Source organism: Daphnia pulex, chromosome 3 (genome assembly GCF_021134715.1).
Source record: "Daphnia pulex isolate KAP4 chromosome 3, ASM2113471v1".
In the NCBI taxonomy this organism is placed as follows: Eukaryota; Metazoa; Arthropoda; class Branchiopoda; order Diplostraca; family Daphniidae; genus Daphnia; species Daphnia pulex.
In genome coordinates, this window is record NC_060019.1 from 12,426,304 (window position 1) to 13,279,582 (window position 853,279).

Sequence of the window (853,279 nt, forward strand, 5' to 3'; positions counted from 1 at the left end):
CTGTGTTAGTATAACTGTCACGAGTGCATTTCCCGAGGGATCGAGTTCGACTGTGAAATCAAAAGAGTCAAATTTGCGGAAGATTCTATTTTTTTCTTTTTATTATCCAGCAAAATATCTCTTTCTAATATACTTTGAACGCGAACGACAGCATCCCAGCAATATGGTATTAGACGTCATAATATATAGGCCTATAATAATAAGCCCTTTAGAATTTTTTGTTTAAATTACTAGCGAGAACGACGTACGACGACTAAATTGCGCTGAGTGGCCGGCAATAAATAATTTGTCACCTTTTCGACGTCGAAATATAACATGATTGGACGTCCTGTCTATAGGAGAGAGAAAAAAAAAATCGTGATTCAAGGGATTCAAGCCTCTTCCGGTCCTTATTTCAATTAAATCACATGCAGTAAGAGTGTCGACTTCTTTCGTCTTTATTGCATTTGTGTGTGCTTTGCTGCTGTCTATATCCCGTATACCCAAGGCGACCCAAGGGCTAGCAGTTATATACTTAATGTTATATATATATATAAACAATCTACTATTTATTTGGCTGAGAAAGAAGGAAAGAATAAACTTCCGTGAGGTGAATATATATATACAAGACCAACAGCATTGCGTTTTTTTTTAATTTCATTTTAAGAGAAAAGAAACTGCATCGGAAATGAGCGCGACAACCTGGCGCATTCACGTCAATATTCAAGTAGAGAGCTGACTCACAGAAGTGAAAATCTAATTAGAGTGCGTACATATGCACCTCTTCATAATGTCCCATCATCATTGAACATTTGGATTTCCCTCTTATATTGTTGAATAACTGTTGAATTTTAACAATTAGTGAATTTGCTGGCTAATGCAGCGAAATAATATCAAACAGATGTGATGATTTAATAATGATATTTATACCAGATGTATATTAGTTTAATTATATTGAACTGCTGATGTCACAAACCACTAAACCAGAGCAACTTCAACACACACAATTAAATAAGAATATCTTTTCTCTTAATCATTTATCTTTCATAAGTCGTTTCTATAGAACTCCAAACATACCTAGAAATAATTGAGTGCGTCACAGTATACAGCATATAGAACAATGACCCCCAGTGAGTTCGTTAACTAAGAATAACGATATGATTTATTGGGTCCTATAGCGCGGTTTTGGCGATAATTGTAAACATATCCGGGGAGTGGTCCCAATCTAATTGACCTTGTGACCATCGAGACTCGTTTAGGGGAAACGACACGTATTATCTGTTATATACATCAATGTTCTTTCCCTCAGTGGAATCCGCCTCGATTTTGTCCTCCTCTAAATTACCCTTCTTTCTCTGCAGCTTTCTCTCGGGCCACTGCGGCTTAAACAACTTTCTCTTTAAAATAAAAAAGTCTCCGTCACCGCTCTGTCCCTGCCTTTCAGGGGAAGTGGAAGATGTGGCTCATATTTTGTTTGTCTGTACCAGCCACGCCGTACACAGAGTCAGCCTTATTAATTCTGCGGTTGAGTTAAAGCTGTCGTGGCCAGTCCCATTAGACGCTTTCTCCCAATCCAAAATTCTTTGGTCTTCGCTTGTTAAATTCCTATGTTCTATCAAAAGACTTTAACCACCACCACCTTTTCCCAGTTCTTTATATTTTACTTCTTCTCTTAGTTGCGTCTTGGTACTCTGTACATTTTTGCATGGGTCCATCGTGCCCTAATTTCTGGCGCTTTAACCCTGCTTTCATCCTCAGGCTCTAGCGGGCGCCTTAACCGGACCGTGGCCGTAAGAGTCGTCCGGTGCTTCGCGGTGCTGGTGACATCCAAATCAGCATCTCGTCGCTCCGGACTATCTGGGGGGTCGGCAGCGGCGTCTTTTTATTCTGTTTAGTCTTCCTATTCTCTTTACTCGTGCTCTTAGTTGATGCATTTTGGCCGCTCTTTTGTTTCGCATGAGTCCCTCGTGCCCTAATTTCTGGCGCTTTTAACCCTGCTCTCATCCTCAGGCTCTAGCGGGCGCCTTAACCGGACCGTGGCCGTAAGAGTCGTCCGTTGCTTCGCGGTGCTGGTGACATCCAAATCAGCATCTCGTCGCACCGGTCTATCTGGGGGGTCGGCAGCGGCGTCTTTTTATTCGTTTTAGTCTTCTTATTCTTATTTACTCAGTTTTTCAATCGCGTGCCGCTCCGCTTCACTTTCCAGAATTCCAGTTCTACTTTCGATCTTCTGCCTAATCTTTCCTCTCGGTTCCCTCTCTCTTCTCCCATCCCCCTCTCTTATCCTTATTTTATCTCTACTTCATAATAATGTGACTCTTGTATTTTACCATGCCTATGACAATAAATTGGTAACATTCGCCTTCGGCGAATACACACCTCATTTAAAAAAAAAAATACATCAATGCGCGTGGTACATCTAAGCTGTCCCTATATAATATATGGTGCCATATGCAGATATATTATACGGCAAACCGCTGGCTGATGCTGTTTGTCAACGGGAAATTGCTATATTGCGGCTTTCTAAGTTGGCCTTTAGCGCTTAGTTTGCACTAATGTCAGCAGCTTGTTTCAAGTTTTGAAATTGCAACTTTGCAAAAGCATATTTACAAAAGGCAGCAGGCAAATAAGTCGTTCAGCCTTCCTTAAGTTTGTGAATGGTATATCCAAGTTTATGTATATGCTGCTAAAACATGTATTCTACGACCAGCATCAACTACTATACTAGTATGCAAAAACTAGCTGCCCCGTGTTGAATGAAATAGCAGCATATTAGCTAGCCTATCTTATAATATAGGCCTGTATATAGGCTATATGAGATCCATCATATTAGCCAAGCAATCAGCAAAAGTCTGGTAAATCTACGTGACGTGTATAAGGGTGCATATAGGATAGATGACATTGCATTCACAGCAGATGATGATGAGACGTCCCGTTATTAATCCAATAAGTCGCCCAGCCTTCGTTTTCATCCTTCATATTAATATGTGTAGCAAATGAATTCTTTTGTTGCCCACATTAACCGTAATTAATGAATGTTAAGAAATCTAAAGATTATTCGAATGTGTAAATATCGAATAAGAAGAGGAATGGCTCCTTTCAAAGTTTGTTGATTTGATGATTGAAATGAAACCAACGTCTAATGGACCTGGAAGTCTAAACTAATACATAATATAATATAGTAGCCAGGCCCTAATTTACCGCCCTATTATACACTTGTATACTCTTTCAGGGGCCTCGTCTATAAAAATGTCGTTGGTTCGACGGGCCTTTATTTCAATCCCGTTGGCTTTCCAATGTATATGCCATCATCTCGTTCTCTGATTTCCGGTTCATTCGACCGTGATGAAAACGCGATGATGCTGGTATACAGTATATAGCCCCCCTCCAACAACTAAGACAGTTTTCCGGCTATATATTACTACTCATTTTTTTTTCTCTATTCCTTATATTCATTGATGATTCGTATATATTTGTATTACACATAATTTGACATTCAAGTTTCAGATTTATATCGGAATGGATAAAAGGGAGGGTGTATGCTATGGGATAGAACATGAGCGAGACGAAAGGATTGGGACACTATAGGCAAAGTTCCAGTGGTCAGTTGGCCAATCGGTCCATCCTTATATGATTACAGAACACTGGCGCACAAACAAAAAAACAACAATCTATATAGACTGCCGGCCGGACAAGACGAGTGACACGCTGTATAAGACGGCATTCTCATTTTCTCCGATGGAAAAGCAAAAGGCACCCGGCGTGAGAGATATATAATAGATCCCCAACAGCGAGCAGAGTCTCTTATTTAGTGTTGGGAGTGCTGGGGTCGCCAATAAGGCGGGGCCAAGAGAATCACTGGTGGTATGGCATCATAAAATACAAAGACCAATACACAAGATATATCTAAACAAAAAAATAAATCTATCCATTACTGCATTGCCCAAGAAAACCTGGAGCTTATTCAGTCCAAATAATTTGTGTCCCCTGATGGAGAGACGGCGAGTAAAGAATCGAAAGAATATAGGGAGTCTATGACCAGCATTCCTTTGTTATATACAAACCCATTGGCTGAGAGAGAGTAGAACATGATCTCTCTCCAAATAGTCTCTAGCTATAATGGATGATATGCTGCTCTACAGCACTGTGCCCTTGGAACTTTACGTTCAACATTTGTCTTGCTTTTGTGCTACCCTTTCACTCTTACATCACAGTTTGATTTGATTTATTGAGAATAACGGATGATAGCCACGAGCCAAAGGTCGACACTATTCTCGACAACTCGTCTTTATTTGTCGATTTATTCGAGGATTTATTGATCCAATACGGATTTGTTCCAAAATCCGATTCAAAAAGGTGTCACGCTCGTAAGCTGCAAACAAATAAATAAAGCCTATCAGAAGATTGTATGGGGTATTATCGACATTAACCTTCAGTTGGTGATGCATGTTAACCGAATCGTCATCATTTCAGGCTTTCACTGGGATCGAACACCAGTCCTACTCTATACGGGTCTGTTTTAGACGAGCACTCGGATCGCTAACCACAGTGCCAGTGGGGTTGAAATGATAGTCGATAAAATCGAAAGAATATCTAAATACGTGGAAACTTTGTCGAAAATAAAGATGAAAGCTAATCAGGTATTGGTGAGACTACAGTTATCAACAGTGTCATTCATGAGTGGTGCATGGAGTACTCATCATATCAGCTTCTTTTAGGACTTGAACACTCAAGTGCCATCGTCACGATCACGCGCTATGGCCACTAGACCGATTGGATGTTTAAATTTGTCGCAAATTTTTAAGGTAATTTATTTACAAATGTTGGAAAATCCAGATTATTATTTTTTTCATCGCTCTGGATGTCTAATTAATGGAATTCTTTTTTATTTGTTTTAATTTTTAATTTCGCCTTTCTAAAAAATACAGTTTCAGCGGTACGGGCGCTACTAGCGACACTGTCGGCAGAAAAACGAAACTCAAATCCACGGTAAAATTATTAAATTTTTTTAAAAACGTAATTTAGATTTTAAAAGCTTAAAAATCGATTAACTGTATTCATAAAATTTACAAGTTTCACAACTTTTAAAGGAACATTATTTTCCTTCCTCGCCAAAAAAATAACACATTAAATGTAACATGTATAAAGAACAATTTGTGTATCACCGCTATTATACATTGCGATACATTGAAAATTCTTGTAATCGCCTTTTATTTTTCTTTCGTGGGGATTTGGGTTTTTTCGCTTGCGAGTTTACTCAGGTCGGATGCCCTTTCACTTCCGTTCTCCTTAGTATATTTTTCACTGTAACCCAACCGCGGGAGAAACTAATGTAAAGAAAGAAAGAAAAAAAAATTGAAATTAACGACCATAAAAGAAAACATATTGCTTTCAGCCATCAGACTTATAGAACAGCTAGAAAACGCAAAGGCTATTATATGCGGGATGACAGTTGAAGGGCGGGAACCATGTGTGTGCTGTGCTGTGGTCTGGCCTTATCGGGAGTCTGCCATCATTAATACCCATCACATGTATGGCTGATAGTATAGCCTTTGCACCCAAAAGAAAAAGGAGGCCAGAGAAAACTAAAGAAAATGGGGATTTACGTCACGAGGACAAAAAAACAAGCGATGCTCTTTATTCTATATCCTTTTTTTTCTTTTCGTTTGTTCTTGGAAGCTGCTGCTGGGTCCCTCCCACAGACGATAAGAATAAGCGGGTGTGTGTATACTGATGATGATACATATATATTTGATGAGGAGATGACAGTGATGAAGCATATTGTGACACCACATGACAAAGAGCAACCGATTTCCCATCTCGAACACGGGAGACTCATCAAATCTCAGCATCTAGATCCAATGTATAAACAGCTCTCCGTTGGTGGTTATATCCAACATGGACTTTGTTAATGATATTTTTTTCTTAACTGTTCTGAATTGATACTTATCTCTTTTAATTATGACGGAATCGCTGATGGGAAATGCGCCACTCTTTCTTCAACGTCAACAGCTATAAGCGTTTATACAGCCCTGAGTTATTGGTGTGGCAAAATGAAAAGGCCCATTAAGCCTATAAAGTATACCGTATTCTCTTGATAAGAAAATAAATAAACATGAACATTGTGATGCCTCTCTATACATGTATAAAATATGCATGCCCATTAACACCAGCCACAGAGAAACTCAACCCCGTGCACTCTGTGTCTTATCTTATATATTCGTAGAAGTCGTATTATCATAGCTCTGTATAAGAGACTCATAGAGTGGGATCACCCCATTTGTTCAATTCCAAGCAATGTCAACGACTTCAAATTCTGCTGCGTGGAAGCAGCAACTATATATATTTATAGCTCTCACGTTTTCATATTATAATATGTATTATTTTCTCTTTTCTTGTCTGCTGTCTCGCATAATGTCTCACAGCCACAGCAGCATATATACCAACTCTGGTGTCATTCCACCTCAAATGGAATGGCAAACCACTTTCGACAAGTGCTCCCTTCTTTCTCGCTCCTCTTATCTGCTGCATCAAGGGAAAATAAAAATGTCTCCTCAAAAATGTCTTTCTTGCTCTGCTTTTTTTCTTTGAGGTTTCGTCTCAGCAGCGTTATTATATACTTGTTTCCGAGTCAGATATATAGCCTAAACCCTCTCTCACAAGTTACAGATATGCAAAAATATTTTACAATTATAATGGTGCTGGGCTAACTGAGCCTTTTTATTTCGGCTAACACCGTCTTTTAATGGGGCATTTTCATCCATTTCCATTTGTAATAGACAACTCAACGACTCTTTTATTTTTTCAGCAAGCTCTTAAGTCTTAATATATCCTTTTTGAATAATTGACGATTGAAGGGTGCTGTGGAGAGAGAGGGAAGCCGGATATTATTATACAGAAAGACTTTGAGAGTTTACAGGTAGGTAGCGATTCAACGATTATACAAGAGACCCAGAAGCACACAACTTTATTTTCAATATATGGTTTCAACTTCCGCTTGGACGATGAATAAGGAAGCGGAGGACTATTATGCTTCGCTATACTAATATATCGCTCACCATTTGAAAGTGTTGTAATAATGCACTGTGACGGCCTGTTGGGCACACGGAAATGATTGTTAGTGAATCGCTGCTGCAAAGGATTATCAGGAAGATGTAAACCGTGCATCAGAGCGTGCAAAACAAAATATCGAGTTACAGTCTATAGCCCAAATATAATAATACCGGGTATAGTGCAAATTCACGTCCATCATCAAATTCTTTTAGCAGCACTAATGGAGCCTCTCAGTTACTGATATCCTTGATATTAGTTACTTGCCACCGGCATATGGGAGTTAGCAGGTTCCAGTTACAAAACGAGACGAAGATAAGGATAACTTGAAGTTAACAATAGGCTACACCGTATATTATTTCCGACCTTATTTTTTATCATATATATAAATACCTAGTTAACTCGGCCAATCTAAATCTATAATCTATTACATACAGTATCAAGGCGTAAAATTAGGCTGGTGAACAATTAATAATGATGGATGATTTTAACTTTCCATCACTTGTATACAATTTGTACAAATCGCTTTCTATTAGCTGATTAATTAGAAATCTAAAACGATCTAAAACTAGGGGAAAGAGCTCAATCCTGTGGGATTAATTTTTCTTTTCTTCTATCCGTAATAAGTGATAAGACGTACGGATAGTTCTAATAATCTTATAATAAACATGTGAGTAAAACCGGAAAAGGAAGAAGAACGTTCGCCAGCAACTTATAAGTGATTACTTTATGAGTTGCAAAGCTCGCGGAAATCGCACCTACGTCTTTTATTTTGCTTCCGCTTGAACGGATTACACGATAAAAACAAAAGTAAAGTCATTCAAGTCCAATGGAAAGGACATAACTTGACACGTGACGTGAATGAATTAGTCATTATATTAGTCGTACGTCCAGGATTATTATGGACTCATATTATTACGCATTTGATAACACAAAAGCGAGAACAAAAGCCCAAAAGGCTAATATATACCGGAATAGAACAAACACCCTGGGATACATTTAAAACCTTTCATCGTTATGGAAACAGATATAATTTACGATATCATGATGGAATATCATCGACGACTCACAGCACAGCAGTTTTTTATTTTATTTTAAACTACATTTCCTCCATGTGCTCTTACATGGAGCTACAGTATAGCCTACACTTTATAATAGGACGGAAAACATCAATGATAAATCAAACGACGTCCATCCATCCTCGTTTGGTTTTTTGAAGCGTTCTTCCGTTGGTTATATATACATTTCTTCTCAATAAGGCTTCAATATAAATAAGTGGGGATTTGTTGCCTTTTCAAAATAAATTTGACAAATTGATATCCCGATTTTATTATTCTCCGTTTCGATTTTTTTTCTTTTCGTTAATATCTTCTATATATTGTATATTATCTTTCTTTTCTGTCGCAACCAATTTTCTTGTTGTCGATGAAGACTTTTTGAGCTATCAGATTAATTATCTTCGATTTTGATATAGGCCTATATAGACCATAAGCATAGGGGGCTTATCAACATGTATTCCTTAATTACGTTTATACTCTTTGAACTATATTACTATAGAGAGGTTACATAATTCAGATAATACCACCTACATATGCTGTATCCGAATAAAAAAAAAGACTGTTGTTCTGCTGTTGTTAAAATAATACCGGCAGCATGGAGATGACATTTATTATTATAAGTTTTGATAAGGTACACTTCGCGGTTCAGGAGAAAGTCTCAACACGACCGTGTACTCTGTCTACCATATACGTGTTAAAGAAATCAATATTAATATAACCTATACGTAACGCAATAACACAGCACGCCAGCAGCAGCAAAACAGCACAGCTCGCAAGTAAACCCAAGTAAACAATCTTGAGGCTTGACTCTATATTTTTTTTTTTTTTTTTTTTTTTTTTTTTTTTTTTTAACTGAGCGTTACCTCCTGCAGGAGTGTCGCTCGAATGTATTGTACAGTTTCATGGCAATATAGATACAACACATATGTACATTTCTTGTACCCGTGGCGCCACTCACGGATGGTGTTGGAACCAGAGGCACATGGGAGGGATTAGAGGCCAGGATAAGGGCAATATACAGGGAACATTGTGCATGGCGAAAACTAATACACGAATAAAACAACACGAATAAGACAACACGAAAAGGGAAACTGGGCCTATTTACACCACGCTGGGCGGGCGATCATCCGCGAGCTCTGCTTGGCTTTTTGGAGTCTACCCGGTTTGGTTGCACCTTCAAGACCATCAGCCGACGGCCACCGGTACAGCCTCCACCAAGCAGAGAGCGGTGAACACAGTTACAGCGGGAAAATCTCTGGCTAGCTTGAGGTTAGAGATTGGGCATAAGATCAATATGTACAATTAAATGCAAGGGCTCACACTCTCCTGACCAGCAGGGGAGCAGAGCCGCAATTTACACAAGATAAGAACCGCGAGATGACCTCCTGGGCAACCTAAGTAAATCTTAGGGCCAAGAGTGAACATCGAGAGCGGTAAGGTACAAGAATGGAGGAGAATAGAGACCAGAGCCAATATTCAAGCAATTACGGGTGACACCCTACACCTCTTTCCACATCAGGCGATTAGTTGAGCGTACAAACTGCCGAAAGGCTTCCCATAAAATGGGGTTCGATGGAATGGAATGCAATGACCTAGGCCAAGAGCCATCAATAGAGATGCAAGTCGCAGCAAAAGGAAGACGTTGCTTGGAAAAGAGCGGACAGTGAAAAATAAAATGCTCCACTGACTCCGTAGGACTGCCACAGGTGCAGACCGGAGAGTTGGCAAATTTAAAGCGGAACTGATGTTCTTTAAGTAGAGAATGGCCGGTAAGGACTTGGGCGATCTGACGGCAGAGCTGGTGAGTTGGAATATGTCTGACGGACTCAATCGTTGGGAAAAATTCCCTAGTCATTTTTCCATTTGAGCAGCTCCGCCATTCCGAATCCCACAATTCCTCGGCTATCTTTTTAATCGTGAGTCGAGCTGAAGATTTAGAAGGAAGTAATCTGGGAAGGTTATAAAGACTGTCAAGACTGTCACCAGGAAGTTGACAGCCAGCGATGGCAAGCTGAAGGCCTACAGACTTTGAGAGTTGGCAAATAAACAATCGTATCTTATCTCGGTAGGGGACAAGCATGTCTAGACAAAGACGTTGAATTGCAGAAAGTTTAGAGAAATAGCGAGTGAACGTAAAGGCAGAAGGGTCGATTGCAATTATATCGACACTGAGACCCTCTTCTAATAGACGGGAAGCCATCGTGATCGCACTCAAAACCGTAAGCTGTAAAGCAAGAAAAGCGCAGGTAGAAGGAACAGGTCCATTTACTAAATCTGTGATTTCAGCATGGCTAGTCGCCACGTAACAACCACCATACGATCCGCGTGGCACTGCTGTAGCAGCGACAAAGATGCAAACAGATTTGTCATTAGGGGCTAGCAACTCGCAACCCTCAACAAGGAGTGAAGGTTGTAAAAAGGGCTCCCAGGGAGGCAGTAATGGGTGAGAGTGCAGCATGGGCAAATCATATTTGGCGGACGTTGTAAGGCCAGGCAAACGGCTTGTTAACCACTTCGAGGACGCAAGAGAGAAGTGGCCGGTGGAGTTAGAGTAATAACGCATGTAAGTGGTTTCAAGCACTCGCAAATCGATCGGAAGGATATTGGAGAGAGCAAGACAACTCTCTGTCGAGACAGATTTGAAGGCACTGGAAAGCGGAAGGGTAACAGAACGCTGAAACGAGCGGAGTAGCTTTATGTTTTTCTTAGAAGAGAGCATAGGAGCCCAAACGGAACAGCCATACAGCAGGAACGGTTCAACAACAGAATAGTATAAAAATTTCAGTCTATATTTGTCATAGCCCCACGTTGATTTCAATGCCGCTCTTAGAGAAAAATAAACACGTTTGGCCGCCGCAATTTTTCGATTAACGTGGACTAGCCACTTAAGGCGACAGTCAACTGTGAGGCCAAGAAAGACGGTCTCAGTGGAAGGGGATATGGACAACCCATTGATTGTCAAACTGAGGTGCGAGCAGTTTATTAATTTTTTGTTTACCAGCATGAAAACAGTTTTACTAGCATTAAGTGACATTTTTTTGCTCAAGCACCAATTGTTGACCTGATCACACATGATCTGCAAGTTGCGAGTAGCTATGGTGGGATCTTTGTGGGCCGTAGCCACAGTAAGGTCATCAGCAAACCCAACATTAAAAGAAAGGAAGGGAAAGCAGAGACGCAGCACATCATCAATTAAAACAGACCAAAGGAAGGGTGACAGAACGCCACCTTGAGGACAGCCGAGGCCAACATTTACCGTCAGAGAAGAGTCGTTTAGAGAGAAAAGCGCTGTGCGGTCTGAGAGAAAGCTCACGATTAATTGGGTCAGATAACGTGGACAATGACGACTATCAAGGGCTGAAATAATGGCAGGATGCCACGCCGCATCAAATGCACTTTTTATATCTAAAAAGGCACAGGCTGTAGTACACTTGGCTTTGTTGGAAGATTCACAAAAAGAGATCAGGGAGTGTGCTGCAGATTCAGTAGATTTACCCTGAATAAAGCCGTGTTGACTAGGACTTAGCCACTGACAGGTAGACGCCACCCACCTGACCCGGCTCAAGATCAATTTTTCCAGAACTTTCGCCAAGGTATTGACAACACTTATTGGGCGAAAACTGTTAAGAGAATCGTAGGCAGGCTTGTTGGGTTTGCCAATGACGACAACTTTAGCAGCTTTCCAACAAGTCGGAAAGTAGGAGAGGGAAAAACAAGCATTCATAATATTTAAAAGATGGTCGGTGATCAATGGAAAACAGGAGTTGATCAAGGCTGTGGAGAGACCATCAAGTCCAGGAGAAGACTTAACATTCATAGATGTGACTGCCGATGCCAGTTCTTCAGATGTTATTGGAGGGAAGATGAATGAGGGGGAATGAGATGAAAAGGAATACGACTCTGCAAGTTTCTCGGCAGGGAGATGAACGTCTTCAGACGGGGGAGGCTCAGGAAAGAAATGTTGGGCACATTTTTCTAAAATTGCCAGGGGTTCAGATATTTCAATGCCATCGATACAGATCACGGTAGGGAGACCAATACAAGATAACTTCCCAGAGGCAGCATTCAGGGCAGAGAACAGGTCACTACTCCCTGGATTGGAACTACAGAGGAGCTTCCAAGCACCTTGTTTAGCCTTACGAATCTCACGCTGGTAAGAAGCTTTCAGGACTTTGAAGGAATTTTTATTCACCTCTGTACGCTGGGCTGACCACAACTTAAAGGCCTGACGTGTTTTGTGACGAAGACCACACAGTTCTTTGGACCACCATGGCATATTACGAGCACCAGGCTCAAGCAATTTGCTTGTTCTGGAGGAACGAGCAGCAGAGGAAATGAGCACACATAACTCTTCAATCGATGAGTCGATGCTTTGAGTCGTTACACAGGATTGCATTAAAAGAAGCTTGATAGCAGCAGAGACCTTGCCACGAAATTGTTCAACATTGATACGGGATATATGAGGAGTACGGACCTTAGTACTTACTGAATTGAAAGGGTTAGAGGAAGTTGACCGTTGATCTATCTCAAAGTAAATGTAGGGATGATCAGACATGGAAGGAATAGATGGAAAAAACCAACGAGAGCTTTTGACAGAGCTCCCAGCAAGCGTAAGATCGAGAAATGAGGTGCCAGCAGGAACGAATGAAAGTTGGTCTAAAGGCTGATTTAAGATTTGCAGGCAGTTATCTGAAATTACAGATTCCAATTCAGTCCCTCTAGCGTTGGTACATTTGCTGTTCCAGATTTTGTTCAAGGCATTAGAATCGACTGCGACGATCGACAGCTTGTTAAGAATGCCACCGATGCCAGAGATAAACTGAGTCACTACGTCATTGATAGATGGACGAAGATAGGCTGAAATAAAGCGGAAGGTACCAAATGGAGTGTACAAATCAACGGCCGCAATGTGGTTGGACTGGCTGCGACAAACTGCCCGGAAGGTAGTGGCAAGAGAGAGCCTGACAAGAACAGCCGAACCATATGCATGATCTTTGGAGAGAGAGTGAAAAGATATATAGCCAGGAGGAATATTTGAAACTGTGGGAGAATTACTGTTCTTAGCATAAGGTTCTTGAATAAGGATTACATCAAATTTGTTTTCTAAAATCACCTCCGCCAAGGAGGCAGATGCAACCTTTGAATGACGAAGATTTACTTGCAAACATCTGAAAAGGCGATTAGGATTTACAGTATTGTCAGGCATTAAGCACGCTCCATCCTAATCCTGTATCTTGCCACGGCTTTCATTTGGGAGGGACAATGTCGATCACCAGCTTGATGATCACCTTTGCAATTCACACATTTCCATACCTTGCTAGAGCAGTCTCTAGTAAGATGTGGACCAGCGCATTTACCACAGCTGGGCTTAGGATCACGACATGTCGCCAAAACATGGCCATATCCTTGACATTTAAAGCATCGGCGGACCTCTCGGTCTAAAAGAATTTCAACAATACGGGCGGTGGTGTTGAAAAAATCAACCACACCGTTAAGGATGGCAAGATCACGAGTCTCTTTACAGTTGAAAAGAATTTTGACATGGCCCTTGGAAGAGTTAGGCTTAGCAAACAGTTGTGACACCGAATCGATTTTACCCTTCAACCCAAAGTTCCTCAACATTAACTCATCCTTCAAACTTGGCAGGTAGCTCAAATCAACAAACAAGGCAACAGCAGGGTACAGTTTGGTAGGACGAGATACAGAATTAAAAATATTTACACTGTCAGGTCCAGCCTTGGATTCCAGAATAGATTTGGCACGATCAAGGTCAGCTGGGTCGTTAAGCCGGACGAAAATGTTGTTGTCCTTTTGCCTGACTGACGCTGGAACCGGGCCACCAGCGCCGGAATCAAGGAGCTTCTCCAATCCAGCCAGTGAGATTCGGTCAGGAGGCATGGCGCTGGATGAATAACTTGCTACGAGGACGGGAGCTTGCTGGCCTCGGACGGCTTGTGAGTACAGAGGTTTGCCCGAGTGAACCGGAACGGCAGGTTGAGAAGTCAAGGAAGCACGCTGGTCGACGAATCGAAGAGTCATCGCATCCGCGAAGGCGAGCTTTACATCCACCAGGTCGGATTCCAGCTTGGAGATACGTTCATGCTGGGTCTTAATAAAGTCAATAGCCGCCATTAATTTCTTGCAAATATCTTCTCTGTTGAGGGCATCAAGGTGAGAAAGCTCGGAGTCGTTGGTGAGGCTGCTGTAGTCTTCGTAACGAATTTTCTTAGGATCTGACATGGATACATCTGGGCTGGAATCCGCAGACAACAGACGTTTAGGCTTGGAGACTGTATTTGGAGTTGAGTAAACATCCTGATCACTATTGGCTAGGGTGAGAAAACTTGCGACATTGGTTGACTGCTTGCTGCTGTTTGCTTTTTGGAAATCTTGAAAGCAGTTCGTGGAGCAGAACTTTCGACTTTTCTTCCCTTTGAACGATTTTTGGCAAAAGCCACAAGTTATGGCAGAAGTTGCCGAAGTTGCCGAGCCAGGCTCAGAGATGTCGCCACCGTCGACCTGACTCATGTTGGTGGCTGGGACAGCAAGATCAAGCACACAGAATTTTACAATCAGCAGAAAAATTATTGCCCTGTTACACCGAGATCACGGGTTTTCAGTCAACAAAAGGAGACCACAGGCGAGAATGTAGGGCAAAAAGAACACTAAGAAAAGGTGATTGATTGGAGACTAAAAACTCTGACGTTTGCTAGACTAGCAGACGACTTATAGATGCTAGAGGCTTGACTCTATATTTAAAAAAAGAGCTATATAGTATATATATATACACAGCGTATAGAGCAGTGCAGTTGGCTAGGAAACGCATATAATATGGACTTGAAAGAACGCAGCATGCTGTATAAAGTGTGGCCAAAATGATACACGTCGAGTGCTTTTGTCGGCGGGGCTTTTACGCTTATATGATGCAGCTCGTCTGATGCTTCCAGCTTCGATCCTTATAGCACGCCAGCCCATCAATTGAAAACCAATGCGGAAAACCAAAGACATATATATAATAACGAGTCGTCCAGTTGTTGAGCATCACCGTCTCTGCGTGAACGCGGCGAACGGCACCCCAGCAACATCCACAAGGAAACAAAAGAACGCAAAAGAAGAAAATATATATATAAAAAGGAAAGTCGGCGGCGGGGCTATATACACATCAGCACTATATGTTATCCCAAGTTCACCTTCACAGCCTTTATATTTTCGACTCTTTCATCTTTCTGATGTCTATTCATTGTTGCGTTTGGCTCCGTCGTTATCCAAACATGCGACATGCGCAACAACAGAAACATGCAACAACATCATCGATACGAAATAGGAAAATAGCTAACAAGAACAATAAGCGCTATAGGCTACGAAAAAAGCCACTCGTCATATCCGCGTTTGGAAAAAAAGTACAACTGCAATTCATGGCACGCGTGCGCAGAACATGAAAACAGAAATCTAGTTAAATATTTTAGCTTTCAAAAGTTACCTAATATTACGGCTATAAAATATTGAACACTAAAACTTCGGAAAGGGTTGGTATATTAATTTTTTTTTTATTATTCGAAATTAAATGATGAAATTTCAATTGAAAACTCAAAAACACTAAAATAATATGAAAATTTAAGAAGTATACTTTGATGGCATTTTCAGCTTTTAATAGCTATAGGGTAAGTCTGAATTGAATCTTAGTTTATACTAGACCGCCGTCAATCTGGTGTGAAATAGTGTTTTGTAGATATCCGTGAAAACATTATTTTTATAGTTTGCTAGACCTTCATCATGTTCACATTGTCAGATCCATCAGTTTCTGCATAATCACATGCATTGTCGGTTCACTTGTTTATTTGCATATACATGAAAATTTATAAAAGGTTCGCAAACTTGTTTTCAGACACTGCACCTCTCCTCTTTCCAAGCATATTTCATAGTAAATAACATATAAAGTATTATACACAGGCTATGCAATAAATCTCGTCTGATGAATTTCCCGTTGATGCTGCCGCACTGCGCTTTGAAAAAAAAACTAGCCTAAACGCTGCAAAAATATTCAGCAATATATAACCCAGATCGTTTTGTGCATTGCACACAAAGAGTTTGATTATTTGTCAAGCTAGGACGCTGTAGGCTATACCAAGCATTTTACAGAATTGAAAACAAAAAGCAACGAAATATTACTCAATATAGAAATACATATTTATAGCCTTATACTTTCACACGAAAGAAAATTCACAGTTTTGTTTTTTAGCGCATTGATCGACGCATATAATATGCACAAGCATTTCATTTCATCCGCACCCAGCATCCGTTTGTCCTCTTTAATACTGACGTTGACCGAAGATTATTCCGGTTTAAATATGATGGGCTTGCGGAGAACAATGGTGAAATGTTCGTCCCAGAAGTCTAGCTATTATAGCTATAGGCAAAAAAGAGAGAAATTTTGAACTCGAGGGAGTAGTTAATCATATAATAACTATAGCTGGATGCGGAAGCGAGTAGACATTCGTGAGTCAGAGTAGCGCTGCTTGACGACCCATGAGAGACTGATGTGCTGACGTGATTCCGTGAAAGTAGCTGGAATTCCCGATCGCGAAAGAGGAAATTCTTTTCTTTTATTTTATTTTCCCCATTAGATTATGCGGGCGCAGAGCGTGTGGGTCGTGACTGGTAAAAGACGCACACGGATATATAAGAAGCGGTGGTCGTACATGAAATGTTATCAGTTGCTTTCTTATCTTAACAGCTAACGTACCGATTGAAAAGGGGTTTCCAATTTGTCGACATGGATCTTCGATTGCTGACATTGCTCGCTTGCTGCGCATTTATGGCTGAACTGGGAGTCCAGGGAGTAGCAGGATCCGTCTACGTTAAAGGAGGCAGCCGTTATCCGTTCCCGCGTCCTCAATATTCAAACGCTGAGGCCACAAATGCCCAGACAAATCCCAGTAGCTCTAATAAGCATCAGCAGCAGCCATTATCACGCGCTTATTACATTGAAAGCAACAGGTAATTTCTATTATTTGATAATTGTTATTTGCATTTTTTTTAATGGACAATTTCGTCGATCAAATTAAGAAATTCAATTTTCTTTTATCATTCGTTATTCAGAAGAGTTCAACGACAAATTTTGAATTCCAAAACCACGTCCATTCCATCACTGACGACACATTCAGCTGCTAATGGAAACAGCCGCAAACAGCCAAACACTCAAGCAGTATTTGAAGACCAACGCCCGATTGATTTCGACTTGAACGTTCGGCCGATGGCACATTTTATCCCTGGGCTTAAGTCGGTAAAGAACTAGCCGTCAAATCTTTTACAGCCGGTCTGCTGCTGTGTCACAAGTATCTTACATCTGACGAATGAATTCTTTTCTGTAATGAGATGTCTTATTTACAGACAAATTCCTTTCATAATAAATGAACTCTTGTACCTGGACAATAAATGTGACATATTATAACAGGCTACAATAAAAACGTTTGGCTGAATATAATTTTTTGTTATTCCCGTGCAGTCTATTCTGTTAATATGTATATAGTTTTCACCCAACCCGGACCCATGTTCGACGTCTCCATCACCACCCTCCGCTATAGTATAGTCGGTAGTGCGTTGAAAATGGACCCGGAAGTGGGCTGGAAAAAAAAAGAACTTGTTCTTGTTGGCCAATTCTCCATATCTCTGGAGTTACTCCAAGCCAAATCGACCAGGGGTGGTCGCCACCATCTCACTGATTTCGCTTAAATTAACAGGAAATATCGTCTGTATAGAGTATATTAATGGTTCCAATATTAATAGAAATTCTCCCGGTATAAATTTTTAGCTCTAACCGTGACGGATTTGGTATACGACAGATAACTGTTTTGCTTATCTAGAATATAGGTTTTCACAACTCTGACTTACTCATTCATTTGTTTAACTTATATTCTATTATCTCGGAAAATGTTAGTATGTTATCTGTTCAGGATCTTAGAGACACACATAGAATACAATGTCTGATAATCAGTCGGAAAAAGGGGGGAGATGAGAGCACTGTAAAAACGAGGGGAGGAAAATATGCGAGTAGGGTGTGGCGTGAATCACCCCCTCCACACGCTATATACAGCTGATAAGGCCGCGCTTGTTTGAGGGAGACGCAATATAGAACGAAAGGAGACGCGGAATGGAGAACGTTGCGCATGAGCTTTTGGAGAACTTTGGACTCTTAGGAAAATGGATCGGTTCCCGTTCTTATACTGCTAATGCTCATCTCTACACAGTTGTCAAGTGCCAAGGATAAGGTTTTGCTGGGTATAGGCAATATGGGCGAGGACGTCATTCGATATGCGCATGCTCCAAAATCGAGTTGGTTCAGTGGTGACAGAACGTGCAAGAACCCAGTACCCAACGCTCGTACAATTATTATACAATATCATCAGAAAATCTTTGATTCTATTATAGCGACTTGGCATTTATTTGTATGCGCTTATTGTGTGTATATTAATTTAAACACGCGTCTTATCTTGTTTCAAAAAGAATGAGTGGGCTGGAAATTCTGGGATTCGTGACTGCGTTGGTGTTGACTTTGAAAATCGTTTACAACTTGAGCCATTTTGTGTACACAACTTTCGTGGGACGGCTTCTCGGCCATGGCCTCGTCATCAGCAAGTGTGGCCCCTGGGCAGGTATATAATTCAAAATTTTGAAGAACAGGCTTTTTATAGTTGATTTATTAATGATTGAACTCTTGAAATAATTCGTTTTCCCAACAGTGGTAACGGGGGCAACAGACGGAATCGGGAAATCCTATGCTCGTTTGGTGTGTATTATTTGATTCTTGGAATTCTTATTAAAAGTTATCGATTTATTCTGATACTATATTTTCATTTCCCCCGCAAAGTTGGCGGCTGAAGGTTTGAATGTGGTGCTCATCAGCAGGACGCCGGCAAAACTTGAGAAAGTTGCCAACGAAATCAGTTAGTTCAAATGAGCACTATATTTTATTTCAAAGTCTGATTGTCAATCAATTGCGTTTGTGTGCGGATGCAGAAAGCGATTTCTCGTCGGTCGACATCAAGACAATCGCAGTGGACTTCACAGATGGAAATTCGATCTACTCAAAAATTGAAGCCGAGCTGAGTCAGCTGGAGGTCGGAATTTTGGTCAACAACGTGGGCATGGCCGTTGGCTTCGCCGAACGATTCGTTGAAATCGCTGACGAAAAAAGCCTTAATGATATCGTCAATTGCAACATCTTGTCCATGGTTTGTTTAATTATATTCATTTCAAATATGCTATTTAGTTTCCGTCACTAAATATTTTGATTTGATTATAATACAGGTCCGAATGTCCCGATTAATTTTACCTCAGATGATTGGGCGTAATCGGGGTGTCATCGTAAATATTGGATCGATTTCAGGGGCCTTCTCAACGCCTCTAGCTACAATTTATGGTGCAACTAAGGTATATAACATCAACGGGAAGACAAATTTCAGCTGATTTTATTCTGTGCTCATTTGGATCCATCATTTTATTTTTTTTAAAGGCTTTTGTCGACAAGTTTTCTCGCGACTTGTCGGCTGAAGTGAAAGATTCAGGCGTAACTGTTCAAACTGTTCATCCCGGATTTGTCGTGACTAATATGTCTAAATTGCGGAGGTCTACTTGGACAGCTCCCACTCCGGACACTTTCGCCAAAGCTGCTTTGTCCAACTTGGGCCTGGACGATCGCACCGCTGGATTTTGGTTCCATAAAATTCAAGTACAAAACAGAATGACTGCTGACATTTTCCAGCAACCACTGAATTTTTATTTTATTATTCTATTTGTTTCCACAGCTTTACTGGGGTGAAATGGTACGATTCCTGATTCCGGGTATCATGGCAACTCATACGATTAAATTCATGGAGTCGTATCGCCAAAAAGTTCTCAACAGAGCGAATAAATCAAAGTAAAAGAGTGACTCAATTTTCTTCAGAGGATAATCAAGTTTCTCGTTCATAGCTGTCACAAACAAGCATTCTACTCGTGCAACTCTGATACATACAGTTCGAAATAAAAATCTATTCAGTAGAATTACAAGAAATTTGGACTTTTATTTTAAAATTTACTTTGTGTTTACTTGGTATGGCGTAAATCCTACTAGGCGCTTATTTATTTCTTTATTTATTCTTATTTTATTTTTATTTTGTTAAAAAAACTCTCTCACAAAATATCTTACCTCTCTTTTCTCTTAGTATCTCATCTTTCTTCAAATAATTTGTTATCGTAATAGAGTTAAGGGTAGCCGGTGGTTTTTTAATTTTCAAACCGTTGCGCCAGCTAGAAACTCAATCTTTTGAATAAACACTAAAAATATTTTTTTCTAACGCATCTTAGAGGGCGAAGGGTAAAATGAGTAATTTTCCCGTGGTGGTGTTTTCTTTTTTTGTTATTTTCACGAAAAAAAATTATTTCCGTCTTGGGGATTTTTGCGAGGTTTTAATACTCGCTCAATAAGTTTATTACGTATAAAGCTCACAAAAACAATCTAAGTTTACAATTTGTTTCAGGTTGGATATTTCAAAAAATCATCAAATTATTTCGGTTCCTGTTATAGTTCCACGATTCCACATTTCACGTGTACACGGAATACGCACTGACTGTGCTCTCCACTGGTTCGCTCGCTGTCAGTAGAAATCGCCACAGATCAAAACAATGGTGGAGTATGTTATTTGCACCGCTCAAAGCTTTTGGAGTGATCCAGAAGCCAAGCTCTTAATGGACAAATTTCGAGAATATAAACTCGAAGTTGGTCCAATGAAGACATTTAAAAACAAGAAATCCATGTGGGAAAAAATATCCGCTGACATTCTATCGGAGCTAGGTTCGCTTAAGACGGGGGCACAATGTGAAAACAGGTTAGTTTCAAACTGCTGTTTTCAATTCACATCACCATCTCATTATTTTAAAAGATTTTTTTTTTTCACTTTAAAGATTCAAAACAGTCAGGAAACGAAAAGGATGGGTTGATGACCAAGAAGACAAAGATGAGACCTTGAATGTGAACGAGTAAGGTTCTTTTTTTAAAATTTATTGGTTTGATTATATGAAGCTGATTGCTATTATCACAAGATGTACCAATCACATGATTGTAAATATGAAAATATTATCACAGAGAACCAAGATGTGTGCTTCATGCATAGCCTAGCCTATTTGTGCTTTGTCGATATAACTGTGGTAAGGCAATGGTTTTGTGGCATAGACGAGTAAAACAGAATTTGTAAACCTTATTGTTTATGTAAACAGTATTGTGGATCCTTAGATAGATCCTTAGCTAAATCATAAATTTAAGGTGATTTTGTCTTATATTTTGATCATTGCAGAGACAGTTCCTTGAAGAAGAAAAACCTTCTTGATGGTGACAGAAAGACATCTGGAATTTCAGCGGTGCAACAAGACAACTCTGATACACTTCCCAAATCTCAAGAAATTCCAGAAACTGTAGAAGTAGATGTGGACGTGAGAAGAGGAGTTGGTCAAGTTAGCTACAGTAATGCAGCATGTGAATCTGATCATCATGACGAAGATGACAAAAGGGATAAAAAGCGGTTCCGCCAAACTTTGTCAACAGTGTTATTGCAAATTCATCGAGAAAAGGAAGAGGCGAGAGAGAGACGGCACCAGGAAAAAATGGAATTAATTAAAATGTTGTTAAAGTAAGTTCAATTTATTATTCTTTTTACTATCATGCTACTGCCTAGAAGTTAATTGTAAATTCTAATTACACCAATTTTCCTAGTTGTCTCCAATGTCCACTCCAAAGAATTAAAAAACAGGAGCTCTTTTAAATAATATCATTATTCAATATCCAGTCCCTTTTTATATTAGAAATCATTAATTTATTTAATAAGGTAACTTCTCAGTGACATAAAATTTAATAAGTGTTCAATGCCTTACCAAATTAAAATAACTTTTGTATTTTGTTCACCGTGAAAATTTACCCTCGTTGCTGACCTTTAAATTTTCACCGCTTTCTTGTTTTCCTATGCATAAGCAAGATATAAGAACATTGTGTGCAAGTTTTCGATTATTTCTAAGATGGTCACGCACTCAAGTGTATATAAGAGTTAATTTTCTTACGACGTATCTAAAAGGGAAAACCTGAAATATGTAGCAATGGTAGAGCGTACATAACCCAAAACTATCTTGTTATCAATTAGTACATTTAGTATAAATTTTACCAGCCGGCTGTTTGTTACATGCAGCGTTGATAAAATTTACATGATATATAAGAATGTTTGTAAAAAAATTTAAAAGTCAAAGCTCATACATTTATCAACGTGTGTTTAAAAAATGAGCATTCTGTTTCATGGATAGATTTGTAATGCTGTGTTATGTAACTATGAATAAGTCATATCGCTCCGCAAGGAGATTAATTTGAATACAGTTTATTTTTCTAGCGATAGCCATACCGTAAAGACCGTAACTGGTGTGACTGAAAGTTGACCACAATCAACTAACAGGGGAAGCAGATGCCAAAGGATGCACTGTGGACTCGTCGAGTATATAACAGGATGTAACTCGATTGGCGACAATGAGATATATGAAATTTACTGCGCGAGTATTGCGCCTCATAATAATTTAAAAACACGCTACGACGGGTAGAAATGGAAAGCAACGATTCCGTTTATTAAGACTTCTCCTTCACTCGAATGGCCAAAAGGCTCAAGTCACAAAATATCAGCAGCATCCGTCGTTTAATAACGCCGAGAGGAAATCGCATATAGCCAGCGTGAATGAGATCGTGTAGTTCATTCCCCAATCTGGCCACGTGAGCAGCAGACCCAGCAGTGCACAGCAGCCAATGTGCTGGGTATAGCGGGAGCGACATAGGCGAATGCCGGGCACAGTTAGACCGTTAGACGAAGGCTGGCTATAAAGCAAAACGCTGAAACTAGAGAGGACTCCCTAGTTCTAGAGTTACTGGAGTAAACTATAGTTGAAGCCAGCCTCCATTGTGATTCTCTCCCGTCTCCAGTGTATTGGTGGACGATTGTCTCATGTGTGTGTGCCTCATCGTCGTCTTCCCAATCCAGAGTGCAGTGCCTATTTTTCGACGACCACTTTTGCAGAGAAAACTTATTCGTCTTAGGTAATAAAACTTGGTCGTTTTACACGTATCGACACTTTGACACTAGACAGACAGCATATTGCTTTTGGTCAGTTATTATTTCCCTCGAGTTGAGATGAGTATTTTGGGTGTCCCTGTCGTGCTGCCATCTAGGAGCAGGGAATTTATTTCATGCCTGATGCAACCAGTTGAACGTGCTTGTTGCTATATTGATTATTTGATTCGGTAGCTGTTGACCGGTTTCAAAATGCGCAAATGTTTTATTTTTCTAAAACACCAAACCAAAAACATCCTCACGCTTTATCCAATATCGCATTTAATGCAAAATTTAAAAATCATTCAGTAAAACTTTGCACTCCAAAATTATCTTGCGATAAAGAAAGATCTATCGCCTGTGCTAATAGATACATGTATAAAACGTAAAGCTTTAAATTACATGAATAAATGTCCTTGATTGAAACAAAATCTAAATAACTACGTACGCAGAACTGTCGTGATGAAAAACGCCAGACTTCTCAATCCTTAATCAGTGCACTAGCAATAAGCGTGCTGTCAAGAAATTGATAGCTTTCATCCTGTTTTAGCTAGAAGAAATAAAAAGGAAATTAGTTCTACATTTACATTTCCGTCATACTCGGTCCTACTCAAACTAATCAGTTGACATTCTCGCGCATTCTCGCACATATTTTTATAGACACCGGACGCCAGACTATATTAGCTCTCACGGAAAGATCGACTTCAAAAAATTGAAATTTTATAAGTAGGCCTTTCCTTTTTTAAAAAATTTATGTTAAAGCCAAAACAACTAACACACAAAAGGGGAAATTTTTATTTATTTATTTATTTCTGCACGGAACAAGTTGCTGTGCAATCCTATCTTTTCACCGTTTCGCTTCCATTGTACTAGGCGAGGTATTCCGTCTTCCGTGTCGAGATTTCAACCCGATCTTTTGAGATGTTGTTCGGTAACACTGGACTGCTCGTTCGAATATCATGCAACCTAAAATAGCCCGGACTTGCGGAGAAAGTTGCCAGATTTCGCTTATGTTCTTTTCAGCTGTGCGCTACTTTCCTTCCCAAAGTCCAAGGCTAACTTTTCTCGTTTACAAAAGATTTTGATGCGATAGCCGATAGGTAGCATGCCCCAAAATTTGAATACAACAATCACGTCGACACACGTTACTGATTATGCTGTGCATAATTCAATTCCCCAGTCAGGGAAATGGATATTTCGAAAACAAGGGGTTGATACCTAAGAAGATAAGCGACGGAACGATCTTGTTGCATTATCAATTCAAACTTTTTAAATTGTTTATTAGGGATTCTAAACATTATTCAACATGACGAGTTATCAAGTCGTCCCGACGGTTGAGTCTCTTTCCGCCGCACCTCAACGTACACCTAGCAAAACAGAGGTAGGTTAGGTTGTGGGTGTGCAATTATTACACTTCTTTTTTTTAAATTCACTTGACAGGCGAGTGATATTGCATTATCTTTCATGTTTCATTGCCGTATAAATGTTCCCACGTCCTTCTTTTAGAGATGCCAAGTGACGAGTGGACGACCTTGATTAACTGTTTCCTTCGCTATAACCCTTCACATTAATGCATTTAGCTAAAGGAAAAAAGAAAAGTGACGTAACCTATTACCGGTAAACAGAAATGAACCCTGCAAAGGAACTTTTCACACAAACCTTTTCCACGGAAAAAGATCTAATTTTGAAATTTTCGTGCGGTACATGCCCAACTCAATCGCTCCCCTTTTATGCTGCTTCTTTTTAACAAAATTTGAACCAAAATTCGAACCTGTAAATTTACAGGTAGGTGACGAGACCCAAAAGTTGAATGCGGCCGGAGCAAGAGAAGAACTATGTTTTTCACCGTTGCCAATCCAAACCAAAGTGTATCGACGACGATGGCTGATGCTTGTTATATTTCTCTTGGTTTCCATGTCAAGTGCCTTTCAGTGGATCCAGTTTGCCATCATCAACAATCTAATTATGAAGTATGGAGGGAAACAAATGTTGATGAAGGGCTTGTTGGGCATTTCAAAGATTATTACCTATAATTTTCTTTTTTCCAGATATTACAACGTTGACTCAACAACCGTTGATTGGACTTCTCTGGTTTATATGGTTACTTACGTGCGTTACATTTACATTTCCATTCAAATTTATAGAGCATGTCCATTCAGAGTTATTTTCACAATTTGGTTTAGATTCCGCTTATTTTTCCTGGGGCCTGGATTATGGACAAAGTGGTAAGAATCATTTTATTCTTTCCTTCCGCTGAATAAATATTTTAAAAAATAAATATTAAATCTCTGTTGTGTCAGGGATTACGAATAACGCTCCTAATGGGAGCCTTCGGAACAGCTTTAGGAGCGTGGATCAAAGTTCTGGGCGTTGCTCCAGATCTTTTCTATGTGGCTCTCATTGGTCAGACGATAACGGCCATGTCGCAGGTTTGATTCTTGGAATTATTTGTTTATTTCTTAATATAGTATTTGTAAGTTATTGCCTTTATTTTATAAGTTAAATTGACTTATTTTTTACTTAACATGCTGACAGGTTTTCATTCTCGGTGTTCCACCCAATGTCGCTGCCGTCTGGTTCGGAGCGGAACAAGTTTCTTCAGCGTGTTCAATAGGTGTTTTTGGCAACCAGGTCTGTTGTAATAGACACGAGTAAAACTCTGGATTGTTGCACGACAATCCACTTTGTCTGATCACATTCACGACAGACTGAATAGCGAGTTTTAAATATTTCCAAAAACTGAACTAACCAGACTTGTCTTACATCAGTTAGGCGTGGCCCTCGGCTTTTTTCTGCCCCCTATTTTGGTAAAGGACCACGAAAATATCGATGATATTGGAGCCGATTTGAAACTCATGTTCTACATTGTGGCGGGCGTCTGCACGGCCTTATTCATTGTAGTAGTGATCGGTAAAGTCCATTATTTTTCCAAAGATATTTTCAATATCTTAACTTCAAAAAGGTATTCGATACAGGATTTCAAGCTAAACCGCCTCTTCCTCCGAATGCGGCACGCATTGCACCTCAATCGTCACAGCCGGTGACCTACTACCAGTCAGTCAAAACGATTGTCACTAACAAGAATTACATTTTGCTTTTGATTACGTACGGAATCAATGCCGGTGTCTTTTACGCTATGTCTACCCTGCTCAACCAAACTGTGCTTCGACATTTTCCGGTATTTTAAATTTATATAGGCTATACCTCACTGAATTATGTCAAGTTTAAAATGACAACATTATTGAGTATTATTTTATGTCAAAGAAATGCACGAAAAAATAATCGTTTTTTTATTTCAGGGTGAAGAAGAAAATGCGGGTCGGATTGGCTTGACGATCGTCGTCTGCGGCATGTTCGGCTCGGTAGTGTGTGGTATTATTCTTGACAAAACGCACAAATTCAGGTAAAAAAAGAAAATGCGTGATACTCTATTTTTGCAAGATATGCAGCTGACTTTTGCGTTCTGTTTTATTTAGGGAAACAACTCTTGTGGTGTATGGATTAGCAGTGGCCGGAATGGTCGCCTACACCTTTACGTTCGAACTTCAATATATCGTCATTACGTTCGTCACGGCCGGAGCTGTAGGGTAATAAGCTTTTTTTTTTAAATATTACTTATGTGTTCTAAAAGATTTCGTAACATTTGTGATAATTTGGTTAAGGTTCTTTATGACTGGATATCTGCCTGTTGGATTCGAGTTTGCAGCTGAATTGACGTACCCTGAGCCAGAAGTGACGTCGTCTGGTTTACTGAATGCCTCCGCCCAAGTATTTGGTATCGTCTTCACAATCATCGGGGGTTGGCTCTTGAGCAACTACGGCGATTTGGTCTGTAACGGAAGTTTGTCGGCAGCACTATTTTTCGGCGCTGCTCTATCGCTGTTCATCCGTTCGGATCTCAGACGCCAAAGAGCCAACCAGATGGAAGCGTTTCGAGCAAACGAAGCTATCTAAGTGTCATCAATCGACTCTCTGAGCTTCACCAGTAAGAGCTTTGCCTGTCTCCAAGAGATGCCACATTTGCCTCACGCAATTTCGAACAAGTTGATTTGCTTATTGTTATAGATATGTAGTTAGGTAAACTTTGTGTCACTGTATTATCTGCCATTTCAAAATGTTGCTTCCTTCAATGTGATTGGCTGCTGCACAAAGTTTGCGGCTATACCGTGAATCCGTTACGACGATTTCAATGGGGGAAAAAAAAGTAAAGTGATTGATAGTTATAGACTGTATGTATACTTATATATATAGCTTATAGCCTCTCTCTTTCGGTTCCGGTCTAAAAGAGTTTACATTTCTGTGTTATTACTAATGTAGTAAAATTGCTGTCTTCCGTACAATGCAGGGAATGGAAAGCAAAGTTCAAACCCAAGTTAGCTTCATTACAGAGTATTATGCATTCGATTCTTTATGAGCCTTTGACGTTAAAGTTGTTTTCACTTTTCACCACGACCCATTTTAAACTGACCAAATCATTTGGTTTGGATGATGTGACAGTTAACAATTATTGCGCCAAATAAAATCTAATGCCACCACGTTCACGTTTTTTTTTTCACCAATAAAAAAGAAGGGTGTGAAACCCCTCCCCCGAAAAAAAAGGTGGGATCCCCATCAACTACTATCACTTTGCTATTGTGGGCTTGCCACAACATCAAATTTTATTATTTAAAAAAAAATACTTAGCTTATTTCCCAAAAGGGGTTTGGGGAGTGAATTTTATCACTGATATGAACAAAGAACAAAGTTCATGAAATAAATTACCTCTTACTATGAGTACGAGGTTATAAATTATAAATTATAAATCTTGACAACAATAAATAATTTGTTTATTTATCGGCAATTCGCAATTCGATTTGGCGCTTCGAACTTGGTCTACGTTACCACGACTTGGCAACGCTTTTTTCTAAACAGCTGACGAAAAAGCATGGGCGGAAGTATGTTGGAAAAAGGGGACGACATTAATCGAAGCAACATTTTTCAACGGGTAATTTGCGATTGTTAGAGGTAAAATTCCATCACTATGATTATTATCTAACATTCTCAAGTTACATGATGCTTGATTTCCCTTGCAGATATAAATGGTGGCATTTTAAACTCTGTATTATGGTACGAAGTTTTTGAATGAGAAGACATTGATCTTACGAAGTTATCAAAATGTTGATGTTCTGTCCCACGTGTGGAAATCTTTTGGGTGTTGAAGAAGGACCCAAGTGTTTCCGATTCTCTTGCCGTACTTGCCCTTACGTATTCAACATTAATCGAAAAGTTAGCAGCAAATCATTCCCCAAACTTAAGGAAGTGGATGATGTATTAGGAGGAGTTGCTGCCTGGGAGAATGTGGATTCCACTGAAGCAACTTGTCCCAAGTGTGACCATTCAAGAGCTTACTTTTTGCAGATGCAGACACGATCTGCAGATGAGCCTATGACCACCTTTTACAAGTGCTGCAACCACGAGTGCTCCAACCTGTGGCGTGATTAGACACAACCTGCCTTCAAACCCCCACTTTCTTTTTTTCATGTTAAACTCAACTCATTATCGCCTTTAAAATTGTCAAATGATCAACCCAGTCATCCTCCTTGGGCCCAAGAACTCCGCAGCCATCCTAAAAAATGCAGTGGAGCTTCTGAAATCGGGCAGTGTGATTGCTCTTCCAACAGACACTTTATATGGGATCGCTTGTCTGTCCCAAAGTTCAGAAGCTTTGAAAAAACTTTATCAAATCAAATCGCGAGACAAGAATAAACCGGTTGCTATTTGCGTGTCGCAAGTTAGCGAAATCGCCAAGTGGGGACACGTTACAGTAGATGAACGTCTACTGCACGACCTTTTACCTGGACCCGTCACCCTTGTGTTCGAAAGAAGTCCTGCCTTGAATCCTGAACTCAACCCCGGAACTAAACTTGTTGGCATTCGAATTCCGGACTCTTGGTTCATTCGTCAACTGGCAAATAGCTGTGCTGAACCTTTAGCGTTGACTAGCGCCAACATCAGCGGATCTCAGAGTACTCTATCGGTGGAAGAATTTCTAGGGATTTGGGAGCATCTCGGGGCTGTCTTCAACGGTGGCCCTATTCCAGACGGCTCTACCGCTCGACTAGGATCTACTGTTGTCGACTTGTCGTCACCTGGCACCTATCGCATCATTCGTCCTGGCTGTGCTCAAACAATTACAGTGGAAAAGCTGAAGAAATACGGATTGGTTGAAGCTAGTGAACCAGCGTCTGAAAACGTTTAGCCCCCTCTTCTTGTCTTTAGTGCTTATGTGAGTGTTGATTCTGTGTATTGAAAAATGTGGAAACGCCAGAAGACCAGAGATGACATGAATTACGACGCGCTGATCAAGACGGCACTGACGGGCCACTTGGGTGAAGCTGTGCGAGAGGTGCAACGTCAGCAGCAGCAGCAACAACAACAGTCAACAGCGGTCGTCGAAGGGAATAGTGAATCGGCTCATACGCTGTGCTGTGTCTTGGAAGCTCTGTTCGTTCACCGCCTACGTGATTCATTCATCGACAAGGTTTCCAGCGTCTTCTCTGGTGATGTGATTCGACAACCGTCGCCCAACTTTTGGCCTTTCTTGCTCGGGTTCTCTCATCGACATTCGGTTGACTACTTGTCAGATTCTTGCCCGTGGTTGAGGTCTGACATTGGCCGATGTCGCGGATGGATTAGGCTCGTCCTCAACGATGGAATGCTCACCAGCTACCTTGGTACGTTCACTTTAACAACAATCATTTTATTTTGAATAAGGAGATACTTACAATTTGTTTATTTCTATCAATCTTCTGTGGTTCCCAAATAGAGCTGCTAGCTGGGGAGCGTCGACTTCTCAATGACTTCTACGATCGTCAAGCGTACCTCCGTGATCCTGAGCATCTTGATATAGCTAGAAAGCTGTTGAGCGGCATAGAAATGCTTCAATTTCGTTTGGTAAATTACTCGTAAACATGTCCACATTCCATAATCTAGAGAAATAATTTCAACTCAGAAGTTTTGGTTCAGAAAATGAGAAGCAATACATTTTTTGGTTTTATTTCCTGATCATGACTGAGTATCTTTATTTCTATCATCAGGCCGTCAATAGTAGCATGTTAAACAACTGGAGCACGACCCCTCTGCTTCTGGCTGGGCTCTGGTCACCGCCTACCCCACTGGTCCAAGAGGCTGTCGTACAGGGGGTCGATGCGGCCTTGTGTTTCACCGATGAAGACGAGACGTTACAGCCCATCAAGCAAGCCAGCAAGTTAACAACGAGCTTGGCGTCAACCAATGTACCGAAGCTCGATGAAGATATGGCTTTTCGTTTGATAATTGAATCAGATAGAAATATACCTAGCGGTATGCTAGCCCCATTGGGATCTCCGTCTGTAGCAATACCACCCGCCTTAGTCCCTCCCGTAGAAGAAGTTCGTCTCTCACAATCCCATTCATCGTCCCGTGTCGATGATTTGCCGGAGGAAGTTGATTCGCAAATTGTTCTCGTCACCCGCCTACGGATGAAAAATAGTCGGTCTACAAGCCCAGCCGTGCTGGAAGAAGCTAAAGTGAACGTACCTGTCGCTCCAAGTCTCCCAAGCACTCCGCCACAATCGTTGTCGGAAGAACTTGCGGCTGCCGAGGCTTTGACTGATGCTGTGGGTGACGAACAAGAAGAGACCGAAGAAGAAGCTTCGACTTTTGAAGATTTGTTAGAAAATTACTCCAACTTTAACATTGGCAGCAACGCCTTGACCAAATCGCCGAATTATTCGCCAACTGAATCGACTACAAGAGATAGTTCTCCTGAAGAGAAATTCGAGATCGTTTCTGGTAAATTCATTCAAATCACCCAATATGAGAGTTGGAAATTTATTTGTGATTTTATTTGATTTCGATTCCAGACGAAAAAAATCCGCAATCGCCGTTTGCATCCATGCTGTTGACGTTGAATCAGGAATGCAGTCTTGTCAAACAAAATTATCGCTGCGCCGGATGTTCCAGCCCGATTGGCCTAATCTACGGCCCTGCTCGAGTTTGTAATTTCAGCGGCGGTTTGTATTGTTCGGACTGTCATACCGACGCTGACGAAGTTATCATTCCGGCTCGGGTTTTCCTCAACGGCGATTATTCAAAGCGCAAAGTCTGCCGTGCCGTTCGGCAGTTTTTCCAAGACATTGAAGTTGATCCGGCATTGGATGCGATCCAGTTTGATCGCAACATCTACTCTTACCAGCGGGAATTTGCCGCCTTACTCGACGTTCGAACGCAGCTACAACATCTGTCTGCCTTCCTTCTGACTTGCCGCACGCCGGAGAACGCTGGAGAAGAGTTCCGCAAACGTACTTATGGCAAAGAGTATTTGTATATCCAGCAGCACGTCTACAGTCTAGTGGATTTGCCTTTGATACAATCCGGACAGCTTCATCAGCAATTGACCAAATTATTTCAATACGGCAAACTACACGTCAGCGGATGCGGCCTCTGCTCGATGAAAGGTATTTACATTCATTTCCTTTTTGTTTATTTTCTCTTGTATGTTTACATTCTTTTATTTTATTTCAAGGTTTCTTGTGTGAGGCGTGTCGTTCGGATGCGGTCATATTCCCTTTTGACTTGGATTCGACGTTTAGGTGCCCGATTTGTGGTGCCGTGTTCCATTCGGAATGTATGGATCGCTTCAAACCGTGTCCGAGATGCGAGCGGTGGAAAAGTCGAGAGAAGAATCAAGTCGAGAACACAGAACAGTCAGACCAGGAAATTTAAAAATGGCAGATCTAAAATCTCGAAATTGGTGTGTGTTCATAGATGTCGTAACTCTTTGTGAATTCTTTGTTTTCTAACTGCCAAAAATTCATTACAGCTAGTATAGTAGAATTGGGAAATTTTTCACGTGTCGCCCTGAGCATTTCTTTTGCAGTGCAACTTGTTTTTCGAAATAGGTTTGAATCGTGACGAGTACACTGGTGATCCTCTATGTAGATATTGCAGAGTACAATACAATTCATTCGTTTGGAATTCTTTGTTCCCTCTCATCTTTATTGCTTTTCTTATTTTGTTAAAAGTACATATTTATCTGAAATTGAGATGTACACAGCAGACGGGAAATCTGATCTCGACCTCAAGAGATGGGCGTGGCAATTTTCGGACGAGCTAGAAAAGTTTGAAATATTTTTAACGACATTGAAATGAAATACGCGAGGGTGGCGTGGAAACTCACTTTGACATCCTCCCTGATAAATTGTTATATCGTCGATGGCAAATCCGCCGTTGGAAGCCCGGCCTTCGTAAACTAGTCTCACTTCCTGACCAGAGAGGTTTGTACCGTCGCTTTCCAGCTCCACTTGGCTATTATTAGAAGCAAATTATATACGCCTATGTATTTTTAAAAAATATTTTTTAGATGCTCTGCACTGACCCAAAGTTCCAATCGGGACGAATTGCTTCGAGTTGAACGACACGCAACATCCATATTTCTAAAAATACGTTTACAAATATTTCATCGAAAAATTCTTTCAACATGATGCTGAATGAATATAATATCTTTCATTGATAACATGGAAGCCCTACCCTTTTCGGAGCTGGTGACACTGTCCATCATCAGAACTCTCAACTGAGTCGTATCTCCGGCACCGAAAGCCGCGAACCAAAAAGTCAGGCAGAGGCGTGGCCTTCCAATTCCTCCGGAAGTCATGTTGGGCCCCACTAGACGGATCACCTCTTGCCGGTTCTGTTGACTGAACACGTCAAAGTAAACATATCCACCTGAAAATAGGACAACTATACAATTTGTTCATTTCTTCCACAGAAATTGACAATTTAAAAATAATGTCGTTACTTGGAGCGCCAAATGTATGGTCAGGCAGGTTAGCTGGGCGGCGGGCAGCCGTAGCTAAACGCCAATCAGTGTCTGGACGTACGCTGGTCCCGTTGCCGACACTTCGCCAGCTGCATGTGTCGCGATCAAAATTGCATTCAGTTGCCATGGGCATCGCTTGGTTCGGATAGGCTGAATAATATAAACGAAAGAATGAATAAAATATGAATTTAAAAAAAAAAACTTACATTCATGGAGAGAATAAAATAATTTGAAAATATTACTAGAACAACTTCCCTCGTAGAAACTAATGTCGTCAATGGAAATGGATCCAGTGCCTCGACTCGAACCCCAAAGTCCTTCGATGACCACCTTGGTCAACAACATTTTAATCAAATAGTTTTGTAAATGATATAGATTCGTACAGGAATAAACTCACTCGGTAATTGACGGACTGTTGGATTAGCGCTCGCCCCATTTTCCACGAACTACCTTGATGATTTTGAAGCCGCCAAATGACGACCATCTGGCCCATTACAGGAAGACCGGAAAACTTATCTTCTGTCCGGGTGTAAATGCGTAAGGAACCCAAACTCGGACCGGCAGGATCGATGATTGGCTCGTTCATGAAATACCTAACAACACAATTAAAATCCCTTTCAGTTAATTCGATAAAGAAAAAATAAAGTTACAATCAAAATTAAGTCACACACCAAAAAGTAAGGCATCGCATATCCAATTTTCCGGCAGTGACGTTGAACGGACGAGAATACAACCAAGCCCGATCACTGGGACGTTGAACTGGACTACGCGTCGGACTCATCACGTAACCTGCGATATTATTTCACGAAATGATTTCTTTCTTCAGTGAACACTGGCTGACTGTTGACTCGGGTTATAATAACGTATACCTTTTCCTGTGTATGTCGTGTGGTCTTTGACGAGCAGCTGCCGGCTATTTTCGGCCGGATGACGAATCCAATCGATATCATCTACGTTTTCCCGCGTTCCAGCATTCGTCCATCCGCACTCGTCAATTTCAAAGTTGCAATCGCTTTGTTGCGTGGGAGCAGCCGCCGCTTGCGGCGCACTTGGACACGGTCCAGGATTGAAAGAAACATCATCGATGGCGATATCACCCAAATGATTTCGGCCAGTCGTTGCTTCGAAAATAATCTTTTACAGGGATAAAACAAAATTATTATTATTTTTATTATTTGATAAAAGAAACCCTTTGGTGGAAAACGAGTCCATAATCTTAATTTGACTAGCTCTAATAATTTAATGTAATCCGTGGGCCTTTTCTCTAAGGAAATGTAAATACTAACGCGGAAAATTGAATTCGACGAAATGCTGATCTGACCCTGATGCCAATTGTTGCTCGATTCGCCAGTCAGCGACCACAGTTCACGGCTAGAAATCTCTGAGCCGGGTAATCCGAACGACTGAATCACTTTGAGCGTGCCAATACCGTTACCGAACAAATGTGTCCAAAACCGGAGGCAAAGTGGTTGATCCGGATCTGCGATGCATATAATGGCACATTTAATGGTGACGATCTATCATTTTGAATAAAATTTCAGATGAATCGGTTAGTCATGCAATTCACCTGTGGAGTCCATCTGTGGTGATAACAGTCTGGCTCGATCACCTGGTCGTCGAGGATAGCCGGAATCAATGTAGGCGTAGCCGCGGGAATAGTGCCCAGTAATAGGCCCCGTTACTCCGCTTAAACTTCCTCTTCCCTATACAGCACAAAACCCATTTTTAATTGAAATTTAGATAACATTTAAAAGGGTTCTTACGAGATTCCAGTCAAAGTCGTCTTCCTGATCGTTGCTCCATCCGCAGAATCCTCCGTCAAAGTTACAATGGCCTAGACAAGGGTCCACCATAAGCGTATCCGGATTCTCGTTGAGGGCTTTCTCATTTTCGCTTTCCTTCCAGGTTCCGAGATCGACATTGTCCAGCCCAAAATGGCCACGCAAGCGTCGCGTATTCTGAGCCGATTGGTCAACGACCGCTTCGAACGCCAACTGATGAATACAAACCGGACGTTGGCGATTTCATTTGGATGATGAGTCGAGTGCGTGATTGTATAATAAATACTTGTTTTGTTTTGCGATGTTATTTTACCTGGTGGGGTTGACCGTGACTGTAGAGGACGGAAGCCGTTAGCCATTTGTCGCCTGTGTCGCTCCTTCCCTCCCACAGCGTTTCCCGTCGCGGGACCAACAGGACCGTGTCATTCGCCATCTGATGGACCATTTGACTTTGTTGCAACACCAAGCGAAGTCTATCCGCACTCGGGCCGTCCATCGCATACCTGAGGGTGTACGTTTCAGATATTTCTTTAAATGACATTTCGGTGACGGTCGACGAATCTACTCTACTCGTCAGTGTGAAAACTCACTGGAACACAACACATCGCCCTTCCGGCAAAGTGGCGTTGATCATTATGCTGGGCAACTTCAAAGTTTCGGCCGTTCCTCTCGAAGTTTCCATCAACAAGTATCCGCCTATATACAGTATCATCCAGTCAAAATGTATTCATTTGTTAAAATTTGATTTAGATAGTTGAACTTGAATTGGATAACATTTGCAAATTACCGTCTTGGTCTCCCGAGGCATCGGTGGCTGGACCGCCTCGGAAATACGACAGACGGCCGGACGACAGCTGCCAAGTTGGGGCACGCGATTCAATTGATTCAACAGACTCGAGATCGGTCATGTTCCAGTGGCAGACAGTCAACTCGCGACCGCGACCGAACGAGCATTGGCCTAATATAACGCAACAAAAGTGAATTTCAACAGATTTGATCGCAATTATTTTTTGAATGATTTAGCTTACTCGGTGTCATGGAAGATGACGTTTGCCTAACGACTCGATCCTGAATCAAAATTTTCAAAAAAATAAATTTCAAACAATCAAACCAAAACCAAAACAATCGAAATTATCTCGTGATCAGCGACAATTTCTAAAAATTCCGGAAGTAATAACAAAAAGTCACGCTTGAACACAAACACAACCGGTAGTTAGTCAGCATTTTATATGGTTTTACGATAAACTAACGTAGCATATCTGAGACGACATAATCAAATTGTATACATTAAAAAAAAAGGGAGAGGAGGGGGAAGCGGGAGCCTGGATGCCGTGTCAATTGTATAACAATCACGAGAACTCTCAGGCCTTATTGTTGTCACAAAGAGCGCGACCAAATCAGTCTACTAGAGCCACACAGGATCTGGAGCGGAAACGATGAGAGTGGACTTTGTCCGTTTCCCGTATCTAGTTATACTATACTCCACAGCGTAAATATGTCGTTATTAATTAATCCGATGACAATCCTGGGCGTGAGTATATACTACAGTTTTCTAGCCTCCACTATATACTGCTTTGACAGCGTGAACAAGACCAGCAACTCCGCCCAGGTAGAGAAAAGCCATTTTTCTAAACCAAAAAGAAAGAAACAAATCCCGAGTTCGAGATAAGCAGCTACTGCATATAAACAAACTATCGAGTCATTGTGATATTACGTAAGCCCTAAGTTGTGTTGGGGTTACTTGCATCCTGACATGCAAAGCGGCGGCTACCATCATCGGAGCGTGCTTCCCTTGTTTTTGAATGGTTTTAATCCGATTACGAAAATAGCAAAAATGAAAAAAAAGGCCGTTGAATGGGCGTGAGTCGTTTCGGCCAACTTGAAAAGAAACGGGACCAACGATCCAAAAAGAACACGAACACAAAGTATAAACTTAAGATTTCAGAATCCCTTTCGCTCAACTGTTATCGTTTATTGCTATATTGGTGGTACTTACCGCAGAGGGAAAAGAAGGAAACGCATCTGCCGGACGGATGGCAGACGAAAAGACGCCATCACCGTCTCCGCCACATTTGTGCACGGTAACCAGAGCCAAGATGACCAGTACGACGACACATTTCTTCAGCATTGTCACTATAATTCTGTAATAAATCCGGATAAAAGAGATCACATTTCAAATACTTATTTCCTTATTAAAAAATAGCGTGATTGATCATTCGAAAGAAATTTTTAAAAAAGACACTATAGTGGACGAAAAAATAAGATCAATAAAATTGTCAAATTTTTACACTAGTGAGGAGTGGATGATGAAAAAGTAGTGAAAGCCAGGCACACGATTTCAGGTAGTTATAGCTAAAATAAAAAAAATTCTAATTTCTCTTGTCACATTGCTCCGCCTTTATTTCCTTTCATAAACTACGGGAGCGTATAGTATATAGTCACGACTCCACCTCCACATCGGCTTTTTCGTTATATGACATTTTAATTGAAGCAACATTTTTCGTTCAAGCAAAAAAAAAATAAATAAATAAATAAAATAGTGATTCCTTTGTGTTTCCATTTGTTTGTTTCACTTTGATGTTTTTCATTTTTCAACCGGGTTCTAACGCTCTTAAGGAAATCTATGCGTCGGGAGTGTAAGCTAGGACCGCTATGTGGACATCTGTGATCGATACTTGGCCGAGTGCAAGTCGTTTCGGCATCGATTCGACAGAAAGGTTGTATATGCGCACATGGAACGTCGGCTTGATACGCATCCAGCTGAAAGGAAGCTAGGGTGGTGCGGCGGTGGTCTATAACGTGCAGGCACGGGGCAGCGGCAGTCGCTGTCGGGACACGGCCCCGTTTAAGATGGCTTCCACACTATTAGGACACTGCTCGAATTTTCGATGCCCGTCTTCGTTGCTTTTCCCGTTCATTATTACCATCTGTTTTTCTTTGGGTTCTTTTCGATTCGTCTCTGGTCTCAATCCGATGTCGGACCTCTCTCTGCCATCTGAAGCGAAGTGAGTTTTTACTTCTTATCTCTTTCGCTTCTAATTCTTTCCCGCCACTTTGATTTGATTACAATCTCTTTGATCCGAGTCGACCTTTACCAATTGTTGACTCCCTCCTCGAACGTTCTCTTAAGTCGACACGAACGAAAAAAAAGGACATGAGAAATGCCGTCGGATTATGACGACGCCAAGAGAGAGAACTTGTTCCACTTCCATGACACGGAAAATTCTACTTATCCCTGACCAATTTCTGTTATTACAAGTTTCAGACGCGTATTGATTTTTAGGATACTCTGAAGGATCGCTCTGCTGGCTATCAAGCGGAATCTAGAGTCCGCGGTGGACTAACTCGTTTCAACGGGGCAGCACGGAACGACGAATTCCGCACCGTTTTCTGGCCTACTTTTAGTGTACCCGAGTGTATTTTGGATCTTTTCCACCGAAATACGACGCTTTCAAGAGGATCCCTTGTTCGTTCTATCGACGAGTAATTTGTTAGCCTCCCTTGTCCAACGAGCCATTAAAAATTTTCAAAATAAATCCTTCAGTGGACATTGTACAAGTACCGATGGAGAATTAGGACAAGGAGACAATTTACAACGTAAATAACCCTAGCCTAGCCGTGAAGCAATTTTAAGATGACTTAGGAGTACGGAATAGCTCTTTACCGCCAGTATGAACACGTACATTCAGATTTTCCCTTGAGGCTTTGCACGTTAAAATAAACATTGAATGGTTTATTCCGTGTAAAATATTGTACAATAATTCTGGGTTGCTCACACAACAAACAAGCCTATACTGACTTTAAAACAATTTCTTCTTTCATCATCTTTTCTTTTTCTTTTTTTTTTCAATTTTAAGATAGATACGAAGAGTCCGGATTATGAGGAAACAGAATGGAAAGAATAGGAATTAAGAACAGGTCACACACGACATCAGAGTTTCACACTTCAGTAAATGCCGCAACTTGCTTTCTCTGCACAACTTAGTTATGGCGGGGGCGTTTGTGAAAGGAACTCTTTTTCGACTTCGGATCAATGGCAGCGCTTTTTAGACCCAATCCTTGAGATATTGCCTGCGTTTAGAAAATGATATTATTTGAATGTAAACTGGAAGCATTTCACGTCATTAAAACCACGTACTTGCCACCTTCTCTGGTCAAGCGACAGTACCAATTGCTTTTTAGACACTGCCTCTTGGGCCTGAGACGAAGAAGTTTTCTTAGGTACAACCCTCAACGAAGGCAAGCCATTTTCGCCATCTGCAATCAATAAGAAATTAAATTGGTTGTCAAAAAACAAAAACATCAATAATGGAAAAGATTTACCTTCATTGATTGAGACGTGACCGTCCTTAATAAGGAAACTTATGTAGAATATGTTCTCTACTGAATTTGAAAACGAAGTCGGATCGATAACAAAGTGATAAAACGAAATGGGCTTCTCGTTATTTGCCTTGAATTCTTTTGCCAAGCACTTCATAATGTACTCGACATGTTTAGCAACTGCAGTGTTTTGATCCTCTTCTGCAATGTCGTCCAATTTTTTTGGCTGCAATAGTTGAGCGACGACCTGTAACAGAAATTTTGCGTAAAACTTAAGTGGTACAATTAGCGTGTCACGTCGACTTTACTTTTTCTTGAGGATTTCGGGGCTGCCGTTGACGTCTTTCTTTGGGAACAGCCTCATGTTTTTGGAGTACAACAGCACCAAGTAAAGGTTTTAAAGGCACACAACGATTAAAACGTGGCAGGACCATTTGGTCCAGCTTTTTCTTTATTTTGTCTTCACTCTGTGATTCTGATTGCCTGCTTTCATCACCATCCACCAATCTGACCTAAGATATATTATGTTTTACGTGATATTTTGTATCTGAATGTCAACAGTCTTACAATTCTGTTTGCAAAATCCGTTGCTCTGAAGTTCCAACTGCTTGCAGCAACTCGTCTGATTCTCTGATGGTTGATGGCAGCAAGTTTGCTGAAAGCAACAATGTCCAACCTCGCTTGGGAAGCATTTACATTTTTACCATCATCTAGAATTTTCAAGTTGTTAAACTATATCAGATTTATTTAGCAGAACAGTCAACTTGCATTCATCAAAGATCCGGTCCAGTTGGGTGATTTTTCTATCAAGCGATTTATTCCCAGGCTCAGTTAGATTCAACTCCTCAACTATAAAAACAAAACAAATGTGGTAATTAAAAAATAACAGGGAACACCAAAGCACAACTTAGGCCTACCATTGAGGGATTCAATAATATCTTGAATTTGCATTCGGGCATCTGTGTCAGCTTCGCCTATTTGTTCTTGTCCATCGGCTTCGGCTGCCATTCTAATTTTCTTTCACTATGGAACAAAATTCAAGAAACAAATATCTTAAAACACTTCCACTTTCAAACCGTCCAGCAGTTTGTCTCATTGAAAATCAACCATGCTAGAAAAGGCGCGAAAACACCAACTGACATCTATCTAGGCGTCTGCAGTAGTTTATTTGGAAACTTGTGGACCACTCACTGCTGCACCAAGTGGATGACTAAAATACACAATTTTATTTTTAGAATGAACCGACGGGTTATCATTTAAAAATCAAAATTTACTTTTTACTAAATTGTTTAGGGCTTAAGTGAACTTGTTAAAACATCATTTTTATTACATAAATCATGGATTTTGCGAAAATTAGTTTAGTGTCAAATTCCGCCACTAGAGCTACTTTTTTCTACAATTGCACAGTAATTGCACAATAAAAAACAAGAGAGAAAAGGCCTTTGCGATGGTATGACGAAAATCTCTCTTTCCCCCTAAAATCTAATAATCCCATTGACCTTCGTTTCTAAGGAGAAAACCAAAATTCTTTTCTTCTTTTCAAAATGGTCTTTTAAAAAAAAAACTTTGTCCATTTCAGTTCCCAGCCAGAAAAATTGGCATACACTTAATGTTGATGTTACCCCATACCCATTAATGATATAAAACTTAAATAATGGCCAGGAGACAAGCTCTAAACTGCGTTGTATGAGTCACCGACAATTAATTGATCTGGATTCGTTTCGGTACATTTAGCATTGAAAAATTGGGACTGCAAATAACTCAAGGATTGGCGAACCTCATCGATGAAGTCAGCGGTAAGATTGAGCTGGCCAAAAAGTACAACAACGAGAACGCATTCTTTCTGGAGCCTGTACATGGAGAGGATGTGCTGGAGGAAGCCATTGAAAAACTCGAACCCATGTTCCAGCGAAGAATTCGCGCTGTCGAGGTCTGTAGTACATTTTTCAGGCCTTGAGTCTATTAGTTGAATTTTCACACGATGTTTATTTTTCTGATTGATAGGACATTGCCGCTAGAGCCGAAGAATTGGCATTGGCACACGAATACGAGGAGCAGCCGCAATCGAATCAAGTGCATTTTATTAACGGCAAGGAATGGGACGATCCTGCTTTGAACGAATCTACTGCGACCAGTTCACAGTTTGGTCAATCTCTCTTTGTTAACACGAATTCATCAGCTGTTCATCTACCACTTCATACCTATGAAGGCTGTAAGTATAAACAGTTTTATAACATCTGAAACAAAATTGTCCGATAGTCTAGTGCCATATACAGGATAAATTAAGCTTTTAGCGTAGTTTCTTATAAGAATAAAACCAGATGCGACCAGATGGCAACTTTTTGGCGTCCGCAGTGCCGACTCTTTTTAGCCAGATGCGGTGTTTCCCATAACACACTTGCCCATGCAGGGATCCGTTCGCTAAAATATAACATCTAAAGGCTTTTTGTGTTTGTTAGTAAGGGGTATTCGGTATATCGTTTGTTACGTCATTGGAATTCTAGAGAAATGCTATGCAAGCTGTATGAGGTATTTATGGGCTGCCTATGAAGGAGGCGGAATGACGCGTATAATTACTTCAAATTCTTTGACGGCGTGCCATACTGTCGGGCTCTGTGTATTGATAGCTCGCAATGGGGAAAATGTCACCAACCAGATTAAGTGATGCGAGTAACGATAGGTCGCACGCATAACTTACATAGCTTGGCGTATCCTCTCTATTCACAGTACAATGTAAAATACTAACATATTTAGCAAATAGATTTTCAGCTACAAACTTATCGCTCAAGTTTTGAGTCAGTTTTCTTTGCTAAAGTTTAACTTCTATCCACTTATCGTTATTTATTAACTATTTTTGCGATGTTCACCAGGGATGTGGCATCGATTTAAACCCATCTGGTATGAGGGTAAGTTGCGATTTTCTAACTTGGTAAGAAGATGAGATTATATAAGAGTATATCAATCAACAGATGTGGAAACGATCAACGCAATGATGTGGAGCGATCGGTTGGATGACATTTTCGCTGAGAATCTGAAACGTGATCCTACCATCTATCAGTATTTCGCAAGTAAAGAAGGCGTGCTACGCTACTTTCCTGCTCATAGGTGAACCAGTTCACATGTTTAATATGGGAAAATTAATTTTTAAATGATAAAAACTTGTTTCTAGGTGGCGGACTAATGTAAATCAACACGACACTTTCGATGCTCGCCATCGCCCGTGGTTTACCCAAAGTATATCATCCCCAAAGGATCTCTTGATCTTAATAGACGTGTGAGTTTTAACATTTTTACAAATAATGGAGTATTTCTTGAATGTGAGTTTGATCATTTTGTTTCCGTTTGCTATTTATAGGAGTGGCAGTATTCACGGCCCTACATTTGAAATTCTCAAAATCACAGTGAAACGTTTACTCGGCACTCTTACTCAGCACGACTATTTTAATGTTCTCCAGGTATACTAAATAGATTAACATGTTTGTTGTTCTTCTTCAGACAACACATTAATTTGATCGCAGTTTAACGAAACAGTGTCTTGGCTTCTGCCGTGTTCCGATTCATTAATGTCGGCCACCACTCGAAATAAGCGACTGATCTACCAGGCGCTAGACCATATTGTACCGCTGGGCAAAGCAAGCTTTGCCAATGCTCTCAATTTCACATATCACTACATTCTCGAAGTAAGCTACTCTATATTTTTTTTTCCAGCCACGGCTTTCTGGAGCATTTCGGTGAACTAAAAATACAAAAATAAGACATTTATTTATCCAAGTTGGAAGAGGCTCGGAATAGCAAACTAACAACTGGCTCTGAAAGCAGTAATTGCCATCTGGCCGTTGTACTGATAAGCGATGGCGGCACAGAGTTTCCGGCGGACCAGGTTGAAATGATCACCAATAACTCAGTGACAAGACAAACACGATTATTTACGCTTGCCGTGGGACCGGTAAAAATTTAACTCCAATAATGTACAAAATGAGATACCAAATTTTACTAACTGATTATGTAACCTATTAGCATCCGATTCCGACACTTAACCTCCGAAACATTTCTTGTTCAACCAACGCCTTTCACGGAGCCATTTTAACTTACGGCGCCATCCAAAGTAAAGTTCAGGTAAATTGACGACAAATTCTGTGTATTGGGGTGAATAAATATTCATCATATTTAATGGTAATATACTTGTACAGGGCTATCTGCAAGTTCTTAGCCGCCCATTGGCTCTATCTCAAGACAGCTCACTCATCGACTGGAGTCTACCTTATCAGGACGCCGCAGTAATTATTGACATATGTTATGTCATACATAGTAATTTAAATTGGAAACTAATTACGTATTCAAATTTCCAGGGTTTTGGAACAGTCGTAACGGTCTCCAAACCAGTTTTCCAACGAGGTGAAAATGTAAGATTTCGACTCAAAAATATTCAAATACTTTATAGTTATACAGTACAACGAAATCCTTTTCCGCCATAGCTCAGCCAGTCACTCCTGGGTGTGGCTGGAGTAGACATACCAATATCTACCTTTGATCACGCATTACCCGACTCGCAACTGGGATTTGGAGGCCACAAAATGGTTGTCATGGGCGGTACGGGTAACGTCGTACTGCATTCAAAACTGGAAACGCAGAATTCTTACGTCGAGGTTTGTATTCGAGATAAGTTTTTAAAAAGGGTCCAGCTTGTAATCCAATTCCAATGTTTCTCTAGGATCCACCGATGGTAGATTACGAAGACTTGGAGCCTATGGGAAACTGGTCTGATTCACTCCGCGAGCAACTGATCGATAGAAAGACCGGATCGCAGAATTATGATTCAATCGTATTGACGCCTGACGACGCCTATCTTATTGAGCAGCGACGGACCTGGTACTTCCGGCCAATATCCAAGACTGCCTACACGTACAACATTTTTCTATTATTTCGACAATATTATTTCGGAATAAAAAATCTTTATCTATTGCTCACAGATTGGCAGTGTCGATCAATGATGGAGCTAACATAATCGTTCCCAATCTTGAACTCCAGGGAAAAGTGTCGTGGAACAATCAAACGATTACCAGAGCAGCTCCCTGGGAATTCTGTACCAACCTGCGCCCATACACCAATTATTCAAGTACCACTTTAGCTTACCCCCTATAATTGTCGACATTTTTTTTTACTAACCAATGAATTAATCATACACAGATCAGCGAGAAACAGCAGATTACTTTAGCCAGTTGAGTCAGCGTTTTGAGCGTGGCGGCGAAGGCTGTGACCAATCGGCGTTGAGTCATTTATTGTGGGATTTAGAGATGACAATGAACGTGTCTCAAATGTGGACAACTCCGTCAGATCGACGAGTTCATTCACGTTTTGTGTCTACAACTGGCGGTGTCACACGAATGGAATCTAGAACGTAATAAATTTCATTTTCTAACTCCAATTCCATTAGACTTAATTCACGAATTCATTCTGTTTTTGTTTCTTTCTTAGTCGAGCTTACCTCCAAGAAGATTTGACCGATCCACGTAACAGCTCCCTATTTCTTCGGTTAGCTCATTCACCACAGGCTTCCATCTTAATTCGTCCCCCTTTGAGTCGCAGTGAAGATTATCTGGTAGCCTCAAAAATATCGTCCAAGGAGCAATTCCTGGCGGTAGCGGGGGCTCTCGTCGGTAAAGAGACACTCCTGTCCATCTGGAGAAATGCGATTGAAGCTTTCAACGTCAGTGACCAGATGCACCTTTATTGGTTGGACGAAGGCGGATACGTCATAGCTTCTAATCAAATCAATATTTCTCCAGGGAGCTTCATCGGTTCCAAAAATGTTGATCCTCAGGTCAGTTGGCATATTTATGTGTTGAGTTATTTCAGATAATTCTACTTAGCATCTTTCTACAGTTGATGCAAAGCTTGACGCTGGGTTTGGATCCGCTGTACGAACGAACTACCATCGTGAAGAGGGCCGTGAATTGTCCCATATTCGTCAAATCTGTTCCGATTTCTTCCGCTTCGATTTTCGGTGCTAGGTGGTTGTCGAATTTGAGCACCACTCTGTTTGGAATTTCTCAAATCCTGTACGCCTTGGTAGCCAGTCTATTATGGACTGGGAAAGCGTCCGGTAAGTTAACACTTCAAAAATTAGATTTAATTTTAATTTACGTGATTCTATGGTATGCTTATAGCAACATTCCAAGCCGAAATGGAGTTGGACAAACTGAGACCAGCTCGTGTGGACTCCCATCTGTGCTCGAAGGAATATGTTCTTTATCAACTGAGAACGGCACAACAAAAGCTACAGAATATCCCATGTTCTACGTAAGATTTCATACAAAACAAAGTCTTGTAAGACTATTTTAAAAAATTTGATTGATAGGTTTTGCGCGGGACAAAATAGCACGACCCGAGATATCCTAATCCAACCGATGGTTGAAAGCAGTTCCGTAATTATTGCTGCTACAGCCCCGTGTCGCTGCAGTTCTCCAGTTATCCGGCATGGCCTGATTCACGGTAAACAGAAATAACAACAAAGCCGTATACATAGCACACAAAATAATAATGAAACGTAATTTGCATTTAGTGGAAAATGAGATGGAGCAGTGCCAGGTCCACCGAAAATATCGCAAGTCATCAGAGCACTGTTACGCCAGTGATCCACGGGTATACACGAATAAAACCAAGTAAATGCAACCCGTAAAATTTAATAACGTCTGTGTGCGTGTGTTGGTTTCTTGTTTACAGGAAAACTCGTTGGAATGTTCTGGCCGTTCTTTGTACAACACAGCACTGATGTTCCCCACGTTGATTTTCATCTTTTTAGTCGTCTGGATTATTCGCTGAGAAAATCGCGCTTATTATCTCTATCCTATATGAACCTAGTGTGCCGGAGTCCTTACTATTTAATCGATTTACACGCTATCCATGGATTATAATTACAATTTTTATAAGTCAAAGCTAAAGAGAGAGAGAAAGAAAGGTGCGCCTTATATTTATCTCGAAAATTCGGGGGTTGTCGGGACAGTATATATAGCATCCAGCTATTTTCGGAAGTGCAATATTTCCCCCCACCTTGTTTCCAATTGAATGAAATTGAGATATATTTAAAAACTTTTAATTTCTAGTCATTTGTTAGATTTCTAGACAAATAAATCTAATCAATATACTGAGTTACTGACTCTCACAACTTTGCTAATGGTCATTCAGTGTGCAGTTAAATAATTTTATTATTACATAAAAGCGCAGTATAGGAAAAATACCAACCAGCGAAAGTAAAAAATAAAATAAAATAATAGTTGAAAGTAAAAAGAAAAGTATTAAATTAAAATTAAAATTATGAATCTGCTGCTACCCTTTTTTTCAAATACCATATAGTCTAGACTTATTTCTTTGATAAAGAACTTTGTCAGTATGACGTTCACATGGAATTTGACATGGCTTTTCAAACTGTGGAGTCGCAGCTGGCTGGGTTGGAGCAAAAAGGATCAGTTTTTTTGCGTGGGTGGGGGATGGAGCGGAGGAGGACGGAAACCTTTTTCGCACGTACAAAAAGCTATTTTTCCCATCGGATATGCAAGAGTGACAATGATGATCTGACGACTACGCTTCGCGTGCGGGAAAAATCGCTTTTTGACATTCCTGTATGCGTAGCCATCGTTTTCTTTTCCTTATCTTTTAACTGAAGCTCGATCGCTACGTTAAAAATACAATTTCATTAACATTTTGACTATGGGGAAACGCTCTTAAAGTGAAATAATAGTTGTACCGGTACGTTATTTATTAGTAATAAAAGACGTGGGGGGTAACGAAGAAGGCTTGGATGTTTTATTTATAAAGTGATCCCGGTGTAGAATGTTATACTTGAGAAATGTCACAGCTCAGCCATATGTTTCGAATAACGAAGAACGGACGAAGCTTTTCAGCTGTTCCTTCTCACACAGTTTTCTCAACAATAAACAGCCAACGAAACATTCCCGTGTTGAACTTTAAACATGAAATAAACGAAAGATAAAGCTGGATAAGATCAAATTCGAACTTAAAACATTTCGCTGGACTTCTTTTTTACAGATCACTGTTGCTGTGCCAGAACAAAAAGCACAATAGTGTAAAATAAATGAAATGGACGGAGATAGAAATTCGAGTGTTTAAAAATTGTATTATTTATCGATAAATGATTTCAGTTTACCATTCTATCTAGTAATACACAGACAGAAAATAATTTAGATAACAAATAAAAATTTCTTAAACTCAGCATTCTTTCGTTTTTTTTTTCCTTTCTTTTGCTCCTGGAACTTTATATGCGCCTCCCATGTGATCCATATCTTAACGATATCAGCACACCTTTTTTTAAGATTTTCTTTTCAAAATACATGTGAAAAAAGAAAGAAAAGAGATTTAATAAATGCAAAACAAAGAAATCCCCCAAATCGTGACGCCAGAAAGACAAAGTCAAATAAAATATAGCATATCCGTCTTGACTTTGAGCTGATTTATTTGTTCAGGATGATCTTCCGGCCGGCACCCATGTTCTGGCCAGCTTGAGTAGCTCCTTTGTTGGTACCAGCTTGGAGACCAATAGCGGTTTTGCCTGCCGCAATAACGTCATCGGAGAATTCACGTTTATTTTCCTCGGAGGGTTTTGGGCCCAACCACGGTCCTTGCCACTCGGGGTGCTTGTATGTCTATTTATTAGTGACGGAAATAGAAAGGCAAACAAACGGTCGGTGGTCAAAAACATTCGGCAGTATCGTAAACTTGTGGGATATGAAATTGGTGGTTGGAATACTACTCACCGTTCTGCCTAGAGCGAAAATGGTAGTTGTGATTTGAGAAATATCTTTCTTTTCCCACAGGTCAACCGTTTGGAAAACATCTAGTTCGGCGACTCCGTATGCCATGATGGCCTTTTGAAACCTAATAAGGTAAAAATTGTATTCATCAGACATTGAAAATCTCTTCAGTTTGAACTGCGATTATTTTCTTACTTTTGGATATTCTCCATCAGCTTGAATTGGGCGCCGGATGTGTTGATCTTCGGGACAGAGCCAGGTGCCAATTTGTTGATGAGATGACAAAGGATTTGACCGTCACGAAGGGCATCCTCGTAGGGGGCCTGGAATTTTTCGCCCAAAATCTGTTCGATCCATTCCTGAGCTTCGCGCTCCTCCTCTGGGTTGCGCTTGGCGAAGATCTATAGATAAGATAATCCAATAAGACGTGAGAAATCTTCACCGGGCACAGCAAATAAAAAAAAATATATTATCCAATTGACTTTTGTGATATACCTTAGCTTGAACTTGTCGTTGCAACATTTTAAAAATTGGTAGAATAGAGAGTTATCGGAAGAGTGAGGATATGTAGAGCAATTGGAGTGTTCAAGACTTGAGAGTCGACCAACTGATGATTGCAAGACGCGGAGCTATCACTTAAATAGGTGGCCAAGCGCAGGCATTTTGCTGCAGTTTGGGTTAGAACAAACTAATTGCCTCACAGCATCAAAAATATCCTCCAATCAGCTGGCTGCTAGCTCCACGCTTCCAAGCACTAGAGGCAAAAGTCAACATAAAATTTCAACACAACCCCGAGACGGTAAAGCAAAAGGAAAAAAAAGGGCACAACGTGAGTGAGTGAGTGAGAAGAAGATAGAACGAGAACAAGAAAACATCAGAAATCTAAAAAAAAAAAAGCAAAGGCCCAAAGTAGAAAGAAAGTCAAGGTCTAACAGCTTCTAGTATAAGCTAGCGTCCTTAATCCTTCTAGAATCTTCACAAAACGTCGGAAAAAGAATAGACTAACGAGTTCTATTTCAGTTATCTGAATATTAGGTTTATTTTGCAGAACAATATCTCTGGTCTTTGAAATGTACTATATACGTCCGAGTGTTAATTTGATCGCAAAACTAATAGATCTGGAACATGTATTCATAAATTTATATAAACTGAGTTAAAAGTGATTAGACTGTTGCTGCTGGTTTCTTTGTGTTTAATAATACCATATTATTAGATATGAAAGATAAATAAATCGGGCTATATTGCAAAGATCGTGAATTCCCAGCAACTAAAACTGTTTACAATTGGAACGCTATTTAATCCTAATATGATGAATAACAGCCATGAGTCTGCGAGGGGGTCGCGGTCTGACAAAAAAGGGTGCAGCCGCGCATATCTGGCATAACTTCTCGCCTACGTGTCATACAACAGAATAGCGTGCACTGCTGTGCTGACTATACTGACGACCTCATTTGTCACAACTCCAAAATTAGATAAATGTTTAAAATATTGCGCGACATTCTTTTCTAATCTAAAAATATGTTACTACGACTATAGGGTAACGTAAAGGATATCGATTTGTAAAAATCTCTTGTTTCATTTTTTAAATGAATATTACGTGTGGACTGATCGTGATTGAAGATGATGCCACAAAATGAATAAAACTCAAGTGAATCAGTATAAATTGGTTATTAGCGCTATGTCAAAAGATTGACACGATGACGAGCGAAGTCATGAATACGAATAACCAGTAAGCCAGTCAAAAAATAAAATAAAATAAAATAAAATAAATAAACATTGAAAAAAATAGGTAGACTTGACTAGACTGAGAAGGTATATTGGTATCGCACGGAAAGGGTAAAGGAGCGGAAGGAAAAAAATGGAAGGAGTGTGACCACAGATCTAAATAAAGAACTTTACGTTCTCTATATTGGACTTCCCCTCACTAGGTCATCACAAGAAAATCTGTTCCATTTTTTGTACTCCAAGACCTCAGTGAAATGTCCACCCAAAGTTTTTTTTTGTAATTTTATTTTCAAATTAATGTGCGCGGAACGATTAAATCAAGCGTTGCTTTGCGTTAGCTATGTTCCCATTTCAAGTATAATTCTAATCTTGTTGCGTACGAAAATGGAAAGTTGTTGAATGCCTAGCTATTAACTTGTGATTATATGAATAAAATTATAGCCTAATTTTTATTAATCGATCTTATAGTATCATCGCTGTGAATGACTATCTTGTGTGACAACATATGGGAAATTTTTTAAGACTAAAAAAACTTGCGCAGAACTCACGCAAGCAAGTTCATCAATGACTGATTGTTGTTAGACTTTTCTCATTTTTTCTCAGCCTCTTCCAAAAACGGCCTATATTTTGTAGGATGAAATTTAAAAACAGAACTGTTGCTAGACTGAAAATAGAAAGTTGACACACCCGCGGCAAAAAACTCTAGCATGTTCGACCTTTGCTGAGTCACACTACATAAATACATTTACACTATTAAATTAGTCACAATAATCAGAGCGCGTTCAGAATTTGTTGCTGCCGAACTGTAATGAAAAAAATTATTATTGCAGGGGAATAAGGTTTCCGGAATCCCGTAAATATACGAAGGAATAAATACCCAAAAAGCAACATGCATACGAAAACAACAAACATCAAACTTCGTTTGTAAAAGTCTATTGGGTACATGCAAATAATCTGGAATGCTCAAATATACGCAAATATATGGAAGATGAGTTCAATCCCCGAGTCAAGCCCTATGAAATGCTAGAAAATTTTGAAAAGGCGCACGCCAGTAAGGAGAATAAATTAAGACTCTAAGCTTCTATTTAACGTATAATTTTGCTAAATCATAGATAGGCCAACAAAAAAATTTTATTTGTCATGAAAATCAAAAATTTCATTTTTCTTAAGTTAGCATCCCCCACCCCCCAAAAAAAATCGTCAGGCGCTAATGAAAAACATGCACAAAATTGAATGATTTTTTAAAATATAATTTTTGTTACATCTAATAACATACCTTAAGAAAATTAGAGATTGGTATGATACTGAACTATTTTTTACTCAATAACCATATTATTTTCTCTACAGCATACAGTCTACATTTAAACATCGCCATTTCGCAAACAACCCTATCATAGGCATTTCTTTCAGTTTCGATAATTTAAGTTTCCCGCCGGACGTCAAATTCGGATTGGGAAAATTCGTCGTCATAGTTGATGGCCTTGATCTAATATATTGGCGCTTCCATCACACCTGTCACAAAACGATTCATAGCTCCACTGCAGATATACCTCATTATAGTGGTACCTTGTTTTTCAGTTGTTTTTTAGTTTAAGATTTTTTCTTTGCAAGACAGTGCACATCTTGCACATCCCATCAACAGGACTTCTTAAAAAGGTAAACCAATCTTACACAACTACTCCGTATAAAAATTGGAAACATTGTGTGTACAATTCTTGGAACAACTATGTGTGACATGAATAAATGTAAGACTGAACACCATTGATGCTGCTTTTATCTAACCTTGAAATTAAAAGCACATGGTGAAGTCATTGATACGATCCTAACTTGTATAAGACATGACTTCATCAATCACTTCAAATTGAAAATTCTATGGTGTAAAAAAATTCTCAAAACAATTTTTTTTATGTATTAGCCTATAATAATTTCATCTCACGGCCACACGTTTTTTGTTGATTTTTCACGAGGTCTTTTTAAAATCAAAATTCTATTTTTTTCCTTCTTGTGTAGAAAATGGCGGAAGCACAACATTTGGAAATGCAACATCAATTAGTAGTAGACGAAGAACAGGTAATAGCCCGATCATGGACAGGGGCAATTTGTAGGGGAACTTGGGGTAGAAATCCAGTTCCCGTGAGAATTATTTTGATCACCGACTGCCGTCAAAATGTCTTGACTCACTACTGAAAAGTATGCATCGCCTACATTTGTTCATGAACATGTTTTAAGGGTTTATGGGCATGTCATTTGTCCACAGCAAATTCACAGGTACATATTATTCTTTATTATTTTCCATTAGAAAATAGTTTTACTTTGATTTGTTTTAAATAGGTACTTTGGAATTGAGCATTTTGATAGAACGCTGAGACAGCATTGCGAGCAGGCTTCAACCACTTCATTCACGGTGCAATCAATCCGGACAACTTTTTGATCTGTGTACCTAACGAAGCACAGATCATTCTAAAGATCTCCGAATTTGGGCTGCGTAAATAAATAATTTTTTAAATTATATTTATTAATCAACTTAATATGTTTAACTCTTATTATTAGACGGGAATCACTGAACTGCTGCCGAAAATCGAATTCGCTGTCTCAGATCCAATCAAAGTAAAACTATTTTTCAATGGAAAATGAGAAGAAAATAGTACCTGTGAATTTGCTATGGACAAATGACTTGCCCATAAACAACTATAACTTCGTTAGGTACACAGATCAAAATGTTGTCCGGATTGATTGCACCGTGATTGAAGCGGATGAAGCCTGCTCGCAATGCTGTCTCAGCGCCCATAAACCCTTAAAACATTTTCATGAACAAATGTAGGCGATGCATACTTTTCATAGTGAGTCAAGACATTTTGACGGCAGTCGGTGATCAAAATAATTCTTACAGGAACCGGATTTCTACCCCAAGTTCCCCTACAAATTGCCCCTGTCCATGATCGGGCTATTACCTGTTCTTCGTCTACTACTAATTGATGTTGCATTTCCAAATGTTGTGCTTCCGCCATTTTCTACACAAGAAGGAAAAAAATAGAATTTAGATTTTAAAAAGACCTCGTGAAAAATCAACAAAAAACGTGTGGCCGTGAGATGAAATTTATTATAATACATGTTACCATAGAATTTTCAATTTAAAGTGATTGATGAAGTCATGTCTTATAAAAGTTAGGATCGTATCAATGGCTTCACGCTTCACCATGCGCTTTTTTAAATTTCAAGGTTAGAAAAAGCAGCATCAATGGCGTTCAGTCTTACACTTATCTAATGTCAGTATGTCACACATAGTTGGTCCAAATTATACTATTTTTAAATATAGAGCCTATACACATCTATTTGATCGAATTGAAGATAGCTTACACAATTGTTCAAAAGGGTTCACTCTTTCTTTTCGTTCAATGGACCCATCAGCAGTGCCAGCATGATGATGAACCAAGTAATTTTTTTTCTAATTGGTTGCACGTACCAATATTTCATGTTAAATGTAATAAATTGTAAACACAATTCAAAAAGAGGCTTTACTTTCTTAACTTGTGGCATTGCAAAGGATTCTTAGATTAAGATATCTCAAGTCGAAAACTCAAGTCGAAAAATGCGAATGTTCAACGAATTTTACTACAATAAATATGGGGGCGTCACTAAATCTCGGGGTTCTTGCTTAGCGGAATGGACACGGGGTCACCATTTCCCCCGAGCATTATTGTAAAATGGTTTATTAATCAAAAAGAAATTGCCAACCCTGATCTGGTAAACAATAGAATTAAGAATTTGTATTGAAAGGGAAATTCCGGATAAGGCAAAAAAATTGACAAGCGAACCCTATGAGCGACGTAGGACAGTTAACTGGGCCCAATTTAAATCCTTCAACATTGGTAGAGGCTTGCGCTGGAAATGTTGGTTGAACGGAAACATCGGAGATCATTGGTAAGTCGATGGACGTTTTGCGTAAAAGAAGGAAGATCCTAATAATAAAAAAAGGGAGTAAAACCGTAGAAGATACAAACGAAGAAAAATAGAAATAATTATGTGTCATGTTTTTACCGTATCATTGGTGAAGCTACTTTTTAATGCAATTCTCTGATAGTCTTCAATCCCTTGGCAACTTAGAAGGTAATCTGGAAGGAGTTGCTGAAAGAAGGCTTCGAAATCAGGAGAAGCCATGGCATAAATAGCTAATCCTATTTCCTCTCTCAGAAGCTCGTGCGATCCATTGGTTAGTACATTCAAAAGGGTACTTATAAACTGACTGGCAATTCCATCACGGAAAACGGACTTTGCAAAAAAACACAAATACTCTATAAACAAGAGTAGCGAAAAGTCTTTGGCACAATATCGAACTTACTTTGTGGTACAATTTCCATTTTGATTGAAGATTATCGAGGGCCTCGAGATTTTGTTTAAAAATAGTAATATCCGGCATTAAGAACGACTGTCCGTAGGAAGTCATAATGGCGATAAACTGTGGTCGATTATCCATTTGTTCGGCACGATCCAAATCTCGAGACCCGTATGTCATCAACACCGATCCTACAAATAAAGAAAAAATAAAAATCTATCCATTGCATTAGAAATTGTTTACCCTTAAAAAACGAACGCCAATGATGACGTAAAATCAAAGTCAGCAAATGGTAGAACGTTTCTTTTATATCAGGCGAGTTCACCTAGAAATGACAAAAATGAGAAGAGTGATGGATAGTAAACAATACGTAAAGGCATATTTTTAGACCTGCAAGATACAAGGATGGATATGATCCAAACACAATGATAAGGTGTTAGGCAAAAAACGTTTGAACGTATTGCCTGGTTCTTGGATAACAATTTGTAAAATCCGCAAGAGCCTATATCCAAGCATAAATAACTAATTAACATGCGGTTCAATATCCCTTCTAGTTTTATAAAAACTTGCTGTTCTACTGCTCGGATTCCATGAACGTTGTCGTGTTGCAGAATTTCTTGAATATTTTGTTGTTTAAATATTTCCAGGAAGGTTTGAACCGCTTTCTCAGCGCGCCCTATTCCAAGCTGACTTAACAAGCTATCGAATATGGCCACATACAACTGAAAGATGGCTTCAGTCACCTCTGAAAAAGGAAAGCAAAATTCTTAATCAGGTTAACGTCACACTACGCGGATAATAAATTCATACCTGAATCATGAATGTAGTACGATAGCAGAATCAGAGTCGGTTCAATCCACGGACCAAGAACCGAGAACAAGGCCGCTTTTGAAGCAGTAGTTTCATCACGAACTAGGCCAGCCAAGTCGGCCAGCAAAGCCAGTGTGGATATCACAACAGATTTGCCTTGGACTAAAAAGGGCGTCAATGGTTCTCTTCCCAGTTCTTGCACTAATATTCGCGTGGCCTGGGTAGCGCGATCCAAGGTCAACTGAAGGCGTGATTGTCGCTCTTCCCAATGCTGTTCTTCGGTGGTGCAGTTACGCCAAGTCACAATGGCAGAACCCAAGACGCAACGCATCAATTCTCGATGAATCTAAGCATAACACACCGTCCAGTTGACAAATTATAACATATATAATAACGAAAGTTGAAACAAACAGCTGGTGGTAGATAACTGATTTCGTAAACCGAATGGAACACTTCCATCCACGAAGGGCAAGTCCATAAATCCGCTGTGCGTATGACGTTGACGACAGACGAGAGTAATTGCAATCCTGCCTGATACACCTTTTCTCGATTATTCTCTTTCACACTTCCAGCAGTGGCCCTCATGTTACACCAGGATGGACTAAAAACGTCGATTGCAGACGCAACAAGTGCGGAGACTAGTGAGTTCACTGGCTCTTTGGGACCATCACCGTGGGCCCACATGGATATCCAGTGACACCACGCCTGCAGAGATGACAAAACGTGTGCATGTCTATTTAAAAAAATAAACGGTTACACAACGAATTTTTAATATTAAAACCGGTGGTCTATGCTCACACTAAAGATAACGTGGACTTGAGCTCATCCGCAGGAATGCCGACAAAATTTAAATTAGACACCACTGATCCGTAGGAGGCCAAATCAACAAGTTTTTGAACAAGTGATTTCCCTACTTCGAAGCTAGAGATGAAGATGTATTAATATCTTTTAATGTAATTATGAAGATTTATAGTAATTACTGAGTGCAATAATCAGGCCCAGTGTGCAGTTCAGAAAGACGTCCAACAAGTTGAATCAGCATGGCAAGATCTTTGAAGAGAACCAACATTTCTTTAAGCTGATCCTTTGACTCTATCCGAACGATGTTGTTATTTGTGGTAGAAAGAGACGTTAATGATAGATAAGCTGAAGTGCATCGCTGGAAAGGTTCGTTTAATAATGAAAGCGTCTGATTTCTGACTAACTCTCCCGCAGTAACGAAAATTTCAATAGACTGATGTTGTATTTTTTGGCGTTCAGTTTCCATCTGCAATTCATGTAAAAATAAATCGTAAATAAAACTAGACACTCTATGATTTATAATCCTTGAGTATACATTGCCATCAATCGCTTCGTCATCTAGTTCTTCAAGTTGGGTGATGTTACTGGCAAAAAGCGTTTTGCGGAGTACGTGTTCACTAAGGGTTACCAATGAGTCTTGGTAACGTGAAGCTAAGGAATCTCCATTAAAAATGGGCTGGCTTCCGTTGATATTGCTTGATTGCTTCACATAGTTGAGAAATACTTGCCAAGTGTCAAGGCACGATGCATAACGACCCCAGTCAGCTTGTTCGAATGTAAAGCTGAAGAAGAGGGAAAGGAACTGCGGGACGCTGAACTGTGGTAGAAGACGGCCTTCTAACCGTCTTAAGTGGTTTGATACCAACAGATGAACAAGTTCAACAAGCTTTTCAAGGAATCTAAAGAACAAAAAAAATGTGATCAGTTATGAAGCATTGTTGTGACAGGGTTAGAACGAGCGTGACAAACTGAGCAAGTTCAGCTTAACTTACTGAGGACGTGGTTGCTGGGGTAAATGGACATTGTTCAAATTGTTGACAAAATGATGGAGAATAATGCAGCAATTATTGAAAAGAAGTACAACAAAGTTTTCGAATTCAGCCGGGACACAGTTCTTGTAAAGGATTTCATTTACTGTTCCCAAGGCAACAACTGGAACACTAAGTTCTGCTTTCAGTATTGGAAAATAAAATAGTAATAATAAAATAATATTCAAAGCAAAGAGTATGTATCCTTTTATACCGTTGGATGTGCTCATCATGGGTTGCAATTCTTCGGTCCCCATGCCGACAAAGCGAAAAATCAGCTCCATCAGTTGAGGAGTTACATGACTCGAGAGTGGAATCCACGTAAAAAAATGCGTCAGACATTGGAGGACAAGCCGGGCAACAGGTTCGGCTTCCGAGTTCAAAGATTGTGAACTACTATTATTTCCCGTAGACAAGTTCTGATGATGTGGAGAAGAGCTTTCAGGAGGAAGAGGATTAGTAGGTGATGGAGGTGGTGTGCTTGTTATGGAATGTGCCCGTTTTTCCCAGATAGATTGAAGCAGTCCTAACAAAAAATCGTGTTATGAATTCGTCAATCGTAGAGCTAACATGTTAATACCAGTTAGAATCGCCAATATCTGAGGTATAAGTTGTAAAAGTCTTTGCTTTAGCTCTGCTTTCCTGCTAGAAAGTAGACCATCCCTAGGTGTACCAAGCTCCTCTGATGTAGTCTGAAGGAATAGAAGTCCAAGTATGGTAGATGAACTACTAGAAGATGAAACTTGCATCAGGACATCACTAAAGAAATCTGGATACTTTTGGGGCCAATCAGATCTTGCAATATGGACAACTAATTGAACAGCCTACAAAGTAACTATAGAAATAAAGTGGACATTTAACTAAACTCTTGTGGAAGATTTACCTTGTTACGAATGAAATAAGGGGCAAACTGATGCTTTTCTAAGAGCCAGTGATATAGAGTTGTGCGCAATTCAACTTGTTCTCCATTGGATAATCCAGTCCATCCTTTAGTTATGACACCCTGTTTGATGGAAGAAGGGAAAAAAATATTTCATTCAATAATTAAGGTAGATATTGATTTTTTTATTTACTACCTCTAAAACAGTCAAGGAATACATGGCAGTCTGTGGATTCGTGGTTTGACTCAGAAAATAAAGTGCATCTTTCCAAGCTCCCTTCTGGCGACTAAAGTTATCCAGAGCCTGGTGAATTTTTTCTATTTGCTCTTTGTTCGCATTTCCAGAAAAGAGTTCATTGACATATAGTTCCAGAGTAGCAAGGGAAGATGAACTTCCATCCTAAATAAATGAATATTTATAAATTCAAATGTCAGTCTGTATTTCTTATGAGTATGTTAATCATTTAAACATACCATTGCAGCAAAGATGAGTTTTTATAACCAATTAATAACATGTGCACAGTAACCAAATGATCACTGCATATTGCTTATTAAGCTAATTAAATTTTAAAACTTATCACAAAACATTATTCAGAAGCAAATGGGTTTCAATCCTGTGGTCATATTTTACGATTAACGAGAGACTATTTAGTAAAACCGTCTCAACATTGCCATTTGTTTTTACTTTTGTTTTTGTATTTTATCTGACGTTCCGTCCGAGCCGAGTACCAAGGTTTATCAAGATTTAATTCAAGGTGTAATTAATTTACTCGACGGAAAAAATTTTCCAATTTAGTATTATAGGTAGTAAATATTTCTTTAATTTGTATGGGAAATCGAATTTTTTATTTAAAAAATTCACTTGTTTGAACGTTTCCCGCACAAGCTACCGCTACCTTAATTTAATTAATTAAAGGGGAAAAAGAAGCATATTTTCCAATTACTTAAATGTAACTTGAGTTGACACATTTATTTCTTTTAATTTTCTGTTTCATACCATTACCAACAGTAAGACAAGTGTGATTAATAAACAGCATGAAGAAACCACTATGCAGACTAAGAATTTATGAAGAAAAACATCAAGTGATTTTTGTGAAATCAGATAATCTTGTAAGAGTATGTTGCATTAAGTTGATTTGACTTTTTCAATAAAATTGGCAAGTTTCACATCTCTTTGGCTAAGCCCATTAACATCATGTGTTGAAAGAGTAATTTGGACTTTGTTATAAACATTAAACCACTCAGGATGATGGTCCATTTTTTCAGCTTGTAGTGCTACCTTTGACATAAACCCCCATGCCTATTTAGAGGAAGATTATTAAGAATCGATCAATATGAAGAACACAATGCAAGAACACAATTTTGTACATTTAAAACTTTACACACCTGATTGAAGTCTTGACAGACAAATTCTTTGTAAATAGCATCCCTGTTGCTAACCAAAGTCCAACCAGCATCATGTAATGGATTCAAAAATGTAGTTCTTTCTTCGTCAGTTAGTTTACTTGCTGCCTAAAACCAGGTTTTCCAATAAATGTTTTAAAATACAAGTTTGCAAAAAAAGCATACGAAGTTACCATTTTCTTTCCACGCTGAAACGTTAGCTGCCAGTTGATGAAAGGAAGAAACGGAACTGAAGTCTTCCTTACATTCAAGGCCAGAATACTCATTTATGGCCTAGCTCCGAGCAAAGATTTAGTTTGGAATTTAAATTTCAGACGTTTGTCTTTCGGGCCTGCAGGTAGCAATAACAAATAGCCATAGCTTACTGTATAGTTCAAGCCTGAAGCCTTCCTTTGACGCCCGCTTATTAATTTGACGAACCTGCCGACTTTTTCTCAAGGTCGAATGAAATGTCAGCGCAACCTATTGATGGAAAATACTAGTTCTTAAACAAGCGCGCTGTTACACTCAAGCGGAAGTAGAAACAACCGGCTTTGGCATTTTGCGAAATAATTTTGCAAAATTGCGTTAGAATTGGAGAACGATTCTTTAGTTAATTTGTGTCAGTACTAAAATTGATGTTTTATTCCTATAGAAAATCTATGCTACAGATCACACGCCGTTTCTTTGAATATTAAAAACATTAAGTAACCGTTACTACTTAATAATTTTTGTATATATATGTGTATATGCAAGAGCATGGCACTCGCCCAGCAGCAACATTAACAAGCACACAATTTTCAATTCGTCACTTAATAACGCAAAACGAAAAAGGGCATTTATCAAACTCTCGTACAATTGATGAGAATTGTTGAAATATTTTTGTGCACGCTCATATATAAGAACAAACCCCTCGGCTGCTGGTGAGAGACGAGGGACATGGGGTAGTCTATCGGGGGAAAAAAAAAGAACAATAAACAAGGAGATGAAAGGAAACCAGTACTGCGGTTACATGACGGTAAAGCACCTTGCGTAGGAGGGACTCGTCGTAACAACTGAAATGGCCAAAATAGCTCAGACATTTTTGTATATAACCTTGAGCGCTGGATCGCTAACGAAAAACGGGAAATGAAAAAAAAAAAAGTTCTTTTCTTTTTTCTTCAATAGTTTCAGCATGTGTTTTACAGGCATGGAGCGATGAGATAGAAGAGGCCGAGCGATTACGAATCAACATTTTTAGATGACGATCGCACATAAAGGACTATGTAAAGTAAGCCCGAAATTTAACGTTTAACAAAATTAAAGAAAAAAAAAAAACCTAAAGAGCAGCCACCAGAGTTGATAGAATATGCCATTTCGATATAACAAAAAAAAAAAAAAAATGAAATTATATGAAGATGAAAGCCATGTCATTTTTTTTTTAGTCCTTTGGTCATTGAATCGCAATGCTGGATTCAAAGATTGCGTGCAGTATCGACAAAATCACTGGCCACAGGCAACAAAACATACACAAAAGACACTGAATCATCAGAATCGAACGAGGAGATTTGAAGGATTCGCTTGTCGTCTGCTTCCAGAGATTCCTTCGACACACACACACATCTCCGTCATAATATAACGGCCCGCTTAAAACGCTGGCCCTCGTCACCATTCTACACGGAGAATGGAAATTGGTTTTCCTTTTTTTTTTTGGGTGGTGGGTGGGGGGGTATTCGGAGGCCGTGGTATAGTAATTATTATTCATTGTCTAGCGAAGCAGCATGTTGAGGAATCGTTTACAGTCATCACAGAGTGCTTTCATATTGGACGGCCAGTGGCGCGGAGGGAGCCAACTGCTCCATTTCGACGCAGGGCGGAGCCTCGTCCTCAGGAAAAGTGATCTTGTCGGCTTTGTACCAAACGACCAGATCGACAAAGAAAGCGCAGAGCATCAACGCTCCTGTCGTACCTTTTTGTAAAAATGGAACAATAATTTAATAAGTTTGATGAATGAAAAGAAGAAAACTATTATTTTCTTAGTTACCGTGAAATGAGACTCGGAACGTTTTGGCATCGTAGAGCCAACAAGCTCCTTGCTCGCCGCATGTCTTTTCCCATACAAAACAAGCCGAATCGACCACAGCGCCGTAAATAATCGGACACGGAACGTTGGCTTCAATCAAAATAGAATCAAAGATTTAAAACAAAAACAAAAAATAGTCACGAAAATAAAAATCCAATTTACCAAACAATCCAATGGCGAATTGAATTAACCCGAGGGCCATCGCTTTGTCTTTGGCGTGAACGCATCTCAGAGTCAACAGCATTGAGCCCACCTCGCTCGTCGAATGGATCAAAACAAACAGCGAAAAGATCCCAATGTACCAGATGTAGTTGTTGCATTCGAGGTGGCAGTATCCCGAGGTGGCCGTTACGCCCGCATCGAGGCATTCACAGTTGGAATACTGTATAGATTTCACAAAATGAAAATGAATTGGTGTCACACATTTTTTTTTTTTAAATCATCTACCGTAGTGTTTCCAATTTGGCTGCCGACTTGAGTGAGATTAGCGCAACCGGCGTGACAGGCTGAAAAGTAGGTCTCGCCTGTTGATGTGCAAATGGGTGCAAAGACGCTGGTATCACACTCGCATGTGCGGTTGCAAGGAAGTTTCACCGTCATCCCGCTGATCAAAGAAATTAATTAATTTCATTTTCATTTTTCAATTTGAACACGTCCTATTTTACCTGTCAGTCTGTTCCAGACCAGAAAAGTCGCTCATGGGGCAGCCCAGCAACATTAATAGGGCCATACCTATTAATGGGAAAGGCAACGTCAAAAAGCGAAGAATAAAATTGAATCTAAACTGGCGAAAGAATTACCGATGGCGTACAAAAGAGCCGTCAAAGCAATCCAAGCAGCCACAAATTTGGGGCTGGGTTTTTTTAGACGAATGAAAACCCCACTGAAGAAAATGCCAATGCCCATCACGCCTATACCACCAATACCTTAATGGAGAGGAAAAAACGGATTAAAAATCCAGTCAAACAAAGAAAAGGAAAAAACGAACCTGAGATCATATTGGCAGTGTGAGCGGCCATTCTGAATTGCGACTCGAGGTATTTGGGCAGAAAAGTGTAAAGGCCAGCCACGGGGAGAATGTGAAGAACGCTACTAGCAGTTCGGAAGAGGAGGATGTCGTTCTTCAAGAGCCGCCGGATGGCTTTGGGGAAATCTTTCAAACTGGGATTCTTGTTTCGCATGGCTGACGCCACTGTCTGTTCCGTTTTGGCTTGTGCCGGCAGCATTTTGCCATTGATCTGTTTGGGGCGATGGGCAGCCTGCCGGCCTTTCCTGGGCAATCGCCGTGGGAAAGCAAACATGGATAGTGAAGCCAGCAAAATAGTGGAAGCGACGAATATCATTCCTATATTTGACAGATAATTATTAGTACACACCTAAAAAGGTTGCACATCTTTTTCCGAAATTTCAAATGAACTTTACCAAGCCACCAGGCTCCGATCCAGCGAGGGTCTTTTGGTGTGACGTCAGGTTCGACTAGCGGGTCGACGTATATCGAAGTGCAGAGTGAGCCCAGGACAAAACCAAAGACGGGACCCAATATCTTGACGCCAATGTTGATAGCTAAATAAACCACCGGTTTATTATACTAGGTGTGGTTTAAAAAAAAAAAAAAACAAAGAATGGTGTTAGGGAGTGGTTGGTACCGAAATAAGTAGGAGATTCACGGCCGGCAACGTTGTCATCCATGTATGGGATACCGAGGGTTTCGACAGCCGTTCGACCCATGCCAATACCTAAAAGGCTCAAGAAAAAGAAGGCCAGCACTACAGTAGTCGTTCGTGAAATGGCTTGCTGTTCACTACTCTCTGTTAATGGCCGGAATAAAAAAAAAATGAAAAACCAATTTTAATTAAGACAAACAAATCTTCCCAGTTAATTGATGTTTTTTTTTTTTAAGATTTACTGGCACATTGCTCGTTGCGTTCGAGTTCAGAAATTTGCGGGCGCAAGCTGAGATTGGCGTTCTCCACCTGTCGGCAGATGAGATCCATTTCCAGTTGCTGCGGGCCCGGAACGACGGAAGAAGGATCCATCGTCGCCATAAGACCGAGACCACCGCCGTACAGATCCGGTGCCAGCATAGAAGACAGAGAAGAAGAGGATCCCGTGTTGGGTTTGGTCCTCCAAAAGAGAAAATGCGGCAGCGAGCACAGGGCGGCCGAAGCGCCAAACAGGACCATGCCCCAACCGATCCATTTAGGGCGATGTCCCTGGCCGCCGTAGTAAGTGAGAAGAAGGGCCCCACCAATCTGGCCCATTTCGGTGGCGCTCATGATGATGCCCGTCGTTTTCGACTGGATCTGAAAGAGCTTTTCGATCGTCGTCAGCACGCTGACGAAATACGTATAAAACATGCCCTGGAGAACGCAGGCCAGGCAAAAGACGGCCAAGAACATTTGCTTGGACGCCAAGGGCTGGAGCCAGGCGGGCGAGAAACACGGGCCGAGACCGCAGAGCAGGGCCTCGTCTTCATCTTCTTCTTCGTCGTTGATGTCGGTGCGATGAGTGGCGTCACCGCCGCCGTTCAGTCGCTTGATGACCGGCTGATTGACAACGTCGGCTAGTCTCTGAGATTCTTCGCCTTTGGGGCTGTAGGAGGTGTTGTTGCTGGCATCCAGACCGTTTTGCCCGTCGAGCCGATCCGACTGAGTGGGCGCTAGTGGCCAATTCGGTCCGCCTCCGCCGCTGCTGGTCCCTTCGATGGATCGGTGACTAAGTAGAGCAGGATCCGAGTCATCAGAGGTTGGAAGTGGATCGAAGCGGGAAGACCCTCGTTTCACCATCGTCACAACAGGTTGATCTGTGCACATCAAATTTAAAAAAAAAAAAACAAAAAAATGAAATTAGAAATTGAATCCAACTGGAAATGAATCGAACGGTGTCAAAGATAAATCGCGGCCAACCAAGCGGTTGCGTTCAATTCAATTTGTTTCGACGCAGTATAAATATCAACAAGTTTCATGACCTAATAAATCTCTCTACGAAAAATGCGGAAGGGAAAACGAGACGATAGTCAAGGCTAGCTGATCCACGTGATCCGGCATTTCTTAAGGTCGGAGGAGGAAGAAAAATTAAAAAAAAAAGAAGAAGTTTTTTTTTTTTAATATTCGTAACCGTCTCTATATGTACAGTGAAAGAAAGCGCAGCCAAGGGTGAAGTTCCGGTGTCAGCCAGAGAGTCAATTCACTTTGGGCTGTTGGTTATGCACTTAACAAAAGAAGAATCCTCAATGGGCCAGCCCACCAAGCCTGGCAAAATTGAATTACGTCCAAAAGATCCCCCCCAATACCAATCTGAGAGATGGCCGTCTCCATTTACATAGAATCTACGAGGGGCAAGAGCAAGGCCAATCATTCCCATCGAATGGGAAACCAACCATAGTTCTGCAAGCAGTTCCAGTAGAGCCCCGGTTATTAAGACGGGAATCAAATGGCACATTGGAAACTTTAATTTTGTTTCTTTTGTTTTTTATTAAAAAAAGAAATCAATATAAAATGAGGAAGCAAGAAGAGAAAGAGACAGAAGAATTTAGGTCAAGGGTCATTGGACTTTGGTTGGGGAACGTCGGGCCGGAAAAGGAATTAATCAGCAAGAAATCGTGATGCACTGTACTACTTTGGGAGAGGAGAAGAACATTTTTTTTTTCTAATCTCCCTTCGGAGCAACGGGTGAATTGAAATGTTTCTCGACTAAAAAAACATATCGAATGACGCTGCTGACTGTTTCCCTTCTACATCATTTGCGCTGTACATTACAAATGTCATACCGAATCAAAGAAATCCCTTTCATAGCGGTCGAAATTCAACATGTAGTTTTTGCATGGTCGACACAAAGAGAAAATAAGCCAGCTAGTAGGTTATTTCAGAGACGGCCTGAGTGGCAAACACACACACACGGCGGGTGCTAATTCGGCCCGGTCCACCACCACCACTTTTGCCCATGTAGGAGATATAGAAACCTTGGCGCTTTCTTTCACAATTTTGGTCAGCTGTTGTTGCGCGCGGGGTCGGACATCGTCGGGTATTTTATATTTTGATGTGGAAAGTCTTTTTCACGCACCAAATAGCCCCTCGTGTCTCGAGTGATAAGTCTTGGCCTCGATTCTCTGTTCCGACAGCCGACACCGAACGGACGAAGACGAGTGCACTATACAACAAGCGCTGGTGGCCAGTTAAAACCAGACAAACGGAAAAGACAAGGTTACCCGAGATACAATCGTGCGGCAAAACATACTACAAGAAAAGGAAAAAAACCCAAAGTATTGTACACACATGAATGTTTTGCCTACAACATCCCTGTATCATCATCAGCCTCTTAGTAATGGCCAGTTATCTCCGCTATTTTCTAGTTTTAACACAAAGGTAAGCGTGTGTGGTGGGCTGATGACATTTTTTCTTCCAGGCCAATGGGACGATTGTATCCCCCGTAAAACTCGTTAAACATCGGGGCCGAGCGGGCAATCAAGACGGCCACATGTTGGGCTGAAGTTTACAATAACAAAAAAAAATTAACAAGGAGCTGCTGTACGGGCATTGACAAGAGTTTTGACCTTACAAAGCTGCCAGGGTAGAGCTAGGAGAAAAAGAGACCGCCGTCAGACGGGATCAATTATGTATACATGTTCGATGGTAGGAGCCTCTATTTTTCCTTGCTTCGTGAAAGGGGGAGTGGGCAATCTGGACTTGATGATTAGCCAGCGGGCGCTCTTGTTTGAACGAGTGGAAAAGGCAGTAGCAACAAGAGCGACAGCAGCAGCCATCGACCTTGGTTCGGAATGGATGAAAGGAGCCCAAAATCGGAAGGATCCGAAAAGAAAAAAAGATCCAACGTTTCCAAAACGAAATAGCTGGGAGAGAAGAGAGCGAATACATACGTTGTTAAAGGTCATTTACTATTTGGTCGAGTGAAAGTCAAATAAGCCCATTCACATTGGGTGACGTGATCAAAAGCCCCCCATTGAATCAACTAAACCGAAATCAAGAGTGAAAATTATCCGACACTAACCAGCCATTTTAAATTTTCGCACGGACCCACAACCACTAGACAAATTTTCAAACCCCTCTGATCTAAAAGAGAGAAAGGGGATTCGCATTTATCCGCACCGGGAATCTTGATTCCGTTCGCCAGCCGGTATAACTCAACCGGCAGGTAGAATGAGGTCACATAAGTCACCTGACGCAGACCCCATTTCTTTTCCTCCTCCTTGTGTGAAGGGAGAGACGACATCAAGATAAATTCCAACACGAACTGCTGCTGCTACTCCTCAACAAGTCGTTTTTCTCAACCAAAACACAAAACAAACAAAACGAGAAAACAGTATAACCCTCCCTATTTTTCTTCGATTGTCTCTTTCTTTTCTTGCTAACACCCAAATAATAGCGTGACTGAACTTTCGTTTCTTCTCCCGGACACGGTGGTTTTCTTCTTTTCGCCTAACTTTTTAAAAAAAGAATCGCTAGCCAAAAGAGAAAGGATTTAAAGAAAACAAAAAAGAAGTTGTGTAGCATACCCTAAAGGGGGAAATCTGGTGAATAATAAAACCAAAACAAATCAACTCCTCCTTTGCACGACACGACACCCACGCACCCCCCTTAAAAAAACACACACACACACAAACGGAATCAGACAGGTGTGCGCGGAGGTGGTCCAATTTTCGGTCCAAGTGCCAGCCAAAGAGAAAAGCGGGACCGTAGAAACTACTAAGCTCCGGATATTTCTTCTTCTCAGATGGTCAAAACAACAACTTCATCTCACTAGTATAAGTTGCACATATGAAAAGAGTCTAACTGGGAAAGGAGTCTGCTGGGTCTCGACTCAACCTTCTGTACGCGACTCGAGAAGACTTTCGGTGGGCAGACGGATGGGACTTGTGTGAATCGAAAAGGTGGCCTTCAAAGTCCTGTTATATGCCTGGCGGCAGCAGAAAGCAGGCATCATGCCAGCCCTCTTCCCTCCCAGACTGTGCACGCAACTCCTCCCAAATGATGCCGCGTGAGCAACAGAAACACTGCGCCATGTCCCTCCCCAACACTCTCTCGGCGTTCGAAAAAATTCAAGCCGGGATAATAAAGAACGGCCGACTCCTCCTCTTCCCGCGCAGACAATTTACATCTGTGGTTGCCGAATGAAAAAGAAAAAAAAAGCACGTAAGAAAATTTTTAAAAACAAAACAAAACACACACCATGCGGATGAATCGATTGGCTAATCGGAAGCTTGGCTTCTCCGCCGGAGGAGGAATGACCCCTTTGCCTTTCTTCGGTGCGAGAATTGGCACGCGATGCTTAAATTGCCTTCGTCATATCCTTTAGGTTCTTACGTTCCCAACTGACCGATATATGCATCCGCATACTCCCCAGGACACTATCTATTTCATTGATACATGTTCGCGACCTGCTTCTTTCCTACTGCGACCGGCAATCACCACAGCCCCCTAAAAGAAGGTTATTGGTGTGGTGGCCATTGTCGTTCAAACCCAAAATTAGATACGTGAAGAAATTAAGCCATGGCTAAACAACAAGACTGAAAAAAAGCAAAGCTATATTGTGTCATACCCTTGTAATATTGCAAGTGGGATTTGAGAGTGCTGTCGTAAACAACACATTCGAGTTTCCTCTTACTCTCAGGGACAGACCGAGAGAAAGAAAAAAGGGGTGAATGGAGTCAAGTGAACAGGTTTTCCTGTTGTTCAGCTTTCTCGCTGCCCACATTAAAATAGGAATGGGTTCCTAGTTTTACGACTGACTCAAGTAATAAGAGCAACCAGCATCCAATTTGACCTAAACTTGATTGGTAACTGTCGTTTTTGTTTCAACTATTTACCTTGTTGCTGCTGAATCATTTTCTTTGAACTAACGGTTTCACTTTGGACAGTAGTGAGTGGGACCGGCAGAAGTACACAGAGGCAGCAGCAGCTGTGCTGGCGAAAAAGATTAGTACTGAAACAGGAAAAAGTTCTGGTGAGATTCCAGATGTTTGGATGGAAAGTGTAGAAGGCAACGAGAATTCCTTGAAAGATTGAACCATTTGCCAAAACGTATCACTGGTTGTCGCGGCGGCACAGCAGTTAAACAACTCAGCCATAGCTCAATAACTCTTGAATATGTCTAGTTAAGCCATGACCCATTGGTCTACGAGCTAAAATGACTCGTAATAAGAGTCTAATATGATCTGTGACGGATCAGTTTCTCAACTGCTTGCATACGTAAAGAAAAGGGTCAAAATAAAGAAACTATACTGATTATGCACGGTAGTTATAAACAGCAGATGAAAAGCGCAACAACACAAAATTTTCTTGTCGCTACTGTATCAACTACTAACGAAACGAAAGTGATCAACATGTCAAAAAATATTAATGCCCGGCGGCTACAGGTCATAGAGGCATGGAAATTGAAGCCTATTCTCACCCTGGAGAGAATTTGATTTTCAAAAAGGATATTTACATATTCTGATTGTGTGTCTTCTGTCTGATCGAGTTAAGTAACAAACAAATAAATCCTTTAGATAAATATAGTCAGTCAAGTGTGTAGATGGCGATGAAATGTATTGTGAAAGCAATCCAACCCACATAGAACCAATCGTAGTTGACCTTCGAAATTTTTACCATTTTAAAACAAATGGAATGCTTGTTGTTTCAGGCGATGATAAGAAAGGATAGATTTATAGTTTAGCCGATAAGATATTGAAGTTCACTCACCTCTGAATTAAAAAGCCAATGAACTCTTTTTTTTTTTAGTCCTTCATAGGCGACGGATGTGCGCCAATTCGCAGAATTAATTATTTAATGATGCATTCAAACGGGCCGTAATTTGCTTCTCTTCACAGTAAATTGCTGACTTGTGAAGTTAAACGTCCGGTAAGTAGCTAAATCCAATTCGCATGAATATCTTTTTTCTCCAGACGATGACATGTGTGGCCCTTAAATGGTAATAACTCGGATGACGTGGTGATGTCAAGCACCAAGCAAAAACCAAGCACTTTATATTCAAATTGTTCTAAGAACTTGTTGCGACGATTGTAAATAACCAGACAGCAGCAGCGCAGTTTTATTGCGAGCACTTCTCTAGCCACGACCTCTGATAATGATAACGGTAAAATTCAAAAGCTAGTTTGTGTGATTATCGTATGCACAGATTTGAGGACAAATTCGAGAAAATAACTCGGTGGAATATTAAGAACTCGCAAACAGTTTGGTCCTTATTTGCTGTGACGTGGGCGTGTGTTGAAAACCTTGAACTAGACCTCAGCAGCAGTCTTGTGGAGAATCACGCCTACAGTCGGGAAATAGCAAACACAGCCGAGGTTTGGAATATAACGCACTCGGGCTAATAACTGGCATCATCCCAACTTTTATGTCTTGTAAGATAGAAGTGCCTGAAGTGGAGAGGAAACCGCGTCATCACAGATTTGATTTGACACCACCAGACCACCCAACAATCCATTGCATTTCCTCTCTGAAAAAGTGGCTACTACTTGTATCGAATGCTAATAATTCAGGAAATACATCTAATTAATAGCGCTAAAGAAAAAAATACTCAAAATTTTCTTATTTAGACTTTGTAAATATGTGGCATTAGCTCTACTGTCTTTGCTCAAACATTTGTCTGTTTTGTTATTGTAGGGCTGTCCCTAAACTGCGAAAGCGAAACGCGAAACGCGAAACGCCTAAAATGCGGAAAAGCTGTGCGAAACGGACCCAAAAGTTGGGACCCTGTTTCGCATTTTAGGCCTTGGGTCCGTACTAAAATGCGAAATCGGTGGGTGCGAAACGTCAACAGAACGTCAACAGACGACGCCATTAACATACTTGCGTCACAAAAATCTACTCGTCAAGATAAAAACACCTTGCATTCGAGTTAGTTTATCCTAGTTTCTGTTTTGTATATAATTCGTTAAATTAAAAGGATATTACAGTTTTGTGTATTTACCTATTGTATTCATGATTTTGATTTGTGATTCACGTTATTTGCCATTCAATCACCGCAATACTTCTTAAACTTGGTATGTAATTTCGTGGGTTTTTGCAATCTTTGTTGATGATCTAATGGAGGGAATGGATTGAATTTGACATAGTCAATTTATTGATTCCAAACTTAACTCATCTGATGTTTAAGATACTTTGTTTTTTCTAATATTTTTCTTCGCCCAACTAATTGATGCATTTTTTTTAGATAATTAAAGTCATGGGAGATGTCCACTTCATGAAACTCGCTTTGTCGTTTTGCTGAAGTAAGCTGTCTTTCTGCAAAGAAATAAATGAGAGTAAAGAAAAAACTTCCCAATGTGAGGTGACATGATGTTTCACCTGATACATTGTAACCTACATTCTCTGAGGTATTTTTTAGTTAAAATTATCATGCTGTCTGTATGTTATTCTCATACTTGTCTGTTCTCATAGGTAATACATCTACTGTTTCTGAGGTGACGGAAGAATTATGCAAGTGTTTTCTTTTCTAATCGCTTTTCTTGTTCACAGCAATAATTTGTTATCCCTGTCATAGAAAACCTTGGTGGAATTCTGAGAGTGGTAATAGTTTCATAGCTCATGCTGCCCAAGTAATAGTGTGGAGCAGGTGTATCTGTGCTTTACTTTTGCTACAAGCGCTAGAAGATTGGCATCACAAATCAAATCTTTGTATTTTCAATCTACAATTCAGGTATCAAAGAATCATTTTTATGTTTAAGGAAAGTTTCGGTTCTTGATTTTTCTTCTTCTGTGATGGCTAGGTGGATACAATATGTGTGCATGTGCGCATGGAAAGAACGCTCGTGTCGATGACTTTGTCAACGGGGGGAAAATGTTAAGCTTAATTTGCTCGATAATAGAATTTGTTTTAATCTTTTCTTCTTTTATTATCATTAGGTGGTGTAGGCTGATTTATTTTATACCTCGGTTGAATCACTCATCAGCCCGTCCCAAGACGCATAGCTGACTTTTGACTTCAATTTTTCATAATTTAAACCGAAATAGTGTAGCGGCTGAAGAAATAAAATTTGATTGCTCCCCCCTTTCAATGTCTTAAATAAAATAATCCCACAGCGCCCAGCGGGGTACATTAACACATTGTTACGTCGTCGACGTTCTCTATGTCATTCGATCAATCTGTTTCTCTTAGCCGGAATTTCTCTCAACAGTTGTTCGCCGAGGAAAATCGGCTGACCAAGTCAAATGGAAAAAACTATCAGCCGATAGCAGCCCGGCGTCTAAATATATATAGCTATTCGATTGAAATTTATTGAAAATGCCACCCAGCTAAAACGTGCTGAAAGCTTCTTCCGCCTCTATTCCACAAAGACTTAATTGGAGATTTCTCATTCAAGAGCTCATCCGAGGGACCCCCGTGCTCTTGAAGAAACAAGAGTAATCGAGTCGACTAAATAAATTTAATTTGATAAGACTGTTTTCCCATGAAATACAAACATTTTATTTTCAAAACTCTAGCGAAAAGTAATATTCGTTAATATATAGTGTACACAGATTCATATCCATACATACATTCACATTACATATACTATGAGTCATGAAACATGGCGGCCTAAACGGGCCTCATCCGTCAATTTGCACTCTGGTGGGGAAAAGAAAACATTTTCGTTTCGCATTTTGAGGTTTCGCATTTTAGTATGCCCTCCGGCATTTGGTCCCGCGAAACGGTCCAAAAATTTTGGTCCGTTTCGCACAGCCTTTCCGCATTTTAGGCGTTTCGCGTTTCGCGTTTCGCTTTCGCAGTTTAGGGACGGACAGCCTTATTGTAGTCTGCTAGTACGACTGATTCGTTTCTTTTCTGTCGGTCTTCCTGCCTCGATTTGATTATTTACTACACGTGAGAGAAATGTTTAAGCGTGCAATAACCGGCGTCCAATTAAAGCCATGGTTGAAGTCAAAATATCTTGTGCAAAGTTTATCTTTCCCAGTGAGATCTTTTTGCAATAGTCAGAAAAAATATTCAAACAAAGGAGACGAGTCAGATAAACCTCTTTCTAATGTTGTTCCCGATTTTCAATCAGAACTTTTCGAAGAAACACGATGTCCACCATTAACTCAGCCCCTCAAACCTTTCCTACACCCTATTAAAAGGTCATTCGATTATTTGGGCATCACTGGAAGGAATGATCCCCAAACACACAATAACCTTTATTTTCCACGCCATTGTGATATTGTTATTATTGGTGGTGGAATAATGGGTTGTTCTATTGCCTATTGGCTGAAGCAAAGAGGTCACGATAATGGATTGAGGGTTATTGTAGTTGAAAGAGATCCAAATTACACGAGAGCCTCCACTGTTTTGTCAGTTGGTGGTTTACGTCAGCAGTTCTCACTGCCAGAAAACATCCAAATGTCTCTGTTTGGAGCAGAGTTTTTGAGAAATGCTAAGAGATTGCTATCGGGTGAAAACTTGGAAGGTCCTGATGTACAGTTTCACCCCTATGGATATCTATTTCTGGCGACACAGAAAGGTGCTGATCAGCTAATGGAAAATCACAAACTTCAAACGTAATTTCCTAGATCAAGAGTTTCTTCCTTATGTGATTTCTCATAATTGGTCTCCTTTAAACATATATTTTTCTAGATCTTTAGGAGCAAAAATAAAACTTTTTTCTCCTTACAAACTTAAAGAAAAATTTCCATGGATCAACACAGATGGTGTGGAATTAGCTTCCTTTGGACAAGAAAATGAAGGCTGGTACAGTAACAAATTTGATATTATTCCATGTATTCTTCACAATACTGTTAATATTCTTTAGGTTTGATCCATGGGCATTGCTAAATGGGTTCAGGAATAAGGCAATAGAATTGGGGGTCGAATTTGTTAAGGTCAGTAGAAGTTCATTTCCACTTTTCGCGGCACAAAGTTAAGGTCTGTGTTTATTAAGGCGGACACGGTGGGATTTGAAACAGAGGATACGCTTGTGCATTCCAAGCCTGGTGTCGGGGAGAGCTTTAATTACAACAAGCTTAAAAGAGTCCACGTATGTAGAATTTGATATGAAGCATGTGCATTTCGCATCATAATTCAGTGTCAACTCAGGTTCGATTGACTAACGGAGAGGTTAGAACGATTGATTTTTCGTTATGCGTAATGGCAGCTGGTGCTCAATCTGGTGAAGTGAGTAAATTGGCTGGAATTGGAATAGGAACCGGCTTATTGCGTAAAGCTCTACCTGTTGAACCCAGGTAAAATTAAAATCCGTCAATAAAACCCAAACCTCGAGTAATTTTCTTTATTAATCTACTTTGTTTTCATTTCTTTTTCATTTAGAAAGCGTTATGTTTATTGCTTTCATGCACCAGACGGTCCAGGACTCGATTGCCCTCTTACAGTTGATACCACTGGTTCCTACTTCAGGTGAGTTATTGAATGCATTCATTTGATGGGCAATTATTGATAAGAAATTTCGATAGTATAGGCGTGAAGGTCTTGGAGGACATTACATAGCTGGAAAATCTCCTACTGCAAACGAAGAACCTGGAATTGCCAATTTAGATGTTGATTACACCTTTTTCGATCAGCAGGTGTGGCCAGAAATAGCGCAACGTGTTCCTGGATTTGAAAACATAAAGGTATTGAACGACTGCGTCTCTTATTGATCTGTTTCTCCCAAAATATCAATTCCTTTTTTTAGCTCAAGAGTGCTTGGTCTGGTTATTATGATTACAATACCTTTGACCAAAACGCTGTAATCGGTTCTCATCCATATCATGGCAACCTTATGTTTGCAACTGGCTTCAGCGGTCACGGAATACAGCACGCCCCTGCTGTGGGAAAAGCTATTATGGAACTTGTTGTGGACGGAAGATTCATAGACATTGATTTAAAACGTTTTGGATTTGAAAGAATACTAACAAATCATCCTGTTTTTGAACAAAATATTGTATAATAGTGAAAATAATAAAGTTTCAAGATTTCCCTTGATCCCTTCTTTTTAAAATAGGATGGCTAAAATAATAATAGTGAACAACTGCGACAGACAATTTTGAAATGTGTATATTATCTTTTATAACTAACTTCACATTTGTTTGATACAGTGCACATTGAAAATTCAAAGTTCCGAGCTAAAGAAAAGAGATGGCCGGATATCGATATTTTTTTAATGAAATTGCTACATTTTCATACGATTTTCTTTTGCCCAGGTATTGATTACCCTCAATATGTGATCCATTTGGGGATCGGGGGATCCTCGCATCAAATTTACGACTTCACTTAACGCTTCTCTGCATGTAAGATTTTATTTTTTTGTTAATGATCCTTTTTTTTAACATAAATTTCTGAAATTTTAGTAGGGCACCTGTGTTCTCGACCCGCCAAAACCATTTGAAGTAAACCAACACATGCACCGCGTTTTGCTGCAGCGTGTTCCGGGTTTGGATCATATTTATCCAGTACATCGAAGGCTTTCGAAGCGATGTAAAATTGTCCGGTACGGTAGCAATCATTAGCCAATAAATGGAGAATTCCTGAAGTTCAATAAGTCATTTTGTCGATGGTTTTTTTTTTTCATATTGATTCGCAGATTTTTTACTAACCCAAAGATTCTGCGGATGTCTCCATTCGAGAATATATTTCCCAGGCCTGCACAGCTTTGCGATTCATCACCACTAACAAATGCAAGGTATTCTTTTTGTAACTTAATCTGATAGTCCTCCAACGGTGTGGTGTAGCTATACTTACAGCATCGTGTTAAACATTCAATATAATTGTATTCGCTGCGATATTTTGCGCTCTGAATAGTTACGAGTTCCTCTTCAGCTTCCTTGTAATGTCCTAATATTGTTTGCACCTGCAAAAAGAAAGCTAATGGATCTCTGAAAACGTATAGCGTCGAAAGTAAAAGAACTAAAAACGAACCTGAGCTAGATTGAATTTGAAAGTATCGTCGTTACTCAGGTATGACTTGATGGAATTGAAATAAAGCAGTACGTCCTATTATATGCACATATCTGCTTTTGAATTATCCGCCCATAAATTAGTTTATTTTGTTGTCCATACCTCATACTGACGCTGCAAGAAAAACGCCGAAGCGACACACTGGCGTCCTGTTCAAATTAATTATTTGTTCAATTCATTACTTGGAAACTTTGTAATTAGCCAAGAAATTAATACGTCGATTAATTGTTTTGCTTTTTTTTTTTACCTGGAATTGTGTCGCATTCGCTCGAGCTACCTCCGACGAGATGCAGATATTGAATGGCTGTATCCAAGTATTCTTTCTATGACAAGCAAAAAATGTAAAGCCAAGATCGCTTTTCCCCAAATTTCTGATTTTTACGTTATTAGTTTCTTGTCCAATTAGAGCATATACGATTCCCTTAAGAATGTATTCAGCTGGCAAACTGGGATTGACATCTTGCATTAAATCGAAGGCCTCTTTTGTTTCGTCCTTTCAGTGGGAAAAGTTTTTTAAAACATTTCACGATAAAAAAACAGACCCTTTAACAATTATGAGTGTTGCTTGTAAAATTTACTTGGCGCAGGTAGTAGATAATTAAGTTGAGTTTAGCTTCCGGAATCACACCGACCAACGGCGGCAACACTTGTAGCGCACCATCTCCATTTCGAAAGATGACGAGATTGTGATTTAATAAATCTTTTCCGAATGGGCAATTGACTTGAGATTCCTTTGGTAATAATATAGGAATTTAATCAAAGCAGAGTTCGAGTAATTGAATTTTTTTTAAATTAACAATTACCAGTAGCGATCGAATTTCAATTTCGGCGCTACGGCCGTTGTAAAGGCGGTAAATGTTGCACGCTTTTAAATTAAGCGCAATCAGTGAATCTGGGATCTTTTGCAGATACACCGACAGAACTTCTTGGGAAACGTCGTAGAAATCCAGTTTGTAGTAGCATAAAGCAATATCTGCGCACCAATTATACAATTAGTATTTTGAAACAACTAATTTTGCATTAAAACTGAAAGTCAACGAAAAGTTTAGCTTTCGTTCACAATTTAATTTGTTTCAACTAGTGACGGTTACTTTATCGATTTTTTGAATATTAAAACTGTTTGTATTACAGACGTGTAGCGCCATGAGTTCTTTGTTTTGTAAAACTAGTCGCTTGTAGATGTCAATTGCTTCTTGGTAGTGCGCGCGTAAATAATGAACAGCTGCCAAAGAAAGTTGGTCTTCAGCGACATCGCGCAATTGTCTGTGGAATTCCAACACGCTCACTTCGTCATCACTTTTGTGTGCTAAATGGAACGAAAGTCTAACCTAATTTGGTAGCGCACAACAAGTAAATATTAGCTAGACAATGCATCAATTTTGAATCAACTGTAAAGACTCGTTACTTGTAGAGGACATTTCGGTGCTTTCAGAACTAATTCGCGTGATTCTTGATACATTCCCAAGTAAAAATAGCAGCAAGCGGCGTAAAGCGAATTATTCATGGACTCGTACTGCAGAAGGGCTTGCTTATAGTTTCCCCGATGAAATTCGCAGTACACCAACCACAAGTCCGTATTCGGATCAGTACTTCCATTTAACTTTTCGTACTTACATTAGAAGATTTGCGAGCAAACAATTAATTAAGGACTAACAAACACAGCAAAGAATTGTCCAAGCTACCTCTAAAAGAGTAATAGCTCCCTGGAAATCGCTACAAATCAAAATGTGCAAGATGAAAATAAACTGAGATGATTAACACATTATATTGGGGTCATGGACGTTCAGGCCCCGGCGTTCAGGCCCCGGCTTTCAGGCCCACTTTTTACGTGGGCCTGAACGTCCAGCTGTTGGGCCTGAACGTCCAAAATTTTAAATATTTATTTATCAGGACAATGGCGCTAGTAAGCCTTGCTATAAGCAAGTATTAATTTTAATTAGTATACTATTTCATATTTGATATTGCTTATGATAACAATAAATTTTGCTGTAACTTAAGCTAAAAAGAGAGTGCGACGATTAACGAAGCGCGAAGGGATCTCCTGATTCACCATACCGAATCAGATTCATGTCATTCATTTGAATTTAATGTTTACTTTACTTTTGCTTTTTTAAAGTTTTAATTGATATTTCCTACGGGAACCTCGCAAACCGGAACGGGATGCCAGCATATATAAATTTTAAAAGTACGATTTGCCCCCATAAAACAAGTATGCTACCACCACCACTGTGTATAGTTGCTGTAAATACTGAAGCGGGAACTTTAAAAGTTTAAATCAACAAGCAGTTTTTTAATATATAAATCTATGGCTAATATTTAAATATTTGGCTGATAGCACCTTAGATAGAGAGAATAGATCCCCGATTAAATTTCACAGCGCCTCTAGCGGTACACCCAGCCGTAGAGAGGGCACCGGCACCCCCCCCATCATTCGCTGTATTACTATTATTATTCTGGACGTTCAGGCCCAATCTGGACGTTCAGGCCCAATCTGGACGTTCAGGCCCAGGGCCTGAAAGCCGGGGCCTGAACGCCGGGGCCTGAACGTCCTACATCCATTATATTGACAGGGAATTTTCTTTACCGGTTCTCGATGAATTTGATAACGGAAGGCACTTCTTGAGGCGCCGAAGCCATTTTTTGAATCTTGGTTATTTCGCTTAAATTCACCATTGCCTGACTATTGCTATTAATCACTGGTTTCGTTCGGGACAACAACTGGAAGAAAAATCACCAGCAGGAGTTTCATATTTTTGAAAGAAAAAAGTAAAGTACAATTGTCCGTAACATTTGATCTTTGTAATACTTACCATTTTTCTTTTAAATTTTTTTTTATAGACGGTCAAAGTCTAGTACTAACCGGACACGTTTTTGTTGTGAGTGCGTTTAAACCAATAAGTTGAATAGCGGACGGGTAACCATAGCAACGGCGTGTAGGACAGAAAAAAAAACAATTAACACGCGCCATCTTTTGGGTAGATTCTCGTGAATTAATCAAATTGTCTAGTAATAAAACATTGGGAATTTTATTTAACAAAATCATTCATTTAATGTGAACTGAAATAAAACCCTTTTTTATGTTCTATAATAAGTTAACTGAATCCAATATTCTGTAAATGATGACTAAAAGCATTTACCATTGTTACCTCCGATTTTACCATTGTAAAGCATTACCAGTGCTTGAAAATATACAATAATATTAAAATTTAGCGTTAAAATTTTGTTTTGACAAAAAATGACAAAATTATTCGTCCAAAGTAGTGAGACAAACAAATTTTTAAACCAGAAAATATTTTGGCCCGTAGAGGGCACGTAAGTAGCAAAATTCTGTCGATTCAACGAAGTGTCAACATCTGACAACGTCGCTGCCTTTACTAGTTCTCAGTCTTTTTCACGTTGAATTTCTTTGGAAAAGTAAGTCGTTCTCGAGTTTCTTTCCATTTATTTTATCTCTCTTCATCCTTTCTTTGGTATATTTGTTTTTCGGTCTAATGGTTTCGTATTGCTCAGTGAAATTTTAGGATAATTTTCAAGTATCTTATTAACAGTTTAAATATTCTTTTAATAGGACGCAGGACTTGTCATCAAGTCGTTTGATACCAACAACCTCCAAAATGGTATGTTACCGGGCTATTTGCCTAAGTTTTATTAGAATAGCAATGGATTTCAGTTAACAATCGTGAGTCAAAAGTATATTTTAATGTTTGTTTTTTTTTTTTCAATATTTAGCCCAAACAAATCATGGAGATCAAAGACTTCCTGCTGAAGGCTCGCAGAAAGGATGCCAAGTCTGTCAAGATAAAGAAGAACGCCGAAAACACCAAATTCAAGGTCCGCTGCTCTCGATTTTTGTACACCTTGGTCATTACTGACAAAGAAAAGGCAGAGAAATTGAAGCAGTCTCTCCCTCCTGGTAAGCTAACCCTCTTCTAAATACATTTCTGCAGAATTAATGACAATTTTTTATCCTGCTTACAGGTCTGCAGGTGAAGGAACTGAAGTAATTCTCATGTTTGTTGAAAGTTCAATAAATACGAGGTTGCTCACCACTATTTTGATGTGTTATTATTTTCTTTAACCCCGACTTAGTTGTCTCTTAAACTCTCAACTACAGTTAATGTGCAAGCAACAGCTTGTATGTAGATGTTCTAGGTTATGTTTTATCTGTTATAATAGGTATTATGAGGACACTAATTATTGTAAAACATTTTTTCCTGATAAGGTTTAGTTTAATGTTGCTTACACTTTTAACTAGAAGCACATTTTACACAATGTGATGATGTTTTCATCACGATTCATATAAACAAATTGACACCAAACTTTACTATGCTAGTATTTAAAAATTTAACTTAGTCAGGAATGATGGGGAGGTTCAAAAGAAGCATTTTAAGTGGAATTGCTGCAGGGAATTTACTTCATTCATAAAATGTTTCTGATCTTTAAATTTACTAAGTAAATGTTTTGTAGCTTGAAGTGCTGCATGGGGTTTTACTTATTACGGTTTTGCGCTACGTTTCTTTATATAAAATAATTTTCAATTTTAGATTGGAATTTTATTAGCAAGTGGACATTTTAAATTCTCAAGGTAAGTTGAACAAACTATAATTATGATGAATGAACATATCTATTGGGGCAAAACACAAACTCACGTGTATTGTTACTTTCGAGATAGGTCGATTCATTATAAATCTTTATCATATGAATCCCTCACTTGAGTGATGGAGGTTGCTGTCCAAACAAACCTCCACTTTGTTTATTTGCTGCTCTAGAAGGGGCAAAGCCTAGAAGCTTTTGAATGTTCTGTCTTATAGACATGGTGCATCTAAATTTAAAATGGACAAAATGAGAATGTATCGTGATTAAATATTTTAAATACATACAAGATGTAAAGGAAAATGAAACTACAATCAGTGTAGTCATCTCCAGATAGGTTTCTGTGTGAAAGTCCTTGCACCCATGAAATTGGAGTAAATGGTAACTTGGCAACAACTCTACCATCAAATCTGTACATAATTATATTTGTTAGAAAGAAGTAAAAAATAGAAACTAAGAAGTAAATTTTTAGATAGATTTGACTTACATTGAGTTGAACATGCCTAAAAGAGCTGTAAATGCAAAACCAATTGCTAGCATTGATTTCATCTTAACTAAAGATAAATCCCGATTGTTGTTTTTTAGTTTTTCCTCTTCTCTGTCTATTTTTTTCTTTAACCCCTTGTCCAAAGTATCAGAACATGTTTCTTTGATTTTTTCAACTGAAACAATTTACACATTAGTCTTACTGATTTACTGACTATTGACAAATTGAAAAGTTACGTTTTTTGCTTTGTCTATCAATTTCCGCCTTCAACCTTTGGTATTTTTCTGTTTTGTACACTAGAAGCCAAGTAACACCTATGATAATGGAAACAATATTTGTGTTAATATATAGCATGAAAAACGCATAACAAATAAATACCTTCGCCCAAGAGAGCTGTGAAAACTGATATTCCTACAATTAAAAGCGTATCGGCCCACATTTTGATAGAAGTTACGAAATGAAAATTTTGGTTCTCTAGTTCTCAAGAACGATACGTTTCCAGAACCTTATCCAGTCGTATTGTTAATTAGATTTCAGATTTGTCAGTTGTCAGATGCCGGCGTTAAGGTTCACAAAATGGATTAACTAGCAGTCGATGTTGTTCCACACGGAGTAAGCCATCTAGCGGATTTTGTACCGCACGAGGAGTAACAACCCCACTATACTGACAGCAGACAGTTAAAAATAAGGAATTCAATGGCATAAATTTGGGAGACCAATTATTTAGTCTAGAGAATTTGTTTGATATTATCTAGTAAGCTGTGATTATTGTTTTGCTGAAAATCTGTTTCAAAATCAACCCTCCAATCCATTTCCAGGTTCGTTTGTTTATTAGTTTATTATGTTTGCTTTTTTTGTTTCTTTTTATGGGTTTTCATAAAAAACCGACAAATGGGACGAAAATGGAATGAAGAATGAGATGGCGTTCAACTTAGTAGCACGAGATATTCTACGCACATAGCCGAGTTTGTTTTTTTCCGGGCATGGTTACCGCGTGTTGTGCTTTACCGATCGACACACACACACACAGAGAGCAACTCTGGCTTATCTTTATAGCTTGTCTCTATGTAAGTTGAGTTGTTGTTCATTATCAGGCAACCCCACACTTGGCCGGAGGACAATCTAGATAGGAAATGATCCCGTTGCTGCAGTGACTTGTGTGTCATGGCGTAGTCAAGGGAATTATTCTTAACCAGACAAGCTGCGTGTACAGCAATGACATGTGGAGAGAGTACATCACTCTGTGAAAAATGAGGGATCATTGTGTTCAGAATCCACAAAAGAATTCCCCTACATATTCATCCAGTTTGGCGAAGCCCTAGTATTGTTTGTCACAGCCTATCTGTTGGCTGTAAAACCAAATCCCCACCCATCCACCCCCTCAGCACAAGTAATAAGTCGAAGAGTTTTTCTTTTCTTTTTTGCTGTATCTAGAAAATAAGTTTTGTTTTCCAACCCAAAAGAGGATATAGACCAACACATTTTTTCATTTCCTAGCCGACTGCTGGCGGGTCCACTTGACAGTTGTATCACATTTGATGCTTTCCTCTCAACTGGGGAGTAGCATCTCGTTACATTCGTACACACACACACAAGTCTAATGTAGCGACTCGGTGAGTCGAGCTCACAGTTCTCTATTCGGAATTGGGCCCCCTTCCAGTCCAGTCCACTCAATTCGCCTGCTCGCGTTGCACTTCAATTTATATGTATCGACCCTTGTGTCGAATCGTGCCATCGATCTCTCCCCATCCGTGACTAGACTCTCCCTGGCGATTTAATCAACTTCGTCATTTGGTATTGGTAGAATTGCCACAATGGCCCACACACTTATATGGCCGTGGCGTTGGTGGGGTGGGTGGGCGATCTCTCTGGCCGCTGTTCAAATATTGATTACTTATATCCCATTTCCACTCCAGCGAAAACTAGTGTCCAGCAAATTGCATACGAGATGCGACCAATAAAATGGCCATGGAATTATTGACAGAAAGAAGGAAAAACTGCCACTGCGTACTAGTCTCCAGATATAAATGTCGCATTCCTTGTTGACTTAACTGGAACACGATTGTTGTACTGTCCAACATACTTGGCTTAAATGTGACTCTGCGCGCGCACACACACTCACATCCGGCTTGATGGGTTGCCACTCATATTGTTGCCTCCTCAACTTTTGTATTTGGTGTCCAGCACTGTGTCCATCCAACGTAGCGACGATACGTATTTAAGTAAATGTGGCTTGTCTCGGCTGAATCAATCAAGCCATCATTTATCATTCAAAACTTGTCCGTTTCTTTTCGTAAATGACGGGCGGGTTGGAAAAGAATACAAGAGAGGAAATGGGCAAACATGCTGGTAAAGACATTGTCGTATTCCTGCTGCGTCGTTGAGGCCAGGAGCAGAAAGAGAGATAGTGGGTCATCGGGATTGGGATCCCGACCGTTGCCAACGATCAATACCTTTCAGAGACCCCCCTCTTCTTCTTCTTCTTTCTCTACTAAAGGCTCACACACACACACCCACAGAGACACACACTGGAGCGTGTCGATCAACGCCCTGTTGACGTTCCAACGTGAAGAATCATCGTCTCAACATTGTCGAGTTTGGCTCCAGTCTCTTTCAGACCGGGGGAGAGGTTTAATTGGCAATGATGATGATGCGAGGAGGCTGTTTTTCCTTTGTAGTTTGTCGGAATAATGAGAACCTTCTGGGCCAGAGAGTCGGGATCCTTTTTATTTTTTTAAAAACAAAAAAGCTCATTATTTTATACAACATAGTATATCCCGCGGAGTTTTTCCTTTTTGTCTAGGTGGGGAAGGAATATCATTGATTACCATCGATGTCGCCGTTCGTTGTTTGTTGATCCGCGTTTGTTTGTTTGTTTGTTTGATGGTGTGTTTGTTGTGATGGTGCGTGACCTCCTCCCTTGACAGGTTCTGGGGAGGGGGGGGGAGATAGTCGAAAGGAGGAGTGTAAGCCGGAGCTGAGGATTCCCGCTCGCTGTCGTGCGTCTCCCGACATTGGCTGTCTATGGCCCCCCCACGTCTCTGTGTGTGTGTGTGCCGGGCAAACTGGTGCGGCGGATGAAGAAGAATCAAAGACGACCAAGACGGGAGCGGGAGAAGGAGGAGTAAGCTGCTGGAAGAGGGCGGGTGCAGGTGATGCGCAAGCGTTGTCCAGCAGCTCCCGCGGAAGTTGGCATTCTCGCACGCTAGACGAATAAAATCCCCAAGGCGGATGTCAACATCGTACCTGTACTCTCCTGGAAGCCAACGTCGTCGGGCTGCCATTTTTTTTTTTCATTTCGGGAGCGCCCGATATTATTCGGCTCGTCTCATTTTATTTAAGTTGTTTCCCAGTTGTTCCCCTGCGAAACTCTGTCCGGCGGCCCACACATCACCACCCAGTCGTTCGGGACGGATAAAAAAAACACAGTTCCGCTGGAGCTACATTTATTGTTTCCGGCCGTGCCGAAAGGTATGATTGGCGTTGTGCGCCGGAAGGAAAAAAATCTTGTTCCGTCCGTCGTTATTGTTTCGTTGATTCGGTTTTCTATTTTCTTTTCGGTTGTTGTTGTGCGTGAGGATTGGAAATCTGGCCGTTGTGATCCATCGACGGATTTTTGGACACGGAATTCAGCTCTTATTCAATCAGTTGTTGTTGTTGTTGTTGTTGCAGCCGTTTTTTTAATATGTTGGGGGTTAATTTGTTTTTCGTTTCCCATTTTTGTGCTTTGATGTAGAGAGCGTGACAGCCGGATCGAATGGGTATTCCAAGTCGGCTGGAGGCGAGCGGAAGAACCGAGGTGTAAGGAGCCAGGAGGAGGCGACGGAGGTGTCGGCAAACGAGAGCGGTCGTCTCTCCATTGGTGGGGTGCCCAGCGCACAGCTCACACACACACAAAAGAGATCGGCAGTCGTCAACATGACGTCATCCGATCATGGATTGACTGGACCTCAACGCCAACGATCCATCAAAGATAGACTCAAGGATGGCCTCTCTTCTTGGCAGTAAGTCGACTACAATTCCTCGTCTCTTTTTGCGCCATTATTCTCCCGTCCTCCTCCTCCTCCTCTCTTCCACCATCTTGTCTATTGAAATGAAGACAAGTGAAATCATCTGCATTTCATCAAAAACTTGGGCCATATTGACGGGGGGGAGAGATGTGTGTGCGGTGATGTGCTGCTGCTTCATCCAGGCAACCCCCCACCCCCCTCCTTGCCTCCTTGCCTCCTTCTCTCTGGAGGTATATACATAATATGCACGCCAGTGTGTTGCGCGCGTGCGGATTCGAATCGATACTCGTCGGATAGAAATTCGACACACGCACAGCTGCAAGAGGAGAAAGATGATGACTAATGAAGATTATTCAAGAACATGTTTGTCTCTCCCCTCTTGTTCTTATTCTTCTTCTTCTTTCGGTGTGTTTGTGTGTCGTCGTCGGAAAAGAATTCCGCCCGTAGTTGGACATTTCTTCTTCTTTTATTCCGACCATCACTCGCTGTCGTGAAAGGAAAAAAGTTTTGTTTAATGGATTGGTTCTTTCTTAGGAGGAGGGGTTGTGTCCTCGTGAAATGCGATGGATTATCAACCGATAGGACGGAAAAGTATTCCGCTTTTTATCGGATGGGTGCTGGGATGGAAGGAGGGGGATGGATGCTTCAATTGATTTCTTGTTTAAGGCAATTTTCAGAGCTCATACCTCCTTTCCGTTTTTTTTTTTTTTTTGGCTCGTATTTATTGAAGGCTAATCGGGTGTACACCAGTCGCACAGAGTATATAACTTCTTTATTTATTTTCGTAAAGAAGCTAACGCGCCGGAACTGGCACGTAGACGTCTGCTTGTTCGCTTCATCCATCAGCGCACGGCAAACCCAAGTTTTTCTCTCTTCCTTTCACATCCGCTTCTTCTTCTTCTTCCTCCGCCAACCGTTCCGTTTTTCTTCTTCTTCTCCTTGTAGACGAGAAAGAAGTTTTTTTTTTTATTTTGATTATTATTTTCACGTTCAGATGGGGAAGCGGAGTAAGGTTGTTTTTTTTTCCTATCCAGCGTATAAGAGTTTAGTCCTGCCGGATCTTGCTTCTATTATTATTATTATTACGATTATTATTATTATTATTATTTTTTTTTTCACAAATAGTTTTTGGCTTCCGTCGACATCTTTCTCGGATGTATCGATCGACTTGCATCCAATCTAGGCACAGCGTTTTTTTTTCTTGTTGTTGTTGTTGTTGTCGGAGGATCTTTCGCTCTCCTCTCAGCAGCTGATAGAGAGAGAGAGACTCAGCACACCTCGCCGGCCCCGTCAGATGCAGTCAAGTTTTCCACGCTGTCGGCTAAATGGATGAGGGAAACTTTCCATTTTCTCTCTCACCCACGTCGTCGTCATCTTCTTCTTCTTTTTTTTCCTGTCAAGATTTTTAAGGATTCAAAACTTCCAGCCAAGATTTTTTTCTATAGAACCCCGACCCCCTTCTTCTTCTCCTTAGTACCAGTACGCACCAACTGGGGTTGTTGTGAGTAGTATTGAACTTGCCTTGTCGCCGGCGGTGGTAAGGAGAGCCCCGAATTTTCGCTGATGGCTCTTTAACCTCCACAGGCACTTCGTGTGTGAAATAGAAAAGGGATCGATGCGCTTGTGTGTGTGTGTTTGGGGCGGCCGCCTGCGGTTTCCCTAGTGCCAACGCTCGCTCTTAGTGCTTCGCCTAGTAGTAGGTACTTGTACGACGACTAACATGGATTCCCGTTTTCAAGTGTACACCACCAGTCTCAGCAAACGGGTGGGAGGTAGTCGCAGGCAAAGAGCTTTTTTGAGTTGCACCGACCGATTGATTGCTCCTGATGAGACACACACACGGTGGTTTCTTTTCGATTACATTTGGCTTTAACTCTGATTCTCGCACCGATAGCCCAACACTCGATAATGAGGAATCGTGTCTTATCTTGTTCTTCTTCTTCTTCTTCTTTTTTGTTCTCAAATTGAATCACACACACGCAACCGCATTCTAAAAATAACCTTTCCCATCGCCAAAAGGGGGATTTGCATAATGTCGAAGTTGATAATTTGGTGTGGTAGAATAGGGCCGAGACCAGGTCCCTGGCGCCGTTATTTTTCCCTTTTTTTTTTTTAACGTGTACGCCACAGCAGACAACGTGAAAAACAGCAAAAAGAGAAAGTAGACTATGTTATATTATATAAATAAACTTGGCCTGACTGACTGAATCTGAAAGAAATAAATAAATAAAAAAGTGAACGCCGAGGATCGATCGATGCGCGTGGAAGTTGTGGCTAACGGGACCATATAAAAAAAAAGCCCAGCCAGAAAACGGGAGTGGGGGGGACCAATGTTAGTGAGCCATCAATAAATTCAGTATATACACGCTGGGATGCATTTGAATAGATCAAGTCTTAGTTTCCTATCCGCCGGAATGGGATCTTGCGGGTCATGAGAAGAGGAAAGGAAAAAGAAGAAAAAAAATGGCGTGCTCCGAGCTGCGTCTATATGCTAATCATTTCGGGAGTCGGAAGGTATAAGAAGAAGAAAAAAAAAAGAAATAACAATCGGCTGGATGCACGCAAGTGTCCCAGCAGGATCGGCTCGACACACCTGCGTGTACATCTCGTTCCAGTGGTGGGTCCGGGAGTAGTACTATATAGAGCATCGTTTTGGATGGGTTATTATCAACTGCGTGATTTACACACGCCAAATAAAAAAAAGTTGCGTCAATTTTGTGTTTTTTTTAGACATTGGACACTGGAGTGACGAAAAAAAATAATGTCCAATGTCGAAAGTTTCCATTTTGATCCGGGGCACACACAACGATGCAATGCCTAAAGCGATCTAGAAATATTGGATCTCGACAACTTGTTTCTTGTTTGAACGGTGGTGACGTGATGCGCCGTTGGCGCAATCGACCAAAAAACTCGACGTCACAAACAAAATAAAAATGAAAAATACAAAACCGGCCTTTTGGACCTTTCAGGCTCTCACAGTGTTGCCCTCAATTGCGTTATATTCCGCTCGCTCTCTCTTTCTCCCTTCGTTGGAAACACAAAACGAACGAAAAATGAGAGAGAGGGAGAGAGATAACGGTGGCCCCTGTGATGAAACAGCCGTTTTTACACGGCGATATCTCCGACTAGTCTTTCGACAATTGTTTCACTGAACGCTCCGTCTGTTTCTACGCTCTCTGCTGCTGGATATTTTGGTTTCGTTTTGATTTTGTTTCGGTATGGCTTCGAACGGCAGTTTCACCAAAACGCCCAAGAAGGACAAGTACCTGAAAATACCCAAAACGTTGAGGGAAGGATGGGCCGACGTGACCCGATCGACGCCGTCGTCGCCCGACAGTCGCAGGACGAGTCCATTTCGCACGGCCAACGAACTGAGTCGCTCCGTCAATTTCTTGCTCAACGTTCACGAGGTGGGCGTGGTGGACTCGCCGACCAGCGGCTCAGAGTCCGGATCGTCGCTGGATGGCCTGGACAAGGCTGGAGAGACTTGGGTCGCCGGCGGTGCCCGCAAATCCAGCTTACAGCCCGCACCCAAACCGATTACGCCGGAAGAAATGCCCCGCAGGTCTTCCACGAGTCGATTGTTTGAATCCGGAGGCTCCCGCCGCTCTCCGCACTCGAGCGTCGGCAACCTGCTGACGGCCGTTTTGGCCAAAACCCTGCGCAAAAAGTAAGCCAACAAAAACAACCCGATGTAATGATTAAGTTAAACTGAATCATTTTGGATTTGATCAATTGATTATTTTTGTCCTCGGCCCGGCGAATTAAATGGAAAAAAGAAAAAACAACAAATGGAAGGAAAGAGCCCAGCTGGACGTCTTGACGAATTCACATCCAGCTGGCCGCTCTCCCACGGAGTAAAAAGAGAAACTGGCGTGAGCGGGAGAGGGAAAGGAGAGGGGTTAAGAACGGGCTCCGCAAAAAAAAAAAAACTCGACTCTTATTTTATTTTATTTTATTTTTCCATCCGCATTTGTTTTAAATGCTGTGCGAGAGACTGGAGAGCAGCAGCAAAACGACGTTGATTTATTGACGGTTTATTTATGGCCACTCGCAACTCTCCGGTTCAAGTGACCCGACGACGGATATCTCTCCTTTAAAGAGAGATATCTACCAACTTAATGATGGATATTCTGAAATCGGGAGCCAAAAGAGATTAGGAGCGATGCGAATCGAGGAGCTGGGGTGAAAAAGCAACTCGAAAAAGTAGAAACGCGAAAAGCGGGAAAGGGGGGGGGGAATCAATAATAGCAGTCTCAACCAGACGCCAGCAGATGAAGAAGAAGATTCGGTTGGTCGGAGGAGCAAAAGCTTCCGCCTCTCTCTCTATCTCTGTGTGTGTGTGCAAGAGTTTCTTCTTGTGTATCTCGTCGTCGGTTATTTTTCTCTCGTCTCTTCTGATTTGTTTGCTTGATCAATCGACGGAGAATTCTCATCAAGATCCCAGAAAGTTAGACGAGAGACTATCCGATGTAGTATATATTGCGTCTAGTCCTGGATTCTTTTCTCCCAGGGCTAAGTTTTTTCCCTTTTTTTCGTCTTCATTTCCTCTCGAGATGGAAGCCGATCCGTCCAGGAAAGGAAGGAAAACACTTTTTTGTGTGTGTGTCTTGTGCACACGCATCAAGACTTTCTACCTGTTTTTGTCTTCTTGCCCGGCCGACCAGCCCGGCAGTAAATGAACGATGATGTCAAAAACAAGCGGCGACTAAACTGGATCGGAAGGATCTTTTTCTTTTTTTAATCCGCCCGCTTATTCTTCTATTTTTCTTCTTCCTCTTTTGAATGTTGGACAGGGGCCCAGGATAGAGAGTAGTAGAAGAAGAGTGAGATTTAATTAAGCCTCTTCTGCTGCAGCCCGTCGTAATGATCAGATTCTAATTGACAGCAGAGGGGCCTTTCTCTTTCTCTCGACAGTTGCCAAGGTAACGCGATGATGATTGTCGCCCCACCAAAACGGCGATTCAGATTTCAGTTTCGTGTGTCTCCACTTTCCCGCCGCTTTAATTGAAAGGGAAAATATATCCCGGCGGAATCGATCCCAGCGTCGTCAGGTGGGACGACAAATTGACGATAGGCGGCGCACAAAATCCCCAAAAAATGGGACGGGCCGATGGATTAAGGATTTTCCCGAAAATTCAAATGAAACAAAAATGAAATTTCAGTTTTCCCATCACCACAACAACAACAGCAGCAGCGAACGACGGGTTGGCGTAGTGACAAAATTTTTTTGCTCGTGACGTTCATGACGTATTCAAAAAGCGTCTTCGGCGAGGGGGGGGGGATCATCATCACGGGATCGAGGATTTTCCCCTTACGACTCTCTTTATCTTGATTGGATGATTATTATACGAAAAAATCTCCCCCCTTTTTTCTTTCTTTTTTTCCTTTTCTTCTTCATTAGTGCGTCTTGTGAACACATTGTCGACGTCGTCATATGATTCAAAAAGTTGTACCATTTTTGTCGTGGGGATTAGACGTTCAATGTCCGGCCGGCCCCTGCGTCAGTCGGCCGTTTCTCGTCGTTCAAAAATCAAATCCAATTTAACCAGTGATTCCATCCATTCCCCCCCCATAGCCAAAGTTTTCTTCCTGAATTTGTTAACAATGTCCGGATAGATTCAAGAAGAAAAAGTTAACTTTGGTGCGTGACATAACAAATACGAGCAACTGTATGCAGAGCAGCTCGGAAGACGAGCATTTATTGGTGGTCTCTGCCGGTGGCCGGAACGTTACCCCAAGTGAAGGAGGGTTGGGTAGGGGGAAATGGCGTCGACCGGAACCGGGACGATGAAACAACAACGGCGAAGGTTTTCGCTGCAAACGCCAGTCAATTTCATCAGCAAAATGGGCAGGAAGTTGAGCGTTGGCAACAACCAGCACCAACAACAGCCGAGTGCTGCTGCCTCCGCTCAGCTCTCTTTTCGCTCTTCATCCGTGCCCGGAAGTCTGAACCATTTGAGTGACCCCTACGCGGCGGTGGTGGTGGCGGCCGGCAAGAAAAAGGAGCGGGCCGGCTCCCGCAGCCGCTGGAGTAAATCCAATTCATTTTCCAGCGTCTGCGACAGCGAAGAGGAGCTCAATCGACAATTTGCCGATTTCGACACGTGTCTGAGCGGATTCGACGACGCTCCGGCCCGGCCCGTCCGCCAATCGCTGCCCGTTCCGACCATTCTCCTCCAGCCGGCCGACGATGACGACGACTCTGATTTGGGCGAGAAGAAGCCGGGCGGCCGGCAGCGATCGCGATCCGAGACGCGATCGCCGTCGCATTTCTCGCGATTTCTCAAATTCAATCGGCGACGGACCAGTCCGACCAATCATTCGCCGACCTCGCCCGTCTCCCAGTCGCTGGAATTCCCCGTGCAATACGAGCGACGGGGCTCTTTCCAGTCGACGCTGGGCATCACGACGCCCATCCTCAAATGTTCACTGGAGCAACTGCCGGAAGGCGTTCAAGTTCACCACGCCACGCGAACTTGCAGCCCGTCGCCGGAACATTTCAACGGCCCGTCGCTTTCGCCGTCGGCCCTGCTCAACTACGAGCCGGACCGATTCCGATTCGACAGCAAGTCGACGGCCATCGTCCGCGATCGCTCGGCTACTTTCTCCTCCACCGACGGGATGGATCGCCGGAATCCGTCGTTGGAACTTGTTCCGCGCGGCACGGTCCAGCGGGAGCGCAGCGTTTCCTTCTCGGCCACGCAGGCGGGCGGCGGGAGCAGTACATCCTCGTCGTCGAGTTCCCGCACTCCGCCGGATGATCGGATGACAAAGAAACGTCGTAGTTTGAGTCATCTTTTCTGGCCGCCGTCCGCCCTGTTTGGTCGCAGCAGGTAATCATCAGAAAAAAACGTCCGAGACGGGCAAAGAAGACCCAAACAATCAGAAATGCGCCGACACGTGCCTTTTGATTTTTTCCTGGCCAGCTAGAACCACCACCCCACCACCCCTTTTCTCTTTGACCTCATTGGCTGGGCCGCCGCCGCCACACACACAGCAAATCCGGGTCGCATTGGCTATGCCCGTCTCGTCCCGGCTGCTGGCCGCGAGACTGGACCTTTGGCCAGCGTTTGTGAATCACGTGATAACAGGTTCAAATTAGTGATTCGGGATGGGCTACGCCAAGACGCGACTCGTCTTCTTAATCTCTTTTCTTATTTAGTTTTTTGTCTTTCTCTTTTGATACGACGAGAACCCTCCCAAACCCAAAAATCTTTTTTGGGCCGTCTTTGTTTTTTTAATGATGGCCGGCACGTCGGGAAAAAAAAACACACAGGCCAAAATGGCCGACAATGTTGACTTTTGCGCCCATTATTCGGCATCGCACACAAGTTTGTGAGCTGTAACTATATGTAAGAGAGATGTATATTATCGTACCGCGATAGATATGATTGCGCGCAGGGAAATAATTATGAGCGCTCACATCAATAGACGCGCACGAAGATGCGCTCACCAAAGTTCCTCCTTTCTTTTTTCCCCGGCTAATGCCTTGTGGGGTCAAAGTGGCCCTGGCTGGAAGCTTCTTCTTCTTCTTCTTCTATATTTGATCCAGCTGCAGGCAGAGAGAGTGAACACACACACACATTCAGCCAGCCAGCCAGAGCTGCTGTTTCCGCCTTGAGGGCGTTATATAGCCTTGGCTAGCTAGCTCCGGCAAGCACTTTTGTCATTTTTCCCCTTTTTTATCTTCTTCTCTTTGTCAGCGCTTTTTATTTTTTCGTTCGTTCGTTCTCTTTGATGCAATCTCTACCAACATATCTGAACCGTCCATCACCTTGCCCCCCCTTTCTTCTTATACTCTACCACCCCCCAGTCGGGTCCAACACACACACAAGTGTGTCGCCCAGCCAATATCTTTTTTTATTTTATTTTTCAATTTTGTTTGGTGGGATTTTCAGCGCTCTCAAAGCGAAAGGGAGTGTGTGTGTGTTGCTATCAAATTGAATTTGATCGTTTCGTGTTATGAAACCAATGAGGAAAAAGTTGCGACGAGTGATGGATCGTCGTCGTCGTCGTCGTCCCTTCGGTGGTAAACGACTTGCACAAAAAAAAAAGAAGAGGAGAAAATAAAGCCGAAAAGATTGTCAGATAGAAAATGGTTGTGATGGGTGTTTTGTTATCGATCCGGAGTGATCCGCGTGTGTGTGTGTCCAGGTTGCGCGCGCGCGCGCTGGGCTGGGCTGGGCGTGTGTCTCCTTTGGAATTGGCCGAAATTGTTGCCAGCGGAATACAATCGACAATCAATGGAGAGAGAATCTCCGTTCAAAAAAAGGAAAATAAAAAGTTTTGTAAAAAAGTAGAGAGAAAGAGAGAAAGGGAAAAAGAAAAGTAGGCCAAGGATTTAGGAGCCGTGGATTTACCACACTTGCTGAGCTACAGCTACTCACACAGCCTCCCAAAAGACTAGTCCGGCAGCCGGAGAATAAAAAGGACGTCTCTCTCTCTCTCTACAATCCAACGGGAAAAGAAGTAGAAAGAAGAAGAAGAGTGTATCGTGACTGCGTGAGTGCTGGTAATTGCGCGACGACGGTCGTCGGGATGAGGACGGACGGGCGAAAAAAAAAAGAGCGGACAAGGCAATTCCATTTTCGTTTAAAGATGCTACCACACAGACACACACATGTGTGTGTGTGTGCAGTCGCTCGTTAGACCTGATCTCCTTTTGAAGACCCGACCAAACCCCCCCCCCCTCCCCCCTCCTGGCACAAAAGAACCGCATCACGCTCCCTCCTCCTCCATCGCTTTTTCTCGGTACCCTTAGCCCGGCCACCAACACCTGATCCGGATTAATAATCAAAATGTGCGCTGTGGCTGGCTGGCGTCTATTCATTTGTTGCTCTCGAGGAAAACGAAGAAGTAGGAGCCTCGATTCATTTCCAAGCAGCAGAAGCTTCCATTTCTTTATTTGTTTTATTGTTTGCCGGCCCGGAGGAAATAACGCGTTTAATCCGGGCCGCGTCTTTTGAATGATTGTGTCTGTGACGCAGAGAGAAAGAGAAAAGGGATGAGATTTTTTGGGTGTGATTTATATTTCCATCTGAGCTGCCAAGTTTCTACCCACTGGAAGTGATTGAATCGCCAATCCAGTAGCACCCCCCCCCCCCCCCCCAAATCGATACCCAATGACGAATGGGGTAACACTTTTGAAAAAAAAAAAAAAAGTTGATTTCGACACGAACCAAGGGAATCCTTATCAAAAGCTTTTTTGATACCGATATTATATCTAGAAATTGATTTGCTCTGATCCACCTGGACACGATCAACTTCCTTTTAATGGAAAAAAAAACTTCTTCCATTCGAGAGTAGTAGTAGTAATATCAAGTTATCAACCGTTTATTTGATGTCCACTACTGACTAGTTACTACCCCCTTGCAAAAGGTTTCTTTTTGATAAGAGAGAAATGATTGGCCGGGCATCAGAAGGTTCTCCTTGTGTGTGTGTGTTGGGCTGGATGCTCTCGGATGGGCAGGCCGTTTTGTCTCTGGCATCGATGTGAAAGCCATGCAGAAAAGGTCGGTCGATTCTGTCGCTCGGTTGCGGTCAGAGTGTCAGTGTGTTGCCAGCCGAAACCACCGCCACAAAAGACAAAAAAAAAAAAAGAAGAAGCTAGAGACTATCGATTGATCTTTGATGCGCCACACTGAGCTCAAATCAGGAGCCACAAAGATAACAGGAGCCAAAGACACTGTTCGTTGCAGAGGTCAAAGGTGGAACAACCCCCCCCGCCATTTCAGCTTCGCACAGTCTACACACACACACTCTCTTTACATTATTTTCTTTTTGATTCTTTGACGTCCCCTTTTTCCTTCCGGTTTTCTTCTTTCTCATCCGTGTTGTGATTTGTCGTCGGCACGAAAAATCAGAAAAAAGAAAAAAGAAGAATTCAGTCATGTCTCTCTTTTCAATCTCCTCTCAATAAAGACAAGTTTGCTCAGCCGGGCGTCACATGTTCTTCTTCCTATCGAGTTGGTCGACGACAAAATCTCTTCTCCCAAGAAAAGGGGGAGGGCGATGGAGGGGGGACAAAATTATTTCAAAGGAGACACGGAAGAAGAAGAAGAAGAAGAGAAAAGAAATCTCTTCGTAGTCTTTGGCCTACGATTTGCATGTGAAGACTTTCTTATTCAAAGGGAAATGACAAAATAAAAAAATAATAAAATTGATAAAGTCAAAAAGCCACCACACACATTTCCTCTCGCCTAGCTGACTTTTTCACTTTGTTTAGCCCAGCTACTACAGACTCTTTTGCATGTGTGTTTATACGTATACTGGGTCTGGTTGTCTCTCCAAATAAGAGGTTGCCGTTCATTCTCAAGTCTTCTTCATCTTTCCCAACGAACAAAGTCACAAAATTCACGCAAGTTTTCGGGCCCAGGCCACCAAGTCTTGCGTAATAATAACGAGGCACGTCGTTATCATTTTTATTATTTAATTCATCGGGGCCTGATGACGGCAAATGGTTTTCAGAGTCGACGTCAGATGGCGTCTGCGATGTTTGATTTGTTTTTGTGTGTTAGTCAGCCTATAGTCCTACTGCTGCTGCTGCATTTCGGTGGGTGGAGTTTTGTGTGTGTGTGCTCTCTTGTCTATTCGACTAGCTATTGGGAAAATCTTGGTGTGTGTGTGTGTGTGTGTGTGTGTGCGGATGCGTTGTGTTCCCGGAATAACAGGATTCCTCCAGCTCTTGCACTGCGAGTCGGGACGTCTTGGGCACAGACGTCAGTCAAACGAAGTTGCCATGGTCTGGCCCAGCCATCTCGTCTCGATTTGTTGAAAGAAGGAAAGAGAGAGAAAACCCAGGTCCGCCACTACACCTCTTCTATCTCGCACGATTGATTTCTACTGATTGCCCGTTGTTGTTGTCTGTTGTTGTTGTTGTTGTTGTTAGAGAGCGACGTCGATGATGGACGCGTTGGGACCTGGCTTCCAGGCCTTTCGCTTTCAATTCTGGTGAGACGGTCCCAATTAGTGAGTTTGAGGATTGGCGTGTGTGTCAGTGTGTGTGTGTGTGTTTGTGTCTCTGTGTGTGTGTAGATCTTGTTAGCTAAACAAAAGGACACACACAAGACTAAGAGAGATAGTATATAGCTCTTATTTAACCCCCTTTTAACCGACAATGTGTGTGCGTCGTGTGTTGCTCAAGTCCAACAACCTGGATTCGACTTGGTGAAGCTCACCAAATTGTTTTATGTCGAAAAATTCAAAACCAAAATTGAAATTTCTGATTCTCCAACAACGAAACCCCCATCGGTTGGAAAGGAATACAAAGTTTTGGCTCAAGAGTTGGTCGGCAGTGAATATAAGCGCGCGCGCGGTGCAGAGCCCGTCTTCCTTATCGATTTCTGGCCCGGCCAGAGAGAGAGAGAGAGGTCGTTACATGCCGTTCTTTCTTCTTCTACTAGGAGAAGGAGGGTTCTACCTTCTTCTTCTTCTTCTTTCTATATTTTTTTGGCTTTCATTTCTTCGTTCTTTATACCATAGATCTTTGACGTCTCAATAAGTTGGCCTCTCTGCTCGGAGCATCTTTTTTTTTGTGTTGCTCGCCCTCCCGGAAGTTTTTTGACAGAAGAAAATGAAGAAAAGAGGAAGGAACTAGTAGGAGTCGTACATCTCGAGCATTGTCTTCTTCTTCTTCTACTCCCACTTGAAGTAAAAGAGAAAGAGAGAGATCAAGACTTGATGAAGATGAACTGCGGGATGTCATGTTTGGACAGTCTGGCCAACAAAATCTTGACACTTTTGACATCTGGGAGCTCCCTCTTCTTTTAAGGATCCTCTGATGTTGTACCGACTCTCTCTCTCTCTCTCGCTCTTTGTGTGTAATTCGATCAACGTCCACCATCTACTACGCCCCTTGAATATTCTTTTTCCTTATTATTTTTGGATGGTCATGATTTGCTGTAATTATTAATTGTATAAATACTCAAAGTGGTTTTCTTTTTTTTTCTCTTTTTGTGCGGTTTGATTGATTATTCAGGACCAAGAGCCGGAGTGTGGATCAAAGTTTGGCGGCTGCTTTCGACGTGGATGTCATTGGCGGATTGAGTCGTTTAGCCGGATCGGCTTTGGGGAGTAGCACTGGTAAATATTAACCAAAACAAAAAATAATTCAAATCCAATTTTGATTGTTGATTCCGGCCGAACGAATTGCATAGTTCCGATGAAACAGGAATGGCGGTTATGAAAGACAAATGCCAATCATTTTTATCAATAGATTAGTCCCCATTGAAATCAAAGCTAGGAGCTTTTAGAGGAAAGTCACGTTCCATCCAGCACACACACACACACTCTTTTTGATTCAGGAGAGTTCATTGACCGACATGTGGCTGGCGCTCGTATAGAGTATAAATAGAATCAAAGTTGAAGGACCAATAGCAGTAAAAGGAGGAAGTCGTTTTGTGTTGACCAACATTTTGCTTTTTTTGGGGGGTGGATAACGACGACGACGACGGCCATCCGACAATGGATGTGTGTGTGTGTGTCCGCTCGAGGGAAATCTCGGTGATCCTATTGAAAGGATGAAAACACTCTTCTCGGAATCCGATCCATCCGCCGTCCGTTTCCCGATTTTCGGACCAGCTGGAGAGAGCGGGAGAGCGGGAGAGAGAGAGAAACTCGAGCGTGTTACCAATTGTTGGCGTCGACGACGTCGTTCATTGTCCTCTCCGGCCGGTCATTATCGTCTTGGTCCCGACTATATTCGACTATAAGTTAAGAGCCAAACAGTCGGGATTACTTTGACCTATTGTTCTTTAATGGCCTAATGGTTCAATAGAAGAGCTCGTCCGCTCCCCATCGCGCACACAAAAGACCAACGCGACTTGCGATTGCCATTTGGCATTTGCCAATGCACCGTTAAGCCACATGCTGGCTGCTGCTGGGTATCTTCTCCATTCGCTTCGCTTCGTTCTCTTTTTTCCTTTTTTCATGTGTACTGGGTTCACTTGTCAAATGTCCGTTTCCCCGTAAATCGATCATCGTGTGTTATGTAAGGCTCTGGTAGTAGTAGCCCCCAGGCATTGAGGGAAGCCAAAATAATTTTTTCCAGCTCAGACCAAAAAATCAATTCATTCCCCCCATTTGCTTGTTCCCTCTAGTCACTCGATAAGATGAAATCCCCAACGGCACCGTGCAGTTGTGTATTCACTGTTGTAGCGGGGGTCTTCCATCAACTGAGTCGCGTACGTGTACGTAAAGATGTACGTAATGCAATTCGTCGCCGTAGGGAATGACGCGATTGAGATGAATGGGTCATTTGTCTTGTTTCGCTTGGTTTTTTTATTTTATTTCCCGGCTAGAGAGAGAGTATGGATTGTTATTTATGTGTCATGTTTTGTTTTGTTGTTGGTTTTTTTCACAGACAGCGGCGGAGGAGGAGGCCGTCCCGGTAGTCCGATCGGTGAGCGACGATCAAGCGGAAGCGGTGGCAGCAATAGCCGCCTAGCGGAGGACACGCTGGCGTATACGGTGCAGAGCAACGACACGCTGACCAGTTTGGCCGCCCGTTTCGACACGACGCCGTCGGAGCTGGTCGCCATCAACAAACTCCATTCGCGGCTGATTTTCCCTGGACAGGTGATTGATTTCATTTCGCCCCCCATCGGGACTTGGCGGGCAGAAGCCGTTGGGCTTTTTTTTTTTTAAAAGCCCAGGTCCATCGAATGAAATATGGCCAGGCATCAGACTGGGAAAGGAAATTGATGAATCAATCCAACAGAACACATCAATTGAAAAAAAAAAAAGTGTTAAAGAAGGAGAAGAAGAAGCGTTTGGACCGAATAGAGTGGGGAGGATTCTTTTTTTTTATTTTTATTTTTACGGGGGTTAGCGCAGCTAGGGAGTTGAGCAATAAAAGTCAAGCGTGATCAATGAACTTGAGTTAACAACTTGGGAATCCTCGAGCTCCTTCTTTCGATTAATTGCCACTTTAATAGATAGCCCAGGAGAAAGGAGAGAAAGCAGAAAAAAGATGATGATAGGGACTAGATCAATCAAGTGGCGATTGGCTGTGTGTATCAGAGCAAAAAGAGATTCGTCCATTTCATTTCACGTGGCCTTGATTAACAACTCATTGTCATTTGTCATTTTCGGTTTTTTTATTTTGATGTAATCAATAGGTGCTGCTCGTTCCGCGCAAAGATGCCGACGCCAACCGAGGAGCTGGATTGGAGTCTGAAGGAGCCGGGACGTCGTCGTCGTCAGAGCCCGGTGAAGCCGGGACTGCTCTAGGGCCCCAAATGGCTTTGAATGTTTCCATCAGGTCGTCGTCAAGCAATAGCAATATCAACGAAGTCGGTCGCGACAGCAATGGCGGCTATTCGTCACCCACAGCCGAGCGCCCCATCGAGCACGGTACCAATACTACTCTCTCTTTCTCTCTCAAGTACCTTTTTACTACTACACCGCCACCTACCCCATTCTGTTGTCGGCTGGCCGTCACCACCACAGCCGCCTTTCATTGTCACTCGCTGTAAACGGCGTGAGACAACTGAAATTTGTTTCACAAACATTCCGGTTTTTCCCCGCTCTCACTCTGTGTGCGACAAAAGAGTTTAGTCCCTCCCATCTGCTCTGAATGTGATAAAATCGATAGAAAGGAGTGGATCGAGAAGATAGATGCAGCTTGTGCAGACAAAGGCAGCAGAGACCCGACTAGTGCAAACGCAGTAGATCAGGAAATGAATCGAATAAATGTTGACAAAAGCTTCAGGGCTTCTTTCAAGAGAAAAAAACACAACAACCTACGACGAAAGATGTTTTTCTTATTGTCTTTGTCGTCCGCCCAGTCGCTCGGCCGTTTGTGTTGCCCCCCCTTTTGGTTGTGTGTGTGTGTGTGTGTGTGTGAGTGAATCGATAATTTGAACAAAGTGTACTATTATGTATTTTTCAGCGTTTCTCGATAGTTTGCGACCTCCCGGATCGCCGAGGTTCAACAGGGCCGATTTGTCTTTCACCAACCAGGGGAGTGGTGCCGGGCAGAGCGGCTCGTCGGCCTCGGATTTCGCCAATATCGAACGAGAAATCAACAACGAAGAATTACTGACCAGCATGGACGTGGAGACGGAACGCATCAGGGATCGCAGCGCCTATGAGAAATTCCTGAAAATTCACGTCAGGCACATAACGGACGGCCAGGGAGTGGTGGCCGGCGTCCTGCTCGTCACGCCCAACACGGTCATGTTTGATCCCAACGTGTCGGACACGCTGGTCATCGAGCACGGCGCTGAAGCGTACGGCGTCATTGCGCCCATGGAATTCGTCGTCAACGCGGCTCTCTATCCCGACATTGCTCACATGCGGCTGGCCGACTCCAAGGGCCAGCCCGACCAGCCCATCACCGATCCTATTTACTTCCCGACCAATTGCCCGTTGCACCGGAAGTACTCGATTCTCAAGGAGAAAGCCCACCTCAAGGGCAAACAGACGTCACCAGAAGAGGCCGTTGTTGATCTCGATCCAGCTGCCGGAATACTCGCTATAGCCGGTCAGTTGAGCCTCTAGTCTCGTATCTTTTCTCCTACAACTAAAAATGCCACAATTTTTCTCAGGTGACATTCAACGCCGGTGGAGTGAAGGAGAAGACACAAGGGAATCATGTGAAAGCCAGGCGACAGCTCAAGAGGACGACGCTGCTGGTTCGTCAAAGACGTCCGATGCATCGCCATTGCCCGCCCCATCGCAAGAACCACCAACACCCAAAGACAAAGAAACTAGGGCCAACTCGTTGACGGCCGAGAGTGTCGACGGAGCGGTCGTTACAGTCGTCTCCGAGCCTCTTTGTCCAATTATTCCTCCGCCATCCGTTGTTGAGGCCGCTCACCAGAGTGGCCATGTCATCCGACTCCACGTTAAAAGTCATTTGAATTTTTTTTTTTTTCTTTCGTGTCTCAATCAAATTGTCATTTAACATTTTTTTTTCCCATTTTGACTTGTAGATGAACCTGTGGTTCCGTCGGCCGTTGCCGATGTGGCGGCTGGGCCGCCCGAAAACGATTTAGTGGACAAGTCATCGCTCTCCAGTGATAATACCAAATTGACCAGTGGCATCCGCGTTGTCTCGTCCATGGACAAGACACCCAGTGGCGAACGTGAAGACGAGCTTTGCATCTCGGAAGAGCTCAACGTCACTGATGATGACGACAAAGGTGAAATTGACTTTTTGATGGCAAAAAGATCAAAAGATAGAAAGGTTTTCTTCTTATTATTGATCGATTATGTTGTCAACACAGACGAGGCGTTCCACTCTTCCACGGGCTCTGGTTATGAGCAGGCCATTAGCGAGGCTATGATTGATGAGTCCGAGTACCGGGCACGTCATTTCAGCGTTGGGACAACATCGTCCATGGGGCCCCATCAGAGTGGCGCCGCTCGGAGTCGAGCAATGCACTCGAGTTTCCATCGCCAGCCGCGTCATGCTTCCGGAGGCTCTGAGCCCATCCCGGCAAGTCGCCCTCAATCCAGCTCTCCGGCTCCTATTGCATCCTCGCCTGAAAGTAGAGGACAGCGAGTATGGCTCCTTTTTCTTTTATTATTATTTTTTTTTAAATTTAGGATCCCAGTTAGGAGCCAATTAACAATTAGCGAATTTCACCCCCCCTGTAGATGCTGAAACGTTTGTCGTATCCGCTGGTGTGGATGGGTGAAAGTCTGACTGCCGATTCCAAAGAAAACAGTCCCGTCTTGCCCGCCGATAAAGATCCTAATGCCGAGTCTGTGTTTTCTAAAGTCTTTTCCAGGTAAGGAGTGGCTACTTAATTCTCCTTAACTTTATTCACCTCGCTCAAAAGTCGTACGTAAATTCCAACAAGTGACGTCGTGTCCGGTAATGTATTTTGAATTAGCCTCATTTGCATGATTGCACGGCTACATCGTATGGTTGGTTTATATTTTTTTGGCTTTTGGCTTATTTTTTCACCCATCTATTTATTGTGCATGATTGGATTTTTTAAAAATTATTTCGCGGGATTTCAATGGTTTTTATTTCATTTATTTTTTTATTCTGTTGCTTTTTTAAATCTTCTTCTGCTATCAAATCACACACACGCTTTTTTTTTGGCGATTGGCATGCTGCTGTATTATAGTAACCACCCAGATCATTCGGTGGAATTGAGCTGTGACAATTCGATGGTGAGCCAAACCACCCCCGAAGAGAGTTTGATGGTTCCCGACTTTTCCGAGTTTATCGTTCCGGATCGATCCGGTATTCTGTTGGCCACGGCGGCCGCCATTGCCATTGGCACAATCGACGGGGCGAGGTACCGTGTCCATAACAACACCACCAACAAAACATCCCCCCTATCACAATAACTCACAACCCCCAAAGGGAAATTGGTCCACTTAACTCAAATTGTCTTATTAATAACCGAGCGATGAGAGATTATGCCATTTCGTTTCTTGATTTCTTTTGTTTTTTCCCCACCGCCATCGTCGGTTATTTGCAGGAGATTATCAACCGAGAACAGTTTGAAGCTGGACAGCCGTTTGGTGCCCAATTTGTTCCGGGGCAAGGACCAAGGTCATCATCATCAACAGCAGCACCACCAACACCACCACCACAACAACCCAATTTCAAGCGGCCAACCACCGGCCGGTGCTCAACCCAAACTCGGTTACAGGAGCATGGTGTCGGTCGATGACGTGCCCGAATTATTTGCCTCGCTGGATAGTAAGTACTTTGACGATTTAGACTTTTTAATTCCCAAAGTAAGACAATTCAGCAAGGTTTATAATTATTGAACAGATATTAACGTGTCATGTATCACCGTGAATGTACATATCACGTCTTTTCGTTGAGCCATAAAGTGACTTTTTGACTGATTACGTCACCAACAAACAAGAGAAAGAAAGAAGCACTCTCGGTGTGCATGCCAAACCTGATCAAGATGTCAGTCTCTATAGTGATTTTATTTTGGTAGTCAAGTTCTTGGAAACAAGGAAAGAAAGAAACAAAACAAAACGACGATACTTCCGAGTAAAGAATTTCAATTCGGGCCTCTCTACCCGTTTTCTATTTATTTTATTTTTTTTTTCTTTTTCATTCATTGAATGTTGCCGAGTTGTTTTTGCCTTGCGCGAAGCAAAACTCATCCGTCTTTGAGGTGCACGGTTGATTAAATTGTCGTTGCCAGCCGTGATTCATCCGGAATCATCATAATAATAGTACAAGTACAAAACTGAATTCACGTGAAAGATATCGGAAGAATCGCTCGATTAGTTGCTCTGAGATGCCAAAACTGGAATGTGATGACGATTGAAAGTTATTTTTTTTTCGTTTACCCCCAATCACACACACGTTCATTTGTGTCATTGTCACACTAAACAAACACACACAATTCTCACTGCCAAGTGTTGTTAGACTGCACACGAAATCTATACGTTCATTGTTGCATTCGTTTATTAATACCCGCCCGTTCTCATCTTATACTCGAATTATCCAGACTGAAAAAAAAACAAAAACACATACTAGATTTCCAAAAACTTCCCCTTCGATGGACGATATACTCACTACCGGTTAATTTTATTCTGCATTATACAAATATTGTTTTATTTTCATTTGTATTTCACCCTTCTTGATATCTTTTGATTGTTCAACGCAGTCCTTCGTTCGCCGTACTTCGAACTTAACTTTATCGGTAAGACACGTGAACAACAAATCAACCAACCCAATCAAAAAGATATTTTAAAAAGAAAAAGAATAATCTACAATCACATTTCTTCGTCGTTCTACGCCTTTATCTTTATCTTGTTTTTTTTAAATTATTATTTAATTGTTGCTGCCTTTTATTATTCATAATCTTGCGACATGGTTGTTCCCACGTAAAAGGAGATTTACAACACAAAAAAAATGCCATAACCCAAAAGCCAACTCGCTCAACAGAAAAAAAGAAACATTTGTGTTGCAGTAACAAGAATTTGGGTGTTCTAAACAGGAAAAGCTTGTTTCGTTTTGTTTGCCGTCCCTTCTTCGGTTCTTTTCTATACAACTTTCTGCATCTTGTGACTGGCACGATCGAAAGAAATGTCTTGGCATGTGGACACGGCAATTGCTAAAAACCGGACAAGGACAATAAGAGTATAACGAGACTGGTATTTTAGATGCACGAAAAATTCGATTCCATTTTTTTTTGTGTGTGTGTTCCCTCTCACAACTTTCTCTCGCTTTATGAGAGTTGGCGATAAAAGTTAAATCAAATGAGTGTTTATTTTAATTTTTTCGTATTTGACAGATTTTTTTTAAATTTTTAGACATTTTAAAAATAATTTTCTTATTCTTTGGAACGATAGAATTGATTCCCAAGCCAGCGCAGCCGTGCGATGCCCCGCCACTCTACTTGCGACTGAGAATGGGAAAACCGCTGAACCGCAAGGGAGGCATGACCACGCCCATCATGTCGTACGGAAAGAAAAAGATGAAGCCCGAATACTGGTTCAGCATCCCCAGAGACAAGTATACAACACATATCAAAACCTAACGTCGCCACTATGCGTCACGTGTGCCATCCGTCGTAACCTTCAACTGCAATTGAGGCGATCCAGAAGGGATTTGACGTTAGGGACTTTTTGGGAATGGACAAACACATTCCTCTGCACCAGATGATAATAATGGGACATTTTTGACTCATTCCAGCCTAGGATTTTCCCTCCTTTAGATGATACAAATGGCTTGTACGTTGTAGGAAATTGCGGCCTTGATTTTTTTCGATTCGATTCACAGAGTTTTCCTCCATAGAATAAGATAGTGTGGGGGGGGGGGAACAATTCGACTCTAAGGAATTATGTTATTTTTGGTTGGTTTTTTTTAACCTCGGCACACGTGGATCAATTTGTTTTCAGTCAAAGGAGAAATTGTCAAATAATGATTTTGAAAAATAATTTTGTCTGAAAAAAAATTCCAGGGCGGACAGTTTGTGCCGATTCTTTTTGCTGTGGTCGCCGGATGTGTACGGAGAGCCGGGCGATGCCGACTCGGTGGCTAAACGAGGTTTCGAGCTCATCACGGAGGATCTCGAATGGGAGGAGCCGAGTCCCGTGCGAAGGACGAAACCCGTCAAGAAAGCCAAAGGCCAACTTGGCGGCAAGAGCAAGAGCGGCGATCACGATCAAGTCGGCGGCGAAGATGAGGACGATCCCCTCGGAGTCACGGCCGAGCTGGCCAAGGAATCTTGGGAGGTACAGTTTTTTTTTAACACAACACACTTTTCAAGTCTTTTTCTTCCCAAACTCTTAACCGGTTCAAACAATTCCTTTTCTTCACTGTGTCTATCTTTTTCTCTCATATTTCTTTTGTCTCTCTTCTTCAAACGATCAACGTCGATCGGACTGTCGCTGGGGCGCAACAACAAAAAAAAACAAAACACGAAAATCATTGCCAATCGTTTTTTAAAAAATCAAAAACAAAAATAATAGCGTGCCAAAGCTCCCTATGTCCGCTTGTTCACCATTCTAAAGACGCAGGCAACGCTATTCGAGAGTGACCAGGATGAGGTGGGCAAAACCAAAGTTGTTCCGCATTCCGTGTTGTGTAGTCTATATATTTCTGTATATAGAGGCTGGCTGGCTAGTTGATTCTCACACGCCATATCTTTATTGCTAGTTGGTAGACAACACACATTTATTTTTTTTTTTAAATGGAATTCATTTCCACCACTGACCCCGTGCACACGCACTCCTCACACACACATTCACTCACACGCGCCTACGCACACACACACGACGCACTTCAACGTGTTGTGTCTGGTTGACCTTGTTTCGGTTATTCACCTGTGCAGTCGTCAAGAGATTTTTGTTGATTTTGATGAATCATGACGTCGATTACTTTTTTGGCGTCGATATTTTTATTTATTATTTTCTTTTTTTCTAATCCCCAATTTACATGCGTAAATGTTTATTATTTTGACACATTTGTGTGTGTATCTGTTAGTGTTGGTGTGTACGTGTTGTTTACGTTTCAAATCGCAATCTGTTTTTGGTTTGACGATAAAGAAAAAGGTGGTTGAAAGTTATTTTCGATACTACCAGCCCCCCTTTATTACGTTTTTTCCTCCTCCTGATTTTCTCAACCCACTATCTATCTATAGCGCCCTCTCTTTTTATTTCTCTCTCCTAAGCTCCGCCCGTCAACCTCGATTCGATTTGGTCAGAAACAAAATTTTAAGGTGTGCCAGAGGAAGGGGCTACGAAAGAAAAAAAAACAAAAAAAAGACGTCAGATAATCCGCGGTCTGAAAGGGAATTGAAATTCGAAATTGTTTTCAAAAAAACAAAAAACCATTTTGATGCGGTTCAAAATGAGCGGGTCGGTTTCGCCCACTTTTTCTGGTTGGGTCGGCGAGTTCTTTTCGACTCCACCCCGCGACACGCGCCGCTTAGTATATATATACACAATACCTAGTAGCCGACGTCTACACTTTGTCCCACTACCAAGTTGGAAGGAGCGACTCTCCTCTACTCTCCCATTTTTCCCGTGGCTATTGGAAAGCTTTGCTGGCCTTCTTCTTCTTCTTTCTCAGTCGTCGGCCCCCAGTCTTGGTTCGCTCTTCCGCCGAGTGCCATCATCTGCTGTTGCGTTTCATTTGAATTGAAATCGATTAATTTTTCTCGTTAAACACTTGAGCAGCAGCAGCATTTCCAGATGCTTTTCGCCAGAAGAAGACTTAGCTCCACATCGCTTGTGGCCGCTTCTGTAGGCCCATTTTCATTTTAAAATTCCGTCAGTCCGTCGCGTCTCTCTACTTTTTGTTGTAAACGTTTTTCTCGTTTTCTTACGTGTGTGTGTGTGTGTGTCAGTGTGCAGTTCAAACTTTCTGTTGTGTCCGACCAGGTGAAACAAGTTCGAAAAGCGGGTCTTTTGGTTTTTATTTTTCTTCTCGGAATCGACACTCGTTCCCGTTTATGGACGAATTTTTGTGATAGTTTTATTCGTCGTACAGCTGCCCACGTGATGGACGAATGAAACAATTTCACGTCCTTCCCGTTGATTTGTGTGTCCTCATTTAAAAAGAAGACAAAAAAATATTCTTGCTCATCCAGCTCATCCTGCTTGGCGTCGTTCGTTCACACAGCATTCGAGCATTGAATTTTTGTTTGTCTCGTCGTCTCCCTCCCGTCATTTTGCCTGATTGAAAACGGAAGATCTTTTTTAAAAAGAATTAAACGAGAGAGAATGGCTGAAACTTCCTCAGCAACCAAATTGTCCTTCCGGACTAAATCGAGTGGCCATCATTCCAAGAAATTCGTCTCATTTGTCCAATTCTGCAATCGAATCAAAAAGGTTGTGTCTCCTGAAATCTCTATTTAGTTTCCTTCTTTGTCTCTCTTCCAACTTTTAATTTGAATTTGGTTACCTTTTTTCTTTAAATTCCCTTTTTCAACCAAAATTTACACAGAAATTTAGAGTGTGAGAGGGGGGGGGGGGAGAGAGAAAAAGAATTGAATGGCGTTTATCCGAAAGCGCGTGGACGACCTTGTCTTGATTTCTCTCGACAGAAATCCAAGGGAAGGGCTGTCATTTATTTCATTTGATGCATAACGTACCAAAATGCCCTACATATTACCTTTTAATGGTTTAATAAGGTTCTACAGTGTTGTCCTTGAGGCTCGAGCGCGGCGCATATCACTTTTGTTTTTATTTATTTCTTTAAGAAACAAATGTTTAACTTAACCGGTTATTTGCATACGCACACAAATTCCCAAAAGTCTTCTTCCGTCTAACCTTGTGGTATCACGTGAATCTTTGTGTTGCTGTCTCGTCTCGAATAGAACTTGACGACCACTTTGAGAGTCTCTCTCTCTCTATCGCAAATGGTTTCCTTATTTTTCATTTTCTACGACTAACCTTCTCCATTTCCTTATTTCGACTTTGGGATTAATCCCCGTCGTGTTATTTTTTCGTCCCGAAATTAAATTAACCCGGAATGTTTGTTGTTCGTATATATTATTGTTGTTAATTGTTATTGTCTGCTAATGTATTAGGTTGAGAGCTTTGTTCTTTCAGTTTCTATTTATGAATTCCTTTTCTTGCTTGTGACGTGTGCTGATCGAAATTTCTTTTTTATCTTTTTCTTCTTTTTGAATTTATGCCACGTCATAGATCGTTTCTCTGAACGAAGAAGTGCGCAGGGCGTTGTACGGCTCTGAACGTTTGAGCGCACTCGATCTGGACTCGTACCTGCCCGACTTGATTGGCCCCACCGAAGTGCTGACTGACGAATATCGCAAACAGCTGGCCAAACATTTGCCAGCTCGCGTCGAAGGTAACGTGTCCAACTCGTATGCAACGTAACAGCTTGCAATAATTCGAGAGAGTGAATATTTTTAATTGGAACTTGACGTGCTTTGTGTGTGCGTTTGGCAGGTTACCCTTGGTCGCTGGTGTTTAGCACGTCTCAGAATGGATTCAGTCTCAACTCGCTGTATCGTAAAATGATCGGCATCGATAGTCCCATTCTGCTGGTGATAGAGGACACGCAGGGAAATGTGAGTTGCGCGCTTTTTATTATACGTGCGTGCCATACTGGCGAATCGAAATTGTTTTAATAATTGGATGCTTTTTTGGGGGGGATGAACAGGTTTTCGGCGCCATCACGTCGTGCGAAATTCGCGTCAGCGAATCATTTTACGGCACGGGCGAATCGCTCCTCTTCGTCATCAACCCCAAAATGCAAATTTATCCGTGGTCGGGCGACAACTCTTATTTTATTCAAGGCAACAACGAAAGCTTGGCCATCGGAGCCGGAGAGTAAGCCAATCTCGCTATTTATTTCGTTAACTGCTCACGTACAGTCCAAAACCGACAAACAAAAGGTTTCATTTTGAAAACTCAGATATGTGTTAATTCCGCTTTAATAATGCTGGAAAAATGTTGAAACCTTGAGCCGGTCAATGTCTCAAGTGTCTTACGCCATCGTAGTCACGTAATGAGGAAACGTATGTAGTCGACTTAGTTTATATTTCAGCCTTCAAATCTTTTGGAGAACATTTGACCAAAAAGGTTGACTTGTTTACCGCCACCTATTTCTAATATCGGATTAGCATACCTGTTTACGCTGTGTCTTGAATTTATGGCGATAATCTCACACGCGTTTCCTTATCGTCTTTTTCTTTGGATTTGAACAGTGGCCGTTTTGGATTGTGGTTGGACGGCGACCTGAACCAAGGGCGGACGCAGACGTGTAAAACATTCGGCAACGATCCGCTCAGTCCGGATGAAGACTTTTGGGTCAAGACGCTCGAGTGCTGGGCGTTCATGTGAAAGGGGCATTCATTTGGTTGTTGATTGTAACTCTTATAAAATCTCTCTCTCTCTCTCTATATCTATATATCTATCTTTCTCTCACTCTTTCACACACACTCACACAGATATGCAGACACACACCACCATCCCCACGTATACACGTCAGTGTAACACACACATACTCTACTCTTCAAACAATTCCCTTCCTCTCCCCCCCTCTACCTCCTCCTCCCCGCCCCATTTCTACCACCTCCCTCGACCTGCATCAATTACCCTCTCGCGCCAAATTAAATATCGTAGCTATATATATTATATATTCTAACCAATAATGGAAATAAAAAGAATGAAACGAAAAAAAAACAAACCCAAAAAAAAGGAGAAAAAAAAAGCACATCAAGATATTGATCTTGTATTGTTGTTCGCTAGTGAGGGTGGGATCGTTGCGATTCACTCTGTACGTCAATTTTTCAAAAACTGTGTGTGTGTTATATAAATATACAGCTCTAGATCAGAGCCGCATCGGCGCCCAACCTGCCCTGCCTGGTGTTTTTTTGTTTTGTTTTTTTCTGTACAGATCACATTACTACGTACACATCTCCTTCCCTCTTTTCCCTCCATCTCTTTTTCTCTCTTCTCCTCTTCGGTTAAATTGTCGTCGACGGCCTGAAAAAAAACAAAAGTTTCCGTTTCAACGCAAATGAAAAACAAATCCCTACTCCCATCCTTCCAATGTTCGTTCAAACATGTCATTGTGTTGATTTACAAATCCCTTTGCCCATTAACATGATTTGAAGATAAAAGTTAAAAATAACAACTCAAAAGCAAACACGGGATCGACCCCAACCCGAAAAAAATAAAAATCCTGCAGCCGAAAAAAAACCACAAATATTTGCAACCCCATCGAAAATAGTGTTGAACATTTTTTTTTTAAATCCTTTCTGTAATTCAGAAGAGAGTTAAGAGACGAGGAATTGAACGGTTGTTGTTGGTATAATGTTGATGTCATTTAATTGTTTGGTTGCGTATATACTATTCTCTTCTGTATAAGCAATACACACACAACATGGCTTTCACAATCAAAACATTGAGATTTATTTTGAAAATGATGCAATGTGACACACGTGTTTATCATGAGAAATCTTTCTTTTGATTGGTGCCACAGGACTGACAAAAATATAGATACGTAGTGTTGGCACGTTATAACTTATTGGGTCGTAGGAGAGAAAAAAAACTTTGTTATCCTCATTCGTGAACAAATCAAATCATATCTTTTTATGTCGATTGCCGAACATGGTCTATTTAACCTGAGATGATTGACAGCCATGTCAGCATGTATTAAGATAAAGATTATTTCTCTATCAAACCTGACACGGTCATACGGTTCCATTTGATCCAAGTGACGCATATCCTTAATCCCAATAATCTTTTAAAAAAACTATCTTTATGGATTCATTGACGTACGTCCGATGTGTAGATTTTTATATCGTTCACGTGTTGAGTCCATGTGCCTGTTTAACATTTCAAATAACATTTTCAATATAAAATAGTTTCAACATAAAACAGACCCAGTAAACCGTAGCGCATGTTGGTCTCGTTCGTCATTCACAATCGAACACTATCAAATGACGCAACGTATGTTCGTTAGCTGCAACGACGACTCCATTGTTTAAATAGGCGCGCCTAACCTCACACCTCTTCAATCCGGTGCTTCTGCACTTAAATGAACCGGTCAAAGACCAATTGCTGGTTTATTAAAAAATATATAGATTTCTCAATGCCCACACAAAATGTGCATCAAAGTTTCTTGGCAATTCAATGAGCGACCTATTTTCATGACTGGGGAAGCGACGATAATGCCCGATGAAAGAGCGAATTCAACATTCAACACAAGATCACCGAATGTTTTGTGCTGCGCTTACTAATGATCTTTTTGAAAAGTTAATGCTAATACGGTAGCAGCTATCACTCCGAATCCGAGAAATTTTGAATGTCATGGGGCAATAAACGGAATTGAATATTGTAACAATCAGAGAAAAACGAAAATTTGTTACAATTATATTATTAATGAGGACGAACCTTCAACTTTTAAAAAACCTGCGAGATATCGCGTAAGTAGCAGTTTGAATTTCTTATATCGAACGTTTATAATTCATCGCGAGTCATCTAGCGATAGCTAGAAAAAGCAAGATTCGGGCGCCCTTTAACACTGCGTAGCTGCTATAATGTGTACAAAAATATAGATACACAATTTAGTTGGATGAATACTTAACTGGCTATTGGTTGAATCGGGTTCAACTTTCGTCCAACCGTATGAGAGAACTAGAACTCAACATTACGCAGTAACGTTTTCAACAGAGTTGAAATGCTTGAGAAACAATTTGCACCAAAACTTCCATTGTTATTGAAATTGTGGCTTTAATTCAGTTGGATCTGTAAAGGGCTGATGGTATGAAGAGATTCAAGGGGGACATTTCAGGAGGGGGAACGATGAATAGCGATGATGATCCGTTGAAGTTTCAAGAACTGAACAGTTAGAAACTTAAAAAAAAATATGATATAATACTCTTTGATAGTAATGCAATACAAAAATATTATTAAGGGTGGGGGATGTATGTACAAAGAAAGGCGGGAAAGATGAAATGAGGTAGGCCCACGTATTGGCCTTTAAAAAACCGCCTAGCTTTGTTGTTTAAAAAAGGATAATAATTACCACTATAAATTCGATAGTAACACTGTAAACGTGTCAAGTGGGTTTTGCTACGAGATTCTAAGCGAAATAAAGAAAAAAGCGCATGTGATGACGACCACAGGGCGCGTCCAGCAACTGGGAAATGTTAACAAGCAATTTGGCAACGCTTTTTAGTCCAGCATATATCGTTGTCTGTCTCGGCTTCACCATTCGTGTGAAACAAAATTCTCTTTGATGCTGATCCTCGTGTACAAATTTTTTTCTATATTTACGCTCTTTGTGAAATCGAAATGCCCGAATCATTTTAGTGCTAGATTTTTTCTATTTTAAATCCTTTATTTGATTAAGTTGTTTTTGCCCACCCGTGCTTGCGGAATATTTTCAAAATCGCATTTTAAAGGTCTGCCCTTGTTCCCAAAACACTACACACTATCAAGCCCTCGCCCATATCATTAAAAAGATTCTACTTTTATTTTGATTGCACTTTTTGACTCGTAACGCCATTATAATTTTCGCTGCACTTTTCACTGGATTTTTATCGACGGTAAGTGTGAATCATTCTTGCTTTGTTTCATTATTGTTATAAAAAGAAACCTTTATTAACAACATTGAATCTTCTTTCTTGGCAGATGAGATGACTAGTGTTTAATTGAGGATATGAGTTGTTGTCTAGGCAGCTGTGTTTTGGTTTCCTAGTAATAGCTCAGCTTCTCAATCTCTAGCTTACGTAGCAGTCAGAAACCCAGCAGAAATAATTTATGCCAGCGTCCAGAGGACGGAGTAGTGGGAGGGGCATGGGCGACACTGCTAATGAAAGTCTAGCTCAGAGAAACCTGGTAGACATCAATGTGGCTACTGTTGAAGAGCTTTCCACCTTGGTTGGAGTTGGACGCAGCAGAGCTGAAGCCATTGTGGAAACCAGAAATGTAAGTTTAGGATTAACCCAACACCAGTGTGTTTTATATGGTTTTGACATGTGTTTTTCCTTTGTAGTCCCTTGGAGGATTTACATCCATCGAAGATCTAAGTCTGGCTCCAGGTGTGGGGACAAATTTGATTGAAGCCAATCGTCAGATACTAACAATATCAGTACCAGCTCAGTCGTCTCAGGTGAATGCAAGAAAAGCCAACACTCGGAGCAGGTAAATAGTGTTATACAATACTAAATTTATACCCCCTTCTCATGGTTTTGCTATTAGTGTAGGTATATTTCTTTATTGTTACTCTTATCTAAGCCTTTGTTCTTTGGATTAGGCAAAAATGCGTCATTTGATTCTAAACATGTTTTGTTGTTGCCCTAGAAGCAGTGATAATACAAGCGCTCAACCGACTCCGAGCACCACACCAGTGATATCTAGTTCAAGTGATAACGCGACAGAAGACCAGCAAAACGACAGTGGAAGTAGCAGCAGCAACGAATGGGGTGCTTGCCGTTTGAGGCAGCGCCGGTCAACAAGCAGAATAAATCCACTGCCCGTTGGCAAATCGCCTTCGCTTCGACAGACTCGGAGCAACGATAGCATCATTCAATCGCCTCCTCCTCTCCCCACAACACCTACATCATCGACACCTACTGCTCCTGCCAACGACGCCAGCAATGTATCCGTTAAAGAGGAATCACCCACCTCGGAGAATGATGACGTCGCCAGACCAGGAGCTGTAAGTTTATCCAACACTTATTTGTTATTAAGAACATGAATTTAATTAAGGTGGTGTGTTGTAGACCAAGCGCAAGTCGGAGTCGACAGCTGAGATGGCAGCTGAAGTAGCCACGGAGAAAAAAACATGTCGAAGGGGTGAAGGTGTTGATTCATCTTCCTCGTCAATCTACTGCCATGTTCACCGTAATCCGATTCCCTCGAAAGACAATCCTCCGCCAGGATTTTGCCAGTGGCTTCACACGTTCCAAGTATTTTTCGTCATTCTCTCAACCACTAACTCATTGCTAAGAAAAACCATTTGTTATCATTGCAGTACTGGTCGAACGCTGAGCGTTTATGTGCCATTGACCAACTGATAGAGCTGTGTGAACCCACTCAGGTCCGTCACATGATGGCTGTTATTGAACCACAGTTCCAACGCGATTTCATATCGCTGCTGCCCAAAGAACTGGCTCTGTATGTTCTCAGTTTCCTCACGCCTCGCGACTTGACTCGCGCCGCACAAACCTGCCGTTGTTGGAGAGTCTTGGCTGAAGATAATCTCCTCTGGCGAGAAAAATGTCGTGAAGCGGGTATCGATGACGTTCGTGATACTCTAAATAAGCGACGTCTTCGCGGATCTTCCCACCACTCATCTCTCAGTTGTGGTCTTTCTTCCCCCACCGGATCTAGCCAAAACAATGCACCAATTATTACTCCGTCACCCTGGAAGGTGAATAGATCAATCTGGCTTAAACGTTAATAGGTTGCAAGATAATATTGATTCGTTGCATTTTCAGGCGACTTATATGCGTCACCGAAATATTGAGTTGAATTGGCGAGTGAGGCCGATCCCACAGCCAAGGGTATTGAAAGGTCATGACGATCACGTCATCACCTGCTTACAGTTTTGCGGAAACCGCATCGTTTCGGGATCGGATGACAACACGCTCAAAGTCTGGTCGGCTACTACGGGAAAGGTAATTCATTGGGCTTTCTGCCTAGACAGGACAAAGACTTTAAAAACGCGAAATGTCTTAAGAACAGACAACCATTTAATTGTCATTTCACTCAACAGTGCATGAGGACTCTGCAGGGACATACGGGAGGCGTTTGGTCCTCTCAAATGCAGGGAAATATTATAGTCAGCGGGAGTACAGACAGAACCTTAAAAGTCTGGAACGCTGAGTCTGGACAGTGTTTGCACACATTATACGGCCACACCTCCACTGTCCGTTGCATGCATTTACACGGAAATAAGTCAGTCTTTTTATCAGATATTTGTAGCAAGCACTCTTACTAATTCAACTGTTTTCCTTGATCAAAAATGAATGTAGGGTGGTGAGCGGGTCACGGGATGCAACGTTACGTGTATGGGATGTTGAGACGGGCGAATGTTTACATGTTCTTGTTGGTCACGTCGCTGCCGTACGATGTGTGCAATATGACGGGCGTCTGGTGGTTAGTGGAGCCTACGACTATACAGTGAAAGTGTGGGATCCTGAAAGAGAGGAATGTCTCCATACTCTTCAGGGACACACTAATCGGGTTTACTCACTACAGGTAATTGGAAAATGCCACCATTTTGATTCTGTCGTACTCGTTATCTAACTTTGCCCCTATTTTGAATTTAGTTTGACGGCATCCATGTAGTCAGCGGATCTTTAGATACTAGCATCAGGGTTTGGGATGCGGAAACAGGAGCATGCAAGCACACATTAATGGGTCATCAGTCGCTCACGTCCGGAATGGAACTGCGCAATAACATCCTCGTCTCAGGGAATGCCGATTCCACAGTTAAAGTTTGGGATATAATTAGCGGCAAATGCCTTCAAACTCTTTCAGGTAAGTTATTCGACTTGTGGAACGGACGAGTGCCTTGCCATCATTTCGGTTTTTAATAATTTTCTGATTTTGTAGGAGCCAACAAGCACCAATCGGCTGTCACGTGTCTTCAGTTTAACAATAAGTTTGTAATAACTTCCTCGGATGACGGAACGGTTAAGTTATGGGATGTGAAAACAGGTAAATTTTACTGGCAAATAATCTCCGTAGCTCATTATTACCTAAATAACCTCGGTGCTTTTCTAATGACCAAAACAGGTGAATTTATTCGCAACTTGGTATCTTTGGAAAGTGGAGGAAGTGGAGGCGTCGTATGGAGAATCCGGGCCGATGAAACACGTCTTGTCTGTGCTGTGGGAAGCCGTAATGGCACTGAAGAGACTAAGCTGCTCGTTCTCGATTTCGATATCGAAAGCAAGTGATAACTGTCACCACCACCAGTTCTCGCCCCTCCCTCTCTCACCCTACTTACGTCGTGTGCGGTCCCGTTTTCCCGTCTTAATAAGGTTTTTAAAAGTTCCCTCGCGCGAGGGATCAAGGAATCTAATATTTTTAATTAAAATGAAATACAAAAAATCCGAGGATACGAAAAGTTTGAGTTGATTGGAAACTCTACGTTTGAAATCTTCCTGGCAATGGGAGTCTACTCCTCAAACGATTTCTTTCCAGTTTGGCGTTATCAGATATCTCATTGCCCGGGAATAGTCAACTGCAGTTACGTGCCAAGCATGATGACAACAAATATACTGCCACGACACTCACTAGAGGAAGAAGGGAAAACAAGTCGGGCCTGATCCAAGGTGCTTCTGACATAGAACACCGGAAGAAACTTGGAAAAAGCCATGACACACAGGGCTTTATAAACTTGTGATTTCTTGTGTCTTGTTGATTTATCCCCTCCCTCTTCATCCTCACCCTCTCATTCGTATCATGATATAAAAAAAATCATTCATTAGTAAGCTCGTACACTAAAATCCGATTAAAGAATTTAATTTATGTTCAGCTGTGTCCCCTAAATTTAGTTTCATTTTCCCCTTAAAGACACTTCCAAATGGCTCGGCGATTCTTTCCATGCCAAATACACATTATCAGATTTCCATAATTTTGGTTTCAAGCTTCTTATTAAATAAATTCATTATACTAGGTCAGCATTCTAATTTCGTCGTCAGCTTATTGATTCTGTTCTAACTTGGCGAAGCATAAATATCAAATTTGTTTTCCTACACATTGGTATACTACTATTGACATTTGAACCGGTGACACATTTTCTACGTGTATTTTAACTTAGATTGACGATAAGAAAAATGCTTCACTAACTGCACTAAATTCATAGATAGACGCTTGTAGAATTAGGAGGGTAGGTAAATAACAATTTCCTGAAAATTTCCCATTATCAGGGGGGGGGGCAAGATGGTCGCCCTAGTTTGCGAACCCCCCTCGTATCAGTATCAGTGCTACCCCGTTTCCTTTTTGCAGTGCAGTACTTACCTTTCTTGTGTCAACATGTGTATCTTTCTCGTGGTTCTTTAATGTATTAGCCACTGTGCATTAAGACTGAAGCTAAGAATGATGGAAACATTTTAATTTTTTGTTTAACGCTCAAATTGAATTTTGTGTGCAAGTTGTATTCCTCTCGTCAGCATTGGTTGCATAGAACATCACTCTCACAGCATGCGTTGATTCGGTAAGTCGGCATTTGATTATCTTCGTTGTTTGCTTGATACCTTTTGAAAGGTTATACAATTTCTTACATGAATGTCAGTTCCATGCAGCCAGAATTGCCCAGTCGCTTCCTGTTTCAGTTAATCAGTTCGTAATACTTTCCATGTCCATTTTTGGGTGATTCCATATTGAAAACGATCAAAACGCGGCCATCTTGAAGATTTGATCGCCTCCAGGTTTTTTCGATTCGAATTGCTGTCATAAGGAAAAACCATAACAAAAAATCCAAGGCAAAACAATCCAAGATGGCGACAGCTGATGGCGCGCAATTTAAAAAGTAGAAAAAACGTTCAAATTTGATTCGATAAATAGTTAGGGTAATATTTATGCAGATTCATGAAAATTGGTAGATGTCAATGAGGATATTTGTCCTGTTAAAATTTCAGACTCGCAGCTTGATTTTAAAATATTATTTTTAAAAAGTACAAGAAATGCGTTTTATTGGTCAAAATTGGCGTTTTTCAAGTAAAAAACCAAGAACGACAGGCCACTTCCATCTAGTTTATTATAAATAAAAAATTCAAGTTACGTAATTTTTTTCTTGGGGAAATTTTTTCACATTCTGTACAAGCGTTTTTTTTTACACCATAACTAAAAAATTTACCCCAAGAGTAGTCAGAAATAATTTTTTTTTCTGGAACCGTTTTTACAATGGTAAATTTAAAATCAAACGAAAAATAGTTAGGCTATTTGATCCGATCGCTGCTACGTTAAATTTTTATAATATTATATCTAAAGATGTGTCAGGTTAAGACGGCGGTTTATTAAAAACAATCGTTTTGAACGGTAATGCAAGAGTAATGCTGTAAAGATTAGTCAACTGTTTTAGAAAGGGCTTCGTCATCGATAATTGGATGATTTCTTCTACGTTTTTTTCTTTCCTTATTGTTCCAATCGTTTAGTAAAAGAGATATTGCATCAATGCCGTTGGAGTTTACTTCGATATCGTGTTGGATTAAGAGTTTGATTGCGTCGATTAATTTCTCACTTGAATCATTTCGACACAAGTGATGAAGTGCATTCCACCCATCGTCATCCTTTCCATTGACATTGATCTCGTGCTGTATTAAGAGTTCCATTGTGTCGATAAATCTCTCAATTGAATTGTGTATACACAACAAATGAAGTGCATTTCGCCCGTTATTATCCTTTCCATTCACATCGATCCCGTGATGGATTAAGACTTGAATCGCGTCGAGTAATATCTCACTTGAATTATATTGACACAACAAATGAAGTGCATCACTGCATCCCAACCGTATTTATCCTTTTCATTCACGTCGATCCCGTATTGGATTAGAAGTTTCATTGCGTCGATTAATTTGTCGCTTGAATTATTTCGACACAAGTAATGAAGTGCATTTAAACCGTTTTTATCGTGTCCATTAACATCGATCCCGTGTTTGATTGAGAGTTGGATTGCGTCAATTAATTCCTCGCTTGAATTTAATCGGCACAACAAATGAAGTGCATTTTGCTCGTTGTTATCCTTTCCACTCACGTCGATTCCTAGTTCGATTAAGAGTTTGAATTTCTCTAGATCGAAACTTTTTCCTTTTCCCAGTAGTTGCAAATCACGCAATTCTTCTTCTTTCTTATGAAACAACAACAAAAGAAACGAATTTAATTGCGAGACAGTGAATACTAACAGAAAAGTTGTTGATAATCAATCCTTGTAACTGAATTCCCTCGCCTTCTTATTTTTATATCCTACTTTAAATTTGATGTATTCCAATTCATTAACGACTTGTGATGATGAAATCCTTTGGTCAGGTTCATCAGCCAACATTTTTGGTAGAAGATCATTAGCGTAATGCGAGCGATCAATTTCTGTTAAAAAATCTTTTTTTTTTATCTCTTAAATCAGTAATTTTATACTTTACCTACACTTCATAAAAAAGAGTGAAAGTTACTTTCCATATTGACTGGTGCTTGTACCGAGATGTTTAAAGGAATCTGAATCGTTGGCCCGTAAAGATGTTGCCCATCAAAGAGAAGATAACCGTAGACGAGGGCTAATGCAAAGACGTCGCTCTTGATTGTACCTCGCCCAAGTTCTTCTTTGTCACTTTCTATATTTTTCAGCAACTCGGGAGCAAACCAGTTTAGAGTTCCTTTTATTCCACTTAGTTAGGGTATTTTAGGTTATACTTAGGTTATACTTAGGTTATACTTAGGTTATACTTAGGTTATACTTAGGTTATACTTAGGTTATACTTAGGTTAACATAGGTACTTAGGTTATACTTAGTTAGGGTATTTTCTCTAGCCATTCTATTTTTACTGAAAGCAGTAGAAGTAATTAACTTTAGTTTATTGCATTAATGTTGAAATGTTTATTGAAATATTTCCTTTAGATTCAACATTACTAACTGTTTGATGCCAAAGTTAGTTGGAACTCTAACTCAAACACTGGTTCTTTTCCAGTTTCCTCACAAAATTGTAAGTTGTATTATTTGTCTTGACCCTCCATACTTGCTGTTAGTATTATAGATTATTAATGTTAAATTAGTTAAGGAGAACGATCCGAAATTGCTAACTAAAGAATTTGTGTATTGTCATAGGGAAGCTGCTGGAGTAATCTATCTAAGTGTCCATCCCCACTTGATTCATTTCGTGCCAGCTGGTGAAAGGCGTGACGAATTCAAATTTAGCTGCTGACTGCTGTCTGCAAGCAAGCAATCCAATTGGCTGTCGCTAGGTGGCGCGAGTGTGTTCAGGCGACCAAATTCGGCCATTTTGTTCCTTGACGCAGTCGAAGTGGGATGCCGGTCGTGACGTTTCGCATGATGAAAATGCAAAGGTATTTTTTGTTAATTTCTTAGGGTTATAAATATTTAATGTTCAATTTCGACGTGTAAATTTACAGATGATTTCAATGCCACTTTGTCAAATCATCTAACCCGGACTTAGTGCCTGTTCATTTTGCCGAAATGTCGTGCCTCGTGTATCTTGCTGCCTGTACCCAGTCGAGTCGTACGTCTCGTCCCATGCAAAAGCCAAAAGTAATTATTTTTATCCAATTTCCTACTAAAGTACTTTGTTAATATGACTAGAGATCAATTTGCAATTTGAATACCTTGCCAATTCTAACTTCCTTAGTGAAATTTGAGATATCGCAGAGATCTGTTGGACTGCTTAGTTTGGTCTTACTCCTTGTATTCTTTTGCCATGAAGAGTCCTGTGTAACTATGGACACACTGTTTTTCCCTGACGGTAATTTTTTTTATTTTCTTTGATAGGTCCACTGTTTGTTTGCTTGTTGCAGCCAGATGCTGAAAGGTGGGATGACGTCTAATTGAACCATCATATGCAGCGTGTTGTTGCAGTGTTATCCAGAAGTAGCTGTTCAGTGTGGCAGTATCCCGAAGTAGCCTGAAACAGCCTGAAGCCTGAAGTTGCCAGTGATATCTGGGTTGCTGACTTGGAAATTTTTCTCTGTTCTCATTTGTGTCTTTTGCTCTGCCAGTGGTATCATGTGTTGCAGACTTTAAATCTTTCTATCTGTTCTTATTAGTGCGTTTTTTTTTCTCTACCACTGATTTCCTGTGTTGCTGTTTTGAAATCGTTTCATCTGTCGTCTTTGGCGTTTTTACTTGTGCACATGTGCAGTATACGATTGAGGCAACCTGTCCTATGACAGGTTTGACTAAGTCGACAACTGCTAGATTAAATTCCGGCTTTCTGCACCAACAAAATAATAACGGCACATGTTATTATCGCGGTTGGGAAAGTCACAGGCCCCCCCCTCCCTGGGGGCCATAAAATATACACGTGGTTATGTTTATAATAAATATTTAATAAAATACATAATAGTAATTTTCATTTTCTAAACAAAAAAAAACAAGGGATAAATGAACATCGCCAATTTTTATCGAAAAAGACTTAGTAAATAAATAATATGGTGGTTGTTTTTATAAAGCGGAAAAAATTAATAAAAATTTTGACAGGAAGTTAGGTAATATTGATTATTTGTGAAATGCGTTTGTAAAAATTTATAAGCATTGTAAAGGAAAAAGGAACAAAATAGTTTGATTTCATATTTTATTATTTGCGAAGTAATAATATTGGACATACACATATGAAGAGCGAACAATTTGAAACGTTATATAAAGGATGAAGAGTTGATATCAAATTATAAGGGAGAATTATTTCGTGGTCAAACTAATCTTTCTCCAAAAATATACATCAGAATTTCTCATTGCTATTTCCCGTACGACCAGACGAATAACCAACGGCCGACATGCTGTTTACTCAGGGAAAAGGGACAACAGATATGCATTTGTAAATTGTCAAAGTCTGATTAATTTTTTCAGTCTTGAATTTCAGCAACTTTTTCTCGGCTTCACCAATGGATCAAGTCTGGAACGGCGGCGTACGATTGAACTGAAACGAGAACAGATTTAGTTGCAAGTACATAATTTAAAAAAAAAACTGTTCATCCAGCATTACCTTAATGTGGGTACAGGCAGCAAGAGAAAACACCAACAAAATGCCAGACAGCCTTCAGGAAACCCCAACTATTTTGCACAAGAGCTCAACACTGCATGGACAAGAGCATGGTAAAATGAAGTCTGATGTTGAACTTCCAAGTCTGCAGAAGAACCATTTCAGCACATCTCTTCATCGAAAAATGACTGCCACACCATTGCACACCAGAAATCACCACCATTAACAGCTCCAACACCAGACTCGAGAATTCCTACAAAACAAAAGAACGTTAATAAACCGAGATTATTTTCAAACAAATACTAAGGAGAAATTCAGTTGTGTAAAAAAAATATTGTTAAAAAACTACAATTTTTCACAAGCTGATTAAAATCGTTTTACAAAGGATCTTATTCTATAAGCAGCTGGTAATTTTAAAATGTCTTTATGTAGTTCTAAATCAAGAATTTTAAAGCCCAACTCAAGTAAATTCTAAGCAAACACATACATGGACTAAAATTTCAGCTAAATGCTCACCTACTCAAGTTGTCTTATTACAAGTAGATTTTACCATTTCAGATTGCCTTCCGTTTTCTTCACATTTCATCTCCTAACATGATAGAGACCTCAAAGGCATGATCAGAGGTATCTTGTTAACTTGACACTGCACGTTGAGAACAATTTCCACCAACCTGTCAAAAATAAATTTTATTAGTAAAATATACTTTTAAAATTATGATTAACTGTAGTGCATGTCTTCCCAAGCTCAATTCAAGTTCATCTCTCAATTGAAAAAATTTACAAAACAGATCACAGAAAATATTGGCAAATGATGTGTAACTTTGGATTACTTATGTATGACAATTCATAATAAAAAAATCTCAATTTCTATCAGAAATTAAATCACAGAATTTTGGTGTGGAAGCAAAGTCTTATAATTATTAAGTAACTCATGTTATTACTTGTCTGTTCTATTCAACATGCGACGAAACGTGCAACATGCATCAAGAGACGACATTTTGGACAAGTGTACTAAAGGCATGGCTACATGGAATTGGTAAGTATAAATTTAAGGCCATGTAACCCGTAAATTAAACATAACAAAATATATTAACATTAAGAATGTAATCAGGAATTACCTTTTTTATGAAGAACATATCAGGAAAGAAAGTCCCCGCAATGATCAACGTAACCATCCTCGACAGCGTCTCGATAGAAAAGAAATAATGGGGAATCGGTCGTCTCAAAACTTTGGTTTGATGCCCCCTCCCCTCCCCTAATACCAACACACTAGGGCTGAATAGTTCAATCCCTAAACACACTGAAATATTTAGCCACCTAGTGACAGCACTTGGCATCAACGGACGAAAAATAAACAAATATTCGTCATCTCCGTGAAATACATTTAGTAGATTTAAAAAAAAAGCAATTATCGAAAAATTAACAAGTGAGCTCTGTTGGTGGAATAGTTATCGTCAGTCATCACCAAAAGGTTACCACACAATAACTACCAGTACATTTTAACAGGGATGTGCAAAGTAACTGAAACTGACTAATTTGACAACTGAAAATGATTAAAGACTAAATAAAGCCACTTGAAAAAAAGGGGTCAGTGATGGTATATGGAAGGAAGTTATCACACATGAATGAAAATGATGATTATCGAACTTGTTAAGCAGTAAGATACCCAAAATCTAGAATTTCGAGTAGAAACGAAATATGAGTACAATAATAAACTGTGCAAGCACTAAAATCAGTAAAGTAACTTACACTTAAAATGGCGTGGAATTAATTCCATAAACACAAATAAAATGACGAAGAAACATGGAAGAAAACATTCAGAACTTACATTGTGCCAGAAACCAAAAACCAATGCGATGAGGCTAACCTAACTCAATCTAAATACAGCGAAGTAATTAATGCTGCTCACTTAGGACAGATTGAAAGATTTCAGAAGTATTTATAAGTTGTGATAGAATTGTATTCTTAATTATGTTGTGGTAGTGTTTAACATTATTTTTTTCAGGAAGTGTTTTCATTGAAAACACTCGTCCAAAAATTATATCAAGTATCCTTTAAGACGTTTGACTATCCGATATTTGGAGGACGACCTCCTTGCAACCGAAGTTATTGTAATTCGTAATTGAAATTACATTACATTGTAATTTCAATTAGTTAATAACCCCCAAGGCGCTCGACAATGTCTTTAAAGATAAATGATCGGATATGTCTAAATTATTTGTAACAGAAACCCTCTTTAAGTACGGATTTCTTTATAAATTTAGCTAACAGCTGAAGCGTCACTAAAATGCGATTTACAGCAAAATCCCTTCATTTTTTAAATATTAAGAAATAGTTTATAAAGCGCAATTTTTTCTTACCTAAAGTTCATTTTTTCGTTTTATGAACATGTGCTTAGTTTACTTGTGTTGTAGTTGTAATACGACGAAAAGGCTATATTGCGTAGGTTTCTTTGATTACGAGTAAAACCCCTTGCGGATATTGTCTTATGGAGATACAAATGGCGGAACAATTGGGGGGGGGGGTGAGGGATGATTCTTTCTTGTCTGTAATGATGTAATCTAATCTTTAAGCCAGAGGTTAGGTAGGTAGGTAGATATGGCAGGTGCGCGCTGTCCCTTTAAGCCAGAAATATGTTTGAAAAATACCCATATTTGACAAATTGTGTGGACTTGTTCTACCATCTGTTAAAACAAATGGCTAGTAAAAATCTTAGCATAACAAACACAAAATTCTTTTTTGTCCGATATACACACTGGTAGCGAGGAAATTTAATAACCTATAGCTGTGCCTGTGCGTTAAGAATAACTGAGTGATCACCTAGATAAAAAGAGGTGCGTAGAAATTTCGGGTTCTGAAAGGATAAACCCATTCTAATGAAACTTATAATCAAAAATTAATTCTTCTCGCATTTTTACCATTTAACGAGTTCGGTCTCTGTTTGATTGGTAGGCTAGTAAAACCTAGAGTACCGTGAACACTCGTCAAGCTTTCCAAATGGTTGACCTCAGGAATTAGAACATTTTTCTGGAATCTAATAGCGGAGAGGAATTAGAGGAAGTCAGCAAGGCGGATGAACCATAAAATTCGAAATTAATTCGTCGAATGCAGCCCAATGAAAAATAATTTTTTTCAAAAAGAGCTTAAATTGGTTTTACTTCCCTTCTTTTATTTCGTTTAAATGTATCATTCACCGTTAGATGGCAACTAGCGTGATTTTGAAAAAAAAAATTGCTTCGTATAGCACCGATCAGTCAACCACGTTTAAATTGAACACATCTTAATTAAAGTCACAAATTATTGTTTGTTTAGAAACGTCATGTAAACTGTTTGTTTTAAAATCTTTCAGTTTTAAGCTTTACGTTAATCAAAGAGTCGAACAGCTAAAAACAATGGATCGTAGTGAGCCTTAGTCTAGATATCAATTATCAACCTTTTTAAAACAATATTAATATTAATATTAACGCTTAGGAATTGTAAAATACCTTATAACAACGCAGAATAAGACCATCGAGGCACGAGCCAGCAAGATGTGTTGATAACCCAATGGCAAATCTAAAAAGAAAATATCTTGTGATAATAACTCCTTTCCGGGCAATTGACAATTCGCGTGTCGCCCAGGTTGATGAGTAATCGCCCAGTTCTCCTTTCTACGATCCTTCTCCGGCGGAACCACCCATCACCCGGAGACAAGCATAGCAACTCAATACGATGCGCCAGCTTGAGGCCATCCATTCATCGCAATCAGAAGAAAGGAATCATCTCTGCCCCATGACCATGTAATAAGAAACAAAGATTCGTTCGGCCTCCTCTCTCGTTCACATTATTATACGAATTATTGTCTGGGAATCGCAAAACAATGCTAAAGAGCGTAACTAAAAGGAAACGGTACAAAAGCCGGCCGACCGACCCGCGCCACCCCAGCATCAAGATTCAAGAGTCCTCCCACTTTGATTTATTTAGTTGCAAGGCTATGGTTAACGACAACGGCATTACACCAGAGGTTATAAACAACAACGAAAGAAGAGAAGAAAAAAAAAGATAATACTATTACAAAAAAAAAAAAAAGAGAGAGAAAGAAAAAACCTGTTTAGCAGCAGGTTTCCTTGATTGTCGTGAATCCACGGGGAAGACGAATAAGGCTTCCATCCTCCGAGTCAAATACATAAGAGTCTAGACGAAATTTTAGTTAAGAGGGTTAAACGCCCAGGTTGCTGAAACAAACAGGCGCGGGCTCGGCTCGACTCGATCTCGTGTCAGCAGAGCAGCGTGAAAATCCGTCGGGGCCAAGCGCCGCGGCGTTTCACGCTTTCCATCACAACGGGTTATTTCATCAGTTCAGAGCATTCAAATATGTATCTAACGTAAAAGCCCTTTTCTTCCCATTTCTTTTACGCTGTGATATTAATCCGAGTCGTAAATAGAGTCACAGCTAGCCGTTGGCGAACGTTTGTGTTTTCATTTTTATACAAGCCACTACTGGACGGCGACGTCCAGTCCAAGATTGATGACCATAAAGGCCTCTGCAGTTGAACCGTACGGCAAAATGAGCAGCTAATTAAACACACCCACCAAAAAGAAAACAACAAAAAAAAAAAACTAAATCCCCCGACGGCCAGCATAAGAGGCCTGACTAGTTGTGAAGTGTGTAATTGATCGAGTACTTTAATGTCGTGCTCCCTGTTGAGCTCCGTAAGATTCCGAGTTCGATTCCAAACAGACGCAATTTCTCTCGACTTGTGAAATAACACATTTTCTAATCTTCAATCTCACTTTAAGAATATTCGCTCTCGGACCTTGTGCTAATTGATTGATTTACACGCCATGACCTGGCCGAAAACAATAGAGAAAAGAAAGAAAAAAATGAATTGATAACATCAATTCAGATGGTCGTGTTGCAAGAAAGAGAGAGAGTTGGTGCTCGTTAGTGGCCAGATTTTTTTTCTCGGTTTGTGCTGGTGTACTATTCCCCCCCCCCCTTCTCCCGCGACTCGTCACGCTAGACCCTGACGTCAGATAAGCCAATTTACAACACACACACAGTTTGGGTCTGTGTGTGTGTGCACACAGCAGTGTGTCTCTCTGGCGTTATCGCCTGTATACAAGAATTCCTCATTAGTCTATGAGATCTTGCGAGAAGAAGAAGAAAAAAAATTCCACCTTGCGCGCACCGCCGACAGGGACGCCCGGACGCCACAAGGGTAAAAATGTCTTGACAGGCCTCGATAAAGTGGGCCAGGTGATTCGTTCATTCTTTCCTCCTTCTTCTTGGTTGCGTTCAGCCCCGTTCAAAGTCGTAACTTCTCCACCGCTTGATTTGCATAGGCCTCGTCGTCTAGATGGGCAGGATAGAGGCAGAGATTATGAGTGTCGACTAAAAGAAGCTCCTCTCTAGCGTAAATGAAAAAAGAAAAAGAGAGAGAAGAATCTTGAGAAGGAGGAAAAGGTCTAAAGAAGCGGAGGAATAATATAATCCCGGGAGAGGATAATAACTGACGATCATAGTCTTGCTATATCGTGTCGGGAATATAAGCCTTCAAGAGGTTGATGGGAGGCAGCAAAGAAGAAGAAAAATCCTTCCAAATATTTTCCACCATGCCAAACAAACCATAAGCTACCGTTATGATGGCCGTAAATATCACCGGCAGAGAAGAGTTGCCCTGTGAGTCAGCTGCTTTCCTGTTGCAAGACGTTTCTCCTTCCACCACCTAAACTATAACAGGTCAATAAATATCCAACGGGTTGAAAATGACTAAAAATAACACCCAAAGAAAGGAGAGCTGCAATCAGAGGGGACGACGTGGGTATATCCCACAAATTGTTTCGAGCCTTTTCAGATAATTCCGTGTCGCAACAAATCAACGTGAAGACTGACCGTGCATGCTGCTGCCCCCCATCGGGACACGGATTGATCCTGCAGAAAGGGAGTAAACGAAAAGACGTCAAGCGGCAGATAATTGATTCATCTGGTCATATCCGCACTGAGCAGCAGCAATAGCAGCCCGTTATTGCGCTCTCCTCCTACCCCTAGAAAATGATCAAACTATATTTCGCCCTGGACCGGAAACGTTCGTTACCAGCGTTTGAATTCGAAAACAGCCGCGCTCACTGGGCGTATAAATATTATGTGTCACCGTCGAATCTGTCCCCAGCGGTCGCTAAAACGGTCACGAACTGCCGGGCCCCAACCTCGTCTACCAAAGCCACGGCCATTTCTCAAATTATAATACCCGCCTTGGTCGCCCTAGTCGAGTGTGATGGTTTCTCTAATCACAAATTACCAGTCATTCCCTGAAAGAAAAAATAAAATTGTGACAGGCACGAGAGGAGTCGGGAGAGAGAAAAAGGAGCCAGCATTATCAGGAGCCAGAAGAAAGAAGATGCCTGCAAATGACCTGTTTACGGCAACAAAAGCTCAGCCTCAGACCTTCTAGGATCAGCAACAAGATATGGGGTGATATTTTAGCCTTTCGAGACTCTGCACGCCGAAATGAAAAGACGATTCTCTTATTCAAACTCCGTACAGTACTATAGGGGGCCCTTGATGTCAAAAACTCGCGACTGCCGTGAAGAAAGAGAAACGAAGAAAATGTTGAGAGATGATTTCGTAATTTGGTCGTGTTAAGCACTCCCTTTTTCCCCATTCAATCACAAGTAGAGAAAAAAAAAAAACTTGAGACTTGACAAGAGGAAAAGAATTTCTCAAAGTTGGCCCACGCATTTCGATGGATGAGAAAAAAACACCTGCCATTGATTGAATTCCTCTTGGTGTACACCCTCGAAAAGCTTATCGACAACGAGGGGGGAGTAATATTCAAAAGGCTTTGACGCATTCATTGAACTTGAACTTTAGGGCATCTGGGGGCTACAAGTCTGAAGTAGGAGGTGAATTTTTTTTTTCAATCGATACACCAACCAGGGATGAAATAAAAACAAAAGGAAACCTAACCAAACGATAGCTAGGGTGGTCTCTTATGCTATAGTCTCCACAAAAGAGAATTAGCGAAAGCCTATATAATATATGTTGAAGAGAGAGAGAGAGAATGAAGAGTGGTAGAAACTCACGCACGCCTGGTGATGACGTCCGTCGTACCGGAAGGAGCTAATAATACAAATATAAGCGACACATATACACACAAGCCAGCCATAGCGAACCGAGTGTGAGAGAGTGGGCGAGAGCGATGGAAATAAATCCATTTATACCTTTGTGGATTTCGCTTCGGTGCCCGATGTAGAGACCAAGAAGAAGAAGACTAGAAGAGAGAGAGAGTAAGGACTGTTCTTGGATGTGATCAAATGAATCCATCTATGGGACAATGTTGATTGAAGCGCAAATAATTCCATTCATCTAAAGAGTTGCTGGATAGAAGATGTAAATGGAAGAATTCTTCTTTTACCTTGTTATTGGATTCTTTTGATTGTGTTGGCATCAAACTAAAGACGGTGCAGGTATACTATCAGCTGTCATTGTACAAACATCGTTGACTGGACAAAAAAAAAAACAAAACAAAACAAAAAATCAAATTTGAAGTGAAAAACATGGAAAGAATAAAGTAAACACCCGTAACTTACATATGGAATCGTCAGAAAGGATCGATTCCCCCTTTGTAGCAGCGCGGTATGCTGTACTATGCATATACACCCTTGATGCTGTCTGCCACTTGCCACTCTCTGACTTGTTAATTGATCGATTCCACCCGGCCCGAGAAAAAGAAATAACAAACAAAACACAAAAGAGAAAATCAAACAATACCTTTTGAGCTTCTCCCCTTTTATTTTTTTTTTGTTCGTGTGTGTAATATTCCATGTTGATATTGGATAAACCTAAACAGAAAAAAACGGAAGAGAGAGTCGACGATCGACACCCTTTTGGGGTAGGAAAAAAAAATAGATATGTATGTAATGGATTGGAGAATATCCGAAATAGATAGGCCATCACCTGCAGGGATGATGATGTGGTAGTCGAGGGATTCAGAGGAGGAAATTTCATTCGTCATGGAACCCTGACTGGGACACACAAGTCCGTGCAGCAGCTCACATCTTCACGGGGTTCCCCCAGTGCGCGCGCGTTCCGGTGTCATCATCCGCCCAAAAGGAACCCCGAAAAAAAGAAAAAAGTTCGAAATGCTTGGGGGATTAGATGGATGGGCCTTCTGTCATCGCCCAGCCGTTCGGTACAGTCGTCGATCCTGGCTGAATCTTTGATGATCAAGTGCCTGCGAAAATACAAAGGATAAAAGAAGAAGAAGAAGAATACAAACAAACCAACCAAAGAACTTAATAAAAGTCAAGACGAAGGAGCTAAAGCAACACCCACAGGCTTTTGACTATACAACGAGGAGAGGGGAAAAAGAAAAAAAAAGTAACGAAAGGCAATCTAATAAATAAATGATTCGGAATAATCCAGGGGTGGATCAGACACACGCTCACACGGAGGCGATAGGGAAATGATCCCCTCCTTCTTCTCACATTTATTGCTCTCCTCCCACACGGTGCCGCCAATTTCAAATAAAGCGCATACGGCTCAATCCATAATTCATGATAGAAAAAATAAAAGTCCTATAGCGGTGGATGGGAATCAAAGGTCTTCTATTGTAAGTTAGCCATCCATCGGTACGTCGTACACGTGCCCGTCGTGCGTGGGAGCTACTAAATTCCGTTTCATCAAGAAATACCGCGCGCTGTAATTCTTTTTCGTTCGTGAGAGAATTGACCGCCCGTTTCTATTTGACTTTTGGAAAAAGAAAAAATAAAGAAAAGGGCCGCCGTCAATCTTTTCTTCATTGCACACAAATCCCAGGACCTGAAAATCCCATTTTCTTTCCTGCAGGATCTTCTCTCCTTTTCTACTGGATACAAACAGATTTAAAAAAAGAAAAGGTTTTATACATCACTCGTGGGTTTAAAAAAAAAAGAAAGAAAAGGTATATAAGGATTTATACATCACTTCGTGGGTTTTATATATCTATAGCATTTAATCCCGGTACTTTGGTCGCCCACTTCAATTTCGATTGCTTCTACTCGGATTTGAAAAAAATAAAAAGGAGAATTGTTTCGTCCTATTGTGTGTAAAAAATGTCGGCGAAATGGACAGTTCGTTTCGGCATTATCAGACAAATTGAATTTCCCGCTATTGTTGCCATTCCAGGACATCGTAAAAATGGAAACAACACACACAAAATGGAACCTCCAAGATGTACATCTCGCCCAACATTCTCCCTCCAAGAAAAAAAAAAAAGAATCGGGACACCAAGATCCTAGAAAAGGAGTTATGTTCACACGTTCAAACTGAAGAAGAATAGGCCTGGTGGTGGTGGTGGTGGGGGGTAGATGCAAGTTTTTAGATTATATGGTAGGCCTGCGACATTTTTGTGTTGTCCTGATTGTGGTGGAGAGATTCGTCGCCTGCGTTGGACGCCAGACATCCGCGGTGATGATCGGGCGCCTAGGTCTCGTATAGTTTTATGATAGAGGATTGGACGAGAGGCGCTCAATAGGACGCATTCCAAAAAGATAAGAGACGCTATTTTTTCCCCCCTATTTCCCTTTTTTTAGGTTATTCAGTTTCAAATGTAATAGCATTACATCTTGTTCCCCCCCCCCCTTCTTCTTCTGGTTTTGTCCTCGACCAGCAAACAGTTTCCGACATTATCGTGCAGTAGGGGAAAGAAGAAAAAAAAGAAATTATTATTAATGCATTATTCAAAATTCTTTCAAAAAGAAAAAAGACCTTTACGGGTCCGGAGAGAGACACGTAGATAAATTATGACGTTTTCTTCTCGTTGTTGTCGAGTGAGTAGTACGGCTGAGGGAACACTCTCGGTCGTCTTGTCCCTTGTCATACTCGGGACTATTCTTTTCTATTCCCCTTTGTGGCAGGATTATTCTTCTTCTTTCTTCCACAACTGCCCCGACAGCTTCCTCTGGCCGGGTGGTAGTAGTAGCACCAGCACAAGGGGCCCCGAATGATTTCCAATTCGTTTTCGTCAGCGCGATACCATCTTGTTTCTCTTTTTTTTTCCCCCGTTGCTGTTAGTGCCTCTTCGAGTGTGTGGCGTGTACAGAAATTGACAGGAGGAGAAGAAGAAGAAGAAGCAGCAGAGCAAGCAGCCGGCAGCAGCAGCAGTTCAGCTTCCAGGTGTCTGAAGCGTATTAATCGATGGGGGAAAATGAGCCAAGAGTGACTCGACTCGATTGCTGTTAAGACTACCAATAAAAAGAAATATAAGAGAAGCAGCTACAGTGGAATAATCGAGATAACAACAAGCAACAACAATCGTAACAAACCAGACAAGACACTCAAACTCTGAAGGAAAAAAAATTAGACAATGTCAAACATGCCAAAGAAAAGGGCCCTTTCGCTGTATACACGTCGGGAGTCGTAACAAAGATCGGAGAGTTGACTATAGGATGACGACGCTATACGACCATAGACGGTGACACACTCAATTCCGATTTAGGGGGGGCTGACGCCACAAAGGAGAGTCCCACGTCATAGAACAACAACACAAGCCATTGGAGCGAAAACGGTGGCCCTATACAATAGGGACCTACAACTTGTATATATTGGGTTATCACTTCTCGGATATCTTTTCTGTGTTTTCCTTTTTTCTTTTTCTTTTTCTTTTCTCCGGCTTCTGTATTGTGTTGTCGAGTGAACCACGCCCTTTCATGTCTCGTTGTTATTCCTGTCTGGCACCTTGTCCGAAATCTTGTTCTTTTCTCAACACGTAAAGGTGCAACGCATTAGGAGCAATTGCGATTACAAACAAGAAGGGGAAAAAAAGGGGGGCCTGGAAAATTGTTGTCGTTCACCATTCCGGATCACGTTCACACCCGCTTGAAGAGTAGCTGGCGCGTGACAATTAAGTGAGCTACACTTTGGAGGTGTAAAAATACGAGAGGGGGAGCGAGGGAGAGAAAAACAAAACAAAACAAAAAAACGACTATACTAACGCCGACAGATGTGTAGATTGATGGTCCGATTAGGAAGTCGCTAGAGAATAATAAGTTGTTTCTCACTTGGCGGCCTACATCCGGCACCCACCCCCGCCACCCCTTAAAAAGGAAGAAGAAGAATACAAGAAGAAAATCTTTTTAGGCCTACACACACAACTTTCAACAAGACGAAACGTGATAAATGAATAGAAACACATTGGGAAGAAAAAAAGAGCAAAAAGGAAAAGATCACCAGATGAGGTAAGTTCCACACACATACATTGCGTGTTGGTTTCACCCTAGAGAGAGAGAGAGAGGCCAGCTCGCCCGTCTCGATGGATATATTAGAGAGTCTTGCGCTTCAAAAGCTTTCAGTCGTTCACCAGACGCGGGACGGTGCGGACATACCAAAAAGCTTTCGTCTAACTTTAAGCCCTACCGTTAAAGTTTTGTTTCACATTTGTTAAACTGTGGTTTTTTCTCTTACCGGACGTCCTGCTGTGTCATCTCTCTCAGCCACACAAATTGTTTGCGTCATTGTTTTTCCCGCGTTTTGATTTGAGTGTTGAGTAGAAACTGTCATGAATGACATTGGCCGGCAAGAGTTGGTGCGGCGAAACGAATGATGGAACCTCCTCCTCCTTGGCCGTGTCTATTTGATTATGCATCATCGGCGATGATGGAATCGACTCAACTGGACAAACAGGTCGGTCTACATGGTGTCTCTCTCGCTCTCTCTCTCTCTCTTGGTTAAGAATTTTTCACACCCAACTTTACGTTCCCCTATGTGTCGTATGACGGGTAGCGTATCAATGTAAACTAATCTTGAAATTACGCCACTGGAATATCATTCGTCTTGGTCCAACAGCTTGAAAAACAACTTTTTTGTTTTTTTTACTACTACTATTTATTAAAATAATAATAAATAAAAAAGGTGTGCCCGATCGTATTCAAATTAGCCGCCAAAAGATTGTTTTAATACTTTGGAACTGGGACAAAATAAATAAATGGCCATTGGCCAAAGACTGGAGGAGGAGAGGTCAGATATAAACTTGGAAGATAACGAGCTAGAGTCGAAAGGGAAACGGAAACCCTTGGATGTTTGGATGATTTTCGGATGTACCAAGATTCGGAGGACTCCGAACTGCTGTGTCTCTACCCCCATCAGACCCGGTTGTTTTTGTTTTCCATTCGATACTGTGGAATTCATTTGGTAAAGGCGAGAGAGAGAGGGGAGAAATGCCGAAACGCCAAACACTTCTTTAGTTCTTTTCAGATTCTCCTCCGTTTCGGAATATTCAATCAACGTCCTCGAGGGTTTTCCTTTCTTTTTCTTCTATTATTCCATCCGTCTGTTGGATTCCCGACCCTTTAGTCTATTCCCGATGCCGTCCCGCTTTCTTTCTTTCTTCCTTTTTTTCCCCCTTGTACCCATCGCCTTGTTGTTGTTGTTGTTGTAGAAAAAGCCGCCGTTGGGGCCGTTTTTTTCTTCTTTTCACGGGGCCCAAAAGAAGAGGAGAACACCCACAGCAAATCTCAGGTGCTGGTTAAGTGCACAAGAGAGAGAGAGAGAGAACAAGGCATTAAACACGCATCAAACACAGACCGTTACCAGCAAAAAGACGAGTTATAAACCAACCGAAAATGGATGATCCGTTTTCACGCTTTGATAACAGGTTAGAAACGGATACATTAACCACCAAACTCCAGCCTCTCTCTCTCTCTCTCTGTCCATCGGGAATTATTACGGGCCCCAGAAAAATGGGCGTGAAATCCACCCGCCAAGCGGAGCACATCACACCACTCCGTCATCACCAAAAAATGAGGGGGAAAAAGAATAAGGGCCCTCCTCTTTTTCTCTTATTATTCCATTACACATTTTATCACCAGGATTGTTTTCTCCCCCGTTAGTGTGGTTGTCTGTGTGATGTTTCTGATTTTCTCGATAAAATTATGGACCGGGGGTGCGATGGATAGGCGGGGCAGCTAGCACGGGCTACGCGATGGAATCTACCGGTGAAAAACTGACACACACGGAATATGGCGATAGACAACCTAAGAGAATCTTCTTCTTCTTCTTCTTCTTTTTGTGGTAGAAATATTTATATTATGTCGAATGTCCAACGAGCCGTCAGCGCCGATGCATCACTCGACGACGGACGGACAGGCCAGTCATTCCTATTTTTTTCCCCCCAAAAAACTGCTGGATGCGACTATACGTCAGCTCTCTATAGCGTTTCGGATTTCTAGGAAAATATTTGGATTTCTACTGGCCAGATTGAAAACACAAATAAAGAAAATCAACGGCGATTCGAGTTTGTAGGTCTCACGAGACGGTCAATCAATAATTCGTTGCGCCGTGTCATCGATTCAGATTGACGATCAATAGCCAATCAAAAACCTTAGAGTTCCTTACATAATAGGCGTAGTTGCATTTCCCATCCTTTAGAAACTAGTCAACATTTTCAAACAAGCCGCTCTACACCCAAACTATCTCTCCCCGATGCTCGTTCATGTCCTGCGCGCCCAATGCCTCTACATGCATAGAGTATAGATCTCGGACTATCTAATTTCCCGTGCCTTACGGCTCTATTCAACCGGCACTTGATCAATCATCCGCACCGTTGAAAGGCCAATTTCCTATAGACGACGCTGTGCTGATGTGTACACCACAGCGGCGACGATGAGGGGCTATGCCCTTCTTCTTTTTTAATTTTTCCAGCCGTGATTCCCACCCAACAAAAAAGCCCTCCTTTTCCTTCATAAAATTAGACAAGACCCGTCTCTCCTCTATCTGCATGAGACGAGAAAAAAACTGCTAGATTGAAAAGCTTTTAAGACTTGTACAGCTACTACTAATCGCTCAACGTAAAATAAAAAAAAATGTAAACGATCCCAAATGGGGGAGAAAAAACATAAAAAAGGCGAGGAGAGACACGGCACCGTTGCTGGTGTGGCCGCGCCGAATCGGTTCCTTTTGATGAGTCGACGAAAAAACAACAACAACACAAAATAGTGAATCCCCTTCGCGCCGACAGATAAAAGGGAAATGATGTTCAAACGTTCCGTCAAAATCGTGGAATTTGACAGTTTCAAGTTGTCTGTCTGTGTGTGCTGTGGAAATTCCATTCAAAAAAGAGCGCGCGGACACCAAAGATATATAGAGAGATAGACGAGTTAGTCAATCGTTCTCACGGAGGAGCCAAAAAAGTCGGCTCATTATCATATGCCCAGCGCGTACAAATACTCAAGTACCGAATGTTCAACAAGGACTTTGACGTTCACTTTATCGAAACGACACCTCCCATTCAAACTGATGGGTTATTCTCTCTTTTTTCTTTTTGAATGGATGACGAAATGGGTGGATAGGGGGGGAGAGAATGATAATAATGTTCTTCTTCTTACCTTTCAAAGAATTCGAACGGGCAGAGAAGAAGTGGCGACCGCTCGACTGGGGCGGCTGCTCCCAGCAGGACCTCAACGTCCCACCAAGAATCCTCGGTGAAGAATTGTAGCCGACCACTTCATCTCACTCTCAAAAAATCTCCCCTCGTTGTCAGCTGCTTCCTCCTCGTTCAGCTCATCTCGTCGGTTCATCTCGCCACAGGTGAGCTCATCGTTTTTCCAGTCCTGTTAACTTACTGCATGTAACCTTTCAAAAAAAAGAAAGAAAAAGAAACATTTGAGAAGAAAAAACAGGGTCTTGTTACTTAACACGAATGGCGAAATTTATTTCTGCGGTGTGTTGAACGATGATGGATCGAAAACTAAGTAAAACTAATAAAAACATTGGCGTGAATTTTCAACCATGTCGTCCTACGCCTTTTGCCCCGTTTCGTTTTCAATGTTTTTAACGATCCATCACTAAACGTTTTCAACGCCCCTTCCGACCGGATGTTTTTTGATTCTCGGCAGTTCAAAATCGTATACGGGATAAATAAAATGTTTTATGAATACTTTCCATTTTTTTTTTTTGTCTCTGTCAACAGGAAAGTCTGCGACAGCCACGGGCTCGACGACGGAATGTCCCCGTCTACTCGGAATGAGCTCCGGATCTATCCAAGATTGGCAAATTGCATCCAGCTCCCAGTGGACAGGCGTGGGCGAACTCGTCGAGTTCGGAGGTGGCAGCAGCAGCAGCAGCACTGGCAGTGGCGGGAACGCCTTTAACAGCCAGGGCGGTTCGTGCCAACCGAAATACGCACGGCTTTATCAGAGCGGAAACAAAGCCTGGTGCGCAAAGCATCGATCCGTCGGCGAATGGATCCTAGTAGATTTGGGTGTTATATCGCAGGTTCGAATAATATAAATACATTCCCACTTTAGTCAAAGATCCGATTTCTCTTTGTCGTTCCATTCTTGACGTCTATTTGCCCTAATAACAAATTGTCAGTGAAACTGAGTAACTCAATTGTTATGCAATTCGATCCCACCGGATTCAAATTTCATCTCCCAAATAATGATCCCTGTGTGTGTACGTACCCGTAACTTGTTTCAATGGTTAGGTCACTGGAGTGATGACGCAAGGACGAGAGGAGGCAGACGAATGGGTAAGCGCCTACAGCATCTCCTACAGCGCCGACGCTTTCAAGTGGAGTTACGTCGTCGACGGCTACGGAAATCGACGCGTCTATCGCGGCAACGTAGACGCTTCCAGCGTCCGCTACAACTTGCTCGACCCGCCGCTGCAAACGCGCTTCGTCCGGCTGCACGTCATTGAATGGCGAGGGCGGCCCAGTCTCAGACTGGAAATCGTCGGCTGCCAAGGTCCGCTAGAAATAGAAGAAAAAGTTTCTTTTGAATGGAAAAGTTTGGCTTTAACTAATTCTCTAATTGGATGACCTTTAATAACGCAGAATGCAACCAAGTCATCACGGAATCGCCCAACGTCAAATTAACTTCCAGTTCCGTCCCGACGGCCGCCAAGAAGCACAGTTGCCAGCCAGACTCTGCTCACCTATTCAGCCACACGGGATGGTGCGCTAAGAAGCAAGACGGTAATAATTTCATTGTTAGAAGAAAGAGAAACTTTTGAAAGGAAGAATTATTATCAATCGCCTTCTTTTACGGCAAACTTTTCTACCTCCCGAGTCAAACTTACATCCCACAAAAAGAATAAAAGACTCTGGGGTGGTGGTGGTGGTGGCGCCCAACAGCCCGACAGTTTGTTACACATCCCTCCAGTCACCCAGTTGATGTTCCGTTGGCGTGCGTCTAATTACAACACGCGTTCAGGAACACTGAACAAAACAACAATCCCAATGCAGTTTCACGGGTCCGTTTTCTCCAGCTCACTATATTCCCTTGTATTATAGCTGGGTTCTTTTGTTTTCCTGAAAGCACAAAGACATTCATTTGCCCTTGCCCGTCGGGCCGGCAATATCTTTAAGGGAATAATCAAAGGAATGAGAAAAGAAAAGAATCATCGCCCGTCTTATAATTACCACTTTGGATCGACTATTAGTTGCCAATCCATCATCAAACCGTAGGGGCACACCAGACTCCATCATCCATCGCCAGTAATAAATAACGTCCGTGCCGTGCCACACGCGGGAATGAATCATCATCATCATCTTCTTCTTTCTCCTTAGTCCCGCCAATGTATCTCATGCGCCAATGTGATGATTGCGTCCAATATAGTCAGTCCTCCTCCTTCTCCCTCCAGAGAGATCCACCTTCATTTTTCATCTGATTGTTGTTGTTGTTGTGTCATAAATTAGCGGATCAATGGATCCAATACGACTTGGGTCCGCCCAGACAGATTACGGGCGTCGTGACAAGAGGCCACGGTGGATGGGAGAGCAAACAACGGCACCACGTCTCCTGGGTCAGCTCCTACACCCTGTCGTACAGCAACGACACTCTCCTGTGGTTCTCCTACCGCGATGGCAACCACCTGGATCCCAAGGTATTTCTTTCTTTCCTCTAAATCAAAAGTTAAAAAAAAAAAAAAAAAAAATCTTTTCTCCATGTACGTCCACAATTGCAATTCTAACCTTTACCCGACTTTGTTGAGACTGTGACACTGATGGACAGAGGCTGCATGCAGGAGACATTATTTATCTCTGGCGTCTCCTTGTGACGCCTTTCACGCTCCTCATGCGCAGGCAAAATAGTGACGGAAACGCTCATTGCTAAAAGAAGATTCAAATGAGCTCTGATGTCTCAGACTGGAAGAGAATAGACCGTTGGGTGGGAGAAGAAACACATCAAGAATAGAATCTCAAAAGATGTCACGAAAGAGATAATATACCACCACCGTGCACGGCAGGATCTGGCAAAAGAGAAAATAAAGATGAGGATTTAGCTAGACAGCAACCTCCCAAAATATTGAGCATGGTTACCGAGAGATTCACGGCAAACTCTCCTTTTTTTTCCTTCTTTTACTTCTTGTGTTGCGGGTTTCGTGCTCCAAGTGTCTGCCCGTGTGTCAAAGCCTCTCTTTTGGCATTCAAGTGGGTCGTAACTCCTGAAAGGGCTTTTCGGTGAGGATCTGGGCGGCCTTTTTTCCCTCCTCCTTTTACATTTCTTTTTCGCCTAAAGTCTTGGCCGTTAAATTGACGTCTTTAGATGAGGGAAAGGGATAGTGGGGGTAGAGATATTTCCATGGAAATATGTGTGTATCCTTACGTTTACTGCCATGGCTTCATCTCAGGAGTGGTGGGATCTATTGTGCCGCAGATTTTTATTTGCTTGTTTGCAGTCCGTCCCTTTTTTTCCCTCCAAGTGGACCTTTCTCTTCTGGCGATAAAGGCATTTCGTACAAGCGCAAGAGACGTCCCTCCAGACACTGTTGACCTTTCCATTCAGCAGGACCGTGGACGACCGTCCGCGCGGTACACTCAACTTGTTTCCCCGACTGCAACCGAACGCTGTTATTTGCTCAAACATTTTCCTCTTTCACGTGAGCGGGAGGGGGCTATTGCTGGAACAAACAGAGAGATCCGATTTTCTATCGGATTCTCAAGAGATCAATAAATAGAACATTAGATTAGAAAGAGAGAAAAGGAAAAGAGGAAACGGATCTAATATCTAATAGATGCTTTCAGCTGTAACTGTAGAGTCTGCTACCCACTTTTGTTACAATAGATCTTTGGCGGAAACATGGACGGAGAGACCGAGCGACGACACTACCTCAATCACCCGTTCAGTGCCCGTTACGTCCGTCTTCATCCGTTGACCTGGCGGCACGGCATCGGCTTACGCGCAGCCCTGCTGGGCTGCCCTCACAAAGCGGGAAGCGACTGCGGGCCGGGATTCTTCCACGTCAACGCCGTCTCCGGATGCAGTACGTAACTAAATATAAATACATTCTCCTCTTTTCTTTTTCTTTCTTTCTTCTTCTCCTTTCCATCGTCTGTCTTTTCTCGTGTTGACTCTCCAAACAGCCGCCACAAGAGCCTTTTTGAGTTTGATCGATGATGGGGAACCGAAATGTTTTTGTTCCTTATTCCCTGGCCCCAACAAACATTTCCACGGACGGCCGCTTGCGCTTGATCGCTTTCCCTGGCATTGATTTCTTGTTGTTGCGTCTAATGCCATCATCAACTGTTTGTCTCTCTCGTTCTCTCTCGTTTGCTAGTGGAAAATTTGGCCTATCACCACAATACGTGGCTGAATGACAAGCGCCATCTGTGGAAAGATTGGAAATACGGACGGGCGTCTTTGGCGGTGGACGGCGATTCGGACGCCAGCCTCCATCGCTGCGCCATCCTGGACAACTACTTTGTGGAAAACCCCGTCTGGATGGTCGATCTGGGCAAGAAAAGTAACATCAACGGCGTTGTTATTGCCACTTGGCAGGGCAAAGGTCAAGGTAAGCAACGGCTGGGAGCGAAGATGATATCAAATTAAAGGGACGGGGCACATTGAGCTGATGGAAAGAATTTCATTTATCGGCAGACAAAACGGCCACTTACCGCGACTACCAGACCAACTTGGAGAAACTCACCGTTTACGTCTCCAATAAACCTCGTCTCGAGACAGCTGATTTACTGGCGGAGGCATCTTGTGGCCAGGTCAGTCGCAGTAATGACAGTCTCTTCCAACCACGTATCCACATCCAGTGCCAAGAGGATCTTCGAGGTCGCTATCTCTACATCCGAGCTTCGGCCGTGGCCAACCGCAAGGCCCGCCTCTTCTTCTCCGTTCTGTGCGAAGTTATGGTCTACTAAATAATAATTATTATAACAATTACACAATCTCTCGACACGCTTTGTTTTCCCTTCTTCTTTTGCTGCTCCCTTTCTCTTCGTCTTTCGACTCTACTCCGGCATTCAAAATTATCAGCTATATCTCTGTTTTCACCTTTAAAAAAAAAGAACAACCAATTTTTAAGGCTTCCGGGTTTTCTTCGGCGTTCCATTGGCGTGTAAATATACCTCGCCCAAACAAACAAAAAAAAAAAAGAAGAAAAGATAAAAACATCAAAACATTCGTTACATCAAACCAAAAGGGTTATTCAAACAACGCGCGCTTCATGTTATTTAGTAGAAGTCTCTCTGAATTAATTCCCATTATCCATGTTCTACATATAGCAGAATGTGTGTAAATACATCGTTAACGACGTTGACATTTCTTTTTATTTTATTTTGTTAATTTTCGACCACACATGTCGTCGAAATTCTGTGAAATCAAAAGAATTATGAAAAGGGGAACAAATCTACGAGGAAAACAAACCCAAGTCGCGTTCACTGAAATCTCACGTGCCCATCTGATGTTGCAGGAGCATAACGGCCTCGCTTAGATTGGTCAATGTATTGTATCCGCTCTCGACCGCCAAGTTGAACGTTTTCTGGAGTAAAACATCGCCATTTTCTGTCACAGATAAATTCGTAAATAAAAATTAAACAAGTTCCGAGAAAACCTTTTGAACAAAAATCACCTTGGCATAGGAGGAGGAAATCTGGCAATCTTTCCAGAGCTGTTGTTACGACGGCAGCATTCCGATTATCCAGGCAGTCCAAATAATCCGGCAGTAGATCAGCGGATGCATAAGGATTGTCCTTTAGGTAGCGCAGGATGAGCATGTACGTCATGTTGCGGACCGTTTGGTTAGATGACGACATGAGAGGGCGAAGATCGGCAATGGCCCCTTCCAACGGAGCGCAAACAACTCGACCGCAAACGTTTTCCAAGTCTTGGAGAACCGTCACCACTTCTATAAGGCGCAACAACAAACCCCGGCAAAAAAAAAATACGCCAAGAGAACAAGGTCGTTAAAAGTGAAGTGCATCTCAAGGTGCCGTCATGTGATTTATGTACAGACCTTCGTAATTATCAGATTGGCGCAATCTTGCCAGAATAGGACCTATTCGGATGCTGGAGCGGGTTGGGACCGTTGAGGGCTGGCGGTCCTCCTCGTTATCAGTGGGTCGGGGTCGCGATAGCGCCGACAAGAGGTCCTTTATAGCCGTCATCTCTGGATGGGTCACCTACGCGCGCGACACAAAAGAGACGCCATCAGCACAATGATTTATCGCGAGGGATTTTCCAAAGCGATAAACGCAATAAACAAGCAGACAGTTAACAAACCTGGAGATCGTGCAATAAAGGCACATGCTGTTGGAGACAGTGTGACGCGGCGAACGGAGCTGTCGCCACAAAATCCAATAAAAACTGCAGGAATTTCTGAAGTAGTGGACCGATTGATTCTTTCACCGTTCGCTGGTTGCCAAAAAGACACCAAAATGATTTGAGCATGTCCTCGAGGGCCTCGCGATGATCAGGGGTAAAAAGGTTGGCGCTGAGTTGTTGGGCGATTCCAAGAATAGAGGAGAAAACATTCATATAGTTGCGTGAACGCAAGACAAACACGTCCAGGTGAGAGCGTCCTCGAAGGGCGGCAGCGAGGCAAGCAAATTGCCTTAAAAGCAGAAGTGGATGAGTGGCAGCCATTTTGCGGAGGGCAGTCTCGTAGTCTGCCATTTTTCTGGCGCCTTCTTTGCCCGGCTGAGGAGACGTAAGGGAAGAAATAAGCGTCAGGGCCATTGAATCGATGGAGCAAGGCACGGCCGTCAGTAGGGTTTTGCTGTCGTCAAACTGGGCAAACGACGTCTTGGGGAGTCTCGTTATGACATGTGGAGCTCGAACGTAAAGTCGTAGAAGTAATTGTTGGGCTGCTTTCTGTCTCTCGCTCTTTACCGCACTGCCCGCAAGGTCTGCCACATCTCGAGCCAATAACACTTCCATTTTGGTGGAACCTCCACAACATGAGAGTAGCAATTGACTCCGCTCTTGAAGGATGTGTAGTGCGCGATCCTTTTCCTGAGTCTGATGTACAAACTCGCTCATAATATATTCGGCCAGTCGAAACAACTACAAAATTAAGAAGAAATAAATACACGAAGGTCAACAAGCTTTTAATAATATTAGAACTGTGTGTAAAAGGATCCACACTAACCTGCTGATGATTTAGGTTAAGCAGCTCTTCCGGCTGCTGATGCTTTGGAACGTGCTTGTCTCTACCCTGCCAGAGCTTGGGAACTTTGATCAAAGCAGATAGAAAGTCCAGAACGACCTTAGCCTCAAAAGCGTCGATATCGCGAGCGCCCAGTAGTTTCTGAATACATTTGCGCAGCGTAGCCCAACTGGCTTGATGAACCAACATTGCGAGGGCATACGGACGACAAGATGGTGGGTTAGGCGTTTTACCAAACAACAACCGCATCTAAAAAAACAAACAAGACAAACATTCCCATAAACAACAGCACATAGTGTTTGTTGCCTTCCACAATAAAAATGAAACGTACCTCTAAATCAGGCTGGGCTGTAATAATTTCGGGATCCAGCAACTCCATCCAGTCGACCAAAAGGCCAACGAAGCTCGCCTTAAACCCACTTTGGCTCAAACTGCTCACAATACTTTTTACAAGTGAACGAGTATCGTTTGTTTCCAGTGCACGAGCGGCCAGTTGCTGCAAGTGACGCTCCAACCGCTTGGAGGACAAGTTCAATGTGTTGATATCGGCCGGGGTTGATTCAGATCTCAAGAGTCCGCGGGACTTGACAAATTGAAGAGCGATACTTTTCAGTGAACTATGTCCATCAGGAGTGACCGGAGCTATCTTCTGACAAATGTTCATCACAATCACCACAATATTTCCAGTACCAAGAGAATCCGCTGGTGAAGATGCTGCTGACGTCAAAAGTCGGAGCAAACCACACGAGAATGCAGGTTGGCGCTCTAAAGCCGCCAGCAAAAGTTCAAACTCATTCCTTGACACACTGGCAGACGCCAAGAGATTATCAAAAGCAATGGCACAAGCTTCAGTGGACGGCTGAGTGTTGGCACGAATTTCTCGAGTCAAAGCATTGCTCAAATTCCGGTAGGCCTTGTTCTTCTCCAGCTGACTGATCCGAATGACAGTTTTTATGTCAAAAAGTTGCCGCAGGACTGCAGAGGCATGATCGACAGTTACAATCGAGGGAGTGGATGCTGAACTGATCTTAGAAGGATGAGATGAAATGTCCAGGTGAGGACGCAGGGTCAGATTAAACGCCTTGCTGTCGGCGGTCGAACGAATTTCGGTATCTACCAACTGCATGATATCGGCAAAAAGCAATCCACCTCGAGCTCCTCTCGCCCATTGAATCTGCAATAATGTTTAGGTCAATAAAACATAAAAGACTTTGAATATGAAAAAAAAAAATAAAATTATACCTGGAGCAACTGCTGTATGTAAACTTTGTCTATGTCAACCTCGACGAAGGCAAAAGGATTCTCTTGCACCATTCGATCCAGAGTTTGCAGAAGCTTAGACATAGACAATACAGGAAAGCCGAAGGATTGAATAAAGAGGATCATCTGAGCCGGCTCCAAATCCTTTAAGGCAGTATCGACTATAGGATCAACAGAGCTTCGAATCATGCGAAGTTTGATCCAGTCAGGATAAAGATGGGCTTCCTCTGTCGTCTCGACTAAATAGGCCTGGGGTTGTACACCGCTGGCAGGAAACCAAATTTCTAGTAGTCGACCGAAACAGGTTGACTGCTGCTCAAGCTGAGGGGCTCCGTAAGTCAGCAGACTCACTATGGCGTGAACAACCATAATGTGAAGGGAAGCGGCTTCGCCAGATTGCCACTGTATCAAAACTTGGTCTTGATTCTCCGACCAAGTGTAGGATCCTTTGTTTGGCTCTCGTGCCTATTAAATACAAGTTTTATCATTTCAACTGGCCAAAAAATTAATTGGAAACAGCATTAATTACTTTGAGAAGGTAATGCCAAAAGAGTTGCAAGAAACATTCCAGCGTTTTTGCTGCTTGCAGCGTTTTGTTTGATGGTGAAGGTAAGAGAGCAGCAATTAAACTGCTACGCTCTACAATTACCTGGGCAAGATCCTGTAATTATAAAACCACAGTAATTACATATCATTTCGCTGATAAAAAAAGTTACAATATAATTATTTACCAAGCTAAGATCAGCTTGGTCTTGAATTGGCTCTTCCAAAGCGCAGGTGGATAAGAACTTCAAGTACGCCGCTACGGCTTGTGGTTGCGTTTCAATTAGAAAGGCGGCCCGTAGAGCGGCAATCACGGCAGGGCGTACGGCTTCGAAATGTGGGATGGTAGGTAACTGATGAACAAGCCAAGAGAACTGGGAATCGTCTCCTGTTCCTTCGGAGCATGCACCATCACTCATGGTAATATCATCGTCTTTTACTGCCAAGACCACACTCAATGCCTATTATGCAAACGTAATGTATAATCATTGAACCGTATAATTATTTAAGCAAACTCGTTGATTATGAAAATAAACTCTTACCGTGAGGGCTTGGTGACGGGCGAGAGCTTTCTGAGCACTCAATCGTCTCATCAAATAGTCTAGGACTTCACGGCATGCTTCGGGTAGTTGATTGGGATCAGTCAACAAAAGTCTTAGATGCTGGACCAACTGTTGGTGTTTGTGACGACGTTCCTTGCGTTTGCCGAGCTGTTGCTTACTATCGTCCATTAGATCATTAACAGGCAGATCATCAGCTGCTTCGTGCAGCAAAAACTCACAAAGACATTGAACAGGCAGAACGTTCCAAGCACCTTCATTGGACTCGACCAAATCAGCCAACCATGGCTTCGATTGCGCAGCTCCTTGCCTACATAAAAAATAATTTGCATTGAAGAAAATTAGATTAGAATTTCGCTATTTGAAGTCATACTATTTCACATACCTATGCAGAATTTCCAATAAAAAGTCCGGTTGGCGACTTCGACAAAGTAGGTGACCCAGTCGAAGTGTTGCGTTCAAAGTTCGAAGCTGCTCAATAACAGCTGGAGGAGGTCGTCGAGTAGATCCTCGTGGATCAAGCGATGTCAACTAAAGTAAAATATTACAATGATTTGCAAGAAAATCAAAAGTTAAGAGCGCTTTTAATACTTGACTAAGCAGCAAAGAATTGTTCTCGGTAATAACAGTTTTTGTAGAGGCGGCTGCTAGATGTGTTTCGAATTCCAAGATGGTTTGCTTTTCAATTGCAGCCACCTGCAACTCTGTCTGGTCTGTGGTACCAGAAGAAGTAGCGAAATCATTTGTGATACACATCTCCATCAATGCTCGTAGTGTAGGGAATGAATTCCATGCTTCAGACCCAAGACTGCCAGGATTATGAGCAATCAGCATCAATAGCATCAACCAAGCCTTCCAGTAAAGTGTGCTAATTGCCAGATTTGGAGGAGTATATCCTTAAGTAACAAAAAAATTAGCTTGTGACGAATTAAGATAAGATTACACGCTTGAATACCTTGTGGCAAGACGATATTTTCAGGATAATGATAAGCTGTGAGGCGGAAAACCATGTCAAAAATTTCTTGGTTATCAGCCTCTAGCATAAGGAATCCTAGATTATGAACTGCTGCACATCGTCTTAATAATTGATCAGCCAGATCTAATGCGTCAGGAGCCGTAATTGGATGATCTTTTGACAAACCAATGAGCAGGATTTGGATCAATGAATCCTGAAAAAATAAAATGTGGTTAACAAATCATCAGTCGCAAAAGTTGGTTTTCAATTGGAAAATACCTCCATAACGGGAATTTCAGAAGCCAATCTTATCATAATGGGTCGATCCGACTCGAGTGGCCAACCGTCTTTATTGTAATAATGCTCTCCACTTTCCATAAACAAAACCTAAAATAAAGTTGTAGGTTAAGATTTAATGAACTATTAATTGAACGTTACAACACTTACTTTACGGAGACAGTGCATATAATCGACCCGATTGGGCTCAAACACGGACGGGATGGACGTTCTTAACCAGCTGATCGATTCTCTTTGGACGGCCGATGCTTGGACGTGAAACTGTCGGAAAAGTTCCATCTCTCTCAAATCTCCACGGGCGACCAAAGATGCTGATTCACGCACACCTGGACTTATGGCAAGGAAAATGCATAAAGTCGTCAAGTCTGCCAATGAATTCAAAAGCCGATCCTGGTATCAAAAGTCATTATATTATTTCGTATTGCTACTAACATGGTTTTTTTTAAATACTACCGAACCTTGAATTCGAATTCTCTGATTGCAACTTTGCGTCTCTCTTGCATACAACCGTGTAAAAGAGCTGCACAAAATGTCGGTAAAGGTAAGTCGTGGCGGAGAGCGCGAACCACTTCACGTAATAGTGCTCTAAAAACATATAACATTAATTATACCCAGTCCACGTCTGTGAATTGCAAATGCAAAATACCTGAGTGCCCGAAGGTAATCGTCACGATTGAGTAGAAGTTCCATAAAAACGTCCGCTAAAATTGTGGCAGCACGATCAGGCCACGGTTGGACCAAAACAGCCAGTACTGCCATGTTATTCGGTCCTCGAGAAGGGGAGAGCTCATTGAATATTAACAACCGCACAATGAGTGGAAGCTGGTCCACCTGCTGCTCGACCAATTCTTTAAAACAAGTTAGATATGTCTGGAGCAGCGGTTTACTCTGAAAATCAAAAGAAGAAAGTATTACTATTTTTGTTCTGAAATTAAAACAAAAACATTGACGTTATTACTACCTTTAATCTCAAACGTAGAAGAGCATTTAGAACATCTGTGTCTGTAGGAGCTTCGGTACTGCAATTGACGCAGATCGAGAGGAGGAGGTCGGTGGCTGGTCTCACAAGTTTTTGATTGGAAAGCCACATTTCCAATCGCTGGGCAGCTTGAGTTCTTACAGCGGGCAAACCAGCTGTTGATGTCAAAAACTTTAAGAAGTTCCTTGTAGTGAGGTCAGATGCCGGTTGCTGCCGTCTGAGAAACCATTGATTATATTACCCTAACCTTAATGCAACTCAAATATTTTAATACCTGCTTAAATGTTGATTTACTATTTCCATGACAAGTGCTTCTGCCATGTCTTTGAGATGTTGAAATCGAGGAATAACTCGAACCTAAGAAAAAGGTAACAATGAAAATACAACTATGTGCATAATTTAAATCCCACTTGTTACCTGTTGCTGATCGAGATGAGTTGAACCTCGAAGCAGCCCACCCTGACTGTTATCTGAATCCACGCTGGCATCATCTTCAAGACCAGTGGTGCCAAGAGAAGTTATACTAGGAGAACTAGCAGCACCAGAAGATCCAAGTCCAGTGCCAGTAGCACTTTCTTGTTGAAGGATGTTCCTTGAAGGGACTTTGGTGTTGAATGCCGTTAGGATATTCTCGACAAACCCTTGACATTCTTCGCGATCTACCCAAACTCGTTCTCCAACGGAATCTTCGACAAAAACTTTCAAGAAAGATTCTGGCCATTCCGTTGAATCTTCTAGACCGGCTAACAACAAATTGCAAGCCAGTGAAGCTGCAGAAGCAGTTGTCCTTCCTTTAAAAGGACCAATACTGGCGGTAACGTCTCGTTTGAGTAATACCAATAAAGCTTCAACAATCAATTCGGTGTTGAAATATTGCGATCTCCATTTAGCTAAGTAGACAAGGGCTAGTGCAAGAATGGGTTCCACTTTATTCCGTTGACTCAGACTAAAGGCTTTCAGTTGCTTAACTGATCCACATAGGATTGCTTCAATTCTTTCTTCATCATCATTACTTTCAGCCTCTCCAATAGCATTCAACAACTCTGATGCTTCAATCTTGAATAAATTTTTATAAAGAAACATTATTTAAAGATAAATTGATAAAATCCAGAAGATTGAGTAACTCTACCTCTATAGCAGCTTCTTCCCATGGCTCTAGTCTGTTACCAGTCGAACCTGGACTGGGAGGATCAGCAGCCTTCAAAGCAGGTCTTCCCAATGCAGTAAAGGATGCAGTATTTGGGAGCCCAGGCTTTGCTTTCTTAGCTGGATTTTGAGATGAACCTGGCAGCTGGCTTGGTGCTTCCCGCTTTTTATCTGAAGGACCTACACAGTCATGAAACATATCATTCTTTAAGGCTAATGTACAGACTGAAAGAATAAATAATAATAGTAGCTGAACCGAGTTAAAAGAGATTGTTAAACAGGAATGTGGATAAGTTTAAAATTTTATAATCCATGTTCAAACTTAATTTATAAAAGGATATGATAAGCAAGTTATTGGTCAGGGTCAGGACCAGGGAAAGAAAGAATGGAAATAGAAATATTTTTGTTCTCATTTTACCCAAAGAAGGAAGTGGAGCAGGAGTGGGTTTTGATGGACCACCTGAAGAAGATCCTGATTTCTTTGCATCAACTGGTTCTGCTCGACTTTGCTTTGGTCCAAGAGCAATAAAATCACCAGAGAATCCAAGGGGTTTTGACTTGGAGTTTTTAGGCGGCAAATTCTTGCCCCGATCCATTATAACTACCGTCCAGCATTAACACCTCTTCGAAACTGATTTTGTTTTTGGTTGAGCCGAGTCTGCGAGTGTCTTCTGCAAGAAAGCGTGGTTGCATTTCTGTTTGTAAAGCGAATCGCATACGACATTTTCCTCCCCCCCCCCTCAACACGTCGTCTGCAGCAAATTGGCATATAATTAGTGATAGAGGCATCAAGCTTGTTGTGAAAACACATTCGTTAAGAAAAATGGAAGACGACGATGAAGTTGATGTTCTAGGGGATTTCTGTCTAAATCTTGAGTATGTACAAGCTTTTGTTTGCATGTTATTTGTACTAACTGACATTTGATCACAGGACGGATTTGAACCAATACGATGCCGGGGAGTTTCCTACACAGAATTCGGAATTATTGGGCGATTATATGCAACATCCTTGGCTTCTTGAAAGTTCACAAGTAAATTTTTATTCAAAGTGGTTTATATTTGGGTACAGCAAGATCTAACTTTCTCACAGGTTTGGAATATGCCAATGATGGATCATGCCAATGAAGATAAGAACAAAACACTTAATTGGGAGAATATGCTCCATGAAGAGAAAAAACACTTTTCAAACAGTTTACCCATGGCAAACCCTCCATCAACCACAACATCTGCTGTAGTTGCTTCAAAAGTGAGTCCTATGTGGACTAAAGATGATGTTGCATCTCTTCGTAAAGGAATTGTAAGTGTCGGAGTGGTTACTGATTATGGCAGGACTGTGTAACTTACTTGATACTTTTATTAAAGGGTCTACACAATCAAAATTGGAGCAAGGTTGCTAGAGCAGTTGGAACCAAGACTACTCTTCAAGTGAAAAGTTACATTAAATCACATCCAGAACTTATTACAAGTTCCTCAGTTCACATTTCCAATACCCCATCACCTCCTCAGTTCATCAATGAAGTGGAAGTTACAAACGAAGAACCAACCTTTCACTTTTCTATGGGTGACATTGTTTATGAAGCAGAAGTCCCTGCTGTATCCACAGAAGAAGTAATTGCTAGTGTGGCACCTACCAAGTGGGACTTGACTCCGACAAAAAATAGCAAAAAGACGAACCGTTCAAAACCAAAATCTCCTACAAAAGAAATAAGGTATGACAAATATTTAAACAATAACTGCCATTGATTCAATATAGATATTTTTAAAATTCTTTCTTTAGGCGGGTAAAAAATCCACTCTTAGTTAAGAAAGCGCCTGGAAGACCTAGGAAAATTTCAAAAGACTTATCCGTCCCCCAATTAACAAATTGTAATATAATAATTGATGATGCCACACTTACAAAGAAACCGGTTCCCATTCTTCAAGGAGAAATTATTCGATTACAAAGAACAAGTGAACTAGTAGATTCTAGCGATTCCGAAGTTGATATTGATTGCAGTGACGATGAAGAGGAACGTACAGCCAACAAACCTCCAACCATTTTAAAAGAAACCCTAAAATTACAGTCATCTTCTGATGATTCTTCTGTTCCAATTAAAAACGAAATTCAAGAAGCTGAAATCATAGAAACTCTGGCACCACCACTACCACAGCCGTCTGAGCCATCAACAAAATACGCACAAGAAGATAAAAGTGAATGTGAATCTTCTGAGACTGATTCCAAGAACCCAGATGTTGGATTAATGGACGCTGAACCCCCGCAGCCCGTCTTCACGTTTCCAGCTCCCCTAGAAGAGCGAACCGTTGCATTTACTATTATCACAGATGAGGAAAAGACGATTCATTGGGATTTCTTTGAGGGTCGTCCCAGTAAAACACCGGAAAGGTACATGAAGATTCGTAACAGCATTGTTCAAGAGTGGCGCAGAGTAAAACCACGTTACCTCACGAAAACATCCGTTCGTCCTTCCCTCAAAAACTGCGGAGATGTTAATTGTATCAGCCGAGTGCACGCTTACTTGGAATTGACAGGGGCCATAAACTTTGGATGTGGTATGCTTTTCTATCTTTGATATTTCTACACAGTTCATTTAACATTTTTATTCGTTCAAATCCTACAGATCAGGTACAATACAACCGTCCGTTGCCACCAGTGCCCTGCCATCGAGAGAGAATGGCGAACAGCAGTACTCATTTTGTGAACAACCTTCCTCTCATTTCCGGACTACCAGCAAGGGTCAGGAAGAAGAGACCCCATCATGAAAATGGAGACGAGAATGGCGGGTACACAATCAGCCACGACGGCTCTCAAGGGAGCTCATTCATTTCGAATTCAGGATCTACTAGTCCACAAAAACAAAAACCGAAAAAAAGAACAAAACCACAACTTGAGGAGAAATCTCCTTTTCAGTTAGTTCCATGTCTAAATTTCGGTGGCGAGAAAGAGGTATCTCTTTGTTATTTGAATGAAATTATTATGGTTTAATTGGAAAATGTTTCTCTTTGTTAAAGGCACCTTTCAGCGTACAACTTTCGGTGGAAGCGCTTGTAGTTATTGACCTCCATTCTCATACTTGCACAACAGAAATTATTGGCTTACTTGGAGGCCACATCTATCCGGGATCGGATAAGTCTCCGGCTACGTTATCCATCGAAGCCGCCCAACCGTGTCGAAGTCAGGCAACTAACCATCAATGTGAAATGTGTCCTAGTAAGATTGTTTTGTTTTTTCTGCTGATCAAATCACACTTCATAAAAACTGAACTGTGTAATTTCTGCTATTACAGTTTCACAAACAGAAGGCAGTGAGGAGTTACGATCTCGCGGTCTTGAAATTGTAGGCTGGTATCACTCTCATCCGACATTCCCTGCCCTCCCTTCTTTACGCGATTTAAATACTCAGGTGAGCATAGAGTGTATGTCGTCATGTCTTTGATTACACATTCTATATTTGTAATGTTTGCTTTTAGAACGAATTCCAGCAATGGTTTTCCCGGCAAGATGCGCCTTTCGTCGGCCTAATTGTTAACCCCTTTTCTTCTTCTGGGATCAAAACATCCATGTCTCTCAAATCGACAATTCGGTAAGTAGTTTCTAGTTGCGTTTAAAGTAGACTCAAAGCTAACAATCAATTGCAACACATTCGAGTATAGATGCATCACCGTTCATGACGATTTACCGTATAAACATGAGCTACCGGTATTCGATTGCGGGGCAAATGAATTGAACAAAGTTCGAATAACACTTGATGTTTTGGAGACCAACCTAGATCTGTGTCCAACTTTGGTCCCCCTCAACAGCAAGTATCCTTACCTTCCAACGCGTTCCGAAGACGGGATTTTGAATTACGCTAAAAAAGTGAGTTGCTAAACCGTAAATTTTTTAGTTTGTTATCAGTTGTAATACTTACTAATGGATATTTTTCTGCAGGCTCTGTCTAGTATAAGAGCACACTTGGAGAACGTAGTTACAGGGTCACTTATGAATGACATCGAGGAACTAGCTGAAGGATTCCTGAATCGATTAATAGCACGTCATGCCAGTCGTGTAATCGTCTCCCCTGTTTTTACGAGTACCCTACCTTGCAGCGACTCCAATTAATTTATCAGTACAGGTTTACTGATTATGATTGAATCAAATCATCCTCCTCTTATGAGAAAGACCACGCTCACATGTACATATAGCATGAATTTTAATCCGGGCGACTTCTTGTTGTGTTTTCTTTGTTCTGAACTTTAATAAATCAGACACACTTTCATTTGTTTTCTTGGCAAGTAATTCAGTTCGAAATTCTGGTCAATTAAAATATTGCGATTAGAAACCAAAGGTTGAGGTACTACATAATATTGCTGACGTGTCCTGTTTGACATTCCGCCACTAAGTAGGGGATAAAATGATCAGACGGACTTGGTGACACTATGATTATTATAAATATTGGGGTAGGATTAACGTTATCTCGACTTTTATGTGCTATTGTATGTACATGTTGTTATGTGCATGGATAATATGCTTCGAAATACTGATAGACGTTAACGAGAAGGAAAGCAATAATGGAGCCAATAGCTGATCCCACCTGTGTGAATACTCCAAACCAAAACAGGTTGCGATTTCCCTTTCCTTCTTCCATACGGAAAAGAGACGCAATGCTGACTTTGACGTACGTCAGGAGGCCGACGCACAGGATCCACGAAAGAATCTATCAATTGGAATGAAAAGCTTTTTATCAAATTTTACATGGGAAATGTGTTAACTTATTAATACCATAAGCGTTTCTCCTGAAGGATATCCGACCAGAGGAGGTGTCGGACTTAGTGCGGCTAGTGCTATTATGTAAGCAGAAACAGATGTTCCCAAGAAGGAGAAGACGACTATCAGACATACATTTGTGATCGGTAGAAAGTAGGCGATAAGACATGACAAAGGATTCGCCATAGCCGACAAAGTAACTGCAAAATGATATGCCGTATTCCCATAGGGTAAACATGAGTAACTTTGTATGCTTGGGAGAGCTCCATTACTCAGAGCACATACCCAAGCTTGCAACAGCAATAAATAGATAAAGACAGATTTGGGGATGTCTGTGTTGACCTGCTGTTGCTCTTCGCTTACCGAGTCCAATTCAACTTGGTAATTTATCTTTGCAGATTTGCCGTTGAACGTTGGATCAACTACTTCTGTTGACGCAACAAAAGTCTGATTATCTATAGCTACAGGTATCCGGGTAGCTACCGACTCGTAACGCTCTTGACGAGCTACTCCACAATGATTAAGCCCGATGAAAGAAGCGGCGCAACAAACCATCAAACCCATCAGGATGAAAAAGAAAACTGAAACTGAGAAATTGGGTTCAGGATAGAAAGCTTCTATCTGCCACGATTCGGATCCATTCACAATGTTCGAGATATTGCGGCAGGATGGATTGCCACCGACACCTTGAATCAGTGCGAAGATGCTTGGTAGAAAACCGCTGAGACCTTCGCCGATCAGGTAAGACGTCAGGTACGCTTGACGAAAACGGGCCATAAAAGGCATGAAGAGAACTGAACTGGAGCAGTCGACCAGGGATAGGAAGAAGAGTAATGTAAGGAGTCCTGTGCTGTGTTCTTCTCCGTTGATGTAGCTGGTAGCATCCCAGAAGAAGCCCATCAGAAGAGAGGAAAGGACTCCGATGACCATGAGGACATAAATGCTGGGTTTTTCGTGAACAATATGAGGTACGAGAAGATGCATAACGGAATAGAAAATGGGCCCTGTAGGTCAAAATTAAATTAGAAATCGACTATAAAGGTAAAATTTAATTCATTGATACCTATGTTAGCTATCTGGATGATGATAGACATAAAAGATGGAAGACTCCATCCTTCAGGTAGAGCTTGAACGAGGAGAGGTAACTCTACCCAGAGTCCGTTGATTGAAATCCAGGCACCTACTCCAAACATGACAGAGAGCATGTCGACAAGCGGCACACGTCTCCTTCTTGATGATGAATCCATGTTTGTTCGGCTAACTTGCCAGTTCCGACAAGAGATTTTTTCCAACGACCTAAACGCTCTAGAACACGGAACCCAACTGAAAGTAGAATGTCTCAAACTTTTAGAACTATGGCACTGGTCCAAAGGTTGAAAGATTACAATTCAAGGAGGGAGAAGGTTAAAGAAACGCCCTTAGTTGTTTGCTACTTATGAAAGGGGAGATCTTAACCCAATAACGGTCAATAAGAATATTCGTTGTTGGGTACTCATTACACCGCGTTACTCTATTACATTCGGCTACTGTTATAGTGATTGAGGCCGCAAAAGTTCTTGCTCCCCCCTAACGGAATAGATACTTGTCGAGTTACCATGTTACGACTAAAAAAGGTCCAAAGGAAACGGAAAGTATCAGATAACTTATAATACGAAGAGTCGATCGAAGGGTATTAAGAAAAAAAAATAATTAAGAATACAATCCCCAGTTTAAACATCCATCAATTACTCCTTTAAAAATAGTTAAAAAAATTTAACATTTGTTCAACCAATACCAATTATTCACTTTGTGCGACACGGGAGAAAATACACGTGAAATAAGTACAAGCAGTACACGTGACAGATCTTTAATCGGCTAAAATGAATAGTTGATATGCGAACCGCGTTGCCTCACACGGCATTGAGCTACGACTTGTGATAAGAGGAGAAAGTCCTTCCTTCGACAGGACATTGCCCATGATCTTAGTTGAAAAACATTATGAATAATCGTGATCTTACATGAGCAAAATAAATAAAATTGCCAAACAAGCATGATGAAACATTGTTTAAAGTCACTTACCCAAATCCAGGCCGATTTTCTTATCATGTTTTCGGAGGGTTTATCATGATTTGATGCAATTTATGCACTCCTAATATAAAAAGAAGCTGTAGTGTTGGGGTTTGCTTTAGTGAAAGGAAATCAAACCGCCGGTGATGTAATGGGTGATTAACCCAACACTCAGCAGACGACATGCCATTTGTAAATTACGAGCGCCCCCGACGGTTTCGTCGTCAAAACAAATAAAATACGTTGATAAGTTCTTACCTTCCCTGAATTAATCATAATAAAAACATAATAAAGGCACAAACAAATGACACATACTACCTCATGATCCTGGATCACATTGCTATTTTCTCAATGAAGAAAACGGTTAGTATAGAGTGAAACAACCGAGTTTATTTCGTAAAAAACATCCTATTTTCTCAGTTTCTTAGGCCCTTTCATTTTGTTGTTAAGAACCTTTTTCTGTTGTTTTCCCATTTTCTTCTTCACGATAGCGCTGCCCTTCTTGGCGACTCCATTGACCTTGTCATCTTTTGCATCAATTCCATTTTTAGCAATTTTCGGACCTGTCTTTTTATTTAAAGAACCGTTTGCCTTGCCCTTCTTCCTCTTCATCCTCTTGCTCTTAACAGTCTCCTCGTCAGAATCGTCGCTGTTCTTTTCTTCGGCCACTTCTTCTTCAACTTCTGGGGCAGCAGATGGTATATTGTTAGATATCTTCTTCAACTTGGCTACAAAGAAACCATCCATATTGTGTGTGTGGGGATAGAATCTCTTGCATAACTTTACAGATGGGTGGAATCTGAAAAGAAACGAAAATTAATGATTACTGGCATCCAAATGTGCTTGTTTATAAAAGAAACCTTACACTAATTTCTGGAATCGAGGGAAGCCATCTCGACCGAAATCGAGACCAGTCTCGACAACCTTGACGTGACGTTTCTTCAAAGCGTAATCTACTACCCATTCGTTTTCTTGAACAAGTACAGAACACGTTGAGTAGACGATGTAACCACCTTCATCGGCACAGTCGATGGCTGCCAGGATAAGCTCCTTTTGAAGATGAGAACAACGGGCAATGTCTTTGCTGTCTTTGGATGTTTTTGCCGAAGGATCTTTGGAAATAACACCTGAACCACTGCATGGCGCATCCAGTAAGACGCGATTATATCCCCTGCTCATCTGAACAAAATATTTGAAATTAGTAAATGAAACATGAATATTGCTATTCTTAGTAGTCAACCTTGGGTAAAATTTTTCCGTCGTAGGTCATCACAACAGCGTTGGTTACTCCAAGACGATGTAAATTACCAACAACAGCCTTTGCTCGATCAGGATTCGCATCGTTAGCGAATAGCATACCAGTATTCTTCATCAGCGCAGCAATGTGAGATGTTTTACCACCAGGAGCTGCACTCATATCGAGAACCTTGTCGCCTTCTTGAGGTGCCAGTGCCATGACAGGCAAAAAACTAGAAGCTCCCTAATATTTTAAGAAATAAATATAAGCTTATAGTATAACAATTTACTAAGCATTTTATTTACCTGTAAAATGTAGTGACCAGCCAAATACTCGGGGGTTGCACCGACAGGTACTTGCGAGTTATAGATTACAAGACCAACTTTCGACCACTTTCCAATAGGATCAAGATTCACTCCTCTGTTGATGAGTGCCTGAGCCAAGTCTCGCCTTCTCGTCTTTAAGGTATTTGTACGAATTGTCATGGGCCTAGGAGTTTCGTTTGCTTCGAGGAATTCGATCAATTCGCCAAGCGGAAAAGTTTCCATAAATGCCTCCATAAGAAAATCATTGTAGCTGTAGTAGGTGCAGAGATCTTTACGTAGTTGTTCAAGGTATTCAACTCTGTCACGACCCTCTTCGCGTTTGATGGTGAAGTCGCTCAAGACCCCTATAACTTCTTTAATTCTTGATTTCAGCACTGTCAAATCTGGAGGAAGCAGCACTTCTTTTTCAATTTCTTCTCCACTTGGAAGTGTGTACTTTTCTGACTGCTGAATGTTCATTTGTAGTTCTGCTTCAGCTTCCTCGTCTACTTTTTCTTTCTTCATTTTGAGTTGTTTTGACTTTTTCTCAATAGGTAATTCTTCCTCATCGTCATCATCAGAACTGCCTTCAGAGCTTCCCTTGAAGTTGTCAGCCAGAGGCTCGTCATCACTACCTTCTCCCATGCTATTTGAATCTCCATCATCAAAAAGGTTCTTTTTTTCTCCCTCTTCATCCGACAAGTCTTCACTGTCAAGAGACTCATTTGACGTAAGTTTATTTTTCTTGACTGGCTGCTTTTTACGAGTAGCTGTTCCAGCTTTGACAGCACTGCGTTTTGCCGCACGCTTCTGTGATCTTCTGCCCAAAGTTTCTTTCGGTTCTTTCACTAAATACCAAGAAACAATTATTTTAATCAGCAAGTTCTCAAAAAGCAGAACATGATCGTTTCACATACCTTCTTTTAGATGGTCTGGTAGCGTTGGGGGTTTCTGTTTTTTGGCTTTCCTACCCGGACCACTGGGAGTTTTCTCGACAAAATTACCTTTGCGTCCCATTTTAATTAAATTAGGATGTCAAGTATACAACAAAAACTACACTCAAAAGATTAAACAAATCACTTCAGACGGCACGGTCAACACGTGTTGTGTTACAATGGAAGTTGGAAGTTGCCAAGTTGGGAAATTATCGTATGCCTTTGATTTGCATATTTCTCCCACTCTCAACATGAATGCAGCAGCGCCAAACCAGTTTCAAGATATATTATATTGAAAATCAAATATTAATTTTGCAAATAACAAATGAAAATTTAGATTTTTATTATTTAAAGAAATTAATTATATTTTTATACCATTTTTGTATTTTGAATAATATTTTAAATGAATGGCAAAATCGTATGCTTCAAAGCTGTCAGATGCCTTGGTTGGTCGTCTGTTAAAAAACTTGTTTATCCTGCTCATTTCGCTGTTTTTTAAAACAGCAGTTTATTATCGCGATGGCTCGCCCGCTGATTCCCGGTCAGCAAAAGCTTGCTGAAAAATTGTTAATCTTAAATGACAGAGGTCTGGGAATGCTAACACGGATATATAACATCAAAAAGGTAATTGCCGATGAAGATGAATGGGGTGTTGCCCCTCCCCTTGCTACGTTCTGCACGTAAGTCATTTGCAAATATCTGTAACGAAATCTTATCAATTGCAGGCATGTGGGGATGCAAATTCAAAACCAGCATTTTTGTCAGACAAAACTTTAGAATCTTCCATCAAGCTTGTCATCAAGAAATTCCCAAACATTGATGTCAAAGGAGTATGTTCAAACGTGTATCTATGTTTACAAACAAGAAAATGTACTTATCTTTTTCACCATCTTAGCTTCAAGCTCTGCAGCCACATCGAAGTGAAGTGATGAAATCACTTTCTCTATACTACAATACATTTGTAGATCTTTTGGATTTCAAAGACAAAGTTGGAGAACTACTTACAACCATGGATGCATGCCAAGTTCACTTGGATATTGTAAGCTACCTAAAAATATAAAACTAATTTCAAGTATACTTAACCTCCTTCTTGTTAATTTATATCTCCTAGACTTTGAATTTTGATCTTACAAAAGCTTATTTGGACCTTGTCTCCACCTACACCTCTCTGATGATTCTCCTGTCACGTGTTGAAGATAGAAAAGCAGTTCTGGGACTGTACAATGCTGCACATGAACTAACACACAACCACAGGTGCATAACTTTAAAATGCATCCCACATTGAAAGGTCTCATTAACTTTAAAATTATTATAGTGATGTGAGTTTCCCAAGACTGGGCCAGATGATTATGGATTATGATCCCCCACTGAAGAAACTTAGTGAAGAATTCATACCCCATTCTAAGTTGTTGGTGTCAGCTCTTCTTTCTTTGCAAAATGTTTATCTTCGAAGAAATTTAACTGCAGATAAATGGAGGTATAAACCATCTCATCAATATTTAAATGTAGCATTGCCTCATTTTTTAAATTTATTACTTAGGTCTGCTCAAATGCTCAGTTTAACTTCGAACCAAAACCAAATGTTGAACCCGGCACAAACAGATACCATGCCTTGTGAATATCTTTCGCTGGATTCATTTGAACGATGGATTATTTGTAATTGCACATTTAAAATATCAAGTTAAACACATTTAACTTAATTCTTCTTCTACTTTAACAAGATGGATTCACTCTTTGTCACCAGTTCCTAGCTCAACCAGTAGCTGTCAGTTTATGGATCAATGCTCTGCAATCTGGTTGGGTGTTGCCTCTCTTTCGCGACGAAGTGATTTGTTTTCACTCTTACATTCAGACGTTTTTCGACGGCATCAAGGGCTACGGAAAACGAGTTACGGAAGTAAAGGAATGCTTCAATTTAGCCGTATTAAATTCGTAAGAATAACAGAGATATTTAAATTCGTTGTTTGTTTCTAAAGCTAAGGATTTTTTATACAGAGGAAAAGTCCACATGGATCGACGCATGTTTCTACGCACAGCTCTTCGGGAGTTGGAGCTTATCCTTACGGATCAGCCTGGTCTACTTGGCCCTAAAGTAAGTCCAAGGATATTATGAGTTACATCAGTTGAACAAGATTGTCACACTAATGAATTCTTTAGGCTTTGTTCGTGTTTATGGGACTTAGCTTTGCCCGAGACGAAGTAAATTGGTTACTTCGACATCATGACAATCCTCCACCAAGGAGTAACAAGGGTAAAACTGCTGAAGATTTGGTCGATCGTCATTTGCCCGAATTACTTTTTTACATGGAAGAGATTCGGGCTCTAGTTCGCAAATACAGGTGAGGCGATCTAATACATTTGTCCCTGTTTAGATTTTACTTTAATAGTTACAACTATATTATTTCAGTCAAGTGTTGCAACGTTATTACGTCCAGTATTTGTCGGGTTACGACGGCGTTTCTTTGAACCAACTCCTGCAACCTTTACAGACATTATCCGAAGAAGAAAGCATAATTTTGTCATCGCTCTGCAACTCCATTGGTGGACTAAGCATCAAGCAAGGTAGAATTCTAGAGTATTCACGTTAAAGATTGAGGTGTTAATGTATCTTATTTTTACAGTGGAGGAAAATGAATTGTTCGATTTCCGTGGACTTCGCCTCGATTGGTGTCGCCTGCAAGCATATACCTCAGTTGCTAAATCACAACTAGTCTTAAGCGACCATCGTGACCTGGCAACCCTACTTAACACAATTGCATTCCATACAAAGATGGTTGATGCGCTTGACGACATGCTGACAGATACCTCGGACCTTTCAATTTTTTGGTAAGCTAGTAAGCAATTAGATTCAATAACAAAATTTATAATGACATGCGATTTTCTGCGTATTCCCACCTTCAGTTTCTATAACAAACTGTTTGAAGATCACTTCCACATGTGTCTGGAATTCCCAGCGCAGAACCGGTACATTATTGTATTCCCCTTAATTTGCGGGCACTTTCAAAATTGTACTCACGAACTTTGTCCGGAAGAGGTAAGCGTTTTTCTCATGTTTTTTTAAAAAGCGAGGATCTCGTGGGTAAAACTTTCATTTTGCAGAGACATCATATTCGCGAGCGAAGTCTATCGGTAGTCAACGTCTATCTTGAGGAAATGGCTAAAGAAGCGAAGAACATAATCACTACCATTTGCGACGAACAGTGCAATCTAAGCGATAGGGTAAGAATAGTACTTTTGTCTATGTTTGATTGATATTAAGTTTTCTTCTTTGAAATAGCTGTTGCCGAAACACTGTGCTCCTCTGATCGCGCAAGTAGTCAACAAGAAGAAACGCGAAAAGTTTAGGAAACCGGAGGTGGACAAACCCGGAATGGAGAGTTATCGAAAAACAAGAGAGGACCTAACCACGTAAATATTTTAGAGTTGCAAAAGAAAAAGTATCTTGCTATTGTGCTAAACTGTATACTCCTACAGGATGGATAAACTACACATGGCCTTGACGGAACTGTGCTACGCCATTAATTACTGCCCAACAATTACTGTATGGGATTATGCGTTTGCTCCTAGGGAATACCTCTATCAACATCTCGAGTCTCGATTTGCTCGCGCGGTCGTAGGGATGGTTATGTACAATCCTGAAACGGGCGATATCGCTAAACCCACAGAACTCTTGGCTAGCGTGAAAGCGTACATGAATGTCCTCCAAACTGTGGAAAACTATGGTAAGGCTCGTCATTTTACCTGAAGATAAATATCGGTTGAGTAAAACGGTTATTTTTCCTAGTTCACATCGACGTTACCCGGGTTTTCAACAGTGTTTTGCTTCAACAGACTCAATCCGTGGACAGCAATGGAGAGAAAACCATCGCTGCTCTTTACGTTACCTGGTCAGTTTACTGTTATGATAATCTATATCATAGAACAACAATAATCACCTTTTACGATAGGTATTCGGAGGTATTGCTTCGTCGAGTGAGTGCAGGTCACATTTGCTTCTCGCCTCTTCAGCAGGCTTTTGTAAGTCTTACAGCTGAGGGCGCAGTGCCCTTCAACGCTGAAGAGTTTTCTGATGTAAACGAATTACGGGCTCTCGCTGAACTGATTGGTCCCTATGGAATGAAATTGTTGAATGAAACGCTGATGTGGCACACAGCCAGCCAAGTGCAAGAGCTTAAAGTGAGAATAACTTTCTGTTTTTGTTGTGAATTACAATTTCATCTAATAAACTTTATTACTTTTTTCAAAAACAGAAACTTGTGTTGATGAACAAGGACGTTCTCGTGGCTCTTCGAACAAATTTTGATAGACCAGAACACATGAAAGAATGGGCAAAACGCCTCCAACGTAAGTCAACTGAGCATTAATTTGGTGACTGGGTAATTGTTGATTTTTCATTTTTTTAATTCATCAGAGGTGGACAACTTACTCCAGAGGATGACAATTGTCGGTGTGATTCTTTGCTTCCGCCAGCTTGGTCAAGAAGCGCTGAATGACGTGTTGAATCAACGTGTTCCTTTCTTATTGTCGTCTATTATAGACTTTAAGGAACATTTCTCCGCAGACGAGTCGGATGCGACGGTAAAATTTCTTTTCAATGAAAGGCTTCGTGTTGTACATCATGCTTATTTCGTCGTACCAGGTGGTGAATGAAATGGCTTCCGCAGCTGGATTAAGTTGCGTCGTCGATCCAGTTTTGGTAACTGCCCTAAAAGTACAACGAACAGGTAACTTTAGTAACTGTTTAGTATCCAATTACGTCATTACGATTATATTCTATTTTTCATTTTAAACTAGAAACGAATGAAGACGAACATTTAGTAGCATGCTTATTGCTTGTATTTATTGCTGTGGCCTTGCCACGCCTAGCCAGATCAGAATCTTCAATGTACCGGTACGTTTGATTTTGTATTAAATTAGTAAGACTTCCTGTACTTAACCGGTGTTTCTCTTTTAGAGCTTACTTAGAAGGTCACGCAAACAACGCACATTGTCTAGCTGCCGCTGTCAACACTGTCCTGTGCGCTCTATTCGCCTTGTCGGGTAGAAGGGACACTGAGGAAAGATTGAAAGAGTTTCTAGCTGTAAGTTAATAACATTAATGTGCTTAAAAATATTTTAATGACATTTAATGTTTGCTACAGTTGGCTTCGTCAAGTCTGTTACGCTTGGGACAAGAAGTGGATAAAGAGGCTATCAAAAATCGAGAATCAATCTATCTCTTGTTAGATTTGGTAAGTAGTTATGTAATGTGTAATCGATTGGGCAGTTTAATCCTTTCCTTCTTGGTTTTTTAGATCGTTCAAGATTCTCCTTATTTGACCATGGATCTCTTGGAATCATGTTTCCCATATGCACTTCTGCGCAAGGCTAATCAGGCAGTCTTCCGCTCAGATAACGTCACTTCCTAAATTTCCCTTTTCTCTTACGGTAATCGATCATCTGACAAAACAGGAATTAGATGAGTAGAACTCGCATTTTATCTTCAAATATTTACATGAGCCACCTTACTGAATTCAGTATTCTTTCTTTACTTCGTTATCATCTCATTGTCAGAATGTACTGTATGCCTTGACGACCAATAAATTCCTAGAGCTGTATAACTTTTTACTTTGGATATTACGAAGTACAAAGGCGATACAGGAAAATGTCACTCTCACTTTCTCTTTGTCCTACAAGAAAACTGCAGGACTTCTCTGGTCAACACCCTTAGAAAATTGAATGAAAATGCGTTTGTCTAATTAGTCAATGTTTTTGTTTCATCTATAGTTATGTTGAGTACTTTCGCAAATTAGTGATGGGTCACATCATAAATACTGTGCCGACTTCTCTTCTAGTCGTCATAAAATCCATTAGTATCATTTATGTTATCAAAAAATGGAATAGCGCGCAACTCAGAGCTAGAATTTTTTTAGCCAGTACACCGAAATCTCATTGTCAGGTACTGTTATGCACTAAGTCAAGTGAAATAATGGCAGGAACACTAAAAGATCGGTTTCTCCTCTCGGCTTTGGCACCGTTAAGTATTCTGTTTAAAGTTACGGGTGTTTTCGTGAATCAAAACTCTGAGGCCCAATGGAGACAACGCCTTTACCGTTTTTGGACTTTTGTAGTACTAGTTTTGGCCATTCAGAGCAACTTCTACATATTCGTCAAGCGCACATTAATAATAGATTTTTTTTTCGGCAGCCAGGAAATAAACGTCGATAGATTTATTCAAGTACTCGTTAGTGAACTAATTCGACTTAGCTCACTAGTTTCCGATATAATTGTTCACCTTAGTTTGGTATTTAAAATCTGGCCATCGGTAACATTGTTTTTAGAGACCCTGGAGACTGTCGATCTAGATTTCGGACGGCCAAATTTGTCGCCAATAAAACGCTATTCCATGTTTGGTCTAATCTATGTTCTTTTTACGGTTAGATCCTTCTTTTCAACATTTTCAAAAAAATCAGTCACTAATTATATTTTTCAAAGGTTGTTTTAAACTGTACATTTTCCATCTATTGGGATTCAACCCATCCGAATAAACCCGCTTATTGGTTGGAAATGTTTCAGAATTTAATCAGACTTTTCTCCAACCAGGGGTTTTGTAATTATAATCACGTAGTTTCCATCAATTTACTTTGTAAAGAATCAAATGATATTGTACTACAGTTTCACCGTGTTACCTGTTTGGATATTCATCATTTGCGGTCAACTATGTATATTCTACACCAGGGAGTTGATTACCAACTTAAATTTGTTTTGTGCTATGGTAAGGAATGCTGGAGTTATCCCAAGTCGAATTGTAGCTCAGCGGACCTTTTCGAACCTGCGCTCTCTGAAACAACTTTATTTGGCCTCTGACCTACTTCATCGTCACTTTAGTACAATATTGGTGGTAAACTGCTTCCTGACGGTGGTCACAATGTTTACTTCTTTTTACTATTTAATCGAGCTTTTTGAACGTGGTTACGTGGTTGGGGCTTGCTGGGAGGTCAGTGACGTTCTTGACTCTTTTGTTCGTTTCTGGCTCATCTGTCATACGAGTGATCGGATTCGGGAAACTGTAATTATCATCTAATATCTAATATTTCACTAGGGTTTAATCGGTTTATTTTGAAATAGAGCACAGAATGTATTACTGTCCTTCGCAGCTTACGGGACACTAGAAACGCGACGACCCTCAGCGAGTGTAATAAGGTACCGGAAATAACGAATTCGAGATTAAGTCGTTAATAACTTTGAATTTTAATGATGGTTTAACAGATTACTTCTTATATCATCGAAATATCTCAGATGAGCAAAAATTTAGAAAGACAGAACCTTAAAGGAATTTTGTCTTCGTCCAAACGTCTTATTATCCCAGTAATAAATTGGCATTACGTATTTTTTCCAAATACTTATTATTAAAACAAAATTATTTCTTTAGACCTTGGAGACTATTTTCATGTATCTTCTTATCATCTACCAGTTTCAAAGTGCTGTCAACTGCCAACTCTCTGATCTGTACCAGTGTGTAACTTAAAATGGGCGGGACGAAAGGATCCCACGGGATCACAAACAATTGTTCGTTTGTCGTTGCATTTGACTGTAACACTATTATTTCTCATCAATACAAATTTATACGTTTGATTCGTTCACTTGTAACTAACGTTCCGGTATACTAAACTGTGATAATAAAATGGTCTTACCTTATTCGCTGCACTCGCAAAAGTGTCGATAAAAACTAACGCCGTAAGTAGGGCCTATGTGAAAGAGAAAATGAAGATTAGAAATTGCTTAGCAATGTTAAGCAACACAATGAGAATATAGTGATCAAGAAACTGAGATAAAGAACTTTAACACCAACAACAGTAATTCATTTGGGGCCTTGTGCCATAACTCATAATTTAATCACGGGCTATTTGGGAACAACATTGCTAGAGAACAGACTTGCCCCATCGCTGCTACACAGGCATGTTTAAAACTTCGATAAAAATAATAAATGCAATCATGAGTATGAATTTAATCATGCCACAATTTTTCGAAATTTAATACCATATGTTTAATACAAATTAATATATTTCTTTCTTGAATGATTGAGCGCAAATAATAAATTATTATAACGGAAAATTAGAACGTTCTATTTCCTACTCTCTGGAATCCTAGTGATAAGATTAGAACACAAAACTCCTGTGTGGCAGTTAGAATCTATAACCACTAAGCTATTGCTGTGATTAACTAAACTAAATTTTAAGCATTGCATAACACTTTCAGTTAAGCAATCAGACCGGATGTGTAGCCATGGCATACTGGTTATGGCACCACCAGATCGATTGCCATCGTAAGAAGTGGGACATTCTTGTACGCCGTTGTACTCGAAAGTTAACTATTAGTTGATAAATAGTTAAAGTTGACTAATTTAGCTGTAACAGACCAGTACTATGAGAGAAAGCGATCCCTGAATGGACAACATTTTTGTTTCCCAAAAAGGAAATATTTTGATTACGAGGACAAGAAAAGCAGAGGGGCAGGATTAATCCACATGATCGCCATGGCTAAGCTGTAGCTGATACAAATTTTGGCATGCGGTGCTGACGGATGGTTTAATCGGCCTAACCTGGCTCTTGAATAGAGTTCCACGAAATTTGAACCCTGGGGTTAGTTCAGATAGCAGGGCAATTGTAATGTAACATTTGAAGAAGTGTCCATGACCTGCTGTCGATGAAAACTAAACCTGTTGTGCTTCATTCGAGACATTTCTAGATAGGTGGTATGAGGAATGATAGGTTGCTTGCCACGGTCTACGCCTCAGACAAAAAGGGAAACATTGGCATAGCCACTAGGGGAAGATCCTGTTGGTACTCGTTCACCTAACTTACTTTAATTTCGCTTTCTTTAGAAAAATTTTCCTTTTCTTAGAAAAAAAAAAACAACTTGATAATGGTTATGAGGCAGAAGAAAAAATACTCATATAACACGAAAGAGATCCCCTTGATTAACAAATAACTAGAACTAAATCTGAACCAAAGTTACGTATTACTTAAAAGTCTTAAAAATTCCTAGCACGATATCTAGTGCGATCACCACATGACACAACAGTAAAGAGATTGAAAATGTGATGATGAATTTAAAAACTTACTTGGCTGTAGGAGAAACTTTCCATCCAGCAGAAGTATGAGATAACTTGGCGTTGATCGTGTGTCCGGCGACAGTGTGGCCATCGAGCTTGACTTTGAGTGTGTTATCTCAACGGTTGTTCCAACTTTCAGCATTTCAGTTAAGGGAGTTTGTGATGGAATGTTCATTTCATCAAGCACATGTTCTCCATCACTAGAATTTTCTGGATTTTTCAGAGATATCGTCACACTACTTGCATGCTATTGAAAGGCACTAGACTTGTTGGATTTGAGTTAAACGATGGTTTAATGTCTAACACTGGCCTGATGCACACACAACATTCTCTTAAGCACACACCCTTTAAGTAAGGAGTCATTAAAAATCCAATGCAGGCGAAACGATCGACGTGATCTGGAATGTGTTATTAGGCTACTTGTCTCGTTTGTATCAACCACGTGTAAGGGGAGGGGACACCTTTCGATATAACACATAGTTTTCTAATGGACAGTGGAGAAACAAAAGTATACTTGGCGTGAGAACAGACTTTTTGGGAAATGCTCACTATTATAAACAATTAAATTGCTGAAACGTTTTTGCAGCAATAATAATCTTAATTGGAATTTCCAGCGACGCTTCGAATCGAACCTACGAACTCAAGAGTGAACACAAATGAATGGCTGAATGCAGCCGAACTTAGAAAACTGATGTTGCCAATTTATGAAGTTTGACGCCGCCTTTTTGAATTTTTAATAGATATGTTTTTAAAATAAACAATTGTTGGTGAATTCATCCTATAATTCCTATTTCTTATTTATACTTCCATTAAAATTCTGCATATGGAAAAGCAAGAGCAAGATGATTCTAGCAGGTCGCATGACTCGCATCCCAAGGAGAATCAAACCGGACCTTTCGTTTTGATTTTTCATTGTAAATTGTAGCGATATTTTTCTAGTTCCAAAAACAGTGTTTACTAAATTGATGTAGCCTTATGACAAACTTATTCCGTATCAAATCCGTTTCGTCTAGTTATTCTTCTCAAATTAGTTGGCCCAGTGATGTGGAGTGACTATTAAATTTGATTAGGGGTCGGAGTCGGACTCACGTGTGTCGGTGCTTTTATTTTGTACAAGTATCCTAAAGGAATTCAAAAATGGCGGTTTTTTGCCGTGCAAGATGGCGCTGTCTGTCGCTGTCTTGTAAGGAACGGAACCATCTATGCACTAATTAGCAACCATCTAGTAACTATGCTGAATTCATTTCTATTTGAGTAACTATAAGAAAATTGAAAGTTGTGTTTGTACAGTTGCGATGCATGTGTTATTAGTCAACTTCTTTTCTTCTCATGTATAATTCGTCGCGACACGTACGCAATTTAATGACTGGCACGTGAAATATTCGATGCCTCATAGACGTCGTAGCCCTCCATCATTTTCTCTTTAGTATTCAAAAAGATTTTAAAAGGTACAGTGTGCGCAACTCGTAGGATTTTACATGGAAATTCCATACTGTTTAGCATACACTTAGTCAAGTGAAAGGATGGCAGGAACACTAAAAGATCGGTTTCTCCTCTCGGCTTTATCGCCTTTAAATACTCTACTTAAAATTACGGGTGTTTTCGTGAATCAGAAGTCTGAGGCCCAATGGAGACAGCGTCTTTACCGTTTTTGGACTTTTTTCTTGTTCATTTTGGCTGTTCAGAGCAACTTCTACATATTCGTCAGACGAAGCTTTATGATGGAACATATGTTCACTTATCAGCAAATAAATGTTGATAGATTGATCCACTTTCTCGTGAATGCATTGATTCGCCTTAGCTGGATAGTTTTCGATACAATGATTCATCTTATTTTGGTGTTTAAATTGTGGCCATCAGTAATTTTGTATTTGGAAACCTTGGAGACCGTCGATTTAGATTTCGGACGACCAAACTTGTCGCCAATTAAGCGCTATTCCATATATGGCCTCATCTACGTCCTCTTTACGGTTTCATTTTCATTTTTTTTTTAAATTCCTAAGCTATTGCATAACATGAAATTTTTCAAAGGTCGTTTTGAACTGGATATTTTCCATCTATTGGGATTTAAACCATCCGGTTCGATTGGTTTACTGGATGGATGTGCTCCAGAATTCCATCAGAGTCTTGTCAAACCATTGGTAGGTTCATGGTGTAAACCCCGTTAAATTCTGATATAATTCTTCAAATAATTAAATCGTCTTGCTGCTCTAAACCAGTTTCACTGCGATTCCTGTTTGGATATTCATCATTTGCAGTCAAATCTATATTTTCTACACCAGAAAGTTAATTGCCAACTCAAAGTTGCTTAATTTTGTGGTGGGAAATGCTACAGTCCCAAGTCGAATTGTAGCTCAACGGACCTTTTCGAACCTGCGCTCTTTAAAACAACTTTATTTGGCCTCTGACCTGCTTCATCGTCACTTTAGTACAATATTGATGGCAAACTGTTTCCAGACATTCATCACAATGCTTACTTCTTCTTACTACGTCATCGAGTTCTCTCAACGTGGTTACGTGGTCATTGTTTGCTGGGAGGCCAGTCACGTTCTTGACTCCTTCGTGCGTTTCTGGCTCATCTGTCATACGAGTGATCGGATTAGGGAAAGTGTAATTATAGATTGTTAAAATATTCGACAACGTATTTGCACATTTAATCGCCTTATTTTTAAATAGACTGCAGAATGTATTAGCGTTCTTCGCAGCTTACGGGACACTAGAAATAACACAGAGAAATTAAGCGAGTGTAATAAGGTAAGGAAATAATGAATTCGAGATTACGTCAGACTTAATAACTTTAAATTTTAATATTACTTTAATGGTTTAACAGATTACGTCCTATATAATCGAAATATCACAGATGAGCAAAAATCTAGAAAGGCATAGCCTTAAAGGAGTTTTGTCTTTGTCCAAACGTCTTATTATTCCAGTAAATCGGCAATGCGTTGTATTCGAAAAATAATTATTATTAACCAAATTAATTATTTAGACTTTGGAAATTATTTTCACGTATCTTCTTATCATCTACCAGTTCAAAAGTGCTGGCAAGTGAACTCCCTGAAACGTACCTGTGTGCAACTGAAAAGGCCGGACGGGCCGAAAGGGTCTCATAATCAATTTATTCGTTCGTCGCGCTTATTATTATTTTTTTAGCCTATTATTGTGGCCAGCATTTGATTAGAACATAGCAACAGGCGCTGCAAAAAGCCCCACTTTTCTCAACAAGTAACAATACAAAGAAGTTCGCATAAAGTACACAATGCCACTCCTGGCCAATCAACATCAATTAATAAATTACCAAACGCAACAAACAGGGGGAGGGGCAACTCATTGGTACAGTTATGTTTCGAACGATTATTACTTACTCATTCATAAATAAGTATCTATTTAATATACTGTTAAAGAAATGTTTGCTCTTGATTACCAATTCTTTAATGGAATAACGGGAATAACAACAAATTCTGCGGTTCTTATGCTGAGTAGCTATAAATAATCGCCTGAGATCATTGTCTTGTTTGAACTAATCATTTTCTGCGCACCATAAATATCACAGATGAGCAAAAATCTACAAGATCTATTATATAAGACATACTTTTAGGAAAAGGAGTTTCGTCTTCGTCCAAACAGACGAACACATGTATATAATTAGAAGAGAGTAGTATTGATTGGTTGAGAATTGTAATGCATGTGTTATTAGTTACCATTTTTCATCTAATCATTAGTTTATATAATTTGTCGGGGCACTTACCCAAATTATTTATCGGCACCCTGAAATATTCCAATGCGCTTCTATAGACGTCATATAGAACCAGAATTGTCTTTAGAGTATTCAACGAGGTCAAAGGTACGGTGCGCAACTCGTAGGATTAAAAACTTTTTGACATATAATGTTTAGCGTGCACTTATTATGGTCAAGTCAAGCGATGGCAGGGACACTAAGAGATCGGTTTCTCCTCTCGGCTTTGTCGCCTTTAAATATTCTACTTAAAATTACGGGTGTTTTTGTGATCCAGAATTCTGAGGCCCGATGGAGACAGCGTCTTTACCGTTTCTGGACTATTTTCTTGTTAGTTTTGGCTGTTCAGAGCAACATCTACATATTCTTCAGGCGCACACTAATAATTGAATTTCTACTCTCTGGTCAGCCAATAAACGTCAATAGACTGATCCAGGTTCTCTTGAATGAACTGATTCGACTTAGCGCGCTAGTTTCCGATACAATCATTCACCTTAGTTTGGTATTTAAAATCTGGCCATCGGTAACATTGTTTTTGGAGACCCTGGAGACCGTTGATTTAGATTTCGGACGACCAAACTTGTCGCCAATTAAACGCTATTCCATATATGGACTAATCTACGTCCTCGTTACGGTTAGATACCCTTAGAAATTTTAGAAAGCTGATGAGAACAAAGCTCTGACAAAGATGCTCATTGCATAACGACATAATTTTCGTAGGTTGTTTTAAACTGGATATTTTCCGTCTATTGGGATTTAAACCATCCGGATCGATTGGTTTATTGGCTGGATATGCTTCAGAATTTCATCAGAATCTTCGCAAATCAGGGGTGGGATCACGATCATAATCCATTTGTTTGACTTTATATGCTTCAAATTTAACTAAATTTTGCTGTAAAACAGTTTCACTGTGATTCCTGTTTGGATATTCATCATTTGCGGCCAACTATGCATATTCTATACCAGGAAGTTAATTGCCAACTTAAAATTGCTTAATTTTGTGGTGAGAAATGCTACAGGAGTCCCAAGTCGAACTGTAGCTCAGCAACGGACTTTTGCGCATCTGCGCTCTCTCAAACAACTTTATGAAGCAGCTGACCTACTTCATCGTCACTTTAGTACAATATTAGCGGTAAACTGTTTCCTGACAGTTGTCACAATGCTAACGTCTTCTTATTACGTCATCGAGTTTTTTAAAAGTGGTCGTCTGATTGTGCTTTGCTGGGACGCCAGCGACGTGCTCGACTCCTTTGTCCGTTTCTGGCTCATCTGTCATACGAGTGATCGGATAAGAGAAACTGTAATTATATTGTTATTTCGTATTATTAACAAAGATTTAATCGCCTTATTTTAAAATAGACTACAGAATGTATTAGTGTTCTTCGCAGCTTACGTGACGCTAGAAACGAAGAGAATTTGAGCGAGTGTCATAACAAGGTATTGGGAATATTGATCTCTAGATCATTTCGGGGATCATTTCTTTGGTAATAATTGAATTTTAATATTGTTGAATTGGTTTAACAGATTACGTCCTACATAATCGAAATATCACAGATAAGCAAAAATATAGAAAGACATAGCCTTAAAGGAGTTTTGTCTGTGTCCAAACGTCTTATCATCCCAGTAAATTGGCAATTCGTATTTATTCGAAAATAATAATTATTAACCAAATTAATTATTTAGACTTTGGAAATTATTTTCACGTATCTTCTTATCATCTACCAGTTTCAAAGTGCTGGCGAAGGAACTCCCTGAAACGTACCTGCGTGCAATTCAATATGGCCGGGCGTCATTATAGTAATGCATTACATCATTTGCATTCCGAACTGCTGAATTAATTTTTGTTTGAGTAAATAAGAAAATTGTGTTTGTGCAACTGCGATGCACGTGTTATCTGGTTCACATATTTTCTTTTCATGTACTATATGTCGCGCCACGTATGCAAATTAATGATTGGCACGTGAAATATACTCTGCCACCTCTACAGACGTCATTTTACCCCATCATTTTCTTATGAGTATAAAAAAAGGTATACCTATAGTAGATTGGGTGCGCAACTCGTAGAGTTAATAGGTTCAAGTCCATACTGTTTAGCGTGCACTTAGTCAAGTGAAAGGATGGCAGGAACACTAAAAGATCGGTTTCTCCTCTCAGCTTTGTCGCCTTTAACTATTCTACTTAAAATTACGGGCGTTTTCGTGAACCAGAATCCTGAGGCTCAATGGAGACAACATATTTACCGTTTTTGGACTTTTTTCTTGTTCATTTTGGCTGTTCAGAGCAACATTTACATATTCGTCAGGCGGACCCTAATTATCCAACTTCTATCCACTATTTGGGAAATAAACGTCGATAGACTGATCCAGGTTCTCTTGAACGCATTGATTCGACTTAATGGGCTAGTTTTCGATACAATCATTCACCTTAGTTTGGTATTTAAAATCTGGCCATCGGTAACATTGTTTTTGGAGACCCTGGAGACCGTCGATTTAGATTTCGGACGACCAAACTTGTCGCCAATTAAACGCTATTCCTTGTTTGGCCTAATCTACGTCTTGGTTACGGTTAGATTCCTGTAAAAATGATACAGAGCCAATGAGTAATAATGCATAACATTATTTTTCAAAGGTTGTTTTACAGTGGATAATTTCAACCTATTCGGAATTATACCATTTTAATCGACAGGCTTACTGGCTGGACGTGTTTCAGAAAGTAATCAGAGTCTTCTTCAACCAGTGGTAGGTTTCCGATCACCATTTGTCTGACTTTATCCTTATATAATTTTATTTCATTACACAGTTTTACTATGATACCTGTTTGGATATACATCATTTGCAGTCAACTGCATACATTTTATACCCGGAAGTTGATTGCTAAATTAAAGTTGTTGCGTGTTATGGTAAGGAATACTGCTGGGGTTATCCCAAGTCGAGCTGTAGCTCAACGGACCTTTTCGAACCTGCGCTCTTTAAAACAACTTTATGAAGCAGCTGATCTCCTTCATCGTCACTTTAGTACAATATTGATGGCAAACTGTTTCCAGACATTCATCACAATGCTTACTTCTTCTTACTACGTCATCGAGTCTTTTAGAAAAGGTTACTGGGTTTATTTTTGTTTGGACGGCAGCGACGTTCTTGACGCTTTTGTGCGTTTCTGGCTCATTTGCCATACGAGTGATCGGATTCGAGAAACTGTAATTATATAGCATTTAAATATGTAATTGGCTATATCATACCTTCATATCACTCAGTTGTTTTTATTTTTTAGATCACAGAATGCATTGATGTTCTACGCAACTTACGTGACACTAGAAAGGCGGTGGATTTCCGGGATTGTAATAAAGTATTACCGAAAATGTTGATCTCGACAGCAATAGCCTAATACTTCATTAATATCATTGAATTTTTGTGTTGTTTAATCGCTTTAACAGATTACTTCTTATATCATCGAAATATCTCAGATGAGCAACAATCTAGAGAGGCATAGCCTTAAAGGAGTTTTGTCTTTGTCCAAACGTCTTATTATTCCAGTAAATCGGCGTTATAGGCCCTACGTATCTATTAGAATTTCATTGTTTTTTTCATTTTTTGTACACAAATTATTTTTTAGACTTTGGAGATTATTTTCACGTATCTGCTTATCATCTACCAGTTTAAAACCAAGTGAACTCCTTGAAACGTACCTGCGCGCAACTTCAAATGTGCCAGGCGGACCGCGAAAGGATCGATTATGTAACAATTTTTGTCGCGAATATTTATTGTCATCAGCATTTGATTATTACCGATTATTGGCATAGCAACAGGCACGTGTAAGCAGTGGCTCTGCCACTCCAACATATTCAACAATTATTACAAAAGCACACAATAATGCCATTCTTGGCCATCACTTGAAAAATTGCCAAACGCAAACAAAAGAAGGACAAGATCAATATAAAGATGAAAAACATCTGAACTATTAACGCACCTTGAATGACCCTGAACGTCATCATCATCCTTGATTAATCCGGATTAATAAATAAAAATGGAATTAAATATACTGTTCCAAGAAATGTTTTCTCTTCTTATACGTAACCTATAATTGTTTTTACGTCCTATATAAATAATAATGAAATTATGAATGCAATTTCATTTCATTGTAAGTAGTAAGCATCGTAATACTTTCACCGACTTTTACAACTCCGGTACCAATGAATTTCTTATTATTCCTTTTATTCCAGTAAATTGGCAACACGCCTATTTATTAGAAAGTTGTTCTTATACACTCGATTATTTATTAAGACTTTGGAGATTTTTTTCAAATATCTTCTTATCATCTACCAGTTTGAAAGTGCGGACTATTGAGCTACTTAAACGTATACATGAGCGTACAACTGTAAATGTCCGGGCGGGCCGAGAGAATGAATGAGTAACAATTTGTTGATTGATTGATGCATTTGTGTTTAACGCAAGTTGATAACAATGATATGCGCGTGCTGAAACTTTCATAACATCTCATTTGTAGCGCCGAAAATTACATGCCATTAAATATTTCCTCTTGTTTCGAAAGCCATTTTTATACCTCACATCCATCAAAATAATTATAGTGGCTAACAGCATAATTATTTTTTACAGCAAATAATACGGGGTCGTAAAACTTCTTTATTCTTCATCGTAAACTGGCTTTCATTTCTCAACTCCGGAGTGACGAATCAACTACTTAAAAAATGTTACCAAAGTTTCCACTTTTGGTGTTTTAAGACCAATTTCAGAAATACAATTTCAGAATACTGGAATAACCACTGTCTGCCTCCTCTTGTATAATTTATTTCTCTGGAGCTGAAGCGTTTACCAGGATCTGGTTATACCAGTATTCTATTGCTCTGCCAATTTGGTGATTTTGAAAAATCGTTGGTGTCGCATCTGGTGTTGATGTTTTATTTTTCTGTATTTTAGTGTTTTGAAGGTTTTGCGCTGAAAAAAAATTCTGATTGGACATATTTTCCGAAGAAAAATTGTGTTGTTTTGAGTGTGTTATCCAGTTTTTTCTCACTGTGAGTTTTTGGTGTCTTTAAATTTTTGAGTGGTGTATTTTTTAAGCAATCTGGCAAACCATTGGGTGATGCCTATGTGAGTGGAAACGGGGAAACCCTGGCTGCGAAGTTGTGAAATCCTATAAGATGGTAGTGGACATTTCTCGACATCAGTAAGAAGTAAAACAGTGCCAGTGCCAGTGCAACGTCACTTTGCGCAAGGTAGCTAAGGCTAAAGTTAAACCATTTTCTAAAAAAAATCGTGACTCATTAAATCCAGGATAAATGTAAGAACTATTACTGGAGAGGAAGAAGGAGATTCTAAGAACATCAGACCATAACTTTAATGATAAATTATTATATAGCGGGGGATTCCTGCATTCATAATTGTGCTTCATTATTGTGCAGCTCTTAAATGGAGCTTGCGGGAACTGGCAGAATTACCGTTTTCTGAATGAGCTAATAGCTGCATGTGAGAATAGAAAAAAAATCTGATCCAGTACCAGATCAGCCTTCTCCAGAGTTATACCGTCCGGTTAAAACAGCTCTAAAAATTTAGAAGACATGTGGATTTTCGCAGTTCCGTTTTACCTTCGACGCATCAAGATAATAATAGGTTCAATGTTTTTGATTTCCTTATCGTTTACCTTGTGGATTCGGGTTGCAGTGATTGCCGAACCGACAACCAAATTTCCTTTTCATAGTTTGTGTTGCGATTCACATCAACTCTTGTCTGAAGATCAAAAATGTGTCGGCCTGGTGCTGGGTAGCGCCAACCCATTAGAAGAATTAAATACCTACACGTCTGAATTAGTGATGGACCCTTTATTTCAGTGTACTAATGTTGATGGTTCGAAACTGTTGTATTTCACTACCGGGGAAATATCACAGAACGGGACGATTGTCGAACCATTTTCCAATCGAACTCTTTTAAAAGGAGATTACTGCGTTCAGCCGTCGACGCGGATGGGATTGACCGCGGTCCTTTTCTGTCGCCGCCCAGTTCAAATAAGAAAGTGTTGTCCTTTGGGACAGTTGATCAATCGCACATCGATCGATCAATGCGTCGTTAGCAACCAAGACGGACCACCGTCACAACTGGCAGTGACGTACTTTCTCGAATCGACAGCAGCAGCCAATTATTATGGTGCGGATGACATCGTAGTTCAAGATAATGCTTCGCTCCAATGCGATTTCGATTACAACGTCTATTTGCCGGGCTACTTTATCGATCACGGATTTAAAGTCAGTCAGGAATTGGGTCTCTATGTCAAGAAGGCCGCTTACGGGCCCATTCGTCACTCGAAAAATTATTGCGTCGATAGCACTGTGTACGCAAATGGGACGGAAGGCGTAAGTTTAATTTTATTCTTCTAATCGATTTGTTATGAAATTTGTGTACAGTATTTTTATTCCTGCAGCCCATAGCAATGATTTGTCTGCCGAAAAGCTTCTACGTTATGCGTTGGCTTTTGAACAACGTCTACTCGATTTTCAACTTGATTTCAGCTGTTCTTTTGCTCATCACCTTCCTGGTCCACTTGCTGCTGGCCTCACTGAGAGAGAACATCCAGACCTACTCCATGCTCAGCTTCTTTGCTTGTCTGATTGTCATGCACTTCCAAAACGGCATCTTTTTACTCTCGAAGTACGAGCCGCATACCTGGTGCTTAAACAAAGGTGCGAAAAATGTGTCATATTACTGCCGTATTTTACTTAACAATGCTATTTGGACTCGGAAAATATAGCTTGCATAAGCGGTTATTTTCGGTACGCTTCATCCACATGGATCACAGGTACAAGAATAAATTTCACACGGAATTGGACAAATAATAAAACGGTTCATTTATTGCACAGTGATGGGATACAACATTTTCCGGCAATTAAGGTATGCAATAACAACTTACTACCAGCAGGTTTTACAGTAATACTACTGGAATTGTTTCAAGGACGAAGATATCAAGAAGATTAAACAGACGCGAGCTGATGAAAGCTTACTTCTGTCGCTGCCTGTATGCCTGGGGACTGCCATTGGCTTTGATTTTGATTTCTCATTACTACAAGGAATACAACGGATGCCCAACCAAATTGAAACGCTGCTGGTCTTGCGATTCTGTCTGTAATACCCTTAAAATTACAACATTTAACATTAGTGCTGTTAATGAGATTATACTTTTACAAATAGCTAGGAACCTTTCGCAAGCGCCCAATATTCTCCTCCTGACCGGAAATTTAATCTTCTTCATTCCAAGTGCTGCGAAAATTTACAAGAGTCTAAGTTTTCTTCAGGGATCGGTACCTAAACATGCGCTGAGTAAAGTGGAATCGAGCCGGTGATTATTTATGTCTCAAATTACTTACACCGATGTGTAATCTTAAATTCGACCCTACTTTATTATTTTAGTATCCACACGATATTTCGGCTGTTCGTTCTCATGCAATTCTACACAGCTCCGAGAATTATTCAGTGGTTCGTTGACTCCGATCGAGCCCATCCCGAACTGTTGATGCTCTGCGCCACCATTTTCTTAATGATCGGCCCGTCCATCTTTTATTTGTTCGTTTGTCGACGCGGAACTTTGAACATGATCAAAGCTCACGCGAGCAGTTTGATTTGTCGTCACCGACACAAGTTCCCGTGGCTTCATTCGCAGACCTACCAAGTGAACAACGACGGCACTGCAACAAGCACCAACAACTCCGCAAGATCAACAGTGAGCACTATTTCGTCAGGATTGGCTCAGCATTCAGCTAGCACTTATCGGCTCTACCCCATCGATAAATAATTTCGGCATTCGGCATGTATATTTACCCTACTTATTACACAATTTGAACTCGAAGAATTTGATTAACTATATACTTTCAACTAATAAAAGTGTAGCGTAGTACGAAATCGAATTTATTTTTAAAAAATTATGAAATTAAACTAGAGTCAAAATAGAGATTAATGTTCGTGGATAGCAAGCGGCTTATTCGTCCACGTAAAGACACAAAAGGTGTATTGTAGGGATCACTATTTAGAATCCTTCGCGGAGAGAATCAGCCGCAGCTCCAATCAAAAAAGAAATTGCGGAAAGGTGTTGCTTGATTTGGCGCCAAGTATTGGGCTGCTCCGTCCGGTTACCAACGGTCTTGAATAAATCTACCAAGCCCGCAAAGGTGTCACTTGAGTATTTATCCACCGAGCTAGGAGCGAATACGATGTGACTGCCAAAGGAAAAAAACATTACGAGACAATTACAACGCAATCCTCGAATTATATTTATTGTTATGTCCATACTTGAATTCCGGACGTCCGGGGAGACCGTGGGGATCGACAAACCCTCTTTCGAGTTGTATCAATTGATCGTTGATTTTACGAATGGCTAAAGGACTAGAAAATAAAGTTTAAATTAAAATTCAATTAAAAACCCCTAGCGCTTATTACTTGCTCCTGTCCAAACGTGGTAAAATGGTGTCAGTGAAATATTCGGTGGAATTCCTGAAATGTGCAACGGCTTTCCTGAAATATTCTGATAAGAATAATGGTAAATTAACTCAATTAAAACAATTTCAACGATTCTGTGTGTTACCGAAAGTGGCTCCGTTAGCGGCTGCCAAGCTTTTGTATCTCGACTCGATTTTGTCAAGATCTTTTTCCAGAAAACTGGCGTAACTCACAACGTCAAATGGAAGAACCACCGACTCACTGAGATTCAAGGTCAATTCGGTCATCTGAAATGTTAAGAATTTTCTTGACGGTTGCATCATCATAAGCTAAATGAAGTGCCCACATACCAGCCGAGCAACGGCAAGGTGAAAATGAAATCCCGGATCCATTAAATTAGCAACCGCGTGATAGGTCTCGTAGAGAGTGTGATAAAGGGGGTAAGATCCAGCTTTCTATCCAACAAAAAATTATCGTCGATTAGCGCAAAGTTAAAATTATTTGTCATACTGGCCACAAAATATTACCTCCTGATAGTCGTAGTATAAATCGACACAAGGAACGCCCAGAACATGGCTGAAAACGGTGTAATCACTTCCGCTTCCTAAATTACCTATGCTACACTCGTTGGCATATAAAATATTAGAATAAGATTCCAATAATAAATAAAAGAACTTACCGCGGTTGGGTAGGATTGTTGAGATCAGGATTGGCCCACAACCAAGTATCGAAAACCGTTTTGCGTCCGGCTTCCACTTCCGCTGGATTAGGATTGGGCACCACTTTGGCCGCCTCTCTGATTGCAGAGTATAGCGAAGGCACTGTTTGACTCTTTAAGGTGTAATTTCCTTTGGTTCCAACGAAAAGGTCAGCACTGATTGTGTGTTTTGTGATTCATCAATTACCTTCCATGGCGGAATCGACATTAATGTAGGCCACTGCACGTTGAATGAGCACCTTTGCGTGTTCTTCGGCCCATTCGTACGAGCCTATCATGCCGTATTCTTCAGCTCCCCATCCGCAAAACATTAATGTGCGCCTTGGACGCCAGCCTACATAATACATCGTTACGTGATTGCAACTACAGAGCAATTAACGCATATTAGATGTTATTACCTGATTGCATTTTGATATTGCCGAAAGTGCGGGCCATTTCTATTAAAACTGATGTCCCACTGGCCGGATCAATGCCTCCAAGAGTCCACGAATCCATGTGATTGCCAACTAACACGTACCTGTCTTTAATTCAATCCCAAAATGGTTTTGGATTATCAGCAAAATAATTGTGTGTCAAAAATGATTTTACCTGGTTCTTCTCTACCGTATAATATTCCAATCGTATTATAGGCTGTAGCTAGCTTGTGGGTCATTCTTACCTAATTGGGAACACGTTTGTGAAAAAATTAATTGGCAAATTACCAATTTATTTTCGAGCTACCTGTAATCGAACGGACCATTTCCTTTGGGTGAATTTCGACCCCAAAAAGTAAGTTGCATTCAAACCACCTTGCCAGTCTTCCGGTGCAGGATTTTCTGTAGACATGGATCTAATAAAAATAAGAATGGAAATGAAATTCATTGACTATATTTGTATCAAAGGTTGTTGACACAACAAAAATGTCAACGCTCACACACCTTAACAAAACTTCTGCCTCGTCGTATCCGATGGGCTGAACAGGAATTTTGGGTAGTGGAGCTTCAGCTTCCGGCAGTCTGTAAGCGCCCTCTTATAACGTAAATATAACTGTTTTGTTAGTCTTATTGTGTTATTATTACTCTTGTTACATCCGCTCACTATACAGCTTTATATACCTAAGGCTGGGTACAGAGGGGTCAAAGGGTCGCCGTAACCCAACAGAACTGAACCACTTTGAACAGCCATGCCCGGAAGTCGCGTTGTGTTGGGATAGACAGATGTGCGCCCTTCCGGGGCGAAATCTTTGGGATCAGAAAAGAGTATCACTCCAAGAGCTCCTCCATCTTCGGCGGATTTCACCTGTAGTACAAATATCAAATGTTAGTAATAATTCAATACATTTTTAAAAATAATTGATTACGATATTGCCACGAAAAATCGCCCCATATCGAGCAATCACAATTCGACCACGAATGTCTATGCCGAGAGATTTCAAGTACTCAAAATCTTGTTTCCGACCATAATTTGCGTAAATGAGTTCCCCCTATGAAATGGTGTAATTAAGTTAAGTGTCATCAATAAAACAACGATAGAAATTTAATTTCACCTCGACAGTTCCGTTAGCTGAATAAGCGTTAAAATTGGGTTGAACTAACGGAGAGAATTCTTCGCTGGAAAAGAGTGGCGTCTGACGTCCTGAGGTGGTGAAGTTCACCTTGCCGTTGGAGTCGAGTAGCGAGACCTGATTGGGGTTGCTCATGTCTGGGTAGGAAAGCAGCACCTTGTAAGGAACCAATTGGACTTCGTCTAATCCTCCCTCGACGAAACGATCGCGCACCCAACTAGCCACTTCCAAATCCTGTGGAGTTCCAGCTAAATTCGGTATACTGCTCAAATATCTGTGACAATCATTTTGGGAGTTAATTAGACAATGAATCAAATTTGTCTTTTGATTAGCGATGATGTTGGACTTACTTGAGATATTCGCCAATATTTGATGCACTGAGCTCCTCCATCAAAGTGGCAGACATTTTCGCCTTCTGAGGCGACACGTCGTCCCTATCATTTCCGATAGCGTAACGACCGATGAGAATTCCTTTGTCAGGTGGAAAGATGAAGTCAAACCAACACATACAGTAACATTTCAAATGATTACGATACCTATGATAAGACAAATTACAGAAGCCGTGCAAATTAAAATCCAGTTGGGTTTTTGCGCCATCGTTTCGCTGCGATCACTTCTCCACACCCTTCCGTTCTCGTTTACTGTACCTCAAATAATAACGACGGTTTGAAAAGAAACAGGTTATTAAATAGCTGAAAATATGACAATGAAAGCACGGGAAGTGCGGGTAGAAAGTCGGGTTCGAGATTGCGTGTTCCATATGCAGCGGCACGCAAATACCTGGACAGTAACTAAGGTGATTTGACAAGCCAACCAGACCATCGGTTGCTTGTGGTTTAACACAAGACAGGTCGCATGCTTAACTGACGGGTGACTCTTGTAAAAAATGTAAACGCCATAGGCAATGAATACATTTCTTTAAAATCGCTATTACATAAATCTATTTTTTTTAAACAATTTTTTTTATTTTGAAAACTTCCCGATAGATGGTGTATAGTTTCACGCGTTAACCATAGGTGGAGCTTGTATTCATATTTCGTGTGAAAGCGTTGACAAACGCGAGGGATTACGGTTTGTAAATATTCCCCTGAAATTATTGTAAAAATGAGTGCTCCTATGAGCAAATTAGAATATCTGAAAAAGTACATGTCCTCTTCGAAAAAAGAAGAAAATAAAGTCAAGAAAAAGAAACTCAGGCCCTTACTGAAAGCCAAAGGGTAAGTCAGGCTTTTTGTGAACTTTAGACAATACACATCATTTTTTAATTTTAACTTAAGCTTTTTCTTAATCTAGTCAATTTGTTTTCATTTACTTATTAGGGGCATCAAGATCGTTGATGAAGAAATAGATTTGAGGAAGATAGCTGCAGGATACGAGAAAGATGAAGACCAAATTGACAACCAAGAAGATGCTCCTCTGGTGGCTGGGGTTGTCGATAATCGTTCCATAGAAATGATAACCAAACAAGACTTTGTGGAAAGTTCAAAGTGGAAGAGACTTGGTGTGGATGAAAATGACAAACCAAAATCCATGTCTAAATCAAGTGATCGAGATATTGATTCAAGTGACAGTCACTTACCAAGGAAAGATTCCACTGCCTTGAAACGACCAATCACAGTGAAGAAAGAAAGACATGATTCAGATTCAGATCCCAGTCCTCCACGTAGAAGACACGATTCTGATTCAGATGCCAGCCCACCTAGAAGAAAGCGCCATGATTCAGACTCTGATCCATCTCCACTTAGAAGAACGAGAAAAGACTCTGATCAAAGCCCACCACGAAAACGTCACGATTCAGACTCAGATGCTAGTCCTCCTCGAAGAACAAGGAAAGACTCGGATCAAAGCCCACAACGAAAGCGACACGATTCAGACTCGGACCAAAGTCCATTAAGAAGGCGTAAAGGCTCCGATTCCGACCAGAGTCCACCAAGAAAGCATCAAAATGCTGACGGTGATCTCAGTCCTCCGCGGCGGAAGAAAAACGTTGATTCCGGTGCCCAAATGCGCATCAAACCAGATCCAGACGGAGACCTCAGCCCTGAGCGTCCTAATAAATCAACATCACGCAGCGGAGGAGCTTCGGAGAAACTGACCAAAACCCTAGATGGAAAGATGGCCGGCCTTCAGACTGGCAGAGCTTTGCGTGAGGAGACTGATGCATTACGCAAGAGAGAAGAGGAAGCCTTCCGCAAAATGGACAAATCACTCACTGGGCAGAACGCCACGACTGCCATCCGAGCTGGCAAGCTGCGCCAAATTGAAGCCAAGCAACAGGTTGATAAAGAAAAAGCCGAGAAGATTGCCAAGCTGCAAGAAGCTTACCAAAAATGGAACAAGGGTCTTAAACAAGGAGAAACGCATTCGACGCAAGTTGCCGAAGCCATTCACGAAATGTCCAAACCGCTGGCTCGTTTCGCCGATGACGAAGATTTGGAAAGGTTGTTACGCGAACAAGATCGTGAAGGTGATCCCATGGCTGCTTACATGGCCAAGAAAAAGGTCAAGAGCGGTGGTGACGGCAAGGGGAAAGCCGCTAGACCTGTCTACAGGGGCCCTGCTGCTGCTCCCAATCGTTTCGGTATACTACCCGGCTACAGATGGGACGGGGTTGACCGCTCGACTGGCTACGAGAAGATGTACTTTGAAAAACAAAACAACGCCGTGGCCCTTCAGGAGGAAGCCTACAAATGGAGTGTATCCGACATGTGATTCCGATGATGAATTTACCTTGACTGAATAAAGCCATGCAATTACTTTTAGTAGCCAATGACGCCTGTCCTTGTTCTTAACATTTCCCTTTTTATTACCTCGACGGAATGGGGCCCATCCATCAACATTCAAAATTGCAGGGTTTTTTTCAGATTCAACGAGAGGCGCGCGGAGGAAATTCCATGCGGATGGCGTCAACACTTTGCACATTTTCCGAGTCGCGACTCTACCAGCAGTTCGTGAAAGTTGCCCAACCCATGTTGTAGAGGAGGTGCGGCTATTCATGAATCGTCCGTCGTGGTTGAATCGGAAAATTCTATCCGGAAGATGACACCCTTTCCGGCCTTGGCTGCCTTCAAATCATTTTTCTTCTGTTGTTCAGCAGCAGAAAAAGAAAAGAAAGAAAAGGCGTTGGGGTCGTTTCTGTTGAGTGTGTCGAGTGCGCTATGGCCAGATGGCGCTTTGGCTGAGTGTGTCGAAAGAGAAGGGAGGAAGGTCACGGCACGAAGTGGGCCGGCCGTTTTCAGGTGTGCCCTGTTGTCCGTGTTGTCTATGTTTCGGGGCTTTCTCTCTTCTCTTTTTTCTTGTGTTTAGTCTCCTCCTTTTTGATTCCCAGTTTATCCAGACCTTCTCTCTTTGCCGTCTCATTCTCTCTCTCTCTCTCACCACTGCTAAAGCCATTGGCCATTGGCTCGCACGACGAGACGAGAAAACATCACATCTCTTTTCGTCTTTTGAAAGTACCTACGCAGCCGCTCTTCTCCGAGCTTCAGTCTTGGTCGTAGCCACCTGGTAACACGGCCGCTGCTGGTGCTCAGTCTGTACCTCTTTGCTGTTGACTCTCTGGGTTTTTTGCCATTGTTGTGAAACGAGAAGAAAATTCCAGATTTGCAATTATAGAACTGTCGGATTGTTGTGCAGAAGTGAAAAATGCTGCGGATACTCGGCCTCGTTTCCCTCTTTTGCATCCTCTTCCAAGCTGCTTTGGCATCCAATTCTGAGGTAAGCACAATCATTCGAAAGAGTATTTTATTTTTTTTTCCCCATTTCTTCTAAAAAAGGATAGGCTTATTTATCTCAAAACGGTCACCAGTAAATCCTGTTAGGAATTTGTGTTTTTTTTTCTTCCTACCAAGCAGTGGCATCTATGATACGGGTGAAAATTCTAATCTTCTTCACGGCCTGGTCGTCACGTTAATTCTTTTTAGTTTGACCCATCTGTACAGTCGAAATCTTTTTTTCGTATGGAAATGTGATGGTTTGTTTTGTGTATACTTGTGTGGGTTACTTATTCCCTTCTCTGTTTCTTTTTTTGTTGGTATAGGAAAATGCGCTGGATATGAGCTTGGGCGAAGGTACAGTAAACACAAAGCATTTTATCTCGACAGAACGTTTCGAGTTGTCTAGAAATTTATTGATGGGATCTTGACGATGAATAGATGAATGCAGTATGATGGTATGCCGGGCTGGAAGAGAGTGTAAGGTGGGTGCCGATGGCGAGGCTGCTTGCGCTTGCCTGGCCACTTGTCCGGATCATTTTGTCCCCGTCTGCGGCAGCAACAATCAATCCTACGATAACTTTTGCTTGATGCATCGCGATGCCTGTCTGACGGGCGTTCACATCAGTCTCAAGAAAAAGGGATACTGCTCCAACAAGTCGATCAAGAAAAAGTCCAGCAAAAAGGATAAACTTAAAGATGAAAATCACTTTGAGCCAGGTAAGTTTTATTCAATATTTATGCTTTTCGTGATGGACAAAATATTCAAATGCTGTGCTTTTTTATTGGGGGGAAATCCAGTGGTGTGTTTCCAATGGGAAAGGGATGCTCTACGTCGCCAAATCATCAACTACTTCCGGCATCATACCGCCGACCAGAGCTGGTACCGACCCGACTTGAAGAGTTACGAGAAGCAGTTTGCCCGTTTCTTCATGTGCGATACCACCAAAGACAACTTTGTCGATGCCAACGAATTAGCCGCTTGCGTGACTGAAGTCCCTTTCGCTCTGCGAACCACGGCCGCCACCAACGAGCTGGTCAAGTAAGTTTCGTCTTAATTTAAAAAAAGCCAGCTTTATTCCATTCATGGAAAACATTGTTTTATAATTTGTTCTACTTGTTAGAGTGTTGTGTGTCGACGCCATAATCGATTCAGCCGATACTAATTCCGACTGGCGGTTGGACTTTGAAGAGTACAAGACTTTGATGGATTCTAGTTTCCAGCCGAAAGAAAAGCGTGAGTTATTTGAGACGTGTTTTGTGTAAAAATCGGGTTTTTCTTTCATTGCTTTCCATTTCCATTTTATAGTGTGCTCTTTGGAGGGCAAAAAGTACGAGGACGGCTCCCAAACAAAAGTCGATTGTAATGACTGGTCAGTTTATTTTAACGTTACAGACTATTAACGCGTGTGGAATGGCGATTTCATTGAGTACCGTTAATAAATTAGTGTCTGCGCCTGCGGCAGCTGGGTGTGCTCTTCCAAGAAGTGTGACGAAGAGCTGAACGAAATCGACGACCTGGATGAAGACGAAGATTTGGACGACGAGTTGGACGAAGCTGAGGACCAGAGCGAAGACAGCACCAAGGACGAAGTCAAGATTCTCAAAATTGAGGAGGATATCGACCTGAAAATTGACGATCCGGATGAGGATCAGCCACCAAAGATCAACTCCGACGATGACGACGATATGGACGACGAAGAAGACGAGGAAGATGACGAAGAAGAAGATGAAGAAATCGACGTGGAGCCAATCAAGAAATCATCTAAAAACAAGAAGAAGAAATTGACGTAATATTTTGGGTCTATTAAGTCTTCTTCTGTTTAGCTTTTTTCCCCATAGTTAGCTTCTGCTTTTAACGACGTCGTCGCGTGCCATTTATGGGGAGCTACACTCTGCTGGCCTCATACTTTACGTACATTTGTTTTTTTAATTTCTACATTTTTTAAAAGCCCCAATTGTCAGTGCGTTTTCTCGCCTGGTGCTGACATTTACGAGTTAATTTTCTTTGTCTTTATTCCACCATCGAGCTAACATAATACCTGGGTTAAATTCCACTTGACGCTTTCGTCCCTACGGCGCTGTACAATACATTCCCCCGGCAATCGAAGTTCTACGCTCCTTGATGTCGAGTCAGCTGCATATTTTTTCTCGGATAATACTCTCCTAGTTAAAGGCGGACATTGATGCATCGATCGGGTGGCGAAACAACATTGCATCGCCGGTGAATGGGTGGGGATGTATCCGTGCCCTGAAAGGCGGCCCCTCGACCAGCTCACGCTCATTTCGTTTGTCACCTAGGTTTGGTGTTGCGACGAGTAATATATACTGTGTTATCTGATAGAGACAGTCTCACAGAGAAAGCAGAATATTTAACAAGTCTATTTCGGGTTTGGTTTAACCTTATTTATTTATTTCGGTGTGTAGTCAGAATTAGTTTTTGTGGCCAACACATGTTTTCACAGTGAATAATAGAATCTGTTTCGCTTTTTTTTTGTAAGTTTGTGTGGGCGGGTGAGATTTCCTTCAAAGGAGGTATACCTTTTTGGCGGCGTCGTGATCTCTTCTTTATTTAAGAGAAAATGGGCGATGTTTAAATTAAATAACCGCCATGGCAGTAGCCATGGGAAACGGGCGAAGAAGAAGAGTCCCGAGTTGCCAAAACACGCAAACCTCTTGGTCATTATTGCCCCTGGATACGCAAGCCTGTTTCATCGTGAATGCACGATGATTGCTTGATGAGAATACGGGAACGAGGATTGCAACGGAGGGTCTAGTATTATTAATGCAAGTAGAAATAGTTGTGTGTGTGTGCAAACCTTGCACGCAGATGTTGATCATGCATTTAGCTAGATTGCTTGAAATGGTCTAAACAACAATATATATCCTTGTGCTTTATTCGCATTTTCTTTCACTTTTCATTACTGGATTGGACGCCTTTTCAACTTAAAAAACATTTCATGGAACGGATTGACGTAAAAACTGGGACACTGTGAGACGAGACGGGTTTCAAATGTCATTTTGGACCTTTCCACACTTCTTTGTAAATGACTAATGCGAATAAACTTGAACTAGAAAAAAAAGGAACACGAGAAAGAAAAGAAAATCTCTTTGCAGAAGCAGAGAATAAACTTAGACCGGCTGATTAGGGGAAGGAGAGCACCACATGTCTCGGAGCTGACTGACGGTAAAAGGCGTGCCCATTTCTTCCGGATAGTCACTGTCCAGTTTGGCTCTCTTTTTTGGCGTTGGCAACTGGCGTGACCCACATTCCTCCAGACTTTCTGTCTCTAGATCCCAGGGTTGAGCGTGTTTGAGATGGCCAAAAGATGAGTTTGCCTCCATGTCCTCGACTGGCGGCTCCTGTTCTTCATTATTCATTTCGTGGCAGTAGCGAAGCATCTACAGATAACACGAGAGAGAAAATTGAAGATGAAAATTCGAGCGATAATAGCTTATACAGAAATTCTTACTTTGATGGTTTGGCGAAGAGTTGGAATCCGATTACAGAGCGTTTCCACGGGCAGCGTAACGAGTTCTTTTGCGTCAAAGTGCTGGGCGATTAACGGCGCAGTCACGGCATTCAATTGCGGAATATGAAGTAAACGTTTGGCTTCGGTACTGAGCGGCTGCAGATGGGATTCAATGTCTTGATTGATCTCGTCTAATGCAACGTCTTTGATGATGAACGCCACTTGATGATAATTTAGGGCTATGCGTGGTTTCAACAGAAACCGGGTCTCAGTCTTCTTGCGATCTTTCTTCTCGTAGAACCGGGCTAGTCCAGCGAGAGAATGCCATTGTACAGGCGGTTTGGACGAACTGATCACACCTGGGGCCAATATTATCACCCAGCATTTCGTGCATTTGAAACTGGCTGTCAAAATTCTCAAACGGGTTTCCTCAAACTTTTCTTGTTCGTGCACGATCAGCAGGGCTGTGTTTGCACTTAACAAAACATCGGGTTGATACTTGGAAATGTAGCCCAAAAATCTAAAGCGAAATAAAATGTAATGATTAGAATTGTCCATTACAATGATAGTCTAATTATTTACTCGTAATCGCATTCATGAATTATGAAGATTCCAGAATTATCATCTGCTTCAATAGCTTCCATAAGTTCTGCATTAGTCGCCAAATGTGAAGATAAAACCAATGGAAGAAGAGGCTCGATCGATCCAGAATTATCATCTTCGATATCTGCAACTGAAATTCGGTCGATTTCATTGGTAATAATTGGACTCTTACTAAAGTCTTCTTCTTCTTGGCTCTCTTCATCAGAAAGTTGTGAAACAAAACAGGACTCGCCGGGAGGTTCGATCGGAATTGCATCATGAATATGAAGGAGGAGCTCATCTTGAGAATTGATTAAAGGTTCCTTGTTGGCAGTCGATTCGACTTGTTGTTCGATAAAGATTTCAGAACCGTCTGAATCATCAGAGTCATCAACTTCGGGCTCCTTGAAAGGAGATGAATCTAAAGGGTGACCTGTGGATGACATTGACACGAGACAGGCTTCTACCATGGTTTGCTGGTCAGGAATGTTCTCCGCATCTCCCGGGCGAACTGGTCTGCTAATCTCTATTGCCTTTTGCGTAATTCGAGCAAATTGCCTGTCCATCTCTACCGACGGCCATTCGTAATGGATGATGAGAGAAAGCATACTAGCAGGAAAGCTTTTGGACACTTGTTCCGCGACGAAGACGGGATAATTACCACTCGGTAAAAATGACCCTTCAGATTCAGGACACTCAATTTGCGGATCCACCTGGCACTGGACGTCGACGCTAGCCAACAGACGTTCAATACGTTCAGCTATTATGTTTGAATGACGATATAGGCGAATCCAAATTTTGCTATTGTCATCTTCGCTGAGCTGACGTAACACAAGCTCCTTTAATTTCACCAGTTTAGGATGACACTCGTCGAATCTTTTTGGACGAAGCCGTAAGAGTTGCAATATTAAAGTCTTGTAGTCACCTGTTTCAATAACGGAATGGATTAGTGAATTTGTTTTTCAAATTAATAATTCAATTAATTACTTTTCAGAACCGCTTCGTGGGTTTTTTCAAAATTCGCAAGTGTTCCGTAAGCAATATCGTAGTCTATGTTCAAAAAAATATCGAGCGATTTGTTCACTCCATGCAAACTCAGCAAAGCGGGTAATATGTTTTTCAATATTCTTCCTGTAATTGTTTTATTTTGATTAAAATGTTCGATTTTGTTTAACGTTGATATTGTACCATGATTAGTTTTGCCACCGGGATCTGAATTGTTTTTTGCAATCGCTTCCTGTAATTTCAAGAGATAATGGCGGGTAGTTGTGGGCTCGATAACCGAATGAGATTCCTTCAACAGATCCTCAATGAGCGGAGAGTTTGAATCCTTTAAAATGTGCAAGCATGTCGATAGGTGTTCCTCCATTAAGTGTACGGAATTGACCGCAAAACCTGCCAAACTGATATTAATAAATGCTTCACAGCAAAACGAAAAACATAATAATAATAACCTGGCAATTCTAGAGTAATGCGCTCGATGTTGATCGACGTCTGGTCCGATTCTGCAGCATGTTCGTCGCTATTTATGACCTACAAATTGTGCCTCAGTTAAATTTACCGTTTATTATAATGCGATAATGAGTTTACCTCTAAATTAATTCCCCCACCGGGATTGTCAAGTACCGACCCCTTCGCTTCACCATCTGAAACGATGTTTAGATCTTGAACTTGACTAGCAAGCTCTAAAAGGTAATCACAGGATGGTGTTTCAGGATAAGAAATTTCTTTCAAATTCAGTTTCAGATTAGCTAGTGAAAGACAAACTTGAGGCGGGAAATTTTCATTCGATATGGCAGGTAGCAGACGAGGCGGATTCATTTTCAGAGGGTCCTAGTTGAAATATAATAGTTAAGATGGTAAATTTTGCAATAATAACAGAATAAGATTATACATCAAACTGCAGTGGTTGACATGCAACGTGTTTTGCTTCTTCATACAAAGTATTGACTGGAAAGTTCTCTTCACAAATAAGACCACTGAAAGGCTCACATTTCGCTATCTGGAGATCTTTTGTAGATAATATTTCAGGGTTGAAATCCCAATTATCTGTAAACTCTGTGTTTAAGTTTGGGTCCCTGTAATATTCAATCTTACACAACTTAAATTTCTGGTAAAAAAATGTGTAAGAAAACTTACAGCCGAGGAGGAGTAAGGGCAAAGTTTAAAGTAACTTCTGCATCATCACGATGACTATCATGCTGGAAATAATTCTCTTCTAGCCTGATAGAAATTGTTATAAGATACATAAGTTTTTAATTATAAAAAATATAGTACAGTGTGATTTCCAAATCAGATTGTTGCTTGAAGAACTGTTGATAATCAACTTGACTTATCACGTCAGTTTTGGTCCAAGTTGGTCGTAGCATACTGGTGCATTTTTCGTGCATAGACTTCAATGTTGATGAGTAAAGATCTTTAAACTGATAGTCACCACATCCAAATGTAGGATTGATAACAGTCTTTTTCATTTTTAACCAAAACAGTGTCTATGTTAACAAGAAAAATGAAAATACAAACAGACTTATTCAAGGTAACATAACTCCACGTGTGATTTGAATTTCAGACGTATTAAACGTTTACCGACAGATGGCGAAAGTATTCAGTGGGTATTGTTCTCATTCTTGGCGCCTATATCGCGAAGATCGGTGGTGCAGCAATTGGCGCCTTCTTTGATAACGTGTTCGTGACTTTGGTCACTTCGCTCCTCAGAAAATTAGCAAAAGACTGTTGAAAATGTAAATCAGTGGAGAATTGAAGTCAATATTTTCTTTCTCAGAGTATGAATTCTGGATGTGAAATGTTCCCAAATGAATTCAGTTGAGTTTGATGCCTTAAAATTTGTCTTATTCCTTCTCAATTTCTGAAACGTAGGACGTATAGCCTTAATTTCTTTCTTTGATAAGTGCACGTGTGTCGTATGGCCTTTTCATCCCTGTACTTTGATTTTGATTTAACTTAAAGTTCAGACATGTTCTACAATTTTCTTGTTTATTTCACACTAACCACCTGCTTCTTTTTTGTATCTGTAGGCAAGGTGTTCATTTTAGACGAAGAATGAAGAAGAAGTCCATGATCATTGATCAGTTACATACTACAATGCAAGATGTTCGCAACAGTAAGGTAAACAAGTAACAGCATCCTTTACAAGGTTTTGACAAAACATTGCATAAATGCAAGTCATTTCAAGGAAACCTTCGATTCTCCTGTTTATTAACTATTAGGGTATACCCCTGGTTTAAAAATTCTGTTGTCTTGTTTTCAATTTATTCTTACTTTTGATTGTTTCTGTAAACTCGTAACTAATTGTTGACATTTTTTTATACAGCATCCTCTTTAATTGGAGAAACTTCCAGTGTCGACCGAGCTAAGGATCTCTTCGATTCCCCCTTCTTCAATGTCCTCGTGTACGCCCATGCGAGTGTGGGTGTCTATTAACGAGGACTTCGTTTTACCTATCCCTCCTGGTGGATTCAACTTTGCTGTGGATGGATGGAGCACCTCGATGTGGATGCCTGGCTGTATTTCCCAGGCTTCAAGGTAGGACAAATTCATTTCTATCTTTCCTTTCTGACTATTGAGTGGCAGTGGCGTTTATTATAAATCGTTGCGGAGTACGGAGTACGATTATTCCTTAAGCCATGCAGTTGGTCGAAACTGTTTCATCTTGCTGTTTTAGTTTTTTTTTTTTTCAGTCAGGGTTCATTAAATATTTGAATGAACTTATCTCTTTTTCCGAATCATTTCGTGTCGCACGAAATCAAATCAAATGGATACCGTACAGCTTTGAGTTGGACGTGTGACAATCCGACGACCTTGTCCATGTTTACTTTTCATGCTGTTCCAAATTTCTTTTACAGCTTTATGTCATCTTGTTTTTTTTTATCCATTACCGTTTTTGCGTTTATTACGATTTTTTTCCCTTTAACGAGTGATTTTACAGCATGTAAAATTTTTAAAAGTGTTGCTTGTAACACAGTGGTCAAGTAATGCTTCGGCGATCCGAGGGTGTCGAGCTCGAATAGCATTTTTATGTTGACCAATAATTTGTTTCCAGCAGCCTTTTTTTTTCTTGATGTGGTTTTTAGAACTGTTAACCAGAGCGTTAACTATTTTTAAAATACAACTCAGAGCTGGTCAGATATTTTTCGATTTCAGGCTTGTATGTTTCCAAGCCGTGATCGTCTAGTGGTTAGGACCCTACGTTGTGGAGTCCAGCAAGACCGTAGTAACCCAGGTTCGAATCCTGGTCACGGCACATTGTTTGCATTCGTTTCAACGATTTATTTATTCCTGCTCCATCACTTTTTTGAGATTCGACCTTACTCGTGATTTAATGGAACACTGTTGATGTCGAGGGAAATAAATGAATCTTGATCAACGCTTGACGTCAACTAAATTGCAAAATTTTCAACGTCCTGTTCGTGAGAGGGTCTGGTGTGGGACGCGCAACTTCTTGTTTGAGATTTTGGTGATTCAGTTCATCCCATGGACTTTCATGTAGTTACTACCTTGGATGCCTTGCATCGTCGTGGGTATTGTAATATCCAAGTTGCTCTTGTTGTTTTCTTTTTATGGACCAATTTTCTGAAACAAATCTCTCGTAATATCCTGCGAGATTTGAATAATTTTGTTTTCAATTAAACTGTTGAGTGGTTCTTGGATTTGATGTATGCGTTCAAATTCCTATTATATTTTACAAACACTGAAACACACAAAGATCTTTCGTTCGCTGATGCGCGTTGTGCACTTCCATTGTTCTACAACGGCAGATTTTGTCGATTAAACATCTTGTCTGCCGAGTAGTAATGTTATCTAGTCAAATATTTGATTCAAATAACAACTACAGACTCGTGACATCTATTAGGGGCCTTTTAAAGCTTTTTTTTTTTTTTTTGTTATCGCATATTTTTTTTTATCAACAAACTTTTTGAAGTTGTTATATAGCGGGAAATCATTACTTAATCAGCTGGCAGTGTGGCGTGCTGCTGTAACCTTGCTTCTGGGGAGCTGAGTTTAGGAATGGTTTATGGCCGAGTTTGCGTGCGAAAGTGCGAGAGACCTAGTTGGTCTATCCGGGAAAGCCACCTGATACCCCTGATGTATTCTTCGAATCCATCTCGGGATGCGCTAGCGTATGCGGCCCAGAATTTAATTCTGTAGTGCCTAATAGGATCAAACCTGAATTTTTCGCCTTTCTTTTATGTTGCACATTTTTAGTCTTTCGATTATTTTTTTTCAGAATCTTATAAGATTTTTCATTTACTTCCGTTCGTGAAATTTTATTTCAGAAAATTAAGCAAAACTTAATTCCGAATCGGGTGTCTGCTAAACGCTACATTATCACACTTCTTTATCAGTTATCATTGCCTAGCTTTGTGGCGACACTTCAAGAAAAAATTTTAATTTGAAAAGTTTTTCTTTTGTTTCAGCCTTAAAATGTGCTATCGTAAAACAAATGCAACACGAAATTCGATTGTTTCAATTATTTTTAATTTTTTCGTGTGGCAAAATCGTTAACGAAAGTTGCAGTCGCAGTTATAGGGTGAGAAAAGTAAAACATAGGGACACACGCACATGTTCTCGTTGTTCAGGTACAAGCAAAAATCGCTTTAATGCAATTACATTATTCATGCTGAACGTATCGTCTTCTTTTTTCCTTCGAATGGTTTCGTGTAGCTGCAGCACGAAACATCAAATGGACTTGCAGTGTTTTTTAATGAAAATAAAACTTCGAGCGACACTAGTGAGAATCGGACACTTTTACCTTGTTTTGTTCCCCCCTCTACCGTTTTTGGAATTTTCAGGAAGAATTTGTTGCATCATTACAACTGATGATCTCCAGATTGGGCCTTTTTTTGTACTAACATTGGGCTTTTTTCCCTGTCTTTTAAAGTTCCCGCAAATAAATATTTTTCTGTTTGCCAATAATTTGTTCATAGCCCCCTTTTTTGCTTTTGCTGAATGTAATTAATGTCAGTTAGTCACAGCATTCGAGATTTTCAAAACAAGACTTTCGTACTACTTTTCTTTCGATTGGGATTTTCCAAGCCGTGATCGTCTAGTGGTTAGGACCCTACGTTGTGGAGTCCAGCAAGACCGTAGTAACCCAGGTTCGAATCCTGGTCACGGCACGCTGTTTTTAGGTGATATCAGACGCTTAAATTTTTAACGTTTTATTTTTCTTTTCGGTGCGGTAATAATCACTCTTTAAAATCACGCGAAATTTGAATCAATTTATACGTTCAAACTTTTATGACATGCCAAATATCTTTCATTCGCTGATGCGGGTCACGCACCTCCATTGTTCTGTTCGCACAGATTTTGTTTTAAAAATTTAACATTTTTTTCTGGCAAGTGGTAATGTATTATCCAGTCAAATATCTGGTTTCTATAACAACCACAGACTCGTATTATCTTTGTGTGGTCTTTTAAAGCTTTATTTATTTATTTTTTTTTTATCCGTCGTGAGCGGCCGTGAGTGTCTACAATGACTCTTCCTTCGTTTTTATCTGCGAGAAATAAACCCTTTTGCAAAATTGTTATATTGCTGGAAATCACTACTGAATCAGCTGGCAGAGTTGGCGTGCTGCTATAACCCTGCTTCTGGGGAGCTGAGTTTAGGAATGATTTATGGCATAGGTAGCGTGTGTAAGTGCGAAAGACGAGATGGTTTGTCCGGGCTGGATGGCCCGATGGCCCCGTCCCAAGTCCTCGATGGCCGACTAGCCGGAATGGAAATGATCTCGGGTCACGCGAACGTATGCTACCGGAAGAGCTTTGACTCGTTCTGAAATGCCTAATAGGATCAAACCTCAATTTTGGTTTTTCTTTTATGTTGCACATTTTTAAACTTACGATTAACTTTTCTCAGAATCTTATAAAATTTTTCATTTACTTCCGTTCACAAATTTTCTTTTAGAAAATTTAGCAAAAATAAAATTCGTAACAAAAAGAATCAGGTGCCCTACTACCTTCTGAGCTTACACTTGATCAGTTTCTACTGCTTATAGTGGAGACATTTCAAGATGAAATTCTAATTTTAAAAGTTTACTTTTGCTTTAGCGTTAAAATTTGCTTTCGTAAAACAAATACGACATGACATTTTCTTCGCCGTTTTTATTATTTTTCGCTGATAGGCTTCAATTGTTCGCTTAGGACAATTTTTTTTTTGACAAAACCTTAATCACCACAACATTTACTGCAACTCATCTAATAGTAAAGAAAAAATATATATTTCCAAAATCATGTATTTTTTTTTACACAAAGATATCAGGATAAATGACCTATTTCAGCAATTTCGTCATGTAAGGGCCTTCAAGTTCGTAACCCAATTTTCGGTAATAATTTCGAGTCCCAACTCCGGAGATAACGGCAATTTTGAAGGATTTGTGCTCTTCTTTGGATATGCGAGCCGCTTCCTCCATCAAAAGTGTTCCGAAACCCTGGTGTTGAAATTTTCTCGGGTCTCTGCCACTAACCGGTACAACACTGCCATAAACGTGTAGCTCTCGAACAATTGATACTCCTCCTTGTAACTCGGGGCGGAAAGCTTGTGGCGAACACTTGCGTAGTCGTAGCAACCCGATCAAAATATCTTTTTCTGGATCTTCATACGAAAGGAACGTCTCCCATCCACCATTAGCGACGTAGTCTCGACGAATCAATTCGACCTAATCAGATTTGGAAATGTTGTAAATTCAGTTCTTTTTTCTTTTGCGATGGCTGCAGAGTTAAAGATTTAATATACTTACTTCATAAGGACGGACTTTATGATGCACTTCTTGAATTCCTACTTCTCTAGTCCTGACATCTCTGCAATCGATTCCAAATTCGACCATCCTCGCTAATGCCAATTCGCGAAGGTTACCGTTTTCTACTCCAGAGCTATACGGGGGGGGGGGATTCCATTAAAGTTTAATTTCTACGTAAAACTAGCAATGAATTACAATTTGGGTAACCTACCTTACAAGTGGCATAGGAATATCTCTTTGTACTCGGTAAATTCGGGTCCACGGGGGTACCAATGCCAAAATTTTTGCTACGAGGTCGACTAAAACATTCGGATGATAGGATCGGTAACGGCCTGTTTTCCAGAGCTAAAATAAAATTTGTTTATGTACTTTTACGACCATTAACTGCATTTAATTGAAAGTTACCTCGTACAGACCAGTTCCTCGAATAACCAGTGTAGGATAAATTTTTAATCCATCAGCTCTAAACAGAGGATTCTCAAAAAATTCCTGAAAAGTAAACAACCGATTTTCAGAAATTTTTAAAAATCATGTAAAGTAAAAAAGGGAATCTTACAATGAATTGATCAATATCTCTTTCTAAACCGATGTTTGGCAAATCTGGCATCATGTGAGAAACAATTTTGAAACCAGAATCTTTTCCCAAATGAAAACTTTCACACACAGCCTTAACGGTGTGGCCTCGGTTTGTGTCTCGCGCTATGTCTTCGTAAACCTGATGTAAAGCTAGTTAATAATGACCATCTCTGAAATTCAATTTTGAGCTTGATTACCGACTGAACCCCAATTTCCAATCGCGTGCAGCCATATTTCAACATATCAGACTGGTGTCGTTTCAAACAGTAATCGGGTCGTGTTTCGATCGTGATTCCGATGCATTTGGTCAGGCTTCTTTCAGAATATTCCACAGCCTTGGAATAAAAAAAAAAAAAATCAACCAATGTTTAGGTTTTCTAAAGGAAAAGGGAAATTTTCCGCACCTGATTCACATCACTGCTAGTATGACCCGATAGAGCGTCATGCAAGTTTCTGATGAAATAATCCCTGTAATCTTCCGGAAGCGACATGAAAGTTCCTCCCATTACTATGAACTCTACCTTGTCCACACTATGGCCAAGCTGCTTCAGCTGTAACGCAAATTAAAACACATTGTTATCAGAAGCAATGATTGGTAAAAATCGACGAAATTCAATGCTTACCTGTTCAACTCTTTGTCGTGTTTGAAGATACGGGTTGTACCTGCAAATATATTTTTTTAAATGAATGCTTTCCAATAATAGTAAAATTTAGAAAAAAAAAATAACCTGGCTCTGATGGCACGCATAGAGGTTGGCTCGTAACCAGTGTAGGATTGAGTAGAATATTCAAAGTCTGAATCAGGTCCTCCAGGACAGTACACACATATGTTTCCAGTCATGTTAATGTGAGGACATCGGTGAGGCTTACACATGACAGCGACAACAGCAATCTAAAAAAGCAATTGTGTGGATCTCATAAAAATTGTAGAAATTGTGTTTTAAAAATGTCTCGTACCCCACTAGCTGTTCGAATTGGTTTGGCTTTCAATTTGGGAACCAAAATTTTCCTGTGTTCAAGGGGTACTGCAGCGATGATGTCAACCAACTGGAGAAGGGAGAAACGAGTAAAATTACCAAACATACTTGCAAAGTTTGTTGACATACCTTTGGTGTAGATGGCAAACCATACTTGGAAGAAATCTGTGTCTTGATCTTATTAAGATTGAGATCTTTTCCACTCTCATGAGCTTTTAATAGTTCTTGGATAATGTCACTGATTGCCAGAACAGACAATTCAATGAGCGAAAACTTGGAATATTCAGCTGGAGGCATATTGATTTAGTGATTATTAACACACTCAATTGTGACTTTTGTAATTTGTTTTTCGTTCTTGTCGATGATGAAACAAAACAGCATGAAAACAGTAAAGGGGCAATAGCCTAGCAGACAATGAAATCTGGACACATGTGGAGTCGGAACTATTCCGCTTGGCGCTGCCGTAGCTTTTGGAAGGATAGGGATCGGCCACATAGTAAAAAAAAAAGATTGCGCGAAGTTTAAAATTGATCGTAATTTTGCTTTTACAAATCTCTCACAATTTGTTTTTCTGATGAGCACCATTTTCTATATTGTACTAAATTGCTTCAAGAGCTCATTTAAACTTAGTACGATTTTATTGGCTTTGATTTTAACCTTTGGCAAAAAAAAATTTTCCAATTAAATTATACGGGGTATAATTTAAAGTTTTAACATATTTCATTTCAAAACGAAGGAATAAAAGCTTAAAAGTTTTCTGGAATTTTTTAGATGAACGTAAAATGATTTCGAAAATATTGATCGCTAGATGACGTTTGCTTGCGTCGCTTTTCCTCCTCCGATGAAAAGCTGTTTGACTGGATTTTTTTTTATATTATTCGGAACTGGGGTGAGGGATAAAAAGGGGGAGGGGAGAAACCGGGAGAGGAGGGTGGGGGGACGCTATGCGAAACGACGCTCAGCGTCTCTCGTGTTTTTACGATTGCGCGCACCGAAAAAGCTCCGGGAGCTTTATTCGCAAAGTCTCGTGTGTGACAGCGCATCGCAGCCTGTTCCCGGTTTGGATTGATGGCCGATAATAATTCAGATGAAAGGCGACTGGACCCCCGTATTTATTACGACCTGCCATTAAATTCTCTCAAACCCTCGGTCCCTTTTTTTTCTTCTTCTTCATTTTATTGGATTCAAGATTCAGCTCTCTCTCTCTCACCCTCCGCGATGGGGGTGATGCCGTGATGGAGAGGAGATATATCTCAGCTCTTCACATCAGGTCCATCATCAATTTATAGCAACAGATTGCGTGAGAATTCACGTTGCCATGGACGCTATTGCGCCAAAAGGGATGAAGTAATAGTAGTCATCTTGGCTACACAATGCGGTCTTGATGCTTCAACTTTATAGAGAGTGAAGGGTAAAAAATAAATCGACGAGGAAGACGGAGGAAGAACTCATTTCATTTCCGGCTTTCGACGAAGCACGCGCTGCCCGCGCTCGCACTTTTTACGACGTATTCAATCCCGTTGACTTTTACGAGCCCAGGAGAGTTTTGTTACGTTTTACACTGGATGCGAGGATGGCTACTATTTCGTTGCTGTTTTTTACTTTTTTTTCCGTCTTTTTTCTTTCCTTTCGCCCCTGTCTGTATGTTGTGGGGGGTTTGTTGTTTGTGTGTGTCTCCCGACAACACACACACAAACACACCACACACTCCCCTGGACAGAAAAAAAACACGTGTTTTTATGGATTTCAATCGAGTCTTATTCAAAGGTCCTTTTTTTCGTCCTTATGCTTTCCCCTAATCTCAGCCGATCAAAACCCATCGTAAAGACATTATGACCTCGTCAAACCCTCCAGAGCGGATATCCCTTTCACTAAAAATTTATGTGTTAAAGTATAGAAAAGGTTTTTTTTTTTGCGCGAAAAAACGATGAACGTGGGATCCGTTTGCGTCTCGTTTTGTTGCTCTGATTTGATAGTCTTTTACTCTTCTCTCGTCTCCTAGCGCTGTACTGTGTGTACGCTAGACTATTGTGCGTCTACTGATATGTCTGATATAACCCGGACAATGTATTCAAGGAATGGCGTCCCGAATGTTTTTGTGTCTGTGCTGTGTGTGTCTACAAACGATCGGCGCTCCTCTTTCATTGAGCGGGTCCGTTAGGGTTTAGTGTTGTGCTTTGACAAAAGATGCGTGTAACTATTACAGCAGGCGCGCAGCATCACGAGGAGAATAATAAGAATTCTTATCTCTGAGAAAGTGAACTGATGGCACCCAAACAAAACGACGCCGGGGCGATATATAACGAAGTTATAAAAAAAAATAAATAAAATGTTTGTGTGTGTGTGTACGTGTCTGTCGCAAGATGTCGACCGTCCGAGATCAAAACACAGCGATTAAGCGAGTTTTCACTGTGGCGGCATCAGAGATGTACACACACTAGAGACGCTCCCAATAACATTAGCATAAAATGCAAATCGACACAAGAAAAGTTTGGTATTGGTTCTTGTTTTTGCTCAATGCTCACGTACAAAGTTGGCCATCTGCGACGACTTTGTACGAAAAACAACCTCCTCCCCATTTGAGCGTATTGGAAGGTATACAGACATACGTATACGTACGAGTATAGCTAGAGAGAGAGATTGGGTTGATATCAATCGACCATGTCGACTGTAATATTTGATCAAAGTAACGAGCTAATGGAAAACACAGAGACTGACATAGTCTCTGTGACAGTCTTTGACAAACAAGAACCAGCGCGAGGGTATATAACAAGGTATAATCCCGACGAATGCAAACATGGGACAACAACGCTATATACGTATATCTAACCATAGGCAGGAAAGTGGAAAGGGAAGGGGGGGATGGGATGGGAAGGGGGGTTGGTAGAAAGAGAGGGAGTGCGGTAATCACCGGGATGGCGTTCAACATCTGACAGTTTGAGTCGCCAAGGCAGAGCTAGAGAGAGAGTCTGCAGGTTGGAATTCCCCAGACAGTAGCTTCATCGACGATATCTAGAGAGAGGGGAATGAAAGTGTACGCGAGACGAGAGACATAGTGCGCATAACAGTTTGACGGGATCGTTTGGGCAAATAACAGTCTGAAAGGAAGCGTCGCGACGTCTAAACATGGGCCAAGAAAAAGGGAAGCGACGCCATTTCAAAACTACGCCAACCATTTGTCTCTCCGTTTCTCTCCGTCTCTCGATCTCTCTCCCCCAAACTGTTTGTACACATTTCCCATGCAAATGTTCATTCGGGCGTGCACTCTCTACCCCCGGCGTCTCTTCACTTTGAAAACTGTCCCGTGAAGACGACGACGACGACGACTAGAGACTTTCCATTACTCTTTTGTCATATCTCATGTGACGTCCAACATCTTTTCCCTTATTTTTATTTCACTCCCAAAAGTTTTTATTGATCCGCTTTCGCCGAGTTCTTTGAAGTTGATAACGGATTGAATTTCAGCTTCATTAAACTTTTCTTTTCTTTTTCTTTTTTGATTCTTTTATCGGAAGATCAGGTTCCTTCTTTTTTTTATTAGTTTCGATTCTCGTTTGACTAAATCCTTTTTTATTTGAATCTTTTTTTACGACAATCAATTTGAGTGAATCAAAAGGAGAGAAATTTGGTTGCGTCATTCAAAATCCGTTCCGTTTTGGTGGCCTCTAATGTGGTATACACGCAAAGGGGTTGAGGCCAATATCAATGACAGGTGATAAATGATGCAATTCGATCAAGTGGCCGATATAGGCGCAGAGACGAGGGCCACTTTGGGTCCGCGCCGATCTTATTATTTAAATCGAGCGCGCCCGGCTCGCGGTCAGATTGGGATACCGGAAAAGGGATCATCATGGCACAAAAGGAGCTCTTGTGTCCACCCACCCAAACTCTTTTCTCCTATAGCTACACAAAAGGATGTTGGGGGGAGGCCAAAGGGAGGGTGTGGATAGAGAAAAAAAGTAAACATTCAACAGCCGACCAAATAACACACACAAAAAAAGAATGAGCGGTTTGACCATTACCGGACCGTGAACGAAAAGAATCGAGTGGTTGAGCCAATAATGATGGGGTGGTGGTCTTGTTTGTATTTGTCGCAGGATCTTTTTTGAGAGTTAGGAGGGTGTCGACTCTCCTATGTAACCCTTTTGTCATGTTAATCTCGATCTCATCTCTCTGACTGACGAGTGAGAGTCTGAGAGCTGGATTCTTATTATTTATTCCGGCCGGAAGTTTCGACGCAGCTTCCGTTTTTTCGTCGCGTGTGTCTGGTGTGTGTTTCACTTGCGTCTCTCTCCCTCGAGTGAATTAATTAAAAACGAACAGAGAGACTCAAATCGAGAAAGTTAATTATGTCTTTCCGGGATCGGCGCCAAGGATCGTTAAGAAACGATCGTAAAGGCAAAAGAAAAAGGTCGTCGTCTCTAGTCTTATATATTTATAATTTATACGCCAGCGTACACCAGGCAGTCGACTGTAATATTTATTAGAAGCGTTTCAGCTCGACTAGTTTTAATTATGGCGCTAAACAGTTTTGCCAATAATCAAGGGATCAGAAAAAGGCTCACAGAGAGTGATATAACGGGCGGGCGGGGTCGGTCGGTCGAGATAGTAAATACAGGCTATATCTATATGTCGGTTGATCCCCATCATCAACGTAGTAGGGCGGTAGGGGGGCAGGTCCAGCAACAGAGGCCAGGAGCTTTTCTTTTTTCGCTCACTGGATCAAATGCCACCGGTCCGGAGAAGCTCGTCATACGTTAAAAGAAAGATAGTGGGCGCCGTAGTCGTAAAAACTGGTGCAGAACTGAAAATATATCAGACATGTCTAAGAGACTTATAGATCCTTGCAATATAAAGCAGCAAGGGCTCCTGCTCCGGCTATGATATACTATTTTCTTGTACACTGCGAAGGTTGTTGATATATCAACTCTTGAAGGGGGTGGGAGGAGGAGTAGCTGAAAAGAAAGGGGGGCAGGGAAGGGATTTAATCGACTGGAATGAGACCAAAAAAAAGGATCGGAGCCAACCGAGTCAATAGAGAGAAGCCAGTCTACTGTAGTAGTGGGTGTGTACAGGCGACCGTTTATGCCTGTCTCAAATGGATCTGCCTCTATCGTTTTCTGTGATGTAATAACTAACTCGTCGTCGTCCCATTCCTATGCCCAACAGCTTTTTCTCTCGATTCAATTACAAATGATATGGCAGCTGGCGGTCGCCAATCAACTATTAGAAGCGTCGATTAGATGAATTTGACCTCGTCGTGTTCTTATGCATCGAATTGCGAGTTCTTTGAAGAAGTCCCTAATGGACTCCGATCTACACCCAATTCTTCTGTTTTTGATAGCGATATTATAGGCTGCGCAGCACTGGAATATCGCTTTAATCTTATCGTCGTAAAAAAGAAAAGGGAAAAAACTAACCCGGAGAGGAATTACGATCGAGGAATATAAGAACGGGGCACGTTTCTAACAAGTTATGGCAGTTGGTGGTGGTGGTCTAGCTGGGGAAAACTATAAAAATGCGATGCATCAGAAACAGATATAGGATTTAATGTCACATCGCATTGCGCTCGGGTTTGATGTCTTTGCGCATGAATACATCAAATGTTCCTGCACTCTCTCTCGGTCTCTCTATGAGCCAGGACGTATTGTGCGCGGGCACATCTACAGCGGGAGGAAAGGCGGATGTACAGGGCCATACATGTCCATCATATATAAAAATGGTTATTGATAAAGCATAATAATAAACCGCCGCAATGTCTAGATAAAACCCAGGAAGAAGGATAGAAAAAGGGAATAATAAAAATAGGAAAAGAAGAAATAGAAGAAGAAAAAAAAGAGACGAGCTTCCATATTGGGCCGGCGACCGTCGTCCGTCTAAGAAAAAGTTGATTGAATCATAGTCGGCACAAGTTCAGTCTCTCTCTATGCGATATAATAAATATATACACGAAGAGGAGGAGGAGGCCACCTCACCCCATCGTCTATGGAGAGAGGGAGGGAGGAGGGCCTAACTATAACGACGGTGACGACGTCGAGCGGCGGGCGGCAGCTTTCTGGCCGTCGCAGAGCCCTGCGACGAGGAGCAATCATCATCGTTTTCTATCCCTCTGTGTATGTTTACTACCCGGTCGTCAAAGTCGAGCGTTATGGCCGCTGCTGAGCGTATTTCTAGAGACGACAATAGGGGCGACCGAGTCCCCACATTGCGCCCAGGCCGCACATGTGGGAAACGGTAGTCCAGTCTATGGACACTATACTATACACTATGTAGAGTGTAGTGTTAGTAGGATCGATTTGGACGACCACCATCAAAGTCGCCATCAACTAAACAAAATAAAGAGGGGGAAGAAGAAGAAGGAGATGGTGCGACGCTATGCATGTTAAGGAGGATGACACTATGGGATAAATTCAAAGTAGGAAAAACTATTTGAACTTTGGCGGTCGTCAAAAATGTGTCCTTTTTTTGAATCGAGCGCCAAAAACTTTTTTCCACCTTCCGACTCGTAAAAAAAGGAGCAGATGAATAACGAATGGAAGAAAGACATTTTTCTTTTTTAAAGGGGGGCACTTTACACTGTAGGGACGTGGACAATGTTTGCTAACGTCCAAGTCAGTCAGTCGAATTTTATAGCCTGTCGATGGGACCTATTTATATGCAACTTAATGGAACGTTGCGAGGAGAGATAGTGTCGAAAAGAACGGCGCACCCATTCTTCTTCTGGTTGCAGCGTCTTGGTGCTGGTGGTGTCAGAATATTTTTACGACTCGATATTTAGTAGAGTATATACCGCCACTTCCCACGACATCTGTACCCTGTCCAAGTTTAACAGTCTGAAATCGATTTTTGTTCGAGTTCATTTTCTCCCGAGTTTTTTTATCACCTACGAATTTAATGATCCACAAATCAGATGTTTCCCAGGTGCTGGCCGAAATGTTTTTTTTTTCCCAGCTCGAGTTGATGATGCGCTCTTTATATTATAGTTGATATTACAACAAATGAATCAGATAGGTGTGAGAGATGTGTGTGTAATCCACTTAGGAGGGAACTTGATTGCTGTCGATCCTGCAGTTGTATATTGAAATCTAAACACTATGTCACACCTCCCAGTGGGAGTGAGGGGGGGGGGGTTGAGCATCTGTCTGTTGAAGAAGAACCATTTATAGCATTTACTAGATAGACAGCAGTGTCAGCGCACTCTTGTTTATTTCAATTCTGAGCTCAACTCCTCCTACTATATTCTCTCGTCGTCAATTGATGGCAGGTTATTTGGTTGCATAACAAGACCCCCGCCTTTTTTTCAAACAAAAAAAGACGCGCCGGTCGCATCATGTTGCTGCGGCGGAATACGTAATCCGGCTGGTCTTGAATAGAAACTGAAAGGGAGCGTTCACAATTCATTAATCATCTGTCAGATGAGAGGCAAAGTTGCGACAGTATTTTCCTCCATTTCTTTTTTCTTTTCTTATACACATCCCACAGACATTGTACACACAGAGAGAGAGAGGGGGAGAAATAAGATTCGCCCTCCTCTGCCTGTCATTCAAAGCCATCGTCTCTCCTTACTATTGCGCGACTTTTTTCCCTGTTTGTTTCCCAAATATATATAAAGACCAAGGGGAGGACTGCTAGGCTGGCTGCTCTTATCCACTTTGTCGTGTTGCGTCTCTCTCTCTGTGGTGACGCGTGGCACAGGATAGACTCATCGACACATGTGTGTGTGCACAGACCTCTTGTAATCTACGCTCTCTACTAGAGAAATCGAAAGTTGAATGAAAAAGAGAACTGGATGAAATAAACATCCGGAATAATACAAGTTTCTAGTGCACAGCCAAAGCGTCTAGATCATTTATTATGTAAAGATGTCAGAGGCTTGAGGAGAGAGAGAGATGGGAAAAAATAGTCTGCGCCGGATCTTATACTATTCCGTTGCTCCCCCCCCCCTTTTCCAATAATGTCAAATCCAATTCTTCCGCTGTTGTTGTGAAACGGAGTTTAGTGCTGAACTTCCGTTCAGGAATTCGATTCAAACTGCAGCCGAGCACATCAACGTTTTCCTTTTTTTTTATTTGACTAAAAACCGACGGTTGGAAATGTCCCAGCCAAAATGTTTACGGTAACTGAAACGAGTTTAAGCAACTTTCAACCTCTGAAAGCTTTTTATTCCCTTTTTCCTCTATTACTATTTAACTACAGTCAAAAATAATAAAACATAACAAAAAGGCTTTTTTTACTTGAGGGCTAATACTTTTGACGAAAAATCTTTTACCTTTCAAAGTATTACAAGTCTCGTCCGTGTATATGCTCATATTCTATTGATATTGAGATAGAAGGACCATTAGATTTATTTTGACTTCCATTAAAGGTCCAATATAAGTCCTCATCCAATTCGATAAAACATTTTTTCCTACTTGATTCTGTCCTCCTCCCCCCCCCCCCCCTCCACCAGAAATCCTAAATTGTCCATTCTCTTCGGTTATAAAGGCCCGTGTTCAACTCGGTATGACTCTCTGTGTGTGCTGCTGTGTCTTATATGTGTTCATAACCGACCGGACACACATTGCCTCACGAGCTTTTCTTCTGGAACAAATAATGCGACTACGTACAGCATAGACCGTCAGACTATATAGTCTCTTTAGCGTTTATTTTTATATTTATTTATTTTTTTGTCTTTTGTGTGTGTGTGTGTGAATGTTTCCGGAACTTTTGTTTGCTGGATATTATAGGCTGGTCATTCTCTCTCTGTCTATGAGCGACTATGTTCTATGTTAGACTATTACGCGTGTATTATTATTGGTGTGGACGCGTATAACTCCATAAAAATGGGACCGACGCCGATCTCAGCTACCAAAAATGGCCCTTTCCGCGTTTCTCTCCTTTTTTTTTCTGTTTGGGGGGTTGTGTTTTTGTACTCCCCCTCCTTTATAGGGCGTGTCTCGATGGATGGATATATATGTATACGGAATGAACTTCCGTCGTGACCGTCGTCGTCGCCCGATCGGAATAAGCCAATCTTGCCCAGAGTTGTCGCAGCAGCAGCTCTTAATATCTATTGATACACATTTTTTGTGTCGGCTGGCCGAGTGTAATATTCCGGTGCGGAAGGAGCTAAAATAGGGACGAAAAAAGCTGCTAAAAAGGGAAGTGAAAAAGTCTAATCCGGAAAGAAGCTCTTTCTCTTTCTTTCTCTCTTTCCCCTTATATAAGAGAAAAAAAGGTTCGCCCGTCGATGGACCATGTCCAGCATCATCATGGAGCCCAAGCTGTCGTCAGAGAGTTCCACCCTGTCACATGTCCTTGCTCACATCCTTTTCTGTTTTGCCTGACGGCCGACGCTCGGCGATTTAGACGGGCCGGCGACAAGCCATGCACTTGTCCGTGTAACAATCTAATGCGCTCAGAGGATAAAGGACAAACACATTGCCCAGTCCAGTCGTCCGGCTGTCGGATTAGCTTCTTCTTTTTCTTTCCTTCGTCGTCCCTCGACGGCGGTTCCCTTTTCTTTTTTCTCTTTCCCCTCCGCGCCCACCAGATCCGCATATTCTCCCGTGTCCAGTTGACTGGAACCGATACTACTCAGTTTGACTTGATAACAATTGAATCGAATGCCGTCAGCAAACACACTGAGGCTCTGCACACCATTTTATTGGATGTTTTTAATGAACTTTTAACGGACTGCGGGATGTTGGCCAACTTCCCAATTGCACGGCGGTTCAGTAGACTGGGCATTCTCTAGCTCGAGTATATATATATCATTTAGATATCCTCGCGCACACGTACACAAACTGTGTATCTTTTACATTGTCCGAAAAACGGAGCGGCGAGATCATAAATCACGGAGATGATCAAGTCCCCTGTTGCGTCACATGATACAGCGAGGCTTATCATAGAATCTGGACCCTATCGAGCTCTGCTCTCTTTATCTCGTTTTCTTTTCTCCATGTCATCAATCGAAAGGGCATCACGGTCCACTGCCACTACGGACAACAACAATCATCAACTTTTCCCTCTTTTGCAGCGGTCATCCCGCAAACATTTGTATCAACAGTTATATAATACCTTTAGACTACATTGCATCGTGTAGTAACAATGGAGATTGAAAACTATTTCCATTCGATTCAAAACCCAAGTGTTTTTCATGTGACTGGGGTGGGTGGGATGGATAATGGCGTCATGATGGATGATTGGCTCTCGATTTCCGCTTTCTGGGATCCTCCTTCTTCATACAGATTGTAGAAATGCTGCATTTGATTCTCCGTTTTGATACGTAATAATATATAGATTTTTTGGGGGTGATCCCTCCCGTCAATGATTTATGTCTTTATAAATCATCAATGCGTAGTCCGCCTACCTCGGCTCGGCGTAGCGCCGTCAGAGACACGCGACCTGTGCAGCACATTCACGGGCGATTTTTTGTGTTGATTCTGGCCATCAATCCGGTGACGCCGTCGATCGACGGAGGATTCCAACAATCGATGATGCCCAAACAAAAAAAGATGGAAATAAAACGGTCCAGTTTTTTATTTTCTTCTTATTTCCAGGGGATATTATATATAAAGACGGGCCAACTCATCGGACGACATGGGGATGTGCATACAGATGTGTGTACGGGCATATAAACGAGTGTTTGTTTGTATTTACCCTCGGCCCCACTTTCGCCCTTCAATCATGACCACTCAATCCTCCCTCTTCTTCGCACACGCGTCCAGCCTAAAAAGGAGAAAATCCCGTTTGGTTATAGACATGCTGGACTAGAGATGGCGCTTATTTCTCCTCCCCATTGATAGTTGTTCGTCCCTTTTTTTCCCCGTCCGTCCGTGTTTTCTGCTCAAGTGAACGCCATCGCTCAAACCGAGCGCACGCTGTCCGTCAGCGCGTTGGCCCCGCTTTGCTGTACAGTAGTTGGTCCCTTTCAAAATGCAATTAACGAATCAATCATCGACCCATTCGTACAGGATATTCCCTCCTTTTGTTGTGTAGGCTGGCCCACGCAACAGTATGTTTCATGCACAATCGAAGGAATCAATCCTCTGGTGATTCCGGCGGATGGCGACAAAAGCCGCGGTCATCCGGTCCGAATAAAAATGTTATGTACCCTATATTCCGGTTATTGTAATTCGTAATGTAATTTTATCTAAACTGGGCGCCAAAGACATGGTATCAACATCAATTGACTTTTCATTGATTAAGTGTCAAACTAATCACTTAAAAAATCACATTGAGATAAATTGAATCGGGGAAATTTGCTGATGTTTTCATTCAAAGAATTTTGTGGGTTCTGGTTCGATATGACTTGCAGTTATGTTTTTGTCGAGATGGATGGGCTGGACACCATAAATAAGTTGACTAATAATAATGTCATGTAGTCGGTTGACTTATTTTGCGGTTGCGTAGGAGAGCGAAAGGGTTAGCTAGCTACGTTACATATTGCCGGCTTTTAATGAAATTGGTCTCCGATCTAGTGTCTTGCGTTGCCCGGCAGCAAGGCAATAACAAATCGTCTTTTTATAGACGCTGTGGCACTAAGCCCTAATGAGTTAAGTGATGGATGTGGTCCCTGGGTATTGATGCGTCGTATTGTTGTGGGCTCGCCCTCGAAAACAGCACTCGATAAGTGGACCGGACAATACAATAACCGCCACCAGCCAACGGGTTAGATTTGCCCTTTGGATGGATTCCCAGTCTCGATCATGTTGAACAAGAGTGTAGTAGGGGTCCAACCGCGAATTGTTTGGACATTAGACGACATCAAAACCAAAGAACTGGAAGCCATGGAAAAGGAAGAGGAAGAAAATGACAAGTGGATGGAATTCGCTGGACGGTCCACTTGCGCCGCAGTGGTCCATTTGGGCGAGAAATCGCAGCCGCTGCCGGTGAAAACCGTTTGGCGGATCACCTTGATCGTCGGGGTCATCCTGACGATTGCCTCCACTTACTTTTCGGCTTCGTCCTTCCTGAACTTCTCCGGCAATAGCGAAATGATGCTGCAAACCGATTCCGACAGCTGGATCGAACATCCCAACTACCACATTTGCACGTCCAACACTTTCAATCTGACTATCCTCAAAGGTTTGATTGATTGTGTTGATTATAGAAATTTTATTTTTGAATTAATTTTAGTTTTATTTTGGGAGACAGAGTTGGGATTCGTCGATCCTGAAATGATTTCCTATTTGCTACTGACGACGTCCTTGTTTGTCGTCTCTCCTGCCCTCCTGCAGAACGTGGACAGACAGCGCCAGTTGGAGATGAAATTTAACAAAATTATGGAACAAAATGGAATCGAAGATGTCGCCGAAATCCTCCAACGAGCCGTGCTCCAGTAAATTTGATTGGTTTTTCGTTCAAAGGCCGATTGGCAATAATTGGAATTTTTTAGGTGTGAAGATATCATTGCCGGTTGCATTTCACCCAGCGTTTACATTGACGGTGCTGACTGTTGCAAGACATATTTCCCGATGGGAAGTTTCGCGTCATCGACAGGAGCTTGCGTCACCACCTTTTCTGCCCCACCCATTATTCAGGTCTATTTAAATTACGTCCTTAATTAATTACATTAACTAATTTTAAAATTTTTTAATTATTTTTTGAAGCGGATCCCGTCAATTGGATTCGGATTTGTTGTCCTCGTCAAGGATTCACGGGATTCCAGCGGTAAGAAATTCATTCTTTCCTTTTTAGCCAATGAGTAGTATTAATAACATTTTAATTCCGCAGCGCTGGATAATTCGATAATCAATCCGATCATGGCCAACCAGAAGGGAGTCATCTTTACAGCTGCCGACAAGTGGACTGATCCGATGGTGGCTTTGTTTCAAGACCGGCACTACACTCGCGTTGGACTGTGGACCTCCATCGCCATCTCCAGAACAACAGTAAGACCCCACCATCTTTTTTTTATGCTAAATTATTTCAATCGCCTGATGCTCTGTCGTGCGAGCGCAGGTTAACGACGAGGAAATTATGCAATCGTTGATATCTCGTAAAATTTGCGCCCAACGTGATGCGCAAAACACTTTCCTTCATTTGGTGCCGGGTTTCGTCAACTATACGGAAAACAACTGCGTTTATGCTAACCGTCAGCAAAGAATTGTCGACGCATCCAAATGTCACCTCTACTTTTTGCCATACAAAGGTTAAACGTTTGGTTAACTACAATTTTGAATTGTAGACACCCTATAGGGGAATTGGTATGTTTCAGGTGATTTACCATCGTGTCGTCCGCAGCAAATATTAGAATTCGTGCACAAGGTTATAATCGGCGGGGAAACGTACTTGAATCCGGTTTTTCGATACTTCCCTGGTAAAAAAAAAAAGTTAATTTTTAAAATTACTGAAAATCTTAGTTTTCTGAGACCGATTTGTAACATGAGTTTAATCATATTTGCGTTTAAGGATGCGTCAGTGAATGTTGGAGGGAAACTTACCAATTCTCGACTAGTTACGCTGATTTGCAACTGGCTTCCAATTTCCAATTCGGCAATTGGACCATCACGCCTAATCAAAGGTAGAATCCACCTTAACACTGCGTTCAAATGTTGATACAAATGGTGTTTGCCTTTTTATTCCAGCAAGCAATTGGCGGTGCTTAATTTTTTTTATCCGACATTCACTCAAAATTTGTTGGTTAATCATTATCCTACCATTAACCAAGGACTTGGTAGGACCTAGAACTTGAAAGTCAAATTTCAAAGAAACGTAAATTCATGCGATTTTCAATTTGTTTTTAAAGGAATTGTGGGCGGTAACTTGGGCCTATTTCTGGGTGCCAGCATGGTGACCGTTATCGAAGTGGTGGTCTTCGTCTTCACCTACTTCTGCCCATCCAAATGGACTCGCTATTAATTCAAATATTGGGCAATCCAATATTTTTCATTGTGGCACAGTCCTGTAGTCAGTTTCGTAATTTGAAACCGATCGGTTTTCTCTAAAAACCGATATCATTTAGATAGGATTAAAGTTTGTGTCTAAAAATGAAACTATTGATTTGCATTGATAAAAAATGCAAATATTCAGTTTTGAAAATGATATAGTGTCAAGGCAATCACTTAGTTCAGACGATGAATGCGTTGACTCGACACATTTGCTGATGTTTTTATTTGCTTGACGGGAATTTACTGTGCAATTGCAGAAGTAGACGAATATGTGGACTGGACATTAGCCTAGAAATTGTCTGAATAATAACGTCTCTTTATTCTGATGACTTTTGCTATTCGTGGGAAGTCCAAAAAAGGGTTTGGGTACCATTTTCAACATTGCCAGTCGTCTCTTAATGTTCGCGCATGATTCATGGACTTGAAATTTTCATAAAATACCGGGTAATTTTCAAAACACAGCACGCTATAGTTTCTAATGGATTAAGTTCTAGCGGATAACTCGTGCGTGATGTATCGAAACCGCTTAATCGTCGGCTGGGAATCGAATAAGCTTATCCGCAAAACGTCCAGTTCGTGTTTATTCTTGAGCGGCAGCCAGTCTCGAACATGATGAAGAGGAGAATAGTAGTAGCCCCTCGAAGAATTGTCTGGACATTAGACTGCCAACCATCCCAAGTGTTTGTCATGCCGAAAAGAAAAGAAAAGAAACGATGCGAAAAGTGGAGGAAATTCGCTGGTCGGTCCACTTGCGCCGCAGTGGCTCATCTGGGCGAGGAATCGCATCCGCTGCCGGTCAAAATCGTTTGGCGGATCACCTTGATCGTGGGAATATTCCTGACGACTGTTTCCACTTACTTCTCCGCTTCGTCTTTCGTGAACTTTGCCGGAAATAGCGAAATGGTGTTGCAGGCCAATTCCGACAGCTGGATCGAACATCCCAATTACCACATTTGCACGTCCAATACTTTCAATTCGACCATCCTCAAAGGTTTGATGGTCTGAATCGACTTTTTGTGTGTAAGAAAACCTTTTTGATTGGCATTGAATTTCAAGCGCAGAAATGGGATTCGTCGATGCCGAAATGGTTTCCTATTTGATACTGACGACATCGGTCTTTATCGTGTCGCCGGCTCTGGTTGACGACGTGGCACGACAACGCCAGCTGGAAATTAAATTTAACAAGATACTCGCCGATAAAGGCATCAAAGATGTCAAGGAAATCTTTCAACAGGCAGTACTCAAGTAAATTTCCGTCCACCATTTGTTTTCTTCAATAATTTCTTGTAATTTTTTAAAATTCAATGTGTTAGATGCGAAGACATCATCGCCGGTTGCATCTCACCCGGCGTTTACGTTGACGGTGTCGATTGTTGCGCCAAATATTTCCCGACGGGGAGTTTTGCGTCATCTACAGGAGCTTGCGTCACCACCTTCTCTACCCCACCCATTATTCAGGTAATTATTCTTTTTAGTTGTATTCTGGTTTATAATTCTATTATTTTTGTTGTTTCAAACTTGTGTCGAAGAGTATCCCGTCCATTGGATTCGGTTTCGTCGTTCTTGTCAGGGATTCACGGGATGCAAGCGGTTTGTATGATCCTTTAATCTTAAATGAGTAATCGATGATTATCTTTCACTCAATCAATTTGTAGCTCTGGATAATTCCATCATCAACCCGATTACGGCCAATCAGAAGGGAGTGGCATTTTCCGTGTCGGACAAATGGACCGATCCTACCGTGGCGATACATTTGGGCAAACATTACACCCGTATTGGCATCTGGACCTCCGTAGCACTTTCCAGAAAAACTGTAACACATTTACAACTAATCAACTTCTCGCTATTTATTTTAAATGCATTTCTCTTTAACAAATGGAGATCAATGATGAGGATATCATGACCTCCATTGTATACAGAAAAGTCTGCGCTCATCGGAATGATCACGAACGCTATCGTCATTTAGTTCCTGGATTTGGCAACTACACTGAAGAGAATTGTAATTTCGCTGTTCGTCAGAAGCGTGTGACCGAATATGCCAACTGTTACATGATGAACTTACCTTACAAAGGTCTTGATAAATATCGAGTAGCATATTTTTGAAAACTGCTTTATTGGCTCCTGTAAATGTTTCAGGTGATTTGCCGTCATGTCGTCCGCAACAAATGCTCATTCTTGATCAACTCGCCAAGACTAAAATGAATCTAAACAACGAAGAATTAGACTGTGTCAGTGAATGCTGGAAGGAAACTTACGAATTCTCGGCCAGTTACGCCGATTTAGAATTGACGACTAATTTCCGTTTTGGCAATTGGTCAATTTCACCCAATCAAAGGTAAAATATTTGATTTGATTATAGTCTTAATTTTTACACTACATGAAATTCTGTTTCTCAAGTAACACCTTGGCTGCTATTAATTTTTACTACCCGAGCTTCATGCAAACTCTGATGGTCAATCATTATCCAACCATTAACCAATGGTTTGGTAGGTTATTTTGCTTTTCTTGGAAAAATGTGATCGTTTAAACTAAATTGTTTTATTGCATTTTCAAGGAATTTTGGGTGGCAATTTAGGCCTATTCCTTGGCGCCAGTATGGTGACTGTGATCGAACTTTTGGTCTTTTGCTTCAGCTGTTGCTGTTCTACCAAATGAACACGAAATGTAAACTCGAAACAAAATAGTTTATTGGACAAAATCAAGTAATATGAAAAGAGTAAATTGTTTTTCACCGTAGTTATTATTAGATTACATTATTTAGCGGCCGTGATGATGGACATATAATTCATTAATACATTGAATATACAGGTTCATTATAGAAAGACTGGTGGGTAGCATATCCAGAAGTGATATTTCATCATATGGAGCATGAAATCATCTTTAATTCATTATTTGCATGGGGTTTCATAATTGGTCAAATGGAAAACAGTTACGAGAAAAAATAGAGAAGAAAACTGGACAGAGAAAATCGTAGATACTGGACAGAGAAAGTTGTAGCGAAGGAAAAACAAACATTGTGGATAGTACGAAAAGAGAGACTAGCGAAAAATATTTGGCAAATCAACATTGAGCCGCAATTATTTCACAATTCTTACAAAAGCATTTTCAATTTTATTTTTGTACAGAGTCTACAGTTATTTTAATTTTTAAAAAAAGATTGTTTTGAAAGACATTTTGAGTTGGGTAGGATGAGATGCAGGAAAAAAAAAATTTTTTCATCCGGAAATCCATCGCTGGATTCTCCATCCGGCGTAGGCGACCAAACCGTGTAGGATGCAAGTTTGTATCCAGGAGCTGGCGGAAGAAGATGACGTCGCGTGATTCCGGTGTTTGGAAGCTCCTGCTGGCCGCCGCAACGTTTCGAATTGATCGGCGATCCGGCGGAGATCTTTGCCGACCTGCCTCCAGTCGGCGGCTGCACTTTTGTCTTGTCGGTGATGCAAGTCCTTGATTAATGGCGAATCGGGTTCCTCCTCGTCACTTGGCAGCCTGGCCGTCAGACAATTAGGAACTTTGCCACTCGGACGAGGCACTACATCCGGCAGGCTGTCAACGACAGGATCGTCTTCTCGGGACGGAAGCGGCTCGTCGGAAGGATCCAGGAAAGCCAGCGAGTCCATCACGTGGCAGTGGCAGCACACGAGGACTCTGTTGTTGACACTTTGTCCAGCTGGATCGTAGGCCATGCTGACGGGATCGAACGGAACAGCTCCGCACACGTCCAAAAAAGGTAGGACCATTTCTCAACTTTTGTCTCTCGTTGTAGTTTTAGTCTCGAATGTCTTGAAATTATTGACGACTGGTGTGTGTCTGGATGAAACCGGAATAACACTGGCTGGCTGCTGGCTGGGGCACTCGGCTGTTGGCACGTGTTGACACATCTGCGTTGCGTGACCGACTGGGCTCGCTGGTGATCCGACGGCAGCATCAAGTAGTCTCTCTGCTGGACTGGCAGAGAGAGACGTCGGCAGCTCAGCGGGGGAAGGGAAAAGCCAAAAAGGGGGAGGGGGATGATGCAGCTGGCGTCGCTAGGAGGTGGAAAAAGGGGAGGGTGGGGGGGGGTTCTCTTTTTATATCCGAGAGAGGGCTGCCATGTCACTCCCCTTCTATCTGTCCGTCCACCACCTTCCTATATACCCGGTTGTGTCTGTATGTTGAGAATTTCGTATAGCTCTCCTCTTTTGTGTGTCGACCTCATCGCGTCCGACCAATAAGACACCAAGTCGCTCGTCTGCATCCGAGTCGTGATTTTTGTGCTTCGAGCTCCATGTCCGAGCCTCTTCTTCTATTGTTCGCCTAGCTGCAGACATTGTCACCTAGCTCTATGACATACCACATTCTCTGCTCATGAGCTGGGCGTCTCGGTGACATATTCTTCTTTTCATTTCCTTCCTTTTTTCTTCTTTTTTCCCCCAGACAATGTCGCGCCTGTACAGTTGACAACATTTCTGTAGAGGGGAACCAGTTGGATCAGATCTGATGATCCGCTGGATTATTTTATTGATATGTGTGTCTATTCTTTTGACGAGTGAGAGATGCTGACAATGTTTGTCATTGCCGGATAATTAGTTCCTGACGACTCGAGCCTTTCTAAATCAAACAATACTCGTCGTCGGTCATTTTGAATTATTCATTTCGCCGGAGATCCGACGTTCCCCAAATAAAAATAAGACAGTCGACATGAATAACTAAAAGCAATCGAATGAAGAGCATCGACGACGACATTGTCGATGATCCTTTTATACCTCTAGGCCTATCTGCTGTAGAGAACACAGCTTTAGTGCCAACAACCTCATTATATTCCCAAAGTTCCATCATGTTCCTGCTTGGGAATAATTCAATTCGGAACGATGGTTGTGTTTTCCTTTTTTTAGGCCTTGCAGGATCAACTTATTCCCTCGAGGATCGCTCGTTAATATGTTTTTTGTTACTCTTCTATTTTTTCTGCGCTTGTTGCCGGGGCCAATCTCAACAAGTTCCCCGAAAGAAAACCCCCAAACAACACGACCCCCCCTCTCTTACACACACCCGAGACTGTGGCGTTCTTCCTCCTTTTTATGTTTGACTATATTGTGGCACTTTCTTCCGTCTTCTTAGGGTCCGGTTTTTTCTTCTTCTCCCTTTTTTTTTACGATGGATAGTATATAGTAGTAGAGCTATATGGCTTCCATTTGTGTAGGATAGTACAACATCTGCTGCTGTGAGGGGAGAGAGAGAGTGTGGCCGGCGACGCTTCATCTCGTTAGGGAACGAGACTTAATGCTTCGCACCTAAGAATGATGGCCTCCTTATACTTCTTCTCTTTTTTTAAAAGCTTAGTCGTTTTCTTTTGTTGTATAGATTTTGCGCGTACATATATGTGTACAGCACATTGTAACACACCAACCCCCACTGGAACGTTGACTCTTTATGATTCTTTTTTCTCTCTCCCCCCTTTTTTTCTTTACAAGTGTAATATCATCTGGTGAATCATCAGAGCTAATAAAACGTAGGATATCTATACAGAGATAGACAGAGAAGAGGAAGAACAAGTCTAAAGGTATAAATCAAGACTTGTCTAGTTCCTTACTCCTTTTATCTCTGTATAAATATCCACACAAAAAGACATAGTGTGTGGATGAAGGAGAAGAAGGCCGCGCATTTTGGCGATCGTAGGGGGTTAGACTCGTTCCCCTACGCGACCATCTTTTGATGTCGAGAGGCAATTAAAAAAAGGGGAACAGTATACAGCAGACGCCACGCACAGCATCTGAGGAACTGTGCCAACAAGGGCGGGATCGTTCATCCTTCGGCGACTCTATTGTTCTTCTTCTTCTATTCCCGCAGTTTCTATATCAATATATCTCATCTCATCGAGCGTCTCTTTTTTTTCCTTTTTTTCTGATTTTTTGGGTTTTTTCTATTTCTTCTTTGCTCTCCGGTGATTCTCTTTTGTTTGTGGCGGCCAATATTCGCCCGTGTACAGCTAGAAGATGACACAATAAGGGAAAGGGGGGATCGTCCGTACATATTTGGGGATCAATCATTCATTTTTACCCCCGTTTCTGTGGATACCGATTGCCTTTGCAGCGCAGCGCAGCCCAGCCCAATCTTTTGTTGTCCCTTTTTGCTCTTGACGGATTGAAATTCTATGCGGGACGCAGTGCATACGACTCGACTTGGATGTCGCTCTGGGCTCGGATTGGATCTGTCTCACAAGTCACCCAATATCAACCCACACAGCAGCCGCTGCTGCTGCTGCTACTACGTCTTGCGCAAGCCAGCCCTTGATTTATTCAAATTTACGTCGATTGACTTTCTCTGTTTTTTCTCTCTTATCTTTGTGCGGATATGACGGCGGGGGGACTCGTTTTCTCCCTCCCGTACGGTAATCCAATCGCGTTTCTCGGCGCAATCAAATTGACTCGTTACGTCTCCGATCGATATGCCAAGACAACAAAAACGGACCGACTCGAGCAGAAAACCCAACCGACAACACACAAAACAAAAATCGGGGTCGGTTGTATCGTTTCAGACGTGACACCGTCGTTCACCGTCTCAATTGAATTTACATTTAGAGAAGAAAGATGAGAGATTTCGTCTCTCTTTGATTTCGTTTCACCCATTTTTTTTTCCTCCCCCCTGACTGTTCCGAACTTTTTTTCTGTGTGGAAATTAACGAGGCTGTCAGTCGCATCGTGCTCGGCATAATGTTCCCGCAATCATCCGCCTTTTTTCTTTCCTTGCCACTAAAAAAAAGAAGAAAAAAGAATTAAAATGAATAGCGTCTGTGAAAAGCGGAATGAAATATATCGACAGACATAAAAACACACGGCACGTTAAAAAGAAAAGCAGGAAAGATAGCGCGCACAGCGTAGGCAGTAGCAGCAGTAGCAGCAACAGTCGTGATTTTATGTCTGGAACGATTAGGTCTGTTTAGAACATCTCCCGCCGCTTGATGGAGGAAGAAGACGCGGCCCGACTTTTTTATTTAGAACTCAATGGTTATGCAAATTCTGCAACAGCAAAATATAAACTAGATATAAAGGGGGGAGTATAGTATAGCATAGCTAGCCAGCCTAGTCTGCTACCGATGTTTTTCTTCTTGTCACGGTATTATATCAAAAAGCTTCTGTATACTCGCGGCGGTAGTTAAAAAAGAAAAGGGGTATAACCTGATGCCGCTGCTGGCGTGTTCTATTTTTCTACTACCCCGCCAAAAAACCATTTTTTCAAAAAAGTCATATTCATCTTTTCTGTTTTTTTTACGACGGAGATGCTATACAACACTGCGGACGGTCTCGGCGTGTATTTTTTAATAGCGCACTTAAAATAGTCTGAATGATATGGTATCAAAAACCCCCATGAACAAATGAAGTTTGTGTCTATGTAGCGCTCCGTTCTTTTGACTCTTTTGTCATGAGCGCGTTAAAAAATCCCAACTGATGCCATCCACATGCAAATGATGACGACTGGAATCAAGGGGTGGTGGTGAGGGGGGGGGGTAGACGTTGTGTTGTGTCATTCGATATATGACTGACTTGTTTTTTCTTCTCTTGGCGTACACTAAATACCCTTTGGTGTTTGTTGTTGTCATTCGATCTTTAGCCCATCATCAAACACACTTTTCCGGGCGGAGACAAATCCAATGACAGTTTAAAGGAAAAATGTGTATAGTCACATTTCTCATTTTGTTTTGTTTGGGAGAGAAGAGAAAAGAGAAGAGAAAAATAGCGAAGGGTGAAGTGAATATCGGCGTCATTAGACTGTCGAGAGTTGTAATCAGTTTAGTTATTGAAACGACGTGAGAGCGTAGATCTTACACATTTCTGGGCTGCTGCCGTGAACAAAGGCGAATGGGTTGCGTGTGTGTGTGTGGGGTGGGGAGGGGAAGATTTCCGTGGTGCTCTGAATTGATAGGGTAGCGCTGGTTGATTAGCATAAGAGCGGCGTCGTTATTTCGGCGTCGCCGGGAAAGCTCATTTGCATCCCGCTGATGCGGTTAAATGCTGTTAGATTTTCCTTTTCTCTCTCTCTCTGGATGGATGGGCGCTTTTGTGTCGAGTGCAGTTGTAAATGATGATCGAACAAACATTGAGCGAAGGAAATGAAAGGGGGGTTGATATTCTGTCGCTATAGTGGACGAGAGCGGCGCTTTATTTGGCGGGCAATTTGAAACTAGTCCGATCACGCGTGAATTGCTTGTACCTCCATCCGCCCGAATATTCAATTATAGACGAGCAGGGAGAAACTCTCTCTGGCGAATGGCGTCGTCAAAACTCTGCAGAGAGATGGTGGCTGGACTGTGTGTGGAATGATTCCCGAATCGAATCATTCCACCCTCCACCAGCCATCAAACGCAGAACATCATCAAAGCGATTCCCGTTTCGAAACTGCCGTGCATATATACACAGACGGCCATCCAAATATTTTGGTAGATGCGTTTACTGTATAGCGCAGCTGCTCCGCTTGGCTCTTTTTAAAAAATGAAATTTATTTTCCCCCTTTTGCTTTTATGTCTTTTTGGGCCATCCGCGAAAATGAATAATTGTCATTGCTGCGCTCGTTAAAATTGCTGCAACATTTACCCGAGTAATGATGATGATGGCCCGTGATGAACGCCATCATAAACACTTGTACATGTTGTTGTACGGGCTCTGTGTGTCTGTGTGTGTATACATGCTCATTTGCATACGTGCGTGACATGTTTCAAAGCCGCCAAGTACTCCTCCTCTTCCACACCCACCCCCTCTCCGCATCGACCGCACTTTTACCCTCCGGCATTAGTAGCGCACTTTCGGTTTTGTAAAGCGTTTGAATAATCCGCGCCGAATAAATTAGAAACAACTTTCTATCAGGGCTTTTTAAAAATTAATAAAAATGAATTGATGAATCAGTTTTGGCGCGAAATTCAATTTCATTAAAAAAAAAAATAGTAGCAATTAACCCCACGGTCAGTTCGGAAAATGAGTTAGAGCACCGCATGTTGTGCGTCGGGAGCAATAAACAACAGCTCAAGTTCAAAGAAAAGGAAAGAAGACACACCATCACGATCAGTCGCCTTCTTCTAATAGGAGCTAGTAGTTAGTTAGTATGTACACATTTTTCTTCCAGCACCGGCAGATGTTTCGCAGTCTTCTCTCCTCCGCTATAGACGAGCGCTCTGTCCTTGTTTCGTGTCAAGTCTATTTTTACTAAATCTGGAGAGACACGAGAAGAGCAGCAAGCTGTGCCAACGACTCGAACAAAAAAAAAAGGAAAAAGAAGAAGAGGGGAATATAATAATAATAAAGACCGATAGACTATCGCTGGCGTTTTTGTCGAACAGAGATGGAAACTCTTTTCTTTTTTCAACTGGAATGACCAGAAGGGAAGAAGGAAAGGAAAAAACGAGTTTTTTTGGGGAACAAAGAGTCATCTTTCACCGCAAAAAAAGTGACTTGACAAGAGATGCTCTCTCCCCCTCTTCTTCTCTCTCCGGGTCCTTAAAACTTGCCGAGCGGGAAAAAGAAAGAGAAATTCCGGATGAACTCTTGGCCATCGTTGCATACCACTTGGCGCTGCTGGAGGCCACCTGATTCGTATCTCTTCTTCTTCTCCTTCTTGTGCGTCGTTAAGTAGACGGGACTAATAGACCAGACTGCAGTGTAGAATAAGAGCTTGAATATGTCTATTGCGGTGTCGTTCCGTTTGGAACGTGACAGGTCACGTGATTGACTCTGAACTTTTTACAAGTCACAGGACCATATCCGACCGCGACAGGAAAGGTTTTTATTTTTTCTTGTTTCCTTGTATTTCGAAAGCAAAAACGGATAGAGAGAGTGAAAGGAGAAGAAGAAGAAAAAAAGACCGCGGCCCCCTGCCGAGCTCTAGAATTTCCGCGCGATTCCTAAACTACGCAGCAGCACATATCTCACGACTGACCCAGTTTTATCGGGACTGACTCTCCTCCTCTTTTGACTGTAAACAAAAGAGTGAGCTGGATGAGGAGCTCAACTTGGAGGATCATGTTGAAAAGTCCAGACGAGAAGAGAATATAATCAGACGATGGGTTCACGGTTTGATGCACCCTGTGCGCAAATCGTCATTCGCTAGATCCCAACTCGAAAGATCGCCAGAGCGGCAAATTTGAAAATGTTCGCTGCAAAAAATAATCTCTGGTTTTTTGTTTTTTGGTTTATTTCTCCCCGATTGTCTTTTTCCAAAAGATTTATGGGCGGGACCGAATGATAAGACGATGTTACGTATGTAGGGGACACACAACATTAGTGATGAATAGGCGATAGGTCAATTGCCGGAGCAAAGTTCTGTTAGTAGGCCCAAAGGTCGTGTGTCCATATCTCAAAGAGTGGCTCAGGCTGGACGGTTTAATGGCCACTTGAAATTGGTCATCGGGGGGCGTTACGTACATGTATAAGGCGCAGGCCGGAGTGGGAGAAAGAGAGAACTGCTACTGCTGGTTTTCCTATAATGGGTCTATAGGCCTCTACACAGGCCTCTTATTTCCCTCTCTCTACGACGGTGTTAACAGCAGGAGCTAGGCCATTGAAGGCGCCACTTGGCTGCGGCGGCCTAGACGATTCGCTCCTCTCTCGCTAAATGCCTCGTTCGGCCATTAACCTCCGCCCCATTCTAGCGCCTCTCATTGCATCCATCTCACTTGATTCCAGCTGCCGTTCCAAAATGGCCATCGGCCTTATTATTGGTCATCCAATTAAAAGAAGCGCATCCAAAATTGCGGGGGGAAAACGAGAGATATTGGAATATCATCTTCACGAGCATTGATGTTATTCTAAATGCGCATCACTTTTCTTGATTTTCTTGGTCGTAAACTAATAGGCCCATTCACTTGTGTATGGGCAATACGTCTGACGAGCTTAGGCCATCAGCCGAGCGTGTAAAAATACCGGAGACCAGAGTGTTTCAAAAGAAACAAAACGGGACGGGAGTTTGCCGACGAGTTACACCGTCATTATTTGACCAACACGGCGCCGCGTTTGGTCCGTGTGTATTTTCCCTGCAAATCCTTGAACACACACACATCAGTCCTCACCGCGCTCGACATGCGGTAATACGGCTCCTATACAGCCCCTTGTTTTCTTATTTTTTTTTGTCTTCCTATTTTTTCCGCCATTGTGTAGATGTATACTATAAATATACCTAGCCGGAAAATCCCTTTCTATTATCCGATAACAATAAAGAGATCAGGAGTTGCACACATATAGAAATCCTCCGTATCCTACTACGTACATGTAGTACGAATCGGGCCTCTTAACGAGCCCCCCATCCGGCGGTTGTCTGTGTAAAATGACGATAAGAGCGTCGGATTTGGAAAATTGGCGTCGACGTGTACACGTGACTCTGGCCGGGGCTTTTGTCTAGTGGGTGGTATAGAAATACCACCCCTTTTCAATTCAACTCCTTTTTCTTTACTCTTTTTGTCTGTGTGTATCTTTGAAACGAAAATGTTGAAATCTCCTGCTAATGCGCAACAGCAGAGTCACGGCAATTAGAAACGGATCAGAATTTCTCTACTATTTGGGCAACTGTTGGGCGCGTAGGAGGAACGTGCGCTATGCGAATATGAATATTCAGTTATTCGACCCCTTTTTCCTTTGCTCGCAGGATTTATTATTTGATTCTTTTTTTTTTTTTAAATTTCAATCCATTGCATGTTGATTTCTATAAATAACGATGTCTCTGCCAAAGTTGGGATAGTTTGACGCACGTGACGTCTCATTAGCGTCGCCATCCGTTTGACGTGTCTCTATTCACACTCGCTGCTGCTGCGATTATATTTATTAGAGACGCACAGCAGAGAAGATTTCAGCCGGCGAGAGTGTATAAGCTCATTTGAATACATATCGCTTTTGTAACGTGAGCCCATCATTAGCGACTCCCGCTGTTTTCATCCCGTCTCGCATTTCAATCGAATTCATTTTTTTCTTTTTAAATTTATTTTTCCAAATGACGCAACCCATTTGAATCGACCCACCGACATTTAAGTTAATTTTTTTTTGTCTTTTCAGCCAATTGATTAGTCCTTGTTTGACGCGGTTGATATGCAAATTTAGTCGTGTTGTTGTTGACTCAAGTGTTCCGATGGCGGAGAGTGACGTCATCACAAACAAACCCCTACCCCCCGCGGCTTTTATCGACGCCTTTCGTGTGTAGTTTGTTGGTCGGACATGCAAACGATGGCCGTCACAGTCTCCCGGTACATAAAGCGCGTCTATATATTTTTTTGTTCCGGTCCGTGTGTTGACTCAGATGTTCGTCGCTGGGCGCTTCTTATTAAAACAACAAGGATCGACAGAAATCTAAAGTTGAATAAAAAATACAAATCTAATAGTGATGCCAGGTGGTCCCCCCAACATATGTCGAGTTCTTTTTATTTTTTTTTGTTTTATTCTAAGAAACAAGAATTGAATACGCTTTTAAGTAGACCACGCCTATCGTACACAATGTGTACTTGATAGTGTTATTACTGTTACAGGTGTCGGGTTGGAGTTGAACTACTAAAAAAATTTGAATAGCGCGCCGTTTGATGAACGTCTGCATCACACGCCAAAATGTCTAACAATTGAGACGGACTGGCGGAGTATAGTAGGGGGGGGGGTGGAATCGAGGGAGTTATGGTTTTCGGAGACGGATTGACCACGCCTACTTTTGCTGGACTGCTCTCGTACAATGTATTTCCAATGAGGGCGTGTTTAACAGGTGTTGTTTATTGTATTTGCAGGGCGAGAGTCGTAAAACTCTTTGTACATCGTAAAAACCTTTTTAACGGCGGAATACGATTCGCTTTTTTGTAATAATGAAGCGCCCGTATGCGTATGGTCAGTTTCATTCATTGCTCTTAATTTAAATATCTCTAGATGAGGAATAAACATGAGAACGAAAAAAGAATAATGTTTTACGGAGACGGACTGTCCACGCCCTCGTACATTGTACGGATGAGGCGTGTTTACAGGTGCTGTTCGTTATTCATCCATTTTTATCAAACAGAACTCGTAAAACTATTTCAAAGTCGTAAAACAATTGCACGTCATTTGGAAGGAACGCGCCAAACTTTTGAATTTGTTGTGTTGCTCTAACATTCGAGATCGTATTTCAACCAGCCTTTTTTTTTTGAAATGTTATTCTAGTTTATGTATGAAAGACATACAAATAACATGCTGACTCTGCTGCGCCATTGTCTGTAATCAGTTCCGATCGGGTTCAAATGAGCTTCTTCTTCTTCTTGTTCCGACTCGGCGTTTCTTTTTTCCGTTCCGTTTCGTTTGCCGCGCCTAATTTATGGCCCTCCAGTAGTACACACAACAATCGCCTACTACTACTACTAGGAAACGCTTGTTCCTTTTTTTGTCCTATTGACGTAACGCGAGTTAAACGCGTGAAATTTCCCACGTGGCTCATTCGGGAGCCGACCGGCCTGTATACACTAGCCTACTCCAAAAGAAAAGAACTTTTTGGGGGCATCTAAATAACAAACCAGTCATTTCCCTCTCTAATAACAGCCCCTTCGACCTGAACGCGCACGCTCAGAAAGAGAAAAAAAGAAAAGAGAGTCGTCTTCCCACATTACCATTTACCGAGTTCAATGAATCGGAAGAATGTCGCCTGGTTTTTTTTTTTTCCTTTTTTTGGGGGGGGGGATCTTTTTTTTTAGACGCTCCTTGTTATGTCGATCCGTGCAGACTGACACATGGCGATCATTCAGACCCGCTACTTTGTAAAAAAAAGATGCGATCCTGCCAAATTAGGTGGAAGAATGTAGCGCTCCCCTGGAAAAAATGAAGGAAATGAGATGGTTCATTAGATAAATAAAAACATTTGGCGTCATGTCAAATTGCCAGTCATTTACCAATACGTCAATCGGACATTACAAATCCCAGTCCCTTTGGAGACGTTTTCTATCTCTCTGTCTGAGGGTGAATAAAAAAAGCGTTTCCTATTGTTACGTCTGCGTATAATTTTATGATTACAGGACGAAAAAAAAATGAGACACTTGACAAATGAGTTTTAATATCTGTATCGGAGCTTTTGTTCTCTCTCGTCATTTCTGTAGTTGTGTCTATAGTATTTGTTGTTTTGTTTGTCGTCTCCCGGTCACGTGTGCCGGGCCGCCCAGCGTGTCACTTGTAAATCGTTCAACTATAAATCGCTCTGGCCCCATTTTCAACGCTTTTTTCCAGCATCTCTCTCCCCTCCGAAAATAATACTCAAACGAACTTATTCGACCAGAGACTACTAGTATCTATTTTTTTTTTTGGTTATCAGCCTTTTTCCCCCCCCCCTCTTTTGTGTGTTGCGCAACCGAATCTAATCCCCGGTAAGACTCTACCGTGCGTATTTGCTCGTGAGCTTATCGTTCTTGTCAATAGTCTGAAATTCTCCCGTTTGGCAAATTACTATTCATTCATTCTTCTATAACCAAAGGTTAGACTATGTCTGGGAGATAATTAACCTATTATCAAATGGGGAGTTAATTGAATGGGGCGCCGGCGAATTAAGTTTTTCGATGAATGATGATGAGCCGCTTAATTGCCGCTGTTGATAACAGCCTCTCCTTGCTAATGACGGGCTGGCCGGGGTCCGATTGATGGTTTAATGAAAGACTAAGATTGGCTACGGGCGAGTAAAGGGACAAAATAACCGTCGAGTCACTCTTGGATCGTTTCATTTGTTGCCACTCCTGATGGAAGAGAAATTTCAGACATATTTTTGGGCTGCTGACGAAAATTGAATGAAGAGCGGCAGCGGCAGCGGCGCGTGTCGTCCACAGGGACACGGCCGAGTCAACATAACGTGACGCGATGACGTGATAAATGAACCCACACTGACCACCTGTGACCCGTGCATTCAAACTTTATATCCACAACTGGGTTTTTCATCCGATTAGATGATGCGTGACATCATTGGCCCCGCGCGCCATCTACGTCCATATGGCGCCCAATTCAATTGGAAATCATCTCTGTCAAACAGACAGACACAGAACAGAGTCTGAAAAATAGTCCGATCCAAGTAATATAGTGTTGAAACTGTTGAAATAGTTGAATAGATCGTTTCTATTGTTGGGGGATGCCGCCATAACATATTTCAACACGAAATTGAATGGACGACGAGAGTCTTCCGTGTTGTTACATCATGGGGTGGAGATACTGTCTGTGTATAGATGAGGGTGTTGTGTTCAACACGGGTCATTTGATCATCGAGCGTTGGGAAAGAGTGCGACAACTGTTGTTGGTGTTTTTCAATCCCTTCCGACGACACTTTCTGATGGGCCGAGTTCAAGTCGCCGAGCGCGGGAGGACGAAACAATTTGAAATTGTGACAAGTTTGTAATTTACGAGAACCGCCATATGCGTGCGTTTCAAACAGTTTTTCAAACGACCACCCCTTTCTTTTCCACCTTCTTTGCCCGGCCTCCCTTATTCCACCTCTTTTTATATACACGTCCCCCTTTTTATGTTGGATCAAAAGCAATATGCCTAAAAGCTTTTTTCCTTCTCCATCCATCCATCCATCCGTTCTTATAGAAATAAAAAATTTTTTCCCCCGTTGTTGTAAATTGTGTTATTGATTCAATCGTGAATCACTAGAGCTGCTTAAAATATCAAATACCTTGAAAAAACAAGGATTTTTTTTTCTCTTTTAAAGAAAAAAAACTAACGTCCGGGATTATGATTGTTATAATACGAGAAAATTTACGACTTTTGGGGTGATCTTGTATATACACCGTATATTGTGTTACTACTACCCTTTTTTCGGCCGGCAGCTCTTTCGATACGGTGTAGCCCGCCCCCCAGGTTTTTTTTTTCTTTCCATTTTCTTTGAAAGGGGGTTAACGCGTTCCGCTTTTATTTTTTCATTTTTTCATTTTGTTATATTTATACAATTTTTTTTTTCTAAAATAAATTTCAAAAGGTTTTTAGAACTTACACAGAGAGTCTTACACAACAATGTTATAACCTATTGTGTGTGTGTGTTCTGTGTCCCAACCCTCCCCCCACTCTTCCGAGTTCAATAGCTTCCGCATCCGCCGCGTCCGCCCTCCTCATTTGACCCCTTCCATTGAATTTCTGTCGATTGGGTTTGAAAAGTAACCCCAAAAAATCAAGCCATCTGAATCCATTTCTTTTTTTTTTTACCATTTTTTTATTTTAGAACTTTGTTCAAATTCAACACTATCGATAGTATAACTACACAGTTAACTAGACTGTCAAACTGGACTGTTTATGTTTTTAACTCGCAACGTCAATTGACATGCATTAAACTATTAAATCATTTCATCGTGAATGGGGGATGGTATAGAACCACCCCCTCAAAAAAGATTCCCGTGGCGTTTTTCAAACTGGGTGGGAGTTGTCGCACATTTTCAATTGTATCAAAAAGACAAGCAGCAGCGGGGTAGTTGCATTGAACAAGTGAAATAGGACGGCACTCGATGATGGTCTACACAAAAAGCTCTCGACTTTTCTATCTGTTGTGTAACCTTTGCCACCCCCTCACTTTGATTATATTGACACCATAAATTCACTTCTTTTTTTTATTCTTTTCTTTTTTTAAAAATTTTTCCAAAGAAAAAGAGAAAAAAGTGTCAAGCTGTCGATTCACTTTTTTTTATTGGCTGATTGCTCGTGATTGTGTTTCACTTTTCAAGCTGCTCGTGAAATTGACAAGAATGATGACCCACTCTCTTTTTGTTATCGTCAATCGATGCATCTGACCGAAAAGCGCGCGCATTTTGAATTGGTGATTTCATTCACTGGGCCTGCAGTGCTATGCATCTGTAGTCTATGTATGACCATATAAAACGGGTTGTGTGCTGTCTCTCCCTGATTTTTCCATTAGCTATTTACAATAGGCTGTAACGCTGGTGTCGTTATTAGCCGTTATGCCGAGCGTGTGTGTGTCTATGACACCCGCGGGGAAACGGCAGAGCGGGGGGAGTGGATGGCGCGGACCTATAGGCCGATTCATTAATAAAGCTACGCCGTAAAAACAACTGTTATACAGCGGTATCACATTAAGTCTGTAAATGACTCATTCACGTTCAGTACAAACAGAGGCCTATGTACACATCGTCTTCTCCGGTTTCTCCTCCAATGGAACGACAATGTTATAATTCAATCAAAAACCGTGATCGATTAACATTCTTGCAACGTCGACAATAAGGCAAAGTATAGCCTCATCTACTAGGCCTGATGGGAACCTCGAGAACTTTGAAGATGAATTGGCTCGGCAGAGATCCCGCGGGAAAAAAAAGCCTCGCCCGTCTATAACGATCCATCACTGTGCGCAATCTTTTAACGTCTGATTCCGGTTGCTGCTGGGATTCAATCCTCTACTCTTAGTCGATGTACATAGCGCCTATTCAGCAGAAGTGACGCTGCTTCCAATTGAAAAGACAGAAAAACAAGAGGTCCTCGAAAAGGGACTTTCATCTGCATAAACAGATCAAAACCCTGCTGCCGGATATGCACACATTCACTCACTGTGGGTGTGTTATTGCCCGGTAAATGTAAGAAGGGCGACGGCGATGGTGGTGGTGGTGCTCGGCGAAAACAATCAGAGCCGACATGCAAATGAGATGGCAACGTGACTGCTTGATTCATTCGTTTCATTTGCCTAAGTGACGGCGACGCCGAGTCCCTATAAGCAATCAGAAAAGGGTGGCGCTGCTGCTGGATGCGCTCGGAATTATTGCGGCAGGCGAGTAGGTCCGCGGATTATTACGTGGTATCCATCACTTTTAAAGAGACCTCGTAAACTATAAGTAGAATATCGACCAAAGTTGTGCGTGTAATTGACGGAGCCGTCGACGAGACGAATCTCATTTGCATTTCCGAGTCATTTCAAATTGACGACAAAAGGATTCGCGGAATGTTGGAGTGCGGAGCCAGTCGACCGGGCGGCATAGTTTTGAATATAGACGAGGAAATCTAATGTTTACAGCGTTTTTAATAGTCTTTAAAGTCTTCCTTCTTTTTTTTTATAGTGTATTGTCTGTTTAATGTTGTAATCAACCACTTGAATGCAATTACATTAGTACATAATTTATCAAGGCATTTTCGCCACGTTTTCGGCGATGACTTTGAATGCCTCCCACGTCTCGATTCCGGACGGAATAATTTGACTAAAATTCAAAATGTGATTTAGAAGAATGAATTATTATTATAAGATTTATTTGGGTTTCATACCTAGGTGGCAGTAGGAAACCGTAGACGGGTCCTTGATCCCGCAATTCGATTGTGTAGGAATATGGAATTCCGGCAACGCCTTTGGCCCAGTCGTCGCTCGGCCCACTGTTTGGATCTGTCAGAAAAGAAGTTGAAGGGTTTAATTTGGTAAAATGTCATAGTTCTTTATAATGAGAGATGTTTTTACACAAAAGAACTGTTCCAGAACCAATTTGGTATTCGGTTCCGTAAACAGCTGTCAAAGCTGCCACTGCCTCGGCTGCCAAAGCGTACTGTATAACAAAGGTAACGTTCATTAGTAACATTTTCAAAATTCATGCAAGTTCTATCCTCTCACCATTTCATCGTAATCGTCAGGTAAATCGGCAGTGTAGCCCCAAGGAGTCAGCCAATACTAAATAGGAAATGTGTGTCAGGATTATTGGCTTCAACAATCAAGAAAAATATGTTGGCACATATACTTGGCCGTACGAATGAACAGTCAGGTAGGATTTAGTTCGGTTAGCCTCGGCCCAAATTGCGTCACGGACAACCCTGGATTCCACTTCTGAAAAAGCTTCCGGGCCGTGATACATTTCGTTGCACGGACTATCGCTCGATCCTCCCTCTATCGTCATTTGTCATTTGATTTACTTAAGATTTGTTTTTGGGAAATTTAGATTGGACTTGCCGTTCCAGTGGTAGCCGAAGTTGCGATTCAAATCCGTCCCGACACAAGTGGAGTTGACGTCGTCGTTCGGTCGACGATTCTTCCGCCATAATCGAACCTGATTAGTGAACAGAAATGAATTGTAATTTTAAATCATTTTCTTGATCAATTATTTTTAAATGTTTGAGAATTTTTATATTTAAGTGCGTTGGTGTGAGTGAATTCATAGCCATCAGGATTGATGAGAGGCATGAAGAACCAGTCGACGTCATCGATGTATTGCGGATGAGCTTCGTAGTTTTCCACCAATTCACGGATGATGTAAGTCACTCTGTTAAACAAAATGATTATCGAGTCTCTCTTTAACATGAAATCGAATTGACTTACGTTGCCGGAGCAATCCATTCACGGGCGTGGATACCTGTACCATCAAGCGCTTGTATTAGTAATGATCAGATTAACATATTCTTGGTTTTCAATAGTGTCACCTGCGTCGACGAAAATGGCGTTCTTCGTTCCGTCTCCTCCGCTGGATATTTTCATCAGAACCATCTGAATGTAAAGGTATACCCATTTTAAATTTGAACCGCAATGTGTATAATTAACTAAATTGGAATTTATAATAAAATAGGTTACGTACTTCACGACCTTCGTAACTTTGGCCAGCGCTGGAAACGCTAACTAAATTTGGGTAAGTGGCCGCCAACTCGTATGCAAATTCCACGATCTAATTTTGTAACAAGACTAGTAAAACTAATTTGTCATTGCAAATCAGAGTAAAAAATTACGTCTTCGTGGCGATAGTAGTTGTCCCACGTCATATTGTAACGGGGTGAATGTGGTCCCAACTTTGGCGTGTCCTCTTGACGGTCGATTAGTCTACAGAGTTGAAAATGCCAAATTCAAATTGACATTAAAAATCACTTAAGATTTCATTTTACTCTTGGACGTTGTTAATTTTCGTGCGGGATTCGATCTGGTATTTTGATAGGTATTCGAGTAACTGGTTGACTTGATCAGGTGCCGCCATTATGTCTGTTGGCGCATTCAAACTGATCCTAGTCCAAAAATCGAACGAGTCCAACTGCGCCAGATCCATCAAAGCCTTCATTTGCGGAATAGTTTTAGCCGTTGCTTCGTACACCTGGTATCTGTTAGTACGTTCCAATTAATTTGCTAACGCTACAATTATTTGTGTTAATCAAACAATTACCCATCGTAACGCTGAACGGTAGCCAAAATTGGGCAGACAACCGCTAGCCAAACCACTAGTCCACAAGTCTTCATCCTACTATCGTTTGCTTGTTGTGGCGATTTGTTACGTTATTTATTATAAACTTCACCGTTATCTGACACAGGCTATTGCTCTATCTTATGCAAATTGATGACCATATTGTTTACTCTCCCTGTGTTATCGTTGGGTTGTGAACAGCGCCATGTTGTTATCTTTCAAGACAGTGTGAAGTAAGTAATCAAAATACTGTTCAATATTTATTTGTAGTGAATAAATTTATGCACTAGAATTTTAAACATGCATTGAATTTCATATTTCTTCCTTTCAGGGTCACGAGGGGTTTAAACGGTTTAAACCATTTGAGCCACGGCTTCAGCGATCACTTTGAAAGCTTCCCAAGTCTCGATCCCCGACGGTATAATTTGACTGTAAGAAAATATTGAAATCATTTGAATATCCCAGTAGAGTTGTACACATGATTGAAATTGATTTGTCATTTAACTTACTCAGGTGGAAGGAGAAAACCGTAGACAGGCCCTTGATCACGCAACTCAATCGTGTAAGTGTAAGGGATTCCAGCTACTCCTTTAGCCCAGTCGTCGCTTGGTCCACTGTTGGCATCTGAAATCAAGTAAAACATAATCGAACTGTTAAGTGATTTATCAACTAGCCTATTTGACTCTTGACGTTACAAAGCAAATTGGCTGAACTGCCAATGTCGTAAACAGTTCCGTACACCACAGTCAGAGCTGCAACAGCATCGGTGGCCAGGGCGAACTGAATTTAATTTTAGAAAAAATACATTATTATAGTCCACCGGTTTCATCAAAGTAAAATCATAACTTGCCATCGCATCGTAGTCATCAGGATATTCTGTAGTCCACCCCCAAGGAGTTAACCAGTGCTGAGATATTATACAGAATTAGGGTCCTCTATTGAACCTTTGTTGGAGCGCAAGATACTGCCATTTAAATTGACTAACCTGTCCATAGGAATGCACTGTCAAATAGGATTTGGTTCGGTTAGCCTCGGCCAAAATCGCGTCACGTAGGGCCCTCGACTCCGGCTCGGTGAAAGGCTGGCCTCCATTATATGTTGGAGCGCAGGGATTATCGCTTGATCCGCCCTCTACATTAATGAGCCGACATATTGGTTAAGGTTGTTTGAACATTGAAGGTTAATGTTATTCCTCATCTCGTTATACCGTTAAAGTGGTAGTCAAAGTTACGGTTGATGTCCGTCCCGATACAAGTGGTGTTGGTTTCGTCGTGGATGCGTCGGTTCTTTCTCCACAATCGGCTCTGGTTGCCCGGTCGATGTCAAGACAAATATTAAAACAGTATTAATCGATCTAATAAAAATTGGAATTTGATTACCTCAGTATGGGCGAATTCGTATCCATCGGGATTGACTAATGGCATGAAAAACCAGTCGACGTCGTCAACGTACTGTGGATGTGCATCGTAATTTTCCACTAATTCACGGATTATGTAGGTCACCCTATTTGATGAACAAGTTTATTCGAATTTCAAGAGTTTTCTGACCCATGGATTGTTTTACTTACGTCGCTGGTGAAATCCATTCGCAGGCATGGATTCCTATGTCAAACGCGATACATTCCGTTTCCAAAAGATTTAGTTTTTCTTAGATATTTATCAATAGGAATAACTAATATACCTCCGTCCACGAAAATGGCATTTTTAGTTCCCGATCCTCCGCTGGATATTTTGATCAGAATCAACTATAAATTCAGAAGTCGACATTAATTATTTTCAAAAATTTAGATTTTTAAATTCTCTTACGTCTCGATCCTCGTAACTTTTTCCGGCAACAGAAACAGTTACCAATTGCGGGTAGGAGGCACTTAATGCATAAGCAAACTCTCGAATCTATTTAAGATATATAACATTCGAATGAAACAAAAATAAGTAGGTAAATTGAAAAATGAAAACTCACATCGTCATAGCGGTAATAATTGTCCCAGGTAAGGTTGTAACTTTTAGAAGAAAGTCCTTGAATCATTTCGCTAGGAATTTTGTTTCGTTGTTCGTCAATTACTCTAAAATAAACAATAATTGAATTAGGACTCTGAAATAGAAATTAAACAAATGACAAGCCTTACTGTTGAACATCTCCAATTTTTAGACGATATTGGATGGAATGGCTCTTTAAAAAATCAAGCAATTCTTCCACTTGTTCTGGAGGGGTCATAATGTCAGTCGGTGTGTTCAGGCGCGCCGTAGTCCAGAAATCAAATAATTCCGACAACTCTAAATTTGATAACGCTTCCACCTGAGCTGCATTGTTGGGCCTAGCCTCATAAACTCGGTAGCTATAATACAGATATACAGTTATGTTTTTTTAAACAATCAAATCTATTTGTGAATATGATTTAGTTTGATACCCATCGTATTGAATAGCCGTGCAAAATGAAATCAGAGAAATCCAACAAATCACCAGTCTCTTCATGATGAATGATTAGTCAACTGCTAATCATCAGAAGGTAATAAAATGACTAAACAAATGCTGTTGATTTATCTAAATCTTATCTGTTTTTCTCAAATCATCGATTACATTTTGAAATTGCCCGCTTCGCCAACACCATCTGCTGGTGGTTTTGATAATCTCACAGAAGTCGCAGAATAATGTCAACAATGTGGTCGCCAGGCAGTTTGAAAGTGGTAAACAGTGAGAGTTCTCAAATTTTGCAAGAACTTATTGCTGACTTGCGATATGTTTCATTCTTTTCTCTATCAAATGATCCCGACCTGTTAGTGGTCGGGTATAATGACTCCACTTTGCATCTTTTCTCAATTACCAACCCCAAAAAATCACAGGTAAAGTAAACAACATAACACTTCTAATCTGATTATTTTGATTTCTCTGTCACGATATTTTTCTGATTTCCCTAAGGCTTTATCTTTTGAGGCAAATATTGTGTCGACTTGGTTTTCATCTAAAGGAATTTTTGCAATACTGGGTTGTAATATGATTGCCTTCATCACTAAATCGTAACCTCTTTGACAATATTTTCCATGTCTGATGTAATACTTTAGCATGTTTGTTTCCTTTTAAACAGGAAAGAGATATGGAAAACAAAATCAATGTACAACTTTGAATTGAATGAAAAGAAAATAGTTGCATGCTTCTCATTACCTACTGGCATAATTATCTTCATTCAACAGGCTGATTGCCTTGTTGTTGGATTATCTAAAAATCCACCAGAATGGCACCAGATTGCCAGACTTGACTGCCTGGAGGCAGCTGAAAGTGTGTATGCCTGTCTCTCACCATTATCAGAACCTCAGTCTTCTGTAATTTTGATAGGGACTCAAGATGGTCATGTCTACCAACTGCAAATTAGCAAGAAAAATTTAACACTTTTGTGTGATATTCAACAACCTGTTACATCCATTTTGAATGTAGACAGCCAAACAACAGTCATTGTGGGAAAGTATGGGAAAATTGCTATGCTCAATGGATCAACCAAAGAGACATTGATTTCATTTTCACCAACAGCTGTTGAAGATTGCTTCTATTCTAAACAAAAGCTTTACCTGATGGGCTCTAACCAACTGCTATCTATGGAAATGAAAACCTCAGCTGAAACCGGCTTTCTAAGTGATGCGAATTATTGCAAAGTCAAATTTATTCGATCCGTCCACGTAAACGAAGAAACTGTTTTCATCTTAACCGAAAATGGAACCATCTACCAAAGCAGCCTCGTGTTTGGATCCAATGAAGACCAACCACGTCGTGAACGCAGCGGTGCCGAAGTCAAGCCAATTTTGCAGGAGATTCATCGCTGTGCCGATCAAACGAAAGCTTTGAGCGCTATTAGCGATCGTGTTCTCCTTGATGTCGCCCAGCTCTCTGTAGCACTACACATGGTCAATCAAAACGTCAGCAATAGCTTTCCGGTCACAATCCGAAGTTTCTCCGATCCTCACAGTCCTCGAAGCCAGAACTTGATTGTATCTATTACCAACAAGTCCGCATGGAATCTGTCATCATTGCACTGGTCTTTTCAAATCTGTGCCCAACGAATCAATCAAAGTTCTCTTTTGCTCAGAGAAGAATGGAAAACGGGTGATATGGTGGAGCTGGAACATCATTTGGTCCTTCCGGACGACACATTTGGGGCAGAAGTCAAGACATCTCTCATCTTCCGCGTGGTGGACCTGAAAAAGCATCCTGAGCCGCAATCCCTTTGCTTTTTCCCGTTATCTACCATTAAACTCTCCGTGCTGGATTTTTTAGAACCGGCTGCGGCCAATTTATTTGACGAGAAAAATAATGTTTCAGACGTGTTGGGATTCAGCCGCACCCAAATTAGAGGCTGCCCGTGGCCGATCCTGCTGCAACAGAGTTGGCATCGCGGCTTCGCCCAAAAATTTGGTTATACCTCTCCGTTGCAAATAGTTGTACGTTGTGGATCGCATTTAGTGCGGATGATTTTGAAGGAAGATGAGAATCATTCAGACAAGATATGGATACTCCGAATCGAAACCTCCAACTCAAATCTTTTGCGCTTATTGTGTACTGAAATTTTCCAGTTGGTTGAAGCTCGTCATCCGCTTACCAAGTCGGACGTTGTCAACATTCCAAGCTATGTCCTCGCTCAACTGCAGGTTATTTTTCTTATTTTCGCATACCCTATGACAGATTGTTTATGTTTACCCGTCAAATTGGAATTGATATTCGTAAAAATTGTTTGATCTAAAACTGCACGCTCGATTTCCGAGAAACAACTGGCCTTGGCCTGTTTGTTGGCATCCGCTAGCTAGCCTGTGACTAATTAAAAGTAGTGGTTATCTTAGTATGTTACTCAAAATCTTTCACCAATATTTTATGAATTATTATTTTTTTATTTCACCAATATTGTATTACTGATAAAACAAATATGCTGATTTTCTCACTTTTTTTTCACTCAACTTTCAGAATCTGAGAGGACGACTCAATTATCTCCAAAGCCTTAGTAATTGGGATGAGTCGGATATGGAGCCGCTGGTGGAAGAATTTCGTCTTCTTATGGCCAAGCAGTTTTCTGTTCGATGAGCACACAAATGTTGCAATAAATGCCAGTAATCAGTATCAACCCCAACCCTCTTTACTACTTTGTCTTAGGCCGTTCTATGTTGTGCAATATGTCTACGACTCTACGTGTTTAGCCAGTCCCAAAGTCTAAACTCCAAATTCCAGCGGACCACGATAAGTATGTCTAGATGATACTCTAGAACGAATTCTTGGAAAACAAAAAAAAGAAAGAAGTGTAAACACTTGTTTATGGCGTGAAAATGGTTTAGCAGGGTTAAGTCACGGTGCGTCGTGATCAAAGGTCTATAATAAAAAAAAAAAATACTTCGCACGAGCGCAATAAATTCGTGAACTGGAAAAATCCAAATAAAATCTAGTAAATTCGTTGTCTGATAGGAACTCTGTCATAGTAAAAATGTAGACTCTGGCCACTCTGCACTTGAAAATACTTTTCTAACATTTGAGTCACATGACATAGACATATGATAATGTTGACTTATTTTATTTGATCAGCTATGGATAGGCGTTTTTATTTTTAATTTTCAAGTAAATATTGCATTACAAAATTCAAGGACCCCCATCTCAGACGATTACTGTCTCTTGTGTCTGTCTAGCTCATTACGAACGCACCGCTTGTTTTCTCTTCCTTTAGCTCCTCCCTTCCCAAATGTTGTTGTTGGGTGGGTTGCCGCTGTATGTAGCAGTATTCAGTTAGTCAGTTTTATAATTTAATCGCCTCGTTACAAATCTTTCTCTCTAATTGTCACTTGAGCGTGACGACCACGCAACGCTCAAGATAAACATATTTTTTCTTTAATCTGTCATTTCTGTCGATTGTTCTGCATTAGTATATTTGTAGTACGAATACGTCAATACCCCAAGTCTCAAGAGGCCTGGGTCAGGCCAAAGATTGTCTAAACAAAGATAGTTGTTGCCATTAGACAGATTTCAGTCTGAAAGTAGAGTTCAAAATCTGCAGTCACTAATTCCAGTGCTCTGCTAAAATTCAAGTGCCATGGCTAACAGCTTAATGAGTGATGTGATTGATGGTTACCGAAAGCAAGTGCTTCTTGCTGCCTTTTCCTTCAAAGACTGGGTTTACAGAGTTTTTGCATTCCTACTTACAACATCCTTCATTTTGTGGCTTTCTGTATTCATTTATGTTACATTCTACTATTCATATGTTCCAGCTATTTCCCACATCAGACCTGTTCATCTAGAATTCAAGTATATCTTTTTGATGAAAGTAAACTAATTTCTGACTGACACATTGCACTCATTATATTGTAGGTCCTGCCAAGAATCATTAGGGGTGTGCTCAAATCCTACTGCAAATGTAACACTAACACATCAAAGGCAGTTGCTACAGAGCAATCAACCTTACAACATAATTGTAGATCTTGAATTGCCAGAGTCTGAGGCCAACAAGCAACTTGGCATGTTTATGGTGCAGGTAAATTAATATTATTTTGGAAAACAGTTATTCATACAGTATGTTACTGAAAAGTGGCTGTTTTGGTTAAGGTCACATTGACTGGCAGGAATGGCAAATTTATAGCAACATCAAAAAGAAGTGCTATGCTTCGTTACAAGTCATGGATTCTTCATTTCCTTGGCACTGTCATGTTTTCCCCAGCCATGTTACTTGGACCTATAATGGAAGAGAAACAAACACTGAAAGTGGAAATGTTCTCTGAATTTTTGGAAGCCCCAGTATGTAGTGGATCTTTTTTGTATGCATTTTTGTCATTATTTGTGTTGATCAATTCTAACAAAAGGTTTTTTTTTTTAATTTTTTAGGACAATCCAGTAACCAATGTCAATGTAGAAATAGAAAGTCGCTGGGTGCAGCTGTATTCTGCCAAACTACGAATTCAAGCTGAATTTGTAGGATTGCGTTATTTCATGTTCTATTGGCCTACTATTTCTGCCACCATCGGTGTATCTACTCATGTCGTGTTACTTTCGTTTTTGGTTGGGTACATTTGGTATCGTCTTTTGAATCCAAATCAGGTAGTGTAATTATTTTTATTGAAATAAAAATTATCTATTAATGATTTGTTATTTTAACCAGGTTGTTGTGCGTGTTGGCATGAATCGTGCAACTTCATCGGCCATGTTAGGAGCTGTTGCTAGTCAGCCTACCATTGCTACTGTCGAACCTCAGCAGCCTGAAGATGCCCAAAGCAAAACTTTGGAGCAGCGTAGGATGGAAGCCAGAGAAATATTGATGAAAGAAAAAAAACGGCAGCTGACATCGCCTGGCGTATTTACAGAACGTAATCTCATTTTTTCCCGTACTTTTTCTTTATACTTAACCTTTAACTTAACCAACCACAGGTGCTCGCAGCCGTTCTTTCAGCACCGTGCCAGCCATGACTAGAAGTCCATCGTACGGTGGCCCTCTTCGCATTGAGGAACTGACTCCCGCTCCAACGCCTCCTCCAGTGGAAGAGAAAGAAGGTATCGCCAAACGAGTCACCTTTGAATAACATGGTTTCATTACTCGTTCGATAGGATAACCTTCTTAATTCCAGGTCCGATATAAATATCCTTTTGTGTGTAGCCCCAAATCTATCTCATAGGAAACATTCATTTTGTTTGTTGTAGATTACCATCTATGTTAGTAGTATTTGCTTGTTTGTTTTAGTTTGCTTTTTCAATGATTTTATTTCTGTAGATTTTTCAAACGAAGGGCTAGTTATGAATGCGGATACATCGCCGGAATTACGTCGTAGAATAGTAACGGCCACGGCAGCCAAAGAGGCCAAGATAGACGATCCTTGCTTGTGAAAAGCACCACTCAAGTCTCCAACGGTATACACTTAAAATAAATTCAATTTTCGACTTGTTCAGAAAGTTAGAAAAAATATCGGGTTTTGCTATGTCACAGTTTATAGTTTAAAAAATGTCAAATCACTTCAAACTGTTTCTTTCCCCCACCAGATGAGTTTCTCATGTAACTACTCATCTGTCATCTCCACTATTGTCTCGACTAGTCGTGAACACACGTCGCATGGTGTACTAAAATTGACCAAGCTTGCATCGAGTCTCTGTAAGAGATTGAATCACTTTTTCGAAACTAGGTGAAATATATTTGTGTATTGCCTGTGACAAAACTGAACAGAAAAAGAAATATTCTAACTGATTACTGAAGAAAGAAAGCTATTACAAAACAAAAATATCTAGGTACGAAAAAATTTCTAGATACGGATGATGATCGTTGCAAAACTGTTCTTTCCGTGGAGACGTTACCACTGGAACACAAAAAGTGAGAGTGTAAACTGAAGAAAACCGAAATTATGTACAAGAAAAGAATGTCGGTTGGAGTCCGATTGGTTCGCAATTCTTTTTATTACGAAGTCGAACTATCCGATTGAATGTCTAGAATGTGCTGAACCATAACACCGGCGTTATGAACAAACGAGAGCAAATCAACTTCCCCAGTTGAAGAAGTGGCGAGTGGAGATACACTTCCAGTATTAACAGTTGGTACGGCTGCAGCGCGCTTAGTTGCTCTAGGCTTGGCGGCGGTGGAAGTACGTTGGCGACTGACGATCTTAACTTGTTGCGGCGGCGGCGGCGGAGGTTGCTCGATAACAACAGTGGTAGTTCCGTCTCCTGCTTCGGTTTCGGCTCCAACTTGGCTCTCATCGAGAAAAATTACGTTATTCTGGCCGTCAACCGTCAAATGGACAAAGGAGCCCCATGTCTCTTCCGCTACAACTTCACACTGTTCTTCAACCACCTGTAAGTTTGAAAAAGAAAAAATTCGATTAAGTGTGGGTTCATAGAAAAGATAATTATTCACAATACCTGATCCTCTGAGTTCGGAATACTTTCAACAACAACTGCAGCTGCTACTTCCGGGGATTCTACCACGACGTGATGCTCCACTTCCATCACCTGAATTTGTTCATCGTGAACTTCAGTTGTGACAACCAAGCCGTCATCCGGAACAGGGCTACCACTTCGACTTTCACCGCCACTGCTCTCGGCACTGCTGTGTTCATTGGGACTGGTTAGGCGCTGGTACAACAACCTAATCAAGTCTTCCTGGCGCTGCTGTTCAAAGTTTCCAGTTCCGTCAGGATCGGCCTTAACTTTTGATCCTTTTGTTTTGGGTTCAGGTTTGGATTTTACTGCGATTTCTCCGCTAGTTTCTTTAGAAGTTGAGGCAACCGAAGTGCTGGGATTTGCAGTTGGCGCGTCTCCTGCGCGACTCGATCGCACTGGACGAGGCTTGCAGCGCACTTTATTGAATTCCTCCTCGGGTAGTATAATGAGTCCTCCGGTGGAAGTCAGCAATTTACCATGACGCGTCATCAAATGACGTTTGTACGAATTGCGCGTACGGAATCTTTGCATGCAGTCAGAGCACTCGTAGGGAGCTTCACCAGTGTGCCGCCGACGATGTTCCTTGTAGTGCGATGGATGACGAAACTGGCGATGACAATCGGGACAAGTGAAGCGAGACAAGTTGGCATGAATCAACATGTGATAGTTGAGGCTATGTTGGCGAGTGAAGACGGCACCACACCTTCGGCATTCGTACGGCTTAATCCCTAAAAAATAAATAGTTTGCATTTTATTGACATAGTTCGAGGAGCGGATATTTGAAGCTTCAATAATCTTACCTGCGTGACTACGGTAATGCGATAGCAGAGTAGTGGGAGCGGTAAATGTGCGAACAGGTGAGCAAATTTTGCAGTGAAGTGAATCAGCTCCGCTTCCGCGCTGTTGCTTTAGTTCTCCAATGTATTGCAAGGCTAATTCGCGTTCGCCTGCAGATTGTGATACGAATTTGGGCTTAACTTTGGCCCGCTTGCGCGCAATGTCAACCATATCCTTTTCTGGCACTTCACGAACTTGTCCACGGACGCCTGAAGCTTGTGCGGCGACCTAAAATCAATTACACATGAGCATGTGTTAATTCAAAAATATCATTTGGAAATGTCTACCTGCTCCAGAAGTTGCTCTTCATCGTCCTCCAAGAAAATGCTGGGCTCTTCCACCGTTTCTTCAATCAATTCCCCATCCTCATTCATACAGACGAAGGTGAACTGAGGTTGCGCTCCAGCTGTAGAGGCTTCAGCCACTACAGTTTTCTGATGTCTCAAATCTTCAATGACGGGTAGCTCAGAAGACTTCATCAGATAGAATTCATTGGGGTTGTACCCTACTACTACTTCACTCCCTACACAAGGAAGTGGCTCTGTTGGCTTATTCTTAACCACAACTTTACTTTGCTTTGTGGTTTCTTCAAGCATAAAGCTATGCAAAGGGATACCACTAGATTGCTGCTACACAACACGAACGACCAATAATTAATAAAACAAACGGAGAAAGTTTAGTGAATTTATCTTACCGCTTGTCCACCGCGCTTCCTTTTCAGTTTCTCCTTCTCTTGAGCGGCGGCAGCCACTGACTGCGCAACAGCTTCCATCTGTTCATCTTGAAGGCCTGACGCTTCTTCACTGACATTAACTACAACCGCTTTAGTTTTCTTGTTGACACGGTAAATATTGTAGTCGTGATCGGGTAGTGATGTCGTGTTACTTGAAGAACCCGCTGTTGGCTCTTCTGAAGTCACGACCACCTCCTCTGCCACTTCACCATACTCTTGTTCCACATCGCTGTCCGGAGATAAATCAGCCTAAACCGTAAGAAAAAAATTTAAATATCGATGGAAATCGAAGTAAAAAGAAATGCAATTACCTGAATAGCACGAAAACGAGCTTCATCTACGGCTCGGTATTTGTCATGGTAAAGTTTTAGCCACTTCTCTTTGACGGTGACTTCTTCAGGAGCTACATCAATACCAGCCATAAGAGAAGCATTCATATTTTCTTCCTCGCCATCTGCAAAAGCACCTACTGAACGGCGCTTTCTTTTGTTACCTGGAACTTCTTTCTTGGTTGGGGATGGTTCTTCTTTATTCGCTTTGTTTTGGCGTGGTGATTTGGCTTGAGGTGATGGCTGGCTTGTTTTCTTCAGTGGCCCTCTAGTTGCTTTAGCCATGGCTGCAGTCTGCGGTGGTGGAGGGACCGTCTTCTTCGATGGCGCTTGAAGTTTGATTTTCATAGTTTTCTCTTTAGGTTTTCTGACAGGCGACAACCGTGTTGTTTCTTTGACCACTGCCGGGATTTTTTTAGTTTTTGACGCTACTGGGGTGGCAGTAAAGCGAAAGCCAGCCGACTCGCGAGCCTTCCTCATTAGATCCCGCACGTGCTCCGACAGATGCTTTTGCATTTCCTGTTGAAGAAAAACAAACAAATGTGTTAGCTTATTGATATTAGGGGAAAATGTTTTTCTTTTTACCTGTCTAGCTTTCATCTCACTCCCAAAACTGCTGGCTGTGTACTGGCATCTTTGAAGCAGGTGGCATGAGTAGGAAAATGTTCTACGTATTTCATCTGAATCCATCAGAGAAAAGAGATCCACCAGTTGTTTCTCAGTTAGGAGCTGAAGTTGAGCCAATGATAATTTATTGGCATCAGTAGTCTCTTGTTCGGGTTCAGGTCTTCCTTCAGTGACCTGTTTGCGAGGCCTTCCTCTTGGGTTGCGAGTCTTTCTAGCCAAAGAATCATTGTGGAGAGTAGCTGAAGCAACTTCTGCTAACATATTCAACAGTCCACTGTCAGCATGGCAGCTATCATCATCTCTTGATTCTTGGGCTCCTTTCCCTTCAATGTCATCATCACAACTTTCCATTTTAACTTTGCACTCCAGTTTTTGTGACATTACTCAAGCTACGATTCACCCTTCATTAGTTTTTGAGAATGGTCCTAAAACACAGAAAAAACAACATCAATAATCTAACAAAACAGACAACAACAAAAACCAGTAATCAATCAATAATACCAGGCTTGGCATAATATAGTTATTCCCAACTCAAATAATAAGAAAATAAAATTAACATCATAATAAATATTAAAATAAAAAAAAAATTAATTAAAATCGTTAAGCTTTTTGACTTTTGACTCGTAGTGTTGACTATGAAAACATTAGCAACTCTAGCAGAAAGGCGTCGACAGTACTATTATACGAAGTTTTCGCGCCGCTTGGCTAAAATGGCAGCCGACACGGCACAAACGCAGACGATGTACATCCTAACGGCGGCATTGTCCGTCATCTCGACTCGACTTTCAACAATTTTCGATAAAACGACAAAACAATCTTTAACGAAATGTACCTCAAACTACTCAGAATCGAACTTCTAATCTAAACAACACCAACAATTGTCATGAATATGTCAGATATGTTAGGAAATAACGTTAAAAAATGAAAAATGCTTTGAGATCAAAACTACCTTTAGTCTGCTGGCTTGAGTCGTCTGGAGAGTGAATGGTGGGGGGTAGCTAACGCTATGTTGCCGATTTCCTATTTTGATTATTTTTTGCTATCATAATTATGTGTTATTTATATTTATATCTACTGTTCAGCATTAATAAAAATTTATTTCACAATTCATAGGTTGTAGTTATAATCACTGGATTTATTCATTGCAAGTTAAAAAGCTGTTCCTAATTCATCATTAACAAGCTGTTTTTTAACACTATTTCAACGTAATTAGATTAAATTCACCATATTTATTCTCATTTATTTATCCCGTTGAGGAATTTCAGTCTAGCTGGAATATTTACAGGATTTTAAAAATAAATGGGTCGAGAAATCAGTGTGAAATACAGCGTTGTGTGAGATTCAAAAGAATTACAACCACTTTACATTCTTAGTGCACTAGTGAAATTACATTTGTCGACATCGATTGTATTTCCACGTGCTGCTGTGGAAAGAAAATTTGATGTAATGGCGGCTCGCACTTCAGAAACTGCGTTTTCCCCAAATGGACAATACTTTGCTAATGTAAGCACCGACAGCCGATTAAAAATATGGGAGTGTGAATCCGGAAGACCAAAGCAGGAATTTACCCCCGCGTCGCACTTATCAGCCGCTTGCACGTGTCTCGTTTGGGCACCCCCTACCAAACAGCCGGAACAGGTAAAATTTTTCGTTGTTATTAGTTATATGTAATATATGTAATCATTAGTCAACTTCTTGCAGTTTTAACTGCAGATCATCTGATAATGTTTTGAGGACATCAGTCACTGGACTTGCTTGTGTCATTGTCACTCGCAGAAATCTAACTCCAGAAATTGTGAAGCCATCTTTAGTAATTAAAGCTCATATAACATTTACAGATATTACTGATAAGACTAATTGAGTTCTGGTTTGATTATTCAAATTTTAAAGTGTTGTTAGTTCTCTTTATACTAATAGTACTAGGTAGATACAATTGCCTTGTCCCTGTGTATGTACCACGAACAGTTGTATGGCTTGAATAACAATTGTTTATTCTTTTACAGATTGTGAACCAGAAGAAAAAGAAACGTAAATCCAATGGAGAAGAGAGATCTGGGGTGGCTGGGAGTGATATTATTGCTCTTGGTACAGCCTCAGGAAATATTCTTCTATATAGTCTCAATAGAGCAGAATTGGTACAACAGTTGAAGGGAGGCCACACAGGGAAAATACGCTCTTTGTGTTTTAATAGTGACGGCTCGTCTCTTTTCAGCGCTGCATCGGACCAAAAAATCGTTGAATGGGATCCGGTGGAAGGTGTTATGAAAAGGTCTTGACAGTTCAGAATGTGATAAAAAAGTTCCCATTATTAATGTGGTATATTTTGTTTTAGTCATTGGAAGGTGGAAAAAATCCACGTTTCCCGAATTTGTATGCTGCAAGATGATTGCACTCTTGTAATAGCTGGCCGTTCAATTCAATGTTGGAATGTAGAAAGCCGCTCGATTGTAGCCACATTCACCGGCCACACAACAGAAATTACTCATCTGCTACCCGTGTATTTACCAGGCACAAAAGTTGGATACTTTCTAAGCGCTGCTGATGGAGACCGTTGTATCAGTGCATGGTTAGTGTTTGTAATAAAAACTGAATAATTCAGCATTTACAGTTGCAAGCATTACTAATATTGCAGGAGATTCGTCGGGGAAGAGAAAAACGGGCAGTCCCAGGCGTCGTTTACTTTGCAAGATGATCCGTATAATTTTACCGTTTCAAAACCTGTTTCTGACAAGGATCCAGTCGTTTTGGCGGCAGTGACGGTCACAGGGATCCTTCACATCTTTGAGCATCATTTAAATGGGTATAATTTTTTTGTTACATTTGTGTTGAATATGGATTCAATGATTTGTTTTGTAATTTACTAGACGGTCAAAGAAGCCTTTGCAACCAGTTGTAAAGATCCATATTGGAAGTGATGTAGTTGGTACCGCAAGTCCACTTCCCGTTTTATCTGCATATTCGTGTGGTGATGCAGATGGAAACTGTATCATTGTATACGGGTCGCTTGTTCGACCTGGATTTGAAAAGATGGTATGTTTTATTTATTTAAATTTGCTGGTGTACATAGTAATTATTATTCGATATGTGTAACAGTGTTACCGATCCCAAGAAGGAATGGCTTATATTGTTCGAAGAGATCCAGCTTCTCTGGATAATTCTAAATTTGATACTACGTCATCGGCTTTGAAATTGAAAACTCCCATATTGCCAGCTGATGTTAAAACCTTAGCTCCAGAGTACATGGTGCCAATGGCAGCGTCCGCTGAGGTCGGAGGTGTTGTTGCTGGAAGAAAGCGGAGAACGCAAAATTCGGAATCAAGTTCTGGTCCGGTTTCGGCAAAAGATTCTCTTCCGATGGAACAGAGGCTTTCAGCTTTGAATCTTACCAAGACCGTCGATGCCGTTGCCCCTCCACAGGCCGATAACATGGCCCAACTTCTTCTTCAGGTTTGTTGAAACACCAGTAAAATAAAACCTCTTGCATTGCTTCGCATCATCTTAACCTCTTCTTCGTCATTTTATAGGGGCTACACAGTAGGGATCCAAAAATTTTACAGAGTGTGTTGGATCGCGGTGATGTTCACATCATCGGCAACACGATTCGGCGAATTCCAGTACAGGCCGTTTTGCCACTTATCCTAGAACTGACGCGTATGATGCAATTCAGAGGGCATCCCAATTATTCTTATGCAAAGTACGTATATTTGTCGTGTGTTCCTAGATAAATGGCTGTTCTTACTATTCTTTATTGTTTCCCGTTGACAGGTGGTTGCGATCTTTGTTGGAACATCACGCTGGATATTTGACATCGTGTCCTGATTTGGCGTCGGTTATGACGCCACTCTTAGCTCTGATGACTGCCCGCACTTCGCTCTTCCCTAAGCTTTCGCAGTTACGTGGTAGACTGCATCTTATGTTGGGAGAATTGGAACATCGAAGCGATAAACAAGATTCTACAACAACTGAACTACCAGCTACAGCTCTTCTTGTGTACAGAGAAGGTATTAAAATCAGAAATATCGACTCAATGTCTATCAATACTGACGACTTAATACTTTCCCAGAATCGTCCGACGAAGCAAGTGAAGAAGGAGATTGGCCACTACAATCTGGGTCTGAATCAGAAGATCAATGGGATGAATTATCTGATTATGGCGAAAGTATGGACGTGAACGAAGTGAAAGGTGACAGTGATCAAGAATCTGACGATGAAGACAATAATGAGGAAATCGACGAAGAAGTGGAAGAAGCTTCTGATAACGACATTGAAAGCGTTGTAGAAAATGGGTTGTCAGATTGATTTAATTTCAGTTCCCCATGGATTCATGAAAATTACAAATGAAGTTAATTTTCGAAATGTATCTACGCAAAAATTTTTTTATTCATTCCAAAAAAACTTTTACTTAACAATTTGCGTCTTGTCGATTCCTTTGTCGACCACAAGACGGTCAATCATATGTACAGCACAACATTGAATCAACAATAGAGCTTATTTGGAAATCCAAGCTTGCACATCGTCAACATGGGAATCAGTGATTAGTAAAGTCGAGATGGACATGCAGCTCTTTTACGCCAATCGCCTGGAATATCTGTTGAGTACGGTGTGTAACATACCGCGCATCAGCTTCAGGTTTCAACTCAAGCTTTAGTGCTCCAACATACTTTTCGGAACAAAGTGTCCAGAAATGCGGCTCCTTTAGATAAAAAAAAAATTAATGTTGATGGGTGTGACTGGTAAGTAAAGCTGTAAATCTGAATATTACCTGGACGGAACGAACTCCTTCTAAACGGGCGACTTGTTGGTAACACTGGGGTAAACGTCGGTCGAGTTCTTTTGGCTGGCGCTGCATCAAGATAGCCAGCGATTCTTTAATGAGTCCCAGAACACTGAGTGCGATCATAATAGCGATGAACATGGAGCAAATAGGATCCGCAATCATCCAACCAAATGCGTGCATAAGGATGGCCGAAATGATTACTCCCACGCTTCCAAGCGCATCTGCAAGAATATGCAAGAAAACTCCGTCCATAATAATGGAGCGTTTGCTCGAATCGCCATGCGAATGTCCGTGGGCTTCGTGACTATGGCCATGTCCAGCAGCGTGAGAATGCCCGTGTCCACCGCTGTGCGAATGACCGTGATGATCTCCATTGAAATGACTGGCGTCGCCAAGATGATTGTACGAGTTACTAATTTTCACGCTCATGGGTTCTTCATCATGAGAATGGGAATGGTTGTGTCCTCCTCCGCCGCCATGGCTATGCCCGTGATGGAATGCAAAAATACCTGCAGACGTATACTATATTGTTCAACAAGTTTTTAAGTGCAACTGACTGTTTTTCTTTTACTTACCAATCAAGTTGACTAAGAAACCCAGGATAGAAACAACAAGAAGTCTCTCATGTTTGACTTCTGGGGGCTCAATTGCTCTTTCAACAGCTTCAGAGAAGATAAAGAATGAGATGAACAGCAAAAACAATCCATTCACAAATCCTGAAATATATAATAAATGTGTTAATATGATGTGTTAGAAATAAATTAATAATAAGTAATGCTTACCACCCAAAACTTCTGCTCTTTCATAACCATATGTGTAGTGTTCATTAGCCTTCCACTGAATAATGACGCTGGCTGCAAGGCCAGCAAGAAGGCCAGTGCAGTCGAAAAACATATGAAATGAATCGGAAATCAAGCCAAGACTATTGGTCCATATCCCATAAAACAATTCAACAAAAGCAAAGGAAAAGTTAAGCATCAGAAAAAGAAGCAAGTTTCGGGAAGTTTTGTCCTTTAAGATTTTTTTAATCCAGCCTAAAGCAGAACTAGTAAATCGAGAAATGCGACCCGAACCCTGGACAGACCCCATTTTACTAAAATCTTTTTGAGTTGTTGGTAACATTATGACAACTACAGCTTAATTCAATCGGAAGAATCAAAAGGTAACTTCAACTGACAGGTGAGAATAAAGTTTGACAGGTCCTCGTTAAACCTTGGTTAAAAGTATCGCACACAGTTCAAGATTCACAACCGATGAAACAAAGGGCCTAGTTTGTTTGTTTTCTCTTAGAAAAAAGGCATCGCGGAAAAGTTTAACAGTTTTGGGGGGTTTTAACTGTTAAGGAAAGATTGACTTCAAACGACGAAGTCTTTCGGCCTCAGATCCACGTCATTGGACGATTGCCCGGTGTGCTCTAAATTCTCAATGCGGCAACACTGATGAACAATTGTAATGATAAAAATTACAAAAAGAAACTATTAAAAGAAAATTTGCATTAAACTCACATATTCTTATTCAAAATTTAAAAAAATTTATGCATATAGCAAGAAGAATTTAAGGACAATGATAAAACATAAAAGAAAAAGTGTCAAAATGTTTATTTTGTTACAATTGGTTTTATTACGATGAACATAAATAAATTGAATGGTATTTAAATTATAAAACATTTTTATTGAGGAGTATAGTTCATATTTCAATGGTTTTTTTCTGTTTTTTTCATTATTATTATAAAATTAGTTTCATCACTTTGCCGCTAGTACGTCGACGTTGTTAAATTCGGCACCACAGCGGAAACCTTCTCTCTCATTGTAAAGAAGCATCTTCGCCATGGTAAGTGAATGTTCTTGATTTTGTTCGGGAATTTTTAATTCCAACTATGTAATCTTACGATAAGTTTTATAAGTTGAAGGTGTAAAACCATTCTTGCAAATTTTGTCACAGAAAATTTCAAATATCTTTATGAAGTAACTAAGTGTTGTGGGGTAGTTGTGTTGCCTTGGAAGTTCCGGCCGCATGGGCGAAGCCATTGACTGCATTGGAGGCAGTACAGCCATAGTAGACTCAATACTTAACTTCTTTAAATGTCTATTTAGGCTCCCAAAAAGGACGCGAAGTCGAAGTCGGCTCCCTCAAAGTCGGCGCCAGCCAAAAAGAAGGAGGGAGGAGGTGGTAAGGCCAAGAAGAAGAAGTGGTCCAAGGGAAAAACCCGTGACAAGTTGAACAACCTTATTCTCTTTGATCAGGCTACATATGAAAAACTGTACAAGGTAATGATCAGTAACTTGACATGTTAGTTCAAATTCTAATGTTTGTTATTCTTATTTTTAGGAAGTACCAGCCTACAAGCTGATCACACCTGCAGTTGTTTCTGAAAGACTGAAGATCCGAGGATCTCTGGCTCGCAAGGCTTTGAATGAATTGCAGCAGAAGGGATTGATCAAGCAGGTGGTGAAACACAGCGCCCAATTGATCTACACCCGAACCACCAAGACTGAAGATGCTGTGGTTGCATGAATTGTGTATTAGATTCCAATATACAGTTCACACACCCAATTTATTGCACTGTCATTTACTTCACACCCAAATATTCACAAAATTAGTGACAGGCATATCTATTTGTAAGGTTAATTAGTTAAATTTATGTTCTAGTTGATGAGCAGAAAGCTAGGCAGACAGGGGAGGGTGAGCGAAATGGGTACGAGCGTTGCAGCTGGAGCTGTCAGTTGGCAAGAGACAGGGAAGCTGAGAAGAAGTGTCTTGACTGGTTCTTATCTCTGTGGCGGAGTTGGTGTTTATTTTGACGCTGAAACCAGTTGTCGTGTTCTTCTAATTTATTGGAATACCATGTCTAACATTAAAGTTGCCCTAAGAATTCGCCCACTTACTCTAAGGTAAACAAAACTATTGATTTAAAAACATGATCCTAATAATTTCTTTCGTGATTCTATTAACGCCAAGTGCTCTGTCGGGTATTAACACAATTTACATTCCAGCTTGATCATTTTCGGTATGCTGCGTGTTCGGATTTGTGACGGTTTAAGCTTTTTTTTAATGACTGCTTAGGCATCTCGTTCTTCCAAAATTTTGATTAAAATTGTTAACTCATTGAAGTTGAGGTAATTGGTAGATTATTATGACAGGAAACGGTGATAAATATCGGCAGGACATCGAAAACGACATTACTTTTAATGTGTAAGTCCGGGCTTGCGCTGCTTATATTTTTATCGAAAGAACATTCGCCATGGAGAATTCCAATGGTAAAGTAAAATAACTCCAGGGAAAAGAGTAGGAAAATGGCTATTTTACAATGCAGTAGTAGCTATAAATAGACATCGGTATTCCAGTACAGTCGTTAGACTCTCCCCCAAACAGACAAGTTTAAAACGAAGGAATTCCTTCAAGCGACCGTGGGGATATAGTATATAGTATAAGATAAGAATAAACAATTTCTTCCTCTTGAAGGGTGCTCCTATTTTCCTAAAGTCGAGCTGGCCGAATAGACCGGATGAGGCTCTTTGTTTATTCGCTCTTGGTTGATTATTTACTTTGCTGTTTCCTTTCAGAGAGTCGACCTCTGAAGATCCGTTAGCTGTACAAGTGGACGCCAACAACGTTGTTCACTTGCACAATTCAGGGGTATACATGATGTCAAATGAAATAGCGTGAAAACTAACTTTATTGTTTATCAACTTCAGACATCGAAGACTAGTGCTGCCGAATATGGATACGATGACATTAGTAAAAAATCGCGCCAGTTTGCCTTTGACTATTGCTTTCCATCCACCGATGGCTCTTGTCCTTCTGCCAATATCGCCAATCAAGAAAAGGTATTTTAATCAATAAACCAATATTCCGGTGGCAATAGAGCTTGGCATTCTCTATGGATGTGGGTTAAATTGCGCTAACATGCTGGTAAGATAGAATGCGGGTAAAATTCGATCGACGTAATATGAGATTGCAACTTCTGATTCGAATGTTCGGGTTTACCCTAATTCCAAAAAATACTAGCATCGTTTAATGTGAATTTATTTGGATAGGTGTTTGAAGTGCTGGGAAAGCCGGTGCTAGACTCCTTGTTCGAAGGTTACAATGCGTGCGTGCTAGCTTACGGACAGAGCGGTACGGGTAAAACGTACACGATGTTGGGGACTCCATCAGAACCTGGGTTAGCGCCGAGACTATGCGCCGCTATCTTTGATCGAAAGACGGCTGAAGATAATTGCCTTAACTCTCACGAATCGTCTTTTCGTATTGATGTCAGGTGAGGGTTCAAGTTAAATAAGTAAATTATTAGATTTCTTGATTTGTGTTAATATTCTGTTATTACAGTTTCATGGAGATTTATAATGAAAAAGTCCGTGATCTTTTGGAAGAAAAATCCTCAACTCAAAATACTGTCCAATTAAAGGTTCGTGAACATCCCAAATCCGGACCTTATGTTCAAGGTAAATGACATCATTTATTTTTCTATCGATAGTAAACTATTACAAATAATGTTGTGTGCGTGATAGGTTTAAGTCGTCACGCAGTGAATGACGCTGCGACGGCCTTAAAGCTTCTGAATGAAGGAATTCAACGCCGGAGTTCAGCTGCCACATATAAAAACGGTCATTCTTCACGCTCACATGCCGTTTTCACTGTGCAGTGTACAGCAGCTTGTGTTGTTAATGATGGATTACCTCGTGAAACAGTCGCCAAACTTCATTTGGTCGATCTGGCTGGAAGGTGCGTTATGTGCTGTATTTATTGTCATCAAGAGTTATTTTATGGAGTTCTTCCTGATTTTTAGTGAACGAGCAAATCACGATCTTGTCAGCCGCCTCCGACTCAAAGAAGGTTCACTCATTAACAAATCTTTGGCCAGTTTAGGCAACGTCATCAATGCATTAGGTAGCATTCGTTCCTATCACTATTTTCCCCAAGATTCCTCCTATTGTTCGTTAATATTAATTTCTTTGTGTTTCAGCCGAGAAATCTTCTGTAAGCATGGGTAGTATTAGTTCTCTCAACATTAGCAGCTCGTCCACTTCCAGTAGCAATACCACATCCGCTCAAACGACACCTTTAACATCACCCCGTCGATCACGGACACCTTTTATCCCTTACCGCGATTCAGTATTAACATGGATTCTGAAGGATTCTTTAGGTGGAAATTCCAAAACTTTCGTAGTGGCAGGTATTTTGTGCGTATTCTTTTTTATCAATATTCACTTATGGCCACTTTAAATTCCTTTGCAGCTATCTCTCCATCAGCTCGCGCATTTAAGGAGACTTTAAATACGCTTCGATTCGCCCAAAGGGCTAAACATATCGTCAATCAACCAGTAATAACCTGCATGAAAACTATAAGTTTTCATTCATTAATTTATTCGTTATTTAGGTGGTGAACGAGGAAGCAAGTGTTAAATTGATTCGCCATTTAAAAGAAGAAGTATCACGCTTAAGAGCCTTGTTTTCTCAGTCGGTTTGTAACTTTTTTGTATAATTTAAGCGGTTTAGACTAGCGTATAACGGCATATCTTGTTAAACAGGTTGAATTCAGTCATCCGGATTACAATTCCGGATCGATTCGTTCTGAAAATATGGATTTGATGAGGGTTAACCATTCCAAGGCTTGTGCGTTAACCGAAGACTGGTTACAAAAGTGGCGCTGTCGTGAAACCGATGAATCCGCAGACGTTATTACTCACACTACACCACCAAGATCTATTGAAGTAGGTGTTCAAGCATCATTCCCCATCGTCATGGACGATCCCGCGGATTTGATTCCCGTTAAAGAAGCTAAACCGGTGAATCGGTTGCAAACGGAAGATGCAACAAGTTTGCTAGGAAATTCATTCACCGTTACCGACAGTGAATCCAATTGTTGGAGCGACGATAGCCTGGATGGTTCCTATCCCACTGAAGTTCAACAGAAGAAATTCATTGCAAATTCTTCAATTCCATTGCCCATATCACAAGAAACCACCGATCAGACGATAAAGCCTGATTTTAAAATTGGAGATAATTTTTTCCCTCCTTGGTCTGGATCCCATCACCAGCCAGGACGACCGCCATCAACGCCAACTAGTAAAAAAAGGATCAGTCCACGGAAAGTGTTTAAACCAAGACCAGATGTCAGAACTATTTTCAATGGGGAATTTCAACACGAAGAAATGTGTTCCTCTCTTCTATCTACACCTGCCATTATTTTCGATCCACCTTCTGGTGGTACTTGTGGAAAACAAACATATTTGGATAGTGGTTGCCATTCCCCTAGGAAATGTTCCATGGAATTGCCTTATAATCATTATTTGCAGTCCAGCTTGGATAACAAAGATTCGATGATTAAATTCCATCCCGAAATCGACAACATGATAAACGGTTCGTATCACTATGAATCATGTACAAAGCCACACTTTGCTAATAATCGAAATGTCCCGCCTAAACTTACACCCGAACGTAATTTAACTCCTAGCGTTTGCAAAGCCACTTGCTGCTGCCTTATACGACATCATTGCTCCCATTGCATTTTTCAAAAACCTGATTTTGTAGTTCAGGCATCTCATCAGCATAATAGCCATTGCCAACATAACAGAAGACGTAGCCATCATACTCATTCGACGATAACTTTAGAACCACACTCATTTGAAGCTATCATACGGGCGGAATTGCTAGCTATTCGCCGCAGAATGGTTGCTCGAACAGCCAGCCCGAAAGTCGCTATATCCCTACCTTATTTGAGTGAATGGAAATCTAATTCGTTTCCGAAAACATTTGATTTAAACAGTCAAGATAATTTGCCAGGCGAGGTTTGGGTTTAATATGCGAAATATGTGACCGTGTTAACACCTTAACACAGCAATAGGTTTTTTTATCAGCGTCTTTATTATGTGTTATATTTATTAAAATTATTTTTTATTTTATTAAATTTTGAAATGCAGTTGATTTATTCAACAATGCTTTAAATTGAAGCAATTGCAGCAGTACAAACATGGCTGCAAAACAATGTTCGATTTCGTTGTATTTATAAATCAGGATTTTAAGAAAAATCAAAATTAAACAAAATAAATAAAAACCTGATAAAAATAACTGTGAAACTGGCAATGCTTTTTGATTTCCTGTTTATGGATATTTTTTTAAAACCTGTTTTCTTATTATTATCAATTATAAAAGCTAAAGAAAGTATGTAATAAAGTAAAAAAAATCGTTAAATAAGGTAAGGATTATGGAAATTTACAAAATTGAGAATGACAATATTTTATTTCAATGTTCACTGTTCTGTTTGCGATCCGGCATTGTCGCGGTTCCAAGGCCAAATAATTATCTTCAGTTTTACTCAGCGAGATATCAAACTTTTTCAAACGTTGATTCAGTCGATATCAGTCTAACATTAGCATGCGGTGCTGAACCACGTGAGAATAAGGTAAGCCCGTGAGGATATTGTATGAAATCTATTTGCAAGTTTCTTAATGGCTGTGCTACTATTAGTCTTATAATCTAGAGAATGGAAAGTCAAGTTAATGAAGCAGGTGTAAACGATGATATGGAAATTGTCGTCAAATGTGAAAAGCACGTTATCGATGAGGTTACAGCAACGAGTGTTTGCAATGAAGTTCCTACACAAAAATCTCAACAAGATGTGATAGTAGATTGTAGCCCTAATTCTGAAGAAGAGGATGAAAACTCCATGCTTCTAGAAATAGAATCATCAAAATCTCAGGCTTCTGAAGGTAATTTTAATTTCGTAAATTGTTAGCTTGATACTTTATCTAAAAGAACTCTTGTTAACTTGTAGTAGCAGCTGGTGAAGGATGTGTTTTGCAATTGGAGTCAAATCACGAAAATGAAGATGTAATTGTCGAGCAAGAGAACAAGACGGATCATCATGAAACCATTGAAAACGCTGCCAAAAGCTGTACCCCACACTGTACCACATCTACACCAGGGGAAAATGTGACATCTGACCAATTACAGAATACTGTTGAATTTGTTCAACTATTGGAGGCAGACTTGATTCCCCCTAAAGAAAACCAGATTTCAAAGCAACTCACTCAAGAAATACAAGGTAATTATGAGTATACTAGTTCAAAAAAGAAAACCTAATAACTATTCTTCTTCTTTCATCTTAAGTTCCACCTTTACAGGTTGCAGAAGCTTGTGAGAAAAAAGCTCTGGCGCATGAAGGAACTGTTGATGCAGTGAAAGATAAAGAAAGTAGCTGTTTGGAAAAAATCTTAACTAAGAACTTAAGTGAGCTGTCAGTTAATGAAGAGTTTAATGGAGCAGAAACTACAAAAGAAAATCACCATGATGATAAAATCTCAGTTGAAGAATCTGATGCTGTTGTGTTAGAAACCACTGCAAGTATTCAAGAAGTTAATGTGGAAAACATAGCAAATTCAAATCTTGAACCTGTTGATGAGGATCCAATTTCGAGGAGGTTCACATTACTCAAGAAGCGAGTTGATAGAAGTCTTACCCTCTGCTCTAAAAGCCTGGTTGAAGACTTCCTCTCTGTTAAAAAATTCTTTGAAGAAATAGATCAACAAGAAACTCTACTTCAAGAAATGGCATCCCAAGCTGACCTCCTGAAGTCAATACTAGAATCTGCAGAACAGTTACCAGAAGAACTGAAAGTTACTGTTCTTGACCACTTGGAGGCATGCTTTAACGTAGGTCATTGGCTGGAGAAATCAGTAAAAACGAAGCAACTTGCTGAGTGCAGGCAATTGTTGAACAAAGACAAAGGCTATGTTTCGCTGAGATATAGTGGGATCTCTAAAGTAAAAACCATCATCGAGCAGCATTCGCAAGGTACGTCGAAATCACCAATGCTAGAACTTTCACGAGAAGATGTGCAAGAGGCTTCATGTGATCCGTTTCTTGTCACCGTCACACACATCGTTGATCCGGGAGAGTTTTATATTGTCCGATTTTGCGATAAAGCAAGACTGGACAGAATCCTTTCAGAGCTCAGAGACAACGCATCTTCTTATCCGACTCCATCAGAAATTACTCCCGGCATCGTGTATACCGTTTGCAACAGTGGTCTCAATTGGTTTCGTGGCTCTTGTGGAAAACAGTGTGGAAGCCAGGTAATTGGGGATCATCCTCCCGAAATCCTTTACGAATTTTTCATGATTGATCAAGGGCATCACGAAAAGATCCCTGCTTCGTCTATTCGCATTCTACCTCAAGAGCTTTCGAATCATCCTCCATTCGCCCATGAATGCACTCTAAATCAAAATTTTCAGGGTGCTCCTTGGAGTATTCAAGCAACCACTCTTTTCAAGCAGATGACAAGGCAATCCCTAATGAATATGAAGGTTTTCAGTCAACACGGAGGAGTTCTAGAAGTTGATCTTGCCCAGCTAATCAGCTTTGGGGAAGCAGCAAACATCGTTTCTGTTAGAGACGCTTTGTTTTTGTCACATCGGCCATCGTCTACTGAACCACCGAACAAGAAATTCAAGCAGAAATTTGCTGTTGAAGAACTCGATCATTCCAAACAATTTTCTGTTATCGTGACTGCAGCAGAATCCCCCAGTAACATCTATTTTCAAGTGGCGGACGAACAATGTACTGAATATCGACAAATGAAACAGGAATTACAGACTGAGATGGAAAATGCCAGCACGCCTTTGAGTTTTTCACAAATTCAAAAAGGTTAGAATATTTTCTCCAATCATTTGTTGTTAAAATTTTAATCTTTAATAAAATATTAGGTTGTAGTTGTGCTGCAAAATATCGTGGACTATGGTATCGATGTATGATCGAAGATATCTATCAACACAACAGGGTGCTTATTTTCTACGTGGATACAGGACACCGTCTAAGGGGAAACTTTTCCGATTGTTTCAACCTACCGGAAAGGTATAGTGATATAGTTTCTTTAACTAGTAAGATACCAAGTATTTGATTACCTGTTACAAAAGGTTTTTCCATCTGCCTGCTCAAGCAATACGTTGCAAGCTTGATGGCATCATTTGCAAGAATCCGCGGGCACCAATGGTTTACCAAAATCGGCGTAATCCAATGGTCAAATGGTCACAGGAATCGATAGAAATGGTACACAGTTACCGTGACTTGCGTGGAGTCGTCATTGTAGAGCATTGGATGTACGGAGACGTAGGGCGCGTGGACCGAGAACTGACTGCCTGTGTCGTTTTGTAAGTATCGCAACGGTTTTGATTATAAACATGACAATAATTTACATTTTAAATCTTAGATATAAAGACGGCGAGAATTCAAGCCTCAATTTCTGTCTGTCCCACAACGATTATGTCGCCACCAGCAAGAACCAATCCCATCCAGAACATGCCACAATCAGATCAAGTCTCGCTGCGCAAAGACGAATTTCTCAGTCTACGTCCATTAATTCGGTCGGTAGCGGGTCATGTGTTCCGTCAACAGACGTCTCTATTGCATCTCCGATCCCTTCTGAGATGAGCACTCTTTCGCAGCCTTTAATCTGCACATCTGATCCGATCTCTACCGACCCCATATCGATTGAAACTGATGTCCAAGTATCTCGAGGGGAAAAAAAAGGACAGCGTGATTTTTACCAACACGAAGACGGCGAATCAAACCAATTAGCCAGTGCCCCTTCATGTAGCTTCGATCATCTGTCATCTACTCACCAACAAAGTGTCGGAGACCCTTTATCTGCTGGCAACGTAACTGAGTTGCTACCTTCTCTTAATTCCGCGACTAATGCTCAAGAATCCATTGCATGTGACGTTTCTTCGTCAACGCAACTGCCAGTTTCAGACTCAGAGGCCAAGGCAATTTTAGTTAACGAAGCAGCTAACGGAAGCAATATTGAAGCGTGTATTACGAATTCGTGGAAACACTTCAAATTCCAGTTTGGAAAGGCATCGACATCTCAAACAAGGAAGAATGAATCGCTTAATACGCCAATGGACAAACCTCCTCTTGAAGATTTCCGTCGTGTTTCTAATCCAGGAGTCGGTCCACTACCACTTGCTCAAGACACGTTAACTGATCTCACTTCAAAAATGACCATGCAGTCCTCAGCGGTACATCCTACCATTTTGGCAACTACTTCCAATCAGCGGGATAAAAGAAATGCTAACACGACAGAAACAAATCCAGATGGTGCTTCGTCCGTTAAATGCATTAATGACGCTGATATTATGAGTACTCAAGGAACGCAGCCAGATTGTGAAACTTCAATCAAGGTCTCCTTTGTTTGGATCGACTCCCCTGACGCCATCTTTTTTCGCACGGCAGATATGCAGAGTCAATTCCAAGATCTGCGTTATAATTTGAAGAAACACTACGGAGGACGCAAGTTACGTTCCCAAGGGGACTTTGATATTGGTTATCGTTGCGCCGTCAAGGCAGATAAATTGTGGTGGCGCGCTGAGGTTGTGTGCGTGGAAAATTTTCCTTCATGTAAAGTCTCTTTAGTTGACACTGGATATCAACGCACAGTTAACGCGAGAGACATTTACCCTTTGACAAATGAATTCGACGAAATCCAACGCCTAATACTAATGTGTTCGTTGTGTGATGTCTATTCTGGGACTAGCGATGAAAAGTGGAAAGATGAAACCATCAACTAGTACGTTTGATTTTAGAAATATTTCATTGTAAATTATATAACATTTTCTTTTTCCAACAGTATTCGTGACCGACTTATGGGATCTGAAGGAATTCATATTTTAAAACGAGGTCCAGAGTCGAAACGTTCGCCCCTTCCAATAATGTGTTTGTACGAATACGATGTGGAAGCCGGGGCATTACAAAGTCCAGGCGTGACACGGATCAACCTTAACGAAGAGCTCGTTGAAATGAGATTAGCTTTTCACTCTTCCAAACCTTCGCCAGTTCAAAAACTTGTTGCTAAAATTCCGGCATGGAAATTGCCGGAATCACCAAAGCTTGGCTCAGCATTTTGGGGGGTGGTGACTTGGGTCAATTTGGAAGCAGAGATCTTCTTGCATGATGTGAAATTTACAGAAAAATTGAATGAGATTACCAAATGGCTAAGCGATGCTTACATGGATACAGAGCCTTCACTTGCCGATCTTAACTGCAGTCCAGGAGATCTCTGCATAGCAAGGTATGGGAGAAAGAAAACTATATATGATTACATTCCCCGCTTATCATTTTACGTATTTTGTTTATATCTAGATACGAAGTTGACAAACAATGGTACCGCGGTATCATAAAAAGGATTGTTCAACCCGGAATTGTGGAGGTGTTTTTTGTCGATTATGGCACATTGGATGCGGTAGACTGTCGTTACATTCGACTGAAAATCATGCTTGAAGAAGTGCCCGTTATTGCAATAAGCTGCAAACTTTTCAACGTTCGACCTTTAGCTAACACCGATGGAAAATTGGAGTGGCAAGAGGGAATGCTTAACGAAATCCATAAAGAAATTGTGGAAAGAGAATTTAAAATTCACGTCAAAGGCAGAGGCCGCCCACTGCCAATCGTGATGTTGACCGACAGACGGCAGTCGTATTCGGATCTACTAGTTCAACGAAATTGTGTGGAGAACATCGATCCAAGTTTAAAAAGTAGAAAAAAAAAGAAGCAAGGAAAGAAGAAGTAAATGAAAAATGTGATTCAATTCCTGTACTACTCAGGTTTTTTTTTTTTTTTTTTTATCATTTCTCATCCATCTGGATTATCTCTCACTTTCAGTTTAACAAATTTCTGTGATCAAGAAGACAGAAGGAAATTCTGGTCTGGTTTTATGTTTGTTTTGTTTAATGCAAGAGCACATTACTAATTATTGGCTCTTTTTGGAAATTTGTTTTTGGAGAAGTTAGGAAATTGAAGTCGAGCTTTTTTCCCGTTAATATGGTTAGACACCCTAGCTCTCCGTCAAACCAAGATCCTTCTCCAGTTTAAACTTTTTTGTGTTGACATTGATGTAATCAAATGTATTCAAATGTTTTGAACCAAGATAATACAACTTTTTTCATATAATTTTCTGTTGAAAAGGTGATTACTATTATCTTCATTTATAATAAGACTTATTAGCTGTCTACAATTCAAATTGTTGGTTTTTCGGTTTTTCCATGTCCTTGTTTTTCCAATGGAATTTCTTATTTGTTTACTTTGTATTACTTGGTTGCCAAACCCAAGAATGTTTTGTTTTAGTAGGAAAATGTCGTCTGCTGACAACATGGAAAGATTTGCTGCGAAAGCTGCACTACGTACACGAATAAAAATCACCTTGAAACAACTGCAATGTAGTGAAAGGACCAGACAATCGATAGAAGTTACGAAACAGGTGTTGGCACATCCAAAATATGCATCAAGTCGTGGGATTGCTGTCTTTTTGAGCATGAATGACGAGATCGATACAAGTAACATTGTACGAGACATATTCGACAGTGGGAAACACTGCTTCATTCCAAGGTTAGTAAATTTCGAAAACATCTTCCAAATTCCAAATTTATTATATTAATTGAATTGTGAATTTTTTTTGTAATAAAGATATCAGGAATCAGACGGACACATGACAATGATAAGAATGCACACATATGAAGAATTGGAAAGTTTACCGAGAACTAAATGGAATATTCCACAGCCTTCAGAAATAGACCAGAGAGAAGACTGTTTACAGACTGGAGGTTTGGACTTAATACTTACTCCTGGTTTGGCTTTCACAAAAGCAGGGCACAGGCTTGGACGTGGTAAAGGTTTTTATGATAAATTCCTTATTACATACAGTTCTGTGTACAAACCTCCATACTTAATTGGTTTGGCTCTGACTCCTTCAATTGTGGATTCTATTCCTTGTACATTGAATGATTTTAAGATGGATGAAATATTGTATGATAATTTGGTAAATCATTGAACTATAAGTTACATCTAAAAAAACTTGCAGCACTTAATCGAGTTTCTAATTATGCCTTCTTGTTCTAAGTTGATTTTCAATATGATTCATGTACCAAACTGAAATTGTAGTTACTGTTGGGACAACATTTTATTTGAAATACCCCAGGAAGTCTACAAGGTTTTTCTATCAACAGGTATCTTTTTTAACTTCTCTGAGAAAATTTGAATTAATCAGAAAACCTAAAACCACCTCCTCAAAAAAAGGTGGGATTTGTAAGTCATTTCTGTAGGACCATATAGGACCATATTGCGCTTTAAAAGCAAAGTTTGATGCAAAGATTTATTCAGAGTAGAATTTATTTTTAAGATATACCTAATCACGTTAAATTTTTTTTTTTGGAAAACAGCACCAGTGACAGTGAGTCAGTGACCCGTCTATCTCCTTCCTACATAAAAATAAAAGATTGTCCGTTATCCAATCTTTTTATAGTCTTGTGAGTTCAAGTAGACATCTTGTGCTGTCTCGTGTACCTTTAATCTAAATTTGCTAAATTTGTATAATCGTACGAGGTACAACCTGTTCTACATCGATTTTTAGGGACGTCTTTCTAATCTCATTTGTCGGTTTAAGGTTCTAATCTTATTTATTGATGGTTTATTGGGAAATATAATTCTTTAGTTTGGATTTAGCAATTAAATACATTAAATAGCAATTAAATACATCCGAGTGTATGATTCAAGTGGTTTTTTTATCAAGTGCTTATTTGATTTCTTTTGCTCGGAGTTATTTGAGAAGATATTTAAATTCAAAGGCTAGCGAAATAAATAAAAATATCTGCGTGCAGGTACACGACTACAGGATAGCTGTCGCTGAAAAAGATAATAATACAAATTGTAATCTACATGTCACTTTCCTGTTTTGTGTACGCTAAAGAACGCTAAGCACTCTCGATTACGAAGAAGAACCATGTTCTATACGGCAGTTGCAGTCCCATAGATTCAAAGAGCAATTGGCATTTACAAGGACCCGGTAAATTGTTATTTCTTGTCATTCTAAGATTTTTACTAGCCATTTGTTTTGACAGGCGGTAAAAAACAAGTCCACACAATTTGCCGAATATGGGTATTTAACAAACATATTTCTGGCTTAAAGGGACAGCGCGCACCTATCATATCTACATATCTACCTACCCACCTAGCCTCTGGCTTAAAAATCCCCCTCCCTCCCCCCCACCCCACAAACGTTCCGCCATTTGTGTCTCGGAAGACAATATCCGCAAGGGGTTTTACTCGTAATCAAAGAAACCTAAGCAATATAGCCTTTTCGTCGTATTACAACTACAACACAAGTAAACTAAGCACATGTTCATAAAACGAAAAAATGAACTTTAGGTAAGAAAAAATTGCGCTTTATAAACTATTTCTTAATATTTAAAAAATGAAGGGGTTTTGCTGTAAATCGCATTTTAGTGACGCTTCAGCTGTTAGCTAAATTTATAAAGAAATCCGTACTTAAAGAGGGTTTCTGTTACAATTAATTTAGACATATCCGATCATGTATCTTTAAAGACAATGTCGAGCGACTTGGGGGTTATTAACTAATTGAAATTACAATGTAATGTAATTTCAATTACGAATTACAATAACTTTGGTTGCAAGGAGGTCGTCCTCCAAATGTCGGATAGTCAAACGTCTTAAAGGATACTTGATATAATTTTTGGACGAGTGTTTTCAATGAAAACACTTCCTGAAAAAATAATGTAAAACACTATCACAACATAAAAAAGAATTCAATTCTATCATAACTTATAAATACTTCTGAAATCTTTCAATCTGTCCTAAGTGAGCAGCATTAATTACTCCACTGTAATTAGATTGTGTTTATAGCCGCATCGCATTGGTTTTTGGTTCCTGGCACAATGTAAGTTCTGGATGTTTTCTTCCATGTTTCTTCGTCATTTTATTTGTGTTTATGGAATTAATTCAACGCCATTTTAAGTGTAAGTTACTTTACTGATTTTAGTGCTTGCACAGTTTATTTTTGTACTCATATTTCGTTTCTACTCGAAATTCTAGATTTTGGGTATCTTACTGCTTAACAAGTTCGATAATCATCATTTTCATTCATGTGTGAAAACTTCCTTCCATATACCATCACTGACCCCTTTTTTTCAAGTGGCTTTATTATAGTCTTTAATCATTTTCAATTGTCAAATTAGTCAGTTTCAGTTACTTTGCACATCCCTTTTAAAATGTACTGGTAGTTATTGTGTGGTAACCTTTTGGTGATGACTGACGATAACTATTCCACCAACAGAGCTCAGTTGTTAATTTTTCGATAATTGCTTTTTTTTTTTTTAAATCTACTAAATGTATTTCACGGAGATGACGAATATTTGTTTATTTTTCGTCCGTGGATGCCAAGTGCTGTCACTAGGTGGCTAAATATTTCAGTGTGTTTAGGGATTGAACTATTCAGCTCTAGTGTGTTGGTATTAGGGGAGGGGAGGGGGCATCAAACCAAAGTTTTGAGACGACTGATTCCCCTCTATTTCTTTTCTATCGAGACGCTGTCGAGGATGGTTACGTTGATCATTGCGGTACTTTCTTTCCTGATATGTTCTTCGTAAAAAAGGTAATTCCTGCTTTCATTCTTAATGTAATTTTTTTTGGGTTAATTTACTGGTCACATGGCATAAAATTTATACTTCCAATTCCATGTGGGCTGTGGCAATGGCTGTGGTACGCTTGTTGCCCAAAATGTCGTCTCTTGCTGTGTTGCACGTTTCGTCGCATGTGGAAGTACTTTAGAACAGTACAAGTAATAATATTGAGTAATTTGATAATTATAAGATTTTGTTTCCACATTAAAATTCTGTGATTTAATGTCTGATTGAAATCAAGATTTTTTTATTATGAATTATCATACATAAGTAATCCTAACTTACAAATCATTTGCCAATATTTTCTTTGATAGTTTTGTGAATTTTTTCAATTGAGAGATGAACTTGAATTGAGCTTGGGAAGACATGCACTACAGTTAATTACAATTTAAAGTCCATTTTATTAATCCAATTTATTTTGTGACAGGTTGGTGAAAATTGTTCTGAACGTGCAGTGCCAAGTCAACAACATGCCTCTGTGATCATGCCTTTAGACGAGTTCTCTATCATGTTGCGAGATGAAAATGGAGGGAAATCTGAAATGGTAACATCTATCTACTTGTAATAAGACAACTTGCTTAAATTTTAGTCCATTTTTTTGTTCTTTGCTTAGAATTATTTGAGTTGGGCTTAAAATTCTTGAATTAGAACTATTAGAAGACTAACTATTTGAACCAACTGCTTAGAATAAGATCCTTTGTGAAATGATTTTCATCAGCTTGTGAAAAGTTTTAATTTTTTAACAATATCTTTTCTTACACAAGTAAATTTCTCCTAAGTATTTGTTAGGAAATAATCTTGGTTTATCAATGTTGTTTTGTTTTGTAGGAATTCTTGGTGAGTCTGTCTGGTGTTGGAGCTGTCAATGGTGGTGTCTGTTGTGCATTGGTGTGGCAGATTTTTTGATTAAGAAATGTGCTGAAATGGTTCTTCTGCAGACTTGGAAGTTCAACATCAGACTTCATTTTACCATGCTCTTGTCCATGCAGTGTTGAGCTGTTGTGCAAAATAGTTGGTGTTTCCTGAAGGCTGTCTGGCATTTTGTTGGTGTTTTCTGTTGCTACCTGTACTTGCATTAAGGTAATACTGGATGAACAGTTTTTTTTATTATTGACTTGCAACTAAATTTGTTCTCGTTTCAGTTCAATCGTACGCCGCCGTTCCAGAGTTGATCCATTGGTCAAGCCGAAAACAGGTTGCTGAAATTCAAGACTGAAAAAATTAATCAGACTCTGACAATTTACAAATGCATATCTGTTGTCCCTTTTCCCTGAGTAAACAGCATGTCGGCCGTTGGTTATTCGTCTGGTCGAACGGGAAATAGCAATGAGAAATTCTGATGTATTTTTGGGCAAAGAAAAGATTAGTTTGACCACGGAGTGATTCTCCCTTAAGATTTGATATCAACTCTTCATCCTTTATATAACGTTTCAAATTGTTCGCTCTTCACATATCCATTATTATTACTTCGCAAATAAAAAAATATGAAATCTAATCTATTTTGTTCGTTTTTCCTTTAACAATAATTATAAAATTTTTACAAACGCTTTTCACAAATAATCAAAATTAACCAACTTCCTGTCCAAATTTTTATTAATTTTTTCCGCTTTATAAAAACAACCACCATATTATTTATTTACTAAGTCTTTTTCGATAAAAATTGGCGATGTTCATTTATCCCGTGTTTTTTTTTTTGAAAATAAAATATTATTTCATATATATTTTATCTTTTTATTTTTTATAAATACAATCACATATATATTTTATGGCCCCCAGGGAGGGGGGGGGCCTGTGACTTTCCCAACCGCGATAATAACATGTGCCGTTATTATTTTGTTGGTGCAGAAAGCCGGAATTTAATCTAGCAGTTGTCGACCGAGTCAAACCTGTCATAGGACAGGTTGCCTCAATCGTATACTGCACATGTGCACAAGTAAAAACGCCAAAGACGACAGATGAAACTATTTCAAAACACCAACACAGGAAATCAGTGGTAGAGAAAAAAAAAAAACACACACAAATGAGAACAGATAGAAAGATTTAAAGTCTGCAACTCAGGATACCACTGGCAGAGCAAAAGACACAAATGAAAACAGAAAAATTTCCAAGTCAGCAACCCGGATATCACTGGCAACTTCAGGCTTCAGGCTGCTTCAGGATACTGCCACACTGAGCAGCTACTTCTGGATAACACTGCAACAACACGCTGCATACAATGGTTAAATTAGACGTCATCACACCTTTCACCATCTCGCTGCAACAAGTAAACCAACAGCAGACCTATCAAAGAAAATAAAAATATTACCATCGGGGAAAGACAGTGTGTCCACAGTTACACTGGACTCTTCATGGCAAAAGAATACAAGGAGTAAGACAAAATAAGCAGTCCAACAGATCTCTGCGATATCTCAAATTTCACCAAGGAAGTTAGAATTGGCAAGGTCTTCATATTGCAAATTGATCTCTAGTCATATTAACAAAGTACTTTAGTAGGAAATTAGATAAACATAATTACTTTTGCTTTGGCATGGGACGAGACGTACGACTGGCAGCAAGACACACGAGGCACGACATTTCGGCAAAATGTTCAGGCACCCAAGTCCGAGTTAGATGATTTGACAAAGTGGCATTGAAATCATCTGTAAATTTACACATCGAAATTGAACATTAAATATTTATAACCCTAAGAAATTAACAAAAAATACCTTTGCACATGCGAAACGTCACGACCGGCATCCCACTTCGGCTGCGTTAAGGGACAAAATGGCCGAATTTAGTCCATGAAGACACTAGCGCCACCTAGCGACAGGCAATTGGATTGCTTGCTTGCAGACAGCACGCAGCAGCTAAATTTGAATTCGTCACGCCTTTCAACCAGCTGGCACGAAATGAATCAAAATGAATCAAATGGGGATGGACACTAGATAGATTACTCCAGCAGCTTTCCCTATGACACAACACACAAATTCTTTTAGTTAGCAATTTCGGATCGTTCTCCTTAACTAATTTAACATTAACAATCTATAATACTAACATCAAGTATGGAGGGTCAAGACAAATAATACAACTTACAATTTTTTGAGAAAACTGGAAAAGAATCAGTGTTTGAGTTAGAGTTCCAACTTACTTTGGCATCAAACAGTTAGTAATGTTGAATCTAAGGAAATATTTCAATAAACATTCCAACATTAATGCAATAAACTAAAGTTAATTGCTTCTACTGCTTGAGTAAAACATTCAGAAAAATACAACACATGTTGGTATGTGCCCTGCATCTTTTCATGTGAATTCTTCGAGTTGCTGCAATAAACCTGATGATTATTACCCATAGCCTTGATTATATGTGGGTATCCTATTATGTTCCCATAGCATTCTCTATGAAAAAAAAACAAAATTTTTATGGTGTTAAATAAGAGTTCCAAAATTGAACAAAGGAAGAATAATACTTGTCTTTACTTGTGTAAACATGTTGGGAAAAACAATGTGTGTCCACGCTGGGGTTAGTGACCTACCAACATCAATAGAAACTCCAGATAATTACGATGAATATTAACAATAAATGTAAAGAGGTATTCACACAATTGTGACAAAGTTGTTATGAGTTTTTACCTGTACTAATAGGATGAAGCATTCAGTAGAACGACAATTTTTTATGAAAGAATTGATGGTAGGCTACTTGTAGTTGGCTAGTTGCCTTTCGCGTTCCTTCCTACACGCAGAGCCTACACGTTATAACAAGAAATATGAAAGGTAATCAAACACACATAGGGAATAAATCACATACAAACACGTTGCACAGAAATAAACTTGAATTTACTTATGAATTCATAGGAAATTTTCATGTAAAAATTGAAAAATATAGGAAAACTTTTGACAACCACACAACAATCCACCATCACATGATAAACAAGAACACCTATGTCATCTATTGGACACCTCTGACACTTCAAGTCCCAACAAGCAAAAAACGCAATTTAGTTTAGTGAGACACAACATTGATTTTTTGAATTCTAGTGATATTATAGATCGTAAAAAACATTCCTGCTTTGCAATAAAACTATAACATATATAGGGTACCGAAAATGTTTTCACCGCACTGGTTGAGGCTGCAGTTCTGTATCTGCCATGTAACTTAAAGCAATTCAGTTCTTTAGCTACTTGTATAACTTGAACGGTGCATTTTTATTTGCTTGAAATCTTGAAATTTCTACAGAGAACAAAGCTCACTTGCTAGTATTATGCAAATTTTCCGGAAGTATACCGGAAGTAAGTGATAGCTCCTTAACCATTGAGCTGTCGTCAAAATAAACAACATTTTCGTGATCTCCGTGAAATTTAGGGTCGATTAGGTGTAATTTAAACGAAAACCAAAATTTCGTCAAAATCGAGATTTTTCCTGATGCATAGAATTTATTTTCATGTGATCATGACAACGATCTATCGATAAAATGTGAACGATATGATAATACATTTAAGAGAATTAAAACATGGAGAGTGAAAAAAATGGAGAGATGGAGTAACTACAATACGCAATTACAGCACATGTCACATATCCACTTCGATTACACTTACACGACACGATTTCATTAAGTTCATACAGTTTGAGTACTGGAGCTATCCTTTTGCGGGCCCCAGTAGGCCTTCATCCCCGTAAAAAATAAAACATGAACTTTACCACAAATTCAACGAGGCTCACGAATATTTGGTTATTTTGTACGTCAGGTGAATATTTACTGAATTACTGACTGAAAAGAGAAAACCGGAAGTAGAAAAAAAAACACATTATAAAAAATCTAACAAGTGAGCTTTGTTGTCGAAACATAAACTGACAGTTATCACCAAAAATTTTTTGAAGTAGTATCAAGAAAATTCTTCAGAGATGTGAAAAGTAAACGTAATTAAACGAATTAAACTGAGTGGAAAATTGTGAAAGGCTATGCTGTCTAGCGCCAGAAAAAAGAAACCTTTACCAGTAACATGAAAAAAATGTTCGCTCTAGCTCGTTGACACCATGGTTGACACTCAATTGAAAGAACTAACAAAAAAAGTCCAGATTACCATCCTGTGGGCATAACCAATCAAGGCAGAGTTTTCCCTTGCCTTTTTGATGACATGCGCGAGTCATAATATATTAACAAACAGATAGCTAACCAATGAATTTAAAAAAAAGCGTTGGGCCTGGCATTGTAAGAGATTTTATTTACGTATTTTACAATTACACCATCAGAATGGTTTAACACTGAACATTTTGTTTAAACTGAATTACTTGCTAATATTATATGTAATTTTTTTATAATAATAAAAATGAATGGTTAATGAATAGTTTGTTTAAAATTTTATTCATACTTACCACTTCAGTATTCTTTAACAATGACCCTCAACCTCTTTAATAGATATGAAAGTAAAATATACCCACACCCCCGATTTCCTCGTCGTTGCTATCCCAATCGCGAAGAAATGTTTATTATTTGTTTGACAAAAAACTCACCATATTTCTGTTTTTTGTAACTTCTTAGCATGTAAACGGACAACCACATAGACACAATGACAATTAAACAAAATACTGAATGCAACTTCCGGAACACAACACCAGCACTATGGAACACAGTTTAACTTGTAAAAGATCTTACATAGAACATGGCCATGGCATGACCATGTTCTATTAAGGCCATGGTCGTCACTCACTGGTCACTGTGAAAAGGCACTCTGAGGACGCCACCTTGTGGACACAATTTTAGCTACGAAGTGACAGATAGCTAATGAATTTGAATTCTATAGATATAAACGAGAAATGAATCATCAGTCAATTTTACGAATATGAATCTAATTTTTTTAAGCTCCCAAATATTTTTTTTTTTCCTTTTTGTCGTCACACGAATATTTACACGTTTACTGTATCGTTCACCGTTAGATGGCAACTAGCGTAATTTTGAAAAAAGAAATTTCTTGCATAGAACCGATCAGTCGACCACGTTTAAATTAAAAGAATCTAAATTAAAAGTCACAAATTATTGTTTGTTTAGAAACGCCATATATTCTATACTGTATATTCTATAATCTTTCATTTTTAACCTTTAAGTTAATCAAAGAACCGAACAGCTAAAACAACGTCGTAGTGAGCCTTAGATATCAGACATTTTATAACAATATTAACGCTTGGGGATTGTAAAATACCTTATAACAACGCAGAATAAGACCATCGAGGCACGAGCCAGCAAGAAGTGTTGATCTGAATCTGGCAAATCTAAAAGGAAAACCTCGTGATAACTTCTTTCCGGGCAATTGACAATTCGCGTGTCGCCCAGGTTGAAGAGTAGTTCTCCTTTCTACGATCCTTCTCCGGCGGAACAATACGATGCGCCAGATTGAGGCCATCCATTCATCGCAATCAGAAGAAAGGAATCATCTCTGCCCCATGACCATGTAATAAGAAACAAAGATTCGTTCGGCCTCCTCCCTCGTTCGCATTATTATACGAATTATTGTCTGGGAATCGCAAAACAATGCTAAAGAGCGTAACTAAAAGGAAACGGTACAAAAGCCGAACGGACTAATGGACTAACTGACACTCCTAACCAAGGAGAGCCGACACAACACGAATTTGATTTTTTCATCATACTTTTGCTCTGCAGACGAACTTCCGTGAAAGCGGCGCTGCCAATTTATTGAAACTCTCATGATTTTGTCAGATTTTGTTATGACTTATGAGTAATGATAATGAAATCACTTACAAAGACCTGCTTGTAACCAATAACTGCATTTGAACCAAATTTCTAAGTTTTAAAAAACCATTTTTTATTATAGCTATTCCTTTAAAAATCATGGAAACGGTGTAACTCAACAAAAAATCGTACTGCAATATGTTAAACTACGCAACACTAAAAGTAAAACTGAATTTAAAAAAAAAAAAAAACTAATGCAATGAAAGGCCAGATGCCACACAACCCAAAACAATAATTATCGCGACCCGCTCACTGTCATGTTAAAAAAATTGGTTAACTACGGGTCGTCTATCACTTTTCTACTTTCTACACTTATTTTTACCTGAATCCCATAGCCTAAAATCTATTGTTTTAACGGAATAAGTATTACTAATCTTCGTCTTCGTTTTGCCTGGTGTTAATAATGCTCATAAAAAAAACCATATTACAATCCGTTTCGGCCCCCCCCCCTTTTTTAAAAAGCTAAAATGCCCACACTACTAGTTGCAATTGCTGCAATGTTGCGTCAGAATCTAGTTGCACTTGCTCCAATCTAGCATCCGAATCGAGTTGAAATTGCTTCAGTCTATCCTCTGAATCTAGCTTAAATTCCTTGATTTTGGCATCAGATTCAGATTCGAGAATCGTAATCCTGTCATCAATTTTGTCTTGTGCAAGGGAAGATGGATCGGAATTGCTCTCAACAGTTGGTACTTCCTTGGCATGGAACGAAGAAAGATAACCACGAATTTTGGTCACGGCCTCATTATTAGCTAACAAAACTATCGTGTTGACATTGCTCTCTAAAAAAGTAATTAAACTATCAATGGACTCGAGCAAGGGTTGAAAGAGCACCATCAATTGCTGCTGACTGTGGACAACGCTCAACTCGCCATTCAGAGAAAACAAAAACGTGGAAATGTTTCGCATTTCAGCACCAAGGCTACTCAAAACCAAGTAATCCTTCTGCAGTTTCTCCAGCGAGATTTGAGCGGACGAAAGGCTGGTCTGTGTGTTTCGAATGGACTGTTCGGTGTTTTTCTGCCGGCTTACAATGTCGCGATGATTATTTTGAGCTACTTGAAGTGTATGACGTCGTGCATTCGCCTGTGACCTCCAAGCATCGCGATCTCTTCTCAATTTCTTGATGTCTTTCTCGTTGATAACAAGTCCTGGCGTCGCTAGTCCTGTAAGTAAGGGGAAAATAACAGCGGAAATATTTCGGTACAAAAATAACATTTTAAATTTACCGGCAGTAAAGACTGTCGCCGTAATCCACTTCCATCTATTCTTCTTTTTCTTGTCAGCATTTCTTTGAGCACGGTAGGCTTTGTGTTCGGCATCACTCGCTTTGGCGTCAAGCTCTGCTATTAACTGTCGCAGTTTATACTCTTCTGATCGCCAATAATTGATCGCGTTCGCCAAGTGTTTCAGTTCTCTATTTTGAACTAGGAGTTGTTTTTCTTTGGCAGCGATATCAGCAGAAAAAGAAAAGAGGTTCTCTTCGTACATTTGCAAGTGTTCGGCTGAGATACTTTCCGTCGTATTGAGCGAATTTGATGCTGATTGAAGAGCCGTTCGAATGAGCAATGTGGCATTTTCATCGTCATGACTATTGCCGATGTTTTCGTCATAGTTCATAACACAATCAAATAGGTTGGATAAATGAATCAGTCCTTCACTCAAGGAAGGCTCTAAAGCTGTTGTCATTTGTTGTAGTCGGTCGGCGACTGGAGCAGCTTGGACAAGGTGACCCAAATTAGCTGGAACAACATAAACAGAGAAATGGAAAGTTAATTTTTTGATCAAATTCTAATAAGAATCTAGTAACTACGATAGATATTTCTAAACAAAATGCCCAGAAACTTGAAATATTGTCAAATTTACCCAATGAATAGAAGACGCACAGCGCCAGAAATGTTAAAGGATCCATTCAGTTGATGAAAAACGAATTCAGTGAAGATATGTTCGGTTCAGTGTAAAGGACGTTAAATTTCTGAATAAATTTCGGCGCAGTTTGTGACTTTTAACGACTAGATGGAGACTGACCTATTGATCTTCAGATTTCATGCGAAGTAGCTGGACTGTGTTTATTCACAGAATCGACTTTCATATTTTTGCAGTGCGCTATTACTTTTTTTCATTTTATGAATGTCAGCAAAAGGTCGAATAAACTCGTAGAAGTTTATCGTTTTTCTCAGTCGTCAACATGCATCTGACTGCATGATAAAGGATTCTCGGTAGACATACGAGCAAGTTGAGAGGCTAGCATGTTGGATTGGCCCCGTCAACAATGTCGATAATTTAGCGATTTTATTAGTCGCGATCAAATGCAAGAATAAAACAGACGATGCTTGTGGTAACCCGCAGACGTCTGGGTTTTGACTCGACATTTCAGCAAAGTTCACAACATTAGCGCGGGGTTATTTGTAATTTCATATTGAGCAGCAGAATGTTGGCGTCAAAACAGTTCGTGGCCTACGTGCCTACGTTGTCGAGGGCTACAGTCGAATATCTTTTTTCGATCAAAATCCCAATTAAGCAAATCTTTTAGTCGACCCAAATTATTCGAATGCAATTCACAAAGGCCGAAAAAAGCGTTATTTCTCTCGTGGATGTAGGACTAGTACTTTTTTTTCCGCTGCTAATGATTTCTACAAATATACGCGCAAGAACTGCATTACGAAACAGCTGCTGGAACGATCCTTGGCATAGGACCACGGAGAATTGCTTAAAACGAATTAGTGCGCAATGCGGAACACGTACATACAATAGTCTAGGAGAACAGTTAATTCCTATTGCATGGGAAACATTCTGTAATTTGACTTTCTACGCCAAATAAAGAACTTTTTGTAACATTTTAGACGCTTTGAAACCAAGTCGGTAGATGTCGGTAGATGTTGTTTCCCCCACAAGTTCAAATTCTTCTCTCTGCATTTTTGAGAATAAACTGCACGGCTTTTCGCTCGACAATGACATTTCGATATCGCGCAATAATTGGTCGTTATTAACACACAAATGGTATTAACCCGCCAGGATAGAAGAAATGATAAGAAATTGTCTTTGTTACCTTACGACAGCGCATTATCAAACTACTTATCAAAACGCAAACACATCCGTTGGTCCAGAAAGAACATTAGCAAATCAGTCACCCATCAGTCAGTGACGTAACAACATTATCGTTCGTTTAAAAAGGAAATGTCACAATTTCCCGGCGCGACCAACTTTAATTAGTAGGTAAAGGGAGAGCGAAAAAGCCACAAAGTATACCTTTATGCATATGCTTTTTGCTCGGCAATGTTCAATGGTCCGTTTCCAGTCGAGTTGCTGCATGTGTGTGACACACATGCAGCAACTATGGCAGCATCAATTCGATCCTTTGAAAATATCAAACTTTTGCGTCGAGATCCGGATAGCAGATAGATGGCAGTCGCCGTTGTAGATAGCACGTCCCTGGCACTTGAAAGACTCGGCTGAGACGCCCATTGACGACACATCGCGGTGACTCATGACGACGAAGCTCGTCCGCTTTTGGTCGCCTTTTCACTAGATAGAAAGAAAATAAAATAAAAAAAAACAACAAGAAAGACGTCACTTGTGCACGACATAACTCTTGGCTGACTGAGTATTTCGTTTGGATCAAGAGGCTCCCCTCCATTGAATCGTGATTGTGCAAACCTTTTATCCGCTTGGACCATGCACATCCAAACACTTGATCATATATACGGGCCCCCTTTTCTTTCACATTCGGCTCTGCACAGATAAAAAGCGACTCCTTCTGTCATTTTTTTCTTCCCTTGTGCGGCTGGATGCGTCATCACTGACATAATGGTATTTAAATAGAACCTGAAGGCGGGTGAATGTGTCCGTTAGTTGACAGCTCCTTTTCGGTCCTTCTTCAACGTCCTTTTTTTCTTCGCCGTAACGTGTTTTGACGACAGGGGGGGATGTAATCATCTCTCGACCGAGTTTCCCCGGTAAAAAACCGTATTGTTACACACTTGAATGACTCGAACCAGAAACTGTGGCTTTCATTCTCGGATGTTTCTTTATTTTCTTCTTCTTTAAAAAAGAAAACGCTTCAAAGTCTATCCAATCATCCCGGGTCCCAGCGTTGTAAAAACCTAAAGAAAACACGGAGAGAAATGAAAAATAACAAACGGCTTTCAAATATAGATATATAGTCTTCGACACACGGGGAAAAAAGGGTGTCGGTTTATTTGACGACGTGTACGTTGTTAGTGGCATTTTTTTTCTTTTTCTTAGACACGAATCTATTTCTTGCTTCATATCGATTTATCGACTTGTTCTTCTTTTTCGGGATGTGTTACTTTTTCTAGCATCTCATGCACTTTTCATGGCAAAACGTGAGAGGGCGGGAAGCCATGTGTCAATACTGGTAGGCATCATCCACTTGATACCTCTTGTCTAATGCTGAAGGCGGAAGACATGCCACGAAATAATGACAAGACAAATTGACACAAGCAGAAAGGAACCATTCGACAGGGAGGAATATTATGGATCGATGCGTCTAAACACACATACACACCAGAGAGGGGGGGGGGGCAGAGAACTCTCGGTGAAATCCATTTTCCAACCCCTTGTGTGTGGCGGAGGAGTAAAAATTCTATTTGCTTTTCAAAAGTATCAAATGCCAGCAGTAGCCGTGCTGCATGTGTTTGTGTAATCTAATCGCTGTATGTCACTCAACGAAAGTGGAGACGGCACGTGTGCAGCAAGAGAAGGGGGGGGGGCTAAAAGAGAGACACGTAGTGAAGTTAAAATTAAAAGAAGCTCTTTACACTTTGGGGCTTCCGGTCGGCCTTTGTAGGTGGAAATAAAATGCGGTAACCTTCTGATTTAATTGAACGACGATTGATGCTAGGTCTATAAGTAATAGTACTCCCTCTCCCACACTGCCTAGCAGTCAAAGAGTCTCGGCAAGTCATTCTCGGCTGCCATTGATCCCTTGATCGAATTTGTGGGGCGGGGAATTGATTACAAGTAAAGAGGAGGAAACGGGAGCCGCTTATGACGATCCTCTTTTTATTTTCATTTGACGAGGGGGAAGAAATAAGGAGAACTGATTGATTCGACCGCCATTTGATGATTCGCTTTCCGGCCCGTCGCTCGAAATGTGAGAATTCTCTCAAGATTTGTTCACTTCGGCAGAAACGCCACTTATGCACGGCTAGGCATTTATGCATGTCGTCCCCCCCCCCCCTTTTTTCTAGATGCGCAGTGCTACTACTACTCTATCTCGAATGTTTTCGGCTCGACGCATTTCCAATCTGGGGGATATCGCGAGCTGCACTTTCACGTTCTTGGCGTTACTACAACACCCAAAGTTTCTTCCACTGCATAATGGCAGAGCCGCCGACATCATCAACCCACACGTCGAAGCTTTTGCAGAGGCTGAGCTTTTGATGTACGTACCACACACCAAAAAGGATCCATCCCGTGATACACTTCTTCGTGATTTTCTTTTTTTTTCTTCTTTTGGAAAGCCTGTGATCTAGAATTCGGCGGGATATATAAATAAGATTGAGCGCTCTAATTAATTCTTTTCTCCTTTTGCCCTGTTTTTGTATGTGTGAGACCAAGTTTGATTTGGGGTCCTACAAAGAATATATAGAGAGTATCGTGTGCCGCAAGCGTCCCCAATGGAAAAACCAATTACCTCAGTTCCCTTATAGACATCCGCAGGAGCAGCAGAGTCCGCTCGACCGTCTGTCATTCATTCATCCATCCATTGCGCGTCCTCCTATGAACGCCCACCCTCTCTCGGCTGATACCGGAAAAGATATTCCAGAAACGTTCGTGAAGAAGAAGAAGAAGAATTTGTGTTTCTTCTTTTTGTCGTCACTCGGCTGACTCACGTAGAGTGAGAGAAAATAGAAGAAATGGAATCAAAAGGAGCCTGGGTTTATCGATTAACAGCTTTAGCGGATCTGTTGGCTCCCGCCGGATCGTGAACAAAAAGAGGCAACTGGCAAAAGAGGAAAGAGAAAAGGAATCAAAGAAAGCGTTATCACACGGACCGTGATTCAGTTATACGTACTTGTATCGAGCCTATAGGACGCGCCAAAGCTGAACGGTTGCTGCCTTCTTTCCTTTTCGTCCGCAGCAGCATAGACAATCCCGAAGGAGCCAATCACAGTGGCAAGACACAAAAGGGCCGGCGTCGTCGTCATTCGTATAAGAAAAATCGGCTTCTATTCTTGAGTGTGTCTACTGCTCGATTTGGTGATGTGAGGGGGGGCCATTCAACATCTTTCCTCGCGCACACAGACGGGCGGCGGGAGTCTGCGGTATCGCCGGATTCGAGTCGACGCTCCAGAAGTTGCAGGGGGGGATGCATTACCGAAGACGCGGATGCGGACGAGGGAGCCCCTGATTGATTGATTGAGTGCGCGACGGCATCATCAAAGGGAGTGGTTTCCACACTCCTTGGTAGGACTACAACAACAGCATGTGTGCAGCCACAGCATTCGCAGCTCCTGCAACGACGAGAGAATGTACATACACAGTTAGAGAGAGAGAGAGACCCATCGGTTTCCATCAGAAAATATACGACCCCCTGTTTACTTCTCTTGGTGGTGGTATATTTATTTCTCCCATGCACCGAGGGGCTTTTTGTGAGAAGGGGCTCCCGTGTTTGTGTATGAGCTTTACGGTGAGTGAAAGAGAAATGAAGACATTTCCAACAACGATTCTCACCTATTGGCATTTTACTGTCCATCGTCTTAAGGCTCTTTTCTCACAAAAAATTCCACCCAGGTTCCTCTATTCTCTTTGACGCTCAAGTGTGAAGGAAAATTACAAGTCTATAGGCCTACCCTTTTTTCCCTGGCGAAGCTATTTCAATATTCTACTGCTTAAAAATAAAAAAGAACTTTAAAGCTAATGACGACTGGGCTGTGGGTATAATCCTTCCGAAATAGGGTCTCTAGGGCTAAGGAAATGAGGCAGCACTCTAGTGGTCCTGACGGCCTCTTGAGTAAATACATCCAGGGTATCATATAGGGCCGTCTAGCAGCTGTACGTTATACTCTCATGCATTTTTTCAACGGCCTAGAAAAGAAGAAATAAAAGAATGTGGCGCAAATAGAGCAAAATTCATCGACTTGAAAAAGAAAAAAATTAATTTCAACTCTGTTCTCTGGATTATAAGTTACTGCGGTTTTAAATTTACATGTGGCAGATGGTGTAGGACATCTTTCACTTGAAGGCACTACTAGTTAATAAGGGAGTGGTGAATACAAGTCCTCACTAGTCACAAACAAAAAAATTAGGCCATAAACACAGATTGAGTCGAAAAAGAAAAGGCTGTGCATCATCTGGGTCTAGCGATATCATTTTTAGTGCTCGAAATATTCGCCTTGCAACACTCTGATTCTCGGAACATTACAGAAACTTTTTTGAAATGACGTTTGTTTGAAATTGCTTTTGGATAGCGATATGGAATTTATTCAGTAGAATGCCCTATTGCGTAATGCAGTAGATATGATGACGAAACATCTCATCCTGATCGCTAATCGCCTTCCTACTAGAAATGTTAAGTAAACACGAGAACTGTGTTTGTGACTTGAGTGAGATGAGGGGGAACCACTCTACGGAAAAAGCAAACACGAATGTCGACTTAGCTTGTCAACTCGCACGATAGTCGACAGCATCACAATTTGACGTTTTTCATCATGTGAAAGTTACAAAAGGAATGTTGCAGCAGAAAAATTCATCAGCATGCCAACCGACAATAAAAAAACAAACAAAACTCAGATATGGTTATTTGTTATCTTTCATAAGTGAAGAAGCCACTTCCAAAGTCTCTCTGTCCGGGTTCTTATTACCTCACATTCTTCCAACATTTTAAAATTAGCATGCATTGCAGAAAAACCACTTAAATTCCAATAAAGTTTTTCTCAAATCTTACCTACTAAACAGTAATGCATGCCACGGTGGAGACCAGGAATTTCATGATGTCTATATCCACATGTTTGGCACGTGCACGTCGCCGTGATGTCTTTGATGTCTTCATTACACAGACACAAATCAATAAACATCTTGTTCATCCTGAAATAAGTTTTAGATTGCATTAATCACACGAGACTTTACTTTTATAACGTTAACGAGCAGTTTGGCTTTGCACATTAAAGAAAATGAAACAAAGAAACTTAACTTGCCAAGTTACCAACGGGAAAATAGAGACAGCCATTTTGAAAAGCGTCTGCTATTATTTAACGTTTACAGCTTTAAACGAGAGTGCTCAATCCATAATTCAACAAAAGGAGAAGGCGTTTTTCTCATTTTATTTAGAGTATCTCGAATTCCAGATGAACAACAATTAAAATATAAGAACGCCGAGTTTTTAGCTTTACAATTTGAGATAGGATACGATTTATTGATACAGACAAATCCGAAGCTGGGCGAAGGAGTTTATGGCAACAGAAGGTCAGAAGCGACTTTCTTTACTTATTTATTCTGGCAAAAAAATGTGGCTCTACATTTATCATGGAGCCGCTTTTCATAACGCCTTCAACATTGAATTTATAGCAATCTTTTACTAAAAAATCGATAGCGTTTATATAAAAGAAACTCTTTTGCTTGATTGTGTTTGAATAGAACCTCGCGGTTTCATCCAAGAGATGGCTCTGCTCCTCAAAGAAAACAAAAATAAGAAATCATCTGTCAGAAGTCGGTTTACGGGTCACTGCACTGAAACTGAACGGGAATATCTCGAGTCTGGTTTAGTCTGTTTCATTTAACTAAGTATTAGCAATAAATCCGGTGAGTGAACTAGAAAATAAAATTACGTAATTAGCTTGCTATCTTGCGTTAACTGTGTTGCCAATATCTCTTTGCATTCAGGTGTCGTAATTTCTGTGCAATGATAAGAAGGCCGATCGCTTACCTCACAAGGAGGGAAACTTTTAGTGCAAGTCATAGACTACACAGGTGAGTCACTTGTCGAAACATGTTGGATTAGATATTATGTAATCTCAATCCTAGTCCGCTGTTGACAGATGAAGAAAATCGAGAAATATTTTCCAAATGCAACAATCCAAATGGTCATGGGCACAACTACACAGGTACATTTCCAGATATAAAAGGTCAAAAAAGTAAACCACCAACCTGTCTTTTTTTTTTCGATAGTTGAAGTCACCATCAGGGGCCCCATCGATCAGAAAACTGGAATGGTGATGAATCTTTCTGACTTGAAGATTTACATGGAAGAGAGTATCATGAAGGTGATGGATCACAAGAATCTGGACAAAGATGTCCCTCACTTCCACAATTTGGTCAGCACAACTGAGAACGTGGCCGTATTCATCTGGAATTCGCTGTCTGCTCAACTCCCGAATTCTAGTCTGCTCTATGAAGTGAAAGTATTTGAAACCGATAAAAACATAATGGTCTACAGAGGAGAGAGCGAATAAATCAACTAACAATGTACACTGAAAGCTTCTTGGACACGTTCCAGCAGTGACCGCACGATTCCGCGAACAGAGACCGGCTATCTTTGTGTTGTATTATACATCCCAAGTTCCTTTTGTTTTGTTTTCTCGATGGAAATTGTGTTGGCAAACGTTCTATCGACTTGCAACTACTGTAACTTATACACATATAAGATACTTTTTGAGAAATGTTGAGTTGTGTATTTATTCATGACGACGTTGCCATGATTATATCCTTTGTATTCGGACACCTCATTACAATAACATAAAGTTACGCTTTAGTGTATTGATGGGTTCCTTTTAGCCAAGAGTTTCAACTCCCTAAAGGAATTGATTAAAGTTGTTTGATAAAAAGTTTCAGGACGATGTCGACTGATATGTGAAATTCCAGTGAAAAACAAGGAAAATGTGAGAACATTAGATGACGTTTGTTTACCTTTTATTGCGTGGCATAGGCCCAACATCCTCGCAGATCGACTCGGGTCGTTTATCATAAGCAAACATCGCAGATTATTGGATCGAGCTCAGCTGGGATTCGTGTGGATTGTTCCTGATTTAAAGGAAATATAAAGATCCTGGGAGAGAAACACACACAATAGGAAATAAAAAGAAGAGCCATATTCCGATCATAAATGTTGATATAGGCGATCGTATATATACAGCACAGGGGGCATTGAGCAGCTAGACTAGAAGATTTGCACAGACGGGCAATAAAATTCCCCCTCATGAGTCTTCCTCTCTTGCACTCGGACGATATCCCTACAGCTGCTGAAAGCATCTAATAAATCACACACCCTTCCGGATTTGCCTGCCGGATCATGTCGACCAATGATTCGTGAAATTGATATTCAACCCCCCCACACACACATAAATCTTTTTTGGGTTTTTCATGAATCAGGTCTGTCATCAGCAAAGGCTTGATTGCGTTCCCCCACTCCTCCCCCTTTCTTAGTTTTGTTTCTAATATACTTTCCTGATCTCATTTTCTTCATGATGATGATGAGTATCGTCTGTCTTCTCTGTCGAATAAAAATAGAAACTTAGTTGGCCGCCAGGCGTCCCGATGGCGCCACTAGGCGTCTGCGCACGGAAAAACTCGCCGCTGCAGTTTTGGCTTGACGGCAGCAATTGGCCAAAAAGCCTTTCCCCCCCACTCGTTTGGTTCTCCTGAATTTAGTTTGGGCTGGGCAGGCTCTGGCTCTCCATCGTTGCAACGGTTCCTCCTCCCAACTCACGCCGAACAACTACACACACAGAGTGCGAAACATACCGCGTGAGGAGCCCGCAAGGAACATATACACACACACACATATCCGGCTCTTCTTCCAACCTGAGAATAAGAACACCAATGAATGACGGAAATTTGTGAACTGGAAGAATCTTCTCTACATCGCCTTGAGCAGCAGTCGGCCATTTTTATTCAGAGTTTTGTTCGTTTTTTCGAGTTGATTTTCCCTCGTGTGTCGAGTGAGTGTCGGGTGTCAATGGGTTAACCGATAGGCCTCCCATTTTGATAGTCTTTTTTTTTGGGCTAGCTCCACATTTTTGAGAGTTTATTTCGGAAAAAGAGAAGAAGAAGAAATATTCGTGTGGACATTGTTGTGCTTCTGAGTGAGGGGGAGTAGTGTGTTTTGTTTTAATAGAAGACGCGCTAAGGGTATTTGATTACTTCCAGCAGCAACAACACACACACACACAGGTAAACGACCTTTTTGCTTGTGTTTTCCTCTTGGTATCTCTCTTTCTTTTTTGTTGATGATGGTCTATACAACAACCCCAGCGAAAAATAAAAGGACGTTGCGTGTGTGTGTTAAAAAACGAGGGGAGGAAAAAGAGATAGAGAAGAAGATGAAAGGAAGTTGAAAAGAGAAGCCAAAAAGGTAAAAAAAAACCAAATGGTAGGAGAAATGCCAAGGTGAATAAGAAGAAGAGAACCTCCAAGGCTGTGCAGGTATCACAACACACAAAGGCCATTGGGAAAAAGAGGAGGGAATGCTCTACTAGCTCGTGAAATTTCCCGACTTGTTCCTTTTTCTACTTTCTGACGTGGCGTGACCAATTTCGTGACGGCATACGCGATGGACTAACGCCACCTGGCGTAATCGCACTTGAAGAGAATCGTATTTCTTCTTCAAGTTTTTCGCTGTCATTGAATTTTCGCCACACACAGGTAAAGAAGAAGAAAAAACAATCGAGACTTTGTGGCCTTGGATGAAACCTCGCCCCAATCACAAGGTTTCCTCAATAACCGCCGCTTCCTCCTTCGTGTTTTTTCTGGGTTGCCAACGTGTTGCAACGTGTGTGGGAGTTTGTGTGTGTGTGAACGTTTCGCCTCAATTCAACCGAAATCTCTTTTGCAGATGGATTGGAACGGTTGCAGGCAGCAGCAACAACAGAAGAGGATGTCGTCTGCATCCAGCCGGATTTTGACGATGCTGTCAGTGGTGTTGCTCGTGTTGGCCACCGGATTGGCAGCAACCGCAACTTCATCCGAAGAAGACGATGGATCGTCCACACCGCCCTTCACCGATCAGTGGGCAGTTCACATAAGCGGCGGCGACCAAGTAGCAGATGCCATCGCAGCCCGTCATGGATTCACTAATCTCGGAAAGGTAAAAAAAATTCAATTTTTTCATCCAGGTGAAAATGCGCCAGTGTTCCCGACGGACACGACATGTGTGTCAAGTGAAATGTTTATTTATTATCGCCGGTTTCTAGAAAATATTCAATTCAGTTGAAACACACAAAATAAAAAAAGGAGGATAAAGAGAGAGACCGACACAGTAGTACTATAGCCGGAGTAAAAAAAAACTAGTATACATGTCCGTCGGGTTGAAGTGGGTCCGCCATTTGGTGTTTTTTCAAAAACTTGTGGGCGGTCCTTTCCACTCTGAAACCCTCTCTCCACCCGTCCAAAAATAGTCGTCGTCCCTTGCGCGTGTTTGTTTTATTACTGGTGATTCCAGCTATGCGGCGAACGGGCGAGGCTGCTGTTTTATATATTTGGACCGTCTCGCCCAGACAAAAAACCTCCCTCTTCTTCTCTATTTATGAAGTGCACATGATCAGTCGGTCGCTTACAAAATTGTTTATTCACTTTTTTTTATTCAATTTCACAGCGTCGCATTGTCATGGCAACCAATAATTACTTTGTATGGGAGGTTGGTGGTGATTTTGACACAGAAAAAAGAAAATCTGGTACGATCAGTCATGCGACTGGCCCAATTTGGGTCGTATTGTTGACGACCGATGCGGTCATATTGATTTTCGTGTCATGAGCCAAATAACAAATACAAGAAGAAGAAGAAAAGGGGTTGGCTAGGGGGGTGTAGAAGGAAGGATATATCTCTCCCCCCATGTTGACACAGTCCGGAAGTCGGTCGGGATTGCTCGGGTCGGCCCCAAATATTAGAAAAGGCATGTCGTGGGGGCTGCTCTTCTTCTTCTTCTTGTTTGTAACTGGACTGGTGGGGGAGTATTCGCTCTGCACGCACGTTACCGTGAAAAATGATCATTTGACATCTCATCTGTCATTTTCTCTCTTTTGTAATACGACCGCCGCCGTCGTTAGATTGTGTTGCTATCCGTCGGTATGTCAGTTATTTGATGCCGGGCAGAGAAGAAGAACAAAGCCGGCCCCACAATATGCCCGTCACGCCTTGTGATTTTCTGTCCGTGTTTCTTTCATATCGACATTTCCATTTTTGATTATATATCTTTTCTCATTTTTCTAGATATTTGGAGATTATTATCATTTTCAGCACCGGAAAGTGGCCAAGAGGTCGATAGAGCCGGGCACAGTCCACAGCGAATTACTCAACAATGACCCAGAGGTATGTGTCATCATCCCACACATATTTTTATAAAAATGATTTTTCGCTCCGCCAGACCATTCAATCAATCCGCTCCTTTTTTATTTCGTGTTGTCCGCTCCATTAGGTCCGATGGGTAAAGCAGCAGGTGGTGAAGAAACGAGTCAAACGGGATTTCATCCAAGACACTTCTTCCGGCCGATCACCGCGATCGAGAAATGATCGTCGACCGTCGAGAAAGGCTGTTGCCATCCGATCAGAGGTTTACAACCTCAACGATCCTCGCTGGACCCAAATGTGGTACCTGGTATGTACCCCCTTTTATTCTCTTTCCATTTCTAATAATTAACATTTAAATGGATTCGCCGGAACTGAACGATGAAATCGGTAGATTGTGCTGATTCCCAATTCCAAAAAGGAAATGCATCCAAAGGTAAATCGATCCTGTTGTCGAGATTACACAGAGAATTCCCCGAAAATCAGTTCTTAATTTATGGAAATTATCACACGCCGGATCGATTCAGCGTAGGAGCTTCGAATTGCTTCGTTTGGAATCGTTGGCCCTGTCTGTGATACTGTCCACCATCCAAGACTTGAACGGGCTACTCCACACTCTATACACAACGTGATATCCGATTTTTACCGAGAAAGTTCACGGGTTCGTGGGGCTATCAAGTTTCGCGGACGCCAACAATATCATCAGTCGTAGTTTATTCAACTATTTATTTATTTTTCTTTTCTCTGTTTTGTTTACACCCTTTTACGAGGGGGTCTATCGATCCTTTCAGACCCGAGTGTCTGTCTGTAACTCGAGTCTGTCTCTCTGTACCATCACCTCTGTAACTGGTATAACTGCAATAATAGTCAATGTGCACGCTGCACAGTTCACACGGTCCTTCGCTCAATGACCCTTTTTTGGTACACGTTCGTGCTCCCAGCAAAAGAAAACTCAATAAAAAAGAATCGCACGCAACTTTTTTTTCTTCCGGCGGGGGATAGCGGCGGGAGCTTTTGATGACAATGATGCTGATGGAATTGGCTGATGGACGACGTCGGAACGTGACGATATCATTACCAAGACCTTACTAAGAACTATTGATTTTGGTCCTCTGCTGGAAAGGGAGAAAGAGAGTTAATCCGGATGGGATACTACTACGCTAGTGCGTGGTGGAGTTTGTACCAGCCGCCTCCGTTTCTTTTATTACTATTGTGTACGTATTTCATTGTTGGTTTTTTTTTTATTTTTGTTCGTTTGTTACAGAACCGAGGAATGGGACTTGACATGAACGTACGGGAAGCTTGGGCCGAAGGCGTGACCGGAAAGGGAACAGTGGTGACCATCCTGGATGACGGACTGGAAAAAGATCACCCAGACATCCGCCGGAATTATGTACGTCAACAAAAAAGAGAGAATTCAAGTGGCTAGACCCTTTTTCTGAATGATCAAAAAAGCCAACGACATACACAAATCCCCCCCTTTCTTCTTATTGTTGTTATCGTTGATTGCTTCTCTATTCAGGATCCTTTGGCCAGCTATGACGTCAACAATCACGACGAGGATCCCATGCCCCGTTATGACCTGATCGACTCGAATCGCCACGGCACGCGATGCGCCGGAGAAGTGGCAGCTGAGGGCAACAACTCGATCTGCGCTGTCGGTGTAGCTTTTGATGCCGGAATCGGAGGTACGTTACGTTATACTCTTGTATCGATTCAGTTTCCCCCCTCTCTCTTTAGCATATATCTGTATAATCCCCTTCCCTCTCTGGCTAAAAGAAATCCGAATATGCAAAATGGGCGCCGAGTGTGTGTTCCATTCAGATATATGTATATCTACTACACATATTCAATGCTCTGGGGGATGATGAATAAACAAGTAGTTGTTCCCCTCACCCCGTGGGGAGGTGTTGACTTTTATATCGACTGCAGCGTGTGTGTATACATGTAAAAAGCATTTGACATTTATCAGTTTTTCTTTTTCTTTATTGATTCTCTGGATGGTATATAGGAGTGCGGATGCTGGATGGCGATGTGACGGACGCCGTAGAGGCTCGTTCTCTCAGCCTCAACCCGCATCACATTGACATTTACAGCGCGTCGTGGGGTCCCGATGATGATGGAAAGACGGTAGACGGCCCAGGCGAGTTGGCCACGCGAGCCTTTATCGAAGGAGTCACCAAGGCAAGTTTCTTCTGTCTGTCTATTTCTCTCTATTTATTCTCTGCAATCCATTTTCACGGGAGGACGAGGACATTGAAGGATGGCGGGGTGAGAGAGAAGGGCGTTCTATTCTCTTTCGGCCGTATCACGTTCCTCGTCCTGTTTCTCTTCCGATGTATAAACAGTCGACGGGCGAGAAGAAGTTGGACGCCAGCCCGAAAAACCCTCGCCCGATCCTGTTGCCAATTCATTGGACGGGGGGAGGATGTTGATTATTTTTACGTACCCGCGAGGATTGTTAAAACTCGTCCGTTGGGGTTTAATTGGCAACGTTTCTCTCTCTCTCTCACGCCGACGGTGCAATTGGATTTTTATTTTTGAAATTGTTTCGATTGTTTTTTAGGGTCGCGGTGGTAAAGGATCGATCTTTGTCTGGGCGTCCGGCAACGGCGGACGGGATCACGACAACTGCAATTGCGACGGCTACACCAACTCGATTTGGACGCTGAGCATCAGCAGCGCCACGGAAAACGGTTACGTGCCCTGGTACTCTGAGGCCTGTTCCTCCACTTTGGCCACCACTTACAGCAGCGGATCATCCGGCGAGAAACAGGTAACAATGTTGCCCCCATTATCATTACGTGAGACGCGAAAAAACCCGCAAAAGTTCAAATGGCTTTTTTCTGGGGGTTGTTTATTTCGCTTCGGTGTCATCATTTTACCGCCGTCATTCAATACGGCAGTGGGGTGGGACGGGGGTTTCGTGTTTCACATCAGCGTGACCATATAACATATCGGTCATTTGGTATAGATAACCGCTGAAAGGTATCAAGGCGGGGGTGAATGGAACACGACGGAGGGCGATCACGTTTCTCTCTTTTTTCCAGGGAGAGAGATGCATTATTTCTTTTCGGGTTGTTTATTTTTATTGTTGTTGTGTGTGTGTGTAACATTTACGACGATAATTTTGTTGCCGACGGTTTAGATCGTGACGACCGATTTGCACCATTCGTGCACGGCCAGCCACACGGGGACGTCGGCATCGGCCCCGCTGGCGGCCGGCATTTGCGCTTTAGCCTTGGAGGCTAACCGCAATTTGACTTGGCGTGATATGCAGCACATAGTCGTCCGAACGGCCAGACCGGCCAACCTCAAGGCGGATGACTGGCAAGTCAATGGAGTCGGCCGCAATGGTATCAAATCATTTTCTCAAATAAACTAATAAAAAAAGTTCACATCAAACGGAAAAAGTTGAAAGAAATAACAAAAACGGTGGTTTTCTTTATTTTATTTTACAGTGAGTCATTCGTTCGGTTACGGACTGATGGATGCGGCCGCTATGGTCCGTCTGGCTCGCGGTTGGGTAACAGTTGCCCCCCAGCAATTCTGCGAAGTCCGTGCCCCTGACACAAACAGGTGACCATTATTACTTCCCTTTTGATGATTGTAGCCGGCAGGCCGCCGTGGCCCACGTTCGTTGTAAATGAACGTGAAATATTACTTCTCTAATCATTTACAATACCAGTTCATTTACAATGATGGCCTACCGGCCACAATCATCGTCTGACACAAACAAGTACCGACACTAGTAGTATCCCCCCTTTTGAAATGAATAACTCATCTCTAATTTTGAATTTTATTTTTAGATTAATTCCTGCTAAAAGTCAGATCAAAATCCAGCTGACTGTCAGAGAGTGCGCCGGAGTGAATTTCATGGAGCATTTGCAGGCAAGAAATGATGATACAAAATATGCTGTGTAATTGCCGGATTTTTAGCATGGCTAACTCAATTTCCTGTCTCGTCTCTTTTTAGGCTCGAATAAGTTTGGCTGCCGTTAGCCGAGGTGACATCCAGATCCACTTGTCGTCTCCATCGGGAACTCGCTCGACTCTGTTGGCTTTACGTCCGCACGATTCTTCGCGTAATGGATTCCATTCTTGGCCGTTCATGTCTGTCCACTATTGGGGCGAAAGTCCCTTTGGTGTGTGGACGCTGGAGATTCAGAACGAGGGCCGATATCTGGGTAAGATTATTTGAAGGAGAAAATATGTCAAAAAATAAGATCCAATAAGGATAAGAGGAAAGAGAGGCTCTTGTGGCCGAAATGTACAGAAACGATCGATGCTGCCCCAATCAAAACTGACTTTGAGTGTTCCCGTCACGTGCACTCGCCTACCTCTTCTACTACTAACGTCGGTGGTGTGGGGATCCGCTCGACAGCAAGGAGCCAAAAAAAGTTGCGCCTTTAATCGATGACGGGAGGATGATGTCTATTCCGGTCCGGTCGATCGACTTCAGACACCACACACACACACACCAACTCTTTTTTTCTTCTTCTTCTTCTGTCTAACCAAGTTAAAAAGAAGGAAAGGAGTACAAGAGGAAGGGGCTTAAGTTTGACGTGGAAAAAAAAGAAATATTTTCTTCGGTTCAATGTCTTGTATTTTCCGGTCGAGTTGCGGCTTTAGTGGGAGGAGAAGGACTTGTATTCTAAACTAGACTTTCCCTCCTTTCTCTACACTCCTTTGTCTGCATGCCCTCCCACACACACACACACTCAAACGACGACTGGGCGTTACCTCTGTCGGTCGCATTTAGGTCGGGCGACGCTACAGGACTGGGTGCTAAGAATATACGGCACGAAAACGGATCCTGTACGCACAGCGAGATCTTCTCCGTCATCTTCCAACTCGACCAACAACATCAACAACCTTGCACTGCCGACAACGACGCAGTCATCAATCCGGCCGTCGTCTGGTCCATTAAGCGCCTTGACTTCTTCTTCTTCTTCCTCTTTGATGACGACTGCCGCTGCAATGACCGCCAAGACCCCGTCACTCACTGAAACGCCAACTCTACTGGACGGTGGTCGTCATGTCGACAATGTCGGGCCTCGATCCGGCCACGATTCAGTCCCACGCTCCAAAACAGGCACGTCGCATGAAACACTAGGCGCTCCCAAAAAATTCAAAATGAGGATCGAATTCTTTTCCCAAGAAAAGAGGATCGATCGATCGGGTGTATTCTCATTAGGAGCGACGTTCTCCTAATGAGAAAGGACAAGGGAGTACTACCGAAAAGTAGACTCCTTTTTTCCCCTTCCTGTTTTCCTCCTGAGGATTGCCGTGTAGACATTGTAGAGGGAATGTATCGTCTGTCAACCCCTAGACGCACCCCGCATTGTGTGTGTCTTGCTCCATTTCCAGCAGACGTCGTTATCCTCATTTGCTCGTTAGCTCCGACAGCATGCATGCGGATGATGAAAGGGTATATTTGCATGTGCGCAGTACGCCGATCAGACCTCGTCTAATTAATATTTCGCTTTCACTCGTTTCATTATCTCAAAACTCATTTTCTCTTTTCTGAAATTGTTGTTTGTTTTATCCAGCATGACAAAAGGCATGTGCACGGATCTTGTGGACCCCAACTCGTTTGGAATTGTTTTTAACATTTTGGTGTTTTCTGTTGTTGTTTAGCTACGCTGGCCGAGTGGAATGTGGCCGTCTACGGGACCAAGGACTCGCCAGATTCTAGGGCCGCTATTTCAATTGCTCCGACTGCAGCTCCTCCTACCCTGCTGCCGACGGTTGCGGTGCAACCGCCAACGCCCAGAGTGTTGGAGAAGGAAGTGTCGACGAGACTCCAGCCACCGTCGACCTCGGCCGCCACCGTTTCCGCCGCTGGCGATTGGCTGGACAAATCGACAATTCATCAGAATAATTTGGAACAGAACAACGCCAGAGCTTCTTCCTTGCCGAATGGTGGCCATCTCCCGGAACCCGTTACCGTCTTGAGCAGCAGTAGCGGTGGCGCTCGAGTTGGCTGCCGGCCTGGTCATTGGGACTCTGCATCCGCCGTTTGTCTAAGTACTTGCCTCGCCCTAGTTACCCTCCTAGTTTCTGACGATCGTCTCATACCATGGACTCGTTTGTTTCGGTAGCTCACGCACTCACACACAAAAGACTTTTTTTTTTTTTACCACCACCTCTCTCTCTCTCTCATCCGCAACTACTTGGCAGCTACAAATGGCCCCTCCGCACTTTCATGTGTACTTAAAAGCGGTCCCAGTTTTGTTGTAATTTATTTATTAAATATTTCCCCCCTTTTTTTTAAAAAAACTAATCGATATAAGCGGACAGTGAGAGAGAGAGAGGGAGATATGTTTTTCCCCCCTTCCGGCCCATATCCCCACTTTTTTTTTTCATTATTATTATTGCCATTTGGTAGCTTTCCCAGACATTCGAAGAATAGAAAGCCCTATACCACCATTCCTGATCGAATGAAAGATCAAAGTAACACGATCGATGAGAAATATCGCCAGCCGGGACCACACGTTGCATCCCCGCCTCTATTTGATTCTGTTCCATTTCTTCTTCTTTTTTCCTTCTTCTTCTTCTGAGCCGATTTATTTTTATTTATTTATTATTATCATCTTTTTTTTCCTTGACAATAATCCTTTTTTCTCTCTCTCTCTTTCTATTCTTGTTATGTGTGTGTCATTTTTGCCGGTCCGCTCTCTCGCCCCTCTTATCACGACCCCACCAGCTACTACTCCAGTTGTTGGAACAGGACGATTTTCTTTTTTATTCTTTCTTTGCGTTGTGCGAGTTTTGGTCTGCAAGTATAAAAAGTATCTAATCCTCGCCCCCGCCCCACCAGTCCCTGATTATTATGGTGTGGCACCACATCACATACTCCCTACAAAAATACTTTACTCGTGACGTAATTCTATTCATCAAAAGGATATTTACACACACACACACAAAAATAGGATCAATTTTTTTTCAAACTAAAGAAAAAAAAGTAATTTTTTAACCCACCAAAATCCCTCTCCCACCCACAAAAAGAAAAATCACGTTGTTTGTTTCAAAGTACAAACTTACTATACCACAAAACACTCAGGCTGCTGATTTTAGTATTAAACAGGAGAGAGACAGGGGAATTGAGATGTTTGAAAAACAAAAATTTAAAAATGGAAACAGTTTTACTTTTTCTTCCTCGACCGAGACTCAGCTTCCGACCATCCACCTCCTAATCCTACCACAGACTTACTATTTGAAACAAAACATAATATTTTAACTCCGGTCGTAATTTTGAAATGATTCATTTTTTAGGTTTTCATTTTACTGTTTTTTTTCGTGTACATAAAATTTAAAACAAAAAAAAAGGAAAAAAGGCAGGAAAAGATTTATGAGCGGGCGCGTTTATGTGTGTTTGTGTGAATGTGTGTGTAATTGTTTGCGTGTCCCTCATTTTCTACGAAAAAAAAAAAAGGTTTTTTATTAATTCTTTTTTTTTTTTTGAAATCGAAAATTCTTTTTTTTTTTTGTCTGGTGCCGAATCGTGAAAAGAACCCCCATTTTTTGACACGAATGGGTTGTATTGATGAATTTTTATAAATAATATATATATATTATGGTGATGTTCTCGGGGAATGACTTTTTCAAAAGAGGAAACACAAATCGACATCTTGATGACATTTTTTTTTTTCATACTTTTCCCAGACATTTTGTTATAATTTTTTTTTCTTTTTTTAAAATTGAAAATGTTCACACAAAGTGCAGCCCAGGTTGTGAATAAAGAACATCGAAATTTTGCTGCAAATCTACCAAATCCTTACAAACAAAACAGAAAAGATCAACCCATCTTTTGTTTTACTTTTTTACTGTCTCAAACCTTTTGTATCCCTTTTTTAAATCCTTTCCAATTTAAAAAAAAAAAGAAATTTTTTAGAGCTTCTCTAATTGGCCTCTAGAGTCTAGACTCTTTTCTTCTTACTAAAAACAGATTTATTATTTATCAAGTACTGGGTGATGGCTTAACTGTATAGAATATTTAACCTCATTGTATTCTTATTTCCACGTGTGTACTAAGTACTTCCCACTTTCTTAACCGGAAAATTCCACCGCACCCGCCAGAAAAAAAAAACTAACTGTCAAAATTATCTATTCATTGACTTAAGTTCTTAATTCCGTATAGCTACGCTTTGTTGGACAAGTAGGATTTCTAGTCTAGACCCGGGGGTGTAAATATATACCAAACAAAGAACGTGGGCCGCATACTGTGTATGCGGTGGTCCCACTGCACAAACACACGATACACACTAGACACAGTAAAACCACACACTCATGCAAAAACACATTGACACTGTTGGTTTGGGGGTTCGTTTCTTTTATTACAATGCAAAAAAGGTGTTCACGTCCATCCTCCTTGGGTCAACCTTCCTCTCCTAGATCGCAATTTGGTGAGTGGCTTTCTCTTTTATTGTCGTTTTATTTAAACAAGAAAAAAAATTACTAATTCTTTCCGTTTCACCCTCAACTCCTTGATAGTTCTGTCCCTTTTTTGAAAAAATCATTTTGAACTGCACTTTGGAACATTTTTTTTTACCTTTTTATTGGAATTTCGTGATGAGTTCATTTCTTTTAATTTTATTTATTTTTGTTTTCTTCATTTGTTACCTGTGAATAATATAGTGTGCGAGGATGGCGGTTTCCTGTTGCAAGGCCAGTGTGTAGCGACCTGTCCCGAATCGACTCACGCAACCAACCGGACGGGATTAACTGGGATTTTGCCGTCCTGCGTACCTTGTCATTATTCTTGTCTCACGTGCGACGGACCGAGTGATTCTGAATGCGTTTCATGCCACGCCGATTCACAACTGAAATCCGTCATCTCGCCAGGTATTATTAATCAATCAAAAAATAACAACAACAACAACCTGAAGGGGGGTAACAACATGGTAATTTTAAAATATACAAATAAGAATAAGACGATGATCTCATAGTCTAGCTAGAACTTGAAATTCTAATGTTCTAACCTTGACACGTGTTGACTGATGGAACAGGATTCAAGGGCAGAACGGAAAAGTATTGCCACCCACGAGAATTGGCCACTTTGCTGGCCAGCTACGAACGTTGGTCTCTTGGCGTTGAATTAGCGCTGGCCTTTAACTTGGCCATCGTCGTCTCTTTGGTGGTCTTCCTGCTTTGCACAAGAAAGCCGGGCTGCGGATCTTCCTGCATCCTCAACTGCTGCACCAAAGGAGGTGCTAATCAATCTGACAAGAAGAAGAAGAAGAAGAAGCAAGAATATCACCACCTGGTCTCCACAACGAGTCTCAACAAGTCCAGCAATCTTGTGGTTGATGTTTACACTGACGAACCTGATGATGACGAACCCGAATCCCAACGGCGACCAATCATCAACGACAAATGATAGGGAACACATCTATGGAGATTAAATTGTTTTCTTTATTAGTTATGAATCTTAAATTTGTTTCTTGTCCTTGTGTGTGTGTGTGGCTGTGTGTTTCAAGAGGATATGTGGTTTTGTGTCAATAGAAAAATGGTAATTTTTTTCGTCATCATACACATCTTACTTTTTTTTTATTCTCACGCCAATATAACATTTAATTTTGTAACACAAAATCCCCTGAAATGACTCGCTTAATTAAATGTTGTTTTTTTTTTTAATAAAAAAGGAAAGAACAACACGCATAAGTTGATCCCGGATACGACATCACAAAAACACCATGGTAGGAATTCCTTGATATTTGTTTCTTTTTTGCCATCTAACACCCCCCCGGGAAAAATAATAATAAACATGTGGGTGCAATTTAACAAAAAGAAAAAAAAAGTTTCGCGTGATTAAAGAAAAGTTTGGTTAGTCATTTGCTCGCGTGATTAATTAAAGAATACTCTGAAAATAATGAAATCAAGTCTGTCACATGCAATAGGGCGACGTGACAAACTTGATGATTTAGTTGTTATGATCTTTGCGGCGGGGATTATTGGGGCGTTTCAATCGACTATTAATGAAACACCAGCCGTGGCGGCGATACCGGCCAGCACAAAGACCAATTGTAAAAAGGATTGTTTCGGATGCGATTCCTCGAGAAGTTCTGGAACCACTGCAAAGATGAAATTTAAAAAAAGAAAGAGAAAAGTTGGCGTTACACAATAACCAACCAGACAACAAAACAACATAAAAATGGCTGGTGAAATTGCCTGGAGATGTCAGAAGAGAAAGTTATTATTTTTCTTTTTTTTTCCTTACCAGTAACCAAAGCAATATGGAGGAAGCCGCCAGCTGTAAAGGGTAGAATCCAGGATGTAATACGACCATCGGCCAGGTCTGAACCGTTGGATATTAAGGCCGTCATAGCCCCAGCGATCCCGATAGTTGCTGTACCTAGCTGGGCCTTTGCCGCATCCCATCGACCGAAACCTACAAAAGAGGGCCGCTGTTTTATTAGTCTGACAGCAATAAAAACTGATGAAATAACAACAGAAAAAATGTGGATACCTGCTCGGAGCAATATAGCAAAATCTGCAACTTCATGTGGTATCTCATGAAGAAGGATGGCAGCCGTTGTTAAAAGTCCCACTCGAGTCGAGACGAGGAAAGAACCGGCCACGGCCAAACCGTGGGTGAAGTTATCAATGCCGTTAGCCAACAGGTTCAAGTAGCCCGTCACCTGTGGGGATCAAAAAATATATACCTCCGTGTTATCTCCTTTGTTATTCAAACATCTCGATCCCCTTTTGGCAATAACAGGAAACGTTAATGTTCTGTTTGTTTTGTACGTACTTGTTTTGAAGACATTCCGTGGAACGGATTGAGCAGAGATAATTGCGACGGTGGGGCGGAATTCTTCCGTTTGGTAAAATCTTTCTTTTCTTGACGTTTCTTGTCGCAGGGATCGTTATTGTTTTGTGTGTCAGAGTCCTCGTCTTCCTGCTGGGCCAATTCCCGGCTCGACTCGTTATCTTCGGCTGCCTCGGCCGTCGAGCTGAGAAGTCGTTCCAGTAAAGCGAAGGCGAACAATCCAGCAATGAGCCACATGCCCAATTGGACTTGCCCTCGGTTGGAATCATTTCCTGTCGTGGAAAAACCAGATTTATTTATAGTTATTTCTTCGAGTTTATTAATAATAAAGAGTCACAGTACCGAGACGAATCAAGTGCCAGGCTTCGGGCAACAGGTGCAAGAAAACGTCACCCAGGAGGCCACCGACCGCGAAACTCAGCAAGAGTCTGAAATTTGGACTTTGTTCTGTAAAAAAGGGAGAAATCATGAAATAATAATTCAAGGTTTACGGTACAATCTCAAAAGACAAAAAGTTTTCTTGTTCCGCTGGAGCGGTCAGAGTTCATCAAAAAGTTTCATAATGTGCGTGTGTGCAACCCATCAATGTTATCTCATTGTGCAGGCGCGGTCGATCAATCCCGTATGAACGAACAGAAGCGGGCTCTTTATTATCTCGGCGATAAAAGCTCACACACACTGTCATCCATTATTTTTGTTATGCCGCTGCTCCATCGGCAAAAGCCGAAAAACAAAAATTATTAATTCCGTTTAGCCTTTAGTTACCAAACTTTGACCCGCAACTCTTTGGCTGTTTATGGTAATATATTATAGGCTTAGGTATATAATAGGCCCAGATTTGATGTCTGTAAATGGTAATGAGAATGCAGGTTATTTAAATATTTACCTAAAGGGGTAGATGATGAGGGATTTTTCAATTTAGACGGATCAGGAAATACGAGGAGTGGGACGATGCCACTGAGACCGACGAGCATCGCACCAGCGACAGAACCGATCCACGGATGCCATTCAGAGTCCATTGTTTGTGAATGTGTAATTTGCGGGAACCAATTATCAGCAATAAATTACACCACCGTCATCTAAACAAGAGAAAAAAACGTGAAAATAGCGGAACAACCACATTGGCAATGAATAATAAATATATATCACTAGAGGCAAGAGAACCGAGTTGAGTATCAGAGCAAATCCAGTGGTACGGCCCTGTATTTCATTTGTCATTGCCGACCGTTCAGAAAGTTCTGATATCGTTCGTGAATGCAATCAATTGTTCTTTTTAAAGAAAAAGGGTATTACGAAATGCCTTTACTCGGGGCGTACTATAAAAATGTCAAAACGAACGACCCCCACGTGTCAACAAAGTTTGTTTACATATTATATAGGACCTTCATTATTGATTCTGTGCAATCTGGAAAGGGCGTATCTTCGTCTGGCAATTAGTAAAACTTACAAGACAATGGTGATCTTTAATATCATATACCCTGAAAAGTCCTACTCGTAATTAAAACGCAGCGATTGAAACTTTCGGCTGCAGCACTTTGAAGAAGGGGAGTTTTTGACAAGTTGGAAATCAGAGCAGAGGAAACTTCTTACTTGGAATTAAGTTCTTGAAGTTGATGAAAGCATTCAGTGAGAGTTTTGCTGTCCAAGTGCTAGAAAGAATCTGCTCAAGCGATTTCTCAGTATAAATGGTGGAATAAAAGACGATCTTCTATTTTGTTTTAAAAAAGGGGTTGGAAAACAAGCCGGCACGAAAAATGGCACACGTAAAATGTTGGAAGTCACGTAGGCCACTGGCAGCAGCACTCCCAAAAGGAATATCACATGGAGAAGACGGAAGAAGTCTTAACTCGTGGGTCACACACACTCGTTTGAAAATTTGACACACTTGTCACAATGGGATTTTTCAATGACGGCAGCAGCACTTTCAATAAAAGTTTGATCTGTTGTTGGTATAATTCACGAACGAAATTGTTCTAGAACAAATTAGTTCGAGTGGTGTACGCGTCAGCTAGCCGAGAAGAAAAAGAATAACAGACTGCAGTGGTAAATAAATGAGGGGAAAGCTAAGGAGGAGCTAGGGTAGCCGGGAGCTATATGTCCTCTTTTTCTTTCCGCGCGCTTACTTCTCAAGCGCCTCTGGTGTTCGAAATGTGAACCAACTTTTCCTAGAATACAGACGACATTGCAGACGACATTGACGACAATTTTCGAAAAACTAAAATGTCCTCTCTGATTAAATTGATGGCAAGTCAAATTAAGTTAATTTGAAGTAGAAAATGATTCAAGGTGAACTTAAAGTTCAATCGTGTAAGATCAATGTACTCGGTTGAAAGTAGTTGTTCACCTTGGAAGAAATCCAAAAAATTGTATAATCGAAAAACCTGTTTTTCTCTGGTGAAGGCATGGCCGGATGGTGCTGGGAAACAAAGGTCCTGTCCACTACTGCAGCATATTAATCGAAATGGAAAACAACCTGTGAATGTCAGCTTCTCGAGTCCATTCACACCAACAACATTTATGGACGTCGCTTGCGGTCATTTTGAGAGTCTTTTGTTCTGGTGGTCGGGAAAAAAGTGAAAGGCGATCAACATGGGTTTTTTTCGTTCGTTTAGAGCAATATTGGAACGAAGCCAAGGTAAGATCACTTTTTCTTTTTTAAAAAGTCCAATTCAAAATCCCCGTGAAGTTTTTTTTGTAAACGAACGACGAGTTCGTCTGTTATTTTTGACAAGAGTTGTTCAGACAGTTGGGAAGAATAGTTTATTAGATTATGATTTTCATTCGCTGGTGAAACAAAGACAATAGCTGTACATGTAAATTGTGTGAAGGGGTGGAGACTGTGAGTATGTGAAAAAGATCCATCTGTTGGGGTTTGTAACATGGAGATAAATTCTAAAAATAGTCGTTGGCAAATGGCGGCCAGAGCAGCTCGGCTAAAATAGACGGGAAGGAGAGAGCCTAGACCGCCGTTATAGGGAAAAAAAGGCGAACGTTACCGGCCATCTCAGTTGGGCAGAGCAAGTGGGCCCGTGATCTTCTTTTCAGGCGAGACGCGACCAGTAGAGTATTCACCGTATCGTTGTGAAAAATCTTTGGTATCGACACCGCCTTCATACAAAACCCCCAAACATCCACCTCCTCCACCTACTTCCTCCTCCCCACTCTCGTTATTCTTTTTCTTTAAATGATACAAAATACTATAGAATTGCATTACAGCCCCGTTGGCCTGACAAAGGCGTGTCCGCTCGAGTTTTGACGGATCGTTAAAACAATTTGGAATCCGCTCGTCCAACTCCCGTCACAAGGGCCAATTATTGTCGTGGTTTCAATCTCCCTCTTGAAATAGGTAAGAATTTCGTGTTTATAATGATCCTATTATTTCTTGCATCAAAAGGGCTCGAATCTTGTTTCGTCAAAGTATTTCTAAAAAATTGATATGCAAATTTTTCCAACCCCAACGTAATAAAGAACACAGCGAACAAAAAGAAGGGGGAAAATGGATAAAACAAATTGGGGGCAACTTACTCAACTCGGAGACGGGCTCCGGATGATGGAAGAACGGAGGGACAGTGCAATTCCACCCAGTTCCCTTATCTCCATGGTAGGTGATGAACCTCCACCGCAACACACTAAAGATTGAATTACAAATAGTATTGATCCTGCCGACAAATCCCCATCTACCCCACCTGACACCTCCTCATCTCTGTTATAGTCAGTCAATATTGGGTCCCCCCCCCCCCCCATAAGTTGTGGTATTTGGCTACCGTACCGAGAGCGATCCTTGGTTGTTGTGATGGAAGCATTGTCGTGATGCGGCTAAGTTTAGACGCCAGCTGCTGGGGCGATCCAGCCGTAGCGGTAGAGTACGGAAGTGTACAGTAGTGCCTGTTGAGTACAGTTTTCCACTTTCTTTCCTCCTCGGCAGAACCAAGTACGTGTGTTTCAGTGGTTACCAAGACGGACGCTTGTCGCTATTGTTATTATTTAAACGATGGATCTCTCGACCGACGTAAGTACTACACAAATCGCCTTAAAGACAGCAACAACTTTCTGAGACAACCAACAAAAATGTGGTTCAATACATCCATCAGGTCTGGGGTCAGTTGGCGACGTTCAGAGGCACGCTTGAAGAACAGCACAACGCCAGATCCAAAACGGTTTTTCCATTTTGACATTTTTTCGTTTTTATTAGCATGATCCTTATCCTGTAGCACGTGGATGAAGCCCCTATCCGTTCATCTTTTCCTCATTCCTCATTTACTTATTATCATTTATAAGTATTCTTGTGTAATGTACTATCTGTCGTAACTTATTCTTTAAGTTCTTAAACTTCAAACCTCAAAATTTGTCAGTTGGATACATTTTCTGACAAAAGTTAAATACCGAAATCGGGAGTGGATTAACCGACTAGAAATCGCTTTCTGGTTTGATTGTCTAATTCAATTTCTTTTTTGTGGTGCGTAGACAATTGACAAGTTGCCGGACAAGGTCGTGCTCCAGATTTTTTCGTATTTGAGCCACCGAGAGATTTGCCGTTTGGCTCGAACTTGTCGAAAATGGCGAATGATCGCGTACGATTCGAGATTGTGGAAATGTGTCTCTCTCCGACCTGAAATGTCTGGCCTTCATGTGAGCAGTCTTGAAGCTTTATTAGCTTTAATCAGGTTTGCATATGATGAATATCTCTTTTGAATTGTCTCTAAATTATTCTATTTTTGGCCAAAAAATTAGCATTCGTTTTGGTCCGTCCTTGCGCTACATCGAACTACCCATCGAATTGATAACACATACGGTTTTGTATGAACTTGGAAGCAAATGCCCCAATCTCACCCACATGTTGTTGGACTTCAGCACAGCCATGCAGTTGCATGACTTTAACGAGCTACAGGTACGAGCATTGTTGCCCTTGGCAACGCATTCAAATAGTCATACTTTACTATGTTGGTCGGGAAATCCCCCTGGTAGTTGGGAGATGGCAATTAAAAGTTGAACTATGTGTGTGCGTTCTGTCATTCATGAAATTGTCTCATAAATCAAGTTTCGTTGCTCATTGCCAAAGTGCTGGGTGGCTATTAAAGGGCGTTACCACATATCGACCAGAATTATAACTCACCTGTTTTTTTTTTCTAGTTTATCACAATTAAAATCAGATAGTTATTGCATCGCTCTAATCAAAATTTAGAAGAAAACATTACGTCAATTATCGATTAGTTTTTAAACTTATTTGGCTTTGTTCGTATTAGACAGGTTGAATTTGATCCTCCGTCAGAGTTATTATTACCACATTTTAAAAATATGCAATGGAATTATTATTTTAGGGTTTCCCGACTAAGCTGCGCTACATGTGTATCTGCTTGAGTGAAGTCATCTTCATGGAGGGCTTCATGCGAAAGATTTATTCGTTCATCAATGGACTAGAAGTTCTTCACCTAATCGGTAACTTAAACCTTATACTTCCCTGTCATTGCATAAGCCGGAATGTTTGGCAGCTTAAACACGGTTCACTGGGAATTCCGTTTCCCGGCATAAACTGAAAACTTTGTCATTTTTCCACGTCAAGGCACATACGAGAAGATAAGCGAAGAGGAAGAAGAAATTTATGAAGTTATCAATATCCATAAAATGAAATCTGCCACTCCCAATTTACGAATTGTCAATCTCTACGGCATCAACTTTGTAGACGACAGTCACGTGGAAGCTTTCAGCTCCAACTGCATTCAGGTTGGTTAATTGTTTTCATCACATCATGGCGGATAACAGGAATGTCATTTTGTAATCAAGCTCGAGTGCCTGGCCGTAAACTACTGCGCCAAAGTGACCGGATCTTCACTGCGAATCCTGTTTCAACGGTGCCGTAAGATGCGATGTCTTCTGGCCCAGCAAACAGGTTAGGGGAAAACCCACGAGTTTGCCCTGAATTGCTTTTAATGAATTCCACGTCTAATTACAGGATTGTTGAGCGAGCATGTGCAAGCCGTCGAATGGGAGAAGACCCAGCTGCAAGAGTTGGATATTACTGGCACCGATCTGACGTCAGATTGCTTGACTGACCTGTTGACTCGCGTGCCCGCCCTCCGTTGGCTTAGCGCCGGACAGCAGGACGGCTTCAACGATAGCGTAACCAAATCTTTTTGACGTGTAACAAGTAGAAAATTATGCTATTTAAGTCTAACATTGACAGGTGTTGCGCGCATTTGCCGATAAAGGAAATGCTCGCAGTTTGATGGCATTGGATCTGGATCGTTGCGAATCCCTGAGTGAGGATGGCCTCTACAAATTCCTTTTGAGATTCGGCCCGCAATTGCGAGGATTGGTGCTCTCTGGAATCCCTCACGTCACTGACCAACTGTGGACCGGTACCTTGCCATCCCTCCGTCAAGTCAAGATTCTCGTCATGGGCATGTCTGAAGGATGTTGCCCGAAAATCAGTCAAAAGGTTGTGCAATTGAATGACATTGAATTATATAATAGATGCTTGACGATTTTCTTTCTCGATTGTTTAGGTTTTAGTTGATCAACTGGTAGATTGCATAGCTCAAAACTGTTCTCAGCTGGAGCGACTTGAACTTCGGTGGGATCCTGAAACTCTCCGTTATTCGGATAAAAGTCAAAAGGCTATCGACACGTTGCGTGTTCGTTGCCTGCGTCTCAAGTGTCTCGTGCTAAGGTAAATTGCCCTTTATCACGTGAGAGTTGCCTCTATTTTAATTGCTTTCATTGTTGCTAGTGACGGAAAGTATTATGAAACAGTCAAGGCAAATTTCGAGCGAGCGGATCGTACTACTGTTGTCCGGACTACAACTAATTGCCGTGTCTCCAACTGCTACTTGTTGTCGTGCTATCAAGACTTACTCTTCAACTAAAACAAACCCCCAAATCAGCTGACACAAACACGCAGATTACGTTTTGGTTTTTGTGTATTATTATTAATCATTGTTGTGAGGGATGTCAGGACATCCTAAAAAAAGGAGAAAAGAAAAACTCAATCTGAAAGAATTAAAAAAAAATTACTTGCTTCGTCTTTTTCATCAAAATGTACCCTTAATTAAGGTCAAGGATGGAAAATATTGAAAACACAATCACTTGGCTAAATAGAAGCTACAGTTAAACACATAACCTGTTAGATGCACCAACTAAAATTCAAAAAAAAGATCAATTGCCACAAATTTTTAAACTGCCTGCACTCTCTTTCTCTCTCCTTTTTACTCATGTTTAATGGCTTACTTAACTAATGCTTATCCCTTCGAACTGGTTCCGTGGCGGTGGGTGGCGGAGGTGGTCCTTTACGTTCTAATTCTTCCAGATGGGCCATCAGCAGGTCTGTTCTCTCGTGCCGGACGCATTCTAGTTGAAGGTAACGCCTATCTTTTCGCAGGGTTGACTCGATATCCTTGAGGGCTTGGTCAGACTCACGGACACTCTTCATTGACTTGTACGAAATGAATTTGCTCTCCTACAATAATAAGAAAATCTGTGTTAGTTAAAAGGATCCACGGCTACAGCAATGTTCACATTTTACCTTCAAGAGCTCACGGAAATCAGCCTTGGCGGCTACCATTTTATCCTTCATGAATTCATTGAATTCTTTTTCACATTTCTAAGGGGAGAAAATCATCAATTATCAACTGAATAAAAAAGAATTGCAGTAATTTTGCTTATTACTCTGTCTGAAGATGAGAATTTGGCATATCGAGGATCGTCCTTGATGAGACCACGCACTTTTTTCCATGCGGTGGTCAGAGTCAATTCACCGATTTCTTCCAGCATCTCCCTAAAAGAAATTTTTAGTTTGTAAAATAATCCTTATTTTTCTCAATGAAAAACCAACCTAAATTTCCCCCTTTTCTTGAATGTGAGTTTTTCAATGTGCTCGGAGAACATTTTCTCTCTTTCCTCTTTTGACAAGATATCAGTCACTTCCGACCGGGAATCTTTCCGCAACGTTCGTTTCGCCTCTTTCCACGACATGTCAGGATTGCGAATCTAAACAGAAAAAAATATTTAGTGCTCAAAACTGTTTGACAAGACTTGAAAAGTATTTCTATATCCTACCAAGTCAGTCAGGAGCGCTGTGAATTGAGAAACAGCTTCGCCATGTTGATGAGCGATACGCTCCTTGTCACGATCCCTCAAATGGGGAGCCAAGGCTCGTTGCACTTCCTTCTCCCTTTCGCGTAGACTAGCCTCTTCGCGGGCTTTTTTCTCCCGATTACGCTTTTCACGCTCTTCTTCTTCCTCCTCCTCGGCAGCTGCTACTGCAGCCGCTTCAGGATCTTCACACTCTTCCTTTTGTTCTGCTTCGCCATCGGCCGGATCGCGTTCAACATCTTCGTCGTCATCTTCCACTGCGTGGACTTCGTCGGATGAAGCGATTTTATCGTGATCGCCGTTATCTTCCATTTCGACATCGTCACGGGTCTCTCCTTCTTCCTCTTCCGAATCGGTTTTAGCTTTGCGCTTTTTCTCCTTGTCCTTACTCTTTGACTTGTCTTTGGATTTTTCACCATCTTTACTCTTGTTCTTGTCTTTGCGTCGATCCTTTTCTTTTCTATCCTTGTCTTTAGATCGATCTTTTTCTTTGTCCTTGTCCTTTTCTTTGTCTTTACGGTCCCGGCTTCGATCGCTATCCTTCCTTTCTTTGATTCGCTCGTCACGATCCTTATCCCTCTTACTGCTCTTGGATTCTTTGTTCTTTTCTCTTTCCTTCTCCTTTTTCTCCATCTTTTCACGCACTGTGCGGATCCATTCTCTGTAGCGAAACATAGAAATCCAATTTAATTTAAGAGTCGTTCTGCCGGAAATAAAAAGTAACTAACGTACCTATAGTAGTCCTCCCTTAAACTGCTGTCGACATTCCGTAAACGACTATCTTTGGTGTCTTCCAGCTTTCGCTTCACTTCGGTCCAGCGCGAGTACCGCTCAGACGGTTGGTCGCCCAGTTGCTCCCGCAAGAAGGAGACGAACTCTTTTCTGGCCTAGAATGCACAGGAGGAGTGTCCAACAAAGAGAGAAATGGAAAAGAAAAACAAGGGTGTTAGCATGTAGCGTGAGCAACCCTAGACTCACTGAGCAATAATGACTTAACAACTATGAAAAGGATTAATTTCTTCTATCTTGTCCTGTCACAAAAAGTAGATGGGAAACCAAATGAAAATACGTCATTTTTTTGGAATCCGATATACGATCACCATTGACATTACGGCGGAGCAATGTCAATGATCATTTATCAGGAAACTTTTGAATCAGTCGTGAGGTTAGTCAAGACGATGATGGAATTGGATCAAGAGTGATTTTCAAAACAAAAAAATTTGGACAAGTAAAGAAAAAAAATAGAAATAGAATAAAATATTGAATGGAAAACAGGAAACATCACGAGACACACATAAATGTATCGATCTTGACCAAGGCTCTATGTATGAAAAAAAAGGCTAAAATGGTGTCAATACTGTCGTGGACCGGTAAACCAAGCCTCCATGGGGTTGCGTGCTGTAGGTCGCGCGGTGGATGCGCCACAAGGGAGGCAAGCCCTTCCGTTTTCCACCGAAAATTATCCGCGGCTCCGCACACTCGACTGACGCAATCGATGCAATTCCAAACAATTCAAGCAAAAATTTTGCAATAGATTTTTTTTTTGACAGGGTCGTAGGACTAATGATATATGGCAAAGCCCGGTTCTTAAGACTTTGTTAGACAATGGAGTTACTTGTTAGTTAGAAAAAAAAATAGCTGCATTTCAAACTCTAAAAATGTTAGCAACTTGAAAATATCGGAATAATGATCTCGGAAATGATTAATTTGACTACTCTTTGACATTTTGTGATGTATGAAAGAAAATAAAAATCTTTAAGTTACGGCAATCACAAAATTTCTTTGAATAAACCAGGTGCTTTGTTTGTTTCTTAACAATCAATATTACCCAATGGCTAACAGAGAGGTTGGTGCAAGTCGGAAGTGTTAAGGATTTTGTGTCTTGGGGTCTCTTTTAAGGGAAACGGAGTCCCCCGAGTAGGCTCACGCGCGGTCGCGGCTCCAGGCACCTGTAGCTTCACGACCTTGTTTGAACTTGTAGAGAAGCCATCAAATTGGAGGGGTAGAGATAGAGAGAATCATCAAAATAAGGGTTGGGAGCTCGCCCGATTAAAATCGGCGCAAGCTGCCCATTGTCAATTCTTATTAGACAGATGAGACCCTAAATTCTGTCAATATTTAATCCGCAACTTATAACTAGACAAATAAATCTTTTTTCGCAAAAAATGGCAGCAGAACACGATTCAAAAAATAAAATAAACATAACACACATAGAAAACTTACTGAGAAAGCCTGAAAAATAAAATATTTAGGACAACACTCGTAAAACTAATTAATGGCATCAGTTAAGGTCACACAAATTAAATGAAATAATAAAACGAAAGTAAGACAGGAAAATTTAAATCCTGTTACGTCGTTCATAGCTGATGCAGCACCATCATTAAAACTCAACATTGAACACCTACTGTCTCAATGATTTTAAAATATTGCTTTTTTTCTGACAAGTTGAAAGACACCCATTGAAGTGAAACAGAATGAAAATGTACCTTTTCACGGTGAGCGTCCCGTTCATCTTTCTCTTTGCGGCGGACCTCGACGATGAATTCATTGAAGAGTGACTCACGCTCCCTCGTCTTCTCCACGCCGCGGAATCGCTCGTCTTTGCTGTATCGATGATTGAAATCAGAGAAGGTCGACCTGTGGAAATGATCACATCCGTTAAAAAAAAACAAATCTAAATAAACTTCCTATCTCTCTTTGAATTGACTTACTTTCCGTTGAGTTTGGCATCTTCCATTAGCCTTCGGAAGTCGTCCTTTTTCTCCTTCATCCGATTTCGCTTCTCTCGGCGCTCCTCTTCAACCCTCTCGCGGACGAAGTCCTCGTATACGTCTTTCCCTTTATTTTCACAATAACCATAGTGTTACAATTTTATAGAGTTGGAAGAAAAAGTTAAGTCCTTACTTTCTTTGGATGTCAGCAATAAATATCGGGAATCGAAAACGATTTTGTGTAATTCTTTTTCCCAGGTTGAGAAAGCGGAAACCTAAAATAAAATTTCAATACTACGTGATGAATGAAAACAAACAAAGTTTTGCACTTGCGCTACCTCTTTCTCTGCCAACATGGCTTTAAACTGCTGAACACGATCCTCGAGGGGAATCACAGCTCTCTGCTGAGCAGCTTTCACCTCAGCCTCCATGGCAGTATCTTTGGTAGGTTCTTCGATTCTAACCTCTTCAATGACTGTAAATAGAGATTCTTTTCATTAAATTGTCTTTGGAAAATTTGAATGATGTTACCTTCGTCATTGATTTTGGATTTCTTTAGAGGAGGTTCATCGGTTCCGCTTTCGCTTTTCTTCTTTTTATCTGGCTTGATTTCTTTAATTTCATCTTTCTTATCAACTGCAAGGATAAAAACGTTACGAGTGCCACATTTCAAATTTAAAGAGTAGATATTGATACCTTGTTGAGGACTGTCATCGGGGACATTCGCTATCAACTTGTCGACGTCAGGTCGGTTTTTCAAATCTTCTGGTTTCTCCCAGACGGAAGAACGGGTACTTGGATTGAAAAAGAATACTCTTCCGTCACCAGTCCAAACAACGCACCTTCATGATAATAATAATAGTTGTATATATTGTAACTAAACTCCTTTAAAACCAATCGTACCATGGAGTTCCAGGCACCGGAGTGCTAGAAACGGGTCTGCTCTTGTCTTTCGGTACTTTAACTTCCTCTTTTTCCTTTGTTTCTTTCGCTGGTTCTGCCTTTTCAGATTCGGAGACTTTGGGTTCCTCTTTTTTCGCAACCTCGGGCATTGAAGCAGGCTGAACGGGTTGGGCAATTGGGACAGAAGGAGTGGCATGAACTCGGGCTGCTGCGGCAAGGCGAGCCACTACAACAAAGAGAAAACTTGAGAAAAACAGAACAAACAATAATAAGTTGGGAATTACCTTCATAATCTTTCAAAGCCTGTGGTTTTTCCCAAACACTCGATGATGATTTCACATTAAAGTAATAAGGCTTGCCATCAGGAGAACGGTATTCGCACCATTCCATTGCTTGTGACAATAGTATGGGATCAGTCTGAAAAACAAAACGCATTAAAAATTTGTACTGGATAAAAACTTGGTCAAAAGATGATTACCCCTGGATCAGATCCCAACATAACGGGATATGGAACAGGTCCAGCCGACAATGCAGGTGCAGGTGTTGGAGCCACTGCACCCCCCATGTTCCAACCTGGAAATTTAAAAAACCCTTAATATTATTTCTACTCTAGTTAAAATGAAACTAAAATGAATACAGACCTTGATGTGCTGGATAGAATGGCTGTTGAGCTCCAGGTCCATAGCTACCACCTTGAGTTGGTCCAGTTGGCATAGCCACTCCTGCCATTTAAATATAAAAATAAGTTTCGTTTTAAGGGCAATTATAAATGATCTTACCATTTTCTGGGGGCTTTGATGCTGCAGACTGTGCCATTGCTTCAACCTAGGAGTGAATAATAAAATAAGTTCAGGTTCTATTTAGGAAAGATGACTGATTTTACGAATTACCTGCTGCTGTGTCAAAACCTTTACGTTCGGCCCCTCGGGTCTAGTCCAAGTAGTCTCTCTTGATTTAGCATGATAATAATATGATTTACCATCTCCTGCTTTCGTTTCAACCCAGACTTCGTCAGTTGATGCGTCGATTTCACTAACTGGAGCTAGATGAGATTGCGGTTGAGACTGATGGGGTTGCTGGTATCCACCAGGTGCAGGAGCCATCCCAGATCCAGGATAACCAGGATGACCACCTATGTAATCCATTAGTGAAAGTTGAGTACCATGAAAAACTAAACACATTTCAAGACAACTTACCGTTACCGTATCCATGTGCTGTAGGCTGTTGAGGAGGCATATTTCCATAATGTTGATTATGGGGAGGTGGTACATTACCATAACTCGGAGGTGGTCCTTGTTGTGGTGGGCCACCCATGTAGCCCATGCCACCACCGTTTGGTTGATTAGGTGGACCTTGCTGTAAGTAAGATGTTTGTGAGTTATTGGACTACTGTCAACAGAGGCAACATTTCCTGACTTACCATATCCCATCCACCAGAGCCATCCATTGAATCGCCATTGCGACCACCATTCTGTTCCTGTGAAAAATGGGGTCTCATCTGTCGAGGATAATCACTATAGCCCTGCATCATATTTGGAGGTGGCCCTCGTGGCCCTCCCATCGGGCCCATACCTCTTGGTGGTGGGCCTTGGAAACGCTGAGGTGGACCTGGACGGGGGCCATGGAATCCACCATGTCCTCCTGGTGGTCCTCTCTGCATAAACGGTGGACGGGGGCCCATTGGACCACCTCCACCAAATGGTCTCATGCCAGGTCTCATGCCCATCGGTCCTCTAGGCCCCATTCCTGGTGGGCCTCTAGGTCCACCATAATGCTGTTGTTGATAAGACATGGGTGGGCCAAAGTCTCCATCATCGGCGAAATTCTCCTCATTTGCATTAGGGCCAGTGTTAGAGGGTCCCTCGATGAAAAATGAATCGTTGTTTTCGGACCCTGCAAGACAACGTTCAAATAAACTAGTAAGTAACGAATCTTGCTTTTTCTAGAGGAAGTGTCGTATAATAATCCATCAGATATATTTACCGCTATCCATTGTAGATAATTCAGATACCAGAAAGAATGATTATTGTCAACAACTTTTATTTAAACAAAATTTCTATTCCGGCGATGTGAGATTTGCTTGAGTCACAGCATTTTTGACGACCATTACTAAAGTGACGGTAGTTTACCAAACTGACGGTAGAGGGTGGTGAACAAGCAAAGCAAAATTAGCGCGAAATTCTTTCATGTTCAAATAGTTTAGCTTATGGATGATTTTACCAATTCTTTAGTTCATCGCGTTTTAAGTATTTGGAGTTTTGTATCGCTTTATTACACACATTACAAAGATTTTCTTGGCCAAAAAAAAAATAATTTAGGGAAGACATAGAGTTTGCCGACCGTGCTAAGCCATGGCTAGACGTTAAGATCCTTTTAATAGCTTTTGCTACCGCTTTCTTCGAATTCTTGAAAAGTTATTAAATTGTTTAGTGAGGTGTTCATGCAGAAAATGTCCAATTAGATGAAACGATTGCGCAACTGTTGTGTGGGGTCAGTTATGTATTGGCAATATTGCATTAATATTGAAATGTTAACAAAGAAAAAAGCCAATAAAGGATCTGACTTGGATCACTCATCTACCAGTTAAACTGTGATGGTGTTCGTTATGTTATACATGTTATATCACCTCTCAAGACATTGAGTATAAATCGTATAAAAAGTATAAATTCCACTCGCGCGGGAAGGAGAGTATCAATATAAGTTGCTCCAATTTTTGGATAGAAATAGAACATTTAAAAAGGGAGGTTTTAAGTAACATGTCGGGGTTTATATAGTACTATTTAATATTCTAATCTATGTAACATTGATATATAATTAAATGCTTGAAGGTAACATGTAGTATAGAATATGAAGAGATCAGTCACTCATATGTCTTGACCTGGTTGGTAGCGTGAGTTGAGCGCAATTGAATGATATTGCCATCAGACTCATACTTTGATCTAGACATTCATTTGGCAAAGGATGTGATAAAAATGTGGTTCAGGTATCATAACTCTAAACGCATGAAATACGTTAGAATAATGTTATAAATTGTCACGAGCTGAGCTTGTCTACTTGGATCATGAAATCCTAAATTTACAAGAATAAATGTCTGTTGTAAAAAGAGATAAATTTTTAAAAATATGAAAGCTGATGAACAAAGATGATAAGAAATAACAGTTCAGTAGGAAAAGGTGAGTGAATGATTGTCTTTATAAATTTTTGAAAATATGTGGAAAAATTGGCTTTTTCTTCTCCTGTGAATGCAAAGTAGAACCAACAACACAACTTGGTTGCAATATAGGTGTTCCAACAGGTCCTTTTACGGGTAGTGATTGATATGAAAGATAATAATTTAACGATTTATGAACACAAGTTCCTTCAGTCAAGGCTTGAAAATGATGGGTATAAATAACATTTTCCAATAAAAAAGAAAAAAAAAAAACTTAAGTTAGGTCATGGTTTGATGCCATGTCTAATAACTGTGAGAAATCCCACATTTCACCAGGAAATGTGTAGTGATGCAAAGGAAAGCCTCTACCTAATATTAATATCTAAAAGCAGCAGGTGACCAATTGAATTAGATGACTAGCTAACTAAAAAATAAAAAATAATGTCCATGTGATTATAGTAATGCAACACAGTCGTGGTTGTGTTTGCTCCACACGTGTCGATATTCGGCCGACGGCGGAATCAAAATGGTAAACTAGAGCTGAAAATGGCTTCCAGAAGCGGCGGGGCGGGGGCCAAATCTTCCACCTTCAAATAAAAAATCCTCTGCAGACCTTGAATGCTCAGCGATCGCAGTTCTGGCAGCTTGCTCAACAAGCGAGAGAAATAGTGGGGCTTCCGCTGGGCTTCCGGGTTGTAAGTCACGTGATCTCTCAGCGAAGAAATAATTTTCATTTGGAGCAGTTCCACCTTTTGCGGATCACGCAAACCGTGTCTCTCTGTACATGGCAATAATAGTATTAAATTAGCAACAGTCCCGAATCTATATTGGTATGTTTTGTTTTTTTTTTGTCCGCCTATAATATCTGTCTAGACGGGACTTACCGGTGATCAGAGTGAGGGCGACCAAGCAAGCGAATGCGGACAGATCGATATCCATTGAATGGAGTGAATGAGCAAACTCGATGATGGCTCCATGCCACGGTCCGAAGCTTGGCTTACACTGCGACGAATGCAACACCACCCCGTTGTCAAAAATAAATTTCTCGTCCTCGGGTCGGATCCTGCAATCAATGAATCGTTAATTACATGTTCTGATGAGAAATTGCGAAATTTCGTTTCCCACCTGTAAGCGAACCGGATGACAAAGATTTCCAGACAGGCTGATTGAATCAGGAGATCCTGATCTTCTTTGCAGAGCTCCGAGAATCCAGGAATCTTTTCCGCCCACACCTTGATGACGTCGATGCAAGATGTCAGCAGGGCGAAAAACTGGTGAACATGATCAGCTTGAACTTCCGTCGAATGAGCAGACGCGTGGTGGTTGCTTTCATTTCCGTTCTGTTCCACGTACTATTCAGAAAAAGGAAAATAATTAACAGCGGAACTTTTTTTGATTTGATTTAATTCGATTCAAGTCAGCACAATTACCATCGAGTAGTCATAGTTGGCTATTTCAGGCGACGTATCCAGATGAGCTCGAACAAGTGACGTAATCAGAGAAACGGGTGGCGAATTGGATGCCTCTTGCGAACATTTCGGTTTCGATGGCAATCTTCCTCGTCGTCCTTTCAAAGAATCTGTTCTCACGACCTGCCCCATAAAACAAAAGAGTATTTTGAGTTAGTATAAAACTTCCTATTGATCCGTTGGTTATTAATTATGCACCTCTTTGACCATGCCGACAGAGAGGCATTTCTGGAAGCGACAGAACTGGCAGCGATTGCGACGTCTCTTGTCGACCGGACAACTCCGATCGGCCAGGCAGACGTACTTGGAGCCTTTTTGTACTGTTCGCTTGAAGAATCCTTTGCAGCCTTCGCAAGTGCGGACGCCGTAGTGTTGACAGGCGGCATTGTCGCCGCAAACGGCGCACAACTGCGACGGAGATTTAGATCGAGACGCCGATGAATCAGATCGCCCAGCCGAAACGCCTTGACTGCTGCTGCACTTGTCTACCGCCGGAACGGATCGCTCGAAGCTCTGTGTCGGATTGGCTGGAATTAAAATCTGGGCTCAACTTTTAGGATCGCAACTAGTCAAAAGTTACCGTGGATGGAACGGCGAAGGAAGTCGAAGCTACTGGAGTGTTCGCCTGCAGGTTGTTGTTGTTGTGGACTACCGGAAGCCGAGATCCAGCAGACAAAACTGTCGGATACGGCGAGTATCCTCCGCTACGGAACGAAGGTTCCCCGTGACGTGAGCCGTGAGCCGCCGAGCCGAATCCTTGTCGCTTTCGGCCGGAATCTTCCGCCATGAGCGGACTGCTGCTACTAGATGGCCCTGGTTGTCTGTGGCGCAGGGCCTGGACCGAATGTACAGCCGCCTGGAAGGCTGTCATCCCCAACCCGACACTGTGCTGCTGCTGGTTATGTCCAGCAACATTGCTGCCGACAGTTTCTTTCTGCTGGAACGACGACGGTTGCGAGAAGCTGGCTGACGTGTAAGTGTCGTGGAAATGAGGCATGGAAATGGCCGCAGCAGCCAGGGCTTCGGCGGCGTCCGTCAGCAACTCGCTAGCGTCTTCGACATCCATGGGCAGGCCGCTTTCCGAATGATTGGTATTATTACTCGTGCCTTCCGTGTGGTTCATAATGAATAAATCGCTGGCCGCATCGAAGCATTCCTGCAGACTGGCGCTCTCCGAGTCGTCGAAGCTGCTCTGGTGGACTGAGGCCAGCGAGGGCGAAGACATGACTGTCGGCGCGTAAGATGACTGGATGCTGCTGGGCGGGTGTCCCATTCTGACGGGCTCCACGGTCCAATCGGATGGAGGAAACGCCGCCGCAGTCATAATACCGCCCTGATGAATTGGCTGCTGCTGCTGCTGCAGCTCCAAATTCCGTCCGACTAATCCGCAAAGATCCACTCGGCTCTGCAACAAGCCAAAACCAAAGGATTAGATCGTATGTTGAGTCGCTCAAAACAGACAACTACTTCTTTTGTTCACACGCAACTGTTGTAAGCGCATTGTGATGTTCTGGGTTCTGACTCTACCCCCCTCAAAATCTTGTTACGTTGCCTATAGCTGAATTCCATCAAGCCAAAGTTAACGGGTACTAATACTGTTACGAAAGAAACCCGTGAAAACACAGGTGTCTCCACCATAACCTGGACTGGACAACCTTCCATGTCCGATCACCAATAGCAAATGTGATTAATACCATATCCTGTTTCCCCTTCCGACTCAATACAACCCTTACGGTACGATTTGCCAGCCAAGTACTTGAAATGCAACTACACAGCGTGATTGAAATGGAATTCGCTTACCTGGGTCTGAATGAGCATCATTTCTTGAACAGGTGAAGGCTCGGACGTCACGTCTCGTAGCCCCTCTGGTGTTTGGGATGCCAACTCGTGAACTGCACAAACATCAAAGATTTTTTTTATAGAATGAAATTTCCATATTTGAATTTGTATAAAACAATTGATCGGCGGCTCTTCATCACGTAGGCTATACACATAAAGCGCATGAACACAAAGTTTCCCGTTTTATTGATTTGACGAAAGAAAAAAGACAAAATTCAATATACAATTGAATCACATGGGTATAGGGGAGTGTGTGTGTGCATGGAAAAGGAAGTTTGATCAAGATCCGTCCCTATAACTCGTGTAATAAGAAATCCGAAGCGGAAGAATCAATAAACGCGTGCGTCATTTCGGACGTCACCGACGGGCGTTTGACGTCAGCGTTGTGACGTCAACAAGCTTCTCGGGACCAAACGGTCGATAAGGTTGCAGTGTTCATACGTGACACTACACTTCGCCCCAACCAAGGCGTCATTACATGTAAAAATGTACAAAACAATTTGAATGGATGCTGCGGGAGATGCTACGGGAGGAAAACAGTTGACTTGTTTACAAATTTATTATTGGCGTTGATTCAAAAAGGCAAAGGATTTTAAAAAGAAAAAAACAAGAGAAATATTTACCAACTGTCTTTAGCTTTTGTAATTGAAACACGCAAGGAAAACCGACGAAGGTAACTAATTACCTAGTTATGTTTTCTACGCCTTCGTCTGTCAAGCCTCTTTTTCGTCTGCTAACTAAATTTTGTATGGTCTCTCTCTTGGCTGTTTTTACGTGTAAACAAGTAAACATTTACCAGAAATCCGCCCACTTATTATTTCTGAATTCATTCTATCGATAGTGTTTCTCCTTTGCCTCTCTACAGACTAACACGAATTTTAATCAAAAGAGAATTTGGCTCTGTGTACCTGTTAAGGTGAGATCCCAGTGATTTGAAAATGTGGGTGAAACGGAGAATTCGGATGAAGTTGGCGTCCACGAATCGACGAACGCCGGCGACCAGGTGTCTTGGAAGTCTCCAAACAGGTGACCGCCGGTTAGATCGATGGTCGGCAGACCACCATGCGTTCCAAAATGCAGATCGGACGGTCCAAATTTGTCGGCAGACAGTCCTGCACCTTCGGCCCAATGTTCTCGTCGATTGTAAAGCATGGAGAATTGGAGAAGCCGGTCCTCCAGTTTGTCCTGACGGGTTCGTCTAGTTTGGGTTCAATTCGGCTGTTTTGTGGTTCCTTCTCAGTGAATTTCTCAATAAATCTTTCGCTGCGAATGTAGTAACGGGCCGATGAAGAGCCTGTTGACAAGCGACTTGTTCTCGTGTGTTATTATTGTGATGATTTGACTTTGTCACGAGGAGAGTGTGGAAGTTTTGAAGAAAGAAATAACACAGCAACGAAGCCCTCAGATTGCAAAGCTGCACATCGACTGGCTACAGCTGAACGACGACTGCTTTAACCGCTTCAGATGCACGTGCATGTATATAGTTCGAAGGCGTGGCCGTAAGAGGGGAGATATGACGTCAATGATGACGCTCTTAATGTGCGCGACCAATGGCAGCACTGCAAAGTTGTCGACGACCAATCAGCTAACAGGGAATTTCCTCCTCCTACACTGATGATGTCACGACCCTCGCGCGAGTGGACTATGGGAATTGTACCTCATAGACCTCACTGAAGAGCCGGAAACGATGACGTCTTCTTTCAACTCTGACGTCTTAACTTCCGTGACGCAGTGCGCCGACGACACATCAAATGATTACCTTTGTATTTTATAGATAGGTAGTGCCATTTTGTACAGGTATATAATCCTCCGTCTCAACTCGCTATCAAATAAGTAACAAGTAGCTTATTTGGTTCAAATCTTGCTGATAGCATTGGGGGAAACCAACACAAACATTTTTTAAAAAATATTACAGTCAGATGAGAGATCAAGTGCCAAAGAGACGTATAAGAAACGGGAATTACCCGTGTGGCTGTCCAAACGATATATCAACATATAGAATTTGAACAAACAAGAGTTTATCAGTCCTAATTTAAACAATACCATTCACGAGGAAGAAAAACACACACACATGTCTAATATTTAAGAAGATGAAAAAAGCTGGAAAAAAGTAATTGGAAACTTAAAAGGGCAGACAGTGAAAACGGAATGATATAATAACCAAAGCCCAAGGAATAAATGAAAAGGTTATCATTTCTTGTTCTTACCCCGTCTGTTCACAAAATATTTATTCACGAATGAATAAGCGAACAAATTTTTAAAAAGCAGCGAAAAATCAAAAATATTGATATTTCTTGTTGTGCATTTACAAACATGTGCGACTGCTCTGTAGCTAATACTTAATCATTATTTCCCATCAAATGTTGCATTCAAAAATCAAACTGCGTGAAAAGTGCGGGGGGGGGGGGGTATTGTTAGCTTCGGGATCGGGAATTCGGTAGGGGGTTTGGGGTTTTAGCGTTGCTAGGTTAGTGTCCCCGATCAATATAAACATCCCATCCCTATTCGCCATCTATGGATGTACCATTCAAACAACAAAATGAAAGGGATTTTTCAAGGTGCGTGGTGTAGTAGTCTCGATGGGAGGTCCCGAAACGGAACGGGAACTAAAGGCGGAAATATCCATGATGACCACTTTTTGACACTTCTACAGATTCACACTTAACGTCCAGTAATTTAATTACTACAAATTATAGGATAAGATCCACTGGTGTTTTTTTTTTTTTTTTTTTTTTTTTAAAGTTTAACGGAGTTTTCGATTTTGTGTTGACCAATTCGTGGGGGCAAAAAATCTCATTAGTTCATTTATTTAGATCTTTTTGTTCAGATTCTTCTTACTGTGTATAATGGTCACAGTTTTCCATATTTTTTATTCGATGAGGAATCGATAAAATTTGGCATGTAATTAAACATTTCATGATAACAAGACTTCACCTTTTTTTTATAGATGCTAACGGCCGTGAGTGACTGTTAGCAAACCTCAGCGCCACCTAATGAGGAACTTCTAAAGAATAACTTCAAAATGAAGAACTTCGGGTTCGGGAAGCTCAAGGTTAATTATACACTTGGAAAATCAAAAATGTTTTCTGAAATTATTGTAAAAATAATATTCAACGTCTACAAAGGCCTAAACTCTAATAACTGGTTACAGCTTTGTAAATGACTTTCTCAATATGACTTTGATTTGTTCACGACTCACGAGCGACTTCGTTACGAAAGAAGGATCTAAAAATTTCTTCCGAAATGAGCTAAACGGTATCCACGTAATTCTAATTCGATGTGAATTTAAAAATATTACATTAGCTTTTCTGACAATAATGCAAAATGGCAATATGCAAATTCGGTGTCTAGCAGACGATTTCGTAAGGCACGTGCCAACAGTGAGCAACAGTCTCGGACTTCTTTTCCTCGAGACGACGACACTTGAATTCAGAGTCGGGTTTTTTTTGGCAGTTGGCCACTTCCACCCAAGCCACTGCTTGACAAGATTCCAACTTTGAAATTCAGTTTATTAATTTTAAAATGCAGGAAACTCCTACTGATCAAATTGTTGATGATGCGACACCAGTGTTGCATGAAAGTGGACGCACGTTTGATGTTATTGAAATAGGATCAGGTATAAACTAACTGTTCACTTAACTATATAGAAGGAATGTTGTAAAACTAAGAGATTTCTTCTTTCTATACATGTCATTCTAGATGGAACCTCGATTCTTGGCTCATCCAACATGTGCACCCGATACTGGGCAGGAATCCTTTCAGTGTTTCATTCCCCAGATGATTTGACTGATAAAACTAAGTGTCAATCAAGTATGGAATTTGAAGGTGGACTTTCCTGTGCAAAATTTGTTTCTGGATCAAAGGTAACTTAAATCGATATCTTAGTCTAAGACAAATATTAGGCTCGAAGGCAGAAACAAGTAATTGCTCAAACTATATTTCATTTTTTGCTATCAGTTATAAACATTGAGTATTTTGGATAAATTAATGTTGTCTGTATGGACTTGGGTTGGTGGGATACTTGGCTTCACCAACATATTTAACATCAGCAACATAACCAGATTTTCCATTTACGTAATAAGTCACTATCTGTAAAGAGAGGCCAAATTTAAGAAACTTGTAAGTAGACTATGAAGCTTTAATTGATACCTGTCGTCGACCGTCAGGAAGAAGAACTTGATATTGACCCTTGGTGTTGTCTCCTTTCCTGGTTTCTTCGTGGCCAAAGTCGCTATAGGTGTAGGGATCTTTCACGTGGTATCCGTAGTTGTAAGCCGGGTATGCTGGTACCTAGAGCGGTAGAAACCTTCTTTTATTATATATATTCCACATTCTTGCAATTTTTAGTAACTTACATAGTACTCCTCGTCGTAATTGTAACTCGGATAGCCGTTGTAAGGTTGGTACGGCGGAGTTCCCATTACGACAGCGATTAAAGCGATCAAAATTACAGCAACCTATTTTCAAATTAACATTAACTGTTGGTTAAAACACAGACGAAGAGATTCAAATTTTACCTTCATTTTTGGGAGCGATAGATAGGGTGGAGTAGACAGTTGGAAACACAACTGGACAATGATAATGACAAGGCAATCATCCGCTTATATAGAATCCAGTATTCATGAATGTTACGCCCAAAGCAATTTTTTGGTTGACAATGCGAGCCGTGTGTCAAAAATTGCCTTTCACCCTTTGCGTTGATTCAACGATAGCCCCATACCTTCATTCTTGAAAATAATTCTTGAAAATTTTGATGGGAAACGTTTTCTCGTAGTACAAACAAGGGAAAGTAATGTTAAGGATGATTGGAGTGGGCGGGCCATCTCATCTCTTAAATGTTTCATTTATAAAAGAAAGTATGTAGTCGGCAAGTGGTTGGGAACAGTTTGTTAACAGATAGAGCGGAACGGGTTGAAAATTCACGATTATAAAGCCACGATTATCTGAATTATAGCAAACGGGTGTTATCGTCTTATTATCAAACGTACAAACCTCTACAGGGAATCTTGACGCATTGTTGGGCAAGATCTGTAAACAGTCGCTTTCTTGTTTCACGCTTCAATTGAAAGGTGGTCATAACGAATTGCGACTGCTGATATTTAGAAGATGGATGGTAATGGGTATCAGAACGAAACTATCTTGATGCAGGACAGGAGTGAAAGGTGGCGAATAAAGAACTGATGTGACCGTAGATTAAGACAATGCCAACTTTCGAATTCATGACTTTTAATTTCGATTGATATGTGATTTCACTTTCCCAACTTTAATTGATGCTTTATTTGTTGTTTTCCACAGGTTATGGTGGGCCTAGATTCTGGTTGTGTGTCGATTTTAAACGTTCGGCCAGATTCCGGATCGGGGATTGGTATGCTTGCATCAGTCGTCGAGCACGACAATGTCGTGAGCTCACTAAGCATCAGTCGCGACGGCACAAGAGCCTTAACCGGAAGTCTGGATCGCAGGTTGGCACCCTTTAATTCTTTTGATGTGGCATGGACGTTGTGACGTCGACATTGACCTGAATCTCTATATTTCCATAGTTTGAAGGTGTGGCACACTGATTACCTTGTGTGCAGCCACACCTACCGGCCGGCCCACGCCGACATGGTTGTCAGCGTAGCAATCCATCCGGAACAGAACGATGTGATGGTCTCTTGCTCGGAGGATGGGCGTGTCGTAATGTGGGATTTGCGCATGCCAAAACCTGCCTTGGGTATTTTTTTGCTGATGCATTTATTCTATTTTCCTTTTAACTAATAATTATTTGCGCATGCCATAGGAATCTCTAAAGAGCAGTTTGCTAATCGGCCGTCATGTGTCTCATTCCTTAATCGTCGCAGCACTAACCTCATGATAGGCACCGTTTCAGGCCATCTTCTTCATCTCGATGCTTCATCTCCGAAATCCGCTCCGTCCTTCGAATTGGGTGCTCACTCGAGGGCTGTGAGGAAAATTTGCCCTTCCGGAGATGATGATGATGACCAGCTTTTAATAGCGACATGTGCCGACGATCGTACCACTATCGTCTCATCAGCGAACCCGGCGCATCCCAAAATTTTGTAAACTTTATATGATTATTTTATTGCGATCTGGCTTTTAATAATTTTTTCAAAATCATATAACAGATACTCTGATGAGCGCCACAGCGACATAGTCCGCGGCATAGCCTGGCCAGTGAGGGATGGCGATCGACGCCGTATCTTTTCTTGCGGTTGGGATCGTCAGGTCATCGCTCACAACATTATTACCTTTTCCTAAATACATATACACTTCTTTTTTTCGGGAATGAACGCTGTACCCACAACTTTCTTGGATTGTGTCAACTTCACTCCGACGTCGGAGTGGCGTAGGTGTACCAGTAGAACAAATTTATGGCTATGAAAAGAACAGGGAAGAAAATTCGTGAAATTTTATCGATTTTGGAGACGGAATTCATCGCCTTGCCGTCCCACTGCTGCGCCTTCCTTTGATTTGTCTTTTTTTCCCGCCTTTGCGATGGAGAAGAACCATCATCTGGCTGGATCTGCACAATGGCCGTTTCTTCTGCTTTCATATTGCGTAGGTGGTTCTCCACACTATACACCTCCTCTCTTGGGTGGATCTTCTTCTGTTATAAAAGCAAACAATTTAAGTCTTTATCCCAATTCTCATGATCGTGCCCATTCCGTCTCTATCGCCCACAGTTGGTTATTTCATTTCACCTTTCGAGCCACGGTGGGTGACGGAGTGTGCGTCGCTGAAGGAAAGCCTTCATCAGAACTGTCGAGCTGCTCATCATCTTCGTCGTCCACAGTCATGTCAGAAAAATAGAGTTCCCCGAAGCCGTTTTTAGTGAAATAGTGAACAAAGGCGAACTGCAGTCGAGGAAAAAGGTAAGTCACCCCAACAATCTTTTAAAAAGTATGTCGCGCTTTCTGAACCTGAACAATGGTCGCGAATATAAACCCGAATGATAAGAAAATGAAGTGATCCAGAGCGGTGGGATAGGTCACTTTGGGTAGATTTGCTCGGGCCTCCAAACCCAGGAAAGTCATAGTAAGGACCGTGGTGACACCTTGAGCCGGAAATCGATAAATTAAAGAAGTAGTAAAATTGAAGCCGATTTCTTTCCGCGCCTAATTGGATTGTTACCTAGGCTCACTCGATCCGCTGTTGCTTCTCTGTTGAGCCAGAACGAGACCCATGATAGCACAACAAGTAGAATACAAGGTCCGTAAACTTGAATAAGGAAACTCCCCATGTGTCGGTGAAGGTGGAATCGTACCGATATCATTGAATGATTACCTATTGATTGAAATCAAATGAGCAAAGGTTGAATGCCGTTATTTGTTTTTGATTCGGTACCGTGTTTGAAACTGATTGTATAATTCGAGACGGGCGCGGAAACGAGATCGAATTGGGACATTTTCATGCCCGACGCGATCACGATCTGGCGGTCCTTGTTCCAGCGATATATGGCTTCCGATTGGGTGTAGGCAACTGCATTGAAATCGACAATCAATTTTTTAGATATTTCCCAAAGAAAAGACAATGCTTTTGTTGTTTAGAAATTGCGATTCTACAACATTTGCAAAGACTTTTTTTATCAAAATCCATTTCTTTGTGAATCAAATTAAAAATAATTACAGCTTCCCATGTTGAGCGGACAGAGTTGAACATCCTGTTTAAAGAAAAAGAAATGATATTTTTTTTTTTTTTTCACCATTTGTTAATTGAAAGGTTTTTTTTTTACCATCGGGAATTTGCGTAGTTCCATGGGGCAACTCGCCTTGATGGTCAACCTAAATGAGACCCATCACATTTCAGCGGTTATTATCCGTTTATCTTGGCATTTTTTGTAATTATTTGTTCAGCTGTGTAGAGATCTTAATGTTCAAAGTCGAAACATAAATAGCGTCCGGCTGTTTATGTTACGAACGGTTGACGATGATTGCTGCTTACTGATGTGAAATAATGGCTGCCCCTTTGGTATTCAGCCAAGCGACTTCAACTACGCATTAACTCCCCCTTCCCATTAGTCTCTCGTTTATTTACCTAGAAGAGTAGAGTATTCGACCATCGGGAAATAGGCGCACCAACTTATTCGGCGTAGTGATAGTGTGCAGGTACGAGTTTTTGCCATTGTAGAAGTAGGTGTCTGGCTTCCAAATGCGATCTAACATGGACACACTTAGCGAGAGTTGGTCATCCGATTTTGAGACTTGTTGATGAGCCAATCGCGTGTCCCTCCACGTTTGCCGGAAGTAGCAGTCGAGCGAAAACGTCTAACCGTTGACAATTGTTTCAAAAAATCACATTATATAATATATACTGAAATTTTTTGTTTGGTTTTTACCATGTCTGCCTCCGAAACGGGCCCCATGCTTCGCACCATAATGTCAACGTCCACAAAGGTCGGCGGACCTGTCGATAAAAAAGTATCATTTTTTATTAGGCTTGTTTTCATTCGGGAATGTTCAAATTTCAAAAGATTGAAGTAGTTTGAAACCTCCTATATCAGGCCTCAGGTGATGATTGTAATTGTCGAGCAGCTTATCTAGCAACAGGGACACATTGTGTCGAGTTTTGGTCGGTCTAATGTCTGTCAAATGATTTGACGAGTTGAAACTTTGAGACGTCACGGTACAGCACCTGTCAAAACGATATGGAACGTATCAAATCAGTTATCGAGTCCTTTTCAACTTTTCATTTGTTTGGTTGTTTAATATGAGACTCTATTCCTGTCTAATCGAAAATTACTTAACCGTGGCGAAAGGATTTGGAAAAGCTCTCTTCTCCAAATCTTTCTTTAGTTTCTCTCCTTTCTATCGAATGCGCTGATTTTTGTCCGCAGCCAGGCGGACAATCGCATCGTCTTATTGAAGTAAAAAAAAACCAAGGCACACAATCTATTTTCGACTTTGTTTCTAATTTAATCCTCTCGTGTAGAGTACAGACATCTATTTGGCGTCTCACGAAAACGCGATTGCCTTTTAGCAATTGACGTCAGAAGTTATCGTGGTGACACACCAGACAATTAATGAATTGTCACATTGACTTATTAATTTCTGGTAGTCGGTGATGTATTGCTAGTAATAGATCGTGACGAGGGACGGAAGCAGTCTCTCACCTTATCGATAACAGCAGGAGTAGGAGATCGAAGATGAGTCGCAGCTTGTTTCGACTAGATGACATTTTGTGACGCGTTGACAAAGGCTGCCCGGGCTAGTGACTGCTGCTCTTCTATCGACTACTTTTCATTCTCGCCTGGAGCACGGCATGAGAGCAACCTAAGAGCCAATGGGACATGCAAATGGATTGAAATGGGGGGAGGCTGGAAACGCTTCGAGATTCAAGTTGGAAGAAAAGGAAGAGAGAAAGACTTCAATCTGGCTCTTGCCGTATATTGTTGAAACCGATCCGTGTCTATGTGAGATGAGTTGCCCAGCTCGTGACGTTCTCTTTCTCTTTTGTTCCTCCTCTCATGCCAAACAGCTATAAACTATTGTTGTTAAAAAAAAAAGAGAGAAAACTTGTGCAGGGTGACATTGTGACGTCGCCTTTGCGTGTCTCGATGTATCCGTGGATATGGTTTTTAAAGAACTCGGGATTCGTGAGTACCTTGCGTTGCCAGGTTGGTTTAGATCTCAATCGTAGTCTAATATTTTTATTTGAAATTTGTATTCCAAGTTTAAAATCAAGCCGATCGAGTAACTAAACAGCCCTTAATGAGACTTGCCAACCAAATTTTTCTTTCGATTTAACCTGTCGTTGCTAACTTTGACTAGCGTAAATTGAAAGAAATCAGCAATCAACTCGGAAGAATTAAATCGCCAATAAGTTCTACATTGATTCAGCAATAAAAGAAACTAATGTCAAATAAAGACCGTCGTTTTCATCCCGTGACATGCGCTGACATCCGGTCAGGCGTGGCGCCAGCCCAAACGGGATTAAACACTCGGTGACATAACAAATAGGGGGGAAAAAGAAGATGCTGTCATCATCGTCTTCTATGTATCATCAAGAGTTTATTTCCGTTGACAGTGACCGGAAGCGCAAGATTGTTTCGAGATTCATTATTATTTACTTTTTGACGTGACTTGTCTTAGCTAGAACGAGATTACCAGAATTGGTATAACTATTACTACCGAAATCAAATTGAGCACACTCCAATCAAATCTGAATGGGCGTTCAGATTTTGGTTGTTAATAATTTTACGGTTGGTAAACTTTGGAAACTTTTTTTTTTCAATCTGTTTATGTATACTAGCGAATCCGGAGCGAATCAACTCTTATCAAGGAGAAAACAAAAAGTTTTTGCTTGCAGTTCCATTTTCTTTTTTTTTATCGATCCTTTTTCAATATTTTCCCGGCCTTGTTAAACAATGAGCCCAATCTTTGGATGGGGCACATATTAGCAAAATTGGAAAATATCAGGAAGATGGCTACAGGGTGAAACTATATAATCACGCGCGTCTATAACAGCAGCACAAACTTACCCTCCGGTCTTTGTTGGTTGATGTTTAATGTAGTTTCTCAATTGGTTGCACAACTCAAATGGGGTAACCAGGTAACAAAACGAATGTCACTATTCGTCTAGAAGTCGGGTGTCGGGACGATCTCTGAAAGGAGTTGAACGTTTAAAGGGATACACGCTTCGACTGTCGGAAAACGATCCGTGATTCTTCTTGGTTATATTCCTCCTCCTCCTCCTGGCTCACGACCTCTTGACTCCAGAGTCCAGACTCCACTTTGACTCCTCTCGTTCCCTCCGTGAGCATGCGCCCGAATGCGCTCATCCATTTTCAAATCTATCTCTTAGACTCCTTACGTTCTCCTTTATTCTTCCCATCGACATAAGAAGTACATCATCTGGCAAATGACATTGTATAATACCGACCCCCCCCACAGAGTACAGGATCGGAAAAGAATCTGTTCGTTATGTTTGCATGAGGTGGAGCAATAAAATTGCGCTTTACCTGGATCAAGAAATATCCAGAGGAGATTGACTTATTGATTGGGGTATGGAGAGATTGCTGACTGATCTTTGATCTTGTATTTTTTTGGAGGGGTATATTTATTGGATTTAATTCAGCGAATGATGACATGCGATCCTTGTAAAGAAACTCTTTCAAGCCACCGCTGTATCGTATTGGTGGGCTCCTCCTTTCCGTACATGGGACATTGTGCATTCGTTAGATGCAAGCTCAAAGTATTATACTGTATGCCGGTACTTAATCAAAGTCACAGATCCCTGCTGCTGTACTGAACAACCCTCTTCTTCTTCTTCTTCTTCTTCACGTTTTACCATCTGACGACGGCAATGATGACGAGAGATGCGTGGGGTATCAACGGCAGTCATCAACGTGTCACGACGTGGCGGGAGAATATTTCTCATTTTATTTCATTTCATTTTACGAGCAGCTGATTGAATGACAGCGTCTTTTATGACCGACTGAGGGGGGTTAGAGATAGAGCTGAACGCAGGAGCTGCAGTTTCGGATTTTGAACAGCATCACTTTAAACACGCCGGCAGGGTTATATCACGAAATTTAAATCCGTTCAGGTTCGGGAGTAAAAACGCAAATAGCGTTCTCCCGACGTGCGTACTGTGCATATAACATAGTCCTGAATATGATTTGCGTGGTAAATCGTTTTTTGCTGGATATTCTGTGATTGAGTCAAATGGCATTGTAACAATTTCACGGAATCGGGTGTCTCCCCTCCGCAAAATTCGCTCAATAACTACTGTGGGAAAAAAGCCAACTTGATGTGTTGAAAAGAAATGTTTCCGGCGGCCTTTTTTAAATTTTGTATGAAGGTGCTATAGAAGCATTGTGTGTTGAATTTATTGAATTTTTAGCAGTCATTTAAAATCAACAGCAATTCAAATAAGGCCACCCCCTCAATAGATCCATTGCTGTTGGCATAAGGTATTTTACATTTTCCCTCTGCTGCTGTGTCGTCCCGTCTAGTGTCCCGCTGTCTGGCTTCAATTTTCTACTTTAAGAATCTCGTCGAGACTGCTATTTTCCTGGAGAGGGCTTAGTAGGACACGGGTGGAGGCACGGAGATTGCCGTCAGTCCACGTCAGCGTGTTTTCTTGAAAATTCAGCAATTGCATCGAGATAATAATGCATGGCGATGGTGGGGGGCATGAGAAATGGGCGGCATTTGTTGAGACTGGACGATCGATCCGTGCGATCAAGAGAGCCGCCGGCCGCCCCATGTGATTGCCCATTCTTGTCGCCTCTCATCGGCCATGTCAGCTATACAAGAACTCGTGGTGGTCCTTCTGATTTGATCATCCTCGGGCAGTTATTCATTCGGTGGCACCCAAAAAAAAAGAGGATTCTCCTCGCTCGGAATCTTGATGGCTCATTTCGGACTGTTTTGATTGACTTGCTAGTGGCTATTCGTCGATCGTGTGCTGTCCTTTGAAATTCAACGAGAGCGCTTATCATAATGGGAACAAAGAGGCCTGATTTCAATGTGCCCACGCCCAAGTCTAATCGGCGTAGAAAGAGCGAGACCAAGTCTCACTTTTCTTATATTTCGGAGGCATTTGTTCCAAGGAGAGTAATCCACCGATGTTGAGCCCCTACGACTTTTAATCTCCTTCCTCTCATTTCAAAGAGACTCCATCCATCAGCTGATGGAGTTGTCATGTTTTGCCAGCGATCGTTTCACGGCAGCGAATAAATTGGTCAGGCAGTTCGCCGACTTCCGCTTCCTCTTTCCGCAATTCCACGTGGGGGTCCGCCATTTCCGACAAATCTGCCGATGCCTATAGGCGGCGACCTACTGTGTATTCAATGGGTTTTTATATACGGCAGTGCTATTGAACCTTTCAATCCGTTCAATATGTGATTGACGGAATCTAATCTTGAAAATGTCTTGCCCTTTACGCCTGTTTTGTTTGTTTTTTTTAACTTCCGGCGTCTTGTATACTTTGTCTACCTTATTCAGTTTTATACCTTGTCGCCCTGATCAGAGAATCTGACGTCTTTCGTTCGTCTCTGATGAACCTGATGGGGCGACGGGATTACCCACTTTGAGCTTCTTCGCTGTCAAAAAACGACTCTTTGACCATCTTGTTCCGGTACGATGGGATAATGAGGTAGGGCGGCTTTGAATGTGTTTGGGGGCGGTCCCTTTACTTTTTACTCTTCACTTATGAAGGGACTACCGTATCTTTCAAATTGTTTTAGAAATATTTATCCCAGTAAACGCATTGCGTTAATTTTTGTATTATGCGAGATTTTCGTTTTTCCGGTCAAACTTAGCCGCGAGACAATAAAATTCAAATACCGTAATAAGCCGAATAGATGAGGTGACAATGTCACTCTCCAATCCAATAAAGTGGGTTCGGGGAGAACGTATTTCTTGGCCTCTTATGAATTTAATCTCCCACACGTGTGGTGGTTTACCAGTTGGCTTCGATCGGTGTCCGTCTGTCCATCGTCTCAACAAGAAAACGAATAAATTACAGTTTGTTTTTGCGTCCCCAAAGTCCGGCCCTGGAAATAAATTTAGATATTCTTTTATTCGAAGCTTCCTTAATAGTCTGCATGTATACATATCAGACTATTATGTGTTATTGAACGCCCTGAGAGAAATGGGATTTGAAAAGGAGAATGGCCGGAAGAGGAATAAGAAAGTTTCGGAGCCAACTTTTTTAGCCAACTGGATAGCCTTTGAATCTCTTTTTGACGGCTGTTTTGCGAGAAAAACTAAGTGTGTTTGGAAAAGCCAGTCAACCGAATTAATGCACCCTTTTGAAATGGTAAAGTGGATTCCTTAATCCTCTAGATTTATTGGTTATTTACGTTTGAATTTCTTTGAAATTGTGGGTATTATCAATCAAAAATCGATGACTTTTTATCAGAATCGAGCTGTCTGTTGATTTTTGTTTTCAAATAAAGGAAGCCGAGATCTTGGATCGCAGTTGAATAGTTCGTCGCTAGATGGCTTTCCAATTTCCCGCACGATCCCGCGTGATAAAAAAAAATCACTTTTGTGTAATTCCATTTCCTTTTACTTTTGTGCACGCTCGACGATGTGCCTGAAGTATATTTATTCGGTTGAGAGGGGCTCCTCAGCAGAAAACACATATTGATCGTTCAGACGCACCTGGTTATTGCATCAGAATTGGTCGTCTTCTCCGGTTTTCTCCTGAGAAACTGGGGACGTTGATCCGTGCTGTTTGAGTAAATGACCGACGGTAAATTTCCGTTGCCTAGGCGATAACAACCTCGTGATCTCCGGCCGTTCACGATGTTTTCTTTCAATATTCTTTTATACTGTATATTTGGGCCACAGCACAAGTACAGTACTCGGAATTGATGTCGGCTGTAGCAGGAGTTTTTGTCAGGGCAGAACGTGACCGACGTCATAGAGCCTTACATCTCTTTTTGCTAGACCTACTACGTCTAGACCCGGAATACTTTTTCTGTACGTCCTGTGCACGTACGTGACGCGCTCTTCCTATTTAGCATGCCAAAACAAAAAAGTCTATTAACAAACACGCAGAATGAAGACTTGCAACTCATACTCGTGTCAAGAGATTTCCCAAAGAAATAATGACTCGTCTTTCGGCTTCTTGAAAAATCCTCCTTTCTTTTTGTTTCAAGTATTAACTTCCGTTGATCTTATAGTTTGTAGTATTTTTGACAAAGTTTGGAAGCAAATGTTACTCGACGGCGCTGTCGTGTTTGGTTGTTCAACATTCATAAGCTTGTTCTTGGAACGACATTGAGCCAACGGCACGTCCACTCATTCCGAGCGCGACGTTATTTGCGGAAATTCCAATATGCCATTTACGAAGGTCGAGGGTTCCCTGTTGAAAAACAGGTCGAATGATTGGTTCACCTATCGCGAAAGTCTGTTTGGCGTGGCCAAGGATCTGTCGTGTTTGTATCTACTTTATCTTGCATGCGCTTGAACCCTCGTATGATAATGCATCTCGGAACGTTTGTTCAAGTGAAATCGATTTCACCTGCCTCGTTTCACAACCAGGTAAATCCCCTCTTGCAGGATCGGTATCCAGGGATACGTGTCGTCGCATTCAATTACAATCGCATACGCTCCACTAGAATAGGAGATGACATGGCGATAGAGGAAACCTCGGATTGCTTTTGCGAGCTAAAGAATCGAAGATCTTTTCTCATATCAAACCAGCATTTCTTGTCGTAAATGAGCTTCATTAAATTTACTCGCCCAAGCGGTAATTTAGACGTCTAGGTCAGGTTATAGGAATACAAAGCCGCAATGGTGTCGTGTGTATTTTTCTCGCACTTCTTAATTGAATCAAGCGACTGTCTACGTGGGAGGAGGAGGAGGAGCCTGTGGGGTTATGGTTGAAACACGTACAGCTTTCCAATTACTACTATCGCGCCACTTTTATACCTACGGATAGACTATGCAATGCGTGTTCGCTATACCATAACTGACCCTCTCACGTGTTGTTGTAGCTCGTGGATGAACACTCAATTTATGGACTAACTGTTGGGCTATTGTTTATAGATGGAAAAAGAAGGAAAAGAGACGACTCTATGTGTATAATTGATTTTTTTCTGTATAGGGTGCATTTACTTAATCGTTGATGGTGCCACCGCCGGCGCTTTTGTTGCCTTTCGAGTCCCAAAAAGTCTTTCATCGTCGTCGTCGAGTTCTATAATTCAATAACGAGCTGCCATGCTGGGCAAGTTAACATGATTGTCACACAACGAAAGGAAATTGAACAGTCCATCGTAGAGATCGCCCGTTTGAAACGAGTGGAACATTATACAACGACTGTCAGTTAACTTGAAAATGGCGTCGATTTTGAAACTGGGTTACTTTGTAACTGACTTTGCCGGTCGATCAATCTCCGCATTAATTAGGGATGATCGTGTTCCATCTGTCCTTTGATACGGCGAAATTAGTAGTGGTCATATTTCGATTTTCAGTGCTCTGTGTTGCCCAGCATGGGACTGGATGGATTTCGATGGGACCGTTGCTTGGGCGATTGCTTTTGACAGTTAGTTGCTGACATTGAAGGGCGGGCAATCCGAGTGACATTTGAATCAAACCATGAGTATCTAGGGTGGGAAGATCAATTCATATCGATGATTTATTGTTCTGTTATCCCTATGCTGTCCATGCCACATCGACTGTAGTATCGGAATCGGTGGCAAAGATCTTTCATTCGGTGGGTTTCTTGGTGCTCCAGTTGCGACAGGAGGTCCCCGGGATCGATACTATTGTTGATTTATGTAGACACAACGGGGATGAAGCATAGCGAGAGTGTAGCAATAAACTAGGGTGGCGAAAACCAGCGGATACAATGTCGATTTATTCCATGGGAAAAAGAAAAAGTTTCTCCATTTTTCTGTTTTGTTTGACCGTTCGGGAGTTGTATGCGTAGTTCCTGGAGCTCTGCGGCGCCACTATCGTTTGTGTCGCCGGTAAAAGGTCACACCGCCATCTCTTCCAGCCCGTAGGGGGGCGTCTGTAATTCCAGCGCTCTCTCTATACATATTCGCCGTTGGTTTTGGTGGCACCTAACGGCGCGTGATGCGATCGATTTGGCAGTCAATAAAATTGCAACTAGAGCCCTGGTTCTTTCAAGTGGAAATGCAATTCTTTTCGAGTGTGATGTCATTGACGAACCCTGTTTTTGTCGATGCAAACTCTGCCGATAAAGAATGCAATGCATTTTCCACGATTTAAAACCAACAAGAAAAGAAGGAAAATGAATCAACCAGCGAACTCGTGCGAGCGTGCGAGATTCTTTATGGAGACCGGAGATGAAAGGACGATAACAGGAAAACACTTTCACGTGGATCTAGAAGCTAACGAGAACGAAGATAAAGGTTGTTTTTCAAAAATATTGATTCGAGATAAGATTTAAGACTGTAGGAAAGAAATGGAAAAGAGTTGAACAACGCCGCCATCATTTTTTGTTGCGATGGGAACGGCGTCCCTGCTGTTGCTGTCGAGACGACGTACATGAACGACGGCCGGGCTGCTGCTAAATCGGGAAATGGGAATATATCTATTCCGACCAGCAGCAGCAGCAGCAGCGCTCACCTTCTTTCACTACGCCTACGCGTCGCATTTTTTAAAACTATTCCTTCTGTTTGCTGCTCCTGTTGGTTCTTAAATAAAATGAAAATCAATAGAGACCTAAACTTTCTCGCATCACAACAAACAGCGCCATAACAACTAACATTTAATTTCAAAAGAAATGGGAAAGAAGTGTCTAGTTAGCGATGGGCCTTGTGCGTGTAGCGCGAACGACACACGAAAAGGTCACACGGTGTTAGTACGACAAGCGAACGATCACTAATTGCTCTTGATTGTTCGCCGGCGAGTGCCGCAGGGTTATGGTGTGTGTTGGCCCATAAAAAAAAGGCAACTGATGTCGATGAGAGAGCCTAGTTATTGACATCAGACTGGTATTGGGTTCGTAAAAAGATAGAAAATGACACATTGCGCACGCAGAGCGCCTGTTTTCTATTTTGACTTTTTTCCTCCCATTTAATTTTATTTCTTTTTTCTTTTATTTAGGAAACCGGAGACGTTGGCGACGACGCCATGTGTTGACTGCCTGGCCACCCTGCTCTCTGGATGCGCTGGTGGTCGTGAGTATTATGATGAGCCTCCACGGAGCCGGTTGCCTGCTCGCAGTAGCGTCTCATCTCTGGCCACAGCAACATCATCGCATCCCATCATCCTGCGGTGTGCGGTCGTTTGATTTGTTATCGACACGGGACCTAATACGCACGCATTAGAAAAGGAAAGGAACAAAAAGAGGTAGGACAATTCCACTGTCTAGACTTTTTTGTTTTGACTTAAGAGGATCAATGAAGCCAAAATAGTAATAATGGCGTTTGTTTGTCTGATACAACTTGGACAAGGGTTTTTCAGTTGCGCAGCCTTGCAATCATACAACTTTCTGTAGTGGATATCTTGTTTGGCAGGTCCTACTTTTTTTTATTTTAATTAATTGATATGATACTCTAAGGCTTTATTGCGTTCTGCAGTTTTAATCTAAGGGCTGGCTACCTCCAGGAATAATAATTGATTTTCGTTGCTGGGTGAAACTGGATTTTATCCTGTTGGACCTCAATTTGTCCAAATCAATTGGTTTTTCGTCAACTTTTCATCGAGTTTGCGATCACATTAGTTGCCTAGCAGAATAAGTTGATGTTTACTCGACGTCAGGGTTCGTTCTCCCGTATTCAATAAAGTTGACTTTTCACTGCGAGGTTGGTAGTTTTCTCATCTTATTCTTGGCGGGCATCAAATCGGCTTTTGAGTTGTACCCCACTGCGCACCCGGCGACAATTCCCATTTGCTCGTGTCGTCACGACCGTGAACAGATGGCACACAGGTTATCTCAATCGGATTAAGTGCGTAGGTGGCGGTTTCGTTCATGGCTCAGTCCACAGAGATTGTCCGCTTTAATCGCCTTTAGATTCCTTTGTTGTCGTTCATCTCCAATTTAATCCGGGATGGATCCTGCTGCCAGACTGTGTCTGCCAGTCTGCAGATCAGGTTGTCGAAAGTAAAAGAAAATTCATGGACAAGTCTCTCCTTTCCGAGATATCACTTTCTTTTGTGAAATAGTATAACTACTTTTATTCTCATATCCTAGCAATAATATTAAAAGCGTGCAATATAGAGTGCTCCGCTGGATATATATATTCGACCTTAGATTATTTTCGGTTAGTAAAACCAAAAGAAAAACCTTGTTCGTTCAAGGAACTTTGTTGCTATCCCATCGTTTAAATTGTACTTAAAGGAGGGAACTATACGATTGCGTAGTTCACTGTGTTGCCTGTTTAGCTGGGCTCCAATCGTCCCTTGGTTACCGTAGACGCAATCAACTGTTGGTGCGAAAATGGTTCCTCGTAAACTTAGGGCGCACTGCTGTAGTTGAACGGAAAGTATTACGCCCCTGGCCTCGTTATTACATTGATTTATTCTTGTAATAATGCCAAGCCTTGATGAACTTTTAGTCTTTTACCCTCTTGCCGTCTCTTGTTTAACGAAGGCCTTTCATGGCGGACGTCAGCGGGAAGAAAAAGTCTGGCTTTTACGTAGAAAATCGATGATGAATGGAAGACGCACTTTGTAGGGATCACGTCCGTTTCTTTTCATTGTGTGACGGCCAGTCGCAAGGTCAAGTTTTTGCGTCAAATCGAACGGAACAGGTGGAACTGGTTGCGAGGGCGGCCACCAGATCTTATATCCCTTGTTGTGAATTCGTGAAAGAAAATGATTATGTCAGCGCACAACATGAGCCAAGACTTTCCTTTTGTATCGTGATGTCAACAATGTAATTGAATTAAGGACGACAAAGAACGGTGACATTCGGCATCTATTGATTTTCTGTTTGTTTGTTGTAGACACAAGATTGGAGGAAGACACTGGCGCTGATTGCAGAGATAGCGCCGCCATTATTATGCCGACGGCGGCTGTTTTGGGAGCGGCAGTGGGCGTAGGAGGCGCCCTGTTCCTCACGCTGACGTTGTTGATCTACCGTTACCATGCAGCCCAGAAAAAAGAAGCGGCCGATCAACACTATCCCTATCATCAGGGCGGAAAGGGCGCTGGATACAACAGTTTAAGCAACAGTTGGTCAACTCGCGACAGCTGGGCACCGCCACCTTCTCCGACGCCGCCCCCCTACAAGACAAGCAATTGCAGTCTGATTGATGAGGGTCACGGCGCCCACAACGGCAAGCGTCGTCCCCTGGCCAAACTCTATCTGCCCCTTACAACTCATCACCAGGTACGTGATCATTTCCACGATTCTATTCATTTAATCTCTGCGCCAGCGCAACACTGTTACCCTCTCCATTCGCATTTTTGAATTTTGCCGGGTTTTTTTTTCGTTGTCGTGTGGGACGTACTTGTATTCCCACCGCTAGATGTCTCCTGTTGGTTTGTCTGCGGTCGAATTGCGCAACCGTAAAAACCACCATCAGTAAACGCATAAATATAGCACCGGATCTTGATTGACGACCGAGTCGTTGCCAATAGTCTAGAAGAGGAAAAAAAAAACCGCTAGAATATTTACTGTGTCGTTGATCTTATTGGACTAGTTTTCCTATTTTATCTCTTTCTTCATGGGGTGATGATGCCGCCATTGCCACGGCTGTTGATGATTGCGTAGCCGCAGTCGATCTTCTTCTATGCCAATCGATTTTGTCGGAAACTTGCTGCCATCACTCTCGAGTCGTGACAAACAAGAGCGTGAAGAGACTCGTTTTTTGCCTTAATGGTCTCTGGTCGTTTTTACATTTTTCTGATCGCTATGCGATTTAAAAGGAGTTTGAAAAGAAAAAAATAAATCAATCAAGTTCCGCACTTGCTCAATCGCGGAACTTGATTGATCTATTTTAGTTCTGTTTCACGTGAAATTTGAATTTCCGTCATTTCAAGTAACGCGGTTGACACTCCCAAGGATGTCCAATAATCCGACAGCGAGGTTGATCGTAAATTTGAAATGGGGAGTGTCTAGTAATAGTATTGATTCCCAATGAAAGAAGGGATAGATGCAAATGATAAACTAAGGCTATAAATCTTAGTCACAGTCTCTTTTCATAATGCCTTGCTCATCATCATACCCGTCTGCTGGCATATCTTTTGTATGCGTTTCAATATCACTGCCAGCATCGTTAGTCTGAGCTAATAAACTAACGATACGGAGAAGCAGCAGCAGCAGCCTGGTGGCAAACTCTGCGACTGATTATACTGAAAGTAATCCTCTGACGAGATAGTAATGAGTACACTGTACAGTTGGTGGAACACTGACAATGTATTATTATGTATGTATTATTTGATATCGCGGCCAAAAAGGAGCGAGTTTGTGAGAACGTAATCAGTCTTATAGCTAAGGCTGTTTGGAGCGTGAACAATAAAGCCTCTGGTTCATTACTCGATAAGAAAAATTGCCAGTTTCGAGCTAATTGGATTTCAAATTGGAATTACCGAGTCTGTAATCAAACATGTAATGTGGCACTAGTCTTTATTCCTCATTCGCAATCATTTATTTTATATTTTCTCCCCTTTCGTTTATTGATCCTACTCGCCAAAAAAAAGAGTTCTCTTTTTTAATTCGCAAGAGATGGCGCAAAGTTTTTGTTTTTCATTTTTAATTCCAGATAAATTATTTGTCTTTGAGTAAAACTTTCCAAGCGACTCGGTCATCCAGTAGAATCTCGCAACTTTTTCTCCCCCTTTTCTTTTTGTCGATATGCGGAAGACATTTTGATCATTTTCAAGGTACCGGTTGCACCAAGACTTTACCCGGGACGCTCTACATAATTCAGTTCCATTTACGACGAATCTATTTCTGGAGAGAATATATGAGAAAAACTAGGAGGTGTTCATTTGACAGCGTCAGTACTACATAGCACTTTCCTTTTTATTTTAGCGAAAGATGTTGGCCGAGAAAAAAAAGGTGAAATCGAAAGAAATTTGATTTCACTTATTCATTTATCTCGTTGGAGTATCTTCATCGATGTGGATCACTTTACGCTCGGCTGGTGGCGCGGGGAAAAGCTTAAAGTGCTGCCTAGCGTTGCCTCAGTAAATAAATATGGATCAAGTCCAAGAATTTCCGACGCCTGTTCTCCATAGCGTTGCGAGCTGTTGGTTATTTGGCCTTCGAGCACTGACAAACTCAATTACCCGCGTCCGTTTTTTTATTAGTCGTGTCTTCACCACGACCGAATCTTTCCATGACGTTCACCGTGTCAAAAAAGGCAAGTTTCCATCTCTTCAAGGCAATGTCGATCACACAGATGTGTGGACTCTGTATAGGTACTGGCATCCACAAAATCCGATCGATCCTCCGCTGACATTTCTCGTGTGCCGAAAGTCAAAGAATATTACCTTACGATTCCAATTCGGCTGATGGAAAGTCCTCGGACCGTAGGATTATTACTATCTCATTGGGGTTTCGGCCTTACATAATTCATTGGCATTGATCCCCTCCAAACATCATCGACCCTCCCCATTGCTGAGCTGCTGTACATTTCCTGAAATACTTGGGCACCAGTTGCTTCCAACTGAATGACGAGCTCCTTCATACAGCCCCCCTCCAGTTATATAGGGGAAATGACATTCCGTCTAGTCGCTCACGTGATCCAATATCATCATTCGCTAGAATCGGTATTTTGATCCTGATAGTTTCACCTTTATTTTCCATGCAGTTTACTAAGAACAATTATTTTTATTTTGTCTGAGAAATGCTGGGTAACGACATGTAGAAAATCAAAATGGCTGTTTACAATGTTCGTACTTCACCACCGTGCAGTTAGAACACACACGCAGAAGAGAGAGAGGGAGAACCTGTTGAATAAATCCGTCCTCAACACGTCGGCGCGATCCTATCCTCGGTTGGGCTTTACCCAAGACTGTGTATTTGGTCCTGATGTCTAGTGGGTCGATCAGGTCAGTCTTGCCTGCCAGCCTCGCCTGTCTTCACCAACCTGTCTGCACGTCGTGCTCTCCTGCTCCTCCTTTTTTTTTTATTTTTTGCCATCCATCGCCTTCTTAATATTATTACGGCGTTGACGCTATTACTGGCCCTGATTGAATTTCGCTCCTTTTTGGGGACCCCCAGCAGACGCCCCCGATCACTTATAGACGACGACGACGACGGTAGGTGCTTGTTTGTTTAGTCTTGGGCGTAGTTTCGTGAACGAGATTGTTTGTTGATGAATTGATTGATAACATTGAAGAGGAGGGCCGAAAATGGCACAAGTTAAGTTGAATTTATGGATCAGCCGCCTTTTTTCTCCGTGTGCCCATTCAGCGTGGCTTTTTCGCATATTTGTACACACACACGAAGAAGCAACAGCTTCGTGTATAGAGAGAGAGAGAGACTTGTATACACATAGTGCACAAGATAAACTCCGTCGTAGACACGTAGCCGAGTTATTGATTCACGTCTGTGCTCCCTCTATATACTGGCGCGCTGTCGGCTATTATGCAGCTGCCGCACACACTAAGAAAGTAGTCGAGAGTAGATGATATTTTAAATTTTGTCTAGCTCTACGATCCCGGCTTATTGTATGAGATAGAAGATGATTCCGTGAGAGAGAGAGAGAAAGAGAGCAATCATCCTTCGTTTCATCATCCTGAATAAAAGAAATTCCTTTGAATTCCTTTTTAGACTACATTGAATTAAATTATTCCACAGCCTTCATTTCTCTCTTTTTTACACATAAAAGGCCTACTTACTTACTTACGGAAACTACCAATGAATAAAGTATTTTATAAATTTTTTTTTAGGGTTTTGAAACTGCGAATCATCCGGTTCAGCCGCCAGCTCCTTTATTACTTCCGTTCCAGCCACCGTCTCCTCCAAACGAGTCACCGTATTCGGTCCGAAATCCGTTGGCCATCATGTCGAGTTCCAGCGGCGGAGGGACCCGAAGCAGCAGCAACGCGTCAGCTGCTGCGGCCACCAGCGGCAGCAGCAAAAGATCATCGCCGTTGAATTATTTCAGCCTGGATATTCCGGCCAGTTTGCTGGGTTCGTCATCTGCATCTGCTTCATCCCCTGGAGCCACCAGCAGCAACTCATCACTTCCGCATCAATCCTGTTCGCTGCCGTTTGTCGCCCGGCTGGTTCGAACCCCATCGAGCTCGTCATCAACGTCCGGTCACGGTGCGGGAGATTCGCCTCATCAAGATCATCAACATCATTTCCAGCAGGTGAAAGATATAAAAGAGGGGCGATGGCTACCAATTTCTGTACAGAAAATGGGAAGCACTATTAGTCGATGGCGGGGCTTCTGTTATTCTGGTAGAGGGGTGGCCATTTGTTGCTACTTGGCCGGACGGGATCCGGAGTCGTCATGGTTATTCTTCCTTTTTATCGGTAAATGTTGCAGCAGCAGCAGCAGCAGTATTTTTCCAGGCGAGTGCTGCTGCTGCTGTCTTTGTACGTACACAGAACCCGTTTTTCTCATCCGCCAAGTTTCAAAGAAAAACAAATTATCGCTCCCTGGGCTGGTGGAAATCTTTAGATGCCATCAGCTTATGTGATTCCTGTTGAAAGGCTTTCATTCGCGGGGAAGGAAAATGAAAGGATGTAGAGAGGCAAAAAAAGGGGGGGGAAGTGGGACGGGATAACTGTTGCGAGGTGTACGCTGTACAGTGTGTGTATCGGGAGAAAGAGGCCGCGCGGAGATTGGTTCGTCACGTATATATAGCAAGATCTTGTTTGGTTGCCGTTGGTTACCTGATGGCATCACTCGTTGTCAGTTGCCAACGCCGGTCCTCATCAATGTCTGGCTGTTTAATACAATAAGACACGAGAGAGCGCGCAGAAGAAGAAGAAGAGACGGCCGGTTACTTATTTCATTTTCCAAAAGGAGAGATTGGGTGCGCATCAAAGTGCCAATAGACTGCTACTCGCCTGACGTCACTCTGCCGGTGCTGTAATGTAAGCGCTCACGACGCAAATCCAGCTTTGATGCCGCGACGGGCCTGTGTGTGAAGCATCGATCGCATCCTTAAAAAATAAGCAGGAGACGCGGCCTCTAACCGCTCGCAACTCAAAATCTATAACCTACAGGCCGCCGGCCGCCCTCCCAATCCAACAGCTGTTTTTATTATCAGTTGGTAAACAGGATAGCAGCTCTTGAGCCAGGACGCTCCTTGCGCAGGGGAGTAAGGAGGACATTTGTGTCTATTGTCTCGCGGTAGGTTGCTCAATTTTTCCCATGCGATCTCCACTCCCCGCTTTATTAGGCTGATGAGAAAAGAAAAGGAAAACCCCATTCAATTTGCCGGGGAGAAAATCAATAGAGTGCGCCTAGCCTAGCCTCTTGTATAGGCCTATTATACACATCCGGGTACACTCTGAATCGTTCCGTTGAATTTCCATGAGGGATTCATCATTCAGCTGTCGACAAAGACGAAGGTCGATGAGAATGGCAATGGTGAAACTTGTCTAGATTCAAAAGGAATGAATGTCGTGAAAATGTCGTCTCAAGTTCAAACTAATTTAAAAGGAAATTTCACTTTTTTCTCTCCATTTCGCTCTGTTTACTACCCGACATAAAAGGCATTTTGAGTTAAAGTTTGCACTTGCATTCATTCATTTGTTTTTGACATTTCCAACTTTTTGAGTGAACTCTGTGCAAAATCCTATGGCCCAAGTATCAAGAGATTTAAATAATCCGCTTTTTTCTTCTTTGAATTTCACTGCATAACTGATCCGTCGTCGTCGTCTCATGCCTGGAATTTTAAAACAGGGCCGTTCGGAGAGTTTGCAGAATCAGTACACACGTTCTCCATCGCCGTCGTGTCGACATCGTTTGGCTTCCAATCCGACGCCTTTATTCGGCGGCGGAACGACGTTGGCGTCATCGACCAGTGGCCATCACCACAGCATGAATGTCAGTAGTAACAATTTGAATTTGACGCCCTATCCGAGCCCAATGGTCAGTCCTACACCGTCGTTCTCGTCGCTACTCAACTCGCTGGCGTCCGTCACTTCGTCGACTTGCAATTCGCCCGTCCCAACGACCACGACGACGCCGGCCTCGCCGCTGGTCAGACGCAATCGATCGCCGATGCTCTGCTCTCTCAACAAAATGAATTCGGTCCAGTCGTCGTCGTCGACCACCTCCAATCAGAGCCAAGGTTCCACGACGTCTTTGTGCTGCCTGGCCATGACGGCCACATCGACGCCTTTCGGGGCCCTCCAGCCGGAGCTCTACAAACGCGAAACGGCCATTCACGTCGGATTGCCGGCCGACGATCAAGACCAATCGGATCATTCAACCAACGAATCCTCATCATCAGATCCTGCTGCCCAGCATCAACATCAGTCGAGTTACCACCAGCAGCAGCAGATGAACAGCAGCAGCAGTTCGAGGCCCGTTCCCATCTCGACGGCTCCACAAAAGAGCAGCTCGTCCAGCATCCGCAGCAACAGCAACATACCTCTCGGCCGGCTACACTTTCGCCTCTCGTACGATTTCGATAAATCCGATTTGCTCGTCCACCTCATTGAAGGTACGTACGCATACGCAACTTGTCAATCCTTGCAGGGCTTTTTCGATACGTAAGATTTGCAATCGTTGCCCAACACTTTCCCCGGGTTTTATTACTATTGGCCGGTCACGCGAGAAAAAGTGTCGACGGTCGTCGTAAAATCCGATTCTCAGTATGAAATATTCGAAAAGAGTCGAGGAAATCCAGAGGATAAGAAGCAGAAGTAAAAAAGAGTAACACACGAAAGAAAGAATGACTTTTCTATCCGATTTTGACGTGTACCTTTATCCAGCCTTGTGAATTATTATTATCCAATATATATAACCTTGCCCGGATAAGGTTCTTTTGATGGTACTCGCCTAAAAGCATGAGGCGGGCCTCGTTGTCAAGGTACTGGGCCGTTTCTTCTTTCCAAGCTCTTCTCGCAATCGATCGATATTCTTAGTCTTGAAGATGTAAACAAGACTTTTTTCTTTCCCCCAATGTTTTCCTTTTTCCGACATTTCTCTCTGAGAGATTGTTTTTTGTGACTGTTAAAGCAAACGAGTGTTTGAAGACGGAAGTAGCAGCCAGCCAGCACAAGGCCAACATGTTTGATTTTTTTGATTCTTCTTTGAAGAAATCGAGTTCTCTTATATTTCACAGCAGCTGCTCAGTTGTTCTATCGATCGCACCGTCTCTCCATAGGGTCTTGAGTTTCCGTCCTTTTTATTCCGGATCCTTTTCCCACTGTTTCGGCCACTAGGGAATATAGGAGAGAGAGAGACAAAATGGTGGGGACTTGTTTTTCCAACATGGCCAATCCCCTACTATTAAGACGGCGGCTTTTTTATTTATTTTTTGAAAATGAGATCTTTGCTGTTGTGGGGGCCAAACTAATCTGCTTAGTTTTTCATTGATTTGTTAATAGCTCGTGACTTGTCGCTGACGATGGCCACTTTTACGGACGGAAGCGGATCGACTTCTTCTTCGGGTGGCAGTTGCAGCAGCACCAGCGGCATGGCGGCCGGAATTAGCAACAATCCGAGAGAAGCGCACGTTCGTCTTTTGTTGCAGCCGGAAGTGGACCAGCGTCGACGACAGTCTGCCCGTTGTCTCCGACTCGGCACCGACACGCAGTGCTTTTTTGACGAGCGCTTCAAATTCCCCGTGTCACACGATCACCTGGCCGATAAGACGCTTCGATTCCAGGTAATAATAATAATCACGCTCCCCAGCAGTGCAGTGCCTGTTGGTGTGTTTGCCCGGTGTCGTATGTCTCTCGGACGGACGGATACAGTTGCTATTTTCGGACGCCTCGTCAAAAATGGAAGGCGTCGCCGAGAGACGCAACTATTCCATCTTGAAAGTACATCGGCCACTGATTGTATGTATCGTTCACATAGCGTCAAAGTGCCTGGAACTGCTGCGGTCTTTCCCCAACTAGTTGAAGAGTTTGGGTTGGCGCTGGCCTTCTCAGCGATTCTCAGCTCAACTCTCTCTCTACCCTCCCTAATAAATAAGAGTTGTTGGGTTAGGGAGATTGAAAGGCCGGCAGTGTGACGTCTGGCGATCGATCCAGCCGCATGTTGCATTCGCCGCGCCCCCAAAACAGGTGCGATCACACCTGTCAAACCTAATTAAAAGAAGGACAACAGCTCTCACGGTGGGTCCCTTAATTCCGATGTTGCCAGTCTCTGCCTCTCAGCTTTCATTCATGACGACGTCGACATTTGTATTATTACGTGGGTTGCGCTGTTTGGTGTGAGCCCTGTACACGGTCACTCGCTTTAATGACGTCGCCAGGCCAACGGGAGATTCGTTTTTTTAATCTACACTAGACAATGTCGTGCAGAAGAAGAGCACGGACCCTGGAGACTAATGAGTCGTCCTTGTTACTCGAGCGCCAATCTATAAAGAAAGTTCCCCATTTAGCCCTTTGGTGGGGTCGCAGTGTCCGCAATGTACCAAATGTATTTAGAGACACTACACAAGGAAAAAAGGAAAAAAGATCGACCGACATGTCAGATGATTGGCGAAACTTGTGAACGGCTTTTTGATTGAGTTGATTACACGTTATTTCTGATCGATCATTATAACAGTAGGGTTGCCTAGCTGAGCTCGGATCGGGATGTAATCAAGACGCAATCAAGGGTAACGATCATTTGATCGGAAACAGCTGCCTCGGAGGGAAACCCGCACGGCAGCAGCTAAGTTGCGGGATGGTGGTTGGACGATGATTAAAAATCGTTCGTCTTTTTGTTTTTCTTTCTGTACTACTAGATTTGCGAATACGATCGATTTTCACGACCTTGTGTGGTTGGCGACTTGCATTTCTCCCTGGCCGACCGTGAGAATGTCTTTGGCAGCAGCAACGCTGGGCCGGGAGTCGACATCTGGGCGGACGTGATGCGCAACACGGTAGAAAATTGAACAATATTTGAAATCATTCCACTTTTTTAAAATGAAAAATAAATCAAATGTTGTTGATAGTTACCGGACGAGAGTCGGCCGCAGTTGCTCATCTCGTTAAGTTACCTGCCATCGGCCGAACGACTCACCGTCGTCGTCCTCAAAGCCAAGAACCTGGTGGTGCCGACCAGCAAAGAAAACATCGGTAAAAATTCCAGCGCGATAGAATTTTCAAAGCCTTTTATTTTTTACCTTTTGAGCCATTTCGTGAATGACTGTTATTTTAGATCCTTTGGTCAAATTGTACCTCATGGTGAACGGCAAACGTTTGAAGAAGAAGAAAACAGAGTGCCGTAAAGGCACATGTCATCCTGTTTGGAACCAAGCGCTGACATTCACGCTACCGTCGACCAAATTACACAGCTGCACGCTCGAGGTAAATTTCCATTTTTAAATTCTAAATCCATTTTCATTTAAAACATTTTTATTTTATTTTTATTTAGATATCGGTGGTGGATCACGGCAGCGAACGCGGCGGTAAAAGTGCCCAATTGGGCTGTTTGGCTTTGGGGCCGGATCAGAACGCGGCGTCACCTGAGCGCCAACATTGGCAGGACATGGCTCACAACGTGAGGAAATCGATCGCCATGTGGCACTTTCTACACTGAAACACGAACTAATAGAAAGCCACGAAAAAAGAAAGACAAAACTTAACCCCACACACACACAAACAAAAAATTACACGCAACTATTTCATTTATTTAAAACCAAAAACTAGGGAAATCTTTTTTAAGCGTTTTCATTTTCACACACATATAGGACAATTTAATATTTACATACGATATTCGATTATTCTATTCGGTGTCTGTCGCGTTGGTGCATGTCGAAACACTTGATCAACCTGATGTCCGTTGACTCTCTTATATTTTTCGTGTTATCTTAATCTCGGAAGATTTTTCATTTGAAACAACAACGCTTTCATTCAGATTCATATTCAATTTATTATTCCAAACATTTATAACATAGACGTAACAGTCCTTTTTGCGTTTGATTGTTTCATTTCCTATTTGTTGCTCGGTTATTTTTTCAATGTCAATTCCGATGTTTCGGTCAATGTAATTTCACACAAAACTGGGAGGGGGGACAAACTGCACACACACAAGAAAATTGAACAAATTTGATCACGGATGAAAAAAAAAGCCACTCGCCACATTTTTATCTTTTTTTGTCATTGGAGAGAAAAAAAGGATGAAAATACATGTTGAAATCGTCGTCGTCGGGCTTTCCAAGTGACACAAAAATAGACGAGATTGAACGTTTGTTTGTTTGTTGGCGTTTAAATTTCAACCATTTTCTGCGGTTGTTGCGTGCTGGCATTACCGGCGGAAGCCACACATATCCTCAGAAAGATTACAGGCGAAAAACGGCCACACGTTTCGGGTGGCTCGTCTCGGGCCAACTTCAAAGTGTTTCACTTGAAGTCGACAAACCCCACCCAATCGATTGTAGAAGATCAGTGAGACTTGACGGGAGATGACATCGTCTAATATTTTCTGGTCCCTTGGCTTCCTTTATTGGATGGCAACGATTCCCGTTTTGTATGCAGAAAACTGTACGGTAATTATAGAAAAGTGCGACTGCACCATTTCCTACCAGGTATGTTAAATAATTGCAACAAATTAGATCGATAAATTGATGGCAATCTCATTTGATCAAATAACAGACGATTGTACTGTGGAACTGCAAAGATGCAACTGTGGATTTACCCGGTTTATACAATGCTTCAAACAGCAAGAGTTTGATCACAGTTCGCGACTCTACGAGCGTCACTTTACTCAACGATTGGAGGGATGTGCCAGGAAACAACACATCGAAAGAGATGCGAGAAGTTTTCTTAATGATGAATAATGTTGAGAAAGTAACAATCAAAACAAACACTTTCGACCAACTTGTCATCAACGCCGTTTTCCGCGACATCAAAGAGTTGGAATTGTCGGATAAAAGTTTCCTGAGCTGTTGGGGAAGTGTCTGGTTGTTCAAAGACGTTGGTCTAAAAAATTCGCCACATTCAAAAGCTTTCAGTAGCAGCGATTTGGTTGTCCACAATGGTACTTCGTTCGCGGTGTACGAAAGGCCGAAAGTGACTCCACGACTCAAATTCAGTCAAATCTACGAAGTCTCTGCCAAAGTTTACGATCTCGGTATCTCTCTTGAAACATTTATTTTCATTTAAACAAATTCCTTAATCTAATTCAATCGTTAATTCGTACAGAAATAACCATTTACGCCGTGCTGGCGCTGATAGGAGCCGTCATCCTGACGTTAATCTGCTTAACGATCGTGGTAGCCAGAAAATTCGCTTCGCCATCATCTCGGTCGGAAAATCTACCTGATGTCATCCAAATTTTAACGCCGGTGCAGAGCAGAAGAAATAAGAATCCCGTCACCAAAGTGTCGAGACTTTCCAAGGCGGTTTTCCCAAATCGTGGAGCCAACAAGGAGCCTCAACGTGCCAAAACCAACAATCACAAACAAAGAAGTCGACCTCCTCTTCCACCACCGGTAAATCTTTTGAGAAAATCCTAAAACCAAAAGAATAAAATATTACGAACATCAAAGATAACTATTTGACTCTTTTCTCGATGAAAACGCAAAATGTTGCCCTTCTCAAGAGAGACATCTAACGACCGGAATCTTTTTCTCTTGCCCCACACAGCACTACGATGTCTGAAATGAACTGGATCTCTCTCCTCCCGTGGATAATTCCGGAAGTATTTCGTCGCGCAAGACAAATTTGAGCGACATTTAAAATGTTTTAAAAGACATTCCATTTTGACAAATTTGGTATCTGTTGCAATTAGTTGTTGGTAGTAGTGCTTCAAACTGTGATGTAATTTGTATTTTAGGCTTGTCGACGGGCCAATTACAAACGATTTATGGTTCTTCCGGGTGTATTATTTCACCACTTTTCGGTTCTTTTGTGGCTTTTTTTCTTTTTTAAAACTTTTCAGGCTCAGCCCCCATTCAACCCTTCAAACTACAAGCCCATTTCACTCGTTTATTGTCGTTCAACCCGTCGTGTGTGTGAAGCATCCGGATGCCCTTGGAAGTTTCTCCCCCCTCTGCATTTCAATTTGAACAAGTTTGTGGGGTGCCCTGATTAACAACAAGGTCAGCATCATCTTATTAATGTCTTTTTGGGTTTCCACCTGCGACACAGCTGCTTGGCCATGTCTTAAGTGACTCTGTCCGCGTTTGCCATAAAACGCTGATTTATCGCCCAGATGGAGGAGTAAATACTAATACGTAATGGCATTTCCTCTTTGCCAGTCACATCTACTAACTTTCTCTCTCCTTCCTTGTGCTGCTGTGACCGTCTGATTTCAATACCAATATTAATATCCACAGTTAAGTTGTACATAATAGAAATTCGTAGAAGACGTGATTTAGTTCCAGTACACGGCTCATATATGGTCCACTAGCTCTAGCTACCCCACACTCTTTATAGAATAATATTATTCCTTTTTCTTCTTCTTCTTTTTGGCCAGAAGAAGAAGAAAAACAACTTCTGTGTAGAGACCCCTTTCTCCTATAAATATAGTATAGGCTATTCAATTCCCTCTTCTCATCCTTTCATCCAGCGCTGTGTATAATATTTATTTCGTGAGCCCATTTTTACACCCTGCACGGTTTGTTTCGTGAAGCCTAAGGCTGCCCCTTCTTCTTTTTCTTATTTCTTTTTCCGATAAACTTTTCATCCGTTGCTGCTGGGTCTATAAAACCCTTTTTCTTTTTATGTGCCAGTGTGTACGTACAGTGTATAATTTCTTCTTATTTCCGAGAAGAAGAAAAAAGGCCGGAGCTCCGCTCGTGTGGTCAAAAGCTCGTTTTTTATGGACTGATTAAATGGATATTGCATGTTTATCCATAAAGGAGCCAATAACAACAGCTCGACGGACAACAACTGGGAGGGAAAAGAAGCCGCGCATTCGCCGCGCTCGAGTCCAAAGGTTTTTATTTTTCAAATAAAAATAGGCATTTAAAAAAAAAATACATATTCTGTTTAATGGAATAAATAAAATATCTTTTCGGCGGCTATTCGTGAAGAGCAAAGTGAAATTTTATAGGCCCGTTATCACACAAATAATTATTACCATTTTTTTATTTCCAATAGAGAGAAAAAAAGGCCTGGGGGTTCGTCTTGGCGGGAGAATCGAAATTTCAAATAAGAAATGGCTAAACTATTCCCAGTGCTGCTGTCCAATTCAAAGTGAGGAGAAAAAAAGAGCCAACGAGAAATGAGCGATCGAATATAACAGATGGAATTCCATCAATGCGCATATCACGGAGAATGCGCCATCACGTCCACCGTTGTGTTCGCGTACATATTGCTGCCAAATGCTGAATGGCCGTCGTCGTGTCCCCCATGAATCTAGCACTTGCTTTTTTTTGTGTTGTCGCTTGCATGGAAAGTTGTTTGTCAATATCAACGGTGAGTCGCCTGCGTATATGTTAGACGTCCAAAAATCGAAGGTATAATCTATCTATCGACCCAGGTCCCGCCGTGTGGCAGTATAATACATATATACGACTACTACTACTACTACTACTACCCCACCGAAGAGGAGAACATGATGTAATTGAATTGCGCACGGCTGCCATATATATAAAGTTGGTGCGCTCCGTGACGTCGAGAGACCCAACTGCAACATAAATAGCCGTATAGACTCACTGGTTCTTCTCCTTCGTGATGGTTTGGCGTTGCTCAAGTTGGACAGGACAAGAGTATGAGACTAGACAGGGCAGACGACGACGACGAGGCTTTTATAGGTTTTTATGAAACTTGATGAACGCCGCTAAAGTCTAGGCGAAACCGCTGATGTGCTGATATCTCTCACATGGTGACCTCTCTCTGCTCTCATATATGCTTCGCCTATTTCAAAGCAAAGATCTCATCCGTCAACGGCATCAGAGAGCACAGACTTGCATCAGCAGTCACGAATTCATCACGTTCCCGAGCGCGGACTCTCCCGCCGGGATATCCCTAACACATACACATATTATACTATACACCCATGTTATTTTTTCTCTTTTCTTTCTCTGGAGATGATGATGCGCTCCTTATTTTTCTGTTTTCTTTAGTCTTATTCTCTCCTAGTATAGAGTTGGAAAAAAGATACTCGAGAGCTGGACAGCAGTCGACGCGGCCGAGTCAAATCTATACAAGTTGCGCCAAGAAACAGTCTACTACACAGCACCAGAAGGCACTCTACTTAAGAGAGTCGATGGAGATATATATACATATTATGTGTCTGTTCAGAGAGTGCTCTTTTTTGTCTCTGTCCAGTCTTTCTCTATATTGAACCACTGCTGGGATCCTGGGGGACTGCATTTGCGCGACAGATGCTGGACAGTATATTGCACAACGCGCCACTATATACCGCAGAGGACTTTAGTTTTATTGCAATCGACTACATTCCCACCCAATATGGCGTGTATGAAAAACATTCTTGTCCAGATTTTTCTAATTTAAAAAGGGGGGAAATCGACCAAAATATTTTTGGACAACATGGCATTGATTTCATGTCTTTTGCACGTGTTGAGGGATCGTTCATCTTGATTTCTTTGCCTCTTGACTATTTCATTACCGAGTATTCGTCGGTGTGTGTCATTATTTTTTCATCTTATTTGGATTCTTTTTTTTCTTATTTTCGCCTTCTTTCTCGCGTCTGCGGGCACTTGTGGATGATGGATGGTTTATGCTTCGTGTGCCACGTTTATATTGTTGCGACTCCTTTTCACTACGCTTGATGGTGATGGATGATCAATGGCACAACCCACACACATACTGGCGTATTTTTTTATTTTTTTTTAATCCCTTTCGGGTGACTCTAATTGTTTTGGTAACAATATAGCCTTTAGTAGTCTGAAAGCAAAACAACCAAAAACACATTCTGTTGTTGTTAATAACAAATGCCAAACGGCAATTGAAAAGTTAGTGCCACTGCAAATTGAAAATTGTATCGTCTGCTTTTAATTAGTCGCGGGCTCGCAGCAGCCTGTCGCAGCACGTGGTTTTTTTTTATTTTCTAAAGTGAAATGTGATCGTTTGACATTAGAGATTAGACTGCCATTTGTAGAAATAACCTTGAAGGATGTGAGTCACGCAGATTATGAGATCTAAAACGGTTAAGTCTCTTTTTTCCTCCCTGGCATGGCTCAGACGGTTCATCGCACATCTATGATGTAAGTATGATAAGCTAACTTTTTGTTATGTAGCATTTAACTCCTCCATCTCTTCAAAGCATGAAAGTTGCCTCTAGTTAACTGAGGTCCAGGCTTATGTATTGGAAGTTGGCTTTTGATTACAGCTTTTGTTGGGTAAAAAATCCATACAGCAGCGGTCTGCTGTGTGAGGTGGGGGGTAATCATTATACAGCTCGTAATCAGAGTTGCCAAAAAGGCATAGCAAGATGAGTATATATGGTCCATTCTCAAGGCTGGCGTGCAACTTCAGTGTGTGTGCACTGTTCTCTGCCTCTGTGTATGATGATGAAGTTTCATGATTTCCCAGCAGGATGACCCCCACTTCTTGGCCTGATTTGGCCCACTAGGGTGCCATGAGCATCCTTGGCTGCTGCAGAGAGTTAGAGACCTAAAGTCGTTATGCCCGCGAAATACTTCTACGACCGCCAAGAAAGAAAAGAAGAACCTGTACCGTAATAATTCAAGTCTCACTTCCGAGCTTGAAGCAGCACACACATTGCAGCAGTTAAGCCTCGAGGGCTTCGAAAGTGGAATGATGGTCGTAGGATTTTCAAACAGGAAAACCCGGCAGTTGCTGCTGCTGAAGTTTCCATCTCTTCATGGCCTGATAAAAAAACGCGATGAGAATGATCGTCTCTTGCACCATAAAACTTGACGACTGCTGTTTGTTATTAATGTCACCACGCTATATAATACTGTCTCTCTTTTCTTTCATTCAGGGATCGAGAGAGTTAATCTTTTGAAGGAGCCGGAGCAAAAGAAAAGGTGAGCTGCTGGAGATTAAGTTATGGACCTGCTTCTAGCTGATGTTTTGTCTGCTATGCCCTCGACAAGAAAAGGAGAGAAACGACTGGTAATTTTGTCAAATCAATTGACTGGCTCGATCCATTTCCCTTGGGGTCTGAAATTTCCATTTTTTCCTTTTTTTATCTGGCGGGATGTTCTGATTCGAGAAAATCAGTTCGCCTGGGTGTTGTGTAGAACCGACTGCATGTCTCACCTTACAGCGGCCTGCTCGACCGCGCAGTGCATAAATTACCCAGCTCAGAGTCCATCCATCATGGGACAAAAAGGCATGGGCATCTCTTTTGTGCCCAGTCACAGAGTCACCCAGGTCTCTTGTAACAGCATCCTCCCGCCCCAATAAGGCCAGCGCTGTGGTGTCTAACCGCAGTCTCTCTCCTTGCCCAACCATGGGCAAAGGAGAGAAGAGAGTGATATCTCATCTAAATCCTTTTCTGATGCCATAACAGGTCAAGAAATAAAATGGCTGTTTGTGTGTCTCTCCTCCTTTCTCTTTCTCATCCGTTACATCTCTGATGAACGACAAAAAGGAGCCAGCAGCAGCAGCAACTAGACGAATAAAGCTATAGCTCTCTCTCTCTCTCTTCGTAGTAGTAGTAGTCCCGAGATATTTCGCCCCTCCTTCCCCTCTGGGAAGGATGCTTGAGGTATACAAGTCAAAATGTGAACAACCCAACAAGTCTCCCACAGTTCCTTTTCCCCTTGGAAAATAATCATAATAACATTAACATAGCAACATTTCTGCCTTTTTTAGGTGACGAATCACTTCGGTTACTCGTCGTCGTATGTGCCCCTACAAAGGAGGAGGATCCCTGGCACTATGTTACCCTAGTCATCAGTCGGAGGATGATTGGATTCGATGGCAACGCGAGGATTTGGGACCTTTCAACCGTGCGGTAAAGAAAAGGACAATCCTATTTCCCCATTAATGAGAAGGATGACACTCAATTTTTTCCCCCCTCTTCTTCTTTCGATCCAGAAGCCCCCGAGTTTAATCCGACAGAAGAGTCGTGAGCTAAAGCTTCGACTGTCATCAGCTTTAAATCCATCCCCCCCAACTTTCATTCTACCAGCAGAAACGAAGGTACGAAAAAAATCTATCTTTTTTTTTCTTCTTCTTTCAACCATTCAAATGGTGTACACTACGCTATTCTTCATACTACTGGCCGCCTCCCGGATATTATGAAAAGCCAGGCCCAGATGTTGGCCGTTACACGTATATAATATGGCTCGCCGCTAGCATAGCCACTGTACGACAATAAATCGACTTATTGCGTAGTGAATGGCGCCTCTGATTGAGTTGCACGCCTTCTCCCCAACGTCCTTCTTGTCGTTACAAGCTCTTTTTCCCTTTTTATACACAGTCTATAGCTAGGCAATCATTCCATGCGCGCAGTCTAATAATATTAGATCGATCTCAATTCCGGGGTAATCAGAGCTGCTGGAACCCGACTGGATGTTTTTTTATTTCTCCTGTTTGTCCGTCTTATTTCTTTTTTTTTCGCGTGTGATGTGGTGCGTGCCACGAATGTCGACCGTTCGACACAACGACGTTTTCTATACACAGCTAATATCTTTTTCTTTTGGCCGGCTGTGTGTGTGTGTGTCCATTTCTCTTGGAAAAGCCATCGCATGAAAACTTTATCGTGTGTTGACTTGGTGATTTTCCGGCGCGTCCCTGGCCGGACGGGTGAAACATTCCTCGGCCGTCCTTTTGTTAAAAATTCGGGCCAGGACGACGACCACCCAGTCGCCAACTGTCAGTCAGATGCCCTTAGGTGATGAACTGCGGGAGTGTGACACGAAGACATCAAGAACTTTTTCCTCGAATCCTCGACGCCGTGTGTTTTGAAGCTCTTTTACATCGGGTCGGGATGGATGAGAATCACCGACGCCGGAAGGGGGGCGACGTACACACAATACCTGACATTTGGGGGAAAAAAGCCGAAGACTTTTTGGTACGTACGTCTTCATTTTCCTGTTCGCTTTCAATCTTCAAAAGAAAGTGTAGATGTTGTAATCACGTCCTTGAAAGGTGAATTCCCGGCGTCATCTTTTTCCCTTAAGGACACAGGTAGAAGATGTGTGTGTGTGTTGGTATATGACCATGTTGGATCAAATCTTGTCCTATCAAATTGTTCATCTTTCATCCGAGCCATCGGTCGTCGTACCATAAGCTTCCAAAAAGGGACCTCCTTTTGTTGTCTGTTGTATCCGCTGTACGGGGGGCAGGCGAAGGATCCTTACGGGTGTAGTAACTGGGTGTGTAGAGAGAGTACCCAACGGAGACATGTCACAAGAGGGGGGCGCTCCTAGGGCATATAATAGGAGAAGGTATAGGGGAGTCGATTGATACGAGACTTTTATGCGAGAAGAGGTTCCCCTCGATCGATCATTTGTGAGGACCGCAAAGTCGAGTGGAGACTCTCTCGGACACATCACGCAACGTGAACTGCCAAAATGGTCACGGCCCCGCTGCTCTGCCGCTAACACTGGAGGAGATGTTGAAGCAGCAGCAGAGAGAGAAAGTATGTGTCTGACAGGAGGGGCACCAGAGAAAGCCGTGCCAAAAGAAATATTATTCGTTCACTCGGATGACTCCCGCGGTCGACCCAGATGGTGAATCCATCATCCACCGTTTGCTGCCGTTTTGATTTTTATTTTTGTTGAAATTTTTTCGTTTCCTCTTTGTGGCTGGGCTGTTTTTAAAAGCCTCTGTCGTTGTTGGATCCATTTCGCCATTTATCTTTGGCAATTGATTTATTGCACATTGCTCTCAAAAGTCAAAACATGAACTGTCTCTATTTACACACCTGGAACGGTCCCCACTGCCATCGTGAACTTTTATCCTCTCCAGTGTAATAATAGCACGGTAGAGAAGTACGCGTCCGTCTTCACTTGGGGACGAACTTTTTGACTTGCGCTTCTTGCGCACTTTAACGTCGTGAGCGAGACTTTTCGTTTTTCTGTGTCGAGTTCATTACAGTATTCTGGTGTTGTCGCCCCTTTTTATCTTCTTGTCAGGTTCGTCATAATTTGCCCCCGTGACGCTGATGCATTTCCCCGTCGTATTTAGACCGGCGTTACCTACGACGAGGGCTATAAACAATTTCCCCCCCTGTCGTATGGAAGTCGTTTAAGAAAAAAAGGAAGGAAAAGGACTGTCATCAACAGTCCTTCGGGTTGTTCCCGCTACTGCGCTGCAGTGCTGCTGCTGTGTTTGGGTGTTGAGTGAGAAGCTTTTAACTAAGTTTGACGGCACTATGCGCCGCTTACCTCCGACGACGACGACGCCGCTAGGGGTACGTATGTATCTCCAATGAAATTGATGTCGGCTCGTTTTTAAAACATTTTCTTTCCGGCTGAGAAAACCCGAAAATGACATGACACAGGGTCAAAGAGGACCGTGTGTGTCGGCAAAGTGGACATTTGTCTTGTTTTACACAAGGAAATGTTGACGTCCGAAACGTTTATCATATCCGGCCATCTCAATGTCAAATGGCACTTGGTCATGTGTGCAATTACCGGCAAATCAGTGAGACTCTTATTTGTTGTTGTTGTTTTTGGGCTGGATGTTGTTGTTTGTTTGCTTGTTGATCCTGTTGCTCTTTGCCTACAGGTTCCTTTTTCTATTCTTTATTTCTTACCTATATTTTTGTTGTCGTCCATCCCTTGTAGGGTAGATAATACCCCGGCTGGGATTTCTTTTTCTTCTCCCTCTGTGTCTTCTTCTTATTTAAACCTTGATAACGGACGGATAAATGGTGCCAGCGATGACGTGAGTAACGGCCTTGTTGCTGGATTGCTGACATTGCTCACCTCCAACTCCATGGGAAGGAGCGCGTGCGCCTTTTACAACAACGACGACGACAAACCCACCCTACTCTATCCACCCCGGACTGAGAAATCCTTCCCATTCTTTCTTAATCGATCAAACAATGATGAAAAGAAGAATAAGAAGAAAAGAGAAAAATTAAGGTTAGAAAAGAAAAGCTTTCTTGTCGACTCTCTCGAAGCTTTTGAGAACTGCCCATCTTGAAGAATTCATTTTGAAAAAAGGAAAAAAAAGAAATGTGTGTGTGACGGGCGCGAATGGCTGGACGATTCGGTTTTTTTTTTTTCGGGCCGACACTACGACAAACCCGAGAGCAGCAGCAGCAGCAGCCGGCGGGATATTCGTGCGTGTCTCTTCTTCTTCTTCTTCTCCGCTCTCTGTCTTGTCTGTGCACACACGACCGAGTGCCCGTGAGTGTCAGTAGCTGGGCAGCTTCCGTCCTGTTCGGTTCACACTTTCACTCCCTCTCGCAACAAAACTGACATTATAGACACTTTGGTATCTTTTTTTTTCGATTCCCTCCATCGTCTCTTTTGTGTTGGGAGATTCTTCCAATTAAGAATCCCTGGCCGACAAAATCATCTTTTCATCCACATTTGAAAGAAACAATTTTTGTTTTTAATCGACGAATTTTTATCCCGCCAATCGAAAGATTTCCCCCCAAAAATTTAAAAATCCCAAATCTTTTTTCCTGATAAAATTGATTTGAATTAGTTGTTTTCTTTCATCTTCGGCGGGTTTTTGATCTTATCATCAGTGCAACAAACATCTTTCAACTGTTTGGACAACTTTGATTTGAAGAAGAAGAAAACCAGTTCTGGACCACTTTTTTTTTGTTTTTGGTTTTCGTTGCTCTAAAAATTTGTTTCTGTTGTTATTTCCAAGTTGGAGAAGCACAAAGAAAGAAACAAAAGAAGAAGACGAGAAAAAATCATCTGGTGGCTGGGTCGCACGATGATGGCCGGCCGCAGCGGCGTGGTCCGCTCCATCCTTCTCATTGTCTACCTGTTCCTGCTGTCCTCCGGTAAGTCCCTGATTTCTTTTTCATTTTATTTAAGAAAAAAAATCCCGTTCCGCCTCTTCCATCATCCCATTTCTCTTTATGGCCATCAGAGAGATGTGGAAAGACCAAGGGGGGTGATGTTTAAAGATTGAATAAGATCGTGAGTGGTTTTTATGACTTAACGCACTCGATTCGTCAGGCAGATTTTCAATTTCGAAAAGAAAAGAAAAATTTGAAAAAATCTTGTTTTTTCATTTTTCTTTTCAAAAAAGCGCCAAATTCGAATTGGTCAAGGAAACAAATTTTGTTTTTCTTTCTTTTTTGATAGCAAAATTTATTCCTTTTCTTTTGATATTAAAAAATAGTACAGCAACAACTACACGCGCACATTTTGATAATTTCCCATCCACGCCCCTCGTGTTGTTCTGCTCCGTGTGGCAAGAGTGTGTAGAACCCATAGTCTATTATGGGCGGGAATTTGACTATTTCAAAAGTGATATTTAACCCGAAAGAAAAACGTATAGTTTTAAAAGGAGGACTTGTGTGTGTGTGTGTGTGTGTGGGATAATAACAATAAAGCAAGTTAGGAGGAGGAAGATGCTTGAGGAGGAGTAGTAGGAGGAGGGGGAAAGGGCTGGAACGGAGTAGACGTCAGGGCGACTGTTTCATCTAATAACACACACGCACGCACACACACACACACACACACTCCCGCTCGCCTTCCGTCTTCTCTACTTCTCTCTCTCGTCTTATTTTATTTACTTTCTGGTTTTTCTTGGCCATTGGTATCCGTCGAGGCGTCACAACTAACAGCCGGCCTCTATACCATGTGCCAGGGAAATGCCCCGACGGACGGATGGACGGACGGCCCCAACTCACTGCCGAGAGACTCTTCTCCTTTATTCTTGTTTCTTTCCCGTATTATTTATAACGCTGCTGCCCCCATAACACAATTGGCACAAGGCGTGAAAATCATTTCGGTCCCATCGCCTCTTTTGTTTTCGACGAATATTAATTAGATTTCTTGTTTGACTGCGACAAATTCGAAGCAAACAAACAAAACGGGACGGAACCAAAATTTAATCGAAATCCAACTGGCGTCCAAAATTTCCCCCCTCGCGCCCCTTTTCAAATCGTACCCGAGTACAAACACAATTTTTTTCTATATTTTTCAATATTAAAAAAAAAGGGAAAAGGAGAGAAAGAGGAGGAATGTGCTGCCGCAGCAGCGCGTTCCTTATTAACAATCCCAGACATGGAAGGAAAAAAACCTCCTCGAGCCTCTTTTTCTCTCTCGTCTTGTGCCGAGTCGAAAGAAAAGAAAAAGATGAGAGACAGTGAAATGGTTTTCTTCTTCTTTTTCTCTCTCTCTCTGCTGACTGGCTCTGTTGAGAGATTGAGGATAGGCCTCTCTCTCTCTTATGTCTACTCTCGTCTGCTGTATATTTATACAAATATCAAGCGATATCGCACACAGACTGTTGACTTTCCAACTCCTTCATTTCCTTACTCATCTCAAACTGTTTGGGGGTTTGTCATCTTTCCCTCAGACTGTATCAATATCAATATTTTCTCTATTTATTTTATGGACGGAATTTTCTCTATCTTTTTTTTACTTTCTATTTTTTTTCTACTTCCTTTATTTTAATGGACAGCCAGCCATCAGTAGTCATCCCCCCCTTCCCATCCAGTGAATAAATCTCTGCTATAGACTTCGCTTTTCTTTTTAAACTAGCCAACCAACGAAACTAAACCTCCCCGAAGCTCTTTTCCGCTTGAAGCGTGCGGGAGGATCTCACCACGCCACGACGCGCCAAGTTATTTGATTTTTATTTCTTTTTTTCCCCTTTTTTGTTATCCGCGTTATCTAGAGGACTTGGTCGCATCCGGCGTCCGGCCTTGTCCAACAAGGAAGGGGGATGATAGCCTGTTGTTGTTTGTTGTATCCCTTTCTGCTTGTTTTGTCACGGTCAGCCAACAATAAGCTGGCCAAAACGGAGACTTGGAAAAATCCCTGGAATCGAAAAAGAAAAGGAAAAAAAAATCCCGTGCGGGACTTAACTCAACTGCCCCTTCGTCGGTTGTGGGTGTATTTTATTTCTGCTAAGCTGCTGCTCGTCTCCCCGCCGTTACAAAACCGCGTAACCCCGGACGGACATCACGGGCGTTATATAAGTACGACAATAACGACCAGCGGCTGCCGAGCTCTTCTAGTGCTAACTACTGCGAGATAGTAGTTGTATAGTTAGACGGGCCGTTAGGATATATTTCCAGCAACTGCGGAACTGTACAACACTACACACTAACGTCGTCGTCGGCGGCGGCAGCGGCTGAAGGGAAGTTTTTCTCTCTCCCGTTACGCAAATAGCCGCGCTGGAGTGTGTGTGTGTGGCAACCGCCAAACTGTCGGGGTTTTTTTTCTTCCTTTTTTTCTTCCTTTCCCCTCTTTTCAAACTCCGCCTATTTTCACTCTTGTACATTTCCATCCATCCTTCCGCCTCTTCCGCAGCGGAGGGAGGAAATCCACTTTTCAGACTTCCCACGGGCTGTCGATGGATCTCAATTGCAAACGGGTCGCTTAGGGCGGATAAGAATGGGGTGGAGATTGTATTATGCAAGACACACGCGCGCCGGCTCGGAAGCAGACGGAAGGGAAAAAGATGATGGTTCAATGGAGAAACAGCTCGTAAAGGGGATACATCAGCTATAGCATAGGTATATAGTTACGCACATTTACTACGTGGGAGGATGCCAATTACCCAACAGCGCATCTCTTTTCTGCCTCCTTCTTCCGAAAACTCCTCCTCCGTCTACTTCGTCTCCGGAATGCCACCGGATGGCTTTCCTTCCTTCCGTTCGCACGCTTCCATTCCACCCACTCACCCCACCCTTCTACTTATTCTGATGAATTGAACGCGGGCGTTTTACTTGAGTTTTATTTTCCACCAGCCCATTTTTACAATTCCGCGGGTGTTTTACGTGCGCACTTTGTGTCAAAAAATCCTACTTGCTACTTTGACGATCCTTTATGAGAGTTTTGGCCCAGGAGCAGTTTGCCTCTCTCTCGATTTCCCACCCACAAATCATAACGTCACTGGGCGGGATAAAATAGGGGAAAGGAAGACATTGATGTTTGTCTTGCACGACGAATTTGTGACTCGATTGGATTACATTTTCAGAGAAGAAAATGGCGTTTGTCAATTGAAGTGGCCGAGATTGAGTCAAATTCCGTACGCCCCCGCTTTTGCCCATCGGATTTGATTTCCTCCTCCTCCTCGGCTCCACTCGAATGTTGAAGGAGAAAAAAGAAAAACGAAGGGGGGGAGACCGGGACCGATCGGAGTCGACGTTGATGGAAAACTGGCGAGGCGGGCGACACTTTTTTGATGATCGGATTTGCCTCTTCTTTATATTCCGCTTCTCTCTACTCCTTCGCGTGTAGCTGTGTAGCTATAACCGGTGCCCATGTACATAGTGTATGTACATTTCCGCGTCCAGTGCTATACAGCGTCTTCAACTCCATTTCGCTCAACAACTTTACTCGACTCTCTCGTGACTGCACTCGCCCGTTTCTTCTTCTTTTTTCTCTTCTTTTGCCGTGAATGTTCAATGAAGCTCATGTACAGTGCGATCGATCCAGCAGCCGCTCTTCTTCTTCTTCTTCTTCTTGCTCCCATCTCATTTTCGAATCGATGGCACAGCAGGCGGGCGGCACTCACAGTTGGTAAAACCCGCCACTACATCTTGATCGGCCCTTTGCTGGGCAAAAGTCGACTAGGCGTCGCTGGAGCGCAATAGGAAAGAGCGAAAAAAGAAAGAAATAACGATCGAATTGAACTCTGGGAATTCCTTTCTTTACCTCCCACCTCTTATTTCTTCCCCCCCCCCCTTCCGGCGGAGTTCCTGCTGTTGTTGTTGCCAACCAATTTTCGTTCGGTTTTTTCTTCTGGCTGGGGGCTTGCGGCCGCACAAGAGCGCCACCAAATGATGTGTATATTTCTCTGTACAGCGTGTAACAGAACACATCTTTTGCGGTGGGGGGAATGCGTCTAGCCACTTGTGAATTGGCCTTGTTGCCCATTCTTGGCCAGCGCTGGCCATTTTCTTGATTATTGGCCCATCGCATCGTGGCTGATGGTTTTGTAGTGGCAATCATCAAAAGGCGATCGATTGCCTGGCCCAACTTAAAAGGATGATGATGATGACTTACTAACCAACGCGATCAGCAGGAGACTCGAGATTGGTTTCTATATATAAATGGATGTGAGAGAGAGAGACGAAATTGTGATGGTGGCTGTACACACTCGTGTACTACACCGGGAGTCTGTGGTCGGGCCCTGGGCTGTAATGAATCACGACCGCTTGGCCGTCTCTGCCCGTTGTTTGATGAAGATGTCTCGACGATAATAGGTCCTTTCTTCTTTTTCTCCTTCCTCCCAGGATTCTTCTTATTTCTTTTGCTTTTTCTATTATGTCGACCGCTGTGCTGGTGGACTGCTCCGATAATCAGAGAGGAGCTCCTCTACACAGCTAGGAGCTTTAAGGTTAGGGGAAAGGAGATATAGTTAGTACTTAATACTTCTACTAGGGGCTCCATGGCGATTAGAAAATAGTAACGTGCTCGCATATAATCATCACAGAGGCACACATAAGAGTTAGGTTAGGAGCAGCAACGTGAGTGAGTGAAACCCCCTGGAGAGACGAGTAGGAGCCAAAGCTATGGGATCGTCTCGTTTGACACGCCCACACTCTCTCTCTCTCTGTTGTAATTCCTCTTTACTCCCGCGTCTTGGTCGTCGTCCCTTTTATTTTCTTTTCATCTGATTCTCTTCTTCCATTCTTCTTCATTCCCTTCGCTTTCGTCCTTCGCCGCTGGGATCCCGTCTCTCCCCTCCTCCTCCTCCTTTCTCTGCTGTTGTTATCTTAAACTAAAGTCACGTTAGGAACGAAAACAGTGTGTACATATATCCTTGTTACGTATTTACATTGGCCGTTGGCCGGGGCTGTGAACCGACTGGCGTGGACTATTAAAAAATATTCCACGGGACGCCGAACGTTTTTCAATTAAAAATTCGACCGAGTTTCATCTGATCATGTGATTGCTCGACATTGCTGAAGAATGGACTGCCCATTCCAAATCTTGTGTGGATGAGATGAGGCAGACGATTGGTGTGTGTGGTGTGATGACTTGATTGACAATGAATTGAGGAAATGACTCATGACGTCGGAAGTTGTTGCCCGCGAGTGAGAGAGAGAGAGAGATCAACATTTGTTGCCTTTACGGGGGCCGGCCAAGGAGAAAGCGTGAGACGGAATCAGAAGAAAATGTGAGTCACGAAGATGAATCGACAGAGCCCGAAATGATCACAAGTGTCGGGGTCAGGCTGGCCTTCCCCCCCCTAAAGTGGCCCATTTCAGCTATGGTTGGTTGGGTCTGTTGTTTCACGTTGTTTGAGTTATAATGCTACTGCGTTTGACCGCTGGCTTATTACCACTACGGGGTTCTCGGTGGGATGGGCCGCTCCAATCGACTTGAATGTGATTTACGAGCTCCGATTTGTTCTTCTTTTTTTTTCACGGGAATTGATTCAGCCGGGGAGACGCCCTTTCTAGTCTGGTCCGGCGCGCGCGCGCTCGCGCTCTCCTTTTTCACCTGGCCATCAAATGAGTTTGATGAACGTTCCTCACCTTGTGGGAAAAAAAGGAGAGAGAGAGCGCCACAAGGTGAAACCAGCCCACCGTCGTAATCACATCACATCATAAAAAAACATTAAGGAGCAGTTGAGCGCCGAAGAAGAAGTAACCGAAAAAAAATGTTAACGGGAATAAAAAGAAAAAAAGGAGCACGCAAAAGAGGCGGACAGATTATACCAAGAAGAAGAAGAGACTTTGTGGTTTTGCATAGAAATGAGAGCGGCCTATAGAAGAAACTTATTTTTTTCTTTCCTTTCATTTGGTTATTTATCGAGTTTAGTCATCTCCTCAGCAGCTCTATACTCCCCCGGACGTTCTATAAAAGATGACGCATCGCATTTTTTCACTGGAAAGACTTTCGAGCAACGAATTGACTTGTTATGGCGACATTCTCCTGTCGAATGACGGGTGTTGGGTTCGTTTTTTCGTTTTGGAATAGTTTCCCGATGGCCTTTTGTTTTGTTTTTGTTATTTGTAGTTATGCAAATAATTTGTATGTGTAGTAGACGGACCGTTCCGTCTACTATCCGGGGTCGACCTTGCCCGTGCCGGAGTTATATTGGCAACAGCTCCGTCATCGGACGCGGTCGGTCGTGTCTTTTTCTATTTTGGCGCGACGGGGCGAACATGCACAGCCATTTCCGCACTCTCTCAACACCTCTCTCCTTCGGACGCCGGCCGGCCGGCCGTCCGTCTCCCCCCCCCCCCTACACACACACACTCGTCTTCTTGTTTTATATCTGCGGATAGATGGAAGGAGACGGGCCACGGGGCTATTTCAAATAATGAACGACTGCCCGCGCCCAACTGCCACGACCAGCATCCAATTTCGGCTTCATTTTGGCGGGATACTATCCATCAGGTCGTCGTTTGTTGTTAGTGTCTCTGTTTGCCGGGAGTGGGTTGTTTTATTTTACATGTTGCGTGAAAATTTAGATTTATTTTATTTCATTTTGTTTTTTTGGTTTTTAACTTTCTTGCTCCGGCCTTCCGCGCCATTCATTTCGATTGTCGTAAAAGGGCAGCGCGTTTGGGCTGTTCCTGCTGGCGACGGATAAATCTAGACGACCGGTTTGACTTCATTTTCACGCCCTTTGATGTATATTTTGGCTCGTGAATTTTGTGTGGGCCGGTGTGAAGGTGTCAGGCAATCTGGCGACGTGTCGCCCAGAACTTAGCGTACAATCTCTAAAAATAAGAAAATGATACAAGTTCCCTTTTTCGCTCTCTCCTTCTCCATCTGATAAATGGGACAATTCCGCGACTCCTTGTTATTAGTGTGCCATTACCTTAGATGGATTGCGCCATCTGTTCCGCCCTTTTATTTTTTCGTCTTGCTTCTTCTTTGGTGTTATTTTAATTTGATTTAATTTCCTTATCAGTTTCCTAGTCTCTCTCTCCCAAAGAAAAAGAAAAAACCAGTTTGTGAAATAACACAAAATCTCTTTTTTTCCTGCCCCAACTTTATTTTTTTTTATCAACAAATTTTCAAAAATTGGGCAGCAGTAGATAAATAAAGTTGTGTCTATGTTGTACACACTGTAGTATGCGATGTGATGACAAGACATGGTTATAAGGGTATATCTTGAAATAACAAAATAAAAAATGGACGGCCGGGGGTCCGCCTTAATGAGCCGAGCGATCCATCACACGAACGGTGGAAAGACAGAAAAACACACAACAAAAAAGAAAAAAAATTGAGAAGAAAATGAGTCGCTTCAAATGCGTGAAAACGTCGCGCCAGCCAGGCGCTCTATGATATAGAGCAGCAGCCTTATAGCTTTGCTTTTTCTGGTTGTTAAACGTTGACAACAGATTCCTCTCTCTGTCTCTCTTATCTTTTTCCTCTCCCTCTCTCTCATCCAATTTATGCTGATTGTGTTTATGAGGCAACAAGGTGAGAATTGAGACAGATCCCCCCTTCACCATTTTTTTTTGTTTTATTCTCGGAAGAGAAGCCAGCGGATGGAGGGACGTGAGCTGTAACCGAATTTTTCATCATCAACTTTGTTTTCTCGTCGGGTGTTGGGAGGGGAGACGAAAAAGTCAACAGACACAAACACCCAGCAGCTCTGCGAGAAACTTTTTTTTTCTGAGAGTATGCGGGGCTCCTTCCGGTGCCTACGGGTTTCGTCGCAAGAAAAAAAAACTAAAATATTATCAAAACTTCTTGCTTTCCCAAGTGGTGTTGTCTAGCTCCTAGTTTTAGATTGATATTCAAAACACACACACACACTGACACACACACACACACACATGACTTGGTCCGTATTACACACCTAAGCCACGCCCGAAACACACCGCGCCCTCCAAAAAGTTGGACTGTAGATGTCGTTATCCAAGTTCTTTTTTGGACACCATCATCACCGACGGAATTAAGATGCTAAAAGAAAATGCTATATCTCCCCCGGTTCTTCTTTCTTTATTTTTTTATGATTAAATCTGATGATGATGTGTGCGCGTGGATGTCATAATAGTCGTCGGACGTATACACCTCCGTATGTCTTTTGACAGGAGCCCTAATAGGCAAGTATGTGGGCCATGCAGTGGCATCTCGCAGCTCTCGACCACCATCTCTCCCCTTTTGTACGTGTCGAGATGGAGAGATAAAAAAGAATCCAGCGAGACTCTCGCTGCTGCTGGGCTGTTGTGTGCCAACGTTTTGTGGGCCGTTCGTACGACGACTACGTGTGTTATTCCGAGGTTGACACATTCCGACGGACTCACGATGGATTTTTCTAATAACGATGAAACGCAATGCGGATGGTCTTATTTTTATTTCTTTTCCTTATTTCTTCTTCTTCTTTCGGGAGTTTTGTTTTCGTGTTTCGCTTTCCACACGTCCGCGAACGGGCCAATACAAACATGGAAGTTGCGTCAGAGAGAGAGAGCGAGAGGGTCCAGCCAGCAATTCCCGGCGCTCGTTTTTATTATTATTGTTATTATTTCTCCAGTCGCTTTTTCATGGCCGTCGTTTTGTCTACAGATTTAAATCAGAAAAAAAAAAGTTTATGCCAACCATCCATTTTATTTTTTTATTTTTTTTAAAGAAGTAGAATTTATGAAAATGACTTTAGTCGTCGAGAGAAAGAAAAAAAGTTGAGCCGCCCATCTTCGATTAATATGAAATAAATTTCGTTTTTCATCTTTTTTTCTTTTTCTCTCTCTCTGCCCCTGGTAGGGCGATGCTTTAGGGTTTTGATTTGATAAATGGCTACACGCGTGTAAAAGATTTCAAATAAGGCAAAGCTCGGCTAAACACACGGCTCGTACGGGTGTCTTGGTATATGCATCAACCGTGCGAGTGTGTTTGGACGGGGGGCCTTGCGGTTTTGTGTCTTGTGCGGGTGGTGGTTCGGGGGTTCGGGCGGGAGAAAAAAGCCGAGGGTTTTCCGTGAACCGTTTGGGCGGCTGCCACGCCAGTCACGCTCTTTTTCAAAAATAGCGCGCGCGCGCACACTCCGCCGGTTTCTCTCTTTCGCTACGCTGAACAACTAACGGGACGGGACGGGCGAGAGATCAACAAGAGGAACACTCTGCGGGCCCACCACCACCGCCATCGTCAAGGAAGGAAAAAGGGGGAAAATCGTTTTTCACCTTCACTGATACCGAACGTAATTTGTGAACGAGTGGAAGAAGAAGGAAGGGAAAAAACGAGCCGAGCGGATGGAATTGCCTTATCGAAACCAAATAATTCTCCCGAAATGAAATTCTTCGCTCCGCATGATGATCGCACAGCATCGGGAATCAATTGCTTTCTTTCACACTCGCTCCTTTTCGGATTGTTGTTTGTTCTATTCAATTGGCTGCTGGAGGATTGCGACGTGCGACAGCCGTTGAACTCGAACGTGAAATCAAAAGACACACTCGACTCTTTTTTTGTGTGTCTGTCTGTCTGTGTGTTTTCCATTTGGTGTTGGATGTTTTTTTGTGGTCGGGGTTGCGGTCGTTCCCGTCAATCCCGTGACTGATCCTCAACACGCCTCTCTCTTCCTCCCCACTTTCAGCTGCTGGTCGGTCGGGTGGTGGTGGTGGTGGTTATACTTGCGTGAATGTTTGCGTTCTCTCACTGGTTTTTTTAGTATTATTATTATTATTTTGACGAAATAGATTTTTCACACGCAGACTGGGCACGTCCATCAAACCGCCCCTTTAATATATGCGTGTACACAATATGCATGTTTTTTATATTTTCCTTCTCGGAAATGAAATGAGGAGAGGGGGGAATCAAAATGGGCGAAATAAAGTGACAACTGGCGCGCCATCCTTGAACGTCATCAAGTCAAGCGGCAAAGTTTTCAAAACAACGTTTTCCTAACCCGCGATATTATGATGTGATCGTAATATTTCGGGACTGGTTTTTAAATTTTCTTGGCGCTCTTTTTTCTTCTTCTTCTCGCCTCTCTCCTTCTCCACTTTCGACTGGTTTTTTATGTCTGCAATTTGTTTCGCAACTCGTTCGCGTTCCAGCAACCAGACATGCGCCAACTCTATAAGTGCCAGAAGTCGTCTAGTTGGGTGATTTCCATCTAACGACTTGCCATGCACGACGCTTGTTTATCGAGCGCCCTCCTTTGATTTATTTTTATCATTTTGAAATAAAAAACGAATTTTTAAAATTTTTTCTATTTTCTTTTTTGTCGATTTTCACAGGAGATGCGGCGGAATCGAAGGACTCGACCAAAGAGTACTCGAGGATTCGTCAATTAAGTGGAAATCAATACCAAAGTCAATACGGTGTCGTGCAGGATGTGGCCGATTCTTCGGTCGGACGTCGACCTCAACCGTCGACTTCTTCTTCTTCGACGGCTGGCCGCCCTCTATTTGCGTAAGTTTCCAGCACCACACACTGAAAAGCTAATTCCATACCATTGTGTTCCTCTCTCTTCATTCGACTCATCAGAGTGTGTACACACACAGCAGCAGCAGCAGCAGCAGCTCCCATCTTTCTTTTGTTGATGATCCTACCTTCTTTTTCCCCTCCAGATGGATGGAAGTTTCGCTGGATTTTTTGTTGTTATTTTTTTTTTCGGTGGGACGACACACTGCACTTCATTAAGGAGTCTCATTTAGAAAATCCTCGGCCGGGACTCCTATTCTTCTCCCCCAGTCTGGGTTGGGTTCCTCCTCCAAACATAATCAAGTGTTTCTTTCTCGTCCGTCCGACCGACCCCGCCTCACCGTTTTGGTGGCATCCTACCAAGTCAAATGCAAAGGGGGAACAATGGGGGTCGAACTAGGGAACAAGGACGAAGCTGATGGAGTTATTCGGCGTGTGCTCAACGGCGAGAAAAAAGTGACAGCACAGCAAAAGTCTCTCTCTCTCTCGGAGTTGATTGTGCGGTGCTGGGCGTCATTTTTCAGCTGGAATCGATTGGACGTTGATTTTTCTTTCCCCTTTTGTCTGCTCGTTTGACACACAGACAACATTTCCATTCTCACCACCGGTATACTACACCACCGTGCGCCCCACCGACTTTGCAAAACAAAAACCGGAGGTCCCGCTCGCGATGGCCAAAAGGGTCGAGGTTCTAAAGAATGTTAGCGCTGATAGGAGGCTGGCAAAAGGAGGAGGAAGAAGAAGAAGAAGAAGAACCTTTTGCCTTTGATCCTTTTATCACCAGATTCTCCCGAGGAAGAGGGAAGAAAAGAAAAGATGATGATAAGACTCCGGGATTGGTTCCCGGAGCCGACACCAGCGCATACCCCCAAACGAATAAAGAAAAAAAGGAGGAAAATTCCCGAAAAGGGAAAAAATAGAAACCGTAAAAAGAAAAAAAGAAGTTCCTTTCGGGTTTTGCTCTTTTGTTTCTCTATCCTCCACCCCCCGAAAAAAGTTGGATGCGGACATTTGCCAGCAGGGCAACCAGATATGAAACAATCGGGCGGTTCCCATCTCTCTCCCTCCCGTTCCCGTTTCCCTTTTTGCATCGGGAACCATAGCGTGAGAGTTGAATAGGCAACGGAACCTAATCGATTTCCATGGCTTCTCTCTTTCATCCGCATCTTGTCTACACTTGCATGTCCCGAACGCGGTTGGTTATACATGGCGTCTATAGATCCGAACGACGGGCGCTACTCGTGGCGCCTCTCTCTCAATTCGTTTCCCGTCGACTTGAAATTCGTTGGCGACTGTGCCGGAGCGTGTGCCGTGATGAGAAGCGCACAAGACACACTCATCCGTGTAAAAAGACACATTCCACTCGGAGAGAGAAAGAAAGAAAAGACTTGATGTGTTTTTCTTTTCGAGTCTAGTTGGGGTGGGCGGGATCAAAGTCAAACAAATAAAAACAAACAGCCCGACTCAAAATTCCTCTAACCAATTTGCCTTTTCTGTTGGCTGGAATAACAATAACAATAACAGAAATGGGGCTCTTTATTAATGCGTTTACCGTCAAGGAAGACGTCGGCCACTCGAAAAGGAACTGGTCGAGTGGAAAGGAGAAAATCTGATTGAGGAAAAATGGTTCTCTTCAGAGCTCGATCTTTTTCTATTTATTTATTTTTTTTAAAAGAAAAACTAAAAAAGTTTCTGTTTGTGATAGGTGGAAAGAAATGGCCCTTGAGACATCCGACAAGTTGCCGCCTGCCGTTTTGCCGGTCGCATCTGAAGTGCCGGTCCGATCTGCCGCAAATCATCGGCGCAACGGCAAGTTGAGAGCGGCCAAACTGGAGCGGCAGCAGCTCCAACTGAGGCAGAAGAAACCGCAGCAAATTAAGAAGAATGGCAAGTTGAAGAAAAAGAAGAATCCTGCGGGCGGGCTATCGCGCTTGAAATCGGCGAGTTTGCTGAAAAAGAGTTTGGATAACGAAGATGAAGAGGACGAGGGGAGGGAGGAAGGAGACGAGGAGGAGGGTGAGGAGGAAGGCGAGGAGGAGGAAGATGAGGAAGGAGGTGGTGAAGAGGAGGAAGACGAAGAAGGTGGCGAGGAGGAAGGCGAGGAACTTGAGGAAGACAATGAAGATCCTGACGCAGAGGAAGATGAGGAAGTTAATCCACGAACCAGAAAACCAACAACCACAACAACAACAACAACTACCACCACAACTACGCCGACGCCATTGATCAATCTGGCATCCGCCGAAACTGAATTGGATGTTATCGACCGTCCGACTCCATCCAGCGCTGCCGGTAAAGATAGCCGAGAGGAAACGGAAGAAAAAGAAGAAGAGGAAGAAGAAGAAGAAAAGCCACCGACTACAACGGCTAGTCCCGTTGCAACTGCCACAATAGCATCGACGTCGTCTGGCTCTTCCGCTTCCCTCGATCCTGAAACAAATGAGAGCGAATCTGAAAAGGCTGATCCGGATGATGAGACGGAAGAAGAAGCAACGGAGGTTGTTGCTGAACGACGACCTGCTAATCAGATGGACGTCATGGAAAATAAGACAGAACAAGAAGAAGAGGAGGAATCGCCATCGACTGGGGCTAAGACAGCGGATGACGTCAAGACGGACTTAATATCCGGAACCTCAGTGGATGGTGACGTTCGGTCGTATTCACGCCCTAATCAGACCGATGCCGGCAATTCGGCGAAAGAAGATGAAAGAGCGGGCGCAGACGATCGATCTGATGTAGGTGACAAGATGCAGCCGACACAAGTCGACAATCAGCCGACACGATCGCAAGAGCCGGCCGAGTCGCTGTCGGCTGGCGGATCTGATTCTGACGAGGAGGAGACGACGAGCGGAGAAGTTGAAGAATCCAAAACTCGGAAGGATCCCATTGGCAGTCAGTCTAATGTCATCAGTGAGGAGATCCTGCTTCCGCCGCCAGTGTTAGTGGATCCATCATCAGCCGGATCACAAGTTGAATCCTCCGACGAAGAAGAAGAAGAAGACGAACGCGATGAGGCCAATGAAATCCGAGCTCAAGTCCAGCCAGAAATCAAATCAGCTGGCGGCAGTCGGAGCGGAACGGGCGCATCGGCATCTTCGCTGCCATCCGACGGCGACGTTGATGAGCAAATCAACGACATCAAACTGGATTCATTTGGTAATGCAGTCAAAGCAGCAGCGGGGCAGGGCGACAACGACTCCGGCCTCCGCTCGGATGAAGACGACGACGTCGAGGATGAAGATGAAGATGAAGACGAAACCAACTTTCTGCCCGCTATCGTCTCCGATAGAAAAGAGAAACCGGTGGTCGTCGAAGCGTCGCCGGGAGGACCGCAGATAACGGACACTGGGGTGGCCGGATCGGGTGACGTGGAAGACGAAACTAACGACATCCTGCCAGATGATCCGGTCAAAACATCCTTGATGCCGTCCTTGTTGGGCGGGCGAGAAGAAGAAGATGAAGAAGAAGATTTCGTCGACAATGAAATCGAAACCAAAATTGTCACATCCGGCGAGTCGTCGTTCGCTGGCCAACACGATCCCAATCGATTCCTGCACGGCCAGACGGACCTGAATCCCGCCGTCTTGGATACCTCGTGTGGGCCGTCGACCCTCTTGCCCGTCATCCCCAACGCGGTCGTGGCCAAATACGGCAGGTGTGTGATTGTGTTTTTAATCTAAATGTCGTTTGCGATTGGCTTTTTTTTAAAAAAAAGGTGTCGCCATGATTCATGTTCTCTGCCGTTGTCGTTGTTGTCTGGGCCGATTGTACAAGGAATATTTACACACAGGACTCGATGGCCTTCGCCGCCCTTCAATCTGCTGGCCGAGGTGATTTTCGAGTGCCAAGACACGGATGTCTACCAGCTGGATCCGATGCTACCCGATCGCCTTTTCTGTTCGAATCAGGAGTGGATCGGACAACACCCGAAATGTGTCACCATCAATCGCCAACAGCAGCCGCACTTTGCTTTGACAGGTAACGATCGCGTTTCACTAATGGCACCGTCTCTCTCCTCCTTTTTGATCCCTTTTTTTTCCCTTCCAGGTTTTCTTTCTTATTTTTTTATTTTGTTGGTTTTATTCTCTCACGTTTCGCCTTTTTCGTTTTCTTGGGGACCGGCGTCCGACACCGCCCCGGCTCCGTTTTTTTCTTCTTCTTCTCTTGTTGTTGTTGTTGTGTGTTCTGGCCAGCAGCGCCCCACCCGTTTGAAATCGGTTAAGTAAGGTCCTTGGGGGCATCATCATCATCCCACTCAACCAACCCAAAAGTAAATGAAGAGCTTTCTCTCTTAAATGGGAAATGTTTCTCAAAAAGACCATCAAATAGCTGGACAATTAAGATGTGTGACCCCTTTTTTTCCCATCCATTTATTTCTTTATATGGAAGTAGTTTATTTATTTATTTTTTACCTTTCATTTTGAGAGAGAAGGAAAAATAATGTTTAAATTCTTCTCCCCTTTCATTCCAATCTGGAGAGAAAGAAAAGAAAAGAAAAAAAAGTGGATACTGATAGGGATAGGCAATGACGTGTTGTTCGTGTGTCTCTGTCGCCCCGGATTGCCGTTTCAAATGGTTTTTCTACGCCGGACCCTCTTATCACCGTTTCGACATCTGAAACGATCTCGAAACTGACAGGCCTCGCCCTTCTTCTTCTTCCAAGTTTTTTTGTTTTGTTTGTATGTGAAGACAAAGAATCTCTTCGTAGAGTCCATTAAGTCTGAAACAAAACAAAAAAAGCCATGCTTGACACATAACATGCGTTTTTCTTTCCTTTTTTGAGATATTTCTTATTCGTTTATCTTTATATACCCCGTTGGCTTTTGTGTGTTTGTTTGTTTTGTTTTCCCTCTTTAACGTCATGTTTTATTTGGGGTCGTTTCTTTCTCTCGTGATTCCCTTTGCACCAGCGCTTCGTCATTGCGCCTGCGTTCCACCTCGTTCCACACACACACAAGCAAACACACACAGGCAGTGAATGGGCCAGAACAATTTCCCAGGGATATAGTCCATGTCCGCCGAGTCGTCTATAAACGCACGGGGTTTTGCACACGAGATTCCATAAAGATGAAGCAAACGATAATTCTTGAATTTATCTGTCGGGCAAACTGTCAAAGTCGATTTGGAGCTACTCGTCCGCGCCCTCCCCCCTTCCCCTGGCCGGCCGTTCGTTCACGTCCAATTAATTGCTGCCGCGACTGTATATATCTTCCTTGTCTTGACGCGGTCGCCTTATTTCTTTTTTTCTTGCTTTTTTTCTGCCTCCCTGGTTGATTCATTGCCATCCGCGTCGGAATGGCTTATTTTAGACGGAGACGGGAAGGAACTGGTGAATCGACCGACGTCATCGATATCGTCAAATGCAGTCAACGTCAGCGTCTCGAGCGCCGGCCAGCGCGGAGTTAATGAACAAAGTTGTTCCAACGAGGATCGCGGGGGCTGCGAGCACGTCTGCTCACAGTCTGCCGAGCCAGACTCCATTCGCTGCTTATGCTACAGAGGCTTCCGGCTCAATGCCGACGGAAAAAGCTGCGTCGGTACGTCCCCCCCCCCCCACCCATCTGCTCACTTGCAGGCGCAACTTTATTCCTTTTTTTATTATTTTCCCTATATTTGGGTTGGCATCCTGAATCGGCCAGTGAAACATTTACGCTATTTACAGATGTCGATGAGTGCGCGACGGCCAACGGTGGATGTGACGGACAGTGTTCCAACCGGCCTGGCAGCTTTATCTGCTCGTGCCCAGTCGGCTTCCGGTTGGCTTCCAACGGCAAGAAATGCATCGGTACGGACATTTTCTTCTTCTTCTTCTTTTTTAAGGAGCCTGGATCGAAACGCAGGGTTTGATGCTTAGCTCCTTCCGTTTTTCTTTTTCCTCGCCACTTTGTCCATATAGATGTCAACGAATGCTCGTTGCGCAACGGGCACGGACCCTGCCAAGGCGCCTGTCACAACACCCACGGCTCCTACTTTTGCAGCTGCGAGGATATGCCTGGAACTCAATTGGCAGCCGACGGACATTTGTGCGAAGATATCGACGAATGTCGCGTCGACAATGGCGGGTGCTCCCACTCGTGCCTCAACACCCTGGGCACGGCTTACTGTGCCTGTCCAGAAGGCTACATGCTCACCGATGACTGGAAAACGTGCGAAGGTTCGCTCTCCTCTCGATGCAAATCCTCTTTTTGTCTTGACGTGTGTATTTTTATCCAGCTTAAAAATGATACTTCCTCTTTTGTTTTCTATATTCAGACATTGACGAATGCGATTACAGCGCAGACGAAGATGATTCCGATCGATTGTGTCCCGGCATTTGCCGGAACACGATTGGATCTTTTGTTTGCGTCGATCCTGACGAGGAGCCCGTACCCTGTCAACCGGGCTACGACGATGAAGATCAAGACGGTCATTGTCATGGTAACTTTCCGTCGTCTCTCTCCGATGTTTGTCGATAAATACTCGGCTGGCATTGTATACAAGTTGCCCTTTTGTGTGTCTCATTAGATATTGACGAGTGTTCCTTGTCCAACGGTGGTTGCTCTCATATTTGCACGAATACGGAAGGGTCTCACAAGTGCGGATGTCCCTCAGGACTTTTCATCGAAGCGGATAACAAAACGTGCAAAGGTTAGCCAATTTCCTCCCACCGGCTAAATTGGGAAAGTTATTGACTTTGCCCACCTTATTTTTTGTTCCTGGATCCGTTTTCAGATATTGACGAGTGCGCATCCGATAATGGCGGATGCTCGCACACCTGTGTCAACGTTCCCAGCAGCTACAAGTGCACCTGTCCCGACGGCTACGCGTTGGACCAAGACTGGACGACGTGTCGGGATATTGACGAATGCGCCGAATCCCATTTGCAAACGTGCGGAGCGGTTGGGACCTGCATCAATCTACCCGGCTCCTATCGCTGTCTCTGTCCGGTCGGCTACGAAGAGACAACCACTGGCTGCGATGGTAATTGAATCCTGTCGACTAGGTGGGGGGGGGGGCTCCCATTTGATTAAATAACATTTCATTGGCGCTGCAGATATCGACGAATGTCTAATGGATCCCTGCGGATCGGGAGAATGCATCAACAAGATGGGATCCTACACATGCACCTGTCACGAAGGCTTCACGTTTGACAACCAGACCTGTCAAGATATCAACGAATGCAGCGAAGGTGTTCCCTGTTCCGACGGCCTTTGTGAGAACACGGTGGGATCCTTCATTTGCTCCTGCGAGCCAGGCTATTATCTGGAGAACAACACATGTTTCGGTGGGCTCCCATTCAAAATTGATCGATCTCATTCCCTTCATTTCCAACGGTTGATTTACTATTTCAGATGTCGACGAATGCACCAATTCGCCCTGCATCGACGGCACATGCGTCAACGAGCCGGGATCCTATCTGTGCCTATGCGAGCCGGGATTCACGTTGGAGAGAAACGTATGCATAGGTATAGTATTATAGATTATTATTATTTCCTTTGTGTCTCTGATTTGGGCTGGCGTTTGGAAATTAACCGTTTTGGGAATGAATTGAAAACGGTCACCAGATTTTGACGAGTGTCTCATTTCGCCCTGCATCAACGCCACCTGCGTCAACCAGATTGGAAGCTTCCGTTGCGAATGTCCGGAAGGCTACCTCGCCCGCAATAATTCCTGTTTCGGTATATAGCCCCCCCCCCTTCTCTCTATTAATGTTCATTTTCACAACATCATTCATCTTTGAATTGTTGCAGACGTGGATGAATGTCAGTCCAACCCGTGCGTTAACGGTCAATGCGTCAACACTGACGGAAGTTATTGGTGCCGCTGTCTGGAAGGTTTCAAAGCCCTTGGAAACATTTGCTTGGGTATATATAAACTACCGCCGGAACTGTTTTAATTTCCTACGCTGATTTTCGCTGATTGATTCCATTTTCTCTCCGGGGTAGATATCGACGAATGCGAGACAGCGCCGTGTGTCAATGGCGAATGCATCAACACGCAAGGATCCTACCAGTGCGAATGCCATCCCGGATTTTACCTCGAAGACGATTCTTGTTTTGGTGAGTGTCGTTGAGCTTTTTCAAAATTATTCAAAAGTTTACGATGTTTTTTCAAATTATTATTGGTAATCCTTTTCAGACGTTGACGAGTGTCAAGCGAATCCCTGCGCCAACGGGACTTGTGTCAATCTGCTGGGCTCTTACCAGTGTAATTGTCCACCCGGTCACATTTTGGTGGATTCCCGCATTTGCCTTGGTAAATTTCATTAATTGGATTAAACTCAAAAGTCAAAGCGAGTCTTATCTCAGTCAATTTCCCAACAGATGTCAACGAATGCGCTACAAATAATGGGCAATGCGATCAGAAATGTACCAACACACCCGGCTCCTACCATTGTTCCTGTGATCAGGGCTTCTTTCTCGATCCCGAGTATGTATTCCCATCCGGCTTATTTCTATTCGACAAATCTATCGAGTCTCTTGTAGTAGAAGCCCCTTTCATTTTGTACCATACTTCACCTTTTTTTGTCTTAGACTAACTATTTGTAATTATTAAACTGAATCGGGAAATGATAACTATTATTTTGTAATAGGGATAACCGACAGTGCCTGGACGTGGACGAGTGCGACATCAACAACGGCGGGTGCAGCCAAGTGTGTTTGAATCGTCCGGGCAACTACAGTTGCGAGTGCCGCACCGGCTACATTCTGTCGGTCGACAAATCCAGCTGCCTGGAAGTCGTTTCGGCTGTCACTCACTACTGCCCAGTCATTGAGCCTCCACCTGGCGGCTACTTGCATTGTTCAAGTCGGCCCGGCAGCGATGGATACAAGCCCGGAACCACTTGCACTCTCCGCTGTCGCAAGGGCTACGCGTTCCGCCGGCATAAGCCGCAGTTGACCTGGCAAGCCAACCAGGTGTTCAACAACCCGGCCACTTTGCTCGAAGAGAAAAGCATCATGCTTTCCAACCGGCAATCCAGCAGCGGATTGGCCATGCTCCAAGGCTGGAAAGCCACTCAAGTCCGTCCGCCGGCTCATCAAGATTGGCAAACTAGCGCTAAAAATAGTTCAGAGGAAGCCCACAAAAAGTTGAAAGGTAAAAGCCGCTTGTAATTCCCCGCTGCCGGAGAGATGTATACGTAAGAGTCTGACATGAAATGGATTAAATCAGGAAAACATAACGGTAAGAAAAACGAGAACGACAAGAGACAACTGGCCGTCGGCGGATCGACTGGATCAGCTGCTGAGCAGCGCGCAACTCGCAAAGGTCGCCAACGATCAACCGGCCAAGGTGAGAGAATCAAACGACAACAACAACATCATCAACAACAGCAAGGAGGAGGCCGTCGTGAATTCCCGGATCAGCCATTCCGTCGCTGCGGAGACGACGGCAAATGGAAAGGAAAGTTGGGATTCTGTCAAGGTACAAAAATTTGACCGGAATTACTTCTGGTATTTAATTGCTTTAAAACAAATTGGCCAAACATATTAAGTCGATCCTTCTTTAAAAACCCCCCCAAAAAACACGACCACGACCCGAAACCCGAATCCCTAAAGCTCTGACATGCCCGCCACTAACCAAGCCAGCCAACGGAAGCGTCAGCCCGCTTTCGTGCGCCACAGGCGACGCCGCCCCCAATCAGCTCTGCTACTTCACATGCGATGCGGGCTTCCGCGTCACGGGTAATCCCGTTCGCTCTTGCTTGCCCAGTCTGAAATGGAATCCTCTTAGACCGCCGCCTGCCTGCGAAAAAGGTAATTAACAATTTGGGTCTATGAACGTGTATCAACGCTATCCCAATCTATTCTCCCCTCACTTTCTATCTCTTCCCCTCGAGGCACATGCTGCAAACTCCTCCGAAAGAACGGGGACTGTTGAAGCCTTTTATTATTATTATTATTGCTGTTTTACTTTATATTTTTATTATGATTATTTTTGGAAAAAGCTTATCTTTTAACTCTTTACACGAGCGACCGATCAATGCGCACCCGCACAAATGTCGTGTCTTTGTTGTTGTTGCAAATCCCACCCTATTTTCCGAATATTTGTGAGCGCTTCAAGTGTTTCTCGTTCATTCAGCTGCTTGGGCTTCTTCTTCTTCTTCTTTTTTTTGGATTTTCAATTGACGTAAATTCATTTTCTACCAGCGCGGGGGAGACCTCTTTGAAGAAGAGAAAAAGAGATTTGTTTTTTCTTTCTTTACACATATTCCTCCTCTGTCTGTCTCTCTCTCTCTCTCAGAATTAGCTTCAAAAGTAACGGGTAACAAACAAGCCAATCATAGGCCGCGCAACAATACGATCCGAGTGACAGTCCACAACCGGACAACGACGGCAAGTGCTGCCACCTATGAGACGTCGACTGAACCCGCCCCCAATCCCAAACCTCCTACAACAACAACAACACATTCGAAAACAAAAAAACCGTCTGTCACTACTACTACAGCTACTACACCCAGTCGGCAGCAACAGGAACAATTTCAAGCTGAAATCGATTACGAGCAATCGGCTTCGTCGTCACTGTTTGATCTGTCCCTCGTTGAATATTCCCGGCCCAAAGTTGTCGATCGAATCAACTTTGGGCACTTTGCTCCAGGTAAGTCGTCGTCGTCGCCGTCGTCGTCCTCGTCCGGTCGCCAGGGCACGCCAGAAACCCGAATGTGTTTCCTAGTAGTTGACCAGTTGGTAGTTTTGTTGTTCATTTTGATTTTTTCCCCTCCTCTACTCTCTCTCTTATCCGCCGAGATCCGTTGGAGCGGAAATTGAGTTGAACGTGCAGCTGCTGGCATCCGCCGTCTATTAACAAAGCAAACAAACATCACGGGTCGCGTTAATGATCCTCCCTCCCTCCCTCTTTCTTCCTATTTGGCTCATCCTTGTGATCCAGCTGTGAGCGCGTTGAAATGTTTAACAGCCGCATGTCAACTTTTTACGGCTTGTCATCGTCCGTTTTTTTTCTTTATTTTTTCGAGTTGTTATTCCGTGAAACTAATTCGCACCGCTGACGCCGTCCGTCTTTTCTTCCGCCTGTGAATTTTTTTTGTTTTTTTGATCGTTCCGGGTATTCCCGTCGTCGAGCTCGGATGATTTACTCTACGCACTACTTGTTCTTGATTGAGTAACTTTTCCCCTCTCTCTCTCTCTCTCCTCTTTTTTCTCGGGGGCTCAATCAGTCATCAGTAGATGTTGATTTATTTATCGACTAACAACCGCAAGACGGGCCGAACGCCATAAAAGAAAAAAAAGAAAAAGTGCCGAGCGGAACTTATTGATTGTGTTCCGTTTTTTCTTTTTCCTTTTTTTTCTGGGCGCGTGATGTAACGCCCAGTGCATCCGTGGCCACGCATCGAGTGCCCGAAGGACATGACAATTGATCTTTCACCGGGAAAGCGGACCATTGAGGTCTTTATCCCGCAGCCGGCCACCAACGTCGATTACACGAGTCACGTCGAAGCCGAGCCCAGCTGGGCCAAGAAGTTGCGGGCCGAATTAGGACCCATTCGGATGGTCATATCGTTCAGAGCCAGAAATCCGGTGACGGAATACACGGCAATCTGCTCCTTCGTCCTGGAAGTTCGAGGTAAGACGGGCCAAACGTATAGTGGCCATTCTTCTTTTTCTTGAATGTCCAGTTTGAGATCGTTTTCTGACTTTGTTGGTTCGTTCTGGGCGGGTTTTGTTTGTTTTTTTAGACAGAGAAGCCCCGACGGTGAAGAACTGCCCTCACGATGTCCACGTCCGCCTCAGCTCGCTGGAACCGTACGCCAACGCGCCGTGGGCCGAGCCCGTCTTCAGCGACAATATTGCCGTGACGCACGTCATCAAATCCAAAGTATGGACTGTAGTACCACCAAGTTTTGATAACACCGCCACTCTTTTTCTTTCTCTCTCTCTCTCCGTCTGTGTTTAACTCGTCCGCCAAGCCAAAACTGCTGTCGATCAATAATTCACCAGAACTCTTTTGGGTGGCCAACTTTTTGATTTATTTATTTATTCTTTTTGTTTTTTGGCTGTATTTTTCTAGGAGCCCAATTCGCTATTTGCTTTGGGTGAGCACGTCGTCACCTACACGGCGTCGGACGCGGCCGGCAATAGCGCCAGATGCCAATTCACCGTCAACGTTTCACGTAGGTGTTTTTTGGTTCCCCATTTTCTTTGAACACGAGCGGGAGGCAGCGGAATGACGCTGTTTGGCCGGCCCGTTTTTTTCTTGATTTGATTTCCAGCAGAGTGCATAAACTATGGTTGATTGTGGTGGTCGCTGGCAGAGTGTACCCAAGTGCATTCGTGAACAACTTGGTGGGGAATCTTTCGCTTTGCGAGTCCAGCGCAATAACCAATTTACATCCAGTCGTCTGTGTGTGTCTGGCGGAACAAATAAAAAGTTAAGGCTCTCTCGTAGAGAATAGCAGGGCCGGCATAAAACAAAAGAAAAGAAAAGAAGAAGGAGGGGGGGATTTTTACGACTACTCCACGCGGTGATTGTTGTTGACTGAGGGCAGCAGCAATACAATCTGTACTGTTGTTGTTGGTCTTGGCAGCTGCATTAGCCGCGTTTTACAACCCCCAGCGTGAATGCTTGTGTGTGTGTGTACAGAGATCCGCTATAGACTCTATTGCGCATTATATAATATATTATACTAGTTGCAGTAGTAGTAGTAGTAGTACCACTATATTATGTTTGTCATCTAATCTAACTGATTGTTGTTGCTGTTGTTGTTGTTTGCTGGTCATATCCGCTTGGGCGATGGATGCAGCGGCATTGGTTCCATCCGAGTACAACCGAAGCGAATCCTGCGCCCGACTGGAATCGCCGCCCAACGGCGATCTCAACTGCCTGTCGTGGACCTGGGGTCAAATGTGCCGGCCATCCTGCTCGGTGGGCCACGTCTTTTTCCGACCGCTCCCGTCCGCCGTCTACCTGTGTGGTCGTGACCGAAGGTGGAAGCCCGGCACATCTGTGCCTGACTGCGCTCGTAAGTACTTTTTATTTTTACTCTTGCCCGTCGTCATCTGCGGTGATGATGAGGCTAATATAACCTCGACGTTCACCAGACCAACTTTATAATGCACTCCCCACCCCATACCATCCCGCTCCCGACGACGACGTGAGATCCTATTTCACAAGTCTTAAATATTACACCGAGTCCGTTGGTGTAGTTACAGTCGTCGTTGGTTCGTTCGGTTCGTTATATTATGTAGCAACCAGTTGTTAATGAAGCCAGCCAATTAGAAACACGATAGAGTGGGGTAGGTAGGGTTGTAAACGCCTTCCTCCCTCCCTCTCTCATCCAGCTGACTCGTCGTCCTTTTAACATCTTCAAACGAAAGTTTCTTTTTCCCCCCAGTTGCCATGGCAACATTGTCTATTGATCTTTTTCTTTTACCTTGGCACATTATTGAATTGGGCATCGAGTGGCTAATTATTGTGCGTGTCTCTTTCTGCAGCGACTTCAATCATACCGGAAGGCGGTTGCGTGGCCGGATGGGAGGAGCGACGAACCGGAGGGAAACAATGCGGTAAGTCAATCACCAACCACCCAACGACACTCGAATGAAAAATGCAACAAACATATTGATTTCTCGTCTTGAAATTGTTTCCTTTTTTTTTCTTTCGTTAGTGGGATGCGCTCCCGGTCTACACCGGCCGCTCAATTCGACGGTTTGCATTCCGTGCCCGATGGGCACGTACCAAGACAACTTCTCGGCGTAATAATAAGATCTTTGTCTTTCATCTTTTTTTTCCAGTCGACTTTCCGTTTCTAACGCCGTTTGTTCTCTCTCTCTCTCTTTGATTGCGTTACGTCATTCCAGGGGTAGCTGCAAATCGTGTCCGAAGAAATTGACGACTTGCTCGATGGCGGCCAGGCAGTGCACCGACTGCAAACCGCCAGAAGAGTGCTCGCCGGGCTCGTCTCTCTCGCGGAATTTCGTCGGAGGTGACGTCAATTTCAGTCCCTCCTCCTCCTCGTCGTCGTCGTCGAAATTGACGCCGGCACTGACGGGCCAGCGACGGCGGCAACAGCAACTCCATCAGCAGCGGCAGATGCGACTCCGCCAGCAGCAGCGCCACCGCCAAAATAACAGTTCCAGCACGACCACAACGACAACGAACTTTCGTCGAGTTTAAAAACAAAAAGGAAAACAAAAAAGAATCGAAAAACTCCACTCTTCTCTTCTTCTTCTTCATCTGATTTGAAAAAAAAAATTTCAATTTTCTTTTTGATTTCCCACTTTTCGATTGAATTCAAATTCTTTTTTTATTGGATCGTTGATATATCTCATCGAAAAACAAATGCATCGTATATAAATAGATTTTTCGAGGTTACGAAAAAATGGTTGGGGAACCTGTCCGTCTCTCTCTCTTTTTCTTTTTTGAAGTTAGAAAGCAAGTCGAAATATCCATTTGATTGAGAGCGGGATTGATGTAAGCGGCTTTCTCTTCTTCGCCAGTGTGTGTGTGAGTGAGTGTGTGTGTGTGTGTGTGCTATTTGGGACGATCGAGCGGAAAAAAAGCGCAAGACAAAAAAACAAACAACGAGCAGAGAATATTGCGTAACGTGTTGCTTCTTTTTTTTTCAGTCTTCTTTTCCTGACTCAACAACTCCGCGTGAGTTTGTAAGTTACATGTCGAGCCATTTGTGCCCTCCCTCCCATCTGCTATATCGTCGGAATATTTGACTTTTGGCTTTTTTCATTCTTGTTCTCTCTCGCCGCAATTGTCCCCCTTCTTTTTGTTCTTTTCATTTTTCCCTTTTTGTTTTCCCAAATCTTTCACGTCAACTCCCCAATTAAAAAAGACGTAGTAGAATCTCTCTCTTTCTTTTATATATAATGCTGAGCTGTGAGCCACACCGCAACCGCGCCAGAACAAAAGGGGTTTCCAGGCTTCGTGCCAAGAAACTGCAAGACGAAATTACCGGGCAGAATGCGCTCGATGCGTACACGAAGGAATTATTTTTTTTTTGCCTTTTTCATTTTTTGAATTCTTTTTTGGATGAATATTTCGCCCGTGTATTTCTCTTGTGTTCGTGTGTGTGTATTTCTCTTACCCCTTATTATTTTTGAACATTCTTCCTTTATTTTGATGCAAAGAAGAAGAAAAAAAAACGATTTTTTAACGAAGAGACGGCGAGAATGGGGACGCTGTTCCGCATACTGAAATATTTGACTGTTGCCACTGCGAAAGAAGAAAAAGAAAACGACGACGACTACATTGACAAGAATGAAAGAGAAGGAGAGAGAAATAATTACAAATAAAAAGACGAAGGAAATAACGAGATTATCTCTGGTGTTGTGTTGAGCTGATTATTTGTTTTTCTTTTTTCCAAGCGTGGCCTTTCACTTCGCCCCGTTTGTTTGTTTTTTTTTCTTTTCTTATTTAGCGGGAGCTGATGGCTGGCCAGTCGGTTGAATAATTTAGCGGTTAGTGTAGTCTACTCTACATACATTCTATTATACAGGTTTATATTTCATCACACTGGTTGTCTGGCCGACTCTGTTGGCAGCTCGCATCCTGTTTCTAGATACAAAGGAAGAAGAAGAAGAAGAAGTAGCTTAAAAGGAAACCGGTTTTGCTAGGAAAAAAACCTCACACTCCATGACGACCGAAATCGTGCTGATGCGCTGGACCATCAATTTTGCTTTGTTGGCTGAGAAGAAGAAAACGGGAATACTCGAGAAGAAAAAATTGAGAAAACTGTGCGGTTTCTGCTGGACAACTTCTTCCTCTTTTCCATTTTTGTGATTTTTCTATTTTTTGTTTTTCCGTGGAGAACTCGGTCAACTTACCCGTTCTTGTTCCCGGACCGTATCCCAGTCATTTCCAAGCATTTAGTGTCAGTTATTATTAGGCTAGTTGAAAGGTTCCTCTTGCGTGTACACACACACATTTGTTGTGTACCGCACAAAGAGAGACACAAAACTCGGTCAAATGTGACGTACACCAGTGACGGTCGTTTCAAGAGGGCGACGTTCAAAAACAAAAAGCTAATAATTCGAGTAACTTTTGGTCTCTAGCTATTTAGCTGCTTTTGTTTAAAAAAAAAAAGAAATAAAGAGTCCCCATCTCGTCTGTTGTACATCTCCCAAGTCGACAGCTCATTAGCCGTCGGGGGGGAAACTGGTGGGACCGCCAGGCATAATGGATCGGTAAAGTCTCTCAGTCGGTTCTCTTTTTTCTCTTTTCTATTCTATCTATATCTATTCCTACACCCACTACACTATTGGTAGTGGGGGGGAGGAGGTCCTGTAGGAGCCGACGACCATTGCCCCGCACAGCAGCTCGGCAAAGAAACATTCTTTGAATAATGCACAGTAACATGTGTCAGAGCGACGACTTCGTGACAGTCAACGATATATCCCGTCGGGGTAATCGATCGAACATCATCTGTCACGACGCCATGCCAGTCGGGAGCAAAAGAGAGAGAGAGACTCTCCAACAGCGCTCCTGCTGGTCTGCATGTTCGACTTTGTATGTGCATATACTATACAGACATTGAGGCGCGGAGAGTTGGAGAGACTATAAGGAGCAGCACTGCGGCAATATGACAGCATGCAGGGCGCTCTTTGTATGGCCCTCGACATTTATTACACGACAGCCAAAGTTTTCTTCGACCCGTTTTTTTTGCCAACTGTCGTGTTCACGCGGATCGATTGAACCCGAGTTCTCCTCCCCCCAGTATTTTTTTTTATTCCGCCTTCTCGCGCTTTGCATGTTACGTACGGTTCATTAGAATGCGTACGGCTAGAGAGCCTTTTAGAGCGAGCGGATAAAGTCAAAACAAATAGAGTCAGTCGCGGGCCTCCTCCTGACTGCTGGCTCCTGGCAAGCGAGACAATAGCCAGGCCAGGCCGGCCCCCCTGTGATATGCAGTTTGGTGACTCTGTGTCTTGTATATATGTGAGCCAGCCTACTATTTTCTATTTCAACAGTTCAGACACACACACACTCACATGCAGCCAGAAATCCAATTACGTTGGGATGGAGAAACCCCCGCGTTATATATTCTCCTAGCTCCTAGCTGCTGCTCGTCCCTTTATTTCTCTCCATCACTTTGTTTGTGTCGTTTCTTTTTTTATTTTAGATTTCTTTCCAACCTGAGACTTTGAGATTCTCTGGGTGAGCTTTTCTCATTCTTTTTTTCTTTACTTACGGAGCTCCTCCTCGTCAGAAAAGGGAAGGAACTGATGTACTGGAAAATAACAAACAATCGCTGTTGTATATACACAACACAGAGGCCCAGGTAAGAAGAGAGAGAGGAGGGAGAGACAAACAAATAAGAAGAGGAGAAAAACGAAATAGGTAACAGCATCTCCCCTCTCTCTCATAATATTGCTCGGAGAAGAGAAGAAGACAGAGTCTGAGGAACTTTGATCCTGCTCACGTATTTACCTTTCGAACCAAAAAGGCCGGAGATATTTATACAATCCTCCCCTTTTTCTTCGTTTCTTTTCTTCAATATTGTTAAAATGCGTTACATGTATATTTCCCTTTTGATTCGTCGTTCTAAATCTCCCTTGCCTGCCCAATGCTCTTGGTGGGTTGGAATCGGTGTGTAATGCAATCTCCTGCGATGTCGATCAAAATAAGTCGCCGAGGGACGAACCTTGGGCTTAAAATGAAGAAGAGAAGAGAACGCAATGCGTAATCAAAAACGCTGAATTTCCGTCCCATTCCGAAAATTCCTATTTTTCACTAGCTCTAATCTCCAGGGGGGGGGGGGGGGGTGGGAGGGAGGCAATGATTGAATGAAGGATTGTTATAAGAACTGGGAAGCGATGAATACTCATCGATCGTGACCTCCACAAGAATAACTAATCCCCCGTCGTTGTTCTTTTGTATATTATTTCTCTCTTCATTCTTTTCTTTCGCCAACGGTATTTTTCTCCCTTAGTAAAAAAGAAATAATAATAAACACACTGTTGCCAAATGCGATCGCTAGATGGCGCCACCGTCAGCTGTCAACGCTTCGGCGCCGACCCAGCCCCCCACAGACACACACAGTGTATTCTGAACTAGCGTCGTTCCCATCATTCGTTCAGTCTAGACCGTGCAGTCACTTGGGTCACATACACACACACACGACGACGACGGGAAATCAGTTTTTTTTTGTTCGTTCGTGTCTAGTGCTAGCTGAGAGTCACACACTCTGAACGTCTGTGTGTGTGTGTGTATAATATACGTGCTAGTGTGTAGCAGAGTGTGTTTGAGATATTTCGAATGGTTTCCAACACACACACACACACACACTGGAAACAAGTTTGAGGCCGTTCACAAACTTTGTTGGTTGAAAAGTTCCTTCATTTTCGACGCTAATCAAAAAATATTTCTGTCGGTGCTATTTCTCGTTGATTTTCTTCGACTTGTTCTCTGTGTCGTGTGTTCATCATATCCTTACTCGAGTTACTTTTTTTGATCGACAAAAGTTTCATTGGAGAAAGGAATTGCCTAACAATCACCGTTTGAAAATCGCCAGGATTATATTTTTGTGCTTGCGACTCTTCAACGTTTCAACAGGTGAGAGCGTCGATCACGTGGCGTTGAATATTCGTTTCTTCTTTTCTTTCTTTTTTGTGTTTGGTGGAAGCTTATTTTCTTTGTGTGTATGGCTGACTGGCTGCTGCTGTTGTCTGGGCTTTGCCTTGTTGTTCCGGTCTCTTGCACAAAGAGATTCGACGAAGGGCCAACACAACGAGTATCCAACATTTTCGACCGCTGTTGCATTTAGTTGCTCTCCCCCCCTCTCGATCGTTTCCTCTCTGGGGTTTTTTCCTCTACCAAAGAGGCCAGGTGTGTCGTTTTCCAGGTGGGAAGAAACCCCTCTTCTTTTCCCCCCCCGATTCCAAGTGTTACGTAAATCGAATAACATTCCCTTTAATAGGAAAATGAGATTTCAGTTCCCCGTGTGGGAGCAATTCCAACGGTTCCATCCATTTCCAAACTCAATGGCATCGATACGAACCGATTGTTACACATATATTTCCTTTTCTCGTCTCTTTTTCTTTTCTTTTTTTGAGTTCTAAATGTTTGTAATTTAAAGCTTTTTAAAAAAGGATTCAGATTGCAAACCCCCTTCTTTTTTGGGGGAGTAAAAGACCGGACACAACTGCAAAATGATATCCGATGCCTCGTTTCAACCCACTTTCAATTCTCTTTTTTTTTCTTATTCTCTTCTTACACTCGGTAAAACTGCCCCCCCTTTTTAACGAAATACTTTTAAAGCAAAGCAAATTCTGTAATAATTTTTAAGGGGGGAAAATGGCGGCTCTGGTTTGTTCGTCTGCGTTCCTGGTTAAAAAAAAAGAAGAGAAAAAATTGAACACACCTAGATTTTTTGGACGTTACACACAGCTAGAGAGAAAAAACAACTCTGCGGTGCCTATTTTTTTTCTCTTGTCGGGAAATGTTGTTGATGTTGTTGTTGTTGGGCAGGATAGGAAAAAAAAATCCAGGGCGTGCGGTGATCAGCTAACCATGTCTCCTTAAAACTGAAAATTTTTTTGGGTACAAAAAACAGAGAGAATAGGACTGTCAGTTACAGACACACACACACATGTGGAAGACCGGAAAAGAGAAAGGACCACGGGGGGGGGTTCCAAAATCAGAAGAACTGGTCATTAAAAAAAGGAATAATCTAGGCTATGAGAGGAAATGAGAGGGCCAACAAAGAGCGTTTATAGAATAAACAGACGATCTAAAGGGAGCCACTTGACAGCCAACTGGGATATCCCGAACGTATATCAGCTGTTAGAGACACGATCATTTTTTGTTGGGGGGGTTGTTGTTGTTGTTTGTGTCTGTCTTTTGTATATTTCTTCTCGATCGTTTGAAAAGTTGAGTGACCTGAAAGAAACTTTTGGGAGGCAGCAGCAGCAGAAGGGAATGGAGCCATTCGTTATATACGCACGGGGTTCTGTCACTGAACTTACGGTACATAACGAAAAAATAGACGAAGAAGAAGAAGAGGAGGAAAAGACCCCGAAGCGCCTACAACCTCTTGATCCCGACGTCGTTGTTGAATGTTGATGCCGCCTCTTTTTTCTTCTTCTTCTCCCTCCCAAGTCTTTTTTTTTTCTTTCGGGTAAAACTCCCCGAGGGCGTGTTTTGAACGCACACACACGTATATATCGTGTGTGTGCGTATGTACTGCCGCCGTGTGCCCGCCCGCAAAAGTCGATATGCATTATCGAACGCCAGCCTTTTTTGGGTTGTGCCTATCTCCTCTTTTGCTATTATTATTATCACCCCCTTAAGTCTTTCAACCCCCCCCCCCCTCTCTCTCTATTCGTATCTTTTATTTCATTTCAAAGGAATTAAACGAGGAGCCAAAGATCAAAATGTTGAGAGAAGAAACCAAAAAGATGATTGTGTCTTATAGCCCTCTGGGCTATAATGGAACCTCTCGGTGTCTTGGGGGTTGGTGGGAAAAGAAACAACAACAACAACACGGAGCAAAGAAGAAAGAAAAGAAACAAATTATGGATGCGCCGGAATCGTGATAGACTTTTCGAGACGCTAGAGTACTACTACACCGTATTATCATTATTATTATTATTATCATCATCATCATGATGGTCGTAGGCCCAAGTCGTTTCTTCTTCTGTTGGTGGAGACGAGAATTTTACAGGGTCACAGAACCGGATTTTCACAGTAGCCCTTTTTTTACTCTTAACAGCTATCCTTGTAGAGTGCAGATTACGCCGGATGCGATTCGATTTTCTTTTTCGGATGCAGCTAGAGCCCCGCAAGAAAAACGAAAGAGGAAGAAGAAGAAAAAAGAGCTGTAGGAGGGAATCTTTATAGGCGGCTTAACTGGATCCTTGTGCACACCAAGGGAGGATGAAGATGAAGAAGAAAATAAAAAGAAATTTTTTTTTTCGGGGGGGCTTTTTTCTTCCATCTCCGTTTGAAGAATAGGATGGAAAATTTTTACCATTGGCCTCGTCGTGATTTAGCCTTCTTCGTCCGGGGCGTGACTAATGAGCCGCAATTTGCTCTAGCCAGCCTTTTTTTTCTCTCTTGATTCCTTCTTTCTTCCTCCCTTCGTCTTCCGTCACACTCGGATAGAGCCCCTCAACTATACTACGACTACTACCAAGTTACTCTATTCCCCACTACACCGGTTTTATCTGCCCCTTTTTCTCTCTCTCTGTGAAAAAGTCAGTCTTCCTCTTCCACCGTGGCAGTCGGGAGAAAAACCAACCTTGATTCGGTTTACTTGTTCCCGGAGTCTCTCCCACGAGTCTCAGCAGCTTGGGCTCTCACTTGACTGTCAAGGCCCAGCTCACAATCCAATGCCAATCCAATTGGAGGCGAAAGATATCGGCAACTGTGAGAAAATGAGCTTCCCCCCCAAACATAAAAGGAGAACCAGCGGCAAATAAAGAGGGAAAACAAATAAAAAGAAAAATCAATGCCATCACCACAGCTACCACCACGTCCATCTGACGCAACCGTTGCGATAGTTATTATTCTTTTTATATACAACACTCAAGGTAAATAGAGAGAAAGAGAGAGAGAGACGAGACAATATAATGTATCGTTTCTCTTAACTAAAAGTCGATACAGTTGAACGGCCGCTCGCCAGAGAAGACGAGAGAGTCTTACGGTTTTTAAACACGTCCTTAATGAGTCATAACGGGGACGCGGTTGAACGAATCGCTCGCTCTTTTGGGTCCCTCTATTTTTATGATTTCTGTCGTTAGTTTGTCGACAGTCTTTTTTTTTCTTCTCTCTTCTTCTCTCCTCTTCTTCTTCGTCCATCGCATCCACATTGCGGCAATCTGTTTAGGGGCGGAGACCCAAAACATTGACGACCTCAATTGCTAAACTGGGCGGTTTATTTTCTATTCTTTTCCCTCCTGAATGGCTGAAATTCAAAAAAAAAAAAAAAGGCAACTTTTTGCGTGTGTTTAGATTTGATTTTAACAATCTGGCCACTGACCTGAAAAGAATTTAAAAATAAAAATTTCAGAAAAATTCTAAACTTTTACTTTTTGTTTTGTTGATGATTGGTTGTCCACAGGTTGACCGCGGCCGTCGGTTTGTTCAGGTCGACTTCCTCTTCTCTTTTGGAGTTGGCATCCGCTTCCCGCCATCCGGTCGCTCCGCAACCGGATATGAAGAGGAAAGAAGAGGGAGATAGTGAAAAAGCCATAAACAAACGTTGAAAGAAGGAAAGAAGAAAGAAAATAGGGGACTCTGGATCAAACAGACAACAACAACAACAACATCACGTGACGAGTGAAGAGATGATGGTTCAATCCATCTCTTGTTTCCAGCTCTAAAAAACTAAACAACACGAACAACTTTTCCCGAAAAACAAGAAACAAGAGAGGACGGATTAAACAACAACAACCCCCTAAAAGTTGCTGTTGTTGTCCTTTTTCCAAACGACTAATACAACAACTGGTCGGGAGACGTGAGAGAGTGAGAGGTTCAGTGGGGCCATCTCCCAGAATAGCGACCAACGCCCCTTAACGTGTTTGAAAGGAGGGAGGAGGGACCGGACGGACTGGTTTTTTCTTCTTCCTTTTTTTTGTTAAAAAATAAAAAGGGAGTTGGTGTGCCGGGATCCCTGGATCGTTGGTTCATCCGTCCGGATACCTAAAATAACCTTCTCTCCTCTTCTTCGGCTACCTCCTCGTTTGTGTGTGTGTGTGTCGTGTGGGTTTGTGTGTGTGTGTGAGCTGATTCGTTCGTGCGTGTACCATGAAGGAGCTCGTCTTTTCCAGCAACTATCCGGGTTAGAGTTGCCCGTCCCGTCAGTGGCCCACCATCCCATCACCATCCGCCATGGAATTGAAAGTTTGGGTGGAGGGTATCCAGCGGGTCGTCTGTGGCGTATGCGACCGGACAACTTGCCAAGTTTGTCGTCTCTTCTTTTGATTTTTATTTCTAAAATTCTTTTCGTCCTTGTTGTGTCTGAAAATGTTTTCAGGGTTCTAATTTTCGCTGGAATTTCTGTCGACTTTGGCTTTTTTCAGGATGTCGTCTATGCGCTGGCACATGCGACGGGCAAGACGGGCCGCTTCACGCTCATCGAGCGCTGGCGCAGCAACGAGAGGCTCCTGGCACCCCACGAACACCCCCTCAAGGTGATTCATCTGTCACTCTCTATATGAAAATCTCTTTATAACAGACACACACACACCCATCCGGTTGTGGCCGGGTCGTCGCAGTCGAATGAATGACAGGGCGGCCCTACCAGCAAAGCAGCAGCAGCAGCCGCAAGCGGACACAATTTCCATAGAGCGACAGCAGCAAGGAGCATCAGCTCTTGTCTCGTAGCCAACAGGGACTCGATCCTCCTCCTCATCGTTGTCGTCCCATTCCGCATTTGAGTTGGCCCCTTTTGTTGTGTGTGTGTCAGGAATTTGAGAGCCGAGCGATTCTATTGCGTCCGTCCCATCAGAATAGTTGCCGGGGTGATGAATACGACGTGTCCCCTCCTCGCCAAAATGGAAATAGAAAAAAAAAAAGTCGACCCGAAAAATCAAATGCGATCCATCATAGAGGGCCGGAATTTCGACTCCTCTTCACTCCTCCCTTTTCCTCTCTCTCTCACCCGAAAAAACCCCGGATCCAACCAAACGGAAGAGAGCGGTCCCGGAATGCCCAAGGAACCGACTCCATCCGCCCTTTCTCTCTACTCTTAGCTGCGACTCTACTACTGACTGTTGTATTCTCAAGTACACGAACAAACAGACAGACAGACGCTATCCGACATTTGGAGATAGATATAACACGCGCTGCGTTACAGCAGGAGCAGAGGCGAAACATAAAATAATAAAAAGAAGAAGAAGAAAAAGGAGCGGGATCGTCAGCTGTTTTTTTCCCGTTTTCTTTTGTATGAGGAGCACAAGTTGAAGGGTTTTATTGCATGCGCTGAAGCGTCGCAACTGTCTTCACCACTCCAAGTGGATCTTGTCCTCCCAATCTCGGCCCCGCCAATCGCGCCCCAACCATATCGCCCAGTCTCTCTCTAGTAGAATAGTAGAAAAATGTTCCGGGGCTCTACTGTTGCGACTAACAAACATGTTCTCGATTACGATCGCAATAGCAGCCGGATGAAATACGAAAAAGAAAAACATTTCTTCCGCCCGTTCTTTTTTTATTTTTACTTTTTTTCTTGACGCGTCGCCATGACAACTGAGAGGACCTCTCACTCCTTCTCGCACAATATCGATCATTTTCCCTCCTTTTTTTGTCGATTTTCATTTATTTTGACACTTTTTTTTTCTATTTTCTTGTGTGTCGCCTCCCTTTTGACAGGTGCTGATGAAATGGGGAGAGTATTCTTCGGATGTCCATTTCATACTCCAGCGGACGGCCCTCGACGCCACGACGGCCAATAGGAACGCCATGCAGCCGAATAACAAGAGCTCAAGGCCGACCAAGACGTCAGTCGATCCGCTCCACGGGTTCACTCCGCCACTGACTTCGCCGTCTTCTCACGGCCAGCACCAGCAGCCGCAGTCCCAGCCAGGAGCGTCTGCAACGGCGACGCCGTCACCGTCCAAGGATTTGAAGAAATCGCTGACGTTCAGCGGCGGCGTCGGCTCGCCGGTGGCGGCCGGCGATCGCTCACGGCTCCCGCTCAACGTTGGCGTCGTCCGCGGGGTGCCCAAACGTCCCGACAATAACGGCGAATTGAACGATCACATCGTCGGTCAAAACGGACGCTCGGAATGGACCGATAAATCCGCCTACGCCTCCCGGACGGCCAGTCCTCCTCCGCCGTCGCATCCGCATCCGCAAGTTCCTCATGTTCCAGCCTCTTGTTCGTCTCATTACCAGGATAAGAATCAATCGCCGTCATCCAATGACGGCGCACAGCTGGTCTATCCCAGATATGATCCTCCGCTATACGGACGAGTTCGGCTTCCGGCCGGATCCAACGGCTCATCCAATGACGCCCATTATTCAAGTCCGCCACCTCCTCCTCTTTCCTCGCACTATCAACAACAACAACAAGATTCTCCGCCGCAGAGCGATTCAGTCAGATTCCCGCCGCCTTACCGGAATCCACCGCCGCCTTTCGCCGGTGAGTGTTGTCTTACACAACACATTCCGCATTTATTTATTGATATAAAAATAAAAAACAAGAAATCACGCCAAAACTGGCGCTCATTCTTTGGTGGTGAGCGCAATACGAGGAAAAAACTCTGCTGGTTTGGCATAGTTAAATATTTCATGATTTCTTGTTTGTTTTGATTGAGAAAAAACTGGCGTCGTCGTCGGTTGCCTCATGGGGGATCGTTTTTGAGGTGAAGGCGAATCTGCGTCGTCGTCGTCGTCGTCGGGGCTCGTGAATTTTTCACGAGATGCGGTCGACGAGAGGAGAATTCGGTGGCGACGTTACTTGTGTGTCGAAAGCCACTATGGAATCAATAATTTAAGCCACTTATGAAGGCCCACGGCTGCTGACTCGTTGACGCATCCTTCCCCGCCCGTCGCGACGTGATGGGAATCGGAATTTGCGCCCCAAAAAGAAAAAGCGGACGAATCTTGAACGATTTCTTGAACCATTTTTTCACGTTGCCTATTTTTTTCTCTTCTCTTTTTTTTGATTAGGAGGTTCGAGACAGCCACCCCCGCCCCCGTATAGGGAACCGCCACGTCCGTCCCCCTTGGGAGGAGGAGGAGGCAGAGGTTCGTCGCCGTATCGGTCCAGTCCAGCACCGGCAGCCAACGCCATGACGCCGTCACCCGGTCGCAGTACGTCGACACCCCCTCGGCCGTCGCCCGTCCGCTATGACACCAATGTCCAGCCAAATGACGACTCGGTCCCAGCATTCGATGGCAGGGACGACCCATCACGACGGTCCAGGCGCAACCTCAGACTGGTAAATAAACCGAACAGCTTTTTGGGGGTTTATTTCTTCTTTTTTTCCTGTCTTGTAACAACAAATTAAGCGGAAGAAAAATTGGGAGTCGAGCCCGTTTTTTGGGGTGTAGTAAATCAATTATGGCTCGAGGATAGATTCATTTGTCAGCAAGGGAACGAGTTTGGCAGCTTGTTTCTTTCCTTATCGCCCGTTTTTGGGTGGTTCTGAACGAGTCGCCCATATTTCTTGTTGTTGCCTCGATCGAGTTTTTATTATAGCTGTAATCCGAGAGAGAAGGAGCGATAGGAGCGATAACGATTTGGAATGCTTTGATTTATTTGACGCTATATAACCCAAACAAAAACAGGATTTGAGTGGTGGGAACGCGCCGCGAACGCCGAGTCCGCCGTCGGATCCGCAGCAAGCGCAGCTCATCCAGCGGGTGAACCGGCAGCGAGGTGCGCTGGATGAGCAGCAGGAGAAATTGATCCAACTAGAGCAGGAGCTGCTCGGCTGGGAGGAGCAGCTGCATCGGCGACTGGACGACGAGCGCCAACAACTCAATCGGGAACTGACTCAACTCGAGGATCGATGCCGTCAGCAAGAAAATCAAGTATATATACTGCATGGGATGGATGTCATCATTCATATCGATTCAACAAGTCTTGACTGCAATTTTTCCTTTTTTCTCTGTTTCTTTCCTGGAAACTCCAAAGTTATCAGATCTTTACGACGTTGAAGTCGAATGGGAACAAGTTTGTCGGGAAGGACAGGACCTGACGGAAGAGTTGGCTCGATTGCAGACTGACGTGTCGTCGCTGGATTCGCAAGTCAACGCCTGCGAGCCTACACTTCGGTATGAATATAGAGTTACCAAAGCAGAAATCAGCATGAAATGCCATGATAAAAAAAAAAAAAACTTTTTTTTCCGGTTGAAACTTGATTCCTGCTATAACGATCAAACATTTATTCACGTTGCGTTTTTCTTTTCTGTTTTTTTTCTCTGTGCGTGACACGCACAGACTTTTGAGGGCGGACGTCAGCGAAGCCGAGGAAAGTCTGGTGAAGGAACTCGAGTCGGAATTGGCCCGCGTCCGAGCCGATCTCGATTCGGCCGGCCAGGAGGAGCACGATTTGAACCAAGAGGATCAAACCACTGCCGAAGAAGTGGCCCAATCGGAATCTCACGTTCGGTCACTTCGCTCGCAAATGGATCAGCTGACGCAGGAGATCAAACAGGCCAATCTCCAGTCGCTGAGCATCGCCCCGGCCGACGACTTGAAAATCCTCTTGGAAGGTAACATGACACGACGATCGTATTAAAAACTCTCTTTTGTCAAAACGGAGCGCAGCAGTCCAAACTAAACTATTGAATTCAATCACATTCGCTCCGCTTAATGAACTTGATGGACTTGACTGTATCATAAAGTTAGCCAAAGGCCTTGGTTAGTCGTACAGCGTATACAGTATATTGCGGAAAGGGGGAGAGACTTTGTAAGAGTTGGCTCTGTTGTCCCCCTTTTCTCTTATCTTATTGGGGCTAATAAGTTGCGTGTCTAAAGTCCCTTAGCTTCATTCAGTGATGGGGGCCGAGTGCAGCGCCGCACCTAAGCCCCTTCTCTCCCTCGCCGTCGTTCCCTTTGACGTCGTAATAACTCAGGGAGACTTGAAAGAGTCAAAGCAATAAGAGGCAAAGCCGACTTGACGATCGTTTAAAAGGTTTGATATAGAATCGAGATAAATGAATGATTACATCGCTCAACTTGTGTAGTAGTTGGTTGGGTGGTGTTCCCTCTCGCTGGTAATCCTCTCACTGTCATTATTGATCATTTTCTTTAGCTCTTCTTTTTGATTGCACACACGAGCGCGTGGCCATTTATTACCAAGATTATTACGGTTATTTGTGATGATGTCTTCATCTTTCTTTCTCTTTTTTTGGGGGGTGGAATTTGATTACAGGCCACAACAAGACGGGCCACAGTCGGCGTATGCTGGGATCGCCGCGGCAGCTGGAGAATCCCGTCCCTACCAATAAGAACCCGCACGGAGTCTGGGTTTGATGATTGAAAGACATCTCACGTAACTGTATCTCCCTTTTCTCCCCTCTCGTTATCGTTTCTTTTTCTTTTTTTCCGCATTCTTCTTTTTTGTCTTTTTGAACAGAAGACAAAAAACACACACACACAAATCTCAGATTTATTTGATTCTTTTCCCTTCTTCACTACCCAAACAGAACTGTGTACAGGACGATGAAATATTTTTTTTTTCTTTTGGGGGCTTTAGAGAGAGAGAGAAACACTATAGTTGAGGTCGTCGCTAGCCGCGCTTGAATTGATTACATAACGACCGAGGCTTTATAAATTCTCTTTTTCGTTTTTTCACAGTCAATTTTGTTGTTTTTCTCTTCTCGTGAATTTTCCTTTTTTTTGTTTTCTCTCCCCAGCACCATATCGTTGCTCTGTGCCTTTCATTTCTCTCTACTTTAATACCAGAAAAAAAGCAAAAAAACATTTAGTGTGTCGCCATTTTCATTGTGTAACGTTGTTGATGTTTTTTGTCGTGTGTCTCTCTCTCGAGTTTGTACTGTGTCTAGCCTATTTGTTTTTTCTCTCTTTCTTTCTCTCCGTGTGTGTATGTACGTGTGTGCGTGTGTACAGTGTTGAAGCCAAAGATTCCTGCGCTACGATTCTCCCACCTTCTGATGGCCCCGCGTTGCGCGTTTCCTCCTCTCGTCAGTAGCCGGAAATGGTATTATTATTATTTTGCTCTGCACAGTACAAACACAAGAAAAAGTTAAAGAGAAAAACAACAACCTCCCCCCCCCCCTCTCCTTTAATCAGAAAATTGTCCCGTCTTACTCTCTTACCGTCCCCATTTTTTCTTTTTTCTTCGGATGTCTCACCAGTGACTTGACTGATAACAAAAAAAGAGAAAAGAGCCAAAAAAAAAAAAAGACTTTAGTGTCTTTTTTTTTCCTGTCATTTTTCTTTTTGTGTTTTCCTTTTTGGACAAAAATTCCTGTTTCTTCTCTTCGGTGTGTACCACATTGTCTTTACTAACTGACGACGTCAAAAGAGACAAAAAAGACGACATTGTTGAATCAAATAGACAGCACAGTATTTCATTCGATTATAGTTGCTTTCGGTTTAGTAGTTTTGTAGTAGTTAGTGTATACGTACAACAAACATTAAGGTCTAGTTTAAGACACACACAAACAATAACGCACAGTCAGGAATGGGATTTCCGATTTTCTTCTTTTTCTTCTTCTTGTTGATTGACTCTCGGATGATTTTGGCATTTCTTTTTTCTTTTTAACTTAATAAATCGTCTATATCGGAACGGGCGAGTGGGCGGAATGCCGCCGGAGCAGTCGAGTTGCCGGGCTGAACAAAAGTCGATTGCGGCATCATCATCATCATCATCGAGTTTAGTTGTTGTTGTTGTTGGTTAAACTGCGGTTGCTGCTGTTGTTGGCTTTGTGGAATCAGCGGCGTGGCCATCATTCTCATTTGAGACTGTTGAATTGGCACAGCAGTGGGCAGAGCAGCAGCTGCCGGACTCTGGCCCCACGAAGGCGGAGCGAACGGTTGACTTGTCGGAGTAGCAGCAGGACTCCATTGATTAGCCGGTCGGATGGCTCCCATTCCTCCCATGGCACTCAAATTGGAGTGAATCATGGAACTAACTGGATCTTTGTTGACTCCTCCTCTGCCTGCTGCTGCTGCTGCTGTCGCGTTGGCTCGTTGCGTCCCGTTAATGTTGTTATTATTCCAGGTTGGCGGCGTGTTGTTTGGCGCTGGTCGTAATGACATCATGTTCGACGTCGCCGGTTTAGCAGCAGCAGCGGCCGCCGTAGCGGGACCGGAATCGATACGGCTGTTTGTAATAACATTACTAGTCATCGATGGAGTAGTGGCAGTCTGAGTAGACGACGCCACGGTCGTTTGTTTGCTCGTTGTTGTTGCCTCGCTCTGAGAGGTCGATAACTGGGCGAATAAAGCATCGATTTGTTGCGACACGACGCTGGAAGAAGAAGAGTTGTGGGTCCCGGATGAACTCTGTTGGGCTGAGCCTCCTCCGCCGCCCGTCGCCGAATTTCTCGATGACGAATCGCCCAGCGACAAATTCCCAAGAGCCGAGCGCTGTTCGTCTTGCAGGGCGGCCACGCTCTCCAATTTCGTCTTCTGCTCCTCTTCCACTTTGGCCAGCATCTCTTTGACCATGGCGACGAGTGCCCGGAATTGAGTCAACGACAGTCCCGGTTCGACTAGCAGCGGGAAGAGAAAGGGAACAATTTGCGTGGCAATGACTTCTTTCGGTATTCCCAGTCGCGGGTGTTCCAGGGCGATTTTATACACCCCCAGAATGGCCATGACGACGGCCGGGTCCCTGGACGGGATGGCGGGCAGCATGGGCAGAATGTCGTCCAACACCAGCCACTTGTCGACATTGTCCAGCAGTTTGCCGATACAAATGAGGCAGTTGACGCGGACAGAGAGCTGGCCAGAAGGCAGAAGGCAGAGTTTCTTGATGCGTGGCATCAGCGCGTTTTTCATGGCCGGGTAGTCGATGAGCGAGGCGAAACTGGGGATCACGCTTAAACACAGCTCCTGGATCTGTGGAGCCGCCTCGGCCTCCAGGGCCCGGTAAATCATGGGCAGCACGTCGGATTTGACATCGTCTGCTGGCGTTTTCTGCAGAAGCAACTCCATTCGCTGCATGAAGATGAGCAAGATCTGGACAGGCTCCTGAATTTTCATGACGGGTCTCAGGTGCGGCAAAATGTGGGCCACGTAGTTCTCCTTGCTGGCCTCTTGTGCGATGTGAAGTGCACACGGCAAAATGAAGGGGACCATTGAGGGGTTCACAAACTCTTTGGCCAGACAGGGCATCACACGGTGCAGGCACACACGCTCCGGAAGTCGTGGCAGAATCTGCGGCAAGCCTTTGAAAAACTGAACAAGAAATTAATTGTTGGTGGTTAAGGCAGTAACATTTTGAATTGTAATTGTACTTGGGATTTCTGGAGATTATCCCATTGGAAGAGTGAATCGAGATAGTTGAGTGTTTTCACTCCAACGTCATCAAACCAGCTGATTTTGACCAACTGGTGGGCGTCCAGCCTTTGTTCCGGCGTGGGATGCAGGAGGGAGCGAACGTGATCCACCAATTCTGGCGGTACGCCCTCCATTCTTTGCAATGTCTGCGTGTGCGAAGCGGCATGTCGGTAAAAGCTCTCCACGTCACCGTCCATCTGCCACGGACTTTTGCCGTTCTGGTAGATGCTGACAATGAGGCAACCGAGCGAATACATGTCGACAGATGCTCCGCAACCGATCGTATTGGCTCCATTGCCGTGCCTTCGATGATTACGACCCAGTTCGGGGGCCAAATAATCCAGATTCGACTGCGATACCGGAGATAGTTCAGGGTCCGGCTCCCTTACTGGCCACAGTTTGCTGGTTGTATCTTGACTCGATGTGCAAAAGTCAAAACCAAAAATTTTGAAGGCTCCTGAAATAGAAAAATAAGGGATATTTTTGTCTAGTCATTTGAATCTTTTTTAAGAAAAATAGTGATATCACCTTGTTGGTTAATAACGATGGATTCAGGACATATGTTACAGTGCAAGAGTTTGACATCATTGTGAAGAAATATAAGCCCCTCGATAAGTTGCTGGAGACCATATTTGATTTCCACTTCAAAAAGCTTGTAATCTCTCAACTGCTGAGGCAATGGGCTGACATTTTCATGACATCCAAGAACATTGGCCAGGGAAGCAAAGACCGGCTCTGTAGCAAACGCCAAGCTTTCTCTGCTCTCTTCCACGGGATGCTGCACTGTGAGAATCTGGGGATGTCTAAGGCGGGTCAGCTGTGCTACACCCCTGCGAAGCACTTCGACTAATTGATCCTTGTCCTTTTTGGAATATTTTTCCAATAATTTCTTTTCCAACACAAAAATGGATGCTTCTTGCTTGGTCGATTTCTTGTAACCGCTAAATATTTTCCACAAAAGATCGGGACCAGCAGATCCAATCAGTTTGCCTACTTCGTATTCCCTTGTCACGGGATTGCCGGGCAAAACACCAGAGAGCTGAGAGACAGTCGTGCTCACGGTCGATTTTAATTTGTTGAGCATATCCATGATGTAAAAATGTAGTAGTAATGTAAATAAACGACTATTTCTCAGCTGCAACTCTTGGTAAGTGATCTGTCACTTTTTTTTTCTTTTTATTATTGCCAAATATTCCGGTTCCCCACCTAGCGGTAAAATAAGAAAGCTGCTGTTGAAATTCTTAGAATTCTGCCGGATGGCGGCGCTAATTGGTAGACGTAAAACAAACAAGAAAAGAAAAGCAATTTCTGCACGTGCCGGCACAGACTCTTAAATAACGGCGAGAGGTGGGGAGATGAAAAAGTGTCCCATCCCTCGTGTTTCAAGCATAGATAAAAATCTATTTCTTCATTTGTTCATTCAAACCTCTTCACTTCGGCAGCACAGTTTAATCATCCCGTCCTCGTTTCGAAGGTAAATTGATATGCATAATCTTGTTCAAATTGCTGTGGGTTTCTATTTTTGAATTCGTCTTCTTTCACTCCTTCTTTCTGGTGATTAGTCTGTAATTTGTCGTTCCCTTTACCCCCCACTTTTTTCAAATATCGACAGTGTGTGTGAATCGCTCGGGACACGTGAAGTTGGCTCGTGCCACCATCTTTCTTTACAAATAGTCATTTGCAATCGGATTAACTAGTGTTTGGATTTCTATTGTTGCATTCTTTAATGTATGGTCCTTGCTTATTCTACTATCGTTTGTTAGATTTAGAAATTTTTGAAATCGGCCATAGCCACCAGCCCTACAACAAAGTTCGTTTTGCAAAACCACGCGTTGTGCCCTTGGGTCAAATTAGTGATCAGTTTTTGGATCCATAACTTGAAATTACTCGGGTATTTGTCGAGGTGTGGTAATGTCTAGACTTAAAGGGTAGGGTGATGTCTCGATTTTGTCAGTTGGATTTCATGTCTGGGTGCCAACTCACACGTGTTGGTGAATCACAAGTTTCAACCGTTGTTTTTCTTTTCCAGGACCCACATTACCAACATATCAATGATTGAGATGATGCAAATCTCGTCTATTACGGAGAATAGTTTGATACCGATCGGTTCTACCCGGACGGGTGGTGGCTGGTCTGGTGGCAGCAAGAATGGCCGAGGTTCACGACATCGTGGAAAGAGCAAGTTGATGGAACAAATTGATTTGTTCCTGGAAGGCATGGGTCTTTATCGCAAACAAACTGCCAGAGACGCCACATGCCTTTTCCGCGCCGTTTCGGAACAGGTTTTTTACAGCCAATGTTTTCATTACTCTGTCCGGCTTTCGTGCATTCACTTTATGGAGCGAAACCGTAACCTTTTTCCGGAGAAAATTGACGGAGAAAAGTTCGAAGACCACGCGAGGCGTATGAGGAGTCCGCGTGAGTGGGGAGGCCATTGGGAAATGCAAGCCATGGCTATCCTTTACAAGTAATAACACAGCATACAGTTATTTTTGTAGACAGTTTTGTTATTTTAATGTTTTTCTTCTAATGTTTCCAGGAAAGACTTCATTATCTTTAATGACATAAATACCGCCCCAGTACAAGTGACAGACAATAACTTTCCTGATAAAATATTGCTGTGCCGTATTGGACCGAACCATTTTGACTCGGTCTTCGCCAAGGCATTCATAGATAATACAGCCGTCTGTCAAGGTGCCACCACAAACTTTTAAATTATTATATTGTGCTCTGTTAACTCAAGTTCTCTTTTTTTGGTGTGCAGGTTTAATTTATGAGCTACTATACGGCCAAGTCTTCGGTATGGAAGACATTGACACAGCGGTACAGGTGATGCTCTACGAGGGCAAACAATCCAAGGAACATTTTGAGGCAAGTTATCAAAGCCACTCTTATTACTTGCACAAACTTTGTTTTATAATTAATGTAATGTAGGTTTCCACTTCGTTGCGAGAAAATCAAGCGCGACCTAATAGCGTCATCAATGTTTTGGTGAAGGGTGGTACACCGTTTCCCTACAAGGTGGCTAAAGCTTTAGATCCGCGAATGTATCGCAACGTAGAATATGACTTATGGAATGACGAACGCAAAGGTGAATTCCCACACTTGTATTCTATTTGGACTTGTGACTTATTTCTAACGTCATTTAACAGAGTTGAAAAAGAATAATATTTTCCACAACGAGATTTTACAAATTGGTTCCAAGTGTATGGTGACAATCAATGACAATCCCAATCACCAGTACCCGGCCTATATCCAGGACATGCAGCCTGACAAGGGGCCCGTCACGGTGTTCGTCGAAGTATTGGGAGAAATGTAAGTTTCACTAAATGTTTTTCTCTTCATATATCAATTTTTTAAAACTCCACTTTCTTCTAGGTGTACTGTTCCTTATGACAACATTGAACCTATTGTGCTGCCATTAGCAAAGACCCGTTGTTTGTTTATAAACGGGACGCAGCTACACACACAGACTACTCAGTCTGTTCGCTTCCGCAGATTTAAACCAGGACGTATTGGTGAAAAAAATAGTACTTTGCGTGAAATCACCGACAAGATTCAAAGCTCACTGCCGAAAATTCAATCTGCCATGGATTTCAACAACAATCAAGCGGTAATTACTTTGAAAACTAGAAATGTTGCACGATAATGAATTTTTATGTTTTTGTAATTTAAGATTAATCAAACTGTCGTGTTATGGAGTCACAATGGCAACAACAATTCTAACAGCAATAGCAATTCCGGAACCAATTCTCCAGAATCCTTTGGCAGCCGAGAGACACACTGCTCGATGGATTCTACTGAAACGTCACATTCAGTAAATGGTCCACCACAAGTTGAATCTCCGTACTATGTAGTGTCTCCGCCTTCGCAACCTCAACAATGGGGAATGTATCAGCCCATTCCTCCTTGTCCACCTCCGCAAATTTCGTATGCACAGCAAGCACAACAACAGCATCAGCAACAGGCGGTGCAGATGCCGACTCCTTTGTACGTGACATTCTCTGATGGAACCACAATGCTCGTACCTCATCGAATTCACGATGCTTCCCAGCAGCAACAACAACAACAAACTCCTCCAAGTAAAACGACGGTTAAATTCCTTTTTCTAATTATTTTGACTAATTTTTGTTTCTCACTAACAGTGATGTACCATTACGATCCTTCTGGTATTCCACCAACTGCGTCCTTTCCTCCACAGTTTGGAATGGTGGGCGAAAACATTGACCAACAACTGGAGAATGTTGGTATGAATTTAGAACAGCAGCTTGTTCTCCATCAAGAAGATGGCTATGGTTCGTCGTTACCTTCGCTTATGCAAATTCCGACTGGCTCCCTTGGGTACTGGCCAGCGGAGCAACAGCAAATCCCACACCATCTTTTACCAACTGGCTTCTGTCCTCCGCCACCACCACCACCTCACCATCACATGCAGCAACAACAGTGTGCTAACCCGCCGGTAATTAATGCCGGAGAAATGACTCCAATGACTGTCTTTTTCTCATCTCCTTTCCCTTATTAGCTGAGTAATTAATTTTCTATCCGATTTCGACGAATAGCAGTGTTTTCCATACGCGTGCGTACCATATCATTGCGAGTAATGAAATTTCTTCTAGGGACTATTGAACCCATCCACTATTATACAAAAGAAAAAATAAACCCTATCTTATGTTTAGGGTTATATCAAGTATCATTTAACCGTTTCTACGTTTTGTTAAGAAGAAAAAACAAAGTGAATATCTACTTTTCTGTTTTCGCCCATTCGTATTTAGATGCAATACAAACACCATACAATTTATAATTCAACTTGTTTTGTTTCCATTTGAGTAACAATATTCTTAATCACCATAATCCAGCTGGCACATTCAGATGTGTAATCTACGGCCAGAGCAACTCTGACATTTTCAGCTTTGGTGAATTCTCTTTTCTCCAAAGATGTACACATTGTTTCTAATCTTTGACGAATATCCAGATTCAATTTTCCGTCTTTCCAGTTAGAAAACAAATGCTGCAGGCGCTTGTTGAAATCTTCTTGCTTTTCTGATTCAACATAATTTGTCAGACTGTCAACTAGAATTCTGGAAACTGTTGCCAAACTTGATTCAAGCTGCTCCCTGGTCTCCATCATAGGTGTTCCACTTGGTTTTTCACTTGGTAATAAGACAGAAGTTGATTGTGGGGATGTTGTTAAGTTAACTGCCGGTGGAGGTAGACCAATGGGTGGAAGAGATGTTGCTGGATTTTGGGATGTTGTAGACCCACCACTCAGAGGAAATGCAACCCTTTTATTCAGTAAAGTTTTTCTGGCAGTATTCACATTCTCTTCAGACTTGGCATCACCTTGCTGGTAAGAAAAAACGGGAGGATCGTTCCAAGCACGATCATGATTTCCTTGTATAACAAATTTGAAAGTTCAATTTTCTCTCTAAAAGATGTACAGTAAAAAAATCAAAATACCTGGACGAAAGGCCATTATTTTTTATAAGGAGCTGAAAACTTTCAAGTCAGTTAAACTGGAATGGCTGATTGAATTCAGCTAGTTCCTAGCTGATTGTTTTTTTAGTTTTTTTTTAGAAACGTCACTTTTCTCTTTTCGCCACACGTCACGTCGCTTTGTTAAATTGTTTTTCGTCTGCTCCTGTGTTGATTATTCTTTTAGTTCGTCTGCTAGTAGTCTGAAGTGAAGTTTCAAAAGATTTCGTTACTGCTGAATGGACATTAAGTTATTTATTATATTTATTAATGCCTAAAAAGAATGGATAAAGTTATTAGAAGGATCCCACACGTTCTCTCATTAACAAACCAAAACTTTACCAGAAGAATAGAATGGCGCTCTTGGCTCTCTTCAAAAAGCATACCGGCGAATAAGTCGTTGTTATTCAAACCTGATGGCAAAGATAATTATTCAGATAAAGACGATCCATTTACGTTACTTTTGAATAATTTAACGCAGAAAAAAGTTCATGTTAATAATCGTGTCCCTACTGCTTCTTTGGATGAACCTTTAAAGTCATGCACAACACAATTGATGGGAAAACAATTTTCCCGGCACGATTTCTACAACCAATTTATTGAGTGTATTGAAAAGCAGGATACTGACTTTAAATCAGAAGAATGCAATAATCTTATTGAAAATTTGTCAACAACTTTACATCTCCTGAGTGATGAACAACTCATAAAAATCATTGATTGCCTTAGCATCATCCCAGGAAATTATAGTCTAACATTAAAATTGGATGAAGAATGCTGCAAGCGCTCAACAAAATGGGACAAAAATATCTACTTTAAAGCTGCTTGGACATTTCTTCAACTCAAAACTTCCAATCGTCCATTGCATCTACAGAAGAAAATTGTGTTAGAGTTTGCTCAAGAAGTTCAACAAATGACTCCTCAAGAATTGGTAAAGTATTTGGTAATTCTGAAACAATTTCGAAAATTTCCCAAAACAGTTAATAAGATACACATAGAAAATAGACTTTCCAAAGTGCTGGATAGCCTTTCCATCGAAGATTTAGGCCTGGTTTGTTCAGCTTTCTTTGAGTGCAACGAAGCAATAAAAAATCTTGAACTGGTTGGACGACTGGTTGAACGGTTGCTTATTGGTGCAAGCTCCACCGACGATAAAACAGTAGGCTCCATGCTGAAACTCTTTCGAAGGAGCAGCAGTGATCCCGGACATTATGCCAAACAAGTGCTGGATATTCAACCAATGCTGTGCAATCTAGTTCCTAATTGGAATCTTAAAGTTCTTATACAGTTAGCAGCGGTTTGTAGCAGTTTGCTTTTTTATCATCCAGTTACCATCGAGCTAGTTACACAAAAGTTTCTCATTTGTATGAAAGAAGCCCGACTTAAAGACTTGGAACGATTATCTATGGTTATTGCCATGTCTGCTTACCATTCTCCCAGCATTGACCTTTTCTGGGACGCGCTAGGAAAAGAGTTTGCCGGAAAGGAGAGACAAAATGAAATATACCAGTATCCACATTCATTTATTTCTCTAACTAATTACGCCGTTGTAGCGAATCACTATTCCGAGCAACTGTTGCGAATTGCTTTAAGCCCCGATTTTGTAATCCAATCAAAAAGTACGTAATCTTATTCTAGAATGATGATTTTTAAATTAATTAATTTTTACTTTGTTTAGGCTATGCAGAGAAGTTTTCATATCAGAGTACCAAACGTGAATTGTTGAACATAGACTGCTCCTTGGGGATCGAGAGACCAGAATATTGCGGACCAAGATTGTCTCCGATTGATGCAAAAGCATTTGAGAAGGTACAATAAAATAAATGTTAGGGCCAATTTTGGGATAATGATTTACTGTTATTTTTATAGCTGTACAGAAAACCCTTGCCGAATATGGACGACCCAAGCTTATTAAACAGTCATGATGCTTTTCTCGTGTCGCTATTGAATACGGTGAAGGATATTCTTGGAGAAAACAGTCCTGCTTCGTTGGTTTATCTGCAGCCACATTTTACTACGCCAGGTTAGGGTTTCGCGAAATAAATTCCTATTGCATTAACATGATTCACGTTTTTTGAATTTTTTTTAGATATTGTTTTTAGTCTGAATGGCTATAAGGTGAACAAATCTTTTACCTTATCGAAAGACAATTGTGGAGTTCAGCGCTGTGTTTTGGTGGGTGGATCTAGGAACATGTTTTCAAGGTTCAGTGATCAGCCGATGGGTCCGCTGCGGATGAAAGTTCGTCAACTTCAGTGCATGGGATGGAATGTTATTGTGATCCCGTGGAATGAATTTTTTAATGCAAGCAAACGAGATCGACTAGGTAAATTAGCACTAATAAACAACAAAATTCGAGAAACCATGAGAAAATTAAAAAATGATTGAGAATAAATGTAGTTAAAAAAACGTCAATTCAAACTAATAATTTTTACATGGAATTTTACATTATATTTTGAAGAAATGAAGTTGTAGGCCTATTTATCCGTTTACAAAGAACATGCAAAAACGCATTTCTTTTTCTTAATAATGGCTCACATAATTATTATTCGCTCTCATTTCTACCAGTTCGGTGGCGTTTGTTTGAGAGTTTGAGATCACAGGTATCACTGTGACTTAGGCTGCTACACAACTTACAGTTTTTTTTTACTTTCTGACGAGTTGGACCACTTTAGTCCGCTGTGATGCACCCATGCCCAGGTATCCGTACCCGTGGCTTTATTTGATAAGCCTTTGATCATTTTCACTTTCACCTGTCAAACTCAAATTAGTCAGTTTCAGTTACTTTGCACATCCACATCCTGTAAAAATGTATCCGCAGTTATTATGTGGTAATTTTTTGGGGATGACTGACGATAACTATTCCACCAACAAAGCTCACTTGTTATTTTTTCGATAATTGCTTTTTTTTATCTACTAAATGTATTTCACGGAGATGAAAAATATTTGGTTTATTTTCCGTCCGTGGATGCTAAGGGCTGTCACTAGGTGGCTAAATATTTCAGTGTGTTTAGGGATTGAACTATTCAGCTCTAGTGTGTTGGTTAGGATGTAGGGGGGTGGGTCATCAAAGATCAAACTGTCAATGTCAAAGTGCTGAGCATTGACGAAGTATACTTTCTTTTGCTGTCGAGACGCTGTCCGAGTAAGTTTAATTTACTCATTTCTGGGTACTTTCTTAACGTGACATTTTTGATCATAGACATGGTAATTCATCTTTTATTCTTTTTTGAAAAATGTAATTTTTTGTTTGGTTCATTATGTTTAACATTGCCTTTAATTCCTAATTGGCAACTGCTTGTGGCCTGCTATACATTTCCACAAGGTCGTCTCTTGCTGCATAGTGCACGTTTCGTTCCATGCAGAACAGTAAAAGTAATCGTGTTGCTGAACTTTTTAATTTGAGACTTCATTTCTGAATTAAATATGTTACTTTGTTTCAAATAGTAATTGAGTTTTAACATTCTATCAATCATTGAGTAGTAGTAAGCTCTGAGCTTTATTGTGTTTTGTTTTGCAAATTGTTTCAATATCCAGCTGAGTTATGCAAGAGCTTTTGCAGACATACACTTAATTTGTTAGATAGCTCGAGTGGGTTAGCATTTGTCTCAATTTTAGTCGACGTAAAAAGCGTGTGTGCTACCACAGACTAAGAGGGTAAAGACTACGATCGGGGATAGGGCTAAGAGGAATGCTTGAAGCGATGCTCGTCCTATGCCGTATGGTGGCGCGTCGAGCACACTCTACCAAAGCCATTATTTTTCCTTTTTCCCTACTGATATGAGTCTTCACACACCGTAAATTTGTAAGTGAACCATTAATATTTCAATAGTGAATTTTTGTGTAAATATAGCTTAGATACCCCCCATGTTGTGTGAATTTTTTCAAATTTCTATGTGATCTCTAGACACAATCTATAAATTCCATTATTAAACCCCCTTTTTGCCCATTTTCAGGGCCAGGAAACAGCGTTTCACGATTTTCAGGCCCATTTCAGAAAATCTTGAAACGCTGTTTCCTGGGTTTGAAAATGGGCAAAAGGGGGTTTAATAAATGAATTTTTAGATTGTGTCTAGAGATCCCATATAAATTTTAAAAAATTCACACAACATGGTGGATATCTAAGCTATATTTACACAAAAATTCACTATTGAAATATTAATGGTTCACTTACAAATTTACGGTGTGTGAAGACTCATATCAGTAGGGAAAAAGGAAAAATAATGGCTTTGGTAGAGTGTGCTCGACGCGCCACCATACGGCATAGGACGCGCATCGCTTCAAAGGGGTTTATAGCCGTTCGTAGTCTTTACCCTCTTAGTCTGTGGTGCTACTTATGTGTATTTGTTAGGATATGATTTAGACATTGAATTTTTGATTTAGATGACAGATTATAACATTCTACATCTGTACAAGAGCTTTGTAAAAAGATTTTAATCCCCACATGAAGGCTTGTAATTTTTTAAAATAAAACAGTAGTTGCCCTTTTTTCAAATTTGAAAATGTAATTGGTTTGTTTTCCTTTGATTTATAGGATTTTTGGTTTGTTTGATGTTGGAGCTGCTAATGGTGTTGATGCAGCGTTCATGGTGTGAGCAGTGGTTTTGCAGTAATTTTCCAGTCGAGATGTCTTGAAATGGAGCTTGTGCAGACATTCAGTTCAACATCATACTTCAATGTGTTATTTGCCCATGCTGGTGTTCTTGCAGTGTTGAACCGTTGTGCAAAATAGTCGATGTTGCCTGGTGGCTGTCGAGTATGTTTTATCGGCTGCCTTTTGTCGATGTGTCGTCTCGTCACTTGCCACCTGTACACACGTTAAGGTAATGCTTGATGGCTAGTTCCGTATAATTATCGACTTGTAAATGGCTCCAACTTACTATACCGCCAAAGTTGTATGTAAAGCAAAGTGTATGTAATGTTGTATGTTTATTTTTCTGTTTCAGTTACTACACCGAGGCTCAAACTTACTGCATCACCAACGCGGCCGAAAACTACGCCGAAGCGCCTGAGTTATACTCTGCCCCAAGCTAACAACCACAACTGAGGTGGCCGAGTACTTCGTAGCCCCGAATTACTACGTAGCTGCTTCTTCGTACTACGTTGAACTAAAATACTACACACTGAGACTTCAGTCTACAACACCACAACCAACGCTTCACTTAACTACTAAACCGAAGTCCCTTAGTACTACATCGAAAAGGTCGAATATCACATAGCCACGTACGGTGCTCCAGATTACTATCTCGAGGAACCTAAGTATTCAAAAGCTTCTACCAGTGCTCCTGAGTATAATATTCTTGAATATCAAAATTATTTGTGTCTAGTTGATTAAAGGAGAGAAAGGGGAAAGGAATCAGTCGATAGATAATATCCAACACGGTCACAGTAAATGCAGTGCACCATTCGTCATCAACTGCCATCTTTGTTGTATCACTAGTTCGCAATCAAGGGTAAATATTTTTGCTTTACATAGAATTTAAATGAGCTCTACTATATTTTGCTAATATGCCAGTTGTTATTACATATTTATGTTAATTATTGTTTAGGTTACTATGGCGCCATGATGTGTTAGGTGTTGTATCGTTGATGGCTGGGTCAACCGCGGTTTTACCGATGTTTCGTGTGTATGGTGGATATCAAGCGACAGCAGCGAAAGAACTACACCACGTCGCCGCCTTACTACACAAAGTCAACATACGCAACACTACTTACTACACCAAGGAGCTGTTAAATACTCGATACCAAGGCCTCAGAGTACAACAGAAAATTATGCTGCTCCAAGTTTCTACACCGATGTATTACTCTGCCCCGAGTCACATCATGAAGCGCCTGAGTACTACACCGAGTCTTCCAAGTTCTACACCATCAAAGCTCCAAGGTGCAACCTTAGACATAACACTACAATCTACGTTTTTCTAGCTCACCACTCTGATGCTCCAAATTACTTTTCTGCTCACAGCTACACCACCGAGGCTACAGCTTAATACACCACCAAGAGGTTGAATACTACACCGAAGCATCCAAGTACTTCACTACAACCTACTGCTGCCCATTATTCGTCTAACTGCCTCGTGTTAAATCGGTTTCTAATCATAGGTAAATATTCATTTTTATTCCCAGTTGTGGATCAATTCTATCTCATTTTTGGTTGTTGATAAGAACAGTAAATTTTATGTTCATTGTTTCATTGACTAGATATCGCTGATGTTGATGTGTGTTTTGTTGATGGCTGGGTTGATCAATGTTGTACTGATGTCTCCTGGAAATGGCTGATACCAAACCACCACACCGCTGCCAAACTACACAACAACGAGGTCTCCAAGTACTACACCACTGTAGGACGGAATATTACAAGATTATGTATGCTGCTCCTGCCTACTACACCAAGGCCCCTAAACTCTTACTGGTTGTCTACTATAATATTGTGTCGGTCTTGTGTTACATCCGTTTAGTGTATAATTCAGACTATTTGATGGTATTTCGTTTCGCTATGTGGAATATTGCAACTGAGGTTGGTGAAAGTTCTTTGACACGAAGTTAAAACTGCGGTTGTCTCAAGCGATGTTAAGAATATTTACGGAATACTTGAAACTGAAACCTGAAATAACATGTTGAATTTTGAAAAATTAAGTGCTATTTCATCTTGTCATGTATTAACTCATTAAAATATACAATATACAATCAAATTAAACAAATACAAAATCTAAACTTTGATAAATTAACATTTTAGAAAAAAATATTTAAAAATAATTTAATTAAATAAATTATTGTAAAAAAATTTTTAAATATATATTTTATTCAATTCAATTAAATTGAATTAGATTTAATTAAATTAAATAAAATTTTAATTTCATTAGATAAAATTTTGATTGAATTAAATTAAAGTTAATTGAATTAAATACATTTTATTCCCAAAATGATAAAAAATTCAATAAACAAAGCGTCCGGTACAAGACAATTGTTTTATAGGTACAAGTTTTAAAACAATTTATACCCAAATAAAACAAACCTAACTCTTTTGTCTCATTTGGGTGATTAACCAGAGCACTCTTTTCCTCCTGGTTGTCATATTGGTTTTCACCAATGGATGAAGTCCATGATAAGCAGCGAAGGACTTACCCTGTAGGTAGAACATTTATTAGGACAAAAGTTATTTTAAATACAATTTTAGCGACAGAAAGCAATACCTCAAATCAAGATGGCCTGTTTACAGTTTCATGAAGTAAAAGGGGATGTTCAAGGGTAGCAGCCAACTGGTTACCTTGACTGTGTAGTCAGTCCTATTTCTTCAATGGACATGTCTTCTCATAAAGTCTGTCATGCAATGTTAGAAACCTAGGAACCTGAAAATAAAAAATAAAGTCACCTTGTCTATAATTTGTGGTATCAATGTGCTTGTTGTCTATGATCTAAAAGAATAATTAAACTTAAACATTAGATAGACGTAAGTGCAGAAGAATACTTAAAATACAAATAAGAAAGCAACAAAATAAGTTAAGTGACATGACAAGTAAACTTACACACGAAACCACCAATCAGTTATCCAAGGTTCTCTAGAAGATGGAATGAGAGATTGGTCCATGTGTGGGGTTGGTGATCTGGCAAGTCCCATAGAATGATTCAGCCGATAATAGTGATGGATCCTTATAAAAGATGAGAAGAATACATGTTCCAGAAATACTGTACTATAAAGCTAGCATTGGTTGTTACCACTCTGTCATTTGGATGAAATATCACATATTTAGTAGGATACTGTCAGGTTTTTTAACACAATAGTTGACAGCACAGGTTTCATGCACCTTTCACATTTTCTCCTGGAAATGGATGATAAATGATGATGTTATTAAACACATGAACGGTAAAGAACACATGCCAAACAAATTGCACACGAAATCTAGTCAATTTACCAGCGAATTCATTGGGAATTTTCGAAGAAAATAGCTAGCTAAACTTTTGGCAACGAGCCACCATAAGCCCATATCTGACACAACAAACAACATTCTTTCACGCCATCTATTTGTCACACGTCCAAACTCACTATCTAAAGGACTGGCCTTAGATAGTCAAAATAGTCATAAAAGTAATCAAAAAGACCATTTATCTTTGCTTAAAATTAGCATGGAGTCTTTAGAATTCTACAGAGAACAAAGCTCACTTGCTAGTTTTAAGCAAATTTACCGGAAGTATACCGGAAGTAAGCGATAGCTCCTTAACAATTGAGCTGTCGTCAAAATAAACTAAATATTCGTGATCTACGTGAAATTTGGGGTCGAATAGGTGTGATTTAAACGAAATCTAAATTTTGGCCAAAATCGAGAATTTTCCTGAACTATAGTTCAGGAAAATTCTTACGCTTTCGTAAAAAATAAAACATGAACTTTACCACAAATTCAACGAGGATCACGAATATGTGGATCTTTTGTGCGTCAGATGAATAGTTACTGAACTACTGACTGAAATGAGAAAACCGGAAGTAGAAAAAAAAAACACATTATTAAAAATCTAACAAGTGAGCTTTGTTGCTGTAACAAAAATGACAGCCATCACCCAAAATTTCTTCAGAGATGTGCAAAGTTAGCGTATTTAAACTGAGTGGAAAATTATCAAAAGCTATGCTGTCTAGCGTCAGAAAAAAGAAACGTTCAACAGTAACACGAAAAAAAATGTCTGCTCTAACTCGTTGACGGTTGACACTCAATGTCTTAATTGAAAGAGCTAACAAACAAAGGCTTTGATACTCACGTAATATTCTTCCCTTCAAATTTGTATCTCGTCTATCACCAAAAAGCCACCACCGCAGCATCACAAATCACAACAGACGAAATCCCCAAGGTGATAATGCTTCTACAATGAGGGAAGGCAGCTTGACATTCGCTCATTGTCTCATCTGATAGTGACTCGAGATTGTTGACGAAATATCGTCTTCTGCTACCTCTAGGTATCACCCTTTTAGCTTTATTCTGTCATTTTGCACTGTGCCTTTATTTGTGACATCTTTCTTTTTTTCTGTAGGTTTCGATGGCCATTGATAATTGGAGAGCAGCAAAGGAATGTGACAGCTTTGTCTGGGCTAAATGCCCTACTAGATACATAGGCTATGACTAGATAGAATCCTCTTGGGTAACTTTGTCTGCTCCTAAGTTACACACGGTTACACAGTACACATCATAAGTTACTTAAAAAAATCAAAACTAATTTAGAATAGGATTTTGAGGTAAGTTGAACCGTTTTAAATTAATAGATGACACAACATTTTGCTAATGGTTCTTATTGGATTTTTGACTTAATGTTTTCGGAAATTGCAGCTGAAGTTTTCATGTGACCTCGAGGTGCTTGTGGCAATAGAGATTCAATGGTCCAATCAAATAATGCAAGCTATGTCTTTTAAAGCTGAATAGTTTCTACTGTCATTTAATGTTTATAATAATATTTCAGGTAACTTCTTGTGTCAAATCATAGTAAATCTTCAAGATATTGATGCCTTCCCCATATTCAATTCTCTGCTGCTATCTCTTTTGCAGACAAAACCAAAATAATGCCGCTACTCAAGAGGTTGTGGTGTCCACCATTAAGTTCTAATTTAGGACAATGTAACATTGATAGATGAGGTATTGCTTCCTGCTGCTATAGTACAGTTTAAAATAATTTAAATATTCTCTCCTTTCAGGCTAATCCCTCACCACTAATATTTGGGATCTAACAAGAGATTGCTGGAATTGAAGACTGATAATTTGTGTAGATAAATTGTAAGTGCATATCTAGGCTCCCTTCCTTTCTGTAGCCTCGTTTTCCTAACTTATCACTAACCAACGCCCGCCGGTTATCACGCACCCGCTGTGACAATCAGGAGGAAGGTTATGGTCGAACGGGGATTCGGAAGGCGAATGATAGAAGAAAATATTTGGAGGGTTATAATTTTTATCAGCAAGTTTCTATTACCGTTACGTTTATCATTAACATTTTCAGCAAATTTAGTCTAGCATTAGGCAACTTTCATTTACTTAAGTGGCAAACAAGAATAAAAAAGGTTTTGTTTTTATTTTGATGTATTGGTTATATTTATCATTGATATATTAAAAATTAATTAATTTTGTAAACAAACCATGAAACATTTTGACAGTTAAAATAAATGTATAAAATTGTAAAATCCTAGTTGATAACCTTTTATTTATTAACCATGTTACTCAATATTTATGAAAATAAACATATTCTCCCTAATTTTCTCATCATCTTCCCAATCGCGTTAATATAAATTTTTTTAAGAAAAATTCGTCGTATTTGCTGTTTTGTTCCTAGTTATCATATAAACGGTTAACGTAAGTTGCAGACACAAGTATAATCTAACATAATATTCAATACAATTTTCGAAACACCAAACCAGCACCAAGGAAGACGCAGTTTTACTTACTTAAGATCTTTCACCAGCATAGGATGGCTGCAACAACATGCTTTATTGGACAGTAACTATGGGAGCATAGACCTATAACAAAAATGAAATGAGTCTATGAACATCATTGGATTGCTGAATATATCTTTAAAAAAATACTTCCTCTTGTTTCAAATATAGTTAACCCAGATATTCTATCATTTCATAATCACATTCCTGTTGTTAACACATTAACGAAATGCAGCCGACAGGCACCAGGCAACATCGACTATTTAGCACAACAGTACACTGTATGAACACCAAAACGGACTAATAACACATTGAAATATGAACTGAAAGTCTGCAAAACCACTACTCACACCAGTAATGCTGCATCAGAAGTACTGGCCATTCGACAACATTACCAGCTCCAACTTCAAACTAACCAAGGAATCCTGGTTAGTGGATCAGGTCTTTGGAACAGCGGCGACCGAGAAAAGAGATTTAGTTAGAAAATATAATTAAATAAAACTATTCATCCTAAGCATTACCTCAACGTAGTCAACACGTAGCAAGAGACGACACATCGACAAAATGCATCCGATACAAAAATATCCGACATCCATCAGACTACATCAACTGTTTGGCACAGCAATGCAACACTACATAAATACCATCATATGCCAAGAAGGCAAGAACATACTGAAGCATCATGTTGAACTGCAAGTCTGCACAAGTTCCACTTTACTGCATCTGTCAACTAGAAAACCTTGTTCACAAAAAACACCATCACAGCTCAAACACCATACTGCCCAAGGAATTCTACAAAGTAAAAGAACATTAATAAACCAGGAACATTTTCAACATATTCAAATATGAAAAAAAACTGAATTTCAGTTTGATAGAAAAAAATTTACCTCTTTCACAGAAGCTGTCTTACTTATAAACATGAAGTAATTGTTGCCATATCTAAATTCTAAACGAAGAACATGTATTTGGATCACCCATAGATACTAAATACCCATAGATCACCCACATATACTAAAATTTGAGCAAAATGCTAACCCTCTGATTGCTTCAAACCAACAACTTTTCACAAAAGCTGTCATGGAAGCATGAATTACAAACATAAAAAAACAAAATGTTGCCTGATTTAGCTTAAGAGTAACTATTTACGTTATCACGAGATTTCTTCTTTTCATCTCATTTGTCTTTCAACAGACCCTCTTTAAGGCGCATCTTCATGACAAGTTGGCGATAACGTGCACGTTAACACATGAAGAAGCTCAGACTCCATAATCTGTTGATAGAAAAAAAAAACTCAATCACTACCAAAACTTAAGTTAAATGATTTAAATTCAGAAAAAGTCTTTGGATTAAAGAGCTAATCAACACTATTACCACAGATCTTTATCTATGCTATTTCTTGTACGGCTCTACAGTAATTGTGCATGTGAGACACGTGCAACATGCAGCAAGAGACAACATTTTAGGAAAATGTATAGCAAATCCTTGGCAACTTGACCAGGTTTAAATTAGAAGCCGTGAAACCCGTAAATCCCCCAAACAAAATTTGTACAATTGATAACCTTAAACTAAAGCAGGAATTACCTTTTTTGACGAACAATTTTGGAATAAAATACCCAGTAATGACTAGAGGAACCCTTTTCCATCTCGGCCAGCGTGCAGCGTCTGAACTCTGAAAAATTTTGCCGCAGCCGCAGACGAACTTCCGTCAGATTTGGAAAGCAGCGCTGCCAATTTCTATGGAACCAAAAACTTGCTTGTTAAATAAACAAATTAAAAAAACTGTGATGATTTAGTAAAATATATACATGATAAAATCCTTAGTAATTAATTTTGAAAAATTCGCGTATTTTAGTCAATCATCATCGAAAAGAGCTCAATGAGCCCATCCGACAACACGTGGTTTTCTCCACCTCCTTTCAAACCGGTCCGGTAAACTCAGTTCTCCATTTTCATTCTTAAATTCCCTGGCTACCTTATTTTGCGAGAAGAAGTAAGCAGCGTGCTCATCTCGTTTAAAAGAAATCTCTCTTTTCAATATTATTATAGGTATTCATATTCATTGTTCTTTGTATCCATACATTTAAATTATGAATGATTATTTTGATTAATATCAGACCTCACTATTGTTGTTTATGTGACTACAGATTCAAAATGAATCCTGATCATAAATCTCTTAGTGGTATTTTTAATGGAGTTCCCTCTTATCAAGTATTAAACAACCAGAACCAGGAATTTCAAAGTACTCAAAATACTGACTTGGCAAAACTGATTCAGCACGAGGAAAAAAAGTACTGGTCAGTCAAGCCTCTTTTTGTTTGTGCTGCCTTGCAAATAATGTTTGGAATGTTTCTCATCTTTGGCCAAGTATTTTTAATTATTACTACCGAAGAAAAGTACTATTTAATAATAACGACTTTCCAAGGTTATCTTGAACAGTGAAGATTGCACCTCTGCAATAAAAAGTCAGCATTGTTTAAACCAATATATTCATGGTCCATCAACAATCTATGCTTTTTGGTGTGGTGGCATCATCTTCTTCACCGGATTACTGAATGGTCTGGCAACCCAATTCAAAACAAATTTCTTGTAAGTTTTCATGATATGCCAAGCTTGTGTTGTGTCTATGTAATTTCTTTGATTTCATAGGTTGGTGGTTGCTTCCTTTTTATGTGTAGTTGGATATGGAGTTAGTCTATGCAGTTTAATTATGAGTGCTGTCTTTGCTCAAATATTTGAAGATGGTATATTACTGTTATTCTTTCACGCCTAATTTGTTGAAAATAACATTAGAATTGTTCTCTTCACAGATACGCAGAAAGTTGTTCTTGTTGGCATGGCAGTGGTCTCCGGATTGAATTTCTTCGTTTTCATCCTTACGTCGGCGTTATTCTGCCGCGCTAGCTGCTCATGTTGCCAACCTCGTGTAAGATCACCTGACTCCTTGTTTTTTTTTAGCAATTTACATAATTATTTTCGTGAACTTTAGACTCCAACCATAATGTACCTCTCGCCTGTTGATGACTCAACCCAGCAACAGAATGAAGCCTTCAATTTACCGGCTTAATCGATCAAGGTCAAAATCCGTCTAAAATGGAAAATCGCTGACCGATTGATCTTCGAATTCTTCTTTTGATTTCAGAATGACTCCAGTATTATTATCAGTATTTTGTTATAATTAATCCAGTTTTGTTGGAGAACTTCTGAATAAATCCAGAAATGAAATTTGTCAAGTTAAGAGCTGACTGTATTTTTAAGACTTATTTCAACACAGGTTAGCTCATAGTTCAGGGGAAATACGTCTTCTAAAAGGAAACATTTACAAAAACAACGCTCACAGTATGTATAAATTAATACAATTTTTTTCCTTCTCTTTCACATTGAGGATCAACAATGAGAATTGTACGGGGAAAGCCGGACGGCGTCTTCATAAGTCGGAGGTGGCTGTTCGTCCCATAGGTCGTAGTAAGAAGCAGGTATCGTTACATCCAAATCAATGATGAATACATCGACAGCTTGACTTGTTACATTTTGCCTCAGGTCTGGTGGTTCTATTGCAACTGGATGATTTTTATTCCTTCCATCTTCTTTCCTCTTGCGAAGATTCGAGCACAGACTCATCAGCAAACGGATCGCAGCTACAGCAAAGAATACGAAGGCCACCAGCAGGTACACTTCACTCATTTTTAGTCAAAATTAGCACACAAGTGTTTGATTTAAGCTGATGCACAATATTCCTCTAGTTTTTTCGATTTCCTTGCGAATATTGTATTTTATCTGGAGGTTTGGAGGACAGTTTTTCCAAGCACGTCCACCTACTTTCCCAACACTTTACAGATTTACGTAAAGATTTGAAAACGTATCAAAAATACTTTCACTCAAGTCCCGCACCAAGTTGGATAACTTGAGGCTGCAAGTGAAAGTAACGAAATATTTTTGATACGTGTAAGCCAATCCTGTTTCTGACCTCCCATTGGACGAATTGTTCCCTATTCATTCCAAGAACTTTCTGAAACCGCTTTCAAATTTAGAAACCGGTTTTATATATTGAGCATCGGCTGTGTCAGCCAAGTCACGAAGCAACTTTGTGGTAGTTTTTGATTGCCTTTATCGCATTAGATTTACTCCCTGTATCGTTTTTCAAGCGTCAATTCATCATGTAGCCGGAATTTTTTCTGTTTTAATGGGTTGAAGCCAGTGGAGGTAGTTTAACAGCGTCGTCATAATCAGGCGGAGGCATTTCTTGGTTCAGGCATTCGTATGATGGAGGTTGTGCTTCGATCCTCCGTCCATCATTAGAGCTGTCGACACTCAAGTCGATGACGAAGATGTCACTGTTTCCGCGTCGAGAGCTTTCCCTTTCGGAAGTGCTGGAGTAGGACGAATTTTTCTTCATACACCCACCATTTTCACGATAACTGGAGTAAAAACAAGTCACGAGAATGCGCAGTATCAATAGAAACACGAAGATTATAGTAGCAATGTTATACGATTCCATTATTGCCGTATAAAAGTATACGAGTCAAGATTCACTAAATTACAGGCAATTCAAGTGCAGATTAGTCCCAAGTTAAAAAATGTTTACTGCCCAGTTGCTTACACGACGTGCTACTTTAGAGTATCACATACGTATGCCTTGCAATCGCTGCTCGTTCAAACGAAATTAAAACTGCTCCGAGAGATAGCATATTGATCAAAGTTCAAAAAGTTCCGCACTACATACATGAATACATTCGAGCACACAAGCAGCTTGAAGTAAACAAGGGAGGGACGTGCGTATATTGGAAGCGAGAGATAAGGACAATTGCGGTGCATAGTAGAAAGTTGTTTTTTTATGTAACGTGTTATCTGATTTGGTTATCAACTTTTAGTGGCAAGTTCATTGCCTCTCCACTACTTTCCAACCACTTCACGACACCAAAAATTGAAGACCTTTCTCACATTACAATAACTAGAATTTGAGGGATTAAAGACGAGCTCGCCGTCTGCATCGAAATTCCGAACGTGATTCACATTTAATGAGTCGAGGTCTAATGGGAAAAAAGTAGCGTTCTAAAAATATCGGGCCAGAACGGACCGGTTTCGGATATGTTTTGTTTTTCCGTGTTGTATCCGCACCTTTGTTTACATTCCAATGTCCCCCTTTCAAAACAGTCGAGTCGTAGTTAATACAGCCGTACAACGAAGAATTAGTAACTAAAATCCCCCGCTAATTTTACTTGATAGGTCTCTCCCATTGGGATTTTGAAAATGAAACGTAATCCCTGACAATAGACTGGTGATGATGCTCACTTGAAACCCAATGTTCGCAAGAGTTCTCCAACCTTGTTAGCGTGAACTTTTGATCTTGATATTGTTCTGTCATGAGTCGTATGACGAAGAAAAAAGAAAAACGCTCGCCAAATAAGTTCCATCTTTTAACTTTTTTCTTACAGCTTTCAATTTAATTACTAGTGTCGATACTACAAGTCGACTGGGAATATCTCTCTTGCCCGAGTGCGAAAAGAAGATGGATGGATTATATCCCATGATAGCAGATTTTTCTACCATAATGTAATAAATTTCTTAGAAAAAAGCCGATTGATATAAGAAAGAGATTACTCGATATTACTCTGCTGCACCGGGCTGAACAGATGTCGAGTTTCACATAGAAGTGCACGTTGTATTGATTGGATTCCCGAGAGAGAGTGAGAGAGAGAATCTTTGAACAGGCGCGATCGATGGTGTGGACGCTGAAGGGGAAAAAAAAAGTAGAACAAAGAAAAAAACTGATTCGTGGATTATAATGCCAGCCATGCGTTTTTTATTGATGTAATTTGGACAACAGAATATTCTAATATCGCCCCAGTCCAGTCAACGCGTCACCGGAAGCCCAAAAACACGTAATGCTCAGTGGGCGTTGCATTTCCCTGTCGCACAACACGAACATCATCCCATATTTAGGGCACGCAGTAGTTTATATTACAATATTTTTCTATGATTATTTCCTAATCTGCTGCTGCTTCTGACTTGATTTCCCGCCTTGGTACATTCATCCACCCTATCCCGGCCAGAAAACTATTATTAATCCATCATGTCCTTTATGTCAGTTGTCCTCGTATTTCCCTCCGTTATGCGAGTAGGACGTCATCGTCTGAAACTCCGCCATGTTTCAGTATGTGTCATTCCCCTCATTTTCTTTTTAGTTTCTCTTCTGTGGCAATTTTCGTCTGCTGCTGCCAAATTAAAACGCATTGAAACCACCACCACCCAGTTCAAATAGAAGGAAACTTTCCCAAACTGTAAATGATGTTTGACGCAGCAGCAACTCAGAGCCAGTGGGAAACTGAAAGAAGATCCAGTCTGGGCAGATCGATAGAACCAAGAGAATAAAGAACGTACTGTTGTCAGGCAGGCCAAAGTTCGTTGGTGGTTTGTTGGACGGATGCCCGCGCCCTATTCTTAAAAGGAAGTCGAAATATAGAATCAAGTGTTATACAGCGACTGTGTAACTAGAGAATGGATCCCGGGAAGAATAAAAAGTCTATAGAACGGGTAGTTAACTTGACAGCTGACAAAGAAGGAAAAAGGAAATGAAAGAATGGACTAAAGAAGAAAATATTCCAAGAGGAATTCGATAAATATGGACGGGAAACTTGATTAGAATAGACGTTGTAGCCCGAAATCTGGCCAAGACCCTTTCATTAACAAACACTTGTACACAAGGAAACGAGAATTTGTATTGGATGAAAGTGAATAAGTGCTGCCATACACACACGGTTAATGAACAGTAAAGTTTTGGTTTGTTTTTGTTGTTTTTTTTTTCTGTAGATTCCAAATTGACGAGTTTTTTTTTTCTTCTTTCTTTTACCACACCAAACGCTACTGGGCCTCAGAATGGTAGTTAACATACACAAGTGGTACGATATTGAAATATCAAATAGGGGGGAGGGAGGGATCGCGATACGAAAGATTCATATGTTATGCGTGAAAAACAAAGATGGGGGGGAGGTGGCGAGAGACCAGACAACTCGATGGCTTCTTCCAACTTGTTTTTGTTCTGCTTTTGCTTTAGAAAAATTTTCCTTGTCTTGTAAAAAAGAACGTTTGGCCATTGAGTTTCTTTTTGGAGAGATAAATTGATAAGAGATTCGAAAACATTAAGAAAGCGACTGTGCAGCCCTTGCACTCGATCAAAAAGTCTGAAGGGCCGAAAAACCATTTCCTACAGAATCTACTTGAATCAAGTTGGTAGATCAGATGCAAGACAAAAAGATATCCAATTATTGAGCCAAACAAACAAGAATATTACTGCAGAAATAATAGATGACAACATTCATTTGGGCCGCTTTTCTCGTTCGAATGAAAGGGAGATTGTGAGATTCGACTGGAAGTTTTACAATTCTCTTATCTTGTCCTCAGAATTCTGTGCGTTTGCAGGAGAAAAGCAGAATGAAGGAGATGAAGCAGAGGAATTGTTTGCGAATTAAAAAAAAAAGATCTCAGGTTTGACACAGAACGACACCCACCCCATCCCACAAAAATACCGTACGAACAGCAAATTGACATCCATCAGGTTATAAAGAGATAGGTATAGATAAGAGATTAAAGACTTTAACGACGCAAGAGATGAAAAACAAATGTCAAAAAGCTTGTGTGGTAAAACTTCTGAATACTAACGAAAAAGAAGCCATGTTTCCTTTTGCCGACATGGTAGTTTTTCAAGATATGAATTGATGAGAGTTTGGAGGGGGGCAGAGAAAAAAACCAAAGCGATAAATGTCCAAAGAGCCAATTAATAAATATTTCAAAAAAAATGTTTCAGGCTAAGAGGAAATTATATAAGTTTTAGCGGGATTATCTGACAACGATCGTGTGTATAATGATGTGAGGGCAGTAACTAGAATGGATTTCCGAAACGAATGAAGTTTAGAAATTTGAACGCAAAAAAATAAACTGGTGACCACGATAACGAACTTTTTGGGGCGTTTCTGCGCCGTTAGATATTAAAGAAATTTTTCTTAGTCGCATCGCCTTACTTTGTGATTTTTCTTTTTTTCAAAAAAATGTTTTCTTCTCTTGTTTTTGTTGTGTGTGGCTGTTGGTTCAGTTTGTTTTTCCCCCCCTTAAGCCTTAAAGTCCTCAATCTTACGAATTGCACAACAGAGCAACATGGAGAAGATCATTCCGAGCAGCTCGATGATACCAATTCCGATGCCAGCGGCGAACACGTAGGTGAAGTACTGGTGGATCAGCGATTCCAACTTTGGTGCGCAGCCCTAAATAAAAAAGAAAACAGGAAGTTGGTTGTAAAGTCGCTGCTCATTAAGGAGAAAGTCTTGGTGTAGACAAGACTGGTGTGCTGGTACGTACGTCGGTATAAACAATGCCCAGGGCGGAAGCGGCGAAGCCGAGCGAGCCGAGCTTGCGAGTAACTTCACACGCATCCGAGTCTGGATCAGCGCAGCAAGACTTGGGTACGGAGTAAGTAGGCGCCAGGGCACTAATGCCGATCTCGAGCGGCGACTTCTCACCAACTCCATTGTAAGCCGAGTTTGCCCAGCTGGCGTAGCTCTCAGCACCGCAGCACTTGAGGGTTTTCTGGATCATGTCGAAGGTTTTGGTTGTCACATCGTCCTTGCCATAGTCACGACGGACCGTGTCCCGCACGCTCTCCTGCACAAGTTTGTTCAGGTCGGCGCGGTTCATGTAGGCCCAAACGCCGGCGGCAATCTCAGCCACCAGGATGATCATCAGGAAGACAAAGAACTGCACAAACGACCGGTATTATGATTAACTGAGCTAGTTTTACCCCTTTTTAAAAGGTTTCGTAAAGACATTCGACACTCACGGTTCCCAGCAAACATTGGCTTTCACGCAAGGCTCCGCAGCAGCCAAGAAATCCGATGACGGTCATCAAGGCTCCGGCTGCCAACAGGATGTAAGTTCCGGTGGCGTAATCTTGGGCACCTTTTGCCATGAAGACGACCGCTTGATCGAAGAGCAGCCAGATTGACAAGGCCAACACGCCAACACCAGCCAACTGTAATCCATCAAAACAAAATGCGTCACGCACACGAAATGAATCAACACACACAAAAACTGCACGAGCAAAAATACCGACACTACGTAACTAACGGGTGGTGTCGGCACAAAATTAATGGAGAAATAATTACGCGCAATCTAGCCGTACCCATCCTCTAGCTAGCACCCAACCACCACCAGCCGTTAGCCAATACCCAATTATGGAGGCATTCGTCACTGCCTGCATAGTGAAACATCATTTCCGCAATACCACTTCCTCTTAATCCCGCTGCCGGGCACGGCACAAGTCTCTTCTATACCTCTTCCTTACATGTGTAACGAAATCAACCGATCGATGAATCCACGAATCCATCACCCATCCCTCGCCACCATACTGTGAAACTCTATCGAAGAGTGTGTGTATGTATATATACTACTCCGGAAAGTGGTGCGATGAAGGATGAAAGAGGAACAGAAAAGGACGGACGGAAGAGAGAGAAAGAGCTCACGCGAAGCTCCCTATTTTCTTATGGTGGAAAAAAACAAAATCGATAACAGTCTGCTGGTGATACGGTTTCAACTGTTCAACAGGCCTCTTGATTTTCGACTCGCAACTTCCTATTAATAATGCGTTTGGCCCAGATGACGTAAATTTGGCCTTTCCCATGGAAATTTCGCTATTCAATTTTCGTCACATCTGATAGAAAAAAAAGGCCTTATTTCCTTTCACTATTCAGAGGATACAAGGCCAGAACACACAGAAGACCAAGCATGATACTCCTAAATCCTTGTACAACCACCACCATTTCAAAAAAAGCCAGCGTGCAAAGGCTGGCCTTGGGGCACTGTACTGTGGCCTTCACAAGAGAAAATACCTGTTTAAAACAATTCTGGATTTCCTTGAATTACTCAGTCAATTTAAATGATTGTTCAACCGTTGAAAAATTCAAGAATATTATCTTACTTGACCCATATAAACTGACTCACTGCCCTCGATAGAAGTTTAAATGATTGCATCTTTCCATGAATAGCACTAAATTCAGTTTGATAAAGTTAGCTTTGAATGTGATTATGACAAAATAATTCTTAAGTTAGTTAGATGGACATAACTCGAGGACATTGCGAAATAATTACCCAGAAGATGAGGTTGACAAAGAAGACGATCCACTTCAGAACTCCATAACAGCCACTCAACGCCATTCTTGATGAAGATTGATATTACTCGTTCGCACTTGTACAAACAGATAAACGGCAAACAAGCCAAGAAGTGTGCCTATCTAGGATCGAATCGAAAAACAATCTGAAATCTGTTGAGAGAAGAAACCAAAAAATGTTGAACGCTAGCTGATTTGGTCACGCTCGGGCAGGAAGTCTCTAGTCTCGACGACGCCCAGTTGCAAACATTGCTCGAGGGCTCTTTCTCTATACCCAGCCCCCAAAAAGAAGATGCTATGCTATGCCATCTAGTGTTTGTAAGCGCATATGCAAACTATTTTACGTTGCCTTGTGTTTAAATTTAAAATTTTATCGTGAAATACTCTCTTTAGATTATTAAGTTATTGAAATTAGTATTAATTACATTAAAAAATTCTCTACGATTTTGAAAATAAGGTTTCTATTTTCTCAATTGATGCATTCATCGAGCTTGCAACGCTGTATCATGGCTGTATTTCGAAGAGAAGACAGAACAGAAGACGAACGAAAAAAAGACCGCATAACCATAGCCTACTTTATTATAGGAAGCCCAAAGGAAGGATATCTCTCGCGTGTTGGAAAAGTGAAGCCTACTTTGCTCACCTTTCCTCCGATTTCGCATCTTCCAAGTGGACCCAGGGGGGCCATCTGGTGAGCGAAATAATGACACGCCCTCCGAAATTTCGAATGTTATGGTTTGGGGGGAACCCTGTAATTTATGAACGCACCATTAATATGTTGCCGTGAGGGATTTGAGGATTTCATGACAATGTTACATGGAACTGTGGACATTATTGTTTAGTGAATGGCCCTTCGTAGCCATTTAACAATCATATCGATAGAAACGTAAACGAATCCGTGTTTTCAAATATCGCCACTAGACGATAAATTGGCTCCCGTGGGTCCACTTAGGGCGGAGCCAAATAAGAGGAAGGGAACCCAAATTGGCTTCCAAAAAAAGCCCAAACCGTTGGGCTTCCTATAATAAAGTAGGCTATGGCATAACTGAGGAACCAAAAGTTGTTACGAGTCCCTCATTTCAATAAAAACAACATTTAAATTTCTGTGTGATTATCTAACATAATACGAGGTAAATGTTAACCAGCATTTCTGGCTTGCTTAACTAATCAGAAGGAAAGACTTGTTTAAAATATGGATTGGATTGGTGTTGGGATGTGGAAGAATTTTAATCAATTACATGTGTTTTTGATTGTTTCTTGGACTAATTTGATCTTAATTTATGAGCAATCTATTAATAGCTTGATCCACTTTGTTTGAAGGCACTGTTGTTTAATTTATTTTATTTATATCAGATGGCTGATGATGCTCCTGGTATGGATGTGGATGAGGAAGAAGTAGAACAGCCTTCATCATCCAATGTAAAGGGTGATAGAAAACGCTTTGAAGTGAAGAAGGTAACATATTTATCTGAAATTTTATTAATAATACAAATAATTAAATATTTGATGTCCCTTTTTTTTAGTGGAATGCAGTTGCCTTGTGGGCTTGGGGTAAATTAAACTATTGTCACTAACTTGTTATATGTGCTGATTTCTAATCACTGTTCTTAGATATTGTTGTCGACAACTGTGCTATTTGTCGTAATCACATTATGGACCTCTGCATTGAATGTCAAGCCAATCAGGCTTCAGCTACTAGTGAAGAATGCACAGTTGCCTGGGGTGTCTGCAATGTAAGTGAATATTGATTTATATTCCTTTTAGTTCCTCAGAGATGAAAAGCATATTCAAAAAATTCTTTTGATTTACAGCATGCCTTCCACTTCCATTGTATTTCTCGCTGGCTGAAGACTCGTCAGGTATGCCCATTGGATAATCGCGAATGGGAATTCCAAAAATATGGACATTAAGTGGCCTGACGCCTGTCCTTTGTTTTTTGTGGAATTCTTTTTTTTATTAGCGCGTTTCATGTTTGAATACCGTCACTTCTTTTTTTTTCTTTCTCGGAATCTTCTGAAACTGGCTGAATTTTCGTGGCTAAGAATTTCAAAAATAAATGTGCCCTTCAACTATTTTGAAAGTACGAATTACATGACGTAATATTGTAGGTAAAATCGTGGAATTAGGTTGAATATTGTTCAAAAAGAGTGGTGGAGAAGTGTTTTCGAAACTTGTGGTCCTAAATTTCGTATTAATGATTTTTTCTAGTTTTAGGAAAGGGCAAGTATGCAGAAAAGTTTGAGACGTATTTTTAGTTCATCAACAAACTATATCGTTTCGACATGGGACTTCTCCCGGGACTTCTGTTATTACTAAACGGATTAGTTGACCAAGGAAAATCCCTGGATTTATTGTTTTAACCTTAAATAACATGTATTTTTAGACGTGTTCTAGACGTCACCGATAAAGGGAGTGGCTTAGTTACGTCATTGAAAGTAATAACACTTCGAGCAAGGTAAATACAACTACCAAAAAGGATAACAAAAACATTCAAAACTGCCGTAGGCAGCGAGTTTACGTGGGTTGCTGAAATTTCGTGGCAACCTTTTAGATTCTTCAGTGATGAAATCGGCTGACGTGATAGGAGTGGAAGAACAAAAAACAATTGAAGGGAGTGGTATTAAATCAGTGTTTTAATATAAAAAAGTAATACTATCCAACACAAATTCGTGAGTGAGCGCTCTGGGGCTTTACTTTCTTCGGGTCATAGTGGTTAGAGTCATGGCTACGAAATAGAACTCGAAAGAATAATTTGACTTTTGCAGCAGATCATAGGCGCTCTGACGTATCACACTGGTATTACAGCTCCTCTTAAATTCCAATTGTTGATTGGCGAAAGCAATGAGACGACTGAGGCTTTTTTAATGAATACATATTTTACATTCTTAATGTAATGTACTTAAGCTTTGCGTTCATTTGTCCTTCCCACGACGAAAATTCCAATGCAACCTACGCTTAACCTCACCCTTCACCTACTCTACGCCTTTTGTACCGCACCTTGACTAGATATTGGCTACTTGTGCGATGGATTTTTTACTGGTTCGAAGAATTTTATCTGAGTCATGATTTTAAATGTCGTCAGTCCCAAACAGCTCATCTTTTTTCCCACTTCTTCTTGTGCTTCTTATTCTTCTTTTAGACAAGAGAGCTAGATGACTTCAAAGCGCAAATGGCAACACTTATCCGACATCACTCTTCCAGCGTATGAGTTATCATGATTTGCTATTTTTTCTTATACATATTACATTCTATTAGGTTTATTCGACACAAGATATGCATCACTTATGGGGTCATATTTTTTGCCATCAGGTGATCTCAGCTATCATTGTCCCTAAATCCGATGAGATGAGCTGAGCATTTCGAATCTTCGATGTCATGATTGAAAAACGAACTGTGTTTATTAGTATTATTGATCCCTGAGGCTAAGGCTTTAGCCTGCCGAGGGCCTTAACAGGGTTCCCGTAGAGCTCAAAAGTCTCCCTGGAAGGAAATGGGAAAAGGCGGAGCTTAGAGAGAAAAACTACCCCCACGTGACCGAAATCTGGCCTTGCTATTGGCTCCCGTCTCGATTTACCGATCGATATAAAATCGGAAATTCAGTGAAGCCTATACTCCCTGCCACGCGATTTTCAACTCACGGTCCCACATTTTTCAGTCACCGCCGAAACCTGAAAATGGAATTGCGTGGATACCCAGGGGTAGTTTTTGTGATAGAAATGTAAATGTAAACAAACAACAGATTTAGAATGCATTCGAAGATTCGTGTATTATATTATCAAAGGAAAAGTAATTCAAAATGTTTTCCATGCCTAACAAAAATTGGCGTTTACTTCCGAATTTTATTTAAGTTAATATTTAATGTTTCGGTATTCCCAAGTTTCACTGTATTCATTCAGCTTTTTGTTATGTCCTAGTCCTAGTCCACAGACACATACCAACAGTTGCTTCCATTGAAAAAAAAACGATTAAACATTCAGCAACTTGTGTCAACAGTTAAATAATTGGTCTCTTACTAAATTAAGTCATTTCAGGAACTCAGCATGTTCTTCAGTATATCGAAACAGTGCCAACCCACCTGTGCCAAACTACATGTTTACAACTGGTAATTCGTAATCGCCCAGATGCAGAAAAGTTTAATCTTTAAACTGAATTTGTTCTACAGGAGTAAATGTAGCATGGATCAACTTACAGTGACCAACTTACAGTGACCAACTTCCAGTGACCAACTTCCAGTGACCAACTTCCAGTTACCAACTTGTGGCTAGAGTCGATACTTACAAGGGTATTAGTTGCAATGCTTCCTGACATGGCAAATTATTCCATAGCAGAAATAGGTGAGACACACACATAATCATTGTAGAGTCTAATGTTCTATTTCTATACATAATTTTTTCATCATTAGATGCTATGTGTCGAAAAGCTAAAGTGTTTTTCCACTGTGATGGAGCCCAAGCTCTAGGTAAAATTCCAATTGATGTTGAATCGATGTCAATTGATTTATAAAGGTATTTTACAATTTAATATATGATTGTTATTTCGATGTAATTCACTCTTTTTTCGCATCATTATTTTCTTGAACTTGAACAAAAGGTGTTGGTGCTCTTTACGTGATAGGCCGACCACGGGTTAGGATTGAAGCTCTGCAAAGTGGAGGTGGTCAGGAATGAGGGATACGTGGTGGAACAGTTCCTACTCCACTGACAGAGTGACAGTTGGTTTTGGCGCAGCATGTGAAGTAGCTCAGCAAGAACTTAAGGTTTTAGTTCATGTCATAGTAGTATCCATACATAACTAATTGATCAAAACCATGTTTTAGTATAATCATGCCAGATTAGTTAACTATCGCAACGCTTGATCGATCAGATTGGTAATAGTTTAACACATGTCGTACGAAATTGAGATCCTGAACACTCCTACCCAGGTTGTGTAAACCTTTCTTTCGCCTACGTCGAGGGAGAAAGTCTTTTCATGGCCCTGAAAGGTAACTTTAAAGGCAACTTCCACTACCTTTCATTTTAACTAATTCTTTTTATTACGTAAGACGTGGCACTCTCAAGCGGAAGTACTTGCACCTCAGCATTGCTGGAACTTTCATATATTTTGCGGACCATTGGCGCTGAAGAAGATTTGGCGCATTCTTCTATTCGATTTGGAATTGGGCGATTCACCACCGAAGCTGAGGTTGATTACACGGCAGAAAAGTGTATTCATCAAGTATCACCAAACTTCGAGAAATGAGGTATATACCGACCAGGTTTGGAATTCCCAGACAAAAAGTTTATTTTACTTCCGCTAAAAATGTTAATTTGTCCTTCTTCCTTATTTGTTTATTTTTGTCGAAATGAAAATTTATAAATGCAACGTCGTTCTTTTTTTTTTTATGGTCAGTGTTTTAAAAAAGTAGAAGAGTATACAGAGTACAATAAAATAAAAAATTACAGAGTAAAATAAAAAATAACGACAAGAAAATGAAGCACAAGAACAAGACTGCCTAATTCCAAAATTCTTCCAAGATAGCTCTGTCACTTAGCCGAAGGCCAACGCTTGCAACGCGAGCCCTAGTTTAATGTAATTCATTATTTGTATATTACTTTTCTGTTTATTTCAACTAGTTTATTTACAAACGAGTAGTCTTTGGCATAATTAAGTTCATATATAAAAAAAGCGACATTAAGTGCAATTATTTTTGTTGATTTGGCAACTCGCCCCTTTAAACGACTTACACCGGTAATACGTTGCCAAGGTTTTCGACATTACATGGTTTATTTACATTGTGTTGCCTTTTGAAAATGGAGGATCCAGAAACAAATAACATACATTCAAACATAAAATGGATTCCATTAAGTATCACAGCAGAATATCCTGAAGGTTATTTTGTGTAATTTTAGTTTTTTAGTGGCTTCTCATTATTATTGAATTCTGATTCTATCATGTAGGTGATCTCATTGGAAAACTGCTAGCGTTTTCTTCTATGGTTCCTCATGCCCTTATTGTCAGTTTTATAACATTGATATTGTTTAGAAGAGATTTGCATACGGTAAATCAGTATTCACATGTGCGTGGAATTCTAAATTTGTGAATGTTTTAAACTTTGTTCTTTTTTGTAGATATCATACCTCTTAGGACTGGTGTTAAATGAAGGCATTAATTACGGTATTATTTCTTCCCAATTTCTGTTAAAACCCACATACATTTATGTTTTTAAATTTTAGTGCTCAAACATACTCTTCGTCAGGGAAGACCATTAGTTAGACCTAGCCTCTTACATGAGTATGGAATGCCATCATCTCACAGCCAGTTCATGTGGTTTTTTACTACCTACATGTTCCTTTTTATTTGGGTACGCTTGAGACACATTAGCTACACAAATACCATATGGATTTGCATCTGGAAAACTGCCATCTCAGTAGCATGCCTTGTTGCATCTATCATTGTTGCCATAGCAAGGTTTTATTCTAATTCTTTGTTTATTTTACTTAAGTGAAAAAAAATACTTAATTCTCTTGCTTCATTATTAGGATTTATCTTCAGTACCACACTGCTTCCCAAGTAATAGTAGGGGGATTACTTGGATCTGTTTTAGCAGTTTCGTGGTTCTTATTTACGCAATTCGCTCTAACGCCGTGGTTCCCAACTGTTGCATCATGGTTAGTTTTCCTCAAAAGTGTTTCCATGCCGATAACATGCAATATTCATTGTTATTTCTTAGGAGAGTGTGTGAATGGCTATTGGTGAGAGATCAAACATTAATCCCTAACATTATCTGGTTTGAATATACATCTCACCGGAGCGAATCAAAGCACAGAAGTCGAAAATTGGTCTCCATGAAGTCCCAGTAAAACTGGCTTGAAAATAATTTTGTGTTCAGTAGCTGCAGTGCAATTGTTTGTCTGTTTACTGTGCCTACAAATCTGTTATTCTTGAAAGCCGGATATTTCGTGAATATTCTTTTTAGAAAAAACATTTTTGAGTTGTAATAACTCGTGCAAATCATATTTGATATTCCATTACAATGGAATACCTCACAATTACACTGGTTGGAAAAGGGTCAATACTGGTTACAATTCACATAGTGAAAATGGTTTTTTTATTATACCAAATTGTACAATGAGAAATGAGGTCAATTTACATGTTATTCATCATTCAATCCAAATTTAGCCTTCATGCTTTCTATCTCTTCTTTCTTCTTGTCTGTGTCAACCTTTTTGAAGGCCTTTGTAGGTTGATAATAGAGTACTACAAGGTAACGATTGCAGACATTAAAACCAGAAAGATGATCACAAGCATTTTTTGCATCAAAAATGTCTTCATAGACCACAAAAGCTGTTCCTCTGGTTTCTGGAGTGTTCCCTCTATCAAATCAAATGAGTTACAATTGATGCTAACATATATTATCAATTTCTACTTACACTCTGATTTGCCGAATAGCTCCGTATTTTCCAAAGATATCATACATTTCTTCTGATGTAATTTTATAGGGAAGATTTCGGACATATAGGATTCTGTTTACTTCAGGAGGTAACCTCACCTGAAAAATAAAAATATTTAAGAAATGCTCACATGGAAATCTTGATGCACAACAATCTTGACTCAATATAATAAACTACTAATGATAAAAAAAAATTAACACATGATTGCATACGTTTAGCTTTTTCTGCATTGCCATCGCCATTGTTAGGAGTAAAATTCAGTTAAAACAACGAAATCACTGATCAATACAATTCAAAACTGTGCTCGTGAACTTGACAATAAGAACGCCGCTTGGTATTCAAAATGGCTGCATAGCAGACGACGATTCTGAGCTGACAGAATAAACAAAACATTATTTTCGTGTAATTCAATTAATTGGTTTTATGCACTAGAAAATTTGATTCAAATTAAATACTAAAAAAATGTATATATATCTCATAAAAATCTTTTCCTAGCTCAATTTACTCTTCACATTTTAATATTTTGGCAATGCTGATGTTTTAGCAGACGAATTTGTGTCAAATGAGGAATAGCATACTCAAATAAGAGAAAAGGAAAGGGGAAAAGTTTCCACATCGTACGACCCGAATTCCTTTTTCTATTGGTTCGAATATCAAGATATGATGCAGATGGCCACTATTCGAGTCGCGTAAACTGAACTGATTCGCTACTTCCGATATCAATTAAATAAAGGGATTTTTAAGCTTCATCCGGTGCTGTGCATACAATAAAGAATTGCTGGGATATAACTAAAGAAAGCACATTGAAATTCTGCACATTAACAGATGTCTTCTGATCACGAAACACAATATGGTCGCACAATGGATAGTGTAGAAAACAGGGTAACAAATGGCCATGATTCAAGTTCCACAGTTGTTCATTCTCGTAAGTATTGTTATTTTTAATCAATTAGTTGTGATAATAAACAATTATTTTTATTCTACAGCTAGCATGCCCTGGTTTGGAATGGATATAGGTGGAACTTTAGTTAAATTAGTGTATTTTGAACCAACTGACATTGCTCCTGAGGAAGAGAATGTAAGTTCGTCAGAAATTGAAACCTTACACAACATTCAAAAGTATCTCACTAGTAACAATGCTTATGGAGAGACAGGGCACCGAGACATTCATCTGCAGGTGTTTACATCTTCTAATCTTTCCTATTTTATCAGAAATTGATTTCAGTATAATTTTCAAATTTCAGATGAGTTCAATTCCAATGGGAAACAGAGTAGGAACATTACATTTCATCAGATTTCCTACCTCTGAAATGGAGCAATTTCTGCAGCTAGCAAAATCTAAAGGATTTGCCTCTCTGTCCACAACCATTTGTGCCACAGGTGGAGGTGCATACAAGTTTGAAAAAGACTTTTTAAGGGTTTGTACACTTTATGCAGCTTTGATTTCTTTTTCTTTTTTCTTATCTTGTTATACGGTTGTCTGTAGGCTGTTAATTTAAATCTACATAAATCGGACGAACTGGAATCCCTTATCGGTGGGCTCTTGTACATTGAAGAAATTCATCGTCCCGAGGTTTATTATTGGGAAAATCCAACTGACGAAACTAAGTGCGTAAAAAAAACATATGACTTCAAGAACCCATATCCGTTTTTGGTAATTCCATCATTTAAAAACTTTATTAACAAACAAATGACTTTAATTCTGTTGTTGTTACTTTCATCTGATTTTATTTTCTAGCTAGTAAATATTGGTTCAGGTGTGAGTATACTTGCTGTGTATGGCCCAAATAATTTCAAACGAGTCACCGGTACCAGGTAAAACAACGCATAGAAAACCAAAAAAAAAACTCTCAAGATTAATCTCACAGCTCTTTGAATGTTTTGCATAGCTTGGGTGGTGGAACTTTCTTGGGATTATGCTGCTTGCTTACCGGATGCCAGTCTTATGAAGAAGCTATCGCGCTCGCTGCCGCTGGTGACTCAACGAAGGTTGATAAGAAAGTCCGAGACATTTACGGTGGAGACTATGACCGATTCGGGTTGGATGGCAACATTGTTGCAAGCAGTTTCGGTCAAATGAACTTATCTGATCGAAGAGCCGAAGTAACCAAAGCAGATTTAGCCCGTGCGACGCTTGTAACCATTACAAACAACATCGGGTCCATTACGCGGATGTGTGCACTGAATGAAAAAATTGAAAGAGTATGTTGCTGGTCAAATAAGCTTAAACTTGTATTAATTCTGTTGTTTTTTGGGTTTACCAGGTAGTGTTTGTTGGCAACTTTCTGCGAGTCAATACTCTTTCGATGAAGCAGCTCGCCTATGCAATGGATTTTTGGTCCGATGGAGCTTTAAAAGCTCTATTTCTTGAGCACGAGGTAATGCAAAATGATTTCGTAATCGTTTACGTTATTAAAATGTAATTACATTTATTAGGGTTACTTTGGTGCCGTTGGTTGTTTATTGAGACTCGTGCATATACAACCGACATGCCTACCTCCAAAGGAGGGTGACTCTTAATTAGTCATTAGAAAATGACATGCAAGTTCAAAGATACTGCTAGATTTTGTTTTCTGCCAAGGAAATTCCAGCACACATTCTCAGCTCAGACAACAATGTTTAATTTCTCATATTTAGTGTAGTTGCTCATATTTATTGAGCATTTCCTTCTTCTACCATCTCTTTAAGTGCCGATGGCAGCCAACAAAACCAAAAAGAACAGTAGATTTATACGTATCTCTCTTCCAGTTGACATTGATTTTTCTGTACAAAATTTGGGTCTTTATTGTTGTTTCTTAACGAACCAGATTTTTGACCACAGTTTATTAAATATGTCGAAATTGTATAATCGTCATAACACTCGGGGCTATTACAGTTTGTATTGGGATAGTATTTTAGAATATTGTTTTATTTCCTGATTCTGACGAGACGATAAACCCAGTATGAGAATCTAACCTTAAAGAGTATAAATCACAGATAAGCATTAATGGTCTAGATACGTTTCCTCTTCCTGATTTGAAAACTACTAGTCAAAGGTTATAAGATTCGATGTGTACTTTGTCTTCCGCATTTTCTTATCTTGCGCTGAGGAAAGCAAAATCCACCCTTCAACGAGCTTTTTGTACGCATTCGTGGTAAGATTCGAAGCATTTAAAGTCGTAATAATAGTCGCTCTTATTGTCCGGCTTGTCGCCTTGTCTGTTGTCCAGCATTTAAAAAAAAAAATTTATATTACTGGAACGTTGACCAACTTGGCAACCTCTCCTATATTCATCAATAATTTCGATGGATCTGAGACTGACTAATTTAACAATAGGTGTGTGTTCTTTAAATTAGTGTAAATAATTCAGATTTGCCCAGTAATAATCTTAAACAGTTTTACCGCTTGTCAATAACAAGAATTAGTTTCATAAAGATGAGTGAAATTTAAGCTGTTGATCAACACAGCAATCAGTGTTAAGATTCCTCTGAACGGAGATCCTTTAATGCACGTTCTCATGGATGAATTGTCTTCCTAGTTTCATCTCTCGTTATTAAAAATAACAACCTACAAAACATGGAAGAGTACGTATCGCTAACCTCTCCCAATACACCAGTATCTCCTCTCAGCAATGCTTGTACCAGCCCAGGTGAACTCCATGCCTCGATGTCTGGGAAAGTTTGTGGAGTGTGTGGAGACAAGGTATGTACTATATTATGCTTCCTACTATTTTTCTGTTGAGGCACTAATTCAAGAATGTTTTATTGCATGGTTAAAGGCTTTAGGGTGTAACTTTGGTGCAACTACCTGTGAATCTTGCAAAGCCTTCTTTAGACGCAATGCCCTTAAAGGAAAGGTACATTGAAAATAAATATACATCTCATTATTTGTGTTGCTATGAACTTGCCATTCTTACTTTCTTCCAGGAATTCCGTTGCCCATTTGAAAACAATTGTAAAATAGATGCTGTGACACGAAGATTTTGCCAAAAGTGCAGGCTTAAAAAGTGCCTTGATATTGGAATGAAGAAGGAATTTATCATGTCTGAAGAAGAACGAACAGTAAAGAGAAGGAAGATTGAAGAAAATCGAATGAAGAAAACTAAACCTGGGAGGACAAATAATACAAAGATCAACTCCAAACAACTTATTCATCTCTTAAATGGTGGTGGAAGCAGAGCAAACCAGAGAAAAAGTGATATTAAATCTGAAGCAGAATCAAGTTTCTCTGATTCAGATGTCACTACAAGTCCCTTGGACAACTCTTCCGAGGGATTTCATGAAAGCCCTGCCTCTTCGAACAAAGCGACAATAACAGTGATAAGTAATCACCAACAATTGACACCAGAAAACAGAGGTATAAATAAGTATTTGCTCGGTTTTCCCCTTCACAGTGTCATCAACGTTTGACTTGTTTTCTCGCAATATAGGAAGAATGCTTGAAATGTCTCCTCCGGAGGATTGCCCAAGTGACAGCTCTCCGTCTACCGCCAATGGCGGGATGCGTAGTCAATCCATGAGCGTAGCCGATGCCTTTAATATAAACTTGCAGACCATGGATGCTTTATTAAATACTGCCATTTCAGCTGAATACAATGTCGTGGTCGATTTAGTTCGGGGCAATGATACTAGCCCACTGTCGCCAGTCCGTGATCGCCAACTGAATGAACTGGAAATGGCCAAGTTGCAGGAACTCGTGGTGGCAAACAAAGCCCTTTTGGCACCCTTGACGGAAGAACGGCCAGTCGATGTATGAGCAGTCACAATTATTTTAACAGTCATACTGATCTAAATCTTTTTATTTAATTCAACTTTGACAGCTTCATTACGATTCGGGGGACCCAACATTACTAAATGTTATCAATTTGACGGATATTGCCATCAGGCGAATCATCAAAATGGCGAAGAAATTGGCAGCTTTCAAGACTTTGTGTCAAGAGGACCAGATCGCCTTGCTGAAGGGTGGTTGTACCGAGCTGATGATTTTGCGCTCGGTCATGTCCTACGACGCCGACAAAGGATGCTGGAAGGTATGTGCAATTAATCGCGAATGAAAGGGTTTTGTGAGGTGGGACTGATGAGCTTTTCTCTCTCATCGTATTGGACAATAGATACCACACACGGACTCGCACATGAATCACATCAAAGTGGAGGTGTTGAAGGAAGCACAGGGAAACTTGTACGAGGAACACCAACGCTACATTCAATCTTTTGATCCGCTGTGGCGTTCAGACGAGCACATCATGCTGCTGCTGTCGGCCATCACTTTATTCGATCCCAACCGACCTCACGTCATCCATCGAGATGCCATCAAACTGGAACAAGAGTCGTACTACTATTTGCTTAGGCGCTATTTGGAGTCAGTGGTAGGTGGTTGCAAGGCCCGCTCAATGTTCCTCAAGTTGATTGCTAAAATCTCCGAGTTGCACATACTCAACGATAATCACGTTCGAGTTTACTTAGACCTTAATCCTAAAGAGGTAGAGCCTCTGCTTATTGAAATCTTCGACTTGAAGTCCAGATGATGCTGACGATCTCAGCCGTCTAGTCATTTCAAAATGAAACATCCAATTGGAAAAAATTTAACGTTCAGGGCTCGTCTTTCTTCCCCCATCAAATTTTTTTTTGTTTTGACGGTTTTTTTGCGTTTTTGCGTCGATCGTCCTTCGTTAAGTTTATTTGTATGAAAAGGTTTTTACATAATTTGATTTCGTGAACAATTGTGTCGTGCTGCCGCGCCATCCACTATTTTATATATTACCTTCCTCCACAATAGGAGGTACTATTGGTTTTTATTTTGTAAAAAAAAAAAAGAAAATGGAAACAACAATCAACGTACTGTGTGCCAAGATTCCAAATGTCTTAATAACTATCACGACATTTCGTCCCGACATTCTTCGCTCTCCCACGTCATGTAGTGTTCCGATCGTCGAGAAAATGAATAAAAGAAACTTGTGTCTGTATCGCGGTCGATCGTCGAGAATTCGTCATCCTGTCGCAGACGGACGGTTGCGTGAGTCAACATTGCCGAGATACCGATTAGATTACACACATCTGTCAAGCCTTGCTCCCAGCGTCGGATTCCATTATCTTACGTACAACAGAGATGGGTCGAAAACTAACCCAATGATCCTGAAAAAAACTTGGATTTTTCGAAACGAGAATTTTCAGCTCGCACATTTATTATTAGTTCCATGAACCATTCAGCGCGTTTGTCGTTTCGCAGTAAAACAGGAACTATAGTATAAGACGTATAGGCTGCACTCTCCTGTTTATTATTATCGAGCTACTTCTTTCTGCTTACTGGTTATAATGTCTTAAAAGCGGGTGGTAACGGAGCCCTATCCAGCAGCAGCAGTTTTTGACTGACGCACTAACGCGTGAGGGTTATTGGGTTCTCCAGCCACTTGTTTCCTCTTCTTAATTTTGTTCTTGCGTACTGGACCAACTATAAAGGAAGTTGATGACCAAAATAGCCCTGCGCTTTTGTTACGACTCAAGCAACGCTTGACTGCAACCAGACTTGGATGGATTTACATGTGACTTGATCATCTATCATTCAACGCGAATAGAAGACATTCCGATCCACAGAGCACCTTTGAAAAGTTGCTCCCAGGAAATGCGGCGCATATTACAGCATTGAGAGTAAGGAGTTTTATGTATTTTAATTGAAACAGAAATTATTCAGACATTGCTTATTTCGCCCCACAGTTCCAATTGGGATTGGTAATCGTTGGATTTAATATTCGCCCTTCCATTATTCAGCGATTTGATGGCAGCAGCAGAGACGGAAGGAAACAAGAAAGACAAGTCCGAGAGAACAGCAGTCTCGCCTTTATCTGAAATGTTCATCAACTGATGGGAAAGCGAAAGTGACGGCTGACATTTATCAGAGAGAGACGTGGGAAATGTCCACCAGCGGATCGATCGACGGAATCCTGTGCTGCCCAAGTGGTTTCTCCTCTTCCTCCTCGTCGTACGGGCTGTTGTGCATTGTGTGTTCACTGTCGTCGCGCTTCTGATTGAACTGCGTGGCTCCCCCAAACCAGTGCGGATGGCCAGACCGCCAGACGGATGGCTTCAGGAATGCCTGCCTTTTTTTCTTATTCCTTTCTTTTGTGTGTGGTGGCACTCGACTGCGTACTTGTCGTTGACTCTCTCTTATCCATCTAAACCAATCTAATCTGAAACTATAAATAGTAGGCAGCAGAGAAGAGCGTTACGCCACACCACTTTCTTGAGTGTTACCAGGAGGTAACTCCTTGCCATCAGCCGATATCTGCGGCGTTCTTCAATGCACCAAGACCTCGGGGACTACAAGGCGTTTCGTGATTGAATTCCCGACACATTCTACCGCCGATCCAGCCATTATGTTCAATGTTCAATGGTATATAGTCGACTGACAGATGGGAGCGTTATAGTGCCGTTATTCAAAGTCGGAAGAGATTCGCCCAACATTTTCTTTTTCCTGTACATTTTCGCTCGGGGTGGAAGGTTGCGTAGCGAATAAGTAGGCCGTCAGCACAACATTGTGAGAGTGGGAGTGATGAAATGACTCAGGCGGCCACAGCTGGCTATCCTGAAAAGACAGAACCAGCATTGGTGATCCCCGAATGTTTATTCGGTTTTTCCACATGAGCGAAGCTCGTCCAGCAGCTGTTTGTCCTAATATTAGAATGCTGTAGCTAGTACGTTTCGCTGAGTAAATGTTTCTCTTTCTTCACTGTGTTATTACGGGGTCATCTTCTCTCCAACGGTCAATCCCGACGAGACGGGGCAAAAATGATCAGCCGCGAGATGAAGTGCCGAGATGAATAGACCCAACCCAGACAAAACGCAGCCTGTCACCAAATAAAACGGTCCGTTTGTTTCTTCTCGCCAGAGTGGCTTCCTCTTCTTTTCTAGATTCTTTGCTTGGGGTAAAATACAAAGGAGCTGGCGGCATCGTTTATCAAGATCAAAAGAGCGACTCGATGGCATAAGTTTAAGACAAAAAAAAAAGGAGAACTTGGCTCTGGTGTTTTCTTGACAGGAACAAAAAAGAAGAAAAAGTTTTATTCTCCTCATGTGAAACGACCCTTTTAATGGTTCTATGGGCCATTAAAATCGTTCTGTTTGAATGAGCAAAAGATTTAACCAACTTGTGTCATCTTTTTCCTCTCATCTTTTTCTTTCTTGATTCATCTTCTTCCTGCCTTTTTTGATGGATCCCTTCATTCCCTTGTAATAATAATGAGTTATGCAGAAGTCAGTCTTCCAGATGCACTTTGATTTTTGATTTCATTACTTTCAGACTAGCCGGAAGTGGCTTCCATTCAATTCTGCTCCAGTTAATTTCCGCCCTTTGTTTCCTCCTCTTTTTACACCTGAGATAAACATTTGAACGATCGATAGTATCATCTTGATTAATTTAGGCTTAAGAGCCCCGTGTATGTTGTTGCACATTTTATTTTTTTACAGAAAATCCACGATGGATCTCGGCTATGTGTCATCCAGTCTCTGTGAAGATGGAGTCTACGTGATTTCCCCACGGAGATGATGAATCAAGATATTTCCTTCTGCCACCGCTGTATCCCGCCTGCCCGTGTGCTGCGGGATCTATCCTTGCATCGTTATGGGTCGTGCGCGGATGTACATACCCGATGAGATGGGCGTGGCGGAGGAGGAAGCCGATGACATGAATTGACGGGCAGTCTTATCGTCTTCATTCCTGCATGTTGAAACTGTACGGCAGCAATAGCCTTATAGACATTATACCGGAAGTATATAGAACCAGGGCCATAACAAGAGTCAACAGAGCCGCCAAAGACCATCAGTTTTGCAGGGGTAAGAAGATGACAGGAGCAGCGCAACAGCGAAAACGATACGACACGATTTGGTTCAACCCATCCAGCAGCAGCGAGTCCGATCAGATATGTTGTAATACTGTCCGCCTTGTGTATGCAGCAGCAGCAGACAGTCTGATGTTTTGTGTACACAGTCAGACGTTGTTTATATTACAAGTCATCCAATATATATCCACAGTGGATCAGAGCACAAGCAAAACGCTCGAATGTGAACACAATGGCAGAAAGCGTTTGACTGGCTCGGCCATCATAACTTGGACTGTGCTGAGCTGTCGTTCCAGCACAGCCATCAAAATAAGATCTATTCAATTTTGCTGTCTGCGGCTTTGTGATTTCCCTGCAACTTTATATCTTTAGCCCCTAGCTACTATCAAAATCATTTCCCAATGGGCGAATATAGCCTACTAGATTGCCTTAGGCAGAAGCACCGTAATAAACTTGCTTAATTTAGACTCGTTTTATTTCCTCAGTTGGGGGGGGAATCTCAAATATTCCAATCAGGATTCCATTCCAAACTTGGACCATTTGGTGTAAAACCATCACAAGTGGTGGGCGTTTCAAAAGTTACTACATTACGAAACAATTACACTTAAATGCAATAGTTTAAAGGGAAGAGGTGGGGTTATATAATCGTTAGACCTTGGCAATGTTGAAAAAAGATGCTACTTTTTCTTTTTCTTTAGACATTTTCTAACCTTTCCTCCATTGATTGCATCTTGGTAATATCCGCCCACTAATGAAAATTGAAAAATTGTCAGTAGTTTGTCTCCTGGTCAACTGGACAGGTGTTTTCCTCTCTGCTGTGACGTGTCGTTTGATTGCAAATTACGTGAACTGGTAGCAGCTTTTCGCGTGAATTCGTCGCGTGGTTCAACAACGAGTGGCGCGCGTGCTTGACGGTCGACGGAGGTGCGTGGCAGATTTTCACGGACCCCTGGATCGATTTCGTGCTCGGTAAGTCGAGATTAATTTCATTATCAAATGTGTGTCTTGGCCCACAAGTTAGCTAGCTATCCTATCCTTAAAGTACAGTTTAGAGTTTCTGTGTCCAATGGGGTCGTCGTGAAGTTTCTGTCGCATTCCGGTCGTGCAATTCCGCCGTTAGGTTAGGTTATGTCGTGTAATGTATTCACGTCTAGCCTACAAAGACGTCTAGTTCAATAAAGTTGATGTCTAAGAGTATATGTCCCTGATTACAACGTCATGGACATGAAAGCATTTGAATAACGCATTCAAAATCCGACATTTCTTTGCAGCTGCCTTCCATGTGCAACATTAATTATTGAATTTCAAGTCTGCCGCTTAAAGTACTTTTTGACCTTTTTTCGTATTCGTACCGTCAATATTATGGAGATTGTGCACTCAATGCCTCACGGGTGAGCCGAGTTATGCATATTGGAAGACGGGCAAGAAGAAGAAGTGCTGTGCAGGATATCTAATACCCAAAGGCTTATAAATTGTCTTTTTGCATCTGTTTCTATATGTATACACTCTCGTTAGATTATTTTTTTTCCTGTGAACGTCGCATACAATATGGACCACAGTCGGACCTTTGCTCTTGCTGATGCTCGGACGTTCTGTGAATTCCGGCGCCGACATTTGATACGCCCGTGTCTTTTTTGCCTTTAATTATTTCGGAAGCGAACCAGCAAGGGACCACGTAAACAGATTCCCCTCCCCCTTTCCTACGTCCCAATTGCCATCAACGTACATATCACCAATGGGAAAAGGGAAACCCAACTAGAAATCCGAGTTTCACTTCAGATTCGGTTTGCTTTTCCTTAGGTGCACTGCAAATTTATGGGTCGGAATAATAACAAGACCATCAGGAATCAAGTTGTCGTTTGAACTTTTTCTCTGTGTAATATGTGCGGGCGAGGAGCACGTACACATATTTATGGCCTGGTAGCGCAACAGTATATTTGCATTTGAGCTCGCGTGTTTTCACCATGAAAACACGGTGGGTCGGCGTAGAAAAGTTATTAGCGTCCTGTGCAACATCGTAGGTCATTTGTTAATTTCCCAGGGGGTAGCGAAAATTCCAGCACTTTTATCTCTTTTATTACGCGCAGTCTCACATATTGAATGCATAAATAATTGTCGTTGAATAGGAAATTTCGACGTTGAAATCTGAAACATTTAGATTTTCCAGTGGAAAATGAAACTAAACGAAATTCGATATTTACATCAGACAAGTTGTTGCATGATGAACGTTCCTATTTGTATTCATAACCATGGCTCGTGCGTGCAGCGGTAGCAATGGCAAATCTTTGTAGTAGCACTTTTCACTCGTGTTCCTTTTTTATTCCTTCTCCGCTTTCTCCACGGCAATTGGACTATATAAGGAGCAAAGGAAGAAGGAAGCAATCTTCCACTCGATAGGATCACCTCTTCAACTTCTTATTTCTGTCTCCTCTTCATTTTCTCTTTTCCTTTTTTCTTCTTTCTGGCTACGCCGCGGAAATCGATCGGCTCGAGAGTTTTCCCCGGACGTCATCCGTTGTTATTGACAGTGTGGAAATTGTAACTTTGTCTTTTTGGATTGTTGTACATTACAGCCAGAGGGGGGCTGGCCCTGGCTGTCATATCGGCCAATATGGCCACTGATTGGAAGAAAACGCGCAAACTATGCCTGCGGGCGAATCGATAAATACCCGAGACACGTCTGCTGCGTCTTTGGATGAAACTTGGTCATAGGTATGCAGTCGTAGAATGAGGCCTCTTTATTAATACCTATGTAATTTCATAATCGCTGCTCTGTATGTTTGGTTCGTCTATGGAAATACCTTGGCTCTTTTTGGATCTTATTAAATTATTCAACTCGTGTGAATAACTTCACCTGCCGCCGCTTCAATACTCTTTGATTTCTATCAGAGAATTTCGACTGCTGGGAAAAGGAATCGTTAAAGGGGGGGAAGGTCCATCATCTACGATTCAAAGGTCTTATTAAAGATTCTAATGCATCCTGGATGATTAAACGACGCTCCTGTATAATCTATACATGGGCGAACGTGTCTCGTCATTCTAATGGAGGCCCTAGATTTATGTAAAAGTTTAATGTTTTTGGCCTTTTTTAAGTGTAGGCAAAGTGTTAGAGTTGTTGTTGCATGTACATGTGTAATATCTTTTTCGTGGAATTTCATCTACGGGTATACACTGCACCCGATTGAAGTTGGCGGATGAGAGTATGCGATTGCGTGGGATGGTTCATTGGGGAATTAACGTCTATGGCCTCAGTTTACTACACATGTACGACCGTGTCGTGATGCGCCAGTCCCGAAATTTAAATGAACCCCCTGCATAAATCATCAGTGGGCGAGAGAGAAAGGGGGAAATAAAAAAAGGGGACTATACTAAATACGCCGAAACAATAAAAAAAGTGTACACCAATTCTCGTGAGAGCTTGGGGGAAAAATCTTCCATCTACTCCGCTTTTATCCATCCAGTAGTTTTTGTTTCTTTTCTTTTAGATTGGGCGCACGGCGGATCGACTCGAGAAGCAACGTGAGTGCTGGAGGGGGGGGGGGGAGATGATGGCCATCAAAGTGTCTTTGTCCAACTAAAATATATTATAGGAGCATGGAAACAGTGTGTAGGTTCTCTGTTGGAAGTGATCCAACAGATTTGCTTTGCTCCGTGAGGGCAATCAAAACAAACAGTTTTATTCCGGCGTTCACAATTTCGTTCCAAATGGATCTCTCAGTCTTTTTTCTTCGCTTCCGTCCGCAGTGGAATGAAAAAAAAATGTTTGTCCCAGTTTCTCCTTCTTCTCGGGTTCACTTGCCGGGTTTACCCACGTACCCTGAATGGTCAGGTTAAATGGCTACAGATAAATTAGCCGGGCACGACCGCGCCCATCGATTCTATTCACATGTTCTCATAGAGTGCTGGCCGGTCTTGTATCCTTTTGGACTGAGTGCTGTATATAGGTTTTTCCTCCGCCTGAGAATATTCCATCGTCGATCCAGCTGCTGCAGGATCGACAAGAAAACATCCACTTGATTTCGCCCCCCATTTCCTTCCTGTTTTTCCCCTTTCACTTTCGATCTTTTGCTCGACCACTTTTGCTGGACGTACTCTTGTTTCAAGTACAAACAACAAGTGTAATGCTCACTGTTTTGGGCGTAAGACTCTTATAGACGGTGAAAAGAGTTTTCTTTTCCAGCTCAACAAAGTGGAAATAAAGAAATCGGAAGAAATTAAATCGATTTGAATTTGTTCATGCAAATAACTGATATTCTTATTTCTCGCTCCAGCGAATGACAGATTTATAGTGGAAACTGTGTAAAAATCTAAGAAAACGTGCTAGCTGTTTTACAACGACTGAACACTGACAGTGGGCCATGGGGTGTATATCTTTTGTGAATGTCTCGTAATTCATTTTGTAGTTTTTGTGGGAAAACAAAATACGCGAGAGCTTTTCCACTGTGTGACGTTATCGATTATGTATTTCCTTGGCGTGACAATCAAAGCACAGGATTTTTTTATTTTTTTTTCAATTTAAACGACCAAAATAATAACGATCAAAAGAAGAAGGATCCATCGAACGAGAGAACAGCACACTTAATTTGTATGGTGATTGAACACGAAATCATTGACGAATTATATTTAATAGTAGGGCTCTATATTTATATGTACACACATTGAGATATGAAAAGAAACAAAATTTGGCCAATGTACAGCGTAGTAGCAGCCGCCCCTTTAAAAAACCGGAAGTGGAGAAAAATGGATGAAAAATAAAAACATTGATTGACATTTACAATTTGTTGCTGCTGCTGTTTGTGATGTGATGGTGGACTAGTTGTGTACAAGTTTTTGGCAGCTGTTAACAGTTGGTGACGGCTGCGGCGGATGGGTTGTTGGCTGCTGCTGCAGGGCTATTAGTGATAATGAGGGCGCTGGCGTCTGCCAACTCGTCAAATGTCATGAACGACGTCTTGGCCGCCGACGAGGAGCACTGCGGGCAGGTGTCGGATGTTACCGGCGAATACGTCATGGGGGTCAGTTCAATCACGACAGACGGTTGTTGCTGCTGCTGTTGCCATTGATTCCGCTCGACGTTGTTGGTGGTGGCTTTTCCATCAGCCGAAGTAACGGGCGATGTGGCGTTGGCGGCCGTTTCAAACGTCGGCTGATAGTCGTCGTCGTCGTGATTCATCAGTTCTCCGTCTTCCGTCTCGCCCGGAAGCAGGATCTGCACACATGATGTAGCACATTCAGCATCACCCTCAGAATCTGACTGGAGATTCGCAGAAAGAAGAAAAACAGCCCAAGGAAAAAATGGGGGAGGCAGAAAGTAAAGAAAAGCCCCCAAAAAAAAGGGGTGGTGAAAAAAATGTTTCCCACCCAAAGAGAAAATTGCGGAAGAAGGAAGAAAAGAAAAAAATAAGTCAAGATGCTCACTACAGATCACATCACATTCACAGACACACATATATTTATATAAGCTACACTTTTTTTCTATTTTTCGACAGGGACATAGATCAAATATTTAGTCTGATGGACTCTGCCACTGGCCCGCTGCTGCGGTAATGATCTTTTTTCGGTTCCGGGAATGTACGTGAGCTGCAACATCGTCCACCCAAATGGAGTTTTTGAGGTTCAGAGATGCCGCTATCTCGATAATAGGCTCTGTCTTTTTGGCCGTCCGATAATAAATCATTGCCGGAATTCGCTTTGAAACAGTGGCGCGCCGTGAGTTATATAGCATCTAAGCTTTATAGAGTGTTATGAATGATGATGTCGGATTTTTACGTTATTCCAAGGGGTAAAAAAAGGGGGGAAACCGCAGGAGAGAGAAATCATTCACGAGAGAGAGAGAGATGTAGTTTATATCTGGGCTGGTAATAGAGGGGGTTGAGTCGGACGTCGGTGTAGGTTTAGAAACCATCAGCTTTGGCATTCGTTTAGGTGGAGGCGGCCCTCATCCGATCCATCAACGTCCCGCCACTTCTCTTCTGCTGGCGCATCCTTGTCCTTTTCTCATAGCACTCTCTCTATCAAGTACCACTTTTCTTTCTCGATATCTATATATATACCCCGTTGGCCGCTGTACGAGTGTGCTGTGTGCCATCCTCTTATTTTCTTTTTATTTTGGCAGTGTCGCCGAATAGAAGCCAAAGTCGCGCTAAAGTCGCCCGTCTCTGCTCCCTAAGAGAAAATCCTGATCGATTGTGTCCGGACACATTTTCTTCTATCCCGCTCGCTCGTTCTATCCCATTTTTACTCTCTTTCCTTGGTAACGCGCTTTCTATTCTATATAAAAATAGCTACTTTTAATGCAACTTGAAAAAGATATTAGACTGTAATATTGTTTAAGTTGCTGTTGCGGGAGTGGTTAGACGATCGATGCGTAGGCGCCGTTGATCGATTTGTCCATCAACGACACACCACAGGAACGAATAGATAACAAGGGGAGGTCTACTACTACTACGCAAGATGCAGTATCGCTAATAACATTTGATCTATTTCAGCCATCGTTAATAATGCAGAAAAGTGAATTTTTGTTTTACCTGGGGCGATTGATTCATTGGATTGGAGCGAGTGGCATCGCGTTGCTGGTCGCCGTTGACTGAGCGTTTCTGATTAGCGGCCGAGACTGCAGCGTCGATGGGCATCGATCCTGGGACAGGATTCATGACGCTGGCGGCCCCGACGACGCCGCCGGTGCTGGATGAAGCGGCCGGCGCTGGGAAGCAAGGCAGAATGCGTTTGAGCTCCTTGCGGAAGTTGTCGTTGAGCCAGGCGTAGAGGAAAACGTTGTAGCAGGTGGACGACATGGCGATCGTGTGAGCCAAGAAGCTGCAGGCCCCACGTAAAAATAAAAAAAGTTCATTAGAACCCGGAAACGGTTGGTTGGAGGATTAATCAACTGACAAGCAAAGGTTGTAGTATTTCCACCAGGCCATTCCGTATTCGGCGTAGAGGTCGTTGAGCAAGTTGATGAGATTGAGGGGCATCCATGAGGCTCCGAAAATGGTCACCATGGCAATCAGCATGCGATTAGTGCGTCGCTTGCGCTCGCGATCCAGCTCCTCACCGCGGCAACTCCTCAGACGGATTTTGGCCTTTTCACGGCTGCGGTCGGCCAATTTGAGCGACACCTGATGTCAACAAACAAACCAAACCCGACATGTTAAGTGAGAGGAGCTATAAAACGATCGATATCATTTCGCTCTAGAATTGATTCCTAGAACATGGCCCCCTTCCAGCACAGTGCACTAATGAAGCTTCTGCATGAATATCACAGTGTTTTTTGTTTGTTTTTATTTTGCTTCTGGCAACCGGCGGAATTACAGTGCCTGCGGAATTGTGTAAGATATGAAGGGGCGTCGCCGTCGGTCCGTCAATGAATATGAAGCTAATTATCCGAGACTTGGTTATTCATTAAACAAAGTTTGTCAGATGAAAGTTGTCTAAACCTTTTTGCAGTCGGAATGAATTTGAGAGAGAAGGAAAAAAACAACCCGAGATGCTCTTTTGATTTTCCTGGAAAACACGGAGGACTAATGAGCCGTGAAGTGCAACTAGAAACTCGATTGGTCGTTTCGTAAAACGTTCGTGCAGCTTATTCCAACAAGTTTTCTTCTTTTTTCCCCCCGGCGGGAGCTTGTGACGGGACCAATAGTCATCACGGCCAATATCCTGTTGCCCTTTTGAGATGTTGAAAGCTTTCGCGTGTCACTCGCCCGTCTTCATTTGTCCAAGTGTCACATCAAGGACCCAATTTCTCTCTCGAAAAGTCTGAGTGGGTGGAAGTTGAATCATTATTATGATTACCTTGGTGTAGGCGAAGGCCATGATGACGAACGGGACGACAAACTGCATGACGGACGTGACGGCTCCGTAGATTTGCCGGTCGTAATCCGACGTCCTGTCGGCCAATTCGTGTATGATCAGTACAAATCATTATTTCAATTGTTATGATTTAATATTAATACCAGCTCTCCTCGCAGTACGTGACGTTTGAGATGATTCGAATGTCGACGAAAATGCCGTAGGGCAGTGTGGCGCAGAGTGCCACCAGCCAGATGATGCAGATGGTGATCCAGCAGGTGGTCATTTTCATCCGCGGGCGGAACGGATACAAGATGACGAAGAAACGGTCGATGGCGATCGAAGTCAACGTCAGCGTCGACACGTACACCGATGTCCCCTGTGTGTTCACAATTTTTACATTGAAATTTTCCTTTTTTAAAAAATCTACAAGTCAATGTCTTTTATCTTATTAGATTTGATTTATTTATTTATTCAGAGTGCGGGTGTCAAAGTTTTCTCTCGGTGCGTCACTATAGCAATGAAATCGGCTTGGCCGGAGTAGTAGCAACTCTTGGCGGAATTGTATCTCAAAAGCTTCTTTTGATCACGAAAGGTCGCGTACGGGATTTTTACCATCTGACGATGATGGTTGAAAAGAAGATGCAAATTGTATTTGGGGGAGGGAAATACTTTGATAGCACTCACCTGTGAGTAGGCCACCAAGTGGCACAGGATTTTGCCGAAAATCCACTCTTTGAGGAAAAAGTAGAGTGGCGTGAAGGGGACGGCCAGGACGCAGAGTAAAATGTCGGACAGGGCCAAATTGGCGATGTAACAATTGGTGACGGTTTGCATGGCTTTGTTTTGGGCCACGACGAAGACTACTAGGACGTTGCCCACCAATCCCACGGTGAAGATGACGGCGTACAAAATGTAAATGTGGACCTGGACGGCCGGGCTGCTCTTCAAGTAATCCTCCGACTCGCCAGTCCAATTGGTCCAATTACTGCCGTTGCTGCTCTCCAAATAGTTGGGGTTGTTATTCAGGCCAGCGGCACCAGCACCACCGGTCGTCAACAGCAAACTGGTGCTGCTCACGTTGGCTCCGTCATCTTCGTACATCATCATCGTGACTATTTTTTGATACAGCTGTCTGTCGTAGGAAATTCGGAAGTCAGGCCCCGCAATCAGCGGCACCTAAAAATAACCTGGGAAAGAAGAAATTGGTCCAACTGCTGTCAATGTTGTGTCACAGTTATTCTATAATTGTTCGTTACCCCCAAAAGAGTAACTCAAAATCTGTCATTTGCAGTTCTGTCGCAATCAACCGAATGTCACCGGAACTAGACGAAACATTATTCATTTAAAAAACAAAATATTTCGCGTCACCATGGCAACGGTTGGATTCCGATTTTTCGGTATCGTCAGATAATGAGTTGAAACCTATGGTGATGAGTGGGTGGTGGTGGTGGTGAAGAATAAAATCATCTCGAGATTGGTAGGTGGGAAGTCTCTGGAGAGTCAACACAATAAAAGCAACACACACACACCCACATCAAAGGTGGATTTCAACGTGATTTCTGCTCTGCCATTTTCCAAGATTTTTCTTTCATTTTCTTCATCGAAGGATAAATTATTTTTAAGCCAAAAGATTTTGAATTTTCTCATCCGCTTCATTCACACCCAACGAACCGCCCCCCCCCCTCCTGAGTTTGGTTACGTGGAAACTCATCATCCTCTTTGATTAAACCAACAGAGCAGCTCGTCTCTTTTGATGTGAACGCATAGCGACATGTGAATTGTAATGTCGAAGATGTATTTTATATTCGTCTTCTTCGAGGAATTTTGCCTTTTCTATTCTTCACGTTGAGGCGCTGATTATAAAAGCGATGGACTGGGAACCACACACGTGTCGAACGCAATCACTGCATCAACTCTGTACGACGCCCTACGCAATTCTTGCACGTACACGCTTTAGCCTTTAGCGGCAAAAATATTCTGGGAAAATGAGCGTCTTTTTATTTTTAATTTTTTAAAGGGAATGACAAATAACAAAGCCAGTTTTTTTTGTTTTGTTATTGATTAAATATCTTTTTTTTTTAAATAATAACGGGGAAAAAGAAAAATATTTACTGCGAAAAATCAATATCCTACGAGACAACAGCAGCAGCAGCCAGGGATCTTTTATTTTTATTTTGTAATTATTACGCCGAGATTCGCCATTGTATGGGACGAGGAGAAAGATCAATCAACAAGCCAGAGGAGCGTGTTATTGCTTTGGATATTGGCAGTGTACAACACACCGGCCCCGACTTTATTATAGACACGGCTATAGCAGATCATTCCAAGATGCGGTTTCCAGAAGGGAAAAAGATTCCAGCTTTACGGTTGACGGGCAATAATATAACCCTACCCAAGTATTTTATGTTGGGTAATGGACCCCCACCCTTTTAATATCAACTCAACAACAACTTAGACACGTATTCAATACGCGACGGTGTGGTGTATGTATGCTGTATAGAGTTGAGAGGAGCTTTGACCTGAAATGGAATCCATTTCCTCTTCCATCATCCGTCCGACTCTGCACAGCAGTTCCGGCCTTTTTCCCCCCGACGTTCGTTCCGTCAAAAACTGGTACGGTAACGGGTTGTATTCACGACCGTTGGCTTGTGTGATGGCGTGTTCCGGTCGTGTTTTCTATATGCGACGCTTATCAATAACACGAAACTACCAACTCGTCACTTATTGACGGCACGCAAGTAAAGTAGCGAGTCAACAAAACAGCTGTTAGTTTATGCGCTAGTTCTTTTAATAATGCCCCCCCCCCCACCCCATTATAGCGAATGTATGGGGGGGAAAAAAGGATCCCTTGCGGTGGATCACGCTACAGGGTGCGGAGGTGTGCAGACACAACACGGCCTTTAATCAAGGAAAGCGAGAACAAGTATTGCATAACAGTTGATTACACGGGTTGTTATCGCCTTTGCTCGTTAGTCGATTTGAATATGAAATCAAAGGAGGGAAAATAATGATTTCCTCCGCCCGGATGATTAAAAGGTCGAAACTCGTCTCTGTCGTAATTGGGGGGGAAATTAGACTTTCAACATTCGCTCGACTAGACATCGCACCCCCTGTCCTTTTTAGTTCAGTCAAATGGAAATCGAAACATGTGTAATATCCTACGTCGTAGAGTGCCCCCGTCTAACTGTCAAGTCACGAGAAATGATCCCGTTTTCCTGCTGGACGCTACCGGACAACAGCGAAAGCGAAACAAAGTTGCCCAGTTGTCGAGACAACTGACAACTTTGCGACCATCGACCGAGCAGCTGAGCGCAGATTTATTCGTCACGCTAACCATTCACGAAATTCTACTAATGTAAAACATCAGCCAAAGATTTTTTTAGGACTATTTCTTTCACTCACGCCACGACTCCCGTCGTCCGCAATGTCACTCTAATCAACATTAACACTGATTAGCGCCCCACCCAGTTAGATGTCGTGACAGATAGCCACTAGCCGGAATTTCTTTTTGGTCGGGAGTTGCATCAAATTACGTAGTAATGTATTATGTATATAGTTCTATCATGTTTTAATTAGGATGGTGAATTGCCTTTCCTTTGGCTTGGGGCCAGTTTTCTTGGCAAGATTTCTTCGTATTATTAGTCTACCACCAAATGATCTGTGGCTTTAATAGATCTACCCTGAGCTTCTACTCGATCCCTTGTACCCCAGCAATTTCTATGGGTTTGAATAATAATCTGACAGACAGACTACTACTACACCAAAGTACAACACGAAAATGGTTCACACAAATGAATGTCAAGTTTGAATTTCTCAAATATTCTACCTCACAATAGAGTAAGAAAGTTGAACAACCAAAGTAATATAGTTTGAGGCAAAGTCCCAGGGCTAGATTCCCAGTAATCATTTGTGTGCAACACCACAACTCTACAAGCTTTCATAATCAATTAAAACTACCACGAATGCCAAAGTTCAAATTGACTTATCTTCTAATACTCCTTTGTATTTGCAGGTTGGTGAATTGAAGAAGAAGAAAATCGACTAGTTCCACGTATATTCTTCACGTTTGAATGGTCTAACTGATTGAACACGTCATTTACAACTGTTGAAAGTGTCTAGTTTGATTGTTGCTACGAGAACTTCAGCAGACGACGCCATCATCGCTGCTGAGTGCTGTCTGCTCACCAACAGTGGCGTTTTCGAACTTTGCCTTTTGCCTAACGATAGGCAAAAGATTATGGCGGATTTTATCTCTCACATCCACGGACATCCGAGTGTTTGAATCCCCTACACAATAACAACTGGGTGTTGCCCGAGCTGCTAATTCCACGGAGAGCAAAGTAAGTGTCCATTTTCATTTGGAATCGACCCTATTTAGATTATTTCTTCGTTTGCTTGGTGTACGTGTATGTATATGGTTACCGGCACACGTGGGGCCTAGACCTGGAAGGAAACTAATATCTGCAGTCTTATTTCATGTTCGTTTGTTTTTGTTGCCAGTCAAACTGGTAAACAATTGTGCTGCCAGTTTGATGTAACTCGGGTTGTTTATCGACCTATCCTATAACGAATTTACGCACGAATATCTCGTCAGTGGGGTTTTCCCGTGTCTACAAAACAAAGTTGGGCAGAGATCTCAGGAAGTGACGTTGGAAATAACGAAGTGCGTTGTGTTTTGATTAGGACACGAACGAAAGAAAGTCGTGTGACGATATCCGATAACTTTTTTCGCGTAATCGTATAGATGTAACGTCGTCTGTGCACCAAACCGTTTCTGCTTTTGGTTGCACATTTCGTTCCTACTTTTGGTTTTGATGTGACCAAGTTTGATCTGACGAGTTGAGAGTTTTCGGGGGGGGGGGGGGCTTTGATTAAAAGGGGAATTTTTTTTCCAGCTGTGTGATGACGCACTAAACTTGATTTCCGGAGAAATGTCACGCAACTACCGAAATCCATTCGTTTCGACGCTCTTGATTGAATTTTTGATCAGAGATAACCATCAGCAGTTGCCGACAGTTTTACCTTTTGCTCTTTTTCAATTCATCACCGGACTGGGGAAAAGAGAAATTGTGATGGCCCTCCGGGAAACACTCGAGAAATTACTACTTTGAATCTGAAATCGTTATATTGATTCAACTGGTGATAATGCGATGACTAAGAAACATCAACACACAAGAAAAAAGACGAACGTGGCATATAAGTATGCGCATAATTATACCAGAAAAACGAATGGGTGTGATCCAATCCATCATCAATGTTGGTATCGTTGAGTGCGCTGTTGGAAAATTTATTTTGTTACTTATTGTTTCAGCTTGGCTTTCGGCAACTTTTCGTTTCGTTGATCCTCGTGAAATATTTTAGGATCGATTTTCTCTTTTCTGTCTTTACCGCAGTAAAATTTCTCGTTGCATGTTTTTGTAGAGTCTGACGTAATTATTGCGCTTTCTACGGACAGTTCCCTGGACGGACACCCGAATGTAGACGACGTTAAATAAGCGACTGGGTTCCTGGCTAGGATTTGCTGTATATAAATCGTCTTGGCTACATAAATATCGGTGGAGGGAACAAAAAAAGGAAGAAAAAAAGTTGGCAGCGTCACGGATCCCATGGCCGACTGATGTATAAAGGCGAGTTAATCAGCGGCAATGGGCGTCGGCACATATTATCAAGAGGTGTGTTGTTGACAAAGATGGTGTGTACTTAATTTATCCGTTTTTTTTCACGCGGTCGAAAATTGATAGCTTCCCTATTTTTAGTCTTTCAACCAAATGTGTCGTGTCACTCTGGCTGATTATTCAGACACTTTTTCTATCCATTTCTCAATTATTTGCCTTTTTTCTTGTTGATTTGTTTTTTAAAAAGAAGAAACTAAATGGCTCCCATCTTCTGCAGTCGACGTGAAGGATGCGGTCCATCTATCAACCCCTGTACATGTTTGCTTGGCTTTTTGTCAAAAGAAGTGGGCCGATTCTTGTTGACGTAACACTTGACGTTGCTTTTAACTAGGGCCGTTCAAAAGAGCTGCTCACCGCAGTTGAGTCCAAAGAGTTTTGAAAATCCAATTTACCCATCAGTGACGACCGTGTTCGTATTATAACAAGTGCAAGGCGCTTAAAAAACAAAATTTTGCGGTTCGAGTATAAAAATGAACGTACCTCTTTGACTTTTTAGTTGTTGCTGGATGGTTTTATAGAGAAAACGGGGCTGGCGGAAGAAAAAACAGAGACACTTTTGACAGGCAACAAGAAGCGAAGGGGGTATATTGAGTGTGTGTGTATGTTGAGCTGGAATAACGGACCCATGGACCTATCCGTTGGCACAGTCGATCGGCAACTGGATGCGAGTCGGGACCTGGTCTGATATTATTTCCGCGCTCCTTTCAAGATCAAGGAAGTGAGCGGAAAGGAGCCCAGGAGCGGACACGGCACAAGAGTCCTCCTCCTCCTTTTTTTCGCTCGTGCGGGACTGGCACAGCACAGGCGCGATGGCGATGAGTCTCTCGTCATAAGGAAAGAAAAAGTGATAGGGGGGCGTTCTTCCTTGTCTTTTTTTCCCTCTCTCTTTACTATATTATGAAATGGGGTGGGGGGAGCAACATATAATCATCTTGAGAGAGACACACAGAGACGACCCTTCAATCTTATCGGTCTTCCCCTCAATTCCTCCGGCGATATTGCCTCTCCTCTCGCAGTATCACTTTTATCTCTTATCTCTTTTCTTTTTATTATTTCCATTTTTTTGACAAATTTGATGATGGCTGCTGGACCTTCTCCTCCTTAGCCCCGGGTACTCGTTCAAATTGCAAATTCTTTATGCCATCTCGTCAAACAACTAACAAAAAAGAAGGTTTATCTTAGCCGGGGGGGAAACTTGCACTTGGATGAGGTATACACTGGACACACAATGCCCATCGTTATTCCTATATAATGAATAAGGAGCAGTACGTGTAGAAATTTGAAAAAGAAAAGAAAACATTTCAAGCCTGTTGCAGAGCGTCGCCTACGCGTTTCCATCATTTTGTGAACATGTTGAAAAAGTAACAAAGTTTTTTTTAAGTTGAATCAGACTATATTCAAATTTGTAAAGTTGTTGATGGGTCATTCATGCGACTTTCGATATTTTGTCCGCCATCAGCGATCCATTCACGTTTGAAATGGAAAAAGAATTGCCCGCGCTTTTTCCCAGAAGATGCCCGTCGAGCTTTCTATATCCTTTTGGATCGTGGAAACGGAAATAGACAGACGGGCGACTCCTGTTTAGGACTCGTTTTCTTTGGCCGTTTTCCTTGTACACAAGAGAGCGGAAAAGCGCTGCTCGGCAGTTGAATCGAGCAGTCGAGAAATGTTTATAAACACACACACAGCAAGACTTTGCCCGTAAATTCGTCGAATATCAACAGCTCATTTCAGAATGGGCCGTGGCTTTGAGATAAAAATGTCCGACTGGACGACGATTGAAACGCACCGGGGCACCGCCCTGGCCGCAAAGTTCCGCGTTTCTATTAAAATTAGAAAAAACCATAAAAATCTGTTGTCGATTTTCACTTTTCTCTCGCCCGCCAAAACTTTAATGTTTCCACCGACGGACTAATTACGGTGTACTAAACGAGATCTATTCATTTATTTACTTTGCCGTGTCATCGGTTCAAAAGGCGGAAGTTGAGGCAATTTAGCCGGCGCTATCCTGTTTTTGAAACGGTTTCATGTGGCTTGAGATTATTTGGGAAATATTTGGAAGATGCTTCTATTCTAATTCTTGATTCTGCAGAAGAAAAAGGAAATGGATCGATGCCAAGTTTGAGTTATATCTACCCACATCGGTGTGCTAAAAAATATTCCTGGATTGGATATGAAATCCATTTGGAGAGTGGTCTTGCATATGGAGAGAAATTTAAAGAAAAGAAGTTTTTGGGGTCGAAGCGTCTTACCGTGCTTAAAACCCAACTTTGGTTGGATTTCTTTTTATCGGAACTTGTGCCTACGTGTGTCGTGCACTTTTTCATTTCTCCTCGCCGGGCCGTATTTGTTCGCTTATTATATAGCCCAGCAAGACTATCTCCTTTTTCCTTCTGTCCTGACGACAAGACGTCTTACGAGGGGGGTCCTGCATGTTATCTCTGGGGTGGAGGCTTAATACCTATATATGCATCATCCGAAAAGCTGCTTGTTCCGTTCGCTGCTGTGCAAGTCCCCCCCACGCTGTTTTGTTTCCCTTTTTCTTCTGTATTTTCCCAGGGTCGGTCTGTCGTCGTTGTCAAGGATTTCTCGATCCCTCAAGAGTCTTGAAGCATGTGACGTTGTCTCTCTTTTCTCGCTCTCTCTCAGACCTCTATCGACATTACAAATAACAAAATCAATATAGGTTTTAGTTGTTTTTCCCCTTTTTTTGATTTGACTCGGTGGTGCGCGGCTTCATTGAAAATGGGCCGACGATCCGGCGACAAGTTGTTTCTGTCTTAGACAGGAGATTTGAAAACCATTTGGCGCCTGGATTTGAAAAAAAAAATAGGAGAAAACTATAGGCGAGGTGTTTGTCGCTTGTACAAACTTTGCTGCTCTCCCGTCAATGGGAACGCGCGCGCTGTGTCGCATATTTGATTTAGTTGGGTGATGAATGTCGACTCTTTCGTGGTTCACGGAACTCCCGTTGTCACTCCCGTCTCGACGTTTTTCAATTCGCACCTTGCCAACTCGAAACTAGTCAAACCAATAAGTTGTCAGGCAAAGTTGGACGCATTTACTATTATTATTATCATTTCTTCTCCAGGTTGAGCAGGAGAAGCTCTGAATGAAGAATCATTCAATTTCCAATTCACGACGTTTTTTCATTTCAGAGAAAGAAGAAAAATATTCCTAGGTGCTCGTATTTTCTTGTTTGTGCAACTGTATTTATTCCCTTAATACCTTCGTTCGTTGGGTTTATTTTATTTTTTTCCTTTTCCTCCCCTGTTCGACTGACGTGTTTTGTTTGTCTCCTATCTTTCCTACACAGAGAGAGGACAAAGATCAACGGGAGGGAAAAAACCGGATCGATGAAAATGCCATTTTCCTTCGCTCTTCTTTCACTTTTTCTTGTTGTTGTTGTTGCAGCATCTATCATACATATTGAATGCCCCGTTGGGGGCGTCCGGGCTTCGCCACCATTCTCACCGTCTCGGCTTATTTTTGACAATATTTTTTGAACGCATACTATTCTTGTTGTTATTATCAACTGGCAGACATGCTGGTTCGATATGTCGAATCCCCTCTGGGACGTCAAAGAGGCCGGTAAAATGGGAGTTTAGGCGGGCGACGCTATCGTCCATAGTGCATGAACCGCGGACGAGTTGGTTATGCACCTAGGCTGGCTGGGAAGTTGCGAGAGTTAGACTATACATATTTCCCAATATAGAAAAATGCAATAGCGCCTCGAGAGCTCATTACACGCAGCTAGTGGCAGCCGAACAAATAAGGAAAGTCGTATGCAATCTGTTGGTCCTGTGGAGATTTATTCCCGCGTGTGCTTTTCACCTAGCGATTCGGCGACACGTGTACACCTCTTTAGGTGGTCTTATTGCATCAATCCCCTTTTTTTCTCACAATAGAGTTAGGCTTCTCTCTCTCTTCAAACATCTGTCAAAAGAAATAGGAACCATTGCTGGATGACGCCTTACCTTTCTAGTTCTTATCTTTAATTGAAAAAACGGTTTGCACCGGCTCGTCAGATTGCATTAGCCTCACCCTACTGAATATAAGCTTCTTTGTATTAAAATGGTATATTTTCGCTGAATAATGTTGTTACGGAACCTTTCCAACGAAGTTTATCGTAACCAAATTTTTTATGCATAAATTTTTTTTTTCAAATCATGCACTATTTTTGAAATTCATGGAAAGAAAAAAAATTCGAATTAATCGCATCACACGGATATAATCTTTTTTTAGTGAGTGCAATGTTGTAGGTCTCATGGCTTAGATGGCAAAGCGCCTGCCTAGTAAGCAGGAGATCACGAGTTCGAGTCTCGTTGGGACCTAACTTTTTTTTTCCTTTTCTTTTTTTTTTATTTATTGACATAAATTTTCATATTTCCCCCGAAAAAATCATTCAAGTGGAAAAATGAAATTAGTTATATTTTTTTGCATGAATATTATTTGTCATCATTTTTGGGAAGTAACATAAGGGTTGTGCAGTACATGCCGCGTATAGTTTTTTTCTACATACTAGTTTAGTATTGAAATTGGTCAGATATCCAGACAACTTTGTGTAATAACAAGTTTCCAAAGCTAAAGTTCACTCGACAAGTTTAGTGTCTCACTTTTCTCAAATTTAATTCAATAAAGTACAATTTTTTGGGGAAAGATGCTCGTTGAAAAAGAAAACTTTTGAATTGCCTGCAAAGATCGAAAATTAAGTTCTTTGTATATGAGATTTCTAGTTGACTGCAACCTATTACCGTGTCGTTCGTGTTGCGAATTCATTTTTAATTTTGACTACTCGATTGAAAGGTTCATTCTTTTCGTTGAACATTTGAACAATTACGACCGTCTATCAATGGCATATCTAACCTGGCGAACCTTTCATTTTTCTAGCGAACCAATTTGCCGCTAACTGAATAGCTCTGATTGAATTGCGCGTTTATCGATACTAATTAATAGTTAGGAGAATGCAGCCTAGACAAAAAGCACTCTAGTCGCAATCGATCGAACGAATAAATTATTAACGCAATATATCTGTGTAAGTGATGAGAGCCTCTACATGCTAATGGAGGGTATTCATTCAAGAGCGATGAAAGCCAAAAATGTAGGCCCACACCCTCTGTTTAGTTTTGCCTTCTTTACGACGAATCGCCTATGTATAACCACGTACATATTTCACGACCCCAGCCTATGTGGCCGCATTACTCATTTGATCCAACCGGAAACCTTTATCCTCTTACACTCAGCTGCTTATGTTGTTGAACAGAAAACAAATGTCATAGCCTCCCCCCCAGACGCCAGTCTTAACAGAAAATCAATGTTGTCAATAGGTCAGGCCTTTGGTGTAAGTCTACATCTGTTTGTTTTTTGAGGTTATCACATGTCTCCACTCGGGAGGGCATCAAGATGCCATGAATCCGCGGGATCTATTTTCAATGGAGAAATTGTTACCTCGAGATTATCCCCCATTTTGTGAGCGCATTTTGAGCTCGTTCGTGCCAATATGCACGGCTATGAGGCTTACTTATTTTTCGGCAAATCCTTGTCGGTATTATCCTTAAAAAGGAGACGAGTCTTGAGCATCGACAGAATACTAAGAGGGTAAACATCTGACGTCCCAAGTTTTGTTTTAATTGGAAGCGTAAGAGCTCTCGTTCCCTGCTGATCTCTGTCTCCCCTGCGACACACGTATAGTGACTTTACGAGGACTCACTGCTTGATAAGATGCTGGCGCAGCTCGGGCTGCATTGCTAAATCAATGACCCTTGGTTTGGCTTTTGATTCGAAACTTTTGATCTCTGTCGCCATTGGAGCCGGCCGACCGGCAGCAGTCAGCTTTACATAACTATAGGTTTCTTCCCTTGGGTATACGCTAAACTCTTCTACGTAGAATCTCGAATCGAGTCTAAAAGAGAAAAACGTGTCGCTTCAACCTCCCCCGACGGCTGAAAAGTTGTGTGTACCGGAAATGCACAAGTTGTGAAATTGTCGGCTAGAAAAGGAAAAGCGGAAGTTTACGTACATCACAAACTTGTTTTTTTTTAACTTGGATTTTTACGTAGCGCGTCAAACGTAAAAAATGTTTGTTCTTGAAACCCTCCCGAATTCCGGATCAGACTGACGCAAAAATTCATCGCCAGACATTAAAGCCCTTTAAAAAGTTCACTGTAGGATCCCAAAATGAAACTAGAAGCCTCACATAATTTTCGTTTCAAACTGATAAATTCAATCGGGTGATTCGCATAATGAAATTCGCAAATTGGCAGTTGTATGACACATTGGGAAGAAGACCCGCCTCAACTAGAAAGGCAAATAGACTGAATTGCTCCCACTCGAAATCTTCCTCAACATTATGTATAGTACCTCGGGCGAGAAAATAAGCGCAAAATTTCTATTAGGCCCTCCAACGTCGCATCCAATTTAGGAGGATCTATAAAAATAACACCATCGACTTGATTAAAGGCGAAAAAACGTCAGTCCATCTATTCTGCCCGGTAATGCACATTGAACTGGGTAAACTCTTTTAAAAAAGATGCGAAAGCGATACAGCAGTCTGAGAGAGAAATTGGTCCAACTCTATTAGTTGGACGGCAGCGATGGCTGCTGCTGCTGCTGCATGGCGATGTCACTTGAGACTTGTGCATCATCCGATATAGCACTGCCATGTTTGCCTGCGAATCTGTTTTGACAGATGATTGGAGTTGACGTGAATCAATAAAGGGTCAAGAGAGAGAGAGAGAGAAATCAACCTTTCCCTCTTGACTCTCTCTTTCCCAGAGCGCGATGATGGATCTCCTGAGCTATGCTTTTGGCTACCCTTCAAGTTTGGCCAAGCCATTTTTACTCTCCCGATGGATTTATACATGTGTGTGTGTCTCTCTCTCACTCATATCGTGGGCGCCCGTCTGGGACGGAGTCCACAACTTGCTTTTTCGTTTTGTTTTTTCGCCATCCACGACGTTCAATTCAATTACAATTTCCCTTTGTTTTGTATCACCTTACATTAGATTGCGTGTTCCCAACCCAAGGCCAAAAGAATAATACCAACTCTTCCCAATAATAAATATTTTGATTAAATACAGACTTTTGGGCAATTACAAGTTGAGACGGACACAAAAGTTACCGAGAAAGATAAAGATTCATTCAAAATGATTGCCAATATGTCCGTTTCCTCACAGGCTATCTATTCTATTTTTAGTGGCAGCTGTTCAAAGTTTCCCTTGTTACTTCTCTACACGGCCCCGAATCGATACAAATAACTCAATATAGCGAAAATAATATTTAAGGGATTCGCACAGTCAGCAGGATCGGGATCGGTCAACCGGTTTCTTTTTTGGCCATTACCACCGTTGCACAGCAGCAGCATCATCTTGGCTGCGCTGATGGTCATCGCACGTAACACGATCGAATCATCACACGACCCAAGATTATTGTGACCGCAGCTTGATATTTCTACCTCGTTTCCGACATTAACTGATGGATCGATCCCGACATATTGGAAGCTGACGCCAAGGGCGACAACACCAGACAAATGTCGGGTGCCAAATATTCGATCCGGCAATCCATTATGAAAAACGATTTGCGCACAAGTTTAGCGAAATGGTTTCATCCAACCTTTTTTATAATAAAAAGAAAAATCCAACGGTATTAAAAGTTGATGCGCTTTGGATATCTAGTGCTCGTGCATGATGACGACATTACTATTGTATAAGTACGTTGTCCTTGCACCAAAGTTCATGGCTGATTAACATCTCCTCAGAATCAGATGCGTTGGAAAGGAACAGGACGACCATCAAGTTGAAGGGCGCTGGCCATGACGCACTTCTGGTTTCTTTTTCCTTGTCAAAATGTCGTCTATTTCGGCGATACCTTCTTGCTCCTGCATATTTGAAAAGAAACTTGAGCCCGAGCAAATCCGCCCATCCACTCGAGAAAGACTCTTCTGGGGAGAGCGATCAGCATATCTTCTTCTAAATTATGGACTAGGCGCACGGTGCAACGACGGTGATGCTGGATGTTTAGGGACTGGATTGAATTGTTTAGTGGGCCAATCATTTTCAATGACGCAAAGTCTAACTTTAACGACAGGATTTGCCGGAATTACATTATTCCTGCTAATGTACTACGTCATGGCGTTTAGCTGTTAGTTGCCGTTTACTAAAGAACTTTGAGCGGAAAGTCTAAAATCGATACACCTGTACACCTGTTTTTCTTTGTTGGACGTTGTGACAGCTCCTATACTGTATTACGGCATGTTCAACATGTTCAGCCTTGGCCAAGGTGATGGGTGTCCTTTCAAAGTTCTGTCGGGGGTTCTTTATTTTTTTCGAGAACTTTACAGTACATCTATACAAGGATCCAAGGCCAACTAGTGGTCTAACATGATATGCACCTGTTATAACCAAAGTTTCCTAGTTTCAGAGTGCGACATAACAACGTGAAATATGGCTGGTATTTCCAGAAACTCTCGATTTGCACACGATTTAATTTGCTGGCGTTCGTAGAATTCAAAAGGTCAGAGATGTTTTTTAGAGAAATCGAATTGGCTATTATATTTAGTCCAGCCGGGAATGGAAATAGGTTGCTGCAACTGTCTGGAGGCAATCTTTTTTTACGGAGCTTTCACTTTTGATGTCGCACACAACTTGTAATTCTCTTCTTCATCTTTTTTACATTTGAAACATTTCGAGAAAGCGGGGAAGCAATTTCGAGTCGTGTAAGCGATTTCACGGGGGATCATCCGGGGTTACGAAATAATACCTTCTTAATGTATTCTAACGTATGCATTGGTTTTGTTGTAGAGGAATCAGTGGATCCTGTTAGTCTGAAATCAATGCTGATGCCCCAGTCCTTGCCTGCCCTCGGTCTAACCGGATTTCCTCCTTTTTTGAACTCTCGACTGACTGGCAGTCAGTCAAAGAATTCATTAATGCAGGAATTGAATTCTGTTGTGTACGTCAAGGATTCAAACGTGTCGTAACAGAACACCCCCAAGCTGCGAACTTTTTTCGGCACACTTATGGAGAATAATACAAAATAGCAAATCAATTACAGCAGCAGGAATGAATTTGTAGTAGCCTGCACATACATAGTCCCTCGTTCAAAAGGCTTTATTTAATAAACGTCGAGTTGCCTTTCAGATGGAGGAACACAATAATCCCCTTGGACTAACCGAGTGCAGGCAGGCATGGAGTGTGTTGTTACTTATTTAGACATTTTTTTGTTGGGTCTGTTTTGCTGTTTGTATTCTGAATAGTGCCTGGCGAAACGAAATGAGATTCCTACGTATATATAAATAATACGGTACCTAACCAATTTGAAACTTGTGATTGCCTTTCTTGGTCGGCTTGCCAACGCTATCGCTGGCGTGTGCCACTGCGCACTACTCGTGTCATGGCACTCGATATCGGTACTGCTACATCGAGTGTGTGTTATTACTTGACTGTATTATTCGGCAGGTAATTGACTCCATCCTATTTGGAACTGGTAGATGATGATGTAGAATGTCAAAGCGGTTTCTACCGCCTGCCGAAAAGAGAAAAACATGGGTGTTCAATTATGTTTTGCTATTGAAACACTTGAACTGTAAATATCGTTTCGTACTTTTAGGATGATGCGCTTGGAGAGCTGCATCATACCCAATAGCGTTACATCTTTTTCACAGTTGTAGAGTTCGATTATGAAAAGAGTCAACTGGAAAATTAATCAAAAAAGGCTGTGATGGAATGTCACTATATGGAAAAATATCTTTGGATTTTGGCGAATTTTACTTTGGTTCGATCGGCGGATGCCGTGGTGAAGACAGAGTCGTCTCGTAGTTGACGAAGTATCGAAATACTTTGAATTCTCTGTCAATTAAAAAATCAAATGACTTTTCATTGTAAACAGGAAAGTAATTTGAACTCACTGAACTTCGGATGCTGTCGGCCGAGTGACAAATAAGAAACAATCGACATATCCCCTCGACTAGGGAAAAGCCGTCGATGATGAAACTGCCCCACAAGTAAAAGCGAGTGATGTAGTACATGAGATAAATCAAATTTGCTACAAGGCAGTAACAGTTGATGAGCAGAATGAGTTGTAATCGGTTGTGGAGAAAACGAGTCGCCTGACTGAGGTGTTTGAACATGTTCAAACATCTCACCATTTCGTTATCTAAACAATAGTCACAATCTTTCCGGACCAATCGCTGCAATTCGTCGGCGATGCGGAGGTAATAAATGACAATCGTTCTGGCGCACAAAGTGTAAATCCAAGTGGCCGACATAGTGTAGTTTAGACTCTGCGTCAAAATAATCAGTGACTGAATAGCGATTTGCCAATTATTTGCCAGCACGTCACGCGATATCCAGTATATAGTGCTACCGCACTGCACACTGACCTAATCATAAACAAGTTTCATTCGGTTATGTCATATAATTTTACATAATGATTGTTTGTTTGTTTTAAAATTAATACAGGTTACCGTGATGGCTATCCAGGTAACGGCAGCTATAGAGTATCTCCGAAGAGATTTTAAATCCGGTCGTTTCGACAGACGATCCATCGTTCCCATGCTGAAACAAAATAACCTCACCGTCTCACGAGAAGTTACGACAAGCAACAAGGAAGTGGCTGAACCACACACGAACGGGTTGGTCGTAGCTAAGCCGGTTGCAAAAGCGTCTATTCTGGAAAATTGCTTTGTAAAATTGATACCTCGTCCGCTTTCCCCAGAAAAGGCATAACGAATATCCAACACGCTTCTCTCGACGAATAGGTACAACCCGGCCTGGAAGGTGAAGACGAAACTAAAGCAGCTGAAAATCAAGCAAGAAAATCGTTCGATGGGTCTATTCGTTAGATGAAGAAAGACGCCGATTGTTTTCAGGTAAAAGTTGAAAGGCCTAATGGATTGGAGGAATCGTGTTTTAAATAGCAACACCATGTTGCTGCTGCTGTTAGTTTTAGGCAACTATCCTACTACTCGATCGTTTAAGAATACCCGGGAGTATAAAGACGGCGTCGTGTTTCCCGAATGCTTTCGACTTTGAACGATACACAATTGATTACTCGCGCCGCCGTCGAGACGAATAGCACTCTCGTTCAAACATAATTCATTATCCAAAGGGATGGCAATTTAGTACTACGGTAGATTCTTCCTCATTGACGTCACTTCATTATTTGATTACGTTTGCCTCTCTCTTTGTTTATATTGTATTGATAAGGCTTTTACTATATTTGAGTTAACAAAGTGCTTCGCTTCAATATGTCATGCAGGAGAGATGAATAGGCGATTGCCTTTGGAAAAGGTTTCATACTTTTCAAATGTTGCGCCAAAACTGCTATACGATTCCCTTCCAGCTATTTATTGAAGTCTAACAATCTGTACGCACAGATGCGTTTTGAATCGCAAAAAAACTGAATCCAACTTATTACTGTGGTCTTGTGTAGTTACAGACGAACTGCGTAAATATTTGCAATAGTGTCTTGCGTGTCCCTGCGGCAACGTCTTTCTGTTCCAACGGCTTGTGTTTTCTAATAAGGCACCAAAAAATCGAGTTGGCATGGCATTATTGACTTTATTACGTTGTACGCGGATCATTATGTTGATTTTGAACGATTTGACGGTTAAGTATGTAGGAAAGGCTTTAAAGGAATCGCCTTTTTTTAGTAGCGCAATTTAATACAAAATTGACAGGTCGTCGTTTGTCGTGGGCGTGCTTCGATTCCGAAATCTATTGCTCCGCACTGTTCTTTTTATTTATTGGGTCCATAAGCTTTTCTGCAAAGTCAATAGACTTGGACTGTTTTAATATTGAAATTTGTGATTAATTTTACAAAGGGCTTTTCTTGTGCAACTTTGAAACTACCTTTCACGATTTACGGTAGCTATACTTTGCCGAATTCCGCATTCTGCCGGATCTCGAAAAAGTAGTCTGAATGATAAAGAATGTAAATGAAGCCTCATCTGTATTCTCGTTAATAATCAAATAGGGTTATTCATCTGATTTCTTCCCTTTTTCTTTTGTGAAAAACGCGACAGTAGGAAACCGTATTCAGTCAATTCAATCTGGAAGAGTGGAGGTAGCGATTCAAAGGTAGCATTCCGAGTAGTACAGCGGAGGGGATCTCCTTTTCTTGGTAATTTTGACGACAAATAGTCATCCCTCGATCTTTCACATGAGACTATTACCTCAAAGTACTTGTATCCTTCAGTCCTCGCCGAATAGACGTCATTTCTCTTGCCCTGAAACGTCCTGAATAACACGAAATGTAATGGACTAAATGGAATTTTATTTATTTACAGTTGAACACTTGCAACCGGCGAATGCTGTCGCTTAATTGACAGAGGAGGAGGAACACAGGAAAGAGGGAAACTTCTAGGACGTGGAGCGACTCCCGGATGAAGATAAACAAATTTCCGGATTTCGCCTACACCACGGCGTAATGAAACGAATTGATCATGGTAATCAGGACGAAACGTCGCATACGGTCGTTAGCATAAATCCCCAACCGTCACTAAACTATCTGCACTGCAAGGAGGAAGACGACAAATCGTTTGGAAAATCACATCGATGCGAAATTCTTCGCAATTCTTCGAAATCTTCCAAGTAAGCTAATATTTTTTATAAAGTTTGAATTTACCGCGTAATATTATTTTTTGATTGCGTAGAATTAGTGGTCCCTCCAAACTATTGAATGCCAAAACCGTATGTTAAATAAATATCTAGACTTCGTTAATAGTAGCGCCCAGTGACAACCAAGTCAAATTGAGCTAAACGGTAAAAGAGTTGCGGTTCAAATTAATGATGTTGAACGCAAACTGTGCATGCAATTTGGACTGGTTGATATTCTACGATCCAGTTTAAAAACTAAACTATCCAAATCGCGCTCCTTAAGTTAAAGTGATCCAGCGCTTCCATCTGTAAGTCAGTGGGTTTAAATTCCTAAAACATTTCGAAGTGAGTCGAGTTGTAAACGGAATAGTGGCGGGGTCATAAAGTTAAGAACATCACCCTGGTCGATACTCGATTGTACTACCCTGCGACTCGTGTGGCAGGATCGAGCGAGTGATGAAGTCGTTCGTGTTTCTATGACAACCCACTCGCATGCTAATTAAGGTAACTAAGTAAATGAACTCTACTTGGATATTAATGCAAGTGGCAAATAATGATATGCAAGACATATGTCAGTTGCTGAGTGCCTCACCTGAATGTCCTGCGTTTTTCTGAATGAGATCGGCAGTTTATTGTGGCGAATAATGTTTAATGTGTCAGCGCGTTTGATGGCAAACGAATGCAAGATCAAATAGAAACGTTTCCTATTCCTTCCACCCTCCCGCTTCCTATTTTGTCAGTTATTGATTTGCATAGACAAAACAAGATGTGTAATCACGGAGTCAAAGACATATTAAAAAGCTTTAAGGACAGCCGATATTTAGGCGGCTTCTGTCTTGGATCCGACTATGATCTCATTCCTAGTATTTAAAAATATTGTCATGTTTGCTATTCCAGCAGCAGTAGCAGCCATATCTGCATGAAGCTTTATCAATGTCAATTGCTGCAATTTCTTGAAGGCATTTCAGGTGATTCATTTTTGTTTTCTAATTTTTGATCTAAAAATAGCTTACCCTCAGCATTTTAGTAGTCATCGTGAAACGCTTCATCAGTTGTGTTCCGAGAACGACAATTTTTGCTGTTTCTCACGATTTAAGATTGAGTCTTAAAATATGGTCTGCAAAATAACCTAAGAGGAAAATTTACCTTCCTGATAAGAATTTGCATTGCTGATTTATTTGAATTGGTGCTTGAATTCTTTTGTTTATTCGGTTTGTTTTGATTAGGCAATGTCTTATAAATACTCCCGGTATTTTTTAAATTATAAACTTTTTCGTTGGCCGTTTGTTTTTCATTAAGCCGTTTTATTTGTTTGCAGAAAGGACATTGCTATTGGGCATTTGGGAGATCTAACAAAAGCACCCTCGAATAGTTGTGATCCTTAAACGGAAAACCATCGTTTTCGACGAACTGTACCTTCCAATGGTGAATAAGTGAAAAACAAAGGGGACCTTTTTAAAGTAAGTGCATGCTTTTCAAAGTAGTTTTTAGATTATCCTAGCGCAGGACTAGCTTCTCGTTTTTGCGCCAATTATGGGTACTATATTTCATGTGAAGGTACAGGACTGTTTTCTTAAAAAGAAATTTGATGCGGGGTTTGTTTTTAATGTGATGAATCAGCATTGAGATTCAAAGACTATCTTGAGTATAGAATTTGTGGACAGCGGAAAACATAGTTTGCCGTTCTAAATAGCCCTTGACCGGAAACTATCCTTCCGAAAGAGAACATTGTAAGTATCTTTCAAAACTATTAACTGCGCAAAACTACTGAATGTTCAAGGGCTTTCTTTTTATAGATATGTCCTACAAAACATGGGTTCAAACAGTTTGTTTTCCTTTTTTATAGCGAGGAAATTCATTCAGTTACTTTGTCTAGACGGATGTCATTCATTTTTATAGAGGAACAGTCGCGAATGCTATGGCTATTTTTTGTTAAAGAACCCTTAAAATATCAACGTCTTCCTCTGTGGCTTATATTGACCAATTTCGCTCGATTAGTTTAATTGGGTCCAACACCCAGACTTCCTTGTTTTGATCAATTCACGAATGTCTGAGAATGAGAGTGGACACGCATGGGCTACGTAGTATAAAAGCTGCGCAGGGGAATTTTTCGTTCATAGTTGTATACAGGCATACAGAAGCAATCTGTACTGTTTGTTGTATTGCTCTTAAAAGGGTTGTTTTTCACAGGAAACAAGGTGAGATACGAAAAATCATAAAACTAGGTTTTGGCACTATTCCTAATTCAAACTTTGGCGCTATTTAGTATGGCGCCTTCAATGTTTACTTCAGCTATCATCTCGTCCATGGTATTCCATAGTCTAATTTCTATGACATCGGTCTTGGCATCAACTTCAACGCAAAGTTATGCGGGTAAAAATCGCTACAATTTCCCTAAAAATATTTCGCCTGATTAATTACAATTTTTCTTTTGTATTGGTTAAAAGTTTGCCCTCAGTATTTGAGGTCTGCATACGGAGGCCATGCCGCCGTTCCGTGCTGGTTGTTGGATAATGGCAATTGCTATTGCTTCTCATTATACATGGTAGGTATAATGTCCCGTGCTGAGGGAGAAAGTAACTTTAAAAATAATCTCACTAACAAATCAATCATTACTTGCAGGAATGTTGGTCAAACGCTAATTACATGTGCACTCAAGGAGGAATGAGCCTTGTAGCCATTGAAACAGGAGAAGAAGACAGTGTGATCAGTCGGCATCTTATGAACATACCTGGTATGTGTATAATGCCACCTCCATTACCTCTGGAGAGCTGTTATCAACGTTATCTTTCAAAAATGACTTTGACAAATTCATTTAGCTGCTATGTAGGCTGTTACAGATAATTCATTTTAACGTCTTAAATGTTTTTGTGCAGAATTGAAAGGTTATGCGTACTGGACGGCTGGGAGGTATAATGATACCGAATGGCAATGGTTCTCAAACAAGAAACCAATCACTTTCGACGACCTGAAAAATACTGAAAAAGTGAAAGACAAAGAGGCCGTATCAAATCGATGCATTCTTTTAAATTACGTAGAAGAAGATTATCCTAGTGGAGGATATGCATCCCGTATCTGTGCTAGTTTTGGTTACCGTTTTGTATGTGAAGCTACAGCACCGTCGCAATAATGTTTAACACGTGTTTGGAGATTGGATGATCATTAAACTCATAAGACGCCATGAATTCATACACAGCCGATATTGATTATTACTAGTGCTGCTTAAGGGGCTGTCCATATATTACGTAACGCGATGAGGGGGGGGAGGGGGTTGCAAAAAGTGTTACGAAATGTTACAGGGGGGGGGGGGAGTTTTGAAAACGTTACGTAGCAAGGCCGAAAATTTTTTTCAATTAAAAAAAGTTAAAACAGTGGCAAAAATATCGATTAGTACTCCGCTATCGCCTTCATCTTCTTTATTGAGCCTATCTAAGAGTTTGTACCATGTAACATCAAATACATGGCTTTAATCAAGAAAATTTTGTATTTTGTATTTTTAAATTCACTGGGGGGGTTTTGTTTTTTGTTACGTAATTAGAAGGGGGGGTGTCTGTTTTTTTGTTACGATCCGTGACAAGGGGGGGAGGGGGGGTCCAAAAAGGTGAAAAATTGCGTTACGTAATATATGGACAGCCCCTTAATACAGATACCATTTCCTGAAACTTCGTGCAGTTCCTTATTTTTCCTTTTGTATTTTTTAAGTTTATTGTTTATTTAAGCAAAAAGGTTGAGCTCTGCTGCCGTGATTGCTTGCGTCAAAAGTAGGAGGGTTCGAATAATTATTTTATATATTGATTGTTGATTGCTGTTGATACATGTAGTAGCAAAAAAGATTTCAGATCTAGAAAACTGGCGCGCGCCCAGCCAGGGATCGTATTTATTAATGTCGCTAGATGGCAGCCTAAGTAATTTTACTCGATAGAGTTTTACAAAGAACCTTTAAAGTTATTATACCGTTTTGTAATGGAGAAGGAAAATTCTTAAAGATCTAAATTCAATTCGAATAAGTTCCTGGTTTGTTATTTCGTATTTTCTCTGTATTTGTGTTAGACTTGCAACATTGTGACGAGTTGGAACTTTGTGTGGTTGCCATAACAACAGCAGAATAGCTTGATTGTCGGCGAATTTTAACTGAAAAATGACAGCTGTAAGAATTTTTTGCTCTACGCTAATACCTATTTATTAACTGTAATAACTAATTAACTTCCGAAAATTTATCTCAGTTCGTTACTCTTGCATGACGTTTACTTTTTCTAGCTTCAAAGAGAGAAAGTGTCGTCGATTATCCCTTCATTGCATCCGTCAATCAAAGTAAAGTAATTTTGTTTTTTTTTTGCTTCCCTTACTTTAGGAAAAGAAGAGCGCAAAACAGGCCACCAAGGGCCAGAAACAGATTGTCGAAGAGAATGTTGCAACACTCAACTTCTACAGAAATATGTCTGTTGTGGCAGTGGGTGTATACTTATTATTCTCTGCCATTTTTTGGTCCACCACCTCTTCATTTGATATTGTATAGTTGATTTTTTTAAATTATTATTTAAAATTTTAATATTTATAGCTCACATTCTTTTGAATTTCAGTTCTTAATATGTCTGAGTTCATTTGCTCAGTTTTGCTGCTATCGCTTTATGGCCTACATGGCTAGAGCCAAATACAGTGAAACAGGACAATTGTTAGATGGTGGAATTGATCTCAACATGGAATCTGGAATATCAGAGTAAGCTTTCAATTGTGATCTGATTCATGAATTTGTATGTCAACACATTTTCTTGTTATTAAAGGCAAATTAAAGATGCCATTATCCTAGTAAGTGCAACCGAGGTTCTGTCTTCCATCTCCAGTTACTTTTGGCTTATCTTGTTGGTGGTAAGTTATTCAGAAATTCATTTCATTATTCTTTATTACTTAAAATTATCTTATTTAGATTCCCTGTCGACTGTTTCACTTGGCTTGGAAACATTTCCTTAGTCCATGGTTTTTCCAGAAAGCCCCAACTGCAGAGCAGGATGCACAGGATGACAAGAAGCAACGCAAATTGGAGCGCCGCATCAAGCGTCAACAGCATTAAAAGAGATACTAAAGATTCCCTGTACTGGCTTTGTATTTAACATACCTTTGAAATAAATCAGACTCTGGACCTCTTTATTTGTAACAGCTATTTGCGCCGGACGTGAGAAGATCGCGGGCGAGGTGATTCTTCTTCGGATTCTTCGTCGTCATCGTCTGAGCCTTCCATTTGTTTTAACTCTTCATATTCCTCCACCTTCAGTGAATCCAGGGACTGTAAAACAAAATCCATATCACAGAACTGATCAACACTCCAAGATTTAGTATGAATAGATACCTCGGCTCGCTGTCTGTAATCAGAGAAAGACTTGGAACGTTTGACCTTGGACGCAGTTTCTGTTGGTGTGTTAGGCAACGCAATTGACGGCACAGATTGGGCTCTGGCAGGACTGGATTCTGGAAGAGGCATATAGGTCCTTAAAGTGTTGCGGAATTCTTCCAAATCTGATTCCACATCGACGTTTTCCAACTGCTGATAGGCTTTTGTAAGAACGGACAACGACGTTGAGTGAAAACTCATTTCGATTAAAGCCAATCGCTTCATCCAGCTAATAAGATCCTTGAGCTTCTTCTTTTCGAGCTTGTCGGCTCGTTCCTCTATAGACTTGCCTAGTCGGACAGATTGTGTTGTGGCGTGTGCTAAATCACTTTCCGCTTTGCTTATTTGCATTCGTCCCAACGGGTTTTGCTGCCGTAACTTGTGAACGTATTTTAATTGACTTATTTCTTTTTCGTACGCAATGCTACAGCTTCGGACGTCCTCCATGGCCGACTTGCAGACGCCCGCGTAACTTGAAATCTCTTGGATGACAGTTTCCTCCAAACGGTTAACGCAAACATCTCTTTTTAAAAATAAAGTCGGTTAATTAATTTGACTAATTTTTTCGTTACGAATTCAAACTCTTACCTGTAATCTGAAATGAAAGAAATGTTATCGGCAAAGTCTTTGATACCTTGACTGCAATTTTTGTTGACATTTTCTGCTGTAGCGTACTCATTTAATGTCTGTGCCAGAAAATCGCCTTTATCCCGCTGACTGAATTTAGATTTCACAGGTTATGTTTATTACGAACACCATCGAATTAAGGTATAATTAAACTAACCCGGCTATTTTTCTAGTGTATAACGCTAGAGCGGTGCAGATCTCACCAAAGTGTTTTTCGATTACTTGAATTCTATTTTGTATGAAGCGCGTTTGGGTTGCACTTCAAGATTTACAAGGGTTGGAAACAAGAAATTATGTACATGTTTAAGATTTTTCTTAAATTACAGCAAAGATAAATTTACCTTGAGTGTGGCAAAGAGCTGGCGCTTGGTGAACGAAACATTGTTTTTTCAGCGTTTATAAGAAAAAATACTATTCTTCCGTGCTTGTTTTGATTTCCATGTTTCCGTAACCGTGGTAACGGATCGTTCCAAATTTTAAACGCTGCTGCTTGGTTTGCTTCAAAATATTGGAAATAATTGTATTATTATAAAATTTAAGTTTTTTTTAATGAAAAATTATCTTTCCTGATATTTAGGAATAGAAGTTAAGATAATCATAAATCTATCTAAATCTAGAGAAAAGATTTCGAGTGGCAACGTTGTCTGTCATTCACGCACGTGGTCTGCTTAAATATTGTTCTTTTTCAGTCGGGCAGAATTATTCGTTCTTTTTATTTCCATCGTCAAATAGTGCTTAATTCTTTTATACACTGGTTTAGTTATCAACTGTTTATATTTAAAATGAAAGAAACACCGCTATCGATTTGTGAGAAACAAACTGTAATCCAAGGCGTCAAAGAAGGACAAGTATTTCTCACAGGTCTAGTTGTTGTTTTTCGAATTTTGTTAACATTGTTTACGATTCATTCTTAGAGAGTTGACGGGCGTAGTCTCTCGGAACAGAGAAAGACTTGTATTACATTCGGAACAGAATGGGGATGCTGCCAGGTCCTTCTTGGAAACACAAGGTATCATGTTTTAGTGTCATTTTTCAGTACTTGTTTCTAACGTGTTTTATCCTTAATGAATCTTTTGTCAGGGTGATGGCGCAAGTTTCTTGCAGTGTCCAAGTCCCGAAATCATCAAGAGCAAATGAAGGCATGCTGTTTATCAATGTTGAAATGTCTACTATGGCAGCTGAACATTTTGAAGCTGGCAGATTAGGACAACAAGGCATTGAAGTCAATAGGCTAGTTGAAAGGTGCATTAAAGGTAATGTACATACATTGCCACTCATACATCAATGGCCCTTATTACATTAACTATTTTAAAAACAGATTCCCGCTGCATTGATTTGGAGAGCCTGTGCATTTTGGTTGAGGAACAAGCTTGGGAAGTGAGAGTTGATATACATGTACTGAATCATGAAGGAAATCTGATTGATGCTGCCACTTTGGCTGCTCTAGGCGCTCTTTGTCACTTTAAAAGACCGGATGTAACTCTCGATGGTCGGGATGTTATCATCCATCAGCTAGATGAACGGGATCCAGTTCCACTCACTATCCTACATCATCCTTTAACTCTTTCCTTTGCTCTCTTTAACCAAGGGTAACTAGATCGCTATATTTTGTTTTCCCTTTGGAAAATGTATTTATAACTTTCCCCATAGGAGAATTTGCGTCTTGGACCCAACAAATTTAGAAGAACGTTCTGCCGATGGAAAACTTGTGATGGGTTTAAATGCATACCGAGAACTTTGCACATTACAGATATCTGGCGATGGGGTGTTTATCCATAAAGAAGCAGTTATATCGTGTGCGAATGTGGCAGCATCAAGAGCTGTTCAAATGGTTGAAATGTTAAAAAAATCTCTGGCTGACGATGCCGCCGAAAGGTATTCAGCCTAATTCTTCGGCACCCGAAAGTGAATAACATTCTCTTTTTGCAATATTTGTAGAGCCAAAGGAAAGTACAGTGGGTTAGTTGCTAGCGTAGCGCTGGAAACAGAAAGAATCACCACTCAGTCACAGGCCGAAGTGTATTTCAAGGCGTCACATCATAAGGCTGAAGTATCGAAAAAAGAACCTTCGGCAATCACGAAGACGAAACTTGTAAACGATCAAGGAGTTGTTACATTAGAAACCTCTTGCGATACGTCCAGCAGCGAAAGTGAGATGGAAGTTGAACCACTCCCACCTGTGGCAGTAAAAAAGAGGGTCTACGAAGAAATAGGTAAAAACATTGGTTTCGTCCTGTATCTCGTCTATCGGCATTCAAATCTAATTTTCTCACCGTTTCCTTAATTACATAGATGTTGGAAATGATAGTGAAGAGGAGCCTGTCATGTTGGTAACCAGCGAACTTACATAAAATGACTATGATGCACCGATTAAACCTTTCGTTCGAATGTATTTGAATTTACAAGGTTAAATTAATAATTAAAACATGCCAAGGAGAAAACAACAGACGCACGCATATTTTTGAGTTCCATCCTTTCGCTAGTTCATCATTTCGAAGACAAACGTGCTTTAACGTGATTTGCACTGGGGGAGGGGTTGAAGCATAGACAGACCACGGTTTTACAAGTTGTCATTGTTTGGTTTCAGATCGAGTTTGTTTTTATTAGATTTGACGGTGTAAAGGAATGAGTGGAGGGCTTCCTTCTCCACCACGGGAATAGTCCGGAAATGGCGCATCAAGGTCTATCATTTCAATCACGAGGATTATTGGTAAGTAATTAATAATAATAATAGTAGGTTAACTAGGCAATATCTGTACCTCTGCAAGTTGTGCTTTATTGAGGCCTGGTCGAGTGGGCACTTTGTAATGTCGCTTGTAACGCCTTAGCGTATTGATTTGAAGTTGGAAGAGATCAACTTCTGGAGCATCACGTTCTCTTTCTTGCAGACTGAGCGTGTCTCGATCTGTTTCGTTGGAGTCGTCTTCAGAATCTTTCCTCTTGCGCTGCCGGACTCGAACAGACTGAATTAAGCTCTTGTGGTAATCACAAATATAGATGTGTCTGGCCTATAATTAAGAATAATAATGCACAAGTTAAATAATACTTCATGAATCTTGAATAAAACTGACAAGGGAACATCCACAGTGGTTGTGCCTTTATTGGTCTTCCAAAAGCGGAGGGAATGCTCAGGATTTCCAACACTTTTAAAAGTCCAGGGCAATTTGTGACCAAGTGAAAGCCTAATGCAAAAGACAGGTAATTTCTACTTGGACACGAAGGACCCTTGAATAGGGGGTTTTCTTGTCCCTACTGAAACTTTGTGTGAATAACTTACAGAGGAGTCCATGTGTAGCCGTAGTTTCCTTTGTTGTACAGTCTTTTGAATCCGTTTACTAATCAAACAAATGTTGAAAATAATGTTTCTTGATCAATTAGAGCACACATACCTGTAAGAGGCATTTCCAGCCATTCTAGGACATCTCTCGCCATCGTCAATCATCTGATCAAATTCAATCAGGCAGCAATGTTGATCATGGCTTCGCTTGGAATCACGCGAATCCTCCTCACCCGAACCCGTGCTAAACCCATTCATCTTTGAAATATGCTGAGTGCTCCCTCGCACGATTGATCGAAAGTCACAACAAAGGCAATCTCGAAAGTTACCTTTCACTACAACGTACACAACGAACTGTGGACGCTTTTTCACGAATTGCGTATGTAAGCCAAAACAAACTGTTTACTTGAAATCTCACGATTACCGTACAACCTACTAAGAAAACGGAGGAAATCTCCCCTTAATTCTTCGCAATAATTGACTTTTGTTTAGCTACTTTTCAATGTATCCAATCGAGTTTTTAGGAAAAGTGCAAGCCTACACAAGTCGTTCGTCGTTGAAACACACTTGTTATTCTCCCTCAAGCTACGAAAACGGTATCCAGACGCGCTTGATCGAGAGGGCCGTCATGTCTCCTGAAAATTCTAAACTCCCTTGTTGCTGGTTCTTTTTTATAGAAAATATTTTTACCATGTGGCTTTCACAAATAATTTAAAGTAAAACAAGTTTAACTTGTAAAGTATTTTCAAAATTCAGTTGATTTTCTAAGACGATTGTATGTTAAATAAAACATAAAGAAAAGTTCGAGATATCGCGCCCTCTGCCGTGGGCAACGTGTACTTCATTATCATCACAGAAAATGTTGAATTTCGACTGTTGACCCTGTGCCGAAAAACGTTTGTTAATAAGAGTTGTGTGAACATTTTCCCACTTAAAAGCGACTTATTTCATAGAATGTAATCATCGTATGGCCTACGTGTGGTTTACTTGAGCTGTGGAATGTAAAATTGCAAATGTTCTGTAGTTCTGACTGTTATCAATAACATACAACAACAACATCAACGATTCTTGGAAGATAATCGTCTGCCAGGAATTGAAGTAGGTTTAATAATCTCATCTCTCGTGGGTTTTGTTTTCAATTCTCATCCAGGTTGCTGGTAATGCGAAACAAATATTATAACAACTTCTTTCTTCTCTTTATCGATTCCACCAAGAATTCAAAAAAATGTATTTGAAACAATAAAGAACGTTAGTGACGCAAGATGGCGGGGACAAGCTTTCCTCTTCCAAGATTCTAACCTAAAAAATAAAATAAAAACATTCCTTAATAATTATGAGCTTATCGTGTCAAAGATGGAGTCCTCTGCAATCCTTATTCTAACGAAAAATTTTACATTTTAACATGGCCGACATACAGGGAAAAAAAAATCAAAAAGTGACGTGCTTTCAAATCTAGATTATGAACTGGTCCACAGCAGACCGGCACATTATTTAGAAACGCCACTACGCCAGGCCATTCAAAACAATAAAGGCTTCTCCTTGTTTCTATGTCCCCTAACCCGGCTCTTCCTTTATCGATTTTAGCTCAGCCCAATCGCCATTATAGATACGACTCTTTCAAGTTTCACATAGCATTTTTCTGGAAGGATTGCAAGTGGCGCTACGTTTGGCTGGCCACTGAAGCTTCAACTTTTGTTTATTTTCTTATCAATTTTCAGTTTTCCTTGTTCAAATTCGGCCATATTTTTTAAAAGTACAAGCGCTTTAATCACAATTTCCAAATTCTGATCACTCTCGCGTAAAATGAATGGCTAAAAATAATGTAGAGTTCACGACTAAAAGATAGCGTGTGCGATCGAAAGTTAGGCTTAGTGTTTTCCAGTCTATAGTTGTCCAATAACGTCAATGCGCCCAACCGGTTTTATTCTACATACTTGTACTAAATAACCTTTTTTTCACGAGAAATAAGTCATAATAAACTGAGATTTCAATGCCAAGTTAACTATAATCATGTAGGGCTTCTTAACTAAAAGAATACATATATTAGGTCGGATAGCAGATGTTTTCTTGGGCGATTTCTAACTATACCATCTCCTTGATTCAGGATAGATAGGGCCCGCTTGCATATAGATTTCCCCATCCTATATTTCTGTGTTAACGTTGCGTGTGTGTGTGTGTGTTAACGGTGGGGTATATAAAATCTTGCCTCAAGGTTTCCCCAAAGGTCTACGGTCCAATCAGAACACGGTTAACATCCAACGTTTGGCGGTTGTTGTAAGAAGAAAGCCGATTAGTCCTCCTCCGAGCGGCAGAATTGAAAATTCAAAAAAGAGGATTCTCATTGGCTGTCGTTCCAGCCCAGCCATTGCCATATCCCCCTCAGACCGAGTCTTATACGCGTTGTTCGTGGACTTGGTGGGTCTATTTTGTGTGTATCGAGATCTGTACTGTACTCACGGCTTAAAGGTATGTTTGGAAATTTCATTTATTCTTATTTATCTCTCGATTTTCCTTTGCTTAAGTATTTTGTAATGTGAAATGTTTTGTTGCCTACACATTTTTGCAATTGTTTTCAATATTTTTTCACAGTCTGGCTATCGTTTTTGTCTAGAAAAACGTATTTAGTAAATCGGGTTTGTCTCCTGTGTCTGGCTATGGCCATGGCCGCCAAGAGAAGCGCATTGCTATTTTCCCTCTCATTTTCCAGTTATTTCGATGAAAATCGATGGCCAGTCTACAATCTAGAATAGCGAACTTTACATCCGACCGAAATGTTTCTCGTTTTTTCGTCTTGCACTCTTGTGCGTTTTTATATAGTTTAGTTTTGAGACTATCTTCGGTTCCTCGCTTGTTGGCCATGGTTGCAAGGTTCCCAACATCCCTTCGTTAAAGGCATCGCCATGTTAGCACGCCACAGTCATGCATAACGGCAAAACCTTGCAGCGAAGCCCACGTCAGAGATATCACTTTGGAAATTTTTCCTGCAGCAAATAAATATTGTCAGTGGATTTCATCAAGTCAGAATTTAACCTTGTTTCATCTAGTAGCAACTTCATTCATTTTTAAAGGGCTTCGTCGGCCATTTTCTTTAGTGTACGAGGTTTTGGCCGTGTGCCTTGTGTAGTAACAACGACCAGCTTTTTCTCCCATGTTTGAGCGTCGCTTTCCCAACCCAAGCTCTCTCTTGCCGCTAGGCTATAGCTATGGCCGTATTCCTTTATAGATCTCTTCCCCTCCCTCTTCAGTGGGAGGCGTTCCCCCCTCCCACCCCCTCCCCACGCGACTTTGAGCATAGCTGAGTCCCCAGTGCTTGGTAGTAGCAAGCCTCTCTCTCTCTCCCATAGTAGTTTTAACACAGTACAGAGTGCCCAAAAATTTGTGATTCTTTTGCTTTTTCACTGCGCTGTGTATCTCTTGTGTGCTGTGTGTACTACTCACAGAAAAAGGTGCTGTTTTCAGGTATTTAAACCAAGACCGAATGAAACTTTAAATGTTTATATTTTTCCAGTCACATTTTTTTTGCCTTCTAATTAAATCTAATGCGTTTGAATTTCGTCATCACGAGAGATGGTCTTAAAAAATGGGTAAAGTCGTAAAAATGCTCAAGATCTAATTAGATATTCCCAGCTGTTAGAAAATATTTCCCAACATTGATTTCCTGGCAGGGAATAGATGAGACAAAAGATAGTGAAGATGGTATTGATTTTTTTTTTCTTGTCAAGCTTGCAGAGGGGAATGAATTTTAAAGTGATTACGGTTTCGATGCCGGTATTTGAATTCGTGTGACACCATCATGATTCTGTTAGGCCAGAAAGTTTCAGATTTTCAACCAACTACAATTGTAATTATGAATTTACTAGTTCGAGGTTGGAATAGTTGTCTTTAATGGCAAATATATTTCTGTGTAATTCTTTTAAAAAAATAAGTAAGGGTTTTTACTTTGTGTAGCGCAGAAGTCAACTCTGGGAGCAGACGCGCTTGGGTAGAAGGTGGCGCCAAATTTTTAAATGACGACAAAGGGAAGCCAAACTGTCATGGCGATCGATTTCTTTCTCTAGTGAAACGTTTTTTGTTCGGTTTAATAATCTTTCTTGTTAGTTCATGCGGTTAGTGGGCTAGTGATGTGATGTGTAAAAATGTGATTTTAATTATAATTTTTTTTTAGGGTTTAACAAGTTTTGATCTGTCTTATTTTTCGAAAACTTCGACGATTTCAAAAGATGCCACGTGCTAAGGCTGATGCTAACAAACCCCGTGGCCGCATGACGGCCTATGCTTTCTTCGTCCAGACGTGCCGCGAAGAGCACAAGAAAAAGCACCCTGATGAGAATGTTGTCTTCTCTGAATTCTCCAAGAAGTGTGCTGAGCGATGGAAGGTATGTTGTACAGTCACCCACATATAAAGTTTAAATGTTTCAAGCTTAACATTTGCTTTCTTTTTCGCAGACAATGAGTGATAAGGAGAAGAAAAGGTTCCAGGAAATGGCTGAGCGTGACAAGGTCCGCTTTGATGATGAAATGAGGCACTATGAACCTGCTGACAAAGGTGCTGGTAGAGGCCGTAAACGCAAGCAAGTCAAGGACCCAAATGCTCCCAAGCGCTCACTCTCAGCATTCTTTTGGTGAGTATTTTGGTAGTTTAATGTCCCGGTGACTTTTTCTAAATGTGACTTGTTTCATTAGGTTTTGCAATGATGAACGTGGCAATGTAAAAGCTGCTCACCCTGAATACACTGTTGGAGATATCGCCAAAGATCTTGGCAGACAGTGGGGAGAGGTTGATGAGTCTACAAAGTCAAAGTACGAGGCTATGGCTGAAAAGGATAAAGCTCGCTACGAAAGGGTAAATTTTCAAAATTATACAAGTTCAAATTTTTCAGTGCAATCATTTCTCCTTTTTGTTTTTTAGGAAAACAACGCCTACAAGAAGAAATTGAAGGGTGAAGCCGAAGAAGATGATGATGAAGACGATGACGATGATGACGAGTAAACATCTTCGTTTGACTTACCTCTGTTTTTTCCTCCCTCAATCTCCCGACTCCTTTTCAATCCCCCTCGTATTTTTTTTTTTTACTCCAGTTAGACATGTGTTCGCCAGAGTATCTTCATGTTTGTTTTATTTTCATCTTCATCGTATCATCCTCATTCCTTCCTCCCCAAAACTGCTGACTGGTGTACATATCGAGGAAGACAAGACACACAACAGAAAATCGCTCGCAGCTCCCACTACTCCCTTACCTACCCTTATATTTTGAAAAGTTCTTGCAATAGCAGCCGTTTCATTCCGTCAAATCGAAGTGAACATCACCCATATTCGTTAAGGGGTTTCTCTTTTCCCCTTCTCACACCTGTTTGTTTTGGTACATTCATTATCGATTGGATTGAAAGGCGTGAAACAAGATCATCTCTTAAACTGAGTTCTTTTTACATCGGAATCCCTATCTCCTCTCGAATATGTTCACCAAGGAAGCTGGTTATAATATCTAACATTTTCTCCAACATTTTCATGTGGCGTTCTGTTTCGTACTTCCACGTCCCAAAACATCATTTTGAAAAAACGATAAAAAAAACAAGCAATGAATACACATCCCATCTTTCCATGTTTCAATCAAAGTTTATTTTTTATAACAACTTGTTGCAATTTTAAAATTTTCGATCATTGTATTTTTATCACAGTAAAAAAAAAGTTTATTGTAGTAAACGACGAATTTTAGCGCAGGTTATCAATGAACCAAGGTTCGTCACCCTCACCATATTTCGTCAACGGTAAATCGTATGGAAGACAGAGTTGTTTCCCGAGTTCGAAAGTCATTTCACCAAACTAAACGAAAACAAAATGATATTTCAATTACTAGAAATCCAGAGAAGCCTGAAAAACTAATGTTACAACTTACAAGGAATTTGGGTAAGAACAGGACGCCAGCTTCAAACGATTGAATCATCAATTTCGAATCCTTGTTGGTCCTCATCCCCCAAGCGGCCTACGAAAATGGAATTTATGAACAAGCTTACTCAAGCTGAAAATTTGAAATAAATGAATAGTACCTTTGAAACGTTCGCACTGGTAAGTACGAAAAAAGAAGCTCTGCTCATATCACTGCTGACACGAGCATAAGATTTAATGTGAGGCATTGCCTGTAAGGAGGATGGTTACATAATCTTTTAATATTGTTTGCAGCATTTAACCAAAGATTGAGCTTACCGTTGTTCGGAGTCTGCTGTCACTACGCCATTTACTTCACGAGGAACACAATTTCAAGTAGGTGAAAAGAAAACTGTCAATCTCTTGTTAACAGATAAATGCAACTGGTATAATCTCTTACTGGAGAAATCCTGTGAACCATGTTTGTTTGTTGTGGCCTTGATGTGAGTATGGTAAACAGCCTCCACCAAGTAACCCATGAATACTGGATTTGACATCTTGGAAGCACGGGTAAACCTGTTTGAGAAAATGTTATGAAACAAAAACTAATCAACTGACATTTGCAACTGAGGATACGTACCACTTGGACATTTTTCTGGCCGAGTTTGGTGACACCGGAAGCAGCAGCCATGGATACACCTAACTCGCCTGCAAGCCAGCTGCTGGGTGATGGACCGAGCGAACCAATCGAAGAACATTGCATGATAATGGAATCATTTGCCTCAGACGAAGCATGCTGTTGCAATAGCCAAGACAAGTAAAGATGTCCCCATTTCGGCACTTTTTCATTGGCTTCTGATTGAATGGCATGAGATCCCGGCGAAGATGGGATAAAACAAACTCTGTGCACAAAACATTTTGCGTCTGGCTGAAAAGTTTGAAAACAAGGTACCTTATAACTCAATAATTTACTTAATACTAGACATGTCAGCCTGGCGAATTTTTTCTATCCAAGGCTTCAAAGCGGAAAGTGAATAGGATTCTAAATAACGAACAAGATCCCTTTTGAAACCAGTTATAGAATCACCATCTCCGATCTTCTCGTTGTCTTTTGATGACAAAGGTGGACAAGACGGACTAATCCAAAGGCCTGCACAAATTTATTGTTAAAAAAAAAACGATAGTTTGCCAATAGGGATTGTAGTGGTACGCACCTTGTGTACGGTCTTCCCAATCAGATTCAATAAGGTTACCCGTATGAACAACGATTCGCAAATTTCCGTCTTCGTAGGACATCATGGACATTTTCCTTCAGGTAGTTCCAGAAATGATAATGAAAACACAATGTAAATATGAAAAAGTCTAACAACTAAAAAATTTAATGCTTACGTGTGGTGGCTACCAAATGGATATTTAGGTTTGACTCTGATCGTGTGAAGCGTTGGCACTCGACTTTGAGCGGCAGCTAGCTCTTCGGATTCAGTTCCGTAAATCACAAGCATTGGCTTCCTTCTGTTTAATACAAACAAAATTATCGAAACTCATGAAAAATATGCAGTAATAAGTATATATGTAATTACTGGACTTTATGCTGACAATACTGAGCAAGTAGCCAACCAAGCTCCACCATGAAGTTAAATTGTACTGATTCTTGCAACACACCAAGTGAAGGATGGAGCAAATCACTAAATGTTAAGGTAAGAGACTGGTCCCAAGTTTCAGGTACATTTTCTATAGAGCTAAGGAAATAGCAAACAGGAGCAGAAGCTTCAATCTTTTGTAAAGGGTTAAGTTTTTCATTGACAACCATTTTGGTTGAGGAACCAACATCATCTGTCATCTTAGCATGGGAAGGAATATTTTCATCAATAGCTGTTGCTTCTGGAACAGAGAAAATTTCATGATTCATTTAATTTTATGATTATTGCAGAATTGAACTAAACTGATTCTTTTTTCTTTCTGTTCGCTGCTATTTTCTTCTATCTCTGCCTCATTGTCACTTTGTGCCATTGCAGAGGCATTACGCTTCACTCCAGTTTTTTCACCAGAGATTTCCATCTTCCTTCTGTCATCAAGAATTAATTCCCCACTTTCCATGAGCTCAGCAACAAGTTGTGCTTGCTCCAGAAGGTTTGATTTTAATTCTTGAGACATTACAGCTTCGATTTCTCCATTGTTTATTTGTAATGCTATTTTTTCAACTTCCAATTTGAATTATATTATTACATTATTTCGTATAAAACTATTGTTAAAAAATATTTGCTTACTAATTGGGTGAGAAAACTCAAGGAAATGATGTTTATTTCGCCGAAAACACGTTGACCCGTATTTACAATCTTTCATATCCATTACGATAGTTGCTCCTTCGCAAAAAATGATGAAAGGCTAGTAATTTTGTTGTATATTCAATTGATTAAGAACTTTAAAAGTGCGATCTATATCTCTTAAAAACCAAATAATTCTGATTTCTGACTGATTCTCATAAACAAACGTTCAAAACAGTTTCTGGATCGCTTTGTACAAACTCAAAGGCCGCCTAATTTACTTGGCCGCTAGACGGCCAAACCTCCCCCCCCCCAAAAAAAAAATATAATAATTACAATTAGGGAAGCTGAGTTAATAAAAATTTTATTATCATTACTTAAATGTTTTTACCATTAAGCTATTCTCTCAGGAATTACAGTCTTACATTTTTTTTTACTTTTTTGATTTCTCAAGATTAATTCTAATCGAAGTACGAGGGCCTTCAATAACCTAGAACTAGGGCGGAGAAGAAGGCCATCATTTGTTGGTGTAGTTCTTAAGTGTGTGTTCTTAAGTCTCGAAAGAATAAAGATTTCAAAGTGGATAATTTGTGTCAACGAATGTCATGTTCTTTAATGGTTGCGTGAGGCATCTTCTTCTCTTATGATTTTTTGCAGCGCTGATTTTCTGTCTAGTAGCCACTAGCCATCAAACTTTATTTCCCATTTGAGTTAACATCTCAGGATTTCTGCTAGAGCTGTAAGGTCTGATAGCTGATTCATCAGATAAATTAAGACACTGGTACTACAACAAAGTGCTCCTTTAAAATCCATTTACTCCACTTCATAGAAAAATATGTTGTAAAATCTATTATAAAATACTGATGTCATATTGTTTTTAGGTGTTGCCTAGATTTTCAAACAGCGGTTTTATCTAAAACTTCAAAAATGTTTTGGCGTTTTAATAATATGTGTACCACCAACATCGACAATCTTCTAAATGATGAAGTAAGTGGTGATATTATTTTAAACTTTCTTAAATTCAATTTTAATGGAAATCAAATCTCTTAGGATATCACATTACAGAGATTAATGGATGAAGATGATATAATTCAAGAATGTAAAAGTAGTAACAGGAAGCTCATTAATTTGTAAGTATAGTATGACAAGTATAAAAGTGTGGTTTAATCTTATGCACTTTTTATTTATTTGTAGTTTGGTGAAGCCTGAAGTGTTGCATGAACTCATCAGTTTGGTGACAAAGGAACCATCAACTCAGGCTGCTGATGTTGTGCGTTTCAAATATAATAACATAGCTGCTGAACTGCTTTCCTGTGACATTTCTGTCATCAATGATGCTATTGTAATGGATGAGGTTCTCTTGACAGAGTTGTGCCAATTCATTGGTAATGAACCTCCACTCAATCCTCTCATGGCATCATTTTTTAGTAAAACAATGGCAGTTCTGGTTGGAAGGAAAGCAGATAAGGTACATTAGTATTGAAATGCCATCAGTTTCATTTATTAACAAGTTTTTGTTTTTCAGATGCTGGAGTACCTGAAAAAAAAAGAAGGATTTCTTTCTCAGCTTTTGAAACATTTAAGAACTTCTGCCATAATGGATTTGGTATTGAAGTTGGTGACCTGTGTTGAAAATAAAAATTCCAGATTAGAGATTGCTCATGTAAAACGACAGTTTTCGGTTTTGTTTACATAAGCTATTTCGTAACAGTTTTGCTTTCTGTGTATCTGCTAGTGGCTGTGTTCCGAGCATTTTGTGGAAAATTTACTTGGTCTTTTATCCGGGAAAACTGAAGCAGATTTGCACGGGAATGCAGCACAACTTTTGTGTGATTTGTTACGTTTGCTGCGCGACATGCACGCTCAAAACGTGGCAAATGAGATCAGCATGGAACACACTCATCAAGGCGAATCGGTTGAATGTGATCCCATTCTTGGCGCGTTGGAATCGTAAGAAACTGCACTAAATAGTGTTTAAAAAAACTTACTCACAGTTTGTATTTATTTTTTCACAACAGAAAAGCCATGGTGGACCTCCTCCTAAGTAATATGCTGGGCAGTGAACTCTGCGAAAGTTCTATTGTTCATGGCATCACAGTTTTGTTGACGCTATTAGAAGTTCGCAGACCTCCGTAAGTCTCAATTCCGATTGAACTAATGTAGCAATATCTCCTAAAAATTACTGTTTTTCGATTTAGACAATTGTTATCCAGTGAGCCAGAAGTTTATGATCGTTTTCCTCCCGATCCTGTTGTTACACCTTGTATTCGAAACACAGTGGAAGCCATCATTCCGCGTTTAAAAGACTTCCATCAAATCCTTTCTCAACCTCCTCATGTATTCAGCATTTTTTAAAAACTATCTCAGTCTTTAATTAATCTGATTTTCTTAATAGAAACCCGACATGGACGTTATAACAGGTGCATGCAATAAACCGTTTGGTTTTGTGCGGTTACAAGTGACGCGCTTGATTGCCGTGCTGATTGCTACTGGAAGCTCGGAAGTTCAGAAGGAACTAGCTTCTCTAGACACTTTTCCTCTTTTACTGGTAAAAGAATAAAGATAAACAAGATGTTGTCTTTTTATTGGGGATTTCCTTTTTTTTTTACAGGATATGATGGTAGAATTTTGTCACAATAACTTCCTCCATGCTCAAGTGGAGCGCTCTATCCAGTACGTTTTGGGTCTCGAGCCAATTGACTTGCTTCAACCATCAACCCCACTGGCGGTGACCGATGGTTCTTCAGAAAACGAAACCAGAAACGAGTCTGAGCAGCCCACAAGTTCCAATCATCGCCTCCTTTCTTACGTAATGGATTTTACGCTAACTTTCTATTAGCAAAGCTAACATTGTCCCTTAAAACGAATATAGCTGATGAACGACGTTTGTATCGTTCGGCGTATTATGGAGGCCTGGGAGCTAAATGATCAACACCAGTAAAGTTTACTTATATACCAAGTTATGTCAAACAAAGCAATTTAATTCAAAATTCATTTTCTCGTTTAGGAACCAGCAGGGTGGCTTAAGGCGAGCTTACATGGGTCATTTAATTCGAATGGCGAATTATGTAGTTGATTTTGGAAAACAAGGAAAGAACGCCACCAAGATACAACAGCTGATAGAAAACCTCCCTGACGAACTTAGAAATCGATGGGCAGATTTTGTGGAAAACAAAGTAGTACCTGCCAATCGTAACAACGAAATCATTCCGGTCACGGTACAACCAACAAATGACTTCGTTACTCTTGTTACACTAACCAATTTGCATTTGCCTTTCCCAGTCTCACATGGTAGCACCCCGTGTCAGCTCTGACGAAGAGGAATCTGATTTGATTCGTCTGCCAAAGGATACAGCAGCACAGGAGGTTAAATATCGAAATCATACGACATTGTTTAGCAATTTATCGACTACAATTTTAGGTGTTCGCTGAATACCAGATGGAAGTTATGAACAAAAACATAGTTACACAATTTGGTTTTGCCGATACTCAGTTCAATGATAACGACGATCAGTTGAGGTTAGTAGATAATGATAGCTGATGAAAGTGCCATTTCAGTGCAGTTTTTGTTTCAATCGTAAAGACCGCCTCCTGAGACGCTGGTGAATATTGCTTTACCCGAAGATGGAGACGAGCTTACCCAACAGTCTGAGCTCTTCGAGCAGGTTTGCAACGAACGGATGCAGACGCGGCAGAAAGCAGTTGATGGTGATGATGCTGAAGACAACGAGACATGGCTGAGCACACGACGTTCCAGGTACGTCAATTGATATAGATATTCAAACATTACAGCATTTAACTACTTTGTAAACAGTGAAAACGCTTCCACTGTCCGACAAGAATCGATTCCCGATGAAGAGGAAACTATTGCCGATGTTGCAAATGATTCGATGGATATCGATAATGCAGACCGTAAATAATAACCTCGCCTTACTTGCGTATGGAATTTAAAGCATGTTGCTCGTTATTTATAGCCTGGGCGTCAACTGGAGATCTAGCTATTCCTGTGGCCGCAGATGCAGGAAATCCTTGGGAAAGCGCCCCAACTTGTACTGCAGGTGACGAGGACGATAGTTGGGCAAATTTTTCAAAGGCGGATTTCGATAACCCGTGTATTGCGACTCCAATGGAAATATCGGATTCCCCAAGTACAGGTAATACGAATTTCGTAAATATGTGTAAAACTGATACACATTTTTCACTTTGTTATAGTTGCATCAGACGTTCCCGCAGACGTTTCACTAATAACATCGAAAGATCCCAACGCATCTTCTCCGGAGGATAGGTAAATAATGTTTTTTTTTTCTATTTTTATTTTCGATCACTGATTTTAACACCTTTAACTTTTGATACTCGATTATTTTTCACTAGGCCTGACCCATCTTTAACGGCAGAGCAAGCAAATGGCCCTGTCTAGCGCAGCGAAAGATCTTGCGACTTCCACAGGCATAATTTATCCTTCCTTTGGTCCTCATGATTCTCTTCACCCCCCTCCCCCCAATGTATCTGCCTGAGTCTGCTGAATGTAAATGTGGTTCTTTCCTCTGAAGTCTGGTTGTATTCGGTTGGAAAGAAGCAGAACCCTACACGACCCCCCTCTTTACTAGAATTAAACGTTGCCTTGGGTGCTGAAGGGGTCGGTTAGACATTCAGTAAATCAACAAAAGGAATAGTTTACCGCGGAAATTTGGTTTTTCGAGCACCATAAGCAAACTGCTGTATAGCATTGTCACGTGTACGTCGGGGACTTTGTTTTTCGGATCTCTGTTTATTTTGTATACTTCGGTAGAGTGCATAAGTTCCTTTGGGGAAGTGACAGGATCGAGGAACTCGTGTCGATTGTCTAATGTCGAATAGCTCATCCGTTTTTATGTAACTAAGCGGGGTATCGAAACAAAGGTATGGTCAATTTTATTGTCTGTGCTATTTAGGATATTTGAGTGAGACAAAGCTAAGGATTTTTTAGGCATTCGCTTTTCTGTTAAAAATGCTGTGAAAAACTATCCCATCCGCACGTCCTTGCATGTAGTTGAAACTAAATTTCTTTAACGATTTTCTGCCTCTTTTCTTGATTTTGTTTATTTTTATATTTTAGTTTGCGGGTGCAGAGAAAGATTCATTGCAATTTGCAAGCAACATTGAATGAATAAATGCGGTCTCCTATAAAATGTGGCTGATCAAAAATTGAGACAGGATGTTTAACAAAATGGAAGATTTCACATTATTGAAATAATGGTTCAAATAATCTTGTTTCCGCTACTTTATTTGACGTGTATACAGGTGTTTTGAAAAATAAGAAGTTGCAGCTGTTGCTAACAAATGCTTCAATGAAATAGACGGAAGTTTAAATTAAAATGTACACAAGGCCGTAGGTTCACAGCGCTGTTGGCGGAGGAAATGTGAATGAGACGGAAATATCGTCTGCCGAGTCTGAAACTAGAATAACCTTGGGACACAATGCATTGAAACGACTTTCTCTTTGATTCATGGTTGAAATGTTTCTTTTCTCTTTCGACAAAATGTAGATAAGCCCGTCTGACTAGAAACCTTGGGCATTCTTTTGCCAATTTCCTGCCAGTCACTTCAGGTAAATTGCCATACATGCTTGACAACTATTGAAATTGAGTGCCGTTCACACAAGTAGTTTTTCGGGAAGGAAACGCATCTGAAATCGTAAGTGTTTATTTTTTTTCTTCGCCACTAAAACGTGCAACGACATTTACAATAGATTTTTTTAAAATGCCATAAAACAATTTTCTGTTCTACGGCAAAGTATGGGATCCATCTTTAACGATTTCAATTAAATTACTTGATCTTTGTTTGCCATTGAATTTGAAATCACTTAAGCTAATTTTTTTTTTCGAGAGTATATATAGATTCATTCAATGTTGTGTTTATAGTGTACATACGTGTGCATGCCATAATTCATTCTTGGCTAATAACCCTGCTTTTATTTTTTGAATAGTACAGATGAGTTGAACCCAGTCAGATTCAGAATTACTATTTGAAACCCAACTGCCTACTTCCAGAATGTCTACCCTGTCAAGTTCTACGGATAAAAACAATTATACAAACTTGTGGCCAAAATTCGATGCATATTACCAATTCAGTTTGAAAATGTCTTCATTGAAAGCTTCACTGCCAACAAAGTATCAATATAATAAATAATCATGTTATCAGTTTTAATTGTAACTCATCTGCTTACCTTAATTTGATTTTATAGAGTGCAATGGAAAAATCCTCCAGCAAAACCAACAGAAGCCTACCAACCAACTCTAATTGAACAAATAGCAAATGTTTTCACTCATGGGGTAAAATTGTATTCATGAAAATTAATGTTGTAATTTTTAATGAAAAAATTCTTTTTTAGATATGCATTTTGCCAGCTGTTTATGCCACTTGGTTGTTGATACAACGCGCATCTACCCCCACCCAATTTTGGGCGGGTCTCATCTATGGAATCGCCTTGGTAATGCTTTTTACGGTATCTGCTGCATTCCATACAACTTGTTGCTTGTGCAATAACAGCCGGTATAGGTTCTTGATTTATTTATACATTTTGTTTATTTTCTTTTAATTTTTTTTCCTTTTGATGTTCAACAAATCAGAATGCGTGATTTCTTGCACCGGGGAGACCGTGCTATGATATATATTTTCATTGCCTCTTCATACTTCCCGTGGCTATCTTTAATGCCAAATCTTAGCGTTGCTGCCGAAGCAATCAACAAATCGTCTTTTTCCTTACTCCCAACAATTCTTTCTTCATTGGGAGTCAGTACGTTAGTGGCTGCGGATTTACGTTGGTTAGTCTGGTGTCTAGCTGCAATGGGCATCCTTTATCAACAAATTTTTCATGAAAAGTACAAATGGCTAGAAACATTAATCTACGTACTCATTGGACTGTTGCCCTCCTTGCCTTTTGTCCATGGTGTAAGTTTTATTTTGAGAATTAATTAACTAAACAAAATAATAAGTATATTTTTGTCCCGAATCTCTAGGACGATTTTCAAGGAGTATGGGAATTGAAGCTGGGTGGAGCCTGTTATATTATAGGTCTTATATTCTTTAAAGCTGACGGTCGGATCCCATTGGCACATGCCATCTGGCATATACACGTAGCTCTTGGTGCTTCTATCCATTACTACGCCGTGTTCTCTTATCTTATGGGCTAATTTTGATTAGGCCCAAGAATAGTCGTTGATAGTCAAATGTAGCAAACTGGTTTCTAAATAAGTATGGGTGTGTATTAGTCACACACTCCTCTTAAGCAACCAGAACCAAGATTCATTAAGAATTGGTTGCATGGTTCTAGCTAAATGAAAAATGATTGGCTTTCTATGTGATTTAGTATTTTTCTAAAGCATTATCTATCCAGATTATGTCAAGATATTTTTTATTGCAATTTTTTGTGTGTAATTTTTCTCTGCAGTGTTTCTCCCTTCTATTATTAGGTTGCGTAATCATGTCTTCATGTGAGTATTAAATTACCATGTTCATCCCGCTTTCTGTCTTGTAAACTGAAGCGTCCCAGTTGAGAACTATCGTACTAAACATATTTTATTACTCGTGTATTACTAATATTTCTCTGTGCTGCTGTTTCGATCATTCAATATTCCAGTTGATAAGGTAAGCCCTAAATGTAAGTCTTATAACATTATTCAATTTGTATTAGATCTCTCTGGATGCGGTCACAGTAGACACGACATAAGCTCTTTCTTATTCTACTTAGTGATGAGATAGTAATCATAGTATTGAGATTGTTAATTAGACCATAGTTAATTTGCCATAACATCCCGAGGTTGTTGTTCATTCCTTTGTCGTTTGAATATTTGATTGCAAATTGCAAATATTCATCACAACTTTTTGTGTTGATGTCATTAAAATTTGGCGGAAATGTTCCTTTAATTCATATGCCAGCCGATAAACGTAAAATAGAAAGTATTCTGCATGCAATTATTTGCGTCATTTCTGTTGTAATTTTATTTCGTTTCTCTGTAAGTTTCTTTAACATTAGATAGATATCAGAGAGGTAGCTGGTAGCAGTGCTGCAGAAATGGAACGTCATTTATGGTAATAGATATATGAATGAGTTTTGAGATCCATGGAAAACAGCGAAATTATCTTGCTCAATGCCACCACTTGTGCTAGGTAATAAAGTCAAATAAAGTTATATTATATTTATATATTAAACTGTCATTGTCAAAACAAGGAATCTTTCATAATAGAAGTTTACAAATTTATGAATCAGGATCTTTAGTGCATACATATGGTATGAACATTAAACATAAATATGTGGCGATGTCCTGAGTCCTGACGTGTCTTTGCGGTGTCCGACCCTCAGGTTTTTTGGATAGTGGATTTTGGTATGTGGAATTTTTAGGATTCTTCTCAACAAATATGCATACCTTTAAGTTTCTAATGATTCTTTAAATTATTTATAATTTAGACTTGACTGAAGAATTTAATTTTGTGATAGGCACTGCCGACAAGAAAAGCGGAGGCTACTGTGGCCCTATTATTCTTCTCTTTTCACGCGGAAAAGCCCAGTGAAGAATGGACAGTAAAGTCACGAGGTCGCCAAGCTGCTGCAACACCACATTCGACACCGAAGAAAACCGAACAGCAATCTCAATCGGAATGGCGAATTGCGAAGCTCATATTTACGATGTGTTTGGCCTTGACAGGTAGTGTTATATGCCATTGAATTTCTCATTTGTATATAGAGTGTGGAATCCTGTAAGTATTGCTGAATACTAGCTCCGGTCAACATTTGGTCTAGAGCTCTGCGGATGCATTTTTTGCTATACTTTCTCGCTAGAAGCCGTTCTTTAGTGGTCACTCGGAGGATCCTAAATCTTTAAGTAGGGACGCAAAAATTGTAGTTTTGTTTAAGCTTCCTTTTAATTTCCAACTCGTTTTTTACAGCACTATTTGTTACGTCTCTGAGATTGCGAGTCGGCTGCCGATGTCAGTCAACAACGCAGTTTCTTTATTGGAATTGTGTGGTCCTGCCGGAGATCCGCTGGCATTTGTCCATGACAGAAGAGTGACTTGCACGACCAACGTTCTGCTCCATCCTTATCTTCGCGAAGCTCATCTAGCTTCACTGTGACTTAGGCTGCTACACAACTTACAGTTTTCTTACTTTACTGACGAGTTGGACCACTTTCGTCCGCTGTGATACACCTGTAGTCCCTCACCCATGCCCAGGTACCCGTGGCTTTATTTGATCAGTCTTTGATCATTTTCAGCTGTCAAATTAGTCAGTTTTAGTTACTTTGCACATCTCTGTAAAAATGTATCGGCAGTTATTGTGTGGTAACTTTTTGGTGATGACTGACGATAACTATTCCTCCACCAAAAATTTGCTAATTTTATCTACTAAATGTATTTTATATTTTACGGAGATGGTTACGGCGGGCTTACGGGATGGTTATTTTTTTTTTCCGTCCGACTCTAGTAGTCCTCGTCCGTGGATGCCAAGTGTTGTCACCAGGTGGCTAAATATTTCAGTGTGTTTAGGGATTGAACTATTCAGCGGTAGTGTGTTGGTATTAGGGGAGGGGGCATCAAACCAAAGTTCTGAGACGAATGACGTCCATTTATTTCTTTTCTATCGAGACGCCGTCGAGGATGGTTACGCTAATCATTGCGGGGTACTCTCTTTCCTGATGTGTTCACAACAAGGTAATTCCTGGTTTCATTCTTAATATTAATGTTTTTTATCAATGTTAATTTACGGGTTGCATGGCTTTAAATTTATTCTTGCCAATTCCATGTGGCCATGCCTGTAGTACACTTGTCCAAAATGTCGTCTCTTGCTGCATGTTACACGTTTCGTCGCATGTTGAAGTACTATAGAACAGTACAAGTAATAATATTGAGTAACTTAAAAATAATTTTAAGAATTTGTTTCCACATAAAAATTCTGTGATTAAATGTCTGATTGAAATCAAGATTTTTTTATTACGAATCATCATGCATAAGTAATCCTAACTTACAAACCATTTGCCAATATTTTCTTTGATAGTTTTGTGAATTTTTTCAATTGAGAGATTAACTTGAATTGAGCTTGGGAAGACATGCACTACAGTTAATTATAATTTAAAAGTCCATTTTATTAACCTAATTTATTTTGTGACAGGTTGGTGAAAATTGTTCTGGACGTGCAGTGCCAAGTCAACATGTGATCATTCCTTTTGATGAGTTCTCTATCATGCTGCGAGATGAAAATGGAAGGAAATCTGAAATGGTAACATCTATCTACTTGTAATAAGACAACTTGCTTAAATTTTAGTCCATTTTTGTGTTCTTTGCTTAGAACTATTTGAGTTGGGCTTAAAATTCTTGAATTAGAACTATTAGAAGACATTTGAAAACTGCCAACTGCTTAGAATAAGATCCTTTGTGAAATGATTTTCATCAGCTTGTGAAAAGTTTTCATTTTTTAGCAACATCTTTTCTTACACAAGTAAAGTTCTCCTAAGTATTTGTTAGGAAATTAATGTTCTTTTGTTTTGTAGGAATTCTTGGTGAGTCTGTCTGGTGTTGGAGCTGTCAATGGTGGTGTCTGTTGTGCATTGGTGTGGCAGATTTGTTTATTAAGAAATGCGCTGAAATGGTTCTTCTGCAGACTTGGAAGTTTAAAATCAGACTTCATTTTACCATGCTCTTGTCCATGCAGTGTTGAGCTGTTGTGCAAAATAGTTGGTGTTTCCTGAAGGCTGTCTGGCATTTGGTTGGTGTATTCTCTTGCTACCTGCACCCACATTAAGGTAATGCTGGATGAACAATTTTTTTTAAATTGTCGACTTGTAACTAATTCTCCGTTCTCGTTTCAGTTCAATCGTACGCCGCCGTTCCAAACTTGATCCATTGGTGAAGCCGAGAAAGAGTTGCTGAAATTCAAGACTGGACAATTTACAAATGCATATCTGTTGTCCCTTTTCCCTGAGTAAACAGCATGTCGGCCGTTGGTTATTCGTCTGGTCGAACGGGAAATAGCAATGAGAAATTCTGATGTATTTTTGGAGAAAGATTAGTTGGACCACGAAGTAATTCTCCCTTAAGATTTGATATCAACTCTTCATCCTTTATATAACGTTTCAAATTGTTCGCTCTTCACATGTGTATGTACAATATTATTACTTCGCAAATAATAAAATATGATATCAAACTATGTTGTTCTTTTTTCCTTTTTAATTATAAAATATTTACAAACTGCATCACAAATATTCAATATTAACCAACTTCCTGTCCAAATTTTTATTAATTTTTTCCGCTTTATAAAAACAACCACCATATATTTATTTACTAAGTCTTTTTCGATAAAAATTGGCGATGTTCATTTATCCCGTATTTTTTTTTTTTTTTAAATAAAAATTATTTCATATATATTTCATCTTTTTATTTTTTATAAACACAAACACATATATATTTTATGGCCCCCAGGGAGGGGGGGGCCTGTGACTTTCCCAACCGCGATAATAACATGTGCCGTTATTATTTTGTTGGTGCAGAAAGCCGGTATTTAATCTAGCAGTTGTCGACCGAGTCAAACCTGTCATAGGACAGGTTGCCTCAATCGTATACTGCACATGTGCACAAGTAAAAACGCCAAAGAAGACAGATGAAACGATTTCAAAACAACAACATAGGAAATCAGTGGTAGAGCAAAAAAAAAACACGAACAAATGAGAACAGATAGAAAGATTTAAAGTCTGCAACTCAGGATACCATTGGCAGAGCAAAAGACACAAATGAAAACAGAAAAATTTCCAAGTCAGCAACCCGGATATCACTGGCAACTTCAGGCTTCAGGCTGCTTCAGGATACTGCCACACTGAGCAGCTACTTCTGGATAACACTGCAACAACACGCTGCATACAATGGTTCAATTAGACGTCATCACACCTTTCACCATCTCGCTGCAACAAGTAAACCAACAGCAGACCTATCAAAGAAAATAAAAATATTACCATCGGGGAAAGACAGTGTGTCCACAGTTACACTGGACTCTTCATGGCAAAAGAATACAAGGAGTAAGACAAAATAAGCAGTCCAACAGATCTCTGCGATATCTCAAATTTCACCAAGGAAGTTAGAATTGGCAAGGTCTTCAAATTGCAAATTGATCTTTTGTCATATTAACAAAGTACTTTAGTAGGAAATTAGATAAACATGATTACTTTTGCTTTTGTTTGGGACGAGACGTACGACTGGGTACTGGCAGCAAGACACACGAGGCACGACATTTCGGCAAAATGAACAGGCACTCAAGTCCGAGTTAGATGATTTGACAAAGTGGCATTGAAATAATCTGTAAATTTACACATCGAAATTGAACATTTAATATCTATAACCCTAAGAAATGAAGAAAAAAATACCTTTATATTTTCATCATGCGAAACGTCACGACCGGCATCCCACTTCAGCTGCGTCAAGGTGCAAAATGGCCGAATTTAGTCCCCTCAAGACACTCGCGCCACCTAGCGACAGCCAATTGAATTGCTTGCTTGCAGACAGCACGTAGCGGCTTAATTTGAATTCGTCACGCCTTTCAACCAGCTGGCACGAAATGAATCAAGTGGGGATGGACACTAGATAGATTACTCAAGCAGCTTTCCCTATGACACAACACACAAATTCTTTTAGTTAGCAATTTCGGATCGTTCTCCTTAACTAATTCAACATTAACAATCTATAATACTCACAGCAAGTATGGAGGGTCAAGACAAATAATACAACTAACAATTTTGTCAGGAAAAGAATAAGTGTTTGAGTTAGAGTTCCAAAGTTCTAACTTTGGCATCAACAGTTAGTAATCTTGAATCTAAAGGAAATATTTCAATAAACATTCCAACATTAATGCAATAAACTAAAGTTAATTGCTTCTACTGCTTGAGTAAAACATTCAGAAAAATACAACACATGTTGGTATGTGCCCTGCATCTTTTCATGTGAATTCTTCGAATTGCTGCAATAAACCTGATGTTATTACCCATGGCCTTGATTATGTGGGTATCCGATTATGTTCCCATAGCTTTCTCTAAGAAATAAAACATAATTTTTATGACATTAAATAAAGAGTTCAAAAATTGAACAAAGAAAGAATAATACTTGTCTTTATTTGTAGAAACATGTTGGAAAAAACAATGTGTGTCCACGCTGGGGTTAGTGACCTACCAACATCAATAGAAACTCCAGATAATTACGATGAATATTTACAATAAATGTAAAGAGGTATTCACACAATTGTGACAAAGTTGTTATGAGTTTTTACCTGTATTAATGGGATGAAGCATTCAGTAGAACGACCATTTTTTATGAAAGAATTGATGGTAGGCTACTTGTACTTGGCTAGTTGCCTTTCGCGTTCCTTCCTACACGCAGAGCCTACACGTTATAACAAGAAATATGAAAGGTAATCAAACACACATAGGGAATAAATCACATACAAACAAGTTGCACAGAAATAAACTTGAATTTACTTATGAATTCATAGGAAATTGTCATGTAAAAATTGGAAAATATAGGAAACTTTTGACAACCACACAACAATCCACCATCATATGATAAACAAGAACACCTGTGTCATCTATTGGACACCTCTGACACCGACACAATCCCAACAAGCAAAAAACGCAATTTAGTTTTGTGAGACACAACATTGATTTTTTGAATTCTAGTGATATTATAGATCGTAAAAAACATTCCTGCTTTGCAATAATACTATTACATATATAGGGTACCGAAAATGTTTTCACCGCACGACTGGCTATCGGGCTGCAGTTCTGTATCTGCCATGTAACTTAAAGCAATTCAGTTCTTTAGCTACTTGTATAACTTAAACGGTGCATTTTTATTTGCTTGAAATCTTGAAATTTCTACGGAGAACAAAGCTCACTTGCTAGTTTTATGCAAATTTTCCGGAAGTATACCGGAAGTAAGCGATAGCTCCTTAACAATTGAGCTGTCGTCAAAATAAACTAAATATTCGTGATCTACGTGAAATTTGGGGTCGAATAGGTGTGATTTACACGAAATCTAAATTTTGGCCAAAATCGAGAATTTTCCTGAACTATAGTTCAGGAAAATTCTTAAAACCGGAAGTACGCTTTCGTAAAAAATAATACATGAACTTTACCACATATTCAACGAGGATCACGAATATGTGGTTCTTTTGTGCTTCAGGTGAATATTTACTGAATTACTGACTGAAAAGAGAAAACCGGAAGTAGAAAAAAAAAACACATTATTAAAAATCTAACAAGTGAGCTTTGTTGCTACAACAGAAAATGACAGCCATCATCCAAAATTCCTTCAGAGATGTGCAAAGTAAGCGTATTTAAACTGAGTGGAAAATGATCAAAAGCTATATGCTGTCTAGCGTCAGAAAAAAGAAACGTTCAACAGTAACATGAAAAAAATAAAAAATGTCCGCTCTAACTCGTTGACAGTTGACACTCAATGACTTAATTGAAAGAACTAACTAACAAACAAAGGCTTTGATACTCACGTAATATTCTCCCCTTCAAATTTGTATTTCGTCTTCATCAGCAAAAAGCCACCACCGCAGCATCACACATCACAACAGACGAAATCCCCGAGTGATAAAAATGCTTTTACAATGGAAGGGAAGGCAGCTTGCCAGCTTGACAGCTTGACATTCGCTCAAGTGTCTCTCGTCTGTCAGTGATTCCAGATTGTTGACGAAATATCGTCTTCTGCTACTTCTAAGTATCACCCTTTTATCTTTAGTCCTGTCATTCTGCTTTACCTGTGATAAATCTTCCTTTTTTGTTCTGTAGGTTTCGATGGCCATTGATAATTGGAGAGCAGCATTGGAATGCAACAGCTTTGTCTGGGCTAAATGCCCTACTAGATAGAATCCTCTCGGGAAACTTCGTCTGCTCCTAAGTTTTACACAATACACATCACAAGTTACTTCCTAAAATCAAAACTAATTTAGATGAGGATTTTGAGGTAAGTTGAACCGTTTATAATAAAAAACATTTATTAGCTATATATCATTCTTATTGCATTCTTGACTTTGTGTTTTCAGAATTTTAGCAGATGTTTTTGTGTGACCTAGGTGCTTGTGAGTTGTGACAGTAGAGATCAAATCATTCAAATGGGTCAATCCAATAATGTAAGCTATGTCTTCCAAAGCTAAATAGTTTCTACTGTCATTTAATGTTTATAATAATATGTCAGGTTAACTTCCCCTCTCAAATCATACTAAATCTTTAAATATTGATCCCTTCCCCAGATCCAATTCTTTGCTGCTATCCTTTAAAGACAACAGCAAAATAATGCTCCCCACTCAAGAGGTTGTGGTGACCTCCACTAAGTTCTAATTTAGGACATTGATAGATTTGAGGTATTGCTTGCTGTTACAACATGGTTTGAAAATTATATCTAAATATTCTCTCCTTTCAGGTTAATCCAATCATCCCTCACCACTCTACAGTTGTTTGGAAACTGACAAGAGATTACTGGAATCGAAGACTGTTTATTTGTGTAGATGTAGATTAATTACGCAAAATTTCCCCATGTCTTGATTGATAGTATGTGGAATTTTAGTAAGCAAACTGTTTGACAGTGACTTAAATAGCGATGTTTTGTTAGGGTAATTTCGGTACATTCGAACCGGACGTTCTACTTATTAAATTCTTGATATTATTATACGTAATTTATACGTAAATTTGTTTAAAATTGCTGAGTAATAGTGTTGCATGTATAGTTGTTACACATGGGTAGAATTTTCTTTAAAAATGTATAAACATGTTCATTGGTATAGATTACATATTATAAGGGTTAATTAATTATCTGTATCTATAAATAATATTTTCGAGTTATAGAAGTCGATAGAGCATTCATCAAACTGCCCACTTTCAGTTTGGCCAAACAAGGCAGAACTTAAAATATCTTAAAACTTAAACCTTCTGTCATCTCCTCATCTACACACGCGTTCTTTTATCACACACAAACAAATATAAGACGAAAGGGAAAAAGTTCTGACAAGGAAAGAACAAATCACAAACATAACACAATATTGGTCAAAACAACAACACAATATCACATACTTCATGCAACAGCTGAACTTGAATAGATGACACCTTTCACCATCTGGCCACAACCAGACTATTAACAGCTGAATTGGAAACAGGCTGCAAAACCACTGCACATTGTCATCGAGTCCTGTGAGAAAACAGAAATTATACAAAGCAAGACAGGAAAGATACAAGTGATGTTTTTTTCTTAAGCCTTTCAAGTTTAACTTAAATTTTCTAAGTCAAATAAGAGTTTGACTTGTGACTCAAGTATATAATTCCAATAAAACGTGAGACTTCCCAACAAGCTCACCATCCAGGTGACTCTTTTCACAAAAACTCTAGCAAACTTTAATACAATGTCCCAAATTTCCACACTTCAGGATGACACCAGCAATGCATGAAGCAGTTCCACTTGTTCACCCCTTTCACCAGCTGGCAGAAACAGAACCACATGATGACAGCAATAAAGTTCAGACTTAACTGTGTTCTCAAATTCTTTGATTTCTTTGATTCTGATCAACAAAGGAATCTGCAGCCTGAACATAAACTAATAAACTCTATTGCATTATTTCAAGGAAATTGATCAATACATTTACTTGAATTTCCTTGAAGTGTTTCTTCATGGGATGAGACGTGCAATCCAACCCATACAGCGGTACGACATTTCGGCAAAAGGACAGCAGTTTTGACCCACGTGATCAGATTATGTCGAAAAGTGAAAATAAATAAGAAAAAATAACGGATTACATATAAACTTTCACATAAATATGAAACATTCAGTAAATTTAAGAAATTGTATGTTTCAAACTAGAATTACCGATTGGTTTATTAGATGACTGAAAATGTATACGCCGTATTACCCGCGATGAATTTGGAAGACATTTTCAGTCAGTGGCACAAAAACAAATGGCGAAAGGCGGACACCGGACGTTCTAACTTCTAAGACACTCGCTCGCGCCACCTGGCGGCTGGAGGATATAAGCTGAAGCTACCCTGCGTTAGCAAGGTACGCGATTTTTCCCATTTAAATTTAAATAATCAAAATAGCACATGACCTAATAAAAGTTAGGAAAATAAAAAAAATAATTATATTAAATCTACAAACAGCCTTTTCATTAAGGTTTAGTTAAAAATTATAAATACCTATTGACAGTGTGCTGCAAGGCTGCAACAGCATCAGCTGCAATTGGTCTCTGAATTTCGAAATCACTGTAAGTCGACATCCACGATAAAACTGCGTCATTGCTTGTCAAAAAACATTCAATAGATCGGATTTTTAATCTAATAATTGAATGGTAAAATTAAAATATACACTTCAGGATGGCCAAAGAACCAAAACAAATGCTGCTGACTTGATGTTTAAACAACAATACGTTGAGTTGGCAGCATCACAGCCTGTTTGGCTGTGTGGACTAACTGACAGACACTCCAAGACAGCCATTTTGAATTATGCGGATTTGTCATTTGCGGAAAGATGCGGATCAAATGAACAGTGGTTTTTACTGCCGTCTTTAGATGGCGCTGCTAGCTCCTATTAGTTCAAAAAATAGCTTCTTCATGAAATAGCCATGAAGTACAGATGCATATGCTTCATGAAATTGGCATTGGCTAGCTTAGTTAAGTCAAGTACTATTATAACGAAAATAAGGGTCATTTAGCGATAGCATTCAGCATTACAACTATACCCCATTTTCCATTTCTTTTGCGTTCACTTCGGCAGCTTTTTACGTTTATTGTGGGAATATCGGTTACGAAAACCGAATGTTGGTTTTCGAATGCCAAGGTAAATTCAAAATTGCATAAAATATTCCCCATTCGAGTGTTAACATTGTGTGAACCTTGTTGCATATCCAACTAGATAAAACCAGGAATTTAACAATCTTTTAAATCTAATTTCGTCAATCTATATATATATATACATCGATTTCACCGGTGAAACTACATGTCTTAAGGCCTTCATAAAATTGAAATGAAATGTATCTGTTAGCTCTTCTACCGGACGGAATAATACAGGTATGCGGTAGTGATGGCAACCTAGTTTTTTTTGAAAACTAGGTATTACTATTACTAAATACCTAGTATTTGAGAAAAAGTAGGTATTACTAGGTAGTAATACCTAGTAACAAAATAAATTAAACTAGGTATCGAAAAAAAAAACTAGGTTTTTACTATTACTAGGTATAAACTAGGTAACTAGGTAAAGTAACTAACTAGGTAAAAATACCTAGTTACCTAGTTACCTAGTTTGGATATTTCTCTGTTTATACTTCGAAATTACATAAACAACACAAATACAAAACTTGCATCTGAATTTTTTTCTTTTTATTGCAATTTCTGTCCCGCTAAGATCAATGATAGGATAGAAAGGACTAACGACTAAGCGATAAGAACGGAAATTGAAAATTAGAGACTGAGAATTCAGATTCAGAAGTCAAAGTTTTTGTTGAATCGGCAAAGTGTTTGCGATTCTACCAAGACAGGGGAGACATTTATTTTCTTGCCTTTGCAAGAAAGACCACTACACGAAAAAAGACGCTCTGCAGAGGCAGAAGTAGCTGGCATGGCGAGATACTGCACGTAATCCCCGATTTTCAGACATTTTAGGGCGGGGCCTGTCAGAATTGTGAAGTTGAAACTGGAAACAGAGCCATCTAGGCTCTCAAAAGTAGCTGAGCGTAGTAGCTGACACACTCACTAGAGCGCTCATTCCAGTTTCCAAATCGGACCACGTTTACCCTGAAACCGGGATTGGGAAGCCAACACAGCCGTGAACCGACCAGGCATCTATAGCTATGCAGAAACCAAAGAAGCCTAGTAAAATGAAATAAAAGCAGAGTTGCCATTTATTTGACAATGCTGCAAAAAAATGGAAAATACCTAGGTAATTACCTAGGTAATCATTTTTCAAAAACTAGGTATTACTATTACTAGGTATACCTAGTAATAGATTTTTTCCCGAAAACTAGGTAAAAGTAGCTGAAAAAAAACTAGGTATTACTAGGTAACTAGGTAATACTAGGTATTACTACCGAGTAATGCCACCACTAGTATGCGGAACATTCTCTTTCAAGTTTTATGCCATATTGAAAATCAGGAAAAAAAACAAAAGCCTCCCAAACGCCGTAATAATACTTTCGATTCATACTGAAAAAGCGCTTTTGTTTTCTGGATCCAATTTACATAACTGGCTTCCGATGGATTGGAAAATATTGAATTTCATGTTAAAAACCCAAGGGCCAACCGCAGGACAAAGAGAAATCAAAACGGAGAACGGAAGTGAAACTAAAACTATTTGCCCTTGGAGCCAATCCAAAAAAAAGTGACGAATTCGAGTGATTGCGGTAAACGGCGTCGACTTGTCATTATGCCATTTCACCATTAAAAAAACACACACGTACGGTCTCTTTTTTTTCTAAAAACACTGGATTTCAAACACCCCAAACCCGACGACAAAGTCGTCAAGAAAGCGAGAGTGTGTGTACCACTTTTAGTGTTTTATGAAAACCAGCAGCGCCGGCAGTCTCTACACACGCCTTCGGGCAGCATTTTTTTAATTTCACTTTTCCGTTCATTTGTATTTCGGTGGGAGACTATCATCATATTTATCCACATCGCCTAGCGTGTATCTGGGCCATTTGATTCTCCTTAAGGGGCTGCTGACCGCTGCTGCTGGACTGTGTTGGATAGTCTTTTCTCTGGAGCCCAGCCCATCCCATCAGAAACTCTATTGTTTATAGGTGGGTCCCACTATCCCGTTTCTTCATTTTCTTATATTCGGGAGTGCACGTGCCTCTTGGGCAGCTATAGCGAAATAAGGCGGCGGACTATATCAGCAGCTGCAGTTGCCGGCGATGAAAACGAGCGATTGAGAAAGAGGAGAACTTTCACTTTCACGTTGCACTGTTGGCATGGCCAAACCAGTAAAAGAGCTATACGGCACCATGTTCATCTGTCTGTCTCTGGCCGTATGTACAATGACAAAGCTTTTAATACGTGTGTGTGGATGGAAATATGTGTGGAAGAGAAAGGTTGCGCACTCCTTTAAAAGAATAATAATGGGTTCAAATTTAGTTCTAATACAACAATAATAATTCGTCTTCGCTTTAAGTTAGTTTGAAAAGATTCTAGAGAGACTTTAAGCGAGTGACAGTTGCACGTGCGAGATATATCAGCCCAGCTCATTGTGTTTGACTCTAGGAGAGAGTGCTGGGCAAGTAGAATTTCTCAACCAGTTCGCATTTCACCCGTTGGCCCAGTTTGTTGTTAATGTTGTCTGTCCAATGCGGATAAGAACACGGTGGAACAAAAAGCCTGTTTAGCATAACGCAGCATACATTTTGGAATCAATAAACTCCGCGAGACTATGCGCTGATTTCACTTGAAATCATTTCAAAATGCAACGATAAAACAAGGAATCTGGTTGAATGTGGAGGATTTTGATTACTTGTTTTACCTCGAACTGAGAGAAAGAGAGAGACTGGAATTCATCAGACGGATGTCTTTGTGCATTACAAGACTCGACTCAAGGTGAGCGGGTATAATCAGCGCTTTTTTTGTCAGGAAAGAAAAAAAAAACAACTGACAGCGCGGGCTCTGATGAAACAATTGAAACACGTCACAAGAAATGTACATATCCATTCACAATTTGGACAGCCTCGTCGTACAGACAGCCTTCTAGTTCAAATTTGATCTTTAACTTTTGGCTTTAGATTTTCGACAAATTTTGGAAACCTTGAGTTCAAATAGCAAGGTCTTGCCAGCGGATTTCGACAACATGATGTGATTATATACTTGTGGAATGTTGATTTCATATCCTGTATACTATATGACTGGAAGGGAACTCGCGTCCAAAGATGGGCATCAAAGCATTTGGAAAACGTATTTGGCGTACACTAGAAAACCAAGATATTATACAATAGGGAATCAGGGGAAGAGCTGATCCAAAAATATGGGTATAGAAAGGGTGTTGTTGCGTGTTTCGTCCGCAATTGGCTCGTATAGGAGGCGGCCAGCCGGCGAAACGTTAATTGTGGCCGGCAGGCCAGCAATTTGGGCTGCTATAGTTTATGCGGACATCATCTACTCGCAAGGGAAACTGGAACAACTTGTACGTCTATACACGGACAAGTGAGCAGTGATGAGCAATTGGACTGCCTATTTACAGTCCGTTGCAGTCCCACGATGGAAAAAGAATCAAAAAATCCGCCGCGTCACAGACGATCAGGTGGAACGTGAACACTCGACTGTCAAAACGAAAACACGTCAAAGTCACGACATTTATTTATCTGGTTCCTTGAATCGAATGGCTTTCTCCTTTCTCTCTCTCTTTTTTGGGGGGTCTGATTCGCTTTCAATCGAGTCATTCACTCGTATTTCTTCTAGTCCCTTTCCCCAAACGAACGTCGACGTCTCTAGCGTTGGGCTGATGCTGGATGCCCAGTCACCGTTCACCGATCAGAGAGTTCCTGTTTCCGCATCGGCGGGAATTTCAAAAACAACAACAGGACGATCAGATCAGCACGTAAAATGGGGCTAGAAAAATGTCCGTTCAACTTCAATTCTCTTTTACTTTTTCCGTTCTTCACAAAATTGTCAAGTTGATTTATCTTCCGCGATTGGACATGTTTGGCACAGTTCATCGTCCGACTAGCTGGCCATAAAAATGAAATAGTTTATAGAGCCTAATTTTGATCAAGATCAAGATGACCTCCTTTTGACAAAGGGAAATGACGAAGCGACGGTTGAGCATTACTACGCAAAGAAGAATCAGAGTTGGATCAAAATGTTTGAGAACTCTCGAGAAAGTTTGGGTAGCAGCAGCACACGCCGAGCGTTCCAGTCACACCACAGCAAAGGAGGGGAGAGAGACAACAACAACTTGGAATCACCGCCCGAATCGTCGCCGCCGTCAATAGGGCGTGAAAGAACTACTACCCCGAATCCGCGCGCACACGATGACGACACACGGCGAAAACAAAAACAACAAAAATTTAAAATAAAAAAATCGGAAATCAAAGACACGAAATCCATTGCCGGTGGGAACGGGAAAGCAAAGTCAAAGTTGGGTAATAATCACGAAAGAAAAAGACAAACGATATCATCGAACTATATAGGGCGAGAGCTGAATGGAAATCAAACCAAATGGAAACGGCAATCAGCCAAGGTTGGGGATAATGTGCTGTGGCAATCACCTGGCCGCTCATTGTCGATATGGAGAGATGGGTGGGGAATGATAGCGCGAAATAACTCCTGGTCGGGAATGCTAATAATCCAATTGTACAGTTGTAACATTGGATGAAGTGAAGGATTGCGGATTGTATAGGGCATAATAATAATCATCATCATAATGGCGTGTAAATTGTATGAAGCAAACGTCTCGAATGTTTAGCTGCTGCCGGTTAAAGGAGAAGCCTCCTGGCCGCCGCTGCCACTCACTCTCCTCACCTAGCCCACCACCTCTTTTCACTCCTAACTAACCGACAGGAGGAGGAGGCACCTCCTCCTCCTGTTGCTGTACGGCAGTAAAAACTTGCTTTCCCAGCACAGGCCAGCAGTGTCCGCGGTGGTCGACAACGAGAGGAGTTGGGACAGGACGAATAATATCAACCACCCCACGCCATCCCCTCCTGAAAGGCCCCCACGTCCACAGCAGAAAAAAACACAAAAGTGGGGGGGGGGATAAAAAAAGAGAGAGGCAAACTCTTGACTGGCTCACAGGGCGTGGTAAGTATATAAAGACGGCCAGCTGGCCTCCAAGACCTATTCAGAGATTGTCGGTATCCCGTCGACCACTGGCGCAAATCAACTCCGGCGGTTCATTCATACACCAAATAACCCCACCAAACAAAAACCTCACTCGATCCAATCATGCAGCTCAAATCACTCGTAAGTTAATTACACACAACAAAATCATAATTTTAATTGGTAATTAATTAATTATTTACCCGTTTTGTTGGTGATTGATCAAAATCAGGCGCTGCTGCTCATTGCAGCTGCTTTGGTGATGGGTCAAGACGAGCAGCCGCAACGGGAACGCCAGCGCCAATTGGCCGCTAACCGACGCAACAAGTTGATTGAAGAAGCTCAGAGTAACCGGGCGACGTCACCGGTGGTGGCTCCCAAGCGCCGCATCGTGTCCAGGACTCGCGTCACCACCACCGCTGCTCCTCTGCGTGCCTCACTGCGAACCACCGAAGCTCCGGTCATCACCACTGCGGCTCCCACGACGACGGAAGCGGCGACGGAAGCCGTCATCGCTACCGAAACGACCTCCTTCGCCGATTTCAGCACCGTTTTCACCGATGCTCCTCAAGAGCCGGCCCGTGAAGAAATCCAGCAGCGACCACAACAAGAAATCCAATCTGAACCTCAAGAGGAAGTCATCCGAGGAGCCCTTCCATCTCGCCCAGGTTTCCGTCCCGTCCTCCGCCCGGTGGTTGAACAGGAAAGGCCAGCCGATGAGCCCGTCGTCTTCCGCCCTCGCCCATTCCGTCCCCTAGAAGAAATTGAGCAAACCGTTGCGGAAGAAGTGGCCGAGCCCGTCCAAGAGCAAGTCCAGCCCATTCGCCAGCGCCCAGTTGAGCAACAGCCCCGTCCCGTCCGCCCATTGGCTGGCCCTACCCGCAACCGTGCCCAGCCAGCACCACCGACTCGCGTCGTCCAGCAAGAGGAAGAAATCGAATTTCCCAGCCGCGCTCCGGCTCTGAGCAAACCGTCCCGCCCTCAGTCGTCCCGCCAGCCCGTCCAACTTGAAGAGGAGCAACCCAAGAAAAAGTTCGTGGAAACGACCCGCCGCTACCAGTTCACGTCTCCCGATGGCTCCTTCACGTTCGGTTACGAGAACGCCGACGGCTCCTTCAAGGAGGAGACCCGCGGAGTCGATTGCGTCGTCCACGGTAAATATGGCTACGTCGAAGAGGATGGCACTCGTCGCGAGTTCACCTACCAGACCGGCAACCCGTGCGACCCCAACGCCGCCCCCTTCCAAGAAGAAGCTCCTCTCGAAGACGAGATTGTCCAGGCTCCTGTCCAGTCCAGACGTCCCATCACCACTCCGCGACCCGTCGCCCGACCTTTTCCTGCCCCCGAAGCTCGTCGTCCCGAACCAACTCGCCAAGAAGCTCCTCGTCCGGCACCAGCTCGCCAGGAGGCCCCCGTTGCCGATCGCCGCCCAGCCTCTTTCCCCACTTTCCAGCAAGCCCAGCAAAACAAGCAGGAGAGCAGCGTCGTCGATGAAGAGCGTGAAATCGAACAGGTTTTGAACACCCCGACCCGCATCAACCGGCCCGCTGCTGCTGCTCCTCGCCCTCAGCCACGTCCGGCTCCTCAGCCCCGCCCAGCTCCTCAACCTCGTCCTGAAGAACAGGAGGCCCCAGTTGCTGCTGCCCCTCGTCCCCGACCCCAACAATCAGGAGCTTCCGTTTTCGATCAATTGGTCGTCAACTTTGACGCTAAGCCGACGGATATCGTCCACCTCCAACCGGCCGCTGCCCAGGAGCCTCAAGCCCCACCCCAAGAGGAAGTCATCCGAGGAGCCCTTCCTTCTCGCCCGGGATTCCGTCCAGTCTTGACTCCCGCCGCCCCCCGTCCTGCTCCCCGTCCCGAGCGACCCATTTTCCAAGAGGAGGAAGAAGTTTTCGTCCAGCGCCAGAATGAACGACCAAGACAAGAACCCGTCGAGTCTGCCCGCCCGACTGGCCAGCGAAGCTTCGCCACTGAACTGGTTTTCGACCCCCGCAACAACCAATTCCAAGCGGCCACCCAACAGTTCATTCCGGCCACCCAGGAAGACTTCCGTTTCCGCGATCAGCTCATCGCTTTCGCTCCCACCACCACTCCCAGACCTGGCCAGCAGCGCGAGCAGCCCAGGGAACAACCCAGGGAGCAGCCCAGGGAACAGCCCCAACGTGAGCAGCGCCCTCAATTCCCGCAGTTGAACGAAAACACGCAAGTGTTCCAGACTCCCTCGTTCCAGGAGCAGCGCCCAGTCCTTCCTCAATTCCAGACCAACATTGGCGATCAGGAGCGCGCCCGCCAGGATGCGGAAGTCCGTCGCCAGCAGCAGGAACAGCAGCGGCTGGCCGACGAACGCCAGCGCATTGCCGAGGAGAATGAACGCCGTCGTCTGCAGCCGGCCGTCGTGTTCGCTCCTTTCTCCCAGCAAGGCGCTGCTCCGCAGCGATTCGCCGACCAGCAGTTCCCTGGTCAATTCCAGCAGCCCAGGCCGCAATTCCAGCCGCAACCGCAGTCACCCAGCAGGGTGGTCCCGCAAGAGGCCCGCCCGACTTTCGCCAGCGGCCAGATCGACTCTTTCCTGAGCACACTCTAAAAAAACAAACAAACAAATCAGCTAACCCGTTTTCTCTCTTCATCATTAAATTGTGTGTTTTTGTTTCACTCTTTAATCTCGATTAATTACCCACATTTTCGCTTCTTCTTCTTTTCCTTTTGATGATTGTACGACGCATTTTCTTGGCGGCCGTCACGTGCCGTTTCGTCACGATCGAGTTGCGCTCCAACGACCAACTCGCCTTTTTATTTCTAAAAAAAAATGGGAGAGATGTTAGAACAACCAGTCAACCGATTCATGTGAATCGCCGCAAAATCAGATCCGTTGCAACCGCGCTAATATAATTAGATGCCGGGCAGACAAACCAAAACAGTTTGGGGGGGAAAGACACTCTCTCTTATTCTTTCTGTGCTTGATACTTTGTCGTTTTTAAAAGTCCGTGTCTTCTTTTTTTAATTTTAAAATTTGACTTTCTCATTTAGAAAAATCTAATTCACCACCAGCAGCAGCAGCCCTACCCCTCCAAAACACCGACAAACTTCAATCGAAGTCGCAAAGAGAAATTCAGTCGCGGATCGTAACGAGCTGAGAAAGTTGCGCAAAACAAAACATAAAAGTATCTTAATTATTCTAAATCCCATCCATCTGTTATACACACACGCTCAGTTTTCTCTTATGATGATTACGATTAACCCACACCATGTAAATAATTGAGAATACACATCTATACTTGATATAATAAATTTTAAAAAAGAAAAAAAAAAAAGATTTCGACGACATTTTTACTGAAATTCTATTCGGGTATCCAATCAAATGAGTCGCCGTTTCCTCCTTTCTTTTGAAACGTGCGTCCTTCACCGTCTTGTATAATCGCAACGCCTTCGTGTGTTTTTTAAATAATTTACACGGAACCCCTCCGCCAAAAATGAAAGCAGCTAGCTAGCTATAGGGCTGTTCGACATCTTTTTTAACATTTGTTGCCATCGTGGCAACGCAGCAACTCATGTATTTTTGTCTGCTACGAGTGACTTGTGTTTGTTCTGCGAAATATGAATTTTTTTGAAAAATAGTGATAGAAAAGGGGGTTGTTTTGAAGTTGTGATGTGTTTTATTTATATATTAGTTCGTTATAGTGTTAGTGTTTAACTATGTCACTGTCTAATTATGCCAGTGGACTTAGTATTGAGGCCAAAACACGTTATTTGGGAAAGTTATTTGTGCAGACAACAATTTCAAGAGAAAAACATTCCACGAATCGTGCATCAAGTCGCAAACTAATCCCCCAAAAAGAATAACAAAGCTTTGGAAGTATGACACTTGCAAGAAAGCTGCTCGTGCCGTAGCAGCCGCAGCGGCAAAAGCAAAGAAAAATAACTTACCGGTCGTTCCTAGTAACAGTCAAGTTCAGAGAACAGCACTTTCCAATATAACCTCAATCAGTAGGCCCTAGTGAGTGAAAAGATACAATTTGTGTACCTTCCTTTGTAAAAAAGAAAATCTCCATTTGTGAAAATGTTGTGTTTGATTAAATTATTACGAAGAAAATGGTAATATGTTTGTGCCCCTGTTAACCAAGGTTAATACATCAAGTATTTATTGAAAATTTTTGGTTTATTATGACAATTATTCACCTAAACACACTACAGTAAGGGTACAACAGATGAACACGAAAACTGAAGTTGTTAGTGATGAATCACCGGAAGTAAATTCGACGTCCCTGATGGATTGACTTGAATTATTTAATGCAGCTGAAAATTATAAGTAATGAACCAAAATATTACTTTCATTAATTACAAAATTACATTTTAAAACATTACTTACGCAATGCATCAAAGGTGGTTTCAACCGTTATGATAGTTTCATCATCGGCAGTTGAAGTCATGTCAAAAGTTTCCGTACTTGTTGTTACATCGTTCAAGGATGGGATTGGATGAGAATCACTTATTAGAAGTGTATCTTCAATTAATGCAACATCTTCATCGAAACTGTTTGAGGTATCTTCAGTTGCAGTTTCAACATCTATCAATGGAGGTGTATCAGCCTTGTCAAAAGCAACATTGTTACGTACTTGATGATCACCATCTGTAATGACAAAATAGTTCATTCATTAAAACAACATATAGGAATGTTTTTTACACATGAAATGAATAATGCAATACCTAGAAATTGTTTCGTCTTATTTGATCCCACATTTATAGAGGGTGCCCAATCAACATGTTTTTTGTGGAATTCTCCACTCGGCTTTCCTGTAAGCATTTCACAAATTGTAAGATAATAGTCAATAATTGTTAGTATTAACCTATAAATACCTGTAACAAAGTGATCCGAACACACATAGATATTTTTCAAGTTGGTGTGGATGATGTAATTCATTCTCTCCAACCACAAGTCTCGCCTTACACCCTCCTTTGGTAAACTATACAGTTTTACACTTGCACTTTTCAGGTTACGGCAATTTCACACTTTGCACCATCTACTCACAGAACCTTTTTTAGTATTCATTATGCAGAATACCTATCAATTAGATAATTTAAAATTTTGTGATTGTTTTAATCTGAATACAAACTTTCAAATTTCACAGAATAAACAAGTCACTCGTAGCAGACAAAAATACATGAGTTGCTGCGTTGCCACGATGGCAACAAATGTTAAAAAAGATGTCGAACAGCCCTATAGCCATAGAGTTTCACCCTGCCAGCAGTCGGATGGTTTTGTTTCTGTTGCTATTCTCAGTGATTACGAGGGAGCGCCAATAATTGGCGCGTCAAGACCAGCCAGAGGCGAAGGAGTTGTCCGAGATATAAAAGTGAAAGGAAATTTTACAAGCTCCCCCCATACTTGTGTGTGCAATGGTATAATACATCCTGCATTATTATAGAAAAGAACATTCTAGATTTTTTAAAAATGAAAGAAAGAAATTCCTTTTGGTTTTTTTATTATTTCTGGTCTGCTCCCCTTTGGCATGAAAAAGGAAAGAGAGAAAAAATTGATGTGAAAAGGCGTTTCAATTTGAGATTCCAATCACTCCACCTCTCACACCCATACGGCCATATCTATCTAGGCTATACAATATATACTATCGTGTACTATAGCTTTCGGTTTTTTTTTGTTCACATTCGTTTTCTCCGTAACGATACACAATAGATGCGGACCCCCCGACAACCTCGCCCGATAAATAAGAAGAACCTGAAAATTCTAGTCTGCCGAAGTCGAAATGTTATGGATGTTTGGTCTTTTTCCAAAGCCAAATGGAAATGAGAGAATTAGAGAGGCCACACATTTTCTTCGTCGGTTGTTGTTTTTCTTTTTAGTAGGTCAGTGCTGGTAAAAGTGAAGAGATTTTTGTTTCCCCCCCAAGAAAAATAAATGTACGCCATACATAGACGACGGGAGTACTTTCCCTTTTCGTTTTTCAATCTGTTCACTTTCTTACTCAACTGCCCCGCCCACAATTTTTAGAAAAAGGATAATGCAATAATAGGTAGAAACACAAGAAATCACAACAATATAATTCCTGAGTAGAAATGGAGCAAATTTTAAGTGCCCATTCAGTGGTAAGGAAGAAAAAGAGACGGGAAGGAGGAACAAGTACAGAATTAAAGTGCACGAGAAAGAACGCTTCATGAAAAAGGACCTTCAGTTTTCAACCTTGACTAGATTAGCTTTTGGGTGCGGTCACGCTAAAAAAAAGACCTTTTTTGTGACTTCTTCTCCTTATGAATTGTTGAGATTGACACAAGGAAACTCTCATCATTGTTTAGATGGTGACGCAACGAATGAGAGACCTCCATGACATTCTCCATACCAAAATAAAACCCTCTCGGTTTGTAATCGAAATGGAGGTCACATAATGGCCGCGACATTCACGCAAAAAAAGAGGATAAAACTGTCGTCATGTGAATCACGTCATTACCATTTTGACGATGATGCCGTCCGGACGGAGCGTGACAGTTTTCAAGTCACGGCATTTAAAAAGCTAAAATTCGCCCATGTCTTTTTTTTGAGATTTTCAATGTTGCAGAATGTTTCAATCATTCCCGCACAGCGTGAAAGATCTAAAAAAAAAGGGCTGCTATACATTTTACGTCACGCGGGATTGTTGCCTCATGCCCGACTTTCTTCTTCTTCCACTCGCCAAAGAAGAGTAGACGAGATAATATCCCAGTCATGGTTGTTATGATTCTCACATTTTTTTAGCACTACCATCATAACCGCAGCAGCACCACCAACGTTGGATCCGAATGCCGTCAATCGCGCTCTCCCGCCAGTTTTGTAGCCCCAGCAATGACATCATTAACTCTTTTGATGGCTTCTTCTTCTTCTTCGGTCTCCCGCTTGGCTGGATTGAACGCCGGAGAAGAAGAAGAAGAAGGAGGAAAAAATTGGGCGGTTGATGCGGCGGAACAAATGAGCAATATAGTCTATCTCGCAGATTATGGACCAATTGACGACCACATAGCGTCGCTGCTGCTTATATTTTGTCGTGCGGTTTCCCATTTTCCCTAACAGTTTCAATCACGAACGCGGATAGACGCACTTTTGATTTATTTGCGCACACACCCCCACTGAGGCTACTGATGTATAGGCCTACACTTGACGGGCGGTCATTAAAAATTAAAAGGGGCCCAGCAAAAACGGAACGCGGAAGTGCGTGGGAAGGGGTTAATGTCAAAAACAGCTCGACGCAGCTCAAACAACGACGCCCAAAATCGAAAGGAAAAGCCATTACATTCTTGGCATTGGCGCCTCTAGGCGCGGAAAGGCTCACATTAGAAAGGCATAGTTAAGGACATGGGGGGAAAACATTAAAAAATTCAATAATAGCGCAATAATCGTAAATCTAACCATAGAAAGTTGCGTTGAATCTCTCGTAATGGCGACAATCAACGCGTTCAAATTGCTTCTTCTCTGGTGATCTCCCGACCTAAATTTGACCGAGAAAAGCTATTTGACTGAATTTAAGAGTTTCACGCTGAATGTGGCAATGTAGAGTTACAAAGTTGAAAAATAAAAATAGAACTAAATTCAATAATTGGGTTTTTCGAAAAACATAGTAAAATGAAATAAATATTGAGTTTTTAAACTAAATAAAAACTCAATAAATAAATTCCTAGTCCTCTCAGAGTATTGGAATTTGAATGAAAAACTGTTTATAGTTCTCAGTGTTTAAGTTGTTTCACCAACGACAACCACCAAGTGACTTGTCCACATGGAAAAGTGACTTGTTGGACAAGAAAACTCTGAGATGCCTCAAATGCTGCTTTCATCATTTTGTCTAATAACTTAAGTTTTTTTTCGACTATGAAGGCCTCAATCTGGCCTCTAACAAGAAAAAAAGCTCATGTCTGTGTCTGTGTCTGCCAGCTTTTTACACTATGAAATAATTCATACTCGGGTACACAAAAATTAAGACACACACATACCTGCAGAAATAGTAGAACGACAGTTGAGTAGAACGACAGTTGAGTAGAACGACAGTTCTTGTAGTTTTGATGAGATAATTTCTAGTAATTTCTTGCACTTTTTAAAAAAAAGAAAAAGAGGTTTCATGTGTCGTTCGCTAAATTGTAGTCTGCTCTCTGAGATGGATTTGCATTTGGCCATTTGCCAGATTGCAAAAATGTATCAAGAATTAATTTTTTTTTTATTATCTTTTTTTTAATTAAAACTGTACCAATACAAATGACTGGCTCAAAAAAAACTAAATAAAACAAATTCCTAATAAAACTAAATAATGGCAAAACTGGATTTGCAACACTAAGTTGCATTAGTGCAGATAATTTCCAAGCCAATTTGTTCCTTTTGAAAGTTATTTAATTGGACAAATACACGCTAGACTGAACGGCAATTATAGTACAATTAGTCAATGCATTTCAGTATAGTTAAATCTCTTGCGTTGCACGTGTGTAGACTTTGATTGCCTTGTTAAAACTCGGTAGTAATATGGCGCCAATCTACTTGAAATTGTACAGGAAGTGAACTCATTTCGTGCTCCCTTTAAGCCAAACATAGAAAACCCCTTTGGTGGATGTGGGATATACCCTAATCTAGCGCTCGCAGCCACTCACTTGGGTATAGTAGAGTATAGTAAGAGTCTCTTGATTCCTGCTGGCCATCGTGTAGAGTAGAGAACCGACCGAGCGAGTTTATATATTTCGTGCACCACGCCCGAATTGTTAAGGTCGATGTTGTTCAAGGGCAGTAGCAGCAGCCGACACCAACTGCATAGCCCCGCGTGTGTGTGCGTTTGGAACGAGGAAGAGATTATTCCGATGAATTCCTTTGCCTGCCAGCCATGTCCTCCGATCATCGGAGGAGTTTTAGATCCTCCCCCCTTCTTTTTTTGGCTCTTGTCAAGGCATTTTCCAGGTGAGCCATGGCCTGGATGGCGACTATATAAACCTGGACGCATCTGAGGATAAGACAAACAGTTTCTCACTTCTCTTGTCTGATTACATTCTCATCTCTTCCAGCTCAACACAGCGAAGCAATGGCGATGAAACATGTAAGTCTCTCATATAGATCAGCAATATAATCCTTTATTAATCGCTAATAATTCATTTAATTGAATTCGTTTCTATCCACAGATGATGCTGGTTGTTGCCGTGTTGTTGGTAGCCGCTGCCTACGCCAACGGGCAGCAATCGACGACTCCGGTGCCGATCCTGAAGCAAATCAACCGAGTCAACGACGACGGATCCTACACTTACGGATTCGAGGCCGCCGACGGCACCTTCAAAGTGGAGACCCGCGACAACCTGGGCAACGTCCGAGGCAAGTACGGCTACGTCGACGAGACTGGCCAGCTCAAGACCATCGAGTACGCCGCCGGCCAAGGATTCGAAGCTTCCGGCGCTCACCTTCCCGTCGACGGAAACTCGGCCGTTCCGTTGCCCGCAGCCCAGCCCATCACTGCGGCTCATCCCCGTCGCCCTGTCGCCCGTCCCGCCCCAGCCCCCACCACCTTCCGTCCACGCCCAGCGGTGGTCGAACAGCCAGCAGCTCCCGTTCATCACGTCGCTCCCGCCCGCAACCTCCCGACGCCGACCCTTTCCGTCCCGTCTTTCAGCAATGTCAGACAGCAGCAGCCCGTCCCTCAACATTTCGACAACGCCATCGTCTCCAACACCGGAAACGCCGGCCGCGGATTTTCTTTCTCCTTCGAGGCTCCCGTTTTCCATCCCACCACCACCACTCCCCAGCCATTCTTCAACCAAGCTTTCTAGATTAGTCCCGCCAGCTTATTCAAATAGGATTCTTTTTTGTCTAAAGTCATGATCGCCGATATGTGTATATATGAAAATACAAAATCAGAACGCACAAAAACCAAACCCAAACAAATTGTTGTTGGCAATGTAATTGAGCTGGAAATAATGGCTCGTGTTGGGCCATCATCAAAATTCAATGGAAACCGAATCGAAAAGTATGATATGACCGTCTTAATAAGGGCGACGGAAAGAAAACTGCTGGATGGAATGGACGGAGCGTTTCTGGCTGTAGAGTTAGGAGCACTAGGAGCGCCATATAGGAGCTAGCACTTTCCTTGGCTGAGCTCGGACGTCACTTATCCACCCCCCACGCCGACGACGGGGTGGAGAGAGAAGCCACTCAAGATGTCGTCATAAATCCTTGGTCGTTTGATTGAATTGCTGCTGCCGGCCAAGTTGCTGGGGCAGCCCTACGCCCTCTGCTTTCGGCCGGAAGCACGCGAGTTTCAGCTAAGTAGCCGAGCCCATCCGTTATACGCCGGCCAGCAACAGACGGCTGGCAAAAATGAACAACAACAACAACAACAGTGGCAGTTATTCTCAAGTATTATACGAAGAGACCCATAACACTTCTTCTTCTTCTTGTGATGCAAGAGGCAGCAGCAAAGAGTTGCGCTCCTTTCGATATGAATCATCAATATTTCAGACGGAGACTATAAGGGTGAAAGAGTATTACGGATGACACAAATCACAAATGTTTTCCTTTTCTTCTTTTTCTACTGGGCCAACTTTTCGTCCAAGTCGAGTCGAGCGCCATCAACAAATCACGACTTTATTCTGTCTAATTCTTCGATGATGACAGTGTAAATTTATTCAGCAGCGACTAATAAATCATAACCCATTTCTGTCTCTCTCTCTTTTTTCTCTTTCAAATTTATCGATTACGGAATTCATCCGTCGGTGATGCGTTCAAGGACGAACAAGTTGGAAGGAAAAGATCTCGCACTTTTTTGGCTGTCAAGTGCGTCAACTGACATGAAACAAACACCATCCAGCTAGGCTACGTGACGCACTGATTGGCATACATCTCTCCACCGAGTCATAAATGATGATCGTGAGTGTCTGTCTGTCTGGTTGCTGCCTAATGAGCTGATTTCTCAGAGATTTGAATTTTCTCAAGGAGAGAGACCCGTGGGTTGAGCGTTGGAATAAATAATTGGGACAAACCCACAAGTCCTTCCACATGTGTTGTAGTGATATTTCTCTCGAATGTATTTACAGGCGCGTACATATAGGGAGCTTATCCACAGCAGTATAGGACTACGTGAGCGTGTTATATCCCCCGTCGTCTCACGAAATCACGATCTCCCAACAACAAACTTTCTATAGAGTTGAGTGAAACTGATGAGAAATGGCTTTTAGTAGTTTTGATTTTTCTTTCGTTTTTCTGTTCGGGTAGCTACTATACAGCAGTACGAGAAAAGAGATACGCAGCCGAGATGGCAATAACAACATCCAGCAAGATATAATCTCGCCAAAACGATTTATTGGGCAAACTCTTTGTCCAGCACGCTCTAGCTTTGCTCTTTTGGGGGTTTTCTGCTGTTGGGGCTGGGGTATGGAACAGTGGCAGCATCCATCACGTCAGCCAACTTGAAGATCAAGTGATGTAGTATGCATATCTCAACGTAACCTCGTTGATTGACTCTGACGTCACCATACAAAATGCAGTTGGATCCCGTATACAGCAGATTTGATCACTGCTGCTGGGAAGAAAAAGGGCAGCAGCCGAAATGTAGAGAATACATAAGGGAATAAAGGATGGAGAAGCGGATGATGGATGGACATAATTCCATCCGCCCTGCTGATCGATGATGGTCATTCTCTGTAGAGAATTGTCCGTTATTTATTTACCGACTGGACTTTGGCCGTCCTCATCATTTTCTACGGTCAGCAGAAAAAGGAAGAACTAAAAGAAATTTACTTCGTCGGAAATGATCATCACCTATAAGTATTACATGATATTCTCTCTTGGATTCCAAGACGGTCCTGGGAAAAGTTATTGTAGCGTTCGGTCTCAAAGTAATTAGTATCTATACGGGTTTCATATTTTTACTTTTTGAGACAAACTATTTGATACTATATAATAAGTAGTTAAAGCTGATCCGTTCAGCGGATGTCGAACGCGGGTGAGAAACCGATTTTATCGCAATTTGAATTAAGGGGGGAGGTCGATTTTTAATTTCTATCGATATCTTAATTTCAAATAAGTGTCGTCTGCTTTTTTGTTTTGACAAGTTTTGACAAAAAGAGACGGAGAAAAGATTTCAAAGAAAACTGAACGATTGGAAAAGTATGTGGCTGATTGATGGTTTATTACTTTATTCGTTAGATAAAACTAAGAACACCAACCTAGTTCAGATAGAAAAGTTTAAGCTATACCAAATTTGTGAGTTCCTGACTAGCCTTTGTCATGGATTAACCCCCTGTCGATGCATGGCAGTTAAAATATGTTTGCACTATGTAACCTAACTTTTACTTTGTGCAGATTTGAGGTCTGAGCCAACAAGATATCCAAGTTTTGACTTCTCTGGTCATCAGCAACATTCTCAGAAATATCTTCGTTTGGGTAACAATTTTCGTTACTTTTATATTAACCTGCATGTGACCTGCCAGAGTTTTTACTAATGATGGATGACTTTCATAGATGTCATCTTGGGAACCTTTAATTCTTCCATTTATAAAAAATTTGGGCTTACCCACCGTCTCCCTTTTCAACTTTTCCTTATACTTGTTGTTTCTGTCAACATTTTTCGTAACCCATTTTTCACTTTTTATTTAGATTAACAGCATCCTGTTTGAGTGGAGAAGCTAGCGATGTCGATCGAGCTACAGATCTCTTTTTCCTCTTTCTTTAAGTGTCTTCGTGTATGCCCATGTGAGTGTGGGTATATTCACGAGGACACCCCCTTTTCCCTATCCCACCTGGTGGATTCATCTTCTCTGCGGATGGAGCACTTGTGGACATGCCTGGCTGTGGATTTCCCAGGCTTAAAAGTAGGCCAAATTCATCCCTATTCTTCCTTTGTGACTATTTGTTGTCGTTTATTATAAATTGTTACCGAGTACGATTACTCCAGAGCTACATACCGTTTGTGTTTTTCTCAGTCAGGGTTCATTAAATAACTCTGAATAACTCATGTGTAGCAGATCAGGCTTGTTTTTGTATTACCTCACAACTTTGTCTGTGGGTAAATAATTCAATTCAGAAATATTTGAACTTGAAACACTTTTGAAGCAAAGCTCGCAACTAGAACATTTTTGTCTTTTTATCAAGAAGGTCTTGCCGCACACACTTCCTGGTATTATTTCTCGGTTGTATTGACTCTGTCAACAAGTATAACAATAATGGTACGCTAAGGAAACAATGGATCTATATTGTAAACTTGCTTAAACATATACAGTTGCTTGTACGGCTGTTTGAGCGCCCACGTGAATCTTTACGATGTAGAAAGAAAGTTGCTACCGGCACTAGGCGTGGCCCCATACTTTTATTTTTTTGATTCCAAGGATATAAAAAGAACGAAATAGATTCCTCCCATATGTATATATAACTGGCGACTTGGAGTTCAATCGGACGTGATAAATGCTTAGTGGGCCGTGCCCTTTTCTCCTCATCGTGTGAGATTTTTCCCGGAGAATTCTAAACGCAGCACGGCTCTCTCGCGGGAGATGTAACGAACAACACTCGAAAAGTGAAAGAGACTCTCCTTTTCTCTAACCACCGAAAGACGATCAAGTCTCAACATTTTTCCTGGTTCGTCTTTTATCAATTATTGAGGAGAGAAACGCGACCAGCGCAATGAAGATGTCTGTGGCCATATCAGATCTTCTCAGACTGGCGATGAAGCCAATCAAGCGGCCAAATATTCGCCCGATATATCCTGCCAGTCAGCGAAAATAAAACTGATACCCTGGACGATGAAATTGAATAAAATCAATGTCGCAATTTGAATGAAATTGCTTTTTCCGAAATGTTTCCCCTCCGCAGATAAAACACACACGAGAGAGAAAGAAATAAAGAGAGTTTTAGCTTTTAAATAAAACAAAATAAAGATGAAACGAAGAGGAGCAGAGAGACAATTCAATAACTGTCTTGGCCAGTTGTATTTATTACGAGTATTGTCTTGTCGGACGTTGGGCATTGGCCGGCCGGGTGTATTACAGTTAAGGCTACCGTGGCCGATCGATAATGCATCCGCAATGTCTTCTTCTTCCCTTTTCCATCCAGCCTTTTTTGTTCTTCTTCGCTTGTTTCCCCTTATTTATTTATTTCTTTTTTTGGGCGCATTTCTCGGCGCGTTTACTTTTTTATGGGTTTTCATTTCGAGAGAGGCTCACGACATTCTGCTGGTTGGAATTGCACATCAGTACCGTCCTGTGCTGGGCCCGTTTCCCATGTTGCATGCCGGTTCTTAATGATACACGCCAATAAATAGGGTATCATAGATATAATCGCCAACCGGCGACTGCTGCTGCTGCTGCTGCTGCTGCTATCTAATAGTACGGGAGAAAGGCATTGATGAGAAAACACCGAGTCGAATATAGGCGGGCTATTATTCGGTTTGATAATGACCTGTTATGTAGCACCTATATGTCTATAGACTCTATAGAGTCTAATGCTTGTAAATACTACGCAACGGTGTGCATTTAGACATGTCGACATTTCTTTCGGGAAACCATTGAAGAAAAAGCGAATGGTGCACACACTTTCCCTCCGCACCGTTAAAAGAAGAGAGAAACAACCCAAAAATTAACACGAGACCTTGACTAGCTCAATTGTGCGTGTGTGTGTGTGTATTTAAGAGATTTGGAAATGGTGGAAATTGCAACAGGCATAGCCTTTCTCATCTCTTGTACACATTTCTATCCGCCTCTCTCTTTCTGAAGCGTTTTTTGTTTGCGGTACTATTTCTGAAAAACATAGAAAAACGAATGGCTAGTGCCGTGTCTATACGTGAATGTCTACTGTCATTTTTCCGACAGAGCAATTAACCGGGCCACGGACTCTTGTGCTGCCGAGTTCTTTTCTATTTCTATGGCGCATTTCTCCCTCTCTCACCCGTTGCTAATTCATTGTCTGCTGGCGGAGGGGATAGAGTTGCGGATTGGAAGACAACCAGCACTCTCTCTTTCGTCTTTCCATCAGCAGCGGCTGTGATGTGGCGGTTGTCATTCAAACGTCTTGAGTAGATTCAAATAACCGCGCCTCTCGTTTCTCTCAACTTTTTCCCCATTCCGCTAATTACCTTTCTATACGTCACACTCTACCGCTGTATAATGCCAACATCCATTCTCTTATTCATTCACCAACATGAACGTTGCTGAATGATGTCTACGTGAAAGAGAGTCGAGTCAGCGATTTAGTCACGACAGAAATCCTTTTTTTTATTCGATTTGAAGCAAAAAAGGGACAAAGTCAACATTGGTGATGATTTTTAGATGTTGTGGTTGGCAATTGGAGGGACTGTGGGGGTGGGGGGTAGATATAAAAGACTATGGTGGACATCGTCAAGTCTCACGCTCTCTTGCTAGTTGACCTAGCCAAATTAAAATGGGGGGCGACAGAATATAGGAAACGAAAAGAAAATGTGCAGCAACAAGATACTATTTTGATTGATTTTCTTAAATCCTCTCAACACGGCCAGCAGCAGGTGCGCCAGTCTCGGTCGGGATGAAGAAGGGCTGCTGGGCAGCGGGCACTGGGCGGCGAGCGCGGCCTTCCTGGTCATCGGGGATACCATCTTCGTTGTCATCAACGCTGGAGTATTCCCTGTCTTTGGATTTCTGGGCCTCGGTCCTCTCGCCGACGACGATGGGGAACGGGTTCAAAGCTCCGGAGGTTTGGAAGCCGAGCGTCTTGTTTCCAGCCGATTTGCCCGTCTCGTATTCTGTGCACGCGGGATAAAGGAATATAAAGGAAATGAGAGCCCCCCCTCGCTGCTAAAGTGCAACAGGTTATGCAACCCAATATGGGTCAGACAACTTACCGAGGACTTGGAGAACGCCAAATTCGTCGACGTAGCCGTACTTTCCTAATTGATGAGAAAATGCGGAAAAACGAATTTTAGATTTTATTTTGGTATTGGTGAAAGTGTGAAAATAACAGCCAACACAATGCGGCAGTTGTTGTAATTGTTGAATTGGCTGGAAATGAATGGATTGTTGTTATACTACCTTTAACGTAGCCGTTGAGTTCCTTCTTTTCAATACGGAAGGAGCCATCTCCGGCCTCGTAGCCGAAAGTGTAGGAGCCATCGTCGTTCACCTTGTTGATTTGTTTAATGATGGGCACCGGTGTGGTGGTGCTCTTGGCTTCGGGCTCGACGGCCACTTCATCGACGGCAACTCTTCCTTGAGGAAATGCGGAGACGGCGCAAACGGCCAGAGCCAAAATCTGAATCGCAAAAATATTAAAATTGAATTATTAATATTATTAATTGGCTGAACAGAATTGCGTGTTGAATGAAAAACTTACCACGAAGGTTTTCATTGTGTGTCGTCGGCTTGTCGGCTGTTGAAAACTGATTGAATTGCTGTCCAATAGTCACAGGGTTTTATAGTTGGTCAGCTGCTCCGAAGAAGGGGAGGAGTCGCACGGGCGGTTGCCGCCGTGCTCCCGAGAATTGGGGAAGAAAAGGCGAAGGTTGGCGCAACTACCTGTTTTTTTTTTTTTATTATATATATCGGCGACTTTTACTCGCTTCTCTCTCTCTCTTTCTCTCTTTGATTCTTTTTTTATTTATTTATTTTTATTTTCGTTCGTCTGGTGGTGGTGTCCATCACACCTCTGGGTCCATTCTCTTTCTCCCGTCTATAACCAACCCCCAAAAACCCGCAAGACTCTTGGAAATCGGAGTCACGGTCAGTTGGTGAAAGATTCGCGGACTGGGCCACTCGGCAAGTATTGTCCAAAATGATGGATGGATGCCATGGATGTTGCTGGAACCCATGCGCTGGTAAGAAAAAGGGCTAGGTCGAAAGCCGAGAGCAACGTCCGTTTTTTTTCCCCTTCCACCGTCGTGTTGGTCCACGGCGTGATTTTGGTCAACGGCCGAATAAAAAACCCAAAACCACCGCAGGGAATGAAAACAACACACGGCACTCGTCTAGCAACAATAACCGTCCTATGCTGGCCGGCCGCGCGCACTACTTTCTCTATCCCGCTCTCTTTTTGTCGTCTTTCTTTTTCTTTTCCCTTATACACTTGTATCTATATCTACGACTCTCTTTTCTGGCTCATCGTTTTTTACCGACCCGAAGATCGGCCAGTGTCGTTAGTTGTTGTCGTTCACTCCCGTTTCTCTCCATTGGCGCGATGTTATAGCGGGAAAACTAGTCTAATCACGTCATCGCTGATACTCTAGTCTATATCCATTGCCATTTCCCAGTCATTTAATTAAGGAGGTATGTAGGCTACACGTGAAAGAAGTAGAGATCTTCATGCAGTCTGAGCGCTCCTTAAATGGTTGGCAGTTTTGTTTGACGTTCAATAAGTGGCGAGAGAGAGAAATCCATAAGTGAAATGCGCCAACGACATCACTTTTGCTTTTGCTTTTTCTTCCCCCAAAAAGGTTCGCTTGGTCTCTTTTTATTTCTTCTTCTTCTGGGTATTTTTAACGGCATCCATCGTGCAGAGTGTAGTAGCATACATGTATACAGCTAGACACACGGGCTATATAATGGAGGAGGCATCGTTAACAAGTTCTTTATGGTTCGAGACACCCGCGTCGCACTAGATGCAGCGCTGACGTAAACTGGGTCCTTTTTCCCAGTTACCTTAGCGATGGAGTTGGAGGTCGGAGAAAGGATGGATGGAAAATCCTTTTCATGAAATATGTATGGACCGCTGGCGCAAACGGCTCGTCGTCTAACAATCGACTCCACCCAGAAATTCGGCCGATTGTACATACACGCAGCACACAAGAAAACGGCAACAAAACAGGCGAGAATATTGCCAGTCTGCCGCTGATGCCGCATATCGCCATAATAAGATCGGGACCAGCAGCAGCGAGTTGTATACGTCATTCGGATGCCAACTGTTGTGCTCTGTGTGTGTGTGTGTGTACGGTACAGCTGTTTCCCCGTATCTTCTCTCTCTCTCTCCTTCTCTTTCTAATAAAATCAACAGAGAATATAGTAACTCTCTTGACTGGAATTTTGGCCTACTTCTCTTCTATAGCTCTAGCTCTGGCTAGTTCTCTATTCGCCTCTATTTCTCTATTTCTCTCTTTCACTCTGAATTGGCGTCGGGTCAACACCTGCACTTATTCCTCTATTTAAAATGATTAGGATAAACGGGAAAAAAACGGGTCCTCTTATATTCACGTCAGACAAAATAGAGAAAGAAACACAAATCAGTCAGCCATCATTACCCAAATTCATCAGGGCGTGGTTCCTGTGCCAATCACATTGAGAATGGATGCGTCAACCGCGGGAATAATAATCGTAATACGATGTGACGAGTCTCGTCAGTGATGAGAGATGTATAAAGAGACAGAAAACGAAATGGGCTGGATCAGCCGATCTTATGATTCCCTATATACATCGAAGGCAAGATAAAATGTCTGTGACACGCGTCAATAAATGAAGACGAGGCGGATTTTCATTATTATTGACGCATCTCAAGATGCTGCTGGCGGGATGCGTGTGCAGGTAGTTTCTATATAGATACAGCTAGACTTTTCCCATTTGAAGACGGTAGAGTAATATCATAGACAGGCAATGGAATCGATTTGTTGGTCACGGATAACCTGCATGGTGTATATAGATGGTTCAGCAGCAGGAGATTTCGGGATTCTGCTCAGATAAGGAGATTGCAATAAAGGATTGATAGAATTATGGCTCTAAGGAAATAATCTCGGGCGAATGAGAAGATAGAAGCAGGCTCAAACTGCCTAGTTGTCTGCCTTCTATTATATATCCCAGCACACAGCTGCCTCTGCTTCTGCTGCTGCTGCGATGTTGGATCGATAAGTGAAGGGAAAGTCAACCGGGAAACTCTCTAACTCGACGTAGAGTATCAACTTTGTGGTAGACCGGCCGCTATTATTATCTTTACCGGCTGAAATCCTACGTCCGAAAAAACAAATTCTAAATCCGAGTGTACACACGAGTAACCGCAAACCGGAATACACAGCCTATCGGTTAACACAGGATGGACTATTTGATTGATATGGTTTGTTACACATTTTTTTTTAAAATTATGTTTTGATACTTGATCTGTTTGGCTTTTGATTTTGATTTACAAGTGGACTTGATTCTCCTCTACGGGCGACAGATCACAAGCGGTGGGGATGATAATCGTTGCGCCCCCTCTGGCAAAGAGAGAGCGTGTGAGCGAACGTTTCAGCTGCAGCTACACTGAACACTGGGCTGCACGCACGCCTTTACACACTGCAGCACGGCCAGCATGTATAGCGCCTTTTATTATTATCATCATCTTATTTTTTTTTCCCTTATAGACTACATGGGTCTCTTTATCTTCTTTGGCCTTAGCTTCTCTCTAAGAAACAACTCTTGGTGTGTTCTTTTCTCCGTTCTCTCTCGTCGTCGTCTGCTGTTAGTTTATTTTTTGTTTCCCTTTTTATTTTTTACAGCCGACCATATGACGGAAAGTGTATAAAAGAAAGTGGATAATGCCTACGCCGAGGCAGTCTCGTTTGGAGCCACTTTCATTGCGCATCATCATCTTCTGATCTCTTCCACCCTGTACCACCACCACCCTGTACCCCCATCCAGCAGCAGCACTTGATCCAGCGCGACAACAACCAGAAAGAAGAAGAAGAAGCGGACAGCCCGTCGTTTAGACCAACATGCATTTTCGCGTGAGTATCAACTTTGCACTTGGCCAGAGTTTTACTTCAAAGTAATACCGAGTCCATTAAGACGGAATCTAACGAGTGCGGCTCCATCAAGTGGATGAGTGTGACTATCTCTTGCTGTTTCTCCATTCATTCGATTATTGGGTCGGTGCTGCTGCTGTCTATAATGTTGTATCCGTTAATGGGAATTGGTCGTCCTGCAGGTTGTAGTAGTGTCTGTGGCTCTGGTTCTCCTGCTGGCCATCACGTCCTCCGAGGCACAGTTTCAGCAACAAGAGCCACTGGAATCTGGAGCCATCGATCCGGCTCAGCAGCAGCAGGTAGCGCCGGAAGTCAAACCGCACGTTTCCATCCTCAAGCAAATCAACCAAATCAACAAAGATGGATCGTATGTCCTTTGACAACTCAATTAAATCTATAGGCAATTTAGATTACAAATATATTTTCTACAATCTGTAGGTACACTTATGGTTTCGAGGCTTCGGACGGCAGGTGAAGACTTAAATTTTTTGGAAAAACTCAAGTCTACATGAATTAATTTACCTTTTAAAATTTAATTAGTTTCCGAGTCGAGACCCGTGACGTCAACGGCCACGTCAAGGGAAGATACGGGTAAGTAATCGGCATTCTCCGCTATAATAATCTTCCAATCAATCTTGTAGTTAATGATGAATCGTTTTCTTCTTAAACTTCTAGTTACATTGATGAATTTGGCGAAGTGAAAGCGGTCGCCTACGAGTCGGGCACCAAGCAAGGATTTGCGCCGAGAGGCCAGCACTTACCTGTACTCCCACGTCCGTCAAAGAGTGGCGGAAACATCGGAGAAGATGACGAGTTCGGTACAGACGAGGATTGGAACAGCGTGGACGCTGATCAGGACGGACAGCCGGATCCTCCTCGCCCAAAGGATCAGAGACCAGTCGTCACTACCAAAGCCCCACGCGTGACACCACCCCCACAGGCTCGCCCAGCAGCACCGCCGGCCCGTCTCGAGCGACCTGAGCCTCCTGTTTTCATTCCTGCCGAACCCGCTCCTCAACCGGAGCGTCCAGCAGGTCGCCCAGCTTTCGTCGAAGCAGCTCCTCAACAAGAGCGTCCAGCACCTCGTCCAGCTTTGATCCCCGTCGAGGAAGTTCCCCGATCGTTCCGTCCGTTCCAGCCATTCCAGCAGCAACCGCAGTTTCAATTCCAACAGCCGCAACAATTCCAACTCCAGCCGCAGCAGTTCCGATTCCAGCCGCAGTTCCGCGACGACCGCGCGGAAGAGCAACAGCAGCAGTTCGTCGGGCCCATCTTCCCATCTCAGTTCCGTTCCATTCCGCCGGGATTCCCTCAGCAGCGCAGTTTCAGTCCCGTTCCTTTTCCCTTCCAACAGCAGCCCCAGCCAACCATCAGGGAGTAGAGGGCCCACACAAAAACAACCAAATCAAAATTTGATGTCTTCAACAATCCACATTTTCCCTCTTATATAAGGCGAGTAAATCATTCAAGACTTTTCCTCCCCAAATGTACCTAAAAGTTTCATTTCCGTCTCGTGATTTTTTCATTCCTCACCCACTCCCGAAATCGTACGCAACCTCAATCCTTATTCTGCCAGTGCGAGCAATTACTACCAGTATTATATTAAAGTGATGAAATGGAGAAATATATATCATTTAGATTTTATGAAATGGATCAGGAAAAAAGAAAATAAAGTGCCCGTTCAAGGCGAGTGAGTCTGTCGCGACAGAAAGTTTTTAAAACTTTTGGAGGGAAAACTTTGTGAGAAAAAGAATAGAATACCGGCCCAGGTTTTCTCTATGGCGAAAGCCGAAGACGAACAATAGTTACCGATGCCAAGCGAAACGCAATATAGGCTGCGATTCTTTTTCTTTTTTTTGCCCAGCCATATCGAAAATGTCTATAACTTTTTTGAAAAGAAAGTGAACTAGCGCAATGTGTGCAAACAAACGTCAAGTGGACAAGACTATGACCAGCAACTTTGAGGCGAAACTTGGATTTGCTTTAAACAACAAACTTGGATGCAGCCAAGAACCTTGAAAGGAGATAAGTTGAGTAATCTAATTAAAGGCTACATGTACATTATTAGCCGGTGCAGCAGCCGAGCAAATCGATATCATTTACCTATCAGATTACATTATATAAACATTATTCCCTCTTGGCTTGCAAATTTCGACTTTTAAACTTGACTGTCAGACTGAGGTTGGTCGATTTTTTAATTCTAATCGATATCTTAAGTAATTAATAGAAGGATAGTGTCGTCTGCTTTCGTTTTGTTTCAAATAGAAATATGGAACGATCACTTGTTTGTTGTTTGAAAACGTAGTACTGGACTGGCTGGACGAAAAATAGGGCAACAAATAAAAGGACAAAAATGTGGTCGTCGTGTTGGTATGCCGTCGTGTTAACTCTACTGTCGCGGCTCTCCACCCCAGCATGCTGTTTCTCAGGTAAATACAACTTAAGAAAACAAATCTAGTAAGATTACAGGGGCTTGAATAGAAGAGTTAAACCTGGTCAAACCTGTTCAAAATTTGAGAAATAATGTTAGTCCCTGACTGTGTTGTTTGTTGTGTGTTTATAGTTTGTTTACTACACCTATTCCTTTGTGCAGATTTGAGGCCTCTGCAGCCATCATAACAACACAAGATATGCACATTTTGCTTGTGCTGCACAGTCATCAGCAGCAACATTCTCAGCATCATCGCTTGGGTAATGACTTTCGTTATTCTCATTTCTGTGACCAGTTGGATATTTTAATGATGCATGACTTGCATAATAATGCAGTCGTACATGGAAACCTTCAATTCTCCCATTTATTAACAATAAAGGTTTACACACTGTCTCATTTCCAACTTTTCCTCAATTGTCTCTGTCAATAATTTGTCGTAACTGATTTTTTCTTGTTTGTTTAGATAAACAGCATCCAGTTTGATTGGGAAAACTCTGCCTTCGTGTATGCCCATGTGAGTGTGGGTGTATTCACTAGGACACCTTTTTTCCGTCATTCAACTTTTCTGCGGATGGATGAAGCACTTTTGTGGATGCCTGGCTGCTGTATTTCCCAGGCTTAAAGGTAGGCCAAATGTAATCTCTATTTTTCCCTTTTGACTACATGCTGGTGGCGTTGATTATAAATCGTGACACAGTATTATTCCTGAGCTAGGCGCTTGACTGGAACTGATTTTCTCTTGTCGATCTTTGTTTTTCCCAGTAAAGGTTCATTAAATATCTCATTTGTAGAGCGACTGTACATCAGGCCTGTTTTTGTACCTCGCAACTTTGACTCTGCGAAATTTTATTCGTAACAAGTGCAACCCTTGCTAATTCTGCTTACTCATGTCGACAGCGTAGAATTCATTACGATTACGCAAAGGCGTCTTATTGCGACAGTATACCGCCCTATTCCGCACTGAATAAGTCGTTCACAAGCATAACATGGACGTGGGATACGCTTATAGCCCAAAGAGAAAGGTTCGCCCAGAATGCAGAGTCTATATCTATCCCTGAAGCATTATTACATAACCGATTCCATTTGTAATTAAACGTCTACCTCTTAGGAAATGTTTATCGTCGACTTATATGGGACTGTGCAAAGGTCAACTGCCGTCCCGCGCCTCCGCCCGGACCCCAATTCCAAACAGATCAATAACGCAATCAACGTCCCCTCACCAAATCAACGTTAATTAGTTTGCCGCGCTATTTTGATTCGAGCTTTTTCGATTTTCTTTTCTCTTTTAAAAAGACTCAGCCGACAGCCTATCCCCTTCCCAGACTATGATTATGTAGAGAAAAGCCCGCCCGGTATTTATTCACGGATTTGTGTGCATATTTTTGTTACCGGCCGACCAACCCCCCCGGTATAAAACATTTCTTCCATTTCAAACATTGACAATGGATGAAAAAACAAACCCGAATTGACGCATTAATATTTTGTCCGGGTCGTGGTAATCTCTTGCGACTTTTCTCTTTTGGAGGAAAAAGAGACGGGCGGGTGTGACGGGTCTGCGCTGCTCAGATAAGCGGATGAGATATGCCAACGACGACCAGCATATTCCCTCGTCTTTTAGAAAATCATCAATGATGCAATAACACACGGAGGAGGAGAAGATGACAGTCGAAATATTAAATTCATCAGTTTGTGATGAGGTATAAACTTTTCCATTCACCGTAGATTTTTCTTACGTGGTTTTCGAATCAAAAATGGAAAAGCAGCTTCTCGAAAGCTTCCCACCAGAATGTCGTTCATGTATCATAGATGTATACGCTGGAAATTGAGTTCAAAGTTACTTTGGCCAAGAAGCTTGGCTGAAAAATCAGTTTCTATTCCGGCTCAGCTGGAGAGTTTGGAAGAATATAATGGGCCTGACGACTTTTTCAAGTTGTAGTGCCCAGGATTCCCTTTGAGGTTTTTCTGTGCCGCACACAGCAGTATACAAGAATCATCTTCGTCGCCTTGTGGAATTACCATCTAATAAAAGTAACATTACGAAACCCACAATCACAACGTAACAAGGAAGCCCCGCCGTCGATATGCTGTAGCTGCCTGGCGAATCATAGTCTTGTTCTGTGCTGTTGTTGTCATAATCGTACCCGATTTATGACTGTACTTATACGCTTTCCCTTGTCTAACCTCTTCATCCTGGGCCATATTGTCCCATTCGCCTTGTTCTCCGTCTTTTAGCCAGACAGACTGTACTCTACGTGATGCCGTGAGCAGTGCATCTAAATTTAAAAACACGCGCTGGGACTTGGAATAAGACAGTCGGAGCCGTTGAGATCCGTTGCTCCCGACATCACAATGCGCGGACAATTATACGACCAACTCTACAGTCAAATGAGGAACTAGGAGGGGTAGGGAGGGGGGATTTCTAATTGATGAATGGACCGAAATATTCAGTCGACTCCTTTTGGCCGGTTCCCCCCTTCTTGCTGCCCAGTTATAGTAGAAACTAGACGAAATACAACGGGCAGTCAATATATAGGCAACTATAAGGTCCGTCTTATTGTCCGAGCTGTCTACAATAGATTCCAGCCGGACCCTTTTCCGGCTAAAACCAGAAAGACACTAGAGAGAGACAGACGGACAGACTATTTGGAAGGGGGGGGGGGATTTTGCATATAGCCGTCGATTTATTATCTAGCGCCGTAATTTGAAGTGGCGTAATTGATTTATGACTCGAGCGGAGAGAACAGAGTGAAGAAGCCCCTTAAATCCCGTCGCCGCCTAGATAATCTCTTACTCTTGCGTCTGCCTTTAGCTTTAGAATTTCTTCCGGTCCGGAGGAATGAATTATCCTTCGAAACTTTGAATAGCGCCGACACAAAAGGTCGTCTCGGGGCGTTTCGTACATGTACCGTTCGTTCCTTATCAAAATGGTAACGAGTGTCCGGGAATTTTAGAAACGCTAGTCTCGTCCGTCTGTCCGGTCCGAGTTCGTCCTCTTTGTGTCGCTGGGCAGCAACAGCCGGCACCGAAGCTCATTTGACATATTTGCTCATTTGAGCCGCAATTAACCGCTGCCAGCTGACCGTGTCATCATCTCGTGAATCGTCAGGAACATTTTCCCGCTCGTCATCCGACTGTCCCATCGTCGTTTTTATTTTAAAACAAAACAATGCAGACCCTGTAATAAGAAGAAAAAGGGCGACATTTCCCTCCTAGTTTTGCTGGAATAAACGAGCCGCTTTGATACTTTCACGGCGCGTCAATTCGGACGAAAGGCCGTCACGATATGAGCCGCAATATCACCTGATCTCACTCATCGCACGTCGACTCTGATGGACGTATGTAGATATTAAGCCCAGCCAGCAGACACCGGTGTCGTCGACGGCCGACACTTGTCGTCCATTCCGCCGAATGCATTTCAATTTCAGACAGACTTGAACGAGGTTGAAAGGAAATTCGAGTTTCATCTTGTCGGCTAGACGCTTTTTAAATTTCCGCACTTTTCCGATCCGAGGTGAGATGGAACTTGTTTTATCTACCGTCTCTTTTGCATCCATTTTTTGATCTGGTTTGATTCCTTCCAAAATATGGACCCCGTCACCTTCCTGTGGCGTGATGACGTGACTTCGTATCTATGCGTTACGTGAAATTGGAAAAACACAGACGAAAGTTACGCGCAGAATTCTATTTTTCGCTTTGTACGAAAGCCTGTTTGTTGTTTTCATTTTGTAACTTTCTCCTCCGTGACGGATATTTCTCTAAAGTAGAAACGGCAGCAGCAACGAAGAGGAGGCTGCATTGGCCCGAGCGGATGCAAGTTGCTCAGAGATGTGCATCGCTCCAGATTCGGTCGGGATTGTTGTAGGAATTTAATGCGACGGGCGAGTCGGAGCCATTATAGATGCGCGGATGATGGAAATGAAATCCCGGCTCGACTAACGAACATGTTTAGAGCTTGACAACAGTTCTACTTCCACACATGTTATCGCCCCCCCAAAAAACGAGTTTTCATTTTTGCTCTTCTTTTTCCACTTTTTTGGGGGGTTTTTCTTGTCCATTTTTCTCTCGATCCTCTTCCAGCTCGACGTTAGAAATGAATAAGCCCCTCAAACCGTCAGTTTCTCTCTTTGCGTGTGCTCGGATTGACTGGTCGCCCGCTAAAGTTGACGACACGCAAATGACAAAAAACGCAAGTGACGGGCGACGAAGACGAGCGGAATCAATAAGGCGGAACGCGGAAGAGAAAAAAGATAACTAGGACCGTTCGTCTATAGTTACTACACTTGGTCTCTTCTTTTTTTCCGTCTATCTTTAATAAAAGTAAAAAGACCATCCGTTTTTGCGTCGGAGGGAGGAAAAAAGTTTGGCCAGGGGGAAAGAAGAAGCAACCTGACTATAGGCGCATAGAAGATAAATCCCCCCCTGAAAAGTGTGTATCAATAACAATGCGCCATTCGTTTTGTTAATCAGAAGGCATCCGGTTTTATTTTTTCCCCTTACCCCGTTAGATTATTTGTTGTTGCACCCAAGCGGCAAGGAAAAGAAAAGAAATATTTACCATTCCCAGTCCGGACTGAATGATCCGGACGACAATGGAAATGTGGAGCTGCTGGGCTGAAAAGACGTTTGAAATCTTGCCAAGTCACGATAACTGTGTCACACCCATCACCACCACCACCACCACTACTTATTTATCCCCCCCACCACCGTGCCAGTGCATCCCAACATCGTCCTATTTGAAATTAAGGAAAACCCTTTTCTGTTGTTCTTTCGTCGGATTGTTGACAGCCACACTGTCAAATCGAAAAGAAAACGACGACGACACACAGACAGTGTCCGGGTGGGTCGGAAATGTCTGAAAAGCGGCGGCTGCTGGAGGTGGCACAACTTTTGTGTTTGAATTCAAACAAGACAAACATTTTTTGAAGCAAAGGTCCAAATCTTTTTCTTTTCCTTTTTCCTTCCGGATCCTTGACACTTTTGACGTGCGTCACAAATGCGAGGCGAACGATATTGTTCTGTAGGCTATGTATATTCACGCCAAGAAGCAGTAGCAGAAGAAGGTTATTACAGAATAGGCTGGAAACTAGATTAGAGCTCGAGTCTTTTGTCTTCACGCCGTCAGTCTCGTGCAGTCGGCTCCCAGCTTTTTGAAATGTGTAAACGAAAAAGCAGATGAATATCAAATGTCAACGTATGTGGACGTACACGCCGTAAATATGATAAAACAGTTGTTGTCTTTTCTCTTTTCCTATTTCCCTTCAATTTCGCCATTTTCGTGTCCCGCCCGTATTTTTTGGGCTTTTCTCTCTCTCCCGTTTTGATGGAGTTTGCACGGCGTATCAAGGGGGGAGGTCTATATTACGGAGCAACGAGTATTGAATGTATGCAAATGCGCCTGCTGGAAGGGGGGGTTATACCTTGCTGTTTCTATATAAAGACAACGCTCATGTGAATAAAAAAGCTGAGCGGGAGGGAAGAAGAAGAAGATAAAACAAGTCGTCGAATTGGGGCAGCAAAGAAAAGAAGGATGACTTTGGCTGTCACTTGGCATCAGAGAAAAAAGGAAGGAGACGATAAATGGTACAGGCAATTGAAAATCCAATTGCTTGGTCCACTGTTTTACATTTTATATTTAACCAGCAGAGAACACACGGAAGTCTATAAGGAAATGAAATAAGAAACAAAAAAGGGGGGTAAATGGAATGGAGTCTTGTGCATTCTTGCACTACAGACGCTAGTTGTATGTATATGGCCCCGATAGCAGAGAGGGTGCTGGTGCTGGTGCTTCTTTGACTTGTTTGTGTTCCCATAGCATTCCGGCAACGACGTTTATACAATAGCACAAGGAGTTGTCTTGGCTCCTTCTCTCCTCTCGTCGGCACTTGAACAATTTACAACTGAAAGATCAAACGCATGGTGCACATTATTTATTTTGTCGGCAACTCTCCACTGCTCGGCTGTTTGTGTAGAGCAGCACGTCTCTATACGCGCACACTCTACACACGTCGTCTCGAGACTTTCTCTTTAATGTCAATCAGCCAAAGTGACTCGCCAAATTCCCATAGAATGACGAATGGAGCGCCAAACAAATTCAACTCTACAGTTAAAGGGAGAGAAGGCGTGGGAGTCGTTAGATTATTCATCATCATCATCAGTTCGTCATCAACGCTTGAGATTTCTTATTTCTTTAAACTCCCGCGACTCTTGTTTTCTACTAAACCGGCAACGCAACCCCCCCACCATTATGTAGAACGCCAGAGTTGGCCGGGTTGTTGGCCTGACAGGAATTCCACGACGGAAAATAAAAAAGGGAGGATCTGGAGGCCCGTCTGACACGTGCTGAAATCGGGAATACGCCGGATTGGATGTCGTCTGTGTATGCGGATGGGTAGACAGGAAATAACCGTAGCTCTTGATCACATCAGTTGGGCTGCTGGATAAACGTGATCTCCTGTCTGCTGCTCTGCGCTATAAAGTAATAGAGATGTAGGCTAACCTAACCTTTTAGATATCTGATATGAGTAAATTTCCACGGATTCAACTTTGACGACAACAAAGTCAATTGTATTTCTTGATTTATTTATTGCATATGCCAGCAGAGAGAAAAGTGGTGTGTAGTTGCAGTTTCACATCACGACAGGCGCTGCTATATAAAAGATTCAGCGCATGCCGCATGTGGTGGTGGTAGAGTATAGACACACATCGACCAGAGGAGGTAGACACACACAGTCAGTCTTCGTCCAATCTAATCATTTTGCTTGGATCAATCTTCACATTCGAACTTTTTTTTACTTTTGCCCGGACTTTCTGTTCTTTCTTTGACCGCCCTCGCCGTCTGCTTCTTTGATGTTTCTCTGATGGATTGTATCTACATAATAACAGCCAACGTGAATACTCGAATAATAAGACAGCGCGGTGTCCGTTTCTTTTTCATTCACGCCCAGCCAAAAGCTTTTGATTTATTCATCAAGACACGCATCACACAGTCGGTCCACGCGCCACTTGAATCTGTAATTAATTCGAAATAATAGAAAAAGATGACACGGAGACCAAATTTCTGTTTCAATTTTTTTGAAGGGGGTCGACCATTTCCGTCTCCCCTTGTCCATTCCTTAGTTGAAACGCGGGCGCATTACGAGTGCTCGCTACGGGGCGGACACAGTCAAGTAGACGAGAATAAGGAGCCGAAGAAGAGAAGGACTCGGGTCGCTTTGCAGAGATGTCCCCCGTATTTTATTTGTCAACTTGCCGGTCGAGATCTGCGTGGGTTCCCACTGATTCGCTGCGCAAGCGCATGCGGTCCGACGGACAAGAAAAAAGAGCCGCCCAGCACAGCAGACACAGACTGAGCGACGGTCGTCGACAGGCTGGCAAAACACTCCAGCCCGACAACCATTCCGGGAGCTCTTTTCACTCACTCCGCATCTCTTCTTCTCATCAAACCCACCCCACGAAAAAATATTTTTCCAGTCAAGAAAAAGAAAATAAGCGGCGATTAATTTGGTTTACACCGTTTTTAGATTCGGACAGGCCGCTGTTGGATGCTCCAGATGTAGTGTGTCGTCCGTTTCTTTATTGGGGCGCCAATCGTGTTTGATTTGTTTGTGCAAATTTGAATCCAAGACCGTAACAGTGATGATTGAAACACTCTGGAGAAATGGGAGTGGTGCTGCCTCTGTAATATTGTCACGGTGCGAAACCAATTAGGGTCCACAGTAGTAGTGCGTCGTTGATATTTTCTGTCGAGTGTCTTCGGAACTGTCGCAATCTCGGTCTTGTTCGACCGGAATTTCCGCCAATCGGAGCACCTGGCTCCCATCAATCGCCAAAAGGTATTGTGTGTAGACTTGGAGGCAGGCGACCTTTGAGCAAAAGTGTCACTCATCTTCTTTTTTATTAACTATTCAACCGTGGATGATTTCAGCATCAGCGTGCTGTCGCCATCGAGCGTCTGATTTCCATCGTCAATGCCTTGATGTCTTTTCATTTCTCTTTTTTCTCACCGTTGTTGGGCATCGTCTATTCGCTTTCAGACGTGTCTCACCAAAATCAGATGACGTGAATGATGAATCACAGGTGGAGAAACTCCTGAGACCCAACTTGTCGCGTGATTCAGACATCTGCACTCGTTTTTGGCCAGGTCCCGATGTTTGTCTACGACAAACATATTTTTCGTCTTTTTGATTATTTATGATGTGGACGCGCTGACAGGGGCTTTTTTGTTTGTTTGTTTATTGATGAATAGCCAGTCTGAGCGGGTAGAAGTTGTCGATCATGTGCATGTGCACCTCACCGACAATCGTGTAGTTGCGTTAGTTCTCTGCGTGATTAATCCACACAAGTCTTTGCTCGCTCTCATATTTTCGACACTCGATTGAATTAATGTCTGATGGGATAATTTGAAACTTGCGACCCCAGTCCGGTGGTAGTCTACATTGTCTCTCTCTTCGATAGGAGCTACTTCAATCAATTGCCGATGCGATGCATCGTCATTCCTTAATGATTTGATACATCAGAGTGATGAAGATGATTGACAGATGCTGATGCATAGATGCTGTTAATCAAATTTGATGGGCTATTTCTTTTTTCTTGTTCCTTTTCCATTAAACGTCTTTAGAGTGTGCTATAGACTGTATACTACAATGTTGTTTTTGCTTGTAGACATTCTTGTTCTTCCGTTCTCCACCCTATAACACGCTTCGATAGGCTCTATATAGTCTACTATACCATATAGATCCCTCCTCCCTCTAGTGGTATTCAGTGCAGCCAAGGATTTTTGCTCTTGTCGTTCGGGACTTCCGTTCACCATTTCTCCTCAACGTTGCGAAACACAACACACACAAAAAAAAAACTTGTTTACCGGATGAATTTTTTTTCTCTTTCCTTCCCGTCTGATTATAAGAGAGGATCGTTGCTGGATGCCGACACTATCACATATGGCGCGTGTGTGCAGAGGTGCGGCTGGATCAATCCTGCCACACTCTAGACGGAAAAAAGAAAAGAAAAGAGTCGAGTCTCAAAGTCTCCTCCTTTTATCCATTGGCTTGTGATTCTTCTTCATTACATTTTGTTTCTTCCAGCTTCGATGATCCTACTTCTTCTTCCATCTTCTTCCTTTTTTTTCGATCTCCGGCCTTCTTTGCTTCCGGTCCCGCAATCTTTTTTTGCGGGAGCCCCCGCGGGGAAGCCTCTTGGCGGAGCAAGTCTATCAGGCTCACGGGTTGTCAGGTTGATCCATCGGCATCGATCCGTTGGTTGGGCGGACCCAATACTAGACGAGAGAATGACTCCTGTATAGTATACTGATCTAGCGCATTGGATTTTCTTTTTCCTGCTGCTGTTGGATTGGAAAAGAAAAAGCGAGAGATATTTACCGACTTCATTTATACCGACCCAAGTTCTCCAACCGGATTTCTCTTCCTGGCCATCAGCTATAGGGTGACCGGTGACTGTGTATCACAACAAAAAAACGGATCTTTCAGTAGTAACCGGAATTTGTGCTCTAGTTGGATCAACATTTGTCAAGTTGCTCCAACGGTTTTCCATCAGGATGCGCAATTTCCTCACTTTTCCCTGTGCATACATCAAGGGATTCTCATCCAGCAGCAGCCCAGCAGCTTATCTATTTGTCCATGTCGGATCGTGTGTCCGGTGACCTAGATATTTCCTCACGATTCTTTTGTTTTTTCCCGATAACGTCGAGCTTTCTTTTTTGCCAATACTAGTCGAATCGAACCTGAAATTTCACTTTAAACATGGACGTCATTTTATAACAGTTAACTTTTATTCAACGAGCCCATGTATGTTTCATTATAGATACTGATTGACGCCAGTGTGCATTAGCTGTTAAACTTCTTAGACCGTTACGTCTTAAAAATTTGCAGCGACTTGATTGGATGTAGACTGGGCTTCTTTAATCCTGTCGCATTCTGTATAGGCTGTATAGCATCAGGTGTGTGTGTTTTGCAAATTATTCTTAGATTTATTTTTTACTTCCTTGTTCCCTTCGTCCTCGTTCATCATCTCCGGCCCAACGAGTGGAATATATATTCAGTTTAGATTTTTTGTTTTTCGGGCGGGAGCGAAGGATTCCATCTCGTCTGGATCTATAAATACAAGTTCGAGTGAAACGTAAAGCCGGAAGAAACTAAAGAAAGAGGATGGGAAATAAAATAGAATTTGGCGCAGCATTCTTCACCCGCAGACAACAATGAATTATGTAGAGACAGATCAAATCGATCGGGCAGAGTTTGCACAATCCCGCAGGCAAATCCTTGTTTTTTGGTTAGAACTGCAGTCTGAGGAGTCTGTCTGCGCAAATCAGCTGGGCGAATACTATATGCAGCTGCTAACCTACCGAGCTGCGTATTAGCAATGCGATCCGTATTAAAGTTGCAAGTTATTTCTACTCTGCTCCGTGTCAACTATCCGCAAACAAGGCAAACGCACTAGTGGAGCATTTGTGACAGCCTCGGGATGGGACAACTTTGCCAGCTGCGCACTCTGATTTGATGTAATGAAAACAGGTGGCATCCTGCTTTGTGACAGGCCAATGCTGGATCACAATAAATCTTTGTCGCAGTAGAAACTTGGGTGAAGAATTGCGACAGTTTCTTTGACTCTACACAGTTTTCAGGGGAGTCTCTTCTATTGGTGTTCAAGGTCAAAAAGGTTGCTTTAAATTAATATATGTAGAATAGGTACTACCTTGTGCAAATTCGAATTATTCGATTACCCTCTCTCGATTACCGCCTTTTAATATTCAAATACCAGAGTGTGTGAATATTTCGTCAGTAAACGTTGCCATTCGAAAATGCGAAAATGTCATTAATATTAATTTACTAAAAAAAAACTGTATTTTCAGGAAATAAAATACAAAAAAAACACCAGTTAAATTTAAATTTAAATACATTTAAAATATAAATATTAGTTACGGGATTATTTGGAAATTTTGCCAACAAAGAACAAACAGCATGGTCGAAGATAGTTATTGTCAGCTGTCGTGCAGACGAACCACGAATTGGCAGTTTTCGTGAGATGTGCAAACAGTGCAATGGCGTGGTTGTTAAACTCTTTACTGCAGGAGAACTGCAATTTCTTCTTCTATCGAAAAGCCAGCTAGTTGTCCGGTAATAATCAATTTTATCTTAAAATCTGTGCATGTTTGTTTGTCGTGTTTCAAACCTAGCGTGATCGTAAATTTATTTAAATGGGGCGTTTGGCCGTTTGCTCAGAAATGGCGGGAGATATGGCTCAAGTTAGGCTACTTGAAGACGAGTTTCTTGCACATTTTTTAACTTAAATCCACTTAAAACGAATTCTATTGTGGTGATGTTGTGTTTGCTCAGAGCTACTTCATAAAGCAAAGGTAGGCTACTTGATCTAAACTGATGACGGGTTACCTACAACTTGCCTACATCAATGTCCAACAATTCTCATTGACCGATTCCCTAGAACTGACATGGGTTGTTGCAGTATATGGCTGTTTGTAATAATTTGAACTCTTGTACACCAGATCGTCTTTTATTTACATTCTGGGTATGTCATGTTTGCTTTCCCAAGAAATAGGGTTGGTTTTCGATCGCTGGTATCGAACGTGGTAACACGACTCGCTCTATCCACCACGTGGCAATTACTAGTCTAGTGCTTTCATTAAAAGATACAGAGCTTTTGGAGGAGCTAATGATATCAAACCGATGATGATACTGTTATTTGATTCCAGTCGAATGAAACATTCTGACGTCAAAGTTGTCAAATTTTCATTGGGGGGCGACATGTACCCTCATAAATTTAAAGTTTACTTTCCTCGTGGCGGCCAGTCAAACATTGACGTTCTTCTGCGACACACCGCAACTTTTGACTGTCCATGGCAATCGAGGTCGACCTTTTGCATATTTGAAAAAGACCAAAACGATCTCCGTTCCAGGAATTGAATATTTGGTCTCTCTCTCTCTCTCTGTTTCTATGCATATCCGCTTCGTGCAGGCTTTCATTGATTCTTTTAATCCACTTTGGTCCCTCCCCCGTTTGTATTATACAGGCCCATTCAATCGCCTATATACTGGCATTGCTCTATTTGACCGGTAGAAGGAGAAGCCCACTGTGCAACTTTTGAATCCTCTTCTCATAGACTCGTCACTTGTGCCATGTTTACCGGAATAGTCTTTCCTTTATTTTTTCCCTTCTTTCCCTAGTTGTGTGTTGTGGGATTCACGGAATGTCGAAAGAAGAATAGGGTGACGGGGTGCAGTCACGGCTATCGGTCGAGACTATGCAGGAAGAAGATTCCAGTCCTAAATTTTTGAGTGGTATAGAGTCAGTTTTGTTGGAATTTATGAAAGCTGGATCGAATCGAAATGCTTGAATTGTTCATAGGCACATCCGCACAGTCTTTTCATTCTCTAGCTGCGCATTTTTAATCCATCGTTCTCCCCCCCATCGTCTACTAACTAAAACACTGAATTTCAATCCTTTGTTCAATAGATGATGATGATTTAAAATCCTATATGTGGATCTCTTTCTCCTTTGCGTTTTCCACCCCGGCCAACTGAAATCAACCGCAAGTCGAGCGGCAAATAGGAACATCTCTGATTATACACGACGACGACGGCGGGGGGAAAACGTTGAACGGCGATAAAGAATAATCCAATGAGAGAAAAGAGATGGGCGGTGTAGGGCAACGGCAGTGGCTTAGGGACGTCATCCTCAGCACACGACGCTTGTCTGTTTAGAGACTAGAAAAAGTAAAGCTCTAGTATAGATAGGGCTAGCTTCTCTTTTGGGTTGAAATGAGAGCCAGCCAAAGTCAAACTCTTTTTCATCCACTTGGTATTCATGATTCACGAGGTGACGTTGGCTTCTTTGGCGTCTTCTCACTTCGGTATACTTCGCGTTCAATTTTGCTTTGCCCCCTCCAGTCGCACTAGTTTCCCCGCGAGTTTTGATTTCCTTCTTTTTGCCTTTTTTTTTTTAAAAGAGAAGAAACCTTGTTTTTTGCGAATTGAATATTCCAATGAGTGTGTATTCATTACTTCTGGGAAGAGGGTTCATACAACACTCATCAAAATTGATGATTGAAGCTTATTTTTGTTATCTTAGCTCGGTGGCGTCCCCTGCAGCCAGCCTGCAGCCTGTTTCTCACTACACTTGCGGATGCTGGGTGTCGTAGGAACTCGTTAATATGTAAGCTATACGGGTTGGGTCTCAATAGGCCTCAATTTGGGGAGACTGACAATTTCAAACAGCAGCGCTTCTGATTGTCTGGTTGCCTAGCGAATCCTTTCATCTCGATCGCGGAGAATCTAATTAACTTGAAGAAGAAGAAGGGAAAATGAAAAAAATTTGAAACCGACGAGTACAGCAGCACTGGTGTACTAACTACTTTCGTATACCCAAAATAATAGCAAGTAGAGTACTGCTGCTGCTGGTTGTGCAATGGCAGACGCAGCCGGAAGAAGAAGAAAAAGCGGAGTCGGAAGCAGTGGGAGGGAAAGGCATCAAAGAATCGATACTATAGTCAACTTGTTTTATAATAAGAGAAGAGGAGGCAAAGAAGCTAAGGCTTTATAGTTGGGAAAACGGAGCTCAAGTTGCCCTTTGCGTACTGCTGGATGGGGCCGTTCGTTTGTTATGCTTTCTGGGAGGGAAAGACATGCTGAAGTGGAAACTCGGGCGTCTAGTGTCTCTATTTTGTTTGACTTTATTTGTATTGTAGTCCCTCCCCATTTCCTGCCCACTAGAGAATCCAGCAACAGCTAAGAAAAAGGGGGGCAGTAGAGCCCAAGTAAAACATAAAGACCCGAGTGAAGGTTCTTCTACCCAGAGACGCTTCATCTCGGCCTAATAAACGGCCCAGGATGGCAGAGAGATATATGAGGTAAAGGGGGGGGGGAGAGCTCACAAAAGAGTCTAGAACTCACGCAACAAATTGACTTGACTTGTTTCATTCGCCCGGCCCTCCTCCCACATTCGTTTTGTCTTTTTTCTCTTGCCATTTTTTCGTTTTTGGACGGTAATGGAGTTTCAACTCGAGCACGTTTCCCCTAGAACAAACAACAATTTGTCTTTCATCGGTACAGTGTTATATTGTTAAGTTGATGCGCCGTAATTGTTTTTTTTTTTCTATTTGTCGGGATCGTTTGATTTGAATGCAGCTTATTCACGGTACATTGCATAGCTCTATACAGCTATAGTATGTATAGTGGGTATAGAGCAGAGGCTACTATGTCACTCATTGAGCCTCCTTCCGGGAATTTTTGTTTCTTTTTGGTTGAGAAATGTGCAAATTGATGGAAAGCGGAGAGGATATGTATATAGATGTGCCAGTGAGAGTGTGAAACTCTTGATAACGGTATAAAAGAAAAAGAAAAAATCGTTTTGAGCACGGGCATGAATAATGTATATGAATGATATTCCACAGTCATTTCCCTTTCCGGGACTCTCTCTGGTAGATCCTTTCCCATTCGCTTCTATTTTTCAAACAACAATTTATTGTGATATTGTTATTGGCTGCTTTTATTCTATTGACGTGAAAAATTTTGTCGCCCAAGAAAAAATGTCGAACGAGAAAAGAGAGAGATTGTAAAGCGGCCGAAAACGTTCGTGCGGGTGTTCTCCGGGTATATCGAATGGTGGGAGGCAGTGGGCCGATTCCGCCTCTCCCTAATTGGATTAAACCGATATCCCGTAATAACGTTCAGTCTCCCGTTTGCAACCTATTCATCACACAAATACTAAAGCGCAGCCCCCCTTACTCCCTCCTCACGTTGTACAAAAGGGGCCGACTGGCTGGACGAACTCGTCGTTCCCGGGCCCCCGACGATTAGTCGTCTTCTGCCCACTTCGTCCTCTTTGTGCGTCTAGTCCAACAGTTAAGGCCGCGTGTGTGTGTGTCCTGTGTCTATACTTAATATTATGTCCAAAGTGGATAAGTAACGTGTGATGTTAGACTGCCGGCTCAGTGGATCGGCTAATTATTTCTCCATGGGCAGAGTCGCTAGACGTGGCCGAACAATATCGAGTGCTGTGCGGGCAGGAGCAGCTCTGCTCTATTGTATCATCGAAATGACTTTGCAGTGGAGGGGGACCGTCAATCGCCATCGATGCAAACTAAACCGCCCATATCGATCTCTCATTGAAGTACAGTAGTAGCAGCAGCGAGTCTCTTGGTGATGAATTTCATCTCATACCGCCATCGTCCTCCTCCAAACAAAACATGGGCCGGATGAGTAAAGCTTCCGCCGAAGTGATGGAAGCGGTTGGGCGACGAGAGAAGTTGAGAGAAGATTACAAACCCCCCCCCCCCCCCTTGCTGTGCAGGCGCCATCCACATATAGATATAGAGAGACTACTATTCTCTCTGCTTTGTATACATTTGCCGGTGATTATTCGATCGGCGGGAGCTGCAGACATCCCAAGGTTCTTTGCTCGTTCGTTTCTCGCTGGGTTGATGAGGACGGGTGGGATGATAAATTGAGAAAAGACGTGAAGCGAGCGCGGAAGCAAGAAAAGGAAAAGAGAAAAAACCAAGTAGGAAGTCGTGAGAGAATCACCCAGCCGCTATATTCATTGTGCACGCCATGTACTGTCATGAAAATGCGGCGAAATCTATACAGTTAGACTTGCTCTGCGATATTTCATTATACGTTGTTCCTTTTGATGCTCGTACTAGATTGGCAGGCCCTACTTGAATGCACTTGCATTTGACTAGATGACGGCGCGAAATTTCAATGTCACGATGTACGTACCGCGGTGAGTTGGCATCAACTTGTCAGTCGCATCGACCAATTTTCTATTACAATGTCGTCTAGACGACCATTATCGAGTTGCTTTCTCGGTTAACACACACGCATCAGAAGAAATCCTTGCGGAAAGAAAAGGGATCAGCTAGATATGGACAGGGAGTCGCACAAGGATCAGCTGGACAAACTCGTCAAAAAAGAGAAAAGAGTCTTAGACAATAGAGGAGGGCCACCAAAGAGCAGCAGAGTGGGGATCTAAGACGTGGAAATGACTTGGAAGTGGACGGACGATCGGGAGACAAGAAGCAAACAAGCGACAATCAAAAAAAGGAAGAAAAAAGGAAAGAAAGGAATTTATTTGGATACTGTAGCGGCCGCTGGCTGACTGGCGATATAGGGGACACTTAAGAGCGGTTTTTATTGAGGGAGCGGATTTGGGGTCGATCTCGGTGCCACCGATTGGCAATCAAAATGCCCCGATGGGATTACGTATTCCAACCGGGGGGGAGGAGTGAGAATGGCCTGGGAGGGTGTGGATAGGACAAGATAGTAAAGTAACAACCCCTACGTATATATCTACCAAAGAGAAAAGATGGGGGGGCTTCCTCAATGGAAGGAAATAGAGCTTCCGGATACATCAAGCGGACACGATTTCTCGATTTCATTCCACTTTCAAGTCCAGCGAGGTGAACATGCGCCCCCCCCCCTTCCTCCTCTCCCGTGTGTATCCTGTTTACTGTCTACTCTTATCCTCTGTAAATAAACACACAAAAGACACGAAACGCACAATAACGCCCAGCCGGAATGAAATGAAGAAGGCGATCCAGCTCGCCCATAACGCACTGGATGTCCTTCTCTTCTCGGATCTTTTATATTTGCGCGCTGCTGTGTCATTTCAAAAGTGAATGACGCCCAGCAGCTCAAAGTGTTTGTTTGTTTCCCCAACGGCCCAGCTAGTCCATCTCCCCCCACTCGCTTCTTATCCGTCGACCAGTGGGTTCTGTGGATATTGAGTTGCATTCGTGACCAACTCTCCTTCATCTCTTTGTGACAGGTTTTTCATCCAATCGACCCGGGCCGCTCTAGACTCTCTATATGCGTCGATTCTCTCTCTTATTGCTCTTTCCCCATCCGCATCCCGATTGGCTGATGTGTGTAACCGGCGAAGGAAAAATCGATGGCCGGAAGAGAATGGATCACGTTTAAGGGCCAACGACTAGATGCGGTGAATTTGATGACAAGTCGACTTTGTTAATATCACTCGCGGACTTTTCATCTTCGTTCTTTGCATTTTTGTCTTCGGTCGTTGTTCCCCTCCTTTTGTAAAAGATCTGGCGTCATTCAGTTCACGCCGATCAAAAGGAATATCTCGAATAGCCAGATAATCTTTTTTTTTTCGTGAAAATTCTTCTCTTTTTTTAAATTTCAATTGCGGTTACGGCACGATTTTTCTTCTTTCATTCATTTCGATTATTCAATATGTGGCGTACACGTAAGATGGCGCTCGTATTCCATCGAAAAAGAAAGAATTTTTTTTTTTCAAAAGTAATAACCCGAGGGAATATTAAAGGAAAGTTTCGAGTTGCGTTCGCATTTACAAGTGGGCGAACTACATGATCCTTGTGGAACCCCCTCAGAATTTACTATTGTTTCCTAATCAAAATCTCCGAAAGAAGGAATCGTATGATCCGTTTCGAGCCAGCGTTGTTGGATCGATCCTTCTTTTTAAAACAAACTAAAAAGTTCGACATCCAAGAAAGATCATCGTCATCACTTTCCCGTAGAAATACACCTGCGCACGACGCCTCCACAAGTGGGAGATGGCAGGACCATCATAATTGAACGAGATGACTCTAACAAAAAGGTGATAGCCCCCCTCTCTTTCCTCTTAACTTTGCAACAAAAACGACGAAAGAACAAAAGGAGGGGTGAAAGATATATATATCCAAGAGAAAAGAAAATAAATAAAGCTAACGAGCTTGTGAGTGCTCTAGCCCCAAGAGTAGGACCCTGCCCCCCTTCGTCGAGTGGAAAAGCTTTTTGGCTGGGGTGTATATTATAGAGCGGCATGTGTCTTGTCTTTTATATTATTATTACCTTTGTTTGATGATTAGGAGGAGACTCTCTCGACTCTGGAGAGGTGATGAAGTGTCAATCCTTTCTCTCTCTTCCGTCACGCTCTATGGATGGCGGCCTCCGCATATACAGGCATCAAGATCAAACAGCGTGCAGCCTAGGTTTCCCGCATCATGGCCACACCCTTGTTTTCAACACTTGAGCTCCCTGGTGATGCCAAATCAAAGGGAGTCGACCGTAGAGCGAGAGAAAGAAGAAGAACGTGGCCAGCACCTTTAGAAAAAAAGAGTCCACATTTCTTCTTTTTCTCGTGATTAAATTATTACACGGGGGGGGGGGGGTCCGCGCCCAGTGTATATTTAGACACATCTCCGGAGAGACGGGCGATGAAACAAAGGCGGCCACAAGCGACTCGTAAAGTATTCCCAGTTATACACAGCTGAGGAGAGAGGGGCTGTATATACGTCATCCAGGATCTCTTTTCGACATTCAAATCCACCCGTGCCTGTCTTGATATCGTTCTCATTTGCGCCAAAATTATATTCCAACTTACAACTTTAGTCGTCTCCTCCTTCTCTGGTCCCGTTGGAAATTCTCGTTTCATCAATGCGATGACTTGTAGAGGTTCTTGAAAGAGTTAATCCTTATCCATTTCCTTCTTTCCGGGGAGAATAAGACGGAGGAAAAATAAGAAGATGGAACAAGCAATTTCAGTTTCTCCAGTGGGGGAAGGTTTCCTTGACAATCTATGACGCGGTAGGCTCACAATGACGTACTTTAGACTTGGAGTAGATAATATCCAGCCGCGCCAGTTAAGCGACTCGAGACTCTTTGAATGACGAGAGTTTGATGGTTCCCACATCAATCCGCTCTGACGTGCTCTACAAATCTTGAATCGAAAACAATAGGCCTATATTTGAGAATTGTTGGCGCGGCACATTGGAACGCTTCATCCATGTGCGCCCGCAACTATGTCGAATTCGAATAACTGTTTGATTCTCAACCATCAAATGTGACTTGATTGGCTCTTTTCTTTGAACAGAGATGAGTTTCCGGCCCAGTGACAGCAGCTTATCAGGCGGTGGCAGGTGCTGCGACATGATGGGACGCCGGCCGTCGCACGGCCATCATCTCTGGCCTGAGCACAACCGCCACTGGCGAACGTCATCTTCGATCCTTTTCCTCGTGTCCAGTCTACTGATCCTGGCGATCGCCAACGCTCACCAACAACTTCCGACAGCAGCCGGTACGTCTATTTTGTTTTTTTTTCCAACTTTGATGGCAGTTACGTCAGTTATGTGTGTAAGGTTGTGGGGGGGTATTATACTGGGGACGGACGCCGGTGAATGCGGAATCCTTTCAAGTTGAGCCGACGGCCAGTAAACTTTGGTTTTTAGAGCAAAGAAGAAGAAGAAGAAGTAGCAGCAAGTTAATTAACGCAAAAAGCTTCTCATGCAGTCCAGTTTGTCTGTAGATAATGTATAGGTTATATTCGTTGAACTGGGTGGCCTTTGTCATAAATCGACTGCGCTAGAAATTCGCCAGTAGGCGGTAGGGCGGCGGCCATTGTGTGTGTGTCCGACTGGCAACTTTTTTCTCGCTGCTCGCTCTCTCACAGATCTTGTGATGAAAGAGTTGTGCTGGATGGGAAATGGTTATTCAATAGCAATCAAATTCACCTAGTAGCTGCTCCCGCCACGGGCCGCTCAATTGCGGCCTCCGGGAAAAGAAGGAAAAAGTTTTGAATAGAAACGAGGATTGGAAGGGGGAACGTGGTTTCCTTTTTGCTCCATCAGACATTCAGGACACGAAAGGGCGGTTCAACTTGGTCATATTTATATAATAAAGGATCGCGTCGAGGAGGCCATCTTTTGCAGCGATATGTATATATCGGCGCGCTTCATTATTATGCACAACTGAATAATCAAATTTCTTCTTTTTTGTTTTTTTTTCTTCTCCGCCCGTGTCTTTGTGTTGGTGACTGCTGGGCACACGCACCAAAAAAGGTTACGCGGAACGAACGGACGAGGTGATGGAAGGCGGACGGGAGCTGTTGGTTGGCGGCACAACTGGCCGGCAACCAGGAGCAGCTGCTGCCTCAGGAGAGACGCAAAGTAGTCGATTACCATCGGACATGGTTGATGTCGTCGTTGGCCGGGGTCGACGGCTGGGCCAGCCGAAAGGAGCAGCCGCATCGAGAGAGCGGATGGAAGGCGGAGTTGAACACCAACCACCACTGCTGCTGCATCGAAGGGGTCGTCAAGCAGCGCCCGAGTCGACGGAAATGTTGTCGTCAAGCCGGATCGACCACGCCGATGTAATTTGCCTTTTTTTCTTTTTCATTTTTTCGGTGAGGAGGGGTGTAGAATTCCGGAGGCAGCGGAAAACGAGCCAAGGGATGAAAGGGTTATTCCATCACGGGCAAATATTTGGTATAATACTACCACTACACATGGGAGAATGGGGTTGGGGAGGGGGATGTATACGGCCAGCAATATAACGGGCGTGGAATATAGACGATTGTCTTTCCTTCCGCCATTGCCGTTTTCGCCGGTCGATGACTTGTTAGGGTCATTTCTATTCGATATTGTCCGCTTTACAGAGCCTGCCATGGCGGCCAAGAGCCGATAGAAAAATGGGAGGAGTCTTAATAGAGTTTAAAATATCGACCCGGGTAGAAATTTTCCTCTTTTTTTGTCCCCCTTCTCGGAGCTTGCGAATGACATTATTATCAAAATCCTTTTGATCCTCTCTCCCCCCCCCTTTTTTTCGGGGGGAATTATTTATTGGTGTATTCACTTTTTTCTTCTTCTTTTTTTTTGTTTGTGAAAAGATCGGGACGATCATGCTGGACGCCAAGTATCCGCTGTCGGGTTTCGACGACGTCAACTTTGACGACAGTGGTGGAGGCATTGGGCCGTTAAGTGGCCTGGACGAGTCGGAAATAGGGCGGCGACTGGGCGGAGGATCGTTGCTGCACTATCAGGCGACCGTTACGACACCGGCCACCACTTCTCATTCGGCGAATAAAGGCGACGAAAGTGAATCGGAAGCGGCTTTCTCGGGCGCTCTTGAAACCAACGTGACGGCCAGTCTCGGCCAAACGGCGTTTCTCCGGTGTCGACTCAAGAACTCGAAGCATCAAGTGAGTCCATTTATTATTAACCTTATGTAACTCTTGTCATCAGCTAAACTGTTATCGTCATCATGGACGTGGTCGACGTTACCCCGGCAAGCAATTTAGTTGTTGGTCCAGGTATATTAGACTAGAAATGTGAATCCTTTACGCACTGCCGTCGACTGTTATCGCTGCCGCTCTGCGTTTGAATTATTGGCTGGGGTTCACCGGTCCGTGAGTGTATGTTTAATCCGCCAAAAGTTGAAGGGCGGGACTACTACAGGGATGTCGGATTTATTCCCAACTTCTTTTAATGATTCAACAGCAGCTACTGCCCGTTTCGCGCAGACTTGGAATGCCATCAAATGTAATTCCAGGGTCAAGCGAAAATGGACTTGATTAAACTTATCTTTTTTTTTCTTACTAGAGGAAGGTTGTTTGGGACATCGATTACATTGGGTGTGTGTGGGGGAATTAAGGAGTATATGGCGAGGCAACGCCCTCGGTCGGTTGGCACATAGCAACAACCCAACCAGTTGATTAAAGGAGAAAGAAAAAGAAAAAGAAAATAATTCCATCGACGAAAAAATGTGGGTGCTATACAATACTAACACGCCTCTTGTTTAGCACCGGTTTTCCAAGCAGTCCAATCGCAACCGCCCAAGTTAAGTCTCCAAGTCTGTTTATGTCATTGGCACAGAGAGAACGACAAAGCAGGCGTCAAGTTAAATAAAGAAAAAAAGGGGGGCGAATTCAATCTCATTACTTACTACACCGAAAACAAGAAGAAAAAATCCCACTGCGCCACCCAGAGTCATTACTCTATAGTATACATGCCCGTCGTGGTGGTGGTGGTGGTGATGGTTTTTCTGCGTGGGTCTTTGCCGTATAGACGTGGAGGAGAAAACATGTCAAAAGTCAAGTGCGGTGTGAGTCTGGGCCACATAAATGAAGCAATTCAAGCGACGTTGAGCTTTCTCTCTCGATTCCCCCGACGCCGACGTTAAAATAACAATTATGATTCTCGATTATTTTTTCGGAAAAAACGCACAACTCGACTGACAGATTGAACCCGCGCTAGAATGAGAGAGAGTGAGAGCGACGGAATCGAATTACGTCGTTGCGCAAACAATTCCGCGTCGGCGATTACATGCGCTAAGCTAATTAGAAAGGAAGTTGCTAGTACGAAAGAAACATTAATTTTCTTTATTATTATTTTTTCATCCTCGCTCTTTAGTAAATGAAAGTAAATTTAGTTTATGATGTTGATATTTGCCAGAATATTTCGATGTTGTTTTTTCTCGGCGCCGGGGTTATAATATTTGTTTGTTCAATAATATGCGGTGCAGCAGAGAGTGAGGCCGTGTAAGTGCAGCAGCAGCAGCAGACTAGTAGCAGAGGCTCTCGAGCGAGACTTTAACCCAGTTAGAAATCGGGCGTTGCGGATAGGCCTAAAAGGCGACACTCGTGACGACATGTTTGCGGGTGTAAGTGCGCGTGTAACATCTCCAAGGAGAACATCAGTCCCCCCTGGCGATGTTTTGCAGGTTTTGAACCGTCGCCTCCCGAGCTGCAGCTGTATAGAAAGAGAGAGACTTTATCGATCAGGATCCGCCGGAGCATGTTTTGCTATAAAGCAGTCTCCCTGGATATATAGTACTATAGACGTACTACTCTTTTTCCTTTTTTCTTTCTTTTTTGGAGTTTGGCTTGATGGGTTGGATGGACAAACAAGTTGAGTTTTGTATCCAGCACTGGAAGCGCTGTGCGCTATTTGATAGTAATCGAGTCAATTCTCCAATCGAATCCAATTGTTTCAGGCCGTTGTGTTGCACCGTGGGCGTTGAGTAGGGGATTGCTCTGACTCTACAGGCTAAAGATAAAAGATTAAGAGACGCCAAAAGAATGACGGACGAACGAAAAATAAAGCTATTGCATCTACCGTTTGTCATCGTTCAAAGTGCTCCTATTTTTCGTCTTTATCCTCGAATGGCATCGACGAGGTCCGTCGCTCGTCGACTGGCTCCGCATTCACCGTCGTCTCTTCCGTATCCACAATGTCAACCACTACAATAATCAACATGTCGGGAATCACGGGGACAAGAGCCAACGGACTCGTCGCGAGTGCATTCCTTCGACGCTGGCCATTGTAGCGGACATTCTATTGAAGCCGGGCGTATACTATATAATATCGGATCCAGCTTCCGTCTTCCGTCCCCGTGCTCAAGACCCCAATATTCCACGTGCCTTTTTCCCTCTCGGTGAGACTGCCAAAGTAATTGGGTAAGAGCCCAGCGCGTATAGAGACGGGTCTATTCCATTCCGACTCGTAACCGAATGAATTCTTGATGGAGGCGGCGCAATAAGTAGCCAAGTTGTCGTCATACGTCGCCACGAGTATCGCCCCCTCATTATAAACGATGTTGTTGCTGCTGCTGCTGCTGCTTTTCCCTTCGTTTGCGTAACTGATGCGGAAGAAAAAGGAAAGAAAAAGAAAAAAACGCTCCCGCCGCAAGTGGGCACCAGCGAAAGGCGTCCTTTAACTGATGGCCGTGTCATATGGCCAGGATCGCACCATCAATCCCGCCCCAGCGTGTGTGTGTGTTGCTGCTGCTGTTTATTTGACTGAAAATTGAAGAGAAAAGAAGGAAAAAATAATATTAGAAGGAATACTTCCAAGTTTTTTCTTTTCTTTTTATTCCCTCTCGGTGATGGTTTATAAAAAGCTTTTAGATGCCATCGGCCAGAATAGGCAACTCTCTTCTATAACCAAGCTGATGCATTTTAAAGACCAGTAAAGGAGGATATACAGCACACCGATGCTTCCCACTGATAAACTAGCATCTCTCCCATCGAATGTCTTATTCATTTGAAAATCTTTTTTTAGAAATAAATGCGGGAGGTGAATTTATTTTTGAATTCTTGAATTTTATCGATCGCCTTTCGCCAAACGACCAGCTAGAAATAGCTCCATTTCCTTTACTGCACGAATGTTTCTTTTTCAACTTTTTTAAACTTGCCGCCAAGGGTGTCAATCACTTCCGTGTTCTCTTAACAATTGTACACAGTCTAGATTCTTCTCTCCTAACGAAATTGTGTGTTGCTTAGGTGACTTGGATTCGCATCCGCGACTGGCACATTCTGACCTCGGGTCTTCTAACTTACACGGCGGACGCTCGGTTCCGGATCAAGCACACGGAAAACACGGAAGCCTCCGAGTGGACGCTGGAAATCAAATTCCTGCAGAAACGCGACGAAGGAACTTATTACTGCCAGGTATTTCGTATTTCGACAATGACGTCTTGTGTTTCACTTTGGTCGTCTGTCACAGTCCGCCAGTTTCAATTTCTATTAGAGTCAAACAACTTTACAAAACAAGTTGAATAATTATCTAGACGTAACATACCCAGCTCGCTCAATTCAAGTCAAGGATGACGGGAGGGAATTAATAATTAGAATGTAATTAATGAACGTACACTATAACCTTTAGTTCCGTTAATTCATTTGTCTGAATCTGATGTAAAATGGGTTATATCAAAGAATTGGGGCTGGAATAAATAACAAAGGAGACGACATGTTTAAAGGGGGTGATGATTACGCCTTCAGGTTTGTGTTAGTTAGTCGCGTTGCGATGGGCGACGGAGTGAACGTCAAATAGAGTCGGCCTCTTTTCTCAAACACAAAAGCCGAGGGCTAATTAATTAAAAGAGAGTTCAGCTTTTCAGACTCTCGTTGCAAAACAGCCCGTGGAGGGGGAAGTTCGTCATTCAGCTACTTTTTGATTGAATATTTTCTTTTTCTTTCCCTCTTTAAGAAAACATGTCGAATAATTGCCAGTTTTCGTAATAAAAATCCCAGCTAAAAGTGACTTTTTTTTGGCCATTCACGAAAAAAAAAATTACCATATTTGTTGTGTGTGTGTGTAGCTCCGACTGCGCAATATCGCAACATTTCCATGGGAATGATTGGAATATGTGATGTTCGGATTTGATTTTAACATCGTCACTTGGTCTAACGTAACATTTCTTTCTTTTTTTCTTCACCCTTTTCTCGTTTGACTCCTGTGGGAAATTGCAGATCCCAACCAGGACGGGCGCAGTGGTGCATGCCTTCCATTTGCACATCGCCAGTCCTCAGGCTGTCATCCTCGGCGGACAAGTTTCCCATGTCGACATCCACACGCCTTCGCTGACACTAGTCTGCATCGTCGACAATGTAAATATATACTACTACTAATAAATAGATTGCGCGCACATAATCCCGCCGAGCAGCTCTGGTGCATTTGCCACCTTTGCCAGCACATACATAATCAGACCCCGAGTTTGATGGCATCGCCGTGATTATTTCCCTCAGGGTTAATGCCTATAGTCTTGTCAAATGTTTTTACCTGGAAGTCAACGACACGATGTTGACCTTTCTTTTCCTTCCAACGGTCCTATCGAGCGCGGATATCATTAGCGAGATAAAAAAATGGAGGAAGATCTTTTTATTTTATTTTTCTAGGTCGTTGTCGTTGTTCGGAGCGATCTCGTCATTTCGTAGTTGTTTAGCGTCTAATAGGCCCAACTTGGTCCTGCTGATGGCACAACACAACTGTCTCCGCCCTCGTCGTCGTCGCATCCAGGAGGAAGTTGACAGCTCAACTGATGGAGGGCCCTTTCTTGTAGCTTAAAGATGTCAACCGAGATATCAGTATTTATATCGCTCTATACGCCCACGACACAAGAGAGATGTAGGACTCGTTTATCACTCTCAAAATAACGATCCCCTCCACCATTTAGACGGTGCTTTTCTTTCAGTTGTTGCGGCGAGGCAAGTCCCAGGAGCGAATCCAAAAAGTCTTCGCCGCTTATTTATTCCTCTTTTCCTTGGATATTTCTCACACAGCTATAATGGACTACCTTACATCGCCCCAGAGAGATAGCCTGGTTCTAGTTGTTGGATTAGGTAGTATTGGACTGGGCTCGGCGTTGGAAAACGGGACAAGTTTTTTTTGTTTATTTTGTTTCGGCGTTCCAATTCCGAATGGCGCGGCGGGGGATAATAATTTGTGTGTTGCCGCGCTATAAGGCGCCGGAATTCCTTATTAAGATTTATCACACACATATCGGACCGTGCCCAATGAAAGTGTATAGACTAAAAGCGTGGGGGAAAGAGAAAGAGAATGAGACTAGTTTCAATCAGCGTCGCCCAGCGATAAGTCCGCCCCCAAACCCGAAACAAATGCAGTCCCTATAACTCCAAAAAGAGATAAGGACTTGTGCGAATGATTGAAGTGAAAAGAGAGAGGCGCCCTATAAATCAGGCCCCGTTGAACACACGAACCAACCAAAGTGTACACAATTTTCACCTTTTCGGCTTTGAAATTGTTGTTGCTGTTGTTGGTGGAGTGGAACACTCTCTCCTTCTGCTTAGTATTGATCTTTAGTTTGCTTAGGATTACAGCGACGTCACGACCGTTCTCCTTTTTATTTAAAAAAAACTAACATCCATTTGGTCGAAACGAAATTCCAGCAGACGTGGAGGAGGAAAAACAAAATAATATTTTTACAACTTTTCTCCAAATTTGTGTCGGCCTCTTTCTTGTAAGCCACACGACCAAATAGAGATCTAGCATACATTTTTTACATTGAATGGAACAAGGAGAAGAAGAAGAGGACTATATCAATAAAAAGAAAGGAGGTACAAGACCGTAAACGAGAATATTCAAACCTACTTTGCTGGCGTCCTTTTAAGAAATAACAAAACACGGACCCAAACGGCGCAGGGAGACGTTTTCCAATCTCACGCCAATTAATTTGTGGTTAAGGAGAGCCGCGTTGCCGTGCGGAACTATAGGATCCAGCGTATATATATACTACCCCCGACTGTGTCCCGGCCGTTCTCCGCGTTCTATACTGTCAATTGAATAGAAACTGAACGTCCTTACTCCTCCCATTCTGAGAAAAAGACGAAGAAACAAGGGAGGAACAAATCAAAAACAAATTCAAACTCTCTCTCTCCTCGTTTTCGTTCCACGTGCCGCCAGACCACCCGCATTTCTCTCTACTTTTTTTAACCAAAAAAACAGAAAAACAATTTTTCTTAATTTATGTCGGTGACATTTTTCGTGGGCCGGATTCTATCGTCATCTCTCACGGTTTATTTCAGAGTTTTTCTTTTTCCGTATCACAAAAAATGTTACGGAAATGTTTCCACTAAACATCACACGCATCGATGCCAATTGCGCAGAGTTATTTCTTCCTTTCTACTCTGCCAAGAAGAAAAAAGGAAAGATAAAAAAATGTGAAGTCGAAGAAAACAAGATCCTGGGTGGGCAAACTTTGGCTAGATCAATATTATTCAACGGGTTTTTTTTTTGGCATGTGTGTATAAGACAATAAATATCGCGCCCGGGTTTATTTACGATTTTTTTTTTTAAATCTTTGGGCCGAGGGTTTACATACGTCTGTATAAACCATTGGAGCTTAGAAGGAGTTGAAGGGGCCCTTCTTTCTTCGACAGCTATATATCGGCCCCGCCGAAAAATCGCTCACCACTTTTCTTCTTGTTTTTTATTCCCCCTCTGCTGCTGGAAGGAGGGTTTGTTTTGGCTTGACAATTGCATCCTACCAACACAGACATTTTCAAACGTCAGAGTGATCTGGCAGAGGCAGCGGCGCAACGGGCCGGCAAACAAAGTGCCGACAATCTACATGAATGCATAGTCTTCTCGCTTAAATATAGTAGTATGCCAAAAACATGGGGCTCGACATTTCGACGATTTTTTAGACATTTCATCATATGTTTCGTCCATTGACGTACTTTGTTTTTCAACTCTGCATGATCCTTTTGAAACCGGAACAAGTCATTCATGTTTATTAGAGGAAAAAAGGAGAAATGTCGTTTCTATTTCCATCCGTTGATAATTCAAACCCGCTCAGATTTACATATGAAACGCAAGTGGGCTGCTGCTCAGACTGTATCATATTCGTTCTAACTTGAATCTTTCTTTATTTCTCCTGTAGACTCCGGATCCCCCGCAAGTGATATTCTGGTATCACAACGGGACTCTGCTGAAGGACGGCAAATATCCGGAGATGGGCGTAGGCGGACCCGGCGGAGGCTCTGGATTGATCAGCTCCCACCTAACGCTGACACCGTCGAGGACCATGTCCATGCTGACAATTCACGAAATCCAACACATCCACTCTGGGAACTACACGTGCCGGGCTCCCAACGCCGAGCCCGACACCACCCAACTTTTCGTCACGCAGCGTAAATATATATACTAAATCAAGATTAACTATAGAGCTAGACTATATACTATGTATATATATATACATCGTCGACACAGCTAGAGAGTTGTTTCTCTTTTCTTTCCCTTATTGAGAGAAAGAAAAAGGGAAAAAGAAAGAAGTTGTTACAACTTTCGCTCTCTGCTCTATAACCTTGGGTCGTTGTCGTCGTCGTAGATGTAGCTCTCGATGGGGGTCATTGTTTGGACAATTGTGTGTGTGCTTTGCATTTTATTCATCTCCGTCTCGGCGCAGGTTATGTATAGTCCCAAAGGGCAACAGCAGCGGCAGACACATTCTGCCAATTCTATTGTAGACATTCGGACACGATCGAAAATGCATTTGCATAAGCCAACAGAAAGTTGAATGTCTGCCACCAGAATCGCTAGAGACACAATTTGTTTATTTTGAACGACTTTATTAGACAATACCAGAGGCCTGAATATCATTTCTTCGGCTGGGTGGTTATACTGCCATTCATTCATTCCCGATGGCCGACAAAAAACTGGACGGACCGGTTTGGTCCATTAAAAACAACACGCCCAATCTTGAAAATTGAGCTGTCCGAATTTGATTGCCAGTGTCCCAATTGTCGTCAAACATCTGGCGACATTTTGTTTCGAGCGTTGTCGTTATAGACGCTGTGAGCTTTTAAGATACAGCCAGCTCATGTTAATTGGGGTGCGTCTTGCCCGGTTGGTTCGTTGGCCCGTTCCATCGACGTTGGCCATTATCCGGATTGTTTGTGTCTTCGTCCACGCATCAGAGATTCCGGGGGTTGGATGGAAGGTATATCCACGATGGAGAAACAGACGAGAGAGAGTGATGGCCACCATCTTCCACTGGACTCGCATTATTTCATGTCAATAGAACGGTGCGACGTCTACGACGACGACGCCTATCGATTGAAATCTGTCGGTCGTCTCTCCCATTTCGGGAGCGGGTAGGGGGGGGGGAAGAATAATTTCTCCGTCCAGCATTTCGGCGCTAAAGAAAAGGGGAGAAGAAGAAGAGAGCGATGGTTGTTGCATTCTGCCGTCTAGAAAATAGAAAATAGGAAAAACGGGGAGAGAGTTGACGATGTTTTGTTGTTGTTGTGTGTCGTGAATAGGTCACGAGCAGGCGGCCGTGCATCGATCCAGCTCGGCCAGGCGGCCGTCTCCGACGTCTTTCTGCATAGCCGCGATCGCCGCTCTTTCTCTCATCGGCCACGTCGTGACGATCCGGCGGAAAGGTCCGGCCGTCTAATCTTGGACCCCAAATCTCTCTTCTTATTTTCCCACCCGCTCCACCCTTCGCCCGACGTCTTCATTTCATCAGTCTATAGTGTATTACATTATATATTACATTCCCAATCGACCCGCGCCAATCGTTCGTTCGTTCCTTCCACCAGACACACCATGTCTCCTTTTTTATAAATAATCATTCCTCCCGTTTCCTTTTCATATCCATCTCTCGTATGAGCCGGCAGTCAGCATCATTCGTTTCTTTTGTTTCTATTTTTTTGCGGGGGCTCCCCCCTTCTTTATTCTTTTTTTTTCGGGGTTTTATTTATTTATTTACTTATTTTTACTATATATATGTGTGTTGACCGCGCTGCGCATCTATATACTTGTCTTGTTTTTATTTATTGTCGTCCGAGGCCTGCTGAACATATACATAACATGATATTTATATACATATAACAATGATGATGATAATATATCTCTCTCCCACTGATGGTTTCAACCGAAAAAGCTCCTTTTTATGCCCCGGCACAACAACAACAACAACATGGATTTTTATCGGCATAGAAAGAAAATATTAAATCTCTTGTTATTTTTATTTTTTCTTTTCTTTTTAGTTTTGGTGAGGATTTCCGTTTGTGTTTCTCAATTTCATTTGGCAGCAGCCCCGGCGGATGGTTTTCAAATCTCGTTTTCAAGTAATCGCTCCCCTTTTTGTTTTGAATTTCTTTTCAATGTCAATGGCGACTCTACCGGACGTTTTGTCTCGTTTTTCTGTTTCTAGTTGTGAAATCCGATTTCGAATGATGGTCACTGTGCGATATCTCGACACACAACACAACAACAAAAAGGGGAGGCCAGCCAGCAAACAGGAAACGGCGGAGGAAAGAGCAGCGGAGCTAGACGGGCTGCACACACACTCCGGAAATCCACGCCCTTTTGTATGTGCCAGTGAGTTTCTGCTGCCTTTTGGCATCACACAGTCGAGAGATTCCGGAATGACCCAGTTTCTCGCTCCGCTCCAATGACAAATAATCGCCCCCCCCCTCCGCACTTTTATATTCCTGAATGACTGGAAAAAAAGTTGTCGATAATTTCAACGAAATGAACGCGGGTAATTTCCAGTGGTTCATTTCGAGGCTGTTATTGAAGATTTGTCGATAGCGTGTGAGGAAACATGCGGGAGTGTCTGAACAACATGTGGCTTGACGTGACCAGCAGTACAACCACCGCAAAACGGCGGTGACAACTGCGCAGTCACGACCGGCTGTTGTTCTTGCGGTCAGTTATCTCTTTCAGCTTCCCATTTCCTTTTTTCTCTTTCTCCTTCCAGCAGCCAGCTTCAACCTCTCTCTGTATGACGTAAAGTGAACGCCGATCTTTTTTTTAAAAAATAGTCTTCGTCGTCTTCGTCGTCTTATAGTCCCCGTTGAACCCGAGGTTTTCTGTCCTGGACATAAATGAAATGTCAGACAGAAGGCGACCAGAATCTAGCGGGAATGATATCCTTACACCCATCTATATTCTTTTCTTTTTCTCTTTTTTGTTTAGAACAAAAAACAGCAGTTGAATCAACATGCTACTAGGCTATAACCCCCTGTCGATTTGTTGCCTAGCTGGGCACCAGCTGGCGCTGCGTCATTTCGTTCAGACACTGACTGTATAGTAGCTCGTCTATTTTCACCAGGCAATCGTCAGTCCCGCCATTTAATGGCCTCAGTCAGTCACCATAATCGTCACCGTTTTTTCATTTTTTTCGTCTTTTAACTTCTTTATTTCACTTGGGTTTTGTTTATTTCCCACTTAGTTATTCCAAGAAAATAATTCCTTGGGAAAAAAGGAAGAAAAAGGTAAGGATCAGTTTGTGCCATATCATCTGCGCCACAAGTGAAACACGCAGCTCGGCTCCGTCACGTTGGCAACGTGCGGTTACACACACGGACAGACACACACACACACCGGAGACCATAGAGGCAACGCACTACACAATGTGAGAATAAGAATAAAAAAAAAAGTAGAGCCGCTTTGTTGATCACCGGTCATCGTTCTCTTCATCACCGTCCTCACTTCTTTTCGGGTCTCCAGCAGGACCTTGGGGGCTACTCCGACAGTCAGCTTTTGTCCATTTTTATTATTTTGGTCTGTGTGCCTTATTCGTTTTTTTTCGTTACCCCTTTTATTTCGACTTTTTCCTAAATTTCTTTTTTATTTCATTTTGTTCGGCAGCAAACCCCCAAAAACAGGAGAGAGGGAGATAATACGACGACAACCCATTTTTTTCCTGGTAATTTTTATAGTTGTTTCTTTCTTTTTACACAACTTCCTGTTTGATGTTTCCCAAGTTGCCACCACCAAGTCCGCCCGCCTATCTGATTTTTGGGAAGAAAATCTCGTCAGTCGGTTGGCGGCCGTTGGACGGCTCCGTCCCGTTTTCCCCAACGAGTTTCACTTGCATTTTCGTTCGACACATTTTTTGGTTTTTTTATTTCTCTTCTGCCGAGTCGCAATTTGTTTTGACGCCGCCGCTGGCAGCGAAAGTGCGTCGTTTCAATCGTCGATTAGAAACAAACAATTTTCGCTTTTTCTTTTTTCTTTTTCTTCAGTGGTCGACAAAAATGAAAGGTGGTGAAGAGGAGGTCGTTGGTCATGTCGCCCCCACACGGTCGAGTCGAAACAAGTGCGTGCACGACGAAAGAAATCGGCCGACGCCTACACCGACGACGCCGACGACGCCCATCCCGCAGTCCTCTTGCTGCAGCCCTGATTACGACATCCCCTGGCGCAACTACACCGATTCGGAGCGGATACACATTTTGAATGTCTTGCGCCGGGACGTCGAGCTCCGCCAAATCGAATTGGAACGCGTACGGTAAGTTCTAATTACCATTTCATTTCCTCCCGCCAATCGGCTTTTTTTCGTTCGTTTCTCACCCGACGTCGCTCACTCGATGAATAGCGGATTCATCATCCTTCTTGGTAGCTGTTGTGTCATTCGGTATTTAGTGTTGCATAGTTGTACATTTTTTTGAGCTTTTGTTTTATTTTCTATTCGCCGACAATACCGCCGCTTGTTGTTGTTGTTGTGTACGTACCGCCAATCTCATCATCCGTCATCGGGAGCGGGAGTGCCTTGGTCCCTTCTGGTGGTGGTGGTGGTGATATAACAGTGTCGCCGCTTATATTCGTTGCCCGAGCTTGATTTATATCATTATCCGCTCGGTGGGTGCGCTATAGGCAACGGGCTGCACGAGTGCGATGGGGAAACGCCAAAGGCTCTACCAACCTCTATATGCGCAATATGTGTGTTACTGCATACGAAATCGGCCATCGTCTACACACACACACAACCGATGAATCAAACAATGACAGATTTTGTTTTTTCTCCACATAATAGCCACGAAACGGAACAAGAATGGAATATCTCACGACAAAGAATTTTCAGCGCGGCGCCATTTTCGTTGGATTATGTAATGCCGTATAGTACTGTGTATGTTGTTGTTTGGGCTAGATCGCTTGGTGGTGATGGATGGTAGGGACTCCCGACAGAGATCCTCGCTTTTTGACCACCCACACAGGGACAATTGAACGGGGCTCAGCCGCTCAGCCAATCGAGTGGAGAGAGAATCAAGTCGGCCAAAGATGAGGCGCATTTCCATCGCCAGGCAAATGACCGACAAAGAATTTCACTGCAAAGGAGAAGAAGAAAATTTCTCGGAACTTGTTTATCGATTGCCCGTCATCTCCTTTTTTCTTTCTTTTTCTTTTTTCGTTCCATCGTTCACGTACGTGGTGGTGAAGTGTCCGTACATGGTGAAGGAATGATTAGCGTGTCAGGACTGTCAGACGGACAGAAAAGTCAATATTTGGCGATTGACGATGGTTTTCCCATGTTACGAACGTACCTGTTGGTCCAAATGGGAAAATTCTTTTTTTTTTCTGATTTCTTTGATTGAAGTTTTTCGCTTTTTGATTGACGATGTATTGACTCGTTTGCTGTTGTCCGTTGCACGCCAGATTCCCTCCATCACGAAGGGGGTTGGCTCAATTGGTGGTCTATTACAACACATTTCCCATTCTTTACATATCCTGGATTTCCAGCCACGCCATTGTGTCGTAAAAAGAAGCGGGACGTGTTGTTGTTGTTGTTGTTGTTGTTGTTGGGGGGGGGGGGACTTTGTGAATATCATTTGCCCGGGCATATCGGAAACTCGTCAAAAGGAACTGTAATAATAATAATAATTCGTGCGGTCGTGCATGCCGAAAAAAGCCAAGCCACACAAAGTGTCAGTTTTCTATTTTCTCGTCTGTCCATAACAAATAATAAAATTTATTTTCGCCAGTCAGTCAGCTCACGAACTGATTGTTGGTTTGTTCCCAACCAAAAAAAAAGAAAAAAAAAGGTGTGATGGCACGGCAGACAGTTGTGTGCAGATTAGTGACGTCAGGCGATGATTATTGCAGTGTGTATGCACAAAGTAACTGGGTCACGTTCACAAGGTCGGCCACCTTTTTTATTTCATGTCTTGTTTTATCTTCAAAGAGAATAAGCCTCGTTCTTCTTTTCTTTCGGCTGTTGTCGCTTCGTTCGTTCACGGCTGCCTCTCGTCGTCGTCCCACTCGAGCAGCAGCGGTGGGTGGGTGGGAGGTGTTTCCATGATCAAACGAACGGATCCTTCATTGTCACGTCACGACCTCCGTCTCCCACTCGGTCTACCTCTATACCACCTCGAGGGCTCTTGCAATAAGGAGAAGAATATAAACACAAGAAACTGTAGATAATGCGTCCCGACGTTTCAGACGGCAGAGGGGGGCATCGTGAATTTTTTTTTTCGCCTCGGTACTTGTTGTATAGTGTAGCGCATAAATTACGCAACAATCACGCAGCAGCAGCACAGCAGAGTCGAATGTTATTAGTCCGAAATGTTTCCATGGAGAGTACGAGGACCTTTTGACCTGCTTTTTCTTTTTATCTTTTTTTATCTTTTTTGAATTGAAAAGAAAAATGGAGGGGAGAGACGTGGCGGACAATGTAGACGTTAGGGACACCCAACCGTCGGCCGTTTTGGGGTCGAAAATGGGGCCGTTGTAAGTAAAGACGGAACGGAAATCACTTGCCATCAAGACAAACAACAACAACAACAACAACAAACAAGGTATACATATCCCCTCCTTGACAGAATATCAAAAGAGAATCGAGAGTATAAAAATATATTTTATTAAAAGAAAAGAAAAGGGGATCCTGGCCGGCGCCAAGGAGCCGCACCGTATCGACACCATTTTCACGACTCATGGCGTTTTCGAGTGGATGAAGTCATCGCCCATCACCCCCCACTCTTTTCGCTATAGCTCGGATGAATTATGATTACACCAAAACAAGTCAACAGCAGTGGCGGCCCTGCTGGATCCTCTCATGGTCCGATATGGAGAAACAGACGGAGCGAGAAATTTATATTGATAGACTGACAGTACACTCTTCCGGGCCAGCACTGGCGGATGGTTGAGGGTCTCCGGGTTCTAGATAAGGGGTGGGAGGGGGGAACCTTTAGCCCAGCACTTCCCGACCCAAACAACCTTGTAATAATGCTAGACACAGACACTGTGCCGAGTGTATAAAAACTTATATGGCACCGGACACACGAAAAAGTGGATGGGGGCCATATCGGATTAACAAGGGTGATGGCAGCCAAGAAGGATCCCTCCCCACGCTGGATGCCCAACTGACGGAATGGCGATCAAAGCGATAGCTTGTATATATATACTTGAACATTTTTCTTTTCTTTTTTCTCCCTTTTTGATTATTGACAATAAGTAAAAGAACTGCGTGTGTGGATAACCACCACCATCAATCCATCATCCATCGGTGAGAGGGGGGATGTATCGAGTAGGAGGGTTTTACTTTTTATTTCTATTCTCTCCATTGTCACAGCGATTAATACTTTGTAACACAATCGTCCGTGTGTGTGTGTGCAGCGCATACCTTATAAGATCTTGGCCGGCGATCCGTGGAGGACCTTTTTTTCCTATTCCTTGCAAGGGGGGAGGAGGAGGATTCGGAAGCGACAAAAAAAGGATCCCCAAAAATGTGTCAAAACTGCGAACATTCGAAACCTGTGGGAAATTGGAATGGGGAATTTTTCGGTTCAAAAATAAGAAAAAAATAAATGGGAGGTGAAATCGACACAGTGAATCGACATTTTTGGGGCAGAAGAGGAATCTTTTTTTCCCGTTTTTGTTTGTTGTTCTCTTCGGCGTTTTGAATTTCACGTTGTCTCTTTTTTTATTCTCTTTCTCCGTGTCCTTTTCCATTGATCATGACAAACCGATAGCCGAAGAAAAAGAGCGTCGCCATCCAACTCCATTTTTATAGGCACACACGCATCTTTCTTTCCCTCGGCTATATGCACACCGGTACCTACACTTCATCATAACATATTTATCGGTGATATAAAAATGCGCTAGATCTATTGGCCTAACACAAAAGGGGGGAAGGAAGGAATAAAAAAGTGTTTCACGGCCAAGAAGAGGGAGCATTTTTCATCGCCGATAAATGTTTTAATAATAAAAACGAAGAGAATTCCGTACCAAAAGCGCAGTGCTGGGCAATCGTGCTGGTGCTGGAAGGTGGCAGTGGTTGGAGGATAGAAGACAGGTGGGTTGGGCTGTGATGGGTCTCTACTACTACTACACACACACACGTATATAACATGTATAAAAAGAGAAGAAGAAGAAGAAGAAGGAGAGAGAGAGAGAATAATAAGCGCTCCGGGGCACTTTGGGGCGCCTTTTTTTTTCTATTTTATTTTATGGGAGAACTCTCGGAGCTTTAGCCTGTGGTATAGTTGCTGACTGGTTGCTTGTGTGTGTGGTTCTCTTCTGCTGACACAAACACACACACACACACACAAGAGAGAGAGAGAGACTCACGCTGCATTCTGATCTTGGCCCTCAGTCAAGCTCGCCAGTGTTTGTCGGCCGCTCCTCCGTGTACATCCTCCGCTACTGCTGCAGCATCGACTTTGATTTCATTTTGAAATTATTTCTCGAGTGATTGCGCGCTTAATCATGTTTTGAAAACAAGTGTTGATTGTACAAACGAACCTAACCGGGAATATTTGGAAAAGAGAGAAACAACATTATATAATCAGTTGAATTGAAATCCCACACCAATGAGGTAAAGTTAAATCAAATTTTTGTCATTTTTTTTCGTTTCCCCTTTACCGAGAAAAATGTCTTGTGGTCCAACAAGTGGTCCTGTGTCCCGATGGGTGGGTCCCTTCTTTTTTGCGTGTTTAGCGAGTTACGTACGTGTTAGCGCTCGTTGAGGTCATCCATTATTCGCTCGTGTGAGCAACAGATGAGTAAACCTCGTCTCGTCTTCCACCTCAATTTTCCTGTTTTTTCTTGGCCACATTTGGAAGGGAAAAAAGGCAGGCACAGGAAGTGAAGCTCCTCATCCCCTGATGATGGTACGGATGAATCCATATTTCTCACCGAAATGTTTTCCATGTCAAGAGTTTGATTCTCTTTTTTCAAAAGCCCCGCGCGCCAGAAATATGTCTACAATTCAATTCCCCCCACCCAACCCGAAAGAAAGAAAAAACCTCAAAAAAGGGGAAGTTCCGAGTTCAACATTTCATCCGCGAATTTCTAACCTTAATTCTTTTTGAATGCCTGGGCAAAGAAATAATCATCGGCGCGGCTGGCGCATTTTTCTTTATTTTTCTTTTGTTTCTTTTTTTGAACCAAACCGCTCACGTCGCCGTCGTGTCCCGCAAAACCCAAATTCTCCCCCCTTCCCCTCTCCACTCGTGTCTAGTTTGAATAAGAAAAAAGAAAGAAACGAGTTGTTTAGAACACACGAAAGGCAAAGAAAAATGTTGTGTGTGCGTGTAAAAACGCGCGGCTTTGGCTGGCTGGCCTGGCCTGGTGTTGACATCAATCCGGGTCAACTACAGCCAAATAAAGAACGTTAACCAGCAGCAGCTCGGTAACTAAAAACATACCCCCCTCTCTCTCTCTCTCTCTCTCTCTCTCTTTCTTTCTGCTATGTACGCGTGTAATGGGTTCTCTGCAGTACCCCAAATTGTGAATGTTTTCGTCCAACAACGGGAGCTCGTCGTGGACGTGTTTGTCTTAAAGGAATGCGATGGCCCCCATCGAGTCTATATAATGTAGAATGAGCCTAACTTTGGAAAAAAAACTATGGCCGCTTCACGATTTCTTGTAATATCCCGACATTCACCGGCAACGGACCGTCCTTTTTGTGTTCTCTCTTTCGAAAATGACGTTACTAATAATAAAAGCCAGTTAACCCAGATTTGTCGGGTTTGTCGTTGTTGCTCGCCGTAACCCCTTCACGCCACCCGTTAGAGCTCTTTTAAAAGTCTGTTTTTTTCGAGGGTAGAGTACACACGTTCAGCCGAAAGAATGTTGGAGGTGCTAGACGAACAACGCAGGTGCTACAATGTGCTGGTGTGGCATGGCCCGTAGGCCATGAGAGACACACTGGCTGATGGGCCTTTGAATATTATATTTCTGGGCAGCAATAGCCGAAGAAGAAGAAGAAGAAGAAGAAGAATCTCTGAAAGGTACACGCATGAGGCGTGCACGAAAGGCAACGATATGACATCATTAGCGTGATTCCATAACGTTCTATTGAATCACGACGGAGCAGCTCACAAAGCCAATCCTTGGGAGAGTAGAGCAGGTCCTCAATCTTTATCTGATTGGACAAATGATAAAAAGAATAAAAAAATGAGAATAACGTTCCATTTATCCTCCTTTTTGATTCTTTTTTCTAAAGAAATGAGAAACAATTCCCCCCACCAGCCGCCGCTCTCTCTGCGGTTCTACACTCAAAAGTTTTAAAAACGAAACACACACATTCGTACACAACACACAACCTTGGCCTGCATCTCGTGGAAAAAAAGGCGCACAGTTTAAAAGCATCTCTCCTTTTTCTTTTCTTTTTTTATCCATTTTTTGTAGACTGTGCGGGACACGGCACATTCACGTTCAACCCAAATGGGTGAATTACTCTTTGGCGTACCTCCTTTTTTCTCTTTCTGCTCGGTTAGACACTTCTATTGGGGCCCTTTTTTCCTTTGAAACGACACAATCACGGCAAAGTGAAAGTGTGCCCATGTCTTCTATCATCTCCGCCGACTATGTGACTTGAACGTTCAAATCTCTCAAAAAAGTACGACGAGGTACCCGGGCGAGTATTTCTTTTTCTTTCGAGGTCAACGAGACGAGGAGGCATCCACCCAAAAGAATTCGTTGCATATATTTTCTGCTGATGCTGATGCTTAGCTGCTGCTGCTGTGTCGTCCCCTATGCATTTTCATTTCTATTCGACGGTTTCTTCTTTTTTCTTTTCGGGACTTCTGTAAAAGGCGTTTGGATTTGTGCGCATATTTTTCCTGTAGGACTTTTTGGCTGTTGGCTGTTGGTGGTAGTGGCAGTGGTGGTGGTGACTATACTCTGCTGGCGGTTATCGTGAACGCGCCCCGAAGCGGCGTGCAAGTTGAGTTCCTTCTCCGCTTCGCCCCTTTTCATCTTTTATTCCCTTTTGGCCTTTTTCGTCTTCTTCTTCTTCTTTCCCCTTTTGCTTCTCTCGACGGGTTGGGCCATCAAAAACCCACGCGCATTTCTTCTTCTTCTTCTGATAATGTTTAAGCAAAAGAAGAAGAAGCATTACCTTGTTCGGTCAGTGTTTGTGGTTATGTTTTGAGCCATCTCTAATATCATTTCGGATTCATTGGCTGATGATTCCTGATAAGAATAAGAAATAAAGGGGAAACGGATGGCGACTGTATAAATGTTGCATTCATCATCTCAACCCAGAAAAGTCTTGGGTCAGAAACCCTTAACCGAAAAATATTTTTGGTTCCCCCCTCAGTTTTTGTCCATATACATGTCAAGTTTTCTTTTGCCCGGCGCTGTACAACACACACGAGCGGAAAGAGATGCGATAGAGAAAAGATGTTTGAAAGATTCCGAAGAGTTTTGGTGGAAATCTGCGTGTTGGCGCTGCTTTTTCGGGACTGGGAAAACGCTCTGCTGAGTTGCCTCGACTTCTTTTTTGGCTCGTCATAGAAGTAAAGGCCACGTGCAGCTACTTGCATTTCATCGTGAATCTTAACAACTTTGGCGTGCGTCTACGTACATACGTCTCTCAAATATGTTTGGTGTTTAGTCAACCGATTCACTATCCTGGAAACTCTGTCACGAGAAAGAACTTGCGGATCCAAAGTTTCATCTTATCTCTCTCCACCGGAATTGCTGGAGAGAGGTAGGAAGGCAGGGAGGGAGGAGGTTGTTTTGTTGTTAACACGAGAAGGGGGGGGGGGACGAGAGTAGAACAGGAAATTCGAATGTAATCCAAAGTTTCTAATACACTCTGGTCCTTTTTTCGCTCTCTCTTTCTCTGTTTGTGGGTGTTCCTATTTCTGTTTGAATGGCGGCGTTGATGTGAAAAAAAGGAAGGGAAAAAAAAAGGTCCAGGTAACGTGTGTACTACATCCAAACATCCAGTTGAATGGGTCCTCACAAAATCCGGGATAGAATATAATCCCGCCTACGCCATCAGTTTTTTCCTATTTTTCCTTTTTATTTTCCTTGGCTCGTTTTCACGGTCGATTGAAGATGGCCCTGTTGTTTGTTTGTTTGTCTATTCCCAATTCGATGCTGATGCTGCTGGCCTTGATTGATGATTCAATGCCTTTTTCTTATTTCTTCTCTTTTTTACTTGTTTACAACAGTCGCCTCAAGACGGAATTGCAGTTTCTACGAAAGAAAGGCGCCCTGAAGACGGGCGGAGGACACACAACTGGCGACCAGCAGCAGCAGCAAGTTGTTACAATAGCGGCTGGAACAGAACAGACCCATGGCGGCGGCGGCAACGGCCGATGTTGCGCCCGGTGCCGGACCGGTCTGGGCCGCATCATCAATCGAGGGGCCCTTTGCAAGTCGTGCCGACAGCGAGTCTGCAAGGCCTGCAGGGAGTACAACGTGCCAAAAGCGACGGGCTCATCCACTTCCGGCGGGACCGATTGGGTCTGCACCGTCTGCTACAAGACAGCGTGAGTAACCCCCCAATCATTTGAATCAATCTACAGTAGTATAAGCTATAGTCCTATAAGAGTATAGACGTAGAAGCAATAAAAACGTGGGGGGCACAAGAGTTTTATCGGTTGTGTGTCGGGATCAGAGGCTGGAAACTTCCTCAATTAAGGGCGGGGGCGTGTGCTGGAACGCTGCACACGTAGGTGACGAGCGTGAATATATAGATCCAGTCGCATCATTGACTTGCATTGAAAGGCCGTACGACGTGGCACTTGGTCGTTTGATGGGATTTGCGATGGAGTGCCCAGTCAAAAAATCACAAAATAATAAAATAAAAAGGGAAAACAAAAAGAGACTACACCGGAAATAATGAGTCACGAAAACACTCATCCGTCCCCCTCGACGGATATGGAATAAAGCGGGGCCAAGTGCCGGAGCTTATCGAACGTGAATTTGATTTTCCCTCTCTCATTCTTATTGAACGGATCGAGAGTCGCGATGGAAATAATCATCAAGTGGAAAGTGCATTTGCCATTTTCCCAACACACGGAATTTAACGAGCCAGACGGACGGGAGAAAATGAATAAAACAATCGGCAATGTGTTTGTTATTTCGTGAGTGGGGGGGAAAGAATAAAACCGGCTCTCCTACCTGCAAACAATCCACCTCCTTTTCGATTGGATGTTATTGATTAGTGTATATAAGAATCAACCAGAGGCGCCCCCCTTTTTCTTTTTCGGTTGAAAAATCTAACGGTTTGGGGGCTGTTGTCAGTTAGTTGGAAGGAAGAGAGGCCAAAAAAGAAACCCGAATAATTTCGTGAGTTCTTTCTCTCTCATTCAATACCAGGAATCTTCCTCGTCCCTTTCAAATACTTGAGAGATCCCATCGACTTGCTCGCTAGTCTCGTTGTCTGTTGATAGAATCAAGTGCTGCGTGCATCAGTCGGCATCAGTGGGGGCCACTTTGAGGAGAGAGACGGTCTGTCTTAAGACGCCCGCGCGTGATCAATGGAACTGCAGCTCCGCCCAGCAGCCAAAGACTTTTGAAAATAACCTTAAACTCATTTTCAGTTGAGCAAGACAACGGGAGAAAAAGCAGCAGCTCCTCCTTCTCATGTAGGAAGTGAAAAAACCTTGTCCCTATTTATCTGATCAAAGGTCTGGTCGGCTGGTCCCGGCTCCTAACTCTGAACTCAGAGAAGATCCACCGCATCACGGACATTCAAAAGTTCACCACCACGTCGAAGAAATAATATAAGAATAGACGGGGGAGCAAAGAATAAAAAGGAAAAAACCCGTCTGTGTTGTAGAGGTTGTCTGCTGTGTGCATATTGGCCCGCAGCTCTTTCGACCGTCTGCCGGGAAAAAAATAACGGGCGTCATCTCCCGCAGGGTTTTCTTCTTCTTCTTCACGTTTTTTCCTAGCCGGTTCTTCTTCTTTCTTTACAAGATAATGTAATATTTTGTAATCATGGAGAGAAAAAAAGAGGGGACCTGAAGATCTACAGTTCGGAATGTCTAGAGGGTCCTTCCTTTTTGTAACAATCAGGGTCAAGTTACGTATCGATTCACGAAAGTAGTAGTAGTAGCAGTGCCCGTCTATACGATGGAACTTGTGTACACGGAGATAAAGCAGATAAAAGAAGAAGAGACAAAGTTTCTTCCGGCAACAATACAAAGGCAACAATAGCCACCCTCATTTCTATTAGTTACGTGCCATAAAATACCATTAAGGAAATAGAATAGCCCCTGCGTCTTTATTTCTTCCAGCGGAGGAAATTCCTCTTTTATTTTTTTTTCTCTTCTGTCTCACATGGACACACGAAATCATCTGCCGTGAAATGAAATCGAAAAACGACGCCAAAATCTTTTTTTCGTGATGTCAACAGCCGCTATATAGTGTGTAAGCACTGTGGTGCTGGATGGTAGTCTATAGGTACAACATCCTTCATTTTTCTTTTCTTTTCTTGAACAAAGAAATATGTAGATATATGTAGTACCGGCGTGAATTTCCCGGGAGAAAAAGAAAAGAGGAAGAAATACTTATTCACGCTGCCGTGTGAAAAGTCGAAAAGTATTTCTTTTTCGGACAACTGGCGAACTTAACAGGCCGAAAGCCATTCATAACTTTTTTCCAAAAAGAAGAAGAACTCTTCAACAACAACAACACAAATTCTCTCACAGGCGAAAAAAAATGGGAAAACTTCGTTACGTCCAACAAAATCTCCTCCCTTAAATAGAAAAAATAAATAAACTCTCACTGAAAAAAACGACAGAAGAAAATGGAATTTCTGTGGAAGCCATTGACTTTGATCGACCGACTCGGTTTAAAAAAAAATAGAAAAAGAAGAAAAAAATTCCCCATGTTCATTTGTTGTTGTTTTGTCTGGTCGTCGTCCTTCATCACACACATTCAGTTAGGTTCGGCCATTATTCACAGTTATACGTCGAACGCGCCTATAGGGTTTCTAGTCCCCCATTCCGATTGGATGGAACAAACGTCAAATCGTTCAATCATCAAAATGGCGAGACGACCAGCTGCTGCACCGACTAGTGATGGGTGACAACGATTTTCTGATAGACATTGCCGGGGAAAAAATTCTGAATGATTCGTTGGTTGAGTTAGAAAGTCGACTTGATTCAATTGTTGTTATCCGGCGGTTATTATTGGGACAATCGCATCCGCAGAATGGAAAGAAAAAAATAACCATTTTGTGGTCTTGGGCAAATAGGCAAGATGGATGAATATTATTTCTCCATATGTTACACGCGCGTTCCAGGAAAGAAGGAGGAAATAAGAACTAATAGTCGAAATTCCCACGAGGGATGTTTATTATTTCCCTGATAATAACTGCGCGACGTCAAATGATTTTTGTCGGACTTGATGACAGGGAAAATTGTTCCGAAAATGTTTTGGTGAGAACGCAACTATTTAAAATTCTATTTCCAAAAAGTAGATCGGTGGAAGCGGCCACGGGCGAATGGATGAATTCTTTTATACGGAGGCCCAGCCGGCAGCGGTTCAGCAAAGACGGAGTCGACGCCGGCGACATTGTGGCCAGAGGCATCCGCCGCAGTTGGACCATATCTAGTAAGTAGAAAATTTTCAAAAAAACTTGTATTATTATCAGCGGTCCATTCTTCACGGTGTATTATTCACTTGAGAGCAGCGCAAAAATTATTTGCGAGAAAGCAACACATTCATCATCAAAATGATGATGATGATGATGTCTCCATTAACGCACGAAAAAGCAGTTTTTCTTATTTTTCCCGCCACGTCGACTGGAACGTAAAAAAAGAAATCCGGTGAAACAGAGAAAGTGCCAGACATCTTTCTCCTTCACGCAGCAGCAGCAACGACGTTGTTTGTGATGGATGATGACTGTGGTGGTGGTGTTATTAAGAAAACGGGGACCACTGGGTCCAAACTCTATTAAAGGTCGGGACACTCTTCTTATTTTCTTCCGGTTCAAAAAGTAGGCGGGAAAATGTCAGACTCGGTTGACTATTCCCTCGCTCTCCTATTACATCTTAATTTTCTCTCTGAGCCAAAAGTACAAACACGCAGACGTCTCCGGCTCTCTCTCTCTGTTCTCTTGACTAATTGGCATCCGGAAGCACTTGTAATCTCTATTCTGCTGTGTGCTACTTCCGCTCAGCTGGATGGAAAGAGACGAAAAAAGAAGAAGAAAATCCCTACGAGATCTTGATGAATGGACTGCTGGATGCTGGCCTGGTTCTCTCATTTTCCTAATGTTGTTTCTCCTTTTTTATTTTTTTTTCGTGCGTGATGAATAGATCCGTCCAGCGCCAAAGAGGAGGGAGGAGGCATTTCGGCGGAACGAGTGCAAGTGTACCATCAACAACAGTCGCCACAGCTGATGCACGGCCAGCCGATGAGGAAACAAGGAGACCAAGGGGCTGGACATAATAAGCCTTCCGCACCGGACGATGAGAACCGACCGCCTGCTGCTGCTGGTGCTGCTGGGCTAGGGAATTCCGGCCTGCTCTGGGAGCCCCGTGATCCACCGCTGCAGTACAGCATCATTCCCCACCAGCAGCAGCAGCAGCAAACACACAATCACGGTGGTGTTATCAAGTCACGCTTGGAGCCGAGACGCTCGGCTAGTCTTTCCCAGGCCGATTTGGCCACCTACGAAGGGAAAGTGGTTCTCGGCCGTCTGCATCCGCACTCGAGTCAATCACCTCCGCGCCCGCCGCCGCCGCAAGACTCGGCCGCCACGCGATACCAAGAGTATTATGAAACAAAGTACGAAAAACCCGTCCGGCGCGGAGTCACTCCCGATGTCGGGCCCGGCCAGCAGCAGCAACAGCCACCAAGAGGAAGGCAATTGTTACCTGGGATTGATGTCGACACCATCTGGAAATCCAGGTGGAGATCCACCTCACCTCCGCCGGCGCCCGTCGACGACTGGCTGCCCATCAAACCACCTCAACTGGCCTGGGCCAAACCGGTCCAGTTGCCGCCCATGGTCGAATTGCGGAGTAGCAGAAAGACGTCGCGGATACCTCTGCCCGTCAACCCCATGGCCAATCCCATGGCCAGGAGCATGTCTGGCGACATGGATCACATGATCTACCTGGAACGAGACATGCCGGCCGATGCCCGGCTCATGTTCCGCGAGAGGACGAGGAGCATCGATCGAGGATTGGCCCAGCATCAAAATCAGCATCCGCATCACCACCACCACCAGCGGATGGCTTACAAGACGTACGAAGAAGAACTGGCCGATTATCACGGCCGGACGGGCAGTGTCGACCGGCTGGCCAGCAGCGGCACTCACCGAGGCCGACCGAGAACGATCCGGATGGGGACGCAAAGTCACCAGGTCGGAAGGAGCGTTCCGGCTTCGTTGGAACGACGCCACAACGAAGATCGCTCGGCCTCCAGCAGCCGGAGACGACCGGAAAGCGGCGATTCCAGCAATTCTTCCGGCACCCGTCAACAGAGCTCCTCCCGTCGCGGCAGCAACTCGACGGCCGACGTCAGCAATTCCACCAACGAGTCGTCCGGAGGTGGTGGTGGCAAATCGGCCGCCACTTCCAGGAGCAACAACGTCAATCGCGTCTACATTGACGGCCAACACCAGCAAGAGTTGCTGGATCCGGTCGTATTGCGGAATCCTTCCTCGTCCGCCATCCGAGTCACGATGACGGACACTCGATCCCTCAAACGGCCGACCAACAGCAGCAACCGGAGCAGCGGCTCGTCTCCGGGTCATCCGCAACCGCTCAACGAGTCGTCGACGATGCCCCGGATGAGCAAACGTCACGGGGTGGTCCAGCCGATCGGTCCATCTCAGCGAGTGACTGGCGTCGTCCAGCCTCAACACCTCCACCACCACCACCACCATCCCGGCACGACGACGGTTTACCTGGCTCACGACCAGCAGCAGGAGCAACAGCAGTCGTCGCCCGTCCGCCACCACCCGATCGAGGTGGACCCGCAGCACAGCAGCAGCCTCTACCGGAATAAAGCGACGACCAAGCGCATCAAGACCGACGCGGACGGACAAGGTAATCATATCGAATCCACGTTTATTCATCACCACCACCACCACCACCACGCCGTGCATTCTCAGCTGTCGCTCCTCTTCTTTCACTTGTCGCCCATCCAGCAAACGGTATTATAATAATAACAATCAAACTAATGATGGGAAACAAAACCCTCCCGCTATCCGGATCACGGCTTATTATCTTCTACTTTCTTTCTTTTTTTGCGATATTATTATTATTATGATTCCGCTTGGTCATTGAACTGCTTTTTTGCTCCGCTTTTATGATAACAAATACACAACTCACGATTTTGGCTTGGCTTATAACACTCCAAAGCTTAAACACATGCGCTTCTTTCTTTGCCTGATTATGATTTTTTCTTTGTGTGCTGCTTATATTCTCCCGTTTTCGGCCTCCATTTGAATTTTCGGCGTGATTTTTTTAACTTTTTGCGCTTTTTTTGTGCGTGTCACCGCGGGTTTTTTAAATGAAATAAAATTCCCGTCTCCTTCTTTTCTCTGTCCAATTCCTCTTCTTTCTTTTTTGTTTTGTTTCTCTCTGAATGTTGCCATCGTTGATGACAGACGTGACTGGACACTAATCCTTCTGGAGCCGGAACTGTGTGACATTCCCGTTCTTCTTCTCGTTTTTTCTACTTTGACAATGCAAATGGTGTACTACTACTACTACTGCTACCACTACCACTACTACTTTACTGCTGAAATCTTCACTTCCTTTTTATCATCACGATGAAACAAAAAATCACATTTTTCAATAATACAAAAACCAAATCATGAAACAAAAAGAAGCGGCCAAAGCTGCGCACGAGGTTGAGGGTTGACTTTATTGGCATTCTGGTTTTCTCGATCTTTTGTTTCTCATTTCTCCATTGTGCATATCACAAGTCGTGATGTTGTGTGTATCCTGAAATAATAACAATCATAATGCGCTGCGTGGGGGGCAAGACAAAACCTGGGGATATCGATTGTAATCGAACCGTGAACCAGCGTCTTCAGCGGTGGCCGAATCGAAAAATCGAAACGGCCCGTGCAGCCGTGCCATATCAATCTGGTTGTGTGTCATTTGTTTCGTTATATTTCTTTCTATCTCGACGATGCACCGCCAAAAGGTCAAAAACCGTCGATCAAGAAGGCCGTCGTCAGTCCAATCAAGAGAACAACGACACGGACCATCGAGGACAGGATCACGCACGTCAAACAAGTCAGAGACGTGGCGGGCGGCAACAACTCGACGACAACAACAACAACAGCGACGACTCAACATCACAATTCTTCTTCGTCGGGAAGGATCGCCACCGTGGCGCCAATGTCGATCGTGACGGCCGAGCCGGCCCAGGTCGTGAGCGTCGACTATGCTCACGACGCTCACGAGGAAGAGGAGGAGGAGGAAGGATCGATGGTGACGATGATGCAAGACGCCTCGGTCCAGACGAGCGAAACTGGGCAGGATTATCAGGAAATGGATGAGGAGCCGAGAAGTGATGTTGTCACCGTCCAGCGGAATCGGACTCGGCCGGAAGAGGAGGAGGAGGAAGAAGAAGAAATGGGCGTGGCTGGCGTTGGCGGATCGGACGAGTCGGATGGGACCAACGAAGAGATTTCGCGCTGCACCCAAATGGTGGGCCATCAACGGGATCAGAGCGAAGTGACGAGGACCGTCACGGCTCAGAGTCAGACGTACCCCAACAGCAGCGACACGGCCAGCGAGATTGGCGGGCTGCTGGACAGCGACAAAATGCATCCGGAAGGCGACGATTACAAGATCGTCTTCATCAGTTCCGACTCGTCCAAATCCGGCGACGATTCGCTGGAAGGCAGTTTCGACAACGACCCGCTGCTGCTGGGCATGGATCATCACCACCACCACCATCATCAAATGCACAGTCATTCCCGTCAGACGTGTCGTTCCAGCAGCGTTCACGACTCGGAGTCGGCCGCCGGTTTCATCGACGAGAGTGACTGGGATTTTTTCGCCGCTAGAGGGCAGCAGCAACCGCCCGTCGTCGTCACGATGCCCATCCAGCAACAACAACAACAACAACAGCAACAACAATTTCAGTTGCTGCCGGAACCGGTCAAACCTGCACCCCCAGCCCCACCATCAACGGTGACTGTCAGCGGGCAGACGGCTCACTCGAGTTGCGGCTCGGGTATCGTCCGTCTCCGGGGTTTAACGACCGCCGACGACAGTAGTCAGCGGTCATCGTTCGGGATCGAGTCGCCCCGGACGTTCATGATGGACGATTTCAATTACGGCTGGACTAGCGTCGACGAGACGACGCCCAGCGTCAGTCATCGCGGATCCACCATCGACGACTGTCTGCCAGGCTGGTCCAGCATGGTCACCTACGCTTCCCGCCAAGTGCAGACGGATTTCGACGCCAGCAGCGTCAGCGTCGATTTTGAAGCCGAAACGTTCCATTCCGAATACGAGACGATGAGTCACTTTATTAGGGACGGACCGCCGCCGCCGCCTCCTCCGCCGGCCCATATGGTCACGGAACATTTTGTGCCCATTTGGCAAGTGCCGGCCAGCTCACGGTCCAGCACGCACAGCCTCCACTCCCTGCTGAGTGAGACGACCGCAACGAACCAAAGCGCAGCCGGCGCAGGGAAACTCCGCAGCTATTTCAGCCGCTCCGATTCCAAACGCTCCAGTGGCGAGCGATCCGTCGAAGAGCTCAGCTATCACGACCACATCCTCTCGCTGGAGCCGACCAGCAACAGTTTCATCTCCAGTCTCTATTCGCCGGAAGGGATGGCTCTTCCGGGCTTCCAGGAATACCGGGATCGCATCTTCACGGAAATCCAGGCGTACACGGCCAAAGGTGACTGGAACTTGACCAATGCGGTCACATCTCCGATTCCGTCTTCTCCGGAATTACGCCATCCGACGCGAAGCCGGCCGGGCAGCAGCAATTCCAGCTGGTTGGCCGGCCCGCTGTTGGGCAAGATCAACAACACGTACCGCATTCGTCCGACGGGTTCGCGAGTTGCAGTTGCGCCCGCCGCCAAAAGATGGCGCGGCAATGGCTCTGGTGACGTTTCGCCCCCAGCTGTTGAGACGACGACGACGGCAGCAGGGGCAGCAACGAATGAAGTTTCAGCATCTGCGCCACAAAACGAGTCAGTGCACCTGAGTCAGCAGTGTAGCCACGCTTTGCCCGACCAGCAGCAGCTTGTGCAGCTACTACAACACACGAGAGAAGAAGAGAAGCAACACTTTCACTTGAATGGTCAGATAGGCAATCACGCCAGTCGACCCAGCAGCAGCACCAACATCTGTCTTCCATCTCACTCGTCTTCGCGAGTAGAAAGTCGTGCCAGTGCCACCACTAGTAGTAGTGCAGTGCCCTCCCAATCGATACCGAGCAGTGCCTCCTCCCCCGTTGATAATCAAAGCACAACGGTCGTGACAGTGAATCGGCTGCCATTAGACAAGTCTGAGCCAGTAGCCTTGCCAGTCCACCGCAGCAGTTACACGAGTGATCATTCCCTGCTGTGCTGTGTGGCTGATGCAGCGCTGCAGCCATCAAGCCTCCAACGAAATCTGTCCAGTCAACGAGCTCAGGTGGCTGAAAGTAGTCCACCTTGGAAATCTGGGCCACCTCATCATTCGCAAACACCTCCACCCACACTCCCACCAGCAGCAGCAGCAGCACCAATAACAGCTGTTGGTGACCATTCATCGTCACCGTCGTCGTCGTCTCCACCAGCCATCGACGGCTCAGTGGCCACCGTCGCCAAAACGAGTAGCCCCAATGCCATCAGCACTGGGGGCCCTCCATGCCCCCCTTTCCCGTCGTCGGTCGCCAGCAGCACCGCCGCCGCCGCCATCCAAGAGCCGATGGAGATTCACGACAACAACGACGACGATGTAATCAGCCATTGTTGTGCTTCGCCGCTTCTCTCAGCCGCTTCCTGCCAGCACCACCAGCACCATCATCATCAGCCCCACATGAACAGCCCCCGGGCGCCCCTACCACCACCGCTGGCAGACTCAGCTGGCCTTGATTCCCCTCCTCCTACTCCACCGACACTATTACTACTATCGCCGCCCCTTTCTCCTGGCCCAGTTGCATTCACTGAAACGTCAGAAAGAGACGACGACGACGACGAAATAGCCAAAGTCCAAACAACCGTCGATTGTACCCCCCCATTCACGTACGTCATGCCTCATTCATATTCCGTCAACGGACAACAGTCTGAGAAAGACGACGAGTTGAAAGAGGAAAAGGAAATAATGATACGCTCGGCCGTCTTACATCCCAATGACACAACTTTGATAGCCCCGGGCTCTCCTTTTGGATACTCCGCCCCGGCAACTCCCATGCAAGACGAAAACGTAACGGCACAGGACCAAGGCGAGGGTCAACAACAACAACAACAGCAACAACAACACGCCGGACATGAAGGAAAAACAGTCGAGACCAACGCCATGTCCAGTCCGTCATCGTCTCAGTTGGCTGGATCATCCATCGCCAGCAGCTCCCGTTTTGAGGTCTTAGCGGCCGAATTGCCTCCTTCCACTCCTGCCGGCCTTACCCAAACCGAAGGCAGGAGTCGGCCACTTCGTCTCTTGAGCTCCGATTCCGACGTGACAGACAACGACGACAGTTGCAGCAACGGGGCCGGTGGCGGATTCGACACGGACACGCAACAGGAGACGGTGGTGCAGGGTCTCAACAACGCGGCCTACAACGACTTGCGCCAGTTTGCCATCAAACAGTCGAGCAGCCAAAAGGACGTGGCGTCTTCGGGTGCCAATTCTGCCGTGGCCAGTTCGCCAGTCCAATTGCTGGACCCGCAATCAGACACGGACAGTTCCAGCTCGATAAGCAGCCAACAGCCGCCCGCCAAACGGAGCAGCAACGGTGGCGGCAGCGTCACTGCTTCGCCCGTTCTCAGCGACGGCCGATCGACTCCACGTCGCCAGTACACGAGTTACGTTCTCATCAAGGGGGGCAATAGCGGCGGAAAGGCCAGCACTGGCAGCAGCAGCGGCAGCAGCGATCACGTTATAAGCGACGATGAGAGCGGCGTGACCGTCACTCTGCCCCGAGAGCCCGCAACGGCCGCCGCCGCTAGTATCGTCCAAGTGCCGGCCTCACCTACAGGGGCGACGGGCGAATGGATGGCCGGAGAAGAAGAAGGAGGCGGCAGCGATTCGGAGACCAACGAAGAATCGGGCTCGTGTGTCACGATCTCTGGCAATGGCGTCCTGACGGATCACGATTTGGCCACCAGCGACGACGAAGAAATGAACAGCGAACGCAACGGCGTCTCCTCCAAATTGGCCAAGTACTTTACGTTCGAACTCGAGTCCGCGGCCGGCTACACGGCCGACCATTCAGCCCGCAAACAACCGGTGGTCCACCGCAATCAAGTCGAAATGCGATCCTCGGTAAAAAAAGAAACAAAAAATCGTTTATAAATTTTAGTTGTTGCCACCTGGTTTACTTATAGTACTCTATTTATTATTTATTTTATCACTAGTCTTAGATTTAGTCTGTGCCAGATTTCCTATTCCCATTGATTCGGTCGTTGGCAATTTTCCAAGCAACAAAGTTTCCTCAGCCAAATCAATCGGCGTAGCGAATTTCGACAATAACTGAATTAGTTACGAGACAAACACTTGCAGCACACGACAAGTGCGGGCGTTACAACGTGTTGTGTGTGTGGTGGGGAGGCGTTTCTAGCTAATTATTTGTTGGAGCCAATCAAATTTGACACGCGCAGTAAGAGAAAGGAAGACGGGAAAGGTTTTTTTTTTGAAGGGTCTTTTGATTTGACATGCCAACTTACCTCGCGTGAGCCCCCGGGCTCCAGCACACGAGAGAAAGTTGCCATTCATCAGGGTTACATTTAATTCGCCGAATCATTAATTTAGCTCTGTTGGAAAAAAAAGAAACCTTAACACAACTGCAATTACTTCGTACGTGTATCAAATTTTGAGCTGTCAATATTGTGTCGGCAACCTTGTCGTTGTTGCCGAAACATGTTGACTTTGTGCCGCTGAGAACCCTCGAGTGTCAATGCGATTTCCCACTAATGGCACCAGGGACTCTTGTTTGAAACGTCATTTCATCACGTTAATTTTATTGTTGGTGAGCATTGTAAATGACACGTTTACACTCTTGCGACAATAGTTGTTAGCAGTGGCAGATTTCTCTTTGACACTTGGTACCCCAAGGTGATTCATTACATATGTAGGATACTGTAACAACAACCAAAAAAGATAACCACTTAGAGAACAAGCCCAAATTTATGAGGTCTGTCAAAACTGCCCATAGCCATTTTTTGTTCCATTTCTTTTATTTTTTAAAAAAACAGTACCAACGTAGTTTTCATACTTTGCCAGTAGAAAAGCTATTGAATTGTTGATGTGTGTTTCATCTCGACTGGGGCACCTCATAACTGTTTCACGTTTCCGTTCACTCAGTTCACTTGGCCATTTGTTGGGAAACAGAAGTTGTTTTGATAGACTTGAGCCGTCATAAATTCACAATTGTTTTGCGAGTGTCGGCCAACAGTATTTTCGTCGCAGAACTTTCCACTCTACTTCGTGAACTGGGGGATGATAAGGAAAATAGTTTTATCTTTAGTAATTAAAAATGGTGAGGCCACCGTCTCAGTTATTTATTGTTAGATAGCGAATTTCTGCATTCCTTGAGAATAATAAAAAGTAGTAAATAGTTTGTTAAAGTAAATCAAATGGCAACAACTAACGTTTATCCCTATCCTATTCGTAGCCTGACCCTTACAACGATCATCACGGAGGAGGAGAAGAAGAGGAAGAAGAAGAAGAAGTCAGCCTGACATCCATCGAAGATCACGATCAATCCAACAGCCTGGAACAAGAGACGCTGCATTACGAGTCGGATCCTTCCGATTCCCGTTTGGACTCGATCGGCGACGACGGAGAGTCTCTCTACTCCGAGTCTGGAGCCTCTTCCGGCGACGAAGTCTACATGGATCAAGAGGAGGAGCTCAGAGGCTACAACCAGCGAGCCATCGACTTTACTTTGCACACGATCCTGGAGGAGAGCTGCGAGGAAAGCGATGGCGGAGAGCGCAAGTCTCGCGCCGGAGGCGACAAGCGGATGAGCAACAAAGAGCCTTCCGAGCTGGAAAAGTACTTTACTCAAGGTCTCGGCTCTTCTTCCAACGCTTCCGGTGCCCACGACCGGAACGACGACGGCACAGGCGCCAAGCAACGGCGGACGAGCTTCGCCAATGAGGAGAGCGAGTACAGCGACACCTTCTCGGAGACGTCCAGTTCGATTTACTCTGAAGGCCGGAGTGGCGGCGAGGAAGAAGATGAAACGGATCCGGTTGAGCTGGCCTCATCGCGCCTGGAGAAATACTTCCGCACCAATTTCCTAGGACTGGAAGGTGCCGGCGGTCATGGCAACCGAGCGGAAATGTTGGGCAAAGCCGGAAACAACACCTCGTCGGACGGGAGCGAAAGCGTCGGCAGCGACAGCGAAGGGCATCCAAGCCCGGAGCAGCAGCGCCGGAAGAAGGTAATGAAGACGCGTGGACTTCGTGGACAGCAGATGCAAGCATCCGGCGGCGCTGCTGCTGCCGCCGACTGGAGCCGTTCAAGTCTAGTCGGCAGCGACCTTGACGACGGGGCCCAATCCGACAGTCTTTCCACCGATCCCGACTCTCTGCCGCTGGACAGCCTCCACCACTCGGTGTCGTCGTCGCCTTCCGGAGATGACGACGACGACGAAGAGGAAGAGGAGATTGTCATGGAGAAAACGGACGGGCAGTTTGACACCATCAAGCGTCGCAAGAAGAAGCGGAGCGCCGGCGACTCGAACCAACAGGCCGTGGAGAAGCAGCTGGCCATCATAGAGGACCAAGCGGCCATGCAGCAGCAGCAGGTGAAACATTGATTTTTAAGCACGCATTGATGAGACGGAAAGATTCATTACTCACTACTTCTTTGACTGGATAGACCAATTTCACCACTGACGACACGGACAAAACGCTGGAAGCCCTCAACGCCCAAATGAAGACGACTCCCCAAGTACCACCGCCGCCACTTCCGGCCGTCGTTGTCGACGAAAGCCAAGCCGCTGTTGCTGTCGCTGCCGCTGCCGTTCCTGCTTCCGCCAGTGGACTGGATCCCAACTGCCCGCGCAAGTATCAGAGCCGTGACAGCGGCTTTGTTGGCAGTTGTGACGACCTGCTCAACGATTCGCAAAAGGGCATCCGCCAGCGACTGTCGTCCGAGTCTGGTGGCAGTTCGGACGGAGTCACGGACGAGAAAACCAAGAAAACGGCCGCGAGCGCCTTGACCACGCCGTCTGCCGACGACGATTTCAATGGATCCAACGCCACTCTGGTCAACAAACCGGACGAGAGTGATTCGAAATCGGGAAAAAGTGTGGGCAGTAGCGGCTCTTCGGGTGATCACGGAGGCTCACTCACGTCCACATCGCAGTCGTCCAAGAGCGGCAAACTCAGCCGCAAGGACAGCTTCAACAACTGGAGCTCAGACGAGGAAACGAATCTCATGATGAACAAGATGCGGGCCTTTTTTCGCAACATGGTGTCCGGAGGCGGAGGCAACAACGACGGCGGCAGCGAGAAGACCAAACCTCCGCAATTGGTCGTTTTCGAAACGGAATTGACTCGCCTCATGAAATCGGTGCCCGGCATCAACGACCAGCAAGTCAAGGAAATCGTGGAATATCTCAGCAGCGAAGACACGTGGAGTGACAGCTACGACTCTTCCGACTACACCAGCAGTGATTTAGAGGCAGCCGGAGCCGTGCTGGATCAGTCGACTCTATTGCCTGAACTTCTCGGTGACAGATCTGATCTTCAGCAACAAATTTCGGCCAGTTGCCAGGAAATAATCGAGAAATTCGATCTGGACCGCAGCCCCGATGGATCGCATTTGCAAATTGATGCAGTCGGATCCGCCCCCTGGCTCCATGTCGGATCGGTTGACGACGCCAGTAACTCGTTGAATAAGGAAACAGCTTTCGTCTACCAGCGACTCGTCAATTCCCTGATGAGATTGAATAACGGTCCCAAACTTCCGGCAACGAACGCGACAGCTCAATCAACTGCACCTGTTGCTGCTGGGCCCAGTTCAGAGGATCCTTCGACCAGCCAACAGCAACCGCATCAGAACTCACCGCCAATGATCGCCAAAGTATTGCACCACATTGGCAATCGACTAGTGGCGCTCATGCACGAAGTCTCGGCCAGCAGTCCAGACACAACTTCACATTCCGGCAGCCTAGACGAGGACGCCCAGTCGGCCAGCCGTCTCAAGGAACTACGATTGGCCGCTCATTTCGAGCCAGTGACCTCCAGTCCACGTCTACCAAAGGTAATCAACACTTTGATTTCACCAACGAATTGAATTCATTTAATGAGCATTTTCCTTATTTCAGGTCGGCCGATTGTACGTCAGTAACAAGGACCATCACAGCTGCTCGGACGACAAGCGCTCGCTTTCAACCAGCATCGACTCGGAAGACACGCCTACTGATACGGAGCAATCGCCTGATTCATCCGACGACAGCCGGAATCGTAAAAAGAATGGAGACACTTCCAACAGCAACATCAAGTTTGGATTCGAGAGCTTGCATACTTACGAGAAGCGGATGTCTTCGTCGTTGCCTCCCCAGTTGGTAGGAGTTGAACAGCAGCAGCAGCAACAACAACAGCCGCGCAGCAGCAGCCTCCGTGGAGATGGATTCGCTTCCCTTCCGGAAGAGAACAGCCGCAGCAGCGGCAACTTTATCGGCGGTTCCCGTAGCGTCAAGGCTCGTCTAGCTGAACGCGCTCGAACTCTTGAAGCCGAACGGAGACGTATGGCTGAGGAGCAACAACAACAGCAACAACAGCAGTTGCAGGAAATGAGCGTGTCTGCCGCTGCGGCAGCAGTCGCCAGCGCTTCGGTTGTCGAGGAAGATCCCGCTGACGAGGATCGTTTCTACAAGAAAGCTCGCAAACTTCCACGCTTCTCGCTGTTTGCCCGGACGTCACGCGACAGTGCCAACAGGGATGCCCTCCAGTCATCCAGCAGTGGCGTCTCTGACATTGCCGAAGAGAAAGAAGACGAATTTTCCGGCTGGCGTAGCAGCTTTGAATCCGCCATCGCTGCAGATTCGAGAACGAAACTTTCTTTGGAGGCCAAACGGTTTGTTTCCACTTCCACCAAGAGTTTCTGCTTGTAAAATTTTTTGAATCATTTCGTGTTTGACTTTTGTTTACATGTCGAAACAGGCGAAGTGCTGGATCTGCTTCGTCTAGCGAATTGTTCGCCAGCACTGGCGAGCTGCTGGATCGTGATTCGTCACGAGGACTGCGTGTCCGCGGAGCCTCAGCCGGCCATTCGTCCAAGTTCTCACTTCCCAATCTTCTCGAAAGAGATGCCGTGCGGATGGCTAGAGAACGTGACAGGGAGCGGTCGGCCAGCAGCGACGTCCTGCTTTCCACTTCGCCCGTGGCCAGCAGTGCCATGCTCTCCAGCGTTGCCGACCACCAGCAGAGTGGCGATGCCGAAGATGAAGATGGCGCCTGGGATCGGCTGGTCATTACTCGCCTCTCGTCGAAACGTCGTTCCAGCGTGCCCGACACGAGAGAGGAAAGAGGAAGCGCCGAAGCCTCGGAGCCGCGTTCGACGACACTGCCGCGCAGCGCCACCGCATTGAGCGCCGTGGAGAACGAACTCGACTTGGGTTCGAGTTCGTCGCCGTCCATTTCGGTCTCAACGGCCGGTGTCAAGAAATCACTTTCGCTCCTGTTGAGCCACACGACGACCAACTCGGCTTCCGAGACGAGCCTCAACACTTCCAATGATGCCACGCCGGTCCGTTCGGCTCGTTACAGGCCACCTGGATTCCGTGGGCACACTGGATCAGCGTCTTCACATCATGTCGAGACAACGCCCAAAACTCCTCAGCGCAGTAACACACCTCAACGCGCCCCGTCTGCCCCTTGGCTGGGTGCCGAGTCCGTCACTCCTCGTTCAACAGGATCGGCGGCCTCTTTGTCCAGTCGTAGGAACGTTCGTTCCATGTTGGCAGGTAATTCAACTCGGAGGAATTTTTTCACTCGCCATTAAGCAGCTGCTCTTTTTGCGGTTGTCAACAGCTGTTGCACGCCGAATTAACCACACGAGTCTTTTTCTGGGGGGAGAATTAAGAGATTTCTCATCCGTGAGAACTATTCCTAAACTTTCGACGCAATCTACTTGTTCTCCACTTTATTGATCAATCAAGATGTCCCCCCCCCCCTCTAGGAATAACAATTTCCGCTCATGCGCCCACGCTCTCTATCTCGGGTTATTGAAACCACCCGGGTTTTTTTCCTGTTTCTGGGTCTCTCGATTCGACACAAAAGGGTTCATGGGGAAAGGAGGTTGACCAACATGACAAATATCACGAAACGAAATAGGGCCCGCCCTTTTCCCGTTTTCAGACTTCAGTCTCAGCCATTTTGACAAAATGGAAGAAGAAGAAGAAAACCCCAAGTTGCGGTTTTGACGGGACCTGAATTCCGGGCGATTAGGTTTTTAGGCTCGGGAATTTGGTTTCCTGCACTGTAATAATGATAAATAATGCCGGGCAGTCAGAAATGGGTATCACGGAATCGTGTTAGTCTGTCGTGTTGGTGAAACACAAATGAAGTACGAAACGTTTTCCCTCGAGTCCCAAGCAAATTCTTCTCAGACCAGCAACTGGAAGGGATTTTTGATTAAATATTGCTGCTGCTGTTGCTTCAAAAAGGCAGCCGAGCCGGAAATTGTAACTATTCGCGTAAGGCCCCGAATAAAAGGAAAAAGTCATTCGTCTTCTGCTCGAAATAATCAACGACGTCATGGGGGTTATTTTAAGTATGTACTTGGTCGCGCTCAAATATCTAAACGTGCTACGTTCTACATCTACTAATTGAACGTTATTCTTTCCTTCTTGTTTTTTTTGTGCAGATGAGAGAAGAGAACCTTATTCGTCGAGTCCTTCCTTTGTTCGGGAGGGACTGCGGACGAGTGTAGCCAGCAGTGCGGCTAGCGGCGAGTCCTTCTCCAGTGTATCGGCCTCCGATACGCTGGACGATAGCGAATTGTCTGCTACTACAGTCAACAACAAGTCTCGCAGTGCATCACTGTCCGCACTTGGCGTAAGTTTCTCATTGATATTGATTACCAGCCGTTGACATCTCGATAAATTTCTAAACACAATATATATAGACTCGAAGCGATTCCATGGCCAGCGTCTACTCGGCTGCTGGCGAAGCCCGCTACGGCACAGTAGCTGTCCGTGGTGAGATTCAGTTTGGCCTACATTACAACTATCGCCAAACTGCCCTAGAGGTTTTCGTCAAACAGTGCAAAGACCTAGCACCTGTGGACACCAAACGAAACCGATCAGATCCGTAATGACAATAGCAATCAAGTTCCCTTATCACGAGTTGTCGTTTAACTGTTTTTCTAATCGAATAGGTATGCTAAAGTTTATTTGTTACCTGACCGTTCCAAGAGCGGTAAAAGAAAGACCAAAGTAAAAAAGCACACCCTATCACCAATGTTTGAAGAAAATTTAAAGGTAAGAGTTCGCCTGCTATTAAAGTATTTCAGACTATTTAAATAACCTTTTATTGTATTTTCTCAGTTTACCACCTCTCTTTCCGATTTGGAGAACCGAACACTATGGCTGACTGTCTGGCATAGTGACATGTTTGGTCGCAACGATTTCCTCGGTGAAATCACTTTACCACTTGCCGGGCGAATTTTTGACGACCCAACTCCCCATTGGTATCAACTTCAAGAAAGGGTAATTCATATCTAAAGAAACTTTTGTTGGATCTAGTATCTTTCATTGAACATTCTTTTGGTACAGTCTGAAATGGTAGAGGATCCTGGTGTCATGCCGTTCTACCGCGGCGACATGATTGTTGCGCTCAAGTACATTCCCGGTGAATCCTCTCCCACCAAAAGGACCAAGAAATCTAAAGGAGCTCTACACGTAATTGTTAAAGAGGCCAAGGGCCTCATCCCCGCCAGGCCCAACGGAAACATTGACGCATTGTGTAAAGGGTGAGAATCTGATAATGAAGTGGGAAACGGAAAAGGCTGGTCTATAATCCCAATGTAATTGTTCTTTTTAGGACCCTGATGCCCGAAAAGGGTAAAACGACCAAACACAAGACAAGCATTTGCCGTAGGACATCGAACCCCGTTTGGAATTGCACTTTCATTTTCGATGATGTTGCTCATCAGGAACTGAAAGAACGTGCCCTGGAATTGGATATTTGGAATCACGACCGGTTGGCTACAAAAGAGTTTCTCGGCGGACTCCGACTCAACCTTGGCACCGGTGAGAAATTTGGATAAAACTTTCTCAGTCGCCTTAGGTTTTTTTTTTTTTACTAAAATAATAATAATGTTGCAATTTCTTTTAGGTTTGTTCCAAGGAAAACCGGTCGAGTGGATGGACGCTAGCGGCAAAGAAGTGACGCTCTGGCAGAGTGTCGTTGAACGAGCCGGACTTTGGGTGGAGGGTTCCGTGCCCCTGCGCACAGCGATGGAGCGTCCATCTGGCGAGTGAAACGGCGACGCTACGGGTACATCGAAGCAAAACATATCCAGTCCACGAAGAGTTAACCCCTCCCAACTCCGTCACGCCGAAATAAGTGGACATGACAAAATTAGGCTTTAGAAGAAACGACGATTGAAATATTCCCCCGTGCGAAACATTCCATTCGCAAATAATGTGAAAAGACTAGACTGCATTCCGCGTCCATTATTCCGAAGCCTTAAATTAGAAAATGAAAAACAGCCTCAGCATTCGTCACACACAACTAAAACGAATAACGAGTGAATTGGCTATGCAACGTCGCGAGCTGTTTTTCCTTAATATTCAAGCCTGTTCTTGTTGTACATAATGATGCGAACATGTGGTCGTGCCATTTGCAATATCTTCAACTTCCATCCGTTTTTGCTATGACATTTACATTTCTACTTCCTAATGGAGAATTTATTCTCTCTTCTAACTGATGTTTTCGCCCCTTCAGTTCCCTCACCCTCAACTAGAAAAAACTTTTGTGCCCTTTATCCCGACGTGCGCTCTGTGATGGTGATGAATTTGTTTTTTTTTTCTCAGAATATATTTATGTAAATTTGTGCAATTCCATTGATAGATCTTTGATGTCATTTTACATTTTATTGATCTTTTTTGAGAAGATTTCTTTCAGTGCAAAGTAAGTCATATTAGTTTGTTTTTATCTTCGGTCGTACGAATTAGACAATTTTTAGAAAAGTGCGCGAGAATCCAACGTTTTAACGTTGCTCCATCTTATTTTTAGGAGGTTTGAAAAATCCCTTGGACGTTTTGGTTTTCTTGTGTTGAAATTTTTGCCAGCTGCTCACTCGCCCTTGGCGCGATTCTTCGAAGTTCTTTTGCCATTCTTTGTCCACCTTGGCCTTCTCTTCTGCCTCAATTTCAGTTTCCCTCTTGCGCTTCCTTTCCTCCATATCGCGTTGCTCCAATTCTCTTCGCTTTCGCTCCATGTCAGCGAAGAGCTTGATCGTCATCACATAGACCGCACGGCGGTATCTAGAAATGGATAATAAAGTAAGTGGATAACCTAAAACCCAAAGCAAAACAGAAAAATAGTTCATACTTGACTGGGTCATCTTCATCAATTCGTGTATCCTTTCCTTCTTTCTTCAGTTTTTTCCTTTTCTCGGAAATCTAATTTAAAATAGACAAATTGAATAACATGTAAATTTGATTAGATAATTGAAAGTAGATAATTACTGCAAGATCAGTCATTCCAGTGGCTTCCTCAACAATCTCCAAGCAACGTTTTCTGGTTTTATCATTTTCTAGAATTTTCCAGGCTCGGTTGATAACTACATGGAAAGAATTTATGTTGTTTGTATTTTTAATTTACAATTTAATGTTAAGGTTGTATTTACCTTCAAAGGCTTGTTGTGCACGATCTGCATCATCACTGTTTTTATCAGGGTGAACTAAAATGGATAGCTGGGTCATTCCAAAAACAAGATCAGAAACAGAAATTTCATAGCAATTCATTGGAAAATGTGTACCAACCCTCTTGTATTTCTTTTTAATTTCTTCTACAGGAAGTTCATGGTCAATTTGAAGCACTTCATAAGGGTTGAGATTAAAGTATGATGAACCAGCTCTTAGCAATCGATCAATTTGCTGCTTTGAAGTCAGAACAGAGTCACGTTTTTCAATTTGTTTGACCTGCAATCAAATAAAATGAACCAAAAGTTATGGAATATTCCACAAGTTTATCCTACTAAATATACATAATGAAAAACCATGCTAGATTGTTTACCTCTGTGTAAAACTCCTGAAAGCAATGTTCCACTTTACTGTGATCTAAATCGCTATTCATACTGCCGACCGAAGATTGGCTGTCTATTCCAGCCATTCAAAAGACAAATCTTTGTAAACAAAATTTTATTAAACTAACTAATGAAACGGAACCAAACTAAATTAATCTGTCAAACGATTTTAAGGGGATGGGAAGGCCACTACCAAGTACCAATGCCAAAGTTTAGAAATGCTCTAGTCACCAAATGCGCTACATCAAACGGATGAGACTGATTTATTTTTTAAATTCTTTCAGGCCTTTGCGATATTAGAAAATTTAAATCTACTAACAAGATACTATAATATTATACAAAAATACGAATTAAGTGAAATCAATTTTATAATATTAAACCCGACAAACGGTAACCGTTCGGTGCGCTTCGGTCGCAAGTCAAATGACGACAGTTGTCAGACGTTTCCATCTCTGTTGTTGTCATGGTGGAATGACAACGGCACGTGTTTTGTTTGTATTTGCTTGAACGAGAAATATTTTTTTTTTACTTACTTCACGAATCAAAGTGAAAAAACTTGTTCTCAAGATTTTAGGTTCTAAAGACCAGTCAAATAGTGAAAAAGGTATGCATTTCGTTCCTCGGCACTGCCCTTATCTGAATATTCTGAAATAATTTTCTCTGATTTACCTATCAGGTAGTAACAAAATCCTTTATGTTGATTCTTTTTGCACAAGTGCACTAAAATGCCAGCTAACTGCTGTGTGCCATACTGTGATACTGGTCATGTTAAAAATGGAAAGTTAATCAGACGAGCCATGTTTACAGCTCCTAAAAATGACATTCAGCGTGAAATGTGGGCAAGGATGATTCCAAGAAAAGGCACCCTGAATCCAACAGATAAAGTGTGTTCAATACATTTTGAAGAACATGACATTCACAAAGCAAATAAGTTTATCATTGAAGACAAAGAAGTTTTTCTCCCGATGCTTAATTGGAGGTTGAAACAAAATGCACTTCCTCGAATTTTTCCAGGTATTTGATAGCAAAGTGATGCTTTCTTGTGGTAGTTAACTTTTTCTTTTTTTTAGGATGCCCAAGTAACTTAAACAAATCACCTAAGAAGAGAAAACCTCCCAAGGATAGAAGCAAACCCTCAGTAAAATCAACAAAACTATCTCATGATTCTGTGATCCAGCAAGTATCAGTCACACAAGAAGCAGAAATGAATGGTTCTAATTCCCATCTAAACCTGGTTAATGACAACACAATATCATTACTGTTGCCTTTTCAATTCCCACCCCTTACCAACACCTATTTCAACAAAAAGAAAATTTCTAGTGAAGAGGAACACTCAACCGTAGCTCGCGAAGAATTGCCGTCTGAATCCTTGAACAACTTCTCTTCAAAATCGATTGATGTAAGTGATACTGACCAAGAAGAAGTTATCTTAAACTATATATCAGTTGAAATGAATCCAACGAATGACCGTCCATCATTCGCCAGTCTAATCAGATCTAACACACCAGTAGTGCGTAGTTTACCTCAGCCATTAATGGAGAAAGAAGAGGATATTCCCAGTAATGAAATTGAATTGAACTCGAATCAAGTTCAGGAGCGATCACAGGATATTCATGTAAACATAAGAGAAGTGCGACTTCCTTCTTTATCCTGGGCGTGGATTCAAGTTGAAATACCAAACCGTCCTTCGACAACTAACATGATCTGTGCTGAGAATGTGTATATTGCTGGGAAAGTTCATATTCGAAGAAGTGTAGAAATTGATTTACTCACTGGTGTCGCGTGTTACTCCCTATTTGGTGCATTTCTGGGTCTCGACTCATTGAATACGACATTTTCGTCAGAATCCGAACTATCAGAGTTGCTTCGATGCTACGGAGAAACTAAGTTGTGCCCTGGTTTGCCTGTTTCTCAATTTACTGGCCAGAAGATATCTCCGTTTTCGCTTGGATATCAAGATGGTCAAGTGCTGCGCTCGTCAAGATGTGCTGGAATAGAACCAAATTCCAATCCCTGTAATAACTGTCTATTATTGTTACCAAGAAAAAAGTCGACAGGATAAAGACTAAAGATTAATGAATCTTTATTAATCTTAAGTGGACTGGTACCTCATATAAAACATTGTATTAATCATACTGCTGTCATTACTGTGTCAAGAAATAACCCGCTAAAGTTATGTTCAAATCAAGCGCCGAATGGAAATTCTCTTAAAAACAAAAAAGATAACAATAAACTCAAGGATGGATACCATTTAAGATTTAAGCCACTTTCATTCAAAGTCGTTTGTATGTTTATTCTTTGGTTATTATGTCTTCGATGGATTCTGAACGTATTGAATTTGTGCACCTTCAGTTTATTTCCAGTTTTTTAAAGAACACCTTATTACAGTTATGTGTAATTCCAGACGAAAACCGTTTTCCCCAAACTTGAGGAAGATACCAAAAGCGGAGGCTTCGTCCCATCGAAAACGAGCAGCCTATCGGTGAGCGAGGTGTCAGAAGAAAAAAAAAACCTCGTGTTGAGCAAGGCTAGCACTAATCCAAATTGCATCTGCCACTCCTGATGCCACCGTCCCGGTAGTAATAGAAGGAAATCCTGTGACTACCGACCCCAACTAACAAATCACAATTTCTACTCAATAGTCGACCATCGAGGAAAAAGGGGTAGAGTCGTTGCTAATTTTTATCTACTAAATGTATTTTACGGAGATGGTTACGGGATGGTTATTTTTTCCGTCCGACTCTAGTCGTCCGCGTCCGTGGATGCCAAGTGCTGTCACTAGGTGGCTAAATATTTCAGTGTGTTTAGGGATTGAACTATTCAGCCCTAGTGTGTTGGTATTAGGGGAGGGGAGGGGGCATCAAACCAAAGTTCTGAGACGACTGACTTCCATTTATTTCTTTTCTATCGAGACGCCGTCGAGGATGGTTACGCTAATCATTGCGGGGTACTCTCTTTCCTGATGTGTTCACAACAAGGTAATTCCTGGTTTCATTCTTAATATTAATGTTTTTTATTAATGTTAATTTACGGGTTGCATGGCTTTAAATTTATTCTTGCCAATTCCATGTGGCCATGCCTGTAGTACACTTGTCCAAAATGTCGTCTCTTGCTGCACGTTACACGTTTCGTCGCATGTTGAAGTACTATAGAATAGTACAAGTAATAATATTGAGTAACTTAAAAATAATTTTAAGAGTGTGTTTCCACATTAAAATTCTGGGATTTAATTTCTAATAGAAATTGAGAATTTTTATTATGAATCATCATACATTAGTAATAAATAGTTACACATCATTTGCTTTTCCTGCGATTGTTTTGTGATTTTTTTCAATTAAGAGATTAACTTGAATTCAACCTGCGAAGACATGCACGATAATCATAATTTTATTTTACTTATCTAATTTATTTTTGTAACAGGTTAGTGGAAATTGTTCTCAACGTGCAGGGCCAAGTCAACCAAGCAGCCTCTGTGATTATGCCTTTGATGAGGGGTCTATAATGTTGCGAGATGAAAATGTGAAGAAAACGGAAGGAAATCTGAAATGGCAAGGTCTACTTGTAATAACACAACTTCAGTAAATTAGCATTAAGTTTAAATTGAAGTCCATGTATGTGTTCTTTGCTTATAATTTACCTGAATTGGGCTTAAAATTCTTGAATTAGAACTAATAGAAAACATTTGAAAACTACCAACTGCTTAGAAAAAGAAACTTTGTGAAACTATTTGCATCAGCTTGTGAAAAGTTGTAATTTTTTAGCAATACTTTTTCTTACACAGCTGAATTTCTCCTTAGTATTTATTTGAAAATAATTTTGGTTTATTAATGTTCTTTTGTTTTGTAGGAATTCTTGGTGAGTCTGTCTGGTGTTGGAGCTGTCAATGGTGGTGATACCTGGTTTGAGTGGTATGGCAGTCATTTTCTGATTTGGAGATGTGCTGAAATGGATCTTTGCAGATTTGGAGGTTCTACATCAGATTTCAATTTACCAAGTTGGTGTCCATGCAGTGTTGAGCTGTTGTGCAAAATAGTTGGTGTTTCCTGAAGGCTGTCTGGCATTTTGTTGGTGTATGCTCTTGCTACCTGCACCCACATTAAGGTAATGCTGGATGAACAGTTTTTTTTTAATTGTCGACTTGCAACTAATTCTCCGTTCTCTTTTCAGTTCAATGGTACGCCGCCGTTCCAGACTTGATCCATTGGTGAAGCCGAAAACAGGTTGCTGAAATTCAAAACTGAAAAATTAATTAGACTGGACAATTTACAAATGCATATCTGTTGTCCCTTTTCCCTGAGTGAACAGCATGTCCGCCGTTGGTTATTCGTCTGGTCGAACGGGAAATAGCAATGAGAAATTCTGATGTATTTTTGGAGAAAGATTAGTTTGACCACGAAGTAATTCTTCCTTATGATTTGATATTAACTCTTCATCCTTTATTATAACGTTTCAAATTGTTTGCTCTTCACATGTGTATGTCCAATATTATTACTTCGCAAATAATAAAATATGTAATCAAACTATTTTGTTATTTTTTCAATATTTATATAATTTTTACAAACTTGCATTTCACAAATAATCAACCAACTCCCTGTCCAAATTTTTATTAATTTTTTCCGCTTTATAAAAACAACCACCATATTATTTACTAAGTCTTTTTCGATAAAAATTGGCGATGTTCATTTATCCCATGTTTTTTTTTAAATAAAAAATTATTTCATATATATTTATCTTTTTATTTTTTATAAACACAATCACATATATATTATGCATGGCCCCCAGGGAGGGGGGGGCCTGTGACTTTCCCAACCGCGATAATAACATGTGCCGTTATTATTTTGTTGGTGCAGAAAGCCGGTATTTAATCTAGCAGTTGTCGACCGAGTCAAACCTGTCATAGGACAGGTTGCCTCAATCGTATACTGCACATGTGCACAAGTAAAAACGCCAAAGACGACAGATGAAACTATTTCAAAACACCAACACAGGAAATCAGTGGTAGAGAAAAAAAAAAAACACACACACACACAAATGAGAACAGATAGAAAGATTTAAAGTCTGCAACTCGGGATACCACTGGCAGAGCAAAAGACACGAAAACAGAAAAATTTCCAAGTCAGCAACCCGGATATCACTGGCAACTTCAGGCTTCAGGCTGCTTCAGGATACTGCCACACTGAGCAGCTACTTCTGGATAACACTGCAACAACACGCTGCATACAATGGTTCAATTAGACGTCATCACACCTTTCACCATCTCGCTGCAACAAGTAAACCAACAGCAGACCTATCAAAGAAAATAAAAATATTACCATCGGGGAAAGACAGTGTGTCCACAGTTACACTGGACTCTTCATGGCAAAAGAATACAAGGAGTAAGACAAAATAAGCAGTCCAACAGATCTCTGCGATATCTCAAATTTCACCAAGGAAGTTAGAATTGGCAAGGTCTTCAAATTGCAAATTGATCTCTAGTCATATTAACAAAGTACTTTAGTAGGAAATTAGATAAACATAATTACTTTTGCTTTTGCATGGGACGAGACGTACGACTGGTACTGGCAGCAAGACACACGAGGCACGACATTTCGGCAAAATGAACAGGCACTCAAGTCCGAGTTAGATGATTTGACAAAGTGGCATTGAAATCATCTGTAAATTTACACATCGAAATTGAACATTAAATATTTATAACCCTAAGAAATGAACAAAAAATACCTTTATATTTTCATCATGCGAAACGTCGCGACCTGCATCCCACTTCAGCTGCGTCAAGGAACAAAATGGCCGAATTTGGTCCCCTCAAGACACTCGCGCCACCTAGCGACAGCCAATTGAATTGCTTGCTTGCAGACAGCACGTAGCGGCTTAATTTGAATTCGTCACGCCTTTCAACCAGCTGGCACGAAATGAATCAAGTGGGGATGGACACTAGATAGATTACTCAAGCAGCTTTCCCTATGACACAACACACAAATTCTTTTAGTTAGCAATTTCGGATCGTTCTCCTTAACTAATTCAACATTAACAATCTATAATACTCACAGCAAGTATGGAGGGTCAAGACAAATAATACAACTAACAATTTTGTCAGAAAAAGAATAAGTGTTTGAGTTAGAGTTCCAAAGTTCTAACTTTGGCATCAACAGTTAGTAATCTTGAATCTAAAGGAAATTTTTCAATAAACATTCCAACATTAATGCAATAAACTAAAGTTAATTGCTTCTACTGCTTGAGTAAAACATTCAGAAAAATACAACACATGTTGGTATGTGCCCTGCATCTTTTCATGTGAATTCTTATTTCTACGGAGAACAAAGCTCACTTGCTAGTTTTATGCAAATTTTCCGGAAGTATACCGGAAGTAAGCGATAGCTCCTTAACAATTGAGCTGTCGTCAAAATAAACAAAATATTCGTGATCTACGTGAAATTTGGGGTCGAATAGGTGTGATTTACACGAAATCTAAATTTTGGCCAAAATCGAGAATTTTCCTGAACTATAGTTCAGGAAAATTCTTAAAACCGGAAGTACGCTTTCGTAAAAAATAAAACATGAACTTTACCACAAATTCAACGAGGATCACGAATATGTGGTTCTTTTGAGCTTCAGGTGAATATTTACTGAATTACTGACTGAAAAGAGAAAACCGGAAGTAGAAAAAAAAAACTCATTATTAAAAATCTAACAAGTGAGCTTTGTTGCTACAACAGAAAATGACAGCCATCATCCAAAATTCCTTCAGAGATGTGCAAAGTAAGCGTATTTAAACTGAGTGGAAAATGATCAAAAGCTATATGCTGTCTAGCGTCAGAAAAAAGAAACGTTCAACAGTAACATGAAAAAAATAAAAAATGTCCGCTCTAACTCGTTGACAGTTGACACTCAATGACTTAATTGAAAGAACTAACTAACAAAGAAAGGCTTTGATACTCACGTAATATTCTCCCCTTCAAATTTGTATTTCGTCTTCATCAGCAAAAAGCCACCACCGCAGCATCACACATCACAACAGACGAAATCCCCGAGGTGATAAAAATGCTTTTACAATGGAAGGGAAGGCAGCTTGCCAGCTTGACAGCTTGACATTTGCTTAAGTGTCTCTCGTCTGTCAGTGATTCCAGATTGTTGACGAAATATCGTCTTCTGCTACTTCTAAGTATCACCCTTTTATCTTTAGTCCTGTCATTCTTTACCTGTGATAAATCTTCCTTTTTTGTTCTGTAGGTTTCGATGGCCATTGATAATTGGAGAGCAGCATTGGAATGCAACAGCTTTGTCTGGGCTAAATGCCCTACTAGATAGAATCCTCTCGGGAAACTTCGTCTGCTCCTAAGTTTTACACAATACACATCACAAGTTACTTCCTAAAATCAAAACTAATTTAGATGAGGATTTTGAGGTAAGTTGAACCGTTTATAATAAAAAACATTTATTAGCTATATATCATTCTTATTGCATTCTTGACTTTGTGTTTTCAGAATTTTAGCAGATGTTTTTGTGTGACCTAGGTGCTTGTGAGTTGTGACAGTAGAGATCAAATCATTCAAATGGGTCAATCCAATAATGTAAGCTATGTCTTCCAAAGCTAAATAGTTTCTACTGTCATTTAATGTTTATAATAATATGTCAGGTTAACTTCCCCTCTCAAATCATACTAAATCTTTAAATATTGATCCCTTCCCCAGATCCAATTCTTTGCTGCTATCCTTTAAAGACAACAGCAAAATAATGCTCCCCACTCAAGAGGTTGTGGTGACCTCCACTAAGTTCTAATTTAGGACATTGATAGATTTGAGGTATTATTGCTTGCTGTTGCTACAACATGGTTTGAAAATTATATCTAAATATTCTCTCCTTTCAGGTTAATCCAATCATCCCTCACCACTCTACAGTTGTTTGGAAACTGACAGGAGATTGCTGGAATCGAAGACTGTTAATTTGTGTAAATGTAGATAAATTACATCTGGGATTCTTTTCTGTGGTTCCCGTTTCCCTAACTAACGACTAACCAACACCCGCCGGTGGTCACTCACCCGCTGTGACAATCAGGAGGATGAGGAGGGTTGTGGTCGAACGGTGACTTTGAAGGCTCATGATCTGAGGAAGACTTTTGGAGGGTCTAATAACTTGGAAACCTATTATGACTAATCGCTCCCTAGTAAAACTGGCCTCGCACTCATCTCTCTTCTTCCTTGTCCTTGTCGGACTAATAGCTGGAAAAGGAAAACCAAGAAACTGTCTAGCAACATCTCTAGTATCTCTCCATACCCATGGTCAAGTCAAGACATTCATGACAATCACTTAAAAAGACTTGTTGTAATCAATGACGTTTCTAGTACATTTAAACCAAATTGCAAGCAATGAAAACCTGTTTAATTGATGGTTAGAACATTAGAAATCATGGAAACGGTGTAAGGAAAATCATACTGCAAATCGTCTGTCAAACTCGGTCAAGCTAACCAATCTGCCAAACTACGCAATAAAAGTAAAACTGAATTTAAATGAATGCAATGAAAGGTTCCGAATAAGTATTACTAATCTTGTACTTCGTTGTTCCTAACGAGAGAAAGGTTTAGGGTGAGGATTGATAGTTTGGTCAAAAATTTCAGGAAAACAAGGATTGAAATCGTTTAGGGTCAGAATCTAGCTGAAATTGCTTAATTTTGGAATCAGATTCAGATTCGAGAATCGTAATCCTGTCATCAATTTTGTCTTGTGCAAGGGAAGAGGGATCGGAATTGCTCTCAACAGTTGGTACTTCCTTGGCAGGGAACGAAGAAAGATAGCCACGAATTTTGGTCACGGCCTCATTATTAGCTAGCAAAACTATCGTGTTGACATTGCTCTCTAAAAAAGTAATTAAACTATCAATGGACTCGAGCAAGGGTTGAAAGAGCACCATCAATTGCTGCTGACCGTGGACAACGCTCAACTCGCCATTCAGAGAAAACAAAAACGTGGAAATGTTTCGCATTTCAGCACCAAGGCTACTCAAAACCAAGTAATCCTTCTGCAGTTCCTCCAGCGAGAGTCGAGCGGATGAAAGGCTTGTCTGTGTGTTTCGAATGGACTGTTCGGTGTCTTTCTGCCGGCTTACAATTTCGCGATGATTATTTTCAGCTACTTGAAGTGTATGACGTCGTTCGTTTGCCTGTGACCTCCAAGCATCGCGATCTCTTTCAAATCTCCTAATGTCTCTCTCGTTGAAATAAATTCCAGGCGACGCTAGTCCTGTAATAAGTAAAATAAAAAAAATAACAGCGGAAATATTTCGGTACAATAATCACATTTTTAATTTACCACCAGTAAGCACTGTGGCTGTAATCCACTTCCATCTGTTCTTCACTCTCCTGTCAATTCTACTCTGAGAATGGTGGACACTTCGGTCGGCTTCGGCCACCTTGGCGTCAAGCTGTGCTATTTCTTGTCGCAGTTTATCCGCTTCTGATTGCCAGTAATTGCTCGCGTTCGTCAAGTGTTCCAGTTCCATATTCTCAACTAGAAGTTGTTTTTCTTTTGCAGCGATATCAGCAGAAAAAGAAAGGAGGTTCTCTTCGTACATTTGCAAGTGTTGGGCTGAGATACTTTCCGTCGTATTGAGCGAATTCGATGCTGATTGAAGAGCCGTTCGAATGAGCAGTGTGGCATTTTCATCGTCATGGCTATTGCCGATGTTTTCGTCATAGATCATAACACAATCAAATAGGTTGGATAAATGAATCAGTCCTTCACTCAAGGAAGGCTCTATAGCTGTTGTCATTTGTTGTAGTCGGTCGGCGACTGGAGCAGCTTGGACAAGGTGGCCAGAATTAGCTGGGTCAACATAAATAGAAAAATGGAAAATTACATTTTGATCACATTCTTATACAAATCTAGTTACTACGATAGAAAATTTTAATTTCTCGTGAATTTCTAAACAAAATACCCAGAAACTTAAATAAATATTGTCAAATTTACCCAATGAACAGCAGACGCACAGCGCCAGAAACGTTAAAAGATCCATTCAGTTGATGAAAAGCGAATTTGGAGGATATATGTTCGCATCAGTTTGAACGTAAAATTTCTGACTAAATTTCGTCGCAGTTTGTGGCTTTTAACGACGAAGATGGAGACTGACCTATTGATCTTCAGATTTCATGCGAACTTCGACTTTCATATTTTTACAGGGCGCTATGACTTGTTATCATTTTAGAAATGTCAGCAAAAAGGTCGAATAAACTCGTATAAGTTTATCGTTTGGGTTTTTTCCTTGACGTCAACACGCATCTGACTTTATGATAAGGGATTCTCGGTAGACATACGAGCTATTGAGAGGCGAGCAAGTCGGGATGGCCAAATGCAAGAGTAAAACAGACGGTGCTTGTGGTAACGAGCTGACGTCTGGACTAGTACTTTTTTTTTCGCTGCTAATAATTTCTACAAATATACGCGCAATAACTGCTGGAACGAAACAGCTACTGGAACGATCCTTGGCATAGGACCACGGAGAATTGCTTCGAACGAATTAGTGCGCAATGCCGAACACGGTACATACAATAGTCGTAGAAGAATAGTTATTTTAGATTTTACGCATATTTGAGATAAACTGCACGGCATTTTGCTTGACGATTACATTTCGATATCGCGCAACACTCCCGAGATCCGAGCCAAACGGGAGACGATCATGCCGACACGAGTTTGATTTGAACCGTGAGAACTGGAAAGGGGCGCTCGGTCACTTGCGGCTGCCACCTAGCGAACGAAGTTATACCTGAAACTGAAACTTCACGTTGAAAAAGCCTAGAATAATTGCTATTAGATGGCAGCAGGTTTCGGGGTTCAGGGGAGCAGAGCGTTCACTTTCTCCCGTCCCGCGGCAGTGAACGATTTAAATATTCTTTGCTGCTGTCCATTTCCTCCTGACCCAATCTTTAGGCATCCCTTTTTTTTTTCGTCCGAGAATAGATAATTACATCACAGGTAGAGCGCTGCTATATAAGCCAAGATTTATTGTCTATATGCAGTTGTCTGTTTACCTGTAGGGCGCCACAGTTTCTTCAAAGAACAACAAGGTTTCCTTTCATGTTTTGTTTTTTTTACTACGCAACTTCCACAAAGTTGGGGGAGAGAATAAAATGATGGCGGCAGTAGTTGGAAAGATGTAATCATCTTTTGTCCCGAGCCTAATGGGAAGGGAGTGGGGTGTTTTAACACAAAAGAAACCAGGCAAGAGATTCGAGCAGCAGGTGCTCGAATAACGAGGGTCGAGCGCTAGGCAACTGGCCGCTGAACGGGTTGAACAGCGTCCCGACACTTTCACTTTCACCTTTTTCTCTCTTTCTCTCTTTCTTTTCTGCCCCGGTTCGCTTACACGATAGTTGAAAACGGGCTCTCCTTGTACACAAGTAATAGCAGGTCTTGCACCATCACCGACGATAAATTAGAGAAATGTTATTACATGTTTGAAATGGTTAATTCTTTTCTTCCAACTTTTGAGAGGTGCATCTTTCGGTTCGGTTCAAACTAGTCTTCTTTCCCCCTCAACATTTTTACCCAAAGAAACAAAATTGAAAAATCTGAAACAAGGAAAAAGAGTTAGAGCGGAATTGGGTTTTTTCGGTCGCTCTCAAGGGTCCAATCAGACAAGGGTATCGCTACTTACTCGAATAAATCAGATTAGACTAGACGGTTATTTTTTGTCTGCATAGCTCATGAACTCAACAAGTGAATGAAATTCCTCAAAAAAATAAATTTAAAAAAAAGAGAAGAAATCGATCGGACTTTTTGCTGATGGTTTTCCTTTTTGTTTTGCATTCCACAAAGACCGTGAAAGATTTTCACACAGAGAGCTGCTAGATGTCCTCGTTGATTTTCTGCGGCTGACCTGTTCCAATCTTTAAGGCTGATCTGGGAAGCCTATTATTGTGCCACTACACGGCGATACTGGTGAGAGCCTGTCGATTATACTGATAACTATATCTGTCAATCTGAATTAAAAAATCAGCTCAAGGGCAATTTTTTGGCCACCCCGTGTCCTTAATGTTCTTTTCATTGAGCCTTGATTGCATGTCCGTCGACAGCCGATGAAAATGAAACCGTCATCCGTCATCCGTAACAATTGATTGCGACTGTTATTATTACCAGCTGTGAGAACTGGCGCATAAAATGGAACAAACAAAACAAACAACCCGATAACTTGTGATGCGTGTCTCTCCTGTTCTGCCTGGGTATAATGTATAACAAGTTGCCTCGTACATCACGGAACCGACCGCGAATGGCAGCAGGTCGCCAGCCAAACGCATCCCGGATGTGGTCGCTATTGTCTACCAATATCAAGGAGCTTGGCAGCAGCAGCAGCAGCCGAAAATGTTTATTGATGAATTCTCTTATCATCGGCAAGCGCCGCGGCAAGTACGACGGAATGGCACGCGAAAAAAAACCTCCCCGCCACCATCGCACGGAAAGCGGATCTAAAAGTTTGGAATAATTGCGCAATGCCACGAGTATAACGCCCATTCTCTGAGTCTCCAAATAAGCTAGCCAAATATTTATCTAGCACGCCCGATCTCGATTAACTGAGCGTCCGGCAGCGCGACTTGTTGGACGACGTTCATCGTTATTAATGACGGTGGCAAAAGAGTCGCCCGAGAATTTCCCCTTTTTTCTTTGACATTATTGGCAACAACAAAAATCCTTATCATAAAGAAGGAAATTCCACATCCGGACAAGGACGCGTTGGATCGCGTGTCACGTTGGTTGCGCTCGGTAAATTTAGCACCGCAATCGAATTTTGAAAGTCACGATATTATAGAGTGTGTAGTGTACAGGGACACTTCCGAAAAAATTTGACTGACCAAATTGCGGCGATAAAACAAATCCTTTTGGCTGGAAATGTATAACGGACCACCACCACACGCGGAGGGAGGGGGGGGGGGGCAGGTGCGTTGTAACTACGAGCAACAAAACGAAAATGTTACATTCCAAAACGCATAAACGTCTTTCATGGCCTCATATTTCAGTGCTGGAGTGCTGCTGGGAATGAGTTCTCAGATTCTTTATCGGCGAATGATTTCCGGAAGTAGGAAACTACATCCATTATCATTCACATGGGGGAAACAATGCGGATGTACAAAAGGGACTAGAGTCGATTGAGAAAAACAAACAAGGGAAAAGCTAAAGGAAAAGAGATTGATCCGAAAATGACTTCCTTACCTTGAACTGAAGACAACGGCAAGGCTATAACATCCGCCACACCACCACCATCAGCAGCAGGAGGAGTTGATGGCTGCGTTGCCTTGCCCTGTGTTGTTGCTCTTCTCATGTGACTTGTCTCTTCTTTTTCGCGTTTCCCTCCGGCAAAGATGCTCGCAGGGCGCGGTCGCTTCGCAACAGAGGCCAGCGGGATCCCCGTTTTGTTACTTTTGACTTGTTGGGTGTCTTCTTGTTGGTTTTTTTTTTTTTTTGCCATTTCCTTGTGTCATTTGAGACGAAGTCTTGAGAAATGAGAATCTAAAAAAGAAAATCACAAAAATCAATTTGAGGGTCAACAAAGATTCGGTTTGACGTTAGACCAAAAAGAGAGAAGACTCCACCCAGCACGAACCAAGTTGGGTCACGCGAGAGTTTACCCTACATTATATATATCTGCCATACACAACACATGGCAGAAAAACGTGATTGACATTCGAAATTCGCAATAACAATGCAAGGACAAACTGGCTATACCGATTACAAAATGACAATGGAGTAATGACATGAGGACGTCGGTCAGCGTCGTTACGTTGGACGTTGGAACTCGACAAATGCTTTCACGTTGAAGAGATAAGAACGTCAGAAAAATGAAAACTGCCTCAAGGACGTATACTAATAATACGTCAGTCTATATGGGACACGGCATCAGAGAATCCCGATCAGATAGGAAATGCCTTCGGAAATTGTCACGAAATGTTTCGGTTCAGTTCCTTATCGATAAGCTACCGCATCTGCACAATGTAGAATTCTGCGTAGCCTATAGGCACCTATAGCACGGAACCATCGAATTTACCGTTTTTCCTTCCTTAATGAAATGAATGCTATTCGCCTTGGGACCCCTGTGTGCCAAAATAATGATAATACAAAAAAAAAGTTCCAATTACCTTGACAGCGAGTTAATTTGTTTTTCCTTTCATCGAGAAATACTGACGCCTTATGACAACAGATCTTGAAATGGGAAAGCTCCTGTTTTCATTTCTCTATCCAGAATGAGTACATTCTAGACAGAGTGCGCTTTTGAGAGTCTTCTGGCCTTCAAGAAAATGTGTAAGCATAATATAAAGGAGCGCACAGCAAAGATTACTGGGAGCACTACTGTGTTAAAACACAATCGCCAAGTAGCTAACATAACTTTTCAAATGGTCCCTCTGAAAAAAAAGAACAGAATTACAGGCCTTGAATTTGGGTTTCAGTGACGGTGACATCATTTGACGCAACACTTTCATTCAACACGGAATTATTTCTTCTTTGGCGTTTTATTCAAAAAACAAATGGCAGCTACAACTTGTCGTGCTCACGACAAATCCTTTGTTGTCGACTCTGGATTTTTATGGAATGAAATTTCGTGACGTTGAGGAAATGATTTGGGCGACGGTAAAACCCTTGGTCAGTTGGCCTGTCCCGCAGACGGGGCTGTTTCTTTTTTGCCCTTTTTTAAGTACCCCTGCTACTTCTTTATTATACCCTGTGCTCATACTTGGTCATTCCATAGTGCATTTCCATTTTAATTATGTCCTTATAAGGCCTAAACATATGAATAACCAGTTGCTACAGCTATAAAGTCGGGCGAAGTTTTGTTGAAACTTTAAAGCAAACAGCCAAACAGAAATCGTCGTACGTATTCGTGTCTCTATGTCGATCTTCGAGCACCAAGTAACTACCCATAACAATTTGGGGACAATGTTTATGGAAGTACACAAGATGATCGCCGGTGTACAGCCAGTGGAAAACTATCAATCTTTGTAAGATGGACGAATATAAATCGATGACGAGCGCTAGGTGATCGACGACAAGCCGTCCATTTCCTAGATCGAACTGGACTGCTGTGGATTCTGAGAAGTCCGAATATGTCCAGTCCACCCAGAACCTTGGTGGCCGTCAGTCTGTCTCCTACCCGACGACTATTTTTATATGCGGGCATTGAAAAGTGAGAAAGAAAAGAAAAAGAGGGAATACGAATCACGTGTCTTTCGAGTGGAGAGCCTGATGAATATCGCTTCAAATGCAAGCAATATTACGTACACCGGCAATATCTGTTGGATCACTTTTGGCATTTAACATGTAGCCCGCTTTTTTTTTCTTTTTTTCACCTGTCCAAAAAGTGAGGGACCGCAAGTTTTTTCTTTTGGGCTAAAAAAAAAAATTATCGTTTGAAAAGCTTTTATAAAGTTTGTCATTTTTCCAAGTATTTTTTCTGCATCGCCCGTGAGACTTGGAGACCCCGGCCCCTGCAGACTCGAGGATCTTTGGCTGTTGGTTAAGTGGACTATATGGCTGCTTAATGCTTACATGAGTCGCTGTGCACTTAAACATGGCGGGACACCGCCCATATTTTATGCGTCGACTTTGAGCGAATTCGTCTAGCTCGCTATTTCACAGGCATCATTTAGCGTCCATTTTTCTCTGCCACATGATAAACGAGGAATTTTGGAATATGAATTCCAACAACAACAAAAAATCCGAGATATGGAAAGGAAGGAAACAAAAGTGGAGCCAAACAAGAACAAGAAAAAATAACTAGAATAGAGCAACAAATGTTGCTCGAGTCAGAGAAAAGAGAGAGGGACTGAAGGGGTGTTGAGTACAGCAGCAGTACTTGGACTTGTTATATGGCCTTCTTATAATTCCTCTCACTAATATGGCCCTGTCTTTTTCCTACATTTCAAGTTTCATTTTCTGTCGACAGTCGCGGTCTTTCTGGGCCTTGCTACAACACACAACACAGAGCAAAGCGTGCATATACAGCCTGGCGGAGGAGGCTGGTATTACGTGGCTAACTGGGAGGGGCACTAGAGAGAGAGAGAGAAACACTTCCTCCATCTTTTTCGACTATCCCATCGTATATATAGTATACGCAGAGTATACTAGAGTATAGGCTATACGGGATGGAGGAGTGGGGTGGGGTGGGTGGAGGAGAGAGAAAGGGTGGAGTGAGGAGAGGAGGGAGTTAGTCAAGAAGAAGAAACAACAAAACACACACAAGGAAAGAGAGAGAGAGAAAAAAAACAGCAGGAAGCGAAATAATCCACAGGTGACTCGAAAGTCATCAGCCACTCGATCGCCAAGTCCCAACCAGAGAGCTACCGTTCGCCGGAGCGCGCTCGCCCCGCAACGCCTGTCTTTTGTGTTGTCGTTTACGTTTAACAGGTAAGAAGACATTCATTCCACCATTATTGCTGTGCACCTCTTGTCTTTTAGGCTGTCGTCTAAATTTCTTTCGCCTCTCGATTGCAAATTTGTATTATTATTATTCGCTCTATTTCACCATTTTCCGTTCGACGAATGACGGGATTATTGTTTTTGATCGCGTTGTGGTGGTGCTTTTATCACGGAGATTATTCGTGAACTGTTGCCATCTCGTTTGAAATGAAGTGAAAGAGCGTTTACATTTTAGTGCAAATATTTCAAGGGCAAGGCATTTAACAATTGGACGGACTCGTCAGCGGGATAAAAAGAGAAGATAATGACGATTTACGGGGCGAATCGCCTGGTAATCAAAAACGTTCACTGATAGTTTCATGAATAGCTCTTTCAATTGCGCGAGTCCTTGAGCAGTTGGAAAATGGCAGACGTAATCGCCCGATGGTACCAGTCAGACAAGCTCAGAAAGGCACCAAAAAAGAAAACAAAAACTAGAATAAAACCATCGAAGGGTTTTACAGTCACATTTTGTGCAGTCTACTTTAAAGGTTATCTATCTATCGACTAAGCGAGTTGCACCAATGTTTGCATTTGATGAAATCATTCCGGTTTTTTTCCCTTTATCTAAATGTACATTTTGACTGACTACTTTATCTTCCCGTATCCTTTGCAGTGAACAAGAAATGTATCGAATCGAATTCGTCGAATCAGGCAGACCAACTTTGGATTAATAGCGACTACTTCTATACTACAGCTGATACCCAACCTACAATCGAATACCCCCCTCATTATCGCCTCATTCAGCCGAATTGTATTAGCAAGAAAAAGAAATAAGAAGCACCAGCACCAACCATCCATAATATCTAATCACACTATCCTGCACTGTCCAGCACCACTAGAACTTGTTCCAGAACATTTTGTGGATAAATCGAAGAAAACGAGAGATTAAGAGATAACATTCAAGAGAACATTCCAAAGAGACCTATTCAACATGATCTACCTGCAAATTACGGTAAGACTTGAATTCTTTTTCTTTCTTATATCTCGCCCCTCTCGTTTGGATTTTTCGTGGCCATTGTTGCTGGCCACTTGATAAGCCCTTGCTGCTCTCGTGGCTAATTGGGAAAGTCGCAAAACAAATATGGGGAATTTAATAAGCTCTAAAGTTATTGTGTTGGGTCAGTACGTGCTGTGTAACACGTTCAAGTCTATACAGAGAACAAAAGTGCGCACCTTGTAGCCAATTGACTATTTAGAATGGCAGGGAGAGAGATTAGTTATTGTGCTATAGTCCTCTCCGAGAAAACCCTCAGCCCAGAGAAAAGAAAAGATACAAAACACAACATTATATGATTGCCAAAAAACTTGGAAGAAGAAAAGGAGAGAGATATTACACTAAGGAGAGCTAAGAGAGAGAGAGAGGACCCTTCGGGGGATTACCAGCAATTTCGGAGCAGCGATGAGCCACTTGTTTTGTTGTTGAACAATCCTCCCCGTGGACGGAATGGAAACGTGAGGTTGGCGACCCCCCCTTTATCCTCTCCGATTGACCAGTGTTACCATGTCATCTCTCTCTCCGTTTGAGAGAGAGATAGAGAAAAAAGAGGAATGAGAGAGAATGTTGATTCCAAGTTTACCTGTTGCCACCTTCAAGGTCGGCGTACATCACATTTCAAATGCTTTAAATTGCTCATCGTTGAGATTTCACTCTTCTATTTTTCAAAAAAAGAAACACCAAATTCTATCTACACATCTATACGTATTTACCTGATAACTATAACCTCACTGGACAGCTATTCCTAAATCCCCAAGTCTTTTTTTTTCTGTTTTCCCTTTAAAATACTTTTTGTTATTTCTGGATTTTTGTTTGTGGCTGTCGAATGTGATGGACGTGGCTGGTCGGTTTGGAGCGCGGTGCCCAGCCGTCGCGCCCTGCTGGACACAAGACATCACACACACACACAACCCCTTGACTTGTTCTTTATCCCTTTTTGATTCCTGATTATAAAGAGAGACAGCCTGGGCCAAAACACACACCAACACTCACACAAAAGTCAAGTCATATTGAAAGAGAGACGATGGTTGGCGACAGTCGTTCGTGTCTGAGAGCGAGAGCCACTTTTACATAAAAAGACACAAGAGAGAACGAAAGAGAGAGAGTGTTTTCGGTGATGGTTTAGTTGTGCTTGAGCTTGGCTGGCTGTGTGTGTTGATGAGAGAGTCTTTTTTTTATCTCCCGCGATGATGGTCTGGCACTACTTTTTCTCTTCGAGTTTTTAACCCTGTTTCCTTTTCTATAGCACTTCTTCCTTTCTACTTCTTTGATGTTTCATTTAACTAGAAAATCTCGTCGGGGGGGATTTAAAGCTTCCCAGTTTTCCCTTTCTATTTTGTCCCTTTTTGAATCGTCGCCATCTCATCAGCATCCAAACACATTCGAGAAAGATGTGTGCTGCTCTCTTATTTAATCACGGGCTGGATTTAAAAAAAAAGGGGGAATATCCAGGGCTGACTCCCGACGCGACTTGGCGCCGGCCGAATTCTTCCCAGTTGAGAAATGAGAAAATTCCCAACCCACCGCCCAAACACAAAACGCCCTGAATAAAGAAAAAGAAAATCCATTTTGGCAAATGGTAAAAATAAAAATAAGAAAAAAAGCGAAGCAATGCGCAGGGACGATAAGGGAGACGATAGCACACATGTATCAGCTAGAAGAAGAAGAAGAACGCACTAGGACGACCTTGCCTACCGCGTTGGCCGTTGGTTCGTGTGCTGGGCTGTGTCGCGAACGGATAGGAACCGACACCACCACCGCAACACACGAAAAACAATGATGGATGAAGGTCTCGTCTTCAAATTACCACCCGACCGAGAACACACAAAAAAGAAACAGAAAAATAAAACTGCGGGGAAGCGAGAAAAGAAATCTGGCTCACTCGACACGATATACATTTCGGCTCCGTGCTCATTGCAGAACCTCTTCAAACAGTAATTAACTTTTTATTGCGGCTCGGTCGGCTCTTAATGGCCGCACTTTGCCGATTTTCTTTCCATTCTCTCTCCATCTGGGATTCATCTACCAGCAACAACCAAAAAGAAAAAAGGAAAATTTATCTCAGACTCGCTTCTACCGTTCTACGCGCTCGAACGATAAATGGTCACCGCCCCGGTGCGGGATTCAAGGTATAACTCAATTCTCAAATTGTCGGTGGAAAACAGTAATAGCTCCACAGTGAGTGCGCCGCGTGAACAATTATTGACCAACCCAAAAAGTTTGTCTCGCCATTACGCTATGGCAGCAACAATTACAATCAGTCAGCGGTGGGTCGGTGTCGAGTGCTGTGCTCCCAAAAGACCTTGATGATTAGCGCTTGGAACAGAATTTCAGAGCGCACCAATAAAAGGGGCGACTGGCTAATACGTGGGAGAGAGAGAGAGGAATAGAAGAGAACCGGTTATATCAGTCGCCAGATGCCAATCACGTGATCTACACTGAACACACACTGAAGGGTAGACCCCGCTGCATTTGTTAGACGACACGAAGAAGAGAAGAAAAGGGAATCGAAGAAAAAGATCTTTATCTTTGTCTTACCTTGACTCCACGTGGAATCCAATGATGCGGGATCAAAATGAATGAAAGGATGGCGTTTGTTTAGCGATTTTGAGCCAACAGCGGCCATAGCTGAAAAAAAGAAGATGGACAAGAACAAGAGGAATTCATTAGTATGCCAATATTGTAAGCAGGACCGGACCAGTAAGCTCCGAAACGGGTGCGGGAGTTGAGGCGTTGTGAAAATTACGAGATATTTGGAATAATAAAATGGGGAAAAAAAGATGGGATGGCCAAAATTCATGTTCTTCGACTTGACGGTCAAAGTTGTTGACTTATTTTTTGTTTCTTCTTTCCCACTGGCGAAAAGTGGTAAGACGGGACATATTTGTGTTGTCGGCCGAGATAGAAAATGAAGGACGCCCGAGTAATTCGATAGCCAGACACTTACCATTTCCAATAATTGCGTAATGGGGCAATTGCACCAACAGCAATTCACCGCTCGCCTTTGCTGGGGGTTTGTCTTCCTTCTTTTTTTGTTGCGCTGCAATGTATTCGTTGTTTTTTTTGGGTATTTCCTTTCTTCTTTTGTGGCTTATCTCATTGGTCCTTGTTTCTTTTTGTTTTGTTCGTTCGGGGCATTTCAAGGAATGCCGCGGTGCGTTTCCAGCCGATCATTTTGCATGTGCGGGATGTAAATGAATTGTTGTCGTCCAAGACAGACCACCCCCTTGCAAAGAAACTCCACCACCGTCTGAAAAATGCGCAAAAATAAAAAGACGAGAATTGAAACGAACCGATGCACGGTAGAATAATTTTATGAATTTATTTGTGCTTTAATACTATTCCCGAACGAAAGGAAAACGTCCCGGGGCAAGGTCGGGGAAACGCCTTGTTTTAGATAAAAGAAACGAAAAAAAAAATGTTTTAAAGAAAGAAAAGGTAAGAAGGAGGGAATAGACACGAGGGAAAAGAGAGGGGAAAGAGAGAAGGTTCTAGCTCTATCCTCCATCACGACTCCACCCAAAATCGGAATGGTGAGGCTTGAGAGAAGGGTATATCAAAAAGTTGAGGAGAATATAGGATTACAAAAGAGACCAGGAAACACCACCAGAGTCTCTCTTGTATTTAAAAAAAAAAAAGAACCCCGTGACGACCTCATCCATTGTCTTGTCTCAGTGCAACTGTCAACTGGGCTTTTTAGTCACACGATGGTCACGCCATTGCGATTCTTAATGAGCTCAGGGAAGGCTGGAAGCTACTACACAATGCCAATAGCAGATCGCTAGGGAGGAGAGGCTGATGGAATTCAAGCGTTCCGCACGGTTTCTTTCTTTTGCCCTTGTCTCTTTTAGATTCACTCTGCAACTCACGAAATGAAGAAGAAAAAAGGAAACTACAAACTTAACCTGTTTTCTCCTCTCCAACACTGTGGAGACAACGCACGCAGCATACTCCATATTTAGAATGATTTCAATCGAGTCGAGTGGCCCCCGACCAGCTACTACCTAGTGAACATGTACAAAATGAAATAATTATACATTTCCAACCAGTAGTAGTAGTAGTAGAGTTGTTTCGAGTCTCTGTCGTCTTGCATGTCGTTAAAAAGCCAAAATGTTATTTCTTTTTGGCTATGTTGTTGGCCTGACTCCCAGACACCAAAAGTCACTGACGCAATGAAATGTACAGCATGATGTATACATTAGCTCGCAGTTCAGCAATCATCGGCATTAGCTAGTCATGTCGTCAAAAGACTCGTATAACGTTCCGAAAGAGAAAAATGCCAAATTTCCATTTTGTTTTATTCTTAGTTGTGGGGTCTATTAAGTCAGGATTGATTGCGACAAGAGTTCTTCTCCAGGCGATCTAGTTGTTAGCCCCACCGTAGATATTCTTCCTTTTATAGTTGTGCAGCTCTCTTTCATGTCTGGCTTCCTTCAACGCCGGTAGGGGCTGTGCCTTATTCGGTAGAGGCGCATAGAATTGAAAAAAAAATGTTGAAGTTGTTCAAAAAAGGAACAAATATCAACCGAAATCGACTTGAATTTTGCCAACGCCAAGTTTGGTTCTGTCGGCCAGTTGGTAGGGAAAAAGCTGGACCAAACAAACGGGCTGGTCACCAGTCAGCAGATATCAATCGTTGATTTTCACCCTCATCTTTGCTGGGATTTGGAATGTCGCCGACTTTGTCGAGTCCTTGAAAATCGTGAAGCCGATTCGCCGCTCTGATTACGGGATTCTCAACTGCTCCGGGGTCTTTTTCTTTCTTTCTTTTTTCTTTCTAGAGTCGAGTTTCTCGTTCACGTTGGAGATTTGGATTTGTCTTTTTCACTGGTAATTTCGTTTTTTTAGAAAAGGTTGCAGAGTCAAGTCATTGACCGGTTGAAAGGGAAAAAAGGGAAAACCTTAAACTTGACCGTGTCGAAAGTTTTAGACGGTCGCCCTCGAAATTCCATCAATGGATCCGGTACAAGAAAACGGACAATCCTATGTAGATCACGACTTTGTTGTTGCAAAAGGACTCGCGGTGTTCAATAGGCCATTTCTTGACGTAAAAGGATAGGCGTTGCCTTACTCCCGTTTCTCATTGCAAAAGATGCTGACCAATTAGCGGACCGTCAGGGCGTTGGCCACAAAGTCCGGTTAGCGTTCGCCCAGCACCTGTTCTTCTCCTCTTCGAATAATGTTACAATATTTCACGATGGTTGTTGGTTGGGGCCAATTAATAATCATGTCAATTTTTCGTTGCACAGTTTTGCCTTCTCGTCATCGTTTCCAGCGTGCGGCTGATGCCGATTGCCGGCGTGGAGGAAACGGAGACGACGGAATGGACTCACGACATCACAACAGAAGAGGCGGCAGCGGCGACGACTTGGCTGGCGCCAGAATCGATCACCAAGGAGGAGATAGTGGCCGACGCCAGCCACGACAACAACAACAACAACAAAGGCCCTGCAACAATCACGACGACAGAGGAGCCGTTCAACGCCGTCACCGACCACGACGAACCGACAGCCGTCTGGTCGCCTTCGCAAACGGTCGAGATCCGCCTCCATCCGCAATCGCTAAGGACAGAAGAGTCCAAAGGATCTCACCAGGAGCATCCTACCGTGGCGCCTCTTGCCAGTCAAGAGTTTCCGGTGGGACCGCAAGCAGAAGGGACGTCATCTACTTCGATGCCGACGCCCAGCGTCGCTCCGTCCGAGGACGATCTCTTCGGCCGGAGGATGACGATGGAGCCGCAGACACACGGGAGCTTCGGCGGCCAAACGGGCCGTTTGAGATCCAGGGATAGTGTTGGAACGGCCCTCCGCCGAGCCGTAACCGGTTCTCCGGCTGTGCAGAGACTCCAGCAGAGCACAACCCGAATGGCCAGCAGTTTGCCCGTTTCGACTACGGGGCGTGACAAGGCCGGTCCTCCAGCAACTGCAACAGCAACAGGATCGCGCCCTGGACGTAAGATCGTGGGTTTTGGCAGCTTGTCGACTTTGTCCAATGCCCAGCGAGTCAATTCCAAAACGGCTGCAGCTCTGCGAAAGGAAAGTTTCTTCAAGAACCGACAATCAGGACATGTCCATGGCCAGCATGGCCATGGAGGAGGTGACACGCCTGCAGATACCCATATGGAGCCTTCACCCCAATGGCTATACGGAACCAGCAAAGGTGAAATAGTCGTTGCATATTACAGTTCTCCTAGTTCTCCTACAGAGAACCAAAATGAGTTAGTTACAAGACCGGTTTAATTTATTTGATTTTTTTGGAAATTGTTCCCCCAGACACAAGAAAAACAGTCGAATCCTTCCGGCTATCTAATAACGAGCGGTTGCTCGTTCTGGGTCTGCGGGACAAGGTGATGACGACGTCGACCGCTAGCACTCACGAAGAAGAAATGGCTACCACCACCACCACCAGCAAACCAGAAGAAATGGTTTCGACAACAACAACGACAACAACCTTCACGACAACGACCGTTCATCCGCCGGTAAGCGACGCAACCATTTCGGTGACTACTGAAACGGAAGCCGTCCAATCGACAACAACGACACGACCAACAATTCCTCAAGTGGATTCGGCGATGCAAGAGACAAACGACGTGCCAGCGCAGATCAAGGATGCAGCGGCACGTGAGACGAATGACGCAACTCCGGAAATCGATCACGAAACATCCCAGCAAACTCACGACAAAACAGAAGGTCAGGCGGCACTCACCGAGGCGACTGTCCATCCGGAAACGCTTTCGACATCGGCAGCAGCAGTCAGCTCGACGGAAACCAATCCGTTCACCAAACATTCGGCAAGCGGCAAGCCGGCGACGGCCCAAATTCCGCTGGATGTGGAGGGCGAACCCATCAAGAACCTGGACAACTCGCCGCTAGATGCTGGTAGTTCCTCCAAACAGGAACTGGGAGTTTTGTCGACAGGTGACGACTGTTTCGGGGCCGACTGCAACGAAGAACAGGAAACGGGATTGAACATGGGCCAGTTGGACCATGGCGGGTTCGATCAAGAGGCTCATCGTTACCTAGTGGAGGAGAAGACCCACGACGGTTACATCATCGGCGAGTTTGGAGTCGTTAGCCGGTCGAGCGACTTACGGGCCGTCCGTTACACGGCTCATCCGTCCATCGATCCTCAGCTGATCCAGGAAATGCTGCGGACTTTCTGGTTACTGAAAACGGGCGAGAAAGAGTAACATCAGACAAATTGGCCTTAGAGTAAATCGTTATTTGTTGTTTCGTGTCGTCATTCGCTCTCACCAATCATTCGATTCCTATCTATTTTTTTGCGTCCCCAAATTGTTGTTCGTAAATTGTCGAGATCCGGCGGGAGACGGTACGACCCCCCTTTTTTTTTTTCAATTACTGGAACCAGTGCATATCTCCGATTTCGTTTCTCTTGATATCCTTTTTTTTTATACCTATGTTTAAAAGAAGAAAAAAAAAAGAGTGGTGAAGATGTCGGCTGGATGATATGGAAATTGAGTCTTTTTCCAATTTGACTTTTCTCATTTTTTTCCTTTGGCTTCCTTTTTTTTTATTACGTTATAATTGTTACGTTGATTGATGGGTTCAGCGCGTCGGTATTTTTCTATTTTATAGATTTTTTTTCCTTTTACCTCCCGAATGTGTAAACGTTTTGAGTGCGTGTGTGTGTCTGAACTGTGGCCACGTCCAGATCTAATCTTAATCTTCCTTTTGGGCTGTCTCTTCTTCTTTCTCTTCTTCACGCTCTTGATTGCAATTCTATTCTTCCACTTTTCTTTCTTATAGATGGAATCTAATTAGATTGCAGCGTGCCATAGTCTGTCGTGTATTGTTTGTCTGCGGAACGAAAGGAAAAGAAATAAATGATCTTCCACTCTAAAAAGATATCGGTGACTATTGTGAAACTTCACTTTCATCTCCCAGGCAGTCAAAGGGTTGTCGACGTTTGATTGAAACGGAAAGACCGACAACAAGTTAACAGTCAATCTTAATCAGCTGCAAAAAAAAGTAAACACCAGTCAATTAATGAGGCCCTCGAAGAAATGATGGTCGATCGATCTTTTTTGTGAAAGAAAATCCCGTGAATGAAAAACTAGCGTGAAAGGTTATCGGGAACATTGACATCTAGACGTGTTTATTAGATGCGTGTTCTCTGTACCTGTTGACCTAAACTCTCGACCCAATAAATAATTGACGGAAAGGAATTCGAAGCATGAGAAACGGAGGCAAAAATCATTATCATTATTACACGACGACTGCTGGTTGCACATTTTTTCTTGTAATTAATGGCCTACATGCTTTGGTGGCCAACTAGTTCAAACCCCGTTTTTGGTCATTTACAATAAATTCACGTTGAAATTGTCTCACGAGTTATATCGGGCCAATGGTTAAAAGTAAACGTCTACATTTGTAAATACAGGAAGGTAGACCGTATTTCGAACGGTCATGCACGTATGGGTTCTATCCCTTTAAGACTCGATGCCTTTCTGACTGACTGAATATGTTCGACTATACCTATTATTATTATTATTCACTGCATAGCTAGAGTTTCCTTTCACCTTTACTCAGCCTTGAATATTATTTTAACATCGCATTCTTCGCCGCTTACGCAGTTGAATCCCATGGCTATTGCAAGACTTTAATAGGGCCACACATGTCCATGAATATTGTAGGAAATGAAACCCGTTCTGAATATCACTGGCGTGCGTACACAAAAATTGGCCGAATCAAATAATTACAGCAACAACTTACTTGTACGAGAGGGATCTCGTTAACTTGATGAGGCGCAAAGCCACGCGGTTGGGTTGAAGCACTTGGAGCGGCAGCCACTTTCCGGGCGACACCAAATGAAACGTGTGACGACCCCAGTGGCGTCTGCTCCTTCCTCGTTGAATGGCCATCTCACGGCCACATATGACAAATTCCATTAAATGTTATTCATTATATGTCATAATCTACGACTGTCGATTACCTTTTGCAACAATTGACGACTCGAATCAAGTGGTGAATCATTCCATGTCATTTGGGTGGACGTGTTGATTGGGCTGAACTGACGAGAAAATGACAAAGCCTCAGGTTCGTATAAGGTTGAGCCTGGAAAACAAAGTTGAATTATTCTAATGCCATGTGCAAAGATCAATAAAGGCCTAAACACAAATGGCAAGAGTCCATAGAATAAATTTAAAGAATTCCCGCTTAATCTTTCCGCGTTGATTAGACTCTATTTAAAAAAACAAACCCCTTCCCTTCTCAAGGAGAACGCAGTTCCCGGAGGGCCAACATTTTCATAATATTTCTGTTGAAATTTTAATCACAAATCTGTCTCATAAACTTCAGAAAAGAGTTTGAACATTACGACGGATATTTCTGGAAATGAATTGATGATACGGTGACGACAGATTTGGTTACAATGTGTTACATTTCTCTCCCGATTAAGGTGTGGATCATTTCAATCGAGTCACTGCATCCTATTCATTTGTACCGTTTTCACGGTTGAGAAATAAACGAAAACAAAAGAATAGCGCAGCTCAAAGGAAGAAGAAGTGATGGTTATTACGCCCGAATTCAGCGAGAGCTGCTGTGACAGCTCTATGTTGAGCAGCCTCGTCAGTTGTCTAGTTAACCGAAAGCGACGTGCTTGCTGCGCAACAAAACCGTGCGGTGGTTTTTGTTTGAATAGTTGTAGCCGTGGCGGTGTACAACAACTTGAAAGTTTGCCATCTGTTGGTTTGTTTGTACGCAATCCCTGAAAGGGAGGGCGCAGTCAGTCAGATGACGATTTCTTAAACCAAAAAGCAGAGCAACCCCGAGGCTTTCTCAGCTCAAAATCGAGTGAGAATAAATAATCTCTCATTTTCGATGGGAGCCTTGAATGTGCGTTCAACAAATTCTGGTCTCTGCTGCGCTATAAAGGTTAGCTGATGGCTCGAGTCTTCTCGTCTAATTGGAGTTTTGCATTGTCAAGTGTTGGTTAGGACGCCAATGGAAACTCGTTTCGCTTTTTCGATCTATGGGGCGCTTATTCAACTCCTCTCGTGTGATAAGTGTGCCTTTATTTAGCCAGTTCAATCCCAAATGGCAAAAAAAAAACAAAAAAAACTACTAGCTTATTATTCTGGTTCTACCACCCCCTTTTTAAGGATGAGAGCGTCGACTTGATAGATTTGTTAATTCTCGGAATCGAAATAATACGATTGATTCTGTGATGAAATTGATAACTATTTTGGGGCTGTTGGTTATTCTTTTTTTTTTTAAATTAAATTTTACCTTGAATAATGGCCAATTGGTGCCAAATTTAATGATAGATTCATTAATCAAAGGCAGTTTAATGACACTGAATAAAAATTTGCCACTTATTTGTTAGAATTACAAAAAAATCTTCAGCTTAGGCGCTAGATGGAAAATCAGCTAAAGGGCATTCATGATTCAGTTAATCATTCAGCTGCTGCCCTTGTAATTATCCAGTCAGATTTTACTTTTCCCAGAAAAAAGGAATATAAAAATTCGCCATTCTACCGTTACCTGCAAAGGTGCATGACCAAAAAACTGCAATTATAGAAAAAGTCAAAGTCGCGCACAGAAATTATTTGGAATATGTCAGTCGTGTCAGGAAATGCCAAACGCTGCTGTGCAGTGTATAGATATAGTTTTCCCCCTTTTATTATTATCAGCGCCACCATTTCATCGTTGTATTTCTGACGGGGCTTCTTATTATTATCGCTCGCATATGATTCTTATCGAGCTCGCGTTTCCATGGCAAAAGGCGAATGCGAATGCCCTTGGAATTCCCGATAAGGAATTCCCCTTTCCACCGAAACGAAAAATGAAAAACCTTTTGCCCAAGCGGGAGAATAAAAATAACCAAAAGAATGAACGAGGGCGAACAAACACAACAACAAAAATATCTAAGGGTATTTGATAAGAGAGAAAAAAAAAAGGGAAATTCCTTTTTTCTCACACAAATAAAATCTCTACTGATTTAATGATGTTTTATCGTCTACATTATAGCTCTAAGACTCCTATATGGAAAGTAAAAAGCCCGCATTGGTCATGTGATTTCCGCCACTCTCTTCAAATCGTTTGAAAGGACAACATCATCCAAAATGTCTATAACGCGTATACTACTACGGTAAGAGCTTCTATTTGGACTACATCAACTGTACACATCAGAGTGAACTCACTCTATATAGCTCGTATATAACTGCTACTAAGCCCACGTCCAAGGCATTTTTCTCATAGAGCCCCAACGAGTCTTTTAAACAGTTTTACATCCTGTGCGCTTCGCTATTTAGCCACTCGTTGAAAAGTTGGAATTTTTCTCTTTTTTTATTATTTTCAAGCTACGGTATAGAGACATCAACATGCAGCATCGTGGACTGTATAGACATTTCACGGGCATCGATTCCGAATGAATACCGCAACAAACCCCATGGCCGCCATCTATTGTGCCGGGTACCTATCCATTGTATCGGCACCGTATGGTGGGGGGCTTAAAAGTTCCAGCTCTTTTTCTTCTTCTTCTTCTGCTTTCGCCATCCATTCACCACCCTCCCCCCCTTGTGCCTCTTGTGTGTTGGGGCTATACAGTCGAAAATCACTGGCAAATTGGTCTTGGTGAGTTACTAAGTCGCTATGAGGTCCTTTTTCTCCCTCACCCTCTGGCCCGATGCTATTTACTATACGTTCGTATGTACCTTGTTGTAGGGAGATGCCGCATGCTTTACTAGTGATTATTATAGACAGACTGCTGCATGCGCTCGGTGAATGAATATAACCCAGTACGGTATCTGAGATCCGGCTAATAGACTGCCGCTACGACGACTCTATGCTGATGGGGCCTTTTTACATCATATCAAGCTGCTCGACGGCACCTTTTCAGCTCGAGCGTTCCAGCGTTGACGTCGGCATTCTCCCCAATGGAATGTGGCTCTTGTAGCATTCGGATCAAAGAGGCCCCTCTCCGTCGTGTAGAGCAGCCAAACATGATCAATTCTTTTCTATTATTACAATCGAGAGGGAGAGATCAAAATATATCTGCGATGCTATTTACGGATGGATTTAAAAAAAATTGAGAGAGACCGGACGGTCGTATCTGGAACATCAAACAAGCGGATTGTCATCTCACTATATAAAAGTCTAAGTCCATCCGGATGATGGCGACCCCCGTCATCTGATTTCGTTACGCAACGCAACACATATATAAGGAAAAGAAAAGTCTATAACATTACGGTGGGACATTACGGGCTGACAAAGTTTTTGGCTGCGAGGTGAAATTAAAAAAAAAAATGTCATTGGCGGTTTTTATTAGGGCAAACAGGAAACGTTGGATCAAGTTCAATTTCGCTCCGATCTGGTGCCCAATCTTATACTTTCCCTGATAACGGTAATTTTTTTTTAGATTTCAACATATTTCAAGGATGAATTCAAAATCAATAAAGCGTGTTATTTATTGATATTAACCGCCTCCCTTTTCTCCCAAATAATTGACAATGAGAATACGTTAGGTGCTATTTCAAGCGTGTTACGCGCGTGTGGTCTCTGCATAATAATTTCATTTTCAACTGTATAATGCCCAGTACAGCTACATTAACATACAGCATATTTTATTTTAAAAAAGGCTAAAGGGGAGAGAGAGAAGAATATAATCGTTGACAAGATAACTTTTTACTGCCGAAAGAGCATTTTTTGTTCTCTACTTTTCTTTTCTCTCCTGAATAATAAAATTCAAAAAAGACCCGGCTGTCGTCTAGGTACTCCTCCTCTATACCTTCTGGGTATTACAGAGTACATTAAACATAATAGAGTCGCCAATAGAGAGAAGATAGGGGGGTGATGCTTTTGTGTGGTGCACATCGATGATGACGGCAACAATCATCGGTTGTGCATTAAAAAGGGCACAGGAGAAAAAATGCTGAGGATCAGCCGAGAGGCAAGCGAAACGATCGCCTGTAAAAGGGGCCTGGGAAATAGTGGCTGCTGGCCCATGTTGCAGTCGAGAGAAAACTGACACCCACAGCACGGCAACTTTCGAGTGCGCATCGGCGCTGCTCCTGCCGGGTTGGCCTCCGCTCCACCAGTGCAAGTCTCCGCCTATATCGTCTGATTCTTATTATTTGTATTATTTGGCTGTGTGATCTTCCCCTCATCGATGTCGTCCCATCAGTGTTGTCAACAGAACGACGAAGGAGAGTCGGCGTCATTTCACCATTTGAAAAATGATTTGAATGGGGGAAAAATGACAAAAGAGCCGAGGTCCCTCTTCAAGCTCGGCCAAATCTATTCATCTCTCCTTTTTCTGTCTTCGTTCCATGTTGCTTTGGTGACCAGGTATTTAGTGAACTGACGCTCCTCCTCGATTCAAAAGACGCTCCCGTATAAAACAACAGCAGCACGGAAAACCCGCCTAGCTCTGTTGTATAGTCTCTTCATCAAACCATCGCTAAATGGCACACACATCGCCGGTTCTTCTCTTACAACACATTTTTTCTTTCACAACAGCATTGACTGAAGCTGCTGCTGCTGCTACTACAACTGTCTCTATAGTCACTCCCTCCCCAGATCGGGCTGATGTAAAAGATTTCCAGGGCACAATAGAAGGAGAGAGAGAAAAAAAGGACAGAGTTCATAACATTTCTGTTCAGCCAGACCGAAACCCGAGTAATCAGTTCTCCTCCGGCATTCCGTCGTCAACGCACCTCTTCTTCTTCATGGAACCGATTCAAAAAATAGGAGGGAGGTACATCCAAGAGGAGCCCCTCCACCAGCAGCTAAAAGCAGCGCCTTTTTGGCTTGGCGATACTACATACGCTCAGCCAAAAGGGAGAAATACAAATACAATATAAGGAATAAAAGGGAGAAAAAGCCTTTATGATGAAAAGAGTGTGTGTAGAGTTATGTAATGCCAGTCAAAGAAGAAGAAGAAGAAGATTTTTCAACTCCATTTTCGGAGCAGTTGTGTATAGAGTTCAACAATGAAAAAAGCCGATGTTGCATCTTTTTAAAGAGAAGAATGGCCCATCTGTGCGCCATATTTGGTTCATTATGTACACACGTGATTTGGCTATGAATTCCGTTAGACCAGAAATTTTCATCTGCCATAACGGAGAGAGAGAAAACTCGCTTGGCTTCTTTTCATCAAATTTCGAGAAAAATCTTCTCTTTTATTTCTTAAAAACATGTCTAGCAGATGAGCGTAGTACCTACAATATATCTGGAGCACCTCTAGAAAGGCCATCCAGCAGGAAGAGTCTTATGTCCATCAAGTGGTCAGCATAGCCAAAGAAATGTATATAAAAGAAACGAAGAAAAACCGGGAGCCCCCACCGTCTGCTGGGTGCTTCTTTATCTCTTCTTCAGATAGGATACTTTTTGGCGAAAATATCTTGGAAGGGAAAAAGCCATAACCCAATGGCCAGCCCGAATAGAGAGACACTCGGCACAGCACAAACATCCTCCGCGCGCCAGTCGCTAATCTGTCGACGGGTCGGCTGTGGCCCATCGAAATCACACACACAATGGGTGCCGTGAAATAGAAGGGAATATATATAAAAATATAATAACAGCATGTACTCTATACCTCGACAAGAAAATAAAGAAGAAGAAGAAGGGGCCGTGTATTTATAACACAATGAGCCCCTCCCCGAAAGATCTATTCTATTTCTCTCTTTTTTTCAAGTGTACAGCAGTGGGAGTGAATAAGAAGAAGAAGAAAAAAAAGCTTCTGTGTATGTGGAGGATTTCTCTTTTGTTGTGTTTCTTCGATGAGTTCTTCTTTCTTTTTCTTTTGATCAATGCGGACTCACCATCAGCAGTTGACAGATAACTTGGTCGATAGACGACACTTGGCGGCTGTCTGTCAAATAGTTTAAGGTCGCCGTTCAAAAAATAAATACAGAAGGCCATGTACGTGCATGTGTGGACAGAGACTCTGGAGACTTGTTGGCTATCTCCGCTAACCATCCTCAGTTTAAACTACATGTAAGGAGCTCAAAAGTAATACAACAACTACTACCGTGTGTGCCAATGAAAATCGATGGCCAGTTGATAATCATTTCAAGGATAACAATAACCTGGCGCTCTTATCGACCTAAACATATTCGCATCGACGACTGCCCAGCGATGGGTAATTGCGATAACGATTTGTCATTCCGACTGCTGGCTGTATTTTTCTAATCGCTTCGACAATCGGCGATCAGTGTCGGGATTGGGAGCTTCGGGGTTTTAGCACGAACAGGTAACAACTTTTCCTTGTTTTGAAATCGACAGAAGGAAATGGTCGAGCATCGTTACGCCTGTCTTATATGGACATTGATGCAAAGGGGCGATTGATTCCCACCTCCGAATTGAGATTGGCCAAGGTCTACAGGATACTAACAAGAAGAAGACAATAATTAAAGGGCACCCCAGCAGCTCTGGTCGTCTGCGGCGTGGCCAATGCGATAGTGCGCTAGAAAAAACGGCAGATACAAGTACTGTATGTGGGAAGCATATTGGTCATCAGGATTAGGAGGGATTGGAGATGATTAAAAACAAAAGAAGAGGCCCAAGATGGCTGATATCAACCTATGGGAGAGAGGAGCGATAAGGGCCAAAGTGTCGGTCATTTTCCGCTCGTCATGAAAATCCGGTTCACCTCTACAGGATAAACGTGTACACACAAATTCTCTTCTATAAACCAGTAGCAGCAGTAGTAGCGCTGGTCGTTATTATCATCATCATATTCCTATACACACGTAGTGTAGACAGCGTATAGTATATCCGCATAGAGAGAGAGAAAGAGATGAGGATTTCCGATGGATGGCAAAGAAGGAAATGAAAGAGACATTCTCCGCCTCTATTCAATTGTACATTTCTACAAATGCCCTCAAAGGCTAGCGCCCAATCATCTCTCTCTCTCTATGAGAGAAGCTGTGTGTGTGTAGTGATGAACTCGTTTTTCCCATTCTCCCAGTTGAGCAGCATCTCTACTTGACAGTTTGTTTGAAGAGGATCTGCTCTCGGTAGAAAAAGGTACGGGCCCACGGCAGGGAACCGCGGACTCGTCTCTTTCTCATCGATTCTATTTAGACACACTGAGAGAGACGATGCCTAGTATTCTGCTTTGACCGGTATTTATAGTACACGTTTGAAAAAAAAGAAAAGAAAAAAGAAAAAAAGTAGTTCCGCTCAAATCTTCTTTGCTCCAACACAATAGGATGTATACCGTCATCATCATATCAGCGCCGGTAGATGAACAGAAACTTTGATGAACCCTCGTATCGACTGATTCGACTCTCCTCCTAGTCCTACCGGTTTCTATCACTATTATAATTTAACCAACATTTCGAAAATTATGAATAGAATAAATCAAAATTCATATAATTCGTCGGGCCTATCAAAATTTGAATTTCCGAGCACATGCAAAATAGGCCTAAATGTTTATACCGACTTGTTTGCCATCAGACGAGTTATTTCCCATCGAATAACCAGAAGGTATGCACCTACACGTGATAAAGGCTGTCGATGTTGATATCGCCAGCGATAATCAGAAAGGTGTATTTACCGTTCGTCTTATAATAATAAAATCCGGCCAGCCATCAGAGTCCCGGGCATCCCAATCCTCCCTCCTTTTTTCTTTTTCTATTTTTTCGTCAATCTAATTCCTTTGGATTTCTTCTCGCACTATGTGTGTGTGTGTGTGTGTGAACGGGTTAATCCAAGCGGCATGTCTCACACACGGGGAACAAACCCAACAAGGCGGCAAATTATAGACCCAAAACCCCTTTTCTCTTCTTCTTCTTCGTCCAATTCTTTTCTTCAATGCACACAGAAAAGAGATGGAATAAAAAAAAGAGCTCTCCTTCTTCTTTCTTTTTTAACGGGGGGCTCCCCTTTAAAAAAGATGCACAATAGTGAGGCGACCAGTATGTTTAAACTGTTCATGTTTTGCAGGGAAGCACCAAAGAAGAAGAAGACGATGATGATGGCCTCTATACAAAAAGATACAAATCCTTCATAGACGGCCCTCGTCTCTTATTTTCTCTTCCAACAAAACAAAGCCAAAGAGAGAAAAAAAAAAGAAAATACGAGTTCGCCCAGCATGGGTCGGGAGAAAAAAGAAGGAAAATAAATAATGATAAGAGCAGAGAATACAAAAAAAATATCTCTCTCACGGGCCTGACAAATTCTCTTGTCCTTCCGTTTTTTTTTCTTTTATTTTCCCCTTTTTTTCTCTCTCCCACTCACTTCTCCAATGACAAATAAATATCCGTGTGTTTCTTATCGCCGAATTGAGAGATTCAATATAGCGATGCGTGTTAGTTTGCGGTGCCCAGCCGACGGCTCGCCATTGGTCCACTCATTTCAATTCTAATCCGTCCAAGAATGCCCTTTTTTTCTTTACAGGATTTCCTTTTCTTCCAACCCGTAAAAAAAAGATGGCAAACGTTTTATCACGCGTGAAACAAGCCTTTCTCTCTGTACTATTGTGAAGAGCCCAGAGAAAAAAATGGGCCCGATTCTATTCAATGAATTTGTTCTCGTTTTGCTCATTCACGTGACGACGAATGATTGACATGTCATCTCTCCATTTTTTGGGGTGATCTAGGGCACTCGATAATTTTACCCATTTCTGAATGTGTACATACCACTCGATTTAGCCCAGAATGTCGTACGCCGTAACCCTTAAACTTATTCACCAAAAAAAAAGGGGAATAATAATAAGATCCTCTTATGGACCGGGTCATCCACTTTGGAATTTTTTCGGGGTGAGATTCATGTGTTGTATACCTTTTTTTTTCTTTCGATTTCATTATTATTATTGGGCCTAGAGAGTTATAGAAAAGATTGTGGAAAAAAACACGGAAGGCAGCTGCTGCTCTTCATATTCTATTCCGCTTTTTTTGTTGACGTGCTGCTGTTGCTGCTGCGGGGGGTGGTGTCTCATCACCGTGATTGAGGTAACGACCTATACACTGATGGCCAGCCGCTGTGACACTGTACACAATATGTAGACTACTTTTTTTCTTTTTTTACGCCCCCGTAATCACCCAGCTGCCGCTGCTGTTGTACCTCTCCGGTTATGACGTAGACACGCGCCACATTTGATTCATAACAGCCGTGCCATCATCCGTTCTCCCTCTCTCCCCGAAAATAAAAAAGAGAAGATCCTCTTCAACCAACCAGAGCGCTGCATAATTATGCAACCAGCGGCATTATTATGATAGCAGTCTGTATTTGATGCAATTACTATCGAATAAAATGAAGAGATTTTTTTAATAAAACGACCATCAAAAATTAAAGTTTCCCATGCAGAGACACATCCGGTTTGTGATCTCTGTGTGAGTGGTGGTCGAGTGTTTAATTAGCGACACACCAGAAAGAGATGCCGCTTTGTGTACACATACTTAAGAGAAATAACGATGTGTCGACCCGATTTGTTCTTCTTTTCTCTACTTAAGAAAAAAAGATAAACTGAAAATTTGTTGATCTTTTTTTCTTTTTCGTTTTTCTTTACTCACCGAAAAATTTGGAGAGAGAAAGGAAAGAAAAAGCAAAATCCGTTTTTCTTTTGTTTTCGACTTCTCATTACTTTACGAGACAAAAAAGTAGAAAATTGGAAATTCTTTTTTTTTCTTTTTTGGTTCTTTAAGGGATACGAAAAATTGGGTAGGGCGAGGGGTGTATAGTCTACCCTAATGGCCGCGCTTGAGTGAACAGGTACACATCAGTAGCTCACATACAACAACAGATTGGCAATAGAATTTAAAAAAAGAAGCCTTTAAAGACAAGAAAGAAAAAATTGAAATTAAGAGTCGAGTTATAGAGAGCCGCCGGTAGTTGTCGTCTAAGAAACCATTTGATCCCGGGGGTTATAGGCGACGACTGTATAGATAAAATTACCGGATACAGTCAATGTAGTACATACAAGTGTTGAATATGATGAACCAGACGGGTCCGGTGATCCCCCCTTTTCCTTCTACTTTTTTTTTTCGATTTATGAAACTCGAAAAAAATCTAAAAATGAATCACCACACGCGCGTCTACGGGTCAATCTGCTCTTTTTTTCGTGTGTGTGTTTGTCTGTATTGTCTTTCGGTCAAGAACAGGTGCGCTATCGCTCCGACTACTTCCGGCAAAAGTCTCTGGCTGACATCCTCAAAAGAGGAAGAAGAAAAAACAAACAAAATCCAGCAGGAAAAACCAAATCGGAAGGAAGGAAGGAAAGGAAGTGCTTGACTGTGAAATTGGCACGAGCGAACCCAGCGACGGCTGTGATGCCCGGAACCCCTGTGGAGTTGCTCCACACGCAGGTCACACGTAACGAACCAGTCGCCAGCACTTAACCCATCGGTTACACTAGGTGAAATCATCAAATGTATACAAGTAAAGACTGAATGAATGAATGGGGGTCACCTGTGCTATAAAGAAAAAAGAACTGCGTCAGATTCTAAATAAAAGGCTTTGATATTTCCGTTAAGGTGAAACGACACGAGAGAGGGGAGAGAGTTGAAAAGTTGTCTCTCTCTGCTTGTTCCGTATTGTTTTGTTTTTGGGACAAACATTTTGAGGTAGGGATAGGTAGTATAGCTACAGTCAGCGTTTTGTTGTAACCGTGTCCGTGTGCCACGCGCCCGGCCGCGGTTGCCAACTGGCGCGCTACCGGAAATCAAAAGGTCAACTTCCGGGCAGAGGGCGAGACCATCAGGCCAAACGGGAGACGAAATAAAGAGAGAAAGAAGGGGGGGGGGGATACCGAATAGAATGAAAATAAGGGACGAAAAACTTGAGAGTATTTTATACTTGTATATACGGCGTGTTTTGTTCCTCCCCCTCTTTTTCCTTCCTTCCTTCCTTCCGTATCATCACGACGATGAACTAAACAAAAACGTAACCTACCATTTATTTGGCACCGGTCAGTCATCATCATAGTTCACCCTCCACCTACTACCAGGTTATTTTATTTTTTCCAAAAAACTTGTAAGGGTCCCCCCCTTTAGTTGTGTCCATCATTTTTCTCCCCCCCCCTGTCCCCAAACAACTTGGCCCGGTATAATTTCTAATGTCCATATAGTAGAGTCTACGATTTCACATTATCACCGGTGTGGGGGCATGACCAACCCCCCTTCCATAAACAACGCCACCTGATTCAAATCTGTGAATAACGGTCAGATTTGAAGTTTTGATTTACCGAAATCAGATCGAGAAATCAAAATTTTTGTTTTTCATCATCCCATGCAGTCAATTTGTGCGCGCATTCAAATTCTCACAGTTTCATTTCCCTCGAGAGTGTCGATAAGCCATTATGCACTGAAATAATCCGCGTTTTATAAGAAGATTAGCTCCTTAATAACAACAGACGGCGGGTATATAGTGCCTTATCGACCTGGGTCCTCTCTTGGAAACAAACAATTTCACACGCGTCCGTCACATAGGCCAAAGATAATAATGAAACAAAAATCTGGATGACATCATTTCGAAAAGCTCCCCCAAGGGTCTTGTGTGATCACGGCCAATGCGATAATGAGGGATGGAGAAAAAAAAAATCAAATTTCAACGGCGCCAAATGATTGCGCATCTATTGGGAGCGCTGACATTTGATGGCCCGTCTGGGTAAAGTATAGGAGTAAGCACTAGCGCGCTAAGTCCCTATCCGAGCCAGTGATGAATAAAAGGGACCATGTGTGTTGCAGGAAATTGGATCCGCCAGTTATTTGTTCAGCGCATAAAGAAGGAAAAGAATCAAAAGACACAGCCAAAAAGCGCAGAGAGTTCATAAGAGAGCATTCCCCACCCCTCCTTGTGCAATGTACGAGTTTCATATCGATGCCCTGCTTCATCTACACACACGGTACGGGTTATCATGGGGTAAATACAATCACGGGTTCCAGCATGTGTATATCACTGTATGTATATAGTTACTAAATATGGGGTGGGGGGGGGATAGAGAACGCACTATAGGGGGCTCCGAGAGAAGGAGAGGGTGAAAAGGGGGAGGAGCTGGCCTATAACTTTTTGGCCGGCAAAGCTACTTACATTCGCGTCTATAGAAACGGCGGGCAATCCGAGAAGAAGAAGAAGAAGAAGAAAAGGGAGAAATCAGGAACGGAATAGAAAGGAGAGATCGGTCCAGCCTGGATAGAGAGCAACCAATGGGAGAGTCAGCTGCCTGTCGTCTGATGGCCAAATCGTTGCTCTAAATCTCTTCTGTATATTTGTATTGTCATTATTCTCATGCGCGGAAAAAAAAGGAAAAAGTTCACCCCATTCCCTGCAGCAGGAGGCGACATACGTGTGTGCCTTTTGTTGGATATGCGAGCAACAAGTCGGTTACAAAGCTGCCCGGCTCAAATGGGCAGCATTGGGGAGCGCTTATACAGACATCAAATGTCTTTGGCGAATCAAATCTTTCTTCTCTCTAGATCCAACTATCGAGTCATTTATCACAATAAACAAGGAGGTAGTCCCTCTTTGCTTCAACTGTTTACAAAAACAAGCCTGATAGTCTGCAGTCGTTGTACAAATGAGCTAATGATCCCTGATTGAGAAAAACATAAACGACAAGAGAAAAACAGTCCCAGTCTACGACATAGCTCTGGAATAATCGTACTCCGTAATAATGAGTTATAACAAAAGCCAACAAATAGACAAAAAAGAAGAATAGAAATGAAGTTGGCCTACCTTTAAGCCTGGGAAATACAGCCAGGCTTATCACAGCAGTTGCTCCGTCCTCTGGAGAGTTAAATGACGGGAAAAGGTCGTCCTCGTGAATACACCCACATTCACATGGGCATACACGAGATCAGAGTTTTCCCAATGAAACTGGATGATGTTCATCTAAGCGAAAAAGAAAAAATCAGTTATGAGAAAGTATTGACAGATACAACTAAGGAAAAGGTGAAATGAGACATTGGATAAATTGTAATTGAACAAGAGAATTGAAGATTTCCACGTATGACTGCATTTATGCAAGCCATGCATCATTGAAATATCTAGCAGGTCGGAGGTATAAAAGAAACACAAATCATTATCCTAGCAGTGGTAGTAACATTACTGCTGATGCCAGGTTAATACCAACACAAACTTGAACATCTTGTTGGTTAACGATGTCTGGCAAATCTGCACAAAGGAAAAGGTTATGTAACAGCAAACAAACAACCATGGATCGACAGGGGGCTTACATGATGGAATTTAAGTTAGGAACTCACATTTCACAAAATTTGAACCGGTCTAACTATTCTATTTAAGTTTACATTATCATACTATTTGCAATTTTAATTTGATTCACCTGCTAAACAGCATAGACCGCATCGACGATGTAACAAGCGATTCTATTGAGACGCGACCAGAATTGAAACGACCAGACGCGACCACCACATTAATTGTAATTTCATTTGCCTTGCTATTTTTGGTGCAGCCACGTTTCCAAAAAAGTTACTGTTCCATTTCCTTTGTTGAAACCATCGAAACTGCCTGATTTCGAAACGTGTTGACGAATGCAGACGCGCCAATATTCTAATTAGCCATTGTCTAAGATATCGATAGTTAAAAATGATTGAAAGAGTTAACCGAGTAACTTGAACGAACTACATAAATTATTGTATTATTGTTGACCGAAATCCCCACAATAAGACCCTAGATAGACTTAAAAATAATGAAACGGAAATTCGTAAATATAAATAAACCATATGAAGGATCATTCCCCTCTCGACTATTTGGATGATTAACGATATGATTGCAACAAGTTATCGATCAATGAAATGTCATTATTTGATTTCGTCTGCAATCAAATAGGCGGTCCCAAGTCGTTTTGCCATTTTTCTTGGAAGGAGGCGACTTCTTTTGCTTCTGCTGTTGATTTCCAGTGAAGAAAAGAAATGGCAAAGAGGCAAAAATGTGTGTCAATGGCAACGACTGCTGTGGATGGTCAAAAAAGTAAAGGAAAGCCATGACTTGCTGGTGGCAAAGAAGAAGAGCCATGGGATTTGATTTGTCCTCCTGGCTGCCAAAGGATGGGCGAGAGGGCGGGCAAAGAGTAAGGCCTGACGGCCAAATGGAAGAAGCCCTTTTGGGTTGACTGGGCGGATCAAAGGTCACCCCCTCCAAACCCCCCCTACCCACTCCCTTTCCATCTCCTTTGTAACCCCCCCTCTCACCCTATAGCACACCCATTGCCTATGTACGTATTTTTCTACCCCCACCCTGGGCTGTGACTTGACGGGACTCGCCCGACGTCAAAAGGCCCAAATCTCGGTCCACTTTTCAACAGTTGCCAACCATCTGCCCAGCGAGTCAGGTCGTCTCTCGTGTTTCCTCTCAACGACCTCATCTCTTCCGGACTTTTGTGTGTTTTCTCTTCTCTCACAACCAAGAAAAGATTTTTGCGGATTTTTCCGGTTTTTACATTTCGTGAAAGTTTCGACCAATGAAGTCCTCACCAGTCGACATGGATCTCCGTCTCAGCCAAAAGAGCTCCAACTCAACTCCGTCCAGTAAGTTCACAACATTTCTTGCCAATCCGCCAGAAATTGAGGAAATTTAAAAATTTTGGTTTTTCTCCTTCAGGCCGGATCCTGTACGATATTCCGTGCAGAGTGTGCCAGGATCATTCCTCTGGCAAACATTACGGCATCTTTGCTTGCGATGGATGCGCCGGATTCTTCAAGGTACGTTGATGGACACAACATCATTTTTCCGCAAAAGTTTCTTGTTTTTGACATTGTTGCCAGTGCGTTGTGGGACCAGATTGTTGACTTGTTTTCTCTTCTTCTTCTATTCCATCATATAGCGTTCCATTCGCCGGAATCGCCAGTACGTTTGCAAGGCCAAGAGTGAGGGGGCCTGTTTGGTTGATAAGACCCACCGCAACCAATGCCGGGCCTGCCGACTCCGCAAATGCGTTGAAGTTGGAATGAACAAAGATGGTAAGTGAATTACACATCATCAGCCAATCAACTGGAATGTTAATTAATTAATTTCTCTTCATATTTAGCCGTTCAACACGAACGCGGACCAAGGAACTCGACTCTGCGCCGCCAAATGTCCATGTTCTACTCGATGAAAGGATCGACTTCGTCGTCGCCGGAAAACAACAACGGATCGGCCGACGCCGACAGTCCGCCACCGTCGACCGGTCGGGCTAGCCCGTTGATGCCGTCGGGAATGACTACGCCCCCGTCGTCGTCCACTTCGATCCCCATGTTCCGTCCGCAGCAAATGGGCGCCTTTTCGCCACCGGCCACTTCGACGCCGACCAGCAACACGGTCCTCAGCGTCTCATCTTCACCTCCGTCCAGTTTGCTCAACTGCCCAACGGCCGACCACCACCACCACCACCTGTCCCATCACTTGACCCTGGCCGAAAGGATGTCCATGTCCCTGTTGTCTCATCACGCAGCCCGGCCCATGAACCTCTTGTGCGCTCCTCAGCCCAAGGTACATCATCATCTCTTTATTTCACCACACAATTCTGGGAATAGTCGCAATTAACTGTGGGATTGGATTAGCCAAACAAAAGTAGAGAAGAGATCAACAAATTTGCAATGGACAGGGTTAAAGAAACAACAAAGAACTTTTTCTTTTGGAATTTTCTCAAACTAAAATGGGCCACTGACTTTTTCACATACCTGACGCAAGGTCGATTGGGAATTTGACCTCACCTGAGATTACCAAAAAGTCACACAGTTGTTTCTATTTCCATTCTACTTTTGGTCATTGTTTTTTTACTTTTCCAGCTTTTAATCCGATAGGCTTATCTAATTGAAGTCGTTTTCTGATTATTATTATTCTCGGCTAATGAGCATTTCTTGGGGGAATCTTCTTTTATTCGATTGGATAGTTGAATTAACCATTTCTATTTTTGCAGTATCCACATGAAATGTTCAACGCCGTTCCGGCCGCTGCCGCCGCCGCCATGATGCCGTGGAACTTTAGTCCCGAAACCATTTGCGAATCAGCTGCCCGTTTGCTTTTCATGAACGTGCGATGGGCCAAGAGCGTGCCAGCTTTCACGACCCTGCCATCCCGCGACCAAATCATCTTGTTGGAGGAGAGCTGGAGGGAACTGTTTGTCCTGGGCGCCGCTCAATTCACGCTGCCCATCGAAGCTGGCACGTTGATGACGGCGCTAGGCCTCAGCAGCTCACCTTTCGGTCTGAGTGGCATGCCCTGCCCGCCCACAATGCCGGCCGTCAGCACCGAGCGCCAGTTAGGCCTCCTCAGCGAAATCAAGGCCTTCCAGGAAACGGTGGCCAAGTTCAAACAAATGAACGTCGACGCCACCGAATACGCTTGTCTCCGCGCCGTCATTCTCTTCAAAACCTGTAAGTTCATTTTTTTTTATTTCATTAGAATTCTCGAAACTCATTTTTTCTTTTTAATTCTAATAGCTGCTGGATTACGAGATATTCCATCCGCCGTCAATTTGCAAGACCAGGCCCAGTTGACGCTGAGCCGTTACGTTTCGACGGCCTACCCGAACCAGCCGCTCCGCTTCGGCCGTCTTTTGCTCCTCCTGCCCGCTCTGCGCACCATCGCTCCTTCGACGATCGAAGAATTGTTTTTCCGCAAGACGATCGGCAACATCCCCATCGAGCGCATCATCAGCGACATGTACAAGTCTGGTGATTTGTAAAACAGAAAAATGCCTTTAAAAACATTGTGTTTCACCTAATAATTAACCGTTTATGTAATTTACCCTGCCATGTTGTACAAACTTGTACAAAGAAATTTAAATTTAAAAAAATCAGGAAATCAGAGAAAACCGTTTTTGATATTTTTGTCATTTGCTCAGAAATAGCGTCCAGCATTTTTTTTTGGGGTCCCATTTGCCAGTTGTGTGTATTTGATTGTTTCATTTCAAACTCTCTTCAATACAAGTTATTCCCATTTAAAGCCTCCACGTCATGTTTGCCGAGAAGAAACGCCGCCATATGTCCATTGACTCACCGCAAATGGCCGACAACTTTTTTTTCCCAAAAGAAAAAAGTTTGAATTGAATTGAATCACTCCCCCCTTCCGTGAATGATGTGGTGGTTGATGATCATCGAACTGTCTATCAAACAATCCTCTTGTTACACACACACAAAAAGTTGTGTAGGGTCAGCCGGCGATAGTGGAGGATATAACCCTCGAAGCAAATCGACAACCGCCATTGGTTTGTGTAGAGTTTAGTCGTTATATATTATAGTAGCAGTTGATCAATAATGAGGGGGGGCGATAGAGATGAGGAGAGAAAGAGGAGGAGTTGCAATCTATACAAAAGGGAAGGGGTTTGACAGCCATCAAACAAGGCTTAAATAGAATGCTGTACTCTCTATATATCTAAAGTTTGCTGGGAACACAAATATACAACATGGAAGCCTACAGCTTCTTTATTTTCCCCTTTTTATGAAACAAGGTGTTGAGCTGCTTCCTAAATACTTTTTTCCTCTTCTTCTCCCAGCCCTCTTCCACCCTCCCATTTCTGGCTGAAGAAGAAGCTTTTGAGCCTATATGGTATAAATTTAGAAAATGAAAAGATACTAGTAGCTTTGACAAATTTCTCTCTTTTCAATGTGCCGCTTCTCTCTGTTCATTTTCATCAGCTTCTTCTCTCTTTGCTCAACAGTCGGCAAATGGATGCGGACCAATTTGCTCCGTCAATCATTCAGGCTCAGCTTCAGTCCAGTCCAGCACTCTGTTCTCTTCTCCTTAGACCCGTTGCTATATCTGGAAATCTCTGGGGTCAATTATACGCTACCACTACTCTACTCTATACTAGGTACTACTAAACTGTGTAGAGACCGATTTGTCAATGATGAAAATGAACCCTTGTTTGAGCGGATTAGAGCGACCATGCAAATCTACTCGATCGATATGCAGCAGTATACATCGACACAGAGAGCCAATGTAACCGTTGCTTGATGTGATTAAAAATATCTCGGGTCGTTTCATTCATTCTCATTTCAAACGGTTCAATTCACGTCGACGAGCGCAGACAAAAAAAGATTTTTGGCAAATCTAATCAAATCGATTATTCCCCTCGCTGATTTATTTGCAGCTATTACCAACAACTGTTTATACCCTGGTCGTCATAAAAGCCAATATGTTTATAGTCCATGTTATAATTATTATAGAGGATTCATTTCAAATATAGTACTATATTCAAACCGTTTCTTTTATAAATAAACTTTTTTTTAAAAGTTGAGTCAGGGGTTGTCCACTTCCGGAGATTGGAACACGCCAAGGAGGAGCAACTTCCGTGCAAATTCATCACCAGAACACAAGCGTATCGAATCGGTCAAATTGGGAAGGAGGAGCAACTCGATTATCCGTTTCTCCACCCTCACCACCTCGGTGCTAGACTACTCCTCCTCCGGAATAGTTTTCTTCAAAAGAATCCATCAGCATCCACATAAACTCCAGCCGAGAGAGAGAGAGAGAAAAGGGCCTAAACGAATGTGAACAAATGAACAATAAACTTAAACCCCGTTTCACTCTTTTCATCAGAAAAGATGGGCGGCGTGCTCACCTTTGACAAGTGGAAAATCTTTTTCTCTAATACTGTTTCTCAGTGTCCCCTACATACATGTACATACTGCTGGACTATTAATATCCGCGCGCTGGATTAGCAACAAAACAGACTGGGGCAAATCAGACCCCTCAATCGTGAGAACCATATCATTAATTGGTCTCTCTTCTCTTTTTTTCCCCATTTCGTACACGTCTAATTCAAACACACACACAAAAAAGTGTGCTTTGTTTTATTTCATTTCAAGATGATCATCAACTCTTCTCCTCCGGTGTAGATTCTCCTTTTTCCCTGTGTGTCCAGCTACCGACAACAAGGTATAGATTTTTAAGAAAAGGTTTTCACAAGTCTTTCCACTCTTAGTTAGAAGGGATCGGTGTGAAACAAGAGAACTGAAACTATACATATATCTACTGCGTGGATATCGGACGCTGGGCATCTCTGTATGCTGGACAGGGTCGTCTTATTTTCCCACAATTTTCTTCGGTCCGAAAGTCCGATGGAATCCATTCAGCAACCGGCGATGGGTCGCTCTTTTATGTTTAGTTTCTCTTTTAGCCTGAAATCAAAAGAGGAAGAGACCGCACTACTCTCGGATCAACGGCTATTCGTTTCCGTTTCACTGGGACCCGTTTCTCTGCTGAGACGCACAGAAGGAAACGGAGGATTTGTTCCTTATTCTCAAGATCGGCTATGATGACCTCCTGATCGTCATCTTCCCAGGGCAGTAATTATTGGATTGCTATTCATCCCAGGCTTCGTAGGGCAGCAGCACCCACCATGTATCATCTTACACGTAAGCCACTCGCGACGGTTTGCATTCAAAAACTGAAAATGAGTTTGAAAAAAAAAAGAAAAAACCTTTTAACGTCGTCGTGGCCGCACAACAACAACAACAACAATCAGCGCTTTTCTTGAGAACATGGACCCAATTTTCCACATATCAAATTCAACTTGTATTGTGTATGTCTGTGCAAGACATGTTTGAAGTTCTTTCATGACTATATGTGAAACCTATTGTGCACCGGGGGGGATTAATGCAAGGAGGGAGAGTCTTCAGCGTATGACAGAAGGTTGGCCAAAGGAGAAAATTCAGTGGGGATCTACTCGGGTTTGAACCTGATCATACGCAACGCTGACGTGTGAATGTATTCCATCACTTCGACGGGGATGTAAGGCATTTTCTCTTGGAGATCGGCCACCAATTTGTCGAGTTTCTTCACTTGCTGGTCGACAATCTGCGGAGAAATAAATTCCAGTTAAACTTTCCCTATTTTAATAATTTCATTTGCGTCATAATTACCAGACGATAAGTTTTGGCAACCAGTTGCAAAACGGATTGAGCTTCTTTCAAGCCTGCCCCAACCAGTCCCATGACGGATTGGGATCCGGTATGTTTGCCGGCGGATTTGAACCCTGTGACGGGGTCGACAGCCGGAACATCCTGAACAACCAATCCCTGCACCAACATTCCTTGAACTTCGGAACGAGCTCCCAGCATTTGGAAAATTTCCGAGAAAGTTTTGTTGGCCAAAAATTCATCGGCAATCTAATCGGAAGTGGCAGAAAGCGTCAAACAATTGATTATCTAATTCCTTCCTGGATAAAACGGAAATTCCAGGAATTGTCAAAATTATATATATACCCCGTGGATGACGCCGGGGAGAGTGCCCAGCCACTCGACGATGTGCTGGAAGGCCTCATCTTTCATCAATTCGCTAACGACATCGGCAATGATCTGCTCAAGGTTTAAACTCGACATTTTCGCGTTGTTGGAATCCAGCGAAATCATCAGTCCGGCAAAGGATGGACGTAATCCTGCAATCTTTTGATCCGCTTCGGCCACTTCTTTTTCCAAGTAGTGGATCGTTTGCTCATTGGGCCAGCGTGTCCTTTCGTATATAGCCAAGGTTAGCAATTCCAATTAAAAAAGAGTCAAATTATGAATTCTAATAATACCTCCTGGAAGATGATTGGACAGCAGAGTTGACAAATTCTTCGGCGATGGCAAACGATCCCTGAACGAATCCATCGATTTGAGCTATCTCTTGAAACAAATGATCCTTTAATCGGTTGACGATGATGTCTTCAATTTCTGAACGAATCGCTGCGGGCAGATGAATCTGTTCTTCAAGCGCACGGTGAATGCCACCTTGAATGGCCGTTCGTAGACTTCGTTCGGACCAATCTGTTGGGAATAAAATGATTGGTGGGTTATTATTTGACACTTGAGTTACACACCGATTCATTTCGCTACAACAGCTACCTGCCCACTTGAACCAAACCCCGCCTTATTTTGACACATTTAATCTCAAATTTTGAATTTTTCTAGCGTTTAGTGCACCGAGTTCCAGTTTTGGCAGGTAGGTGGCTCGGTAGCTTCGCTAGCTGCCGAAAATTGGAAAAATGGAAAGATACGTTATCGCCATTGAACATCGCAGAAGTGCGTTCTCGATCCCCTTTTTACTTTTGGTCCGTCTGAAAAACACTGTCTGAAACATCTAAAACAAGTTTTCGTAAATAAATCAAAAGAATTAACATATCAAACGCAAAACCGAAAATATCCACTTTGATCTGGTTAGAACTGCAACACCACTGTGAGTGAAGTCGACTCTTTACCAGGAACACGCGGAAAAAATAGAATACATTCGAGAAATTCAATTGACCCCAGATACCAGTTATGGTGAAAAAAGCCTATGGCTTGAATATTTTACGATTCCAAAAATCACGCTCAAGGGGGTTTCATCCACGAGGAGAGTTTCACTTACGTTGATTGACCACTCCGGCACCACTGCAGAACGCAACAGCGAGCAACAACGTCGTGGCGAAAATGAAGTCCGACCTCATGACGATGAAAAATAACTTTTTCAGCAAGTAAAAACTAAAAAAAAACAACTTCAAGTGTGAACGACTGAAACAACTGTAAAGGCGAGGCGATTACAATTTATAACCAAAACAACAGCAGGCTTTACTGGTGGGGAATCATAATCTGACAGTTATCAGTCAGTTTTATCTTTCACGAGTCCAGCAGTGTTATAGCCGAGCATCATTTCACCATTATGACAGGTTCGAATTATTTTTATTTTATTTTGTCGTTCATGAAACTTGTTGAATAATTGCATCATGTGCCGTGTGATACTCTGTCGTAATATCCTATGCATTTATTTTGACTAATCAAATGACTAATTTGAACGTAAACCATTTTTCTGTTGACGTCACCTCCAAAATGGCGGCCAAAAGATTCTTACCCTTACCTCTCCGACTTTTCCAACCATTCCCGCCACTTGCCAAAAAAGCAAAATGGCGGCCAGCCAGAACCTCTCCGAACCATTCCCGCCTGTTGCACAGCCGGGGGTACCAATTTTTGTTACATCTCCCAATTCTTTTTAGATTTTCGGTGGGGTAAAATGCGTTCAAAACTGTCTAGTAAGGAAGTGAAAAGCATGGGTCAGAAAAAAGTAAAAACGAGATGCTGAATTCTTATTAAAATAATAATAAGGTTTCATTATTCTTTCAGGGCCTTTTTTAGTCTGTTTGGCATTTATATAATTTGTTCGCGCTAATCCTTCAGCTGGGATATCTGAAATGATTATTAAGCAATCGTCGAAATTGGGTTTGTTTTCACGACTATATAGCCCTTCACTTGTATTTCGATAAACAACCGCGTGCCCATCATCATTAGACGTTTATCTTCGCACGATTCCATTCCAGAAATGGAAAGATTCCAGCCAAACCAAGTGACGCATTAGTTAATTCAAGGATAGTTCAACGAGTTCGATTGCAGAAACTCGTCACGAAATAGCTTAATTTTGAAAACATCTACGTTTTAAACGTTGAAAATTCACTGACTTGTTGTTTACCTGGCCGACCGAACTTTACCTTGTTTGCTTTCGAATAAAACCGGATTTCGGGAGCCTCAAGGCTTACGAATTACATGTGGCAAAAGTGATAATAATGAGCTTTTTTTCACGACCAAAAATGGAAGAATATACAACGTGTGTAGTGACGAGCTATACCGACGCTGGGCTACGCGCTGAGCCGCTGCCAAGGTTTCTTATATGCTAGACTTCCGACAGATTTTATATTTCGAGGAAAACAACAATTTTCTCTTCGATGAGATAAATCAAGGAAGTAATAACAGTCGAGTCTTTCAATAGACAAGTTTTGAATTCAACTTGTAAAATGGAAAACAAAACAATAAGTTTCGAAGCTTTCGAATTCTTCTTGTTTTAAATAAAATGCCAATGGTCAAGAATTGATTCCGAAAGTAAATCAAGCCAAGAAAAGATTTTTCAGGTGAATGCACCGAGATATGCTTCACTTTCATTTTGCCTCAACAACCTCTGCCGATTCTATAATAAAAGAAGAAATAGAAAAATCTCTTGTTGTAAATTATAGTCAAGAATTCCAATTGTTGCCCTTTTTTATTTTTGCCCCTCTTTAATAGCCCGAAAGTATTTCGAATTTATTCGTAGCGACCTTCGTCTCAACATTATAAAACTTAATGGTTTGGGCAGTCATCCAATCATCAACATTTCTTTTTGATTAATCTTGGAAAATAATGATTCCTGCAGGTGACACTATAGGAGAGAGAGAAAAGTTAATTTTCCGCTTCAGGTGAAACCCGATTGATTGATCGTGAATGCATCGTGTAGTTGTGTACTATAAGACTGTTGTAGTAGGTACTTTTGTGCATGCGTTATCAGCAGAGAGCGATCGTTGATCATATAGAGTGACTTGGCTGAATCTATAGAGTCTGGTGGAATGTTTTTTGTTTTTCTTCGTGAAAACAAAAAAATGGCCGGTTTCCTTTGGGGTACATTGTCCATTTATCAAGGGCAGTTGGGCAGTTCCACCATTGGCAACCGACGTCTAGTGTGTCTCGCCCGCGGGAGTAAAAAAGGAACACGCGTTCAGCGCATGTCCACTCTGAAACCAGAAAAAATGTATAATCTCTCTAGCCTGTACTAACAGCATCAGCATTTAAACAGGAGGAATCTGACAACAAAATAAAAATAAAATCCAGTTCACTCCCAACGTACCTATAGAACCTTGTAGAAACAGCCAACCGCTTTCCACCGATAGACGTCGCCTGCGGGACTGTCGTTTCGGGAGGGCCGTTTTCTTTTATAATTTTTTTGTTATTTATTTTATTTTAAACTCTTTTTTGTTTTAATCTCATCCTTTTGCTCTATATAGACATGCACGTACACACAATGCTCCCGTGTTTGTTGATCCAGCCAAGACTTCCGCCTTAACTTTTTAAGAGGAGAAAAAATGGGATTCAAAGACCCCATGCACATGCAGTGATGCCGTCTAAAACTGGTTCACTGAAAGTTGCCCACTGCTGCTGCTGCTGCTCGTTGGCGGTCACTACACTTGCACGCAGGGCGCCAAACAACAGCCATCGGGTCAGAACACGTTCGGGCGCGGGACTCTGCAGACGTCGCAAGTACACACCTCCTCATCCGTCCGTTCATTGCGGCTATAACTCAACAGGAGATTGACGCTGTTGACAGTCGGCAGTTGGATTTCAACGGGTTTTGTTAACTTTCATCCCGATTTGACGATGATGTTACTCACGGAAAACAGTAAGTAATCAGAGGCAAGTTTGATGATGATAATTGAATTTTAAATTTGTAACGAGCCATGTATTGATCGGTTCAGGCATGTTGCTGGTGTTGTTGTGTTTTATGATGCTGGTGGGACTGATGGTCGTCATCAAGGCCTGTTGCCAGTCGGAATTCTTCCGGGGGAAAGACGACTCGTCACGTGACAGCAGTTCTGACAGCGTCGTTCAAGTCTCCGTGGTCGAGTCGACCGTCTCGACTCCGGTCCCTTACCACACCAACATCAACATCATCCCAGATGTCCTGTTCGAAAGGAGCTGCCGGATGACTAGTAGTAGTGGCGACCAGCATTTTATCGATATCGATTTCTCACTTCCGCCTTCCTACGAGGAGGCAGTCAAAATGCCTCTGCCCTTTCGATCGTCCAGTTGACAACTTGCAAAATGCCCCATTCGAGAACTTATATAAATATTGATGGTCTTATCAAATATTCCTAACACAACCAGAACAGAAAAGAAAGAAAAGAAAACGTAAGAATTTGCTTATTGTTTTTTTTTATTCTAAATTCTAAACGTGTCAAGATAATTTTCCATCTGATGTACAGTTTGTAATTTTGTTGTTGTTGTATACTGATAAAGGTTAAAACATGAGAACTTGACCAATTTTTACCGAAGATGATTGAGAGTAGCTGGACACAAAAGTGATTTTCAATCACAACATCTTCATTTCCTCTCTCCCTCCTCCCACAAAACAACTCGAGAGGATGGCGGAACTGCCTATTCCGCTGCTCTCTCTTTCTCATCCTCGTGTTTGTAATGTGTTTGGCTGTGCTTGTGCACTTTCACCAGACGCCTTGACCTCTTTTTTCTCATTCACTGGCCCATCTCCCTCCGTATTCTGCTACTCCGAGTCTTGTTTTGTCGGCCACTATCGGCCTACCTACCTTGTGTACTGTGCAGCACAGGGCTGGGAGAGAGATTGGGGACGGGGATTGTCAACCTGTCAATCCTCGTCATAAGGTCGAAAAATAACTCTGACCTCGTTTTCCCAAAAAAAAAAATACCTTTTACTTTTTCTGTCCGGATGGGCCAAACTACCCCCCTTATAAATAAGTGTGAGGGTCACCAACTTTGTATTCCAGTTCCAGTGCATCACCTATACCGACCCTATGAAGCTCGTCCACTTCCTCCAGGTAAAATTGACATTTTACCGAAATTTGAAATTCATTCGAGTCGTGATTATTTTTCGTTTTATTTTAAAAAATAACCTGTTCATTTGTTGTTGTTTAATTCCCAATTATTTCTTTATTCCCGGTAGTTGCTGTTGCTCGGCGTCGCGGTTTACGGTCGTGCAATCGAAGAGAAAATAGCCGACACTCGGGTCGTCACGGTAAACTCATTTTTCAGATTAATCTTTTAGACGTTTCTTTGTGTATTCACGTTTTTAGGTTCTTTTCTTTCTTCCTTCCTTATTATAATAATAATAATGATCCCGATGTGTACATTAAGGGCGATGCGGAGCAGCTTCCTTATCGATTCCGGTACAACGTGGCCAGTCAGGACTCTGGGGACTACAAGAGCCAAACGGAATCTCGTGATGCGGCTGGAGTCGTTACAGGAATGTATCGAGTCCTCCAACCTGATGGTTAGTCATTTTTCTTTTTTTCTTTTCTTCTAACCCCCCACCCCTTTTTGGCTACTGTTATCTCATTACTCTTCAATTACTACAGCAATGTAAGGTCCTACGTGACTAGATGCACGCCGAGCCACTCGACATTTGGCAATATTTAGAGCCGCTCGATATCACACAGCACATTCTTGCGTCTTCCGAGCCATGGAACTGGTTTGGCTTTGGGGGAATTTCTTGGCTTCTTCTTCCTCCTTTTACTTTATTATTAGTATTTCATCTTTTATTAATGTATCCTTGATGAGTTGTACGATAGGGAGGGGCAGATCTATGCGGAATTGTCGCTTATCATCACGTCCACCAGAATTCTTTCTCTTATTTTTACCCATAGCGGAATAGTTACCGTTTTGACATGTCCAATTTAGTCGCGATTTGAGCTCGCATAAAAGAAGAAGCACGTAGCCACTAGTCAGAAAAGAAATCTATACAGACAACGCAGAATGACGGAAGAATTATTGATTTGTTTCGCGGAATATCTTAATAGTTTTGATCAAAGTTGGCCGAATGGAATGTTTCCAATGATTTCTCCTTTTTTTTCTATCTCTCTCTTTCTATCTGCTCATCACCTTATTCTACGTGTACGTCCTGCGTGTTTGGGTAAAACAAAAAACCCCAAACAGGTTGCGTGCGAGTCGTTCATTACACAGCTGATGCAATGGGCTTCCATCCGACAGTGACCTACGAAGGAGATTGCCAGCAGCAGCAGACGGCCGGATCGATCAACCCAGCCGGCCCAGCAACGTCCTCCTCCGACTCGACTCTCCCATCAGCCTCTTTAAAAGATGTTTCCACGGCGCCCATCAATCCATCGGCGGCGGCATTCCTCTCCAGGCCCGTACTCAGCGCCGTCCCGGGTCTTATCAATCCGTTGACGACGACGACAACAGACGTACAAGATTCGGCTCGAGAGACTTTCATTATTTCACGTCCCAGCCAGCAGCAGGATTCATCAACACCCGTTGGGTTGCAGGTTGGCAGCGCCAGCCCATCAGCACCAGTGACGACGGACGCTGCTGCTGCAACGTCTTTATCGCAGAAAATCCCAGCCGACATCGATAGGTTGTGGCAGAGTTTAGGTCCGGCAACTGGCGTCGTGCCAACGACAACCAGTAATGGAAACTCGGCTGCTGCTGCTCCTGTCAAAGCCCCAGCTGGGCAGCAGCAGAGTGCTGAGGAAATTGTTGTTGAAAGTCTGTTGCCAGAGGGCCTTTCAACTCCGACTCGACTGATGCCAGTGAGACTGTCTCTTGGCAACACGCAGCAAACTCTTGTCGACGTTGCTCAGGTTGAAACGACTAAACAGCAATCCATTATTAACCAAGTGCCGGAAACTGTCCCCCTAGCTGTCATAACCGGCAAAGTCCAGTCGACTGATGTTGTTCCCGATTCCATTTTGAGCCTTTTGGAGACCTTCGAACCAACTAAAAGGTCCAATCAAAATGATGACGACGTAGTTGCTGATCCTCTAGAAGCTCAGCCGTCTGGATTCTCTGAGCGCATGTTGAAAGACGAATCGCTGGATTCATCCGTCGATTTGTCCGCTGTTGAATCCGCACCGGAAGAATCATCAGTCCAGGTCGAGGAAACGATCGAGTCCAAGACTTTTGTCGAGTCCGACGAACCTTCCGACGTGCCAGTCCAAGCCGATGAGACGGCCAAGTCGCCGGAAGAAACGATCGAATCGAAAAGTATTCCTCAGTCGGATGAAACCGCCCACGAAGAAGAAGAAGAATATTCTTTTAAATCCGTAGTCGAAGAAGAAACGATCCAGCCCAAAAATGCCGATGCTCCGACTGAATCCGAATCTGAAAAGGAAAGATCCTTGAGCACATTGACTCAATCCGCTCTGGGCAACGTCAAGAATTTCACGGCTCCTTTAACTCAATTGATATCGTCGTCGGTGCAAAATCTGACCAATCCCGTCACCGCCTTGTTCAACACCTTCAACAAGAATAAATTGACGACGACCGTTGCGCCATCGACGGTCGTGACGGAGGAACCCACCACCACCACCACCCAATCTATTCCGCCGGCAGGAAAAGTGGAAACCGACGACCAAGACATTCCATCTGGAAAACTCATCGTGACAGATGTACAGAATCAAGAAGAAGATTTCCCTGGAACGATTGATGGAGCCCTTCCGGCAGACATTCCGCCAGTCTCCCAACACACAAAACAAACGATTCTAGACACTCCAGCAGCCGAGGAGGAGGTCGAGCGGATTATTCCGGAAGGAGACCTGATCATCCCCGTCATCCAGCAGAATCTTGAAAGCATCAGTCTCGAAGTCAACGATCCAGCAGCTGCTGTGGTGGTGGAACCTGTTGGTCCGTCGGCGGCTGACGACATCGTCCAAGATTCCGCCGAGCCCACGCCGATTCAAGTGTCGGACGGCATTCCGGTCGACGCCCCTGCTGATGTTTATATCGGCGAAACTCTCGTTTCCGTTGCCGACCCTGCTATTCCGGCAGCAGCTGAAGGTGAATCGTCGAAAGTAGCCGGCCTTGAAGAAACACCCGGCCAGCAGCAAGTTCGGGCCGATGTACTACGTGAGACCTCGAGCTGGAATGCCCAGGCTGTAGAGGTTGAAAATGCTGTCAAAGAATCCAAGGAAGTTGAGCCGACCCAGGGAAATGCGGAACTCGTCTACCAGCAGCAGTCAGTGAACGCCGATGAAGGCAGCAGCACTCTTCCGGAGACTTATGCCAGCAGCGTGATTGTGGCTGAACCGGTTCCAGTTATTTACAGCCACCAAGTAGCAACTGGGCCGTTTTTCGTCCACCAACCAGCCGCCATTGTATCTCCTCAAACAGATTATTACCCCATGTCGGTCCGCCAAGGAACGGCCCGCTCCATCGACTCGGTCGCTGCCACCCCTTACGGTTTACGAGTCCACAAATTCGTGCCCACCTATGGGGCATTAGTGGGTAACGCTCCGCCAACTTTCGTTTACAACCAACATCGTCGCCAAGGCCACTACCAGCCACAGCAACCAATGCAACACTACCAGCCAACAGCATACGCTGCTACCCGTTTTATTCCGGCCGCCGCTCCCATCCGGAAGAAGCACGGGCAAACTTACGGAATGCGCTACGCGACCGTCCAGCAGGCCACACCCGTCCAGCTGCATCAGACCCCATTCAAGAAACTGCATCACGTCGTTCGCCCCAAGGCTCCCAAGCAGCAGCCTATTTGGTCTCCGCTTTACAGCACCCACGTCTACTAACGGAAAAAATTCCAACGAAACATTTTCCTTTTTTTTTCGGTTCTCTGCATTTATCAGTGCCCATTTTTATGTTGCCGCATTTACATTTTTGACGTCACATGTGCAAACCCACACCTTTAACAGTGTCTTGTCCTGTTCCTCCTTTTTTTCTTTCGCCCCTTTTTTATTTTGAAAATATAATGCACTCGAACGCCTCGTAAAAATCAGCTGATTATTATTCTATGGGTTCTCATCCGCTCCATGTGGAGTTGGGCCACCTGGATGCCGATCCATATTCGGGTCTCAATAATGATATACACAAGTGTATAAGAAGACGGGAGTCGTTTCGCTTCGTTGATGACTGCAAGTGAAATTTGCACCAATATTACTCTGTGTTTGACGGGCCGCGGTTAGATGATGGAACAACCGGTAAAGGAACAATGAAACGACGTCAGTTACATTTTTTACGACCCAAAAGTCGTCAAGTTTTTTCCCCGCACGAAGGGGGCAATTAAAAAACCCCGCCAAATTCAAATTTGATGATGAAGTTGGCCACAGTCAACTATTGGTGTTTGCCAGAATTGACCAACAGTTGGAACAACGTCGGGATTCTCTCCAAATTCGGTCAAGCCGCTACTTTTTTTGTTATTTTCTGGAAAGAAAAAGGAAACCAGATTTTTATTTTCATTTGGAGATTGAACCAAAAATCAAACGTGTTCCTTTTTTTCCCCTCCAAATTAAAATGGATTTTATTATTCAAGTTGCCGATTGTCATCGTGGGACCCAATAACCTGTCAGGTAGAATTAGATTAGCCAATAGCGCAAGGACATGGGAGCGTGCGAGATTAGTTGCTGGCCGAATCACAGTATGGAATCAGATTTGTCCGGGACATCATTTTGGCATTCACTTGGAATCAGCTCTGAGCGCTGTTGTAGTGCCAACTGAATTTCAATGAAGATGATACAAAGATGGTGTGACCGCAAACATGGTGAAACTCGCCAACTGTGAAGATGACTGCGGAGAAGAGAATCGCATTAGAATAAATGGGCACGCGTGTATCTGTTCCATGTATGCACGTAACGATGGCGTCATTGGTCAGAGCGATATCAACAAAAGATTGTCCAATTTCGTAAGGTGTAACCCCTGCAAGTCCTCCAAATGTCCTTGTCCAATGTCGCTCCCATTTCAAAAGTGATTTCGGAAACAAAAACAAACGAAAAGAATAAACAAAGAGCTAACCACTGACCAATCCCGTTTTGTCACTTTGAATCACCATTTCCAATCAGTTGAAATTGAGGTATCGTGTACGATCAATTACAACAGCAGGAAAAAGACAAAACAACTGCATATAGAATTGGATTAAATAAATTGGGTGTAGTCATGGCGTACGTGTGTCCAATGCAGGTGGTCAGCTAATAGAAAATATTTGTTTTTCTTTTCAAGACAAATTCAATAAAAACTTTGGACGATAATAAAAACAATTAATTCTAATTTTGATCCATTTCGCAATCTGGCAAATGGCCAATTGCAGACGTGACAGATTGCAGACTACAATTTAGCCAACGACATATGGAACGTCTTTTTCTTTCTTTAATTTTTAAAGAGTGCGAGAAAATATCAAAAATCATCGATACAACCTAGAAGAAATACTTCACAACGATATTCTACTATTTTGGCAGGTATGTATGTCTTAATTTGGTAAATCCGAGTGTGAATTATTTTGTATTGTAAAAAGCTGGCAGACACAAACACTGACATGAGCTTGTTTTCTTCTAAGAGGCCAGGCTGAGACTTTTATTGTTTTATAGCCAAATTTAGTCGAATTAGAAGATAATGATGAAGGTATCATTTGAGTAATATCAGGGTTTTTCTTGTCCAACATCATTCATGTCAAAAGTCACTTGGTGGTTCTCGCTGGTGAAACAACTAAAACTAACTTCATCAGAACTACGTACAGGTTTTTTCTATTCACTGGAGACTAGTAATTTATTTATGGAATTTAGTTTTATTTCGTTGTTTAAAAGTATAAATTTGATCGCTGGTATGCACGGAGCGATGTCGTCATTGGCGATATCAACTAGCGATAGTCCAATTTCGTAAGATGTAACCTCTGCAAGTCCTCCAAATGTCCTTCTCTCGAATGCCTTTCCTTTTTATAAAACCCATTGCGGAATATTTAAAACCGAATTAATTGACCACAGACCAATCCCGTTTGCCACTTTCAATCAGCAGCATTTGCAATCAGTTGAAATTGAGGTATCGTGTACGATCAATTACAACAGCAGGAAAAGACAAAACAAGTGTGTCGAATTTCATCAAATAAATGAAGTGCAGTATTGTGTACGTGCGTCCAATGCAGGTGGTCAGCCGGTACAAAACGGCCCCATCAGAATATCAAGTAAAAAGAATCTATTACATTCCTGGTATGACAGTTGAGCGTCTCTTGGATGAGTCCGTGTCTGATGGATGAGTTGCGAGCAATTGTTGTTGTTGTTGTTGATGGTGTCGTTGATCGTGTTGTTGTTGTTTTTCTTGGCTGCGGGAGAAGAGCGAGCTAGAGAAAACGGACGTCGGGACTCCGCTTTCTCCGTTCGTGCATTTGACTCGGCTGTTAATCGTATGCGTAACTTGTTTTTCTCTTTTTTCTCTTTCGATATGTTGGTCCGTTTGCCGAACTTCGATGATGAGCCACTCACACACACAAACAACGTGTAGGTACACAACACGAGAATAATCTCGTGTGCCGTGTCTAGCGCCCATGTCCAGGTGGGACATGGCATGGCCGGGGCAAGCATCATCATTAAGCCGCAGGTGAATTTCTCCTCTCCTGATGGCCCGTTAAGTGGCCGTCGGGAGAAACCGAAAATATTAAGCGTCGTGCCGTATCCGCGTTGGATGGGTTCCCGGCCGTGAGATGAAGATGATCCCATCCCAACTCTCTCGCCGCAGATATTATATAAAGAGAAAGTTCTTTTTCCTTTTTCTTTCCTTGTTATTTTAATCCATGCTAATGAGCTTTCTTCGACAGCAGACGCAACAACTTGCGCAATTGGCGGCGCGCTAAATTTTAAAAAAAATTCACGAGTGAAAAGTTGAACGCAAAGAAATTGTATTTTGGCGCCATCACGAAACGAATAGATATAATAATATGGTATCATATGTAGTGTGTACACAATGGGTCGTGGGCTTTTCGGTCAAGTCACTTTCGAATTAACAAAATCCGGTGGTTATTAATAATTTGTGTTGTGTCAAAAAAATTCACAAATGAAAAGCTCGAAAAAGGGGGGGGGACGTTTTGACGATGTCAAATGTACACGCGGAACCCGATGCCTCGGTCTAGATTAGTAATTAGAGAGTATTGCTGGGATACATTGGGTGGATATTAACTTGTGCTGTAGTGATTAATTGCTCTCGTTGTCCCGCGTTCGATCTACTGGGGTGGTAAGTAACTCTGGGCGGGTGGATCGGCCGTGATGATGCCGTTGGAAAGAGCCTCGACGGCGTTGGGTGCCACGTTGGGTGGTAAATAAGATGAGGTGGGCGGTTCAACCTTGACGGTTTCTTTGGCCGGTGTTGGTGGCAGGTAGTTTTGATTGGGACTATCCACCTGTTGCGTGTCGACGACTGACGGAGCCACCGCCAACTGCTCGGCTGCTGACTTTTCGGCCTTGTCGGGAACGACGCCGATCTGGGCGTTGAGGTCGTAAAAGTCCTTGGAGGCGGCGCAGTCCACATTGAAATACCAGTTGCAGACGAAAACCTTCTGGTCGAAGATTGTGCCGTTGGGGCAGAGGAAGGAGAATTTGCGGCCGTCGTGGCACACGTGGAATACCTGGAAAACAATACGGATATCCCCATATATTAATTGTGATTTTGATTACTTTTTTAATTTGTTTTTCAGATATTTCCAATTGCGACTGGACGCCCAAAATGGGTGAGGAAGGAACCGGGTTGATATACCTGGCAACGTCCTTCATCGACGTCAGCGTAATAACCACCGGTGGGCTGATCGTTGCAGTTGAACTTGGTCTCGGGAATGGTGTCGAAAATGGGGTAGTCGGTGCCAGCGTTGCCGGGAATTTCGCCGCCCATCATCATCATCGGAGCGACCGTTGAGCTGTCGACGCGCACCTCCACTTTGGTGGCGGCCTGAGGGTCCAGCTTCAGAGGATTGGGCGGGTTCTCTCTGGGGTAGCCCTTGGGAGTCTCTTCCTTGACCGCTTCGACCACCGGTGGCAGATACTCTAGACTGGGCTGCTGTTGCTCCTTCTCTTTGACCGGCTCGTCTTTTTCCAACGGTTTCAGGTCGATGGCCAGCGGCGGCTGCGGGATGTCCTTGCCGTAACCTTTTCTCGTCTCAACGACGGCCGAGGCCGAGGCTGAAGCGCCGACTTGTTTGACCCCATGTCCGTGGTGATCGTCGTGGTGATGGCCACCGCCCAGGTGAAGACTAATGTCACGCTCCTATATATCAATTCAATTGTTTAATCAACTTAAATCAATTAGAAATTTGTGGAAATTTAGAACTTACAGGACGTTGAGCGCCAGCCTGGAATGCTGCGACGAGTAAGACAAAAACTGATGCGATGATCCACTTCATTTTGATATTTTCAAAATTCAAAATCCGGGACTGGGAGAGTATTTGTCTCTTCGGGATGGGTTATCACAGAAGAGCTGGAGAGTTGTGTGTGCTCATCCAAGTGGCGGAGCTGGTCTTTATATAGGCGGTCGGGATCCGAAAAGAAAAAGGCGAATCACAACATCTCGGCACGGGCAAACGGACGGCATGTGTGAATGATCCCGCCAATGAACGAAGGGGAAAGTTCCTCTCGTGTGTGTGCCCACCTCCTCCGACCTACCGTCCGACCGACCGACAAACACACAAACCCACAGAGACTCACACGCTCAAACGGGGAGCCTCTTCTTCTGCCCTGCGGATGCGGAGAAAAGAAATCAAGAGTCAAAAAGGTGCGTACGCGCATTCAGTTCTCCTCCTTTTTCCTCCTCCCCAATAATCTCCCAGCGTGAGACCCCAAACACAAAAACAACTCAGACGCCGGCCCATGTAATATCCGTCGTGAATATAGGCAATGGGCCGACGCGTCGTCTCACCGAGAGCGACAGAAAATGGATTTCCCATCTGATATATTAGTGTCGTATAACACAACACATGAAATGGTCTCGCCAAATCATACATCACACGCCAAATCTATCCGCCCAGAGTTGCAATTGGTGGCCTCCAAAAGTCGATCGTAAAGTTGGAAAAAGCAAATGGCAGACGAGCGAAATTCAATTCCGATCTTTTGGGTCGCAATTTGGAAAGTGACTGGTCGGCCGTGATTGGGTTACCAAGGCGACGAGATGGCGAATCAAGAGTAAAATGTTATGCAACGACAGTCCGCTGTTTTCGTCCTGATTTATCGGACGATCTTTGATCTCCCGCCTAAAGGTGAGGATCAATCCTTTTACTGTCGCCTTTGTCTTGTCTCGTGTCGACGTCGGGTGTTTGTTTCAGTTTATTTTTATCGATTTCCAAGGCGTTTTCTTTTTTCTTGTGCAGAATAGGAACAATTCCTGGAATAAAACGGACACACGCCAGACAACCATCCAACTACTAAATACATGGTGGTGGTGTGTAACAACAGCCAAATTCAGAATTTCGCTAAACGTGAAATTCATTTATTTTGGGCTCGGCCGTTTGCGCACAAGAGGATAGAAAAAAAAGTTGGTCAAACTAAATATTTAAAAAATATGTGGGGGGTTAGCAAAAAAAAATGTTGTGTGTCCTCAATAGCTTTATTATTCCATCTCTGTCTCTCGCTCGCTCGCTCTTGCGTCGTTTGCTTTTTTTTTTATTCACGCCGGATCCCGAAATATTTGTCGCTGCTGGTGTCGAGCTGTCGTTTTCCCGCGCGCTACTTTTATTCGTCCCGTGACATCGTCAAATCCTTCTCCCCCCTTTGGAAGAATAATAGATAACGAATAATCTGCCACCCAAAAAAAAGAATGTCAACCCGCCGCCCAATTATTCATTTCAGTTTCCCTTTTTCTCTCTGCGACCCGAAAAAAAAAATTTTCGTTTACAAAAATGAACGCGGGATTTTTTTTTGTATTTTTTATCACCAAACAACAAACAACAACAAAAAACGAGCGGGTGATATTGCGGCCTTTTTAAATGTTTTTGGGAAAATGTTTTTATTCTGTACATTTTTATGGCCGTCCCTGTTGTCGTTTTGTGACCTTTTGGCGTCTAACGGGCGTGACCTCCCGCAAACATTTTTCGGTTGAGCCGCGCACTTTCTCCGCTCCAACTGATGAAATGTCGTCGTCGTCGTGTCTTTTCTTTTCTTCGCCTAAATTTTTTATTTTATTTGGGAAATGCCTGGCGTAGTACCGAAATAGCCGCACGAAATCGACTTGCAACCAGGATGTGCCTAACAGTCGGAATAAAAAGAATTTGATTCTAATAATAAGATGATGACGATCGCCTATTTTTATCGACTTTTTTTCTCTCTTTATAGTTTGAGGATGCCTCCGGCCTTTTTGGCGTCCGTTTCTCCTCTGCATTTCCTTCATCTTTCCACTTTATTAACCAAAAGCGGACGGTACAAGCCTTGGACGATCGCCGATTGTTTTATTTTCCCGCCGACTGATGGCCGACGTCGTGTCGTTACAAGTGCGAAAGGAACGTCAAACTATCGAAAACAAGAAAACATTTCAAACCAAACAAGGGCTCAGCGATGACGTCGGCGGCCACCGACGGAATCCCATCGGCTTTTCTTTCCAGCCTTAGACGAAATGGACGACAAAGAAATTCTTACAAAAACAAAAGAAAGAAAAACTCTGATGCAGGATTAAATGAGTCTGTTGGTTTACAACGAAAATGTTTCTATTGATTCTCATCGCTCATTCACGAAGCTCTTTTGCATAAGCTATGGATGGAACACGCCTCTCGACTAAATACGACTTTTTAGTCCGTCTCTCCCCGCCGGTGGTATTCTTGTGCAGCCCAGTCTGATGGGGAGTCTATTCAGTTTTTGTGATGCCGAGTTCATTTCGCAGCTTATTAATAGGATGATGTGGCCGAGTTGAACTGAAAGATATACAAAAACCTGTCCAGCCATCCGTCCGTCCTGCTGGTGGCCAAGGCCGGCCTTGGACTCGGGAGAAACGGTCATAAAGTGAGTCAAAGAAGAAGATGCAAAGTAGTTATCTAAGGTATATAGACACGCGCTTTCACTAGACGTAGTATAGGCCAGCAGCTAGTACGAAAAGAAAAAATCCCATCGCAACTGGCTCATTCAGATCAGCGGCTGCTGTTTTTATTACGGCGATATAAAAATGCGAATGTGCAAATCGTTTCCAGCTGGCCAAGGTTGCTGGACAGGCTGCAGCTGGCCATCACCATTTACAGACAAAATGTGGAATAAGCAGAGAGGCACTACTACTATACTATATGATTGTGATTGTATAATTTTCTATATGTCTTCTTTTTCTTCTTGTTTTTTTAGTAGGCGGACGAGGCCGTCGGTTGAATCGCCGGAGCTTTCAGTCCACTTGACGGACGTCGGATTGCCTCCTCGATCAAAACGGACTGAAGGACTGCCGAAGAAGGTGGGGGCCCATAAATTTGTTTCAGCGGTTTTTGCGACACGCCGGTGGTGCTGGACTGGATTGGCTGCTGCTGCTGGACGACAAGTTTAGTCGGCGCTGCTGCTGCTGGCTCGTAAGAAGTAGCCGATGGAAAATGGATGGGATTTCTAACGGCTGGCTGTTGGGTGGCAGGCGAGATGCCAATCAGGTCGTTGAGATTGTAATACTTGGCCGAAGATGCGCAATCGACATTGTGCCACCAGCGGCAAACGAAGACGCGCTGGTCGAAGATGGTCCCGTTCGGGCATAGAAACGAGAATGTCTTGTCCAAGGCGCAAACGTGGTAAACCTGTGCAGGCAAATGGATAAAGAGAGAGAGATAAGAGCAACAACAGCATTTTCTCGATTTAATGGAATAACAAATTGAAGATCCCGCTTGAGATGATGCGCTCCCAAACTGATTGCAATCAACCCAGCCAAGAAGATGTTATAAGGGAATCAAAATGGAGGGAGGTTGAAAGAAAGAAAGAAAGAAAATGAATATCGCGACCAATTCATCATCATGTTTCAGGATTGAAACCCAAGAAAGGAGAAGAGACGAAGAAACTCTACACAGACTTTCACTTTGGAGCAGTCAATCATCCGGCTATCTCCTTTTCTTTTCATTTTCTCTCTCTCTATCCTTTTATACATTAATGTGTTCGCCTTGGCTCTGTCATATTTATTAACTAGTAGTGGAAGAGGTGTGTGTGTGTGTCGACTGGACACACATATATTCGAGAAGAAGAAGAAGAAGCAATTAATAATGAAATGAGGTAAAAAACATAAAAATAAAAAGATGAAACAGAAGATGATGATGAAACACGCCGTAACCGAAAGTGTTTTCCCCCTTTTTTTAAATTGATTTCCAGATTACCTGACAGGCAGATTCGACGTCGGCGTAATAACCTCCATCTTTCCTCCCGTTGCAGCTGAAAGAAGTGGGAACTACGGCGGACAGGATCGGGTAATCTCGTCCGGCCACTCCCGGGATCGACTTGGAGTAATCCCATTTTTCTTCGTGGCCATTCTGTGTGACAACGAAACGCGTCTCATCAATACGGACAAATCATCAGAAGAAATGGCACGCGACTCACATTGGGGCGGATTCTGCCGGCCGAAGAATAGGACGACGATGAACGATCCCGTCCAGCATCAGTCGACTGTACCAGGCCCCCAGAGGCGATCAGAATGAATTTTTTTGGCGGCATTGGTATAAGATATACGTGCGTGTGATTAGCATAGAAGAAAATGGCGAGCCCACATTCAGACGTAACAGACAAAACAAATTTATTTATTGATAGAGAAGAAGAGGAGGAATCGGAAAATAAGGCGCGGACGAAAAGGGAAAAATAAGACGACGAGACTTTTTGATTGCACTCTCTCTCTCTACTCACGCTTTGGCGGTCGACGTTGCCGGCCATCCACTCTGCTGGAGAAGAATAAGAAGACGAAGACGATGGATCATTCACGCCCGCGCCGCCATTAACCGATGCGCCCGCGACCTACATCCGTTCAAAACCGCAGAGAAAATGAATCCGATCGATTCGACTCGCTCACAGAGAGTCTCCTCTTCCCCACTGATTTAATTTCAAGTTTACCGCGTTAGTCTCTTGCCGGATGATGGCGGGCGAATAAGGTGCGGAGGACGAGCCAACGGACGTTTCGTCGCCGATAATCTGCTTGACGCAATCAAAACCGGACGGGATGTCATTACAACAACAACAACAAGAAAAGAAACGGCTAGACTTTGTAAAATTTACGTTGGCTCGGTTGTCGCTGATGGAAGAAGGTGCGCTATTGTAATGGCCGACTCGGTTGCCCGTCGTCGATTCATCAGGGACGCGGCCGTTCAAATGTGAAATGGCCGCAGTGTAACTGTCGCCGCTGTTGAGACTTGCATCGCTCTGCCCGGCGACTTGGACGAGAATGATGGTGTCACGGCGAGCAGTTGCAGGATCGTCTTCGGTCCTCAAGGCCATGTAACGCACATTATTTATGCTAATCATCTCACCTGTACGGAGACCAGCCAACTGACCGTCGATTTGATCTTGAGTCAAACCGGCAAACGAGCTGCTGGCCGCTGCTGCAGCGCTGACCGATCCCGTCCCGAACGAACTGGACGAAGCCGAAATAAAGTTGCCGTTGCCGACCGGAATTTCCTTTGTGGCTGCGCTAAATCCGTAAGGCTCGGCATTCTAACAGTCGAATAATAACAATCAAAGTCGAATAGAAATTGGCAAACGAGTCGACAATTAACAAAGAAGAGAAAATGAGAGAAAATCTGATTGGCCACGACTGTTGACGACTACCATCATTTTAACTGAATATTGATATAATGTGAACGAAACTTTCTACATTCAAAGTGACCGCCGTTTTGTGACTGAATCGTATTAAAGCCCAGCAACTTGTTCCTTCCTTCTTCTCTCTTTGGCCCGTCTGTGCCATGTCGTCGTCGTCGTTCTGCCGCTCAGTTGGAGACGCGCTCGTTTTCTCCGGGCGGACAAAAGTAACGAGCCGGCCGTATACAATCCGTAAAGTTCATCGGACAAGTCCCCCATTTGCAATTTCAATGAGTTGGCGAGATTTTAAAAACCGCCATTTTCTCTTTTTATTCAAAACTTTGATACAAACATCTTCGGGGAATTGAATCTCGCCCGAAATTCAGTTTTGAATGGCATCAACTTCTCGGAACTAAACTCAAAACACAATCGAGTCCAGCCTTTCTTCTTGGAATCGTTCTAAACTAAATTGTAATGACAATCAAATGGAATTTGGATTTAATCTTACAGTACCGTCAGTGTCGGCCAGTCGCAGCAGCAGGCGACGATGGAGAATAAGAAGAAAAACTGGAGAGACATTTTTCACTCGTGTCCGGATGAGCAAGAAAACGAATGCGATTGTCGAATGTTGAGCCGTAAATCATCGTCTTTATATACGCGGGAATGGAATGAACGACGACATTGTCCTGTCATCAACTCTTCCCTTCTCAGCAGATTCTCCTCGTTTCATTTTCTTAACTGCACGACATGTTTATTCATCCTTGCCTACGCCTATTGTGTTATGACTTTACATCTTCATGTTTGATTCGATCAACATCTCATCTTCACTCGCCACGACCGACTCACGATTTTTGATTTGCGACGTGCCTGTGTGTAATCTCGGCATCTCATCACATCGGATTTGATTTCGGTTCGATTTTTGTATTTCACCGCGAGGTCGAGCAGCAAAGAGGCGTTCAGACTAGTATTAAATGGCCGTGATGACACTTTCACCTGGGACCGATAACGGTGCGGGACAATACGGCACGTACACATCGAGGAATTTCCCGATTGCATAACGACCAGTGGACGCGCGTCCTGAATCAACAAATACTTGGCCAGTACAGAAAGCCGACACCCAAGAATCGTCCTCAAAAAACAAAAGTCGATACATCATTTGATGCCATAGACGTGGACGCACTGCCATCCTTTAAACAAATTATTTTGGGGTTTGGTCGTTTATATTCTATTGTTCACCATAGGTCAGTCCTCCGGAAATAAAAGAGATTTGTTCGGCGGTTAATATCATTTATACAATGGCTTTGGACACATTTTTGCCAATTACCTAGTTTTATTGTATTATCTGGTTTTATTCCATTTATTTATTTTTATTTTTATTGAATATTAGGTACAAATTCAATAAAAACTCGATAATAAAATTAAATTTGGATTTACTTTTCAACTCATTTTTGCAATCTGGCAAATGGTCAAATGCAAATTCAGTCCATTCCTCATTGCAGACGACAATTTAGCGAATGACACATGGGAACGTCTTTTTCTTTTGTGAAATTTGAGAGTGCGAGAAAGTAACTAGAAATCCATACATAATACCGATAAGGAAATAGTTTGGGACGACATTCTACTCTTTCGGCAGGTATGTGTGTCTTAATTTTGTATACTCGAGTGTGAATTATTTCATAGTGTAAAAAGCTGGCAGAGGCAGACTCAGGACATGGTCATAGTTTTATTTTTCTTGTAAAAGGCCAGGCTGAGGCCTTCATGGTCGAATTTAGCCCAATTAGAAGGAAATGTTGAAGGCATCATTTGAGAAATATCAGGGTTTTCTTATCCAACATCATTCATGTCAAAAGTCACTTGGTGATTTCGTTGGTGAAGTAACTTAAACACTCAGATCTACGTACAGATTTTTCAACACATTTAGGATTTTAGGAATCACAGCGAAACAATTAGTCGAAAATCATCTTGTTTCTTATCTTGTTTATGGCAAAACAACTCAATTTTTATTTCATTGCATCACATTTTTCGAAAAAAGCAAATTGATTGAATTGAGTTTTATTTCTTCTTTTTAACTATACAACTGGCGCTATGGTGTATATTAAAATTTCTTTCCGCAAGAGCATAATCATTTGCCAAGGAGAAAAGTTGATTTTGAAGGAGAAAGTGAGCTCGAAAATCGTTGACGTCGTGACTCTTGCATTTGGCATCTTTACCGTTGGTTTGGTGGTGGTGTACGTCTACTATATTTTTTCCTGCCCTTTTTGAAGAAATCGCCGAGGCTTATCTTGACGTGCCTTTTGTTGCTGTTGGTTGTCTTTTATCTGGCCAAAGGAAATTCAGTCGCATCCTGCCACATGCTTGCTGGCTGGCTGACTGGCGTAAAGAGGAATTGATCAAAAATCTCAATTTATCGCACGTTGGCGCAACAACAGTGTTTTATCTCCCGTTTGGTTCGATGTGATAAATTCTCAATGACGTCATTTAACAAAAGAAAAAAAAATTCAGTTAATTTATTTAGATTCTCCTCCTCCCGACCGAATATGTCTATGTCGGCCGGCTGTTGCCAAAAGAAAAAAAGATCAAAACCAAGTCACGGCCGAATGTTTTTTCTTCTTCTTCTTCGCCTGTGCGTGATGAGCCCCACCTTATCGCTGTTGCCCTTCTTCACCCGGAGACGTTGAATCAGTTCACTTTCAATAGTCTCTCTACCTAAAAAGGGGCGGATGAAACACTAAACCCATCTAACCAAAAAGGAGGAGAATTTGAATCTTTTGTAAATGTACAACATCTTTTGTTTATCTCAAGGAAAGCTGAGGCACTGGAACGCTCCGATTGAAACGTTTTCATTTGCGTTGGCGCAATCCGCACGGATGGATCTTGTAAGTTGCGCCAATGTGGGTCGCCAAACGATTCGACGAGATATGAGGCCGTTCTGACGCCCTTTTCCTTCTTCTCTGCACTGCGCCAAAATGGAATTTATTTTCCATGTTGTTGTTGTTGTTGTCTTTTGGCCGAGACGTTGCGGGTTTGGCCGCTGAAGCCAAAGGCGAAAGTTTTCCTATCGAGGATGAGGGGGGAGCCTCGTTGCATCCGAACGCTATGGCCCAGTGACATTTTTACGACTGGGGATGGAGTCGAAGAAGATGCTGCTGCAGGAGAGAATTTTGGTTTTTATCGCTTCATGCAAATTTCGATATGCCGGCCATTTTCTCCACCAGTCCCAAATAGACTCTCTCTCTCTTTCTTTCTATACTCCGCCAAAGCCGACGAGCTGGCGAACTCTCTTTTTCATTCTGTATGGAGGCGATCGGGAAATCTGATGAGCAGCAGCAGCGCCCACATGGCTGATGTATCGGACCTGCTTCTTTTTTGGCCCAGTCGACACAATTCAGAATTCATCGCCGTTTCAAGGAGAAGAGATTGCCATCGCCGTATACTCTTCTGACTCGACAAAGTGTTACGGGCACACAAGACGACGGACAAGCAACCCAAAAGCGCCCATCGAATATCGGCCAGAATAATGGATTGCCCAGATCGCCATGTGTCTGTCTGCTAGCTGCTAGCTCCAAAGGGGAACAAATATATGGGGGCCCTTAACAGCGTCCAATGCGATAAGAGTGATTGTGGTGCGACACCAGTAGAACAAGAGTTGGGGGCCAGCCTGTTGTTGTTGTGTGTTTGTCGCCTTTGAATGACGGCCGCTGCCGTTTGAAGGTTCTATGGTCTGTCCTTCCACATGTACATATCTGTCTAATCCATCCCCAAGGCTATAACAGCCGACCGAACTCGAATCGGAACAAACGTTCCCAATAAGGAGGCGATTTTGTCGTTCACCAAAGTCGAGAACCAGTTGCAAGTCGTTCGATTATGTGTGGTATTTTATTTTTAGATGGTGCAATTAACAAACGCTCGCATTGTTTTATTATTTCTATTTTTATTATTTCTGACAATCGAATCAAACAATGAACGTCGGATTGTGTATCAATGTTTGTGGCCATCAACTAATCAATAGGGCTATGTTGCTAAATATTGGGAAAATCAATGTGGATCATATTATAGGGGAATGCGGAAGTCAACGGAAACGATCAACGTTTCCGTGTCTCCGACTCGAAATCATCATCTGTGCAGATCAAGTAATTTGTCGTCTTATTTCTTTAGAGTTAGCAAATTCCGTTGCCACCACACAAGATGGGGAGAGTGCGTGCACCGGAGGTGCCACCGTAGCTGCTGCTCGAGCTTCCGCTGGAACTTCCGCCGTAGTGGCTGCTGCTGCTGCTGCTGGAACTAGAACTGCTGTAGCTTCCGGATCCAAAGGCTTGAGCGGCCTGAGCTGCGGCATACGCCTTGTTGGCGGCTTGCTGGGCAGCGGCGAGGTCGGCCAGTGAGGCCTGTTGTTTGGCTGCCAAGTGCTGGGCGTTGGACTGAGCCTGGACCGGTTACCATCACATTACATCGTTAGTATTCGTCGCACTTTAAAAATGTTTTTAACAATTTTTAAAATGAGCAAATTTGACTTTTACCTGAGATGCCATCTGGGACTGGGCACTGACAACAGCCTGGACGGCCTGGAGGGCAGAGGAGGAAGTGGCAGCGTGAGCACGAGCGGCAGCGGCAGCCTATTCATAACCAAGTAAGTCATCCCTCCAATTTTTAGAAAAACAAAAGTGAATGGGTACCGAGGCAAGTGCCTGGGCCTGTTGGAGAGCTTGGACATTGGTTGCCTCGACGGCCTGGGCGGCCTGAGAAACTTGAGCGGCCAATGAAGCTTCAGCTTGAGCGGCGGCCTGGGCGGCTTGAGCGGCTTGGGAGATCTGAAACCAAGAACCACTAAAGAATCGAGATTTGGATGACTGTTAGTTGCTTTATACAAACCTGTGCGGCCTGGGCTTGTTTAGCAGCTACAACAGCCTGGGCCTGCTGGGCGGCTTGAGTGGCCTGTGCGGCAAGTTGTGCGGTCGCTTGTTGGGCGGCTTGGGCAGCAGCGCCAGCCTGGGCATTTTGGGCCGCTTTGGCCTGGTTGGCCGCCTGCTGGGCGATGGCTGCAGCTCCACCAGCTCCGCTTCCGTATCCGCTGGATCCACTTCCGTGGCTCGATCCACCAGATGAGGAACCATATCCGCCGCTGGCAAATCCACGCTTGTCCTATTCAATCCAATCAATTTTCCGTTTTTAACTGGGAGTGAGTGAACAGTCGTGTTGAACTTACCCGGGTGTATGAGCTGTCCTGCTCCTCAGCTGCGTACACAGCAACTGCAAATTAAAAAAAAAAAATAATTATTATTGATTGCTTTATTAAGATTTCGGCGATAGAAGCTAAATTAATAATTATTCAGTTAAAGTTACCAATAACAGCAACGAATACGACGAAGAATTTCATTTTTGCAAGTTGAATAAATAAGAATCCGGAAAGAGATTTGAATTTGGCGCTGCTGGCTTTCTGCTGCTGCTAGTGGGACGAGATACTCAAAAGTAACTGATGGTTTAACTCGACTTTTGCGCCGCTATTTATTGGTCGGCTGAAGCAGTGCGAATTGCTCCTCAGAGCGTTAAAACAATGTTGTCTCTGGTTAAACTGTTTGCAACTTTTCAATTTGAAGTGAAACCACTTTCGCCCTTATTTTGACCATAATTCTCAATGCGAAGCCACGTAATCTCTGCCGAGTCATTGACAACACTGACAGGTATCTTAACTTTAACAAAAATATATTGTTTAGTACAAAAAGAGAGTTCCAGTCCGTAGCTCAAAGTTGACAAAATTCTCGACGAGTCGCATTAATGAAATGGGTCTAAATCGGCTAAATCGGCGCTCACGCCCACGTTGTTTACTGGGAATACCGGGGGGAAAAAACCAACCAGTTGCGTTTTCTATGACTCTGTTGGAGCTCTCTCTTCTTCTGTTTCAACTCTGAAACACATTTATTTGTTTTTTAAATTTGCATTAATTAAATCTCTGATTTTTAGTCGAGCCTGGCCGGGTGACAACAAATAATCGGTCGCTTCTCACAGGCCGGGACAATCTCCTGTAGGATATAGGTGGTTATAAGGTCGACGGGGAATGGCGTGATTATTAATCCTGTGCATTTGACATCATTTCACGCTGGCACGTGTGCTGTCGTCGGGTGTTATTTGATCAGGTAGACCTACATTAGAGTATCATCAGCAGAATGATATCCTGTTGAACCCTGGAATCAGATTGCGCATTCTTTTCGCGTCGATCGTGATACCCTTGAACTCTTTTCTAATTTTGGATTCGTCGTGAGGCGAATCAAACAAAAGGAGAAACGGATAAAGGCGCTTTTTTACACGAGCCGATTGTCTAAATTGATTAAAAGCAAATTTAGAAGAACGTGACTTGGATTCGCACCGAATCGTTTCTCTGAATGGTTTTACCTTCTTCTTCTTTTCTCTCTTTCTTAGGACCCATAATGGAACCGTATATATTATGAAAAGACTTTTTAATGGCCACCGAACCTGGGCCTCTTATTCTTTTTAAACTCAATTTCACGTAAACATGGCAATGAGTCCATGTACAACAGGATCGAGATAAAAACCAAAACATGTTTCCCCCGATACGTCTAATTTATCTTTTTTTTTTTTTTAAATTCAGATCAATCGAAATAGAGTAAATTAAATTCCCGCCATCAGTTAATCTGTTGGATATCCCCAAACCAATAAGTGTAAGCTCTTCAGTCTGGATAGTATTTCGGTGGCTGAAGTTGTTATCAGCCAAAGTGACCGTTGGACGGACTGAAACGTTGTTTTTTGAACAAACGTGCCGTAGCGAGTCATCAGGATCGCTTGTTCCATTTCTTTCTTATCATCGGATAAGACCTGACAGCTGTCCATAGGATAACGGGGACAAATGTCGAAGTCAAAAGTCCATTTTCCCAGCGTCTATTTCAGAGTGCTGGAGAAAAAGATCGACTGAAAACTTTCCCTTTCGACCGAAAATCCCACCTTTATTCCCGATGGTTTCCATTTGTTTGTCTTGACATTACACAACAGTTTCTGTCACCTAGTCGAAATCCAAACAAGAGTCATTGGCCAGAAAAATAACAAGTTGCTGCTGTACTAAAATTAGACGAATCACCATCAAGTCAACGCCTTGGCAAAGGATTGTCGGGCCCAAGTTGACCGGAAAAGACGAGGCGACAGAGCGGCAAATTCAAAAAATTCAAAATAAAAAATGAAAAAAAAAAAAAACTTGAGTTTATTCTTCCGGTTCCTCCTCGCTCGTCCTTATGTTGTTGGTTCAAGAAAATTGGAGCGTGAAACGACACCTTCTTTTCGTTTAAGGCTGCCACGTGCAATTTTCATAAAATTTCTCTCCATCTGCCACTGACCCGCTTGTTGTTGTTTTCTATTTCATAAATGCCACGTAATCCACCGCCCAACAGTGGAATAGGTATTTACAGTGTTAATTTCCCGTCGAAGAGCTGCAGCCCGGAATACGGAATTCTAGGTCGGCCGCATATTGTTGTTGGCCAGCAATTTGTCATCGCGTATTATCAAAATCTGCTGAAAAGAATCAAACGAGAAAGTTGGGACTTGAAACACGGGAGATTTTTATTTGTTGTTTTTGTCCAATTTTTCACCATGTGATTCCATGCGTAATGAAGGCAGGGCCCATGGATAATTTCCCACAAATAAACAGTCCAATTAATGGATTGTCTGCAACGTTACAGAAGGAAGAAAAAACAACGAAATTAAGACGGACAATGGCACAGAAAGCCTCTCTCTCTCTCGCTCAATAGCCCCCCATTGTGATTGTTTCAAGTGTCGCTTGCGCTATTCCAAGATGAAAGCGTATGCAAATGCCAACCCACTAGATGACCGCGTTATTAGTCGGCAAAAAAGAATCTTTGATGATTTAATTTTTTTTTTGGTGAGAGTGAGAGTTTGGTGGGGCAAGGCTAATAGTCTTGTCGCAAGCAGAAGCAAAGGGTAATTAAGGCAAATTGTGTGAAATTCGAATTTTCTTATTTTTTTTTCAGGTGAATTCGCCGAGAATAGAAGTCAGCGAGTCAAACGAAGCCGGGCGAGTTATTCATTCAGCCACCGCCCAACTATTTAAGGGCGAGTGGCGGAAGCTGGAACATCATCAGTCGCTCTACATCAACTGAACGCTTCGTTCACTCAAACGATCATCAGTTCCCAACCCTTTTCATTGTCGCAGAGAAATCGCCATTAACTCAACGAATTACGATGCAGTTCTCAATGCTATTGCTTTTGGGTATCTACTACATTTCTCATTTTAGAAAAAAAAACCTACTGGCCCCCCTTCGTCTGGCATTGGATTTCACTCGTGAAATAATGTTTTCTAATTACAGGTGCCCTCTGCGTAGCTGCCGAAAAACCAACTGGTGGTCAAAGTGATGTGGCCGCCGTCAGCAAGAATGCTAATGCGACTAGCGAAGAAATCGCAAGGGTAAGTTTAGACCTTCCAGCAACCAGTCGAATGGAATTTGATTGAAATTCAATTTCCATTTTTTATGTTTTTCTTAAGGACAAACGTGGATTTGGAGCTGCTTCCTCCGGCGGTGGGAGTTACAACGCTTCGCCCGCAGTCACCGTTCCCAACATTCCGCAATCCAGCGATCCTTACTCTTCCGGAAGCTCTTCGTCTTACTCTAGCGGATCCAGCGGATCGTCTTACGAATCCAGCCCGGCATCTTCGTATCCTTCGTCCGACTCTTACAATCCAGCCCCGGCTCCAGCCCAATCCAGCTACGGTTCCTCATCGGGAAACAGCTACGAATCGAACCCAGCACCTTCCTACTCGGCTCCCGCTTCTTATTCACCTGCTCCAGCCCCATCATCCAGCTATGGCGCTTCATCTGGAAATAGTTACGAGTCGAGCAACACCCCCTCCTATTCACCAGCCCCCGTTTCGTATTCACCAGCCCCTGCTCCGGCTCCATCCAGCTACGGTTCCTCATCCGAAAGCAGCTACGGCTCAAGCCTCACACCTTCCTCCTATTCACCAGCCCCAGTGAGCTATGGTGAGTCATCATCCGGAAGCAGTTATGGATCATCATCCGGAAGCAGCTATGGCTCTTCCTCCGGCGGTGCTGGCGGTTATGGATCATCGTCTGGATCGCAACACGGACCCAGTGCCACATCGCTCGCCGAACAGGCAGCCAACCAGGCCAAAGCGGCCCAAAATGCCCAGGCTGGCGCAGCTGCCCAAGCAGCCCAACAGGCAACCTCTCAACTTGCCGCCCAGGCCTCTCAAGCCGCCCAACAAGCCCAGGCAATCGTCGCCGCCAAACAGGCCCAGACAGCCATGGTTGGTTATTTATTTCCCTTTTAATTATGCTTGACTGCAGCTAAATTCCGTTTTTTTTTTTGTCTTTGAAAGATCACTCAAGCGGCTCAAGCGGCCCAATCTGCAGCACTAGCCGAGGCTACATTGGCCAGCCAAGTTCAATTGGCGTTCCAGGTAATTCGCGATATTTATCTTTTGCGAGAATCATTGTCATTTTTCATGTTTATTTTTTCAAAGGCTGTCCAAAGCACTCACGTTCAGGCCACTCAACTCGCCCAGTCCATTCAGAATCTGGCTCAAGCTGCCAACAACCACGCCAAAACGTAAATAACCGGCCAACAACTTTCGAAACGAATGCTGGAACTAACTGTTTTAACTTTTAGTGCCACATCCGCCGTCCAAGCGATTCAGGCGGTCCAATCTGCTCAGAACCAAATGGCAGCTCAGGCCCAGCAGAATGCCGCCCATCTCTCTCAGAAGCAGCAGGCCAGCCTAGCTGATTTGGCTTCGGCTCAACAAGCTGCCAACAAAGCGGCCGCTGCGGCTTCCGCCGCCCAATCCAACGTCTCCGGCGGTGGATCCTACTCGACCGGCTACGGCGGTGGTAGTGGCAGCAGCCACGGTGGTAGCAGCTCATCCGGATACGGCTCACAGTCTCAGCAGTCGTCGTCGTCATCCAACAGCTACGGAAGCTCGACATCGTCGACCAGCTACGGAAGTTCATCCGGAGGATCCAGCTATTGAGAATAGGACGAGGATTGGCACGACGAGACTTGATACTCCCCACCCCTTTTAACCGCCCACTAACAAACACTACGAGGAATGAATAATCTTTTGTCTATCTCATCAGCCATTGACGTCCAGCTGTGCTGCGTCTTTGGATGTTTACAATTTTCTTTATAAAATATATACAAAATTATATTTCAAATGGATCTTGAGAGAATGGGGATCAAAAATACAGAAAAATGGATCGTTAAATAGCAGGGTTGATTGCTGTACACAGTTTTCACGCATATTGGGCCGGCACGGCGTTGACCAGTTCGTCGACTTTGGCCGCCAAGCTGAAACGTTTGATGGCTCTCAGCGCAGTGACGAGTTCCCTCACGAGATCTCGATGCGATCGCGTTCGCCGAAACAGGTCGAGCATCTAAGTTGATTGTAACTCATTGTTTAATAATGGCACTGGAGCATGAAGCTAATTCACATATACTTCCGAAGCGGCCAATTGCTGGTCGTTGCTGGTCGACGCTTGAATGTTTGCGATGTCGAATTCTGCCAGTGTCAGTTGACGGGCCAAGTTCCTCCAATCATTTTGAATACCCTCGGAAACTTGAGCGAAAGCTTAATCGAGTTCGCAATTAATACATATAGATGATAGATTACGACTAGGAATCAAAGTGGGTTACTTACCATTGTCGATGAGCATGGACATGTCTTTTGGGTGAGATGACGACGGAGGCGAGTGGCAATAGCGGCCGATGATTTGCTTCAAATCGGATCTGTCGGCCACTTCCGCCATGGCGATGAGCGCCGACAAATTATCGGGTCGAACTACGTGACGTGAAATCAGGTAGGTGAGCAGAGACGGCCCGTCTACCAAATAGTTGAGCGTTTGTCTGGAATCGATTTCGGCACTGAAACGCTCAATCAGTGCGTTGAGCTGAAGCGTGTCCATTCTAGCCAACATGTTGCTGCATTCCTCAATCAACTCGTGAAATGGCAAGTGGCGATTCTCAGCGCTGCTCATCTTTTTTAATCCCAAATTTGAAATGAAAACAAAGGGAAATGTTTGTTGGAGCAGATTACAAAAATCGAACCTTTCCGATTGGTTTTCACGAAGCGACTGAAATGTCCAGTCAAAAAAAGGACCGTCAACTGCTGATCCTGACAACAGAACCTAATCTCGGCAAATGATAACTGGAGTTACCCTTGAAGGTAATTAACATTTACCTCTCTGAAAATAAAAACGGGGAAAAAACCTTTTCATTTTGACATTGTTTGGCGTTTTTCAGATAGATCGTCTCAAATGTGAAATTTTTATTTCAAAACGACTTTATTAATAACGATGAGAAATCAACGTTTTACTTTTTCTTCTGATACAACATGGGAAACGGCGCACATGAGCAAAGTACTACGGCCTACGGGAATTACTATTTCCTATGAATCGTATCACTCTTATAATTCTGAATTCTGATTATAAATCATTTTCGTTCTGGCAGAGGAAAGTCTGGAAATGCCAAATTATTCTATCGCAAGGCATTTAAACACTTAAAACTAAAGTAATAACATTATAGACTATATTATTTTCATACAAAAATTTTTGCCTGTTTCTGTTTAGTGTTTACCCTCTCCCTTTGACCCTTTTGTTTATTATTCATGTAAGAAATTGCAGTTTTTCACCCATGCTCTCTGCTGTGCCACAACAATTCAAACAAGTTACAATTTTTTTTTTCATTTTTTATTATCCTTTCTTCAATGCAACCATCAGTTAGCTGCAAATTATTATGTGCATGATACTTTACAAAGGCCTGAGCCTGACAAAGGAAACGATTGGTTCTACGAAAATATGTAAATCATCAGAAGCAGACGACTGACACGAGGCGAATGTTCAATTGTTCAGTCACAGCTCACGCGGTCACACCGTTCACAGCTCACAGGTAAGATCAAATTAATTTGATATATTTCGCACTCTATTAACGTGTCTAGCTCGCAATCAGTTGGTTAAGGGCAATGTTAAGAGCATCTCGGATCAGCAGGGGAAACAATAGGTTCAATTTTTCTACGAATTTCACTCCTTTTAATGGTATTCAAGGCTTGCATTATGGTCTGGATGTGATCAACGTCAGGGTTCCTTTTTCGAAACAGCCTCAGTACCTAATCAAAGAACATTCAAAGGGAAATTATGTGAATCACTCTTATTACCTGAATCATAATTTCAGAAAACTGACACTTTTCTTCCAGGTTTTTACTCAATTAAACAACAGCATGGTATACGACGTTAATCCTATCCCATGCCAACAGTTACAAACTAAATTTACCTGCATAGTAGTTTCTTGCAAATCCCCTTGGTGTTGGCTTTTCAAAGTCTGTAGCTCATTTTCGCTGAAGTCAAAGGGAAGGACTCGAGCAAAAGTCAAGACATCTTGGCCAAGGCGTTTAGCTACTTCTGTAAACACTGAGAAAGAGAAGGATGTTTTTTATACAAATGAAATTTCTTTTTTTCAAGACTCGTGACTTTCTTACCCTTTTCTGTCAACTTGTCTCTGGAATCTTGACGAGTGACTTTAATTTCTTGTTTTGCAGGCAATACTGGTGAAGGGGGATGGATAACAATCTCTCTGTGTTTTTTGTAATCTTCGATTCTTCTTGCAGCCAAGGGACGATCAACAATCTTGGAAATTTCAAGTAGGGCATCTACATTTTGAGGATTTAACACATTTCTGGCTTCCAAAATAGAGACAAGAGAGTTGATGTCTTTAATGTAGCTCATTACGCGATTAGATTGGATTTGATCGCGAAAATGTTCGAGTGCATCTTTCAACTCTCTTTCTCCTAAGGCAGCCAGGTGTAACTTCACTACGTCTTCTATTAATACGCTATAAGGATTTCTAATGTCGCGTGTGGGGAACATGGTGAACTGGTGAAAAAACGTGCCGAACGGGACAGCACAAAAATGAGAATAACATCCAAGATTCTTTTAAAAGGTAAAGAATGTCTTGTCAATCAGTTTGACACTTATACTTTGGTCGTAGTTCGTAGATAGCAAAATGTAAACAACTCTCAAAGTACGTAGAGTTACAATCGGCACGCCTATCGAAGGCAGAGCAGCCTAGCGGTCAATTCAATCTAGATAACGATGAAATTATTTGGTAATTTTATACACTTCTAACTTGCTCCTAACTCTCATCATAAAAGAATCGAAATTAAAAGTCGATAACATCACTATTTTATTAATTACTATTTCCCGTTTTGCAGTGGGTATTCTCGACTGGATTAGTCAAAGAAATTTTCGTGAAACTACAAGATTCCACTAGTGGCGCTGGCAGGTATAAATTTACAATCTTATCTGATGAGCCGCTCGCTGAACCGTATAAAATGGTAATATTACAAAACCCTTTCTCCAGAGCACCATAAAGCTAGTATTTGGTAATCGGGAATTTCCCTTTCTCATAAAACTTGATTATCTTGCTCAAGTCTTTACTTTCTTTTTTCCCGTTTATAATCTATAGTATTTCATAATGTTCATAATGATGATGCTTTATTCAACTAATACGCCAACTGCTTTATTCTACAACGTAAAAAATCGCAGTTGAATTTTTTAAAAATTAAGAAATATAATCATTCAAAATTTAGGGCAAATACAATAATCGGAGAAAAGAATTCATATTAACTGGGAGTTTCTAGTAGCAACCTGGTACGTTATAAGGCCAATCACACACTACATTATGAACAAAGCAATAAAAATAAACTTTAGAATAGATAGAATTGTTTTTACGCAATATTTATGGTACTTACCGTTAACTTTGGAATTGAAAACAAGACCAGCTTGGCAATATAAAGTGATGACCTGTTGATTAACGCATTGATAATATTTAGAGCAATCGGCCGGATCAGCGTAATATTGGCCGTTACTCGTACACGTTACTAGATTGCATCAAAAGAAGACGTAAATTCGATAAAACAAACTAATGCTTTTTTTTTTACTTACTAGGGCGCTGAGTGGTTTGCGGATAGAGTGTCGGTGTTGGTGCCGGAGTTGAGGTGTCAAACGGCCGTCCTTCGAGTGTTGCAGTTATGGCATTCGAAAAGGGGCTATTTAAAATAAAGGTAATAATAATTTGCGAATCAATGACGCAATTCAATTTTATTTCATACCGTGGACCCATATTGCAGACGCCAAGGAAATCGTCCAAACTGAGTTCCCAGAACATGATTCCACCCAAATTTTTGCTCATTGCGTATTTTACCTTGAGAATTGCCATGTCTACATCGTCCCATGAAGCCCAAGTTGTTCCTTTGAAACTGTATGGGCCCATCAGGCCTTGAGGGTCGGTCACTGTCGTCCACCCACTCTGTTGGTACAAGCACATCTCATACAAAGAAAGGAAACCTTCTGCTCCGGTGTACTTCCCTGCAGGACCGGCTCCGGTTGCAGGAGATAAAAGGCCAGTTTGCGTTGGGTCTTGTAGTGTCCAACTCCGACCGTATGCTGGCAAACCAAAAATTAATTTCTCGGCTGGCATCCCATTTTCCAGCCAAAAGTCAACTGATTCGGCTACTAAAATCGCCTCAGTGCCTTCTTCAAAGTCACGCCGATAAAGCGGGGCGTGATGGTCCACTTGATTTTCCCAGGCGCCGTGGATATCTATTGGCAGAAAAGGCTGGATGTAGTTATTCTTTTGTAACGAGTTTAGGCAACGATCGATTTACCATATGTCATAAAGTTGACGAAATCTACAGCTTCTGCAATGGCCGGGATATTGTAGCTCGTTTCAGCCCGTACTGCACTGCAAGACACTGCTATCGTGAGCAGTAAATTGTGAGGTTTGAAAGCGTCGCGAAGCATTCTCAAGAGCGTGATAAAGTTCTCTTTATCCTCGGGTTTTCCCGGATCACCAGGATACTCCCAATCGAAATCCAGTCCATCAAAATTGTACTGAAATAACATATAACAAATTAATTGTCGCATTTATTAACAAAAATTTATTATTTTTTACCTGCAGGACGAAAGCAAGAGCTTTTTGCACAAAGTTGGCCATCTTCACGGGATCTGCTACAAGTTCTGAATATTGAGTGGAGAACGCCGAGTCATTCCATCCTCCAAGCGCAATCAAAGTTTTAAGGTTAGGATTTTGATTTTTCAACCCGGTGAATGTTTGGTAACCGCCTAGACCGATGTCGGCCCAATCGTCGAATACTTTCATTTCGTATGTGACGCGGTCAAGTACGCTGAAACCATAGATCAAATGGGTGCATTCGAATGCGTCCAATTTATCAGGCCCATACTGTCCAAGCCCTAGTGCCAATAATTAAACAAACAAATCAACATAATTAAAAACCTAATAGACTTGTGTACGTTGAATTACCGTTGCGGTAAACCGCCCAATTGGCAAAGTAACAAACTTTTTTGTAGTTTCCTTGAGCATTGGCCAAGGTAACTAGCAAAGACAACGCCAACAAGACAACTATTTTCATTTTTTGACTTGGCTGGCAATTGCAATTGCAACCAGTCGATTCTTCACTGAACTGCTAATGACTAAATTTCCAAAAGTAATAGGAGGTTATAAGGACTTGATCTGATAAATGTCTTAAACAACTTGACATTTGAACGAGGATCCGGATGATAATGAAATCGAGTGCGTGCGCGTCAACAACAAATTTATTTGTATAATCGCTTCACATTTCTATTGATTTTGTTGCAAGAGGGGATCTTTTGGCTTAACCCTTGGATGGGAATCGTCCTTTATGTAAGCAAACATAGTTTTCAAACACCTATAAACATATGAAAACAGATAAACAAGAATAAGAGAAATCTATTTGAGATAAACAGTCGTCAAACCTTTGCCTTATTATGAAGTGACGAGTCAATATATACAAGGAAAAGTGTGTACAAACTAGAAATTGAGGACGAACCCAGTACGCACAAAAGAAGGACTTTGCTTTTGTGTAACTTGAAAACAAACTGTTGCAAGATCTTTGAACTGACCATTCTGATACCTTGAAATGTTAGCCGCTCATATATGGGGGAAAAAAACAACGTGAAAAGAATTACGCGGCTTTTAACGTGTGTACAATGGAAAGCGTTTTTTTTTTGTCAATTAACTACAAAATTGAAGGTTGTTTTCTTCGGCTGAACTCGTCCAGTCAATCTCAAGGCGCTTCCGTGCGACAAAATATTTGTAATATTAGAACGACATTCCAAAACTACGTGTTTTCAATCATGACTGGAAAATGCCATTTTCAGTTAATGATGAAATTAATAAAGAAACGCATGGTTCTGTTAAAATTTGCTTTATTATATGAAGGACAATAACTATGGTTGTGAGTAAAATTCGTTGAGAAATCATTTTTAGGATTATATCAATATTGTTGCAGTAATCAACGGAAGCGATCAACGTTTCCGTTTTTCCAATAGTTAAATGTGTCATTTCTGTAATTAATGTGTCATTTCTGTAATTGGATTAGCAAATTCCGTTGCCACCGCACAAGATGGGGAGAGAGCGTGCACCGGAGGTGCCGCCGTAACTGCTGCTCGAGCTTCCACCATAGCTTCCACTGGAACTTCCGCTGGAGCTTCCACCGTAGCTGCTACCGCTGCTGTAACCGCCGTAGCTTCCGGATCCAAAGGCTTGAGCGGCCTGAGCGGCGGCATATGCCTTGTTGGCGGCTTGCTGGGCAGCGGCGAGATCGGCCAGTGAGGCCTGTTGTTTGGCTGCCAAGTGCTGGGCGTTGGACTGAGCCTGGACCGGTTTCCATCACATAACAATTGCATCATGTAAGTATTCATTATTATTAGCCTTAAAGCTGTTTATAACTATTTTAAAAATAAGCCAGTTTGACTTGTACCTGAGATGCCATCTGGGACTGGGCACTGACAACAGCCTGGACGGCCTGGAGGGCAGAGGATGCAGTGGCAGCGTGAGCACGAGCGGCAGCGGCAGCCTATTCATAAACCAGGTAAATCATCTCCCCAATTATTAGAAAACAAAAGCGAATGGGTACCGAAGCAAGTGCCTGGGCCTGTTGGAGGGCTTGGACATTGGTTGCCTCGACGGCCTGTGCGGCCTGAGAAACTTGAGCGGCCAATGAAGCTTCAGCTTGAGCGGCGGCCTGGGCGGCCTGAGCGGCTTGGGAGATCTAAATGAATTAGTTGATTTTGTAATGTCATCATTGGAAAAAATTTCAATAATTCTAGAATTTGTACTAACCTGTCCAGCCATGGCTTGTTTAGCAGCTACAACAGCCTGGGCCTGCTGGGCGGCTTGAGTAGCCTGTGCGGCAAGTTGGGCGGTCGCTTGTTGGGCGGCTTGTGCAGCAGCGCCAGCCTGGGCATTTTGGGCCGCTTTGGCCTGGTTGGCTGCCTGCTGGGCGATGGCTGCAGCTCCACCAGCTCCACCAGCTCCGCTTCCGTATCCGCTGGATCCACTTCCGTGGCTCGATCCACCAGATGAGGATCCATATCCACCGCTGGCAAAACCGCGCTTGTCCTAATCAATCCAATTAATTTTTGTCTTGACGTTATTCAACAGGACGTGATTGTCGACCAAGTCGTGTTGAACTTACCCGGGTGTATGAGCTGTCCTGCTCCTCAGCTGCGTACACAGCAACTGCAAATTATAAAAATAATAATTGATTGCATTATTAAATTTTCGACGATAGAAGCTAAATTAATAATTATTTAGTTAAAGCTACCAATAACGGCAACGAATACGACGAAGAATTTCATTTTTGCAAGTTGAATTAGAGTAAAAATCAATCCGGAAAGATTTAACTTGTTCGAGCTACTGCTGAAAGTTGACTGATGATTAATCGAGACTTTCCTGGGCTATTTATTTCATCTAGAAGCGGGTACTTCGTAGACTGTTTCAATAGTATATTGTCCTTTAATCCCAATTATTAGAAAACTTTCGCCCTCATTATGACCACGCCACAGTACCATAAAGTAAACAAAATCGCAAAGTCACTGACAGCTATTGATGACACGGAATAAAAAAAATTAAATCAGTTCAGATAGAGAGACTAGTACCCTTTACATTGAATCGGACGAACTCACACCTATAAAGGACAAACAATGGCGGCAACGCCCACGACGGTCGGGTAAAAATCAATCTTCCGCACCGTGAGTCTAACTCTCTCTCTCTCTATCTATCGGTACGTAATTATACAGTAACCAGTCTATATCTCATTTTATTGTGACTAAAATTCCAAGCCTTAACTTTTTCCTACTTTCACGCATGAGTCCATATTGTCTATGGCTATATATACTGCCACGCATAACGATATGGTCACTTTATTTGCAGCATTCAATTAGAGATAGCCATTCATGCACGGGGTAGAACTGTTTAAATTGTCTCTTGACATTACTCCACGGGTTGAACGTTTGTTGTGTAAAGAATGCCAATACTGCTAATTTCTCTTCTCTCCATTGTGACAAATCGTAATCCTTGAAATCGACATGGCCATAACCCTATGATATTTAAAAATTACCAACTCCACTCACTCGGCGGTTTCGCTTTCAAATCGGGTTTTACTTTTATACGCACCAGCAATTCCTTAGCATTTGACATTTTGAGCCGTTTAGATATTTTTGTTGCGACATTATGTTACGCCACAATTTATTTTATTTATTTTTTGTTTTATTTTGTGAAGTTGTTGATGAACGTGACAGATGTCATTTCTGATTGAAATCTAGCTGGCGCTTATTACCTACAAAATGTCAAATTTATTCAGAAGGAAAATGTTCGCTATCACAACCTTATCAAATGTCGAATAGCTATTTCCAAAGCCAAGTTGCCTGCTGATAGCACTTTCGATGAGTAATATTACTGAGGCTCACATTTAATAAATCACAATACATTAAAATAACTTAAAATAATCCGAATCTCTTTTTCGTAATATTTTTTATTTTTATTTTTTACTTTAGAATTTTTGTTCTGTGCACTGTTTACGCAATATGAACTGAAACCATAGTCTGAAACTTAAAAAAAAAATAATAATAAAATAAAACAAAAATAGAAACAAAACAAACAAAGTTGGGTTTTCCGTCGGCTATCTAAACAAATATTTTTTAAGACTTTTGTTCGTGTTGTCTTCTACTCTCTTCTTTTTTCAATCTTCGTACGTGTTGGATATTACGATTTTCATTTGTAAAAATGACGCAACAGTATGCAGTCTTTTCGATCGAGTTAGTAATACGTCTACTACTTAGCTATGTTGGTTGAGCTCCCACAGGCTACAGGTGTTGTACTACTGCCATTGTTGATCTGCCTACATCTTATATAGGTGTTATGCAATAATCAGTGGCGCAAATGAAACAGCTACAATTAGAACCGAAGAACCTAATCAATGATTCTTCGGTGTCGGAAATGCGGACAAATTAAGCAAACTTTTCTTGCATTATTTGTCTCCAACTCACTACCTGATTTACTCGAAGCCCCGAAGTTCGATACTCGTAAACTCCAAACCTTTTAGAAATTAAATACTTCATTCTCCAAATTCCACATCCAATATTATGTGAGTAAAATGCAAATTAAACGTGAAAACTTCATTTCTTAATCCTAACGATCCTTACATCTTGTATCCAGAAAACCATCTGTTTTCTGAAACTCTCTCTTAGATATTTCAGTTAGCGTTTTCTTTTCTGTAGCTTTCTTTAGAATTCGAATCACATGTGATCCTTTCGACGTGATGCCTTTCAGTCCCGACAGTGTTATCATTCATTGACGGAAAGCCACCTGTACTAGACTATGAATAATCCACCTAGTAACATGGACACAACCAGCGCCAACCGCCAACCGGTTTGCACACGTCACGGAGGTAACGATCATTTTTAAATATTTAATTTTTATACAGTTACAAATTTACATGTTATAACTACTTGATTGAAAAATGTGTGTGCTCAGTGAACTCTTTAATTTTCCAGAACCAATAAGTGACTGAAGTGAAAAGTTACGTAGTATGAACAAAGGCCCTGGTAATTAAACCGCCCTATCATTAGTGCACATTAGTGACAGATATATATCCCGATTGATTCTAGTAGGTACGTTATGTGATTCTTTTGCTACTTTTAACACGGGTGTTCAGGTACATTACGGGGTCTTTCGTAGCTGAATTAGCTGAACCGAACTGAGTCATACTTTCTAATCTATTAACAAGATTCCCCGAATGGTTTTCCTTGCCATAGTCTCGCCGTGGCCCATAATTTGACCAAACTTCCTAAAGACTGAAAAACCGGTGTGCAAATAATGGCAAGGAAATGGGCTAGGAATTCAAATGACTATTTCATTACCCAAATTCGCAAAGAGGCCCATTTTACCTATTGTAACTTTGCAATGTGATGGCAAGTTTATAATAGATACGCAATTGCGAGGTAAGCCGTAAGTGCGGTGTGAATCACAATACAAAGTCATTGGTTAATTTACAGATAATATTTAGATTTAATTTTATATTTTACAGACAAATATTTTGAGAGCCAAATATTTATAAGAATTTGAATTGGCGCAACCAAATGGACGACACGGATCACTTGGCAACCCCTTGCTCCGAACGGCGCAATACAGATTACTTTTTTGGGCTTTCTGCCAGGTGTGTACAGACGAATCTGTTTACTTTTCCTTGAGAGCAGTTAATTGAGTAATTTTATTCATTTATTTTTTAAAAGACGAATATCATACCAAAATGATGTCGGTTACAAGCATCGCTCGTAATAAAGTATTACCCCTTCTTCGAAAATCAACCAAAATTCAATCAACCGCATCACTTTCATCTTTAGTTAAACTAGAAGAAAAACAAGGTTCGTCTTTACTGCACTATTTTAAGCACTGTTATAAATATTTAATCTATAAACTCTCATGGAACAGGCTATGCTGTTGTGTCAATGCAGAAACCCCCAGTTAATTCCTTGAGCCTTGAAATGATTCAAGCATTGTCCCAGTCCTTGATTGAATTGGAGAAAAACAAATGTAAAGGAATCATCCTAACTTCGGTATTGCCAGTTGCCAATCATATTAACACTTAACATTGTTGTACTAAATGGTATTTGTAAAAAAAATAGGCTTGCCCTGGTATTTTCAGTGCTGGCCTGGACATTCGTGAAATGTACCAGCCTACTGATGACAGATTAAATCAATTTTGGTCTTCGCTTCAAACTTTGTGGCTTCAATTGTATGGTTCCAAAATGGCAACTGTTGCCCTTATTAATGTAAGAAATTCATTAAAAGATCCTCTACTAAATCAAATTAATCATTTTTTAAAATTACTTTTTTGCAGGGTATGAGCTGAAGAAAATTAGCATGTGCTTCCTTAATTATTGAGAAATTAATTTGCATTTTACACAACGGTATTAGGGCATGCTCCTGCTGGTGGATGTTTACTAGCAATGTGTTGTGATTCCAGAATTATGTTAAATGGAAAATCCAGAATTGGCCTTAATGAAACAAAACTTGGAATAGTTGCGCCTTCATGGTAATAAAACGACAAAATACTCAAAAAATTAGATGAAGCGGGAAATAATAACGTTATGTTGATTTAGGTTCAAGGATACATTTGTAAATACCATTGGTAAACAGTTATTACTTTAATACTTATTATTTTACTTTTTTATTTTCACAATTAAATTAATTTTCTCCCCTTGGCAGGTGTGCGACAATCCGGTAAGAATTTATAAATATTTACTTTTTGAATTATAAAAACCGTGTTTAAACATTTTTGTTTAATTTACTAGAACGTGCGCTTCAATTGGGAAGTCTATTTAGTCCCGAGGAAGCGCTTAAAATAGGTTTGGTTGACAAATTAGTTCCCGATATGGAAACTGCCACTGCTGTTGCCGAAGCAGAATTGAAAGAATTCCTCCAGATTCCAGGTACATTAAATGAAATTTATAACAGTCTATTCAGATGTTTTCTACAGTTGAAGATTTTGGAAAATAGGTATGGCTCGCTATTTGTCCAAGATGAAGATCAGAGAAGCAGCAATTAAAGATCTTTCAGAGACCCGTGAAGCAGACTTGAACCAATTTGTAAATTTTGCTAAAACTGATGCAGTTCAAAAGGGTTTAGGATTGTATTTGCAGAGTCTGGCAAAGAAGAATTAGCACAAAGTTTATTCAATACTCTAAAATACAACAATAGAAACTAATGCCTTGTAAATAAATCACTGGGGACCTCCTCTCTGTTAAAACATAAAGATTTTGTTACAGAAATAGTAGTACTATACATATAATGAAAGAAGTTTACATTGATGAAGTCTATTTCCTCCTGAGAAATTGCCCTTCTCTTGTACTTTCCAGATAGCTGCCAATCTTCAATAATGATTGAAGCAGCAGGTTTGTTACTGGCAGTCTTGGACAATGTCACAGGTTGGACATTGTCAACAGCTTGCACAGTTGATCCTGTAATGAAGGAAATGGACAATTGAATAGTTTTATGAAATTTAGGAGGCGAATCCTTAAAGAAAACTAACCGTGCATACCTCCAGCAGATGTTTTCCGAAATTTAATCATAGGGATATGTTTATTAACCATCTAAAATATTGAAGATACATCTTGATCCCTATTGAAATTAAATATTTTCTTATTATCAGTACTTACTGCCCAAGTTCTGGTGGCGCTGGCCATTTTCGTTGTTGCTATTGACATAAATAAAAAGTGAAATCTAATCTGATTTCTTTTTTCTTGTAGACAAGAAAACTTGTAGCCGTCTGCTAACTCGCTGTCTGCTGCTCTGCTTGTTGCCAGTTTTTTGTATATTTGTTTAACGAATTACGAGTTGAAATTTCGAAACTTGGCAGCGTAGACCCTTCTTAAACTAGCAGACAAAAAAAAACAATCACCCCAAAATGGCGGTAAATGTCAGTTAAAAAATGGTGTAAAATATTTTGAAAATGGATATAGAAAATAGTTTGTAAGTATTGTGTGAATCAATGTAGGTGTTATTTGTTGTTAAATTTTGTATTTTCATTAATAGGTATGGTAGTTTGTGTAAGTTTTTCACTTTGGTGTCAAAACCAAAGACCAGTGGGCAAACACAAACCTATTCCCGCTGCATCGTCCCTGAAATTGAGCATGAAGCGAAAGAAAAAAAACGTGTGAAGCGTGATGGATTCAGTACGTTGTTCACAGCTCACGCCAGTGAAGAAGAAACACTACCAGATGAATTTCAATTGTCAGCATGGATTTTTAAATTGAGAACATTAATTCCTTGTTCAGAAGGAAACGCTGTTGAAAATACCATATCTGATCTCGAGAAAGTTGCAGCTGGAAAATTGCACAGTATTTTACCAGTGCTGAAATTCCTGTCGTACATCAAGCCTGTCAATAATGAAGACGTACCTACCTTGAGAAGCATTGAAAGTTTCCAGAGGCAAAATGCCGAAATCCAACCTGATGATATGAAGAAGCAGTGTGTACCCTATCCAGTAATTCAACAAAATTTGTTTGATGTTCCACCCTTAAATTTTCACATTGGAGAGCTTTATACCACAACTGTCATAGAGAAACTTGAATCCACTCGTCAGTTGGATGAGCTTGATGTTGTTCACAGGAACCTGTTTGGTGCCTTGGAAAATCCGCCAAAAAATCTGAATTACCTTGGAATTTCCAAATGCAGCAAACTGACTCTCTGGATGAATACCAACAAATCTGATTATAAACCAGTCGTCCCTGATGAAGGATATGAATCACCAACTTCTAATGCCATACCGTTTCCGCCCAATGGAGTTTCCAATTATTGGGAAAATTTAGAAGATCTTTGTGACTCGTCTAGCATTCCTCGAACCTGGGAAGCAAAATTATCCAATCAAGCATACCCAGTCAAAGAATTACCTTACTTAACTCACGCTCCATTGCAAGTCATGCAAGTACTCTGCCATCACTTTGACAAAAATTTGAGTTTGGTCGACGAAACGTTACCAGCACGAGACTCTTTCCTGATGGATGAATCAGAATTCCGAAAAAACTTACTTTACTTGATGTTGGGAATCGAGTCGAGAGTATTTTCCTGCGTTGACGACGAATTTCAATTCAACGGCTATCCTTTTATCGACGGCATTAGCTCCGATTGTTTATTTGATCTCGCACGACCTCTGCTACAATGCGGCCGACTGGTTCGACGTCTGAAAAGTGTAGTTTGGAACCCCGAATTCGGCCCTGTACGCAATACACTCGGCGACCAACTGCTCACCAGCTTACAATACTACCAGGAAATGGTGGAGGAGGTGATCAAGTCCCCGTCGCTAATAGCTGTCGTTCAACAGCTGAAAACACTTTCGTCTTCCCTTCAATTAATGGATCGACTTTGGCATTGGCCTGGCTGGGAAGATGGCAACGGACGTGGAGTCGCCTTCCTACAACACCTGGTTGATCTCTCTACCGTGACAGTTAATGAACAAGAACGAAACCTCTTGACGGCCTATTTTGCTGCTTGTGTTGGACCACTGCTTTCGTAATTACCAACACTTTGATTCAATAGGAGGTTTATTATTAAATGTTGTTGTTTTTCTTTCAATTCGTCTAGGTACGTGGAGCATTGGATATACCGCGGGCGCTGCAGCGATCCGCATAATGAATTTTTCATCCGTCCTGACAACGTTCAACTGGAAAAACGCGATAGAAACTATTGGATCAATGGCTTTGCTTTTCAGCCCATTAATCGTCCCGTGGGGGCGGGACCCTTCATCAATTCGACTGCAGAGGATGACGCAATCACTGGTCTCCTGAACGACGTTTATCTTTGTGGCAAAACGGTCCATCTTTTACAGCTGTGCCAAGCAAAAGTAAGCATTCGTTTCTAATCAAAAAATGACTGCTGTTTTAAAAAAAGTCAATTGTGTGCTGAGCAGGAACTCGAACACAGGGAGCCGTCGTTGCGAATCGGGCTCAGCCTATCCGAATTGAACGATATTCGAGTCGAATGTGCAGCGTACGCACTAAAATTTCCGGCTGTCGTTGACTTCGTACGTCCCATAAAAGATTTGGGCCAACAGGCTCGCAAGATTCGCGATGCCAAATTGGCTGAACTTGTAGCCGAAAAGGCAGCCAAACAGTTGGACCGTGCCGTGAAGCGCAATGCCCGTCTTGCCTTAGCCAAGGCCGAGTTGGACGAGCAGCTGGATCTCAAACGGGCAGAGGAAACCAAAAAAGCGAATCAAGAAAGGCTCCTCGATGAAGATATTCAACGATACCAAGATTCCATCGACCAACGCGAAGCTGATGAAAAACGAAGATTACTCATCAAATACGCCAACTTGCTCGATGACAAGGATTCAACCGATGGACCTTTTGAAGATGAGTTGAATGCCAATGATCCAATAAGAGGAATGGATGAAGAAAACAATATCGTTTCTCAAATTCAACCTGACATTGTGACTGTTGAAAAATCGGCCATCACTTCAGCTCCAATCCCTGCAACATCTTCAACTACGGTTGCATCATCGAAAAAGTTAAAGCCGACTCAGTCGAAAAAGAAAATTCTAACACGAGAAGAGATCAAAACCAAAGTCTTGTGGGAAGAATTTGGAGTGGATCCACGTTACACTAAAGAGAACAATGGAGAATCCACTCCCGAAGAGTCGTGTCGTGTCGTCATCAGCCCGTATGTCCCGAAAGACTGGAGTAATCCTGCTTCAGTTTCTTACCCTTTCCAATTTAATTTCGATGCCGAACCCGAGCCAACCATGTTGATCGGTCAGGAGAAGCGTGACTGGCTACAAGATGCCGAACCTTGTGAGGAGGAAATCCGTGACTTGTCACTTTCTTTCTTTGTCCAGCGGAGTTTACTCTTGCCCATCAGAACCCAGTGTCAAATGGTCAACCGCTCTCTCATGACTCTGCTGACAGGTCCCGACCATCGCTTTATGCAACATCTTGAAGCATTGCGCCAATATTTGTTCCTGGACAACGGCGCCTTTAGCCACAGTCTCGTGAGCAACATTGGACGCAGATTGGGGCAAATTACTCGAATCCAACAGTTGATTAACGTTCCGTCAATGAACTTTATCCTGCAAAGTGCACTCAATTCCGTCCAAGCCAACGAGTACTACGCGTCCCGCTTGAGCTTCTACACCAAGGAAGCAACGGGGTCCGTTTCCAATTCGCAACTGGAGGCTTTGGAATGTTTTACTCTGCGATATAGAGTCCGCTGGCCGCTCAATCTCATTCTGACCGAAGAAGTTATGGACGATTACAGTCAAATATTCTCTTTCGTCCTGCAATTGCGATTGGCCGCTTGGGCGCTTGAAGACGTCCATGTCAATTTAATGAGAGACCTCCCGAGTCGTTGGCACGCCGTTCACATCGCGCGTCATTCGATTTATCATTTCGTGCAGACGTTACAAAACTACGTCATGAGCCAGCTGTTGACTCTGGCCTGGAGCGAATTTCTGGCCGAATTGAAGAAATACGGTGCTCGTTCACTCGATGATTTATACGAATTACATTCCAATTACATCCATCGAGCCAAATCCCGTTTACTACTCACGCCGAAAAGCGCTTCCCTTTTGAAAATCATTCGTGATGCGCTCAACTTGGCACTCAAATTCCGCGGTCTACTCCTGGCCGCCAATTATACCTATTCGGATGCCCTTCAATCGCAAATCAACTCGGTCAGCGCCAAAGCCAAAGAATACGCCAAATTTATCAGGCTAAGTATGTATTTTCAAGATTTAAAAAAGTCTAAAAATTAAATAGCTCGAAATTGTTATTCATTTTTCTCTTTTCCAATCATTTTCTTTTTTAGTTCTCGAAAAGGTGAATGATCGAAGCCATCAGTCTCATTTCAACGAACTTTTGGTGAAACTCAACTTCAATGAATATTACAGTAACTAGATGGCCGCCCCAATGGCTTTCCCCCATTGATTGTTCAGATTGTACATGCCGGATGATGAAGGTAAATAAAAGTTTCACGTTGATATTCCACATTTTTCCTCTACCGAAAGGGACTTTCCCTAATTCATTTTATTACGTTTTTTTTTTCTTTGTCATGCTCAGGATGTTATTTTAGCTATTTTAACAAAAGATTGTAACTATTGAAAGAACGGAGAATTTGTGGAATTTAGTTTCCGGGCCGGTTAGCCGAATGGGGGGGGGGGCGGCAGATATTTAGACAAATGTTGACAACCATTTTGTGAAACCATATGTCTATTTGGTACTATCCTTAGCACCCAGGACAAGGTGACATTTTCAGGGGAAAAAAAGAAACACTAGAAAAAGTAAATATTTGTCCAAAACCCCCCAAGTTCCGATTTTATAAAAAAATTCCCGTTTCCATTTTTTAGAGCCGGAATTCCCCGTTTTTACAGTGAGAAAAAAAAGGAACTTTTAATATTAAATTTAATAAATTTAGCAGGGAGCTTTTCTTTATTGGTAGTGTAAATAGCACGTGTACACACCATGGTGATGGCCCTGCAGCCAATCAGCGGTACTCTACGTTCAGTCTTTGGAACACTACGGTCAATAGGGATTGGTGCCTTGTTGAATTATGATACCCTTTGGCGAGAAGAAAAAAACTAAGGTCTATTGGATGTGTTTCCTCTTGCTAAAAATACCTCGTTTAAGAGAAGGAAAGTTTTTTCACGTAGCGGACAAAAGGTTTTACACGTGGCGACAAAGGGTTTTTCCCCCCCGTATGCCGTGAAACTAGACCGAATCTATATTTACCATTGAAGAATCTCTCTCTCAAAAGGTCTAGCTTAGAAAAGTAGCGCAGTTATTAAAAAAAAAATCATTTTAGACGAGGTTAAAGACGAAATTTGTCATTGTTTAAATTCCAATTTAACTTTAGTAAAATTAGCAATTTTAATTGAAAAATAACTGTACTAAAAAAAAGTAAGAAATGTCAAAGAAAATTATTGCGTACGGTACGTCCGTGAGTCTGTCGTGGCGCTGTCATACAAGGATCGCTATGTCGTAAATGTTTTTACCCCTGGGCGATAAACATGCAAACAACAGCCAGGTTTTTTTTTTCATTCCCTGCTGATAGGCAACAAAAACCAACAAAGAAAGTTTTTTCCATAAAAGATATTCCCCTTGAATCTCGCCAAATTGTTGACACTGAAAGTTTTTGATTACAACTGATGTCATCGACCGGTTTATCTTGAATTCAAAACATCATAACTTGTTTCAAATCATTTGATCCACCTTCTCCTTCCAGCATTCAAATTGTTTTCACTTTCGAACCTCATTTCTTTCGACTTATCCGGTTATTTTAACCAGCGAACGTTTGATAGTTACGCGACCATTTAGCCATATAGAGCGGGATCGTTTGTAATTGAGTTGCTTTTATCCCGATGTACGCATCGAACCCACACCCACTTGCAAACTCCAGTTAGGAGAAAGGAACACTCGGCTATTTTGGTGCGATGAGCAAATATGTAGTTGTATTATATCAACAGTCCACACGGGGTGTTGATCGTATACCAACTATGGCACAGCTGGTTTTTCCTCGCCGCGATAGTAACAACCTTGGATAAGCGGATTCCACCTCTCACAAGACGGATGTCTCCTTTTTTCTTTCACTCTTTTTTAATGCCTTCCTCATCATGTTCGTCTTTAATAGCACTTGCCTGAAGCACAGCCGGCCGGCCAACTACTTAACGGCCAATGCATTCTACAGATTGAAATCATCCTTCCCCCTTGGCTTAGCTTAGTATATTGAAATTAGCATTGGGTGACGTCTTCCGCGCGGATTTAATGCATTTAAATCGAATCAACCTTGGCGTGTCTTTTCCTGGCATCGATTGTGGTCAAAAGGAGGCGGATAGTCGACGAATTCGGGTAATGGCTTGATAGAGTCGCATCGAGTTCCTACTTGTTCACGCTTCATAGCCTTGGTTGAAAACCGAGGGGAACTGGAAATTCCCGGAGTAAAAAAACAAAACAAAGAAAACTTTATTTTACCGAGGTGCAAAATAGAGTTATTTTCCTTTTTCCCCCCTCCACTCATTTGTATTATTTGTGCCGTTCTCTTCTGGCATTCTTGTTTTGTTCGGTTTTCATTAACTTGTATAGCGCCGGAGGAATGTCTTGGAAGACCGACGTAAACTGGTAGCGATAGTAGCGGTAGTTGCTTCTTTTCTTCTTTTAATATTTCGTGATAGGGAATCCCCAACTTTTCAATTAAAGCCGGCTGTCTTCTCCTTCAGAAATGATTCATTAGCGACCGAAAAAAAAAATTCACTGCACGATTTTTCAAAGCCAATTAGTATCTAGCAAGCATTTTTTCCTTGGCTATCATATAATCCGTGACCAAATTTTTTTTGGGGGGGCTTTTTACACGTGACCACGGAAAAATAAGGACAGTATCAAATGCTTTAATTTTTCGTTGCGATTCCAAATTGCGTTTTCAAATGTTATGTTCGCCAAAATTAATAAGAGTGAGCTATTTTTTAAAATAAATGTCTGAAGAGAATCGTGAAATGATTTTGCCCTGGAGAATAGCCGGACTTTTGAATTGCTAAAAGCAGCAGAAGGGGCAGTTGGTTGATACTTGATTGTGAAAATAACGTATTCGTAATAGAGGTCGATGGCACAATAGTTGGGGATTTTTTGTTTCATCAGTGCAACCAAAGAGTGACTCGAAAACAGTCGCCGTCATTACGGTTGAGCTTCCAACATTTTTCTGAGAGAGCTCGCTCGCCTGTGGCTAAAGAGCAAAGTACTGTATAGCGCATCAGCGACCACACATCAGCTATAATTAACATAAGAACAAAAAGCAGCTTTCACTCGACTGTCAGCAATAAATAAAATAGGAATTTTTTCGAAAATCGGTGGGTTTATTTTAATGTGATCGTTGGACTGTGAAACCAACTAGCACAACTCAGATAGAAACCAATGATAACGTTCAATCCATCTAGACGAATGTCAATTGCACAGTCCCGGACACAAAAAAAACTTGATTGTTTGTTATTTCTCATGTTTGATCGGCGATAATAAACTGGATATGTCTAGAAATGTCTGGAAAATGAACAGGTTTCAACCGATTCATCTATTTAACCTAGATAATACTTTTGAAAAATTATCTTTGGCAAACAAGACCAGATATAAGAACAAGAGACCAGACCAATTTCGCTAGGAAAAACCCAACACTGCCATCCTGTCAGAGTGTATTGAACTCACGAAACCTTCACCTTTTGAAGGAGAACATATTTTCCCAAACCGAAAAACATTTTTTTCCCCTAAAAAAAAGTTTGTTTTGCTCCGGAAATCGCCTCATCATATGGAATTCACGCATACGTGTGACACCAACGTGAATCCCCATGAAGTATATATCTAATACTTGACGCAACAGCTCGAGCAATATAGTATATTAAGGTTAGTATAGATAAAGCAACTTCCGTTTTGTCTCTATCATCGGGCGACGGAAAAACCATTAGTCAGGGGGAAACATGTAACCCTCGAGTTCAATGCACAGTCCAACTACATTTCATATTTTCCCAACAGATAACAAAGTAGTAATCGAAACATATTGGTCCCTTTCTAATTGTCCCCAATTTTTCAGAAGGTCAAAAGTCCGTCAGATATTGCCGCGATCAGCCTCATTACACCGACTGCCGATTGATTACGAGTGAACTCAACACAGGAAAAACCACGTTGACTCGTCTGTCAAGGTCTGTTGTTACAAGAGAAAGAAAGAGAAAGAAAAAGAGGAAAGACCCAACGGAAATAACGTGGACCTTCGGGTGGGTTATTATGAAATGTGCCAGAATTCCTTGGTGAGTAGCACGCAGGCCATATATGGTGTCGCCTATATGCGATGCGGGATATTTCTTCAGCCTCTACCGAGAAAAAAGGGATCCTGAACGACCTACTATTTCAGTACTTCCTCCGTAGACAAACAACAGAGTATTACGTGTGATGCGGGCAGCTAGCGCAATCGAAACCTGTGAAGAAGAAAGACGATTATTGGAGCCCCCATTGAAATTGGAAACAATTGATGACGAGCACTTTGCTGCTCATAACAACAACAATCTGTTTTCTTTTGCTTTTTAGCAATTGATGTAATTTCCACCTTTGCTCGGTGTGTGTGAAAGGTATGTGACTGAATACGTGATGATCCTTGAACTGTCGGAATAAAACGACGATCGATTTTAAATCGAACAAAAAAGGTGTCCAAGTACTACTAGATTCTGCTGTGTAATCAACAGCACACAGCACCGGGGAAACAAAACGTCCAGAAGATAACCGTAATGCAGAAAGAAACAAAAAGGTGTATAAAGTGGGGGGGCCATTGAATCGGGGAAATACCAAAATCCCAAGTCCTGCCCTTTCGTCGTCGTATCAGCCGGTCCCAACTCTCCCAAGGCCGGATAGCCAAAATTGCCTCCTGGGCGCAGCGAGAGAGAGAGGGCGCCACCACATAAAGAGCTACAGCAGACGGATGCCAATAGACACAATCAACTTGGCTGTTGTGAGAGAAAGAGTCTGACTAGTGCGTCGTCGTGTTTTTCCAACTCCGTCTCATCCATCTACACAAATCCTAAAAATAGCATCGGTCCCCAACAGATCGAAATCAATTCTTTGCTAGGCAAGATCAGAGGATCGTGAGCAATTGAAAGGTAAATTGAGTGTGCTTCAGAGTGAATTTAAAGTCATGTTTGGGCAACGGTATACATTACGGGACCTACAACGCGAGAAAGTTTTTACTTTGTTACCAACGCGTACTGGCGTTAGTTCACTTAAAATGAAAAACCATTTGGTTTAGCATTTTTCAGTAGTTGATCTAATGGTCTTTTTTTTTCTCTGCTCTTTTTTTCGTGTCAGGTATGTGGCATTCAGAAGATTTCATGATAGCTGATGAAGTGGTTGCTGACGGAGCTCAGTGCCACCGAAGGGTATCATTCCCCCATCAATCAACATTTGAAGAATCCACCAAATTTTGTGAAAATAACTACTCTGGAAAGCTAAATTCCGATTCTGGCTTTCTATCTGGAGTCAACATCAATGAGGATTCTGCTGTGATAACCTCCAGCTCCATAAATCTTTCAGACGAACAAGACAGCATGAAGCTCAAAAGTGCTGCACAGTTCAGTGTCAACGAGATCAACTTGGATTACAAATCTGGGAAAATAAATAATTTGAGCAGTCCGGTAAAACCCCAGAAAGAACTTCCAAGAAGGATAACCCTGCGTGACCTACTTAGACAGGATGAGGATGGAGATACGTAAGTCCAAATTGTGCAAGCAATACTGACCCACACCAAATAGTAAGATAATAATATTTATTTCTGTAGACCGTTGCATTTGGCCGTGCTCCAGGGGTTTATCGAAGTGGTTTTCAGCCTGGTTAGGATTCTACCCGACCCTCGTCTGCTAGAAATCCCCAACAAATATTTGCAGGTGTGTAGTAAAAAAAAAAAAAAAACCCTGCAAAATGACGTGACGTTTATACATCTTGTAACTTTTATCATCACAGACGCCACTTCATTTGGCAGTTTTAACGAATCAGGCGCCTTTGGTTCGCCGGCTAGTGGTCGGGGGCGCATCGGTCCTGCTGCGAGATCGTTTAGGCAATACACCACTACATTTGGCCTGTCGTGATGGGCATGTTGATTGTGCCCACGCCTTGCTCCTACCCGTCAGTCACGAAGAACGCCAATCCGCTTTGTTACCGTTGCACATTGTCCCACAACCTCTGCCACAGGACTTGGAACAGAAAAATTACGATGGTAAGTCGCATACGTAATTTTTGTTTGCAGAAAAGAACAAGGATTTCTAAGGAATTTTGGGGGAGAAGGCAGTAGCTTCGGGGGGTTGGTTCTTGTATGGTAGTGACAACTTCCTCCTTTGGCGCCATCAGATTGTCCTTGAGAAATTTGATTCGACCTCCTCTGTTCACTTTGGTACCACTTGAATTTTGGCAGGCTCAGACCCCCTTGATGAGTGGGATTTTCCCATATTCCCTTTCCTATGGAGAAGAACGCCGTGAGTCGTGTTTGTTATCTTGCCGTTGCGTGAGTGCACATGTGATGAGAGTATTTTGGAATTTCCCGATTTCTACATGGATCAGACTACGCCAAGGAGGGGTAGATGGGTGGGTGATGAGGTGTGAGTCCCTTATTCAACTTCTGTTTTCCTATTGCATTCAGATAAAGTCTGGAAATACCCAGAGTAATTTTTTTTGTAATGGCCTCGAGCAGATTTTCATCACGCGATAATCACATCTCTCTCTCTATACGCATTGTATCCACTTTCATTGTAGTGTTACCTTTCAGTCGCTAAAATGACCCCCCGCTGGTTTAAATGCCTCGAATAATAATTTGAATCTTTCAGCATCCACAAACAACGACAGGAAATAATTTGTCACACAAAAGTGATGAATCTAGTTTTAAGTTGAGGAAAAGGGAAGTTGAAGTATCGAGGTCACGTGACGTGCGCAGAATGACTTGGGGTTTTCCAACTCTCAGTTGATTACGTGACGGGGTGAGGCCCTTGTGTCGAGCCAAATGCGCAGGGACTCGTCAAGTTCAAAAAAGAAACAAAACAGAACCCCCTTGCGACCTGGTTTTTTCGTGTTACTGTCGATACGGTCACGTTTAGTGTAAAAACCCACCCGCCTCCTTCTTTCAGCCACCCACCCACCACCTTCCTCGTTTCCATACTTGGGATTTCCCAAATTTTCTCCTGGAGCGTTGGCTGAACTGGTTGGTACCGATGTACTGGTAAACCTTGGTTGGTTTTTCCCCAGCATGTTTCGTTTCTCTTTCAAATGGCTGCATTCTTTTTCCAGCTGCCGCAGGGAAGCGTCACGTACGCTTCGAAATTCACAGCTGTCATGTTGGTCGGGTATTTTTTAATACCTTTACGTTGTTATGAAATTAAAAATCTGGGGAGATTAGAAAGAAAATATGCTGCAAACATCCGTGAGCGCCGTACAGTTAACCGACCGAGCTCCAAAATGATAATCTCCGATAAGGAAAAACCAATGGCCATTGGTAAACCTACAATCACATGTTTGGGCCGCGCTGGTTTTCTAGTTTGTTATTCAAGTTCGTTGACTGGCTTTATTTACTCTCAAGTCTCATAAACTGATGTAATTTGAAAGTTCAGTCGTGATAAAACTGACTGATGACGAATTTGAATTTGTTTGCGCTACCTACCTACGTGCCCTCACTTTTCATGTCCTTCGGATAGGCCAGAATGCATTCTAGACATGTGATATCACCACCTTTGGCTTATTATATGATCCCCAGAATTGCACCAAATTCTGTTTACTCTCCACGAAAGGGAAGTTGGGAATACCCATGACCCACCTGGATTACGAGTCCTTCGTAGCATAACTTAAGAATTGAAAGGCGGTGCAGACTTTGACGGGCATAGGGGAGAAGGGAATTTCCCCTAGTTCAAGCGTGATCAGCTATTTATATCCTCGTGCATTTCATGCTCCTTTCTCTCAAGGAAAAATAGGAGGAAAAAAAAACAGCAGCTGAATTTGAAAACGACGCTTCAGTTCGAATTCAATGTTTTATTTCAATATTCTGCTACGTAAATGTCAATCACGAACTTCATTGTTACACGACGAGTTGATTTAATTTGTGTTTTCTATTTTTTAATCAACAGGTCAGATGCCGCTCCACCTTGCGGCCATGAACGGACATGTTTCTATAGCGAAATTACTTTGCTGCTTCGGAGCTAACGTCAACGCCATGGTAAATAATATTTCGCACATTTCAATTTGGAAAAGAGGATATTTCATGATTGTTTTTCAATTTATTATAGGAAGGCAAATATGGACGAACAGCACTGCACTATTCAGTTGAACGCCGGCATCCAGCGATGCTGCACTTCCTAGTGTCCCAGTGTGGCGCACAAACCGAAGCCGAAACCTACTCTGGTTATACAGCTCATCAAATCGCTTCAGTTTCCGAGCCGGTTTTAGCTGCCTTATTGGCCGACTTGGGCGCGCAAATTAGGCCTTGCCCACTTGAGAAATTCTCGAGTGACGAAGAAGATTTCTCTGACAGCAAAATGTCGTTGACCGCATCATGGAGGCCCCGTTCTGACAAAGTATAATTCAACATTTAATAAGCAACTTGTTTGAACAAAAGGCTAACGGTTTTGTTTTCCATTGCAGAATATGTCCTTGACGAGTGAAGCCCTTCATTTGGTAGCCTAAAATAGCATCTATTATCGTTACACTAATGTATGTGTCACTTTACAACTTGTGTAATTATGAAAATATTTTTTTTTGTTTGGAAAAAGAAACTATTATGGGTTGTAGTCGTTTCGTGACATCATTACTGTACGGCGTACTGTACAGAATCAATAAAAATTATCACGTTTTTACGGCTTTACCAATTCGTGTCACGGTGTATTATTATTCAAATTTCAAAAACAATTCAATTTTTACTTTGGAGCCCCGTAAGCGTCGGGCATGCGCTCTACTGTGTACCGATGCTGAGAAAGGAACATAAGTGGCACGCCTGGAATTTTTCTAATTCGTCGCTTTAAGTCACGATCGCATGTACCGACGATATAACACTTGTGCTAGTTAGGACAAACGAAAAAAAAATTACTATTTCATGTAATAAACAAAGATGAATATATGTAAAATAAGTACCTGAGTTACTCTTTGCACAATGCAGTCATCAGCATAGGTGCCTTTATGGGTGCAGGTAAGTCTTTCAAATCTTGGATCTTTAATGATCTTGAGAGCAATACGGTATTTGGGTCCAAGCTTCTCAAGCTCAGCCATGACACAGTCAGTGATGTAAGGTATACCTGTTACATTGATGAATTTATCATAAAATAGTTCAAATACTTAAAATATTGTTTAGTCACATTAACTCACACTTTGCGTAAAGACAATCCATTAGAGACTGCACAATGTCCATTTTGTTTTTAACCGAAAAGTTGATGAAATTGGTGTCCATTAAAATGTGGTATGGTGGACCAAGTTGTGTATTGTATTGAAAAAACAGTGCTGACGAAGCTTGAGTGCTGTAATAAAAACATAATTATGTAAGATTGAGTATTAAGGGTCTTCTTGAAACCAACTACTTACACTTGATGGACATTCAGTTCATGTGGATCAATTTTCTTCTCTTTTGGTTTTACAATCTTGTTCTTTTCTTTTCTATGATTTTTAAAGCTTGTTTTAAATCACAATAAAATAAAAGGTAAAATAAACTATGGACTTACATTCTAGGATCGTTAGCAGATATCATTCGCTTCATTGTTGCAAACTTTTTGGTGCGCTTGTCTTTTGGCTAATACAAAAGAATTGAAGTAAATTTGACGGAAAAATTGGTGAAGTATAATTTTCATAAAGAAAAACAAACTTACCATGATGAAAAATGTGTTATAACTTCTGTTTTTCTGTATTCTTCCGTAATTAAATGATTAATACAAAATTTTCAGACAAGTGACATTTACACGTGCTGTTTAACGTCGACTGAATTGAAAATAGTTGCCAGATCTCATTATTATGTTGATTTTTTTCTAGCAGACAAGACATTTTTTCAGACCAGGAAGTCGTGCGAAAAGTTAACCACGAAACTGCCGCTAGTTACATCAGCAAAGTAATAGCTTATGAAAACATTTATCAATTTCAAATTATTTCAATTTTGTTGAATTTCATAGTCGTAATGACAGAAACATTAGCAGACACGATGGAAGCTTTGGACCTTACAAAGAAACCAACAGTTGATGGAGAGGAAGACTTTGTGGACCCCTGGAATGTCGTTGGGAGTTCAGTTAAAGGCATTGATTACGAAAAGTTGATAAGTAAGAGAAAATAACATATTTCCCAAGCCAACATTTCAAATTGATTTATTGCTGACAGAGAGATTTGGATGTACCAGAATAGATTCAGCTTTAATAGAGCGCTTTGAAAAGGTTACCGGCAAGCCAGCCCACCACCTGCTGAAAAGAGGAGTTTTTTTCTCTCATCGTGATTTACACACTATACTTACCCTTCATGAGCAAGGGAAGCCGTTTTACCTCTATACTGGAAGAGGACCGTCTTCTTCTTCAATTCATATGGGTCATTTGATCCCATTTGTGTTCACAAAGTGAGATTGTAAACAATATAATATTACAGAATTGTTTTTTAAATATTCCTCATCATTTATAAAACAGGTACCTACAAGAAGTGTTTAATGTTCCTTTGGTGATTCAGTTGACAGACGATGAAAAATACCTCTGGAAAGATCTTACATTGGAGGAGACTCAAAAGCTTGCAGTAGAGAATGCTAAAGACATTATAGCACTGGGTTTTGATGTAGAAAAAACCTTTATATTTTCCGACTTTACGTTCATCGGGTAAGAGTTCAAATCATCGTGTAATATGCTAATTTGATTAATTTAATTCCAATCCTGGTGGAATTTTTATTCTGTATGTAGACAGTGCCCGGAGTTCTATCAAAACATGATTAGAATCCAAAAACGTGTCACTGTTAATCAGATTAAAGGTAACTTTGGATTTGGGGATAGCGACTGTATCGGGAAAATAAGCTTCCCAGCGACCCAGGCTGCTCCTGCATTTTCGAACTCTTTTCCGTTTATTTTCGGCAATCGCAAGGATATCCCCTGTTTAATTCCCTGCGCTATTGACCAAGTGAGTTCATTCTAATACCATGTTGTAATAGACTGATGGTTCTATCTAATGAGGTTGTCTTCTTTTTCGTAGGATACCTATTTCAGGATGACAAGGGATGTCGCGCCGCGTCTGGGTTGCCCCAAACCGGCTTTAATCCATAGCACTTTTTTCCCTGCGTTACAAGGCGCTCAGACTAAAATGTCCGCGAGTGATGCAAATTCGTCTATTTTTTTAACTGATACACCTAAAGCATTGAAAACTAAGGTAACATTCCGAGAAATACTTGTGGTAGCATTTGACTCATCACGTGCCCTTACCAGGTGAATAAGTACGCCTTTTCGGGTGGCCAGACTTCGGTTGAGGAGCATCGACGACTTGGTGGAAATTGTGAAGTTGATATTTCCTACAAATACTTGACCTTCTTTTTGGAAGATGATGCTCGGCTTGAGAAAATTCGTGAAGATTATACCAGCGGGGCAATGTTGACTGGCGAAATTAAAGCTGAACTAATTGCTGTGCTTACACCGATCGTTACCAGTCATCAAGAAAGTAGGAAAAAGATAACTGATGAAATTGTAAAACAATTTATGACTCCGCGTCCAATGAAGTGTGGTCTTTAAGTTGTCGTTTTGGGTTGAAAGGGCATCAATTGCAACTATATGGTTAACTTATCCAACATGTATCCATATAATTTGAATGAATACATATCCTGGTGGAATGTACTATGATATTAAACCGTTAATGTTAATTATAGTGGACTGGTAATTCTTGAAATGGCCGATTCCAGGATTTCTATCATCTATTTTGCCATCATTTCAACCGCTTAAGATCGAAATAATTTCCCGAATGACGTGGGTTGATGTTAGATTTCCATAGGGTTCGACGAAGCTGTCCTAGTGTCCTACTCCAACGCACCATCTTTTGGTTGAGATGGCGCTGTTCTTTCAGAGTGATGAGTAATCGAGTCACTAAAGACACAGACACAATTAGGATATGAATAAATTTGAGTTTCTATTAAAATTAGCAAAAGGGACGGTATTTTGGAGCGGTATTCTACCTGGCTAGTACACACTCATACTTCACTGCGCCTGACTAAACGAACGACCAAACGGTCAAGAAAAGAAACAAATTGTCGTGATTCGTTATCAGAGCTATAGTCTCCGGAGTCTATAGCTCTGGTTCTGCTCTGGTTAATCAGAGTCTATAGCTCTGGGTTAATATGGAATTCTTTTTTTTGGGGAATTAAAAATTTTTGAATATGTGTGTCGACGTTCGTAAAAAAATATTACTGTTGGCTGATCACATTTTTAACTTTTTGTGATTTTGTTTTGTTGCTTGCAAATGCAACTGGGCGAGGGCGAACCGCGAACTGGCAACTGCAAGCCGCGCTCAAATATTATTAGCTGTTTGGCAACGGTGTGTTTTAGACAAACTCAGTTTTTAAATTTGGCGGTGAGTGAGACAGTCGTCGGCCCTTCACGAAAACGGTTGGGCTTTTTTGGCAATCGTAAAAACTCACGAATCACATTTTGTCCACAAGTTTTGGGTTACTTATACTTTCGCATCGAGACTCCTTAGCTTCACTTTACTTTTGTTAGTATTACCTCGTTTTTATACCAATTCTTAAAGTAAGTAATTGTACAACAGTTTCACTTAAATGAATGTTAAATTTTTGCAACTATTTTCATCTTCAACCTTTTGTCACTTTTGTCATTACAAGTTTTATTTATTATTGTGAAAAACAGATGGCGGATAGAACAAGCCTAACTGCTATTGAGTATGCTGTTCGCATACCAGCAAGCTTTGTTACTAGCATGAGAGACTCTTCTATTGCACATCCAACTCCACTTCGTAACCTGCACAAAGATTTTATGGATCTGCATGATGAAATGCAAGTCTATGTCAGAATAAAGCCATGTGATGAGAAAAAGGGCACTTTATCTATCACCGGAAATCACATTATTGTCACTCCACCAAAAGATTCTGTTTCCTTCAAGAACAGGAACAACTCTGGAACAAAAACTTTGCAGAAATTTAAATTCAACAAGATTTATGATGCAACAGTGAAACAGGAACATCTTTTCAAAGACTCTGCACTTAATTTAGTACAAGATTTCTTGATGGGCAAAAATGCACTGCTTTTCACTTATGGAGCGACTAGTGCAGGCAAAACCTACACCATGTTGGGCAATATCAGAGATGCAGGTTTAATTCCTCGCTCTTTGGATGTTGTATTCAACAGCCTGGAAGATAGACTACTTAAGAATCCTGTCCTAAAGCCACTTGCTCTTAATGAAGTCATGAAACTGAATCTTAACCAAATTGAAGCAGAAGAGTTGGAGAGGTAGTATTTTCTCCTTTTGCAAAGTTGTTAAAAATAGCAAATTTGAAAAAAAAAAAAAATCTTAATGCTGTTACTTTCAGGACAATTTTGATGAGGGGATTCGATCTCGACTCATCCGACACCAAGGACAGCATTTCCTCAGTATCTAGTGGATCGCTGAAGGACTGGAATATTCGAGCTCGAGATGAGACAGTTTGCGCTCTTCAACACCCTCAAGATTATTTTTCAGTTTGGGTATCGTACTGCGAAATTTATAATGAACAAGCCTTTGATCTACTGGATGGATGTGACAAAAAGAAGAAACGAGTAGCCTTGCGTATTACTGAAGATCGCAAGGGGAAATTCTTTGTTAAAGGTATCGTGTGCTATTTAATATTGTGTAAATCATTTTTTAAATAATTTATTGTTTACTAGGCCTTAAAGAGATTTGCGTCCGTACTGCTGATGAAGCTGTCCGAGTTTTGCTTTTTGGAAAAGAGAACTTACACTTCGCTGCTACCAAGTTGAACCACAATTCCAGTCGATCTCATTGCATCTTTACGGTTAAGCTAATTCGAACAAACCATTGCGACGAGCCAAGTGAAGCTGCCATCCACATGATGTCCTTTGTCGATCTTGCTGGAATGGAACGAACAACAAAGACTCAAAGTAAAGGTGAACGGCTAAAAGAAGCCGGAAACATCAATACTTCACTCTTGATACTTGGTCGTTGCATCGACGCTATGAGAAGTAATCAACAAAACTCCAGCAATAAAACAACAATGATTCCGTATCGAGAGTCTAAATTGACGCGAATCCTGCAACACTTTTTTTCTGGTGAGATATTAACTAAACTATCCCTCATGCTGAGATTTTTATCTCTACATCTTTTGTAGGTCAGGGTAGAGCCGCCATGTTTGTGAATGTCAGTCCCTCTGCAAACTTGTGTGACGAAACTCTTCATGTTCTCAAATTTGGCGCCTTAGCTCAAGAAATAATCATTCAGCCGGATCGTGACGCTTCAGTTGCTGATATATCCAGTAGCCAATTCGCTCCACCTTTGCGTCCATCAAAGTTTCAACAGTACGTTCGCAAATCAATCAGTATTTTAAGTGCCAGGGCGTCAGTGCTAGAGACGTCGACGTTCCAGGCCATTGGTGAAGAAGATGACTCTCAAGAGCGGATTCAAGAATTAGAAGAAGAACTTGCTCTGCTTAAAGCTGACTGGGAAGAAAACGAACAGAAGGTATGATGCTACTCCGCGATAATCACTCAGTGGCTAGTTTGGGTTTTTTCATAAGTTTCTTTTTAATCCATAGTTTTCTACGTTTCTTTTTTACTTAGGTTCGTGATGAATGTTGCAACGAATGGATAGAAATTGTCACTAAGATGGAAAAGTCGTGGAATCAGCGATATGAAGACACAAAGGCGCGCTACGAAGAGTTTTGCGAAAACCGAGTGGACCTTATGGCTACGCTTATAAACAGCAACGTGAAAAATAAAAAGCGCAAGAAAACTAATGAAGAAGACCTTGAACACATGGCTTTGAAATTCAAAGACAAAGACGATGAAATAGAAATTCTACAAGATTCAAATCAACATCTACAAGAGCAGCTCGAAAAGCTTAAAGATAGTCTTAAGGTAAATAGAGTTATGAAAGTATTATAGATAAGTTTTCAAAACAGTTTTTTTTTCTGTTGTCAATTAGGCAAGTGAAGAAAGTAAAGGAAATTTGCAGAAGGAGATGACTCGACTCCAGTTTGAAGTGGCGGCGGCTTCTAAACCAAAAATCAACTTTTGTGGCCCTGAGGTTGAGGATGAAGAAGACGTTGACGAACCGCACGTTAATAATTTGGCTAAACTGAAAGAACAGTTATCTTCGAAAGATGAAATGCTCAATGAAGCCGTATTGGAATACCACACTAAATGTGAGGAGATGACTATAGTTCAGCAAGAAAATGAACGTTTGTTGAAAGAACTCGAGCAGACTAAGGAAACGTTATCAGATGTCCAGGTATTTACCGTTTGAAATATCAAATTTCGTTTTCTAAATATCTCGTTACTACGTAATAGGCGGAATTGGAACAAAGCAATCTACTTTTGACTAATGCAAATGAGAGACTTGACGTCAGGGAAGAGGAACTCGTGAATCTAGAAGAAAAGTTAATGAAAGCGAATGGCCAGTTCGGGCATCTTAACACAGAATTACGTGAAGCAAAGAGACGAATTCGAGATCTCGAATCGCATATTAAGGATCAAACTAATGCAAGTATGGTATCCACTATGTGTGAAGAACTGCAGAAGCAACTGCTTGAGGCTGAAGCTAAACTGGAAAAGCGCCAAGACGAAATCGAGTGCCTCAAAAGGGAGTTGAGTCGCAAAGATTGCATCGAAGTCAAAGGTGATGCGATTCAAGAGGAACTGAAAAATTTGCGCGACCGATTTTCGAAAGTTCAGATTCAACTCAGTATTTCTAAAGAAGAAATAACAACTCTTAAGGTAATTTATTATTGGTTGTCTTGGTAAACAAGTATTTACGTAATGTGTATCGAAATATATTAGGAAGCCAACGAAGAAATGAGATCTCGAAGAGAAAGCCTTCTTGATCAGATATCTCATTTGAAAAAGGACATTGAAATTTCCAGTACTGAACGGAAACACGACGAAGGTAGTCAATCTCACTTATTGGAAGAAAACGAAAGGATGCACAAAAATTTGAGCGATATGAAAGACGCCAAGGTACATTTTCATTTTAAATTTAAATTGTTGTTCAAATAAATGATTCTATTAATTTTGCAGGCTAAACTTACTAAAGAGAATGCCGAATTCCGGAAAACCATGGCGGAATACGAGTATACAATTGAAGAGCTAACAATTCAGATTGGTCAGCTAAAAACAATCAAACGTGAACGAGGTTTACTGGAGGAAGAGCTTAAAACTTTAGCCGCTACTCTTGCTCGGGTTCAACTGGGGAAGTCTCAAATGGAAAAGGAAGTAGACCAGATCCGGAATGAGTGTCAGGTTTCAGATGTAATTATTGTGTAAAGCATTCCGGGAGGAAACACTCTTTTTAATTATTATTTTTCTTTTAAGGAACAATACGAAAAGTTACAAATCCAGTTGGAAGAAAGTCGCAGTCGAGAAGCAGCGTTAAAAGAAGAGCTCAAACGTTTGAAGGAAGATTTGAAATGTGCTTCGAATAGTACTGCTGGATCCGTTTCAGAAATTTCCAGTAAAGAAGCTGAGCTGCTGGAATTGAAAGAAAAATTGGTAGCCATGAAACGGTTGAAAGAAGACGATAAACTCGCACTGGAAAAAGAGTTCAATGAAAAGCGTGATCAACTTGAAAAAAACAATGAGAAGCTCACAAAAGAAATGTTGAAGCACATGAGACGTGCGGACGAGTTGAGCGAAACCATTCAATCAGTAATTATTGTTTTGCATATCATTATCACTTTTTTCAAATAATTTTGTTTTAATAGGTTGAAGAGAAGTTGAAACTAAAATCGCAAAAATGTGATTCTCTTTCCAAGCGAATTGTCGAACTTGAAAATCAGACTTTGAGTTTAACAGATATTCAGAATCGACTGGTCGATCATGTAACTGCTTGTAACACACGAGTTTTGATTTTGATTTTAATTCTGTTTTTTCTCAGGAAATTGCCCTAAAGGAAAAGGAAAATGAAACCCAATCCGTAATCAAAGAACTAGAAAAGAAGAATCTTATTATAGAAGACATGAAACAGCAAAACGAGCGCGTGTTGATGGAGAAAAATGGAGACATAAATCGCTTGGAAAATGGTAGGATATTCAATTTTGTTTGTGAGATTGTCTAACATACAGCACGTTTACGTATGCCCTTTTAGAGCTGAAGTCCATACTGAGCGGTCATGTCAACTATAAAGGGCCTATCATAAAAGTAGAAGGTCCGGCCGATGATGAACTGGTAAGGCGTATATGGATTTGAGTCTTTTCATGTTTATCTGACACTAAAAGTTTCTTTTTATTTTCAGCATCAGGACGACGGCTCGCTGATGGTTACACCAACTCCAGCTAAATCTAGACGAGGTCGTCCCAAGAAAATTGCTTCACCTGTAAGTTACTATTCAAAATCGAATGCAGAGGTCGTCACATTAACATTATTATTGCAGGATTCTATGCAAAAGGAAGTGGAAGAGAACAAATCTGAAACAGGTAGCCAATGCGGTAGTACACGAAGTAGACGAACACTTAAAACGGAGTTTGCCGCACTACCAAGCTCCACAAAGTATGTTCAATTAATTGTTTGGCTTACATTTAAATTGAATTTTAAAATGTTTTTCCTTCTTTAGGACCTCCACTAGAAAACCACGCAAGCCCAAGTCTGATTGTGAAGATGTGGCGCATCCAGCTCATTTTTCTGCCCCACATCTTGAGGAAGATCCTAGCTTGGAAGCCAGTACTCTGGGATCAAGCAAGAGAAGACTGTACAATGCAAAATGCCCTGATATTCTCCTGCCGTCGTCAACGAAGGTAAAGTTAATTAATATTGAAACGAGTGTTCTTATTACTTACCTTAAATTTTGTTTTGAAGGAGGAAGCTGCTGATGGATTGGATTTTCCGAAGCGCATGGCCACGCGTAGCCGTAAGCCGTAACTCGTGCTCAAAGTGGATTTTAAACTAAAAATATCCAATTTATTATATTCACGTTTTGTTTTGGTACACTGTTATGTATGATATAATTTCTGCTAATAAGTGTCGAATCTAGATTTCATTGTCTCAGTAATAAACAACTAATTGAGTTGTATATATATATGAAATCTTATAACTAAAAGTAAAACCAAACTATTAGCGTGTTGATGAGGTTCAAAATACTATATTGGATGGTCTAAATGGCTGGGTCATCTGTGGCTCTTTCCATTAAGAAATATTACACAAAAAGGTAAAATTATGACATTAGGAATAGTTTTCACAAGGTTTATTTCTTCAGCAGTTGACACAATTACAATCTCACAGAGTCACACGTAGTTCCCATAAATCACTTACTCAGGAATTTGACAGCTTCATTGTAGGTGTTATCATCTATAAAAAAAAAGAAAAAAAGAGCAAAATAAATAAATAATGTTCTGTCAATAAGTTTAAAATATTTAGCTCACCAAAATCCCGAGTCAGTTCTGGTAAAAGCAAATTGTAACTTTCAGCTTGGATCCGCTGTCCATCAAACTTCCCTCTGATTTGCACCATGCCATCAAGATGCTCCCCTAACTGAAGAGAACATAACATGTATAGTATAATACTAATGTTTAAAATCTATTTGAGATATTTCTCACTGGCTGCGACAAAACCACTGGGATATTTTTCTGATCAGTAGTTTTCAACATGAACTGGCGACCATTACTTGCAACCTGTGACAAACACAATTATAGAATATAAGATTACAATGTCACAAGGAAAAGAAAGTTAAAAATAAATAATTTCAAATACAATTGAACATAAAATTTACCTCTTGAGGATAACCCATGATACAGACATCTTCGTTATCGTATTCACGAGCCAAGAGCATCGTTCCGATAACTCGGATTGAAGATTTGACAGGATACTGCATGACTAAAATTGAAATTTTGAGTATTGCCTGTTAAAAGTTTTGTTTTCAAAGAAGTATAATAACGAATGAAGTATGAAGATCAAACTACCTTGAGGGAACTAAATCACTTCCGGAGATGCAGACAACGAAACGTTTTGGCGCGTTTAGTAAAACGACTATTGCTAAGGATGAAGAAGTAGTTCTATTTGTTTTCCCGCTGTTTTCCCTCGGAAGTTGAAATAGCAGACTACGATAACCATGCAGATTCATAACTGCAGTCGTCGCAAAAGGATTCAAGGTGATCGCAGGTGCGGCGTAATTCTCAATCCAGATCATACATTATGGCGCTCTTTCGCAGTATTTCGTTTTCTAAGAAAATTTCTATTAATTCTGTAGCACTCCTATCTCTGAACCAACATAAACTTGTAAGTGTTCACAGAATTTTATATGATCAGGTTAGAATTCTAGTTGATAAACTTGTTTTTTAAGAAACATCACGTAGGCCTACACTGGTTCACACGATTTTTATTTTGGTTGTTTGCTCCTTTAGGCGAATTCCTTTAGTACCAGTAATAAAAAAAGAGCTCAGTTTTATGAGAACTCTTTAGAAGCAGTGAAAGATATTCCATCTGGATCAAAGCTCTTAGTTGGAGGTAAACTATTGATACCGACTCATTTTCCAATCATGAACTAACCAACATTCTGTGCCAGGATTTGGATTGTGTGGTATACCTGAGAATCTGATTTCTGGTCTTTTGGAGTCCCAAGTCAATAACCTAACTGTGGTCAGTAACAACTGTGGTGTGGACAACTTTGGCCTGGGTCTCCTTCTAAAGCAGCGACAGATTTGCCATGTGATTGCCTCGTATGTTGGTGAGAATGCAGAATTCGAGAGACAATATCTTTCAGGAGAGATTCTCTTGGAGCTGACACCACAAGGAACTTTGGCAGAACGAATCAGAGCTGGTAATCACAGAAGAAAATTCAAATAATGAGTAATAGACTTAACATGTCTTCCTTTTGCAACATTTCAGGAGGTGCAGGAATTCCAGCATTTTTCACACCAACCGGATATGGTACACTAGTGCACGAAGGTACAATTCATTTTTTAATTTGATGTTAGTGGTTAAGTAATAATAAATTAAATTCATTTAGGTGGGTCACCCATTCGATATGGTCCTGGTGGCAAGGTTGTACAGCAGAGCGCCCCGAGGGAGAGTCGGAACTTTAATGGATCAGATTATATTATGGAGGAAGCAATTACAGGAGATTTTGCCTTAGTTAAGGCATGGAAAGCTGACAAAGCAGGAAACTTGGTTTTCAGGTAATAATTGGAAAGTTGAATTATATATTACAATAAACCCCACATTTTCGTTTACCTACCGCTAATTGGAACTGTCAAATTTTATCTGCAGGAAGTCTGCTCGCAATTTCAACCCAACAATGTGCAAGGCAGCAAAAATAACAATTGCCGAGGTTGAAGAAATTGTTGAGAACGGTACCATTCCACCAGAAGATGTTCATGTTCCATCTATCTATGTTCAAAGGGTTCTCTTGGGCTCGAAATTCGAGAAACGCATCGAGGTAATCAAAAATGTTTCCTTTATGAGTTTGGGCCATACTAACCCCTCACTGATTTTGAAAATAGAAAGTCACGGTGAAGAAAACCTCCGGTGGTAAGTCTGCCGCTGCAACTAGTCCTGCACATTTGATGAGAGAACGAATTGTGCGGCGAGCAGCCTTGGAATTCAAAGACGGAATGTTCGGTGTGTAAGATATCTTTCTTTCTATTTGCATCTTTAACATGGTCTTAATTAGCCTTCTTTTTTTCCCCCCTGTCTCAGCCAATTTGGGGATTGGCATGCCGATGTTGGCAAGCAACTACATTCCACCTGGCATGAGTGTAGTTTTGCAGAGCGAAAACGGCATCTTAGGCCTAGGCCCCTTCCCCAATGCCGGAGAACAGGACCCTGATTTGATTAACGCTGGCAAAGAGACTGTGACCGTCTTGCCTGGCGGAGCTTATTTCTCCAGCGATGAGAGCTTCGCCATGATTCGGGGCGGACACGTCCAACTCACCATTTTGGGCGCTATGCAAGTCTCCAGTAACGGAGATCTCGCCAACTGGATGATTCCAGTAAATCAGTTGATTAATCCTATAACAATTTCGAAAAACTAATCCCATGTGTTATTTGTTTCAAGGGACGCCTAGTGAAAGGAATGGGTACGCGATAAACAACGATACTCTCTCTTAAATTTTTGTGTTGACGTGTGCCGCCTAACGGACCGAGAAACGAGCGAGAAAACCCACCAAGCCCATTTTCTTTTATGCTAAAATTTTCCTTGTTTCACGTGTTTACTGTTTTCCACTTCCAAAGGTGGTGCTATGGATTTGGTTGCTGCACCTGGAACGAAAGTCGTCATCGCCATGGAACACACTGCCAAAGGAGGTGCTCACAAGATTCTCGAAGAGTGCACATTACCGTTGACTGGAAAGGAGTGCGTCGACATGATTATCACAGAGAAGGTGGGTCTTTTGGGGAAATTTCTGCAATTCCAAATGTTTGTTACTTACACAGCCGAAACGTTTATGCTCCATTCCAGGCTGTTTTCGAAGTAGCCAAGGGCCGAGGACTTGTCCTCACTGAATTAGCCGAAGGTGTCACCGTCCAAGAAGTTGTTGACGCTACCGGTTGCATGTTCGAGGTCTCCCCCGACTTGAAACCCATGGGCCAAATCAGTGTCGACTAAGATTTTTTTAATTTTCACTAATGAAATGAATCCCAACAAAAGACAAAAAAAAAGACACAAACAAAACCCCAATGAAGTCGCCAGTTTTATCTTCAGTTACAACTCATTATCTCCAAATGCTCTTATGTTAAAAAAACACAAATAATAATAATACAGCAGTTGTTTAGGTTGATCCCCACTAGCCGCAGTGGATTTATTTGGCAGCCGAGGGTATTACACCTTTGGCTTCGCTCCGGGAGACGATTATTGTGGGTACTCTCAAGGCCAGGCTGTTGCTCCATCATCGTCAAAACGTAAAACGGTCGCGATTTTAGATTTACTTCTTCCTAAGCAGTAGTTGTTGATTAACTCATAACTGCCATTCACTTCCAAATGTTTTTCCTTTCGTTTCTTTCTCTTTTTGGTTTTTCGAATTAATTTCGCTTGGCTTTTTTTACTGCTCGTCGATGAAACGTCATCCACGCCCAGTGAAACCGCCCAGTGAAATCGGACACTCTTCATCATGAGGCATATTAGCGCTAAGCACTTAATATTTATTTTACTTTTTTTTTTGTTTAACTTAGAACTGAGTCTATATCTATTTGGATGGCTGTGGTTTCGCTTCGAGAGTCTATACTATAAGAAGGATGAAAAGCAAACTAGGTCAGAAAAAGAAAAACGAAATGAAATAAATAACTTGTAGTAAGGCAACTTGCATCGCTTCGGATGGACCCTCCAACCGGCGAGAACTCTTGAAACCAGCGCCAGTCCTCCTTTTGTTGAGCGTGAGTGTGCAACCCCCTCCCATCCTCCTCCTATCCCTTCTCGTGATATAAAACGACCAGCAGGTCTGGATGAGAAGCTCAGTTGCCTCCGGTCGAGCGGTGCGTGTCGAGCGCTCCAGCCAAAACACGATTCCCCCTTCTTTTTCTTTTTTTTTGGTTTCTCTTCATTTTTATTTTGAACGAATCACCACACCACACACACACACTCTCGCTTCGTTAAATCCCCTCTGGCTGTCGTTCTCTCTCTGGTTATTTCCCTCATATCCATTGAAGAAGAAGAAGAGTTTCCTCGCCCTCTGTCATCCTTTGGCCAGACGACTGGCGGCCGAGGAATAGCAGCCCAAACAATTTAAATCATCAACCGGTCAACAAAACGGATCCATCTTACTACGTGACGGTCTCACTCTCTCTCACCTTGGTATGTCCTTATTTTGATTCAGTTGGCCATGACGGGCCCCTTTTTGTTTTGGTTGTTTTGTTTTTCTGTCGGTGGAATGTCTGCCCCTTTTTTTTATTGATGATTTGTTTTGGCAACATTCGATCAGATAAAGAGTAGGACGTCGCCATGGAGACGATGCAGAACATCAATAGCGTGTCGGTAGTGATGGACGATTCGAGTACAAGAATCAGTGTCACTCAACAAGACAATCAATTGCTGTTGGTAACCAACGGCCAGTCTCGTGACATCATCGGATCATTGAATCAGCACCCGCCGATGAAAATGCCCGACCCGCTGGAAGTCTTCAAGCAAACGGTAAACATCATTTTTTGTTTTTAAATTCATTTCCCCCCTCGTATCCCTGTCCATATTTTTCTCGTCTTGTTTGCGCGCCCCCCTGTTATCACACGCGCGACTTGAATGCCGGAAGGTGATTCAACCGCAGGGAAACTGAAGCCGCAAAGTTCCCGGATTTTGTTTCCCCTCGCTTTCCATCGGGAATTTTCTTTTTATTTAAATCTTCATTCGGAAAGTGGGAAGAAGAAGAAGAAACCGAATGTTACACGCCGAACTTGGGTGTAGTAGTAAAAAATCAGACAGACATGACGGTTTTTTCTTCTTCCTGCTTCTTCCTGCGCGCTATTATAACCGACTTGTTGTCTGTATATGGCGATGATGTCACCTTGCAAGAAGTTTGGCCCGTCCTGTGTACAAGTCTCTCTTAATGCATTGCACAAAGAAGACGCGTTGCACGGCGTTGCACAAGGGAGCGGGGCAGGGGGGAAAAAATTTCACTCGTTTTGTTTTCTCGAACGGTGGAAGTAAAGCAAAGAGTCACGCTCCATTTCCGTCGTCAGCCTGCGACCCTGGGTGGTGTGGGTTTCGTGGCACGCCAAAAACCCGTCAAGTCGATTTGGGCGGTGAGGTTAGACAATCGACAACCGAAAAGAAAGAAATGTGGAAAAAAAGAAAAAGGAAAAAGAGGATTTGGTTGCTAATCGCCAGAGCGGGAAAGTTGAAATTTATTTTTGTTTTGTTTTTTTCTGGTCTTGCGTGCGAGAGAGAATTTATTGCACATGTTGTGTGTGTGTGCGAAGATGACGGAGAATCTGTGGTGGCCGGTTGAAGAGGAAAGGCAACGAATGAAATGCACATAAAAGCCGACTAAACAGTCAAGTGAGGCAAGGCAGTCAGGCAGGCTATAAAATGTTTTGTACCAACGGAAAAGTAGTGACCGAAACTCTGGAGAGAAAGAAAGAAAGAAAAAAACACGAAGAAAGAACGGGGGACCCAACCCAAATGGTTTTCGATGCAGTCATGGCCGCTCCTTGTACGGTCATGGTCTCTTACTTTACAAAACAAAAAACAGCTCCTCTTTTTTTATTTTTTTTTTATTTTACTGGATACCCCCAGTGTGTCTCCGCGCAGTTTTTCTTGTTTTCAATTCCAATTCGTCTGGGCAAAAAAAAACAAAAATGATCCACCGGCGATTTGGCGTTCAATTTGGATTGGAGCAGCGGAATTTATTTGTTGTTTCCATGTGACTGGTGAAAACTTCCGCTTCGCTGTCAACCGTCATTTGTTAGTGTAGCAATCACGCGGGGGGGATTGTATTGTAAAAAGATTGTGGAAAACTTGTTTGCCGTTCGTCTTTTTTACAGCTACTCGTTTTTTTCTGTCTGTCGTTTTCGCTGTTCGTCGTTTTTCAACGCTGTGGAATGCAGCCGCTCTCCCCTCGCAAGAATCTTGACGTTGCAACCAAAAGGCTACCGGTAATTCAGGAAATCAAATGCCACGATAACAGGTGAGCGCAAGTTAAAAGAGGGAGGCAGCCGGAATGCGTCATCTGCTTTCCCTGCCTATATTTTGAATAAATATTTCCTGAAATGTTGGCCGGAGTATCCGTCGCGTGTTTGAACCCTGTAGAAACAGATACGCATCCCTCCGGTGTAGGTTGTAGGAGTCGATTTCTTGTTCGCCCCTCTCGGTGTCTTATTAGCCACGCTAAGGTTTCCCGACCGCTAGCAACGGGCGGACCAGACGGTTCCTCGCAGGTAGAAAAAAAAGAGATGAAAATGGGCTAGCAGACTTGGCTTTCAAAGTCTGGCCGAGAGATAGAGAATCCCTTAAGTTGCCGTCCGCCGTAAAAGGCCAACACCACCACATTCATGGGAGGGGGTAGCCAAAGCCAAACAACAAAACAAAAAATGCTTGCGAGAGTCGATTCCGTCACGCGGCAAAAGGTTCTGGACGGCCACCAGATTTCGTCTTGTTCTGGCTCACGATTTTCTTCCGAGAATCGAGAGCCTCGCAAATGAAATCGCAGGTAAACAAGGAGTAGGAGGAGGTGGTGGTGCAGTTGGCATCCGCCAATAGTCACGACAATGGCATTTTTTTCTCTCTCTCGCGATTATTCCCCCCTTGACGCTTTTCCGGCGACTAGACTATAGAACCGGGCGAGCGACCAGCTGACGCGATTCCATCACAATATGATCCTTTGCTTCCTCCCTTTCTCCATTGGCTCGTCCGTATTTGGCAGGGCCCAGTGACGTCAACAATCCTATCCATTACCCGCAGCTCTTTTTGCCCGTCGTGTAGTCGTAAGTCCATATTGGAACGAAACAAACGATCAATTTCAAAAGGCACCCAAAGAGCTTTCTCTCTCTCCGTGTGGATTAAAAACGAAACGTGATAGCCCATTTTTCGACTCATCGGGTCAGTTTGAGTTGGGAAATGACTTGTTACCCCACTCGCTCACATTTGAGGTGAAATGGCATCATCATCAGAGCCCATTTTGAAAAAAAGCAGCAACCTTTTTGGCCTCGTCTCGCACACTGCAATAACGGATGCATTTCAAATGAGACGGGAACCACCCAGCTGAAACGCAACCCAAAAAAATTGATTGGTGCTTGATGAATTTTTTTACTCCTGCAGTTCCTTTTGTGGTTTTTCTTTCTCTCGTGCGTCTGCAGCGTTTTCTACAGTAGTTTTATGGGTTGAGACATTGTGCGTGAAGGGTTCGTGATTGAATGTGCGAGCCCGAGCAGTTACGGGAGGTGGCCTCTTTTTATTTTTTCGGGTTTATTTTTGTTGTTTTTTCTTTCGTTCGATTATCTAATCAGTTGAACAGCCGAATTTCTCATTCTCCACTCATCCATCTTTTGATTATGATTCATTCTCACTGTTCTTTCTACCAAAACGGGGAGTCGGCGCAGAGAGGAGACGTGGGCCCAGCTGCGTGCCAATGACCAGTTTCGTTTCCTCGAAGGTAAAAAAAGATTCTTGTGAATGAACACAAAAGGGCGGGGGACTCGATTGGCAAACGGCAACTCCCGCAAATCTCCTTGTTTCTTCTCCAATGTATATAATTTTGTGGCCGAGCCAATGAAGTGATGACGGACATGTTGTCCATGTTCCGTTACTTTTCTCGCTCGTTTTGTTTGCCACTTTTCATCCATCCCAGAAAAATGTCCGAATTTTGTTTTTCTAATTTTCCAACGATGGAAAGAGAAAGGGACGCACTGAAAACAGACACCAATTTCCTTCCACATCCCGCTGGTTAATTTAATTTTTTGGGTGTTTTTTGTTTCACCGTAGCGGCTTGGATTCGATCCAGCGGTCTCGCGTGTCGAATTATGAGCGACGGGACGCGCAATAGACAATTTCTTTTGGCAATTCTTGACTACCAGACGGACTAGACTTTTGCGCAGAGTTCGCAGTCTGGCTGTCTGCACGAACGCGAATTGATTTTTCGTCGACCTTTTTGTCTGTTTGCTTTTTCATTTTCAAAAAAAGAAACAGCAGCGCAATTTTCCTTTTGATTAGCCTTTCTTACCTGCCGCTAGATGGGCAGTTCGCCCTGCAACTCTAGACTCTCCTTCCGTCTATTTCTCCCATCACCAGCGCGCGTGTTTTCGAATTTTTTCAAACAGGCAACAAACAAATAAAAACAAACAAACGATCGGGAAAAAGTGGCACGGAAATAGTGGCCGAACACAACCATTTTTCTTTTTTTTCTGGCACGACGACAACCTGACAGATGGATAGAATCGTAAACGGTACACGTACTTTGCCCAGAGGGACATGGCGATCATATCAAGTACGGCCATCAACACCCTCAAACAATCAACAATAACTCCAAAAAGCACAAAAGAAGAAGAAGATTCCCCCCACCCCATTTTTGGTATCGCTGATGATGGCATTATTCCTAGTTAACAAGCACCTCCTCCTCTCCACCGTTGGTCCCTCGTACACACTCCGGCAGAGTAGGAAGATGATTGTTTCGTGATGAGTTCCACATCTGCGTTCGCAGCGACACAAAGACGGGCTTTGCTTCTTCTTTTCTAGTTCGTTATTTGTTTTCCTTTCTCTTTTTTTCCCCCAGTTCTTCTTTTTTGTGTGTGTGTGTGTCTTGTTATTCCGTCCTCCTTGAACGGAGCAAGACTTGAGAATCGATGGATGGATGGATGGATTTCCCATGAAGTCGTCACTCGGATAGCTTCAACAACACGACGGAGTTGCGCGCGTCTGCGCCGCCAACGTTTCGTGTGTGGTTTTCTTCTTCTTTGGGTCTCTGGAGCCTCTCGATTGCCCATTTAAGGGTCAGCATTTTCCGTCGTCCTCAGAGACGGCCAACAGCTCGAGAAAGGCGCAACGCACCCGAATTCATTCAGAGACTCGCTCGCATCCAGCGCCACGACGACCTCTTCTTCTTTTTTCCGATTCAACCACATAATCGGACCGAAAGATCTCGCCGGTAATACATCACATTCCCCCCGCTGTCGACTCTGAAGAAGAAGAAAAAAACAACCGTTGGAGAGAAGAGAGAAGATGGCCAAGTATGGCGAGTGCATCTCGGGCCGTCCCAGCTATCAAACCCACCGGCAAACTTATTATCCAGCCCTGGCCGCCGCTGCTGCTGCTGCTGCCGCATCGTTGAATGGCGAAGCCGAGGCCGTCGACGCCTCGAGCGGTGGTGCTGAGAAGAACAGCCGGAGCGGCGGCGGCGGTGGCGGCGGAGGAGTCGGGCAAGGTGGCGCGAGATTTCCCAGCAGCACCAACAACAAGCCGACGGGAACAGCGTCGGTTACGACGGGCACCATCAGTCAGCGTGATCCCGTCTACCCGCGCAGTTTGGCCGAAGAAGTGGTGTGGCGTCAGAGGAGGTTCGCCTGGTGGGGCACGACATATCTGGTGGATCCGCTTAGTGCAGTGCATCCACCGCCGTCCAAGATCCATCCCAATCCGGCCCAGCTTAAAGTGCAACAAATCCTACAGCAATTACGCAACAAGGACGTAAGTTTGCCCATTACCCCGCCACCGGACGTATTTTCTTCTCTCCCCCTCCGCAGAGTCACGGCCACTAATAAGTATTACCACTTTCGGCTCCCGCTACGTAGTGAACTATTAGGTTGGTCCAGCAGGGCAAACAAAACAAAAAAAGAAGTAAAAGAAAAAGCGTGACGGAACCACTCCTTGACTGGCCACCTCCAATTTTTTTGTGTTCCCCCCCAGTTTCTCGTTTGGCTTTTCTTGGATTCTTTTGTATTCTTTTATTATGTTTATGATTGTATTCCATTTGGTTGTGCATTGAGCTGGCGCATGTCTCGGAAAACATTAAATATTCATAGAGAGAGAGAGAGAACCCTACGTGTACTACAACGGGGTCACATCATCGCAGGGAGAGAGAGAGGCTGTGAACGTATTGGCGCTGGATGGATATGCGCCTGTATTTTTTGTGTGTGGCCATATTTAGCGCGTGAATGAGAAATTCACCTCCGGGGCTCTTTGCCGACTGTTTGTTGGATTTTATTTTTCTTATTTTTTCGGTTTATAATTCCCGATTTTTTTTTTCCTTTTTTTATTTCCATGTACGTTCAAAAAGAATTGAAGAATGAGGGGAATGGCATCGTAAAAAAAGAATAAAAGGAAAACGAGAAGAATTTATACGGGAGAATTTAAAGAGCGCGCCAACAAGTGTTTCCTTCTTCTCCTCTGGTCAAAGCTGATTTGCTTTTATGATTCGGCGGCGGGACAGTTTAAGCAGCTTTTAAAAAAAGGCCGTAGAAAGAGAAGAATAAGAATTACATCATATCTAGGGGTGAACTCGGTTGTCGAATGACTGGGCAAATGTTTGATTTTCTTGGCTGATTTGCCCGCCCAATTGGTTGCGTTTCTCTCTCTCCTCTATCCGGCAGCTATTCTCGAACGAGTCACGGACGATGATTCATCTTCCCGTTTCGACCGTTTCCATTATCTTGAGCCGTTGTACAGCTGTGACCGAGTGCAAACAACAACAACAGCAAGAGATATTGTTGTGGCCCCATGGCTGGCCTCGTTTTCAAGTGAAATACTTGCCCGTTTGCATCATCTTCTCATCATCTTCTTTTTCTCTTTTTTTTCCAGGGGATTCTGGTGCAGGAGATCGACGAGGGTCGTCCGTGCCTGTCGTGCGGCGACAACTGCTCCGGATTCCGGCCTCACCAGTGGAGGTAAGTCCTTTTTAAAAAAAAAAACAATGTCGTTTGAACCACTTTATTTCCCTACGCTCGTTATCGTCGTCGTCAAACATCTCACGCGTAACACACACGAAAGAAAGTTTCCCCCTTTTTCTTTTTTGTTTTTCTTTTGGTCAAAAACACATTTGGCCGGTCGTCAAACGATCGCACGGCCAAAACAACAACACAAATGGCGATTGCCGTGGTGGCCTATCCCTTATGCGCGCACGTATTCCAACTGACGTAATGTGTAGCATTCAGGATGGGGGAACGATGCTCACATTGGCTGGTTGAATTGAAAAGCAAACGAAAAAGTTCAACTCTTCACGAAAGTCTGAGCCAAAAAAGAAATTCCTGATTGTTTAGACGATGTCAACTCACCTGCCTCTTCTTTTTTCCCCCGACTATCTCTCGCTCGTCGTTTTCTGCTGGGCCATTTTCAATTCACCTGACAGCTGGGAATTAAAAAAAGAAGAGAATCGAAAAATGGCAGGGCCTGGCCCGGCGGTAGTCAGCCGCCGACTCGGGATATTGAAATATGAATATAATCAGAATGCAGAAGGAAGGGAAATGGCGTTTCTTGCCTATCGCCGCATACTGCACTGCTGAGCGGTGGCCAATCAGATTGGCTGTCGTCCGGGTCGGGGTTGTTGGTAAGAGGCGAGAGCAACAGTGTGAGGCTCGAGGTGGATGGATGGATGGATGGAAGCTATCATTTTTTCCGTTTCATTGTTGGCCTCGCTTGCCAAGACATTCAGGAAGAAGAAGAAGAAGAAGAGACATTCAGAAAGAGATAAAAAGTGACAACAATAGCAAACATTTCTACCACCTCCCGTGACTTTCTCTCGTTCTTTTTGCTTTTTGCACGCGAGCGACGATTGACATTTGACGGGCTCTCCCCGAGTCTCTTTTTCTTTTATATATTTTTCTTTTTGGTCTTATGTCCCCCTCCTTGGTCGTGATGATCTCGTTGACACGTTCAACAGTCCAGTTCTATATGCTCACTCGCACTCTGGCAGACATGGTCCACTCCTTGTTGCTGCCACATCTCCTAACCGACAATGATGATACCGAACGTCAGGACTTTTTTTTTTTCCTTTTCCCTTTCTTTTCTTGTTTTTCGTTTTGCATTTCATCGGTTGCTGGACGACGACGACGACGTCACTGGGCGTGAAAGAAAGGCAAAGAGAAAAAGACCCCCGGCCGTCACGACACGTTGGCTCGTGTAGGCCAAAAATGAAAATGACGGACAGTTTGGAACTAGGAATAACAGGGGAGTGGGGCTGTGCGCAGACGACCTCCTGAATCCCGAAGAAGAAGAAGAAGAACTTGGGAGTCGACCGTTTTTCCCGAGGAAACGATGATGGAAAACGGGCACGAAACAACCACAGTGTCTTGTATGTGTGTGTGTGTGTCGGGCTCGGTGCCAGTGAGGCAGAGACTACCTAGGACGGTTCCAGAAACGACCGTCTCTCCCGTCTTACTCGTAGATAACTTATCCACGCACGCAACGCACGAACCAACCCTCTACTCTCTTTTCTACTTCCCAATCCGCCCGGAGTTGGGAGAAGGGATTTTTTTTACTTTCCCCTCCGAGTTGTTCAGCGATTTCTTGCCGCAAGAAAAACAGAAGAAAAAAGATCAGGCCGGTATATCCTCGTCTCGTCTTCCTTTTTCTTTTTTTACTATACTATTACTACTAGCTATTTATAAATAGAGCGGCGGCGGCGGCGGCTGTCCAATGATGAAACTTGTCACGCTGATCCAGCAGTTTCAAAATGGGAAAAAGACAAAACAAAACCAAAAGGCGAATGGATTAAACAGGGCCGTTTCTTTCCTTTTTCCCTTTTTTTCATATTGTGACGTTCAATCAAATTCGGATCGTTTGCTTGGTTTTCGAATTTTCCCGCTTTTCCAACTTCACAAGCTGTTGGGCTATTTTTGATGACTTTCCGCCATATGTAAATATATATCACTGGTGTTTCTTTTCATAAACGTGATATAAATACAGTTGGCGGGACAGTCGAGAGAGGAACTTGGTGGGGGGTGATCACGTCACACGGGATGGTGGAGACACCCCCTCTCTGTTCCACCACCGCACACACGCACAACAAAATAAAAAAAAATAAAAATAGTGGGAGGTTTTTTTCTTTTCTTTTCTTTTTCGGAGAAACGTCGTCGTCGTCGGCGCGGTCAACGTGGCACCGTCGCCAGAAAAAAGCGACGTCGTCTGTGAATCGGCGACGACGGCCAGGGCCAGTCGAGATTCGGCAGTCATCCCTACCTGAAACTTTTGAAATCATTTTTTAAATTTATTTTTTCTCCCTTTTTTCAAAAAGAATCAAAGTTGCAACAGTTTCATCGCCACCATTTGTTATTCATCAGTGACTCGAGTGACAAATCATCTGGAATGAAATCGTTTCGCAATCTGGTTGTCCGTTGATGTTTGGTGGATGTTGTTTACTTTACGTTAGTGCTTCAGTGTCGACCAGTGTCCATCAACCGATTTCTGAATTTTTCTCCAACCGTTTCATTTTGCAACCCGTTTGATTAACCCCCCAAAAAAAGCGGAACCTATGGGTCTGGATCGTTATGCTCTTACCCGACGGGTAAGCCATATGATATTGTCCACACCTAAGTAGCTTTTAACCGGTTGGTTCATTCCCGTCTTGCGCAAACAAAGTGACTAACATTTTGAAATAACCTCTCGCGTTTGGGCGGGGAAAAAAGAAAAGAGACAGACGGGGACAGGGTTACTTCGGTCGCTATACAAGAAACTCTGATTGTTTCTTGCGTGTTTGGTTTCCGTCTCTTTCTCTTTTTTGTCGTGGGAGGAGGGATAAGGGATTTCGCTTGGCCAGCGCAGCAATTGCCACAGCTGTTGCATGATCTGTCTGTCTGTCTCCGTGTAGACACTGTAGACAAGCAAAAGAAGACTCTTGTGCTATTCTTTCTAGTAGTAGGGGTGGGTACATCTTTTATTTGCGCCAAAAAAAGAGGAAGAAGTTTGCTCAAACTGCTGACTGGGCACGTTTTCCGCATGCCGTCGCTCCCCCCACCGAAAATGTCGATGATGAGTTTTCACAAAAGAAGTGTTTCCCCTTTTGTCTTTTACCGAGTCCTCCTCCGTATGTATGACGAGGACAATCCTCCGTTTTGGCGTCTTTTGTTTGCCCCCCTCCACACTCATTGACTCTTTTCGGTTTTCACGCAGCTATTTCGATGGCCACACATACCCCCAAACAAAAAACAAAAAAGAGGGGATTCTTCACGGCCAACGCTGCCAGATGTGTGGCTGCCTACCAACTTTTTTGTATAGCAATGTCTTGTGTGTCTTGGTTTGGCTTTTTGTCGAACGCCGGTTATTCTTATTCTTCTTCCCCCCTTTTTTTTTGTCTTGTGTGCGCATCATTTTCGCTCTCTTGCGCTGGTAATTGCATTGACTGCCAGGGCAGCTCTGAGTGGCTCCGCCCCTGCCCGAGATGGATCTATTAGGGACCCCCCATTTTCATTTGGCTCTGCTTCTCGTTAATCACCAAACAAAAAGTGTTTGCCTTTCTGCTTCTAGTCGACCGATTACTTCGATCGTGATTAATGAATGACGGTCTCCTTAAATAAAAAAATCAACTTCAAGTGGACAGAACAAAAACCGGTTTCTAATCGGTCCAAAAAAACGTCTGCTTTTTTCTTCGGGAGTGCGTTTTAGATAATTTTTAAGTGTATTCGTAATTAAAGATGCCTTGTGAAGTGAGCGTAGAAAAGCTACCGACTTACCCCGTATCCATTCGGGAGATCTTTTTCTTTTTTATTTCAGAAAAAAAAAGAAAAAGAATGAGACTCCCGAAAATAAAAGGCGAGACGGTAGAGAGAGATGACTTGTTTTCCCTCGCGTCTTCTGCCCGCAGAACAAACAAACAACAGATGTTGTTTCAGCAAGCTCAAAACTGTTGCAGTCTGGTAGCTCCTTCTACTTCTTCTTCTTCTTCTTTCTCAACTCGTGTTGAAGTCGATATTATGTACGGGGTGTCGTCATCCTTTTTTTCTTTCTCTCGCCCCCATTTGATGATGGCAGCCATTTGGGTCCGTTTTTTACCTTTTTTTCTTGACAATTTGGTGAAATTTTCCACCGAGCTCATAATCATCCGGCAGAAGTGAGAGATGATTGATTTTGATTAACTCGCGATGACGGACACGCAGATGATGTGTACTAGTTGGCCGTCGGGTGGCTGCCGATCAGTTTGATTGCATTTGACTGATCTACTATTAGAAATGGTAGACACGAGGGTTAGCGGGTCCGGTCGGCCGTAATGGATTTCCTCCCGCCAGAGAAAGAGACCAGAGTGGATGATGGTATAGAGGGAAAACAAAAAAGTAAACGATCCTTGTGTTTATTCGCAAGAGAAAAGAAGAAGAAGAAGATAGAAGAAAAAAAAACGTTTTGTTTTTTATTCGTCGTCATCAGATCCCATCATTGGCGCTGCCACATTTCCGACGCGGGTCCCGTTCCGCCGGAACTGAACAGCCTCGCTCCCGGTGATCGGATATCCGGAGCAGCCCAACTCCCCTAGACACGAAACAGCTGTTTCAACCGTGTTCTTTTCGTGTTTGTGAGAGTCAATATTGATCGTTACTCTCGGCCTTCGATCGTTTGGCCACACCACACCGTTTCGAGTGCAAACGGCCTTCTGTCTCAGTCCCCCCCGATCCGGTTGCAATTTCAACCAAACAGCAACCGAACGCCCTTTCACGAGTCATATCAGACGTCAGTCGTTGAACAAACAAAATTTCTAACGTAACCCAACCAATTCGGATCTCGCCGATAAGAACATTTTTTGGTGGTTTTGTCGTTGTTTCCTTCCAAAAGGACACGATTCAAATAATCTTTGGAAACGTCTTGTTGATCAGCTGATGGCGACACACTCTGGCCAGCGCATTCCAACCCACACAACACGGACACGGGTCCGTATTTATTTCGACGACGATTGACACGACGGGCTGAACTGTAAAACACGGCGGGAAAAAAGCGGAGCTATTTCGGTTTTTTCTCTTCCAGGAAATCTCAGTTGAACAAAAGAATAACACGAAAGAAACAAAAAAGCGAATTGGACACTTACAAATACAGGGAGCGTGCCGTTATCTTGTCTATATCCCACCTCATCCCCCTCCTTCCTCCCTTGATATGATGTTATGAAATGCGGCTCACGCTACCAGGTCTTTTTAAAAATATGTCATAAAATCAACTTTGCACTCGGCCCGGCAGAGATAAAAAGGGGAACAAAGAGATAAGTCGGCAGATTGTAATCAGCCATTGTGAAATGTGTGATGATTACAACGTCGAAAAAGAAAAAAAGGGTCTGCAGTCGTTCGTGTCTGTCGTCGTCGTCGTCCAATTGTGTGTACATTCTCGAGTGTCTTGTGATGAACGAGAAAGACGTCCGGGCCACTGTGGCCCTTTTAGGGGGCAGTATGGCCACCACGGCCGTGGCCGGACCCTTGACAACTGTGGCGCCATTGAGGGCAATCGACCCGGAGCAGGTGAAAATGAGAAAGGCCAGTCGATCCAAAACGTTTTCCCGCAAAGACGAAAAGAGAAACAGCGCCCTGGGATTTCTCAGCCTGTTTGGCCGCAAAACGAGCGAGAAGACGCGGTCGGCCGTGTTCCATTTGTCGGATGATTCGCTGGACGACGACACCAAGTCCATCACGGCCTCGAATCCCTACCTGGCCAGCATCGGGTTGCCTTACACAATGCGTCCGCCCGTGTCGAAATCCTCGTCGTCCAGTTCGCTCCTCCTCACTCCCACCACGCCCATGAGTCCCTTGGTCCCCTTGGTCTTTTTCTACGCCCTTGAGCTGTCGTGGGCCGATGAGGTGCACGAGACGGCCGAATTGGACGACCAAGTGGCGCCAGCTCGGTACGACGACGACGACGTCGATTACAACAACGACGAACTTGGCTGCGCCGAGACGGGATATTCGACGACGACGCCATCTTCGCCCGAGATATCGCCCCGAAAGCCTTCGCTCTTCCGGCGCCAGGGCATCCGCCGCAAAGACACTGGTTCCGGCAAATCGATTGGCAAAAATCGGCGCTTCACTCACGCCGGCGTCGTTTCGACTGCCAACAGCCAATCTGGAAGCTCACCACCACCGGATCCGGCCATTGGATCGGTTGGGGGCTTGGGAGCCTTGAACAAGAAGGTCTTGCGAGGCATTTCGGCTCCGGTTACGTCATCCGCAGCGGAAACCTCGTCCGATTCCGACGGCGACGATAATTCTGCAGCGATTGCATCCAACGCAAAGGATGTGGTAGACCATCACCGAGGAGAAAATGCGATTAACAAAACGATTCCGGCGGCACCTTGCCTCATCCACCGACACATGAGCCAGTACATATACAACAGCATAAAACAGCTGTTCATTTCTTTTTTATTCTTAAATCATTTTAAAAAAAAAATCTGTCGACATCCAAAATAATTTGTAAATTGGTTCTAGTTAGTCGAGACCAGCCCAGCTGGCCGTAAAAACAATTTGATTTTGTGCCTTTGAAACGAAAAAAGAAAAAGCGGAAACTTGTCTGCAAAATTCGGATGTTTACAAACTCTGGTGAACTGCGTTCATCCATTGATTGTTGAGCGTTGGATGAACGTCTAGCAACACAGCAGGTCCCTTTTCTTTTCTTTCCTATTTTTTGTTTTCTAGAAAAGAAAAAGCAGCGGGATCCGTTTCTTGACTTGTTTACTATTACGTTACCGGTCCTCCCCTTTTCCTTTTGCTCCCGCGTGGATACAAAACACAAACAACACTGCTGGTGGATCATCCATGGAAGACGGCACAGTTTGTTCCCGTGCCAAGTGGAAAATAAGCCAATAGATGGGCAGGGGTGCCCCCAAACCAAATAAAAACAAGAGGAAAAAAAAGAAAGAAAAAGGACGGGCCGGCGCAGCTCAAACTGGGTTTTTCACGGCACCACCGCACATCTATCTACCCTCGGTAGTATCTACAGTGGTGGCGGTGGTGGTAGTGGCAGTGCTACCGGGAAACGGACGCAACCATAGCTCGCGTATGTTCACTGTGTGTGTAGGACTCTACGGTTCTAAATCTAAAAGGCATCAGTTTACCAACAACCGGCCTGCCAGTGAGTTGCCGGCGACGGCCATGCAAGACGAGAGAATTTGACAAGTCAATTTGAAAAATCGCGCCCAAAAAATTAATTTTGTCAAATTGATTTGACACCCCACCCATCTGTGGACGACATTATTATATACGCTTGGTGTGACTGAGTGAAAGCGACGGACAAAAAGTTTCTTGATTTTATTTTTTTTTTTTGTTTGGTTGACGACACTTGGCCGGCTGCTCCCGCCATCGGTCTCTGTTCAGTTCCGGTCGTTGGGCTCACTACAGCGGCCCGTCCCGTTGGACCGCTGCTAGTGCTGGTGCTAGTGGTGCCTGTCATTTGGCGTTTTGCGCCCTAGATGTTGAGGGTCCGGCCCGGTTGATTCCCTTTGGTTTTGCGCCCCCCAAACGACAACATCTGTTTGGCAGTGCCAGCAGCTTGTGGATCTATAATTGGATCCAGGGGAGGAGTGGTGTGCCTGTGTGGTGGTGGTGGTGGTGTGTGATGTAGTGCGGAGGCGAAATAGAAAAGAAAAGAAAGAGTTTTGATATAATCCGATTGGAATTCTCGTCGTCATCCCGTGTCATTCCGTCGTCACATATCCCTCCCCTCCCTCTCTTCTTTCCAGCGTTTCCAGCTGCCGGTTATTTGCCCGTTTTCTTTTGTTAAAAACAACAACAACAAGGCCATTCGAGAGAGAAGAGAGAAACAACCGCCGACGCCGGCGCTCTTTTCCTTTTTTTCGGCTGGGGTGGGGGGTTTGTTGTTTGGCTTATTTTTCATCTCATTTTGGCGGCGCTTATTGTGTTTGGATATCACGACGAGTTAGAGACGGTCCCAGGTGTCGACGTCGCCGCCGCCTTTGACGTCGTCCATACATCACCCGAGTCTCTCGTCTCGGGACCTCGGGCGCTTAATTCAATCTAGTCGGAGCTGGTCGGCCGGACGGACGGACAGACGGACGGTTGGAAGGAAAACCCAATCAAACGGATCAGCTCCACAATGCGCTACGCTTGTCGAAGTGTCCGACACGTTTACCAGATCCGATTGGACGACCACCTCTTTCACGTTCTATTCCCGCCGTCGACGTCTGCCGAGTGTTGCCCCACTTGCTCCGCCAGTTGCAGCAGGTCTCGATTGACTGGCCCGGCCTATTCCCAACTCCCTCAATGATTATTTCCAAATGACAATGAAGAAAACAAATAACAAACCTGTTGCTATTATTTTTGGAATGCCGTTGATTGATTCTTATTGCGTTTTCTTTTTAATTGTTTTTTCTGCTCAAAATAGGAAGCACTGCGCCATCTGCAAGTGTCCGCGTGATGTCCACGACGTCACCCACAAGGAGTCGGTCAACGTCCACGACCGATTGGGATTGAACAAGGAGGGAGAAGAGGAGCATCAGCATCGCCACCAGCATCAGCAGCAGCAGCACCCGCAGCTGCCGGCCAGCAGCAGCAGGGTCATGCCTCTCAACAAGGGTGCCCGGCCGACGTCGTCCGACGTCTATTCATGGATACCCGCCGGACTGACTCCCGATCAAGTAAAGTATTCCCCGACGACTGGGGGGAGAAAAAAAATACAAATATTTCTTTTTCCCCTCCTCTTTCCTCCCTCCATACCGGCGGCCAGGGAAGGGGGTGGAGGATTGTGTTGGCTCCCGCCGATCCGGCCGGCATGAGAAATGGTGGAATAAATCCCGACACCTTGAACGGGTGTCGTCGTCGCCTTTTTCTATATTTACATTGACGGATGGTGTCACACTTGCAACTTTTTCGAACCGAGGGCTAGCAAACGAGACTGAGATGGAGACTGGGGGCTGGAAGGTATGCGGGCCGTCTCTCCTGCGAGGGATCCATCCGGTCGTTAATCCGTCATTGGAACCATCAATCAGCCCATTAGCTGGCGGTTCATAGCCTCTCCACATCCATACCGTTCCCTCCTTTTTTCTTCTATTTTTCTTTTTCTTTTTTTGGTTTGTTGGACTCACGGAAAAGTCTGCAGGAACTTTGTGTGTCGGGTTATTTCGTCGGGATTTCGACTGTGGAATTCGCCTTGATCAAAGGTGACATTGGGAAATTCGGTCCCAATGAATTACAAGCGAATAGAGACTGACTGAGCTAGCATTGCAACAGCAGATTGAATAATAATGCGCCATTGAATCCCTCGTCATGTTTCATTCAAGACAACAGCCGGAAGTTGGTTGGAATTTCATCGCATTTATTCCATTCAAGGTTCCCGCCCCACCCTCCGTATTGGCAACTCAACAACTCCTAGTGTCTAATCCCCAAAAGTGCTATTTGTTTAACTTGTGTGTCTATAGCGAGTAGTCTGAGGGACTAGCGGCAGAGGGAACAAGTCAACAACGACTGACGGAGGGAGATCTTTTGATGTGCGGCACAGAATGTTGTAAACTATTAAGTATTTGTTTGTTTTTGATTCGGTAGATTGACGATTTTATGACGAGTTGGCCCAAGGACAAAGTGCCCAAGAGAAACTCACAAGGCGACCGGTGGCGCGAGCACCAGCTGGTACGTTTCGTTTCTTTTTATTTTCTTGTTTAAAAAAAACTTGGCCCCTTTTAAAATGACACTTGATCTATCCTCATCCATCATCAAACATTTCTACAAATTTTTTATTTTTTTTCCTTTTCTTTCATCGCAGGCGTTCCAGCTGCCCAGGCAGGACTTGGCGTTAGCCTATTGCCGTTACGTCGAGCCGCAGAATCACACTTCTTATCAGGATTTCGTGGCCGCCCGCAATGGTATAATAATCCACTGGGGAAAGAAAAAAAAAAGATTTAATTTGGGTCCGTTTTCCTGGATGGACTATCTGAATGTATTTCTGTTTTATTACCCTAGACATTGCGCTCGACATCGCCTACGTCAAAGAAACCAGCACTCGTGCCCAGGTTTGTGGTCGTTCCATTTTTTTAAATTTTATTTTCCCACAGTTGTCATTGCTCGTTACTATTCTGTCAAGTGTTAAAGCCACGGCTTGCGGTTATTTTCGAATGTTTCGAATGATCATTTTTCGACTGCGGGTAAGCGGGTTTCCCGTTTAGTTTCGGTTGTCAAACGTGATTGCGCCAAGGATAGATGGCGTCGTTAAAATGTTGAAACATGTGTTCGATAGATGGCGTCTGAAAGGGCGCCAAAATTTAAAAATAGGTTGGACCCATGAATGATGGGATTGGTTTTCTTGTTTTGACGTTTTGTTTCTTTCTCTCTTTCTGCTTTAGAAGTGTTATGGTTGTGAAGGCAACATTCCGGCTGGCACGTTTGGCGTCATGGCTCCAAAGTTTGGCGAAAACGTGGCCTGGCATCCGGCCTGCTTCCAGTGCACCACCTGTGCCGAACTGCTGGTCGACTTGACTTACTGCGTCCACGAGGAGCAGCTCTACTGCGAGCGCCACTACGCCGAGCAGCTCAAGCCGCGCTGCTCCGCCTGCGACGAGGTCAGTTTTTTCCTTCCTCTTCCGACCGCTAGATGGTCTCCCACTTTGCATTTTGGCCATGTCTTTTCGTTCGAAAGAGAAAAGGGTTTTGGCACGATTCCCGCGCCCGCACGTTTCTTTCCCGGCACCGATTTCTCACACCGACTTTTGCTTTCCGCTTGTTATTGGATCTCGGGCCGTCTGCCGTCATCTGGGCCCCGGAGGCTTTTCTTTCTTAGCTCTCTTTGCGTCTTCTTGTTGCCATTGTTTTTCAGCCGTCTGAGCCGGCTAGCGTCGAAAGACGTCGCGACGCGTCTCTACTCGCTCACTCGTCTGTTGTTTCTCGACGGCGGGAACAGAGCGGGTCACCATCAGGGACAAATTCACACCTTTCAGCACACGGCGGCCGACGGATGGTCGGACGCGTTTGAAGAAAAAGAGCAGCGGAGGGAGAAATTTTCTTTTCAACAAGTCTGTCGACGGGACAGGGGCCCTTGTCTGAATTTCCCGACGCCCGCCTTGTTTATTACCAACAGACCAATCACGGTGCCAGAATTTGAAATTCCCTCCTTCTTCCAGACGGATGGATTTGAACATTCCGGCCCATTTGTCTCCCCAATATGAATGAAAGAAAAAGAAGTGAAGGCAACTTTTCTCTTTGATGGTAGTGAAGATGGCGGAATCATTTTGTCGTCCCAAGTTTTGTCTGTGTGGTCACGCGCTGGTTCGAGTCGCTGGTGAGATCAAGTGAGCGAGCGACAACACGGACGAGTATGGGGAGCTCGTCCGGCGTGTCGCTATTTTTAAAAAAGTGGCCGCGACGCGACGAAGGCGACCGGGCGTACAACATCTTGCAACTAGAGCGAACCAGCAATCTACAACACGCGCATATTATTCCTTTTTTCCTTTTTTTCCCCTCCGTTCGTCCGGCGGGGGGGCAATTTCAATTTCGTTTCTTATCATTTGTCACGGAAGGGCAAAGAAGAAAATAAAAAATTTCACTCCCGCCCACCTATACGTAATCTCCTAACTTTATGACTGTGGATGAACGATGAAGGCGGCAGCGGCGGCGGCTGGCATGGCAATTGCTACCGACGAAGGACAAGCTCCTTGAAAGTGGGCCACCGAACGCATTTAAATCGAGCGATCCTGGCCAGCCACGGCCTCCCCCTTTTTTTTCTTGTTTTTTTGTTTTTTGGTGCACACGGACGGACAGCGGTTCCCTGTCATAGTTGTACATATTTATACTTTAGCGGGACAAGATGGACCGCGCTCGTTGGTGATCGTTAAGATCGTTATACCTTGTTGCAGACCTTCGCCTGGGGACTTGTTATGCAAAACAAACACATCCGCACGCGCCAAAGTGCCTTCTTCGTCTTCTTCTTTATCGAATGGCCAAAGTCGTCCACTTGCGTCGACTTGTTTACCAAAACAAAACGACACGTCACTTTATTCGTTCGATCCATCTCCGACTTGTCTCCGATTTGCGACTCTTTTTGTCTCTTTTCGGTCTTTAATTGCGTCATCGGCAAGAGGATCAGTCACTTCCCGAGAGGACAAGAAGGTTAGGCTGATCCTATTGGTTCACGCCACCCAGCGGATGGAACCGGCCATTGGTTGCGCTAGAGCCGCTGCGCAAACTGAACCAACTCGGATCCTTCCAGTCAAAGATGTGGGGGTCCTTCTTCTGTATGTGTTTTTTAATATCTCCCATTTCTCTTGCTCGAGTCTTTTCTCCCATGCCATACACACAGGCGAGGTGCTAGGAGCCTCGACGTTCATGACCGGCTCTGTGTGTGTGTGTGTAGGGTGGAAAAAGAGGGAGGCGTAGGAGGACAGTCAAAAAGGCGAGGGAGGATTTACGGATCTTGCCGTTTGTGTGTTTGTTGTCCGGCTCCAATACTCGTCTCACACCTACACTCGCAGTAGGAGTCGCAAGTTTTATTCGAGACTCTGCTACCAGGACGACCGGCAGCTCCCAACAGGACCGCTGCTCTCCCTCGAAGAAGAATAGAAGTGAATCTAGGGGTAGGATCAACCACAATTCAATCATCATTAGCATTAGACACTTTTTGATTAGAGCCTATTATCGCATAATCTTTCCTTTCCAATTTTTCGTTTCCTTTTTTTTATTTTTATTTTATTTTGTTTTTTGTTGAAATGTACCTTTGGCCTCCGTTACGCAACGGAATATTTCGTTGGCGAGAAATGTCTCGTGACGGATTGGGAAAGTTTTTTTTTATTTCGAGACGTTCCCTCACGAATATTTCAAACATTTGTGCGCTAAAAAGAATAAGAGATTTAGGTTATATCTGATAGAACGGCATGTTGCAATCGATCCTGACCCCCCTCTAGCTCGTTGAATAGTGCATTTACAGCGGAAGTTGTCGCAATAGTTTTGTTTTTATCTTTTTTTTTTTAGTGAATTTAGTCAATTACCTTCCTCCCCCACGGCTCTCAATTCAGAGGGTCCCAGGATTTTTCAGCCATTTCCATTTTTCTTTTCCTTTTGTTTTCTTTTTTTTTGGTTAATATTTCTGTTTTTTCATTGCGCCGTTTTTCGTGTTGTTGTTTTTGCTCCCGTCACTACCGGCGACGCCGACTGTTGGCGTTGGCCTAGTCCCGAAATAGTTCCCCGTGTCACGTCACGTCCCGTTCGGTCCCCTACCGGTGCCTCCTGTTCGTCCTTCAAGAAAATCACACGCCGACTATTTTCAATTTCATTGCCTCGTTTTTCTCTCTTCAAAGCCTCTCGTTTCACCTGGTCATTATTCAATCGCTTCGGGCTAAAACAAACACAAACAAACCAACCAACCAACAGCAATGCGGTTGCTAGGCAATCACGTCGGCCTATCCATCGTGTCCTCCGCCCGACCGAATGAATGGCCCAATTCTTGGCCATTTCACTTTCGGTGAGACACAATAGATCTTAATTCATCATCTTTAATTGAGTGCCAGTTGATTTTTTCGGGTTCAATTGGTGGTATGCCGAACGGCAGACTGTCCCGGTGGCATCTCGCCATCGGGACTCTCCTCTGTCTGCGTCTTTGGCCCGTCTCCGCATTTCTTCTCTATCCCCCCGCACTTTTGACTTTTGATGAAACAAAACCAAAAAAACACAATCTGAGACACATTTTCCCCATATTTTTTTATTATTGACGTCACGGATTGTAGAGGTCGAGCGCCTCTTTGTCCTCAAAAGTTGCAGACAAATCCTGTTGTGGGAGTGAAAAACATTTTGAAATGAAGCGGGAAAAAGAAGAAGGAGAAAAACGGAAAAGAGATGAACGTCGAGATACGAGGGGCCAGGAGTCGGATCTAAATTTAAACCCGCCGGCCCGTGGGACGACGTCGGTGCAAAATACGGATCCGTCTTCTTCTTCTTCGTTTAGCCCCCACACGCACACGCGATCCGTTTTAAGTGGATGTGACGTGGCGCACCAGCGACAACGGCAAAACAGTTGGAGACATGAGAGCAAAAGAAGCTCAATTAGAATCATTAAAGGGCCATCAGTTGCCAGCCCGAGAGTTGTTGCTGGATGTTAAACTCTTTTTGAGTTTAAGACTGGACCAGAATTGATCCTGGTCCAGCGCCATAAACTGTCCAGCAACGGACACGGCTAAACTATTTGCCGTACCGTTTCCCACAGGCCACACACTTTTGTGGAAAAGAAGAAGAAGAAAGACAAAAAGATTGTTGTGTTGTAGGAGAGAGTCTATATATTATTATTATATTGCTGTTGCCCAGATGAGAAAAAGGCCAGGATCGACTTCCTGGAACGTATTTTTAGGGTTTTGCTTTGCTGGAGCGCAGCAAAAGAGAAGAGAAAAACATTTTGTCTTTTCGGCTTCATTCTTTTCACGAGAGCATGGAACGTTCTGTTTTTGACGAAGAGACGATTCCCACACGGCTAAAGTGTCTGGAAAAGGCAACAACTTCTTTCTTTCTCTTTCTTCTTTGCGTGGGCCCCGTGTGTTCCAGGAATCCGGAAATAGCTCATCGCTCTTTTCTTTTTTTCCCGAGTTTTCTTCCCATTTTCCGTCCGCTTTGATCTCTTCTTCTCCCCGAGTGTATATTGAGATATTGCTACAGCTACCTAGCTGCTCTCTCAGCCGGACCCCATACATCACCAACTCCCGCATCCCTGCTGCAACAAAGTAAACGCACAGCCAAGGATCGGGAAAAAAGAGAATAGAAAACAGCTACACAGGGGCAACCTGGCGTTTATTATCGAGCGAAAAAATGGCAGCCACTTTGACGGCGGCCAGGAAACAAAAAGAAATGAAACTTTTTTGGGTGAAATTTTGGAAGGAATTCAACGCTAGCAAATTGGGGGAAAAAAGGAGCGTTGATTCACAGCTCGTTTGCACGCAGGAGCATATAGCTCCTTGGCTTGGTAAGTGGGAGGAGCTCAAAGTGTTCCAGAATAGGGTAGGAGGAGTAGGAGGGAAAAGAGCAGCAGCAGCTCCTGCTGGTTTTATTGGTAGGCAATCCCGTAGGAACTCGAAGAGAGAGAGAACCTTGTCACTCCAAGTTGACGTTGGCTCGCCCACGGTCGCTCTCCTTTTCTCTCTCACTCTCCTTCAGACTCGGGACTCTGACGTCGGGATTGACCAAGGCCATTAGTTTTAGTTAGTTGTTGGTAAATCTCTTGTCGGTTTTTTTGTTGCTGCCCAGTTGATTGAAAATGGCCGATTACGAGACGAATGTCGTCGGTGACAAGAAGGTCAAGAAGGTCAAGAAAGTGACGATGAAGAAGATTCAAACCAATTCGGACGGAACGACCCGCACCACCACGACCGTCGAGGAGAGCGAATTCTCCAACAACGACGTCGCGGGTGGCGCAGCACAACAGCCCGTCGCCGGACAGGAGACTCAGCCTCAAGAGTATACATTCAATCTCAATTAGATTCTCTATATACTCTTGAGGCTAATTGTTATCAAGGTAAACGGCGAAAGGGTGACGCTACAAAGATGAAGGCGGGCTGATTTTTGCGTGTGTGTTTTGTAACCTCATTCCCAGAGCTCTCTTTCTTTTTTCTTCTTATTACCAATGAGTTTTAACCCCTTGTGTGTGTGTGTGTCTTCACCTTTGTGATGTGTGTGGAATTCGGCACTTTTTTTTTATTCTAAGGCCAATGATCGGCAAGGAGTTTTGAATTTTGGCGCCTCATGGCGATCTTTCGCTGCTCCACACGGTGGGAAGTTGTGATTTGGCTGTCGGATATTCGCTAAACTTAGCAACGCTTGGCCAACTCATGAGGTCCCTCTGATAGTTCTAATTTTGGTTGATGTTTGTCTGCGTGTGCGCGCGCGCCTGTGTGTAACAGTAGCGGCCGTGTACATTTTCGCCCGTTCCCAAAAAAACTAGGTCGCCAACGCGCAACCGAAAACAACAATTTTCCAAGAGTTGTGGCTGACAAAGATTTAGGACCTGGATAACTTTTTTGCCATTTTCTTTTCAAACAAATGAGAAAATAAGAAATGGGTGTCTCCAAACACAATGGGTCGTGCTGATTTTCTTTTTGTTATTTTTCAACAACAATCTAACATTCGTAAATCCATCTTGATTTATACCATACGCATGAATTCCTTTTCTTTTTTTGAGTTTAAGGGTGAAAAATGTTTTTTCTTGTTTCAAATCGAGTTGGGTTGGGCGGTGTTTGACATTCCCGCACCGTCTGGATGATGATGTGTCGTGCGCTCAATTCTTTTTTGTTTTTTTCCCCAACCCGAGTCTAAAATTTTCATTTACTTTTGTTGGTGTAGTTGATTTTTAGCGGCGAGTACACGAAAGCCATGTCAAAGGATTGGCACTTGGGCCACTTTAGCTGCTGGCAATGCGACGAGTCGCTGACTGGGCAGCGCTACGTTCTGCGCGACGAGCATCCGTACTGCGTCAAGTGCTACGAGACGGTCTTCGCCAACAACTGCGACGACTGCAACCGCGTCATCGGCATCGACTCGAAGGTAAACCCACCCGCGAAATGATTTTCTTGGATTTTCTTGATTTTAGCCGACAGTGGACCATAAATCTCTCTAGCTCAGTACGCGTCTGGCACTGTCTGAAACTGTGAAGCTTATCTTTGAATTCAGTCAATTCTTTTCCAGCAGCAGCCCCTTGCTGCTGCTGCTGGGCAGCCAAAGGAGAAAGCTGGATGACTCAACCTTCTATCTGACGCCTTTTATCTAATGATGACCTTTTTTATTTCCCCTTTTATTTCTCCTTCGTGATCCAATGGGGACGGTCCCCCCGTTGTCCGTCTAGGATTTGTCGTACAAGGATCGCCATTGGCACGAAGCCTGCTTCTTGTGCAACAAGTGCCGCCTGTCGCTGGTCGACAAGCAGTTCGGCTCCAAGGCCGACAAGATTTTCTGCGGCCCGTGCTACGACTCGATGTACGCCACGCGCTGCGACGGATGTGGCGAAATCTTCCGCGCCGGTACTTGTATTCACCTTTTTTTCTGATTACGACTACTTTTGGAGTTTTACTTTGAGTTTTTTTTCTTTCTTTTCCCGACGAAAATTGACGCAATTATGTGTCGTCGGCTGCGCACAGGAAATGGCGTTTTTTAAAAAAAAGAAAGAAGAAAAATATAATCACACAAGTTGAGCTGTTTCTTATCGTTTGGGCCGTCTATTAAGCTTCTATCTCTTTTTGGGTTTTGGGTTTTGAGCGGGGTAGAAAGTGTAGCGGGGGCCAATTTCATCGGTCCTATTCACCAGCTTTTATCAATCGCCTTTTTCTTTCTCAGCGCCGTTAGGTCTCCTCTCTCTCTCACACACACACACACCAGTGCGAGAGTGTGTGTGTTTACCTGTGCTGTATAGATACCGCACCATATGAGGGGCGTCGGTGTTTTGACTGCTCCAATCTCTCGACTCTGCCACGTAGCGCCTGCTGTTACACTCTCTCTCTTTCTCTCACGGCGATGGGTTTCGTTGATAACGGAATATCCGTCCGTCGGATATTCCAAAAAAGAAGAGATGGATGAGTTGCGTCCCCAGTTTCATGCCCTTATATGAGTCGGGATGGAACGCGTAAGCGTAAGCGACGGCTTTTGTTGTCGTTTGCATTGATGGTCGTGAAAAAGGTCGGCCCTAATTGCCCGGTATTATTGCCAAAGGGGAACGACGGCCAGCGCCGGCTGTCACGCACGAGCCCCAAATTATTGAGAACAAAAAAAGTCGAAAAAACACGATGACGTCATCGTTTCACGCTCCCCTGAGGAATTCGCCGTCTACATTACAAACATGAACCGATTTTGCAATACATTATCAACGGTTGGGAGAAAAAGAAAATCCCCGGTGGGTGGGGTGGGAGGTGCCAGGTTCTCTTTTCGGTGGTTTTAGAGACGGATCGCATCCGGCCGCTAGTCACGACCGAATCCCTTTCTCCACTCTCTCCTTCGGCTGTGCTGTGTCACTGGCGCATTTCAATTTTTCGAACTTAATTATTTTTGGACTCGGGAGACACCAAAAAGAATGAATAAAAGTTTTTTTAAGTCTTAAAGAAGAAAAGGGAAAAGGGAAAACAGTCAAAGTGTTGCCGTAAGGGAAGGAGAGAGAAGCAAAGAAGAGAAGAGAAAAAGAGGCGGGGAGTAAGTGATAAAGTCGTGGATGTGGGGCAGCGTGTAATAATGACCCGTCCGCGATAACGTCGGTGACGGCGCTGCGTGTACACTGTGTGTGTGTTGTTGCTGCTGCTGCTGCAACCAACAGTTCGAGTCCATATAGAGTAAAAAACTCACTAGCTCCAGACGCTCGCTCCGATCCGGTCCGTCTCTTTTCGGGCGAGTTTTTTTTGTTTTTCCCCGATTGTGCCGTTCGTTCGTCATGGCAGAAAACTACGAGAAAGAAATCGCACAGTTGGAAAAAGATTTCCGCAAAAAGTTGCCGGCGAGGAAGACGAGCGAGGCCAAATCGTCGCATTCGTCGTCCGACGACGAAGACGTCGATCGAGTCATGGCCATTCTGACGCCGGAATTCGGCGACGATTTCCTATGCACGGCCGGTTCCAATTGTCATTTCGACGATCCCAAAAGTCACCCAAAAGGTACGGCAGCGTGAGTTTAATTAGCCAGGCCCAGGCATACCGAAATGGTCGACAGATAGAAAAATGGCGTTATCAGACACCTTGGCGTTTTTGTTGTTTTCTTTTATCGTCCCGACATTTTGAGCCGTGTGTGTGATTGTTGTTGTGATTTCATCATGTTGTTGTCTTGCCTTTGATTCTTTTGCTAAATCTCGATTCTTGGTGTTGGCGATGGTGTGTTTGTGTGTGCAGGAACCAAGAAGATGGAATACAAGAGTCGGCAGTGGCACGAAAAGTGCTTCAGCTGCTTCGTGTGCAAGACTCCGATCGGCACCAAGTCGTTCATCCCGCGCGAGCAGGACATTTACTGCTCCGGATGCTACGAGGAAAAATTCGCCACTCGTTGCGTCAAATGCACCAAGGTAATTTGATATTTGACTATACGTCGTCGAGAAAATAAGACTTTTTTGACGTACTTGATCCGTTCACCTTTTTGGGTTTTGTGCAGATCATCACGACTGGCGGAGTGACTTACAAGAACGACCCCTGGCATCGTGAGTGCTTTACCTGCACTCACTGCGACAAGTCTTTGGCCGGTCAGCGATTCACTTCCAAGGACGAGAAACCTTACTGCGCCGAGTGTTTCGGAGAACTTTTCGCCAAGCGCTGCACCGCTTGCACCAAGCCCATTACCGGTTTGTTTCTTTTTCAAGTTTTGATTATATCATCATCATCATCATTTTCTCTCTTTTGTTTTTTTCTCTTCTTCCAAAGGTATTGGCGGCACGCGATTCATCTCTTTCGAGGACCGCCATTGGCACAATGATTGCTTCCAATGCGCTAGCTGCAACGTGACTCTGGTTGGCAAGGGATTCATCACCGATGGCGCTGATATCCTCTGCCCCGAGTGCGCCAAACAGCGCGTTCTTTAAATGAACAAAAATTCTTCTTCTTCTTTTCTTCCTTTCAAATTATTCTTTCGCAGCAGCAGACCCTGGAAGGCGGGGAGGGGGAAATTCTAATATCTTTTTTTGTTTTTTCACTGGACCGATGACCAAAAAGGAAAAAAAAGGAAAATAATTCGATCGTATTATGAAATAGCGTTGGTAGGCAAAGTGTTCATGTTTGTTTATTTCTCAATTTTTGTTGATTGGTTCGTTATTTAAACAATGAGGAAGAAAAAGTGGAGATATATTTACTAAATGGTGATGTAATCCCTCTCTCCCCTGCCCAGGAATGTGCCAAGCAGATTTATTATTATTCATTTTTTTTTTTAATTATTATTATTCCCTTCATATTATATCTCTCTAACTATTTCTTGCAGATCGGGGTAGTCTTTCTCTTTGCAACAAGACGAATGTAGGCTTGATTGGAAGCTTTTATCAAACACACATACACAAACACACACTCGTTTTCTGTTTTGTTTTAAAAACTAATCATTTTTGGTTGTTATTTTGCCACCCTCCCTTCGACTGTTGTTACGACACGCGAAGTTTTTTGCTTTTTATCATTTTTTTTTCTTTCCTGGTTTATTATTCTTTTTGTTTTCTATATACGTTCTTTCCAGCCATGAATAATCCACAGTTTATTATTTGCTCTGCAGTCGGTTGAATCGTTGTCTTTGACTTGTGCCTTTTTCAACTTTCCCACAACACCCCCCACCCCTCCACATCAGAAACAATCCGCTGGCGTGAATCCATTTATGTTTGGCCTTCCGTGCAGTGTGTTTTCTTTCTGTCTTGGTTATTTTCCGCCATTTTCCGACGACAATAATCAGCAATCAATTGACGATCAAGTATTCTGTTTCCCAATATGATATTCTCTCCTCCTCCGTCAAATCGCCTCTCCCCTTTCCTTCTTTGTGAGTGTTGCTGCACATAGACTAAGAAACGTGTTGATGATGAAAATAATAATTATAACAAAGCAAAAAGGATGTTTAACAAATACAAAATAAGGCAAATTATTTTCATCTGTCATTGGTGAGTGCTGAAAAGCTTATTTATGGAAAGGACTTGAAATCGTCGAGCACTTTTACACCTGTAAGGCGTGAGTCTCCGAAATGACTGCAGTTTGAACATCGGCTTAAAACTTAAAAACACAAAGTAAAAAACATCGCTAACACAATTTATAATTTGCAAACGCAAATAAAAAAAATTGTCATTGAAATATTTTTTTGGACCAAAATTCTTATTTTCATTCTTTTAGAACCATCTATTTTAAACTTTAAACAGTTATTTACATTTTACAAATTTGAAATTTTCAAAGCTAAAAGGGTGATACCTAGAAGTATAGCAGAAGACGATATTTCGTCAACAATCTGGAATCACTGACAGACGAGAGACACATAAGCGAATGTCAAGCTGCCTTCTCCCAAACTGAAGAAGCATCATCACCTTGGGGATTTCGTCTGTTTGTTGTGTAGTGTATCGCTGTGGTGGTGGCTTTTTGTTTGGTGAAGACGAAACACAAATTGGTGGGGAGAATATTACGTGAGTATGAAAGCCTGATGGTGTCAAACTGTCAACGAGCTAGAGCGGACATTTTTTTCATGTTACTGTTGAACGTTTCTTTTTTCTGACGCTAGACAGCATATAGCTTTTGATCATTTTCCACTCAGTTTAAATACGCTTACTTTGCACATCTCTGAAGGAATTTTGGATGATGGCTGTCATTTTCTGTTGTAGCAACAAAGCTCACTTGTTAGATTTTTAATAATGTGTTTTTTTTTCTACTTCCGGTTTTCTCTTTTCAGTCAGTAATTCAGTAAATATTCACCTGACGTACAAAATAACCAAATATTCGTGAGCCTCGTTGAATTTGTGGTAAAGTTCATGTTTTATTTTTTACGAAAGCGTACTTCCGGTTTTAAGAATTTTCCTGAACTATAGTTCAGGAAAAATCTCGATTTTGACGAAATTTTGGATTTCGTTTAAATTACACCTAATCGACCCCAAATTTCACGGAGATCACGAAAATTTTGTTTATTTTGACGACAGCTCAATGGTTAAGGCACTATCACTTACTTCCGGTATACTTCCGGAAAATTTGCATAAAACTAGCAAGTGAGCTTTGTTCTTCGTAGAAATTTCAAGATTTCAAACAAATAAAAATGCACCGTTTAAGTTATACAAGTAGCTAAAGAACTGAATTGCTTTAAGTTACATGGCAGATACAGTCATACAGAACTGCAGCCCGATTACCAGTGCGGTGAAAACATTTTCGGTACCCTATGTATGTAATAGTTTTATTGCAAAGCAGGAATGTTTTTTACGATCTATAATATCACTAGAATTCAAAAAATCAATGTTGTGTCTCACGAAACTAAATTGCGTTTTTTGCTTGTTGGGACTTGAAGTGTCAGAGGTGTCCAATAGATGACATAGGTGTTCTTGTTTATCATGTGATGGTGGATGGTTGTGTGGTTGTCAAAAGTTTTCCTATATTTTTCAATTTTTACATGACAATTTCCTATGAATTCATAAGTAAATTCAAGTTTATTTCTGTGCAACGTGTTTGTATGTGATTTATTCCCTATGTGTGTTTGATTACCTTTCATATTTCTTGTTATAACGTGTAGGCTCTGCGTGTAGGAAGGAACGCGAAAGGCAACTAGCCAAGTACAAGTAGCCTACCATCAATTCTTTCATAAAAAATGGTCGTTCTACTGAATGCTTCATCCTATTAGTACAGGTAAAAACTCATAACAACTTTGTCACAATTGTGTGAATATAGTGTATACCTCTTTACATTTATTGTAAATATTCATCGTAATTATCTGGAGTTTCTATTGATGTTGGTAGGTCACTAACCCCAGCGTGGACACACATTGTTTTTTCCAACATGTTTCTACAAATAAAGACAAGTATTATTCTTTCTTTGTTCAATTTTTGAACTCTTTATTTAATGTCATAAAAATTATGTTTTATTTCTTAGAGAAAGCTATGGGAACATAATCGGATACCCACATAATCAAGGCCATGGGTAATAATCATCAGGTTTATTGCAGCAACTCGAAGAATTCACATGAAAAGATGCAGGGCACATACCAACATGTGTTGTATTTTTCTGAATGTTTTACTCAAGCAGTAGAAGCAATTAACTTTAGTTTATTGCATTAATGTTGGAATGTTTATTGAAATATTTCCTTTAGATTCAACATTACTAACTGTTTGATGCCAAAGTTAGTTGGAACTCTAACTCAAACACTGGTTCTTTTCCAGTTTCCTCACAAAATTGTAAGTTGTATTATTTGTCTTGACCCTCCATACTTGCTGTTAGTATTATAGATTGTTAATGTTAAATTAGTTAAAGAGAACGATCCGAAATTGCTAACTAAAGAATTTGTGTGTTGTGTCATAGGGAAAGCTGCTGGAGTAATCTATCTAGTGTCCATCCCCATTTGATTCATTTCGTGCCAGCCGGTTGAAAGGCGTGACGAATTCAAATTTAGCTGCTGCGTCTGCAAGCAAGCAATCCAATTGGCTGTCGCTAGGTGGCGCGACTGTCTTCAGGGGACCAAATTCGGCCATTTTGTTCCTTGACGCAGCCGAAGTGGGATGCCGGTCGTGACGTTTCGCATGACGAAAATGCAAAGGTATTTTTTGTTCATTTCTTAGGGTTATAAATATTTAATGTTCAATTTCGATGTGTAAATTTACAGATGATTTCAATGCCACTTTGTCAAATCATCTAACTCGGACTTGAGTGCCTGTTCATTTTGCCGAAATGTCGTGCCTCGTGTGTCTTGCTGCCAGTACCCAGTCGTACGTCTCGTCCCATGCAAAAGCAAAAGTAATTATGTTTATCTAATTTCCTACTAAAGTACTTTGTTAATATGACTAGAGATCAATTTGCAATATGAAGACCTTGCCAATTCTAACTTCCTTGGTGAAATTTGAGATATCGCAGAGATCTGTTGGACTGCTTATTTTGTCTTACTCCTTGTATTCTTTTGCCATGAAGAGTCCAGTGTAACTGTGGACACACTTTCTTTCCCTGATGGTAATATTTTTATTTTCTTTGATAGGTCTGCTGTTGGTTTACTTGTTGCAGCGAGATGGTGAAAGGTGTGGTGACGTCTAATTTAACCATTGTATGCAGCGTGTTGTTGCAGTGTTATCCAGAAGTAGCTGCTCAGTGTGGCAGTATCCTGAAGCCTGAAGTTGCCAGTGATATCCGGGTTGCTGACTTGGAAATTTTTCTGTTTTCATTTGTGTCTTTTGCTCTGCCAATGGTATCCTGAGTTGCAGACTTTAAATCTTTCTATCTGTTCTCATTTGTTCGTGTTTTTTTTTTTGCTCTACCACTGATTTCCTATGTTGCTGTTTTGAAATCGTTTCATCTGTCTTCTTTGGCGTTTTTACTTGTGCACATGTGCAGTATACGATTGAGGCAACCTGTCCTATGACAGGTTTGACTAAGTCGACAACTGCTAGATTAAATTCCGGCTTTCTGCACCAACAAAATAATAACGGCACATGTTATTATCGCGGTTGGGAAAGTCACAGGCCCCCCCCTCCCTGGGGGCCATAAAATATATATGTCATTGTGTTTATAAAAAATAAAAAGATAAAATATATATGAAATGATTTTTATTTTCTAAACAAAAAAAAACAAGGGATAAATGAACATCGCCAATTTTTATCGAAAAAGACTTAGTAAAATAAATAATATGGTGGTTGTTTTTATAAAGCGGAAAAAATTAATAAAAATTTGGACAGGTAGTTTGATTATTCGTAAAGTGCAGTTTGTAAATTTTTATAATTAAAAAGGAAAAAAGAACAACATAGTTTGATTTCATATTTTATTATTTGCGAAGTAATAATATTGTACATACACATGTAACAATTTGAACGTTATAAAGGATGAAGAGTTGATATCAAATTATAAGGGAGAATTACTTCGTGGTCAAACTAACTTTTTCTTTCTCCAAAAATACATCAGAACTTCTCATTGCTATTTCCCTTTTGACAAGCGAATAACCAACGGCGGACATGCTGTTTACTCAGGGAAAAGGGACAACAGATATGCATTTGTAAATTGTCAAAGTCTAATTGTTTTTTTCAGTCTTGAATTTCAGCAACCTGTTTTCGGCTTGACCAATAGATCAACTCTGGAACGGCGGCGTACCATTGAACTGAAACGAGAACAGATTAGTTGCAAGTCAATAATTAAAAAAAAAACTGTTCATCCAGTATTACCTTAATGCGAGTACAGGTAGCAAGAGAAAACACCAACAAAATGCCAGACAGCCTTCAGGAAACACCCAACTATTTTGCACAACAGCTCAACACTGCATGGACACCAACTTTGTAAATTGAAATCTGATGTAGAACCTCCAAGTCTGCAGAAGATCCATTTCACCACATTTCCAAATAAGAAAATGACTGCCACACCACTGCACACCAGACATCACCACCATTAACAGCTCCAACACCAGACTCGCCAAGAATTCCTCCAAAACAAAAGACGTTAATAAACCAAGATTATTTTCAAACAAAAACTAAGAAGAAATTGGCTTGGGTAAGAAAAAATAATTGTTAAAAAATTACAACTTTTCACAAGCTGATGAAAATCATTTCACAAAGGATCTTATTCTAAGCAGTTTGTAGTTTTCAAATGTTTTCTAATAGTTCTAAATCAAGAATTCTAAACCCAACTCAAGTAAATTCTTAGCAAAGAACACATACATGGACTAAAATTTAAGCAAGTTGTCTTATTAATACAAGTAAATGTTACCATTTCAGATTTCCTTCCTTTTCTTCACATTTTCATCTCGCAACATGATAGAAGACTCGAGCAAAAGGCATGATCACAGAGGCATCTTGTTGACTTGGCACTGAATATTGAGAACAATTGCCACCAACCTGTCACAAAATAAATTAGATTAATAAAATGGACTTAATTTATGATTAACTGTAGTGTATGTCTTCCTAAGCTCAATTCAAGTTCATCTCTCAATTGAAACAATTTACAAAACTATCACAGAAAAAATTGGCAAATGATTTGTAAGTTAGGATTACTTATGTATGATAAATTGTAATAAAAAAATCTCATCAGAAATTAAATCACAGAATTTTAATGTGGAAACAAAATTTTATAATTATTAAGTTAATCAAAATTATTACTTGACTGTTCTAAAGTACTTTCACATGCGACGAAACGTGCAACATGCAGCAAGAGACGACATTTTAGGCAACAAGTGTACAACAGCCATGGCCACAGCCCACATGGAATTGGCAAGTATAAATTTAAGGCCATGTAACTCGTAAATTAACCAAAAAAAATTAACATTAAGAATGAAAGCAGGAATTACCTTTGTTTGTGAAGAAAATATCAGGAAAGAAAGTACCCCGCAATGGCTATCGTAACCATTCTCGACAGCGTCTCGATAGAAAAGAAAGACTAGAATGAATGTCGTCTCAAGACTTTGATTTAATGCCCCCTCCCCTCCCCTAATACCAACACAATAGGGCTGAATAGTTCAATCCCTAAACACACTGAAATATTTAGCCACCTAGTGACAACAATTGGTATCCACGAGGACTACAGGTGCATCACAGCGGACGAAAGTGGTCCAACTCGTCAGTAAAGTAAGAAAACTGTAAGTTGTATAGCAGCCTAAGTCACAGTGAAGCTAGATGAGCTTCGCGAAGATAAGGAAGGAGCAGAACGTTGGTCGTGCAAGTCACTCTTCTGTCATGTACAAAGGCCAGCGGATCTGTGTTACATGTTCATACCCACTAAAGAGTTTCGTTCGTTCAAATTATTGAAATGAAAATTAATAAATGAATATCAACCAAATCAGGGGTATGGGGAGTATCTCTCCATACCCCTGACCAAATAAAAGGGAATATCCTAGAATAAAATACAGCCTTTTGAAAATATCGTTGGAGAATACGTGTTATTGTGTGATTAATATCAATAAATCAATAATGCATGAAAAAATTAAAAAATCGACAAAACAAATCATGTAACGGATAAATACAGAAATAAATGGATAAAACCAAACGATGAGTGCAGCTAGTAGGAGATTCAAAAATAAACATGTTCGCGCCAAGATTTGAAAGAGGGGATTTACGATATCTCAAGACCTACAATAAAAGTTTTGGTGTAATTTTTAAATAACAAATAAGTCAAGGCCATTAATAAATGCTTCGACGAGTGATTATCCCCTAGGACGGATACAACTTAAACGATTTAAGATCCCGCATGAATTGATCTATTTTGCTAGGATTCGGCCACATTACAGATTCTGAAATGTTCGACGGTGAACGAAAGATAGCTTCTCCATATTTGAAAAATTTCGGTCGATCTGGTGGTGGTTGTAGAGTTTTATTTTTTTCGACATCGGTCATAAGGGCAATTTGAAGTTCAGTTGCATCATGCACTTCAATCGGCACATCAGCGTCGCTATCATCAACCACCTTTAAAACGGAACTAGTGTTTGCATTGCTGTATGCATTTCCATCTAAACTAAGAATACGAATATGTTAAAAAAGGAACAGAAGTTAGATTTAAAAAAAAAAGATCGTACCAATAGCTGGAAAAGGAAAACCAAGCAACTGTCTAGCAACATCGAAGTAATAAAAATATTCTGTTTAAAATATGAAAGTTACAATAGTAAGATTAAATTAACGCTACCAGCTTCAAGGAAAAAAGTACCCGAGATTTGTAACTGTTGTTTGGTATATCCAAACTCCCCTGTTACATATCCATCAGCATCCTTACGCTCGACTAGAAAAGTTCCATCCGACGCTTTAAAGCCAAAACTATAAGAACCGTCGCCATTTGCTCTGTGGATTTGTTTCAAGACCTCGACAGTAGTTTCGGGGAATAATGTTATATCCTTCTGCGGTATTGGAGTGGTGATAACAATGGTTGCCACTAAGGACAAAATCTGCGCAAAAAATAACAATGTTGGTATTTGAAACAAAAAACTGATAGTTATTCAATTGAAAAATAAAAGTAAATTACAAAAAGCCTACCAAAATAAGGATTATCATTTTGACGCTGCTCGAAGCAATCCGTTGAACTGTTTAAAGACTAAAACAAAATAACCGGGCTGGACTTTTATATCCCACTTTCACAACCAATACCCACATACCGTTGGAGCCGGTTCCCAAAAAGGATACGTTTAGAAAGCGGAAGCAAAAAATGGGCCGATTTAATAAAGATGAAACTCACGGTGAACAACTTGTTCACCTGGCTACTTAGGTACATGTGTGTAAACCTACAAGCAGTTCTGTGGTATGGAAGTACGGAGTGGCAATTCAATGTTATGGATGGCTTTCAGAACATATTTTTCTTTTCCTAAACATTAGGTTTGAAAAATTAGTCAAAATCGTCGAAAATTCGAAACTTTCCCTTTTACACTTACTTTCAAAAGTACCGTATGTGATAAATAAACAAGTGTTTAGTCAAGTGAATTATGCGGGCCGTCAAACAATCAAACCAGTTTAAGATCTTTGAGCTGCGATTATCACAAAATGTTTATACCCGCAAAAGCCTACTTTCTGTACAAAAAAAACCCTCCGCCATATAATTTTCAAAAAATGATCTCAAAGCTGATTTACAATACCGAAGAATAAATTTAAAAAATTCAATAAATACAATACATCTAACTAAATTTCACATTTACGAATGGAGACCATCTGTCTTTCAGTGTTGCCGGACTGAGGTGGAGCTGGTGGACAACGACACAGGGCAGTTTTCAGACAAGAAAAGCAAGAATTCGCCTATTAATTAATTTAAATATCAATAGTCTTCCTTATGATATTTAAATTCTCATAATATTTTTGAACTCACCTTTGGAACTAGATATTTGTAAACGAGAGAACTTATATTTCGAGTGTTCTGGCGTTCCCTCTGTGTGGCTGTATCCTCTTCAGAATCAATACTTCTTCCCAAGTGTCTATTATTTGGGATAGAGGACCGTTGCGGAATGTCCACATCGTCGGTTTGTATTCCGTTATCCAACGAAGATCTGTTCGTCAACGTGGGAAAACAAAAATTTTTAATTTCCAAGAAAATTGCAGTTTATAACAGAACACCAGATTAGAAGAACTTACTTAATTTGGAGTTTCCTTTCATACTCCTTGCTACGTTCCATCCACGCGGCAAGTTCTAATTCTAAAACCTGAACCTTGTTCATCATGGTATCTAAGAGTTTCTTGTTTTCTGTCAAAATAATATTACTATCGCTGACAATAGCATGGAAATACTGAAATCTAAACAACAATAAAAGAAGATAAGCAACTACATTTCGACTAGAATTTATTGCATTTTGAAATACCTTTCATCACCGACCAGCCCAGGGACGTTAGCTTCTTCGCTCTGCACTGCATTACATTTTTCCTTAATCTCGGTTAATTCCTAAAAGAAGTGAATGACATTTTGATAGGCTCTTTCTGTTTGATCCTTAAAGCTTATAATAAAACTTGCCTTTGCAGGATCTTTATTTTCCGACTCATCAGACGGGTGTTTTGATCTCTCTCCAGTTTCTTTCGTTTGCTTCATTTTTGCTCCACGTTTTAAATCTGCAACCTCATCTTCGGTGAAAATAAGACATAATTTTGTTGAAGATTAAAAGAGAAAAAAGCTAAACAATAAAACCTATTGACCTTTCATGGAGTAATAGGCCTGTTCCAGTTTAATGTATGACAGTGTTTTTTGGATGTTTTCTGCATGGAGATCTCTGATTAGCTTTTGTAAATGCCTCACATCTTCAAGAGAAAATTCCTCTGGAGCTATCTGTAAAAAAAAAATCATTATTAGCAGCTGATCGAGTGTAAAATCACTATATGCAGTATGGGCCATTTTTTGTACTTGTGTAACTATCCCCTTATTAGTATTAAGATTTTCTTGATTTGCCCCGAATGGGTATGAATCCTCACTGGTTGGTGTATTTAACTGGAACCCTAAGGCATATGCATTCCATGCTGGCACTGATACCGATTTATAACACTGATAGGCCTGTGGGAAAACAACTTTCACTATTAGTTAATTGATCACTTGTGACACTTCAGTTACTCACAATAAAAAAGTGTAATTTTGTTTTTACAGTTAGATCTTTTACGTACAGGTGGTTGTTGGCCAGGAAGAGCTTCATCTTCTAGCAGAATATCGGTGTGGTTTTCATCAATCCTAGGAATCTGTGTTGACAGAAGTTGGTCTATTTGCACCTTTTCCATTGTACCTTAATACTTGGGAACATCAAAATGACAATGAAAATACAAAACTTATACCATCAGCTATCAGTTAAAATAGATTACCCCGAAATATGCCCACAGGAATTTTTTCGAGTTGACGATCGACACTGTGCAGACAAATTCCAACAACTATTTTAGTCGTCTTCAAAGAAGTTTGTAGGCTACTTAGTTTGAAGGACACGATTACTTATATCAGATTAAAGAAAAGTCCCCCAATCCAGTGTTTTCCTCTCCAGAAACTTGTCAGCAGTCATTCTTACCAAGTCTGCACGTGAACTGAAATAAAAAGATGGCGGTTGTACCCCCCCCCTTCAACGCCATCCTACATCGATTGGGTGAGGGAGAGAGCTATAGAATTATACACATGACTTCCCACAAGAATACACAAAATATAATGGGCTTTTTTTCCTTGTACATAATTGTAAACAATATAAACACAACCTTCTTTCCTGAACACTTAATTTGTTCACGCAATGCGGAGTCTATAGATGATTAGATGAGATTGCGAGCACTTTAGTAATATCACACACAAGGAGCGAATTTGAAATGCGGCAAATTTAGTTAACTGAATAAAAATCGGTTGAAACACGACTAGGCTATTTTTAAAGAATGGCTACTGAATTGACTTCACACCTTTAACGAGCTTACAGCTAGAATGAGAATGTTTGACTGATGCGATGTGAAAAGAACGTTTTGATTCGATTCTCTCTATCCGTCATGTTCATTGTGATGAGATACCCATTGTGGCACATTTCAAACTGTAATGCCGTCTTCAACTATAGCTATGCTCATTATTTTTTCTTCTAATTAGTCCTACTGCAATTACTCCAACCAGCTTGGACTGTGTTAGTACCGTAACCCAATAACCAATTAATTGCAATGAGCAGCAGAAAAACAGATTTTGTTTTGATTTGACATTTTTGTTTGCCTTCTGAAGTATGAGACTGCATTTTTTAAACCTGTTGGTAATCTTTTTGTAAAACTGAAACCATAATTCCATGAAATGAATGAAACAAGTTTACCGTATACACTAATAACATATTTTCCTGGAAAATGTTTCGTGTCCGGTGGCAAAGTTGCCATGAAGCAACGTTAAAAAACAACAAACATAATTATCTATAGCTCAAAAAGAAAGAAAATAGAATTTTCCATATATGGAAAATACTGAAAACTTGACCGCGTGTTGACGTTTTCCGATTGACGTGATAACTCGTACACTATAGGGCTGTTCGACATCTTTTTTAACATTTGTTGCCATCGTGGCAACGCAGCAACTCATGTATTTTTTGTCTGCTACGAGTGACTTGTTTATTCTGTGAAATATGAAAGTTCGTGTGTTCGGATCACTTTGTTACAGGTATTTGTAGGTTAATACTAACAATTATTGATTATTATCTTACAATTTGTGAAATGCTTACAGGAAAGCCGAGTGGAGAATTCCACAAAAAACATGTTGATTGGGCACCCTCTATAAATGTGGGATCAAATAAGACGAAACAATTTCTAGGTATAAGGTATTGCATTATTCATTTCATGTGTGAAAAAACAGTCCTATATGTTGTTTTAATGAATGAACTATTTTGTCATTACAGATGGTGATCATCAAGTACGTAACAATGTTGCTTTTGACAAGGCTGATACACCTCCATTGATAGATGTTGAAACTGCAACTGAAGTTGAGGATTCTGGTTTTTTGAACAATTTGATACAAGGTGATTTAGTTATGGCTGATAGGGGATTTACAGTTCATGAGGCTGTTACTTTACGGAATGCAAATCTTGCTGTGCCTTCGTTCCTTGGAAAGCAAACACAGTTGTCAAATGTTGAAGTTGAGTACTTTAGAGGCCTAGCAAGGATTCATATACATGTTGAGAGAGTTATAGGGGCCACAAAACAAATATCACTATTTTAGAAGGTCCTCTTCATCGTGCAACACTTTCTGTTTCAAAGGGTGAAGATTCAGCAATAATTGATAAAATTGTTATGGTCTGTTGCGCTCTTTACAATTCGTGTTCATCTGTTGTACCCTTACTGTAGTGTGTTTAGGTGAATAATTGTCATAATAAACCACAAATTTTCAAAAAATACTTGATGTATTAACCTTGGTTAACAGGGGCACAAACAGATTACCATTTTCTTCGTAATAATTTAAACAAACACAACATTTTCACAAATGGATATTTTCTTTTTTACAAAGGAAGGTAGACAAATTGTATCTTTTCACTCACTACTGATTGGTTATATTGGAAAGTGCTGTTCTCTGAACTTGACTGTTACTAGGAACGACCGGTAAGACGATTTGTAACTTTCCCAAATAACGTGTTTTGGCCTCAATACTAAGTCAACTGGCATAATTAGACAGTGACATAGTTAAACACTAACACTATAACGAACTAATATATAAAGAAAACACATCACAACTTCAAAACAACCCCCTTTTCTATCACTATTTTTCAAAAAATTCATATTTCGCAGAACTACACAATTCACTCGTAGCAGACAAAAAATACATGAGTTGCTGAGTTGCCACGATGGCAACAAATGTTAAAAAAGATGTCGAACAGCCCTATATCACGGAAGATATGTTCAGATTGCTTACGCGGAAAGAATAGCGGAAATATGTATGCTAATGTAAGCCTTTTGGACTTTGTCTTGTGCGACACGATCCTAAAAGGATTGCGATAAGTTCTAAGAGGAGATAAGTTTATTTTAAATACCCGCGGGGTGTTGGTCCAACATTATTTTTATTCCACTGACGGATCATTTTCACAACAATATTCAAATAAAATCATATAAAATTTTCTATAAATCATTTTGAATTATTATGTCAAGAACAATAACAGGTTCGGTTCGTCTGTTGTCCAAACAGACAAATTTAGATATTACTAGGCAATTAAACCAAGATTTACTTATCATTTAAATTCACTTGAACTGGATTCTCTGGTTCAACTCTTATCACGATGGTATCCACGTGATTCCAGCAGTAAAATGGCGTAATTAATAGTCGGGTACATTTTGCCGCTCAATCCTTGCCCCCCATCACATAGCGAGCTATACAATCCACGGTAGTCTTCTTCTTTATAGATAAGGGATCGCTTCGGGTTGACTCGGTTCACATTCTCCGTCGTGAACTTTTTCGATCTTGGTCCCATCGCACTTGTTTCTGCCGTTCAGCTCACACTCGTTGTCATAAGTCTTGCCGTTGGATCCGCAAATTGGGTTGAACGAATATCCAGGACCGTTACAGGGCAGTTCACATCCTTGTTGACCGGACACGCACACGCCGTCGTATGCCTTGTGGACCTTTGAAAAGGGAGGCTTTTCGCAGTTGTTTTTCAGATAGAGAAAGCAATTGTTGGTGTAAGTCTTGTTGTCTGTTCCACAGAGCGGATAATAGTCGTCCAGTAAACATCCAATCTTGCAACGATCAGGTCCGTTCAAATTTTCTAGTGAATTTTCATAGATTTTTTGTTTTGTTTTAAAGAATAAAGTGGAAAATTGGACTATTAAAGTGATTACTTCCGCGGACAGTTGCCTTGCTATTCCACACGCACATTACAAGGACGACAGGAAGTAGAGCCGAGCCTAAAGATAACTGAAACCACAGAAATAGGGAAATTAAAACAACATTTAAAACAACACAAGGCGTCAAGTGTGAAAATAATGAAAATGCTACCATTTGAAAGTATCGGAGGGTTACTCCCAGCTGCAGCTAGATAGACGTCGAACCAATTCGGAAGCGACAGAACGTTTGTCGTCACAGTCTAAGCTTGGAGGAATGTATGCGACTAACTGGTTGTAACCGGAGGTTTTTATAGTTCAGCTTCAGGGCCAACTCCCGTCGCTAATCGAGAGACATTCGGATTCGAACAACTGTTATACAACAAATCCTGTTATGTGGAAGCTGCACATTCGAATAAATCGAAAGAGAGGCATAATATTGATTTTAACTTGTTTTTTTCCATAATTGTCTTTCAGTTAGTTTTTCAACGACGGATGGACTATACTTGACGAGTGTGCGGTTGATGGATTACGTTCATTTCTCCAAAACGCTATGCAGCTGATGCATGCGCTTGAAAACACATGTTTCATATAGATAATATCAGTTAAAGACTTCTGGAAATGCGACTTGTGTAGAAAATATTTAAGAATTTTACTTCCAGTTATCTCAGCAAACCTTTTGTGCGTTATTCTTACACCAGTGACAGAAATAGAAACTTAAAAGACGCTAGCGCGGAATGGAAAGTCAAAGATTTTTTTTATCTTGAGTGAAGGTTTTAAAAAAAATCAATCATGGAATATTGTGAAAGTTGTTGAGTGATAGAAAAAAAAGGGGGTAAGTGCTATTATTTTTGTTTGCAATCAATATGTGTTCTTCGTAGGAGTCTCCGTCGACTTGGAACATACAAGAAAGTGACCTTGTCAATATACGTTTTTCGAGAACACGAGTCACGTTTTACGCACAAGTAGCACTATGGCGACTATCTAAATTTAAACTTGGTAGCAAAGCCCTAAAAAAACAAGACTACGCAACTAAGAATATCGGACGAGAATAGTTTTCAACCGGCTGCTAATTACATCCATTAGTTATTATCCTTTTAAAATAAAATGTTTGCAGAAGATTGCGAAAAATAAAAAAGCGTTAAATGAGCACCCCACTTGAATATTTGTCTGGTAAAAAAATTGGTTGGAAGTCCTTCAGGTTACAAGACGATTTTCTTCGAATAGAAAAGAATGGGGCGACTTTTACTGATAGAATTGGCATCAACCCTTCGATGTGGATAGTTATCAAATCACACAAGTTTTTTTAACGCTCGGATGGCAAGAGTTTGCAGAAATGGTTTGACAGATAACTGAGAAACCTACCCTAGTGAACCAGTTTGACATTCTCTCGTTCCGCATCACAGTAACCATTGCACTGCATTGCAATGAAATTCTCGGAATCCAGATGAAAATTGATAAGGGTTGCAATACGTTTTGCCATCTACAAGTTGGAAAAACAAAGCATTGCTAAAAGGTTTTTGAATATTTGTGATAATTTTATTTTAAAAACGTAGTACCTCACGTCAAACCTTTTCTATGAGATTACATTTAAGAAGGGCGAAGAGGAACGTGTTAGTAGTTTGATATTCCTAGGAGTGAATTCAGGTGCCGCCAACAGGTTACAAAATTGAATGGAGCTGCAAAATGAATACAATAATGAAGGATTAACAGGAAAAGTTTACTTCCCAGCGAAACAACTTAACACTTTTTTCGGCTCTAACCCAGAAAACTCGATTCATTGGAAGTTCTCGGTATCGATCGTTACTCTCTCCAGGGCGCAGTCAACTTATTTTTCTTAGGTAAAAATGAAGGGTCATTGCTTGATAATCACACAAATTATTCGTCGGCACATTAGAAATGCCCACGTGAATTCAATTAGCCTTGATCCGTTTACTTGTAAATTTCCAGCAAAAAAGTCACAATAGAGAAACCAGTTTCCAAGACCCGATTTCCCCGTATCCCTGGCGCGTTTTACAGACGACATAGAGGCTGTTTGGAGAGAACGAATAAACGCAATGCTTCATAGCCTTGTACCGGGTACCTGTCCTGACGTGCACTTGTCCGTCGTACAAGTTTGTTCATTCTTCTCATTTCTCATTCTTTTGCGGTCATAGTTCTTCACTTGAATATAACAAACGTCAAAATTCCATTAGCATTTTCTGGGAACGAAGGGGTCCCTGTCCCTGATAGATAATTGTCTCTCCACACATTAATTATTGTCTAACACACATTGTTACGAGGAAATGGTCCACATACTTTGTCTTTCTTGTTCTCCCTATACACCGATTTTGCACTCTGACGAATATCAGCTACAGGGAAAACATTAATGGATTGTCCGACTCTGGCGAGGCATGCATGGAATCTTCATGATTCGATTTTGAATTTACATAAATGAAGGTTTCAGATTATCTTACGAACATTGTCTTGGCATTACTTTTTTTTTTAATTCCCCGTTTCTACGATTTTGAAAACCTAAAATGAAAATGTAGAAATCTTATTTTGATACGAAGAGTATTTCGAACAAATGAAATGCCCTCAAGACGGCTTCTCTTGAGCTACAGAAATCCGATTTGACAATCGTACGATAGATCGTGGCCATAATTAGGCAGTGCAAGAAGAATAATAGAAGAAAAGGTAAAAATGTTTACCTGTTTGTCTTCCGGTACAAGTTGAATGCATTACGGCGACGATGGAAATGGATTCACATGGGATATCTGACATAGAGCTTATGCACAGACAGCCAGACCCAGCAGAGGTGTCTGCTCTGGAATGCCAATAATGTCGGGAAGAGACAACAGATGGAGTTCATGACTGAATCGATTCATTTTATTCAATTTCAAAATAAGAAAATTGATCTCTGTAATAATTTTCAAATATTTGACTTTTCGTCGATAATCGCGATGGATAAAAAGCCAACTCATTTCTCCCATAATAGTCGCATCTGCCATTGTAAGCTTTTCTGACACGAGTGCCATCGCACATGTTTTTGGCTTTCAGCACACATGGATTGGCGTACGTTTTCCCGTCTGTCCCACATACAGGATTGTATTCACGCGTGCAGGGCATTCTGCAAGGTCTTCGAGTGATGACTTCTATACGCCAAAGAATTTAAAAGAAAATGACGTTTAGGATTTCAGCGTTTTTAGTCATATGTAACATACCTCCATTAACGTCTGTTTGATTATTCAGAATGCACAATGTAAATGCGACGAGAAATGTGGCTGTTGGAGCTTTCTAAAACACACAAGTAAAGTGAAATTGGGTTAAAAGTGAACGAACTCTTTACTTTAGATATACCATAGAAAGGAGTCGCCAACACATTTTGATTTAGTGAAAGATTAAGAGTGTCGATTATCTTTACGGGCGCGGAAGGAAATTCGTTGCGGAGGTCCTTTGCCACTGGACGGTCATGAAATGGTTGACAATATGAGGATAACTGGGTCGTATATCCCAGAGACTTTTATAGGTCCGTTTTGATAGTGTAAACACCAAGCCTCATCAATCGGTTCCTAGCACAATGAGAAACTGTAATTTAATAGTCAAAAGATCATTAATCTCTGATGAAATGGGTTGATGAATAATAGGTAGCAAAACAAGAGTTTATAACGGCAGTTGATGGGCCACTGCACCTGAGGGACCTGAGGCAATTAATAAGACGGCATATCAATGGCTGTTGATAATTAAGAAAGGTCATAATAATTAAGAGGACGACCATAGCGATAGTAGGCACTATACAGCCAATAGCAATAACCCATGAGGCGATGATAAACCATAACTCTGATTTGCGCAAAAAGTTTAAAATTTCTTTTGATGAGAAAGAAATCACACAGTTTGAATATTGTTTGGATAACAAAACTATATTCATTATTATCTAAAACTCACTATAAAAATGTTAAATAAAAAATAGATACAAAGATTAAATTCAAAGTCAGTGTCCACATTCTTTTATCGATTTCTTGGGAAAAGATTTTGTCTACAATTGTCCAAATTTGCATGGACCTTTATGACAAACACGCACTTGGGGATGGATGGAGGAACAAGTGGTGGCCACAGCTAATTGACATGCGTTTCGGTAAGTTCTCCCATCGGTTCCGCAGACGGGCTTGAACACATTGTTACAACGAATGTGAGGTTGAGCCTGGGGAGTTTGACATACGACCTTGCCGTGGAGGCATCGGCATTTGAGTGGATGGGGATCGGGAACGCAGAACTCGTGAGGACGGCAAGGACCGTCGTGAATCTTCTGGACGTCTGTGCCATGGCACGTGTTATGAGCATTCAGATGGCAGATGTTGGAGTACGTTTTGCCGTCTGTTCCACACACTGGCATGTATTCGAGCGTGCAAAAGATTTGGCAGGGAACCGCCATCTTTGCAATTTCATCTTCTTCGAGATTCGCAATCTCACCTTCATCGAGACTGGCATCGGTTTCTAAGAAATAATTGAATTCACATTAGTCAGCGTACCAATAAGAAATCAGGGGAAATGATTGAAACACGTTACCTCCGTAGACGCCCAGTTGGCCACAGAAAAGGCTCACCATCATAAAAGCGCACACGATAGAATTTTGGCGTTTCTAACACAAATAAAAAGGGAAAAATTTAAAGATGCGAATGAAAAAGGACAAGAAAAATAGTAAATTTACTTACAACTGAGACGAATTTGAACATTTTCGGCTACCCTGGAAAACCAACGTTGGAACCTTACTGGGACCAGGCTAAGAAGATTTGTGAGACTATAACTGGTCATTCGGGGCCTTTTATATAGTTTGGTAAATCGGCAGCATCGAGTTGTCTTGAAATCCTCTTGCAGACTATGAGAATGTAACAACATCGATGAAATAACTTTTTGGGTAATAAAAAGTGGTGTTACGAAACCTTCTGATTTTAGAATCAGGAAAGGCAGCAAGAAATTCCCAGAAGTACAACATAAGACCGTTAAAAGCTTCAGTTGCTGGAGCACTGTGAGTTAATATTACGCAAAAATATGCAATTGGCTGGCAAATTTCTAATTAACATTGATTTACCGTCAGCGTCACATTTGCGGACGAGAAACTCAGCGAGCTCGAATTGGCACGGGTTCCTGTAGGTTTTACCATTTTACCCATCACTGTTGATACTAGAAACAAAAAATTGGTTCAGAATTTTCAAGCTCTTTTTTAAATACAAATAAATACCAGGATTTGCCGGTTTGGCGGAAGGTTCCTCTATAGGTCATAGCATTTTCTAGTTCCACTTTGCTTGAAAAAGAGCAAAGTTTAAACATTATTGAAATTGATATCATTCATTAATAAAAACTAAATTGGAAAACAAGTGGTTTTGTTCAGCAAATTATTCCTGTGTTGTTCCTCTAAGAAAATCAGAACATTGAAAGTGACATGTAATGATAAACTATTTCATAACAGTTGAAACTATATAACACTAAAACTGCAGCACGAAACAGTTCAAGAACTGGCCAGGAAATTTGACATGCTACTTTTTAATATCCACGTGATTGTTTTCCACATTTACTCGTGCTTATCCAACAGGAATGGCACTGGAATGATTTTCTGACAAACAACTTATATTGGTTTCACAACTAAGATTATTAAATGATTTTAAAATTAAAAAATGATTTCAATTTAATCTCTAAAAGCAAAGAGTAAGTAGGAAAATTTGTGTAGCTACATCAAGTTGTTTTCACAGATCAACACGATTGCTTTCCAGATTGACTTTAAACATTTAAAGAATACTTAAGCAAAAAGCAATACACTTAATTATTTCAAATTGAATTTTACCTTCAACTGAATTTCGAATGTCATCATTCCGGTAAATGCTCACCTCAACCCTCAACCTTCGTCTCATTTTAAAACAAAACAAAAGCAGACGACACGTTTTTTCTACTATAGCCGTCCTAAAATAATCAAAACTCTGATTTGCGCTTTAAAACTTTTTAATTCCTCTTTAAAAAAGAAATAAAACAGTTAAAATATTGATTGGATAATATCCTGTATTCATGATCTAAACCCAGTCAGTTATTGCAGTGTCCAGATTTCGTTATCGATTTCTTGGGAAAAAAAAAGAGTTTGTCTATGGAAGTCCAAAATGGCATGGGCCTTGATGACAAACACGGACGTCAGGATTAAAACAAGCGTTTGCAACAGCTAATTGACATGCGTTTCGGTAAGTTTTCCCATCGGATCCGCAGACGGGCTTGAAAACATTGTTACAACGAATACGAGGTCGACATACGACGTGGCCGTCATTGCAGTGGCACATGATTGGATTGTGATCGGGGACGCAGTGCTCATGAGGAGGACATTCACCATCGTGGGCCTTTTCGATGCGTGTACCACGGCACTCGTTATGAGCGTCCAGATGGCAAATGTTGAGGTACGTAATGCCATCTGATCCACACACTGGCAAAGGCTCCTGCGAGCAAAATATTTGGCAGGGAACCGCAATCTTCGCATTCTCATCTTCTTCGAGATTCGCAATCTCACCTTCATCGAGACTGGCATCGGTTTCTAAGAAATAATTGTTATAAAATTGAGTCAGCCTACCAATAAGAAATCAGGGGAAATGATTGAAACACGTTACCTCCGTAGACGCCCAGTTGGCCACAGAAAAGGCTCACCATCATCACCAAAGCGCCAAGGGACACGATAGAAGTTTGGCATTTCTATACAAAAAAGGGAGAAATTTTAAAAGATGCGAATGAAAATAATGTGAAATACTGAAATACCAATGACTTACAACTGAGACGAATTTGAACATTTTCGGCTACCTGCATACCTTGCAGAAGGCTAGCAAAATGTGTGAGACTTGTAAGTCACTCGGAGCCTTTTATAGTTTGGTAAATCGGCATCAAATTATCTTAAAATCTCAAGTCTATAACAGTGTAACATCGACGAGTAAATTCAAAAACTAATTCGGTAATAACAAGTGGTGAATCAATCTTCTGATTTCGGAATCAAGGGAAACTCCTTGAAGTACTTCAATATATTACCGTTAAAAGCTTCAATTGGAGTCACTGCGAATTGATTATGAAAAAATGTAATTAGCAGGCGAATTTCTGATTTACATCAATGCAAGGTCTTTCTTCTTTAAAGTAAAGCCATTGAGATCTGGATTGAACAATAAATAGAGCGTCTATTATTCGGGTAATAGCAACCTTAATTTCGTACTGGCAAACTAATCCCAAAGTTACACCACCACAATATTTGCAATTCAAATCAAGAGCAGGTAATTTTGGGTATTACACCAGTTGTTGAGTGCAACGTAATAGGAATATAACTCTAAGTTAATAATACAGGAGCCTGGATGCGTGAATTTAACCTTACATTTTTTTACTTTATATCAATCCCGAAAATGTTTTCTCATTGTTTCAACAGGTCCACATTTTCCCGTTCAACTAAATTGTATTAAGTTTTTTTTTCATAGCGAAATCAGAGCGTTCAAAATATTATCAAGAGATTTTATCGCCAGTAGAAAATCAACCATCAGAGACCAAGTGAATATCAATGTCTGCATTCGCCGTCGTAACACTTGCGAACGGGATTCTCGACGCAAGAGTTGGCGACAGCCAGTTGGCACGGGTTCCTGTAGGTTTTCCCATCGTTTCCACATAGAGGGTTGTACTCGTTTGAACAACGAATGGCGCAAGGACAACCACACACCACTGGGGTTTCATCATCAGCCGTGCAAGTCGGAGTAGTAGCGTCCGTTGTGCAGCGTCCGTTGTAAGCTTTGCTTATCGCCGTTCCATCACACTGGTTTTTGGCATTCAACGAGCACGGGTTCGAATAAGTTTGGCCGTCCGTTCCACAAATGGGGTTGTACTCGAACGTGCAAAAGACATTACAACTTGGTGCTCCTAAGAAACAATAATGTATTCTGGTTAGGATCTGCTATGTGAAATGATTGTGCATATTACCATAAACGCCAGCTGGTTCGTTAATAAACAAGTTCAGTGTCAAGACGACGAGAAACACGGCCGAAATGTGTGACTATAAATCAAAAGAAAAGAAATTAGATATTCAATCATTTAAAACAAGTCATGAAAATCTTACCATTTTTAGCTTAACAACTTTTGGCGGTAGCTTGAAAGTGTCGACTGGTTTGGGAGGAGAAGAGCGCTAGTCTGTCAATAGCTAAAGGGGATGTGTGAGACGAGACACTTTCCAGTCGAGTTTCATCATTATGCGCTCGTCATCCCTCTGCTGGGATTGATAAGGCTCATAGCGACACCGATGAGGAAACAGGTTTTTTTTTTAAATGGGCGTTGTCAGTCACTTTGATTGCGCAACGAAGGACACAGGATGGGGAAAGAACAACAAGACCAACTGTCCCATCTCCATTATTTTATGCATTCAAATCTAATAAAAGCTACAGCAAAAGTGAAATGCCTTTAACTGAAAATTTTATGAGGATACAATTGACATGTTGTGATATCCAGCATCGCTTGGTAAGGTCGAATTAATAGAACCATAAATAAAAAAGGGATTTTTGTCATTGCTGGCAGTGGGAGGAAGGTGCTTCTCCGACCGAAGTGCCATCACACTTGTTTTTAGCCATCAGTTCGCACGTGTTGCGGTAGACGTTTCCGTCTGTTCCACAAATTATCACTTGAAGACCAATACAGTCCTTCAGGGCTTCCTTGATGCAAGTTTCACGATCGGGGTAGCCTGCATTCGCTTTGCATTCACCGTCGTACGCCTTACGGATTCTGTTGGGAGAAGTGTCATCGCAATTGTTTTCTACGAACAAGGTGCACTTGTTTTCATACGTCTTGCCTAAATATAATAACAACGTTATTATAGTAAAAATGATGAAAGTAATTGGTGATGCAGAAGAAGTCAAACCGTCAGTGCCGCAGAGGGGTTCATAAATTTCCTGGCAGCCAACCTCGCAAGGAAAACGTCCAGCACCTGCTGCGAAGCTTTCTGTTGAATTAAGATAAAAGATTTAAGACCCGTTTCCACACTTATGTTGCATTCTGAAAAGTAACTGTGATGTAGCCTTACTTGCTTCAACACCTGGATTGATGTCAATCAGAATGCACAATGCAAATGCGACGAGGAGCATGTCAGATCCAAGATTTTTCTGATGCGCAAAATAAAAGAAAAGTTTAACATCAATTAACCAGAACTGATTATGAAAGGCTTACCGTTAAAGCGATTGGACTCATTTTCGGATTGACTGGGAAATTGAAGAATGATCGTCTACCGAAGAGATAAACAATGTGAGGTAAAGCGGGTCATTCGAATGGGTTTTTATACTTTAGTTTCCCTGTTAGTTGACGTGTTTGTCGTCGTCGTTTTAACGTTGCTGTGCTAATGCAGCTCATCAAACACGTTTAGATGGATTTCCCCACCTTGTGATGTGATTTCTACCTGTTTTTCCCAGGTTTTCCTGTTTTGCAATAATAAAATGTTATAGAATAATCAATTCCTATTAGTTGTCCGGCTTTGTTGCCTCTAGCGATACTCGGCAATAGTCACTAATGATGTCGAAGAAATAAAAAAACTTTCCATTTTTCATTAACTGGGAATTTCCAATCTCGTTATTACCTTACTAGGATTGTACTTCGCCTTTCTTGAAGCTGATTTGGCTGCATTAGTGTGAAGCGATCGCGAAAGTGAAATCCGTTTTATATTCCTCCTGTTGTCGGATAGCGTCTTTTGTTCGGCAGTTCCAAGTAGCCGTGAAGAAGTTGATTCTCTTTCAAGTCCAGACACTGATTGTACTTTTTTTTTTTCTTCTTCCCTGAATACACAAGATGGCTGCCGGTCTGTATAGTCGCACCATCATCCTAGCGGGTTTATAACCTGAAAATGAAATGGTTCATGACTGGGACGGCATAACGATCATTGCTCTACTTTACTTGTTATCGTCAGAAATGGCCAATCCAATCGCCTTTTTGACAGGTTTCATTTCGAATGAGACAATTCAAACAAGCCCAACGCTTTGTACCCAATCAGGGAAAGTGATAAACGAAAATCAACCATTCAATTGGAAAAGGGTTTCCGGTGTTGGAGAATTGGCCACTTGGGGGCAGAACCCGCAAACGTATAAAACGACTAGGCATTTCGATCAAAATTAGCAATTTGTTAACAGCTTCAATCAGTTAAACATTAAAAATCCTATTTCCAATATACAATGGCACGCTCCGTTCTACTCCTGTGCATTGGTATGACGAATAAATTGAATTACATTTACAGTTTACAAATCAAATCATCGCCAGATTTTAAATTTTCGACTTATTCTGATCGTTTCAGGTGTCGCCATGGTCTGTGCCTTCCCCGTCGATGACGTGGAATTGCATCGCGTAAGTTGGATCCAGGATCGAAATAAGAAAAATCTCAAAAAATTAATAATTACCTCAAATTTGCTTATTTGATTCTAGGAGAAAAGAGGAGCGGCTGTTGCACCTGGAGGCGGCTCCGGATACGGTGGTGCGTCCGGAGGTAGTTACGGATTCGGTTCCGGAGCCGGAGCTTACGGCGGAACTGGCGGAGGATACGGCGGGATCGACACCGGAGCAGCTAGCGCCGCAGCCGCCGCTGAATTAGCCAACGCTGCAGGCGTTGCCGGAAGCTCGTATGAAATCCTTTGTGACTAATTTGATTACGAAAAAGGATTCGCTTCAATAGGAATTTTTTCAAAATTGTCCAGGGCTACCAGCGCCATTGCGTCGGTGGTGCGCAGCGATTACAACAAACAATTGGCCACCACTGCCCAATTCGTGGCCCAGTACACGGCCCCCGTGACTTCCAATGAGCTGCACAATTCCTTCAACGCCGTGACCAGCCAACAGGCGGCCGGTGAAATCGCTGCAGCTTTGGCCGCTGCCAGCCCAGCCATTTGGGCCGCTTCCAACAGTGCTGCCCAAACCAACTTTGCCTCCGCTTTCCAGGTATATTCCTGATTCATCATTTGACAATTAGATTATAGGATTTTGTCATTTAAAAATGTAACTCACGTCCATTGATCCGTCCAGGTGGCTCAGTCTGGTTCGTTGGCCGCCGCCGCCCACAACGCCTTCGCCCAGCAGTCCGTCCAGTTGGCCGGCTCGGCTCAGGCCGCTCAAGCTCAAAGTGCCGCTCACGCTGCGGCTTACGCTTCGGCTGCCAAGACTTCAAGCGTCGCCATCGACGCCGCCGCCCTCCAGGCAGTCAACGGCATCACCTCCCTTGGCAACAGCGCCGCTTCCAATTTTGGAAATGGATACGGTCACTACGGAAAATAAATTGATTAGTTTTTCTTCTTTTTTTTCACTCCTTCTCCCGTTTGATTAGTAACTTGTTGAGAAACGGAATTCTCAGATTATCTTTCCTCTTCTTTATTATGTGGACCGTCGTTGATCGACATCATTTGCACTTTCCGTCACTGTTCACCTAATACAGCAGCTACTTTTTGGCCAATATTTTTTGCTGGTTAACTCAAAATTCTTAAATACTTTTCCAACTGCTGACTGAGCCCTTTTAACCAAACACAAGAATCTGATTGATTGACATGCTCGGTGTTTGCTTATGAAAAAAATGAAATAAAACAATCGTCCTGAATTAGACTGCCCGTTTTGGAATTGGTTTCTATATGAGCTGTTTCTTGAGTATGCTCTTGAGTAGGACTCTCGACAAAATGATGGATGGCAAATTCAATTAGATTTTTAAAGAGAAATAAGCTGGATAACAATCCATTAAACAATCAAAATTTTGGCAGATTCAGTTAAACTTCACTTGTTACCATAACAGTCCTAACAAAATCATCCATAAAAAATTTCGACTCTACTAAAACAAGGCAATACAAAGTCATAGAAAATTTTTTGGGTTAATTTGTACCACATTTCATGCAGAGAAAGATGCCTGGCAGTGCGTATTATTTCTAATTTGTTTGATTGAAATCATCATCAATAACAAGTTTCACGCGAATACAGACTGTAAGAAATTTAAAAAATATTAAACCACAAAAACGTTTCTATAACTATCACAAGAGCTTCGCTTTGTTTCTATAAATAAAGTCAACTGGAGGTGTAGAGTTGCACGTCATGTTTGAATTAAATTGAAATTCAGAGTCGTCACGCGAATTTGATTTGGACGGCCAACACAATTAGCATCATGCTCTGTAATTCTAAACGAGACCACCGAGCGTTAATAAACACACCGTCACTTCCGTATAATGGATATCGTGTCAGAATTCCAACTCATTTCCTTTCTCCTGTCTACGATTCGTCATGGACTCTTGACACGTATTCATACCTTCAACAAAGGCGATTATGACAATTCACCGGCTGTATGAATACAGTGCGCTATGTAGACTAAACTTGTAAACAAATCGAATTTTTCTTGCAAGAATGTGCTATTGAAACATTGGTCATTTGGGTGAGTGGCAAAACATCAACCGCCAAGAAAGTCAGATATTTTGTTTGTGTTATTGTGCTCGTATCGCGAGAAAGTTTTGTCGGGGCCTATTAGGTGGATTGGAATATTTGTTGGAGCGTCCCTGTTTTGTCACATCGCCAGTTTGCTGGCCACACTTTGATGAGCAACCGAGAAAGTCAATCAAGCAAGCGCATCAGCCCCACAATACCCATCGAGTCGAATGGAAATGGGGAAAGGACGACGATCGTTTTCCCTTTCTTGTGTTTCATCTTCTTTTCTCTCCTTTCACCGCATCCCCTGAGCCCCTTCTTCTTCATTTTCACCTCATTTTCACCTCATTCATTGACTTGAGGCTTTGTGCAAAGTTGGAGAATCGATTGGGAAATCGAACGGACCGACTCTGTTGCTGGATGACAAATTGTTTTGAGCTCAAAATATAAAATCACGGCGTCGTTCACAAGAGTCACATCATACTCGTCTTGAACATCCAACCAACTCGACATCTCATCATGAAGCTGCTGGCAGTCCTCGTTCTCTGCATCGGTAATTTTATAGTTTCCACACGCAATTGATTCTAAACTTAAACTTTTCGTCTTCTCTGCAGTCGGTGTGTTCGCCTCGTCCAACAGCACCATCTCAGCGGAAAAGGCCTCCACAACCACAAGCTTGGACGAAAGCGACGAATACATCCGCGTAAGTGACACTTGAAACGGGAAAACATTCTGATCGGATTATAAGTGTTATCTTGGAACAATTTTTCAGGTGAAACGAGGTTGGCTCAAAGGTAGTTATGGTGGAACTTCGACTGCGCCAGTAGTTACGTATTACGGGCCTCCTCCTGGTAATTAATAACAAAATTCACCATGAAAACGAATTATTTATATTAAATCTTCCATCCCTTTTCTGACAAACAGGTGCAGCTCAAGCTGCGGCCGCTGCACAGGCAGCGCAGGCGGCCCAATACGCCGCTCATGCAGCCCAACAGGTATATTGAAATTCAATTAGAAAAAATTCAAACATTAGGACAACTCTAAATTTAATAATTTCGATTTAATAATTTCCCATAAGGCTGTTCAAGCAGCGGCGGCTGCTGCCCAAGCAGCACAAGCTGCTGCCAGCCAGGTAAGTTTCGCTTCCTTCATAAAATGGCCAACTTGTTTCGTTTAAATTTTACCCATTATTATTACTTGCTTCAATGCAGGCAGCCGGTGCAGCTCAAGCCGCTCAAGCGGCCCAGGCCGCAACAGCGGCTGACATCGCCCAGGCAGCTCAGATTGCTCAGGCAGCCCAAAGTGCTGCTGGTCAAGCCGCCCAGGCGGCTCAAGCGGTCCAGGCAGCTCAGGCAGCGACAGCCGCACAAGCCGCACAGGCGGCAGCTGCAGCCCAGGCAGCTCAAGCCGCCCAGGTATAAAAATATTTTAAAAAAGGTCTTGAAATTAGGTATGCGTGAATGACAAAAATAGAAATCAAAATCAATAACCCCTATATTCAAGGCGGCGAGCGGTTACAACAGCTACGGAAAATACTAGAAAACTAAAAATAAGAAAACAAAAAACAAATATGAATTGCACCCTGGAATCTGCGCACCTGTATACAACTGAAATGGATGTTATGGAATCAACCCACCCCCTCCATGATGATGTGACATCATTTGCGTCATTGCTCACAAACTTTTTAGCCCTAAGAATGTTCACACATATTTCGTGTCTGTCCAATCAAATGAACTCTTCCAATACAAAATAACAAAAAAAAATATGATTTCACATGCGCATCATTTCTTCCACAAGGCTCGCCATAAGGGCCAATAACAGCAATCGAAAATAATAGATGAAATACATCAATCCAACACATGATCTCTTTTGAAAAAGGTCCCTAATGAACATGATGAAATCGACGACAAATTTTTATTGGCCGATTTTTACAAGTCTTGAAGGATGCTCATCAGTTTTCGCTATAAAATAAAAGGAAATACGGACAACCAAATTTAAAAAAATTGCAGTCACTCAAAATTATTAATCTTTTTGATGTTGTCATTTAACGGTCAATGGCGATGAGTTTTGTGTTTGCGAAAATTACTCATCGTTGAAAATTACGGAAAATTAAGAGAACAGAGGTGAGCGAGAGCCAATCAATGGGCTGAAATCTTTTGTTGGTTTTCTAGTGGCAGAGGTTTATTATCAGGGGATCAAACTTTCTCCTTGATAACAACAATTGAAAAAGCGATTGAAATGACTGGTCATGGGAAAAGAGGGGAAGATGACACCCGCTTCCGAAATGAAGTCTTCCGCAAACACGGCGATATTGTCAACCGTCGATTATATACGTGGGTGGGACAGAAGGGAGAAAGTTTTCCTTTTCAATAAGAAATGAGTAAGGAAATTTTGTTTTTCATTTTCTTTTCTCTCAAATTGGAAACCGGGAAGAATAAAATAAAAGGATGCTACAAACAGCGTAAATTGGACTTTGCTCAAGGCTGTCACTTCACTAACAGTGTCAACAAGGAAGTAAGGAAAAGAGATTGAACGTCCCCTTCTCTATAAAACTCTCATCCGTTGGCATTGCTGTGAACAGATCTCTTTCCATCGCCAAACGTTTCAGCAGCTCAACAAGTCATCTTACACACACAATCTACAAAATGGCCAATAAGTTTTCTTTCGTAGTGGTATTGGGTAAGTTTTGACGAAAATAGGAAAAATGGTCATAATTTAGCCGATCACAAATGAACTTATGACCAAAATATTTTTGATTCTTTTGGCATAGCGGCCCTATGTGTGCTGCAATGTTTCGGTGTGATTTCCGCCAGTGAAATTCGAGTGAGTCAATTATTTGGCTGAGGACAAAATGACTCTGATCAATTCTATATTGTTATTCTTTCAGGTGAAAAGAGGTGGATTGACAACGGGAACTACCAGCGGATATACCGCTCAACCCCACGTTCATTATGCCCCGGCTCCAGGTATTGAAAAGATTCAACCAGTTTCTAATATGATGAAAAATTCAAACATAAATTTTACATATGGATAAACAAGTTACTGACAAATTTTCTCTCAAAATGCGAAAAGGTGCCGCAGCAGCAGCAGCGGCCGCCGCTGCTGCCCAACAGGCCGCTCAAGCAGTCCAAGCGGTTCAAGCTGTAATAAACGCTTAGAGAATTCATGAAATCAATTCACTTTTACAATCAGCAACCATATCCATCATTTCAGGTCACAAGTGGAGTTGCAGAGGCGGCACAAGCAGCTTCAGCTGCAACATACCAAGTAATTTGATTATTCCTGTTTACACACAACCCTCACACCTCTTACATTTTGGCAAAGCTCGATAGTCGTTTCGCATAATTCATTTTTAAACTCTTTTGATAGGCAAAAGCAGCCGCACAAGCTGCCCAATCTAATCAAGTCAAAGTACAGGCCATTCTACAAGATGTCGCAGCCGCTGCCCAGGCAGCCCAGTATGCAGGTAACAAATAATAAGCAATTAAAAATAAGCAATGTCTCACAACAAACTCGTCTCATTCCGATCAATGTAGCTAAAGCTGCGATTCAAGGTGCAAATGCCGTTCAAGCCGTTCAAGCAGTAGCCGCCGCCAACGCAGCCTCCGGTAATCAACAAGTCTATTTAAAAATGTCATGGTCAAACTAATAACATTTTTCGTCATTGAATGTTAGCTGTCTCCGCCGCCAATGCTGTCCAACAGGTAAACCCAACCCTCACACGATAATTTACTCATGTTCACAAATCAAATTTCTTATTTCACTGCACATTATTGGCACATATGACTTGAATGGCACCTTTTGTTTAGTCAACTTATGTTAAATCGATCGGGGTCACGAAGGTATTTTCTATTTCAAAATAACCACAACAAAATAAAACAATAGATGGATGCCTAATACTTGTTTATAACAATTTTTCGTTATTTCATTAGGCAGCACAGGCTTCACAGGCCGCTAAAGCGGCTCAAGCGGTGCAGGCTGCCAAATTGGCCCAAGCTCTCTCGCAGTCAAAAGGACATCATTATTAAAAAAATCAAGTTCCGGAAGAAAATAAAATTTACTTTTACACATTCGCATTCATTGTATATTCCTTCTTTATAATCAGTGTTCACTTTTCTGCAGCATCCAATAAACACTTACGTTTTTTCTAATTGAAAAGTCAAAAATCATTTCGAATTATTCCATAGTTACGGAAAGAATTTGTGATGACGCCACACGCTTGAAAATCTTTGTCAATGTGTCAAGATGGCACAGAAACAAAATTTCGGTACAATACTGATAATTTAGTTAATTTTTTTTTAAGAAATTATTTTCATCAGCGTTTCGCATTGGCATTGAATGAACTTCTATTTTTTAAAAAATTATTCTAAGGAATCCAACCTGAAACCCTCTGGTCGTGATTAAAGGCTTTCACGTGGTGTACGTAATTAAACAGGCATGGGACCTAATTTAAAGGCATCCACCAAAGTTAAAAGCATCCATAAAATAGTCTAATAATGAAATCAACATGATGGTGGTTTGTAAAGATTAAGGCTATCGGGCGACAATCAATGGCCAACGACATTAAGCGTCAAGGATTGCTAGGCCGTTCAAACAAAGAGAAGAATAGCCTATCTTCTATCTATAAGTCTTATGGCACGTTGTCCTAGATAGAACTAGGCTTTTAGAAAAATCAATGAAAAGGATGCCTCTAGTAGAACAATCGAGATAAAGAGAAAATATCGTATCCGTCACGACTTGAACACAAAAGAGTTTTACGTCACAGTGGAAATGACATTCGGAGCATTTCTCCTGTCTTGACTTACAAAGTATAAAAACCAAGCGTTAGCAATTGTTGGGTCTACAGAATTGTTAGAATCTTCATCATGTCTCGTTCAGTAATGAGTAAGAGCCTGAAAAAGAAATTTGAATTATACGTCAAATAATAACGCAATAATATTCAAATTTCTTGTCTGTTGACAGTTTGTCTCCTAGTATCTGCAGTTGCCGTTTTCAGCCAGCAAGTCAATTCGCAGCAGAGACCCGACTTGGACTTGCACCAAAGAGTAAAACATAAAACATCTTATAAATATGCCTAATAGAGTTGACCCACAAATTGTGCATTTCAGATCAAACGAGGCGACTTCTATGGACCGAATGGACTGGGAGCTGGAAATGGGGGATTGGGCGGTTATGGTGGCACTTACGGTGGGTTGGGTTTGACCGGAAGTTCGTTCAATCCAGTCCTGTTCCAAGGTGCTGCCGTGGCGGGAGGTTTCGCTAAAGAGGCCTACAATGCCAATCTGGCTTCTTTGGCGTCTGCCGATGGACTTTTAAGCGGAGGATCGTTCGGAGTCGGATATTACGCCGGAGCCGTCGCCAACGCGGCCGCTGCCGGTGCGGCGGCTGGCAACAAGCACAAGGGAGGCTCATCTTTGTCCTACGGTCGTCGTTGAGTCCGGAATGAAATTTTACTTTCGACTGCATGCACAACTTTATTACCTATTCTAATATGATACGTTTGATACGAATAAACTGTTTACAAGTTACTACTTCCTATGATTTCAATCAGCAAACGAGAAATAAATTCCTTCTTGGGAATGAAATTTATGTCATGGCTAAAATCTACACAGTCAAAAGGGCAAACTTATGGCGGCTCTAGAAAATCCACCTGATTTGTAGTGAATAAAAGTTGGGAAATGATTCATCGAACAAGGGAATTCGAATTAATCCACTACTCTCACATAAACGTCACCTAATCAGTGGGAAATTTGTCTCTCCAATTCCGACATTATCCGTTCTCAAAAGATAAAAACTTTGACAAAAGTCTACTATTAGACGAGCGATTAAAGTTTATCTTGAAAGCGCAGAATAATGAACTCGCAAAATGAATTTTGCTTTTCTGATAGACCAAGAAAATTGGTATCATGTAATAGACGTAGTCTAGTACGCCATTTTAAAACTAATTGGTGTCCCCATATTTAGACAATAACTTGTCATTTAGAATTTGATCTGTTGCTTCTTCGTTGATTGGATTAGGCGATTTCTCTGACTGTAAAGAGGAAAAGTGACAGTTTTGTGATGAAACAATAAGACGTCTGGTGTTGAGTGACGGAACAATGGTATCTTCCAATACCATTGTAGCGTCCGCAATAGTGATCCATTTAGTTCCTCCAATAACGGAACTTTCAGTTCAAGAGAAAATAAGAAAGGACAGGAAGTGCTACAATGACGTCACAAACTCACGATCTCGGGATGAATTAAAGAAAAGGGAAAACAAGAATCTCTAGAACTGCCCTAGTGCTCCTATAAGTAGACGTTTAACTCTTCACATTTTTAACATTCTCCATCCGCCAGACAACACATCAGCACCATGAAACGCGCTACTGTTTTAACTGCCTTTTTTCTAGGTATTAATGAAAGCTAATCTATGTCGTACACAAATGAAAGATTTATAATCATTTTCCTACCTTTTTTATCACAAACAGCCATCGCGGTCGGAACAGCAATGAGCATCCCGGTCGACGACGAGTCCGGACGTGTCCTTCACCGTGTAAGTTGACAGTCGGCAAAAAAATGTTGAGTTTCCACAACGACGGAAGATGTAATCCGGGCAATCTTCTTGTAGGTTCGTCGTGGACGCGGTTACCACGGTACCTTGAATGGTGTCACCGGTGTGGTGGATGGTTCCACCGTTCACGCGGTCAGTACTGGAGCAAACAGCTTCGTCAACGGATTCCAATCCAGCCAAAACTTCTTGTCCTCCGCCGGACGTGGAAACTACGTCGGACAGCAGGGTGGTCTTCAGGCTGCTGCTTGGGCCGGAGGTGGTGCCACAGCTGCCGGTTTTGGTTACAACTCGGCCGCCAGTAGCGGGGCTGGTTATCCATCCAATGTCGCTGGTTACCAAGGATTCCCTAGCTATGGTCGTTAAAAAGGATAAAATAGGATATTGAATTAACATTTTGTTGCAACTCTTCCTTCTGTGGTTGATTGGATATTAAACAGTTATGCAGGCATACAAATTTTACTTGAAATACACATACGTTATGCTCTAAATTAAAAACGTGTCGTAATATTAACTAAGGATGAAATTGATAGATATTGTTCATGATTAAGATGTAGCATAAAAATCTGATTGCGAAAAAATCGATAGAATGAAAGGTCAGATAGGAAAATAGACAGATTCAAAATTTCAATTATTGCCAACGTTTTGTTGATAATGTTTTTAGTAAAAATTATGACCACCATTTGGTTGCAAAGGCAACAGCATAGGTTTGAGGCGAAAAAAAAACGAGATGAAAGGCACCTGCTATTATGTAAAAATTGTTACTACGAGAAGATTCGAAAGTTTTTCAAGCTACCCCACTTTGAATTAATAAATGAATGGAATGATAGTGGTGTTTCCTATCTCAAACAGAACCAATTTTGCCCAAATTAAACTGTAACTTTTCTCTCGTCTGAGGCGTTAATATCGTTCTGCACCAAGTGACGTGAATGTTTTGTCATTTATAAATAGTGGGGGGTTATGCTGGCAGCCATGGCAAATAGGAAATGAAAGTGAAACCTATGAGGCCTTTGCTCCTATAAATAAACGTTTTCAGCAGGTGCATACCATTCCTCATCCGACTAACAACACTTCAGCAACATGAAACGTGCTACAACTGTCTTGGTTCTAGGTAATTAAAAATAAAAGAAATTTTAAATATAAAATCTAACCAGATTCACTTTTTTTCCTATCGACTCACAACATCAACAGCGATGATGATCGGAGCTGCATTGAGCTTCTATGACGAAGAGCAGCCCCAACCTGTCCTTCACCGCGTAAATTGACTAAAACTCAACAATGTCTGACTAGAGCTAAAATAATTTACCTTTCAGGTTCGTCGTGGTCGTGGTTATCACGGTTCTTTAAGTGGAGTTAATACTGTGGTCGACGGTATCGCCCTTCACGCGGTCAGTACTGGAGCCAACAATTTCGTCAACGGATACAGGGCTAGCCAAAACTTTTTGGCCTCTGCTGCTCGTGGTAATTATGTTGCCCAGCAAGGTGGTCTTCAGGCTGCTGCATGGGCGGCCAATGGTGCAGCCCAAGCTGGATTCCATTACAACTCAGTTGCCAGCAGTGGGGCTGGTTATCCATCCAACGTAGCTGGCTACAAAGGATTCCCCAGCTATGGTCGCTAAAAAAAATACTTGATTTAGGCAAAATTTCTATTGTAACTCTGCATCTCCTTTACCTTTTAACGAATTCCACATGCAAGAGCTGCGAATGGGCTGTAACTGGTCTCATTCTTAGCATGTTTAACTGGAAGGATAAAACACAAATACACTTTATGACTTAACGATTTAATGAATTATGATTAAAGAATAGATTAGTACTACTTACACATGTCAATTTCTTTGTCAAGTCAAAAGAACGGTAATCAGTAAGAAAATAAATGTTCACACATGGTCAACACTACCATGATGTATCAAGAGAGTCGGGGGAGATGTTCATTCGTGTCACACACACGGGAGAGAGAGAAAAGAAAATTGCAATTCATTCTTTTGTCCGCTAGTTTCGCTAGTGGTTTTTTGGCGCGGGTTTTTTCATCCCGGTAGGGGAATGGTGGCACATCGCGCCAAAATAAAATAAACTGCGTGGAGCAACAACAATGGCTGCCAATAAATCGACTTTGACTTGTCTTGTGATGCGTTGCTGAGTTCAAATTTGCATAAAATTCGACCAACAAAAAAGGTATTTAGTATCAAAACGATAAAGTTTTTATTTCCTGGTAATAAGGGTATCCATTTTCCGCATTGTAGGGAATTTTCTCGTGGAATTCATACCCTTCCTTTCCATTTGATGTAAAAACAAAACATTTGGACTTGTCCGAATTTTGAAAACGTAGATTTCTCGTCTTCCGATAAAGTTGTAACTTAATTAATTATGTGGGAACTTTCGTTTTTCGTATTGATTAATATAGCTCGTCGTGACTAGAAATTTGGATAATCTATGAAACAAAAGACCCGACTCCTTTTTTAAACAGATAACCTAAATAGGTTTCACGGTTTGTAATATCCCAGTGGAATCCATTTCCTCCAAGACAAAAGATACCAAAGAAAAAATTGACGGAAGACAAATTTCAGCAATTATGGGTGCCTTTTTCTGTCCTCCATTGAATTTCAATTCGCTTAGAGAAAGCTCAACAGTTATTGAACCAATTATTAGAATTCCAACAAAAGCTCGCAGAAAAGGAAAGTGAAATTAGAATCATTGCCCCGATGAGTTCAATAAAACTGGGAAATCAAACACTCGACAAAAACCATCAAAGAGCATAAACTAATTGGGCTGTTCATTATTTGTTTTGTGTCGTTTATGCAAATGATGCACGGGTAGTACGGGTACAGGTGCAACACGAATTTTCGCACGATAACCAGTACCTTTCAATGCCAGTTACGGTACGTTATCCGAGTGCTGCCGATTCCATCAAAGACCATTCAAAGAATAAGTGAAACGCCGAAAGGAGGTGGTCGAATGATCACCCAGTTGGCAACTGTTGGACAATAAGAACAAGGATAGATATTTAAGGCAAGGAATATTCCGAAAAAATTATCAGTGTTCGACAATCACTCGGCAAAGTCAAACCTTCCAATCTCAATTCAACAAAATGAAACTCACTCTTCGTTATCTCATTGTCTTGGGTGAATTTGGCAAAACATTTTACCATTACAGAGTTATAATTCAATCTTTTTTCAATCGTAAACTTATATCTTTCTGTTTTTTAATTGTGTCTGTAGGTTTCGTTGCTGCTCTTCAAGCTGCCGTAATCAGCGAAGCTGAAACTGCTGCCAATGTCGAGGAAAACAAAAGCGACGAACAGGCCCGTGTAAGTTGAATTCAATCAGTAAATAACACGAAGGATTAATCAAACATCATGTCAATTATCAGGAGAAACGTGGATTCGCTAGCGGCGGAGGTGGTGGATACGGTGGTGGAAGTGGAGGATATGGTGGAGGAGCCGGAGGAGGAGCTGGTGGATACGGGGTCGGTTATGGTGGAGCTGCAGCCATTGCCCAGGAAGCAGCAAACGCCGCAAAAGCTGCCCAGAATGCCCAAGCCGGAGCTGCCTCTCAGGCCGCCCAGCAAGCGCAAGCGACTCTCGCTGCCCAGGCCGTCCAGGCTGCCCAACAAGCCCAGGCCGTAGTTGCAGCTAAGCAAGCCCAGGCTGCCCAGATTTCACAGGCCGCTCAAGCCGCACAAGCCGCTGCATTCGCCGAATCTGCCCAGGCTGCCCAGGCTGCTCAGGCCGTTCAGGCTGCCGAAGCCACCAAAGTCCAGGCTTTGCAACAAGCTCAAGCTCTGGCCGGTGCCGCCAAGGCTGCCCAGTCTCACGCTGCCCAGGCTGTCGCTTCCCTTCAGGCCGCCCAGGCACAACAGGCGTCTCAGGCACAGATGGCCTATCAAGCCCAAGCCAACGCCCAGGCATTGGCTTACAAGCAACAGGCTTCACTGGCTGATCTTGCCGCTGCCCAGCAAGCGGCCAACAAGGCCTATTCCGCCGCCCAGGCCGCTCAAGCTACAGCTGTCGGTGGTGGCGGTTCTTACGGTGGATTCGGCGGTGGATATGGTGGTGGCCACGGAGGCTGCCCGGCTTGTTAAAATGATTGACTGAAAAACAACCTGAAAGAATCCATCCTTTTCTCATGAGATCGAAATGCGAAAAATGTTAATGGTGTTTTTGCGAGGATTGTAGATCAATCCGTATTTCCCACACTAATGTACTCGTGACACAAAAATAAAGAGACCCTATCGGTTTATGGTAAATTAGATGAATTTGTCTTGTTCTATTTCAATTCAACCATAAATACCAGCAAGTATCATTCGGTCATCCTTCGAAAATATGTTATTATTTGCACCTGCTTTCCACGAAATTTCTCTATTCATCTCAAATGATTCAGCTAGTTAGTGATTTATTGAAAACAATATTATTTGAAAGAGTACACGTAAAATTGTTATGCAAATTTCTCTCGATCCACAGAACACGACGTTACGAGATGAATTTGAATTATTTAAAAAAGAGGTTCATTCTTTTTAAAATAAATACTAAATGAGCGATATGAGCATGCTAAAATATCTCACTCATAAATAATATTCTTAGTCATACATCCGCAAACATAATTGGTTTGTCCTTTGTATCTTTGCGCAACAACACCACTACACGAATGCATTCTGAATAGAATAGGCTACATATGCTTATGCCAATGAACGACTGAACGTACTGTAAAGCGTCTCTCATTGAGAATAACAACGTTTTTGTGGCCCAAGATTGAATAATGAATTCAATGTACGACACAGTTAACTTTTGTCAGCAATTTGAAGTCAATTTCTCATTTCCGAGTGCTTTGTTCAATCCTTTATGATGAGTGACTGCATGACCGTACAGTGTGAACTCGAACAACAATTACCCAACATTTCTTGGCTCATGTTCTTTAAATGGGTTATTGTAATATTGTACTATGTATGGACTGTAATGGTGTAATAAGACGGTTAGAATAGGAATGGTCTAGGAGAAAGTCATAGTCTGACAGGAAAGGGAAAGTCCTTTAAAAACCAAAGTGGATGCTGGCAGTGATCTGAAGCAAGTCAGTGCAACTTTGTGACTTGAACTCGTCGGTTTGCTCTTATCGTCAACCCCTTAATATACCATTTAGAAATACCTGCACGGCATTTTTCGAAAAAAAATTATGTTTGCCATTCGTATTTTAATTTTCGCTTTAGGTACGTCTTATCAGGCCCTTCTTATTACATTAATTGTAGCTGTCAAATTCTATCAGTGAATAAGAAATTTGAATTAGCAGTTGATGTGTTGATTGACTTGCAGGTATCTTTAATGCTGCTTCTGGATTGCTGGAAGCAGATGGAGAACCCAATACCCAGTTGTTGAGAGTATGACGCGTTGGCTTCTTTTAAATATTATTTGTACCTAAAAGTGTGGTCGTACATCAGGAAAAGCGAGGAATCGCTTCCGGATACGGGGGATCCAGTTATGGCGATCACGGTCACGCTGGTGGATACGGAGTCGGTTATGGTGGAGCGGCTGCTATCGCTCAGGAAGCCGCAAACGCCGCAAAAGCTGCCCAGAATGCCCAGGCTGGTGCTGCATATCAGGCCGCTCACCAAGCGCAAGCGACTCTCGCGGCTCAGGCCGTCCAGGCTGCCCAACAGGTATTATTACCTACTTAAGTATTTGACTTTAATTCACGCACTTTTTCTAATGTCGCATGTTCACCTTCATCAACGCGTCTTTAAGGCCCAAGCAGTGGTAGCTGCCCAGCAGCATCAAGCGGCTTATGCCGTCCAGGCCTCACAGGTATTATGTCTTTAATAAAGTTAATAATTAATATTGATTAAGCTAACGAATCCAACAATCGTTGGTTTGATAGGCTGCCCAAGCAGCTGCATACTCCGCCTCACATTACGGTGGCTATGGATCGACTAGCGCTGTCCACCACGCCCAGCACTTGGCCCACCAATCGCAGGCTGCATTGGCCGATCTCGCCGCTGCCCAGCAAGCGGCCAACAAGGCCTATTCCGCCGCCCAGGCCGCTCAAGCCACAGCTATTGGTGGTGGCGGTTCTTATGGTGGATTCGGCGGTGGATATGGTGGTGGCCATGGAGGATATCATTAATAACGTGATACAATAATTTTGTACTGACTTCCTGTCCGAATGATTGTAGAACAATCATATCACCGCTATTTCACACATATATCTGAAGCCTTAAAATATACTTAATAAATAATACGAAGAAATCTCAGACTTTTGTATTTCAATTATTATTCGTTCGATAGCCTGCTTAATGGCATCATAAGCGATTGCAGACATTACCCGAATCGAATGAGATTAAGAAGCCCTATATAAAGTTTTTATAGCCTATATAGACAGGAGGAGAATTTGAGCATTGTGTTATCAGGTCCTCGTAGAATATCTCTTATGATATTCTAAACAATCGATTCACTCTTTTTAAACCCATTTTATCGTAACCGCAGCACTATTCGTATTTAAAAAATTTAAGAGTATCATCAAATGGAATATGAGTAGATCAAAAACCGAATTAACCCTGTGAGTTTAAAGCAGTAATATAAGATTGGATAAGGACAAGATTTGATTTGCACTATATAAGCTGTCGTTTTCACTCGCCATCATTTCGAGTCAAAACTTTCTGACTTGTTGGTTGTATTCTGACGATTGTTGGAGCTCAGAGTCTTCACTGGGACAATTGGCAGATCGCTTAGTACGACTCGATCAACAACAACAAGGAAATTTCTTTTTCTATACTCAGAATCTGTTATTATTATTGCCATTTGTATGGACTGTATACGCACCTATAGAATGGGATTCTTCTGGACGAGAAAGTGAATGTGGAAAAAAGGAGAGTGAAAGTCCTTTAAAACCCCGGTGGATTTGCTGATGGCCAGTCAGTGCAATCTGAAGTAACTCTTCGATTCCATCGACTTTGCTCAACGGCTGCTAAACCCCCATCATCAGTTCAAAGAGTAATTACATCATAGTAATACCTGGACCACTGATTTCAACGTAAAATGATTTCCATCCGGACGCTAGTTTTCGCTTTAGGTAATTATACAGGGCTACTAATACGAATCAGAAAATATGTTTAGCTATATACTTTGAAATGCATTATTGATTATCTGTGTGAATTTATACAGGCGTTTTTAATTTTGCCTCTGTTCTGGGCACAAATGAAGAAGAACCTACTGAATCCTTGAGAGTAAATTACTTTTGGTGCTGTTCCTTTGTCGCTAATTGCTCAACGATTTGACACTTTTTCTACCAGGACAAGAGAGGAATTGCTTCCGGTTATGGAGGGTCGTACGGAGGATATGGGGGTTACACCGGATCCAGTTACGGTGGTTACGGCGGTGGATATGGATCGTACGGAGCCACAGCAGGTGCGGCCGCTGCGGCCGCTGCTGCAGCCCAAGCAGCCCAAGCCGTACAAGCCGCTCAAGCCGCTCAAGCCGCACAAGCAGTCGCTGCTGTCCAGCAGGTTATATTTTCAAATGAACCAATTGTTTTAATTTAACGTCTTAAAAATTGAATTGTCGACACGATAGGCTCAAACAGCAGTCGCCGTTGCCCAACAGCAACAAGTGATTTCTGCGGTTCAAGCTGCCCAGGTAAAATTTTATCCCTTGTATTTTAAGCCTAATTATTTCATTGTTGGCTTTATATTAATAATCCTAAATAGGTTGCCCAAGCGGCTTCGTTCTCTTCTTCCCATTACGGAAGGTATAACGGCGGGTCGACTTACTCTGGCGGATATCCTTCGTCGTCTTACGGGTACAATTCGGGTTCCCAATTGTACGCTTTGCAAAACAGTTTGGCTGCAACTCAACTGGCGGCCACTAAGGCCTTTTCGGCCGCTCAAGCCGCTCAAGCAGCAGCTACGGCCGGCGGTTACACCAGCGGTGGAAACCGATATCACGGATAACTTTAAGTTTATACAACAATAGTTTCATTCAAATGTTTTCCCTTTATTTAACCTTCCCGCATAAAGGCATGTCCACTTACTATTGACGACGAAGTTCTTTGTAGCACAATTCCCTGTTTCACCCATTATATTCGTTGCTTTAAAATACATTTTAGTTATAAATTAAATGCGCTTACTTATTATGCTGGACTTTTGTTCCAAGACATGTATCATTCACTTTTTCTAGCTGATTAGCTGAAACCCCATGCATTAGCTGGATGAAATCAATATCATAGTGACCTTAGAGTTACAAAACTTTGGTTGCGTAAACAAACCATGTATAGCTATAAATGATTAGAATTAGTTCTTGAACTTTAGCAGATATCCTACGGTATAAAAGAAAACATTACTATGAAAAGGTCCATTTATTGAGGTGATGTTGGCGTCTTTATATCTACACTATTCACACTCTAATATTTACATGAGGGTTGATATATCGAAAACCAGTTCTTTAATTTTTCCAAGCGAGATTCTCCCTAAAGATTGATCGTGGCCATGATGATTCCCGGATATTTTTCCTGTGAAATTCGTCCAATTATTTTCAGTCTTTCATTTAAATCTTGAACTGGAATTACGTTATTGTTATTGGTGTTTGACATCAGGACGAGTTGTTCATTCGGCGTTGTTTCCTTCAGCATTTCGTTTTGATCGTAAATGAGAGTGATGAGGGCGAGGCAGGCCACTAAATTCACCAACAAGAACGTCACCGTCAGCCATCGGAGGAAAGCGCTTCTTCGGCTGTAAATAATCAATCCAAATGATAAATGAATGTTAAATGTTATTAGATTCGAGAAGGGGGGGGGATTTTTACTTGTGTCTCAGTTCTCCTTGATGACGGTAACCGTTGAGTGACATCAACATTTTGAACTAATATATTAAGATGAAATCACAAAACAATAAAACGACGCACAAATTGTTTTGAGTAATCAAAACTCGAGTGATTCTGTTGACGGAAAAGAATTAAGAAATTGGAACTGCTGCTGCGCACTATAAGACAAAACTGCGATCTTATCCACATGTGTCCACTGCTGGGCAACTACTAGAGTCACTTCGCCCTTCAACTGGACTAAATAACTGGTTCTGCATTACTTACCGCAACCGACACACCCAACAACAAACGACCTTCGCTTCGGCATTTGTGCTGCTGATCGTGTGTGCATGTAGTATAAGAATGTGCTGCTATATACCGCCCTAAATCTCGGCGTTATTATTGCTGACTTACTATCCCTTTTCAAGGGCGATGACGTTCACTCGGCAATTCTCACGGTCACTCTTGTTTATTCCAAGAATATGGACAGCACACCCTCATCGGCCATGTAAGTCAAATGCGATTCCCATCAAAATTGTCAACGCATTATCTTTGCCTGTCATATCCATCTTGTCTTATACGACTTATTCTAAACAACCGCGCTGGGACACCGGGATTTGCAATGCATACTGGAAGATTATTCATCCGATTAATAATGAAATGGGCAACCGCATTTATAAGTACAGTATAATGTCTAATTCCGTCGGTGACATAATTTTGCAACCAGTTTTGCCAATTGTAACAGGGATAATGGGGATAATGAAAACGAAAAGAATCGATCGAAAGTTTGATTTCTAAATGCAGTCAACTGGAACGTACACCAAACACCATGGCTTTTCCCTATACATTTCCAGGGATCTTCCTTCTTTTTCAAATATTTTAGGGTTGAACTAAGCTGATTGAAATGTCTAGACTAGTATGAATGGAATTACAGTGGGAGAACACATTAATTCCACGTTATTCCAGTGTTTTCAATTATTTTTTGCTATAAGAAACTTTCGCCTTCCTATAGGAAAAAGAAAACAGACAATTCGATGGCTGCCAATCGAGAATGACGACTTTATCCAACAAGCGGCTGAGAGCTAAATAGACGACATTGTTGCGCAGCCAAAATGCATGAAAAGATCAGTGAAAACGACTGGAATAAGAAAAAGCAGAAACATTTATACAATGAGTGAAATATAGTGGAAGGTGGCAACTGTCATCTTGTCCTTTAATACCAGCTTTTACCGGGGAAAACGACGAGCCATTGTGCGGAAGCGGAGCCGTCAAGCAATATTTAACGGCGGCGATAGGTCCAGGAAATCATCAGTGTTCACCAACGATCAACAAGACAAAGTCATTTGCTCTCCGCATCATTCGTCTCTCCGTAATTTTAAGAAAATGAAAGTTGCACTTCGTTATTTGATCATCTTTGGTAAATATGACGATTTTTTAGCTACTGTTGATGAACGCTTATTTAATTTAAAATATGAGACTTAGGATAATTTTGTTATTTTAAGGTTTCGTAGCTGCTCTTCAAGCTGCCGTCATCAGCGAAGCTGAAACTGCTGCCAATGTTGAGGAAAATAAAAGCGACGAACAGGCCCGTGTAAGTTGAATTCAATCAATAAATAACTCGTATGGAATTGGTTAAAAATCATGTCAATTATCAGGAGAAACGTGGATTCGCTAGTGGAGGAGGTGGATATGGGGGTGGAAGTGGAGGATATGGAGGAGGAGCCGGAGGAGGAGCTGGTGGATATGGGGTCGGTTATGGTGGAGCTGCTGCTATCGCTCAGGAAGCCGCAAATGCCGCAAAAGCTGCCCAGAATGCCCAAGCCGGAGCTGCCTCTCAGGCCGCCCAGCAAGCGCAAGCGACTCTCGCTGCTCAGGCCGTCCAGGCTGCCCAACAAGCCCAGGCCGTAGTTGCAGCTAAGCAAGCCCAGGCTGCCCAGATTTCACAGGCCGCTCAAGCCGCACAAGCCGCCGCTTTCGCCGAATCTGCCCAGGCTGCCCAGGCTGCTCAGGCCGTTCAGGCTGCCGAAGCCACCAAAGTCCAGGCTTTGCAACAAGCCCAAGCTATTGCCGCTGCCGCCAAGGCTGCCCAGTCTCACGCTGCCCAGGCTGTTGCTGCCGTTCAAGCCGCCCAGGCACAACAGGCGTCTCAGGCACAGATGGCATATCAAGCTCAAGCCAACGCCCAGGCATTGGCTTACAAGCAACAGGCTTCACTGGCCGATCTCGCCGCTGCCCAGCAAGCGGCCAACAAGGCGTATTCCGCCGCCCAGGCCGCTCAAGCTACAGCTGTCGGTGGTGGCGGATCTTACGGAGGGTTCGGCGGTGGATATGGTGGCTCGTCTGGAGGCTGCCCGGCTTGTTAATGATTGACTGGAACTGACTTACAAGATCCATTTTACATTTTTAGCCTTTTTAAAATTGATTCCAACAACCCTGTTAATTGACAATGTTGCATTTTTCATTTAAATTCCATCTATGCAAAGATTGTAGATCAATCTACAATTATTTTTTTTTGTTCATGGTAAACTTGTGTGATAATCAACAAATACATTACTAAAAAGTTAATAATTTTATATTGATTCAGATTTGCGATCCTTTATTTCCCTGAATAATAGGCAATAGTCCTTGATCGCAAGTCGACTTCCTCCTGTAATTCTGATGTTAATCTCGATAATGTGTCGATATCTGTAGAATCGCTAATCGCTAATTAGAATGTTAGTGTCGTCTGCTTTATTCGTTTACAACTTTACAAGTTCGAAGAAACCAAAAAGAGACAAAAGTTTTAGATTTTACAAAGATAACGGAAAGATCATTATTTTGGAAACGTGGCTGCAAGAGAAATGTAAATTACAAAAATGTGCTGGTCGTGTCAAATCTGGTCGCGTGGTTTATAACTTCGCTTAATACACATCACTCAATGCTGTCTGTCAGGTAAACAAAACTAAGAATATAAATTGAATTAAATGATTTTAGGAGATTTTAGAAAAGTTTAACATCTTCCAAATGTGTGAAATGTTAGTTTGTGAATTCCATACATCATGTAAGCCCCCTGTCAATGCATGGCAGTTTGTTAATTTGCACGATGTTTCAACCTTTTCCTTTGTGCAGATTTCAGGCCACATAACAACATCCACAACTCAGGCCACATGGCCCGAGCCAGCCATCATAACAACACAATATACAAGTTTTCATTGTGTTGGTTTTGACCCGTCATCAGCAACAATCTCAGCATCATCACTCGGGTAATAACTTTCATTACTTTTTTCAACCTGTGACCTGCTAGATATTTTAATAATGCATGTCTTGCATCACTGCAGTCATACATGGAAACCTTTGATTCCCTGGATTATTAACAGTACAGGTTTACCCACTGTCTCATTAATAGCTTTTCTTTCATATTATGTTTCTGTCAATAATTTTGGTAACCATTTATTTTTTTTATTTAGATAAACGGCATCCCGTTTGATGGGAGAAAGATGTCGAGCGACTCATATCTTTTCCCCTTTGTCTAAAAGTCCTAGTGTACACCCATGTGAGTGTGGGTGTATTCACGAGGACACCCTTTTTTCCTTTTCAGTCTGGTGGATTCAACTCTTCAGAGGCCGGAGCAACTGTGGATGCCTGGCCGTATTTACCAGGCTTTAAGGTGGGACACATGTAATCTCTATTCTTCCTTTTGGACTACTTGGTGGCGTTAATTATCAATCATGGTATAGTTGGTATACGCTATCGTGGTGCGGAGTACGATTATTCCTGCGGCTACGCCGTTGACTCGAACTCTTTTCTCTCTCCTTTTTTGTTGACTCTTCAGTCAGGACTCATTTGTAGAACGAGATCAGGCTTGTTTTGTACTTCACAACTTTATGGTAAACTTTGAACTTGAATCACTTAAAGCAAAATGCCAGCTAGAAAATTTTTTGACCAAGAGGAATCTGTCGTCGCATCGTTATTCCTCGTTATATTCTTACATCTAAGACTCTCGACGGTCTACATTAAAGTGAAGAAGGAAAGTACAAAGGAAGTCGTTGCCAACAGTCGCCATAAAAAGATAACAAAATTGAATCCGTAACCAGACAGAAATCTCATAGCTATCTCAAATTATCGGTAAAACTTGTGTCGTGGTAAAGCATTTCCTTTTAATTATAAAATTGTTAACAACCAGGACATCCTCCATGGCCACCACCATATCCACCGCCGAATCCACCGTAGGAACCGCCACCACCGACAGCTGTAGCTTGAGCGGCCTGGGCGGCGGAATAGGCCTTGTTGGCCGCTTGCTGGGCAGCGGCGAGATCGGCCAGTGAAGCCTGTTGCTTGTAAGCCAATGCCTGGGCGTTCGATTGGGCTTGATACGCCATCTGTGCCTGAGACGCCTGTTGTGCCTGGGCGGCCTGTAGGGAAGCAACAGCCTGGGCAGCGTGAGACTGGGCAGCCTTGGCGGCACCGGCCAGAGCTTGGGCTTGTTGCAAAGCCTGGACTTTGGTGGCTTCGGCAGCCTGAACGGCCTGAGCAGCCTGGGCAGCCTGGGCAGATTCGGCAAATGCAGCGGCTTGTGCGGCTTGAGCGGCCTGTGAAATCTGGGCAGCCTGGGCTTGCTTAGCTGCAACTACGGCCTGGGCTTGTTGGGCAGCCTGGACGGCCTGGGCGGCGAGAGTCGCTTGCGCTTGTTGGGCGGCCTGAGAGGCAGCACCAGCTTGGGCATTCTGGGCAGCTTTTGCGGCATTTGCTGCTTCCTGGGCAATGGCTGCAGCTCCACCATAACCGACCCCATATCCACCAGCTCCTCCTCCGGCTCCTCCTCCATATCCTCCGCCTCCACCCCCATATCCACCTCCTCCACTAGCGAATCCACGTTTTTCCTGATCATTGAACATGGAAAAAATATTCCATAATTGAATCGAATTTTTTTAGTCTTGTGCTAATGTGTGAATAGACTTACACGTGCTTGTTCGTCGATTTTAGACTCGTCAGAAGATTCAGCTTCTTTAATAGCAGATGCGTGAAGTACGGCTACGAAACCTAAAACGTCAAATAGATGAGTCAATTCTCTTAATTTTCCATCTTAAAAATCCTCAGAATAAATTTCAAGAAAATTAGTTCTTTTTGATCGATCTAGGAATAAAGTTTTACCGAAAATCATGAAGCAAATAGCGATCCTCATTTTCCAGGAGATTAAGAATTGGTGCCTAGACGTCAAACACTATGCAAAAGGCTCACCAAAAGGCGACTGATGGTCATTTTCGTCGCAATTCCAATCTTAAATAGTCTTTCCATTTGTTACGGTCAACAACAGCCAAACGGCATCGTTATGCACAGCTGCCATTATTAGAAAAGAAAAGGGGAGGCCTTTCTTTTTTCTGGATAATGGCCTAGTCTATTCTGTTGTTTTTTTTCTTTTTAGATTTCCAGCTCAACTCAAATCGGAAATGTCGAGAGAGGAAGAGACAGACTTTTTCTAGGTTATTTTCATTTCCCATCAGTCGATCAGTAGACTACCCCGACGAGTTTCTTAATGGACAGTCGTAAAAATTAATATTTTATGGTTAGGCTCATTTAATGCATGAAATTATTCCCTTATGGCCGTAACGAAGATGGAATTTTTCAAAATTGAACTTTTGTAATATTGACAGGGAAGCCGTAAGAAAAAGAAAGTGGTGGCACATCCGTAATTTAGGGCTGTGATTCATTTTCACCCTCGATAGGTTACGAAACACCGTCGTGAATTCGTGATCTCTTTTGTTCTATATACCGTCCAATAACGCAATTTCTCTTTTCCGTGTTCAATGGACGGAAGTAGGATTTGTCTTCACCCCGAAACCCGGAGATCTACAACTGCCAATTAGTTGTCATTTGCTCAAATTTCACAATGAAACGAATGAAACGGTGCTGCCTATAGGACAAAAGAGCGTTCGATCAAATTTTTCCAGTCGAAGAAATGGCGTTACGTCTGTACAGACTGCACGCCCTGTTAACTCTAAACGCCAGCAGAAAACAAAACAGTTGTCTATACCTATAGCGATTGAGCAAGGCCACTTTCTCATAATGGACGAACACTTTCATTCACGGAATCAAAGGACAGAGAAAAGGGACGATGGCGAATCAAACAAGTCACGAATCATCAGAACCCCATTTTAGTTGTCCTAGTTGAACGCATTATCCGACAGAAATCGAATGACACATTACCTACGTAGAGGCGTTTCCTATCGACTGGAACTTGAAATATTGGCGTCATCAGAGTCTGTATAACCGCAAGGGTTATGCTGATGTTACTGGACGGAATATTTAAGGTCCGTCGCCAGACCGATCAGACATAGCACTTGATGCAATTTTAGAACAGAAATGCTTTCCCTCTATGCAATTGTTTGGGACTAATTGAAACAAAAACCCTATTGAAGTGTTATGCATAACAGCCAATTTATTATTTTCAATTCACATTGATAACAAATTGAAGAATAAGATAAACAGCCATTTGAAAATTTCATATTTAACCATGTTCACACCCATAATCACTCCTATCATCTCCTATCAGTCAAACTTATATTTAAAGTGCTCACAAGGGCGTTCTTCAAACCACCATTTCTGTATGTCAGGATAATTTCGGGGCTGAATCGTGGGATCGTTGATCATTTCGCAAAGTTTGCACCAAGGCTCTGCTGGATGCTGTTCCATGTTGAACTCTCCTCTCCAGTCAAAGTAGTAAGAATAACGGTCAAGGTCCCGACTCAGTTGGAGTAAATATTCAGCCAGCAGCTGTGGTGTTTTGAAATCTCGAGCATTGATGTAAGAGTGAGGTGGAGCAAACAGCGAATAGTTGGCTCCGCCAAACACGACCGGTACAGTGCCTGTTTCAAAGGCCTTGTAAAGTTTTTCGGTGACGTAGTCTGGGCAAAAAGAATTCTCGAAGCTCAGATGAAATAAGTAGTCGTTTTTGAGCATTTCGTTGCAGTCGTTTTGCTTCGTTCTGGGACAGGATTTGGGGTGAGCTGAACATTTGCCGAACACGTCCACTTGAATGTATTTCTCAAGTTCTTTGACGTAGCCTTCCCGATCGTTTGCCGTTTTGCAGTTGCTAGCGAACCAGGCCACTGTTTTATTCTTAGTCGTAATGTCGATTCCGTAATAATCACTGAAATTAGGCCGAATTGTGTGAGGGTTGGTTTTGGGGTGGAATTCGAAACCATAAAATTGGTTCCTAAACAGATCAGAATCAAATCGATATGTGGCCGTCCAGTTGAAGAAATGATGAGGTAATTTTTCGTATATTTTCCGAGATTTGGCTTGAGCGTTAATGGGGGACTCAAAGTTGAAAAAGATGTAACGTTGATCCGGTCTTCGACAAGTTGGAAGACGAGTCAGTGAGTCACTTGTGTGAAAGTGAAAAACAATGGCGTCGCTCTCTGTTAACAAGCGTCGGTCATTAATGAGTCGACAATTGCTAACGGGACAAATGCCGAAATCTATCTCTACTTTTTGGCCAAACCAAGTCGTCCAGAATAAAATTGTTTTCACTCGATCCGTGGAGTTATCTGCATAATAGGGGGCAACGCAATCATCCTATATGTCGTTAGAGATTCAATTTAGGAGATATCATCTGTTTGTTTTTTTTAAAATAAAGATCTAGATGTCGAATAATGTACATTTGTGCCGAATCGAAAGCCAGGTGGAAGGTAATAACAGACCATGACGAGAGTCACAAAAATGATGCAACAAAAGAAGAGTCCCCACTGTTTCTTTTGATCTCTTTCGCTATAGTTCAGGCATTGGAAAAAAATTAAAAGTTTATTAAGAAACAGCGAAAACTTTGCAGCGAGCTTTTATACCTTTTACCCATGATGATGACATCTATACTACCGTTGCACTTTTTCTAGACTAATGGAAATGAAAACCTGTAACCTAATCTATCAAAATGAGTTATCTTTTCCCCGCGATGATGTATTATCTGTCCCGCTTATCTTCACTTCAAAATCCAACTGTATTCCTACGTTTTCCTGTACCGGACAGAAAGAAAATCAAAAAGTTACATTTGAAACATTAAAGTTTTAGAGACCAATTAAATCACCTGAAATTAATTATAATTATTTATCTGCAATAAATGAATACACAAATCATACACAATTTTCATTGCCACATTGTTACAGAATCAAGTTGAATTTAGCAGTCCCGTTATACGCATTCTCCAGGAACAAGATCCTCTCAACATTTTAACTCTACTAGTCATGAATTTTTGGAAATCAATAAAAGATTTAATATTTATAGATTGTGACTCCAGCCTCAGGCAGCACTCGTACCCGAAGCAAATCGACGGAACAAAAGGATTGCCAAAGCCACGATGATGGCCGCGATTATGTAATTATAGGTAAGATCATTATTATTATTGGTGCTAGCTGTTTGTACTTGCTGGGATGGTGGTGGGGGCGGCTGGATGACAGCAATCGGCTCTTCAGTGTTTGATGCAGGCTCTTCAGGCGGGTTTTCGTTGTTCGATTCACCCTTCATTGTAACCTGAGCTGCGATCTCTCGGGCTTCTGCTTGAACGGCTTCGTTTTCGTTTGTCGTCAGCTGACTGGGCTCTTGAAGAAGATTCAAAATTTTCCCACATTCTGGGCAAACAAATTCTAGCGATTTTTTAGCCAGCCTTTGTCTTTCTTCTTGTGTGTAGTCCAGAGATGCGATGGCTCCCATACCAGGAGATGGCATGAATCCAATAATAGCTAGCAACGCTGTCCTTATGGACCAAGAAGGAAGCCAAGATTCAGGATGGTGACCAGATATACTAAGACATATTTTGCGATTGACTTCAAATCTTCCATTAGGCTGTGGAAAAGGAGAAACAATTATTTACTAGGTCAATTCATTCAATATCAATAAATTAATGAATAATACATACTGTCAGAAGCATTATGCTTGGCGGTTTCAAAGGGTATTCAGGAGGGAGGGATATCCTTCCATGATACACTCCACCTTCAAAATCAGAGTCGGCCGGACCTCTTACTGAGAAATGCCATTCAAACAAATTGTCTTCTACAGGCTGGGCAAAATATTCAGCAGTGGGCTGTGATAGCTCTTGAGCTTCTCTCATCAGCCTTTTCACAGCTTTAAAAAACATATAGATTAGTGAAAACAGACTTGATGTAACAATTGCTATTGCACAACAAAAGTGAAAATATACATTACCAGGACTTTTCATGTTGTATTTGTTTTCCATTTTATTAAGTGCACTTCTCAAAGAATGCAAATACAGAAATGGTATCACTGAAACTGATTGTTATTACCACATACAATTGCTAACTGAATCTGACTGAGATACGTCGATTTATTTGGGATGACGTATCGTAACGAAACGCCAGTAGCAGTAAATGTTGATATTAAAGTCTCATTTATCTATCCATAGATGGCGTCCACACTTCACATTTGTCGTCTGCTCTGAATCGCCCGAATTTTGTATTTTGCAATTTGCATATTTCCACGAGACCTCGATTTTTTCTTTCTCCTCGGCCACGTGAAGTGAAGGTGCTGCAAAAAGATCACAGTCGTGTCTCGAGTGCCCAAATAATCCAAAACCAATTCCAAAGGCAAAGATACTGAAAAATTAAAAAAAATCACGAACGCATGAAAATAATTAAGCAAACATGTTCGCTCGCAAGTGGCGTTCAATCTCGAAATTGCAGCAAGCTGTCGGTAGTGGGAATTTCCCACAATTTTTTGTCAGCCAGCGGCACAAGTTTGACAAAAGAGAAGCTGTAAGAATGAACAAAATATTTCTTTTTATACCAACGAATGAATTTGTAGTATACCGAATTTGTTTTTTTATTAGAACTTGTGGTCCAAAACCAACACAGATAGAGCCCTGGATCATTTCGATGATTTTTATGGTACATTTTATGGAGACCTTTGGCCAGCAACAAGACTTGCAATGTTGTCTACACCTAAACATTGTGCTTTAGTTAATTACTACGGTGACTATAACGAAACTATTGAAAAGCTCAAGGTACAAGTACTTGGGTTCAAATGTGAATTCATTCGATTGATTTTCATTCTCTTTCATTCAGAATATGGGGTGCATGGATATTCAAGAACTTTTTGAACAAAGCCGTTCCAAAAAAACCAAAACACGTAAAACCCCAGAAAACATGCCTACTGATGTCCTCGAAAAGGAAGCTGGTGTTGAAGATGAGGAGAGTGAAAACTTTCAAGAGCTCACAGATGACAGAGTCATCTCTCCTGGTCAGACAACTTCTGCCTACTTGAATTTTGTTCCGACAACAAAATTAAAAGGGATGGAAGATTGGCTAGAGGAAGAAGATCAGTTTGAATATGTCAAGCCAACTTACGACTTTGTGGTTGAAAAGCAAAAAGACGAACGCCTGGATTTCCCTTCTCTGCTCAAAGCGTTTGTTTTTCCACGAGGGGACATCTCGCGATTTCCTTCCCCTAAAAAAAGTACTTTTGGTACTTCCAGTAAGTTCAGTATCTAGATTCACTTTATGGATTACTAATTGTCATAGATACTTTTACTAGATTATTACTTGATGGACGCTGCATCTCTACTTCCCGTATTGGCGCTGAACCTACAGCCAACTGAGTCTGTCTTGGATTTATGTGCAGCACCAGGAGGGAAATCCCTGGCTATATTACAGACGCTCTATCCAAGTAAATCAATTCATCAGTTTAACTTTAATGCTTCATTACAATTTGTCTTTTTACTTCCTGATTTGCTGTAGATAGACTTGTCTGCAATGACATTACGATTTCGCGGATTTCGCGCCTTAATAATGTGCTGAAGCAATATCTTGGGCAGACGCAAACCTGGAAGGAACATCTAGAGGTCCGAAAATCGGATGCTTTGCACTGGTCTGAATTTGATGCGTTCGATAAAGTCCTGGTGGATGTGCCCTGTACCAATGACAGGCATTCAGTCATGGAGGATGACAATAATTATTTCAAGAAAGATCGAATGAAAGAACGGATAAGTTTGCCTGAAACTCAGTCAGCCCTCCTCTGGTAACGGTCGTAATTCACGTGATGGCAAATATCCTTGCCGATTGTTAAAAGTGTCTTGTCCCGTTTCAGCGCCGGAGTTCGAGCGTGTAAGCCCGGTGGCACTATCGTCTATTCCACCTGTAGCCTTTCGCCCATTCAGAATGACGGTGTCGTTCATATGGCAATAAAGCAACTCAAGGAAATGTACAAAATCGACACGGTCGTCAAGTAATGCACGTTTTTTTTATCATCCCATTTCTTAACTGCTTCTCTGAATAATTCCCGCTATGTTTTCCTCTCAGGGATATGTCGATGACGGCTGGACATTTTAGGTTCCTCTGCCGTTTTGCCCCATCATCCTCACTCCGTTACGGCCAGGTGGCGCTTCCTTCCATTGTCAACAACTTCGGACCCATGTACATATCCAAGTTGCAGCGAGTCATTTAACATCTTTTGTCGTCTAGAGGTCATCATGGCAATTTAGTGCCTTGACAAATGTCTCCATCAGTTTCCCATAGGTACCACTTGAAAGTCCAAGTGCTTAGATGATATTTTTATTTTCATGAAATCCAAAAAAATGAGCCATCTTTTCTCCCACGCTTTATAATGACGCTCATTCTTCAATCTGTACTGTGTACATCACTGAGGATGGTGCAACTCGCCATCACAATGTTTTTCGATAAAAATGAAATTTGTCATCCATTTTTCACTGCACCCTTCACTTTCAGTGCGGAGGCCAAGTTTGAATAGGAATTGAACTGTGTTGCGTTAAAGTTTCGTGACTTACTGAAACGGGTTTTTCTTCTACGTCCAACTTGACCTTAGAGCAACATCTTCACAGCATTGATTCCAAGAGTGGGGGGACATTTCTGCTACGCCAACCGGTTTCGAAGGTAGCGGACATTCAGGGCACACTGCTGGTATGTATAATCTTCTAACCCCACTGTGAAAGCCAAGTGTCCTTGTTTCGCATTTGAAAGGAAAAGCACTAGAGTCAACCATAAATCACGCCACCGAAACAAAATTATTTTCAACTTTTACAAGTCATCTCAATTTTTTTGTCGCCATTCTTAGGGCAGCGTTGGCGTTATAAGGTCAAGAAAATCGTCCCTTTCTAAACGCCTCTCTTGGCAAACAGTGAAGCAGTCCGCTGCTGTGGGGGATTAAACCAACGATTTTCACGTATGTACACGCGAGACAGAAATTCATACGGCATTGTTGTTTGTTGTTGGAACTTCAAACACACTGTCCAATGTGTACAGCAACCGACAGTTGGAAGGCCGTGCTGAGATTAAACATTTTGGGTTATGTGCCGTTTTCAATACCCCAATCCGATTGCAACATTACCATACAATTCAGAGCGCTATTTTCCGATTACAATCACTTTGTCTACTACTCTTTTGTGTGGCAAGACGAGAATAGCACATTCATTGATCTTGAACCCAAGAGAGTGCAGTTGCTGGTGAGTTTGTATTCCAAACCATGTCGGATTGGGCGGGATAATGCGTTCATTTCTACAACAAACTGTTTATATTATTATTATTTGACCGATCAGAAAATTTATCGATTGATTGGCGAGTCGTTCCAGTTAGTCCTGTTCAGTCAGCTGAAGGGTTTAGTGTGGATTTCGAAGCCATCATGACGGAACTCTGGGCGGGTAAGTGCATGCACAGTAATCAAAACTTACGCCAGATGAATTTTGTGCATTAACTTTCGCTCCTTTTTTTAAATGCCTGATATACACGGTAGGTGAATTTGGACGCTACCAATGGATTCAGTACTTGCTGCACCTTTTGCCAGCCTTCACAGGTGGAGTTTTCTATCAGACATTTAAGGAAGAGATCGTTTTTGAGCGACTCCCACAAATAATTTCCCTTTTGGCTTGGAAACAATTAAAGACATGCGAATACTTTTTTTTTTTATTTCCTTTCTTATTCTAGGTGGAGTGCATATGCTGTCGCAAGTGGAAGTGGGAGCCACGCCCAGACACAGGTTTATTATATTCACCTTCATATCATTGTCAGTGGATTTGCTTGAAAAGGAATTTCCGACGATGGGGAAACAGAAATTGATAACTCACTATCCGTCGGATTTATATCGACAGATGTCTGGCGGTGAACGACACTATATTAGAGTACGTCGGATCGTGCCACTACGTCTCGGTGCGGAACGAAACTCTACCCTGCAAAGCGTGGGAATACGATCGCACTTATTATGAATCCACCATCGTTACCGATGCAAGAATTTTCGTCATTTTCTTGTCTCTTTCATATTAATCTTGATTGAATTCTTTATTTTATCTTTTTTTGTAGTGGGATTTGGTGTGTGACCGGAGGTGGATGGCCTCAGTATCGCAATCTGCTTACATGTTAGGCGCTCTTATTGCTAGCTCGTTGCTCGGCCAGTTGTCGGACAGGTAATAACAAAACGGGTCCAGTTATAAGTTGAATTGTGTGAGGTTATTTTCCACTCGTAATAAAAACATTAAAGGTACGGACGCTGGAAAGTGTTGGTTCCAACTGGAGCACTTCAGATGGTCTTCGCCACCGGCTGCGGGTTCGTCCAGAATTATTACCTTTACGTTGCGCTTCGTTTCCTCATCGCAGTGAACGTCAGCGGAGCATACATGATTGGTTTCGTCTTGAGTAAGAAATTGTGTCGAAAGCGAGAGAAGGTCATGGCCGCGAGTACGTGGTCGTGGTGCAAGTCGTTAACATGTTTTTATTATGCAAATCTTTTAATGACAGCGATGGAAATGGCGCCAGACCGATACCGGACCATGATTGGCTTCAGCTTCCAGTTGGTGTTTGCGCTCGGGATCACAGTTGTTGCTGGATGGGCATATTTAGTCCGCCATTGGCCCATTTTGCAAATCATCTTTGGGCTACACAGTTCGCTGATGCTTCTTCATTGGTGGTAAGTGACATAATCCTCGTAAATCCACACTCTCACTGTCTGTTTTTTTTTTTTCCTTTTTGTGATTGCGTATTGTGGCAACCGCATGTTGAAAGGCGCCAACCATGGACGGATCGAGGCGAAAGGTGGTGGCAGAGTTAGAAAAAAGAAAATCCCCTCCGAAAAAAAACCACTACGCAGCCTAATTCGGCCTCAATGTCAAATAGCTTTGAGCGCCATTACCCAGGCCGTCGGTCCGTCGTTTCAATTAGAGAAGAATGGTGGCCTCAAGTCGTTTAGGGCAGCAACACAACAGCAATCACGGACGGCAAGGTCTCGACCTCGAGGAGTTTAAAGTTATAACTGCAGCAGCCCTGCAGAGATTTCGTATTTATGGGCAGCAACAAGAAGAGAAAAAGGGGAAAAATAACAGGCACAGTGTAGCCCAGCAGTTACCCTCAAAGAGGACTTGGAAAGTTCAGTTTTCTTTTTCCTTCTTCTTCTTCTGATGTTTCTCTCTCTCCTCCCCACTCTCTCGTGTACACACGCGGGTGGAGACTGGTCGTGAACGTTCAAGGCAAAGTAGTGAGTGGTACGACCGGTTTACGGCATTGGGCTGGGAGTTCAATCGCCTACCTTGCTGCAGGCACTTTGGAAACGGCGCCTTTTTGCTTCGTGTTGCCACGATGATGGAGCTGATGGACGATATGCAATGGCGGTTTTGGGACAACCAAAAAATGACTGGGCCTATGTTGTTGGTCGCGAAAAAGCCCCTCGGTTATTCTATTTCTTTGCGTACGATTTCATTGCGTGTATTTAATAATAATGATGACGAGCATATTCATGTCATTGAGATATTTGTGGTTCATTTTTTTATTTTTTCAGGTTCGTGGACGAATCGCCACGTTGGCTGTTTTCTCAGGGGCGTTATCAAGAATGCGACGCCATCATCCGAAAGATGCTAATTCAAAACGGCAAGGCCGACGCCATCCCCGAGCAAGGCTTCACAATTGATCAGCTCCAGCGGGCCTTGAGCACAACGACGTCGGATATCGGACGTCAGGAGCCACTTGAACAGGCAACTACCAATGTCACTCCCGTTGTAGTGCAGGAAGGTGGGAAAGAGGTGACGACCGTGGCCGTCATCTCCTCATCCAGCGATCGCAAATACGGCATCGTCGATCTTTTCAAAACGCCAAGATTGAGAAGCAGAACGCTCAACATTTCTCTTAATTGGTAAGCAACTTGGCACGAACGTTATCTCCTATTCCTTCATTGTCCAGTCATCTATCCCCCCCACTAAATTGTATTTGACTGTCGAGAGACTGATCGATTCGGACAAATTCGAAAAGTAAAATGCTGATTTTTGGACTGTACCCCCTCCCAAAGGCAGATTTCATGGCCAACATTTTTATTACCGCAAGGAGCGATCAGTGGCGACGTCGTGACGTTGCACTTTACGAAATTGCTCGAATTTTCAAACAATTTTCTCGTTTTCGACCTCAACTGTTAACCTCTATATCCCTGTTGACCCGCGAGGACTCGATCAAAGTGGACGAGCCTTTGGATCACTTTGTGTCGCTCCTTAAAGCAGGGCTCCTAATGATTAGATGTAGAGTCGTACAACAATTTTGTTTATTTTTCTGAATTTTTCCGCGATGTCGGTCAAGGCTCGCCAAGGTTCATACCTACGAAGAATTGAAAGCTCGTGTGGCCACCAGCAAACGAAGCTGGTCCGTTGCCAAAGAGATGGATCGCCTCGTTTCAAGTTTTCTTTCCAACAAAACAAAACAAAAAAAAGGCAATTGAAAGCCATTATCGCTTTCCATATTATGTTCCTCCTCTCTCCCGTATGTAACCGATTACTCTTCTTTTGCAATGAAAAACCCTTTATTAATTTCTTTGTTCCATGATTTCATTCTTGTGTATTATACCTGGGCGCACGCTCTTGATTGCAGGTTTGCCAACAGTTTGGTCTACTACGGATTGACGTTGAATTCGGGATCGCTGGTGGGCGACCCCCATTTGATGCTCTTCATCAGCGGCATCATCGAAGTGCCCGCCTATCTCCTGTCGGCCAAGATCATTGACATACTTGGACGTCGGCCAGTCATCAGTTTCTGCCTCGTTTCCGGTGGTCTGGCCTGCATCTGCACCACGTACTTTCCTCAAAGTAAATTTTTGTCAAGGAGTTAATGACTCGCTCCTTCATTACGTCTCCTGGTGTATCGTACAACACGCACCACCTGAAGGACGGAACAAGTTGATGTGTGACGCAACGGTTCTTTTTTCTTTTCCATGTTTTAACCAACGAAGGTAGCTTCGCCTGGACGACGGCCACCACCAGCGTGGTCATGCTCGGGAAATCCCTCATATCCATTTCGTTTGCCATCGTCTACAATTACACGGCCGAGCTCTTCCCAACGGTACTACAACTCATTTCTCTATCCTCTTCCTATAGAACTGGGAAAGAGACACATCATCATTCCAAATGTTTTCCTAAACAGGTGGTTCGTAGTTCGGCGGTTGGTATCGGCTCGACTTCCGCCAGAGTTTCCGGCACTTTAACTCCGCTTATCTTCCTATTGGTAAACGCGGCAATTTTAAAATTATAATTTTTCTTATTATTTTCTTTGCCCTTCATTTCTATATTCTTTTTTCTATTATTTTGAAGGATTCATTGGACCCGAAATTACCATCCGTCTTGTTTGGTATAGTGGCTCTAGCCGCCGGCTTCTTCTCGGTATGCAAAGAAATCATTTTAAATTTTTGTTTTTAGAATACGCGCAAACCCGTTTGATTCTTTTGATTGTTTGTACGCCCTACATTTGATCTTGACGTCTGGTTTCGTTTTTTACTATTTGATTTCGACCATAAAACCCGGCGAGCAGCTGTACCTGCCCGAGACTCGAGACAGCCCGCTGTTGCACACTCTGACAGAAGGCGAGGAATTTGGCGTCGGAGATACGGGCTTCGCTCGACTCTGCGGGGGCAATAAGTCTCCGCTAGATAATGAACGAGTATTTGAGACCGCCGCCTCGACGGCCAACATCATCCAGCTCGAATCGCAAAAAGAATGAGTTCATTACAGAGATTATCTCTCTCGACTTGTCATACCAACGGCAAAATATACGACCGAAGAAGATTAGGATCTTTTAACACACACACAGCCGCGGTTTCTTTTGCGGACGTCCTTAAATTTTAGTAGATGTTTTTGTGTTTTATGGGTTGAATTTTAATTCCGGAATGCGGACCGTCCGTTCATGGACAGTCGATTGTAATTCTCAGCGGTGGCGAGGTCGAAACCTCATCGGAAAATCAAATCCAGAACGCACACATCGCATCACACAGGATGTTGCAACCGCCCTAGTCGTCAGTCAGGTGACGATAACGAAAAAAGCGACGTGCGATATAGAGCTGCGCACCTTTATTCCTTCCTGTGTGTTTATCATTTGTTCACCTTCTTGATGACCTTAGCTTATGGAATTAACAGCTTTAGATAAGATGTTAAGCAGGTATATAGGTGCCAAAGTCGTTGACTGTCTTAACCGATCCTTGATCCGCCCATGGGACCGCATTTTTCAGACGCAGTCAATTGGGACCGACTTCATCTCCTGTGTTTTTAGAGGTGCCATTAACGAGGAGGAAACTATTGGGAGGTCATTTCATTTTTCTCTTTTTTTTCGCCCTAAATTTATTTATTTTATTTAATTATTTTTTGCTGTAGAAGGAAATGCGCATTTTTTTGGCGACATGTTCAGTCAGTTCTCGACGCAGGTAACAATTTGAATTTCCCCGGTATTTTGAATTCAGATCACGTTTTGGTTGGATTCGCCCTTCGATTGTATTTTTTGGGGTTTTTTTTCACGTGAGCTCCAGGAATCGGTCGGAAATGTCGAGTTCTAATTTCCTATGTTATGACGACCTTGTTATACTTTTTCTTTCTCCCTTGTGACAGTCGGAGGGAATTTCAAAATCAAGGAGAAGAGAGAGACGTCGCAGTTAAGAATAGCACCTGACTTTGGATCCCGTGTGAGATGATGGCCCCAGGAACCACCGCCAGTGAGAAAAAGAAAATTCGATATGAATCGACAGAGACACACACAACTCCTCCCCCGGAGCAAATACAGAGTCGGTGGTGCGCTTATTCCAACCCGCCAAAGTTCCAGTTCCAGTGAATGATCGTCGTGTTCCACCTCTCTAGTCCTGTACCACAGGCAGAGGGCATGGATTCTATGCGTGTCGGTGCATTTTCATTCCATCCATCCGTCCGTCCGTTTCTTTGGAAGAAGAAAAAGAAGAAGGGAGAGAGAAAAGGAGAAAAGACGGTTGTTGATTGGTTGACTTGCTTCTCTCTACCTGGCGCAGGTGAGAGATGGGGTGGGAGGAGAGTTTTCAAAAAAAGAAAAAAACGGGTGATTCTTGGCGTGTGTATGAAAACACACAGAGAGAGGACGTAGACACCGGAGGGGATATTATGGACCGCGGGTCGGCCGCTACGGTCGCCACTGCAGCGCCTAGTAGAGACGAGAGACTGGCTCGACTTTAGTAGTGCTCGAGCAAGCTTCGGAGCTGGTATCCAAGTGAAGGGAGCCCCCAACAACAATCTCTTTCACACAGTACTACATTACAATACCGTTTTCTCTCTCTCTTTCCCTCTTACAAACCTCCGCTAAAAGGAAAAGAGAGAAGTCAACTGTGAGAGGCTTGGACGGAATTTTCTTTGTCCCTTTCACACGAGTGCCCTCCGTTTGTTCGACGTGTTGGGGTGAAGAAAACAAAGTGCGTCCGAGTTCGGTTAAGTTTTTCTTAAGGGGGAGGGAAATATTCGGCGTTGTTTTGATTTCATTTATGTATTTGGGGCTGTTGTACAACACAAGCTGGGTCGTGTGAGTTGGAAATGTTCCAGCAGCTGAAGAAGTAGCCCAGCACTTTTCTCTCCTTTTTTTTAGCCATTCAATTTTGGTTTTTTCCTCATCTTCCTTGGCTGGATCGGCAACAAGAAAAAGATCCAATTCGATGGATGGAGAAGTTCAACGTCCGTTGGTCGCCATCCTCGTTTCTCGTGTCATCTCGTCCACGCAGAATTGTTGATTGTGAATTCGGATAGAAGAAATGTGCCGCTACTTTGATGGGTCATCTTGTTAAACGGTCGACGGATTGTGACAGTGTCCAGTTATTATCCCGTTAGTCGATACAAGAAGAAATAGAAGCCAGCAAGCACCGTGTTCTTTGCCTCCTCGTACAAGAGAGAGAAATAATCCGAAAAAGAAGAAGAAGAATAAAAAAGTGTTCCGAGAGAGAAAATCGTGTCCGGGTCCCCTGTGCGGAATTTGTCTTCCCATATAAAGAGAAAACAAGGTGAGTGCTGACACGAGCTAATATCTCTTTCTTTCTTTTTCTATTTCTTTCTTTGGTTCTCTTCTCGGATTCTATTCGACGAGACACAACGAAAAGTTTGTGTGTATCGCCTTGATAGAGAAATGGCATTGTGACGAAATCGAATTTGTCTTTTGGCATTTAGAAACTGCGAAAAAGACGCAAACGGACGTAAATGGTCAAGTTTGGTTGGACCCGCTTTTCCATGTCGCCTTGTTTTGTCGGCCAACATCATTTTTGATTATTTTCAGTTATTTTCAAGTCAGAAAAAGAGAGAGAGAGGGAAAAGGAAAAAACCGGAATTCGTAAGCCTAGGTTGATTCCTCCGGATGTGGATCGACCGGTTAGTTGAGTTTTGTTTTATTTTGTTTTATTTTATTTAAGAAAGAGAGAAGGGGCCTTGCCACTTGTGTGACCTTAGACATTTACGAACGTACGATAAGTAGATTCTGGCAATAGTAGTAGTCGAGTGAGGTAATCGAGTGGTAGTTTAGCCTTTTTGAATGCTGCAGAACCTTGGGGCTGAATGTGATGGAAAGTCTTGTCTTCCGGCTGATCGCTCGGATCATGTTCCATTTTTCTTCTTCCTCCTCTCTTTCTAAACTCATTCGACACACTGTGAATGCCAAACGCGCAGTTTGTTAATGAGATAGGGTTGGACAAGTTGCGCTGAGGCTGAATGAACTCTTGTTCTCATTTCCCTTTTTGCAATGGCGCTGATTGTCGTTTGTTTTTTCTCTTTCTCGATTTTCCAATGGATAACCAAGTTCCTTTCGTTTTGCTGTTTGGATTTTTTCTTTCTCTCCGACATCCACAAAGAGGTCAACGCCTAGCACTAGAAAACTCCCAGCTAGTCTTTTTTTAAAAATTCTTTTGCCTCTCTCTCTCTTTCTTTCTATTCCACCTTTCTCCCTCTCTTTTCACTCGGCCTCATCTCTCTTTCCATCTTTCTTTTTATTTCCCTTCTTCTCTTTCTTCTTTTCGTCTAGACAATGCGCAACCATCGTCATATTCCGGTTTATTTCGTGCCGGTACTTTTTTCTATTTTTCTATCCCTCGTCTGTTAAACAGAACGGCGCACAGGAGAGAGAGGGAGGGAATCTAGAAGAGAGAATGGCGCAATTTTTGATGGTTTATATTTTACACCTTGTTCGTTTAGTTGTTGTTTTCTTTAAGCGTTTGGCGCTTTCTCCTCTATATGACCCGATCGCCCTCAAATTCGTCCCTTCATTTTCATCACCAACTGTTTTGGATCTTTTGGCTTCGTTCAAAGTTGTGCGATTTCACCACCACGGCTCGATCCATCTGGCGCCGGTGGGTTTTCCTTTTTTTTTCATTTCTGACTCGGGACTGCCAAGTAGATACGTGAGCGTCTCGATTGCATCACGTGGCGACATTGCGACTCATTGTATCAGTTTGAAGTTTTTCGTTGGAAAAAGAGAAACAGCCGCACCGCCATTTGATTTGATTTGTTTAGAAAAAAAACTGATACAATGGAGCTTAAATAACGGTGTCCCGACCGGATGAATGGGGGATTTGTTAATCACAATTTTTCCCCCCTTCACCGATACTATACTACGATACGAATGACGTAATCCAAAGTCCGTGTTATCAGAGCTCGAATATCTGAGGCTTTTGTGTTACGCTTTGTGACGCGATTTGCTCGGGGATGACGTGATCGGTCCGCATATCTTTCCATGGGAAGCAGCTCCTATTGCACACGTAGGGGGTGGAAAACAGAGTCATTTGGATAATTGTATGTGGCGCATTGCACCGAAATCGTAAAAACGTAGCGACATTTTCCCTCTGAATGGCAATTAAAAATTCATTTTACGAGTTCCCAAACGAATAATCATGCGCGTAAAAAGTAGAGATGGAATTACCGAATCACAATGTTTTCATACTTGTGCCTAATATGGAAATGCCCTTTTTTTCCCATTTTAGAAATAGCCAATGTCAATCCTCTTCATTCCCCCCTTCTTTTTTTTCTTCTTGTTATTTCAACTCTGGAGGCAAATAATGAGAAAAAGGTGCAACATCCCGTGACGTGACCCATTCAGTGCCATCCTGCCGCCGTTCTCTTTCTTATCTCCCAAGAAGAAGAAGAACGTCTTTTACCTTTTTTTCCTCTTAGACCTCACCTACATTTTGAAGTTTTGGTGGTGGTGGTTATTCCTCCCGAGGGTAGAAGGAGGAGGCGTTCGACGCTGCATAATAACGCCATTCACTTCTTTTTATTTCTTCCAAGTTCGTCGTCAACATGTGCATAGAAATAGGCGCCCAAACAGGGCCGTCGTGAAAAAGAAAACGCCAATGACATCACGCTCAGAGTCTCTTGGGGTCTCTTTGGGTTGAGGTGGGTGACGAGACTCACGACATCCCCTGATCGTGACAGGGTCGTCAGTTGCCTCGTCGTTTCCTTTCCTTCTCAGACTCTTTTCAAAAGACATTCGTGATTTGCGTGATGATTGCCAAGTTGACTCTTTTCCTTTGTCTCTTGGCAACCCGAGGACCTTCCCCCGTCGAAAGAAAAACACGCGGCCAATCACGGCTGCTGATGTTTAGAAACAATTTGAATGTTTCAATTGTCTTAGTGTAGGACTACTACTACTACCTCTCCTTTTTCTTTCTTTCTTTCTGCATTTGCGGGTTTGTGTTCGTTCGTTTCGTTTCGTTCACTCGACGAATTCCGACCCAATTTTTCGACTTTTTTTTCTCTTTCTCTCCGACAGCGGCCCCGAAAAATTCCGAAAATTGACGAAAAAAAAAGGAAATTTTTATTTTTATTGGACCGCATTTCGTGAAAGAAGAGAAAAAAATTCCCATTGACCTCCGTTCAAGTATCTCTCGTTTTCTATTCCGTTATAGTTGTGAATTAACCCGTAGAAGTTAACCGTCAGAAAACAAAAGGAGAGTTAACCCTCGTTGACGAACGTATACAATTCGTGAATATTGAGCGTTGGAAATTGGCTTGCGGATAAACAGGTTGTAAACCGAACTAAACAAGATAAGAGTTGTTCACTTTTATATATTTTCTGCTGAGTAACTGCTGTTGAAGGGATTGGGCTGGGTCGTGAAGGGGGTTGGCTTTTTTGTTGTGCACGCCTGAGCGCAACAGCACACACAGGCAGACAGGCAGTTGTTAGGTTAGTTTTTTTTTCGTGTGTGTTATTTACACATGTGCTCGCCGTGGCTTGAGCTTTCAGGCCGCTGCCGTTTGATTGCCAAAGTAAACGGACCTTGACACGATTCGTCCGGTGATTTCGGCATGACCACGACGTGCCGAGTCGATGCGGCTGTTGCATCACGCGCCCACCAAACTTGAGCTGGCCAACCGAGCCAAAGTCAACACAAGAAGTTGAGAGTCGGACGACGACGACGGTGATAATAAAGATGACAAATCATGAAAGAAAGAAAAAAAAGGGGGGGGGGCGGACCTCTCTCTCACTAGGAGATTTCGTTCATTCAAATCAATAAATCAGCAAATATTGCGCTACAACAACTTTGCCGCTGGCAAGGCGATCAGATGGCAAGGCGTGAAAATGGCCAAATGCCCAGTCTTATACAATGGCCAAAACAAAAACACTCGCGTGGCCATGAAACGTTACGTACGTACACACATTGCGAAATTTGTTTCAGCTTTTCCTTTAAATCGAAATTTCGCTAAAAGAGAAAAAAATTCCTTTCGAATTCTTTTGAATTAAATCGGACGCTACTGAACTCTTTAACCGTGAACCCCCCAAAAACTAAGACAAATCGGCCCGCACTTTCATTCCCGTTCACGAACCGTCTCTTTTCGAGCTTAACGAGAGAGAGAGCGGGAGAGATAATGTAAACCGGACGACACGGTTCTGCGTCGGAATAGACTGCCGCCAATAATAAACATTTTTGTGTGTGTTTCGGTGACGTCAAGCGCGAAAAAAAGAACATGGAAATTCAATCGAGAGTGACTTACATTTTTTCAAAGTGTTTTTGACGATGTACCTATTTAATATCAACACCTCGGTGAATTTAGTTTTTTTTTTCTTAATTGTCTCTCGGACGAAATTGCTCGTTAGGCGATTTTTTCGGCTAACAAAAGACGGTGGATTGAAATCTCCACAACACCGGTAGCTCCTTTATACGTACACATTTCCAAATGAGGAATATTTTGTAGATCTCTCTTTGCCTGCGGCTGTTATTTTTTCCCTCCTGGCCTTATCGGTGATGTAAGAGCGTCTTTTGTTTGACTTTTTGGGCTGTGTATCTATTTCTACCTCTCCAATCTCAAATTTAGGCTATTAACAATAGCTGATTCCTTTTTTATTTATTTATTTTGTAGTTTCTCAAATTCTTGAATTGGGTAATGTGGTAAATAAATGGCAGCAGTGGGGTAGTAAGTCTGTGAGTCAATGGCGATATGGCGTGGCGTGTGAAAGTTCAACCTTGCCAACGCGTTCAACAGAACCGAAAAGAAAGAAATGAGCAACAAGAGAATCGGCACAGCCCGAGAGAAAGAACAAGAAAAATAGGAGCTCAGGATTCGGGTGGGTTGGCGTGAAATTCAAAGTGACCAGTAAAGCGAAACGAATGAGAATTTTAAAAAAAGAGACAAAAGAAAAGAGAAATATAGTATATAACTTTTTATTTTTATTTAAAAACTGATCTCGTACGGCGTGAAAAGAAAAGAAAAAAAAAATAGTCGCGAGTCAGTAAATAAATAAATAAAAAAAGTTACATTCTATCCAGTTTTTATTATTCGGTTCCCATCGGAATCCGGATTTTTTCTTTGGTCGACCGAACGATATGAAATGAAAAATCAGCCAGTAAGAACCATATCTTGTAATTTTATTGTTTCTATATAGCGTACAGGGATCAGTTTGCACGTGACGTCGACAATTATTTCGTGTGACACTAAACCGGGGCGGGACCAGTCCTCTGTGACTTACACGTTTTTCGTTCATGTTATTTTTTTCGCGGTGCCATTTTGATATTTTTCAGGGACGCCATTTTGAGGTTTTGTCAACGCGTTTATTTTACGTGCCGATAGCCGTTCGATCGTTTTTTTTCTTTGCGGTTGCCATCATTAGTTGGTTACTCGCTAACGAGCGTACGGCGACGAAAGATTGTGCTGCGACTGGCTGGATCACGATTCGTGTATAGATATTTATTTTTAGAGAGAGAGAGAGAGTTTCCCTCTTATTCCTGCTTGTGATTGTTGGTGATGTTGGGATCTCTCCTGGATGGACCTTGACCGTCTCTACTTGCATTAGAGAACCGCGTCCAGCTTTGGCCGTCCAGCTTTGGCCGTCTCTGCTGTGTAGAGTGCGGTTTTCTTCTTCTGTTTGACTTGTGACCAGTGGCTTATTTCTCGCTCTGCGCAATGAGGCTGCACGTTCCTTTTTTTTTATTTTTTATTTGATCTCAAACGCTGCGTGAAGAACGCCGGCTGGTGCTGCATTCATTGAATGGAAACCGGGAGCTGCTGCTCTTTCTTCCATGATAGAAAATGATGGCGCAATTTCAAATGGTCGTCGTTACACTGCCGCGTGTCTATCTGTAGGCTATTCGTCACGGACTCTTTGTGTGAGCGACACATGTCGGTGCATGCAGTGTGGACAGTCTGGCGGGAAAACACACGTCCATGTCGTCATGTAACTCGGCTCATCGGCCGAAACGGGCAACCACTTCACCCCATCTCTTGTTTATTCTTTCGAGTCTATCGTCCAGTCAACTGGTTTCAGCCATTCTCTTTTTTTTTTTATTCTGGGCTGTCCAGGAGAAAGAGAAGGGCCGGACTGTGTATATAATATCGCAATCGTTTGATTTCCCCATCATCTCCCTCGTGTTTGCCTATGACAACGAAAAACCACCGACTGGCTGACTTTCCACTCGAGTACAAAATAGAGAGAGAAGCCTGGCCCTTATTCGATAGTCAACCGGATAATATTGGATCCGGTGCCTCGAGACACACACGACGTTGTTGTTGTCGTTGTCGAGTTTGACGTTTTCTATTTGATTTTGGATTTGTAGTTGCTGTTGAATCGGAGGGGAAGAATTCAGGGCGACCGCCGCCGAGTTTCTGGGAATTCCGCCAACTCGTCCCCACTCGTCGTCAGACCATTGCAACTTGCAAATGTTTGTCTAAAATTGCCGGTGGGAAAAAGGGGTCAGCCAACTCGCATGATTTCATCACTTTACCCACTAAAACCCAGACATGTGCAATCAATAATAACTAGTCCTTCATTCAGTCCACACCACCACCACCGCCTCCTCTATTGACGTAACAATTCCGTGTCTGATTATGATCAGCCAAGTCCAAAAATAGAAAAAGGGGGGCGACAGAATCATAGAGAGACCACCGCAGGTCAATTTTCTGTCTGGCAACACGTTACGGAGAATTTTAAAATCTAAAATAGAATAAAATAGAATAAACACCCCTCCAGTCCCGCTATGGGGATTTGAACGTTTGGGGCTAATTCGTGTTGTATTTGGCTGACCATGAAAACAACAAACCAGAACATTTTTATTCGATTATATTTTTTCGAGAAAGTGCGCCGTTTGTCACGCGCCACCAGATCCGTAAGCCTCTTGTGTTTTGCACGTAAATAGAAAAAGGAAAACTGCGTGAGTTTTTGATGATTCACGACGGTCTCCCGTGTTAAATCGCATGACGGGCGTTCAAATGGAAAGACACACCAAAAACCCGTTGACGCCAATCGTCAACTCACAAAGGATTGGACTGGATTTTCCAGCTTGGCCCGGTGACGAAGGTTAGAGAGACATACTCGTTCGCACGGCATCAGTGTGTGTGACACGATTTGTTTTTGTTTTTTCCCCTATTGTATTCCAGTCCAATTTCTAATTGGCCGTCCGGCTGATCACGCACGGACAAACACTTTTTATTTTATTTTTTTGTTTTATTAAGAGCGGGTGACTGTTAATGACATGGACGACCTTGTCGACGTCTAATGATTGTCTGACCGATTCGCCATTTCTCTCGATTGTTTGATTTATCTGATGTGTTTATGGGGGTTGACGTTGTCCTGATGGTTACGTGCGACAGAGAGAGAGAGTGTGACTGGGTATCACGATCGCCGTGTCTAAATCTCACACGGCCGGCACTGCTCCGGCCAAAGAAACGAAAGAAAAAACCCCACAAAATGTAGATCAAACAGAAAAGTAGCCAGAACAAAATTTGTTTCATACAATTGCGTAAATTAGCTCCGTCTAGTCCAAAGACACGCCCTTTTTCTATTTTGTACTAAAACCAGATAGGAAAAAATGTAAATTAGCCGCGAGTACTGATTCAACAATAACACGAGAGTAGTGCGTTCAGGTTTTTTTTTTGTTCGAAGGCGTCCAGCAGTTGTTGTCTTGTGAAGGACATATGCACGAGGGGGTTCCGCCTCCTTATCAATTTCATTAGCTGCTGGGCGAAATTATTTTGTTTCTCGTTTTGTCATTGTGTGCGAAACGAACCGAAAATACCACCACCACCACCACCGCATTTGATTGTTCGATTTTTCTCAATCGTTTTCAACGTTCCATTCACGCTCCATGGCCAGAACTATACGGAGAGTCCCGGCTGGGTGAAGATGTCACGTGACCGAGGCTTAGCAACCAGTAAAGCAACAACGCTTTTTGTTTTGTTTTGTTTTCTTGATAGGAAAGAATTCACCTTGGCTTTTTCACGCAGAGGATGAATGCGTGTGTGTGGAATGTTCGTGACTGTTTTTTTGGAATTTCAATTATTTGCTTTGTTTCTTTTTTGCTTGGCCATTTTGTCGGCTGATGGTCCATGGCAAATCGACCATGTTGTTGAACAGCCTGTAATATTTTTTAGCGAGTGCTACTACCCGGATAACGAAGCGGATATGTCTGGTGGGGTTCTTTTAGTTATTGCCGTCGTAATAATCTCCCGCCGTGTGTAAGTCATGGCCCCGAGCTGATGGACTCGGCAGTCCTCCTCTTCCGTCATCATTTTGGCCATTTCTCCATCTCCCCCCAAGGTGACGATTGGCCCCCCCGTCTGATCGATCCAACTTCCTTGTTCTCCTTAAATAGAAATGTGTGCGCAACATGCAAGTCCACCAGTAGTCTCTCCAATCCCGAATAGGAGCGTGAGCTTCTCCCGTTGGTTACCAAATGCAGACCCCTCACGAGAGTCGGGGGAGTTTTTTCTTCTCTTGACGCGCAAGTCTTTCAAGGTTGTGTCGTTCAGCCACGTAACTTTCCGTCTCTCTCTCTCTCGATTGCCGTTTCCAACCGTTGAACCCGTAGCCCTTTTCTCGAAAGCATTAGCATATTCCATTCTGGGTTGATTCTTCTCTTTCTTCTTCTTATTTTTTAAATGTTTTATTAGACTTTTTCTTCCTTTTAAACGGAGAGAAAAGACGATGATTTGTTGAGATGAACTTACGGTTGGTATAGTCGGGAGGGGGGATTATACACATACCTGGACGAAAGGGTGAACGAGGGGTAGAACGAATTGAGTTTTTCAAGGACTTGAAGGACTAGGAGGGTTGCATTCAGAGGGTCGAAGAAGAAGAATAACTGGGCAGGTAGATTTCAATGGTAGATGCGTGTGTACTGTTAAGAAGAGCATATCTGCTCGGATGTAACGAGACAAATGGCAAAAGACGGAATGGAGAGGAGTAGAAGGCCAGTCGGAATAGAGTGAACGAGTCAAAATTTCCTTTTTTTGGAAAAATAGGAAAATGGGAAAAAACCTTGAAACACACCCAAGAAGAAGAAGAAGAAGGAGGAAATTGTTATTTTTTTCGTACTTGTGTGATGCGATGGAATAAGATGGTGGGTTTCACGGTGTTGTTTCAAACCAACAACTCTTAAAAGACACACAGCACGTACGCACGGTGCCGACCAACCCAACGGGTCCAACATTCAAAAGAGGATCTCGGTTGGATTTCCCCCTCCAAAATCCGACCTTGAAAAGAAACCCGAAAAAGATGGACTCTTGGTAGTAGTGTTACCTTGTTTTGTGGCGGCCGCTGCTTCTCCGGCCCTGCTGGTCATGTCGTTATTCATATCCGTTTGAGTTCTCTGCTCTTCTCTTTGATTTTCTTCTTCTTTTACTAGTCGCCTGCTGGAATAACAAAGTTCATTTCTTTTAAAAATGGGGGATCTTGCCAGGGTCGAATCCTTTCCAAACGACATAATATAATAACTATTTGATCATCAGCCGAGTGGAAGCTCTGCAACGCGCGTGCCTACCTCATCATCTTCTTCCTTGTATCCTTATTATCTTGCCAAAGAAACGCTGGACCGTATCGCATTTGAAAAAAAATGGATTTTCCCGGGTTCTATTCAAAATTCAAATGCGATGGGCCTTGAATTGTTTGATTAGACCCCGGCGACGACGACGTCTGTTGTGGCATTCGCCGTTGTGTTTTGCTGAGCCCTGGCAAAGAAAAACACGCATCGGAGAGAGAGAAAGAAAGAAAAGAGATTTGACAAGAGATAAAAAGAAACTCGACACACGCCAGCAACGGTGAGAGTACAGTAGATGATGTCAAGGTCTTGTCGCTAGGCCAGGCAGACTCGGATGGCCGATTTCTTTATCGTCGCAATGGACATTGTAGGCCGAGTTACTTTTTACTACATGAGCTCCTCTTTGATTCGTTACGTATACAACTGCATAATGCTGACTAGGCGCTTTTTATCCTCTCGGACTGATGACGACACCAGTGGCTATTAACAAATACGTAAAAGCACCACGTAGCCTTTGAGAAAAAGTCGTTTCCTCTTGTCTTTTTGTGTTTCAACTCTTTTGTCTTTTAGACTCGTACCCTTGGTTAGTTTGGGAAAATGGAAAAATGTGTTTGGATTGGGTTGTTGTTTTAATGAGAGAAGAAATTGTAGCGTGACCAGTTTGAGGGGTTTTCCCCCGCCACTTTGTAAGCGGCTGACGACGTGACTCGTCCGTCATTGCGCAACTCAAAATTTGAAAGAAAAACAACATGGCCGCCACCACCGACAAAATGTCTAGCGAAGGAAAAGTCTAGAAAAATCGAGAAAATGCCGGTTATGAAGTGTGCCATCTCTAGAACCCCACCACTCTAACCGAAAATCCAAATTTAAATTCACTTGGCCTTGCGGAAATAGTTTTGGGGGGAACGAATAAAAAAAAAAGTCCTTCCAGATATTTGAATCGGCTGCAATCGAATTGATTGAAATCGATTGAATTAAAAACAAATGGGTAGTGACACAAGATTTCGATTTTTTCATTTGGCTGCACGTTGCTCCACATGCGGAACGGAATTGTCAACCAACAACGAGAATGTCCCAATGGCTTGATTGTCGAAATGCTCCAATCAACGTGACGCCGTGCGTGCGTGCAATATTGCGTCTCTCTCAGTCTGTATTCACGTGTTTATTGACTATAGTCACGACCAAGGTTGAACTGGATTTCTCCACACAAATGATAACAGCACTCGAACAAAAACCCCCACCAAAAAACCATAAATCTGAAATTGTGATGGATCAAATTCATGAGGAGAAATGGAATCCCGTGTGAAAGAGATGAGGAGGTCGCGTGATATTTGATGCATATTGGATTACACACGCAGTTGTATCCATCTCAGTCATTTCGGACAGAGAAAGGTCAAATGTGTTTTGAATTTAATTCTTCCTTCCAGACGGCGGCGGTGGATATTCCCGTTGTTTTGTTTTTTCACGTTTGCAATTTAATTTAAAACATTTTCTCTAGAATCTCGTTCGTAGGTGTTGCATATACAACTTTTTTTTCTTCTCATGTTTGATTGGAATCGAGATTCGATATATTGATTGGAACGTGATTGGGATTTGATTTCAGGCATTCTGGACATGTTTTCGACCATGTTGAGCGGCGGTGGTAACCGGCGGGCCACCAGTTTGGGCAAGGGCCACCTCAGTCAGGCGGCGGCCGCCCGACTGGCCCGCACTTCTTCCTGGAACGACGGCCTGGACGGCGCAGGAATTCCAACGACTCCCTCGACAAACAACGAGACAACCACTTCTTCTTCAGCAACAGCAGCAACAACTGGCCATCATTCGATTCTAAGGGTAAGTCCATCCGTCCCATTTGTGTTTTCCCTTTTCCCAACGGCCCTCGGGACAACCGAAAAAACCCGGTCGTTAACGCACATTGTGGCTCGGTCATTAATCTCGAAATCCTGTAGGAAAAAATTTAATTTGGATTTCATTTCTCTACGATTCACTGACTCTTAATCGACGTGTCAATAATCCCAGTTTGGGGAATAGATTCCATTCGTTCACTTAAGAGGGAAACATTTAAAAAAGAACTTTTTTTTCTTTTCTCTAAATTCTCGATTGTTCCCGAAAGAAAATCGTGACTTTCGTTTTTTTCCTTTTCCTTTCTACCCCAATGGCCAATAACGGCCAGTTTACTTGTTTTTCTTGTTGTCCACCATACAAAACATTTTTCGTGACAAAAAGAAACCAAGAAACGAGAGACATTCGCTACCTGATGGTGGGCACCAAATGGAATTTGTACGAAATCAAACGGTTGCCCAATACAATTCGACTTGTTTGAACAAATAATAATTATTAATGTTTATTTTAAATGTGTATATTATATTATGTTTTGGATCCGACAGGTGGCCGACGAGTCGACTCGACAACAACCGACTACACTGCAGCAACTGCAGGCCCAACAACAGGCCCGAATGCGACGCAGTTCGATGCGGCGGATGGTCCGATTCCGCATGTCCGCCGGTTCCACCGGAGGTCCGTCGGCGGACGTTGACCCCATCAACGTCTCCTCTGCCTCTCCTTCAGGTAAACAACAACAACAACAACATCACGCACGCCACAAAAGGCGATAGAGAGAAAGAAAGGGGTCGACTTGTGCTGCTCTCTATCGTTACTCACGCGACATCGTCAACCGACAATCTCTTTTTTAAAAATCCGAATTCATTCAACTGTGGATAATGATGCCGTGGGGTGAATGTTATCCGCAAGAGGGAGGGAAACAGGTGAACTTTTATTTCCATCCGAGGATGATGCAACAATTGACGTTGGAAAATGTGAAAACAAAAGAAAGAACAAGAGTCAGGTGCGTTTCCATCGTCGAGCAGGTGGCAGGTGAATAAATGCGTGTGGGTGTAACACACGGCTGATGAACAATAATGAAAATGGGATTTTCGGGATCGTCAAAAATTATAAAGTTAAAAAAGGGAAAAATGAATAAAACAGACGGGGGGTAAATTTCACTCGGAAATTGTTGACCGTGACCAATTAAAATGGACGCTAGATGATGGGTTGAATTATTTTCTCTCAATTGTTTACGACTCATTACGGAGAATATTTCGTCATACGCCGTTTGGTTCTATTGTTGAAATGAAGAAAGTTTTCAAACTGAATAGATAACAACTTCATCACGAGACAATTTGTATTTTAAAAAACGAGTCGTTATTACTACAGCAGTTGTTTTTGTTCGCCAAATTCATCTTTTGTTTTTGCTTCACGACAGGTGAGGGTGGTGTTGACGGCGACGGCCATCTTAGCGGGACAAAGAGTTGCAATGGCCAGCCGCCGCATTATCCATCGGCTAACGACGGAGCAGATGCGACCAGCAGCGCCTCGGTGAGAAATGAATGCAGAGCTCTTGGCGGTGGTGGCCATAAGAGTCTGAACGAGAGTCTCGGCAACGTTGGCAGCAGCACCAGCAGCACGAGTAGCAGTTCGGGGGACGAGCGTTCCAGTCGGGCGGCGGTCCCGTTACTATGGCAACCCATGAACAAGCAGCAACCCCTGGCCATGATGGAGGAAACGAGCAGCAACAGCAGCCGCAGCTCTGCCGCCAGCCCGTTCCCACCTCCGCTATTGCCTCCGCCTCCTTTTTCTTCTTCTTCTTCAACTTCAAGTTCTTGCCAGCGCTCGGGCGCCATTCCGACGGCCTTCGTCAGTCCAGCCGTGTCGACTAGTGAATCGGTGGCAGCTGGAAGCCGATCCGCCAGTGATGCGACAGCCACTCCGCCGTATTCGTCCAGCACTTTTCAAGTTGAATCGGAACAAGAGCCAACGAATCGATGGCCGTCTGCAACGAATAACTCGGCCGCCGTAGTGTCTCATCCGCCGACCGCCTCGCCAGTTAACTCTTCCGGGCCCGGAAGAGAAGTGCTAGTGCGTCAAGTGTCGCGTTTCTCTGTCATGCAGACGTCCCTGGATGGGGAGCAATTGTCGTCCTCGGCTGCTGCTGCCGGAACGGCTGGCGACTCTTTGGCCACTCCGCCGTCTGGCGATCCTTGCAGCAACAGCAGCGCCACTAGCGGCGTCCATCGTCCCCTGACGTCGTCGTCGTCGAATCAATCGAGACGTCAACGCGGACGGAGTGGACGGACTCGTGAAAGTGGCGGCGGAGGTGGCGGAGGTCATTCACGGGCTCGGCGCCAACGTTCCAACATGAGCGCCGCTTCCGGAACTTCACGCGCCTCGACCGTCTCGTCACCTGATACGCCCATTGTCCGCTCGCAAAGAAGGTCAGTCATCATCATTTTCAGTTGTTGTTTTTTCTCTCATTTGTGGCGTTTCAATGGACTTGCTTGAGGCTGAAATGATGACTAGGAAATGTTAATCCATTTCCTTAGACTGTTGTTCTTGACTGGAAAGGAACAGAAACAGCCCAAAATTGCGTCTAAGGTCGACTTCCTTTCGACTTGTTCCTGATTGGCCATGTAGACGTAACCTTCACGTATTTCACGTCGACAGTTTCGGTTTGGCCATTGTCGATTTTCTTTTTAAAAAAACTAAATTTTCTCACGGACTTTTTTTTTCTTTTTTTGAACGGAGGAAAAAGAAAAAGGAAAGGATTTTGATTTTCTTTCTTTATTTCCCCCTTCTCTTTTTATTTGTGAACGGAAAATAAAATTTAAAAAACCGCCGGAAGAAAACGTGTCGAAACGGCCGCTGCCCCAATCGTTGTTTCTCCCGGTAGCCATGGGAACGAAACGACTGGAAGAAGAAGAACCGATTCTTCTCTCTACATTTTCCCCCCGTCGTTTTCAGAGAACTAAAAGGAAAATGAATCAGTGACGAAATCCAAGTGCTCCCGACTAGAAGAGAAGATTTCTATGCGCATTTGACAATATTTATTGAACTGGTAATCATCTAACAAACAAAAATGGGAGGGGGGATCATTTGAAATCAGAGAGTGGGAAAGTGTTTTCAACGAATGAAAAGAGACCAAAAAGTTGTAAATAAAAGCTCTTTGAATTGGAAAATTTAAATTCGGATTATATTCAGCCAGGGTTTTATTATTATGAAATCCAACACTCGAAATAATCCAAGAAATTCAATTCAATAAGAAATCAAAAGCTCAACATTTTCCAACATCAAATTTCACATGTCACACGCAGTACACGTAGCCTGGGCTAAATAGGGAAAAACCAGAGGGACCGCAGTGGGGCCAACGATTCTCTCGACTGGATTCACCGTTACTCTGAACTTTCAATTTTTCTTTCTTCATTTTCTTTCCTCCATATTTTTATAAGGTACGCTCAATCCGTTTACCTACCCGTATACTCTCCTTGCTCGATAAGACATGAAACAAGTTTCTTTTCTTTTACCTCACGGATAATAATAATAGTATTTCATTCACGCTCCGTTAAAAGCGCCCGCGCTGGAGCGTGGACGAAATTCGAACCTTTCAAACAAGAAACAAAAAAGCGTCGACGGATTGATGGAAGGAGGAAAAACTTTTTTTCTGTCCAGTTGGTCGAACTGTTTAACGAGGCGAAAACCTGAACCCGAAACGAAATTCTCTCTGAGAAAGATGGACGGTCTGATGCTGATGACATTATGGCGTGAAAATGGGAGTAGGAACGACATTACGCGGGCTGGATTCTGCTGGCCGACAACACGAAAAAAATTAAAATAATAAAAAAGTTAAGAATAAAAAAGAGTTCCGTTGTCCGAAACTTTTAACGTCGACTGGCGGCAAGGTGAAAATCATTACGACGGCGCACTCACAGGCCAGCCAGCCAGCCGGGCTTTTCTATATTATTTCCAGCATAATCGCTGCTGCTTTTTGGCTGAGCCGTTGCTATACGGCCGCTGCCTGAGCCGCGTTTGTCTTTTGTTCTTCTTCTTTTTCTCTCTCCGACTTGTAATCGGGCGGGTTGTAATAAATAATTCCCACGATTAGAGCAATACGAGTGGAGAGACGCGCTCTGATGCCCCAGCCAAAAAGGACAGACCACTCAAAAAGAAGAAGAAGAAGAATGAAAGGAATTTGAAATCTCCCGACCGCCATAAACATACCGCAGACGGACGCAGACGAGAATCAAAGGGCATCTGCCCCAATCTTTTTCCCTTTTTCTTTTTCATTTAGTTGTTGTTGTTGTTGTTGTTGTTGTTTCAGGTTCGACTGGAAGACAAGATGAGGAATGTTGTTGTCATTTCTCTGATTATTTCACCGTTCCTTTGTCTTATTTGATGCCAAAATGACTCGAATGAATTTCTTTTCGCATTGAATTTTGATAACAGGAGGAATCGCAACGCGGATGGCAACGTCGATCCCGAGGAAGAGTCACGCCGGAAATTGGGCGGCATTTGGCCGCACAACATGTCGCCCATGTTCGCCCTGCTGGCCGCCACCCTGGGCCTCTTCAACGTCTCCCGTTTCGCCCTGTTGAGCATCGAGTACGGCGGCAATTTTATCGTCCAGTTTATGCTCCTGTCGTTCCTCTTTGGCATCCCGCTCCTCTGCTTTCACGCCTGCCTCGGCCAATTCCTCGGCTCCAACGTCATCGACATGTGGCGCATCTCGCCCATTTTCAAAGTAATTTTTACCTCTTTTTAAATGAATACGATTTAATACTATACTAAAACGAATGCATTGATTTCCATCAGGGAGTGGGCATCGCTCTGCTCATCGGCCAGGCCATCAGCGGCATCTACAGCATCGTCGGCGTGGCCTGGATGTTCTTCTACTTCCGCGATTCCTTCATCGCCCAGGAGGATCGCTACAAATGGTCAAAATGCTACGAGCAAATTCGCGGCTGCTCCCAACCTACCAACTACTCGTTCAGCCTCGAAGAAACCATTCCCGATTACTTCCAGTAAGACATGAATTGACTTATTTATTATTCGGTTCCGCCATGTTACACAAGGCCGAGCCGCCACACATTTGAATATTTTTTCTTTTGGCCATTCTCAAAGTCGAAATGGCCTCGCAATAGACACCTTGATGGATAGTGTTAACCTCATCAAGTTAATTATACACAGGTGGAAATAACATTTTATTTTTTATCCACATTTTTCTAATCGTCATTGAAGGGCCCGGGTGTTGCAGCGCAGCGCTCCCTGGTCGCCGCCACTCAGCTTCATGTCTCTCAAGTTTGAGCTGGCCTTCAACTTGGCCGTTATCTGGATGATCGTTTTCGTAGCCCTCGGCAAAGGTATCAATAAAAACACACACATGTTATAAAACTGATCAGATTGAACCATTTTGTCGTCATCTTTTTCATCTTTTTCTAAATGGTCTTTTTTTGAAAAATTATTATTCCATTTGTCGTTCGGATGGATGGATTGAATCCAGGGCTGCGTTCGTACGGCAAAGTGGTTTACGCCTTCGGCACTTTGCCCATTCTCGGCTATTTCATCATCTGCGTCAAGGTGCTGGGCTACAGCTCGTCGGTGCCGACCAGCGGCGTTGGAGGCGTCCTCGACCGGACTCCTTGGAACGAGTTTTTCACAGACACCAAAGTACGTCGTCCGTTTGAATCACTTGTCTTTTGGCTAACATAATGTAGAGTCAACCGGTGTAACTGTATAGTCGAGACACGCGATATGAGCTGCTTGCTTCCCCCCCCCCTTTACTTTATCCAACGGTACATTAAAAACAAAAAGAACCGGACAGAGATTTATTGACTTGATCCGGACGTTAAGAGCTCAACCGTTACACATTCGCTATTTTGATATGCGCATATAAAAGTCTCTCGGTTCGTTGACTCTTTTAACGATTTTTTTCATTTTTTCTTTTACTTGTCCATCCATTCGTTTCTTCCTTCTGGCTCGTGTGTTATTTTTCCCCTCCCCAAATATTGTTATTAATGGGCAATGGCCGTTTTTTGTGTGTTGTCCATAGGTCTGGGTGATTGCAGCCCGCGAGGTGTTTATGACTTGGGGCATGTGCGGAGCCATCGTCATGCAAATCACGTCGCACAATCGGTACGGGCACAGCTTGCGGCGTGACATTACCGTCGTCATCGGTCTCACGCTCTTCGTCCTCATGTTGTCCGGCTTCCTGGCATCCGCCTGCTTACAAATCATCAACTCTAGAGGCCCTTACGAATACATCATGAGCTCATTCGGTATATCCATTTCTAATTGAATTTGAATTTTTTAAATTTTACCGCCAATTTTTTCGTTGCACAGAAACGGACAAGAGTTACAGATTCCTCAAGAATTTGCGATTCATGCGACAGCACCAACAGGCCAATCTTCTCAACAAGTATTGATTTTGACTCTGCTAATTGAATTGAATTATCTAATGAGTTTCTCAATTTTTCCTATTAAGGCAAGAGGAATTCCACAACAATTTGGTGATGGGAGTGGCTGTGCGTGAAGGTGATGACGGTCCGGGTGACCATTCGGGTTACCAGCCGATCCGACTGGCGACGGAATTGTTTCCAGCCCTGGTGGCCATCATCGGTCCCACCGAGTTCTCACCTTTTTGGGCCGTCCTCTTTTACTTTTCCCTGGTGGCCTTTGGCATCGCCCAGCAGCTGGCCATTTGGCATTGCGTCATCAACGGCATCGTGGCCTTTCGCTCGTGTTGTCTCAAATCCTGGGAGACGACCATCACCTTTTGCACGTGCCTCGTTGGATTCTTCCTCTGCCTCCCCCTAGCCACCGAGGTGAGATGTTGTACAAATTTCGTCCATCTCTTTCTCTCCCGTTGCACGAAAATCCAAGACACGGCCGGCCATTATTCGTCGGGATATTGCGGGTTGATTGATGGGCCAGCTCGTCCTTAAGACGTCGGCACACAACCGGAAAAGTCAATACGTGATGATGACGCTCATTCAAACTTGTGAATTGGCCTTGAGGCGCGTGCAATCCAGTCGGTTGTGTCTCCCTGATTTTCCATCGAGTCACGATTGAGTTTAATCATCGAGTCACGATGTGTGTTTTATTCATTTTCCTAATTGTCTTTAATATTATTATTTGTGATTTAGTTGGGAATTTCCATCGTTTACCACCTGGATTACGTGGTGGGCTCGCTGTGGTGGCTCATGATCATCTACGTCGTCCAAATAGCGGCCGTCTTGATTGTTCGCGGTCGGCCGTACAATGGCGAAAGTATCGTGGCCGTCCTCGTCAAAGGGCCCGGCTGCATGGCCAACTGGTGCGTCCCCATGCTCACTTTCTCGTGGAGCGTCGTTTTGCCCGTTGGACTTTTGGTATTTGATTGATTTATTTATTATGACATTCACTTTCGCTTCTTCTTCAATGGCCGTATGGCACTCATTTTCAATTGTTTTCTTATTTTCTTTTTAAAAATTGAATTATCGCAGGTGCTGAGTGTGTCGTCTTTCAAAATGGGCCATTTCTGCGACATGTTCAATTGGCGAATGACCGAAGGCTACGCTTATTGGCCCCTTTGGGCCCGTCAAGCTGGGTCCATGCTTCAATTGATTCCCATCCTTCTTATTCCGGCCGTCGGTCTCATCCAGTGCATCCGATATCTCTCTTCCGGCCCGTCTGACTTGTTTGATGTAAGATGACATACAAAACAAAAAGACGATTCACCTTTGACTTTGTTTTTTTAAATAAATTTGCAGAGAATCAAATTACTTTACCGGCCAAACTTCCGAACGTACCTCATCCCGAGCCAGTCGTCTTCCCGCACTGCATCCAGGTCGTCGCGCAGTCAGCAGAGGAGCGAGCGGCGCAGATCGGGTCGTTCCTCACGATCCCGTTCGCGTTCGCCATCGCCTAATCCGGCAACGTTTCCCGATCCACCGCCCAAATACACTCCGCCTCCGACCTACAACACGGCCACTGGAGCGCGGTAATCCATCATCTAAACAATATTTTCCATTTTTCCAATTTTATATTCCATTTGGTTTGATCGATACAGGATTGCCAAAATGTTGCGCGAGAGCATCCGGCGCAGTTTCCGCCAGATCCGCGACATGACGACCCCCGTCCACACTCCTGGCAACACGGTGACGAGCATGGCCGCCATGGCCGAAATGGATTTGGCAAGAGATCATCACCACCAGACATCCATCACTTCCGCTTCCAGGCACTTGCCTCCAGCTTACACTTCCGTCATCCTGGAAATGCGTAGCCACGGATCGGAAAGTCTCCGTCCAGGCATTCTCAGTGACCGTCTTTCCCAGTTGGTGGACTGCGAAAGTACCGAAGCCTCGACGTCCGGAAGCAGCAGCGCTTGTTCCAGCACGACCGATTGCACTGGTAATGGAACGTCCAGTTCCAGCAGCTCAGACACGACGAGCAGCAGCAGTGCTCCCATGACGGCAGCCGAGCTGACCCGCCTCTTGCGCGAATCCTTCCGCCGCAGTGCTCGCAGCAGTTTGCGCTTCATCCGGAAGAACATGGCCAAGCCATCCGCCGACACGGAGCGGTCCGTCACCGATGATGACGACACGACCGACACGGACCAAGGTGGTGGCCGTCATTTGGTCAACGGGGCCGTCCGCATCCACCGCGACCCGTCGCTGTCCAATGTCGTCGTCACTTTACCCAACGCCACTGGCAATCATTCGGAAAGTATCGCCTGAGCCGCCACCCCGCAGCTTCTCCTGCCTTATACACCTTGGATTTTTTGTCCGGCCTCTCTCGTTTCCGTCCGTCCCGATCTGTTTTTAATCATCGAACAATTCCCGCGCAATTCTTATCTCTGTAAAAAAAAGGGAAAAATTATTATTTTTGGAGTGACGTCGATTTTTTGAGCAGCCCCGTATCATTGCGTCACTAAATGTTGTGCCCAGTCGAGCGATTGTTGCGCTACAACTGGAGCTCTCTTTCTCTTTCTTTGTATATTTTAACGAAAGAGCGTTGGGACTTTGCGATTGCATCAAATAGCAGCAGCAGCAGCTAAACCACAAAGGGAAATTGGGCTAAATGCCGACCAAGTGAAATGTGGTAATCGAAAGTTTGATGACGTGCCTTTTTTCTTTTTTTCCCCAAACGAATGGGGTCAACAGCCACGTTGTTTGGCTATTTGATCAGACTAAACAAAACAAAAAAACACATATAAAATTAATGCGAATAATATCTAATTCGGATGACAATTCCACGATTTCTTTATTATGTGGGACAAAAACAGGATTTCTAACATTTGGCTTGAATTTTATTTGCGACTTATTTTGTTGTGTGTATTTTTACAGTGTATGATTCGTGTGTGTCGATGTACAGACCTAGTCAGATGAAACCGCGCCTGCATTTTTCTGTCGCCTCTTTTGTTGTCTGATGATTTGACGGTAAGTTTTCATTTGAGACTCTCTCAACGTCCGACGATTTTTTCCATCATTTTTTTTTTTAAATTGTGTAATTTCGCGTACAATTTTCTCTTGTTGATTTTGACGTTTTCACCTTTCCCTCCTCGCCGCCTCTCTCTCCTTGACCTTAATTGACCGTTTGATTTTCCTCATTGAATTATTATTGCTGATGTCTACGTATTAAACGCCTTTAATCGGTTCAATTCGTCGATTGAATTCAATCCCATGGGGGAATGAGAGCCGTTTGAACTTGGCGCCATTTTGGGTCCGATGATTATGAACGTCAACTAGACTCAGACTGGTTTCCTGGGTACGAATCAATTCAACTCCTGTACCATATGGTGAGCTCTGCATTCGAGAATTGATATCACGCAGCTTATTTTCCAAACGGTGTTTCACAATTGCACCGTGACCGTTTCTACCTAATTTGATTCTCAACCGGATGGAGAAAATCACGGAAGCCTGTTTTTATTTACAGCGATTTACAGCAGAACAAGGCTCACGCTAATCTCAATGAGGAAACTGCTACATTATTATTATTATTATATTTTCTATATTTAAATGCTTGCAATGCTCCTGCTGAGGTCGACAATCTCCTCGGGGATCGCTTCCGTTGCCACACCTGTTGTTCTTTGTTCTCCGTTAATTATTTTTCTGGTTTTCTTCCAGCACATACTATATAGCTATAGGGGCAGGCAGAGAGGTGCTCATTGACTTGATCCAGCTCAGCAGGCGGAGCAGGCGTGATTGGGTAATTGGGTACCGGTACATGGATGGACTCGAATTCGCACCGTTTTGTCAGGAATGACGGAAATGAAATGCTGTTGGTGCTGCCCGTCGAAATAATTGCACCGCCATTTGCATAGTTTTTCGTGCTCTGTATTTATCCAGGTGAACATTCCGTCTGGATTCGTGCAAGCTTTTTGATTGAACAAATAGCTCACGCACGACGAATGAGCTGTCATTATATTCGTCTCGTTTCAATCCTTGGCTGCAATTTATTCTTGATGCAAAATTCCATAAATGATTTCTAGTTGTTTCAGTCACGAAGGCTTCGGACCATTTCCCGCCAAACAAAAGGGTCTCAACAGCTTAAATCCAACCTTGGAACAGATGAGTGACAGCAGCAGCGGTAACGACAAACATTTCCACGTGTCACGCCATTCTAATCATATAGTAGCTGTCGTGTAACTATTTAGGACATATGCAGTTTCATTGGATAATTTCGCTGCACCAGCGTGTGAAAGTATCCAGTGACTTTCATTTGAGACTACGCTAGAGGAAAGCTATATACTCGTACCTTATTAAAATGGGATTAGATCAGCCAAACCAATTTAAAAAAGAAAACTATACAATAGTTTCCGTTTAAAAACTCGATATCGGAAAATTGCGCAGTCGATTTTCAAACGATTCGAGCGAATGGAATTGGCATGTAACAAGTTTTTCTTTACCATATGTACAAATGACGCACATGGAAACTCGTTATTTATATAAGAAAACTGGAAAACTGCAACGAAAAAGTTGTCAAAAGACATATCAATGGAAACCGGATTAACTCGTTATTCATGGATTTTGGGTTATTTTACATCAAACCAACTAATCATCGTGATTACAGCATGTCTTTTATTATAAGACGCACACGAAAAATGGGACTTTTCATTTTCCGCCTACAGCCCTACATTGCCATCGGTTTGTGCAACGAAGATAAAATTCTACTCACATTCTTGGCGGAGTAGATTAGGTTATTCAGCGAAACATGAAAAATGGTACATTGCCTTTTGAAAGAGCGAGTGGAATCTCATTAAATCAAGGCTGAATCAATGGCAGGGAGTGCCTGCTATCATGTCAGTTGCTGGATCAGAAACTAATAAACCGACTTGTACTCCATCTCAAATATACTACACTCCTTATCCCTGAGGTATATTTATATACGAAGGTCCTTAACAATATAGGGTGTGGGGTATAGGGGGTAGGGTAGTAGTAGCTAGTAGTGAAATTCAGAGGGTTTAATGTCCATTTAGTAATCCTTTATACGTTTCTTCCCTGAATGACCAATCGTCACCAAATTTTGTACATAATTCTGTCAAAATTTGATACATTGCGTAGCGGGGTTTTCATTTGTTTTTATTACTGTTTTAGAAATTTAATTTGCGTATGTATTACCTAGCTGGTTGCCGAATCCAAGTTAGTGAATTCGCTTTGTTTGCTTAACCTTCTAACTGTCAGTGTAGTGCAGTCAGTTCTCAGTAGTGTCAACAACTAGAGAAAAAATTTGTTTTCAGAAGAATTCTTAAAGTGGACTGCTGATTAAACTGGAAAACTATTTCGAGCAACATCTAGCAAATTCTTTGAATCATGACAGTAGAAGAAACCCTTCGGGTAATCATTATTATTAGAGTAACTTCATAAGCACAATGCTTTCTCCTTTGTGTTTGTAATTTAATACGCAATTCAACACGAGTAAAGAGAACAAAGTGAAGAAGAAAAAGTGAGATTAAAGTGGTTTGTGATAAGTTATTCTTGAATTTTAACAGTTTTGATATATTTTACTAAATTTTACAATGTAGAGGACAAGTATACCTGCCAAGTCGTCAAAGAATCTGGACCATTTGTCAAATTTCAGCTAGAGTGGCACTTGCCACAGCACAGTACAAATCGGTATGTCAAATTTGCAGACAACATTCATAGTGCCTGCTCTGCTCAACTCCTAATGCAATATTCTCTTTGAAACACAGCATGCATGATATACTAAACAAGCCAGGAGCTATCAACACCCTTCACCTGACAATCCCAAAGTTTCAGGAGTCTGATAGTGGAAAGTACCGTTGTGTTCAGAGGTCTATTACTACCATCAAAGTTTTTGAAATGATTTCAGCCGTTTCCAAAAAAACTCTTCATTTTTCATCAGCACAGAGACTTTTTGTTGGGTAAATAAGTTTTAAAAGACTATAAATGAGTTAAAACTAAGCGTACAACATTTATATATACGTTTGCCCACTTTATAGGAAATCATTTGTTAGATTTTTGGGTGGACCATCTATTATTCAAAAACCTATTGCTCAGCCAATTAATTTGGCAAATGAACCTATTTTAGGTAAAAGTTAAAATTACTTATGATTTGGTGGTTTCATTTTTTTTAATCATATTTAGGTTATTTGAAAAGCAGCGAAGAAAGAGTTGCCTTGGAAAATGCATTACAACATAGGCAATCTACTGTTGAAGAAATTCCAATTGTTATTGATGGCAAAGAATATTGGACTGATGTTCATTTTAACTTCATGTGGTTAATCAAACATGATTTGTTTTCAGATATGACTATCCCAAGGAATGGCCAGAATTGCTGCCTTCCCTCTTGCATCTTGTGAGAACTGAAGATGATTTGGTTCAACAAAGAGCCTTGCTGTACTTGCATCATGTGACAAAATCTCTTGCCTCTAAAAGACTGGCAGGTGATCGACGCGCGTTCCAGGATCTGAGTTCCGAAATGTACAGCTATGTTTGCGCCCTTTATAGTCATCTGAGTCAAACGCTTCTGCAACAAGTAACCATTTCCAATCAGATTTTTATGCAAGACCGATCTGAACTTTTTCTTTTTTTGTGTGTGTTATAATGTAGATGGAGGCGCGTAATGCTGAAATAGTTGGGGCTACGATGGAGAAAGCATTACTGTGTTTGCGCGTTATCCGTAAATTGACTGTTCATGGTTTTAAGACACCTCATCAAACCAATACTGTTATGGAATTCGTTCAGAGTTTTACGAGCGAATTAAAAACCTTCTCCAATACCGTAAGTGGAGGAAACCAAATCACTTGACCGTCAGTCTAATCATTTCTGTTTTGCAGGTCAAGTTGTTCTTTCCAATGACCCATTGTTGGCGTTGTGCGAAAAATATTTGGTTGTTCAGTGCAAGGTTATCCGGGATCTCCTAGACTTCCATCCTTTTTCCTTTGTCCCGTTTATCCGTATGACCGTAGAATTCGTTCTTCACTATTTGTTCCAACCAGAGAACCAAGTTCTACTCTTCGATTCCTTTGTTGTGCAGTCCCTAAATCTGGTGAAGGGCATTGCACTTTGTGCCGAATATAGACCAGGAAAGATTATCGAATGTATCTTTCACATTTTTCGTCTCAAATTTAACTATGACTTAATTTTTAACTGGTTGTCATTTCAGATACCAAGAGCCTGCCACTCTTGAGGCCTATCGCATAAAGTCGGAAGTTTTTACACCTGAATCACTCATTGATGTGCCGTCAATTAATTGAAAATTATTTGCTGCTGTCACAAGAGGATCTACATGTCTGGGAAACAAATCCGGAAGAATTTGGTAATTAGACTGATTTTGTAATTCCTTAATTTTTAATTTAAAAAATGTATTTGTTTTACTAGCCGCTGAAGAAGGTGGAGAAGCTTGGAAATACAGTCTTAGGGTGTGTATACTGAATTATAAATATTGTATTGCGACTATGAATTCTGTCGTTTTTTTAGCCTTGTACGGGATGTTTATTTCTAAGTCTCTTCCACGAATATCAATTGATCTTGAGTCCCGTACTGATTTCGATGCTTAACGAGAGCATGGGACTGATACCACCAGATGATATGAATCGTATAATCAAGAAGGATGCACTTTACAATGCTATTGGACTTGCAGCCTTTGAATTACTCGATGAGGTGGATTTTGATCACTGGTTTAGTCAGGTTAGTAACATTTGAAAACTATTCGTAACAGTAACTGATTCCCTTCCATGGTTGTCATTTTTCGAACTTCAGATTATGTGGCCCTATTCCGCTCTTCAACCATTCTTTATTTAAGAATAGGTAGGAGAAAATGTTGACCGCTTCCGGAATTTGCCGCGTTTGGTTGGCGAGTGCGGAGGGAAGAATTACCATTGGCTTCATTCATCTGCAAATGTGGAGCACGTTGTCAATTCTACCCTTCGTGGCGCTTTTGAGTATTCCGGACAAAAGTGTTCGGCAACGTCAAGGTTATATGTCCCATCCTCATTATGGAAACAGGTTAGATCTATTTAGTGTCACACATTAATTTAATACATCACGATTAAATCAATTTATTACATTTTCTAGATAAAGGAAGGGCTAATCGAGGGTATGAAGCAAATGAAAATTGGTCCAGTCACCGACTTTGACTCATTTACGTCTTCGGTCATTGATAGTCGAGCTTATGAGCGCATAACCTCTTAAATTAAGCACGCCGAACAGTCACCGGATCTTCAGATTATTGCTGGTGGGCAGCGAATAAAAGTGTCGGGTATTTTATACATCCAACCCTAGTAGAAACTAAAAATCCCCGTGATCGCATAATGGTGGGAGAAATTTTCGGACCCGTTCTCACCGCCTTCGTTTATGACGACAGCGCACTAGAAGAAACATTAGACCTGGGTCGACCACTTTGGATGGCTGGGTCGACCACGGGTGCACTGATGCCTCCTGGATATGGCCGATACCAAATCACCACAAGCTGCCATACTTCACAACAACGAGGTCTCCAATTACTACACCACTGTGGGACTGAATATTACAAGACTATGTATGCTGCTACTTTCTACTACACCAAGGCCCCTAATCCCCTACTGATTGTCTACTGAAATCACCAACATACTCAAGTTTGAAAAAATAAGTTTTGATTTTCGCAACAATTTTATTTAATTTTCTAAAAATAAAACATTCATGGTTCCGATGTGTGATAAACTGTTATAATTAAATAAATTGATTTCTACTGCCAAATAGTGTATTTTTTAATATAATCATGAATGGTGTACAGACCTGAAAAATGTCTGTTTCTAGTCTGTAAAATAGTCAACTCAACGCTGCTTCTTGGGATTGGGAAAATGTTGTTGTTCGAGCAAATAGATAATTTTCCATTTCTAGTATTGTTAATACAAAATTACATGTAGATGTTTTTTTTTCGTTAGGATCCACTCCCCGGCGTTTAAAAAATGCCCGAAGGACATTACCGAAGGAATCTTGTTAGAGTGTATAATGTGACCATTTTTGGTTGGTCTTTTAATTATTTCTCAAGAATACCACGGCTATGAATGGACACTTGGTATTTCGTATGTATATTATTTGAAACAGAATCAGTTTACACGGAAATGGAGATTAGTACATAATCTTAACTGGTATCGCTTTGAAATGTGTACAAACGGTGACGTTACATCAGCCTTTCATTGAGAATTTAATCAAAACTGAAAAAATAAAGTTACAACAAGAAAAGAAGGACATATGTTGCTCCTCTCTCTTACATGTCGGAGTGGCAACAAAGTTGAGAGGAATGACAAGTAGCATTATGACAATCAGGATTGCTGCCATCAGGATTGATAAGACTCATGGCTTCTTCATAAGTCGGCGGTGATTCCACATCTGGTTCACTCGTTATCAGAGCAGCAGTTGCGTGATGTGGCTGCTGGTGATGATTGACGACGAATTTGGGGGCATTATTAGACGAGTCGACGCAAATGACGTAGAGTCCTTCGGGAAAACGCTGATGGCCAATCCCGCCCAACTGTTGCACATCTCCACTGTTGAGCCTAGGAGCAACAGCCATTGCCTGGGCATAGTCGAGCGGCATCCGAGATCCTAGCATTGGGTGATTACAGCGGGTGCTCAAACATTCACTCAGAAAGCAGAGACTTTTCAAAATGACAACCACTGCCACAGCTACTCCTAAGGCTATTAGACCAGCAAACAGGAGATCCATTCTTGACTCGGATGAATGACCTTTATTCAAATAGTTTAGTTTAGTATGGCAACATGGATTTCTGTGATGGCACAGGCAATCAAGTGTAAATCTGCTGTTAACGACATTTACGTCGACACGTTAAGTAAATGTTTACGTCTATGTAACAGTACTGGAACTAGGTCACTTGAACTATCTGCCAACTGTGGTGAATATGTACGCCAACAAAAGTTATATCATTCGAAATGAAACGAATAAATTGTGGTCAACATGTCAAAAGTAAGAAATGGGGAATAACTTACAAGTTTTCACATTATATGAAACACCAACTTGTCTAGTTTTTCGTCGCTTTTTTTTAAATCGTTTGTTTGCGATGGAAGTAGAGAGCTGCAGCTGCCGTTCACAATGTTTGCTTCAAAGGTTTTTGCGCTTCTCCATCCGAGCCGAGCCACCACGAACGACTTGCGTGGAGTGTAGATTGCGCCCTGCGGACGAATGACCAAGTTTAGACGTATTTCTCGGAGGGAAATCCCGTTTTCATTGCAGTTGCTGGCTACACTCAAAGGCCCGCCAACTCGCTGCTGGCCGCACACTCCAGTTCATCTGACGTGAACGTGACAAAAACAGAAGAAGGTTCCTTTGAACCTTATTCTTTCGGCCTCCGTTCGTGAATGTTGACAATACGACTGACAGGCCTCAACACTACACGACGCTAAGGAAACAAAATAGAAAATTATTTTTATAACTTTTCTTATTATTATAAAAAAAAATTACAATAAATCGTCAATGCAAAATCAAATTGCCGAAAAATTGATTTTGCGCTTCCATAGGTAAATCTTCAGTGCGGCAACCACGCATTTCAGATCAGAAAAGTCGTCAGCTCACTTTGTGCTTGTCATTTTCTTATTCTGGTTCGTTGTCGAAATTTTCAATTAAAGTTCTTCACTATGGTAATGTCACTCACCGTTTAATATGATTAAAACTAGTTTACAGGAAATGTGTGTTTTTTAATTAGTAATTGTATTTCCCTTTTAGGAAAGACCAGTCAACAAAGATTGCCTCATTGGTGTTGAAGCCAACTATGATGTCAAGGATGCTATGCTTTTTGGGTAGGATTGTGTCCAACAAAATTTAAAAAAAAAGTTATCTCATCAGTTTTTTACATTCAGTGTAAGAAAAAGCCGTACTTTGGATACCATCACCACTGCTCATCCATTGGAAGCAGCTCTGGCTAAGGTATTTTTTGTATTGTTATAACGTGTGTCATGTCATTTTTTCATTTTTCATGTTGATGTAGCATTCCGTGAAACAAGAAGAAATTGATATGAGGATGTTGAGAACTATGCAAGGCCTGCATGCTCCTATCCGTCTTCACATGGAAAAACTTGCCGTGAAGGATATTGGACATTTGCCGTGCCTTCATCGTCACAATGCCATGCTTGATGCTCTGACTGGTAACTAGTTAACTATTTTGCTTGTAGATCAGTGTTAAAACCAGTTATTTTCTTCATATTTAGGAAAAGATTCAACAATTGAATTTGAAGATTTCTTGAACAATCAGCAAGACTCGGAAATCATGGGACAGCCACATGTCATGATTGAAAGACAACTTGGAATGTTGTAACAAGTAATTTTTGAATTTGGGTAATCCAATAAATCTTTTCACTAATTTGCAATCGTTTGAACAGAAATCTATAATCTTGTAGCTGCTTAAATTTAATTTCACAAATGCAATAGTTGCTATTTTTCCATAAAATATGAAAGTTATTTTGAAAGAGTAATTAATAATGATTAATGAAATCGCAGTCCAGCATTGACGTGCGTATATTATGCCATGTAATGAAACCTTGACTTCGCTGTTATGTTTTCATTATGTCAATGTACCTTTACATTATATTCCAGGTCTTAGAAAATAAGATATACCAGCGTTGAGCCGTTGACTGACAATTAAAAATTGATGACAATAAAAAAATAAAATACTCGGCACCAGAGTGCCTATAGTACCGGGTACTAGTACTATAGCTCTGATTACGAAAAAAAGTATAGAAAAGCATTCCGAAAAATAACTGCAGTAATAACTTCCTGTTCCTGTTAAAACATAATTTATAGCAACCTTACAAAATTTACTTCTTTAAATTAATAAGTGTTTTCTAGTCGAGTCCCATGTTTTGCGACATTCCGTCCCGAGCCTGAATGAAAGGGGCTTTGATAACTGGGCCGTGTGCACCAGTTAAACAAATTGTAGACAACTTTAATCAAATAGAAACGAATGAAATGTGAGAAATTTAGGAAAGTGCCAACTAATGGGCTTCATAAAACCATGATAAAACCATGATCATGACCTGATTCTACCGCGAGTCCGTGACTCCATGAAACGGCAAAATTCAAATTTCGGTGAATTCAGTCGAGCGGCAAGAAAATATGGCAACAATGAAAACACGTAATTAGAAAGCAGACGAAACTTTGGCTATCATCCTATCAACCACTGTTCAGTTGTTGGTTTTTTGCCCTACTTATACACTTTCTCAAATGAAACCATCAAAACCTGAAGTTCTTTGATTTCCTCATTGCAGTGTGAATCAAGAGTAACGTAGGGACATGCACATTACGTGACATTCATTTTCAGAGCACCGAGAAAACCGTTGATTTATTGAAAAAATGAAGTCTCTTATTGCCGGATTACTTGTTTTCGTCGGATGTTGTTCAAATGTTTTTTTCCTCGAGCTCTTAATCAAGTAGGCCTCTTTCTGTTTCTAGTCAATGTTGTCGACATAATTCATTACATTGATTTAAATAATTGCAGGGAAGATCCTGGATCTGGAAATCTAATAACATTTGCTCAGTTTTTGGTGATTGCAGTGGAGGGATTTATCACAACAATGAGATTTGGAACAAAAAAAACCCAAGTTCCATTTACGTAAGGATGAAATTTCTGCACTTGTGCATATTGAAGGCATAAAATAATTTTATAATATCTGTGTCTAACAGGGAATATCTTAAAATGGTGTTGATGTTTTTTGTTGTATCCGTGACAAATAATTATGCACTGAGTTTTAATATTGCTCTTCCGTTACATATGATATTTCGAGCTGGATCCCTTTTGGCCAACATGGTTTTAGGTGATTTTAAAGCCTTATCTGAAGTTATATGTAAAATTGAAAAAATTAATCTGATTTACTTTCAGGTATTTTAATCCTGAAAAAACGTTACACAACCATGAAATATTTGTCAGTTTTCATGATCAGTGTAGGGATTTGTGTTTGCACTATAGCTTCTGCCAAAGAACTGGTATGTAGATATTTAAAAAAACACACAATCATTTTATGTTTCCAATCTGTTTCTTTCAAATAGAGCCACAGTGATTCTGAAAACCAGATCACTTCATTTGGAGACTTTGTTTGGTGGATTGTAGGTAAATATTAAAAAAGAACATTGTGTCAGCATATAAGATTCAATCACTAATAATTCACATTCTTTTAGGAATATCTTTGTTGACATTTGCCCTTTTCATGTCAGCCAGAATGGGTAATTGAAAATTGTTATAATAATATCGCTTTGAAAATTACATCGGAAATGGTTGTCATATAATGATCTCATTTTTTCTTCAGGCATAATGCAAGAAGTAATGTATTCAAAATTCGGAAAACACCCGCGCGAAGCACTTTTTTTTACGGTAAGCGTATCCTTTTTAAAAATTTTAAAAAATTTCAGCTTTTACTGACATCCATCAAATAACCATAAACTGGACCAGAGCTATGGTAGCAGTGTTGCTGTTGCTCCGACTGGACTTCATAAAATTAAATAAGCTGGGCAATTAATAATGAAATTTCAATATTTTGTAGCATGCCCTTCCCTTGCCTGGATTTTTACTATTGTTCACTGATATTTCTAAGCATATCGGGGTTGCTAACATGAGCGCACCCCTTGATTCTACCGTTTTGAGTGTAATTCCTCTTCTGAATGTCCTGCCAAGGATGTGGATATACCTGTTGGGAAATGTTCTGACTCAGTAAGTAAAAATATCAACAGTCTTTCAGTTACTGTTGCTATCACTTTCGCAGAAACGACATTAGTTAATTTTCATTCGTATTCAGATCCGTCTGCATCAATGCTGTTTTCGTCCTTACCACGGAGTGTTCATCTCTTGCCGTTACGTTAATCGTTACCTTGAGAAAATTTGTATCATTGCTTTTCAGCATTTGGTACTTTCAAAATCCATTCACATTACTTCATTGGTTCGGCACTGTTTTAGTTTTCGGTGGTACGCTTGTATTTTCCGACATCCCTGGTTTGATGCGTCAATCCAAGTCCAAACCCAAATCAAAAGTCAATTAACCTAGTGCAACGTGTAAAAAAAAGGCTTCTTCATAAGTAGATCCATCTTTCTTCCTCTTCTTTCTTTCCTCCAAGAATACAGACGTGTAGGTACACATATTTGGAGCCACATATGCTGCCAAATCGGGTTTCCCTACCTATTTCCATTAGATTATATTTTTGCACATTGTTCTAACTTAGTAGGCACGCTGTACCTTGGTTTAACAATTCGTCACTATAACTGATGAGTTGAATTTTTTTTTAAAGTCTGACGTCCTTTTTAGTTGGCAAATACATCGTTCACTCACTAATTAGTAATTAACTACAACTTATTTAAGTTCGGTAGCACTATAACAAGGGATGCCAATTTCTAAAATTGGAATGTTGAGTATTTTTCTAGTCACATTAGGCGGCCCCATCACCTGCTAGCGCTAGCAATGGAACTGTTACTACGTTTTCGTAATAACGGAACGATATTGCGGGTAACAAAGTTAAAATTCAAAAGTTTATTATTTTATTATTTTTTTTTTATAATTAAAACACTAGGAACTGCGATTCATGGAGAATCAAGAAAATTTTACGCCAGGAACATCGTAATATAAATGCCGTTTGCCTAAACACAAAAACCGGGTTAAAAACAGCCTGGAAATAGGTAAACTCTGATTTCTATCACAGGACGGATCATAGCACATCAGCTTCTGCAAGCAATGCTATAATTACAAACATAAGGTAGACACTGAATTGGACTATTCCCAGCCACTTGTTGGCCTGGAACCCATTAATAGGAAGGTAAATGAAAACAGTGACTAAACTTAATCCCAGGAACACGCTCATAATTAGACTTAGTTTTGTGAAGGCAACAGGAATACTCTCGCCCAGTTGACTGCAGACAATACAGAACGAAATCCCTAAGCCAAGTAATGTATCTAATAGAAAAAGAAACATAAATTTTTTATGTGTTCATTTGGATAGACAAGAAAAACATTTATATACTCAGCAAAGGAGCACCGAAGCATGCGGAAAACCCCATTCGTGGCAAATTTTGTCTCGCCATGCTGATATCGGCAGCGAAATCTGGTTACACGGTAAAGGCTTTAGTGTACGTATAAGTAAGCAAATTAAATTAAAAATATATTACCTCCGACCGAATTTCCCCACGCAAGGATTGTGAGGCCTAATATAGCATCACTTAACTGAAAGACCACGCCAAATGTGAACAAAACGGCCATGATCTCATTGGCTATTAAGTCGATCCAAATAACAGACACCACAAAAGCCAAGAAAGAAAACATCTGGACAGAATTGGAAACATTTAGACATCAGATAATCCTGTAATTGGGTGAAAATAGTTGATTACCCAGTAAATCTTGGGCTCTCTTTCCCGACTGCTAAAAATGGCTAGAAGCAGGCCGAGGCTCAGTCCAATCGCAAAAATCATTAGAGGTAGAGGTAAAAATTTGGCTATAACAACATCTCCATCTAATTGAAATACAATTAAATTAAATTTTCATAACACAATTTAGTTAACAGCGCTTACATCCGATGGCCCAAACTATCCATGTAGGAGTCAACGCAAGTTGCAAGCAGGATAAAGAGCGACACCAGCCCTGTCGAGGATGTTCCTTGCTCACCAGTGGAATTGAGAGCCTGAGTATGAAATAGAAAGGAGCCTAAAAAATTCGAGATTATAATGTAATATTTTTGTTTTCTATGCAGATGCCTTAATTTACCTCAACCAAAGAGATCGCTCTAGAGTACCACTTCATTTCTATCCACTGGTGAATGGAAAACGGTCGCAAGTTTGTTCTTAAATCGACAAATTCCTCTTTCACGTTTGACCAAATGGAATCCGTCTGTATAACTGTACATAATTCAAGAAATTAATAAAACCTTACGGGTTTTTAAAGTAGTATTAAGTAGCACAAGTACCGTGCACTTCACTGTCGTTGTTTGGAGGATTTTCATTCAATTCCGCCTCTGGTGTTTCTTGATTCGTAGACGACTGTGGAATAAGTTCTCGTGTATCGTTTACAAGCAACGCATCTTCATTTAAAGAATCGGAGATATCATTGCTGTCATCATTGGGTGTGTTGATGATTCCCGCTTCACTATCGTCGAGAGGCTCAGTACTATCGTCTGACAGGATTTCAGTCGGATTTTGAATGTTGCGGCTATTCCTTTCTAGAAATAAACGAATTGATAGATTTTTTAAAATGTCTAAAATTAGTAATAAGGAAATATTTAAACTTACTCATTCTCGAATTCAGGAGCCTCCCTGCAATTACTACGAACACGTACACAACATACAGAGCAATAAAGCCGATTGCATGACCGAGGTGTACGTATCGGTGATAGAAGACCCAAAACACAAAGTAAACTGCAGCTAGATAGAAAACGCAGTCTCTCAAGAAAGGGCGTTGCATTACTGGAAATGGTTTGATGAAACTTATGCTTCCGGCTATGATCGTGGTGCAAAAAATGCCAGCCCCTAAAATGCCACCTTACATTAATTGATTTTCTTTGTAAATTTACATTTCTTGTTTTACCAAATAGTTCACCAAAGGCTAATTCAGCCCTGCCTTGTCTGATGCCAGCCAGTGATGAGAATATGTCTGTGGGTAAATTGCGTGCTGTTAGTGGAATATCCTTACATGGAGCATGGCAATTGCTGAAGAGAAAAGTGACTAATACATACCAGGTGCTCCATTACCCAAAGCTAAAAGTGTAACACCTGCTACATTATCAGACATTTTCATTTTTTCAGCCATTATTTGTAATGCTGGGCAAAATCTGAAACAACAGAATAATTTTAATGAAAGTTTGGATGTTGAGACTATAGACATAACAAAACTTACAAACTGTTTGCAGCTGTGGCAAGTCCAGAGAATAAAAAAAGAATCCATACACTCTGCACAGACATTATGAAAAGAAATTAAAAAAGGAGGTAAGATATAAAATGCTTACGTCATTTAAAAATTTACCAGTAAAACTACACCTCCTGTAAAAAGACTAGCATCTGAATTACAATAGAGAAAGCTTAAATAATTTATAAGGCCCTCAGCGTTGGAACAATCTTCTGTGTTTTGAATGAAAGAGCACTTGTCATGCACTTCTGAGAGGCTGCGGCACTGTAAAGACATTTAAATTAAGTAAATATTGAGTAATTAAGAAACAAAATGTACATAAAATTACCTCGACTTCAGGAGTAAATCTGATCAACTTCAACATTTTAAAATTAAGTTAAGATATCACACAAACAATTTTCTTCAACAACAATGCGCTCATGTCTGTCACGTCTTTCGTCTTCTGCCGAGGCAACCCGTGTAAGGGACGAATGAAGGAGTAAAACGATTTTGTTTGGCCGACAGCATAAAATACGAATAAAATAAACCACTGATAAACTTTATAGGTCAAAGTCTCTATCAATATTAGTAGTCGATTCTATTTATCTTCCCAACCAGTGAACCAGTGAATCAGCTACATTTATAAGTAAAGCAGACTACAATTTGCAGAGAAATAGCAGACGAATTGTTTTGTTTTCTTTTGATCTGAAATTTTCAAATTTTCCAGATTAATTATTTTTTTTTGCAATTTCATTTCATCTTCAGTTTATGTACAGTTATTCTTTAATTTAACTTGATATTATTTATTACCTGATACGTCTCAACACAAGAAATTTTTTTCGCAAACTTTTTCATATTATACTACGAATTTGCAACGATGCTCAAGTCGATATCTGCCGCCAATGACGAAATTAAAAATAAATTTGTTGCAAAATGTGGAAATTCAAACTCCAATTTGTATTGCATTACATCAGGGGCGGTATTTTCTATTTTGTTAAATGATATGGCTTCAGAAATCGTAATCCCGCCATGTAGACATTAAGCACACTCACAGAGCACGTGACAAACGAAAAACGAATTTGGCGCCATTGTCAAATATCGAAGTCTAGTCTGCTTGTGCATTTTGCAAAAGTTGATTAACGTAACAACAACAGTTTGATTGTTAAAAAAAATAGCACAAAACTTTGTGTGTAGATACTGTTTCGACTTCGTAAACCGAAATAAATTACAGCGAATTTTAGAATACATAATTTAAGTAAAAATTGGTATATTTAGAATAATAAAACGTGGTACAGTGGTAGTGTGTCAAAGACAAGGTTCGATTAGTCGTGTTCTTGTCTGCAGGTCTTATTATTCAGAGATGGAGTTCAAATTATTTTTAGCTAGGCAGTATGTACTAATTATATATTGATAATAAATATCTTTCGGACTGAATATTATCTTCTATATAGTGGGGAAACTGATCATAACAAAGGGTCTGTGATTCAAGGCCAACTTGACATACCCTTGTCGAAAAATGGGATGAACCAAGCAAAATTACTGGCCAAATCAATTCATCATCTTCAATGGAATGAAGTAAAGTAAAATTAGACCTTGTTATTTTGTATGTTTATTATGAACTCACATTTAATTTTTTTCTTTAAAGGATTAATCATTTTTTTGTCTTGCATCTTTCTAGATTTGGACAAGTGATTTGAAAAGGAGCTGGCAGACTGCAAATTTTCTTGTCAGTGATGAAATAAATCATCAGGATGATGGTGATAATGATGCCTTGTTAATGAGTAAACCTTTATCTGCAATCCAATCTGACATAAGGATTAGAGAAAGGGTGAATTATATATAAATCTTAAACTGTTAATAGCTCAGCATAATAATCTCACAAGTGCAGCATTATGGTATTTGTCAAGGCCAAAGCACAGCAAATCTTAAGAAGATGGCAGGAGAAGCTGGAGTCAAAATAAGCAACTTTGTCCCTCCAGAAGCTGAAAGTTCTGAGGATGTGAGAAAACGAGCCATTTCTTTTTTTAAGGTAAAAAAGAACATATTATTTAAACAATTGTCCTTTCTTCAAACGGGCACTTTTATCATTTGTAAAAATTATCCGTTTCATGCAGGATTTGTGCGATAGACAAATCTTATTGCGCATGGATGACAAGGAATCGAAGATTTTAGTAGGTTAGAAAATAAATTAATTTACGTTATTGATTAAAAATCATTCTTGCATTTACGTAATTAATACTTATTGGCTATTTTTTATTTAGTCGGACACGGTGGGTGGTTGAGCGAGTTCATGACCTATTTAGCCTCACAGACTGGAAGGTCTTCTTTCACACCATCTGAACTCGAAGCTGTTGGTAGAATTACTCCTAATACTGCTGTGTCAAGTTTTGAAATTCAACTACAAAGTGACGGTGGGGTCTCCCTTATAAAGTGCTTAGCTTTGCACGACAAATCGCATTTAACGAGCCCTGTCTGCAGTGACGAACTTGCCGTATAAAAAAAACTAATATATAATTAAATCTTATTCAAAGTATTTGTAAGTGTGTCTGTAGTACATGCTTGTTAATGGAAAAGTACATAAGTCTGTAAGCTTAACGGCAATCGAGGTTTTGAGGTTTCCTATTCCGGCACGCTTGTCTTGTGCGCGTGATAACAATTTTTCTTACATTGCACCAGCTTAAAGTAACACATTTTAAGGTCATTAATGACAGTATATTAAAGGCGACTAAAAATGATTAACATTAGAGGATTAAAAATAGCAACTGCGATTGTATTTCTTGATTAGAAAGACAATTTTGAATTTTTACATGAAAATTCCAGTCTTCCACCTAGTGGCAATTGTTTCGACTACATTTGTATTCTTTTCAAACTTTTGTTGAAAGCCGCGTGACCGCAGTTTCTTCACTTCATTTATATTATCTGTTATCTATTGTTGGTTAAGGGAACTTCTCGTTACGTCATTGAGTTAGGAATTTGTCATTGCACAACTCTTCCAAAGACGAATTGTCAACCATACCCGTAGTTAAAACTGTGACTCATCTGGTGCCCACTCGTCACAATTCTTTACACTGCCACTGCAAGCAGTAGGGGTTGTATGAATCAGCTCTCATTCTCTAACAAGATTTCATCACCTGTTGCTTTTCTACTCTAGTCGTCATGTCTAAATCGAACGTGTCCAAACCACGAGTATTAATCTTGGGTGGTGTGTAACTTTTTAAAATCATTTAATATATTATTTTTCACAAGAAAAGGTCTAGTTATTTTTAAATGCCAACATTTTTTATGAAAGGTTGTGGATTTATAGGCAGACACCTTGTTTCATTTCTTGTCAATGAAGAATTAGCAAGCCATGTACGAGTTGTTGACAAAGTTCCCCCACCAATGGCGTGGTTGAACCCGTCTCAGCTAAAGGCATTTGACAACTCAATTGTCGAGTTCAAGAGTGCCAACCTTTTAAACTCAGGTTCGAACTTATTTTACAATACAATACAAACCACTTGTTTAATGTTTAAACTTTTTGACCCCAAGTTTCCAGAGAAAATGCATTCGCTACTGATGATAACAACATGGTTGCCGATTGGGACTTTGTTATAAATCTTGCAGCAGAAACCAAACATAACCAAACACGTGCTGTTTATGAGCAAGGGACAGTTCCTTTAAGTGTGGGGTGTGCCGAACTGGCAGCAAAACACAAAGTCAAACGATATGTGGAGCTGTCCGACAGTCATCTCTACTCAGGAAAGAAGGCAATATTGATAGAATGTTAACCTTCTAAAAAATGTTGATTTTATTTTTGTGTGTTTTTTTTTTTATATCTAGAAACCAGCCCAAGAAGGAGATGCAGTTGAGCCTTATACTTTAATTGCTGAGTGTAAACTAGAAGTGGAAAAAGAATTACAAAAAATTGACCAACTGAATTACGTCGTCCTACGACCAGCCATCATTTATGGTATAGGAGATCGTGTTGGTCTCACTCCTTGGCTGATTCTCGGGGCTATCTATCGTCACCTAGGAGAAACTTTGCAATTACTATGGCATAACGTACGAATATTTCAACAGCGTTTTGATTATCTCGGATGGCGTTATATAATACTAAACTTTATTTCAGGAAGTTCATAACAACACTGTTCATGTAACTGATGTCTGCCGGGCCATTTGGCACGTTTGCAATTCCAACCAAGTATCATCTGGTCAAGTTTTTCACGTATCGGATGATGCCGATACGACATTAGGCGATTTAGCTGAAATCATAGCTGATTTGTTTGAAATCAAGTACAAGTTTGTCGGGAAAATGTTGTCTACTTTAGCCAAGGTATAATTTCGAAAGATATCACTTTACTACTATATCAAATTACACTTTTTATTCTTTCATTCCTTTAAAAATGAAATTTCATTTCCATTTCTATTCTTTATTTAGCTTGATTTGAAAACTACTGCAGAGGATGCCAATGACAAACACCTTCCTCCATGGGCTGAGATCTGTCAATCTACTGGAATCAGTAACACGCCACTTAGCCCATACGCGTGAGATTTATTCTAAAAGAAATCAATTGCATACCATTTCAGGATCGCGAACTTTTTTTTTTGTAAACCTTCTTTTCATATTTAGTACTGTGGAGAACATTTCAGGACGAAATCTTTGGCTTGACAACTCTAAACTCCGAGACGACACCAACTTTGAAATTAGTGTTCCTAAACCAACGATTCATCTTCTCAAAGAAGTAATTTCACCTTAAGCTATCCCATATTTTGATGTTAATATTCTCATTCTTTAATTCCTGACTTCAGGTTTTGGATGATTTTGTTTCGATGAATCTGTTTCCAGCAATCGATAAATGAAAATTCGTTTCATCCTTTCCATCCGTTCCATAGACATAGCGCACCGGGAACATCAACGACATTGGGGGGGGGGGGGGGGGTCTAGTCCGCTCAAGGGTTTAAACCTTGTGCACTTCTTCAGCTTTTTTCCCAAAATTACCTCTCACTTAAATCTGCTTGGCCTCAAGGATTGTTTATTACTTTCTATATAGAGTTCCTTGCGAAAACATTTTACCAATTAATTCAATTAAAAGTTTGGGAAATTGGAATGGCAGATGCCTTTGTATTACTATAAATTATTGGCGACTTACCTTCATTCAAATGCAAAATCTTGTTCGATACATCGAAAATTTTTTCCTGATTTAACTTTTTTTGTACATTAAATTGGTACAGATTTTTACATGTTGTAATCTGAGGGGAAAAAATGTAAAACTGACCATCATAAGTTCATTCTTAGGTATTCCTATAAAAAGTTTACTTGGCTAATTAAGTACATTTAATTACGGGGAATTTTAGATATTTTATTTCAGTTTTGCGTCTGTTAGTTTTTCTGGAAGAATCGTCAAAGGAATGTTGATTACGATATTGCAAAGTTTTCCGCTATTCTGGTCCGTCCTTGTCCCACGGTGAAAAGGCATTTATTTATTTATTTTTGTTTAATAACTTACCATACTAACATGATCCTAATATCGGCAGATGATTTCTACGTTTGATGTAAGTATTTGATGTGTAAAAAAAGCTTCGTCATCTATTATCTTTGGAGTCTGGACACGTGTTACCTATAGGACTAGTTGGTAAGAGTAAGTATTTGTGCACCGAGTCGAGTGCGAAGTATGTATTCGCTACTGATTAAAAGTCCATCGATGTGTGGACACTGATCCTCGTGATGTGTGTATCCTTATCATCAAATAGACTGAGTTCCTGATCTGATTGTCATTTTACCATATTGAAATGGAGATGATAACAGAAGATAACTTAGATAATTAAGGATATAGGAAGATAGGCCCTTTGCTCTATTATGTAACTGCCTAAATTTAGTTATGATTTCAAAGTTGTCATTGCAAGTGCACGGTTTACTGTACTAAGCTAATTCTGATTTTCGGGCTCTCTCATAGGACTTCGAACACTTTTTTTTTTTACGGGCGAGAGGATTGAAATAGCTACTCTCAAAAATGGAAAAAGAATCAGTCAGCAAATTTTCTCAATTGAAGGCTATGGTTATAAGAAATATCACACTGAAAAAACGATCCGGAAGAAAAACTGTTGCCGTAAGTAAACCTATTACTTTGTTTCATTTTGTGCATTTTTTAATCAAAAACTGAATTTTATCGGAGTTGCCAGTTGAATTTTCACATCATATCGTATCGCTATTGCATAATGAGGGAGGGAATTTGATGGAAATTTAAATTGTCGTCTGCCGGGTCCGTTAAGAAAACATTTGCATTTATATGGTTTTGTTCAACCAATTCAGGAATGCGTCGTGCCAATTTGGTTTTTGGCTTTTCTGGTGCTATTAAAATCCTTGATCCCAGATCCGAACTATAATCCCATTCTTACTGAACCTGCTGATACACCGATTGGAATCGATTTCGCGCTCAACCAGTTGAACGGTAAGTGTACAATACTACAATTGTTCAGTCAATTAATCAATATCCACCAATTGTTACTAAAGAAATTAATTTTTATTATTTGTGTCAATCCTGATAAACGAATTGAGCAGAAAACACGTCTTACACCATATACCTTGTCCCAAATACGTCCGAAATCCAAAATTTCGCTGATCGCATGCAAGATTACTGGTCCGAACTCAGTTGGCCAGGACCTGGAGACGGACCTTTCCAGCCACTGGGCTTTGTTTTCCTGGAAACGGAGAAAGATTTAGAAGCAATCTATGCAGACAAAAATTTGACGATTCCGGTTGAATTGGCTGTAGTCTTTGATGGAGATCCCTCCGTTAATATGTGAGTAACAAATTTGGTCTGACTTAACATTTTACGGATAAACAAAGTACTTAAATTTAACGGAAACAAGGTCCTACACTATTCGAAATCATCCAGATACAGCACCACTAGCACTTCCTAGTAGACTCTACGCCACTGGCGATGCTTGCAGGTAAATATTCAAATAAATTCGCATAAGATGAACGCAAAACACGTTGTTGAACGATCTTGAACGCTTTACAGGAACCCAAATTCAAGCGCGATTTATCCAGAATATAATGCTTTCGGCAGTTGTCCCATCAACTCGTACTTCTTCAGCAATTTTTTAGTTGTACAAAGCCTTGTGGAGGGAACGTGGCTAAAGGTTTTTTTTTTTTTCGATTTCACTAACGATTAATTGCTCTTTTAATAATAAATTAAAAAAACAAAAAACAGATGAAGATGCCGGACGTGGAAATACCAGTTTACCTTAAACAAATGACGATGCAACTATTCCCCAAAGGACCATACGTTGACGAAACTTCACTTCTTGTTCTTCGCTACCTAGTTCCATTTTATATGGTGTTGTCGCTATCACAGTTCATCTTGTATTTGCTAACAGTAATCGTTGGTGAGAAAGAGAAAAAGATCAAGGAAGGCTTGCGGATGATGGGACTTAACGACTCCGTCTATTGGTAAGGATATTTAAACTACATTAGACTATTGTGATCACGATAACAAAATTTCCACTTCTGACGTAGGCTATCGTGGTTTCTCGTCTACTTGGTATTCGTGATAGTTTTAACATTAGTCGCAACTGGGATATTATACGGAATGAAGGTTTTCCAGAATTCGTAATTATCTTTTTGAATGATCAAGTTGGCTATGAACAATAATGTTATTTTTTGTATTAACTAACTTTAATTACTCGTTTTCAGAAATGTAGGACTCATCTACTTGTTGTTCATTCTTTACGACATTTCCGTCCTTATGCTGGCCTTTTTAATGACAACCTTTTTCGACAAAGCTAGAGTAAAAAGTTAAATTCTTTTTTCGTTAAAGAAAACAGTTAATTATTGTTTTAAACAGGTCGCTGGAATCTTTGGAGCCATGGCGGTTTCTTTCCTAAATTTGTTTTACTATATCCAAGTCGCTACGGGAGACGCCACACCCAAGTGGCTTTATTGGTTCTTAGCATTAATCTCCCCAACTGGATTTGCGCTAGGAATGGATAAAGTAATGAAATGTTTAGAAATAACCCAACTCCCATGTCGAAGCTGAAACGCAAATAAGCTTGCAAAACGTTAATAAATTTTGACTATCTAGGCTTTATTATTGGAGATTACAACACCGACTGGCGTCACCGTGGATACTTTGTGGGCCGGACCGGGACTCCCTCTTGCTGGCTCGTACATCATGCTTAGTTTCGACATCGTTTTTTACTTTTTCCTGGCGTATTATTTAGACAACGTTTTACCAAGTAAGGTTTGAATTCGTTAACATCTTGACTATCAGTTGGATAATCCTTTTGGTTTTAGGCGAATATGGTGCCAAACGAGCCCCATATTTCTTTTTGCTCCCGTCGTTTTGGCGAAAATCGCCAAAGACAATAAACTTAGATGGGCAAATCAACAATGGTTTTAGCGGATACAAGGACACTGCCGCTAACGTAATGAAAAACTTGTATTATTTAAATATGAAGACTACCCACTACAATTTTTATTTATTTTCATAGGAAGACATTGAGGCGATACCAGAGTCACTTATTGGCAAAGAGGCTTTGAAAATTCGCGGTCTCACCAAAACATTTAAACCGTTTGGTAGACCTAATTTAACGGCTGTAAACGGTACGCTTTAACTGTCATTCAAAGAATAACTTTTATAACTAGTCAATAACTCTATGTTAAAATTCATCAGGTTTGAATTTGGATGTCTACGAAGGACAAATTACAGCCATTTTGGGACACAACGGCGCCGGAAAAACTACGCTTTTCAATATGCTAACTGGCATGACTGCACCTTCCAAAGGATCTGCATACCTATACGGATATGATCTGAGGTAAGTGATCCTAGTTAACGACCCACTTTGCGCGTGACTGACCTTAGTGCTGGGAATATTCACCAGTGACTCCAACCAACTGGAAGAGATCCGTCGTATGACGGGAGTTTGTCCACAACATGACGTCCTTTTTGATTTACTAACACCAGGAGAGCATTTAGCTTTCTATGCCAAAATTCGAGTAAGACAAATAAGAATCCTGCTCGGTTTTAGTCAACAAAATCAAAACGTTGTTTACTTCAATAGGGAGTCAGAGAAGACTTGGTGAATGATGAAGTGGAAAAGGTCATGAAAGACATTGATTTAACCTCCAAAGCTAATACTCTAGCCGGCAAGCTCAGTGGTGGTCAGAAAAGAAAACTTTCTATCGGGATCGCTTTGATTGGAGATCCTAAGGTGAGCCACATGTGTAGGTAGAGACGGCCGACGGACGCAGGAATAATTTTGATTTGTTTTCTTTTTGTTACAGATTGTATTTTTAGACGAACCCACAGCTGGCGTCGATCCTTATTCACGGCGCCACCTGTGGACACTCCTCCAAAAGCGGAAAGCTAACAAGGTATCTTTTTAAAAACAAATTCAATCCCTAATGCAGCTGATATAATGTTGGTGAAATCTCAACTCAACAACAGGTTATTCTTCTTACGACACATTTCATGGATGAAGCTGATTTGCTAGCCGATCGCAAAGCTATTGTCAGCAAAGGAAAGTTGCGTTGCATGGGATCCTCTCTCTTTCTGAAAAACAGATTCGGTCTCGGTTATCATCTTACGTAAGTGAAAGAGTAGATAGCGTGTTTTTTCGTATGAGCTGCTTGAATGGATTTGTTCTGCTCTACAGATTCGTTCTGAACGAGTCATTCCGTGACACAGAAGCTATCCGAAAAGTAGTGGAGAGCTTTGTCGCATCTGCCAAACTGAACCGCCATTACGGGCGCGAGTTGAGTTACGTTCTACCTCGCCAACACGTTTCCTCCTTCCCACCACTCTTCTCGAAACTGGAATCCCTCGTCAATGGCGGTGAAGCGAGTGTAATGGGATTTAATTCGTATGGTGTTTCGATGACTACATTGGAAGAAGTATACTTTGCTAATTATAAGCTGTGGCGATTGTTTTAACTAATGGCGAATATGTATATTTTAGGTGTTCTTGAAACTTGGAGAGGAGGCCGAGTTGGCCGAACAGGCCGAAGAATTAGCGACAAAAACAGCGGCTAAGAAAAGCAACAATGTTAAAACTAAGTAAATTTAAAATTACCGAAAGACTTGCCAAAGAACAAATTCTAATTCTGTTTTTGCATATAGGAGATCGCTGTCGTCTGATTCAATTCCTGAAGTCAACACAGATGAACAAGAAACTAATGAAGATAATCCCAATTCCACTTGGGAGCTTCTTAACAATTTGGACGTACCGATCCGGGAGTCTCATAAAGGCCAGACCCTTCGAGCCCTTTTGAAAATTCGCGGTATGAACATGGCTCGCGACCCGATGGCGGTATTCTTTCAAGTCATCATGCCAGTTTTGTTTGCTGCATTGGGAATTTGGCTGGGCACACTCGCCACCGAGAGGACTGTCGAAGTCAAACGCTCCTTTACCTTCGGTCAGTTTTTCCAGCTGTTTTCTTTCAATCGGGAATGATTTTAAGTTTATTATATATCTCCTTTGAATTACAGACTTGTATAGAGATCAACTGAATTCGTCTGCACTGCTTTACTCGGAGACTGGAGATGACAGTGAGATGTCGGCTTTCTGGTCGAAATTTGCGCAGTTTAACGGATTCCAATTAGAGCACTATTCCGGCGACTTCCCCGACATCCTTGAACTCAATTTAAAGGTTTGTCAAATTTGTTTCTAATGGTTCATTTGCATTTGAATGCTCATATTACATTATTTTCATTCCTAGAACAAGTCAAGTCACTGGGCAGCCAGTGATACAAGGGATACGTATTCGCTGGATACGTTAAACAGCACTTGGTACAACGGATCTCTGCCCGATGTAGTACAAAATCCATTTCCATACAAGCACACCCGACTTCGATTTAATGATACGCTGATCCATACGCCGCCCCTGATGATCAACTCTATCTCAAATACGCTTCTTCAGTAAGTATTGCACGAAAGTATCCAATTAACATATCATTTTAAAAATGAATTTTGATTGAAAATTAAGGATGAACAACAAAGCGGAGAACATTTCCCTATCAGTCTACCCGTTGCCATACACGACTCCACCCGGAAGTGGTTTCGATCCGGGATCCTTTACATCTGCAATGTTCATTGGCATGTTATTCGTTTTGGCTCCATCCGCACTTGCTTGCGAGATCGTTCTCGATCGAGAGGTAAATAACGGTTTTAAAGATTTACTTTCGTTTTAGTATTAACGAATAATGATTCAATGTGTATGTAGATCCACGCAAAGAATCTTCTTCGAGTTAACGGCCTGAGCTTTGGGCAATACTTTGGGAGCTTCTTTATTGTCTTAGGGTCAATGATGGTGACCACCTGCATTTTGATTCTTCTTCTGATCTTCGCGTTCCATCTGCAGGCATTAATTACTCCGGTCGCCATTAGCCTTTTGGCTATTTTGTACATCCTTTTTTGTCCAGCTGGCATTTTATTTGCCACATGCTGTTCTTATCTCTTCAAGACCTTGGAATCGTAATAATAGCTTATCAATTTACTTTTGATACGAATGATTATAAATCTAATTGATTGTTTTTCATTTGTTTTCAGAACTCAGTCGGTATGAATCTTTTAGTTAGTGACTATATTCAACTTGTTTCTCTATTTACCACGTAATATTGGTTAGATTTTTCCGAATGTCTCGACCTTTGTCGGTTTCATCCCCTTCCTTGTCGTCATTATGTGTGACATGTTTCAATTGGGAGGGTCAACGGAATTGGCCACAGGTACGTATTGATGATAATTTGAACAATTGATTGATTACTGCAATGAATTTGATCTATTCAGGACTACACATTGGTTTCTGCTTTATTGATGTTCTTTACATCCCTTATGGCATTTTGTATTACGTTAATCGGATATACTATCGTTGCCTTTTGACTGCCTCCATCGGACAGGTTATTATTATCCTTAGCAATTTAGTAAAAATGAACTTAAAATGTATACATTTCTCCTAAAAGGATCCGTCAGAATATTGCAATCATTTGGCTTGGGCCGACTACATGACCCCCGAAATCGTTTGCATCTTCGTGGCGTTGTTCATTCACATCGCCGTCTACTTCGTCTTGCTTATTATTATCGACGTCAAGCATTCTGGCGGATCGGCTAGAGACGCATTTTCTTGTTTCGCGGTAATTTCAAAGAATTGCAAACAACGTAATGAATTTATATGTCTTATTGAAACTTTTCCTCGTGATGGCAGAAATCAAAATCAAAAGAAAGTCAAATGCGAAGCGGCGATTTCATTGCGGAAGAATATAACGGCGCTGGAGACAGTGATGTCAAAGCTGAAAACTTGCGAGTTCAAAAGATTTTGTATGAACCACGGAATAAGGGCGAAGAGACTCCAGTGGTTTTAATTCACGTATACAAGCCAATTGACTATTATTATGATCAGACTATTTACAAATTAATTGTGTGCGTCTACATGTAGGGTCTACACAAAAAGTACAAAAAGTCCGGGGATTCGAAAAGGTGCGGAAAAGGTGGCGAAAATCCAGCAACGGCCAATCCTGCTGTGAACTACATGTCATTTGCAGTGCAGTCAGGAGAAGTGTTTGGTCTCCTGGGTATATTTCTGCAGAATATTTCTAAAAACGAAAAGCTTCTCATAATATTGACTGATCCATGTGTGTAGGCCATAACGGAGCTGGGAAAACGACGACTATGAAAGTTATTACAGCGGAAGAGGCGCCTACTCATGGAAGGGTATCATTTTCGTATTGTGCTGGATTAAGTTGAACTTGTTAAAAATTGTCGTCGTTTCTCTCAGGTCCAAGTTGATGGCCACGACATTGTGTCGAATCAGTCTGACGCCTTTCAAGCACTGGGCTATTGTCCTCAGCACGACGCATTGTGGCGCAACATTACTGTTCGGGAGCACATGGAAGCCTATGCAAGTATCCGCGGCATTGTTCCATCGCACATCCCCAGGTGAAATTCCTATATTGCGTCCTGAAAATGTGTGTGTTTAATCGGCTGTTTTCCAAAACACAGAATTGTAGACCTGTTTCTACGCGGTTTGCAAATCGAACACCATGCCGATAAGTATGCCAAAAACTGTTCCGGTGGCACAAGGCGCAAACTGAGTTATGCCTTGTCGATGCTCGGCCGACCTGCTATTGTGCTGATGGACGAACCCAGTACTGGCATGGATCCACAGTCTAAACGCTTTCTTTGGAATACCATTTCCGCTTCCTTCCAAGTATATGCACGCCAATAATCAATATTATCAATGAATTTGAGCCTTTTAGTGAGACTGCGTCATTAAACGTGTGTTTTATCAACGATTTTCAAGGGTAAGAGAGGTGCCATATTGACGACCCATTCCATGGAAGAAGCTGACGCTCTGTGTTCCCGACTAGGGATTATGGTCAAGGGTGAACTCAGGTATGGTTATTTTAGATGCAAGATTTCTGGTCGTAACGAGTATTGATTTGATTTCCGCTCCTTTTAGATGCATGGGAACAGGGCAACATTTGAAGAATCGCTATGGCAGTGGTTATTTGCTTGAGCTGAAACTGAAAAGCTTGGGTTCAGAGACAAGTGGGTCGGCTTCTTTGGCGGATGTCGATAGCTCTCGATCAGAGCGGAAGGAAAATCTGACTACTTTTATAAATAGCCTCTTTACCTCTGCCCACGTTCAAGAAAGTTTTGAAGACAGGATTATTTTTGGCATCGCTCAGGACAATATTTCTTCCCTTTCCGAAACGTTCCAAGCTTTAGAAGAAGGTAATCACTACTTATGTTTTCTTAGGTTTACAATATTTAAAAAAAATTTAAGGCATTTTAAGGCGAGCTTTAAATATGTCGTTAGCTTAGAAAGATTTTCTTCTTTAAAGAACCATTGTCTTTTATTAGCTCGCGAGAAACTGTCCATAGAGGAATACAGTTTCAGTCAAACCACATTGGAGCAGGTATTCATCAAATTTGCTCACGAGCAAGAGGACGTATCTGAATGAAATGCAACCATTTCTGTTTTACGGATGCTCTCGAGTAACAACAATAATATAGTCTAAATTAAATGTTGTGAGATGGGTCAAGTACTTAAGATGTAATAAGTTCAAGCCAGAGAAAAGTAATACACAGAATTTTTTGGTCGAATAGACTTTTTTCAAAAAGTATTTTTTCAAAATCAAAGTGTATAGTTTTACCGCTAGATGGTGTTTCGAGTGGAATTTCGGGGGCCAGCAGGCAGCAGCACAGGACGAAATTTTCGCCATTTGGTTCCGAAACGCCAAGTGAAAAGGTATTCCGAATTATTGCGGTGTCGATTTACATTTTCAGCATTGAAATTTAATGGTAAATTCTAGTTTGGATTTCTCAAATGTAATTAATCCTAGACGTTGCTGTGTGAATTTACAGGCAATCTGGCATATAATTTCTACTTGGCCAAATAATCGATCACGTGGACTGAAACTGCTTTCCATTTTGCCAAAATGTCGTTCGTTGTTGGCTGTACCTGTTCGGATACGCAGAAACACTACAGAGGTAGTGGAGTAATTTTGTTGATCAATTTCCCTGCAATGATGCTATAGATTTTATTAGTTGGTGTTCAGGTTGGAGATACTGTTGCTCAACTGTTGCAGAATGTGAGAACTCGACAATTCTGACCTCCATGGGCTCCATGGCCGGCATCATTACAGTGGTTTTGTTGGAGCCAGCTGGTGAAAGGTGTGATCGAGTCAAGTTGAGCTGCAGCTGCTGCATGCAGTTTATGGAGCTGGTCTGCTGGTGTTATCCTGAAGTGTCATCGCAGGAAGACTTTTTGAAATGGTAAGTTGATTGAATTTATTGGTTGTAATTTGGGAAGTCTTTTTTTTGTGAAATTCAACTGACAAGTGAACTCTGATCTGATGTAGACAATAAGTGGTGCTATTTCTTGCTTCCAAATTTTAGTTTCCGTGATAGATATCTTAACAATTTTCTTCTGATCTAAGTAAAACAAAAATTTCCACTGTGTATTACCAACGTTTTCTAACACTTAAGAATTAGATGTACAGAAGTCTCTTTTCATGGCATTTAATGATTTAATCCTCATTTAAAATTCATTTGCCAATGGAATCTTGGAAAAATGTCTGATGTCATTTTCATTTGTTTTACATGATTTCTTTTGCATTCCTTTTTCCCCATAGGACTTGGTGATACTTAAACTATGCCTGTGCTGTTCAATGTGCAGTGGTTTTGCAGCCTGTTTCCAGTTGAGAGATGTGCTGAGATGCTGATACAGGATTGAAGAAAAAGATCTGATGTAGCTGTGCTGGTGTTCTCCTGAAATTGCTGTGCCACAGGAGTTGCAGATAGTGTGTTTGGTTCCACATAGAAGTTAGTGTAAAGAGTTTGGAGATGATTAGCCACTTCTGCCTATAACTTTTGTAAAACTTCAAAGTTGTAAGAAATATACAAGTCAAGTGCGAAACATGATTTTATTATAAGTTATAAGACTAAGACACAGCAAACAAAAAACTTTAAAAGGAATTGCTTTATTATCCCACCTCCACCCACAATTCCACCACTTTTTACAATCACACATATACATACATAGATACATACACTTAAGTTAACCCGTTGGCTGCCACGCCATACAACCCGTAGGTTGTTCTCTACTCTCTACGCGCCATGTCTGAAGGATCCATGACGCAAGGTGGGACTTGCCATTGCTGACAAGTCCTGGGTGACAGGAGAAGATGGAATGCACGCATTTAGGAGGCCTCTAGGAGGCCCGTGCTAAGGAGCTAGGGGAGAACAAAGGCGTGGCAGACAACGGGTTAACTAACACAAACACAAAGATTAGATTACCAACAACAAATGATGATCCGCGCTGACATTTTGGAGATAACGGAGATGTTTTGGTGTCCATCGGCGACGTCTCCTCTGCATTACCTGAATAAAGAAAAAACAGTTGTTATTAAGTGAAATGCCAATAAAAGTTACACAATACAGATAGAAACAATAGTCTGGTTATTTAGCTCAAAGATTTGAAGATGCAATTTTTAAAACTTGAAATCAAGCTTGTTATATTGAGAACTGTAAACAGCACAAAGCTCACTTGCTAGTTTTTTGAAAAAAATTCCGGAAGTATACCGGAAGTAACCACAGCGCCTCAACCATTGAGCTGTCGTTAAATTAAACCAGATATTCTTGATCTCCATGAAATTTGGGGTCGATTAGATGTGATTTAAACGAAATCCAAAATTTGGCCAAAATCGAGAATTTTCCTGAACTATAGTTCAGGAAAATTCTGAAAACCGGAAGTACGAAAACGTACAAAAAAAAACATGAACTTTACCACAAATTTGACGAGGATCACGAATTTGTGGTTCTTTTGTGCGTCAAATGAATATTTACTGAACTACTGACTGAAATCAGAAAACCGGAAGTAGAAAAAAAAACACATTATTAAAATTCTAACAAGTGAGCTTTGTTGGGGGAATAGTTATCTTCAGTTTTCACTGAAAAATTTCCATACAACAGCTGCCGATAACTGTTTAAATCGATTTAAAGTAACTGAAACTGACTGTTTCAACAGCTGACTATTATCGAAAAGCCATCTAGCGTTAGAAAAAAACGTCTAAGAAACAATACGTTTGCGCGCAAGTAGGGCCTGATTTCGGAATTATTACAGACACAAGTAAGTATACTTTTCGAATAGATAATCTACGAAAATAAGTAAATTGTCGGGTACCTGGGCATAATCCCGTGGTGAGTGACTGCAGGTGTGTAACAGCGGCACGGAAGCGAACACTGAAGTGTTCCAACTCGTCAGTGAAGTAAGACAAGTTGTATTTTTGTGTACGAAGCGATGAAGCAGAAGCTGGATGAGCTTACGCCGGAAGATAGGGATGAAGCAGAACGTTGGTCATGGACAAAAGCCAGCGTTGGCTCAAGAATCTTCGTGCCAGGACCACACGATTCCACAAAGAAAACTGCGTGCTCTGTAAAAAAAAAAAAATGTTTTACATTAATGAAAATATAAAAATGAATAAAGCATATCAATCTTTACCTCTTCTAAGAAGCACACTGAAAAGTTCATGAAAACAGTAAAAATGGAATTCACAGCAACCAACAGCATTACTCCACATGTTGAGATAAATTTCCTGATGCTAAAGAAAGTGTCATGAAGAATAGCAGTAGCGTGGTGATAGGTGGTTCACTTCACACTCTTCATGTCACTGAAACTCTAAGTGGAAATGGGACAAGCAAATTCTCTACGTTATTTACAAATTTACACACATTTACACACATAAGAGATAAAACTTTACCTATCTCTTAGCTGGGTTGCCTTCTAAACCAAAGTAAAAAAAAGCCATAACAACAAACAGGCTGTTGCAAGGTACACCACCAAAATTGCGAGATTCAGAAAAGATACTATGGTTAATAAGCAAGAATACCTATGTTATATGAAAATCTGAATTGTAATGGTCTGGTGATTGATACAGCAGTAATGGGGAAATACCTTATCTCGGCACATTTATATTCCACTATGTGTGCTCTTCAAACATGAGTTTTAGGCTTTTGACAGCATGAGGATCTAATGGATGGAAATTGACTGAGCGCTAAGTCATGGGCTAAGTCAACTTGTTGGAATGACTGACAGTATGCATCTAGAATTTGAAGAAATAAGTTAGTACAGTATAAAAATAAGGAAACTTGGTAAAGATAAACCTACATAAGATATGAAGTTCAATTTGGTATTTTAAATCACAGGAATAAGTATAAATTAGAAACAATTTGTATCGCTCATTTCGCCTCGTTTCACCATGAAAGAACAACAACAGCGACACTGGCGACATCTAGTAATGAGTTTTGAATCTTAAGTTGGTTGCACAGTCTAGTCACATACAGACGTGATATTACACGTCAAAAAAGTTTAACAACGGAGATCGGATAACAAGTTAACTGTTTTTAAGTAATAGATAAAACAAACTTTAGCTAGTGATTCTTACTGCATTCTTGACTATGTTTTCAGATAATTTCAGCTGAAGTTTTCATGTACCTGGCCAACTAGGTGCTCGTGACAATAGAAATGAAATGGTCTAATCCAATAATGCAAGCTCACAACCTATGTCTTCTGAAGAAAAATCATTTCTGTTGCAGGTAATTATTTTACCAAAAATATTTTGAATTACTGTGTTCTTTAAGACAATAATGTTCACATTCACTTTTCCCTTTCAAGTTGTAAATCTTCAAGATATTGATGCCTTCGCCAGATCCTGATGAGAGAGAGAATTCATCATTTTGTGTGCAGCAGTTTTAATTATTTTTTTTTCTAATTTAAATTTTGCTTTAGACCAAATGAGAATCATTTTGTTGCCCATCCACTGGATCTGTCGAAGGATAAGGAAAAAAGCCAACAACACCAACACGGTCAACAAGGTTCTTTGTTTGTTTACCCCTTGGCTGGTGAAAGATTGTTGTGCATCAAGTTAACCTGTGGCTGTTCCTTGTTGCTGGTGTGTTACGGAAGTTGCAGGAAGTATTTTGTTCAATTTGCATCATGTCTGTAGATTTACAGCTAGTTTAAGTCTTACCTTCTTCTTCGTTCCAGTCTAATTCACACAGGTAATTTTTCAGCCAGTCTGTTGATTTTGATGTGTACAATTTTCTTTATTGATATAATTATGATTAGGCTTAACTCTTGTAAATAACGTTAAGTGAGATTTATTTGTCTTTTCATTGACAGCATTTCCATTGATGCTGAAGATTAATTCATTTAATTTTGGTTATAGGTTTAGCGTTTATTTTCGCGTAGTTGCTGTCCAATGTGGCACGTTGTTGCAGCCTATGCTGGTGTCTGGTGAAAGATCTTTCTGCATCAAGTTCAACTGGTTGTTCCTTGTCGGTGGTGTTGTGTTACCAAAATTGCGTCATCAATCATCATATTGTTAAATTGTCATAGTGTCTGCAGTTATCGTTCAGGAGTTAAGAAGGAACAAAAACAAATATGGGATGTTTATGTCTAACAAATAGTAAACATGTTTTCGGGATTGGGAAAGGAAAGTGGAGGATGTAAGGGGGTAATTCAAGTTTGGATAAACAATCAGTTAATCTATAACCCTACAAACATATCCCTACCAATTAATCTCCAAACCCCACTAACATACACCTATCAACTCTCAAATTTATACCCTAAACCACATAAACTAATGTTAAACCCTAACAATGTGATGTCTGTAATAAATAAAAAATTTAATACCTAAAACTATTTTTTTATTATTTTTTTGAAATGTTGAAAAAATTCAATAAACAGAACGTCCGGTTCAACACGGTTTACTACTGCACGAGTTTAAACGCAACCCGCCACCACCGCTGCGGCAATGAGACAAAAAGCGATGGTTTAGTTTTGCGGAAATCTGCATAGTCTTTGTAACTTGACTGACGGAGATTTCCACAAAAAAAAAACCATGGCTATTTGTTTCATTGGGTAGTGGATGCATTGTTTTAACTTGCACATGCTATTATAGGAAATGTCTACGGCCCCCAGAGATATTTATCTGGACCGAGAAGAAGAGAGAAGTACGAGGCAAGTTTTTCCGGGGAGATGTAGTCATACTAGGCTTCCGGGTTAGACTCATGACCCTCCAAAAGTTTTCATCGGATCATGCGCCTTCCAAGTCCCCGTTCGACCAGAGCCCTCCCCTCCTCCTGGTTTCACAGCGGGTGAGTGACCACCGGCGGGCGTTGGTTAGTGGTTAGTTAGGGAAACGGGGCCACAGAAAAGAAGGGAGCCCAGATATGCACTTATAATTTAATCTAACGATCAAACAATTTATCAGTCTTGGATTACAGCATTCTCTCGTCGGTTTTCACCAGTGGATGAAGTCCATGGCAAGTAGCGAAGGATTACCCTGTAAGCAGAATGAACATTAATTTGGATATCAATATATTCAAACAAGATTGTAACGACAGAATAAGCAATACCTCAAATTAAGATGGCCGCTTTAGAAAGTAAAAAGGGAGATTCAAGGGTAGCAGCCAACAGGTTGGTAAACAAGTGACCTTGTTGACTTTCTTGAAAGGACATGACTTCTCATAAAGTCTGCCATGCAAATTTAGAAACCTGGAGTTTAGATCCTGTAAATAAAAAGAGAAAAATGTCCCCTTATTTTGTATAATTTGTGGCATCAATGTGCTTGACATCTATAATCTAAAAGAATAAACAATTATCAGTATGCACTCAAAAGTGTCTCTTAAACATTAGATAGACATAAGTGGAGATCAATAGTTCAATATTTTAAATACATATTAGGCTGCAACGGAAAAAGTTTCGTGACATAATAAGTGAACTTGCACATGAAACCACAGATCAGTTATCCAATTTTCTCTTGAGAAGATGAAATGAGAGATTAGTCTATGCCGGGGTTGGTGATCTAGCAAGTCCAATACAAACAGCAGCAGATAATTATAAATTCTAATAAAAGACGAAGGAATATTTATTTTAGCAATACATGAAATGGATAGAGCTAGTATTGGTTATTACCTGTATCGTTTCGATGGCACATTCAGTAGAATACAAAGATTTTGAACAAAATAGTTGACGGTAGGCAGCACGACAGCCACGAACCTTTCATCAGTTTCATGTTTCTTCCTATAAGTTGATGAGAAACATTAAATTTATCTAACACATACACAGAATAGAACACATCAGCGACAAATTAGAGACGAAATTACTCGAATTTACCTGAGAATTCATTGATAATTTTCGAAGAAAGGATAGCTTAACTTTCGACAGCAAATCGCCATTCCATTAACACAATCAACACGCCATCTATTGACACGTCTCAAAACTCAGTATTTGTAGCTGGTCTTAAGATAATCACAACACTTGAAAAGTCCACATTTGTTTGCTAAAACCTAGCACTCAATCCTTAGAACTGTGCAGAGAACAAAGCTCACTTGCTAGTTTTATGCAAATCTGCCGGAACACGGTCCAGCAGATTGACTAGAAGCAGTGGCATCCGTTGTTGAATGGTGGACAAAATTCAGCTGAGGAGTAAAAGTTTTCTTTGCTGGATCCCAATATGGCGGGATTGAATAAGCGAGTTGATCCCGGACGAGATCTGTGAATTGTTGGGCCAGGTCATTCGAAAGAGATATTCTTCAGCCGAACGAATGATTCTATCCACGATCCAGCACTGGGCAGCAATAAAATAAAAGGAGAATTCAAATTTTAGAGTTTCAAGAAAAAGTTCTAATGGAATTTTACCCGATAGGATATCTTTGATTACTTCCGGCAACAAAATAGCGTCCTAGTTTCGGTTCATTGCGGTGATGTTTCAGTCGGTTGCGGATGCTAACGACCAAACAAATAATTGGCGAATCGGCGCACCAAACGGAAGAGTAAGTTCGTGGTTCCAGAATCATCCGGCAGCTACTCCCAGTTATCGCTCCTGCTTCACTATTATAGGCAAATGCATCATAATAACGATGACTCAAAATGTGTGGTCCACCGACGGAACACCATAAACTTTGGAACCGGAAAAATTCTTTGTCGTCGTCGAAGCGAGTGAAGAGTCGGGAATTGTCCAGGTAGCGTGATGTAACTCAGTCAAGACGGCCGACGTCGGCAACGAAGAACCTACAAACGTTTCCGAGTCTCAATGTGGCTGCTGGACGTGTTGCGGGCCCATCAGCCAGCCCATGACTTCCGAATATGCATCCTGTTCTATTGTCACCGCCAGAAATCTCATCCGATTCTGGAATTTCCGGTCCACCACCAACATATGTTCACAAAAGAAAAACCAATTAGCCAGTTTGTAAAAAAAATTCGAAAACATGATTGATAATTAAACTAATCTGGGTTTGTCGGAAGAGGGCCCACTGATGCACCGGACTAGTCGGAATCGAAACCATCTGAAACGTAATACACACAAATTGCCTATTTTGGATAACTTCTGTCAGATGCTTTAGCCTATAAGAAAGAGTGGATCCCTGTATCAATTATGCTGCCACCATCCACCTGTCAGTTCGTCACAATTTAAACCCTTAGAATAATCAATAACTCTAGTGAGATGTGAAAGATATGACTATTTGAATCAGGGGTAACCTTACCAAATGATAGGAGTAAAAAGGAAGATATAAAAAGGTCATCTAGTAATTGATTTGATAATAGTTTTCTGCATTCTTGTGGAAAAATTTTGTAACATGTCCACCACCCTATTTATATGACAATAAAATTAGCCATGTACATCCTTGGAGAACTGAAAACAAAACATAATATAAAAGAAATACCATTTTGAAATTAAGTTCACTCCATTCCTCTACTGTAAAACTTTCAAGTATACGTGATATAATGTCTCTGATTTTGAGAGTTAGAAAAGTGTCTCCAGCTATAAAATTGGCCATGTAAAGATTTAGCAAAAGGTTGCACATTCCAATTTTCTCGTTCTCGGAAAAATAGGGATATGTTTTCACATTGAAACTCAAGAGAGACAATATTTTCTCCAAATAGAAAGCGAGGGAAAGGGACATGATGTTTTTCCGAATCGAAACTGTTCATGGAAAATTTCCGGAATGGGCGAGGAAAAGAAATGTCCGAAGCCGCAGGCCAAAGCTTGCTTTGAACAGTACCAAAATTCATCAGGACTAGAAGTAGGTCAGGCACTTCAATACAGAATTGTTGAGTTTTATCAGATATTTTTTCTGAAAGAATCTTAAGACACACTTCTGCCACATCTTTGCTTGTTGTCACTGACATTAGAAAGAACAAATATCTATATGATAATTTGCAGGTTTACAATGATCGTTGTAATTGCCCTAAAACAAATGAGAAACAATCAGTTAGAGCCACAACATTCATTTTTGTAAATTATACCTTTATTTCTAACCGCAAATAGTTCACCAAATCTGAAGAAGACATCTTTGGAATTTGAATTTCTTTAATACCTAGATCTTTATCAAGCCAAGAATAGTTTACTTCGTCTAAGGGAATGAATAAAGATGATGAGTAAGATAAAACAATCAATCAATTGAGAATTTACCTTTTGAATAAAAAAGATAAACTTGTGTGTCATCAAAAATATCCAGAACTGTAGTACGATTTAATTGTTCCTGTCTACTACTTTTTGACGAAGCACTCTGGGATGATGATTCAACGAGGATGGAGTCTTTGAGTGAAAATGTGTGTAAGTTTTGTTTTGGGCCCAAACAGAAAATTATCCATTATATGTTAACTGACCTGAAAAATTTGGGGTTATGGGCAAAATCATTGCTTTCTGACGGTAAACCATTGAGCTCCAGTTAGCGTTTTCTTCTTTCATTCCTTTCTGCCAAGATTTGAAGAACATCTAGTCTCTGATTGATAAATCAACATTTTAAAGCAATGAAATTGTAGTTCATTCGACAAAGAGTACGTTACCTTCACTCTGTTTTCCTCGATTAAATCAGATTAAAACTGTTCAAGATTCCAATCTAAACTGACTAGACTGCTAATAAACACATGTGTGTTTCTTTTTATTAAATCGTCTGACAAATGCAGCACAGTTGCCAGTTTAACAATTTAAAACATTTATTTTCCACTTTTTTTTCAGACTTCGTTAATTTTTCTTATTCATTACGTTTTATTCTAATTATTTTACATGATATCATTGTGTTTTTTTTACTGTTAATATTTTTCCTTTTCTTTGTTATTGCTTATTGTTAATAAAATGTTTCGTCGTCAACGCGTCACCCCATACAAACCGATAAAATTTTCGTGCTCGTCAAGCTCAGCAAGAAAAGCTTCCCTTCCCTTCGATTTTAAAGAAATTAAAGAAGGAGGCGATCCAGTTCTTTGAATTGTCCAAATAAATTATTAGCAAATCGGACCATGTAAATTCACAGGACAAAGGAGATCCACCATTTAACTGGGCATTAGTAAACACATCGACTAGTGCAGCTGCAGCCCTTCCAGGAGAAATGCTTCAAAAAGCAGTTTAATAATTTTCGATTGCAGTGCCATCTACTCAACAGTCAAAAAAGCTCATTTTCGAAAGTGGCGCCACCTATTTGAAAATTAAAATAGCTCAGAATTTAACCAAACTAAACTTAAAAGATGCGTCTTGACACGAGGAACAAGAATATCGGGATTAAAAAATTATCCGACCAGTAGAACTGCTTTAAAACTCAATTCAAAAATTCGACGTCAGCGCCATCTATTGTCAAAATAAAAGTAGCTCAGAATTTATCCAAACTAAACTTAAAAGACATAAATTGACCAAAAGACTTTGAACTAAACCCGATTTTGATCTCATCGTGCTCAGCGTGAAACGCTGATCAAGAATATATCCTCGATTGCCTGTTTCTGAGCATTTTTAGTAAGTCTGGAAAGCAGCGCCACCAAGTGGCAAGTGTTGGAACTAAACGCGATTTTGATCTCATCGTGCTCAGCATGAAACGCTGATCAAGAATATATCCTAGATTGCCTGTTTCTGAGCATTTTTAGTAAGTCTGGAAAGCAGCGCCACCAAGTGGCAAGTGTTGGAACTAAACGCGATTTTGATCTCATCGTGCTCAGCGTGAAACGCTGATCAAGAATATATCCTCGATTGCCTGTTTCTGAGCATTTTTAGTAAGTCTGGAAAGCAGCGCCACCAAGTGGCAAGTGTTGGAACTAAACGCGATTTTGATCTCATCGTGCTCAGCGTGAAACGCTGATCAAGAATATATCCTCGATTGCCTGTTTCTGAGCATTTTTAGTAAGTCTGGAAAGCAGCGCCACCAAGTGGCAAGTGTTGGAACTAAACGCGATTTTGATCTCATCGTGCTCAGCGTGAAACGCTGATCAAGAATATATCCTCGATTGCCTGTTTCTGAGCATTTTTAGTAAGTCTGGAAAGCAGCGCCACCAAGTGGCAAGGGTTGGAACTAAACGCGATTTTGATCTCATCGTGCTCAGCGTGAAACGCTGATCAAGAATATATCCTCGATTGCCTGTTTCTGAGCATTTTTAGTAAGTCTGGAAAGCAGCGCCACCAAGTGGCAAGTGTTGGAACTAAACGCGATTTTGATCTCATCGTGCTCAGCGTGAAACGCTGATCAAGAATATATCCTCGATTGCCTGTTTCTGAGCATTTTTAGTAAGTCTGGAAAGCAGCGCCACCAAGTGGCAAGGGTTGGAACTAAACGCGATTTTGATCTCATCGTGCTCAGCGTGAAACGCTGATCAAGAATATATCCTCGATTGCCTGTTTCTGAGCATTTTTAGTAAGTCTGGAAAGCAGCGCCACCAAGTGGCAAGTGTTGGAACTAAACGCGATTTTGATCTCATCGTGCTCAGCGTGAAACGCTGATCAAGAATATATCCTCGATTGCCTGTTTCTGAGCATTTTTAGTAAGTCTGGAAAGCAGCGCCACCAAGTGGCAAGTGTTGGAACTAAACGCGATTTTGATCTCATCGTGCTCAGCGTGAAACGCTGATCAAGAATATATCCTCGATTGCCTGTTTCTGAGCATTTTTAGTAAGTCTGGAAAGCAGCGCCACCAAGTGGCAAGTGTTGGAACTAAACGCGATTTTGATCTCATCGTGCTCAGCGTGAAACGCTGATCAAGAATATATCCTCGATTGCCTGTTTCTGAGCATTTTTAGTAAGTCTGGAAAGCAGCGCCACCAAGTGGCAAGTGTTGGAACTAAACGCGATTTTGATCTCATCGTGCTCAGCGTGAAACGCTGATCAAGAATATATCCTCGATTGCCTGTTTCTGAGCATTTTTAGTAAGTCTGGAAAGCAGCGCCACCAAGTGGCAAGTGTTGGAACTAAACCCGATTTTGATCTCATCGTGCTCAGCGTGAAAGGCTGATCAAGAATATATCCTCGATTGCCTGTTTCTGAGCATTTTTAGTAAGTCTGGAAAGCAGCGCCACCAAGTGGCAAGTGTTGGAACTAAACGCGATTTTGATCTCATCGTGCTCAGCGTGAAACGCTGATCAAGAATATATCCTCGATTGCCTGTTTCTGAGCATTTTTAGTAAGTCTGGAAAGCAGCGCCACCAAGTGGCAAGTGTTGGAACTAAACGCGATTTTGATCTCATCGTGCTCAGCGTGAAACGCTGATCAAGAATATATCCTCGATTGCCTGTTTCTGAGCATTTTTAGTAAGTCTGGAAAGCAGCGCCACCAAGTGGCAAGTGTTGGAACTAAACGCGATTTTGATCTCATCGTGCTCAGCGTGAAACGCTGATCAAGAATATATCCTCGATTGCCTGTTTCTGAGCATTTTTAGTAAGTCTGGAAAGCAGCGCCACCAAGTGGCAAGTGTTGGAACTAAACGCGATTTTGATCTCATCGTGCTCAGCGTGAAACGCTGATCAAGAATATATCCTCGATTGCCTGTTTCTGAGCATTTTTAGTAAGTCTGGAAAGCAGCGCCACCAAGTGGCAAGGGTTGGAACTAAACGCGATTTTGATCTCATCGTGCTCAGCGTGAAACGCTGATCAAGAATATATCCTCGATTGCCTGTTTCTGAGCATTTTTAGTAAGTCTGGAAAGCAGCGCCACCAAGTGGCAAGGGTTGGAACTAAACGCGATTTTGATCTCATCGTGCTCAGCGTGAAACGCTGATCAAGAATATATCCTCGATTGCCTGTTTCTGAGCATTTTTAGTAAGTCTGGAAAGCAGCGCCACCAAGTGGCAAGTGTTGGAACTAAACGCGATTTTGATCTCATCGTGCTCAGCGTGAAACGCTGATCAAGAATATATCCTCGATTGCCTGTTTCTGAGCATTTTTAGTAAGTCTGGAAAGCAGCGCCACCAAGTGGCAAGTGTTGGAACTAAACGCGATTTTGATCTCATCGTGCTCAGCGTGAAACGCTGATCAAGAATATATCCTCGATTGCCTGTTTCTGAGCATTTTTAGTAAGTCTGGAAAGCAGCGCCACCAAGTGGCAAGTGTTGGAACTAAACGCGATTTTGATCTCATCGTGCTCAGCGTGAAACGCTGATCAAGAATATATCCTCGATTGCCTGTTTCTGAGCATTTTTAGTAAGTCTGGAAAGCAGCGCCACCAAGTGGCAAGGGTTGGAACTAAACGCGATTTTGATCTCATCGTGCTCAGCGTGAAACGCTGATCAAGAATATATCCTCGATTGCCTGTTTCTGAGCATTTTTAGTAAGTCTGGAAAGCAGCGCCACCAAGTGGCAAGGGTTGGAACTAAACGCGATTTTGATCTCATCGTGCTCAGCGTGAAACGCTGATCAAGAATATATCCTCGATTGCCTGTTTCTGAGCATTTTTAGTAAGTCTGGAAAGCAGCGCCACCAAGTGGCAAGTGTTGGAACTAAACGCGATTTTGATCTCATCGTGCTCAGCGTGAAACGCTGATCAAGAATATATCCTCGATTGCCTGTTTCTGAGCATTTTTAGTAAGTCTGGAAAGCAGCGCCACCAAGTGGCAAGTGTTGGAACTAAACGCGATTTTGATCTCATCGTGCTCAGCGTGAAACGCTGATCAAGAATATATCCTCGATTGCCTGTTTCTGAGCATTTTTAGTAAGTCTGGAAAGCAGCGCCACCAAGTGGCAAGTGTTGGAACTAAACGCGATTTTGATCTCATCGTGCTCAGCGTGAAACGCTGATCAAGAATATATCCTCGATTGCCTGTTTCTGAGCATTTTTAGTAAGTCTGGAAAGCAGCGCCACCAAGTGGCAAGTGTTGGAACTAAACGCGATTTTGATCTCATCGTGCTCAGCGTGAAACGCTGATCAAGAATATATCCTCGATTGCCTGTTTCTGAGCATTTTTAGTAAGTCTGGAAAGCAGCGCCACCAAGTGGCAAGTGTTGGAACTAAACGCGATTTTGATCTCATCGTGCTCAGCGTGAAACGCTGATCAAGAATATATCCTCGATTGCCTGTTTCTGAGCATTTTTAGTAAGTCTGGAAAGCAGCGCCACCAAGTGGCAAGTGTTGGAACTAAACCCGATTTTGATCTCATCGTGCTCAGCGTGAAAGGCTGATCAAGAATATATCCTCGATTGCCTGTTTCTGAGCATTTTTAGTAAGTCTGGAAAGCAGCGCCACCAAGTGGCAAGTGTTGGAACTAAACCCGATTTTGATCTCATCGTGCTCAGCGTGAAACGCTGATCAAGAATATATCCTCGATTGCCTGTTTCTGAGCATTTTTAGTAAGTCTGGAAAGCAGCGCCACCAAGTGGCAAGTGTTGGAACTAAACGCGATTTTGATCTCATCGTGCTCAGCGTGAAACGCTGATCAAGAATATATCCTCGATTGCCTGTTTCTGAGCATTTTTAGTAAGTCTGGAAAGCAGCGCCACCAAGTGGCAAGTGTTGGAACTAAACGCGATTTTGATCTCATCGTGCTCAGCGTGAAACGCTGATCAAGAATATATCCTCGATTGCCTGTTTCTGAGCATTTTTAGTAAGTCTGGAAAGCAGCGCCACCAAGTGGCAAGTGTTGGAACTAAACGCGATTTTGATCTCATCGTGCTCAGCGTGAAACGCTGATCAAGAATATATCCTCGATTGCCTGTTTCTGAGCATTTTTAGTAAGTCTGGAAAGCAGCGCCACCAAGTGGCAAGTGTTGGAACTAAACGCGATTTTGATCTCATCGTGCTCAGCGTGAAAGGCTGATCAAGAATATATCCTCGATTGCCTGTTTCTGAGCATTTTTAGTAAGTCTGGAAAGCAGCGCCACCAAGTGGCAAGTGTTGGAACTAAACCCGATTTTGATCTCATCGTGCTCAGCGTGAAAGGCTGATCAAGAATATATCCTCGATTGCCTGTTTCTGAGCATTTTTAGTAAGTCTGGAAAGCAGCGCCACCAAGTGGCAAGTGTTGGAACTAAACCCGATTTTGATCTCATCGTGCTCAGCGTGAAACGCTGATCAAGAATATATCCTCGATTGCCTGTTTCTGAGCATTTTTAGTAAGTCTGGAAAGCAGCGCCACCAAGTGGCAAGTGTTGGAACTAAACCCGATTTTGATCTCATCGTGCTCAGCGTGAAACGCTGATCAAGAATATATCCTCGATTGCCTGTTTCTGAGCATTTTTAGTAAGTCTGGAAAGCAGCGCCACCAAGTGGCAAGTGTTGGAACTAAACCCGATTTTGATCTCATCGTGCTCAGCGTGAAACGCTGATCAAGAATATATCCTCGATTGCCTGTTTCTGAGCATTTTTAGTAAGTCTGGAAAGCAGCGCCACCAAGTGGCAAGTGTTGGAACTAAACCCGATTTTGATCTCATCGTGCTCAGCGTGAAACGCTGTTCAAGAATATATCCTCGATTGCCTGTTTCTGAGCATTTTTAGTAAGTCTGGAAAGCAGCGCCACCAAGTGGCAAGTGTTGGAACTAAACGCGATTTTGATCTCATCGTGCTCAGCGTGAAACGCTGATCAAGAATATATCCTCGATTGCCTGTTTCTGAGCATTTTTAGTAAGTCTGGAAAGCAGCGCCACCAAGTGGCAAGTGTTGGAACTAAACCCGATTTTGATCTCATCGTGCTCAGCGTGAAAGGCTGATCAAGAATATATCCTCGATTGCCTGTTTCTGAGCATTTTTAGTAAGTCTGGAAAGCAGCGCCACCAAGTGGCAAGTGTTGGAACTAAACCCGATTTTGATCTCATCGTGCTCAGCGTGAAACGCTGATCAAGAATATATCCTCGATTGCCTGTTTCTGAGCATTTTTAGTAAGTCTGGAAAGCAGCGCCACCAAGTGGCAAGTGTTGGAACTAAACCCGATTTTGATCTCATCGTGCTCAGCGTGAAACGCTGATCAAGAATATATCCTCGATTGCCTGTTTCTGAGCATTTTTAGTAAGTCTGGAAAGCAGCGCCACCAAGTGGCAAGTGTTGGAACTAAACCCGATTTTGATCTCATCGTGCTCAGCGTGAAACGCTGATCAAGAATATATCCTCGATTGCCTGTTTCTGAGCATTTTTAGTAAGTCTGGAAAGCAGCGCCACCAAGTGGCAAGTGTTGGAACTAAACCCGATTTTGATCTCATCGTGCTCAGCGTGAAACGCTGATCAAGAATATATCCTCGATTGCCTGTTTCTGAGCATTTTTAGTAAGTCTGGAAAGCAGCGCCACCAAGTGGCAAGTGTTGGAACTAAACGCGATTTTGATCTCATCGTGCTCAGCGTGAAACGCTGATCAAGAATATATCCTCGATTGCCTGTTTCTGAGCATTTTTAGTAAGTCTGGAAAGCAGCGCCACCAAGTGGCAAGTGTTGGAACTAAACGCGATTTTGATCTCATCGTGCTCAGCGTGAAACGCTGATCAAGAATATATCCTCGATTGCCTGTTTCTGAGCATTTTTAGTAAGTCTGGAAAGCAGCGCCACCAAGTGGCAAGTGTTGGAACTAAACGCGATTTTGATCTCATCGTGCTCAGCGTGAAACGCTGATCAAGAATATATCCTCGATTGCCTGTTTCTGAGCATTTTTAGTAAGTCTGGAAAGCAGCGCCACCAAGTGGCAAGTGTTGGAACTAAACGCGATTTTGATCTCATCGTGCTCAGCGTGAAACGCTGATCAAGAATATATCCTCGATTGCCTGTTTCTGAGCATTTTTAGTAAGTCTGGAAAGCAGCGCCACCAAGTGGCAAGTGTTGGAACTAAACGCGATTTTGATCTCATCGTGCTCAGCGTGAAACGCTGATCAAGAATATATCCTCGATTGCCTGTTTCTGAGCATTTTTAGTAAGTCTGGAAAGCAGCGCCACCAAGTGGCAAGTGTTGGAACTAAACGCGATTTTGATCTCATCGTGCTCAGCGTGAAACGCTGATCAAGAATATATCCTCGATTGCCTGTTTCTGAGCATTTTTAGTAAGTCTGGAAAGCAGCGCCACCAAGTGGCAAGTGTTGGAACTAAACCCGATTTTGATCTCATCGTGCTCAGCGTGAAACGCTGATCAAGAATATATCCTCGATTGCCTGTTTCTGAGCATTTTTAGTAAGTCTGGAAAGCAGCGCCACCAAGA

The 853,279-nt window shown here is 41.9% G+C and overlaps 135 protein-coding genes, 29 long non-coding RNA genes and 3 other non-coding genes across 337 annotated transcripts; 95 read left to right on the top strand and 72 right to left on the bottom strand.

Moving 5' to 3' along the window:
* Window positions 1-16,785: 16,785 nt before the first annotated feature.
* On the top strand, window positions 16,786-17,566 carry LOC124189692. Its single transcript, XM_046582124.1, has 2 exons — window positions 16,786-17,084; window positions 17,187-17,566. The coding sequence occupies exons 1-2, from the start codon at window positions 16,861-16,863 to the stop codon at window positions 17,380-17,382; spliced, it is 420 nt and encodes a 139-aa protein (XP_046438080.1). The 5' UTR covers window positions 16,786-16,860; the 3' UTR covers window positions 17,383-17,566.
* Window positions 17,567-18,381: 815 nt separating this feature from the next.
* On the top strand, window positions 18,382-20,129 carry LOC124189691 (very-long-chain 3-oxoacyl-CoA reductase-like). Its single transcript, XM_046582123.1, has 7 exons — window positions 18,382-18,739; window positions 18,827-18,873; window positions 18,955-19,030; window positions 19,104-19,318; window positions 19,395-19,517; window positions 19,600-19,815; window positions 19,892-20,129. The coding sequence occupies exons 1-7, from the start codon at window positions 18,592-18,594 to the stop codon at window positions 20,006-20,008; spliced, it is 942 nt and encodes a 313-aa protein (XP_046438079.1). The 5' UTR covers window positions 18,382-18,591; the 3' UTR covers window positions 20,009-20,129.
* A 554-nt stretch (window positions 20,130-20,683) lies between these two features.
* On the top strand, window positions 20,684-27,735 carry LOC124189690 (feline leukemia virus subgroup C receptor-related protein 2-like). 8 transcript variants are annotated; one of them, XM_046582116.1, is made up of 15 exons: window positions 20,684-20,953; window positions 21,030-21,104; window positions 21,419-23,187; window positions 23,861-23,926; window positions 24,486-24,581; window positions 24,986-25,170; window positions 25,249-25,309; window positions 25,384-25,425; window positions 25,501-25,629; window positions 25,736-25,831; window positions 25,969-26,110; window positions 26,176-26,378; window positions 26,500-26,603; window positions 26,677-26,787; window positions 26,863-27,735. In XM_046582116.1, the coding sequence occupies exons 5-15, from the start codon at window positions 24,507-24,509 to the stop codon at window positions 27,152-27,154; spliced, it is 1,440 nt and encodes a 479-aa protein (XP_046438072.1). In that variant the 5' UTR covers window positions 20,684-20,953; window positions 21,030-21,104; window positions 21,419-23,187; window positions 23,861-23,926; window positions 24,486-24,506; the 3' UTR covers window positions 27,155-27,735. The 8 variants fall into 8 exon arrangements, with proteins under 8 accessions (XP_046438072.1, XP_046438073.1, XP_046438070.1 ...); XM_046582117.1 differs by lacking the exon at window positions 23,861-23,926 and having other exon boundaries at window positions 21,419-21,751; window positions 21,835-23,187; XM_046582114.1 differs by lacking the exon at window positions 23,861-23,926 and having other exon boundaries at window positions 21,419-21,751; window positions 22,483-23,187.
* A 373-nt stretch (window positions 27,736-28,108) lies between these two features.
* On the top strand, window positions 28,109-32,197 carry LOC124189736 (pleckstrin homology domain-containing family M member 1-like). The gene is made up of 6 exons (XM_046582192.1): window positions 28,109-28,204; window positions 28,273-29,913; window positions 30,006-30,133; window positions 30,277-31,012; window positions 31,084-31,677; window positions 31,746-32,197. The coding sequence occupies exons 2-6, from the start codon at window positions 29,493-29,495 to the stop codon at window positions 31,943-31,945; spliced, it is 2,079 nt and encodes a 692-aa protein (XP_046438148.1). The 5' UTR covers window positions 28,109-28,204; window positions 28,273-29,492; the 3' UTR covers window positions 31,946-32,197.
* Window positions 28,355-28,681, top strand: LOC124190340 (DNA-directed RNA polymerase III subunit RPC10-like). The gene has a single exon (XM_046582963.1). It carries the CDS (start codon window positions 28,355-28,357, stop codon window positions 28,679-28,681), a length of 327 nt encoding a protein of 108 aa, XP_046438919.1.
* LOC124190341 (yrdC domain-containing protein, mitochondrial-like) lies at window positions 28,758-29,438 on the top strand. Its single transcript, XM_046582964.1, has one exon. It carries the CDS (start codon window positions 28,758-28,760, stop codon window positions 29,436-29,438), a length of 681 nt encoding a protein of 226 aa, XP_046438920.1.
* Window positions 32,183-37,253, bottom strand: LOC124189735 (MAM and LDL-receptor class A domain-containing protein 1-like). Its single transcript, XM_046582190.1, has 18 exons — window positions 37,108-37,253; window positions 36,816-36,960; window positions 35,848-35,887; window positions 35,607-35,777; window positions 35,410-35,515; window positions 35,133-35,322; window positions 34,802-35,032; window positions 34,606-34,741; window positions 34,325-34,518; window positions 33,908-34,172; window positions 33,710-33,827; window positions 33,436-33,631; window positions 33,281-33,368; window positions 33,018-33,188; window positions 32,750-32,944; window positions 32,598-32,655; window positions 32,400-32,527; window positions 32,183-32,332 (listed from the first exon to the last, which is right to left on the bottom strand). The coding sequence occupies exons 2-18, from the start codon at window positions 36,945-36,947 to the stop codon at window positions 32,301-32,303; spliced, it is 2,451 nt and encodes an 816-aa protein (XP_046438146.1). The 5' UTR covers window positions 36,948-36,960; window positions 37,108-37,253; the 3' UTR covers window positions 32,183-32,300.
* A 361-nt stretch (window positions 37,254-37,614) lies between these two features.
* LOC124189759 (voltage-dependent calcium channel subunit alpha-2/delta-1-like) lies at window positions 37,615-46,301 on the top strand. The gene is made up of 22 exons (XM_046582230.1): window positions 37,615-37,824; window positions 40,874-41,069; window positions 41,144-41,351; window positions 42,010-42,045; window positions 42,109-42,244; window positions 42,309-42,413; window positions 42,495-42,594; window positions 42,658-42,819; window positions 42,912-43,085; window positions 43,157-43,255; window positions 43,330-43,416; window positions 43,489-43,542; window positions 43,615-43,785; window positions 43,851-44,041; window positions 44,110-44,255; window positions 44,327-44,537; window positions 44,615-44,960; window positions 45,023-45,242; window positions 45,307-45,439; window positions 45,498-45,631; window positions 45,702-45,781; window positions 45,863-46,301. Exons 1-22 carry the CDS (start codon window positions 37,670-37,672, stop codon window positions 45,959-45,961), a joined length of 3,243 nt encoding a protein of 1,080 aa, XP_046438186.1. The 5' UTR covers window positions 37,615-37,669; the 3' UTR covers window positions 45,962-46,301.
* LOC124189761 (EP300-interacting inhibitor of differentiation 3-like) lies at window positions 38,538-40,264 on the bottom strand. The gene is made up of 7 exons (XM_046582231.1): window positions 40,057-40,264; window positions 39,908-39,988; window positions 39,707-39,849; window positions 39,448-39,651; window positions 39,143-39,386; window positions 38,958-39,076; window positions 38,538-38,890 (listed from the first exon to the last, which is right to left on the bottom strand). Exons 1-7 carry the CDS (start codon window positions 40,145-40,147, stop codon window positions 38,801-38,803), a joined length of 972 nt encoding a protein of 323 aa, XP_046438187.1. The 5' UTR covers window positions 40,148-40,264; the 3' UTR covers window positions 38,538-38,800.
* A 952-nt stretch (window positions 46,302-47,253) lies between the features above and the next one.
* On the bottom strand, window positions 47,254-48,548 carry LOC124189762 (muscle-specific protein 20-like). Its single transcript, XM_046582232.1, has 4 exons — window positions 48,403-48,548; window positions 48,103-48,308; window positions 47,911-48,031; window positions 47,254-47,799 (listed from the first exon to the last, which is right to left on the bottom strand). The coding sequence occupies exons 1-4, from the start codon at window positions 48,427-48,429 to the stop codon at window positions 47,608-47,610; spliced, it is 546 nt and encodes a 181-aa protein (XP_046438188.1). The 5' UTR covers window positions 48,430-48,548; the 3' UTR covers window positions 47,254-47,607.
* A 2,594-nt stretch (window positions 48,549-51,142) lies between these two features.
* LOC124189739 lies at window positions 51,143-52,772 on the top strand. The gene is made up of 4 exons (XR_006872640.1): window positions 51,143-51,288; window positions 51,643-51,900; window positions 51,964-52,117; window positions 52,183-52,772. It is a non-coding gene; the product is annotated as an uncharacterized LOC124189739 (long non-coding RNA).
* Window positions 52,773-53,384: 612 nt separating this feature from the next.
* Window positions 53,385-58,168, bottom strand: LOC124189737 (exportin-6-like). Its single transcript, XM_046582193.1, has 17 exons — window positions 57,959-58,168; window positions 57,681-57,884; window positions 57,488-57,607; window positions 57,185-57,428; window positions 56,819-57,130; window positions 56,569-56,743; window positions 56,112-56,475; window positions 55,756-56,042; window positions 55,574-55,696; window positions 55,187-55,508; window positions 54,776-55,121; window positions 54,536-54,710; window positions 54,356-54,467; window positions 54,209-54,290; window positions 53,972-54,156; window positions 53,671-53,901; window positions 53,385-53,591 (listed from the first exon to the last, which is right to left on the bottom strand). Exons 1-17 carry the CDS (start codon window positions 57,959-57,961, stop codon window positions 53,493-53,495), a joined length of 3,384 nt encoding a protein of 1,127 aa, XP_046438149.1. The 5' UTR covers window positions 57,962-58,168; the 3' UTR covers window positions 53,385-53,492.
* A 271-nt stretch (window positions 58,169-58,439) lies between these two features.
* On the bottom strand, window positions 58,440-59,377 carry LOC124189738 (probable pterin-4-alpha-carbinolamine dehydratase). 2 transcript variants are annotated; one of them, XM_046582195.1, is made up of 4 exons: window positions 59,254-59,377; window positions 59,062-59,161; window positions 58,871-58,996; window positions 58,440-58,784 (listed from the first exon to the last, which is right to left on the bottom strand). In XM_046582195.1, exons 2-4 carry the CDS (start codon window positions 59,152-59,154, stop codon window positions 58,611-58,613), a joined length of 393 nt encoding a protein of 130 aa, XP_046438151.1. In that variant the 5' UTR covers window positions 59,155-59,161; window positions 59,254-59,377; the 3' UTR covers window positions 58,440-58,610. The 2 variants fall into 2 exon arrangements, with proteins under 2 accessions (XP_046438151.1, XP_046438150.1); XM_046582194.1 differs by having other exon boundaries at window positions 59,062-59,329.
* Window positions 59,378-60,574: 1,197 nt separating this feature from the next.
* Window positions 60,575-69,208, bottom strand: LOC124191493 (solute carrier organic anion transporter family member 74D-like). Of its 6 annotated transcripts, none has more exons than XM_046584752.1 (11): window positions 68,627-69,208; window positions 62,836-63,732; window positions 62,576-62,737; window positions 62,352-62,492; window positions 61,918-62,274; window positions 61,730-61,855; window positions 61,595-61,661; window positions 61,377-61,533; window positions 61,092-61,311; window positions 60,891-61,019; window positions 60,575-60,815 (listed from the first exon to the last, which is right to left on the bottom strand). In XM_046584752.1, exons 2-11 carry the CDS (start codon window positions 63,713-63,715, stop codon window positions 60,652-60,654), a joined length of 2,403 nt encoding a protein of 800 aa, XP_046440708.1. In that variant the 5' UTR covers window positions 63,716-63,732; window positions 68,627-69,208; the 3' UTR covers window positions 60,575-60,651. The 6 variants fall into 6 exon arrangements, with proteins under 6 accessions (XP_046440708.1, XP_046440704.1, XP_046440709.1 ...); XM_046584748.1 differs by lacking the exon at window positions 68,627-69,208 and adding an exon at window positions 67,753-68,299; XM_046584753.1 differs by lacking the exon at window positions 68,627-69,208 and adding an exon at window positions 67,115-67,210.
* Window positions 69,209-69,564: 356 nt separating this feature from the next.
* LOC124191495 lies at window positions 69,565-70,940 on the top strand. Of its 3 annotated transcripts, XR_006873458.1 has the most exons (6): window positions 69,791-69,930; window positions 70,101-70,263; window positions 70,328-70,350; window positions 70,431-70,586; window positions 70,657-70,729; window positions 70,793-70,940. It is a non-coding gene; the product is annotated as an uncharacterized LOC124191495 (long non-coding RNA). The 3 variants fall into 3 exon arrangements; XR_006873456.1 differs by lacking the exon at window positions 70,328-70,350 and having other exon boundaries at window positions 69,565-69,930; window positions 70,406-70,586; XR_006873457.1 differs by lacking the exon at window positions 70,328-70,350 and having other exon boundaries at window positions 69,565-69,930.
* A 716-nt stretch (window positions 70,941-71,656) lies between these two features.
* On the top strand, window positions 71,657-73,841 carry LOC124190004 (FAD-dependent oxidoreductase domain-containing protein 1-like). Its single transcript, XM_046582518.1, has 8 exons — window positions 71,657-72,421; window positions 72,498-72,611; window positions 72,673-72,742; window positions 72,802-72,897; window positions 72,957-73,102; window positions 73,188-73,274; window positions 73,336-73,489; window positions 73,552-73,841. The coding sequence occupies exons 1-8, from the start codon at window positions 71,760-71,762 to the stop codon at window positions 73,804-73,806; spliced, it is 1,584 nt and encodes a 527-aa protein (XP_046438474.1). The 5' UTR covers window positions 71,657-71,759; the 3' UTR covers window positions 73,807-73,841.
* Window positions 73,842-73,897: 56 nt separating this feature from the next.
* On the bottom strand, window positions 73,898-77,749 carry LOC124190003 (intraflagellar transport protein 56-like). The gene is made up of 15 exons (XM_046582517.1): window positions 77,624-77,749; window positions 77,398-77,531; window positions 76,496-76,526; window positions 76,219-76,422; window positions 75,943-76,141; window positions 75,617-75,786; window positions 75,392-75,544; window positions 75,196-75,306; window positions 75,061-75,136; window positions 74,916-74,962; window positions 74,775-74,849; window positions 74,598-74,706; window positions 74,453-74,524; window positions 74,215-74,383; window positions 73,898-74,140 (listed from the first exon to the last, which is right to left on the bottom strand). The coding sequence occupies exons 1-15, from the start codon at window positions 77,624-77,626 to the stop codon at window positions 74,029-74,031; spliced, it is 1,665 nt and encodes a 554-aa protein (XP_046438473.1). The 5' UTR covers window positions 77,627-77,749; the 3' UTR covers window positions 73,898-74,028.
* A 1,691-nt stretch (window positions 77,750-79,440) lies between these two features.
* On the bottom strand, window positions 79,441-80,558 carry LOC124191220 (calcium load-activated calcium channel-like). The gene is made up of 5 exons (XM_046584300.1): window positions 80,272-80,558; window positions 80,130-80,207; window positions 79,894-80,068; window positions 79,694-79,816; window positions 79,441-79,635 (listed from the first exon to the last, which is right to left on the bottom strand). The coding sequence occupies exons 1-5, from the start codon at window positions 80,330-80,332 to the stop codon at window positions 79,521-79,523; spliced, it is 552 nt and encodes a 183-aa protein (XP_046440256.1). The 5' UTR covers window positions 80,333-80,558; the 3' UTR covers window positions 79,441-79,520.
* Window positions 80,559-80,570: 12 nt separating this feature from the next.
* LOC124191218 (oxidation resistance protein 1-like) lies at window positions 80,571-109,219 on the top strand. 20 transcript variants are annotated; one of them, XM_046584291.1, is made up of 20 exons: window positions 80,571-80,711; window positions 83,630-83,897; window positions 95,884-95,987; window positions 97,267-97,481; window positions 98,024-98,258; window positions 98,797-99,390; window positions 99,455-99,760; window positions 99,842-100,051; window positions 100,136-100,413; window positions 100,509-100,642; window positions 100,988-101,161; window positions 101,348-101,571; window positions 102,503-102,538; window positions 103,191-103,353; window positions 103,802-104,075; window positions 104,313-104,390; window positions 106,995-107,157; window positions 107,259-107,380; window positions 107,473-107,642; window positions 108,020-109,219. In XM_046584291.1, exons 2-20 carry the CDS (start codon window positions 83,812-83,814, stop codon window positions 108,153-108,155), a joined length of 3,702 nt encoding a protein of 1,233 aa, XP_046440247.1. In that variant the 5' UTR covers window positions 80,571-80,711; window positions 83,630-83,811; the 3' UTR covers window positions 108,156-109,219. The 20 variants fall into 20 exon arrangements, with proteins under 20 accessions (XP_046440247.1, XP_046440248.1, XP_046440250.1 ...); XM_046584290.1 differs by lacking the exon at window positions 80,571-80,711 and adding an exon at window positions 83,141-83,364; XM_046584292.1 differs by lacking the exon at window positions 102,503-102,538.
* A 1,773-nt stretch (window positions 109,220-110,992) lies between these two features.
* Window positions 110,993-115,413, top strand: LOC124189694 (F-box/WD repeat-containing protein 7-like). Of its 3 annotated transcripts, none has more exons than XM_046582126.1 (12): window positions 110,993-111,370; window positions 111,456-111,752; window positions 111,820-111,968; window positions 112,128-112,485; window positions 112,550-112,735; window positions 112,801-113,199; window positions 113,267-113,446; window positions 113,545-113,726; window positions 113,804-114,029; window positions 114,101-114,311; window positions 114,387-114,491; window positions 114,570-115,413. In XM_046582126.1, the coding sequence occupies exons 2-12, from the start codon at window positions 111,585-111,587 to the stop codon at window positions 114,731-114,733; spliced, it is 2,328 nt and encodes a 775-aa protein (XP_046438082.1). In that variant the 5' UTR covers window positions 110,993-111,370; window positions 111,456-111,584; the 3' UTR covers window positions 114,734-115,413. The 3 variants fall into 3 exon arrangements, with proteins under 3 accessions (XP_046438082.1, XP_046438083.1, XP_046438081.1); XM_046582127.1 differs by having other exon boundaries at window positions 112,131-112,485; XM_046582125.1 differs by having other exon boundaries at window positions 112,134-112,485.
* A 360-nt stretch (window positions 115,414-115,773) lies between these two features.
* LOC124189696 lies at window positions 115,774-119,837 on the top strand. Of its 2 annotated transcripts, XR_006872631.1 has the most exons (5): window positions 115,774-115,995; window positions 118,390-118,474; window positions 118,597-118,835; window positions 118,902-119,037; window positions 119,275-119,837. It is a non-coding gene; the product is annotated as an uncharacterized LOC124189696 (long non-coding RNA). The 2 variants fall into 2 exon arrangements; XR_006872632.1 differs by lacking the exon at window positions 118,390-118,474 and having other exon boundaries at window positions 115,775-115,995.
* Window positions 119,838-120,062: 225 nt separating this feature from the next.
* LOC124190225 lies at window positions 120,063-124,153 on the bottom strand. Of its 2 annotated transcripts, none has more exons than XR_006872913.1 (4): window positions 121,600-124,153; window positions 120,998-121,152; window positions 120,485-120,734; window positions 120,063-120,418 (listed from the first exon to the last, which is right to left on the bottom strand). It is a non-coding gene; the product is annotated as an uncharacterized LOC124190225 (long non-coding RNA). The 2 variants fall into 2 exon arrangements; XR_006872914.1 differs by having other exon boundaries at window positions 121,032-121,152; window positions 121,600-121,745.
* A 38-nt stretch (window positions 124,154-124,191) lies between these two features.
* On the bottom strand, window positions 124,192-131,614 carry LOC124190226. The gene is made up of 6 exons (XR_006872915.1): window positions 131,438-131,614; window positions 130,212-130,687; window positions 128,421-128,697; window positions 128,054-128,347; window positions 127,879-127,966; window positions 124,192-127,787 (listed from the first exon to the last, which is right to left on the bottom strand). It is a non-coding gene; the product is annotated as an uncharacterized LOC124190226 (long non-coding RNA).
* A 179-nt stretch (window positions 131,615-131,793) lies between these two features.
* Window positions 131,794-139,811, top strand: LOC124190223 (venom prothrombin activator pseutarin-C non-catalytic subunit-like). 2 transcript variants are annotated; one of them, XM_046582805.1, is made up of 9 exons: window positions 131,794-132,125; window positions 134,834-135,026; window positions 135,409-135,713; window positions 135,925-136,186; window positions 136,276-136,416; window positions 137,140-137,327; window positions 138,509-138,707; window positions 139,002-139,235; window positions 139,304-139,811. In XM_046582805.1, the coding sequence occupies exons 1-9, from the start codon at window positions 132,042-132,044 to the stop codon at window positions 139,591-139,593; spliced, it is 1,896 nt and encodes a 631-aa protein (XP_046438761.1). In that variant the 5' UTR covers window positions 131,794-132,041; the 3' UTR covers window positions 139,594-139,811. The 2 variants fall into 2 exon arrangements, with proteins under 2 accessions (XP_046438761.1, XP_046438762.1); XM_046582806.1 differs by having other exon boundaries at window positions 139,322-139,811.
* Window positions 139,812-139,983: 172 nt separating this feature from the next.
* On the bottom strand, window positions 139,984-148,245 carry LOC124190220 (integrator complex subunit 1-like). Of its 2 annotated transcripts, none has more exons than XM_046582801.1 (22): window positions 147,998-148,245; window positions 147,563-147,750; window positions 146,851-147,489; window positions 146,708-146,790; window positions 146,416-146,650; window positions 146,101-146,342; window positions 145,913-146,039; window positions 145,605-145,844; window positions 145,437-145,544; window positions 145,158-145,371; window positions 144,794-145,098; window positions 144,588-144,733; window positions 144,185-144,512; window positions 143,831-144,103; window positions 143,629-143,760; window positions 143,082-143,564; window positions 142,171-143,013; window positions 141,822-142,088; window positions 140,954-141,736; window positions 140,688-140,853; window positions 140,304-140,579; window positions 139,984-140,236 (listed from the first exon to the last, which is right to left on the bottom strand). In XM_046582801.1, the coding sequence occupies exons 1-22, from the start codon at window positions 148,173-148,175 to the stop codon at window positions 140,121-140,123; spliced, it is 6,372 nt and encodes a 2,123-aa protein (XP_046438757.1). In that variant the 5' UTR covers window positions 148,176-148,245; the 3' UTR covers window positions 139,984-140,120. The 2 variants fall into 2 exon arrangements, with proteins under 2 accessions (XP_046438757.1, XP_046438756.1); XM_046582800.1 differs by having other exon boundaries at window positions 147,563-147,759.
* A 28-nt stretch (window positions 148,246-148,273) lies between these two features.
* Window positions 148,274-151,834, top strand: LOC124190222 (histone H2A deubiquitinase MYSM1-like). Its single transcript, XM_046582804.1, has 11 exons — window positions 148,274-148,455; window positions 148,511-148,610; window positions 148,670-148,876; window positions 148,942-149,288; window positions 149,357-150,129; window positions 150,198-150,523; window positions 150,589-150,787; window positions 150,864-150,979; window positions 151,047-151,159; window positions 151,230-151,434; window positions 151,507-151,834. Exons 1-11 carry the CDS (start codon window positions 148,403-148,405, stop codon window positions 151,675-151,677), a joined length of 2,610 nt encoding a protein of 869 aa, XP_046438760.1. The 5' UTR covers window positions 148,274-148,402; the 3' UTR covers window positions 151,678-151,834.
* A 187-nt stretch (window positions 151,835-152,021) lies between these two features.
* Window positions 152,022-157,066, bottom strand: LOC124190224 (25S rRNA (cytosine-C(5))-methyltransferase nop2-like). The gene is made up of 8 exons (XM_046582807.1): window positions 156,828-157,066; window positions 155,911-156,758; window positions 155,609-155,848; window positions 155,234-155,547; window positions 154,822-155,167; window positions 154,381-154,399; window positions 152,338-153,326; window positions 152,022-152,272 (listed from the first exon to the last, which is right to left on the bottom strand). Exons 1-8 carry the CDS (start codon window positions 156,925-156,927, stop codon window positions 152,066-152,068), a joined length of 3,063 nt encoding a protein of 1,020 aa, XP_046438763.1. The 5' UTR covers window positions 156,928-157,066; the 3' UTR covers window positions 152,022-152,065.
* A 204-nt stretch (window positions 157,067-157,270) lies between these two features.
* LOC124190221 (membrane-associated protein Hem-like) lies at window positions 157,271-162,442 on the top strand. Its single transcript, XM_046582803.1, has 24 exons — window positions 157,271-157,469; window positions 157,571-157,675; window positions 157,741-157,884; window positions 157,957-158,099; window positions 158,161-158,322; window positions 158,386-158,501; window positions 158,567-158,777; window positions 158,841-158,937; window positions 159,003-159,184; window positions 159,253-159,407; window positions 159,467-159,671; window positions 159,747-159,879; window positions 159,945-160,064; window positions 160,123-160,253; window positions 160,320-160,567; window positions 160,630-160,732; window positions 160,793-161,021; window positions 161,096-161,189; window positions 161,257-161,423; window positions 161,485-161,569; window positions 161,640-161,736; window positions 161,800-161,926; window positions 161,987-162,076; window positions 162,140-162,442. The coding sequence occupies exons 1-24, from the start codon at window positions 157,365-157,367 to the stop codon at window positions 162,251-162,253; spliced, it is 3,363 nt and encodes a 1,120-aa protein (XP_046438759.1). The 5' UTR covers window positions 157,271-157,364; the 3' UTR covers window positions 162,254-162,442.
* On the bottom strand, window positions 161,056-166,585 carry LOC124190227. Its single transcript, XR_006872916.1, has 3 exons — window positions 165,949-166,585; window positions 164,519-164,572; window positions 161,056-161,550 (listed from the first exon to the last, which is right to left on the bottom strand). It is a non-coding gene; the product is annotated as an uncharacterized LOC124190227 (long non-coding RNA).
* Window positions 166,586-174,858: 8,273 nt separating this feature from the next.
* Window positions 174,859-177,572, top strand: LOC124191306 (probable G-protein coupled receptor Mth-like 4). Its single transcript, XM_046584464.1, has 7 exons — window positions 174,859-176,039; window positions 176,108-176,366; window positions 176,435-176,482; window positions 176,544-176,574; window positions 176,636-176,805; window positions 176,872-177,019; window positions 177,091-177,572. Exons 1-7 carry the CDS (start codon window positions 175,251-175,253, stop codon window positions 177,470-177,472), a joined length of 1,827 nt encoding a protein of 608 aa, XP_046440420.1. The 5' UTR covers window positions 174,859-175,250; the 3' UTR covers window positions 177,473-177,572.
* On the bottom strand, window positions 177,570-182,057 carry LOC124191304 (glutamate carboxypeptidase 2-like). Of its 4 annotated transcripts, none has more exons than XM_046584461.1 (18): window positions 181,954-182,057; window positions 180,911-181,021; window positions 180,725-180,845; window positions 180,357-180,648; window positions 180,171-180,293; window positions 179,926-180,109; window positions 179,749-179,839; window positions 179,552-179,660; window positions 179,420-179,489; window positions 179,230-179,352; window positions 179,019-179,165; window positions 178,793-178,961; window positions 178,641-178,731; window positions 178,464-178,568; window positions 178,259-178,400; window positions 178,114-178,198; window positions 177,967-178,059; window positions 177,570-177,893 (listed from the first exon to the last, which is right to left on the bottom strand). In XM_046584461.1, exons 2-18 carry the CDS (start codon window positions 180,969-180,971, stop codon window positions 177,704-177,706), a joined length of 2,196 nt encoding a protein of 731 aa, XP_046440417.1. In that variant the 5' UTR covers window positions 180,972-181,021; window positions 181,954-182,057; the 3' UTR covers window positions 177,570-177,703. The 4 variants fall into 4 exon arrangements, with proteins under 4 accessions (XP_046440417.1, XP_046440419.1, XP_046440416.1 ...); XM_046584463.1 differs by having other exon boundaries at window positions 180,911-181,015; window positions 181,954-182,040; XM_046584460.1 differs by lacking the exon at window positions 181,954-182,057 and adding an exon at window positions 181,155-181,305 and having other exon boundaries at window positions 180,911-181,015.
* LOC124191307 (BUD13 homolog) lies at window positions 181,456-183,139 on the top strand. 2 transcript variants are annotated; one of them, XM_046584466.1, is made up of 3 exons: window positions 181,456-181,591; window positions 181,694-182,216; window positions 182,256-183,139. In XM_046584466.1, the coding sequence occupies exons 1-3, from the start codon at window positions 181,479-181,481 to the stop codon at window positions 183,084-183,086; spliced, it is 1,467 nt and encodes a 488-aa protein (XP_046440422.1). In that variant the 5' UTR covers window positions 181,456-181,478; the 3' UTR covers window positions 183,087-183,139. The 2 variants fall into 2 exon arrangements, with proteins under 2 accessions (XP_046440422.1, XP_046440421.1); XM_046584465.1 differs by having other exon boundaries at window positions 181,694-183,139.
* On the top strand, window positions 182,626-186,194 carry LOC124191308 (follistatin-related protein 1-like). The gene is made up of 7 exons (XM_046584467.1): window positions 182,626-184,088; window positions 184,411-184,441; window positions 184,526-184,804; window positions 184,886-185,126; window positions 185,209-185,321; window positions 185,394-185,457; window positions 185,533-186,194. The coding sequence occupies exons 1-7, from the start codon at window positions 184,017-184,019 to the stop codon at window positions 185,876-185,878; spliced, it is 1,146 nt and encodes a 381-aa protein (XP_046440423.1). The 5' UTR covers window positions 182,626-184,016; the 3' UTR covers window positions 185,879-186,194.
* A 428-nt stretch (window positions 186,195-186,622) lies between these two features.
* Window positions 186,623-190,709, bottom strand: LOC124191303. Its single transcript, XM_046584459.1, has 10 exons — window positions 190,417-190,709; window positions 190,279-190,362; window positions 190,034-190,217; window positions 189,730-189,972; window positions 189,594-189,672; window positions 189,328-189,534; window positions 189,127-189,270; window positions 188,140-189,064; window positions 187,558-188,077; window positions 186,623-187,486 (listed from the first exon to the last, which is right to left on the bottom strand). Exons 1-10 carry the CDS (start codon window positions 190,608-190,610, stop codon window positions 187,217-187,219), a joined length of 2,850 nt encoding a protein of 949 aa, XP_046440415.1. The 5' UTR covers window positions 190,611-190,709; the 3' UTR covers window positions 186,623-187,216.
* Window positions 190,710-192,313: 1,604 nt separating this feature from the next.
* On the top strand, window positions 192,314-192,397 carry Trnah-gug. The gene is given in 2 exon segments: window positions 192,314-192,350; window positions 192,363-192,397. It is a non-coding gene; the product is annotated as a tRNA-His (tRNA).
* Window positions 192,398-194,189: 1,792 nt separating this feature from the next.
* Trnah-gug lies at window positions 194,190-194,273 on the top strand. Its single transcript is given in 2 exon segments — window positions 194,190-194,226; window positions 194,239-194,273. It is a non-coding gene; the product is annotated as a tRNA-His (tRNA).
* A 1,098-nt stretch (window positions 194,274-195,371) lies between these two features.
* Window positions 195,372-197,913, bottom strand: LOC124190010 (elongator complex protein 3). Its single transcript, XM_046582523.1, has 11 exons — window positions 197,576-197,913; window positions 197,427-197,516; window positions 197,198-197,361; window positions 197,093-197,132; window positions 196,874-197,020; window positions 196,667-196,804; window positions 196,450-196,608; window positions 196,299-196,382; window positions 196,105-196,238; window positions 195,894-196,026; window positions 195,372-195,812 (listed from the first exon to the last, which is right to left on the bottom strand). Exons 1-11 carry the CDS (start codon window positions 197,741-197,743, stop codon window positions 195,426-195,428), a joined length of 1,644 nt encoding a protein of 547 aa, XP_046438479.1. The 5' UTR covers window positions 197,744-197,913; the 3' UTR covers window positions 195,372-195,425.
* An 11,678-nt stretch (window positions 197,914-209,591) lies between these two features.
* LOC124190209 lies at window positions 209,592-211,576 on the top strand. Its single transcript, XM_046582781.1, has 9 exons — window positions 209,592-209,768; window positions 209,826-209,970; window positions 210,040-210,100; window positions 210,164-210,321; window positions 210,392-210,581; window positions 210,648-210,749; window positions 210,842-210,953; window positions 211,018-211,106; window positions 211,179-211,576. Exons 1-9 carry the CDS (start codon window positions 209,608-209,610, stop codon window positions 211,289-211,291), a joined length of 1,131 nt encoding a protein of 376 aa, XP_046438737.1. The 5' UTR covers window positions 209,592-209,607; the 3' UTR covers window positions 211,292-211,576.
* Window positions 211,577-213,216: 1,640 nt separating this feature from the next.
* Window positions 213,217-214,011, top strand: LOC124190210 (acid-sensing ion channel 4-B-like). Its single transcript, XM_046582782.1, has 4 exons — window positions 213,217-213,391; window positions 213,457-213,655; window positions 213,718-213,806; window positions 213,875-214,011. Exons 1-4 carry the CDS (start codon window positions 213,220-213,222, stop codon window positions 213,973-213,975), a joined length of 561 nt encoding a protein of 186 aa, XP_046438738.1. The 5' UTR covers window positions 213,217-213,219; the 3' UTR covers window positions 213,976-214,011.
* Window positions 214,012-229,287: 15,276 nt separating this feature from the next.
* Window positions 229,288-231,464, bottom strand: LOC124191039 (carboxypeptidase B-like). Its single transcript, XM_046583999.1, has 13 exons — window positions 231,368-231,464; window positions 231,096-231,305; window positions 230,943-231,033; window positions 230,795-230,881; window positions 230,643-230,706; window positions 230,542-230,575; window positions 230,362-230,485; window positions 230,176-230,272; window positions 229,967-230,112; window positions 229,843-229,899; window positions 229,693-229,777; window positions 229,506-229,620; window positions 229,288-229,441 (listed from the first exon to the last, which is right to left on the bottom strand). The coding sequence occupies exons 1-13, from the start codon at window positions 231,439-231,441 to the stop codon at window positions 229,366-229,368; spliced, it is 1,260 nt and encodes a 419-aa protein (XP_046439955.1). The 5' UTR covers window positions 231,442-231,464; the 3' UTR covers window positions 229,288-229,365.
* Window positions 231,465-231,632: 168 nt separating this feature from the next.
* LOC124191038 (carboxypeptidase B-like) lies at window positions 231,633-233,920 on the bottom strand. The gene is made up of 13 exons (XM_046583998.1): window positions 233,793-233,920; window positions 233,511-233,720; window positions 233,345-233,447; window positions 233,191-233,277; window positions 233,066-233,129; window positions 232,953-232,986; window positions 232,765-232,888; window positions 232,593-232,689; window positions 232,371-232,516; window positions 232,236-232,292; window positions 232,081-232,165; window positions 231,895-232,009; window positions 231,633-231,814 (listed from the first exon to the last, which is right to left on the bottom strand). Exons 1-13 carry the CDS (start codon window positions 233,855-233,857, stop codon window positions 231,739-231,741), a joined length of 1,263 nt encoding a protein of 420 aa, XP_046439954.1. The 5' UTR covers window positions 233,858-233,920; the 3' UTR covers window positions 231,633-231,738.
* Window positions 233,784-236,486, top strand: LOC124191037. 2 transcript variants are annotated; one of them, XM_046583997.1, is made up of 6 exons: window positions 233,802-233,891; window positions 234,021-234,069; window positions 234,164-234,225; window positions 234,302-234,399; window positions 234,468-236,019; window positions 236,330-236,486. In XM_046583997.1, exons 4-6 carry the CDS (start codon window positions 234,377-234,379, stop codon window positions 236,444-236,446), a joined length of 1,692 nt encoding a protein of 563 aa, XP_046439953.1. In that variant the 5' UTR covers window positions 233,802-233,891; window positions 234,021-234,069; window positions 234,164-234,225; window positions 234,302-234,376; the 3' UTR covers window positions 236,447-236,486. The 2 variants fall into 2 exon arrangements, with proteins under 2 accessions (XP_046439952.1, XP_046439953.1); XM_046583996.1 differs by having other exon boundaries at window positions 233,784-233,891; window positions 234,021-234,225.
* A 501-nt stretch (window positions 236,487-236,987) lies between these two features.
* On the top strand, window positions 236,988-239,539 carry LOC124191040 (seipin-like). Of its 3 annotated transcripts, XM_046584001.1 has the most exons (8): window positions 237,088-237,652; window positions 237,716-237,878; window positions 237,950-238,138; window positions 238,226-238,438; window positions 238,500-238,704; window positions 238,766-238,888; window positions 239,106-239,242; window positions 239,372-239,539. In XM_046584001.1, the coding sequence occupies exons 1-7, from the start codon at window positions 237,441-237,443 to the stop codon at window positions 239,216-239,218; spliced, it is 1,218 nt and encodes a 405-aa protein (XP_046439957.1). In that variant the 5' UTR covers window positions 237,088-237,440; the 3' UTR covers window positions 239,219-239,242; window positions 239,372-239,539. The 3 variants fall into 3 exon arrangements, with proteins under 3 accessions (XP_046439956.1, XP_046439957.1, XP_046439958.1); XM_046584000.1 differs by having other exon boundaries at window positions 236,988-237,652; window positions 239,106-239,539; XM_046584002.1 differs by having other exon boundaries at window positions 238,766-238,962; window positions 239,106-239,539.
* On the bottom strand, window positions 239,509-243,789 carry LOC124191035 (zinc finger E-box-binding homeobox protein zag-1-like). Of its 10 annotated transcripts, none has more exons than XM_046583993.1 (9): window positions 243,738-243,789; window positions 242,747-243,213; window positions 242,326-242,680; window positions 242,144-242,235; window positions 241,794-242,081; window positions 241,387-241,725; window positions 241,063-241,327; window positions 240,242-240,990; window positions 239,509-240,173 (listed from the first exon to the last, which is right to left on the bottom strand). In XM_046583993.1, the coding sequence occupies exons 2-9, from the start codon at window positions 243,167-243,169 to the stop codon at window positions 239,781-239,783; spliced, it is 2,904 nt and encodes a 967-aa protein (XP_046439949.1). In that variant the 5' UTR covers window positions 243,170-243,213; window positions 243,738-243,789; the 3' UTR covers window positions 239,509-239,780. The 10 variants fall into 10 exon arrangements, with proteins under 10 accessions (XP_046439949.1, XP_046439946.1, XP_046439947.1 ...); XM_046583990.1 differs by having other exon boundaries at window positions 241,387-241,728; XM_046583991.1 differs by having other exon boundaries at window positions 241,387-241,728; window positions 243,621-243,749.
* Window positions 243,790-244,048: 259 nt separating this feature from the next.
* LOC124191036 (WD repeat-containing protein 43-like) lies at window positions 244,049-247,148 on the top strand. The gene is made up of 9 exons (XM_046583994.1): window positions 244,049-244,426; window positions 244,792-245,057; window positions 245,121-245,354; window positions 245,421-245,588; window positions 245,653-245,818; window positions 245,882-246,235; window positions 246,313-246,482; window positions 246,554-246,789; window positions 246,852-247,148. The coding sequence occupies exons 1-9, from the start codon at window positions 244,235-244,237 to the stop codon at window positions 247,085-247,087; spliced, it is 2,022 nt and encodes a 673-aa protein (XP_046439950.1). The 5' UTR covers window positions 244,049-244,234; the 3' UTR covers window positions 247,088-247,148.
* On the bottom strand, window positions 247,147-248,998 carry LOC124191041 (zinc transporter 7-like). The gene is made up of 4 exons (XM_046584004.1): window positions 248,348-248,998; window positions 248,141-248,281; window positions 247,551-248,074; window positions 247,147-247,481 (listed from the first exon to the last, which is right to left on the bottom strand). The coding sequence occupies exons 1-4, from the start codon at window positions 248,685-248,687 to the stop codon at window positions 247,317-247,319; spliced, it is 1,170 nt and encodes a 389-aa protein (XP_046439960.1). The 5' UTR covers window positions 248,688-248,998; the 3' UTR covers window positions 247,147-247,316.
* A 301-nt stretch (window positions 248,999-249,299) lies between these two features.
* LOC124191248 (40S ribosomal protein S25-like) lies at window positions 249,300-250,118 on the top strand. Its single transcript, XM_046584351.1, has 3 exons — window positions 249,300-249,395; window positions 249,659-249,832; window positions 249,894-250,118. The coding sequence occupies exons 1-3, from the start codon at window positions 249,393-249,395 to the stop codon at window positions 250,077-250,079; spliced, it is 363 nt and encodes a 120-aa protein (XP_046440307.1). The 5' UTR covers window positions 249,300-249,392; the 3' UTR covers window positions 250,080-250,118.
* Window positions 250,119-250,205: 87 nt separating this feature from the next.
* Window positions 250,206-254,636, top strand: LOC124191246 (kinesin-like protein KIF3C). Its single transcript, XM_046584343.1, has 11 exons — window positions 250,206-250,456; window positions 251,129-251,201; window positions 251,261-251,392; window positions 251,603-251,826; window positions 251,895-252,010; window positions 252,077-252,290; window positions 252,355-252,455; window positions 252,532-252,741; window positions 252,804-252,889; window positions 252,946-253,029; window positions 253,097-254,636. The coding sequence occupies exons 1-11, from the start codon at window positions 250,218-250,220 to the stop codon at window positions 254,366-254,368; spliced, it is 2,751 nt and encodes a 916-aa protein (XP_046440299.1). The 5' UTR covers window positions 250,206-250,217; the 3' UTR covers window positions 254,369-254,636.
* Window positions 254,637-254,818: 182 nt separating this feature from the next.
* On the top strand, window positions 254,819-260,513 carry LOC124191244. Of its 4 annotated transcripts, XR_006873350.1 has the most exons (10): window positions 254,819-254,970; window positions 255,036-255,277; window positions 255,343-255,612; window positions 255,678-257,213; window positions 257,273-257,420; window positions 257,483-257,716; window positions 257,776-259,134; window positions 259,195-259,635; window positions 259,707-260,267; window positions 260,350-260,513. XR_006873350.1 is itself a non-coding variant. In XM_046584340.1 (9 exons), the coding sequence occupies exons 2-9, from the start codon at window positions 255,052-255,054 to the stop codon at window positions 260,131-260,133; spliced, it is 4,641 nt and encodes a 1,546-aa protein (XP_046440296.1). In that variant the 5' UTR covers window positions 254,819-254,970; window positions 255,036-255,051; the 3' UTR covers window positions 260,134-260,513. The 4 variants fall into 4 exon arrangements, 3 of the variants coding, with proteins under 3 accessions (XP_046440296.1, XP_046440297.1, XP_046440298.1); XM_046584340.1 differs by having other exon boundaries at window positions 259,707-260,513; XM_046584341.1 differs by having other exon boundaries at window positions 255,346-255,612; window positions 259,707-260,513.
* Window positions 260,514-260,678: 165 nt separating this feature from the next.
* Window positions 260,679-265,526, top strand: LOC124191247 (5-formyltetrahydrofolate cyclo-ligase-like). 6 transcript variants are annotated; one of them, XM_046584349.1, is made up of 8 exons: window positions 260,679-260,948; window positions 261,027-262,216; window positions 262,306-262,401; window positions 262,457-262,459; window positions 262,525-264,006; window positions 264,462-264,578; window positions 264,863-265,114; window positions 265,177-265,526. In XM_046584349.1, the coding sequence occupies exons 1-2, from the start codon at window positions 260,695-260,697 to the stop codon at window positions 261,388-261,390; spliced, it is 618 nt and encodes a 205-aa protein (XP_046440305.1). In that variant the 5' UTR covers window positions 260,679-260,694; the 3' UTR covers window positions 261,391-262,216; window positions 262,306-262,401; window positions 262,457-262,459; window positions 262,525-264,006; window positions 264,462-264,578; window positions 264,863-265,114; window positions 265,177-265,526. The 6 variants fall into 6 exon arrangements, with proteins under 6 accessions (XP_046440305.1, XP_046440304.1, XP_046440306.1 ...); XM_046584348.1 differs by having other exon boundaries at window positions 261,027-262,401; XM_046584350.1 differs by having other exon boundaries at window positions 261,027-264,006; window positions 264,863-264,871; window positions 265,024-265,114.
* Window positions 265,527-265,851: 325 nt separating this feature from the next.
* LOC124190071 lies at window positions 265,852-267,988 on the bottom strand. 3 transcript variants are annotated; one of them, XR_006872800.1, is made up of 7 exons: window positions 267,852-267,988; window positions 267,644-267,743; window positions 267,491-267,542; window positions 267,107-267,409; window positions 266,740-266,981; window positions 266,550-266,673; window positions 265,852-266,314 (listed from the first exon to the last, which is right to left on the bottom strand). It is a non-coding gene; the product is annotated as an uncharacterized LOC124190071 (long non-coding RNA). The 3 variants fall into 3 exon arrangements; XR_006872798.1 differs by having other exon boundaries at window positions 267,644-267,756; window positions 267,852-267,979; XR_006872799.1 differs by having other exon boundaries at window positions 267,644-267,756; window positions 267,819-267,979.
* Window positions 267,989-271,213: 3,225 nt separating this feature from the next.
* On the bottom strand, window positions 271,214-279,987 carry LOC124190068. 6 transcript variants are annotated; one of them, XM_046582611.1, is made up of 8 exons: window positions 278,669-278,879; window positions 276,797-277,235; window positions 276,416-276,724; window positions 274,582-274,859; window positions 274,414-274,488; window positions 274,006-274,281; window positions 271,986-272,498; window positions 271,214-271,922 (listed from the first exon to the last, which is right to left on the bottom strand). In XM_046582611.1, exons 6-8 carry the CDS (start codon window positions 274,013-274,015, stop codon window positions 271,219-271,221), a joined length of 1,227 nt encoding a protein of 408 aa, XP_046438567.1. In that variant the 5' UTR covers window positions 274,016-274,281; window positions 274,414-274,488; window positions 274,582-274,859; window positions 276,416-276,724; window positions 276,797-277,235; window positions 278,669-278,879; the 3' UTR covers window positions 271,214-271,218. The 6 variants fall into 6 exon arrangements, with proteins under 6 accessions (XP_046438567.1, XP_046438564.1, XP_046438565.1 ...); XM_046582608.1 differs by lacking the exons at window positions 274,414-274,488; window positions 276,416-276,724 and adding an exon at window positions 279,868-279,987 and having other exon boundaries at window positions 278,669-278,808; XM_046582609.1 differs by having other exon boundaries at window positions 274,414-276,353; window positions 278,669-278,959.
* Window positions 279,379-280,379, top strand: LOC124190070 (6-pyruvoyl tetrahydrobiopterin synthase-like). The gene is made up of 4 exons (XM_046582614.1): window positions 279,379-279,522; window positions 279,604-279,690; window positions 279,745-279,824; window positions 279,889-280,379. Exons 2-4 carry the CDS (start codon window positions 279,623-279,625, stop codon window positions 280,170-280,172), a joined length of 432 nt encoding a protein of 143 aa, XP_046438570.1. The 5' UTR covers window positions 279,379-279,522; window positions 279,604-279,622; the 3' UTR covers window positions 280,173-280,379.
* Window positions 280,380-281,346: 967 nt separating this feature from the next.
* On the top strand, window positions 281,347-293,534 carry LOC124190064 (furin-like protease 1). 5 transcript variants are annotated; one of them, XM_046582590.1, is made up of 16 exons: window positions 281,347-281,889; window positions 282,551-282,802; window positions 283,925-284,023; window positions 284,130-284,309; window positions 285,264-285,392; window positions 285,522-285,687; window positions 286,011-286,183; window positions 286,566-286,775; window positions 287,148-287,355; window positions 287,461-287,578; window positions 287,809-287,890; window positions 287,976-288,186; window positions 288,762-289,094; window positions 289,640-290,029; window positions 292,640-292,846; window positions 293,011-293,534. In XM_046582590.1, exons 2-16 carry the CDS (start codon window positions 282,551-282,553, stop codon window positions 293,379-293,381), a joined length of 3,129 nt encoding a protein of 1,042 aa, XP_046438546.1. In that variant the 5' UTR covers window positions 281,347-281,889; the 3' UTR covers window positions 293,382-293,534. The 5 variants fall into 5 exon arrangements, with proteins under 5 accessions (XP_046438546.1, XP_046438548.1, XP_046438550.1 ...); XM_046582592.1 differs by having other exon boundaries at window positions 281,347-281,884; window positions 282,548-282,802; XM_046582593.1 differs by lacking the exon at window positions 281,347-281,889 and adding an exon at window positions 282,034-282,360.
* LOC124190069 (zinc transporter ZIP13 homolog) lies at window positions 293,535-296,894 on the bottom strand. 2 transcript variants are annotated; one of them, XM_046582612.1, is made up of 7 exons: window positions 296,364-296,894; window positions 295,660-295,852; window positions 295,116-295,220; window positions 294,756-295,045; window positions 294,471-294,642; window positions 294,222-294,392; window positions 293,535-294,075 (listed from the first exon to the last, which is right to left on the bottom strand). In XM_046582612.1, exons 2-7 carry the CDS (start codon window positions 295,790-295,792, stop codon window positions 293,966-293,968), a joined length of 981 nt encoding a protein of 326 aa, XP_046438568.1. In that variant the 5' UTR covers window positions 295,793-295,852; window positions 296,364-296,894; the 3' UTR covers window positions 293,535-293,965. The 2 variants fall into 2 exon arrangements, with proteins under 2 accessions (XP_046438568.1, XP_046438569.1); XM_046582613.1 differs by lacking the exon at window positions 296,364-296,894 and adding an exon at window positions 295,923-295,938.
* A 78-nt stretch (window positions 296,895-296,972) lies between these two features.
* LOC124190066 (F-box/LRR-repeat protein 7-like) lies at window positions 296,973-301,886 on the top strand. 8 transcript variants are annotated; one of them, XM_046582601.1, is made up of 12 exons: window positions 297,310-297,408; window positions 298,699-298,782; window positions 298,865-298,930; window positions 299,238-299,437; window positions 299,505-299,661; window positions 300,092-300,209; window positions 300,334-300,494; window positions 300,555-300,660; window positions 300,724-300,890; window positions 300,955-301,209; window positions 301,277-301,440; window positions 301,501-301,886. In XM_046582601.1, the coding sequence occupies exons 2-12, from the start codon at window positions 298,765-298,767 to the stop codon at window positions 301,634-301,636; spliced, it is 1,548 nt and encodes a 515-aa protein (XP_046438557.1). In that variant the 5' UTR covers window positions 297,310-297,408; window positions 298,699-298,764; the 3' UTR covers window positions 301,637-301,886. The 8 variants fall into 8 exon arrangements, with proteins under 8 accessions (XP_046438560.1, XP_046438553.1, XP_046438557.1 ...); XM_046582600.1 differs by lacking the exon at window positions 297,310-297,408 and adding an exon at window positions 297,679-298,119; XM_046582602.1 differs by lacking the exons at window positions 297,310-297,408; window positions 298,699-298,782; window positions 298,865-298,930 and adding exons at window positions 297,730-297,868; window positions 297,990-298,119; window positions 298,242-298,374.
* Window positions 301,673-308,618, bottom strand: LOC124190063 (transcription elongation regulator 1-like). The gene is made up of 21 exons (XM_046582589.1): window positions 308,459-308,618; window positions 307,896-308,368; window positions 307,672-307,831; window positions 307,366-307,607; window positions 307,255-307,300; window positions 307,117-307,197; window positions 306,954-307,048; window positions 306,760-306,892; window positions 306,476-306,701; window positions 306,269-306,414; window positions 306,104-306,208; window positions 305,911-306,047; window positions 305,766-305,847; window positions 305,573-305,699; window positions 305,348-305,498; window positions 303,594-303,748; window positions 302,826-303,522; window positions 302,602-302,756; window positions 302,436-302,544; window positions 302,293-302,370; window positions 301,673-302,226 (listed from the first exon to the last, which is right to left on the bottom strand). Exons 1-21 carry the CDS (start codon window positions 308,466-308,468, stop codon window positions 302,002-302,004), a joined length of 3,633 nt encoding a protein of 1,210 aa, XP_046438545.1. The 5' UTR covers window positions 308,469-308,618; the 3' UTR covers window positions 301,673-302,001.
* Window positions 308,619-308,956: 338 nt separating this feature from the next.
* On the bottom strand, window positions 308,957-314,392 carry LOC124190065 (nuclear receptor subfamily 4 group A member 2-like). The gene is made up of 8 exons (XM_046582596.1): window positions 313,843-314,392; window positions 312,896-312,987; window positions 311,676-312,500; window positions 311,294-311,608; window positions 311,057-311,218; window positions 310,752-310,978; window positions 310,511-310,689; window positions 308,957-310,404 (listed from the first exon to the last, which is right to left on the bottom strand). Exons 1-8 carry the CDS (start codon window positions 314,084-314,086, stop codon window positions 310,148-310,150), a joined length of 2,301 nt encoding a protein of 766 aa, XP_046438552.1. The 5' UTR covers window positions 314,087-314,392; the 3' UTR covers window positions 308,957-310,147.
* Window positions 314,393-316,284: 1,892 nt separating this feature from the next.
* Window positions 316,285-319,220, top strand: LOC124191234 (methylosome protein 50-like). The gene is made up of 6 exons (XM_046584321.1): window positions 316,285-316,550; window positions 316,634-316,797; window positions 318,230-318,396; window positions 318,475-318,647; window positions 318,714-318,993; window positions 319,060-319,220. The coding sequence occupies exons 1-6, from the start codon at window positions 316,457-316,459 to the stop codon at window positions 319,190-319,192; spliced, it is 1,011 nt and encodes a 336-aa protein (XP_046440277.1). The 5' UTR covers window positions 316,285-316,456; the 3' UTR covers window positions 319,193-319,220.
* LOC124191235 (cuticle protein 8-like) lies at window positions 316,856-317,601 on the bottom strand. Its single transcript, XM_046584322.1, has 4 exons — window positions 317,452-317,601; window positions 317,290-317,391; window positions 317,084-317,224; window positions 316,856-317,023 (listed from the first exon to the last, which is right to left on the bottom strand). The coding sequence occupies exons 1-4, from the start codon at window positions 317,455-317,457 to the stop codon at window positions 316,919-316,921; spliced, it is 354 nt and encodes a 117-aa protein (XP_046440278.1). The 5' UTR covers window positions 317,458-317,601; the 3' UTR covers window positions 316,856-316,918.
* A 2-nt stretch (window positions 319,221-319,222) lies between the features above and the next one.
* On the bottom strand, window positions 319,223-323,618 carry LOC124191233 (gamma-aminobutyric acid receptor alpha-like). The gene is made up of 12 exons (XM_046584319.1): window positions 323,412-323,618; window positions 322,044-322,203; window positions 321,423-321,565; window positions 321,270-321,337; window positions 320,969-321,198; window positions 320,667-320,715; window positions 320,561-320,594; window positions 320,279-320,413; window positions 320,066-320,218; window positions 319,855-319,988; window positions 319,636-319,788; window positions 319,223-319,541 (listed from the first exon to the last, which is right to left on the bottom strand). The coding sequence occupies exons 2-12, from the start codon at window positions 322,106-322,108 to the stop codon at window positions 319,260-319,262; spliced, it is 1,446 nt and encodes a 481-aa protein (XP_046440275.1). The 5' UTR covers window positions 322,109-322,203; window positions 323,412-323,618; the 3' UTR covers window positions 319,223-319,259.
* On the top strand, window positions 319,666-344,260 carry LOC124191232 (synaptotagmin-6-like). Of its 2 annotated transcripts, XM_046584317.1 has the most exons (13): window positions 319,666-319,806; window positions 330,466-330,711; window positions 332,310-332,695; window positions 336,208-336,633; window positions 338,181-338,946; window positions 339,836-340,116; window positions 341,188-341,325; window positions 341,398-341,521; window positions 341,604-341,752; window positions 341,820-342,972; window positions 343,040-343,517; window positions 343,589-343,878; window positions 343,989-344,260. In XM_046584317.1, exons 3-10 carry the CDS (start codon window positions 332,366-332,368, stop codon window positions 341,982-341,984), a joined length of 2,379 nt encoding a protein of 792 aa, XP_046440273.1. In that variant the 5' UTR covers window positions 319,666-319,806; window positions 330,466-330,711; window positions 332,310-332,365; the 3' UTR covers window positions 341,985-342,972; window positions 343,040-343,517; window positions 343,589-343,878; window positions 343,989-344,260. The 2 variants fall into 2 exon arrangements, with proteins under 2 accessions (XP_046440273.1, XP_046440274.1); XM_046584318.1 differs by lacking the exons at window positions 319,666-319,806; window positions 330,466-330,711; window positions 332,310-332,695 and adding an exon at window positions 335,214-335,574.
* A 2,646-nt stretch (window positions 344,261-346,906) lies between these two features.
* Window positions 346,907-377,880, top strand: LOC124191230. 7 transcript variants are annotated; one of them, XM_046584310.1, is made up of 32 exons: window positions 346,907-347,562; window positions 348,303-348,436; window positions 349,142-349,283; window positions 349,367-349,471; window positions 353,108-353,246; window positions 363,573-363,747; window positions 365,465-367,414; window positions 367,550-367,737; window positions 369,069-369,296; window positions 369,422-369,544; window positions 369,656-369,913; window positions 370,012-370,176; window positions 370,264-370,386; window positions 370,471-370,719; window positions 370,793-371,023; window positions 371,091-371,204; window positions 371,304-371,417; window positions 371,490-371,603; window positions 371,685-371,798; window positions 371,878-371,994; window positions 372,063-372,168; window positions 372,332-372,837; window positions 372,913-373,164; window positions 373,299-373,496; window positions 373,984-374,337; window positions 375,070-375,321; window positions 375,434-375,573; window positions 375,766-375,868; window positions 376,499-376,717; window positions 377,190-377,261; window positions 377,363-377,450; window positions 377,556-377,880. In XM_046584310.1, exons 3-32 carry the CDS (start codon window positions 349,173-349,175, stop codon window positions 377,869-377,871), a joined length of 7,224 nt encoding a protein of 2,407 aa, XP_046440266.1. In that variant the 5' UTR covers window positions 346,907-347,562; window positions 348,303-348,436; window positions 349,142-349,172; the 3' UTR covers window positions 377,872-377,880. The 7 variants fall into 7 exon arrangements, with proteins under 7 accessions (XP_046440266.1, XP_046440268.1, XP_046440267.1 ...); XM_046584312.1 differs by having other exon boundaries at window positions 349,370-349,471; XM_046584311.1 differs by having other exon boundaries at window positions 348,303-348,348.
* A 3,808-nt stretch (window positions 377,881-381,688) lies between these two features.
* LOC124191123 (ras association domain-containing protein 8-like) lies at window positions 381,689-392,702 on the top strand. The gene is made up of 9 exons (XM_046584136.1): window positions 381,689-382,260; window positions 385,769-386,610; window positions 386,730-386,840; window positions 388,018-388,789; window positions 389,320-389,591; window positions 389,941-390,186; window positions 390,290-390,429; window positions 390,596-390,870; window positions 391,533-392,702. The coding sequence occupies exons 2-9, from the start codon at window positions 386,539-386,541 to the stop codon at window positions 391,631-391,633; spliced, it is 1,989 nt and encodes a 662-aa protein (XP_046440092.1). The 5' UTR covers window positions 381,689-382,260; window positions 385,769-386,538; the 3' UTR covers window positions 391,634-392,702.
* On the bottom strand, window positions 392,679-395,831 carry LOC124191120 (SCY1-like protein 2). The gene is made up of 3 exons (XM_046584133.1): window positions 395,159-395,831; window positions 394,588-395,087; window positions 392,679-394,528 (listed from the first exon to the last, which is right to left on the bottom strand). The coding sequence occupies exons 1-3, from the start codon at window positions 395,718-395,720 to the stop codon at window positions 392,885-392,887; spliced, it is 2,706 nt and encodes a 901-aa protein (XP_046440089.1). The 5' UTR covers window positions 395,721-395,831; the 3' UTR covers window positions 392,679-392,884.
* An 89-nt stretch (window positions 395,832-395,920) lies between these two features.
* LOC124191122 lies at window positions 395,921-399,431 on the top strand. 2 transcript variants are annotated; one of them, XM_046584134.1, is made up of 9 exons: window positions 395,921-396,104; window positions 396,660-397,097; window positions 397,170-397,324; window positions 397,395-397,501; window positions 397,565-397,721; window positions 397,783-397,945; window positions 398,009-398,243; window positions 398,307-398,712; window positions 398,776-399,431. In XM_046584134.1, the coding sequence occupies exons 1-9, from the start codon at window positions 395,986-395,988 to the stop codon at window positions 399,150-399,152; spliced, it is 2,157 nt and encodes a 718-aa protein (XP_046440090.1). In that variant the 5' UTR covers window positions 395,921-395,985; the 3' UTR covers window positions 399,153-399,431. The 2 variants fall into 2 exon arrangements, with proteins under 2 accessions (XP_046440090.1, XP_046440091.1); XM_046584135.1 differs by lacking the exon at window positions 395,921-396,104 and adding an exon at window positions 396,206-396,558.
* LOC124191125 (steroid receptor RNA activator 1-like) lies at window positions 399,375-400,255 on the bottom strand. The gene is made up of 2 exons (XM_046584139.1): window positions 400,088-400,255; window positions 399,375-400,021 (listed from the first exon to the last, which is right to left on the bottom strand). The coding sequence occupies exons 1-2, from the start codon at window positions 400,101-400,103 to the stop codon at window positions 399,426-399,428; spliced, it is 612 nt and encodes a 203-aa protein (XP_046440095.1). The 5' UTR covers window positions 400,104-400,255; the 3' UTR covers window positions 399,375-399,425.
* A 3-nt stretch (window positions 400,256-400,258) lies between these two features.
* Window positions 400,259-402,514, top strand: LOC124191124 (FAST kinase domain-containing protein 5, mitochondrial-like). Its single transcript, XM_046584137.1, has 4 exons — window positions 400,259-401,718; window positions 401,778-401,908; window positions 401,969-402,122; window positions 402,189-402,514. The coding sequence occupies exons 1-4, from the start codon at window positions 400,386-400,388 to the stop codon at window positions 402,485-402,487; spliced, it is 1,917 nt and encodes a 638-aa protein (XP_046440093.1). The 5' UTR covers window positions 400,259-400,385; the 3' UTR covers window positions 402,488-402,514.
* LOC124191127 lies at window positions 401,936-403,067 on the bottom strand. The gene is made up of 3 exons (XR_006873296.1): window positions 402,547-403,067; window positions 402,235-402,436; window positions 401,936-402,146 (listed from the first exon to the last, which is right to left on the bottom strand). It is a non-coding gene; the product is annotated as an uncharacterized LOC124191127 (long non-coding RNA).
* An 80-nt stretch (window positions 403,068-403,147) lies between these two features.
* On the top strand, window positions 403,148-406,788 carry LOC124191126. Of its 5 annotated transcripts, XR_006873294.1 has the most exons (8): window positions 403,230-403,244; window positions 403,444-403,474; window positions 404,634-404,922; window positions 405,046-405,358; window positions 405,427-405,552; window positions 405,649-405,980; window positions 406,062-406,198; window positions 406,298-406,788. It is a non-coding gene; the product is annotated as an uncharacterized LOC124191126 (long non-coding RNA). The 5 variants fall into 5 exon arrangements; XR_006873292.1 differs by lacking the exon at window positions 403,444-403,474 and having other exon boundaries at window positions 403,148-403,244; XR_006873295.1 differs by lacking the exon at window positions 403,444-403,474 and having other exon boundaries at window positions 403,184-403,306; window positions 405,437-405,552.
* Window positions 406,789-406,991: 203 nt separating this feature from the next.
* Window positions 406,992-408,962, bottom strand: LOC124189766. Of its 2 annotated transcripts, none has more exons than XR_006872649.1 (5): window positions 408,845-408,962; window positions 407,813-407,916; window positions 407,623-407,745; window positions 407,290-407,445; window positions 406,992-407,222 (listed from the first exon to the last, which is right to left on the bottom strand). It is a non-coding gene; the product is annotated as an uncharacterized LOC124189766 (long non-coding RNA). The 2 variants fall into 2 exon arrangements; XR_006872648.1 differs by lacking the exon at window positions 408,845-408,962 and adding an exon at window positions 408,010-408,296.
* LOC124189767 lies at window positions 408,913-410,106 on the top strand. The gene is made up of 4 exons (XR_006872650.1): window positions 408,913-409,040; window positions 409,115-409,316; window positions 409,408-409,537; window positions 409,624-410,106. It is a non-coding gene; the product is annotated as an uncharacterized LOC124189767 (long non-coding RNA).
* Window positions 410,107-410,251: 145 nt separating this feature from the next.
* LOC124191327 lies at window positions 410,252-411,013 on the bottom strand. The gene is made up of 3 exons (XR_006873373.1): window positions 410,849-411,013; window positions 410,649-410,777; window positions 410,252-410,582 (listed from the first exon to the last, which is right to left on the bottom strand). It is a non-coding gene; the product is annotated as an uncharacterized LOC124191327 (long non-coding RNA).
* Window positions 411,014-412,386: 1,373 nt separating this feature from the next.
* LOC124191326 lies at window positions 412,387-413,733 on the top strand. 2 transcript variants are annotated; one of them, XM_046584494.1, is made up of 6 exons: window positions 412,387-412,544; window positions 412,643-412,862; window positions 412,921-413,084; window positions 413,145-413,239; window positions 413,306-413,421; window positions 413,485-413,733. In XM_046584494.1, the coding sequence occupies exons 2-6, from the start codon at window positions 412,650-412,652 to the stop codon at window positions 413,560-413,562; spliced, it is 666 nt and encodes a 221-aa protein (XP_046440450.1). In that variant the 5' UTR covers window positions 412,387-412,544; window positions 412,643-412,649; the 3' UTR covers window positions 413,563-413,733. The 2 variants fall into 2 exon arrangements, with proteins under 2 accessions (XP_046440450.1, XP_046440452.1); XM_046584496.1 differs by having other exon boundaries at window positions 412,405-412,544; window positions 412,613-412,862.
* Window positions 413,734-417,194: 3,461 nt separating this feature from the next.
* LOC124191325 (CD9 antigen-like) lies at window positions 417,195-420,976 on the bottom strand. The gene is made up of 4 exons (XM_046584493.1): window positions 420,633-420,976; window positions 419,326-419,517; window positions 418,848-419,243; window positions 417,195-418,753 (listed from the first exon to the last, which is right to left on the bottom strand). The coding sequence occupies exons 1-4, from the start codon at window positions 420,696-420,698 to the stop codon at window positions 418,601-418,603; spliced, it is 807 nt and encodes a 268-aa protein (XP_046440449.1). The 5' UTR covers window positions 420,699-420,976; the 3' UTR covers window positions 417,195-418,600.
* A 195-nt stretch (window positions 420,977-421,171) lies between these two features.
* LOC124190041 (RING-box protein 1A) lies at window positions 421,172-422,725 on the top strand. The gene is made up of 6 exons (XM_046582561.1): window positions 421,172-421,210; window positions 421,692-421,782; window positions 422,006-422,107; window positions 422,176-422,203; window positions 422,264-422,385; window positions 422,464-422,725. The coding sequence occupies exons 3-6, from the start codon at window positions 422,006-422,008 to the stop codon at window positions 422,560-422,562; spliced, it is 351 nt and encodes a 116-aa protein (XP_046438517.1). The 5' UTR covers window positions 421,172-421,210; window positions 421,692-421,782; the 3' UTR covers window positions 422,563-422,725.
* A 1,615-nt stretch (window positions 422,726-424,340) lies between these two features.
* Window positions 424,341-427,704, top strand: LOC124190034 (dolichyldiphosphatase 1-like). Its single transcript, XM_046582550.1, has 12 exons — window positions 424,341-424,438; window positions 424,675-424,754; window positions 424,815-424,986; window positions 425,055-425,157; window positions 425,243-425,408; window positions 425,469-425,633; window positions 425,694-426,520; window positions 426,589-426,689; window positions 426,760-426,805; window positions 426,865-427,099; window positions 427,171-427,299; window positions 427,362-427,704. The coding sequence occupies exons 7-12, from the start codon at window positions 426,442-426,444 to the stop codon at window positions 427,489-427,491; spliced, it is 720 nt and encodes a 239-aa protein (XP_046438506.1). The 5' UTR covers window positions 424,341-424,438; window positions 424,675-424,754; window positions 424,815-424,986; window positions 425,055-425,157; window positions 425,243-425,408; window positions 425,469-425,633; window positions 425,694-426,441; the 3' UTR covers window positions 427,492-427,704.
* Window positions 427,705-427,722: 18 nt separating this feature from the next.
* LOC124190039 (splicing factor 3B subunit 6-like) lies at window positions 427,723-428,454 on the bottom strand. Its single transcript, XM_046582560.1, has 3 exons — window positions 428,295-428,454; window positions 428,062-428,180; window positions 427,723-428,004 (listed from the first exon to the last, which is right to left on the bottom strand). The coding sequence occupies exons 1-3, from the start codon at window positions 428,322-428,324 to the stop codon at window positions 427,785-427,787; spliced, it is 369 nt and encodes a 122-aa protein (XP_046438516.1). The 5' UTR covers window positions 428,325-428,454; the 3' UTR covers window positions 427,723-427,784.
* A 175-nt stretch (window positions 428,455-428,629) lies between these two features.
* On the top strand, window positions 428,630-430,974 carry LOC124190032 (pantothenate kinase 3-like). Its single transcript, XM_046582548.1, has 8 exons — window positions 428,630-429,007; window positions 429,069-429,259; window positions 429,327-429,500; window positions 429,569-429,736; window positions 429,821-429,897; window positions 429,972-430,284; window positions 430,347-430,460; window positions 430,519-430,974. Exons 1-8 carry the CDS (start codon window positions 428,908-428,910, stop codon window positions 430,600-430,602), a joined length of 1,221 nt encoding a protein of 406 aa, XP_046438504.1. The 5' UTR covers window positions 428,630-428,907; the 3' UTR covers window positions 430,603-430,974.
* A 226-nt stretch (window positions 430,975-431,200) lies between these two features.
* Window positions 431,201-434,024, top strand: LOC124190029 (nuclear hormone receptor HR96-like). Of its 2 annotated transcripts, none has more exons than XM_046582545.1 (7): window positions 431,201-431,216; window positions 431,601-431,764; window positions 431,841-431,918; window positions 431,989-432,418; window positions 432,492-432,811; window positions 432,882-433,091; window positions 433,173-434,024. In XM_046582545.1, the coding sequence occupies exons 2-7, from the start codon at window positions 431,639-431,641 to the stop codon at window positions 433,584-433,586; spliced, it is 1,578 nt and encodes a 525-aa protein (XP_046438501.1). In that variant the 5' UTR covers window positions 431,201-431,216; window positions 431,601-431,638; the 3' UTR covers window positions 433,587-434,024. The 2 variants fall into 2 exon arrangements, with proteins under 2 accessions (XP_046438501.1, XP_046438500.1); XM_046582544.1 differs by having other exon boundaries at window positions 431,210-431,398.
* A 7,313-nt stretch (window positions 434,025-441,337) lies between these two features.
* On the bottom strand, window positions 441,338-451,127 carry LOC124190028 (prolactin-releasing peptide receptor-like). Of its 4 annotated transcripts, none has more exons than XM_046582542.1 (7): window positions 450,842-451,127; window positions 445,371-445,873; window positions 444,848-445,062; window positions 444,687-444,780; window positions 443,784-444,010; window positions 443,420-443,708; window positions 441,338-442,101 (listed from the first exon to the last, which is right to left on the bottom strand). In XM_046582542.1, the coding sequence occupies exons 2-7, from the start codon at window positions 445,791-445,793 to the stop codon at window positions 441,733-441,735; spliced, it is 1,617 nt and encodes a 538-aa protein (XP_046438498.1). In that variant the 5' UTR covers window positions 445,794-445,873; window positions 450,842-451,127; the 3' UTR covers window positions 441,338-441,732. The 4 variants fall into 4 exon arrangements, with proteins under 4 accessions (XP_046438498.1, XP_046438496.1, XP_046438499.1 ...); XM_046582540.1 differs by having other exon boundaries at window positions 441,338-442,146; window positions 450,842-451,126; XM_046582543.1 differs by lacking the exon at window positions 450,842-451,127 and having other exon boundaries at window positions 445,371-449,457.
* Window positions 451,128-454,622: 3,495 nt separating this feature from the next.
* Window positions 454,623-454,695, top strand: Trnat-agu. The gene has a single exon. It is a non-coding gene; the product is annotated as a tRNA-Thr (tRNA).
* A 9,592-nt stretch (window positions 454,696-464,287) lies between these two features.
* On the top strand, window positions 464,288-466,619 carry LOC124190037 (C-type lectin domain family 7 member A-like). The gene is made up of 6 exons (XM_046582558.1): window positions 464,288-465,155; window positions 465,224-465,330; window positions 465,405-465,502; window positions 465,580-465,691; window positions 465,834-466,178; window positions 466,594-466,619. The coding sequence occupies exons 2-5, from the start codon at window positions 465,225-465,227 to the stop codon at window positions 466,085-466,087; spliced, it is 570 nt and encodes a 189-aa protein (XP_046438514.1). The 5' UTR covers window positions 464,288-465,155; window position 465,224; the 3' UTR covers window positions 466,088-466,178; window positions 466,594-466,619.
* Window positions 466,620-466,948: 329 nt separating this feature from the next.
* LOC124190038 (transmembrane protein 208-like) lies at window positions 466,949-468,098 on the top strand. The gene is made up of 5 exons (XM_046582559.1): window positions 466,949-467,104; window positions 467,309-467,467; window positions 467,538-467,674; window positions 467,739-467,823; window positions 467,882-468,098. The coding sequence occupies exons 1-5, from the start codon at window positions 467,096-467,098 to the stop codon at window positions 468,023-468,025; spliced, it is 534 nt and encodes a 177-aa protein (XP_046438515.1). The 5' UTR covers window positions 466,949-467,095; the 3' UTR covers window positions 468,026-468,098.
* Window positions 467,948-469,442, bottom strand: LOC124190033 (protein FAM92A-like). The gene is made up of 5 exons (XM_046582549.1): window positions 469,312-469,442; window positions 469,128-469,229; window positions 468,932-469,060; window positions 468,302-468,866; window positions 467,948-468,238 (listed from the first exon to the last, which is right to left on the bottom strand). Exons 1-5 carry the CDS (start codon window positions 469,350-469,352, stop codon window positions 468,113-468,115), a joined length of 963 nt encoding a protein of 320 aa, XP_046438505.1. The 5' UTR covers window positions 469,353-469,442; the 3' UTR covers window positions 467,948-468,112.
* Window positions 469,443-469,612: 170 nt separating this feature from the next.
* On the top strand, window positions 469,613-473,305 carry LOC124190030 (exosome complex component RRP45-like). 2 transcript variants are annotated; one of them, XM_046582546.1, is made up of 9 exons: window positions 469,613-469,818; window positions 469,885-469,979; window positions 470,051-470,223; window positions 470,289-470,559; window positions 470,621-470,845; window positions 470,909-471,183; window positions 471,263-471,300; window positions 471,377-471,680; window positions 472,349-473,305. In XM_046582546.1, the coding sequence occupies exons 1-8, from the start codon at window positions 469,753-469,755 to the stop codon at window positions 471,515-471,517; spliced, it is 1,284 nt and encodes a 427-aa protein (XP_046438502.1). In that variant the 5' UTR covers window positions 469,613-469,752; the 3' UTR covers window positions 471,518-471,680; window positions 472,349-473,305. The 2 variants fall into 2 exon arrangements, with proteins under 2 accessions (XP_046438502.1, XP_046438503.1); XM_046582547.1 differs by lacking the exon at window positions 472,349-473,305 and having other exon boundaries at window positions 469,615-469,818; window positions 471,263-471,414.
* LOC124190035 (histone deacetylase complex subunit SAP30 homolog) lies at window positions 471,341-472,505 on the bottom strand. The gene is made up of 4 exons (XM_046582552.1): window positions 472,360-472,505; window positions 472,248-472,305; window positions 471,730-471,978; window positions 471,341-471,653 (listed from the first exon to the last, which is right to left on the bottom strand). Exons 1-4 carry the CDS (start codon window positions 472,503-472,505, stop codon window positions 471,531-471,533), a joined length of 576 nt encoding a protein of 191 aa, XP_046438508.1. The 3' UTR covers window positions 471,341-471,530.
* Window positions 473,306-473,539: 234 nt separating the features above from the next.
* LOC124190036 (high mobility group protein DSP1-like) lies at window positions 473,540-477,855 on the top strand. 5 transcript variants are annotated; one of them, XM_046582553.1, is made up of 5 exons: window positions 473,540-474,713; window positions 476,413-476,623; window positions 476,694-476,869; window positions 476,931-477,090; window positions 477,157-477,855. In XM_046582553.1, the coding sequence occupies exons 2-5, from the start codon at window positions 476,468-476,470 to the stop codon at window positions 477,235-477,237; spliced, it is 573 nt and encodes a 190-aa protein (XP_046438509.1). In that variant the 5' UTR covers window positions 473,540-474,713; window positions 476,413-476,467; the 3' UTR covers window positions 477,238-477,855. The 5 variants fall into 5 exon arrangements, with proteins under 5 accessions (XP_046438509.1, XP_046438510.1, XP_046438513.1 ...); XM_046582554.1 differs by lacking the exon at window positions 473,540-474,713 and adding an exon at window positions 474,899-475,706; XM_046582557.1 differs by lacking the exon at window positions 473,540-474,713 and adding an exon at window positions 475,176-475,264.
* A 33-nt stretch (window positions 477,856-477,888) lies between these two features.
* LOC124190027 (probable tyrosyl-DNA phosphodiesterase) lies at window positions 477,889-480,627 on the bottom strand. Its single transcript, XM_046582538.1, has 12 exons — window positions 480,378-480,627; window positions 480,054-480,311; window positions 479,691-479,991; window positions 479,500-479,622; window positions 479,325-479,419; window positions 479,083-479,260; window positions 478,751-479,012; window positions 478,571-478,686; window positions 478,450-478,483; window positions 478,293-478,382; window positions 478,142-478,228; window positions 477,889-478,068 (listed from the first exon to the last, which is right to left on the bottom strand). The coding sequence occupies exons 1-12, from the start codon at window positions 480,457-480,459 to the stop codon at window positions 477,958-477,960; spliced, it is 1,737 nt and encodes a 578-aa protein (XP_046438494.1). The 5' UTR covers window positions 480,460-480,627; the 3' UTR covers window positions 477,889-477,957.
* Window positions 478,351-479,651, top strand: LOC124190044. The gene is made up of 4 exons (XR_006872796.1): window positions 478,351-478,506; window positions 478,576-479,058; window positions 479,126-479,425; window positions 479,528-479,651. It is a non-coding gene; the product is annotated as an uncharacterized LOC124190044 (long non-coding RNA).
* Window positions 480,628-480,855: 228 nt separating the features above from the next.
* LOC124190042 (serine/threonine-protein phosphatase 6 regulatory subunit 3-like) lies at window positions 480,856-488,327 on the top strand. Its single transcript, XM_046582562.1, has 22 exons — window positions 480,856-481,155; window positions 481,256-481,361; window positions 481,425-481,504; window positions 481,569-481,842; window positions 481,900-482,037; window positions 482,110-482,324; window positions 482,393-482,506; window positions 482,573-482,711; window positions 482,770-482,922; window positions 482,986-483,183; window positions 483,247-483,311; window positions 483,382-483,592; window positions 483,657-483,740; window positions 483,796-483,893; window positions 483,958-484,131; window positions 484,189-484,286; window positions 484,349-484,528; window positions 484,587-484,659; window positions 486,598-486,685; window positions 486,745-486,905; window positions 486,983-487,304; window positions 487,373-488,327. The coding sequence occupies exons 2-22, from the start codon at window positions 481,302-481,304 to the stop codon at window positions 487,544-487,546; spliced, it is 3,099 nt and encodes a 1,032-aa protein (XP_046438518.1). The 5' UTR covers window positions 480,856-481,155; window positions 481,256-481,301; the 3' UTR covers window positions 487,547-488,327.
* A 1,603-nt stretch (window positions 488,328-489,930) lies between these two features.
* On the top strand, window positions 489,931-491,543 carry LOC124190043. Its single transcript, XR_006872795.1, has 4 exons — window positions 489,931-490,061; window positions 490,519-490,626; window positions 490,898-491,149; window positions 491,216-491,543. It is a non-coding gene; the product is annotated as an uncharacterized LOC124190043 (long non-coding RNA).
* A 313-nt stretch (window positions 491,544-491,856) lies between these two features.
* LOC124191224 lies at window positions 491,857-495,279 on the bottom strand. Of its 8 annotated transcripts, none has more exons than XR_006873340.1 (8): window positions 495,154-495,279; window positions 494,893-495,109; window positions 493,657-493,769; window positions 493,494-493,555; window positions 493,375-493,422; window positions 492,761-493,206; window positions 492,563-492,693; window positions 491,857-492,327 (listed from the first exon to the last, which is right to left on the bottom strand). It is a non-coding gene; the product is annotated as an uncharacterized LOC124191224 (long non-coding RNA). The 8 variants fall into 8 exon arrangements; XR_006873344.1 differs by lacking the exon at window positions 495,154-495,279 and having other exon boundaries at window positions 492,761-493,000; window positions 493,126-493,206; window positions 494,893-494,973; XR_006873337.1 differs by lacking the exon at window positions 495,154-495,279 and having other exon boundaries at window positions 492,761-493,000; window positions 493,088-493,206; window positions 494,893-494,973.
* On the top strand, window positions 494,974-496,063 carry LOC124191226. Of its 2 annotated transcripts, XR_006873348.1 has the most exons (4): window positions 494,974-495,113; window positions 495,185-495,359; window positions 495,439-495,756; window positions 495,816-496,063. It is a non-coding gene; the product is annotated as an uncharacterized LOC124191226 (long non-coding RNA). The 2 variants fall into 2 exon arrangements; XR_006873347.1 differs by having other exon boundaries at window positions 495,185-495,756.
* A 70-nt stretch (window positions 496,064-496,133) lies between these two features.
* Window positions 496,134-503,511, bottom strand: LOC124191225. 2 transcript variants are annotated; one of them, XR_006873346.1, is made up of 6 exons: window positions 503,377-503,511; window positions 497,785-497,963; window positions 497,576-497,713; window positions 497,250-497,487; window positions 497,029-497,049; window positions 496,134-496,968 (listed from the first exon to the last, which is right to left on the bottom strand). It is a non-coding gene; the product is annotated as an uncharacterized LOC124191225 (long non-coding RNA). The 2 variants fall into 2 exon arrangements; XR_006873345.1 differs by having other exon boundaries at window positions 497,576-497,963.
* Window positions 502,987-506,455, top strand: LOC124191222 (titin-like). Its single transcript, XM_046584301.1, has 2 exons — window positions 502,987-503,317; window positions 503,406-506,455. Exons 1-2 carry the CDS (start codon window positions 503,300-503,302, stop codon window positions 505,758-505,760), a joined length of 2,373 nt encoding a protein of 790 aa, XP_046440257.1. The 5' UTR covers window positions 502,987-503,299; the 3' UTR covers window positions 505,761-506,455.
* Window positions 506,456-507,272: 817 nt separating this feature from the next.
* LOC124191223 lies at window positions 507,273-510,640 on the bottom strand. 2 transcript variants are annotated; one of them, XM_046584303.1, is made up of 5 exons: window positions 508,031-508,401; window positions 507,881-507,967; window positions 507,610-507,803; window positions 507,543-507,555; window positions 507,273-507,469 (listed from the first exon to the last, which is right to left on the bottom strand). In XM_046584303.1, the coding sequence occupies exons 1-5, from the start codon at window positions 508,092-508,094 to the stop codon at window positions 507,345-507,347; spliced, it is 483 nt and encodes a 160-aa protein (XP_046440259.1). In that variant the 5' UTR covers window positions 508,095-508,401; the 3' UTR covers window positions 507,273-507,344. The 2 variants fall into 2 exon arrangements, with proteins under 2 accessions (XP_046440259.1, XP_046440258.1); XM_046584302.1 differs by having other exon boundaries at window positions 507,543-507,803; window positions 508,031-510,640.
* Window positions 510,641-512,028: 1,388 nt separating this feature from the next.
* Window positions 512,029-513,047, top strand: LOC124190125 (cuticle protein 6-like). The gene is made up of 2 exons (XM_046582692.1): window positions 512,029-512,226; window positions 512,309-513,047. The coding sequence occupies exons 1-2, from the start codon at window positions 512,212-512,214 to the stop codon at window positions 512,945-512,947; spliced, it is 654 nt and encodes a 217-aa protein (XP_046438648.1). The 5' UTR covers window positions 512,029-512,211; the 3' UTR covers window positions 512,948-513,047.
* A 2,169-nt stretch (window positions 513,048-515,216) lies between these two features.
* On the top strand, window positions 515,217-524,483 carry LOC124189843 (drebrin-like protein). Its single transcript, XM_046582320.1, has 8 exons — window positions 515,217-515,282; window positions 515,478-515,558; window positions 515,772-515,986; window positions 522,589-522,816; window positions 523,017-523,201; window positions 523,273-523,305; window positions 523,375-523,425; window positions 523,510-524,483. Exons 4-8 carry the CDS (start codon window positions 522,805-522,807, stop codon window positions 524,213-524,215), a joined length of 987 nt encoding a protein of 328 aa, XP_046438276.1. The 5' UTR covers window positions 515,217-515,282; window positions 515,478-515,558; window positions 515,772-515,986; window positions 522,589-522,804; the 3' UTR covers window positions 524,216-524,483.
* LOC124189845 lies at window positions 518,352-519,615 on the bottom strand. Its single transcript, XM_046582321.1, has 4 exons — window positions 519,468-519,615; window positions 519,167-519,386; window positions 518,980-519,024; window positions 518,352-518,880 (listed from the first exon to the last, which is right to left on the bottom strand). The coding sequence occupies exons 1-4, from the start codon at window positions 519,480-519,482 to the stop codon at window positions 518,615-518,617; spliced, it is 546 nt and encodes a 181-aa protein (XP_046438277.1). The 5' UTR covers window positions 519,483-519,615; the 3' UTR covers window positions 518,352-518,614.
* A 659-nt stretch (window positions 524,484-525,142) lies between the features above and the next one.
* Window positions 525,143-555,653, top strand: LOC124190212. 5 transcript variants are annotated; one of them, XM_046582789.1, is made up of 11 exons: window positions 525,144-525,263; window positions 525,428-525,525; window positions 525,729-525,889; window positions 544,124-544,327; window positions 545,088-545,398; window positions 545,915-546,226; window positions 549,308-549,475; window positions 550,277-550,414; window positions 553,207-553,456; window positions 555,320-555,400; window positions 555,487-555,653. In XM_046582789.1, exons 3-11 carry the CDS (start codon window positions 525,841-525,843, stop codon window positions 555,507-555,509), a joined length of 1,536 nt encoding a protein of 511 aa, XP_046438745.1. In that variant the 5' UTR covers window positions 525,144-525,263; window positions 525,428-525,525; window positions 525,729-525,840; the 3' UTR covers window positions 555,510-555,653. The 5 variants fall into 5 exon arrangements, with proteins under 5 accessions (XP_046438748.1, XP_046438745.1, XP_046438744.1 ...); XM_046582788.1 differs by lacking the exons at window positions 555,320-555,400; window positions 555,487-555,653 and adding an exon at window positions 554,588-555,195 and having other exon boundaries at window positions 525,147-525,263; XM_046582792.1 differs by lacking the exons at window positions 550,277-550,414; window positions 555,320-555,400; window positions 555,487-555,653 and adding an exon at window positions 554,588-555,195 and having other exon boundaries at window positions 525,143-525,263.
* A 731-nt stretch (window positions 555,654-556,384) lies between these two features.
* LOC124190211 lies at window positions 556,385-585,471 on the top strand. 4 transcript variants are annotated; one of them, XM_046582784.1, is made up of 18 exons: window positions 556,385-556,841; window positions 556,929-556,986; window positions 557,306-557,571; window positions 565,466-565,786; window positions 568,726-568,862; window positions 569,570-571,309; window positions 572,418-576,712; window positions 578,061-579,200; window positions 579,275-580,663; window positions 580,728-581,479; window positions 581,566-582,368; window positions 583,271-583,461; window positions 583,532-583,716; window positions 583,784-583,886; window positions 583,953-584,114; window positions 584,181-584,377; window positions 584,449-584,657; window positions 584,743-585,471. In XM_046582784.1, the coding sequence occupies exons 3-18, from the start codon at window positions 557,318-557,320 to the stop codon at window positions 584,886-584,888; spliced, it is 12,024 nt and encodes a 4,007-aa protein (XP_046438740.1). In that variant the 5' UTR covers window positions 556,385-556,841; window positions 556,929-556,986; window positions 557,306-557,317; the 3' UTR covers window positions 584,889-585,471. The 4 variants fall into 4 exon arrangements, with proteins under 4 accessions (XP_046438740.1, XP_046438739.1, XP_046438741.1 ...); XM_046582783.1 differs by lacking the exons at window positions 556,385-556,841; window positions 556,929-556,986 and having other exon boundaries at window positions 557,042-557,571; window positions 568,729-568,862; XM_046582785.1 differs by lacking the exons at window positions 556,385-556,841; window positions 556,929-556,986; window positions 557,306-557,571 and adding an exon at window positions 561,572-561,873.
* Window positions 585,472-585,488: 17 nt separating this feature from the next.
* LOC124190214 (dnaJ homolog subfamily C member 8-like) lies at window positions 585,489-586,880 on the bottom strand. The gene is made up of 6 exons (XM_046582796.1): window positions 586,651-586,880; window positions 586,398-586,556; window positions 586,262-586,328; window positions 586,101-586,195; window positions 585,964-586,034; window positions 585,489-585,896 (listed from the first exon to the last, which is right to left on the bottom strand). Exons 1-6 carry the CDS (start codon window positions 586,744-586,746, stop codon window positions 585,620-585,622), a joined length of 765 nt encoding a protein of 254 aa, XP_046438752.1. The 5' UTR covers window positions 586,747-586,880; the 3' UTR covers window positions 585,489-585,619.
* A 215-nt stretch (window positions 586,881-587,095) lies between these two features.
* Window positions 587,096-591,183, top strand: LOC124190213. 3 transcript variants are annotated; one of them, XM_046582795.1, is made up of 6 exons: window positions 587,096-587,264; window positions 587,337-587,674; window positions 587,731-589,638; window positions 590,081-590,238; window positions 590,507-590,761; window positions 590,828-591,183. In XM_046582795.1, the coding sequence occupies exons 2-3, from the start codon at window positions 587,386-587,388 to the stop codon at window positions 588,720-588,722; spliced, it is 1,281 nt and encodes a 426-aa protein (XP_046438751.1). In that variant the 5' UTR covers window positions 587,096-587,264; window positions 587,337-587,385; the 3' UTR covers window positions 588,723-589,638; window positions 590,081-590,238; window positions 590,507-590,761; window positions 590,828-591,183. The 3 variants fall into 3 exon arrangements, with proteins under 3 accessions (XP_046438751.1, XP_046438749.1, XP_046438750.1); XM_046582793.1 differs by having other exon boundaries at window positions 590,081-590,221; XM_046582794.1 differs by having other exon boundaries at window positions 590,081-590,213.
* Window positions 591,184-591,380: 197 nt separating this feature from the next.
* LOC124191393 lies at window positions 591,381-593,736 on the bottom strand. Of its 2 annotated transcripts, XR_006873396.1 has the most exons (5): window positions 593,598-593,736; window positions 592,706-592,824; window positions 592,379-592,618; window positions 592,183-592,312; window positions 591,381-591,947 (listed from the first exon to the last, which is right to left on the bottom strand). It is a non-coding gene; the product is annotated as an uncharacterized LOC124191393 (long non-coding RNA). The 2 variants fall into 2 exon arrangements; XR_006873395.1 differs by lacking the exon at window positions 593,598-593,736 and having other exon boundaries at window positions 592,379-592,752.
* Window positions 593,701-595,256, top strand: LOC124191394. 2 transcript variants are annotated; one of them, XR_006873398.1, is made up of 3 exons: window positions 593,701-593,819; window positions 593,888-594,062; window positions 594,142-595,256. It is a non-coding gene; the product is annotated as an uncharacterized LOC124191394 (long non-coding RNA). The 2 variants fall into 2 exon arrangements; XR_006873397.1 differs by having other exon boundaries at window positions 593,888-595,256.
* Window positions 594,965-596,805, bottom strand: LOC124191392. The gene is made up of 3 exons (XM_046584586.1): window positions 596,621-596,805; window positions 595,964-596,476; window positions 594,965-595,894 (listed from the first exon to the last, which is right to left on the bottom strand). The coding sequence occupies exons 1-3, from the start codon at window positions 596,664-596,666 to the stop codon at window positions 595,269-595,271; spliced, it is 1,185 nt and encodes a 394-aa protein (XP_046440542.1). The 5' UTR covers window positions 596,667-596,805; the 3' UTR covers window positions 594,965-595,268.
* A 2,872-nt stretch (window positions 596,806-599,677) lies between these two features.
* LOC124191395 lies at window positions 599,678-608,203 on the bottom strand. Its single transcript, XR_006873399.1, has 4 exons — window positions 607,994-608,203; window positions 607,036-607,338; window positions 606,627-606,716; window positions 599,678-600,151 (listed from the first exon to the last, which is right to left on the bottom strand). It is a non-coding gene; the product is annotated as an uncharacterized LOC124191395 (long non-coding RNA).
* LOC124191391 (mucin-5AC-like) lies at window positions 602,885-611,951 on the top strand. The gene is made up of 4 exons (XM_046584585.1): window positions 602,885-603,040; window positions 603,708-604,046; window positions 609,338-610,247; window positions 610,361-611,951. Exons 2-4 carry the CDS (start codon window positions 604,026-604,028, stop codon window positions 611,275-611,277), a joined length of 1,848 nt encoding a protein of 615 aa, XP_046440541.1. The 5' UTR covers window positions 602,885-603,040; window positions 603,708-604,025; the 3' UTR covers window positions 611,278-611,951.
* A 715-nt stretch (window positions 611,952-612,666) lies between these two features.
* Window positions 612,667-626,614, bottom strand: LOC124189948. The gene is made up of 3 exons (XR_006872727.1): window positions 626,334-626,614; window positions 625,727-625,882; window positions 612,667-613,162 (listed from the first exon to the last, which is right to left on the bottom strand). It is a non-coding gene; the product is annotated as an uncharacterized LOC124189948 (long non-coding RNA).
* Window positions 626,615-627,285: 671 nt separating this feature from the next.
* On the top strand, window positions 627,286-629,935 carry LOC124190135 (nuclear receptor subfamily 2 group E member 1-like). Its single transcript, XM_046582696.1, has 6 exons — window positions 627,286-627,537; window positions 627,611-627,711; window positions 627,834-627,969; window positions 628,038-628,480; window positions 628,911-629,367; window positions 629,434-629,935. The coding sequence occupies exons 1-6, from the start codon at window positions 627,471-627,473 to the stop codon at window positions 629,676-629,678; spliced, it is 1,449 nt and encodes a 482-aa protein (XP_046438652.1). The 5' UTR covers window positions 627,286-627,470; the 3' UTR covers window positions 629,679-629,935.
* Window positions 629,936-632,488: 2,553 nt separating this feature from the next.
* Window positions 632,489-634,460, bottom strand: LOC124189668. The gene is made up of 5 exons (XM_046582088.1): window positions 634,325-634,460; window positions 633,516-633,744; window positions 633,202-633,448; window positions 632,860-633,105; window positions 632,489-632,794 (listed from the first exon to the last, which is right to left on the bottom strand). The coding sequence occupies exons 1-5, from the start codon at window positions 634,401-634,403 to the stop codon at window positions 632,660-632,662; spliced, it is 936 nt and encodes a 311-aa protein (XP_046438044.1). The 5' UTR covers window positions 634,404-634,460; the 3' UTR covers window positions 632,489-632,659.
* Window positions 634,461-634,483: 23 nt separating this feature from the next.
* LOC124189667 (mucin-5AC-like) lies at window positions 634,484-642,241 on the top strand. Of its 2 annotated transcripts, none has more exons than XM_046582086.1 (7): window positions 634,484-634,622; window positions 636,756-637,147; window positions 637,224-637,656; window positions 637,765-638,318; window positions 638,444-638,515; window positions 638,635-638,770; window positions 639,433-642,241. In XM_046582086.1, exons 4-7 carry the CDS (start codon window positions 638,295-638,297, stop codon window positions 642,036-642,038), a joined length of 2,838 nt encoding a protein of 945 aa, XP_046438042.1. In that variant the 5' UTR covers window positions 634,484-634,622; window positions 636,756-637,147; window positions 637,224-637,656; window positions 637,765-638,294; the 3' UTR covers window positions 642,039-642,241. The 2 variants fall into 2 exon arrangements, with proteins under 2 accessions (XP_046438042.1, XP_046438043.1); XM_046582087.1 differs by having other exon boundaries at window positions 639,487-642,241.
* Window positions 642,242-645,110: 2,869 nt separating this feature from the next.
* On the bottom strand, window positions 645,111-646,893 carry LOC124191574. The gene is made up of 3 exons (XM_046584872.1): window positions 646,550-646,893; window positions 645,979-646,482; window positions 645,111-645,850 (listed from the first exon to the last, which is right to left on the bottom strand). The coding sequence occupies exons 1-3, from the start codon at window positions 646,616-646,618 to the stop codon at window positions 645,449-645,451; spliced, it is 975 nt and encodes a 324-aa protein (XP_046440828.1). The 5' UTR covers window positions 646,619-646,893; the 3' UTR covers window positions 645,111-645,448.
* Window positions 646,850-649,667, top strand: LOC124191575. Its single transcript, XR_006873481.1, has 3 exons — window positions 646,850-646,986; window positions 648,540-649,199; window positions 649,530-649,667. It is a non-coding gene; the product is annotated as an uncharacterized LOC124191575 (long non-coding RNA).
* On the bottom strand, window positions 649,316-652,721 carry LOC124191573. 2 transcript variants are annotated; one of them, XM_046584871.1, is made up of 7 exons: window positions 652,446-652,718; window positions 651,414-651,848; window positions 651,252-651,329; window positions 651,048-651,155; window positions 650,748-650,813; window positions 650,528-650,680; window positions 649,316-649,960 (listed from the first exon to the last, which is right to left on the bottom strand). In XM_046584871.1, the coding sequence occupies exons 1-7, from the start codon at window positions 652,509-652,511 to the stop codon at window positions 649,526-649,528; spliced, it is 1,341 nt and encodes a 446-aa protein (XP_046440827.1). In that variant the 5' UTR covers window positions 652,512-652,718; the 3' UTR covers window positions 649,316-649,525. The 2 variants fall into 2 exon arrangements, with proteins under 2 accessions (XP_046440827.1, XP_046440826.1); XM_046584870.1 differs by having other exon boundaries at window positions 650,748-651,155; window positions 652,446-652,721.
* A 3,120-nt stretch (window positions 652,722-655,841) lies between these two features.
* Window positions 655,842-657,405, bottom strand: LOC124191558 (tol-Pal system protein TolA-like). Its single transcript, XM_046584848.1, has 6 exons — window positions 657,273-657,405; window positions 657,136-657,179; window positions 656,802-657,071; window positions 656,606-656,740; window positions 656,450-656,545; window positions 655,842-656,356 (listed from the first exon to the last, which is right to left on the bottom strand). Exons 1-6 carry the CDS (start codon window positions 657,304-657,306, stop codon window positions 656,090-656,092), a joined length of 846 nt encoding a protein of 281 aa, XP_046440804.1. The 5' UTR covers window positions 657,307-657,405; the 3' UTR covers window positions 655,842-656,089.
* Window positions 657,406-659,774: 2,369 nt separating this feature from the next.
* Window positions 659,775-662,175, top strand: LOC124191555 (stress protein DDR48-like). Its single transcript, XM_046584844.1, has 6 exons — window positions 659,775-660,162; window positions 660,260-660,357; window positions 660,436-661,218; window positions 661,291-661,371; window positions 661,435-661,520; window positions 661,581-662,175. The coding sequence occupies exons 1-6, from the start codon at window positions 660,135-660,137 to the stop codon at window positions 661,939-661,941; spliced, it is 1,437 nt and encodes a 478-aa protein (XP_046440800.1). The 5' UTR covers window positions 659,775-660,134; the 3' UTR covers window positions 661,942-662,175.
* On the bottom strand, window positions 662,018-663,116 carry LOC124191559. Of its 2 annotated transcripts, none has more exons than XM_046584850.1 (3): window positions 662,608-663,116; window positions 662,408-662,526; window positions 662,018-662,344 (listed from the first exon to the last, which is right to left on the bottom strand). In XM_046584850.1, exons 1-3 carry the CDS (start codon window positions 662,942-662,944, stop codon window positions 662,204-662,206), a joined length of 597 nt encoding a protein of 198 aa, XP_046440806.1. In that variant the 5' UTR covers window positions 662,945-663,116; the 3' UTR covers window positions 662,018-662,203. The 2 variants fall into 2 exon arrangements, with proteins under 2 accessions (XP_046440806.1, XP_046440805.1); XM_046584849.1 differs by having other exon boundaries at window positions 662,408-662,538; window positions 662,608-663,098.
* Window positions 663,117-665,438: 2,322 nt separating this feature from the next.
* LOC124191556 (acidic mammalian chitinase-like) lies at window positions 665,439-667,469 on the bottom strand. Its single transcript, XM_046584845.1, has 7 exons — window positions 667,284-667,469; window positions 666,915-667,213; window positions 666,628-666,853; window positions 666,073-666,562; window positions 665,906-666,009; window positions 665,713-665,841; window positions 665,439-665,635 (listed from the first exon to the last, which is right to left on the bottom strand). Exons 1-7 carry the CDS (start codon window positions 667,390-667,392, stop codon window positions 665,598-665,600), a joined length of 1,395 nt encoding a protein of 464 aa, XP_046440801.1. The 5' UTR covers window positions 667,393-667,469; the 3' UTR covers window positions 665,439-665,597.
* Window positions 667,470-668,198: 729 nt separating this feature from the next.
* Window positions 668,199-669,756, bottom strand: LOC124191557 (glycine, alanine and asparagine-rich protein-like). Its single transcript, XM_046584846.1, has 6 exons — window positions 669,610-669,756; window positions 669,481-669,524; window positions 669,126-669,404; window positions 668,920-669,054; window positions 668,764-668,859; window positions 668,199-668,657 (listed from the first exon to the last, which is right to left on the bottom strand). Exons 1-6 carry the CDS (start codon window positions 669,641-669,643, stop codon window positions 668,379-668,381), a joined length of 867 nt encoding a protein of 288 aa, XP_046440802.1. The 5' UTR covers window positions 669,644-669,756; the 3' UTR covers window positions 668,199-668,378.
* Window positions 669,757-671,525: 1,769 nt separating this feature from the next.
* Window positions 671,526-672,284, top strand: LOC124189928. Its single transcript, XR_006872715.1, has 3 exons — window positions 671,526-671,733; window positions 671,840-671,956; window positions 672,073-672,284. It is a non-coding gene; the product is annotated as an uncharacterized LOC124189928 (long non-coding RNA).
* Window positions 672,285-672,376: 92 nt separating this feature from the next.
* On the top strand, window positions 672,377-674,052 carry LOC124189875 (enoyl-CoA delta isomerase 1, mitochondrial-like). The gene is made up of 9 exons (XM_046582368.1): window positions 672,377-672,501; window positions 672,578-672,709; window positions 672,777-672,901; window positions 672,971-673,117; window positions 673,262-673,380; window positions 673,448-673,476; window positions 673,554-673,568; window positions 673,640-673,777; window positions 673,845-674,052. The coding sequence occupies exons 2-9, from the start codon at window positions 672,595-672,597 to the stop codon at window positions 674,006-674,008; spliced, it is 852 nt and encodes a 283-aa protein (XP_046438324.1). The 5' UTR covers window positions 672,377-672,501; window positions 672,578-672,594; the 3' UTR covers window positions 674,009-674,052.
* On the bottom strand, window positions 673,964-674,721 carry LOC124189877 (28S ribosomal protein S36, mitochondrial-like). Of its 2 annotated transcripts, none has more exons than XM_046582372.1 (4): window positions 674,504-674,721; window positions 674,377-674,437; window positions 674,151-674,305; window positions 673,964-674,085 (listed from the first exon to the last, which is right to left on the bottom strand). In XM_046582372.1, the coding sequence occupies exons 1-4, from the start codon at window positions 674,549-674,551 to the stop codon at window positions 674,068-674,070; spliced, it is 282 nt and encodes a 93-aa protein (XP_046438328.1). In that variant the 5' UTR covers window positions 674,552-674,721; the 3' UTR covers window positions 673,964-674,067. The 2 variants fall into 2 exon arrangements, with proteins under 2 accessions (XP_046438328.1, XP_046438327.1); XM_046582371.1 differs by having other exon boundaries at window positions 674,386-674,437; window positions 674,504-674,654.
* Window positions 674,692-683,012, top strand: LOC124189872 (gamma-tubulin complex component 6-like). 2 transcript variants are annotated; one of them, XR_006872702.1, is made up of 6 exons: window positions 674,723-674,816; window positions 674,880-676,355; window positions 676,428-676,686; window positions 676,753-678,556; window positions 678,648-678,797; window positions 682,407-683,012. XR_006872702.1 is itself a non-coding variant. In XM_046582365.1 (5 exons), exons 1-5 carry the CDS (start codon window positions 674,797-674,799, stop codon window positions 678,734-678,736), a joined length of 3,648 nt encoding a protein of 1,215 aa, XP_046438321.1. In that variant the 5' UTR covers window positions 674,692-674,796; the 3' UTR covers window positions 678,737-681,068. The 2 variants fall into 2 exon arrangements, 1 of the variants encoding a protein (XP_046438321.1); XM_046582365.1 differs by lacking the exon at window positions 682,407-683,012 and having other exon boundaries at window positions 674,692-674,816; window positions 678,648-681,068.
* A 272-nt stretch (window positions 683,013-683,284) lies between these two features.
* LOC124189874 (NF-kappa-B inhibitor cactus-like) lies at window positions 683,285-687,197 on the top strand. The gene is made up of 7 exons (XM_046582367.1): window positions 683,285-683,463; window positions 683,669-684,068; window positions 684,138-684,243; window positions 684,320-684,572; window positions 686,464-686,552; window positions 686,623-686,910; window positions 686,978-687,197. Exons 2-7 carry the CDS (start codon window positions 683,671-683,673, stop codon window positions 687,017-687,019), a joined length of 1,176 nt encoding a protein of 391 aa, XP_046438323.1. The 5' UTR covers window positions 683,285-683,463; window positions 683,669-683,670; the 3' UTR covers window positions 687,020-687,197.
* A 4-nt stretch (window positions 687,198-687,201) lies between these two features.
* On the bottom strand, window positions 687,202-688,330 carry LOC124189876 (rRNA-processing protein FCF1 homolog). The gene is made up of 6 exons (XM_046582370.1): window positions 688,189-688,330; window positions 688,045-688,112; window positions 687,908-687,979; window positions 687,695-687,843; window positions 687,464-687,624; window positions 687,202-687,390 (listed from the first exon to the last, which is right to left on the bottom strand). The coding sequence occupies exons 1-6, from the start codon at window positions 688,189-688,191 to the stop codon at window positions 687,250-687,252; spliced, it is 594 nt and encodes a 197-aa protein (XP_046438326.1). The 5' UTR covers window positions 688,192-688,330; the 3' UTR covers window positions 687,202-687,249.
* On the top strand, window positions 688,328-690,165 carry LOC124189873 (tryptophan--tRNA ligase, cytoplasmic-like). Its single transcript, XM_046582366.1, has 7 exons — window positions 688,328-688,424; window positions 688,486-688,629; window positions 688,688-688,916; window positions 688,984-689,166; window positions 689,248-689,461; window positions 689,534-689,707; window positions 689,764-690,165. Exons 2-7 carry the CDS (start codon window positions 688,491-688,493, stop codon window positions 690,061-690,063), a joined length of 1,239 nt encoding a protein of 412 aa, XP_046438322.1. The 5' UTR covers window positions 688,328-688,424; window positions 688,486-688,490; the 3' UTR covers window positions 690,064-690,165.
* On the bottom strand, window positions 690,012-690,688 carry LOC124189878. Its single transcript, XR_006872703.1, has 2 exons — window positions 690,501-690,688; window positions 690,012-690,411 (listed from the first exon to the last, which is right to left on the bottom strand). It is a non-coding gene; the product is annotated as an uncharacterized LOC124189878 (long non-coding RNA).
* Window positions 690,689-690,873: 185 nt separating this feature from the next.
* Window positions 690,874-696,558, top strand: LOC124189879 (kinesin-like protein KIF20B). Of its 3 annotated transcripts, none has more exons than XM_046582374.1 (18): window positions 690,874-691,071; window positions 691,189-691,787; window positions 691,868-692,142; window positions 692,202-692,603; window positions 692,663-693,012; window positions 693,111-693,407; window positions 693,475-693,780; window positions 693,840-694,265; window positions 694,329-694,505; window positions 694,566-694,796; window positions 694,860-695,192; window positions 695,249-695,365; window positions 695,422-695,566; window positions 695,632-695,711; window positions 695,779-695,859; window positions 695,917-696,032; window positions 696,097-696,277; window positions 696,339-696,558. In XM_046582374.1, the coding sequence occupies exons 2-18, from the start codon at window positions 691,189-691,191 to the stop codon at window positions 696,399-696,401; spliced, it is 4,179 nt and encodes a 1,392-aa protein (XP_046438330.1). In that variant the 5' UTR covers window positions 690,874-691,071; the 3' UTR covers window positions 696,402-696,558. The 3 variants fall into 3 exon arrangements, with proteins under 3 accessions (XP_046438330.1, XP_046438331.1, XP_046438329.1); XM_046582375.1 differs by having other exon boundaries at window positions 694,566-694,787; XM_046582373.1 differs by having other exon boundaries at window positions 695,779-696,032.
* Window positions 696,559-696,708: 150 nt separating this feature from the next.
* Window positions 696,709-697,546, bottom strand: LOC124189883. Of its 3 annotated transcripts, none has more exons than XM_046582383.1 (5): window positions 697,439-697,546; window positions 697,249-697,377; window positions 697,076-697,150; window positions 696,902-697,010; window positions 696,709-696,827 (listed from the first exon to the last, which is right to left on the bottom strand). In XM_046582383.1, the coding sequence occupies exons 2-5, from the start codon at window positions 697,348-697,350 to the stop codon at window positions 696,784-696,786; spliced, it is 330 nt and encodes a 109-aa protein (XP_046438339.1). In that variant the 5' UTR covers window positions 697,351-697,377; window positions 697,439-697,546; the 3' UTR covers window positions 696,709-696,783. The 3 variants fall into 3 exon arrangements, with proteins under 3 accessions (XP_046438339.1, XP_046438340.1, XP_046438338.1); XM_046582384.1 differs by having other exon boundaries at window positions 697,249-697,352; window positions 697,439-697,523; XM_046582382.1 differs by lacking the exon at window positions 697,439-697,546 and having other exon boundaries at window positions 697,249-697,427.
* Window positions 697,547-697,584: 38 nt separating this feature from the next.
* LOC124189882 (succinyl-CoA:3-ketoacid coenzyme A transferase 1, mitochondrial-like) lies at window positions 697,585-700,252 on the top strand. 2 transcript variants are annotated; one of them, XM_046582380.1, is made up of 11 exons: window positions 697,585-697,784; window positions 697,880-697,982; window positions 698,041-698,295; window positions 698,364-698,423; window positions 698,485-698,653; window positions 698,745-698,913; window positions 698,978-699,095; window positions 699,174-699,466; window positions 699,532-699,553; window positions 699,708-699,856; window positions 699,934-700,252. In XM_046582380.1, exons 1-11 carry the CDS (start codon window positions 697,671-697,673, stop codon window positions 700,078-700,080), a joined length of 1,599 nt encoding a protein of 532 aa, XP_046438336.1. In that variant the 5' UTR covers window positions 697,585-697,670; the 3' UTR covers window positions 700,081-700,252. The 2 variants fall into 2 exon arrangements, with proteins under 2 accessions (XP_046438336.1, XP_046438337.1); XM_046582381.1 differs by having other exon boundaries at window positions 697,585-697,754.
* Window positions 700,253-700,656: 404 nt separating this feature from the next.
* Window positions 700,657-728,333, top strand: LOC124189880 (prickle planar cell polarity protein 3-B-like). 4 transcript variants are annotated; one of them, XM_046582378.1, is made up of 13 exons: window positions 700,657-701,262; window positions 701,390-701,598; window positions 707,689-707,774; window positions 716,188-716,440; window positions 717,345-717,428; window positions 717,562-717,661; window positions 717,759-717,808; window positions 718,139-718,354; window positions 724,104-724,304; window positions 724,603-724,777; window positions 726,623-726,792; window positions 726,879-727,065; window positions 727,145-728,333. In XM_046582378.1, the coding sequence occupies exons 2-13, from the start codon at window positions 701,410-701,412 to the stop codon at window positions 727,300-727,302; spliced, it is 1,869 nt and encodes a 622-aa protein (XP_046438334.1). In that variant the 5' UTR covers window positions 700,657-701,262; window positions 701,390-701,409; the 3' UTR covers window positions 727,303-728,333. The 4 variants fall into 4 exon arrangements, with proteins under 4 accessions (XP_046438334.1, XP_046438333.1, XP_046438332.1 ...); XM_046582377.1 differs by lacking the exons at window positions 700,657-701,262; window positions 701,390-701,598 and adding an exon at window positions 703,885-706,578; XM_046582376.1 differs by lacking the exons at window positions 700,657-701,262; window positions 701,390-701,598; window positions 707,689-707,774 and adding an exon at window positions 713,143-714,169.
* Window positions 728,334-729,742: 1,409 nt separating this feature from the next.
* Window positions 729,743-731,882, top strand: LOC124189884. Its single transcript, XR_006872705.1, has 7 exons — window positions 729,743-729,852; window positions 729,948-730,060; window positions 730,171-730,232; window positions 730,304-730,605; window positions 730,730-730,964; window positions 731,031-731,161; window positions 731,397-731,882. It is a non-coding gene; the product is annotated as an uncharacterized LOC124189884 (long non-coding RNA).
* A 3,961-nt stretch (window positions 731,883-735,843) lies between these two features.
* LOC124189945 lies at window positions 735,844-737,880 on the bottom strand. 2 transcript variants are annotated; one of them, XM_046582454.1, is made up of 9 exons: window positions 737,644-737,880; window positions 737,452-737,574; window positions 737,198-737,344; window positions 736,993-737,122; window positions 736,814-736,920; window positions 736,665-736,744; window positions 736,441-736,599; window positions 736,178-736,355; window positions 735,844-736,107 (listed from the first exon to the last, which is right to left on the bottom strand). In XM_046582454.1, exons 2-9 carry the CDS (start codon window positions 737,560-737,562, stop codon window positions 735,994-735,996), a joined length of 1,026 nt encoding a protein of 341 aa, XP_046438410.1. In that variant the 5' UTR covers window positions 737,563-737,574; window positions 737,644-737,880; the 3' UTR covers window positions 735,844-735,993. The 2 variants fall into 2 exon arrangements, with proteins under 2 accessions (XP_046438410.1, XP_046438411.1); XM_046582455.1 differs by having other exon boundaries at window positions 737,452-737,567; window positions 737,644-737,864.
* A 923-nt stretch (window positions 737,881-738,803) lies between these two features.
* LOC124189763 lies at window positions 738,804-739,667 on the top strand. The gene is made up of 3 exons (XR_006872647.1): window positions 738,804-738,937; window positions 739,001-739,087; window positions 739,173-739,667. It is a non-coding gene; the product is annotated as an uncharacterized LOC124189763 (long non-coding RNA).
* Window positions 739,668-740,283: 616 nt separating this feature from the next.
* Window positions 740,284-743,902, bottom strand: LOC124189747 (thrombin inhibitor rhodniin-like). Of its 6 annotated transcripts, XR_006872644.1 has the most exons (7): window positions 743,380-743,698; window positions 742,845-743,306; window positions 742,641-742,760; window positions 742,447-742,564; window positions 741,257-741,453; window positions 741,100-741,175; window positions 740,284-741,026 (listed from the first exon to the last, which is right to left on the bottom strand). XR_006872644.1 is itself a non-coding variant. In XM_046582206.1 (5 exons), exons 3-5 carry the CDS (start codon window positions 742,492-742,494, stop codon window positions 740,659-740,661), a joined length of 492 nt encoding a protein of 163 aa, XP_046438162.1. In that variant the 5' UTR covers window positions 742,495-742,564; window positions 742,641-742,760; window positions 743,772-743,888; the 3' UTR covers window positions 740,284-740,658. The 6 variants fall into 6 exon arrangements, 3 of the variants coding, with proteins under 3 accessions (XP_046438162.1, XP_046438163.1, XP_046438164.1); XR_006872642.1 differs by lacking the exons at window positions 742,845-743,306; window positions 743,380-743,698 and adding an exon at window positions 743,772-743,902 and having other exon boundaries at window positions 741,257-742,350; XR_006872643.1 differs by lacking the exons at window positions 742,845-743,306; window positions 743,380-743,698 and adding an exon at window positions 743,772-743,896.
* A 32-nt stretch (window positions 743,903-743,934) lies between these two features.
* Window positions 743,935-745,025, bottom strand: LOC124189748 (serine protease inhibitor Kazal-type 1-like). The gene is made up of 3 exons (XM_046582209.1): window positions 744,421-745,025; window positions 744,285-744,357; window positions 743,935-744,215 (listed from the first exon to the last, which is right to left on the bottom strand). The coding sequence occupies exons 1-3, from the start codon at window positions 744,442-744,444 to the stop codon at window positions 743,950-743,952; spliced, it is 363 nt and encodes a 120-aa protein (XP_046438165.1). The 5' UTR covers window positions 744,445-745,025; the 3' UTR covers window positions 743,935-743,949.
* A 14-nt stretch (window positions 745,026-745,039) lies between these two features.
* LOC124189746 (thrombin inhibitor rhodniin-like) lies at window positions 745,040-746,077 on the bottom strand. Its single transcript, XM_046582205.1, has 4 exons — window positions 746,001-746,077; window positions 745,773-745,936; window positions 745,627-745,699; window positions 745,040-745,554 (listed from the first exon to the last, which is right to left on the bottom strand). Exons 2-4 carry the CDS (start codon window positions 745,791-745,793, stop codon window positions 745,097-745,099), a joined length of 552 nt encoding a protein of 183 aa, XP_046438161.1. The 5' UTR covers window positions 745,794-745,936; window positions 746,001-746,077; the 3' UTR covers window positions 745,040-745,096.
* A 13-nt stretch (window positions 746,078-746,090) lies between these two features.
* LOC124189750 lies at window positions 746,091-746,965 on the bottom strand. Its single transcript, XR_006872645.1, has 3 exons — window positions 746,900-746,965; window positions 746,300-746,362; window positions 746,091-746,241 (listed from the first exon to the last, which is right to left on the bottom strand). It is a non-coding gene; the product is annotated as an uncharacterized LOC124189750 (long non-coding RNA).
* A 226-nt stretch (window positions 746,966-747,191) lies between these two features.
* Window positions 747,192-750,490, bottom strand: LOC124190342 (ovoinhibitor-like). The gene is made up of 9 exons (XM_046582965.1): window positions 750,271-750,490; window positions 750,128-750,206; window positions 749,966-750,046; window positions 749,174-749,896; window positions 749,038-749,110; window positions 748,625-748,977; window positions 747,858-747,884; window positions 747,702-747,783; window positions 747,192-747,628 (listed from the first exon to the last, which is right to left on the bottom strand). The coding sequence occupies exons 4-9, from the start codon at window positions 749,174-749,176 to the stop codon at window positions 747,192-747,194; spliced, it is 975 nt and encodes a 324-aa protein (XP_046438921.1). The 5' UTR covers window positions 749,177-749,896; window positions 749,966-750,046; window positions 750,128-750,206; window positions 750,271-750,490.
* LOC124190343 (ovomucoid-like) lies at window positions 749,613-750,291 on the bottom strand. Its single transcript, XM_046582966.1, has 4 exons — window positions 750,271-750,291; window positions 750,128-750,206; window positions 749,966-750,046; window positions 749,613-749,896 (listed from the first exon to the last, which is right to left on the bottom strand). The coding sequence occupies exons 1-4, from the start codon at window positions 750,289-750,291 to the stop codon at window positions 749,613-749,615; spliced, it is 465 nt and encodes a 154-aa protein (XP_046438922.1).
* A 552-nt stretch (window positions 750,491-751,042) lies between the features above and the next one.
* On the top strand, window positions 751,043-752,529 carry LOC124189745 (glycine, alanine and asparagine-rich protein-like). The gene is made up of 5 exons (XM_046582204.1): window positions 751,043-751,293; window positions 751,382-751,431; window positions 751,510-751,703; window positions 751,779-752,019; window positions 752,104-752,529. The coding sequence occupies exons 1-5, from the start codon at window positions 751,263-751,265 to the stop codon at window positions 752,350-752,352; spliced, it is 765 nt and encodes a 254-aa protein (XP_046438160.1). The 5' UTR covers window positions 751,043-751,262; the 3' UTR covers window positions 752,353-752,529.
* Window positions 752,530-753,931: 1,402 nt separating this feature from the next.
* LOC124190138 (nuclease SbcCD subunit C-like) lies at window positions 753,932-755,242 on the top strand. Its single transcript, XM_046582700.1, has 7 exons — window positions 753,932-754,027; window positions 754,089-754,177; window positions 754,247-754,325; window positions 754,399-754,469; window positions 754,553-754,606; window positions 754,686-754,889; window positions 754,978-755,242. The coding sequence occupies exons 1-7, from the start codon at window positions 753,994-753,996 to the stop codon at window positions 755,011-755,013; spliced, it is 567 nt and encodes a 188-aa protein (XP_046438656.1). The 5' UTR covers window positions 753,932-753,993; the 3' UTR covers window positions 755,014-755,242.
* Window positions 755,243-755,963: 721 nt separating this feature from the next.
* On the top strand, window positions 755,964-757,625 carry LOC124190137 (antifreeze protein Maxi-like). 2 transcript variants are annotated; one of them, XM_046582698.1, is made up of 10 exons: window positions 755,964-756,153; window positions 756,245-756,297; window positions 756,362-756,440; window positions 756,547-756,617; window positions 756,688-756,741; window positions 756,844-756,940; window positions 757,011-757,082; window positions 757,150-757,178; window positions 757,284-757,316; window positions 757,407-757,625. In XM_046582698.1, the coding sequence occupies exons 1-10, from the start codon at window positions 756,120-756,122 to the stop codon at window positions 757,500-757,502; spliced, it is 618 nt and encodes a 205-aa protein (XP_046438654.1). In that variant the 5' UTR covers window positions 755,964-756,119; the 3' UTR covers window positions 757,503-757,625. The 2 variants fall into 2 exon arrangements, with proteins under 2 accessions (XP_046438654.1, XP_046438655.1); XM_046582699.1 differs by lacking the exon at window positions 757,284-757,316 and having other exon boundaries at window positions 755,968-756,153.
* A 672-nt stretch (window positions 757,626-758,297) lies between these two features.
* Window positions 758,298-759,002, top strand: LOC124190085 (glycine-rich cell wall structural protein 2-like). The gene is made up of 3 exons (XM_046582636.1): window positions 758,298-758,358; window positions 758,437-758,519; window positions 758,583-759,002. Exons 1-3 carry the CDS (start codon window positions 758,340-758,342, stop codon window positions 758,907-758,909), a joined length of 429 nt encoding a protein of 142 aa, XP_046438592.1. The 5' UTR covers window positions 758,298-758,339; the 3' UTR covers window positions 758,910-759,002.
* A 756-nt stretch (window positions 759,003-759,758) lies between these two features.
* On the top strand, window positions 759,759-760,519 carry LOC124190086. The gene is made up of 3 exons (XM_046582637.1): window positions 759,759-759,863; window positions 759,942-760,006; window positions 760,082-760,519. Exons 1-3 carry the CDS (start codon window positions 759,827-759,829, stop codon window positions 760,385-760,387), a joined length of 408 nt encoding a protein of 135 aa, XP_046438593.1. The 5' UTR covers window positions 759,759-759,826; the 3' UTR covers window positions 760,388-760,519.
* Window positions 760,520-761,027: 508 nt separating this feature from the next.
* LOC124191564 lies at window positions 761,028-761,801 on the top strand. Its single transcript, XM_046584857.1, has 3 exons — window positions 761,028-761,132; window positions 761,213-761,277; window positions 761,335-761,801. Exons 1-3 carry the CDS (start codon window positions 761,102-761,104, stop codon window positions 761,638-761,640), a joined length of 402 nt encoding a protein of 133 aa, XP_046440813.1. The 5' UTR covers window positions 761,028-761,101; the 3' UTR covers window positions 761,641-761,801.
* Window positions 761,802-762,121: 320 nt separating this feature from the next.
* Window positions 762,122-771,170, top strand: LOC124190628 (glycine, alanine and asparagine-rich protein-like). 6 transcript variants are annotated; one of them, XM_046583424.1, is made up of 6 exons: window positions 765,071-765,217; window positions 765,321-765,385; window positions 765,446-765,664; window positions 765,750-765,809; window positions 765,883-766,102; window positions 771,129-771,170. In XM_046583424.1, the coding sequence occupies exons 1-6, from the start codon at window positions 765,184-765,186 to the stop codon at window positions 771,158-771,160; spliced, it is 630 nt and encodes a 209-aa protein (XP_046439380.1). In that variant the 5' UTR covers window positions 765,071-765,183; the 3' UTR covers window positions 771,161-771,170. The 6 variants fall into 6 exon arrangements, with proteins under 6 accessions (XP_046439375.1, XP_046439377.1, XP_046439376.1 ...); XM_046583420.1 differs by lacking the exons at window positions 765,071-765,217; window positions 765,321-765,385; window positions 765,446-765,664; window positions 765,750-765,809 and adding exons at window positions 762,828-763,140; window positions 763,237-763,325; window positions 763,388-763,942 and having other exon boundaries at window positions 765,979-766,102; XM_046583419.1 differs by lacking the exons at window positions 765,071-765,217; window positions 765,321-765,385; window positions 765,446-765,664; ... (1 more) ...; window positions 765,883-766,102; window positions 771,129-771,170 and adding exons at window positions 762,122-762,193; window positions 762,262-763,140; window positions 763,237-763,325; window positions 763,388-764,266.
* LOC124190633 (cuticle protein 64-like) lies at window positions 766,915-768,217 on the top strand. Its single transcript, XM_046583430.1, has 5 exons — window positions 766,915-767,073; window positions 767,166-767,227; window positions 767,294-767,506; window positions 767,574-767,636; window positions 767,708-768,217. The coding sequence occupies exons 1-5, from the start codon at window positions 767,040-767,042 to the stop codon at window positions 767,948-767,950; spliced, it is 615 nt and encodes a 204-aa protein (XP_046439386.1). The 5' UTR covers window positions 766,915-767,039; the 3' UTR covers window positions 767,951-768,217.
* A 1,613-nt stretch (window positions 771,171-772,783) lies between the features above and the next one.
* LOC124190630 (glycine, alanine and asparagine-rich protein-like) lies at window positions 772,784-774,043 on the bottom strand. The gene is made up of 3 exons (XM_046583428.1): window positions 773,928-774,043; window positions 773,737-773,816; window positions 772,784-773,656 (listed from the first exon to the last, which is right to left on the bottom strand). Exons 1-3 carry the CDS (start codon window positions 773,956-773,958, stop codon window positions 772,949-772,951), a joined length of 819 nt encoding a protein of 272 aa, XP_046439384.1. The 5' UTR covers window positions 773,959-774,043; the 3' UTR covers window positions 772,784-772,948.
* Window positions 774,044-775,276: 1,233 nt separating this feature from the next.
* On the bottom strand, window positions 775,277-776,755 carry LOC124190627 (alpha-(1,3)-fucosyltransferase C-like). Its single transcript, XM_046583417.1, has 3 exons — window positions 776,618-776,755; window positions 776,435-776,543; window positions 775,277-776,351 (listed from the first exon to the last, which is right to left on the bottom strand). The coding sequence occupies exons 1-3, from the start codon at window positions 776,626-776,628 to the stop codon at window positions 775,323-775,325; spliced, it is 1,149 nt and encodes a 382-aa protein (XP_046439373.1). The 5' UTR covers window positions 776,629-776,755; the 3' UTR covers window positions 775,277-775,322.
* Window positions 776,756-776,852: 97 nt separating this feature from the next.
* On the bottom strand, window positions 776,853-778,165 carry LOC124190632 (ubiquitin-conjugating enzyme E2 J1-like). The gene is made up of 3 exons (XM_046583429.1): window positions 777,972-778,165; window positions 777,685-777,890; window positions 776,853-777,611 (listed from the first exon to the last, which is right to left on the bottom strand). The coding sequence occupies exons 1-3, from the start codon at window positions 778,000-778,002 to the stop codon at window positions 777,069-777,071; spliced, it is 780 nt and encodes a 259-aa protein (XP_046439385.1). The 5' UTR covers window positions 778,003-778,165; the 3' UTR covers window positions 776,853-777,068.
* Window positions 778,166-778,209: 44 nt separating this feature from the next.
* LOC124190626 (5-methylcytosine rRNA methyltransferase NSUN4-like) lies at window positions 778,210-780,878 on the top strand. 2 transcript variants are annotated; one of them, XR_006873020.1, is made up of 8 exons: window positions 778,264-778,537; window positions 778,612-778,785; window positions 778,847-779,255; window positions 779,316-779,447; window positions 779,519-779,798; window positions 779,868-780,005; window positions 780,080-780,295; window positions 780,506-780,878. XR_006873020.1 is itself a non-coding variant. In XM_046583416.1 (7 exons), the coding sequence occupies exons 1-7, from the start codon at window positions 778,427-778,429 to the stop codon at window positions 780,222-780,224; spliced, it is 1,389 nt and encodes a 462-aa protein (XP_046439372.1). In that variant the 5' UTR covers window positions 778,210-778,426; the 3' UTR covers window positions 780,225-780,481. The 2 variants fall into 2 exon arrangements, 1 of the variants encoding a protein (XP_046439372.1); XM_046583416.1 differs by lacking the exon at window positions 780,506-780,878 and having other exon boundaries at window positions 778,210-778,537; window positions 780,080-780,481.
* LOC124190629 (organic cation transporter protein-like) lies at window positions 780,604-783,825 on the top strand. Of its 3 annotated transcripts, none has more exons than XM_046583425.1 (10): window positions 780,604-780,697; window positions 780,852-781,239; window positions 781,333-781,434; window positions 781,527-781,586; window positions 781,718-781,769; window positions 781,882-782,014; window positions 782,090-782,193; window positions 782,268-782,432; window positions 782,525-782,693; window positions 783,558-783,825. In XM_046583425.1, exons 3-10 carry the CDS (start codon window positions 781,416-781,418, stop codon window positions 783,684-783,686), a joined length of 831 nt encoding a protein of 276 aa, XP_046439381.1. In that variant the 5' UTR covers window positions 780,604-780,697; window positions 780,852-781,239; window positions 781,333-781,415; the 3' UTR covers window positions 783,687-783,825. The 3 variants fall into 3 exon arrangements, with proteins under 3 accessions (XP_046439381.1, XP_046439382.1, XP_046439383.1); XM_046583426.1 differs by lacking the exon at window positions 783,558-783,825 and adding an exon at window positions 782,789-783,532; XM_046583427.1 differs by lacking the exon at window positions 783,558-783,825 and adding an exon at window positions 782,789-783,522 and having other exon boundaries at window positions 782,268-782,422.
* Window positions 783,826-784,330: 505 nt separating this feature from the next.
* Window positions 784,331-785,752, top strand: LOC124190344 (solute carrier family 22 member 15-like). The gene is made up of 6 exons (XM_046582967.1): window positions 784,331-784,440; window positions 784,631-784,845; window positions 784,989-785,098; window positions 785,180-785,260; window positions 785,347-785,415; window positions 785,564-785,752. Exons 1-6 carry the CDS (start codon window positions 784,331-784,333, stop codon window positions 785,750-785,752), a joined length of 774 nt encoding a protein of 257 aa, XP_046438923.1.
* Window positions 785,753-785,804: 52 nt separating this feature from the next.
* LOC124190624 (sodium-dependent transporter bedraggled-like) lies at window positions 785,805-808,728 on the top strand. The gene is made up of 17 exons (XM_046583415.1): window positions 785,805-786,331; window positions 786,400-786,449; window positions 786,631-788,033; window positions 798,865-799,094; window positions 799,649-799,829; window positions 800,524-801,532; window positions 803,538-803,832; window positions 803,904-804,112; window positions 804,330-804,451; window positions 804,592-804,758; window positions 805,141-805,366; window positions 805,431-805,506; window positions 805,573-805,912; window positions 806,234-806,458; window positions 806,573-806,773; window positions 806,840-807,069; window positions 807,139-808,728. Exons 4-17 carry the CDS (start codon window positions 798,876-798,878, stop codon window positions 807,803-807,805), a joined length of 4,167 nt encoding a protein of 1,388 aa, XP_046439371.1. The 5' UTR covers window positions 785,805-786,331; window positions 786,400-786,449; window positions 786,631-788,033; window positions 798,865-798,875; the 3' UTR covers window positions 807,806-808,728.
* A 1,954-nt stretch (window positions 808,729-810,682) lies between these two features.
* LOC124191476 (delta-1-pyrroline-5-carboxylate dehydrogenase, mitochondrial-like) lies at window positions 810,683-814,267 on the top strand. Of its 7 annotated transcripts, none has more exons than XR_006873452.1 (13): window positions 810,683-810,904; window positions 810,992-811,027; window positions 811,093-811,183; window positions 811,261-811,452; window positions 811,531-811,619; window positions 811,676-812,066; window positions 812,141-812,311; window positions 812,368-812,631; window positions 812,697-812,849; window positions 812,912-812,952; window positions 813,011-813,220; window positions 813,293-813,538; window positions 813,608-814,267. XR_006873452.1 is itself a non-coding variant. In XM_046584715.1 (12 exons), exons 8-12 carry the CDS (start codon window positions 812,768-812,770, stop codon window positions 813,722-813,724), a joined length of 648 nt encoding a protein of 215 aa, XP_046440671.1. In that variant the 5' UTR covers window positions 810,708-810,904; window positions 811,093-811,183; window positions 811,261-811,452; window positions 811,531-811,619; window positions 811,676-812,066; window positions 812,141-812,311; window positions 812,368-812,631; window positions 812,697-812,767; the 3' UTR covers window positions 813,725-814,267. The 7 variants fall into 7 exon arrangements, 3 of the variants coding, with proteins under 3 accessions (XP_046440671.1, XP_046440672.1, XP_046440673.1); XR_006873454.1 differs by having other exon boundaries at window positions 810,992-811,013; XR_006873453.1 differs by lacking the exon at window positions 810,992-811,027 and having other exon boundaries at window positions 810,684-810,904; window positions 811,261-811,362; window positions 811,434-811,452.
* A 318-nt stretch (window positions 814,268-814,585) lies between these two features.
* LOC124191477 lies at window positions 814,586-815,790 on the bottom strand. The gene is made up of 2 exons (XM_046584719.1): window positions 815,522-815,790; window positions 814,586-815,260 (listed from the first exon to the last, which is right to left on the bottom strand). Exon 2 carries the CDS (start codon window positions 815,238-815,240, stop codon window positions 814,782-814,784), a length of 459 nt encoding a protein of 152 aa, XP_046440675.1. The 5' UTR covers window positions 815,241-815,260; window positions 815,522-815,790; the 3' UTR covers window positions 814,586-814,781.
* Window positions 815,791-816,040: 250 nt separating this feature from the next.
* Window positions 816,041-816,892, top strand: LOC124191478 (proteasome maturation protein-like). The gene is made up of 5 exons (XM_046584720.1): window positions 816,041-816,169; window positions 816,255-816,328; window positions 816,389-816,455; window positions 816,517-816,673; window positions 816,737-816,892. Exons 1-5 carry the CDS (start codon window positions 816,167-816,169, stop codon window positions 816,841-816,843), a joined length of 408 nt encoding a protein of 135 aa, XP_046440676.1. The 5' UTR covers window positions 816,041-816,166; the 3' UTR covers window positions 816,844-816,892.
* A 791-nt stretch (window positions 816,893-817,683) lies between these two features.
* On the top strand, window positions 817,684-819,844 carry LOC124191475 (UDP-xylose and UDP-N-acetylglucosamine transporter-like). Its single transcript, XM_046584714.1, has 9 exons — window positions 817,684-817,954; window positions 818,023-818,136; window positions 818,208-818,338; window positions 818,404-818,507; window positions 818,571-818,631; window positions 818,700-818,744; window positions 818,828-818,892; window positions 819,062-819,228; window positions 819,314-819,844. The coding sequence occupies exons 1-9, from the start codon at window positions 817,878-817,880 to the stop codon at window positions 819,552-819,554; spliced, it is 1,005 nt and encodes a 334-aa protein (XP_046440670.1). The 5' UTR covers window positions 817,684-817,877; the 3' UTR covers window positions 819,555-819,844.
* A 180-nt stretch (window positions 819,845-820,024) lies between these two features.
* LOC124191474 (mitochondrial sodium/calcium exchanger protein-like) lies at window positions 820,025-823,046 on the bottom strand. The gene is made up of 13 exons (XM_046584713.1): window positions 822,726-823,046; window positions 822,515-822,661; window positions 822,389-822,441; window positions 822,229-822,323; window positions 822,080-822,145; window positions 821,785-822,021; window positions 821,463-821,714; window positions 821,264-821,394; window positions 821,071-821,203; window positions 820,891-821,012; window positions 820,672-820,825; window positions 820,527-820,607; window positions 820,025-820,459 (listed from the first exon to the last, which is right to left on the bottom strand). Exons 1-13 carry the CDS (start codon window positions 822,759-822,761, stop codon window positions 820,215-820,217), a joined length of 1,752 nt encoding a protein of 583 aa, XP_046440669.1. The 5' UTR covers window positions 822,762-823,046; the 3' UTR covers window positions 820,025-820,214.
* A 422-nt stretch (window positions 823,047-823,468) lies between these two features.
* LOC124191522 lies at window positions 823,469-827,560 on the top strand. The gene is made up of 13 exons (XM_046584802.1): window positions 823,469-823,765; window positions 823,828-823,951; window positions 824,055-824,204; window positions 824,265-824,405; window positions 824,491-824,551; window positions 824,638-825,578; window positions 825,666-825,839; window positions 825,905-826,122; window positions 826,196-826,417; window positions 826,485-826,688; window positions 826,794-826,900; window positions 826,986-827,097; window positions 827,165-827,560. Exons 6-13 carry the CDS (start codon window positions 825,533-825,535, stop codon window positions 827,213-827,215), a joined length of 1,134 nt encoding a protein of 377 aa, XP_046440758.1. The 5' UTR covers window positions 823,469-823,765; window positions 823,828-823,951; window positions 824,055-824,204; window positions 824,265-824,405; window positions 824,491-824,551; window positions 824,638-825,532; the 3' UTR covers window positions 827,216-827,560.
* Window positions 827,561-827,695: 135 nt separating this feature from the next.
* On the top strand, window positions 827,696-836,457 carry LOC124191520 (ABC-type organic anion transporter ABCA8-like). Its single transcript, XM_046584801.1, has 36 exons — window positions 827,696-828,462; window positions 828,666-828,804; window positions 828,915-829,155; window positions 829,226-829,306; window positions 829,378-829,498; window positions 829,570-829,808; window positions 829,875-829,967; window positions 830,052-830,145; window positions 830,203-830,349; window positions 830,440-830,593; window positions 830,652-830,782; window positions 830,849-830,960; window positions 831,031-831,172; window positions 831,239-831,353; window positions 831,419-831,568; window positions 831,642-831,731; window positions 831,805-831,944; window positions 832,013-832,250; window positions 832,315-832,412; window positions 832,476-832,771; window positions 832,845-833,005; window positions 833,075-833,274; window positions 833,342-833,510; window positions 833,579-833,829; window positions 833,905-833,914; window positions 833,981-834,080; window positions 834,142-834,251; window positions 834,315-834,485; window positions 834,557-834,718; window positions 834,788-834,923; window positions 834,992-835,062; window positions 835,127-835,287; window positions 835,351-835,558; window positions 835,652-835,743; window positions 835,811-836,085; window positions 836,215-836,457. The coding sequence occupies exons 1-36, from the start codon at window positions 828,367-828,369 to the stop codon at window positions 836,313-836,315; spliced, it is 5,295 nt and encodes a 1,764-aa protein (XP_046440757.1). The 5' UTR covers window positions 827,696-828,366; the 3' UTR covers window positions 836,316-836,457.
* A 3,206-nt stretch (window positions 836,458-839,663) lies between these two features.
* On the bottom strand, window positions 839,664-840,032 carry LOC124190131. The gene is made up of 3 exons (XR_006872850.1): window positions 840,023-840,032; window positions 839,810-839,957; window positions 839,664-839,721 (listed from the first exon to the last, which is right to left on the bottom strand). It is a non-coding gene; the product is annotated as an uncharacterized LOC124190131 (long non-coding RNA).
* A 540-nt stretch (window positions 840,033-840,572) lies between these two features.
* On the top strand, window positions 840,573-841,555 carry LOC124190083. 2 transcript variants are annotated; one of them, XR_006872810.1, is made up of 2 exons: window positions 840,573-840,915; window positions 841,083-841,555. It is a non-coding gene; the product is annotated as an uncharacterized LOC124190083 (long non-coding RNA). The 2 variants fall into 2 exon arrangements; XR_006872811.1 differs by having other exon boundaries at window positions 840,573-840,829.
* Window positions 841,556-842,274: 719 nt separating this feature from the next.
* On the bottom strand, window positions 842,275-845,831 carry LOC124190084. 9 transcript variants are annotated; one of them, XR_006872814.1, is made up of 12 exons: window positions 845,711-845,831; window positions 845,531-845,646; window positions 845,334-845,459; window positions 845,168-845,244; window positions 844,585-845,109; window positions 844,405-844,509; window positions 844,146-844,206; window positions 843,830-844,049; window positions 843,560-843,751; window positions 843,035-843,488; window positions 842,834-842,941; window positions 842,275-842,764 (listed from the first exon to the last, which is right to left on the bottom strand). XR_006872814.1 is itself a non-coding variant. In XM_046582634.1 (5 exons), the coding sequence occupies exons 2-5, from the start codon at window positions 845,637-845,639 to the stop codon at window positions 845,050-845,052; spliced, it is 372 nt and encodes a 123-aa protein (XP_046438590.1). In that variant the 5' UTR covers window positions 845,640-845,646; window positions 845,711-845,830; the 3' UTR covers window positions 844,494-845,049. The 9 variants fall into 9 exon arrangements, 2 of the variants coding, with proteins under 2 accessions (XP_046438590.1, XP_046438589.1); XR_006872813.1 differs by having other exon boundaries at window positions 843,830-844,337; window positions 845,168-845,274; window positions 845,711-845,830; XR_006872812.1 differs by having other exon boundaries at window positions 843,560-844,337; window positions 845,168-845,274; window positions 845,711-845,830.
* Window positions 845,832-853,279: the final 7,448 nt, after the last annotated feature.

What these genes read in the sequence shown, in the direction of transcription:
- LOC124189692 (XM_046582124.1), top strand. Translation starts at nt 16,861, where the DNA reads ATGGATCTTCGATTGCTGACATTGCTCGCTTGCTGCGCATTTATGGCT. An exon ending in TATTACATTGAAAGCAACAG is followed by an intron (nt 17,085 to 17,186) that starts GTAATTTCTATT and finishes TTCGTTATTCAG; the next exon opens with AAGAGTTCAACGACAAATTT.
- LOC124189691 (XM_046582123.1), top strand. Translation starts at nt 18,592, where the DNA reads ATGAGTGGGCTGGAAATTCTGGGATTCGTGACTGCGTTGGTGTTGACT. An exon ending in GGAAATCCTATGCTCGTTTG is followed by an intron (nt 18,874 to 18,954) that starts GTGTGTATTATT and finishes TCCCCCGCAAAG; the next exon opens with TTGGCGGCTGAAGGTTTGAA. An exon ending in TTTGGTTCCATAAAATTCAA is followed by an intron (nt 19,816 to 19,891) that starts GTACAAAACAGA and finishes TTGTTTCCACAG; the next exon opens with CTTTACTGGGGTGAAATGGT.
- LOC124189690 (XM_046582122.1), top strand. Translation starts at nt 24,905, where the DNA reads ATGCCCAACTCAATCGCTCCCCTTTTATGCTGCTTCTTTTTAACAAAA. An exon ending in CCTGGATTATGGACAAAGTG is followed by an intron (nt 25,426 to 25,500) that starts GTAAGAATCATT and finishes CTGTTGTGTCAG; the next exon opens with GGATTACGAATAACGCTCCT. An exon ending in GTCACGGCCGGAGCTGTAGG is followed by an intron (nt 26,788 to 26,862) that starts GTAATAAGCTTT and finishes AATTTGGTTAAG; the next exon opens with GTTCTTTATGACTGGATATC.
- LOC124190340 (XM_046582963.1), top strand. Translation starts at nt 28,355, where the DNA reads ATGTTGATGTTCTGTCCCACGTGTGGAAATCTTTTGGGTGTTGAAGAA.
- LOC124190341 (XM_046582964.1), top strand. Translation starts at nt 28,758, where the DNA reads ATGATCAACCCAGTCATCCTCCTTGGGCCCAAGAACTCCGCAGCCATC.
- LOC124189736 (XM_046582192.1), top strand. Translation starts at nt 29,493, where the DNA reads ATGTGGAAACGCCAGAAGACCAGAGATGACATGAATTACGACGCGCTG. An exon ending in AATGCTCACCAGCTACCTTG is followed by an intron (nt 29,914 to 30,005) that starts GTACGTTCACTT and finishes GTTCCCAAATAG; the next exon opens with AGCTGCTAGCTGGGGAGCGT. An exon ending in CGGCCTCTGCTCGATGAAAG is followed by an intron (nt 31,678 to 31,745) that starts GTATTTACATTC and finishes TTTTATTTCAAG; the next exon opens with GTTTCTTGTGTGAGGCGTGT.
- LOC124189735 (XM_046582190.1), bottom strand. Translation starts at nt 36,947, where the DNA reads ATGCTGAAGAAATGTGTCGTCGTACTGGTCATCTTGGCTCTGGTTACC. An exon ending in ACCACAGATGGACTCCACAG is followed by an intron (nt 34,519 to 34,605) that starts GTGAATTGCATG and finishes TATGCATCGCAG; the next exon opens with ATCCGGATCAACCACTTTGC. An exon ending in TTATCAGGGAGGATGTCAAA is followed by an intron (nt 32,333 to 32,399) that starts GTGAGTTTCCAC and finishes AAACTTTTCTAG; the next exon opens with CTCGTCCGAAAATTGCCACG.
- LOC124189759 (XM_046582230.1), top strand. Translation starts at nt 37,670, where the DNA reads ATGGCTTCCACACTATTAGGACACTGCTCGAATTTTCGATGCCCGTCT. An exon ending in TAAACCCATCTGGTATGAGG is followed by an intron (nt 42,046 to 42,108) that starts GTAAGTTGCGAT and finishes ATCAATCAACAG; the next exon opens with ATGTGGAAACGATCAACGCA. An exon ending in CAGAATATCCCATGTTCTAC is followed by an intron (nt 45,440 to 45,497) that starts GTAAGATTTCAT and finishes TTTGATTGATAG; the next exon opens with GTTTTGCGCGGGACAAAATA.
- LOC124189761 (XM_046582231.1), bottom strand. Translation starts at nt 40,147, where the DNA reads ATGGCAGCCGAAGCCGATGGACAAGAACAAATAGGCGAAGCTGACACA. An exon ending in GGACCGGATCTTTGATGAAT is followed by an intron (nt 39,850 to 39,907) that starts GCAAGTTGACTG and finishes TGAAAATTCTAG; the next exon opens with ATGATGGTAAAAATGTAAAT. An exon ending in CGGATTTTGCAAACAGAATT is followed by an intron (nt 39,652 to 39,706) that starts GTAAGACTGTTG and finishes AATATATCTTAG; the next exon opens with GTCAGATTGGTGGATGGTGA.
- LOC124189762 (XM_046582232.1), bottom strand. Translation starts at nt 48,429, where the DNA reads ATGTTGCAACGACAAGTTCAAGCTAAG. An exon ending in AACGACAAGTTCAAGCTAAG is followed by an intron (nt 48,309 to 48,402) that starts GTATATCACAAA and finishes TCTTATCTATAG; the next exon opens with ATCTTCGCCAAGCGCAACCC. An exon ending in CTGATGGAGAATATCCAAAA is followed by an intron (nt 48,032 to 48,102) that starts GTAAGAAAATAA and finishes TTACCTTATTAG; the next exon opens with GTTTCAAAAGGCCATCATGG.
- LOC124189737 (XM_046582193.1), bottom strand. An exon ending in CCCCAGCAACCACGTCCTCA is followed by an intron (nt 56,476 to 56,568) that starts GTAAGTTAAGCT and finishes TTTGTTCTTTAG; the next exon opens with ATTCCTTGAAAAGCTTGTTG. An exon ending in GTACTACATTCATGATTCAG is followed by an intron (nt 54,711 to 54,775) that starts GTATGAATTTAT and finishes TTCCTTTTTCAG; the next exon opens with AGGTGACTGAAGCCATCTTT.
- LOC124189738 (XM_046582195.1), bottom strand. Translation starts at nt 59,154, where the DNA reads ATGAGTATTCTGGCCTTGAATGTAAGGAAGACTTCAGTTCCGTTTCTT. An exon ending in TTCAGCGTGGAAAGAAAATG is followed by an intron (nt 58,997 to 59,061) that starts GTAACTTCGTAT and finishes ACCTGGTTTTAG; the next exon opens with GCAGCAAGTAAACTAACTGA. An exon ending in TCTGTCAAGACTTCAATCAG is followed by an intron (nt 58,785 to 58,870) that starts GTGTGTAAAGTT and finishes TCCTCTAAATAG; the next exon opens with GCATGGGGGTTTATGTCAAA.
- LOC124191493 (XM_046584748.1), bottom strand. An exon ending in GATCGGAGCCTGGTGGCTTG is followed by an intron (nt 62,275 to 62,351) that starts GTAAAGTTCATT and finishes TGTCAAATATAG; the next exon opens with GAATGATATTCGTCGCTTCC. An exon ending in GCCAAATTGGAAACACTACG is followed by an intron (nt 61,312 to 61,376) that starts GTAGATGATTTA and finishes AAATCTATACAG; the next exon opens with TATTCCAACTGTGAATGCCT.
- LOC124190004 (XM_046582518.1), top strand. Translation starts at nt 71,760, where the DNA reads ATGTTTAAGCGTGCAATAACCGGCGTCCAATTAAAGCCATGGTTGAAG. An exon ending in GAAAATCACAAACTTCAAAC is followed by an intron (nt 72,422 to 72,497) that starts GTAATTTCCTAG and finishes ATATTTTTCTAG; the next exon opens with ATCTTTAGGAGCAAAAATAA. An exon ending in ACAAGCTTAAAAGAGTCCAC is followed by an intron (nt 72,898 to 72,956) that starts GTATGTAGAATT and finishes GTGTCAACTCAG; the next exon opens with GTTCGATTGACTAACGGAGA.
- LOC124190003 (XM_046582517.1), bottom strand. An exon ending in TGAATGTTTAACACGATGCT is followed by an intron (nt 74,525 to 74,597) that starts GTAAGTATAGCT and finishes TGCATTTGTTAG; the next exon opens with TGGTGATGAATCGCAAAGCT. An exon ending in GACATCCGCAGAATCTTTGG is followed by an intron (nt 74,384 to 74,452) that starts GTTAGTAAAAAA and finishes ATTGAACTTCAG; the next exon opens with GAATTCTCCATTTATTGGCT.
- LOC124191220 (XM_046584300.1), bottom strand. Translation starts at nt 80,332, where the DNA reads ATGTGGGCCGATACGCTTTTAATTGTAGGAATATCAGTTTTCACAGCT. An exon ending in CACAGCTCTCTTGGGCGAAG is followed by an intron (nt 80,208 to 80,271) that starts GTATTTATTTGT and finishes CCATTATCATAG; the next exon opens with GTGTTACTTGGCTTCTAGTG. An exon ending in TTCATTTTCCTTTACATCTT is followed by an intron (nt 79,636 to 79,693) that starts GTATGTATTTAA and finishes TTTTAAATTTAG; the next exon opens with ATGCACCATGTCTATAAGAC.
- LOC124191218 (XM_046584279.1), top strand. Translation starts at nt 89,670, where the DNA reads ATGGCGTCGACCGGAACCGGGACGATGAAACAACAACGGCGAAGGTTT. An exon ending in CATCCGACTCCACGTTAAAA is followed by an intron (nt 99,761 to 99,841) that starts GTCATTTGAATT and finishes TTTGACTTGTAG; the next exon opens with ATGAACCTGTGGTTCCGTCG. An exon ending in TTTGCCAGCTCGCGTCGAAG is followed by an intron (nt 107,158 to 107,258) that starts GTAACGTGTCCA and finishes TGCGTTTGGCAG; the next exon opens with GTTACCCTTGGTCGCTGGTG.
- LOC124189694 (XM_046582126.1), top strand. Translation starts at nt 111,585, where the DNA reads ATGCCAGCGTCCAGAGGACGGAGTAGTGGGAGGGGCATGGGCGACACT. An exon ending in ATGCATTTACACGGAAATAA is followed by an intron (nt 113,727 to 113,803) that starts GTCAGTCTTTTT and finishes AAATGAATGTAG; the next exon opens with GGTGGTGAGCGGGTCACGGG. An exon ending in ATGCCTTCAAACTCTTTCAG is followed by an intron (nt 114,312 to 114,386) that starts GTAAGTTATTCG and finishes CTGATTTTGTAG; the next exon opens with GAGCCAACAAGCACCAATCG.
- LOC124190223 (XM_046582805.1), top strand. Translation starts at nt 132,042, where the DNA reads ATGATGGAACCTCCTCCTCCTTGGCCGTGTCTATTTGATTATGCATCA. An exon ending in GCAACCACCTGGATCCCAAG is followed by an intron (nt 137,328 to 138,508) that starts GTATTTCTTTCT and finishes TTGTTACAATAG; the next exon opens with ATCTTTGGCGGAAACATGGA. An exon ending in CAACGCCGTCTCCGGATGCA is followed by an intron (nt 138,708 to 139,001) that starts GTACGTAACTAA and finishes CTCGTTTGCTAG; the next exon opens with TGGAAAATTTGGCCTATCAC.
- LOC124190220 (XM_046582800.1), bottom strand. Translation starts at nt 148,175, where the DNA reads ATGGATCGGGGCAAGAATTTGCCGCCTAAAAACTCCAAGTCAAAACCC. An exon ending in TTCTACGTTTGAGATTAAAG is followed by an intron (nt 146,343 to 146,415) that starts GTAGTAATAACG and finishes TTTGATTTTCAG; the next exon opens with AGTAAACCGCTGCTCCAGAC. An exon ending in ACATACAGCAGTTGCTCCAG is followed by an intron (nt 143,014 to 143,081) that starts GTATAATTTTAT and finishes ACATTATTGCAG; the next exon opens with ATTCAATGGGCGAGAGGAGC.
- LOC124190222 (XM_046582804.1), top strand. Translation starts at nt 148,403, where the DNA reads ATGGAAGACGACGATGAAGTTGATGTTCTAGGGGATTTCTGTCTAAAT. An exon ending in ATTTCGGTGGCGAGAAAGAG is followed by an intron (nt 150,524 to 150,588) that starts GTATCTCTTTGT and finishes TCTTTGTTAAAG; the next exon opens with GCACCTTTCAGCGTACAACT. An exon ending in TCAATGTGAAATGTGTCCTA is followed by an intron (nt 150,788 to 150,863) that starts GTAAGATTGTTT and finishes CTGCTATTACAG; the next exon opens with TTTCACAAACAGAAGGCAGT.
- LOC124190224 (XM_046582807.1), bottom strand. Translation starts at nt 156,927, where the DNA reads ATGGGACGCAAAGGTAATTTTGTCGAGAAAACTCCCAGTGGTCCGGGT. An exon ending in ACCAGACCATCTAAAAGAAG is followed by an intron (nt 156,759 to 156,827) that starts GTATGTGAAACG and finishes CTTGGTATTTAG; the next exon opens with TGAAAGAACCGAAAGAAACT. An exon ending in CTTCAGGAGAAACGCTTATG is followed by an intron (nt 152,273 to 152,337) that starts GTATTAATAAGT and finishes TCCAATTGATAG; the next exon opens with ATTCTTTCGTGGATCCTGTG.
- LOC124190221 (XM_046582803.1), top strand. Translation starts at nt 157,365, where the DNA reads ATGGCTCGCCCGCTGATTCCCGGTCAGCAAAAGCTTGCTGAAAAATTG. An exon ending in GCTGCTCTTTACGTTACCTG is followed by an intron (nt 160,733 to 160,792) that starts GTCAGTTTACTG and finishes CTTTTACGATAG; the next exon opens with GTATTCGGAGGTATTGCTTC. An exon ending in CCTAAAAGTACAACGAACAG is followed by an intron (nt 161,570 to 161,639) that starts GTAACTTTAGTA and finishes ATTTTAAACTAG; the next exon opens with AAACGAATGAAGACGAACAT.
- LOC124191306 (XM_046584464.1), top strand. Translation starts at nt 175,251, where the DNA reads ATGTGGATTTTCGCAGTTCCGTTTTACCTTCGACGCATCAAGATAATA. An exon ending in AACATTTTCCGGCAATTAAG is followed by an intron (nt 176,575 to 176,635) that starts GTATGCAATAAC and finishes AATTGTTTCAAG; the next exon opens with GACGAAGATATCAAGAAGAT. An exon ending in AGTAAAGTGGAATCGAGCCG is followed by an intron (nt 177,020 to 177,090) that starts GTGATTATTTAT and finishes TTATTATTTTAG; the next exon opens with TATCCACACGATATTTCGGC.
- LOC124191304 (XM_046584461.1), bottom strand. Translation starts at nt 180,971, where the DNA reads ATGGCGCAAAAACCCAACTGGATTTTAATTTGCACGGCTTCTGTAATT. An exon ending in CAATATCAAAATGCAATCAG is followed by an intron (nt 179,166 to 179,229) that starts GTAATAACATCT and finishes TGTATTATGTAG; the next exon opens with GCTGGCGTCCAAGGCGCACA. An exon ending in ACCTTGCCGTTGCTCGGCTG is followed by an intron (nt 178,401 to 178,463) that starts GTATGTGGGCAC and finishes TTAACATTTCAG; the next exon opens with ATGACCGAATTGACCTTGAA.
- LOC124191307 (XM_046584465.1), top strand. Translation starts at nt 181,479, where the DNA reads ATGAGTGCTCCTATGAGCAAATTAGAATATCTGAAAAAGTACATGTCC. An exon ending in CCCTTACTGAAAGCCAAAGG is followed by an intron (nt 181,592 to 181,693) that starts GTAAGTCAGGCT and finishes TTTACTTATTAG; the next exon opens with GGGCATCAAGATCGTTGATG.
- LOC124191308 (XM_046584467.1), top strand. Translation starts at nt 184,017, where the DNA reads ATGCTGCGGATACTCGGCCTCGTTTCCCTCTTTTGCATCCTCTTCCAA. An exon ending in GGATATGAGCTTGGGCGAAG is followed by an intron (nt 184,442 to 184,525) that starts GTACAGTAAACA and finishes GACGATGAATAG; the next exon opens with ATGAATGCAGTATGATGGTA. An exon ending in TTTCCAGCCGAAAGAAAAGC is followed by an intron (nt 185,322 to 185,393) that starts GTGAGTTATTTG and finishes TCCATTTTATAG; the next exon opens with TGTGCTCTTTGGAGGGCAAA.
- LOC124191303 (XM_046584459.1), bottom strand. Translation starts at nt 190,610, where the DNA reads ATGAAAAAGACTGTTATCAATCCTACATTTGGATGTGGTGACTATCAG. An exon ending in TCTGATTTGGAAATCACACT is followed by an intron (nt 190,363 to 190,416) that starts GTACTATATTTT and finishes AATTTCTATCAG; the next exon opens with GCTAGAAGAGAATTATTTCC. An exon ending in GCCCTTACTCCTCCTCGGCT is followed by an intron (nt 190,218 to 190,278) that starts GTAAGTTTTCTT and finishes TGAATATTACAG; the next exon opens with GGACCCAAACTTAAACACAG.
- LOC124190010 (XM_046582523.1), bottom strand. Translation starts at nt 197,743, where the DNA reads ATGCCTCCAGCTGAATATTCCAAGTTTTCGCTCATTGAATTGTCTGTT. An exon ending in CAATTCGAACAGCTAGTGGG is followed by an intron (nt 197,362 to 197,426) that starts GTACGAGACATT and finishes TTGCTTTTTTAG; the next exon opens with ATTGCTGTTGTCGCTGTCAT. An exon ending in CTAGCAGTGATGTGAATCAG is followed by an intron (nt 196,805 to 196,873) that starts GTGCGGAAAATT and finishes TTTTATTCCAAG; the next exon opens with GCTGTGGAATATTCTGAAAG.
- LOC124190209 (XM_046582781.1), top strand. Translation starts at nt 209,608, where the DNA reads ATGATTTCCTATTTGCTACTGACGACGTCCTTGTTTGTCGTCTCTCCT. An exon ending in TCGCCATCTCCAGAACAACA is followed by an intron (nt 210,322 to 210,391) that starts GTAAGACCCCAC and finishes GTGCGAGCGCAG; the next exon opens with GTTAACGACGAGGAAATTAT. An exon ending in GGTTTTTCGATACTTCCCTG is followed by an intron (nt 210,750 to 210,841) that starts GTAAAAAAAAAA and finishes TTTGCGTTTAAG; the next exon opens with GATGCGTCAGTGAATGTTGG.
- LOC124190210 (XM_046582782.1), top strand. Translation starts at nt 213,220, where the DNA reads ATGACCTCCATTGTATACAGAAAAGTCTGCGCTCATCGGAATGATCAC. An exon ending in GATGAACTTACCTTACAAAG is followed by an intron (nt 213,392 to 213,456) that starts GTCTTGATAAAT and finishes TAAATGTTTCAG; the next exon opens with GTGATTTGCCGTCATGTCGT. An exon ending in AACCATTAACCAATGGTTTG is followed by an intron (nt 213,807 to 213,874) that starts GTAGGTTATTTT and finishes TGCATTTTCAAG; the next exon opens with GAATTTTGGGTGGCAATTTA.
- LOC124191039 (XM_046583999.1), bottom strand. Translation starts at nt 231,441, where the DNA reads ATGAAGACTTGTGGACTAGTGGTTTGGCTAGCGGTTGTCTGCCCAATT. An exon ending in AAAATTAACAACGTCCAAGA is followed by an intron (nt 231,034 to 231,095) that starts GTAAAATGAAAT and finishes TCAACTCTGTAG; the next exon opens with ACTAATCGACCGTCAAGAGG. An exon ending in TTCTGGAACAGTTCTTTTGT is followed by an intron (nt 229,621 to 229,692) that starts GTAAAAACATCT and finishes CTTTTCTGACAG; the next exon opens with ATCCAAACAGTGGGCCGAGC.
- LOC124191038 (XM_046583998.1), bottom strand. Translation starts at nt 233,857, where the DNA reads ATGAAGAGACTGGTGATTTGTTGGATTTCTCTGATTTCATTTTGCACG. An exon ending in AAAGTTACGAGGATCGAGAC is followed by an intron (nt 233,130 to 233,190) that starts GTAAGAGAATTT and finishes CTGAATTTATAG; the next exon opens with TTGATTCTGATCAAAATATC. An exon ending in GGTTTTCTCCTTCCACCTGA is followed by an intron (nt 231,815 to 231,894) that starts GTAAGTTAAATG and finishes ATTTTCTTACAG; the next exon opens with TCAAATTATACCGTCGGGGA.
- LOC124191037 (XM_046583996.1), top strand. Translation starts at nt 233,863, where the DNA reads ATGATTAGTCAACTGCTAATCATCAGAAG. An exon ending in CCAACCCCAAAAAATCACAG is followed by an intron (nt 234,226 to 234,301) that starts GTAAAGTAAACA and finishes GATTTCCCTAAG; the next exon opens with GCTTTATCTTTTGAGGCAAA. An exon ending in ATGTCCTCGCTCAACTGCAG is followed by an intron (nt 236,020 to 236,329) that starts GTTATTTTTCTT and finishes CTCAACTTTCAG; the next exon opens with AATCTGAGAGGACGACTCAA.
- LOC124191040 (XM_046584000.1), top strand. Translation starts at nt 237,441, where the DNA reads ATGGCTAACAGCTTAATGAGTGATGTGATTGATGGTTACCGAAAGCAA. An exon ending in CTGAATTTTTGGAAGCCCCA is followed by an intron (nt 238,139 to 238,225) that starts GTATGTAGTGGA and finishes TTAATTTTTTAG; the next exon opens with GACAATCCAGTAACCAATGT. An exon ending in GCCTGGCGTATTTACAGAAC is followed by an intron (nt 238,705 to 238,765) that starts GTAATCTCATTT and finishes AACCAACCACAG; the next exon opens with GTGCTCGCAGCCGTTCTTTC.
- LOC124191035 (XM_046583985.1), bottom strand. Translation starts at nt 243,169, where the DNA reads ATGTCACAAAAACTGGAGTGCAAAGTTAAAATGGAAAGTTGTGATGAT. An exon ending in AAGAGCAACTTCTGGAGCAG is followed by an intron (nt 241,328 to 241,386) that starts GTAGACATTTCC and finishes AATTGATTTTAG; the next exon opens with GTCGCCGCACAAGCTTCAGG. An exon ending in GCATTACCGTAGTCACGCAG is followed by an intron (nt 240,991 to 241,062) that starts GTAAGATTATTG and finishes TTTATTTTTTAG; the next exon opens with GGATTAAGCCGTACGAATGC.
- LOC124191036 (XM_046583994.1), top strand. Translation starts at nt 244,235, where the DNA reads ATGGCGGCTCGCACTTCAGAAACTGCGTTTTCCCCAAATGGACAATAC. An exon ending in CTACCAAACAGCCGGAACAG is followed by an intron (nt 244,427 to 244,791) that starts GTAAAATTTTTC and finishes ATTCTTTTACAG; the next exon opens with ATTGTGAACCAGAAGAAAAA. An exon ending in TCTTCTTGTGTACAGAGAAG is followed by an intron (nt 246,790 to 246,851) that starts GTATTAAAATCA and finishes ATACTTTCCCAG; the next exon opens with AATCGTCCGACGAAGCAAGT.
- LOC124191041 (XM_046584004.1), bottom strand. Translation starts at nt 248,687, where the DNA reads ATGTTACCAACAACTCAAAAAGATTTTAGTAAAATGGGGTCTGTCCAG. An exon ending in AAGAGCAGAAGTTTTGGGTG is followed by an intron (nt 248,282 to 248,347) that starts GTAAGCATTACT and finishes TATATATTTCAG; the next exon opens with GATTTGTGAATGGATTGTTT. An exon ending in TTTCTTAGTCAACTTGATTG is followed by an intron (nt 248,075 to 248,140) that starts GTAAGTAAAAGA and finishes ATACGTCTGCAG; the next exon opens with GTATTTTTGCATTCCATCAC.
- LOC124191248 (XM_046584351.1), top strand. An exon ending in CATATGAAAAACTGTACAAG is followed by an intron (nt 249,833 to 249,893) that starts GTAATGATCAGT and finishes TCTTATTTTTAG; the next exon opens with GAAGTACCAGCCTACAAGCT.
- LOC124191246 (XM_046584343.1), top strand. Translation starts at nt 250,218, where the DNA reads ATGAGCAGAAAGCTAGGCAGACAGGGGAGGGTGAGCGAAATGGGTACG. An exon ending in ATCCGGACCTTATGTTCAAG is followed by an intron (nt 252,011 to 252,076) that starts GTAAATGACATC and finishes TGTGCGTGATAG; the next exon opens with GTTTAAGTCGTCACGCAGTG. An exon ending in CAAAACTTTCGTAGTGGCAG is followed by an intron (nt 252,742 to 252,803) that starts GTATTTTGTGCG and finishes ATTCCTTTGCAG; the next exon opens with CTATCTCTCCATCAGCTCGC.
- LOC124191244 (XM_046584340.1), top strand. Translation starts at nt 255,052, where the DNA reads ATGGAAAGTCAAGTTAATGAAGCAGGTGTAAACGATGATATGGAAATT. An exon ending in ACTCACTCAAGAAATACAAG is followed by an intron (nt 255,613 to 255,677) that starts GTAATTATGAGT and finishes TTTCATCTTAAG; the next exon opens with TTCCACCTTTACAGGTTGCA. An exon ending in TGTTTCAACCTACCGGAAAG is followed by an intron (nt 257,421 to 257,482) that starts GTATAGTGATAT and finishes CTGTTACAAAAG; the next exon opens with GTTTTTCCATCTGCCTGCTC.
- LOC124191247 (XM_046584344.1), top strand. Translation starts at nt 260,695, where the DNA reads ATGTCGTCTGCTGACAACATGGAAAGATTTGCTGCGAAAGCTGCACTA. An exon ending in AAACACTGCTTCATTCCAAG is followed by an intron (nt 260,949 to 261,026) that starts GTTAGTAAATTT and finishes TTTGTAATAAAG; the next exon opens with ATATCAGGAATCAGACGGAC.
- LOC124190068 (XM_046582606.1), bottom strand. Translation starts at nt 272,668, where the DNA reads ATGGATCCTTTAACATTTCTGGCGCTGTGCGTCTTCTATTCATTGG. An exon ending in GTGCGTCTTCTATTCATTGG is followed by an intron (nt 272,499 to 272,622) that starts GTAAATTTGACA and finishes ATGTTGTTCCAG; the next exon opens with CTAATTTGGGTCACCTTGTC. An exon ending in GGCGACAGTCTTTACTGCCG is followed by an intron (nt 271,923 to 271,985) that starts GTAAATTTAAAA and finishes CCTTACTTACAG; the next exon opens with GACTAGCGACGCCAGGACTT.
- LOC124190070 (XM_046582614.1), top strand. Translation starts at nt 279,623, where the DNA reads ATGATAAGAAGGCCGATCGCTTACCTCACAAGGAGGGAAACTTTTAGT. An exon ending in GCAAGTCATAGACTACACAG is followed by an intron (nt 279,691 to 279,744) that starts GTGAGTCACTTG and finishes TCTCAATCCTAG; the next exon opens with TCCGCTGTTGACAGATGAAG. An exon ending in TCATGGGCACAACTACACAG is followed by an intron (nt 279,825 to 279,888) that starts GTACATTTCCAG and finishes TTTTTTCGATAG; the next exon opens with TTGAAGTCACCATCAGGGGC.
- LOC124190064 (XM_046582590.1), top strand. Translation starts at nt 282,551, where the DNA reads ATGGATTGGAACGGTTGCAGGCAGCAGCAACAACAGAAGAGGATGTCG. An exon ending in CAGACATCCGCCGGAATTAT is followed by an intron (nt 285,393 to 285,521) that starts GTACGTCAACAA and finishes TTCTCTATTCAG; the next exon opens with GATCCTTTGGCCAGCTATGA. An exon ending in GAACGAGGGCCGATATCTGG is followed by an intron (nt 288,187 to 288,761) that starts GTAAGATTATTT and finishes GGTCGCATTTAG; the next exon opens with GTCGGGCGACGCTACAGGAC.
- LOC124190069 (XM_046582612.1), bottom strand. Translation starts at nt 295,792, where the DNA reads ATGGACTCTGAATGGCATCCGTGGATCGGTTCTGTCGCTGGTGCGATG. An exon ending in CTGGCACTTGATTCGTCTCG is followed by an intron (nt 295,046 to 295,115) that starts GTACTGTGACTC and finishes TTTCCACGACAG; the next exon opens with GAAATGATTCCAACCGAGGG. An exon ending in TGCTATATTGCTCCGAGCAG is followed by an intron (nt 294,393 to 294,470) that starts GTATCCACATTT and finishes CCTCTTTTGTAG; the next exon opens with GTTTCGGTCGATGGGATGCG.
- LOC124190066 (XM_046582597.1), top strand. Translation starts at nt 297,253, where the DNA reads ATGTCAGCTTCTCGAGTCCATTCACACCAACAACATTTATGGACGTCG. An exon ending in TCTTCTGGCCCAGCAAACAG is followed by an intron (nt 300,661 to 300,723) that starts GTTAGGGGAAAA and finishes GTCTAATTACAG; the next exon opens with GATTGTTGAGCGAGCATGTG. An exon ending in CTCAAGTGTCTCGTGCTAAG is followed by an intron (nt 301,441 to 301,500) that starts GTAAATTGCCCT and finishes CATTGTTGCTAG; the next exon opens with TGACGGAAAGTATTATGAAA.
- LOC124190063 (XM_046582589.1), bottom strand. An exon ending in ATTCTATCCAGCACATCAAG is followed by an intron (nt 307,049 to 307,116) that starts GTCTGTATTCAT and finishes TTAAATTTCCAG; the next exon opens with GTTGGAACATGGGGGGTGCA. An exon ending in GGCTTTGAAAGATTATGAAG is followed by an intron (nt 306,702 to 306,759) that starts GTAATTCCCAAC and finishes TCTTTGTTGTAG; the next exon opens with TGGCTCGCCTTGCCGCAGCA.
- LOC124190065 (XM_046582596.1), bottom strand. Translation starts at nt 314,086, where the DNA reads ATGCTTTACAATCGACGAGAACATTGGGCCGAAGGTGCAGGACTGTCT. An exon ending in CCAACTATGACTACTCGATG is followed by an intron (nt 310,979 to 311,056) that starts GTAATTGTGCTG and finishes TTTTCTGAATAG; the next exon opens with TACGTGGAACAGAACGGAAA. An exon ending in CGCCCTCACTCTGATCACCG is followed by an intron (nt 310,405 to 310,510) that starts GTAAGTCCCGTC and finishes TGCCATGTACAG; the next exon opens with AGAGACACGGTTTGCGTGAT.
- LOC124191234 (XM_046584321.1), top strand. Translation starts at nt 316,457, where the DNA reads ATGCAGGAAACTCCTACTGATCAAATTGTTGATGATGCGACACCAGTG. An exon ending in TGTTATTGAAATAGGATCAG is followed by an intron (nt 316,551 to 316,633) that starts GTATAAACTAAC and finishes ATGTCATTCTAG; the next exon opens with ATGGAACCTCGATTCTTGGC. An exon ending in CCGGCGCATCCCAAAATTTT is followed by an intron (nt 318,994 to 319,059) that starts GTAAACTTTATA and finishes ATCATATAACAG; the next exon opens with ATACTCTGATGAGCGCCACA.
- LOC124191235 (XM_046584322.1), bottom strand. An exon ending in ATTACGACGAGGAGTACTAT is followed by an intron (nt 317,225 to 317,289) that starts GTAAGTTACTAA and finishes CTACCGCTCTAG; the next exon opens with GTACCAGCATACCCGGCTTA. An exon ending in TTCCTGACGGTCGACGACAG is followed by an intron (nt 317,024 to 317,083) that starts GTATCAATTAAA and finishes CTCTCTTTACAG; the next exon opens with ATAGTGACTTATTACGTAAA.
- LOC124191233 (XM_046584319.1), bottom strand. Translation starts at nt 322,108, where the DNA reads ATGTCATCTAGTCGAAACAAGCTGCGACTCATCTTCGATCTCCTACTC. An exon ending in CTCCTGCTGTTATCGATAAG is followed by an intron (nt 321,566 to 322,043) that starts GTGAGAGACTGC and finishes TCGTTTTGACAG; the next exon opens with GTGCTGTACCGTGACGTCTC. An exon ending in CACCCACCGTGGCTCGAAAG is followed by an intron (nt 319,542 to 319,635) that starts GTGAAATGAAAT and finishes CTTTTATAACAG; the next exon opens with AAGAAGATCCACCCAAGAGA.
- LOC124191232 (XM_046584317.1), top strand. Translation starts at nt 332,366, where the DNA reads ATGCCGACGGCGGCTGTTTTGGGAGCGGCAGTGGGCGTAGGAGGCGCC. An exon ending in CCCTTACAACTCATCACCAG is followed by an intron (nt 332,696 to 336,207) that starts GTACGTGATCAT and finishes ATTTTTTTTTAG; the next exon opens with GGTTTTGAAACTGCGAATCA. An exon ending in TACACAGCTGCACGCTCGAG is followed by an intron (nt 341,753 to 341,819) that starts GTAAATTTCCAT and finishes ATTTTTATTTAG; the next exon opens with ATATCGGTGGTGGATCACGG.
- LOC124191230 (XM_046584310.1), top strand. Translation starts at nt 349,173, where the DNA reads ATGTGCCCCTACAAAGGAGGAGGATCCCTGGCACTATGTTACCCTAGT. An exon ending in GCTGGCCGCCCTCTATTTGC is followed by an intron (nt 363,748 to 365,464) that starts GTAAGTTTCCAG and finishes TGTTTGTGATAG; the next exon opens with GTGGAAAGAAATGGCCCTTG. An exon ending in GCCGCCTGCCTGCGAAAAAG is followed by an intron (nt 373,497 to 373,983) that starts GTAATTAACAAT and finishes TCTCTCTCTCAG; the next exon opens with AATTAGCTTCAAAAGTAACG.
- LOC124191123 (XM_046584136.1), top strand. Translation starts at nt 386,539, where the DNA reads ATGGAATTGAAAGTTTGGGTGGAGGGTATCCAGCGGGTCGTCTGTGGC. An exon ending in GCGACCGGACAACTTGCCAA is followed by an intron (nt 386,611 to 386,729) that starts GTTTGTCGTCTC and finishes GGCTTTTTTCAG; the next exon opens with GATGTCGTCTATGCGCTGGC. An exon ending in GCCGTCAGCAAGAAAATCAA is followed by an intron (nt 390,187 to 390,289) that starts GTATATATACTG and finishes GAAACTCCAAAG; the next exon opens with TTATCAGATCTTTACGACGT.
- LOC124191120 (XM_046584133.1), bottom strand. Translation starts at nt 395,720, where the DNA reads ATGGATATGCTCAACAAATTAAAATCGACCGTGAGCACGACTGTCTCT. An exon ending in CATCGTTATTAACCAACAAG is followed by an intron (nt 395,088 to 395,158) that starts GTGATATCACTA and finishes TTTCTATTTCAG; the next exon opens with GAGCCTTCAAAATTTTTGGT. An exon ending in ATAATCTCCAGAAATCCCAA is followed by an intron (nt 394,529 to 394,587) that starts GTACAATTACAA and finishes TTTCTTGTTCAG; the next exon opens with TTTTTCAAAGGCTTGCCGCA.
- LOC124191122 (XM_046584134.1), top strand. Translation starts at nt 395,986, where the DNA reads ATGAAAAAGTGTCCCATCCCTCGTGTTTCAAGCATAGATAAAAATCTA. An exon ending in AATCCAAGGAACATTTTGAG is followed by an intron (nt 397,502 to 397,564) that starts GCAAGTTATCAA and finishes AATGTAATGTAG; the next exon opens with GTTTCCACTTCGTTGCGAGA. An exon ending in ATTTCAACAACAATCAAGCG is followed by an intron (nt 398,244 to 398,306) that starts GTAATTACTTTG and finishes TTGTAATTTAAG; the next exon opens with ATTAATCAAACTGTCGTGTT.
- LOC124191124 (XM_046584137.1), top strand. Translation starts at nt 400,386, where the DNA reads ATGGATAAAGTTATTAGAAGGATCCCACACGTTCTCTCATTAACAAAC. An exon ending in TTTTGTAATCCAATCAAAAA is followed by an intron (nt 401,719 to 401,777) that starts GTACGTAATCTT and finishes TACTTTGTTTAG; the next exon opens with GCTATGCAGAGAAGTTTTCA. An exon ending in GCCACATTTTACTACGCCAG is followed by an intron (nt 402,123 to 402,188) that starts GTTAGGGTTTCG and finishes AATTTTTTTTAG; the next exon opens with ATATTGTTTTTAGTCTGAAT.
- LOC124191326 (XM_046584494.1), top strand. Translation starts at nt 412,650, where the DNA reads ATGAATCCTGATCATAAATCTCTTAGTGGTATTTTTAATGGAGTTCCC. An exon ending in TGTTTCTCATCTTTGGCCAA is followed by an intron (nt 412,863 to 412,920) that starts GTATTTTTAATT and finishes CGACTTTCCAAG; the next exon opens with GTTATCTTGAACAGTGAAGA. An exon ending in GCTCATGTTGCCAACCTCGT is followed by an intron (nt 413,422 to 413,484) that starts GTAAGATCACCT and finishes CGTGAACTTTAG; the next exon opens with ACTCCAACCATAATGTACCT.
- LOC124191325 (XM_046584493.1), bottom strand. Translation starts at nt 420,698, where the DNA reads ATGGCGTTGAGTGGCTGTTATGGAGTTCTGAAGTGGATCGTCTTCTTT. An exon ending in TTGTCAACCTCATCTTCTGG is followed by an intron (nt 419,518 to 420,632) that starts GTAATTATTTCG and finishes GATGGATTACAG; the next exon opens with TTGGCTGGTGTTGGCGTGTT. An exon ending in TGGGCATTGTTTATACCGAC is followed by an intron (nt 418,754 to 418,847) that starts GTACGTACCAGC and finishes TTTTTTATTTAG; the next exon opens with GGCTGCGCACCAAAGTTGGA.
- LOC124190041 (XM_046582561.1), top strand. Translation starts at nt 422,006, where the DNA reads ATGGCTGATGATGCTCCTGGTATGGATGTGGATGAGGAAGAAGTAGAA. An exon ending in AACGCTTTGAAGTGAAGAAG is followed by an intron (nt 422,108 to 422,175) that starts GTAACATATTTA and finishes CCTTTTTTTTAG; the next exon opens with TGGAATGCAGTTGCCTTGTG. An exon ending in TTGCCTGGGGTGTCTGCAAT is followed by an intron (nt 422,386 to 422,463) that starts GTAAGTGAATAT and finishes TTTGATTTACAG; the next exon opens with CATGCCTTCCACTTCCATTG.
- LOC124190034 (XM_046582550.1), top strand. Translation starts at nt 426,442, where the DNA reads ATGGAGGATCCAGAAACAAATAACATACATTCAAACATAAAATGGATT. An exon ending in AAATGAAGGCATTAATTACG is followed by an intron (nt 426,806 to 426,864) that starts GTATTATTTCTT and finishes TTTAAATTTTAG; the next exon opens with TGCTCAAACATACTCTTCGT. An exon ending in ATCATTGTTGCCATAGCAAG is followed by an intron (nt 427,100 to 427,170) that starts GTTTTATTCTAA and finishes CTTCATTATTAG; the next exon opens with GATTTATCTTCAGTACCACA.
- LOC124190039 (XM_046582560.1), bottom strand. Translation starts at nt 428,324, where the DNA reads ATGGCGATGGCAATGCAGAAAAAGCTAAAC. An exon ending in CAATGCAGAAAAAGCTAAAC is followed by an intron (nt 428,181 to 428,294) that starts GTATGCAATCAT and finishes TTTATTTTTCAG; the next exon opens with GTGAGGTTACCTCCTGAAGT. An exon ending in GCTATTCGGCAAATCAGAGT is followed by an intron (nt 428,005 to 428,061) that starts GTAAGTAGAAAT and finishes TTGATTTGATAG; the next exon opens with AGGGAACACTCCAGAAACCA.
- LOC124190032 (XM_046582548.1), top strand. Translation starts at nt 428,908, where the DNA reads ATGTCTTCTGATCACGAAACACAATATGGTCGCACAATGGATAGTGTA. An exon ending in ACCGAGACATTCATCTGCAG is followed by an intron (nt 429,260 to 429,326) that starts GTGTTTACATCT and finishes TTCAAATTTCAG; the next exon opens with ATGAGTTCAATTCCAATGGG. An exon ending in TGAATGAAAAAATTGAAAGA is followed by an intron (nt 430,285 to 430,346) that starts GTATGTTGCTGG and finishes TGGGTTTACCAG; the next exon opens with GTAGTGTTTGTTGGCAACTT.
- LOC124190029 (XM_046582544.1), top strand. Translation starts at nt 431,368, where the DNA reads ATGGATCTGAGACTGACTAATTTAACAATAG. An exon ending in GCAATGCCCTTAAAGGAAAG is followed by an intron (nt 431,919 to 431,988) that starts GTACATTGAAAA and finishes ACTTTCTTCCAG; the next exon opens with GAATTCCGTTGCCCATTTGA. An exon ending in CGGAAGAACGGCCAGTCGAT is followed by an intron (nt 432,812 to 432,881) that starts GTATGAGCAGTC and finishes CAACTTTGACAG; the next exon opens with CTTCATTACGATTCGGGGGA.
- LOC124190028 (XM_046582540.1), bottom strand. Translation starts at nt 445,793, where the DNA reads ATGATGATGTACGAAGATGACGGAGCCAACGTGAGCAGCACCAGTTTG. An exon ending in TGGCCTTCGCCTACACCAAG is followed by an intron (nt 444,011 to 444,686) that starts GTAATCATAATA and finishes TGTTGACATCAG; the next exon opens with GTGTCGCTCAAATTGGCCGA. An exon ending in AAATACTACAACCTTTGCTT is followed by an intron (nt 443,709 to 443,783) that starts GTCAGTTGATTA and finishes TGGGGCCTGCAG; the next exon opens with CTTCTTGGCTCACACGATCG.
- LOC124190037 (XM_046582558.1), top strand. Translation starts at nt 465,225, where the DNA reads ATGGCGCCTTCAATGTTTACTTCAGCTATCATCTCGTCCATGGTATTC. An exon ending in TTCAACGCAAAGTTATGCGG is followed by an intron (nt 465,331 to 465,404) that starts GTAAAAATCGCT and finishes ATTGGTTAAAAG; the next exon opens with TTTGCCCTCAGTATTTGAGG. An exon ending in ATTGCTTCTCATTATACATG is followed by an intron (nt 465,503 to 465,579) that starts GTAGGTATAATG and finishes CATTACTTGCAG; the next exon opens with GAATGTTGGTCAAACGCTAA.
- LOC124190038 (XM_046582559.1), top strand. An exon ending in CCACCTCTTCATTTGATATT is followed by an intron (nt 467,468 to 467,537) that starts GTATAGTTGATT and finishes TTTGAATTTCAG; the next exon opens with TTCTTAATATGTCTGAGTTC. An exon ending in ATGGAATCTGGAATATCAGA is followed by an intron (nt 467,675 to 467,738) that starts GTAAGCTTTCAA and finishes TTGTTATTAAAG; the next exon opens with GCAAATTAAAGATGCCATTA.
- LOC124190033 (XM_046582549.1), bottom strand. Translation starts at nt 469,352, where the DNA reads ATGTTTCGTTCACCAAGCGCCAGCTCTTTGCCACACTCAAG. An exon ending in TACACTAGAAAAATAGCCGG is followed by an intron (nt 469,061 to 469,127) that starts GTTAGTTTAATT and finishes ATCTAAATTCAG; the next exon opens with TCAGCGGGATAAAGGCGATT. An exon ending in ATTACAGACAGCGAGCCGAG is followed by an intron (nt 468,239 to 468,301) that starts GTATCTATTCAT and finishes TTTGTTTTACAG; the next exon opens with TCCCTGGATTCACTGAAGGT.
- LOC124190030 (XM_046582546.1), top strand. Translation starts at nt 469,753, where the DNA reads ATGAAAGAAACACCGCTATCGATTTGTGAGAAACAAACTGTAATCCAA. An exon ending in AAGGCGTCAAAGAAGGACAA is followed by an intron (nt 469,819 to 469,884) that starts GTATTTCTCACA and finishes ATTCATTCTTAG; the next exon opens with AGAGTTGACGGGCGTAGTCT. An exon ending in GCTGACGATGCCGCCGAAAG is followed by an intron (nt 470,846 to 470,908) that starts GTATTCAGCCTA and finishes CAATATTTGTAG; the next exon opens with AGCCAAAGGAAAGTACAGTG.
- LOC124190035 (XM_046582552.1), bottom strand. Translation starts at nt 472,505, where the DNA reads ATGAATGGGTTTAGCACGGGTTCGGGTGAGGAGGATTCGCGTGATTCC. An exon ending in GGCTACACATGGACTCCTCT is followed by an intron (nt 471,979 to 472,247) that starts GTAAGTTATTCA and finishes TCTTAATTATAG; the next exon opens with GCCAGACACATCTATATTTG. An exon ending in ATAAAGCACAACTTGCAGAG is followed by an intron (nt 471,654 to 471,729) that starts GTACAGATATTG and finishes TTGAAATGATAG; the next exon opens with ACCTTGATGCGCCATTTCCG.
- LOC124190036 (XM_046582553.1), top strand. Translation starts at nt 476,468, where the DNA reads ATGCCACGTGCTAAGGCTGATGCTAACAAACCCCGTGGCCGCATGACG. An exon ending in AGTGTGCTGAGCGATGGAAG is followed by an intron (nt 476,624 to 476,693) that starts GTATGTTGTACA and finishes TCTTTTTCGCAG; the next exon opens with ACAATGAGTGATAAGGAGAA. An exon ending in ATAAAGCTCGCTACGAAAGG is followed by an intron (nt 477,091 to 477,156) that starts GTAAATTTTCAA and finishes TTTGTTTTTTAG; the next exon opens with GAAAACAACGCCTACAAGAA.
- LOC124190027 (XM_046582538.1), bottom strand. Translation starts at nt 480,459, where the DNA reads ATGGATATGAAAGATTGTAAATACGGGTCAACGTGTTTTCGGCGAAAT. An exon ending in CCATTTGGTAGCCACCACAC is followed by an intron (nt 479,420 to 479,499) that starts GTAAGCATTAAA and finishes AACTACCTGAAG; the next exon opens with GAAAATGTCCATGATGTCCT. An exon ending in GCTGACATGTCTAGTATTAA is followed by an intron (nt 479,013 to 479,082) that starts GTAAATTATTGA and finishes TTTTGTGCACAG; the next exon opens with AGTTTGTTTTATCCCATCTT.
- LOC124190042 (XM_046582562.1), top strand. Translation starts at nt 481,302, where the DNA reads ATGTTTTGGCGTTTTAATAATATGTGTACCACCAACATCGACAATCTT. An exon ending in ATCATCGCCTCCTTTCTTAC is followed by an intron (nt 483,184 to 483,246) that starts GTAATGGATTTT and finishes AAACGAATATAG; the next exon opens with CTGATGAACGACGTTTGTAT. An exon ending in CAAATGTTTTCACTCATGGG is followed by an intron (nt 486,686 to 486,744) that starts GTAAAATTGTAT and finishes ATTCTTTTTTAG; the next exon opens with ATATGCATTTTGCCAGCTGT.
- LOC124191223 (XM_046584302.1), bottom strand. Translation starts at nt 508,094, where the DNA reads ATGAATTACATCATCCACACCAACTTGAAAAATATCTATGTGTGTTCG. An exon ending in TTCGGATCACTTTGTTACAG is followed by an intron (nt 507,968 to 508,030) that starts GTATTTATAGGT and finishes AAATGCTTACAG; the next exon opens with GAAAGCCGAGTGGAGAATTC. An exon ending in TAAGACGAAACAATTTCTAG is followed by an intron (nt 507,804 to 507,880) that starts GTATTGCATTAT and finishes TTGTCATTACAG; the next exon opens with ATGGTGATCATCAAGTACGT.
- LOC124189845 (XM_046582321.1), bottom strand. An exon ending in ACTCAACGGCTACGTTAAAG is followed by an intron (nt 519,025 to 519,166) that starts GTAGTATAACAA and finishes CTCATCAATTAG; the next exon opens with GAAAGTACGGCTACGTCGAC. An exon ending in TGGCGTTCTCCAAGTCCTCG is followed by an intron (nt 518,881 to 518,979) that starts GTAAGTTGTCTG and finishes CCGCGTGCACAG; the next exon opens with AATACGAGACGGGCAAATCG.
- LOC124189843 (XM_046582320.1), top strand. An exon ending in TTCGAGGCTTCGGACGGCAG is followed by an intron (nt 523,306 to 523,374) that starts GTGAAGACTTAA and finishes AAATTTAATTAG; the next exon opens with TTTCCGAGTCGAGACCCGTG. An exon ending in CACGTCAAGGGAAGATACGG is followed by an intron (nt 523,426 to 523,509) that starts GTAAGTAATCGG and finishes TTAAACTTCTAG; the next exon opens with TTACATTGATGAATTTGGCG.
- LOC124190212 (XM_046582788.1), top strand. Translation starts at nt 525,841, where the DNA reads ATGAAGCACTTTTGTGGATGCCTGGCTGCTGTATTTCCCAGGCTTAAA. An exon ending in TCAAGAACTCGAAGCATCAA is followed by an intron (nt 546,227 to 549,307) that starts GTGAGTCCATTT and finishes TGTGTTGCTTAG; the next exon opens with GTGACTTGGATTCGCATCCG. An exon ending in CCAACTTTTCGTCACGCAGC is followed by an intron (nt 553,457 to 554,587) that starts GTAAATATATAT and finishes TGTCGTGAATAG; the next exon opens with GTCACGAGCAGGCGGCCGTG.
- LOC124190211 (XM_046582784.1), top strand. Translation starts at nt 557,318, where the DNA reads ATGAAAGGTGGTGAAGAGGAGGTCGTTGGTCATGTCGCCCCCACACGG. An exon ending in AAGTCGAAATGCGATCCTCG is followed by an intron (nt 576,713 to 578,060) that starts GTAAAAAAAGAA and finishes TCCTATTCGTAG; the next exon opens with CCTGACCCTTACAACGATCA. An exon ending in ATTGACGCATTGTGTAAAGG is followed by an intron (nt 584,378 to 584,448) that starts GTGAGAATCTGA and finishes TGTTCTTTTTAG; the next exon opens with GACCCTGATGCCCGAAAAGG.
- LOC124190214 (XM_046582796.1), bottom strand. Translation starts at nt 586,746, where the DNA reads ATGGCTGGAATAGACAGCCAATCTTCGGTCGGCAGTATGAATAGCGAT. An exon ending in TTAAAAAGAAATACAAGAGG is followed by an intron (nt 586,329 to 586,397) that starts GTTGGTACACAT and finishes GGAATGACCCAG; the next exon opens with CTATCCATTTTAGTTCACCC. An exon ending in GATGAAGATGACCCAGTCAA is followed by an intron (nt 585,897 to 585,963) that starts GTATGAACTATT and finishes ATCCATTTCTAG; the next exon opens with ATACCGCCGTGCGGTCTATG.
- LOC124190213 (XM_046582795.1), top strand. Translation starts at nt 587,386, where the DNA reads ATGCCAGCTAACTGCTGTGTGCCATACTGTGATACTGGTCATGTTAAA. An exon ending in ACTTCCTCGAATTTTTCCAG is followed by an intron (nt 587,675 to 587,730) that starts GTATTTGATAGC and finishes TCTTTTTTTTAG; the next exon opens with GATGCCCAAGTAACTTAAAC.
- LOC124191392 (XM_046584586.1), bottom strand. Translation starts at nt 596,666, where the DNA reads ATGGATCTTTTAACGTTTCTGGCGCTGTGCGTCTGCTGTTCATTGG. An exon ending in GTGCGTCTGCTGTTCATTGG is followed by an intron (nt 596,477 to 596,620) that starts GTAAATTTGACA and finishes ATGTTGACCCAG; the next exon opens with CTAATTCTGGCCACCTTGTC. An exon ending in AGCCACAGTGCTTACTGGTG is followed by an intron (nt 595,895 to 595,963) that starts GTAAATTAAAAA and finishes TACTTATTACAG; the next exon opens with GACTAGCGTCGCCTGGAATT.
- LOC124191391 (XM_046584585.1), top strand. Translation starts at nt 604,026, where the DNA reads ATGATCTACCTGCAAATTACG. An exon ending in TGATCTACCTGCAAATTACG is followed by an intron (nt 604,047 to 609,337) that starts GTAAGACTTGAA and finishes TTCGTTGCACAG; the next exon opens with TTTTGCCTTCTCGTCATCGT. An exon ending in GCTATACGGAACCAGCAAAG is followed by an intron (nt 610,248 to 610,360) that starts GTGAAATAGTCG and finishes TTGTTCCCCCAG; the next exon opens with ACACAAGAAAAACAGTCGAA.
- LOC124190135 (XM_046582696.1), top strand. Translation starts at nt 627,471, where the DNA reads ATGAAGTCCTCACCAGTCGACATGGATCTCCGTCTCAGCCAAAAGAGC. An exon ending in GATGCGCCGGATTCTTCAAG is followed by an intron (nt 627,712 to 627,833) that starts GTACGTTGATGG and finishes TCCATCATATAG; the next exon opens with CGTTCCATTCGCCGGAATCG. An exon ending in CGTCATTCTCTTCAAAACCT is followed by an intron (nt 629,368 to 629,433) that starts GTAAGTTCATTT and finishes TAATTCTAATAG; the next exon opens with CTGCTGGATTACGAGATATT.
- LOC124189668 (XM_046582088.1), bottom strand. Translation starts at nt 634,403, where the DNA reads ATGAGGTCGGACTTCATTTTCGCCACGACGTTGTTGCTCGCTGTTGCG. An exon ending in TGCCGGAGTGGTCAATCAAC is followed by an intron (nt 633,745 to 634,324) that starts GTAAGTGAAACT and finishes TATTCCCAACAG; the next exon opens with ATTGGTCCGAACGAAGTCTA. An exon ending in TCCCCGGCGTCATCCACGGG is followed by an intron (nt 633,106 to 633,201) that starts GTATATATATAA and finishes ACTTCCGATTAG; the next exon opens with ATTGCCGATGAATTTTTGGC.
- LOC124189667 (XM_046582086.1), top strand. Translation starts at nt 638,295, where the DNA reads ATGAAGCTCGTCCACTTCCTCCAG. An exon ending in AGCTCGTCCACTTCCTCCAG is followed by an intron (nt 638,319 to 638,443) that starts GTAAAATTGACA and finishes TATTCCCGGTAG; the next exon opens with TTGCTGTTGCTCGGCGTCGC. An exon ending in CCGACACTCGGGTCGTCACG is followed by an intron (nt 638,516 to 638,634) that starts GTAAACTCATTT and finishes GTGTACATTAAG; the next exon opens with GGCGATGCGGAGCAGCTTCC.
- LOC124191574 (XM_046584872.1), bottom strand. Translation starts at nt 646,618, where the DNA reads ATGAAGTGGATCATCGCATCAGTTTTTGTCTTACTCGTCGCAGCATTC. An exon ending in AGGCTGGCGCTCAACGTCCT is followed by an intron (nt 646,483 to 646,549) that starts GTAAGTTCTAAA and finishes ATTGATATATAG; the next exon opens with GAGCGTGACATTAGTCTTCA. An exon ending in TCGATGAAGGACGTTGCCAG is followed by an intron (nt 645,851 to 645,978) that starts GTATATCAACCC and finishes ATTGTTTTCCAG; the next exon opens with GTATTCCACGTGTGCCACGA.
- LOC124191573 (XM_046584870.1), bottom strand. Translation starts at nt 652,511, where the DNA reads ATGTCTCTCCAGTTTTTCTTCTTATTCTCCATCGTCGCCTGCTGCTGC. An exon ending in TCAGCGACAACCGAGCCAAC is followed by an intron (nt 651,330 to 651,413) that starts GTAAATTTTACA and finishes TGCGTCAAGCAG; the next exon opens with ATTATCGGCGACGAAACGTC. An exon ending in ACGTCGAATCTGCCTGTCAG is followed by an intron (nt 649,961 to 650,527) that starts GTAATCTGGAAA and finishes TTGCCTGCACAG; the next exon opens with GTTTACCACGTTTGCGCCTT.
- LOC124191558 (XM_046584848.1), bottom strand. Translation starts at nt 657,306, where the DNA reads ATGAAATTCTTCGTCGTATTCGTTGCTGTTATTG. An exon ending in AGGACAGCTCATACACCCGG is followed by an intron (nt 657,072 to 657,135) that starts GTAAGTTCAACA and finishes TGGATTGAATAG; the next exon opens with GACAAGCGTGGATTTGCCAG. An exon ending in AGGCCCAGGCACTTGCCTCG is followed by an intron (nt 656,546 to 656,605) that starts GTACCCATTCAC and finishes GGTTATGAATAG; the next exon opens with GCTGCCGCTGCCGCTCGTGC.
- LOC124191555 (XM_046584844.1), top strand. Translation starts at nt 660,135, where the DNA reads ATGCAGTTCTCAATGCTATTGCTTTTGG. An exon ending in CTAGCGAAGAAATCGCAAGG is followed by an intron (nt 660,358 to 660,435) that starts GTAAGTTTAGAC and finishes GTTTTTCTTAAG; the next exon opens with GACAAACGTGGATTTGGAGC. An exon ending in AAGTTCAATTGGCGTTCCAG is followed by an intron (nt 661,372 to 661,434) that starts GTAATTCGCGAT and finishes ATTTTTTCAAAG; the next exon opens with GCTGTCCAAAGCACTCACGT.
- LOC124191559 (XM_046584849.1), bottom strand. Translation starts at nt 662,944, where the DNA reads ATGAGCAGCGCTGAGAATCGCCACTTGCCATTTCACGAGTTGATTGAG. An exon ending in GTCCATGCTCATCGACAATG is followed by an intron (nt 662,539 to 662,607) that starts GTAAGTAACCCA and finishes AACTCGATTAAG; the next exon opens with CTTTCGCTCAAGTTTCCGAG. An exon ending in AGCAATTGGCCGCTTCGGAA is followed by an intron (nt 662,345 to 662,407) that starts GTATATGTGAAT and finishes CAATCAACTTAG; the next exon opens with ATGCTCGACCTGTTTCGGCG.
- LOC124191556 (XM_046584845.1), bottom strand. Translation starts at nt 667,392, where the DNA reads ATGAAAATAGTTGTCTTGTTGGCGTTGTCTTTGCTAGTTACCTTGGCC. An exon ending in TTGGGCGGTTTACCGCAACG is followed by an intron (nt 667,214 to 667,283) that starts GTAATTCAACGT and finishes TATTGGCACTAG; the next exon opens with GGCTTGGACAGTATGGGCCT. An exon ending in TTTCAATTCCAAAGTTAACG is followed by an intron (nt 665,636 to 665,712) that starts GTAAGTACCATA and finishes TTCATAATGTAG; the next exon opens with TGTGTGATTGGCCTTATAAC.
- LOC124191557 (XM_046584846.1), bottom strand. Translation starts at nt 669,643, where the DNA reads ATGAAATTCTTCGTCGTATTCGTTGCCGTTATTG. An exon ending in AGGCCCAGGCACTTGCTTCG is followed by an intron (nt 668,860 to 668,919) that starts GTACCCATTCGC and finishes GTTTATGAATAG; the next exon opens with GCTGCCGCTGCCGCTCGTGC. An exon ending in AGTCCCAGATGGCATCTCAG is followed by an intron (nt 668,658 to 668,763) that starts GTACAAGTCAAA and finishes AAACCGGTCCAG; the next exon opens with GCTCAGTCCAACGCCCAGCA.
- LOC124189875 (XM_046582368.1), top strand. Translation starts at nt 672,595, where the DNA reads ATGATGTCGGTTACAAGCATCGCTCGTAATAAAGTATTACCCCTTCTT. An exon ending in TAAACTAGAAGAAAAACAAG is followed by an intron (nt 672,710 to 672,776) that starts GTTCGTCTTTAC and finishes CTCATGGAACAG; the next exon opens with GCTATGCTGTTGTGTCAATG. An exon ending in CAACTGTTGCCCTTATTAAT is followed by an intron (nt 673,118 to 673,261) that starts GTAAGAAATTCA and finishes ACAACGGTATTA; the next exon opens with GGGCATGCTCCTGCTGGTGG.
- LOC124189877 (XM_046582372.1), bottom strand. Translation starts at nt 674,551, where the DNA reads ATGTCAATAGCAACAACGAAAATGGCCAGCGCCACCAGAACTTGGGCA. An exon ending in GCGCCACCAGAACTTGGGCA is followed by an intron (nt 674,438 to 674,503) that starts GTAAGTACTGAT and finishes TCAATATTTTAG; the next exon opens with ATGGTTAATAAACATATCCC. An exon ending in ATCTGCTGGAGGTATGCACG is followed by an intron (nt 674,306 to 674,376) that starts GTTAGTTTTCTT and finishes CCTTCATTACAG; the next exon opens with GATCAACTGTGCAAGCTGTT.
- LOC124189872 (XM_046582365.1), top strand. Translation starts at nt 674,797, where the DNA reads ATGGATATAGAAAATAGTTT. An exon ending in TACAGCTGTGCCAAGCAAAA is followed by an intron (nt 676,687 to 676,752) that starts GTAAGCATTCGT and finishes TGTGCTGAGCAG; the next exon opens with GAACTCGAACACAGGGAGCC. An exon ending in CGCCAAATTTATCAGGCTAA is followed by an intron (nt 678,557 to 678,647) that starts GTATGTATTTTC and finishes TTTCTTTTTTAG; the next exon opens with TTCTCGAAAAGGTGAATGAT.
- LOC124189874 (XM_046582367.1), top strand. Translation starts at nt 683,671, where the DNA reads ATGTGGCATTCAGAAGATTTCATGATAGCTGATGAAGTGGTTGCTGAC. An exon ending in TCCCCAACAAATATTTGCAG is followed by an intron (nt 684,244 to 684,319) that starts GTGTGTAGTAAA and finishes TTATCATCACAG; the next exon opens with ACGCCACTTCATTTGGCAGT. An exon ending in GGAACAGAAAAATTACGATG is followed by an intron (nt 684,573 to 686,463) that starts GTAAGTCGCATA and finishes TTTAATCAACAG; the next exon opens with GTCAGATGCCGCTCCACCTT.
- LOC124189876 (XM_046582370.1), bottom strand. An exon ending in GGATTGTCTTTACGCAAAGT is followed by an intron (nt 687,625 to 687,694) that starts GTGAGTTAATGT and finishes TCAATGTAACAG; the next exon opens with GTATACCTTACATCACTGAC. An exon ending in TTGTGCAAAGAGTAACTCAG is followed by an intron (nt 687,391 to 687,463) that starts GTACTTATTTTA and finishes TGTCCTAACTAG; the next exon opens with CACAAGTGTTATATCGTCGG.
- LOC124189873 (XM_046582366.1), top strand. Translation starts at nt 688,491, where the DNA reads ATGACAGAAACATTAGCAGACACGATGGAAGCTTTGGACCTTACAAAG. An exon ending in TCCGACTTTACGTTCATCGG is followed by an intron (nt 689,167 to 689,247) that starts GTAAGAGTTCAA and finishes TTCTGTATGTAG; the next exon opens with ACAGTGCCCGGAGTTCTATC. An exon ending in TTCCCTGCGCTATTGACCAA is followed by an intron (nt 689,462 to 689,533) that starts GTGAGTTCATTC and finishes TCTTTTTCGTAG; the next exon opens with GATACCTATTTCAGGATGAC.
- LOC124189879 (XM_046582373.1), top strand. Translation starts at nt 691,189, where the DNA reads ATGGCGGATAGAACAAGCCTAACTGCTATTGAGTATGCTGTTCGCATA. An exon ending in CATAAATCGCTTGGAAAATG is followed by an intron (nt 695,567 to 695,631) that starts GTAGGATATTCA and finishes ATGCCCTTTTAG; the next exon opens with AGCTGAAGTCCATACTGAGC. An exon ending in GTCCGGCCGATGATGAACTG is followed by an intron (nt 695,712 to 695,778) that starts GTAAGGCGTATA and finishes TTTTATTTTCAG; the next exon opens with CATCAGGACGACGGCTCGCT.
- LOC124189883 (XM_046582383.1), bottom strand. Translation starts at nt 697,350, where the DNA reads ATGCAGTATCCTGTCAAATCTTCAATCCGAGTTATCGGAACGATGCTC. An exon ending in CAGTGGTTTTGTCGCAGCCA is followed by an intron (nt 697,011 to 697,075) that starts GTGAGAAATATC and finishes TGTTCTCTTCAG; the next exon opens with TTAGGGGAGCATCTTGATGG. An exon ending in AGAACTGACTCGGGATTTTG is followed by an intron (nt 696,828 to 696,901) that starts GTGAGCTAAATA and finishes TTTTTTTTATAG; the next exon opens with ATGATAACACCTACAATGAA.
- LOC124189882 (XM_046582380.1), top strand. Translation starts at nt 697,671, where the DNA reads ATGGCGCTCTTTCGCAGTATTTCGTTTTCTAAGAAAATTTCTATTAAT. An exon ending in ACAGAATTTTATATGATCAG is followed by an intron (nt 697,785 to 697,879) that starts GTTAGAATTCTA and finishes TTGCTCCTTTAG; the next exon opens with GCGAATTCCTTTAGTACCAG. An exon ending in GCAGGAAACTTGGTTTTCAG is followed by an intron (nt 698,654 to 698,744) that starts GTAATAATTGGA and finishes TTTTATCTGCAG; the next exon opens with GAAGTCTGCTCGCAATTTCA.
- LOC124189880 (XM_046582376.1), top strand. Translation starts at nt 713,199, where the DNA reads ATGAACGAGAAAGACGTCCGGGCCACTGTGGCCCTTTTAGGGGGCAGT. An exon ending in TTTCGTGGCCGCCCGCAATG is followed by an intron (nt 717,662 to 717,758) that starts GTATAATAATCC and finishes TTATTACCCTAG; the next exon opens with ACATTGCGCTCGACATCGCC. An exon ending in AAACCAGCACTCGTGCCCAG is followed by an intron (nt 717,809 to 718,138) that starts GTTTGTGGTCGT and finishes TTTCTGCTTTAG; the next exon opens with AAGTGTTATGGTTGTGAAGG.
- LOC124189945 (XM_046582454.1), bottom strand. Translation starts at nt 737,562, where the DNA reads ATGGAAAAGGTGCAAATAGACCAACTTCTGTCAACACAGATTCCTAGG. An exon ending in ATAAGGGGATAGTTACACAA is followed by an intron (nt 737,123 to 737,197) that starts GTACAAAAAATG and finishes TTTTTTTTACAG; the next exon opens with ATAGCTCCAGAGGAATTTTC. An exon ending in GGGCTGGTCGGTGATGAAAG is followed by an intron (nt 736,600 to 736,664) that starts GTATTTCAAAAT and finishes ATTGTTGTTTAG; the next exon opens with ATTTCAGTATTTCCATGCTA.
- LOC124189747 (XM_046582206.1), bottom strand. Translation starts at nt 742,494, where the DNA reads ATGGTTACTGTGATGCGGAACGAGAGAATGTCAAACTGGTTCACTAGG. An exon ending in TGTCAAACTGGTTCACTAGG is followed by an intron (nt 741,176 to 742,446) that starts GTAGGTTTCTCA and finishes CTGTGGTTTCAG; the next exon opens with TTATCTTTAGGCTCGGCTCT. An exon ending in CAAGGCAACTGTCCGCGGAA is followed by an intron (nt 741,027 to 741,099) that starts GTAATCACTTTA and finishes AAAATTCACTAG; the next exon opens with AAAATTTGAACGGACCTGAT.
- LOC124189748 (XM_046582209.1), bottom strand. Translation starts at nt 744,444, where the DNA reads ATGTGTTGGCGACTCCTTTCTATG. An exon ending in GTTGGCGACTCCTTTCTATG is followed by an intron (nt 744,358 to 744,420) that starts GTATATCTAAAG and finishes TGTGTGTTTTAG; the next exon opens with AAAGCTCCAACAGCCACATT. An exon ending in TCAAACAGACGTTAATGGAG is followed by an intron (nt 744,216 to 744,284) that starts GTATGTTACATA and finishes TTTGGCGTATAG; the next exon opens with AAGTCATCACTCGAAGACCT.
- LOC124189746 (XM_046582205.1), bottom strand. Translation starts at nt 745,793, where the DNA reads ATGTTCAAATTCGTCTCAGTT. An exon ending in TGTTCAAATTCGTCTCAGTT is followed by an intron (nt 745,700 to 745,772) that starts GTAAGTAAATTT and finishes TATTTGTGTTAG; the next exon opens with AAACGCCAAAATTCTATCGT. An exon ending in CCAACTGGGCGTCTACGGAG is followed by an intron (nt 745,555 to 745,626) that starts GTAACGTGTTTC and finishes ATTATTTCTTAG; the next exon opens with AAACCGATGCCAGTCTCGAT.
- LOC124190342 (XM_046582965.1), bottom strand. An exon ending in TGTTCAAATTCGTCTCAGTT is followed by an intron (nt 747,784 to 747,857) that starts GTAAGTCATTGG and finishes TTTTTTGTATAG; the next exon opens with AAATGCCAAACTTCTATCGT. An exon ending in CCAACTGGGCGTCTACGGAG is followed by an intron (nt 747,629 to 747,701) that starts GTAACGTGTTTC and finishes ATTATTTCTTAG; the next exon opens with AAACCGATGCCAGTCTCGAT.
- LOC124190343 (XM_046582966.1), bottom strand. Translation starts at nt 750,291, where the DNA reads ATGAGTCCAATCGCTTTAACG. An exon ending in TGAGTCCAATCGCTTTAACG is followed by an intron (nt 750,207 to 750,270) that starts GTAAGCCTTTCA and finishes TTTGCGCATCAG; the next exon opens with AAAAATCTTGGATCTGACAT. An exon ending in ACCCCTCTGCGGCACTGACG is followed by an intron (nt 749,897 to 749,965) that starts GTTTGACTTCTT and finishes TATTATATTTAG; the next exon opens with GCAAGACGTATGAAAACAAG.
- LOC124189745 (XM_046582204.1), top strand. Translation starts at nt 751,263, where the DNA reads ATGGCACGCTCCGTTCTACTCCTGTGCATTG. An exon ending in ATGACGTGGAATTGCATCGC is followed by an intron (nt 751,432 to 751,509) that starts GTAAGTTGGATC and finishes ATTTGATTCTAG; the next exon opens with GAGAAAAGAGGAGCGGCTGT. An exon ending in ACTTTGCCTCCGCTTTCCAG is followed by an intron (nt 752,020 to 752,103) that starts GTATATTCCTGA and finishes TGATCCGTCCAG; the next exon opens with GTGGCTCAGTCTGGTTCGTT.
- LOC124190138 (XM_046582700.1), top strand. Translation starts at nt 753,994, where the DNA reads ATGAAGCTGCTGGCAGTCCTCGTTCTCTGCATCG. An exon ending in AGTCCTCGTTCTCTGCATCG is followed by an intron (nt 754,028 to 754,088) that starts GTAATTTTATAG and finishes TCTTCTCTGCAG; the next exon opens with TCGGTGTGTTCGCCTCGTCC. An exon ending in GTATTACGGGCCTCCTCCTG is followed by an intron (nt 754,326 to 754,398) that starts GTAATTAATAAC and finishes TCTGACAAACAG; the next exon opens with GTGCAGCTCAAGCTGCGGCC.
- LOC124190137 (XM_046582698.1), top strand. Translation starts at nt 756,120, where the DNA reads ATGGCCAATAAGTTTTCTTTCGTAGTGGTATTGG. An exon ending in CTTCAGCTGCAACATACCAA is followed by an intron (nt 756,742 to 756,843) that starts GTAATTTGATTA and finishes CTCTTTTGATAG; the next exon opens with GCAAAAGCAGCCGCACAAGC. An exon ending in CCGCCAATGCTGTCCAACAG is followed by an intron (nt 757,179 to 757,283) that starts GTAAACCCAACC and finishes CCTTTTGTTTAG; the next exon opens with TCAACTTATGTTAAATCGAT.
- LOC124190085 (XM_046582636.1), top strand. An exon ending in ACTTGGACTTGCACCAAAGA is followed by an intron (nt 758,520 to 758,582) that starts GTAAAACATAAA and finishes TGTGCATTTCAG; the next exon opens with ATCAAACGAGGCGACTTCTA.
- LOC124190086 (XM_046582637.1), top strand. Translation starts at nt 759,827, where the DNA reads ATGAAACGCGCTACTGTTTTAACTGCCTTTTTTCTAG. An exon ending in TTTAACTGCCTTTTTTCTAG is followed by an intron (nt 759,864 to 759,941) that starts GTATTAATGAAA and finishes TATCACAAACAG; the next exon opens with CCATCGCGGTCGGAACAGCA. An exon ending in CCGGACGTGTCCTTCACCGT is followed by an intron (nt 760,007 to 760,081) that starts GTAAGTTGACAG and finishes ATCTTCTTGTAG; the next exon opens with GTTCGTCGTGGACGCGGTTA.
- LOC124191564 (XM_046584857.1), top strand. Translation starts at nt 761,102, where the DNA reads ATGAAACGTGCTACAACTGTCTTGGTTCTAG. An exon ending in TACAACTGTCTTGGTTCTAG is followed by an intron (nt 761,133 to 761,212) that starts GTAATTAAAAAT and finishes CAACATCAACAG; the next exon opens with CGATGATGATCGGAGCTGCA. An exon ending in CCCAACCTGTCCTTCACCGC is followed by an intron (nt 761,278 to 761,334) that starts GTAAATTGACTA and finishes TTTACCTTTCAG; the next exon opens with GTTCGTCGTGGTCGTGGTTA.
- LOC124190628 (XM_046583419.1), top strand. Translation starts at nt 763,107, where the DNA reads ATGAAACTCACTCTTCGTTATCTCATTGTCTTGG. An exon ending in TCGTTATCTCATTGTCTTGG is followed by an intron (nt 763,141 to 763,236) that starts GTGAATTTGGCA and finishes TTGTGTCTGTAG; the next exon opens with GTTTCGTTGCTGCTCTTCAA. An exon ending in AAAGCGACGAACAGGCCCGT is followed by an intron (nt 763,326 to 763,387) that starts GTAAGTTGAATT and finishes GTCAATTATCAG; the next exon opens with GAGAAACGTGGATTCGCTAG.
- LOC124190633 (XM_046583430.1), top strand. Translation starts at nt 767,040, where the DNA reads ATGATTTCCATCCGGACGCTAGTTTTCGCTTTAG. An exon ending in GACGCTAGTTTTCGCTTTAG is followed by an intron (nt 767,074 to 767,165) that starts GTAATTATACAG and finishes GAATTTATACAG; the next exon opens with GCGTTTTTAATTTTGCCTCT. An exon ending in AACCTACTGAATCCTTGAGA is followed by an intron (nt 767,228 to 767,293) that starts GTAAATTACTTT and finishes TTTTTCTACCAG; the next exon opens with GACAAGAGAGGAATTGCTTC.
- LOC124190630 (XM_046583428.1), bottom strand. Translation starts at nt 773,958, where the DNA reads ATGAGGATCGCTATTTGCTTCATGATTTTCG. An exon ending in TATTTGCTTCATGATTTTCG is followed by an intron (nt 773,817 to 773,927) that starts GTAAAACTTTAT and finishes TTGACGTTTTAG; the next exon opens with GTTTCGTAGCCGTACTTCAC. An exon ending in AAATCGACGAACAAGCACGT is followed by an intron (nt 773,657 to 773,736) that starts GTAAGTCTATTC and finishes TTCAATGATCAG; the next exon opens with GAAAAACGTGGATTCGCTAG.
- LOC124190627 (XM_046583417.1), bottom strand. An exon ending in GCTTTCGATTCGGCACAAAT is followed by an intron (nt 776,352 to 776,434) that starts GTACATTATTCG and finishes AACGACATATAG; the next exon opens with GATGATTGCGTTGCCCCCTA.
- LOC124190632 (XM_046583429.1), bottom strand. Translation starts at nt 778,002, where the DNA reads ATGGAAAACAAATACAACATGAAAAGTCCTG. An exon ending in ATACAACATGAAAAGTCCTG is followed by an intron (nt 777,891 to 777,971) that starts GTAATGTATATT and finishes TGTTTTTTAAAG; the next exon opens with CTGTGAAAAGGCTGATGAGA. An exon ending in CAAGCATAATGCTTCTGACA is followed by an intron (nt 777,612 to 777,684) that starts GTATGTATTATT and finishes CCTTTTCCACAG; the next exon opens with CCTAATGGAAGATTTGAAGT.
- LOC124190626 (XM_046583416.1), top strand. Translation starts at nt 778,427, where the DNA reads ATGTTCGCTCGCAAGTGGCGTTCAATCTCGAAATTGCAGCAAGCTGTC. An exon ending in AAACTATTGAAAAGCTCAAG is followed by an intron (nt 778,786 to 778,846) that starts GTACAAGTACTT and finishes TCTTTCATTCAG; the next exon opens with AATATGGGGTGCATGGATAT. An exon ending in ATTACAGACGCTCTATCCAA is followed by an intron (nt 779,448 to 779,518) that starts GTAAATCAATTC and finishes GATTTGCTGTAG; the next exon opens with ATAGACTTGTCTGCAATGAC.
- LOC124190629 (XM_046583425.1), top strand. An exon ending in TTCGTCTTGAGTAAGAAATT is followed by an intron (nt 782,433 to 782,524) that starts GTGTCGAAAGCG and finishes TTTTAATGACAG; the next exon opens with CGATGGAAATGGCGCCAGAC. An exon ending in CTGATGCTTCTTCATTGGTG is followed by an intron (nt 782,694 to 783,557) that starts GTAAGTGACATA and finishes TTATTTTTTCAG; the next exon opens with GTTCGTGGACGAATCGCCAC.
- LOC124190344 (XM_046582967.1), top strand. Translation starts at nt 784,331, where the DNA reads ATGTCGGTCAAGGCTCGCCAAGGTTCATACCTACGAAGAATTGAAAGC. An exon ending in GATGGATCGCCTCGTTTCAA is followed by an intron (nt 784,441 to 784,630) that starts GTTTTCTTTCCA and finishes TCTTGATTGCAG; the next exon opens with GTTTGCCAACAGTTTGGTCT. An exon ending in CACCACGTACTTTCCTCAAA is followed by an intron (nt 784,846 to 784,988) that starts GTAAATTTTTGT and finishes TAACCAACGAAG; the next exon opens with GTAGCTTCGCCTGGACGACG.
- LOC124190624 (XM_046583415.1), top strand. Translation starts at nt 798,876, where the DNA reads ATGTTTTCGACCATGTTGAGCGGCGGTGGTAACCGGCGGGCCACCAGT. An exon ending in ACCATTCCCGATTACTTCCA is followed by an intron (nt 804,113 to 804,329) that starts GTAAGACATGAA and finishes TCGTCATTGAAG; the next exon opens with GGCCCGGGTGTTGCAGCGCA. An exon ending in TTTCGTAGCCCTCGGCAAAG is followed by an intron (nt 804,452 to 804,591) that starts GTATCAATAAAA and finishes GATTGAATCCAG; the next exon opens with GGCTGCGTTCGTACGGCAAA.
- LOC124191476 (XM_046584715.1), top strand. Translation starts at nt 812,768, where the DNA reads ATGTGCCGTCAATTAATTGAAAATTATTTGCTGCTGTCACAAGAGGAT. An exon ending in CTTGGAAATACAGTCTTAGG is followed by an intron (nt 812,953 to 813,010) that starts GTGTGTATACTG and finishes TCGTTTTTTTAG; the next exon opens with CCTTGTACGGGATGTTTATT. An exon ending in TTGATCACTGGTTTAGTCAG is followed by an intron (nt 813,221 to 813,340) that starts GTTAGTAACATT and finishes ATTTAAGAATAG; the next exon opens with GTAGGAGAAAATGTTGACCG.
- LOC124191477 (XM_046584719.1), bottom strand. Translation starts at nt 815,240, where the DNA reads ATGGATCTCCTGTTTGCTGGTCTAATAGCCTTAGGAGTAGCTGTGGCA.
- LOC124191478 (XM_046584720.1), top strand. An exon ending in TGGAAGCAGCTCTGGCTAAG is followed by an intron (nt 816,456 to 816,516) that starts GTATTTTTTGTA and finishes ATGTTGATGTAG; the next exon opens with CATTCCGTGAAACAAGAAGA. An exon ending in CATGCTTGATGCTCTGACTG is followed by an intron (nt 816,674 to 816,736) that starts GTAACTAGTTAA and finishes CTTCATATTTAG; the next exon opens with GAAAAGATTCAACAATTGAA.
- LOC124191475 (XM_046584714.1), top strand. Translation starts at nt 817,878, where the DNA reads ATGAAGTCTCTTATTGCCGGATTACTTGTTTTCGTCGGATGTTGTTCA. An exon ending in TTTGGCCAACATGGTTTTAG is followed by an intron (nt 818,339 to 818,403) that starts GTGATTTTAAAG and finishes ATTTACTTTCAG; the next exon opens with GTATTTTAATCCTGAAAAAA. An exon ending in GCGAAGCACTTTTTTTTACG is followed by an intron (nt 818,893 to 819,061) that starts GTAAGCGTATCC and finishes AATATTTTGTAG; the next exon opens with CATGCCCTTCCCTTGCCTGG.
- LOC124191474 (XM_046584713.1), bottom strand. Translation starts at nt 822,761, where the DNA reads ATGTTGAAGTTGATCAGATTTACTCCTGAAGTCGAG. An exon ending in GCCACAGCTGCAAACAGTTT is followed by an intron (nt 822,324 to 822,388) that starts GTAAGTTTTGTT and finishes CTGTTGTTTCAG; the next exon opens with ATTTTGCCCAGCATTACAAA. An exon ending in GTGGGGAAATTCGGTCGGAG is followed by an intron (nt 820,608 to 820,671) that starts GTAATATATTTT and finishes CCGTGTAACCAG; the next exon opens with ATTTCGCTGCCGATATCAGC.
- LOC124191522 (XM_046584802.1), top strand. Translation starts at nt 825,533, where the DNA reads ATGTCTAAATCGAACGTGTCCAAACCACGAGTATTAATCTTGGGTG. An exon ending in ATCTCTACTCAGGAAAGAAG is followed by an intron (nt 826,123 to 826,195) that starts GCAATATTGATA and finishes TTTTATATCTAG; the next exon opens with AAACCAGCCCAAGAAGGAGA. An exon ending in ACGCCACTTAGCCCATACGC is followed by an intron (nt 826,901 to 826,985) that starts GTGAGATTTATT and finishes TTTCATATTTAG; the next exon opens with TACTGTGGAGAACATTTCAG.
- LOC124191520 (XM_046584801.1), top strand. Translation starts at nt 828,367, where the DNA reads ATGGAAAAAGAATCAGTCAGCAAATTTTCTCAATTGAAGGCTATGGTT. An exon ending in TCCTTGAACTCAATTTAAAG is followed by an intron (nt 833,006 to 833,074) that starts GTTTGTCAAATT and finishes TTTCATTCCTAG; the next exon opens with AACAAGTCAAGTCACTGGGC. An exon ending in ATGGTCAAGGGTGAACTCAG is followed by an intron (nt 835,744 to 835,810) that starts GTATGGTTATTT and finishes CGCTCCTTTTAG; the next exon opens with ATGCATGGGAACAGGGCAAC.
- LOC124190084 (XM_046582633.1), bottom strand. Translation starts at nt 845,639, where the DNA reads ATGTTCTTCAAATCTTGGCAGAAAGGAATGAAAGAAGAAAACGCTAAC. An exon ending in CATAACCCCAAATTTTTCAG is followed by an intron (nt 845,460 to 845,530) that starts GTCAGTTAACAT and finishes TTTCACTCAAAG; the next exon opens with ACTCCATCCTCGTTGAATCA. An exon ending in ATTTGCGGTTAGAAATAAAG is followed by an intron (nt 845,110 to 845,167) that starts GTATAATTTACA and finishes CATTTGTTTTAG; the next exon opens with GGCAATTACAACGATCATTG.